Raw genomic sequence first — 1153433 nt, 5'->3', positions numbered from 1 at the left:
TAAATAGGAAAATGCTCCAACTGTACAGATACTTCACACATCATTGACACAGGAGAGCTCTGGAGAATTTCATGGAATATTTACCAGTAATGGCTTAGCTAAGTTTGGACTTGCATCAGAGTGACAGGACTAATGCAATACTAGTTATTTAACCTGTGTTCCATGATGACTGCTGATCTTCAAAGTAATCACTCACCACAGCCCTAATATACCACTTTTACAGAAATTTGACAAAATATGCCTTACAAACAGGAAAGAGACCTCAAAGACAAGAGCATCTGTATTCCAGAAACTGAGCAACATTCAGCTTCCAGTGGTGTTACGCTCATGTTCTGCAGTGGCTTTCCCACATAAGATTCAGCTGCAGAATATAAACTCTTCCCTAAATAACCAAACCAGCAAATACTATGCTGCCAAATGACTCTTAAGTTATACTGCATTCAGGAGTGAATGATGACACTCCATTTCCAGCCAACACTGCAAAGTTCTCGAAAAAGAGATTATAATTCCAGGTCAATAAAGTCTTGAGTCAACAAAACATGGTCTCATACCATGTTTTTTTCAACTAATTTGGTATTCAACAATACCATAATTTTTTCAACTAATTATGTCATTCTCGCAGGTTCTTTTTACCATTTTTTTCTATCTCCAAGCACTGTACAACTAAAACCTTAAAATCTGGGAAAACTACACTTGCATATTACTATGCAAAAGCCTGATTTGTGAAAAAATAAAAACCAAAAACCAAAACAAAAGAAACCCAAAACTCCCAAAACAAGCCCAAAGTGAAACGTTGTTAGAAAAGATGCACAAGGAAATTATTTCGAAACAACCATTAAAAATAAGCAATATTATCATCTGGTGAGGTTTCCAGCTGTTTGGTTATTTTAGCAAAACTATATAAATCAGTATTCATTACCAAGCTGCTATGAAAAGAAATTCTAAAAATGATCCATGCTGGAAATGCAGCTATTTGAAAGCATTTTAGCCTTGACTTTTTTTTTTTTAAAAAAAAAAGCAGCAGCTTTTAAACACAATATGGTTAAAATTCAGTATGTGCCCACATAAAAGATCTTCCTGAATATCGATAATTTACTGACAGTATATGTCTTTTATCTTAAAGAAAGACAGAGACAATATAAATATTTTTATTATTACTGAAGGTACATATTGAATATAAAGGACATTTGTCTATGATTGTAAATTTATTTATCAGTATTATTATAGTTAATATCTAAAAAATGAAGAATACACCAGGGAGAGATTTTCAGCTAAGTTAAACTTAATATCATGAAGTAATTTTAGATAAACTAATAATCTGCCATGCTAAATGTGTTTAGAGTTAAGTACTATGGTAGAAAAAGTCAGGCATCTCTGTCCCTTCTAAGAAATTATTTAACAGACATTAAAAGAAGAGAATTTTACTATACTCAGATAAAGTAAAGGTTGGTACCTTTTCTCAATTCCCAAAGAACTTATCTAGTAGAAGTTATGCCCAACAAATTAGGGAAAATGGAATTTTAAAAAGGTATAACATACAAATTTGCCTCAACACTCCTGTCACATTGTATAAACCTAACACCAGAGGGAAAGGCAAACCCATAGACAACTATTTTCAGCTTTACTGTGATTTCTCAGTTTCAAATCAAGACAAGAAAGTATTGTTGTATACACTTACCAATCTCTCCCAGAGATCTACAAGTGTATTTGAAAGTCTGGACTCCTTCTTTGAGATTATCTCAGATAACTTACCCTGAATTTGATGCTATTACAGGAAATTTCATAGCCTCCTGAGAGAACAAAGATTGCAGTATTTTTTAAAGAGAGATTATCTTGAGATGGTTCACATAAGTTGATGGAAAAGCTATTTAGCCATCAGAGAGGCAGATGCCCCTCGATAGCTTTGACAAGCTGAATGTGTCATCTCAGCAATAGGCCTGAAAGATGAATAGGGTTTATAAACACTTTGCTCAATGAAGTCGTCTTTGTTACCTGCTTGAAACAGGCCATTACAGCCTGCAAGACAGTCTTCAGGAAAGAACAAAGTAAGTAGTCCTGAGTAAATCCCTTTTGCTTCCAAAAAATAAAGTAACAGAAATCTGAGAAATGGCCTAAAATTCAGTGGTTTTTTTTTTTTTTTAGGAAACTAAGTCTTGTGACAGAGGTCCTAGTTTTGCTGAATGGATTAGTTAAATGAATCTATTAAGTGTAGATTTCTTTGTTTCAGTTAAGAGTCAAATTATTCAGACAAAACTTGATTTCACTTAAAATGTCTGAAACATAGTACAAATCAAGGTTAAATATTACATCTATATAAACAAAGACATCTGTTGGTTTTGAATTAAAAACAGTACCACAGCTCTTTGCACTTCTAATACTGTTTTTATACAACAGAGACTTGAGCTGCAGAGGTACTATCATCAGTAGACTCATCTGTCTCCATGAAGAAGTACAGAAATATTGTGATGATAACCTTAAACTGTAATGCAATGTCATCACATGGCTCCATTATTCTCTGTTTGGGAGCCATTCTGCTTAAATGCCAATGTACACATTTTCCAGTTACTTTCAGGTACAATTTTATTCTGCCTTAGCCATGTTTTACTTCACAATTCTGTCTGTCACTAAAGGCTATCACATCTCTACTTGTGCTGAAATACAAGTAGAAATGGATAGCTACAGCATACTCAATTTGATTAATAAAAAGTACCTGATGGGCTGAAGTTCTGTATCATTTTAAGGACTTTGTTAAGCTCACTTCAGAGACGTTTGAGACTCGGGCCAACAGGCCAAACTCATTCATGTACTGTGAGCAACTCATGCTCAAAAATCTTACCTTGCCACCCCCTAGATGTCGAGAAAAAAAGCAAATATCAAAATGCAGGATTCAAAGAGAAATTCAGACATTGTAGCATTGAACCACTGAAAGGGTTTATTCATCCTTCTTCACTATGATCTGGAAATATTATGCCTTAAATTTTCACAGTACAATAAACAATTGATTTCATTAGATCCTATTCCTTTCATTTGGAGTTAATTCTAAGTTGCAAAATGGTATCTGCTCTGAAGAATCTCTCAACTGGAAAGAGGACTCCATTCAAAACATGACAGAAGCCCTAAAATTTATTCTAGACCAAAGGTATTCCTGACATGGTGCAGGATTATACATGGCTTTTTCATAGTCATGTAAGGGGAAATAATAAAAAAAAAAAGACAATTTTTAAAAAAGATTTCCTAGCTTGCATAGCTATTGAGCAACAACACTTACAAACCTTGCAATACCAGGAATGGCAAGATGGCTTACCCCAGTCCGTCCTTGTCCTTGAGACTCACAGCAACAAGCTGCTGTGAGAAGCCCTCTGTCTCTCCCATGCTCCTCATCTGAGAAACAGAACAAGTTTGTTCCCCTCAGCACATGATAGCAAATATATATTCCTACAAGGCAACTTCAGCAGAGAACTGAAGCTTCTGAAGCACAATCTCCCCTAGTTTCTCCTGTAGGCCATACAGCTTCAAACCACCTCTGACCAACCACAGTGACCCTGTCTTTAGACATGGCCACAGCATATAAGGCATAGCTGAGGGGCCAGATGCAGTTTTCCGGAACCAGTGGAAAGAACATCATGAAGAAGGTGCAACTGGCTGCCATAGTGAAGAATCATAAAGAACCAGGAAAGGAAAAACAGTCTTCCAGAAGCTACTAAATTTAATTTCTGTTTATGGTTTTGCTATTTCAAACTTGTTTGCGTTCCCATTCAGAAGAAAGAAAAAACAATTAAAATAGCTGAGAAAAAAAAAATTGCAGTTTGTATGTAAACTGCTTTAACCTAGAGACATGATACCTGGAAGACATAGGATCCAATGTCATCAGTCTAAGTAGACAATCTAACAGGATAATGCACAAGTAAGGTTCAAAATCCTGCCTAGTAAACAAAGTCTGATCAGAACCCTTCATGGTTTCTGGAATAACATTTCTATTTTGGCAGACTGCAGGTTCCAGCAAATCTTATCTTCTTTTAATATGAGCATTTCTCACCAATTTTTCATCTATCATCTCTGTGCTAGTACAGAGAAAACATATACACGTACACTGGTACACAGTTACAGGAGCCAGTTGTGTATATAATTCTTGGGGCCAAGTGTTTGTTCTGGCAAAGAGCAGGAGGACACTGCAAGGGATTCTGACAGAGTCAACAGGAGTATTTATGCTTTGACTTGCTTATTTCTGTCAGTAAGGGTGACAGTTAGGGATTCTTTAGTGGGGAAGGTTTTTTTCCCGAAGATGTTTGCCTGCTCTTTTTCCACTCACTGATGAACTAGCATATTTCTCTAGAACACAGCCTTAATGATACATAGCAAATAAAGGGCTGGAAAAAAAAAACCATGAGCCCCCTGCTAATATAAGAAGATGAGTGACAAATAAGCTTTTCAATTCTTATAGCAGAAAGAAAAAAAAAACAATGAAAAACAGTATATTTGTTTTGTTTGTTTCATGGCTGGCAGCTTCCACTTATTAAACAGAGTGCTTTGAAGAAATTCTACCCACTGGGAGGGACTGTTTTCTTTAGAAGTAAAAGGTATTAAAATTTCTATCATTACAGATTTATAATTAATTGTAGAAGTACTGATTAATGATTTAGTGATCATTCTAGTAAAAAATTACTCACATTTAGTAACTACCCAACTCTCCAGGCATTGATTGTTAGATGCCAACTGTATCACTTATTCCTCCATATAGTTCCCGTTGTATTTATCAATGGAATGCCTTTTTTATTGTCTCCTTGTAAGGCAGTGTTTTCAGTCATTTGCATTGTTACCACAGTAATTACATGGGCTAATGTCTTCCTAGGTGAAAACAGGACTGGATTTTTTTTTCCCAGAAAAATTTGAGCAATTTGGTTTTCATTCTTGGGATTGAAGATTAAAGAAGGGGACCGTAGATTTCAAGACTAAAACAAAGAAATTAATAAACCCAGGCTACTTTTTGTTTCTGTGCTCTAAGTGTCCCCATTGTTCCAGAGCAAAAATCCATCACGTAAGCAGTACTTATCATACTGCAAGCCCTCTCTTCTCTTGCTGATCCTCTGACAACCTGCACAATATCCGCTCAGGTACTAGCATCCCAAACAAGTGTGGCTAGCATGTATGCACTTCAGAAACTTCAGATTATAGCTGTTCAGCATGCAAAAGAAAGAGTTCCCTGAGAGCATTAATCCTTATCCAAGCCTGAATTCACAATCAGAAGGAGGATAAAGAACAATGCATTGGGACAGGACTATTGCAATGGAGAAAGGAATTAAATAACTTCCTAACTCATTTTCTGTGTAATGTAAAAGGCAGCAATGAAAATTCAAGAGCATGTTTTGCTGCCAAAAAAATAGTACTGTGGTTGCCTCAGTTTTAAGCCTTTTCTAATTATAAAGGTCAAATACAAAGCACACTGAGCATTCTCAGTTGTCTCAAGGAAGACTGTGAGTTTTTTTATTTCTATTGGCATAGTATCAATTAATACAAATTAAATGTTAAGTATTTCATACTTATCTCAAACAGTAAATGGCACACTATGTTTCCATTCTTGTCAAAGCTGAGGGCTACGTCCTCAAAGGAACAAAACATCTATTCATTAAAGACCAAGTAGTGCAATAAGAAGAACTCTTCTGACCTTTTCCTGTATTCAAGAAAAAATAATCTATCACTGTAATGCTAATTCACTTAGCAGTATGTTTTACAAATATTCAAAAGATTGTGTTTGCATTTTACACTAGGAACATAAGGGCATACCACTGGCACTATTCATCTGCCATCCTCAAAACAGTTTGGGTTTTCTATACAAACAATAAGATTTAACTATCCTTTTGTTTGAAATCCTTGAGGTCTACAGAATTCAGCAAACATACATAGAGCTGTGAGAGATGTGGCCCCTACGTGTCATCATCTTTAAAATTAATAAACCAAACTAAGTGGAAAAAGTTTAGGCTGCTGCCGTGTGAAATAATAAGAAATGCCTCTTCTCATCCAAAGTATCATTTATCATTGTTAAATATTGCTGTGGTGTCTGAGACTTAAAGCCTCAGTTCTGTGCTTTTCTAAATCAAAGGCATGATGACTCCATAAAGGTTATTGGTTTTGGCAATAACTTTTTAATAGCAGAATTACTCTTTTTAGCTCCTTGTAGCTTTCCTGAAGTAAAATATTTCCATTCCCATTTAGCCCACATCAAATCACAACTTGTTTTATCCTCAGAGTATGCCTTGTGCCAAGATAATGAATTGTAACAGCTTTTCATATCAGAAGAATGAGTGAAATGCAAAAGAAAACTCGGAACTATACAGTTCTATTTATACCGTCTCATAGCTGCATGAATCTGAAGGTGTTATATTTCTTTTAATATGAACCCAACAACCCTCACATTATACAGTTAAGAAATCAATCTCATCTGAGAAACATAAATGATTTCTCTAATTGTAAGTTATTAAATAAATGTATAGCACCAGCTAAGTGCTGTGATTACCTAAAATAATCTACATCATTTCATTCTCGTATTTGAAACTCATTGGGTTGGGGAGGGAGGTTTTCTGGGAGTGGGGGAAAATACTGGGAAAGGGGAATAAGGGAAACCAAAACATTTTTGTTGCTGTTATTTTTAGCCTTTCTTGCCAAGGAGACATAGAGGGATATAAATATTTTCTTAAGTTTTCAGATGAAAAGAGATTCATCTCAGGCCTTGAAATAAAAGTAGATTTGCTCCTGCAGAGTAATGACACAATGAAGACAACCATAAAAACATCCAGCTGTTCCTGAGCGCAAGAACCTTCCCACTGTTGACTGCGATTAGAAATCAGAATTCAAAAGTTCTAAGACAATTTTTTTCTTTAAATAAATTCAATTGCATTGCATTTTATTAAAGATACTGAGATATGAAAATGCAAAAATAATTAAATGAGGACATTCTGTAATTTTGCATGGTAGCTTTTAGAACATAACTTGCATTTAATGCAACACTGCGTTAGCAAGCACCTTCATAGGTATCATACAGTTAGTATACCACGAAAGTTAGACACTAAGGCAGAAAAACCTAAAACACATTACGTTCTTTGACTTCATCTTCCCCTTCTCCCATAGTTATTCTCACACTCTACAACTCATAGCTACAAAGAGTGAGATATTTTGATTGACTAACACTAACTAGGATGTTCATGTATATAAGGTACGGGACAGGATCTGCATATACAAAGAGCCATCTTTTTTAGTTTTTAATGAATACCATGACAACAGCTACTGTACCAATTGGCAAATGGGTCTACTAGTATTTTTTCTGTCTTGCAGTTTCTCCTAAACTGAGCAAATTTGGAAAACACACCAAATTCCAGAAAGAGAAAGGAACGAATTCCAGACTATTTGTCTACATCTTCCTGTGCTTCCAAGACCACATGCCGTTATATGATTTAATAACTTTTTGTTTACTTTTTATCCCTTCACTCATGGTATCATCAATCATGTTACTACTGGACTACTCCAAGCCTTACACTTGTTACTAATCTGAATAGATTCACCTCATCGTTTGCTCACTCACGCTCTCAGAGCACCTCTATGTAGTTGGCAGGATGGGGGACAGGAAAAGAAGTAGGAAGCAGAATCAATGACTACCCCCTCTCTGGAGATATTTCTGGAATATTGCTGTGCTACCATCTTGCATTTGAAACCATCCAACTTAACAAATTGACCAGCTATCTGTCTGCTGATCATTTATTTTGGTTTTGTCTATTTGCTTTTTGTTTGTTTGTTTGGGGTTTTTTTTTGTTAGCAAATGTTACAAAATGAATAGTAATAGATATTCCTAATCTTCACCATTTTGTGTTTCCCAATTTCACCACCTTTTCTCTCACTAGCATTTCAAAGCATATTTTTTTATTGGGCACATGTTGAAAGAAAAAAGGCTGCCAATCTCAATACCTCTTTGCTCACCCATTGATGTTTTTGCAGCCACAACTTAATAATGCATTACTCACTCCACCTGCTGTGATTCAGTCTGTAGTCAAAGAAAATATGCAATCTTCCTGCCTCCCAGCTTGTCCTAGAGACATATTCCAAAAGAATGCACCCAACTGCGCAGTGCAGTTGACCTGCAATGCACTGCACTGCACTGACCTCTCAATGTCAAACACTATTTTTATCACTGTACGTTCTACCTTTGTGTAATACAATACCTCTTATCTCAAGAAAGAACCGCATAAACATGTAACGTTATTATAAAATCATTTAAATGTGTGCATGCATATTTTTTTGTTAACCACCAAAACCCAAGGGAATTTCATGACATAGGATCACAATATAAAATAAAAATTTAAGTTATCACCTATATGAAAGCGGGGTTTTTTTTCCCTTTAAATCCATTTCATAAAAATAGTGCTAGTGCCTTCAATCTTGATTTTTCGATATACAATTTAATATTAAGACACCTTAGCAAGAGGTTGGAGATTGAGGCATATTGTACGCAATACCAGCCATTTATCCAGCCTCCACCACTGTCTTTCATTAGTATCTGAATTGTGCTTAGAATCAGTGTGTGTGAAAACAACAGCACAGAAAACAGAAAGGCAAGCGAGTAAATGGCTTGAAAACTGAAAAGGCCAAGGGCACTGAAAAGAGCAGCTAACAACTAAACTCTCTCAGGAAGTATTGTGTCAGAGGGAAGAACAGTCCAGTGACCTGGAAACAGGAGAAAATCTACACTGAAGCTGTATGATTTGGCAAGAGACCCACCAAGTGCCATTTAACTTTACAGATTTTGCTTGCATTACAGATCTTAATTTAAAAAGCACAAAGTAACAGAGAGACACAGAATCAAGACCCCGATACAAGCAGAACATCTGACTAATACAAATATTGACCTACACTGTCGTTACACACATGAGGAGCTTATTAACCTCTTCAAGGCTTTGCAGGCTTCGAGAGTGGGGAGATAACTAGAAATTGGTTTGGTAACAGTCTCGGCCCATCAGATAAAGCAAAGAACAGACAGACAGATGTTCATTATTACTTTGACAACTTTCATTTTTCATACCTAATCAAATGGCCACCTCCAAGCTCAATGGACACACCACTACTTGGTCATAACTTTGCACAGGGAAAAGAACTTACACTTACATGGCCAATCTAAAATATGTACCCTGACTACTTATTATCAGTGGATATTTCCTCAGGCTTTCCAAAGAAGAGTTTATCCCAGCCTCCCTGAAGCATTCCGCGGGCACATCTCCACTAGGTTTTCAGCTTGTGTGGACAAGGCAATATAATATTTCAGCATTTTAATGTTCTGCAGGCTAATCCCTTAATTTGTTTCCATCTGTGGGGAGGAAAATGAAGAACTGAAACTATGTGGAAAAAAACAAACTAAACCAAATCAAACCAAACCAAACCAAAAGCCATTTAACTTTGTTGTGTTCTCAACAGCATATTGCTCTATTCTCTGGCTTAGCTGACCACACCTGGTGGTTTAACTGTTAAGTGCATTCAACAGAGCCAGCACTACTCACACAGAGCCCAGGAACAGATCATCTCTATATAGATAGGTGAGCAGTTTGGAGATGCAATATGATCATTTTATTCTCAGGTATGTGCTATGTTTTACAAGTTCTCAAAAGGACATGTAAGCATGCTTGTGGTTTTTAGATGACTAGGGGTGGAAGTTTTCCAACCAGTATCACTATCAATTCAGATGGAAGATGAACTATAAACAACCAAAGTTTCTTGTGAAGGAGCTAATCTTTATAACAACTGACTTTTATTTTTCTTTCAACTTAACTGAGATATCTTAATGCCCCGATAAAAGGATAGTGAATCTTTACAAATACATTCATTCAGGAGACTTAATTACACTGAGTAAATGGATAAAGCAGCAAATGAATTATACTGTTAGATAAATGAATTATAGTGAGTAAATGGCTTATAATGAATAAAATTTTTGAAGTGGTTAAACAAATTACAGAGAGTGATTAAATTAATTGTTTCAATTTCTAACAGTATCAGTATTTTGCTTTCCATCAAGTTTGATTTTAAAAAGTGTTTCTAATACCTCTTGTACTTAATTTATGTAACGTATTCCATGAACACAGTTACACAATCACATCGGTTCTGTGCATTCCCAAGGAAACAGAAAAACTGGGGCAGCTGAATAGACACCAGGCTCAGATATTATCAAGACAATATTTTGTAGCAAATTCTAAAATTAAAACCACTTTTTTCTTAGTTGTATATCATTATAATCCAAAACTCATTCAAAAATTTAACTGTGCCTGGGTACTTTGAGTTCTCAAAGATATTTTGGTATTTGCCACATTAGTCAGAAGACCTACAGCTAAACATTTAAATTAATTTGCAATATGAAATGTTTAACATAGGTCTCAAATTTTCTCACATCACTTAAACTGAATGCCAAGAAGCTTGTATTCATTTTGGCTGATATACTGTTTATTTTCTTCATAGTAGCTAGTATGGGGCTATGTTTTGGATTTGTGCTGGAAACAGTGTTGGTAATACTGGGACATTTTAATTATTGCTGAACAGCACTTACATACAGTCAAGGTCTTTTCTGGTCTCCACTCTACCCCATCAGCAAGTGTACTGGGGGGTGCACAAGAATTTTGGGGGAGACACAGCTGAGACAGCTGACTGCAACTGACCCAAGGGCTATTTCACACCGTATGGCATTGTGCTCAGCAATAAAAGCTGTGGAAGAAGGAGGAAGCGGGGGACATTTGAACTTAGGGCATTTGTCTTCCCAAGTGACTGTTATGAATGACAGAGCCCTTCTCTCCCGGGTGTGGCTGAACAACTGCCTGCTCACAGGGAGCAGTGAACAAATTCCTTATTTTGCTTTGCTTGCATGCATGGCTTATGCTTTACCTATCAAATGGTCTTTATCTCACTCCATGAATTTTCACGCTTTTACTCTTCCAATGGAGTAAGCGAGCAGCTGTGTGGTGCTTAGTTGTCGGCTGGGACTAAAACATGACACAAAAAGAAAAAAAAAAGTTACAAAAAGCTACTGTGACTAAGACCTCAAGTGATATATTCATCTGTTTTGGTACGTATTCTCAAAAATATCTAGAGAAAGCAGCTGTTACTGTGTTAAATTGTTCCAATGTACCGTACATAAGGAACACATTCATTAAAATTATTTAACCAGTGGCTAGAGAGGAATGACTTTGTTTTTACGTTTCTGCCCTTTATTAGCCATTACATTCTGAAATGTCTTCCGCAAACATATAAGGCAAATTCTGAGCAGAGTCTGTAATGTCAAACAAACAATGTATTAGTACAGTTTAAAATAGAAATCTTATTCTCACTGAAATACTGACTAGCTCTAACTCCTACGAGACATCCCTTTACTTAAGGAAATTAATGACTTCACTTTTAACACTAGCTAGGAACTTGCTTACTGTAACAAACTATAGGGCCAAACTGAAAGCACATGAGAACACTAATGAACACACAACTTACAGTAGTGTTGTTTGTTCCAGCTTCCGCATTCTTCTAGTTTTTCTGTCTTTAACAAGATATGAAATATACCAATCCAGATTTCATTTTGGCTGCATATTACTCAATCTAAGAAATAGCTAAAAATAAATGAAGGAGATAGACTATATTGAGCTACACAGGCAGAGGCAGACACTAGGCAGACAAGAAGTACTGATGTGAATGTCATTTAAGTGCAATAAGTGCTGAAAATGTAAAATGGTAGACAGTGTGTCTTTTTTCCATATGAATGCTGTTTCTAGACTACAATTATTTTCCAGTTTGCATTGATGTTCTGTTACGAGGTCATCTCAAAAAGCCTGGACAAGAAGCTAGTCCACAAGGATTGATGGATTTATTTTGGTTTCTAGTTTTCTGCATGTTTTATTTAAGCTGACTACTTTATCAGATTGGAATTAAGTAAAATGGAATTAAAAATTATATATCTGTACTCTGGGAGATCACAAGAGAACAAGATTTCAGGCTCCAAAAAGTCATTGGCAAAAGGTGTTCTAATTCACTAAACCTCTGAAACTCAGTGCCAACTTCTCTTGGAAAACAAGGATTAAAAACATTCAGAGATATAAAAGCACAAATCTGCCAGGTTACAAAGTAGCTAATTTCAAAGCAGTTCAGCTACTGCTGCTGTTAGCATATACATACCCACAATTACCATGTTTTTCTTCCTGGAACTGAGGAAGAGGGCATATTTTATGGCACTGAGAATACTTCCTACCCATCCATCTTTTGCTGGCCACTCTTCACATGGTAGTGCTACTACATCTCCTGTTGTGTGCATGCAGCTCAAGTAAAGGTGGTTCGAAAACATTCTATAAAAGAATGTTTAAATGGCATAGTCCAACTTCCCTGTAAAAGGTTATCTTTATTTACTTTCAAGAAGAGAGCAGTACACATTAGCTTAGTAAAAGCATACAAAATAGCAAACAATGTGGTTGGCAGAGAAGAGACAATTTATATTCAAGGTGGGGTTTTTTTTATAATAAAAGGACACAGAGATGCTTGACTAAACAAAAAATCAAGGGGATTTTCAATCATGCATGCATATTACTGGTATTTGGATACTATTGTATCTATGTTCATAAATCATGATCTCAAGGGTAATGTGCAGCAGCGCTGCTAGACTCCAGTTCTTTGAGTTCAACAGTTTACTGCTTTGTGCAGACTGGTTTTGATCCCCTGAGTAATTTCTCCCCAGAAGTAAATTAATTGTGTTTCTGGCAGTCTAAGGTGTGAGTAGTTTCTGGATGAACTTTATTGATCTTTCTAACATCTATACAGTTTTACAACCTCCATCAGAAAAGCCCAAGAAGTTGAGTCCCAGCACCCCAGCGCAGGCATAAGCACATTTATTGTACTAATGAGATAAATCACAGCAGAGACAGCTAGTTTGAGCTTGTTGATTACCTAGCACAAACGACATTCCTCTATCAAAACCCTGGAACTACACTGATTCTCAGAGGTCCAGCCTTAGGATCTCTGTCTCAAGACACAATATAATACTATTTTCATTCCTTTCAGAACAAATATACTGTCTATCCACATATAGACAGATATGTTGCATACCTGTAAAGCTTTTGGCTTCACAATAGAAGTCAATAGCTTTGGAGAATAAGGCAGTATATCCAGCCTGAAAATACCACAATAAAAAAGCACTAAGTGTGCACAACTTTGTTGCAAATTCCAAAGATTCTGGAAAGAAAATCTGAGTGTATTTTAAATATTATATTTCAAAGAAACTAAACTGTAGAACTAAAGGCTTCAGTAAGGAAAATACCGTTATCAACTCTGTGCAAAAGCAGATCTACAAAATGCAATTTCTGCCTAGGGAAAAGCGAGAGCAATGACTGACTGCTGTGACTCCCACATCTGCACTGTGCGCACTTTCAACCTGAACGTGTGCCATTCAAACATGAGGTGAAAATTTCCAATGTTACCCAGTACTATATGCACGCTTAAGTTTAGAACCTCACAGTTGCTGGTAGACATAAATAGCATCTTTAATTACCAAAAGTAGACAGGAGTTTTGGTTTGCATAATTTTCCTGGATGTGCTGTCACACCAACCACACAAAAAAGCACTGGCAGAGCAGCAGTCACACTGTAGAAAATCGAGAAGTCTCTAGAGGAACTTATCTTTTTTTCAGAATACCAACATTACTTTTTGAATAAATTTGTATATTGAGATTTCCATGAGGTTTTTTAGAACACAAAAAGAATACCAGATGAATTACTATAACTTCCACTGAGAGCAAGTAGGGATTCCCTAGCAACGCTGACACCCTTATTTGTAAATGCAGTCAAATCCCCCATCTTTTATGGTGAAGATTAAGCCAGTGACTGCTCTTCTCACACTGACTTTCTTGTTCAGTTGAATAAGTTATGAAACTCTCAGTCTCTCTCACAAAACAGAAAATACAAAAGAATTTTTCTTCTCTCTTTTTATCAGTTTCCCCCAAGTCTGTATCCCCTCAGACATTACATACATTAATATACTGTCTCACTTTGAAATTTCTGATCTCTGTTTGGAGTTGCTGGCTTTTACCCAGTTACTACCATTAAAACCAAGGTACAAACTCATTTCATTTTGGACAATTATGGGGTATTAGTCTACCACGTGCCAATCCTCATTTACAAAGCAGCTGGCAGTGAAAAGAATGACTAAAAGTGATTAATAGCTACCTGTCAGCAATGTGCTCTGCCTACTTTGGCTGTAATTCTGTGTTCCTAAATATACCATACAAACCCATATTTGAACCACTTAGCTATTATGCTACCACTGCAACAACCACACAGATGGCAAAAAGGATTTCTAAGCCAACTGCCAACAGACTGCTGATAATGCACCAGTAGTGGTAGAAAAATCCTGATAACTCTACATGTATGGGCATGAGAAATGCACAAGACTGACAACTTTGCAGAATTAGTCCACAAAACAGTGAGGGCAACATCCGTGCCATCTTCTCCATACTGCCCCATCACCATATTTCATTGCTGACCTGAAGAGACCACCACTAGAGGCAAAGAACCATTGCAGTTATTTTGATATCTCTGATGAGGCTGCTTAGCAAGGGTGCCAGTTAGTACCAGGTTTCATCACATTTGTAAAGTGAAAATGTGTTTACTCAGAACTGGGCTGAGGCTACGAAATTAATTTTACATAGAGTGCTTAGCCACCGGGTGGTAACAACTTGCAGCAACTAATGATTTGGCTGGATTTGAATCCTAGAGGTAAAAAGTGAAAGGCTGTCTGTGTCACTGTTAGTCCCTTGACATACTCTGACCTCTACTGAAACTTTATAATATGGAAGGAAAGCTGTACATCTTTTAGGCACACCAGGACATGAAGAAGATACCTGCTCTTATGTTACTTATTTTTTCAAACCAGATTAGGTCTACATGCAATACTACATTTAAGAGGGCTGCTGTAAACTCTACACCATCTAAGAGCTGAAGAAAAATTATTTGTTTGTGTAGACTACAAATATAGTCTCTGCCAGTCACTGATGATTTTTAATACTGTAAGACGCAGCATGCATAATACACTTTGCCCAGGTTCAGTATTAAGAAAATATGCTGGACTAATATTTCCTACCCAAGGCTAGGAGAGTTCCATTAGGTTTTATTATACAATACAAATATTTCCAAAAGTTTCATATAAAAAATGTGCAAACAGCACAGAGGCATACGTGAAAGAATATTTATTCATCTTATACTTGAGACTTCTGCCCAAATTTTGTTTAAGGGAACAAGTACCACTAAAACCATTCTTATGTCTGTAGTACAAGTACCAGTAATTTGAAAAATAAAGCATTATAAAATCTGTGGATTAAAACCAAGCCAAGTTCCTTACTAAACACTGTACTTAAGAGACTCTCTTTTACTGCAAGAAAACAATCTAACTTCTCATAAATAACTCCAGTAATGTTGTATCTTGTAACCCTCTGAAATATCAGGCCACCAGAAATATATATTAGGTACTACAAAACTGCATAATAATATATAACAAAACATCATTTCTGGTCAGGTGCTTCTTCACAGTCAGTCGTTTTGTGTGCTACTGAAGTATTTTTTTCCTGACACAGATGTTCAAATTGCTTTTAATATGACTGGGAACCAAGGTAAAGTACTTCAGCTCACATTAGAAGTGGGATTAGTACAGCAATTTTTTCAGCTGAAGTGTAATGAGGTACATTTTGGCATCTGAAACTTGTAGACCTACTCTTCCTTAAAATATGCATTGTGAAGCTCCACAGGCAGATACCATCCTCCAATGTTCATAACTACCTGAAAATATTGCAAATGTTCTTAAACCTTAGCTCAACTGGTTGGGCTAGATCCAGGCCAGATAAAAATAGCAGTCTTTCTATGTTTTTTCCTTTTGGTATAATATTTAACACTTAGAAAATAAAAATAAGATAGCCACAATGTCCTCTGTCTCCTGAAAATAATTGCATAATCAATTTGAGTCTGAAGAGAAGTTCAGGGTTTCTACTGTTTTCCCCTCAGCCCTCAAAGCGGGTCCCTGCAGAAGAGTTCTCTAGAATCTAATAATGCCCAGAAACTGAGTCAAACTCTTCTCTCTCTAGGTTCACAACAGCTTTAATTTCATGTTGATCAACAAGTCAAGCAAGTCTTGGGCTCACTTTGCAGCTCTTCCATCAACTGTCAGTGATCCTCTATCAGAGCATCTAGAGTCTAACTCGGAGACCTCTAGAACTCTACTAGTCTGGGTTAAAGTTGTTGGCACTGCTGAGCTGATGCAGGGAAGACGGAGAAAAAACATACTAGCAATGGGCAATTTCCTCAACAACCACTTCAAGAATCAAACTATCCTAACAGTGGCTTTCTAATTCTCATTTCTTAAAACACTGTCTGAATTTTAGTGTTTTTTATAAAAGCATGTAACTTATAATCATACTATACTGAAGGGGAGATTAATTTAGCTGCTCCATTGAGATTGGCTCATTTTCAGTCATCTAGTTAATTTAATGCTGCTTTCTTTAGAGCTTGAGAATGCTTGTTTTCCCCTTTGATTTATTTCCTCATCTTCCAGCACTCCAAAGTGTCTATGTACATGTTTCAGCCATGAAAGGAATCAAGAGAAAAAAAGAAGGATTTATGTATACATGTGCATGCAGGAGTGTCTCCCACTCTTATTGCCATAGTTTTCCTTACCGTGTCTGATAAAAGCTCAATGAAGGGCAAATCATGCCTACTGAATTCTTGATATTTGGTACACAAGTCAGTTCAAAACAGTAGTAGTCCTTAAAGCTGCTGCTTCTTAGGTTGTACGGAGGATAAAGTTTTCTGTCCTACCATTCTGGCCTTTTTTCTTTGACATCGGCATCAAGACTCTGACCTTCACTATGCTGCTATATTTGTAAGTGCTATAATCCTTTTTACCTTTTGATTTTTTTACAATAGTGTAACCAGATGTGAACACAAGTCTTCAAAATGGGCTACGGCTGGCACAGTCTGTAATATCAGCATGACTCCCTTCAATTTCTACTCATCAGCTTCAGCATTAATTTCACATCTGGATATTGTGCTTGCTTTCTATGCATTATATTTGTTTAGAAAACACTTTTAAAACATCAAACAGTAAATCCACATTCATCCAAAACAAAACAAAAATTGACAGAAGTATTGGAATTATGTTCTTTTATCTTCTGCAGTATTGCTTTTTAAAAGGAGCTTAAAAACTGTGTCCTTAAGTATAAAATTTCAGGTAGCATGTGAGAATCAAGTTGTCCAGACTTCAAAAACTACCTTAGTCTTTGCAAACCATGTAAAAAAAAGAAACAAACTGCCTGTTTAAATATTATTTGATTATCTCTTCTGTTTTGTACTAATATTAAGAAAGTTGTAAGGTAAAATAATCTTTACATCCCCTCCTAAAAAGACCAGTAATATCAAGATGTGCTATAGCAACACCACATCACAGCCAGTTTGGAACAGAGCCTCCATCTCCAGAGGAGTCCTGGCTGTTACTGTCAGGAGAGGTTGACATGATTTGTATATCACAGCAGCTCACATGGCTCCCAAGGGGTTGCAGAGAGGCTCTGCCTTAATCCAATGGACCATCACTCCCAATTTTTTTCCAGACTAGAAAGTCTAAATGACAATGCTGGTGAATCCAGTGGAGTGAGTAGCCATTACATGGCCGGTTTTCCTCCTGCAGAAACAAAAATGGAAGGTTTTAGACATGTTCTCATGCTACAACTACGGTATTTTTTCTAGTTTAATCAAAGATGCTTTTATTATTCTTTTTGTTCACAAGACATTTCAGATCGAGTAGCTTACTAATAAGTAGATTTGTCTTCTCATCTTTGCCACAATGTTACCTGTCTTCAATATCTAGCATGTTCCACAAAGATTCAGTCTCCTAATCTACTTTCAGCACTGAAGCACTGTTCCCATCACTGCTAAATTTCCTTCTTACTTAATTTATGCTTACGATACTTTCCTAGTAAGCCTCCTAAATACATCAAAGCCTACAGCTTTTCTTCTAATAAACCACTTCTTTGAGTAATCACTCTTGCTAGAAAGTCCACATACCTTTCTTTCAGTGGTCTGTATGTTCATATAAGTGACTGTAAACTGGTGCAAGACAAAACATCCCTGTGTATTATTTTGTTCTGTTTCTTATTAATAATTCCCAAAGCAAGTATTTCAGCTGTATATTAACATTCAAAAAGTTACTGCACTGACTAACCAAAACAAAGTCATTATGTTCCTTTGAGAAAATTGCAAATCATATTACGCTGATGATCTGAATTCTAGTTCTCCAAAGGCTTGAAATTCCCCTAAAATACGGCACTGTGGATACCAAAATACACAAGAATATTTTTCTTAACAACTTGATAGCAAAGCAAGCTTGCTAAACACACTCCTTCCTTAGAGCTTAAAATAAAACTTACTTCTCTAACTTCTTAATAGTCTTCACGAGGTTTTATCTAGAATCAAGAGAGGAAGAGATTTTTTTCCAAATTACAGTAGCAATTTTTACACCTTTGACTACAGAATCTGGAGCCCAACAAAAAATGATAATATCATAGAATCGTAGGATAGTTTGGGTTGGAAGCAAGTCTACTATTACCAGCTTGCTATTGGACTTTGCTAAAGCCCTGCACCTGAACGTCAGGATCATGCTTTTACCTTTGCAATACTGCCGTGTTAAATACAGAATGAGAAACTTGATCTATATACCACTATTTCATGACAAAATTCCCAAGGAATCCTATCAACTTTCAGTCAAAATCCACTATCTAAATCTTACTAGACAGAAGCAAGACTGGTTCCTCCAGTAACATAGTCCTTCTTAATGCTTTCCACACAAAATCTAAACCTCTAAAGCAATGCTAAGACTGTCCTACATCCCCAGGTATCTAATACACACAACAGGATGCTTCTACTACTAGGTAATTTCAAGATTTAGTACTATTCAAAAACTCTAATGTTTTAATTGTGTACAAATTGTGAAACAGGAAGAGTCAGAAAGTTTCACATAAATCAGTTGATCCAAAACAGTACATTTTTCCCCATTTCAAGAACCTCCGGACTGTTCAGGTTTGTGGGGTTATTTTTGTTGGGTTTTTTTTCCTGCACATATCCTCCCGGTTTTATGGAGAAGAATCCCTCACTTCCTGTTGGGAAGCATCTGTACTTACTGGATGGGAAACACTAAACATTTCAATAGTATTTCTTCCTCACAAACTGTCCTATTCTTTTCAATATCAGTGTTTAGAGAAAAGAAAAAATTATATATATATAACACCAGCAAGATAGCAATTCTTTGGTAAATTGGACAGAATGTACATTTTTTTCATCCTCAGAACAGAAATTGTGCATCTGGACTATTGAGAGCCTATGTCACTACTTAAAAAGAGTAATAGGCTCTCCCCTCAGAAGACAGGATGAAATACTGGCCAAGTGAACTAGAGAATAATGCTTAGATCTGAGAGTAGTACTGAGGATTAATACATCTTTGGTGTTAACAGGGGATGAAGTACACAGACAACTGAACACACTGGGCTGCCTCTTTAACTCTTGCTTAATCTTGACTCTCTACTGTATTCTGAAATAGAGCACGCCCTGTGCCATAGAGTTCCCAAATGTATGCATACATACTCCCAGCTGCTCCACAGCACTAACTCCTCCCTGGCTCAAGAAAAGATGGAAACTAAACAATGCATTAGATCAGAGTCTGCAAATGCCAACACTGTAAGGCAAGAGTAGGAGATTAGGGATAAAGGGGAATGTACTTTTTTACAAAAAAATTGTCAGCTGATAATTTACCACGATGTTAATTTTGTGATTCATAGAGTACACACAGAAGTCATGACGGGTAAGTTGAAGGGCTCTTTTGTCCCTACAACACAAAAGTTTGTGTCTCAGTAGGTACAGAGTACAAATCACAGATTGCTTTTGGATTTTAAATAAATTTCCAATAATAGGTTGATGTTAGACATTTCAGAACTGACTAGAGATACAGAGCATGTTCTGATATTTGCTTAGGACCCTCTAAATATAGCAATAACGGGTCCGAAATGAAAATTGAGCCACAACTACACATGGTATGTTACCTATAAAAGAACATAAAATACAGAAAACCCTCTTATACAAGATTTGCATTGCTCTAGCTGAATGCCAAGGCATGTATTTTCTCCCATATTCTTGCTGTCTGCCTACTGCTGTCTAGAACTTGCAGCCTTAGGATTTAAACCTACATTTGCTAAAATATCAGTAAAAAAATGATACTAATTGTCAAATGAAAAGGCTGCCAAGCTTCCCTTACCTAGAAAAATAACCACTGTCAACACTTCACAAAAGAGTAAAAATCATCGACCCTCTCCAGTAACAAAGTGCAGACTGTCATAGCATTTTTAAATCAAGCTATGTATAAGCTCTTCAAAAAGTTACCTAGAATAAGTATAACTAAAGCCAACTATGTGCAAGTATATAGCTCTAGAGTTTAAAGTTTAAGTTCATTAGCAGAAATTGCTCACTAATGAAAAATAGAAATGCAAACTACTAACTTGAGTGAGATTCCAAAATTCTGTGAAGTAGTGTGCCACCTCTCAAATGATTCTCAGACTTTTTTTAAAAAGACAGAACTGAAAGAAAGACCAAAATATTAAATACAACTTCTTCTTGAAGTATAGTTTTGCCAGCTTCCAAGTTTTTTACTGTCCTTCAAAATTCTGCAGATCTGTCTACTGACATACAGAATACTGGAGGAAGGTTACTGATGCAGAAACTCAGCTCCTTCTACAAAGAGCTTTTTTGCTGTTTGGCTGAGATTAGCCCATCAACGCATTGTGCGTAACGCACAGTAAATTTCAGTGATGAAATAAACAAACAGCTGGCTATAAATTCAACACCGTGTAAATACTAATGTTTTTTTAAAAACCTCCATTTCATCTTTTTAGAAATGCAGTCTTTTCTCGACATGAAATCAAGATGATATGTTAATACCAGTGTAATATCTGTTTATATAAAGTTACGGTTAAACTGCTGATGTGTTTAAACAGCTGTGGCATGGTGATAACACAAGAAAATGAAGGCTCCAAGGTACAATTTTGACCCAGTCAGAACCCTTAGACCTAGTCAGGGATAAATTAGGTATGTCTCTGTTTTGCTTGCATCTTTAATGTATTTCTTTAGTTTTACCCTAAATTCAATAGTTTCATTCTGCTTGTTGATATCTCAGGTGTTAGAAGACATTATTTTATTAAGCAGATTGACTAGTTTTACAGCCTTAGAGTGACTGGGCAAGTAAATTCCTGCACACAAAAAGACTTCATGAAGAAATTTGTGGTGATTTCACTGCTGGCTAATGAGGTGGGTGAATCCTGTTTTGAACTGAACACCTAACAGATTGTTTATAAAAATAAAGTTTTCAGTTATCATATTTTGGTTTCACAGATGTTAACCTTATAGCATTATGCATTCACATGACAATATTTTTTTTCATAAACATATGCATTTAGCTTTCATAAGCTTCTAATTAAGTGACACATTTTGTGGCCTGACCATTAAGAAGACCCTCTGTACATGACATAATGTATTCCCTCTATATTTCTAAGCTAGTAAGAGTAGGCCATACTGTGTTCTCCAACGTAAAAGTAAAAACCAGAGTTCACTGGCTAAACAAACCAGTCTTGGGGAGACTTAATCGTATTGCACAGTTTTATGACAGCAAAGGGAAAAAAGAGTGTCTGACACTAAGCTTCTGCTCTGAACTGCTACTTGGGAAAATCTCTTCATTAATTACACAGGAATGTCTGCCTCTCTTATAAGTCTTGGAATGTAAACAAAATCTCTTTTGCGCTCTTTCAGACTAAGAAGGAAAGTTTAATAACCCTCAGTCAGGGACTCCCACACCGCTAAGACATCATAGGTGAACCAGAGTCCATGATAACAAAGCATATGAATACAAAGACATAAAAATTTTATTATCAATAGAAAAACATTCAATGAAAAAAACACAAAAGCTCAAAAATTTTTCTTTGGATTTTCTTCCCCTTCCCCTTTAATAATCCCAGAAATAAGAAGAACTTCACTGCAAGGGGAAAATTAGCTATAAGACTTATGAAAGGATTTTTGGAATCTCAAAAACTGCAAAAAACAGTATTGATGGATTGTGCTACAAACGTTTACACTTCTCATCTTCCACCACTATGAACAGCTTTATTGAGATCTTTTCTCTCTTTTCCTGATGAAGACAAATTATTTCAGTTTATATGTCTTGCAGATTGGCACTGTCTTAAACATGGACATGACGTCAAGCAAAGATTACCCATCAAAACTCTAAGGACCCTAAATATCGAAGGTCATGTTTTAGGACCCATATCTGGGATTGATCTGGAGACTTTTGCAGTCAGTAGTCCTAAAATGATTATCATCTTTCTTTGGCACTAGGTCAAGCCTGTTGATTAGTAAGAAATATTATGGAAGGTCTTACCTATGCCATTGGAGGAAGCAGGGAGAGATTTAATAATCACTAATGTTTTAGGATTAAGGAAAGATTCAGAAGCCAAAGGCAGAGGAAAGTAATATCAGAGCCCTTTTCTGTACAACCCTCTGTTTTCTATTCAGAATGTGCTGACTCCAGTGTATCCAGATGGTGAAAACTCAGAGTATGGCTTATTTAAACCGTTTATAACTGTTATTAGCTGAAAACTCAGAACTAAGTAAAACGCCTTATGAAAATGCAGTTAAATACTTTCACTCATAATGACCAGCATAGACATCAATGTAATAACAAAAAGATATATGCAGAATGAATCAATCCAGAATGTTCCTATTCATTTTTTTTAGTATCATTGTAGCAAATCCCTTTTTTTCTAGTGTCTATTTCAAGGTATATTTTTTGGCAATACAGAAAATGTATAACTGAAACAGACTACTTAGTAAACTTAAAAAAAACCCAAACAGCTATCATAAACACAAAACATTTACCTTTTCCCTGTAAGAATATGTATGACAAATAGACCAAATTATTATAATTTTCATATGTATTTATTTTAGACAAAAGCACCTAGTGTGCCGAATCCCCTATCAGCTCTTCCATTACACCAAGGCATCAGCCTGGCCCTGTGCAGCTTGACCTTATCATTAATTGTTACTTTTCCAAGATGTGAAATGGAAACATGGCTCCAAGACACTTAATCTCCAAGGAACAGTATTCTGTTAAAGAATACACGGAAAACTACACAGTTTTCACGGCACTCAGAGGGTTTTGGGGGGGTGACTAATTTGTGGGTTTTGTTTTATTTTCACTTGGTTGGGGTTTTTTTTGTGGGCAAAAGCTAGAAATGAGCTGTAGACCCATAAATATATCTATATATGTCTTGGCACAGTAGACTATATCTTTTGGGAGTCTTAATATGAGATTTATTTGTTGATTTGACACACACGGCCCCCAGCAAATAAATAGCTATTCCTTAAGACCATCATGTAAATCACTTTTCACCAGCACAGGTCTGTGTTGAACAGGATCTTAACAAAAAATTATTATATGCAGTGCAAAAACTCTGCCCTTGCTTCTATGCTGAACTACTAGTGATTTGACTTGTAATGGTTATCTCTTCCAAGGGGATTCATTATGGTGAACCTGAATGTAAAAAAACATTTCTGGCAGCATCAAAGGGATTGCAGACCTATAAATGCAATAAAAGATTCAGCTTTGTTCCCGGTCCACCAGTTTAAGCCCCGTTGTGTATTTACTACTCTAAACAATGTTGAAAGACAGTATTTACTTCTGAGGAGGAGGGAAGGAATGAAATACTAGTCAAAGAGTGACTGAAAACTCCTTCTGTCTGCAGACACTGAAAGGATCTTAGGATCAGAGTAGGATTTTAAGGCAGTTCTACCCTTCATATGCCCTGATCATGGGGGAAAGGAATGAGAAGAGAGAAGCCACGTCCCCTTGTTAAAATAAACTTAAATGAACTTAAAATTTCTTGACTTTCCAGTGCCTTCATGCAAAAGGCAGCTAAACCCCATGAAAGTCACTATCTTAAAGTCACTATCTTTTTTTCTCTTTTGGTTTGTTTTTTCTTTTCCTGAAGGGAGATGGAGAATGAAGGAAGCACGTCAAAGAAACAAGTTCAGAAATTCAGATGCAATCCTATAATTGTAACAAATTACTGGATCTGCCTGAGGTAGAGATAATTTTCTTCATACTAGCACACATGGTACTGTGTTCTGGATTTGTGTCTATGGGCCGAAATCAGACTAGTCTTTTGGCTACTGCTGAGGACTACTCGCACAGCATCAAGGCTTTCTCTTTTCTCCACTCAATGCCTTCCAGCGAGCAGACCGGGGTGGGCAGGAAGCTGGGATGAGACACAGTTAAAACAGACGAACCAGATCAACTCAAAGGATATTCAATGTTAAGTAATGTCATACTCAACAATAAAAACTAACAGGTAGCTGCGGGGGAACAGCCATTGTTCAGAGATCGGCTGTGCATCAGTCTGCTTGTGGAAGGTGGTGATTGTCTTCACATCACTTTCAGGGTTTTTATGTTTGTTTGTTTCTCTTCCTCTTCCCTTCACTTATTAAACTACCTTTATCTTGACCCACAGATTTTCTCTATTTTGCCTGATTCTCTCCCTCACGCCGCTAGAGGGGAGTGAGTGAGCCACTGGCTAATAGTTTAGATACTGACTGGAGCCAGCCGAGCACAATCAACTATTAGAGAAAATATTCTTTAAAGCAGTATCCAAAATACTATGCCAGCTATTTTCTTTCGATGAGTAAGGTGAAGGGAGGTAAAGGAGGCTAATATGGCACCAACAGCAATGAATTTTGAGTCTGATTTTAATCAAATGCATTATTCAAATTAATGAGATTTAACACAGTCATTTAAATTCAAGAACAGAAATTTAATAACAGATGTTAACTGAGCTGTATTGTTGAAATTAAATTCTGTGAAAGAGATGACATGTACAAGAGTAAAAGTGGAAACAGTATTTTGTGGCATAGAAGTAACCTGCTCTATACAGCTGCAGTAAGAAACCAGAAATTTTGCATATGCACGCGTATGAGTGAAAAATACATATATATATATACACATATACCTGCAATTGCGGTGAAAAGCTACAAGAAAATGTCTTCTTATAAAAAGGTCACAAACATAACAAATTTCTCAAAAGGACTGGATATTTACAGGGATGGCAAAAATAGCAGGAATTACTGTACTTAGTAAATATACTTTTTGGGAGATCACATCTAAAGGTTATAGTAATTTGACACTGCCAGTGGTAGTCACGTAACCACTCTTCTTGCAGAATACCGTCTAGCAAGAGTGGAGGTAGGCAGCAAAAACTATACATGATGCACTGATGATACTACCATTAAAGGCTGAAAAAAAAAATTCAAAGTCTGTTGAAGGTTTATCTTTTTAACTGTAGTATGCTTATGCTACATCAATCTCTATTAGTCAGGTTTTATATTTATTATCAAGCCTTCTGGTCCCATATGACTAACAAAATCCTATTAATGAAGGTGGTCCCAAATGCCATTATATTTCACCCCAATCAGCAACATGAAGTCAGATACTACTAAAGTGAAAACTTCAGTAGCAACCAGGTCTTTCACTTGTGTGACTTCCTTGTTTTCAGTAGGATTTCCATTTTGATTATTAAGAGTACTTTAATCATAAGAAAGTAAATAATATATAGGGGTGGTGGGACAGATTATCCCATGACTACTGATTGGCGTAGCAACCTGATGGCAAGAAAGTGCATATGTTGGCGGGGGACAGGGGGTAAACATGGAAATCCCATTATTTCTTAACAATGATTTTGCTTCCTGTTATACTCACACATCATTTAGGAGGAAAGCAAAGCTGACTTTGTAAGGACAAAGGTAAGCTTTTCTGCCTTCCCTCTTACACCGCCAATCCACTCAACAGCTCAGCAGGTACAACACTCTTTTTTTCTACCTTGTTACAGTTCTTAGCTAGAAAAGAGGAGCTTCTTGTTTTACATCTTTCTTCACATATTTTAATAAAGCAAACAAGAAAGCCAACATGTAATCTCAGTGGAGGGAAGCATTACCTAACACCGGCAATGCAAAGCATAAGGACATTGGAGAGTCAGATATGGACTCTTACAATGAGAAAATGTTCCAAAAAGAAAACTGATTGGGAAACCTTCATTTTCATTAAGAAATTTAGTGAGAAGCTACTGGGTAAAAGGGAAGAACTAAGACAAGCAAAAAGATCACTGAAAGCATTTGGTAGGAGGAATAATTGTTTCGTAAACAAGCAGAAATTCACACAGTCCCAGCAAGGTCAACGTAACCACTCAGAAAGCTTCAAAGTGAAGCAGTATATAACACAGAAATACTAACCAAGTTTTCCAGAGAGAAGGAAAGACTACTCGTACATTTTTTGCTTTGTGGTATACAGAGAACTCAGAGAAGTGTCATTACAATGTCTGCCACCATCAAAATTTACACACAGAATTATTCAAGGCTTTTTCAGTATTCAGTCAACTCCTACCGCTGTAGTTACTCATATTTAAACAAGCAATAATTTATCTTGAAAGGCACAGAAAAACTCTTGATTTTGTTTCACGTTTGTCATTTCAAATGATAAAATGGAATAGCAACTACAGAATGTCAGTTATCTAAAGATAGAAACTGAAAAACTGAGTTGTAGTATAGGCTCTCTTCTGTTTTCTTCCCTAAACCACATTCTTCCTTCTGCCAAGTATATGGGTTTTGTTGATCGATAAACTAATTGAAACTTCTATAATAATATTACTATATTTGTTGCTAATTTTACAAGGCCAGAACTATATCCAGGGCTATGCATACAGTTATCATTGCTATCATTTGAGTTTATCCAGTCTGTAGCATTAATAATGCAGATAAACTTAACCAAGACCCATAATACCTTCATCCACTGCAATAATGCAAATTGTGCATTTCTAGTTTGACTGGAGCATGAACATTTTAAAAACGCTGAGATTTTTTTCCAATTAAACAAACAGAAGAAAGCCTTCTATTTTTAATCACTCTTTTATGTCTCTGATTGAAAACCAGAGCTGGAAATCAGTTCTGGAAACAGTATGAGTGTAATGAAAAAAACCAAAACCAACCAAAAAACTGCTCTTCACAACTATTGTCTTCGTTCAGCCTCATCATATCCAAACTGGACTCTCCACCGTTTTTCACTTTTACTTTGAAGACCACTGATGAAAGAGGTTTTATCCAATGATTATGAACAAAGTAGCTTTAACTCCTTTAGATATCCACTAACAAGATATAAAATGACACTTCCCGGACACATCACCAGCACAATAGCGCCTTTATTGATTTTCATATCATGTTCTTCAGTCTGAGATGACTCTCTAGAGGACTCTTCTTCCCAGCAGGAAGAAAAATGGCCTTTTCTATGTTTGAATTCCGATCTATTAATGCACCCCGTGCTGGAGACAGTGTCATTTTAGTACTTTCCCTCTGTAGTTGATGTGTCTACACCGTGCTGGCTCAGTGTCCTAATGGATGCCAGGGTTAGAGGTCAAAGCATGAAAACAAAAACTGAAATTGCTCAGCTTGAGACTCAATAAGAAAAAGAATCTTCACAATCTTTCTAAAGGTAAAATGTGCAACCAATGAAGTGTGATAAGTGTGTTCAACCCGGTGCCCAAACTATAAATAGATTTCAATTCCAAAAGAAGTTACACACCAAAAATAAAGATGAAAAAGAGTTAATATTATTGTTCAGCTTGCATTACTGCCATCAGGAAATTCACAGCTGAAGGAACAGATATTACTCCTTTCATTTGTCATTATGAAGGTTTCCAGGTGCAACATTGACATCATCTCTGAACTCTACAATTTCAAAGGCTAAAAGACAATCTGAATAGTCAAGTTGTTTCTGAGAGGCAAGTCATACATCTGCATTTACCTATAATTAAATATTCAATCTGGGAAAAAGAAACAGTAGCATGAACTCTTGGAACTGGCAGGAAGAAGACATGGGTTTCCCAAAGCCTCTGCTTGAATTTGAAAGTACAGCAGATTAGCTCTGCATGTGCAGTCTGTGGATTGAAGGAAAGTATTAATTTGAAGAAAAAAATCAGTTTGTAATACAGAAATAGCTATATGAAAAGACAACACCTGATGATCGGGGTAATCTGCCGTTTCAATGCAGGATGGGGGGATGACGTGACTGAAAGCAGTCCTGCAGTGAAGGACTTGGGGGTTCTGATTGATAAGAAGCTCGACATGACCTGTCAATGTGCCCTCATAGCCCAGAAGGTGAACCATATCCTGACCTGCATTAAAAGAAATGTGGCCAGCAGGCTGAAGGAGGTGACTCCTACCCTCTGCTCCACTCTTGTGATACCCCATCTGGAGTACTGTGTCCAGTTCTGGAATCTCCAATGTAAGAAGGATATTGGACTGTTGAAATGGGCCCAGAGGAGGGATATCGATACTATGTGTACTGAAAACAAAGCTCACAGACTTGATTCTTACTACATTCACCCTAACATAAATTTACTTCTAAAATATAAGTGTGTAGGAGAGTATCAACATCTGTCCCAATAGAATTAACCAGCCTTCATTCCTCATAAAGAATAGCTGTCCTGTGTTTTAAAGGCATGGTATGCACACCACCGGCATTAGACAGTCTTGTTTGATCTTGGTCTCCAGTTCTGGCCCATTACGCATTGAGGCCATGTGAGTGTTCCTCCTTGTCAGCCAGGAGAAGAAAAGATCTACTGCAGCATCCATAGTCATAGTCATATAGTCAATAAAGTCATAGTCAATAAAGAAAAAAGAATCAAGAGATGATATTTACCACCAAAATTAAGGGAGCTATCTGCTTTCCTCCTATACTGCCATGAGCTTGAGCAGGTTTGTGTTTTCTTTTTTACTTATCAGATTAACTACACTGAACATTTCTACGTGATTTACTTTGCACTTTCTGGGTGGAGTACAGGTATCTTGCAGATTTCATTGTGGAACTTCTAGTTTCTTAAAACAGAAGATCCTCATCTCAAAATTGCACTGCCTTCCTTATAAACACGTGGACGTAGTGCACTGCTTTCTTTAGATATAATTCAGAGCCCAAGATTTGTAGGGACTTCCGTCACAGCCATACAGCTATCGTTGGTAATCTTTTATAACCTGCAATAACTTTCTTCCGTCGCATAACATGGTACACCAGCAGTGTGTCTCTGGCCCTGGTCTGATTCTCCCTAAGCCAGGGAACACCACCAATCTTTGTAGCACAGGCTCAAAATTTTATTTCTAAGTAACTGAATTCCTTGGACAAAAAGAAAAGTTTTGAATGAATTCACGTGTACTGTACAGGGCACAAACCTCACACTGATCCACTGTCTGTGTAACTCACACAGAAGCATACAGTCAGCCTCATAAAACCATGTTTCTAGTAACTCAGTTGAAGAGCCATTGTATTATTAGCACAAAATTATTAATTAACCATGTCCGTACATTGTATGTCATTAACATTTTCTAGGACACGCTTGAAGTGATATTTGCCATTCATTTCCTATGGCAAAATGCCTGCTGAGCAAAGAAAATCCCATTTTTGGCTGGGTTGGTGTACAGAATGTGCACACAGCAGGAATTCAGCAAGAATGACTTGGTCAATTGATTAAATCTGAGTGATGACCAGCAGGTGTCTTTTTAGTGTGCTTTGAATGGCTTGTGCTTCATAGTAGCTGGATGCACATCAGTTTGGTCATGCATCAGCATGTCAGGATTTTTTTGCTGCAAGATGAAAGCATTGCTCATTTGCAGATCTCAGAACTGATAGCTCCCTATGCCTCAAATTTTAGATATTTCATCAGATCTCTCAAAAATTAACATGCAACAAAAATAAAAGACAACGGGAATCTACTTGTTCAATTTGATGATGGAAAAGAAAACTAGTTTGATTTGGGGCTTTTCCTCCCTTTTCCTTCTTGTTTTACACATGATGGACCAGAGGAGTGCTGGCATATCTGTCAGCCCTTCACTGAAAACTGTCATTGGGCATCTGAAAAATGGTTATATATTTCTCTGCTGTATCAATACCTGCCAGAAAACCAAACTACTGATGTATACTTCTCTTATCTAGATCCCCAGGATACAAATTTCCTATTCAAGTTAATGAAAGACCTTCCAGCAGTATCTAACCTGCAAAACCACAGTAAATGTAACTGTTAGTGACACTTCAGGATATTCAGCAGTCCTGGCATTCATTCTTTGTAATGGTGCATCAGTGAGAACTACCTTTTTATGTAATGTAATTTTAAACATACTGAGAATATGCCTTCCTCCCAAAGTAGATATTGGGATATCTCATTGTAACTACCATGGATGGAGAGGCAGTATTCAGAATTGGGATAAAAAAAAAATTATAAAGCTCTAACATCTGTATTTCTGTAGTGACTGCACTTCCAGTAAAGGGAGCTACAATATGCTGAGTCCCATAGCAATACCAAAAACTCAGAAGCAAAACGTATTTCCAGTCTCATTCCAGTTGTTTTCAATTATGCAGTTGTCTGTCCATACTTTAAAACACTTGTTTCCTCTATACAGAAAAGACCTTATAAGTGACAAACTGATATTTTATAAATTATATAAGGAAGCATGTAGTTTGAACACTCTGACACATAAACAAGAACTTCCCAGTATTTCATAGAAATATTCTATTTTCATAGAATGCTTTGGGCTGGAAGGAACCTTAAAGATAACTCAGTTCCAAATGCCTTGCCATGGGCAGGGACGCTTTCCACTAGATCAGCTCCACTATGCTCATAACCCCATCCAACCTGACCTTGAACAACTCCAGGGATGACGTATCCACAACTTCTCTGGATCAAGTGCTTCACCATCCCTACACTAAAAACTTTATTCCTAATATCTATCTAATCTACATCTCCCCTCTTTCAGCTTAAAACTGTCACCTCTCATCCTATCACTGCATTTCTTCATAAAGATCGCCTCCATCACTTTGCTGTAAGTTCTCGTTAGGAACTTGAAGGCTGCTATAAGGTCTCCCCAGAGCCTTGTGTTTTCTAGGCTGAACAACCCCAACTCTCTCAGCCTCTCCTTATATGGCAGGTACTCCAGCCCTCTGATCATCTTCATGGCCCTCCTCTGGACTTGCTCTAACAGATCCATGTCCTTCCAGTGCTGAAGAATCCAGAACTGAGTGCTGTGCTCCAAGTGAGTTCTCACAAGAGCCAAGTAGAGGGGTAGAATCACCTCCCTCAGTCTTTAAAAGGGAAAGGTATGCAGAAGAAATAACTATTCAGATTTGTAACTGATGACAAACATACTTTGTGCATGAGTCTGTAAACACCTCCCACATCATATGGCAAATCCATGTCCACTTTAGACATCCAAGTTAGACATAACCATAAAGGTAGTTTTATCCTGCTTTTTTTTTTTTTAATTCTTCATAAATGTAGTACTAGCCACTACCAAAACCAGAGCACTAAACTAAACTAACTTTGACTGTATGCAAATGACTATGACCTGAATTTCAGGGACATCCGCAAAATATTTGCAATATGCAAATAAGATCAAAAAGCAGCTCCCATAAGAAGTGAGAAAGTTGCTCAGGAAGAGGTTGGCAGCTCTGTCAGTTGCATTGACCAGCTTTGCAGAGTCATGTACTTTAACTTTTGTTTAAAGCCCCAAATGCTAGAGTCTCTTTGTAGAAGAATCATGGCATTAGGGAGAATTCCGAAAGAAGGAACTTACGGTGAAGTAAGAAGTTTAACTGATCAGGTTAAGTTCTCTGAATTGTTAGCATAAAAATACTTTACATTAGAGCAAGTACAAGTACACCAGTATATTATAAGCAAGGTAGTTTGTACCAGTGAAGTTGCAATAGTAATTGCACTACACACTTGTCTAAGGTAAGCACAGCCATCACTTGTGGATTGAATAAACAAGTCATTGTTCAGGATCAGCTCAAGGCTTCTCTATCCTACGGAGGCAATGGAGTCTTTCCTAGGAAGCTGTTCTTATCCTTGAGGAGGTTAGATTCGGCTTTGGCACAGGTAGCAGATAGAGAGGAAGAGTCAGAGGGGGCCAAAAATGTTCACTGACCACTGGCAAAGCAGAAGTACATGGGGTCAGAGTAAAGATTGTTAAGACTGGAAAGAGAAACTCAAACACGATCTGCAGAATGCAGTGTTGCTGCTCAAGATAGGTAAAAAAAGTAGGGGGATGGTGACCAGTACTCCACACACTGTGTTCCTCAATAGCAGCAGAAGTCCCCTAGGCATGAGCTGGTCAGTTTGAGCCTTGACACTGGCAAGGGAATACCACCAGGAGAATCTAGCTATAAGATTTAAATTCAGACTCTGCTCTTATTCAACCCCTTTTTATGCAGTAATGCAGTAGCAATTTCCCTCTCCTATCTTCTCAAATGGGAAATATACTCACTCGGATTTGAGATCTAAATTGAGATCACAGATCTTCAATACTACTGGAGAAAAAAAAAATCAAGATAAAAATCTTAACCTTGACAGGCAACTCAAGGGCCTGTAATCTTCCAAGTAATCCCTTCTGTTTGTCTAAGACACCAAGTACAAGCACCACTGAACTGCAGAGCCTGAAACACATAAGCCTAACGAAGCTGATGGTTTTTGACCTATTTCTTCCTCATGTAATTGTCACCTTTCACTCTACCTCTAAATCCAACTTCCGGTTTAAGAACTGGACAGTCTCACCACTCATTAAATATACATCTCTGGCTTTACATGAGCTACTGTCCGAAACACACTGGATACTACTATCTGGACTATCACTATAAATACAGCCAGAAGTATTTCCACCAACAAAAAAAAGCTGAAAATATCCTTGAGGTTACAGTTTCCGTAACTAACCGAATCACATCAGCAGTCTTATTTATAAGCTGGGAAAGGATTTAAAAATTCTTGACCTTCAGGAGTCAAAGAAAGATGCAGCTGTCCTCGTTACCATTTGAAACTTCACTGCCACTTGCTGAGGCAGATTTAATGCATCCTCCCAGCTTATCAGCAGAAATGGTAAATAGTCCACATTAATCAGAACATACCCATCTCATCTCAGTTTTTTTGGGATGAAGGTCCATTAGGGAATCAAAACCAGATAAAGCAGAACTTCAATTACTTGAAGCTTCTACTCTGATTCTGCCTGAATTATCCTTGTGTTCCTCATAGAAAAAGGGTAGAAGAAGTGATTTATTTTCTGAGATATTCCCATTAAAAAACAAGAGCAGCACAATAAATTCACATTTTCTTATCTATTTTTCAAAGCACGGAAGGGCAGGCAGACATCAACAGGTCTGACAACTCAGTATTTCCTGTATTTCCAGAAAGCAAACACTGCTTTTTACTCTGGACTTCTAAAATCAGAACAGGTAAAGGTGCTTTTAGTTAAGTTAAGCAAGAAGAAAAAAATAAAAGTGTTTCCAGCTTTTGTTCCATGAATGAATTTGAGGAACATTGTTATTCTCCATTCTCAAAATTAGAAAATAAGCAGTCTAGATATGGTATGTTCACAATCCACTATCAAAGATGTAGCAGGTTCCTAATATAACAACTGATTTGAGTCTCAGTGACCTCACACTGAGGATCAGGGCAAACACTCATAATGCAAACTGATCATGGTAGGTTATTTCCAGTTATAAGACATTAGACATAAATAAGATTTCATCAATATACATTTCCCAAGCAACTGTAACTAAATTATTTCAGAAAACTCAGTGCAGGCATACAATATTGTTTCAGGCAGGCAGAAAACAGCTAGAAAACCATGGACTAAAGTACCTTGCATCTCATAAATTTTACTTGCAAAAATGCAGTAAAATAAGGACTACAGAACACATTTTTTTCACTTTTAGAAAAACTTTAGTAAATAGATGGTTCTCTTCTTGGACCTGATAACATTCTGCAATTTTACTTATATCCTTGCAATCTTACTCAAACAAAAGTCCTGATAAGCTCAGCTGAAACCCTGCAGGCTAAGATACTACTATGACCCATAATGAAGCAGCAAAATGTGTAAGAAAAACCCTGGGAATAAAAAGACTAGCTGTGTGTGATATTGTCTGTGGAATCGTACCCTTATTTTAACCATTGCTCCCTGCTTTCTAGATACTAGGACTTCAAATTCTGAAGTGAGTTGTTTTAAGCGACTGCATGCAGCTACTCAGCATTCAGAGTAGCGACACATTCATTTTCTTACATGTCATGACATACTGTGAATGCTTGCAGTAAGTATCAGGATTTTGTTTTAAGAAATCCAAAACAGTAAATTTCATTTCCACAGAAACTTAATACAATACGTATCATAACTGTTGCAACATTTCTTGATAGGAGCAAAATTAATTTGCTCCACCCCACTACAGTCTAGGAGGGAGGAATAAGTCCTGAAAGAGGTCACAATGTATGTAATTCCCCCAAAAGCCTAACAGAACCTCAGATTGCTCACCCAGCAGTTCACATGCTTCTTCAAATGTGTTTTTTCCAAAGAATATAATATGCAGTTTTCAAAATGCTATTCAGAAATATCAATCAAAAGAAAACAAGGAGAACAAAGGCTTACCTCTGAAAATAAAAAAAACCCCAAACCAAAACAAAACCAGTTCTCTCAGATTCAATTTAGTTCATAGAGGCTGACATCATGTAAAGCCATCCAGGTGGAGTTATAGTAAAGCCACATCACGTAATGCTGTCATCTTCTGATAAAATAACATGCATGACTATAAACATAAAAAGTATTTGTTTGCAAATGCCTTTTTTCTTACAGTGGGAAACAATCATGCTTACATCTTATGAAGTGTTCTGTTTAGCATTTAAAACATTTATGTAAAACATACGTATTGGATTGTGAGTTCTGTCATTCAAAAACCAGTTATTCCTAGGGAAAAAAAAAATGCTGTCTGGATCTCCAGTTTGTAATGCACAATTTAGATTTCCAAAGCTAGTCTCTGTGAAATAATAAATCTCAAGACTCATCACATCTGAAGAAGGACATATCCAATATCAACAGAGTTTCATTGTACCTGTCCAGGAACTGAGAGGAAAAACTCAAGAATTTAAGCCTAGGGCAAGTAGCATTTATGGTACCGTATGCGCAGGCACATTGCACACTGAAAGGCAGCACTTGGGAGTGTGACAAATATAGCCATTTACATCCTGAAAGCAAATCTGTCATTCTTGGAAGAAAGCTTGATTGTTTTCAGAGCTTGTGTTGTGTATTTGCAGGACTACTCTTCAGTTTTGTATGCTTATACTTTGATGTTCTTTTTTAGGCTGTGACAGTTTTACTTCCAAAGGGTTAATCATGCATCCCCAGCCTATACTGAAACAGTTATGGCCACTGTTACCCGTTATAGATGTTCCCATTTCCTACTGATGGAGCCACTGAAGGTAAAACAAGACGCACAGAGAATACTGGTTTGATTTTAATCCTCTGTACTTAACACAGATATAGCCTCAACACCTAAAAGTCTGTGGATACTTAGATGGACTGCGATAGGAACAACTATAGCTTTCCTTCCTTCGTTAGAACAGAACTGTATGCCAGAACAAACAAGTGAGATGAAGCAGAAGCTGCACTCTGCCTGATGAGGAATTCTGCTAGTCTATGAAGACTGTCTCTGGACACATCCCCAGAAACAGTATGAACATCTTTGCTTTAAAGCCACTATCACCAAGTCTCCCAATGGATGACTAGAACCTAGGAAAAAATATTTTTTTGAAAGCAATTTATCTGACAAATATTGACATTTGCTTCAAATACCTTTCAGCAGCTCATTATTTGACCAGCTGCACAGACTGTCCAAATTCAGCAAGTAACTCTTTTAACACATTCTTTCCACAACTCCTGAACTCCCTTTTAAGAATGATTGTAATCATTTGACAAGCACACCTGTCAAACAAGTATTTTGCCCCTACCTTTGACGAAGTAGTAATACAAAAGCAGGGAGAAGAGGACAGATAACTGCAGCTCTGCAGGACATCTCATTTCATTTTGTATTCAGGAATGGCCTTAAATCTTGTGAGGCTGTAAGTAAGCACTAGAAATACTGATGCAGAAGTGTTCTAATTGAAAGGAAAACCAGAGGGTAAGTATAATGTAGGATTCACCAGCCAAATAACAACTGCCATCACTCACGCAGAACAAAAGAATACAGTCATTATTTTCCACTCGAAGAGGATGTGCCTCTGTTGCAAACTTACAGCCTGCTTCCAACCTGGAATTGGATTCCATCACACACATCAACCTATGGGACTATTAAGGTTGTAAGGACCTAAGGCCTGAAAATAAAATAAATTCAATTCTTATCTCTAGTGAGAGATACATAATGAATCTGATTCCACAGTCTTACCCCCCTGTGTCATCACTTATCATGGTACCAAGTATAAGCAATACGCAGGCAAGAAAATAGGACAGCTTTTTAAAATAGTCAGATAGGATCAAGCAATTGCAAAAGCAGTAAGTGAGTTGAATTTTTGCACTACTTTTTTGGAGAGTTTTTCCTGATGTCACAAGGAGATGCTATCATGGTAAATAAGAAGTACTCTTTTCACTACTGATACTCAAGATTGACTATTGTGTAGTGTAGATGAAAGATTAAAAGGCTAAATAAAAAACAAAGAAACTTACTATTCTACATTGTTCTGCTCTTTCACCATTCTACTACTACAACTCTAATGTAAAGAAGAACTGGAAATATAGACATATGTGTTTTTCTCGATTGTTTCTTCCTCACCCCTCCTTGTAACAAGTCAGCAAAACCAAACTGATGTACCAGCATACAAACCAAAGCACTCTTTCCTTGTACATTCGAGTTCAACCATTTTTGCCTGAGGAATTCTCTTGGCTCACGGGTTTGATGTCAGCCCTTGATTGTGTTTTGATGTTTCTGCAGCTCTATGATTGAGTTCAATTCTCAGCAGCCAAAACAGACATTTGTCATCCTGCATGCATCAAATTTCCTGTGGCACACTGCCCACTTAATCAGGCAGGCAAGGGGAACTTTGACAAAGCAAGGGGCTGTGTGCAAGCCTCTGTGACCTACCGTGTGTGGAGTCACATGTAATTACCATTATTTATAAGGATCACTTAAGGCTTCCTGGTGTTGCTGCACACCAGTTCAACCACACAAGAGTGTTTGAGTAAATATTTGCACGCAACAAGAAGCTGTTGAGAGGATTTTGTCTACAGCCACAGCCCCCAGGACATGAAATATTAAGCACATGAAATGTCTCTAGTGATGCAGAGTGGTGGATTTTCACTCTGATTTGATTAGCAGTGATGATTCTTTCATGAGGTGTGACTGTCCTTCTAGATTAGCATCAGCCCAGATTCCATGCAGCAGTCACGGAAAAAAAGAGACGGGAAAAGAACAGTCTGACACATTACGAGAGTTACTTTGCAGAACCTCTATCAATTCTGAGATTTCTTGTTTAACAGAAAATGCTGGAGCCTAAATCTTAATTTAAAAAAGCAGTACTATGTAGAACTCTGAATTCAAACACAGATGCAAAACTAAAATCTCAATGCTAGTAAGAGTTAACTAGGAAAAAACCACAACAACAGAGTTTTAACTCAGGGCATGTCTTAACATGCTGCAAAAGAGGCATCAGTTCTTTACCCATAAAAAGCTAGAAATATTACACAGGAAGATTTGCTTCCATATTAGATGTAATGATTATCTCTGAGTGAACACTTTATAACTTATTATTTATACTAAATCAATGTTTAGTAGCATGGCTTCTAAAACTTTTTCATCTAGGTGTATCATATCAGTATGCAAGCAACTGACAAGTTTCAATAATGATAATGTGACTTTGGTGGTGTGCTTTTAATATCAGTAATTTAAACTACTCCACCATGGTAACATCCCTCTATTATTTCTGTACTGTAGCAGTGAAGTTCTGAAAAATGAATCCAACGGAACCGATCAAATTTTGCAGGAAAAGACGGTTTCTTTAACCTAGTAATGTGGCTTGAACAGACAAAAAAGGCCAGCATTCCTAAAAGCTACTTTCCTTTGCCGCTCTAATCAATTCCTTTACAAAACCTGGTTCTAACACATCTCTTGGACATAGACAAATAGGCTTTTGGAAAAATCTGAAACTCTGTAGTAAGCATTCTGCTTTAATATGAAAAGATGTATAAGCACACACTTAAAAAAAAAACAACAAACCACTAAACTTCCAAGTTAAATCTTAGTATGTTTGCTATTCCTAGCTGTACTAGTCCAAATGTAAAGTCTCTACACTACTTCACAGGTAAAGAAAAGAGAAATTCTGAGGGCTATCAGCTGCTGAATTTTTACAGTGCATCAACAGCAGCTATTTAGCAGAAAAGGTTTCTGTAGCTGTCAATGAATGAGAAAACTCACAGTATTGAGTAACCTTCTGTTCTCTGCTTCCTCCATGTGGGCTTGTATTAACAAATAAAATGGAGAAGGATAGCATTTTCTGAAGACCAAGTATCTTCCACTTGAAATAGGTTTAGAGATTAGACTTCTCAGAATCTACCATTAAAGAGAGTTTTAAAAAAATCATAAGCTGGTTTTGAATTGGTAAGGTTTTCTTTTCTGTGGGCAAGTTCATCAACATGGTGCCACAAAAGCAGAAACCAGGAGAGGAAGGGGCAGAGCAGAGCGTACGCTGTGCTATTGGTATATGGAACTTCTTTTCACCACACTGCAGGCCCTAGACATGATGCCAGTTTTACACGTGTCTCTTTTAAACCAAAGCGACATGATGACGTAAGTTCCTGCGCCTAACTAGTACTCAAACTAGAAATTTTAATTATCCTTATTAGATCAGCAATGGAAATGTGGAAAATTGAATGACACAGGTCTAAAACTAAGAGATCTGTGGTGACAGACATCTGGTGTTATGCTTAAAAGCACTTTAAAACACTAGTGCATATTGTTGCATAATAAATTCCAATCAAAGAAATCTTAATATTTTTTGTACTTTCCTGAGTTACAGTGCTACAGTTCATATTAACTGCTATTCATACAGTAAAGTTACCTGCATGTAGGCAACTGATGAGATTCCTACTAGGCCTTGTGGCCGAAGACCACAGGCAGAAAGAAGGAATAAAACTACATACAGATTTTACTTAACTCCATATATGAAGTTGTCATTTACTCTTCTCTGTATTTCCAGCTGATCCTTTCAGGAGAGAGAAAGCTCCAGGAGCCATTGATCACCCTTCTCAGTCTTCAAAAGACAGGAATTTGGTGTAAGTGTATGCTTTTTTGATAACAACAGAAGACATTTGCTGGCCACGGTGGCAGAGTTCGTGGAAACATCATGAAATATTCTGCGTCAGAGTAGAACCTTAACCCTTAATTACCCAAAGCATGATTTGAATGACCACTACAGTAAAAGCTCTACTTTATTCATTTAGGTAAGAAGCGTTAAAATTAAAAACCTGAATAAAATGTTTCCACTGAGAAGAAATCTATGTGTACAAAACCCATTTTTCTTTAAACTAACATCTGAAACCTGTGGCAGTCTTCATAGTGCTTGGTTCAGCTGTTTTCGGTTCTCTCCTTCCTTGGTACCACTGGCATGGTATATATGTGAGTAGATAATATCCATAGCAACTCCATACAAACTAAAAGAAGAGCGAGCACTTAGATAAATCACCATGCACACAAGAAGCTTCTCAAACTGCAAAAGACCATACAGTTTGTTTTGTAGAAATAGTTACAGAAATGCCATCAGCAACATCAGAAATCACTAATGATAATGAATGCCAGGCCTGGAAATTATGAGATACCAGTTTTTCAAAAACTGCTGACACTCCACTCTGTGATAAGCATGACTTCTGGTCATGCAGAGATGAAGACAGTCAAAATTGCTAAAGAAAATTAGGGGACAGAATAAACAGGAGAAACTTTTGTCACTGGAGTAGAAACAGACAAATATTGTCTAACAGAATTAATCAGGAAACAAAAGTAAACTGAATCACCCAGGACAAACTTCCAAAGATTTCATGCTCTGAAAAATATAGATCTCTCAAGATTGTTGTGAACATTATTGACTGTTGAAAAAACTTTATAGCTATATTTCGTAAGTTTTTGTAAACAACAATTTCTACCAAACTTGTACAGTTCTTTAGCTTTGTTAAGAAGGACAGAGTACCTACAGAGACTTCTCTTATTCTTCTCATTGTTGTATCTGGGTTTACCTTATGTTGCTCTGAAAATTAATTTCTAATTGATAGGATGAATTCTCAACTTCTATTGGTGCAAACACCTTATCTCGCCTGAACAACAGTTCTTCAGTCAAAATGCAACACTCCAATGACAAAATCCTACTAAATAAATCCAACATTATCTGAACCTCAGCACAGATTTACAATTTAGATGGACTGAAAAGTTTGAGCATGCTGATTACAGAAAGGTAAGACTCAAACCAGCAAACTAATTCTAGCTTTCTGTCCTGCCCTTCTCCTGAGCAGAGGTACACATGAACTCACAGAATCACAGAATCACAGAATCACAGAATCACAAGGTTGGAAAGGACCCATTGGATCATGCTCCAATAGCATTAAATGCCACAAAAGTTAAAAAAGCATTCTCTGGAAAGCAATTTTCACATGTTGAAGTAGATTAAAAATATAAAGTAAAATAAAATAAAATAAAATAAAATAAAATAAAATAAAATAAAATAAAATATTTAAAAAAAAAAACAAAGTAAACAACAACTGGAAAAGACTGTCCTAATTTTGACAAAACTGCTTCTGCTGTTACTATTTTCTTTCTGTTGAGTTAAAAATCCAAACCAAATCAAGCAAGCAGGTTTATAATTATATTAGCAGACACAATGAATATATTCCTTGTCCCTGAAGTACAAGGAAATCATGATATAATCCTCTGCAGCTACAAAATGCTCTTGAGTTTAAAAAAAAAAAATGAATAAATACATCTATAACAAATAACCTAGATGTAAACAATCTTTATGCTCAGATACATTTTGATCTGAAGTTTGAGGCTTGGTCTATTACATATAGGAGCCACTCAAAATACACATTGGAAAATTTGTTTCAAAAGGTAAAGACAAACAAGTTCATCTCTACTTTCAGCCTCCTTGCAAGTTTAAAAACCCAGATAATCTCTTTGCCTCTTTGTGAGATTTCTAATATAAATATTATAAAATTAATTTTATCATATAAAAATTTTACAACAGTGCCATTAAGAGAGATTTTTAAAAATGTTTTTTAAGACACTCATTTTTAAAAATGCTTTAAAATATTTTAAACTAAAAAGCTCTATAATACAATTGTATAAACAAGTGTTTCCGCTGGCATATATCCAAGCTCTAATGTCCAAGACAGAAAGGGTTATTTTGCCTGTACTTTTTCAAAGCAAAGTTTTTTCCATATTATGTTTACAAATACTCTGTGTAGTTCCTCTCTAATAACAAACAATGCAGTTCGCTCTCCATCAGGAAGGTTATTCTGCAGATTATGCACACATTAAAATAACCTCTAGAAAAAAACCTGTACATATCTTTTAGCAAGTGATTATTTAAAAACATTAAAATTAGAAAGGGAAAGATACTTTTACTGTGATCATATTAGCATCTAGAAGCTTCTCGAAGTCTCCCTCTATGTCCTTCTATGCTATAACCCAAATCATACCTTAACTCAGGCACAAACCTATAAATTAAATTAGTGGGTGGCCAAGGATGGCAGCTATTGAGTCAGAAGAAGCACATGGGGACTTTTGACAACAGGAAGAGTGTGCACTGAACAACAGCAAATTACAGCATCCAAACTGATTCAGTCACTTAATCTGTCCTGTCAGGCTTCAAGACTTAATTCAAGACTCCCTTGAATTAATTTCTTAACAAGACGGGGTGGTTCATCAGCAGAAGTGAATCACAATTTTCCTTTTTATGTTTCCTTTCTGTTCTTCTGTTTCTCATTGTAAATTCAGAAGCTCATCTTTCAGTTTCACTCTATTTCAATTAAAAATATCAAAAAGAAATCGTAGAAAAGGTGGGTGTTACTAAGCTGACTAGAAATGCCACCACAAGGGCTGAAAGGCTTCAAACTGAAAAACGAAGATCAAAACCAACAGAAGAACAAACTGGAAATATATCATACCAACCAATTCCAACCCTAGTACTATAGCAGGAAACTCTCTACTGAGCCAGTCTGAATTCCAATGTTTTATAATCCTTAATAATTAAAAGAGCTAATATAATTTTACTTTATTTTGCATTGAGTTTTTGCTGTGAAACTTTGCAATGGAGAAGTATGAAATTTGGGTTAAAAAAAAAAGGCAAACATTTGGGTTAAACCCTGTGAAAAATAAAGGTTGAAAACTCAAATAATTCTTGGAACCCTTGGAACATGAATTGTTTGATATTTGCAAGACAGCAAACACCACGAGGCTAGCCTGTTTCTCCAGTAATTTACAGCAAATTTAACATTATCAATATTCAGAACCAGCGCTAATACAGAGAAGAACAATAACACAGAAGAATAAGAAGGGGAGATAAAAGGAAAGCAGTGAGGATGAAAAGCATATCATGTCTATATTGAACTGAGGAGAAGATAGCGAAGGATGATATATCCTGCAGCTATGGAAAAACCCTTCTGATGATCTAGCATGTATACTGAGTAAGGATTGATACTCCCCAGTACAAGTCATTTTTAGAAGAAGTCACTGAAGAACCAGGTTTAGCAGCATACAAAGTAGAGCAGCTGTTGGATGCTTGTTAAAGTTGAATAAATAATTTGCCGGAAATAATATGTTTGACAAATTTAGCCTCTTTCTTTTCATCATGTTCCTAGAATACTGTGAATGGAATTGCATTATTCAAATGCATCTGAATCACTTTGCAACATTTCTCTATGTAGGGCTCATCTGTCAATATTCACAGGGTTGCTGAGACATTTTCAAAAAAATGTAATCTGGTGTTTTTCCATTTCCTCACTGGATGAACAAATATAAACTACTCCTGAGAACAGATAGACACAGATACTTAAAAATTTATTTCCATGAGTAACTATGGATAGTAACTCTGGCTATGTTACACATTCAGTGAGGAAAAAAAAAAGATACGATAAAAACAAGTAGGACTGATTTGCACACCAACAGCTTACTGTCAAAAAGTTTACTTTACAAGTTTAAGTACATCAAAACCAACAGATATTACTATATGCTGAAGGCCAATCTTTCTAGTAAAATTTCCATTTCCTGGCTATTCATGAAATCTAAAAATTAATAAAAATGTAAGCAATCAAATTTGAATATTTGAGTCAAGTGTTTAAGTTTCTTACATTCATTTCAATGTATACTACTAGTCCTATTCCCACTAGCACTCCTGGGATTAAGTATTAAATTGTATTCTCTTTCTTGATGCAACATTTTAGTCATTTATACCTACCCAAAAAGAAAACAAACAAAAAAGCTTTCCTCTCAGTGTCCCCAAGATCTCTTTCTTTTATAGTACTGTAATCACTGAGAGCACTCAGTTATTGAAATAAAGATGTTGGCAGCCATCCAGATGTCAGTAAGAATACAATGGGTATTACTCACAAGTTTCTCATGTGCTGTTCTGGGCTGTAATCTGCGAGTTCTAAAAACATCGAGCTCCCAGCAGTGCTTGTTCGCTTCTTTTGATGCCAGACTCTTTGTAAAACACTGTCATCTTGGATTAGCAGGAACATTATTTATTTTTAATTCCCTGTTGGTTTTTATTTTTCCTGCTCTCTAACACATACCTTTGAGATGGCTGTCCTACCACAAAAGCCTAGAGTACAGCATATGCACAAAATGAGTAACTAGAATCACTGTCACCTTGAATTTAGCTGAGTGAAAACAAGGCCTAAGAGCCAATCTTTGGCATTTCTTGAACTGCCTGTAATGTGGCAGCCTTTTCACAGAAACACAGAGTGACCTGAGTTGGAAGGGACCCATAGTCCAACTCCTGTCCCTGCATAGGATAAGGCCAAAATTTATACCACGTGTCTGAGCACCTTGCCCAAAGGCTTCTTGAGCATTGTTAGGCTTGGTGCCATGCTACTTCCCTGGGAAGCCTATTCCAGTGCTCCACCACTCTCTGAGTGAAGAATCTTTTCCTAATATCCAACCTAAACCTCACTGACACAACGTCCTGCCTTTCCCTCAGGTCCTATCATTGGTAGGCAAAGAGAAGAGACCAACACCTGCTCCTTCTCATATTGTGAGGAAACTCTAGACAATGATGAGGTCTCCTCTCAGTCTCCTCCAGGCTGAACAGACCAAGTGACTTCAGCAGCTTCTCATAAAACTTGCTCTCTATACCCTTCACCAACTTCGTGGCCTTCCCCTGGACACTCTCCAGTACTTTGATATCCTGTTTGTACTGCGGTGCCCAAAACTGCACACAGTACTTGAGGTGAGGCCACATCATCGCAGAGTAGAGCTGGACAATCGCCTCCCTCAACCAGCCAGCAGTGCCGTGCTTGACACGCTCCAGAACATGGTTGGCTGTCTTAGCTGCCTGGGCACACTGTTGGCCCATGTTCAACTTACTACCAACCAGAATCCCCAGATTCCCAGAGTCTCTCCAGCCTCTCAGTCCCCAGTCTATATATATATCCAGGGTTGCCATGTTTCAGGTGTAACACCCAGCACTTGTACTTCTTAAACTTCATGCGATTAGCAATTGCTCAGTTCTCCAAATTCTTGAGATCCCTCTGTAGGGTTTCTTTGCCCTCAAAAGTGTCAACACCTCCCTCCAGTTTCATGTTGTCTGTGAACTTGGTTAGTAAATCTTCAAGTCCTGTGTTCCTTACAGAACCCCACTAGAAACTGGTTGCCAGCCCAAAGTAACCACATACACTATGACCCTTTGAGCTCCAGCCATCAGCCAATTGTTCATCCACTGCATTATGTGTTTATTTAGCTATATACTGGATATTTTGTTTAGGAGGATACTGGAAGACACAGTATCAAAGGCCTCACTGAAATCCAGAAAGACTACATTAACTGGTTTTCCTTGGTCAACTAGGTGGGTAACCTTGTCATAGAAGGAAATTAAATTTATCAGGCAGGACCAAACCCTTTATAAAGCCATGCTGCCTGGGACCAATGACTGTGTTGTCTTTCAGTGTTTTTCAGTAGCTCCCAGAATAGTCTTCTCCATAATCTCATCAGGCACTGAAGTGAGACTGACAGGCCTGTAGTTACTGGGGTCATATTTGCTGCCCTTCTTGAAGACTGGGACAACATTTTCCAGATTCCAGTCAACAGGTACCTCTTCAGGTTCCCAAGAGTATTGAAAAATCATTGAGAGATTTCTTGCTATGATACCAGCCAGGTCTTTAAGTACCCTTGGATTTATCTTATCAGGCTCCATTGACTTATAAGGATTCAGCTGGAGCAGCAAATCCTACAAAAGTTTGTGATGAATGGGAGCCTGTCATTGCCACAGTCTTGGTTCTCTAGCCCAGGGCTCTGGGAAGTGCCCCAAGCCCATCTTCAGTATTGAAGGCAGAAGCAAAAAAAAGCATTAAATGTCCCTGCTTTGTTTATATTCCTGTTTATGAGGTGTCTGTGCTCATCAAGTAATGGGTCAATGTTATTTCCAATCTGTCTTCTGTTATTAACATATCTTAGAAAGCCCTTTTTACTATCCTTCACAACACCAGCCAGTTTCAACCCTAACTTTAAAATGACATCTGAGCAATCCTAATTTCAGAAAAAAATCCAGGAATTAGCAAGAAAACCCTAAATTTTGATGATAATCTGTTTGTAGATGTCAGTTTTGCACTCCCAAGCCATGAACAGTGAGACAAAATGCAGAGTTTGGGGGTTTTTTTTAAACGCTGCCAGACATTAACCAAAGACAATTCAACCAGAGAAAGGAAAAACCAAGCACTCTGGTTTTAGTTGTATGTGCCTATTTACACAAAGGATGTTCAGTTCAGTTGCTGAACGTGTGCCCACCTCTAGTGAAAGCACTTTTATTGCCTTGTAGCCTCTCATATATTGACATGCCTTGTCACCTACACCTGTTCTGAATGCCAAAGTCAATTTTTAACTAGAAGCTTGCAGTGCAGGAACAACATTAACTGGTCAACATTAAGTAAAATCCTCATACAACAAATGCTTAGGACACAATGTTAGCTAAATAACTTCTATATGCATATGGGCCTTATTACCACCACTGATTATCAGCCACATATGTTTCTCTTTTTTCTGTCCTCTAATTGGTAAGATTATGGTTAAGTCACATTAACATATGCAGATTTTATCCATTTTTTACATGATCTGGGGAAAAGCTATGCTGGCAAAACTAGGCCATCTTCAGAGTGTTGAATATTCTCTTTCCTAGGGCACTGACAACATCTATTACTTTAAATGTTAAATCTGGAAAAAAGGGGGTCGTATGAGGAACAGGCTGTTCTGCGTGCATTGTGTTTCATCTCCCAGGACTCTGCTAGATCACTCTCTGCTTTACTGAATCCACAGGGCCGGCAATACAGCAGTTTTGGAGGCTGCAGTAACACCTCTGTACTTTCAGCAACAGTATTTTTCCACTTATTTCTATACAAGAAATGGATTCTTTTAAAATTCGTTGTTTTACGATAATGTGATATATAATTTCAATAGTAATTGCTACCTTTTCCTTGAATATCTATGGGATACAGCAAGGAAGTGACCACAATATTTACATTTGGCCTGTTCACAAAAGTAACAAGTGCTTCCTGGAAGGCAGAAGTGTGACACTGGAACCTGTCAATGTGTTTGAGACCCAGGAGCATTGCATGGAAACCTGCCTTCACCCCCTACTGCCTTCATCAAGTCCTAGACAGTGATTTCAGTAGTGAACAACATGTTACACAAAAAGAGTCATTCCTCTCTGACACCCATGGCTGCTGCTGCCATTGATTGTAATTTAAACTTTACACAGGATCAAGTCAGATGCACTAGATCCTCTCCCTTCCGTAGATATACGCCTATACATGTTATTCTTCAACTCAATGAATGCATAAATTGGAATATGATTGACTAAAATTAATTTCCATGTTCTGCAGTGTAAACCTAGATAATTTCTTAACTTTCCACATTATAGAGTGACTTTCGAGATATCACAAACCTGAAGGACAACAGTTTTTATAACACAGCATGCAAAAAATACAGGCACTAGATACTGCAAGGTTTATAATAAATAATTTTTAATAAACTAGCAGTAAAGTGTCTGAAGTTGTGGTGACTCCTTTTACTCCAGTATTTTTATGTTTATTTACTCCAGTGCTTTGCATGTTTTCACTAAATATGTCAGAGACAAATAAAATACAAATGACATTTTGCTACAGCCGTAAGGGCCTCACTTTAAAGACAGCTCAGTACAAACTCCAAGGGTTCTGGCAGGACATGCTCTGTAAGCAATATCACTTCATTTGCTCTGAACTGAAAATCTATTTCTTTATCCTTTGTAGTTTTGTCAATTGCACTTGTCAATGGCATTTTAGTATTGATCAGAAAAGGGAAAAAATTCCAGATCAAGCACTCAGGTGAAATCTTAGAAAAAATCTGTTTGCCCTGCTTCAGCCTTGATCCACCCAGGAGCCCAGAACAGCACTTCCGTGAAACTTCCTCCTCTTTGTCCTCCTTTCAAAGTCAGAAATTAATTACTGAAAATTAACTTCAGTGCGTAATGAGTGTAAACTATTGTTAGGACAAAAAAATGTTACTGCCACACATCCTAAAGCCTTCAGAAGCCATCAGAAGCTGCAGTCACACTGCAGCAGACACAACCATGACCCTGCCTTGTATTGACAGAACATTTCTGCACTTTAGTTTTTTTTCAGGGCAGAACAATGAAATAAAAGTACTTTCTGAGAAAAAATATTTTGTCAGTAGAATAAAGAAGTTTAGAGTCAAAGAGTTTTGAGTGAAAGATGCCTCAAGTTATTATTTTCTTTTAGAGAAGAGCATAAAAATTTGCTATCCTCATAAGATAAAGTGGAAAGTTTGGCCTAAGCCTCTAACTATCAAAGATACAGAAGATTTGGCTCCTGAGATCCAAACAAAAAAACTGACTAATAACTATTCAGAGCAAAAATTACTAATTTGCAGTGTGGCACACTTTACAATCCTTCAGACAAGATCAAGTTCCACTATCACATGTACAATGAACTTCTTGCAGCTGTGAACCAGTGATTGACCCTTTCGCCAAGGTTGCCCTACACAGAAATTATGAATGAAAGTAAAACTATTTATATCTGCAACTAAAAATTAAGACATCATAACTGTGTAATCCACCCTAAAGCTGAGGAAGAGGATAGCAGTGTAGCAGATAGTCAGAGAATAGAAATTGTGCATGAAATTGCAGGGGGTTTCAGCTCATTCATTAAGAGAATTATATATGGAAGGGACATGGTCATTTGTGACTTGTTATCAGTATATTAGTAAATTGAGTGTGTGAATGGATCCATTTCTGGTCTTTTAGACTGCAGTTTTTGACTGCAGTTTCTGACTTTTATTTCTAACAGTTGTAGACCAGTGCACTTTGAATTTCACTGTTCACACAGACCACTTTCTCAACAGTGGATACTTTTAAGATTCTGCTGACCAGAGTGCTGGACCATTTTGTCTAGACCGTGCTTTTGACAAGAAAGATTGGAGAAGATGATCCTTCACGACCCTTCCAAACCTGATATTCTGTGATTCTATGAAGACAATATGTTTTTTAGTCCATAAATTCCAGAAATAGTTGCACTCATTTTGTTCTTTATTGGTTTTCTCTTTTAACACTTAGGCAACGTTCTTGGAGTCCAAGAGGTGTACTGAACTAATGGAATGTTGTAATATTGTCTTCCGGAGATTAGACTAGCATGCAAAATAGACCTTGTAAGATTAAGAGACACTGCTTGAATGGATATTCTCTCTGTGTTAGTCCTGTAAGGGAAGACTGTGATGCATTTTTCTGAGTTACATACTGAGATAGCTTCTTTCATTTGACCTCAGTAGGCTTCAAAAAGACCAAAGTAGAGAAAAACATTGACCATTCACAGGGACCTGGAGTTAGATTTAAGTTTTCTTAAATGACAAGCTGTTGTTTTAGAAGGAGGGAGTGGTGACAATTAAAGATAAGATGTAACACAAATGGTTTGGTTTACGGTGTTTTTAGAAAACAGCCTTTGGAAAACAAGAAATCATGCTGTGCTGGCAATAAAGCCAGATATATTCAAACAGCTTTTAGTGTAGTCCAGTGGAAAATTCAGTATCATAAATAGTAGCCAGAGCTTACAAAGCCATTTTTTAAAGTTTTCCCAGTTCATCTGGGTGGCTATCTATATACATCCAGAGATCATAACAGTGTAACCGTAGGTTCAACTAGCCAGAATCATTTGCCAGATGCAAAATTTTCAACTTACAAGTCTATAGCTCATAAAAATGACACATTTCTCTGCCACCACTGTGTCATTCTTTGTTTATTATAGTTTGCTACCACTCTCAAGTAAGAATTGCAGAGTTTTTTTGTTTCACTCTACTGGCAGTTGAAGAGATTAGCCTTCAGACAGTTCCTGTGGCCGTATCTTCTGGCATATTGGAAGTGCTTTAGTATGAAAGAACACATGCATGTCTAAATTCACTAATGAGTTAATTCTAGATTGAGAAATAAAATCTGACAATAGAAATTGGAAGAGTACTGAGCAAATAATTTTTCATAAATGTAGGGGATAAATTTACATACATTATTTAACACATGAAGAATAATCAAGAGAATTATTGCAGGAAACCTGTATCAATTACAACTAGTTCTGTACTGAAAGCCATGACACGGAGTGATAAGGAAGAGCTCAAGTTTGTTATTTTGACAAGATTAGTCTTTTCTTGAAAAACACTTGTGTCCATATGGTCAAAAACAGATGAGATAAATCATTAGTACTTCCATAGGGTATTCAGCCTCAGGATCTCCTAGTGTTTTGAAAACTTTAATTAATTCTTGCATTACTTTGGCAAGATAGAAAATAAAATATTATCTCCAGATTGCTGCCTCATCTTTAATTACAGTATCTCCTCCAAGGCTGCATACCAGAGCTGTTGCTGAGTCAGGAGATGAACCCAAACTTTCTAAATGAGAGTTCCTGCTTTAAGAAGTAGCAGAGCTCTCGCAGCGATAACAAAGCAAAGTTAAAAGTCCTGCAGATATGTGGTTGCATTTATTGAAAAAGAACGAACAAAAAGTCGGACTTGAATAAACTACTGTCAAGGCCACAGGCTTCTCCATTTGTAAATTCTACTCCAGACTCCTTTTATCTAATATTTTCAAGTCATTTAAAACTCTGAACTCTGTTTTTTAATTCTGCTGTATAACACATAAACTTATCTATTTTGTGGGATGGGGATAAAGAAGATTGCATTGTTTTAATTGTTAGCTACCAAGATCAGGTTGTAAAGTTGAGGTTGTTTGCTTTTTTTTTTAAAATGCTTTCAGAGTTCAAATTAAAAAAAAATAGAGCAAAACTCTACCAGTGTAATATTATTGCTTCGGTTTCTTTCACGTAGTAGTCCATCTCAAATCATCATGAGCTCAGACTTAAGGGAGAATTTTACTTTCAGCTTTACTTTACTGATTAGCATTCAGATATGATATTCATTATATTTAGAGGCTGAATTCTGACAATAGGTGTACTTGCTAAAATTATGAGCTTTGTTCTAATGAAGAATTGACTCCAGCTGCAATGTCTATGAAATGCTCCCAATTCCTTACACAACTAATCATAAGATGCTTTGACAGAACTGCATTTTGCAGGACTGAGATGTGGTCTTAGCACATCACAACTTATAAAGCAAAGCAGTCATTTTGGGGGCCCATATATTTCAAATAAAGGTGGCAAAATTTATTTCTTTTCGTTTTCTTAGATATTCCTGTGCTGATGTCAACCAATGTATGAAACACTGAAACTGGCAACTTGACATTTTTAGTAGAGTTGCATGATTTCATAACCTTTTCCTCACCCTTCATCACGTTAAAGGTTTTTTTAATAGATCTCATTTTAGACATTTGTTTTCCCTTAACTATTTACTGACACAATAGCTTAAAATCTGTTGTAATTCTGAACTTGATTTAGACCCGATGGCACCTGGCAAGCAGCCCTGAAGTGCAACAGTTTTCTGAGTGATAATTAATTTTCATATGAATGCTGAACAGTATTACGAACATTTCAGAATCAACAAATCGACCTGCTATATTGGAAACTATGCTGCCCCTCACCACTCCATTTCATGCAAGCTCATTTTCTATAATAATGCCTACAAATGTAACCAATTGATAACTATCATATTGAATTTCTTCCCTTTTGCTTCTGTCTCACCTAACACAAGTGTAGGTGATGATATCAGAGCATGGAAAAAGTAGATGTGCTTCTGTGGTGGAGCAGGGAAAGGCTAAATATCCTCTCTGCATTAACTTTAAATATCTACTTCATGATCTAAAATATTTTGCGTTGTTTGAAAGAGAGTGAAAAAAAGTAGTTAGCTTCCATTTATATCATTCTCTGCTGCTATAACATAAAGATCTGTGCATTTTCAGAGAACTCATGGTCTTCATTAAGACTGTCACTTAAGTAATTTAGTGAAATTGATACAGTCACTCCTCTAACACGTTATTTAAAAGGAAAACTAGTTTTAAGAAGAGCCAGTGCAGTTGAGGTGCAAAAGCTTTAAGTACTCTGCTCTTTCCAAAGGAGCGAGGAGTGTCTGTATGCTACTCTACCGAGAGCTCATGCTGTTTTGCAATTACAATAGCCAACTTCATGATCAAGCAAGGTCCTTTTCTAAGAAGGAGTTAGTGTCAAAGTACAGATTATGTCAGTCTGCAGTTAAAGCAGACTGCAAAAGTTTAAACCTAAAAGTCACTAAAATTCAAACCTTTGTAAATGCTTAGGTAAGAGAACCTGGCAGCACCCCTTATCTTTAGCATACTCCAGAGTTTCTTGCTCTTTAGGTTGACACTGCAGTATTTTGAACATTGCGGCTATATGTAGGCAACTGATATTGATTGCTTATAAAAATACGTTAAACAAAGATATGTATTTTTAAATATGCTATGGTATTCTTGCTTAATCCTCTATTTTAAACTGTGAATTCACTCAAGGAAGTTGTAACAATTTTCCTGATTCTAGCAGACATCACGATGTACGTGAGACATTGCCTCCTTTCAGAGAAGACAATTCCACCTTTAGTTTGTCAGTGCTGGACTATTAGTTTTTAAATATCTTTTACGTGGAAGGTTCTCTGGAATATCAGCAAGGTTTTATCCTAACAGCATCTGCTCTCTGTCTTACTTCTACTTGTGTAATCTATGGTGTATTTCACCTATTTTTTCCCACTAATATAGTCTTTAGTTATGTTGCTTTAGGCAGAACACTTAAAAATGTGAAGGATGAGCCAGTGGGTTGACACAATCAGGTATCTGCACAGTGTTGTTTTTATGTTAATTTGAAGTTTGACAAATATTCTGTTTATATTCAGTAGGGCCTTTGAGTAATAAAATATATCTGTACATATGTGCATATTGTTTTGCCAAACAGAGTACAGAATAAAGGTATGATTTATGAATGGTGCCAGATTTTTTTAATGTAATGTGCAATATTCTATAGCTAACAGATATAAACAGTTGCATTATAGCACATTAACCACTGAATAATCTACCGGGGCAGAGGAGGGTATGTATATGTGTATTATGTTACAGATACTCCCTCTTGTCTTTTCTATTTCAAGCCCAAAACAAAAATCAATCCTCAAATTGCGAATGTGCCAGCACATAGTTAATGGTGTACCAAGTTAAAACAATCAAATGACTTATTGTAGGTGGGTTCAGATGCCAGAGAGGCAGGTATTAACTTTTCATAAAGGACAAATTGCCCAGTAAATAATGTTGAAGACTGGCAAAGAGCAGACTTTAATTAGTCTATAGTCTGAACTAACTTCCCGGTAAATTAATTAGCCAAAGTCCTTCTGTGCCTGTGATAATTTTTATTGTTCGTCCTCAGACCTTTATCTATTTCTAATACAGTTTCTTTAGGAAGGATAAATATAGTGAAGAAAACACTTGTGATAAGTCTACCATTAATATAATGAAAGTTTAGACTACCACTAATATAATGCAACTTTACAGTAGTTTTGTCATTATTCTTGAATCATTTCTTCAATGGTAACCAGACAGATGGAGATGCCTTGTGATATTGCACTCTGCAAGCCAGACCCCTGCAAGACCCCAGCAAGAATCCAAATTTAAAAGTAAAGCTTTAAATCTGCTGTTCAATCTTTTTTTCCTGTCATGTTTTCAGTTAGTTTGTTTTGATTTTTTTAAATACAATTATTTCTGCTGTTTGGCTCACCTTGCAGTCCCACAAGCTCATGGAAGGGAAAAGGAACAGGAGTGACCACCTGGAAGCTGTGAGGGAGTGAATAGTTAAGTGGAAGAAATGCAAAGGGAAAGTTCTTAAACTGAAAAAAAAATCTAAAAACCCCTGCAAAAAAAAATCTTAATTTCTGTTTAAAGTTTTCATGAAAATAAATTATTCATCTGCCTGATCATGTTGCTCTGATGATGTCAGAATGTTTCCTGGTTTTTTAATTAGAATCAGTTAGAGAAAGAGACACATTACTCTGGATGAGGTGAGGGAGGGAAAGGGAAGATGGCTTGGAGGAGATAGGTGTGGCCAGAGTTACTGCTCTTTGGGAAGTCTCCATTCCTTTAGGCTCTTGGGGACAAAAAGAAAACAGCCTCAGGGAAATTATGCTGTCTAATTAAGTATCGGTTATTTGCTGAATGCTGATAGCTTCTACTTGTTATTGAAGGCAATATCAACTTAATTCCAATTGTTACTGGATGTTGGTTTTTTTCTCTTTCATATTCATCTTCAGTAAGGTAATGCTCACCTCTCCACTGTTTGTTTACAAATTAATAAATGGAAGGGAATTGTCTAGCATGCATGCTTGTGAACAATTAGCAATAGTTGCTTGGTTTTCATGTGCATCCATATTTAAGTCTATAAAACAACAAGTTTGACCTCCTTAAATTAATATGTCAGCTCAGAATTTTTGGATAGTCAAAAGTTCAGTCTCAATTAATTCAAGCTTAAAAAGCATGGAAAATATTAAGTGTTGCTGACTGAAATACCCAAGAAATCTGAGAAACAAAACTAAACTATGGAGGGATCAATGAGTGATACTTCCCTGCTTGCAGCAGTGATTTTAAACAAACAGAGCTTTGCAGGACAAGAAAGAGGGAAGGCAGTATAGAAGGTAGAGAATAAAAGTAAAATACTGATTTGGAAGACTTGATAGGCAATGGGAATTTTCTTTCCGTGTGCCAGAATGCATTGGCTATAATCCCAAGTCAGTCTTCCTGCATTTGAGTGATGCTCAGGAATTAGTTAGCTGCCATTTTCTTCCAGCAAGTATCACCTAATCATAATCTCAGTCTTTGCTCAGAAACCCCCAGTTTTAGACATCTTCAATTTATCATTACCCAGGGATGTGCAATTCATTATCATGCAGTACCTGGATCACAGTTCATGCTTCCCCAAGGCTGGTACAGCCAATGACCCCAGCCTGAAGATCTTTTTCCCCAGTCATTGTTCAAACGCTACCAGCACTCCCACTTTTCATTGGATCATTTATTTCAGCAGCTGCCACAGCAGCATTTTGGGTCAAAGTCAGTGAATAATAGATTTCCTTTCCTGAATATTTTCCCTGAGATTTCACCCACAGAATATAGGCTTTTTCTCCCCTTTCTGGTCTCACAAGGCTCTGTGCCCTCTCACTGATGATCAGGGTGTTGCCTTGTGCATACACAATGGAAATAATTCTCTGATCAATGCATTTTTAAACATTAAAAAGACAAGTGTTAAAGACATCTCAGCGTTAAAAACACATTTTTGTAGTGGGGGTTGTTGGGTTTTTTTTTTTCCACCAAAACTCCCCAATTCTTGCATAACATAGGCAAAGGAGTCACATCTAGCTCTTCAAAAAGGTAATTAGACAGGAATGGCAAGAAAGATGAAAAGAGCTTTGAGTTCACAATGAAAAGGAAGTACAATCATTAATTTACAGTTCAACATAGGGAAAGAAGGTTGCAGTAAAGAGCCAGGTCATTGTCACAGGGGAGAGAAGTTCCAGTATAAGAAAGCCAAAAGTTCCCTTCTGTGGAAGGGAATGCACACTAACAATTGTTGCTACGGCCCATCTTCAATTCCTAGCCAGTTTTTCTTTACCATCTTTGGTAAAGACATTAGGAAACAACCATTGATCCCAGCAACCTGAAGTAGAGTTTCTTGCACAGATCTACCCAGATTTTGGTATTGCTCTTGTAGCTCCTAAACTGGCAGTCATGCATCTGGTTCCTTCCAGTTCTGATTCAGAGACAGCACACTACTTAAATTAGACTACCATTTATCTTAGTTATCTTGATTTATGCAGTGCTCTGTGGAACATTCATCATATAGCTAATCTTAAGTAACCTTGAATAATATTTTAATCTTGCTGCCCCTAATTTTACCCTTTCTTTTCTCAGCCTTAGCCTTGAAGACTTCTCTTTTCGCCCTTGAAAAAATACCTGCAAAAGATTAGCAGATATCTTGTACTTTCCTCCTAAATTTTTCTCCCAGACTTTTTCCTTCTAGTCAGCATGTCTACTTCTCCAACACGGTTAAAACACTGGTTTAATAGTGAGTGTCTATAAAGTTTTTGGGCCAATTTCATAGCACAAAGGGTTGAACTATTGGTTCTTGCCAGTTCTTAATACATACTTTATTGAAATTGTGGTTATGGAGGTATTTTATTATGAGTTTTATTTTGCTTTTCTAGAAACTTCAAAATGTTTAGAACATTGTTAAATTGTTTGACAAATACTTCTTGTGTGTCTCTAGACCAAAGTGCTGATTGAGGCATCAAACTGTATATCCCAGCCATTTTTTTCAGATTCTTTCCTTCAGGGACTAGCTCTTATTTATTTAAAGTTTAACATTTTAAACCTCTGTAATGTCCCTGTTATCATTCTTCCACACTCCCACAATCTGTGAGCTTCTGAGGATGTGTCTTTAGCCAGGCTTCCTCCCAGCCTCATCCCCTCTAGGCTGCGTTCTCCAGACTGTCCTTCCCTTCAGAGCCAAATGTAATAAACTAGGATTTTTCCACATTCAGGATCTTTGACAACAGCTCTGCAGTAACCTCTGACAACAGAAGTAGTAGCCTTTTCTCATGATGATCATCTCAAATCTCTCTTCTGGTCTGGAGCCACAGGAGGCAAAAGTCAAATCTACCTCCCTTAGAAATAAGTCATTCTACTCAATCTCGTGGATTTACACTGATTGAGCAGAAGAGTACTCTCAAATCTGTCAACAGTTTTGCACTTCTTCCTGTATTCCTTTCCTCCTTCCCTTACGTGCCTATTTTTATTCAGAAATAAGAGTGCAACAATAAAAGCAATTGCTCTGTAGTCAACAAGCTTATGCAAACTGAAGCATGAAGAATTCAAAGGCCACATTAAAATTTACTCTCTAGCTTAATATGACATGTGAGGACCCAAAAGGACTCTGAACAGCAAGCGATTTCACAAACTGTCCTCTACACACAATAGTGCAGAGCGCGCTAAGGACAGGATTACAGCCTCAAGGAGTTTTGCACCTTGATTTCATAGAGTCATAGAATCACCAGGTTGGAAAAGACCTCTTGGATCATCAAGTCCAATCTTTCCTGTCTGTCATTAAACTATGTCTCTGAACACCTCATCTACCCAACTCTTAAACACCTCCAGGTATGGTGATTCCACCCTCTCCCTGGGCAGCCACTGCCAGTGCCCAATGACCCTTTCTGTGATTTTATTTTTTTTTCTGATATCCAGCCTGAACCTCCCCTGGCACAGCTTTATGCCATTCCCCCTTGTCCTGTCCCCTGTCACTTGGGAGAAGAGGCCAGCTCCCTCCTCTCTACAACCTCCTTTCAGGTAGTTGTAGAGAGCAATAAGGTCTCCATTTCTATAGTTTAGTGCTTTGATCCGGAAAATAGCCACAGGCTGTCATATTTTGGTAGTTCTTATCATCTTTATGAAGTCATTTGATTAGAGTTTAGAAAGGGACTTGTTGCCTTTGCTTTCTCTTGAGCTCAATTCTGAGCACTGAATGAATCTAAGCTGAACACAACATAAGTGCAGCTTTGATGTCTCTGTGTTGATGAGCTACTGCTCTGGGTTTCTGTTGAGAATAAAAGAGGTAAGAAAGTTTTTATTGCAAGATTTCCCACAGGAATATTTTCTGTAGACTGGGATGTTTGCCAGCAGTGCAGTATACAATACTACTACTTGATTAAAGGTCTAAATATGTTACTGACAAATGAATGTTGCTAAGGTAATAAATCACAGAATAATAGAATGCCAAGCTGGAAGGGATCTCAAGGATCATCTGGTCCAACATTTCTTGGAAAAAAAACATAGTTTACACAAGATCACCCAGTACTCGTTCCAGTTGAATCTTCAAAGTGGCCGCCATTGGAGAATCCACCACTGCCCTAGGGTGATTATTCCAATGGCTGATTGTTCACATAAGGAAAAAATTTCCTCATGTATCCAGTCAGAATGTCCCCAGGAGTAACTTGTACACATTACCCCTCATCTTTCCCATGGAACCTCTTGTAAAAAGAGAGTCTTCATCATCTTTGCACCCACTCTTTAAATACTGGAACACAGGGATAAGTTCAATCCTAAGCGTTCTTTTCTCAAGGCTTAATAAACCAAGTCCTCTCAGCCTTTCCTCATATTGCAGGCTTTCCAGTCCTTCGATCATCTTTATGGCCCTTCTCTGGACCCTCTCCAGCCTGTCCACATCTTTATCATATAGCAGGGACCAAAATTGACCACAGTCTTCCAGGTGTTGCCTGACAAGTGGCAATCTGGATAATGACTTCTTCAACTCTGCTGGTGATGCTCTTGTTGATGCAACGTAACATTCTGTTGGCTTTCTTTGCCACAGCAGTGAACTGTTGACTCCTGTCAAGCTTGTTGTCCATCAGGACTCCCCAGGTCCCTTTCCACAGAGCTGTTTCCCAGCTAGGTAGATTCCAGCTCCTGCTGCACTCTGGGATTGAGTTTTCCCAAGGGAAATACTTTACATTTGTCCTTTGTGAATTTCATGAAGTCCACTCTTCCAGCCTATCCAGGTCTTCCTACAGGGGGCTTTCCCCTCCAAAGTGTTCACATCCCTACTTAGTCTGATACCATCAGCAAACTTCATCAAGGTGCATTTGATCCCATCATTCTGATCACTTGTGAAGATATTGAACAGCACTGAGCCCAATATAAATCCCTGGGGATTCTGACATCGTTGCAGTTTGAAAATGAGCTATTTACCGTCACCCTCTGGGTATGGCCTTTCAGGCAGTTCCTCACCCACTGCAGAGACCACTTGTCTAGACTGTAATGTGTCAGTTTCTGTAGGAGAAGGCTGTGGGAAAACATACCAAAACCTGGAGAAATCCAGGTAGACAAAGTCCACTGCTCGCCCCATATGAACTGAGCAGATTACTTTGTCATAGAGGGCAATCAGGTTTGTCAAGAACTGTTTGTCCTTGGTGAATTCATGCTGGTTTTTGCCAATCACATTTCATTTGACTTGTCATAACCACCAGGGTGCTTTGTTCAATATCTTTCCCAGGGACTGAAATCAGATTGTTGGGCCTATAATTTCCTGGATCCTCCTTTAAGATCTTGGTTTTGAGCAGACTCTGAATCCCACAGTTAAGCCAAGGCAGTCTCTTGCTGCACGTACTTTCCTTACCTTTAAGGTGGTTGAACCAATTTTGTGCTTCCAGAAGAGCGTTGTTGAAAAACTCTAGCTCCTTTATGTTCCATGGAAGATTCCCATAGAACTCCTAAATAAGCCCTGAGCAAGATGAAGTTTGTTCTTCTGAAATCTAAAAGCTTTGTAGTACTAAACTTCAGCATGCTCAGCAGGATCACAAACTCCACAATATTATGATCGCTGCAGTGAAGGCAATCACTTGCCGTGATATTACAAAGCAGGTTTTCTTGATTTGTGAGTAGCAAATCCAACAGTGCCTCATTCCTCATTGGCACATTTAACATTTGCACGGGAGAGCAGTCCTCCATGCATTTCAGGAACTTGATGGATAGTATGTGAGCTGCTCTGTTGTTCTTCCAGCAAATATCTGGGTGACTGAAGTCACCAATAAGAACCAGGTTCAGTTGACCCAAAGCTTGCTTAAGTCAATATTGCTTTGTTGGCTTTATTGTCTTTATTGTCTTTTACAGGTCAGTAACAGGTGCCTGCTGTAAGATCCCCTTTGGAGACAACTCATCTGTTCTTGACCCACAGGCATTCAACAGGGCTTCCAAAACTACCATAGCTGACCTCTGTACAAGGTTCTTCTCAGCATAAAGAAGAGGTCTTCCTCCTATTCTTTCCTGCCTGTCTTTATGGAACAGTCTATACCCATCCATTGCAATCCTCCCGTCATGTGAGCTGTCCCACTGTTTTTCAGTTATTTCTGTAATAGACTGCTGTTCATCTGTGAAGAAACTGAAATGAAAAGAAGTCTCTATGATTCCAGTGTATTTCCGTGAGAGGTAATGTTTTCTACCCTTTTGTCTCTAAGGTAGTATTTTAAAAGTATCAAAAGCCAAAATTAAACCCTGGCACTAATTTCTAAGATTAAAATAGCAACTGGAAACTATCTATGGATTGGGGAAAGACATATATATATATGTAAGATAAACTGTAATTTTGTTTTAATGTGCTTCTACACACCACTTCCATCAAGTCTATCTCATTTGTTTAGCACATGCATATGAGTTTCTGTATATATAACCCTCCCAGAATGATACAAGTATTTGCTAAATAAAGCCCTACTATATTTGTGCAGTCAAATATTAGTTTCTACTATTTTCATTCTGTAACAATTCAAGTACCTCAAAATTTGTTTTGTCTTGGTTTTTTTAATAAGTATCAGAATTTTGTATTCTTGAGCACTACTGCAAGTTATCTGCCACACTCACGATGAATCGTATCTGTCTTTGTGGTCATGCATCAGTGTTACTGTAACTCTATATTAAAATTAGTTTAGATCTCCAGATGGTTTTTTAATGTTCCATTACTTTGGGACTCTAATGTAGTTTCCTATAATTATTAAAAAAAAAAAAAAAAAAAAAAAAAAAAAAGAAAAGGAAAAGAAACTAGCTGAAACATTAATACTATTTCAGTCTTTTCTGTTACTGTACCGTTTGTGTGTGATAAAAAAGTTTGGAAGGCAACTCTGCAAGCAAGTGGCATCCTACCACCGCCCAGAGCAGGGATAGGCATGGGGTGAGGGGACAATACAGGGTCTGGTGACCCCAGCTGTACAACTCCGAGCCACCCCACAATGCTGTGCTTCCTTTCACCTTGTCAGAGCCCTTTATCAGCTACTTCGACAAAACAGAGCGTTGGATCAATTTTTCTCATCTGCATCCGTGATGCACCTGAGGCCACAGCTGGGTTAGCTGCCATTGTTAGTTGGGAGGAAAGAAAACAACAGATAAGACTTTTTCTTTTTTTTTAACTTCCAAGCTTGAAAAATAATGTCTTCAAGTGTTAAGCTAGTTTGGTTGAGAACTGTGTCTGTTATAGTATTTTTTTTGTTCTTTCCTGAACCTGGCTAGACCCCCCAGAGATGATAGCCGTACTGCCATTTGGTAGACCCTTGCTGGACCTAGAAATCTTTGTAAATTTCAGGAGCCTTAGGGACTTCTTAGCAGGAGCAGCCCGCAATACTAAGTAGCCCTTCTGATCCATTCATTCATCAGGTCATAAGTCACCTAAAATTTCATTGGAGCCATCATTTGCAGAATGTACAGAAAAGTGGGGAAAAACGAGTAGATGGAAATATGGAAAGTTCTCTGGTAACACATAGCCCTGGACTGTAACAACGTCCTGTGCCCACTTCTACCAAGTACATGAGCAGGTGACTAACTCAAGCACCCATTTTTGCTAACGGCCATGAACGATGCTCCATGCTATCTCGGAGAAAAATGTTTTAATAGAATGGATCTGGAAGAAACTGTTCCCTCTTCATGATCAAATCCAACAAGTCCCAAAACACTCAGGTTGAAGTCAAGTGGAACAGTTCATCTCATGCACCAAAAGAAATGCCAAAACTAGACCTTACTGAAGAATCAGCCTATGTCTTATTTGCTGCTTTCACATTACAGTCAAGTCTTTCACTGTAATGTATTTCATATATGGATTTTTCTGCCACTGTGAGTTTTTGGTAAGAACAAAAAAACAAAAAACACACAAACCCCTGACATTCTCAATTAGGTATTAAAGGAGGGCTATGTGAAACTAATAATTTTGATAAAATAAGAGGAAATTAAAATGACAGTTGAGCATTTCTTCCTCATAAAGTTTCAGCTGCAGTGGCTTTTCTACAAAATATTATGTTATCTATCCACTGCAATGTTTAGAAGACCCTTCTTAACCTCACTTATTTTCAAATAACCAGAAAACAGTGGTTGTCAGACAAGAAATAGAACACTACTGATTCATGCTAAGCAAAAATAAATTTTCTTTATCCAAATGAAATGAAAACAAGCTGAACAAAAGTGCACAGGGTAACATTTGACAAAAAGGAAGAAAAAAAACACAGTCCAAAATATCTGACAGGATATACTAACCATGAAGCAAAGGAAGTATTTGGAAGGACACTTCTGCAACTCTTCTATTGACATTATTTTGCTAAATGAAAAAGACTATTATTTGGAGCGAAGAGCTAATACTGAGTAAATAATACTTGGATAAAACTTCCCGCCCTGTTGTGGGTAGGACTGGTGGTTAGGACACTCATCAGGCTTCTGGCTATACTCCAGTAGACACTGAAGTACGGCAGTATTGACAGGAAGAGTCGGGAGATCCTTCTCAGAATCACCTCATCATGGGCACATTTTACAGGAGAGAGGAGATGCAGGTTTGAAGCCCCTCAGGGAGTGAAGTGGTAGAATTGAGGATTCCCTGTACTCCAGGGAATATCCTCACCCCTTAGCTATTGGACAAAAGACTGAGATCAATGATACCGTCTTCTAACCTCTGCATTCAATTAGTTCTTACTGCCTAATAAACTTGAGTTATCTTTCTGACCAGTTTAGGGGCAACTGAAACACGTAGTTTGGCTAACTATCATAGGCCAAAATACAGACACTTTTTGCAGATCTAACCAGCATAAATTACTTTTGCTGGGCATTGGGGGAGATTGGATGTGCACCAATTAATCTTGGAGGTTATTTACTGATATGATGTGTTAGAACCTTTTATCAGATCAATTATGTATGCTATTAGCTGGAGGAAAAAAATAATTGTAAGTAAAGGCTTACCAGCTCTTGAGCCAGTTTAAAAATAAACCCAACAAGCTTGGATCCAAACAAAAAAACTTCTCTCTTCAAATTCTTCTACATATTTATTAGTATACTCAGATAATTGTACAATTTTGTACAAATTGCTTCTTTAATTATATAAAAATATGTGTCACCAAGAATTTAAACATTCCCTACACCTTAATTCTGCTAATAAAAACAAAAGTAACAGCAAATCTGTGTGGAATCTTTTTCCCATCCTTAATAGTAAAGGTGTGTGTGTTAGTTAGCTTAAATGAAGAAATAAAAACCAAACCTTGCACACAAATGCAGCCAGTGTAAGCTTCTGTCTGTAGGCTGTATATTCATGAGAATGTACTGGTTTGAAAAAAGAAACTTACACGTGCTACATCCTAATTAATTGTTGATAAGATGAAAACAAAACTCAAAAATCTCTATTACATGTTATCAAAATTATAGCTTTTTAGCTCAAGGCATTTTATGATATAAATCATTGACAAAGAAAAGAATTTTCAAACCTGCTGACTAATTTTGAGGATTTTTTCTATGTTTTCCATTCCTTTCAAATTATTTTTGAGGTGTTCCTCATTTCTGCGAAGAAAGATACATTAATCTGAACTGCCTAAATGCAAACCCGTCTAGCCAGATACAGAAATGTAACTCAAAGGAGCACATCATTTTTTTAGTGGTTTGGCAGGCAAAATATACTGATTCAGATAAAAATTCATAGCACAAGTAACTTTTTGTTGGAGTGTTGAGAAAATAGGGAGAAAATGTCTTTCAAATTAAACATAAAAACCACATCACTCAAAGAAAAATGTCATTGGAAATACAGATACTGCATATCATTGCATATAAATGGAGATTTGAAAAGGAACTGTTAAAACAAGCCAAATGCTCAATTCTTTCTTCTTACCACTAAAATACTTTGGACCACAGTTTTATCCTCCTCCATTTTTCAGATTTTTGTGAAGTAAATCAAATATCAGAGAACATGCCACATGCAGTGTCATGGCCAGTCCTCTAATGACAGCTGTGTCTAGCAGCTTAATGGTACAGTAGCAAAAATCAAACCTGTATATTTAGTAAACTAATTTTAAAATTTCCTCTGTCCAACAGCTTTTATAAACAATCAGTAACAATTCCTGTATTACAGACTTCAACTTCAAAGCTACAAAAGCTTACAGTCCTGTATGGTTCCACTTAGATTTTTCCCCCTTTTACTTTGACATGGACCAAAGACAAACCTAAATCCCAACCTAAGAGAAAGAAAAAATATTTTCAAAAAATTCTCAATTTTTTTTATTTGGGACTGAGATCTGCCCTCTCTTTCTGTGTAAACTATTTTTCCATCAGATTTTTATTTAGCTTTTGTAAAGTTAAAATATCCAGAAGTTATTTGGACTTGTCAGTACATGATCCTGTGTGTAAGTTCTGTTCTGCTGCACTCTCAGTACCATTGAAATTATAACACTTTTGAGAGCTCAAATAGATAGGCTTTAAATTTGAAGACCATTATAAGATTTCAAAACCAGCCTTGCCTTTCCCAGTGGGAGTGGACATTTTTTTGGCAATGCTGTAGAACACCATAAAAATCAGGCCCTACTAGAAACAAAAAGAAAGGTAGTAAAATACTAAATACAAAATAAATGTTCCCAAGCTAGAAGCCACGGAACCTTGAACATGACGATAGACTGAAAAAACACAAGAGAGTTTCAAATCAAATTGCTGTGTTCAAAAGGCAAAATCTTTCTTTTCCTCATAGAATATATAGATAAATTTTCAGTTTAGATGATGAGACAACTTATTTTTTTCTTTGAATAAGTTTTTGAATTAATATGGTCTAAGTAGGTTTTGACTGCATCAGGGACTAGCTTGGATTTCCTTCCAAGATACTGAGTTACAGAATTGGGAACTATTCACCAGGCCATACTAGTTGGGCTGCTTGGGGTCCTCTGTATTTTTCCTGGACCATTGATCTGGCAGCAGCATTATACTGACAGGCAGCTTGCAGGGAGGTTCTCCGGCTGGAGCATCTCCAGAGGGATTTAAATGGCACAGTATAGTCCGGCAGTCACTGCTGTGATGTCCTTTATGATAGGCTATAGCTACGTTGGTGGCTCTTAAGAATAATCAGTTTTCCAAAACCTGCCCCTGGGTCAAGGCAAGGAAAGCTTTAATTTCTTCATTCAACAGAAAAACTTCCATAACCCTCACACGATGCAGCCAGGCTGCAGGAGGCACTGGATAGCAAAGATGGTCAGCCCTAAGGACACATTAAAAACCACTTGGAAAGAGCAATTTCTCTGAGTTTCGTAGTGCCACTCTCAGACTATCACAGTTTGGATTACCTGATGCTCAGTATTTTATGAAGAGATGCTAGATTTTCCTCTACCACATCCTTTGGGAACAGCTGTTGGAAAGAGGTTAGTCTTCCTGCAAGATGAAAGTTTATCAAGGCATTTCAATGTCCTTTGGGAGGCTGATTCAGTCACAAGCACACTGAGAAACCTTCTACTTGTGTCTGCAGATCTGCATTTGAACCATGAGAAAGAGAGTTGGACAGGGTGGCTCTCAAGTGATGTCTAGTCCACAGTGCCTGAAAATAACACACAGCTGAAGCCAGAAAACTGAATCTCCAAACACGTAGAGAGTGATGTCTACAACTTTTTGATTACTATGTTCTTCTTAATGTCCTCTTAACATATTGGTTTTGCCTAGACTTGTGCTTGCTTCTCTTCTGTCTGTGTCTATCAAGAAACCATATTCCCAGCTACTATTTGGAAATTTTTTGTATTTTAGGTACTCTCTATTGGTGATCCTGATCTAGACTGGCTCTTTATTCTCAGCAAATGGTCAGGCAGTTATAATTATTGTTTTGTGTGCCTGATGATACATTTCACCTGAGATAAATCTATCTGTATTTCAGCTGAAAGTTGATTTGACAAAGGGGACCCAGAAAACAAGATTTGTTTACACTGCTAGGCTGGCAGCCTTTGGCCTATGGTCACTCTATGAAGTGTTTTACAAAACTACTGATATCAAGTTTCAGTCTTTTTTTTACCATTAAATAAATCTGTCATTTACAGCTTGCTTGCTGAAATTTATCTTTTTCTTGTGTAAGATCAGCTCTTAGCACATTCTGTAAATGGAGAACTTGAAACATCCATTAAAAATAATTTAAGCTGGGAAAATTCTGTACAGATAAAATGATGAGGTTTTTATTTCTTAGAAAAAAAAAAAAAAGCCAACAAGGACATTACATGACAATAGCCAAATGAAATTTTTTTTAACATAAAACTACTTGAGAGTTTGGGATGAGTGTTTCGCAGTTCAGCCAGCTGACCAGATCATAGGCATAAATACCTTTAGTTTGGAGCAATGGTAGTTCTGTGCTCCTAGTCAGCTTTTCATAGGGTTTTTATTACTGATCTAATATTTAATATTAACTCAATCACTATGATGAGTCTCTAATTTCAGATTACTTTGAATTGTTTTATTGCTATGTCAGTAAATCTGAATACTAAAAATATCTATTTATAAATAAATTCTTTGTTTTGTGCATGTAGCATTGAATTCCAGTCACCCATGTACAATTTTTTTTTTTTATACACACAATCTCCCTCTGTCTTTTAATGACCAGTATTGTATTTCTGTAAATTTACTACCTATGGACATGATTGCAACATGTCGTGTATGACAAGTAGCGGGCTTAAACTGCAGCAGATTCAGGTGAGGAAAATCTTTGTTAAAATAAGGCCAGCAAAGCCCTGGAAGACACTCTCCAAAGCTGTGGAGACTCAGTTTGGGATGCTCAAGAACAGATTAACAAGCCTCTGTGAGGACAGTGGATCCCCTCACGGACTCCCTGGCATTTGTTCTGTTCTACTTGTTCAGCAAGTTCCTGTGGCAAAACTGCCTTGGGTTTGGGCTGAAAAAGTAGAGTGTGAAGATGAGAATCACCTTGGGATTGAGGTTTAAGATGGACACAGATACAATATCCTCGGGTTGCTTTTGTTCCTCCTGTTGCAGGGGACAAGAACTTCTTCCTACACAGCCCAACACCAGCTCCCAGATAACCCTTTGAGTCCCAAATACTTACTTCTTCCCATTCCTGCCTCTCTAGTCAAGAAGTTTCCATTCACACTTTCCCCCAGGCACACCAGTCTGTCTCTGACAGCCCTTTACCGATCTTTCTCCCTTCCAGCTGCATCTGCCTCCCTCCAGCTGCTTCCCCACGCCTCCCTACTGGGTGCTGCCAGACCCCATTTCGAGCCAGACCACCCTCCACAGAAGGGCTAAACCAGTTCTTTAAACCGGTGCTCACGGGGAGAGTCTGACCTAAGGCTTCCAGCAGACAGGGTATGCACAGGCATCTTAACATTGTTGGTTTTCAGGTGATGTCCTTTGTCCTCCATCTCTCTGCTTTACACAGCAGTGTGAACTTTCAAGGAACTGCGGAGGATGAAAAGAAGGCAGCAGATCTTTCAGTTGGAAGTGGTTGTTTCTCTTCAGTTTTCCTTTGAATAACACTTTCCTCCTGCAAGTCCAGGTTGTCTTTTTAGTTCCACTGGACACTCCTCTGAGAGCTCTGGCTTGAAAGTCATTAATTTTTAATTGTTCATGGGATTTTTTTTTCCCCTAATACTTTGCATTTTAATAGCCAGCTCTGTGAAAGGATCTTAAAGCAGTTTCCAAATGATAAATTAAGGCTCTCAAAAACTGCATGAGGTGGAAAACAAAATAATGAGGAAAGGGAAACCAATTCGCTTACCTCCAGCTGAAGAGTTAGTCCTCAGAATACCCACCAGGAAGACCCCAGCTTTCACTGCTTACTCTTGTACTTTATTGTTGCTTAAAATACAGTGATTGTGAAACTGCAATCAAATATTCTTCTCCAATAATTGTGTTGAATCATTGGGTGTTACTTATTACAATATCATTGGGAAGACTTCATGCAACGAGATATCTACAGACCAAATATCCTCTTTTAGTCTTTTCTCCATTACATCTTTTAAATCAAAAATCTGCAAAAACATCTCACTCATGAAAAGTGTGCGTGTACATATGTATGTATAACATATATAAAAAAACCCAAACCCTATGATTTCTACCGCTTCACAAAGAATACAACATAAAACCCAGACTTTTCTAAAAAGGTGTTTTGCATGAAAAATCAGTGGGCTTTTGTTTTACCTTACAGTAAAACTATGTTAGGGAAGATCAGATTTAAATCCCAACTTTGTGACTTGGGAGCCTCTTTTTAGGATGGGAGCAAATACATGATGGTCAGTTCTGCTCTAAGAGACAAAAATGCAGGACATTCACTGCTCTTCTCTCTAGGGCACCTGAACCACTGGTCTATCTCTTTCATAGCCAAGGCAGAGCTACCATTGCACACAAGTTAATTGCTGTTATGAAGTGGGTACTTGTAACTAACTGTTAATTAGTTCTGGGATAGGCAGCAACATGTTGTATATAAATTCAGTGGAAACTCCCATAATTAAGCAATATACAGAATTTGGGTGATGTCTACTGTAAACAACATAAACCTGAATGAAGTCAGTAGGAGATGTTTTAACAAAAACCTAATATGAAACATCAGTTCCGTTTGTTTGTCAGATGTTTTAGGCAGCAAATGTAGCCAAGATTCAGGTATGCTCTCAAGTATTTTTTTCTGCCTTCACTTTCTCAGTTCATCATTTTCACAAATTAGAATTTTCCTTTAATATATTTGAGTGGCTTAGGAAAGCTCAGAAGAAGAAGTTAGCCTGGGAAACTACTGGAGCTGCACTTTCACTTCTTTTGGTATTTAACAAAACCGTAAAGAAAACAGAGAATTAATTATTTAATTGAGCTTTAGGGAGGAAAACAACATAGTCACACCTTTTGCTGGAAAAACATAACAAATGTGAGATAGTGAAGCTAAAATTAGACAAGTACATCAGAGTGGATTCTGCTGCAAGTCAGAAAGGTCTTTCAGGTACCATGTAGCTGCTACTCAGTTGCTAGCCACAGCCCTGATGCCAACTTAGGCAGGCTTCATTAGTCCTTTAAAGGATACAAAATATGCCCCAGCCCCAAGGTGTCATAGAAGGAAGTTTACCAGAAAGCACAGTCAGGAAAAACCTTACTTCTTAGTTCTTGGCTGCCCACTCATTGATGATTATTTTCTGTAAACCGTGGCTCAAAGCAGTGCCACGATTTCCCTGCTATTATATTATCCAAGCAGTTTCTGCCCCGTACAGCTTGCTAGTCTGTACTGGTGTTTTCAGTCTTCTGACAGGTTGCACCAAAGTGGACAGCTTTCAAGCTGCATCCCAAGCAGGATTTTGTGGCGGTCATATCACAGGGTGAAAGGTTTATGAGCCACAGCACAGTGATGCCTAACGTAGGAGGCAGCTAAGTCCAGTATCATGTGTCATGAGGAGGGTTTGGCACTCCTGCCTGCTAGTGGAGTCATCTAAAGTGGTTTTTAGCTGTTTTGTTTGCACTGAGAAACTCCTTTTACCTAGATGCCATTTCAGGGTCTGTGTGTATAAGGTGAGCCTTTTTAAGCAGGAAACCCAATTCAATTATTTTCCTCAGTGTGTTAGTGCTGGCTCTTAAAACGCATATTGCATATGTGTATGTGAAAGAGGAATGTTGTCTATTTGGAGAAATAAAATGCCATGACACTGCCGGTATGCATACCTCCCTTGAGAGTTTTGTTCCTAGTAAAGTTCTTGATCAACAAGCAGCAGCAGCTTGTACACAAATCACTGCAGCTGAAGCACTAAGCACACCACTGACACTGGAAGGACCTGCTGCCAGTTTAGAAGCATAATCTGAAGCTGTCACAACCATAACCCCCATTGCAATTCCTTCTGCTGTTAACAAGGTTTATTCAAAACTCTGAAAATGCACTCCCCCATGGCAATAAAATGTACTGCTTCATTATCTCCCATAAATCAGAAATGGGGTCACCAGCAGGTCCAGGGAGGTTATTCTCCCTCTGTACTCAGCACTGGTGAGACCGCACCTTGAATACTGTGTTCAGTTCTGGACCCCTCACCACAAGAAGGATGTTGAGGCTCTGGAGCGTGTCCAGAGAAGAGCAACAAAGCTGGTGAGGGGGCTGGAGAACAAGTCTTATGAGGAGCGGCTGAGAGAGCTGGGGTTGTTTAGCCTGGAGAAGAGGAGGCTGAGGGGAGACCTTATTACTCTCTACAACTACCTGAAAGGAGGTTGTGGAGAGGAGGGAGCTGGCCTCTTCTCCCAAGTGACAGGGGACAGGACTAGAGGGAGTGGCCTGAAGCTCCGTCAGGGGAGGTTCAGGTTGGATATCAGAAAAAAATTCTTCACAGTAAGAGTCATTGGGTACTGGCGGAGGCTGCCCAGGGAGGTGGTCGAGTCGCCTTCCCTGGAGGTGTTTAAGGAACGGGTGGATGAAGTGCTTAGGGACATGGGTTAGGGAGTGTTAGGAATGGTTGGACTCGATGATCCAATGGGTCCTTTCCAACCTTGTGATTCTGTGATTCTGTGATAAAGTAGCATAAAATATATTAATTTTTTATCATGCTTATTATTAATATTGTGTTACAATCAAACCTGCATTTAGCTAAGGGAGTGCAGCATAAATACAAGGAAAACTGCAGGACACAAATAGATCTAACTGATTGAAGTCTACCAGCAATGGTAAATGACAGTTACTTCTTAGAAACCCAGTTCGTGAGCGGTTGAATGTCTGATCACAAGAACCTGGCATGGTTTTCATTTCGTAAGAATCAAAGTGTTTCTGCTGTGTCATGATTGGTAAAGGTCTGCCTTTCAGCGATACTCGTTAACCACAGAGCAGAACAGATTCTCCATGTATGTGAATCAGTGCAATCCACCAGAGCTGTTATCTGCTGCATATCACCTGTGAATAGCACTTAAGAGAAGATTAACAGGGCAATTTTATTTTCGTACTGTAACACCGTTTCTAGAGCATGTGCTAGAAAATTTACTGTTGTCCATTTTCTTTTATTTTTGTAACAGAATAACTGGGAGGTTTTTTTCAAAAGCAGGTGGATAGTTTGGTCCATGCGTGAGTTACAACTGGGCTAAGGGGTGCTTGCTGGTTACTGGCAGTATAAGTCATATTTAAAATCTGATGCCAATCTGCCCTTCCTGGTAAGGTGTGTTCTATAAGAAATAGAAGCAGAAGCAGCACAGAGTGAAATGAAATTGAATGCAATCAGGAAAAAAAAAAAAAAAAAAAAAAAGCAGATACTGCTTATGTTCCTGTCTTCTGCAGTAATGACATAAATGTACAGATATTATTTCTACAGGCCAGAAAGGATCAGCATAAGTTAAGAAATAATGCATAAGCAATATAGCCTGAAACAAATCAGTGTCTTCAAATACTGAGAGATCTATTTTGAAATATTTTACAATAATAATATTTTCTCTTCAAAAAGAACTGACAACAAATCTGAGCCTTAGCAAACAGTTTGGGTGTCTTAGCTGTTGGATGAGGAGGCAAGAGCCCCAAGCTTTGCCACTATGCTGTGACTTTGAGCAAGATTTTCCCTCCTTGTCTGACTTTTGTTCCTTTGGGTTTTTATGCTGCCAGTTCCTGGGGACAGGGGTGGTCTTTTACTATGTAATATAGTGATATGTTTATCAAAACAGTCCCCTTCTCTCCCTACACTCTCCCCCTCCAGTAATCCCACCAGTCTTTAGCTATTATTTGGATCTATATTTCCAAGTTTCTTTTTAAGCACCTCTTATTTTATTTATTCTTGTGTCTCTTCCTTAGCTCTTCTGAAGGGAATGAAAATTCAAATGTAAGTTACTGAAAAAAGCAGTCAAGTAAAGTTCTTTACTGACATGTATTTGTGTGGATTTGCACTGGCAGAAAGATGCACCTGGAAGTATAGAGTGCTAATGGGAATATGGCTCACAGGATCAAAACCCAAAGGAAGTTTGTTTTAGCAGTGAAGAGTTCACCCTGCTGGAAGTATGCAATCTGTATGAGGGTGTACACATATATATTTATCTCTCTTTTTTATGCATTCACATAAAGATAGCTTTCTAGCAGCTGTTTCAAATAAAAAGAGTCTCTAGAGCTGAGATGTTAGTAAAAAGCATTTGTAAAGAAAAGATATTACTACATTGGTGATCTGTGTCCTACAGAGAATGCTTACTTCAGTTACAGCGTTTCTGGATTGCATGGCAGAGAAAATAAGGTATTAAAAATATATTTTCTAAAAAATCCCTTTTTATGGAAGAGCTGAGCCAAATGGATTAGAACAAAACAAAAGAATGTTTAAAAATGGAGCCTTCAATCAGAAACTCTTGATCTTGAGAGCGGAACAGTTTGGGGGTTAGTTCCCAGATGAAAACTTGGATTTGCATGTTTTGTTGTCAGAATAGCATTTTTATCTCAGAGGCAGTCCAAAACTAGTGAAATAACTTAATAGAGATTTCATAAAAACTATTTCTAAGCTTCTTGAATAGCAAAATCAGTTAAATTCAATTTGCTTTAAGCCACAAATCATGCAGCTTCTTAATCGGTTTCTGTGGGCAGCAGCACTTTGTATTTGACAAAGGCTTTTGTTCTTCGTGCATTTTCTGAGCTTCTGCCATTCCCTGGGTTCTCTTTTTCTCTCTTCTGGATTATTTCAAATAAATGCAGACTCCTATTCCAGTGCTGAAGTTCTAAATGTACCCAGGTTCCTCCTTCTGTACACAGACCAAAAGTGGTGGAAGGAGACAGAAAACACCTCATTCTGCTGTGAAGCTGTCTTTAGCTTTTCTGAGCTCAAAAGTTCTGCAGCCTCTAGACTTTGAATTCATTAACCAGATGATGACTTGGTAAAATTACACTGGTTTCAAAGGCTGTGGCAGTAAATGTTGTACAAAACAAGCAAATTTTTTTGCTTATAGGCTACTTTAGAAAGGAAGTTGGGGGAGGCAATACCTATCCGAGCTATTGCATGTGGTGTGACTGCAATCACATTAAAAAGAGACATTTTCTCTAGTATCAGAAAATGTGAACTATAAGAAATGCACTGTTATGACACTGCAAATTACTTCAACGGAGTTACTGTAGAGTTATCCTGCTCTACCTTGAAGCAGAAATGGGAACAGAAGTTGACTTTAAATTATTGTCAGGAAAATTCATGATGACGACTGAATTATGCAGATAATTCCCACATAAGAATGATAAGACAAAATCTTGCCAACTTGTTTTGCATCTAAAAGTGTAAACATGTCATGGCAGAGAGACAAAACTACTTTGATTAGCAAGGTTATTGCTTATTTCTTCCAGAACATTTCATCCTGTTCTGCACACTCAACCCACTTTTGTTACTTTTGTGGGAACAGAGACAGATCCTACACCTCTGCAAGAAGGCTGGTTTGTTGGGTTTTTTTTTCAAAACTTCAGGTGTGGGTTTAGGTGACATTTTCAAGTTTGTCAGCATGTTGTTTTGAAAAGGATGAATGATAAAGCAGACTCTGACTCCAGTGACATGTTTTCATGCACGTGAAGAATGAGGGAGTGACCAAATATATTGGTGTGCACAAAAAAGAGAAGGTGGGAAAAACATTTAATTATTCAAGCCATTTCAAAAGATGTTTGTCATGATTTTGAGAGGCCTGTCATACATAATAGATTTGGATTTTTTGCATAGATATGCCCTTCATTGTGTGGTTCAGTGCTGGTCATGTGGCTGCATTGCTTTACAGATTCCAGGGATATGAGGGCTGCACTGGTTTCTGCACAAGAGCATGATTTACTCATCGTTTACTCAAAGATGTAAAAAAGATGTGTGAAGGAGAGGCAGCGAGAAAAATATCCTGGCTTTGGGGTTATGAGTTAAGAACTGTTTTCAATTTTCTCTGACATACAAGTGAGTTCAACTAAACCCTCAGTCATTTTTGTCAAGTATTACAAATGTTGCAGGCAGCAATCTTTGAGTCCACAAAACATAAATATTTCACTAAGGACTGGTAAAAGGTGAGAAAAGTGTAATCATTGTCTTGAAAAAAGCTCATAAGGGATCTTCCTTTTGACCCAGCAAAAGACGATGCTAGCTCACTATCTTATGAGCAATGAAAATCTAGTAAAATACAAACAATCTTCTCCCAAAGTCCACTTGACACAGAGGAAAGAACTTCTGTTGATTTCAGCAGGTCATAGTTCAGGTACTTTTGTTCTCAGATAAGAAGAGAAGTGAAAAAAATCACTGTCCAAAGTTTACCATTAAGGCCTGAACCTTAGAATAATGTCACTGAAAATGACAAAGAAAAAGATATTAAAAAAAAATGTTTCTGGCTTTGCTGAAGATGATAAAAATTACAAAAGTGGAGAAAATAAAGAATGGTGGAATAGATGTAGACTTCTTTTCTTAGAATTTATTCCACAATATCTTCCTTGTTACAATAAAATTCTGCATAAAAATAAGACACACACACACATATATATATTCCCTTGGGAGTTAAATTATTTTTAGAGGAAAGTTTCTTTCTGTTCTCTTACTGCCGCCTAATGATAAAACACGTTGTATGATTTGATATTAATATTGAATATTGAAGAGAATACAATGAAAAACAAAAAAAGGAGAAAAAAGAAAAAAAAAGAAAGAAACTTAATGGAAGTTTCTGCCTCAGCTACTGCTGTGAAGTGAAACACTGTCCTCTTGGTGCTTTATCTCCAGAAGCTGGCTAGCTCTCGGTCTGAATTTAGTTGACAGGATGACATTAGAGGTGATCCCCCTAAACCTTAGAACAGAGTGAATGAGAGCAAGTTGACAGACAGTTCACTAATGTGTATTTGTACCCTATAAATATTTTTAATATTTGCAGTGGTCACTGACTACAAAGCAAGGTTGCTCTATTAACAGATTAAGTTTAAAATAAGAATTTCTTATGAGCCACAGTAAAGGGCATATTATCATTCCTTTCAGAAATACATGCAAAGGCTGATTGTACGATCATTTTCATTAACATAAGACCTTTAATAAAACTCTCTTAAAAATAAGCAAACATACACAGCGTGTGGCAGACTATTCTCTAGATCTTTAATTTAAACATTTTCCCTCCCTTTGTCTCCTGTCTCCCCAAAGTGTTGGAGGCATTGTGAGAAGGATTGGTTACGTCTTCTTCAGAACAATGTGAAATCTTGACTAGAACAGCTGCCTGAAGGCAGATCTTGGCAATGTTGTTTTCTCTCTGAAACATGTCGCAAAACTAGTTAAAAGTTGGCAAGAGAGTTGATAAACTTGGGAAATTAAATCTAAAGTAACATCGTCTACTACCTTTCTAACAGTACAGTAAATAACAATGTTGTCTGCACCCTTGTGTTGGGTTCCTTGTAAGGGCAAGCCCCACCTGACAGGGTTTCCCTGGTCAGGTTCATAGTTAGTAGCTGTGTAAAATGATTACTTTCTGTGAAACAAACTAATAGCAGGATGTCATGTCAATTTTCTTTCCATTTAAAAACAATAAAGAAAACATGCTAATTCGAAAGCATTGAAATTATTATTTTCAGGAGCTCTTACACTAATTAGAAAACAACATTCATGTAGTGAAATCTGGTAATTGAAATAACTAAACAAAAACCTAATATGAAACAAAAATCTGTCTAGTCTAGCTTTGCTCATTGGAGCACTTAAGAAGCTTGTAACCCTCAGCTGATAATGCTCCAAGTTAGCAGAAATCTCTGGATTTAGTTTTAGCTTGGTTTCTACTAGCAACTTCCTATTTTACCTCAGGAAAATACCCTGCTTCTTACTATTTTTCACCACAGATCCTATAATATGTGACTTCAATTGCAGCGTGTACAGCTTTTACATCAAGCAATATCTAGTGAAAGGATGTGATAAACATGGCAAAATAACATAAAAATAGATGAAAGAGTCTAATGGAGTACTACTTAAAATGCAGGATGAAACATTCACTGCTCATAAACCTCAGTTTTAATGAAGTTTAATGAAAACTGTTGTTGACTGGATTCCAGTTCTTCCAATTCTGGAGGCTCTTGAGGGACAAGCATTTTAGAGGATGTGGAAGACCAAAATAAAATCAACCTTTTAGAAGAGGAACCATGACTATATCCTCAAAACAGATTTATTTTCCTCAGAACAGATGCTGAATACTGTTCCAGCCTTTCCCAGCAGTTTCCATAAAATATCAGTATTTCCCTATAGGATTTTGAATTTATTTCCAGCTATAGCATCTTAGATGTTCAGAGGTAAAAATGGAGATGATGAAAATTGCCTCCAGGCTGTTTCCCACCAAAGTACTTTGCCCAGCTATATTCATCACCTTTCAGGTGTTCAGCTGCAATATCCACACTCAGCACTACAATTTCTGCTTCACACTGTTAAAATCCTTCTCTGTCCACCTTATTTTCTAAACCTTTCCCAGTCTATTTTTGAATCTTCATTCTTATATCTTGGTGACTGCTTCCTCAATACCTCTCATATTTGCCAGATCCAGGGAAGATTCACCTCATGGCCCCATACTCCTTTTGAGTCTTCGTTTCAGCTCTTTCAGCTTCTGAAAGAGGGGGTGGGTTGTTCCTTGACTTGTATGTAAAGTCTGCTCAGATCTTTACTGTTAAATGCTGTAAAATACTACTAGCACCAAGACTTACATTAATTCCATAGGCTTTCCGATATACTTCTGCATTGGGTGGAGATTTTTTTCTTATCCAGAACCACTGCACAACTATGTCTCTTGTTTCATTCCTGTTGTGATGATACACAATAAAATAAGAACAATTGGTTTGTCACACTTTCTACACAGATTACTATTTATTTTTCCTCTTTCAGTATTCATCTCCAAGCAGTTAAGTCTTCAAGGCAAGTAACTCATCAGCTCCATGACTAGAAGATGAAGGAAAAGAATCTGGACTTTTTTCTCATTCCCAAGTTCAGCATTTTCAAGAAGGAATGAAAAAGATAATTTTGGAATCCTGGACTGGAACTTCGAGGATTTGTATTTCAACAAAATTTGAAAATTTCTGCAAGTTATTCAATTTTCTGCCTCAATTTCTCTATCCAGAAAAAAATCAAAACCAGATGTAATATTTTAGTCTATACTTTTTCACCCCGGCCTGCTTAGCAACAAAGCTTCATGTGGCAGGGTTTTATTTTTTGCTTTGCAGGAGAGAACAGTGGTTTTGCTCTTCATGTACCTATTACATAAACATTAGTGAAGTCATAATTTCAGTTGGGCTAAATTACAAATAACTCGTATGACTGATATGACTCAATATATTAGACAAGTCCATTTTATTATAAGAATCTTGAAATAGTTGTTTAATACAAATTAGACAGTGAAAAGGAAACAACCTTTAACATTGCATTGGGTTTACACAGCCAAGTTTTGGTAGTGGGTGGCTTCTGTGAGAAGCTGCTAGAAGCTTCCTCCATATCTGATGGGGTAGGTGACAGCCAGCTCCAAAAACAGACCCACTGCTGGCCAAGGCTGAGACCATCAGTGATGGTGACAGCCCCTCTGGGATAACGTATTACCCAAAACAACAAACGTGCAATTGAAGCTAGAGAGAGAATTACAAATATGTGAAGCACCTCTGCAGACACCTGGAACAGTGAAGGAGGAGGATGAAGCAGTGCTTCAGGCTCTAGAGGGGAGATTTCCCCAGCAGCTTGTGGTGAAGACAGGCCACCCACCTTCAGCCCTTGAAGGTTAACAGTGGAGCAGATATTTGACTGCAGCCTGTGAAGAATCTCATGCTGGAGCAGACAGATGAACCTGAAGGAGGCTGTGACTCCATGGAAAGCCTGTGCTGGAGCACGCTTCTGGCAGGACCTGTGGAACCATGGAGAGAGTAGGTCACACTCGAGCAGGTTTGATGGAAGGACTTGTGACCCTGTGAGGGATCCACACTGAAGCAGTCTGTTCCTGAAGGACTGCATCCCATGGAAAGGTCCCTGACTGGAGCAGCTCATGAAGAACTGTAGCCCGTGGAATGGACTCACGCTGGAGAAGTTGGAAGACTGTCTTCTGTGGGAGGGACCTTACACTGGAGCAGGGGAAGAGCATGAGGAGTCCTCCCTCTAAGAAAGAAGCAGCAGCAGTAACAGTGGATGATGTACTGACTGCAGCCCCCATTCCCAATCCCCCTGTGCCACTAGGGGGAAAGAAGTAGAGAAAATAGAGGGTAAAGTTAAGCCCAGAAAGAAGGGAGGGGAGGAGATGTTTTTGAGATTTGGATTTGGTTTTTGTGGTTTTTTTCTCATTATCCTACTCTGGTTTGATTGGTAATAAATTAAGCTAGTTTCCCCAGGTTGTGTCTGGTTTGCCCATGATAGTAAATGAAGAGTGATCTCTCCCTGTCCTTGTCTCAATACATGAGCCTTTTGTTAGGTTTTCTCTCTGCTGTCCAGCTAAGGAGGGCAAGTGATAGAGCAGATTTGGTAGGCACCCAGACAAGGCAAAGGTAGTGTAAACACACCACAAACATCTCCAGAAAAAGAAATCATAACAAATTGAGACCATACCAAGTTCTTCCACTGCCATTAATCCCACAGATGTTTCTAAAAATTAGAAAAACTGCCTGTGTAAAATGCTGAACATTAGCAGTCAAATCCAAACTGAAGTTTGCTGTGTTGGGTAAAATATTATTACTCACTGAACTAAAAATAATATTTGCCAAAGCTGAATGGCTTATCAAGGACAGTTTTTTGAAGCTGGTGAAGAATAATTAAGAAAATTGAGAGATGGAAATACAAGAACTACTTTAAAAATATGCTGTTAGATGCCAGACAGCACAGCCATCCAATTACATGGAGAGTGTCTTCAGTCAGTAAATAATCGCAAATAAGAGATATAAAACTGCTTACTGAAAAAAAAAAGCACAAAACCTTGTCTTAGAGTTGAGTCCAAAATACACAGGGACTAGTGATAAAAACTTCCCTCTGTTATGCCATAAAAATGAAATTCCCCCGGGGACCAAAAGAGTCAGTGGCTACAGGTACTTCATGTGCTGCCGTGGAAAAGAGATCTTCAGTGTTCAGTAGGAACCCTCTACCATCTTTATGAAACCTGGTGACCCTTTAGTGGACCACATCTCAAATCTTGGGTAATTTCAGTCTTAAACATGCAACAAAAATGTAACCCTCTTCAGGCCTTGGCTGCCAATTTTCTCTGCTCTGCTGGTCCTTGCCAGCTGATGTTTTATTGGCAGTTCTTTCCTGCTTTCCCCCACTATTGCTCTGCCCTTGCAGTGGTATTTTATGGAGTGCTAACTCCATTCTCATGATACATATGGTGCCAAGCAAGGATTAGTCACATTCTTTCAGCTTGACAGTAAACCTTTTCTTCTTTTTCAGATTCTGCACTGTCCAAAAATTCTTCACAACAGCTTTATGAGTTAAAGAATTAACTCATAAGAAGTAACTCTTGTCGGCTTGGCACACTGGATATAACTGTACCTAAACCATCCTTTCTACACCAATTTAATAACAAAAATCACTATTTCTTCCAAGTTGAAAGCACAGCTGTTTTTAATAGACATACCCTAAGATTTGCTGAGTAAAAAGACAATTTAACAGGTCCAGGCCTGCTCTGTGGGCTTCTCTGCTCAGCTTCTTATGAGGGGAGTCTAAAACACTCCCTTCAGCCTGACCTTTATCTTTCTGGTGCTGCATGCAACCAAAGCCTTGGGCTACCAGGCTACAAAGCCAAATATCTTCCAGATCAAGATGAAGAATGACAGTAATGTTTGTAGCTTAACAATCAGTAAAACAAAAGACAGGAGACACTTTGGCTGGCTAAGATAACTTAAATTCCCACTTAGACAAAAAGTATTGCAGCTAAATAAACTTAGATGCAATGCAGAAGAGACACTGTGTTTTTAGGGTTTCATTAAAGACTATTGTCCCACTCCAGACCCACGAGCCACACACTTGCGTCCAGGCCTGATTTGTGGTGAGGGGGTTTGTTTATCTGTGAAGCGATCCAGAGGCCAACAAGGTCACTCTCAGGGCAAAAATCAAAAGCAATATTTATTCTGGATCCAGTAAACATAAACAGACCAAAATACTCGGGTGCACAGTCGAGACATGGGTGTGCAGCTTCTCAAGGTTACAGGAACAAATCCCAACCCATTTAGATCACAATTTAATCCCTGAACGCAACCAATGGTCACTCAGATTCATTTTGACACGTACTCCATAAGGTAACAGGAGGGAGATGGAGAGAAAGAGAAAGAGAGAGAAAAAAGAAAAGAAATCACCACATCAATGGGCAGTGTCAGTTCCTTGGGAACATATGGTCACAGTAGCATCTTCTTCCAGGCCACGTGGTCCAAGCTGGTCCAATTGAAGTGATGGTTGAGAGAGCGTGGGAGTGACACCCCCTCTGCGTGGTTCCTTGTGAGTTCTTTTATAAGGCCCCTCCGACCACATCAGCACGTGTTGGGGCGGTCCTGCCATGTGTCTTTTGTGAAAGTCCGGCCTGGGCAGTCTGGCAGGTGGAGGAAGATGGGAGTGTGGGCGGCAGTGCCCGCCACTGCATCACCTCCCCCTGTAGCAGCTGCTCCAGACCTTGAGCTCAGCCAGGTGAGGGAGATCAGTGCTCAATCCTGCATCTCCCCTCCATTGAATCCAGCGCCAGAGTCCAGTCCCTAAGGTGACATCCCAAGCTCCGTCTTTGGGTAGCACTGCTACTGCACCATCTCCACTATTCATTGCTAGTGCCACAAAACAAACACACAAGTGGCCAGCCTTCAGACAAACTTTAAAGGCAAAGAAAGGAGCAAAGTAGGGCTTTACAACCATGAACGTTAATCTGTCCTTGGGGAAATGCTGAAGGTCTTAAATTGGTCATTCCTGGGTTTCAGCATGTAGACTCTGACACTAGAGACTTTAGTGAACAGCAATGGATTTAGGCTGTGATTTTCAGTATCTGTATTCCATGGAGTCTGGGTACTGCAGGTCTCATAGCTGGTTTATTAGCTCATCCCCAAGATAATTTTTCATCAGTGTTTTTATTAATTTAAGTCAGATATATGCTGTGGTGGAAGCTCTTTTAATCCCTCTGCTCTCATAAAACTGGTTATATTACAATCTGAAGAGAGTACTCAGTTTGCACCCTTATTAACCTGCTAACAGGCAAGATTTTATATTCTAAAAGCTTCTTATTAAACTGGTAAATTAATTAGCTTGCCCAGACAATAAAGGTTCAAGACCATCAGCTAATATGAACTTAATTTCATCTGTGCTTCAAACACAGCCATGTGTATTCTCATGATGAAGATTTCAAGGTCAACTTAATGGGTGCCAGAACTAGGCTTCTGCTTGGCCTCTCTTCAGAAAAGTAGAATTTGTCCTGCCTCCCTTTGTCTGTCTGCTTAGTAGGACTAGTTCAGCAGTGAACTATTTCTCCCACTACTGTTAACAGATCACTGGTCATATTTATTATTTTCTTATTACATATCCTTTTTCTATATAATTTTTCTGTTTGTGTTCATCACTGCAACTGGCACTGTCATCCCATTTGTCATTTAAAAGCAAATGACTATCAGAATCAGAAACCCCAGCCACCACTGGTGTCAGTCTTTCCTGCTAAAGCCACTAGTCAGCAACAATTTTCTTTTGTATGAGAGAAGGTGCCAGTATTTGACACTCAGTAGTCAGTGACTTTATTAATCTTTTATCTGCTTCCACTCTTTTTATGCCATTGAAGAGAAAGTTGCCCACTTGTTATGAGTGAAGCATGGGATTGATCTACATCTCCTATACCTTCTTGAATTTCAAAAGCGTATCCTTGCTTCTGCTCTGCACATATCTATTACTAGAAATTCTTCTGCATCCTCTGAAGCACAAGATTCTTTCTCCCACTGTCCTGGCCTTTCCCCTCCCAGCCCTTTTCCCACCTTTCTTCCCTTAATTTTTATTTCTTTGTCTCTTCATTTTTAAAAAAAAAATCTTTTGTTTAGAACATAAAACTCAGAGCTCAACCTGAACCTTGCACTCGCACCCCAAGTCTGTTCATTAGCCTTACAGAAACACAGTATTCATGCAATGCAGGGAAACCAATGCAGCCATGCAGCTCAAGTTTAGAATCAGATCTGGCTGGATTATTGGCAGCTGGCAAACAGAGGAAAAAAGGATTATAGAAATGCAATCTATTCAGTGTGAAATAGAGGCATGAAATATTATAACCTTTTAGCATTAGCATCTGAAACATCCATAAAGCTGAGAAAACCTATTGGAATTCCGCTCATTTAAAACTTAATAGTGTTTTCTTCTGTTGCAGATATTGTATAGATAGATCGGCATTAAACACATTATAGGGTTCTAAACCATAGACATTAGCGGTAACAAACACTAAAATCCAGAAGGGGGTATGATTTCCTAAATGAAGATAAGAGCTAATCAATCCACGTCTTTCTAAAATCTAATTATAAAGTCTAAATGCTTTATGGGTAAGAGATTCAGATAATGCCCAAGATGTTTAGCAACTGGAAACATACTTCAGGTGGTAACTTTACTAATGGGTTTTCAGATGCACACAGTCGAATTGCAGCTAGAAAGTTCTAGAACTTCATTTGTTTATTCTATGTTTGTTTATTCAAGGTATAAATCAATGGTTTTTATTTTCTTTTTTCTTTAACGTATTTCATAGAATAGTTTGGGTTGGAAGGGACCTTAAAGAGCGTCTAGTTTGAACCCCCATGCCATAGGCAGGAACATCCCACCAGATCAGACTGCCCGAGGCCCCATCCAACCTGGCGTTGAACATCTCCAGGGATGAGGCATCCACAGCTTCTCTGGGCAACCTGTTCCAGTGCCTCATCTCTCTTATGGTGAAGAAATTCTTCCTCATGTCAAGCCGAAATCTGCCCCTGTCCAGTTTAAAGCCATTGCCCTTAGCCCTATCACTACAAGCCTTTGTAAACAGTCCCTCCCCAGCTCTCCTGTAGGCCCCTTTCAGGTACTGGAAGGTCACTATAAGATCTCCTCTGAGCCTTCTCTTCTCCAGGCTGAACAACCCCAAATCTCTCAGTCTGTCCTCGTATGGGAGGGCCTCCAGCCCTCTGATCAACAGTTCCATATCCTTCTTATGTCTAGGATTCCAGAACTGGACACAGTACTCCAGATGAGGTCTCACAAGAGAGGAATAGAGGGGCAGAATCACCTCCCTCGCCCTGCTGGCCACGCTGTTTTCAATGCAGCCGAGGGTACGATTGGCCTTCTGGGCTGCGAGCGCATGTTGCCGGCACATGTCAAGGTTCTCATCAACCAGCACCCCCATGTCCTTCTCTGAAGGGCTGCTCTCAATCACATCATCCCTCATCATGTACTGAAATTGGGGATTGCCCTGACCCAGGTGCAGGACCTTGCACTTGGCCTTGTTGAACCTCATGAGGTTCTCGCAGGCCCACTTCTCCAGCCTGTGCAGGTCCCTCTGGATGACATCCCATCCTCCCAGTGTGGCAACTGCACCACTCAGCTTGGTGTCATCTGCAGACTTGCTGAGGGTGCACTCAGTCTCGCTGTCAGTATCATTGATGAAGGTACTAAACAGCACCAGTCTTAGTACAGACCTTTGAGGGTGACCACTTGTTATTTTCCTAGAGGTCTTAAGCCATTTATGGTGACACATGAAAATTTCCTTCCTCATCTAAACAGCAGGCACATAAATAAGACAACTTTTCCCCATAATCATGTATTGTTTACAAATATGTTAGGGCAGGAAAACATCTGCTCGCTGACAAATCTAGTTCTCTATGCAGCTGAACCAAGTTTGGTATGAAAAGCTTTTTCAAACCCTTTCTTTCAAAGTCTTGAAAAATTCTGCATGGCCAGCCCAGGAAATCATATATATGTACTTCAAAACATATGAGGAAGCGCCCCAGGAACACCAACAGGCTCTGCATCCTCTTCCCTGATCACTGGCCCATGGCTCATCCAGGTTGCTGTCACCTGATCTGCTCTGCCCTCCAAGGTCAGGTGCTGCAAGCCATAACCACCTGTTCCCATTTGCCTTCCCCTGCAGATCAGCCTGTCCTCACTGCTTTCTGAGAATGTAATTTGCAATCATTCCCTCAGGATTGCTACATTATAGTTCTGTGATATCAATTAATTCATAACTTCTCTACACATTCCTTGAATACTCATAACAGACACTTCAGAAGTTACATATTTCTTCAAATGCCTCTGAGTCTAAAACTTGGAGAAGTTGGGCAACACAAAGCAATGTTGATTTTTCAAGACTCTGATTCTCTGCAGGAGCAACAAACTTGCCTTTCAGGATGCCAGCCTCTCCTTAATGTAAAGAATGGAATTTTTGGCTGCCCAGCATTGAGATATAAAACATGCAAAATTTGAAGAAAATAGCACAAACTGACTGAAACATCTTTGCTAAGATTGCCATGTATGTCTTAACACGTCTTCGTAAAAGGATCTGCACTAAACATCATCTTTTTAGGTTATGAAGAAACACCACACATCTTCTGTCAGAAGCAGGGCAAAAGTCCTGTAATTTAAGAGGAACAGGAGTCACTGAAGGCTGACTTTTAAAATTCTTGCAACCCCTTATTTTTGAATAATTTCCAAAATCAAATTAAGTAACCAGTGAAGACATGAGATTTGGGATTAATAGCAAAATGCAATTAATATTTGAGATAACTGCCATGTTGCATCTGAATTAGAATTCATTTTGACTGTTCTGTTGGTCAGAGAAATAGATTTTCACTGTATTGAAACGAGAAAATTGTAAACTGAATAGGCAGTAGGTGGATGTGCTTGGAGGAGTTTGGCTTGTGTAAGGAAATAAATACACTTGAACCTTGAATAATGAGAATAAACGGTGTAAGAGCATTTGATTGAAAGGTAGTGCTTGTTTAACAAATACTTCTGAGGTAGGTTATGAAAGGTTAGAAGCGTATATCAACACAATTGCAACTGTAACAACAGGAAAATAAAGGCTTAATTTTAGAATTATTATTTTCTTCAATCAAGAGAAGAAAAAACTCTGCTTTTAAAAGAAGAATTACCCAGGAAACACTGTACCACTGAGAAATGAGAAACCAAGGTCATGTCAGATTCTTACAGTTAATGCATATTAACAAAGAAAGCCATTGTCACACATTTTTCAAATGTATCTCTTTTTTCCCCTTCAGTGTCAAATTAAGTACTTTTAGTGAGAATTGCAATAACTAAAATCTGGCCATATCAACAGACAGCATATCAACTTTGGTGCACTTGGCTCTCTGATCTGGTTCTTTGCTTTCAGTAGGAGCTTTATTTTCTTTATGATCCTCTGCACATATCCCGAAACCACTTTGGCAGTGCATACCCTGTAAGGTTAAGAAGGCCGTTTCAATTCTGCATGCAGTGTATATTTGACCTGCATTTTTCAGCAGAACTTGACTTCTATGTTTTATTAGCATGGACATCTGTCCACCAGGAACTGGTGTAGGCACTGGTCTGACACTGTAAGTCATATAACAGAGAGTTTAGTGGGCAGAAAGGGAAGGAAAGAACAGCTGCTATTGGAGAAGAATTTATAAATGATCTGAAGGGTTTTTTTTTTCTCATTGAATCTGACATGCTCTCTTTTTATCAAAGGTAAATAAGGTGGGCTTTTTTAGATTTTTGGCCTGTTGGTAGTCTTGGAAGACACCAATATTTTTTAAGCATAATCAGTCTAAATTAATCTAAATTGTTTCTTCAAAATTTTCAGTCTGCTCTAAGTTCCCGCACTTGGGATGTTTCTGTGAAACTCTATTGTGGTTGTCAGGGATGAAACACCCACTTCCCCCAAAGAAGTGCCAGACCCTCCATTGTCCTTGGCTATGGTACACTATGGCACAATACAGTACTGCCAGTGGCTTTCAGTGAGGATAGATACTTGGGCAAAAGCTCAGACCTTGGCCCTGAATTTGGGGGACATTTGTCAAACATGAGTCATTCCAAACCAATTTTTTTGGTGCTAGGGAGCTGAGGGTTTCCCATGGACAGAACTGCACTAGAATACTAAATGTGCATAAAACACAGGCCACGAGAAACCGCAAGTACTTCAAAAGACAAGGTTGAATGCTAGCGCTCTCTCAAAACATTAGAGGGGTGCTCTGAAAAATCAGATAATGATATTCCAGAAGATCAACATATTTTATTCAAGAAGAAATATCCGGAAATACAAATGCAACTGACTATGTAGCAATTCTACAGAAATGGTTCATGAGTCATACCATGATTAATAAGGTTATGCTGTCAGCAAAAAATAAAAGAAGTCCTGGGAAATACAACCAGCCTAAATAAGGCACAGATAGATCCCATATTCTGTTCAGCCTTAGTGATGCCTTGTCTGGAGTAATGCTTCTGTGTAATTTGGTATATTCGAATGAAAACATTGACCCCTTTATGTTCACCGAGAAATGAAAGTTCTAGAAAACACAGTCTGTGAGGCAAGATCAAACCAACTGTGTCTGTTCCATCAAAAGAAGAGACAGAAGCAGGCAGGGTCTTCTCTTAAAGGCTATAAAATGTTGCTGCATACAGGTAGAAGATAATTCGTTCTTCATAAAGATGAATGGTAAAGAGTTTACATTTTAGCTTGATTTAAGCTAGGCAGTACAAAAAGCAGCTCGGTAACAGGATAGACTGCAAGAGATGTTATGGACTTATATTGCAGGAGCTATTTGAAAAAAAAAAAAAGAAAAGGCTAGGTAAAAATCTGATAGGAATTGCAGTGATATTGCTCACTATGCATTGGAGCTGGGAGCTAGAGACAGTTCCTGTCATCTAGTGGCTTCTTGCTCCCAGCCTCTGATTTCCAACCAGCTCTATGTGTAAGATAAATAAATTAATCCGTGGCTTCTGCAGAAAATATTCTTGTCCTTAACTGAAAGAGCCAGATAAACTGTTATCAGTGCTGGAAAGAGCAGCCTGGGAGAAACAGAAAGGAAGAAGAGGCAAGTGAGCTCTATGCAGCCTGGCTGACAGGGGCGACAGGGAGGCAGGGTGTGAGTCTGCCTCTCCTTACTCAACCCAGTTATGATAGGTAACAGGTACATCCTCAGTGCCTTCCTTTCTTCCCCCATCCTCTGCCTAAAAAGCAGTTTAGACATTAAGCTGCTGGGTAACACTAAGATTTAGATTTTCTGGAAAATATTTATTCTTTTTTGTCATCATACATTAAGGTAAGAAGATTTGATGTACAAAAAAAGTAATTGATGTTTTATCTATGGATAATTATCTGTCTTTCATGTCATTCCTTTCTACATAGAAGCTCAGCTGAAAAAAATGTTTTACTTATGAATTATATTTGTTCTGGGAGACCTTTTGCTTGTTAAAGCTTTTGAAAATGTGGAACAGAATCTACATAGTAGGTCTGATAAAAAAAAATCTCTATTAATCACAATCAGAAGTTGCCATCAATTCCACTACAGGCATAATCTCTCTCTCAAAATATGATAAAAGAGAGGATCATTCATCTAATAAGCTATTCATTGCAGTATTCTTCCATTCTCTTAACTGGATATACTGAGTATCACAGAACCCCCTCTATATTTACTTGAGAAAATAAAAAACAGAAGAAGATATTTACTTGATGGAAATGACTGAAAAGAAATCTGACAGTTTGGTTTTCCTCCTTAACTTTTACCATATTTTAACCTCATGCTAGAGAAGTAACAAGCCCCAAATCTGCTCATTGAAGTTCCCAGCCTACAAGTGCTGAGATCTTAGAAGGGGATTCTTACCAAAATATCAGCGTTGTTCATTCTACAAATGTCATGAGGGACAAAATGTCATGAGGTTTCTGAAAGGCTTCTGTCTCTGTAACGCATGGAACCAAGATCCTAGATTTATACTTCCCTATATGTTGATCTGCTAAACTGTGGCTAAAACATAGTTACTTTGTAAAGTCATCATTGGAAATATATTTTAGAAAGATAGCAAATACATTAAGATACTAATTTTACATCCACAATGAAGAAGAGTTATAGAAATGTACCCAAATTTCTGCCTGGTTGAGCAGTTTAAAAGATACGTATGGTCATAACAGCAAACTTCTATGTTATATAAATTTGGTATTAAAAATATGTATCATAACTTCTCATTTGAAAAGAAAAACCAACAGGTTAATTAATCTAACCTACATCTTTACTGAACCCAATCATTAGGGTATTCTATGATAATGTCAACTTGCACATCAGCAGTTTTGATAGCCCCAAAAACATCACTCAAGGAATAAGTAAAAAATGCTATGATTTGGCAGGAAAATCTAATCTCATACAGAAGGTATCTGGATGTTCAATGGAGATTCTTAATTGCAAAATACTGATGTCAAGAAAAAAAGAAGGATGAGATGATGTCTCAACTCTTTGCAGCCCTCAGGTCACACCAGCATTAGTGTCCAATTTTGTTTCCCCCAAGTCCAACAGAGACATTGGAATAATTTGAGACTGTCCAGTGGAGGTTACAAAGATGATCAGAGGGCTGGAAAAGTAGTATGTGAAAACAAGGTGAAAGAATTGTTTTTGTTCAGCCTAAAGAAGAAAAGGCTCAGGGTGGATGTTATCACAATCTTTCACTACCTAGAGGGTGTGTATAGATGATGAAAGTTCTCTCTTTACAAAGATGCATGGTGACAGAACAACTGGCAATGGCTATAAGTTGCTTCAGTGGAAAATTTGCTGGGATATAAGCAAGTTTTTTTTAACCACAAAAACAATTAAACATTGGAAAAAGCTTCCCAGAAATGTGTTAGAATTTTTATCACTGCAAATATTCAGCCCTTGGCCAGCAGGACCCTGGATAACCTAATATAAGGCACTGTTTTCAACTGCTGGTTATACTGGATGATTTTCAGAGATCCTTTCCAATCTAGAATTTTCTATGATATCTTTAAGGACTCTGAAGAAATAAAACCGAATGCTTAGAAAATTAAGAACCAGATACTCTTCTTATCTAAAACCAGGCAAATTAGTCACCTAGCACCAAACAGCATCTTTCCCTTTCCATGTTTATTTGGAGACATAGTGTCTAGTGAGAAAAGAGGAAGTTCTAAGACAGAATAGTTGTCTAATGGAAATAACTAAGAAAAGTCAAGAGAGATGGCAAAAGCTGCATTTTTCAACTGCTTTGTAGAGGTCATGAATGTGAGGAAGGTGTGCATCTGCTGAAGGACGGAAAAAAGAAAGAGAAAAAGGAGAGAGAACAGAGAGGACAGAGAAAAGGCCAAGGGATAAGGAAGCAGACTCTGGATTGTCTTTCACCTACCTCACAAATGAAGAGACACAACTGTCAATTGTATTGCCAGATCATGAACAAATTTCTGGGAGTGAGAAAATTTGGAAAGTATTTTATTTGTGCCAACATCGTGACTTATTTGCAGGACACTTATTGTCAATGTCATGTTCTTGAGGAATTTCACAAGATTCTTGTAGGGAAAAAATCCTCATATATATTTATCCTATTTATAACTGACAATTGGTAACTTCTCCTGCCTAGATAAAAAAGCCAAGATGGTATAAATGACTCAAATTTAATCTCTGATTTCAAAGTCAAGCTTGTTTTTATTACTGTTTAGTACAAGGAACATGACCTCAGTTTTCAAAACGATCAGTGAAAGTGGGTGCCTGTATTCTGGCTGTTCTAGAGGAACATTAAACGGGGTAGCAAGAAATCTGTAAAGGGCTTTCTAAGAATTCAGGCCTCAAGATTTATGAACTTATGAAGATGAATTCATATGTTCAATGCAATGTATTATCACTTGCACTGATATTATTGTGTACATCTCAAATTTATGCACACTATTTATTTATACTGAAGATATATATTTTCTGCTGTTTATTTTTACCTACTGACATTTTGGGATCACATGTTGGAGTGAAAACAGAAGACATAGATGGATCCAGACATAGCATTGCCCACAGGCTCCACTTCTTTAGAGCGCAGTGTGTCTCTGCAGACACTTTTTCCTAGCTGAGAAGAAACACAGGACACCACACATACATTCCCAATGTTGGGGCAAGAAGTGATGTTGCATGGGAAGAAACTGAAAATTAATCCGAGCAATCTTATCTCTGCTAGAGTTGTGCTTAACTGCCAGTTCAGATCATCAGAGAATGTAACGGAAAACAAATAATTTTAGTTCACAACTATTTGAACATCAGGCAAAAAAACATCAAATATGTTGCAGTTTTCTGTTCTACATGCAGATTACTAGGACCAAAAACGTTATTGGAGGCATTATTTCCAATTTTGACAATAAGATTGTATCTTACATGTATTCTAAATGAACTACACAAACTACTTCTCTGTATAACGTCCTAAACACTAGCTCTGTAAGGAATCTGTTTTCTGCTCAGATTATTTTTTTCTGTATCAAGTATCATTTCTTTCCTCTTTAGTTAAAGTTTTTCCTGCGACATCCAAAGGAAAAATTACCTAATAAAATATGTTTATATATTACAGTATACTCTAAGTGTACATGTTAACAAACAAAAATCCTATATGGCAATATCCTGTTTCAATGATCAACTGATGTACATTGCCTCTGTCGAAAGACAAAAGCTCAATCTTAATAAGTCAAAAGTGAATTTAAAGTTGTATATTTGATAATATTACAAAATTGCTATTTATCAGGTTCAGAACTCAACTGTAGGATATTTCCATTAAATTCTCCTGGCACACACAGGATGCACAGCACTTACCACCAGCCAGTGCCATGTAGCAATGCAACAGACATGTTGCATTGCCTTTTGGCCCTAGAAGACGATTGATTTATGGAGAACAAACCATAAAATCTTTAGCCCAATTTCTTCTCACCAGACTTTAGACACCCAACTGAAGCACCCACAGTTTAGCTCACTGGTATATTTCTACATTCATGCCCAGGAGTATTTAAGAAGAGCTTCCTTTCTGAGCTAGTGTTTTAGATAACAAAGTCTTTCCTAACAAGTTTTCATAGTGTGACAGACTCCAGGTAGCACTGATATTCCTACAGGCTTTCCCTGGCTTAGAGTTTGCCTCCGTCTCCTTTTCACCTAATGCCTTTACAAGTTCTGGTGTTTCTTCACACCATCATTATGAAAGTGAAAATGCAACTGAGGGCAGTAGAAGTGGGAATAACATTCATGTAGAGTTAGAGAATCTATACTTGGTGAGCTAGAAAGAGGCACAAAGATACCTTGATAAAGACATAACTGCATCACTTAATTTCTATGGAAATTGCTAGTTTACAATATTATAACAGCCTGAAACAATACATTAAAAAAATCAAAGACAGATAGATGCCCTCACTGCTGTAGGATCAGAGTGATTCTCAGTCCTGAATCCATCCCTTTCCTCTTATCCTCCGTGGGACATGAAAATGCATTTATCTCCATTTTCACAAGTAGCAGTTTGAGTTCTAGAGAGACTGAAGTGATCTCCCTGTTACGGCACAGAGAATCTGGTGCCAGAACAGACCAAAGACCTTGAGACTTTACCACCAAAGTGCCCTTTCTCATTTTTTACTAAGAATCAGAGGGCAGGGACAGATTTTCAAAGTTAAATTAGCTCAGACTTCCCTTGAAAAATCATATGAAAGATTCAATTGATTTGATAATACTACAGAAAGTAGAAAAAAGAGACTAGATTACTTTAAGTTACATCTGTCATATAAATCGAAGTCTTTAGATCTATACTTGGAGTTCAAAATCACTGCACTCATTTAGCACATAAAGGTTATTTAGATACATGCATTGTATAATTGAGTGGTAAATTTGAATGCATACACATTTCCAACAATTCTTGAATCCAGTAAGTTAGTGTTGATCAGATTTTTTTGGCAAAATGCTTATAGCAAATGGCTTGACATTTTAAAATATGGGGAAAATTAAAATACAATTTAGGACTTCCATTGACTTGCTTAAAATTGACTTGCTTAAAATTGCACACCAAAAATTTATATATTTATAATATACAAATACAAGTGAATGTTTAAATGTACAATCTCCATACCCTGCAAAAACTGTAATTCCTCTCTTTGGAGATAGTCAGAATTCTTCACTAAGACTTAGTCACTTGCCAAACTCGTTCTCACTGGAGATGTAATTTCTGTCTTACAAAAATTTTTGGTTTAGTCTTAAGCTAAAACCCATGCTAAATGTATATGAGTTTTGTTCAGTAATGGTTTTAAACATACCTTAGTTATCTAAGTTGTCTCATAAAACCTTGGTTAACAGAATGACTTTCAAAGTGTTCTCTATGCAAATTAAATGCATTTAACAGAGCTGATAAATGGAAAGATTGAAAAAACTTATGTAGAATTATTTTCTTCATTTCATCAAAGAGAAGATTTAATGGCAGTTTCATAAGATTCAAATAAAAAAGATCTATTGTTGACCAGCTTCTTGGACAAAGAGGATATTACAGAACTAACTTTCTCAGTTCTTGTAAAGTATCCAAGCACAGTGAGAAGGCGTGGGCTGAAATTAAACTTACAAGTAAAACAATTAATAGACACTTATGACCTCTGTTCAGGATTGTTTTTTCTTTAGCTGTATGTACAAAATACTAAATTTGTAATAACTGTATAACAGATGAAATCTATGCCTTTCTTACATAGCCCTTCTGGAACTGCTCACTGACAGATGGCTTTACTGTCAGTATTAAGGCTGATTTTTCTTTTCCTTTTCAGGCATGATGATGAATATTAAGGCCTTGTAAAAAGAATGGGCATGTAGGTATATGCAGTACTGATTGTATTCATTGCCTGAAAGCCTTGATTAGAAATTTAGAATTTTTAAAGAATGATGGTTGTTCTAAACTGGAGGGAGAGAAAAAAACATTCTAGGCATTGATTCATAATACTTCATACAGTCATGTAATAAGATCTATATATGCTTTAAACTTTACAATGTTATTTTGCAACTGGCATGTCATTATCCAAATTTAAGTACAGCTTCTGTGTTTCAGCACAAATATTTACAAAGAAAAGGGTGGGGCAGCTGATGCAATTACTTTCCCAAACCCTTTCGCTTTAAATTCTGTGGTTTGTTTTGTAATTATTTTCTTTTTTTTTCTCTCTGTTATTTAAGCAAATAGTTAAGGAATATCCAAACAAATTATGAAACAGGCTCCACGTTCAAGTTTAGTGTCACTGCAAAAGAAATCTGACTGTATTTGTGAAGTTCAGAAAGCAAGTCAAGCTCAGACAGACTTCCAAAAGACCTCAGTGTAGGTCTTCCAAGATTAGCTGCCAAGATGAGAACTCACTCACTGACTGTATCAATGAAAGAAACAAGTATGAAGGAAAAACACCATTCTCCCCCAGGTAATATGATGGTTTTTACACTACAACTTCAGCCAAATGTATCAGATGACGTGTTGACACATGGAGCAATAGAATTTCTTTCTTAAGAGCCCTACAAAGGAAATGGGCAATATAGATTGTTATCTGTAGTTTACACATGGGTACCAATGTGGAGAGAAGTTAAAGGATTTGACCAAGCAGCCTGTGATAGAAACAAGATTTGAATGTGCAACAGAGTTCAGTCTCCTCTAATGGAATACCTCTCTGCTCCAATAAGCCCATCAATACGCTGTTTTTAAACCCACATATTTCCTAAACATCCACTGCTTCTGTTTACTCAAATATATCCACGAAACCTGTTCTTACCCCTTACCTAACACTCTCATCCTTATGGGGACCCAATACAGTTGACACTGTATAAAATGTTATAAAAATGAACTTATGAAATTGCATCCAAGAAACAATACTAGGAAAGGCCTTCAAAGTATCATCTTCTCTTCCAAGGGTAGACAGATGTCTAGACCTATCAGATGAGAGTGTCTCAGTGTGAACTCTCTAGCACAAGGCAGACACCTGAGAGACACACTTTTTCTTCATAGCAGTCAGAACTTGAAGTACTTAACATTGAAGCTTAGAAAACTAGTATCTTCAAAATCAGTACTACCTGTCAATTGATTTCTGTATGGAGTGCAGCTACACTATTCCTTCTGAAATCAATACTACATATAACATCACCCACTGTGTTTTGTGCAAACCACAAATTTACAAATTACTTAACCTGTAGCCCTACGCAGCAATTCATCTTCTGATTGACGAATGTATGGGTAACTTTGACATGTTTATTCTATTTTTACAGTTTTTACTGGTGTTCCAATGGTGCTTGCAAATGTAAGTACAGGGAATCTCTCCCAAATCAATAGATCCTGTCAGAATAAGAGTAAAAACCCCCTAATTCATCCATTGTCCTGGATACACAGAAATAGTCCAGGGACCTAACAAGATCGTAAGTTCAGGAATCTTAAATTGAGAAGGCAGAAAAAAATCTGTCAATCAAGAACAAAGATATATCTTCTTTTCCTCTTAGCCTGTATTTAAACCATTCCTGGTTATATCCAAGTGGATTCTCAGCCTGTGAGCTCCCATCTGTTGCTGTAAGGCAGTAAGTGTCTCTTCATAAGCAAATCCACTAGAATTTCACAAAATATAAAGAATTATCCTCAACAGAGAGTGGTGTATGCGTGGTTATAATTATACACATAAGAATTTATCATGGTAAGTGGAAATAAACAATAAGGATGAATGTTGACATCCCAAACACATTTTGCTTCATGTAGACATGATTTCTTATAACATCTCATTATGTCATTATTCAGACAGAAGTGCAATGAATTATTCTTTAAATCTGTTGGCCTGAGACTTCTTAGTAGACTTTTTCTTGCCTCCGGCCTCCTCTCTCTGTGCATGATACACTCAAAGACAAGTCTGCACGGTGAGATACTACAGAAATGTAAAAAATATTAAATATGTAACAAGTATTATGTGTTTACTCAACAACTGCCCTCAGTGCCACAAGGAGATTGCCTGTCTGCTCACTCTTTGTAGGTAATATACAGTCAAACTGATCTGAGTAACTGAATCTTCCCAAAGTTTTCCAAAATCTTGCTGACCAGATCCCCAGCTTTGTTAGCACTTTCTCTGAGAGCAGAGGGAAATACACTTTTGTCCTGGTTTGAGCTAAAACAGAACCAATATTCTTCTAACTTTTCAGTTAAAATTTTTCTAAGAGACTGCATTTTCTGAAGAACATTTTTTTTTCAGACAGTGTCTGCCTCTGAAAATGATAACACTTACTATGTATGCTTATTGTCACGTAATGGGATGAATTGTATGCAGTAAGACCTTTGCTCATACTTATTTCTATAGAAACAAAGACCTTTCTAGAGTTGGTGGAATGCCACAAGTTAAAAGTGTGAAAAAGGGCCACACATGCAGGGAGGAGAGGACAGGACAGATGACCCCAAGCTGACAAACAAAGTATTCTGTTCTATGTATATCATGGTCAGTATAAAGCTGAGGGATCACAATGGTCAAGCTGTCTTCTTCAGTCGCCGACATCCAGTAAGGACCTCATCTGTTCATATACTCCTTATCATGACCCGAGTGTTCCTGAATCCAGTTCCTGAACTCAGCTCCCATCTGTACTGAGTTCAGTCCAGGACTTCCCCATGCCTGCCCTGCAGCATCAATGGTGATGTAGAGTCATCAGAGGTGTTCTATTTGGGTTTGTGTATTTGTATGTATTTTATTATTTTATTGTTAATAATACTATCTTTTCTTTTTATTATTATTGTTTCATGAAAGCTGTTTTAGTTTTAATTTCCAACCTATAAGTCTCTCTCCCTCATTCTTCTTTTCACTTTCTCAGTGGGAGGGGGGTACTGGGACTACAACTGCCCAGTGCTTAGCAGCCAACAAGATTAGGTTGGCTAAACCAGGACAACTTGTATAAATACCCCACAGCTGTATGATCCAGTTAACCTTGGTGGCAGGTACTTTACAGGCTCTACTTGGCTATTTACATGTGTATATCATGTGTCAGCAACAGTTGAGAAGACCTTGAGTGCACCCACTCAAGCACGTGGTTCAGCAACTTTAGAGACTCCCAAACCTCGCGTTAGCAGGAGGCCCGTTACAAGGCTGGACAAAGCAGTCACTGACAGTGCAGACATAATCTTCCTTCCCCCTTTACAGGTCTTGTTACATTTATATTATCACAAGGACTTCATTGCTCAAGACTGTGGTAGAGTGAATAGGGGCTGACAGGCGATTAATTTCTCCCCAAATAAGCTCTTGCATACAGAAGCTTTGTTGAGGAATGAAGACCTTTGGTTGCAAAATAAAGATGCCAGTAGCTAGCCTGCTCCCTGTGCACAGGGGAACAGACATAGACACAATGAATTCCCAGAACTGTTTCTTCCTGCCATCTTCTGTCAAATTTATTTGAATAAAGTTTCACCAGTGAGAATGAAATAACACTACCGAAGTACAATCCTATCCATTCTTATGAGTAACTCTGGCTGTCCTGACAAAACTGCAGGGTTATTCTATGAAATCAGCACTTATTTTATTCTTATTCATAGCCACATCAGTTAGCAAACTCCTGCAAACGTGGTTTTCATTCAAAAGTAATGAACTGAGATCCAGAAAATCTGGGGCTTTCAGAAGCCACAACAGTTGCTCTACTGCTGTCTTCCTCAAAGTGCATAACATTTATAAGCTGCAGCTGCAGTTGTAATTCATGGGATCTGTCTGTATGGAAATTGAATGACTGTAGCTATCTGCAAATATTTTTTAGATACATGTTTCCTGTCTGGTTTTCTTTCAAGCATCCTAGTTATCAACTCTGTGACATTAGAGGAAGGTCTACAGAAGGTTGTCAGGATACTTTGGAGACTGTGAAATATGGACAACACAATGATGGAACTTACTAATGCCTTGGGAATATAAGCAACATAACATTTTCTCTTCAATGAAATATACCTTTGCAAAAAAAAATCTTAAAATACTTTTAAAGCATTTTTGTTCTGAAAATGCTAGGCTTGAAGTTTCATAAAAACTCAGAGGAAAGTTCAATGTTCTTAGAAGTTAATGGAAACAGTGTTATTCCTTAATTCTAATTGCTTACTTTTATTTAATAAAATATATTTTATTTGTGGTCAAACCCTGCTCTCAGGTATTTCAGGGAGATTTTCAACTTCATATCGATCCATAAATGTTATTATCATTCTGGTGTTTCATTTTTCTCTCATTCATGACACTGGAAGAGGAAGTTGCATCTACAGGAAAACTTACTGAAGTTTCTGGGCAGAGGCAAGATTTCAGGGATGGGAATAAATATCAGTACCCACTTGTTTGTAACAAGCTGCAGGGAAGAAACAGAGGCACAGCTTGATTGTACACAGACGCCTTCCGTGCCCAAAAATGAAATAAAAAGAGGAGCATATGCCTATCATAGGAAGTTAAGCCCACCTCTTCCTGTTGTCTTGCAAAGTCTGAATGCTACTCACCTCTTACATCTGCCTTTGAAAGTGTCCTAATATTGGTCTGCAGATCTCTACTGGGATACACCCCTAAAATTAAATAAAAGCCCATCAGAGCATAAGTGATGACTTTGTGTTTCATTCAGAAGGCACTGAAATAGTTGGACTAATGAAAATCTAATCGATCATGCATCCAGAAAGTCAGTACTCAAACTTAATACCTTGTTGAATATGCAGGCAAACAAGCTTCTTAGGCATCATTGAAGGCAGTGACAAAAACATTAGTGAGTTAAGTTACAAGTGAATAAGTTAGTTTGTAGTGTTTGGAGAGAGTTAAACATCAATATAACTTACTTGCAAATTACTGCCTGTCAGCTATTTGGTTTATGATTGTGATGTTTTAGTTGCTGTTGACAACTTCTTGTTGCTCTAAATTGCATAGAAGTGTTGACATAAAACGTTATAGCAATTTGTCCAAATACTTCCTTCTTTCTCTAGTAATAAATTTAACATAGCAATAGAGATCTCTGTATTTTTGTTAACAATATAAGAAGCTCATTTTAGCATTGACCTGTTTGCACTAGCTAAGTTATTCTGTTTAAGGAGGACTTTAAGATTAGCAGGATAACACATAATATTCAACAGTACACTGCTTACCCTTTTGCTTTCCCTGTCTCATATTTCCTATGGAAGCAATATATTCTGAACAAACTGGATGAATAATTAGATGACAGTGTAATGCAACATAGCAACACAGTACCTGGTCAGCAGGGTCTATTTTTAAATCTACTTTCATCTTTACTCATTTGTCCCATTAGCTGCACATCATGGGATCTGGGTAATGCTTTCTCCTCTCCCATTCAATCAGGCAGCGGCAGGTGCAGAGCCCTCACGTCCTGACAGAGGAGAAAATTTGACATAAGGTATAGCAAGCAGTGCCTCACAATCGAGCAGTGGTTATCAAGAAAAATGGGTGCTTTTCTTTTTTTTGAACAACTACCTCATCACCACTGTTCCTTTGCCCTGCTTCTGAGCTCTGCCTTCCCTGTGGTCACTGTAGGTGATCAAGCTGCAGACTAGCTAACAGTAGAACTGCTTTTATCATGTCTCAATACCTATTTGAGACATCTACAATCATCAATAAGTTCAACAGTACAGAAATGAAATGAAAATTGAAAGGGTTAGCCCATTTACTACATAATGTGGCAACCGGTGTAAATCTGATGCCACATGTCCGTGCCTGTCTCACTCCTAGGTAACTTATAATAGCCTCAAGTTCCAATATAAAAAGCACATAGCTGCAGGAGACACGTCAGCTTCCCTTACATGGGCTGTCATTCCCCTGGAAACATAATAATTAAGATGCCTGGTGTAACTGCCTCTGCCAGAAATATTTTTAGATTTGAGCCCATATCAAGAAACTCAGAATTCAAGAGGAAAATTATTAAATTAGGCATGAAAAACTAAAAAAAGTATTCCTGCTGTCAGGAGAATCACATGAATAGGTACTCACTCAAAATTCCTTGTCAATAATGTGAAAACTATCATGTCCAGAAAAAAATATAAATGATAACAAAGTGAAATAAAAACAGCAGCAATAGTAAATAGAAGTATTAACTTGACAAGGAATAAGGGCAATTGAAACAGAATTGAAATTGTTGTTATTGGTAGGAGAAATCTCCATCTCCTTCGGTGTTTTCACAGGACTGGAGGTGCTGCTGTTACCCACCCCCCTGACCAAATATATTGGCGAAGCATGTTGGTTGCTGGAGCTGGTGAATAGCTCAAGAGCATGTGCTCTAACAGCTGGGAAGTCAGAGGCTCTTACCTGTCTGAGAAAGGGCCACAAGGGATGAAACAAATGCAATGAGACAATTGCACAGTGTTTAGTGTCAGCAGCTGTCAGAAGTAGTTGATTCTCATTTAGCATTAATCAGTGAAATAAGACTCAATTAAATAAATTGTAACTAGGATTAACAAGTGATATTAATTTACCACTTAGGAAAGGAATATTTTTCTGCCCAGTTAGGGATTCATCATGTAGGTTTCCATCTGTAGAGCTATTTAAAGGGAAATAAGTCTGCTTGTGTTTTGTTTCCAGGCTTTTCTCTGTAAATATAACCACTGAAATGCTTGTAAATTGGAAAACTCTGTATTTTAACATACATTAAAAGCCAGACAAGAAATGTGACTGCTCAGTATGGGAGAAAGACCTATTAGCTGCAAGTGCACAAGCATCACCTTGTGAAGCTGGTCAGACAAAGAACTGAGCAAGCAAGGATACTGTAGGAATCACAAACTCTTTGAATAGATGAGATTGTGTTATATTAATTGCTGTTACTCACACGGTTCTGTGGGTGGATAGGGCTGGGGTCTGGAGGAGCCAAAGAAACAAATGTGACTGTTATTAAGTTGCAGACTGGTGGCGAAAGTAATAAAAATTAGACAACAGAAGGCTAAGACAGGAGAGGAAATCTGGTAATGTTTTCAGGTTGAACAACCCAAATTCTACATCTTTCCAGGAAGGTGGACACTGAACTCCAACTGAAGCAAAGTATTTGGTGCTAAGTGTAGAAAAGTTGCTACTTTGCATACCTTGCATAGACAGTCCCACTTACATACATCATTATATTTGTCTTTCTTGCAAAAGCTTGATATTGTTAACACATGTTCATCTGATAATTGTGGGTTTTTTACTGCAAAACTGATTCTCAGTCACTCTCCAGCCTGTATTGCTGCAGGCAATTTTCACAAAGTTTTCTACGTTGCTCTGTCCTATTGTACTATGTCCTGCTTTGTCCCTTTCTCTGCTTCAGTAAAGTCACTCTGAATCTGAATAGTGTTCTCCACTGTGGTTGAAGGATCCCTAGTTATGTCATCTACAAATTGGATAAAGTGTATTCCTTGTAGTATATTCCATTTTAGCCTTGAGAAGAGGAGGCTGAGGGGAGACTTTATCACTCTCTACAACTACCTGAAAGGAGGTTGTAGAGAGGAGGGATCTGGGCTCTTCTCCCAGGTGACAGGTGATAGGACGAGGGGGAGTGCCCTCAAGCTGCACCAAGGGAGGTTCAGACCGGATATCAGGAAAAACTTTTTCATGAAAAGGGTCATTGGGCACTGGCAAAGGCTGCGCAGGGAGATGGTGGAGTCACCACCCCTAGAGGTATTTAAAAGACGGGTAGACGAGGTGCTCAGAGACATGGTTTAGTTACAGATAGGAATGGTTGGACTCAATGATCCAAGATGTCTTTTCCAACCTGGTGATTCTCTGATTCTATAATATTCTGAAAGCCAAGTGACTAAGTTTGAGGCATATTGAGATCTGTTGAACCTCACTCTGTGCATCAGTCCATTTTGACAGCAAAATTCAATGATAACCTCATTCTGGAGTTCCAAATACTTTCACACAGAACTTTCACTTTTTCCCATTTGATTATGTTTCCTTCTTTTGTGTATAAGAATGTAATCTGAGACAATGCCAAAACCTTAGCAGGTTTCTGACATCTATTTCTTCTCTCCTTTCCAATGAGTTATGATTCTGTCTTAGAAGGAAATTAAGTATGTTTCAAATGACATTTTTCTTGATAAATGAATATGAGCTCTTATCTTCTTCTTGTCTTCTGGATGCTAACAAATATTGTGTTGAACCATGAATTTCAGTATATTTACAGGAAAGATAGGTCAATCAGTTTAATCTTTACACTTTAACTCATTCTTCTCTCCTATGAAAAACAGCTACTTTTTTTTTTTTTGGGGGGGTGTTTTCTACTTCCTTTAACAGCAGAATTGCCTATATAACCTGTTCCTATTTTTTATGCAGTGATTTCAAGTTTTAAGTAGTTATCTTAAAATTGGCAGTACTTTACTTGTGTTCGGTACCCTGAAGGATTTCTTACTAAGAAATATTTATTTTATAATGAACATTAGTAGGTGTGGGTGTTGATAGAAGAAGGAAGAAATTCTCTGGTTTTTAAAAAAGACAATGCATTTTTTTTATTCTTGTAAGCTTGGTGAATAACTGATTTGGTAATTTTTTTTTAATGAGTTGTTCTCTGTTAAAGATTCACAAGAGAAATAATAGGACTCAGGTATCAGGAATGTAAGTTCTTGTTTCCTTTGAATGAAGTTTGGTAACATGTAGAAATGAGCTTATGAACCCATCATAGTTTTTAACTTTAGTATAACCGTATATAACCTCATTAACACAGCTCATGCATTTTAGAGTTCTCAGGAAGACCAAAAGTTTTAAGAAGTGTAGCAGTTGTTCACTGCTCAAGGAGCTACTTTGAGGAAGGTTGAAACAAAATAAATGGAAGTAGACGCTACTGCTGCCCATGCTGTGCTGTGTTTCCATCTTTCTCGTAAATTTGACCTGGTGACTTTGCAAATACTGAAAATCTGTGAAAGAAAAGATTCCACCTTAAGGTGGACCACAACCACACTAAATTGTAGAACTGTGACAGGCTTTATAAGTTAGTCTTTACTAAAACCAGACAGCTGTGAGGATACACTTGAGGCCATTAACACCAGTTACAGCCTAGTATAAATAAATGGTTTGGAAAGACAATACTCCATATGTTTGATGTTTTCCACCTAATTGATCCTGAAAATATTCATCCTAGAACATTTAGAGAAATGAAAAAATCTAAAATGTATTAATAGTTATCATAAGTAGCTTGTGAAAAACAGAGTATTTTGTATATCAAATGTCTATGTCAAGAAACATATCGGTAGATAATGCAGAACAGAAAATTTCTGTGTGAAGTATCAAAGTATTTTATCCCACCATTGGAGGGAAATCTTGCAGAAGAGGATGATTCATATGCTCAGACTACTAAAGAAATTCTTAGCTTTTAAAGTGTTGACCCTGAAGTCTGGGTTAGTCCCTCCAGGGCTGTAGTGCTGTGGAATTACACCAGGACACAAAGACGCACCCAGACAAAATCTTATTATGAGCAACCTGAAATGTTCCTTATGACTGGAGATCTTTGGATGAGATAATGATAAAAACTGTCCTATAATCTGGGATTCAAAGAGCTCTCCATCTTGTATGACAGAAACAGAAAGAATTTCATTAAGTAGGCACCAAATTTCATTATATTAATATAATGCTATGTACCTTCTCCAGTCATGGATCTCCATAATTAAAACATCCCTTTCAAAGTGACTGATACATTCACTCTACTTTTGTCCTTATCAGTGGAATGTTTTTTTGATTTAAGCTTCTGTACTTCCATCTGCCCTTATATGATTATTCAAACTGAAAAATTCAGTTCTCCAATTTGTCCATATAAAAATATTTTATTGACTGTATTTTGCAGCTGCCACAAGCTACTGAGCAGCAAAGACTAATCTTGTAGCTGTAATACCTCCATCTTCAACTATCTTGAAGTTAATTTGTTCACTTTTAACTTGTGGTAGTATTTCCCCAAACTTTGCAATTCAAAGCTAAATATGCACAAAATTATATTTATCTAAAGTTTTATTTCAACCATAAATTCTGCCACACTGCTTACTTACAGTTCTTGGGTTTACTTAGTTTTTTGCTGATCTGACCTTGTCACTTCAAGTTCGTTTCCAAAAATGCAGTAATTCCCATACCATCCCCTCTCCTTTCCCCTATGAATCCTCCTAGCTACATCAGAGATTCCCAGTCCTGTGAATAATGAATGAATAATTTAAGACTCAATTTCTTAATCCATTGCATTCATTCATTTTACAATTACTTTGATGAGAAACGAAGGCCATCTTGCAGGAAAGAACATATCAGTTGTATTTTTTTTAAAGACTAGTTCTCAGAAAAAAATCCTAGATAGAATTTAAAGTAATAATTGAAAGTGAAAGCCATGGGCACACAGATATTAATTAAAACTCCTTTCTTCCTAACCCCAGCAGATTAAGCCTGTTGTTGCAGTTTAATTCAAAACCCAGTGAGTTCCACATAGTGATAAATTAAATTTTCACCACATCAACAGTAAAACAGTAAGGTATGTAAGGACAACATTGTAAACAATTGTAAACGATTTTACATTCATTTCCAGTCCTTGAGGAAATAAGTATGTTACAAAGTATATTTAAAAAATCTTATAATGTAGAATTCTTTAACTTTATTCAAAACACCTGTATAATATCTTCTTATAAAGAGGCAATTCTTTGTTCTACTGTAATCATTAAAGTAGTTTTTAATAGAAAGCACAGATTTTTTTATACATCATTAATAATTAATATTTCAATGATAAAATCTCTTAGAAGTTTTTATTTTCATTCTGTTATTTGGAGCTTCACAGAAAATCTAAAAAAGGCTAATTTACAGCAGTTAATATGCATAAATCCTGCAGGTGAAACTTATTAAGATCCAACATTTTAAGTTCTTTAATTAAAACTGTGCCTTTATATTAAAAACAGCAATGTCCATGGAAAGGAGAATAAAATAAATACATGGTGGATTTTTGCTTCTTTTTAAAGTCGGTCCTGTCTTGGACTGAGTATTCATTTTCTTTCTTTTTATCAGGGAAAAAACCCAAACAAAAACCTCGATGATCCACCATGGAGCCACGTGGACGAGGGACATGTCCTGACATGCCCTGCTATGACCTCCACTGGTGAAGATGTGCTGAGACCTTTTCCCACAACTGTTGATTTTGTCTTTGGGTTTAATACGATTACTGTGTCTACTTTCGCTATACCTGTACTGAGAATGTTTGCCACAACTATTAATTTTGTGTTTGGGTTTAATAAGGCTCATGTGGCTACTTTCACTATACTTGTATTACAGATTTTGGATTTCTCTAAGTTGAATATGTCCTTTCATAAGGAAGTCGCATATTTCTTTCAATATTCTCTGTTAACGCTATTGCTTCTCAAGAAGAGAGATCTATGCCAAACGATCTCGACTGCGAGCAAGAAAGTGGTGGTGAAGGATACTCTTGAGGATGTCATCATGACACAGTTTTGTGAGTTCTGTTCTTGGGATCCAAAATTCCATCCTTTGGAGAAACCAGATTACTAGGAGGCTTTATATTTGCCTAAAGTTTCCTAATACTCTGGTTTCAAGCCCCCTATATTTAACTGAGCCAGTGGGATTCTGGTTACAAAACTGAATCTTAACATTTTGCTGAAAATAAGTGGCAACCCTTTGAGTGCTCCAAAATTATTATTGCTTGTGGGTTATGCATTAAGATTGGAGCTGTTTATTTCCCATTGTTGTTCATCTAAGGCATAGAAAATCAGGGATAAGAACTGTAGTTTCAACCCTATTTGTTAAAATGTTATATTTTGATTCTTAGATTTATACTTGTACTAGTTCACTCAGCTATTGTTATATTAATCCTGACCCTTGGATAGTCACGCATGCCATCCTGGTTGTCTTTTCCTCCCTATCTTTCTTCCTCTACCTGGTATACTCTGATCCCAAACTCCTCTTGTCATTCATCTGTACAAGTCGCAAGAGGCCTAGGCTTGAGTTGACAGCTTGTGGATCTGGGACGCGACTACTCCTTCCTTCTCCCTTCCTCAGCCTTATTTTCCTCATCCTCTCCCCTTCTTATAAGGGTCACCACTATAGACAGCATGGACCTGACTTTTGGATTTGAGTTTTGTGACAAATGTTTAAGTCATGGGGTGGAATGCAAAGCCTGACTTTGCTTCTTTCTTTGCCTTAAAAGTTTGCCTGAAGGCTGCCCATTTGTGTGTTTGTTTTGTGGCACTAGCAACAAATAGTGGAGGTGGTGTAGTAGCAGAACCCCCCCAAGGACGGAGCTTGGGATGTCACCTGAGGGCCTCGACTCTGGTGCCAGGTTCAATGGAGGGGAGATGCAGGAGTGAGCACCACTCTCCCTCACCTGTCTGAGCTCAAGGTCTGGAGCAGCTGATACAGGGAGAGGTGATGCAGTGGTGCTGCCCCTCTCTCTCACTCCCACGCTCTCTCTCGCTCTCTTGCCCATCACTTCAATTGGACCAGCTTGGACCACACGGCCTGGAAGAAGATGCTGCTGTGACCACGTGTTCCCAAGGAATTGCCACAGCCCATAGATGTGGTGATTTCTTTCCTTTTCCCTTCTCTCCCTTTCTCTCTGTCTCTCTCCAGTTACCTTAAGGTGTGCGTGTTGGATCAGATCCAAGTGATCTTGGTTGCTTTCAGGGATCAGTCTGTGATCTAAACAGGTTGGGATTTGTTCCTGTAACTTTGGGAAGTTGCACCCCCATGTCTCGGCTATGCATATGAGTATTTTGGTCTGTTTCTATTTTCCGGATCCAGAATAAATATTACTTTTGATTTTCACCCTGAGAGTGACCTTGTTGGCCTCTGGATTGATGCACAGATAAATGAACTCCCCACCCTCCAGTCAGGCCTGGACACAAGCATGTGACTCATGGGTCCAGAACACGACACTGCACTCTTCTGTCCTCAGGAGGAAAGAATTGTCCGTACATAGCTGAAAAATCTCAGAGACTTCATTCCAGGCCTCTTCTTTGAGTTACAGTTAGACAAGAAATATGAGATTTATCCAAATCATACGTGAAGCAGATATTTATCTGCTAGAGCAGTCGTTTGCAGTCTCTTACTCAGAGACTTTTGGATAACGGTGAATCACTACATAATCTGCTGAAGGTAACTATGAAAACAACACACACTCGCAGTTTAAATTCCTTAGACAGGGTTCCTTACAGGCACTGCAAAAACATCTGGAACCTATACACTGAAAAAAAAAGGTTAAATGTTGCTTCTCTAAGTTGTCATACTCTTCCTCCAAACAGCAGATCTGGAACACTGTTGAACAAAGTTTTGAGTGGTTTTCTTGTCACAGTGGTTTACCTCACTGTTTAGAGAGGACAAACATTCATCGTTACACAAGTTTTATCTAATTAACTTAACACACATGTCATTTTCTAAACTAGCCTTCCAAAAAAATTAAAAGGTTACCAACTTAGTCTTGGCATTGTGTCCAAATAAGGTCCACACCCTTGATGACCTTTCCTTACAATAAAAAAAAGATATTCTTCTTACCTGTATCACAACACAAGTTCAGTAACTTAGTCTCTTCCCACATGCAAAAAAAAAATAAATGCTGCTTAGTTTGTATGTATATTTGTACCCATGATAACCCAGAGCTCTCCATAACTGTTTAGAAACATCACCTTAGGGAAAAAAATGTATTATAGCCACATTTCACCTATTTACTCATTGGACTTAACCAGTACCTTTGTCATTGCAATAGTCATACTAGATTCTTTTTGATTTACCATTGATAAAAATGCCTCAGATTTCAAGTGGTATAATTCATGTTTCTATTTCAGGGCATTGGGTGTCTGAGAATACAAAGAATTCAAGCATTCCATCTTGTTTCCAGAGCTCAGTGTGGCTTTTAGATACTCAGAAAAATCATTTCCTGTTAAAAGAAAATAAAATAACTGATTCATTTAGAATAAATTCCCCCCAAATTTTGCCCATTTTGCAAAGGGATATATCAGCAACACCCACAAAGAAGATAAACAACAAAAGCTCTGCAAAACTGAAACCAACATGACTGATAAATTCTGCTAGGATGTTAAACATCAAAAGAACCTTAAAATCAAAGAAGAGATTTCTTCCACATTCATCATCATGAAAATTCCCAGATCTACCTTTCCCATTCTGTTTTTACAACCAAAACCATAAGAATGATTAACATTTTGACGAAGATAATTGTAGAATCATAGAGTCACAGAATGGTTTGTGTTGGAAGGGATCATCTAGTTCAAACCTCCTGACATGTGCAGGGACAACTCCTTTTCTAGCATTGTTGCAAATCTATATTCAAAATACCATTTGTGTGAAATTATTTTACTTTTAACATTCCTCATGGCCTACTAAAACCTGTCACTTCTTGTCAATGGTGATGGTGTCAACACACCATTAACCCATCATCTCTCTGTGTTGCTATTTTTCCAATTCTTCAACAAGTTTTTCACTAACTTGACATCCTGAAAGAATCGATATCTCACTCTTTTTCGTGCAGCTATTATTATGCTACATTATTTTTAAATAGAAATTAGAAAATATTAAATTAGGAAAAAAAAAGAATGGTTACATGATGCAGTATTACTTTGTACTGCTTGGAGAAATAAACAGTATTTTCACTTTTGTGAGACTGTGCTTGATATGTTTACCTAAAATAACGTATTTTAAAGCAGTGGTAGTTTGCCATGTTTAATAAAGCCTGACATAGACTTTGAAACTATTTGAGAGAAGAAATTCTTCAGAGTTTTTTTTTTTTATTGCCATAATCCACTTCTTCCATGTTTTTCTCAATGGTATCTACTTTGACAGTGAAATAAGTGAGGTACTAGCAGTAATGGACACACAGTTATACCCAACAAAGAGAATTCAAAATCTGTACTTGTATCTAATCTTAAATTACTTAAGCACAAAGTAGAAAATAAAACAAATTTTGCAGTGACAGAATGGCTTCTGTCACTATACCTCTTTTAGTGTCCGTTTCTTCTGAACAATAGATAAAACATATAGATTTCAGACTACTTACTTTCCAGAAAAAAAAATTAAAATATTGAACTAGCCTTAACTCTTGCTTTAAATGTTTCTTTATATATAAAAGCAGGAAGAAAAGGAGTAGTTATAATAAGGATAACAATGAACTCACATATTTTTATTGAATTAGCTTCAAACTTTCCAGTTTCTAGAATGAAAAATAAAAGCACTTTCAAATGTTAGCTAAAATGATACATTCAGTTATACTTAAAGTGTGTATTCCATTCATTCCTGTCAAAATCTGCAAGGATGCATTGTTAAAAAAGCCTACCAGTATTTTGAGTAAGCTAATACATATCTCTTTGAGCGCAAAGCGCCATAATGTCAATACTTTTCCTAGTTCTAGATGTCACAAATAATAAGACTTTCTGCATTTCTCCTTGAGAGTTTAACAAGTCTTGCTGCTGCAATATCATGCTTTTCAATCAAACTATTCTCTAACTTTCTAAGTTATGCAAATTTGTATTTGCATAGCTAATGTGTGGTTACAGAAAGTACAGACACTTATTTGCATTTCATAGCTAATAAAAAATCATGAAGTTCTAATTTTAATTAATTTAACTTAGTCCCCATGGTAATCTAAAAGGAAATAGATGTGTTTTGTCCCTATTAAAAGTACATAACTACAGTTAGATAAATAGATAGATGGATGATGTGTCAATCACAAGAGAGAATCAGAAGCCACTCCTATAGTGGCTGTAACATTGAAGGCAATAGTTTCAAATGTGAGATAAACTGCTGTGAGAAAAGTGGATTCATTATCAATATATCTTCAAAGGCCTTCTTAGCAGTTTTTCCATCAGTGTTTCACACAGTCTACTTGGATCAATTTCCCCCACCCGCAGAACTCTCTTGCTGATAGAATTCATTAGTTAAATTCGACAAAAGGATAACAGTTTGTCTATTTTGAGCAGATGGATTTACCAGTGTGTATATTTTCATCATGACAGTAAACAGAAACACTGAAAAGGTGGGTATTAGGCATGCATTGGCTTTGCATAATGGATTTTTGCTTTATTTTTCTGGATAAGTTGGAAAATTAAAATAATTATTCTTAGGTCCAACATAAGATCTGTAATAAACCTACTTACTTAGAACTAATTGATATGAAACTTTATAATTACTAGCTTTGTCAAATAGATCTATTCTGATTATTTTGCTTTATTATTACTGTCACTCCTTTTAAATTTTAACACTGTTTAAATCAACCTGTCTTTAGCAATTTACGTGAGTTACACAACTACACAGGTAGCAATTAGAGTAGCTTGGGCATCAAATGCAACTCTTGATAGAATTGCGGATCTGTACATTCAGTTCATTACGTGCTTATAATTGTTAGTGTAATGACAAATGGACATATTATTTAAGCGATTTCTTTTCTATATAATGATTGCTACTTTAAAAACACAGATTACTGTCATGGTTAAAGCACAGCTGATGTGACACACAGTCGATCCTGCCTGGTTGTCAGTAAGCTCCGCATGTTTGACAGAAGAGCATAGCTATAAATCTTCTTTTGCTAAAAAAAAAAAAGCATTCTGCAAATCCAGATCTAATTAATGGGTGTGAAAAGTTTCCCACAACCATTTGCAGTAGGATCCATATGTTCCTGAGGCTACATTCAATCTCTGGAACAGCCTTCACCAGAGGCTATAGATAACCAGCAACATGCCCAGAGGTGCCATGACTGGTGTGTAGCTCTTATTTCCTTCTTGATTTTTGTTATCCTTAGGAGTAATTTTTTCCTTGGCCTTCACAAAAAGCAATCCCGTGCAGGATCAAATGTGTGTGTTAATGAGAAGGGCTTAAAAGGTCTGCCGGGTTGGCAGCAGCTGTGTTGTTGTTAGAGAGGTTTGCACAGGTCCATAGACATTCCTGAGCCAGCTGACCAGGAATGCACACACCATTGCCACAGGTGCCTGGGTACAGGAGGTAGAAATCCATCTGCCTCTCTGTAAAATTTATCTCTTAGGAATATTCAAGCATTCCCTGTTTTTCCTGGCCTATTTCCCACTGTACTTACATCCACATGCAAAGAAAATGACTGCACATAACTTGAATCTTTGGGCTCTCTAAAAAATATTTTTAAGAAATAAACAAGTCCCTAAGGCTTAGCACTACTTGCCTCTTAGGTTATAGACCTTGCAGGAGAATTCATAGTCTTGACTTGCACATACAGCACGAGTTTCAGCTCATCTGATTTTACATGTTGCTAGTTGAATATACTTGTATAAGCATTGGTTACCGTTAAGTCCTTTTATAATTGATATACAGTACCTTCCAAGGTGACTTCATATTACTTATTTGTGCTATTTTAGATGTCAAAGGTCTTTGCTGTGTGTTTCGATGAATCCCACAATGAATGTTCATGGTAGAAGAAGAGAAGATGCTGTAAAAGGAAGAGGCAAGCATCATTGTATTTTATGTCCTTAAGAGTGATAAAGAAATGTCTCCCTGTTACAGTAAGAAGAGTTTAGACCTGAAATAGATGCCAAACTGTTCAGCCTTATGGACGTTAAAGTCCTTTAATATAGACAGATGAGATGAAGATCCTTGCAGGATTAGACCAATGATGTTCTATATTCTAATTTTAGCCAGAACGCAAGCTACTTTTCATTTAGCAAGTGAAGTAAGCAACAGCAGAAGTGTGTTGCAGCAGCAAAGATCACACTAACAGTCAGTCACTTGAGGGATTTATCTGCAGCCCACGGTGAGTTTTGCAGTCCTCAGTGAGCTGTAGCTAACTCAGCGATGCTTTTGTTTGCAGCAAATTTGAGCCATACCCCAGTTACAGTGTGAATCTACATAGCTCTGACTAGCTTCCCTTTGTAGACATGGCCTTCACTTCATCACAGAGGTACATAATGTGGCCCTTCAGTTTAATACCCAATTTAAAATCCATCTACTTTGCAAAGAATAGGAAAAAAATAAATCGATGTATTACTGAGAATAGCTTATGCTCTGTCCTGAACCAAACATAAGTAGCCACATTCAGGCATTCTAATTTAAGAGACAGGAATATAAATTAATCTCCCAAATATATGAATACCTAATTATTCTGGTCTCATACACCTGTGAGGTTCCCCATCTGTTTACTTAATTTATCGTAACCAGCAGCTTTGGTCTGTTCTAAGCACTTTTAAAGAGCAGAGCTTCCCTTGCCTCAACTGAGGCTGCAGTCTGCACGTAGCCTGGTCCCAACAGAGCTGCAGAGCTGCAGATTTGTAACAGTTTTCCCTGTAACTTAGACAGATTGTAGTTGAACAGCACTTCTTTTTCGCTGAAATTGGTAATTCTTGTGAAGCTACCCACCTGAGTTTTTAAACACAAAGTTAAAGTAACTCTTACTTGTGCAAGTCCAGTAAAATCACACATCATACACAAAACCCCACCTCCAACCACAAAAAGTCACGTAACCATATGTTTAGCAAACCTATAAGCAAGTAAAATCTGGACATATTTTACATAGTGTTTTACAACATTGTCTTGATCTAAAATAACTGGCTACTCCTACATTAGAAAATGGCTGGCATTATAAAGAAAATCTATAGAATTTTCATGTTGATAGATCAATAATAGCTGACTAATAAGTGGTGTAAGAGACAAAATAGTATGACAGATTCATTTGTAGACATAGCATACTGTTTTGTATTAATAGTACACATTTTCACACTGAGGGTAGTAGTAATGAGAATCCTATTTATTTATTCAAACTTCGATAGTTTTTCTGTAATCCATATTGAACTGGACTTAAAACTCACTGCCTTTTTTGTAAATATTTTGCATAGGAATAACAATATGTTGATCTGCAAATTATACGGGCTTTTCTGTATAAAATGTTGATTTTCATTTTGCTCCAGTGTAGAATGTATGGGTGTACACATCTTTTAAATTGCTATGTCTGTTTTACTGCAGAAATTTGTAATTGCCTACTTTTTAGGTGTGGGCAATTTCACAGAGGGTATAGTTCTTCAAGTTGCCATTGATAACAATTAAACAAACAAAAAATCCATCACAACAAAGAGAAACTATACGTTAAGCATCATCCAGCAGAGAAGTACCTTTTCAGCTCAGCAATAAGAAAAACAGTGCCAGATTGACCATTGGTACCAATGTAGTGGAGACAGAAAAATCCTTTGTAAGCCAACAGAATTAGATAAGGAATCACTTAGAATCATAGAATCAGAGAATAGCTAGGGTTGGAAAGGACCTTAAAGATCAAGTAGTTCTACACCTCCTGTCATGGGCAGTGACACATACCACCAGATCAGGCTGCCCATTGACCCATCCAACCTGGCCTTGAACTTCTTGAGGAAAGGGGCATCCACAACTTCCCTAGACAACCTGTTCCAGTGCCTCACCTCTCTCATGATGAAGAAATTCCTCCTTATGTCTAGTCTAAATCTACCCCTCTCCAGTTTATACCCATTGCCCCTGGTCCTATCACTACAAGCCTTTGTAAACAGTCCCTCTCCAGCTTTCCTGTAGCCTCTTTCAGGTACTGGAAGGTCACTATAAGATCTCCTCTGAGCCTTCTCTTCTCCAGGTTGAACAATCCAAACTTTCTCAGCCTATTCTTGTATGGGAGGTTCTCCAGCCCTCTGATCACCTTTGTAGCCCTCCTCTGGACCCATCCTATGAACCTCTGGTTCCATATCATTCTTATGTTGAGGATTCCATAACTGGACACAGTACTCCAGATGAGGTCTCACAAGAGAGGAATAGAGGGGCAGAATCACTTCCCTCGCCCTGCTGGCCATGCTTCTTTTGATGCAGCCCAGGATACAGTTGGCCTTCTGGGCTGCAAGCACACATTGCCGGCTTACGTCAAGCTTCTCATCAATTAGCACCCCTAAGTACTTCTCTGCAGGGCGGCTCTCAATCACATCATCCCCCATCCTATATTGAAACCAGGGGTTGCCTCGACCCAGGTGCAGGACCTCAAACTTGGCCTTGTTGAACGTCATGAGGTTCTCACAGACCCAATTCTCTAGTCTGTTCAGGTCCCTCTGAATCACATCTGGTCCTTCCAATGTGACAACTGCACCACTCAGCTTGGTGTCATCTGCAAACTTGCTGAGGGTGCACTCAATCTCACTGTCAATATTATTGATGAATATATTAAACTGTACTGGTCCCAGCATGGACCTCTGAGGGACACCACTTGTCACAGATCTCCATCTGGACTTTGAGCCATTGACCACTACTCCCTGAATATGACCATCCAACCAGTTTCTTATCCACTGAACAGTCCACCCATCAAATCCATATCTCTCCAATTTAGAGAGAAAGATGTTGTGGAGGACCTTGTCAAAGGCTTTACAGAAGTCCAGATAGATCACAGCCGTTGTTTTTCCCATGTCCACTGATGTGGTTACCCCATCATAGAAAGCCACTAAGTTGGTCAGGCAGGACTTGCCCTGGTGAAGCTATGCTGGCTGCCATTAATCACCTCCATGTCCTCCATGTGCTTTAGCATAACTTCTAGAAGCATCTGTTCCATGATCTTGCCAGGTACAGAGGTGAGGCTGACAGGGTGGTAGTTCCCAGGGTCATCTTTTGTATCCTTTTTAAAAATGGGCACAACGTTACCCTTCTTCCAGTCACCAGGGACTTCTTTCTCTTGATTGCCATGACTTTTCAAATATCGTGGAGAGTGGCTTGGCAAGCACATCGGCCAGTTCCCTCAGGAATCTGGGATGCATCTCATCAGGTCCCTTAGACTTATATATATGTTCGGGTTCCTCAGGTGGTCACAAACCTGATCCTCACCTACTGTGGGAGGGATTTTACCCCCCTGATCACCATCTTTCTGTCCCATGACTCAGGAGGGGTGGGGAGAGTGGTTATTGGTGAAGACTGAGGCAAAAAAGTTGTTAAGTACCTCAGCCTTCTCCTTTGTTGATACGAGGTCACCATTCTCAACCATCAGTAGGAGTACGTTCTCTTTAACCTTCCTCTTCTGACTGATGCAGCCATAGAAGCCCTTCTTGTTAGTCTTCACTTACCTTGCCAAGTTCAGCTCCAGCTGTGCCTTGTCCTTCCTGACCTCATCCCTACACAATCGGACAACATCCTTGTACGCTTCTCAGGTGACCTGTCCCTGCTTGTGCTGCCTGTGCAGTTCCCTCTTGTTCTTGAGTTTGACCAGTAGGTCTCAACTCAGCCATGCTGGTCTCTTCCCTTCCCTGCCTGATTTCTTACATCTGGGCACTGAGCGCTTTTGTGCCTTATGGAAAGCATTCATCAATATTTTCCAGCTCTGTTCCACTCCCTTGTCCCCAGGGACTATGTCCCCAGGGACCATGTCCCAGGGGATCCTACTGAGTAACACCTTGAAAAGCTGGAAGTCTGCTTTCTTGAAATTTAGGGTCCCTACTACACTCCTCACTCACTTCATATCCCTCAGGACCCTGAATTCCACCAGTGTGTGATTACTGCAGCCCAGGCTGCCTCCGATCTTAATGTCACTGATGAGTTCACTCATGTTAGTGACCATCAAGTCCAGTATTGCACCCCCTCGGGTAGCTGTCTCTATCAGCTGGACTAAGAAATTATCTTCAATGCACTCCAGGAGTCTTCTAGATTGCCTACAGCTTGCTGTGCTACTTCTCCAGCACTTATATTAGGGCAATTAGGATAACAGTGTATCCACAACAGGTGAACAAAAGTGTTTTGTTTAGTTCCATTGTTGTCTTTTTTAAAAATTAAAAATACATCCGGAACACTAGCCAGAGTACTGTAATATTAATTCATAGGAGGTCAAAAATATCACCAATATGATTTATAGTATCAAAATGCACTACTTTAAATTGGAATATATGGAAAAATGTTCTCCTAAAAACTAAATCACTCAGTTCACACTAAAGTCGATGCCAGCATACAGCCCATGGGTTCCACCGTACCAAACCAATCTGTTTTTCTGGCAGTGTGTAAGGACAGAGCAGGAACGTGCTTTGCACATGAATCAGTATGTTCCATAGTTAGGCTAGTGGCTTCAGTTTATGATTTTCCTCTCCTTCCCCACCACCACTATCATCAAGAGAAATTGGAATACTGTGGGCACAGAGCCACTAAAGAGTTTCAGCTTGGGAATTTATTTCCACAAACAAAGAGTACAAGTGTGCATCTCTATTTTCCTTCAATTTGTGCTATGTAGTAGGTACTAAATCATTATTTGGTTACGTGCTCACTCACTGAATTCTGCATACTTGTGTAGAGGTAAAACTGAGTACTATTTGTGTTTTGCTCATTCTGGGATGTATTGTTTATTTGTTGTTTACCTGTAAACACACATTCTTGTGTTGCTTACTCTCCCAACCATATTTCCTTTCTTGCAGACTATTTCAAACACAATACACTGTGAAATACACACCCAATGTTCTTAAGCACACAAACAAAAGCACTGAAATCCATCTGGGACACAGATCTTCACTGCCCTTATTTACAGTAACGACTGTAAGGGTATAAAAATGCATGCTCATAAAAGGTTCAAAAATTTGCAAATTATTCTATCACTGGTACTAATAGCTACTCTATCTTGGCATTCAGGAGAAAGATTTAAAAAGACAGAAATAAAAAAATAAGAGGTTCACATTTCCACTATTTTCAGAATCTCTGGTTATTATCAAAATGCCTGCAATAGACAGTAGTGCAGCACAACAGCATCCAATCTGTAGAATGCAGTGCCCTACAGTAGTGCTGAGGAACCTATGTCCATACAGTGAGCATTCTGAGATGGAGACAACTACTTTGGACAGATCTTAACCTGATCTTGTGGACCAAATGTCTACCAGTCCGGAAGCAGTTTGTTACGAGTAGGGGTAAGTCTACGATGTTTAATGGAGCACATTCAGTGCATCCCAGATTGTTCTGGTCCAAATAAACCCTATTTGTGCACTCTGCTGTGTCAAATCCAATGAGTGGGTGCAATTGGAAGACTTTCTTCCAAAGTCCTCTTCCATTCTGAGCTAAAATGCTAACACGTGTTTGCAAATACAAGTGTGTGTACCCAACTAACAAACCAACTAAATATCAATTTATTTAACATTTGAACCCATGCACTCTATGATATCTCTTGGGTCACAGGTTTGGAAATTTCTGGAACTTCATGTTGGAGAAAAAACAGAATCCTCTAAGACCTCTTCAGAGAGGAAAAACAGTTTTGTCTAAGAGCAACGGGGTCTATTTTTCCTGTTCTTCAGCTCATCCAACAATTTAAATCTTATGGTGGCACCAGCAAGAGTCATCATGAATGCTTTGTACAATCACATTGGTAGCTGCTCAGCATGAGTCAGTAGGCGGCACATGGAATCTAGCCTCACTAGATCAGAAGGATTACACATATTACCCATATATTAATATAAATTAGTTACCTTGTTCATATTGTAAGCACTTGATCAAAATCTCTAGTCAAAAGGAGGCAGGAGAGTAAAGCAGCACATTTCCTCAGCATATGTTCTGGTGGAGATGGAGTAATGGTTCACAGACAGGAGCCAGAGTTCTCAATAAGCTCGGTGCAGTTATGGATATAATCACTATGGATGGGAGTATTTCAGGGGAAATAGAGTTCCGGATTAACAAATTGACTGTGAATCATTAATGGATAGGGCATGAAATTATATTAAGCCATGGCAACAAAGGGCTTCCAATTATTTATGAAAAATGTCAACCGAGACAAACTGCTGTAGCATTCATTAAACTAATGAGGGGAAGCACCTTGAATTGCAGTTTAAGGGTAATACCTTGAGGTCAGAATGCAATTTGATGCAGCTCTGGTTTGATCTCTCTGCTGAGAACTATGACACTGCTTATAAAATTAAATTTCATAAAAATCTGAAGTAGTAAATGTGACTGACTTTCCTTCAGAGAACAAAATGAAGTAAACACATATGAAAAGTGCCTCTAGATGGCAAGAATGTTGCCATCTGAAAGACTGCATTTCAAAAAATTATCAGCATCAAGTGAAACAATTTTGGTTTGATATTACTTTACTTAAGAAAGAGAAGATGGAAAAATGGTGAAAAGTGTTAAAAAAAAAAAAAAGAATGCCCGTAGCCTCCCAACAGCAAGAGCAAAAAATGGATAGCCTCAAATGGACTGGACACAGAGGTAAGAGTTACAGCCGGAAACTAGATCAATGCAGCTACATTTGCATGGCACTGCAGCATATGAGATAAACCCTGGCAGAACTGACTTGGGTTTGCATCTGTGCTACAGCAGAAGCACAGCAGCAACCCCAGCCTCTTCAGCCTAACAACAGCCTAGTGCTCTTAAGGCCCACCTTGAATTTCCTTGCAAGCTTGGTCTTCCTACCTTTGTCCTGTATGAGCAATTACAATCCTGGAAGCCCTGCCTCATATCCAAGATGATTAAGTAGAAAACTTCCTCACAGTCCACAGCTTTTTACTCGGGAAGAAGTTTTCTAGTACCAGAAACTAGTCATAAGTGGCACAACAAGATTCAATAACAAGGTCATAATTTGATCTAGGCAAAATTAGACAAAGAATTATGAACAATTTTACCCAACACTGAGGCTACAAGCACTGGAATGAAAATGGAAGGAGGTAAACAGGCTTAGAAAAGAAGAGGTAAATTTTCCATGGATTACTGTCGTTCTGAAAACAAACAAAAATAAAATTGAAGAGAAAATGCTCAATTCCAACTAAAATTTTATTCTTGTTATTAATATCAGCAACTTCTATTTTACAGTTTACGCCAACCAAGAGATCAGACCAGACAATCTTAGTAACCCATTTAGTATTTTAAGTTCTTCGCACCTACAAGACAAGAAAATTATTATAACGCCCGGGCAATCCTACAGCAGGAATTTGCTGAGACATTATTCATGTCAGCTCTGAAATCAACAAGCCTGCTGTCCAACAATCAGCTGCAACACTGGGATCCCAGACAAGAGGAATTTTCATTCAACCCCATGTCATAATCTCTTCTGATTTTCTAAAAGTAACAAAACTGTTATTAGTTCAGATGAGAGAAGAAGGCAAGATAATTATTTTTTACAGCTATTACAAAAGCAAAGCAATGCTCCTGGATTCAGCTGAATGTCTAAAAAAGGATTATTCTTGCACTAAGCCACTGCATATCTTAAATGTCTATCAAGCCACTAAAGTTGAGCCATTTTAACAAAAGTATGAAATAGGTATATGTGCTTTATTTGTTGTGTATAATATAAATAACTGCTTGAAATGTTAACGTTAAAAGAGTACATCTTTTGTAAATAACATTTACTACATACTGAAGTGCTACATAAGGAATATTTCCTGCAAAGAAAGTACCATCACAGATTCTTAAAGGCTTCTGAATTTGTAAGCAACTATAAATTGCTAGAAATACAGAATAAAGTAAGAGGGAGGCATTCCGCAACAGGTTATACCATTCATCAGTCAAGTCTGGTGTCCTGTCTTTGTTTTATATCATATACCTCACAAGATGAAAGTCCTTCAATATGCCTCCTTTGTTGTAGATTTTTTCATTGTAACTTTGGAAAGAAATATTCCCCTCAGTTAAAATAACAAAGCAGCCTTGACGAATGAGATTTGATTACTATTGCTTCGGCCTGAATAACAATAAAATGTTATCACAAGATTATCCACACACACTGTCAGTTCAGGGATGATATTTTGACCAATTTCTCTACTGATGTATATTTATTATCTCTACATGTTATGGTAGTTTTAGGTCAGAATTGAGTCTGTCCCATAAACCTTTAATTTTCTCCCTCATGAACTCACAATAATAATCTGGTCATGCTTTAAATTATTCAGGTATAATTTGCAAGTAAGTAGCATTTTCTGTGCATTTGCTGTTAATATCAATGCTAGATTAAAATGAAGTGTGTTGTGCTGCAGCTGGAACATGTTTCAATATGCTTAGACAGAGTTGCTTGAAAGAGCACAAAATAATATTAAAAATGAATGTAACTCCTAGCTATTGACTGACAGGATCAGTATTGCAGAAAAAAAATTGCTAAATTGGATTGTACTCCAAAAAGAAATTAAGGGAAGAAATCACTTTTTGAACAACAGGACAAGCCAAATCCAAAAGAAAATATGCTCGCATTCTCCAGAAAACATGTTTTTTCACAAACACAGAAAAGTAAAGCAAACCAAAACCCATAATAGAATTATTTGACCATATCCCTTTAAGTGCCTAAGGTAGTGCTACAACTTGGATTATGATCTCAAATATTCCTGCCAGAGCGGCTGTCCTTCACATTCTGTGTTCACAGCCCTTAATCATTTGTTGGAGGAGAGAGCTGCTACAAATGCAGGGAAAGGATTGAAAGTCTGGGGGTTGGATACATTTTTTATTTCTTTGCATTTTCAGTAGTCAAAAAAGAAAACCCCTCATCCATCACTTTGATAGAAGTCCGCAGGGCATCCATTTATTCTACTCAGAACAGGATCTGATGAGTTCAGACCCTTATTTATGTTCTTTCAATGCTTAGATATTACATTTTCTTGGCTGTTATCTGAGCATTACTATTTATTATTAGTCCGCAATAGAGATCCGATTGTGGTGAACTGTGATACACTGACACATTTCATGTTTGCTGGTCGTATTAAATTTATTGCAATTACTCTTGAAAGGGATGGTGTAATTTACTGAAATCTCGTTGTGGGAAACTCCTGTAGGAGGCTCTCACTAAATTTTCTGTGAGGCTGTGTAAAATCTTTTATTCCAAGAGCCTGAATGGTCGCCAGTCAACCTAAGACTCACACTTTACATAATAGAAAATTTTAATTAAAAATGAGCAAGAAGTTTATGATAGATTTGGTTTATATCAATAGAAAAAGCCCACAGTTCTATGGTTTTTTTTAAGATAAGCCATGTGTTAAAATTAAATTCCAAGAAAAAAAATGAGGGAAAGGCTTAAAAATAAACCTTTCTTATGAAATAAGTGTGTCTGTTGAGAAGCTTTTTTTCCAAAGAGGTGCTTTGCTTTGAGAAGTTTGGTTTGTGATTTCATATCTCAGTGGCAACTCCTGAGATGAGTTCCCATCCTATGTCTACATCAAGTCTGCTGAGCCCATCCTAAATCAGTGTATTAGGTCTGCAGAGCACAAAAGGGGACCTAAGCTTAACATCCAGTCTGAAAACGATGCAAAGGAACAGCAAGTGCAAGACTAGGAGGCAGAAGGGTTCCATATTTGTAGTTGGGTTCAGAACTATGAGTACATATCTCCCTGAATGACTGGTGAAGGCTGAAACACTGTCCAATAATCTTGCACCATTATACTTGTCATGGCATAGTTTGCAGGCAAGGCCTGGGAATAGTCAGTCTGTGGGTAAAGTACAGTTCCCAAAAGACAGTATGGAAAAGGCCTGACTGTTTTGGTGGCAAGTTTTCAGTGCCATCAACACAAGGCATGGATGGTACTTGCTCCTAGAGCCAGAGAGGGGGCTTTACCTTTCGTTGACCTATGGAGGCTGTAGTCTGCAAGAGCTACTGCAGCCCCTTTCCCAACTCATCCATGTCTCCCAGGGAACTGTGTGAAACTCTCATACTGGAGGAACTTGCATGTGGGAAATCTGTAGACGTGAGATCGTGGCCAGGACTTGCTCTTCAGCCCTTAACAATATACACCCTGACTCTGTTAGGGCAGCACCTTATAGAGATCAGCAGAGTTATATGTCGTATGCATATGCTGACACATATTCTCCATAGACCAGTCATTTTCCAGGCTGAGTTTTGAATAAATATTGTAAGATTTACTGTCATTTTAAAGGGTGCTTTGTAAATTAAAAGGTACTTTGTAAATGAAAAAATGCTTTGAATCAAAATTATCACACAGACACACTGTAGTGATCTAAGAAGTTTTCTTCAACAATATGCGTTACTGTTATATTATTGATTTGGTTGATGTTGCACCAGGGATGAATTTGGCTGCTTCTTCCTAAAAATACCATTTGAAGTCTTATTGATAGTATTCAAGTGAGCATCTCATTATATTATCCCCTAGTTTCTTAACAATAGGAGGGAATAACCACCAGGGAAGAAGGAAAAGGCTAATCTATAAATTTCTCATTAGCTGAAAGTGAGAGAAACATTCACTTGAATAATTTAATATGTTTAGCCTGCAGTTAATAATGCTTGTTTACCTTTACTTTTCCAGTATTCACAGAATGATACTGCATGGGTTTTAATACCATATTAACAGTTATTGGTATACAAACTGACTGTTCAAAATTATGTCTGAAGATGCACATTTTTAAAGTAATGAGAGAATACCTGTATTTAGAGTGATAATAAAAGCTATTAACTTTGCATATAGTACTATTATTCTAATTAAAGATCAATAATTAAAAAAAATTAGAAATTAAGCTAAAGTGAATGAGTCACAGCAAATAATTTACCTAATTAATTTGCTCTGATTTTCTACTTGGGAGTTTCTTTATTATTCCTTTTAATTCACCCAATGATTTGAATTTATTTTTTTACATGGTCTATTAGATTTACAAAGATGCAAAATGCGTCCTTCATTTCTACTCTTCTAAACTATTCAGAATACAAAAGAAAGGCTTTGGTAAGAAAAATCCAGCACATCATTGCAAATCATTTGTGACATAAGAACAGCTTGGAAACAGAAGAGCCAAGGATGATTCTGGTATCATAACTTTCTAGTAAAATTATTTTAATATCTCACCTTATTCCTCTTTGCTGCATGATAGACCATCTGCTCTTGTCCTTTTCATCATGCACAGCAAGAACAGATTGTTCTCTTGCTCTTCAAGGAAGAACTTACTTCAAGACTGAATTTCTTTTTTCAGTGGTGAAGTGGAGTCAATCTTTCCTTGCTCTCATTATTTTCTAAGATTTCTGGTTTTGTAAACTTTTCTCTTCTACTGACTAACATATATCTGTTTAGAAATCCATTTCCCACACTAGTTTCCATGTTCTGTGTTGGGAGGAGCATTCAATGCTCGTGCTTTCTAGATCCCATTCTGGCATCTGTGCCACATTTTCCTTGCCACATTAGTACAGTGCCAATGTGCATTAATTTCATGATATAGCACAGAGAACTGTTTCTGAGTCTGTTTCTCAGCCTGTATTTGTGCAATAGCACTTGTACATAACCAAAATCTACTTCTTTAAGTGCCTGTCTCCTATACATCAAGATCACCTGAAATTCTAATCCCATCTGCCAACTTTCTATGCCACCTGATGGCATAAGCAAATTTCAGTAATCAAATTCTCACCTAAAATTAAGGAAACATATTTAATATTCCTAGAGCCAAGAGAAACACACATGCTGCTGCATTCAATGCATTCTTTCAGTTTCACATATGCATGAATGAGAAGTCATTTGCATTCTTGGTTTTTTTTTTCCCTCAGTGCCTATTTCATCTCATACTGGACTGCTATTCTGCCATAAAGTATCCTTTACAAGAACTGGAGCTATGTTAACACAGTGGAATGGTTCATGTAAATTCTGTAATTATATTTGATATTCTTGTACTGGTTTGGGCATTTTCCTAGCAGAAAAAATAAGAGAAAATTAAACTATGAGCATAAAGAAATGTGACTTGAAATACCAGTTGTAAACTTAAAATTCCTTAGGGATTTTTATTTGGCAAACAGCTTCGTATTTCTTCCTAAATGCTCTGTTTCCCATTAGAAAAAAGAATCAATTTTCTAGGGCAAAACTCATATTACAAATTAGATAAATTGGCAAAAACATCCTTATCCAAGTTCTAAGACAACAAAGTATATGGCAGTCAATGGCATTTAACTCCTTTACCAAAGAGTGCCTCAGATACCAAGGTATCTCAAATTGTTTCACCCTTCTCTGTAAGTGTTGTATATGACTTCGCTAAAGCACTGGGTTTTATTGCCTTAGAAGTCTAACTCCATGCCTAGCAGCAAGAGGATCATAAGTAGCACGTACTACAGATGTACCGATAATGAGTATATTTGTAATTCTCTATACCACAGGCAGATGTGAGCATGCTTGCACTGTCTCTGGCCCCAGACATCAAGTACATGCTCATAACAGCACAGGGTTAAGACCAAACCAGTCAGAATAGTGCTGCCAATATGATCAATCTTACCAAAGCTGCAACAACTAGTTGGTGTTCAAGACCAAGACACAGGATGAAAATATACCCAAAAAGCCTAAATGCACCAAGCAACACATGGTCCTCTGCATCTTTGAAAACAGGTTTCACTTCATCGCTTTATGCACTGAAAAGGTTATTACTTAATTTAAATGTAATAAACTGGCAATGTGATGACAACTGGTGGCCCTTACAAGAAATTAGGCAGTTGGGCTAATGCATTATTTTTTTTAAAATAGGTTTGTACCAAAATGGTGTCATTGGCGTGATCTAAGTAGCTGCTGGTCTTGCATTACGGCTCCTCCATGAGTCATTCACAGAAACACGGCTATGAATCATCACATCCAGTGATATGCTGTTTTACAGAAAAACCAAGACATTCACGCACTTAGAAAAGCATGTTTGACACAGAGAAAGCACCTGCAGGTCTAGATCTTGGACATTTTCTCTTAATTAGGGATCATGCAGTATTGAGGTTCCTAAATAGCATGGTAGGTACACTAGAAAATGTGTGCATTTAGTTTGACCTATTTTTCATACATAACTAGTGAAAGCATTCATTTTCATTGCTGTAAAGACATCAGTTAGTTCTACCCATGCTTTAAATTCTAACAGAAGCCCTCATCACTCATTTAGTGTCTTCAGAGCTGCATTTCAAAATAGCAAAAAACTTCTGACGGTATAAATTAAAACCAAGCAAAGCCATGTTTCTAGTACTGGAAACTAATTGCTGTATGGTCAAAGCTGAGTTGAAGCATACCTTCTTTAAGATTTTTTTCTTAGTTTTTATCTTTCACTCTAGCCTTTGCTGTGGAAGAAACGAGTATATACCAAATTTCCGCTTCTTTTGATATATGTTGTTGAAACGGGTTTTGCAAAGCAAGGGGAAAAAACGCATAAATACCAATCAGAAACGTACTAGCTTACATATTTTTTTAAAATAGCCCTTCAACATTTTTCCTAAAGAGTTGAGTTATTTGCTGAAGACAATCTGTTCACAAGAACAGAGACCTGGAATGTGCCTCCTGCACCAGCAGGCTCCATGCTCTGCTATTTCAGTGGGTTTGTTTGCCCTTCTCATAAAATCCCACTTATCGAGTTATCAAGCACTATCTTAAGAAGTGCCAACTTTCTTACCTCCTCCAATATCCCCACAACCATACAGTTCTATTAGAAAGATGTTGCAATGATTATCCTTTCATTCTTGTCAGGACTGAACAGATCAGGGTCTTTAGATCTCTTTGAGTAAGAGACGCTCTCTGCTTCACTGATTAGCCCACTCCCTAAATGTAGGCCAGTTTGAAAGCTGGTCTTGAGGAAAGCTGACCGTAGCTGAAGACGATGCTCTTAAATGACATCTCACCAGTGTCTTGAAGATCAGTAGGAGTTCTTCTACTTCTAATACATCTAACATCCCTCCTGATTATGTACACTTCTTTCCCGACTTCCTTAGCTATTCTGAAAGAGAAAATGAAGGAAGAGTTTTTTTCAGATGTTTTTGCTATATGGTAAGATGGCCTAGAAAATGCTGGTATACATAAAAATCTTCATTTATCCTGCTGCATGAGGAAGAATTACTATTTTAGTTGGCCACAAATGAGGATGAAAACATTCAGAATAGCTGGGAAATTCATGCATGTGAGCTAAATCATTGTCCTACATTTCTACCATGCAGTACGTCACCAGACATTGATCACAAGTATAAATTGGACAGATACATGAAGTACTTTGCATGGGATGCATTTCTCCATCACACTGAATTAACTTCGTTATATCTATGTTCTGTTCTGTTTGTCAAAGCTATGTTAGAAATGTAAATGAGTTGGCAGGCACAAATAGCACAGCATTAACCTGGTATCACAGTATATTTAACACCATCAGTGTTGGCTAGTTTACCTTTCAGTGATTTTTAAGAAGTTCATTGTTTCCAACCTAAAGTTAGTAAAGTTCCATATTTATTATCCATAAATACAGAAACGAGTTGTCTTAGAAACTCTAATTTTCTTACAGTTTGGCTTTCCGCTGTAGTCTGAACTAGAACATAATATCCTTGCAAAGAAAGCAAGTCTTTAGAGATCACAACCAATTTCACAGTACAAGCAGTTGTAAATACAGTTAAATTCCCTTTAGTAATAAACTATTCATCTCTGTGCTTCATTGAGTTCAAAGGAAAGTATTTTTCAGCATTTAAGCAATTAAGTTTACATTTTATTTTCTTCTCTAGAAAGGAAGTTTTCACAAAAGCATGGGATTAAGAAGGTACTGTGCTATGGGAGGTATTCTCTGCGTATGAAATTTCAATTTAGCAAAGCATGAAAACCCTAAAGGCAGTTAAGACCTGATATGCTGAAACCATTTTGTTTTCACAATGTATTTATTTTGTATCCTCACTGACCCAGTTGATTAGCTGCTGAATTAGGATGGCTAAGCATTACATTCAGCCCACAAAGTCTACCCAACACCTCTTACCATACCAAACTATTAACTAAGCAAATTAGCCAAAGTACACTTTGAAACAATATATAAGCAGTATCCTGAAAGATGAAGAAGTTGTGTTCACACCAGAAATGCATTGCCTTTTTAAAGGAATGCTGAGGATGTGACCCGGCAGTGATTAATGGACCCCAGGGACAGATGGTCCCACACAAATGAGGAAAGTGTTCCTGGATGCTCATCGCTCTCTTCCTTCCCTCCCACCCATTTGACCTGCAGACCAAGCTGCCTGCAAGATCACCCCAATGTTGTTCCAGCCAGCACTGCCAGAGTATTTAAACAGCTCAAAACCTCTGCTTTTGCTCATGTTGACCAAAACAAATTAAGCAGCGTTCACACCAGCAGGTCCCAGAGAATTACAATGTCCTGCAGAGAAAGCAGTAGGTAACCTTAGCACTGGTACATCTCCTTATGTGCTTAGTGCAGACACAGACCTGCCAACAAGACTGAATTCTGCCTTGTTGTATAAGACTCAAGCTCACCCCTCTTTCTGATGAAAACAAGCCGTAGTAGCAAGGCTGTGATATCACCAGTAAAATTGTCCCTTTACTTTGCTTTTCATCAGCACAGCTATGTGGGTTGAGATTCACGCTCTGCCTGTACAGTCTAATTCCCAGGCAGCACAAATACCACTCCTGTGTCCTGTGATGAGGAGTTACACGCATGACACTAGGCAGTAGGTGTTCAATTGCTGTTGCGTCAGTGGGGATATAACGGTGTTTCCCTCTGAAAGAAATATGAGATGTAAATCCAAGATCCCAGCCACTTATGGCTATTTTTAAGGATCCCTTGTCTCTACTTAAAAGTGCAAAATCATTAATCTTAGTGTCTTGGCCAGATTCAACCTCAGGTAATTATAGTTTGTCAACCTAAGGTTCCCACGCAGATCAGACTGGGTTATTGTGCAGCTAAGTAGTCCATTTGCTTTACAGCTTTTCAGAACTGCATGAAGTGATCCCTGCACATGATTTGAATACCTTTAAAAGTTCACGTTCAATATAAAGGGAACTGCATGGAGTAATTATTACTGTCACACAATTCCAGGCTTGATTTAGTCCCTTTTCTTTTTTGTTGGTTCCAGAGTGTTAGAGCTGTATTGACTGTCTATCCCACAAAAGTGTTTGCTTGTGTTGAAAACAAGTTTTAAATCACATCTTGCAGAGGCCAGTTAAAATCCCTTCAGTGATCTTTAGTCATTTAATGGTATTTGGTTTCTTTAACACTGTAATGGATTAAATGCAGCTGAACTGGTTGCTTTGTATAGACTTATTTGTCTAATTTTGCCCTCTTTTCAGGGATGTGAAGCAACTGTGGCAACAAACATGGTTGTTTATTTGCTCATGCGGTTTGCATGTTGGTCTAGCAGTATATTTAACTAGCAGATTTGGGCAGATTTCTCTGTTGCAGCTGGATTTCTCCATTCAAGCTGTGTAGGTGGTCATCTCATATCCAAATTGGTAACTAACCAAACTAGATGAAACACCAGTTTCTAAGCAGGAGCAATGGTTGGAGAAATTACTGTGAGGAAGTGAGCAATCTCCCCAGGAAAAGATGAAGACAAGATACTGGTAATGTGATATAGACATAGTTCATTGACAAAAACCTTAATTTTCAAACAAGCCAGAATATTGGAAACACACTGGTGAAGCATGTGACCTGAGTGTTATAAAATCAGTCGTGGAAACCTAACAGCAACTGAAAGGCAGGTTCAGTTAGTCAAGGAGGGGCCTGTGGAGAAGCAAAGCTCCTAATGAGCTTTTTCCACAAGATAAAATGAAAACTAAAAATTCTGATTCTAGAAACCAGGCAAAAAAATTGGCAGAATCTGGACTGGATTAAAAATAAAGACCTAAATGTCAGCCATGGAAAGGACAGAGAGAGACAAGAGAAATGTAGAAATCCAAAAAAGGCTGGGACAAAAGCTCGTGAACAGGCAGAATGACAGGCTGAAGGCATTATTTCTTTACACAAACACATGAACTTACTGCTGGGACACAGATATGGGGACTTCACTGGGGTGGAGAGCTATGAAAATCTGGCATAATGAAAACTCCTCAGCCCATGACCCCTTGTTGTCCTTGGTACGTGGACTTCCCAGCTGCTCATTTCACCACGTAAAAATAAGTCTTACCTCCCTTCAATGACCTGTCCATACTGCTCCAGCAAATGTTTACATGATAGCTGAGGATGAGAGGTGGGTAGAGGGCACACCTATGGGCTGCTCTAGAACTGCTGTTGCCCAGTGCAGGGTGGTGGACAGATGTCCTGCTTCAGAGTTACTAACACAGTATCAAATATTTGTCTCTGAACAAAAGGCTTAGCTATGCATCCTCACTGGCACTTAATGATACCTCCTTACCAGTGCTGGCAGCAAGCACTCACTCATTTGTATTTTGTCAGCTTGTTTAGAAATCACCAGATGTCAGACTTCATGTGGCAAACGTTCACAAAAAAGGCACTTTCTAATCAACTTCTGCTTCTTCCAAATATGCTATTTTAAGACTACTTTAGCTTAAATGTCTAATTTAAAGCTATTTTCAACTTAAAGCTATTTTTAAAAGCATTCGACTACACCAGTGTAGGGTTCCATGGGAATATTCTTACAGTGCTTCAGTACTTCCCTTAATCCAAATAAGAAATGGGTACTAGGAATTATCTACACAATGAACAGAAAGGAAGCTGTGCTGGGTCATGGAGTTGCATGGGTCCGCCAAACATCAGGAGCAATCCCCATGTACTTCACTGTTAACTAAACTTTGCAGTTTAAACAAGTATTGAGAGCTGAATAAAGGGATCCTCAACCATCACTTGAAAAGAAAAAAAAACAGAAAATCATTTTAAAAAAATTCTTCACTCTAGAGGGTGATAACCTTTCTTTCCAAATCTTTTCTTGTGTTCTAGTAATAAGTAGGAATGGATGCAGTAACAGATCTTTGGTGGGTGCTAACTTATGAAATGATAACAGCCTTTCCTGCCTGTATCACCTTTTACAAAACAAATCTATTAGAAACAAAATAAATCCATTAGAAGCCTGCATATCTTTAATTTTCATATTTAAAACTGAACAGTATTACTCAGATTTTTTTTTTTTAAAGATTTTCAGTCTGCTTCAATGAAGAAAGTTTGCATTACTCTACAACATATAACAGATACATAAACATTCTCACAACTTCCCAGTTAAATAATTTGCTACATATCATTCGGTCTTCTACACCATCTTCTCCTTTCTACATATGATGATGGATGACAGACAGCCCAGAGAAGGACAATCAAAGGGAAAAAAAAATAAATTAAGTGTGTAGGTAAATATTTGCTGAAAAGTAAAAAATAAAGAAAAGTTCTGCAAAAAAATTGTAGGATTTCAGTAAATATACTCTTTACTCAAGCCAAACCTATTCTCAAGCCTAAAACACACAATAAAATGTACATTGCTTATATGGTATTTTTGGATTGAAAACTTTATGAAGCTTAACAAGCAAAACATTTTATGCAAGTATGGTACACTTCCTAAAGGATATAAATACCGACATCACAGTTAAGATGATTTACTGTAGTAAAGAAAATCACAGTACCTGTGAATGCCATTCAAAGCACTTCTTTACAAGGTGCCAGTAATATCCAGTCCATCTTTTCACCAGTGCTGTGCTAAGCAAATTTAAGACTGGTATAAATCCCAGATTAAGGGGCTAGGAACAGTCATTGTCCACTTATCCTGAAGGGAGTGTGGGGGGGTGGGAGGGAGCAGTGGAGAGTACAGCAATATTCATTCTCTCCTTTTCCATCTTTCATTCTTCTGCACGACTTATCTCCTCCAAAACCCAGACAGATTCTGATGCAGCAACAGCACTGATACTCTGCTGCCATCATAGTGACACTACAACTCCCTGCTACAGTAATTCCAAAAAAACTCATGTCATCCAGTGGCATTTATTCCCCTTTCTCTTCCTTGTGCCTCTAGAGCAGATTTCCCCCTGCCCCATGATGTAAAAAATTTCTTGGCACCACACTAGCACAACCTCCTTAAAAAAAGGGACTAGCTCATTCTGATGAAAAGAAGTCAGTTTGCTGAAGCATTTTGATAGAGTCACCATAAAATACAGAACTAAAATTGCATAAACTTCTAAAAATTCTGAATTTGTTATCTGAAGTCTAACCAGTTTAATCTTTTAAAGCCAGTTCCTTGCCAGAACCGGTAGTGAATACTAGAAATTTACGCAAGTTCAAAGGACTAATTGAGAAGTTCACAGAAGACAAAGCCACCATGAAAACATCTACATTCCTCTTGGCCCCTTCTACATCTACATTTCTCCTTCTATTTCTACATTCCTCCTGTGCCCTTGATCTACAGAACATTGGAGGCCACCCTGGGAAGCAGTATTCTAACTTGAAATTTCTGAAATGAATGTGTTTTTAAAATATATTTTGTATTAGACTAATCAACAAGGATATAGATCAGATTGAATAGCTGGAAAAGATATCTTTAGGGAGGTTTAGTCTGTATTTGAATTTGAGCTGTCAAGAGTCTCGTGGACCATGCACAGAAAAAGCAGGCTGATGCGCACATGCCAAACTTCAGGATTATGGTGTAAACTCTGTAGTCCTGTAAGGAACTGGTTCAATCTGAGATCTTTTACTCACCGTAGTCTTCTGCCCACCATCACATTTCTGGTTCTATTAAGCAACTTAGAGATTTTAATCTTTGCCATTTACTTAGTCAGGAGGGGTTTTTTTGGTTTTGGTTTGTTGTTTGTTTTTTTTTTTCCAAAATAACCAGCCTTCAATAACATCATTTCCTCCTTCAACACTTTGGGTACAAATCATTCTCAAAGTTAGACCTGCTTGAAGCCCAGAAGACATATAATCCAGTCTTAAGTCAGGTAACAGTTTTTTCCCCTCCAGAGAAGTATCACAGTTTAAAGTCTGTCTTCAAACAGTCCAGCAGAGGTAGAAACAGGATCCATCCTGGAAGGCATAATGCATGTTTCTGCTCCTAGAAGCCACTTGGATGCTCGGCTTAAAATAAGACAATGCTTTATATTTTATATTTAAACTATTTGAAATCATTTATAACACCCTAAGTGTCAGAAATGGTAAGTGTATTTAGCTCGCTATGTTTTTTCCCATCCAAATATTTCGAAGCACCGCTGTTAAATATCATTATTTCCATTTCTACAGAGGAAAAGCACAATTCAATTTATTCAGAGCTACAGAGTAGATCATGACTGTGACCCAAACAACTGGATTTATGCAAAATAAAAATCACACAGTTTAGGGCAGAATTACATGGAAGTCATTCTGAGTGGGCACTAAAATACAGTTCCTCTAATATTTACCCCTCTCTCTCCACACATGCTATGGTGTGGCTAAGCAGAAAGATAGAGGTAAGTTTTTTGGTCGTAATAAATTTTTTAAGTAATAAGTAGTCCAATTAAGTCAAGAACATGGCAGTAAAAGCTTTATGCTACAACTTCAAGCCTCACATAATTCTACAGCTAAAAGTCTTATAGTTGTACATACATATATATGCATACTAAACTCTGAATGTTACGTTCACAAGCATTGAAATACCTACATATCCCTAAATGATAAGTACTATCTACATCTAAATTTATCTACCATATTGAAACAGCCTCTTGTTTAGATACACTTATGCTACTGTCACAGTGCTCATACTGAGAAGAGACATTCCTGGAATAGACACTGCTTCCCCCACACCTCAGAGCAGTATGTTTCTAATGTAGTTATGTAGCAAGCTTTACTGGATTTTTCACTAGGCTAAGCCTGAAGGACCTGTGACATTACATTTTTTTTTGTTTGTTTGATACTTCCAGGTAGCTGGCAGGGGGAATCTTAGGGATTATAGTCATCCTAAATATACTTTCAATTTCACTTGTTAACCCTTTCATCTGCTAAGGAGGAAGGGGTAACTTGACAACACAAATTTGTCTTTACTCTAGAAAGCCATTACCAGAAAAATAGTGTTATTTCATGCTGTATAACAGAGGAGATAGACAAAAGCCTTTGGGCTTTCCATAGGCTAGAATCACCAAAAATCTGACTACCTTCCAAAACAAAATAAAATATTTTTTTTTGCTGTGGGCTAGATTGTGTCTTCAGATACATTTTTTTCAAATCCTGTGAGACTTACACATACTTATCTGAGTCTTAGTGACAAATGTTTCCCCATTCCAAGTCATTGTGTGATTATCTGTTATCTATATCTTCCTATTTCTCTTTCTATCATACCTGAATCTTAGAGGGCACTATAAAAATAAGTGTAGCATGTTTTATTTGTTGACAGTTTCATTTGTAGAAGAAGATTCAATAATGCTGTATCCGTGCTGGTCATCGGCAAGTGTAAATGGGGTCTCACTGTCAGTGATATACCTCAGCTGCATTTCTTTCCTCCTCTCATTGTGCCTAAACATATAAGTTGAAAATGCAGAAAATAAAAATAAGGAAAGGCATATGAGCTACCTTTACCAAATTCATGTATATACACCGATGTTCTAGAATACTAGATAAAGCAAAACATTCCCCAAAGCCAAGCTATTACACAACACTATTTCCTCTTACACACACACACACACAGATATAATATACCCCAGAGTCCAGCTCTCATCTTCCCACTCCATTTGTCTGACTTAATACATCTCCTCGAGAGTTATTAAAAACATAAAAAAAGGAAAACCCCAAGATTAAATCAGTGGGTATGTTTTTCTTTTCCACCTAGCCACTGTCTAAAAACTGTCTTAGGGACTTTCAAAGGAAAGGAAATACTACTTAGTTAAAGATCATGTGCTACACCACCAGTGCCCTTTATTGTTTTCTTCCTTATCCATTACATTATCTGTTACATGCTAACAGATTCCCATCAACCACAGAGACATCCTTTAAAGTTACAGAGATCAGGCAAGGCAAATCTGAGTTTTGTTGGCACTTAAGACAATTCAGATGGGAGGTAGTAGTTTAATGTCTCTTTCACAACATTTGGATTCAAATTGCTTCTAAGTGTTATTGATAATCATTTTAAAAAAAAAAACCTGAACATTTCATAATTTAAGTCTTTGGAATTTCAGCAGTTCTGGAAAATTCAGCAATAAAATTGTTGTCATTTGTAGCTAAATCCATGCTTTGTTGTCCGAGAGTGTAATTTCTGAGAAATGAACAATCATTTTGTTATTTGCAAGTACACAATATTCAATAAGCGAGTTGCCCCATAATAAACAAAATTTCAGGTTTATTAGCAATGGTTTTAAAGTGGTATACATAATGGCGGTTTTCAATTATTTATTTCTGCTCACTAACATTAATCCTGACTGGCTTCCTGCAGTGGGTTCAAGCTAGTTATACATGAGAATCAAGTATTTTTCTGAATTTATGGAGTCTTTCCCTGTATATTTAATAAAAATTTACCAAACCCTTGCTAGAGATGACCACTTCTAAGCATGCAACAGTGTCCTCTAAAGGTGTCTTGCCATGAAAAGAAATATTTCTTTAATATATTGAATAGACGACTCTTAAAAGCCTGACAGCATTGCTAATATTTTCTAAGTACCATCTAAACAAATAATCCTAAAGGAAAGACTATCCCTGCGTAACGTCAGTAGGAACTATAAAGTACAAATGAGAAGAACAAAAAAACGTAACAGTGTGGATAGACATTTTACCTGTAATATTTGCTCAGATTCAATAGAATTCAACTAATCTAAACTCTTGTCTCGTGGTGACCTATCTACAGTCCAAAATCAGAGAGACTAGACATATCTACAATAACAAAGGAGCCTGTTTCTGAGGAGGAATTTACCAGACTCCTTTATCTGAATGCTTAATACACTTGTTTGGTGACGGAGACCAGCTCATAGGGACGCCTAAATCGACAGACGGACTACCGCTCTGGTGGCAAGTAGCAACATTTTATTCTCCAAACGGAGTTTTTATACTCTTCTGGTTGAGATAACATCGTACTTGTATGCACTGTTTACATACTTTATTATTATTCTTGTCGTGAGAAAGCAGGCTCTACAAGTTCTACAAAACAAGTGGTCTACGTGTCTGTCCAGAGTTCACATAACATCCTTAACTAAGTCTGCAGGTGTTCCTGGAGTGTATACATTTAGCTTGGGCCCTGGAATGGGGAGAAACCCATTATATCGCCAAGAACCTCTGTGTCCACATCCTCCCTTTCAGGAGGAGCGGCTTTTAATCTCAGCACAGTTTTCTGTTATCGACCCTTTCAGGCCCCACAGAACACTGCTCTCAAGGTTTCTGGCTTCATCATTCTGCTTTTGACCCTTTCAGGCCCTCAGAATGTATAATGGTTCTCCTCATTTCACCCTTTCTTTTTAAATTGAAAGCGAAATCGGTTTATCTTTAATGTGTTCCAATTTCATTTTTTTCATGTCCACGACTATTTGCCGAAACTGTTTTATGATAAGCCTTAAGATGTATGGACAGACAAGTAGTCCCAAAAGAATTACAATAGCAATTGTTATTAAACCGTAAATCCCTTGTTTAAAAGATTCAAAAGATGGAAAGGCAGATCGCAAAGCATTAACAAAGGTTTCTGCCTGTTTGGCTACTGATAGATCTACCTTATGGGAGTTTAGCATATCTTGAATATGTTGCTTTAATTTATCCAAATCCAGAGAGGTGTTAGCATTATTCCAAATACCTTGTAAGTGACTTTGGATTTTATCCCATGAAAACATAGTACAATTATATTCTACTGGGGTTACACAAATAGTACGATATTCTGCATGACACATTAGTGTCCCAGTCATGTTGGATAATCACCTCCTCACATGATGATTCGGTACAATTGATTTGAAAACACATTGGATTGCCATCTAACCTTCCAGAAAAATTAAAACGTGCTGAAAAGATCACAATATGTTTATCAGAATATTGTCCCATAAACATAGTCTGATTATTATATACAGGAATATCTGTCGGCTCTTCCCATGTAACTGGATGGATAACAGGAGGGTTGGGAACAAAGGCCCAAAATATGTTTCTGCCTTACATCCGCGTTGTAACAGCCATAGGGTGCTCAGCAACATTGCTAATAATCGAATCCCCGTCTCCCAGTCTCTACTCAATGACAGCCTCTGCATTCGTCGCCGTAGTTTCCCCATTCTTGTTTTTGGCATGTCGGATGCACCTTTCCGGAATCCACTGTGGCGAAGCTTCGTCTGTAGGAAAAACACAAACATACCCTCTGCCCCAGATCAGTACCGGATCAGGACCATACATTTTTCCATTCATTGGGTCTTTCCAGTATACCTCAGGTTTAGTGCTAATTTTATGATTCCATTGTCTGTCAGCAGCAGATTGACCATCTTTGTCCAATGTTAAAAAATTGAGGACGCATAGGGCATGCGATAATAAAGAAAATGGGGTATCCTTTACCCCCCCATGTCCCCCTTTTTATTTTTTTAATTTGAGTTTTCAAAAGATGATTATACTTTTCAACAATTCCTTGCCCTTGTGGATTATATGGAATGCTCGTTTTGTGTTGGATGGAAAATTGCTGACAAAAGGTTCTGAATCCTTGACTGGTGTAGGCAGGGCCATTATCAGTTTTAATCGTTTTTGGGATTCCCAGGACACTAAAACAATAGAGTAAATGAGTGCATACATGTGATAATTTTTCTCCTGACAGGGCAGATGCCACGGAAAAATGTGAGAAAGTATCTATGGTGACATGAACATATGAAAGTTTTCCAAAGGCTGGAATATGAGTGACATCCATTTGCCATAAATCATTAGGTAATAAGCCCCTAGGGTTGATACCATATTGAGGGGCAGGTAATAATGGAACACAGGAGGGACAGTTCTTAACTATTGATCGCGCTTGTTCTTGAGTAATACTACACATTTTTCTTAAAGTTCGAGCTGATAAATGATGTAATTCATGTAGGTGTGTGGCTTTGGATATGTTATATACTTGTGGTTTCGTCAGATTATCAGCTGCTTGATTACCTTGTGCCATAGGACCAGGCAGGTTAGAATGACTATGAATGTGTCCCACAAAAACTGGACAATCCCTTTGTAACAACAGGGATTGTATAAGGCTCAAATGCTGTTGGATAAAAGTCACTTTAGAATTTATGAGTGGTACTGTTTCAAGCATGTACAAGGCTTGCACAATGTATAGACTATCCGTGATGATATTCAAAGGCTGAGCATATTTCAGTAAGGCTTGAGAGACAGCATATAATTCAGCCATTTGTGCAGATACGTCCTGTAATATCCAAACATAATGATTAGATGGTGCTAATAACACAGCACGACCATTTAAAGAACCATCAGTATACACAGTCAGAGCATCTTTTAGAGGTGCTTGTTTTACAATCGTTGGGAAAACGACAGAATGGTATGTGACGAAGCTAAGTAATTTGTTCAATGGATATTTACTGGGTATTTCCCCTGGAAAATTTGCAAGGGATAAAGCAAACTCATCCATCATATTGAGCAGCCATGTAATTTGATCTGGTTTATAAGGCAGGACTATTTTAGCTGGTTCTTTTCCAAGATAAGTTATACTTAATTTTCACCCTTGTTTTACACACTCTGCAATTTCATGGGGATATGATTTTAGGGCAACATTTTGACTATGACGGCCATGGATCCAACAGAGGATTCCATCTTGATACAATACCCCAGTGGGAGACAACTTAGTGGGAAGAATAAGTAATTCCCAAGGTTTAGTTAAATCAGCATAAGTCAATTTAGCATCTGCCATGGCCTTCTCAACTTTTGCCAAGGCTTGAGATGCTTCTTTCATCAGTTTACGAGGAGAATTAGGATCAGGTTTTCCTTCCAATATTTTAAACAAAGGGCTAAGCTCTGAAGTGGTGAGTTTCAGGAATGGCCTTATCCAATTGATATCACCCAAAAGTTTCTGAAAATCATTTAAGGTTGTCAGGTGTTGTACTGAAAGGGCAATTTTTTGTGGTGCAAAATACTTAGGGTATAGCTGAAACCCCAAGTATTTAAAAGGAAAAGTTCGCTGTATTTTATCTTGGGCTATCTTCAGCCCATTTCGTTCCAATTGTTGCTCCATATGGGAATAGGCTGCTACTAATAATTCGACAGATTCAGCAGCTAACAAGATGTCATCCATGTAGTGGATACAAATCAGTGATGGAAAACAGTGTCTCGTCTGTTTAAGACTTTTATCCACAAATTTCTGACATAATGTAGGACTATTAGCCATACCTTGGGGCAAAACTTCTCATTGATAGTGGTCCATAGGTTCGCTGTAATTAATAGAAGGAACACTAAAAGCAAATCTGTGACAGTCATCAGGATCTAGCAATATGGTATAAAAACAGTCCTTTAAGTCTATGATCAGGAAATGCCTGACACAGAATAACAAAAACATACATATTGGATGACCATCAAGTCGTCTATGGGCTTTTTTTTTTTTTTCTGAGCAATAGTTTTTTCAATTCCGCCCAAAGTTTGTTGTGCATCACTCCTAAAAGTACGAGGTGCTGTTAAAGCCACATCCTCCCTTAAGAAGATCAAATAATGGACTTAGTTCTGCATTAGTTATACCCAAATAAGGTTTAACTCAATTGATTGTTTGTAGGAGCTTTTGCAAATTGTTTTAACTACTATTTGCAATTTGGCTTGCTGGGGTTCAATTGTAGCATTCAAAATTTTCCACTCAAGATATTTCCAGGTTTGAATTTTTTCCAGGTGCGACTTGAAGGCCTATTTTCTCTAATACAATCTTTGAAATGGTATTAATTGAGTAACACAACTGCTTTGGGTGATATACACAGGTGGGAAAGGAATATAAACCATAGCTTGTATTTGTCCAGTAAAATCAGAATTAATAACACCAGGTTACACAAAAAGACTTTGCAAAGTGACACTCGAATGACCTACTAACCAAAACACTTAAACCTTTACCAACAGGACCAAAAGCTTAAAGCGAAACCTTCAATCCCTTATTATTGAGGAGGCTGTGGAGAAGATCCAAGCAGGAGCATTTACTGTTGTCACACGTCTCCGCCACATGCTGGGTTGCTGGTTTCCTTGGTTCTTTGATGTTAACGGTTTACCCCCAGCTTCTTTTATCTGTTTTTACCTGTATGGAAATTCTCAAGGGTGCAAATGCATTAACTTTTCTATTCCTTTGCAGTTTTTTACTCTCAGAGGATACTCCTTTTGGGATCTTAAATCATGTCTTCATTAGTATCTGGCTAAAATTCCCTTTATAACTGTCTGCACTAGGACCCAGCAGTTGCTGATCTGATAAGGGACACTGGAATGCAGAGTGTTCTTCATAAACTGTTACTCCCCTAGAGAGAGATAGAAACTCCCAAGCTGAAGCAAAACAAAAAACCTTCACTTTCAAACAAAATCAGGAGTAAGGGGGGGGGTGGGAGGGGGCGGTGGGGGGAACTCACACACAGCCACAGGGCTGGGGTTTTTTTTCATTTGTTTTGTTTTGTTTTGTTTTGTTTTCTACGTTCTTTTTTCTATTTTTCTATTTTTTCTTTTTCCGTTTTCTTTTCTGTTTTTCTTTGGTTTTTTAATATTTTCTTTCTTTTTTATATTTTTTTTTTTTTTTTTTTTTTTTTTTTGGCTATTTTAAAATCGTGTCCTCTGCAGCCTTTCACTTCAAAGGTCCCAGGTAAATCTACCTGTTTGCCGGCTTAATGGACGTTTGAGATTGAAAGGTTTCAGAGTTGCATTTTAAAGATTAATCAAAACAGAAGCTCAATATAACCAAAACCCAATTTGCAAGTCTTACAAATGTTTAAAGCGCTTTAAACACACACACACATACACACATAGAACCACTCTTTTGAGAGCTAGCTTAATATACTTATACAATATTGTTTACGACCGGTCAATAAGAACAGCATGATGGTATGAATATTTAAATTACACACGGCACCGAACACACACAACACTCAAGACATGCACATATATCACAAAATTTAAAAAACGATCAATCTGTTTTCTAGTAATCTTTACTCCTCTAGCACCAGGCAGAGACTTTAACATGCTAGCAAAAACACTACGTTCGTTACTTGAAGCAATTCTCTTTTTTTTTTTTTTTTTTTTTTTTGTCGTCTGTCTAAAATACCCTTGTCCTCGCCCTCGTTTCCAACTTACCAACCGCGGCTCGTGAAGGCGAGCGACGTCCTGTCCTTTAGCAACCGAGTATCCCGGGTTTCGGCACCAAATGACGGAGACCAGCTCATAGGGACGCCTAAATCGACAGACGGACTACCGCTCTGGTGGCAAGTAGCAACATTTTATTCTCCAAACGGAGTTTTTATACTCTTCTGGTTGAGATAACATCGTACTTGTATGCACTGTTTACATACTTTATTATTATTCTTGTCGTGAGAAAGCAGGCTCTACAAGTTCTACAAAACAAGTGGTCTACGTGTCTGTCCAGAGTTCACATAACATCCTTAACTAAGTCTGCAGGTGTTCCTGGAGTGTATACATTTAGCTTGGGCCCTGGAATGGGGAGAAACCCATTATATCGCCAAGAACCTCTGTGTCCACATCCTCCCTTTCAGGAGGAGCGGCTTTTAATCTCAGCACAGTTTTCTGTTATCGACCCTTTCAGGCCCCACAGAACACTGCTCTCAAGGTTTCTGGCTTCATCATTCTGCTTTTGACCCTTTCAGGCCCTCAGAATGTATAATGGTTCTCCTCAGTTTGGGGCCCTATTTTTTTAATTATTATTTTTTTTCTTTTCCTTGTTGCCTTTTTTTAAAAAGGAAGATACAATCCTTTTAGTAAGTCATTTAGCTGCACTGAAGCATCAATGACCTGATCACAACCACCACAGTCTCAGCCTTTAGTCAAAACAGATTACTATAAGTTTTTCTGTATCCTTCTTTCTTCAATCCCATCTTGAATCCTCCACCCAATCTTTTTATTTTCAGACCATTTGAAACCATAACGGCTTTGAATCACCATACTGCCATCACTAGTCTAGCTGCCAATCACATATTGTTGTACCATCTTGTTTGAAGGGCATAAGATTTCCAGTTAGCTGTATGAAAGCACAACCTTTTGTTCGAATTTAAGTTTCTCAGAAAATTGTGTGTAGTTGTGGTGTTACAATACATGCAAAAAATGCTGGAAATAAATTGCCAGTGACCATGGGCTTTTGAAAAGAATAAAAGGAGCCTGGATGTGGTAGTTACTTTAAGTATTATCCTTCCTATAGATGAGGAAATGAAAAGCAAACACACAGTTCGACCATTTAGTAGCAAAACCCACTAGTCCATGAAATCAGAAGCTGTAAGAAAGGAATGGTTATTAAAACAGCAGAGAACGGGAGCTTGGACTTAAAACCGTGAAGCATTAAAACATAAATCTGGGAGATAAGCAGGTCTAATTTTGCAGTATAATAAGAACACAAAACCTCTCTGAATTGGTTTGGATTAGCTTAATGATTCAAAATACTCAGAAACTTACACTTATGGTAGCTGAAAATACCTTGTTCAAAACAGAATTATGCCTGCCCCTGTTTTCTATGTTCTTAGCAGGAAAACCTCCATTAGGGAGGAAGTAAATAAAGGCAGCCTCTGAGATGCAGTATATAAAAAAAAAAAACTAAAATAGATAAAATTAAAAAGGAAAAGTGAACTTTTTTCTACATTTACACTCATGGTGTGAGAACAGGAAACTGACAGCACCTAGTGATAGGAAACTTAAACCTCTCCTTCCACCCAGTCCAAATAAAAACCCACTGCACTTTCTTTAAATCAAACAAATAATTAGCAAAACTTGTTCAGATCCAATCTCTGGAGATAACATTTTCAGGCAGAAATCCAAAGATCCTTGAGTACTTGTAGAAATAATGAGAATCTTCATAATCGCATTGAAGTAAGGGCTAAACCATGAGTTTTCATTCCTGAGGATTCAGCAAGCTTTCTCTGTGAACAGATTGGTCAGTTCTCTCCACAGCAAGGCTTTCTCCCCCTTTTCTTTGGCACTGCTCCCAAAGAAAACTGTACATGAATGAAACAGTATAGAAGCATCTTTATACAGAAGCAATTGTTAATAGATCAAACAGTTCAGAAAAAGGAAAATTGTATTTTAAACACACAGTGCAATATATGTAAGGCGCATCAGAAAGTTAATTACAAAATTGGATGCATAGTTTATTCAGTATTAAAAGAAAACGGAATTACTCTCTACCAGTAACAGGATGAATGAAAGAACGTGGAAGGAAAAAATACCAATATACAGAAGTTCCATATTCAAAAAAGCAGGGCTTATGCATTCCTAGTCACTCAAAAAAAGATTAAAATCTTTACAGTCCACAGCCTGGCTCTCCATAACTGGACCAGGAGAGCCACACTCTAGGTCCCATCAGAGTAGCCAACCGAAAGAAAGAAATAAAATGTATCACTAGTCAAGTACACTTGAGAAAGTGTTGAACAGTGACTGAGTAGGCTTCTGAATTGAAAGAAAAAGATCCAGCTGTCACAGAGAAGTCACTGCCTTGGAAGACTTAAGTCAAAAAAAGATCCAAATCACTGAAGAGATAAGCGAGGAAAAATCTCAATGGCCTCTGCCCTGGAGAGTTCACCTTATTTCTAAAGGTGGGCTCAGGGTGATTCAGAATGGAGGTTTCCTGCACTTCTACTGCAGTCTTGTTTTCAGGCAGTCTTGTTACTGGTGCTTAGAGAGCAGCAGTGTTACCCACCCCTGCCAGCTGTCTGATATTTCCTCCGCAGCACTGCCAACCTAACACGGAGCTGTTTTTCTTGCAAGAATGCTACCCTCAGCAGTTATACAAGCAACCTCCCAATCCCTGTGTCCAGTATTTCTGTATGCCATCACTGCTGCTCCCCACACAATGCTCCTGACTGGAATAGAGGCTGCATGGAAAACATTGCAGGAGTTGACTGAGGACACAGCACTGCAGGCACTAAATAGACCGTAGAAGAAACCACTGGGATAAATAACTCTACTGAGAATCTCGGGGAATAAGAAGGACAGAAGGTGAGATACCAAGTGTGACCAGCATCTGCAAGATGCACAAAACGCTTTATTCTTCAGTTCTGTGGGCATGTCAAGTCATGATGTCCGGTTAAAACACAGACGGCTGGTGAAGCCAGAATTTTCTGATTAGAATTTTCCCCTGCAGAGAGTCTTCATAGGCAAATGTTTACTAAATCACATCCCCAAGTACGGAGTGCTTTGTTTTAAGACCACTGGGTTTTGAGAAAACCAAAGGTAACAGGAACAGCAAGAGCAGCATTACTAAAGTTAGCTGCAAAAAAACTCTGGCGATAACTACTTTTTTATTCGTGAGGGGTAAAGTGATAAGGTGCCTTGAGACACCTTACTGATATACATACTGAGGATTTGCCTGTTGTACAGCATGAAGTAGGAAGCATGCAAGTCTGATTAGAGTTGCCAAAATGCTGCATGACTAAATAGAGGCCTTGTGCCTTTAAACATTTGTTCTGTATTTAATTTCATACAATTCAGTTCCTAAAGTGGGAAGACAAAAATAAGTTATTATGAAGTAAAAAGTACTAAGTATTTTCACAGGCTATAAAATAATAAATCTACTTACATTTAGGTGTGTAATTGTACCTCATCTCAGGAATATTTACCTAGTTACTGGGAAAAAATAACAGCAAATATTTAGAAAACAACATGTTTTAAACTTGAAGGCTTTGAGCTTTTTTATTCTTTCCCTCCCTATGGAAAGGAATTTTAACTAGACTTTAAAAAAAAAAAGAAAGGTAAAGTCCATATTAAAACGTAGCTTCATTGTATTCATTAATGGCATGTAGTACCCAAAACTTGTACAAAAAACCCTAATTTTACACTACTGTAAACTAATCACTGGGTCTGCAAGTTTTAGTCTTTCCAAAATTTCACAAGAGTGACCTTGGGATAGTAAAACAAGTGCTACTTGAAATATTTTTTTTTTCTGTACTCAAACTGAGTCAGTGAATAAAAAATACATAATAAGACATACACCAGCTGCTATCTATCAGCTCTATTTGCTGTAATCTGCCTTCTTAGATAAAAAAATCTGTCCCTATGTTAAAGAATCTAATCAGAAGCTAAACAAACTTTCAAGAAATACTTGCTTTTAGTAACCAGTGCATATCAAAAATAGACTTCAACCACAGATTACTCTCTTTTTATTAACATTATTAGTAAATGACTCAAAGTGTGAAAAGTATGTATTGTCACGTGTTTTTTATTTGAGAGTTATCAAAGGTTTTGTGCATTACAGCATAAAGAAATACTGCATTAGACACATACTTTCCTGATATAAGTCACCTGGCAGACGTGTTTGCTGGCACTTTAAAAGTTGCAACAAAAGCTTTAATAATTCATGTTTGTCTTTTGCTTTTATCACCTATTGCAATTTCTAGTGCAGAGTACTTGTCAATAGTGTTAGAACAAACAAGACTGGGGTATTTTGAACATACTACTTTAGAAAAAAAAAATGAAATAGATGATTTGTTAGCAGTAAATATGCATATTCTTTTTACAATAGTACTCAACTTACCTAGACTTCTTGGAAGTATGGGAGGACACTCGTAAGGACTGAGAAAATTTATTGAGTTTTGATGATAGATCAGGACCTAGAAGATTTTTTTTTGTGATCTATTTAGCCTAACATAGTTTACAGAACATTCTATAGGAATGATAGCTTGATGTATTGAAAATTTTGTGTAAAAATAAACATTTATAAGTAGTCCTTAAAATTAATAGCTATTTTTAGAAACAATTTGTAGTGTATGATCAAATGTCCGCTCTCAGATAGGCAAAACCTAGGGACCTGTCTTTAAGAAGAACATTTTATTTGCACAGTAGTCTGCAGAAACATGCATAGATGAAGTACCAAAACACTAACTGGACAACTACGTTTCCTTATCTCATGTAATAAATTAATGCATATTTATTTTGTAATCAAGGTTTCTAGACTTACCATTGCTTAAAAACTTGTAATTTTGCTTAGGACACTTTGTATTACTTTCACAAACAAGAAAATATTTATCTTATTGTGGAAAAACTATGGTGCATTGGGTCTTTTGTATGTTTCCTGTCCTAGAACTACAGTATCAAGTATTAGCTCATACACCTGTAACAGTAGCAGAAATTATATGTCAACACAGACAAACAACAATATTTTGAAGAATATCATTTAGAAGACCAGCAGCAGCAGCAGCTTGCCAGGGAGGTTCATATTATCACAGAAGAACAGCTACAAATCAAGTTGATATTTTCTTAGGAAAATTCAAGATTATAATTATTTTTTTTTCCCTGAAGGTGGAATTGAAGACTAGGATGAAACACACCCAATAACCCCACTTAGGGAAAATACCTTAGTTAAAACATTTACCCCTTCAGCATAAACATGCGTTGAGTGTTGGGACTGTCCACATGAACAGTAATTTTTTGTTAGATGTGTTAGCAAACACAACTCTGTTATTAGGTGGTTTAAAAAAATGAAACAGCTACTTGTTTCCATATTCTCATCTGGACATAGAAGAAAGCAATGGTTTTCAATCCCTAGCATTTGTTCTGAGGGACATTTTTACAGAAAAAAAAATATGTATCTTACAGCATGCAGGGTCCTGTTGGTATTCAGCTATGCATCTCAAAAGCCCTCTACTACAGCTTAAATTATTTAACTAAACTTTTCTCAATTAAAAAAAAAAACCTTAGATCAACTGGAAAAAACACTAATAGGAGATTACAACCCCACACACAAATGATTAAAGAAAAGCTAAGTTAAAGGAGACAGCAAGTAAGTTAGGTGTCTTCACAGAATCACACAGAATCACAGAATCACCAGGTTGGAAAGGACCCACTGGATCATCGAATCCAACCATTCCTAACACTCCCTAAAGCATGTCCCTGAACCATGTCTTGAACAGCTCCTTCCCTAGGCAGAGTTTGAACAAACCTCTATACCAAATAATAGATTTTGTTTCAGTTCTCCATCATATCCCAAGGCACAGTGTCTCCGCAGTTCCCCTGGAGGAACAGCTGTCTTTGAGGTTTGAAGAGTCTCACTTACACGCAGAAAGAGATTAGAATCTGACATTTACAGAAGTTACTGAACACACATCTTGGTGCATTCAGTCTTCTCCCCACAGGTGTTACCCTCACTAGAGCAGTTGCTGCTACTCTAAGGTGATGCCTGGTACTTTAGGAAGAAGCAACAGGAATCTCAGAAAGAAAAGAGAAGAAATAACAGAGAAGTGACTTTTAATGTGCTAACATTTGTAAACCAGAATTCCAGTTTATCTGAAGGCAAAATACAAACACGACCTTTAAAATAAACTTTGTATTTTTCAGCAAATGGAATTTAACGTGCAGAAAACTAAGTTTATTATGCTGACACAAAAGTAATTTAATAAGAAGTTTGATGATTTTGCTATTAGACTGAATTCTGTACAAATCAATGACCCTAAGGAATCAAGACACTTTATTCCTTCTCAGTTTAATGGGACATTGGCATATTCATCCCTTAGCATCTTCTAGGGTACTGCAGAAATACACTTCAGAATACAGCCTCCAAATTGTTTTGGAATACAGGTAAAATACTAAGTAAGTACAATAATACAAATCTCTCAGTATATTTCTAGACATCCTCTATAGAACTTACTGAGTCACAGGAAAAAAAAATATCTGAGGAACAGATATTGGCAGAATCCAGTCTGAAAGGTTTTCACAGCATCATAATGGTAGATTAGGCAGATAAAGGAAGGTAGTGTGAATATAAATAATTTGGATTTTAACAGGGCCTTTATCATAGTGTCACACAGAAACCTCAGCGAAACTGGCAAAGAAATAGCCTAGTACAATAAGAAGAGGCAAATGGTGATGGAAAACAACACTAGTTACTACCAGTGACATGACACTGGAAGATGAAAAGGAATCATATGAAACTGCATCCTCCTTGCTACCAAGGCAGTATTATTCAATATGGCGGTACAGAACCTGGGAGGAAATTTTATCTCAGTAGCATTTTCAAAGCAGCAGCAGAGATGACTATAAAGTTGTGAATTGATTTATTTCCTAAGCCTATGATTCCTATTTCCTAAGGAAAAAAAAAAAAAGAAGTAAGATAGCAGTTCAGAGCAGTGAGAGGCATTTAATGATTGCCGTATGAATACTAGCATACTTTTAAATAAAAGAAATACCACTTTTAGTGGAAAGCACTTCGCAGTATCAAACACAATTTTGCAAATACAAGGTGAATACACAGTACAAATACTAACTCAACAAAGAGCTTATTAAACACTTCACCATAGACTAATAACTTTTTGCTGACACACACAGACCATTTAGAGTCTGCAGCCTTTTGTTGCTAACAATCCTACCCCCTGAACTGCAAGAACAGTGTGATACGTGCATACACAGCCAAATTAACTTCACAGTAAACAACCTCATCACCTGAACTGAAGATTAGAAAAGGTAATAATAATAAATGAGGAGCTATATTGCTAGTAGAAGTAAAAAGTAGTCTTTAATGAATAACAGAAAGTAAAGCTATCAAAATATATGCTACAGCAAATGAGGTCTGAATATACACACATATTCTCCTTAATAATGGAAAGAATTTATATCAACTGTGGAAGAGGCAAAAAACCCCCAAACCCTGGATACTACATGCTGTCCCTAAAAGAGTAATGAAATTATACTTTTTTTTCCCTGTGTCCTTGTATTCTCATTATAATGTGATCTTCAGTTCCATAGAGGTAAGCTTGTAAATACTGTGTCCAATAAGTGTCCAGCCTCAAGGTTGTTAATGTACCGCTGTTTTAAAAGTGCTTCATTTTTGAAACATTTTTCAGTTGAGGAAAAAGCTTTGCAAACATTTGTCATCTATTGCTTGACAGGACAATAAAGTTAATGTGGATGATGGCAGAGGGTGAGTTTAAATCTCAGACAGCCACTGCTCATTAGTTTCCTGTATACAGTTTCCCTTTCTCCAAGAAGTGTTACTCATGGCAAATTAAGTTAATCCACTTTTATCAAACACATTTTAAATAAATCAGCACTAACAAATGAAAAACAGATCTTGCATGCTGCTTCTTCTGATTTTTTTCCTTTGCATATTGCTGCCTCATATTATATTATAGACATAGAAGAGCACATGTACCTTTTTTTATTTTTTCTTTTAATTGGCATATGCTGCCTTAGTAGCCATGATCTAGAATACAATATTATGTCCCAGAAGCGCTATATACTTGCCTGCTTTGGAAGAAGGTCCATTTTAAGGCCTTACTGATTTAACTTTGTCGTGGTTTGAGTTAAATTAGAGTCAGTTTTGTCACTAACACAGTTTCTCTACATAACCTCATTCTCTGAAACCTAACTGCTTGGTTTTTTTGAGTCAGTGTTGCTGAGGGCATTGGTATGCAAAAGGACCAATGCTTACACTTATTCCTATAGCAACCAAGGCCACCCTTGAACTGGCAGGAAAAGGCCCACACCTGCAAGGAGGGGTCAACAGGTGACCCAAAACTGACCAACAGACTGTTCCATCCCATACATGACATACTCCGTATAAAATGGGAGACCGCAAGGGTCTCAGCTCTCTTCTGCAGTGTCCAATGAGGACCTTGTCTGTATGTTTGCCCCTAATCCCAGATCTGTGTATTCCTGAATGTAGTTCTTGAGCTCAGATCCTTCCTAGGCATGGACTTTTTCCCTCATGTCTGCTCTTGTATTTGTGGTGATGTACAGTCATTGAGGTGTGGGGTGTGGGGCAATCTCTTACATTTGTATGTATTTTATTATTTTCTAATTATTTTCATTATTATCATCATCATCATCATTCCATTAAACCTGTAGTTTTAGTTTCCAACTTGCAAGTCTTTTTCCTCACTTTTTCCTTTCCCCTATCCCTGGGAATGTGGCAGGAAGAGATTTGGGACCTCGGCAGCACGGTTTTAGTTGCCAAATTTAGCTGGGTCATGGCTAAACCATGAAAAACCTGTCCAAATGCAAAAAAAAGCCAAGAAAAAGAAAAGTTAATTGCACACATCGGCAATTTTTATTACCACTGCTTTTCTGAGTTTGAAAACTGGAAATACATCCTACCAGGAAAATTACTTGCAGAATTATAGTCAAGATTTTACCTAAAGGTGGAAAACAAATGGAAATATAATGGTGGCTAATGAGAAACATATACATATCATAATGCATGTAAATATAGGAATTTACATATTTCCAGCAGTTTTATGTTCATGAGACTTTCCTAAGTCCTATGGATAGGTTAAAAAAGAAATTAAAAAAACAACAAATATATTTATTTTCAGAAAGATATTTAAGATGCTTTATTTTCCCCTTGTATCCTATTTTTAAATATTACATTACTTATGGGAAATTTAGAATAAATGATTGAGTTCAGTTATAATGTCTGTTTCATATTTAGGGAAGGCGGAGTCTGAAGTATGAGCTTACTTGGGCTTAAAACAGATTTATTGCACTAAAATGAAGACCTTTGGGATCTTGAAACATCGGATTCAACCAGCTGTCTGATAAGGCACCGACCACCGAAAGAATTCTTTCCTCAAATATCTCACAAAAAAATCTGTGTAAGACATTATGAAAAGAACATCTATGAATCAAAATTAATACAAAGGAATAAATAAAAAAGCATTAATAAGTATGACATTTTAAAGAGATATAGAAGATTTGATTTAAGGATATTCTTTAAATATAAAAATAGGCAAGCTCGTATTTGTTTACCTTGAAAAGTTCTGAAAGGCCTACTGGCCACAGAGATCTATCTCACAGCACCATGATTCAATGGTCATAAAGAAGCACTATGATCATCTAGTCTGATGATTGGGCTTTTTCACTATGAGCTGATTTAAAATATAAAAAAAACAGGTTATACTTATGGATGGCTTCTGGTTTTTTGATACTACAACAGCTCCAGTGGAAATCTTGTTCTTATAGCCCATGCACAAAATAAGTGCTTCTGACACTTAATTAACCTTGGATATAGGATGTTTCTTCTTAATTTCGAAGTTTAATAATGTAAACTCAACTCTTAGCCATCCAGGTTTTTTGTAATTGTCTGAAATCCCCAAATCTTGCATTTTTTTTCAAGATACAATGTTCTACAATAAATAGAACACAACAAATTTCTGAAGATTCATAATGGAAAGCTCATAATTTAACTCATTAAATATGTTAGATTACTTTAGTGACTTGCCTTTTTATACTGTCCAGTATTCTCTCTCTTCCCATTTATTTTCCCCCCTTCAAGAACTAGATTGGGTAATCTCAACTGAGATTTTATCAATTGATAAAATTCATACTTCATTCATACTTCTTTCTCATTTCTATTTTGGAAAGTCAGTGCTGATGCTTAAATCATTCTTATTCAGCCAGCCCATGACTCACATTCTATGTTCTGAAATGTATAAGTTTACATGGGGCAATATTAAAACATGTACCATTAAACCAAGAATTAGATCATGCTGTACTAGTAACCTGACCTGCCAGTTTTCATTGACAATAGTAACATTAAATCAATTTTTTCTACAGGAACCCCACATCTCTAGCTTTTGACACCACATAATTCACAACTATTTTTCACATTTGCTAGTGATGCAGCTTTCAATCCAGGTAGTCTGTAGCTTGTCTATTCCACTTAAGAATTTATTTCTAAAAAGACCAAAACAAGATGCATTTATAGAAATTCAGCTCTACTGTATCAGTAATACAATATCAATGCTACAATTATATAAACTGTATCTCTGGTTTTAATGAAATATAGGTGTGTGACAAGCCTACAATTCCTGATACCAAATGTAGGAATATTACCATCTCCTCCACAACAAAAGTTTCGTTTTTTCGTAGGTTATTGCTACTTTTAACCATAAATAGTGAAGCAGTTTTGGGGTCTTCACATTGCAGGAAGGAAGATAGAAGACTAACATGTCCAAGAGAAAGAAAAATAACTTACTGGTGTTCTGACAACCCAACTGTTTTCTTGCAAATCTTGATTTTTTTTTTTTAACTACTTGCTTCAGTGGGCTCTCTGAGAATAGTTTGCTTATAATGATGTCTCTAGTGATGATTTGTGTGTCCTTCAACAGGGAAAAACATAGGCAGTACAAAATAATCCATTTAAGGACTGGCTGGGGTGGTTTTTCCCACTTCCCATTGGCCTCATATGAAAATATGTGATTATTTCAGAGAAATTATACAAGAAATGAGTCCAACCCTTATTTTCATTGTGCTCCAGGCTAACCCTGTCAAAATTGCGAGTAATTATACAATATGCCCGGAACCGAAATGTTCTGCTTTCAGTCTACAAATTAGGCCTCTTTTCAGCATACACAGCAGTTTTTTAAGAACCAGGAATATTCCTATAACTGCTTTTGTGCTCTCCAGCATATGATTAGTGAAATGATGAAATGGGGACTCTCAACAAATATAGGTATATTTATATGAACGCTGCTTGTTGACATTCCCCAAAACGTCTCTGACATGAGAGAAATAAACACCCTTAGTTTTTGTTGTGTTTTCAAAAGTTCTTTCTCTGTAAGAATATATTTTTAAAGCTTCAAGAGGAATTATGCACACAGCTCACTGAGTCTCTTCGCATTTAATTTGCAATTCTACATGCAGCTCTGAAACTTACCCCTTAATACTGAAGTCATTTACTTCCTGCTAACAGTAATATAGAAAAAGTGGCTTATAATACATTACAAGTATTTAAAAGACATATTCAGTTATATTGCAACTCCTGTAACAGAAGTCTTAGAAAAGCCTAAAGACATAAATATTCAACAAAATTCATTTTCTATTCTTTATTTTTCTTTCTAGACTATTTATTGACCTATTTGAATAAGATATAACTTTAAAACTGATTTTAAAAATTTTCTTATTTTGGGTTTGTTTTTAAAAGCATTTTCCTTAAATCCAAGGTATTATGAACAGAAGAATTCTCTAGTTCTCCATTATTATGCAGAAAGGCAGACTGCAAACTGACCTAAAGTTAATGGAATTCTGCAAAGGCAAAGAAAAATATACCTATGTAGGTTTGGGGTGCAGGAGTACAGCTAATTAGTAGAAGATCTGAAAAGTCCTATACATCATCTATAAGCAGTAGAGATATATCTCAGTGAAGGCTTGTATTTCACTTCTGGTGATCAGATCACACCATAAAGAAACCATGGGATCTCCATTGCACAGATTAGGGGATGGAGATAAGAGAAAATAATTTGACCGAAACTATCAAATAGATAAATAGCAAGAACAGAGTGCAGTGCTCCTTCCATTAAGAAATCCATCCGACACAGAGAAGTGCATGAGTTCAGTAAGAGATAATTCCCCTTGTATTCCATACTCCTAGCCACCAAGGTATAGAAGTGTGAAACATATTGGGTATTAACATACCTACAAGGTGTGCCCCGAGTTCTCTGATGCATTACCACTGAGCTCCACAAATCCCCTCATAGCCCATAGGGCTTTCGAGAGCAAGGCAGCTTATCAGAACTCGACCACACAATCACATCGTACATCCTCTTCAGCCAGAGATAAATAAAAAACACAGCATATAACTAACATTAGCCTTTTGTTTAAATCTCACTTAAAATCTCAGACGGTTAGGGGAGTTTTCAATAGCCCTGACTGTTAAAAGGGAGCTCAAAAATTATAGACTATTGCAGGAAACATTCTAGGGCTATCAACTTCCAGAATTTTGCTTAAGCATTAGCCTTGATTCAGGCAATAGAGGAAAGATAAGATCATGGAGAAAGGAATGGAACCAGTTTTTCATTTGGGAGGACAAATATGTAGGAGGAAGAGTTTATGTAATATGTAACACAAGCCAAATAGTTGTTAGACTCCAAGTACACACTGCCCTGCTTCTTCTCTGTTAAGGGTGTCATAACTTGCAATTTCACTAAGCATCGTATGTTAGCATTCACTGTTAAAGCTTCACTATTCAGAGCCAAGTACTTTAAAAGTATTTTTTTTAAAAAATCAGAATAGTCCTGTTCTTTTTTTTCTTAAAAAAAAATTAAAGAGTTGAAATAATAGAAGACAATTATAATCCATACACACAGTTATAGGTAGAGAACACAATTTTTAGAATTTCATTATATTTAAACTCAACATTTAGAACTAGAAGCACTGGAACAGCTACAAAATTAATTTGAAATGGACTTGTGTGCAAAATGATTCATATTTGCTTTTGATTGAGGTGGCAGGAAGTTACATCCAACCTGAAGAGTGTTACAGCTATCCTCCAAACAGCCAGATGTTCCTGAAATTAACTAACAAGGATGGGTGGATTACTGGGTGATCCATGCAGCAATGTTAATGAGCCTCATTGCCAGCAGATACATGAGTCTAGGGAGGTGCCAGGGACATAAAATTGCACAGAAGGGAGTGCAGAGTGATCAGCATCTGTGCAGAAGTGAAGATATTTGCATTCTAAAAGCCAGCAGTATCTTGCCTGGCATTTAAACTGGCTGAAACAAGTCATATTTTAATCTGTATTGATGTGCCTTACTTTATGATGATTCAATTCCAGCTCAGAGCAGCGTTATAATTTACTTTAAGCTATAGACAGATGAAATCTGTTTATGGACCCAGTCCTCCTCACAGGCATAGGAGGGTTTTTCCCGACTATTTCAGTGGTCAATAACAGTCTTAGGGGCCAAGATTTGTCTAATACACACAGAGAAAGATTTAACTCACGTGTCTTGATTTAAAAATAAGTCACAGTAAAGGACAACTGAAATAACATATTCAGAAAGTTACATTTACAAAACTTCACCAGCTATTTTCCATTCTCTATCCTTCATAGATGCATACCAATTCAAATACTCATTTTCAGAGGAAAACTAAGTTATTTCCTCTGCTTTTCTGTAGAAAAGGTAAAGAGTGTCTTACTACCACTTTTACAATATTTTTCATCCAAATTCCTAAAGTATTGTCTAGAAAAGCAGACTATTAATGCGTCCTCCTTTTCTCTCCCGAATAAGAAGTTGAGCTTTCAATTGCCAGAGATCTGGGGTCTCCAAGTTCATAATAACACATGTATGATTTAGGACAGGTCAGACAGAAGCTTTATTATCTATGATCATAGTGAGGAACATCTGGACAGCATTTCCCCCTTTTCTCCCCCGTTCTCTGCCAGGCGATTGCAGAGACCCAGCCTATATATTCTTTCAGGGGAAAAAAAAATAAATAAAATAAGATAGGAAAACCCATTTCATTTGAATCTTAGCAAAGCCAGATATCCATCCCTAAGACTAATGAACTCCTTAACTATCTTACTAGTTCTAAGGAGTCAGAGAGTGACTATTGTGACAATATGGAAAGCTGGCCCTCAATGGAGCCTATAGGAGTGGCACAGCCAGTATTAGCACACAAGTGGGCAGCTGGAAACAACCACAGACTGTTAGCTTTTAGTCAAAAGGAATGTTCCTGTAGTTAGGATAAACTTCATAGTCTAACTTTTCAAACCTTTTTAAATATTAAGAATTCTACCTCCAATCAAAATAAAAAAGTGAGATGGTGAAAAATGACACCTCACCCTACTCTCCTAACCACCTTCTTGATTGTAACAATAGCTCTCCTGTGAAATGAATTGTAGTGAAGGTGAGAGAGAGGCAGCAAGTCTTCAACAAATAGAAATGGAAAAACTCGAAGTAAGAACATAAAAATGTGGGTGGGTAAGAAACGCTGTTCACTTATTTGAAGTACTAAAACTTGCTAAAGATTATTTGGAAAGCCTCAGGGACTAGAAAAACTTAACATAAGGTTTTGGCATCTCATGTTTCCTGTCAAGAAGCTAGCTAACATGTGTGAGAACATTCAGTTTATTCACACTGTGATTTTCAGAAGTACAGAGAAAAAACATTGGTACCCAAGTGGTATCAGTGTTTGGTACCAGTTCATATCTGACTCCAGTCATTTTTAATGGAAATCAGGCCTTCAACCAAAGGCATTTACAGCATTTGAGACAGACAGATGGGAAGAAGTCATGAAAATAACGGTATTGGAATGCAAGAGAGAAATCTGAGAAACCACATTCTGCAAATATTTACCACGCAGACACTATTTGCTAAGGGTTCCTCTCTGATCAAGGTTTCACTCTGAAGTATTATAGAGGAAAATCAAACTAATAACACTTTCTTAAGAAACAGATACTGATCAGGTTAATCTTCTCTTACCTGACATTCATCCGTGGATGTAGCCAGAATGCTTAGAAAATCTAAACCAACTGCACATCACTACAGTTTTGTTTCAGTTTCACTACAAAGTCACAACTGGACAGCCTGCTGGAATTCACATGAAGTGTTTGTGCAAAGAGATTCCTACAGCGGAGACAGACAAGGCAAAGATAGCAATGAACAGATCCGGGATTTTGAGTGTGCTTGTGTTGAGCGTCACTGCTGTGATAATGGAACCACACAGAACTCTCTCATGCCTGCCTATTTTAGGAAAGTGGGTTTAAGAGAGGGTGATGCAAGCATCAGCAGATCACAGCCTCTGCAGAGCAAAGATCTGTTGTTACATTAGTAGTCAAACAGTTCTCCTTTGTAAGTGATGGAGAAGTATCCCCCTCCTACTTGTTAGCTTCAACTGTATCTTCCCACTCCTAGCAACTTGTTACTTGGAGCAGCACACTGTACAGCTCTTACAACAAGATCATGTTTCAAAATTCTCAGAAAGAGCTAATGGAAATAAGTGCATCTTCAACATAACTCTTCCAGTTTCAGCTTAATTTTGTCATCTACGTGTCGCTTCCAGTAAGTAAATAACTTCAAAAGGGAAATCTCACATGGATAAGTACAAGCTTATTGATTGTCAAGGTAGTAATGGAGATGGAAATATGAGACCTCTTGACCAGAAAAGGAACAGAAAATATCTCTAACAGAAGCAGGCTTTTATGAAAAAAAATAATTTAGTGGCTTCAGGGCAATAAAGACAAGTTTGAGAGCAGTTACAATCCATCTTTAGATTATATTACCTCTTAGTCCTTTTTCCAGAAATAACATGCTTCTCCGCCTCCCTCTACTGCAAATTTCCTTCTTTCCTTGTCTTTCTTCACAGCAGCAAGAGAGTGAACATTATGAATTATTGATGTAAGCAATACAGAAATTTCTTCAGGACAATATTTGGTTTTCCCCAGCAAAAGCTCAGGAGAAAGGTTGGACAGGAGCAGAAAATCTACTCAGCACAGGAAGGCATGTGCATAACAATCTGTGGCAGATCTATACTTCCCACTGCCTTTCAGAAATCACTGAGACAAGCGGCACGAGCAGTAATCTGGAGCAGACAGATTACACCAGGAAAACCAAAAAACAAAAAACACAACCAAACCCCAAAACCCCCACCAGCCCCCAAATAAAACCCAACCCATATCCAGAATATTCCTCGTAGGCATTTGAGTGTTTTTTACACTGATGTGCACTCTTTGGGGCCCAGTCAGACCCAGTCAAGAATGTAAATGAAATGCATATATTCTCTCAAGTCACATATCAATATCAGAAATATTCTACTAGTCTTTCTTAGGAGTTTTACATTAACAGAGGGATCTGCTCCTTGTATTCTTATAAAGAGAAAGAGCTATTTTTCACCTTTTTTTCCTTCAGTGACCCAATCCACATCAAACATCCAAGGCTTACTGCTTCAAGGCTTTAGCATTTCATTTCTGTCTTACAAAGTGACAGTTACAAATGGCCATGTATATGAGTTGAGGCCATATCGGTATCCAAGAGGACTTTTAGAAGGCCAGGATACTCAAGGGCTTAGGAGAGACCAATATAAAGGAACTGATAACACTAATATATGTGCCTACCAAAGACCTATAAACTTCTACGTACATCATAGTGAGTGATTGGTTATTGGTCTGCACTGGAAGACTCTAGGTCCATATTTTCTCTCTGATATTTCTGGGCAAGATTTCATGCACTGAAGAATGCAGTAACATGTCTGTTATTATCTGCATTACAGAACTCTCATGTAGACGACAGTGCAGAAAAAGATACACAAGCTATTTGGAGGCATAGCATCAAATGTATTTTCTAGTCTCCAAGGACTATATTTACTGGCTTGGATATACATTACAAGGACCACTTTTTAGGGGTTCATCAGAATTACTTTAAACATAGGTACATCCCTTCACTCTCTGTTAACTTTCCCCTCGCTCCACTAAAGGACATTTTGTTCTAAGCTAATCATGCCAAATATTAACTTTCAAAGCAGCCATCAAGAATTTAAATCCAACTTCACATCTGCCTTTAACAGAAAAGAGGGAGATACCAAGAGGTATCAAATACACAAATCAAACTCTGCAGACTGACTGCTCAAACTGTACAATACCACTTTCAATATTGTTTTTCCTTCTCACTGCTGCAAGCACATCTGCCTTCACCAAGAGTCTCTTCTGCCTTCCCCTAAGACTAGTGAAAATGCATCCTCATTTCTTATCTTTCTCTCCCAATGTATTTATGTCATGTTTAGTCTTCTTATCTTCAAGTAGAAGAGTTGTTTCATCTTAAATTCCACTTTCATAAACTGTGGGTAGAAACCCATGGTTATAATCTGGATGTTCTGCTAATTATTTAATCTTTATTTTACATATTCTGCTTTTGATGATTACTCCTTCTCCTTAACTGTTCTCTCAACTCAAAAAGTAACATTTTTTCTTTCTTTCTTTTTCTCACTATTTTCTCTTCTCCTTTAATATACAGTTTTCAATTCCAAGACTCTGCCTGTGTTTTGTACTTAAGCTTCAGAGCTGTTTCAGGATAACACTTACTTTATACTTGTGAAGTGCCATGTAATTTTACAGCCATATCAGTTATTTTTAGTGCTAAAAACAATTATTAGGATGCTCCATTTTACAAGGCCATAAACTGGTTTCCACTTAAAATGAAAATGAGTAAAATCTTCAACATATATCAGTAGAACTTGTTTGTAAAGTTTCATGCTCCAGTAACTTTCATCTTTATTAAGGCAGAAGAAGTCAGTCCCATGTGTCACATTTAGAGAAACACTGGCAGAAATGGCCCTGAAGACATAATAACCCACTAGTCCAAATAATTTGCACTTTAAATGTAAATGTCTATCTTTCAAACCCCTGAAGCTTCACCTCCCAAAAGCACCTCCAGAGATTTATTATCTGTATTCAAACAGAGATAAATACTTTCCATGACTTAAAAAAAAAAAAAGTGAAGAGAAAAACAGATAAGTAAAGGAGAAGAAGGATAGCAAGCCTGAAAAACTGATGAATCTGCTACAGCAAATCTATTTGTGGACTAAAACAGCTGAAATAACTGTTGGTAAGCTTTAGAAAAGGGCAAATGAAGAGTCCATGAAGAGTTACATATTTGCATTGGTCAAATGAGAAAGTAACTTTCACTAACTGATCAGATTTTTAAACAGCATAGAGTTACAATAGGAACTCAAGTGACTTTTTTTTTCATAAATCCTATATATTCCATTTTTTAAATATCCTATATAGTCTGTAAAATTATGCATCTTAGAAATGCAAAAGAGAGAACTACACATGCAGCTTAGAGTCCGCAAGAGGAGTAGAAAAATCATCAGGAAACGTGTATTTAAGCAAATTCCTGAAAACTGCTGCACTTTGACAGTCAAGCATGTGTTCTTAAACAAAGCTGACAAAGCTTTCGTAATTTGGGAGCTGAGAAAGAATAGTTCGTTTTAAATAAACAAGGGGAGATGAAGATTAGTACATAAAAAACTACCATTTTTTTTAAAACAGTACAATGGTGAAAATGGGCTGGGCATTTCTTACAAATGTAGTCTTAATTGAAAGCTAACCCTTGCCTTAAACTCAGGCTAGATTTGCAGTGAAGAGAAAACACATGAAGACACCCCAAGAGAAGTGTTGGTCTACCACATTTCCATTTCACATTCAGTCAGAAGTGTGATTTAATCATGTTTTCCATCTGTTGTTCAAAAGGGACTGATTATTTTCATCAAAATCTGTTTTTAATTAATAAAAGATGTACAGTTGTAAGATTCTCTATACAATGCACAGAATCTACTTCCATAGCTGAAAATTTACCAATTACTACTAGGATGCAATAATCAAAAAGTGTCTTCCTTATGAAAGATAGTTAAAAGTGGTTCCTGCTGGATCAGATGAAGTCTGAAATTGTTTCTTAAAACATTGCTGCTACTGAATAACGATAAATCACTTAAAGGAGTAATTATTTCACCTATGCCTACAGTGCAGATATCAAACTATTCTAGCCTTCTTCATGAGGCTGCTACTCTAAGTCCTTGACTGAAAAATTAAAACTAAGTAGTATTGATATTGAAACCTGTGTGGCTATAACTGTAACACAAAAAAACCTCTTCCCACTATAAGTAGACCTATTCCAACAGGAAAAACACAAGTCAGATGCTAAGAAAGGAAGTTATGTAAGGCAGGAAATCACTGCATTATTGAATGTTCAAAACTTAGACTTAGTTGGGAGTTTTCAGTGTAAAATCATATGAGTTATTTTCTGCAGGACTACCTGAATTCACAGACTCCTCTAGACTTCAAGGCAGTACCAAGCAAACTGAAGAGTGACTCTACCTTAAATACTCACTAAAGCTTGCATTCAGAGAAAGCCAGATATTAATTATCTAACTGTTCTTGCCTAGTGCAGCTGCCTTACCAGCTATGCCATCAGTCCACATTCTTCTGTTTCTTTCGAGGCTGAAAATAAGCGAGAGTTGAAAAGCTACAGTCTTGTACTGCTTTGAATATTTAAAAAAATGAACTCAAACATGTATGATTATGTGTCTGTATACACATACACACACATATATATATGTATATATGAAACTATATATGTAGGTTTTAATAGAAAAACTTTTGGTCAATTACATTATGAAGTTCTCCTGCATACCTCTTATTAAGGTTAACTGGAAATTAATGAAATTTTCAATAAAAGATGAAGTGGCGCAGAGACATTACGAGTTTGATTTAGAATGTGAAAATTCCTATGCTCACATCTGCACAATTTTCCCACTTAATTTACATAACAAATGAATTCCATTCACAGGCTCTCTGTTCTTATTGTATTTGATGATGAAGAATTGCCTGGCACACTGACATTTTGGAGAAAATCAGATTTTGTACTTTTCGTAGACTATTTCCTTTCATAATAATTAAAACAAGATATTAACAAAATATCGAAATATATGCTTGCAATGAATCATGGTATGAAATTCAGGATCTAGGGTACAACTTAGAAAAAAAAAGGGTAGGCTAATTATGCTCTTCTGTTAGCATGAGATCTACTGTTTTATCAAACTTAACATATTAAGGCTGGTGCTGTTCCTTTGGAGTTCAGGGCTCAGTGTACAAAATGCACAAAGGTACCATAACTAAGCATGCAAGTAGCTCCACTGATACCCAGAGTAGCATTGGTCTGTTCCAGATTATGCTTGAGTATGCAAAGGAATTAAATTCAAAGTATAGTTAAAATGCTGCTTTAGACACACGGATTGCCTAAAGAGAGGTTAATTTAGCTATGCATGCAAGCAGAGTATATCACAAATAAAGGAAATTGTCTGCAAAACACCTATAAGCAAATAAGAGCAATCATGGCAGGCATAACCCAACATTTCTCATGACTGCAGCACCAGGAACTGCACACAGAGGGACATGGGGAGGGAGAAGGACAGACATTTTAACAAAAAATTTAGAAGAATGATTTCACTGTTACACGTATTCTGTCCACATTGTCAGCAAAGTAAGGCTCTCTTTAAATTAGAAAAAGATTTTGTGCATGCTTTCCCCTCTAAAAAACATCCGTAAATGATTTTAGCTTTAAAATGTTTCAGGACTGTGAAGAAAACAAAAAATGAAAAACAAAACAAAAAAAAATCCAAAAATAAAGACCAGGTTTCCTAAAAAATAAAATAAACCAAAGAAAATCCCTCTAAATCTACAGCAATATTTTAACTGGAAAAAGGTCCATTTTATCTGGTTCATCAGTATAAAAGGTTCCTTTATTTATATATTTGCCTTAATACTTATTGTTTGGAATATTGGGGGAAATTTTTTTATGTAGAGTCTTTTCATATTTATAACAAAAAGGGTGCATTATGAGGAGAGAATGACAAAGTAGTTGTCAGGCCCCTCTATACCGTTTTATTGCCAACCACAGCCTGATCCTGAGCCTTGAAGAGGTTTTGTGAGCCGTTATTAGTTCTCTACCATGAGAGCACAGCCCTCCCATCATTGCCTGGAGTTGTCAGATACATTAAATATTAAGCACCTTTATCAGGCTTGCTGTTTCAACAAGCAAAAGAGCGACACCATCTTCAGAAAAAGAATTTATTAAAACTCTTCCTCACAGCAGGGGATCAAACAAAAGCTCTAAAGCAAGCTCTTAATGAGTTATATTTGGATATACACTTCCATAGAAAGAAAAAAAATGAAAATAATCTACAGCCTTAAAAATTAAAAAGAGGAAATTAAGATTGCCAGTAGAAAAGATTCTACAGAAGGAAAACAATAAAAGAGCACTTAGGCACTAAAAGTAGGAAACAAATCATTAGCCAAACAACATAGCTACTTAAAAAGCATTAAGTCATAAATACACAAACATAATGTTTCTGTTGCATTTGTTTGCATCTGTCTTTTGAAGAGTCTGCTATTACAATGGGGGCTCTAAATGAACCGGCAAATTTACAGGGGGGAGAAAAAACAGTGTATTCCTTGCTATAGACACTGACATATCAAAAACAGTTTTAGAATTAGATTACAGCTATAAAGAAGATGAGAAAGCTGTGAACATGTCTAAGAACATCACTATAGTCTTTCTATAAGTAGGTTCCTATACAGTCCATGCACTATTACATTGCATAGCATGGCTGCACAATGTAGCATGGACAGTCTTTCCTCTCATTGCCTTCAAGCCTGCACCAGCTTCATGACATAACAGCACAGCACAACACTTCAATAACTTAGCCTTTTGCTAAATGTCTTATGAAACACAGTGTGTGCTGCAGGGTTATTTAGACCTGAGGAGGATCCTCAGGTTCCAAGAGGCTACAAAGACAATGGCTGCCTCTAAGACCCCTTTATTATTCCTGATAAGTATCTGCTGGCCAAAGTACCTGAAGATCAGTCAGAAACAGGCTAATAAAGTGGGTTCCATTCACAGGCATCTCAAACATCAGGAAATATATCGAAATAATTTCCAGCATTATATGCATTACCAAAACCAGGCTGGAAAATTCAGCCTAAGTAATTTGGATGTCTTCAGACAGTTTCTTGTACACCATGACACAAAAAATGCAGTCAGCAATTACATGTAGGTGCAAGAAGTTTTGAACTCTGTTTGTATTTCACCTGAAGTAGAAAGATTGCCCTAAGCCACAGTGCTGTTTCACAGAAAACACCCTGTCTGATGATGCTGAGAAAAAGTGAAAGCAAATTTAAAATTTAAAGTTATTGGGAAGCTCAATGCAGTATAGAATCCAGCTTGAGCCAATCTTGTTCTGTCAAAGCCAATTATGATCATCAAAAAACAGGAAAAGTTTTAAGTGGCTGGTCTTTTTCTTTCTCTTTAGAGTCACTGCATTGCATTTCCCCATAAAGACCCAGATTTCATGGTGTGATCCTTCATTTTGAAAGGCAAGCGCTCACGGTCTTATTGAGACCTCAGAATTATGCATATTCTATTCCTGCTGCAAGAAAGTGGACAAAAACTTCTGGCATACATATGTATATTAGCAACAAGAAAAAAAAAAGGGGAGGAGGGGAGAGTACATCAAGTTTAATGACTAGTACTTCCCATTCACATATTTCCAACAGAAGAAAGAATTTCCGAGTGTCTACCCAGTAGCTTTACATTCTAATACCACACCCAGATTTAAACCTGAGATTTAAGAAATGAAAAGGTAGGAAAAAACCAAACAAACAAACCAAAAAGTCAAATACTTTTACTGTACACTAAATCGACACAGAGAGTTCTCCAAAACATTTACAAGTTCACCAAGCCTGGCAGGTATCAAGTCAGATCTGCCTGTATTAAGGTTCTCATTTTCAATAGAAAAATTTTTATGCAGAGCAAGGCATATGCACATTACATTACTAGGGACTCTAACTAGAATGTCAGGGTTTGGGGGAAAGAAAAAACACATAATTTTCACTAAAAAATCAATAATATCCTAAGAGCATTTAGCAACTAAGTAAGCTGTTCGTGCATTCTGTTCTAAAATATCTATCTGAAAATTAAAGTCATGTTAAGTTGAAATGCATGTTTTCACACTGACAGTTCAGGGAAAAAGTCTTCACTGAATCATCACGGTGATATTCCAGAACTCACACAATGACTGATCATACATTTCATTAGTTTTGAAGTTCTGTTTCACAGGATTTATATTTGAGAGGAGAGTGAGTGATATCATGGAGCTATTCCATTTATAATAATTTGTGTCTTCAGTCAAGTAATTAAGCTGCATTATCTTCTTCTAAGTTCAGAATAATGACTGAGGAAAATGATTGAAACCCTTGAAGGCCATCCTGAAATCAACACTAGATTCAGTGCTTCTTCCCACAATCTATACCTTCCCATTCAGTGAAACACTCTGGTAATTTTAGCTGTTTGCCATATCCTTGCATGAAGTCAGAACAAGATAGCAAGTGTTTAAGATCATTTTACAGAAAAAAAAAAAAAAACAACCTTCCATCCTTTTAAATCAGAGCTGAAACTAAAAAGAAAAAGCATCATTTGGTCTAACAGATTTTGGATGGCAAGACTGCCTAGTTTAAGAAGTTCCCACATGTGATCCTTCTTGTTACTTTTAACAGTTTTAAGTCAAGAACATGACATTTAAAATAGAAGGTATACTGATATTCTCTAATATATGTCAAACCTTTAATGTGTTGTACATGAAAATGCTACTGCAAAATTACTTGGCTCAGTGCCCAAGGTAATTACACTCCTTATACTGCTGTCTTGACTTGCTGCCAAAACTGGCAAAGTAGGCATTTCCCTCAGACAATGCTGTTAATGAAAACTGTCACAGTCCTTTCAACACTCCTTATTTTGTTATACTTAAGTTGTCATCTCACTTGGGTGTCTTGCTAGACTTTTGTTCTCAACAATGTTTTTCTTAGCAATATGCTCATGCCTTAATAATAACTCACTGAATTATTTCCATTTCTTGAGAAAAAAAAAAGCACTCAATAAAAGAAGCTTTCCCTTTGGTTTTGAGGAAAAATAAAATCACAAAAACAAAGAAACAAAAAAAAACCCCAGTGATATCAACACCACCCCCACCGACCACCGAGACAAATAATGAAAACCAATTTCCAGCAGAACTTTAACCTCAGCCTTGGAAGCTGGAGGCAGAACTATAATCTCTCCCCAACCAAGCAAAGTTCAGGCCAGAAAGGCTGGAGCAATGAAGTTTTAATACTTCTGGTATCAGGGACCTGGTCTTAACACAGCATAGCCATTCTTTTTCTGTATCTTGCACTGACTGGAAATTTTACTTCCTTATGAGAAGCGTACGTGTCCACAAAGCCAACTAGAGGGAAAGTGAAAAACAAAACAAACAATAATTGATATAAAAATTGAACACAGTGATTAAGAAGCACACCTTCCTGCAGCCAATCAGAACCCGTGGCATGGGGGTTTCTTATTAATCTTGCTTGTGGAAGTCAAGCTTAATCAGACAGCACAAGTCTCCCATTCCAGGGAGTATATGGGTGTGCTAATAACTTCTGTGTGCTTCCTCTCACCTGCACGAGATATAATATGATGACCTAGCATGGAACTCCTGCAAATGAACCTGCAAGATGACAATGGGAGAGGGGTTCAGTGAACACAAGGGATGATTACTCAGAGGATCCAAGAACTTTTGCTTCATTGCCTGTAAGTTCTTCAGTTCTGCCTCATTTAAAAGCTTAAGCTTTTACATTCCACCCTGTACTGCTGCACAGCTGAATGGCTGAAAATGACTCTCCTCAGATGGGAATATTTCCTGAGAACTCCACAAAGTGAATGCTATGAAGTTCTTTGAATAAGGGCAGTTATCTACAGCTTTTCCATCACAAGGATGCATTTGGCCTTAGTCTGATTGCAAACACTTTTGAATCAACTAAAAGAAATATCAGATGGCATCTGTAGCCTCTAGTTCCCTGGAGGAATGAGATATGGTACAATGCAGGTGTACTGTGAGGAAGTCATTCCTACTCCTGACATCTGGATAAAAAGACAACTCTGTTTACTAGTGCAACCAAGTGCACCGTTCACACAAAGAACGTTTGTCAAACTGTCTTGAAGAGAAAAAGTGCTGCTGTGCTCATATTCAATCAAACTAGAGGCATGAAAGCCACAGGAGGATGGTGGCTAGAGGCTGAGCATCTGTCTCACACATAATCTGAGCCCCACAGAAAAAAGAAAAAGCAAGGGGGGGGGGAGAGAAAAAAAAACACAACCTGCTGACTTCAAAATTGTATCAGAAACAAACAGTACTATAAAAATGTCCTCCCCATCCATCATGTCACTAGCACACATGATCATTCTCCCTTTTCCCATGTCTATAGAAAGAACCAAACAAAGCTACATCATACCACTTTTTGGTACCCAAATTTTCCTACAAGTTCACGTCTGCTAATGCATTCTAACAAGAGAGGCAAAGGTGAATCTAAAAGCAATATACAGGGGCCTCCCTTCAACCTGTCAATGTTCCTTGTCTATTTTCCTCTTCCAGACAGGAACTCTGACTGAAGGAAATACCAGGCCTGTTGATTATATTGACAAATTATAAACTTTTTTTTTTAAAATAATCTAACTGATTTCAGACCTATCTGCTACATTAGAGACGCAATGGCTACTGGCAACATTTAAAAAAGAATATTTGGAAGACATCATTTGAAAAAAATAAGAGAACTGGTAGAAAACTTCAGTTCATTATTCAATTAGGTCTTGGTTTACATTTCATGTAAGACACCACAGGAGTTGATGCTTATGTCTCTGACATATTAATATAAAAATCAGGTGTACTGGTGAATAAACATTCATTCCTGTGGCCACAGAGAATCTCACTGACATGTGAGTAGTGAACATTTCATATGCTTAGACTGTAGAAAAAAAACCAGAGTAAACTGGGATAAGTTTGGAAACATGTAATTTGAATTCTCATAATTTTGTTATACAGAATAGGAATAGATAACTTTGAAAAGTCCAGCAAATTTTTGGGAGACACTGCACACAAAGCTAGATCACATCAAGTTTATTGGCAGAGACTTCCAAGGGAAACATGAATTGTCTTCCAATCCCTACAGTGTATGAGGGGTTAATTTTTCAGAGGAAAAATTTAACTCCTTTCTCTATCAAAATAAAATTAGCATTGGAAGAAACCTTGCTTTTCCACAAGTGACTGGAAAAAAGCAAAATGATGTAACCAAGGCAATAATTTGAATATTACAGTGCTGCAGGTGGTTTCACCACCTCAACCTACTCACCACATTTCATCATTTCACTTCCACATCCAGGATTTTGAAAGGCGAAAGGAATTAATATGACTATATCTGGGGATTTTTTTTCCCATTATATTCCTCAGAGGTGTCTATGTTCACTCAGTTTTCCTATACATTTTTACTTTTCTGCTTCTTTCTTCAGATGCACCTTAACATTTTTCTGGGTGCGATTTGCCAGTCTAAAAATGATATTTGCACAGCCTGATCCTTGTAAAAGTCTTAGATCCCACAGATTTGTTAGAAGAAAGTAAAAGCTTTCCAAGTAGCCCAGAGCTGAAAGAGAAAAGACATTTCGAAGTGAGCCATCTCCTTCTTTCATGATCCTTTCAAAACCAAAAGGAAAGTATAAGAAACAGAAACTGCAATTTCCTATCTCTTCTTTTAATTTTCTCTGTTCCCCTATTTTGTCACCCTCCCTCTCAGCAAACAAAATAATGGAACTGTAATTGAAAAATTAAACAAAAAGAAGCACTAAGATAGTACCCTTACAAGAGATGTTCAAGGAAACTTAATCAAACAATTCCCTCTTTCCTTTAAAAACTATTTTACACAAAAAAAAAAAAAAAAAAAAGCAAGTTTTTTAAAAATAGTACTTGACTAGGTCAAAATGTTAACTTAAGTAACCCAAGCAACTTGAAAGTTTACTGATTATCAACAGCTGCATAGGTGTTTTCTAAGAAAAAATTGCTAGCGTACTGTAAAATATTTAAGGCTCCTAAGCCTTAGACATTCAACTTTTAAAGCTGTTTTTTTAGCACTTTACATAATTTTTTTTTTAAGCAAAAAAAACCCCAAAGTAATATGTTCACACATTTAAGCATACTTCTACTCCTTATAAAGTTCTTAGCAAAACTGCCTTCTCTGCATTATACTGGCGAGAGATCTGAACACTAAGAGAATGTAGTTCTACTCTTGTTGCCAAGCTGGTTGTCAGTGTTCGTTCCCTGCCTAGCCCAATCCTACATAACCACTAGCAGTTAACCTAATTTTTTAAGTATGGCTTAAATTACTTGTGGTACACACAATTATACTTCCAAACTTTAACATTTTTAGTTTTCCGGAAGGCAGAGTTGGTCACAGGTACAAACAGGTATCTTGGAATCTCTTTCCATCATTGCTACCATTGTTCTTAATCAATGAGGTCAAATCACATCTTCCTTTGCCACTTATGCTCTCAACACCCTTAGAGAACCCTGTATTCACTTGATTCACCTTTAGAAGGCTATTTTCAATTCTGTAATGTAAACACTGAACTTGCATTTAAGAAAATCATTGAAAAACCCATAGTTACAGAATATTCACTGTACCACTCAAAAATCCATCTCTCTTTTTATGCTCTTGACTTCAGTCTTAAGTTCTTTTCTTAGGTATTTATATTTTCTGTAAACTCTTCATAGAAACAATTGCTTGTAGACACCTTTAAAACTAAACGTGGAGTTCTTTCTGCAGCTTGCTTGGAAGCAAGTTTTTTTTTTTCATCACAGAGATCAAATCCACCTCAGAAGTCAAAAACCTGGGACAGCAGTCACCTGAAGTTTTTTTTTTTTTTTTTGCAATATGATTCCATGTGCCAGCAATTTGAGTTAATTATCTTGTTTGAAAAGTCATCCTGATTGCCCTATATGTATCTCAGGCTAAAATGCCTTTAGGTAAAGAGGAGTGAATTGTTGATTTTCACGTACAATTGCAGAAAGTTTTCTGTGGAAAAAGGGAGTAAATTCCTATTACAAGCAAGTGTTTTTCTCTCTCTAGTTGTTATTGCTACTTAATGATGTTTAATTATGTTGCTTTTTTGGGGAAAGTTTTGGGGTTTTTTTGTTTTGGTTTTTTTTTAGTATCCATCTTGGTGAGGTGATTTATTGCTATGAAGTTTTGGGGTGTTTTATGCTGTAATAAAGACTGGTTTTAGTTAAGTCCTTTTTTAGTCATGATAGGTGCTACGGGACAAGCCATATTTCCTAAGGAAAATAACAGCATGAAAACTCAACACACCCCTTCTATAGCCCTATCTGATCTGTATTACACAGCAAAAGACTGTTACTTAAGGAACTTAAAAGAGGGAAAAGGAAAAAACAAACCATTTTATTAGTATGGGACTTCATCCAAATTCAGTGAGTTGTTCTCAGTTTCTTTAGTATTACTGGTTATTCTAACTCATGAACATGCCTCTTGATGGCAAAGTTAAATATACATAGGAGAAATGCTTTTAGGATCAGCACTGTCATAAGCATCAGGTAAGAGTAAGAGTATAAGAGCAGTTCCTATTTCTATGTTTTCTTCAGTCATTAATCAACAGTAGCATTTATAGGGAATTTCTGAGCTTCAGCTGTTTCAAGGCTCCTGTGTATCAAAATTCCTTCTGTAGAAATACGTGCACAGCTATTCCATAAGTTATGATTTCATTAATATTTCACTTGAATTTTAACTGAAAAGTTCTTGTCCACAGCTTGAGATATTGTAAATAGCATTTTCAATGTTTTGGAACAGTTCTAAACCTATACTTGCCATTTTCTTTCTGATGCAATAATTTCTTCTGGATGGGCAACATTTATCACTTACACTATCATTTATCATTTACACTTAATTCATGAGGAAATCATATACTCTCATTTCTTGAACAGCTTTCAGTGCCCAAGCCTACTTCTATTCTTTTCAGGAATACAGAAACTTTCCTATAATCCATAAAAAGATGCATTTTTTCTAGAAAACAGTTAAGTCATGTGTTACAAGTAACTTTTAATTTTATTTTTTAATTTGAGGAAATATAAGAAAGGTTTAAAATACGAAGCAAAATTTATCCAGCTTTCTGAAGTGTCTTAGATCTCTAAAGTTTTTGTGGTTTAGATACCCGAGTGCTGAAGTTATTTTTGAAAAAATGAATCTGCCTTAATGAAAAAAAAAATATTGAATATCTGTCACCTAATTATTTTTAAAATATTATTCTACTTGAATTACAGCCTCTGATATACTATTATCTCAAGAAAGTATACCAAACTTCAGAAACTGTTTTTATAAGCTTTTTAACTATTAACAGCCACTTGAGGTGTATGCATAAATTTATGCTCAAACATACCTATATAAGAATAGGATGTAATTTCCACTCGTTGGGACTGTTGTGGAAAATAGAGGACCCTGATTTGTTATGTGCAATAATTCATCAAATGGCAGCATGGTTACTTGGAAAAATGGAAGCTTTCATCCTACTCGTAATGTAAGAGATGACTGCTACAAGAATAAGCATGTGATTTGGGTTTCTTTTGATACTTTGGTAGAAGTTAATTATTGATAATTTAGAAATTTAAGACTAATTGTTTAGGACAGTACACTCCTGTGGTTTTTCAAGTGACGATTCCAGAAAACTTGCACTGTGACTTGTAAGATATTTTGTTGGTGGGTCTTCAGAAAAGAATAGGAAGTATTTCTAACAATGTATAGCAATGTGAAGGGCAAAGAATAACAATTCTGCGTTCAAGACTGCCACTGAAAAATTGTATTGAAGACTGAATGATATGTAAAAAGGGGTAATTTAATAAGTATTATGTATTAATATTACAGTGCCCTATTTGTTACTGTGCTACTCACTACCTGTTTTTTGTTGTAAAATAGTTGACGAATACAAACTTCTTAAATAACCTTTTACAAATCTACATTCAAAACTGCTCAGTGAGAAGGTGAGAACAAGACAGTTCTGGTCTCCAAAAGCCTTCCCCAACTTATGTTATATGCAACTTAAATTGATTTCTAAAAGCGTCATTAAGCTGGGCTATGGACTTAAGTTCTTTCACAGATGATTGTGTACTCCCTCTGTACTCCAAGTCAGCTGGAAGTTGTGTGGCTTCTGCTAGTTTTGGCTGAGGCCAAGTTAACAAGCACTGTTCAGTAGCAAAATATATTAGATAGGTTACAGCACCACAGTAATGCTCCTGCTCCTGCAGAGGCAGGCAATGTCTACTGGAGCATAGACAGGGAATGCTTGAGTCTGCCCACTCAATATCATGTGACGTGAAAGCTGAATGATAAACCAAAGGAGCATCCAAGAAGAAGAGTAAAGACTATCACTTTATGTCCAATTCTGGAGGAGAAAGTATGGGAGGAGTTTAATCTAATGTTTTAGCAGATCACATTGGATGGTGCTAGGGGTTTGCTGCTGGTTATTTGTCATTTGGTTATGTCTTGGTTGCCTAATGGAAGCAAATGTGGCCCTTTGGGAAGTGGTTTAGTAGTGGACTTAGCATGTTAATATAGTGGTTGGACTTGATGAGCTTAAATGTCTTTTCCAACCTAAATGTTTCTATGAATGTATTCATGTTTATGGAAGAAATTGAGGTGAAGTTATGGTAAGAGATATCAACTGTTCTGTGTGTTGGAAGCCCAAAGTGCTACCTCTGTGCTTTTCCAGCACAGGGAAGGGAAACTCAGTCTCCTGTACTAGAATGAAGGTGTTGTTCTTAATCAGCTGTATTCCTTACAGCATGAGGCATGCTTATTGTTTTGCATGGAGTTATTTATTTTATTTTCCTCCACACCATAGTCTGAAACTATGAGAAAGACAGCCTTAGAGAGTGTAAACAGGTTTGCAAGAAGCACTCCTCATGAGGAAGAGCACTCCAGCTCCTCAGTCAAGCGATATGACTGAACAATAGTCAAGACACTTCTAAGTCAAACTCAGTGCAATAAGGGCAAGTGCCTAGGGCAGTGGGAGCAAAGGTAGTGGAGAATGATAGGAGGATAGCCTTGTGCTTATCAGATTTCTGGAGGTGCAGATGTGGCAAAAGTAGTAATTCGGCATGAAGTGCAACTGAGTGAGGAGTGTAGCTGCCCATCCACACAGCTGCACACTGTGGTGGCTGTTCCCTAAATATCTCCATCTCGGGATGTTTGGTAGGCTGGAACCTAACGCTCAGGATGACGAAAGGTGGTGAGATGTTTTTTCCAAAAGGTCTAAGGATTGCTCTGAGCATCAAAAAGCATTGCTAGGATTCTCATTTTTCTACAATAATTTCATTATGTTTACTGGTACACTAATCCCAAATAGGTTTGGGGTTTTTTTGAAAAGTACATATAGAGTTGCTTGATCATGCATTTTATAATCTTTAGAAGCATATAGGACTGGATCATTTTGACATACCAGAGCTGAATCAGTGCAAGCAGTACTTGCTTTTCAAGCAGCTATAATAAAATAGAAACAGGGTTAGATTTTCCTTTAATCCCTGAAAAATATAAAATTAATCAACAAGATTGTAGTGACGATCAAGCCCCAGACCTTGCAGACTGGGGTGCAAAAAGAATGTATCCTAAGGCTCTATAATATCAGAAACTTCTTCTGGTTTATGTATGTCTAGTGCATTGCAATGATAAAATAAGAAGGGATATAAAACCATGAACTAAGTTGTTGGGATTTTGTGGTTTTTTCTTTTTTTTCAAACTTAGACTAAAAATTTTTAAATTTAAAAGCCCAGCAATTACTTTTTTTGTAACATATTTGCATACTGTATTAAATAAATTCAAGAACATCAAGGGGAAGTTGCTTGTGTTTGAAGGATTTCTTGATTTTAAATTCAGTATAATATTGCCCACCAGCTCCCAGCTAGCTGGTTAAATCTATTGGTTCTTTTACCCTTCAGGGTCTGATTTTTTTTCTAGTCTTTATATCCCTGGGTTTCTAGGACTGTAAATGTTGAAGGATTGGCTAGGATGGGGCCCTGAGGTCTTTTTGACCCTCTGTCCAGTGAAACACCACTGAAACATCAATGTATTTCAGTGATGAAATACATCACTCTATTTTTGCTTTGAGTGATGATGTTTTATGTGGGCTTGAGTTATAATTTACTAGTTGGAAATAATGTCTCAGGAGGCGATACATTGTTTCTTTCTTCCATCAAAAAATAAATTACTTAGGGAAGCAGTAACTGTCTTACATCTGCACAATTTATTCTTCCCAGGCAAGCCTCAGATTTGATAAAGTCTGAACTATAATCCATATTGGATTAGTTTTATTAGTTCTGGATTGACCCTATGGATTGAATTAGATTCCATGATCAATGATCACTGAAGAAACAGCCCTTGCTCTCAAGCAAGTCAAAAGAAGACCTACAGCTCTTGCATCGATAGTGATGGATCTAAACTAAGAATGTTCACAGTCGGTGAACAGCAGCAGAAAAAAACTTAGTGTTAACTTGGGAACGTAAACTCATCAGGTTTATTTGTGTGGCACAGTGACAATCCAGTGTTAGACAGGGTGGAGGGGGCATGCTAGGTGTGGGGGGTTAGGATACTTTTAACTGCAAGTTCGATGTTTGGCTCGCAGAATTGAAAATAACAACCTCTTAAAGGCAAACCAAGTGAATACAAGGATCTCTAGAGGCAGTTTAGAGCAGAAACAGGAAAGGAAGTTATGACTTGACCTCATTTGTTTAAGCCTAACAGTAGCAGTGTTCCTGGCTATTGTTGCACAGCAAAGCATATGAATCATACATCTAAACTTTTTCTGGTCTTGCAAACTTCATGTTAACTTTGGGAGCAGCTCGTATTATGTATATTCTTCAACATACATGTCTGAGAAATAAATTTTGGTATGTTCTCTAAGGCAGCACCCATGTTCCTGTCGTGCATAATTGTATCAGTCAGCATATATGATATCTATATTTTGAGATTAATGTCTTACAACTGAAGACTGCAATATGCATTATGAAGTAATTAAAGCAGTAACTTAAATTACAGCACTTTGATGCCTTATCTCATTCAGAGGCAATATATTCAAAAGACTGAATATCAACAGTTAACTGTTCCTTTCTATTACACTTCTCTAAATTAACAACCTGATTAAACACTTGTAGAAAAACCATCAAACTCAAGGTCTATCATAATGCTACAGTGGCAAATAACGTCTTTAGTTGTAAAAATTAAGCCAAAGGATACTTAAATATAGGTATTTATTTTAGTTTTAACCAACTGCAACATATTCTATTTACTTAAAATGCACCAAAATTGGAGTAAAATTAATAGCTAGGAAAAATTCCAGCCTCTCTAAAGACTCCACCAAAATTGGAGTAAAATTAATAGCTAGGAAAAATTCCAGCCTCTCTAAAGACCCACTAAATGAATCATCTATCATCTCCTGTATTTGATTTATTCACAAGCCCTGAAAAATTCAAAAGCCAAAAATGCTGAAGAATGCAAATTCCTTAAGATACATAGTAGTATTAGGAAACTCATAATAAATAATGAGGCAGTATAAGCCCTTTTTAATTTCCAATGAGGAACTGTTAGTTTAGGAATATCAGCCAGTGGGAAGGAGGGTGGTTGTTGGTTTTGAGAACACTTTTAAACTAGAACAATCAAGACTAGGAAATTTATACAACCCCTTCTTTTAGTTATATTCCTGTCTATTGTCTATAAAGCTGAAATCTAGTGTATCAAAACCTTAGACATGGAAAGCTCTTAGCCCATTAGCAGTCATCTTGATACTAAATCATTCAATACAGTAGTCATTTAGAACTCTGACATGGTTAAAAACCTTAAATTGTTTTTGGCACTTAAATACTGGTTCACCAGACCAGCCTTAGACTAATTTCAATCAAAAAGAGGTTCTTTTTACTGTAAAAACTTTTTATCCATCTGTAACACCATCCTTTAATTCAATGCACAAAATTAACTCTTGAAACAGCAGAGAGTTGTATTTGTATAGAGACAGGGTGTTGTATTTGAATAACTATAAATTCAGCAAAATATTTTTTTCTTTTTGTTTCATCCATTCAACACAAATTTAGACTGTTTCCATAGTAGATGGAATCTTTCTTGCTCTTTGCTGATTGATTGAGCTGCAGTCAGGGAAATACAATAAAGAAATATCATACAGTATATTCTGTAGGATACTTCACCAAAATAAACATGACAATCCACCCTCTTTATTAAAATTATTTACTTATACTCTCTTTATTAAAATGCAATTATGTAAGATGCTATACATTACGTAAGACACAAAATCATGTCCAAGACTTTGCAGTCGTGGTATCCAACTTAGTAAAAGTAGAATAGACTCATATTGACTAGAAAAGTACAGGCATGAGTTTTTTGCACAACATGTAATAATTAGCCCTATGCAATGCTTAGATCCTGAAAATTTAGAGTTTCAAAGGAATTTTTCTTTTCAAATAGAATCATAGCATCATAGAATAGTTTGGGTTGGAAGGCACCTTAAGGATCATCTAGTTTCAACCCCCCTGCCATGGGCAGGAATGCATCCTACAAGATCAGGCTTCCCAAGGCCCCATCCAACCTGGCCTTGAACACCTCCAGGAATGGGGCATCCACAACTTCCCTGGGCAACCTGTGCCAGTGCCTCACCACTCTCATAGCAAAGAAATCCTTCCTTATGTATAGTCTAAATCTGCCCCTCTCCAGTGCAAAGCCATCACACCTAGTCCTGTCACTACAAGCCTTTGTAAACAGTCCCTCCACAGCTTTCCTGTAGCCCCTTCAGGTACTGGATGGTCGCTATAAGGTCTTCCTGGAGCCTTCTCTTCTCCAGGCTGAACAAACCAAACATTTCTACAATATAACATTTCTACCTCTCCACCCACTCCAAAAAAACACGAAACAAAATGACTAAGCCCCTGAAAGATTGCGACCAAATATAGTTATTCTTTATCAAGTAGAGACATAAAACTCAAATTTCCTCAGGAAAACAAACAGGTTCCCTAAGGGATTTAGCACCACGTTTCCCAGTTAAATTATTGCATTCAAAAATACAGAGGAATTTAAGATGATTGGCAGTGTTTGCAAAGAGAACAAAAGATGTTTCAGACTCTGCATGTCAGCATTCTGTAACTTATACCTATCAAGGTCTGTCCAAACTCATTTTCCACAGAAGACAGAAGCAAGTAATCTGTTTTGACTTTCCTAGCTCCTAAGAACAAATCTACCTCAAAGTGCTGCTTTATAATGCGGCTCTCAAAATGATTAAAATTGCACTTATGACAATTACAAATATGACAAGTTAAAGGAGTCATAAGACACAGGATGACAAATTCTCTTTCCTTCTTTCCTAATTCAACTTGTTATTTTAACAGAGTAAATTCAGACCTCAGCATTTCAAACTGCACTCTGAACTTTTATGAACTGCATAAAAGTACCACTGACTGATTAAAGCAAATACATATAATAAAATAACCCTTGGCTTTAGAGTATGTCAGTCCATTAGAACTACAAGTGTTTTTAACTTATTGAACTTCAGCTCTTTGGAGGTCATATAAAGACAGTTTTTCAATCTCAGGAAGAGAGTTTAAGCTACTCAAAAAAAACCCCAAAACAATCCATTGTCAAGGTAATACTGTTTGTAGATTAGTTCTTTAGATTCAGGGAAGCATATTTGGGCAAAAATCCTCAATCTATATTTTAATGAGAAAGCTAAGACCATATTTCCAAAACACAGAAAGTTAGAATAGCATCAGTGCTCATAAGTAGCAGCAGGTAGAGCAATCGTCCTAGGCAAAAGTTATTTACCAGTATTTCTTTAGTTGGAAAAATCAGTTGTAACTGTAAGCAAGTATTTTGAAACAGAGTTCTGTTCTAGTTTTCAAATCAAGGCTGTAGAACCATAAAAAAAGTAACCCACAATTTGTTTTAGCTACTATGTAAAGAGGGGCAGAAATTTTCCATATTCTGTTTCTGAGTGCAATGATGCACATTAATGGTATGGCTATAGTACCAGGCTGCTCACATGAAAGCAGCATATGAGATCAGCCTTTAATGTATGCTTAGATACTGTTCCAGTTCAATGTATACAGTAAACAGTCTTTCTCGCTAGAAAGAACATTTTGTGTTTTGAGAACTCTGTTACATTGGAAGAGTACAAGCCAACTATTCTTTCACATTTGTCTTCCAATGCATCACCCAAAAAGAAAGATGGTGAATAGATGAAGTACTTGACACATGAAACTAGTAAATTTCTTGCAGACAAAAGGACTCAAGTCCAGGCTGTCAGCCCTATATCAATTTTTTTTTTTCTATCTTTGAGGACTCATCAAGATGTCATCAAAATAGAGCAGTCCCAGGAAGGTGCCATTTGGTACTCCAGAGCATTCTCCTTGTATTTGCAAAGAAATATCACAGGAACAGCCTGTTCTTGTAGTGGAATGGGAACTAAACCTCTTCATAACATTTTGAGTGCCAAGCAGCCCGTCCCCCCATCTGTCTGCCAGCAGGAGAAAGAGAAAACAAATGAAAAATGGAAAGGGGAAGCAACCAGAATTTGGGCATAGGAAAGAAACATCTGTTAAAGGGACAAAAAAGAGATGAAGAGAATCAGACAGAGAATCATAAAACAGGTAGTAGAACAAAACCACGGTGGAGAAGTTTCCAAAAAAGAGAGAGGGAACAAATAGGAAGGCAGCATAAAAAATAAAGGAACTTTTCAGGAAGAAAGGCAGGGAAACATAATGCCAGATATACTGTAGATATCTACCTGTACTTATAATGGCAGATTTGACAAAGAGAATGGCTTAATAACAGTGTGTTTTGATTGTTCTAATACATGGTATTTTTCTTTTGTTTTGATCTTAGTTTCTCAGCTCTTGAAATCCATGCATAATAAAGCAAATTAATGATCATTGCATGAAAGTTATTTTTTACATTTGAAGAGACGTTGTTGGGGGGAAAAAGAATCAGCCACTTAAACACAAACTTTTTGAGTTTTCAGATTATTCCAAGACAAATAGATGGGCATTCCTCTGTATCTGGATGAGAAGTGTGAGTAAAATAAGAAAGCAAGCAAAAGGGAAGAGAATAAAATGGAAATAAGTACAAGATCTTTAATCTTATTGTAGAAACTTAAAAGTAGTTGTCACAAATGAAATGACCCAGAAATATGGCTTAATGATAATATTGGTATGGGGGACTGTCAGTCCTGAATATTTCAGAATTAGAAATTGGAGTCTTTAAAATTAGGAAATTGTATTTAACATAATCAGGCATCAAAAATGTAAAGAACATTTGCTTTTCCTTTTTTTTTTTTGTGTGACTGCTTCACTTTGAGCTTCTAAATATCATTCTTCCAAGTACTTTTTCTAATTTGTAACTTACTTTTTTTTTTTTTAACCTAACAAATATAATGCTTTGCTTCCGTAGCCCAAGTCAGTGGATAGCACTTCCTTGAAAAATTCTATCTGTATTCCAACAGGCAGTACAGTCCTTGGGAATGTACTATACCAGCAGATGTTTTCCTCCTACAAACATGAAGTAACAAAATAAGACCAAGTAGAAGGTTGTGTAGGTGCAACCCATGATGGTTGCACTTAAAATTACTGTTAGTATTAGAAGTAGAACTTTGGATCATACTAAGCGACCAAAAGCCTTCTGCAGAATACCCATTAGACATACGTTTTAAAACTAGCTTGTTTGTTTTCAATAGCTGAATCAATAAGAATCCATTATTTACCAGTTTAAGTGCATTATTTGAAGATTTTCTGCTAGTTGTAACTCATTCTAAAGAAAGTTTTATCTACCAAACATGACCCAAACATGTATGGCGGTGGCAATATATTAATAATTATGTTAAAATTACTCATTATTTATGATCAAAACACTTCTGTCCATCATATTTCAATGTGATTTTCCCTTGAATTTGTCTCTATTACCCTGTATGGTCTTGTCAGCAAGGTAGACCAGACACACCACAGAGTTGTTAAGATATTGATGTTCTAAACATTTTGTTGTTTATTTCTTTATATCATAATACCAATTATATTGGCATATTCAATAAAAAGAAAAAAAGAAAATCCCTAGCACTTCTTAGCAAGATATAACAGCTGTCCATTTTAATATTAAAATTGCTCCCAAGTTGTGCCAGTCCTGAACAAGCATAAATAAATAAATAAACAAATTAGAGAAGAGGAAGGAAAAAAAATAGATACACATTTCTTTCTACATCTTGGTCTTATATATTTTGTTGTCTCATATACCTTCTTATACCTCTCAGTGATGCTGTCCTGGTGGTGTATCAGAGATAATACACAGAACAAAATATACCTGCCTCAAAAAATAGCAAGAGCATTTAACAGAAGATTTCTATATGTACAGAATTTGATGTTTATTAGCCTCATTGTATATTTAGAATTCCCATAAAGGTATTGGAAAATCCTGGAGAAAAATTAATAATATGTATTTTGTGTATGTTATATTTATTACATGCATTAAAGGTTTTTCGATTCCTGTTTATGCAAAAATCATAACATTCGTAAGATGATTATTTAGTCTATTTTTTGTACCATTACTTTCTTCAAAGATGACCTCTAAAATGGTGACATTATTGTCATTATTTATTTACCTTAACTTGTGCTATACATGTGGAATGGTTTTAAATGTACATCTGAATATTTGTCCAATTTTTGAAGTGATGTCTTTGTTCACATACTTCAAGACTTTCATAACTAGTAAATAAAATGCAGTTTTCAAGAACAATATCTGAAATATTAGTTTATTCCAAACTGATTTTTTTGCTTCTCATTGCTGAAATAAGTACACAAGTTCAGGAAAATAACATAGCAGTCTTTTAGCCATGTTCAATTGACTTGAATTTGAAAGCAAATTTAATATTTGCAAAATGCTTTTGACATTGTTATTTAATTCTGCTGAAGTGGTTTTAAGGTCGTTGTGTACAGCAAAACGTAAAGATATTCTAATACGCACCTAACTTTTCTGTATACACTTAACTTTTCCTTGAAACAGCGCCACAAGCTGGTATAAATCAGGCAAATTGCAAAGCACTACCAATTATTGTTATTTTAAAATTAGAAGCAAGAATGAATAGTAATTATGTTCCTGTCCTTCATACAAAAGTTTGAAACATACATACTCTCTCTCATTCCAGTTTTGGGGAAATGAAATTTAAAATTTTACTTCCTACATTTTAAAAATAGTTTTCCACTCAGGAATTATTTTGTTTCCAACATCATCAATATTCTGTTCATGATTATAGAAAAATATAAGCATTCAGTATTTTGGTTTTGGACAGTATAATAGAAGCACTGTACATTTATCCTAAAAGATTTAAGAAGAAAGTCTATAGTTGGTGAGCTATGTTCCCCTGTAAGATATCAACTTGATAACCAGGACTAAAGCAATGTCTTTCATCCTAAATTGTACTGCTGATGGAATCTGTGGTGATGATCTGACATCATGCAATGTAAGTGATAGTACTTCTTCAATTCTGCACCTGATTTACATCAATAGGGTTACTTCAGCCTGTCATGCCCTTTGTGTCATGACACAGATTGTCAATTTAGCTTAAATTTTAGTGGGTTACATAATTAGTATTTAAGATGCTTTTGAAAACTAAGAATCTCTAAATAGGAGATGTCCTCTTTCTCAAGCAGCAGAAGTGGACAGAAAATGTAGATTAGAGCTTTGATTTTAGGAACAGGTCTTTGCTGATCACAATTTTTTCTTACTGTACAACACACTGTACATCAATAGGTGGTGAATATTTACCATTAAGTTCTCGTCTAAGGAAACTGTTTAATGTACAGCCATATGCCTTCAAGAGCTTTGCTGTATTTTGATTCTCTTCCATTTACCCCATGCTTAATGACCGAAGTTCAGTGTTTTAGAACAACATAATGAGCTGCTGTCTCAGACAATTGCTATTGAATAATTATGCTCTGACATTATGACTGACTTAGCTACTGGGCATGACATTCAATCATGCATCATATCCATAGTCAGTTAAAGCATATGCAGATACTGAGCATTTTATGAGATCATACCTTGCCTTTAGCATGGAAAATGTTCACTAGTTTAATACTGAACAAAAATAATTGTTAACATGTTAAAGAATAATCTAGCCTTTCAGCCTCTGTCCCACCTCACACCTCCCCAGACTTTGTGATTCTCTTGTTCATTTTTCACTACCCTCTAACATTTTAATGTTTGTTTTCTAGCCAGGTGTTTATCTTTAGTGCTTGCAATATGTGAAGCAATAGTTTTTTATAGATTCGTCTATAAGTATTGTTCACCTGTCATTGTCACAATTTGGTGTGGTACTTTTCATTAATACATTTATACAGTTGATAACAAAAGTACTTAACAATAAACACACCGTCAGCATGACTGAATTGCATGATCAGCTGTACCTCTAGTAGGTTGCACTCTGTGTAAAAGGTGGCATAGGAAAATCAAACTGCAGATTACTTGAAAGGGGGTCAAAAAGTGGACTACAAAGTGACGTCAAATTTTAAACGAAGTTCTGAAAGCCTTCTCTGGAAAAAAAATCCAAGTGTAAGCCTGGAGATAAAGCAAAAACTTCAGTCTTCATTCACAGAACATCAGCAAAACCTTTTCTGTGGTTCAAAGCCAGGATAGCAGAGCCTGGCTTGTTTGCTTTAGTTTTCTGAGCTTATAATGATAAAACTTGACTGACTATGAAGTAAACTTTAATGAATCATAAGAATAAAAGACAATACAGCTATACCAATTTTATCAAAGCTAGTTGAATTAGCGTCGGGGTATCAACTAAAATCTTGCTGCCTTTTCATTAAAAAAATCAGGCAAAATTTGTAATCTTAATTTCTGAAATATATTTAGATTATATATATCAGATCAGCATCTTATGCCCATATTCTGTGGGGAGGAGGAAGACTGGGCTGGAATTTGGACTAACTCTGCCCTTGACTTTTGTGGTATTACAATGCATTTTCTTTTCTTACATGAATTAGAGATAGTTGTGCGTTAGAACTGTAGTCTAATGGAAGAACTTGTCTCTAGACTTACTTACTAGCTGCAAGACACTCTTATCAATTTCCATGCTAGCAACTATAGGATTTTAAAAGACTTCCATTTTATTATTTTCTGCAATTTAAAAGAAGAGTACTTTCAATGGAAATGGCTAAAAAGGCAATATCTGTATTAACAGAAATTAGTCTAAAAAACCCCATCTCATTTCAAATCTTAGCCAGCTTATTTATCACACACAAGCTGCCAAGAATTGCTGTGCAAAATCTGTCAGTTTTTAAATGCTAGCTACTGCATATTCAAAGCCTATTCAAAGCATATTTCTTTGGATTTCATCACATGCAACCACCCACACACATCCCAAATCCTGCCTGCACATTCAAATAATTCAGAAAGCAGGGTGACAGAGCAACATTAACCTATCACACCTGAAGAGTTATTTAGGCTTTTATTTTGATGGGATTTTAAAGACAAAATGCCTTTTTCAACCTTAAGTTTCCAAACATCTGTATTATCTCTTGGAGGCTATTTCTGCTAATAATGTATGCTGGCTGCCAGGAGACCTCTAGGTAATGAATTCTGCAGGAAATCTTGTTAGTCAAAACTTTCACTGAAATAACAATCTCACCCACCAAAATTCCATGTTGTGAATATTTGTAAAATGTAATTTCAGCAAGGATTCCATTCTGCCACTTCAACTCCATAGAGTAGTACTTGGCTCAAGATGAGAAGCTCTCTTTAGTCGATAGGTTCAGGGAAGGAAGGATTATTCACCCTGCATAAGAATGCCAGAATTTGGCGGGAGAAACCAGTACAACCTCTGCAATGTCAAGCCGAAACAGTATTTTAAAACAGCCAGGAAATGTGTATTTCCAAAAAAAAATAGGACCATAAAGAAAAAAAAATGGTGTCTTAATTTAAGCAGGGATGCTGTTTTTAATTCATCTAATTATGTTAAACTGCTAATAGGCTTATTTGAAGAGCACAACATATTCAAGAGCCTGGTATTTAACTAACAAAATCACACTTTGTACAGTGCCAGACAAGGAGTCAAGCCTTGAATGACGATACCCCTAGAGGAGAAAAAGCATGATTAATGTTACAGAAATTTCTTATTCATTCTTCTGCTGCTAAATATCATTGATTGGGAAGGACACTATTGTTTCTTACTTACTTCATTTGGCATAGCTTTCCTTTTTTTTCTATGCCAGCTGTCTCTTTATCTGATCTCTGCATCTCCCCTCTGTTAGATTTTGACCTGTATCTGGCTTTATGCATTTGCAATCATATTTATAAACTCAAATAGGGCTGGACCCTGGCATTGTTATTCATGTAGACTTCTGCCTCAGTGGCAGTAGTTTCTCTGATGCCAATTTTGTATCCATCTAGAAGTTCCAGCTCTGTGTCAGGAGAATGGCTGCATCTGACTTTGAAGTATTTTACATGCTACTAATAATACTGGGGAAATTTCAAAGGATTCATATAAATGCTTCAAAGTTCAGCTACTATGCCAGTAAACCCAAATGTCTTTGCTGTAGGATGAGACCTTGTTAAGAGCTGATTGCCTCAGTTCGATTTTATTAGAAGGATTGCTCAGAATTAATAAAAGTAGCAGAATCATCCCCAATTTGGACAGCATGCACACATAAAACTTAAGCAGTGAAAAGCTGTGGGGAATATTGAATAAGGAGAAGAAATTGTTACTGTGCTAGGACTGACCACCAGAATTCAAATTCATTATTACGAGAATAATTTCAAGTGTAAATCTTAGTAAATCACTTTAGAACAATCAGATATCCCTAGAATATATCCTTTATAATCCTGTGCATCTTTGATACATTTGAATAGAATAAATATTTCAATCCAAGGACAAACCCTTTTCTATAAGTAACAAGTTAAAAATAAAGAATATTTATTAGACATTTCAATTTAAATTAAGCCTTTCACATCCGTTCCACGCTCTAATTGCAAACACAAAAATAAACCCCTATGAACTTGAGTTACGCCTTCAAAAGTTAGATTCAAGGAATATCTTCTTGCTGGAGAGTAAGACACACTTTTGCATGTTAAACAACAGTTCATTATAATTCAAAGCTTCCTTTGATGTACTTACATAAATAATGAAAGCATGGCTTTACTATACTGTGCCATCTCTCTCAGGTGGAATTTCAGACTTAATTCTAAGAAAACAACTTTTTACCAAACTAGACTGAAGTGTACAAGTAGATAAATGCTGAAGTAAATTTTAACTCATAGTACAATGCTAGCCACTCACTGGCTAAGCTTCTACTCGTAATCTTCAAAATGCTACTAAACACCATTATAAAGAAAAAATACTAGAAAATAGATGGCATTCTCCCTACAGTGCAGATACATGGTGCTTAAAAAAGTCTGCAATCTTCTAAAGGGGAAAAAAAAATTAGAATAAATATATTAGCAAATAAAACACATTTGATTTTATTTCCTGGATGAATTTAGTTTTTCAAACTTGAGATTGAAGCTTATGAACCACTGCTTAGGCTTTTAAATTTAAAGGCCATCTTCACTTTTTTTTCTGAGATACTGATCAGTGGGCTCCACATTCTGAACACAAGCCTCCCATTTAAGCTACTCTGTTAGGGATTTTCTATTAGCCACCTGCAGGTAACCGGATGCTAAGGTACTTGATAGCATTTCCTATTAGCTTTCGACCTCTGAAGACTTAGAAAATGATAGGCACAGAGATTTAGCTTGCATTTAGTCTGTGTATGTGCTGTGCAGCTCCCATAATTTACACAGGAGTTCACCAGTGCTCAGCACTTTTGAAAGCCATAACTCCTTATTTCTGCCATAAACATTCACTTGAACTTTATAGTCAGTAGGTTTTACATAGAAATTTCTTGGGCTTTCAATATCTTTCTTGACCCAATTTGTCTTATTCATCTATCCTTTAATTTTTGTATGTGTACCTCCATGTGCTGAGGGCTTCCTAATAATGCTGAAGTCCTAAATCTGTTGATGTTCTTACACTTTTACAGTTTATTAATGGCCTGCGTTAAATAGTTCTTGCAAAAATTTCCTTAGAGTGTGTGCTTGTGGTGCCTAATAGCCACAGGAGGCAGCAATAGTGAACACATAATCACAGAGGGATAGAATTTTTTTTTTATTCATCAGATTTTAAGATTTTCATTTATGATAAGACCTGAATAGAAGACGATAATAAGTGAAAACTAAGGAACTGGGGAATATATTCAATATAAACTTCCATCTCCTTCACTTGGAAGCACTTCAGAAGAAAGCATAGTTAGAAAAGAGAGAGCATAAGGGCAATCTGAGGATTAGTTTATATTAGTTACAAAAGGCATACAGTATTACATCTTCAGACCTCAGAAACCACTCTGAAGTCAATGATCAGAATACTGACAGAAAACAATAATTTCACATGGTGTTTCAGAACAAAGCAGAAATATATTTTTTTTTTAATTTGAATGTCTGAGAAATCGCTATTCATCAAAGAGCGATAAAGACGTGCTTATGCTTATCCCTAGGAAAAACCCCTTTTAAACTTGGATTTGAAGATGTGTTTAAATGAAGCTTAGAGTAGGGATTTCTAGCAGATCAGGACATGCATCAACCTTTGTCTTGATTATATAAGACATATCAGAGCATGTGTGACCAGAAAACTCCAAACAATGGTGTGATCGAAGGGCCTGGGCTGGTTTAAATGCGTTCAAAATATTTTGCCAGGTCAACTTTGTTATAGGTAGAGATTTTTTAGCCATTGTGTGGAATGGAGTTATAATTCGTTTCCCATAGATAACTTATCACCTTTTTCAGGCAAATCACCCCTCATATTCTTTCCACTCCTTAATATTATTGTGCCTTCTTTAACGAACTCTCAAAACCAATTTCTCTGTTTCCATTTTGCACAGCCACAACAGCTTCCATCGTCTCATATGTAGAGGCTGTCCAAATTGCGAGATGGAAATCTTGACTAAAAGTATTTTAACTATTTAATACTTTGAACTTCCTTCAAATACTATAGTAATAAAACCAGAAGTTCTTATCATGGGACCTTGAGTTATCAAGAGATTTGAGATGTACCTGCCTCAGACTTTTCCTCATATTTTGTCTTGTAAAGACTGAAAAATCTTTTAAACTTAAAAAGACAAGTTTTACTAGTATACAAGTTGCTTTTTTCTTCTTTGAGAAAACTGAATCTATGTCAGAGGAAAGGGTCTACACTGTGTCCTTATAAGCTAGCGCTTGCTTTCAGAATTTATTTCAGTCACTCCGTGAATCAGTTACAGCTTCACAGACCATTCCAGTCCTTCAAACAAATTTTGTTTCTTCTGTGATTTGTCTGCATGCTCCCCACTTTTGCCACCGGTTTCCTCACAAGCCACTGAATTCCCAGCTCCCAGTTCCTCTTTGCTCCCTCCTCTGCCTTATGTCGAATCTATTATAGTAACAATAGCTATATAAGAATCTGAAAGTGACAGTTTATCATTGACCAAATCTGAAAAGAAAAGCACAAAGCTTGGACTCCTTTAGGTTTAAACTAGATAGTACATTTGTCAGAGTAGCTCCGCAGCTAATTCTTTTATCTATATAGGTTGCTGGAAGTGCAAGAGGACCAAGAGTCACATCATTCTAGAACTACAAAAGAAAGATTTTGCTATACATATTTGTGCTAAAGTTGTTAGACAAAATTAAATCTGAAACAGAAACACACAGGATGGTGGATGCATAATTGAGTTTCAGGCTTATAGGTAGTGGCTTCATATATTAAGGTACTCTTAAGAGTTAATTCAGTCACTTATTTGTAAGCAAGATTTGGCTTGCAGTGTATATTGGTCTGGCCAAACCTGTAATACTGACTTCTCCATGAACCAATAATTTCAGTTTTATATATAGTGTTATAGTTTTCAAAACCTCCAGTATTTTCCTCCTCTTGCTACTGGCACTGGTTAAGAGGATTGAATGTCTCTTAAGTCTCTTTATTAGCTTTCCAGACAAGTGCTTCTTACTCAACGTGTTACCTGATAATGAGGCAGAGAGAGAACTTCCAGCAATCCAGGTCAGTGCAGGAGAACTACACTTATTTTTTTTAATTCAGAATCCTTATCTGAGAGGCTCATTCCGAGCCTACTAATAACCAGCTTCATAGTTTCCATGCCGGATGGTAAGCATAACACAGCAGACACCAATATTTAAAACTTAACAGGCAGCTTATTACTTTTATTTTCAAGGAAGAGAGAAGGAATATTTGTGAGCACTAAGATTTGTATTGATAGCATTTTCTTGTGCAGATATACCAGGAAGGAAAGGAGATGGAGACCCACGGATTTTCTCACCACAAATATAGGTATAGGAGGATCTCTTTGTATACAGCATTGAAAGATATGTCCACAGCGGGTAGGCTGCTTGTTCAGATCTGCCATGGGCTGCTGTAGTAAGTGACCACAAGTGTATTCTTGCTTTTTTACCAAGAACGAAATGACACCTTCAGTACTTCCCTGAAGCTCATAGAATATTTATTATGACTATACGTCACTTTCCGTTCAGCATCCCTGGATACACTTCAAGTATATCTTTACACAGTTATTTATAAATACAGTAAAATATATAAGTTTTTTTGGTCTGGCTGTTCTGCCAAAAGCTACTTGTATTGTCTTTTCACAGTGAGATACTGTTGTGCTCAGATACACCCCTTAACTCTAGGCAGTTCACTTACAAAAACCTATTGCCAAAATCTTTTTAGCCCCCATGCAAATTGTTTGAAATGTGAATATGAGTCAGCCTCATCGCAGCAGTGTGTGACTAAACACGTCGCGCTGTAGGTACAGCAGCCCATACAGAACAGAGAAAAACCCTAGCAGTACGACCTATAAAATTAACTAATGCATTAAAATAGCCATTCCATTAAATGCCAAAAAATATGGTAGATAACAAAAAAAGAAATATTTGAAGTATAATCATCAGTTTGAAGTGAGGTTTCTATGTCTATATTTTTACAATTTTTAAGACTAAACACAAAAATATTAACCAACACCAATACCAATGTAATATTTCCTGTTGGGGAAAGACACAGTGAAAACCAGTTTATAATTTGAGTGATATAGGTAAGATGCTCACCACTGAGACTATATAGAGAGTTAGTATTAGTGAAGGAAAAATGTATTTCAAGAAAAAAAGGATAAGGGGGATATGATAGGTAGATCATGAGAAGTTTCTGCAATATTATTGCAAATGAAAGAAAATATTCCAAATTATGTCTCCTGGGGAAGCATAAAATGCAAAGCTTAGCCTTAGATTTTAGAAGTCCACAGAAACAAAATTGCTTTAGAATGATAATACCTCATGAGAATACTAGTGAAAATGGTCTCAGTTGATTTTGTATTGTTATTGTGTGGCATTTCTTTAAGTATGAGGAGTTTGGAATGGAATTGCAGTTTTTAATCATTGCAATAATTCTAAGTCTTCTACGAGATTTAAGAAGTTATAGTGGATTCAGTTGAATTACAGGTCTGTTTATTATTGCGTATTTTCACTTCTTCATTAAAAACTACAATTAAAATGGTTCCTTTATTGCAAATTGGCACTTTTGCATCATAAGAATATTTTCCCCATATTTAGGAATAATTCTTTTCATGTATTCATAGAAGACCTGGTATACCACCACTCTGAAGGCTGGATTTTTGCAGGAGCAAGTGTTTTTGTGATTCTTGGTGGTGTGTCAAATTTGGGATTGTAATAATAAACAAGATACCCTAATTCACCCTGAAAATAATGTGTTCAATATATCCATGCTACTTTGCTACAGTAGGTATTAATTGATGCCATCTCAAAGCCATAGTTTGTTCCAACTCTGTAAAATCTGTGCAAGAACCAAAAATTTATCTTAGTTTCATGATGCATACCACAGAACTGGGTTTTGACGTCTGAGTTTTGATATGCTTCAGGGCTTTTTCATTTGTTTAACAGCTCCAAGGACAAAAGAGAGACAGATTTTTGCTATAAATATGTATAATATGTATTCTATTTCCTAAAAGTCTTGGTGTACAACATTAAAACTTCAAATTTCACATGGTTTCCAGTGTGAAATGTAATGGCTTCCAATTTTTTGTTTCCTTAGATGTTAGAACACTCTAAGAAAAAAAGAGAATAAAAATAAATACTCATACAAAGATGTATGTATGTGCAAACACAGAGGAACACATTTTCATGTGTTGTGATTTAGATCAGAAGACCATTAGATGCTGAGAATTTTAATTGAATCTCAGTAGAGAAGTACACTTCAGATTATTATAGAAGTAATAAAATGATTCTGAACTCTGGGGCTGTTTTTCAGTAATATAATCTCTCATAAGTAAATTTCATAGAATCATAGAATAGCAGAATGCCAGGCTGGAAAAGGCCTCAAGGATGCTCTGGTCCAACCTTTCGTGGCAAAAGCACAGTCTAGATAAGATGGCCCAGCACACTCTTCCAGTGTGCACACTCTTCCAGTGTCCAGCTGACTCTTCAAAGTGGCCAACATTGAGGAATCCACCACTGCCCTAGGGAGATTATTCCAATGGCTGATTGTTCGCATCGGGAAAAGATTTCCTGTTGTGTACAATCAGAATGTCTACAGGAGTAACTTGTACCCATTACCCTTTGATTTTTCCATGAGACTCCTTGTAAAAATGGAGTCACCATCATCTTTGTGGCTACCCTTTAAATACTGGTCATAATCTCTTCCCTAAGCCTTCTTTTCTCAAGGCTTAACAAACCCACTTCTCTCAGCCCTTCCTCACGCAGAAGGCTTCCTAGCCCTTCAACCATCTTTGTGGCCCTTCCCTGGACCACCTCCAGCCTCTCCACATCTTTCTTAAACAGCAGGGACCAAAACTGAACACAGCCTTCCAGGTGAGGCCTGACAAGCACTGAGTAGAGTGGGATAACAACCGTTAGGACTGTTAAAGCTTCATAGTTTCAATTGTAATGCTGGAGGGTGGGAACCGAAGCAGAGTCTTGCTTTTGTGGGTCACCAGAGTCCAAGGCGTCTCATTCCCTGTGGTGTATGCCACAGGAGCACAACTCTGAAGCCACTTACCTGTCTCCATCATGGCCCATCTAATACTGCACAGCCTTTTAGCTGTTTCCTGCAAGTTGGTCACCTGACACAACAGATCATCACCCCATGCACACCTGTTGCAGGTACTTACTTTTCTCCAGCAGAAGGGTCTGGGCACTCCTCGCAACCTCCTGTCAGTACTGAAGTCTCCTTTCTTACCATTTCCATCTGGGTGGGAGTGTCAGACATCTCAGGGGCTTTCTCCATAGAAACACTGGGTTTAACACTGAGGTGAATGCCCATCATTACAGAAGAGACCTAGAGGACTTCCCTGGGCTGTGGGACTGCGAACACAGTACGCATCGCCTCTTACGCACTCTTCTGTGTGAATTTATTGTGTACCAAGAGACCTGAATCCCAGACTTCTGCCTTTGGTTTTCTAACACTATTTTCTCTTCCAGTTCCTATTTTTGATGCCAATATTTAAATATTCTTGTTTACATTGCAGCCTACCAGCGTTCTCTGAATATGTTCTATTATTTTCTTAAACTTTAATAGCTTGACTCTCATTAGAAATACACAAACAAAAAAAAAAACAAAACAAAAACCAAACAAACCAAAGTCAAAACCACAAAAAAAAATAAATAGCCTGGGAGCTATTTAAAAATTTCTAATTTCACAGAATCACAGAATCACAGAATCACAAGGTTGGAAAGGACCCATTGGATCATCGAGTCCAACCATTCCTAACACTCCCTAAACCATGTCCCTCAGCACTTCATCCACCCGTTCCTTAAACACCTCCAGGGAAGGCGACTCGACCACCTCCCTGGGCAGCCTCTGCCAGTGCCTGATGACTCTTACTGTGAAGAATTTTTTTCTGATATCCAACCTGAACCTCCCCTGACGGAGCTTCAGACCATTCCCTCTTGTCCTGTCCCCTGTCACTTGGGAGAAGAGGCCAGCTCCCTCCTCTCCACAACCTCCTTTCAGGTAGTTGTAGAGAGTAATAAGGTCTCCCCTCAGCCTCCTCTTCTCCAGGCTAAACAACCCCAGCTCTCTCAGCCGCTCCTCATAAGACTTGTTCTCCAGCCCCCTCACCAGCTTTGTTGCTCTTCTCTGGACACGCTCCAGAGCCTCAGCATTCTTCTTGTGGTGAGGGGTCCAGAACTGAACACAGTATTCAAGGTGCGGTCTCACCCGTGCCGAGTACAGAGGGAGAATAACCTCCCTGGACCTGCTGGTGACCCCATTTCTGATACAAGCCAAGATGCCGTTGGCCTTCTTGGCCACCTGGGCACACTGCTGGCTCATGTTCAGTCGGCTGTCAACCAACACCCCCAGGTCCTTCTCTTCCGTGCAGCTCTCCAGCCATTCTTCCCCCAGTCTGTAGCGCTGCATAGGGTTGTTGTGCCCCAAGTGCAGGACCTGGCATTTGGCCTTGTTAAACCTCATCCCATTGGTCTCGGCCCAGCAGTCCAGCCTGTTCAGATCCTAATTTCCTTGTCAATTAAACACAATTTGCATATTGGTATAAAATCACAGTATTTTCTCCATACAGGACCAATTTCTGGCTTCCTTGTGCATGTGCCACCATATTGTCTACACAGATCTTGAGTGTATTAAGATTTTAGCTATTTCCTTACAAAGAACAATCTTGTATTGTAAACATGCTCCTAATATAAACAGAAGAAAGTTGTATCGAGAACTTTTTCTGTCTTAGTAGATTACCTGGAGGAGAAGTGCTTTAACATACAAAATTGAAACCTTGGTTTCTTAGAAAAACATTTCCTTGAATGACCGTCTCTGATCCCATGAAGCGTTCCTTCTGTCTTACTCTTTGCCTTACCAGCCATGGAGATACAGAATTTAATTGTTGCACATAGAGCACTCTGAGGAACTCCTTCCGTGCTCCAAGATATGACAGTTTGAGATATTATTTTTCACAAATACTTCGAGATTTGTTCTCTCAATGTGCAGCTTACTTTAATGCCTCGTTAGACAAAAAGAAAGACTAAAACTACATCATCTGTAAACAAGTAATCATTACTCCATGAAAGAGATTGTATCTCGGTTACAGTAGGAAACATGTAGCTTAGGAGGAAACATTTCTGCTTTAGTAATTATTAGATGCAGCCTCAACAGGTACCTATATGACAATAATTGCAACACATATGACTGATGGCTGATGAGAGAATATTTGTCTGGCTTCATTATTCAAAAAAGTTTTCTTCTTTCCCTTCATTTCCTTCTCATGGAAACCTACAGATGTTCTAATTAGGAATGCTGGACACCATCAGATTATAATGCTTAGCATATCACACTTACACATTTCAATATCTATATTTCCCTGCTCATTAATAGAAGCAAATCATAACATTTATCAGTTTCCCTTTAACAAAGCCTCAGAATCAATATCCACTAATAGACATTTCAGTTTTACACATTATGTCTCCCAACAGCATCCTTACAGTCTCAGCAGTGCTTCCTGTGCGTTTAATCCCACTAGTACCATATTTCATTTGTTTAATGCTGCTTTTCATACTCTATTAGAATTATTTCACATTTCAATTGGCATCACTCCTTGTGAATTTAGGGGCTTTCAAATAAAGTATATTAATGACTATGTTTTTTAAGGAACAGATTTTTGTGCCCTCATCTGAAAGCAAGAGGCAACTAGAGATTTAAACACACTATATATGTTAGCACCTGGCTCCTAAAAATGCAGGCAATAAAGTGTATTGTCTGCCTTTAGAGAGGCAAACAATGTTATGGGAGAAAATACTACTCAACACGATGGACCTAACACTGCAGATGGATGAAGTTAAAAGCTCAGAATAAATTAATAGATAATTTACTTGACTGACACCTGTTTTGAGGTCCAGTCAGCATCATCTCCCAGAGCTTTACATCTTCAAGACCTTGTGAAGAACGATTCCCATGACAGGGGTTGACAGCTACGACAAAAGGATTTCTGTTTATAAGGATAAGACATTGTTCCCTTAGGAGATAGGTCCAAGGAATCATAACTTAGGAAAGAGGGCTGTCCTCAGCAAAAAAATGAATTGCATTCCTCAGTAAATTAAACTTGTCAATCCCTGTAGCAAAAGAAGTGTCATGAAGAAAACCTGTAGTCTTAGCAAGGTTAAAGGCGGTGGTCTAACACTTAAACTCTGTTTGCTTGAAGTCCCAACTCTTAAGAATAGTTCCAGTTCCCTATTCTAAGCCCATAATTATCAATATTTGTCTTAGGATACAGAGTGTTCTAAGTAAGATTGGCACAATAGGGGAAGGAAAGGATCTCCTTTGTAAACAAGCCTGTAACTGCTTTTATTCTGGCCCTTGGTTTTCCACCAAGTAATGACATCTGTATTTCCCTCCTGCTGTTCTTGAAACTTCCATGCATGAATTCAAATTAATTGTCTCTCACTTTGAGGTCAAGAGGTGAAAGGAGATTTTTCATACATATATTTATTTCCTGAGAAACACTGGGTATGGTGCCATGAATATGAGTATAGTGGCTCAACTGTCTAACTATCTTTATTCAAAAGAGAAGGTGGATTGAGAAAGCTGCATGCAGACAAGAAGGATTAGAAGCCTGATCCATGTGCTAGCAAAGCACTGCCAGATTCAAGCAAAAACTGTGCTTTCTTGTCAAGAGCAATCATCTGTGTGAATACGGGCTCAGGCAGAAGTATTCCACAGAAAACAGTGTCACCCCAAAAAAATTAAATACCTTAACACACCACCTAGTCAGTGATGGTCACCCTTTTCACTACTTTTGGAGAAATCTTTCATTTTGCTGTTTTCTCCCATACATTTATCATTATTCAAAGTTATTCAAGCAACAGAGGGAGAAGTCAGTGTTCTTGAATAACCAATTGCAAGTCACTGACTTTTGGTCTGTATGCATCAGGAACTGTATCCCATATCATTTTGTTAATCCTGCAAGTGAGGAGAAGAGTTTGGGATTAACGATTCAGTACTTTTAAGGCCTTTCGTGAGATGTGATTTACTGGACTGACCTTTCTGGAAACATTCATGATGTAGTGACGAGAAAAAAACTCGGCTTAGAAATTTTTCTACAAACAGGGGCTCCACAAGGCTTGTGCAATACTGACATAACTGAAATGGATTTAATTACTCTAAACCAATGTGTTTTCACCCTACAAAAGCTGAATTTTACCAGAAAAATCATATGTAAGCCATACAAGCCACGTATAAGAAAAATCCATAAAATATAGAAACAGATGTTGGCTCAGAGTTTTCAAGGTCTTTTAAAAATAAATATTGGGCAGTGTCAGTAGGACAATGAATTAAAACTCTTTTTCAAGACGGAAAACACCTTCACCACCTGTGTTCTGGAAAGAAAAATAAAACAAAAGCAAAAGAATTTTTCCTCATAATCTGATTTACAGACCAGGAGTATCTTGCAAGTCCCACACTAGGCAGTAGCAGTGAGAGAAAGGCCAGCTTTACTGCTGGCAGCAAATGCAGTTTTAAGGGCTGCACAGGTTTAGCGCCTACAAGATGGCTGTATGTGATTGTTTCTCATCAGTCCTGGAAGACTCACAAGTGCAGGGAAAATCTGTTCTCTAACAGCATTTTGCTGTTGTGTTTCTTCCTGGGAAGCTCTTCAGAGAATCCCCAAATCACCTCTTCTCTTTTCATAGATTTGTCTCTTGGAATCTCCCTTTACCTTTGATGAGTCCCAAGGAAAAAGCATCCCAAATTCCTCCCCAAAGTTTTGTTAGTTTCTCTTCTCTTCCATATCCTAGAGTGCTTTAGCCTTTCTGCAGGTTTATTTACCTAAACTGTCTTACTCTATAGACACCAAATATTTTCTTTGATTATCAAAAATTGCACTATAGGTAACATATAAGAAGTATACAATTACATCAATACACCCTGTGTATTTTGCAAGACGGAAGCCAAAAAGAATAAGCAAGAAGCTGACGATAGAGGGGCATAAATGGTTCTCCAAATAATCATTTCATTCCTAAACCACATTCCCCCTGTTTTAAAGTAATACATACTGAAGGAACCAATATTGTTCTAAAATCTTTGTGCTTGTTATTGCAGTGGGTTCTTGGAACTGTTATTTGAAAGTCAATTGCTGAAATCTGGTACTGAGAGCTGTCATCTGCTGCCTGCCTACAAGCTGTCAGTAGATTTTCATTTCTATTGCCATGGAAACACAGGTTGGCATAACTCTGAGAAAAAGAAAGAAAAGTGTTTTAAACAGCCAGTTTTCAAACTTTGACCCAAGATGGAATTTGCCTTTATTCAGGCAGGAACAGTTTGTGGCATTGCCCCTTGTTCCAATCTCCAAGCTGTCAAAACCATAAACCTGGCCAGATTCTGTTGTGGGTACCTTCTGGCCAAGGTAGCTGCCTACCCAAGGAAATCAGGTATGTGTGGAGGGGGTAACAATACCTGAGCTTTGTCTCACCTGGAAGCAGGACAGAGCTGGAGAACACACCTTTTGTGGAAACCTGGAAAAAGCTTGAAAAGCACCTTAGTTACTTCAGGCCTCACATAAAAATTCACGTATTATAGCCCAAAAATGTATTAAACTATTTGGGGCTGTATTTCCCTTTGCAAGCATAAAACATTTCTGAACTACTGAAAAAAGAAACTTTCAATGTCTGTTACATATCTTTACATGACACATCTGTTACAGTATTGTAATAGAATAATGTAAGATTAGGAGTCATAACTTATCCAGCTTTGAGGATGAATCTCCACACCACAGATTTAGTAGCCATATCCTAAGCCTGTCAGGTACTGAAACATTCATGTAGCTGCTTTTATTACACCTGAGAGTGATGGACTAGAAATGTAGTTTCTATAAACGTTTGCTAGCTTTCTTCCATCTAGTTTTTCTCTCTGACACTTTGAAAATTGCTTCATCCATTAAACTTCATACATGGCAAGATGTCATTAGCTGGGGAAGTTATCCCAACTTTTGTGGGTTTTTGCCCCAGATATCGTTGATGGGTTTGATTATTCAATTTCTAAAGTTAGCATAAGTAAAACTACGGTTTAATTACCTATTTGAATCTGCTACTGGTTGCAATTTAGTTAGCTGGTATATTTATGGGGTCTTTATTAACAGAATTTAATGGTGTCTTGCTCTGGACTACTTGGACCATCTACCTATTATAGCTCCATGTGCAGTTTTCTACAGACTTACCCAACACTTTCTTTCTTTACCATATACAGTCTTTTCTTTCCTCCTTCTTACTTGAAGAACACAGAGTCCTGGTGGTATTTCTCTCAATCACTGAAGTGTCCACTATCCTACCTACAGTTTCTAAGTCAGATTGTATAAGCCAGACACTTAAATACATTGAAGCTTCTGCAACATTACTTTTCTTCATTTAGAATCATCCCCAGAGATCACACAGAAATAAATAGATTCTGTGTGCAGGTATTGTGCCTGCATTCTCAAAACATGCCAAAATACTGCCTTAAACACAGTCTGTCAGATAAAGCAAGAAAATAAATATGCAAGTGCCCAAGTGCAGCACAACAGCCATATTCTGCTTCTGTATGTCATCTTTTTAACATTACCAGAAGATCTGCAGAAGCTCAGTTCTAACTCACAGCATCTTGCATGATGTTACTGCAGAGTGTTCTTCATTTGAATTAGGAAAAAGAAACATTGTCTGTTATATTTTATTTTGTTGTTAAACCAATGTTTAAAAGCTGAAAAGGCAAGGGGAAATACAGCATTGCAAGAACAAAAAAGTGCAACAGTCTTCTGTCTTCATGACACAGGTATCCCTATGCGCCTCTCTGATTCCTGTTTTAAAGAATTCAAGGCAGAAAGTCACAAATGTTACAGTATGACATGTTGCTTCCATTCCAATAGGGTGGAACTGCAATCAGGGTTAGCAAAGCGTTATGACAGCTATTATTTCAGGGTTTTTTAAGTAGCTTTTCATAAAAGTAAAGTGATCATTTGTTTTCCCTCCATGCTACCTACCAATTTTTTTTTTTTTTTAAATAAGTTTACCCTAATCTATATCTCAACTGGATCAAAACTCGTGATACTTAAAATTAAGTTTCATCTTTATTTGTTTTATGGTATTAGAGATTTTAGTATTGCATTTTCAGACTTCTAATTATATACATAAAGGATAGAAGTGGCTTTCTTGAAATAAATGACATCAAAGGATTACATAATCTTTACATAAACATTACATGACTCACAAGGAAGCACACAAGCTGAGAAGTGGCAGTGTCACTCCTCTGCTAGCTCACGGAACTTGGAAAAGCAATTAGTATCTGATGACCTGTAGACATTTACCCTATCTTTATAATTCATTTCACTAAGCCTAAGAAAAGTTCTTAGATGAAACAGCTTTATTGTGCTTTGACAGTCCTCCTGAGTACCTCCTGTGATCAGGAGAAGGACCTCAAGGAGATCACAGGCACTCTGAGAAGGGAAGAAAATTAAGTATTGGAGATGAGGAATGAAGAGGGTGAAGAGAGCAAACAGAGCCAAAGACAGAAGTGACATTCAGAGAATTATGAGATGGAAGAAATTGTCCATGATAAGTGGAGGCAAAGACAGACATGTCTTTTGTCCAGCCAAAGCAATGTTGTTTAAAAAAATGTCAAAATGATGCTAAAAAGAGGGAACAAGGACACAAAGAGAAAGTTTAAAGAAAAGAGTGGATTGATGAAACTGCAACACTAAAATCCATCATAAATTACAGACTAAAATTCTGTCTTCGATCAACTACTGAAGTGATTGAGATGCATAACTGTTGGAACCTGCACTTTCCCTAGGTTATTTCCTTGCAATGTGCTGTCAAGACATCCTAAAACATGTCTGCTTTCCCAAATCTAGCAAGTTGTTTTTAGAGCTGTTTATTTCAAACACTACAATCTCAGACTTCTAAGTATTAGTCACATGCAATTTTCAGTTTCTCAAGTCACTATTTTTATACCTGAATATTTACAACACCTCTAAGACCAAAGGAAGATTTTCGTTCTGACTGCTTTTAGTTTAGATTCTTTTTTTAATGATTAGGTCAAGTATCAAGACACAATTTTCTGTTACAGTTATATGGCAAAAAAGGCTTGCCTGTAAGTGAATATGTTTTGAGACAAACTGAACAGAGCGACAGAGAGGCATCCTTACAGGCATCATGACTGACATCGTATCACACAGGACGAGTGCAAAGCAGGCATGGAGCAAAGCATCATTTGGCGCTCCTGATTGATTAATTTGTTAAGATGAAGTGTTCCAAACTCAAAAACCTACTGAAAAAAAAAAACCAAACCAAGGTCTACTGAAATCTCTGCCAGGCATACCTAGAAAAGGCAAAGCCTCATTATTTTTTCTTAGCATTTCTGAAGGACTCGTTTGAAGCTCTGGATTCCAGTTCTGGGGAGTTCTAGCTTTACTCCAAAGCTAAAGAGTACAGAGAAACCACTATGTAAAACCAATGTTGGCCCAGTGCAAAGAGAGGGGATTTTCTTCTGGGCTTGTTTCCAAATAAAGTATCTGTTAACTAAACTTTGCAATTCAGTGGGATTATTTTCGGTTGTTTCAAATCTTGTCTCTTATTTCATGGCTACTGGCAAACTTCTGGGTTCCCAAAGGCCCAGTAAAATCAGTGACATAAATTAAATTCCTCTCTCTGAGTGAAGCACTCCAAAAAAAATGCTCCCTTGATTCTGTCAGTCTTTTCTTCTCTAAGTTTCAAGATCCAGTTATACGAAGTGCAAATTGGAGAGAGGAGTCATATTTGGCAAGGATTTCTAGAGTCACTTCAGCATGTCATATGCCAGTAGGGAGATTGTTCCATGCAGTGGTCCTCCCAGAATCTGGCAGTTATATTCAGTGCCTCTGCACAAAACACGTGTAATTCCATTATTACAGGCACTAGCTATCCCGTAGAATTTTATTCCCCAGTAACAACACACGAATAAAACTTCACCTAAACAACGATTTGCAAAAATGACTCTTTGGTGGAAACATGGTCACAGTACACTTTGTATTTAGAAGTTGCTGAAGTATGAATGACTTTTGCCCCTCAGAGAATTCCAAACACGGAGTTACTGCCTGACAGAGCCCAGTGCAACAGCGTCTGTTCTCTAGCAAGCATCTCTTAGAGTGCCAATGACAGCTCTCTCATCAGTGCTTTGTCTAAAAAGAAACACATAACTAAATTCTTGACACATTCTAAGATTTTTTTTCCATCCTGAAAGCTGGGACAGGATTCTCCTTTTATAAGAAAATGCCACTATTTTCTCAAGAGAACTTACTTTAAAGAAAGAGGCATATCATGGGAGATGTCCCTCTTCATAGTTGGGGGAGGTGCAAATAGATGATCTTTAAGGTCTCTTCCAACTCAAACCATTCTATGATTCTATGATTTTGCTATATCAGAGGGTGCAAACTAAATGGATCTGAAGAGAATAGTACTATGGAGTATTAAAGTACAACAAGGTTCCTTCCCTGTTGATGAGATTTGGAGTAGTGGTAACAAAACTGAAGGACAGTCTAATCCAAAACTTATTGTTGAAAGGTAACATTAAGGCTTCCCTTTTGTATATTTGTTGATTTATCTTTGGGGTCTGCAAAGCCACATTAATTCTAGTCATGCATTTCTTATAAGCTGCACTGTCAACCAAGTTAAAATCTGCTGAAAGTTTGTGATGAAAAATTAATAATTTTTAAAGCATTATATAATCATTTCTGTGGAACATTTATCAGGCTAGAGGGTATTTAATCTATCTGTTAGAGTATACAAATCAGCGTTTTGAACATACTGCAGAAACTTGGTGAGTGAATGCAAGACATTTCCATTCTCCAAAATAATCTGTTGGCAACCAGGCAAATAAATGTTACAAAGATAAATGCTTCAGCACTTAAAGTGCCCAGAACAAGAGAAGTTAAGACAAAATCTATGATACTAGACAAAAAATATCATCTTCCCAATGTTTTTACAGAGAATTTTAATTGGCTGCATAGAGAGTGCAAATTAGCATTTGTGATTTGTTACCACTACTACAATGTTTCATTACAGCAAAGTAGTTTTTGGAAAAACGTAACACATATGCTTCATTTTCTACATCCTAGTGCAGAAGCTCTATGACAAATGGTAACTGCTGTATCAAAAAGGTCTAGTTAATTCTCAGTGTTCCACATTCACGCTGCCATGCCACAACATGAAATTGATAAGGAAATTGTTTTACAATATTACATTGAAAAATACCAAATAAAGATCTCATTCTGATTTTTCACTGTCAGAGACTGAAGAAGTGAGAGAGAAAGGTTGTTTTAATTTTTCACTGCTGGTTGATGCTGGAAGTGACACTTCTCTTTTTCTTCTTTAATATGCAGCTTCAGGGGGAACATATGGGAAGAAACAGCCAGCAATTCCAGCCCAGAGACATTGTTGTAAAAATAGATGAAGTACAGCTCTCTGTGTGTTGAGAGAAGACTGTCTTGGTTATATTTTCTCAGTATTATGGAATCATAGAATAGTTTGAATTCAAAGGGACTATGAATATCATCTAGTCCAAGCCCCCTGTAGTGAGCAGGAACATCTTGAACTCGATCAAGTTGCTCAAAGCCCCATCCAACCTGACCTTGAATGTTTCCACAGATGGGACATCTATCACCTCTCTGGGTAACCTGTTCCAGCGTTTCATCACCATCAGTAAAAATAAAAAATTGTTTATAATATCCAGTCTAAACTTCTCCTCTTTTAGTTTAAAACTATTATTCCTTGACTTATTGCTACAGGCCCTGCTAAGAAAGCTTTTCCCTTTCTTTCTTAGCAGGCCTCTTTAAATATGGAAAGGCCACAACAAGGTGTCCTCAGAGTCTTCTCCTCTTCAAGCTGAACAACCTCAAATTTCTCAGTCTCTCTTCACAGAGGAGGTGTTCCAGGTCTTTGATCCTTTTGGTGGCCTTCTTCTGGACCTGCTCCAAATGTCCACGTCTTTCCTGTGCTGAGGCCTCCAGAGCTGGACATTGTGTTCCAGATGTAGTCTTACCAGAGCAGAGCAAAGCGGCAGAAACCCCTCCTTCGACCTGCTGGCAATGCTACTTTTGATGCAGCCCAGGATACAGTTGTCCTTCTGAGCTGTAAGTGCTCATTGACAGTTCATTTACAGCTTCTCATATACCACAACCACCACGTCCTTCACCACATGGCTGCTCTAAATCTCTTTATCCCCCAGCCTGTATCAATATTGAGGATTGCACCAGCCCAGATTAGAGACCATCACCATATGCTGGCCTTTCAATCCAAACTCCTCTCTTCCTGTTCGTCGATCACAATGGTTTTACTCCTCACTTGGACCCCTTCTTATCTTCTTCCTCAGTGTTGTCAAATTCTCCTTTTTTTCCCTACAATGCCTTCTTCCATTTTTACAACATTGTCCCCTAACTAGAAATGGCTAGGTTAAGCATATAAAACATGTTGACTCTTTGCAGAAAGTTTAATGTTTTGTCCTGCTTTAACTCCAACACTTCAACTTGGTTTTATAGACTGAATTTGTCCTTTATTTCAAAAAGCTAAGTTCTCCAGACTTGCCTAAAGCCCTGCAATCAGGAGGCTGGGTTGTTGGTTACTTTCTAGCAAGAACCAGTATGTTGACCACTATAGTGTTTCCTTGGTATCTACAGTAGCAATTTAGCAAGAGTTTTGAAACACATCAGTTAAAGATAGTAGTAGATAACAAACAAATTAAAAGGTTCAGAGAGCTACAAACTTTGTCCCTAAGGAAGCCTGGTCTGTCCATGCAGACAAAATTTCCACAGAACACAAACGATGGTAATAAACATGCCCCCAGAGATAGGTTCATAGGCTAAGAGAAAGACCTTTCAGTGTATCTAGAACACGTACGTGGCTTCAGATGCTTTGACATGGTACATCATTGTATTCATTTAAATAATCTATAGAACTGAGCAATAATGATGTTACCAAACATAAACATAGAGTGTTCTTTTCTTGTAGCATGATCAGCTTGCAACTTGAAAGGTATCAAAGAAGACTATCTGAAAACAAAACATCTATTCTTACAACAAATAATAATAAAAAAAAAAAAGGAGCGCTTCCATTTGACTGTTTTGCCAAAAGCATTTTAAAATATCTGTTTGCACACACTTCATTTACTTGGACCTTGCTATCACCTCCCATCCCTCTGTTCATCATCAGCCATCATTAAGCTCTCTTGAACTCTAAAGGTTAATTAGAACATAATTGTTCTTCTTTACAGTGACTGATACATACACTCCAGAAATCCAGAGGCATCTTCCAGTAAAAATATACACTTTTACTGTCGAAGTCATCAAATAAGGAACACATGAAATACACAACTTTTTATTCAGGTGGAGAACCAGAGAAGTAGTGGAATTAGCAAAAAATGCCTGATGGATATCATGACCTTAAAAGATTTAGTTACCATGGGAAAATATCCCCCCTGAAGCTTCATCTCTTTTGTCCTTTCCTTCTTTTCCCCCAAACAAAAAAACATTATGAAAGACATTCAGACATCAGTAAGATTACTAATTTCTCCCCTTTAAGTAATAAATAAATAATTAAATAGGTGAAACTCAACTGTTACCCTTTATCAACTGTTCTGTAAGAACTTATTTGGATATTGATAAGGTGTTACTATGCCAGGTTTAAATAAAGTCTAAGAAGTACCTATACAGCTTACATTAAGCAATGGGGTATCTTGTGAAAGGGGTTTAAAGGAATTATGGGGAGAGAAATAAAACTACCCTTGTGATTCATGCTTTTCATACCATGTGCAAAACATAATAGTAACTGTCAAACTGTAGTTGCAGCAGCTGAGTAGTTAATGAAATTTGTAACTAAGATTAAACGCCTTCGAAACCTTCTATGGGTTTCGACTTTATTACTCCAGCAAATACACTCAGCTTTAGTCTTAAAGCAGAGTTATCACTCTGCTTATCTGCACATCAGTCTGATATGAGAAAGTTCAAGTTAGGTTGTGACAAAAACAGACAAACATAGAATCGCAGAATCATAGAATTATTTGGGTTGGACAGGACCTTAAAGATGATTTAGTTCTAACCCCCATGCCATGGACAGGGACACCTTCCACAAGATCAGGTTGCTTAAAGCTTCATCCAACATGGCCTTGGAGATTTTCAGGAATTATTGCAGCCACAAAGTCTCTGGGTAACCTGTTCCCGTTCCTCGCCACCCTCACAGTAAAAAATTTCTTCTTAATATCTAATATAAATGTACCCTATTTCAACTTAGAGCTGTTACCCCTCATCCTATCACTCTTGTTCCTTGATGAAAAGCCCCTCCCCACCTTTCCTGTAGGCATTCTTTGAGTACTAGAATGCTGCTATACATTCTCCCCAGAGCCTTCTCTTCTCCAGGCTGAACAAGCCCAACTCTTTCAGTTTGTCCTCGTATTGGATGTGCTCTAGCCCTCTGAATATCTTTGTGGTCCTTCTCTGGACTTGCTGTAACAGATCCATGTCTTTCTTGTGCAGAGGAGGAGTATGTAAGATAGTGACAAAAAAAAAAAAGTATTGCTGTTAAAGTATAAAGACCTCCTGTATATTGAGTGCTTTAATCTGAGTAGCCAGCATAGAAGCAGTTTTATGTGCCACAAGTGAACAGTTCGAATAACAATCATCATTTCAGAGATGTAATATGTATTCCACATGCAGGAAGGGGAAGGAAAAGTCTGACTGTGAGAGAGGTACAAAAGATAGAGAAAGTGGTGAGATTCAAACAGGTAAGAGGAAAATGGAAGGTACAAACATGAGATAAGTTTGTGTAATAGGTTGGAAACGGAAATCAAAAAAAAGGTCACAGTAAAAAAAAGCTGAACAACTGGACAGAAAATAGACATCAAAATGCAGAATGAGAGTGTTGTGAAAAGCATGGGTGAGTACAATACAGATAGTGGTTATAAAACATGTTGCCCCAAAGTAAAGGAATAAAAAAGCCACCTCTTATACAAGTGGTTAAGGAAAAAGAGAGAAGATTTGGGAGGAAAGGTTTTGTTATTGTCATCAAGCATTTTTGACATCTGGTAAATCTGAATTTGTTTACATTCATCAACACCAATTTTAGGGAGTGAATTTTCCATTCGAGGTTCAAAATCTATGAAAATCTGAAATAAAATAACTCGTATTTCCAAATATTTATATCCTGAATTACATATTGCTGAATTACATATATCCAGTAACAGTAGCCCTGAATATTGTTAGTGTAACTAAATATTTCAGCGAATAACATCTTGAGCTCCAAAAGCCTGTATAATCCAAGAGAAAAGATAATCCAATAAAAATATCTAGAAAACTGTTACCTCTGGTGATCTTTTCTAATTAAAAGAAAATTTTGGTTCCCAAAGATAGGGTTAGGGTTTTTTTTCATTTCTTTCTAAATTACTAAAGGATGTTATCTCTCCTTGTAATTCCTGGGCTTAATTAAGGGATAGAGTTCAAATAGTCAAGAAATGCATGCAAGCCACAAGCATACAGATTCAAGTTTCCAGCAGAAACCAGGTCAATTCTGTGTGCCCACAGTACTTTCTGAAAGGTATTCAGAAGTCTCACTAATATTACAAAAGATGTGGAAAAATACAGATAAAAGCATTGCAATTGAAAGAAAAAAATCATTCAGTTACAGGAAAGAAAAGAAAAAGAATCAGAAGATATTGTTCTCACTGTCTTTTGAAGAGCCTTGATCAGTGGTACAATCATTTTCTCATTCACGGCTCCAGCAGAAACACCTTTTAAGCCACCATTTCACGCCATACATCTAAAAATCTGATGAAAGCAGTGTTACATTTGTTGAGAAAGCTTACCCTCCTCTCTAAAACTCTTTTCAAAACAAGCATAAAGTTTGCTTCTACAAAAGTTAGACGCAAGTGTTCTGTGTTGCATTGCCAAATCTAGCATATTGTTTAATTAAATTAATAACCAAGTAATCTTGTTGGCATAACACCCTCTCAAGAACTTTGATAAACACTTCAGTTGGGTATCTATTTAAGCTCCTGATAGCTTACAATTATTTTCTATTACGGAAACGTGTCAAGCATCAAAAAATTATTGCTTGTTTATTTCCCATGTCAGTCTGCCTAGATATGCAATTTTTATTTTCTGTTTACCACTCTTAAAAATGAAAATATAAAGTAAGGGTGGTAGAGAAATTTAACGTTAATTAGTAGGGAAAACAGCAGCATCATTTAAAATCACACCATGCCATAAGATTTTGTTATGATAAACTACTGGGTTCATTTACCTTGTAAATCACTTAGACCTTTCACATTAGATGAAGAAATGACAAAGGTAGAGTTCATGCAATCAGATAGTAATACATAAAAATTAACTAGTCACCAGCTGCTCCACCATAATTAATGAAAAGGTGGAATACAGACTTCTTTTTGAGCAAAATGAGATTATACACTTGGGAATATGTTTAATCTTACTAGGACAAGGTAGTGCAATTACAGCAATAAAGTGTAAAATGATTGGAAAACCCAAAAGATACTTAGAAACAAACATGGACCAATACAATTTAAATAGGACTGCATTTCTTCCATCACCATTACCATGTTTTACAAGCTATTCCTACATTAATTAAAAACTTCTCCAGGCTTATTGCTAGAGCTGAATAGGGACTTCTCTTCACAAAGGACAAAAATGGAAAACAAGTCCAAATCCCTCTTCAATTACTAACTATATTCACACTCCCTTCAAGTTATCACACTTTCCCAAGGAGAGCACATGACTGAATTTTTGATGGCTGGTGACATACCTTACAAAAAGTGCTCAGAAAGAAATGGGTTCAGAAATCTTGTTAAAACTGGGCATATACAATCACCTTAGAAAATTATTCAAAATTCACAATTAAATAAACTAATAACTTCTACCAACCTTTTGCTCTACCATTTAATTTGGAGCCACAAAACATGTGCAAAAGTTATGGTTTGTAGTATTTTGTAATGGTTCATTAGGGTATCTATGCAAATGAACAGGTTTATCAAAAACACTAAGCATGTACAGGTGCCTCACCATACATTTCTCATTACAACAAATGATTTTGCAACACTTTCTTTAGTACTATACAGACATCCCATTCACCGTGAGAGGGAATACGCGCTCTGTTGATGAAAGCCACCTGAAAGGAAGCCAGCCTAAGGAGACCAGAAGAATAATGTTGGTGGCCTACCTATAACTGGTATACTGTGAAGAGCCATGAGTCAAAATAAAGGGTTCTGTGATAATACTGTCACAGTGAACTCATTTCAGTGACCAGTTCCCTGCTTTAACATAAGCATATGGAAGTCTGGTATGGGATGTCAGAGCAGTAACTGGCATTATAACATCGGTAGAATCCTCATCAGGGGCTAAGATCTACTAATGATTTTACAAAAACAAGCTTCCAGTCTCAAAAAACAATATGCTACACAATTGTTTTGTTCCAATGAGAATTAGCAATTAAGGTGAACTTAATTGTACCAACTGGCCTTACTGGTCTGTTCAACCTTTCTCACCAGGCCTGATCCTAAGCCCAACGTGGCCTCAATGCACAATACTTACAAATGAGGCTGCACCCAGCTGTCGCCTAGCCTGCTCTGCTCCCTGTCTGGGGGGGAATGGGGTGGGTCCTGGCTGGTAGGCTCTGCCAGCAGGTCCAGGGAGGTTATTCTGCCCCTGTACTTGGCACTGGTGAGACCGCACCTTGAATACTGTGTTCAGTTCTGGGCCACTCACCACAAGAAGGATATTGAGGCTCTGGAGAGTGTCCAGAGAAGAGCAACAAAGCTGGTGAGGGGGCTGGAGAATGGGGTGGTGGGGGCTGAGGGAACTGGGGTAGTTTAGCCTGGAGAAGAGGAGGCTGAGGGGAGACCTTATTGCTCTCTACAACTACCTGAAAGGAGGATGTGGAGAAGAAGGAGCTGGCTTCTTCTCCCAAGTGACTGGGGACAGGACAAGGGGGAATGGCCTGAAGCTCCACCAGGAGAGGTTCAGGCTGGACATCAGGAAAAAAAAATTCACAGAAAGGGTCATCGGGCACTGGCAGAGGCTGCCCAGGAAAGGGGTTGAGTCACCTTCCCTGGAAGTGTTTAAAAGAGAGGAAGACGAGGTGCTCATGGACATGGTTTAGTGGCAGATAGGAATGGTTGGACTCGATGATCCAAGAAGTCTTTTCCAACCTGGTGATTCTATGATCCTATGATTCCCACCTCACTGAACACGCCCTCTGCTTCTCCTGGCACCCAGGCGTACAGTGAGCTGTTGGCCCTCACTGCCTACCAACAGGCAGATAATAGCAAGTTCTTTCTCTCCAACCTTCCTCTCTTTTATCCATGTACACTTGACATCTATGATACAGTGCATGCTTACTCTAGCTTGATTTGTTGCTAAACATACTGCTGTATCAGATGCTCTAATCAGTATAATCAAGAATACACTTTTTACTTTCCAAGCATGTACTGCAGATACAATGTTAGTATAGCAAATGAAAAAAAAGGGAAGAGTAAACCCCTCTGCTAGTTGTTTTCAGTATTCATTCTTTTCACTGTAATATTTTTAGCTTGCTGCTTACTATTATTCACTTTTTCCACAGCCAAGACTTGTCAAAGCTTTCAAGAACTGTGGGTGAAAAATTACCCTCAAGACCTTCGGCTGGAACAGTGACAACTCTAGCTTTGCCTGTCTTTTGCAAAACATGTCTCAGGACAAGCACAATGCATTTGTTACAATTCAAGTAAAATTGTTCTGTGCCATGCGGTAACTTGTTTTATTATTGTATGAAACGTCATTGTCTGTAGCCTTCAGAAATACGACAAAAATGCAGTTCACTACAATAATCACTACATTCACAAGGTATCCATTCTTCCTTTTCATTTACATTTGAAAGTATTGCTCCTAGACTTCACTGCAGAACACTGTTCACAAGATTGAATACTTCTGCCCATTGAATAGATACCTCTGAAAAAGTGAAAACTTTGGTTCTAATTGAAGAGAACTTAATTTCTTCAACATTCCCTGTTATCTGCCCTTATAAACTCTGTTCCAACAGCCCTGATTAGTTACCTTTTCTATCTACTTTTTCTTTACTGAGTGATTATAAGACAAGTCATTCAGTACTAGAGGATACATCATGCAGGAAAACAAAACAAAACAAAACAAAACAAAACAAAACAAAACAAAACGTTTGGGCTTGGGAATAACAACTGAGCCGTTAAAAAAGAATTACAAAACCATTATGTTTAAAGACAAAAGAATGATGCATGAAAAAAATCAATGACTAATTGTAAAGTATGCATCCCAATCTGGAGTTGATCTAATAATTGAAATCTGCTGCTGATCACCTGCGCCCTCTTTAGCAGGTTCAGCTCATAATTCAGGTGACTTTTGTTCTTCTCATTGATTTTGGGTAGTAGCGGATTTGTGGCTCAGAAAAGGCTATTCATTCCTCAGCACTGATTCAGACTCAATGAGAGCAATTACACTTGATTAAATACTTTTCTATTAAATCTTTCAAAACTTACAAATAGATTTTTTTTACCATATACTAATGGCTGTAGTTTTGCCTTTTACGGTGCTTGACTTGACTAGTGCTTACAGTTGCATATTAGCAGGAGAGGGCAGTGCCATGTCTGGGAATTAAGATACCAATGCTCATTTTTTACACATGGATTCATAGCCCAATCTCAGTCAGTTTTGCCATTTGAACTAACGTGGCAAAATAAAGTCAATTCTCAGATGGATTTTTTTTTCTGGTGTGGGTCTGTGAGGTGTCAGGTCTGATCCTTTCCCCATTTCCTCACTAAAGTTGCTGTTTCACAGCTCATTTGATGCAACATTTAGTACCTGTGATTCTCAAAGATCCATTTGTTACTCATTCATTAAGTCAGGATCCAGGAAAAAGCAGAAGTAAAATCTTTCAGATGCTCAAAGACAGTGTGATACTTCCAGCAGGTTCTTTATAGGTTTTGGGTTTTTTCTGCCTTCCTGGATGACTGCAGAAAGGAGCCAAGCTCAAAGGAGCTAACAGTGGAAACACTTGCAACAGCCACTGGGAAGTGTGAACCAAGATGCTAAGGCATAGACAGCAAAGATCAGAAGAGAACCAGAAAACTATTCCAACTCACAGGCTGCCAGCACTTTTTCTTGGGAGATCTAGTGTTTCACAACAAGAAAGAAGGAAAGTCTCTGACAAAGTTCTAGTCTGAGACAGAACCAAGACAATTATCAGTATGAGAAATAATAGAAATATAATAACATTTTTCTACATCTTTATGCCCTGTGGCTTGTGCAATTCAGGTGAATTAAAATATTTGAACAAATATGTATTTTTTCAGTGCTCTAAATATTCTGCAAGTACTTACTATAGGTATTTTTTTGTATTACTGTTGTCTTCATTGTTTCAGGATGAAGATTTCTGTGATATTCTGATATAATCTGCTATTTACTAGAAAGAATGTGCAACAGATAGAAATAGAGAGGAATATCTCTATTGAGTAACAGTGGAACAGCTCCCCAGGGAAGTAGTCATGGTGCCAAGTCTGACAGTATTCAAGAAGCATTTGGACAATATCCTCAAACACAGGGTGTGAATGCTGGGCCTGCCCCATGCAGCCACAGGAGCTGGACTTGATGATCCTGATGATTGAATCTTGTTTTATAAGACCGTTTTCAAGAAGTTTTCTTTGCAAATTCAGCAATTCTTATTTTTTTATTTATGCTGTGATGTTTAAAGTAATATTTACTGGTCCCAGTTCTCCCCTCTAAGTCAAGAATGACTCCATTAAAGCTTTTATAAATATCCCTTATTTCTGGGACAAGAAACAAGGGATTTAAAAGACTGCACCTCTATCAGTTTTTCTGATACTAGCCAACAGTAAGCTGTAAATTACAATTTCTTCACCACTACTTATTCTTTTTTTCTTCTCTTTTTTTTTTAAGTTCTCTTTTTTTTTTTAAGTTTGCTGCACTTGCCTCTGTCCTAAACTCTTTGTACCCTCCTGTCTTGTCTAGTTCTAACTCAGATCAGAGAAGATATTTTCCTTTTTTTTTAAATGGTAAGAATTTAGACAATCTATGCAGAAGTCTTCCTCTAACTCAGTTTTTAACCTAGCTGACCCCTTTTTTGAATCAATCTGGAATAAACAATGTCATCTGGTACACTACAATAATCAGAAATTAACTTGCTTATTCACCTGACTGGGTTCTTATAGAGAACCCATTGTAGAGAACTCCAAGAACTGCATCTCTTGGAGCTATCTCGTCTGAACCAAAAACTCTACAACAAAAGGAAAATCTATTCCTAGTCCTAAAGACAAACAGCTTCCTAATTAATACAGATAGTGGATTATGAAACTTAGCCCTATGTCCTGACTAGAAGCTGTTGAACAGGAAAAACTCCAGATATTTAATTCTCATAAAAGCAGAACATAAAAAATACTCCTACTGTTGGTGCACATATGTAAAAAGTTTTAAAACAATTTCTATTCATGAAAACTGGGAGGTGGCCTTTGACTCCTGCCTAATGCAGAGTACAGGACTTCCATTGGCAAAATTGCTCTCTGACAGGTAAATTGCAGAGAACAGTTGGAATTATGCTGATATAAAAAAAGATACAAGCAAAGGATCAGCAAGCCTTAGAGTATTGCAGACGGGCTGCCAAATCTCTGAGCTCTGCAAATACAAGGGGTCTGAGGTGCTAGTGTAAAAAGCATTCCTTACCCCACAAATAATTTGGAGGAAGCATTTTACCTATGAAATCAAAATTTGTGTTTAAATATACAATTTTCTATGATCACAAGACATTTATAAAAATACACAGTGAGTTAATTAAACTGACTAATTACCGTAGAACTGCTTCTTTGAGGATTTTTAGGTCAAATTCTCTTAACACTAAATAACATTAATAATAAGTGACGTTACAGCCGTATCAGTAAAAACAAGTTTACTTATTCCGAAATACTTCAGAATGGCTTGTGACCATGTCTGGTCTCTTAGTTCACAAAACATCATTCCAGTGCTTAGAAATTAAGACCCTCTGAGCTATCACACTATGCAGCTGTGAAAATATCCAGGTCTCAAATCTTGAGGTAGAGAGCAGTTAGACCATGATTTTCCACATGAAAAATCAATCATATAACTTATGCAGTGACCTCCCATTTCTTCAGAACAGTTATTATGAGTCCTTGCAATCATCACCTTCACCAGTCTCTACCTGAGGCATGGTGGTGCCACTTTCACAGGATATCATTTTACATCAAGAGAACAGTCGTTCAGAATTTTTTCTTTTCCCTACGGAGTATTATTTTAAATTAATTTGTACATATATGGTCTCTTCTACTTTTAAAACCTCTTGAAAAGACCAGTAGAAAGACTTATCAACAATTTACTTTGGAGGTAGAAAGGACAGAGGAAGGTGATTGTTAATATAGACATTTCCTGCCATCTGTGCTTGTTCGATGAAATAGAAGATGCAAGGTTTGTGTGCTGATCTGTAGTACTTTATTTCATGCTAAGGCAAAAGCTTGAACTCAGCTGCTTAAAGGTATATTTCTGCAAGTGTAATGCTGTATTTTTAAAATGAATTAACACTCCAGCATGAGATATTCTGTAACTGCAGAGGGGAAGTATGATGCAAATTTTTGTTTCAGTATTGTGTCTTTTAAGAAAGCTCATGCAATTGCCCAGTTTCCACTCCATACAGGTTCGTTTCTTTACTGTTCACACAGACCAAGTAACATTATCAAAGAAACCTCTTCCAGCTACCTATCACATTTTTACATATTACACACATGGCCTAAACTCCACTATGAGCTCCAAGATTAACCTTTAATTACCAGCTAATACCATGGTAATATTTGCTGCTTGTAAAAATAATGTACAGAATTAAACTTTATATATCTCTAAGGATATTAATATTTTAATGATATAATACTTGTATATAATAATATATACAGTTGTAATAATCTTTTATGTTATTCTCTGTTAAAATATTTTTTAAATGTCTGGCAGTCAGGCTTAGTCTGCACTCTGATTCTAATACATTCTATTGCTAAATTACACCTTTGGTTACATATAGGAGACTTCATGCTTGAAAATACTGTATAGGTAAAACACGTTGCTACATCCATACTGTATTTTTAATAGGCACATGCAGAAAAAGAATCAGCCATACTTTTTTTTGTTTAGCTTATTTTTTTAAGGATAAAAACCCTAAAAACAGGTCATGGAAGAAAACCATACATGCTTCTAACAACACATGTTTCTAACAACAGATTTCATGTGATCAGCTTGAGAAGTGAGAAACAAAATGCTATCTATAGAATTACTTTCAAGGATAGAACAAGATTTTGTTGGCATTACTTTGTCTTACTATGATTCAGACTCTTGAAAGTACTATGCAGCATTTTGACACCGTTTATTGTAATTCCTAAAGGTCTTACATGGAAGATTTAATCAATGCTTCAAGTAGTAAGCCTGCATATCGACAGGTTCCATTTTTATTTACCTGCAAGTTTCAGTCAAACCCCGTAAAATGTATCGAATTTCAGTTTATGGATTACCTATTGTTTTACGGAATCAAACCCTATAACCCAAAATGAGTTATAAAGCAGGTATGTTTATTTCCAGTTCTGGGGTGCAAGGGGGTTCACCTCCTAGCTTGCACACCGTATAGCTTAACAAGCAGCTACTTATAGTGTAAAGACATGCATAGTTATAAGTGCCTACTACTTATTTATAACTTTTCCCTGCTTCATATTATAATTAGTTCTGTAAGGTTCGCTCCAGTCTTGCGCCTGCTTAGTGCCTCCTGGTGGTCGTGGGCCGGGGTCTCAGGGATGAAGTAAGAAGTCTTCCTCAGGATGAATTTTTTTCTCCTTGAACTGTGCACAGGCACAGTCCCTTGTGGTTGTTTTCAAACTACTGAACCAAGCGCAGCCAGCTTTCTGCATTCCAATGCCCACTTATCAGTAAACCTCTCCTAGCTGGCTCTCTTTTGTTATCAACTTCCAAGGCCTTCAAGGTCGTTTCTGACGAGCAGCACAAGTTCCATTGCTGCAAAGTGAGGATTCCCAACCCCCCTGGTCTGCTTTCACTCATCACTGTTTTCTATAGACCAATGGGATTACTTTTAAAGTTAAGTTTCAGGCTGCATTCCATTTTCCTGGATAAATGATCATTCAGGCTGTTTTCTCTTACTTTTCTTTTCTAAAACTGCAAATGCTAGAACTCAAACCAGAGAAGAATATAAACAAGTCCCACAACATTTGATACAATCTAGATGATCGAATAAGGAAAACCATTGTAACTACTAATCTTGTGATTCACTAACTAATGAATGGAAATGACACCAGTTCACTGCTTGAACCCATTCTTCTACCAGCTTTCATATGTTTCCTTTACAGGCCTGTTTATTGCTGGAGGATTTGGCAAAATTTGATACAACTCAAAACAAACTGTTAGCTAAATTTTATTGCAAACATCTGCAATTTTCACCACATAATCTTCATTAGCACAGCGACAGTCTTGGAAATCCAGCTTAATCCAAAAGCTCTTCTAAATTTCCTGTGATGTTTGAATGTTTCCTGCCTTGCAGTCCAATAGATCAATCTCAGAACTGTTGCCGTAATATAGTCCTACAGTTGCCATCAGTTAGTGAGAAACACTTTGTGTTGCAGTAAGAAGGAAAAAAAAATCAAATATTAAAGGAAAAAAGGAGATTTTATACAAATTAAAAGCCATTTTATTCAGATGTTAGCTAAGAAAAGATTATGATGTGTTTAGATACTGCTGTGTTAATATGCATAGTTAAATGAAAATTTTCCATACCTTGAGAAGAGATAGAAATGAGACAGCATGTGAATTTAAATTCATGTTAAATGCTTCATTTAATAGTTTTAATCAACCACTACACAAGACTCATCTATAGAATAAAACATGGAGATTTTTAATCTGTTTATTAAAATTAAGATGGTAAAGCATTAATGCAAAGTAGAATAACAATCTTTAAAACACAAAAATAGTGTAGTTATAAAGCCTAACTTCATACATACAGTCAGATAATTAAAAGTTACATATATAATACAAATAAACCAAAATTACATATAGCCAGATAATCTTTGGATAGCAACATTTTATCTCATTAGTGAAATGATGAACAACTATTACTAAAACACTATAACACAGTGTCACTTTAGTTGGTACCTTAGGTTACAAGAAAGAATAATCTTGGCTCATCTTTTGAAAAATCACTATAGAATTTGCAACAACAATTGCCTGATCTAGTGGGAGGTGTCCCTGTCCATGGCAGGAGGTTGTGGAATTAAATGATCTTTAAGGTCTCTTCCAACTCAAACCATTCTAAGAACTGGAAGTCATGCTGCCAGGCTAATGAGATGTGTTATATGTTAGTCTGTGATCTTTCTTTAAAGATGGAGCACAAGGCCAAAGATGGTGATATGTAGAGTAATTTTTCTAATGTGATACCTGTGAAGTAGCAGATTTTGAGAATAATTAAGTACATTGTACATCACTACAGAGTTGTTTGCTTGCTCTAAACAAAATTAATTCCTCTGATTATTTATGTATGACAGTGTATTGCTGATTCACAGTTTCTTTAATTTCGACTGTGCTTGGCATTTTGCCTTGGATTTGCTTCAGATCTCTATCATTTGTCTTTACAGTGGAGTAATCCTTTCCTTGGCAAAAGATGTGACACAATGGTGAAATACTAAGTAGCCAAGTACTTCTTTCTTTAAAGACAGTGGGAAAATATGTTCTGAATAAAGGAGCTTTTAAAGAAAATAGATTAAGTGTCAGGGGCTTAAGATGTATAATCCAGTTCACAGAGGGGTATTACTGATCTTTCCCCATTTGTTTTCTACAAATATGAAGTAGTGCAAAAAGTTGTTTATTTTCCCACAGTACAATAATGAAAGCTTGTAGGGATTTAATCTAGTAGACAACAGCAAATCCAGAGGTTGACAAGGGCACTAAACAAAAATAAAAGGGAGGAAAGAGTCTTGAAATAAAATGAACCCTCTAGAATAAAGGCCAATGGGACAGTTTAACTAGGGCCATCATATATGATTGTAACTTACTTGCAGTTTGAATATAATGCTGACTGACATTTCTGAGAATATTATCTTCCTGAATCATGTCTTGCTATATAAAACCTATGGATCTTGCTCATTGGTAATTTGGTGAAATGCTACAGCTCTGGTGGTAAACAGCGTTTTCATCAAAGAAAAACTGATCAGATTTGTGCGTACTTTAACAACTATATTACAAGGGAATTCTATAAAAGTATCTAGACCATGTAAATTGACACATTAACACATAGTCTCCAATGTTGCCTAAAAGACACACTATTATTTCCAAGACCTACCAAAGGAGACTCTAGTGTGACACAGCAAGGAGACTGTTTACTAAAGGAAAGATCTTGGACTTCTCTGTGACCTTCACCTATGAGTGATGAGAGAAATAAAGGTGATTATTTCTTCAATATTCACCTAATTTCTTCACTAGTTCAAAGGAACTAGTAATAAATTAATAAACAATTTTTAAATTATTATGCCATTATTAACAACAAAACACTGTCACATATGTAAATATTCACCTTTCTTCCTCTTTCTTGATCCTTCCCTGTGGTAGCCAGAGGTATCCTAACGACTGCACCATGGAGCCCTACTAAGAAGCAGAGGGGTCCCAGCAGGTGGTTGGAGACAGGTTTCCCCAGGGCTCCGCTACCCTGCTGAAGACGCAGGATCCCACGTCAGCCACACAGGGCCACCAGTCCCACAGGTCCAACAGTCCTATTCCCAGTAACACAAAAGCAGGATAATCTCCAGCTCCCCACAGCCCTGCCAAGCCATGGGCCCAGCTGAGCCAGGGCCACCAGCAGTCCCACAGCCCAACCTGGCCTCAGTCTGTCCCTAAGGAGGTGTCCAATGCCCAGAGATAAGGCTGTCCCCAAGCCACGAGCTGCCCTGCTGCCTGTCAGACAATGGCTGCCAAGCTTTGCCCAGCCACCCCCTGGGAGACCCTGCACCCTGTGGCTCCGCAAATCAAAGAGTGACCCCCGTGTTGGCTTGCTGACTGTGCCCTGAATCACTGCTGGCACCAGAGAGGCTGCAGCCACTTGCCATCAGCTCCATGCAGGGGCACTGTGATGCAAGTCCCTCCTCTGAACAGGCCATTGCCAGTTGTGGCAGTCACCAGCTCCTTGCTTGAAATCCATGGAGGCAGTGCAGGAGGAGATTCAAGACAGGGCTTTAGGTCTGAGGCCATTTAGTCTTTGGGCTTTATTTTCAAACAAACCTCCCCCCCTCAATGCCTGAAATTTTAGTCAGAATTTAGGAGTTGCCTCAGGTGCGCAAAGCACCTCAAAACACACACTCCCAAGTGCTGAGTGTTTGCACCCTGAAAAATGGTGCTTTCCTCAGTGCAGAGCTAATGCTAATCAGGCCTGATGCCTTTGTGATTTCAGAATAATTGTTGCTTCTGTTCGTTTTCATAGAAACACAGAATGCCAGGCTGGAAGGGACCTCAAAGATCGCCCGGTCCAACCTTTCTTGGCAAAAGCACAGTCTAGATAAGATGCCCCAGCACACTGTCCAGCTGACTCTTCAAAGTGGCCAACATTGAGAAATCCACCACTGCCCTAGGGAGATTATTCTAATAGCTGATTGATCACATTACGAAAAATTTTACTCTAGTGTCCAATCAGAATGTCCCCCAGAATAACTTGTACCCATTACCCCTCATCTTTTCCATAGGACCCCTTGTAAAAAGGAAGCCTTATTCTTCTTTGTAGCCACCCTTTAAAGACTGGGACATGGTGATAAGGTCTCCACTAAGCCTTCTTTCTTCTAGGCTGAACAAACTCACTTCTCTCAGCCTTTCCTCATATAGAAGGCTCCCCAGCCCTTTGGTCATCTTTGCGGCCCTTCTCTGGACCATCTCCACAGTGTCAAAATCTTTTTCGTATAGGATGGACCAAAACTGAACACAACTTTCCAGGTGAGGCCTGACAAGCATTGAGTAGAGTGGGATAATGACTTCTTTATCTCCACTGGGGATGTCTTTGCAGATGCAACCCAGCATCTTGTCAACTTTCTTTGCTGCAGCAGCACACTCCTGGCTCATATTGAGTTTGTTGACAATCAAGACCCCCAGGTCCCATTCCACAGAGCTGTTCCCCAGCCAAGTACATCCCAGCCTGTGCTGCACTCTTGGATCAAGTTTTCCCAGGAGCAAGGCCTTATACTTGTCCTTGTTGAAATTCAAAGGGTCTTATGAGACCACTCTACCAGCTTATACAGGTCATCCTGCAGGGTGTCTCTCCCCGTTCAGCTTGGTATCATCAGCAAATTTCATTAGGGAACACTAGATCCCATCAACCAGATCACTTATGAAGATATTAAACAACGTTAGACCCAATACAAACCCCTGGGGGATCCCACTTGTGACATTTTGCCAGTTTGAAAAGGAGCTATTTACCACCACACTCTGGGTACAGCCTGTCAGCCTCTTTCCCACCCACTACAGACCACTTGCCTAGGCCATAATGCATCAGTTTCTCTGGGAAATCATATTGAAAGCCTTGGAGAAATCACAACAGGTGTGAAGAAGGTGTTCATGAACGTCTGCTTTTTCAGCGTTGTTGGTGACTAATTCACCTCTCCTGTTTATCTACCTAAAGAACACTTTCTTGTAATTTTTTACTCTTACCAGTTTCACTGTGGGCTAAGCTTTTGTTTTTCTAACTTCATCCCTGCACACCCTAGCAATGCCGTTTTAGTTCCCAATGGGTATTTCTCTGTTTTTCCATCTCTGGTGCACTTCTCTATTGTTTTTAAGCAGACTTAGGAACTCACAGTTAAGACAAGGGGGTCTCTTGCTCCACCTTCTTCCCTTACCTTTAAAGAGGTTCTGTGCTTCCAGGAGGGTGTTTTTGAAAAACTCCCAGCACTTACTTGTTCCTGTATCTTCCATGGACATTTTCCATGGTATCCCTCCCAGCTGAGCTCTGAACAAGCAGTTCACTCTTCTGAAATCTAAAATTCTTGTCTTAGTAGTAACCTTCAGCATGCTCAACAGGATCCCAAAATCCACAGTATTCTGATCACTGCAGTCAAGGCGACCACTAACAAAGATATTACAAAGCAGTTTTTCTTGGTTTGTAAGTAGCAATTCTAGCAGTGCCTCATTCCTGGTTGTTACATCTAACAATCATAAGAGGAAGCAGGCCTCGATGCATTCCAGGAACTCAATGGATGACATGTGAGCAGCTGCGTTGTTCTTCCAAAAAGTATCTGGATGATTGAGGTCACCCATAAAGAACCAAGTTCTGTTGACCCAAAGCTTAAGTGACCCAGAGTTTGCTTCATTAGTCTTATTGTCTTGGTTTGGTCCGTAGTAAGTGCCTGCTGTAGGATCCCCCTTGGAGATGTCCCCTCTGATCTCGATCTGGAATGTAGTATACCACAGAAAGAACTGGTCTGTCTCAACAGAGCTGAAGTTCTCAGTGCCCAGATAAATGCACGTGGACTGCAGTGCTGAACAGGATGGGTTTGCAGGGTCCAGACTGATAATGGATATAGCTACTAGAGAAAACAACTGCCAGGAGCTGAACATGCCCAAACAGGTGCATGTTTTTGTGGGAAAATAAGGGGCAGATTTAGTGAAATGAGCAAAACATGACCCTCAAGCACATAAAGGGACAAAGCAAGGGTGAGGTTTTGAGGAATCCCACCAGACTGAGCATTGGACTGACAGGATGCTGCAGTGCTGTTGAGGTAGCTACCTTTAACTCCCTCTTTCTTTTTTTCTTTCCTTCTCTTTCCTCTTTTGATGCATGCATCCTAATTCTGTGTCCAAGTATCCCGGCTAAATATACCTGTATCTTTAGAGCATGTATCATGGAGGCATTCAATAGGGCTTCCACAATTGCCATAGTTGACCTCTATACGAGGTTCCTCTTAACATAGAGCACAGCTCCTCCTCTTCTTTCCTGCCTGTATTTAAGAAACAGCCAATAGTCATTCATTGTGATCCTCCAGTCATGTGAATTGTTTCATCATATTTCAGTTTTTCCTGTGATCTCACAATTTCCTCACTAGGCACGGAGCTTCACTTCCTCCTGTTTGTTCCTCAGTGCAGGAGAGGTGGTTTGGTTTGCTTTCAAGTTCCCTCAGCAATCAGCAATCAGCACATACAGGGGCAATGCAGCCATTTTCCATGGCCTTGCTGGAGCCCTGGAGCCCTGTCTAGGCTCACGTCTTTCCCTTGCCTATGACTCCTGGCACATGCCATGAGTGAGGACAAAGGTGCAGAATAAGCCATGACGTGCGTGGCAATCTAGCATCGTGTGTTCTTGGATGAAGAAATGTAACTCTGGTTGCTCCCCTGAGTAATTTGCATTCGTAGACCGAGTGTCAAGATTGAAAAAAATAGCACTTTAAATCATGTCATGGCCACAGTAAGGAAGATGAACTACAGCTTAGTGTTTTCTTGAACACTGATTAGTCACTGTGAATACTTGTATATTCCAGCAATTGTGCTTCAGTGTAGAGTGTAAATCACTTTTTTTCTCATGAGAGACATATAGCTATGGAACAACTTTATAACACAGTATGAACTTCTGAGACACCAGTTATAGAAGTGGTTTTGACATTTAAGCACTTCCTTGGCTTCTGAGTGTCAAGTTAAATAAAAAAAAAAAAATAAAATCCCTGGTGAATAGGCCTGTAAGACAGAAATATGCTGTACATTGTATAAACAGGGAGAATAAAATTATTCATGTTCTACTGCCTTGTAAAAAGGGAGAAATGTGGCTGCCCACATTCCTGTGGTACAGATTGGGAGAAATGATCCAGGTGTTTCATCCCTTCTTCTCTAACTAGGTCATGCCTACTGGTGCCAATATTTCTCTTTCATTTTAGTACAGATCACTCTATCACTAGTAAGCACTTATGACACTGTCTAATAAGCATTACAAGAGTTTTCAAGAACTATTTTCTTCCTATCCAGCATTGTGTTGTGAAGGCATACAGCTGACAAATATGCATGTCGGGAGTGTATTGGGACACATTTCACCCTTCATTATACCGAGTTGTCATTAGGGCCTGATAACCAAATTACAAAATTTTTCAAGGTAGTGAAAGAATACTGGACACCACAAACTACTTTTCCTTGTGTTTTTTTCAGAGGAATAAATAGTCAATGTAAAGATAGCCTCCTTATTGACCTCTTTCATCAAGAGTCGCCTCAGTTCATTTTAATGCCCAGATCAGATCCTCCTTTAAGATACAGAATTACAGAAAACAGATTCTCTGCACAAAGTTCTTCAGGAAGATAGATGCAGGATAACAGGATAATAGGATAATAAAGGCCACAATTAAGTCTGTGAGGGTGGTGCTAACTAAAGAGATATGGAGCACAAGCTTCACACAAGTTTCTGGGACATTCATGCTCTGTTTCTAGCAAGCGCTATATTAAGATGTCTGGTTAGTTCTTTTGGACTTCAGAATAGTAGAAGTCTAGACAAAAGTCTTCAAAATGCTGTTTGCTTATAATCACATTATTTAACACTCAGCCTTCCACATTAGTTAATCATAAGCATGTACTGAATGCAAATATAGCAGTGTCACGAATAACAAGCCCAGTGAATGCAATGTGATGTGCTACCTGGGATCAAGATTCTTAAAACCATCATGAGAACTAATAGGAGTGAATAAAAAAGGTCTTGTTGTTGTTGTTAGTTTCTAATTACATTGAGGCTTTCTTAGCTGTATTTAGCAAAAGATACAGTACACTCTCAAGACACACAAGTTTCCTAGGTCTTAAGGACCAGGATCATCTACAGCACTGTAATAAAATTTTATAATTATTTCTATGTTGTTGGTAAATAGCACATTAAGTTATTGTAGAGTTTCTAAAACAGTTTCTGCCAATGTAACAACGCATTCAACATTGCAACATATATAGGATGATAGTGGTTTATTGCCCAACACCCTGCATCTAGCAACTTTCAGAAACAGTGCATTAGCTCCTAGACAAATTATAGTCATTGTATCTTCAACTTCATTCTGCAATATCACCCTAGTCATAAGATCTGGTTTTGGGATAACATCCTAGCTTGTTGACTAGTTTAACCCTCACCTTGCTATAAAGAGCTTTAAATCTAGCTTTGGGATATAGTAATATTGTTTGAAATGGTAGACTGTAGCGTAGCAAACACTGCATATCAGTTCCAATAGCAGTTAACTGGCAAAAATGAGCCCTTAATATCAATCTATGAACACTGTCAGCACTGCTGTAGTAGAAGTGATGGGAATCAAAAGTTTGGAAATGGTGTGTGGCTTTAATACCTGCAGGCATGTGTCAAACCTTCTTTAATTTCACAGCACTCAGACTGTGTTTCAGTTTGAGAGCATTTTGCAATACTTATTCAGTGTAGGCAAGTGTTATCAAAAGTTGGCTTTTCCTGCAGTTTCACTAGAACAGGCTATCTTGGCTGTGATGAAAAGCTGGAATACTTTACTTGGCAAAAAAAAGTAAACTGGCAGCACACAGCTGCAAAAAATTGTCAGTTTGTGAAAATAACTAAACAAGAAAAGTTTTAGATTTCAGCTCCCACTCAATTTAAGCAGAACAATATTTATTCAAATGAAGCTATTAAAACAGAGAATTGGTGCAACCAAATGCTGAAATAAACTAGTTTTGTGACCTTAATAAAAAAAAGTTATTAATTCTCCCAGCTGAAATATCAGTGCATAAATTGAGGTTAATACTTATTCTAGTAAAAACGTTAAACCCTAAATTACAGTCATTAACAACAGGCAGCATAGAAATGATGTGATCATTCTACTGCTGTCTTTTGGATAAATGTCTTGCAGAGAACATCTCATGTTCTCGCAGAGTATCTGGGCTTCAGATTTTCTATTCAGGGAACTGTATGCCCATATCCTCAGGGCAGACCTAAAAGCCTGGAGTCTTAAATCAGGGATTAATTTGGAATTGTTGTGGACTTAGTCAGACCTTCATTCTTTTTCCAGCTTCACCTTTTTAGTCACAATTGCTGGCAGGTTTTACTCCATGACTGTACAAGATGCATCCATGCTTATTATTGTGACAAGGCCTTTGAGGATGCTCAGCATTTTCAGAAGCACATTCAGTACCAGTGGTAGTTAACCACATTTTGTGTGGGTCCAAACTCTGTTCCTGGGTGGATGATCATGTTTTATTTCAGTCTTTCAGAATCAGGAGAACAATTGTTATCTTATTGGGATGCTAACTTAATATCCAGTCTGTAGCTTCTGCAGTCCTTGAAGCAAGTCCAGCAAATATCTTTCCTGACTTCCAAATTTTTCCGAATTTTCCCTTCAGTTGAGCATTTATACTTCATAATGGAGACAAAACCAAACATGTATCTAAATAGCTTTGATGCAGCCATATTCAGCATAATTTGTTTCTTTTAAAAAAGTCTGGAAGATAAGCTGTGGAACAGAGACATATATATTAAGTAGATTTTAAATGAAGAACAAAAATAATTACTTCGCACCAGTTAAAAGTCTTAAACAGTAACTATATCTCTGCTGGATTGCAAAAGAAATGAGCATTGATACTTTTATGATCCAAAAACCTTTGCTCACAGAGGGGAAACAGAAAACAATGTTCATTATGCAACATGTTTTACACTAAGACAGACCACTACTTTTGTCAGTAATTGCCCTTCCTTTATGCCACAGATGAAGAGTCATAGCTCTTTAGAAGTCATTTTCTGTAACAAGTGTTACTTCATTTGTTTTTCTTTATTCCACTTAATTAATGCTTATTCCACTTTTCTCCTCTTTCTTGTCAGTCTAATGCCTGTGAATGTCTTTCTGGAAAAAATCTACTTAAGCACCAGAAGTTCAAATATAAGCTATTTTCCACGACTATACATCTACATCTGTAGGAAGCAGATAGAAGGAAGCCACTTCTTTAAAATAAATTTGGCAGTGTAGAATCTGAAAACATCCATCCAGGTGGAACTGAGATTCTCTAAAGGCTTTGTGTTTATAAATAGAATAAAATTTTATGACTTTTCTAGTCAGTCTTTTCAGAGGGATATATTACTCTGTGGAGTGACAGAATGCAAAGCTGTGGAAGAAAAGATAAAGAAAGCAGTATACTACTGCCATAAACTCAAAAGATGATAAATGTTTCTAGAAGTTTTACATAAATAAAACTTATTCTAACAGATTGGTTGTGAAAGTCCCAGGCACATACGTTGTGCTGCATGTACTGTCTGAATGAAATTTAAACAATCTCTTAGGTTATGTTTCATTTCCCTGAGACTTTTAATCTGGGCACAAGTGTGACCATCTCCATCTTACTATAGCTGAACTTTAATTATTCATTGAGGTTCATTTACATTAGATTTAAGAAGATTAACAAGTTGTACAATTGACTGAAATGTACAACATAGCTATTGTAAATTAAAATATGTCTACTTCGGAACAAGAGTATGGCTTGATTCTGAAATCGTAGTGAATTCTGTTTCATCATCCACTGAAAGGGAGACATTTTCTTACTTCCTGGCACAGGGACAGACAGAGATTTGTCCTATGTAGTTCAGGGCATTAGGATTTATTAGGTTTTGTAGGAATACTTTGATGTTTCTTTAAGAAAAATAGCTCTCTTGCTTACGGCAGAGACAGGAAGCACAAGTAACTATATATGGCAGTATAAGCCTGCCATTACCACAAGCTTACCTTGAAAGCCAAACTATAGAAATGAAATTAACTGCTTTCTAGGAAAGCTTTCTCTTCTTTGTTATGTCAATAGATGAAGATGTTGCAAAACTTAATGCTCCATTTTGGTTTTATCCTCTTCTTTTTATATTTCCTTTCCATACTTGGCTGAAATTTTCCTTGAATTACAGAAACTTTATTAGCTTTAACTTTCTTGCACTCATTTCCATCCTTGATTTTTTTAAATGAAAGCCTAAAACGTATATCAGAATGAAAGTTTCAATGTCCTTGCAACATTAATGCTTACCTTTGAGACCAGGGGTGGTGCATCAGCCTAATCAGTGTTGTAACACAGAAAAAAAAAAAATTAGATGTAGTCAGTCCCACAGGCTACAGTGACAGAGTATTCTATAGTATCTCTATAGGCAGACACCGGGAATAGCTCAACCAGCATGCACAAAGCCACAGTCTTGGTAGGAATTTAGTTAATCTAAGTTTTGTATCCTCCTATCTTACCCTGAAGGGGAACAGATTTATCACAGTGAAGTAACATGATTCTGTAGCAACTTGGCACATTTAAAGGGAATGTGGACAGGATAGGTGATATCATTTATGGGGTGGATAGTCTAGATACAATATAATATCAAAACAGAAGGCTGAGGAGCTAGGGTTAGTTCCTCTAAGGCACTGAACATTCTCAGTTGCATAACAAAACTCAGTAATCAATAACTTTTGTTGTACCATTTATAATGTCCTATGTTAGCAGAGGCTGAAAATGTCACCAATTATCTATATAAACACTAAATCCTCCAGGGATGAAATCAGAAAACAAATAAGTTTACAACAGTGCATTGTCTTTATGAATTCTGATCATATTTTCCTATAACATCAGTGATACATGACCAAGCTTAAAAATTATGTAGCTTAAGGAGAAAAAAAAAAGAACATAGAAGAATAACTAAAATATATCCCTGCAGCTGAAGTTTGCAAGGTGAATAATAGTAGAATGGTCTTGATAAAGCATAAAAGCTTATGATTTTACTGTGCCTTTCAGTCTAATATAAAGGATCACAATATGGAATTGAAATCTCTTGTGTGAGTCATACATGGAACTCAGAAAAGAGCTACTCCCTAAACTACCCCATATCTACTGAGCATTAGATGGGGCAGGTGCCAGTCTTGAACAAACCCCAATATGTGCAGAGCTTATTGTAAGACAAGGCCTCAGTTCTTACAGTGCAAAGATGTAATGAATTGTAATCCATATTTTATAGAGGGGAAAATGTGTCATAGTTGAGAGAACTGTTGAGGGTCACATAGAATTTTTTGTATTGAAACCAGGTGCAAAAGCAAAAATCTGCTTTCAGCCCAGTTTTTAGCCATTTATTCTTTCCTGGTCTACTCTAAAGAACAGCTTGTCCAGCTAACAAGGCTGAAGAAATGGCTTTATACATTTTAATAGCATCATTTAGGGAAATGCTGCTTTAATAAAAAGCTTTTCTAGTAGACGTGGACTGTAGTGTAAGAGAAATGTGTAGACCAGGTAACGTGAAGTCTGTTCAGCTGTAATGCATAAATACAATATGCTGTTGTACTTAATAGAATAGTGATTAAATCTGTGCCCTGATATACTGCAAGAGATACATACATCTCAAAGATAACAGTCTTGTCTAGGTTTAGATTTAGATGGCATGCTAAAAGTAGCCACTTCTTTCAGGCTTTCATAATTTTTCTGGAAGGCTTCTTGCCAAAACTACCAGTATTGTTAAGTACAACATGGTCTCATGTTTGATGTATCAAATTATCTAATTTTCTAAAAGCAAGGGAAAAAAAATGAGACAATGTCTTCCTTTAGATTTGATATTTCAGTACGAAGATAAAGATTTCATAGAGCAAACCCTGCGAATAAGTAGCATCAGTAGCCTGGCCAAAGTGTTTCCCTTTTGTAGTGCAGTGCTTTGCAGTATAACATAAGTGCAGATGGACAGCGCAGGTGCCGTTCTCATCATAAATGTCAACAAAATCCTTCTATATAGGTGGGGTGATAGTACGTGAGAGAAAACACGCAGCACTTGTTTTTTATAATGATTGGGGAAGTTAAAAGGGCCTTGAGATGTGACAGAAAAGATTTGTCCTTTCCAGTAAAAACTGTAACTGAAACTCTCTTATCACGGAAAGGTTTCAGAGTAACTTAAGTTAAGGAAGTACTTGAAGGGTACATGGATATCTACAATAAGAAATAGTGTCACCTAATGGTATGCATATATCTATACCTATGTATTTTTTTTCATATTCAAAGTTTCACTGAAATTCCCTAGCTTGAGCAGGTTTGCCTTTGAAAACCCCCAATGAAGACATTGTAAACTCAAAAAGCTAAAATGTTACTAGGGTTTGGGATACTACTGGTTGTCTCTTTCACCCTCCAGATCTAAATTACAGAAGAAAAAGTGGTAGATAAGGACCATCACAGGAAGCATAGCACTCCAATCTTCCCTGTTAAGCAAAAACTCTTCGTTTGGTGTATCAGAACAGAGAGCTCATCTGATCAAATGATGAAGTTAAACTCTGTTCTTTTGCACTTTAATAAAAGCACGGCACAGACTATATTCCCCATAGGAGAGTTAGGCAGGACAAGTTTATCTTGTGAGTGCACTTTTTGGTGATCTGCCAGTATCTGGAGAATATATCACAGTGAGTTGACTCAGCTTGCATGAAACGATCTTTATTCAGATCTCTGCAATGCCATTTGCTCTTTGTTCTTGTTATTGTTCTCAGGAAGAGATGGTAAAGCCTGTTATAGAGAATTGGGAAATTACTGTTTTTCCATCTAAGAGAAACTTCGGAGATGTTTTAAATTCACTTTTTTTCCAGCTCACCAGATTATTTCACTGGATGTATGACAGGGTTATGATCTTAAGCAGGAAAAGTTGAGTTATAGTGGACTGGAGGAGATACAGTGTAGTGAATGCCAAAAGCTTGAAATCATGAAAGTAGAGTACATTGTATAGCAGACTACTCTTATGAAATGATGCATGCCTGTGAGTTGAAAAGCAGCCCAGATACTTCTAAATGGTGTCATTACCCTCCCGAATTTGTGGTTTTCCTCGTCACACCTTGGGAGACATTTTGCCTGGTTTACATCTGTTATGTTTCCTACTTTCATCAAATGCTATTGCAAAATTATTGTTGAATGGACTGTGCTTAATTTTGAAGTTAGTATACTAAGAATATTTTAATTCCTGTAAGAAATTATTATCTTTCACTTCCTTTTTCTTTTTGTGACATGAACTGGCTTTCAGATGTCTATGATGTAGCTACATTCCATCTTTAAAGGTGGAAAATCCTCTACTCCAGTTATTTTTTCAATGATTTTACAAACTCAAACTAGATTTTGTTCCAGTTTTTCTGTGTAACTCAAGTCCTGGTTGTGCACATTTTCATTTACATTAAAGGGTAGTAGTAAACACAGCCCACCATTTGAAAGCAAGCGTATATTTGGACTAGCATACTGCGACTAAAAATTACCAGAAGAAATGATAACACAGATTGTAACAAAGAACTTCTGGGAAGATTGAGAGCTGATTTTGGTTCCCAACTTTTCATCATCTACATTGAATAGAGCCATGTATAACACACAGATGCATACAGATGCCTTCAGACCGACCTCTTGTGTATTCTTTCTGCCTGTCACTAAAACTCCCAGATTAAAAATCTATGGCTCATTAAACAGGAAGGGAGGAGTATATTGCCTTAGAAATATTACAGTCTGTCAGGATTGCCTTGTCCCATAGCGGAGACTTATCTGTAAAACCTGCATACAATTACTTTTTAATGATTTTATCCTAGCTCATTAGGAGAGCAGCTACCACTGAGATTTAAGAGTAATCATGCAGCTGTACCCATGATACAGCTACTATGCAACTTGTAGAGGCACATCAGCATTTACTGAACTGGCTTTTTAACCTAGAAATTGTAAATGAGATAGAAAAGAGATAATATAAATCATGCAAAATATGTCCGTGATACTACATGTTCTAACAACACCAAAAGTTTCTCTGCTAGAACTTCATTGCCATTCTCTTTGTATAATTTATTGAATAAATTTGCTGGATGGTGTTTAGAACAATATACCTTTTTAAATTTTGGATTTGAAGTGTGTTGCAAAACTGTGCTTGGTTTAAAAAGGATTATGACTTATACCTGGTGTTTCTTCTTGCTTTTTTTCTAACCTGTCTGGAACATACAACAATTTATATTTTTCCAATCACCCGTGAGAATTTGGTTTCACGCAGTTGGCCTGATTAAAGAGCAGAATTTTGGAATTTCTGGTGAGGTACAGCAATTGCATAAAATTAACTCATAGCTAGTGATTTACATTAATTCTCATTCTGGTGCATAAGGACAGGAAATTGTTTTCCATTAACTGCTCTCTAGCTAGCAGGTAGCTTAATCTTGCTAGATTCTTGTAGGATCTTGCAAGACCCATAATATTGCTCACTATTTAAACACCTGTTGCATTTTGAGGTACCATGTATAATTTCCAATGGCAACTGAAGAAAAGTTGTTAATTCTTAATATGAACTGTGTTTTGCAGTTCACATGAGTACATGCTCATGTATGAACACGTATACAAACTCACATACACACAAAACCCTGACAGCAATTTCACAAACAGGGTGAAATTAATTACAGGATATTACTCTATATCTGAAAAAAATCAAACACCAAATCCTTGGAAAGAGAAGTTAGATGACATGGCTTCTATTTTCATGATACTGCATTTTAAGCCTTTAGTTTCAGAGTTTGTTTGACACTGGGAGAAGCAGAAGCATCTTCAATAAAGCCTTTTTTGGAAGAAAAAACAACACTGAGTTCTGATAAACACAAGAGGGAAAATGCAAGAATTAGAGGATATGAATTAGTTTAAACAAACTATCTTGTTACTTTCTTTTTATTTAAAAAGAAACATTGTCATAATTTTGTCCTTAAGAGCCTCAAACTGTAAATCAAAATGCTATGAGCAAGTGAATGCAATTATACTTGTAACTTTTACTAGACACTAATTTAATTTGGTTGTTCATGTAGAATATATTGACTACACACTGAAGGACCGTGAGGTTTTCTAACACTAACAGGTAGCATAATTGATAACTAGTACTACTGATTGTTGTTCCTCAATCTGCTAGTTCAAGTCCTTGATTTATTTCCCAGGTTGCATATAGCTGTTGATCACTGAATGGTAATAACTGTACTGCTCGTCAACCAGTGATATGCAGGTGCTGCCACTGGATTTTGTTTAGATGAAGTTTGTCTCCTTCCATCACTTCAAGGCACCAGTGACTCCAGTTGTCTCAGGGAACCAGCCTCAGCATTAACATTCAGCATTTAATTTTGTTGTTCTCTGTCACTCTCAATATTTAATGCAACATGTATATTTTGTATCTGAGGTAGAAGCACGTTTAGATCCTTGCTGGAAATAATTTTACAAAATTGGTTAGTTTTCCCTCTGCAAGTAAAACTTCAATAGCAGCATCTTCTTTTCTATGACTTGAATACCTATGAGTAAGTTTGATCAGCTAAAGAAAGTCACTCTTCTTAGATTCCCTAAATATGACTTAGATTTAAGGAGGTTGGCAGTGGTGAACAAAGATATTCACCTTTCTCACTTGTCTTGTCAACTAACAAACAATCAATTCTTATATTTGTCTTATTGGTAGTTTATATATTTATATTTAGCTATATATGGAATTTTAAAGACCATATTATACTGTAATTCATTATATTGGTTGTTAAGAATATTTTCTTCTTAAATTGTTATTAGTAATGCATTCAATGGAGAGTTTACTATTTCTCTCCTAAGACATTACATAACTCATAATGTTAAAGTGGAATATGAATTAAGACAATGCTAGATCTTTTCTGTAATTTGGTCCCTCACTATACATGTTTTTACATTTTACAACAAAATTTACTCAGGAAGTGTTAAATTTGATTTTAAAATCCTCGTCTCAGAAGTATTTATTTGAAAATTGTATTTAAATTTTCTTTTCAATTGCACTTTTGATAGTGCCAAGCATTCAGAATAGTTGTAGGCAATATATTTCTAAACTAAGTGGTAGCTGTAGAAGTTATAACTATCTTTTCACTTGGTTTCATCACTGACACTGTACAGCTCTGCTGACTTGACAGGGCTACTGATAGTCAGAATATTTGACTGCAGGTATATTATTACACTCATGGCTTGAACACCTCTCTGGGGTAGAATATCAGTCTTATAGAAGGGTTTCAGGTCTTTACTGTCTTAAACATTAAAGAAAATATGTCAGGGAAGATAACATGTTAAGATAAAAAGATAGAATCTGGCAGCTAAGACGTTCTTATGACCTTTATCTTCCAGTCCTTACAGACACCGCTTTTCCTACAGTGCAAGCCAACCTGCTTCTTGATTCTTTCCTACTTAAATTCATGCTGCCTTTTTCTTTCATATATCTGTTTGGTGGACTTCCTTGAGGGCCGCATTATAGCTTTGGGGATCTGTGCAAATTAAAATATTAACTTCAATTATTTGTCCACATTGACCAGATCAAAGAGTAGAGATCAGACAAAAAGCAGTCCACTGAGCTCCCAGGACAAGGATTGAGCTGAGGCAGAAAATGACACCACAGCCATGGGACTGATGCTATAAGTTTGCCCAGCATCCATACCAGTTCTTACAGAAAGATTCACAAAGGCAGCTCCCACAGGTTAAGCATTCCAGCAAATAGCCTAACAACGCATGGGTGTTGCAAGGAAGAACACAAGTCATTCCTGGTTTCAGAGGGAATTGAGATGTATGTCAAATGCAAAAGAAAATGACATTATGGGCAATTGCAAGGTGACATCAGTAACCACAAGCATGCACAGACAACGCTAAGTATCTCTTTCAAACTGAACTTGAGAAAATATTTCAAGTGTTACAAAACTTAGATTTACCCTTACAAATTTATCTCCCAGCTGCTGTGTTACTTTATTCAGTGTGCCATTCATAACACTGCCATGAAGGTACAATTTAGACAAAAAAATTCTAGTGTACACATACACAAATGTTAGGGAAAGACATGAAGGAAATACTTCTCAAAAAAACCAAACTAAAAGAAACTCACTAGCAGAAAAAAAAAAGAAAGAATTATGTAAAATAAAGGATTAAATAACATAAAGAAATAATTGAAGACATAGTATTATCGGAGAAATTGGAGCAGCTCTGACAGAGAGATAATAACTCAAGAGTTTTATTCAGGTCAATAATGCTTTACTTAGTAATGCTAAAGTTTATGCTAGTAATGGGTCCTGATAAAAGATAATCAAGAAAAGAGCAATGACAAATGAATTCCAAATATCAACATAGACAAACCTCAGAATATTATTGATTAAAAAATTAGTATTTCAGAATTAGGCCTTGTAATATCCAGCTTGTCTAGAAGTAACAAACAGAAAGATCAATTTAAAACTCTGGAAGCAATAAGTAGAGACATCTTTTTCTCCGAAGTAACACACACACACAAAAATCAGAATGTGTTAAAAATTCCATTTTAGAATATCATAGAAAAATGGAATTAAATTTCTGGTGGAAAAAGTGACAGGTTGTGTATCTTTGGAAGAAAATTAAATCTGTGCTCTAAAGAAAAATAAAGAGGAGCCACAAGCAAAGAAGTTAGATACTCCCCTTGAATAAAAATGATAGTTGACATTTTTTGATCTGAAAATAAACATTGCCTTTCAAATTTCAGTTGTTCGAAGCAAGTGCTTGACAACCATATTCCAATTTACCTTGGTGAATTTAAGAGATTAATAAAATAATTGATACAAAGGCACAGGTTTCACTCTTGCAGTAAGTAAAGAATGGAACTAATGTAAGTTGATGTCAAATAAGAGTTAATCTTCTCTCTCCTTTATTGCACTATGACCATCAACCTAAGAAAATCTTCATATTACGTAGGCATCTTGTAACTTTATTTGTTCCTTGAATGTTGTTAAAATTGGTGAAACGATTCGAGTTCAGATGCACCTGATAGAATGGCATGTTCAAGGCCAGATCATGCTTTAGTTGAAATGACAGCTGCGTGTTTGGAGTTAAATACTTTCACACTTGGAAAGAGACACAGAAAAATCTCGCCCTCTAGTGGCTGGAAAATTAGGAGGCAGGCATAAATTTTCTCACTAGGTGGTATTTAGTTCAGATTTGCTTGTAGCTTTAAGAATCTAACTGGTTTGAAGAAACGAAGTTTCATAACTTCAAGAAGAAAGAAAGCCACTAAGTCACTGAATATATGCATTAATTTTTCATTGGAAGAAAAAAAAGTGTTGATATAGTACTTGAAAGTAAATAGAAATTAATTTTTAGAACAAGCTGAAGCTGGTTACACGAGCAGCTATTTCAATAATAGGACTAGCTATATTTTGATATCTTGCTGTAATATGCAGCAGTTCTACTTTTCGATTTTTTTATTTCAAAGGCAGAATGCAGACATAATTTCATAAACAGCATAATCCACTTTGCAATTAGTACAGAAAATCTGACCTTTTCTGACGTAAATCTGCCCTCTTCCACTTAAAACTAAATTATTTAATAAATAAAATAATGTGGCATTAGTCAAAAGGCATTTAAAGAACACTAGCCCTGCATTTATAGAAGTAACTCATCTTCTTGGTATCCAATCTGTATATGAAAGCGGGAATTGTGAACATCGATGCTCATTTTTGCTCATTACCCTTTGCAATCCATTGACTTTTGAGATGGTAACTCTGCATCAGTCTGGTTTAAATGGAGAATTAAGGCATGTCAGGTGTCTCAAACAGAAGAATTAGGTATTGAAATAAATATAAGATAGCGAGGAGCATAGCTAATTACATTCTAAAAAGGATACAATGGATAATCTTGCCGTAAATTATCTACTTATTCAAATAAATAGTCCATTACTACCTTGACTCCATAGTTGTTAAATTGTGTGTTAAATAGGGTATTCTTCTCTTCTGAGAACAAGATATTCACTTTTCACTGTGGTATGGGCTGTTATGCCAGAACATTATCCCTAGCTGATACTGAACAGCCCAGATGGGTCAGCAGGAATCCCAGTTTGTTTTGTCCTTTCTGTTATGACAGATAATGTGTTAGATTGTTTTTCCAAATGATGCTTAATTGTTATTTCCTTGGCCAAATCTTATTAGCCTTACTCAAAATATTTTGCTCCATGAAGTTTATTGGATCTAACCTTAATAATGTAATATTTTCCCTGTTTAACTGGAAATCATCCAAGCTTTCTATTTGTTATGATTTCACAAAGACTGATACAGAAAAGAAAGATTATGGTTATTTTTTCAACATTTATTTTCGTTTACTTGAAAAAGGAATCAAACAGTCTCATTTTGGAATTTTTTTTTTTATTAGTTCATGTAAATTCTGCACTAATTTTCATAAGAAAGCTAACCACTAGAGTCAGTTACTACAACATAAAAAAAAATTAATTAAAAGACAATTGTTTTAAAGTATAATCAAAATCTGTGACACAATAAAACAAATTAAATGGCAAATACACAAAGATTCATGGTCTTGGAATGCCAGTGATTTCATTCTCTCAATAAAAAAAACACCTTATACCTGTTTACTTTCTGAATTTTTACTCATCCTTGTCTTTTCCTTTCTTACACTGTGAGAACTGAGCATCTTCAGTATTTTCCACCAGTCACTGGGGAAGCTCATGTAAGCAATGATATCAGCCCTCACTAAGTCTGATTATTTTCACTGGATTGCAAGAAATTTAACAGATTACAATTTACAATTTCATAGCAAATAAATTATTGAAGGCAGAATGTTCAATTGGCTTAAATAATTCACAGTCTGAAAATAGTTTAATAGGCAAATTCTAATGGAAAAAATAAAGTATTGTGGTGCATATATATCTTGAATACTTAATTATGGTATACTTAAGGAATCAAAGTCCATTATCAAACTATGCTTATTCTTGTTATCTTTTCAGCAATTGATTTTGTTTTTTTAAAAGATAGTAAAATCTAATAAGCCTAATGACTGCTGTATGTCTTGAGAGAGTTCTGCTTTTTAGAAATTTAAGTATATTACCTATTACAGAATGAAATTGTAACTAAGTTTAAGTCATATTTAAGTCATAAAAAATCTGTATGATAAATACAACACTGAGAATATATTGCTGTGTAGTTTCATTACCTTTGAATCTCACTGTAGCTTTTGTGAAACTCTGAAGATATTATATAAAATAATATAAAATAGTACTAGTAATAAGATAATGCATAAATGTAATTGTCCAACAATAGAATATACACTGAAGAATTTTAAACCAGAAGTGTTTCAAAACAAATGTGTTATAAAATCTTTTTTGTTTCGCCTTTATACATGGCAGATGATAGATAATACTGTAAAATTAATTGAATGGAATTTTAAGAAGGAATAATTTTGCTCAATATCATACATAGCACATGTGTCTGTGGAAAAGTACATTATGTTCCATTGTGAGAAGACATAATTAAGGTTGTAGATTCTTATTTCAGGAGTTAAGCAACCTGTGAGCAAGGAAATGAGGCTTAACATGGTCCATTTTCAGGATATGAAAATGTGGATTTTTTTTCCCCAAAGACTCTTTAAAGACTCTTTAGCTAAAAGCAGGACTTCAAGGAGTTTCATATTGCTAATAACTCTGTTCCCTTCGGCTTTATACCCTTTTACTATTGCCACACGTGAAATACTGTGGCTTATATTTACTAACTTAGGAAATTTTATAAAATCTCAGCATTTGATATAGATCTTGCACATGCTCTTTGCAGTTCAAAACATGTTCTCATGTGTGCTGTGTACCAGCTGAGATAAACATTTTTTTTTCTCTTTCAATTTTGTGCACAACCTCCACAGTTTCTGGAATTTTTAAAGGGATAAAATTTAATGTGGATAATGGGAACAGCTAAAAGATAAGACAAAATATTCTCCCAAATACCCTATCCCCACTTAGACCAGATCTGTGGGAATCAGTCCATAACGTAGATATCCAGGAACTAAAACTCTTTTCTCTTCATATTTAGATCATCTACAGAAATAGAAACATTCTGTTAAAAATAAAAAAAAAAAAAACACAAAAGCCCCTAACAAATAACATCAAAAACAGACCCAAGAAAAATCTGTATCTTACTAAAACTGTTCTCATTACAAAATAAAGCAGGAATGTGAATTATTTAAGAGGCAAACAACCCTAATTACAGAAGTAGGATGCAGTTGTCCTATCTGCAACACAAACCCCAAACTAATATGCCCTGCCTTCCACCCTGCCCCACAAATCTGTGGCCTGAAGAATCTTCAACTCTGAGTGAAAAGACTGACCTTCAGAGGTCCAGAATTTCTGATCATTTCTATTCCTAGTTCAGACATCTCCTGAAGTGTTAATTGTGAATTCCATTCTAAAGAGTCTCATTATTCCCATATGCATTGTAAAAAACATATGTGCCTTAATCAAGACTAAGACCATAGAAGTTTAGTCTATATAGAAGTTTTATGCTAAAATATTAAACTCAACAGTGCTCAAGCTTCTAGATGTACTTATGTATTGGATCCAGAATGAAAACTGACTGTGGGACCTGTTATTAACAAAAAAATCATCTTTCTGATCTCACAGAACAAGCATGAGGATATGCATAAGAGACTCTCTGAAGGTCAAAGTTCAAACCCTGTTATGCTCAGGAAGTGTGATTACTGTATGTTTCCTCAAAGCAACAATTTAGCAGCATGTCAAGTAAGTGGTCCCCTGTGTCTTGTAAAGCCGGGGTTTATGTCATGCATCTATGGAGGATTAGTAATTGTACTGTGCTTCTGTCAGCCTCTGACTTGACAGAGAATGTCTTGATAAGTGTTTCTTTAGATTCCTCAAGTCAGAGGGCATTAGTGAGTGTATGAGTTTCCAAAGAGAAAAAGAGTAATGAATGGAGTTCTCTGTCAGAAATTACAGCAGTGAACAAGTAGGATACCTCGAACAATGTGCTCATTGCTGAGCCTAAAAATGACATTTGTAATGTAGATCAACAAATTTCTCATTGTATATAAAATTGATGCTTGTGACTTGGGTCAAAAGATTAGCAGACTTTGGGATACATTGGACAACAGACTATTGGAGTAAGTCTTGTAATCACCTGGAAGACTTAAAAGAAATTTAAGATAGTACAAATACAATTCCATATAACATTTTCATATGCACTGTACTGTAAAATGAGACATCCTTTCAAACAAATATCTCTTTGAGATTTCGTGTTTTTTATAAGAAGTATACATCTCCAATACTGCTTAGAAATATCAATTTTAACTGAAAAAAAAAAAAATTCCCACAAAGAATGCATCACTGCTTTCATGTAGTAACAAAGGTTTTGTTTTAACAAGTTAAGGTCAGAAAAGTGCTCAAAGACCTCAAGGAAAACTAGAGCTAATAAAGAATATATTTGGAAAGAGAGGAACATTTTTCCTGTGGAAAAAAAAAGCAAAGTAAATAAAAGTCTACTAACCATGGAATAGCTATATCACAAGACTTAGGAAAACACAATTTTGTTTCTGACAGTAGATTATGGAAGAGTCCTCTTAAATTATTCAATCAAGAAATTCTTCGGTTTCCTCAGCTGGAATATTTCAACATCACCTTCAGAAGCCTGGCTCATCCATACACTGTCCTGGTCAAGATTAAAGTTAAAATCTAAGGTCAGATCCTTATGGAGGCAATAGCCGTTTCAAACACAAGTTCTTGTTTCAGAAATATCAACAGTAAAGTACTGAATAACATGATGAATACAGTGCAAAACAAATCTCCTTGCATTAGACCTGCTACCTTTATTCGAAGTCTTTTTTCTTTAGAAGACTAAATGCCTGGTACTGCCACTGGAACTTCAACTCCAAGAGATTTCTCCACAAAGGGAGAAGGAAACAGGGAGAGTGCCAGGGAGAGAGACAATGTGAGAGCATTTAAATTCTCAGGTGAAGGAAGTGGCTTGTCTTAATACATGCTCTTAAATTCCCAATGTTAAAAAGATTTTCTGACATTCCAGTTCCTGTTAAATATTACTTGTAAAAGTTAGGTTTGGTATTACTTTAAGGCTAGCCTACCTAGCTGAATCACTCTTTCTGTTTTATTTCTGTATGTTGTGATATATCTGAACTTTAACCCCTAGAGAGATTTTAGAAATTTGAATGAGAGATAAGTTGAACTATTTGTACTGCATTTTCTCACTTTTCCCACCTTATACACCCTTAGTAACAGTCATTTTTTAGATAGTGTCAGATGATGTCAAAAAAAAAAATGGCTATTCCATTTATTCCACTTAATGTATGAGTTATAGCTTTCCATCACAGCACCTAATTGTTCAAGTTCTCTACTCCTAGTTTCAGATATTTATAACATAACAAAACTAAGTTTGGGTGAATATGTCTGAAATAGAAGTTTCAGCAACTCCCTGAAAACTAAAGATGCCTAGTACTATCTTTTTATTTTCCTGGATGCCTAATGGGATACATTTTACTTCAGATGTCCAAAAAATTTTCTTAGTTCTTTTTCAGTCCTTCCAGGAACTACTTGTTGTATCAAATGCAGCTGTACTGAACAGCTAAAGAGTGCTTTAACTGGCTTTAAAAAGACGTATCTGATGATGTCCTGTAGCCATATACTTTTCATAGAGTGAGTTTTCCATGTAGGTAAAATAGGAAAGAGAGAAAAGGTATACATCATGACACACTGGTAGATAAAATCAGTCAGAAAAGGCAATACCAGTGGTCTTGTCAGCAGAGAAGAGAGATCTGTTTGCTGTTTGAATTGCTGTTTCCTGGAAGATGAGCATGGGTTTATGAAGTGTGTGTTTATTAAATAGTATAGAATTACATACTTCTGATGGTTGTAGAACTTAGCTATATGCTTTCTCAGTATGGATTTTGAATTTACAGTGCACGGGTGCTAATCATTACAGCCACTTAGTGTTATGTGAAATCCGAATGTTTTTTCCCCTACACAGACTACACATGCACAGTGACTGCTCCGATCTCAAGTGCTTAGCTCTGCAAAGAACAACATTTCTAATATTGCCTTTCACAAAGGTGTCCTTGATGCCTTAAAATAATCAGATAAGCATTTTGGTTATTCCAACGGATTCTTGGAAAATATTTGAGCTATGGCATAGTTAGGCTACGAGGTAGGAGAAATGCATTAGGAACAAGCTTAAATCCAAGGTTCAGAGTAAGCTCCTGTACAGCCCCTGAGAGTACTTCTTCTCCTGAGGGCAAGTGTGAGGATGATGCCGAGCTCAGAGCCAGTGCAGGCAAGGGTGGTCCTTGTCCTGCTGCTGGCTGTGGAGATAAGCTCCCCTACAGTGCTGCGCTGCTAGGAGGCAGCTGTTGGGGCTGAACCCTGCCCGTGGTGGTTGCTTTCAGATGAGAATATCTTGTGCTTGGTCCCTGCCTGAGCTGCAGCCCCACCAGAGTCCTGTCCTGCCCAGCCATGGGCCTGCTGAGCCTGGCACAGACACCAACACAACCCATAGCCCCTAGGGAGGAGCCCAGTGCTCACCACTGGGGCTGCCCTTACCTGCACCCTGACCTGCCCTACTCCCTGGCAGGCAAGGTCTTGTCTTGCCACCCCGAGGGAGCCCTTGCTGCTCCCAGCACCCCAGTCCCAAGGAGACACCAGAATGAGGACAGGAGTCCTGTTCAAGTGAGACTCAGACATCCATTGTGCTGAGGCAGATCTGAGGTCAAGCTGGGAACACCAGTCAGCAAGTCAGGGTCAGGATCAAGCCCAGTGTCAGTGATCATGTCAGGCACAGTCCAGTTGCAGGGGCAGGTCCATGGTGACGGCAGGTTTGGGTGAAGTGAGGAAGGAAACCTGCTAGTCAGGATCCCCCCGCCTCACACAGGTGGCTGCAGTACACAGGGAGATGTAGCTTGGATGGGGACTGAGCTGGAGGCTGAACTTAAATCTGCTCCCATGCATCAGAGGCTGGCTGTGGTTGAGGGCCCTCTGCAGTGCTATCATGGGGACTTTCCCTATGGCTTCCAGCAGAAAGAGGGGGGGGAAGACATCAATCAGCTGACCTCTCTCTAAGCTGGCCCTAAGCCCCAGCAGCGAAATCTCCAGGAAAAGGCATGCTCTTGAGGCTTTACATCAGCACCCTTATCTCAGCCCTCGATCTATTTTGGTAGCTGCTTATGTATGAAAGCCTTGCTGAAATGGAGGAATGGTTGCTTCTAGTTTTGTGTCCAAATTAGAGCGACTTCCCTGTTGGGGTGTAGATTGGATGTTTCAGACAGCCTATTGCAGAAATAGAAATAACATCCATAGATATTGTGGTGTTTGCTGGTACTGTGTTTGGACACAGGCTGAGAAGAGCCAAATGGAGCACCCGCCCTTCCTTTGTACCCTCAGGAGCTTTTCCAATCCTGTTGTTCCCTCATAGATTTTATGGTTTGCAGTGGACTATGGAGAAACTGATAAAATTACTCTTAGCAACATCAAGCTTGTAGGTAGTGTCAGCTGGCCTTATATCATATCAAGGCTCATTTAACCCATTCCTGTAGGATATTGAGACTATAATGGAATTTCCTTGGGTCACTATGATCTTCAGAACACGAAGAGCAGGCAATAATCAAAATACCAACAAGAGAGTTAGATACCTTCATGCTATGGGGAGAGGTTGGAACACGCTGAAGTTCTTAAAATAGAGATGGTATTCACATTACCACTTGTGACTGCTTAGTACTAGAAATTCAATGAAGGATCACGTTGATAATGAATCATTGTGTCCTTCTATGGGACCCTGGATAGGCAGGTGTGCCTCACTAATGTCATTACTGAAATCACACCTCGCTCTCTGAGGCAACATATACACACTTGTGCATGAGCTCAGAAACGTGGTACAAGCCTGTGCTGCCTTCTTGCAGCTGTATGGTAATTTCATAGCAAATGCTTACATTACTTGCCTAAAACCATCAAAACCTGCCATTCAGGCCTGACTTCTAGCAACTCAAATACTGGTGAGCTTTAAAAATGGTAGTACGTAGATCAGTAGGTGATTGAAGGTTAAAGAGGTAAATGGTAACAGATGCTAGCCAGTCATAAGGAGAACAAGGTGTTCTTTCAATGCCATGACACTAGCTGACTTCCACACTCTCCAGTAGTGTTCTCATAGTGTACACTGGTAAAGTAGTATCAATATGGATGTCAAAGAAATATGGACATTGAAGGACGTTGGGACACGATGCCCATGACTCAGGGAATGCGCTACTTTTGGCAGAGTAAACCAGGCTGAACAGGTACTGTGGCTTGTGGCACACAATAGTACTAGTGCATGAGACAGGCATAAGCTTGTTGCACACAGCCAAAACTCCAGGCTGAGTAGCCTTCACTGGTGTAGCCCTTAAAAGTGACTTGATAACATGATACAGAAACTGTCTGATATTGGTAAACAAAGCATTCTATGAATTTTGGAAAATAATACCTTCCTGGGACTTTTTTTTTTTCTTGTACGTGGTTATATAATCAGGCATAAAAAACCATAAGCTGAAGCATGTATGAATGTGAACTCAAAGTTCTAATCCACTGTGGAATTACTCAGATAAATTCTCCCTTCAAGATGTGCAATAAATACCCATTTTTTTAAAATGTTTCTCTTCAATAGGAACCAATTTTAACACCTGATTTTTTAAATACAGTCTTGATTTAGTAAAGATCTTAGTTTGTATTGGTAATATTCTTATGTCAAGTCTTCTTATCTAGTTCTTCTTTACCTCGACAAATTATTCATTTCATAAACTTTTTTTGATTCTAATAATTACCTCCAAAAATGAAACCATAATAGAAGTGGAATTATCACAAGATATGGCTGGTTTATCTAACCTTTCAAGAGATACATGAGGTAAAGGTGAGTGTTAACCTTTCATGGATTAAAGTTTAGAAGAAAACAGTTGAGTACTTAGTAACTAATAAATATATATTATTGAATTAAGATTCAGGTACAATGATATGGTCATATCCAATGATATTATATGCCTTAAGATTTTGGGGGTTTTGATTGTGCACTATAGCTGCATTACTGTGTGATTTAACCAGTTTTGATTTAAAAATGCCCATTTGCACATGCTCGAGATTTTCCTATACTTTGATTGGTAAGATAAATGACAAACTAGATGCAGTTGCTTCCCTAAAAGTAACAGCCCTGTTAGGGAAATGGCAGCAATTTTCACTCCTGATTGTAAATGTCTGTTTTCTTTAAAGTTTGTTTTTATCATCACTGGATTCATGTAATCATCTTTATATACACTACAGGTCACTATGCAACAGAACTTTCCATGTGACTAGAAACTGTGGGACAACTTCTTTTATGCTCTTGATTTAATCAGAATGTTCTAAATTATTTGACAGGATTTTTCTTTTAATTGCTCTTCTTTCCATGCTATATAGTAACGTAATAATCTACTTAGTTTAACGCTCTATTGTTAAATTTACAATTATAATTATAAAAGTTAACAGAATAACCACACACACAAAATATTGGGTCTGTCATTAGGTATTTCATGAGCAAAACCAATTGAAATGAAAGCATTGTAAAAAATACGAAGAGATAATTATATGAAACCAAATTTTTAATAAAACTACTGATATTTATTCTGAGTTCTTTTGGTCCATTTTAAGAATGACACGTTAAAGTTTCCTGCATTCTTCTTAAACTAATTATGTTTTGTAGACTAAATCTAATATTTTATCTCCTGTAATATTTTACTCTCCCACTAACAGAAAAAAATTCTCAAGTTTTTACCATTTGGTTCAGTCTGAAAATGAGAACGTATACTTTAGAGGCATTAGATAACACACATTTTTCTGCAATATAATGAATCATTGAGCACTACTTTCACATTTGAGTTGGAAAGTTTTAAAGGTGTATCTTTTCCTGCCAAAATATTTTTCTAGATATAATAAACACTACACCACCTTTACTGGAAAGGTAATAGAAAGAGATGATGATACTTTCTGCTTTGAATTAGATCCAGGCATTTCAATAATGCAAACTTTTCGTTGTCTTAAGTAACTCACTCATGTCTGGAATTTCAGAACACTGGTTTTAAAGTTTTTAAAATTGCAGTTTTATAAAATCTAAAATTATAGTCAAACTTTAATTGGCTATATTCCTTCAAAGATCAAAGTAAACAGTCATAGGAAACGTGTTTCTCGTGAATTCAAGTAGTTATAAGCTTAATTTTCTATCTGCTAATATAAATTGGGGCATTGTTTGAATTTTTCAGCAGGCAATTACACAAATATCTCTTTTAGTTTGGCTACATACTTAACTGTCAATTTATTTCTTACATACAGAAATAAAATATTTCTCTTCTTGGACTTACATATTTTACTACCCGAAACAGATATGTACAAAAAGTTGAAAGGACAGAAATATCTTTTTACTGCAATTTGAGTGTTCCTTTTATAAATCTAGGGAAAAAAATCCTTATCCCATTTCAGCAGCTTACTCATGTGATGCAGCTAGACCACTTTAAAGACTTCTTCTCAAAAATCATTTGGAAATTCTTCAATATTTTCACCTCATGGAATATTCACTGTCTCTATATATGAGGTTTCCCTGTGAACTGTGCATAGTTTTATAGTGCCTCGTTTGCCACAGAAACAAATGAACTGTTTGAATTGCACAAATTGAATTTTAATCAAGGGAGTAAGAAAAACTTTAAAGGTACTTAAACCATATTCAGAAGTCAAAACAAAGTCTATTTTAAACTATGTTATATAGATAAACTTAAAGGTATGCTCTGGATGTATTTTAGGATGTCAATATTACAAAAATAAACAGGATACTGTCAACAAAAGACAGAGATGGGAAAGCAGTGTTCTATTTAGGTGTGATTAAAAAAATACAGCTATAACTACTTCTTATTCGTATTTCAATTTTTGTTAATAATTTATCCACAATTCTTTCTATAGCTCATGCAAGTTACTCTTGGCTGTACAAGTCCCTCTAGTGGCATCTTGTATGTAACAGATAACCAGGAAAGCTTAGCTCTGTTTCTCATTCCTTATCCATATACTACTTAAAATCTGTCAATTGAACAAGTAGAACAACATTCAGTTTTAAACTCATTTGACAGTCCTTTTAAGAGATTAACTTGGGTTCATGTTATTCACAATATGCATCCTTATGACTAATTCCTTTTCCTGAAAAATTAGCATTGTTGGTATCACTGCCTCTTCAGTCTTAGAGAACAGTATTCGGAGTAAGATTTGTTAGATTGGTTGAAATACTAAGAAGTTAAGGATTCTTCATTCTCACTCTTTTCTGGCTTTTGACTATAAAATAATTTGCAGTGTGTTTGTATTCTGCATTTTGAAAAGACTCTTCCTTGTTCAAATTAGTTAGAAGTAATAGTGTTTAAATAGCAGTGTCAGTGGCACTATTTTATTTCATGTTTCTCATCACCATGAGAACACAATTTAGCTTAATATCTTTTAGGGCAAAACCCATTAACTTGTGCCTACTGTTTATTTTCAATATAACATCAAGTAAACATTTCAGAACCATCAGCAATCCACCTTGAAAAGGCATTTTGGAAATGTAGGCTCAGATTATTAATAGCATCTGTATCAAACAATTTCAAATGCTTGTGTGAGTTGCATGGACTGATTATCCCATGATCAGCAGTTCAAACAGATTTGCTCTTTTCCAAAAACTCCTTTTTCTTAGAAGCCGCTACATTTCTAAATAGAAATGTCTTATTGTATATTTATTTAGTTACCATTTATTGCATGTCCAGTGAATATGTATCTCTGTCAGATTCTGGAATTAAAGAAAGAATGAAAAGACGATATGATTCTTACTGTATAATGCTATATAATATTATAATATGTAAGCTACTAATTCAGTTGCTAGGTTCCAATTTATTTACCCTTTATTGTTACAGTTTTCCCCTATTACATCAGCAGTTCACGACTGCAATGAATATGTTTAGTTATGTGTATTTACAGAAATATCTTATTCTTCACAGAAATTATGGTGGTACCCAGGTAAACACTCCTGAAGGTTTTTTTTGGAGGGCATTATAATTTATGTTCATTCTTCTGTTGTCTAATAATTATTAACAAAGCTGACAAAGTATTTAAGGTGATCAAAATAAACAGATTTCAGAAATCAAAGTGGAACCTATTCTGTTTTACATGAGTTAATTATTTTATTTCAAATAATCATGTAAATATGAGAAGCATAGTCTTATTGCAGAACTGTCTTATTTTCCACTGATCTCAAAAAACAATATGGTCCAAATAGGAGTCTTGTGTGTTGTGTAACAGAGATAAAATGTATAGAATAAAATGTTGACCACACTTGTTTCTCAAAGACTTCAAAGAATATTGTTTGTTTACTCTCAGCCCCTCTAAGCCCGCATGGGATGTTTTTAAACAGCCGATGCACATAGATATTTTTTACATAACTTACACATCACCATAGTAAATTGTACTGTGAATTAAACCCTGGTGAATAGAAGCAACCATGCATCTAGAAAGTAGGTGTTACAATCCTGTTCCACATTATTAGAAAACACTGCAAGGATTAGTAAGACACAGTCTGATGAAGTTGTTGTAGCAAAAGATCTTAGCTAGAAAAGTCAGGCAGAAGTTTTTAAGAAATAACGGATCATACCAAAGGTAAAGTAACAGACACCTGTGTAGACACAATCACTGTAAGCAAAAAAGTTTCAAAGTTTAATATAAGCCCTTCCAGGCGTTACTGGCACAAAGTTAAGTCATACACACACCTTGGATTTTAATTTTCTACTATTATTATTACTCAACTTTTTGCTAAAAGAAATTTAAACCCTCTCCCATAGCATTTTGACAATATATGCATTTTCTTGATTGATTTCTTCTTAGACCAAATACTTTTAAAAAATGCCTGTTTTGTAATTCTGGGGGTTTCCCCCTCTGTAGTGACATATTTTGGGATAAATCTCACTTCATTTGTGGGATACTTAACTGTAGTGTAATGGCTTCTTTTTGTTATTTTCGTTCTACTTTAGCCCAACCTGTCACACCGACCTGAAGAAATCTAAAAAATAATACTTTACAAAGGAAAATGGCCTCACTCTTTTATTCAAGGTTTCAGGTTTTTTATATAAGGTTTTAAACTTCCCATTACAAAGTCTCCTTCTATTTCCGTCCTTTTAATCTGGTGGAAATGGAATGAAGTAAAACTGCAATCTGACATATCACATTGTACCACAGACTAGTTGCTAAGTGTGGGTCAAATTAGGAAATGTGTAGTAATTTCCTTCTCTTTACCAAAGTTTTAGTTAAAATCATAATGGCCTTGGCTTTTCAAAGCTTCAGAAGGTCTTTTGTTTCTTACTTCTCATCAGTAACGTGCCCCATATTTCCTTAATGTTGTATCTGACCAAGCCACCAAAAATACAGTCATAGAATACATCATCAAAAATAAGCTCATTGAAGAAAAGTGGGTGCAGTTAGAACAGAAAGTTATAGGAAGACAGACATGGAGGGGGGCATTCACACTGAGGACAAAGGGATGAGATTGTTTTTAAACTTCGTGACCTTTGCTCACTACCTGTTTTATCTGTTACTCACAACCCCCACCTCCACGATCAGTTTAGCTGCCTGTGATTACCATTGATTTCAGTGACTTCAGTGTCATAGCAAAAGGCTGTAGCAAGGATCAGGACAGAACTGAGTTTGTCTTTCTGAAGGCTGCATTCTAACTTGCAGAATAAATGAAGTTTATAATACCTAGCTGTCTCGACGAATTTTACAGTCCTGAACAGTACTAATCCTGCACATTGAATGGAGCAGGGATCAGGCAGTAGAACACATTTTATACTAACAAAGTAAAACATCTGCAACACTTATTCACAAGGCAAAAGTCTCAAACATATAAAAACTGAGTCCTTTTCCTTCCAATTGAAATTATTTTTAAATGCAAGTGGAATTTCCAAGGCTTTATAAATAGGCTTGCCAGCACAGATCAACATTCTTTAACAATTCTCTTAATTGTTCTTCACATCATGAACAGCATTTGGTCCCTTACCCTGCTACCCTAACTTCATTTCCTAAGAAATTTAGACCATGGTAGTCAAAGAGAGAACAGCCTGAAAGATAAATTCCATAGGTGTCATGGCTCCCACTGAAAGCATTAAGCCCAAGAACTTGCCTTGTTCTAGTCTAGCCCAGACCTACTTTATGATATTTATTTCTAGACAGACACAGGGAACTTTCAATCAGACTAAGGCTGACAGGGAGATGTCTCTAGGAATATAACTGTATCCACAGATATTGAAAAGGGTTTGCTGATTACAGTATCACAACCCAGCATCTAATAATGTAAATATATAATTCAGAAAAATTATTAGAATGTAGAAAGCTAGGAAATTCACATACGAAAATTATGGACGTAGTCAGACTTTGAGAATACTCCTATAGTAGTTAATATCAGTCTGCAATTTGTAATCAATTTGTTTATCATATCTTTAAGAATTAAGTAATCCCCAAATGGTAATTTGCCAAGTGGACAGTCAGAATATGCAGGGTATGTGATGTCCTCACAAAATGGATAATTTCTTATGATGACTAAAACCAAGAGCAACCTTTTGAACCGCACTATTAGGTTGCATATTTGGAAAAACTAAGTATATGTGCTAAAATATGTATGTACACACATACTTTTATACACATACATACACATATACAAATATTTAACCATTTGTCTGAAGGCATAATCCCATCTCTTATTACAGTTAAGTGAGAAATACCTTTGGACATCAAAATGCATTCCTTAAAAGTCTAATAAATGAGTAGTCATTGCTGGTGGAAAGCAACATGATGTTCAAGCAAAACTGCAATTTTAGAGCTCCTGAAACTAATAAATGTTAATTGTGTTTAAAAATGTTAGAGAATTTGTGGATATTTTAAGTAAAAAAACATGATGATATATTGCTACTTTGCAAAGTTCAATTAATAGGTTGCAACTGCATTCCAAGATATGTTTTTCCTGTTTTAAGGACAAAGAAAATGGTGTTGCCGGAGAGGTCCAAATTTACTGAAGTCATTGTGAACAGCTACTTCCTATATGTAAGTTTGAGTGTGTGCCAAGAACAGACATTTTCAGACTTGGAATTGCTAACACTTTTTCAAAATTAGTTATAGTTAAAATATTTTGTGTAGAATTTAAGACTAAGTGATTGTACCAGATTAATTTGGTGGTGGTATGAAGGTCCATCGCATATAACTGAAAATATTGTGATTCATTAGGTCTGGGACTAGGTCAGATTTTATCAGCTATATTGACATAATTGCCACCCATGGTCCACCTATGGTATAGTAACTACACCCTATTACTAGTTTTCCCTGGGAACAATTGCTTTTCTTAGAGGGGATTAACCCAACCTGATGTGCAGAAATGTATGCATCACACCACATCACATCAGTTACTAAGACAATGTAAGCAAGAATAGGAGTAACTGTTCAAACAGAACATTCATCTGTGGTAATGATAAACACGTCTGCTCCAGAGCCTGAAGCAATTTCTGCATTAAGCTGTAGTTAGATAAGGACAAAAAGATATGTCTTTATAATAAGTCTGTTTGTTTGCTTTTATTGTTATTTGTACTAAGCCAACCTCAGTGTTTTCTCATTTTCATCTACAAGGCAGCAGTACCAAAAGGAAAAAACAATCACGAAGATTCAAATCGTTAAGTAGATACAGTATTAGTTCAAGTAAAATAGTACATAACCACAGGGGTTGATTTCAGAAGCAGTATATAGTAAAGCATGTGAAAATTTTTCCATTTTTCTAAAGTATTATAAAATTCGAGTATTTACATTCAGACAACACCAATTTGTCCATAGCTAACACCATTCAAAACCAAAACTCCAGTTTTATCACAGTGTACAATATGAATTAATTTCTTTGACCTCATTTTCGTTTCACCATTTTTATGAGTACAGTGTGAAATTTAAGTTCTTGCCTCTTCATAAAAATGGCCAAATTCAAATTTAAGTCTTTTTTGAAGCTGTAAATATGTTTTTTTACGGTTTTATCAGTAATATTTCAATGGCAATTTGAAATGTAGATCGTTAAAACTGGGGATATAATTTTGTTAATGTAACCCAGAATGTTTATAGCATTGCCATTATACATTCAGCTATCATAATGTGGTAGTAGTATTTAATGTTACTTCTAATTACTAAAGAAATATCTCACTACAATCATTAACTGGTTCTACATATTCTTAGAAAAGAACCTAAGAAGCTTTATGTGCTGTTAAGTGTGCCATGTAAGTCTTCTAACTTCCAGGAGATAAACAGTTTAGACACAGACTTGAAGTATGGCCTCAATTCATCACTCGGTTTTATCAAGCCGACTATTTGGATAGCGTGAATAGAATTTGGGTCACTCTCTAACAACCAGAGTTTTTATTCCCTTATTTTTTTCCAAAGCACTGTGTTTGTGACTAAAATTCTTTTATCATTTTGATACCAAATTCAATGTACAATTAATTCATCTGGAATTACTTAATTGATTGATTTGGATAAAGCCCTTACATAAAAGCTTTCCTGTCTTGGGCTTCCAAGTTTGATTAGTATGTAATTCGATGCTCTCTTGCATTTTAATTCAGATGCTTTACTGAACTACTATTACACCTACATCTCTGACATACCTCTGCCAACATCATGAGGAATATTTTAGCTGCTCCATTGTCCACAATATTTATTTTTGTGGTTCAGATCGTCCATTCCTCTCCCTTGGGATCTGTGATTTAATTAATTCTGCTGCCTTTATCTGGAATCCCTCTGCCCTGCTGCAGTAAGATCCTACTTGCTAAATTTAGGTATTTAAAACATTCACTGCCAAGTAATTTGTTATCCTTGAAAGATTTCTAGGACAAGTCTATTACCATTGGACCTTCCTGCAATATGTAACCTTCTTAGAGTTTGTCTATTAATCCAAATAATTATATTTATTCGAAGAAACTGCAACTGAACAACATGGTATCATAGTAACTGATTTGGCTGATTCAATCCTTTAAAATTTGGATACTGTATTCTATAGAAGAACGGGGAAACGTGAAAGAAAATACTGGAGGTTATGGTATAGGTTCTTCTGTGACTGCAATGCGCAAACCTTGAAAAATTTGTAACATTTTAAGTACATCATATAATCTTATAATCATGATTCAGTCGTTTTAGCATAAAAATAATTTGGGGCAATTCAAAGCTTCTGCGTGTAACAAGATGGGGATGAAACTAATATACTTCACATTTTGTCAGTAATTTCCCCCAAACATTGTTCAGTCACTTAATCAAATTGCACTTTCTTACACAGTGCAGAGCACCAGAATTAGTGTGCTCAGAATAGGTCCATACTGTATACAAGTCTAACTGAAAAGAAAAATGTAATGTGGTAACATAACTTACATAATTAACAGGCAAGACTTGGCAAATTACTTTCCTGGATCCTGTATGCACACGAATCATTGCCTACAACAAAATATTCTGCAGCATAGTAAATTCATGACTAAGGTGTTGATGTTAGTTTTTTAATTCAAATAATGTTTTTAAAGGCATATATCACATATTTACTCCAGTTTCAGTATGCTTATCTTTCTAACAGTTTCTTTGAATATACAGCTTTCTTTTTGACTATCATCCTTTTTTTTTTTTTTTGCCATTATCTTTTTCTGTGCCAATAATAGAGAAGGTAAGTAACCTGAAACTTTACAAATAAATTTCTTCCCTTGATGCCAGGTGTGTAAGGTTTTGGGGGTTTCATTTTTTTTTCTGTTTGTGGTTTTATTGTTGTTGCTGTTTGGGTTTTGTTGTTTTGTTTTTCTTAAAAAAAAACCCAGAAAACTACTAAAATCTGCAAATATTTAAAAATGTTCATATGAATTGCTGCACACACCACAAGCATATTTGGGGACTATTGTGTGACAAAGGAAAAGTATCTGTAGTGATCTAGTGTCAACCTGTCATTAAATGTGTTAAAAATTGTAGTAAACAAAATAAATTTGTATAATTTTACAGAAACAAGTATACCATGTACATCAGAACAGAATTAACTTTCAATTTCATGGGAAAGTGTAATTTAGAACCCTGAATATGAGATACACTATTAAAAGGTTTATTTCTGGTTAGACTGCCAAATTGGCAGCATATTTTATTCACTAAATAAGCTACTGGCTCAGACTTTAAGGGATCAATATTATGTTATGTTTTTTCTTAATACACATCATAATTTTGGTCAGTATGCGCAAGTGTTACTCTTCTAAAAAGTCCTAATGCAGGTGTCTTCGTCCAAATATTACAGTGATTTTAAAATTAGTAAATCCTATCGAGTGCTGCATGGAAAATGTGTCCTAAGTTTATTGTAAATCTATTCTTTGTCAGTGTTTTAGTGAAAATACTTACTTTGGTCACACTAGATGACACACAGTTGTGAATGACGGCTCAAAGGACTAACACACAACACTACACTATATTATGGAGACTTTCAATTTAAAAAGGAATGGCTTTTCTTTTTTGACAGAAAGTCACAATTTTATTATAAGTAACAAAATCACGCTACATTAAAGATAAATTATGTACAGGTAACTACCCAAAGAAGAAAGAACAACCTATTGTGAGTAATTTTATGCCTATGCAATATTTGTCTGTTTGTTTGTCTGTTTCTAACATAAAGATGATCCCTTTATTTAAGAAAATAACAACGTAAAGTAGAATAGATATTCCTCTGTTCCCAAGAAAGACCAAATTCCAGTTTGTTTTAAGAACGGGAATATATGGATTACTTTGCTTCTGCAAAAACACACTCTCTAGAAATGTGAGTGTCAAGGTACCCAAATTGTGACTGTTTTTCTTTGTTTTTCCTGGTGCAATTATCCCTTACTAAATGTATTGCTGTACTGTTTACAATACTAAGTGGATTTAAATTTCAGGGGAAAAAAAAGGGTATACAAATAGGGCTCTACCTTTTTATATTTAATATATTTTTTCCTCTGTAAGGTTTATCATGTTTGCATACATCTGAAAGATTAAAGCACAGTGATTAAGATTTAATTTGGAATTCATGATAATACACAACGTTATAAAAATTTAATCTGTGTGTAAATGAATGAACGGTGTTTTTTCAAAGTTGCTCTCCCGGAAATTCTGTAGTCAGTCAGAAGTTGGTGAAGTGACACTTCAGAGATGACGCCATCCCTTTTAGCTGTTTTGTTACCTAACGGTTATCTGTGGCTTGTGGAGTTCAAGGCTACCAGGAGGCAAAGATGTGCTCTGCATGTGAGAGGAAACATAAAAAGAATTTGTCTACGCTCCTATCACATCTTTCACCACCTCCTTTTTGTATTCAGCTATAGTCTGACATGACATGTAAAAGCAAAAGAAAAGGTGAGCCAGACCTTCTAAGCTCCTTGAAGAAGTCTGATTTGGCTTCATTAATGCCAAGAAAGGATGCATAATGTGCAGCGTGCTGACTTGTTGTGTATGCAGGTGCACACGGGGATGCACAAACACACATAAGTACATGGAGAGTGCACACACACATATAGACAAATGCGTATGTTACTAGGGCTGTCAGGGAAGATCCTATTATAAAAAGCCCAAATCTGTCTCATGCAACAGCAGACACAGGGAAGGAATCTCAGTTTACTTTTGCTGTGCAAATTGCCCTTCTGCATTAACACATGAAAAGTCTTTTTCAGATGTTGCAGACAAGTAGCAGTATTGATTGTGCGTGGGGCCCAAATGACTCGTCTTAATTTGGGGGATTGTATATGTGATGTATTGCCTGAATTTCTTCTGGCAGTCTGGTTGGGAAGCATCTTACCACTGAACCAAGAACTGGAGCAGAAGAAAAGTCTAAATTCTCACCCATTACCCTAAAAGGCTAACCTTCTAATGCCAGTGCCATTTTCCTTTTGACCATTCCAGAACAGAACAGTTATTGTGACACATGGACTTTGATGTTTCATAGGGAATATCAGGGAAAATTCTAAAAATTGAACTTTTACCTCCGTCATGAAATTAGGGCAAACCAGTAATGACTATTTCACCATTTATAAATATTTACTGAAGCTTTTCCTGTTAACCTTTTTTTGAATAAAGGTTCATTTCCTTATACAGCATTGTTATTACAGCTAAATATGGGAAATAGTTTTATAAAATACTCTTTAGTCTCGCAATACAAAGTAACTGTTTCCATATATAGCTTTTTTAAAAAAACGTCTATTTAGGCATCTCATCAGGAACTCTGATATTCTTTGGTGCAGAATCTTGTAACTGCGTCACCCGTTGACTTCAATGGGATTTATGGACACTTAGAAACCTTGGGAATCAGACAGCCTTTTTTTTTTTTTACGTATGATTTTAGAAACCCGGTTTCGGGAGCTTATATTGAGAAATACAGGTACGAGTATCTTCCTGCGGGGGGTGCGGGTGTGTGCCTGTTTTATCCAAACCTAGAAACCGAATCTCTCGCTGGATTAAGAAGGATGCCGTGTGCCGGGGGTGCGCTCTGAGCGCGGCGCTCCAGCAGCGAGCCCATCCTCGGGAACCTCGCAGGCGGTGACAGAAGCCGCCACATCCCACCAGGACACATACCTTCACATCCCTGCCCGAGTCGCTTTCCCCACCCCCAGCCCTGCACAGCGTCCTGACAACTTAAACAAAAAAAATCACAAATACAACCCAAAAAACAGCAACCAAAAAAAGGGGAGTAAGTGTCCCGGGAATCCCGGGGATGCCCACACGCATTGGCTCATCCTCGCTTGTTCCCTGTAACCCCTTGGCGCATCTTTAGGGGTTCCCCCCTCGCTCCTCCGAGCCGCCCCCGCCGCCCCTTGCGGGGGAATTCCGGGCGCGGGGCCGCTCCGTGCGGGCAGAGCGCAGCCCCCGCCCCGCATCCCGCCCGCTTTTAAACGGCGGCGGCGACCAAACCCCGCCGCAGCTGCGCACCTTCCCGAGCGGAGCGCACCGGCCGGGCTGGCTTAGTTTTTTTTCCCCCCCCTCTTTATCCCTTGTCAACTAACCCCCTCTAGCGCTGAACCTGCCTCATCCGACCTGCCAGCAGCGGCGAGGCGAGGGGGGCGCTTCTCCTCGGCTGCCGCACGCACGCCCCGCACCGCCCCGCACCCCTTGGCAGGGCGGCTGAGGAGGAGACGCCGCCGCTCCAGCGCTTTCCACCCTCCCCATCCCTCTTTCCCACCCGCGAACGCCGGGCCGGGGGGCGTGTGCCCGAGCGCCCCCGGCGCGGGGCCGCGCTGGCTTCTCCCGGCGCACCGGGCACTCGCCGGGCTGGGCGGCCCCGCGGCCAGGGGGGCGATCGCTCTGAGGGCTGCAAAGGGAGCGGCGGCACTAAAAAAAACCAAGAAAAACAACAAACTGCGGCACGCAAATCCGGAGCGAACAGCGAGCATCGCACCGGAGCGGGCGACGAGCATCGCACCGGAGCCACCTGATTCCTGATTGCTCCGCGGTAGAGGGGAGAGAGAGACAGAGACTGAAAGGGGCGAGCGGCAAATGTTGGGGACGGCGGAGAAGGGGTTGGGAATGTCGTCCCGCAAGTTTCCTTGATGATTTCGGGAGCGTGAGGAGGCGCCCGGCCGTTCTCCCGCCGCGGGCGCTCGGCAGCGGGGGCATCGTGGGAACCTGACGCCCCTCGGCGCTGCCTCCGGCCGGGGATGCGAGGGACCGCGCGGCGCGGCCGAGGGAGGAGGCAGCTCCCGCCGAGGAGGCTCCTGAAGGTGCTGGGGGTCCTTCTGCGGGACTGAAGGTGCCACCGGCCGGAGGGCGGCAGAGGGAGCGGGGCGCGACCTCCCGCGTCCCCCGCGCTGCTGCCGCCGCCCCGAAGTTGCCGGAGCTCTCTCAGCGCCGCGGGGGCGGCAGCGGGGACTCCCGGCACCCTCCGAGCCGCCCCGGGACCCCGCCGGTGGATGCGCCCCGGCAGCCCTCAGCAGCGCAGCCCCGGAGCCCGCGGGGGCGGCGGCGCCGCGTCCGGCTGGAAGGAGGACGGGGAGCCACGGGCGGGCACCAGCCATGGGGTGCTGCGAGGTGAGAGGGTGGCTCTGGAGAGTCGGCCTCTTCCTCCCCCTGCTGACAGCGCGCCCCGCCGCCGCCGGTCACGTCGCCAGCAACCACGGTAAGGGCGGCCGCTGGAGCGGGGCGGGCTCCGGCCAACCCGGCGTACGGGGTGCGAGGAGCCGGCGGGGACGGGGTGCACCCCGGGGAGAGGGATGCTGGGTCGGGGCGCGCACCGGCTCCTCTCGGTGGCTCAGCCCGTGCTGAGGGGGGGCGGGGGGACCGGTCGCACCTCTCCTGCGCCCACGACCCCGCAAAAGTTGGGCGCTTGGCGAGAGGGGGCTCTGCTGCCTCCCCCGCATCTCGGGCGGTGTCCCGGGAGGGGCGAGGCGCCGGGCGGGAAGGGAAATAACGCCGGGCTTGCGGCCGAGCTGCTGAACAGCAGGTAACCTAGAGTCACCTCCCGGGGAGACGGAGCCGTAGCATCTTTTTACTTGAAATGTGCGGTTAAGGTTTACTTTACTCCTGCCGACCGCAAAGAGCCTGTAGAATGGGTTCGAGAGAGCTCCCTGCGCGTTAAGGGAGGTTGCTGCTCTTCAGCGAGTTGTGCAAGGGTGTCTAGCTGTCCTGGACACCTCATTTCTACGTGCTACGGTCTGATGGTCTGAAAAAAAAGTCCCATTTAAAGTCTTTGTCACGCAGCTGCGTGCTCATCAGGTCTTATGGGAGACAGTAGTTTAATTCTTCAGGTTGTAATGTGTGCGTTTAAGAGAAATGCCTCTAAATTAAGAAAGGAATCATCCTATTTAGAAAAACACAAATAAAAAACGTATACTACATCTAAAGGATATATTATCTTTTTTAGGAAAAACTGAAAAAAAAATCCTCCATAACTGATTGTGAAGCATCATGTTACACATAATCAAACATTGAGATAGAACAGAGCAATTCCCTAACTGTTTATTTATTGTATATCTCTCTGAGTTGTGGAGCATGTAAGATGCGTCTATGCCTAAAGTAGGAGAGTCTTCCCTTATTTTAATTTGGTTTTGTACAATTTAGCTTTTGTGTTATGGGATTTTAGTGTTACATGACCGAAAACATGGGAACTGAAGGGTGGCTGTAAATGTTGCTTCTGACAGAAATTATTTTACCCACTGTTAATAAAGGGAGAGCTTAAAATGGCTCTGGTGGAAAGTAATGATCAGAGAAAACAAACTGGTCTTAGTTGTGGAGTCATATCAAATAGATAGCTCATATATTTTAAACGCTTCTCTTTTACAATCAGTGTTCATTGCATCTATGTGGGTAGCAGTAAGAAGAGAGGATAAAATATCTAGAAAATACCATAGTACATCCACAAGGACCCTGAGTAGTCAGGGTCAGTTATGGCAGGCACATTCCGAGTTGCTATTATTCCTGTATCTCTTTTACACTAAATGTGATGAGTAATTTCAGTTGATGATTGTATAACATACATAAGTTCAGTTGGTAATTGTAAAACATACAATGTATTTAATTTTGACCTTACTCATGTCTTAGAAGACATCAGATTTTCACAGTAGCACAACACAGTTTTCTTTTTATGTCACTCTCATCAGTGCATGCTAATGTTTGCTACATTACTGCAAGGCCTAACAAGACACGTGAATGCCTATTAACAAAATCTATTCGCATGTGTTACAGAATAACCAAGATACACTATATGCATTGAAGGTAAAGAGTTCTTGATAAGTACTGTAAGTTAGATTAGGTTTATAAACTGGTATTTGATGTTCCTAGGATTAAATTTGTAATATTTAAATAGTGTTTTAAAAAGCAGGTGAAAAATGGGGAAAACCGAAACAGTTTAGGCCCCTAAAAATGTTGGTCAAAGATGAAGTGGGTTTTTTGGATGTTGACATAAGTTTTCTCAACCAGTTCAGGTATTGAGTTGTTGGCTGAATAACATACTGATGGATTGCTTAACTTCTGAATAACTTTTCTTTCTGCACCTTTTTTCCTAACTTCCAACAAAGAGAGTGGCCTCTCTTTGGTACTGTCATTGTACCATAGAATTCAAATAGTAAGTGTAACTCAACAGAACACGTGCACTGAAAATGTACTGTTTTAACATGGATGCTTCAAAACACCCCCCTCAGCTGGTTAATAAACAGCTGGCAGAAGGGAAGATGACTTTCTCTAAATCCAGGAATGGAATGAAGAAAAATTAGTACAATAAAGAAGTTGCCCAATCTGTAAACACTCAGTGTGTAAGTTTAAAATGTCACTTACTAGCTCTTGGGATCCTACCTACAAAAAATTTTGAAATCTCATACAGTTAACTGAAAAAAAAAATCTTAAATTTTTATAAGGTGGTATTTTCAGAATGTACATATTGGAAACATTTGTAATCACTTTTGGGGTTTTGCTAGTAATTATAACTTCGCTTGGCTTTACTCTCTGATTTATTTAGTCTTCTATTCTGTATTTACAAACATACGAGCATTAGCACTAAATTGTGAAAGAATGTTTTGTTTCTGTTTCTTGATTGTTTTGGGGGAAAAGGTGGAAGGGGAATAAGTTTTATTAATCCAACTCTGTAAACAGACAGCCCTTCCACTTTGTTCTCAATGTTTTTTTCCTGTTATTATGGTAATATCCTGTTATTAAAGAGGGATTTTCAGAGAATTAATATACTCCAGCCTTAAAAATTGTTTTTACTATGTAGGGATTAATCTTTTTGTTTGCTTTCCTCAAACAAAAAGAATGACTTTTTTTTGTATAAATATATAAAGGAACATGTATCTATCTATCTCCAAGACACTTAGGTTGTCATTCTTCACCCAGTAAATCAATGTGTGTTGTCTTAGAGTATCTGTAGCAAGGCAGATACAAACAGTGCTATTGACAGGGAAGTGAACTCACACATTCATCTTAATGGAGTAGTAAGTTCAAAAGCAAATTATGATGGTGCCAAAGGCTAGTTTTTACTGCTGTGAAAAACCCTTCAGGTAGGCAAAGCCATGGAGCTGCACAGGAACCACACGCTGCAGCAGTCTAAAACAGAATTGCTTGAAACATAACCCTTGATTAATGGTGTAGGGTGAGTGCTTGCACATTCATCTGAATTTTCATTAGTTGTCCATGACATCCAGTTATGAACATGTTGTATTATTTTGCAAGATTTGGGCCTGCATTGTAGACTTGTTGTTTGGTTGCCAGAACACAACAAATTGGGCAATTATTTTCAAACCTAAAAAATAAAAATAATAGCATCTGAGCTGTGAACTTCTTTGTGCAAAACATGTATGAGTTTTTAATAAGGTTATGTTAGGTAACAGTTTGACAGTATCCTGTGCTAAGCATGCATGGATGTATGTTTCTACATATATGTAAACCAGAAAGAATTTTTGTACCTTGGCTTCTTTCAAACTCTATCTGTCACTATCTGTCACTAGACAATTGATTTCTAAAGTAAACTATAGAATTTGCAGGCTTTATAATATTTCACATTTTTATCAGTGAAAAAAATAAACTGGAGAGAATAGTTGCCAGTTGCTGGGTTTCCCATTTCATGATTTATTCAGGGATCAGTGTTTTCAGTTTCAGTCAACATCTTGCCTGTATCAGGAAACAAGCCAGCATAGCTGCTAGAAACTAGATTGACACCAGCACAGAGGGGACAATTGCCTACTCTTCTGAGGTCCTTGTCAAAGCATCTTCTGCTGGCTTCTCTCAAACTGTGCTTTCATATTGTGATCAGATATAACTTGGTTTTGATCAAGAATGACCATTCTTATCCTCCCATGAATTTAACAGTTAATTTTTGGCCAGACAATGCTGTTTTGACAAGTCAAGTGGTTTACAAATGAGAGAAGGAAAAAACATTTAGGAAGTTAATTTTTTTCTTACGGAAATCTTCTCCATGTTTCTAGATATATAGTTTTAGATCTAACTACTTAGATCTAAACTCTATTTGAGGGTTTATTTAAGATATCTGGTGTTAAGACTTTTTACTTGAGAGTTTTAGGAAGTTCAATGAATGGTTTATCAGTAAGATACAGAGCAAGTTAATATGCAATTTGTTGGCCATGTTAAAAAAATTTAAAAAAAAGCCTAACATGTTTAAATTCTCCTTTAACTGATTAGTGATATTTAGAAACTGATAACTTGTGCAGTATGAAAATCATTTTATTGTTTTTAAACACATACGTAGCATATGTTAAGATATATTGGTCCAGCTGAGTGTGCAAGACAGAATGTTTCAGTTAGGATCTCTGGATTTCCCTGACTCGGTATTGGCACACGGAGAGGCTGGTATTTTGTTTGTTTTGCCTGGTAATGTGCTGAACTTTGTGACAAAGAGAATGGTAAATAGGGAAATAAATTATTTGTCCAAAATCTACCTTGATATCCAGGAATCATGTTATCATACAGGAGATCTCAACAGAAAATATCTATTGTGAACAGTACATCTTCAAAATTTTGTACTTGTAAATGGTATGCCAGTCTTCATGATAAGGTCTTGGAACTGAAAATTACTACTGAAAAGAAGATTCCTCCTATATGATAAAAGCATGAAATTGTTTGTGGGATTTCATTTGGTCTGTATAAATCAATTTACTCAACTTTATGATGAAATGATTCTCCAGACCTTTTCTCTTAGATTACTTTCTAATTGTTGGGTGCCACTGCCTTATCTTTTTTGCATTTAGGAACTTCTGTCTTGGCAACTTGTGTAGAAATCAGGATTTTTCTAGTAGCATTTGTTTTTTTCTTATGTGGAATAGGTTTGTAAGACCTGTTAAAACCCTAAAAATCTGTATTTATTTTTAGGGCTTTTAAAATGCTTCTTTCCATTTCTGTACCTTTTCCTTAAAGTAAGCATCACTCAGTCTTCTCTTGTAATGATGGAGGAATATTTCCATACCATATAAAAGCCTGTAAAATTTAACAGTGAAATTATTTTCAGATTTTTTTTTATCTTGTAATCCCCTGTTAGTCTTCCATTCTGCCACTTATTCTAGCAATCCTTATACTATTTCCAACGATACTTTCATTATTAGTCTTGCAACGCCTATTTTTTGTTATGTAGGTAGGCTGTTGATCGAGGTAGGCTAAGAACAAGTCTGCTCAAAATACATAGATATTAAAGGGAAGTCACTTGAATTAATTCAGCATCCGTTTCTATCATAAGTATTAATTTTAATGTGTTAAAGAATACTTCTATATTTTAATTCAACTGCATGTTTTATATGGATATCTGAAGCTTGCTAATCCATTTTATTAAAAAACCCAACCCCAAATCCACAAAAAAACCAACCCAAAACCATCCCAGTGAAACTGAAAACCAACCCTAAAGTTTTTCCTGGTCAGTAGGAAAATTTTGCTAATTTAATTGTTTTGCCCACAACATAATAATTTTGCATGCTAGCATTTTGATCACTTATTGTCTTGGATCTCTGCACTTGGACTAAATTCTGTCAGCTGTAAAAAAACCACAGAAGGATGTTGAGTACCTTGATAATGGTGATAATCTAATAATTAGAGATTTATTAATTTTAACCAGTGAAGTTATTTTAATGATGCTTTATATACTTTCCTAGATATTAAAAAAACACAAACAATGCATGGGTATTTCTTCCCCCAGTTGATGATACTGTACAAATAGTTTTCTGCTCTTTAAACAGTGCTTTTACAGTATGTATTGTATGCCTCAACCTTTAACTCAGCAGATACTATTACTTTGTTTTGTGAATGCATTCATATTCTGAACACATACAGCCCCAATGATTATTGTGTATATTTAAAGAAACTAGGAGTATTTTAATCTTTAAACTAAGACTAGATTAAAAAGATGCTGTAATATTCTTGACTGACATTTCTTTTGGTGGTCCAATAACATTTTTTTAAAAAAAAATTCAAAAACATTATCCTAGGAGGAGATTATACCTAGATTGAAAATAAAAATTCCATCCTATAGAATAATCTGAGGATTTAAAATGTATTTTGTCTCTAAATATAAAAATGTGAAATTCTTTTTTAACAACAAATCCTAAATCTTGATTAAAACCCCACAAATATTTAATTATTAAAAATAGATAATGATATAACACAATGTCAAATGAATTGTATGATTGTCAAACATGGACTCGAAGTAAGGTGAATCAAAATAAAGAACTTCGTATTTGAATCTTTTTCCTGATATCTGAAATTTTTTAATGGATAGGATATTATAAAATTTGTTTTAAAACTATCCAAATGTTTTCAAGCTTTTATCCCTGACTCCCCCCACATACACTTGCCTGCCAACCCCCACACCTTGTTTCATAGTTCTTTGTTACTGTGGTTTATCTCTATATAAAGGAGGCAAACTGAAATTTTGAAGAATGATTAAAACTTGATTGTGCTTGTATTAGTCACCAGAGAAGGCTGTGCTTCATTCACTTGATCACCAGATTACTCACCCTTAATATTTCCATAACTGTGGTGTTAATATTGCTTGAAATATTCTTTCAGAAAATATGGGGGTTGAAGGGAGCTGGTGTAACAGGAAAGCCACACGCAAACACTCTCCAGTGTGTGGATTTAGGGGAAGATGTATGGTCAGGCTGGCCCCTATCCACAGATTTCTCTTTTTTGTGCCATCTGGTACAAGACAGTCCCAGCATAAGAAATGCAGAAAAGGTCTTTCTTCTCTCCTTTCACCTGCTTTCCCTTTTTCCCTCTTCCACTCTCTCTTGTGTTGTATGTGTTCATACTTTCAGGTTCTATTTAAATTCTCTAGGAAGAACCAAGAATTGAAAGGTGTAATACTCTTTACCTTAATGGAAATTCTTGATTTGTATTTCGGTAGATTTATAAGAAGTTGGTAGAATTTTTTTCCTCTTAACAAAGGTGGTTTTATTTATTCTAAGTTGACTGAATTCCAGATAGTCTTCAAAGGTGTCTGCTGACGGGTTCTCCAGAAAGAGGACCAGATAAATAAGGGCTAGATGCACAGCAGCTTCTCATCTGTCCGTGTAGCTGGTTGGATTCCATAGACAATACTTATGTGAGATGCACTAATGTAAACATAGCAATCCAGAGTGAATATTTTAATGTATAGATACATTAAGTGCATTTGTTATACAGCATTCCTTCATGCCAACAGTTTTTATTGTAACTATAGAGTTTTTAGATTAGAATAAAATCAGTTTTATGTCACGTCTGCACAAAAAGAAGTGTGGGCAGTAGGCACCATCTGTAACAAACCACTGTGAAGGTACACACAGAGAATGAGAACATAGTAAAAGGTATATTTATTGGGAGCTCTACAGCCTCAATCTATTTAATGGCATCTGCACCTAGAACAAAAGGGGAAAAGTCACATATAGCAAACACTATCATTGATGCATGCAATGAGTGATTTGTCTTGGCTGGGGACCCTTGGTTAGAGTGCACTTGCTGCTGTAATTTGTATTTGGTGGTTGCTAGTTAGCTTAAAATAAAGGAATAAAAGAATGAATTAGAAAGCGTTCCATAAAATAATGCACTGGCATTTTAATCTTGGTAGAAGTGGTTATGTCTGAGATTTCCCAGGCCAGTTTTCCCAAAGGATTCCAGCTGCTGGTTTAAAATCAAATTCTATAGGGAAATTCCTGCTAAAATCTAAAATTAAATTGTTCAAATATATTTTGAACTCATTAAAAAAAAAAAGAAAGGAAACCTAGCCATTTTTTCTTTAGTGCTTCTGTTCTTTGCGGCTGGAAATTGATTGCATGAAAAGCATTTGGATGAGGGAGTTGCATTTCAAAATGTGGTTTGAATCTAGAACTTTCTGCTAAACAAAGTGGGACCATATAAAACTGCATAGTCTTTCATACCGTGTCTGGCTGCTGAAGATCTTTGAAGGGGAAAGTTCAGGAAATGTAAAACTTTTCTCTCTGTTAGATTGCTTTGGTTTGTATATAGGTAGAGTTGATAAACACTTACATGGCATAATGATACAGCAGGAACACCCACTCAGAGTTTTTTTTAGGATTTAATAATTCAGTTTAGTGGGCTTCATTTCTTAGAGGAAAATTTAATTTATGTATATATGAATAGTGTTAGTATTTAGGAGTGAGACATATGATGAGAGATGTGACGCATGAGCTTCTCAGCTGGACTTGCACTAAGACTGCCATCAGATACGATGGAAACCTAAACTCTGTTGCTGTTGAGGCAGCATTAAGAATGTTTACCCTGTGGTTGTAATATATGATAAAAAGCTTGAATAAGATATGGATTTCCAGACTGATAGTTTCAGAAAGAATTAACTTAATTTCTTTCAATAAGAAATATAAAGAAACATCTTATGCTAAGGATAAGAACTTGTCTCTGTAAAATGGTGTATAATAGAAGTGGTAAAGATATATTTTATTCAAAGAAATAGGAATGATTGTGCACACTGTGCAAATTAGGTCTGCTAGAGACAGGTGTTGCATAAAGACTGCTTCTGAAGAAATCTGGGACTGTAAAAGTGAACCAGGAAATCAGATCGTATCCCATGTCATGTTAACGGTTCCTCTGGATGGAGAGTAATGTAATGATATTATCATATACTCTATCTAAAAGGCTATCTAAAGAGCTTCTCATCCCATGTAGAGAAATGAATGCTAGTGGATGGAAAGAGTCCAATATTTCTTGTTGCCGTTGTTTAATACATGGCTCTGTGCAAACATTCAGCTGCATGGGGAGTTGTTTTTTTCAGTGTTGCATCTCTTCAAAACTATTGTTTTTCACAATATTAGTTTGAGCAAGCCTTCTGAATCTTTACAGCCACTGAATCAAAGAGAAGAGTTAAAGGCCAGAGCTTTTAGCTGAGATGACCAGTTTGTATCACCTGCTGCGTATGCCAAGGAATTAGTTTTGCATGTGCTCAGAGGTAGGTGGCAAGAAATGTAGTCTCTAGCTAAACTCATTGTGGTTTTCTTTAGTTCCTGTCCATAATTAAGTTGTTCTCTGCTAGGAACCTTTTGTTCCTATTTCAAAAAAATCATGATGTATCAAAACTCAATTTGTCAAAGTGTTGAATGCAGATGAAGTGAATTTGTACCACACAAATTGAAGATCTGAAACTTTCTGGCCATTTTGTGTACCTGATCTCTTAACAGCCTTCCTGAAGGCAAGGCCTCAGTCCCCCAAGAGAAGTCTTGGCCAGCTATCTCATGGAGCAGTTTGAGTCATACAGACTCAAGAGAACCAGCCGCCCTTGATGTAAAATGTGAGCCATAGTGAGTACTTTAGTTTTGGGTTTTCCTAACTTTTAAGTGTGGGACTTGCTAATTCCATTAGTGTAAAAATGTAGTTAATACAAAATTTCCTTCCCTACTGCAGTTTCTATGTTTTAAAAAGTTTATTTTTTCTCTCCCTCTTTATTTATCAATGATATAAGGTGGTTTATTTAGATTGACGATGTAATCCTATACTAAACAATCTGAATTACTTAAGGCAAGAGAGATGCCGTCTTACATGGCGTGTGTTAAACAAGAATAAAGGCATGAGCCTTGACAGCGGACTATGTTAAGCAGCAAAAGATTTTGAAACTTGCAAGTGAAATAGGCTCACTTTCAGGTTATACTCTAGGGCCATCCTTTCTAGGTTGCATAAAAACTTTAATCGTCATGACCTGCCATTCTGTGACTCTTTTTGTAACTTTAGTTGTCTTTTCCTTCTTTTCTGCTTTTTACCTTTATTAACCTTATTCTTCTGCTAGATGACTTCTGCCCGTCAATGCTCACATTTTCCATTTTTTTTTCTCATGGTTCGATTCCGAATTTTGCTGCATTTGATTTGGAGTATTTGTCTTCTTTGGCCTTCCATTCTCTCTGAGCTATGAATGAGGTAGGAGAACACACATGAATGCTTTTCGTACTTGTGGATTTGGAAGACGGAAGATACAGCCAAAGGACCATCTTGTGCACCTTCACAGTCTTAGTGTGGAGTTTGCTTAGTTGCTGTGTGATAACAGTATCAGCACAGTCAAATTGCTACATAGATGTGTTCAGGGTGGAATGCACTAAGCATAGCTAAGCTTTGGCAGTGCCAAAATTTCTTACTACTGTAGTTTGGGTAAACTTGAACTTGTAGGAAAAGACATCAGTGAATGTCTATCAAGGTGCTTTAAATCACAGAAATGCTAGTGGTCTCTAAGCAGAGATGCAAAACATTTTCCCTTGTTTTGCTTTTGGAAATGTTAGAACAGTTTTGTTTGAACTTTTTTTAGTCTTTGGCATAGAATACTTAGTTTTTAGAATCTTGAAAAGGCAAAAAATTCTATGTTATAAAATGAAAGAGTTAATTAACGTGAGCTTATAGTCATAGTTAGAATAGAGGTTACACTTTTAGCTAGTTTTCAATTTTGTTTCTCTCTCATGGCACAGCTATTGTTGTCACAGTACATCAGAAGTTCTAGTAATGCTTAACTATTCACTTTACTAATAACTTTCCATACTAATATTGTAGCAAGTACTAAGTACTTCAGATTTTACGTAATGTCCTGAAGCCTTAGCATTACTGGGTTTCCATCATATTAGAGCAAATCAGGAAATTATTTTTAATAGCTATAGACTGCTGGATGTACTTTATAGTTGAGAGATTTCCCTCAAGTAATGAAAGCTGATAGAAATCTGCACTACAGATGGATATTTTGAAAACAAAAAAGAAAATCAGTAATAGATTATGCTTGATTAGATGTTGACATTTAGAACTGCACACAGATAATGTCAGAATTTACTGACAACAGCCAGTCTTCTTCCTGATTTGCATTTGTACCTCCATTCTTGGTTCAGGTGGATCAAGATGCTGACATTGTAAAGGTTAATGAACAAATTACCATATAGTTCATCTGGTTGTTCAGGCTGTAGCCTGGAGGTCTGAATGTTTTATAATCTAGTTTGTCTTCTGCAGAACCTAATTTGTTTAATTTTTTTGTTGTTGTTGTTGCTAGATGGAATTCTGAATTGCTTGAATGTTTAGATTAATCCAAAATAATTATTTATTAACTGATTTTTGGACCTGCCTTCCTCTATAGACTTATTTTACTTCACTGCAATTTAAGCATAGTTGTACCTGACTTGCCTTCTTTTTAAGGGAGAAGAGAGTGAGTCTTTAGTTACTTCGTTTCCATGTAATAAATATATCAGTGATCCTGATGCAGAGCATTGTTTTATCTTGCCATGTAGTCTTTGTCAACAATATCTAGCTGTTTATTCTTATTTCATTTTGCCTCCTAGTCAGTTTTTAATGCAGAACAGTACTTTTACTTCCCCCAACAGGATCAAATCAATCTTTTCACCCAATTAGCCTTTGCAAAAATTTGCACCTTTTGCAGTTTGTAGCTAAAAGTGACTGAAAAGTCCTAAGAGGTTTGTTAACCCTGCCATTTTGCCTTTCACTTCCAATGAATACCTTTTTTCTTTTACAAATAATGGACTGAAAAATAACTGTGTTATTACTGCTCAAGAACTGATGATTCTTTTGTATCTGCACTTTTTTGTATTTCTGTTTTAAACCTCGCTTTTGCAGTTTGAGGGGATCACTTCTTTGTCAGTGGGGTGCACCCTCAGCAAGGTTGATGATGGCATAAAACTAAGAGGAGTGGCTGATACACCAGATGGTTGTGCTGCCATACAGAGGAACCTTGAGTAGCTGGAGAAATGGGCTGACAAGAACCTCATGAAGTTCAACAAAGGGAAGTGCCAAGTCCTCCACCTGAGGAGGAACAACACCATGCTAGCAGTCGCTTAGCTGGAAAGCAGCTTGGCAGAAAAGGACCTAAGTGAGGACAGCAAGGCCAATGGTGTCCTGGGATGTGTTAGGAAACATTGCCAGCAGGTTGTGGGATGTGACCTTTCCCCTCTGCTTGGCTCTGGTGAGGCCACACCTGGAGTACCGTGTCCAGTTTTAGGCTCTTCAGTTCAGGAGAGACAGGGACATACTGGATAGAGTTCACTGAAGAGCCATGAAGGTGATGAAGGCTTCTCTCATGTGAAGAAAGGCTAAGAAAGCTGGGACTGCTTAGCCTAGATAAGAGAAGGCTTAGGGGTCATCTTATCAGTGTATATAAATAGAGATATAAATAGCTTTCTATTGCATTTAATTAAAGGACCTGGACAGGGAAAGAACATCTATGGAGGAAGAAAATAAGATGATTAGAAATTAAGCGAGTTAAACCTTTTTCTTTAAAATATCGTTAAAGAGTTATAAGCCAAAAAAACCAAATAGTAGTATGTTTGTATTTTTTTCAGCGATTTTGTTCTCTTCAACCTTGTACGTGAACTGGCACAGGTGGATGTGTGCCATTTTGAATCGATAAAAAATTTCAGCATCAAAATCTGTATTGGTAAAAATGAAGCTATGAACAATTGGTGTTCTCCCAGATATTTCTGCTGTATGATATGTTCTGTAGGATCATTTCAAGAAGAATCAGATAGGATGTGGTTGTACTAAGCACTATTTAAAATGTGCATATTAAAGAGAAAAAAACTTCTGCATCAGTGAAAGGCACTATGACATTCTTAAAGGGACGTGTAGGAAAGGACAGCTGGACCATTTAGGTATCAGCAGAAAACCAAGACCAAAGCTAAAGAGATAATAATCACATAATGAATATAGATGCTATATATTCATTTTATTGCTGTAAGGCAGAGAAACACAATGGCTTCTAGATCAACTATGACCGAAGAAGGTATCACAAGGCATACCATAGAGAATGAGAATTTTATAGTTGCCAGTATGCTATAATGATACCAAGTCATGGTTGATGACAGAAATCAAATGTACATACCAGTTGGTTTTAATAAACCCAGACTTCAAAATATTGTGAGGTAGAGTCGGAAGTAGAGCCTGAAGTAGAGTTGTTTTTATTTAGATGGTTTCAAACTGTTCCATCTAGCCAGAGATTAAAAAAACCCCAAACAAACCAACCAGTCAACCAACCAAGGTTCTTGGGTAACAGCGCGTTACAACTGCTGGGTTTTGAGGCAGTCACTAAACCATCACTTGGGACTTGGTTGCATAAATATAGATCCTGGTGATTTTCTTTGTTTTCTCTCATCAGCTGTCAGTATTGCGTCCATGTTATTTGAATAAAAGTGAAATGCGGCCTTTTGAGAAAAAATCAGTTTAAGAACCCTATTGAGATGTCTGGCCTAAGCCTCTCCTTCCCTTGTACATATACCTTGGAACAGGAGTTGACAGTGTGCTCTGTTAGCATATAATTTACATTAGTGTTTTGTACAGTCTTCGTATTGGGTCCCAATGAGTTTAATAACTATGTATGTCACTGTTGCTGGAATCAGATTATTTCATTTATGTAAGGGACTTGCCCTATGGGGTTGGAAGTTTCACCTGAAATTCCAGAAGTAGGAATGAGTGAAAAATCCTCAAGTAGCAAAATTTATTTCACAGCAGAAGAAAAATGTGTTCTCTATATATACACTATATGTCCACTTGCAAGCAAGGACAGCCGAAGTGAATGATCTGGGGCTGCGCACACTTATGTTCATAAAGTTAAGGATAAACTGTAATTCAAAAGCACAGTGTTTGATTTATAGAAAAAGCATAAAGGGAATGGATAGAACTGGCATTGCAGCATCACAGAACTCGGGTATAAATACCAGACATTTACCGTGCCATGCCAATGGTACGAGGTGTGAATGAAACCAATATCAAAGTGTATCAAAGCAATATCAAAGGCTGGGAATGGCATAGAAAGACAGTGGAACAGAATTGTCTGTTTGGGATTATTGCTGTTGAACAGAAACTTGTTACCTTTTTTTCACCCCTTTCTATTGTAGGAACTTTATTTTGCCTTTGCCACGCTAAAAATTGATTAAAATGAATACTGGGGTTGGGTGAAGTGTTCTGATGTGTTGTATAAGGAGAAACCTCTTTTCAAGTGATGGGTTTGTGTGTCTTGCTCACAATGTCGGAGTAAGACCAATTGCCACCATCTCAGCAGATGAGAATTTTCTGCCTCTCCAGGTCAGATGAGACTGCCAGAGCAATTTGTGGTTGGAGATTTTTCCTTTACTGTAGCATGTAATATACTTTCTTACTAGGTTCACAAGGGCTGCTATTTTAAGAAAGAAAGAAAAAAGTTCCATTGTGGGCAGGTTCAGTTATACCCTTCAGTTAAGCATCTGCCTAGTTAAGGGTCATCTTTTTATACTGTGTTTGGGAAAGTGAACAGTTAGTGAGTTGATATTCAAGCTGTGCGAAGAGTGATTGAAGAACTGTTCATTCTTCTGCTGTAATAAAACTTCTAACTGTGATTATGGATGCTTGAGTGTCTGACCTGAAGGATTCATTCTTTTCTGATATCCAGTGTTCTTATGTCTGAATGAGATGTGATTACACCAAATTCAGTGAATATGTTGTGCAAATAACCTGATTATTTGAGCTGCCAGGGAGTAGCTCAGGTTGACTTCACAATTATTCAGCATGCATGAAAAATTACTTTGAATGTTTGGGTTTTGGGGCCTTTACTGCACGGGTTATATGTTAAAAGGTTTTTGATCCTGTTTAAATTAAGACAAAACTATAAAAGAATTTAAGAAGTAGTCTTGATATGAAATGCTTTGTGAATAAAATAAATTTCTTGTTGCTGAACGTCATGGAGGTAGTATTCTTTGAGCAGTGGTAAACTTATTTATGCAGCTGTAAGGAACATAAATATGGTTTTCATTGCAGTAAAATTATAACATTTTATGACTAAGATTCCTAAAATATCAATGGGCTGTCCTTCTATCGGGTAGTGAGATAGAACAGTACATTTTTGATAAGGGAGAGGAGAAGGAAATAGGAAGAAAGAAGAAAAGATAAAATCAAGTTATTCTAACTGTCTTACATGGATATTCTAATTTACAAAATTTTGGGTTTATTTTGGCAGGGAAAATAAACATCTGTTCAATAATATGTCATTTCTAGGTGTAAGCATACAGATTTCTGGACTCCAAGCAAGTTCTAGCACTTTTTTTTTTTAAAAAGTACATAATTTAAAAAATAAAATAAATTAATTAATTCCAGTGTAGAGTGTTGAAGAAATGTCATCAACTTGAGCCCATTGCTTCCATTTGGATTGCTCAAAACTGCTTCAGTTCATAAAATGCAGCTTTACAGGGTCTTAGTCTATAGTGTGAGTTATGTCTTTTGGAGATTTATATTAAAGATAAATGCAGAATTTCAGAGAAATCTATATCGCAGTTCCACGAAGAAGGTTCAAGACTTATTTAAGTGCTTGTTACTGTATTGCAAAAGTAAATGGGTTGGAGGGGCGACCTTGCCATTGGCTTCAAAGACAGGAAAGGAAATCAGCAGTGAATGAATCAATTTATTGTTCATCAAGTGGCTTAATTTCTTCAGAGGTGAGGAAAATATTTTACTGTGAGATTGTTGGCATTGAAAGTTGTTTTTTTTTAATTGTTCTTGACAGAAAAAATAATATTTTTGTTAGTATTACATGCTAAGACTGTTTACACTGAATCAAGTGGCTCTGTTCACTGTAACTGGAATACAGGACTGGCAAAGAGCTCTTTCCTCAAGCAAATCCCTCCTGTGATGCTGTATAAAAAAATGATTAGTTTTCATCTTAAATCTTGTTAAGTGATATACCCTCATTACTCTTATTGGAAGGTTGTTCTAAACTTCAGTGCTATGAAATTAAAATGCATTTATAAATTGCATTTATTAGTGGTTGGTCCTTAATCACTTATGTTTCTGCTGGCGTTGTCCCAAAGCTTAAGAACATCTTCCCATTCTCAATTTTTATCCAGCTACAGTGTTGTAGGAGGAGTCATATCCCTTCTTTTGGATTTTGGCGTGCTGTTTTCTTCTCTCATAGTGATCAGATATTTCTGATCACTATGACAGTTACAGTGGCCTTTGCTTGTCCTTCATCCGCTTTTAATTAATTCTTTTGTGAACAAAGGTGACCAGCCCCATGTGCAGTTTTGCTGGTGAGATTTTACTGGTCATTTCTGCAACAATATTATCTTTATAAGGAATACCTGACATGGCGGTGGCACATGGCTTCTTCATTCCAGCGTAACTTGATTCATCGTTGGATGACTTGTCATTAGCTAATCTGTGCAAATCTTATCTTCTCTGGATGCCACTGGGCTCCCACTTCGTAAAGAAATTCTCCTTGTCTTTCTTTGGATTGTCTAATGATTTATATTTAATGTCCTTTCTTCTTTATTATCCCAGATATGAAGAATCTTTCTTTCTCTCCCCATAGCCCCCAAATAGTGTTCCAGCCTTTAGTTGTGTTCACAATGCCTCCCAGCTTTCCTGTTAAAAAAATCTCATTAGAACAAGCCTGCTTTGGCCAAGGATGTTACTTAAATAAGATTAGTCTCATGACTAATCTATGAGGAATTGCACTACAAATTATACAGTTAAATCTGTCTGTCTCAAAAGCATGCCTTTTATGCACTTCCTCAACTCTTTTTCTCTCTATTTAAAGCAGTGGAAAAACTCTGTTCCAACTTGTTTCAGTTTCATAAAGAAGATTTATTTCTGACATTTATGCAGCAAAATGTACACGATAAGCTAGAATGTTCACTACCAATATGCTCTTGCCACACAAATGATTTTATGGTATCTCAATTATAAAAACCCGAATAATATTTAATATTTTTTGTAGATTAAAAATACTCTCCAGTTTTTATAATTCTGAAATAAAGCTGAAAGAAGTACTGCATTCTTAAATTAAAATTGAATGAAATTATCCTCAAATTCAGCTGTAATTTTACCTTAATGCATTATAATTCAGATGTCAGCTTTTTCTTCCATAATTTGATTCTACTTGGCTATTAGGATCACTCAGTGCTTACTCTGTTTTATTGCTCTTAGATGAAATAAATTAAGCTGTATAGCAATATAAGAGATAATGTTCATTGTTATAAATTTGGCATTTACACAAATGAAACATCTTATATTCCTCCTTAATCTGTTTTAAATTAAGTATGAGATTTAAATCACTTGTTCTGATTGAGACCAAGCATTAGAAATGAAGGGACTGTGGACAATCAAAAAAGCATACGGAGATTCTGATAGAGGCATTCATTATTGTTGGTGGGAAACAACATTAAACAGTAATTGATTGTATTCGTGTAGAGGGCAAAGAAACCTGCTATGAGGTAGTATTATAGTCTGAGAATGATTTTGAACAGGTGGGAAAATAAGAGTAACAAGTACAGTATTTCAGATTGCTGAGGTACGGTGGTAGCTAGCTCTTGTAAGAAAAGAGGCCTTCAGTCAGTGTGGATTTCTAAAATATGTGTACTAAATTTGTATTCAATTTTAAATATGATCTCTTTTTATAGCTGCTTTTTAAATTAGGGATAATTGTATATTTAATTTTCACCCTAAAATACTTCCTTTTGATTATCTCTTTCTTTCCTTATTTAATTCTCATTGCAATCTCGATAATACTTTTTGTAGGTTGAAAAAAGAATACATGCAAGCAGAAAAAAAAAAATGTTTTTCCTGAAACTGTTCCTAGATTCAACAGTCTTAATCTAATGTATGCTACCTCCATCAATGGCAGTGCTTAGTCCTGAATAACTCTATCATTACTGAAAATGAAATCCTTGTTTCTTGCAGACAGGCTTCTATCATGGGGTCTGAAATGAGAAGGGAAGACAGCTTCACTTGTCTGAGTTTTAGGATGTCCTGCAAATTGCTACATTTTGAATGACTGTAATGTAGAGTTTTAGACAAATCAGTTACTGATCATATGTTTTGGATTCTAGATACTATTGTGGTGGCAAGTTGTGTTAATGAAAACCAATGTGTTCAAAACCTGTTAGCTGCCTCCCATTTCCAACTTGTGCATAATTCCTGCAGTGCAAAGAATAATAAACTTATGTAACAGAGTCAGTGTTCATCATCTTCTTGTACAGCCCATCTATCCATTAACGCTTCTAGTGGCTTTCCTGAGCATGTAACAGTCACCAGTCCACCTTTTCCTAGAACTCCAGTTCTGTCTTCTGTCCTGAATTTTTTTGGTGTTCAATGTAGCCTTTTGCAGGTAATGCTGTACTCTATTTCTCCAGTTTTGTTTCCAAATCCCTTGTAGTCCCAACTAGACTCTCACAATACAGATAGAGATGACATCCGTTAAAATAAGGGAGGGACCGTTTTTAGACAAGACGAAGACCTTGATTTATCTGTTCTCTAAACCTTGCATGACACCTGCAGTGCAGTGAACCTGAGGTTGTGTGGACTAGCTGGTTCTTCTCCTGTCTCTTGTTTGTGACATCTAGGGCAGGTAGTGCTAGAGATGCACTGCAGCAAAACAGCCCACTGATTGGAACGGCTCCCACTTGACAAGGGGAGCTGGAGGAAGAAGAAGCTGGTTTAGGGGTCTACCCTTGCCCATAAGCAGGCATGTAGCCGTGCTACAATGCAGTTATTTTAAAGGAAACTGAAATAGCGAAACATGCAGTTTTGGAAGGCTTCATGAGCAGAATTTAAAAACTTGTGTTGATAGTATTTCTTGTAGGTCACTCTGCAACCTCCTTTTCTCTGTTCTTTAATTACATCTGTTAAAATCTTCAATGAAAGGTAAAACCGAAAGATTTCTATGGAACTGTGTATGCTGGGGCTTTAAAGGAGAGAATTTGTATGAGCTACAGAATTTCCTAAAGGAGGAGCTTAAAGTGTGTTCTTCATATGCTTTTTGAAGTACTTAAGTATAACAAACTTTATTGTGAAGAAGTACAGGGGCGGTAGTAATACTTCAAGCTTGGTCTTTGTTTTGGTAAAAACTATTTCACAATAGTTCATATATTGGATACATACGTATGTAGGTAGATGTGAACCTCATGAAGTTCAACAGAGCCAAGTGTAAGATCCTGCACCTTGGTTGGGAAAATTCCCAATATCAATACAGACTGTGAGATGAATGGATTGAGAGCAGCCCCATGGAAAAGGACTTGGGCATACTAGTGAATGAAAAATTGGACCTGAGCTGGCAATGTGTGCTCACAGCCCAGAAAGCCAGCTGTATACTGAGCTGCATCAAAAGCAGTGTGGCCAGCCCTCACCTGGAGTACTGCATGGGCTCTGGAGTCCACAGCACAAGAAATATGGGGATCTGTTTGAGCAGGTCCAGAGGAGGACCATGAAAATGGTCAGAAGGCTGGAACACCTCTCCTGTGAAGAAAGGCTGAGGAATTGGGGTTGTTCAGGCTGCAGACGAGATGACTGCAGGAAGACATTACTACAGCTTTTTAACATATAAAGGGAGCTTGGAAGAAAGCTGGAGAGAAACTTTTTACCAGGGCTTACAGTGATAGGACAAAGGGTGATGGCTTAAATTGAAAGGAAGTAGATTTAGATTGGATTTAAGAAAAAAAAACTCTTTACAATGATGGTGGTGAGACACTGGAAGAGGTTACCTAGAGAAGCTGTGGATGCCCCATCACTGGAAGTGTTTGAGGCCAGGTTGGACTGGGCTCCAAGCAAGTTGTTCTAATGAAAAATATCTCTGCCCATGCCGGGGGGATCAACTAGACAAACTGTAGAGGTCCATTGTAACGCAAACCATTCTGCAGTTCTCTAATTCTGTGATATACTGGAAAGCCTTCCAAGGCAAATTGAGCATTTCTACTGTATTGTGGTCTTCAGATAGCAGCAAAGAATAGTTTTAAAATTATTCCCTATTTTTCCCTCAATAGAGTAATTGATCTCCACAGTTGTGGTGCTACTTGTCCCTTTCTCACGTTTTCTGAGTTAAAACTTTTCAGACAGAATGGCAAAAGAGGAAAAATAAGTTATGAAGAAAAGTAGTATAAAGCAAATTTTAATTCAAACATGATCTTTGTGATAATCATTAAAATATAGAAGTTCCTGTATTCTTCAGTAACAGTGTGGATGCAGCAGTATATTTGGCATTGCTTTCAAAGTCTCTTGGCAGTGCTTCAGGGATCTTCTCAATGTCTCCATGGACATTCTGCTTGCATCACTGGCTTGCATACAAGGCACTTAAGTCTCAAGTAGCCCTTCAATGTGGTGCTTTAAACCAAGTAAGTTACAGCATGTTACTGCATTTCCAGCAGTACTGATGCAATGCTGTATCTGACAAATCATTGTACCCAAGATGTGTTCATTTCAGGTCAGTGGAATATTCACAAATGCTTTCCATCTTCATGTGTGTTAATGTCAACCTCGTCTTACCAAAAGAGACTATTTTTAGTCATATTCGAAGTGACTGTTTTTGCTTTACGCTGCTTTAGCAGGAAGTTCTTTTGGTTTAAGTATTGTTAGGAAAAATATTAGCACTATTCTGTCAGGTTCCAGCATTTTTTTTCTTCTGTTGGTGTTTAAAGGCCTGTGGACTTCGAGGATGTACATTGAACAATGTTCCCTGCAATCACCTCTTGTGTTATAGAAAATTTGAAAAAAATCCTAAAATTATATGGAAAAGCAGTCTTTTTACTTTCTCTTCTTGATGTGAAATCAGAAAAAGAAAGGGGGTTGCTTTCTCGAATTAGATTATCATATAGTCACAAAAGAAAAAAGCGGATAGCTATACACTGCTGAATATGAGACCAGTTACTTAACTGACCAGGCATAGCGGTTTACTACGCGAATGATGGCATTCTCAGATCTTTTTTATGCTCTTCAGTTATCTTTGAACTTTTAATCTCCATGTATATGCATTAAAAGTGTATCATTCAAAGTCTGTGTATATTAGAGGTGAGTACTCCATGCTGTCCAATCTTCTAAAGCAATTTGATCTTTTGTTAGATAGTCAAAACGTATTTCCTGTCAAGTAAATGATAGGATGTTGTATATTTATTTGTTGACAGCATTAAAAGTATTGGAAAGCTGATTATTTTGTAAAAACAATAGATTCTTCATGCTGATGTTCAGCTATAGGTAAAGAGACCAAGTCTTTTGAAGCTACCAGTTATTAGCATGTACTTTAGCTTGACAGCCTGACCTAGCACCTGTAATATGTTCATGCTGTGAAAGCTTGGTGCTTGACACCATAAATTATAAATGAGGAGCTAGTGGAAAAAGTGACAGACTGACTCAGTGAAAGAGAATTGCAAAACTGAAAAGCATTAAACTAACTGGTTCTGTGGATATTTAATCAAAGACAATAAGAAACATTTTATTATCATGAATATAAACCAAGGAATATAAACTCTGGGAGTATTTATCATGAGAGGAACAACTCTTCTTTCTAAGAACTTGCATTTACTTTGGTATATTTTGGAGGGTGTGCACTTAATAAAGAAAGTGTTTAATATAGTTGAATGTTAACCTCATGTTTTCTGAATTGCCTGGAAGGTATTTTCCATGTGACTTCTGCTAACTCTTTTCCTCTACATCATGGTCACTTTCAGACTATTAGCAGCAGGGCCACCTATATTAAATATTTCACTTCTAAAGTGGATAAATTATCAAGAAAATGAGATGCCACATCAGGAATCAATGGAAAAAACCTGATCGTTTTGCTTGAGAACATCGACACCTTTGAAAGTCATGACTGCTTCTGTTTTGATAGGCCCACAGCTTGTGGCTCTATTAATGACTTGCCTTAACTCCTGACCACTAAAATCATCACTAATCATATCACCTTTAACAAGCAGAAAATATATCAATGTAGGCTTGATAGCCCTCCCCTCTCCTTTGTATGTCACTTGCTTTGTTAGGTCATCAAGAAGATCAGGGAGCATGTCCTTTTATTTTGAGTATGAAATACTAAATTCATCCTGATTATATGACATTGGCATACATTGTAATGAGCAATAATAATAATAATAATAATGTTCTGTCACTTTTGGAGGCTTATTTATATGAATTGTAGATAAATTCTGTCTAGTAGTTCAGACTTAAACACGGCGATATATAAGGATTGAACAGCTATGCTTTTCTACCCTCTCTACCACTTCATACAAATAGTGTTAGTGTCATTGTTAGGTTGGGAAAGCAGAGTAATCAAGATCTGCCATTCATGGGCTATGCAAACTCTTTGCATTCTGTATTGCAGCTTTTCTGCCTGCAAACCAGAAATGACTCTGTTTCATTTTATGATGTGGAAGTTTGGACCAAATGGAGGCAAATTCTTATTTAGCTGCCTAGAGCTAAGAAGTTAAGCTGAACTACAGAAGAAGACAGGGAGAAGGTAGTAAAGAGTCTCTGGCTTCAGTGGATAGGTCTGTGCCACCACAGAAGCACTTGTCTGCGTTTCGTGCTTGGAACTTCCCAAAGTGTAGTTCCCATGTCTGATTTGCTTGTATGTTCATTTCAGACTCCTGATTCTTGCTCTTAGTCTGTCTGAAGCAGCATGCTCTGCAGGTCTGACTGCACCTGCGAGAACACACATCCTCATTTCTTGAGCTCGTGATTCTCGAACGCTCTTTGTGGGGCCATGCTGCCAGTCAAGCACAAACTCTCTTTAGTTGCATCAGCCTGTGTACCTCTCCTAACATCTGTCTGTTCTCTTCCTCAGAGTCACCAAACAGCTAATTTTTCATTATGGTTATTAAGTAACTACTTGAGTAAGCAATGGCCATCTGTCTTCCCACTTCCAATTTGTCACTTTATAAGCTGTCCGCCTCAAAACTTCTCTTTTTAAATGGACTGTTGTGGCAAAGGTCTGTATTGATTCTTATTGAACGTACCTCTTCAACCTTCCCAGTTATGCATGGAGCAAAGGCAACAAACCCTTGCAATACCATTTCATACATAACTAATAGAGAGGCTAGGTCTTTGGATTGGTGTAGTGCAAGCAAGAACAAGTGCCTAGGATGAGTTTGATTATCCCCATGAACTCCTGAGGGAAGTTTCTACCCGCCTTGAATAGGTTGTTCTGAGAAATACAGAGTACAGAAGCAGTAGCTATAGAATTATTAACTTCATAATTAGTCTGACTGACAGTTATGTGTAGGTGGTGTTATACTTTTCCAGAAGTTTTTGTATGCTTTTTCAGTTATGAATTGTTCTCAGGTAAACTCTTTGATCATTTTTAACACCACTCAAAAAAATAGCATAGTAAAAGACATAGCAGATGCTTGTAAGAATGCAGAATAGAAAAGGTTAATACGAAAGCAGAGAATATTAAATCTAGCATCATGACTTTGCAAACCAAGTCCCAATCTGATGGGACTGACTTAAAGCAAGTGATTTGTTCTTTGCTAGTGCAAGAAAGATAAATCCATTTGTCTGAATTTCACTTGCTTCTAATTTCCCTAATGAAGATATACTCAGGTTAATAAACAGAGGTGACAAAACTGTCAGGTGTTCATGTTCATTTAGAAAAATCTGCCCAATAATCTGCTGTTGACATGAACATGGTGGTGAATTGAATATCAATTAGCTTTTTCAAGTCAGAATGAAAATTATTATATAGGGCAGCTGGGCTCTTACAATTTTGTGACTCTTTTTCTTATCAAGGTTAGCTCTTGACTTCCAGTTATGTCACATGTGAAAAGCACAGCTTAGCAAAATAATACAGCTATGTGAATTAAACCAGCTCTGGTGTTATTTTTCTGGACCTGTGAACAGCATTGTACTCAGGTCGCCAAGAAGGCCGATAGCATCTTGGTTTGTATCAGAAACAGTGTGGCCAGCAGGACCAGGGAAGTGATTGGACCCCTGTACTCAGCACTGATGAGGCTGCACCTTGAATAGTGTGTTCAGTTTTGGGTCCCTCACTACAAGAAGGACATTGAGGCTCTGGAGCGTGTCCAGAGAAGTGCATCGAAGCTGGTGAGGGGGCTGGAGAACAAGTCTTAGGAGGACCGGCTGAGGAAACGGGGGTTGTTTGTCCTGGAGAAGAGAAGGCTGAGGATAGCTCTTACCGCTCTCTACAACTACCTGAAAGGAGGTTGTAGAGAGATGGGTGTTGGTCTCTTCGCCCAAGTGATAGGTGATAGGATGAAAGGGAATGTCCTCAGGCTGTGCCAGGGGAGGTTCAGATTGGACATTCGGAAAAATTTCTTCACATAAAGGATTATCAGGCACTGGAACAGCTGCCCAGGGAGATGGTTGAGTCACCATCCCTGGAGGTATTTAAAAGACGGATAGATGAAGTGCTTAGGGATATGATTTCGTAGTGGACAGGTACGGTTGGACTTGATGATCTCAAAGGTCTTTTCCAACCTAGGGATTCTATGATTCTATGGTTAATTTATATAATTTTATATTTTTTAAATTTATATAATTTTAACAGGAGTCCCTCTTGAAAGCTGAGTAATGGTTAAGAATATACCTGAACCCCCTTCTTTCCCCATCTCATTCTTTATGAGGAGTACATTAAAGTGGAACAGTCTGCTTCTACCTAGCAGAACTTATTCTTTAGTTCTGTGTTTGCAGCCTGTCCTGCAGGACTGACATTGCAGTGCTTAGCCCCTTCTGATGCATTACAAATGTAGCAATTCATCCCTTCTGGCTGGTCTGTGGATTTGAAAATCTCCTGTCTTACTCCACTGTTCAGTAGTGCAGTGTTCAACTAAATCCCTTTGAAATCACTTAGACACTGCTCTTGAGGAAAAATTTGCATTGTAGGCTAGAAAAGGTATTCATTTGCCATTCCACAGTTGCCTGATGAAAACTTGGGGTTGCAACTATTTCTCAGATAAACACATTTATTCTAGATCTGAATATTTCTTTTTGCCTCAGTTTGTTTTTTGTTTGCTTTTTTTTTTTCTTGTGAATAAGACTCGCGTTGGAGAAGGAAACGCTCAAAATGTTAGACCTCAAAATACATAGTGTTTACAGTCTTAGGGCAAACCAACTTGTAAAGTGGCGGAATGCACAGTTAAGATCTAGCTGTCTACAATTTGGGATTGTAACTATTATCCCAGAAAGATTTCAGTGCAGAAATGGTCATGTATTTCTGCACTGACGGATAGACTTTTTATGTGCTTGGTTCCACGTGGTTTGGTGCCACTGAATATATTGGCATGATTCCCAAGGTTCAGCTTGGTATTCATGAACTGTAACATGGAACCTGCCTGCCTGGGAATAGGCCATATTTTTTACTGACTGTTGTTAAGAGCCTGTGACTGATAAGTTGTTTTCTCCTCTTTCTTTGAAATATTTATCTTTACTATAAGCAGAGATTAGAGTTGTGTGGTAAGGCAGAACTTTGATATTGATAAAATAAAGTCAATGTATTATCCTAATAGAATAACCATTTAAAGACTTCTGTCCATCATAAATTGCTTTATAGAAAGACTCTTCATATATGCATGTGCAGAAAAAAAAACATTAAAGCATGGATGGTTGCATTGGTGTGGATTTATTTTGAATGTAGTTACACTCCACAACAAAGACCTCCTGTTGTAAATTGACATACAGGGAGTCTTTTCTCAGTTCTGTTGTAAAGCAACAGTAAAGGTAATTTTTTTTTTCCTTCATTCATCTGGATGTTTTTCTACACCAGAGAATTAAGTTTCACAACATGCTATGTACAGAAAGCTCCTACCAAGATTACGTATGGTGGCTTAAATAGTTGTGAAAGCAACAGTTGGCCAAATAGTCTCTATTTTAATTGTAATGAGGCTACTCTAGAAGTGAACTCTGCGAGTAACATGATGTCTAAACAGAAAAAACTTTCATTTAAACAAATGCATCTAGGCATAATTGACCAGTTTTCAGAAATAATCAGTTGTTTCTGGTTTGTTTGTTAAGGAGTGTTTTGCCACTATTCCAGGTCATTTTAATGCTATTAAAAACAGGGTGTGAAAATAGCAGAACCCCCCCCCCCCCCGAGACCATAAAGTTTTACTGCTGTTTCCTTTGGGTGCAAGGATTCTTGTTTCTTGAAAATAAGTCTGTCTGACTCAGTTTTTTTTATCTTACTATGTCTCAAGCTCCAACGTTATAAAATATTTAATTTTTTCTGGGGTATCAAGTATTTCCTATTCCTAAAATTTTAAAAATTATAAGTATCAGTCATGTCATTTAAAGTAGAGGTATGACAAGATACAGGTATGTTCAATAAGCTGTGTACAAGTTGTAAATTGTAAATGATAACAATTGCTAGTTAGGGCATTTTCATAGGTGTTTAAGGTATTGCAATTTTTTACAATTACAGGTTTTTTTACAAGAAAGTCGTATATTAGGAAGGAAGTAAAAATGCTGGTGTTAAGAATTATTTGTGGTTGGATACTTTAAACTTTGAAGTTAACTTAAAGTTTAAGAGATTTATCTCTTTTTTAAAATCTACTGTCCTGCTTTCAGAAACAGAGATGTTAACAATATGAAAAATAAACCACATTAAATGTAATAGGCAACTAGCTGATGTAATGTTCTAATTGTGGTCATTTTATTATTGAAATATCTCATAAGAACTAGTATATACTGTTCCCTGAATATGAAAGCCAACTTTCAGGTTTACTTGTAGAATTTTCAGTCTCGAGTATTGCTGAGTTTAACTTCTATTATAGAGACTTCGGAGGTGCTAAAACACAGATTAGGTTATTTGTTTAGAACCGGAGGGTTTTTTTCATCTTACCGTTGCTACGTGCCTTGTTAGTTGAAGTAATTGTAAGATTGGATTTTTGTTCATGCAAAGTTGGGTGGATGTTTGTATAACTTTGTTTTTCACAGCTATAATCATATACGATAGTCATGACACCTTCTTTTAAAGTAATGTGATAGAATTAGGAGTCAATTACATAGCATAAATAATGAATATAAAAATCTGAATGATTTGCGAAACAAGTGGCTTATTTCTTCCTTCTTTTGTAAACTTTGAATGCTAAAAGGTATATGGAGCTGAAAACAATATTTGGCAAATGAGTTGCAAACAAAAGGGAACACATAAGCTTGCAAAAGTGATATGTAATGAGTATAAGAATCAGCTTTGGTCTTCAACATGTCTTATCCACTTAATTGTTCAAATGAAATACCTTGTCATTTCCAGGTTTCATTAGCTGCTGCTTCCATTTCACTAGCTTTGAGGGGTTTGACAGCATATGAAATAATGGTACTCAAGATATAGAAGGAATCAATTGCCTCTGACTCCATCAGTTCTCTCAGTAGGTACAAGAACCACCCTTTCACTCCAAAAAAGTACATAAATAAAATCTCTCAGTGTGGTTATCTTATGATTTTAGGTATCAAAAACAAAGTACAGCATTTACTTTACTTATATTGCTCATTTACATGGTACAGTCAAATAAAAATATGTATTCCATAATCCAAACTCAATAAAGTATTCCACTAAAGAAGCACAAGAGAATAAATCAGAGTGTCATCCGCTTTTTCTATTTAACGCTTAATCTAGAAAGGTTACTCTGATGTAGCTGAGGGTCTGCAGTGGCCGGCAAGGGCATTCATGTTGATTTTTCAAGTGAGAATGGAAGAAGGGCAAATTACTCTGATGCAGCTGAGGGTCTGCAGAGGCTGGCAGAGGCATTCATGTTGATTTTTCAAGTGAGAATGGAAGAAAGGCAATGTGGAAAAGGATAATGTAAAACTGAAGCTTTTGGTATAAAACTGTTGGCTTACATTCTGGTGAGAGATGGAGCAGTAGGATTATAATGGACTTCCACTCTCAGGAGAACGTGCATGCTTGCACGGAAGATATGGAAAGGATAATTATATTGGCTTCTGAAGTAATAGGAGCACTGTGAAAGCGAAGGAAAGCATAAAATGATATAGCAAACAACATAAATCTTAATTTCATTTAAAAAAATAATCTTTCAAGAAATAGGTAACAAGTTTCTCTAGGAAAAAAAGATTGAATAAATAAGGCGGATAGTGGCTTTTTATGCAAAAGAACAACTGTTGTTTTAATCTTGTTAGCTCAGAGCCATAGGATTTGAAATTATATCTATCCAGGTAGTAGCTGAGAGCAGTAAGACTGAAACAGATAAATGTTTCAAATGGAAAAAAAAAAAATAGTTCTTTGGAGGAATTGTTTTTTGAAGAGGCTCACCAGAGACCTCATGTAACTGGGACTAAAACACCACCCAGTTAAAAGACAGACAGTTATCCAACATAAAGAATATTGCACCCAGTCTAATAATGTTGCAGATTTCTAAGGACTGAGAACGTGAATTTATCATGAACGAGATGTTGGGGTTTGTGCATGATAAATTATTTTGACTAGTTCTCATTCATTAGAGAAGAATTCTAATCATGTGTTTGCGTAAGTGTGCAAATATGAAAATGAGAAAGTTAGAAGTGGAAATTCCTTTTTCAAAAATCTTGATCTAGAAGCCATTGATCAATAAAAAAAAGGCCAGTTTGGGATAAAAGCCTAACCTACATTAAGAAATAACATGAAAGCAGAAACTAGAAATATAAACACTTATAATAATTAATGGAAAAGAGAGAACACATACAGAAATCAATACAAGAATATGAAGTGTAGAAAATTGGAAATAGAAACTAAGTATACTAGGTAGAAGCCCAAGTCTCACAATGCTCAGAATAATGGGAATTTCTCTTTTGTATTATTAATAAAAATGTTTGTGTGAATGGTATTGAACTATTTTTAGAAAGATGCAGAAAATACTGTGTTTGGAATTAGGAAAAAACAGAAATTAATAATTTAGTCACATAGCTGTAGAACATGAAGTACTCCCCATCTGGTGTAAATAGTTCTCTTCCAAGGGTCCTGAAAGAATTGGCTGTGGAGATCTCTGGGCTACTGATAGTAAGTTTAATGAGTTTAGGGACTCAGGGAATTCAAGAATATTGGAAGAGCGTAGGTGTTGGAGTACTGGTTTGAAAAGGAAAGCAACGTTGACCAGGTAACTAGATTTTTATAAAAATCACAGCGTTGGAGAGGATTCAAGAACTCATTTAGCTCCCCACCTCTGCCCTAAGGCAATATGAGATCAAAGACTGACAGACCTGGTTTCTACCTAACATGTCTTGAAAGCCTCCTATAGTGGAGATGCCCTTACTTCCCAAGTAGTCTCAGCTATCCCTTTTCTTTACAACTGTAGAACTAATAAGGATTTTTCTGAAGTCTATCATAAAACTCTTCTTGCTGTAATTGAAATCCCTTCTTCCTTTTTTTGGCCATTGACAGAGATGTAGAGAACAGACTATTCTCATTTGCCATAAACAGCCTTTTACATGCTAGAAGATTGTTAGTGGATAGTCTTTCTAATGTAACCTCCAAGGCAAGTTACTCCAGTACACTCAGACTTTCCAGAGCATAGATCCTGTTGTTCCTGCTGCGCTCCAGTTGTGTCTTTGTGACAGATCCAGGCATCTTTTGAAGTAAGGCTCTGAAAAGTAGACACAGCGCTGCTGTTAAAGGCTTACAAATGCTGAAGAGAGAGGAAAATTTACTCTATATATTTAGCTGGTTAAATCCTGTTTGTTTATCACAGTCAAACAGCATTGTCCCTTCTTTGTTTATTGTATGATTTGCAATGACTCCTATATACTTTCCCTGCAGAATTGCTATCTAGACAGGTGCTTCTCATCCTTTATTACTGCAGCTCATTAATCTTGCCTAAACCAGGTAGCTGTTGCATGCAAAATAATGGAAATGCTGGAAAAGGATTCAATTGATACATATATAATGAATGCCAGTTCATTTGTTTCATGGAAAACAGGCCTGGTCAAAAATTTCAACCATTTAAATAATTTTTCCCGGTTAATTATATGTTAATTGCCCAAGGTAAGTTTCTTATTGCATATCTCCATCTTCTTTCTGTCTTCCTGAAGCAGACAAGCCACAGTGGTAATATGTTTTGATTTTTTAAAGTATGACAAAATATTGCGAAGAGTTCTGACAGTAAAAGGCTTATCAAATATTTTAGTAAATATTTTTTAAAAATCTGAGATCTAAGAAACCTTAAAATAGTTTTCAGTGCCTGTTAAATCACAGAGTTTGAGATATTCCTTATACACTATTTGAAATTCTAACTGGTCAACATTTTTCATTAGTAAGATGGAAATAAATATAAAATCAATAGCTGCTGAAAGAGTATTAAGTAAATAAAGAAAGAGCATGTACAGACAGGGAGCAGCCTTCATCGCTTAGTAAAGGTTAGCTCTTAAAATAAAACTTGTTTTAATGTAAACAAATGGATCTTTGTACATTCAAGAACAAAAATGCAACTGAAACTGAAAAATGATGAAAGGAGTGATTCTGAAAAGTACAGTAATATCGATAGACTAATAACTGCCTATGAGTGCAATAGCGCAGTAAAATATGACTTCTGATATATATGATATAAAAATAGGCAAGCTTCTTTATGTTAATGTATATTGTCAGAAGGAATGATTTCAGAATGCTGCAGGTGATGCTATTTTAAAAATGAAAAAGACCATAAAACCTGAAAAAAACCCTGTAGACACTCAGAAGAGAGCAACAACTCTCTTGGGGGCTGGGAGTGAGAGACTTAAGAAGCTCGATATGTTTGTCATACAAATAAAAACTAATTGCAGTCAGTAAGTAAGTTCTCAGAGGAAAATAAGTGCCAGTTTTGCCTGTTTCTGGGCATCATCTGTAATGTCTGCCTACCCATCTGGAAGCTACTGAAACTTTTCATCTTTTATTTGTGTATCTTTTACCTAGTGCAGTGGAGAGATTCTGCACACAGCACATCCATACTTCCTGACGGCATGGTGTATGTTTGTGGGTGAAGCCACAGAACAAATAGGGCAAATGTGCTGCAAGGCTAGTCAGGAAATGTTCTCTGCTCCCAATGCAGGCACCTGGCAAGTCTCTGCTGACCCAGCCATTGTCACCTGGGTGGGATGTGCTGGATTGAGCCGGGCTGCATCTTGCCAAATTGTCTGCTTTTGAGTCTCAGCATTTTTTCTTGGGCTTTTTCTGCACTGGTATTTTTCTGCAGCTCCTGGAAATACTGCTATTGTCTTAAAAAAATAATGTCTGGTCATCGTTCCTTGCAAATCTTTTGCTTACCTACTGTAGAGGTTACAGTGAAATGTGTTATTCCATAATGACTGGGAGGATAGGCTGACCTATTCTGACATCGGACTATGATTCCATGAAGTAAGTTGGCTGAAATCCTTTTTTTCATTTAAAACCGTTAAGTTAGATTGTCTGGAGAGGTATAAAGAAAGAAGAGGAGGAAAGACCTAGTGAAATGAATGGTTAGAAGGCTTTTTCCTTGGTTGTACATGCAAGATTGTAGAGTTCATCTTCAGAACTGTATTTTGGAATTAAAATTATAATTCTACACTGTCAGTCCTTGGAGCTCTGCTCATCATAATTTTAAATAAAACAGTTCCCTCAGGACCAGGCAAAACCTATGAAAAGATTAATTTCAATTGTAAGGTCTAATAATAGCAATGTAAGATCTATTAAAAAAAAAAAGGGAACTGGAGCTCAGTATGGCATAATGAGTTATAATAATGCAATTTCTATAAAAGCATGTACTGGAAAACAAGCTAGACACAACTGCACAGTTCATACCTAGAATTTAACTAAAATAATAGATTTACAGCTGTATGTTTAAGTCTGTAAATTATTGTTGGGCAAGTAACAGTATCCCTACGCTCAGTTATTTAAAGAAGGACATGCAAATTGAGTGGTTTTGGTTTTTTTCTTATCCAAAGAGATTTTTTTAAAGGGTGTTTGAGCTCCTTTTGAATCGTGACAAAACTTTGTAATGGCAGATCTACACTTTCTACTCTTATTCACTCTGCAAGTTTTACTCTCTATATCACCACAAAAAAAATGGCTATTACAAGGGGATATTGAATGTCAGAAATGTGACAAACGTTTGTTAGTAGCAACCAATTTCTTTATAGCATTTTTCATATTTTTCGTAAATATTATCAACAGAAGTCTCAGACACTTTTTTCTTGGCTGCTAATGGCATGTCCATAATGACCGCGTCTCATGAAGTCTCATTTAGGAGGAAAGGGGCTTTTATGGCATTTATGTGCATAAATATGTAAATGTATGGACAAGGGTCACTAAATATAGCTTCCAGCTTCCATGAATTTTTATGGAATTTTCTCATTTTAAGCTTCATATCTATTGTGTCCACCCTCTCTTTTTAGTCTCTTTGCCTGCGAATTTTCAGTTCATTAGGAACTTTCAGTATTCTACAGTCAGAGGAGTAGTGCTCATTCCTGTATGTAATTCAGATGTATACATATGGGCATTCCTCTTAGTCTGGATTTTTTTTTTTGACAGGATGAATTTCCTGCCAAGGAGCTGCAATTTGGAAGTTTCTTGGCAGGGCAGATTTGTCTGCCATCAGGTCTGTGCTGCTGGGGATTCACTGCTTCTTAATTACCTCATTTAAAGATAGCTTGAGTATCTCTGTCCCACACTGAAGTCTACCATGTAGATATCGCCAAATCATTGAAGCGTGTGAGGATTTTATTACTTTATCCCTGTCCTCATTGTTATAGCTGGCCCTGTTGGTTTCACTGCTTTACTGGGCTTTATATTCCTTTGCCATAAACATAATGTTTCCTTGATCTGCCAGTATTTGTAAATTTTTCATTGATAATTGTTTTATGTCTTATTTCCAAGTATTGGTGGAAAGACAGTCTTTTAATTTATGATTTTCCTTTCTGACTCTGAAGGTAATAACATTCTAATTCTCATTAGTAGTTGTTTGATTGTTTGAATTCTGCAGTTTGAAGTTCATACAGATCTGGTGGATATAGGTGAGCATGTGTGAGAATGCAATATGCTTTATACAAAAAATGTATCAAAAATTGTGTTTTAACAAAACTCAGTTATTTAATGGGGATCATTTAGTAAATGTATACAAGAACTATTATTAGATAATGGTTCAACTAAATTTAACCTTAGTGTAATTTCAGTGATGAATTTACTCAAGTTTTAATTTTTTTAATGTATAGCTTTGAGTTTTCAAGTAGTACTTGATTAATTCAGGCAAGGAATTAATTAATTCAGGCCCCACTGAAGAAATGAATTAGTTTTACTTCTTATATTTTGTGTCTTGTTCCTTGGAAGTATTAGTTTTGGATACCTGAATGATGTTTATTAAATCATGATCCCACTAGCACAGAAAATGTAAAACTGAAACCGCACTTCAAGCCCCAATGCTGTTTGTAGAAACAATTTATGTTGCAGATTCATACACTTTGCAGTAACATAGTGTTTTTCATTTGATTATTTATTTAATTCTGCATTAAAGAATTAAAATATCACCAGAATAGCTCTTGATAAATAGCAGCATATAAGGTAAGCTGAAAACCAAGTATATTTACAAATAGCCCGTGTTTGCTGGGTGGAGAGAGGAGGGAAGAAAACAAATTCCTAAGATGAACTGAAATATTCTCAGAAGTCAGCTGAACATTTGGTCTTTGCTATGAAAAGGAAATGTCTATATGCAGTGGCTTAATTTTTTTTGGAGGTGGCAGATCCCCCAATACGTTATAACTTTACATAGGCTACTGTGTCAGAGGAGAAACACTTCTGACTCTTCAACAAGAGTATGGCAGCCTGCTGCAAATAGAGATGAGAGCTGTAAATCACAGCTTCATAAGTAAACAGAAGGCAGCAATAGTCTCAGTGGGGATAGCGATTCCATTTTTTGGAAGTAAAATAGGGCTTGTAAAAAGATGTTTCATTCATCTTCAAGGTATTCACAAAGCTTCATGAACTGGTGGTGAAGTGATGAAGAAGTGGAGAGCAGAATACTCCCCTTTGTTGAACATTCTTTTTAAAATGTCATTAGTTTTTTCAAATAAATCATTAAACTTTTATTTGGTTAATGCTGAGCTTGTTACAGGACTGTAAATTTGCTGATAAGACTATTTCAGTTTTAGGTCAAAAGGCAACATACATTCAAATAAAGGGGAACTCTAATTGCTGCTAATACAAAAGACAAATGAAGATGCTAGGTCAAGTTTACTCTAATAAGCTGGCAAGTTCACACACTTTCCATGCCAATGTACCTTTTCTATAAGGCAAAAAAATATGACCTGGCTTCTGATGATATGATATACCGCTTTATAGAAACACATTATAGATAGCTGTACATTGATTGTTTGGCTAGGTAAGAGGTGGAAGATGGTGTGCAATAGTTTAAAAACCCCAAATGTGTGAATAATGATGTCATATTCCAAACCAAAAGCTTCATTTTTCTCCATTATTTAATCACCCAGAGAAGAACTGGAATTTGTGGGCTGTAAAGTGGAACTGAGCATCCAAAATGCAATAACTTCATAATTAGAATAAACTGCCCTATACAATGCTTAGTTTTATGTTTAAATCCTAATTTACATTTTTTTAAATTGGAGGTTCAGCTTAAGCAATTCCATTAGAGGGCAGTAATATATGTAGGTACAATGTCTCATGTACTAAATATTTAGTTTACAATCAGCTGCATATCACTGAGCTGTGTTCTGTATAATTTTTGCATTATTAGTGAAATTATGAGAAAAGTGAAACTCATGTAATTTAACATTAAAATAATGCAGAAACATTTTGTAATGTACAAGTATGATAATGCACATACTGTCACGTATTAAAAAAAACATAATGAATATGGCAGGAATTATGCAAAACATATGTAGCAGCTTTCAGCATTGGGATATTCCAGCTAAAATAGTCAACTCTAAAGCTATTAGTCTTCCTGTGTTCTTTCTGAATTATATAGTTTATATATTGTATAACTTTATTTCTGGTAAGTTGGTGGGGTTTTAGAAAACATCTTACTTTTGAAACTGTTTTTCTTTATTAGCTTTAGCGCTTAAGTCCTCATGCAGACCCTCTAAGTTTCTGGGCAAGGGATTGCAGATATATGCATGCTTATTCAGACAGCTTTTAATGATTATGCATCGGTAGTGTATTGTGATTTGGCAATGATTTCTGCAAAAGATTTAGGTTTCGTATGAATTGTATCTTCTGAGACATATGACAATGCAATATAAGCCATGGAAGCCTAAAAGTTTAAATTCTGGTTTTATTCACACTCATACCTGGCTGATATGGCAGGTTCAATTAATATCAGTGTAATACTTTACTATGCTGTATATGTCTAATCCAAGCAATATTGCAAACGTGCCCTTTCTTTTTTTTTTTTGTTTTCAGTTGTGTTACTTGATACTACAGCTGCCCTTGGAGAGCTAGCATGGAAAACATTTCCTTTAAATGGGGTAAGTTGCTTGCCATTTTGTTGTTATTCTCTTGATTTTTGCATTCTGCCACTCTGGAATTTAATACCTATTACACTTGGGTGGATATTCTTGTAATGTAGACTTGTCAGAAAGATCTTAATTGTTCTAAGGGCTGGAGCAGCCTGTGTTGTAAGTAGGAATAACAAATGAGAGAATGACGTGAGTGCACATTATTATGCCCTGCTCTTGCTCTTCTGTGTATCAAGGATCTGTCTTACTTGAAATCTGGTTCTAACCGTTACACATCATAAAGTTCTATATTAAAAATTTCTGTGCTGCAGGACTGTGCTATGATTACATTTTTGTGAAATAAAAGTATTTTTTTTACAAAGCTTTAATGATTTAAGGGAGAATTAATACAGATTTTAGCATCTAGTAAACTGCTGTCAGGTCAGCTAAATGAGAAAAACTTTACAAATATGTTAATGTCATTAAGCCAGTTTACACATTTAGAGAAAACACCTAAATAGTTTTGTTTTTTTGCCTGCACTGACCATTCTAGATTAAAGTTTGCTATTCCAGTTTAATGTCTTACTCTGCTGTTAGTACAGATTGCCGGAAGGCGCTTGACATTTGTGCAGGGCCCAAAGTATTAGAGGTGTCTAGTATAGTTGGAGATGGTGTGGTCAGGTGAGCATGGGGAAGAGGAGTATTTTTACTCTTTGAAGTTCAACCATGAGTGCTTTTCCAGTGGCTACATTTACAAAATCCGTCTTCTCTTTCCACCCAGCTAATGCATGCACCAGAGAGGCATTTGTAGTTTTAATTTTAAAATTAAGTGTCAGTATACTGGAGCATTTAAGACCTATTGAATCAGCTCCTAGTTCTGATGTCACTGTACAAATGGTATATTGCTCATTTTTATATTAACTGGCACTGTCTTTTAATTCCTGTGTATAAGGCATATAATTACTTGATTCCCTGAAATAAGCTCAGAAAATACAGGTTTTCTGAGTGAAAAAAATCTGGTTTCATTTTTAGTTATTTTATGTCTTGTGTTCTGTTGGAGGAAGTAGAAATTGTCTGTCTTCAGCACCCTAATAAATCCTTTTTTGTGAAATGCCTTACGCATCTCTGCCCTCAGGGATTTCAAGCAAGGTGACATTTCTTAATCTCAGCTTATTTCCAACTTTATAGATTACTCTTTGGGGGGTTTTTCCAGTTCTTTGTATTCCTAGACATCATTTCAGTCTGTTACAAATATGTCTGTGCCTTGCATTTTATTATGCAGTCTCATGCAATCTGAGTTATAATTCTGAAGGTTTTATTTCCTTCAGAAGTCATAGTCAAAGCAAATACTGTCATACACTATGATGAGAAAATACAGTGAGGAATTATTGCTTTAACAAAAAGCAAATACTGCCATATACCATGATGAGAATTAGAAATTTTTGCTTTAGCTTTGTGATGAGCTGCGTTGACTTGAAAAAGGAGGCTATCGTTTGGAAAGCACATAAGATATAATTTTGGTTATTCTTTAAATTCTTAAAAGCTTTGGTTACTCTGGTAACAGTAAACGTAATATAGAAGCATAAAACCTCTTTCCTTCAAAGCTATTATGACATGTCTATTTCAGTTGGTCGTACATACCATTAATAGTATTTTTGCAGCATATGACATTTTTAAGGTGTCTTAGGACACAGCAAACAATTTTGCTGTGTTTTAAGAATTGGTGGTACTAACTAGAATACAAGGAGTTTATATTTGAGACAGTACTTGGATTCAATTATTAGAAAATTTCCCAAATAAGTAAAATTTGGTTGTAAAAAAGGTAGCTAAATATATGGGACAAGAGTGGTTTGTAGCAAGAGGAAAGCATACAGAATAAGGCTTTTGGAGGCACAAAACACGTAGAAGAGGCTAGAATAAAAACTGCGAGAGGAACTGGGTAAATGAAGTATGGAGAGGTAGTTAAGAGAAGTGTTCATGGACTGTTAACTCTGGAAGAAAATATGTGTCTAAACTGTTGATTAATTAATCTGAGCTGTAAAGGATACGGATTGATGTTCATTACAGCAAAGAAGTTCTTGAACAAACCTTTTAGGAAGTTGTACAGGTAAGAATACATGATTTGGAGAAGCATGATCCATTTAAGAAAGGCTAAAAGTCTTGGGTCACATACAGCAGGAGTTGACTGGATATGCTGACAAACACGGCCCTCCAATTCTCACAGTGGAATGAAGGAATATGCCATAGGAGAACGTTTCAGGAAGCATTGCTGTGAGCAGTAGGAACTAGTGGCAATGTGGCGTCTCTGAAACGGTGCAGAGAGAAGGGACGAGCTAAAGCCACAAAATAAACAACAGACAGTGGCTTGTATGAAGTGAGAGTTATTGCTCTCATTCACTGAGAGTGAACTACTATTTAAAATAGATGCTTGCTGATTATTCAGAGTTGGTTTCATTCTGACAAATGCCATTAAAATATATCAAATGTACATTTTGGGTTAGATATTTGATAATACTGAAAAATTGCATAAAGCTTTTAAAATATGAAGAATTACATTACTTTGGCTTATAAACTATTAAAGATAACTAAAGTTAAAAACTAAACAAATGCACTTTCAAACTGTTTCTGTTTAAGTTATTCTGGGATCTGTTTATGCAAAGGTAAGAAGAAAATTGAGCTTACAAGTGCTCAAGTGGTTAACAGAATATGACTTTTGTATGCTCCTCCATGTTACTTTTGTGTGCAGTCTTTGAAACAAAAGGTCAGTGTTCATGTTAATTATTACTTGATTCTGATAAAAATGTAAGGCAAAATAATGCTTTAGAGATTAGCGAATAAATACTATTAGAGTTACTGATCTAGTAAAGAATGGTAAAACTGTTGTCTCCTAAATCTTGTCTGAACATCAGAGATGCTGTTTCATGTCCACAATGCCACATAATCTGAGTTACTTATCTGTCCTAATATGAATCAGAATACGACAGAAATATTACTGTGATTGAGGATATCACTGCAGAAGTAAGAACGTATTTTGTCCTGTGATCGGTACATTGGCATTTTCCCTTTTCTTGGAGGAATGACAAGTTTTGGGTTGTTTGTGCTTTTGATGGAGATTTTTCTTCAGATACTGTGTAAATTTTACATTTACTACTACTACTACTTTAATCCAACATTTTTCTTTTATTTTTTTCCAAAAATAAGTATGTGTGTAGTGTTTACACGTGTAAGAAAAATGACATTGACATAGTTACTACACTGAGGAACATTTTTGAGGTTAGGAGAATGTGATGCTAGGTTTTCTTGAGACTATGACATTAACAGAAGTCATTAATTTACTGACATACTGAGTCACAAAGAGTATTTTCGTTAAATTAAATAACAACTGAAGTATTAATGCTTGGGATTTGGGTAATACTGAGTGTGCCTTAGGTAGAGTGAAGTAGGAGAAAAAAATAGGAGGTATTCTGTTGGAATTTGCAAACCCTTAACCTTTACCTCCCAGATTTTTTATTTATAGTAGATTGATAATGTAATTTTTGCAAGCATGCAGCAGTCTTAGTAACCTCTAGAGGTACATGTCCAAGCAAGTAAAGACACAATACAGTAGTTTTGCATGTGGCATTTGTATGCAATCCCATCCTTTAGCTGCAGAGGTGAGTCATGCACAACTGTGTTGTCCATTCCTTGGTAATATATGTGATTTTATTTTTTCATTTTCTTCCCAGTTATTTGTACAACCATCCTGAAGCACAAAATGCAGTAGTTTTTCTAAAAAAAAATGAAGTATTTATTTGCTTGTCAGATTTTTTGCTTGTACTTTGAACAGGTAATAAATTAAGTGCTTAGAGCTACAAAAACGGAGCGTAAAACATTAGTATCTTTGAGGTCAGTAGAACCAGCCTTTGTTGATTAAGTTCCAATTTAGCTTCTTAGTGATGAGCTGTATAAAATTTCTACTTTAATAACGGACACATCTGATACTTCCTCTGTTCTTTGGGCTATAGTTCTAAATGACCGATTGATTTATGAAAAAGCATGTGCTATGGAATGAAAGTAGATCTTTACTCAACAAACTGTCACTCCCTAACCTTGAAAAAGCAGAACAAGTTGTTTTTTCTTTTTTTTCAATTGTTACAAAAAATGGGAAAGAACCTCTTCCTAGGTTTCCAAAGAGGATGTGAATATGAGCCAGTGGGCAGGCCAGTTGAGTTTATGTGAACCATTATCCAGGGTTCCAGCTGAAGTTATTTTGCTGACCTTGGGGACAGGATTATTTATTTAGGTTTTGTCACTACAGCCTGTGATGCTACTATGACTGTTAGAAGGGCAGGGTTTTTTTCTGGGGGATTAAGCTTTAAGTGGTTAATAAAGTTTTAAAAATTAGGGAGGAATGGTAAAAAATCCGAAGGCCGAAGTGAAATTTGGTGGTCCACAACCTTTGCTTATCCATTAGCAGCAATGCTAATAAAATAATGTACCGTGGGCAACTACAGTTGTTGTTTTTCTCCTTCTGGCTTCAGTGCAAGATTTTGTCTTAATTATTATTTATTTCTCATTGCATTAGGCAGTGTAACACAATTTTGTGAGTAAAGTTTGATCATGAACTATGGTTTCGAGACTGCTGTCATAAGGGTCTGTCTTTTCCTCATTAACTTCTGCCATAAGTACTGCTACTTAACTCTAAGAATGCCTCCTTTTTCATGAGAAGAATCTACTTTGCAACTGTTAATTTGGAATCTGGTGGTTTTATTTGAAGAAGAAAATTAATCACTGGAAAATATTTGCTTCCAATATTAATCTAAATTTTAACTTGTATGTGGCCACTTCAAAACCTCCAAAGATATTTTAAAATTAGCGTAAAAGAAGGGCAAGGTGACTCATAACAGAAGGCTGTGGGAAATTATTTACACGTGGCAGGGGCTTGTACAAGCTACCTTGACTTGTCATAGTAGGCAGAATGTATAGCCTCAGCAGTTAAAAGCCTACTAGAAGTCCTCTAAATTATTTGACAGCTCTGTGAGTGATGGAACTATTTTAATCCCAGTTCCTGCAGTTATTTGGACAGCTTCCTTGTCAATTGGTAATTTTGCTAGTGATTATTCACAGAAGTAATTCTGTTTTAAATATCTTCTTTCTTTGGGGGAACTTTTTAAGACTTTTAATAACTGTCACTAATGTACAGTTTTTTTGGGGAAGGGGTTCCTTTATGAATTTGTTGAGACTGATCTTGTCAAAGTACTGATTTTTTTTTTTCCCTACCAGACCAATTGATTATTTTACCCTCACTGTTAAAATAATTGTTTTATGGTATATGCATCAGCCAACAATTCACTTTTTAGTTCCTTCTTAGCTAAGTAGAAGGCATTTCTATAGTTTACGGTAACACATTTTTGAATGGCTGAGTACTGTTTGTCACCAGTACTCACTACTCTTTTTTACGTTGTCATCGAAGATGATACTAGGGTTTTCCAGTCACAACCTGCAAAATTTCTTTCAATGTAGCTGCATTCATCTTCACTTTCAGTTTTTGACTGATAACTCTCCAGGTGATTGGGCGAATATGTCTTGGAACATTCTTACGCAATACTTCAGATTTTTAACTGCTAATTTCTTAAGTAGATTGATAATTTTTTCAAATTCTCCTAATTTCCTTTGAAATCACATAAAACTGAAACACTTCTAAAGAAAGAGAGGGCAACTTAGGCCCATTCCTTTACTAAAACTATCAATAAACAAAGCAATTTAACTTGAAAAAAGAACAAAGGAAGAAAGTATGGCTTTACTGTGTGAAATGATAATAGAAATTATCAAATTCAGATTTAGGCATAACACATGCAATACCGTAAGAAGGAATATAAGACGAGAGAATGATAAATAAAAGAGAACAGAGCAAGTCATGTCAAATTGGTAAAAGGTAGCAAGATAAGCAAGTAAAACATAAGCAAGTACCTGAGTTCTGAGACTAAGATGTGTTTAGTGAAATCACCAATGCACAGACAGTGAGGTTAGTGCGTTAAACATGCTCAGGTAGCAGTATGGTATCATAAGGAAAAGGCAGGAAGAGTATGCTAGATATGGTGATGCTCAGTATCTGTAATTTATTTCTGCATTTCATGGTTTCTTGTTATTTACAAGCAAAGAACTACATTTTGCAAATGATAACAATACATTGTAGAGATTATAGCATGAAAGAAATGCAAGTCTCCTAACTGTAGTTCTCAGTGAGACATTTGGATTTGTCTATGAAATAGAAAACAGATAAATTATGTGTATTTGTAAACACAAATTTGCATATCCTCATGGTCACTTGATTTTAAGGATGACTATGATTCGAACATTTCATATAGCAATGTGAATTACAATATCATCAGTACTTCTAATATTCACTTTTAATACTGTAACTATTAGAATTCAATAAGTATTTAAATTCTTTATGACCAGAAGGAACAATTCATCAGATCACACTTATATCAGAGGCTGTAAGATTTCATGCCTTGCCATTGCGTTTACTCAGTAACAAGTATTTCACTGGCATATATCTTTTTAAAAGTCATCAAGGAACCATAATTTCCCCTAGTAATTTGTTCTATCAATTAATTAGTTCCTACTACCCGATTCTTCCCTCTCAGTCTTGTACTGTTCCTAAATCAGTAAAGTCCTTTGTTGCTCCTTCTATTTCTCTGAAGTTCAAATTATTATAATCTGTACTTGAATATTGTAAATTACTTTTAATTATCCATCTTGTGACACCTAACAGAATGGCTTAAAAAAGTCACAGCATGTTATGTTCACTAAACCATCTTTATAAACATAGCTTAAGGTCAGGATCTAAGAGTTGAGTGAGATATTTTAGGGCATATGTAGTGGCTTGACCTCAGCTAGCAGCTTTGTCTGTGCCCACTCCCTTGCTCAATCCCTCCCAGCAGGATGGTGGAGAGAATTGGAAGGGCAAACACTTGTGGGTCAAGTGTTTGCCCTTCCAAGATAAAGGTAGTTTAGTAAGTAGAGAGTGGGAAATAAAGTGATGCAAAGGCACTCATTCACCACCTCCCACCAGCAGACTTATGCCCATCCAGCCTCCAAGCAATAGCTGCTTTGAAAAAACTACCACCACACCTCCTGCAGCTTGACTGCTGAGAATTACATTTTATGGGATCCCTTTTGTCACTCTGTGTCTCCTGCCCACTCCTACCTTACTCCTTGAGAGGGCAAAGTGTGAGAAACAGAGAAGGCTTTGATGGTGAACAAGCACTGTTCAGCAACAGCTAAAACACTGATGTGATACCAACACTGGTTTGGACACCAGTCTAAAACACAGCACTATATGGACAGCTATGAGAAAATTAGCTCCATCCCATACAGACCCAATAAACATAATTAAAATTAGAATTCTATAAAAGTCAACAGCAAAAATGTCAATACGAAAAAAAAAAAGACTTCTGTCTAAAGGTGTTTCTCTTTTACTTCAAGGAAATCATCCACTCATAGAATTGTTTGAGTTGGAAAAGACCTCTAAGGTCAAGTCCAGCCATAAACCATGTCCCTAAGTATCTCTCCTACACATCTTCTAAATACTTCCAGGGATAGTGACTCAGTCACTTCGCTGAGCAGCCTGTTCCAATTTTGATAACCCTTTCAGGGAAGAATTCTTTCCTAATCTCCAGTCTAAACCTCCCTGGTGCATCTTGAGGTAATTTCCTCTTGTCCTGTCACTGGTTACTTTGGAGGAGAGACTGACACCCACTTCGCTACAACCTCCTTTCAGGTAACTGTAGGGAGCATTAAAGTCTTCCCTCAACAACCTCTTTTCCAGACTAAAGAACCCCAGTTTAATCAGCCATTCCTCATAAAGCTTGTTCTCCAGCCGCTTCACCAGCTCTCTGGATACACTTCAGCACCTCAATGCTTTTCTTGTAGTGAGGGGCCCAAAACTGAACATGGTATTTGAGGCACAGCTTCACCAGTGCCAAGTACAGGGGCACAATCACTTCCCTACTCCTGCTGGCCACACCTTATCCAAGCCAGGATGCTGTTGGCCTTCTTGGCCAACTGGGCACACTCTGAATAGTCTGTGTAACACAGAGCTACAGCTGTGTGGACGGATGTTGCAGAATTGGCAAGAAGCAACATTTTAACTAACAACTGAGGACATTTTTGAGATGAAATGCATCCAAAAGTCTAAATTCTTCCCTCTATTACAGCATTCCACTGCAATAAAGATGTGTAGTTACATCTATGAAAGCTCACCAGCAGGATTTCAGAGGTGTCACAGAGGCTGTGGTTTTAATAACAAGTTTAATAGAAGGCAGAGATTTAGCTGTCGGAACATTCAACAGGGGTGAAGGAAAAAGAAGGGAGCTAATCAGATTTTCACACATATGGGGAATTTACAGAGATGATATTAAGAAAAATATTTGAAGTCACATATTTGAGCCGTAATTTGGACATGATCAGACACCATGCTCTGCAATGCCATATTAAAATCCTTTTTGAAGGTCAAGACATCTTGTATGGGGGAAAAGGTAGGTTGAAGGGTATTTCTTTTGAGATAAATGTCCATCTGCAGGGATTAAACAATTAAGTATATCCAAGATGTAGTTAAATGTCTAGGAAATCTTTTCTAAAGGATTTGCTGTTGCTAATATGAGATGACTTGCATGTAGGAGTCAAGTTTCCATGTTTCTTTTATGGGCCTCTCTCAGAATATAAGAGGTTTTATTGAAAACTGTCTATCCCTGGGACTGTCACTGATTACAGATTTGATGGAAGATAGTTATTGACAAAATAAACTTTCGTGTTCTTATTTGGGTATGACAGACACATTTGGGCTCATTTGATCTTGCCACTGTGCAGTCACAGTTCTAAAGCATCATAGGTTAAGCAATGAGATATAATTTGCTGTAAATTAGAAAAAACCCTCTCTTATAGGAAAGCAGATATAATGGAGGATTATAAACATATTTGAATGGTTCAGTACAGAACCACTGCATTCTTAAATAGTAATCTGTAATAGATTTACATACTGTGTAGTAAGCCTGAACTTTATGATAGTAACGTTGCATATGCTTTTGGCATTGTTTTTTCCATTCTGTTTAACTTAGATGGTGTTGTATACAAATATATTCCTCATAAAGCCAAAATTTCCTGTGTATAGCTGTAACCATGGGCCATCAGTGAAGCAGAAGCATTTTTATTACTTATTTATTATAAGAGGATGATCTCTTACCAGAATGTCAGTTTAGGAACTTGTCATCTTCTTTTCATCCTCCGTAACAATTCAAATATTTGAGACATGGCAACATCTGTGTTGAAGACACAAAGCTGAAATTCAAGCGTTTTAACCTGATAATGTAACAGTATGACCCTTAATGAGGTGGGCTCTCTATTGGCCAAGATCAAACTTCCACAACATCCTCCTCACACCAAAATATTCTTTGCTTTCTTGCTTGACTACATGCTTTCACGACCTCATGACCATTAAGGACTCTGTTGATTTTTGAGTTCTTTTAAATCACTTTTGAGTAGCTTTGGGAGTATAATAAAGAAAATCGGAACAAATGAGGCAGTATCATAATCCTTGATGCAGGGAAGTGCTATTTAAAATACCAGCATTTTTTTTTCCCCTTAAGAATCTTTATTTATGCTTTAGTTAGGATCAGTTCATGCACTTAGTGCCCAGAAACTGGCAAGCAGCAAATGTAGAACTACTTACTTCATTTTTTTTAGGATGTTTAAAGTACCTTGTGTAATGCATATCCTTTATTGCTAATGAACAAAGAAAATGTGTTATATTTCAGTGTGTATTGTATATTATATAGCAAAAGAGAGTGCAGAGTGGCAACACATTTGTGGTTTTTGTTGTGTTTCTCAACGTAGGTATGAGAAGAAGTACTGGAGCACATCAAACACTTGACTTTTTCAGTTGTGCAGCTCTGCAAAATGTGTGCTAAATCCCATATTGTTTTTTTCAAAAATACATTGGTTGGAAGTTAAAATAAATCAAAGTACCTTACATGGTTTGCACATCTATGTACTCTGTGCATGAAAAATATCTTTTAAGTCTTTATAGGTTTCTTACTAATATCTTGCATTCAGAAGTTTGCAATATCTTGGTTTGCCAGAAAGCACAGTAAGGAAAAAGTATAATTTAGTGAAAATTAACATATTCTTTTTTTCTTTCTGTAGAGAGAATAATATTTTGAGAAGGAAACTTACTAGACTGAATGAGGAAGAATGATGAATTTGAATTGCATGGGGTATATTTTCAGCAGAATCTTTCTGGTTTATGTCAATAGGTAGATACTCTAAAATTAAAAAAAAAAAATCACTCACATCCATTCCAAATTAAATGTAATATTGTTCTGATATAATTTGGCATTCACTTTACACACACATAGAGCTATAAGGATGCATACTGAACATCTCTTTTTCTGTAACACTGTATTCTTAGAGACTAAGGACTAGTATACTGAATTCATGGGGAATACCCCCTGGAATTCCTGTGTGCTTACAAAATGGTCTCATAAATGCTTAAGTAGTTCATAAATATCTAGGTGTTCCGAAAAGCAATCTTCCTGGATTTTTCAGACACCGCAAAAATATTTTTTTGCCAAGAGAAAAAGGTAACAGTGGCAGCAGCAAAAGATGCTTCACTGTCTCAGGACAGCCACTGCTTTTTACTTATGTGCTATTGAGAGAAATAGCACATTCTCTCAGTAATTGAGAGAAATTCTAGGCAAACTACTGCTTTCCTTTTGTCTTTTTTAGTGACAAGAATAATTTCTTTTGTAAAAGTGGATCTTCCATGTGTAAAAAAAAAAAAGGAAAGAATTAATATATTCTTAATGGTTTGCCTTAGCCTCACCTTATATTAATCAGAATCAACTGCAAGTTAAAAAAAAAATCAAGCCAAACCAAAAATAACTTTGAACCAGCTTTACTTTTGAACCTTTTATAGATGTTTAAATACATTGAATAATTATTTTAAGTTACAGAAAAGTAACCTGTTTGTCAAGAAATCTCCAAGCTTGAAGCATTCTGTAAGCCTCCTTTAAATACCTAGGCACACACATTTACTGCAAATTGTAGTAAATCATTTATGTTCTGATGGTGCTTAAAAATATGGGATGTAATGTGGGTACCAACAGTTGTAACAGTTTTAAGAATAGTAAGATTGTTTATGGATATTTTTTCTACTATGCTGGAATTTTCACCATGTGGACCTTAGTACACCAATTATGAACAGTTTGCGGCATAATTAAATACTACTCTGCTTCCAAGATTTTTTTCCCTTGTGATGCTGAGACAGACTTTCCTTTTTTTTTTTTTTTTTTTTTGAAAGTGTGGGAAGGACTCTATCACTACCATTTTTTGCAATCTTAATGTTAGCTGCAGTCCTCAAGGGCTTAATACGTTTGTCTTTCTTCCTTGTAGGTAGAGACAGTTTTCTCCCTGCTTTTCCTTGCTCCATTGCTTTTCTTTTGTCTGTATTTTACCTTCTGTCTAAAGATCCCTGTTTTACTAACCGCCTCCGTGCCATTTCCTCCCTTGTCTGTGAATTCCTGCTTAAAACTCGACTAGACATGTAGGCTGTGACTCTACTGGTAGCTAAAAGATGGCCAACAATTGGTATTTAGTGAAGGAGTGTTGAATAGTGCACAGTCCTTGCCTGTTGACCTCCTCCTTGCTGTTTTGAAGTGATCCGACTTGCTGTCTTAAAGGCAAGTCTTCCATGAACTCAGGGCTCCCGGCCTTCATATGAACATTGGAGTAGCAAAACTAGGGCTGAAAAAAATACTCCAGCTGGACCGAGAGCATGGTGTGGAAGTAATTATTCTCTGCTTTGCTCTCTCTGCCAGTAGGTGTCTGTCTCTAAACCTCTGGTATATTGTTTGAGCTTGAAAAATCTTCTCTGAGAAACAGTAACATTTAAATTGTATAGCAAATGCTAGTCCAAAGTATAAAGAACTGAAAACTTCAGCTTTAAGAAGAGACACTTCAAACAGTAATTTGTACACATGATTTAATGTGCATACCCTGCAAAGGGATCCAAGCAAATACAGAGGGCTTTACCACATGGATTATGTATTTATGTAAGCAGTCATAGCAGAATTGGGTACTCTTCACATAATCCTAATAAGATACTTCAAAAAGTGGAAAATAGACAGTTTGTAGATATGTTTATTGACTGATAATAAGGAAATGGAATTACTTTTAATAATCACAGTTCTGTGAAGAACAACATAGAAAGAAACTCAGTAGAAAATCCAGGCATGTATGAATAATAATTATAACTGTTTCAGATTTAAGAGGATAATCCTCCTCTATTGTATTTAATCAAAAGAATCTTTTCCTAAGAGTTTAAAACATAATACGTGACTTGCAGAAACAAAGTGAAAGATCACAAGTGCTGTTGAGATATAGAGCAACATTTGAAGAATGCAGATGTTCTAACTGACTTTTTGTTTTGTTAAGAGAAGCATATAACCTTGAAATGAACAGAAATGGGTGATCTCACTTAGGAAAATGATACGGATTTCCTTTCGTATTTCTGGAAGCTTGATGATCTTGTGGGCTTTGTATTAGAGACAATGGAAGTTTTCCAGGGGGAACACTGAGGTAGGATGGAAGGTGGAGGTGAACCTGCCTCTTTATTCTGGGGAAGGATCTTACCAACCAGATCTGTTTAAAACCCAAACCAGTAAGACTCCCGAACAAGGCTATCACTAAATGGAGCAAATATGTATTAATTTGACTAGCAACAGTTATTTTAGGAAGTCTATTAATGTTTGGAATTCTCTAGTAGTGTTAAAAAAATGGGCATATTGCAGAATACGTAAACATAGAAAAATAACAAAAGTTTAAGTTAGCAGACACAACAGCTAAATTATATGATAATATGCCTTGTTTAGTGATTTCTCTCCATGTCAATGCTTTTTGTCAGCTTTCCATACTAAGAAGAATATTCCCAGTTTCTTAACTTTTCCTAAGGGAAAGTTCACTTTCTTTTGCTTCTTATCTAACTATTACAGAGATATTCTTGTATTATGCTTAAAAATAGTAAATCATGAAGTGGAGTGTGTAATTTATGCCATAAAAGTTGGCTAGTAATTTTCAACTTGCTGTACCATAGATGTTATGGCATACTCGTGTTGGGTCTTGGTATGTTAGAAGAATGCCCCTATTAATTTTATATCAATATAGTTTGAAAGGCTGATAGAGTTCATTAGTAAACACTAGCATAATTAAGGAGATTGTTTTGGTTCCCTGTTTCATGTAGGAGAGCTAAGGGGATTGACTTCAGCTCCCTGATTCTTGCCATGATGATTAAGGGGATTTGTTTAAACACCCCATTTCATGTGGTATAGCTACTATAAAAGGATTAGTTTTGGATTCCATTTTCACGTGGGAAAGCTAAGGGGATTAGCTGTAGCTTTTCATTCCATGACATAATGACTAAGGGCAGTTGCTTTCACTGCCCATGCAGTTGCATCAAGATTTTTCTTGCCTTTTCTCTTCTTGGCTCAGTTCTTTTCCTTTGTTCTTACTGCCCAAAGTTAATTTAGTTCAAGATTTCTGCCCTGCAATTAGGTCTGTGGCCCATACTGAACTTTTTATGCATTAAATGAAATTAATGAGAAGTAATGAAATTCGATGTGGTTTTGCTGTCTTCCTCATTGAAATTGAAATGTTAGCATTTCTTTAGATAAAATCACATGTAGGAATTACTCTAACGGATCACACTGCTGTTCTAGCTAATGCAGTATTAGATTTCTGGCAATGAACATGACCGTGACCTTCATCTATAGATGGAAGGACTGCAGAGAGTCTTGAGTAAGTCCAATGAAGTTATCACATGAGCCACAGGTAGCATCGTCAAGTCAGTGGGGCACCAAGTCCAAGCCAACAGGTACTCTGACAGGGCAGGATTTGTTAGCTAGGGCACAAAATCCTTGACTTGCGTGCTCTCAGTAACTCTCCTTATGTGTCTGCACAGCATTGCTTCTGTGAACGTACCAGTTCCAGCAGAAAAAGCTCCGAGGCCTTTGTATTGTGCAGCTAGCACAAATTAATATTTGCAAACCACTTCAAAGCAAATGAGATGTCTATATGTGTAAACTCAAAGCAAGTGCTTCATGCAGAGCTCATTAATTTATATTTTGCTATTAAGTAAACCAAGGTCTGTGCCGTGGCTTTGAAGGCAGGTGTTTCCACAAAGCCCTTCTAAATACTTGCACTTTTCTGAATCTCTGTTTAGGGAATGAACAGTTTTTAGTCAGACAAGTCCAGAAACTAACAAGCTTCTTTCTTTGACAATCTACTTTTATATCTTTTTTATTGTTATTTATTTGCATAGTGGAAGTGAAAAGCTTGAAAATTTAGGGTTTTTACCTACCAAATCACTTTAACGTAAGTCCTGTCTCTAAAGGTATAGGTATTTCTTTTGAAGTGGTGTGCTTAAAGTTAAAAATGTGTTTAAACTCTGTGAAGAGCTGATCTTGTATATCCATATTGTGTCAGAATACGTATACATGTAAGCGATTAGAAGAAAACAGATGTTGGCTTTTAGTTTAATAAGCAACAATTCACTACAGGCCTCATCCATACCACTTCCTGGAAGCAATCCCTGCCTGATGTGCACTATCCAGATGCACCATGCCCTGAAAATCTCTAGGAGTCTGATAGTTGGCAAAGACCAGAGCCACACTGGAGGCTCTGCTAGCAAATAAACGCTATGGATAATGCATCTGCGTTTGTGCCTACTACTGTAAGTACATGGTAGCCCCAGCTACTGTACTGGTACAGACATAGCCTTGGGGAAGAGCATTCTTAAGAGAATACTTGCAAAAGTCTATGCTATTTTCCAGTTTTGGTCCTCCACAGTGGAATACAACAGAACTATCTCAGCACCTACCTGCTGCCATTATTAGCTGTCAGCTCATAGGCTGGCTATTTATATTATATGTGCAGCCACTTCAGTCATATATATATATATATATATATATATATATATAGTCACCATTGTACATGAACATGAGAGATGTGCAAACAGACATACACTCCTGTTGGATTGTGCATGCTTAGATCTGGTCCACTGTACCTGTTTTGAGATTACATTTTATTCTGGTATTTCTTTCATGCTTTGTGCAGCTCAGTAGAACTCGGTATGTGAATTTGCCTTTCAGTGCTCTTACTCAGCTTTAAACTTCCAAGGCTCTTTTTCTGTGATATTTTTCCTTTTGCGTCTAAAAATATAATGCAACAAAACAATTAGGGAGAAAAAAAAAAGCTGATTTAATATGAAACATTGCACATTTTTGAAGAGAAAACAGAAAAATACAATGGAGAAGTTCTTCCAGAAACACTAATCTGCCCAATACTGTATATCTTGAACCTTTTATAAAGTAGACAGTAGTATGTTAAGACAAACATCTAGGAAACCACCTCAGTAAGAAATGAAATTCTCTGTAATGTGTTTGAGGTAGCAGTGCTATGAGAAATCTGGCTTTAACTCATGCCCAGCTGATTTACTCACAGTACAGGATCAGCATCTGATGAAGATGAAAACAACATAGATTTATTTTTTTACCTCCGTTTGGGTCAGTGCAGGAAATTTCCTGAGGGAAAATGTTTTGTTCTTCATAGTTATTTTGATTTATAAACTGAAGACTGTTTTAAAGAGTGAAAGATTTCCTTCTTTGACTGCTACAGAAGAGCCAGGATAACAGGATAAGAGTTACTGCAGTGGCTTTAATTTGTATATTCCTTCGTCATGGGTATAATCATGAATCTACAATGTCGTTGCCTGAACTAGATCATTTATAATCTAGGATTGTTGAATGCTTTATTTCTTGACTCCCTTGAGTAATGGAAATTCCTTCATGTATTTTAAAGTTATGAATTTACAATAAAATACAGTACTATGGATAGCAAATTAACCACAAGCAATGATCTAAATTTTGTGTAAGAGTAAAGCTTGAATGTTTATGTTTTTTCACTGCTATCAAATTTATGCCTTTTTGTGTAGTACTGTTATATATATATACAACACCTATGTTTTTTGCCTGCAGAGTTAGGGTTAGTCAGAAAAAAGCCCAGCACTTCAGTGAAGGCAAATTCAGGCATGGGAACATTTACTACGAGTAATTAATTGTAATTTTTTTTTAACAAAATGTCAAAAACAGGGTAATAGGACTGGCTATAATACATAGTTATAGTCAACCATATTGCATTATACAGAGAAAAGCAGCCTAGAAAGCTTTTTGGCTGTCAGGCCCAGAAAAATATTCTCGGAAAGTGTTCCATTGAAAAGAAGTTTTTTCTTTTTGATATCCCTCTCATTCTTCTCTTTACAAAGTAAATCAATTAAATATTAGTGATATGGTGCCAGTATGCAAAAAAACCCAACCTTACTATCGTTGCCATAGTTCATTTGCCAGCAACTCTTGCAAAGTTTCACAACAGAAGTTTAAAATGAGACTTGACAGTTTTTGAGAGCCATAAAAGAATGGTTTAATATTTATATGCATTGTAGTCCAAAATTTCCTAGCGTTTTAATGTTCTGTGAACTTAAATGAAACTTTATAATTATATGCAATTTTAACCTACATCCCGCTGATTCACAGGATGCATAAAGGTTCAAAATACTTAATTCTATATGCTGCCTAAACATGAATTTTTAATTTGTCTTCTTGTACCATTATGAAAAAATATTTTGTAATATTAAGATTGCATTTGGAAGTGTTAAAAGTCAGGTAAAGCTTTTGTAAAGATTCTAATTTTTTAGGTAAAAGTATGACTCCTCAATTGCACTTAAGGTTTACAGTATGCATCTGTGGATCTAACTTTCCATTTGCCTTGGATGGGAGCTACACAGCCAAAGGACAAGTTATCAGAAATTTCTCGTAGTGTACAACAGTTGCGCAAATGTTCATCAGAGTGCAACTGAATGGACCAACATTTTAAGGACAAGGGAATTCAATAAAAAGTTTTACGAATTTCCATGTCTGTAAAATTTTTAAATAAGAACAAAATCCGTAGTATTTAATTTTAAGTGAATTGATAGATTAACTTATAAAAAGGAAGCTCGGTCTCGTTTTAGAGACCCTGTAGAGAAATTATGTAAAGAAAAATATTTTCTTTTCTTGGAATCTAATTCTGAGAATTCTGAAGAGCATCTTTTTGTACCCTGTACAAACATTGTGCATTCTTTTCCATACCAAATACAATGAAAACAGTCTTCAATGTATGTGACAATATTTTGGATATCTGGTATTGTACTTTGTTAAACAGTTGTTGAAAAGTTTAGGCTTCAGCTATTGAAGAGAAGAAATGGTGCTACACGAAAGTACTAAAGGAATTTTTCTGTGTGAATCCTGGAATTAGTCAAGAATAAGGAGTTATAAACACATGCCACATTTTTACTCTGATTTTCTTTGTAGACAGATAATGAAATACATTTTCCAGGAGAAAATTCGCTATGTTTTAGATAACTGTGACTTTTTTCAACTTTGCCCCTTTCAGTTTAAATTAATTAGAATACTGTGTTAAGTGCAGAGAATATTTATTTAAAGAGTTAGTTGCTGAATTGTTAATACCATCAGTGTTATTACAATATATAAATATCTGTTGATAGTTCCCTATGATCGCATTGTGATGTTCTGCATTTTAGAAATTACTATTATATCCCAATTGTTTTAAGTCTAGCTTTTTTGTACCCTGCTGTCTCACAAGTTTTTTGGCTGCATTTATCAGTTCATTTGGCTTATGTCTACTCCTTCCCAATCTGTCAGCAGGCTTGCAACATTTTCATTTCTGCTAGCTGCATTGGTTAGATTCCCCTCAGCGTTCAATCTGTTCTGCATTCATTTTTCCATGTTCTGAGCTGAATTTGTGATTGTGTCTAGAAATAGTAACTGAGAGTTGGTCAGTTGGAAAATGGGACACCTCAGAAATTATGATGACATTAGTTTAATGTACTTAAAAAAGGCAAATCATATATAGCAGTATTTACTAGGAAAGTACTTCATTTATGATAGTAGTCTTATGATTGCATTTTCTGAGTCAAGCATGAAATGTGTCTTTTTTAGAAAATATTAATACCTTGTAATTCCAGTATGTAGTCTCCATCTTTAAACATTCACCACCATCTGTAAAATATCCCCAACTACAGCCGTCAAGATGTCATGATCTCAGTTATCAAATACTGAGTGAGGATTTGCTCTGGTCTACCAAGTCCACATCATCTAAATTAGGTTAACTGGGAGGGGTTTTTTTTATTGCCTGTGTATGTTTCTATTGCTGTATCAGTTGATTATGATTTGGGACTTGTATGTCAGCCGAGCATATCCTGTCATCGATATGTCATCTTAGTGCAGTATTAGAGTATCGTGCAACTCTGAGCACTGAAGTTCTTTTTCTTTATTATATTTATACTCATAGACATAACCTCCAAATCTTCAACTTCTGAAATACATATCAGTTAAGATTTTCAAAGCATTGTAGATACTTTAAAAAAAAATAAGTGCTTTCAAAGCAATACAAAACTGGCCAGCCTGTCTGGACCTAACCCTTTGGTCTTCCTCTGTGTAAGTACCTATTGGAAACAAATGTACTTATTTCCAAGTAGCAACAATTTGGAAACATAGGTGCTTGTTTAGCATAGTGACACTATAATACCATGTACTTTTGCAATCATAAGTGCTTCTTTATTAGAACTCTGCATTTATGTTAAGAATATGTCAGCATGTGAATCCTCAAATGATCCCTAGGAAATTTTTTAATAAAAGATGTGCTCACATTGTTAGTTAGGAAGGACTTTTGCATGAAAGCTATGCTGGAAATGTTCCTCACAGTAACCAATTTCAGAATGGGAATTAGTAAGAGAGTGCATTCCTTTTTAGATCATGTTAACCAGGTAATACTGCATGTGTTGCATTCAGGAGTTACTAAGAACAACTGGTTTTGGACAGATATTCAAGGAATGAGATTAAAGAAGTAGAGATACTGACAACTAAGCTAACACTGCTCTCGTTTGAATGATGAAATCTGCACTGAAAAAAAAAATACAGGGATTTTGAAAATGCTATCATTAGGAATGTTGAAAAGTTTGGAATGCCATCATTGAGGAATACAGAGAAATTGTCCAAGCAGCCAGTGATCAGGTTAGGAAAGTTAAAGCCCTGAGAGAATTAAATGTGACCAAGGATGACAAGGACAAGAAAAGCTTCTATAAGTATGTCAGTGATAAAAGGAAGACTAGGGGGAATGTGGGTTCTCTCTGGAAAGAAAGAGGAGCCTTGGTTGCCCAGGGTATGGAGATGGCTGAGGTACTTAATGACTTGTTTGCCTCAGTCTTCACTGGCAAGGGCTCAGGTTACAGAAGGCACTGTAGGAGGGGATTGGGTTTGAGACCACCTAAGGAACCTGCATGTGCGCGAGTGTATGGGACCTGATGAGATGCGTCTGTAGGTCCTAAGGGAACTGGTAGACCAAGTTGCTAAGCCACTGTCCATCATAACTGAGAAGTCATGGCAGTCTGGTGAAGTTCCCACTGACCAGAAAAGGAAAAACGTTACTCACATTTATCAAAAAGGAAAAAGGAAGGCCCAAGGAACTGCAGGTTGGTCAGTCTCACAACTAACATGGCTTCACGAAAGGCAAATTGTGCCTGACAAATTCGGCGGCCTTCTACAACGGAGGTGCAACTTTGGTGGATAAGAGAAGAGTAACTTGTGCAAATCATTTGAGATAGTCCCACGTGATATTCTGGTCTCTAAATTGGAGAGATGCTGATTTGATAGATGGATCGCTCGGTGGACAAGGAATTGGCTAGATGATCACACTCAAAGAGTTGTGGCCAATGGATTAGTGTCCAAGTGGAGACCAGTAGTGAGTGGTGTTTCTCCGGGGTCAATATTGGGACCAATGTTGCTTGACATCTTTGTTGGAGACATGGACAGTGGAACTGAGTGTGGCCTCAGCAAGTTTGCAATAACATCAAGCTGTGATACAGTTGACACACTGGAGGAAAGGGATGCCATCCAGAGGGACCTTGACAAGTCACATCCCTGAAAGTGTTCAAGGCCAGGTTGGATGGAGTTTTGAGCAACCTGATCTAGTGGAAGATGTCCCGGCCCATGGCAGGGGTGTTGGAACTGGGTGATCTTTAGGTCCCTACCAACCCAAACCATTCTATGATTCTATGATTAAGTGAATGTTATGGTTGTATCTATGTATCTTTTGAGCAGCCCTATGAGGAAGGCCTTTCAGCTAGGATTTAGAGATATGCTGCGTCACTGTGGCTTCTGGCTTCAGGAAAACACTGCTGGAATAGCTTGTGTTTAGCTAAAAGACACCTACAGAAATAAACTCTTTGTTGTAAATGTTTGCATGTGGTTCATTTAGATCTGCTTTTTTTTTCTTGTAACAGATCACTAGAAATCTTTGAATTTATTTGTTTGTCTTCTTCTGTTGTAGTTTACAGAGTCTTTTGTTTACATGTGTAATGCTCTTCTGATTAAAAACTAAATGTAAGGATTGAAATGGTGTCTTGCAAGGAAGTACTGTTTGTGTTGAATCAGTGGATGGAATTAAGAATGATCAAATGATTCGTATTTAATCCATTGGTAGCACAGGAAGGAAGGAGAAGAGAATGATGATGATTTTCTGAAACAATCTAAATCTGTTAGATACAAAGCTATCTTAATATATAATTATTTTTTTTTAGATTTCCCGTTTCTATGCAGGTGTGGGATTACGGTCAGTTACACTACATAGTTAGGTCAGAAAATGTGGACAGAAATCATCTACTTTTATATAGTACATGTTGTTCAGAAGGATGGCTTAAATATACAAACGCAAGCAGTCACTTTGTTGGTATAAACCATGCCTCACCATTGGCTTTGCAAGTGTAGCTGTACCATCAAAAAAGACTTAAAATTATAGCTCTTCAAACCAGAGTTGTGATGCTTAGCAGTATGCATTCTCTCAACTGTATACATTTATTATTGAAATATAAATATTATATTACATAATTCATACATTTTTCCAAGGATTTGTTTAAGTTACAACCTCTCAGTGTTCCGTAGAAAATGAGTTGTTTACATTCGGCCTGCAAATAATTCTGATGCTGTTATGAACAGATACAAGGCAAAAGAGTAATTGTATATAATCATTGTATGTGTAGTCAACTCAAAAAATAGTAGAAATTCTCATTGTTCACATTAGCTTTGCTTTCACCTTTGGGAGAATTTACTTTCACTGCTTCACCACTGCCACATACAGTGCCTTCAACAGGTGAAACACACCAGAGTTCTAATAAGGTTTTATTGTAAGTATTTTATGGAGGTCAGGAAGAACTATCTGTCATAGTTTAGCCTCATCCTGGCACATTTTGTCAGCTAAAATGAAGCAGTTGGCTCCCAATTCCCTCCCACCATGTCCCCAGGGAAGGGGGAAAGGAAAATGAGAGGGGACCTCCCCTCTAAACTTCTGGGTTGGAAACTAAAATTACAGCCTTAATGAAATAACAACAGCAGCATCAATAATAATAATAATAATAATAATAATAATAATAATAATAATAATAATGTAATAAAATATATACAAATATATGATATTGCACCCCTACCCCACCCCTTGATGACTATCATGACATCACCATAAATATTTTGACATATCTTTCATTTCACATCTTTCTGTTCTTTATATGAGGGTCTTACGTGCTATTGCCTGCATGTGAATTCCAAGAGATGAAGGTTTAGTACATTCGACATCACTTAGTAACTGAACTAACTGAACAAACAGAAATAAAAGAATTACTTTAATCTATAAAATACTGTGTTCTGTATTATGACTCAGGTTTACTCATGTGATTTGCTTGTAGCTACCACTGTTCTCCTAAGACAGTCATTAGAAGCCATTAAACTATAATGATAGTAGCATTTATCAAACCTCTTTGCGAATTATTGTGTGATGGTCTGCAGAAAAGGAAATCAACAAATGAAAGAAATACCTCTGGTTCTCAATATAAAAAAAAAAAATAATCCCAATTATAGGAGACAGAGCTTAAGAAAGATGACAGCAACCATACTAAGGTATTTCCGGGTGCACTAGAAATACAGTCTTGAGAAAAAGCAGAAAGTTCTTTTTCATTCTTTTTCAGGGAACTAGATTTGACCTTTTTGTTTAAAAAAACAAAACCACAACAAACTGACATGTGTTCATAAAGATAATTATTAACATTTTTAAAGGTTATGGTCAAGGAATATAAATAAAAAATGGTCTTGGGATGCAGATACTGAAATTCCATTTTACCAAAAGTCAACCCCATTGATACACTTGGAGGTGCTGGATTTTTTCCAGGAAAGGAGTGTGTTACATGTGAAATATGACATATGTGTTGTCATTATTAACATGCAAATAAGATCTGAGAACTGGAATGCTCAGTTTCAGTTAATCTGAAGATTTTCCATGACCAGTGTCAGGATGTTGACAAGTGTCCTGTTCACTCCCCTTTTCCTGATGTTTTCAGATCTCTGGTATCTAGCGAGACACATCAACATGTGGATTTTGGAAAATAAATGAAAAGAACAGTGTATTTTAGTTAGTAATATGTACCTTTTCAAGAATGAACAATTTCACTGTTGAAGATGTAGTGACTAAGACAGCAGTAAAGACTTTTTAATTTATTATTGGAGGTAGGATGTAAGGGTATTGTACAAAATTCAGAAACTCTAGTTTATATAAACCAAAACTAAAATGTGAGTTCATTGTGGTCATTATTTGCTTTCTCCTATCTAATGTACTTTGGTTCCCAAATAAAAATTTCATTGAGCAATAATATTAAGTGAAGCTGTGAAATCTCTTAGGAAACTGATTTTTTGATAGTAAACACTGAGTTAGTACTTTATTTGAATTATAGTACCTGGAGGAAGTTTAAGTCTAGGTAGAACTTTGTGGCTTACTATAGTATATGAAGATGGAAGTGAGATTTAAACTGAGATGTCAGTTACTTCACAATACGTCCGGTCTGCAAAAGAGAGAAGAAGAGTTTGATTTTTTAGTTTCTCTTTGTTGGTGTGGTTTCCCCACAATGTCTTTGTATCCAGCTTGGGACGCTATAGTCTAGAGGACTGTACTGTCTGATGGATGACAAACTATCTGAATCATTGGCCTGGAAGGATACTAGATAACAGTTCAAAATATGCCTTGAAAGTGATTAGCAGTGTTGTATTTTGGGAGTCTACCCCGGTATCTATCCTGTTTAAAATATTTATCACTGGCATGGAAGAGCAGGAGCTGGAATGTACCCTTGTAAAGGTTGTGATTCACATCAAATTTGAGGGGGCGGTCAGTATTCTTGAGGGTAAGATTGTGCCATTCAGAGGCATCTAGGCAACTTAGAGAAATGGGTTGATGGGAACTTTGTGAAATTTAATAAGGACAAAAGCAAAGTTCTGTGGCTGTAACCCCTTGCAACCCCTTGCAACAATACAATCCAAGTACTATCTGACTAGCTAGCAGCTTTGCTGAAAAGGACTTACCAGTCCTGGTGGACGGCAGGCTAAGTGTGAGCCAGCAGCATGCCCTCACAGTGGTGAGTGATAACAGTGTGTACTATATTAACAGGAGCACAGCCAATAGTGATGATTATTCCTCTTTACTCAGCACTTGTTAGACCATGACTGGCGTACTTCATCCAGTTTTGGGCCTCCTGTACAAGAAAGCTGTTGATTAACTTGAGCTTGTGGCAGAAGGTCACCTGTATGGTTATTCCCTTTGAGAAGACACTGAAGGAAATGGGGTTTTTTAGCCTACAGACGAGAAGTATTTAGGAGGACCTAATTGCAGCCTGCCAGTACCTACGAGGAAAAAAGACAGAGCCAGACTTCCTGCTGACGTGCACAGCAGGATGATGAGAGACAGTGAGCATCATCTGATCAGGTGTAAGGAAGAACTTTTTCTACATGAGGACAATTAAACAATGGGACTGGGTGATTTAGAGGTTGAAGAAGATGATGTCCTTAAGTCCCTCGCAACATTGATGATTCTGTAATTAATACAGTAAAAGAAAAATATTTCTACCTGCATTAAGTCATTTTGATGTGTTCAAGGAAATTTCTTGGGAGTTCTTCTCCATTCTTTTGCCTCCAGAATAAAAAAGCTGGATGGAAGCTAAGTTTTTTTTATCCTTGGAGTTGCCAGTATAAACTTCATTAAATTTCTGTGATGCCATGATGTGTAGTGTCCAAAGTTTCACAGATACCTGGGTGAACACATAAATGACTGAAACACGTTTTGACTCCGTGGCCTAACAGCATTTGGGAACAAACAGTTTATCTTAACAAATATGCTATATAGCAACAAAGTACGTTGTTGCATATCCTTATGGCAAGTCACTTATTTTTTACATCTTTATAAAGCATTTTCTCACTAATATGATTGACATATTTGGGTTTTTTTCTTATCAAGATGACTTGATGCAAAGCTTGTGTTTATTATCTTTCTTAAAGAGGAATTTGAGAAAGATACAAAGCTTAAGCATCAAAAATATAAAAATTGAGAGTAAAGGTTATTCTTGCAGCCTAGCAAATCCACTGTACTGGCTCTGAGAATTAAATCCATAGTGTAAACTGCTGTCTGGATCAAGTTAAGATACTTTTACAATTTTTATTTTAGACAGGAGGCAAATCCGAGAACAGGTTTCCATTTGAGTGAATTTCTCTCTGGGCTTTATACCCCCAGAAGATCTATATATCATTTCTCTTCAACATAATTTCAAGTTTAAGGCTGGGATACGTATTTTATGGACTTTAGCTGTATATTAGAGCGTCAGTTAGGAAGATTAACTTATTAAGATTCTCAGAGTCAGTGCTCTGGAGCAGCTCTTCAGCAGGAACAGGGAAATCTCAGTGTGCCTGTACTTGCAGGGCTTAGTGTCCCAGGAAATGCATTCCCCTTCAGCATTCCATGAATTTCTACTCTGTCACTCCAAACAGTGCATCATACCTGTTATTTCTGTAAAGCAAACTTGTTTTAACCTTTTAGGCTTATGGAGATCAAAATAATGCCGATGAGATACTGGCAAATTATTCCCAAGAAGAAGATCAAATCATAGCTGGGAAATGCATTAAAAAAGAAGTGGCTTATCTCACTCATGCTATTTCAGGGTCAGTCAGTAGTGTACCCACATTTGGAATTAAGAAGCTTTTAAAGCTTAAGAAAGCTTTTTCTTTCTCTTCCATTCTCACATCATTACACTCTATATAATCTGCATCTCTACAAGAAGACTATTTTTGCAATTACTGATAGCATACTCAGGGTTCTAATTTGACATTTTTAAAATTATATTGTTGTGAGAACTTACATGGGGAGCATTTCTTTGAAGAGCAGCACTAGTTTAATGGGAAAATTGGTTTTACTGCAAGAGGTTAGAAAAAATAATCAAAACATCTGATCTATCATAGTGGAGACTTTCCTTAGTGTAACTTAATCCCTTTGATCAATGGCACATGAATGGTTCTCTATCTCACAGGATCACAAAAGTGATTTCCTTCCCTTCCCCCTCCACCTGAATAATGTTCAAGTACATTTCAAGTACAAAGCTCAACATACTGTTTCAGACAGCTATCAGCAATCATTTTGTCTCATCAGAGGCTCAGTGATGCCAAGGTAAACCAAAGGAAGATCTGCAAGTAGGTGGCAAGATTGACCATAGGTGTTCAAGCATAGGTTGCAAAGAGCACATCATATGTAGCTCAGAACTGTAGCATTCAGATGAAGACTAAGAAATACAGTGTCAAGAGTGAAACATGCATTTTACAGGGGCTTTAAATTACAACAGCTGCTTTCAGATTTTCTTCAGCCATAGTAAACAGCAGTCACATCTGTACTGACAAAGAAACAGACACAGGCAGCAAAAGGTGCTGAATTAATTTGAATTCATTTAAAGATTTCCCCTTTTCATCTGATTTGAGATGTACTTGCAAGTGTACACATATTTAATAAGAACATGAGTAAAATGTGATTGTATTCCAGTGGGTCTTTTCAAAACAAATGTTTCACATGAGCATTTCTGACAGAAAGAAAATGTGAAAGTAGTTAGGCCCATATAGAAAATAAAGAGTTCAACTTGATGCTCAAAATTTTAATAACAGTTAAAATTTGTGAGAAATAATAGCCCAGCATAGGTATGTAGCAGGTTTTTTGTTTTTTTTTTTTCAGCTATAACGCCTCCAGGTAGAATTGGTGGATTAGAAATGTAATATGCTTACTTAAGATCTATCACACTTAAAATGTGTACCAGAGCTTGTCTTCTGCATTTGATGTTGCTACGTCCTGTCCTCTTGGAGTGAGGGATAACACTGTATTGTTCACTTACAGAATGAATGTTTTCCATATTGAGAAAAACATTAACATAAATGTGCACTAATAGTTATATTAAAATCTGAATGCCCTATACTCAATTGCAGGTAAAATAACGAACATTATTTTCACTGTGATTTGATGTATCATGTCTGTGACAGTGTAATATATTTCCTTGAGCAGAGAAAAATCTTGATCCTGGAAGGTATAATTTGCACAAATGTTAACAAGGGGAGCATATAAACAAAATACAGAGTTCACTGTAAAACCTCCCAACTACAAGGCAATGGGACACAAGACTTCGTGGGGCTGTTTCTGCTTTCAGATGTCATTTCTAGTTGTGGAATTTTGCTGTCAGATTGTGAAGCTGAAGGTGTAGGCTGGCTGTTGAGAGAGTGATGTAGGGGAAGCAACTGGTAAGGGATGCATTATCTTTCCGTATACAGTAGTACTGTTATTGAGGTGATGGTGGTATGTGAACACAAATTAGACAAAGTTTGTAGGCGAAGGTAATTTAATTCATTAGACTACCTTGTCACGCTATCTTTCTTTCATAAAAGCGTTTCTTCTGGTCTGCTTTAGACAGAGTGGAAAATGTATTTGCTTTTTCCGTGATACAAATTAGTCTAGCAAAAACTATAACCTCCACCTACAAATCTTTTGTGGAATGAATAGTTTATTTTAATATGTAAAAGTGCAAGCAGCTAAAGAAGTACGTAGATTTCAAAACTTTTAAAATCTCAAAGCATAATTATTGCAAATCCTTAAAATACAATGATTACTAAAATATTATTTGTCTAAAGGAATTAAGTAAGCACTGGATAATTAAGAGTACATTATTAATATTGGTTCCAACAGTATTTTTATTCAGGAATTAATAGAATCTTTCAAATTTGCATACTTCGGTGGGACTGAATAAAAATGCAAGTTTCAACATGTGCAATGTGATCTAATTTGCATAAAATACACATTCATAATGAAAATCTAGAGCTCTGCGGGAGTAACTGGAGCTACATTGTAGATAATTAAATCTTTAGCCTAAGCTCATTCAAATATAGGGAGGATTTATAGACATAACTACACTGAAGAGATTAATGTAAACAAATTTTAGTAAATGCTTAACTGTTAGCAGTATAAAGTTTTAAAAAAGATTGTGCAGTTCTAGAAAACAGAATTTGACACAGAAGGAGAAAGACAAGCTCACTAGAGTGTGGTTGAATGTGTGGGCTATGAATAACTACTCATTCATATTAAACAACTCAAGCTACTCCATAGATCCACACATCTGTGAGATGTAATTGGTCACCAGAAGCAGACACACATTAAAAAGCATTGAGGAGGGAGCTGAAACTCTTTTTGAAAAGTATGTTGGCAGCCTTTAATAATGATGAAGTTTCAAATTTGTATGCTTCTTCTTATCTTATGTTTTAATAATACTGCTTATACTTCAGTGCAGGGGATGTGCCTTAGACATCTTAGTGATCAAAAGTGAATGTAATGTTATGTCATGTTATGTTATCTTATGTTACGTTACATTACGTTATGTTACGTTATATATCTCTGACGTCAGTTGAGTATAGTGCTTCAATCTATATAATAAAGTAAAATTAAAATATCTTAAACTGTTCTGTAGATTTGTAACGCAGTAATTTTATGAAAATCCAAGAACCTTAGGCATCTTGAGTAATATTTTTTTCTCTTCAGCTGTTTTTTATATAGTAATTTAGGAACTATTTATTTATAAATGCAGACTTCTGTGGGTCAGGTTTATAAATGTAAATGTCTCTGATCATCCTTGGAAAGACTGCAGCATTTGGATTGTGATTTCTGAGAAAAGTCAGTAGGAGGAGATAAAAAAAAAAATGTGCTCTTTCCTACAAATCTGTGCCCACCAATGGTGATCTCTAGAGTGACCTCAGTACTCAGGTTGGTAGTTACTATTAAGGAAATGTATTGTCAGAATAGCATAGATAAAAAGATACACATGCAAAGAATAGAATTTTTGTTTAGCCTCTGTATTCCTAAAATTCATGACAGTGTATGAAAAAAAAAATCTGCTACAATATGGTCAGCAAAGCATACCTGCCCATTAGTTTGAGAAAAGTAAGTCCATATGCAGACACAACATTTCCTGAAATGTTGCTCCCCAGAAGGAAAGGTGAAATTCCTGACAGCAACCTTCTGTCTAGTGCCTAAATCTAGCTGGAGCAGTACTCCAGATAAGTACTTGACAGTGGAAACCTGAAGCTGGGTTTGAGTTTTCTTCATGCCGGTTTTACAATTGTGTAATGGCATACACTAAGTCACGATTATGCAGCTTTAATAACATTGCTTTCTTTTCCAAATAAGAAAAAATATCTTCCTTATTTGTCTGTGGAATACTCCATGGCCCAAACAAATGACTTACGTAATACCATTCCAGTTTACTGATTAAATTGGTTGTGTAATCAGCTATACTTTGGAAAAACTGACACGGGCTGATGAAAACACATAAGGCATCTGAACAGACTGTCTTGTAACCGGTTTTACTTAGCTATGATGAAGAATATCTTTTCCTGCAACAGTGTATTGCTAGTCTCTCAAATCAATGCTTCCTACGAGTAGGGCTTCCATCAGAGATCTAATTCTGCTGCTATTTAAGTTAGTGAGTAAAACAGAATAGGTTGGAGGCCAATATATGCAAAGAGCTATGTAATCTCTGTAAATAAACAGACATTCTCGTTGTAATCAATCACAGGGCAAAGAGCAGCAAATATTAGGAAAATGTTACAGATAATTTGCTTCTGTTACTGTACATTAAGCCTGTAATTTTACTGGCTTGAGACTTCTAGTGCATAACAGTACACTGAAGTAAATGTTGCAAGGACAGAAAAGTGATTTTTGTATATCGCAATACTGCATATCTCTGAAGAACAGAATGTGGTAGGAAAAAACCCTAGAGTTTGTGTTTAATCCAATACCCAGTCAGTAGCTACACACACTATTTATTTCTTTGGCTGATAACTTTGGAACATCTATTCTGTTTTATCTCCTAAAAGGTAAAAAATATTTTGAAGAATTTTCTTTCTAGCCCACTAGCACAGCAAAGACGAGAGGAAGATAATGGTGAATACATAGTGCTTTGGCTCAAATCTTACTTTTTTCCCATTTGTGATCTTGTCCCAGTATTTAGAATACCAACCCTGGCTTTCAAAATGTTTGTGAATTGAAAATTATTAGAGATGTTGATAGAGTGTCAAAAGACTTCTGATAAATGCTATCTGAACTGACTTATGTTAGTGTTGTGTGCTACAGAAATGTGCATTTCCCATAGAAGATGGACACTGTCACTACAGACTCATCATGTTTCTTAGACAGGTGGCTTGTAACCGCTGTTGATGCTGTCTTTGTTCAGATTGAGTAAATGTCACAAGAAATACAATGTGTTGCTGTTTACCTCTGTCATAAGCAGAGATGACAGATTACATGTTGACTCTGAGATACCATGATCTCATCAACTGTTCCTAGGGAAATAGGCTAGAATAGATTGCCGTTCACCCAAGTTACTTAATTTTCCTACTTAAGTACCTGTATTGCAGAAGTTGATCCTTTTCTGTCTCAGAAAGGTAGTCTGCAGATGAATGTACTAGTGATCGTAAAGCCCAAGATGATGGGAAAAGACCAGCTAGGTATGATCCATTGTAGCAGCTCAGCCCAATGTATGTGTGCTGAAAATGTTCTTAGAGTGATAAAAGCATTTCTAACTCACTTAGGAACTAAAGACTGGAAAAGAAGTGGCAGTTTGCAGTGCTGGTAGCCACTGCCTGTCTAGTATTGACTGGGAGGGTTGGAAAGTTTTGGAAAAAGGTTATTATATATACATATTATATATATTATGTATACATAAGATTATCTCAGATAAGAGAACTAACAGAAGGAAATATTTCTTCTGAAATGCTCATGAGTTAAAAAGTTGAATAGAATTTTTCTTAGCAATTTACTGGCTTTCCCTTCTTGGATGTTTATGGTTTTTTTTTAATGTTAAGCAAGAAAAATAGTGTGGGGTTGGTTGTGTGTTGGTACCCAGTTCTTTGACAGTAGTCTGCACAGTTTCATTATTCACTGGCTCAGCTGGCACATTTATAAATCTCAAGAGAAGTACCTAACACAGGTATTATTTTACAGAACTAGAGTCTTGAGAATACTGAAGTGGGTAATGATGAATATGCATGTATTTCCTAAATGAGGAAAAGTGTTTTAATTCTGTGTACAACAATAAGCTCTTTGATTTTTTTTCTCTTAGGTGCTAAGATTTTGGGCTAAACGTTTCTAGGAATAGTCCCAAGCATAAGCTTGCCAGAGTGTGCATTCTTTCAAATATAGCCATGTGTAAAAGGGAAATCTACATCTTGCTTTCCAGCAAACGGGGGGGAAGAAAAGTATATAAGAAGATAAAAAGCAAAGTTTGCAGAATGTGTAACTCTAGCTTTGGCAGCTTCTCAAAGTGTCTTCAGCTTTTTGAGGTCCATGGTTCATTAGTGGACACTTCAAGTGTACACAGAACTTTCTATGTAGCGTAGTATCACTTATGCCTGTTACTTTCTTTTAAGATACCATCAGATATATTACATGCCAAAGGGAAGACAGAAACATAGTAGTAGAAAAAGAGTACCTTGTTTAATGTAAGTTGATCTATAAGACACATAAACAGCAAACCCAAGTCATCTGTAGATCTGTGTCATACAATTCCATTTCTTCCTGCTGCCTGTGCTCTGCAACACGAGAGTTTTGTGCTGGAGTTATCACCACAACAAAGGCAAGAAACAAAATGTGCTCCAGCTGTTTGCAGTTACATGCATGCTCTCTGCCAGCCAGAACACACAAGAGACCAAGCAGCAGAGGTGCAGTCTTGAGCTTTCTTTCATTTGGGTCACTATTTTCATGCTCTGATTCTCAAAATATTTGGAGTTGGTGTAGCATGAAGATTTTCTGCAAGCTAAGCTAAGAGGTTCAGCTTTATTAATGGAAGGAATCATTGACAGGCAGGCAGCAGTCACAGAAGCCTCGTTTCTTTAGATCAGCTATCTCCTTTCATATGTTAGTTGGCTTGAAATCTTTTTTCTTCTTACTTTACTCACATTCTTTTATTTCCAGTAGAAGGCGGATGAGACACTACCATTAAAATACTATTGCAGAAGCTAAACCAAAGTCATTTCAATGCCTGTGAAATGCTGATGTGAGGTGGCAGAGCTATCGATAAAATCAGTTGCACAGAGTTTAATGGAACAAAGGTGCTGGGTCCTGAAGGCAGTCTTGGACAGTAAGGAATAAAGGATTTATGAAAGTACTGGAAAAAAAAAAGAGTCCAAGTGCAGTGTAGCACAAGTGGGAGTGTGGGTAGACATTGAGACCTCCAGATGTTTACGTGAAATCAAATGGAATTTATTTGAATATCTTTTCTATGGTATGTAAAGAAGGCATGAAAGTAAATAAACTAAAATAGTAAACGCTATTTCAACAATTTAGTAGACAGTGGGCTTGCATCTCCGTCTTCCTAGGTAGCTGATTTTTTTTATTTTGTCTACCATAAGTGATATTTAATCCAGAAAGTCTGTTCACTTTACTCAAGTTATGATAATTCAATCTATTCTTTGGTACACTTCCATATTGATGATCCTTTGTATCCCAGGCAAAGGATACAGGCTTTAGGATCCTAAAGGATTTAGGCTGTTCAACATCTTGAAAGAGTTTGTCCTGTGAATGTTGCATTTCTTCTACCAATAATTTCACAGAATATGCCAGGTCATAGAAGCCAGTATTAGTTTCTTTTATTGCAGTGTTTTAAATAGCTAGTACTTCCATTACCTTTAAAGGACTCCAGCTTCTTTCACAAGTTAAATACATTTGTTGTGAGTTAGTAATTTATCTTCAAATATATACTTTAAAGAAGATTAGACAAATGGTAATCTGTTTGCAAATGCTTTAATTAGAAATAGCAATCACAACATTTTTTTTTTTAAACAGCAATTGCTTCAGCAGTTTTCCGTATGTAGATTACTGACAATTTCTCCTTTGGTATCTTGGACAAATCTGTGACAAGTCCAATGAAATTCAAAGAACAGCTCAACAGAAGAAAATGTTTAAGAGAATGTTTTCACTCTGTGATGACTCAGAGATGGATCATCATAGATCTTTCAAGAACTTTTGGTTGTAAGAAAGTATTAGAAAAAATCAATTAGATTGATTAGATTAGATCAATTAATTACATCTGGGGAATAGACTAGTTTAGAAATTGCATTTAATATATACAAAGACAGATTTTCTGTCAAATGGATCTTAATAGCACAACACTTAACTTAGCCTTACAAAAAGGTTTTCTAACATGTTATCCTTACAATGAAAAAAGCCCTCATACAAGATAAGCAGTGTAAGTGATACAGTGAATAGCATTCTAAGTAAAACACTAGGTCTCCACCAAGCATTCCGAGGTCTGCATGAGGATTGTGTTGGAAGGTAATCTGATAAATCCTGCTGGAAAACTTGAGCAGGGAAGTGTATTTTCAGGCATTTTCTCCTCATAGTAGATAAACACTTGTATCGCAGTGTGTATGGTGGTAGGAAATGGTGGGTCATATTAAGTCATGCCATACTTAAATAATTACAAAATAGCAGTTTCTGCTAGTTAAAATTTATACAGTTATGTATGCTGTTGTTATTGTTTTAATTTTTCTTCGTATGATATTAGCCACATGCTATTACCTAAGGGAAAGAAAAGAAAATTAAAATAAATGTAATAAGAAGATGCACTTTGTACTAATGGATCATTTTGTGATAATTCTGTTGTTGCTGTCTGGGTGAGAGCACAAGGGATGCTAGTGCTCCCACTTCTGCTTCAACTTCCCCAAAGCAATTAGGAAATAGAATTCATTGTGGCAAAACGTTGTGTTTCATTTGAATGCCAAGAAAAACTTGAAACTTGAGGAGAAATGGAAATTCAGACTTCGAAGCAGAGCTTCAGTCTTAATTCCAGAATTTCATTTTAGGGACAAATGATGTAGAATCAAATAAATCTTTTAAAATCATGCTGAGAGAACTAGTTTATTTAACAAGTCAATTTACACCAGAACTCCGTAGTAATTTCGCTTTCTTTAAAATCTCAAGCTAGATATATGAAAACTAGAAAAAACTCTATGCCATTGATTTAAGTTAACAGTGCAAATATAAAGCCTCGCACAAATATGGAATACTTTAGAAAAACGCTTACAAAGAGAGTATGAAGTTGGATACTGCATACTGGAAAAGTGGACATCTGTGCTTCATGTTTTCCAAGTCCCTTTTAAGTTTTGTAAAATTTTCCTCCTTTTCCCTGATTGCATCTACTGTTAGTGAAACAAACACTTTCATACTCCAATGTGAAAAGACAAAGCTCAATGTATTTCCATTCTAAGTGGAAGTTTGGGATCATTTAGTTCCAAGAAACCACCGAAAAGATATATGACATAATAATCCTCCATGTTTTCTTAGTCCTACCCATGAAGTATACCTATTCAGTTGTGGAAATGATGCTACAGAATTTTTTTTTCATATGTTGCAGTCTAAGAACACATTCCTGTTAGTTTTTAAACCTTTCTAGTTTAGCAATGAGAACTGTAGCTTATTATCAGTGGTAACAATGAGAACATAACAAAATATTTACAGTTCATTCTGTGCACTTATTAAATGTATTCATTGATGGGACAGTATTTTCAGTATGATTTGCTGAAGTCTCATCATAATTTTTCTTGTTCTTCCTTTTTTTTATTACATTCCTAGGAAGAAATATGTAAGTATGTTAAAAAAGGCAGAAGGGAAGATATTAGAGAAATGATTGAAGTACCTAAATTGCAAAACAATGACTTTTACAATATTTAATAGTAGAGATATGCCACAATATCCACAACTCACTGAGGGTATATGGGTTTCTACAAAATTTTTACTGTCCGTGTCTCAGTAACAGATGTGATTCTGAATGAAAACCAGTTTTAAAACAAAGGATTTTATAACAGTATCCTTAGACTCCTTGATAGCCAGACAAGCTCCTGCTACATTGCTGCTTAGCAGATCCAACCCTTTGTCACTGCATAGGGGCACTTATCTTCCTTCCCCTCACTGCTGATGTACCAGCCCTCAGTTCAGCCTCTGAGGCATGTTCTGGTGCCTTGCAGTGAGGACTTCAGGCAAGAAATACCTTGCTTTTAGCCAATTAGCTACTATGGATTCAAGTTTAAGTTTAGATAAAATACCTTGACAAGTATATCTCTTCAATATCCAAGCTGAACAGCACAGCTACAACCTTTTTTTTTTAACTTTCTCTAATTGTAAACACTTAAGCCTGAACAGTGTCCCAGATAAGCACTTTTCTAACTTGCTGTTGATTCTATCCTGAAATACATCTTTGTAGGGATTTTGTATGCCTGCATCAACTGTATTTCCCAAGGAGTGCTATATCTCAATGTAATATGCAAGCATTTGTAGCTTGTTTTCTTTCCAGTATCCTTTAGAAGATGAAGTGAGAAACAGCCCTTCCTCTTGAAACATTTAGTTTGAATTTCTTCAGGAGAGAGGACTGCTTTGTCTTAGCACTCCTCTACCAACATTACTCAGCATTTCATTCCTTTGAAGTTGCAGCCATCTCTTTGTAAGGCATCAGTGCTACTTGATGTTTTATCAAGGAATTAGTCACACAGGCTACCTCCTTCCCCATTCTGTACTCTTCCATCTTTTAGGATGAAGTGCTATCATGGCTGACCTTTTTATTTTTGTATCAATCTATGTGTTATGAAATGTACTCGATGAAAACATCTAATTAGGATCCCTCCTTTCACTGAGATTAGATACAGTGACAATCAACTACTTAAAACAACAATGTAGCCATAGTTAAGAATCCCTGAATTATATGTCTTTTCTGAGGGATACAATAAAGAGGTTTTAAATGATTGCTGTTTGAGGTAATTTGTTGCTTTCAGAAAGCATGCTGTTCCGGGTAACAATGCGAAACCTTTCTTTCTGTCCTTTCATGGTGAATATGAACAGAGTCCTACCTACAGGAATTACAGTGTTCCCTCAGACAAACAGAAACACAGTGATAAAATACACATTTTCTATACTCTAATCCCTGTTCTTATCCTACCAACATTCACATGAGGTACAAATAAAGGAAAAAGTTCATTACAATGTTGATTTATAGTGGCTAATAGTTCTCCTGTAAACTGTCCTATTACATGATGCAAAATACATGCAGTTTATTTTTCTTTTTTTTTTTTTTTTTTAATTCTTTATCTTCTGTGGAAGCAACTGTATATACTTTTAATACAGAAAGTGTCTTTTTGAAGTCTGGACTGTATTTTTCTTCTCTTTATTGATTATTTTGTCTAATTTTTCTATTTAAAATGTAAATCAAAATGACACAGCCTACATATTTCGTAGTTTTACATGCTTCCAGCCCATTCTCTACAGCTATCTTTTCTGCTATGTTGATGACGATTTTTTTCTTTACCTGTTCAGATAAACTCTTTTTGATCCTTGGATGTGTCTGATTTGTCAGTTTTTATCTTAAAAAATTATGTTCTTGCCCTAATGCTAACATGTGCAGTAGGACTCTTAAGTGTTTTTCCTTTGTTAGATATAATTCTTCTTTTGCTTATATTCTCTATTTTCCATTGTTTAACTAGTTCTATTCAGTATTTCTGTTCCAACTTAGTTGCCTGCTGCTTTTAGCATGAATAATCCATCACACGGGACTTTTAGTAAAACTTTTCCTACAAATGATGTAAATTATGTTCTGTATACAGGCATTACGTATTTTGATGGTGACCCCTTCAGTGGTAGAAGATAAGAAGTAGCGATGATTACATCTCCTAGAATCATAGAATGGTTTGTGTTGGAAGGAACCTTAAAGATCATCCATTTCCAACCCCCCCTGCCTTGGCCAGGGACACTTTCCACTGGATCACATTCTTCAAAGCCTCATCCAACCTGGTCTTGAGCAGCTCCGGGGAGGGGGCATCCATGACTTCTCTGGTCAACCTGTTCCAGTGCCTCACCACCTTCACAGTAAAAAAAAAAGTAAATTTCTTATATCTAATAAAAATCTCCCCTCTTTCAGCTTAAAACCATTAATCCTTGTCCAGCCTCTACAGTCCCTGGAAAAGAGCCCCTCCTCAGGTTTCCTGTAGGACTTTTTTTAAGTTCTGGAAGTCTACGCTAAGGTCTCCCCAGAGCTTCGTCTTCTCTAGGCTAGACAAGCCCAACTCTCTCAACCTGTCTTCATTCATATGAGAGGTGCTCCAGCCCTCTGACCATCTTTGTGGCCTTCCTCTGGACTTGCTCTAACAAATCCATGTCCTTTCTGAAGGAATGCAGGCTTCTGTGTGCATGATCTAGATTTCAAACTGGGACTGCTGTAGTTTCCATGATATCTTCCCTTTTTCCCACAAAGAAAATTCAGCTTTACTTTTTTTTCATACCATCTATACAAATCACTGTTTTTAGTTTAGTAGCTAGGCTAAAATGTATAATGTGGCTTAACTTTTTTATGGTTATTAAATATTTAAAATGTAAGTTCCTTAAATAAAAATAATTTTCATTGTACAATCTTTCTACTTAAATCGGTAGCTTTGCTTCAGTAACCTTGGACTTAGCTTGAGTAGTTATCACTGCCTATGGGCAATGTTGTACTGCCACCATTAAATGAAAAAGTCATTTATTTTATAGGAAATGGTTCAACTCAAATACCCAATGGTTTGAGCTCTGTAGTTAGAAAATGTGTTGAAAATGTGACAGGCCTCTGAGCACCAAAGTTTTGATCATCTTTTGCTGCTTCCTATAATGAGGAATTTTGCCACTTGAGTTCATGCAGCCCTTCCAGTGAAACTAAACATTAAAGGTAAATATAGATAAATGTATATAAGATTCTACTCATTTAATTCCCTAAAACCTTGAGTCACCAGTTGCTAACACCTCAGTTAATGTTTGATTTGGTTAGTGTAGAGCTGTGAAATTTAGACTGAAAATGCAAATTTGTTACTGAGAATATAACGTGAGTATAGTTTATTAAACAGTCAGAGTAAATTTGCTGTCAATAGGCACACTTAAAAGTGGAAGTTGTCTGAAAGCTATGTTCTAGCAGGAGATACTGTTCCACTAGCAAAGTACTTACATTAATAGGAGGAAAATGAACGGAAAACCCACTCTGCCAGTAGACTGAAGTGCAGTAGACTTATGTGGCCACAGCTTCATTGGTGTTAAGAAACTATCAGGAAAGAGTATTTGGTAAAAAAAAAAGCTGGCTAAGCAGAAACTACTCATTTGGTATCTGCCTGCAGGTGTTCTCAGTGGGAAAACCTGAGAGGTGAAGCCAATTTAATGACTACCTTTCTCCCTTATAAAAAAAAATGCTATTTTAAGTTTGGGTAACTTTGCACCTATTATGTGGCTAACCTTTCATGACATTTTCAAGAGATGAATTATCTTAGGATATGAGTAGTGGGAGGAATTAAGGAGTAAAGAATGTGTGCAGGCACATGGATTGCGTAAATTCAGATGTGAGAGCAGTCTGGACATGTTCACCTAAAAGGAGCTTTTAACAGATTTGAAGCAACCAGCACTGCCAAATTTGCTAAAATAGAAAGCAATTAGAACGGACTGTAAGGTCTCTGCAAAAAAAGAACAGGAAAAGAAATGGCTAGATGTAAAGTCCAAGGAAATAAATGTTTCTCTACTGGAAAATGTTTCATTTTCTGTTGGGGTTGAGGGGTGGGGGAGAAGTCTGCATTTAACTCTAAGAAGCTACAGTTGCTTTTAAGCATATTCTTTGTTAACTGTGACTTGTTCAGTTATGTTTCCTTTCCTTTGTGACTGATTAAGAAAGTAAGGAATTTTCCCAATGAAAAGTGAAAGTGAAGACATAAATTGGTTTACCATAAATGATTACAATAGTTGTAATCAGGATAAAACAACATAATCTGGCCAATGCCTTTTCTCAAAGCAAACCAGATAATTATTTAAATCCAGTTAAGAACTGGCTAAATGAGAAAAATGAATGACTTGAGTATTTATGTAAATGCAAAATTTGTTTTATTGTCCAGTTCTAAGCAATGCAGTTATCTATGAGTAAGCTTGTCTTCAATATCTTGTGTTGGATGTTTTTTCTTGTTTCTCTGGAGAAAAGAGCTCTGACACTATGGTGGATTTTTTAATGCTATGTGAAGTATTATGATTTATTCTCCTGCTTTTTTCTCTTTGGATTTTCCTTTAATTCAAGGTTGTTAAAATAAATGTCCGTGCTTTGCCACATCTTTGGCTGAATAAATAGGGAATTTTTTGTCCATCTTAATAAACAAGGGACACATTTGATTTGTAAAGAACAGGTAAATTGCCAGTGTCTGGAAGCTACTGATGTTAGTTTGCATGTTCCTCCTCAATTGTCCTCTTTTATTATGTTAGCCGATTAGGCTCTGTGAAAAAATTCGGTATGTGGAATTACTTATTTGTGAAAATGTGTCAAATGGATTGTTTGGGCAGATACATTAGTGATTTTAAAACAAAATGTGGCCATCAGCATAATCAGTTTGGAATAAAAGGTGTAACAAAGATGTCTCTGTCCTCCTCCTACATTTGCCTTGTTTGACTTGCTAATTTAATCACTAGTGCTGAAGCTAAAGCTCAAATTGTCAGTGGAACACATGAGTGTCTCCCACTGCTGTTGTTAGTTAAAACTTCTGTCTGCTTTGAAAGTAAATTATGGATAAAAAAAACCCGCAACCAAACAAAAAACCCCAGAAATGGTTGGGGGCACTTTGTAAAGTCATTTAACAGTGGGGCAGAGAGGGTGTTATACTCATCATTTGTGTTGATTTAATTAAGAGCTGCTGCAGTAAGAGCTCCTGTAACAAAGTTCATGTTTTCACTGACTGGAGAGGGGTATTTTACCACAGGTTCCTGTGTGGCTTTTTAACATGCACATTTATCTCAAGATAAAAACACATGCCAGTTTTATTACTGTGGCATCCTTTGCACTTGGCTTATGGTTGACTGTCTTTGATTTGAGTTGCAGTAAAATTGATTTGCCATGTTTTCCCTACATGTTTATTCTAGGGAAAAAAAAGATTTTGAGAAGTGAAAGCAAGACTTTGGAGGATTAGGCAACAGACAGTGCTGAACAGCACTGCATGAACTGAGATGTCCACATTAAATATTTTCTTACATATTCTGTTGCCAGTTCAGAGATGAAAAACATATCACTTGGCTGGAATTATTTGGTAACAAACCTAATAAAGCCATGAAGTAGTTCTGAATTCATAACATGGACCTGCATTAATTTTGTTATTCATCAGTGCAGGAAGGAATATTGAAATCACTGGCATTGACTTTTCTCATAAATACGATTTTTGTTAGTGAAGGGAGGTACATGTTTGTTGGGAAGTGAATTACTTTCACACAGAGCAATCATATTTTACCTTAAAATAAGAGAACTGATAATCTGCAACACTCCTTTACTGTTCAGAAGTGCAAAGCCTGTTGTAAGTCACTGAATTATTATATGTTTAGGAATTCTGTTTGATTTTAGTATTTTCTCAGAACTCAGATGCCGTTTGTTAAATTTATTGGTCAGTATTTCTGATAAAGGCAGACGTGCAAAGTATGTTAAGGCCTTAAGGAGGTGTTATCAAAAGAGAAGCCTGTGAACTTTCAACATTGTTCATTCCAAGTCTTCTCAAAATACTTTCTTTTGTGACTCTCTCTGGATTTTTCTTTTTCAGAATTGAAATATGGAAACTGTATCCATTTGAAACATTTGATAGCCTTTGTTGATATTGTAGCTAGAGTCTGCATACTATGCAAGCTCAGTCAATGTCCAAATGCTTGATAGAAACCTAATTTCTTAGTGGTTTTTTTTTCAATGATTAATAGATATGCAATCAAGCTTACTAACGTATTATTTAGACCAGGTAGCATACTGCATATATGAAATAATGAATGGACTTTTCTTATTTGTACTGTCAATGATATACATTTCCCTGGTGCTCATCCTGTCACTAATTCCAAAATTTCATGCTTGGAAATGAATTTTAATTATATAATAACTATTAAGATGGCAGTCATGTTCCTAGTATCTTAGGTTTTGCTTTCTCTCTTCTCTTCCCCCTCTCTTAAAAAAAGAAAAAAGGGGAAATAATATAAGGCAATACTGTTAATATAAAAATTTATACGGTGTGTATGTGCAACTTGCTAGTTAATTTCTCTGCTTATTACACCTATTAATCATATTATTCAAAATTTTAAATATAAGTCTTGCTGATCAGCTTTGCTGATGTGTTTGTCTTCATTATTTCACTATAATTCTTACTAATTTTTATTTCAAATCACTATCTAATGTGTTTAATAAGTGTGGACATTGTCCTATTCTACTAGCAATGGTATTGCTCAGGTAAGATATCATAGCTCCTGCAAGATTTAAAGGTAAAATCAAATAATGTTCTTTGCTTTCCAGAGGAAACATCTCAAATGAACCACAAAGCAGTGGGGTCTTTATTTCCCTCCAACACACATTCATCAGTTGTGTGGTACCATTCAGTTGTGCCTTGGCTGCATTGCAACCTGCATTATCTTTGAGATTTCACCGAATCAACAGGCTTCAGTTATCCATGTGAATGTATAATTAAGTGGTTGCCAGACTGATTTGCCTTCTGGGTCAGCATGCAGTTTCATAAAGGAACCAAGGGAGAAAGGCCTTGCCTCTGTATTGCAGACACCTGGATAGTGCATAGTCGTCATGGGAGAGGGCATCTAAGCGCTTTCATTTAACAAATGCTATAGCCTGGTTGATCATGGGTGGCCCTACAGACTTCCATTCTGGAAATCCTGCTTTAAAAGCAAATTGCTGCCACATTGTTATCAGTGTTTGTAAAACAAGCTCTATTAGCAATACCTTGAATTGTGAGACCCATTGATGCCTTGGTTGCTCCATCAATGCCCTTTGTTACATCAAAAGCTTTGCCTTTGTTGTCCTTGCTAATGAAGTGTATATTTTTTTGTTCTACTGCTCCTTCTCCCCTTGTGTTTCTTCTTGCTGTCTCAGTAAGGGAGCAGGAGTTGCCTACCAACTTCAGGAACACCCTCCACATGAAGCCTCAATGTGATTGCTTTAACCTGTGCCATGGATTCTTACAGTCTTATGAAACATTTTTCATTCCTGCCTGAAAATATAATGCAAAGTTGACCAAAGGGTGCCCAAAAATGTAATAGCCAAACAAACCAGAATGAAGTTCCATGTAACCCTGATTTTTTTTCAGTAAACCAGAATCAGTACAATTTATTCATATTACTGTATCCTCATAGAGTAATACCATCCTTGAAAGCTTCCCAGAAAGGTCTTCTAATTCTGAATGTATAGCTCTTGCAGCACAACAGTAGGATAAGCTGATGAGAGATTTGTTTGCAACACTTCTTGATTCTATATTTTGACATTTACTAGCTCTCTCCACTTTGCTTTCAGCTTTCTTCACTTTGTTGCTTCATGCAGCAGTATTCACTTGACTTAATTTAGACAGATATAATCTGGATACTATGGCCAGTGAGCCCTGAAAATCCATCATTTTCTGATACAATGCTGCAAATATGACATTTCTGACTACCTTACTCTCTAAGCACCTAGATGAATTTTGCTTTCCATCACAAGTCAAATGTGCTTTTTTCCTGTCCGACCGTCTTGTTCTTCTTTCACTTGCTCATGTATTTTTAAACCTCATGCCACTCCTTGTCTTGTGTTTGAGGCTCATTGTTTGAAGAGTAGCTTGTTACTACAAGACTTTATTTTGTATTTTCTGATTGCATTTGTTATAGTGATAGGTAGATGCTGGTTATATTTCAGACAAAGTATCTGCCCACTCTGTAAGTGTATTAAAAGCTTACTGCTTGAGACAAGCTTTTCCAGATCTTAATAGTTTATGAACTTGTAGAATAATAGTTGTTTTCCATTCCTAGACTGCATTATTTGGCCAATACTGTAGCTCATGAGAGACTTATTGTCCACCATGGTCTTGCTACAAGCCTGGTTCATGAAAAAAAACTGTACTGATTTTGTCAGGATTTCAACAAAATCAATATGTGTCATAATCTGCCATAAATATTGGTGACTGCCTAATCAGATTCTTGTCATATTTCCCTAAAGAAAACATTTTATATTCAGCTTTCTTTTTTGGAGAAAATTGGTCAGTTAGCTCAAGGCTCCTTCAAAAGGAACTTTGTCACCAATTCTGTTGGAAAATTAATCAGAAATGTCATTTACTCCCTCAAGCTGATGGGATTGTAAGAATGGAACTTTCCATTTTTTACTTTCAATATGTATTGCACACAGCAGATTTCTGAAAGTATTAGGTTGGTGCAAAAATAATTGCCATTTCTGTCAGTGTAAACTGTTATGCTTATTTTGGATTAAACTGTTGTTTAGCTGTTTTCGTGTAGTATACCATTTTAAAGTGTGAAATTCACTCTACTTATTTATGCTAATGGTTTTGTTTTCACTGTTTATTCTTTTTTACATTGCACTGTCAAATTAGAGATGGAAAAAAAAGCAAATTGAAGCAATTTTGTTGTATGGGTCCAAAAGGGGATGTAAAGCAGCAGAAACTGCTAGCAATATCAACCAAGCATTTGGCCAGGGACCATCAAAAAATGTACAGCTGATTGATTCAAAAGATTTTGTAATGGAAGTGAGAGCCTTGAAGATGAGAAGGGTCGCAGACATCTTTCTGCTATAGACAAGAATCAGTTGAGGGCCAGTATTGAAGTGGACTCATGCAAAATAACTTGAGAGGTTGCAGAAGGACTAAACATAGACCATTAAACAGTTGTTCGACATTTGCACCAGACTGGAAAATCAAAAAAGCTTGGCAAATGGGTGCCATATGAGGTGAACGAAAATTTTAAAAATCACCATTACGAAGTCTGCTCTGCACTTCTTTTGCATAACAAAACCAGATCCATTTCTTGATCACATTGTGACATGTGATGAAGAATGGGTTCTATATGACAACTGAAGGTGTTCTACGCAGTGTCTGGACCAAGATGAAGTACCAAAACATTCCCCAAACTAAAGGTGCATCGAAAGAAGGTCATGATCACTGTTTGGTGGCTGGCAAACAGAATCATCAGCTACAACTTCCTGAATCCAAGTGAAACCATCACAGCAGAAAAGTATTGCCAGGAAATTGACAAATGCAGCAAGAACTGCAACATTTATGTCCCTGCATTGGTCAGACAAAAAGGACCAGTCCTTCTCCGTGAAAACGCCTGACCACGTGTCTCACAAATGGCTCAGCAGAAGCTACATGAACTGGGCTAGAAAACTCTGCCCCACCCAGCTTACTCACCAGACCTCTGTCCCACCAATTACCACATTTTCAAGCATCTCAATAACTTCCTGCAAGAGGTTTTTCCCAACCAGGCAGCAGCTCAAAATAGCTTTGAAAAATTAATCAGTTCCAAGACTCCAGCATTTTATACTACCAAAATAAATAAAATTGTTTCTTGTTGTCAAAAGTGCATAGGTTCTAATGGTTAATGTTTTGATTAATAAATGTTATTCTAAGCTGAGGATACACTGCTTTAAAGTTGATGGTTTAAAACATAAATTATTTTTGCACCAACCTAATACTTATCCATTTTTGCTTTTAGAGAATGAATCAGAGAGGTAATGCAGATTCTATTTACTCTTTCCTTTCTAAACATTTTAGTTTTAAACTTTAATATTTTCAGAGACTGCTGCTTAATATTCTTTTATTTTTTTGCCAATTTGTTATTCCTTTTGTTGTGCGCACCATGAACCCTATTTTGTCTGAGTACAAGTAGGCTCCTTAGAGATGGTTACCATGTACATTTTGTCTTTCAGAAGGCAAAGGCAATGCCACCTCTGCTGCTGCACAAGACTAGCAAATAGCATTACTATAAGAAGTGAAGGAATTGGCTGACATTTTCAACTTTTGCATGTATTTTCTATGTATGTATTTTCTTCAGTGCAGCATCATACAGCTGATAATCGACAGCTTCTTAGTACTGAATTGGGAGGAAAGGTTTCCTCTTTTCATCACTTTCTGCTTGTTTTAGCTTTAGCACCATGACAGTTGCACTACTGTGAGGGGACAAAAAAAGCACATAGAAAGATAAGGAACTAATTTCCTATGTCAAAAGGGTAAAAGTCTCAAAGATCTGCAGTTCCTACATACCTCCTGAAAACTGAGGGTTACAGAGGGGTGAGAAAGGCAAGTTTCCTGTGGCAGGGATAAAGCTGCAGCATACCTCCCAATTAGCAGTCGGAATTGCTGCCCCAGCTACAGTTTGGGGCTGCCCAAGCAGGTGCATAGCTTGCAGCTGGCCACACTGAAAGGACAGAAATGAAGAAACAAAGGTGCCTAAAGATGCATGGTGAATTTAGGGAGAAGTTTTTTGATATAGTGAGGGGTAAATTGAAAAGATAATTTTATTAAAAACCCTTCCATTCTCAGAGAAGAATTTCTTCAGTCTAGGTAAGCTCAATGAGTGTTGTAAAGATTGTTGTGTTTGTAGGTTTTTTTTTTCATAAATGTGGCTCTGTGCTTTGACTTTTCTAAGTGGATAAGGGGCTTTTTCCCTCTTTTTTTTTTTTCAAAATGCTTATATGAATTTTAATCTCAGTTCTGCGACATGACCCATTTGTGAATCACTTTAACATTTTGCTGTTGAAGTCTAGCAGGAGGTCAGCTTCCTTTAGAATTTATGTGTTGGTGTTTTTATGTCCTGTGAAAATGTATTAATACCTGTTATAAATCCTTCCTGTTGTATTGTTGTTGTTCTTTTATGAAGATTGTACTGGTGTCTGTACACTGCAGTTCAGTAGATAACAGAGTCTGGATCCATCCTGAATAAAATCCTAGTAAGGTTCAGTCCTTGCTTCAAAGAGTTTATATTATAGTTCTGGTATAATGCTAATGTCCTGCCTTCAGAGGGGAATTTTTTTTTTACCTCAGTCTCTTAATAACAAGCAACTAACCTTTTGTGGAAGGCTGAATTCGTGAAGCAGTTTCTTTGGCTAGTATGTGAAGTTCGGGTGGGAGTAGTTGATCTACCTTGTGTGAATACAAGCAGCTAACATCTCTGCTTCTGAAGCTCCTGAAATGATGTTAATATCCCTCTCTTACTGGTGCTCTCTGACAATTCGGGATGTGTAACTTCCTTTTCTACCTAGGCTCTTTCCTTTAACTCTTGTCAAAAGGCTTGTAGCTGGGGTAAAGACCAGAAGAAAAACATTCTAGCTCTGGTTATGTGCCAGTTATATTGCCTCTGCTTTCTTCAGCAGAGATAGTTATGGTCACTTTCTGCAGCTCTGTCCTCCACTTTATCCTACCCTATGATTTTGTGAGTGAAGTAACTTGGGATTTTTTGTTGCTGTTAAGCCATACTGCACTATCAGTTCTTCCTGTGTATTGAAGTGTATAGGTGCATCTTATCAACTCCTCTTCTTTCCACCCAAAAACACTGGTACACTTTAATATCCAAAAAAAGTGTTGTGAAAGCACCTATGTACACCTCTCTCACCTCTTAAAAAATTTCCTTAAGATGCCCACTTCTGTATAGTGAATGAGTGAGTACATTATAACAATCCATTTTTAAAATATCCCCTTGAAAGAGTTAGCTGAGTTAAGGTGTTTGCTGTTTCAGAGGAAGGGGGAAGAAATACTAAATTTTTGTGTATGGAATGCTCGAGATGGAGGTGCATTTGTCAGACCACTTGCAGGTGTTGAGTCCCCTTGAAGGTTCATCCAAAGCAGCTGTTCAAACCAGAAGTTCATAGCACTGAGAATTTTTCTTGAGAATTTTTTTGCTATGATGTGTACACAAGAGAGCAACTGTACGGTGGTCTTTCTTTTAGTGTGCTTATAATAACTGCACTGCAAGTTTTCATGGATGCACAACTCTGTTCTGTTAATGTGAAAATGCAGCCTGTAAGAATTCATTTATGTATTTATGTAAACAGACCACAAAAGATGCCGTGTACCATGGCAGAGATGGAAAAAGACCATGTCTCTGTCTTCTCCAATCTTTGCTTTTACTCTAGAGGTCTCTGTGTCTCTATTTCTTCATCTAGAACTTAAAGGGTGGTGCTCATTGTTGTTAGATGTCATACGGCATTTGCCTGACAGGGGGAATGCCAAGATAAAGTTTTCATACCAGAATGAAAAATAAAATCTCATATTTTTATTATTTACTTAGAAAGAAAAGCATTAATGAGATTATTTAATTTAGGTTCTTTTGTTTTCTGAAATCTTTCTGAACTTCAGAATATTTGCAGAATTTTAGCATGCTAGAATAGTCAATGTTTTTATTTAAAAAAAACCAAACAAACAAAACCAAAAACATAACAGGTTGACAAGCCCAGGTTGGGAAATCAGGAGAATCAGTCTTTTTTAGTGAACAGTTAGTTTCAACAAGCTAATTCTTTGTGAAAAACTAGTGAATTGCTAAAGCAATGGTGACTGCCGAGTGTTTTACCTCTTTGCAAAGATCTGTGAGATCTACTGATTAAACAGTTCTGACAGAAGTGATGATGTATTTATTTGTCGTGGTGGCAACTGAGAAATAATGCTTAGGAATTCATGTGGAAATTATTCATGTATTGTTATAACACTTGGATAGCTCGACTGAATAATTAATAGGTGGATAATTGACAGAAAGTGATGCAAGTAATCTAAATCTCATTCTAGTCTTGAAGTCTGTCAGTAGAGATGTTAAAAAGGTAGGATTTATGGCCTGTGGGAAATTCAAATAGTTGAGCTACAAAGCATATTAAAATGCTGTAAAGGATGAAAAGGCAAAGCAATGAATATTTTCTCATCATGAAAAGTTTCCAGCAATACATAGCTAAAAACTAGGAGCAAAAACTCTTTGCATTTTAAGCATTTTAAATATTTGAGTGATTCTGCATATTAACATAATCTTCCATACTGGAAAGAGCTATACCAATAAAAATTATTCTTCACATTATTCTGACTCAGTTTTGTCAGAAACAACCTAAATAAACAAGCTTGAACTGAATAATATTTTCTGAAAGTAATTTTTTTGGTCAAGATTTCTTAATATCCTGTTTCTATCTTTATTTTAACAGATACGGTAGCAGTAGTTCCTTCTGGTAATGTCCTGATCTTTATATAATATGTTTCTTCATAAAACTTGAAGACATTAATAGAGCCCCCTCTCCTTATAAAATTGTAACGGAGTAAGGTGACATCAGAGTTATCTCTGCCTGTGCCTGCACTTTTCTTACAGTTCAAGTAGGTGTCTTGGGTCCTTTGAAGTCTTACTTGTTTTTTTATATTCCTATGTATGGCTTGGAAGATAGGTGCTGGTTTAATTTATAATTCAGTATATAGTGGTGTATATAGATGTATAGTGGTGTATACAGGATGTGTGAGTCTGTTTTTTCTCACAGGCTTACTTTGTGAACTGCTCAGACTATATTAGGATTGTTTTTCTAGGAGTGTGACTGTGATAAAAAGGATGGGGACTGTGCAAAAAAAAAATGGAAGAGAAGGCTTAGATTTACTTGAAAACTCATAGAAGTCAATAGATAGAAGATATCTGAACCCCAGTCTGTTAATTCATATTCATGGTCCTAAACAATGAGGTTGTATGTAAACCAGAGGAAGATGAGTCTCTCTTGAATGTAATTTTGATTACTAATGTCCTTAATTGAATAATAAAATACAAATATTTCCACGACATCAGGCATTTAATTCATGTTCAGACGGCTTGAAGTGGAATAGCATTTCTGTTTTAGCAATATTAAATTATGTACTGTGCTTGCAGTATATCCTATGCCAATATTTATTTCTAGGTTCACTTTTGTTAGTTTCTTGCATGTTTTCTAGGTTAGCAATTCCTCTGATATTTTAGAAGAGAAAGCTACATTTTCATAAAGGGCTGTTCCGTATCCAGTCATGTTGAAATACGTTTCAGTTTGTCCATCTCTTATTTCTTTCACGTGGAAGAAGAAGATCTAGAAATGAAGTATACTGAAGTGTGGGAACATTGTTCACCTGAAATGTAAATCTGTACCTTCTGTACATAGTACAATATTTCAAATGCTGTGTTTTGTGGGGATTTTAGACTTAAATATTTAACAAATCTCAGACTGAAGTTTTCTTACCGTATGTTACAGTGACATTTTGTATTTCAGTGAATTAATACTGATTAAGTACATTTTTTTTCCAATATCAGTATTTCTTTTATTTGAAATGTGAGTAACCATTTATTGTTTTTAAGGATGCAGACTAAATAGGATTTGGCAAACTTTCTTAAGGTTAAAAGAAAAGCATAAAGCAGTTGGGGAGGCAACTTTCAAAAATCTTGAAGTTTTGAAGACTTCTGATGTTCATGGGGTGTCTGTATTGAATGCTGTGAGTTAGTTATTCTTTAATACATTTGGATTCTCAATATTGCTATTAACAAATATTCCTTCCACAAAACTACTCTTTCTTTCTTTGTATCAAATGTCATATGAGCCCTATGGAACACTTGAAGTGTGAGTGGTTTACTTTCCAGCTGCTTCAAACCGAGAAGAAAACTTTGAATTAAAAACACAGTTAAAAACAAATGTTAGTGTAGAAAGCCAAAGTCAAAATCATTCCTTTATGTACTCGGGTTTTGTTGTTGAAAATAAATATGGCAAGTGGGATCCAGCTTTAAAAAGAAGATACCTTAAATAGGAACAGTCTTTCTAAATACAGAAAAGGCACCTTAGTGCTGTGGATTTATTTCTTCTTAAAGGTTTCTCTAAGCATAAAGTTTTAAACAGAGGGACTCAAACTTCAGACTTGTCTTGCCCAATTCAGCAAATACTCGTGGCCAGAAAAAGCATGGCATAAAGACTTAATTTTGGAAATACAGATATGTTTTACTTTCCTATGATCTAAACAATACCTTTTTACAGTAGATATAATTTAAAAGGGATCTAGATTCCAAAAAGTGAAAGGAAAAACAGGTTGGGTTGGTTTAATCTGCATTCATTTCAGACTAGATGGAAAATTATTGTGTTGTTTGACAAAAGTGTGTGCATGTATATTCTTTTTATTACTTTATTTTGCCAACCAGAGGAAAATTCATCATGGCATGTAAATGTTCCTGATGTGCATTTTGATGGTCTTTTACTACTTCTTGAAGAGCTACATGGTCTGTTTCTCATATCACTTATACCTGCAAAATCTTACCAGCTCGAGCTACCCTGTCTAATAAAAAAGATTTCATGTCTTCATTAGTTAATGGTTGTGATGAGAATTTCTGTAGCAGCTGGTGGGCATTAGGCACCAACTCTTGTTACGTTTCATTGAGGCTTGCGAGCTATGGTGGTTGTGACTCCCTGGAAGTCCAGCCTCTCTTGCCAGGATCACCAGAGGAGACAAAACTGAGAGCAGCAATGTCTGCTGTTCTTCATTAGGACAACACAATCTGTGAGAATGGATTTGGATGAAAGAGTTCATCTTTATTACTTGTTTTATTTTGCTCTGAGCTGTTACTTAAGTGAGTCTTCCTTGATAGGCAATAGTTGTATAAGCAGTCATTTGTAGGGGGTGGGAGGTATACTGTTTTGCAACACAGCTTATTCAGTGCTCTGGTTAGGTTGTTTTCCAGTGTCAAAATCTGCAGTCTGTATCATTTGGGTCCATCTAGGTAACAAAGTGGTAATCGGTGTTTGGTCCCTTCAACAACGGGAAACAATCTATAATTTTATCTTTATGTTGTATCTTAAAGATTTTAATTCTGCTGGGAGGACTTTATTCTGTCTGTGTCTGGCAGCTTCATCATTGGCCTCAAGAGTTCAATGGTAACATTCAGTCTCTATTGGATTGCACTGATGCTTCCCATGGCTTTACCACTCTAACTTGAGCTACAAGCAGTGGTTTAAGCTTCAGTTTCATTTACTGCAGTACATAGCGCTTCCACTAGACTACCATGTCAGTTCTACTAAAGCTTTTTATTGTATTAAAAAGTTGAAACACGGAGAACTTGAGCTGCCATTTATGGATGAGCCATTTAGAGCTTATTGAATTTAAGTAATAAAGGATTTATAGCTTAATAAATTTCTATTTGCCTTACATTTTATGATGTGACATAAAGACAAGCTCGAAAGGTGTACTGAACTACTCAAATCAATTGGGATTAAATGTAACAGAGTGATTCATTGATTCAGAATGTCGGTTTCTCGCTACTTGATAAACTTTAATTTGCTTTTCTGTTGTTTTGTCTGCGAATGATCAATATTTAGAATATCAGTGCAACCGTGCTGCTTAAAATATATATATTTTCTTAAGGGATTCGAACCTTTTTTGCACAGATTATTTTTGTCATATTGGTCATTAACCATTTGATATGGTATATCTATTTAAAGCCAAAAATTAGCAGTGAAATATGCATGGTGATTTCTAAAGATACACAAAGGACTGTTAAGCTCCTTTGGGAGACTGCTGTTGAAAAGAAGTAATAAACTGTGGAAGAAGGGGTCAAGACATCAATCGCTTGTTCCCAGCAAGCCAATATCAAAATATCCTTCATGTTTTAGGGGCATTTATGAAATATGGTGTTTGAGTTTGAGATATTGTTGCAAAAGGTTAATTTAGAATGGCTCATTTAGGACTTTCTGTCCATTAGTCGTCTTCCACTACAGTTGAAAGCACAAATATTTGTTCAGATGTCACAACTGAGGACTGTGTATTTTGGCAATGACTGTACCCTCAGTATGCTGCAGAATGGCTGTCTTGTACGTATAAAGACAACATTAGAATCTTGTTTGTAAGGTTAGCAATAGTGCTATTTGTAGAGTGATCAACAATAGCTTAAAAGAGAAATGTTAAAATAGAATATTATCAAGTCTAAGGAAATTGAAAGAATGTATATATATTGAAGACAGCTGCATTTGAGCATTGCTTTAAACCTCCCTAAATTACGTTCTTAAGAATTTCCTGGAGAGGAAAAGAAGCTCTGAACAAACAGTAGTGTTCTATTACCACAAATAAACCTCTTTCTTGTAAGAAATGTTTTTCAACTCCTTTGTATATCTAGTAAACCTTTCTCTTTATTTTGTCTTTTTTGATATTATGTGGGTGTTAGATAGCTTTCCATTTGTATTTAAAACATGAAACTGGCTTTCTGGCTTGTCAGGTTCTGTTATAATTTTTTTTTTCTTCCAAATAACCTAACACATACTTTTATATTTCTTAGCTTTTCTAAATTAAGGCAAACTATTTTAGCAATTATGTCAATTAATGTACAAAAGAGTTTTTAAAAAATAATAATAGGAAAATAGCAGACTGTATTTTAAAAGGAACTTAATGTGAAAATGAGATTAACTTTGAAGAACTTTGTTTTTAAATGCTAGCAGTAGCCTTCCATATGTCTTGTTTGACTTTAAACTTTGATTTAAAACATTTTACTAAAAAATAATTAAAATAGAAATAGTCTGTAAGACAGCACTTACTGTTAATTACTACTTAGATGTTTTGATTCAAAATGCACAACTGTCTTATTAAAATGAAAACAATCCTGTAGACAGAGTTGGAATTTATTAGAAAGAAACAAAATGCTGTATGACCTTGTTGCTTCAGCACTGATTTCACTTCAATTACTACTACTACTAATACATGTTTCAGGAAAACTCAAGTTTTAAAGTAGAGCTACAGCTTACCAGCAGTATAATACTGTAATACCCAGCAGTATAATAACTGTAAACGAATGAAAAATCCTCTTTGAATATTTTACTTGTTATTATTTTATTCCTCTTAAACTTGTTGACCATATGGAGAGCTTTTCAATGGTAGGTGCCTTAATGTGTGCATTTTAACTGTCATTCTGTGGTAAAATCATGTTGCAGGTTATTTTATATAGAATATTTCTGTGTAAAATTATAGTCTTGAATAAAGTCTCAGCTACAGAGTTTATTTTTCCCAAGGAACCAGAACATTTCTTTATTGCTAACAGAAGTCATAAGTAGGCGTTAAGGAGGAAAAAGTGCCATCTAAAAGTTCTCTTGGATATATTTTTAATTATGCCTCATTTGTGCAATTGTATTTGTGTTTTTAAGTTTCTGATGATAAAACTTCAAAAAAAGAAGCAATCTTCCAACACATAATTGGGGATTAGAGTTTTTAACTAGTATCTTATGTTGTTTCACTGGATGTGAACTGTATATTTACCACAGCTCTCTGTATAGTCTTACTTCCCCTGTACAGTTTGCAAAACAGTTAGAGAAAGGGAGATTGCAGTAAAAGATAGGATTTTATACTGCGTGACATATGGAGGATCAACAGTTGTCTGCTTAGTGGAAGTACATTCCCCAGTGTATATGTAGTGTATATGGAAAAGGGCAAAAGGGACACCAAGTGACTTTTAGTATGATTCTCCATTCTTTGGTGTAATTTAACTGGGTACTGATGCAAGTTGATATGGAAGTCACACAACTGATGACAGGAGTATTTTTATTCTTGGTTATCACGAAACATCAGCTATGAGTGCATATTTTCCTTTTAATATTAACCAAAGAGAGATAAGCACAGTCTTTGGTCAAGTCCATAAGATACAATCGTGGAAGCACAGGAGACGTCAGTATCAGTAAATTAAACATGCCTGGGGATCTTCACTGGAATAACTTGCAGCTTGGAGTCTGTTAGCCTCCAGAAGAGGGTCTTTGTGTGCAAACTGCATATTAAAAATGGCCTGTGTGTTTGATTTTTCACTCTGGAAATTATGCCTGTTGGTCATAATAATTCCAATTATTTGTTAGTACTATCTAAGAGTACAATATAGTATGTCTAATAGAAACTATTATTAGAAAATAATAGCTCAGTCATGTGCCATTGCCTGACTGTTTTCCTGGACACTTCGTTTACCAGTTTAGTAGCTTTCTTGGATATTGAAATGATGATATACCTTTTAAGCTTTTTTTTTTTTTTTTAAAAAGAACTTGATTTGATTGATATGGGAAATGCTTGCTGTACTGAAAAGTCCATGATACAAGAAGTTTATAGACAAACTAGTAGTCCAGCTGAAGGATGCCAAGAAAAGGGGCTGAAGCTATGATGTACAAGGAGCAACTCGGGACTTGGGCTGTTAATGGCTGGAGAGGAGAAGAACTAGGGGATACTGTTGCAACCTTTTCCCAGATAAGGGGAGGCTGTTAAGCAGGAAAGTGGCAATGATCACAGCCCATGACAACGAAGTTTTAATTGGACAACAATTTTTCACCATCGAACTCTTAGAGTAGATACTGAGGGAGGTGGTTGGATTCCCATCCCCAGGGATGAGCCAAGCAAGGCCCCAGGCACTCTTATCTAAATTTGCGACTTGCTCTGCTGGGTAGGCAGAGTGTGAGTAGTTGAGATGACTTCCAGATGTTCCTTCCATTTTTTTTTTTTCCCTTGGTCATGTGTACCATTGCTGCTTTTCTGCATCATAGTGAACTTCATAAGAAACAATGGAATAACTGTTACTCAGTATACTAGTGGTGGATTACAGAGAGGGTGGATAAATGTATTATCTTAAAAAGCATTTTTTGGTGTGATACGTAGCCTGCTTGAGACTCACTGAACTCATGCTTAGTAAGGCTTTTTAAGCAAGCAAACCAACACATAGTTTCAATAATCTGAAAAACTGTAGTGTTATATATGCTCTATGCTGGACTGAAGACCCATATACTTGTGCAGAGCTGCATCCTAGTGCTTTAAACTGTGAAAATTTAAGAGGCAACATATCATTCAAATTTTCTGGTTTGGGGTACTAATTCTGGATTTTGAATAACAAGGTTATACAACCAGAATCTTAGAATGAGGGAAAGGTGTTTCTATGGCTTTGACTGCAGTGCTTCATCAGCTGTTTGCCTGTGCTTACCATTATTTTAGGAAAAAAAATTCATAAGACAGTAATAATAGATCCTATTTAATTACATTTAGAAATTGCATCTTGAAATACTTTCTGTAATTAATACTGAAAATACAAATCTGAATTTAACTTTAATCATTTTATAAATTGTTATCCTATGTGAAGCATACCATGTGTGTTTCTTTAGGGAAGTATCTTTAGTCAAGTATTTGCCCTTTCAGTTCTTCAGTGTCAAACAAGCAGAACGGATTTATTTTTTTAAACTTGTTTTGAGCAAGTGTGCTTTTAAACCGTAAATGTCAGTGTCCTGTTTTATCACAATTATGTTTGCTTTTAAGATGTTGTCAGAATAAACCATTGTTTAGTTTTGAGCAGTAACTATATTCTATACTAAGGGATAAGAACATATATTTCAAAAAAGCAGTGTGTTTGTGTTTTTTTCTGTGGGATATCCAGGCACTTTCTGCAGGCACATGACGTAGTAGATTTTTGGATTGAAACCATATCTCATTAGTTCATTCCTATCCTGGATTACTTCCAATACTAATTCCTATTATGGTTTTCATAAAAGAGTCTTAACACTTGCAGTATATTTGTTTTATGATACTCTTTCTACACAGATAAGTAACTATTGACTTGTAACTGTAATTAAAAGTCTTGAAGTAAGATTTAAATAACAAAAAGGAAATTGTTCTAGATTGATTTCCTAAGGGCCTCCTTTGTACCGTGGATTTGCCTATACTGGGGAATAAGAAACGCTAATTATAGTTTTATTTTACCATATTACGATTTGACTATCTTTGCTAAAGATGTATTTTGTTTTTTATTACTCATACAGTTTCTGCAAATGGAGGAAGTTGTTCCAGAATCATTAACTCTCTGTCAGCAGAATTACCTTAAAATGATCACTGGGAAGTACAGACATAGGACACAGTGCAGGGAAATTCAAACACCATTGAGGAATCCTTGTTCATCATGTCCTCTAGATTCAGTTCAGGAACATTTATTTTAAATAAAGGAATGGTACAGACATTTTATCATTTTGCAGGGCTGTGGTGTATGCCTTGCATTGTAATATAAAACCTACTTTAAAGGTACCTTGGAAGTGCAATTTGTGGTGTCACTGGAAAGTACCATTTGAATTATCTAGAAATAAATAAGTAGCTGACATGTTAAAGTATATTTCTGTTTAAAATGAACAGTATGCACTTTACTGCAACAAATATACTTACTCCTAATATCAGTGACTATTTTACTTGTCACAGTGATGTGGAAAGGAAGAGACAGGCTCTGATTAGCAAGTAAAGTAAAATGCTTGGTTTTGAATAAATACACTCGAAAGGTAAGGTATGGATATGAACTGTATCTCTACAAATGATGACAAGTAAAACATGTTTTTTTTAAGAAAAACAAAGCAGGAGGACATTTTTCATTAAGGGTTGTCATCTTTGTGATGACTGTGTATGACTTTGTGATGCCCAAATCTGGAAACCTGGGCAGGAGATGACTAAATTTTTTTATTAAGAGAATAACAAAACTAATAGTTTGTATCAAAGGCAGCGATACATGTGCTGTTTGTGAGAAGACAGAATTGAAGGACAAACACCACTTGATGAACGTTTGATAACTACGATGCCACAAAGAATATTTTGGGGTTTATTTTGTTTTTCCACCCGAGTGGTGGAAAAATCAGTAGGCCCGTCTGTTTTATCTACTTAGTACGTTATAGCAATCCAAAAGCTAATTTTGATATGGGTTTTCTTTTCTTTTAATTCAGAGTGAAACCTGCAGAATAATGAAAAGCAGAATTTTGTCTCATATTTTCCAAGAAGCAAGGGTTTAGTTTGAAGTGAGACTTGAAATTTCTTCACTTGAACAAATTCCTCTCAAGTTGTGAGTTGAGCTTCATGGTCCTTTTGAAAACTTCATTCGGACTCCTCTGGGCACTTCTCTACAAGTATGAATATTAGCCCATGCTGATGAAAGAAGATAATACTTGTTATTGTATGCATTTTTATAATGTTATGCGTAAATGTATATTTTGGAAAACAGCATGCGCTCAGAAGTAGTAGTTTATTTAAACTGCATGCTGTAAATTTTCATGTTAACTGCTGTCACAACAGTTCCATCAGCATCCTATCAAATCTCTTCTCATTTTCTAACAAAATGCCCCAATTTCTCTGCAGGGGACAGAATGTACTAAACTGCATCTGCTTCTCTTGCCCAGTTCATTTAGCCTGTAGATGTCTAGAATTTAATTATAGCTAATCTAGAATATGAGACAAAACTTTGATAATATTATCAAACTTTAATAATAAAATTAAATTTACAATATCTTAACATAAATGTTTTGTCATCTGTGTTGCATAACTTGCTGAATTAAGAAAGTCATTGGTGTCAGGGTATGAATACAGATGAAACAGCCAATTCTGTAAAAATAATTATTAATCAGTAAGACACATTCCAAATTAATTGAATCAATAGATCATAGGATATTAGCCCGTTCAACAAAGCAGTCTTATCTCGTGGTTGTGAGAAATGCAGAATATTCTTCACCAAGGATAATAAAATAAGATCAACAGTTTTAATGTAGAATAAATTAACATAAGAAAAAGACTAATGAATCTTTCCTTTCTTCGAAAAATAAAGGGAGAACAGACTTTCAGAAATGAAAGGCAAACTGAGATGGTGTCAGCTTTGAGATTGTAGTGTCTCTGTTTTAGGGGGAGAAATGCATGCTGTAACAGGATATCTGTAGAATGAAAATCAGTAAGTGCAGAAGCACATGTATAAAGTGATTCAGTACGAGTACCACTGCAGAACAATTCTTATCCTCACATTCTCAGATCTGTTGTTTATATTTGTAATATCTATGTTTAAGAGAACTCTACTAGATATTTAGTAGTCTGAAATTCCTAATTCTGTTACTTCAAACTCTCACATTGGAAGGCATCATGGGTGAACTCCATCTTTCTCTCCCAGTTTTACAAAATTTGAGCAGATAGATTTTTTTTTTTTAAAGTAATGAAAAAGCTTACAGTATAAGAATAGTATAAGAACTAACATTTGCATGCCTCCTGGATTTCAAATGTTTTTTGAAGCTCCTAATTATAATATTTATATTATTGGAATGAGGAGTGTAACACGATTTCGAATGGGGGAAAACAGTGTACGTGAAAATCCAGATAAATTCTGTGAGTACCAAACATTAAGGAAAGTTTAATGCACTGGCACCTCCCACACACACCCTGTCCCAGGCAAATCTCTGACAAATAAGAGTGTTAAATAGTGATTCTTAATAATGAGATTTTTTTTTCCCCCTCGGTATGTTTAACAAATGAACAAACAAGAATTTTCATAAAGTGAAAAGGTTTTAAAGATGAAAATATAACTTTTATTTAAAAGTATCTTTACCTTTTTCCCAGTCTTCATCAGAATACTGATGCCTCAGTTGAGTTCCATTATGCAGAATATCAATTGCAGTTTCCTTATATTGTCATATTTTAAATTACCAGAGGTCTGCAAGATTAGTCCTGCCTGGTATGCTGAAGTTAAGCCTGCTCTATTTAGATGGTCTGCCTTGAATTTACATTTTTATAGGCATGAATCTATTACAGAGAGTAAGTAATGTTAATTTCTAAGGAAATAAAAAAAAATAAAAATAGGTGTATTCTTGTAATAGGATCTGTGATTCAGCTTGTGGAAGTATGGGTTGAATGATATGCCAGCACGATGTCTACAAAATAGAGCTGCAAACCTCTCTGAGCTAACCTTCATCTTAACCTTCACAGATGGAGCTCAGCAAGTTAAAACCCCAAAACTTTATTACCCGTGCCCAGTAGAGTAAAGGTTGTTTTTCTTTGTCTGGCAGTATTAATGATTTTCAGCTGACTGCATTTTAATTAAAAACACCAGGTAGCCTCTTGGCTCAACACACGGGAATGCTGGTGTTTAGCATCTGTAGGTACTACCTGTGCGTGCACACACAGCTTGTGCAGCCAAAGTGACAGTCATTCCTTTGTGTAAGGAAGCACTTAACTTTTTGCATTTTGGGGGGGGTTGATATCAGTTACCACAGGAAGGTTGTCAAGTAGATAAAATACTGAGCCATTCAGAACTAAAGGCAGAAAATGATCAAGTATTTATTGCTTGAAGAAGTGCTGTGTTATCACCCATGCAAGTTGAAAACTCTTGCTCAAATGTTTGTTCATACAAACTGTGTTTGTACACACATATGCATGCAAACTATTTTCACCCTCATCAAAAATGAAACATCACAGAAAATACTGTTGCTCTTTAAACGTAACTATTCTTTTGATGTTATGTGGACACAGAAGTTAAGAAACTTAAAACAATGTTCTCACTATGAAGAGTTCTCTGCAACACATACAGAGAATGTTAAGGCTAGTTCTACATGCTGTATGCACTTTTAAAGTTACCTGTACCAAGAAACTTGCATATGAGAATATTATAAGACAAAAATATGATGGTTTCCTTTGTTGAGAAGAATAAAGACAGAATAAATCAGACTTTCTTTTACTTCCAAGTATGCCAGGGAAACAACTCTCTGAATTAGAATGTCTGGGTTTGGTTGCATTTGCTATTTTATAAAGATTATTTCATTGAAACTATAGCACATGGATATAGTGACATTAATGTGAATTGAAAGAAACATACGAAAATGTTCTTGGGGTGGTCCTACAGTACTACTCATCTTTGCTTAGCCAGGTAGATAAGGTTGGACTTGGAAAATTATGAGGTTTGATTGTGTGTTTAACCAGTTCTTCCACCCAGCCAAATCAAGGTTCTTGTATTCTGTTGTCCCTCATTATTGTTAGGATGCTGAAGTATCTGGGGCTACACTCTGTAAGTACTAGCCATTCTTGCCTTCTCCTCACACTGCTACTCAGTTATTTTACTGATTTCTTCTTTCTCCACAGTATTTAGAACTACTGCGATCGATTCTGTGCTACTGTAATACTAATGATATTGGCTTTAATGTCAGGGAGTTTTTTGAGGTGTCGCCCCCCCACTGACCTTCCTTACAAAGCTTTTGGAATAGAAATCTTAATGGTACCAGCTACTAGATTCATAATTAGGTATGCTCTATTCAAAATCCCCATTATAGTAATTTAACAATTCTTCCAATTAAACTTCCTTGAAGTTGGTAAACATCTTTGGGTGACTTGATTTTTTTGGAATTTTTGTGGTTTTGTTTGTGGAGGTTTCTTAAGTCAGTAACACAAGTTCAATGGATGAAAGGAATGGACTGTAAATGAGAGGTAACCCACGTCAAAGGAATATTGACATGCTGGATTGCGCATGTGTCATGGAAAATGCCTAAGAAAGTTCAAGAAACTGGCTTACATATGATCATAGCAGTATATTATTAATTTGCACGCAGTTGGATGTCTTTGGCACCTACATATGTATCACTGCAGTTTCTTTGTGCCTTTGAAGAAGTAACAGTCAACTGGAGGGTTTGGGGTAGTTGATCTCTAGGAATGAGTATGAATAAGCACTTGTAACCCCTGTACTGACATGTGTGTTAGAACTTACATACGTGACACAAGGCATTCTTATGGGTTACTCAACAGGTGATGTCTTCCCTGAAAAAAAAGAATGTCTTCTCCCTCCCTTCCGTTGGAGATCCACATTAGAGTCAATGTGTAGTCTGCTCTCAGTTCAAGTGTTCAGGAGGATGTAGATCCAAATCAAGAAGCTCTGGGAAAGTCCAGTAGTTACATCAGGATTGTGATAAATGATAATACCTGAAAGAAGTCCTTCCTAAGGAGGGGAGAAAAAAAAACAAGAGTCTTATTTGGTATTATACAAACAGGAAAATAACTGTTTGAAATATATGTAGTTGCAAAGTGAATATTTGCAAGTAGCTCCTATTGTGTTGAAGTCATTTGCGGACCTTCATTTTATCTTTATAAAGAAATATGTGACTGACACTCTGGAACATATACTCAGAAAATCAGCCCTAGTCATTTTTCAACTGTTGAATAATTATATTCTAGCATGCATTTAATATTGTTTCTTATGTTCACTGGTTATTTTCTTTTACAAAATATTTTGGTTAACATAGAGTGCTTTAAAATCTGGTGCAATATTTCTCAAATAATTTCTGCTTACAAAAATTTTTGTAAGCTGTGATAGACCTTGTAGGGTTTGTGATCTATACTAGATTAAACTATTGTGTTCCTGCTGGGATGAGGAATATATTTGTAACAAGACTTTGTGTTATAACGCCTATTTGGGGAATAAGTAGTCTTCATTCACTTGTCGTTTTTCATCTTTGTTCCTGTGAACATCAATCCTCCTTTCACTAGAAATTGCTCATGAAGTGGTATTAAGATGGAAATGCTTAGACTAACATACCTCAAACAAAGATTAAAATACAGTTATGTAATACAAAACTCTTTAAATAACATAAGCACACTGAGGAAAAAGGGTTAAAAGTTGATGGAGTACCTAGAATTGTCTTTTTTTAGTGCCCTCGTGATGATCTTAAGAATTCACTTTGTAGGGGGAAGCCTGCGTTATCAGTACTGTCAAAGATTTCTGAGGCTGTTTGCTTCATTTAAGCAGAATGGCCATTTCAAAATATAACATTGAAAATAAAATAGCAGGCTCATGGGCTTTAGTTTGTATTAAATATTGCATGCAGTGCTATCGATTCATGACATTTTATAGCATAAATGTTGGTATTCCGGTAAAGTGTTCCAGCAAAACAGCAATTTTAAAGGCCAAATAGTCTGTGGGAAAATATAAGTTAACAATGCTGGAAAAAGCAAGAACTTAGTGTATTCGTCTCTCTTTCCAATAAAACTTTGACAGCACTATTTTAAATAGTGTAACTTTATGTAGATATATCATTTACATACTGGTTGAGTTTGACCAGCTGGGAAGCAGCCCCGCAGAGAAGGACCTGGGAGTCCTGGTAGCAAGTTGGCAATGAGCCAGCAATGTGGCCTTGTGGCCAAGAAGGCCAATGGCATCTCTGGGGTGCATCAAGAAGAGTGTGTTGAGCAGGCTGAGGGAGTTATCTTCCACCGCTACTCTGCCCTAGTGAGGCTGCATCTGGAGTACTGTGTCTAGTTCTGGGCTTCCCACCTCAAGAAAGACAAGAAACTGCTGGAAACAGTCCTGCAGAGGGTCACAAAGATGATTATAGCACTGGATCATCTCTCTTATGAGGAGAGGCTGAGTGAGCTCTATCTGTTCAGCCTGGAAAAGAGAAGACTGAGAAGGGGACCTTATCAATGCTTATAAATATCTAAGGGGCAGGTGTCAAGACGATGGGGCCAGACTTTTCTCAATGGTGCCTAGCATCGGGACAAAGGGCAGTGGGTACAAACTGGAACACAGGAAATTCCACCTCAACATGAGGAAAAACGTTTTTACTGTGAGGGTAATGGAACACTGGAGCAGGCTGCCCTGGAAGGTTGTGGAGTCTGCTTCCTGGAGGTATTCAAAACTTTCCTGGACACTTTGGTGTGCAACCTGCTTTAGGTAAACCTGCTTTAGCAGGGAAGTTGGACTGGATGATCTTCAGATGTCCCTTCCAACCTCAATCATTCTGTGATTTAGTTCTAAATATGTACTAATTTCAGCAAGGCAGGTCCTGTCAACAGAGCAAGCCCACAAAGAGTTTCTGCACACCAGAGATTTTAAGATTACTTTATAAGTGACCTGCTAAAACCTAAATCATATTTTGTGAACAGAGCAGTAGAAAAAATCATGGGCAAAATGCAATCGCTAGGGCTAAATAAAAAATTAAGTCCTTGATTTCAAAGATGCCAAATATCTAATTCCTAATGAAGTCTTTTTTTTTAACTTACTTTTCTAGCCCTGTGTTTATTTAAGCTTCCCAACAGAGCCTCTGAATCACTTGAGCTGACTCAAAAGCTGTTGTATTGCATACAAGAGACTATTGTTTTTGTTTTACTATTATGTCCACCATGTTGTCTGTCATCTTGTCACCCTGTCTGTCATTCTCCCACCCACCAAAATCTCCCCAGAAAACAACTGTTTAGCTATAAGTGCTCAGTACCAATAGGCTGAGGTGGTAGTAGTTCTAAAAAAACACCCATTGTATAATAATCCTCCTTTTAACACAGAAAGCAAGAGGTGCTAGACTGATAGGGTTGTCCTTTTGCCTGGGATCCTCAAGGCAGAGACGTACTCTGGGCATGAAGGTGGGAGCTTGTGTCCCAGCCACCCTGTTAGGTTGGATTTCTTTCAGATCTGCGGGTTGTGTTCAAGGAGCAGCTTATGGTGCTGGTGATACATACACCTGCACACAGAGTCCATTATGGGAGGTTTTAGTTAGAATCACAGAATCACAGAATAGTTTGGGTTGGAAGGGACCTTAAAGATCATCTTGTTCCAGTCCCCCTGCCGTGGGCAGGAACATCCCACTAAATCAGGCTGCCTAAGGCCCCATCCAGCCTGGCCTTGAACACCTCCAGGGATGGGGCAGCCACAGCTTCCCTGGGCAACCTGTGCCAGTGCCTCACCACTGTCATGGTAAAGAAATTCTTCTGAATGTCCAGTCTAAATCTGCCCCTCTCCAGTGTGTATCCCTTTACCCCACCCCACCCCACCCCCCCCATCCTATCCCCACAAGCCTTTGTGAATGGCCCCTCTCCAGCTTTCCTGTAGCCCCTTCAGGTACTGGAAGGTCGCTATAAGATCTCCTCTGAGCCTTCTCTTCTCCAGGCTGAACAACCCCAACTCTCTCAGCCTATCCTCATACAGAAGGTGCTCCAGCTCTCCGATCATCTTTGTAGCCCTCCTCTGGACCCGTTCCAGCAGCTCCATATCCTTCTTATGTTGAGGATTCCAGAACTGGACACAGTATTCCAGATGAGGTCTCAGAAGAAAGGAATAGACGGGCAGAATCACTTCCCTCGACCTGCTGACCACGCTTCTTTTGATGCAGCCCAGTATACTGTTGGCCTTTTGGGCTGCAAGTGCACATTGCTGGCTCTTCTCCACTTCTCCAGCCTGTCCAGGTCCCTCTGGATAACATCCCATCCTTCCAGTGTGGCAACTACACCACTCAGCTTGGTGTCATCCGCAAACTTGCTGAGGGTGCCCTCAATCTCACTGTCAATATCATTGATAAAGATATTAAACAGCACCGGTCCCAATATGGATCCCTGAGGGACACCACTCATCACGGATCTCCATCTGGACTTTGAGCCATTGACCACTACTCTTTGAATATGACGATCCAACCAGTTTCTTATCCACCTTACTGTCCATCCATTAAATCTGTATCTCTCCAATTTAGAGCGAAGGATGTTGTGGGGGACCTCGTCAGAGGCTTTACAGAAGTCTAGATAGATCACACCCATAAGTTTACCTGTATCCACTGCTGAGGTTACCTCATCATAGAAAGCCACAGGATTTTCCCCTGGTGAAGCCATGCTGACTGCCATTGATCACCTCCCTGTCCTCCATGTGCTTTAGCATAGCTTCTAGGAGGATCTGTTCCATGATCTTCCCAGGCACAGAGGTGACGCTGACAGGTCGGTAGTTCTCAGGGTTGTCTTTTCTACCCTTTTTAAAAATGGGCACAACCTGAGTACTAGTGGATGGAGCAAGGGATTTGCATCACTAGACAAAGCAGCTTGTTACTGGGCGCATCATGAGTGTTATCAATGTACCTGACAAAGTTTCTGTAGAATACTGGCAGAGAAGTAAGTGGATGGGGACACGCTCAGGGACATGGTTTATTGGCAAATAGTAATGGTTGGTCTCCATGATCCAAGATGGGGACATGCTCAGGGACATGGTTTATTGGCAAATAGTAATGGTTGGTCTCAATGATCCAAGAGGTCCGTTCCAACCTGATGATTCTATGATTCTGTGGATTTTCTGGTAGTGGTAGTTGTAGTTGATTATGTTTGTCTTAATTTCTTCGTGATCATAAGATCTCTATGTGTATTTATACTGCATATATATATCTATGATATATATAAATAGTCATCTTGTATAATAGTGAATTAGTAAAACATTGTCAATAAAGAAAACAGTATTTAGTTAGCACTCCACATGTCCAGTGCTAAGAACATGTTATGCATCTAGTTCATGCACCCTGATAAAAGTAGGTGAAAAAGAGAGTGAGCTCTCAGCAGCTTTTTCACCTACTTTTAGCTCTTAGCAGCTCACTCTGGGACTTCTTGATATTATACCTTGGCACTAAAGGTAGAATGCAAAGTTTATGCCCCAAGCTGCTTCTCCTACACCACTCTCCATTCTCTCCTTTCTCTCAGTTGTGCTGTTGCAGTTTACTGTAAATAATATTAACGAGTGGACAAAACATAACTTTTCTGCTCTAGGAATGCACTCAAAAAGGAGCAGCCAGTATCTTAAAAGTGGTTTAGCTTGTGGAGTGCTCCCTGGCACAGCAGTTCTTTCAGTCCAAAAGAACTGCAGTGCAGCAGGAGGAACAGGTGGTGTTACACACTGTGTTTGTGTGTATGACAAGGGTACAAACAGAATTTGAAAATGTTGGGTGTGAACAAGTTCACTGCACTAGCAATATAACATTGAATAGCACTCTGAAGCTGCAACTAGGGAGAACCTTCAAAACCTAACTCTAAAGAAATATGAGTAGTGGGAGATGGAGCTGGTAGTTGCTTATAATAGGAGATAACAGTTGTGAAGTATGTCAAAGCTATAAACTCCCTGGCCATAATGCTTTTGATCAGTCTTGGGACCTCATAGTAAGGTAACTGTTATTTTGATGTATTTTGACCAGGATTGTTTTATACCTTCTACTCATTATTGTTTGCTTTTTTAGCTCAAAACAAAAAGCCTGGCCATAAGTCTAAATAAAATGCTGTTTTATCACTGTGCAGATACTAGGAAGAAAGGAAGGGGCAAGTGGAAGCCAAGACAGAGACATGCATTTAGGGTCATTTGTCTCTCCAGGGCTGTCAGATATGATAGAGCTGTGTTTATAGGCCGTGCTGACAAGTAATCTGTTATATATTTGGGGAAAGTGGAGTCAATAGAAAGATTGCTATCAAGTGTCAAAGAGTCAATGTCACTGACACACTACATGAAGGAATTGGGATATGGAGAGGACCTACTGACTATTGAGCTGATACAGAAATGTTACAGCACTTCCTAGACCCAGTGTGAACTTTTTCTTGAGTACATTGTTTTCTTCTTGGGAAGAACCTTTGGGTAAGAATTATAATTCAGTCTTTAGAGTAAATAGTTTTTCCCTGTCAGGTAAAGACTGCTTAAAGTGACTTTCATCTGAATTTTTTGTAGCATTTCTTCTTTTCCTTTCTAATCCTGGGTCACAATGCCTCTTTTGAATATACAAAATTTATTTAGGAATGCATGTGCAGGGTAAAGAATTAGGAAATCCATTAAGTTATAGTGGGTATTAATATCAAATTTTAAATAAATGTCTTCTATATAAAGTCGGATATAGAAATCCCTTTTTATGAGAAAAGTATTAATTTTATTTTATCTATGAAGAGAACAAAAATATTAGAACCTACTTTTGAGTTTTTAATTCATTCACGTGTATTTATTGTGGTTTTGCTATCTTCAAGGCTTTAGTATAATTTTCTTTTTTCTATTTCTGTACTACAAGTGTTGCATCCAACCTTCCAGTTCAGTCTCTGCCTGTCTTCTGTTTTGGTTAATCATTTGCTGATTTTGTATTTATAATACTAAGATCAAGTTTTTGAGCAATACAGTTGTTCATCAGAGCATAAAAAGGTGAACACTGAAAACTGTGTCACTCTTTCATCTCACAACAAATCCACACGCTGTCCCAAATCTTATAGTTCTCATCTGCAGCAACTATAAAAGGTGAACTTTAGAGTAACTGTATTACTTGAAGTGTCTGACTAACCAGCTAATTAACCTTTCAGAAAAGTATTCTGTTTATTTTCAGAAACCAATATTTAATACTGGAACTTAAGTGAAAGTGTAGATTGTTATTAAGTGCCATTATTTACTTGATTATACATAAGCTATTACTTTCCTGTTACTGGTGGCAAAGAGTAATGAATTTTCTGTAAAGTTGGATAGAAACAAGGAGGGAAGTATATTAAACTGCCCTAGCTTACTGCACTAATTATTGTGTCAGTTCTTGTTAGAAACAGGTGTGCACACAAAAGTACACTTACTTATTTAGCGTAACTGCTTCAAGAAAGGACTCTACAAATTTGAGAAGGGATTGCAATTGAATATTCTACATAAATCAGTTTACAAAAACATTTTTCCTTTTGACTAATCTCTATCTCATGTTTCATCGGAAGAGGAGAATAGAAGAATTAGAGAAGACTTTTACTGTGTTTTGGGGGCAGTGGTGGGTGGGAAAGGACTTGAATTCTGCACACTGTGCTCTAAGGAAATACTTATTTTAGCAGGCATGTAATTTCAATAAAAAATATTGTGACATTATGATTAGCAGATGATATATCACTATTTTTCCTACCTACACTTCAAATGCAAGTCTCTTGCATGTGATAAAGACAGAAATCTTGAGATAGGTGTTCTCATGAGAACAGCTAAGAGTGTATTGAATATGGAGTACGGAATAAAATGTTGCACTTTAGGTGGTTAGATATAAGAAATGCAATGCAACAAAAATGATATGACTATTCTTATGTGAAGTTAATAGAAACGGTCTGTTTCTTCATTGTCTTCATTCTCGGGCAGTCTCAGCCCATTGCTCCTTTACATGAAGAGACTTGGATCCTCTGGCTTCTTCCTTCCTTAGAGGCTCCCATTCTTCCCTCCAGAATAATGAGTGTTTGAAGGGAGATGGTGTGTTCCCAGGTCTCATCCCAAATACAGAAAGGTCAAAGAGTCAGGAAGTGTTGATATTTGCGAAATCATGTCTATAACAACGGAGAGATGTTGCTCCTGATTTCTTTTGTATTCTGTCACTAGGATGGAATTGCAGAACTCAGCTTTTCAATTTGACCATAGGCTAATAAGTAAATTTTTAGTACATCTGTTAACCAGGTTATCTACAGTGGGGTCCAAATATGATTATAGATTTTATTTAGATGAATCTTATTATATTTAAGATAACTAAGTCAGTTTCTACCCTTGCAACTGCAATATCTGCAAAATATAAGGATAATTGTTATAAATTCTGAAAAGTGATGTCACCGTTTAGCCTGGCCAATCTTGGTAGCTAAAACCAAGCAGCTGGGCTCCCAATTCCCTTCTTCCCCACGACCACCCCTGAGGAAAGGGGACAGGGAAATGAGAGGGAAAAAAACCTCTTGCAGATTGGAATCTAAAACTACGGTTTCAATGAAATATAATAATAATGATAATAAGAAAATAATAAAATATATACAAGTATATAAAATCATTCCCCCTCCCCACTCCTCGATCACTGTATGTTACCACAAATGCTGCAGAGCAGACATGAAGGAAAGAGTCTGAGGTTAGGAGGGAGCTGAACACAGGAAATTGATTCAGAAATGCACAGATCTGGGATCGGGGGCAATCAGACAGACTAGGTCTTGACTCGGTGTTGGCCATTGAAGAAGATGGAGAGACCCTTGTGATCTTTCAGTTTTATAGCAAGTATGGCATGTATGGGATGGAATACTCTGTTGGTCAATCTGAGGCCACCTGTCCTGTCCACCCCTCCCTTACAGCACTCCACCAGCTCAAGGATGGCCTTGGTTACTATAGGAATATGTATAAGAAATGGCCTTTCTGCATACCAACGCCCCATGTTATCACTCTAGAGAGAACACTGCCTAAAAACCAGGCAGTTAACTTGCAGAAAATGAAGTTACTTAGATGAGATTTTAGCTAAAGTCAGAAAACTAATTCGGTTTTATCTCAAACAACAACAGTGAAAAAAGAAAGTGAAAAAAGACTATGCTAAAAGGATCAACGTAAGTTTAAGTATCTCCCAGATTTAAAAGCAAATGAAAATATATGAATTTTAAATCTTTTTGCCCTAAATTGTGTGCTTTTGAAATGAAAATTGTCTTAAGCTTATCTTATGTCAAATATGGAGTTGCTCATGAACTCAAGCAGTCAGAATTTCACTGAATTGCCTAAGTATTATAGTAGTTTGTAGGAGGTTTTTAAGAATTGGCTGTTTTTTCATATTTTTAATTCCTGTCTTCTCTTTGACTTGCAATTTTCAGCCTTATAAATTTGTTTGTGAACTCTCTGCCAGGTAGACGCATGACACAGTCATATGATCTGGACTGACAAAAAGGTCCTGAAACACCTCCTGGGATGAATTACAAAGTGGTCACATGTTGCTGACTTTATTTGTCAACACTAACACTGATCTGCTAGAAATAATTAAACTCAAGTTATAGTTTTATTTTGTGATGTAACATAACTGAAAGAAATACTATACTGAAGGCTGGGACATTTAATGTTATTTTAGCCAGAAAGGGATCACTTCTACAGGACCGTAAGTCTCTGAAGGAGCTACAAAATCTCTGCCACAAAGGAGTAAAAGTACAGAAAAAGATGTCTTCATCGGGCATTGCATTCAGTGGATGTAAACCATCTGGTATGGTGGGACATTCCTACCTTTTATTTTTAGTTCTGTGTTCAACCCATTCCTACAAAGGGGTAAAAGATGGAGACATAACCATTCTTTATCTATCACTGAGAAATGGTTTTCTGGAAACTGCAGCTGACTTGATCGAGACACACTCCTAACAGATTGTCTACATGGTGAATGATGCCTCATGTTACAAACAAGGTCGTTTTAGAAAGCCAAAGTTTGTTCAATGTATTTTAAGGGGAATTATATGTTCCTCCAAGAACACAATAGACTAAAAATAGAGCAAGTAAAAAGATTAATTTCTCTACAACTCACTCCATAGGACTTTTCTTTCAGAAATCTGAACAACAGCCCTATGGAAAAGTATGCTTACCTATGATGATATGAGCTAGTCTTAGGAAGTTATTCATAAAAATAATACCTTCCAGCCATTTTCTAATTTGGGTGAACCTAAAGAGATTACAAACGTGCATAAGAAGATAGCCTAGTCTACTCTGCTAAACATGCAATATGTACCTATGTGGTTCAAAGTTGTACATGCAGTATGAAAAATAGAGAGGATCCTCTTCCCATAGAGTTTATAAATAAAACGATATGACATATTATTATGTCCACCAAAATGAACTGAAATATAGTAAAATGAAATTTTCTCTTCCACTCTCATTATCTTTGCCAGAAATTTATTTAGAAAGTATCTTTATTTTCATCTAATTGAAAAATATGGGTTGGGGAAGGAGAGGAAGCTGAAAGAGCACATGACATTTATTATCATATTTCGTATCGTTTCTTGTTCAGATGCATCTGAAGAATACAAGACAATGTAGAAAACAGGTGTCTGAAAGGTTGCTCTGATGGTACTGTGAAAGAGTGGTTTGCATACCAGCTTATATATACTATAAGATAATTAAGAGCTTGATGCTTTCTCCATTTGTGTGCTCAGAAATCGGATCGCAGTAAGGAACACTGGGGAAGGGTAACAGATTGGGTTTGTCCAGTACATTTTAATGAGTATGATTGAGCCAGGACTCCCCCAGGAGACAGTACTACTTTACAGGCTCTCAGTAAAAAAGAAATTAAGGAAATATGAGCAAACCGATTTGCTGGAAAACATTGGTAATTGTTCTCTTTTCCTTTCTCTTCCCCCTTTGTTTTCCTTTGTTCCTGCTAAGGAGTTCGCAGACTGTGTGCATAAGATTGATATGGATACCTTTTTTTTTTTAATTACTTCTAAAAATACTGCAAACTTCTGATTTTTGTTTGTTTATTTCCATACATATTTTGGATACTTTGTTTAAGATATTTCCAACCTGCAGTGGAAGTTATTCTGCAGAATTTTTATGCACTGCTCTGATTCAAACTAGAAAGTGAGTAAAGTTCTAATGCATGTAGCTAAAATATACAAATAAACATAGAAACTTATAGGTAAATAAGCTGAGTTGATACTTATGTTATTCATCTTGCTCTACTGCTAGTAATTGGTTTGTCTGTTCACCCCTCAGATTTTATTTCCAGAACTTTTGGGGTCAACTAAATGGCAGGATGGGATGCCATTTCTTTTGGCTTTCACTTGAGTATATCAACATGATCCCTTGCAAACCAATAAATATCAGTTTTACCTTTAGTAATTCCTATAGCTCTAATCTTGGTTTCCTCATTTTGATCTGCTCAGAAGTGATAAATATCTTGGAAATAAAATGAGGTCATGATCATGTTATTGGTACATAGCAATAACGCTTGTAAGGATGATGGTGAAAGGCATAGAGTGATCACTGAAAGATAGAAGTGTTCGATTGTTATCAGTGGTTTGGTAGCAGGTATTTCAGCGAAGTGTGTACTGCAGGAGCAAGCTCCATTTCACTTGATAGCAGAACAGTTTGAGAGGAATGAAGGACAGTTTTGAAGGAGCCCATTAGTAATGTTTTTAAAGGAACATTGTTGTGCTGCTGTAAAGTTTTGAAGTGGCGTCGCTTCAGTTCATGTGAGTGTGTGTGGTGTCAGATAAAGGCATCCACGCTGATACAGCAAACTCCTCACTGCTACAACTTACAGTGCATGCTGGTAAAAATCAGTGATCTGTCACTTAACCTTCCTCTCATTATCTTTAGTTTTGCTTCTTTAGTTTTATGTCTTAGTTTGAAGTAATCCATTAATGTTTGGAAAACACTCCAGAGATTAAAAGCCTTATATAGCTGCTTGGGATAATTATTATTTTAATTGTTTATGTTTGGTATAGTTTCAATTAAAAACACTAGTACTAATTCAATAACAAGGAGAAATAGCAAGATATTTTTTTTCCTCCTTCCTTCTCCTTTGTAAACACTACAGTCTTTAGGAAAGAATCAGGGAGAGATAGAAGAAGGAATGGATAGGTATTCCTGTGGGTTTTACTTCATCCTTATTAACCTCATTGACTACTTGCTAACTGCAGTAATTTAAGTATGCCAGTACCCACATAAAGATAGACTCTGAGATCCACTGCTTTTCAGTGCGAAAACCTGGAGCTTGGGGAGATACTTATACATTTTCTGCCACCACTGGTACTGAAATGATTTTTCTCTGAGCAACTAGTCAGAAAATGAAAACGAGAAACTTGGAGTCATAGCCCTCTTTGTGGGTACACATAGCCAGCTCTGCTGTTTTGGTGGAATTCTGTGGTATTCGCTTAAAGCTCTGCTTCTTGGAGTAATAAAGGTAAAAGAGGATTTTCCCACTGCTGAAAAGGGAGTTTCAAATATCAAAATTGAAGATTCAAAGCCTGAAAAGCAAGTAGAAGGGAGCCAATATTTGGAACTTCATGCCCTTAAGTCAGATTTGTGACTTGATGCAATGCACAGTTTTTGAAAGGGTTAACTGGAAAAGCAGTCAGTCACTGGATTCATAGCACTGCATACATTAAATCACAAAGCACACTAGGGCAGCTCTCAGACTGAGGGCTGAGAATATCTTCTACCAAGTGTCTCTGCCTGCCCTGATGTTATTCTCAGCAAGCCAACCCAATTTGCAGAGTTGAGGTGTATGGGAAGTGGGGGGTACAGCAGGAGGGGAGTCTGCAGACCAACTCTGGTTACAACAGGCTTGTTGAATCAGAGTCCGTGCAGCACTGACATGGCTGCACAGAGCTGGTCACAAACAGCCAAGTAAGATTAATAGGTGATCTTGGAATTTGTAGAAATTTCTGAACTAGAAGTGTAGAGATTGCTGATGTGTTTTCTGTGAATGCCCCTCCAGTCTTTCTGTGTTTCTAAATATCTCTGGACACACAAAGGTTTACTGTAACATTATCTTTGATGTTTTCGAGATCCAGCAAGTTCCCCTAGGCTACATAACTGATGCAGCCAGCTACTGTGCAGCATTACCAAAGTACCCAACACAGTGGCTTCACTGAGAATATTATAACATCACTACTCCAGTTAATCTGATCATACTAGGTGCTGGGAGGGGCAGAGCCAGGGTTGCTCTGGATCCCCATATTCAGGAAATAAAGCAGTAAATAAGTCTTCTACTACTAAACAGATAATATTTCTTGAAGCCTGACTGAACTATGCCTACAGTCCAATTTCTTTATTTAATGCCAGCATCAGCATAATTCAGTATTTTGACTTAGCAGAGGGACTCTGCAGCTGCTGGCAGTTTTTCTGCTAATTGTAGCATACAACTCTTATGATTAGCTAGATCCAGCTCTGTTGTAGTAGCAGATACCTATAAACCACCGGTTTATATATTTCTTTTTTTTACTGTTAATTATTGTGCAAAGCAGAGGTCGGTAAGCGATCGTGCACAGGCAGATTTTGAAGGGCATGCAGCAGGGCTGAGTGCTAAGAGCTATAAAATCTTGAAAGGGTGTAGACTTTCTGCTCTAACCTTCCATTTAAATCTGAATACGCTGGAAGTGTTACATTACATAAGGATAAGATGCCCCTGGAAAAGCACTTTTTACCACTAAATTGTGGCATCTCTCACCACCTGCTGAGTTTTTACTAGCATGTCTCATTTAAAAAGAAAATTACAGTCTGGCATGCTATCCTTGCAGATCTTTGATGTAAGTCATTGAATCTTTTATAGTCCATAACGCATTCAGGAAGACAATGGTTTTGTTTCACAGTACTGAAGAGAGTGGCATTTTATGTTAGTTGTTGGTTCAGTTGCATGTCAGTTTATTATAAACAGCCTTCATGTGTATGCATATGCATGTGAATTCTTCTTTTAATTTTTCTTTTCTTTTCAGTGTATCCCTTTACTGTATATACTTTGCCATTTCATAATCTAGAATGGAAGGAAAGATATATTATTATTTCTGGCCTGTTTCATGCTTTCTCTGTCATATGCAGACAGCAGAAACATTATTCCATGAGTAACTTTTTCATTGATGCTTCATGATACTGCTGCCTAGATTCTGATCAGTCAAATGGATTCATTGCCTCGGTAGTTTAAGCCTACATCAGATTATATGTTTTGAAATGTAAACATGTTTCTTGTAATCTTGATCTTTTCTAGTATGTGCATAAGGATCCATGTTCAAGACCGGTGACTCCCTTTTCATCTGTAACAGCTACAGTGTGTTCAGCACACAGAGTAGGGCTGTCCTCTTTTGCCTTCTTATCCCAAAGGCCTACACTGAATAATACCCAAGTGAGAGTCACTTGTTTCATATATCTGAAGTTGGTCTTATTTGGATTTTAGGGCTCATCCCCCAAATCTTACCCTATTGCCTGAAGAAAATATTCATATGTACCAGAATGATTTCCAGAGCAAAGTTGGATCATCTGGAGCAACTCTTCCTCATGCTTGTCCAGTTTTCAGTGCTTCATGTAAATGACAGAAAAGGAACTTGCTGGTTTGGATTTTCAATTTTGAGTGCATTAACAGCTTTCTGAATTATCTTGGCCACTTAACCCAAAGAGCAGCTGCTCCACAGCCCAAGGTCTATTAATGCTTGCATTTGGAGAACATAAAACAATCTAGCACTTTTTCCCTGTATACTTTTGTTTGTATTTCCCTAGTTATTCTTTAATTATTATTTTTTATTCTGATTTTATTCTTCCCTTTTAACTGCATTTACTTTCAAGATTGTATTGAGGGGTTTGCCATCAACTGTCATAATCTTGTCATAATCATAAGCTTATATGCTGCTGCCTTTGTAGAAAACAGATGTCATGTTTTCTTCTTAAACATATGTTGCAATTGTAGCTGTAGTTCTACAGAGCTGAATCTAGTGTGTGCTATATATTTATATGCATTCCCTAAGCAACTTTAAATCAGCTTGATTTAAATGTAGGACTAAGTAGTTTAGTTGCTGTTTTATTTTGCTAGTTATGACTACTTGTACGTGCTAGAAAATACATTAATAACTATGGAGCTTTTTCTGCCCTCCCTCCCCTGTTTTCCTGTATTGCCTTTTAAATAAGCACATTTCATAAGTTTGGTATTGTCACTTGTCTTATTGGGCTTTTGAAGTCTGAGCATCTGTTCTCACATACAGAGTTGTAGATCGTGGAAAAAAGGTGAAGGTGAAGTAAAATGAGTTGGAGGGAATGGGGAAAATATTGACTGACTGCCTTTAATTTACAGTAATCTTTTTAATATTATTTAATCTTGCTGTTTTCAGTGTCATGTTTTAGATGTCAACTGTGTTTTAAAATATTCATTTTCAGAGCATATTAATTTAAAAGGGTAGTTTTTTTACTGCAATTCTATTATGTAGTGTAGCTGAGTTTGCTTGAATGTCACTACAGCAGCTAGATGTTTAAATCTCCATTTGCAGATAGCAGGCAGCAGCTATGCATGCCAAGTGCAGGTCCTTCTCTATTGTTTCCTAGTTCAGACCTTTCTGATCTCATTTCTATGGAGATCATCTCACTGAAGATAGTATAAGGGAATTCGAAAAAGACTTCTAAAACTCTCTTTACCATTCAGCTTGTTTCCATGGAAATGGGATCAAAAAGACTGTCAGTAGAGAACAGTTGAAAAAGAGAATTCACTTGCAGATTTCATTAGATGACTCCCAGCTGAGAACTGCAAATATTGATGACCAAAATGAGTAATAAAGCATTTATAAATATGACAAAATAGACAAATCAATTAAAACAGTAGAAAAAATACTATCTGCTTTCTTTTCATACTCATGGGATGTCATAAATATGGAAATGCTTACTTAACTGTTCTTGGTTACATGAGTTGCATGGATACACTTATAACTTTCTCCAGACTCTTTTTTGAGGATAGGGCAGTTCTATACAGTGAAAACAGTCCAACCCTTTTCTATTAGGAACCTGACCAGTTCCAAGTGGACATCTGTGGGCAATGAGGGATACACTTCAGAAAATTGCATCGCTACAGGTGCACTGAATTTTCAAATGGCAGCCTACTTTTTTGTGTAAGAAATAGTTGACAGCTACATTTCCAGAATTATCTAGCTCTCTGAAACTGATAGAGTGAGCCAGATCTCTGTAGCCTGAATGTTACATGTTCTGTTCCTTAATTTAGAAAGGCCACCTTTCTTCTCTTGCCAGATAGGTAATAAGACCTACTACTGGTGAGGACTTGCCTTAACAGATGTGTTTTCTTAGTGGGTAGTCAGATGCAGAATGGCTGAAATCAGCGGGTTCTGTTACCCAATCTCCTGTCCTGTGTTCTTTTTAGGCACATCCTTTTCCTTCTGCATGGAAAGCTGGTACTTATCCCTGTGTGTTTTTCTCATGGTATAAGATTTGGTTAGAATATTTTACCCAGGGGTCCTGTTCTATACTTACTGTCCAAATGTGCTGCATGTGAAGTCTGCCGCAACCTTTCCTTATTTATGAGTGAGCTAAGGTACACTAGTTAGGTAAGTGTAAGTGCAGAACCCTTCATGTTTAGAGAACCACCCTTAGAGTAAAAGGATAAGAAGAAAGGAGAAGAAACTTTCTCGTTTAGGATAGAAACTCAGCAAATTTTCTAAGGACAGATTTCCCAGCCCTTAAACAGCTGGGTGAGGGCACGGGCCTAAGTAACAAGTGTCCTTACCTGTTCTTTAAATAAAGTAAAATGTCAATAAAAAGAATCTTGAAGTGTGCAAGATGCTACAACTGCCATCCTAGATTACCAGATTTCTGCTGGGATTGGTGGCTTGATAGCTCTTATCTGAGATTGAGAACCCACTGTTAATTCATCAGTCAGTGTGACAACTTGTGGGAAAAGTGTCTTTCATTACATGTGAAGTTATCTCATGTGAGTTAACAACTCATTATGTAATAAACATTTTCAACTGTTTGATGTAACTACCCCTAGTAACTGGAAAAGCTTCTTGCAGTAAAGTTTGACATACAAATAAAATGTTAAATGCAAAGAGAGCTGATGCTAGAAGTTGAGAATCTGCTTGGCCTTGCTTCAATCCAAATGGTGCAGTGGAGATTGCTAGCATGGGAAATCAGAGGCTCAAATGACCTGATGGAGAAGAGCCTGCAGGGCAGGTTTTCGCATGGGAAAAGATGTGCTATTCCTGGCTCTGGTGCACTGCCAGGTCTGCTTTCTGCTGCCCATAGACAGCACCTATGGCTGGAAGTCAAAGAGAAGCTGTAGAAGGCTGGGAGGTGTCAACAGGGTGGGGTAATACTCTCTCAGTTCCTTCTGTTCTGCACACTCCCTCTAAATCCTATGTTGTGTAAGGCTGGTATTGAGCAAATTGTGCCGATCATAAATTTAATATCTTTTTTCTTTAGGCAGCACAATGTGGCCTTAATAAGGGTTCACTTAAGAGGCTGACTGTGGCTTAAGGATAAGATTCAGAATTTGTTGAATTAACTGGTGCCTTCGGGGGAGTTGTGACTGCTTCCATCAGGCTGAAACTGGTCCACTGTGTTTACTTTTCTGTACCATAGTACCGTGAAGACATTTTCTGATCAGACAGTAATGTGTTTAAAAATAACTAAATTTGAAATGCAGTCTCTCTTTTTACAATGTTCATACAGCCTTTGGTGATAAACTTACTGAATTGTATTAAATGGTCCTTGCTGATTTTGCAGATATGTAGTGTTTTGCTTAAAATAAGAATAACAAAACAGAGAACAATGAAAACAGATTCCAATATTATATAAAACTACTAAAAGATTTAAATTAGGTAATTTGGTCTTTATAGTGTTCTCTGTACAGCTGTTAAATATTAGTGAAGTTCTAAAATTAAACAGAAAGATTGTGAAGTAGCTTGTAGAGATATGAAAACAGCTGAGATTTTATCTGACTAAAATATCACTGTGGTTTTTAGCCTGCCTAGTCTCATATTTTGTACTCAAATGTGACAAGTAATCTTAAAGTCTTCTCTCTACCAATCTTTGAAGTCCATGTTCTTCTATTTTAGTGACATTTACTCCTTTATGCCACATATGAAAATGAAATGTAACTTCTTATCCATGCTACTGTTCATTACAATATTAAAATAGAATTTTGAAATCTTTCCAAACTGTGATTTTGACTTTTCTTCATAAATCCTGCAACTCCAATTGGAAGTATTAGCTTTACGCTGCTGCTGCTTCCATCAGCATTATCAGAAGTCTTCCTTATTTGAAAGGAATGTAATAAAAAAAAAATTAAAAGTAAGGCAGTGCATTGGGATGCCGAGAGGCTTAATTTGAAGGAAGTCTGAACTGTCAGCTTGTCTAAATCAGACAGCTTCTGCCAATTTTTGTGCATGTCAGGTTTAGGTATTTGAGGGAGCTACCACATTCTTGTGCAAATATCACCAATGAGATGTTTCTGTTTGTTTGTCTTTAATGTTTAATCATATAATGGTTTTCAGCAACCACAATGCTTATAAATACTTTTTATTTACTAAATTAGGAGCCATAATATGAAATACACACACAAGAAAAGTAGTGTGCATTTGATAAATGGTTTGGCTTTTTGTTGTCTGCACTGAATGTAAGTGTTCCTTAATATTTCCTGGCTGTTCTTATCAGAAGAAGGTTGCAACACTTATGTGAAATGAAAAGTAGATTGTATTTCATCCAGGAAGAATGTGTCCCTCTCAGAGACTATCACAGATTGAGTTCTGTTAGACTTTTCAGTAAATTACATTGACATTTTGAGGTGGTAGAATTCACCTCATTTGCACTCAAAATCTGGGGCTAGTAATTAAAACCACATGCCAAGGCTCTCACAGCTGTATTTATAAACATATCTTATACGGTGTGTCTCAGCACAATGGCTAGGTTATAACGTTAGATACTAACCCTTTTTTGAAAATACTTTATATGTATGCTGATTAGACTACTACTTCCGTTAAACATTTTTTCCAATGCCTTTTAAATATTTTTCTTGCCCAGTGTATGAATATTTACTAATTGGGAGATCTCAGCAGGCTCTCTGGGAGCAAAAAGGAAAGGCACAGGTATGAAGTGCGCAAGGTCCACTTTGAATGAGTGAAAGCACTGCCCATGTTTGATCAGTCCATCTTGTTTTATTCCTTTAAACCAGTTACTGAAGTGCTGAGTCTCTACTTTTCTACAGAAGTAATAGACTTATATTATTAACTACACAGGTAGCAGCTAACTTCAGGGCTTTAATTTCTAACTTCAAATTGATATATTGATTCGAAGTGAATATATAATTATTTTTTTCTGAAAATAATCACACAATAAGAGACTCTTCTACTGAGCTGCATTGTTTGTTTTTTTAATTTTTCAATAGATAGAAATTTATCATAGAGTTCCTTAAATAAATCCTGCTGTACCATTCTGTAATTGGTATCTGCTTGTAACTACTGAAGCCATAGGGGCATATACATGGGGCATGCATCTCTATGTATATGTAGACACTGTGTATATGCATAATACTTATTTTTCTTAGTTTTCAAACAATTCTTTTTTCTTTTCAGTGGGATTCTATAACTGAAATGGATGAACACAATCGTCCTATTCATACTTACCAGGTATGTAATGTGATGGAACCAAACCAAAACAACTGGCTTCGAACAAACTGGATTTCCCGTGATGCTGCACAGAAAATTTATGTGGAAATGAAGTTTACCCTGAGGGACTGCAACAGTATTCCATGGGTGCTGGGAACTTGCAAGGAAACTTTCAATCTCTACTACATGGAGTCAGATGAGTCTCATGGAGTAAAATTCAAGCCAAACCAGTACACTAAAATTGATACTATTGCAGCTGATGAGAGCTTTACCCAGATGGATTTGGGTGACCGCATTCTAAAACTCAACACAGAAGTTCGTGAGGTTGGGCCAATAAACAAGAAGGGATTTTATCTTGCTTTTCAGGACATTGGAGCATGCATTGCTTTGGTCTCTGTCCGTGTTTATTACAAAAAGTGCCCTTTCACAGTCCGTAATTTGGCTGTGTTTCCCGATACTATTCCAAGGGTTGATTCTTCCTCTTTGGTGGAAGTACGGGGCTCCTGTGTGAAAAGCGCTGAGGAACGTGACACTCCAAAATTATATTGTGGAGCAGATGGGGATTGGCTTGTTCCTCTTGGACGATGCATCTGCAGTGTAGGATATGAAGAAGTGGATGGCTCCTGCCATGGTAAGAAAACATTGTTTGATTTTATTTTTTTTATATTAAAAAAAAATCTTATGATGTTATATGCACAGCAAATTGCTTGTGGTATGTTGGAAGTATTGCATCGCATTTTCAGAGAATGCCTCTTGTCCAGAAATAAGCGAGATTATTTGCAGTCATATTACTGATTTCTGAGAAAACATTTAGTTACTAAAGATGGCCTTCATTTTATCTAACTGTAGGTGCCCACAATATACATGTATATAAATCAGCTTGTCACCTTGACCTTTTTCTGTGGTTACTGGAGATAAGTGCATGATTTGGAGTATGGTTCCTCTACCATGTTTTAGATATGTATCATGGAATGAGATGAGCAGGGACTGTGAAAACATGACTTTTCTTCCTCCGTATGCCTGAAATGGGAATCTAGGGAATTAACTTAGCCTCAGATTTTTCTCATAAGCAACGAAGACAGAGGAGACAAATTCACCTGAAAAGATAACATCATTATCCAGGCTTCTGTAAAACAAAGGGTTTCAAATGCCTCCATGAATAACATGCATGTTAATGTAGTAGAAAATCAGTAAGTTTTTATTTCAGTTAGAGATGTTTGAGGCCCTATTTAGAGTTAATGCAAAAGGTTAAAATCAAATGCGCTTAAATTGGTTTAATTGCATTGTATAAGTAATGCTATGTATCTAGTACTGTTTTTTCAGAGACTAATCTACAAATGTAGTAAGACAGTGTTTGTGCAGCAGTTGTCTGTACATCAGTTAGGTGTTGAATGTTGTTTGCCACCTTCTTATATATTAAAAATTGTTTGTGTGACGATAGCTGTGCTTGGTAATTTCTCTCCCAAGAATTTTGCAAGTATGTGTAGAACAACATAGCACTGTGTTTTGTCATTAGGACAGTGAATTAAGTATGTTTCAAATCAGTGTTTCAGCTTTGAGATGACTGCAAAGAGAAATGTATTTTCTTCCCTTATCAGCCCCTCACTTTCATAGGTAGGAAAAAGAAAAAGTGCAAGAGCAAAAAGCTTGTTTTCTGCACAGTCCAAGTGTTGTTGCAGTTCATTAAACCTCTCTCTGCTACTCTTGAGAGAGTGGTTATGTTTTTTCAAACTTTGTGATGACTGGATTTCATGCACAAATAGGAAAAAAGAGGTTACTTAAACTTTTGTGCTTTTTAGAACATGAATACATCGCTAAAGCTTTTTAAATGCTATGGCATACTTGAGTAAAGCCCAGAACACTTTTTCAACACCAAAGACTACTGTCCATGGGTAATGTGCACATTGAGATTACTTTTCCACCTTCCAGGACTGCAGGATAGGTGACACTTAAACGTAAGAGGTGTGCATCTTTTCCTACTAAATGGTTCTTAGTAGTTAGTTGTTCTGTTAACTTCAGAAAGAGTTACTACATGTAACATGTACTTTGTACTCTCTCTTCTACTGTATATAGTAGTTTCACAATAACTTGAGAATAAGATACTTTTCCTGTAGTACTGAGTGTAAAGAAAACTTCAGTAGCCACTGAGATACCAGTCTGCTTTGCTTTGTGGCAAAAAAGGAGAGAACAAGTCTATACCCATAAATATACAAGTGACATTGCTGTTGCCCGAATAGTTTGCTCAAGAGCTCCTCAGACTTGATAGTATTAGGCAAGCTGCACAGCAACCTTGGATAATACAGAGCATTAAAAGCACACTATGGATTGTAATTGTAAAATGAAATTCACTTCGTGGTCTGATCTTGCTGGCATTAACACAATATACTCATTGCAAAGATAAAGTTTTGACATCGTCATTACTGGAAACAAGTATAACTTTCTACATAAGGTCAAAAGTTTTCTGTCTTAATGGGATGAGAATTTTCTTAAAGACATTAATGCTCAATGAAATTCTGTCCATTATGTGAGTAAGTCATACTTTACAACTGCATATGAGCAATATGACTACCAACCAACACCTACGAAAACAGTGGGGAACCTCTGCTGCTACACATTGACTCCACTCATTTATTCAATTGGCACTCTAGTCTGCTGATGGACAGGTACCTCCTAAAAGAAATGGAATGCCCAAAGCCCTGAGTGTTTGCATATTCTTATCTATTTGCCCAAAGAGTTAAAAAAAAAAAAAATACTATTTTAGGAGATTGTAATCTAATAGAGCTTCCATATGTGCTTTAAAATAATTTTCATAGGTGCCTGATGTCATCCATTTAGTCATATTCAGTGTATTTTAATATTAGTACTTTTTCCAACAGTTTTTCAATGTCTGTTTGCCTTGCATTCCTTCATCACTGTCAGATCTAAGGCAAACCCAAACGCATAAGATACTTTCAGAACTAAAAAGCAGCAATTTCCTTTCACTGGTGCCCACTCTTCAGTTCTCATGCTTAAACTATGAGTTAGAAGAGTTACTGTTAGGGTGGTAACATTTCCCTTTGTGCCAAAGCTGCTGGTGGAGATGTATGCTCGGGCGGCTGGGAATGTAGTCTTCTAGTGTGACTTTTTTGAGCATTGTGAGCTGTACTGAGATCACTGTCTATGTTGATAGCAATCTTTCAGACAGCCATAATGTCCTATTTTGAGACTGCTTCTTGGCTAAGGCACAAATCAGACATTTAGAGCTTAAAAGATTTGCCACTTGTCAATACATCATGAACTAATTCTGTCATACCCATTAAACTCTAAAATACCTGCACATGACTAAATTTCAAAATAACTTTCAAAATAAGAAATCTGTATTTTGAAATCTGTTCTAGCAAGCAATTGGGTAATGGGCAACACTTGTGAGTTCCTGAATATATCTTTCTCCTTGATGGTGTCAAACTTTTAAATTATATAGCAGCGCATGGCTAAGTGGGGAATAAGCTTTTTGTGGTAAATATGGCTTGTCTGTTATAGAATTTAAAAGATCTATTTGTGTTTTGATATTTGTGGAGATACACACGTTCTACTGAGGAAGTGCTAAATAGCATAAGGAATGATATTCTACCTTTGTCATTTCTCATACTTGTCAGAAAGCAGCACAAATGGGAATAAAAAAGTCTTTGATCACTTTTACCACTGCAGTTAAAATCATAAGAAAGCAAGTAAAGTAGATTTGGGCAGTTGAAAATAAACTAACTGGCCACATTTCAGTTATTTCAATATGTGTTTGCTTGGTATGTATCTCTCTCTCTGAACCTTATCAGTATTCCCTATCCACTGTATTTGCTTCTAAAAGCATTATTTCAGAGTGAAAGTGTCTGAGAAGATATCACAACAAGATTTAAATATCCATACTTATTAAATGTATACCCCCATGCATCTAGAACAGTTCACAGACACATTAATAGAAAATTTTTCCTCAATTTGGGGACAGTCTTCTGAAATCAGAAGAGGAAGAAGGCAGATTGATTGCAGGAGTTTCATGGTTATCTGTTTCATATATGTTGTTTAATGTCATAACCTGAAAAAAAACCCTCTTCTCTGAATTAATTGTCTAAACAATCTGTTGGTCTTAGATTTGAATCTGCTGTCAAGATTTTTTTCTCGAAGTCCTGAAATAATAGGAATATTCACACATTCTTTTTCTTTAGTCATTAATAAATGAGTTAGTACCAATAATTTGACAATGCTAATTATAAATGGCATAAATGAAGAGCTTGTTTTGCTAAATCATTGGTATCTGCCCCATTCACAAGTCAGAGCATAAAAGGAGGAGATGTTGCACAGGATTCTAATAAACATCAATTAAAAGTAGCAAGTTCAATGTCCTGTCGTCTCTGAGTGCCACTCCACAACAAGAGCTCTGCTAAGTTTAAGAAATGTATATAGGTCATGTCAGGGCTTTGAGTGTGTTTTTGGGGTTTTTGGGTTTTTTATTTGTTTTGGGTTGCTTCTTTTACACAGAAACAATCATGACACTATATAAATTTAAAAAGAACTGAGCTGTTGTTAATTGGTATGATGTAGAAACAATTGGGTGACTGTTAGCTGAAGTCTGATTCATTAATGATTTTCCAAAAAATTATCTTAATTACTCAAGGTTAGCAATTAATTGCAGAGAAAAATTCAATTATATATAGCAAACACTAATTATTATAGTCATTTCAGAATTTATTTTAAAGTCTTAACTAATCAAACACAATGAAAAAGTGTATTTTAAGTGTTAAAAGTTGATTGTTCTTCAGGAATATTCTCAGGAACACCACGCTCCCCAAAAGGTGTTGGATGGTATGCTTGAAGAAATTTTTGAAGTGTAAAAAACCAGGCATTGACAGGATCGCCTGTTTTATTTTAATTAAAACAAATACAATTAGAAGTAGGAAAGTAAAATTCAGATTCCTTGTACTTAACTGAACAACACTTCCTAGGGATACCAATGACTGAATGCATTGAATATTTTTTTTTAATTGAACAAACACTTCTTTCTGTTTCATTACTTGAATATGTGGTAATGTTTTGGTGTTAGGATTTCTACCTTAGCAGCCTATATTCAGCCACTTAATCTGATTGCAGTTTGCAAATACTTTCATTTTGCAAATATGAACTAACCCCATCCTCGTATACATATCTGTAGCATGTCTTTGTTACTGGGAAACCAAGAAATTAATGATACAGTCATGCATTAGTTAAACGTGTGATAACATGAGAATGGGAAAAGGAAAAAAAGTGCGTACTTTGCAATGACAAATTTCCTGATAGCTGGAGACACCATATTGTGTAAGGTTCTTTTTGTTTTTTCTCCCAGGTATTATGTTACTCATGAGAGCTATTCTTTGTCAACCAACAGGCACTGAAGGAAGATCTGTAAAGAAAGCACAGAAAAATGTAGACTGCAAAAAGGGTGCAAAATAAGACTAAATTTTAGTTTGGATTACTGCAAATTATCATTTAAGAGACAATCTTTCCATCACCAAGAGTCCTTCCTGCAGCAGAGCTTGGACAGTTCTTTTACACTGGAGTGGATTCCTAATACAAAGGGTACAATCCCCTGCCAACTCTATTGGATAGCCAGAGGTGGGAATTTTTCAGACTCTGAATGAGTGGAGGACTGAGAAGATCCACTAACTATTTCTCTGTTGCGAAATGGGACAGGTGCAGAAGGTCCTGGGACTTTCTACAGCTATGTGGCTGCATTAGTTGATCTAATATGCCTCCTAGACTACTGCAGGTGTTTTTCTTGGAGACAGAACTTACTTCAACACCCTTAAGTAACTTTTTTATTTCAAAATATGGGGCATATAAGTAGGAAGGATGATAATACAAACTTACAATTTTAAATAAAAAAAAATCATTTTAATAGAAGTCTCACTTCCCTCTGAAATTGAAACCTTTGAATTTCCTCCTTTTGACAATTTCCACCTTTCAACTGAAAAGTGAGCCTACCTCAAAGATAGCTGTTGCAGTGTACATGTGGAGCAAGGCTGTGCAGAAAGCCACTGTCAGTTTGTGAAGGAGCAGGAGGGGTGGAAGGAGGGAGCATGCATAGAGGTTACACCAGAGGTGACATGAAGAAGGTTAGAAAGAGCGGTCAGGCGTGACGATAATAATTGTCAGTATCAGCTCCATGGTTATTCTTCGTTGATCCTTTGTTTCTTCTGCAACATTACACAGCGTGTTTTGTTTAGCAGGCACCCCTTGACAACATCCCAGGGAGCAGGGAGGATGGGAAGGCTACAAAATTCACTGAATTCTTCCCCATTCTTGAGTGTTGGACATAGCAGCTGTATATCACAACCTTTTCTGCACTGATATCCTCTGGAGAGAATGTAAATGTTTTTGTTGTTTTTTTAAACAGTATCTGTGACTTACTGTGAAATTCCAAAGATTATTAAATGGCTGCACAGCCATGTCATTTATTGGAATTCATATCAAATTCCTACATACGCATGTTCTCTGGAAGGGGCTCAGATTTTTTTTCTACTGCACTTAAAAAAAAATACTTATTTTACCTTATTTGTGTTAGAGAGTTTTAGATTTCTGTGTTTTCAATGACAGTACTTAAGACCTCTGGGATTATTAGTGATAAATGTTTTCCATTGAAAAATCTTCTCTTTAGCCTATGTAAGGCTACACAATGTTTGTGAGCACTCACTGCGTATTTTAATTTGAATTCTAAATATGCATAAACTAGCATTGAGATTTGACATTTCCAAATTCATTTTTTTGATTGAACCACTAGATCGAGGTGTTTAGTGCAATCCAAGAACATGCATGAAAAATCAGGAATTGTGGATAATCATAACTCTATAGGTAACAGTATAAAAAAGCAATTGACAATGATTTGTTCAAAGCTTCTGCATATAATTAATCGCAGATAACTACTACATACTGCAGAACTGGACTTGGTCTGAACTCAGCAACTGTGTACGTTAGAAAAAGAGTATATATATTTACAGTAGATTCAAACGTAAGTGGTTATCTATTGAGAGGGGGACATTACCAAAACTACTGGTAGCACTTTTATGTTCAAACACACTGTTTTCAATTCTTAAATGCCAAGTTGTGTGCCAAGCTATTTCATGCCATATCTCTTTCATTTGAACTGTACTTATTGCACTTTCATGTAAAGAACTCTTTTGCCCTTCAGGCTTGCAATTAGTGTGAATTAGAAAGAGTATTGTTGCTTAGCTGAAGTAGCAGGAAAAGGATGGTTGGTAGACTGTGTGAAATGAATGTGTTATTATTTATTATCAGGAAGATGAAGTTTTAGATCTCTTCAGATTAGTCCAACCCACTGACTACCATATCCAATCACTCTACCTTTCTCTCAGTGTTTTTAGGTTAGTTGTATGGCATTGATATTTATTTCAAATTATGTGTTTGTGCTGTTTCTTATACACTGGGTACCAGGCTAGCTCCTGCAAAGCTTTCAAAGATATGCATGAGTTTTGTTTGATTTTGATTCTTTTTAATCATAGCATTATGATGTCTTTTCAGTGTCTTAAAACTGAGATTTCTTAAGTTTGTAACTGAAAGAAATGGGGTTTTTTTACTGCAGCAAAATGTTAAGAATTAAATAAGTACCTAAGGACACCTGTTTTTTAATGATTGCCTGAGTTAGCAGCCAGAAAAGTCTCAATGCCATATAAATTAACGTGGTAGCTCAGATCCAACCATTTTTATTTAATCTACAGACATCTGCAGATTTATTAAGCTAGGTAAGTTGTAACACAATGAGTTGGAGAAAACAGCTGCCAAGGGGTGCCGTTTCACAAGTGTGGATTTATAAGACAAGCAGAAAAATCCTTTTAATTTGATTCTGTGTAGCAAGGAAGCTACATTTATACCAAATGAACACAAGTTGTTTTCACATTTTTCATTGATTTCTCTTGCATTATTTGTGCAAATAAGAAACCGTAAAATAGCCATGATAACCTCACTTCCAGTATATTTAATTTTAAAAATTCAAATTAAAGCTCTGATTTTTCTAACTGAATCCAAATAAAGTATGCATATATAGAAAACCTATTTTTGGCAAACTGAATTAATCCTAGGAAATTACTATTTTTCACTTTGATTCTGAAATGTGCATTGATATACAGTACTTGGTGTGAAACCTACTTTGACAGTGATATAAGGAAACCAGCTTAGGTTAAATAGCAAGTTTCAAACTGAAAAAAAACTATTGCTATTTTCTGTTGGTACACATAGATGTAAGATTTTAGAAGCAAAAGCATACTGATTGCTCAGACATGTCTTGCTTCAGGTTTTCTGTTAGTGTTTACTGTTGGATATTGATCCTACCAGCTATCCTTGATAAACTGTAGGCAAAAAATGTCAAAGAGACTGCAATGATTGATTTTATTGTTGTTGTGTGTGACTCAGTAAAATATCTGCACTATTTGACATAAGCAACAGCCCACAGTAAATTGCAATTTGTTCTTTCTCTGCTGAATGAATTACACACAAGTGATGATCACATGCAAAACTTTTAATACTAGTGGAAAAAATGTTTTAATTTTTATAAAATGCGTATAGAAACATACATGTATTTGTCAAGGTAAAGAAAATTGGGAGTGGAGCGTGGAAAGAAGAGAGGGATTGGGAGAAGGTGTTTTTTAAGATTTGGTTTTATTTCTCATTATTCTACTCTAATTTCATTGGCAATAAATTAAACAAATTTCCCTGAGATGAGTCTGCTTTGCCTGTAATGATAATTGGTGAGTGATTTCTCCTCATGCTTATCTCACCCCACAAGTCTTTCATTATATTTTTCTCTCCTCCATCCTGTTGAGGAGTGGGAATGATAGAGCAGGTTTGGGGGTCACCTGGTGTCCAGACAGGTTACACCCACCAGATTTGTCCCTGTGTGTTAGACTCATGTGTGACACATGCCTCAACTGCAGGGTCGTCTACAGGGCTCTGTCCTAGGATTATGACACAAGAGGTAGTGACAGTTTTGGTCCCAGATTCATGCTGTAGATGTGAAGGGGCTGATGCGTATAGATTGGGAACTTGCGAGGGGCTTTTGTACTGCTCCACATCTGTGCATCAGTGAGGTGCCAGAGTGGGAAACAAGTACAGAGCTTGTAGGTTTCACTCAAAAATCCTTTGTAAATCTGTGTGCAGATAGATTTCCCTATGATAAGATGCTGTCTTCGAACAATAACAATCTAATCGTGAATTCTTGGTGAAGCCTTATATTTGTCTTGCCTGTCTCCAAATAGACTTTTGAAAATCTGGTATTAATACATTAAAACAATGTTGGGTTTTTTCCAGAAATAAACAAATGTATGCTAACATTATATTATAATTGGTAAAAATAGGAATAATTATATATTATATAATTCTCCTCTTATATTGGTAAAAATAGGAATAATGGTGAGACTGACAGGTTGGCTACTATAATACAACAAGAGATGGAAATGGAAGGCATTAACTCTGCGTTACTGTCCTATTCCTCACTCTGATGGGATTTGTCTTTGAAAACCTGTGTCCCATCCTAGAGAGACTAACAGAAACAGTGCCTCTCACTTCTTAGGTAATACAGCTTTTTCTTGCTTGCCAAATATTTTTTTTTCTTGTTCTGAGAGTCAGTAGCTGAAGCTTGAGCTCAGTCATTCAGATTATTTAGGCTTGGAAAAAGTTTATTATACTTTACGCACGTATTGTTTATTGCATTTACACTTTTACCAAATTTAACAATCAAATATATTGAATGTAGACAAGTTTTGCTTGAGTGAAAACAAAGACCTGCTGTATTTAATGGATGTAAAACTTCAGCATTGCTTGATTGTATCTTTTTACAGCTGTAGGATACTTTCCTCCAGCTGAAAGGGACGCATGGTGGGGCTTTCTTGTGGTTGAGTAAATATGGTCTGATAAACAAAAATATGAGATTAACCCTATAGCTTGGGAACCAAGAGTGGGAAAGGGGAGTCAAGGAGATGGTTATAGAACATATTCTAAACTGTCGCAGTGAGACAAAGTTCAGCTTGATCACTCCACTCAGTACAAGTGGATGCGCGTTCAAATACAGACATTTGCATATCCTCGGTTGGAAAATGTCAGTGTGTGAGAATGAACAGTGAGTTCACATAAAGTTTCTTGTGAAACTGAAGAAATCTGTAATGGAAACTTTTCGGTTACTGACCTAGGCTTATGGTCAAGAGATCCCGAAGATCAAGTTGGTGCTCAAAGGAAACCAATTTTTATTGGTAAAAGATGTGAAAGCAAAAATGATGGGAGATAGTCAACAGCCTTTCAGAAATGGTCTGCAGAATTGCTTTGAATGTTGGAAGCATCCTATGCAGCTGTGCGTCAACTGAGAAGGGAACTGTTCTGTAGGTGATTATAGTTGATTTTCTTAATTTGTTAAATAAAGATAGTTACAAGCATAGTCTTGGTTGTTTGGGTTTTTTTAATGTCAGACTTTGTATTCTCCTCAGTATGTAGGTTTCCTCAATATGCTGAAAAATGTACATCTTTGACTTCTGAAGAGGTCTTTTGTGAAAAGCACATGGAGGACAATAAAACCATAACGGTTCACTTATAAAGACCTACAAATGTCTGTTCAGTACGAAATGCCTTGTGTTAAGCATTGAATTCATTGAAAGTTGTGAAAGAGAAAGACACTGTGAGGAAGCTGTGATTTACAAGCTTTACCACTAACAGGACACTTTGTGTGTACACCACAATTATGTAAAAATCAAGTTTCGGGGATATCCATAGGAATGCGTTGCAGTGAAGTAACATTTCTGGCTTGATATGGGTTTATTTGCCTTTTGAAACTCAAGTTACAGAATGTTTGCTTATCATTGAATTTTTATGGTGGAACCCTGAATAACAAAAATAAATATAAGCTAAAAAAAAACAATGCAGTAAGGGTGCTCCAAGTTTCCAGATTTTTACGCTGCAGCAGGTTGTGGATTTTTTAACAATTACAAGAAATAACACTTAAATCTTAATGCTCTGTGTACATATGTGTGCTTATATAATGTTCAGAGATAATTGTAGCTGAAATTTTTGGAATGTAGAAATTAATTTGCTTTTAAAAAAATATTTTCCCTGTGCTGCTGCTGAGCACAAGCACTTAAATTTATACTTTGAAAACACAGAAGCACTTTAGATGATGATGATGATGACGATTATTACTATTATTATATAGATGATGTTTCTATGAGAACTCATAAAGCTGAGCTTCAAAATCTGAGGATAATCACCTGTGCTTCTTCTGAGGCAGGCTATTAATGAGTAATACATTCATGAATAAAGTACAAAACACATTCTGTAATGGAACTGTTCCCATAGAGGTTACATATCGTTTTATTCAGTCAGTTATTAAAGCATTTATGCTGAGAAATGTAATTTCAAAAGTAATCAATAAATGGTTTCCTCTTGCATGATGTAGCCTGGGAATTGCAAACAGGAGTGAAATAACTGTGCAAAGACATTTCTGGCAGAAAGTTTGTCTTGAATGCAGAATAGGTATGAGTATTTGTAAACTTAGCTGTGTTTGCTTTTTGTAGCTCTTAGTAAGAAAGTAAGTGAGAAGAGGTTTGATTTAGCTGATTTAACCTTTTCTTCCTAAAACTTAAGCTTGAAAATAGTATCAAAACCAGTTATTTTATACAGCAAGACTGACATAAAGTCCTTCTATGTCATGGACTAACTTAGATTTGAAGTCCAATAGTATTTAAAAGATTCTCAGAAATTATACATCCCCAACCTCCCACAAATTTGTGTCACGTTAGGGACATCATCTAAGCAGAGCAGTTTGGAGGCTAATTACAAGCTTAGGGTCTTGTCAAATAAAAAAATAAAAATTAAAAAAAAAAAAAAGTTGTCTGGCAAATACAATACTATTAACTGCAGGATTTATGACCTGACACCTTTGTATAAAAGGAGAAAAAAGGGAGAGCAAGAACAACTCCCATGAAAGTTCAGGTGCCAATTAGAGAGATCTGTTCTCAGTAGTTTAGATCCACATTTGTGTCACGATACCTCTTGAGAAGCAGAAGTTTGACTGGGATCACAGTTCCTCTATAAGCAAAACAAGATCCCTGGCAGCATATTGGCTCACACCATCACTCATGTGCAAAATGTCCCAGATCTGCTGCAGAGGCTGAGAGTGAGGGCTGTGTGTTGTTCCCTGGGCTCGGTTATGAGGGGGAAGCTCAATGCCTTCAGCTTGATGGAATTGTGAGTGACCGTTAGATCTCTGATGTGACTTACAGCGGTGAGCCTGTGGCTTTCAAGAGAAATTATGAAGATGGTTGCCTTTTGGGCTGCAGTGCTTTTGAAGACTGTTGCAGGTTTCTTGGCAAGGAGAGAGAATCAGTAACTGAAATTTCAGAAGGTCAGCTAGAATGCTACGTTTGGATGACAAGTTCTTAAGGGGAAAGTTAATTCTTTTGAGTCTGTAGTTCCATAGTGCTTTAGCTTTGTTAGTGCTTCTACATCTTTTATGGGGAACTGGAAAAGCTGTGCTGGACAGGCAGCATCAAGTGCTCACTTGCAGAACCATTTAGTATGGCAACTGGTGGTTATATAAAAAAGGAAATACAGGTGAACATCTGACATAGTTCAGAGTTGCACTTTTTTAAACATGCCACTTTTCTGGCATATGTGATAATCTTACATGAGTACTGTTGCTGGTATTTGTTTTACTACTTTTTAACATTATCGTTGTTGTTATTACTGATCTACTTCATATAATATTTCTGCTTGCTGGGTATCACACTTTACATATCTGCATACTCTGAAAAGTTCTTATATGCTCTTTTAGTCTTAGTACTCTCTCAGCATCAATCTTGCTGGTTATCTCTTCAAAATCTTTGTGTCCATCTCAGCTCTTATATGATTTAGAATTCGTAAAAAAAGGTGTTCAAAGGACACACACAAGGCATTTTGTGTCATTACATGCAATGTTGCAAACACTTTAAAAAGAAAACCAGCAACCAAAACCATCAAAAAATCAACATGTCCTGAAGGCAGAAAATTGCTAAAACTAATGCTTCATAATTTTATTTTGATGTATGAAAAGTGAATTGTATCCAAAGAGCTAATTTGTTAGGAAATCTTTGGAAGGTTCTGGTGAGAGGTTTATTTGTCTATCGCAAATGTCTTAATTTCATCCCCTTTTAGGTAGGTCACTGGCAGAAAATATTCTGTTCAGATTTTCAGTGTTTTATTGATTAAAAGGTAAACACTTCCGGAGATAAATGAGACAAAAGAAATAGACCACATGCTGATCAGTGATTAAACTTGACTGAAGAACTGAATATAGTTTTTATCATTTGCATATGCAAACCACCTTTCTGGTATGCTGGTTGAATAAGATTCTCTGTTGGCTTAGACTAAAATTTTCAGAGAATTGGAATGTGTTTATGTTCTGTTTCAATGTACCAAAAGCAGTGGAGGTGCCTCTCTGAGGCACTTTCAGTCAAAAAGATAGCATTTGATTGAGTGCATTTCTCTGCGATTTTTCCCATTGTTGTTTTTTGTGTTTCCCTCTTTATGTGATTTTGTTACAACCTTCTTGGCCTGTTCATGCCTTATTTTCCATTTCCTTTTATATATGTATAAAGAATATTAAATTAGTCCTTTAATGTTCTGTACTATTGATAGTGAACCAAGAAGCTGAGTTGGTAAGAGATGAACAGTTAATTTCTTGTTGCTTGAGGAGTATGCATGTTTCTTTATCCTCTTACATAATTCTAAGATGAAAATGTTTTCTAAATGTAAAAATTGTTGGACTTGTCAGAATGACAGGACTAAGCTATTATACTGGTAGGTTTTCTTTTGAAAATTATTATTACCAAAGTTAATCCACAAGTTCTCATGTTTCAAAATCCAGATGGTATGTTCATATGCTGAATATCTATGTTCAACTGTACAGCATAGTTCTGGAGAATTGCATAGGGTCTTAGGTGTTTATTAGGTATTAAGTGCCTACAGGAAGAGTATGGAAGGAAATTTAGCCTATAGAAATTAAAGTTACTTCTTATTGGTTGCTACATTATTACTTTTTTCCAGCCAATATTTTGTTACATGGATTTTAAATAGTGCTTTTACAGCTGATGGTTCATAGTGGCTGCTTAACCACCATTTGAATTAATATATCCTGACATCATTTCAGCCACAGTGAAAAGTGGCAGCTCTTTCCTGTGGAGCTACCACAGACTTCGCCTGGAGCAACCCCTATGACCACTCTTGCAGGAACCTTTCAGCTGCTCGTTGTTTCCCATGTCTCATCCTTTCCTCAGCTCCTTCTCTGAAGAACTAGCTCCTGGTCAATCCTCTCTGAATTTCCTCACCAGCAGCTTAAAAAGAGTCTGCTTCAGACCTGCTCTCCAGACTGTTAACCTGTCACCCGGACCTCACCTGGCACGTATCTGTCATGGTTAATGGTTGTCATAATCTAAGTGGCAATGCATAAGTTTTTTGTGACTGAAGTATATCTAAAAGGCTTATTTACTATCTGGCACATCTCCACAGTCCCATAGAGATTTAATTGATGGGCTGAAAGTCTGCTTCCTGAAGGGGTTCGTGGTTTCTATTTCAGATTTTTTTCTTTAATTTGGCATCCACCACCCACCACCACCCACTCCTCCCCTGATTTTACTTTTAGGAAAGACCCATTAGACCATAGGAGAATATTCTGCAGGGAAGAACCTCGACTTCACAAGATGTGGCTGACCTGGTGATGGTGGTCTTTTAAACGCTAATTTCATAGAATCATAGAATCATGAATCATAGAATCAATAGTTAGGGTTGGAAGGAACCTTAAAGATCATCTAGCTCCAACCCACCTGCCATGGGCAGGGACATCCCACTAAATCAGGTTGCCCAAGGCCCCATCCAACCTGACCTTGAACACCTACAGGGATGGAGCATCCACAACTTCTCTGGGCAACCTGTGCCAGTGTCTCACCACTCTCATAGTGAAGAAATTCTAAATCTGCCCCTCTCCAGTTTATACCCATTCTCGCCTGTCCTGTCACCACAAGCCTTTACAAATAGCCCCTCTCCAGCTTTCCTGTAGGCTCCCTTCAGGTACTGGAAGGTTGCTATATATCTCCTCTGAGCCTTCTCTTCTCCAGGCTGAACAAGCCCAACTCTCTCAGCCTGTCCTCATAGAGAAGGTGCTCCAGCCCTCCGATCATCTTTGTAGCCATCCTCTGGACCCATTCCAACAGTTCCATATCCTTCTTACGTTGAGGATTCCAGAACTGGACACAGTATTCCAGATGAGGTTGCACAAGAGAGGAATAGAGGAGCCAGGTCCTCGACCTGCTGGCCACGCTTCTTTTGATGCAGCCCAGGATACGGTTGACCTTCTGGGCTGCAAGTGCACGTTGCCGGCTCATGCTGAGCTTCTCATTGATCAGCACCCCCAAGTCTTTCTCTGCAGGGCTGCTCTCTATCACATCATCCCTCATCCTGTATTGAAACTGCAGATTGACCTGCCCCAGGTGTAGAACCTTGCACCTGGCCTTGTTGAACCTTGTGAGATTCACACAGGCCCACTTCTCCAGTCTGTCCAGGTCCCTCTGGATGACATCCCATCCTTCCAGTGTGACAACTATACCTACTCAGCTTGGTGTCATTTGCAAACTTGCTGAGGGCCCACTCAATCTCACTGTCAATATCATTGATAAAAATATTAAACATCACCGGTCCCAGTACAGACCCCTGAGGGACACCACTGGTCACAGATCTCCATCCGGACTTTGAGCCATTGACCACTACTCTTTGAATACAACCATCCAACTGTTTTCTTGTCCATCACACCGTCAACCTATCAAATCCATATCTCTCCAATTTAGAGAGAAGGATGTTGTGGGGGACCTCGTCAGAGGCTTTACAGAAGTCTAGATAGATCACATCCGTCGGTTTACCTGTGTCCACTGCTGCGGTTACCCCATCATAGAAAGCCACTTGGCTGGTCATGCATTATATGCCCCTGGTGAAGCCGTGCTGGCTGCTGTTGATCACTTCCCTGTCCTCAATGTGCTTTAGCACAGCTTCTAGGAGGATCTGTTCCATGATCTTCCCAGGCACAGAGGTGACGCTGACAGGTCGGTAGTTCTCAGGGTCATCTTTTCTACCCTTTCTAAAAATGGGCATGATGTTACCCTTCTTCCAGTCAGCAGGGACTTAATTTCTATGAATCTGTCCTGCAAGTAAATATCTTGGCAAAGGAAGGCAATCCTTGGGAACCAAGCCTCTGCAGGAAGCTTGTGCTGATCTAGGCATATGCCTGCTAATGGTAGAATAAATTATGTAAAACGGGTCTGGTACCTACCAGTGAGACATCTAACAGAGTCAAGGACTGCACTTGAAATGTCTGTCTTTAAAGAAGTGTTTCTTCAAAGGGATAATGATCAAAGCATGAATAAATTCCCAAAGGATGTGGAAATGTATGCATAAAGAGATTATACTCCGAATGCTAACAATGAGTGTTTAGTTATTTGGTATCTGGCTATTATATAATAATAGTTATGTATGTGAAATGTCTTAATTTTGCTGTGACAGCTTGATGGTATTCCCAGATGTTAAATATTTCAAAGCTTGTCTTACATATATTCATAAACAAGATGAAAGTGTTAATTCTAATTAAAATGATGCATAGTTCAGTAGCAGCCCTAATAAAGTCCCTGTGGAACAGTGAATTTAATAGCAATATATCTTCTATGCAAAGTCAGAATTTAGATTTCAGTTTTACTGTAAACCAGTCTTCAAGGAAAAATGGAGTAGTCAAGATAGAAAAACAGTGAAAATTAATATTCAAAAGTAATTTGAGTGTGTACAGTATTTTACATACCAGTACCCTATGTCATTGGCAGTTTGAACAATAAACTGGGGTGACAAAAAACAAACCTCCTGAACTGAACGAGTATTCTAGTGTCCTGAAGTATTTATTTCACTCAATGAATATGATCTTAATGGTTATATTCACTGTCACTGTCATGTTTGCTTGTTGCAACTTTCTTTGCACTTATTTTAAGCAATATTTGAGAAACCACAGCTTTTTAATATTAATACTTAATATTAAACTGTTGCGTTGTGGAGAAGCCTTATACATGTCAAGCTGCCTTCATGGGCATAGCAAGAATTTTAGTGTTGAATTGTTGGGATATCAGAGACTGGAAAAGTAGTTAAAGATGTAAAATTATTTTTTATTTGTAACTTGAAATAAATTTTCCACCCCATGTAACAGAAAACATAAAAGAACTGCAAAGTCTCACCGAATAAGAAGGCAGTAAAGACTCTGAGGAGAGATCTAGGGAAATGCCTGAGGATATGGTTAGTTCGTAGTATTAATGATGACAGTAAAGGTAAATCCTGGAGTATGAGGATATGTACATTTTCTTTTCAAAATCAGAACAGAGATTCTTTGACTCCCCGTAAATGAATAATACACTTGAATACTTCTATATATACTTCTCTTTGTAAACTATGCATTGTAACAATGTTAAATGCACATTTATCTCAGTTGTTGAAAATTATACACACAATTACCATAATCAACAGGGCATAATAGACCATGTTAGTAAGTGAAATTCTGTGTTGTGAAGGAATTTGAGTTCCCAAAATATCTTTTTCAGTTCTCAGTAGAAGATGGGATTCTTTTCAAAGGAAAGTTTGAAGAGGGAGGGGAAATGCAGGTTTATCACAAGATTTTTGGGTTTTTTTCCTTCTGTATTGTGCATTTCAAAATGCTTTCCTAGAGAAACAAAAAGTTGGCATGAGTTAATATACATATACATATACATATACATATACGAAATCAGTCTGACTTTTTCTAGTGCAAAATGCAAATCAGCGTGTTGTGTATGTTATAGAAGACTGTTAAAAGTGGGAATAGAGCAGGAGTTCCAGATGACTGCCATTCTCATCATCCTCTTCTGTGCAACTAATGGATCAGAGGTTTATTAGGTAGTGTGTTGCAACCTGTTAACCACTACCAAATTCTGCATTCATGTCTATCAGCTGGTATTACCAATTATAGAACAAAAACTGCAAGAAGAGGGAAGAATTTATTAACTGTTGTTATAGCCAAATAACTGTTGTTTTGGATGAGCCTGAGCTTCAAAGAACTCTGTAAAACTTTCATCTTCAGTAAAGGGTTTTCACTGTAACGTGAATGAGATATAGCTGCCCTACCTAGGGAAAAAGTTCCACCCATAAATTAAGAAATTTGGTTTCAAAACTTGAAAGGAGGGGACTTGGAAGCAGTTTGCTGTCATTTATTCTGGATATTTGCAAGTGTTAAGATGGACAGCAGCACAGACACAATGAAAGAATGCAAACCTCTCTCCGACAGCTATATCACTATACTGTAACGTAACAGAGTGAGGTAAATAATAGCAGTAAATGGTGGAATGGAATAATGAGATAAGGTACAATTGATATTATTTGATCACAGCTGAAGATGATCCAATACTTTGTTGCAAGCTAGTCTTGGGCAGGGAAAATGCTTTCTTTCTTCCCTACTTTGTGTCATGATGATTGGTAAACTGTGAACTTTCCAAGCTTTCTGCAGTAAATAATTACAATGCAGAAATTTGTTATTGCTGGTTTAGTGTCTCTGAAAGCTAGGCTTTAATCTGATAGCAGGAGTAAAGTGGTGCATGTTCATAAAAAGCAAACTGTGTATTTCTTTCACAATAGATGTGACGCATATAGACTTGCAAATAAATTATTCAAGTATACTTAATCTGATATGTAGATTTTTAGGGGGTGGTTTAGAAATTTGGGTTATAAACTGAAAACAAGACCAACAGTTACATCTTGCAGAGTGTTTCTGAAACACTCCTTTTGAACAATCATTATAAGATGGAGCCTCTTGTTTCAAACCGAGAAAGGTGAAATATCCAGTGTGATTTTAATAGGTCCCATACATTTTTCACACTGAAAGATTAGTCATGTTTGCTATGACAGCGAGAACATGCTATCATACATATACTCAAGAACAAGCCTAGATACTGACACGCATGCCATTTTTAATAAAAATGTATTTTAGAGGGGGATTGCTGTTTGTGGAGAATGGTGTATTCTGGGTGAATTCTTCTAGCAGACTTCATTTTGTTGTCTGTCATTGCTGGAGCTTTTTTTTTCTAATACAGTAATCACGATGAAACTAAGGATAAGTCAACATCATTTAGCCAGCTCCTTTACTATTCAAATTTCTAAAACATCTCAAATGTCCTTTGCCATTAATGTTTGAGTTTAGGACATAGTTTTGGATCCTGCAGTGCTGATGTGTACATATGAAAATATTGCACACTAAATTCAGAATTTTCAGTATCAGACCATTTAATGGTCTGGATTAAGCAGCTCTGGGTTATGAATTTGATGGGATTTTTTTATTATTTTGTGGTGGGGAAGTGATGCAATTTAGAGATCGTAAGTGAAAGTCTTGTATTTTCAAATGGAAAGCAGACCTTCCATTAAGGTTATGCAAATCAGTGTTTGACTAAGTAATTGTTAATGCCTACAAATGCAATCAGAAAATATCTAGTCAAGTTTATAGCTGGTAAATACTTGTATAGGCTCAGATTGGAGGGAGGACAACACTTACAGGGATCAGCAGGCACAACCACCTTCATAAATTCTCATTTAGTATGATTTAATACTTATGCAGATATCCCTCGTACAGTTTATTTGGTGTGCTTTTTGGTTTTAAGTATAAATGAGCAATATATGAAGTGAAGTTATAGGAAAAAATGTAGTCTAAGTGTAAGCTAGCAATCTGACATTTATATGCAAACATGTTATTGTGACATTTTTAAACTTAGAACTACCTTTGTGATGCATTTAAATCTAAAAATGCTAGAACACAAACAACTTTGAATAGAGAAGCTTTGCATAAACTGAATTCTTCCTCTAAAGGAAGAGGTGGCCTGACTAAATGAGAATAAATTTTAAAACAACCCACTCATGTCCCAGGTAGCTGTAGCAAAAGGAGCAATCACAATATGAATCAAAAAATCTGCAATTGTGGGATTGCTCTCTGTGGACATACTTTGTTGTTTGAAAAATATAGGTCACGCTAATGACTGTAGCCTGCAGAGAGAAATAATATCTTTTTTTTTTTTACAGTAAATGTGAAAATGTTGCTTGCAAGCTGTCTAAGGATAAAATGATATGCCTTTATAAAATATATTGCCTAGTCTAATGATCCAAAACTAACCACATCATTTTAAAAGCTAGTATTGAGGTTGCTCTTACCCCATGAGTGTGGAATTAGAATAAATTTGTGTGACACTATTGTAAAGTAAAAAGATCCAAAGAAAGAATGCTCTTTCATAGCATACCACTCTTGTACCAGTGCCCGGATAGTACTAGTTTTGTACATATCTCCTGGTAGTACGTTTGAGAAGCCCATATCAAGGATTCAGCTGCCATGTCTCCCTCTCCTGCTTGTGTACCTATGATGGTTGAGGCAGGCACGGGGATTGGCTGCTGGGAGATGCACCCTAGCAGACAGTGTCTCTCGCTGTGGTCTTATCTGGGCGTCTGCGCTAGCTAGGTTGTTTGATGGGAATGAATGTATCTGTCTGAATTATTCCACCTGCTCATTGCTGTCGTGGAGGCATAAGGAGCTGAATTACAGTTCCCACAGAGGGGGGTTGGCATGGGCACAGCCACCCCTGCCTCCTCGGAGCAGCCTTGGCCAGAAACGTTCCTTCCCTAGAAGCACACCCAGGCTTCATCTCTGAAAGTCTGGGCGGGAACCAGCATGTGTGACAGGGATTAATTAACTAATTTACCAGTCCTTTCACCCATAAACTCTTCTTACTCGTGCTGCAGTGTTCAAGCGACGTCTGCATGAGGTGCTTCAGCCACTCAAAATCTTCACTAGGGTATTCTGTCAGACATGACTGGTTACCATCTCTGGTCCTTATTCTCTTGCATGAAGTTAATTTTATGTAGCTAGAAAATACTACATTGTAAATATATTATAAATGCTGTAACTTACTGATCAGGAAAAAGTATTTTATCCACAGTGTGGAATTTCCAATTTGGAATGGTTAAGATTTGTTTGTTTCTTTTCTGAAGTAGTATCTAATCTTGTAGCAATAAAAATATATAATTTGTTAGGAATAGCAAGCAATTATGGAATCTACAGTACAATGATATTTACAGTTGTGAGAACAAGTAAAGTATATAATAATAATTTTAAGAAAGGTTTTTCTTTCAAGAGAAACTTGTAAAACTGTTATCTTTGTTTCCGATTTATGGGCTTTCCTGCTCTTTAGGAATAAAATAGGTAGACTTGAAAGAAATGAAGGCACAGTAGCTATAAAGCAACCTATCGATTCTTGACTAAATCTCTGTCTTTGGTAATTTTTACAGTTGCCTGCGTCTAAAAAAAACCACAGTGTAGTTACTAAAGAAGCAATGTAAGAAATTGATATTTGATTGGCTCTTTATACCTGTGCCTTATCACACTTTACCTGAATGTTAATAGCATCAGTAGTGCAATTTAACCTGAAACTCAAGGACAAGAGCACAATGAAACTTTTCTGTTACTTCAGAAATGAGTAGTAGTAATATTACAGATATTCTTGTAGTGTTTATTTTTTGGCTTTAGCTTCCAGAACATCAGTACTTTTACTTTTCCACATACATTCTTCTAGATCTTTCTGCAGCTATTCTGTTTTCCATTTATGAAGAGTGGGGAGTTGTGTTTTTTTGTTTGGTTGTTTTAGTTCGGGGGTTTTTTTGTTTTGTTTTTTGGTTTTGCTTTGTTTTCAAGAGGACTAGAACAGGGATATAAAAGATGGGCATTCTGAGGAACAAACCAATGGTTACAACAGCTGTCATAACTGAGAAAATTCCATGATAAAACTATTAAAATAATAATAAGAGGTATCTCCTTTTCTCAAAAAGGACATGTAACTGAGAGAAATGCATGACCTCAGTTCCACTGTGAACAATTAGATGTGGCAGGTAACTTGAAAAAGGAATAACTTCAGAAAAATCTTTTAAGTGTTTTTCTTCTGTGTAGATTTCGATGCTAGTGAGGGTTAGAGAAGGTAATGAATTCTTTAAAAAAAACAAAAAAGTCAATGCACTGCAGGTTTTTGAATATTTTAAAGAAAAGGGGAGTTCGTGGTATCATTTTGGGTTTTACCATATTAGTCAAGTTATCTTGCTTAATAGCCTTCAAAATAATCACCTAGAGAACAGTACTGTTTAATCCTTACTGCAGATCTTAAAGTAATTTTTTACTGGTTCTGAAATATTACCTTACCACTGTATTTTGAGCTTCATGGAGCATTGATTCTGTATCCAAACTCCGTACAGTAGTGGGTTGGTAAATAGAGGTAATACTGGTTTCCACATGTGGCAAAGAGATTGAGTGCGTTTGAAAACCATTCCGGCTTTGCTGCAGAGTTACAGCAGGCACTCTCATATTACTGACTATGAATGAGATTTTACTGTTAGCTTTTTTTTTTATTTTGAGGTCACAAATTTTGAGACAGTTTGCATCAGGATTTAAGCTAATGTTAATGTCTATAGCGTCAAATGCACAGTGTTGGAAAGTGTGAGAGGCAAGTCTCCTCTGATTCCTTGTACAGTTAACAGAGGTGGTTTGGCTCTACCAGCTAGTGAATTCAGAGCAGGAGTCAAATGTAACGCGCTGACATCTTCTTTGAATCAGGTGATCTCCCTCCATTGCCTGAAAAAAAAGATTCTCAAGGCGAACCTTATGAGGCTGTGCACTGAAATGTAAAAAAAAAAAAAATTAAAAATCAGTGAATGTATTTTATTTGAAACATCCCTGAGATATTTCACTCTTTTATTCTTTGCATTTAAATGTTGTCAACATGTTACATTTCAAAACATAATACTTCTCTTGGGAAAGCGTTGTGGCAGAACTTGCTGTAGTCAGTATTCATAATGCATCTGCCAAGAAGTGTTTATCTCTCTTCTCCCTCAGGTTGTGATGCTCCTCTTCTGAGGGGATGTCTGCTGGTCAGTATATTTCTCATTCTTTTAGAACAAGCATTTGCATATCAAAGGCCTGATATAAGTAAACATACTTTATACTTCCGTCTGTCATTCTCTTCCCATTGAGACACAAAATAAGAACAGTGTAGCAAGAGGTTTATTTTTTTGTCCTTTAATTCTATACCATTTTTTTCTTGAATTGTGAAGGATGCCTAGATACCGTTTTCTATGGCTGTCTTTCTTTCTATTAAGGTCTCGTCATTGTAGCTATCGTAAAAATAAAATTAGTACTCTTTGAAGAAGTGGTACTTCTGAAAAAAAACCCAAACCAGAATACCTTCTTTCTTCATTTCTTAACCTTATATTTTGTATTATTTAAAAAGGAACCAAAAAAAATATTTTAGAATGTCTTCAGTCTTTCTCCATAAATAAAACTTCAATTCTACATGCCTTTAACTTCCTGCAAATTTAATATTCCTTAATATTCTTTTCTAAAGCAGACATATCCTTGGTATCTCCTGAAATGTAAACAGGGTTTATTTTCATTGCTCACTATATCGATATTAGTTTTCAGTAGAATTTTTTCTTTGTAATTTGAAGGAATGGTGTTGTCCAGAAACTGGTGTTGAGAATGTATTAGAGATTGTCAGCAGAAATCAAATTGCCATTACTCTTACTGTGTGCATTCATGTTTATTTTGAAAGCAGAACTCCTTAACGTAGCGAGCATTTAAGTGAGCATCCAGCTCATCTCTCTGTGCCCAGCGCAGTCTGGTGCTAGATGGGTCTCGCTAAGCTGAGCAGCAGCTACACAAGCGTCCTAAAGGAACAGTTCCTCTAATTGTTAGCAACTTCTGTGATGGTCACAGGGTCAGCAGGGAAAATACTACTAGTCCTCTGCTCCTCACATCTCAGCGGTTGTTTTCTTGGAAGCAACATTTCTACCCCTTCAGTTTGCACCATACAATTTTCAGGATGAAAATCCAGATTCAGTGCTGAGATTCTGCTCTCTTTTCCCTTTTTATTTCTGAAGGTCTGCTGTTTGTAAGTTGGCAGGGGTTCAGTGTGTGAAACCAAGCAGAAGATTAACTGAGTTTTCTTTTAATTTGAAACCAAGTCTGAATTTACTGCCAAAGAGTTAAAATATTTTTGATAAAGAGGAAGAGCTTGCAAAATACTTGGAGTAGGATTCTTGTAAACGTTTATTTATACTTGTATACTACTGAGCCCAGTAGGGTTACAACCTCAAATGGGGTCTTTGAGCAGTATTTTAAAGCAATAGACTTCTAAGAAATATGCTCAGCAGTTAAGAATGCTGGATGCAGTCAGAGGCCCCAGTCTTTGTTGTTCTTGGAAGCTGTCTCTTTGACAAAATTTAGTGTGGAAGAAAAATATTCAGCTAACTGTTGTCAAACAACTCTTGTGCCCAAACTCCAATAAAACCTCAACAAACACAAAAACCTGCATTTGAAAGATCTGTGAATGAAGCATAGAACTCTTGTTATCAACATGACCTCAAGCATGAAAAGAAGGAAGACAGATAAACTCCCCAATAACTGTAGCTTATACATTGTAATGTTGTGAATGAAGCTGATGTTTTTCCTTTCTTCCTTGGTAAAGTTTTCATAGGATAAATTAAGCTGAGAGGAACCACTGTGCAACTATGTGGCCTTAGTCAGTGGACAGGTGTGGCTGCTGAATTAAATTCTCTTCTACTATGTGGGCAGGGCTGCAAACCAGCAAGCTCTTCTTTAGGCTGGGTTTGAGGTGCTTTTTAGTGCTAGGACAAATATGTCGGAAGTAAGTCAGTAATATGACAGATCACACAGGGAGCACTTGAGTATCTTGGGACATTTTGCTTCTTTCCTTCCTAATTTTGCTTGACTTTTCTCATACCCCATCAACATCAGTAATGAAATAATTAGTGGAAAGTATGCATTTTCTGGCATTTCTGTTCTCAGTCAGGCTTGGGCTTGCAGAGTTTTCTTCTGATGGACCTGCTCATGGTAGGAGTTTGCAGTAGAGCAGTTTATGAGGGGATTGTCATTAAAAGAGTAGATTCCTATATTTCCTCAAGAAATAAACTTGTTCCATAACTGGACTTTTTGGTCTTGGATATCATAACTTAACCTTTATCCTCTGCATTGCCAAAAGGGGACACAGGTAACCCATTAATGAAGATATATTCATATAAATTTATCTATAAATTAGTACAGTTGTATTAAGTGGCATCCATTTCTTGCTAGAACTTGATAGAGGATATGAAGCATAGGGCTCATTATCAACATGACCTAAAGCATGAAAAGAAGGAAGTTAGATAAACTCCCTAGTAACCACAGCTTATACATTATAATGTTGTTTTAATATTCAGATTTAGTGAATTTCAGTCACCTACACTAAAGGTTGACTACATATTGGGTGATTTATGACCATCTCTTCCTTTAGCAAGAAAGTTTCTTAAGAAGCGGGACATAAAAGAAGGCCACTTGGAAAACTGACTGATTGTTCGAGTAGAAAAAAAAAATCAACAAGACCCTGTATTTTTATTGTGACATATGGGTCTAGTAGACTTTTAATAAAAGGTGGAGACAGAAACCTTTGCTAGCCCTTCAGGATTGTTGTCCCATTAAGAGATAATTTTTGTACATTGCTCTTATTTCACTTGAACTGGTTGTTTTTTACTTTAGAAGCTGCAGATGATGATTTTTGAGAAACAGGAAATATGTCAAATCTTACTTTTCAGCCGATGCTGAGAATGACTGAAGCCACCCTAATGCTCGACCATCTGCTTTTCCTTTGTAGTGTTAATAATTTTTGTTCCAATGGGACTTATGATATACAACCCTTTAGCATTATAAAGACTTTACCTGTGACAGTTAAGGAGACCTATGTGTATAAATGGTATTTTTCAAAAGTGTGCATTTGGCCATTGGGCTAGATGATTATTGTAGGTCCCATCCAACTGAACTACTCTGGTTTTTTTAGTATATTTGAATATATAATTCAAATAAACATTAATTTTGACTTCTCAACTGTATAATTAAAGATAATGGTAGCAAGTTTATATTTGTTACTGAAAACAAAACCCACAACCCCCCAACAAAAAAATACCACACAAAAAAACCCAGAAAAACAAAAAAAAAAGAAAAAAAAAAAACGCCAAACAGACTATCTTAAAAGAAACTTAAACACTTAAATAGAATGGAAAGGAGTTTTGTCATTTATTAGTAGGATTTAGAAATTTTAAAGGGGAAATGATGCTTTGAAGGGCCTAAGTAAATGTGTAGGTATATATGTTTCAATTCTACATGATTTCAAGTCCTATTTTGATCTAGTGAAATAAATGTACATATTAGTTTTCTGGTACATTTTTTTCACAAAACATTTTAACATTCGGAAAGGTCAAGATTAGTTTGGAAACCACCCTTTGCTCTCAGTTTCTCATAATCTTTGAAAATCAATACCTTCAGATAATGAAGAGGGACTGGAAAGCAATGATGCAAAGCAGGACAGAAATATCTAAACTGGGCTTTTATCCTGTGTCTTGCTGCAGGTGGCAGCAAAGCCAAGAAACATTATGCAAACAGGGAGACATTGAGTATCTATCCTTCATTTCTTCTGCTACTGCTGAACTGGTCTGAAATGCTAGGGCAGTAATAATTTCTTTTAGTCTCTTCTATAACATAACTTCAGAACTGTGAAAAATCTAACAGATTCTAATAAAATATAATGGCATATCAATATCAAATATGACTGGCAAATTTTAAAAGCTACACTGAGACAGAAGAATGAGTCTTTATATATCAACTGCCTTGTTGGTAATGGAAATGTCAAAATATATTTTTCTTTTTGTTTTCATGTGGATTAAATTAAAATATGGTGTTGATAGTTTTAACTCGCAAGATAAGATTTTGCAAAAATATTTCTGTACACACCTCTGCACGTCAGCAGGGTACCCCACAGAGAGTCTGGCAAGACTGGAATCTTAATTAAAGGAGTTGCATATGTTTTACATTAAAAAGTCTTTAGCAGTCTTACCCCCTCCAAAGATGTTGTAATGGTATTGTAGCAATAAATATAAAGGATCTGCCTGAATTATTCAAACTGATCGTATCCATCAAGGATGAATTGATCTTAAAGTAAATTGTTAGCCTGGAGGTTAATACGGGAAGATCATACAATAGCTCCAGGAATTTAGGGCTTTACAAGGTCAACAGTGTTGTGGTACTGTGCTTGAGAAGAAGGAAGCCAAGTTGTCTGCATTTGTTTGGCCAATTGCAGTGTCAGAAGTGAGAAGGCTTTTTTACTGACAGTCCATCTATTAAGGTATTGATTTAGCCAGAAGCTGAAGGGAAAGAGGATTGAGACTTTCAAATGTAAGGGCAGGTTTGTTTGAGAAGAGAGACAAATAGTACAAACTGATCACTGTTGGAGGGAATTATGGCTTGTGTAGCATGACGGAGTAATCAGAACAAAAGTTAGAAGCCAGATGGTTTGTGTTTGTCAGGAAAAAAAGTAGTGGTATTCTTTAGAGAGATATCAATAATAAGAAAATAGATGATAAAGTAATAAATAATACCCCTTACCATAATTTGTCATTGCGTTACTTATATTAACCAAATGCTCTAGTGATAGATCATAAATCTGTTTTTCTAGGTGCTGCATAAAGTTACCACAAGAAATATCCTAAAAATAGAGTTATAGTCTGTTTAGGCACAAACACAAATGAATGCAGGGGAAAAAACAAAACACTGCTGGGCAGTGCTGTGTCTACAGTCTTAGCTGAGAATTAGCTTTTGAAAGAAAACAATTCCAGACTTGATGGAAAATAAGGGAGTGTCTCAGTGGGAATAATGGAACGATTCTTAAGATATGTATGGAGCAGGGAAGCACAAAGGTGTCCAACTGGATAGGTGACAAGAGTGGTAATAAGGGTTAGTATCTGAAAACAGGTAGGGCCAGCAGAGTTGGTAGCAGGCTGAGGAAAGTAAGCTGGGGTAGACCACAAGTAGCTTTCTTGAAGACAAGGTACTTGTATTTGATATTATAAAGGAGGAAAAAGGAGGAAAAAGAAGGGATGCAAACCCAGGCAGAAGTGATCTCTGCAGTAGTAACATGTTGTCAAAGCAAGGGAGGAAGTTACAATAATTCAGTCTTAATAAATGGACAGGAATGTGCAGATGTCTTGGGGATGTAGCAGGAAAATATAGCCAACATCTGTCTCTGTGGAGGAGAAAGCAGGAATCTCATAATAGCCTGGTCACTTAATGTACCACAGAAGTGGGTAGGAAGAACATTTATAAAGCTGTACTTGAACTAAGTTAATCAAAGTCCATTTGGAAAGAAATATTTAGTGCCCTTAGACCTACTTATCAGTAAATGCTTCCTCAGATCATCCTGAAAATGGTGATCATTTACTGTTAATTAATAGGATTAAGTAGCAAACAGAAAACTTTGAATATATTGAATATTTCATGTAAGAGCAGGAGTTCCCATAAAGAAGAGGTACTTACAGCCTTAGAACCATATTTATTATACAATAATAAAGTGGTATATTTAAAGGTGTTTGAATATGACTCCACAGAAGGATGAATTTTTATGCTCTTTTTTGCTGGCTAGTACTCCTTTATCTCACTGTTTATTTTACTACATACTATAGAAACCTTTGACAATATATCGTTGTTTATTATTTTCTGTTATTTAGAAATCTATCTATGGGTGTATACATCCTCTGAGACTATATTAAAAATCATTCCCCATACACAGATAGATAAATGCACACAAACGTTCTCCCACATGCTAAGCCCATTATTGTTTTTCAAAAAAACTTTTGTACTTTTATGTGATGCAGTAATGAATTACTTCACAAATGAAACATTCTTGTTCTTCCATTGTCAGAGAATAATTATCATGGCAATCAGATAAAGAAGGTGGGTTCCATTTCATAAGGGATACTTAATCAATCTAAATCACATAGCAAGAACGGACATGATTTTGAGTCTGAGGCTTGGGTTTCAGAGGCTTTTTTTGCATAATTATATTTTCAAATATTTTTGTAACTTCTACCAAAATATTCTTATATTCTTATTATTTAATGCTCTTGAAGTGTGTGCTTGTTGTCCCCAATGCATTGCAAATAACTCCTTTTTTGTCATTTTGTCTTAAGCTCAGACTGTTCATTTTGACAAATGTCTACTAAATTTTAGACGTATTTTAAACAGTTTTGTAGTATCAGTTATTTTAACTTGTTCCCATTTAACTTCTCACTTTTTTGTCCATATAAATCTTTCAAAGCTCTGTGAAAGAAATTGCATTAAGGCTGAAAGGGAAATATTTTCAATTACTCTACTAGAAATTATGGTATTTTAAAATCCTACATTTAATGTATATCTCTTTTATTATTTTGATTACAATTCTACATATGTTTACCTAGAATGATTAATTCCCTTCAAAAAAATAATTTTTTAACTGTTCCACAGTGTGAGTTAGAGCTATCAAATGTGTTTTGGATTTGGAGAACAATGATTATGAACGTTACTTAAAAATAATGATCTAAGGGCAAGAAAATACCATTTCATGTTTCAGTTTTGCTGTATAATGATTGATCTTCTATTTGAGATTATACGTTTTTCCAGGAATAAGCTGTATGCTTTCAGGGATCTGAATTTGATTTGTAGCCTGCTTCCATCTGCATCTTCCAATAATGTCTTGTTATTCGTCGAATTTAAATCTCAGTATGACAGTTGTTCCTGGAATGCTCTATTATGTGGTAGAGTTTTCTTTTTTGACTTAAGGCATTAATTTTTCATCTTACCTATGTACAGCAGTGGTCTGTGCTGCAATGAAATTCATTTGGTGCATTCTTAGGCTAGATAGCCCCGCTGTGATGTTTCGTGGGTATGTAGTGTACAACCCGCTGAAATTAAATGAAGCATTTGCTCTCACATCACTAGTGGGACCTAAAAAGGCCAAACTGGGAACTAAAAAGGCACACATGGAGTCCTTTTTAACGGAGGATATCCATATGCTATTCTTTATTTTTCTCAGTACAGCCTGTAAAGGAAGAAATGTGATCTCTTCAGGGAACATTGGCTAACCACATAAGAGAGATTGTACATCATTTCTTACCCTGAGTCTAACAGGACTCAGGAGTGACATGGAGTGTAGGCTATCGTAGTTGTCAGCACTTTTTTTTATATAGCGAAATAAGTCTTTGAAAAAAAGTAAATTAAATTTAAAAGATCAGAGTGTGAAGATGGTGATGACTGATACAATACCTAACCCTAAGCTGCAAAGAAAAGAGCTGTCTGTCTTAGCATGTTGGACCATTACCAATCACCTGGAGTCTCATCACCTTCTGGTTTTAAATCATTACATAGAGACATTCCTCATGATTTCAATGTAAATTGAATAATTCAGGAAGCTTTGATTTTTACATATTATCTTCATCAAAATTACTTAGTGCCAGCACAAATGTGAAGGGGAGAGCAGATCACACAGAGTATTCCCTTGGTTTTAGGACAATATGTATTAAATCGCAACATTTTTGTCCTCCTGAGCTTACCTAAACTAGTGCTATTGGTAATACTAATGTAAAGGACTTGGAGCATAAATACTGGCACCAAAGTACTGTCACCTCCTCCGTTTTTTCCCTCTGGCTATCAAAGCTAATCCAGTGCATCACCCAAGAGAAGTATTTTTCAGTATCCCCAAAGGAAGGCACCACTGCTGCTCCGCTTTGTGTTTCTTCAGGAAAGCCTGGAAAAGGCTAATTGAGTCTGCCAGAATTTTGCTTTGGTTTGTGCAGCTGTAAACATATCTTCGATCCATCCATAGCGTCCAAAACATGGCTATAAATATGGAAGTTCCCAAGGCAGTTTCTTGAGTGTTTTTATTCTCTGTTCTTACCTCTCCACTTATTATTTTATTTTTTTTTTAATTGTGATTCCATTTCTGCCCACTCATCCACCTCCTCTGCTTAGCCTGGTCAAGGCTCCGAAGCTAACCATGGTGTGTCCGCTGTTGCACTCTCAGTGCAAAGGGAATAGTGCTGGCCATGGCTCAATGTCCTGACAGCAGATGGCCAAGCTCTATGCAGGGCTGTCTCAGCTTGCACTTGCTTCCTTCTGCTGCTTGGCAGCACAGGTGATGGCAGTGTTTCTATTGGCAGTTTGCAGAGCAGTCACAGAGCTTTTAATTTGCTCACTGAATAATCACAAGCTAGTGGGAGCATCCTGATAGGAGATACCATAAAGTAACTCCAGCAGCTCTGTGCTCTGTAGTCAGGTTATATTAGCTGCAGGTCATGGGTGGATCCAAATTTGGCTTTAATTGCACCTCATCAGAGGATGCTCACGTGTCTCAAAGAAGACACTGTGGTTCTTTCAAATAATCAATCATTCTCCAACTCTTCTGTAACTTGGATATTTGTGTTTTACCTTCTGAGCAATGAAGGAAGTCAGTCTACTCCATCTTGCCTGACCTCATGAGTAAAATCACAAGGCATCTAGCTATGCGTTTAGGCACCTTGCTTCTATTTTGGTTATTAATCAAAGTATGTGGTTAGCAAATACTGAGCTCTGATGATGAAGAATCCTCACTTCTATGCATATAAAATAAAAGTAGGATTCACCTTTGATTTATTATTGAACTACCTCAAATGGTTTGATTGCTAAGTTTTCCTAACCATGAATCCACACAATACAGAAAGACGTTTGGAATTTGTATAAGCTTCTTTGTTTTATCTTGTTAAGTTTTTTCATATTGTCTTCTTGTAAACAAGCACTTGAGATACAAAACAAAACAGAAAATCAAAGCAGTAGAAGTCCTTAATTTAGTGTTGTGAACTAAATTATTTAATTATATGTCAAGTTCCCTTTAGCATTTGCAAGCTTTAACTGACATGTTCTGGAGAAATCCACACCACCTGCCTAGTACACTGAGATTTCCTTTATCAAAGGTTTTCTTTATGTACCTACTCTGAAGTGAGGATGGGACGCGGTATACCACCAACCTCAAGTCTAGAATATTTTGTTGTCCTTTTGAAATATCTTACAAGAGAAATCACCTGAATGTGATTAAGGGATGACAAGGAACAGTGAAGAGGGAGGAAAGGAAGTCGACTCTGGCTTGATAGACCACATTGTCAGAAGACTGATGTGATTGATGTTCTCACAGGACTTCTGGGAATGGATTGCACTTTTGGAGGCAGTATTTCTGTTTCCCATGTGATAATCTGAATCAGAACTGCCCCTGGTAAAGAATAAGATTTTAAGGGTTCCTTTGGGGTTTCTTTCAAAATGATCAAATATCTGATGAATGGAGCTTACTGCTGTAAGTACCAACTGAAACAGTATAAATATTTCAAGCTAAGCACAAAATCTATAACTAATTCGAACCTTAATTGGAGTAACACTTTTGAAAAATAGTTATGTATATATGCATTAATTGAAGCATCATGTGGAACATCCTGACTGGTAGATAAATTGACAGATTAAAAGTATAGTGAAATCAAAGAGTAAACTAATGAGATACCTAGTGACTTGAATTCCCAGCATCAGATGGGCTAGGCAGAATATTCTTTGTTTTGGAACTTTGTATGTACTGCAGTACTGCAGTTTTGTCTTTGATAATTTTGAAAATTACATTAACACTGATCAATTCTAATAGATTTTGACCTGTTTGTAGTGATCCAAATATACACAGTTTTGTCTGTTGACCTGTCATTGGAGTGGGAATAATTTAATCCTAATTGTATTTCTTGGGTCCTGGAGTGACAATATCATACTTTTTCACCTAGTACTAGAAGAATGATGTAATTGTTTACCATGAAGAACAAGAAAGTATAATTGAATTAACTGCTGTTGAACATCTTGCAAACGTTTTGTTTTTTTTCACTAGTATTACACTTCACAGTGTTGTTATCTGTATTCTATTAGACTAAATGAGAGATGTTTAGGGTTAAAATGGGGTAAACAACAAATAAAATTTCTGCTAATCAGACAGATACACTCAGATTTAAAATGTGCCAGGCTCTTTTGATTGTTTTACCTCTACTTTATACACAATTGGGAAGATGTATTTATATCATTTTGCTGTGACGGCCTCACCTTAGCCACCTGCCTCCTAAACCCTTTAACTGGTGAGATAGTCACCTACATTGTACTAAGTTTCTCGTTTGTTAAACAATTTTACTTGTTAAAATTGTGTCCGCTGTTATGGGTTTGGTTTCTAAATTGCCAGTATGATAGGAAGAAACATAAAATGCAAGATGTAGCTGTAAATGTACTTGGCAGCTCTGTGTAAGGTTGTCTTCCTTTGACTTGCCTTTTATCAGCAAAAAAGGATATTGAGGTTCAAGAATGAAGCTCTATTGGCTTGATTTCCATTCCTACTTCTACTCCAAAACAGCTAAAAAATATAGACTGATTAGATGATTAAGTGCTGTATTTATCAATGTACGTAAGTTGCTTAGCATCCCTTTGATGTCAAAAAGCAGCTGTGAACACAATTTACTGAGTTATTGCACTGTGGTTACTCTTTATGGACACTGATGACACCTCTAATTCTTTCCGAGTTTTTATATTTCTGGTTTTACAAGTTTTTATACTATTCCTACGTAAATTAATTAATTATTTAATTATTTATTTAATTAATTAATTTAATTAGTTAATTAATTTTACTACGTAAAAGTATAAACTAGTACTTTCATGCAGAAATGCAAAAATACTATTATTAAAACTAACAAAACTGCTTATAGAATAATGCCTACATAAAAGTAAAGGACAGTGAAACAAGTTCAAACCTACTACTGCATGAACCAAATCTATAGTTTATTAAATGGTTGCAATCCAACCATGTAAAAACATTATGGAGTTAAAATCCTGGTTTAATTTTACTGTTTCACAGTGCTTTTAGCTCAAACTGCAAAATTCTTATCAACTGATCTTGATATCACTTGATTTCCCGCTGTATTATGGAAAAGAACTATAGGACAGTCTTTTCATAGGTAAAGCTTGAAATTGTGAGACAATGCCAAGGGAAATACTTCTTATTTCATATATTTAAGAAATCCAAATGCCAGCAGTTCTTCTTTAGCCAGTGTGGGCTTCTTCATCATTCATCTCAATGTGAGATCCAGTCAGTCAGCCAACCTCAAGTAAGGACTGTGTCCAGCAGGGCTAGATCCCAGTTGAGCAGAGATGAACAGTGGTGTTTTCTGTATCTTTTCACCCTCCTGCAGAGTTTAGCTGGAGGATTTAGTGCTTACCACCTCAGCAAATCCCACTTCAGAGGCCATAAGGAGGAACTGCATACACCACTGTATCCAGAACGTAGAAATGCATAAGTAAACATTTTGAGAGTGATGGTCGGGGCTGGAAGGACTCCAGCTAAGCTTTCCTTGTGTGATAGATCAAGACCCTCCAGCCTGCTTTCCTCCCCTGGGTGGAGGCAGCTTTTCGGTTTGGCTGTAGAGAAAAGCAGCTGAGTGTGGGCAGCCTGCTCTATCCCACGCTACAAAATTGTCCACCAGCCTGCAGCATTCCCAGCCACTTTGTCAGCTGAATGTAATGTGGCTTTGAAATTCTATCTCCCCGTAGATGTGCAAAATCCAAAACACAATCTGATTGTCGTATTCCTGTTCTCTGCTATATGTAGGCATTTTCAGCAGTGTCTTATGGCTATTGAAACCAAAATATTTTCTAATAGGGTATATGCTTTTGTCACTGTTCTCTGTAGCTGAAAGTTTATCAGGTTGTGCATACAATCTCCCATGGAATTTATTAAGTATTTGTTCAACATCAAAATTACTTCAATTCCCAATGTTTTTGTGTTACAAAAAAAGTACTGCAGGAGCAGGAAGTTAGCTTACATACTGGATTGCCAATAGAAGTTAAATATTAGCTCGTTCTGTGATTTAGCTCTGGATCTCACCAAGCTCTCTCCAAATATAAATCCCGTGCAGCGTAATCAGCATGATAAAGCCAGGAGGAGCCATTAGGCATCAGAGACTGCTTCTATTTAGTACATAGCCAAGGAGACCAGGCTGCTTTCAGTTTAGTTGCTGGTTTTATTGAAGTGTCGAGTTCCATATTTTATTCCCTGTAGAATTGAAGCAAAAAGTGAATTCAAGAAAAATAACACATCTCATTTAAAACAGAAAATAACCTACCATGACTGGACATATGGAAGCAAAAATTATAGCATCTTCATTGACAAAACATATTTGTCTCACAAAATACAGAAGAGACATCAGTAACTTTGTTAGAGTGTCTTCCTAATGAAGAAAATAAGAAAGGATATATGAAATAAAGCAGATTCCAAATTTTCTGTACTTTCCCAGCTTCTGAATTTCCAGATTACAAAAAATAATGGGAAAAAATGCTTAAAAGCTTTAAACCATCTGCCTCAAATTCAAGCGGGTGCTTGCTTTCAAAAAATCTGAAAAGTCTGTCTGAAACATCGGTGCTCTGAAAACTTCAATAACTTTCAAATGTATTCTTTGAGATAGGGTACAAAAATGAGAGTAGATTTTTTCTTATCAAAATCTTGCTAGAAGGGTGCTTCACGGAACATTTTAGCACAAACCTGCTGCCTTAGATATTGAAAAAAAAAATACCATTAAAGTTGCATTGCTTATTCACCTCCTTACTTCACTTCCAAAGTTCTATTTCGAAGTTAGTCTACAGCAGGAGAGAGCACAGTTTTTATCATCTCTTTTGTTTGATTTTTATATTGCCTGAGACTAATGGTATTATAATCCTTCTGGGAAACAAATTTTACAGACTTATTACCTTAAAACTTTGAGAAAGGTGTACTAGAGTCGTGACATTGAGAGTTCTGTGTACTTTTTTATCAGTTAGATGCTTTTATAACTAATTATTTCATAGGGGCTATTTATGCAAAATTCCTTTCTTGTCCCCATGTGATAATTAAACATGCAAGCAAGTAAAATGCATATAATGCTGACTGTCAGTTCCTATCATAAAGATGGTCTTTCCATAACTTTGCCAAATTTAAACTGTTTTGTATAATGTACACTTGTGCAAATTCAGTGATGCCTTGCAATGAAGAAGGCAGAGGTGTGTTTACTAAATCTCCCCTTTTTCTTTCTGCACCAAATTTAAATATCTATTTTCTGACATATCTCAATAACTTAAACTCGGCATTACTAGTTCTGCACCAGTGCCTAGCCACTATTTTCTTGTTTCATCCTTACCTATATTTCTCGTTATTCTTCTCTTCCAGTCAACATCTTTATCTTAGACTTTTTTCATCCTTGTGCTGTAGCTGTGTCTTGGATATTATATTGACATGAAATGTCTGTGAAGTAGTTACTTATGTCCTTAGAGATAAGTAATGCCCTTTTCAAACTGTCTCTTCGTGTGTCTCCAACTCATTTACTGTACAACTCTTTGGACAACGAAGGCTATCTTCTCTGATCAGAGGCACCAAGGTGCTGCAAGTCCAGTTCCCGGAGTGCAGTATTTGGCCATGTTGTCATTTCAGCCTTGTTGTGTCTTGTGTAACTTTAAAACAAGACAAAACAGAACAAAAAACCTGCTTTCACCTATGAGGTTCTTTAAAGCCTGTCTGTGCTACACCTATGCTCACTTGTACTAATGTAGGAAAGGTAGCTTTTTGTGTCCCGTAATGCCAGCCCTCCTTGTCCAAGTACATTTACAGCCCAGCGCTTGCAGAGTTTTTCTTTTGTTGCATTGCACATCTGGGAGCAGCTCTTCAGGATTATCTAATGTCTTCCTCATTATTCTCCTTCCCATCCCTCTTTCAAATTCTGCATGCAGCCCAGTTTGTCAGTGCAAATATTTTGTGTCCTATTTTGAAGGGAAGAGCTCTGGGGCAAGTGTGTCCTGGCCTGAGGCTTGGACCCCTAGGTATACCTAGTAATAATAATAATAACAACAACAACAGAGACCATATGCTCCAAATAAACAGTGCAGCCTCAATAAAGTAAACACCTATAGGAGAAGAACTGAAAAGAAAGAAAATAATTTTCTTCAAGACAAAATCTGTTGTGAGGTCAATGAATTTAGGGCCAGAAAAGTATTATCTCTCCGATGAGATTATGCAGCCTTATCTAAAAGTTGAAGATTATATTTTAGTTGGTATTCTGTGAGCACTTTTTAAATTATAAAGACCAAAATCAGTAAGCAGGATTTATGGTTCACAAAACCACTATTTCGTCTCTACAACTACTCAAAGAAGTTCTCCCACAATCTGAAGCTGATACAGACAGCAGACTTCTTGACTGTTCTCTTACATTCTTGTAAAATTAATATCTCACAGTAGTTTCACAGAAGGAACAGTGAAAGAAGAAGAATAGATACTGTTATTTATACAATGGAATCTACTGACTTAATTTGAATGTAAACCTTTTAACTTTTTTTTTCATGTTAATAAAATATAGTTAGGTTGAGAACCTTTTTCATTCTACTTTTTTTTCTGGAAATTCTGTGCCATAGTTGATGCAGTAGACCTTACAGACACATCAACAATCACTGATTTTGCAGTAGATCATGCATTTGAATTTGATATCCTACACCAATTAATATCCACACAGGCTCCAGTATCTTGCTTATAGAAAGTATTTTTGACTGGCTCATTAGGTTTTAGAAAGATTTGTAATCTTCCAGGAATTTGATTCCACTGTTAAGTCACCTGGGGACTCCTCACTTCTGCTCAAATACACTTGAATTATGAAGGCAGGAAGTGAAGATAAGGTGATTGTATTGTTGGTCCAAGTACCGTTCTGGGGCACATATTACCTTGGGATTTCTGCTCTCAACAACTGAAGTCTCCATATAGAAACAGTGGTGGTCACTGATCCTGATCTCATGCCTGTTCTCATCTGTTTGTTCTCTGTTACATTTTGTCAGAATCACAGATAGAAACCTTTAACCTCAACCCCCCTTCTCCCAAGGTTTTCAGAATAAATTAATGATTTTGAAGCTATTTTTTCCCTTGAAAAGATTACCTTCACATTCCCATAGCCACATAAGTAACTCGTAGTTCTGTTTCACTTAACCCTACAGTTGATGCCCTTAACCTAGAATTAGAAGCAGAATACCTAATATAAGAAGTTAATGTTCAAGTAAGAGCTTTCCTAACATTTGAATACACACAGTAATAGAAAATTATTCAAATTATCATTGTTTTAGGCAGAATAAACAGTGCTTATAGGAAGAAGACAAGGGAAAAATGTAAAAATTAAACCACATAAAGGGATTGGTTATAAATTTCTTTGGTAAGCCTCCACGTATTTTGTAACAGGCTGTGTAGGCATGGGAAGATACGCTAAGATTTCGTTGTTTTCCTTTTCTGTAATAGAGAGCCCCCCCCAAGAAAAATAATCCTTTGGAGGCTTTCTTTAATTAAAAAGTTCATTTAATCTTAACAATTCAATATTTTATGCAACTCAATTTAAAATTCAGATAATATCCATTGAATTAAATAAAACGACACCCATTTCCTTTTCCTTCTGTGATTTTAAGAATTAAATAATATTATTCTAAGGTGATGAGAATTTTTTCTTATTAAAAGTAGTTTTGGCCTAAAATGTGATATCCATTTAATCTTCTGTATTTTGGATTTTTTTTACCTTAAATTGCATTGTTGAGTTCTTGCTAGTGCGCAATCAATTTCAAAATAAAATTTCAATATTAATTAATCACTTTAAAACAGTTTATTTTTGGAATAAGAGATTTGTTTAATTTTGATTGAAAAGGAGTGAGATAATTGCTTTTAAATGTCATAATAATTTTTTTCAGAGCATTCAGGTGTGCAAAAATATTTAAAATTTTAAAATTAATCTGCTTTGGAATTAACCAAAGCAAGAAATTCAGATGCACTTTGCCTTTGGGGTGCTTTTGGATCTTACTAGCCTAGATTATGAGACTGTGGTGGGCTCTGTGAAAAACATTTCAAAGGTAACCTTCTTCGTGAGCAAGACCAGCTCCTCTGGTGATTGATTTGTCAAGCACACAGAGGCAGTTAAAAAGCATTATTTATAAACAGATGAAAGCTGTACAATGGGAAGCTAAATGCATGCAAAAAATGTGGTTGAATTTCCTGCATTAAGTAACTAGGTGGAGGTTTTTTGTTGTTTGGTTGGTTCGTTGCTTTGATTTCTTTTTAATCATGTTGCAGAAATGTTAAGGAAAATACCTCGATAAGCTGGTAAAACTCACATGTAACAGTCTTCCAATGGCAATGAGAGAGCATATTTACTTAGCTCATTTGATACTGTACTGAATAAAATGATAAAAAAACGACTAGTAGAGACAACTGTAAAGGAACTGGAGTCGGGTAATTTCTTTTGCCCTTTCAATGGTCCTTGCAGAGAGCCCGTGGCTCTGGTATAAGAGACATGTCAAGATCCATCTAGGGTCAAATGGAAAATTATCCAAGTCTGAAAAATGACATGATTTACGTTAGTAAATATTACTGATCTTGAGTTTGTCACAGACTGATTGTAATCAGAGTATAAATTTTCTAAAATTGGTACATAAAATATCACCATGCTGTCTGAAACAGAGCGTGACAAAAGCAGGGAAGTGATTATTTTATGGTAATAGAATGCACGAACAAATATACAAGAAAGAAAATATATTAAAAAGTTTAATATACAGTAGGTATAATTGGTTTTACTACTTATGTTCCTCTGATGCTAACACCAATGAATGACAAAAGGTCACAAAAGAAAATTGTATTACAGTGCAGTAAATGTGTATAGCATCTCAGGAATTGACCCTGTGACAGAAATTTGCTCTGCCAATTGTGAACAAACCTTCCAATCAACAACAACAACAACAACAAATCCCCATTTTAAAGATAACGTCTGCCCCAATTAAACGGGAACGGGAGAACTTTTACAAAGTCCAGAATCAGTTCCCTAAGTTTTTTTTTTTTACTAATAAATAGAGAAATTAGAGAAACCGGTTCTGCACTCTGGTTAGTATGCATATTTCGGTAACTACAGTAGCTTTCATAATTGCTGTATAATTAAAGCTAATCAAAATGCACTTTTAATAAACAAATAATTAGTGGTCACTTGAACATGTCACTCTGATAACAGTCAACTCTTCTTCAATAACATACCTCAGCGCAATGGTGCATAAGGCACAGATGAAGTTCAAAATATTGCTGTAATCTTGTGAATTCAGATGGCTTGGTTTTTTGAATGAAAACATGATAGCTTCTTGAACACTTTTTATAGTACTTAATTCTGAGGAAAGGTTTGCATTATTACAGAGTCATAGTACATAATGTGCCATTTTTAAGTTTTACATGCATCTAACCAAGAACACCACTGCTACTCTTTCTTAGTTTTGTCAAAAAGAATGATCACAGAGGAAGTAATGGTTGTGAAAAAAACAGAAATGTAAGAAGGCAAGTGGCTACCTTCCTTTTTTGTACTAACTCCATCTTTAGACACACCATCTTTAGAAACAAGATCACTAGAAAACACTACAAAAAACAGTTGAGGGAAATAAAGCAGACAAACAGGAGGATGGCATTTCAGTAGAGTCAATATTTTCTAGGAAAAAAAGATACTGGTTAGCCTTTATATGGACTTCAGTGAAGAAAAATGCAAATGCAAAAAAATTAAAGAATTTCACCAAAACTTAAGTGAAGAACTAAAACAGACGTGACATCCTACTACTGGAAAGGAAACAAATTAAAAACACAGATAGAAGAAAGATGTATCTGTATGTTCATGCTAATGGCAGGCTGCCGCTGACGTTGCGGTGAGAGTGGTATCAGGACGTAGATGAATGGAAGCAAAACAAGAGTATAAAAATATTTTGAAATGGTGGTAAAACTGGGGCAAAGCAACTTGGTTGGGAGGGCAGTGGTGTGTGACAGGAAACTTCTCAAGTTACTGAAAATAGTTGAGGCAGTAGAAAATGAATCACAGAATCACAGAATCACAAGGTTGGAAAGGACCCATTGGATCATCGAGTCCAACCGTTCCTAACACTCCCTATACCATGTCCCTAAGTACTTCATCCACCCGTTCCTTAAACACCTCCAGGGAAGGCGACTCGACCACCTCCCTGGGCAGCCTGTTCCAGTACCCAATGACTCTTACTGTGAAGAATTTTTTTCTGATATCCAACCTGAACCTCCCCTGACGGAGCTTCAGGCCATTCCCTCTAGTCCTGTCCCCTGTCACTTGGGAGAAGAGGCCAGCTCCCTCCTCTCCACAACCTCCTTTCAGGTAGTTGTAGAGAGTAATAAGGTCTCCCCTCAGCCTCCTCTTCTCAAGGCTAAACAACCCCAGCTCTCTCAGCCGCTCCTCATAAGACTTGTTCTCCAGCCCCCTCACCAGCTTTGTTGCTCTTCTCTGGACACGCTCCAGAGCCTCAACATCCTTCTTGTGGTGAGGGGCAAATTATAGATGTGTATAAATGATACCTGTTTAACACAGAATGAGTGCTGTGACAGAGCTGAGCAAAAACATGATGTGCAAGCAGCTGATTGGAGTTAGATTTCTTACAATGTAGAAGGAGGCAGATCCGTATTCCATATTCACTCAGACTTACTATAAAACCTGGGACTTTAATCTAAGCCTACAGTACAGTCTGCCTGGGATTTTGGTTCAGTGGCTTCTATTTAAATTACCTTTAGCACTTCATCTCACAGTTTCAAGGCAAGCACTTATACATTATTAAAATGTTCCTTAGCTTTTTCATAGTATGACACTGTGCAATCAGGAAAAACAAAAGAATAAATAAATACTGGTGTAACTAGGAGCCCTGAATGAGTCCGCAAAGCAGCCTAAAATTAGACCAGCTTCAGAGGAACACATTTAAGCTACTGAAGCTTCAGTCAAAAAGTTGTATATCACTTGGAGACTTCCTTGCGCAGCCATCAAGAGATGGAACATAACAATAAAAATGATGATATGTTACAGTTTTACCATGCCTTATCTCCATTATACTATTTACTTGTAAGGTTCCCACTTAACTAAAAGCTAGAATGGGATAAGTAGTTTGTTAACATAAATTCCAGCTACTGATAGGCTTGGTGAATTAATCCCATCAGGAACCTAAATTGTGCCGCACTTCATTATCTTGCGTAATCCCTGTTTGCCAAATCAATGCCAGATTTTCCAAAAAGCTTGAACTGAAGATTCCATCAGATATATGGTGGCTGTACCTATCTTTGTTCTTAATATGGCAGTTTTCTCTTTCGTCAGTGGTAATGGATATAAATTGAATATTCCTGTGGTTTAGTGGTGATAGATTTGATCTGGAGTATTGGATGACGTTCTTTTAAGAAAGTAATTATTTAAAAGGAATTCTCAAAAAATACAATTCTAACATTTTTTTCATCACTAAGTTTGCTAATAAGTTAAAAAAAATAATGTAACAATCCCAAAGAAATGCGGTAAATAAGTAGGTATGATTAATGCTGAATGTATGAGAAAAAATCTGATGAAAATGTTCTGGTTTGGATTGCATCTGACTATCTTATACCTGAAATTTGCTGACAGCTGCCTACATTTTCAGTTTTCTCTGACATTCTTTTCTCACATTTCTTTCATTCCTAAATACTATAAACCAACAGAAAAGCTTAAAAGCTGCAACAATGAGCATATTCAATGCCAAAACCATCAAGTCAGCCCAAAGTTAGGACAGTCAATAGTGGACCACCAGAAACTGGTGAAAGATGCATGTGCATACCTAAATGACCCTGCTTTCAGTCCCTAAAAATGGTGACTGAAGTTCTTGCGTTAGTTTACACAAAATTTAATTTTATAGCAGAGCATGTATTGAAGCAGACTTGCAGAGCTGTGACTGAGCTCTGAAATGATCTAGAGAGTGGAGGCGTTGTAAAGTTTAGCAGATGTTTAGATGGTGTTCAGAAGATGTTAGCAGATGTTTAGCAGTTTGGCAAATTCTTGCAGAATAGGCTGTTTGATTATAACGAAATAGTAGCTAAATCTTGTTCAGGAGTCAATCAAAGCCCTTAGGAGGCAATTCTGTCATCCAGAAAGGAAGCATTAATTTTGCATGGACAATTATGTTATTTTTGTTTCTTCATTTTCAGAAGTCTTTCACTAAACGATTCAGTAAGGGGCTGAACTACTTTTGTAGAACCTTGTCTTGGTATTAATTATAACTTTAGTTACTAAATTTCAAGCCTTTTTCAGTAGAAAAAGAAGTGGATTTGTTTGGGTGCATGTGTGTGTATTTATTCCCAAGTGTTATTTACACAGCAGTAGCTGTAAGTAGAATATGACAGTGTCTGAGCAAATCACGCTACACCTGCATAATCCCTGCCTCATCCTTTCTTCTTAAACATAACAGCAAGGGAAATGTAAAGTGGTATTTGGTAAGCATAGTCTTTGTCCTGAATTCTTGACAGATTTCTCAAGAAAAGTTTGATCGCTGGAAGCCTTTACAGAATAGCATTATTTTTCTCATTTCTCCATTCCTGCAAGTGCCTCATCCTCCCATTCCTTGCCGCTATTTTCAGGGAAGTATCTTTATCTTATGGTATTAAGTCATTAGCATTTCAGAAGGTGTTCCTGTCTATGTTGATGTTACATGTGGTAAAAGACAGATTTTGTCCAGAGGTATTTGATTGGACATGTCTACTAGAGGCCTGTGCTATCTATAGTGGGATGTTTTGCCAATGTTTCTTTTTCTTGGAGCACATATCTTCTACATCTGCTTCACAGTGTAATTCTTCTATTGATTTTCTTTTTTCAGTTACCTCTTGGTACTAACCTTTCCATATCCTAGTCTGCATGGCAACAGCAAGAAAGACCTGGTGGATTCTGACATGCACATTGAGCTTACACACATCTCTTGAAATTATAATTTTTCCTCTCTTTTTGTTTATTAATAAATCCACAAGGAATAATTGGAGCCAAGCACATTTCCAGTGTCTCTTCAAATGCTCAAATGATCCCATATTTGTATCGCCACTCCTGCTCTGAAGCAACTGAAGATGCACCACACTTCATAGCACTTCAGTTAAACAAAACCGGCTTTTAAAAAGGAAGGGGCTTTCAGCCTCTAGTATAGTAGAGATACTACTTTGCTATCTTACGGGCATTATATGTGTAGTGCTTAAAGTACAAGAAGTTTTTCATACTAAAAAGGCACTCCGGTTACAACAAAATGTTATGAAAATGTAGAACATGCAATGATCTCACCTGTGATATTTCTCACATATCCATTGTCATTGATAGAGAAATGAGAAGCTAAGGCTGAGCTCATGTGTATTTGTCAGGTTTTGGGATTATTTTTTAATTATTTTTTTTTTTCCTCAAGTGCTGCTATGGCATCAGAAACTAGCAGCGACTGTATTAACTGTGCACTGTCCAGGAAATGTTGGTCCTTTCAGGTATATCAGGCTGGATGCTTAAAAAACTAAAAAGAACTGCTGAGCACCAGCTACAGGTGTTTTGTGTGTTCCCTGATGCTGTAGTCTTTGGATTCCATTTTACATCCCAGCTCTTACTTCATATGTTCCGATAATAGAAGGCATTGAAAGAGCAGCAAAGTTATAGTATTAATAGCATTTTGCTGTGAAGTACCACACCAGCCCTGCATAATGCTAAATGTACAAAACAGAACACTGGGAAAATAAGCTTGTATTAGAAGTCTGTAATAAATGTTAAGTCTTGCTAATCATCTATAACTGTGCTCAGAATGGAAAGGGGCAGTGGTTAATACTGATACTGCAAATGGCAGAATCCTGATTAAATATGAATATGCATAGAAATGAATCTTCTGAGCGGTATCAGGCAAAAGATATTTTCAGTCTGCTGCTACTTTTCTTGTTCATGAGGTAGAAAGAAAATAGCTGAAGACAGACACATATTAGAAGAAGAAGGGAGAGCAGTGAACAGGATAGATGAACTGAATTTTGCAAAATGGCTTATGTATAACTGTATTTTCATATGAAAGTTCATGTCAGACACGTTAATAAATACAGTTTAGTAAATGTGATTCTATGATACTAATGTTTCTAACGAGAAATTAACTTGAACCACCTGAAATCTGTGGTCACTCAGTCAAGGATAAAAGAGGTGAAAGCTTTTGGGGGATTTTTTTGTTGTTTAAAAATAACTATATTTAAATATCTGTGGATTTGTGTTTCCAGAATTTTAATTGATACACAAGAATCAAATATCTTTTCATTATCTACTAATGTGAAGCTTATAGCATCTCTAGCATTCTTGGTCACCATTTCTCCTGCAATGAAGCATACAGTCTTATATTATTGAAAAAGTGTTTGTGTGCATGTAGGTTACCTGTGTGAAACAACTTATGTCTTCTTTTGCTCAGTTTTGCTTTATTTGATTTCAAAACTGTTTATAATGGCTAATCAGTTGCACAGAATAAGTAAAACCTGCTTCACAAAAAGAATCTCTCTTGTTTTATGGAATTTATTGTTGCATCAGTAGTGCATTTATAGCTTCTACTTTGCTTCTGTCTTTTCTAGTTATTAATTTTATTTAAAGTCATTTAGATTTAAGGACGAGTGGTCATGCATTCGTTATCTGTAAAATAAAATCCTTTACCCAGAAATAGTCTTTTATCTCTGTTCTGTGATGTTTAGTACATCATCAGTACCATTTGAGGTTTTTCATGCCATGTCAAAAGCTCTACCACATACTATTAATTTTATTTAATGTCCGCTATCAAGCTCTTCAGGGAAATTGGTCACACATTCCTGAAAATATATCAAAAGTCCACCCAGAAAGAAAGGCTTTGTGCTTGTTCTGTGCTTGTATGCTTAAAGTGATTCCAATCCTTCTTCATTTTACAGGTGTCTGGAGTGTTCCATGGTACAACAGACAGTTTCTACCAAAATGATAAAATCTTTATTTTTCACTGCTGTGTTATACACTAGTAGCTCACTTCTCTGCATGCTGCTGTTTATGTTAGTGTGCACAGGACTGGTGATAAAAGAAATGTGATTCTCTGTGTTAGACCTAAATACCCTCTTGCTGTCTTGACTCGGAAACCTATGAATTCAGGTGTGGTGAGAAATGAATGTCAAATGAAAAAAAAGACAGAGACATAAAATGAGGCAAAAAAATACATGAAAATGTTTTCATAACATCTATTATTCTTTTTGATCAGTTGCTTGCTATAGGCCCTAGCATAAAGTTTCTAATTCTGTGTTGAATTTATCTTGACATCTGCCAATTTACTAATTTTGGCAACAGTACACAGGGGAGAAACTGCCTCAGTGTGTAGGTATGTATGTATTTATTTTCTCCCTTCCTTTGGCAGAGAACTGGAAAGGCAGCACTTCTGGCGTTATCCCAGTGCAACAGAAATGATTCATGTTTCTCCAACAGCTGACTTGTGAAATGATGTGGCAGAAAGGATGAAGCTTGTCATTTAACATTATTTTAGACTGTAGATACTATGATGCACTGCTTTTCAAATGTGGTTTAACCTTGAGAGGTCACTTGTAGAAGAAGGTCACCCAGTGCTCCATACAGGCTGCTTCAGTGACTCCTTAACTGAACCAGCTGAAGAGCTCCATCCTTTGGGGGCAAGCCACACCAAAACAACAGCAAAGACCCTTTGATCTTCCTACTGCGCACAGAATTTGCTTTCTTCTGTCAAAAAGTAGCTTGAACTGATACAGCTGAAGATATTTGTCAGGATGCCTAAGTGATGTAACCTTCTGGGTCATAAAATTTACATCAAACTTGGACTAATGCTGTGATAAACGTAAAGTGACACACCACATAGCTAACATGTTCATGCAGAAGGATTCTCTAATATAATGACTGCATATGACCTTGCTTTAGGCAAGCTGCTTCGTGAGCGAGCGCTGAAAAATGCTGTGGTTCTTATGATATATGGCTTGCATTAGAGGAGCATGACATTAACTTGTCAGCAGCTTAACTTGCAAAAATCTAGAGGTTCAAGTTTTGCTTTGCAAAATAACAACAATTAGAAATGGAGAATAGAATTTTAGATGCTTCCAAAAAGAAAATAGCAAGACTAATATATTGTTTTATAATTATAATTAAAAAATATATAATGTATAACACATCAACAGAGTTATGTTGTTTATATAATACTTTGTAATACAAATATGTTATAATGTCACTAACTCAATAGGATAATATGAACTCAATGGTGCATGTGCGTGTGGTATGTTATGCTTATTTTGTCTGGTGTATGCCTGCTTTTCTATTAGTTCACATATTTTTGTGTGAGACTAGAAAGTATGAATAGATCCCTAAAGATCGTTTGGTTATCTGCTGTATCGCAATCTATGCGTGTTGCTGTATACACACAACGTTTATATGCAGAAGATGTAAATTCTGCTTATCTTCTCATCCACTCACAAAGGCACAATTTTAAGAGGGCAAAGTGTTAGACATCTGAGTCAAAAATGCAGCTGTGGTCAAGATAGTGTTAATTTCTTTTTACGTAAAGTAGGTGGTGATACGCTTGTCTGTGTTTTGGTTAGTTACATATTGCCTGCTAATCTATCTATATAAATAACTCTTATCTATTTAAAAGGATTCATTTGGCAGGCAAAATACAGATTAAACTTTTCATCATTTAGATCACTCCCTACTTGTCCCTGCAAAACAGGCACAGTTTTTGCCACGAATGGAAATTTCGTATGCCAAGAGGTTCTAGTTTGTAGTCATAATACATAGTTAATTTTAATGACTCAGGGAACCATTACCAAGACAACTTTAGGTTCTGAAACCTCACACATAGCCAAGTTTAAGAAAAATAATTTTCTTCTTTTTTAACAAATGAAGATTAACTGCTACCTCATTTATTTATTGTCTAGCTCACTTAAGAAATTTTAGATTTTGCTGCTTTGCCATGAGTAAATTAATAACCATAATACAAATATGGCATTGTGCCTAAGTTAGAGATTTAAAGTTAGTATGTTTAAGACAGCCTTATGTTACCCTAAAATCAAGAAGTAGTTATTTATTTGCTTAATATAGTAGATGATTAAAATTTTAACTAGAAAAAGGCTAAGACATGTTAGTCTCCAATATTTAATAACTTCCTTTTTTCCTTATTCCGTTAAATGAGTTCCAACTTGTATGACTAGTACATACACATACATGAATTGTATCTTACGAATCTTAATTTGTTCGGTTAAAGTAACTTTGACAATAAAATAACAGAAGCATGTGAAATGAACACAAAACATTTTAAAACATTTTTTCGGTTCAGTTTAGTTCATTTAAAGAATAATAAAACTTTATCATGAGAGAAAAGTTAAGGTTAATTCCAATTTTATCAAATCTATACATACCGGTGTAATTGTTTCAAGCTTTAAAGACAACTTGAAAACCTTCAGTGAATTTTCGTTTCCCATAACAACTTTTCTCCATACTTAATGTTTTTCTAGAATAATGTTTTCCTAATAACCAGCCTACATTTCCAGTGATGCAGCTTCAGCCCACTTCTGATTCTGTCCTGAAATACCTAGTGCAAATAAAACCTACTCCACTCTACAGAATGCCGGTTACATATTTGTAGCAATATAATTTGTTGTTCTTTTTTTTCTTTTTCTCAGGTGACCGTATCTCATTTACTTAATATTTCTTCACATCCAAGACCCACTCATGTAATATATTCAAATTGTCATTTTTATAATCATGTCTGTTCAGTTTGCTTCATTTATGTAATGAAGCATCACATTTTCCTTATTTTTTGACCATCATGACTGCTTTTTCAGTCTCAAGCTGTATATTCTGAGCTAGGCAAAGCTGCTCTTCGTTTTGGTAATTTTATCAGGGAAAGGATTTCAGGATTTGAATGTAAAGCATGAAGGTCTTTGCTTACAGTTTTATTTTTTGTAAAAACTATGGGAAAAATAAAAACTTTGAACTTTTCAAAATTCAGGGTTTTTTTTTAAATTTATTCTATAGGATTTTTTCTCTTCACAGAGCTCTGTTAAAATAATTGCTCTGTCTAAGAGACACACAGTGAAGTGTAAGGAACAAAACTAGTTCTGTCTACATACCTCTTTTAAGACACTGATACATTTGTTCGGCCTTATGTAGAAAACTAACATAGATTTGTAGGACTGCAGATGAACTCTGGAAGTCATTCAGACCATGTCCTTGATACAAGTAGATTAATAAATAGCTGTAGTGTTCCCGATAGCTATTTATATAGATGATACAGTGGTGGACACAAAATAAGCCCTCATGCTTCACTTTCCTTACTGTTAAATGTCCTTCCAACTAAAATGTCTTCTTTGCTCTACTTGCTACAGATATGAAGTACAGGCCACCCCATAGTCCTTGTAATGGACTTCTGACACAGCTGAAAACTGTTATCATGACCTCAATCTTCATTTCATTCATGCAGCTAAACAAATCCAGGATATTTAAGCTTTCCTTAAAGTAATGTTTTCTAGATGCTGAAAGTTCATTGCTCTCTTCTTGATTTTCATGAGCTGGTTCATGTATCCTTCCTGAGATGTGACACCTTTGCGTGGCCAAAATAAAGTTCACAAAATTTGATGCCTTTCCAAAGCCGAATGGAAGGACAGCTTTTGTTAATTTGTTCACCTTCTGCACCGGCATGATATTTTTGTGGTGACCCACTATCAGTCCCAGATCACAGAACCATAGAATGGTTTGGGCTGGAAGGAACCTTAAAGATTGTCCAGTTCCAAGCCCCTCCCATGGGCAGGGACACCTTCCACTAGACCAGGTTGCTCATAGCCCTATCCAACCTGGCCTGGAACACCTCCAGGGATGGGGCACCCAGTACATCCTTCAGCCACCTTTTCCAGTGCCTCACCTCCTCTTTTTCAGCTTAAAGCTGTTAACCCTTGTCCTGTCACTGTGCTCCCTGATAAAGACACCCTTCCCACGACCCCTTTAAGTACAGGGGTCTGCTCTAAGGTCTCCCCACAGCCTTCTCTTCTCAAGGCTAAACAAAATCAGATCACCTGATTGTTTTCTGCACACTGATTGCCTGTGGTTTACCAATTCTGTGCTTAGGCAATTATTGTTCCTGCATGAATCATAGAATATCTTGAGTTGGAAGGGACCCAAAAGGATCATCAAGTCCAGTTCCCTGCTTGCATGACTACTTAAAACTAAGCCATATGACTAAGAGTATCATCCAGAATGTTGAGCCTTACTCTTTTTCATAATGAAAGGCTTTAAAAAAAAACCAAAATTGCCTTTTTTAATTTTTAAATAATCTTTTGAAATTTAATCTTTTGCTCGCATATTCATGAAGTGTTTCCCCTTTTGCTGTCCTTTGAAAATAAGCACACCTTATCATCATGGATTTTTTGCTTGTAAAGGCTTCTTAAGTTGTTGTTAGTACTGACCTACCTGCTGGTAGTTCTCAGTATCAGAAATGCTTGCAGTTTTTTCTCATAGATATGTAGTCACCTTAATTCAAATGTCATATCTAAGGATAGATACGCACTTTCAGGTTCCAGGAATGGCAATAATGTGCAGTTCTTTAGCATGAAATAGCTATCTGAATACTGTCTTCTATTAACAAGACACATTTGAAAAGCACACCTTGATTAAAATTCTTTCTAGTTTATTTCTTAGATTATTAACAAATACAGTGCCAGAGAGGCTTACTACTATGTAGGTTTTAATAAAAAGAGAAGCACAGAGTCCTAGCCCTTGAAACTGGTGAGTTTTTTTCATTTCAGTGTTAGTGGTATGATTTCAGTTTTTATTTTAGTGAGCACATGTTAAGTTGAGAGTTTTGTAAATGCTCTTATTTATGCTGTATTTTCAAAAAAAATACTTTGGAAGTAAAGAAGTTTCTGTTCAGTTATATTCACATGCATGGACACTTGTACTATACAAGGTGAAGCTTTGCATGTGTTCTCTTCTCTTTGCAAAGCTGTTTTGTAAAGGCTCTTTCTGGCCCCAGCTATTACCATAAGCATTTCAATCTCCTTTATCTGCAGTAAATGGACCTTTTGCATCGATTATTTTTTCCTGGTTGAAAAATGGGCATTATAATCACTCCGTGTAATAAATGTACGATGTAAGTATTGATTCCTGAACCAGAAGCTATTACTGATTGTACATAAAGAAGACTTGGTAAATATATGTGTAAAAATCCCATGCCCACTCAGCAGCACAATCTGATAAGTTCCTGATTGACTGTGTATATCCTGTACCCATCTCAGGCTAGAGGGTTTTGAGTGAAACTTATTTATATTTCTCCACATTTGAAGGACATCCCCACAAGAATGAATGTATGTTATTCTGCAGATACAGTGTCACTACCACTGATGATATCATACCATCATTTAAGTTTGTGTTACATTGGTACGAGTGTGGGTCACAGCGTTAACATTTCTGTCGCTGTCTCTTTTCACCTTTCAACACCCTACAAGAATATTACAGGCGTTGGCTGTGACTTAGATCCGGGATTTACCTTTTCCCTGCCTCGCACAGGATGTTATAACTGGAGCATGAATTGGGATTAATAGCATATGCTAATAAGTTACCTGCAGATATCACAGTGCTCATGAAAATACGAGGCTACAAGGGATCCCCAGAGACCTTAATTCAGCTTTTGGCATTGATGCAGGATGTACTGTCCTTAAATCAACTGTCAAAGTGGTTTTGTCTAGGGTGTTTGAAACTTTCAGTGAAGAAGGCTACAAGCTTCCTATTGCTGCCTTTCATCATCCTGTGATTGGAAGAGCTTTCCTGTTATTGACCTTGATTCTCTCTGTTGCAGTTTAAGCTGACTTTCTTTTTGTACATTGTCATATCTTGGATAGCATCCTCTTTATCACAACAGAGAAGGATGAGTTTTTTCTATCCCTCTTCTGTCCCTCTTATTTTGTATCAAACAACCCCATTCCTTCAGTTCTACCTTATATTTTTTTCAAATCTTTTCTCTTTCTTCTTACCTCCTTTCAGATTTTTTTGCATAGTTTTGGAAGCGTAGTTTTATATATTCTGAATTCTTTGTCATTTACTTCAATCACTTAATGTTTTATTCAAGATATGGAACAGGCAAATGAAGAAGTTAAATTTAAAATGTGTAATGAATGTTGTCTACAAAAAGTATTAACCAACAATAACATTCCAGAGATATGTTTCCTTTCTTTTTTTTTAATGAACTTAAATTTGAGAGATGCCTATATGCCTAAGATATTAAAGTTAGATTTCTTAATGTTTTTATATATTTTTGAGAGAGATGTAAAGGGTTTGTGTAATGGCACAGCCTAGAAGTACATGATTCATTAATAACCTAGGACATGGACCATGTCAGAAAATGTCTTCACAAGCTAATGATACATAATCAACTTTATTTTTTATTTTAAACATTTCTGTGTTTTGATACCATATGTGTATATGTCTATATAAAATTAAAATTTTATCAGCCTACTGCAGTATTGAATGAGTTATGCATGAGATGTTGATTGACTTAATTTAGGGGACAAAACTTGGTAAAAAAATATTATTTTTGTTGTTGTTGTTTTGTCATTTGAAAGTCTGGCCTATTTTGAAAGTTTTAAACAAAAAAAATTCAAAAGTAGTAGTAATAGAGGTTTTACCTGAGTTAATGTTTTTTGTCATTATATTGCAAAATCAGGATCAGTTGAAATCAGCTCAAAATCAAATAATTTTACTTTGCCAGTTAGACAAAGAAGTATTTTCTCTCCCGTTCTCTTCTTTCTCTCTTCCAACTCTGTAATCATTTAGGGTCCAACTTCCCCACAAGTTCTGTTCTCTTGACCCATTACCTCTCAGATTTTTCTGAAGAAGGGCAGTGACATTATCCCATATGTGTGCTCTGATTATGCCAATCAATCAGAATCCCCTTAGAGCCCTGTAAAGACTGTAGTGGTAGAGGACAGAAGTTAAATGTGATGCATAGAAGAAATGACAGCTAAAAGTTTAATATTCTTTAAGATGTCTTTAAGTGCTGCAACCCCTAGAAGCACAGGTCTATAAGCACTCCATTAGAAATGGAATACATCTTGTAAATCAGCTTGAAACAGCAGTGTACTTAATGCTGCTGTGGTCTTTAAAGGAGATGCAGAGTGTGAGTGGCTAATGGTTTGGCCTCAGAAGGTCTTTGTGAAGGGAAGAATAATGGTAGTGCCAAGTGTGGGAACAATTATTTTTATGATACAAGCCGATGAATAAGGCAGGCGTTTAGATAGTATTTAAATAATGAGTTTTCTTAACACAGATAAACATTGGATTCCTAGTTGCCTCAGTAAACCGGCAAATACTTACTCTGTTAATGATTAATAAGTACATTTTTAATTACTTGCAGAATGCATGATGCTGATAGTAAATATTTCATGATCTGGCCAGAAATGTCTTTCAGGGTAGGTATTAATCATGTTTATAATTGTGGCACCTATTGTCAAACCAAGACAGAAGTCATATTGTATTGAGTGCTGCATAAATGCATTCAAGTAAACACTGTGCCCTACAGTACGTGTCGTCCAAATGCCTCCACAAGATTGAAGAAGGGCTATCTTGTAACTAGCTTAGAAGTGGTGTCCAGGCAATGGGCTATCTAGAAGTACCTCGGCAACAGCAAATATTGGTCAGCTCTGTTCAGAGCTTTGAGTATGATTTTATTTAATTTTATGCCTTCATATGGGTTTACATTGATAGGCAAATTATGCAATCTCTCCTGTTCTGTTACCCATTTATACAGATGATGTACAGTGGGTGATAGCAGAATGACTTCTCTTCTTGTTTCTGCAGTTCTATTGGTGTAATCATTTTAAGAGTGATGGCTGAAACATCTTTTTTCCAGATTTTTTTTTTATCTATTCTTTCCAATCTAGTTGTGAGTGTCCAAATCAGAAATGATACATGAATATATTCTGTCTTGTTATGTTGTTACTGTGTTCACCTAATCGAATCCGTCCAATGTCATTGTGTAGATCTAGCAGGATTTCTGTAATTTCATATGACATCATTAGAGAAAAGACTCAATATGCATTTTGAATATATTATTAGTTGAATTTGAAGAACTGCTAATTGGCAAATAAGTAATTTGTTTTACCTATCGTCTGCATTTTGGTTTGTTCAGTTGACAGGCAAGGAAAACCAAAGGTTAGTCTCTTTTCAGAGTGAAATCACTTTTAATAGCCTGAGATTGTATGAAGGAAAAGAGGAATCTGCTCAAGAAATGGGAAGAGAGAGATATCTTTCCATGAGCAAGTCTGGAGAAACTGTCCGTTACTGAGGCATCTTTGAAGTGAACTTCTACTCAGTGTGTAAAAGGTCTATCATCAGTCCCAGCTCTGAGTATTGCAAGGCACACTCAGTTACTCGAAAGATTATCTCTTAAGAACACTTTGTTTTGTATCATCTGGCAGTAAAATTTCATGGATTTAGAAAGATAATGTTGTTTTGGTTTGGGTTTATACCAAGCATCTAGATTCTATAAATGCTTAAGTGCATTTTGCTGAATTCTTGCAAGATATAGGCATGCTGAAGTATTTTTAATGCTCTAGTCAAACAGTAATAAGGTCTATTCAAAAGTTTATTTACTCAAGTTCATCCTATCATCCATTTTAATTGTGTTTAATATCTTTAATAAGGAGAGATCTGTTAAACCAAAAGATGGCAGGCATCTTTTGTTCACAGTCTCATAAGTATACATATTAAAATAAGTTACTTCAGTCTTACGGGAAAAAGTCCAAATCATAATGTTTTGACAATTATGTCACCTCCGGTAGTACTTATTCTACTCAGATGATGATAGAGACCATTAAAATGAGAGCACAGCACACATGAAAAGAAAATATTCTCTACCATTTACTGTTTTGAATGAAGAACAGAGTAATAAAAATTATACTGAAATTTGGTCTATTTTTAATTGCTGTGCAACTGATAGCTAAATTGCTAATTATTTTTAATGTAATTACATTTAATTATCATAATTGCTACTCCTATCTCCTGTCCTCACTGAGAAGTGTTAAAGGGCCTTATTCACAGAACTGTTATGTTCCTATCACACAGCAAAAAAAAGGAATAGGGAATGTAGGGCTGTTTTTGAGACAAACTGTTATAGTGACTGCATCTTTTGGGGACTACAATTTGCAATAGGTGTCTGTCGCTGTGTGAAACCGAGTCTGCTTTTCAGAACTCTGCCCATGGCTTTTCCTCTTGGCCTGTGTAAAAGGAAATCTAGAAACTGCAAGCAGGAACTAGATATTCCTGTTTCTTATCTTAAATTTTATCCAAAAAAGTACTCCCCCTCCAGCACTTAAAGAAAGAATTAACAATTAGCCTTGTGACTGCATTTACAGCAGTGATTAAATACAAACTGTACTGATTGATTTGTAACGTTAACAAAGATTTTCATTAAATCGGCATCACACAGCATGTAGTTAAGATGTTCTGTTTGGTATTTCTTCCATTAGGGCAGATATTTCATGGTTTATCATAGAACCTATACAAGTGGGATGTATATCAATGATACTCATATTCCATATTGAGAATAATGTATAACGAAATTAAATTTATTTGTAAAAAGCATTAGCAACTAAATATTGAGAAGTAGTCACTAGATTTTTGCTTGTCTTACTTGAGATAACTGAATTATTTCCTCCCATCCACTTTAAACTAATAGAAGGTCATGGTGCTTAATGCACCTGAAATTTAACCCTGGATCATCATTCACAGTCTTTAGTACTTTGATCTTCAGGATAGCTAAATCATAGATATGATATTCTTTAGGGACGATCAAGATCTTTCATGGAAAAAATGAAAACTATAAAATCAAGTGGATATTGACATGAGTAGCCTTATTTGAAAGTATAGTATTAAAACTTAAAAAAAAAAACTTTAAAATAAATCCAATGGGAAAAAACTGCATAGCTGAATGACAGAAGGAAATACGCTATGCTAAAGCTGGACAGCAGATGCACAGCTGTCGCTTTGGTCTGGACAGAAGTGATGCACGTGCTTCGCTGTGCTTCTCATGTATCTGATACATAAGAAAATATTGCATGGCTAGTTGGCTTTTATTCAGTCAAGAGCAACATGACTGATAATGTCTGCAAAAGATTTTCTAAATATTGTTGTAGTAAATACTGAAACTTCTAGCCTGCAGAAATGTGTCTGCTAACCTGTTCCCAACTTCTTTTTTAGGTCTCCTTCCTAGCCTGCTTTTCACCACCAATACTGTGAATATCCTATTGACATGGTTTGAATACTACCCTCAGAATAACTTAAATATGTTTGGGAATCTAAAGGAGTTTGGGCTGGTTTTTTTTTCTTCAACAGCTAGTTCTGAAGTAGGAAAACTGGGTTCTTATGTTTCTTTTTTTTTGGTGCTGTAATGTACATTGACCATTAGGAGAGAGCACAAGATGGAAAGAGGTGGCAACCCAATGCATTCCACCTGCCTATTCAGTGTATGCATTAGTCTATATCTGTCAGGATGCTTTCCAAGTTACTCGATGTTATGAAACAAAGCTTAAAAAAACTACATAGTACTGGCAAAAAAAATGCTGATATTTGCATTTTTGTTGATCTGTGCTTATTGATTTTTCAGATATACAGTAGAGTTGTCCTTTATGTTAAAGTTAAAAGCAAAACATTTATTAAGTGTATCCATTCTAATTGACTTTGAATCAGGGGAGAAGATGCTAGTTCTCCACATAGTCTCGGGCCAATGTCTATTTGAAGAAGAATGATTAGGCGATTTTTTCATATAGAAATTTTGTTCATCACACATCTATGAGTCAACTTTTTTCTTTCACCCCTTAGATATTCCTAGGAAAAAATTGACGATTTAATTTAATTCTGATGTGAAGAGTTCTGTAGTGAACTCACTTGCTTATTGGTTAAAAATCTTTGCTTTTTCCTCTGATGCTTTTTTTTTACTAATTCACTCACAAGCGTATTTTCTCCCTTGAAAAGGCTGAAGATGTTTACATAATGCTTGCAAGTTCATCTTTAGTTTTGAAATTCCGTTTAGTGGGAGAGATGACTGGAACAAAACAATTGAGTCTAGAAGCAGACTTGTTTTAGTACAAAGCCAATGTGTGATTCAAATAAACATGTGAAATTAAGAGTTTATATAAGGAGCAAAACTTTCCAGTGAGTGCCGTAAAGCAAAAGCTAAGAACTTCTATCCTGAAACTCCTGGTGTTTCCTCAAAATCATTTCCAGAATCCCATAACTTCCAGGTTTCTGTTCCTAGAAAGAGTGCTTTTTCTAAAGATGAGTAACAGCAAATTCAGCCTAGCTGCAAGTGACGTGGGTTTTACCCCATCGGCATTTATTATTCGCATTTACAACTCAACTAAAATAGGTATTTCTGAAAATGCTTACATTATATTTCGTCAGTTTATACTTACAATAGTTAATGTATTATCTATTTAATGAGGTTTTTTGAAAAATTTTGGTATCTATTTGCTGAAGGAATTCCAACAAACTTCAGCAAAGCTGCAGTAAGATTTGTTACTTGTCATTGCAATTCTCGGTATCTAATTGTTAATTCAGCATATGAAGTCCTGCTGTTATGTTTAATGTGTTGTCATATTTGCTTAACTTCCCTTGTTCATTTTTTTCCTTTAGCCTTTGCTTTCATGAGAACCTTGTACACTACCTATCAGTCATTATTGTTCGATAGAGGCTTTTTTTTATATTTTGTCACAATACAATGTCTTTTGTCTCGTATTCACTAACTGTTCTTTCAGATTGTCTTTTTTAAAAGGAAATGAATCTTTTCCCAAGCACTGTTAGCCGTACCAGTTGCACAATGGAAAGTATAATACAGTTTAGCATTTTATTTCCCAAATAATTATTGCTTCCATATAGTCGAAACGTCAGCTCCTCAGTTCATAAAATCCTAAGTTTTGGTTCCCTAGGCACTCACTATACAAATATATTATTTTTCTTTTCAATTTCAATTTCTTCCATTAAGTGAACCAGTTAATTCCCTATGAAACAAAACTTTATTGCAATTCTGGTTATGGTTTACTGTTAGGACCTCATCAGTAACTAGGATGGGTGAAATTTGTTTCACTTGCTCAGCCCCCATATTAACTAAGCTATTATGAACTAAGAAACATTGAAAAAGAACTGTGTTTTAATACTAGAGCACCAAATGATATATAATGGGAGCATAACCAGTTTGCAATGAGGGAACCATCTACGACCAATATGGAAACTGTAATTTTGTATTTGTTGACTTGGATATGATTGATAGGCTTAGCAGTGTGAGGCTGGATGTAATTTCTGGGTTCTTCATTGTTTTCAATATTTTAGTGAACTTCAAAACTGTCCAAACTGAATTTGTGTACAGTATCAAAATCTAATTTGTGTTTGCATGCATAAAACTGCATATAACACTCAGTAATAACTTACATTCTTCAATACAGGCACTGTGAGATTGTGCTGCTTTGTGAAGGAATAATTGCTACATATTGGATACCTGTAGCTCTAATTGTTCTTCGTTGTTTTGTATTTATCTGTCATTGTTATATGGATGTAATTCCTGAAGTTTTCAAACCAGGGTATTTTTAGGAAGCAGATTTTGTTTTAATAGGATACATTTTTCATGATAAAATGCTTATAGGTTGACAATATATTTCTTATATAATCTTGAGATCATTCAAGTGGAAAGAGCTGAGGAAAAGGAAAAAAAAAAACATGATGAATGAGAATGGGAGCAGGATATTTTGGACAAATGAATGTGGATAAAAGAAAGTAATTTTGAAATTCAGAACTCCCCAAAAGCAGTAGACTAGGCACAAATATGCTGAGGAGAGTTTCACTGTCTATTTCTTTAGGTATTATACAGTATTAAAAAAGTCGATACTTCATTTCTTCCCAGTGTCCTCATAATTAAAAAATGAGAGTTACACAAGTTGTCAGTTTCTGATTATAGCATTACAGTGAATTCATTCTTCAGTAAGCTGCATAAACACAGATATCAAGTTATATTTTGCAAGATATTTTCATTGGCAAAATATAAAACTGTTTTCACCATTCTTGTGTTATTTTGCTTTCATTTTCCAGTATGGACCCTTTGGCCAGGCAAAGAAAAAATTCAGTTTTGGACTATGTTCGAGTTTTCTGTCACCAAAAGAGACTCTTGAGAGTCCCACTCGTGGTAACTTCCAGCAAGTGCATCCCCTGTAGTCCTTGTAAGATTTTTGAAGTACATTTGCTGTTCAGCTATATCTCTTCCAGCTCAATTCAGTTAACATTTTTTTTTTTGCCTGATTCTACAAAAAACATGGGAGTTATTTTTTACCCTTTTGAAACAAGTATGGATTTTTTACATTCTTCTACCTATTCTTACCTGTTTTCTAATTTTTGAACAAAAGTGTTTGCACATTTGCATCCAAGAATCACCAACACTATTTTAAAATTCTCCTCTACACAGTGTGTTCTCATGTCTGGCTGATTTTCCAGTATGCATCCAGTGCATCTTCCAGACCTTCCTACCTCTGTCACTGGGCCCTTAGATAGGGCAAAATCTGCACTGATATCTAGGATTTGCATTCCTCACAGCAAGAGAAGTTTCTGGGGCTTGTATTTCAGCAATTACGGATGTTTCATCTCACAAAAATGGAGTAATAAGGTTATTTGTAGGTGATAGTTCAGCTGCATCCTCTCTACCTGCAGGGCTGCACTGCAAAATACAGGTGCATTAGAAATGTCTTGATACAGGACAAGATTCCATACCAGCAGCTCCAACAAAGTCTGGTCTATGCTCTTCTGACATACTGTCAGGAAAGGTCAGGCAGGTCCCATCATGACTTGGGAATGTTTGTGGAGTGGAGGAATGGCACAGCCGAACCACTATGGAGGAAGAAAATTATATGGAAGGTAATTGATTCATCTGTATGCACTACAGGGACAGACTCATCATGTACTTATATGTATGCAGGCTCATGGAGTGTATTAATGTATCTGTGCAGTAAAATAGTATGTCCTCTTTTAGTTTTTTGCCTCAAACCTTACTGCAGTGTGAAGAAACGGTTTTGCAACTGAACTAAGACAATGTAGTACATGTTTTTAGTGTTCCTTGTTCAGTTTATTGCACTATGCTGTTTATATTTCACTTTGTTTTACTTAAATTCACTTCTCACTGAAATGAGTTTTCCAAATTCTAGTGAGCACTCCCTAATTCACAGGGTTTTTTTCACGTGACAGATTTGACATTTGGTCAAAAAAAACCCCTAGAAGATAAAAAGATAAAAGGCTAAGGTTTTAATAGAAGATTAGGCTTCTCTAAGTCTCTGGGAATAATTAGAGATCTAGTTGACCTATGAATATTTATAAATGTGTTAATTAAGGGCTGTGTGAGTGAATCCACCATGCTATGTGACATACTCATTAACCCTAGCAACTCCCAGATGTTCATTGAATCTGTGTAAAGTAAAACCCACAGTTCAACTGTATTTTTACCAGTTTGAGGAGGTCTTCCCAAGGTGGTGTTTAATTCTGTGTCTTATTAAAGTAGCACAGACTCAAGAAACACTCCATGCCAGAGGGCCATGTCTGTGTCTTCAGTGTTTTCACCAGTGTTGCTGTAGAGGTGATGCTATGATGCTTACCATTCCTTGAAGAGACAGAAGACTTTTCAAAATTGGATTTCTCAGTTATGTTATTTACTGTATTTGATTCAGTAACTTTATGTCTAGTTTTTAAAAATATCTAACTAATAAGAAATGAGCATTAATAAGGGAGGGTCTTGTTGTGTGCGCTTTTTAATACTAATTAAAAAATGCTGAGATGTTGTGCAGTATTTTTCTGAAAATGCCCTATTAATAATTATTTGAGCATCTTAATGAACTAAGACACTTCTTAGTGAAGTAGCTCTTAATGTGGGTAGGCTGAGGAATTGTCAGCGTATTTGCAAGAGCAGTGCCCTGCCAAAGATCTGTGAGGAAGAACAGTTTCTGACTGCATTGTCAGTGTTTCTAAGTCCACCTCAACTGGACTGGAGATATCACAGTCTTTTAGTTTGAACACGACCCCACAGGACTGTATCACTCTTTAGTGGTATGTCTACGGAAGGTGACTTCAGCCAAGAATGGTGAGTGAAGTCAATTCAGAAAATTTAAAGATTGTTTCTTACTCTGAATGGTATTTTGAAAGCATTTGTACCTCTTTTGGTTAAAGATTATTAGCTGCTGTTCCTTCTTAAGAAGGCTTGACCTAAAAGTATCCTTTGGGAACATCAACCATTTACACTCTAGCGTGTTTGAGAGCATTATATGGCACATATAGTTAGCACTATATAGAGGCGATTAAAGGATCTTTAATTAGAGTATATGTTGTGTTTTGCTAACACGGCTCTCCTTGGATTGCATCCAGTCTGCGTTTCGAGATACTGGAGGATAAGATACCCTTTTTGGTTTGTCTCAGTGGTTAATTAAATGTTGAAATGCACTGCCTTAACAGGAAATGAGACTATCCAGTTTCATTTCCTGACTGTTGGAAATTTTGGGTTGGTTTCTTTTCAGTCCTATCCTTACTTCTTCCAGTATATCAAAGAGCTCTTTAGTAACCATTGTTTCTTCCCTTTGAAAGTCCCATTTACTGTAATTAAGTCACCACTAAATCTTGTTTGTGATAAATAAATAGATAGAGCTCATCATACGGTCAGATTCTGACCATATGATGTTTTCTCCAGACTTCACATAGGCTTTCTGCCTTTTCCAAAACGCAATCCTCAGGGCAGGGATAGATAGTAGTATGAATATGCACTCACCGAGGTCTGCAGGGGCTGCATGAGATTTTTCTTATGCCAGCTTTTCCATGGGAGTGCTTGTTAATTGTGACCTTTGTACGTGCTTTTAGAGTCAGTGTTTTCCGTGATGCAGTTTGCTCCTCTAGACATATGTCCCCCTTTTCTGCTGAAGGACAATGTGTGGAATAGTTGCAGAGGAGGAAAGGGCAGGAGAAAGGAGGAGCATGGGGAAAGAGTTGTCAGGAACTGCTACTGAAATTACTTTTCTGTTTCAAGGCCTAACATTGGCTGTGCTATTTTCAACGTTAATGGTAGTTGTAGTATGCTTTGGGAAGAGGCCAGTGATGTGCTGTCTGAATGGTAACAACTCCTCTATATTCCTGAATAAAAAGCTAGTAAAGTATATGCGCATCCTCCCCATAGCACCACTGTTTCTGAACGACAAGAAAAAAATATTAGGGGTAGTATTTTTTTTTCTATTTTTTTTTTTAATGTTCACATTACATTCATTTTAGGAAAAGTTTTTAACTGTAAGAGTATGCAGGACCTCTTAGGACAGCAGTAATCTAGCCTCAGGCTATATGGAAATGAAAGTCAGAGAGGAAAAAAAGCCGTATTTACATTATCTTGCATATCAGCAGTAGAAACATTTTTTGTTTTCTGTGTATGCAAAATCTGGATTTACAGTGTTTTAAACAGCACATGGCTGTCTTCTGAGTTGCCAGCATAAAAACATTACAATGAATGTTGCCTCTCAAGAACTGGGAGTTTGACACCAATGTCACAACGACAGCTGTGCTGACTCCAAATGAGTCAGCTGCCCAGCTGCTGCAGGTCAGGTTAAAGCCCTGCCAGACGCTCAACAGGTCCTAGAGGGTTGCCATGGGCTGCTTTCAGAAATACCTGCAAGTACTTGTGCCTTTCTAGACCAGCTGGACAGGGCTGAAAAAGAAATTGCATTTATTAAGCAACCTCCTTTCTGTTTTGCCAGCTCTATGGGGTGCTTATGTGGCTAATGAGAGGTGGAGAGTGGTAGGAATCCAAAAGAGAAGAGGCACATGGAAGGTCTTTGCTGTTAGCTGTTAGTTCTTACAAGGAAGATGTGTTCTTCATGGGCTGCAGCATTTCCCCTCTCTTTTCCTGGTGTCTCCAAGGAGGAGCGCCATGGCCTGTTGTACACATTCCCCTCACAGGAAGAGGAGATAGAGCAGGAGGGCTGGGTGGTGGGGTAGCTTCTCCTCCTGCTGCTCAGTCCTTGGTGGAGCAGGGCCTGGAAGGAATGCTGCTTGCTGCAGTGAGGACAGGCAGGAGCTCTGAATGAGGACACGTGGCTGTTTGCCTAGAATGGAGCTTAAATGAGCAGTTGGTGTTTTGTTTGTCTTTGAGTGAAAGGACAACACAACCCTTCCAGTAAAATATCAAAAATACTTCCTCCCCCACAATACTTCCCTTAAACAATATATTTCTCACTTTCTGTCATTTTTAATTTATACTCGGCATTCCATGAGTTGTGCCAAAAACCTGTATTTCACGCAACTTAAATTGAAGAGAGTTATTTATATGGAAGTTGCTTTATTAAGCCACCCTTCATTCAGTGTTCACTAGCATTGTATTCCCTACCTACCATTACAAGATTTATTTGAAGATAGATTTGGAGCATAAAGACTTTCTTTGTCAAAGAAAAAAAGATATATTAGTACTTAAATTTTATTAGGTTTTATTAAAATTAAGCATAGTTGGATCTGTTTGGGTGAATTATCTACATATTGGCAACCTAGGGCTCTCCCTAGACTGATAAAAAATACCAAAGTTCATAATCAGCTGTTTTGCTTAAAGGGCATAAACAATTTCAAAAGATATAAATGTTAAAGTGTCAGACTAATTATCCCACTGTGGTCATGCTCTCAAAGAATAATTATTCTATGCAATGAAAGACCAAGCTTTTATTTCAATGCTAACATTTCTTTCCATAAAACTTATCTTGCAATTAGCAGACTTAACAGAAATTATAATATCAGTATTCCAAAAACAGAAGTTTCAAGCACATCTTCCATGTATCCATCTGGTTATTTCCTTCTCTCATTTATATTTTAAGCTTTTAAGTATATTAGAGTTTGCTCTTTTTTAAGTTACACTTGGGTAACAGGGTGGGTATGGTGTAAAAGTTAATTTCAAAATAGTACATTATTCTTGTTACATAAAAACCCTCTGTTTAAAAAAGGAGAATTAATGGAAATATTCTTAACTGGGGTAAATGCCATACAGAATAATGGTAAAGGTCTGAAATTGCTACTTTTAATATATTTCCTTATGTATATTTTCTAGCTCATAGTGTACACTGTGCTTTTTACAATTCAGAAAATACACTTCAGAGCTAAAAACCATGGATGCTAAGCTTACTTTCAATAGAAGCAATTGAAACTGGTTTCAGGAAAAGCACCTAACATACTCTGTATCTTTTCTATGATGATCTGGTAGAGAATGAACATCTCAAACTGAGAGAAAGAGATTAACAGAAGGTAAATTAGAAGCTAGTAATGCTTAGTGCTGGCCATATACCTTATTTGTTTTTTAAATGGCTTTTTTTTTTTTTTTTTTGGTTTTGTCATTTTCATCAGCACTAAACACATTTAAATGAAACAAGCTTCTGGGGGAAAAAGAAATATTTACATTTGTTTATTTTAAAGATATTGTTGGAAGAAAAGTTGACTGCATGGCATACTAGACCAGAATTTTTGTGTAGTAGTATCACTAAAAAACAGTATAATAAGTTCGAAATATAATGATCTGTGCTACTTGTTAAGATGTAACTCATTTTTCAGTTGCTTTGGTAGATGGGTTTTTCAGAGACGTTCAACAGCCCATTAGGCTCAGAGGTGCCGAGCTGTTTTCTTGGTCCCAGTGCTGCAGGAGTGTGTGCGATCAGTCTTAAATTAAGATAATGAAAGGTCTGTTCTACTCAGTTGTGAAGCCCATTCAAGTAGAGCAAGAGGTTCTCTGTCGGTTTGTAAAGAAATCTTGGGAGTAAAATTTTATTTCAGTATATCTGTATATCAATACTTCACAGGTGCTTTACTTTCTGTGCCCATTTTGAGATAGGCAATCTCCCCTATTTGTAAGGAGGATTTACAGGAAATAGAAATCTACATATTGAAGCAATCTGTTTTGCATGGGAAATGAAATGCGATTAAACTCACGTAATGTTTGCTCTTAGTAGCCTGGAATAGAGGAGACCTGGTGGACTGTCAGTGAATGGCTGCTTAGTGCCACTTTCAGAACTATCATCTTGTCTTCACCCTTTTCCCGTCTTTACCAAAAAGTTCAAAGTAGAAGAATGAAACAAAAATTTAAACAATAACAAAAAATCAGCAGAACGAAAATAGAGGTGCTATGCAAAGCAAAATAATTTTCAAAATAGTGCAGCCCTGTGCCTCATCACCTGCTCTCTCTGGTTATGCTGATTAATGTCTGCCATTTTCACCAAGTTCATGGTGATGCTGTTTTGAGCTTTGTTCTTAGCACATATTTTTATTTGTGCTGTCCATACACTTAAAACTTGATATATGAAAAGTTTTATTTCTTGGTTACTGGAATATTTTATAGTTAACAACCTATTAAGAAGATTAGGAGTTTTGCATGAAGATTATGTATGGTAGGAAGGGATATAGAAACACTTTTCAGGAGGTAGTCAGTCACCTGAAACTTGGATTGTTGATTGCTGACTTCCTGATATGTTAATGTGCAATAATTATCCCAGGGAACAGAAGCTGAAAGGCAACATGTATATTCATTAATTCAGAATAAGCTTCCTCATTGTCAATGTTGGTTGGGATATCTATTTCCAGAACACCACCCTACAGCCTTTCTGTATCACTTCGCCAAAATAACAGGTACAATATTTTTGAGAATGTTTCTTAGAATTAACTTAATTTTACTAGTGCTAATACTAACTTTCGGACTCCCAGCTGAAAGCACTTTTTTGAAGTAATATATTTTTAAAGTATTTTACACTGTCAGTAAGGATAGTGGCATTATTTTTTTTTCCTGTAAAAAATTGTGCTCATATTGCAGACAAAATAGTGGACAACAAGAATAGCTTACAATATTTTCAGATTACTGTAAACTTACAATGTGTTTATTCTTTTATGAACTACTTTCTGTGCACAGCAAGAGTTGTGCAACTAATGAAATAACATTTTTTTTGTCACATCAATTTCCTTTACATTTATTTAGGACAAATTTTCTTTAAGCTTTGTTGAAAGTGAGATGTCATTGAGGAATCCAAAGTCAGGGCTGCGACTTTAGCATGTAATTCAAACATGCATGTGAGAAACCGGAACAAATATGTTTTCTCATTAGAATTAAGCTTTCTGTGTTAAAGATATACAGGCTGAATTGTTTTTTATGCTTACTAATAAAATTATTTATTACCATTTAATGACTCCAGGCAGTTTAGAAGCTGAAATATTAAGATAATCTCTGAAATTCAGTGTCTGTCTAAAAGTTCATTTTGATTCTCTTAAATTGGATGGATGATATTTCTCTAAATTAAACCAAGTCCAGCGGCCAGGGTCGTTCTATAATTTCTTTAGAATGTACAGTATTTCTATACACGGCATGATGAATTTCCTCTAAAATTTAAATTTTAAATTTACTCTTCCTCAGTCTGTAATAGCTATTAGATATATATATATTTTTTTTAATCTGCTCTCTGGATAAGCAGTATCAGATGGGTAGAAAAAGGAAGTGCACCTGCTTTCAGCAATTCCCATCACTTTGGTAATAGCATGGATTTCTCCTCTGGCTGCAAGCTGAGCTGCACTTTGATTTAATAAACAGAGAAATGCAACCACTGCAATTACTAACATGAACAAAGTCACTTTGTGACTCACAGTTAGCACGTTGCCAGCCTAACGAATGCAGCAGTTCATTTCCTGCTTGGTTTTGTACCATCTGCTCCCAACCCTTCACTCCGATTGCTCTGGTATGTTGATGGAGGCAGAGGCTGAGGGAGCTGCAGGTTCCTCAGGCTTCTGTTGGAGAGTGTAGGGGACACTGGAAGTAACAGCTTTGCCTGTATTTGCACTATTTTTCCTAATGAAAACTTTTGAAAAGTAGAGCTAAAGCCTGAATTGGATCAGCTGCTCATTTTGTGTTGCTTTAGTAGCTTCTATGCATGGTCACAGCAGCTGTAATTCATAAACCTTAAGCTCATACAAACTTAAATCAAACACCTGATCTATTTCTTATCTTCTGTCAAGAGTGACAAATCTTACTGAGATTGCTTCTTCTTTAGTGAAAAGTAAAATTACAATCCATCTAGATAACAAGTGTTATCTTAATTATAAATATTGTCAGCTGGAAACTGAGCACCATTCAGCCCTTTCTCACTCTCCTCGTGTTGGGAGGGGGGCAAGTTTCAGAAGAGTAAAAGTGAAAAAAACTCGTGGGTTGAGATTTGACAATTGAATTGCCAAAGCAAAAGCCATACCCACAAGCAAAGCAAGGAATTCATTTACTTCTTCCCATTGGCAGGCAGATGTTCAGGCATCTCCAGTAAAGCATGACTCTGTCATGCATAACAGTTACTTGGGAAGACAAATACCAGAACTCTGAACACGCCCTGCCACTGCCTTTGTCCCCCAGCTTTATATGCTGAGCATAATGCCATATAGTGTGGAATATCCCTTCAGTCAGTTGGGGTCAGCTGTCCTGGCTGTGTCTCCTTCCTACTTATTGTGCACCCACCCCTGCTCCCTGGTGGGGTAGGTGGAAGACCAGAAAAGGCCTTGACTCAGCAGTAACTAGAACATCCCTGTATTACTGTTTCCAGCACAAGTCCAGAACACAGCCCCGTATATACCTACTATGAAGAAAATTAACTCTATCCCAGCCAAAACCACTACAAGCGGATGGAACTAAGTTGTACAACACTTGTTTTTCATAGCTTAGCATTTTATTTTTCATTTAACAAAAAAGGCATTTTCAGGAAACATACCCTTTTCTGTTAGCGAGATTTGCAAGTTTCATGTCTCAGCAGACACTGTATCAGGCAAATATTTTATTAGGTATTTATTAGATGAAATTCTTAGAATACTCATAGAGTATACCTGCTTCCTGTTCTAGCTATGTGAATGAGAAAGTTAGTAGTTTAGGAATAATTTAAAATTTCAGGCCAATTTGTTTTATTGACCTATGTAACCATTTTTAACTTATAAGAAGAAAGAGCTGCAGAGGCAGAAATAGGCAGCCATTCCTTCACATGGAGGTACAAAGTGGATCTTTGCCTCCTCTTTGCTGCTCTGAGGCAAGCCAATTTCTTTCAGCAATTTCTCAACGTATAGAACATAGGACATTAACGATTATCTGCAAAACTGTTGGGAAGAAGAAAAAAAAGAATGTTGCAATTAAAATAAGATTTGAGCTATTGTTTCCACCACAAACAAGGAAACAAAACCAGTTATAAACAGTCAAAGATTAGCTCGGTATTTGCTTTAGGTTTTTCCTGAGGTAGTGGTCTATGGGTTTTCTTAGGTATTGGTTTTAATGTTTAGGTGATCTAGACAGAGGTAGGTTGCAAGACACTATTCAGCCTCACCAGTTGCATTACATTACTGACTGCTCATAGAATATTACCATTAAGGTCCTACATAGTTTGGAAGTTTTTTGTGTAGGCTATATGCATTTTATTAAATGTGACCTGGTTTATTCCTGGAAATACAATGTGAACAAGGAGAGTCTTGGGAAGCAGAGGGAAGACTTCTGCATCCTGAGCTTTCTGGAGAAGACAGTTTCATCCACTTCATGCATCTGACAGTCTACTGGGCCTAAAAGACAGATGGAGAGGAGAGTATCCTACACAGTATTTGTGCACAAAAGTCAAAACACTGGTGTACCTTCTTCCTGATTCGTCTGCCTTTTAAATGGAAACTAGATGTCTCAGGATGGATTAGGAAATCAGAAATTAGAAAATCTTAAGGTTTCTTTATTCAAGGAGTTGCAGCTCCCTGAACCCCGGCTTCCTCTCTCTTCCTGGATGACTGCCTTTGGGATGGCTACCACAGAGGATCAAGTTGCCTGTTGCATATTAATGCACACAGACGACTTCACAGCTCAACCTGTGCTTAGTACAACAGCTGTATCACTAGCAGGTATTTTAAGATACCTTAGTTTTTAGAAGAACTATATAGAATAATATGCTATGTCATTAAATGCCTCTGCAGATTCTCTTAGAGTTCGTATGATGTTCAGTAGGAATGCATGTGTTAGGATGGCAGTAACTTTATAAATTTTCTCGTGCTGCTTCTGTTCTATAAATGCTGAGGTGAAGGTTTGTTTCTTAACAGAAAATAGTGAGTTGATTGCTGAGCCAAGTTTAAATTCAAAAACAGGAAGGCAAGGAACAGATTGCATATCAAACAATATTTTCTCTGTCAGTGGAAAATAGTAACAGAAGGATTTTCAACTGGAGAAAATCGTATGAGTAATGTAAGTAGGATCTAAAATTGTCTGCTATTTAAAAGGAAAAGAGAATTGCTAATGTGGTTGGCAGAGCCCTCTCTGCAGCATTATTTCACTTAGAAGGCCCATACAGGCAGATGGATAATGTTATATATCAGCTACCAGACAGACTGTCTTCTTTTTTCTCTGCATATCTGCTTCTAAATTCAGAAAACCTTTATCTTATAAAAACTAGTTCAATAATATTGAGCAAATGAGTTGGCATCTGCCATCTAAATAGTTAGTGCATTAACAAAGGGTTTAGCTTTGAAAATCTTGAAAGGACAAATACTGACATAATGTGATTAATAACTCCTTCTAACTAGTCCTTTTTGAAGGACAGCTTTCCCCTTTTTGTGGTTAATTTAGGAACTGTTTTGTTGTACTTCACCAATTTAAAACAGTAGCAACTTTACTATATACCATGTGTTTTACTAGGAAAATGTCTTGAGCTGCTCTATAATTCTACTGTGCTCCAGAAACTTCTCAATATGCAACCTATGATCTAAAAATTCTGTTTTCTTTGGCTAACATTCTGAATTAAAGCTGAAAATTTGATAACACTAGTATTTAACACATACAAACTGGTATAAACAAAACAAGTCAATACTCATACTGGAATAAAGATCTTTCTGTGACTGTTCACAGAAGTTTGACCCATTTTTACAAACACTCAGAGTCTCAGGGTCTAGTTGCAAATATAAGATCCAGGAGAACCTGCAGTTGCCCTCCATGGCAGCATAGTGTCTCTAGTGTTAAAGGATCTTTACAGTAAGAAATCCATACTGTCAGCATATGATTTCTGTTCCTGAAGACCATCTCCCTCAAGAGAATTCACTCCTGCTAGCCACCTCTCACAGATTCTCTTGCTTTTGTGTTTTAGTTGCGAATCTACCTTGCAGACAACAAAACTGCTAAAAGCTGGAAGAGATGCAGAGTCAACAGTGATCCATATTAGCATGCCCAGTAAAATAGAAATAGAAGAGTGAAATATGCCAGCTCAAGTCAATAATTAAAGCAGGAGGAGGCTATCTCTAACCAATTCCATCAGTTCAGGAACAGCCTGGGCAGTGACCCAGCCAGTGCTGACACAGCAGCAGGCTGCCACTTTTGCTGCAACAGAAAACTGCCAGTAATCCTCATCACTGTGGGTATCCACATTGCACAGCACTGTAAAGATGCCAGTTATGACACGGCTGTTCAAGATTATTGTGTCCTTGAGTGATGCCATACACCACATGAAGGAAGGATCTCATGTATGAACGTACTGATTGGGCACCAGGGGATGTAATTGATTTAGAGACCATAAGGACCTTCAGTTTTCAGGGTGTCCAGTTTGTGATTCACAGAGGCTTGGAAAATTAGTAATAAAATACTCTCAGATCAGCTCCATAGATTTAATAGGACTGAGGTTCTGACTAAGAATGCCATCCCTCCAATTTCTGAAGCTAAAAGGTTTTTTAGTCTCTGTGGGATATGCCATACACGTGCAACTGAACCACAAATTATAACAATAGCTACCAAAAATCAAAGGTATTTAATATGACTTCAGTTTTTATCCTAATAAACAGTATGTGCTGTTGGAAGTATCAATTTTTATGCCAAGTAGATGGGGACATCAAGGAAGAAACACGTCAGGCACTTCATTATCTACTGATAAAATTGCAAGGTGGAAAGATGGGCAGGCAAATTTTGGTCACCTGGGTCACTGTAATTTAAATTTGGCAGTTAAAATATTTTCCTGTGACAGAAAAATAAAATGTTTTCCCTTACATGACTTTAAATATAAAAGTTATTTCTGTGTGATATTGTAACATTTGTATCATAGGGCTTTATTTAGTAAATCAGTCATCTTGTTGAAGCATAGAAGTGAAGCATCATATTGGCAGAAAGTTACTATGCATGTTAAAAAGATTAAAGTAAGAGTAAACTCTTGGAGATCTGCAGGCTCTTCTGTCCAAATCCACTATACCTTAAAATATCTCTGACTCATTTTAGTTTATTAGCTTAGGAGATGTTAACAGAGGATGTTCTCGTGCAAGAACAGAAATTCAGCTAATATTCCCTTCCTGTCACTATTTTGCTGTACATTTTAGTTGTTCATATTTGGCATTATAAGAGGTCTCTTACTATACTAACCATTTGGTGCCTGAGCTTATGTAGAGTAAATAAAAGTAAATACTTTAATTGGAACATATATATGTATATTCAGTGAGATGTGATAAAAAGTGAAATTCCATTCTCATCTAGGAATGGATAGCACTTTAAATTCTGTCCTATTTCGTAAATATTACAGAAAATGACTGATAGTGTTACCAATAATATTTTGAAATATTTACTAAAGGACCCTGAGATGTGGAGATCTGTAAATGTGAGTGCCTCCCAGAGCCACAAGTTGATCTGACATCTCATGCATTCAGATCTTGTCACAGATACCACTGCTGACAATTGCAACCAGCTTTCCAGCTCACCAAGAAGAGGTCTGTCATTTTACAAACTTGCCAGCTGAAAAGAATTCTTCTACTCTTTCCATGACAGATGTCTTGTCCTGCTCTGCAGTTTCAGATCACTGAGATCCTCCTCCACTCATTTGGTTCAGCTGGGCTCTGGCAGCAGTCACACATTTATCCTTTGTTAAACACACAGGTCTAAGCAGCAGCCAAGTGACACTCATCAGGCTGTTGGGAGTAGTCAGCATAGTGTGCCACAGCTTGGGGCTGGAGAGATTTTTTTACCCCTACTAGGAAAATTCCACCCATTAGAAATCAAACTTTGATTTATGGCGAAAGCAAGTATTTAAAAAAAAGCAAACACATACAATTAATTTGGTTTTATTTCTGTTTATGAAGCACTTGTTTTATGACTCATTGAGACTGATTTTTTAGGCAATGTTCACATTCTGTATTGTCATTAAGGGCAGCTTAAGACTGGCTGTCATCAACTAAACCAATTTTTTCATTGCAAGTAGAAGAAAAATCATTATTTATACTTAAAAACCTCAAGATACCTGGCAGGTGGACATTTTTAAATAAGCTTCAGTCCCTGGTAAGTAACCAGGAATGGGAAGTGATGGAGAGCTGCTTTTCCAGGGTTTTGTGAATCGGAAGTGGGGGTCTCAGGAAGGGCTCACTATTAGCCGTGTCCTTTTGGTTGCTTTTCAGCATGATCATGCATACATGTAATTTCCTGGTCTTCACTGTTTATTGTCTTGATTCAATATAGTGAACATTACTAGAACAGAGGTTCCCTCCTCCTTGAGGAAAGCCTGGGTCTGCTCCTCCTTGACAACTCCAAGTAGAATGAAGCTGGATCAAGAGCAAGCAAATGTCTCTGAGGGTGCAGAGAGCTGTAGATCACTTAGTCTGCCTTTGGCTGAGGAAATAGGTCTTGGCTCTTCCCTATCCCAAAAAGGGCTTCCCTACTCTCTGCAGAGAAAAGTCAAGGTTGCAGAGGAGATCAGACCACAGTATCTCCATGAATCACTGTTCAAAGCAGAAAGGCCTGTCCTCAGATGTTTTGCCACCTTGTCCTCCTGTGATCCTCCCTCTGCACCACCACCAGTCATTCCCACTGGTGCAGTAGGTTCTGTCCCTCACTCATCTTTCTTCATTTCTTGTTTCTTCAACGCCTCCAGAGGCTCAAGCTGGGGAGCAGGAGAGGATGCCTGCCAGGTAGGCAGGAGGAAAGAAAGTAGTTACCCCTCTCCCTGACAGCTTCTAGAGCACTTACAACCCTGTGAACCCCCACCTCTCAGTGAAAAGGGCCAATTCATTTACAGCAGCTGTGTAGGTAAGACAGCATGGGAGGCTAGTTGTTCACAATTGTGTGACTGGATGGAAAAGTGGAAAATGGGAGAAGGGAGCTGTAGAGAGGAATCATAACTGAACATTGAGGTCGAAATAACATTATGAAGTAATTGTCTATAAAATTTTATCTTTTAAACATTATGTCAGTGTTTTGTTTAAACATGTATATGAAATTTTAAATATGCCTACATAGCCAGAAGCAATAGCCTTCAAAACAGTAAATGAAAATATGAATTATGTCTTTTTTCTCACATGCTGAATTTCAGCCCTGAGAGGATTTTACTATTGAAATTATAAATCAGTGGTATATTACTGTTATAAAATGAATGTGAGACTCATCATTTGAAATATAAGTCCTGAAGGAATTGGAAGATCTTGGATTATTAAAATATTTTTATGTTCACAGACAGAACAAGCAGAACAGTCTGTGATGGTATTGGCCAACTCCTTTTTCAAGATTTATTTTTTCCTGTTTATTTTAGCAGTGGCTCTGATGTACACAATTTGGCTTCCATCTCCTAAAGACAGTGTTGTTTTATGAACATAAGTTATTCTCAAATGGGTTTTGAATACCTCTGTTTTCAGGAATGGATTTTCAAGACAGCAATTGTTTCCTATTATATACCTTCAGCAGAGGATCTGTCTGCACATGAAGCTTTCATTTAGATTCAATACCCTATGCTTTCTTTAAAATAAAAAAAAAAAAAATTGCCCTTTATTCACAGTGAGAAAAATAAGATCAGCAAGTTGATAAATTGGCAAACTCTGTTACTGAAAGCATCCTTAAGTGTATGTGGACAAGATAGTCAAAGCCTGTTGGACTCAGTACCCTGACAGCTTTCCAGCAATGAGTACATAAGGCTATTAGTGGAGGTCTAAGCCTGTGGCCTGATTTTTTATTTTACATAACTCACAGCAGTTGCCTTTGAAAAGCTGCTGGTTATCATGCACCCTTGAAAACCAGGCTCTCACTTTTAACAAATCTAGAAGCTAAATTGTGTCTGTAGGGGATATCCACAGTAGCAAAACATTTTATCAGTGTTGATAGGTGTAACCCCAAAAGAAGTGATCCTCAAGCACTAAAAGTGGGTAGCATCCTTTTTTTTCTGAATACAGAGATGAGAAAGCTTTGCAGCTGGGTAGAAAATAGAGAGGGAGCAGATCTGCCTCCTGTCACCAGCCAACATCCCACTCCTGGCATCCAGTGCAAGCCTCTGTCAGGAGGTCTACATGTCCACAGCAAACTGCTTTTTGAATGGAAGGAGGTGATCAGCAGTTCATGCTCTACTTAATGGAATTATCCAATGCGTTACTCAGAGCAGGTACATTTTCTTTATCATTCAAAAATGTAATAGTCTAACTGGCAGCACAGATTCTCTCAATCTAGGATGTATTGGTTGTCGCTATTACTCCGTGTCAAATCCTCTTCTCCTCAGCAAGTTTCTAACAAAACTGGCAAAAGGAGAGCTAGTATATCGATGGACTGAAGTCCATTGAAGTTTTAAATGTTAGCTGATATAATGGGGCTTCAGGGCACTGCACTTCAGTGACACTCGACAGCAGATTGTAGAATTTCATACAAATGATCATTGAGGTCTGCTGTCCCCCCAAAATAAAGAGAAAGATCTGTTCACTTCTCACTTGAAGACAGTTTACAGAATCTTATTTTCTATAATGTTTGAGAACTGGGCTCCTCTAATCACTATTACAGGGAGCTGCTCTATGTTAAATGCTCTTGAAAGTCAATCTGACGGTGCAGAAGCCTGACTTCAAAGAACTATTTTTTCAAGAGTGTCAAATTTTATTTTATATCTGAATTTATCTATTTAATATACATCATCATAGATAAATAAAATATTTTGTAAATATAAATATGTATGCACACATATTCATAGCAAATCTGAATTAATTTATCTTTTCTTGGTGTGCACTAAGCACCCACCTTGACTGAGTAGAGGTTATTAACTTGATTTTATACTAAATACATATACTTTTGTACAGTATATGCCCACCAATTGTTCTAACACATTTTAGATTTCCAGTTGGATTGCAAAAAACAAATTCTTGCAAAGACTAAACATAAAGAGAATATACATTTTTTTCTAGAGGACAAGAAAATCCATGCCATATTAAAAATAGTTATCTTTTGCTGTTAAAGGCAGTTCCCATTTTCACTTAGGATATTGTTCGCAAAAGGAACAGGCTAGGATATCCAGGTTCTTATCTGGTGTAGTCAGATGACTTACTTTATGAAAAGATTTGTAGTGCATTGTGCCTGATGTATGAACGTTTATTTAGTGTTATTCCAGAGTACTCAATCATGGTTCAGTTGTCAGGAAAAATTCCTCTTAGACAATTTTTGATCCCGCAATATGATGGTATGTGTATATACAGGTAATATAAAATTGAAATGAGGCTCTTCAGAAAGCAAGACACCTCTTGTCTTACTGATTGTTCTGATTCAGTCAGGTCAGGCCAGTGAGTGAGTATGCTGATATAGCAAAGTTAGCGGATTGTTCTGATATACAGGAATACTTCTCAAAAGTGTAAAACTCAATGTAACACATTAGCAATATAATCACAAAAATCTGCTCAGGAAGTAAGATATGAGGCTGAATGTATCAGTGTAAAATACCTGATAATGAAAACCACCTTTGGTCAATAACTACTGCACTGTAACTTTCTCTTCTTTCCATTCCCTCTCCCTTCAGACTGTGGGTTTTTATGCAAAGTAGGTGCCATTGATGGGCTTTAGAGCACTCCTCAATAATGGATTTTACGAGATTATTATATCAAATGCTGAAAATGCTTATGGAAAATTTCTTTAATACTAGCAATAAGTGAAGCATGTGAGTGAGCGTAGTGTCAGGTTGGTTTTTTTCAGTAGTTCCAAGAAGAAGCTAAGCAGCAGCATCAGATAAAAAAATGTAAATGTCTCTCTGCAGTAATGGTATATGATATTTGCAGGTTGTCCTTTGCTGCCTGATGAAGATAAAAGCAGATCCTCTTTCATGCTCAACATTTAAAAGGTGAATGCTGAAAGGACAGTGAAATAATTACCAAGGAAAGAATACAAACCTTTTAGAAATAATAAGCTTTTTTTAATTAATTAGTTTAATTGCCACTTTTAAATACTTATGGTTAGTGAACCAGCAAAAGTACCTTTACACTTCTAGTGGCTTTATAGCAGTTGTTGTCAGTGGTGTTAGGAATTAGCCACGGTATTGGCCTCTGCTGTGCAGAAGGCTTCCAACATTATTTTGGTTTTGGGCCAACTGCTGCAGTAGTTTGAAAGATCCATTGAACTGTTTTGTTTATATTTAGAAAAGATATACTGTATTTATATATTTAGATATAGTATATTTATCTGTTTATATAAAGACAGAAATAAGAAATATCTGAGCTTATGTATAGGGGGATTATGAATATGCAATGGCAATTTGTGTCTTATGCCAGTAGAGCTGCCATGAGGATTTTCCAGATCTTTTTTTTTATTTTTATTCCCCTCCTGTGTCCTATCCAGGATGGTTATTTTAAAACCTTTTAGAGCCATGTCAGAAGCAAATACAAATGCATTTCTTTGGTGAGGAGGACCAACTGCATTACAGGTTTGGCCAGACACAGCAGCCAAGGAGAGGGCAGCAATGAGTACTCTTGGCCAGTAGGAACGGATTGGGCTGGGGCATAGCAGGATAAATTTAAAAAATTGACATAAAGGGTATTGGGGCAGGCACAGTTAATAGGGGTAGATTTGAAAGGCAAAAATAAGCAAGTCTGAAACAGAAGTTTTGATTTGAGAGTGTGAAGCCTCTAAGCAGCCAGGTCCAGAAGAAGGCAGTTCTAGGATAAGGGAGGATGAAGGCCCTTGGGGTGGAAAACTTTTCTGAAATGCAGACTTAGGGCTAGTGAAGAAATACCGGGGAACTCAATGGCAGAAATTGCTATAGAATTTCAGCTGTGAGGTGAGAGACTTGAGGAGAGACTGAGGAGTGTGGGGACAGCCCAGCCCTGGTATGTCTGACTTGGTTTGTCTGACAACAAAAAAGAAGTAACAGCAATGTTGTAGCCTTACCTAATGGTCCTGATTTTACAAACAAGGTTACCATTTTTTCTGCTTTATATACCAATCATGCTTTCTGGGCATTTTCAGCTATATGGAGGTCAGAAGGGAAGTCTTGTCTCAGCAGAGTTATGTTCCAGTGTACAGAGACAGGAAGGGTCTGAGACCAATATATAACATAGAGAGGGGATTGTGAAAGTAGAGATGATGTGGGGACATTGTTCTACCTTTCCCCAGCTTGCAATATGCTATTTTGCTGCAGTGCAGTGTGTAAGAACAGGAGGTGGTACTTCTGTGGTGTGAATATGCAGATGAAGTAAAACTTTCTGCTAAATGTTTTCCATTTTGCAAAAGTTGTCTTTGTAGCAGCATACATGGAGGAGAGTTATGTTATGGCAAGTAATTTGGATTCTTTTGTCGGTGCTTGTCAAGTTCTAACCACAAAATCAGTCATTGCTTCAGTTCTGTGTTCCTTTTAGGTTCTTATTTAAATCTTTAGTCTGTTTAGTTCCTTTTATGCCAAAGATGATTCATCTTTTCCCTGCATGGCGCTCCCTTCGTCTCTTACGTAGACTGTTCAGGGTTTCACTAATTGAGCACCTTCACTCACACTGTTGCTAAGATTGTTTATACAGGTCTTGCCATTTAGTCTTCATTATCTTTATTCTTGGTATCTTTGCTAAACTTTCCTTCATAACAGGTTCATCGCTTCCTTTCTGCAGATAGGCACCTTTTTTCTACTCTTTTTAAGATAAAGTTAGCTCTCCTGCTTCATACAGTTGCAGACTTCATGATGTCTTTCAACATGATTTGCTGTCTTATTCAGTTATCCTTTTTTCAGTCATCATATAGGACTAGACAATCTGTTTTCCTATGTTTCTACATCTTGTATTAAAGTCCTTCTGTATCTACTCATATTTTATTACATATTTTGTAACAAAGTAGTAAAGTAAAAGTAAAGTAAATTGTAAAAGTAGTAAATAACTAAATTTCTGACCATAAAAGAATGGTTTGTTTATACTTCTTAGATTAGGACACAGTAGCTACATTGGATTATGAAGCTGGGCCCACTGAGGTAGTGCAAACTTCACCTACTTAATGTATTGTATTTAATTGCCTTTATTTTCTCGGCTTTGTTGCATTTTCTTCTGTGTTAATATTTAGCTGAAAAATAAGAGTGTTTAAAAGAGATTTTAGGGCCTTGGGACGGCTAGTGAGGGAATCTGGGGCCCAGGTGATTTTTTCCTCCCTTCTTCCAGTTATAGGTGGTGATTTTGTAAGAATCAGATGGGTCCAGTCTATTAATACATGGCTCCATGGCTGGTGTCAACCATAATAACCATAATAACCATAATAACCATAATAACTTTGGGGGTTTTGACTTTGGGATGGCCTACGTAGTACCAAGTTTATGGGTATTAGATGGGAAACACCTTTCTTAAAGAGGGAGGTGGGTCTTTGCTCAGGAGCTTGCAGGGCTCGTTGATAGGGCTTTCTATGATTTTATGATTCTATGAATGTTCATGGTCCTCAGGATTCTTTCATTAAATGGTGTTGACTAATAAGTGCCAATTCCAGATAATTATTTAGTTCCATTCAGGACAGTGTAATCTATTGAATAATCATCACCTTCTGGAATATCTGTTCATCCTTCAGTTGCTTTTGCATTTATTATTCATTATATTTAAAAATAGTAATGAAAAGGAACTAATTTGGGTTTGAGTCTGTCAGTCAGAATACATTCTCACTTACTCTGAAGTTCCAACTAAATGATCAAATGACTCTCAGTTAGTTGTCCCTCTTATTTTCTTTTAGGATGTCAGATAGGCATAAAGGCAGTGCACTTGAAACTCAATTAGAAGTTGACTCTAATAATCATTTAGATCCAGGTCTTCACTTAACATAAATCAGACTCCCTCCTAAGTATATGGGACTATTCCCATTCTTTACTTATGCATATTTATCCCTGATAATTTAACTTTGTTACATACATATTCACTCCTCTGGTAAGAAATTCACAATATATTGCAATGTTTCAACTGACCATTTAGTAGAATAAAGTTTGAATATTTCTTCCCAATAATTATAGTAGGTTTTGAATCCAAGATTAAATTCATGAATAAAAATGTGTGAATAGGAAGCCATCTGTGTCTGTTAACTGCTGAGTGCTTTGATTGCTACCTCAGTAAAACAGGCATGTATTTTTTTTCTCAAAGTATTATGAGACATGAGACAAAGTTTAGGAAATGACATTGTCTGCATCTTCTTTTTTCCCCCCTTTTATCATTTTGCACAACTGAAGCCCATTACGGAGTATCTGTGGATGCCTGCCATGAGAATGTGAGCTTATCTTTTATAGTGGTTCTTTCCCCAGTTATTGTGGCCTAAAAAGTGTAGCAATTCCTGAATAGCATCCACTTCTTTGTGGTTTTCATCTGCACTTTCAGTCATTTCTGTCTTCTCTGCCTTGAAGTTCAACTCCGCTACATTCAGCTGTACATCCAACTTCCACTGTCTTTGTAAGACTTCAAATTCTGCCCTGTAAGAATTGTATAGACTTCTGCTAAGTAGTACAAAACGTCTTGCATATGCACCTATTACTCAAGGGGACTGCGGTTATGATATTAAATATGAAACCAACTATCCCCTCTATTAGCTGAGATACACTATAATGCCACTGAAAAATATAACGTTAACTTTAAAAAATGAAAAAGAAAACAAGTTCTAAACTATAGACAACGGGGCAGGGAATGATATGCAGTATTTTTCTTTAGAGAATTTAGCAAACCTTTTGTAACATCCTACTAGTTTTGAAGGAAAAGACAGAAATCCATTAACCTGTTGGATAGGAAAAACAATTCAAGTTTCTTTCTTGATAGATCTTCAGTATAAATAGTTGCATTGTTATATTATAGTTCTTCAGTATTTTACAAGTTACTAATGAATATTAAGCATTAAATGCAAAAGTTCAAATTGTGAAGCACGAGGCCTTTGATTGAAGTACAGCTTTTACAACATGTTTGATGGAAATATTGTAGTTTTTGAGGTTAGCGATACTTCAGGCTCTCCTGTCTTGCAGGTTTTATCAACTCACTGAACTTTTGTCAGGCTTTATCTGCCGTTCTGTCCTTTCAGATGTAGGTGGAAACTGGATGTCAGAGCAAAGGTTCAGTGCTAAATGAAAAAGGTACTACTCACTTGTGTGTACAAATGCCAAACACAAGCAGCGTCTCTGTAAAGAAATATAATGTACTCATCAAACAAACAAAAATATAGTAGGCAGTATCTGACATATTGCCACATTCTTTAGCAACAAATCTGCCAGCGCTTCTTCCAATATCAACGCTCAACATTGGGGGGGGGGGGGGGGAAAGGTTACTTTTCATAATCAAGAAATTAAAGTTTAGTTTGTAACATCTGCAGTATAATATTGTTAGAATAATTGTTACAATTCTATACTCTCTTGCATGCATTCTTTTCCCCAAGATTTCTTTTTCAATTGTATCAGTTTGCATCAGCTTAAAATATGCAGTGTCATTTGAATTTCATCACATCTTAAAATAAAAAGCCTTTAGGTCAAAAATGAAATAAGTGAAAATCCCAAACCTCATTTATAAACTACAGCCTAAGAATAACTTTTTGATTAAAGGCAGATGATCTTGTAGTCGGATTTTAAAACATTTTACTACTTTTTATAATTTATGTGACTGAAGCATTCCATATTAGTAGCAGCATATTTGGTTTGTGCTGAAGATTTCTGAGTTTTTTTTTTAGTGCACTGTCGCTGTTCACGCAAAGCATATTATATCCATTCTATTCATCACCCCTGCATAGCAAGGATTAAACTTCACTTTTTACCTGCAGGTAATAAATTATCTGCCTTCTGAGTGTTCAGAGTTCCTCATTGCTTCTACTGAAGTAAATGTGTGATGCTTACTTACCATTTGTTTTCTCTTCTGATGGGCTAGTAAACTGGAATTCAGTTAAAATGGTTCAACACTCAGACAAAATGCAATAAAATATCCATCTACATTTTGAAGGATGTTACTAAATTAAATTATTATTACAGAAAAATCACATGCAATACCGATTCCTAGCATGCTCTCTGCAGCTGTTTTCCATAGCATATGGATTATAAAGAAAAGAGTATATATTATGATGAGGAGGCAAGGCAAGAGACTTCATCTTGAGAAGCAAAAATGTATTTTTGTTATTTATGGTCTTGTTTAACTTGACTTAACAGACTCCTTTTCCTGTGATACCAAGAAGTAATTACAGCTGATCATCCATGAATGATTCTATGATCACCGTGTTTTGCAAAGAGATTAGTGCTCATGTGCGCAGAGGTCAGTGGTGCATTTCACCACATATGAAGCATCCATTAAGACCCTACAGATTTTCAAATGGGGTGTAAATATCCTGCCTTTCCCAAGGCCTCTAAAAGGCAGTTTGCCTCCTGATATTCAACTGACAGCTTTAGGGACATTTCACTTATACCTAAATCGCAACATTTTCAAAATCTCCTAAAAATCATATTTTAATAGTTTTCTGAAAATCTAAAGACTTAAGAGTCTGCTCGCAGTAAGTTTAGTGCCTGCCTACCCTGCAGGTAAAAAGATTTATAGAAAACTGCCCATCTTTAAAACATAGTCAGATGGAACAAAGAATAAATTTAATTGTTGAGGGCCTCATCAAACTAAATGCTAAAGCTGTGAAATGTAGGGAACGCATTATGCTTTCAGCACTGCACTCTCCTTAATAGACTTCAGTAAATTAACCTCATTCAGTCTCTGCAAGCCGTGGTGGCATTCACCTTCACTGCTCCAGGCACCTCGTGATGGTATGCCAGAACCACAATGCTGACAGGATTCCAGCCTGTCTTTCTGCCTGCCTATCACCTAAATTTCTGGATAGCATCATCCAGTTTTGTAGGGGGGACATATTTATTCCTTCTAATCTGTTAGCAAGCAGCATATTTCCTGTTATTTTACACTGGAAGAGAGTATATAAAATGCATGGATCAGTCAAACATGAATTTTTTTTAGAAATGAAAAGAATTAGTAAGAGGAGTTCTTTTTCACTTCAAACCATTCTGCAAGGAACTGGGATTAGGAAACTAAAAAAAAAAAAAAAGAAAGAATCTAAAATAATAAACTTCTTGAGTCAATTGCATTGTGAAAATCAATATTGCGAAATTTAAGGTGGGGAAGAGAATTTGATTGCATACTAAATGCTACAAATAGTTTTTCTTCAGGCTACAAGTGACTACTGAAAACATTTCATGAACTGGAAAATAAGAAATATGTGCTAAGGTCTTTTAAGGAAAAAAACAATTAATTTGTTTTCTGTGGTGAAAAAAATGGGATCAGAGCAAAATTGTCAAAAGCAAATCTGTCTAATTTTTAAAAGTCAATTTGGTGTGCATATATATCTTTCTGAAATTCTTCAGGAAGTAATTATTGAGCAGACAGACTTTTCGAGGTGCGAATTGATCCTTAGAGTTTTCAGAAGTACCAGGAGGACCCTAACTTTGTCTGGAACTCCTAGGTTTATATTTTCAGTACATGTGGCTGGGGTATTTTCCATGTTCAGAATTTTCAAGGCTAATTATTACAGCAGCCTGTTCTTTCTTCCCACCTGTGTGTTTACTTCTGAGCAGCTGAAAAGATCAGGACCATGCAGGCACACCCCTGGGTGGATTATTTACGAAAACCATGTATCTGTTACAGCTAGCAAATCCCATTATTGAGATAATTACAAGATGTTTATGAAACACTTTGGAGATGTTGTAGTTGAGCTAACAAGGTCATTTGGCTAACGCCACCTGCAGAAAGGAAACTCTGAAGCCAGTGGTCCCTGAGCTCAGAGGCAGACATGATGGCCAGAGAAGGTTTTCCAGGATTTTATAGCAAGAGGCGTGTTACAGGAAAGTATTTTTCCTCATAACATTCTTTAAGAATGCATGCACACAAATTAAGATGTGACTGTTTAATAAATGAGTATGAATAAACATAGCATGAACCTGAATATTTTTAATCAAGACTTGAATTCAGAGGCAGAAAATCTCTTCTTAACAAATCTATAGTATGCCCAGGCTTCTCTGTACTTTTTGTAAATCATGTATCATGGTGGTAAAATTCCCAGCTGTACAAAAGCATCAACACAGACCCTACACTAACTTGAACTTTAAAATAAATCTTTTCATTTTAGACCCCTCTCAGATTTGTGGATTTTGGAATAAGTGTTTCTAAAAAAAAAAAAAAAAAAAAAAAGCCCATTTTAAATGTATTTTTCCTACTGCTTGGTTTTCTACAGCATTTGCTACATTAACTCTTGAAAACAACTGAATACATCCAGGGCTTATTATCGCTACAGTATCATTACAATTACGCTTTTAAATGAGTAAAAGTGAGAAAATTGTTTTCATAAACAATAAGACCTCTGTCTTAAACACTCTGTTGAATCCAAAAGCTATACTAAAAGCAAAATCCTCTACTTAAAGTCTACATGGAACATCTTTTCATGTTCCCAATGTCTTTTGTCTGGCTAACCTAGCCTATGAGTTAACTTAGGGAACTGAGACAAAGCTAATGTAGCATCAGTTGAAGGTCTCCCTTTGACTTCAGTAAGCTTTCGGTCAGTCTGAGATGCACTGCATTATAAGCCTGGTGCTTATAGCCCCAGTGGACTAGTTTTGCAGAAGTTTTATAGCTGAAGAGAGGTCATACATCCACTGCACACATCTGAACACAGGTATTCCTGCTGCTTGGTGGGCTGCGCCAGAGGTGGCTCAAGGGCATGTGCAGAGCTTCCTTGTAGAGCAAATATACCTGTGGTTTACTGGGTTCTTTGGGTGTCTGAAGAAGGTGCTTGATTTATATGGGTCAAACATCTGGCAAAGGCCTTGTTATCTTTTCCATTCTTTTCTGAATATGCTTGGGTATGTATATGAACGTGTGTATATGCATATATGAATGAGTCTGGGTTTGCACATTGCATTACTTGGTAAATGCAACTCTCTTTTACAGTTTTGTACACAGCGGGTCTATAGGGTGCAGCGCATTTACCCCCTTAATAAGTACTGTGGAGACTAATAAGCCCATTTAGTGTGCTGTTAGGTTTGTGTAACTAGAAATACTATGTGTACAAAGTGCTCTGGATACTTAGGTTTATTATTCTGGTAGACATAGTTTGTTTGATGTTTCAGAAAGTAGGTAAAATAAATGAGAAGTCTTCCACTTATGTTGGCTTCTTATTGATGAATGTGACTTGTTAAAAAGTATTTTTTTTCTGGCAGGTTGTGCAATTTTATTCCATCTGAGAATGAGAGAGATTTTAGCTACAATTTATACAAGAAATTTTGAATTTTTTTTCTGCTTGCTGATTTTGTAATCTTGAGTTATATGCCTTTTTGCTATAATTCAGACTCCAATTAACAGGCAATACATTAGGTATCTCTATTATTCAATTTAAATTTATATCTATATATGGAAAAAGCCTTTCTATTAAAAAAAAAACCTGTCTAGTTAATTGAAGTTTAATTTATATCAATTAAAAAACACCATGAAGTTCATTATCTTCCCTTAAGGGTATATAGAAAGTACACTTAGAAATTAATTCTTAGCAGTCTCTGACTGATTGTCTCATCATTAATAGTCAATTGGTTTTGAGATAATTATGAATATAAGCAGAATTTATTTATTTATTTATTTATTGTACTAATTCACAGTGAGTTTCACAAGATTATAGTGCTGTTGCTATTTTAGGTATATTTCTTTTTGATGTCCATATATACCCTAGCGGAGGCTAAGTGTAGATAAAAGTAAAATTCAGAAGAGCAAAATTCCTGTTTTGCAGCTGGAGTTGCTGGTGTCACCAATACCTGGTGTTATAATACCTCCTGTCTCAGCTTTTCTCCATTCTTCTCTCTCCCTCCTCATTGTCTAATGGAGAGCAATAGGGGTTGCCTTTCTCTGGTGGACATTCTGCAGAAATGAAAATGTGAACAACACAGTGGTTTCCGACATTGCTGAAACTAAAATAGGAGGCTTAGGATTTCTGGGTCAGTTTGTAACATTTGTGAACAAGTAGGTGTATATTCCTTATTCTCCCTCCTCCTCCTCTGCTGACTTGATTTTTTCAGCATTCTCTAATCTCCAACCATCCTGCTCTTTCAACTGATACCTTTCTGCAGTCCTTGTCTCCCTTCATTTCCAAGCCCAGTCTCCATTTATCAGGTTCCAATATCTATCTTGCATCTCAGGTTGCACTGTTTTGGTCCAGATTGATCTTGACACATCTGTAGCAGCTCTCTTCTATCCCCCTTCAGAGTCTCATTCATCACACATAAACCCTAAGTGCTTTAGTTCTGGATTTCTTTCTCATTGGCTTCCAGCAATATGCACTTTCCCCCAAAATCACCAGTCACATTCTCCTCTAGTTCCTTGACATTTTAGCTTTGCTTTTTGAGTCCTAACTGCTCCCTTCCCCAGCTGCTCGCTCGATCTGGGTCCTCCCACCCCCACAAATATCCATGGTAGGATTTGTTCATATTTCCAGTTTTTGTCACAAACGTAGCCAGGTGCAGCCAGTACAAGGAGGATTTAGCTTCATTATTTTACCCCTGGCCTTAATAATGTTGATATGTTCTCTGGGGATGATACCTGTGATGACTCATGCACAGGAACCGTGTAGTTCAAAAACATGCAAGTTGTGTTTGACAGTGCCCTTATACCAGTCCAGCTGTGTGTCTGTCGAAAGCCGTGGCCTATCTCATCAGCCACATGCTCCAGTCCCAGCTTCCCAGTCTTCTGTATTAGTAATTTAGCAATCACACAGTGAGTAAGATAACTCTGTCATTTGTGGACACAAAATGAATGTGTCAAAAAAACAGTTTTCTCTTAACTCTTCCGACTGATCCAACTCATTGCATACTCATAAGATCAATGAAATCTTATGCAAGGAGGGAGTCTGCTGAAAGAAGCCAAGTTGAGAGAGGAAAGAAAAGAAACACAGTATTTCTCTTTTTGGCAGCAGTCTACCTTGCATATCTGATCTACAAGCGTTTGCAATGACAACCCTGCACTTCGATTGTGCTAACTCCATGTGCAAGATTTTTTTCTTCCAGAAAATCCAGAATTTTCTAGCACTTTTCTTATTCCATTAGGATCACTCAGCAAAAAGCCCAGCTTCCTTTCTCAAACCACTTTTCTTCCTTGTTTGCTTTCCAGTGTTTTTGAAAGGAATTTTTTGGTTTCTTCTGAACTGAGCAATCCTTTTTCTATTTCCTGTCCTCTGGGGAGAAACAAGCTACTTTGTTCAAGACTTCTTAGAGCACATGCTTAGCTTAACTCTTTCTGTCTCTTCTCCACTTTCCCAGTTGTTTTTGTTTGTTTTTCTTTATAATCAAGTATGTCAGCAACAGGAGTTCCTGCAGATTTTAATTTTATATGCTTTTGGCTTCATTTATTAGTTCGGTACCTTGGGTATTGAGATTGTACTCAAAAGAAAACAAATTCTCTTTTCCATATTTGCTGCACACACACACACAAACACACACACACGCAAAATGCTGTCATATCTTAAGGGAAGAATTTTTATCTAGGTAATCATAACCTGAAATTGAAGCCATGACATGGAAAAGAGACAGATAAGTAGGAATGAGATTAGCACTTATTCAGAGTAGCTCATCCTTATCATCATTCTGCACACTTCATTATAAACTATAGATCTGAAAAATGCTTTTCAAACTACAGTTTCTAATATTCCAAAATGTATTTTATCATCAGTGCCTTGTATGCTAGGATAAATGAAACAAGTAGTTCTGCCACCTTTTTTCCATGGAAATGAGAAAAATTATGAACTTCACAATCCAAACTTACTGATAAATTTAGTAAAGTACTCTCAGCTATACAATTTGACGGCTATATAATGGATAGCACTGAGCATCAAAGAACATGTATTTACTTAACTAGGTTTGCAAGGGTGAGCAAAGAAGTAAATTTGGCTGCTGAAAGAGTTTATTCTAGTACCTGTAATACAGGAACAGACAAAAGAAAAAGTGAAATTTTAAAATTAATTATATTGGCTGCTGTAACGTGTCTGTGACATCTGCACTGGTACAAGTACTCAGATGAACTCATATAGCCAGCATAGGTGACTACACTTGGATGAGTGCTCAATGGTCTCCTGATGCTGTCCCATTGCCAGCAGCTGGAGGGGTGCAGGGTGGCAGCCCAGGGCAGAGCCTTCTTTGCAGAGCATGGGAAACAGGGGACATCTGTACTATAACTATTAGAAAATACAATGCTAATATCGGGGAAAACAGGTATCTTGTTTATTCACTGTAAAAATCAGGGGCTCATGCTGAGACTCCACAGTAAGTTATTCTGTCTCTTAAACTGTAGACATGAGCTGATAGTCACCTATTATTTGGATCAGGAGTGCTATGTGTCTCTGATTCTGTAATAGTCATTTATCACTGGGGTGAACTGATTAACTTGTTGGTCTTCGTGATCTAACAGGGTGAGATTCATCATACTCGAGTTTAAATGTCTATTTCTGAACTAGCAGCTGAGGCTTTATTTCTTCTAGTGGATAAAAAATAGAGGGGTTTGGTGCAAGATCAATATGTCGTATTTTAGATATTTACTTTAGGATTATATATATATATATTAAGATGAGTCATGGCTTAATTCCCTCAATGCCTAGAAAAGGTCTCTAAAAGTCTACAAGTTCAAGTCAGATGCATATATATTAACAGTTCCTTTTATTCAGACAAATGCTACTTAGAGCACCCACTGCTCCCTATAAAACTTCTACTTGATATCTTGGGGGCAGTGGTAAGAAAAATGAACGCATCTTGTGAGTGTTGTTTAACTCTCTAAAGCAACTACCCTTGAAAAAATTGCCTGAAGGTCAGAAGCCAGCATTTCTTGAAGGAGTGGACTACCTAGCTCTTTATCAATTGTAAATAAAAAAAAAGAGGTTGAAAAAACTACTGAACATCAGAAGTTTATAAAAGCAAGAAAGGCTCACAGGGAACAAGAACACTATCAGAGAAAAAATGTTTTCCTAAGTATATTTTCTTAAGATAGCAACGTGAATGTGGGTAAAGCTTTTATTACTTGTTATGCACATGCTTGATACACAAAACTCTGTTAACAACAATGATCGTATCATAAGGGGAAGTTCTGTTGGTCTGAACGGGAAAGACATCACACATGCATTCTGTACTGCCTCCCCTGGAGTGTGGCTGTAATTGTAAGTGTAAAACGAAGGATAACACAACATAAAAGTTTCTATTTTGCTGTTCAGTGTTGTTGTCTTTGACTTTTCCCTACGGGATCATACCACCCTATCCCTACAGTTTGCTGGAGCTAACAAGGCAAGCTTCCCCTTGTTGCCAAAGCACTGTTCCCTGGTGCTTCGTGCTGAGTGCTCACAGCAGCCAGCGATGGCAGCCTGTGCCCATCTGGGCCTGCCACATACCTGTTACTGAAGGTCTATTAAAATTAGCCTCTCCTCTCACAGGCGAAAGTGTTGTGGTTTTTCCAGTATTATCAAGATTCCTGATCACCTGACATCACATGTAGCTAGTTAGCAAGGTCTGAATTCTGCTAGACCACACTTTGACAGTGCTATTCAGATGACTCAAAGGAAGAGCATACATTTCACATACACCAGAACAGGTCTGAGAGGAACAGGCAGGTTGAAGCCACCCAGGCATTTTGTACAGTATGTTGTTGCTGCTTTTAAGCTGTGCAGACTACAAATAGCAGTGGCCTTTCTTATGAAGCAGTAAAAGCAGGCTTGTTCTGTGAGCTACACCTTAGAATTACCTGCTGAAGTAGTATGGAGAGAGAGGAAAAGAAGTAATCTCCTGGCTTTCTATATGAAAGTAATATTTAAAATATGGAATCAAGCTAGCAAAGATTTTGAAATCCTGTCCGAGATTTAACCTTGAAGAAAATTTGTGGTCTTTTTTGTGTATCAGATAGGTTCTATGAAGGCTCTAAAGAGAGGAAATCACCATGATAGTATCCAGTAAATGATTTCATTATTCATCAAAGTGCTAATCGCCTTTTAAAAAAACACGTAACAATTATTGGGCTCTAGATATCTATTATGTCCTCAAGCGTGGTAGAGTTGGACATCACTGATTTTCAAAAATCTCTTAGATTTCCTGTTTTTCATGTTATTTGGCCAGCTTAGCATAAAGACCATCATCAAAAAGCAGTGATTTTGTAAACATTGGAGGTATATGTGTTGCTTCACATAAGCATTTTCAATTTGAAGTAAGTCTTGCCGTGAACTGAAATAGCTACTTCAGTTTGACAGGTCATCCTTCTACACTATTCTCTCCAAAAGAAGACATAATGAAATAAAATAAAATCTCTGTGAATGTAAAGATCATACTGAATTTGGCTGGTTTGCTATACAGTTATTTTGCACCAGTTTTCTGGTCTTTGCATGATCTCCCTCTAGTGACCCTCTGAGTTGTCTCCTGATAGGACTTCTGTAAATGGGCCACTGCAAGCTTCAGCCAGGCCAGCTCTCAAACACAACTATGTTCTCTCAGTCTTTGAGAACAGAATTTAACTTTTCTTTAGTATCTACAGATGTCAAGTCAGGAGTCAAGAATTTGTCTTGGTAAACTAAGATTCAATTTAGTGAAAGTTCTTCTGAGTTTCTTTGAAAAAACAAAAAAAGCAAACAGATTAAAAAGCAAATACAAAGAAAAGAAAGTTACTCTAAATTGTGGGTTTGTTGTTTTTTTTTTTTTTTTTTTCCCCCAATAAGTTTCATCCTGGCCAAGGAATTTAGACAGAGGCTTTTGACTTAGTTTTGGAGGTGGGGCTGTTTTAGAGGTACTTCTGTTTGTGTGCTAACTTCCTAATACGGTGAAATATTTCCTTTAGAAGTTTGGACTGGGGAGGCATTTGAAAGGAGGAGGAGATTTTTAGAGCTGGAATTTGCTACCTTTTCTTTCTCAAGGCAGTTACCACTAACTAGTTTCTCAGTTGTACGTGCCTCTCAAAGCAGTCTTAGGACTGAGTTCAGAATACTTTCTCCCTTGTGCTCTAGTTTTAATTGGTCCGTTAAGATGCAATTTCAGAATGGGATTTTTTATGCATTCAGTAGTGATACTTAATAAGGTTAGAGGTAGGTAAAATTCATTTTGTTTTCTTTTTTTTTTTGGCAGACCTCTTGTCTTCTTCACCTCTCAGTATTATGTACAATAGAATCATGGAATCATAAAATAGTTTGGGTTGGAAGGGATCTTAAAGATCATCCAGTTCCAACCCCCCTGCCGTGGCCGGGGACATCCCACTAGATCAGATGCCCAAGGCCCCATCCAACCTGGCCTCAAAAAATTGATGAAAGTCTTTGAACTTAAGCAGGGATTCGGTAAGATGACTTTTAACTAATTGCAAGGGAAGGTACATGATTTCTTCATAGGGAAAATGAGCCTACATAGACTGCCATTATGCATGATTGTTTTCAGTGCCTAAGGTAACTTATTAAAGATTACCTCTGGGTTTCTCTGCAGTACTGCATCTCACATTTTTTACTTTGGTTTATAGATGGCTGCCAATGTCTGTATTATAATGACTTCAGATTTGATTTTGCTATTATTCTGCACTGTTCTTTTGATTGAGAGATTTGGGCTCTTCAGGCTCTGTTTCCATACATACCACCTACAACTGATTGTTCCCCCTCTGCAATTTCCCTTTCGTTTACACATGGTAGGAAGCTTAGACTCACATCTTTTTCTAAAGGATTGTCTCTGTCACCCATGTGAACACTATAGCTTATCCACTGTGTATACATTCTTTCTTAGAAAATCTGATGGCTAGTATGCCTTTCGGCTTTTGTAAAATCCTACCAGAACTGAGGCTGCATCATACCCAACAAAAATTATAATACATAACATTTCGGTTGTAAAGAGTAGTTTGACCTTGCTTTTCTTTCTGAAGCAGAACTAAAGCAACCATTGCCCAGCTATCCTGTCTCATAACTTTATTCTGCAATACCTCAATTTATTAGAATAATAAAAATGCAACCTAAAAGAAAAAAAAATATTTTAGGTTTCCGTGCTCCTCTCCAGACCAGCAGGTAATGCTGCTACATTCTTCTCCCCAAATAAAACCCAAAAAAGCTAAAAAAAAACCTGCTTCTGTGAAAGACTCTAACAAAATTAAAAAAGTAGAAGAGGAAATGAATGGCAGTCTGTAATAAACTTTTGTACTTTGTCAGCTTTAACATATTGTGCTAGACATGAGTTAGTGGTTTTTCAGGAACTTCTCCCTCAGAAGTAAATATTCATTTAATATTATTAAATTAATTAATATTATCGATAGGGAATTACATACACATACTTTTAGACCAGACGTATAAAGTAAGTATAAGGAGAGAAGTTGGTACAACCCAAAGCCACGCAGTGGAAATGAAAAATCCTATTAACTGCATTTATCCTAGTGCAAAATTGCTAAGAGTTCCACTTATATCTGTAATTTTAGGAGTGCCTATTGAGTGTCAGAAAGTGGTAGCAAAGAAACAGAATATATTTCCTATCAACAGATTTACTGGAGACAACAATGATTATGCTTTGTAACAAAAAAGCAAAGCAAAATGTGTACTGCCACTCATTCTAAATCTCTACTGGATAGGAAATCCTTTCTGTCATATGCAACTAATTTTCTTATGTTGTAGGATTTCAAGACTGATATTTGGCAAAGATTTACTGTTGTGAAATAGGGGAGATGATTTTTTTTTGATCTAGGAGGAGATCAGGAACATGCTTTTGGTGTTGCATGTTACCTGTTTTTATCAACAAAGAACACAGTACTTAATCATGCTCCCTTCAAAATTCATAATTGCAAGCTCAGCATTGTTTATGGAAAATTTAATAGCAACTGGAAAGAAAGCTATAGTGAGAGAAACTGAGTAAGACTGCCTAAAATCTGTTTGCTTTCTCAGTTCAACTGAAAAATCCAGTTTCTCACTTAGAGTTGTAGACTTTAATGAACTACATTTTTACTCCTACTTTCCATTGAAATATGTAAGTGGGTTAATATTGCAGACAACAGTAGTATTTATTTTCTAAGTTCTTATCTAAATGTGAAAATCCTGAAATTTCAAGGCAAAGAAAACCCCCCAGTACTTGCTGTAGTAATAAAGCTCTGCTAGAGTAAAACCCCTCTTTTGATGAAAAATCTGTTTGATGCCACCTTAGAAGGCATAAGCACCAAATTTCTTGGACAAAAATATAGTCCTTATATTATCATGGTGCTATTTTAACAACCGCATGTAGTAATATATGTTTATAGGCTAGTGAGCAACCTTTAGGGGCATAAAGAAACTCCATTTCCCAAGATCAAAGGTCCTTTTTTTTTTTACTCCTTGGGAGAGGAAAGCATAAGGCTGTTTCCTCCGTTATTAACATTTTGCTTCAGGGCAAGTGGCAACATAATCCCTATCATTTTTACCTCCTGCTGCTCCACTGGGAAAACACAAGCCAGCCGTGTGTGTTTGTGGCTCTTCTTTTCATTTCTGTTTCCTGCTGTGCCTGTGCTATGACAGGACAGCAGCAGGTGGCATAAACAGAGAAACTTGGCAGAAAACTATAGACAGTTTCTGAGATTTTGAACTTGACAGCGTATTGGAGCACCATCATCTCTAGGAGAAAACAATTTTTTTTGTCTAAGCTTTCTGTTTTCAATGCAGTGAGGATAAACCCCTCCCCCCTCCCAGCTTTAGTAGGAAGTAAAAATGAAAATAATGTTTTTGCTGTTCCTGAGAACACATTTTCATGATTAGATGATGTTTGTGAGTGTGTTTTCCACTGCTATCGGGCTTTGAAAATGCTTTAAAATTAAATTCTAGCTCTCACTGTAAGTGAATGGGAAGGGAAAGGCTTCTCCTTTATCCCTGTATATGAAATACTATTCTTCTGCTTGTTACCTATGGAAAGGCGTTAATGGCTCCTGAAAAAAAAAAAAAAGATCTTAGCTTCAAGTCTTTTGGAAGTTGATTAAAACAGATTCCCATTAAGGAAGTTTCTCACTCTTTCCTAAGGCAAAATGACTCAGGCTGCCTCTTTTACTATGACCCCCTGGAGGCAGTTAGCAATTTTGGAAATGCATAGGATGAAAGGGAAGACTTTACCCTGATCAGGATTGTGACTATTTGCTTGCATTCCAAGCTCCCCAAGTGAGCTTCCTGTTGACGTCAGAGAGCTGAGGATGCATCATGCCCAAAAATCTGTTAAAATGTACATTTTCTGTTGCAGAGAATAGTTCGACATTCCTTTTCTTTCTGAATCAGAGCAAAAGCTTTTAATGTCCAGCTATCCTCTGATAGTGTTTTTTTTCTTTTATGTATATGTACTAAATCTGTGAAATTTTATGACAGGACACTAACAGAAGAAGTGTATTATAATTATATGACTTGTAATTTTATGGAATGCTTTAAATAATAATAAATTAGTATATTTTACTTTAACTTAGTTCATATTTGGTTTTTATACTTAGTTGATTTGCTGAATCAAAGCTTTTACTGTGTTGTTGGAGACTGATGCTTCATTTAGAACATCTCATATATTGTAACAGAAACAGAAATAAAGTATTTCAATACTTAGATTATTGAATTTAGACACAAGATTTTAATTTCTTATGAAAAATGTGGGTTAAAGTATTTGTATTTTTCCTAGAGTTTTCATTGCCAACAACAAGTAATAGCAAAAGATACTGATATAATGTTAAGTGTGTCTCTGAATTTTCTTTGCAGTGTAAATAAGAGTAGGTAGGGTATCAGTGTATAATCTGTACATAATTTCTTGATGGAATACAGAACTCATGTTCATGACAGTGAGTATGCCTTTGGGTGGCAACTAGTTACCTGTGCTTTACCAGTAGTAATAGTTTGACTGGAAATTTACAGGAATAAGTGCCAAATTTGCTACAAAAAGTGAAGCCAACAAAATTAAATATGTGACACAAAATAAAAAAAATATATTCAAATCACATATACACCTACACTAGTCTGAAGTGTACTGAGTACTTCATTTACTTCAGTAAGTTGATGACAGAAGACTGTATGTATCACTTAGAGGAGTGGAATTGAAGTGACAACTGTTGCTTTCACAAAATATGGGAAGTGAAGAATGAAGCTGTTGCAGTCTCTTGAATTAGCATAAAACTGCATGGGCATTAAGAAAATGGAGTAATAAAATAGTTTCTGCTTTGCATCCTTTTAGAATATTGCTCAGATGCAACGAGCAGAGAAGTAGCTACTTCAATATAGAGCATGAACAGACTGAGTCTGATGATTTTCAGTGTGATGAGAGTAAGAAACTCAAGCATAGAAAATCATGCATTCCCTAACTGAATATACAGAGTGGAAAATTAACAGATTGAATAAGGAGAGCTCTCTGGTCTCTCTTTAGTGTAGAGTGAAACAGATTATTAAGTGGCCTACATCTGATATTCATGAACTTGGCATACTTCAAAGTGCTTATTTAAGCCATGTATCAAGTTTCATTTTGAGCATACAAATAGATGAGGAGAGTCTTTGTTTTGCAATGTGTGGTTAGATAATGAATCTATGCATATGACCATATGTCATTATAGGGCACTTTTCTCAAGTGTAGCCTGTACTACTTGTTATTGGCATAAACAGTTATTAGGAAACTCATTTGAACTCAGAATGTGAATAGTTTTGTATGATAGAAAGGACTGACTTATTTTTTCCATTCAGAGTGAATGTGAAATGCGTGAAAAACATGCAGCAGTGATAAACCATTTAAGGTAACTGGGGACTGTTACTAGAAGTCAGAGGGACATTTGGAAGTCAAATGTGACAGGAAGTTTAAAATATCTTTATTACATAAATATAAAACCAAATAATGCTAGATTTCTATTTCACTGGTCTTAACTGGCAAGATCTGCTCTTGAGCCTCCCAGGTCCTGAGCATCAGTGGGAATGAAGCATCATCCATAGTATTGAAAAATGGAGCTAGGGACCACTTAAACTGACTAGATATAGATTAGCCCGTTGGACCAGAGAGGATGCACTCAAGGATGCTCAGGGAGCTGAGCAGTGGCCTTGCAAGGCTGCTATCTTTCACCTTTGAAAGGTCACTGTGATCAATGGAGGTTCTTGATGACTGGAAGAAAGGAAATGTCGCAGTTGTCTTCAAGAGAGGCAAAGTCAAGAGGATCCAGGCCAATCAGTGATGCTTCAATTACTGTGAAGACTGTGGAGCAAATTCTTCTGAAAATGATATCCAGGCAAATGAGGATAACAAATTGATTGGTACAACCATCATGGCTTTATCAAGGGCAAATTGTATCTGACCAGCTTGACTGATGGTTGTCTACAATGATGTGTGATGCTTAGAAGACAAAGAGAGAGCAGTTGATGATCTTTACTTTGACTTAGCAAGGCCTTTGATGTGGTCTGTTGTATGGTAGTATCCTTACAGAGTGGGTGAGTAGACCACCACATAGGTGGAAAACTGTCTTGACTTCCTGGAATAAAGTAGATTCGAGCAGTTTAAGGCCCAGCTGATAGATAGTTATGCACCTCAGTTGTTGATACTGTGGCAAAGACCATTTAGCATTTGTAGAATCCACATGGACAATGGGGTGAAGTGCATGTTCAGCAAGCTTGGAATTTGATGCTGAATTTGGAAGCATATTGGGGGGAAGGGCAGGCATTCAGATGGACCTCCGTGGGCTGGAGGAGTGGAGTTACAGAAACCTCACAAAGTTCATCACAGGCAAGTGCAAAATCCTGCATCTGAACTGCAATAATCCCAAACACCAGCACAGGCCGATGTTTGCACCAACTGGCAAGAAATCAGCTTGCAGAAAAGGACTGGTAGATGTAAGATTAAACTAGAGCTTGCAGTGGGCCCTTGCAGCAAAGAAAGCCAACCACATCCTTGGTGATGCTACCAAGACTTGAGCCACTAGGCTGAAAGCAGTGATCCTTCTCTATTTGACACTTGCGGAACTGGACCTGGAGCACTGTGCCCAATTTGGGGCTCCCCAGTAGTAGAGAGGCCCAACGATTTGGCCACCAAAATGGTCAGGGGCCAGAATGTATGAGAAGAGGCTATGAGAGCTGGGCTTGTTCACCATGGAGAAGGAAAGCCTAACAGGCATCTAGTCAGCCAACTAATGGTGGTCATTATAGAGAAGATAAAGCTAGACTCTAAAGACTGCATGCTGAAAAGAGAAGATGCAATGGGCTCAAGTTGCAACATGGGAAATCTGTTCAGAAATAAGAGAAATTGTTTCCCAGTTGTTCTGAGGGTGATCAAGCACTACAGCAGGTGCCTGAAAGGGTTGAGGAATCTCCATGCCTGCAGATATTTAAAACTTCACTGGATAAGTCCCCGGGCAATAGACCTACCTGAGACTTGCTCAGTTAGTGGTGGGACAGATGTTTCCATAGACTCCTTTGAACTTGAATTATTTTGTGATTCTATGAATTAAAGAATATTTTCTGGTGGTTTTTTTTCAGTTATTACCGGGTAATACTGACTTAAACCATCTTCCTCGAACAAATGAGCAAACAAAATTTAAAAGGTATTATTGAAGCTGAATACACTTACACTCTTCATGAAAATGTAAAAGGACAGAGAATAAGAGAGGGTCTTACATTCCCTTTTACTCTTTTGAATATATCAAATGTTATTTCACATAATGAGTTTCTGGAGAATGCAGAACTAATGAAGTTGTAGCAGTATACAGTCCAGGGGTTGTGTTGTCTTAGCTGAAATTCTTCCTCTTCTCTGTCCATGTAACTAAACAGTGTTGAGAGCTAGAGAGCATATGCTCCTTTTCAAAGAACAGCAAAGCAGCCACTCTTCATCTGGCCTTATGTTCATACTGATGTTTATATGATACTTATATTGAAAAACTATAACCTCCAGCAGCTGACTGTGAAAAACAAGGTGGATATAATGAACAGCAGTGCTTCCTGCTACTCAGAAACAGAATTAGAAATGATCCCTGCTTTGGTTTATGGCATGTAATAAGAAGTCATATGGACTTAGCATTTGGGTTTTTTAATTATCATTTGGAAGTTTGCAGGTCATGGCAAAAAAAGTTATGGTTCATAGACCTTTCTCAATACCTAATACAGATATATTTTATTATAGGAAACACGTTGTCTGTTTCAGATCTGTTATTAATAATTGTGATAATTGTGATAATTGTGATAATTGTGATAATTGCATATGCAGATTATTTAAAAATCAACAAGGTTATGTTGATGTTCCTTCATGATCTGATTCTCTAATAGCATTTAATCCTGTTGTAATAGTAGTGATGAGATTCAGTTGCCTAAACAGAGAGTCTAGTGCTGTTTTGAACATCCTAAGCTATTCGCTCTCATGTCCATCTACTTCTCCAAAATGGCATAGGGATCTCACAAGTTCTGTGTTGTATTTTCCAGCCCTGTGCACACCTTCGCATAGGAAAACAAGTCCACGCAGGAGGAAATCTAAGCAGATTTGTAACATCACATGTATCAGTTAATGTGGCTGTACTTCTTGACATTATTTAAGGCCATGCAGTCAATTGTCCTGTACAGGTGCTATAAGACAGTGGGCTTTTGTTTCTTCATTGTGGCCTTTCCCAGTTGGTGATACTGTCCCTCCAGCAAGCCAAGATATGTGGAGAAAGCCCTAAGGAAAACCACTGTGTATATATCCAAAGGCCTTGGTTGCCTTACTCAAAAGTTAATGTTTTTTTTCCTTGCTGTTACTTGCTAGTTGTCATTGCTAAGAGTCTGTCGGACCCCCAGGTCACCTGAATTACAGTCATCCAACTGGGTTTGAACTCAAAAAGGACACTCAAAAAGGACACACTTGAGAAGCGGCACCTTCCTCAATGCCACCTTCCTTAGTGCCATTCTGTAGGAGTAGCAGCACTTCTTTTCTGTGGGTGTTGCTGTATGTATCCACGATTCTTATTCTTCAGTCCTGGAGAAAATAAATGAGTAATATGTGAGTCAGGGCACATAAAGCTCTACCTGATTTGTCTCTCAGAACTCTGATTTTTTATTTATCAGACTTCTGTATTAGCCTTTCCTTTGCAACTGTGCATTTCCTTGGTTTTTTTCACAGTAGAAACTCATTAAATCTTTGGTGTATAATGATGTCCAAGAAGAAGTTTCTTTTTTTCTTCTGTATCTGTTATTCACAACAAGTATTTTCTCCCCCTACTAGACACCAAAAATATGTTAGGAACTAAAACTATCTTCAGCCTTAAAACTCTCTTTGCTGTACTTCCATAAAAGGTGTCATTAATGTGATAAGCGTTATCAAATGTTGCCTTATTTTCATTCTGAACCCCTACTATTCAATATCCATTAATTATATAACTTTACATTATGAAGCAGTCATAAATTTTATTCTGCAAATTTTTTTGTGTACAGTTTTAACATTGTGCTGACTTCTCTGGGAAGTGAAGTTTTCAGTCCACCAGCTGAGCAGAATTTCATGAATCAGTCAGAGTTTCCGTGAGAGCTATAAGAGAAGTTTCTGCATGAGCTATAAGAGAAGTTTCTGCCTATTACAGAAAGACAGATTGTACAAGGTCATTTTTCTCTTTGAAGTACTCCATTACATATCTCTGCATAGGCAAGATTATGAGGGTTTTCCTAGGTTCTCCCAATGGAACTGATCTGTGCATACTGTTTGAGGAGCAAACTACATTATCCAGTCTATCTTGTTTTGCTTTATATATCCTCTTCTAGTCTTCCTTTACATATTACCTTGAACTTCATCACAACATTTTTTCAACAATTAAATATTTCTGAATAGGAAGCCTTAAAAATGCATTGTGTCATTTTGTCTGCGTCAAATTCAGGGCTAAAGGTCAGACGATGATGTGTAGTCTGCCTTAGGTGTGTGGCCATTTGCATATTCGTACAGAGGGGTTGGATTTAGTTCAGTTATTTTTACATTCTGTATCAGATTTGCTACTTGTGACAGCACTAGAGACTGTGAAGTATCTGCCTACTTTATTTTAAAAATTTAGTAATGCTGAAGTGGATAGAAATCAATTTAAAAGTGTGGGTTGAAAATGAGGAATGTTCATCCAACATTTTCATGATAAGTAGCGAATAACTCAATTCAGCACAGTCATACTTGAAATATAACCCATTTAAAATTTATTATTCTAATTGCATTGACTAACACAACAGAGTTAGCTGCATTGATTCCTATATATATATATGTATATATATACAAATGTATATATATATGTGTATATATATACAAATCAGTAACTTCAACATATATATATATATATGTTGAAGTTACTGATTTGTATTGGAAGATGATTTTGGCTACTTCTACTCCAAACTATATAGTAAATTTAAACCTCTGAAGTTTTAATTCTTCTTTATACTCCAGGATTACTTTCTAGATTTTTTTCCCTGATACTGAAGAATATAACAAGTACAGGAATCATCGTGTCCCCATCATCTAGGATGATACCAGGACTCAGTTTTCACATTGCGATGAAAAGTCAAGAGATACAGTATTATTTGAGTCACCATTCTTTACAAAGTAAGATAATATATGTCTTTCTAATATGAAGGGCAGCAGAGCAATCAATGGCCTTTTAGAAAGATTGTGGGAAGTATCAGTAAATTCTCATGTCAATAACCTGTCCTAAGTAAGGTTTAATGTTCCAAGTGTATAGCACCTACTATTTCATTTCACAGTCACAGTGGTACTTTCTTGTTGATGGCTCTGGGATGCATCAAGTTTGAAGGCAAATAAATAAAACACAACTTTTATCTCATAAAATCACATCAGTGGAATTTACTGAATGTTTCATGGTTGTTCATTGTTTGAGTGCTAATGTAATTCTGAGTTGCTATGCAGATGTGCAAATGGCCCAATCTCACATCAGGTGTATATCATTCAAGATCCCATATAATACCCAGAAAGAACAGCCCCTGCCCTCCAGAGGTTGAAATGTAAACCTTTATGTCATGGAAATATTTAGAATTTAGTATGACTATCGGTTTTAACCTTCGTCAGGTTAAGGTAGATTTCCATACAAAAGGACAGGGAAGGGAAATTGTCTTTAAGCTCAGTTGAAAACTGGTTTGATTATGTCACATTTCCAACCTGTAGCTGCTCCATAACAAAATAACAAAAATAACAAAGAAGCGGAGGTTGAAAAATAGCAGTTAGCTTTTAAATATTTTTTAATTAGCTCAAAATAATTTCAGGTATTTTGCCAACCCTATAATCACTACTGATGCCTATGAATAAGCTATCTACTTTTACTTTTATTTCTCCTTATTTAACTTGATCTGTGTACATTTATTTGTATATGTCATGTGTGCACATATAGAAGAAATACCATAACAGCAGGAATTGTACTTTCTGTTGTTCTGTTTATCAATATTTGAACTGTCTGTCTATGAAGAATAGACCGATCACTCTCTTTCTTGCTGGTGACCAGTTCCATAGTGTAACTAAATACATTTATAGTTTCAAAGAATGAACAGTATTCACATATTTGAATATGTGTGATTTTCTATTATTTCACATGTTAGGTACCTCTAAAAGTATATTAAGTTTTCCTTGAATTTGACTTGTGTAACATGCTCTTTACCCGTGTTCGTATTTTTAATAATAGAGTAAATCTGTATAGAATGGAAAATGTGAAAAGTTCAAAATCTGCACTTTCCTTCAGATTTATCAAGGTGCTTATCTCACTAGTGATGTATTAGTTCTTTGTTGCTGTATCTTTTCATTAAATAGTGTTCTCAGCTGCCGACATGGTGTGCAAATGTTTTGTTTCAGACTGTTTACTTGGCCTCTCAAGAGACACCTCTTTGAATTCTGGCGCTATTAGCATGTTGTAGAAAGAGGAGATATTAATGTTGTATATATTTCTTATGCATCTTATATATGAATACTGCATAGATAGTATATATTATATGGAGAGTTTAAATATTACATATAATAACTATGAACCAAATCCCAAAGTAATAGCTAGACCATGAGTAAAACAAACAACTTTTTGTAGGTGAAAGTTGTCTAGGATTTTTTTCTCCTGTGTTTCTATTTTCATGCTTTCTAGCTTATTTTTGGAGAAGAAAATGTCTGTCTTTGCCAGTATTCCCTACAACTCTCTGCATCTCTGCATCCTCAGTAAACTTCAGTAAAGACTGCCATGCATTCATGAAACCCATTTGAATAGAAAGTTGCATTTCCAATCTAGTGCATTGGAACACTTTATCAGTAATTAAAAAATGTGGAAACTAGGTCTTTATTATGTACATTCGTATGTATAAAATTCTCTGCTTATATGTCTAGAATGGTGTGTGGTTACAATGTGCTTTTCAGCTATTATAACTACAGGTTTTTGGAGAATAGTTTGAGCAGCCAAAGCCTGGTGATGCCAAGGCTTCTGTTCTTCTTTTCCTCAGAAAGCATGTGGTAAAGATGGAGTCAGCCACATGTCGCCAGATTTTCCTCCATTTCTCATTCGGTTTTGTCAAGTTTTACTAATGCCACTGTACTTGTTCTCAAGCGTTCATGCAGCTTACAGTTCTATTGTACGACTGATACAGCAGGCTGAAATGAGTGATCACTAATCTTGTAGCTAATTCTTGTTCAGGATTTTTTCCCAAATGGGAGACTGCTTTCCTCAACAGTAATATTTACTTTTTCCCATATACTTGGCTTATTTCGTTTTTATGCTGGGAATACAGAACCTCAGCCCTTTTAATGGGGACAGAAACACTGAAAATCTTTTCATTCCTTTCTGTGATGCAGTCCACATGGCATATTCACCTCTGAGCTGCTTTAAGAAATTATTGAACTTGTTATAAGGTACCTCTGTCCTCAGTCAGCTTGTTAGAGCTCAAGTTATTCACAGTCTGGGATCCCCAGCAGTTCTTCAGGACAGCTGGTAGGAAAACACGCAGATTCTTACAAATTTGTTGCAACTTCTTATTTTTTTCCAAAACATCAGTTTTCTGCGACTAGCATTTTCCAGGGAAAAACTGTTTTTGTAGTAAATTGCTGATCTGCTCTAAACATCACCAGCAGGAGAGGTCACTCTATCAGCTTGGCAGTCTTATTACACAGCAATAGCTATGGCTCTCAGAGTCACAAGCATTCATTTATGTGGATTGATTTCATGAGAAAATGAGTACATCCTAATGGGTATAATGCCTCAAATGGGGAACAAGACAGCAGAATCTGAGTGCCAGTGATACAGATTGGGTATCTGCTAAAAGCATGGCATGTTTAGACAGTGAAGTCTCTACCAGCTTGGAAAATATACTCTTTTGATTGAGAACAAAAGGTAGGAGCCGCTCCATGAGGACTGTTGTCACATGGAGCTATCTCAGGGGGAACCTGATCCTTAGTTAGAACGTGTGCTAATTTTCTTTGTAATCAGAATAGTCTATTATTTTTTCCTAAAGATAATTCGGCTCTTCAGAGCAAATAGGAGCATAAAATACAGCAAAATTGCTTTAATCAATAATATTAGTAGATAAAACACAAGAGGAGCAGATCTGATTTTTAAGGTTATCCTTTTTAATTATGAGAGTATTTTTTCTAACAGATCACATTTCTATTTGGAATTGTATTTTAAGCAACCTGCCACGTTAAAAGTCTTTAATATTGTAAATTACATGTGACTTTCTCATTTGACAGTGTTACCAACTTAGTCTGGCAGCAGAGCTTATCAAAATCTTGTCTCCTCAGCATTGTGAATCTGTTCTCATTCTAAAACTTCATTTTTTATTAAATTAAAAAATCAATAGCTAAAAAGATCAATGGATTTGGTAGCAGCTGGTTTAATCTCAGCAGAAATGGATTGCTGCCAAATTCCATGTTGCTGTTTAAATTGATTCAGTCAGACCTTTCCCCAAAAAAGTGAATTGTGGTGAAAGGAAAGCATTTTGTTTAAAAATTGTATATATAATTGGTGGTCCTTTGTGCATGTGTGTGCATGGACACACATGCACACACACACACAATACCACCTTTTTTTTAAGAGACCCTAGAAAACAGAAATTACTTTTCTAAAGAGAACATCTCAGCACCTTCATATGGGTCTTTTATTCCCAACCTGGCACTGCAGTTCATGAAAATGAAAAAGTGTTTAACTTTTCTTCTATTTATGTGTTGTTGGTTTTCTACTCTGCATATGTAAGCATTTGATATTGTTTTCTGTTTTCTCAGCGGTTCAGTGTATAGATACAATACAAATAATTTTCATTTTGTCACTGAATGGCAAATGAAAGGTAGCTAAATACATAGAAAGCATTTTACAATCCTTATTATGCACCATTAGACACTAATGTACTATGATAATGATCTTGATCATTGCCTTCTCACCTCACAGCACACCTATGACTTGGATAATACATTTTCGTATTTTTTTCTTTAATGTAAATTAAATATCCTTATTAGTATTACATAATGAAAATTCTCCTATTAATGTGGAATGATGAACATGTAAAGTACCATATGTAGGTCTGTGATTTAGATGGGCAAGAAACATTAGGAATTCCACTATTTGATGAAGTTAGTCTTTGGAGAAATGGATAATATAAATGTTCAATGAATTCTGAACGTTTAAGATACAGGAGTGGACTAGGTCACTTTGTCCAGAGTCAAAAGTTTCCTACATTATTTATTTATGTTAGCAAATTGTTTACAGTGGATTTAAAATGTCAGAGGTTATAGAACTTCTTTGTTCTCTGGGAGAATATTTCACAGCTGAATAGATATTGCTGTCTAAAAAGATTTTCTTATCCTCTGAACTACAGTGTTTCCTTTGATTTCCTTTTTTATTCTTTTTTTTAAACTTTGTGTTGTTGCTTCACTAAGCTATCACCCACCTTATCCTCACCGATTGCCTCAGTGTGTTTATACGCTGTACACTGTTTTCATCTTCTTCTGGAGTTTGCTGCTTAACCATTCTCCTCATATTAAGCTGCTTCAATCTTTGTCAGTTTCTATAGGACAATACATTCTCTTTATTGCTTTTCTTTTAAATAATTCCAACAGCTTAATCTCTTTCTGGGAAAGGGGTTCTTAGAAATGCAGATATTATTGTATATAAAGTATCATCTGAATTGTCCATCAAAGTTCCTTGCTCAAGGCTGCTACTGTGCACTTACCTGATGATCTCATGAAAACCTTCAGTTATAAACTCATGCTTATTTTTCTGTCATTTCTCAAACTTTGGTTCAGTGCCGTTGCTTTTTTGCCACTTACAGCAATTGTTTCTGCAGAATATTTCCTAATTATTTTTCTTAGTTGTATTAGGCTGGATTGACCTACTCATATTGGGCAGCATGAGATGATCACTTGAACTGCTTGACTTTTAATAAAACCTGGAATGAAGTTATTTGTGGTATCATTCAGCCAGGGAATTCTGTAAAAACATCAGTATTTCTAAGTGAAAGAAGAGAAGCAGACAACTTAAAAATGCTTGGAAATGTATAATGTAGGTTTTTTTTCCTGCATATGTAGTTTAACTGTAGTGGATTTATGGGCAGTACATTTTGTGCATTATTTTAAAACATGATGCAATTTTTTAGAAGAGCTATTTTTGTCCAGTTGAAAACATGCCTGACATTAAACTTAAGTTCCAAAAGACATGTAGTAGAATCATGTAACTGATACCTAGAAGCCCAAAACCATTTTTTGTTTCTCCAGGTATTTGTGTAGTCCACTCATTCTCAAGAATAGGTTTTAAAATTAAATAATATTTATTTCAATGACAAAAATAATGTAATATGGTAACTGGTCAGTCAAGGAGCTGATTAAAAAGAAGTACTTGTGGGAAGTGAATGTTTAATAAACATTCTTAATTAAAGAATAGGATGTCCATTAGAGGACCAAAAAAAAAAAAAAAAACCAACAAACCAACACTAGTCTTAAAACTGATAGGTTGAGTTGTGGTTGGCTCTACCAGATATGATCAGGCAAATAAAGCCTTTCTTCTTTATGTCATTTCATGACACATAGAGAAGGCCTTCTTGCAGTCCAACATTGGTCCTTAAGTGGCATCTTTCACCGTCTGCAGCCCAAGTATTATGAGAGGGACAAGGCTGTCTCCCGTCCTTTCATCTCCTCTCAGTAGCCTGATTGAGTTGGAGTCCTGTTTACTTACTGAGCACATCTGGCATTTATTCAGTGAGATTAAAGTTTGTTAACCTTTATTCTGTATTTACCTAATTTTTCTTCAAGTGTTTCAACTTTTGGCACACCAGTTGGACATGTTGCGTATTTTTTTTTCCCTCACAAAAGGGGAAGGTAATACAAAATTTATCTCATACCCTCTCTACTCTAAGATTTAAGAAGAATCTTTTTCTCCAGGATGTCTTTCCCAACAAAATCAAGCCCTTCACATGGTGGCCGGTTTCCATTCCAGCCTCTCCTCATTTCTCCCAAAACAAAATCTATTGAAACTGAAATGCCAGAGATGAGAGAAAAAAACATGTAGTGACCTTGCTCTTTATCTGTCATATCTGCACAATCTGAGTCTTTACAAGACTCAAAGTATTTCTGCCTTAGATGTGAGTTTTTCCTGTCAGGAGTTTTCTTTTCTTATTTCTGGGTACTTTCTAAAATCAACTTTTCCTTTGGTCTCTTATCTCTACTTCTACTATGCCCTGGGGCTCAGCCTGTCTCTGAGATCATAGAAATCTGCATGAGGAAAGCATCATTTCTGCCATGGTATGACCCAGATATTTCTTTTTCAGAGGGAGTGCCAACCTACCTAGTTCAGGTCATCAAAAACCCCAGGGCAGAGAATAAAGTCATTCTCCATCCATATGGCTGTTCCGAAGGTCTCATCCCTCAACTAGTTTTCTCTTGATTCTTCTGAGAATTTATTTCTCATTGTTCAAAAACCCTTCAACAAAGAAAAAGATGACAAAAAGATTAGGAAGGAAGTAGTTATGTCAGTGCTGGCTATCTGGTCCCTGAAAGAGGGACCTCAGGGAACAGTCCTTCTGTTATTTATTTTCCTATACATGTAACCACAGACGTCTTTCTAGAATGATAGCAGGCCTCAGAGGGAAGATATCTCAGGATTTATCAGCTCTGTGGTTATATTGTTTTCCTCAAATATTTCCAATTGTTTGGTAGCAAAGCAGGAGTGTTGTAGTACAATTATTGTGCTATGCCTGTTTTGCCTAGCACAAAGCTAGTTCCTTGAAGAGCTGAAATCCCAAAGGTTGTTGGATTTCTTCCTTTCCAGGCATGAGTTTCTTTGCATGTTCTTCCCCATCCTCTCTACTTTCGATAGTAGTAAGTTAAGCAATCTCAGTGCTTGAATTGTACCAAAGACAATATGCCCTTTATTTTTCCTACTGCAGTGTATCAGCAGTTACCAGAGCTTGACCTGACAGGCACATATTTCTTATGAGATCTTCTTTTGATGAGTCAACAGACATTAAGAGGACTTCATTTTGACTTTGAGGCTGACATTTTGAACGTCACTTCAGACCACCTTTGCTTGAAGATACATTACATAGCTTATATTGAGCAGCATGGACGTGGAAAACCTCTCTTCCACAAAGTGACAAGTCAACAGGTGTCAGAGACTTACTGTTGAGCAAGTCAGGTTGATGGAGTGCATGCACACTTCTAAAGAGTGTAAAAGGATCCTGACATCCCTGGAAATCTTCCAGGCAAAAAAAAAAAAAAAAACAAACTATCTTTCCATGACAGTTCTGATGCCTTTTGAGAATGATCTCAGAGGTATCACAAACGTCGCTATAAGCTCCATTCTTGGGGAACTTAAACCCACTTCTAAACATCTCCCTTCTTGACAATGTGCTGAAAAACAAAGATCATGTTCTGCTTTCTAGTTTGTTTGGTTTTGGTTTTGGGTTTTTTTTTTTGTTTGTTTGGTTTTTTAAGTCAAATGTAAGGGGTCTTACCCTTATTATTTTTTATTGGAATGCAGAATTGACACTCATCTTCAGATAGCCAAAACCTACACATGCAGATTCATGATGATGACAGTAATTGCAACATCATCATTTCTGGAGCGACCAGGTTTGTGGATAGTCACATTGTGATTGCATTGTGATTACAGTTTTTTCATAGAAAGCTAAAGTATGTTTCAGTCTTTTAAAATTCCTGTTCCTTTCACCAAATTTTTGTAGATGAAGTTGGCTAGATCTCTTCCCATGATTTAACAAGTGACTGTTGTCTGGCTTGCAGCTCTGTAGAAAGCATTTAAAGCTCAATTTAATTTACTTTCAGTCTTCAATTCCCTCTTAGTAGTTTGACTTTAGCATATGGACCTTAAAATTGACCAGAATTTGGGGTTAGGGATGTCCATAGTGTGAATATGCATGTGAACAATATTTACTGAAGTGCCTCCAGTGACTGGTGTGTCATATGCCCTTCTTTGATTCCATCCACAATAAGCTAATGATGTTCTGGGGATGGCAGAGCATGGCGTGTTTCCTCCACCTCGTTGTTCAAATTGTCATTACTAGCACCTAGCAATTCTTTTCACTCACCCCAATCCATCACAATATTTCAGTGGGATGGAGAGTGGCAGGCAATAAAATGTCTCCTGGAATATAAATCGGCTCCTAATTTGTTTTTCTCTAAGCCATTATTTCTTGTTCCATGGTCTTCTCCCTGATGTTTCATGCCTGTCAATCAGTTGTTGGAGGCACTTGTTTTTCGTTTTCCAGGTTGTGATATCTCTGGACCTGGCAGTAACAAAGTGAAACACCTGTCAGCTGTGATGCCATGTTAAATCCAAGCAAAATGCAAAGCTTGTCACAAACAAAATCTAAAACACAAACTACATTACCAGAAGGGCAAAGTGTTCCGCACCAGGATCTAGTTCAATTCCCTGGATGTTGATGAAAGAGTGCTCTGAGCTTCCTGATCACTGGTGGAAAATTAGTTGCTGTGAGACACTGACTGGTAACAGAGGGATGTCTGTACTTTTCCTGCCACAACAGGGTATTTTGGGACAGTAACAAGAACTTCTGTGCTTCAGTGCTGCCTATGTCTGCATTACAGGTATTTGCCTCATAGATGTGCTTTCTGCACTGCTTTTGCTGGAAGTTAGTATTTGCTTACATCATGGGGGGGGCAACAGAACAAACTCACTGGCTTGTTACTTTCCATGTGATCAGCTTGTCCAAGGAGTATTGGTTAGTTCTGCTTCATTTGTGAGCAGATCTCGAAAGAAACTTTCTTGCAACACAAGAGCACTCAGAAATCCGCCAATGCTCACACACTGAATTCAGTCACAGGGAATTTTGTGATACTACTGGCTATCTAATTGAGAATTGAAATTGAGATGGACAAAACTGCACTGTAGTGCTTAAAAAAAATAAAACTGCTAGGTTATATAATAATAAAAATAAAATGAAAACAACATCATTTGGCATACAGTGAATAAAAATAAAATAAATTAAGCTATTTATTAATTTACCATAGGAAGTTTAGGTTGGCTGTTTTCTTAGCAAAATAGAGTTAATATTATGTGCTAGTATTGAAATGAAGTGTTCAGGTCTCTGCCTGTACTGACAACCTCAAATTATTTCTCTCTCTTTCTACTGTTTCCACTGTCCTTTAGTACAGAAGATTCCACTGGCTGGACCTTCCTCTCTGAACATGAATACCTTAACATTAGGATGCATCTTCTGCAAGTTCAGGATACATTCAAAATAATTTACTAGATTAATGAAAACAGTTTATAGTTTATATTAGTTAGTTTCAAAATGTTTACAAAGCTAAGGGTTAGGGTTAGATAAGGATTAGGTTTTATATATTATGTATTTGTTATTAATTATATTTGGTGTTTGGTATAAACTGCATCACCATCTGACAAGGCCTCCTCTGCAATTGGACAGCTGATACCTATAAGTTTTCCCAGGAATTGTCTCATACATAAGAAATGCTCACAGTTGCCAAGTGTTTGTCTCCAGTTGTAAGTACTAATAAAGTCTGTTTCTCTCTATTCAGTCCTCTCTATTCTGGTTAGAGTTAACAGTGAGTAAAAGGCTGTGGCTTTTCCTGTAACAGCTTTTTGCCTGTAAAGCCCAAGAGAAACCATCAGTCATTTGTTTGGGTCAGTTCTATTTCTGTGTGCTTTGCAGCAAAGAAGTAGACAAAAAAGTAACTCTATGTCCCTTGAATTATTTCAGAGAACTGAGATGAATGAAAGTAAGATAGAAGCCATGGCACGTTGCATCTGAAATAATGTTCAGTTTGTTATAACGTTTTAAATCCTGCACTAACTCTGAACCTGATGGTACAGTTGCCAGATTTGCCTTGCCACTAGGAGGATGCTATTATATGGTAGCAATTTCAGTTTAGTCCATGTTTCCAGTAAGTGCATGAAAGGCCTGCCCAGAAAAATAGCAATTCTGCAGTTTATCTAAAATTACTCAGTGTGTTGTTTGGTATTAAGTAATAAAGGATGTATTTCATAAAATATAATACCTAATAAAACAAAACCCAACACTAACTTATGAAAAAGCGAGTCCAAATAATAATCAGAAAGCAACAGCCTACTCCTGTGAAACTGATCATTAGCTCTCCATCATTGCTTTGAATGTGTGGGAATCATATTTTTTGTTTAAACGATGTGCCAACTGTAGGCTGTGCTAAAATGCATAACCAGCCGTTGCAACAGCTTGGCTGGCTGGCTGTGCATAAATTGCAGTAATTCCAGCTGCTTTCTCACTCCACTGTGTATCAAACACCTCACCTTTGCTTCTGTATGTTTTATACGAAAGATGAGAGACTGATGATACTTTAAATGATCAGTGAATTATTTTTGTAGGCAAATAGACATCTCTGCCTTGGAAATTGCCTTGAGGGTTTCAGAGTCATCCCTTGTCTATGCAGAGGATAATACAAAAAAGTATCTCTTCACCTTTTTAAGGTTTAGGAATGGCTTTAGAAATCTGGGAAAACTTGCATATGTAGACTCAAGGAGCCATAAAGTGATTGCAGTTGTTTATCGTGTGAAGACAGGTACTCCTTTTTAGCTGTTTTTGAAAAGTCAAGTTACTTTTTCAATTCCAGTGCTTTGCTACTGGCTCTGGGAATGGATAATCCAAGAATATTGATGGTTCCTCAAATTGGCCTCAGCAGTGGCACAGTATCTCCCCTGCCTGTCTACCAGGTTCCTTGACAGTTATTGAAGAAGATAGAAAAGGTACTGTTTATGTCTTGTAGCTCTCTCAGGCATATTAGCTGTCTAAGTCACATTGTCCTGAACAGTGTTCTCATCTTCATGATTACAAGTACTATACTCATGTCAAAGCAAACCCTTAGAAATTCAGACAATGTCTCCTCTTGCTTGCTAGAGGTGAGTTATAGCTGCTGCTCATCAGGACTCAGGGATAATATCTGTCTCTACCCGATGTCCTGATGTGTTGATGTACCTGAGAGGCATCAGCATCAAGGATAGGATGGTGGTTGCAGCTGTAAACCAGTATCAGCACAGGCTGAAACTCCAGATTTTTACAAACACCACAGGAGTCCTTTCCTCTGCCTTGCTGCAACAATGACAGCTAATAGGGACTCTCTTATAAAAGCTCTTACAGAAATCTTTTATTTCTGAATTGAGAATTGGAGTTTAAAGTTCCTCCTCAAAGGAGTTTGAAGTCGTTCTAATTTCTGAGCTCTTGTGGGATCCTCATGAAAACATGCAATTTGAGTTTTCAGCCAGCCCCTTGGGAAACCTTTCAAAATACAGCTCCTGCTTCAGCCCCTTGGGAAAGGATGCTGAAAGCAGTGACAGCAACACAAGAGACAGAGTACAAGAGGGAGCACAGATTTTGCTGAAGTGGCTTGCCTAGCATGACCAGTACAAATTGTTGGTATTTACATTAATGTTTGCGATTAATTTTCCCTCACCTCCTGCTCAACCCTTCAGTGGAAAGGCTGACATTGCAATCTAGAAGCTCACGGTGCTGGGTTTGATTAGATTATAGAGGAGATTTTTCATCTCCCCACACCTCATGCCAATTAATATTAAGATTCTCATAGTTGATTCAAATCTCATTATTCCACAAGTATTGTTAAGATTGTGTCTACTTCAGTTTTACGTTAGAAAGAGGTCTATAAAGAAGCAGCTCCAATATTATGGATGATCTAATTTGGATCATTAAGGTGATACTAGAAGCATTATGAAGCCTAACACTTTATGCACCACTGAAGAGAGGTTGCTTCCAATTTTATAATTCAGCAATACTGAAACTTAGACACAGACGTCCCTTTTCATTTGGCTTTTTTGTGTTCTTATACTTCTTGATTACCGCGTTAAGTCCTTTTTCTGTCTGTACTCAAAGAGAGTCTGAGTTCAATATTTTCTTCCAAATAGTATCACAAGTGACTGGAAGCCTAATTGACAGGGCTTTGTGTAATGTTTGTATACCTTAAAAGCTTAGCTCTGCTATATGAAAGAGATTGATGAGGATCCATTCTTCCAGTGCAGTACTTATAATATATGATGGAATAAAGGGTGAGGAAGCTGAAGAAAGCTTGTAATTAGTTGCTATTTATTATAAGTATCATAGATTATAGATTTATACCATGAGCTGATACCAAATATAATATCAGAGATGCTGTGTATGTTTTCCCAGACCAATACAACCTGTAAATGAAATTATCTGGTACTCCAGTCTTGTGCCTTTCTTAATCAGACTTCCAGTCAAGTTCCTCTCTGTCAGCTGTGATAGATTTGAAATGCGTACATGCAAATTTATAAGTGAGATGAGACTGCTGATATTCATTTCCACTTTTGACCTAAGCTGCTGCTTCCTCTGACCTCTAAAACATTTTTCATTTTAAGAATTACAAATGTAATAGAAGAGGTAAATTGTGATACTATCTGTAGCTAACATAAGAGAATCTGTTCATTCTAATCAAGGTTTACATTTTAGAACAAAAAAAGTTCTTGCATCACATAAATGGCTTTATGCATCATCATCTCCATTTTGTTTTTTTGATTTCTCTGAGTTTTCAAGTGATCTTTATTTCTGTAAACTTATACAAATCCTGAGAAACAGAAACAATTCATATTTATAGCATGTGTAGCATGATGATGACTGGTCTCACCCAAGTCTCCGGACACTGTAAGATGCAGATACAGCCTGTGATGCAGTGGGATCAAAGTCTGGTCTACTTTGTACTTCCCAGGGAACAAAGCACTTATCTTCTTCTGACTCCTGTAGCACCTGATCAAGATGCACACTTACTTTCACTGAGTTATCATACAAATATATATTTTTTGTATAATAATGCAGAGAACAGCTGCTTTCTTATGGAACCTTTTCAAACTGGGAACTCAGAGTCCAGTTTTGCACTGTCCTAGCCATAAATAATACTGGTAATAATTAATAGTAACATAAAATACAGCTAGAAGAAATCGAAGAGAAAGACAGAAAAGGCACGAGATAATATTTTGAAACAAAGCAACAGGGAATATTTTTTTTAATTCCCAAATACAATTAATCTTTTTTTCACGCATTCTTAAATTTCAGTAAAGACCATATATGGCGTATTGTGTACTGATACTCATAAAACCAGAATAAGTAGAGGAGGAAAGCAGATACTGGAATAATTGCAGAAAGAAAGGCTGGGAATAGCAGCTTGGGAGGCAAGTAAGATCATCATTGGAGACAAGAAAAATTTCAGATTATTGGAATGAAACCAGTAAGGAAGCAAATAAAACAAGTAATCCGTGGTGTCACGCTACAATGCATATTTGAAATCAATCTGGAAATTGCTAAGCAAAGCTGAAATGTATCTATCACGCAGGAATACAGAGTAGGTGATCACAGTGACAGTTACCAATGACCATACAGTGTAATTAAAATAACTAAGTAAAATATTCCCTAAATGCTGTACCAAAAGGGTGATAAGTACTTATATATTTTTCTAAAACTAAACATTATGATGTGTTTATTTGTGATTTTATGTATTAACTGAAAACGTAGATGCAAAGTGTAAGTTAGAGCATCGTGGCTGCATTTGGTAACAGAGTTTGTCCCTCTCCATTTTTTTATAAAAAAAATGAGTCTGCTAAAGAATAACAGTATAATATAAAAGAAATATGCCAAATGGTACAGTCCATTGTTATACTATTGATAAACAAAGATCACTGAACTTTACTGTTAAAAATACTGAACCGTGATAGCAGTACTATCTCATTTACTATCAGAATTGCAGTCTCTGACCTTTGTCTCTCAGTATTTTGTTCACGGTATGATAAACGTGAATATAGGTGGGGGAAAAAAGGTGAAAATTGACCGTGTACAAGCAGTCTGCCATCCCCAATTGTGAAATAAATATAACGCTGACTTCTATAAGGCTAAGACACAACCAGGGTCCCAAGTTCAATGGGTGAGTGGTAACTCTCTTGATTCCTGTTGTGTATCTACAGCCCAGTTTAAGCTGCAGATATATATAAACTCCAAAACAGACTGTCCTGTGGGCTTCTTCATGGCCATGTAAAAGCTGAAATGGAGTTAAACTTTACTAGAATTAAATTCACAATCTTATGAGAAACGGGGATACAGCATCAGTGGTTGTCAGTGTTGTAAACTATGTAATCCTAATTTTGCATTTATTTTCCATCTGGTTTTCAGATTATTCTGTATGTGTCTGGTTGCCTGCTAGATATTTAAAATTATATATATAAAATTTGTTGCCAGTTTTTTAATGTATTGATTGCCCTGAAATGTTACCAATAACACATATGCATGTTACAATATTTAAACATTTTGTTTTCAGAATTAAAACTATCATGTGAATTTACATATTTAAAAATAGCAGGCTACCAGATATCATAGCTACAAAATCCTACTTGATTGATGCCAGTACCTTAAAAAAGAACCTTTAAGCTAAACAACCTGTAGTTAAAAGATCGATTTTATGCCAAATAGCTCTCTGATTGTATGTTTACAGCTATGGAGAAGTGTCAAACTAGAAAAAAAGTAAAAAGTAAATTAATTTGTAGGCTGACTTGTTGGTGCTGGCTACCATTCTGTGTAGTTTGGCTCTGCATTTAACTAGCTACAGCTCTACCTGGCCAGAGACTGATGAAGGCCTTGAACTTGTGGTCAGGATAATTAGCTGGGTGACCTTGTCTCTGCTACAGGGTTGCTAGAAGACCTTCAACAAAATCATACTGACTTATCTAAGTTTAAAAGTTTTGGTTAGGGTGTTTTGAGGATCAGGCTGATGTTTTTTATTTCCTATGGAAAGCACTTAACACTACAGTGTTCATCCAAAATAGTTGAAAACGAGAGATAAGCTGGTTTGTACTTCTTCAGCAAACCTAGATTCAGATTTTATGCAGAATTGATCTGGGGTTTTTTATTCACAAATTTCTCTATCCATACCTGAAATCTGATTGGAGAGAGCATTTTTCACATCAGCTTGGTTATTTTAATATTCATTAAAATTCACATTCATGTCTGTAAGAATTCCATCAAATGTCTTAGTATGTACAGTGAAATACTTTGATATGATCATCTATCTTGTGAAATATTCTAAACACAATGACTGAAGATATTTCCCACATAACTTCTTTGGTGAAACACAGATTAGAAATCTTGTTCTGCTAAAGGGCACCTTCATGATTTCTGTTTTATTAAAATCGGGCTGGATTTGCATCACCAAAGGTTTTAGTTATTCCTGTCTTACAAGGCCAGTAGAGGAATATTTAAGACAGTATTCAGGGCTTTTCCTTGGGTTACCAAGTTATTTGCTATATAATAGAATTCATATAAATCCAAATGCAACAGTGGTGATGGGTTTGAAAAAGTTGGCAGTGTTTGGTTATGAAATAAAAAAAAATTACCAGAATGTTGATGTCAAGACTACTGGGCAATTTGTCTGCTGACTGGTCTCTGTTTCATTTGACATATATATACATAAACAGAATAACAAAACACAAATGCATGCACTGCATTTGCAGATCATTCCAATATGCAACTGAGCTGACAAAGACTTACTGAACAAAAGTTTGTATTTTGTTATTTCTTCTATTGCTACTGTTACTATTCATCTGTCTACGCTATCTACACTGCTCTCTGCCATTGCGTATAATATACTAATAATTTTTAAGTTTTAGTCTGTGCCGTATGCAAATATAAAACTTTAAAGCATGATTTTTATTTTCTTTTATTTAAATTGAATATTTCTACCAAAACAGTTTGATATTGCGTATTTACCGGTCGTTCATTGGTAGGTCAAGACTGCATATGATTCTGTGTATATGCTGGGGGGAGGGAGAGGAAAAGGAAAGCCTGAATCAACTAGTTAGAGAATTTTGTAATTTTTGCTTCCATGGTAAAATTGTCTGTAGGTAGGAAACAAGAAAACTAATTTTTATTGAGGTGACCAACAGATGAATGTAGCTCCCCTTACCTGATCATTAGCTGTAATTAAGGAACAGTTTTCTGAAAGATTGGCAGTAATATTTGATAACACAAAAATAAAGACCTTTTATGTTAAAATCAATGGCAGTATGGCCAGTGAAGTTTCTGAGAAGTAGAATCTGTCATTAAAAGTGCCTATATTTAATAGACAGACACCACTGGCTTAGTAAATAAAAGAATTTTTTTTTTAAAAAAAAGACACAAACAGAAATTAAACACAACGTACAGTACTTCTAGTCAAAAATATCATCCACTTGTACTAGATATGAACACAAGTTGGACATTTAAACGGATGGAGAAATTCCATAGTATAATGCATGGACTGTGAGTTGGTAAGCTATTAAAAACATTTTATTTCATAAATTAACAGTGAGACTGGTGAATGATATTTGAATACTGTGTGTGGTGCTGACATGAAATGTGATTTTTATTCAGAAATATCACAGTGTAACTGCCTGTCTTAAAATAATATTTAGAATAAAAATATTTATTGCAGAAATGTAGAAGATACAAATCCATGTTTGAAATAATTTTTAATAACCAGGAAGATTTTCCTGTGAACTTGGAAACATTGAGATATACTACAAAAAAAATAGAGTTTGGCTCCCTCAAAAGCATGACAGCTTTTGTTACTGAATATGGTACATCAGAGATGAAATTGTTTGGGAGTCATTGTTCATGTCTGGTGTGTTGGAAAATAAAGCTTGTGAGTTTTTCTACAAACATATCAAAAAGGGTTTTGTTTTAAAGACCAAATGCCCAATTTTATAAGAACATTTCAGCAGTTTTTTGCATCAGAAATTGCATACACATTCAATTACCTATCTGTTTCTGGGTATTTATTTCCCATGATTACAGTGATTTTGCTTGTATGCACAAAACCCATAATTGTATGTACAGATAAAGCAGGGGCTTAAATAAATTACACATACAACTCCATACTTGACTGTACAATCTTGGTAGCCATAATTAAAAATGAAAGCATATTTTTATGCTTCTCCTTTTAAAAAATGGATATTATAAAGCATTCCTTAAAGTGGATTAGTATTGTATTCTCTTTGCTATTTGATAATTATAAGAGTGTAAGAGATAGTTGCACAGAGTAAGAAAACAAAGAATCAAATAGCTTTAGCTGATCTTAAAAAAAAAAAAAAGCAGTTAGTATTTTAGAAGTTGTGAACCCCCCAAAAATTAGTATTGAGATCTTTAAATCCTTAAAAACTACAGTCCTATAATAAGGCCATAACAAGAAATGGTATCCTTGCAAATAGTTACTGCACTATTCTTCAGATTTTTATTGTTAATAACTGCCTGTAAGAAAATTACGTTCCTTAAAGGTGTGCCTTCTACAGAAAGCTGTTCTACAGTTTTGTAATAAAGTAATAAGTCATGTCAGGGAGAGCTTTAGTACACTTTCAGCATACACCTTGAGTGTGTTCTGAGGCATGAAGCCAAGTGCCATTAATTCTTTGAGAAGTGTGCTGGTAACTTACTATTCTTACACAGAAAATCAGTCTGACATAATGCTAGGCAATAAACAACACTGCAACAACTAGCAGGCTGGAAGTTTTTTTGCTTGTGAAAAGTTGAAACCTTATAGCTTCAGAAAACATTGCTTTCAAACAGATCCAAAAATGATGAAGTAATTGCTCTCATAGGAATTAATTAACCCAGGCTTGCAGATACGTTATGGACAGTAAAAAATGCATCTGCAGATTCAAATAATCTGTTCTTATACATAGAACTGAGAAATCCCTGATGAACTATGTAACATACATGCAGAGTTGAAAAGGGTTCTCATATTAGGGAAAGGAAGACAGAAGCAAAGATGAGCAGAAGGATAATACAGAAATATCAGTTTATAAAAACAATAGAAGAGACAGAGAGGAAGAATCACATATATATGCATTTGATAAAGGATATCGTAAGACTGACAAACTGCTCTCTAAATCCCAAAAAATTTTGTACATGTAGTAAGAAAGCACTTTAAATTTTAAACATGTATCTGAAGCACTGTGATCTTTCTAATATGAGGACAGGCTGAGAGAGTTAGTATTGTTCAGCCTGGAAAAGAGAAGGCTCTGAGGAGACCTTGTAGTGAACTTCCAGTACCTGAAAGGGGCTACAAGAAAGCTGGGGAGGGACTGTTTACAAAGCCTTGTGATGATAGGATGAGGAGGAATGCGTATACACTGGAGAGGGACAGATTCAGACTAGACATAAAGAAGGATTTCTTCATCTGAGAGTGGTGAGGCACTGGCACAGGTTGCCCAGGGAAGCTGTGGCTGCCCCATCCCTGGAGGTGTTCAAGGCCAGGTTGGATGGGGCCTTGGGCAGCCTGGTCTGGTGGGAGGTGTCCCTGCCCATGGCAGGGGGGTTAGAACTAGATAATCTTTAAGGTCCCTTCCAACCCAAACTATTCTGTGATTCTAATAGTAGGAGGTGTTTTTCTAGTGTTTAGTTATTATGCTCAGATCAAGAGATTATGCTCCTATAACTGTTGTTTTCATCCTAAGAGAGCTCTTTTTTAACATTCCAATAGTGAAAAATCTTTTTGGAAATCAACACCACATTGGCCACTACCTGAATGTATTTATGATACTGGGGAAAACCTTACAAACAATACAAGTACATGCTTGAACCAGAGAGCAAAGCTAGCCACGCAACACTGAATTGGGAGATCCATGTTTTAACAATTATTGTGAACATAGAAGGGAAAAAGAAGAAAAAGAGGAGGCCATAGTCTAAATGGGCTGGAACATTTATTCAGCCCCTACGCTTGCAACAGCAGTGCAAAGCAATCTCTTGCTGTGAGTTTGCATTCATTATGGTAGTGAAAGATACTCAAATGAGCACCTCCTTCTAGAAATGATGCTTTCACTCTTATAATATATATAAAGTGCAAAGAGAATTAGCCACAAAATTGGATTGGATATCTGCAGACCATTTTTTCCTTTTGCGGAACAAAATGCGTGTTATGTACAGTGTAATGTCCATTTGCAGTGTCTTCCGATAATGTAGGAGCCCTCAACTGTACGTAAGAGTGTAAATGTTTCTGTGAAAACAAAAGCTTATGGACTTCAAGTTGGACACTAATTTCTCTTGAAATGACATGGAGAAAATCCAGCAAATAGAGGTTTCTTCCACAGTTACAATAAATAGCATTTCTTTCTGCTGTTTTCCAGGTTTCTCTTTTGTAGCCTTCCCTGCAACGTTGAGAAATTTATCACACTCCTGCCTTATCCCTCCCCTCAAAAAGCTCTTCCAGCTGTGACTTTAGTCTAACCACTATTTCAGCTTTCCTTTATGAAAGGCAATTTGATAGACTGAACAGCTCCCAGCAGTGTTAAATAAACTACTGCGTATGTATGTTACAGGATGGTACCCTTGATCTAATGGATTTTCTTGATTTCTGCATTGCTTTAGACTGAGGATTACGGCAACAAGTTTCCTTCATTTATTTTTGGAAGTGGTAAAGTAAACTATCGAAGAATCTGTCCTCTTCAAAATGCAAGGAGGGATGTGCCATTGCAACATGCACAGCAAAGTAGCAGACATGTTCCACTCACTTTACAGTGCACAAATTCTTCTGTTTGACCTTGGCTTGTGCATCTACAGTGAACTAAACATGTTAAATAGAAGTTATAAACTTTATATGAAGATTCAAGCATTCTCTCCACTATTCTGATATGGGCCAGTAAGCTTTCTTGACTGGTGCTGGCTACTGAAGTCCACTCCTCCTTTTCAGTCCTTTAATGAATTCCCAAATAAGCCAGGGCAACTGAGTAGAGGATACTTATTTCTATCCTAAAGATGCCCTGCAGTGAAGATCCTGGGGTGTTAACTATTACTGGCTGGATAGTATTTTGGTTTTCAGGATTTGCATAGGTGCATTATGCTACTGGTGTTGAGATTGTTCCAGGTCACTCATATAACAGCTTTTTCTGGACAGGACTGAAGGAACAAAAAAACCATTTTCTTAAAATTAAAGCTGGACAATAATTGAACAATGATTAAAACATAATAAAATGCATTATTAAGATTATATAGTTGAAGAGGGTTTGCAGTCACTGTGGACAGATCTGGGGTCTCAATGAGTAACTTTGGCTATTCACAGCAGTGCTGCATTGCTCTGAAGTGTTCTTGGGGTTACATTTCTCTTGCTTTTCTAGTTAAAGGTGGTTACTAGAGGTGCTGGAGATGGCTATTTGTAGATGCAATGATCTTTTCCTTCTATTCTTTTCCCACAAACCTTCCCAGCATTATGCACTAGTATATTGCAGGAAATTACTTCCCTTATTTTTCACTGCTGTCGTGTTACTTGATTACCATTTCTATTGTATGCCATGATTAGCCCAACTGATTTCTTTTGTTCACTATCTCCCTAAAACACAGTGATGTTCCTTTAAAAATTATGCAGTCTAGAAAATAGTATTTATACAATCTCCTCTAAAGATTTATGAAGTCAGCCTAATTGTGTATTTTCTATGGGGTCTATCCATAAAATATCAACAGAATTAAAGACTAATTTGGAAATGAAGCAGTGCATTTCAGTATGTGAAGTTCCAACCTCAGACCATTTATTAGATTTCAGGGATCTCCATGGTAGATTCAAAGCACAAAGCAGCAAAAAAAATAGTGGCTTGCGTCTCCAGGGAGGTGCATACTGTTGCTTTTGTGTCTCTTCTATCACTAATAAAGTACCTTGGTCTTCCAGCCATTTTTGTCAGTTGCGATTTCGTTGAAACATCTTGACTTTTTGTTCTCCACAATTCCACAAATATAACTGCAGCATATTTTTATTCTGTGGCTAATAACAGCCTGCCTATGTATTACTGGTGTTTTGCACATCATTGAGACGTCAATGAGTTTTTGGACCTGGCTGCATCAGTGCCGCTGACAGAAACTGCTGACAGATGTCTGCAACAGCTATGAAAACTAGGGATTGAATTCTGCCTTCGCCACCTCTACCAATTAACAAGAGGTCTTCATGGCCACGTACAGTACATTTAGGCACATAGGTTTTCATTGCATGGAGGAATCAGAGGTCATTGTCACTATAATTAGTGAAATAGCTTTGGTAGTTCTGCTTGAAAATTTTGAGCCAAGGTTTCCAAAGGTCATGTGTGGTTTATTTAATTATTCTTGAGATAATGCCACTAATGTAGCACTGCAGTAATGTGGTAGTGCAGTCTCTGTGTAGTTAAAAACTGGAGTCATCCCATTCTGATAACTTCTGGTTTTTTTAACTAAGCAGCCTTTTTCTTGACTCAGATGGCAGAAACAAATATATTTCTCTCAAATCACTTTCACTAGTCAGAGGATAATCATTAATTTCTTCCAGACATATCCAAGCGGTATGCAAGTTTTGAAAAAAATAATTCAGCTAGTTCTAAGAATTGAATGAAAAATAAAAGTTTATTGGCATTGGAAACAGTTTACATCCCTTTCCTTGAGTAGCACCTATGCATTTAGAATCATATTCTTAAATTCTAGCCTATATGAAATTGTTTTAGGTAGTCTTTTTAATTTTTTGAAAATACAAAAATAAGTCCTCTGTCAAGTTTTTTTAAAGCAGAGGTTAAGAATATAGAATATACAACTACAGGGAAAAAATCTATATACAGCGACAAGTAAAATGGGTAGGCAACCTGTGAAAGTATTGTTCTGGTGATTAACCAAGAAAAGACCACCAGCTACATGCATTATTCCTACACTGTCACTTGTCTCAGTCTTCCCTGTAACTTAAGGGAAAGCTAGAATACAGACGGTCTTTCTCCCAGATCTTTGAAACTCCTTCTACTACTCGGCAATGATAGTCTCTAGCAGCAGTAAGAAAAGCAGCTCAAGTCATTGAGTAATTATTCTCTGTATGCGAAAAGTGAAGTTTAATAACATAGTTTGTTTTCACACTGTAAAAGCAAACAAGGTGTTTCTGTTGTTATCAGGAATCTTTAGTTGCCAACTTAAAAGTCTTTGAGAAGTAGCTGTCAGCGCCATAAGAAGTGCAGGATAGTATTCACCTGCTGTGTAGTATGATCCCAGCTCTCTGATGAGCTATTGAATTGTATCTATTATGACAGGCAGTGATAAAGTTAATGTCATTGACTGTTCTCCTTCTCTATGTGATTTTTTGGATAAACCACAGATTCCTTAAAAAGATGGTATATGACCTAAATCATTGTTCAGGTTATTCTATTGCAACTAATGTTTTATGCAGAGAAAAACTGTGTTGAAGTAAACTGAAAATACTGTTTGATATATTCCAGTTATCTCTTCTGCAATTTCTGCTAATCATTTTAATAAACAACCTCAATAGAATATTTAAATATTGAAATATCAGAAAATAAGTCACTAGAGAAAAAAAAAAAAAGAATTATCACAAAGAGAAAGAACAATTCATTTCTTTTACCTATCTTCATTATGTTGTTATATTTGAGGAAGCAGCCTTGTACTTGCCTTTTTCTTCCCGCTCCCTTGTTCCTCTCCAAAGTCAAGGGTGTGAATAATGCTTTTATCTGTTCTCCAGCTCAAAGAATAGAAAATAATATTAAGAGAGCAGAAGATATTGGCAAGAGATTGACTGAGCATACAAACACAGACACATTTAAGTGCACAGCAAAGCACACAGAAATATAATCCATCAAATTTACCACAAACAAAAAGGAAAATCAGTCGATTGTCCCTGAAAAGTTGGGTTATTCTGTCACTAAGTTTCCTAGGGGTGTCTGTTGCCACCTCCTTACCATCTGTAGAAACTTAACCAAATTAGAGCCTTCCTTTTTTGCTGTGTGATGTCTTTTATTCTTGTGATTTCAACCAGACAGCATGTTCGAAAATGTATAATCTATCTTCCTCCAATGGGTTCTTCACGGTGCCTCAAGTTTCTCGCAATTTCTGCATATATAGTCTCACTATCAGTTTGAACATGACCCAAAGTGAATCTCATCTTTTCTCAGAGTCCATTCATGACGTGAATTAAATAAGGATCCTGTGAGGAAAGAAACGACAAGATTACTTAATCAGATAGTGCTTACAGTCGAAGGCTGTCATCATAGCTTCATTGTCCTTATTCTGCAATATCCTCTTCTTGACTTTGTGATCATAGTCTGCTTTTTGTAATATACAATGTGCACCTTTCATTACAATATTTTATCTTGTTCTTTTCCATATGCTTTTAGTAAAATATAAATTCTCTAAAATAATATTATATTTCTTTCTTTCTGCACAATTATAGATTAGAACAGGCTTTATTGGATTTCCCTTTTTATAAAGTGATCAGATACTAGAGAGATAAGAGGACATTAAAATTGGAATAACTGTATGTCGACAGAATATAACAAATATGAAAGATGTCAGTCTTATAGTGTATTAGTGAGTTTCAGTAAGCAATTTAAAAAAATGTATGAGGTGGAAAAGCATAGCAAATTATGCATTTCAGAAAGATTAAAACACCTCTTCCACAGCTACTGATGGTTGCCATTCATTGTAAATGACGGCAATGTCTTCTCTATTTTAATTTGATTGACGAGTTCTCAGCAAGCTATAAAAATCCCATTTTCATGAGAAATGTCTTCCCACACAGAGACCAACAAGTGTCAGAAGTTACTTCTAAGTTTGCTTTGGCCTCCTCTTAGCTTAACTAACTTAATACAGTTATTTTAGATGTTGTAAAACTCAGCAAACTGAGAAATGAAGTCAACTGCTTTCTGTCACAATGACATGCTCCCACAGAGCAGTGAAAATGCCTCCTTTTTTTTAAAGCAACAAGGTTTATGACGACAAAGATGAGCATCACAGTTTCCAGATTTCGTGTCAATTTATATCATACTTTCCCGAGGCTAGGGAAGGAGTAAATGGCCGTGACTATCTCAAGCAGTGAAGAATCGTCTGCAAGAAAGCCCATAACTGCATTTTGTAGTAACTGACCCATGATGTTCTATATTGGACTGGGCAATTAAAAAAATCCTTAAAAATGTTGCCCCATCCAGGATGAGGTGAAGTGCTCATAGCCTTAATAATGCCACAAGACCAAGCCCTGAGGCTCACCACACAAAGGTCAGCCTTTGGCTCCCTTTCCCTAGATTTGGAAGTATGTTGCATTGCCCAGATGGATCTCTGTGAAGTATGGCTTTCTCTGCAACTTCCTATATATCCAGCTATTGGTTTAGGTTGTCAGGGCATCACAATGGCTGGCAACTGCCTGGGGGCTAGGAGTGGCAGCAGGTCCCCAGGACAGCCAGAAAAGGCATGGTAGTGCCTCTGGTGGTGGACCAGGTCCTGGCTGCGAGGACCTGCCCAACCATCCTCAGCCAGGGAGCACAGCAGGTAGGGAGGCACCCAGGGGCTGCCCCAGCACTGTGTACACCTTCCTGGGGATGAGGACAGGTGGAGGATGGACCAGGATGTCAGTCCGCAGGTGGACCAAGCTCAGCAGGGCCCATGGCAACTCAGGGCTGGGCTGTAGCCCAGGCAGGACCAAGCCCTCATCCCAAAGCAGCTCCCACAGGCAGGAGTCAGCTTCCCAACCACTACATCAGGGAGCCTTTCCCCGTAGCCCCATCTGCCCAGGCTGAAAGGCTAGCAAGCCCTGAATCACTTTCTTTAAGACTTCACCACACCTTTGTTTAGCCTTAATTTCTCTTTGTATACATCTATGTATAATACAAACAAAATTACACGTCGTATATTAAACATTAAATAAGGAAAATTATTCATTTTAAAGTTTCTGTAGTTTAAAAACTTTATAGTCAAATCCTGATAAAGCTGTAGTAAAGCATACTTACAGAAGTGTTATCTTTTATGAAGTAAATTAAATTATCAGTGTTTCTTTGCATGATCTCTGGTATTTCAGTGGAGAAAACTTAAGCGTCTTTGAGTTGTTCATGCAGATACCCTGCTAATTACATAACTTTTAAGACAATATGTTATCTTCCCTCAGCCTGTAAAAGTGTCAAATCTCTTATAGTTTGTAGAATTAGTAACTCACAAAGTCAGTTCTGTTAGATAATGTTAGGGAAGATCAGATGCAAAATTTGTTCTGGCTTCGACCAAAATAAACAGACCAAAATACTTGGGTGTATAGCCGAGGCAGGGGGAGGGGCAGCTTCCCAAAATTGCAGAAAACAGATGTCAGTCTGATTACAATCTGATCCCTGAACACAGCCAAGGTCACTCAGATTTGATCTGACACACATCGATGCCAGTCAAGAAAACACAGTAAGATAAAGAGAGAGAGATAGAGAGGTAGGGGGGAGGGAAAGGAGAGAGAGAAGGGAAAAGGAAGGGGTTGCAGTCCCTCAGGAACATGCGGTCGCTCCAGCAGCAGGTTTTTTCCAGGCCACATGGTCCCGGCTGGTCCGATTGGAGTGATGGGCACACACACTGCGTGGCTCTATGCGAGTTCTTTTTTAAGGCCAGTCTGTGCCCCATCAGCACATGGGAGGTGGTCTTGCCACACATGTGCAAGAGGTCCTTCGGGAGCGTCTGGCCAGGGCAGTGAGGTAGGTGTGAGGAGAGGCAGGGGGGCGATGCCTCCCCTCCCGTTGAACCTGGCACCACAGACAAGGCCCTCAAACAATACAAATGTTTAAGACAGACAAAAGAGTAAAGTCAGTCTTTACATACATGTAACCAAAACTTATTTCTATTGACGGAACTTACTTTCTTGTTTTGCAGCTTGCAGACCTGGGTTCTATAAAGCATTTGCTGGAAACGTAAAGTGCTCCAAGTGCCCTCCACACAGTTCGACTCACATAGAAGCAACTTCTGTCTGTCAGTGTGAGAAAGGTTACTTCAGAGCTGAGAAGGACCCACCAACTATGGCATGTACCCGTAAGTCTGATCAGTACCAGGGTCTCCAATTCTCTTCTGTGCCTCATTTATTTTCTTTTGTCACTTTTGCACATTTTTTGAAGAATCCCATTCAAGATAACCAAAAGAGATTTTTAAAATAAAAATGCAAACATCATATTTCTATTTCATCTAGATATCCCTAAAAATACTGGCATGTTTCTTACTGTGGTGACTTTTTAACTTGTAATTCTGAGTGATAATACAAAATATGTAATTGTTGTCATATATATAACTATGTTGAGCTTTAACTAGTGGTATATATTCTAAATGTGCGAAAATATGGTTGTACAAAAACTGTCAAAAAACTGAGGAAAGAAATGAAAAAATATTTATCCAGTCAGAAAGTCATATAATTAAACTCTCCTGTATACCATCATCATCTTTCAACAGAGAGTTATTCAATCTTATACAGCTGTGTTAATGAAAATTCTTTAGATTTTTTTAAAATAACTTTTAAAATAGAATGTTCTGTGATTTTTTACCTAAATTTATCTTTAAGACAAAACTGATGCCCAGCAATCTAGGGGGAAAAAATCTTACTGGAAAGAGATTTTTATTATATGCTCATGTCTAGAAACATAAAGCATAAACTTTCTTTTTGCTTTATAAAATATTTCTCATAGATTTTCATACATAGCTCCTTACTCACTGGAATTCACTTATAAAGCAACTCTATCTGTTTATTCTCAAAACTGGGAACAAACGGCAGCATTTAAAAAACTGTGGACAAAGTACTATATTTACATATAAAAATCTTGTTACTAAATAAAGACAATTAAAATCTGTTTGCAAGTTAACTAGAGACACATAGTGTTCTGTGTTGCATTTTGGTAGCTCTTTTGGTAGAGGATCTTGATTCAAGTAAGTTTTTTGCCACAGTTCTTTTGTTAAGAGAATTCTAAAAAAATCAACATGCTAAATGAATGAAGTATTTTAACAGACTAAGTATACAAAAAGCTTAAGAGCTAAAACCACGACAACAAAGTACTGCTGCAGTAACCATCCATGTATAGTCATAATTTTGGTAGCAGCACTGTGTAAAAATAACTGAACTGACACTAGCAGAATTGAACTACTTCCTGTGCTTGTGCTGATTTCTCCAAGTGGCACTGTACTGGGCAAACTGGAAATGTACCACGTAATTTGGAGCTGATTGCCACTCTAATCCTGAGGTCACTATTACCCAGACCAAGATGTTGTCCATCCACTGAGTAGGTGTGTTGGTCCCATAAATAGCATTCTTTAGATCCAAGGTACTTAGCAGAAACTTAGTCATAACCATAAGATTTTCAGATGGGAAGGGTAAATCCCAGCCTCCAAGTGCTTAAGGGACATGGGGTTCAGAGAGGTATGCCAGTCCAACACACACAATCTGCTGTGTGCTCGCACTGGAACAAGGCACATAGGTCTATCTTTTTGCACAAAATATGTGAGGGAATTAATAATGTTGCTGCAGACTTCCCACAGGAAAAAGGTGATTGCAAATAATTCCATTCAAATGAGTGCCCTGACCACAAGCTATTAAAAATTTGCCCACAGACATCCCAGGAGCTCTTGACAGTCTCATGCTTAGAAAGACAATTTCACTCATGCATATGCAGATGTGGTTCCATATTTATAAGTCATTGATTTTTCATCTCCAAAAGACAGATCTTCTCTAAAAAAAAAAAAAAAAAAAAATGGCATTATATTTTCATAATTGTCTTTCAGGATACAATTTTAAGCCCTGCCTCCCCATTAGTATTGATAAGTTAGGGAGAAGAGAGACCCCTGTGGCGTCAGAGAGCAGGTACCTATAACATCCTGGAACTTTCCCAGCAAAAGCTGGCTGCTGAGGAACTTTTCCAAAGCAACTGAATCAGTAGAGGCAGGGAAGAAGTCAGCCTCAGCATAGGTACTGGTGCCCCATCTTACTCCGACCTGTAACAAATAAGAAATAAAAGAAACAGTGAACCATATCCTAGTTTCTGTTTTGCTCATGGTTCAATGCCACCATGTATTGCCTTCCATTCAGCCTAGACTGCAAAGTATCAGTACTTCATTGACTGTAATAGGAGGTGTATTCATCTTATACCTATGATGATGATGATTTCATTAATTGTCAGTTCTGCAAATGACACTGGGACTCTTGACAGGCAGACTGTGTTCTTATCTTCTAGCACATCATCAGTAATGAAGAGTCTGCAGGCCAAATTATTCCCTAAGTGATATCTCTAGCACCACTTCTTTCAAATTATGCTTTCAGTTATTAGAATTATGTTTCTGTCAAAAATACAACCTCACTGCCTTTGGTGGGTCTATGCAGATCTGGCTAATGTAAATTTAATAAACAGAGATAGAGATATGAGTAGAATTTAAAGTGTTCCTTCCAAACTGTCATCCTTTACTGTAATGAAGGGAGATCAAAAGTTAGGAAAAAATGAGCAATAGGACTACAGAAAAAAGGCTGTGCAATAAGAAAATGCCTTTTCTATATAACCAGTTTGGGGCAGATCTGTATTTTTAATGTTCATTTGCAAATTTGTATCCCAACATGTGACATACAATGTAAGAGATTCTAATTTTTTTACATGACTTTTTAAATTAGAATTGTTCTTTAATTAAACACAGAATGAATCATGGATTCCTCTTACAAATTTCTTCGTATTCAATCCTTTTGAATAAACTGCATTCATACCTATTTTTCTGCTTCCCCAAGTCCTGCAAAGTAACATGCCTAAGAAAGTTATATTTTATTCTCTCTTTTCTGGTTCCTATGTAGGGTTAGACAGTATTTCTCACTCCAGAATTTTTCCTCAGTACTGAAAACTTGCATATGCAGCATTATGGATAACAAGGACCTTGATTTAAGAGACTATGAAATTAAGAGTTTAGCTTCAGGCATCCACTTTTTTCAAGACAAGCTTCAAATCTAATTTCATTAATTCTGTGAAAGTGCATACTGTATGCTTTTCAAAATTGTGCAGTTCCCATTTTTACTTCACATAACTGTATTTTGTAAAAGAAGAGTGTGCACTTTGCATAAAAGCATAATAGAAATCTAATTTTAATAAAAGGAATGAAAATTACATTAGGATATATTGTTAATCTTTTTCTCCTAGCTTTTTTTCATTTGATTGGCATTTCTTATCAATCTTTTACTGCTTCTCTTTCTCCATATTTTGTTTCATTGCCGTATGTGAGTACTCTATCAGTGATCTGTCTGCATACACAGTGAGCAACAAAGAGCATCATATCTAATCCCTTGTCTGATTACTCTGTACGTAAACTCTAACATTTCCCACTGTAATGTAATTGGATAAATTGATCCATCCTTTCAAGGTCAAAGGCAGGCAGGCTTATACTTGGAGTCTGATTCTGAATGCATCTCTTTTCATGTTATGCTTAAACACTTTTGAACCCAACAAACTTACGCCACCAACGGTATCCTCTGTTTTTAAAAGTCAGCACTGCATTCCAGCAGTAAAAACAAACAACATGCCTAAAGCCTTAAAGCCTTCTACTCTAGCACCTCTGTTGTTGTTTTTACGTATGTAGTTGTTTGCAGTTTATCATTACGCTTAGATTTGGAGTATTGGTTTGCAGTCACTGGCAGTTCTTCCTCCCTGCCTCATAGAAAAAGAATAAGTGAAAAGGAAAAAATGTAATACAGCATTCTACATCAAGCGACATTATTTATCCATGCTACGTGTATGGATTAGTAGTGTGTATGGATAAGTATTGCTTTTTTATATATAAAACCAATTATAAACTCAATGGGCACAGGCAAGTGCTTATTCTGAGTATTCTCAGAAGACAATGGCTAATTTTTGCCCTTGAAGTAAAAATTCAATAGTCAAATAACACACACGTCTAAGAATCATATAGTTGGTAACGGACAGTTCTTATTTAAAAAACAACAAAGCTTTTCCAGACAGTCATTGCTCCGTAGTGTTTAAAATGCCACATTGCCCTTACTAGACTTCTGCAGCTTTGGGTTTCCTCCCCTCTCCTTCTATAAAGGGCAAAATGCACTTCACCTGCACAGAGGGAGAGGATACACAAAGCAAAGTGATGTCCAAAGCGCTGCATGAAGCATAAATTCAGCTCTGTTTCTTTTGGAGTGGGCCTGCTTCTCCATAAGACAACAATGCCATTCTGCTCCACAAAGAGTGTAGAAATACTTACATTATAGTTAGTAAATGAAACAAAAGACATTGTTCACACTTAGACTATATTGCATCTAAGAAGCAGAAGACCTGCGTTTTTTTAATGCTCCTGCATCTGAACTGTGTTTTAATCTTTTGCATGAAATCCAAAGTCATGAACTTTGCTGTGAGGAAAAGACCTATGATTTTCACCGATATACTTGTTTTCCTTAAAAATCAATATAAGAAAATCCCTGAGAGGGTTGCACACAGATGTCTGCAAAAGGCTCATTGCTGCCAAGTTTTTCTAATATGTCAAATAATCTTTGTATAATTTATAAATGATAACAAAGCAATCAGGCCACATTCATAAAAGCCCAGTGACACGTAATTTAGCTGAATCTGAGGATTAGAATTAATTGTCTCTCTTTGTTCCAAATTCTGAATCTTAGTAAATGATTCACTGCATGTCATTACAGCTTAATATTTGCATGAAATCACAGTTTAACTGGCATAATTTAACAGCAATTAAAAAGCTATTTAATCGTCACGCAAATTGGCACGAGGGGCCTTGAGTATGAAGGGTGTCTGAAGTTTTTGCAGTATTTGCAGTCAGACAGTCATATATTTTCACACCCCCCTAAAATAATAGACAATGTTGTCCCTATTCATTGAATTGTGAATATACGATAATTCATATTTTCTCTCACAATTGAGACCCAAGTCAACCTTCACTGTCTAGTACAAATAAAACGTATTTTTTAAAAGTGTATTTTATCTGTTGTATTGTTGTATTAGTTCTTCTACTCATGCCATCTACATAGAATAGTACAAAAATCTGACAGTATCTTAAAATTGACAAAGTCAGACAAAAATTGCCTGGATTTTTGTTAATTCCTGTTTTGGCTACCTAAGTGGATGAAGTAACATAAAAAACAACTGCTGAGCTATGATGACATATCATGATAGTATCTATAGTTTATGTAAGATTAAATTTAAGCTCGTTTTAAATCATTGACTCCAATCCTTCAAGCAATTACACACATGCTTAGTTTTACGTGCATGAATTTTACAAATTATTTCAAGGGGATTACTGATCTGCTTAAAGTTATGCACATATGTAAGTGTGATTAAGGCACATTCTCCGTATTCCTAAAACTGCTTATTAGTTTTGACAGTAGGAATTTGTTAAGACTAGTCATTATTTAATTCTCACAACATGTTTTTAGAGAAAACGTAATTATTCCTGTCTTCTGCACATAAATAATAAGAACTGAAGCTGAAGTAATCTGTTCTGGCTTCTTCAGATCTCAGGACTATTTTCCAGCATAGTTAGAACCATCAACCTCAGACTACTTTTATGAGAAGTTTGGAGATTTGTAAATCTGAGACACTCCAAGGTTGCAGGGGCTTGTGTATCACATCAGCATCTTCATGCCTGTACCTTGTTCCTGTTTTCCACACCACTGGGAAATGATGTATCAATATAATTTCCTTTGTTAACAAGTTTCATTTATAAATACTTAACATTTAACAGTATTTCAAATGCTTCTGTGTTGGACTTAACAAAAGGTCACAGTCACAGACCAGCAACAAAATACTCAAAATAGTCTCTGTGACCATAAAAATGGCAAATTATGAAAAAAATAAATAAGTTAATCTGATGGGTTCCAGAAATATTGATTTTTGGTACCAATAAGCCACGTATGATTCAGCTAAATGGTTCTTTGATACACTGAAAAATAACTGGTCTCTACTGTCAAGGACTTTTTGGCTGCTAACTATGAACTGGGCACAGATAGATATACAAATAAATACTCATACAGTCAAAGTATTTAAAACTTTCTTTGAACTAAAGAAAATGCAAATATTTTAATGATCAACTGCTTGAAATCCAGCAGCTAACTCATCATTTACTTTAGGGCAAAAATAATTGTAATGAAAACATAGTCTCAGTTATTTAAAATTACAAAGAAATGCCAGAAAGAAAAAAGCAATTCAGATGTTCAACTACTGTTCACAGAATACCTTCACATTTATTAGTTGACATTATCCCTCCCACACTATTCAAACTTTTTTCCTTTACAAGCATTCCAGCTTTTATATCAACATTTATCCCACATAAGTAAACAAGTAACATTATTTAAAAATTAGAAATGTTGGTGAATAGTAATCATTTTTTTCTGCAACTATAATTGCCTCTTTCATTAAAGTTTGTATTCACTCTTGCTGCTATGTGTAGCTATAACTGTATAGATCTTTACTACTGTATATTTTATTAGTAAAATATATAGTAATGCTTTCTATTAAAGTATATTCCATTTTAGTACTCAAGGTCATCTTCAAAAATGAAGAACTTGCATAAATTTATTTATTTTGGTTGTAGGTGTATATTTCAGAACTCATTCATGGCTTTGATTTTCTAAATCATTACAATTTGTTAAGACAAATAAATACCTAAAAGTTTGAAAATTGGATCTGTGTATCAGCGCTGCAGTAATTTCGTATCTTAAGAAAGGAAATAACAGAACTGATTGACTAGGAAAAAAATAGAATTTTGAGGAGGGGGGGGGAGTTGTGGATGTTGGGTTTGGGGTTTTTTTCTTACTGAGATTTGAGATCATGAATTTTATATGAAATGTTAGGGGGAGCTTTGATATTTTGTTTTCCTTCCTAGTGTAAAGTTCTGGCCATTTACTGGACCATCCTTTGGGCACAAGTTCTTGCCTCCATCCTAGAATCTGTTGAACTGGAATTTACAAGAGTTTTGATCAATATTTTTGTTTGCTTGTTTAGCTCTTCTCTCATGGTCTAAAAGATTTTATGAAGGACATTATGATATTCTAATCATCTGACTCTCTCAAATTTACTCTGCCATTCAGTTTTCTGGGTGGAATACACTCTGTGTTAAGAATTAGCTGATGTCACGTACAAATGTTTCATATAGTCTTCCAGTCTGCTTGAGAGGCCCTGAAATAATGAAAAGCTCACTCTTAAGTTTGAACAGTATCTCAGTCAAGGCTTTATACTTAGGTTTTTCTGTTAGGTTGTACAAATCATGAAAAGCTGCATGCTTTCAAAACCATGTGTCTGTAAGTGCTTGGTTTAAATATGTTGTGGAAGAAGTAGAATGTGATAAGAAATAGAGATAAGATTATTCAGGCTTCCTTTAATTTCTCTTTCCTTCACTCTTCTACTAATACCTATCTGAAAAGTCATTAGGTGGTAACGTTCTTCCATCAGAACGTAGGAGTGGGTATATAGAACCTCAGATGATTTACATGTGGTCCTGCACAGTAAGTCAGCGTAACAGCTTAAAACTTGTTGGACGTAACTTGACTGTTGTGAGATCCATGGGAAATGGTCACTTGTGGTTCATCGGACAGTACACAGAGAGCTTTATCACCTGCTTGCTAGCTGATAACTTTCTTATACTCTGCCTGCTGCTGCTGTCTTTGCATCCCTCCCCACAGTCCTCAAGGATTATTTTTTCTCCTGCTTTGCAGCCATTCTTTTAGATCTTTAGTTTGCAAGGTTGATGTCTTCACTGTTATACTGATGCTGGTGAGGTGCCAGGTGGGAAAGAAAAAAACTTGTAAACTGTCTCTTGTGCCTAATAGCCTTGGCCTGTTGCCACCTAACTCTGTTAATGAACAGCAGCAAATAAATCCCTGGGGTTAAGCAGTGAAGGATAGGAAAAATATCTGGCACTGCAAAACTAATACAGTTTTACCTCTTGTAGTTCTTCCAAAGCTGTTATTTATTTATTGTTCAATTTAACTCTTATAAAACATCAAAGATTCTAAGCCTACATTATTAGTAATAAAATGAGGAAATAAATGTTGTGGTTAAAGCTCTACCCCAGTGTCCCACAAGATCAAGATATATTTAATGCAAATCTGTGTAATCATGTCTAGGTTTGACATTCCAAGTAATTTTTATGTTGCCTTAAGTTATTTCTGAATTCATTCTAATTTGTTTAGATTATTCAGGTTTTTATGATCTCATTTGTTTATTATTCTTGCTTAATTTTCAAGGATTGTAAGTGTTCATATTTTTTTTTTTAATTTTTCCATTAAATTTGTTACTGAAATGTAACTGTTTTAGCTTCTATTTGCAAATAACTGCCTTAAGAATAATATATTTTTTCATGCTATTTTTTTCTCCAAAATAAACAACTGTTGCTTAACAGGCTTTCCCCTCCTTCTCTGCAGGGCCACCTTCTGCTCCAAGAAATGTGATTTTCAACATTAATGAAACAGCTCTCATGCTGGAATGGAGCCCCCCGAGTGATACTGGAGGAAGAAAAGATCTCACTTACAGTGTCATCTGTAAGAAATGTGGGTCAGATGCCAGCCAGTGTGAGATTTGTGGGGGAGGTATCCGTTTCATTCCCCGGCACACGGGTCTCATCAACTCCTCTGTGACAGTGCTTGACTTTGTCTCACACGTGAACTACACCTTTGAAATAGAAGCCACAAATGGGGTCTCGGAATTGAGTTTCTCTCCCAAGCAGTTCACAGCTATCACAGTTACTACAGACCAAGATGGTAAGTCCGAGCACTGCATGTCTGTTACTGGGTCAGCAAGTTAGGACATTTTGTAGATTGTTAAGTGTTTTTAAGTGCTTTTGGTGAGGACTTCCAGTTTCTACTGATGAGGGCATTAAATGCTTTTGGCAGTTGGCTCTTGACCCTGCTAGACAGGGAACAAAACCATATCTCCCTGTTTAAAATTAAGTGCAGGTTTTAACTACGTGAGACTGTCAGTATGAGGGATTCACCAGAACTAGTTTACATCTGATGCTTTTACAAGTCTTTCCTTACAACTTCCATTTTGAAAGACACCGCCACCATGGTTTATCTATTGCAATTTCACGATTCCAAGGTGAAATGCAGGTGAAGTCACTTCCTTTAGTATCCATGTTTCATAGTTCTAATGCAGCATGCTTCCCTGTAAGGTATTTCAACTTTTCTATGAGCCATTTCTTTAGGTGAGGTATCTTAATAGATTTTTTTGCTCCTTTAATTGTCCACTTTGCATTACTGCTTTTGAGCTTTTTCTTTTCCCCCATTTCAGTTCAAATTCATGTCCAAGGCTAACCTTTATGAGAAACATTGGAAACTAAGACAGCTTTATTATTTTTTATTATTATTTTTGCTTCTTTTTGCTCTTACATCTTTAGAAATACTTACTATGCCACAGAACAGCATCACAGGTTACCAACGAAGCAACCTATATAGCAATGTTATCTTCTGGCTTGTGTTACAGTAGGTGAGAAGGTTATTTCAAAATTATCCCTTGCTGACATTTGTTCCAGAAATATTTTTCACCTACTGTGCCATGACATTGCAACTGTAGTTGAAGTGTTTAATATAGAGCAGGAACTAAACTGGCAAAACTATGGGTTTGGGTAGAAGACCTTTGATAATATGAAAGTATTTAGTAAAAATGCTAATGTTCAGGAGAATCCTGTTATGTTCCACTTGCAGGAAAGCCCCAAGTTCTTTCACCGATCAGCCTACCAAAAATCTGCTTACCTGTGTATTTGGGTCAAGTAGTTTTGTTAATGAGTAAATAATTACTTGTTTGCCTTTGGGCATACAAAAATTAAGAGCTTGGTGTGATAATGATGATAATGACAATGATGGTAAAACTAATAATATTCATGAAAATGGATTAGAAAAAGAAAAAAAAACTACTTACCCTTCATGTGATGATGGTAACAGAAGAGCTAATTATATAAGATGACTATATATATATGCCTTGCACTGAGAATTGCCTTAAGCTCTTAGGCTATGTATCACATTGTGAACCTGTATCTCTCTTTTCCTTTCTCATTAAAGTTAAAAATCATGGTTCCAGAAACTATCCCTATGTATACTTATTTTTAGAGGGTTTGTTACACAGTACTAAATGCAAGTCACCAAGCAAGCACAGGTGGAGGTCACCAGATATATAGTTTGTTTTTAAACTGGCTAACAGCTGTGTGAACACAGCTTGTGATGTGTATTTAAGTGGTGAGCTTTTAAAAAAATAACGTGTCTTTTGCTGTTCTCTGTTCTTGACTTAAGGATATGGATTTTCACTGCAGTTTACTCAAAACAGGGAAAAGACCAATGTTCTGATAACTTGTGATACACTGACAGTAAACTCTAGAGTATAGGCTGCTTGCATTCCCTATGAAAATTCTCATATTACTAAACATGCTGTTGGAAGAACTTCAGACAAATTAAGACCATGTTTCCAGAATATGTGTCTGTTTCTTTGGATATACAAAGGCAGCTTTGCAGAAGAAAGCATTGAAATAAATTAAATGGAGCCATCTATAAAATGTAGTTATACAGATAAAAACATTTTTGTAGGCCTACAAACTGTGTGGTTCAATAAAATCATGGGCACAGTAAGTATGTATTTAGAAGTAGAAAAGAGTAGAGAAGTAGAAGAGAAAGAAGTAGAAAAGTAGAAGAGAAAAAGATAATGCCGTATGAAACATGGAAGAAAATCAATAGAATTTTGGTTGATGGAAATTATTGAGAGGACAAGAAACATGTTTTGTGCATTACTTTTAGTCATAAATAGGAAGTGATATTGAGAAAGCTGGAGTATCTAACCTCAGCAAAGGGGGCTGTAGAACTAAAGCTGCAGAACATTGCAGAGACTTTATTAATGTTTATAAATCACATTGAAGTTCTCGGATAAAAGGATTAGTCACCTTTTATTTTTATTGTTAGCCAGCTATTAGTAAACAACATACAGTTTTGCATTTGCAATATTTACCAAAGCCGGTAAATAATCACCTTTGTATTGCATTTTTTTTCAACTATACCACCAAACAGCGAACCCTCTGTTGCAATCTTTCATTTTAATCTTTATTATACTGAAATGGGCAGTACTTACTGCATTGTGATGCAGGTTTGTGAACATGTTCATATAAAACAAAGATCCAAGATTACTTGACTGGTGTGGAAACAAATAAAATATATCTGAAAGTTTACAAGGACCGCATTACCAGAAATCCAAACATATTGGTTTAAAACAAGTTTTCTCTTTTGTTATGTGTCTAATATGAGAGATCTAGATCTATAGTTAATTGTACTTAGACAACATACTTATCCCATGTTCATACTACCTTTTTATATGCAATTTTTTTGTACATAATGTTTTAATGATTTTGGTATACACATTGCATGAAGTGATCAACCTCTTCATAAATTGTTGTCGTCAGTTGCCACATCCTTGTTTAGAAAATAGAACAGTAATCTCAGCTGTTGTGAATTCAGACTATTCTTTTAGCTGCAATAACTTCCAGTAGGTAAGGAGCTAGTGTTTTATTTTCTTTGAGCATATTGGATTTACTTTTTTTCTAGTGGCTTTTTCTTTTTGATGGTTTATGTTAAAGTAACAGATTCTTCTTTAAATATGCAAAATCATTATTTTTTTCTTCAATATTTTTTCCTCTCTTTTTTTGGAGAAGATATTCCTGTTGGCATTTTGCTGAATAATGTAATGCAATGAGGAGTACCATGGGCATCCATAGAACCTGAAGAATTGAATTCTATGATAGTAAGTAGAGTAGTCTGAGAGCATCAAAGAGGGAGAATATTTGCTGACAGGAGGAGTGAACTAATTCCAAAGTGATTAAGGCTCATCTTTATGCATAGAGCTCTACCACAACTAATATTAAAATCTTAACTGCCTGTCATGCAATCACCAGCATCAACAAAATTAAGTACACTGTTCAGCTCTAACAATGACAAGAAGCAGACTGAAGGAAAGTAACACTTTGAAAAGACTTTGAAAACAGTATCTCACAAATCTCTGCAATTTGATAACTAAAGCATTACCAGAGTTGGTAAAATACTGAAGAGGAAAAAAATCAAACCAATAATATTAATATAGGTCATATAAAATTAATGTAGTAGCATTCATGAGTTTTTTAGTTATTAATTTTGTACAGATATTCATAAAATCACTACCCATGTTTTGGGAGTTTCTCCTGGGGCTTCATAAGGAAGCAAAAGTTTCTGTGGTCACATTGTCTGTCAAGCACCATAAAGAACTGTTAACGCATTAGCCAGCATGAGCTCAATAATGGGGAAAAAAGATTTCACAGATTTTGTTCTCTCAACAGACGTGTGAAAAATGACCACTTACAGTCACTGAGCTGTTGGTGGGTGTGCAAGACAAAAAACAAGGTTCGACTACATTGAGGTTTGCTTATTGGACTAGAGACACCAGCTGAAAGACCACTTAACCTGTCTACTGGCTAGCCAGTAAAGGAAGAATATATATAGTTCCTGTACAACAACAGCATGTGCTATGTCTTGTCCAGCAACTGTGGCAAACAAGGATGGGGTAGGGATATGTCAGGAAGGGTAGATATCGCAGATGGAGAGATGAGGGGAATGAGCTCTACGCTACTTTTGCATGGCTTTGTTTCAGACTGTTTTGAGATATCAAAATAATCTCTACTTTAAATTCAGATAAATTGACAGATAAACAGAATGAGAGCGTGCTCAGAAAAGCACTTAAGCAAAGTTCCTGTTCAAGGAACGACATTAGCACATATTAAGTGCTTTCCTAAATCACTGCCAAAGTAATTTGTAAACAACTAAAAGGTAGAGCATGTCTTCAAAAAAAGCCTCATCAAAAATGTTTAACAATACCATTGTTCGGAATAGTGTCTGGATGCCTTTTCTTTATATGAGCAAGAAAGTTTTATATGGCAGTAAATATGCTGAGTATGAAGTAATTGTGCTCAATCGACTTTAAATCATTCTGTGAAGAAGCAGAGAATTATATGCTGAATTGTAAATTATGCTTCTCTTGTGACTAATGGAAGGAAGAGACATCTTACTATATAACTTTCTTAGCATGCCTTAGAGTCTACATTGCCTTAAGAAAAATCAGAAGTTCTCGAGGGTTTTCATACATATTAAAGTAGTAAATAATGATTAATTGAACAAAACAGAACTTAAAACAATAGTTCCTATTTCCAAAATAATAGTCCACATACACATTCACATAGTGAACATTCATATGTTCTATTATTTCAGAACAGGGTTTTTTTTTTTTAACATATGTTAAATAATGCAGGTGGTGTAAGTTGTTAAGAGCTTCATCAGACTGCCCAAAAAGTGTCTCAGTGGCATTACCAGGACAGTTTATCAGGATTAATCCTTCTGGCTAATGACACTATGAGTTCGGGATGCTCATTGGAGTGGAGGGGAGTTAGAATCATTCATAGAACCATAGACTGTTTTGGGTTGGAAGCAACCTAGAATATCATCCAGTTCCAAACTCCCTGCCATCAGCCAGGGCACTTTGCGCTAGGTCAGGTTGCTCAAAGCAATGAGGCTTCCACAACTTCCTTGGAAAACCTGTGCCAGTGCCTCACCAACCTCACAGTAGAGAATTTCTTCCTAGTATCTAATCTAAATCTCACCTCTTTCAGTTTAAAATCGTTGCCCCTCTATCACTGCACTCCTTGATAAAGAGCCCCTGCAACTCTTTGAGTGCAACCATCCAGCCAATTCCTTATCCACTGAGTGGTCCATCTGTCAAATCCATGTCTCTAGAATTTAGAGACAAGAATGTCATGTGGGACAATGTCAAATGCTTTCCTGAAGTCCAGGCAGATGTTGTCAGTTACTCATCCCTTATCCACCAATACTGTAGCCCCACAGTAGTATTTGTCAGCCACAATTTGCTTTTGGTGAAGTCACATTGGCTGTCACCAATCACCTGCTTATTTTCCTTGTGCCTCAGCAGAGTTTCCAGGAGGATCTTGCCGGGCACAGAGGTGAGACTGACTGGACTGTAGTTTCCCAGGTCTTCCTTTTTAACATCTTTTAAAAATGGAACAGTTCCCTGTTTTCACTCATCCTAGGTTGCTTCCCATAGTAGCACCTGACTTTCTCCCTAATTGAAACTCAGCTTTGCTTTTTTTTTCTCCCACATATCGCATCTCTACAGATGTGATTGTCCTATGTAACTTTCAAGTCAAGAAAGCTTCTCTGTTCCTAATGATATTACTAACCCCTTTGAATTGTCTTCAAGGTGTTTATGTTAATAAGATTTATAACTCTAAAGAAACAGCTATTTCTAACTACTGACTGTTGAAATGGAATAGCAGGTCACAAAAAAAAGCTTGTTATGAAACAGTCACAAAATTATTTCCATTAGACATCACCAGAGCTCAAGCTACATGAAAGATCATGAAATTTTCATAGGTGACAATAAATGAAGCCTTTGTTTTCCTGATACCTACAATTGTATTGATAGTTCTACTGAACCCTGTGCTGTCATGGGAGCAGTGCAGAATAGGGCTGCTAGTGCTATTTATGTGAAAAATCTGAAGAGAAATATGAACTCAGAAGTCAGTGGATAAGGACATGAAGACTGTAAGAGGGATTAGTAACAAAAAAACTATTTTGCGATGTGTACTGCCTATTTTAAGTTAACTTCTGAACAATACATTTAAACAATAAATTTTAAAACAGTATTCAGCATTATAAATGAATATTCAGGTCAGCTTGTTAAACAATATGCATGTATAAGGATATTTATGCCAGTGTTTATATAAACTAAGCATTAACAGTTAAAAGAAAATTATGAGGAAAAAAGGCTAAATCTCAATTCTCAGACTTATGCAACTAACATTCCTTTGAACAATCTTCAGGCCTGCCAGAATTCAGATTTTTGAGGCAAGTTCTTTGTGCAGCATGCTTGTTACCCACGGATTTCCATCTGCTGGTCACTTCTGCACATGTAGACTACTTTTGCTGACATATCTCTACATATATGCCTGATTCCTACACAGTAATCATAGGTGGAAAATAGCTTTTAAAACAATCTTAGTTTATATCCTGAAGATTTTTTAAATACTTAAACATTTTATTTAATAATATGTTCTTTTTCTGATGGCAGATATTGACGTTCAGCCAAGGAAGCTGTGGCTGCCCCATCCCTGGAAGTGTTCAAGGCCAGGTTGGATGGGGCCATGGCAGTCTAGTGGGAGTTGTCCCTGCCCATGGCAGGGGGGATGGAACTGCGTGATCCTTAAGGTCCCTTCCAATCCAAACTGTTCTATGATTCTGTGATTCTTTAATGCAGCAAAAGTCTACATGTTTCCATTTGCTTTCATGTCTCATTCACCAGTATTATCCATAAAGCTAACAAGACTATGCACAGCTTTAAGATACATTTCTCTAAATTCTGCAATATTAGGAGAACAAAATGAAATTCTAGTTTGAAGGAGGAGAAGAAATAGGCTAATCAATACTGTAAAGTATTTTTCCCACTTACCAGGGTGGTCTTTCAGCTTTTATTATAGTTTCTTTCATTGCATGGCTCACTATTATAACCATTGGTGATTTGACTAGCATGTGTTTTTCAGCAAGTTTTTAGTTTTAACTTGCAATCATTATGTGACTAAGTCCTCTGAGAATGAGATGTTTATTTATCAACTTTGGTGATTTAAAACAAGAATGTCAAATGAGCTTATTGGTGCTGTCTACACATTACTCAAATAGTGTTAGGATTATCAAGTACATTTCAGTTAGCTGGAACTTCTCACAATGAATGATACATAGTTAGAACAATCATTATTTAATATTCTAGTCAGGGTAGGGTGCAGGATATTTAAGATATAAACTAGCCTCTAGAGTAATTAGAAACCTCTGCCACAAATGTTAATTGACCAACTGAGGAAATTCTTTAGAGTTTGATTAGGAACATTCTGTTTTCAAAATTTATCTAAACATTTCTGAAGGCTATTTAGTATTAGTTAAAAAAAAAAAAAATAAAGCAGCCATAAATCTGATGTTCCCAGAGTACGACAAGTGAAATGAAGACTTCTGTTGTAATCCTGGCAAGAGAAGTGATTTTGGTCAAGGGTAGTAAAGGAAGACATCCATCACAGCTAGTCAATCTGGAACAAATTGTGTTTGTAGATGTCATGACTTTCACGCAAACTGTTAGGGAACATGTTCAAAATGAAGGACATGGTAAATTACAAACCAATTCTGCTGATGTTTGCTATGGGGTCTTTAAAGCAATTATGTTGGTAGCAGGTTGCTCCGATTCATTTGCTTCTTAAAATGTAGTTTCTTCATTACACTCAACCCTTCTCCTTCCACTTCTATGACTATTCCTTATGCATTTGCCTTAGGCTCACAGTTTGCAAATGATTTTTATTTATATACAATAATTCTATTAAGTTGTGCATATTGGAATAGGATTGAGAGCAGATTCAAAATTACGTAGATTCCTAAGCTTTAGAAGTTTGTTTATTTTACGGTTCTGTTAGCTTCAAGATAATATTTCTAATAACATGCTTTTACCTTTTGCTGCTCAGACTAACAATGAGAGACATCTGTTTTCTATCTTCATATCTGTATCAGATATTTAAATGTATTCCTGCTGTGGAAAAAATTTATACTGGGTCTCTAATGATCAAATAATAATGATTGCTCCTCTGAAAAGATTATACCAGCCATGACATGAATACTTAATACTTAGTTTAGAAATGCATATTGCCTTTAACAACCCCTGTCATAAGTGAGTCTTCATATTCTAGTCTGAATCCTAGTCTGACAGCGATGAGGCAAGGTCTAACAATCACTGTCAAGATTGGCTGGTGTGTCAGTTGGCCAGGAGCAAATGAAGGAAAAGAAAAAAGACCCTCTTAATCTGCTGCATCTTATTTCCCTCTAGCATGCAATCTCTGTGTACACTGAGAAGTTATTTTTGAATATTAAATATGCATATTTTTCTTTATTTATCATCTCTTAAGAATTTCCTTAGAGCATTCCCTTAAGCAGGAATGTTATCAGATATTCAAGACATAGCTACATTTTCTAAAGTGGACCTTTTCAAGAAAAACATTTTAAATCAGTTTCATACTTTGTTGACCCTGTAGTGTGAGTGCAATTAATTCTGTGAAGGGTTAACTATTCAAAGTATTTTAATCTATGTTGTCTTCACTTAGTAAAGTGACATGGAAGTTGGCAAATAGTGCATTAGATAAAAGTGCTTGATTTTGCTGTCTGCATGTAAAGTTACAATAGCCAGAAGGAGAAAGCAGGTGATACACAGAACCTTCCCAATGAGAAAATGAATGAAAGGAAAAACATGTGAATAGAAGAGTGTATACCATAAAAAATAAAAGAATATTAAATTTAATAGTTTTTCATAACGCACGTATTCAGCAAATTAGGCCAATTTGACAGCCATATTTTTTTAATGACATCATCTTTTACTAAGCCACTCATTATTTGCAAATTGAAATCTTAAATATTTACAGGAAGTCTCTGATTGCAAAATTAGATCTAATGTCCCAAAGCTGTTTCAATGGAAGTCAGTTCCAGATGTCCCACTGGATAAGAAGCAAGCGATGCCTGGCTCAGCCAATGCTTCCTGCACACTCCTGTTGTCTTCTCTACTCTTTCTTAGTTCTTTTGCCTTTATAGTACTTCGACAACTAGTCACAACTTCCCTGCTAAAGTTAATGGCAAACCCTATGAATTGTTCCAGTGTTAATTCTCATTCTTCATTGAAATAATCTATATTCGCAAGAATTTACTTTGTGCTTATTATGTCTGAATATAAAGTAGTATTTTTACACTTGTCTTTTCCATATCATTTTAAATAATACATGCAGCAGCTTCTAAATCATGTGCTTGATCTATAATTGTATTGAAGTGTTTAGAGATTAATGTGCATTATCTGACTCATAAATTCTAAGTCGTTATGCATTGCAAATAGCTGATGTATGGTCCCGTAAGTTACTGACAAGTTGTTCAGCCAGTTTCCAATACTGTATTTTACAGTTCAGAAATAAATGATCATTTTATTATATTAAGTCAAACCTGTCTGGAAAACAAATTGTCTGACTCCAGTGAATGGTTCATATATACATAAAACTAAACTCTAAGCTCCGTTTTTCAAAATTAAATTGTTCTCCTACAGTTATCTAACAATTCTTTTTATCTTGTAATTGAAGATCAAAGAGGACTAAAAAAAAATTTTTTTTACAGGATAGGATAATGGAGTAATGGGATTCAGGGGATTCAGTCTATAGTTCAAGGATGATGGGCTACGGTCCATCAACAATCGACAAGATATGAGTCAGCCTTCTTCCATCAACTCATACATTTTTCTGTCAAGCTAGAAATGTCATTTACTAATTCAACATGAGGTGAATTTTTGATACCTCATTGCCATATGTTCATAGCGCTGATTTGTTCTAATAAAGGGAAAATATTTTAACTGATATTTAGCATCCCTCTATGCCAATTTACAGAAAGCATTGGTTTCAGTTGATAAATAATGTGATTTTGACTAGAATATGAAGTTGTTGGAGAGACAAAATAGACAAAAATGTTTTTCTAAAGTGGTATTAAATACGATTTATCTTTATAAATGCTTGCTTGTGTTTTGAAGTTAATTTTATAAGGACAACAAAAGAATTAACGGCCTGGAAGGTTAAAGTCTGTACCTTTTCAGAGAACGTGTGACTGCAAAACTGTATTAACTTAGTTCTCTATTGTATATTATTTTGGTGGTTGGTGTATTATTTTATTATTTATATTATTTTGAGAGATTTTAGGAGAAGAGTGTAGTTCTAGCTGCACTTTTCTGCCTGACTTTTTTCTGTAAGAATCAGGTTCAGTAGAGCCAGTTACAATGGTAACTTTTGTTGCATGCAATATACTGTAATACTGAAAAAGTGATTAACCTCAGATGAACATAGGGATGTTTGTGAGGTCTTTGAAGCTAAGTTTCGTTGTGAATAATTTCTCATGTTACAGCCCACAGGAGTAAAGAAGTAAGTTAATGTCTCAAAACTTCCACCCTTGTCCCATACAGCTTCTGTGTCCTGTAGAGCCACCTGCACCAGACACACTACATAAGCACCAACATCGCATTGAAATGTTTCTGTATCACATTCCAAAGTACCTATCGGTGCACTTCTGTACACATTCAGGGACATATTGCAGAATATCTTTATCTGTTTTCCAAGTTATCTAACATCACATTTGCTTCATTATCTTCCCTTTTAAAATTTTTGCTTTTCTGTTACAACCATCAATCTGTGACATGACTGGTTCATAAAGATGGCCTGACATTTCTAGGCAAGCACCCAAGATGTTAGCCATAATACTAGCTGGTGAAAAACTCCAAAAGGCAGACTACTGCATGAAAATTCAGTTCAGATCTTGTTTTCCATATTTGTATATACTGTAGCATTCTGAATGTGCTTTCTAGATAACATTCACACTCATAGACACAATCTATCTATGCTCTTTTAAGCAGCAGTGTGAAAAAATAATCTCAATTTTTTCATTTTAAGATGATGATTATATTGCCAGACATTAAAAAATGTGGCTTCCTCATGTCGTTTTTGGAAGAATAAGACTAACATCTTAAAAAAATCATTTGAGTGGGTGAAATATATGTCGGTTTTTATGAGCAAGTCACTGTTATTATGTGCCTCAGTTGATGGAGCATGAAAAGTAATTAAAAACTCAGTCTGGAATTTCTTCTATAATTATATATAATTTCAAGTATAAAAATACAAAATATGTACTACATATAGCTTTATTTCTTTGCACATCTATGTATTATAAAAATCTGTATTTCTTTATATGTGAAAATAATGATTTGCCACTGGTTTCGTACGTCTAACTAATCCTAAGTACATATTAGTATGCTAATGTCTTTCTATTTGCTATAAGAAAATATCATTTTACTTTGCTGGAATATTTTAATAATTTTGTTGTACTTTCATATTTACTAGATTAATACAAGCTACATTTCTATGTAACACTAAATTACATATTCATTGAAACTATCGAACACTTTCGGAAAAGTTCATAGATAAATGCATTCCATTCCTTAATCTAAATTATTTCATATTCAAACTATCTTCCAACCTTTCTGTTTAAGTTTTTGCAGAGGCAGATAAACGTTCTAAGTACTTGATCTACGTACAATCCGTTTGCTCAGTGGAATATTGTGATTTAAGTAATGATACTGCTGTCCAAAACGTCAAATTCATTACCTGGCATGCAAATACTCAATCTCACATACCAAGTCGAGACATTGATTTTATTACAGAGTTGGACAAGTCTGACTGCTCAGCGGCTTTCCACAAATCAAGCATATCTGACTGGGGCCTTTGCACTGAATTTATTACAGAAGTTACAAAGTGATTGGTTAACGTTTTACATAAACTTACAGCTGATTTTGTCATACAAGTTCTCTGCTGCGCATATTCAATGAGTTGGAGTCTGCTCTGAGGATACCTTTCCTCTGTGTTTCTCTGCCAAATTGGCAATCTCAGTGACAAGACCTTATTTAATGTGTCCTTTTTCGGTCCAGATGTCCAAATGTTCCTTAAATCAGGAGCCCTTTGATCTTTTATTTAGTAACATTCTACAATTCTGTTTAATATAAAGAAATCTTAGTCCTTTACTGATTACTATCAAGGTGTTCAGAGCAACAATAGAGTGGATGTTTAAAAGCTGTAAAAAATAAAGACCTTCACCACCAGAAGTTGAGTACCTCTCACGCTGTTACGAATACACAAAGAGCAAGGAAGGTGTGTGTATGTTTTCTGCAGGACTGACAGGTTTTCCAGGTAACTTGGGTCTCATTAAGCATCTCTGTGAAAAGGAAGCACTGAGAGCTACAGTTCACTGAGTACTTTGAAAAGAGTGCCCTGTCACTGAGATGCTTAATGGAAACTGGCATGCTTTACAAACCAGTCTGGTAGTCCTTTCTTAATCAATACACTGGAAGAGTAACATTTATTTCAGAAGGACATGGGGGTCACACATTATCACATATACTCATAGAAGTTTGGAGTCACTGTGAGAGCAGGTGATTTAAGCACAGTGTGCTATATGAGTACTTTTGATATAAGGTGAAACACCTGAAACATCAAGTTTTACACTCCAGCCTTATTTACTAGGTGGCCAGTGTTTTGACCAGAATTTTCCGTTTCCTAAAGCTTTAAAAAAGTCAGCTTATAGATTTGGGGGGTTTGGGTTTTGCTCTTTTTATACTTAGAAATGCCTGCTCATCTGTTGAGTTGGTTTAGATACCTTAATAATAATTGAAGATAAAAAGATTTAAAAGGGTAAATGTTATTGCTGTATACTGTTAGGACTTTAAAACATGAAAGGATTCCATCTTTTTGAGTTAAAGCAATATGAGATATTCCTTCTAAGAAATGCAATATTTGCAATAGGAAACAAGAATATGCAGATTTGTTGGCAGTAATAAAATACTCCAGATTTTAATAAAAGAGATTGTTTTACTTTTGGTGACTTTAACAGCCATTTTTATGCAAAACAATTTATTCATTTCTTTTGAAATCATTTTTATGTAGCTATAATACATGTAATATTGAAATCCTACTGAAGTTGATACTAATTTTTTTGTAAAAAAAATGTTCCAAATTAAATAGCTGGAAAATTTTTGAAGAAACCTTAATTCAGAATAATGTCTCATGTTTTAACATGCAGTCTTTAATTGTATCAATGGTCTACATGGTTTTGGTCAAGTCTCCATGACAATAGGCTGACATCATTCTGGTTCATCCTCGTGTGTCAGAGCGTATGTTGTGCCGTTATCCCCTGTTCATCCTTGTTTCTCAAAGCTTAGTCTTCATGTGCTAAATACTCTTCCATACATTTTCTGCTGTGTTCGTATGCTGTGGTTGCTTTTACACATACTGTAAATGTTAAGTCAGTGATCCTTGAAGACAAGTAGGTAGAATTGCACTTTAGAAGGTAAGGATTCTCATCTATCCATAAGGAGAGCGTGGCTTCCTTGGAATGCAGATATCCTACTTTCATAGCATTCACATCTTTCTGTAGATTTCACTGGGAGTTAAGCATACTCATCATTTGTATGCAAAAAAAAAAAAAAAAAAAAAAGGAGAAAAATGTTGACAATTAGCCCAGTGATTTAGTTGATTTATTTTGAAAATTCATCATTTCTTTTTACCAGGCAAAACATCTATGATCGGTCCTGTAATGAGTACTGCTTTGCTTCATTTTTTCTTGAAGCATATTTTCTCTATGGGATATTTGAGAATCATAAAGTCATTAAGGCTGGAAAAGACCTCTAAGATCATGAAGTACAACTGTCAGCTGAGCACCACCATGACTACTAAAAACCATCTACTAAAAATGTACCACATCTATGCTTTTTTTGAACACATCCAGGGATGGTGACTCCACCACTGTCCTGGACAGCCTGTTCGAATGCTTCACCACTCTTTCAGTAAATAAATTTTTCCTAATCTCCAATATAAACTTCCCCTGGCACAGCTTGAATCTGTTTCTTCTCGTCCTATCACTAGTTACTTGGGAGAAGAGACCAGTACCAGCTCACTACAACCTCCCTTCAGGTAGTTTTAGACGGCAATAAGGTCTCCCCTCAGCCTTCTCTTCTCCAGACTAAACAACATTTGGTTACAAAGTGCAGCATGCTACTTTTGGCTACTTTACAGAATGATGAAGTTGGAAGGTAATCAACTCAGAGTAGCAGTGTAGGGGTTGATAATCCTGTAAATTCAGGGAGCGGCATTGGGTCTAATGAAAGAGGGAATTAGTCTCAAATCATCTTTGGCTATCTCACAGCTAAAATGTGGGAAAATCTTCAATGTTTGGATGACACTAATGATCTCAAACCAAGAAGTATTGATTCACCAAAAGATTATTAAAGATTTTAAAAACAGTAACGGTCTCTTTCTGGATGGAAAACAATGGTTCAATAGAGTCTGATTAGGAAAAAGACCAAAACAAAACAAACAGAAATGTTGCCTCAAAATATCCAAATGAATTCTTTTAACATTTTAAAATTACCTCCTAGTTTCCATAGGACAAGAATGGCAGGTTGTTTCCTATTCTGTGATACAGAGTAGTATTGAATAATATGTGGACTTCTTTCACTCCTTCACTCTGTTTTTATGACGTGAGTGGGTGAGTGGCTTTATGCCAGCATCATACACAGACACATGTGGATGGCTCTGTGCAGTTTTTATTTCTTTAAAAAAATATTTATTTTAGTAAGCATGTTGGCAAATACTAGTACTAAAAAAGTTTATATTTATCAATTTAATTTTTTAAAGGCATGTAAAAAATTTAATTCAAATTGACTGCTCATTCTGAGAGACTGGACCAAATAATCCAGATTATTAATCTTCAAAGCAGTCTAGAAATATAACTGACATCTATTTTCACAGTAGTAAATTTAATGAAGTACTTTCTTCCATTTACTAATTTCTCTTAAACTTTTACTCTTGACTTCTAACAGTGAAATAATACATGTTATCATTTTTCTTAAAAGAGAAAATATGCACTAGCAACAATCACTCAGTCCAGGGACTGCCATTTGGATAGCAGTGCATGCTTCTTTAGCTTGATGCACTCATATTTACTTGCTTTGCAATATTTCCTGAGAACGTAACATCAATAGTCCACTTCTGTCCACCCAGTAGTGGCTTACTGCTGCAATAAAAAGTTGCTTAGAGTATTTAAGTGGGAAAAGAACTGTTTGAAACATTAAATTCTTTCTGTCAGGCAGCTGGGATTTAACTGGAGCAGTCTCAGTTATGAAACAGGTTTTCATTGATCTGAGTGGCTGAATTCTTAACTGTAGATTATTTTCTCCTTGATTTTAAAATCCATAAGTGCCAGTCATAGCTTTAAGAATGAAAATCATTGGCATGAGAGTTTAAATTAAAAGTGATAAATATAGACTGCTAGTGACCGCTGCCTCAGCCAAACACAAATGCCATGACTGCAGCTCTAAACATCACAGCATATTTAATTTTAAATTAATTGTGATGAATTAGATGGGAAGTTAATTGCTAGCTTAGAATAAAAACAATGATAATGATTAAAAAAGGCATCATAAAACAATTCTTTTCACTTTGCAGCAATCTCATCTAATATCAAAAAATAAAGGAACACTAATAAAATTTAGTCTAATAGAAAAAGTAGGCTTTCGCTATGAGTGTATATTTGTGAGGCAATGCCTGCATGTATGTAAGGGTGACTTTCCTTTAAGAACACATTAGCCAACTTAAAAATGTGAGAACAAGTGCAAAGATGCATGAGACATTCTTGTATCTTGTTTGCAGTTTGTTGGGGGTTAGGTACATATATCTCTATCACTTCTGACTAGATATTAGAGTCACCATTAACTTTTTAGTGGCAGCAAGTGCGAGGATGAACAATTACTCTTTAAGAGAGTGTGACCTTAAAGACCGAGCGGAACTGTAAATCCTGTATCTCCTTAACTAGTCTCTCATTTATTTTACTTTATGTCCTCTATGCACAGATATAAAAGCAGACAAAATAATATTAAGAAATTCACCGGATAACAGTTTTCATTTTCTAGTTTCAGATTTACTGCTAGTTTCAGCATCAGTGAGACTGTTTCACGACTAATAGTTTATTTGTTCTTTCTAGCAACACTTTACTTGCTCATTAGTAGTATGAAAAGGCCCAAAGATAAGTTGGTGAAATATATATACATTTCTCACACGTGAAAGAAATGACAAAAGCTGAAGACCATGCAAATGAGACTTTACCTCCTAAACCAAAGACATAAGTATTTAAGTTGGACGTTTAAGATTCTCAAACTTCTGCCTTACAGCCCATCTAATACAATTTAATGAGTTACTATTGAGCTCTCAGTGCAAGGGTGAAAGTATAAATAAGAACACTAAACCGAGCTCTTTGTTTTCCTTGTTGTTACCAACCTTGATTTGTCCGTCACCATTACATTCATTATCTTCTTTTGCCTCTAATTTGGGATCAAATGCCTCCACTGTACCATCCATGTCAGTAGATGAGGCTGCACACATTTTACTTGCTGAGGTTTCCTTGCCTCAGTCTCCAATGTTGTTTCAACAGCTCAGTTTTCTTCACTGCTTGCCACCTCTTCTGTTTCCTAAACCAATGATTCACCTCTTACCCCATCTTTTTCTGTCATCCTTCTTGTCTTCCTTCTGTAAGTCCCTGCTTCCTTTTTCCACTGTTCCTCAAAAATCCTCGGTCAAATAATTTCTTTCACATTGTCTGCTCAGGCAAGTCTGCTTCTTCCACAGCACTTAGCGGTTTTGCCTATTCCTAACCTACTCTTTCCATGAAACTTGGTGCATACACATCCTATTTCATGTCTCCTGAGCCCACAACTCTGCCTTTTGCCTTTTAGCCTTGTATCCAAAGAACACTTTTACTAGCTTTCTTGCCTTTCTAGCCTTGCACTACCCTTCTGGTTCACACTTTTCCCACTGCAAGGTTGATGGCATGATTTGTGTGTGATGTTTTGCCTAGGAGTGGCTGGTAATGCACACAATCATATGTAAATACATACATTCATCATCAGCCATTCATCAGCTGTCATGGAACAACTGCCACGTTGCTTCTTAGTGTGGATAGCCTTAAAGTTTAAAATTGATTTTGCCCATCAGTAACATGCATTTGCAGGATAATTTCAGTATCTTCTGCAGTTGTAAGTCTTGTACCAGTTTGCTAATCATGGAGTGACATAACTGCTGTATACTCTCAATCTGTCACTGTAGAAGCCCTATTTGTTATGAAGAGATCTGTACAGTTTTAATCATGATTTGTTACTATGCTACGTTGTTCTGCTTATATATTAGTCTTTTAATACTGCCATCATGCACATTTTCGAAACGTCAAGATTTGACCATAAACACTTGTTACAATTTTTTTTACAGAGCCTCAGACCAAGAGTTAAATTTTAGTAAACTGTTAAAATAATTGTATTTGTCTGGTATCATGACCAGAGAGAAGGTCTTATCAATTCGGAGACCTTTTCTTGCACAACTGAAACTGACCTTGCAGCAGAACAAATGTTCTAAGACATGAGATAGTAAAGACAGAACAACTGGTGCACAAGTACTGAATGCTTTAAATAAATTGAATACTGAAACAAAAGGCACCAAAGCCGTGTGTATGGGTTGCATAAGAACCTATTACTTCTGACTGGATTGTGGAAGGACAGCTTTTTACTCTCTGTATTCTGATGTCTTCTAATACCTGCCTATATATTTAAGGTAGTACCTGAACCCTAATGCTAGGGCTAGAACAAGGGACCTTCAGACCTCGAAAAGCAGAGTTTGCAATCTTCATGCAGTTCACTTAAGCTCAGGTAGCTGTACGTGAGCTCACTAAAAAAACATGCAAATATAAGTGCATGTTTACAGTCACGTTCAAGTGAGAGGTATTTGATTTTCAGTGTTGGAATGGAAGATAGACTAGTTGTTTTGTCACTAATAACATTAAAGATCTGATCTTTCAAAAACCTTTCTATTAAAAGAAAACTAGATGGATTGTTAGGATGATCTGAAATTTGATAGTCCACTATTTGCGGCATTTAAAATCAAAGTAGAAATTTTTATAGAACTATTAAAATACACTTACTTGGATAAGATCTGTTAAATCTTTTTTCTTTCAGGCAATTATTCGATAGTTATAGTCAAAATATGCTTAACAACCAATTATGTCTTTTGGGAACAGTGGAGACTGTATCCGCTTGTTGGTCTATTGACGATGAGCAGGTTCTTGTCTGAAGTCTCACAGTGACTGCGGAAGTGATAACATCAGTGTCTGAAAGATCACATTTCTTACATTTTTCTAAGATCTGTATAACATAGATGTGGTAATTTTTTCAATATATCAAATGAAATGTAGTTCAACTTTCACAGAGATTACCTGAAAAAGAGTCTAGTCCAGTTAGTGCTCATTGGGTGAATAGAAGACACTGCATTCAACATTAGAAAAGGTTCTGCGAGCTCACTTATGTGTGGATTGCAGGCCTCTGGTTTGATCTGCAGAAGAGTTACTGATGTAGTACATTAGCATATGCAGGAGTTTGGCAAAGTAAAACCTCTTATCATGCACTTATCTCAGTTGGTAATTAATTTATTTTAATTCTGCTGATGTTGGAGAGTATGAAAAGGGCAGATTGTAGTCAGTTCATCTTGCAGTTCAAAGGTAAATATATAATTGTGTCTAAATGAATTGGTTTCAGGCATTTGATTGCTGGTCATATTACTCCTCTTGATATGCCAGAGTAGCTCCACATAAAACATTTTTTCTTTTTGGAGGAAGCACATTTAGGAGTAGATTCTCCTTACACACTTGGAAGCTATCATAGATTCTGCTGTGGCCCTTTCAGTGAATGTCTATGTGTAACCTTTAACAAGCATGCTTTTTAGCAAAGTGACTTAACTACTCTGCATTCATTTAGTAGTGAGGCATAAGCTAGGTGTCGTGTCTTTTTAAAGTCTGATGTAAAAATCACAATATTTTCATTTTTTTGGATGGTGACTGAGCTCTCTTCTCAGTTATAAAAAAAATGATGCAGCTTAATAAAATTGACTCCACTTAATTTATTTCCGGAAATTTTAATTATCCTTGTACTGTACCCTCAAAAGTACAGGTCTTTAATTTCATCTTAGTTAATTTAATGAGTTCTGGTGGTTTTTTTGTAATAATTTTTAAAAATTATTTTTTCCCATGTACAGTGATATCATTAACTGGATATCATTAACTGGATAGGAAAGAAATAAATGCCTTCATTTAATATGTCTTTCTGGCAAGTCAGACCTACTTAATTTCAGCCATTCATTTCTAAATAGACACTATTCTTATGTTTTTGTAAAAATATCTTTAATTCTTTTCTATAATACAAAATGAAATGTAGTATGAGTAGGAGGACTGGTATAACTTAATTTTGTTCAAATTTGTGCTTAGGGCTGTTCCTGTATTTCCAGTTGGTGTGGCTGGAACATCAGCAATAACTGCTGTGACTAGTTCACAGTTACACGTTTATTGTTGGGTCTCTCTTTATACAGATACTCTCATGAAAGTTGAAGAAATATATCTTTTGGACTTCTCTCAATTTGTTTGGAATTCACTGCATGGCTCTAAAGATATTTGTGAAGAACTAGCAAAAAGAGGACAGATGATGGGCAGACAGTGTGCTCCACAAACTGCTATTAAGGAATATAAATTTTGTTTCATTAAAAGGCAGTGTTTCATCTTACCTAGAATGACTCTTTGCTTTGCTGAAGATAGAGCCAGAATATATTCATTGCAGGTTTTCACTCATCAGGCTTACATTTTCTATGCATAAACATGCATATGTATATCTATATAAGTTTGTATGCATATTTAAACAGAGAGAGAGATAAAGAAAGAAGTTTAAAATGAAAGTTTGACACATTTCCGCTCATTCGGCCTGTGATTACAGGCAACACTGGGCCAGTACCAGCTTTGTTCTCCAAGCTGTGACATGGTGCAATTTCACATCTCCTCTCTGCACTTCGTGTATTTTGAAAGACCAACTTAGGTAATAGGGACATTTCTGCCATTTGGAGAATGAACTCTATTCTTTATTATGTTGCATCTCATCATGGCAAGCTCAGAACAGCAGTATTGGAAAATAAGCAATAACACCTATTTGCCCTAGAGCATCCCACAGAGCTATAGCAAAACAGGAAAAGCAGGAGTCTGAGGCTAAAACTGAAGCCCACTGCCAGCCAATGGCAGTGCCCTTTCTTGCGTCCTCAAAAGCAAGGCTAATGCCAGCTCTCGCTTCATCCTAGGACAGAACAGCTCGCAGCACAGATTTTTTGTGTAATATTTGATAGGTACAGAGTAATCATGAAAGCTTTTACAAATCGAGTTTTGCTTTTCAATCACTGTTAAATCAGCATCACGGGAAACCTACTGAATGTCATGCCTCACAGTCATGTAGGTGACAGATCTGTCATGTCATGTCAGACCTCAGGGAAAATGGGAAGGATGAGACCCTCCGTTGCACAGCTGTCGTACTGAAGAGCATTGATCTGGAAGCGAAGACTTCTGTGTGCCCTCTGACTTTATCAGTCAAAGCCTCACACTTCAATACTCTGGGCAGCAACTATTACTTTGCTCTGAAGTCACCTGAAAAATTGGAGAAGGTAATTTCTGGCATCTTCAGTATAAACTTCATTCTGCCAAAATTAAGTTTTGTCCAATACTCACCTGTGACTTAATATGTAAATGAAAGGAAAACGTATCTTTTTGTTATACTGCAGATAAACAGACAGCTTCATGAAGCAGAGCTGGTAAGGCAGTCCCTTTCCCCACCACCTAATGCATGCCTTTGTTAAGTTCTGAAGCTTTCTGCATACGCAAGTTATGTGTGAGTATGCAAATTAAATTATTGGAGCCAAAAGCCGTCAGCTCAGAAGTTGTCAGAAGCCATTTTCTGTACTTTTCTGTTATACAAGAGTCACTTCTTGGGTGCCTTGGAAACAATGCTGTGGGAATGGTGCACATAGGGAAAACAGAAAGACATCTTTATATTTCTGAACACAGAGCAGAAATAGAAATACCCCAAACAGCAAAGAGCTCAAGACAGTTTGTTTCTCATGTATGCCACAGAGGGGAGATTGTGACAGCTCTGATAATCTTTGGCATTTTCATGTTGATTTGTAGACCTGTGGGGTCCAGATAAGTTGTGAGTAAGCTCTCCAGTTTGTGACTCAATAGCAAAACCCTCTGTAATCACAAGGCATCGTATCAGTTGCTTTTTAAATATTTTTATTGCTACTACTGCTGCTATTAACATCTCTCCTATGATCCTTATGAGCAGTCAAGTGTTTGACTGTTAAAGGAAAAGATAGGAATTCTTAGTTGGGCTATATCTTTTCCCACCAGGGTGCGAGATGCTAATCTTATTGTTGATGGAATTTGGGTCAGAAATCCCATTTCCATTTCAAATTAATGTTTTAAAAGAACATTTTTATTACAGTTGCTAAATCCTTGTTTGGGAATGTATTGTACATGGATTAATTTAGTTCCTTGTCTGAGCTAATTACTTGTATCTGCCTATATTCTTTAAAAGGATTACATGATAAATCACTTCAGAAAGAAGCCTTTACTTTCCCGATTGTTACACATTTCCATCTTCATATGATCTGCAATAATGCTCACATTCATTCATGTTTATTAAAAAATGTAATTGTTTCAACAATGAAAGGACAAAAAAGGCAGTTTGGAATAAGAATAATAATTATATAACTTTTTTAATTCATAAAAAATATTATGTTTCCACAATATGTCTAGTGTTTCTTAAATGTAAAAGACATATTTCTTGCTGCAAGAATCTTATAAGAAGCAGCATTTTCTATTGTTTTTACTGTCCCAGTTGTGTATACTGTATATAAACTCGCACAGCAGTTTTAGTTTCTGCTGTGCAAACTGAAAATGTATTATTTTCTGAAAATCTACTATATTATTTTGCAAGTCAGTTTACTTGCAGTAGTTCTCTTCTGAAGCCCTAGTTATGACTTTCACATGTAATACAAACTTAATTCATTAACTGGCAGTTATTTATTGGGAACTGTTAGTGTGTGGCTTCTTAGTATACCTTCAGTGCTCTGAAATGAAACGAGGTACTGAAAGAGCACTGTAATCTCCTGGGTCTGCTGATGACAGTGCCCATGGAAAGAGATTAAGGTTGAGTTTCTCTTCTCATCCCTCAAAATGACTGAGATCCTCCTCAGTAGGTAGGCTCTCACCAGTGTCTTGATACTTTCTTGTTTGCTAAGGTGGTATCCTTCTGGATACAGGGCAGCAGCTCACAAGAACACCTGTAAACAGTGTCCAGGTAAACAGTATACCTTTACCAGTGTGCTTGAAAATGGGGCGACCAATATCTGGATGGGGTTTTTTAAGTAAACAGTTCTTAGACCACCAAATAAACTGTTTGTGTTACCTAAAAGCAACAGTATTGTGTTAAGAGCTTCTGCCGGTGACCAGAATGTGCACACAAATACTGCATGCTAGTGCAGCATAAAATTCCCAGGTGTGGGCTGCCAAACAACCGCTCTCCACTAGGACCTCAGCACAGTGTTTGAGTGTTAAGAATGGTCACGCTGTAATTTAGATACAATCCTTTAGACTGCATTCATGTCTGCAATAAGACATGTCAAGGATTTATTTGCTTCTGAATTTAAATAATTATAGAGATATTTGAAACTATTTCAAATATTTGAAATAGTTCTTGTCCTTAAGAAATGGATTTTCTGTTTTCAGTAAAATATAATATTATATACAGTATAAATAGAATCTAATATAAAATATAGTTGACCTGGAGTCCAATTATACAGTCTTCTGATGAGTGTTTCTTGTAATTGAAGCTTATAGAAAATAATATGTATATAACATACCTTTATTGTAGATGTAAATTGATCAGCTGTCTGGCTAATAAAGCACTATGATAGGCTTCATCACTTTCAATGGAATGTATTTAATTAAGGTCCTGTGTGCCTAAAGGTGAAAGCATTGAAATTTGAAGGATGGACTGGCGTGACTTGAGACGTGTACTTCTATTGGCATTTGCAATGTAACTAGTCAGAAATGTTCTCTGAAATATGATTGATTCAGATAAATGTGCTGTTGAGGGAGTTTGAGGTACAAGCATTCTTGCTTCTGTGTACTAGTTCTGTTTTTCCATAAAGAAATTAAGGGTACAATTGATTTTCTTTAGGCTTTGTGTGCTTACATATTCTTTTCTAAAGTTTAAAAACTGGGCTATAACAAATCCACGTGCAGCCTTTGGGAAAAGCAGAGATGGAGCTGTGGGCTCAGAAAGGCAGCAAACTGTTAAACAGTTGAAACCGGAGATTTTAGAAGTAATTATATGAAATAGGATATAGTTATAGGAAACTATTCAGGCTTTAACTAAAAGAAAAAAAAATCATTTTGAGAAGACATACTAGTTCAGATTTTATCTCACAGCCCAGGTAAATATGGAAAGCCTTCAAAGTTCCTGCTTGTATAAACTGCAGCATTTTCATGGTTTTTCATGATTTCCCAGATCATCACCACTTAAGTCTCCTGAGCAAAGCTGTGTGACTAATTGATTTTTCATCTCACTGGCCATAATGAATATTGAAAAAGTGATACTAATGGAGTATTACAGAAAAAAAATAAAATCTAAACTATACCATGCAGGTTGCAATCAAAGCTTTATTCTTTCTTCAAATACAATAAGTTTTTGAAGTTTCTAAATTTACCCTTCATGCTAATTGTTTATCTTCCTTGCCTGGCAAAACTGCTTAGACAAGATAATTGGGTGTTAGACATGGCAGATAGTCCATTTAAAATTGCAGTCTTTGTAGATGACAGGTTTGAGAAGCTCTGTATACTATAGCCCACGATTTCTGTCAAATGCCAATGACAGTAACTCAGATTTCTGTCTGATAAATAAATTGCTAAACATATTTGCTGTTAAAAAACCTAATGTGACATTGGCCATAGCTATACCCTGTCATGGTTCTGTTCTTTGTTTATAGAGATTTTACGTCTTTCCTTAATAAACGGTTCCTATTTTTAGCAATTATGAAACCTTTTAGTGTCAGTCATTAACTAAGCAAAAGATACTAGTTGACTGATTTATACTAGGTTGTTAAGTTTTTTTTCTTTTTAATGTTGTGGATTGATTCTCAAAGAGTCAGTTTGAAAATTTTTTCAGAAATGCAGGAAAAAAAGATAACTGACAGCATACAATGAAACTGTATGGTTCCAGTGACTACCAAAGTCAGGGAGGTTTTGCCTTTTGCTTCTGTTGAAAATGTGTCCCTGAGTTTCCTTTTTAGAATTCCTTGTGGCAGTAGAATTACCTGTGGCATAGCTATATGCTGAGAAATGAAGAAGCCTATCTTATACTATTTATATATGACTACCAAAAGTATATTTCTTGTGACAGTAAATATGCTGGACAGAGATAATTTTATTTATAAACAAAATGTGTCTGACTGTCTGCAGTGACTTCAGAGGGGTTTAGATCCCTTTGGAAGCTAATTGAGATAATATGGACATGTAACTGTCGTTAGGAAACTGTGAAATCCTCACTGCCACATAAATAAAACTTCAGGAAAGATAAATAGTCCTCTACTCTACAAAAATATTCCATTGCCTTCCATTATTTGTATTAGACTTTAAGAAAAAAGTCATAACATTTATGATTCTCACAAGCTTAGCCAGGAATCTGCTCACTGTCATAAAAGTTCGTAGTAAAGCTTAGGCCTTTGGTGACTGAAGGTGTATGCGGATTTCAGAGCTGGAGACAGTTCACTGAGAAGGTCTTGCTCACCATCTCGAACAGTTCAAACCCAGGAGGTTTTACAGGAGTGCTGGCACATGTAATCAAAACCACTGTGGGATACAGTAAAATACAGAATTCTCTGTAGCATTGTAAGAACATTCTGTCCAGCCTTTTGCCTAGGCAGCAGGTCTACACATTTTAATCAGTTTCTTGTTTATTTAAGTATTTTTTCTTTTACTTTTCTAACTCCACCACCGCCTCTCTGCTTATCAAATCCTATTCCTTTTCTTTTTAAAAAAATTTTTCATTCTTTAATTGTGTGCTATTGGATCATATCTCCATGATCTGCTGAAAAGCCTTTTTTTTAAATGGCTCTTCTATTTGCTTGACTGTTGATATTACACAAGAAAAGGAATACAGCTGCCCAAGGTTCCAAATTATCACAGTTGGGTAGAAATAGCCCATACTGCCAGAGTACTTTGCAGTGACAAGAAACATAGTGCAAAATCTCAAAATTACTTTATTTTAAAAGTGATTTATAAAGTTATGAGACAAGCAGTCTGTTCTCTATTTGTTTTTTGTGTAAATGTTTTTCAGAATAAGGAATTCTTCATTTTCATTAAATGGTGCAAACATTTTTACTTCATCTTATTATTTGAACTATTTCATAAATATATTCTGTACCATTTTCTGCATTTTCACCAGAACCATTTGCAGTTAGAAATTTTCTGATGACACTACTGAAAATTGCTAAGACAATTTAAATGTCAACCTGATAAATGTAGCAGTAATAGAGTCTGATAGATTTACAAAGTGTTTTATACAACATTTGTGAATATCTGTTCTTACTGTGTTGGCACCCAGTGGCCCAGAGTAAGGGTAAAAGCCTGTATACAAAAGACACAGCACCAGCAACTGAAGGGAGTCCTTGGTAAAGAGAGAGTTCAATTAGAAAGCCACAATTTATGGTCTGAAAAGTGAGCAAGTGAATACAGAAATATAAAAAGGAGATGGGAAAAGTAAAGTCGAGAGGTATGATTGCATGAGTTAATAAGATTGTTACAAATCTACCATTTGTCTTGACTTAATTTTTGGGGTGTTTCATTGTAGCGAGATGGTAGGTAGGGTCTGTAGGGTCTGTATTTCTTATCTCAAAGGAAAGAACAGTGGAACAGAACAGCAGAATAATCAAATCGATAACAACTGACCACCTAACTATTTTCTATTATATTTTATCTTTTATCTCTTCTGAGTGTAAGAAGAATAATTAAACAGAGACATGATCTTTGGAATAAAGAACTTTCAAGTTAATTACATATAAGTTAGTAAATCATACTGTTTGTATAACTGTTCAATTATTAGATAATTACATCAACATATTTACTGGACAATATTTCATATTGTACTTCCCTGCCAAAAAGACTTGTCATAGTAGACTTCATAAATATGGAAAGAACTAGTCACAAAGCAAGGTGCAGTTTCTAAGCTGAAATTAAAACTACAGAGGTTCAAATAGAATGCCTTTGTGAAATTTAAGATTGATTTCATCTGCGTCAAACAAGAAGCACTCATAAGGTAACATTTTCAGGAATTCTGCAGGCTCAGCCTAAATTCACGCACCAAAAGCATGCCTAAAAATCATCAATCTAACAACTCTGTAGTCAGCTGACTATTTTTGCATTGTGTTTGAATGTCAAGACAGCCCTTTTTCTTGCCTTTTATTTTTGTTTATAAATCCGAAATAATCAAGAACCGTGTTGATTATGTCACTTGTATGCACACTGAACAGAAGTACAATAGCAATGGCAGTAGGGAGGCAGATAAAAAGAACTCAAAACAGAAAAGCTGATCTTTGGAAAATAGCGTTTCCTATTCCCACAGAACTCAAAGACTCAAGAACTATAAAATATTTGTAAGAATAAATATGCTGTCCTATGAAACAGTGTGCTACAGTATTCCTTTTTTTTTTTTATTTAATGGCGTTATGCTGGTGAATTTCATTACTAACTTTGGATTATTATTTATCTTTTTATTTTTTTTTTATGTGGGGAAGCCAGGGGAAGCTGTGGAGATATTTGCTTAGTAAAACTCCAAAACAATTACTTGCCAGGTTTAGGTTTCCATGTGGTGTTGTCTTCAGGATGATACTTCAGTGAAAATTTCCCCAGATGGTTTCCTTTGTGCATGTGACCAAACTGTTCTGGCAGTCATCACCTTGCCTTACTTCCTCAAGTGAGCCTCCTGAGGGAGTTGCACAGAAAGAGGACAAATGACAACAGGCCAGGTTTTGTCATCATCTCTGTGTGTATATGCAGTAAATACAAGAACAAACCAAAATTATGGAAAAATTCATCAGCTGCCAGCAGACCATAATAGTTGTTAGTCAGCTTTTCCTATGGATACCAGTATTAGCTGTCTTGTGCTATCTGATAGCTTTTGAGAGAAGAAATTTTGATTGAATATCAAACTGATGAACCCTGATGTTGGCAACTCTTAGGAAAAATAGCTGTAACACTTGCATAAGCTACAAAAGACTTTCTCAGATGTGTCACGGCAATGTCTGATATTCGTTTACAGAATGCACATAAAAAACCCAAATGCAGTACTTTATTTTTATTTTGTATTTCATTCTCAAATATTAATATAAAACTCAAGAACAAGGTTTTAAGTATCATAAATATCAATCTTTTTCATCTCCATGTATGCTTCTCGATGATTACAAGGAAGAAAAGACTGCTGTGTTTTCTCTATACTCAACTGCCTGTATTGTAAATGACTAAGTATTTGCTTCAACTGCTGTATTTACAGTGAAAAATACAAAAGATCTTAAAATACTTAGGGGATTAGTGTAAAAATCAGTGAGTAAAGACAGAGAAATATGGAATCAATAACTGCAGTTCATGACAGAACTTGGGGCTTTTTTTAAAATCCAGAATTAGATAATAGAACAGTAAATAATAATATAAAGGGTAAAGGATAAGGTGGGTCTGTCTATAAAAATATTTGAATTGGTTTTCATGCACTGTAAATTACATTTACTGGGGCAGAGTTTCTAAGTAGAAAGGATTAATGAAGGAAATCATCAGTTCAGAAGAATGTATTTATTCAGCTGTATTATAGGAAGAAAGTATAGATCCCCTTGTCTCCTTTGTCATCAGAGTTAGAATATTGTCATATGTTAAAAAACATAGTAGAAGGAATATGATACATGCTTGAAATACTAACTTGTAATTAATTTTCTGTTCAGACAAAATTAAATCACTTTTACTATCATTTTCAAGGTAAGACTCAATTTCCTATTACTCGTGAAAATACACAGCTTTTCTAACTGCCTGTTTTACTAAGTCCTACATTTCCTTTGCAATTTTATGTATCGGACTCAAACTCTGTGGCTTCAGTCCCTGTGCATGATATAGACAAGCATAGCTAATATAGCCTATTTCATGCCCTTTTTACAGTCCTGCAAGAATTTCTTCAACAAAATGTCCCAAGAGCTGATGTGGGAATTGGAGGACTTTGGCTGTCCTTCATAAATAAGAATCTCTTTTTCTAGGCTAGATTCTCAAATAGTATTTTGCTCATGATTTCATACCCACAAGGAAATAAGGAGACAGCTAGTAAGAAGGATAGCATAGACTACCAAGAGATGTCTTTGCCTTACTTGTTTAGGAATAGGTATCAGTGGCTGGCAAAAAAAGATCAAAGATCTGTAAGAAAGAGGCCATTTGGCTCACTATAAGAGGGGATTTAAAATGTGCTCAGTAATCTATATGGTATTACATGGCAAAATGAAGATAATTTTGTGGTATTGAGAGCTCTCTTATAGTAGAACCTCATACTCTGCTTCAAATAGAGTTGTTTTACTTAGTAGTGTGAATAAAACACTGAACCGGGGAACTATTAGCTTTTTGTATTAATTTTTTATCTGTTGGGGTACCAAAATACTATGTTCTCAGCATATTTGCTTGCTAGTTAACATCCTGCAGATAAGAGGCCTAAAGAAAAATATTTCCTTGCCTTTTATTTAAGCATTATTCTATGTAGAGTAGAAAATATTATTTGCATTTTCCTTCCATTTATAAGGAAGTTTCTTGGTAACAAATGGAACTTTCAGTATGATAAAATTTACATGAAACAAGCTGTCATTTGAGAGCTATGTAGCTGGAATGATGCCAGTCAATAATAGATTGCATACCTCTGGTTAATTTATTAGCCACCTGTTCCAGAATCCATTACAAGAGCACATTAAGATGCTATCAGGTTGGGGTAGTATTCTGAGCTTCAGGCCTTTGAGGGTGTTTTTCATGTAAAATGATGCTAATAGAAAATTGAAATGAACAGTAGTACTTCTCTTCACAGAGGAAAAGAGAGAATATTCCATAGGTAGCAATTTCTGCTTCCATCCTCATAGAGAAATAATAGTGTTTTTATGTAAACATTTTCTCACTTAATATGGCAGTTAATAAAGAAAGCTTAATAATGCACATAAACATTGCAAATGTTAATGCAAATGATGGCCTTTACAGACAAGTGGGAATGTTACAAAATTATGAGGTATTGTAGGCTAATTTGTTTACTGCCTTTCATGAGAGGAGGCATCATTTTCCATATGCATATTTCCGCAATTCAAAGCTTAATTTTTCATAACCTAGCTATTCAGAGGGTATCGATGTCACATACACTGTTACAAAGTAGAATTACAAAATCAGAAGCTAAAATGGAGAAATGCGCTGGGCAGATTGCCAAAGGAAAGGAGATTTAAAAAGTATGCTAGGATAGAAAAGGAGATGATCCATCCTCTACGCATTCGGCCTGCACCATGGTATATTGTCCGTACAGAAAGGAGGCAATCAGAAAATATAGGTTTGCTCTCAGTATTGAGAAGTAATACTGTCACACTTAACACAGAGATTTCATGAAAGGGATCCCAAAAGGAAGTCAATGCACAGCAGAGTCCACAAAGGAAATATCATACCATTGTTTTTAGAAAATTAAGGAGAGAGGAAACACCAGAAGTGGGAGGATCATGCATTCTCAAATTAAATGTGTTGTGAATAGTACTAATGGAAAATACTAATGTAAACTGGGTGGCCCTCAGTGATCAGAAGCTTGGTACAAATCTCAGTTGAAAGAAATGGCATATGGTGACTTTAGCATTGACTCAGTACTGATTAGAAAGCAATGAGCTGAGCAAGCAGAAACATTTCTTCAGTGTTTTAATTTCTTATAGAGATATCTTATTCAGATTCTTACTGGCCTGATATGACAAGTAGGTAGCAGGAAGGGTATTACATGAAAGATGAGAAAAACTGAGGGTAAGAATCCTAATTCAGCATCTCATCATAAAATTGTCACAAGGAAAACCGTATCTACTGTTAATGCAATTACCAGAATTGATTGTTTAATCTTAGAGGAGACAACAAGAGAGTTTTCATGACACATCAGCTCTGTAAGTGGTAGACACAACTAAGACATTTTTAACTTAATGCCAAAGGAATAAGACAGTTTTAAGAAAGGAATGTGTATTCTTGAAACCACTTTACTGCTACCACTTATTTCTGGAAATAAGATGGAGTCATACTGCTGAAAAAGTCATTTTGGGTAGTTTAATCTATCTCTGATGTTTACTGCAGGATATTCTCAATTGATAGGGGATAATTCAGGTTATGTACTTATGGCTACACTTGGTTTCAGACAGAAGGAAAAGTAGCAATAAAGCGTATGGAAATTACGAGGGGCAGATCCTTTACTGCTTTTCATCTTGTTTAGACGTGTACAGTTTTGCAAAAAGAAAGGAGAATACTATCTGAGGCAAAATCTTTTAGCTCTCATGCTACATGAACCTAAGTACTTTACAGAAGATACATTGCAGTAATGAATAAGACTCAGTATTTCCTCAAGGAACAGCCTCAGTAATATGCCATTCTTTAAAAAGAAAAAATGTTACAGATACCTGATACAGGCTCTGTGAAGTCTTACACGTTTCTCCAAGCAATCCACAGGTACAGCTTTCCTTCAAACAAACTAATGCTGAGGAGTGCGAAGTAAATAGATATTTTTAAGAGTGATGGTGTTGGGCACAATTAATGCTCAGTGGAAAATAGTGGTGTAGTTCATATGATTCTCTGCTTGTATAACCAAAGCAGAATCTATGTCAGTAAAAAACACGTATCAATGCCCTCAAAAGCACTATCTTTGATGACTTAGTTGTAAGCTTTAAATTGTAAATGACCAACACAGGTAGCATTTGTCTGTCAAATACAGATACAGTAGGGGCGATTGCTCTCATTCCTTTTCTCCTTTGTGTTGCAGCGTGGTGTAAACAGAACAACTCCTTTGGGCATCGCTTTTTTTTTGAGGTGCTTCCTCCTGGAAGCCCTGTTCCTTGGGCCAGCCAGAAATACTGAGCAGGCCCAGCGTGCTTGAGGGTGTGCCAAGCCCAAACAGCTCCAAGCTGCACTGGGCGCCAGACATCCTAACCCAGACTGCCCCAATGACATGAAGCCTGTCTTTTCCTTCCACTGTTCATGCTGGCTGATGCTTGACTAAGGGAGGAGAATGAATTCAGTAAGATCAAGTGATTTTAAAAACTGCTAAGGAGCCAATGCATGTATTTGCATGTCCTTCGCAATGTTTAGATTATTTTATTCCAAAATTTTAGTCCAGTATGAAATTGGAACATGTCTTTCCAATGAGCATTCATTTTAATATAGCCATGAGTACTGAAAGAAGAACAAAAGTTTAAAAGATCACTACTGAGTTGGTTTTTGTGAAAATGTCTCATAATTCCTACTGTATTCAAAATTAAACTAAGTGAATTTTAAAGCAGTAATGCTATACTGTTTCCTCTGTTGAACTGTTTCCAAGTTTAGTGGTGGAAAGCCTGGTTTTGCAAAATCATGTTCCTGTCAGATCAGAAACTTTTTATTTCAGATTCTGAAAAGAATTAAATTCTATTTCACGATTCATTGTAAAATGACACACTAGTCATTTAAAGTCTTGATAAATTCCGGGCTTTTAGAAGAAGTAATATCTGAGCCTTTGCATAGTGGACACTGGCTAGAAACTGAATGATTTGATGCTGTTTTATAAGGAAAGTGTATTTCTTGACTTTAAAAATGCATTTATAAGTAGAAGGTCTTATAAGCAAGTCCTGTTCTCTAAACTGGATTGAATCTAAGCTGTCAAATTTCTACCATAACTGTTAGGAAGAGTAACTTTCTCCATGTGAACAGAGCAAAATGTACTATATCTCTCTTTGCAACAGAGAGGTCTGTTGTGAACGATTATTCAAAACCTAGAGTGAGGCTGGAAAGTTGCTATTGAAAATATGGTCACTGAGAAGCAATCTTTCTAGTGGTGAGAACGTAGGGAAGCCTGGCATAGAAAAGACATCTAGAAAAGACATAAAATGAAAAAAGGGTTGCAAAGAAACCCCCAAATTATTGCCAGGGGACTATTAAGAAGGAGGGTAAAGAACTACATCACAAGGGCATTTTGCTGAAGGCTTGCAGTGCACTGGACCAGTTAGACTTTAAGAAGAAAGATAAAGAAAGCCTTTGCAGGACTGTAGAGGTGTTTATAACTGCCTGGTGCTTTATTCAGATTTAAAATGAATAATCTCACATGTTCCACTTAATTTGCATGAAAGTTGACTCTATCTATGAAAAAATATTCTGAAGGCTTTAGTGAAGCAAGAACAGGCTTCCCTCACCCACTGTCCTACCATTCTTGGTCAATAGGACATTTCCTCCGAGGACAGCAGATGTTGGTCCGGCCTCATGAATATGTTAGCATTTCAGCTGTATGCTCAGAGGTGAGAGGAGGTATGAAGCAAAGTGAAGTACTCTGAATTCACTCAGTGGATAAAAACCCTGCTGACACAACAGAAAGTGCTAAGGTTCACCACCAAGAGTGAAGCCTGAATTCTAGAGACATTAGTTTGTTAAATGTCTTTATGGATATCACATAAATTGGGTCTTGCATTAAAGCACTGAAATAGAGGATATTACTATAAGCCTGTGTGACTCTGAGAACACACGTTTTTTTCAGCACTTCTGTGCCTCAGCAGCTGAAGGGCAATGTGGAATCAGTACCAGGTTGACATTTCATTGTAGAGCAAAATCAGGAAGACTGTACTGTTAGAGTGCTTGAACAAATCATATTTTAAGAAACCTTGATATCCGCAAAAATATTAGCTATCAGCACACGATGTAGAATTAGACCTCTGAAGACCTTGTCTGGCTGTTTAGTACATCACAGGACATGTTCCATTGGCAAGGGAAGTATGTGAGTGCACAGAATGCTGCAATGCTTCCTGGACCATGTGCTGGCAGATCTGCTGGCAGCAGCCTAGAAGAACCCGAATGTATATTGTATGCTGACATTGTCCCTCTCAGAGCAATGTTTAGCTAGTAGGTTTTCTTCTCTACCTCTTAAATTATTATAGTATTATAAGTATGCAGGAATTAATGCATGTGTGTCATGAATGGAGCATGACAGATTGAGGATTGTTGGGAAAAAATGAAAATTATGTGAAGGTAATAAATGCTGGAGAACAGAGGATAAGATTAGGGGAGATGCTAAGGGACTTACAGTAGGATGAGAATGATGGGAAAGAAAAGGGAGGCATTTTGTTTTGAGAGATTTCATGTGCAGTTTGCACAAGCTAGTAGGCTTCTCTGTGTCATTGCAGTCACTTCTGGGAAAACTGCTCAAGTTTAATTTTCCTGTATGATGTTGTGTTTGAAACTTGTAAATTTTACAGATCTGCTAAGGAAAGATTTATAAACTTACCCACATTTATAATTTTCATTTAGTTGCTTCATTTTGCATAGTTGCAATAAATGAATGCATTTCTACTATAAGTTGTTTGAAGAGTAATCTTCCATATGTGAATTATGTGTCTCACACAACAGACTGCTAAAAAATATGGCCTAATCATTAGTCCAGAAATCATAACTCTCTAAATATTAAAAATTATATTTATTTTAAATTTCATACACACATTTATTTACACTCAGTTAAGGAAGTCTGTGATTCAAACCAAATGTTACTCATTTCAGTGCATACTGTGGCCTTGTATCTTGGTGTTACAAATTTCCATGGTTCACTTTACCGAGTAAGTGAAGAGGCTCTGCTTATATAATGGGAAAATAACAGTAATAACCCATACCTTTATAAGTTTTGAAAGCAGCATGTTCTCTCCTGCCGTTTAGGCTCAAATTATCCTACATTTCAGGTCTGAGCACTTATAATCTTTGGAGAGGAGCTAAGGCTGGGAAAATCTACCTTTGTTTGCCAAGACCCCAGCTGGTGTCTCTCCTATGCTGAAATCCTTTTGATTTATCGCCTGGCCAACTAAATAATGAGTGCTGGGCAATAACGCGTTATTCTCAAATCTGGTGGAGTGTCAGGACATGATCAGAGTTAGAAGAAAAATGCCAGTTAAAGTGCAATAAGCAAGCTCTTTCCCTGTGAAGCATTGCCACAGATAATGACATACTTCGGAGAGTTGAGAGTTGGCATTACAAAAAAAATTCTTTGGGTTGACAAATTCTTCTCAGGTAAAGCAACAAATGAGCAGTTCACAGGAAGGAAAGAAAGTGACAGGACAAAAGCAACCCCCCACAGGGTTTAGGAGGCAGGTCCCTTCCTCTCCTCCCTCACCAGATGCAAGTTACATAAATATTCAACATAAACATCTGCCTTGGAGGTTGGACCCAACCCTCATTATAAATTAAAAATAAATTAAAAAAGAACAGAACTGGTGGGGAACAAAAGGTCACTATAACACTGCTGGCACCTTTTTCCTTAAAGCTGAATAAACATTTGCCTTCTCAAAGAATCCTTCTCCCTTATCTCTGCTTACAATCACTGTGAAAGTAGCAGATTATAAAATCCCTGAAACCAAAGGGTCCAGGGAGATCCATAGCAATAATTTCATCTCTTGCTATGAGAGTTCCCCAGTTACGAGATCCTTCAGCTTTCCTCTTGAGAGTGACTTACAGAAATTTTGGAGAGAAGTGAGATGTGTCCTCATCTCCTTAAAAGGAAGAATGTGTAAGAGCTTGTCTACATTTGGAAATTATCTGAATATTTATGGCACAATAAATTATTCCATGATAGCTGTCTTTATACACAAATTATTGTGAAATATTAATTGTATTTTCTGACTAATTATTCAAATATTTTTTTTGTAAGATAGAACAACTACATAGGAAGGTAAATAGCTAATTCTTTAGTAATCATTCTTGTGAGGGGACATTTATAGACAACTCCTTATCACTGTTCCAAGTGAACAAAAATGTTTCACTCTTCCCACCAGCTGTGCAAAGGATATGCTATGTTACACTCACCCAGCAAAGTTCAATATTCATATGCATTTAGTGATCCAACACTGCTTGAGAATTCATTTCCGTAACAATTCAAGGAAATAAATAGAATGAAAAATAGATGCAGTTTTAAAATACCTGAAGAGAGGGTGCCAAGAAGATGGAACCAGGCTTTTTTCAGTGGTGTCCACTGACAGGACAAGAGGTAACTGTCGAAAACTGAAACACAGGAAGTGCTTTCTGAACGTCTGGAAGCACTTTTTTGCTGTAAGGGTGACCAAGCACCGGCACAGGTTGCCTAAAACGATGGTCTCCATTCTTGGAGATACAGGCAGACAATCAAGTCATTTAAGGATGCAGAGATTTTCCCTGGACACCCAAGTTCTCTACTGACAAAATCTTTATCTTGCATAATTCTAATATGTGGCAGGTGTGAGGCTTATTTATTAGTTTTCATAAGACAGCAGATTGCTACGTAGACAGAATTTACTTTTCTCACTATTGCTCGTTGATTTTCACCCTCTGTAGCAGGAACTGCTTTGCACTTTCCCTTTGAGCATTCAAAGTTGTTCCCATCATCAGACCCAAGCAAAGTCAGGAAATTGTTCAACAGAGGGTCTGTCCCATGAGCCAAGTGAAAAACTACTAGGTCCACAGTTAGTAAGTGCTTACAAATGCATCTTCTGTTTTCATAAGCTCAGGTTTTTTTAACAGGCAAAACTGCACCATGTAGATACAAAAATGTATTTAGAATAGTTAAAAAAATAGATTTTTGTTGTGATATCTTTCTGTTTCAAGGGCGTAAAAGAGCATATTTTGTAATAGGTTTTAGTGTGGTTTGAGATTCTACCTTTCCTATCTGATTATTACTTCATATGTAGTGAGTTTTGTGTCCTGCAGTCCTTTACAAGGAAGTTTCGAAGTTGAATTAAGATTAAATTTCAAGCAAAAAAAAAAAGCCTTGCCCTTTCGTGGTAAGAGACAGTTACTTTGACAGAAAATCTTCTTTTAGGCAATGAAACAGTGATATAACTCTCATTAAAAAAAAATAAGAATATGCCTTAATGCTTCATGTTTCTTCAGCATAGTAACTGAATAACTGCTGATATCTCTATTCAGATGAAAACTGGGTTAGCTATTAATACTTAGGTCAGCAAAAAAAAAGAAGTAACTTAATTCACACATGACTGTTTGACCTGAGTCCGTGTGCAAATATCTGTCATAAAAGATATCTGCCATAAAAGAAAGCTAGTGTTCTTAGGAAATTAGGACCCTTTCACCAAGTACACTAAGAAGTGCATCTGCTGTTAACTTCAGTAGGAATACAGAGTAGCACAACGAGCAAAGGCCAGGTCAGGCCACAAAGAAACATTTGTACGGCACCAGTAGCAGGTCATGTCTGATACTATTTAAAGTTTTTACTTTGCGTGAAGTTATTCATGCTATTTTAAGATGCTGTGGATTATGGATCAGTCTGTGCAAAGATAGAAACTGTCCGCTTTGAAAAAGATGAAGACTACTGGGCTGCATCTTAAGTCTGTGACAAGCAGCACCTGAGCAATTTTTTTACTTGACCTCAAATAATATTTTTCTATAAGTAGGAGACAGCTAACGTGAGCTCCTGGGGCTAACATGAGCTCCTATTTTTACAAACTTCACAAAAATCTGCTCATATTTAACCTGCATAAGTATCCAGGTACCTATGAATGCCCAGCACTTAATAAAAGGTATTTATGTAGAGAAGAACATGAGCTCTTAAGAAAAAAAAACCAAAAACTGTACACCATCTTTCAAGACACAGACTTCAGTTATTTAGTTTCAAAACAGGCAGGTACAATTTCCAAAACTGTGAATCCAATTTCCAAGAAAGGGGGGATTTTGTACCTGTTTTTTTTCTGCCCAGTCCTTGAAAGAATGCACACAAAGCAAATGTAACATGGTTGATGGTTGGTACGTTACCATGTTTTCCACTGATTAGTCTTCGTTTACTTCTGAATTTTAATATTACAAACTGTCCTTTGTTTACAGATAAATGGAAAAGCTAAGGTGCAGAGGCATGAGGCAAGTGAGGTGTCAGGCTTACAGCAGCACTGTGAACTTCGAGAAACCTGTTTAAAATCTGACCCTCCCTTTCTCCTGCCTAGCAACTAAGGCTGTATTTTACAGCTTAACTGTAACTTTCTAGTGTAGCAGTTAACGTATTAAAAGTCCTGTTTCTTTCTAAGAGTCCAGTAAATTACATGTGAAGAAGAATACTGAAGCATTTAAACAGTTAACAACTGATGCATTATATAAATGTATTTTGGGGTTTAAGTAATAAAAATACCTTACTATGCATTAACCTAGAAACACAGAATTGGAAATGGCTGCATATACATATGCAACATTGAACTGATTCATTGGTACTTCTTTAAAGAAATAAAATGTGGTAAATGATACTACAATATCCTCCATATTTCCCTTTAGTTCAATAATAAAACGAATTAAAAGACCAGATTAACTAGAAGAAGGAATTACAGGCATTCATCATCTGCTAAAGATGAGTCCAAATGTTACTGTGGCAGACACGGGCCAAACCTACTATTCCTGCTCAAGATTTTTATTTTGCTGGACAAATTAATTTATTAATTCAATACTAATGTCAGTGAAAAGCCTGACAAGGCAGCAACATTGGTGTACTTTCAAGCGCTCGTGTAAGAAGACACATGACAGACATTATAATGTAGCTTGTTGATTTTTTTTCCTATGTCACATACAATACAAATAAGGTAAATCAGTTGAACTTTGCTGACGGTGAATGGTCTTTACTTATATAGACATATCAGTGCCGTTTTAGTAATCAGTAGCTTTGTATATTGCTTCACTGTTAATACTGTTCTGAAGACAATTTCTCTAGCAACTCTGATTAGGTAGAAGTCAAAATACTCTGCTACCATGCCAATAGAGTGATACTTACTGGAGAGACAGAGCAAAAATAACAGGAGAAACAGCAAGAGCTAAATTGCCTAAGACAGAGGTCTAAAGTGGTAGAATTTTTATATTATCCCTTAACTACTTAAACAGAATTTCTAGTTTATGTCTTAAAATGCTTCAGGAGGTAGATATGGTTTGGGTTTTGTTTGATCTTTAAGTGTAGAGCTAGCGTTTCAGGAAGATTCTCTTAAGCAACTCTAAGCATTACCTCAACTTTCAGTTGTTTATTTTGATATGCTGTTAGTCAATATTGCAATCATGACATTTTATGCTGGAAGTTGGCATGTCAATAAGCCCTTTATTCTCTACAGGCAGTGCAGTGGCATTTGCTAACATTTTGTGTAAATTTTTCATTGAGCTGTTAGTGTGTGAATGTCACTAACTGAAGCAAATTTTAAATGAAAAAAAGAAAGGCAAATTGTCAATTTTTACCACTATAGTGTATGACTTGGGATTTCTGATTTCAGTAGATTATTTTCTGGAAGCAGTCTTCTCGTTTAAAATGTGCTCCTGATTAAATGCACACCAAATACTATGCAAAGGTGAGATTCGTGTAGGGCCATATCCTCCTTGGCTTGCAAACCATTTTCTTTTATTATTGTATACACCATAGAGAAAAGGTTTGAGGCAACTCCATGACATCCAGGATGACGTGATCAAAGAACGGCAATGTTGTTGGCATGAAGAGCACTGTGCAGAGAGCCTAAAATAGCCAGCAGATCCGGAGATGAAATGCGTGCAAAAAAATTACCTTTATCAGTGACGGTAGATTTAATCAAATCCTAGCAGTGCTGCCTAAAAGGTTTGGGGTTTTGTTTTCACAGAGCTGCATGATCCTTAATCAGTCTATTTTTTTTTTTTTCCCAGAGAGTTGATTTATGATTTGTTGAATGATAAGTTTAGCAGTGATTAGTTCACTTACTCAATTGGACTGTCAAGCACTTGGCAAACTTTGAGACTGAACTAAAAATGGTTGGATGGCAAATTTGAAGAGAAAAGGACCTTGTAGATCTGTTAATTTTCTTGCTGATACCAAGATCTCTGGTAATCCGAATTGCTTAAATACTTTTCTTTCCACTGAGAAACAGAATAAAAGAATCATGGGCAGAGAGCCCGGATCCAGGTCATGTAGAAACCTCATAATTTGAGCTACTTAGCTATTTTGAAACTTGTTTTCCCTAGATACAGTGATGGAAAACTTACGTTCATTACATGTAGTTTACAGATTAGATCTGTAGTTTCATTTAATCCACAATTATTTAAACATTTACCTATGTATTTATTAGATTATTGTAATTTAGTATACACAATTAAAGTGATGCTTTAGTGCTAATGTGTAGTTGTCATTTGCTATGGTGTAGATTTAGAGAGTTTTGTCAGTATTGTGTGAGGGTTTGTCCTGCAGGAAGAACATCTAGTTCTGAAAGCAATAAGCCTAGTGAAGCCTCATGTGCTGTGGTTTCAAGTCTCAGACACTCCCGTGTAGATCGTCTGGATTTCTGCACTCCCGTGTAGATTTCATAAGGATTGAGAGGAGCCTTTTATTCAGTGAAGAATGTTAATAAAAGCTTTCTACTCTGCTGATCTACTTAATACTTGATATTAAAAGACTTCTCCCTTGTTTTTGGAACTATTCAAAATCTGACTGAACAAAGCCCTGAAAAACCGATCTAACTGTTTTGAGTAAAGGGTCAGACAAGGTACCCTCCAAAATGCCTTCCATCACAAATTATTCTGTCTTTCACTGTCTGCCTTGACTGGGCAGTTCAGAAGCCTCTGAGGAGATGCTGACAAGCATATCTATGGCAAGACATTGTGGTCATTGTTTCTACAGTCCTAAAGTAACAATAAACAGGGCTATCCAGGTACTCTAAATTTGTGTGGAAATATCAAGCATCTGCAAGATATATTTTTATAATAAAACAAAAAGATTTTTTTGAGCTATTTCTCCTTGCATTTGAGTTTTGGGTCATGTAATTAGCATTTGCAGTTTGATTTTGCAGAACTGTGATGAAAGGCAAAAATATGCAATAACATATATTAGTTTAATTAAACAGATTAACAGGATATTTTTTCTGAAACATCTGCTACATGCTTATATTACAGGAATAGGAGGATCCCAAAAGATCCTGATCTATAAACAAGAAAGGAATGAATAGTTTGCTGCTACAGAAATTCTAAATATATTTTTGCTTTGAGACTTCTGTGTAAATGAGCTTAAATTGGTTTTGAATAGGTGAAATGTAAACATGAGATAAATCTTGCAAGTTACAGTGAACTACATAGCTCAAAAATACTCACCACAGTAATCACAAGATGTCTGTGTATTTCTGTGTCTTTTATGTAGACAGAAAGAGACAGTGTAGGAGAGTAATTTATAGCTGAGGTTGTTGAAAACGTCACTTGTCTAGTATTACTGCTGAATTTATCCATAGGATCATGCAGTTGTTTTGACATTTTGCTTTTTCACGCACTTCTCTCTCATAGTTTGTCCCAAGGCAAATGCATAATTAGCTAACTAGTTCTTCTCTGGTAAGAAAGTAAATGCTTTCTAATCAAGGGATGCTCATCTCAGATTTTAGTAGTTTAGGATTTTTTCACTATGAACATCACAAAAACAAACACTGGTAGAAATTTACTCAAATAATTTTATACATTTCTATTGTGCAATACATTACTTGGTGTTTGCAGAGGAAGCTCTGTTACATAGACCAGGAACACTACGGACAATGCTGATTCCATTTCTTGATTTCCTTTAACACTAGCTTGGAAAACATACACTGTATGATCCATAACATTCTTGCCAGAAGTAGAGGAAGAAAATTTCCTCTCTTTGAGTAATTAAAAAAAAAATAAATAAAATCATGCAAATATAAAATTATTTTTAAGGGATTCTTAGTCATCCTTAGAAAGCAACATTCCCTTTTGTTAGTCATTTTGTGATTTCTAAGCATCAATGTTTGCATGAGCACAGAGATAATTTATGTATTATCTTCTGCATTGCACTGTCTTCATGGATTTTTATCATATAGATATCATGTATCATGGTCACATTCCTAAATTTACACTGAATAAAGCAGTTAATATTTGCTTTTCTCTACAGTTACTAATGACAGAAGGAGAAACGAGGTTTTTTCCACCCTTCTCCAAAGGCATGTTTCTAATTGTAATGCCTGGGCAAAAGCCAAGATTTTTGAAGAAGATATTTAACCATCTTCTCATCAAAGACAATAAATATTATCCTAATTTACCTTTATTGACTACATTCATTTGAATAAGATTCATACCAGATTTGGGGAAATAAAAGACCATCAGTCATGCTCTGAAATGCCCTTGTCTGCTCAGTAATTAAAGAGAGAACTGACACAGGCTGGTGTAGTTCCACACCACAATTATGTTAGCTCTACAGTGGGTGTTTGAGTGAAAAATCTCATTTCAAAAGCTAGCTGATTTTTTTTTCCCTAGCTGTTAAAGAGTCTTAAAATGAAAAAAAAAAATGGAATAATGTACTCATATCCTTTGAAGTGAGGTTTTCCCCTCACTTTCTCTTTAAACAGCAATAGAAGATATCGATAATAACTATCATAGGAAAACTTAGAAGAAAAGCTTCACAGACAGCTTCATTTTACTAGCAGTAACTGCATTTTATAAAACATTTCAGTCTCACTTTTTGTCTCTATCTTAAGGCTGTAAAGCAGCTCAGGCTGCAAAAATATACCATTTTATAGGGTCCTAGAAGGACTAGAGGGGTTTAGGGATGATACTGTTAATTAATGCCATTTGTCTTTAGAGTGAGAAGTCAGGTTTAGGAGTTTATATGTAGTTTACATTATATATAATATCAGTTGAAACATCTTCTTTGCTCTGAAATGTCTTTTTATTCTTTCTCTTCAAATGAACTTTCTGTCCCACTGATCAGATTAAAAAAAAAGTAGTGAAAGCTTCTATCTTGTCAGTCCCCTCTTAAAGAATTACCCAGGAGTAATCCAGTTCCACTACACTTTTGGTTTTTCCCTGAAATGAAAGCAGTGCTGTGTTGAGAACAGTTCTGCTAATATTCCATGTCTAGGCTGTATTTTAATTGAGAGGCCTTTTAAACCTATATAAAAACATGTGATTACATGTAAGGGAAAATCATTGTGGTATACTTCTCTTGAACAATAAATAAATCTCACTTGGTGATTATTCTTTATTACTTATGGGTACCTATCAGTATCTGGCAAGTTTGTCTGGCGCATCCAAGGGCAATACAGCTTCTCAGCCATCTTTCACAGTGTGTTGGCAATCACATCATCAGATTAGTTGTGTTTGGCCCTATAAAACTACACTCCAATTGAATGAAAGCTGCCTTTGTACATAGTGAATACCAGATGTCAGAGACATGAACGTGAGCTCATGTCATCTCGTTGTACGTATGGCTGAGACCCAGACTAGTCAAAAATAATCAATATGCTCAACTAAAAAAAAAAAAAAATTATAAAAATTTTACTTTTCTGTACATGAAAGAAAATTAAACGCCCTAGGTCAGCTTCTTAACCATAAACACCGAAATACAGTATGGCGAATATTGTCTGCATGTGGGCATCTCCATATGGGCTCAAGGTAGCCAGCTTGAGTGTCTGCCTTCATCTACTCACATAGCCTGGGAGTGAGAGGCATGTGCTCCTTCAGAACATGCCCAAGTTGGGAGGTGGGAGAGTTCCTGTCGTATGCTACAGTATATTTATGCCACACCTGTGACCTTCACAGGAAAACAATGGGTTTTTTGATCATAGAAGAATTAGCAGAAAGCTCAGGATGTGTTTCAAAAGCAGTGATGATTTCTAAGCCTTTTCTTTTCCTTCTTTGATTAAAGCTTTCAGTTACCTGGCAGGAAAAATATATCAAATTCAAGGGAAAGTTCATGTAACATGAAATGCTGAAGATAATGCTGGTGAACTAATCTCAAGGATGCAGTAAAAACTGTTTTGAAAATGTGCCACATTATTATGTCTCCAAAACCAAACTGTTTAATAACTTCATTGTTACAAGGGGATTCAGTCTTTAAAGTTAATTTCTAGTGTTTTCAGGTATTGTGCGTTTTAAAAATACTGCTATGAAAGGTGGCCTGGCAGTACAGTACAATTGACCTCACATTGCTTCATCTGCACAGCTATTGATTTTCCTTTTTCTCTTCATTTTGACATTTCACATGATTTAATCCAAGATTCATCATTTTAGAAATGTCAAGTTTAAGGTAGTTTTTTTTATTGTTTGGGAAGAGTAATCTTTGAAATGGTTTGCTACTTATCTTTTTTTCAGACAGTCAGCTAAACACATTGGCACCAAATCAACTCAGAATTGACTGAGTGTATTTTTTATTTCTTTCATAGCATACACCAGTGTGCCTTTTTACTAAGTAGCTAATTGTATCAAAGTCAAGATAGCAGCAGTGTTTTGAATAGATTTCCAGCCTATCGGTACATTTCATGAAAAAAAGCTCTCCAGGGATAAAAGCCTTTATGCAACATCACACTATGTGATGGTAAAGCAATAGAAAGCAAGCACAGAATATACTAATTCAGTATATATTACAGAAATAGCAGATAGCATTTCTTGACATTTATTCAGCACCTAATAATTTGAATTATAGTCAACAGATCCATGGGGCACAAGAGGAGTAGGAACCCAAATGAAAACTAGTCGTCTGTGTTCAACAGAAAAATGTAAGCAGCACCATAACCTTGAACTTCATGATATGGAGGTCATGCAACTGCCTGGTTCAACTTCATTCCTGTTTGCTCTCCAGGTATAATATCTGACTGAAAGCTGAAGAGCTTCCAAAGCACGGTGCAGCCTTGCATGTCCTTCCAATGGGTGCTCCAACACATATTTAAAGTGATAGAATAGCTGCTGAAAACAAAATCTGATGAAGTTTGTTCACTGCATCAGTGTCACAGCAAACCCTCAAAGCCACACAACGAATTGTGCAATCTATCAGGAGATGTGTGCCACACCTCAGGAAGCAGAGGGAAGCTGGGCACCAGGAAATTAGAGTCTCATTCCATATTTAGGGTTTCATTTTGACACAGGACTATAATCAGAAGACATCTGTCTCCCAGGACAATACAGGGAGATTGGCCGTTGATCTCTCACTTTTTCACATTGCTATGGGTCTGCATCATCCCGCAGCCCTTATGGTAGCCCTGCTCCACTGCCAAGCAGGAGATGCAGCTGCCCTTGAACCTTGTGGGAGCTGCGTACTTGGTTACTGAAATACTCCAAGAGCCCAGGGCTGGTCAGTCCTGTGGAAAACACCTGTGCCTTGGTACTCCTCTGGTTGCACAAGCTGTGGATGGTCTCTGGCCCATGAAAGTTTTCTCTCTATATAGATCTGATCCAAACAGCGCTTTTTAATTTCCAGACCATACCGCTCACTTCCTCATCTCTTTTTACTGACTTTTCTGTATCTGACAGAATTCATTCGTTTACTCTTCTCCCTCTTTACATCACAGTTCCCTGTAGTATGCACCATGTCGTTGTCCTACCCCACAGCACAGTGTCTTGCCTCAAGCTAAGACTCACTACTGGTTGTTATCTTCAGCACTTGTTGAAGTGCTTGTCACTCACTATCCTCCCCAGCTCGTTGCTCCTTGATGGGCAGCATTATCTTGACATTACTCTGAAACTTTCCCTTTACGGGTTAATGAGGGAGGAGACATACACGCACAGCAATCCCATATTTTAAATGGCTTGATGGAAGGTAAATGGGTGATAGATAAACAAGGTGCGGGAAATGTCTTTTGAAACAGTAAAATATATACGGTTCACTTATGGTGCGGGGGAACTGAAATCAACGTGGTGATTTATGCAAGCAGAAGCTATCAAAAGAGCCGTGATAAAACACATTTCAAAGAAGGTATTATCTTGGTGGGATGAAAGTTAATTAATTTTTGAAAGGTTTTTCCATTCTTTGTCTATTATGTACCTAGCATTGCCCAGGCATGGCGGTAGCTGCATAAAGCTTTGTCCAGTTCCTATGTCCTCATCATCTTATTATTCAATACACTTGCTGGAATCCAATTTTCTTCAGTGCTGGTGATTCAAAATTTCTTCTATTAACTCCTACTAACATTCTCCTGACATTAAAGAGATGCCCCTAAGCAAATAGGAATTTAGTATTCTGTAAAAGAAGTTAATCTAAATTTGAAATACAACATTTTATGAACTCCTGTCTCCAGTACACGTAACTTTCAGCCTTTTGATGAGATTATTCAGTTTCTTCCCTGGTAGGTATAGAGTGATGTTTTCCTATACTCTTTGTAAAAAAAAAAAATCTTTCATTTCACTCAGAGTTGCATAGTTGCATCATTATTTGTCAAGCATGTAAATGTTTATTTAGTGATTATCCATATACAAATTGAGCTAAGTATGCCATGGTTTAATGTGGAAACAAAGTTATAGCTAGCTGAATAAGCTGCATATAATAACAAACCAAAAATATATTTCTTTAAGAACAATTTAATAATAGTATAAAAGATTTCTTTGTAAAAACCCCAAATACCTTACCCGCTCCTGTATATTTGATGGGAGGCTAAATAGTAGATCCATTCAAAAAGAGTCTTTGAACATGATTTGTTTTTTTTCCTAAACCATTAATGCCTTCATAGGTTGCAATTGGCACCACTTCATAGGTTGGAATTTGGAATGGAAGTTCAAGAATATAATGAAAGTTGATCAATAACCAATAAATATCTCATTTATTCACTTGCTAATGTAGTGATGTTTTCTCGTTACAAAATGTTGTTTAGTGACTGTAGGGCTTTGTAAGATTACAGATAGCAGAACTTGAGGCTTAACTCGTAGTAGTGTGGAAACACAAGGCTAGTGTAAGGGCCAGTACTTTGAGTTCTATCTGTGACCAATCAGCATAATTTGACTCCAATGCAGAGGACCCTTTCAGAAAGTGGTTTTAATTCATCCATAGTATTCCACGTCATCTAATGGAAGGTGTCCCTGCCTACGGCAGCGGGGTTGGAACTAGATGACCTTTAAGGTCCCTTCCAACCCAAACTGTTCTGTGGTTCTGTGATTTATGTCCGAACTGCTACATTGCTGGTAGCACCTAATCAAGGTGTCTTGTGTGTTTATCAGGAAATTAGTGACGCTACTGACCTCTATGATGTTTATTGTTAGTTTTATATTTCCAGTATTTTGATAGTTTCTTTTAATCTGAGAAATGCCTTTTTATGAAGTGCATGGGGAGCATCCTCTGAAAAAACAAAGCAAAACAAAGCATAAATTTTTGTGTCTTATTAAATTATTTTAAAGCTTGCTTTTAAAAGAACCCTGTCAATGCTGATAGATTGCAAATATTTCTCATTTAAATAGCTTCTTCTTGCACTATTATACTACTGCCACTACTGTTCCTAGCCATTTCTTGAGCAGAGTGCATCTTACCAAGCAAAGTAATGCTCCATGGTGCTGGTTTAGGAGATGAGTGCCTTTGGAATGGTATGTGAGCTGGATATACAGGGAAAAAAAGGAAATACTTTGGCACTTTGAAACTAACATTTTGCTGAAAAAAACTATTAATGTTAGAAACTGTGTTTGTCCACTAGAAAAAGTAAGTGTTGCAGGATAGTGATAAACAATGATAAAGAATGAAGAAAGAAAAACAAAATAAGGGTGAATATGTCCAGCACTGACTCAAGCTCTTATCAGTTGTGACAGCCATGCAGTCCATGCATTATGTGCCATTTTAAAAAAAAACAAGAAAGCCTCCAGCGAGTGTATCTGCTGACTGATTGATACACCTAAAGTCCCCATGGTACATGAATCTAGTAAACATGGGTCAGCGCATGGATATACACAACACAGCGATAAAAATAGTTTGTTAAATAAACGTTATCTCAGCACTTTAGATTGTAAGAAACAGCTCTTATCATAAGATTTATAGGTGACTACTCATAAATAAATATATTTATTGCCAGATCTTGAAGAAATAGGATGACAGGAAAATGGACAAGAAAAATTTACTCTGCTGTTCGTAATTACTGGGTGTTTTGCAACCATGCAGGACAAGTGCTATCAGTTAGATTATTAAATGTACCCAGTAAATCATTTTCTTACACTTTTCTCTTTTACATTTTCAAGACAAAAACATGTATTTTTTCATATTTTTCAGGACAATTAATGAGCATGTTTTGGAAGCTATTAGACACTATTTCGAAGTAGAGCTACTTGAATCAGTATCTTGACTTATTCCTGACAAAAAGGTTGACATTTTTCTGTAGACCAAATATTTGCAAATGACTGCATTGCTACTGATCTCCAGTTCAACTTTATCTTTTTCATTCTGTGTCTTTTATTAGAATAGCAGTTTTGAAACTGTAAATTGAAGGTAATATGAACAAGAGCTGTCATTTTCCTATGTGTAAATTTGGTGTTTATTCTATTTCTTTATCAGTACGTCTACAACAAATTCCAGCACAAAACCACAAGGTGAAGGACCCTAACTTACCTACTTATGATATTTTTCTTTATATTTTTCATCTAGTTAAAAATAAATCTTATCCTAAGTTAAGTCCTGGGCTTTCACGTTTGTCCTTTTTTTTTTTAACCCTTCCACATTTGCTGTTCAACGTGGTGTTTAGTCTGTGAAAGACTTTTTTATGTTCTTGCTTGAAAACATCCCTGCTCTGACTTCGAAAATGAACAGTAAAAAGTTTCTTGAGGTTCTGACATGCACCATCACAGCGTTCATTTGCTAAGTGAAAAGTCTTGCTGTGCAGAAGACAATTGTGTGAAATGCCAACAAAAGCAGTTTGAATAGAGGCTTTCCTTTAAAAGTCCTCCCAAGAAAGAGACCTGGGATTTGGAAGAGGGGCATGAAGGGATCAGAAGAGCATCCTCTGAAGGCATGAATGGACCATGTAACCCCTTTGTCCCTGTAAGACATTAGTGAGGCAATGTGCCATAGCCTGAGCTAATTGCTGGCACTTTATTCTGCTTAGAGCAGATATTCCTTTGACAGGAAGTCTTGACTTTCTGCTAAATGAAAATGGAAGAAGCCTTGGGACAACCATTCCTTAATGAATGCCTTCTTGACTCCATCTCACCTAAATGTACATCTCCTGTATAGGGAGGAAAATCCTTCCCCTCTAGCTCACTTGGGAATTACTTGAAAAGTATGAAGGCTGTGATGGTGCATCTTTGTCAGGTAGAAGTTGATTGAAAAAGGCCATGAACTATCTTGAATGAAATATTGCTGATTCCCAATGTGTTCTAGAAATGTGTTCTACTATCACATCTATCTAAAACTTGTCTTTGTTCATGAATGTCAGGACAGCCAAATAACAAGAAGCAAACACTTCAGTGCTGCCAAACCCTATAAATTGTTAAGCAGTTAAGTTCTTTTTCAACATATTTTGTCAAACTCTAATTCAATGAAGAGTTGTGAAGGTAAAAGATAAATGAAAATACAATGCTAATGTGATTTAAAACTAAATAAACTAGCTGTCTTTCATCACTGTTAAATGGGGCAGAAACATGGATCTGTGAATGTACAAACACATAGTATGCAATTTCTGGCAATCACCTTTCTTAAAATGAGTGGAGGCAGCAGTACCATACTTCTCGTATGTGATTCACGTTAGACATGGCAATCAAGTCTTTGTAACTTAAGGTAGCAGGTTCTAATTGGGAAGTGTTAGCTGTGAGAAAACAAAGATGGCCTTTGGGATGAAACTGAAAGATGAGATGTCAGAGAGAAAGCTCCATTCTGGCATATACTATAGCTACTCCTCGAGGGTGGTAATTTGAAGTAATGAGTAGGCCTTGTTGAATGACCTTGTACATCTGCTGCACTGCCTATTCAATCTGTAACTCACTTTCCATCAATTGCACTTTTAGTACAATTAAATGTGCCATGGTAAAGCCCTAAAAATGAACAACGCAATCTCTGCATATGTTCATAGCTATTTAGCCTGGGACTGGGAGGGTGGCGGAAGTCCATCTTAAACCTTCTGTTCATGCCAAAGTGCAATTTGTTGATTGAAAGATGCTAGCTGATAGAGCTGCAAGAGGGTGGCAGGATTTGCTTAGCATGCACAGAAGCACACACAAAACGATTTGAGGCTGGAATGCTTGCTTGAGTCAAGCTGCTGCTAAGAGGCCACCTGCACAGCTAACACAGCCCTGTCCTAGGCAATGTAAAATCCTTTACAGCATAGCATGAACAAAAATATGCTGCTATGTTGATAACAAAGATACATGCCTATTTTGTCCAGATAATTATATCAAAATAAGAATGCTTTGTACAGCTTTGGTTTTCACATGGGTTCTGGTATCTTTATCATTTGGTAAATATTACAATGAACTTAAATTCTCTCTAAGCAAAAGTGAGCAACACTATCCTGCAAGAGGATCTATGAGGAAGGAATGTCAAGCCACAGAACTGTTTGGAGGGATTTCCCTGAGGCTGCTAGGTGGAAATGCAGAGAGACACTTTCCTGGCTGAGGTGGCATTCTTCCTGGAGGCGCTTCCTAGCTCTCTGTTACCACTCTACCATCAGTGGTTTTCCCACAGCAAAGGAGCAAGTACCCATCTCTTCCTGGTCTTCTCTCACATGCCCTGTGCTTGCTTACAGCCAGGCCTTGGAAACAAGAAGATTAACCTCCCCAGAGTCTTTCAAGACCCAGGGAAGAAGTTGTGATAGCAATGTGAAATAAGTAATACATTTGAAGAATAAATCACTAAACGGCATTTAAAAGGTTGTATTTCTATTAAAAAACAGGGAAAAAAAATAAGGAGGTAAACAACTTTAACGCCGATCCAGGAATTACTAAGAGATTTAGGACTTTGAAACCTTCGGGTACAGGAGGGAAAACCTCATTCCTATTTTACACACAGCCCCACAGTATTTAGACAATAGACTGCTTTTTTTTGGACCTACCACTAAACACAGATGTAAGGTATGGATTTTGGAGATCCGTAAGTTATTCTTAATATTTTAAAAGTATTAGATTTAGAAATAGTTTCAGAATTTTGTAGAGACAAATAAAGAAGAATTGTCAAATTTCTACAATGAAGTCTATATAAAAATTCCTCTATGCCCCTGCATTTTAGCTGCAGTTTATTGCTCAGAATCTGTTTTTAAAATTATTTAAGTGTGAAGTAGATGACTGTGGGTGCATTAAAGCCAAGTTCAACTGTGTAACAATGGAGCCACCTTATTTCATATTGAAAAAAACTATTCTGAATCAGTGACTAAAAAATGTAACTGGGTAAAATATTTCTGCTAATTGCAATATACACTGAAGAAATGTATTAAAATTTCCTTTAAATTATCTTGCCTGTTTCTATATACTAAAATAGTTTGATAATTTTGAAACTGTCAGTTTACAGGATGTTGTTGAAATTTGGTCAAAGCGTAAAATCAAAATCTCTATAATTTTCTTCGTTATGATATGAGACTAGTAAGATTCCATATACTGAAGAAGAATCTATTTTAAACCATTTTCTGGAAGAATGGCTCTATAGATAAATTGTCCATTTTCATAAGAAGTCTTAGAAAAGTCCCTTTCAACCCAGACCTTTCTATGATTCTATTATCTCATTCTAATTGGGTGAGCTACTGTGGAAAGATTAATTTAAACACCATATGCATTTCTTCCCGTAGGTAGCTTTAAGGCAAGCTGACTCTATGTAGTCACCCTAAACGTGCAGCATCTGCTATCATTGTTCCAAATTCTAATTAGTTGCCTGTGACCTGATTTACAAAGAAGCTGGGTAGCTGTAACTCCATCTGGAGATTATTACATTTGGAAATCTAGGATATATTCCCACATACCTATATTTCAAAATTGGAAGTCATTTACATTTAATCTTCGATTGTAACAGGTTATACCTTTGGTTATAAGGCTCTACAGCTGCTATGTAAACAGCTTTGACAGGAAGGGATCCTGGACCCAAGCCATTCTATTCGAAAGGCAGTTTCACTGTAATGTGCTGAGAGGCCAATATCCAGCTGACACTGGTTAGAGCGATGTTTCTGACACTGAGTTAGTTCAAAATAATCCCAACAGGAACCAACACTGCTTATGCATTATTTAGATTACAAATGGATTCAGATCATTTCATGTAATTTTATTAATGTTGTTGCATATCCCAAATGTTGGGATAGCCTGCTAAGAGTAAGAGGAAAACACAGTTTATGTCTTCAGTGAGGAAATCATCTAGTCCTTTCCCTTCTGTTCTTTCATATCTCATTTCTGAAATTCAAGACTGAGAAAAGCACCTTTTCCTGCTCCTGCACTTTTCTTGCTAGACCATAGATCACTTTGAAGAACATTTATTGTGTCATCTCCAGTATTTATCTTGCCTACTTTTTACTTCCCTGTTTACAAATGCAGTAAATCTGAGACTCAAGCCTGGTAACAGTCAGATCTTTATGATCTCATTGACTAAGAATTCAGATGTACAATCCCAGTTTTTTCCTTCTATTGTATCATTTTAAAAGCTTCCTTTTACTGTGCTGTAAACTGTGTAAGACTAGATTTGTCCTGCCTCGGGAGTAATATTCTTACTTTAGTCTGATTTTGGAAATTCCTCTCACTCATTAAATGTCTCATTCCCAATGATTGTGGTGAAGCCAACATGTGGCGTTCTGGGATTGATTTGAATTCAGGAGGCTTGCTGTAAAAAGCCATCCCTGATCATTGTGGTGTATAAATTCTGTAGAATTTTAGTACATCATTTTGATCAGAAGGTTTTTTAATTCTTCAGCAAATGTACTCTTCTTGTATCTGGTATGTATATTCCAAAAAAGGCCTGTGTGCTCCAGGATGAAATGTGTTCATAAGCATGTAAATAAATCTTTTGTCATTCTGACATTTAAATATGTAGCTATATAATATGGAAAGAAAGCAGAAAACTTATAGATGTAAATATAGCCAGGCTGGTTAAAGATTTTCTATTAAAATTATAATTATTGTTAATTTTTATCTATACAAAGTCTGGTTTTGATTGAAAAGCATTTGCTTTCCATTTAAGAAACAGAAGTTTGAAAAATGAAGTTTGACTGTCAAAAGTTGTGATTTTTTTCATGTCTTTCTCTTCTATCTCCATCAGGAACTGTCTCGCATCAGTCACAATTGTTTAAATAGCCCAAGAACTGATCATCTCCTTTACAACTAGAGGAGGAAACTAGGGTGCACATAGAAAATCTGATGAAGAAACAAAGTCATGACATGATGCACCTGAATAGCAACTCATATGAAACACTATAAGCATTCCCAAATTAAAATGTTTAGGGATATGGATGTTTTGTTCTTTTTAACCAAAGATTTAAATGGAAAATTACAAGAACAAACTTTATTTTCTGCTGAGTTTTTCTCAGAGTGTAAGAACACCTTTATCTTCAGCGATGTTATAAGAGAAAAGGACTAGGATGGCCTCTAGATAGGAAACCTAAGGACAGAAGTATTTTCTGTGCACTGTTACTGGCCACTTTGACAACATGCTGTCTTTCCCACAGCACCCTTAGAAGCGTCAAAATAAGCCACACAGAAAGAAAAATAACTAGAGTTTTGTGACCAAATCTGTTACACTTCCTGTGGCTGCTCACTTGCCTCATCCTACCAGTAGCATGTTTGTTCATAAGATTGAGTCATAAAATTTTGTATTGTAGCTGGACACACTGAGATGCGTAAGCACCTATTCCCAGATACACTTATTTTTTAAACAATACCTAATGTAGTTGTTAGATAACAGTAGTAGTCTCTGATCTGTACCAGTTTAAAAAAAATATCATTATACACTCAAAGCAAACAAAATCTTTCAAGGAGTAGCTAATATAAGTTTCCACAACTGTTAGGGATAGATATGCATGCAATTAAAACATGCTTTTATAAATGGAAGCAAAAGCTGAAAAAAAGAAAGATTACTAGGGTGCTGCAGACAAGTGAAAATATGTTCTTAAACTGAACTACAAAAATACTTTCTCTAAAAACCTGTATATTTTTTAATTTTTTTTCTGTGAGAAGTCTGGTTTTCATCTTGTGTTTTTTTCTTATATCATCAAGGTTGCTTCACATCCTTTAAATAATGTATGCAGTCCTTGACAAGTATGCACTGGACTTCCAAGTTCACACCTTGTACATTCTCTCACAAATTTTCAGTAAATTGGCAAAACTTGACTGAAGCCATCTGGCATATCTCTTTATGCATACTGTTCTTTATTACTGCTGGATAAAAAAAAGTCAACTTAAAGTTCCAAAGAAGTTTTGTGTTTTTCTTCATTTTCCTTTCAATGATAGTAGCGTAATCATGAATAGAAAATGTGGGAGCAGGAGAGTTGTTTTGTTTTGGTTATTTTACATGCTGACTCATCTGTCCATTCTAAAAACAGTTTGCAGTAGATGTACATGTTGACATGGTGACAAAAAGTGTAATGCATCGTAAAGCCACCCAGGAGATGCCTATTTTTATGCATTTTTAAGTTCGCATGCCAGGCAGACAAAAACAATCTCTGTAAAGCCTTGTTTTCTGGATAGTTCAGACAAAAAATCAGTTCTACGTAGGTGACCCATTGGACTATGTGGGTACCACGTAGAACTGGCTGTAGGCAATGACATGTCAGTCAGTGCTGCAGCTGACAGCCTGCCATGCCACTCTAATCTCTCAGCCTGCCAATGCACACCCACCTGCAGCTAAAGTGATTGTAGGCAGCTTCCAGTGCGCAGGCAGGGCAGAACTCAAACTCATGACTGATTCAGTTGCAGCATGCCTCAGCCACTTTGCTGTGAGAACATAGATGAAGAAGCTTCATTCTCTACATATTTTCAGTTTGATCAGTAGCCAAAATGTGCTTACTATTTTTTGACCTGTTGAAGGGAACTAGCTACTCCTTATTTTATGTACTGCAGGATGCAGGCAGTGAACATTCAAAGTTTTCTGATTTACATTCAGGTTAAACGTCCTATCCAAATTTTATTAAGTAATAAATCATTTCACATTCATTTTTCAACCCTTTCCCATCTTTATTGAATTAAATGGTTGTGGTTTTGGTAGTGATGATACTTAAGACTGTTGAGCTCTTTAACCAAGAGAGTTAAAGACTATAGCTCGTACTATAAAGAATATAATGTTTCAGCCACTCTAAGACTTATGAAAAAACATCAATCCTATGGTGTATGATTTCAGCACCTACTTTGTGTGCTTATAAAAAAATGCAGGCAGCACAGATGTCTGTTGGACTACTCACTCACACAGATAAGACTAATGTTTCAACTTACCCCTTTTTCGGTCAAACTAACTCCCTGCAGACATTCCATAAGTTTCATTGCAGTGGTTCCCTGCATAGGATCTTTTCTTTCTTTGCTGCTGCAATATTCCTGATGTCTCTTCATTCTTGCATTTGCCCTCACTCATTGCACTTCCTGAAACCTTCACTCATCCTTGGACCCAGAACATGGGTAGCAAATGATGCAGAGAGGACTCCTTCTGTTCTTGACCATCCCAGAGCAGTTTAGCCACCCATGAGTCTGCCCCAGGCTGGAGAAGCAAAACAAAGCTCCCACAGGGAGCCAGCCAAATGCATGTACCCTTTGTCAAGAATTTCCAACATTTTACTGGCCTGTCTGCCAAACAGATACCTTCTGGTCAACTAGCTGGCTGTCCAAAGAGCAAATGTGCAGTGTTCTGCTAACTGCAAGACTATGAGGGCAGCATACACTGCCTCAGTATCCAAAGCAGCTGAAGAATTACCTTGCATATTGTGCATAGAATCATGTGAAACTGTGCTGCATTTTAGGTTTACTTGTGTATCTTACTCCTGTGACTTCATGTGTGGTTAGCACTTTGCCAGTTTATGATAAACTGCCTCCCTCCTTGCAAAACAGTTGCTGAATACTTGTAGATGGACTCCATGCTGAATGAACCTAGTGCATGAGTTATACCAGTGGTGCCACAGATTGTGTTCATCCACTACAATATGCAAGATGCAAGCAATTTCTCCATGCACATGCAGTAGATTCAGTAAGAAGACACCTTACTGAACATCACACATTCACACTGAAAGATCAAAACCCCAAGAAACCTGGAATAAGACTCTATTATCGATCAACTAAGTACAAAAACCAAACCAGGCAGGCAGCAGCCTTTCTATCCTCATACGTTTGTCTTCTCTCCCTGTTGATTATACAGAAGAGCAGTTGTACAGGATCGTACCTTTGCTCCATCTGACATTATAGCCTTTCTCTAGCAGCAGCAAAAAACTGAAGATTAGAGGTGAGTATGAGAAAAGAAAAAGTTTACAAGATGCGTTCCCTGAGTACTCACCTAGCTTCTGACAAGTTGTACTTTGAGGACTTCCTTGCCCAGTAGCAGTTAAATAATTTATTATTAAATGCATGTTAAAAAAGAATCTGTAACATCCCTTGGCAAGGAATTCTGCTGCTTAATTTTACATTCTACTAAGAATCACTTTCTTTCAACCTCATTTGATGCTGTCTAGGTTTTGTGCTGAAAGAAGCAATGATCACTCCTTACCTTCACCAAATCATTCATGATTTAGTCTTCCATTGCGTCCTCCTTTTCAGACTGGAAAACCAAAATCTTTTCTGGAGATATTTGTATGTAAGTCATTTCACAGCTTTGATGTATGAACTATTGTAGATGTTTTCTGAACCCTGTTCTGTTCCAATATGTCATTTTTGAGATGAGGGGACCAAAATTGCACCCAATATTCAAATATGTTTGAAATGTGGATCTATGCGGTTACAGTATGAAGTTCTCTCTTGTTCTCTTTTCCTTTCTTTGTAATCCCTAACATTTCATTTGATTTTTTTTTTTTTTTTTACGGCCGAGCATAGCAATGGCATTTCCATAGATCTATTTATTACAACCCCAAGATCTTGCTCCTGGGTAGAAATAGTTGTCTCAGAGCTCATTTTACTTATGCAATTAGAGTTTCTTTTCCCACGTGCATCACTCTGTTCTGAATTTCATCTGCCATTTTGTTATCCAGTCAGTCAATCTCATGAAGTCATTCCATAGTTCTTTGGTTATTCCTCCTTTATCTACTGCCATGATACATTTAGCAGATTTTCTCATCTCACCAGATCATTCACGAGCATCTTAAATAGCGCATTATGAGTGAAATGTACAACAGGAGGCTCCTGGTAATCTTGTTCCACTGTAAACAAAACGACCATTTATTCCTGTCCACTGTTTTCTAACTGTGTTCATTTATCTATCCATGCAATGCAAAGATTTTCTTTTAAGAAACTTTGATGAAGGACTTTGTCAAAGGCCTTTAAAAAGTGCATTAAGGCGGTGGCACAGGAGGATGCAGGACCCACATCCCTGGGACTGCACCCCTCTCTCCAGCAGGTCTGGAAGTCAGCCAGGGGATCAGGGACCCAAGGGGCAGATCCACCCTGCTCAGCTTGGAATGTCCTGCTCATGCAAGAGGTGCTGCTTCTCTCAGCAACCTGCATTGCAGATCTCAGGAGGGCTGTCCAATTTACCAAACAACTGTGTGCATACTTGTGTGGAAGACATAGCTTCACGATGAAATGTATGCACAAATACTGACGTAGACTATATGTTTTAAATATAAAATTGCACACATCATAGCTACTCCTGTTCTGTTGTGCACAAGCAGTGCATTTGAGATCGCGTCTCCAAAGAGAATTAATTATATTTCTGTCAGCTTCTTACGTTGAAGAACATATGTTTTCAAACTCAAGGAATGGCTTTCCACTTTTATTGTCTCATGTAAATAAAAGCTTCAAATCCACTTTCTGAGATCTTTTTCTCTTACTTTACAAAAAAAAGCTCTTCATAAGACAAATTCCAAACAAGAACTGTGTTTATGCAGGGTTATATTTTCAGAATCAAGTCATAAAAAATAATATTAAAAATGCAGGAAAACATAATTTCATTTTTTATTTTAAGAATACCTCAGATTTCGTGTCCTTATATTCTGAAATTAGAAAGGTTTTGGGTTGTTTTTTTTTAAGCAGAAAATTGAAAACATAGCAATCTGACTTCTAAGTGAAGGGTTTTTTCACAGTGCTGCTTTATATGTAGGTATATTATTCACAGAGAAAAAAATATTGAATTTACTTATTACCTTAATGTACTTGATAACAATGTACATATGAGAACTCTTTAAACTTGTGAATTGATTGTGTAGAAATATGAATATGTTTCAGACACTAAGAGCAGGGTATATCTGACACTTGAAATAGAATTATGCTAGCTGAATATTTCAATTATGTATTTATCATAACAGCAATTGTGTTTACAAGTGATTATTCTGATTCATAAACTGTCTACAAATCATTCTTGAAGAAATAAAATTTAATAATTGTTTCATCAAGCTGTTTAAATGTTGAAATATATCAACTGTCATTTTCCTTGTTAGTTCTAATTTCTTGAGAATGCTGAAAAGTGTCGCCTATCACCTATTTTGTATCACTTTTGCATTCAGAATTTTGTGCTTATGAAAACTTCATGTAGCAGTGATTATTATTATCCCGGAATCTGCAGCAGCATGCATGTGTTTCTAACTTTTTAAAAGGAAGCAAGCAACATCTTTGAAATTGGTATGTAGATATTATAGCAGTTTTATATCTGAATACCTGATGGGAAGATCTGATGCAAAAGATCACTCTGTGAAATGTTTAATGCATTGTTTTAAAGATATTACATGATGATGCCAAAATTTATAGAATACAGTAGGGTTAGTGTGATTGTTATGTTAAAAACAACAGTAAGGTGTTTTTGTGAATGTGAATTAAAGGTGAGAAGTTCTTACCGGTGGAGGAAAGATAATTCAGTATTTTATAAACTTTAACATATTTTTATATTTTTATGAGCAAAATCCATTAGCTCTTATTCAGTGCAATTATTTTTTGTGCAGTTATACTTGTTGGAAGACATAGCTTCACGATGAAATGTATGCACAAATACAGACGTAGACTATATGTTTTAAATATAAAATTGCACACATCATACCTACTCCTGTTCTGTTGTGCAGCTGCACTGACCTCAATGGTTGAGAGACAAATTAGGAGCATGCAGTAAATGAGTGTTTTCAGCTGAAAGGGTGCATTAGGAGAGATGCAGAGTACTCTTGAGAAAGCACACAGCACTTAACAGGTCCTAGGTGGGAAAGAGTAACATTTGTCTTACTCATCTAAACTCTGCAGAATGAACTAGGAGGCACCTTGTGTCTCAGGTCTGTCTTTCCAGTCTAGACACTGTAAAGAGCATGGACCACGGAGGCTGAGGTCATAACGCGTTTAAGATGCACTATTTTATGATCTTCAGGAGAAATTTAATTGCTAAATTCCTCCTGTAGAATAGGCTTTTGGTGTGTTCTCTAAGGCCTTCTTTCACTGCATAAAAAGTTAACGGTGCAGGATTTTTTCTGGGGGTGGGGGGCACAAAGGGGAAGTAATCTGACTCTTGGCAACCAGCACTAAAAGACAAAATCCCATACAGCTCCTGCGTAAATGTTTCTGAGTTGCTTAGTGAAACATCAAAGAAGCTGTGGGGTGTTCAGTAACCTTAGATATCTAAACTGGGTGCTCTGCATCTCTATCTGGAGGTACTATCTGCACTGTTTGTATATGGTCCTGATGCACTTAACTTTAGATTTTCCCATTGAATTAGATGCTTAAAGTAACTCATAGTAGACAATCTGAATATGCTAGTGTAAATATCATGGGAACTGACCAGCAAGTGAGGATTGATAATAAATACTGACAAACTCAAAGCTGTTACAGTTAGAGGTGTTAATTTTCAGAGCAGTGAAATCCTGTCTTGTCACCTGGAGTCAATGAATTAATTATCAAAAGAGCCTTTCTTCCTTAAGATTTTATGCAGTCAAAGATGAAATTTTTGGAAGGACATTTCAGGACATCAACTTGCAAAACATGAGCAGTTACAAACCCAGCCACAATATATCTGACCACCAATGGCATGAGTAGTTAAGTCAACACCACAAATGTAATACTTTGTGATTGTGATCATTAATGAAGCATAGAAAATTCTCATTTATAGCAGAGTTAGCATGGTGGCTCAGCAAATTAATGCCATTTATGTGGGTTCCTCAAAATGATAACAAGTATATTTTAGGATTAGAAACTGCAATATGTAAATAGCCCATTTATTATCATTAATTCTTTTCCATAAGGTCATTGGCACAGGATTATTCTGTGCAAGCAGAATAATATTTTTAGAAAACTATTATAAAGTTATTCTGCATGATTTATTTCATTGGTTTGTTTGCCAAACAACTTTAAATATCCTACGTGAACACCCTAATTTCTCAAACTTCCCAATCAAATTCCAGACATAATTGAATCACAAAATAAAGTGTGACATTGGGCAAGAGAATTATTTAAATTACCTAAGAAAAAATGGAAAAATGAAAATTTACTTAATGAGGAGAGTAAAAGAGTCTGAACAATACTTGGCTCATGTAACAACATTGCTTGTAATTGCAAGTATTGTGCAACGTCTATGTCTAAACCTGATGGTGCTTAATACCCACGTATACCTAAATCAGCTGTAAAAGTGAAAATTGTCTACATTCTCAAGTTTTGCTTTCCTGCATGTTTTCCTGTTTTGACAGAATTATGGAGCTTAGGTACATAACATAATTAAGTCTAAATCTCATTCTGGGAATCAGGCACTTAAAAGTTAGACTCTGAAGCACTCAGCACCACATCACTAGTGTACTGTGTTCATATAAGGCATTAGTACTTAAAAGCACCTACTTAGGCTGCATAGCTGACTGTTTTCGCTCTGTAGATTTTCTGCAGAGCACAAGACTATTTAGGGATAGATAAAACCTTATTATTACATGATAACTCTGTGTAACGAAATTGCCTTTCCTCTCCAGACTGCCATAAACAGGTATCTAATCAGATACTACTTCTGAATTTCACAAAGGCTAATCTAGTCCATTATTTTCTCTCTGGCAATATTCAACAAGGAACATTGACGGAAGAAAATCAGGAAAGTATGAAATTATACTTCTCCTTACATAATCTTCCAGTTTCCAACAGTATTCAGTGGCATATTAGTTAATAAGACACATTTACTGTGATTCTTGCTTTCATGTCTGTCAATTTCCTAACGTTTTGGAGACCACAGAATTTTTGTGGTCCTCTTTGGAAAATGCAAATTCCGCATGTGTCAGTAGGTCACCTAGGCCTTGTTCTTTGGACAAGAAGAGTTTGTGAAGGAAAGGACAGCAGTGCTCTGCTTCCCTCTTCAAATCTTTCTGCTTTTTCTTTCTGTAGGAAAGACCTTTATTGTGCTGTGTAGAAATAGGAGATGAAGACTAGACCTGAAAAAAACTACAGGGGCAGAGTTCAGTATGCAGACTGCTGAAGAACCCAAAAGCTGGTTAAGATAATGCTAAGACAAAGAACAGAAATACCACAGGGGCATAACAGAAGAAATATGAGAATTCAGAGGCTCTTCTGTGGGGGCAGTCATCAGATAATTAATTTCTTAGAAATAAAGGACAGGTTCCTTAAACTAAGTGATGCACTGCTCTGGAAGTGTGAATGCTCATTTTTTCACATCTGGATCTCTCAAGAGATTGTCTGTCAGTGAATAAGAATGGGTATGTGTAATAAATATAAAACCACAAGCTTTGAGGCATGAGCTAACAAGTGCCTAACAGATGAAGAAGCTTTCCTTTTGAAAGGTTATTCCATAATTGCCCAGGATTCCACAAACCTTCCTTTGAAACATCTTTTACTGTCCGCTGTCTGATCTAATTTCTAGGCTGCTCTGTTTTCTTGGTGTTTTAATTTTTATACAAGCAAGAAAGATGAGAACTCTTTAACTCCCAGAGGTTCTTTAACTCTGGGAAGTTTTGTCTTTGTGAATAAAAAATTCAGTCTTCTTGAAAAACACCATAAAAAAAGCATTTATTTTTCAAATTAATATTAGTGAGACAAGTTTTCAGAATATATGAGTACAGTAGTCCAGAAAGAGTCACTGTATTCACATAACTGAAGTTAGAGGTGAAAAAGAGTATCTGTCTGTTCCACCTGGCTGCTGTTTGCTTGTAGGGTTGATTTGCACTGATGACTATCCCTCACCTTGGGAGCCTATCCTTAGACTCTGAGGTGTACAAACATCCCTATGATCTAACTAAGAGAAGATGTAAGTGCTGTCACACTACAGAGTGTAATCCCTGAGTGTGTCTTCGGCTTCTTTGTAACTTTTCTGTGCTACTTCAGTCCATTAATTCTCTTCATCTGCCCTTCACAGAAAGCAGAAGAGAATTAGTGCAACTTACTTTTGTAGACTGCTATTATTTGCACATGAGCATTGTGCGTCATCTTTCCTTAACCTCACCCCATAAGTGAGTTTCCTATTAACTGTTCTTTTTCCAGTTCTTTATACCTTCCCATTATATTTCCAGCACAGCTCAATACCATCTCAAGTATCTTCTTCAAAGAGTTAATCAGGCTCTACTAATGCAGATGTATTAGTTTCAGTATCCAAGCTAACTGGATAACTGAGATACGTCTATGTGACACTCTGTTGGTTCCTATAGATATACTCAAATAAGAAAAAAACAAAACACTTTATTTAGGATGCTGACATATCTAAAATTACTCTTGTGTTTCTTCAAGGGGTCACCTCTGAAGCAGATCCATGGCTCGTTTTGTACTAAGCTTCTGTGCTAATACTAGTGATGCGTGTATCGAATGCTGTGGCTGAAGCTAGGGTTTACATTTGATCTACTGGCAGCCACCTCAACGTTCAGTATCTAAACAGGCAGCTGCAGTGTGCTGTCTGTACCACTCCAAGATGGTGTCTTCTGACAAGTATGATAAATTGCCCTTTGGAGCTGCCTATCTCCTTCTAACCAAAGAATTGATCAAGATGACTTGGCAGAACTAAAACCCAGTTTTTAAACTATTTGAGTCAGTAAAATGGATTCCACCCTACTTGACGAAATTGTGAGCACCTAACATGTATTTGATAGCAATAGTGCTTCTCAGCAATTCCTCTACATCAAGTACAAACTAGTGATTTACTGGCCTTCTAGAAGTGTTAGTCTTTTGAGTCTGTATGCCAGAATTTTAAAGGCTGTGTATAAGTCTACATATTAAAGATTTGACTCTGTGTAAATCAGAGATAGACTAAACCATGGCATTTATTGTTAGTTGATGATTCTTTCTATCAGATGAGAGCATACCTTTGGAATACTTTTAGCTTATAGTATATATAATATGTATTACATATAGTCAATATAGCATATATTTAATTTATTGTATACAATGTGTAATATATTGCATATTACATCTCATATATATTACATATATAATATGCTATATAATGCATGCAGTCTATATTGTATATTAAATATCACACAACATGTCATGTATTAAATATGGTATATGTTATAATGATTATCTGTGATATGTAATATATCATGCAATATATAATATGTGATCATATTGTATATAAAATGTATAATATGAAATATTTTGCATTATATCTAATTTATAGTTGTGTGTGATATATAATCCAATATATGAAATATGAGATGTATGTGATATAAAACATGTGAATGTATAATATATATATTTTGTTTTACTGTAATATCACGGGGACAATTAATTTCTGAAGGCATATTTATTTAGCATCACTATCATTTGCAAAATACTTTGTGAGAATTAACATTTGTGGGGAAATTGTTTGAGGATGTACTGCATTTGACGTACTGCAAACTTTACTGTGTTATAAATTAGTATCAGATGTGTCTCCATGCACACATAATTACTCAAATTGTTGAAGAACAGTAGCTCTGACATTCTCTGCACATGCCAAACACAGCTTTTACAGAAGATATTAAATAAAATATTCATGATTTTCTTGCTCAGAAAAAAGCCTCTTTCAGACCTGTAAAGTACTGCATGGCAGAAAATTACCTGCAATGTGATATAGTTTTGTATTTTGATATAAACAAGAGCAGAAAACATTTTCTAGAATGAGGGTACATTTTAAGTTCCTCTTTGTTACATCACAGGATAAGTAGCAATTAATGGAGTGAGAAAACTGCAGATTTCCTAGTGCTTTTTTAATGCTTATTTCATTTTATAACTTCTGAGATCAATTTAGCAGCAGGAAGTTCTGCAGAGCAATTTGGTTCCAGTTGACCCCGGAGGAGTTGTTGCTGAATGAGACTTACTTACAGCTCTACTTCCATAATGACACCTTGCTGCAATACCTGACACCCTCTTAACCTCAGGCTGTATTTCCAATAAATGTATACCAATTCCCAGATTATATTAGGAGGTTGAAAACAAAGTTATCCTGAGAAATATGTCACTATAGGTTGTCTCTGCATCACAGATCTGTCACAATATTTATAACATGCATTGACTGGAACACAGCTTTTTTCACATTGATTAACATCATTATAATGGCAATCTGAATCTGCTGATAAACTAGTTTGTCCCACCACCTTCTCTTTTAGCATCTATTTCCTAAAAAGGGACCCCTATAAGCCACTCTACTTTCATTTTTAAGAGGACTCCTGCACGTCAGGAATAGTTCCCCAGGAGAACATGCACACCAATGTCAGATGCTGTGTGCCACCAGCTGATAATTAATGGGTAGCCACAGAAAGTCAGGAGGAGCAGCAAACAACACATAATATTTGAGCTTGTGAAAGCAGCAGATCTACTGGTTAAGAACATGGTATTGTGTTACTTCTGCTGTAGGTAGCATAACAGGATTTGTAATCCTCATAAGACGAAGGGAAGTGATTTGCCTTGGAAGCCTCTTGCATTTTTGTGCCATCAAGGAGTCTCTTTCTTGATCCAGAATGAAATGTCTTGAAGAAGCAAATGAAGTGAATGGCCTTTTTTCCCCCAGTTACCCTATTCTTGCTGTGCCCTTCAGCTACGTATGATGTGAACTGATACACCAGCACCACATGACTGTAGAGTTGGCTTCTGCCAAACAAAGACAGAGAATGTCTGGTTTTGGGAGAGATAGTTGCTTAGGAATCACAATGACCCCTTGCATCTTTAAGGCCCTTACTGTCTGCTGCTGCTCCAGCAATAAGTGGGTATGGAAGGGAGCCAAGAATCTGCTGATTTTGATGGAAAAACCTTTGGTTGTCAGAAATCATTGATTTGACATTTTTTCCATTTACATAATAGGCAATCCTTTCAGTTTTACAGATATTCTTTTTGTTTGAAAGTAATTTCTGGAATCACACACTTCAACTAAGTGTGTTTGAACTGAATTTATTCCGCTTGCTTCATAAATGCAGAGCATATAAAGTAACTCCTTAACACATACGTATATGTAAAACATTTGTGTGATTTTTTTTAGTTACTGTTATTTAAAGAAACTTGCTATTAAAACAGTTTAAATTCTTCAATGCATTATGAATTATGCCAAATATCTCTCCGTACTTTTGAATGAGAGTTTTGCACATACACCTCATCAGAGAGAACAGAACATCCACAAAGGCTTACTGAGAGCTGATAAAGCCTTATTTTACGTGATTGCTTTTATCTTGTACTATAATCCATTTTGAAGTATCAGGGGCGGAGCAGGTCTTGTTAGAAGTAAAGATCTAGGAGTGGTTTTGTCTCAAGCTTGCCAAGTAATAAATGGCAGCGCACTACATGAGTGAAAGAAAATCTGTATTGTTGCAAAATCATATGGGTAAATAATTACTGTCTTCATACATTAAATCAACTATAGACGAGAGAGAAGTTAAGCAGCAAGGAAGAAGTGTTTTATGGAACACAGCAGGAAAAATTATGTTGAATCTATGTTCAGGCTGGAGGAAGTTTGGGGGTTGCATCTATCATGACCTTTACCCCCTGATATTGTAGCAAAATCTTTCTTTTCATAATGGTTTTAGGTTCCCTTGTCTTCCATTCACCATTTCTAAGTAAGCAAAGAAAAGCAAGGGGAAAGACTTTAAAATGGAGGGAGAGGTGATAATTATAGGTGGCTGGAGGCCTATTTTTCAGTAAATGAAGTCCTTCAAAAGAAGCATAATGTTATGCTGTCTTTTGAATAATGAACCTTTAGGGAACTAGTATAAGAAAATAAAGTAAAACATTATTTTTCACTCTGAGCTTGTTAATTTGCTAGTTCTAATGTCTTGTCAGGAAAACTCCATGGTCAACTTTGAACTCCAAGGTTAGTGCCAGTAATAGTATCCCTTCCAGGCATTAAAAGTGTGAATTACTACTGAAGCGATTAGGAAGATAAGAGACTCTATTTTATGAGAATCAACTATCTTACCTCGTCCCTGTACTAATTGGAAGCAGCCTTGTATGATAAGAAAAATAATTCTTATAGAGTTCAGCGTAAACCCAAAAATGATGCAGCCATCTGGACATCTTTAAAATACAGAGAGATGAGAGAGACGGGTTATGAACTGCATTTTTATAAAACTTTAATTTATGTTCCTGTTTCCATTATTTTTTCCATATAAACTTGTGCATAGTTTTAGTCTTTCATATAGACACAGACACACTTTTCTAATATGAAGGTGCTCACATATTGGAAATAATGGAAGGTATTAACATTCCATTGTACATTAGGATAGCTCAGTCAAAAAAAGATTAAAGAAAATCTCTAGGACACAAGCAGAAAGGAATATAAACATAGGTCTACTGAATCCATATCACATTCCTCTCTCGTAAAATAGTCTCTGTTCCCTTATGCGACAAAGACAGCAACAGAAAGATTAGCAAGCAAACACAAAAGAAAAAAGAGGCTTAATTGCATCTCAACTGAAGGACTAATAATCGTATTGCAGGAATGAAGACTGCTGCAGATGACAGGCAGCATAACTACATCCTTGTCAGTTGACTGATAATACGTGTCATGCATGGCATTAGTAAAGAAAGCTCAAGGCTTTTGGCCTCTTGGCTTCTCTGGTAAATCCTTCCTTGGTAAATAGCTCAAATGCTAATAATACTGGGATCCTTATCATTTATCAGGAAATGTTGTTTCATGACTTCCAGTTCTGTTACTGGAGTAAAATGTTTCCCCTAAGAAAACATCTTTTTATTGCTTATTACTTTTCTTACGGACTTTCTAGAATCAGAAGTAAAATCAATGTTTTTCTTACTGTGCCCTGAAATAACAAGTTGTCCAAGTGCAGGATCACGAATAAAATCTCATACTTCATTTATTGCTACGTAAAATATAAAATCACACTGAGTGTTCAGCAGTACAGAAATTCTAGTATAGTTACAGAACCTAGACTGGAGAAACACTGTATAAATATAGTGATATTTTCTGGTATAGGAAAAGGTGCAAAGGTTGTTTTTATCGTCTGGAAAACACTTGAAAATTGGACCTTGGTACACCTTTATTAATAAAAATTATGAATACCACATATTTATAGTTTGACAAAAATTTCATGGGAGGGGTGTTAAAGTATAGCTGTCTTTATAAAGAGAATCACAACTATAGATAGACCATTTCTTGCTTTTCAACGTAATATTTTCAGTAGTTTACAAAAGAACTTTCTAGTACTACAATTAAGTGAAAGGATAAAACATTTGAAAGTAAATATACTTGTATAATATTCTGTTTCATTAATTTCACTGAATTTTTTTAATGGATTTTTCATGATACCCATAGCTTTCATAGCATTAAGACTGGTTTACTGTGTGATTTAATTCATGCTCTTAACTTGTGATATAAGCTTGAAAAAGTCCTTTGCTTTTAATGAACAGGAAAACAGTCATCTTTTGTTTTCTGACCAATACAGATGTAAAACCCAAGGCAACCTAAATTAGTCATCATAGCATTGATATTTCTTCCACCCTCAACGGTCTTTCCCTTAATGAAATAAATTGTTCCCCAATAAGAGGAAAACAGGCTTCCTGGAGGATGTTAAAACATGCTTCATCCTCTAACTACATCATATGAAACTAGGAGGCATCAATTAATGAGTTTTCAAAGAAAAGCAAGGTTGCTGAGTTGTGTCAGTCAGTATTTTCCCCTAGCGGCAGTTTGGAAGTGGCTGAAGTAGGAGAGAAAGGCAGGGAGGAGGCAGGATTCCCTCCTTTGCAGGGAAATTCATACTCAGAAAACATGTGATAAAGCCTGTATTTTGGTGAATATGGTCTTTCCTGTGCCTTGAAGCAGGCAGAGGTCTTGAGAAAAGAATGCATGTAATTACACAATTCAGATTATTATTGGTGATGGTAGAGGTATAGATATGTCTAAATAAATTGGGCCACATTATCCAAAATGTCAATATTTTACACATGAAGACGCACAGCCTTCTCCTGATCGTGGTGTCCAAAGACGTGAAGTTGCAGTCCTCAACACAAACATGTATGCAGCTCAGATCATCCTTCCACTCCTTTCCCTCTAAATTTATATGGGTTGGCAATTCATTGGCCTTGACCAAAACAGACACATTGCAGACAGGCGGAGTGAGGAGAAAAATGATGATGCTTCTGCTCTTGTTTGTTGGATGGTAAAATTTTAACAGGAAAGTGATTGTGTGTACCTGTTGGGGCCTGTTCTGCCAACAAGTAGAAGTCCATTGAGTTCTTATGGTTTCTCATCATCAAAGAAATAAGATTTGGAATGAAATACTAGAGGAGTAGAGTGCTCTGTGTACAGACACACAGCAGGTGAGCATTTGTCATCAGCTGCCATTGGGTCTGAAGCCTCTTCATAGTGAATAAGCACCATATCAAAGTTGTTCAACCCTGGAGACCACAGGAGAAATAATGGAAATCCTTTGCCTATTTCAAACAGTATGAAACAAGAAATTGGAAAATTAGAAAATGGAATAAAGGGAAAAAACTTCAGAAATCCTACAGATCCCCGATTTTGAAATCAAACAGTTGCAGATAATGAAAGTCTCTGAAATCCAATCATCATTTAAAATACACATTTCTGCCCTTTGTGTAGCATATTAGAAAGGAATTCAGAAAAAGAGAAGCTGAAGAGATAGAGTAAAATAAACTCACTCTGAATTAAGGAATTAACTTTATGCAATACAAATCTGAAAAGACAAAGAAACTTAGACTAAATTAAATGAGAAGCTCATAACATTGAAGAGGACTCATTACAATTCAAGAAATTTTTAACAGTATACAGGAAAACATAGAGAGCAGATGGTGCAAAGAATCCTCAGTATGAAATAGAGATAAGCACTGAGCTCAAGAGCCAGAAACCATCCTTCAGCCTAGTACCAATGGCAAGGAAACACTGCCATTAAGATGATTAAAAGCCATGCTGTGCTTCTGAGCATTTTTTTTTCAAATGGTTTCATTGAGTAACAAAATTAGAGCTCTCCTGCAGCTACTGGATTTGAAACAACTGATTAAAAGAACTTCCCATTGATTCATCATAGGAACATTAGAGCAGTCATTATAAATGGGCAAGCAGGATTTACCTTTTTTACAATTTTCCAGTTAAAAAGATCTTTACCAATAAATAGATAGCATCTTTAAGGTCTAAATAACTTCTGCTCCAGTTATAAGAAACTGAAGTTTCTCCGTAGAAAGTATTGCTTTTAGCAGCAGTTCATAACAACTAAAGAAATAGAAATTAAGCTAACTGCAGGTTTTAATTACTTGGGTTTAGTTATCTCTTTCTTTGAACAATTTATTTATGACTGAAATATTTTTCCTCCAAGTTATGATTTCCTCTGAGATGTGAATAGATAACCACTGTATGACAGATAGTAGGATCATCTTCCTGAATATATAAGAGATGTTTAATGGTGACTGTTCTGTGAGTTTTTGTTAGAACATACACTTATTTTTTTGCCTGGTACCCTAATAAAAAAACACAAATATGCCTCTCATATTCACAGTCTTATGTACACACCTTTGCAGTTTGATTTAGAAGATGGGGTGCTGGCACAGTGCTACAGTTGTTATGTGAGCCTTTTTTTGTACAGAGCATCCATTTTCTAGTGCAGATCAAGCACGGCTGTCTTAGGTGAGGGCTGAAGTCATTTTCTTCCATTATTTTGCTACTGAGTTGTTTCCCAGGGAGAAGACATGGGTTGCCTCTCATACTGAACCTTTGCGATGATCTTCTGTTGCTCAAGGAGTGTGTTTTCATATGGGCTTGCTCAAAAGGGAGTTACTATAGTGAACTCGGGCTGAAAACATGCATAAATTATTGTATAAATTTGGAAATCAGAACCCAAATAAAAATGCATTACATGTGTGTATATATGAAAATCTTATATAGATTAGGTTAAATTTGAAGAATCTGTAGTAGTTGTAATCTATATTTAAAAAGCCTAGAAGGGCCAAGAATGTAATTATATCCACAGTTTTACCTGGTGCTTTCTGTAATCAAGCACGATCATGTCGCAAAGATTTGGTTACCTGACCAGTGAACCCTCATCTGCAGTGAGATAAAGCCGTGATGTGCTGGGGAAGGCGGACCAGTTGATGTCCCTCACTCATGAGCAGGCGCACAGATAAGGTTGTTATAGCTCCCTCAGACTTGCCTATAAATCACAGCTCGATACCAGTGAATGACTTAAAACCAGCAAATGGTAGACATGTATATGAGTGATTGCCCTCATAGGCCCACAATCAGTGTTTAGCAAATAGAAATCCATGTCTGCTGGCTCCTTTTTTACTTTAAACAGACCCAGCTATGTTCCCTGAGCTGATTTTACCATAGAGAAATAGTATGAGAGCTCAGCTTCACCCTCAATTTCAAGAGTAAAAATTTCAATTTGTATGTAATTCTATACATACTCAAGGATGACATTTTAGCCCAGATCCTACAAAGGTGCTTTTTTAAAAATTTGTATATTGTTCTATTCGGTTACTTACATATTCCTGAAAAACAGGTTAAGCTTTTATGCAGAGTGGCAAGAAATAATTTTTCTCTCATGACCTTTCATCAGACCTGTGGTTAAAATGGTGTAAGAATGGGTGTAGAAGAGTTTCCTGTGTAAGCTCTCTTTTGTCTGCATAATACTTCTGATAGTGTTTTTTTTCATTCAGTGTTGCATGTTGGGCTGAGCTTTTTTTCACATCAAAGAGGACTGGGCTATTATACCACAGAATAGTTATCCACAGAGAGGATTCACAGTAGGTGGAAGTTTATTTTCTCTCCCAGATGAGAAATGCACTCAAAATGCACTCACTGTTGCAGAGAAAGAGATTGTCACAGGCATGTCTGTGTGTAGAGCTCCCCTTCTTTTAAAGGAAATGAACAAGGTTTGTTTTCTTTAGTATTTGTTTACCTTCCAGAAGTTATCAGTTTAATTTCTTAAACTTCCTGAAATTTTTACAGGAAAGAAAACTAAGGTGTGAAATTTTGTGACTAGAAGCAGGTTCTTATTTTATTTTCCTAGGGAGACCCTTTAATTCAAAAGATAAAAACAAGAGTCATAAAAATGTGTTATTTTTAGGAGACAGCTCCTTGGGTGCTTAGAAGAGGTTAAGTAAGATTCATAATAGAGAGGAATGGGGGACACTGGTAAATAAACTCGTACTTGTTAGCATATACTAAGACAAATAGCAAAAACTGAAAAAAGTAAATGGAAGTAATGGAAGAATTTCTTCAGCTTACTCAGCTGTCTTCAAGACTGTTGAACAACATAACTCGTTTTACTCTAACAGTTGGGGAAGCTGTGCATCCATACTATTAAAACAGCATTAGTGTCTGGAAAATATTAGGCCTCTTTTGACATGCTTCACCAAATAAATAAAATAAGCAAAGAATATTTTCTAGAATGTGTTTTTTGCAGCATTTGAAATTATTGTATAGATAATAGTGCACCTTCGTTTCCAAAACCACAGAAAAGCTGTTTCTTAAAATTAGTTAGCCCCATAGTGAGATAATTTGGCTCTCAGGTGCATCCACCCATGTTGGGCCCCTTCCAAAAGCTGTTGGAAGTGGTTCCTACTCACTGCGCTGCTGCAGACCAATATCAATTACAGCAGATAGGATGCAGGGCACCTTTTGTCCATAACCTAATCTTTGCCACTGACCTCCTCTAACCAGCTGGCTCTTCCATGCGCACAGCTACCTCACTGGCGGGCTAAAATGCCCTTGCTGCTGCCAGCCCAGCTAGCAGAAGTAGGATTCATTGCATTCATTTTAAGCTGTGGCATTTTATTTTGCCCCAAAGAGTGAACTGAAAGTACATTTTACACAGTTGAATTATAACATTTAATGAAGATTATCCTGAATATAGGATTTACTGTCTCTGAAATGTGGTTCTGCTCTGGACAAGATGTCCTCAGAGCCAGCAGTGCAACATGGTTATGTGCAGCCAGTGGTGGGGACTGGCACAGGTGATTCTTTCTATATTTTTGTATATAGCCATTTTTCAGAAGCTGGTGTGCACTTCAGCAGAGGAGTTACTGGTATGTACTTGAGACATTAATTCCAGGTTATATTGTTTCCCTGAGAATTGCCATCTGTCATGCTTTTCTGTTTGGAGGTCACTCAAAGTTACCTCGGGTTGTTGTCCTTAGACAGTAGGTTGAAAGGATAAACCATGTGCTTTATATTTAACCCTTAGTTATCCTTTTCCCTTTCAGCACCCTCCTTGATAGGTATGGTAAGGAAGGACTGGGCTTCTCAAAACAGCATTGCCCTCTCCTGGCAAGAGCCGGACTTTCCCCATGGAGCAATTCTGGACTACGAGATCAAGTACTATGAGAAAGTAGGTCTCACTTACAGCATGACCCAAACTCAGATCCTAAAGAGCAACATGTTTTTCATTTTTAATATTTTAAAAAAAATACTTTAAACTTTTCATTTGATCCCACATACAGCACTATGTAAGTAGACTTTTTTTCCTACTGGGTTTTTTGTTGTTTTACTTCTAACTTGTTAATGACTGTTTTGTTTCATGTAAGAATCAAGTAAAGCAGCAAACAGGCAGTAGATATACCTGTCTCATAGTAGCTGCATTTACAAACATGGATAAATGTGCTTGAAAATATTTTGATTTATGGACTGTAAAAATTTTACATTAGTGTCACACTGAAACAACACCATTAAGGTGAATGTGATTTAAATTTTTGTCATTATTTAGCAATAATCTGTGCTTAAATGACAGACTACACCAGCCTTGTTTAGAGGGTTACAAAAGGTTATTTGAGAGAGAAACTGTGTGGCATTCATGTCAAATTTCTGTCATTCTGTCAAAAATATCTGATTTCACACAAAAGAAGGCAACAACATGCATTACAAGTAAAGGGACAAGGTGCACACGCAGCATGTCTTGTGAAAGCGTAATTTGAAGCCTGCTTTTCCCAAAGCATAAAACACATTTTATTATCTCTAGTTGGCACCAGGGCCTTGAACGAGAGTAAAATTGAGTCCTAATCAATACCCTCATTCCTAAAGATATAAGGGAATTTTCATTTCCATACCTTAAACAGTTGCTAAGTCAGTTCTTGCTGTTTCTTTGCCTGTATCTGAAAGTCACAATGGAACTAATGGATGGGTAAGAAAACCACAAAGAACAGAAATATAAGCCACATAATGAAAGAAAGGGATGTTAGGCTCTGCAGAGACCTGGGAGTTTTCTTCTTTGGCTGCACTTCTCTGTTGAGATTATGCAGCTTTAATGATGCAGAAAAAAAATTTAAACTGGGAAAAATGGAAACAATATAAAATAGCACAGCCAGAGGGAGAAGACAGATTTCTCAGAATATTTGGTGGCCAAAGCAAGCAAACCCTACTTTCCTACACTAATAGAAGTCCTTCAGGTTTTGATCCAATTCCATAGACTTCATTATGACTTGCACCACTCTTGTTTTGTTTGTTGATATTAAAATAATAACCAGGTGAATTAAACATGAGAAATAGCAAGATTTTATTCAGTTGAATAGGAAGAGTTTCAAAGATCCAAACCTATTCACATGGATGTGAAATTATAAGGTTTATATTTATAAAAGTTCTTTATCAATGCATTATTTGCCAATATCTGTCACTACTGAGTGACATGGCAAACAACTCTCCTTAGAGGTCTACATATTAATTAGTCTTGTCCATTACACAGCAAGACTACATACAAAGGCTTCTCATCCTTTGGTATATACCCCATAAATCACTCATATCTGTTTCTAGCAAAAAAGAAAAAAGTTCTTTTATAATGCATACAGAGTATCTTCTAACTATAAACTTCTCTTCCCTCTTAAGGGTCGGGAGATAAATGCTCTATTGGCATCTTCCAGTACTGTTGCACAGGCATTATTTTCTTCCTAAGTCACAAACTGAACTAAATGCTTTGCTCTTGAATACACCTTTTGTCAGTAAGTTAGAACAGGCATGTTCTCTGGCAGTGCAATGTAATAGGCAGGATGAAAGGCAAACAGCCCGGTAATAGCAGATCATTTATTTGAGCAGAGGAATAGGTATGTGGCAGATTTTGAAGAGTGCTCTTAGAGACCACATTTTAGAGCAGAGAGACAAATAATCTAATACTTCAAGTCACTCTGCTGATTTGCAGTATTAAATTAGAAAATTATACTTATATAGTGCTGAAGAAATGTAAATTACAACTCCAATACTGTGTAAAGTACATCTGCCAAATGCAAATGGGGTTTTGTATCTTGAAAAAAAGGAGGGTATAAGCATAGATTCAGCCAGTGAAACTGTTTTCTTTCATTCTTCCTGATAACCCTCAAAGAGGAAAAATAGGGGTATTTATATTCTCAGCAGCAGTAACAAAATAGGGATGTTGTTGCATACTCACAAGAAATTGATAAAAGTGATATAATTGCCTACTGGATTTAGTATGAATTCACCACGAAGACACCTCTCTACTGGAGAGTAAAACGTTGAGCTAAAGTTCAAGAACAAGTCGAGTGTGTAAACCTCAGAAATTTGTTAATAAATAAAAATACAGAGAAGAGTATCCTTGCATACTAATAACCATACTAATCAGTAAAATAGAACAGCTTTTGCAGTCTTTATCCCTTATCCCTTTTTAGCTGTCATTTGTGTTTAAAAAAGACAAGAGGTTTCGTTCTTATGCGCAATACAAAATATTTATTGTCTCCATCAAATACAAACACTAAATGCTCCAGTTTCAGGAGACTGTATCAGTTTCTTAACTTTGTGAAACTCCGAATAACTCTGCAGGATTTTAAAATTTCATAAGTCTGAAATGTTATTTCTTATAAGATACCTGTTGACATTTGCAAAATAATCAAGATGACATTGGCGAAGCATGCTAGGGAAGCATGCTTGCTTTTAATTATAAACAGTAGGAATTCTGCACTTCATAAATGGAAGTCGTATCTTGTCATGTGCTCCCAAGGTTTCGTGAAAGATATGTAAGCTTACAGAAATCAAGCAGCTATATAATGAACTACTGAATACTGCAGTATTAAATTAGAAAATTATATATAGCTCCACAAAACGGGGCATTTTCCAACAATTTTAAAAGTATGACGAATCAATGACAGTGGACTCAAAACATTGAGATACATCTTTCCATGCAAATCCAGATCAAGCAGGACAAGAGAAGAAGTCTAGATTGTGCTCAATATGCAAGAAACTTAAATTTGCAGTCTTGAGGAGTACAAATTGCACACAGAGAACTATCAAAAGATCAAGGCCTCTCTGTGTCTTCTGAGAAAGACTCACATACTAAAGAAATAATAAAGAAACAAAGTAGAGAAGGAAAGTTACACAAGGCAACCAATAAGCTACAAGTATGGAACACATTCATTAATTAAAAAATGTAATAAAGCAGCTCACTAATCTGCCTGCTTTATAGCGCCTTCTTCCATATGACCTTCATTTCTTCTGTGAATTGCTGTAAAATTCTCAGAAACATAACAAAATATTAATTGGCTTTCTATCCATCTCTAAAAGTTAAAATCTTGAGAAAATAATAGAATTTCATTGTGAGTAAATTCTATATGGATTTTATAGACTTTTAGTTTCTTATTTAGGGTACACTGGTGCATATTTATGGGGTTGACTGACAAGAGGTCACTTTGTTCTGCAGCTTTTCACCCAAAAATACAGTGAATGTAGGCTGATGTAGGACAGAATTAGAGAGCTTTCTTGGCCTGTGAGGAGAACAAAAATTCGTAGTCCAACACGCTGTGAGTATCTGTCACAGTAGTGAGAAAAAGGTTTTCATTGCTTGAATGGTTATGTGATGTAACCGGAGAGAAAATATCACAATCTTGAAATAATAATGTATGTTGAGGCCTACTACATAAAATATATGATTTCTGGTAGTTTATGAATCATTCTAAAAATTATACAGTTAGCAATATTTGTCACTTTAAATGATAGGTGAGTCTTTACAGCAACATACAAGGAATCCTTTAGATGTTTGACCTTAGATGAAAAAGCATTTCTTCATCGACCTTCTTTAGAGTCTTCATAGATACTAAACATCTGCAAATTATCTTTGTTGATACAGGACATATGCCTTATTTTGCATTCTTTTGTCTATCCTTTCTATTTTATAATCCTTTAATACCTTCCACAAACAGTCTTGTACTTTTAAAAGAAAACATCTTTCATAGGCAGTGTTGTCTTTTCCTTTAGAAATCAAGCACCAGGGAATAATATAATCTCAGTATCCTTGCTAATAGTAATCAGCATTTCTTTTATACTGTAAAGCTATTACACAGACACTGAGCAAAGCTTATACTTTCTTAAAGTGTCCAGGGCATCATGATCTATTTACCTTTCACCGAAAAGGTCGCATGTTCAAGTCAGATGGAAGAGTGGGATAAGATATGGCCTTTTTACAGCCTTGTAATGTAGCTGAGTCCTTCTGTAGGAATTCTCTCACGGGAAAGGAAACACGGTAAACAGTTGTGCAGCTGAACTGGAAAGTGCTTATTCACCCCTTTTCCACTCAGACTCTTATAGTTAATTGTCAAAAATTAATGCTCCCTGAAAGCTGTATTAAGCATACCAATCTGTAAACATACCAGCAACTGTGTTAAATTTGTTCTCGAATGTGGCCTAAATACACCAGCTGGATTATATTTTCTGTTACACACAAGATAATATACAATTAGCTGAGGAAGCTTGTCTTTGGAGGGAGTATGCACCCAAGTGATATCCCAAGGCATTGGCCATCTCCAAATAGAGAATGTTGTGTGAAGTAGGATGTATGATGGAGAGGCTGGTTGATATTTCTTCGCTTTCTTGTCTTTTGATGAAATCTGCACTAAAGCCAAAAGATAAAATATTTCATTTTGTTGGCAGACTCAATTTGCAACTCACAGGCGGGTTTCATATAAAAATTTTAACCCGCCTCCATCTGACGGTGAGTGGACAGGATAGGTAGGATGCCACATATCATTTTTCCTCCATTTCGGTATTATTTAGAGTTGAATTAGTAAATAAAATACAGAAAATAACTGAGCAGTGAAGGCAAGTGGGAAATCAGTTTTCCAATGAGATTTTAAAAAGAGATGAAGAGCCCATAAGGCAGGGAGATACAGGAAAGTACCATATTAAAGAATTACAAAGCAGTATGACCTTGTTAATTTTTATATCAATCTGCAGCTGTATTTACTTAGGTGATATGAGAAATTGTGCTCCTTCTTAAAACCTAGTACTGTAACTAACTCCACTATTTCTTTGAGTATTCATTAATATGAATTAAAATAAGTCAGCCATCTTGATTTTGAGTGAAATATGTAAGAGACTGTGGGGTAAATTGCTTGATAGGAAGTTTTAAGACTATTAAGTTGTAAGGTTTGGAATGACAGAATCATTTTTATAAAAATTAATATGAAAAAATACAAACAACGTAATTTTGTCTTTCAGAATTGTTTGCCTACAGTAGTATTCTGTAGCTTAAATCAAATTTATCCATCTATAAATATTTTCAACATATTATTTCAAAGCCATAGAAATGTATATATGTGATAGATTACATATTCTGCACTTCGATGGCAAAAAGATATGGCATTCGGTGCATGTACAGAAGTGTAAACTTATAACTTTGCCATTTTTTCCAGACTTTTTGACGAACAGTTAATCTCGTGCTATGCTCAATACCACACTGTAGACTAACACAGCCATGGCACAGCCCTGGGAACACACCAAGCTCACTTTCATGTACATGCCCAAGTCGTTTAATTCCAGCTTTTCTTCCTATGTGAATTGCCAGCATAAGGTGTGTGACTCATCCCAGTTTAGGACAACAGATTTTCCTCTATGTCTTCTCCAGCTAAGGAGATATTTCTTTATGATCTTCTCAGATTGAATAAGTTCTGCTCAGGCAGAACCTGACCCTACTTGAGTATCAGCTGGAATCTAAATCCAATGAACAGGAGCCATGCATGTTCTCATTAGACAAAATATGGATTTCTTATAAGAAGCCACATCATGTGTATCAGACAATTCTCTGAATTTCTAGGTGACATTTTGGAAAGGTGAAGTAAAATTAGTTATTTCTCCTCTGTAGCCATATATCTTTCTGTGAGGTTAGGTGACACGTGTGAGGTTCATTGACTCCCAGGCTACCTACTACTTAAATAGCCAAACTGGGCCAGTCTTTCCATCTCTTTAATAACAATTTTGCATAATATTTAACTGATTTAGAAGGATGACGTCTTTTCAAAATTTTCACATAAAATCCCCTTGAGACTGTGACTGTAACTCTTTTTTGAACAAATTAAGAAAATCAACTACAGTCACCTTCAAAATAGTTCCGCTCTGATCTGGCATACAGCTGCATATGATGCTGCCAACATTCAGAGCAATTCCACAGATCATTTTCTGAAAGGCTGCTGAGGATCTCCATCATTTTGCTTTCATGTCTTCTACTGACAAAAAAAATAGTCCTTTGAGCACTGACTTGATCTTTGGGATCTCTTCACTGTAATCTTCAATCCATAACTGAAAAATTTCCATTGTGAACTTCATCAGTTTCACAGGAAACTCGATGTGAGCTCAGTGTTCAGTCTTGCACACTGACATTTTCCAACCGAGGGTAAGAAAATATCTTTATTTGAACACGCATCAACTCATAGTGAGTGAAACAATCAACTTGAGCCTTGTCTCACTGTGACAGAGTAGAACATGTTCTGTAACCATCCCTTTGTCTCTCCCCTCCCACTCTTGGTTCCTGAGCTGTAGGGCTAGTCTTGAGGGTTTTGTGTTAGACCTCATACTTTACAGCTTCTGTATTTCCCTTAAGTGCTCGTCGTTAGTTTCTTGGTTCAGATTCTGCTTTCATGTTAGATTTTTAAATCATGAAGAATAATATATACACCATCTCCAGTCTACATGAGGCTGAAGGGAGCCTGCAGACTCTGTCACGTTATTCATGAGCAGGTGTCGTTCCTTTGGTGCTGTTGTGACTGTATTGTTGACATATACTGATTCTTTCTACAGGCATATTCTTTTATTGTTGCTATACCTACCATAGCGTGTTTGATGCTCTTGCAAGTTTCCTGACTTAATTTTAAAGTAAACCTCAGTGAAAAGGTTGAGGAATAAGAAAAGACTTATAACAATAGAGATGAGCATATGAAAACTTCAGGTGCGTGGCCAGTCAGTCAGTAAACACAGTGGAAAATAGCGAGGATTATTCTGTTAGCACTGAATGATCAGCTGGGCAATTTTTAGCCATATGCTAACCATTCCCTTTTAAAATGAACACTTTTCTTCTGTCATATTTTTTAATTATTCAAATTATTTAAGACATAAGTAGCAATCTGCTGCCTACAGGTAAAATATTTCTGATGTGACTAGAAGCAGGAAATGTAGGGCTCATGCAATAATACATTCTCATTGCATTTCCAGCACGTTCTCATAAAAGCAAGAGCATTGAGTAATTTGTATGTATAAGTGCTTTTGGATAGTAGTATTACGCAGACCTTAGTATTTGACCATAGCTGCAGGAACAGATCAGCATATCGCAGCAAGGTACCAGGGCTTCAAGGAGTGCCTCTGGCATTCTCAGCCATTCAGAGCACCTGGGAAATGAACTGTGTCTGGTGAATGTTTTTAAAAAATAATCACTACAAATGTGCTTTGGGAGATAATCATTAAAATGAAATCTCCTAGCTTATTTTAGCATAGTAAGTGATGTTAAACAAGCTTCTCAGTTTTCCTATTCTGCTGTTATTAACCTGGTTTCCCAAGGGAAGAACTCTAAAAGCCTTAGATTCTAAAAAGAGAAAAAATAGGTCTCAGCACTATTGAAAATGAGAGTGAATAATTATGATACGCTCTGACCAGATACAATTTTTGCCTGCAGGAAAGAACCTAAGGACTTTGCAGCAGCCATTATTAATGACACTGATATAATTACTATTAGGAGAAAAAGAAATCTGGCCTCTAAATATCAATTACATGCAACAGAGGGTTTATCAAAGAAGTTCTGAGCTTGGCATTCTCCATTAGGTGCCCGGTTTGGCTAGTCTCCTAATCGTTGTCATCAATTATTTAGAGATAGCTTCTAAACCTTTGTATTTAATAATAAAGTAGCCTACAGAGCTATTACTATTGTCATTCCTGCTGAACCAAAAAATCTCGATGAGAAATATAATGCTGTTTAAGCAAGTCTAGTGGATTTGATTTAAAAAAAAAACCAGTTCAGTCTCTGCTGATCTTATATTCTTGTCTCTAGCCGATACCATTTTCTCCATGAAAAATTGCATGTACAGTACTTATTCCAATAATTGCTAGAAGAGCTGCACTAATGTAGTAAAAGTGCATTAATAGTTTCGAATAAATGTTTTTCTAATTCTTTCAAAGACATAGTCATAGGAGGTATGCAGATTATTACAAGACAACAAACACCACCACAGAGCTAGTTCTATACCGCAAAGAAAACTAATAAAGCTAAACCCACTAATAGCAGAGGTTGTTTCCTAATAAAAGGAATTATTAAACATTTTTTCTAACCATTCATCATTTGAACTTCAGAAAACATCCTTTTAACAATAGTTTACTGACACAGTGAGAATAATAATGTTAACTGCAGGAATCAGCTGTTAGTCTTGAGCATGGGATTAGGTAGAATCAAAAATCAATGTACTCTCAACTTAAAATATTTTATTATTGTTGTTGTTGCTACTGTTATTACTAACTAGCTTCAATGTGTTCAATTTTGAGTTTAGGTGCAGTAATTTTTAGTATTATCTAAAGAAGTTAGGGTTGTAGTTCCCTCAGGAGAAGTGCACATTCAGGAGACAAACTTTAGGTTTTGAAAGCTTGACATTTTTACAGAAAGAATGGTGGGTTTCGTTAGCAACATTCTAAATAGGACTAGCATAGCTGCCAAATGATGAACATCTAAGCAAAATTAATTACTTGTAAGTTAAATACAATGTCCAGGTCTCCCTTTCTCTAAAACTTGTCCAAATGTTTCCTTTAGACCTTAACATAGCTTAAAAGTTCTCAAAGAGTTTGGGAATAAAAGTTCTCATCTAAGAGCCCAAAATATTTTTAAAACTGAAGCTAGGACACTGTTTTCATAGTACACAAACTACTTACTGTTCCTAAATTATTCTTTCACAACCATAAATGTGGATTCACAAATTAAATCAAGAAGATATGTACTTTGAGACATAAGTGAAGTTATATCTTTGTCTAAAGGAAGGAATATTCCAATAGGAGGTGTCATTTCACTTTCAGCTTTTTCCTGCAGTCCTCGGTGCATTCAAGAAATACTTGTGAAGGTACAAATAAAAAGACATGTATTCATTTATTGGGGAAAACCCGAGAAAGTTACCTTTTTTCCTCTCTTCTTCTGACACTACATTGCAACTGCACACTAACTATGCTGAAGGAGAGATTATTATTAGTTTTCCACTTTTAACCTTTTTTTTAAACTGAAATGGAGACAAAGTCACTGACTGCATAATATAGACAACCGTTTTTTTTATTAAGTAGGGATGTCCCAAAAGCAGTCATTCTGAGAGAAGGGAGAAAAATCCAGAAGGAAAGAGGAAGCTCTTTTAAGGAGAGCCTTTCAATTTTCATGGAACAAAAGATGCCATTTCCATGTTTTATATTAATATAAGTATTTTACCATGTATTAAATAAAAGCTGTGCATTTGGTGGAGGTGAGGGGTGCTTGTTGGAATGGAAAACGCACATAATTGGATCTTTTCATTTAGATGTATGATTTTGTTAGACAGCTTGAATTCATGGAAAGGGTATGTTATTCTGTAACTCCTGCATAGTTTTGTTAGATTTGTACCCTAATAAAATCATCAATATTTATTTTATTGATTTCAAGAAACGTAATGTAAAAATCCTTTCTTTTCCCTTTTTTTTTAAAATGTATTAGTATTACTAGTTTCAAAGTGCCCTTTCTTGTTTTTCTTGTCAGGGAGGTGGAGTTAACAAGCTATTATTATGTACTCCTTACAGAGCTGTTAATAGCTTTAGAGTCTTTTGCAGGAGTTCACCTGCTGCTCATAAAAACATTTATGCTGCTGCAGGTAATTCACCAGGCTGATGCTTCTTGTATTTACAATGACCTTGCAGAAACTGTCTGGTTTTCTTGCATATAGTGACAAAAGTACAAACTTACTATGTTAACACGGTGACAATTCTTTAGTGACTGAGACAGCTCTTCCCTTTTAAAAAGGTATGGCCATCTGTCTGTAAATTTCTCTAGAAGTTTTTTTTCAGATTGATTGTTTGGGTTTTTTTAGCAACTCCTGAGATAAATTAGAAATGGGCAGTTCCTCAATACAAAAATAGGAACAAAAATTGCTTTGTCAGTTTTGCAAGTGTAAAATCGGCATTTTAATTTGCTTGTTAGGTTGTTTACTTTGTCCCTTCATGTTAAACTACCTGGGGAAAGATTTCCATTTTTGCTCTATATTCCTCATATAATTCACTGAGGTGTTTGAAGAACACATAGTAGTATGCTATATTTATTGTCGATGTAATGCCAGGATATGCAATATACTCATGAGCCAGAGATGAATTCAGCTCTTTTGACTTAACAATACAAGATAACGTGTTTGTTGTCTGCCTGCACCAAGACACAAAAATATGCACACGTGAACTCACAAATACACAAAGAATGTGATATTTCAGTAACTTTTCAATAGCTAGGAGATCTGCATGATGAAAAATCTCAAAGCATTGTCCCTATATATATAGATCAGCAGGTTCCCACTTGCCTCTCATCTGTTATTTGTATTGGAGTGAATAAAGTCAAACTTTACTTAGTGTAAGAGTTTGTATTTTAGAGCCAGAAATCATCCTCTGAAATTGATTTTTGTTGGGTAATGTTGGAATCTCTGTTAATCTTGTCAACATTATTCTGTAAGTCCTGATCTTCTCTGAAAAGTGAAGTAGTTCTCCCAAAGAACTGTATACACGTTTAGCGTATGAAAGACTTGGTTTTATATAGCATTCATGTAGGTTTAAATTAATCCTAATGACTTCAGTCACTTACCAGATGCACAATAGCATTCTGAATCAATACAGTCTATAAAAGTAGGTATTTTGCTTACTTAAATAAAAGGGATAGTTTTATTAATATCACTGAACCACAGTTAATAGCTTTCTTATGTGTATCTATGAACAAAGTAGACAGCTATGAATAGTTTTGCTTTAAGTGTGGTTTGTTTCCAAGCTGTTGTAGATCAGTAAGGATCTTTTCTGTATTTGCCAGTTATGAAACATTTGATAGCACATGAAAACAAAAAAGTATACATTAGTCTGCTCTTCTAAGAATAAAACTTATTTATGTAGAAGATTCAACCTTGGCTCAAACCAATCTTAAAATCAGCCCAGTCACTCTACCTGTCCTAACACCCTAAAAGACTGAAACACATCTTAAAAAGGAGATGGAAAGGTGTGTTACCTCAGGAGATTTTTAATACAGCTCTACATTTCACAAGGGTGTTTTTTAAAAATGCGTACATCACATGCAGAGCAGTTAAAATTTTCCAACAAGGTGTTACAAACCTGAGAAAAGGTCCAACACCGAACATGAGCCCTAACCAAAATCCTGGATCTAACTTCTTATGGATATTATAAGGATTCTGAAATTAGGTAAATTAAGTAGGTTTTGTCATCAGTATCACCAGAGCTGAGTTTTGTGTAGCTGACTTAGTGCTATACTATATTTTGAGTAGTGGTAGATTCATTTGAATTTCACATCTTTGAAAAGGTTGTGCTTTTTTTGTAAAATTAGGGCATTGGCTACATTGTATTGTAGCAAGTCATCATCATAGTAAAAGTCCGCTGAAAAACTGGATCATTGCTCTTGTAGTGAAATTGCACTTCAATTGTAAAATGCTTCCTTATGCTAAAAATGTAAAAATGTGAATTTCCACAAATTCACACCAAATGGGTGAAATAGAGGAACTGCAGTTTGGGGTCCTGCCATTAAGGAATGCAGCAGTTCTGTGTATAGCATTACTGTGGTTTTACTAATGCTGATAAGGTTAAGCATGAGAAGATTGCTGCCATCTGTCTCAGCAATTTAGAGACTTTCAGGTATTTGGATGGCAGCTTTTTACATTACAGATTTTTTACATCACATCCATTGTCTCTTTTTGTTACCTTTCTTCCAGGGTCTTTCATTCTTAGTTTAAAATTTTCATTATCCAGTGACCTACTTCAAATCTGTAAGTAGTACTGTTCCTATGGTATACAGAGCTATGTTGAGTTTGACTGAAGGCATCACTGATATTCATGGTCGTTCACTATTTCTTATAGACAAAGAACTAGGATATATTCAATGAGATCATCAGGAAGCAGATTAAAACAAAAACAAACAAACAAAAAAAAACCCCAAACCAAAAGAGTGTTTTTAAAAACCAGTTTGTAATAAATTTATTACCTAAGGATATTTTGGAAGCCAGAAGTAAAGTAGGTTCAAAAAATAAGTAAGCAAATCAATCGAGGAAAAGTCCATGAGCTGTAAAATGAAATGAAGAAAAATTAGCTATTTCAGAAACCAACTAGTCTGCAGATTGCTGGGCTCTGTGGGAGTGCTAAAGGTGAGCACGCAGAGAAAGAACTTGTACTGTTTATGTGGAGTATCAAGTCTGTAATGGCATATGTAGAATCTGAATCAGAAATTTGAGCCGAAAATCTTATATAACAAATTAATGACTTGGGAGTTAGCCTACTGGCTATATGTACCTAGTTCTCTGAGCTTTTTTCACCACAACGAAAGTCACGGAAGGCTTCCAGTCTTCAAATTTTGCAGGATTGCGTCTACTTCTTGTTGAGCTGTATTTACCAGTGTTTTATTATCTCATTATAAAGTACACCTTAGTGTTAGATATCTTAGAAGAAACTGTGTTTTACTGTCCAAACATGACATCAAAACTTCTAAGTGCTACTTGAGTTGTTTTTTACCATTAATAAGCAAGTTCATCTTTGCAGTAGCTCCTTTCTTTTTCCCAAGTGAAAAAGAGAGTGCAGGGGACAACAAAATTAAAAAGAGTGAAAAAAAAAATAAGAAAAATGTTCAGGGACAACTGGAGAGGCTGACATTTTTTATATGCTGTGATTAGAAAGACTCTTGGAGATACTGGTGCAGAGGTTTTCACCAGTATTTTTAATTAGCAAATAAGTGTTATCAGAGTAGCTCATAACTGCTAGAAAGATGGAATTGAATACCTATGCTTTTCTGACAATTCAAGTCTCGTTCCCCAGCTCCCTTTATTGTATTCTGAATTTCACCTTGTTCCACCACCAATTTAAGGCACAATCTGGTTTTATTCCTTTCCGTTAAATCTCCTTGTCAGTGCAACCAGCAGTCTCCTATCTACTGCCTTCGTACTTGGTGTTCACATTCAGCCCACCATGTTAACCACACAGCTTTTGCGCTGCCCACCTCTTGCCTCGCTATGCTGGTAAGAGTGTTAACACTGTTTTAGAGTCACCCTGTCCTCGTCTCTTCTCATTTAATTTTCTCTTTTTCATCACTCACCTCATATCATTTCATTTCTGCTTTTCCAAGTAGATAATCCAATTAAAATGAGGTTTCACTGGATTTTGACCTTTCCATATTTTCTTTGTGATTGGTTATCTGTTCTTCCCCTTTTCTTGCTGACAGCTTTACTTGATATATGGAGAAAGTGATGAGCTGACTGACAGGCAATCAAAATATGAAATATTGAAAGGCCAAAGAGGTAAAGCACACTTTAGTATTTCAGCTCCTCAAACTGTTACATCTCAGATTAATCACAAGGGAGGTCAAGAAGGAGAGGGAGAGGATTACAACCTGAGGTGGCTGATGCCTTAAAATACTGCAGGTTTCTTCTCTGAAGCAAATACTAGAGCCATTGGCATTTTTTTCTATGGCTCTAATTTTTCCCATTACAGTTTTCATATTAGTTGTGATTAATCCTCAGATCTTTGTAATCACTTTTGTAAATGCACTCTAAGTTTGTTGGTCAGCTGGAAGCCAAGGGTAGAAGATTTTTAGGAAGTGGCTTTTTTAAGAATGTAAATAGTACCTTTTACTATTATTTCTGTTATTATATTTTTTATCACTCTATATTACAATCAGAATTTACCTAATCTTGTTGATCGTATTGTAATGAGATAGTAATTAATGTTAGAAGCACACTTTTGAACCTGTGAGTCTTTTCTCTAATGACTTCCAAATATTACTGCTGACCTATGCTGTAGGTCAAAACAGTCTTCTACAAGAAAATCATGCACAAACCTAGTAAAAATAAATAAGCTTTCCAAGACGGACTGAGTTTCCTGGTTGTAGTTAATTTTACTGATTTCGATGTAATTAGTCCTCATCTACAACAATCTGTGTAGGATGAGAAGCAAGATATAGCTAGGAGCGTTAGACATTTAGAAATCATATTACAGAAATATTTTATTGCAAAGAAATACAATAATTTTTGAGAACTATTTGGGACAAATCAGTTGTGAGAGGAATATAGGCAGTATAAATCAAAAGTAATTTACATAAATTAGAGCTGTGGGAGCTATGTTTTTTTTGGAAGTCACAGACAGTAAGTGCAAACTCCCCAGTTAGCTATTATTTGTCTTTAATAGATTCTGTTTCAACTGATTAATGACATATTGACTACACCTAGTAATTATCTACTGTTTTATTCTGATGTGTATTGCAACAATAAATTTCAGCTGACATTGGAGGTAATCATGGCTGATTCCATGAGAAAAGTAAGGAAGAGATTGGAGATTTCATTTCATGATGGACCAGAGATATGATTAATAAAAATTGCTATCTTCCAGAATTCTGGCCATTCCTTTAAAAGAGTGATGCTTCCTCTGCAGGTAACTTTGTTTATATCCTTCAAACTGATGTATCTGGGAAAGAGGAAAAATGTGGCCAAATAATCTCATAGAAGATTCTTTTTCATTATTGGTGCTTTTATTTAAACATTGATAATGTCTGAGTCATGGAACTCCGAATCTTATTTACTTTAATGTGGTACTTATTCAGCTTTGACATTGTGCTTTAGTGCACAGGAGAAGGCCCTGTTAAGAGATAACCTTTCTCTTAAGTGATAGCACTCTGAAAAAGCTAAGCAGGGTTATATGGTTTAAGTACAGAATTTTCATGTTGGAGGACAATGCATATAAATTAGAAAACATATTTGCAAGCAGTTGATAGTTAATTCAGTTACCGTCTTCATGCATTATTTCTGCACAGATATCTCTGGAAGTTGTAGGTACGCAATAAGTACGTTTTCAGCTGGCAGAAGCATTTGAAAACCCTTTCCCCACTGTCAGTTTAAGAAGGCTTTTCAGTTACTCATGGGACTCAGTGGACTGAATACCTTGATTTTAATTTATACAATAAGCTAGAGACAGAGTAAACCATAAGTGGTAATTTCTGGAGGTCACATTATGTTCTAAATGATAGAAAATTATATTTGGTTATCTTTTTCAATTGCTGAAATAATGTCTGAAGTTATTTTGATTAGAGCCATGCATCTTTTTCCCACTCAAGTGTTAACAGTGATAAATCTTGTACTCCTGAAAGTGCCTGGATTTTTATCAGTACTTTACTGGTAAAGTTAATCTTTTAAAGGTTATTTAAGCACTATAAGCAAAATTAATCATTTCAACTTTTATCTCCATAAACTGTTTTTACAGTAATCATTTTTAGACATCTACTTTTTCTCACCTGTAGCATGAGAATGTAAACTCTTTGATTGCAGTTTGAGTGTAAACTGATAAAAGGACATGACATTTTCGTTAGTCTTTATCAAGATTTTATTGCATGTATGTGCACAAAGTTATTTCTTTGTTTTTTTTCTTATGAAATAAGGCAAGGATAAAATTAGCAGCACGTTCACATAGGTGTGGCATGTGGAGGTATATCTGTTTGCAAGTGTTAATGTCATCAGAAGGGATCCTGAAATCCCTTTTCTTTTGAGCATAAGAGAAAAATGGTAATATTCATCATGATAAAGTAGCATGTGAATATTGAATGAATATGCCATTAATTAATAAACTAGCTACTTTCAGTAAGGCATAATTAAGAACTATCATTTAATCTGATGATGTCATACAGTGGAAATGTTTCATTACGGCATATGTTGATGGGACAGATCCAACTATTGCAAAGAGCAGAAAACTCTTCATTAGTTTTTATATTCTCATCCTGCTACTCCTTTAAATCAGTTTGTCTAGTCTTAGACTGTTAGCACTTAGAACTGAATCCACAGACAAGAAGAATCACGCAAACAGTAAGAAAAATATGGATTCCTTAGAAATAGAGGTAACATTTTCAAAGTTCATAGTATAATTCTGTTTAACCTGAATAGCTAGTTATAGGTTCTGTATTATGTCTTGTAATAATAGTGACATCACTTGTCATTTGGATTTTATTTATGTTTTAATTATAGGTTTTCACCAAGATAAATTTGTAGTAGGCTGTGGAAGAAGTCTGTTGAATTTCTTTAAATAAGATTCTGACTAGTAGTTATATTGGAACATTATATTAGATTCCCTTAACTTATGTTTAAACTCTCAGCCCCCATGTTCTCAAAACTACTGCTTCTGAGGTCTATGCTATCTTAAAATCACATATGCTGCTTGTATTAATGTGTAGGATCAGAGCATTTCTTTTATTTCTCCTTTTATATGAACTCTGAGCTGCAAATAATGGTCAACAGTTTGCTCACTGCTTACATGCAATGGGAAATGCAACCACATCAGTAAAACTTCTATTTTTCTGATTTTGATGTAGTCCTCCATAGTTATTAAGAAATACAAAACAGATGTAGCCCTTCACATTTCCCATTGATCCTGATTCTATCACTGTACAGGTCAGATATCTATCACAGAGCATACTGTGGCTCCTTCTAGCTCACAAAACCATGCTTCCTTTCAATGGAAAGAAGGGTACATGGCAGGAGGGTGATATGTGTCTAAATTTTTTCACAACATAAGCTCAGGGTCTGGTGAAAGCATGCACTGACATCCAGGAAGCACATCCAAGTCCTGCAGTTGAAAATTTACTTTCTGAACCCAGAATCTATGCAAAAGTAAGTGCATTTGATCTGTGGCAAGAATAAGATAAAGCATCCCTTACTTCTCTGCAGACTAGAACTTTATTGTTTTATTCTGAGACCTCCTTTAGCCTCCACGGTAAAGATCATGGCAGAAGAGTGGCCAGCCTTGAAAGCCACTCCCATCAACCTCAAATTGTGTCTCCCTGTGGAAAGCTCTGCCTTTCCAGGTAGGTTGCATATCCTGTAATTGTCATGAGAAGGGAGTAATGGCGAAGCATTTACCCTCTGGAGAATTGTCGTATGTAAGAATCAAGTCAAAAAAATGCTAATTTCTTTGTTTGCAATATTCACAAAAATAATGTGAAGTTTCCAGCTGTTGATAATTTTGTCTTGAGTTTAAGCAACAGTCTTCTCAGCCACAGGTTTCTGAAGCTTTTTTCTTCTCAAACACAGCAAGATGACAGGTTCCCTTTCCACTGTTTCACTTGTGATTACAAATCCTACCCTCTTTCCCATACAACAGCAGTGTAACTTTCATGATTGTGATTCCTAGATAGCATTTTTGGACTGATTGATGGATGAGGCTGCAGAAAGGAAAGAAGAAAGGAGATGGGAGAGTGCAGAGGTGGGACATCTCAGGCAGCTTCAGGCAGATGGTGAGGGAGCAGCAAGCCAGACAACCCTTGGAGGTCACCAAAATACTTTCCAATGCCCAGAAGAAACAGGGAGAGGTAGCTGCCCCTCAGGAAGTTGCTGTTAGGCAAAGCCTGCACACATGGACAGAAGGACCTATTTTGTTTATTAATGTTACATCACAGTCCTTGTCACGCTCATTATCTTTGACCAACTAAAACCAAAAAATTATGCTTGATAACCATACACATCCCTGGCTAGGAAGTTGCTGTACCCCAATTAACAATTAATTGTTACTTTGTAATAACGGAAATAACGTAGCACATATCTCTCACATTTTATTTTATTTTTCAGAAGTCATTCTTAGTTCGTTACTCCCTCTAGCCCGGTTTTGCAGGCTTCAGGGAGTAAATGTATTCATTGGATCTTGAGGAGTCCACTCCAATTTTTGACAAAATTTCCATTTCCATTCTCCTCAGAAAGAACCTATTTCTTTTTACAATTCCATCAAATTATTCTGGAACCTTGTTTCTGCACTTTCTCCAGTGGGTCAGAAAAAAAACAGTCAGTTGTTAAATGCTTATAATTTGATTTCATGCAGCAAGATAGTCTGGGGAAAGGAAATGACTTGCAATTATTACATCATACAGTGAAATACCTCAGTGCTGGTCTCCTCCTTATCTTACAGGTTGCTGAACCTAAATCAAAATTTCCAGAGCATTCCAGAGTGTAAAGTCTCTGCCCACCTGTATCTAGGCCATAAAAGAAGGTAGTCACATAGTAAAACTTTGAACTGAAGCATAATATCTCTATTAAACAAGTGTTTACTATTTATAAAACCTTTAATGAAATCACCCAGAATCTTTCCTTCACTGAGCGTCATATCTTTACCTGGATTGAAGTGCAGAAACAGTCTTGTGTTGATATTGTGTTTAACAGACAAGATCAAAAACATGGGGCCATACCTGTGATAGAGTGTGGTCTTAGGATAGTGCAAAATCAGGTGGGTTTTTTGGTTTTGGTTTTGTTTCCTAATTCTTAGACAGATTTTGAGGTGGTCATTAGCTTGCATGGAAAGGCTTAGCCTCTGTGAGCAGAAATGTATACACTTCAGTCAGCAGGTTCATTACTGAATAAATGTGTTCTCCAGGTTTGCATAACCTGGCCAAGTTACATGTTAAGTTATGACCCATCTACACATGGAAATCACTGTAAGCTGCACAAATAAGAAGGCTATAGAATATAAATTAATTATTCGTGACACTGAATTTTTGTGAAATGTCCATAAAGTAATATAAAAACTCCTTTGTATATGTAGTTCTCTATCTCCTTACAAATCTGAGTATTAACCTATTATACATTAGTGCTCACACACATACTGTTTTTCAAGGTGAAGCAAGCTTCAACAAAAAAACATGCCAACACTATAATGAGTTGGCCTTCTATTAGGAGAAAATATATATTTTAAGAAATTTCTAAAACAACCCTAGTTGTCTAAAATCCAATCACCTGTTCAAAGGGAAATTATTTAAAGTAATTTGGAAAAATCTTCTGATAGTTCTGGAAGTTGTTAAATTGTGTATTAATCATAGCCTCCATCTGTAAGATTATATGTATACTATGTCTTGCTATTTCAGTTTAAATATAGGTTTCCTGCTGTTTCAAAAATTGGTAATGAACTGAAACAAATCAACACTTCCTCTTATTACAGTTTTTTAAATCATTTCCACTCTTTGAAGTGAGCATTAAATGCAATTATTTTAGATATTTGTCATTCTTGCCTTCTTATGCTCTTCCACTTAGCAAATCATAGGATTATTTTTGCCTGTTTCTTTTTAATTTGGTTTTCTTAGCCATCTCCTTGTATACCTACTAGGGGAATACTGATATACCTGCTGCCCTATGCTAGCGTGACTTTGTTACACCATGAGAGAAGTTGACTCAGCATGCGTTATATAAAACAGTTTGTTTTATATAAAAAAGATATGCATGTTACTCAGGAGAGGTTGAGTCCAACAGAATCTAACTGAAACCAGCTACTCTCCCAGTTATATCTTTTCTGTGAAACAGATTGTTTCCTTCTTAACAGGCTGGAAGCACCCTTTGAATAACTTATACATACTCTAATGATTTAATAAACGTATATGGTGCCCTATGGATATCGCAGTTGGATTGTTAAGTATATACCAAAGTCATTACTGCTCATATGTCACTTTGGAGACAAATCCTGCTGCAAAGAACTAAAACTAGCCTTAAGGCACCATATAAAATATTACAGATTACTGACTTATCAAATGACAGTAACTAATGACGGGGAATAAACACTCTCTTCTTTTAAGTCATCCCCTCCTGTAAAAGTCACATCAACAACCTCTCTAGCAAAGCAGCACTTTGTTTTGCACAGCAGTTGATGTCGCTGATCTCATACTCCAGCAGCTGGTTTGCAGGGGAAATTCCCAGTAATCTCTGCACACTGTAATTCTCAGTGATCTCTGTGAGAGTCAGAAATTCTCATCAGATGTCCAGGATCAACTGTCAGGAGATAAATAGGGGACTTTTGCAGAGAGTGTTTCTGCTTATAGAGTGTGAAAGGGAATCTCATGTATGACTACATTGCAGCTACCTGGAACAGAAATTAAGTTCAACAGCGTGAAGCAGTTGCACCATGCGAGAAGTTTACAGACTTTAAAGAAAAAGTTAATTTTTATTTTCTTTTACCTACAGGTCTACCCACGGATAGCGCCGGCATTTTGGCACTACCTGCGGGTAGAAGTGAGTAGCGGGTATTTGAATACTCCCACATCTTTACTTTACAGCTTAATAGTATTTACTGACCTCTTAGTTTGTCCATTGTGCAAAAATAATTAGCTACCATTCTAGCTGCCATTTTCTGTGAATGTAGTCTTGTACTAATTCCATATTGTTTTGGCTACAGTGTAATTACTAATCCAAGACACAAAGATGTGTAATGTTTATACACAAGATTAAAGACAAAAAAATCGAAATCTAAGTCAAGGCCTTATAACTATAGCACAAAATCAAAGTACTGAAATCCATACCTGCACTTCCTTTTATTTACACATTTTACATTCTTGAGAAGAATCTGGAGCTTCGGTTCTGCTATATCACTTTTGCAAAGTTTGTAAAACTCAATTTGATATCATTTCTCCCCTCTTTTGTCCCTCAGGAGCATGAGCAGCTCAGCTATTCCTCCACAAGGTCCAAGGCTCCAAGTGTTATCATCACAGGTCTCAAGCCAGCCACCAAGTATATATTTCATATCAGAGTCAGGACGGCAGCAGGATACAGCGGCTATAGCCAGAAGTTTGAATTTGAAACTGGAGATGAAAGTAAGTTTCACTGAAAGGAAAAAAAAAAAAAAAACCAAATACAATAGAACCAGCATCTAATTCTAAAACAGTGAGATATTGGGAGTTTGAATGGCTGAATCTATACCATTTGCTTATCACAAAATGACCACTGCTGTACAACAAAAAATAAATAAGCCTTAGCCTCGCACTTCTGGATTTATAACAGCAAATAGAAATTTTAGCCCAACACTGCAACTGAAGGAATATTTTCTTCTGCAAAATTACCTTGTGAGTCCCTTCCAACTTGAGATAGTCTGTGATTCTATGATCCTTTCTTTGCTTAAAGAAGGCCTACCTTTTGACATCTAGAAATATCCTCAGTCAGACTTTACAAAAGTCTAGCAGATTCATGCAAGCTCACAGAACACAATGATGGAGTGATTCTCTGCAGATTTTAGTGCTCCTAGACTCTACAAACAAAAAAAATGAAAACTTTTATATGCTTTTCCATTGACCGATAAGCCTACTAAATTTGCCAGTAAGAAGCAAAAAGCCTACATATTCCTACAGAATATTCAAAAAGTCTTGATGATGTGTATGATATTCATGCATTGAACAATTTTATATTTAAGTCATGTATTGCACTCTGTGTTCAAAGAAACTGCAAACAAGGTATTTAAAAGCATTTGAGATAAAATTAGTGTAGTATATACAACACTAAAACACACATTAATTAAATTACTTTAATTAACCAATTATGTATACCATGTTTTAAATTAGTGGTTTAGAATTCAAGTTGCTTAATCTAGCGTACAGACTCAAAACTATATGTATTTTCAAGAGTACCTGTGGGTTCGTATTCTATTTTCATTGCTTCTTAACTTCTATTTCAAAAATGTTTTAGGGACAGGTTTCCAAGTGCTTAACACCTAATTGGACTCTTTAAAGTTTGCTAGGTAGTTAAGCCAATTGGTTCGAAAAAGAGTTGAGTGCTTGGGTGCTTTCAAGAAAATTCTGGTAGATCCTGTCTGTGTCTTCTGATGCAATAAATACTAGGCTTTAGGCACCCAGGGATGTAACTGTTATCAAAAGTAATTGGTATTGAAACCTCTATGAGCCTGCATCATGTTTATGAAAAATTGACTTATCCATCTGAATTAGGAGGACTGTGGTTCCCTTGACATTTTTCTTTCATTGGCATTGCTGGTAGAAATGCCTCCCAAGAGTAAGATTCCACCCACTCTTTCCCAGCCCTCATCTCCTTCTCAGTTGCACTAATGCAACTGGCCCTTGGGTTGTATGGTAAGCTAGAGTTTACAACAATCTTACATTTATTACCTCTATTACTTCTAAGCACTCAGTGTAAATCTTGAGAGTGAAACATAAGTACACATTATATATTTGCTGTTGTTTAACATTTATTGCTTAAGCTTGTGCCTGACTAAAAGTATTTGATTTGTTGCTAGCATGAATCCCTGTGTGATTGAAAGGAGATGTAGACAGAAGAGTTTTTGTTTATGATCAAGTGAGGTGGAAGTCAAGAAAAATTCTGCCACTGTTTGAAACAATACCTGGAGCTAGATAAAGAATTCAGTTTAATTAAAAGGGTAGTTCAAAGGACCGCAGTCATATTCAAATATTTATACAGTACCCCTTTTCAAAGGGAGAAAAAAGCAAGAGGAGTACCTGCTGGTAAATATTATTTATTTCAAATTCAAGCAGAACTCAGTGACCAGTCAAATTATGCCTTACTACTCTCCGGATAGCTCACTTCCTCACAGCAGTATTTTGAAAATTGTCGTCTTCTAAAGTTCAAGGCAATATCAGATTATTATGATCATTCATTTGTACCCTTCATAACATGGGCCAAACATCTATAACTCTCTAACTTATTTTCCAAATAGCTAATACAATAGATTGAAATATAATATCTACCATATAGAAATAGTCATGATTTAAAATACTCCAGTAATAAGCAGCTCAACAAATTTATAGGATGATAGTGCCAGCGCTTAAGCTTCATAATTAACAATTTTCATCTTATTGCTACTCTGAATATTCTTATTTAGCTTGTACCTTGTGACCCTTTAATGTCAAATTAAAAAGCCAGATACTATCAGAAGTCTCTTCCTAATCAAACTGCAATAACCTGCACATGAGCCAGGGCAGTCCCAAGAACAAATACAGGCTAGGTGGAGAATGGATTGAAAGCAGCCGTGAAGAGAAGGACTTGGGGCTGTTGGTTGTTGCCAGCTCAATATGAGCTGGCAGTGTAGGCTCAGAGCTTATATCTTGGGTTTGCATCAAAAGAAGTGTGGCCAGCAGGTCAAAGGAGGTAATTCTCCTCTTCTGCTCCACTCTCATCAGACCCAACCTGGAGTACTGTGTTCAGCTCTGGAGTGGTCAGCACAGGAGGACATCAAAGATAATCAGAGGGCTGGAGCACCTCTCCTGTGAAGGCAGGCTGAGAAGGTGGGGCTTGTTTAGCCTAGAGAAGAAAAGTCTCCAGAGAGATCTTACAGCAGCCTTCCAGTACTTAAAGGGGGCTACGGGAAAGCTGGGGAGGAGCTCTTTGTCAGGGATTGCAATGACAGGACAAGGGTAATGGTTTTAAGCCAAAAGAGGGGAGATTTAGATTAGATATTAGGAAGAAATTTTTTTACTGTGAGGGTGTTGTGGCACTGGAACTGGTTGCCCAGAGAAGTCATGGAGGCCCCATCCCCGGAGGTGTTCAAGGCCAGACTGGATGAGGCTTTGAGCAATCTGACCTATTGAACGGTGTCTCTGCCAATGGCAGGAAGGTTGGATCTTTAAGTTCCCTTCCAACCCAAACCATTCTGATTCTATGATCTAAATGTCTGTATGCCACAAGAACATAACAGCATGTTTTCAGTAGTATTGTGTTCCAAGATACTGACCTGCATTTTAGAGGAAGCATTGGGGAGGATTTTGTTGTGACTTGGGCTGCATAATTATATCACTCACTCTATGTAAATGTTAGTTCACCCTTGCTGGTATGCATCTGTCTTACAAACCAGTCCAAGTCAAGCTGTGCGGGAATTGATCTTCATCATTTACTGCTATGCAGCTCAGCTGAAAATTTTCTGGTTTTTTAAATATATATTCTTCTGAATTATTCTGAAGGATACCAAATAATAGTAGATCGTGGCAGACTATTAGAGCTTGCTCCATCATTACCTATTAGAATCAAGCTACTTTGTGAAAAGTCCACATTAACAATTACTTTTTGTGGTCTTTCAGTAGCCAGATTCTAATTAACATGAGCTATGCAGATTTTATATAACATTAATGTTTTCATCAGTAGGCTGGGAAGAATAGACTCTTTTAAAAGTCTGTATCATCAACAGAAAACTTATCAACCAACAATCTCATTAAAATGACAAAAAAATACTTCATGTGTTTGGTAAAAAGTCTTCTCAACTGACATTAGCTAGTAACATCCTTAACCTCCACCAGTTGTACAGGTCATAGTCTTAACAACTAAAGAGAATTCCAAGACCTGTTTTAAGTAATCATCCATTTTTCCTGCTTGGATATTGACATAATTTGTTAATGAACAGTAGGAAAGTGAGCAATCCAAAACTAGGATTTTTCTTTAAAGTGATAGACAAGTTGTAAAAGAGTAATGGTTTGCTAATTGTGAGACGTGTATATCAGTGTCCTAAAACATACTGTCCTTGGCGGGACAGTGCTGTTCATGCCTTCTGCAGTTTACTGGCTGAAACGCTACCTGTGCTGCTTCAGTTATGTAGGATAAAATTAAATGCTTCCTTACTGGGAGCACCAAGACATTTAGGTATAGTTGTTAATGGTGGTGTGTGACACAGAAAGAAGGCCGGCTCTGCAGGAGTAATGATAAAACAGTTAATCATGCAATGCTGGTTTTTGGGAAGCACCCTCGCTTACAGAGCAGCGGACTGAGGCAGCCATTGCGTGGGGAGCATGTTGTAGTTGAATTCGTCTCCCTGCTGCAGAGACCAATAAACGTAACACCTAAAAGACTAAAATTTGTACTGGTTTTGTGAAAGGAAATGGAGTTACCTAGGAAAGTCAGAAAAAAATCTCTTCAAGGAAGCGGGAATGGATTAATGGATTTTATCAGGCATTTCTTCAGCTGTTAAAACTAAAAGGCTGCTGCTTGGAATTTTAATACCTTTGCAAACCATAGTAACTACTGCTTTTTACCAAGTTACTTATTGCTATTTTATTCAGTCTCCCTGTTTCAGCACCTTGCAGGCAAAATACTTCTAGCAAAGCTGACAGGGTTTCATACGCTCCAGCACACGCACACGTGTACCACTCCTGTGGCTATAATTGAAGAGTAGACTCACTTCTAGTCACCACAAAAAAATCTGGTCATTCCCAGGGCAGAATAAAATATATTCTGAGAATTAAAAAGTCATTTGTCCAAAGGCAAACATGCTTTAATCTCTAACTGTTTTCTCTCTCCCTCTCTATTTTTCTCTCTCTTTCTTCTAACTAGCTGTTTACGGAAGACATTTTTTGTTTAATTGTATTTTTTTTCTAATTAATGATTCAAAACATTCTTTTTTTTCTAGAGGAATGTTTTTCACTATATCACTTCAGAGGCCCCTGCGCCTAAAGGAATTTGTAAAATATTGAACAATTTGCAGCTGTTAGGCAGTGCAGTGTTTTCATGCTGTAGCTCTCTTGTGCAGGACTCATTCTAAAACCAAGGGCATTTTCCATGTCAGCCTTTCTGTCATTAGGAAAAAAAAATCTGGAAGGGAACTATTTGGCTTGTTCCAGAAGGGACCTAAGGGGGCAAGCTTGCATGTGTGCACTGTGGACTACTGCTTGGGCTGAGCAGAGTGATAAATGTAAGCACATGATGATGTTTAATCCAAAAGCCATGTAGACTTTTGTATGCGTCAATTAAATTGTATAAATAATGAAAAAAATAGAAGTTCAGAAATGCTGGTATAATTCCTGATTAAGAATTTTATAAATTTGAGGACTATGAAAAATTACTTGACCTGAAATCCTGATCTTGATGAAACAATAATTTATTTCACATAGGCACAGACAGTGACTTTCTTCTATTGCCAGATCTGCTGAATTCTCACATTCTTCCTCGTCTTCCCACATCCACAAAATCTGTCTTTAACTTTTCAGCCTCAAATCATGCTATTTTCGTTTTGCCACCATATGCAATTTAGACCTTGAGCTCCCTTCTTTCCAGAACTCTAAAGCTCAAGGGAGGGATCCTGAATCACTGATTCTAACCTAAGAGGTCCAGTATTGTTTCAAGCACATGCTCTGATTCATGCTATGACAGAGAAGCTGTCCCTAGGATTTTTAGAAACACATTGAATTAACAAGGCAAAGCAGAGATTTTTTTTTTTTTTTGGATGTTTGAGGTTTTCACAATAGTAAGTTAAAGTTTTCCTTGACACAAACAAAGTAGGTAGCATCTCATATTTAGAAACTGTCTTGCTGGATCTCTCTCCCTGTGTGCTTAGTCCTGCTCTTCATTCAATAGTAGTCAGCACTGAATACTTCAGAATGTCTTGTTTTAATGTTTCATGCTTTCAGCCATTTGTTCTTCAAATTTCACTTTGGCCTATGTGTTTTCTCTATTGTATGTGCCTAGAAACCCCAGAGACTTTACTTTTCCTCTGTGTTTCCTAAACAAGAGCACTATGCTTGCTCAGATCTCAAACTGCTTGTGCAGTGTTTCCTTTCATTCGCTGATCAGGAATCTGATATTAAGAGCAACACTTGGAAGAAAGCTTTTGAAGTGAACATTCCCCCTTAGGACTGGAGTCAATCAGCTCGCTGGAGCACAGGAACTACCGCATTTCTGAAAATGTAAAGGTTACCCTAATTAGACTTTATATTTTTCTTCCCCATTGTTTTTAAGAACTATCGTTTATAATGCCTTGTAAATTCATCTGACAGCCAGTTGCTGTCTATTAGAGCTCCAGTTCTCACCGTCCACATTTATCTATCTTACAGCTACTCAGTATTATCTGTCTAGCTGTCTTTCTGTCACTTTTTTATCTTTCAGCCTGCTGGAAGGTCCACTGCCTGATAGATGTCTAATTCATGTAACTAAAAGGATGTAGCTAAGAGACAGAAGGGAGCTGTCATTAGGGCTCCCAGCTCTTTTATCCCAAATACACAATCTTTTAAAATACTTTGGAGAAATTTGCTCAAAGAAAGGAGAACAGAGCTGGAAGATTCTTTCTGTCTTTTGTCCTCTTACACCATTTCTTCCAGTCTGCCCAGCAAGAACGTAATGAAAGTTCAGGATATTTCCTTTCAGCCCAGAGAGGAGGAGAAGTGCAACTCCTCCTCCACACATTTGGATGAAGAACCCAGAGAAGAGCTGAGACAGGACTTGAATATAAAGAGTAGATGTGGTGGGGACAGAACTGACATCAGGCTGGATGGAGAAGGGATTTCTGGGCACGGTGTTAAGCAAGGAAGCTGGAGCAATGCAATTGGACAATTTACATGTTGCTTCAGGTACATAACCTGAGTTAAGCATGAAGAGTAATGGGAGGGAATAGTTTATCTGTATAAGATATTGCTTGGTAAGTGAGTGATTCATTCTGCAGTTTTAAAGTCAAATCACCACTTCGACTAATCACATTAATTGCAGCTACAATATGTTTGAAGAGTTTTGACATCCAAACATTATAGTATACTATCTAATCATCTGCTTGGATGAGTAATAAATCCCCTCTTTTCCTTGCCTTATGCTACTCATTTTTTAAATTATGATTTTGTCAAAATGAACCTTATTGAGCAGACGAGCATAAACAATGAAACACATTACCATATGAAACAGCCAGCCTGGTAACATGGGTACTGAGCTTCCTTTTGAGTCTTACCACTGCTGGTGTTTTAGATATTCCTCTTGCACCAGCACTTCCTCACCTCCCCCTTGCCTATCAGCTTTATCTATCAAATGGGATATGGCCCAATACATGATACAGCTGTATTCATCCCTGTGATGACAGAGCTACTAATCATCACTGCACTGGACAGATTTGGGTTGTGTGTAGTTGGTAGATATGAGACCACGCACTGAACAATGAAGAGACAACAAAACACTGATTTTAGGTATGTGAATGCTGGCCATGTCTAACAAATGGGGTTCTGGAAAAAATGCTATGTACCTCTAGACTTAGATGCAGCACTCTAATGTGTGCAGATAAAGAGATGAAATAAGGTTGCAGGAACTTGCTTGGCTTTGCAACCTGTCATAATTGGTTTTTTGACTGAGTTTTTCTGTCTTACATAATCAAGAATAGTCCTGAGGCAGAGCCATATACCAATATGCACAGCTGACGGAAAGCAAAAATGAAGGAAGAAAATGCAGAAAATTACAAAAAAGGTTCAAGAGCATGCATGACAGAAACAATACATGTTAAAGCTCTTATGATTTACAATTTTAACTTTACCCCAAGAGAAGGCTGGAGAAATTAGAAAAGGGCAGAGAGATTGAGGGACATGCTGAATTTCATTCAGAATGGAAAAATGCTCTACAAAATTTAATTATTTAGTATCTCTGATTACTATCTTCTCAATGCCTAGACAGTGTTTTATGGAACCTTTTATCTGCATGTAAGGAGTCTGTGTATGCGCATACTCATGCTCTTATATATGTGTTGTTCACTGCACTGTGCTTTTATTGATTTCTAGAAGGATCGCTTCAAGCAAAAATAAGTATTTCCATCATTTTGCCTTACCTGCCTCTCTGTCAGCTTTTAACAAATCCACATTTTCCAATTATACTTGTCTGTCATTTGACATTTTTATCTGACAAGTAAATTAAGGTCATCGGGAAGTTTCAGGCTTGAAAGCCCCTTATAGTGATTTGGCTACTTGAAAAAAATACTAATATATTGAATTCTGGCACCTCTGCCAGCACAGTAAATACAAACAAGAGAAATAGAATGAACATTTTTTAAGTATATACAGTCTCAGGTAAAAATCATATTGCTTAGAGGTGGAAAGAACTAAGTCAGTCTGAAATTCCTCCCCTTCATGAATTTGACACTGGTTCCTAATAGAAAATATATGTTATTAAACTGATAGATGCCTGGTAGGCCCTGAGATGTTTCCTTGGCAATGAATGTCTCTTTAAGAAAACCACAGCTAATTTATCTGAACCCATGACTTGTTTTTCTCCTGCTGAATTTGCTATTTGTCACGCCTCTTTTTCTTATTAAAAAAAAAATATATATATAAAAGAGAGCTGTTCTCTCAGTTCCATTGCTGAGTTGGGTAAAATAGACTCATGTAAAACCTCCTCCTCCACTTAAAACTTCAAACTGTGCCTGGCTGTAATAATTTTTGCAACATTTAACACAACCCCCACTAGTCTGAACATAGTATTCAGCATTTGATTTGGAGAGTCTGTTATTATTCGCAGTGTTGCTTGTGTGGCATGGTATTTGTCATGTTGTATTTTTCCAACTAAATCTGACCCTGTAGAACCTAACACAATGCAAATCTAGAATACGCTCCCATAACATCACTAGATAACCATTTTGGAGATTAGATATTCAGTGAGTATTAGCTACATCATTTATTGGAAGATGTATATATTTAACTTGTCTGTAGAGTATCTATGACCGTAGATACTGAATGCCTTGTAATTTACTGCCTGTGCATATCTCCATTAAATTGTATGGACAGAAACTTAATGGCAGAAATTTAACAAGTTGTTTTTGCTGAAAATTTGACATAAATTACTATTGTTTTTACTTGCTTTAGCACCATTACAAAGCCAGTTTACACTGCTAATGTCTAAACCACTCACAAATGTTTCGAAGCCAAATGATTTTCTTGGAATCATCATTTTATGAGGCTTTGGGCAGCAATGTGTGCATTGCATTAGACTTCATCAACTGCAAAGTGAGAGAATATAGCCTGCTGAGCTTTTTCTTTGCAGCAGCCTAGGTGATTTCTCCTAAGCTTTGATCATCCAGTGCCTAAAGAAAGCTGAAGATTTTGCTTATAGAACAATTTGCAAGTTTAAAAAAATCAAAGTTTCTTATTTGAGATTTCTAAAATGTATTTCTTTTCTACTTTTACTACTGCTTACTACTGTTGTCAGAGGTCACTGAATAGAATTATTCTCCTTTCAGAACAATGTTATGTTTCTCATGGAAGCAGAAAGTAAGAATTAGAAAAACATGTGATGAAGATGTTCCAGTGTAATTGAGTTTAAGAAATAGAACTTCAGAGTCACAAGATAGGAGATCAAGAAAAAAAAATGAGCCGAATTCTTTTTCAGCTCGTGTAGTACTTGGACATTGAGGACCAACTGGTCTGTAAGTAGGTGCTTTGTCAATGTAAGGATTTAATAATATACAGAATAAATTAATAAAAGGAGCAAGTGTCTAGAGACTGGATAATTTCAGATGATCTTTTTTGACTCCTAGATGTCCTACAAAAAAAAAAAAAAAAGCTGAGAGAAAAACATGAGACATAAGAAAATCAGGGTTTGGTTTTTTTCAGCTACAGTGTTGCCAATTACCAGAGCATGTTAGGGGTAAAACTGTATACATTTTGTGACAATAAAAAGAAGCACCAGACATACAGAAGAGTGTGTGAGGGTACACATTAAGTGTGCTTTTCCTGCTTTGCTTTCTCGTGAACCAGGTTTAATCTCTCCTATACACGTAGCACTGCTGCTGACTTCACTGGGGGCGTTGGATGGGGAGTAGTTCTGAATTAGATGCAGGATTAAGGTCAATAAAGATAAATAAAAAATATGTTCTACTTTTGTGTCCCAAATCCTGCCACATTCAAACTTTAGAAAATAGCAATGTCTGATAAGTCAGCTTCTCATTTTAAAAGCCTGTAAACATCTTCTCCGCTTCATCATAATGGTTGGACCTGATGGTCTTAAAGGTGCTTTCCAACCTAAACAGTTCTATGATCATTGTTGGGACGTGGATTACAGTTTTTCACTTCACAAGCTTATATGCATCTGATGTCCTTGCTAAGCACTGAAGAAACTATTACAGAGTAATTGCAACATCTGACCACTGAAATGTTATATCAGCCATTCTGCAAGAACCACCTATGACTGAGCTTTAACTTCTTTTCTTTGTGCTTCTCTTTCAGCTTCTGATATGGCTGCAGAGCAGGGACAGATTCTTGTAATTGCCACTGCTGCCGTTGGTGGATTCACTCTCCTGGTCATCCTCACTTTGTTCTTCCTAATCACTGGAAGGTAATTAGCAACATAGTTTTCTCATTTACTCGGGGTCAGGGTCATCCAAAACTAAGAATTTAAGAATAATAGTCAAGTCATTCCCCACATTTTCAGTGCTAAAATAAGGGTTAGGCGTAGCGGAGTGAATGTGCTCTTTATTCAGCACTGCTCATACTCACAGTTCTATTGTGAGTATTGTTTTTCTTGTAAGAACACAGCTTGGGGAGGTAAGCAATTATGTGAAATTACAAAATAGCCTGGCTGTTTTTAAAATAAGTTTCTGAACCTTTTGCCTGCAGAGAGAGAATTTAAAAATATAATGTACCTGCACCCTTAAGGCTCTGACATTAGAAGACAAAAAATAGCACAACCTCCCCCCCAGAAAACCACAGTATTTCTTTACAAAATCTCATAACTGCCAGTTCCAAAATTTTGGACAGTGTAGTTTTATGATTTTTCATGTCTTGGAGCTGGCAATGGAGCTTGCTAAAGTCACTTGAGTGAACGTTTTATTACTTTTACTATATGAAATCTGTAGGAAAAATTATAGATAATTATCTATATATTTTATATACACATTTCTGCATTTTTAGGAGAAAATATAGGAATTATGTAATAAATTAAACTAAGGAAAACTTTACTCTGAAGTACTTGAATGATTCTACTGCCTATGATACCACTGGTGAACAGAAAATGGCCTCTCGATGGTCCTTTTTAATTGATTTTGGCTTTTTTTTAAATTATACTGAAGATATCCAAATTAAATCTATATTACAGCAGTACTGTTTCACTGCAGGGGAATTCACAAGCCTGACAATGATAATTCTTATAACTACCCTGACTCTTATACTTACTAAGGACAGTGCTGATTGTCCACCTTACTTCCATTGATGTGTTGATCAGGATCAGATAATGGCATTATGCAAATTGGATGAGAAAGCATTTTGATTTGACTGGCCAGATGCCATGCTCAATTACAAAGGTTTTAAAGGAACTCACAAGTTCTAATTGGACTTGCTATAAAACTTACATAGAGGTCAGAACATCAGTCCTTGCTGAATTTCAGATTCCCGCAGAATCTGTAGTGCTTCCCTGGTGCCTTGTTCCCTTTTTCACAGAGCCTCGTGTTTTCCACGTGATTTCAGGACTTTACCTGCTGCCATCAGGAAGCGAAGCATAATTTAAAAGGACAAAGACATTTTGTCCCTGTCTCCTCTGTTAGACATCAGTGGCACTACAGTGCTTCCATGAATCAAGAGAACCTACAACCAGACTGATATTCTGTAGAGGTACAGGCCTTCAAGCAAAGGAGTCAGGCTCATAAATCCTGCAGTACGCTCTGTAGAGAATGTTGTGTGGGCTCTGGCCCCTCTCTCCCTCCTTCAGGTGCATAAAACAGTCAGTGGATGACCTTCCATCTAAGGAGGATTCTCTGTAGAGTTTCCTTCTCACCTGCTTTGGGGACAGAAAAAATCCAAAGTTGGGATAGGATTCTGCAGCATTCCTGTCCTGGTTCAGAGCTTGTGTTTAGACTTAGAGAAAGATATTACGCTAATTCCTCTGAACGTGATAATGATCATCACAGATGGGGCTGATACCAATAAATGGGGCTGCACTTTCAGATTTGTAATTAAGTTTCTGGTTTGTCGGTATAGCATTACCTCTAATTTGAAAAGAAAGCGATGTCACATCAGTGTAGGCTGGAGGTTTTCCTTGTGTTACCCAAGCAACTAAATATGGCATTCCAGTAGCTACCACTGTGTCAATTATCACACTCTGCTAAATAATAAAACCAGTTAAGTCTAATATTCTGTTAAAGTTAATGGGAGCAGTTAACACTGGAACTTATTGTGAACTTAGGTAATCTTAGAAACTCAGTATTCCTATGAGTGCTACAAACACTGAGAAATAGTGGGGTCTTTCAGAAAAATATAAGAATTATTCAAATACAAACTTTTGGAGAAAATGATTGTATGGAATCCTTACATGGAATCTTGAAACACAAATACTTCCTTTAGAAAAAACTCACTAAACTCAGGAATGAGAAAAAAACATGGAAATAGGCTTCTTTCTGTGTTTATTCCTCCTGTTTGCTAATGTTAAGGGTATCGGAGGTTCTCTTAGCTAACATCTTATTCAGTGGGACCATTTCAGTTATGTAAGATATGAATTCATTTTGAAGTGCTGCTTAAATGCAGTGATAAGAGTGTATTCCTCAGAAGACAGAGCAAGAAAATTTTGAATAAATACTCAATTTGCTCTAGGTCTGGAGGCAAATTTCTGCATGAAAAATGGGATTGGTATCCTACAGATGTACTCTGCTTCACTGTTTAGAATTAGCAATTTGATGAGCTGTCGAAGCACAGGGCTGCTGATGAGTCTATTCATAGTGGAGAGGCTGGGTTAAATGAGCACCTGCCTCTGCACTTCGCTGAGTGATTATCCAGCAACAGCAAGCAGGAAACACGGCTGTCAATTGCAGATAGAAGAATGAATTGCGACAGAGACTTGAAGGCACAGGATATGCAGTGAGACGGGGGTCTTGGCTGAATTCCAGGAAAGGCAATGTTAAAGCTCGGTGTGATTTATTCTTATCATTACGGAAATTTATCTTCTCTGATTGTTCTGTAGCCCACACTGACTGGGAATGGGGAGCTGGAGACAGAAGACTACTCTGCTGGTGATTATTCACTGGCTTCTGTAGTCAAACTTTGGGGCCTCGTGCATACTTAGGAGGATCAGACAGGGTTAAAGCCTTGTTTCTTTGACTGTTCACTTGGGAAGACACTTTAAGCATAAGAGTTTGTGTTCAGTATTCTTGCTAGTTGGCACCCTACAGACCAGATGTTGAGGTCCTAAAATGGCACTGGCATCCTCAGTGTTCCCAGTAACTGGTGTACAATCTAAAGTATTCCATAGAAGAGGAGAATCCACAGATTGCTGATTTCCTCCATAAGGGCACATAACCATGGCAGCTTCAGAAGTTTCTGCCCTTCAGGACGTCGTTTTACTGGATCTAGTATCTATTATTATAGTTTATTTTATAAGGCTGGTAAAGAACATGCAGACATCAGTCATTTCTTTCAAGCTGATCTTGGAACTGAGCATGTGTACACCAAAGCACATGTCATGTCCACATCACTGCTGTTCTCCACTGAGGTCACTGCCCCAACAACACATAGCCCTTAACCTAATCCTTAGACCAAAATAGTCATACTTCTGAGATCGTTCTGTGAGTGAGAAAAAACTTTAAGACCAAGAGCAAATATTTTGATTTTTCGTGACTGAAACAATTGCTCCTATTATATAACCCTCTATATCAGCATTAACAGTTCTGCAGGTAGGCAGCATTCAGGCTGGGGGAGATGTCGTTACAGGGAAGCTGAAAGCTCCAAGATGCTGTGCATTGTGGTGTAAAGTTGCTAACAATTCATGAACATCCACAGTTTTGTGTTGTTTGCCAAGGCTTTGAAATTTTATAGCTATCATACATATATATGCTAAGTCATGTTATTCAGATAGCAGGCTACATATTGTTTATCATATATGATAATAAGTCAGTGCCTGGCTCAGACTATACAGAGCTACTCAAAAAAAAAACCAAAAAAAAAAAACAGTTGTCCTGATGTGAAAAAATATTTTCTTTTTTTCATGAAACCTGATGAAGTCATAGAAACTATTGTCTTATGAAGCAAATGTGAGCTTTTGGACCTACTGTATATGAAATTGAATAGGGTAAGGTTTAATTAGCACAAACCGGTGTGTGCAAACAACAATGCAGGGAAATAATAATTTATTAAAGTATCAGATTTTTTTTGAGGAGTCAAATTTGGACATTTATTTTATGCATGACCAGTATTTTAATTAAAACCTCACTGTTTTTTCTTCAAAGATGCCAGTGGTATATAAAGGCCAAAATGAAATCTGAAGAGAAAAGAAGGGCTCATCTGCAAAATGGACATTGTAAGTACTTCAATACTGTTACATAATATCTATATCGTATTTTTAGTTAAGAACATTCATTGTTTTCTGTACAACTTTTGCCCTTGATGCTTAGACTTTGAATAGTTCCCTATTGTCTGCTGTATCAAGGGCGTTTATTTTTATTTGTGTGTTCTCTTGAGCAATTTCTCTGAATTCAGTCTAGTTAATAAGGTTTTTTGATATTCTGTTAATAATATTTATCAGTTTTTCAGGCATATTTCTTTGACTTCTCGACTGGTATAGACCATATTGAATTTCTGCCTCAAAATTCCTCTGTTGGTGACTATGTGCCTTATTTGTATCCAGTTCTCTTGGCTTTGGGGATCTATACTTCCAGCCACCTCACGTTCCTGCTCTGTGATCAGTACAGCGTGAGAAAATCCTGGCAATCTCTCATTAGCAGGATATGAGTGTATTTAGTTTAGTTTAGGTTAGCTACTTAGTTTAAATTACTATCTTCACTGTTTTATGTTGAGTAACTATTTAAAATTTTTCATTTATTCAAAGGGTATCATATAAAGGGTAATTTTTTTTGTCATTTTTTATAATATCTCTGAAATACTATGATCAAGACAGAATCTAAGTCACCAGAAGTACATTTTTTTTCTCAGGTGACAGCACTACATCCAGGCAATTGGCACTTTCTGTCAAGGCAAAGGGCACATTTCCCCATAAAGGATACTTCCTAGGAAGTTTTGTTTGTCATTTGTTTCCAAACGTAGTCAGTAAGGAAATAAGACAAAAAATTTTCTGCTGGAGAGTTTGATATATGCCTCTGAGACCATGACTGAATTTGAGGAAAGCCTCGCTCAGTGTCTTTCAGGCCAGGGTAAATGATGACTGTATTTCATGTTGATACGAAGCTTCATTTCAGAGATTTCTCATTCATAGCAGTTTATCTTAGCCTCAAACTTGAGGAGGAAGTCTCTACTCATGTATGTCCTTCATAAAATCAAGGATAAAGAGGAAGTACTGTGATTCACTCCAGCACCTAAGATTGCGCTGCCAACAGTACTCCTTCACACTAAGCACTCTGTGCCTCTACAAGAAGTATCACCTTTGTGCTAGCAGCAATCTTTATCTGACTGCTGACTACCTATAGATTTGGTACCCAGCATCTCAACTCAATATGTGTGGCTGCTGGGATCAGTATAAGGACCTGTTTATAAAAACGCTCTGCTGCAAAACCTGCACTGGTGTGCACTGCCTGTTCCTGTTCCCAGATTTACCATGTCCACACTTTGCATCCTATCCTTCTGCTGTGTGCAGAAGAAATCTCGTATTCTCCCTTCCTCTCTCCCTTAGGAGCTTGGTGTGAGTCAGAGGAAGATTTCAGAAAATAAATTCTTTGAAGGGAGTTAGAAAGGGGTCCATGATAGAATCATAGAATCATAGAACAGTTTTGGTTGGAAGGGACCTTAAATATCATCCAGTTCCAACCCCCCTGCCATGGGCAGGGATGCTTCCCTCCAGACCAGGCTGCCCACAGACCCATCCAACCTGGCCTTGAACACCTCCAGGGATGGGGCAGCCACATCTTCCCTGGGCAACCTGTGCCAGTGCCTCACCATGTTCCTTGTGATCTTCCTGGTAATACAACATCTCATGATGTCTGGTGTCCCCCCCATTTCTGTATGTATGTATGTACTCTATCAGCAATGGTCCAAACAGCTGTTGCAAACTACTAAATGAAGCCCAGCCACATTCATGTGTCCTGAACATGTGTTTTTCATTCAGGCTCATCAGATAATGAGCTGCTTTGGACTCAGCCACTAAATGATAAGAGGAAGAAGGATAAGAGGTACTTCATTCTTTTAAAAGAGGTTTTCTAGACCCAGCTGCCGATAGAGTACACACGTACTCCTCTTATCCTGATAAGTTGATGCACTATCTACATCAACTTCTGTTAATGGATTGAAAGTTTGCCAGTACTTAATCACCACATGGCAGCAGCCTAAAAAATTCCATTCAAATAGTCCAAGAGAAACAACATAAGTTTTTTGACTTGCTATAGTCAAGCACACAAGGGATTTCAGCCATGCCAAAAAATTATGGCTTGCTGGAGCCTGCGGAAGCAATCGGCACTAGCTCACTATTGCCATGACCACCTCCAAGGAAGCAGACAGAAATTATTGAAGGCTTGTAAATGGATTTGGATATTTTTGTTCTCATCTTCCACCTGGCTTTCTGTTTGTTCTGTCTGATCAGTAGAGAACAAAGCAGCACAGTCCTCCAGAACCCACGGTCAGAGTAAAGAATCTCAAAGATTGGATGTTTTTGCCAAAAGGAATGTTCAGCCATCCACCCATAAATAAAAGGAATTAATTAGAAAGCACTGTTTTCAAAGTAAAGGACAGATTGCCTAAATTGCCCCAGAAGCAGCAAAGGGGAGTATAAACTGCTTTGGTCGTAATCACTGTTAGTCTTGAGGATCTGCTTTTTCCCATATCTTTGAGCCCTCCCTTGGTGTCTCTGTAGGCAGTCTTCTAAGTGACCAGCTCAGAGCTCTTATTTTCTCTTATGGCTTGCTGCATTTTCTAGGTTTGTCAGCTGTTCTTGAAGCATTCCTTAAGGATGTGAGCTAAGTGCGGAGACTCCAAGGAGCCTCTTCAGACTAAAATACTAAAGAGCATTTGGAAAGCAAATACTTCAAATAAAAAAAAAATAAAAAAAAAAAAGAAAGAAAAAATGTTATTTATCTTACACAAAATAGCATTTTCCTTGAAACTTGCCTAAGGCTGTAATTTTTCCCTTAGTAGGTGTTTCCAAAAATTTCATTGTCCTCTTAATTTTCCTGCCTGAAACACTATATCTATGGGGATGCTTTTGTTCAACTGCGACACAGACAAAGTAGCATAAGAGTTTGACACTATGTTATAAGTTGAATTCTAAAGACTGAGTTTTTAAAAGCCTCTGGTGTAATTTTGTTCCCGTGGGACAGGATAAGCTCTGGGACATGTAGTTATCAAAATTGACAGCAATTAAAGGTACAAATAATGTTGAGAGAACCTAATAACTGTATTGCCACTGTTCTTCACACTGACGCTGGTTATTAGTTATCAATACAAGATGAAAGGATGCTTGATGTAACAATGCAGTGCAGCAGTCCTGAAGTATCCACGCTTTCAGTCACCAAGAACATCTCAGGATTTTTCAGCAGGGTCCAGCCTGACCTTGCTTGCAGTTTTAGCCAGTACTTTTGAATGATTTTTATACTGTTGGGTTGTCTTATCCACCAACTATGGAGTTGTAACACACACTTTTAGACATCTCAGAAGACTCACCAGAAAAAGCTACTTGAAGAATAAGAGGAAATGTTTAAGTCTGTGCTCAGTCAATCTTTGAAGGCCCTGGTCTTTAGACAACAACTCGTGCATTCTGCAGTTGGTTTCTGTGAAATCAGTAGCAAGCAGTAGTAATTTTTGGTCATTGTTCTGTTGGGATCTGGAACTTTAAATGTGGAAGATTTAGTATACTATTTCCAATTCTTTTAATTGTGTAGTCAACAACAAAAAAATACAGCAAATTATATTGTTACACTGCATGAATATCAAAGAACTCTGGATTCTTGTTTTTCTCTCTTTTTTGCAGTACGTTTTCCAGGAGCCAAAACATATATTGATCCAGACACATATGAAGACCCATCTCTTGCTGTCCATGAGTTTGCAAAGGAGATAGATCCTTCAAGAATACGTATTGAGAGAGTTATTGGGGCAGGTAAAAGTATAACCACTCTAAAAAATGTCTAGGCATGGAAAAGCTGTTTTTCTCAAGTTTGCCAGGACAGTGCAAGAGGTCAAGTATAATACAGAATTTGGTTGTATTTCTCTGATAGCATTGGTTCACTTTCAAGTGTGGTGTATATGAGATATTGTATTTGGCTAATGTCCCAAGTGTGAGTACATTCAAAAAGGAGATTTGGAGAGGAAGATTCTCTAACACAGTAGGTTTGTCCCATAACTTTTTAAGACTTTATCAATTTTTTTGCTAGGGTTGATTTTATGGTTAGGTTGGTTTGTTTGGGTTTTTTTTTTTCTTTTTTTTCCAAATGTACTGAAAACAGTGCAGCACTCAACATTTGCCATAGTTAGTATCACTTATTCTCTGTCACTGAGGAGGAGATTAGATCAGAATCTCTTTCTGGGGGGGGAAATAAGATCAGAATATAAAAGATTGAGAAAAAAAACATTCTCAGATAGAAAATAGGAGTACAAGGAGGAAAAGGAGAGACTGGCTTGGGATAGACTTTCCTGTAGCTGTGCGAAGGATCATGGGTAGAGAGGGAAAAGAGGAGGATCCAATGACAAAGTCTAGACAGTCTGAAAGGTGACATGGAGCTGGGAAGCAGGATTAATGTGAAAAATAGCAGCAGGATCTCCTCTTATATCCTTGTTTGTTGAAGTGTGTGGTGCTGACAGAAAGGAATTGCATCTGAACAGTTGGTTTAGATCCTATTCTTGTCTATGGGGTGTTTACTTTTGGTTGAGAACACCTCATTGGGGATGTAGGCCATTTCACAGCTGTTTGAAAATAAGTTTCAGAAACTTATCAATCTGCATATATATTGGCCCTTTTATCAAAGGGGGATAACATGCCCTTTGTGTTTTCAAGGATCTTACCCCTTGTTAATGTGGTATGTTTATAGGCATGTCTGTTCTGTTATCCTCTTGTCTTAGCTTTGGTTTAGTTGTCAGGTTTTGTTACTCAGGGAGGTGCTGTGCAAGTGTTCCCACACACTCATTTCTGGAAAGCCTTTGTAGGGGTAAAGGCTCATGGCTGCTGTCCAGAGTTCACTAGAGGTCCTGGTGGCAGCTCTGTGGTGACAGAAAACCCACTTTTGTGGTTAACACAGCAAAAGTGAAATACTTGTAAAGATCAGAGTCTTGTAAAACCATTTCTTGTAACAAGTGTTCTGACTGTCTAGGGCAGATAGGATTTCATTATTGACCAGGACCTGAAATTGTTTGCTCTCTGTTTTATCCAGTTGTAGTTTACTGAGGACTTAGAGACACTAGGCTATAAGAAAGCCTTACAATCTTACCTTACTAGTGGATCTCAATGCATGGCTTGTGACCAACATGTCATTCAGAAGGCCCATCAACATTTCTCACAGTTATAACAAATTAAAACAAAAACCAGACTGACAAGGAAAGTCTGAAGTTCCTGTGGTGTATTACATTCTCTGTGTGGTACCCTCACAATGTCAGTGGCTGGGGAACATTAATTATTAATTTCTCAGCCTTAACAGAAAGGGAAAGTGGGAGAGCAGTGTCAGAAATTTTGATGAATGTAGCAGCAGAATCCTGAGCTCTAATTCCAGCTCTGAAATTTTATTTCTTCCTGTGAAAGACATTAACACTGTACCTATCTTCAGTTTACACAGTATGAATATTTCTGTGTCCTTAAAATATTGAGTGACTGAGCTTTGTAAATTGCTGTCTTAAAGATAATTATGATACTGACTGCACAGATGCTTCTTCTTCAGCTCACTGTAATTTCCTTACAGAAGCAATAATTAGTACATTCCATACTCCTATGCCCATCTTTGAGCTATCTATTCTGGGCTTTCTGTAACAATGCTGCTTTATTACTTACTAAGTAAATGCCAACATACAAATGCTTTTTTTTTAACCATATTTGCCTTCTCTAGCTTAAATTCCATCAAGAAAAAAATAGAAGTATTCACAGCACAACAGACTGCAAAAATCAGAGTTACATCTTGTAGAAGGAAGTCAGTGCAAAAAGTTATTTTAATTTGCTCATAGTGAGCCCACCAAAGAAATCATGCTAGCAAACATTGTCAGGCAAATTACTGTTGGAAGACATAATGCACTGTGTTCCATCTTTGTTTAATGTATCTTAGTCATTTGATAAAGGAGAGGTACTTTTCAGTTGAGATCCCTCGTTTAATGATACATTGCTACACCGACAGCAATGGAAATGTCTCCAGTGTTGCTAAAATATGTTTAATGCATTAGAAAACGTCACACAAATAATATAACAGAAGTAAAATCAGGTCCATTAACAAAGAGGGGAGAGAAAGTATTGACCCGAAAGGAAGAGAGAAAATTCTGTTTCATGCTGCAGTCCATATTGCTAAAGTACTTTGGGGTTTACCTGATTGCTTAAGCTAGATAATACATAGCTGGCACTGTGTGCCATTGGAATAATGAGCTTGAGAGAGCCCACAGAGGGCTGACTTCTGCAGAAAACTTTCCAACCGATTTCTTTTATTTCTTCATTTTCTTCAGACATACTATACATATTGATGTCTTAGATTATAAAATATATTGAACTACATTCAGTGCTGGTATAACTGCTGATTTAAAAGCAGTTGAATAAGACAGACAAGGATTGAGCGTATTGATTTTAGTTCGGATGACAATTGTGTCCTTATTCTCAACCTCATTCATTTATGAAAATCCTTTGCTCAGCTCCTCTCTCCCTTTTCTTGTATGTGTAGGGGTGATTTTTTTGTCTGCTTTGACATTTATTTTTTTATATTTTTTACCTTCTAAAATTACTTTGTTTATCTGCTGTCTTCAAAGATATGTGCCTAGCAGGACTTGCAAACTGGTTGCAATGAAGTTCAAATCCATTTCCATGCAGAAAGATACAGGTTAAATACCATGCCTGAGGCAGGGAGAGTACAAATTCTCGTAGAGTTCTTTGATAGCTGCTAGGGGACAAAACATATTATTATAATTCACAGCAGTCCTAAAACTTTCTTTTTGCCTTCTCTCTAATTCTGTATTAAACATTGCAAGCAGGTATAAAATGAATCTCTTGTCGTAGGAGAATTACTTTTGAAAGATGTTTACAATTTTTTCTTGAGTGAAACAAATTTAAAATCTTTTACAAAATGAAACATTATTTTTTTTTAAGAAGTTAATTCATAGATGCATTTCTTAAATATGTTTTGGTTTAACATTTAATTTTGATCAACAACTTTCATTTTGAATTTCTGTAACTTTTTTTCAAAACAAAAATTATCTCCATTCAAGAACTAAAAGCTTTTATTTTGAAAATGTCAAAGTTGAACACTGCAAATATTTGAAACAATTTTTCTAGCATTTCTAGTCAATATATTTTTGAAACTGAACTTTTCATGAAAGCAGTTTCCAATATGTTTTTTCAATGGAAGTCATGGCCGAAAGGTCTTAACAATTCACTAGTTGCAGTGCAGATGGCTTTAACATGCAAAACAAGCATTTTTTCTAGTTCCTTCTGTCAGCTCACCTAACTCTGTACCCAAGTTAGCTTTTAAAGTATTTGGTAATTATAATCTTGTATGATGTGAAATGGAAATGTACATTATATTATTTGCTGCTGAGTAATCTCCTTGAGGATGATACCATCAAATCAGAAGTAGTGTTTTCAGCTCAAGCAACTAATCATCTCATTTCTGGTTACAACTCTGTTAAAATCTCCTAACTACTCCAGTTACCTCAGATACACGTACACTATAGACTTAAAAAATAAAGACTCCCTATTTTGGGGGTTTTGTCCTATAGTTCAATCTCTTCATAGAGGTGCAAAAATCTAAGAGCCCTTCAGTGTACCTACTTACAGTCTGTTTTATAAGTACATCTGAATGCTGCATGAGACAAGAGGATTTCTCTGCCATCAATTATTAGCCCTGTTATACCAACAGTTTGGTGTGCTCCTTTGGTGCCAAGTAATAATAAGATCAGAGTAGTACTAGGTAATGTTAAAAAAACAGAACAAATATCTAAAATTGTTACTTACACACTGACTGCTCCCCATAAGAATGTTTTTCCATCAGATACTAAGAACAAGTTCAGAGAATTTGGCAACAAATGGTCAAACTGAAAAAGTAGCCAGATCTTCAAGCATGACAGCAGATTGGAAAATAGCCTTTAGCAGTTAAAAAGTTCAAGATAACATTTGGCTTCCAACAATCAAAGACATCATAGCCAAATTAAAAAGAGAATGTCTACATTTAGTTGTAGATTTAATTCCTATTTCAAGTTCATACCTTTAGGCTGGTAACAATAAGAAAGCAACAGCTGAAGAAAGGATACTGAGCTCGTGGAATTACTTTGAGAAAAAATTAATTAGTGCAATCTCTTGTTAAAATCCTTTTCAAGTCCTTCTAGTGGACGTTTACTGAGCTGATGTTTTTGAATGCAGCCAGTGTGTTCTATGGAGCCAGTTGATTGAAACTTTGATCTACCAGTCTTCCCCTCTGGGAAGTTTTTGGTGTTCCATCCTGGAACTCTCTGAATTACTATCCTTCCTTATGGTGCTTTGGTGAAAATAACACAAGTAAAATGCAGACTTTGAGAAGTCCTTTTTAAATTATTTTTGATTTAATTACACCACATCTAGATGCAAGAGATCTGCATGAAAGTAACGATATCTGCGCATAAATCCAGATTCGAGGTGGATATGTAGCTAAGTTACTTCCCTTGACTGGCTTTCTGTCATCTCCTACCTTACATCTTGTTAATTTGAGAAAAATATGCTGTTCTGTAGATCTTTTGCTTGAATGAAAGATTTTCGAGGTTAATAGATGTTAATAGGCTCTTTTGTTAGTCTTCAAATAATTTCTGCTGATATCTTAGTTCAAATTGGAGCGTAAAGGCAGTAGAGGAAAGTTTACAACCAAAATGGAAATCACAGTTTGATTAAATATTCATAATAGCAAGTAGATTACAATTGCAAATGCAAACCAGAATTTATTTGTGCTTAATTTACGTTTCTCACAGTAGTATCAGCCAAGTAAATTTATTAATAAAGTTTGCATTCTAGCAATAGTTGCTGTTTAAATGGTAAAATTGATTAGATTAGTCCATTTCCTTTTATTTTATCCACTACTTATGTCAAAATTTTGCTATTGTTTAATTTGCTATTGTATATTCTTGCACTCAAAATTCTTGGCCAAATTTGGGGCTTGTTTATCACTAGTGTTAAATATTCCACGAGATTCCCACATTGGTTCATTACAAAGATCACTGGATGCCTTTTTACTGCTTCCCACAATCTGCCATCTACTCATTCCTGTTGATTTTCTTCAGATGGTTCCTTTCAGTCACTCTTACTATTCAGCTTGCTGCACTTACTGACATGTTATCATATTGTTTGGTTTTGTCCTCTCTATGATGTGTTTTTCTGCCCCATTACTTCTTGCTCTTTGGTTTAAGGCTTTATCCCCTCTTTATGGAAGGAATGCCAAGAGGTACTCTGTCAAGTCTGACTTAAGAGCTGCAATTATCCTCTTACTATTTTCTTTGCTAACATGTTGAAACTCAAGGAAGAGACCAAATCTTCAATTTTTCGCAGAGAGTAAATGATATTGTTCTCATAATCTAAATCTTCTGCCAGTTCTCCCAGAGATCTAATAACTAAAACTGGGGAAAATGAGTTGACCTGTGTTTGGTGCTGACCTTTCAATTCTATCAACAGCAACTCTCTGTGTTGTAAGACATTTGTTTTGATCCTATGTAGTAATACCAGACTGTATATATCGGACTTGTCAGTGACCATGCCTATTTCACTTTAAATAACACATATGTTATCGCTGAATGAGAAAGGGGATGCGTGGTTTGTACAGAGTAAGATTCTAGACTGCTGAAATAGCTTTTTTTTTTTTTTAATAACATACAATAAGATGTAGGTTTATATCATTAAACAAGGGGTTCTTTACACTTTATTAAAACTGGAACAGACAATGAACTCTGTCTTTTTTTCTAGTTATCATTTTTTCCCCTGGAGTGAGGAAAGTTGTCAACTTTGTTGACATGTGGCTCTTAGATTCTACTTATTACACATGCAGTCATGAACCTTTACTGCTGAAGGGTCAATATTTGTCTTGTTTATTTTCAGATTTGATCAATGACACTTAGATTCTTAGATTTCAAAATTCCCTTTTGTTGAACACATTCCCCTTTGACTTTAAGAACATTGAAGATGCTTTATCCGAACAAAAGTGTAGAAAAAATACTGTGGGATTAAATCTTGTCAAACTCTTTCTCAGTGTGGATAGTTCAATGCTTTAGATTATGGCATTGATCTCCATCTCCATCTAGTCTAAACCAGAACTAGAAGTTATTACACATACTTTGGGTTTCTAAATGTAGTAGCTCTCTGTTCTGTGGGTTGATGATCTCTTGCAGTCTGTTTGAGATCACATCACAAAAAATCACTGTTCATCTTTATGTTCACCGTTATGTCAGTCCCAATATCCAAAGAAAGTAACACTTCTTTCTAACTGCACAAATCATGGATCCAAAAAGGGGGAAAAAACAGCTGAGGAAGGAGACATGATGTTCCTTCTCCTGCTTTGGATGTTGTATGGATAATAAATCTTGACATTGTATATCCTTCACCTGCCTCCTTCCATTTAATTCATTTCAAAACACTTGGTTAACAGCCCTTTACAATCCCTGAGGTATTAATGCCACTACTTTTTAACTTCTGAAGTTGTATAAAGTTATATTAGTAAGACGATTTATTATATAGCATATGTTTTCCAAATTATTCTTGAAAATGAGATTTTGCAGTTCTGCAGATTTATTGATCATGAAGTGTCTTTAAAAATCTGGATATTAACACTACTATTTTTGCCTTTTTCATCAACTGCTTAATCAAGAGAAAGAAACAGGATATTCTTCTCATTTTAGGCATTTAAGTTTGAAAAGCTAGTGACATGCAATAAGATCATGGCTTTAGAGATGCATTCTAGCACCGCTGGATGTATCATAGAACAAAAGACTGATATGCCATTTCTTCCTCAAAACGTTCAGGTTTTATGACTTTGTTTTATGGTAAGATCATGGTAAGATTTTAGAAGTTCATATTGGCTACTACTTTTTCAGGGACAGTAGTCAGGCAAGCAGACTTACAAGGAGAGCATTCTATGAGCTGAAAGGGCAAAATCTTATAGGAGAATGATCTTTTGTTGAACGATTCCCAGAGCATTAGTCTGGTGACATATATTTTCACACATATGCACAGATCTTCAGGGAAGCATATGCTTTGATTTAATTTAAAAATTAAATATAAATAAAGCAAATGGGGTTTTTTTGTAGAAAGAAGACCTAGGATGCTTCATTTTTGTTAACTTTTTAAGAAGCTGCTAATTTAATCAGAGGTTATGTTCAGCATCTGTTAATTGTAGTCTTGCACTTGGTGATGTCTCTGTTTTGAAGTAAAAGACGAGCTATGAAATTGTCTTTTTAATCCTTCTGCTCATCCTGGATCTTATGGGCTAATAAAACTTTGTTCTTTTTTAGTGGAAGCAACAGAACGTAATCAAACCAAACCGATATGACAATATCCATTCTAACCCTATAACATCAGGGAATTATTGTTTTCTGAAGTGAAGCTTCTTCCTTTAAGGTTTCTCTCTTCTACGTTTGGTTAATATCTGAAGACACACTATCACATTATTACAGGATCGAACTCTAATTTTGTTTTCTTTATTCTGTCCTTAAAGTTTAAGGAAAATTAATTCAGACAGCACTTAATGGAGGGGGTAACAAATCATTTCCTCCAGTTAAATATGTATCTGTTTATGCCTTGTTGGTTTTTATTTTTTGACTGTTCTGATTCTAAAATGGCTAGAGTAGAGAATTTAGTTTTGTTATGGACGTACCCTGCACTGAGAAGTGCTTTGAAATATTTTTGTGAACATTGTTTTTTCTTTTCCTGAATTATGACCTATTGAAAACTATCTACAGGCATCCAGAATAGGATAGGGGCTTTAAATAACTTCAGTGGCTTCAAGATCAAAGGAGAGTTGTGATTTCCTTATAAACTTAATCACTAAGTGTGTAAAGGGAATGTGAGGAGGCATTCTTCAAAGGCCCTTACATACACAGGAAAATATTAGGTAAAGCAAGCTTTGAGATTCCTTTCGTTACATGACTTAGTCCTGATTTGCTGAAACTATTGGCCTTTGGCTGTCTGAACAGTGAAATACATAATTAATTTCAAGTAGATGTCTGAGTCCATTTAAATAAATCAAGTGCAAGTGCTTTCCTGGGGCATTATAACATTAACTGCATCTTAACAGGAGGATAGTCAGGTATTCTGATATTCTCATAGCATTTCTTTTCATATAGCTCCTAGTGCATGACACCTCTATGATTGCTATAAATAGATATTTTAGATAGGTATTTTATCATTAGAATCAAAATCCAAGCATCATTACATTCCTTCCTCGCAACATGTTCAGTTATATCACAAACATCTTGCTATCGAGGTTCAGTCTCAAAACTGAAGTCAAGCAAGATGAACCACACTGTGGAGGGAAGATGGTTTGGCTGTTGCAGTAAAAGTACAAGTCCCCATGATCTCGTGATGTGGGACAAAAGAATGGTGATTATTTGTTGAGAAGAGATGCTGAGTATTCTACTTTCCTGGGATGTGATGAAACTCGGGAACTGGAATATCCCATACATTATTCCTTTGTCCATTTCAATGGGATGTGTGAGTGTTTTGAATATTTTTGCATTCATGTTTCATTGACAACTACAAATAACTCTGAACTATTATAAAAAATAGATTTTAAGACAGCTACTGAAGGTTGTTTTGAAAAATAAAGTGTTTATGTCAGTAATGCAAACTACACTGTAGTTCTTCAGACACTGTGAATAATTAGCGTATATTTTATCTATTTAAGGTGAGTTTGGAGAAGTATGCAGTGGACGTCTGAAAACACCAGGAAAAAGAGAGATACCTGTCGCAATTAAAACTCTAAAAGGTGGCTATCTGGACAGGCAGAGAAGAGATTTCCTGAGAGAGGCTAGTATCATGGGACAATTTGATCACCCAAATATAATTCGCCTTGAAGGAGTTGTTACAAAAAGTAAGTTACCATTAACAGGTTTTTTTGTTGCTTTTCCCATTCTATGCAATTTAGTATAAAAATTGACCATTACTTCCACATTCAATATGGATTGCAGTTCTAAGTAATTAGCCAAACCATAAAGTGACTGTAGATACTGTAGAGTTTGGAACCATAATAAGAAATTCTTAGCCTGTCTTTTTTCAACTAGAATTGTTTTACTGTTATTTTTAATAAAAATCCTCCTCATTCAAATAAAGTCTTTACAGGTTCTTATGAAATAGACTGCAGAGTTTGCTTATAGGCAAGTTGAATACATTAGAGAAAACCGTAAGTGAAACTGAATTGACAGTGAAGTCAAATTGTGTTGTAAGATAACGCTTGTATTCTTCTTTTCCCACAAGCACTCATTTTTTTATTCGGTTGTGTTTAACTGGATTTTGTACTGGAAGAGATTAATTTCCTATTTTAACAATTAAAACATAAACTCTTTTAAAGTTATTGTGCACTTGCAAATGATTCACTACAATTCCAGAATAATCTATGAAATGTCTTACTCTTCATACCTGTTGCAGCTGCCAAGAGATATCCCTTACCTCTGAAATCTAGCATTTTTAGTGTTGCTATGGACTTTTCTGAATTGCTGAAATATCCAGATATTATTTAAGTATTAAGTAAGAAGTCTCATTAGCATGCATGTAATTTCTTCAATGCCAGTTTTTTTCAGTAATGAATTAAAAAGCTCATAAATTATACTCTTCTCAAACTTAATTGTTGTCTTAACTAAGCCACGTTGTTTGCTGATTTATGGTACTTCTATTTTTCTTTTAAAGATTAAGCGTTGTGTGTATAAAACAATGAAGTCCTCTTACTGTAACATTAAATATAATAAACATATTGTGACTATTTCCTGTTTTCACCTTTTTACAATATCAAAAGCTACGTTTGGTAAACAGAACACAAAGATAAAAAACCTAGGTCCTGAATTTGTGTCATTGGAATAGAATTTCAATAGGTTTATAGGATGACCTTGTTCAAATCTGTCTCTCTGTGATTCTAAATTAAGATGAAGAGGATGTTTTTCTTTTTTTCTTCGCACAGTATTCCAAGGATAAATTTAGCATTATTTAGGAATGTTTGGTTACTAGCCTAAAAATATTCATTATGTTGCAAACTTCTGGAAAGATATGGCTTAATTTCCTCCATTGCTCATCTGTGAGCAACTGCTCTGCTGCCAATAAACACGAACACGAGGTAATACTGGAGACCTTTGTCAAGAGATGCAAAAATGCAGGAACTTAGTTGAATTTAGCTTCTTGCTTCATAATAAGCAGTATAGCAGCAATTGAATTCCAAGTCTTCACCAACGTGGGCAGTTCATGAACCAGTATCACAAGTATGACTAGGATCCATGTTGTAGACCTAGGAGTTTATGTCTCATTTCTGAAAATGGCTAATGGCTATGATTTATGAATGTTGTTTAAATCCAATTAGATGGTGCACAAAGAGTACAGTATAATGTACTTGGCAATGGAATGATTGTTTAATCTTTGCCACATTTATAAATTTTCTTTCTGTAATGTCTCATCATCGGATTTCTAGAGACAAATGAAGATTGCTTTCAGAAAACAGAAACAAGCAGATAAATCAGTGCTCCAACAGTAGAGTATTTGTTCCTTTTCTGCAGGAAAAGTGATTATAGACAACTAAGTCAAGTAGTTATTAGCAGTTCTGCTTTTCTCTAAGGAGTCAACAAACTTTTTTTTTTTGGATGCTTGCCTAGAGCTAATATAAAAATGGTAGGTGTTACTGTTATAATCACGCTGTCCTATAAAAATATACATCTCTCTCAGCTATAAGTAGAGAAAGTTTGAGATTTAATATTTTAGGGTCAGGAAGGTTTAAAATAATAAAAAAGTTATACAGCTGTAATTACAAAATGATACGTAAGTTATCAGTTATTTCATCCTAAGGCATGTAAAGTGCAAGTTACTTAAAGTGTAAAGGAGAAAGTTGTGCAGCACTGCTGTATTGCAGGGAAGAAGCTAGGAGGCAGGTTGAGGAACACAGACACGCGCTCTGCTATGCTTCTTTTGACAGTTTATCTTTAGGATGTTCCCTTGCATTTATACTGCCCCATCTGCTGTATTTAGGTTATAACATGGCTTCAAATGGGAGCAGAGCAGTTACCTTGCATTTCGCTAAATTCTAAACCTAGGATTGCACAAAGCAACATGGCACAGAAATATCCTGAAACTAAAAGGTATGCTGTAAAAGTCAGACAGAACCTTGTCCTAGCCAAATTATTATGTAATGATAGCATGATTAAAAGGTATTTTATGTTAAAACTTAGATTAATAACAGCAGAAACTGTTTATCTGAGGTGCATTACAGTTCCACTGACCTATAAAGGCACATTGGATGCAGTAAATTTGATTAAGAGATGTGTAATGCTGTTCTTAGAACATGCTTTCCTCTTTGTAACCATTAGTCATTAACTTCTAACAGCTGCTGGTATATATTGCATCAGTTTATAAGCAGTATCTTCCATTACAGTGTCACTGACTATTGAACAAAAAAAGAAAAAGGATTTGATTGTAATAACCAGAAGTGCTCTACCAAGTCAATAGCTATTGACTGGGGCGATAATAAATTTGCCTGTACAGTACAAATGAGAGCTTTTATCTGGTGCTACCATCTAAGCAGGTGTTAATTTTTAAATGATACTGTTTTCAGAAATTCTATGAAATATGTACTGTACAGGATGAAAAAATGAAAGCTGATTCAGAAGTAGGTCTGAAACAGTCTTCACCCCCACTTCCGATTGCTTCATTTCTCATTTGTCCTAACTGCAGTCCCTAATCACAGAGAGCAGTAGGCAGAACAGTTGCTGTAACACAAGCTTTCTGTTAGCAGAGTTCATTTCAAGGGCAATTGGCCAGACCCAGGCAAGTATGCCGCTACACAGAATCTGGACCCAATAGTTTGCTTATATTGCTAATCAGAAGTCACAAGGGAAACTTTATTCCTGTTTGCGTTTTTTTTAGCAACACCATTTTTTGCATGGTTTGCCACAAAAAGCTGCTTATTGCCTTGCAAATTGATGAGAGATGCTTAGGCACGATATAAAAACACCTAAGTTTCCCTTTCAAGTCATTTTACCACAGTGACAATTTTGGGACCTCTTCTTGGGTGTGTCAGGCCATGCTTAGCTATGTTGTGTGTTATTGTCCACACTACTGCTATTTCATATACAGGTGTAAGAAAAATAAAACTTCTTTCTCCAGCATGAACATACATAACCAACATTGAGATCAGGGCTATATAGAAATAAAATGTGTCTTTCATGGACTTCTTCATGTTGAAGTCTATGTTACAAACTTCCCATTTAAGTCTGTAAAGTAAATTAAAGCTAATCTTACAGCAGACATCTGCCAACATAACTATATCTACAAATGATATGAAAAAGTGGTCTCTGACTATTGTAACTGTACTAGAAGAATCATTGATGTTACACTAGCCAAACTGGAATCTATAGTTAGTTTAGGTGATGGTATCTTACACAATATTTTAAAGTGTGACCTTTTCAGTATTATGTAGTATTGTGCATGTAAGGGCTTTATTGTAGTCATAAACTTAGTTTGTTCCTCTACCCCTCAGACTTTACCCAAATAATTTTCAGATGTTAATTGTTAAAATTAATTTCTAAGGATTTCCTTCAGTTTCGGAACTTTGAATACAGGAGGATTTGCACCTGCCACACGTACAAGAGGAATCTTTTTAAGGCATTCATTTTCTTTGACAACATTCTGTACATTGTTATTCTCCAGAAGAATTTTCAAATTAATACTTTCACAAAAGGAAGGTGAATGAAGATGGCACCTAGGGTTTTGATTCTGTGTAAACTCACATGTTCATAACATTGAGTCTGAGTTTCAAATGACACCTTCAACTCCTTTATTGTCTCCTCGCTGTCTTGCTTTAGTGACTTGTAAATTGTGAATGCTATCACAGTTCTGAAATCTTTAGGTATTCAGATGGCAGATTAAATTCAAAGCTTTAACCTTTAAATTTCTTTTAAAATTATTGTGTATAACCTATTCAGTGCAAGAGTCCTAAGGTCAGTGTATCTTGCCTGGTTCGTGAAGAAGGCAAAGCAGCAGCGTGATGTTCTTTCACTACAGTTTGTAGTGTATAGTCCTTCATAACTGATGCATTTTTCATTTATCAAAAATGCAGGAGATAACAATGGATTTTTTAAAATATTATTTTCAGCCAAGAAAATTCTAGACCTTTAAGCCCTTAGTGTAATCAATCTAATGTCACCGTTTTCTCCAGCATGTAAACAGGCTGAGACTGTTACATGGAGTTCAGAATTCATTGTGGAAAGTGACATATTTTGCAGTACAAACAGCATTGTGTACTTGGCTGTTATGCAAAAGGATTGAGGAAACTTCGTGGCATTGTTGGTAACATTCTTGCCTTGGTCTGGGATGGTGAAATTGTACTACCAGGAAACGTGACTGTGCGAAGTTTAGATGATGACCTTTTAAGAGTTAAGTTGTGACAATTTGAAATAGGCTACACCACAATAGCTTACAAATTATTATTATTATTATTATGTGATCTGCATTACAGTATTTATCATTGATTTCTGAAAAGTAGGACCTCTAAGGCCAATGGAAAACATCTGATGTTAATAAATTCCATACTAGCATTAAATTATTGTTTATAACTTAGAATGTAACCAATTTCAAATCTTGACATTTACTTCTGTCAGTAACCACAGGACATCATTGACTGGCATCTCCAGGCACAGATGTACTTGTTGGAGGCCAAAATGGCTTTGGACCCACCCCTTACACTGGCAGGCACTTACACCTGATACACAGATACACAGAAGGGTATGAAGACATTATTCATCCCTGACTATCTTCCATTCTGCTTATGGACAACCCACTGTGACACAGAGTGGTGGTGAGACCATATGTGTGTCATATTAGCCAGTGGGCTTTACATAGCATTAGGCATAAAGCTGAATTTTTCTCATGAAGCATATTTTAGCTGTGCAGATAACGATACACAAAACAACAGAATTTCAGTTGTGTTATAAACTGGTCAGTAAGTGGGGCTGTAAATTTAATTTGGCTGGCTACATTATTTTCCTCTGTATCACATTTCATAGATAAATATCACAACATGTTACTGAATTCAGTGTCCAGCAAATTAATGCAAAAACCACAACCACCACCTGCACTATTTACTAGATCAATTTATTAAAAAATCATCCAAAATAAAGAGTTGAAAGTTAGAGATGTGGACATGACTGCTGTAACACAGGCAAACTTAAGTATTTATAGCCTTCTTGGAAAATAGGCTACTCTTCATGAACTGGTATTTGAAGAGTGTAATTAATGTTGATACTACTGAGTTATTTTTACATATGCACACGTGTAGATATTTCAGATAACGCATATAACTACCATGCATTCCATTTGTTGAAGATTGCTGCCAAAAATTAAGAATACACAGTAATTGAGTCTCCTGAATGACACATATTTAAAACAAATTAGCTTTTAAAGCTCTGGAAAAAATATTTTTTTCTTTCTTTCATAACAAGCAGAGATTATTTTTTTTTCTGCAAAAATTAATGGGTCATTATGGGATCCTGAAGTTCAAATCAGTCACATTTCTGTTTCTTTATTTTGCAGCTAGCAAGCTATGCATTATAACTTTCAACTTTGCTGTACCATCTTTTACTGGACAAAAAATTATGAAGAGAAAGCATATTGTCAAATGGTCAAACAGCTAACATCTTGTTAGTAGCATGATGCAGTATCTAATGTAATTAAACCTTTATAATTCTATTTTTATAAGTTACTCCTGAGAAACAGGATTTCACTTTCTTCAGGATCATTTGCTTTCAGATGTCTGTATACAGGCATGTAGGACTCAACTTTCAAAGCTATTTAGATGCTTTGATGTGAGATGTACAAGAAAAATAGGTGAAAATAATAATTTTTACCAACAGCCATAAAAAGATGAAGTCTTGTAGATAAGAAATGGTCAGATTTTTTTTTCTTTTTAAGGAAAAATGTGGTCATCGATTTGCATAATTAGTATAATTATTAGTAGCAAGTAATTGCATTTCCATGCATCTGAATAAAGTGTGCAATTTCTTCCTCCTCCATCAAAGTAGAGAAGAACATGGTACAATAAGTTAAAATGCTTTTTGTGTAGGTAATAGATGAAGAGTCAGGGCTTTTCTAATAACTGTAACCAGAAGATTTAATGAATAGCAAAGGGCAATATGATTGCACTAAGCTAAAATTTTTGCTGCAGCGATATGGCTGGTATGTTGCTGGTGTAGGAAAACTGTATGAGCAATGAGAGAACAATTATAAATGACAATTGCAACTGCAAGCGACAGGTAAAGGAGTGAGTGGGTTTAAAGAGTATATATAAAGCAATCAATAATTCTGATTCACAAGTTGTGTTGATATATTTTGATAACTCTACATTCATTTCTTATTCTTTGTACATGTGTTAGTAAAGTCCTGTTGCAACTTTGTTGTTGCTGAATCTTTGCTGAGAATTGAGATGCTCACACTGAAATGAATATCACAACATACTGAGTTTAAGAATAATTGATAGTGATAGCTAAGAGACGTTTTGCTGTATTTTAGAGCCTATCAAAGTCAGATTATACTGGAAGTATTACTTGGTAAGCTTCAACCTAATTGATAAATTATGTATGCTCAAAACTGAAAATTTACCTTTTCAAAGGTAAATTAAATAAATGCTTAACTTTGTACTGTTTTTCAACAACGAATCATTCTCTTGTCATTCACAGAATACACAGCATTGGGCTGTGAAAGACACTGAGAGGTCATCTTGTCAATCTACCTGCCCTAGGGCAGAATCAATTATATTTAAACTAGTATGGATGGATGGTTACCTATCGAATTCTCAGAAACCTCTCCTGGTGAAGATTCCACAGCCTCCCTGGGCAATCTGTTGAGTGTTTAACTATCCTCATACTTAATCTTCCTAGAGTTAAATAGAAGGGGTTTTTACTGCACCTTGAGGCCATTAACTCTTCCTTTCTCTTGTGCAACAGTATGTGCCTTTCCTCTTTGCAGCAATGTTTTACATTTGTAGATCATTACAATGTCTTTAATGTCTTTGCTAAATCACCCAGATTCTGTCAAGTCTTTCTTCGTAGTATATCTTTGCTAGACCTTTGGTCATTCTTAATGCTTTCCATTGGACTCGTTCCAGACAATTCATTTCTTTTTTAAAGTACAGTTTTCCATAGTGGATGCTGAGCCTTACCTTCCTCTAGTATGCAGGAACTAATTATTTTAAATGTAAACTGTGTTACTTATTTTTAAATATATGTGGTTTGCAATAGCAACAGTTGTTGTATTTTATTTTGATTTATTATTACTCATAGATTCTCTTCTGTGAAACAGCTGGCTGTCTAGTCTTTGCCCCAGAATGTTATTTGTGTGATTGTTTACTGCCTTCTCCATTGATCTGCTTCGTCTTCACAGAATTTTGTTCTATGTTTTCTCACACCTTTCCATAACATGCCAAGTTGTTTTGCCTTCTGAATCCAGTTTCCGAGAGCACTTCCCACTTTGGTGTCTTTCTCAGTTTTAGAAACACACTCTCATTTCCAGCACCCTAGGCACTATAAAGGAGAAAAAAAACAGAAGCAAAAGCCCTGGACCATACTGTTTGTATCTTTCCAGGTTGACAGTGAACCTCTGAGGATGGTTTTCCAGCTGTTATTACCCTGGCTGTGCACTAGTTGCATCAGGACAGGAAAGCATAGTGCACTTTCTTGATTGTGACCGATCTCGGATATGTGTATGTAATATTACTGTAGCTTTTGTATCTGTGAGACCTATTTGTCACATGCAGAAATTAGACTGGAGTGGAATCTGCTCTTGAGAAATGTGTGCAGGTTGTTACTTGCAACATTGTCATCTTCTAAGTATTTGCAAATATTTTAATTATTTTTTCTAGTTCTAAGAAATGAAGTTAGTCTGACTGAGTCCTCCTTCCTTTTTAATGCATTGGATTGTGGTAAACTTCATGAGGCATAACTTGATTAAGTAAAGTTGAAGCTGGTGTAAATCTTAATACTTACAACTCTTTTGACAGTCTTTTTGTTATTATAGGAACATATGCAAATCAGCAGTAAAGGAATGAACTAGAAATCACATTTTCAATATGCAGAAGTGATTTGTGAGATCTGTTTCGCCTTTTCAGTTACTTCCATACACATACTATAGACAGGATTCTGTTATATGCTTCAGGGACTGTCATGACTGTCATAGACAGACATATCTATCCACCTGTACTCCCCAGTATTTTGCTTGTGAAATACCTCCACGGTACCAAGAGCAGCATATTGCAATTTTAGAAATATGTAGCTTAGTTAAATGCTAGTGGACAGTACTTAATTGAAGTGTTACCATTTATGATTGATCAGAGAACCAGAAAAGTCAGAATGCTTCAAAAAAATCATAGACTTCAATTTATTGCAATAGCTTATAAAAAATAACCTGGAAAAACCCCTCTTTCTTAGTAACTTTGGTTTTGAAAATTCAGCCAAGACCTTTGAATGAAAATATAAAATTCTCACAAATATAGCTTTCTCTGAAATTTCCATAATGGAGCTGTCAAGTATGAGGTGGTAAACCATGTAAAATCAGGTATGAGTGGTAAGAATCTCAGAAAATGAAATATATAACGTATTTGGATGTCCAAGAGAGAACAAATAGGATAAGCAGTAAGATCAGAGAAAATGTTAATGCACTTTGAAAACAGCAAAGCCATGAATCATTGTATAGACACAAGGAATTTAATAGTTGCTGATTTGGGGCATGTTAGCTATGAAGTGTGGAAGGTAAGGCAACTGAATGAGTACAGGCAACAATAATAAAACAAAAATTAGAATTGAAAGAATTTCTGGTAAAAGAAATTAATTTTATTGAATTTGGCCATGATATGGAAACATAGATGTACAGTTTCCTGACACAGAGCAGCCTAAGAATTAAAACTTTAGCCACATTCTTGTAGAGAACTGTTATGCAGATATCTACCAAACTTCAAATCCCAAGAGTGATTATATCATCTGAAAGTAGGAAAAGAAAGTCCTTAAGTACACCAAATCAGTGCAACTGTGATGCTCTAGGCTGGAGAAACTTAAGGAAAGTACCAAGCAAAATGAGTGAGATCACAGAATACAATTTAGGATACAAGTTTATATGAATCCTGATATAATGTAGTCGAGATTGACATGTCATTGCCTCAGAATATTTTTGCTTACTACATTTCTTTCTTCTGTCCTGCCATTAGTCTCTTAGTTTCCAGTTGTAGTTGTTGTACTACCAGTCACCTAAAGAATGAAAGACTTGTTGTGAATAGAATCATAGAATCATAGAATGAGTTGGGTTGGGAGAGACCTTAAAGATCACCTAGTTCCAACCCTCCTGCCATGGGCAGGGAGACCTTCTACTAGATCAGGTTGTTCAAACCTGGCCTTGAACACCTCCACATATAGGGCATCCATGACTTCCCTGAGCAATTTGTTCCAGTGCCTCAACACCCTCACAGTAAAAAAATTTCTTCCTAATACATAAACTAAATCTCTCCTCTTTCAGCTTAAAACTGTTACCCCTCCTCCTATCATTGTGCTCCTGATAAAGAGCACCTCCCCAGCTTTCCTATAGGCTGCCTTTAAGTACTGGAAAGCTGCTTTTTTTCTCCCTCAAGCCTTATCTTCTCTAGGCTAAACAAGCCCAGCTCTCTCAGCCTGTCTTCATAGGGAAGGTACTTCAGCTCTCTGATCATCTTTGTGGCCTTCCTCTGGTCTCGTTCTAACAGATCCATGTCCTTCCTGTGCTGAGGTCTCCAGAACTGAATGCAGCACATCATGTGAGGTCTCCCAAGATCAGAGTAGAGGGACAGAATCAGCTCCTTGACCTGCTGGTCACACTTCTTCTGATGCAGCCCAGGATACAGTTTGCTTTCTAGGCTGCTAGCAGACATTGCCAGCTCAATCCCACTGCCCATGTCTCTGACAAAGATATCAAACAACACCAGTCCCAACACCAACCCCTGTGGAATAGCACTTATCACCAGTCTCCCCTTGGACACTGAGCCATTGACCACAACTCTCTGAGTGCAACCACCCAGCCAATTCCTTATCCACTGAGTGGTCCATCAGTTAAATCCATGTCTCTCTAATTTAGAGACAAGAACGTTGAGTGAGACAGTGTTGAATGCTTTGCACAAGTCCAGGTAGTTAGTTACTGTAGGCTGCAGTAACATATGATGAGACCTTGTACCAGAAAGACTATCACAGGTAGAAGTATATGTATCTCCATATTTCCATCAGATACAGTTGGTTCTTATGTGTCTTGCTTAAGGTAGAAGCCTTATCACACCAAGTTTTACTGTCATTTTGTTTCATGATCTGTTGAGTTAAGATATTATGCTAAGGCTACACTTTTAGGGGAGAAATCTAGATTAGATGCCAAAATAACAGAAATAATTCAGTGTTTCTGTCCCATTGTGGGTGTTTGGTCTAGATCCATGTATGATACCAAGGAACACAGCTGCTCCTAGAGGTGACAAGATAAAAAATGGGAGGCATAATGACAGTGATTGTTGAATGTCTGTTGTTACTTTTTCTAAAGAGAAACAGCTGCCACTGTCACTGACTTAAATAAACTCAAACTTAAACGAGTTTATCAATTAGTATATCTGTGATGCTTTCACTTTGATACAAAGTTATTTTCAGTGTATTATATTAAAGTTGTCTAAAGTTTGCTTGTGGCTGAAGAGTTCTTGTTCACCCTCACTGTTTTGTTTGCATTTCTCTGATTCTTTGGATAAGCTTACTGCCTTACATGTGTGAAAGCATTACTATGGGGACTTACAAGTGTGAAATGTTTGGAAACTCAGAGGGCAAAATGTTATTGAAGCCATAACCATTACAACTAAATAATTTAATAGTACTAGAACCATATTAGAGAAGAGTTGTCAAATATAGTGAATGATTAATCTTCACTAATCCAATGGATTTCAGGTTTCTTAAGGATGGAAGTATGTATCTTAGTAATTCTGCAAACCTCAGAAAATGCATAAGTCTCATTAAAGTAAACAAGTACAAGAGAGTAAATAGATATCTTTGTAAGGTGAGATCATAGAGTATTTGAATCATAGAATAGTTTGGGTTGGAATGAACCTTTAAAGGTCATCTAGTCTAATCCCCTGACAGTAAGCAGGGACATTTTCAGCTAAGAATGGCTGCTCAGAGCCCTACCCAGCCTAACCTTGAATGTTTCTAGGGATGGGCCTTCTACCATCTCTCTGGGCAACCCGTTCTAGTGTGTCACCACCCACACCATAAAACATTTTTTCCTTACATCAGTCTAAATCTACCTGCTTTTAATGTGAAACTGTTACCCCTTGTGTTGTCACAACAGGCCCTACTAAAAAGCCCGTCCCCATCTTTCTTACTACCCCTTTTCTAGGCATTGAAAGGCTGCAAAAAGGTCTCCCCAGAGCCTTCTCTTCTCCGGATTTACCAACCCCAATTCCCTCAGCCTGTCTCCATAGGAGAGGTGTTCCATGCCTCTGATGATTTTTGTGTCCCTCTCCTGGACCTTCTGCAATAACTTAGTGTCTGTGCCATGCTGAGGAATTCAGAGGTTGAGACAGTACTCCAGGTGGGAGTACAACATAGAACAACGCAGAACAATGTAGAGGGACAGAATCACCTCCCTCGACCTGCTGGCCACACTTCTTTTGAGATCCTTAAATAACTTAATTTTAAACTAATGTAAATGTCTGTGTCACTACCAAAATCAGAGCACAATTATCTGTGTTTTCCTATATGGGACATACTGACAAACTTTATGGACCAATAGTGTTGGTGTTAGCACTTTCAGCCATGTTATGCTGCCAGGTTCTAGTTGTCAGCAGTCTGAGTCACAGCTTTCACAGAAGAAATGAAAATGTTTTGTGTAAACGTATAATAATTTACCTAATGTGCAAGTTAAATAGATCAGCTTGTATGCTTAAATTTGATTGACTGCTGAATATTGAAGTCATTAAAACTGTTCCAGGAAAGCTGTACCACTTCTCTAGTTGACATCTATTTAAATTTTACATTCATTTCCACGTATGTGAGTAAGGAAAGATATAATAAGATTTTCTTATGTTATGTTGCTTAGGCCTACCAGTTCACTTTGCCAAATTCATGATGAAACATCAAATGCAAGACCAACATTGGTAATTAGTTGAAGGGGAATGCCAGCAATGCAGTACAGGTTAATACATAAAGACAAGTTATGGTCATTAGATTTACCGCAAGTAGAGTAAGTAAAAGCCTTGTTGTCAACCTCCTATCATCCCAAACCAGAGAGACTATCAGATCTAGGGAACTGCTAGTTCAGCTGATAGTTATGGCAGTGGTTGTCCAGATGTCACACACACTTTGTGGTATAAATCTCTGCCTCGAGAGGTTGTATTGTGGTCTTTACTGCCACTTAAAGGCTCATACCTACATTTCTAATGGAAATTTCTAATCTCAACAAGATTGAGATCTATTTAACAGCAGATTCATGGGAAGAAGAATATATGGATTGGTAGTTTTCTCATATAAATTATCTGATATTTTCTGAAAATTTGCAAGTTCAATGTGAAGAGAAGAAACATTTGGTTATTTACAACATCTTTGTAGTGCAAGGACTGCTATAAACAACTATAACTGTAATGCTTTGGAAGGGACAGAAAGAGAGTGGAAGAGAAAAGAAAGAAAATTCTTGAGAATGAGATAATACCAGTTTGTTTTAGCAAACTGCAGATAAGTTTCTCTAAGTAAGGAAGAGCTTCTCTTTATCTCAAACCAGAAACATCCTCCTCACGCAGGAATCAAAGCACATGTGTAGAATGTTGACAACTGGGACATGCTTCCCTTGTACAGATTAATCTTCCAATGTACAGAACTAAAAGCTGCTGAAAGTAGCCATTTTCAGTGATTTATGAGAAATCTTTGAAATTTGGAAGCAGAACAGTCATATTATGCAACGAAAACCTATGCAGACTTGTGTGAGTTATAGTGTGTTAAAAAGTGCCCTCTGTTTTCTGTATTCCGCATTGGAGAGCAAGTGTGAGCTTTGACGACAGAGGCTTGCAGTGAACACACAGGCATGCATTTTGCTTCCTGATCTCACTCAGCACTGCAGCTCCAGCCAAGGCAGATAAATTATTTCTGCTTCTACCATTCTTGTAGCATTATCATCAACATCCACACTAAATAGTCATCATTTTAATATAGTTTTTGTCTGTAAACTTTATGCAGAATCTACTAACTCAGTCCATCACTAAGTTCTTCATACATTTCTGACCTCCAAATTATTTTCTTTACTTCCTATCTGCTATGAGTCTTTCTGTATCCATTTCAGACTATAATTATCTTCCTGATTCTTAATACATATATAGTTGAGGTTCCAGATGAATAAATAATTTAGATACAAACTGTCTGGGATCCATTCCAGGCTCTTGAAGTTTTAGTTGGTAATACAGTTTGCAAAAAATACTGCTTCTTAAATCTTACATTTTTTCACAGATTGATATAGCCTTGGCACTGATTGCTAATCAGGAGTAGGTGATAAAACTGTTAAGGGGAACACAATTGAAAGACAATGTGGAAAAAAATATATCTTTCAAAACCCCATAATTAGATGGTGCAAGTTTACAGAGTATTCAGTTTAAGCGTGTTCTTAATATAAGCACAAAACACTGATGGCAGTCCTGCAAACACATTTTAAGAGGCAAATGTATTTAATCTGAATTTCCAGAATAGGTTCATTACTACATCAATCAGTAAATATTGTCATTTTTCTACTGAACTTTTAACAAGATAATTTCCACTGAATAAAATTTGAAAGTAAATACGTTTAGGTGATAATGATTTCATTTCAATATTTCATCTAGAGAAACATAATACAGACTTTTCATAATACCAGAAATCTGAAACAAACTACTGCACTATAGTTTGTAGAATTCAGATAATTTATTTCCTTTCTTCCAAAACAACAGAAAATTGTTAACTTCCCCCCAGACTGATAATAGAAATGAGTCTCCACTCTTTCCTTTTTCTTCTTTTTTCATCTCAGCTGTACATTCTTTACCATAAAAACAATGTTTTGCTGCTTTAGATAAGATTGGTAATTTACTTCCAATTCTCAATGAATGGCTTTATAAGCACTCAAAAATGTGACTTCAGGGTAAATTTAACTGCTGACTGCCCAATATTCGTTTTGCCAGGATCACTGATGCCAAAACTAACATAAGGAAGATCAGATGAGAGAGGTTTTACCTCATGGCACTCACGCTTAACACCAAGTGGTGTTTGAGCTTGGGAGAAAATCCTCTGAATACACTGATTTTCACAAAGACGTAATTAACAAGCACAGCTAATTCTCTTTGGTCAGTAGCATTTTCAAAAAAAAAGGCAGCAGAATGCCTATGTCTATGCCAAATCCCATCAAATAGCTACAGGAGCTGCCTGCAACCTGGCTTCTGACATGGATGTGGGTAAGGACACTTTTACTGAGCCTAGCAATAGAGGGGGGTTGTACCTAGAATACATATTTGTAAGTGTCAACCACTATATAATACATTTCTAATCAAAGAGTTCATCTGAAGTTATGATAATTATAGTGGTCTTCCTACTTCCTATCTTGACATCACTTGTTTGAAGGAGTCAGTTGGTGTTTGTAACCAAGAAGAAAACCTAACCTTTCTACTTGATTTCCTTAATATCAGTGAAATGTGAATGGTGTGAATGGTAAGGATGTAAATAGCAAAAGGAATACTCACCCTCAAGTCATACCCTACATTCATTTAACATAACAAAAAAAATATTTTTTGTCAATTGGCTCTTTGGAACTTCAGCTCGAGTGTTTTTCTTAACTGAAAACAGTGAGTCTTTTTCAATGATACTTACTGCTGTCTAAAAGTGGAGAGTGTTTATCTCCTACTCCTTATTCATACTCTTACAGGCCAACAAGCCTAAAAGAACACATAATCAGAGCCTTAATTATAGAACTGCAGAATTTATAGGAGGCTGTATCAATATATTCATCTTCCGTTGTCACCCATGAAAAGCTATTTCACTCATTAGATTAAAACTCACTGCAATTTTTAAACACGAAGCACAAAATTAAAACCTATTATCTCTCTTTTTTATGGAAATACCATGAAAAAGAACATCTGAAAATTTAAATGCCCCTTGAACTTCTTAAAGATCCCATTTAGAAGACTCCATCATCATTTAACATGGGAGATTCCTGTCGTAAAGGATGAAGAATTCTATATCATATGAATGCTCAGATTTTACTCATGATCTTTCCTTCTAATATTATAAAAACTGGAAGATCAAAAGACAACAGAAATTAAATTAATTTTGCTAATTATTAATGGTTTAATCATTCCCAAAAATCATGAAGTGTAAAAAATTAATCACAAAGGTTTTGGCCAATAGTACAGGCTTTGTTTTTCTATTGTGAATGAAAACTATAATTTTAAAATATTCTGTTTCCAGCTAACTTGATAATATATGTGTGATCATGAAATCCAAATGTGCAGCATAGAGTGCTTGGAACAGCACTGGGTATCATACATGGTTATAAATACATAAAGATTTCTGAGTTCTTGTTTAACATTGTGCTAAAGCTATTTTCAGTTTAAGCTCTGACTGAAAAATACTTATTTAATAGACAGCTTAAACATACGCAGATTGTTTCATCCCATAACAAAAGCACAGTATTTCTAATTACTATACCATTAAGACTACAAAGATGATTCAACACAACAGTTGCTCTTGCTGTTAAAAGCCTTAATCATATTAATGTTGTCACACCAGTCTTCTCAGCAACCAGAACTTCAGTGTGCATTGACATTTAGCACATCACAAAATAAACGGCTGTAGTGTTTGTAGAACTCTTTTCAAGTGATTCCCTCATTTTATTCCCCCTAAATTGCCTGTTTGGCTAGAAGCAGCAAGGGAAATAAAATTAGATGTTAATATTCTACCCATATATCCTGTAACTTCCATCAGTTCCTCCATAGGAATTGTAAGCTTCTTTCATCATTTGCTTTTCCTCCCAGAGAAGTCATAAGTAAAGCCAAAATTTGCTATGATTGGGATTTTCTAAAATAGTCTCATTCTATATAAATATTCTTAAGTCTAGATTTATTCTCATCCACCAATCAAGAAATAAAAAGACTCCAGCACTTCAGGTTCATAGGAAAAAATTGTCTTTCATAAGGATCTCAAGGTTAAACTTTTCAGGGTTGGAGACATGAACAGCAACTTTACCCTACCAAGTGTTTGTCTTCTTCGTATTTTCAGATAGACCTCATAAACTTAAGTCTGGAGCAGGGGACTTGATATAGAAAAGCAAGCCTTTTAAAATATATTCACCAAGAACTAGGGCATAGTGGTCTGCTTCTCAGAAACGAGGCCAAAACACGTGGATGCTTTATTACTCCCAAACCAATAACATTAAGGAAATTCAGAGTTAAAATCAAACTGAAAAGTAAACTAAACAAAGTACAGAAACCTGAACTGCTCATTTTGCAATCATGCAAAAAAACTCACAGAGAAAATAAGCAAAGTATCATTTGTAGAAAACAAGTCCTTTTTTATTATTACTTATTGTTGCAGGAGAAGAAAACAAATGTGTTCAGGCACACAAATCCTTCTTCAGATTATTTTGTTGACCCTGAGTGCCGGAAAGCTTCCTTGCTCTTCCCAAAAACATTACTTCAATACTGATAGACACAAACCTCTGGATTTGCATATTTCCACAAGGCCATCAAAACTCATGGCAGTGCCTCTGTCCCCACACTAGTCAAACAGGCAACACTAAGCCTCCCTTAGGTTACTGGCAGAGGCAGAAAAGGACCTCGGGTTAACATTAAAGTTGCCTCATATGTTTCATAATACATGTTCCAGGTATAGGCTCAAGTCCACTGAAGTGCACTGTAGATGGCTGGTTAAACCTTAAGTCTATTTTCTGATGGAAATTCCCATTCTTATTTAAATACTATATATACTATATATTATATTACTGATAAACAAGGGTTAAAAATCTTTGGAGTAATTCATTATACTTTAAATGCATGTTGCTTCTGAATACTAAAAATCTCAGATTGGTCCCTTCAAAATCATGGCACAGTCCTAGAATAACAAAAAAAAAGCTGTTCAAGGGTTTCTAATTTTTATCTTTCTAAACATCATAAGTCATGCTCATTTTGCATTTCCCTGCATTTTTATGGAAATTATCAAAGTTGGGTTTTTTTAAGAGAAATGCAAGGAACAAGCCAGCCAGAATGTACAGATCAATTAAGTTGAGTATACAAGTGTTTGCCACAGCTAGGCTGATATAAGGCAGGTGAGTTTATACTCAAATCTCTTCCAAAGCCCTGTGTTAAGTTCTTTAATCAGTCCTTCTGTCCTCCTTTTTGCTTGCTCTTTTACTTTCTACAAATCACACAGATCTCCATATCCATTTCATCTTCTTCCAGAGACCTGTATTTCTAGTGTTCATCTCTCTTCTACTTTTACAAATAAGTATATCTGATCCAAAGCTTTTAGAAAACTTTTTAGGAATTTCTTTTGAGTTTTGTCATTGCTTGTAACTTGAAAACTGATTTGTCAACAACGGTGCAATCTCCCTGAATTTCTCCACATGTGTATTAGTTCCTGTTGCTTTTATGGCAAATCTGCACCATAGGCATTTGGTTACAGCACTTTTCCTAAGAGGCTACTACATCCTATTGTTTTCAGTGATCTAATGGCTCTCTTCTAGAGCCATTTGCGAACCTAGAGTCATTGAATACTTTGGATGACTGCTGCACTTCTCAGAATAATCACCTAACTGTAGGCAAGATACAATTTCAGTCCTATTGAGTAGGCAGCTGACTTTTGAAAAAGGGCAGTCCTACTGGGGATGTGCAGTACGATGTTACTCCTCAGCAATTTCTGAGAAAGAAACTTTTGTAGAAGAACACAGAAAAAAATTACCTTTTGTTCTAAAATAAAATTTTTAAGTGAACACAGTCTTTTTAAGACAGAGCAAAAAGAGAAATTTTAAGCATCTGCTCTCCCATTTTTAAGACTGCTTGAGACAAATCAGAATCATAGACTCACAGAATGGTTTGGGGCTGAAGGGACTATGAAGGTCATCTAGTCCAACCTCCCTGCAGTGAACGGGGACATCTTCAGTTAGAAATATAAGATGCAGTTTGTTTGATATTTTAGAGGGCTTTTACTAAAGCCCTTTTACTAAAGCCCTTTTTTTACTTCTAATAAAGGTAACCAACTTGTTCACAAATACTCAGAAACCCCTTTTAGTTTTCACGAGTACTGCTTGCAATTTTATGTGAGCTGAATTCTTGTTTTAAATGCACAGCAGAACGTAACCATGTAACAATGCCCAAAAAAATTAAGTAACCGGTCACTCTGACGCGTGATGTTGCAGTCAAGTTCTTCTTGATCCTACTTCTTCAACTCACTATCCTGACAGACCTGCAGTTAAATCTGGGTCACCTTTAGAACTGAGAAGCTGAAAGCAAGTGAAATGAGATAGTTACTCAGAGTCAGACAAAAGGAGCTCTAGATTTTTCCAGGTATGTGAGTGGCTGCATCACAGGCTGAAACTGGCTGAAGGTTATCACAGTCCCCTTCTAAATAGGACATAAAATTTTACTTTCCATGGGCACCTGTCAATGTGCCCATGTCAACACAGCGTATACCCATGCCACATCCTAGGACAAAAGTGATGCCTCACTATGGTTAATCTCTAATCTTAAGAACCAGCAAGAGCACCCAGATTTTGTAATAGACACCTTGCTTGGGTGACTATTTCTCAACATAGATTCCTCTCAACTTCAATGTTTAGACCCTGCTTTGCATTTGAAATTGTGAAAATTTATTATCTGGAGAGATTCTGCCAAATAATTCCTTGTATTGACTAAGTTCCAGACCTTAAGTAGGGCAGGATAGATGCAAAGGTCTTTTGCTGGTTTAGATGTTGACACAAGTTCCTTCAGAAGTAACTCCAGCCTCACTGGGTAGAACTACCACAATGAGCAGTCCTCAGCTGCATCCCTGCAACAGTAGTTTATATTTTGTTTTCCTGTTTCTTCTGTTCAGATTTAGGCATACCAGTCTATATCTCCTTTGCTTACATGTATCAAAAAGTTCTAAAATAAATTATTAAAGCATATCCTAAATCTCCAGATTAGTCCACTCAAAACTGTTAAAATTAGTTCTATACATCTGTGCTTTCTAAATGTACTGAAAATATGATCTGAAAATTAATCAGAGATAAATTTTAGCCCTGCTTCTGATCTTCTTTTTTTCCATTCCAAGTCAAGCCTTTTCAATGCTTTACAAATCTGACATCATAATTTCAAAGTTTTATAAAGCCATTCCTCATGAAAACCTTCCGTATGTTCCCCTATAAAGGATTCTGAAGTATTGTGCAATTCCAGGTAGGCGAGAAAAGATAAATCAATAAAATCATGTGAGAGAGAGTCAACCAGTTTTCAGTACTTTCTGTAATGAATATATTGCAATAATTTTGGAAAAAATGCTCTAACCTTTCTTCTAACTTCCCTGAGGAAACACTAGCAACAATAAAAAGCAGGTTTTGTTTTAGAATGAAAGGTGCTCATAACAGACACTAGCCTTCTCCCAGACACTAAGTGATAACATTGGGTAATTCCCCTATTCAGGAGCAGGAAAACTATTTCTGCAATCTGTTTTCCAGTATTTCATTACTAAATGTTATGGTCCCACCTTCATCAAACTGCAGTTATGAGTGAAAATATCCTGAAGTCATTCAGTTGCTTCCTGCCAAACTGAACAAAAATGCTCATTATAGCCTTTTGAGTCACTTTCCCAAAGCCTTCATCTGCAGAGTTCCTCAGAAATTTCTCTAAGCTGTATTTTACAGTCCCTGTATCAAAAGCGTCAAGACAACTGACTATATAGAAGAAATACCAGACTGGGTTTTGCATTGGGTACGCTAACTGTGGGGTTTTTTTTCTTTTTTTCTAATTCTAAACAAAATCCAGGGGAAAAGAGTAACTAATTAAAGTCTTCTTTTGATGGTACTAATAAAGAAATGGTACTACTAAAAATAAATAACTGACTTCTCTAGAACATCTGCCAATTAAATTAAGCTGCCAAAGAGCTCCTTTTGAATTCAAAGCTGTTAGATGTCCAAAAGTTCATAGCACCTGAAATGGTCAGTTCCACCTGCAGAAAGCATTGGATTAATTTAGAATGTAATAAATAGGAAACAAAAAATTCCCAAACAAATAACAGGGCTGAAGAGCAGTCAGCATCTTCAGTAGGCTTTCTAATAACCTACTTCAGCCAGGTTGTTAGACACAATTCAGAGACCCTAGAAATGTTCTCCTTTTTTCAAAGCTAATTTCCACAAGCTGCACTAAGGTGTCATAAGTACAGTTGCTGTAATGAAAAAAAAAAAGAAAATAAACAAAAAACCAAACAACCTCAAAACTGCTTAGTTTGCTCCCAGCAAGGCTCAGGGACCTTGGCACAAACAGAACAAGCTAATAGCCATGCCTGTACCTGCACAGTTTAACAGCTTCAGACTCCATCCCTGTGGGCACAGAGGCTGCCGTGGCATCAGCTCAGGTGCTGTAGGGTACAGAAGCCAGCAGCTGGTGAAGAGGAGAGGGTGGGATGTGGGTCCCTGAGGATGTCCAGCAGTGTGCTGGTGCTCCACTGCACATGGGAGCAAAACTGGTGGAAATCTTTGCACTCAATTCAGCAGATGTGAGTGGGCGCGTACTGTCACTAACGGAATAAAACTGCGTTCAGCTTCTGTGAAAAATTCCAAGGGTCTTATGGTGGAAGTTTTTTGTGAAGTAACTCTGTATTCTACCTAATCAGAAACATTTTTGAGGTGACAGTACACTATTTGGGTGGGATTCAGTTGCCTAAAACAACAGTAAGTGTCTGTTCTTACATACCCTACTGCTGCTTTGCCTCTTGCTGCCACTTTCAGAGTGCAAATCTCCTGCAGGTCTTATCATGTCTGCCATTCAAACGTGAATGTCTCAGGTTTTCTAGAGCATCTCAAATGCCACAAAGCATTTACACTTAAGCAACTGAATCCTATGTTTTAAGAGTAAAAAAGAAAAATTATTTATAGATATTCTTTTAGTTATTTGCTGCTTATAAAGCCTGAGTAATTTTAGCCCTCTAGCTCTTCTCTTAGTATTCACAAATAGTATTGCTCCAAAATTTGCTGCTCCTTGGTTTTATTTCTGAATATGTACAATAAGTGACATAAATTCATTTTTGTCTTCATTACTTTATATAACAAAGCAACGTATTGTAAGACAGCTAGGAAACTTGAGTTATTTGCCATTTAACAGTATTTAAATGTAGGAAAATGGTAATGGTGAAGCTCAAGCTTTTGGCTTTTCTCAAAGTCTGTACATATGGAATATGACTCACAGTGGGTGTACATTACAGTTGATATAATCCATACTTTGAACAGAGAAGGAAAGTTTTCGTTGGAAAGTCTTCACAAGCTCGTTATTTAGCCTTCATGTTTTAAGATGCTGCTTAGTACCAAACATCTTGGAGTTAATGAAACAGTTTTCCATTCTAAAATTGAATTTCTGTGTATTGCATTCTGGACTCAATCCATGATCACTTGTGAAAATATTTTGAAATTAAAGCCAGGGAATTCGGAAACACTTTTACAAGAATGCTTAAGGCTTTTATGGAGTGGCTAGAGGGAAAGCATTTATGCCTTATCTGTAGCCATGAGATATAAAAATACTGCATCATGAACACTAATGCAATGTATTCATTTTCCACAGACTGCAGCAGGTCCAGTAGCAAATTTAAAGGGCAAGTGTATGGAAGAGAAACAACAGAACTCTTGATTGAAAATAGAAGAGAAAAATTTAAAGCTATCTTAGGCTACTTTAAGTTCAGCAAATGGATAAGGCTAAATTTTGCTCACTGCATGTTTATTAGTTAGAAAAAAACCAACTGTTTCATAAATGTTAAAAGAGCCATTTATTTTTCTCATTGCATATAAATATTAAAATGTCTTCTATCTCTTAAAAGAACAACTATGAAATAACTGCAAGATGAATAAACAAACTTGCCATTGCCTAAATTTCTGGATGGATGTTTACTTGATATACTTGCAAAAATACACCACAAATTATTCTTATTGTCATTTTAAAGTTATTGCAAAGTGGGAGGGTCTTGATTCTGTGCTCTTAAGTGATATGTGTAGAGCTCTCATTTCAGATCCATCTTTGATGTTGACGTTCACTGAGCACCAACATAAGGTAGCTGAAATGCTGCCTGTAGATCTCTGTACCTATGCTGAAAGCTGATACAGTGGATTAAATTATAGAGTCCATATTATCATCACTGTAATAGATACGTCAGAAGTATTTATTTTAAAAGGAGTGGATAAGGTAATCTCTGTTTCCAGAAAAGAAACTGTACATTTAGCAATAGAAGAACATACAGTTTATTCTGTTGAAAGCATAAAATGTGTAAAGCTGCTAGTGAACGAAAGCAGAAAGGGAACGTGTCTTTACTCCTGACTTTTGCCTGCATCAATATATTGACAGGTGTTGGGACATGAGATAGAAGCTCTGACTGATGTATTTGCCTTGACACAGAAGCCAGTAATGTAGCTTCAAATTATGGTTTCCCTTCTCTCCTTGGTTGACATGACTTTTGTCAGGTGGTTTGCCAAGTGGCTTTAAGATACTTTAATAGTATAAAACACAGCTTTGCTGGTATAGTTTCACCTCTACCAGTCCCTCTGCTTTGTGTACCAAACTGTAAAATGCCTTTGTGTTAGAGTCATTTGGAATGCATTATTTAAATCCATTACATCTATTTTGCCTTTAAAATCTCATATTTTTCCATTCCTCCTGGAAGTGCTGGAATTCTCCATTTGCAAAGTATGCGGAAAACAAACTCTTTCTGGCTAAAACTGTGTGTTGCATGACTTGGTTAAAAAACAAAGAAAAACTTTTAACTGTTTTTTATAAGATCTGTTCCAGTGAAACCACTGTTAACTTTTCAGGGGTTTGATTATTCTTTCCTTAAGCAGTCAACTTCTTTTATCAGCCGAGGAACAAGTCATTTGATTAATGATCATTTTTATCTCTTTGAAAGGATCCTTTCCGACCATTGGGGTGAAGTCTCTTTCGAGATTCCTGAGGGCGGGATTTTTAAATAGCATCCTGACCTCACATCCAGTGTCAGGGGGCGGATCTTTACCCCCCAGCATTTCCTCTGGTAGGTATTCCAGCCTATTCCTCCCATCAATTTTTCCCTTCACCTGTGCTCCATATCTCCACACATCTTAGGAAGACAAAATTTGGTATTAGTCAGACAGAAATTAGATATCCCTTCCAACAACAAACCAATCTGAAAGGAAATGGAAAAGATAAATTGTTTTTCAGGAATAGCTATTTTCCAGAATCAATGTATAGAAGAAACTGTGAAGGAAACTGATCTGTAGTTAAGTGGTCAACCTAAATATAGAAAGAAGGCTTGGTAACCTCTAATCGTGTGCATCATGAAGCATGCCTGTGTGCAGGTAGACATGCCTTTCAAAATGTCTCTACATAATCCCAGATTTTATGTGACTCTGTGACTCTTCCCTAAAAATTAACATTGCTAAAAATGGAAGCAAAACCAATTTGGAAAGGCAAAATTTAATAATGTACTGCTATAGTGTTTAAATCCTTTGTAATGCTCTGTAGTTGCAACTTGTATCTCATGAAAACTGACTTAACTTTTCAAAATAACTTTTAACACAATCTGGACTACTATAATTCTCATAAAATGAGTGAGAAAACCCCATCACTTGTGTTTCCAGCACGATATTCTGCACTACCTCTGGCGACGTCCCCAGCAGTATGATGGCACAAGGGACCCTAGAGGGATGGCATAAGGTTGAGGGTAGGCTAAGAATAACACCATACCAGGTGAATGGGCTGCTGTCAGATACTGGACCGAAACAGGAAAAACGGACAGGTTAGAGGCATTCTTTGCAAGACAGGCTATGTATTTTCCATTCTGTTCTGAAGCCATTAAACACCATCTTCCACCAAAGATAATAAATGAAGAATAAATACAGGTACATTAATTATACTTAAAACTGAATCAATGTTCAACTCTGTTCCTTTCCAAATGACATATTGATATGTAAAAATTAATCTGTACATGGGCTAATGTCACAATTGTATCCTTCCAAGACATCTTACCTATAATGTTGTTTACAGCTTTTCTGAAAAAGGAAAAATCTCTTATGGTAAAAGCATGGAGGAAATTGAAAAATTGCATAATTATAGATTTGCTGGACAAAAGAAACTGTTCTACTTCTCTGTGTCTCATTTTATCTATTGCAGTAGTTGTAGGCCTCCTTAATGCAAAATGATTCTTTTGTTTCAAAGTGCTATTATTTCTTTGTTTACTTTCTTTTTCGAATAGAAGCTTCTCAGCAACTCTGATGCCTTTTGTTATGACTGTGGAGATGTCTTTTGTCAATAGTTTGTAAAATACTTTCCGTATATTTTTATCTTTGGGGTATTTCAGAGTGTTTAGTAGCCCTTCGGCTATTTTTGCAGTCAGCATCACAACGAGACTGGCATCTGTAACTGAAGAACTGTGGAAGAGGAACTCCAGACCCCATAAAATTCTCCATTTTGAACATAGTGTTATGTGTAGTGTATCTGATTCTATTAGATTACAAATGGCTTAACTGCACTTGTGAACTGGTTTCTCGCTTACTTACAAATTTATTTTAAAAGGTCCTCAGGACTGGTTTTTTTTTTCAGTGCTTGTAAAGCTTTTTATCATATTTTTTTTGACTTAAATCATAACTCTTAAATGTGGGACGTACCCTTTGTTGCTTTGTATCAAAAAAACACTGCATTAAGAACCTGACCTTTTTTATGAGTATTGCTTTACCAAGGAACGAAGACACAGAAGGCAATAGTGCTCCAAGAAGGTATTTAAGCAGAAATATCTGTGTTCTCATGGCAGCCTCTGGCTGTTAGAACAGCGATAGGCAGGCAAAATCAACTGTCCATTGCAGTTTCAATGCTGTCTCCAAGGCTTAGTCTCTCTCATTAAAAGTGAGAAGATTGCTGTATGTGGATTGGTACTGGAGGGAAGCGTGCTCTAATGCCGCCTTTGATAGCACAGTGACCCCCATCTCCATTATCTGAGATGTTGGCCTCATATTGCACTATAGCTTTCATAAGCCTAGCAGAAGTATTTTATGTTTAATAACTTTGGTGAATTATAACTTAATTGCTTCACATATAGCTTATGTGTAAGATTTCAGTGAATTTAACTGCGCGGAAAGCTTAAAAAGCCTGCATTATTCTGCTATTAGGGTCATTGGCAACAAAGATAAAGACATGGTTTTTATTTACTAAAACCTTTAACTCAAACTAAGTGGCAGATTTACTTCAAAATAGCCAGAAAATTTATTCCTCACTAAGGACACAATGCTTTTACATCTTTTTTTCTACAAAATCCCCCATAGATGTTTTAAGTGAAACACAGAACTAAACTGAAAAGCCTGCTATAAATAAGTATCTGGAAAACAGCTTGACAGGGTAATGTAGCTGTTAGTTTCCTTTTTCTCCTTTCTACTTTTCACTGAATAGTTGGGAGGAGTGTATTTCTTTAACCATTGCACTGACAGGTGATGTTCAGTTTTGTGTAATTTAGTGTTTGCTTTTGCACTGTGCAGAGATTCCCTTATGTCAAAGGTAACTCCATTTAGCCCACTCAAAGATTAATTTATGCTGCTAGCATGGGGCATAACAACTTTCTGTGTAAATGGATTCCTCAAATGTAGGTGTTTTTTAAGCCTAGACACAATTATGCTAATGCATTAGTGCTTATATTTGATAGTTGCATCAAAAGACTGTCACAGCTGTACCACCATTTCACTAGAAGCAAAGCTTTTAGCAGACCTCCAAATACCTACCCTAGATTTTTGCAGAAACAAGCCCACATTTAGTTGATGTAGGTCTATAGCGACAGATGGATTCACCTAAGCAATGAGTACTCTTTCTCGAGTGATATCATTGCATGTATTAAATAGAATTCTTAAACCTCTCAGCAATTTACACTCCTTCTTATACTGAGTGGCACGAGCTGTGGAAGCTCACCCCATGCTCCATATTTACGCATATACACACACAAACATACACATCTACACGCATGTTGTGAAAAAGCAAATAACTAAATTGCCAGTGCTGCATCTATTTCTTCAACTTCCAGCTCTTCCAAACTAAGTACAGTGTTTTTTGCTCTGTTTGGGGGAAATTCTTAGCTTACTACTCTTGCTGTGTATGGGCAGCTCTTGGTTTCAGTCATGTGTAAAGTGCTGTTGTGTAAATGCATGCTCATGTTGTCTGGCACAAGTGGCAGGTAGAAAAAATTATGATACACTGCTGAAGAGTGTCACACAGATTGCTAAGCTTGCTGAGTTGGAAAGAAAGGGAAGGAAAGCAAATACCTCTCCTACTGTTCCTTTCAAGCTAAACTCCTTTACTGAGTTTTAATTTGACAAGAAGAAATAGAGATGAGTGTCAGGCTATGAGAAACTATGGAAAAGTTCCTTTCAAGCAAACCTTGCAGACCTCCTTCATACTGCTCAGCATTCAAACTACATTAGCAAAAGAGGGGGAGGGGAAAACATAAAAATTATTCTTTCCATACACACCTTTCTATGAACACTAGCCCTGCAGTTTGCTTGTGAATCCTCTGATGTCCCCACATAGTCAGCAGCTGAACCATTGCTCCCTGTTTTAATCACAAAACACCTCTCTGATGCTTCTCTAAAAGTATCTTGATGTGACTTTTTAATTAAGTATGAGTGTCTGTTATTTCCTACCACTTATTTTGCAAGGTTTAGTTACCCAGGTCTTTTAGGAAAATGGAAGCAAAGAAATTAGGCTTGATAAAGCTATTCACCCTTGTGAACCTCAAAAAAATATATTTTTTTTTGCAAGAAATGAGGATGTAGTTAGTTTCCAGAAACTTAGAAGTGATATAGGACAGCTTACTCGTTGCTGTCTTGAACTGGGTAATGACAAGGTTCCTCCTTCACACTATACAGAGGATGTCCCTTTTTGAGTGTTTTACTGCCAGGTTGTCTATAACCATCTAACTTACATCGTAATGTTCACATATATTACAAAGAGATTCTAAAAAACTCAGACATACCTGTAGAATATTAAACCAGATGATCACTAATTTTCTTTTCCCAAAACCTAATATTTTATAACAATTTCTAAGTGAATCTGAGTAAGCCCATTATTTTTGATATTATATAAACTGGCAATTGAAAGGCAAATGTATTGACAGATCCTTATTGAACAAAATTAGTCAACAAGAACCATCAAGGAGCAATTGTTCATAGTGAAACTCAACTATAATTAACTATACTCCAATAATGAGAAAAATAACTTCTTTTTGTTTTCCAGTTAATGGATTTTTCCCTACTCTGGATTCCAGCACCTAAACTGCTGTGTTTCTTTTTTACATGAAGATTTCTAATCCTTTCTGGGTGACTAACAAATTGATTCCTTTATCGTACATGCATTTTCTAGGATATCTGAGCCAAATGGCACTTCTGCTTTATTCTTTCCAGAGTCGGTGCTATTCCACTGGCATGTCTAGCCTATAAACTCTACAACTAATAGATAATGATGTGCGCTTTCTGAAGACAGAAGTTCAAATGTATATGGACTTTTCCATTAGGCAGGCAGGAAGTACTGCAGAAGCAAAATGTGGATGAGCAGTAAGTAACATGAATAGTGAAAGGAACTGGTCCGTTAGGGTGTAGCTTGAATATAGAACTAGGATTAAGCTATGAGTATAGGACATGATAAAAGTAAGTCTTCACTTTCTACCCTTGCTAAGTAGCTCATTTCATGCTTAGATGTTCTTTGTAAACAATTCCAAAATTTTTAGCCCTAGAAGTTCATAAATGTTTATTTGCACATGGTCATTTATACACATAATATACACAACTGTTGCATATTTTTTAAAATCTAACTACATAAGATGTGGTAATTTATTGTAGCAAGTGTATGAATTGAAGCAAGTTGCTGTTCATTACAGGAGCAGAAAGACAGGCAAAAGAAAGCTGTAGGAGCCTGATGGATACACAGAGAAAAGTATTTGTAAATAAGATACGTAGTTATTCTTTGTTTCAAGATGAAAGGAAAAAACAATCTCAAGTCCCCTTTTAGCCTAACAGTAAAGCATTGGATGTGAAACTAGATTCAGCATTGTTTGACTTTTCATGAGGTGGGAGACAGAGGGAATATTTAACTTGAATAATGTTTAGTGTTATTTTTGGTCTGTTTTAGGTAGGAAGCCAGTGTATCCTTACCAAATTTAACTCACTGAAGTACCATTCCTAGGCCCAAATAGTGTGTATGTGAAGTAATCTGCCTAACTCTGAATTTTACATATTGGTATTTAACAACCCTGTTTAGGTGCCTTATGTAGTTGGTGAAGACTAGAGAATTCTGGACTGACCTGTTTGTGATGCATAGCTATGAAAATTTTACTCCTTCCCTTGAAATACCTTTTCTTTCTTAGAGAAAAAATCCAGATATTGCTAGTTATAGAGATGTCTCCACAGTTATAGGAATTAAGTTATGGGAGATGAGTACTTTTGGTTTTCTTCATGTGTCAATGCAGTCAATGAGTTTCTGTATTTTTCTTATTTTCTCAAGGTGTATATGCTTGTCTAAAAACTTCTGCATGTAAAATCTGCTGCTTGACCCATCTTCGTTGTAGCTCTTGGCTTTTGTTCATGATGAAAATCAGAGTTCAAGGGAGAAAATTGAGTATGTGTGCTTTCATGTCCTGATGGTAGAAAACCTGAAAGAGAAATAAGAGAAAAAAACCATGAGATCACAAAAATGTCACAGTGTATACTTTATTTGTTGGACCCCTGACTTATGATCTTTTGTGTTCTTAATTTTGGGTTTAGCAACTCACACATGTTGCAACCAAAGCTTCCTGTGTGGATTTCAGGAGTATTGATGTGTGGTCTCCAGTGCTTCTTGAAACGAGAAGTGATGCCTTTCTCATTTGTAGAAAGCAGCAAGATAGTCAGAAACAATGGAGGAGGAGAAGGTGGCTCATCAGTTTTGTATAGCTCAGAAGTTTTAAGTTTATGTAGACCAAAGGGAGCAAAACATATGTGCTTAAACAGTAAATGGAAAAATACAAAAAGGATATTCTAAAGTACAAGGCATGTCAGAAGCTTGTAAAGATCACAGTAGGCATAGTAATGAATAATCAAAAGATGCCCTGACATTTCCTAATAGGATTAAAATAATACCTTAACCACGTTATTATACTTATAAAAGCCCAGAAACGTGTTTAACTGTAACCTTGTGTACACAGTTTTTTAATTTTGCTCATTTACAAATGTCTTTTTTAGCTAACAGCTTCTAAACCTTAATAAACCACACCTATAATAATGGGTAAATTCACGTCAGAGATTAAATAAGCTTTGCTTCTTATGTTCCATAAGTACCTATTATGTATCATGGCTTACTGAATATTGATGAAGTGCAGAAGCCCCTGATGCACAGACTTAATTTTGTTTAAATTTCTTTACATATTCGGGGTCAATAGGGCAAATGATCCTTGATGCAGTCAGACTTTGTAGACTAATTTTGAACCAAAGAATATCCCTTGCTCCTTTCACAAAAGGATGTAGAGAGGTATGAACACTGAGAATGTTAAAAGTAACTTCAGGGCGAGATGTGATTAGATTCAGTGAAATATGCTGAAATTCAGTTATTTAAAAAGTTAGGTGAACTGGTTTAGTTAATCTAACTGGGCAAAAATATCTATCTAGAGATATCTGAACAGAATCTGAACAGATTCTGTTATTTATTGCAGGGGGGTTTATTGTTCATTGCTTCAGTGCTAAAGTGAAGGTGCTGGAATATTTAAAGTTCTAAGTCAATCTAAGTAAAAAATCTTATGCTAGAATCAATCCTATTAAAAACTTACTATATTTTCCCCTGAAGAACATAATTAAATTAAAACTGAGATGCCACATTTTTTGTGGCTGGTCATTAACAAATTACCCGTGCTTGCAAAGAAACTAGTCTACATTCTCCCTCCTGCTTATACATTGATAAGGACTGCCTTTATTACCGAGATTTCTTGGATTAAAATGGGATGATATGACCTAGCATTTGAGATGGGATGGTCAATAATGCAAGACTTGAGCTCTGTTCTTTGTTCTAACTTGTGATTTTGTCATCTTTTAAAACCTCTTTCAACTCAGTAGAATGTGGTCCTTATAAGGTGTGGAGATAACAGAATGGTTCCAGGGTACACGACCAAGGTTTTGATGTGAACATCATCTGTTGTGATGATCTGTGGAAGTTCTTGGGCAGCTGATATAATTCAGATTATTTTTAAAGGTACATCAGTTTATTCCAAGGGTGCAGGCTGGCATATTGCCCTCTCAGATTCAGGGAACATGAAGGCAATGCAAAGCCCCTTTGTTCACACTTTCTGGAGGTACAGTGGTTCACACAGCACTTTCTTGCAGGCCAAGGACTAGGGTTTTGTAACACCACAGCCAAGTCAGTTTTCCTCATCTTTTATTTTCATCATAAATAGCATGGATTTATTTCTTTAGAGATTATGTATTTGAAAAATAGTCTAAGACTCTCAAATGAGCTGCATTAGATGTACTTAAAATAGTTCATGCAGCAGCCTCCAGAGCTGGTCTACAAACGAACCAGCTCTTAGATCCCCTCCATGTACACATCTGAATTCTAATAAGACATCTCACCCTTATGATGAAGGTGTTTCCTTTTTATTTATGCTTATAATATTCAGGTAATGTAAGCAAGAATAATAAAACAGACTTTTTTCATTCGTATTGTATTTGTGACACTAATAAATGTAGAAAGAGATAATACAAGTAATGAATTCAACACATGGAAACTTGAAGAAATGCAAATTATTTTTTAAGATATATAAATGGGAAGTTTAAATGCAAAAAATATCAAAATTTGAGCCAGTTATTGTATTTCTGTGGTATGATTTTAGCCACTGTTTCTTGCTTACCTACCAGCCTCCAACTAGTGACAAACAACTTGTTCTGCTTTTACCCTCGACTTTATTCCACTTGCTTCTAGTATGGGAAGAGAGAAATAAGAAAACAAATAATGGAAAAAGTGTAACTACTTTCTAGTTTAAGTTACCCTCTTCTTTCCTCAAAGTGTTCCAGACTGTCTTCTGTAGACACAGTGAAGGATTGATGTGGATTAGGGATTGCAGAAGCAGCATGCCAGAGACTGCTAAAATTTCTGTTGTTGAAAGCCTGCTCTACCTTTGTCATATAAAGGAACAGAAAACTGTTTGCAGTGCTTGTTGTTGCAGGAGGGGTAGGACAGCGGATTTGAGAAGATGGTTTTGAGGTACACATATAGACTTGTCTTGGCTTCCAAATTATACCAAGAGGCATAAATTCTTGCCCATGTTATGGGACAAATGTTATGAGTGTGAAAGTGTTCAATGTAAAATTACAGATAAACAGCTCAGAGAACAATATTTTCATACTGTATTGATATAGTAAATCTTCCTCAGTTAGTGGTGACAGCTATATGGCCCTATTTTGCCAAACAACATTAATTTATGCTCATTCATATTTTTTTTATTTTTATCAATCGATTTTGCAAAGGTATCTTTCTTTGACTGTACTAACGTAACTAATAAGTGTTATATAGATACAGGAAAACAGAAAGAGCATTAGCAGCAAGTAGGCTATATCTATGTGATTGCCTGCATCTGGAGGATGTACATACAGTAGTGCTATCCTGTTCGTAAACTCTGGCTTCTGAAGTCTCGCAAAGGGGATTGGAACTGCAACTTGTATTTTTTAAGGCTTCTTGGAACGCAAGTCTTAGTATGAGACCTTCTATAATTGAAGTTAGTAATGCAAGTGGGATGCCTTGCAGCAAAATTCCCATTGGCTACATGTGTATTTATTTGAGCTAACAATGCAAAACCTAGCAGATTTTTTTTCAGTTGCTGTTTGCATAATCATTAGTTTTCTTTCTTTCGTTCTTTCTCCCTCCACTGGTTTGGTGCTATGGAAAATTATAATTTTTTTTCATTACTTGCTGAAATTAGTTTTCCTCTCATGCATACAACTGCACTAGTATTAGAAGCAGGAGAGAAGAAGGTGCCACAGCAAGTGGTTCTCCTATTTGAAGCAACATGTAAGGAATGGACCTAGTATGAGATCCAGGATTGCCTTCAAACCTTGGGCATTTCGGAGAGGGACACAAAGTTTTACTGTGTGTGCTTTGCATTCTATTGGAGCGCTGAAAGGCTCAGCACTACCTAAGGGAGTGCCTGTACGTTTTGCTCTCTTAGTCTTATCTCTTTAGCCTTAGCAGCAGGTAAGTCAGTGGGAAACCAAAAGCAGAACATGGCTTTGGAGAAAAAAGAAGCCTGATACAGAGATGACTTCTGATGGGCTACCTGTACACATGAATTCTGACCTAAGGAAGTGATGGATCAATATTTTCTTATATTAACTAGGGAGCAGATTCAAAGCACTTGTTTTAAGTGGAAGAATAAATATCTTCTCTTTATGTTAATAGATCCATTTCCATGATAGGTATTAAAGATTTCATTATAAGTAAAGACTGTAGAAATGAGCATTTACTAACTGTATTCTTTTTGGAGGATTACTCTTACATAAAGAATTCATTAAAGTGGGCTTTGCTGCATTATTTAAAAATGACAACAGGAGACAACAAGCTGAATATTTTGTCATTGATATGACAGTTTAAATTCTCCTCCTTATTCATCACTCTACCACTCAATTAAATTCCACTATCAAAATGTTGTGGAAAAAAAATTAGAAAGAGAACTGAAAATATATGTAATGTGAGTTTTATGTATAATTCATGTTTTACATTATTCCACAATATACACCTTTTTTGGTTTTTTGTATTTCTGCTTATTAAAGAAAATGTCAAGCAGATTGATCAATAGAAAATACAAAATCATAACATATTCTGAGGTGGCATTGCATGAAAATAGAATGTTCGTTATTTTTGCTGGTTTTATTTGAATGGCATTGCAGTACAGCTGGGTGGGAAAAAAAATCTCAGGGAAAACCAAACCCACCTTGTCAAAACCAGTCAGTCATTTGTCACAAGGTGGTGTTTGCCTCAAAACAATTATCCTAGCACTTCCTACAGGTTCCTCTAAGTTCTGAGTAATGAAACTCATGTCCTTTCCCTGGATTATGCAAAGCACTGATAGTGCTCTTGCATGTTTGGTCTGGCTTTCTGAGATGCTGGGAATCTGAAATGGATCTGCCAGGACCAAAGCTACTCTGTGTGCACTGTGCAGGGAGGGGAAGCTGCTTTAGCCAACATTTCAGACTCATGTCTTGTGTTGGGGAAGAGTGGGTGGGAGTCCCTATAGTTTCACAGAAATTATGGAAAGACTGAATGTAGCTATGGTATCAATACATGTAATCTATAAATACAACTTCATATCGTTATCTTAATTATGTAGTAAACTGATAAATTTGTTACACATTTGCAAATACTAAATGTATGTAAAATCCATTAGTGGGTTTAAAACCTATTGCCTCAGAACACTACATAAATCATATTCTTGGAAAGTCTACTTTCTTGCCATATGCCCTACTCAAGCACCGCTTGGTATCTAAAGGTTCTGCAAAAATTATTTGTTTGGCTGATCCGGTCATACAATCCATTTTCAAGCCTTTTTATATTTTCCCCACCCCCGACTCAAACATGAAGTTGTGTGCTCTCCTCCAGCAGTGTCTGCATTTTTTAGCTCCTACGTGCTCTTGACCTCTGTCTTTTGTTCCAAGTCCTTAGCCGAAGTTCAGAGCTTTTTCAGTGTCGTTTTCCCATTCCTTCTGTTATGCGGATCTTGACTGTAAAATTAACCCAGTTCTTCTTCAGATACTTATTTAGTACCTTTGCCTGTGTCTGCCTGAAAACACTCACCTGAACTGCTCAAGTCTTTAAACTAGAGTTTGAGTGTCCAGCTATCTAGAGAGGTACACCCATGGCTGCGGAGGGAACTCACCATCAGTCACGGGAGTGCCTTTTGGTGGATGCTCTCTTCCCTTTCCAGAGTTCCCTGGGGCTACATGTGAGCTCTCACAGGTGTTCAGGTAGCAGGCTCACTCAGTGCTGGCATGGCTGGCTGTCTCTGTGCCACAGCCTGTGCTATCCTTCTGAGGCCTGGGTGCTCTCCCGACTCCCATCTAAATCAACTCCCACTGCTGTTTATCTTTAAATCTGTTTCTTCAAGTTTCATTATGTCTAAGCAATCGTAAATATAGAAAAATAATTCAATGCCTTCCAGAACTGCATTAGCCTATCCAGTGATAAAAATATCAAAGATGCTTCTCTCTCCAAGACTTCTCTGCCTTCCCTCCTCTTTTCATCCCTGTCCTTGTTTTGAGGATGAAGAATTAATCTTTCTTAGTACCATGAGAGCAACATGGATTTTCATAATCTAAGTAATAAATTTTTCTTTTTTTTTTTGTTCTAGAAACTAACATCAAGTAATGTCATCCAGAGCCTTGTCTCTTACTAAGAACTTTTTTCTGTACAAGGCCTGAGTTGGCTGCCACCCTTTGGAAGGTGGCATTCCATGTGCCAGAGTCAGTTGTTCATTCTCGTGTCTCCACCAGCTTCTGCAGAGCCAACTGCTAGTCTCTCCTTCACAACTATTTGTGAACCAGAGTCTGTTCATGCAGGGTGAAGACACCGTAGACTCACTTAAGTGCTTCTACAGGGTACTGAGCTAGGGCTGGACCACTGGGCTGAGACCAATGGCATGAGGTTTAACAAGGCCAAATGCCGTGCTACAACAACCCTATGCAGTGCTACAGACTGGGGGAAGAGTGTCTAGAAAGCTGCATGGAGAAGGACCTGGGGGTGTTGGTTGACAGCCAACTGAACATGAGCCAGCAGTGTGCCCAGGTGGCCAAGAAGGCCAATGGCATCTTGGCTTGTATCAGAAACAGTGTGACCAGCAGGTCCAGGGAGGTTATTCTCCCTCTGTACTCGGCACTGGTGAGACGGCACCTTGAATACTGTGTTCAGTTCTGGGTCCCTCACCACAAGAAGGATGTTGAGGCTCTGGAGTGTGTCCAGAGAAGAGCAATGAAGCTGGTGAGGGGGCTGGAGAATAAGTCTTACGAGGAGCGGCTGGAAGAGCTGGGGTTGTTTAGCCTGGAGAAGAGGAGGCTGAGGGGAGACCTTATTACTCTCTACAACTACCTGAAAGGAGGTTGTGGAGAGGAGGGAGCTGGGCTCTTCTCCCAGGTGACTGGGGACAGGACAAGGGGGAATGGCCTCAAGCTCCACCAGGGGAGGTTCAGGCTGGACATCAGGGAAAAAAATTCACAGAAAGGGTCATTGGGCACTGGCAGAGGCTGCCCAGAAAAGGGGTTGAGTCACCTTCCCTGGAGGTGTTTAAAGGACGGGTGGATGAGGTGCTGAGGGGCATGGGTTAGGGAGTGTTACAAATGGTTGGACTTGATTATCCAGTGGGTCTTTTCCAACCTAGTGATTGTATGATTCTATGTGGAAATAGCAGGCTCTTTGTTCCAGGGAGAATACACTGGAGCAAACAATGCACAGTCAGGTAATCCAGTACCAAAAAAAAAAAAGATAGAAAATAATTCTTAGAGAACAACACAGGGAATTGTGTTTGTCATATAGATGAGGATTTTGAAAATATGTAACATATTTAAGTATTGTGACTAATGCATGCATAACAACTGGAATTATAAAAGCCCCATATGTCTATAATCCTAATGTGTTTCTTTGCTGTTTTGCAGGCAGACCAGTAATGATTGTAGTTGAATACATGGAGAATGGATCCCTTGACTCCTTTCTGCGGGTGAGGTGCCATTTTCTGATGACATTTGAATAAGACACCACTCTAGGTTAAGATTTTAAATCATTTATCCGAAATTAATTTCTACATAATATTATTCATGGAATTTTAGTGAAGAAGAGAAGCAGTTTCCCCAGGGTACATTTCTGAGGCACAGTGATACATTAGAGCATGTCTGGAAAAAATGAAGATTTAAACTTAAGAATATAATTGATTTCCAAAAGCTGTTCCCATATTTAGCAAAATGTATTTCAAATAGTGTTTTTCTGAAGGAAAAGATAAATTGAAGCACAAACACCTAGCCTTATGGAAGTGGTTCATTTTTCTCAATCACCTTCGAAACTACTTTTGTTATGTTTTTTTGGTTGGTGAAGGGTAAAATAGCCTCAGTAATTGATTTATAATTATTAATGGTTACTTGCATTTAATAAATTTAATTAGAAATTCATGGATGAAATGTCCTGACATTAATTAACCCCCAAAGGTCACTAATAAACGTTAAAGAAGGGCTACAGAAAACATGAATAATACTTTGGCATGATTGTATTTGATTTTTCTTAGAAAAGTAGAAGGAAAGGATGGTGCCCCTAAGCTAAACTTATCCTAAAATAGTCTATTAACAGAACCCCTGGCAATGCTCTGGAGGCCCACTGACTTAAGACCCTATGCGAATAATTTGATTGGCAAGCATTTCAAATTCATCTTAAAAAGTAAATGCCAGCTCTTACTAGTCTGCTGCCTTGTCATTGCCATCTTGCAGAATGGTAAAGCTGGGGTTATAGGCAAAGTCAGGGCAGGGTGACTATGGGTTTGTGACCTTATTTGAAAGGGTATCCCACGTGCAAAGAAGAGGTGTTCAACAAGGAGCTGTGACATTATTTTGATATTATCTACATGATTTTGATACAAAGATGTTTTTGGCAGCAGAAAGAAGGAACTGCTAAGAAAAAAGAGTGAATAAGCAGGAGGGGGGGAAAACTGCTAGAACTTTAGAAAGAAGACTTTAATCAGAATGTGGGAAAGAAAGTCATATAGAGAGTACTTGTCTGACAGCAGGTTGAGAAAGGAGGTAGCCACAAGGGAAGAGCTTCTGGAACAGAGGATACTATCCTGAAAGTTCATCAGAGCCATTAACTTACATATTTCTTGACATTGTTACTCCTCTCCTTTTGCTTTTGATTATTCCACAGTATTTTTTCTCTAACATTTTTTGTTGTCCTCTTCACCAGCTCTCCGAAATAATTTTTTATTTTTTATTTTTCTTTGTTAAGACACCTGACAGCCATCTGCTATGTTGTCAGAAACTCACCAGCAACACAGTTTCTGGTGAGAATTTGCTGATCTCCCAAAATCACATTTTTTTTCTGGAGAGTTTGATACCATCAAGTTCTTCTTAGAAACTGGGTTAAGTTTTAAAAATAATCCCTCTTGCCTTTCTGGCTCATCTCTCTATCTATCTGCAGCAGACAGATTGCCACCAGTTTGAGCACTCGGGGCTTCCCTGGTATCTAATTTTTCAACATTGCCCCAGGTAGACTTGCTTGGGCTTGAAACTCTGCTCAGTGCACGTGTGTGTGTGTGTGCAGAATTTCATAGAACAGAATAAAACCAAATACTGCAGTAATTCATGAGAGAGAATTACCTTTCTCTTAATTGCTCTAGTATGTTATCTGTATTCCAGTTATTCTTCACATATATTTATTTATCAGACTAGGTATTACTTACTAGAATACTTTAATAGAAACTGACATCAGCAAAATTATGATGTTATTGTGAAGCAATACGTCTCACATGGCATCAGATATATTTGTAGGCAAGTCTGCTGGGGGGGAAATGTAAGCAAATCATTTCTGCAGCTGGTTTCAGTGTACATTTTGTAGTTTCAATGCACACTTCAGATATGTTTTTTCTTCTAAAAATGCATTTTTAATAAGACTTTAGATAATATTCATCTTCAGATGTATCATCAGCGTTCTGTTAGTAAAAGCAGAGAAAATGGCTGCAAAGTAACCTATTTTAAAAGAAATCCAGCTGCTTCATTAATACTAGTCATTTCCTGCGGATATAAGTCCACACTTTTAAAATCTTTTGTGAAGATACAAAGAAGCAGAGGGGGTTTATCTTTAGCATAACTAATGAAAGGTGTTATGTGGTAAGATTTGACAGGACTTAGAAGATAGTCTATCGTTCTTATTATTAAAAAGAATCACTTGTTACAGTGCAGTGTGTGTACAGAGATAAAATCAAATCCATTTCTCACCATAAGTAATATTTCACCCCCACACCACAACCCACAAAAATTAACCATCACATGCCTCCTACTTGTCCTTCTCCAGAAGCCCACTAAAATGGGTCAGTCTTACAATTTCAAAGTCATACTCTGATGAAACATGTGAGGATATTCTAGAAGAAAGACTTCTCATGGAAGACATTTGCCATAAGCTCCAAATAAAACTCCCCTTGACCCTTAAAATCTTAATAGCTTTTACTTCCTTGCTTTGCAGGTTAAAAAGTAAAGCACCAAGATGCTAAGTGTTCTGCACAGTGTTGTGCACAAAGTGCATGACAGAAAGTAGAAATTAAATCAGGTATCCATGTCAATGGCTTACATCCATCCTTCATCTTATTTAGTGCTCTATTTTGGTTGCACTTAGGTGGCCAAGTCCCTAAACCAGTGCTTTACTTTCTGCTACTTGTATGAATTAAACAGCAAGTTGAGCTAGATTAGATCTTCCCAACCCCACAAAATATCCTGCATACTAGCTGCCACCTTTGAGCTTTTGAGTAAAAAATTTGGCATGCATTTGCAATATGAAGATGCTTCAGATAGATTCTTAGTGGAAAGGCATCAGCTCATACGAACGAGCTCTGTAAGATGACAGTAGCTAATTACAGCAATTGTACCATCAGACATCCTAAATTGCTGGAGACACTTGACACTGTATTTTCCTCAGAAATGCTACATTATTTTTGTAATATCTTTTTCTCATATAAGATTGATGGATGTAAGTTAATTACCCCACAAATTATACTTGAAATTTGCTGTCAATGAAACGACCATTGACAAGAAATAAGGTACATGTGACTTAATTTCTGGTAACACTTCGAGAGATTTCTCTGAAAAAGGACATGAGCTTCCAGCTTAGGATTTCCTACGGGGCTACAGGCTCCTTTTCAAGTATTATCTTAGCAACTGCCAGATAAGAGTAATCTGTGCTTGGAAAGAAAGTGGCTAATACTTCAACTTGGGAATTGAGGAGCTCCAGGTACAATTTCCTATTGCCAATGTCACTATAATGGGTTGCAATGTCTTTATGTTCCAATCACCTGCCTGTGTAATGGAGATCCTAGCAATCACATATTCTGCAAACGTATGAGGAAAACAATTAAAACACAAAGAGTTGAAAGGGCAGCTATCTGTACTGGTAGGAAGATGTACTCCATAATTAGACAGGATATTTGTGGTCAGATACATTTGCTTAGGCTTGTTGATACAGACTATAGTAGATATGATGAGAAACACAACCAAGAGAGAAGCATAATAAATAATTTTTTAAAAAAGCCTAAAAACCACAAACCCATTTTAGCAAGCAGTTTGCCGCTACTGTGGGTTTGAGATGGCTGTTCCCTGAGCATGGCCATGCCTAAGTAAACCACATGAGTATTGAACCACTGCTGGATGATCTTGCAGTCTTCATGTACGACATAAATGCAATCTTATTTTGCTAAGGGAAAATGGAGATGACTGCCACATTGCACCCAAGCCCAAGCAGCAGTTCAGAGTGTGATATACTGATATAACCCATGTTTTGATTCCTCACTGTTTGCGCTGTGACACTGAAACTTTTCTCTCGGTCTTGCCTTTCAGATGATTGCAATAATCCCTCTTGGGCAGCCCGGTCTAGTGGGATGTCCATGCCCATGGTGGGGGGATTGGAAGTAGATGATCTTTAAGGTCCTTTCCAACCCAGACTATTCTGATTCTATGATTCTAAAAATACTTTGGCCTGAGATTGTTCCTTTCACCCTAATGTACCTTCCTGAGCTCAGCCCACACTTATTGATTCCTTACAGACTTACGGAGCTACTAAATCTTATTTAATGTTTTCACAGAGCAAATTAAAGGGTCATTCTTGGCTAAAATAACTGCATTTAGCATCAAATAGACAGGAATAGGGTGATTAAGAGGCTAGGTGGCTTGTGTTGTTAGGGGTCTATTGCTTCTTGGGTTCAGTTGCACACAATGCTGCCTGGAGAGCATCTGCTGGCTTTGGTCTGCACTCACCCTCCTTTGGCACTGTTCAGTATGATCGTGGATTTAAGCTACAGAACTGAATTTTGGCGATGTTTGTTTGTGGTTGGCTACCTAGAATCATATAAAATGACTAAAATCTATCACCAGAGTATTTTGACTTCTTTCAGTGTTTTTCTGTAGCTGCAGACTACCAGACTACCGTCAGTGTTTTATTCCTGCTTGATGTCCAAGGGGTGCCAACCAATAGTCAGCACAGTGAGGCAAGAATAAGGGACATAGCAATATTAATCAGATGAGAACTCGTGGTATTACAACATGTTCTGTAGCAGGCCTGATACTGAAAAAAAAAATCTAACTGTATCTGCTGGACTGTATTTGCTCACCTTTCTTTATTAGGAAGGGAATGTGGGATCTACAGGCTGCCCAGGGAGGTGGTCGAGTCACCTTCCCTGGAGGTGTTTAAGGAACGGGTGGATGAAGTGCTTAGGGACATGGTTTAGGGAGTGTTAGGAATGGTTGGACTCGATGATCCAATGGGTCCTTTCCAACCTTGTGATTCTGTGATTCTGTGATTCTGTGTGATCTCTCCAGGGATCAATGTGGGAAAGATAGCTCCGCAGGGTTTGCAGTATTTTACCTAAACCATGATGCCCTGAAGAGTCAGATGTTTAGGTTTGAAAGATACTCCCATCTTGCCCAGTTTTGTGAATCTCTGAGCTGTAGGAGGAAGGGATTATTTTACCTAGGGTAGTCACTGGGTTGTTTTGCTTTTCACAATGGTAATGTTCCTCTTCCTCCTTGAAAACTTTTGACAGAAATATTTCCTTTCACTTCAGAAAATTAAAATACTTGTAAAAAAAAGTTATTTACATAGCATACATAGCAGGTAAAAATGCTGTATAATATATTTTGTTCATCCAAAGAAAGTATATTCTAAAAGATTCTGTAAAAAATATGCTTAACTGCCTTAGAGCACTAACTGTAGCAGACTGTACAGCAAATGAAACCCTGGAATTCATCACCAGATTTTAATCCCCTGAGGCATGTCTAGCACAGGCTAAGATAAGTGTAAAAATGTGTAGAAAAATGTTGCTAGAAGGAGAAAATATTATGATATATTGCTCTTCGATGCAGTAATCATTACAAAGTTATTCTCAGAGCAGCATTGCTAACAGGCTCACCCTTTTTTCAACTACAGTTTAGACATTGCAGCAGACACCTACATTTAGTGAGTTTGGGGAAAAGGGAGAAAATAGAAAAATGAAGACCTGTAGAAAGTTCTACAAAATTATATTGTAAAGTATATGTTGTATATCCATCTTACGTGGCCTCACTAGACAGAGTCAGCTGTGGGGAAAAGGGGCCAGACGGCCTTTGCTAAGTTTGGTGGTTCCCGTTATTATTTAACTGCATCTAGAGAGGCAAAAACATTAGAACTCATAACTGATACTTGTCCTTTTGCTTTCACATGCAGTATTCCTGTGCACTTTCATTTATTGGAGGCACAGTCCTTTCCTGGTAGGATAAAGGTGGCATTTTAGTATCTTCTACTTTCAAAAATGACTCTGTACAAAAGAAAACCTGCACTGGAGGCTTCTGATACCAATATTTTTTCAGAACCAAAAAACAATTGAGCTAGTAGAAACTCAGTCTGAATACCATAATAGTGAAATTGTAAGCAGCTTGTATTTACGTGATCTAAGATTACACTTAAAGCTAGTGTCACTCACGCTACAGAGCCAACATTTGTTCTTAAGCAATGCTTTACCATATTAAAAGGAGGTAGAAAACAATATTTCTGATATTACTGTGATAATTTCATTAAGAAATGCTGGATATTTTAAGTACTGTAAATACTCTTTCTACAAGAGCAACAAGAAATTTATTTCAAACTGTCTTGTATTTGAAGGCAAAAAGAATTTTATATGTAATGTGGGTACTTTCGGTGTGCTCTTGGCCTTTGCGAATTTGTGGAGAATACATAAGAAACAGGAGATCAGAACAGAGCCAATGTCATCCACATCTTTAAAAAGAAGGGAAAAGAGAAATCAAGAAATTAGAGGGCAGTTAGCTTAATGTCAGCTGTTGTAACATTTCTGGAACAAATTATCAAAGAAGTATTTATAAGCACCTTAAAGATAACAACGAGATAAGAATGAGCCAACGTGGATTTGTCAAGAACAAATTATGTCAAACAGCCTGTTTTTCTTTCGTTATAGGGTGCAGGCTTTGTCTTGATGAAACTTTTATAGGTGGATACAGTATTGGCTACATACTGTATAGAGAGAACGAACATTGGACGGAAAGATATATGAAGTGGAGTTGCTTTGCAGTCTTAATACATTTTCATTAATTTTCTGGATACTGAGACTGTGACTAAACTTATGAAATCTTCAGGCAATGCAAAGGAACACAAATAGGAACACAGGCAGACAGCAGGACAGAGCTTGAATTTAACAACATCACATCAATGAATTTAGTAACTAATTAGTTTTAAGAACTAATTAGAAATAAGGACAAGGGCACATTACCCCACTGAGGCTGTAATAGTCAGCTATAGAGTAGATGACAGAGAATAACTGTTCACAAAAAAAAGAATGCTGGAAGCAATTACTCTAGAGGTTGCAGTAGATGTGGGGTGTAACAGTGCAGTGAAATTGCAAATACCACAAGGGAATAATAGAAACAGGACTGACTATTTCCTGCAAGGTCTGGGAAGTAACTTTTCCTCTCAAATTCACTCTGGTGAGGCCTCAGAGTGCTGTGTGTCATTTGGGCCTTAATGCTTCAGGAACCGTGTGAAGTAGAAGAGCAGAGTTTACAACAAAACCAAAAAGAATTGTTTGCAAGCAAATGAGGTCTGTGGATTGAACTTGCATTTAGCCCAAAGAACAGGCCAAGAGAGAGATTTAGTCTTCATGTACACAAAAAGCAATTGCAAAGAGGAATTGAAATCTATGCCAGTCAAAGCATCATGCTCGAGGGAGTCAGGGATCTTATCTAAGTGGGCATCTTATTTAAGATGTGATATTGGCCCTAATGGTCTTAAAGTGCAGGTTAGAAAAGCATGTCAGGAATGACACAGGGCAAGGATATTATCTGGATCCTCCCTCAGAGTCTCTTCCAGCTCTGTGATTCTCTGACAGCTGTATTCCAGTGCACTGAAGTGGGCAGGGACGCTTGGTTATGCCAGGGCATCCCTTTCTTGTTGCTGTAGCCGAGTAAGGAAAGTAGGGTCACAGGCTGCAAAGCTACTGCAGCTATTTGATCCACATTTGAGTATGGCTATTGCATCCTAAAAGAAGCTTTGGAAGGCCTTCATCTTGCAACATTTTTCTTAATAATAAAAAGATTTCCCATATTTTTAACGGTTCGAGAGGCACATAGATTCTTGTGTAGGATTACTCAGTAGCATTTAAAATGAAGTAATTTCATTTTTTATTTATTACATTTAATGAAACTACATATTGGTAATTGTATGGAATCCTGATGACAGTTGATTAAAGAAGAAATTGACAGTTGACCTTATTCAGCATCAGTAATATAAAGCTGAGTGCAATGCATGTGGCAGTATGAAGCATGAATTGTACTTCCAGGAAATACCAGTTTGCAACTTGAATTTTGGAACATTTATTCCCATAAAGTTCTACTATTTACTTTGCTTGGTAGAATAGTAACAATGCATAGCGAAACCTACATCTTTCATATAGTGACCACTAGGAATTGTCAGTGGTGAACAAGATCTGAGTTAGACATAGACACACCAATCTCCATCTAAAATAAGATCTAGATAATCTGCAGTAAAATATTAAGATCTGTAGCAAATCCTGTATGCTTCTCAGAATATAAGGGCATTAAAGTAGTCTTACTTATAGGGCAAGTAAAGAAGTGAATTTTAGAATAAACAGAAGCCCAGATGCAATACAGAAAAATTCAACTACCAAGCCTCCAAAAGGTTACTCAGTAGTAACACGCAAAAAATCTTCTGAAGAAGAAAAATTCCATGTGTGAAAAACTCAATGTGCTTCCATTGCCAGAAAAGCACTGAAACAGTGCAGGCTGGAGCTGGAAACTAGAGAGTGAAAAGTAATGAGGGAAACAGGATATCATCCTTCCTCCCGTGCAGTAATTGACCATCTTCACCAGCCCATTGTAGGTCAGCGCTGTTGGAAGTCTGGAGGAGGAGGAGGAGAATATTTCAAGTACGTAAGGTTTTCAAAAGCAAACTGTAGCTGGGTGAAAAAACATTTTTTCTCAGGGCATTTGCAGGGCTGCATAAATGCAATAGCAACTACTCAGATATTGCATCTATAATCAGCTGATGAGAAAAGTTTATTTAGCAAAGCCATTAAGGCCTGATTAACATTTGGTGAGATGATAGGATAAATGCGGTAAGTCCACTGAGGTTGGAATTGCTGCCAGTATTGATTAACACCCTTAACACCCTAGTGGGAATCCTATCAAAAGTATATTTCAAACCTAAGACATGGGAATTGGAATAAAGCCCTGGATAACAATGGCCATATGATGAATGGGGTTTTGTCCCTATATGACAAGCAAATGAAAGGAGATAATGAGAAGTTGCAAAGGATTGATTTGACTCACAGATGTACATGGGGATATACAAATGCTGTAAAGATGAGGTCAGATTTATACCTGATATAATTTAATCAACTTAGTTGAATTTTCCACAGGTTAAATATGGCCTACAGTGTCTGTCCTTATCAGTTTAAATCAGACAAATATTGTGATATATTTGAAGACACCTTTTCTTTAGAGTGTCAGGGAATACAACTGGCATGGAAACTGATGCAAAAGTGATTACAGAGGGACTTGAAAAAGACTGTTTTGCTGACAGGAAAAATGTAATTGTTACAGCTGCAAGGTTGGCAATGAGATGATATAAAATGAAGCATGAGAAAGGACAGAGGAGAACAGATGAAGAAGAGAATTCAGAGGAATATACAGGGGGAGAAAAAGGACAGACTAAAATTGCAATTGATACGTTAGCAAGTCTGTCATTTCTTTAAAGGTGGAGATAAGAAGCTTGAACTTTTTATGTCAAGGCAGAAGTCCAAAGAAATTGGAAAGGAGTGAGAGAACGGCAAAAGCATGAGATTGTTTTTAACTCAGACATTTCTGCTGTGGTAAGGCAAATACTGAGATTTGGAAAGAGCAGAAAAAGGTTATGTTTTATGAAAAATCAGTCAGGCATGGTCTAGATTTGAAAGAGCACAAATTAAAAAAGGAAGGAATGAATGCTTGTGATCCAAGGGGAGATGTTGCAGATGACTCTGAGGTTTCTTGAAAGAATGGAGCTGTTAGTGATGATAAAGAGGTAAAATCTAGAGGGGAGGTATTTTTATTGTGAGGACAGGGTGGTTTTGCAAAAGTAAGCCATAGGTGCTTTGTTCCAAACCCTAATTCTACAGTTAGCTAAAAAATTGTCCATACAGAGTAAGTATGAAGAGTTTAAACTGTTTGCAACCAGCTTAAAAAATTTTGAGTTAATTGAACATTTAGAATTATTAAATAAAAAACTAATCCCAAATCCCATGTGACTTCATTACATAAAATATTGGATGGAGACCATATCCTTCCTTTACTGGAAGAGGCTTAAAGTATTTAAGAATATTCGTTGTTGTTTCTCTTTGCTTAATTACCAGATGGAAAGTTTTTATTTAAAATATCTGTCACTGACATGTTTCAAACTCTTAGAGGTTGCCCTTATTCTGTGGTATTGGCCCGTGATAGGAAATGTCATAGGCCCATAACAAGGGGTGGCCTTTTATAAAATGCCTGGCTAGCACACTTGTGTCTTGACCCTCAGCTGAATGTGGTCTGCAGAAACAACTTACAGGTGGCTTTAATGGAGACAAAAAAGGAAGAGGGCTGCTTATAGGTGTGACATGATTCCTTAAGAGATATCTCCACTTTTGCATGAGGAATTTAAAGGCAAAAAGGGTCCAAAGCACTGGCACAAGAGGAACAGTAAGTGTGAACAATCAAGGGGAAAAGTTGCTATGAATCAGGCAAAAATAGCCAGTTTCAAAGTGCCATTAAATGTGCTTTGTTTCGAGAAATCTGTGAGATGGCTGCGGCGTTTGGCCACAGATGGAAGCATGACTCCTTAAATACAGATGTTGCTGGGAAGTATGGTGAGGCTGTGAGGTGTTCTAGTGGACAAGGTATGTTAGTATCTGAATTTTCACATTCTGGTATGTTGGCTTTAAATAGTAGCTTGGAAACCTAGCCATGAAACAATCATGCATAGCTTCCTTTTACCATTTTCTGCCTGTTTTTTGTCTTTATGTGTTATAAACTGACTTAGCAGTACTGGTCAGTAAGTGGTGGATGTTGCCTGTAATGCAGGTTTTCATATACTGCTTTGTGCTTGACTTTTTCTTCCAACTGATTTCATGAAAAGAATTGGAAGAGCTTCAAGACACTCTGCAAGTTTTAGAAACTCTGCCTTTTCTGTCTGCTGAGTTGGTCTGTTTTTCTGTCTGTACCCAATAGGTTTTAATTGAATAGTAGTGACTTCAAGAACTAGTTCCCCCAATTTCTTTGCAGGCAAGCAACTTTATCAATTTAAAAGCATGTTATGCATGCTAAACAACTTATTCAAGAATGTATCATTTCTTGATTTAAGCAGAAGTATAATGTGTACTAGTGGCAGGTCTTGGTCTAGTATTGCTTCATCTCAGAAGATGATAGATTAAAAACATGAGAAGAAAATAACATCAGACTTCTCCATGTCTGGAGGTTTGTGGTTTGGTTTTTGTGGTTTTTTTGGTAAAGTTAATTACATCTGAGCACCATTTCTCTATTTCTTTAAACGTTAATGTCCTGACTATCTGGATGATAGAATCACAGAATGTTTTGGGTCAGAAGGGACGTTAATGGTCAGTTAGTTCCATAAGCAGGTACATTTTCCACTAGATCTGGTTGCTCAAAACTCCATCGATCTGGCCTTGAACACCTCCAGGGATGGGACTGCCACCACATCTCTGCGGAACCTGTTCTAGTGCCTCACTGCCCTCACAGTAAAACATTTCTTTCTAATATCTAATCTAAGTCTCTGCTCTTTCAGCCATTACCCCTCATCACAGCACTCCCTGAAAAAGATCCCCTTCCCATCCTTCCTGTAGTCTACTTTAAGTACTGTAAGGCTGCTATAAGGTCTCCACAGAGCCTCCTCTTCTCTAGGCCAAACAAGCCCAAGTCTCTAAGCCTGTCCTCCAGGTTGGAGGTGCTCCTGCTCACTGATCACCCGCTGTAACAGACCCATGTCCTTCCTGTGCTGAGGGCTCTAGAACGCAACACAGTACTCCAGGTGAGGTCTCACAAGAGCAGAGCAGAGGGACAGAATCACCTCCCTCAACCTGCTGGTTACACTACTTTTCATGTTGCCCAGGAAACAGTTTGCTTTCTAGGCTGCGAGCGCGCATTGCCAGCTCACGTTGAGCTTCTCATCCACCAAAACCCCCAAGTCCTTCTCTTCAGGGCTACTCTCAATCCATTCTCTGTGCGGTCTGTCTTTGTGCTTGGGATTGCCTTGACCTAGGTAGAGGACCTTGCACTTGGCTTTGTGGAACTTCATGAGGTTTGCACAGACCCACCTCTCAAGCCTGTCAAGATCTGTCTGGATGATGTCGCTTCCCTCCAGTATGTCGACCACGACACACAGCTTTGTATCATTGGCAAACTTGCTGAGCGTGCCCTCAATCCCACCATCCGCGTCTCCAACAAAGGTGTTGAACAGTAACATTACCACCACTCTGAGGAGTGCCACTTGTCACCTGTCTCCACTTGGACATCAAGCCATTGACCACAACTCTTGAAGTGTGACCATCCAGCCAATTCTAAGTGGTCCATCTGTTAAATCCGTGATAGATTTAGGCCACAAATCATTGAATCACAATGCAAATGCTGAAATACTTTGCTGAACAGAGATAAAATTAAGCACAGGCATACAGTTCAACCTGTTGCTGTGCTGAATCTAATGAATTTCCTTAACTTACTGTAAAGTTCTCCCCTACAAAAATCGTCTTGCTTAGATGTATGAGCTAAGCAATAGAAATGCTCTGAATGCCAATCAAAACACTGTCACTTGTCTGTAGCCCAGTGCTGAAGGTGTTGAAAGAGAAAATGGAAAGTTAACTTGCTTGCAGGGAAGAGTTGTTTGTTTTTGTTTGGCTGTTCCTGCTAACATAAATGCCTGGCTCACTGAATAATACATGACAAGCTAAATGTCTGCTGGCTGAGGTCACAAAAATATTGCTTGAAGCAGTTTGCTGTAAATGGTAGATAGGGCAGACAGAAACCAGGCAAAGAGCCTATAATATACAGGTTTCTGTACAGGTACTCACTTGGTCCCCACTGCCATGTATTTCAGGCAACTTTTGTTGTGGGAGGTGCAGAAGTGTTAACTTTAATGTTGCAGGTGGGAAACTGAGGTCCACCAAGACTGACCATGTGGACAAACTGGGTTAACAACACAACTCTTATTTACGTGTTCAACTCCAATAGGTTTCAGCAGGAGTTAAGTAGTTTAATGCTTTCATGAGTCTGAGCTTAATGGGCTTAGTCAGTCAGGAAGACTTTGGAAAGCTATATGACCATGGAATTTCAGCCCAAATCTCCTTTTTAATCTACTGTTCAGAGATTTATTGTGGACGGTGCAGAACAGACATGAGGTAACGTCCCAAACTTTTTCTAGGTTTGTCTTTTTTTTTTTTTTTTTAAACAAACAAACCCTTCAAACAAAGCAAAATGTGAGGTAACAGCAGTATCTCATACAGACAATCAAGGCTGAGGCAATAAAAAGAGGGGCTTTTGTTTCCTCAGGCCATCGAGTGATAGATGAAAAGAGAAATTTTCTGTGTGTTGTCATTCTTGTATTAAAAAATAGTGTTTGGGGAAAGTGTTCTTAGTAACTGAGGATAAAAGACATTAAATGCTGTCAATAGAAAGATTGTAGAATGTGTGAAAGGGTGGAAGAAAAGGGGGATAAACTGCACAATGAGAGATGAGATAGCTTGCAATGTTGACCAAGTTAAATACTTGAAAAAACAAGCTTGCAGCATGCAGGTTGGCTTGATGGGTTACAAATGTATTTTAAATATGAGCTGGAAAGTTAGATGGTTAATATCACTGGTACAAAATTAAGGAAAGTTACCTCTATTCTTTGACCTTGCATCTTTACTTGCAGAAGCATGATGGCCACTTCACAGTCATCCAGCTGGTTGGCATGCTGCGGGGGATTGCATCTGGCATGAAGTACCTCTCAGACATGGGCTACGTACACCGTGATCTGGCAGCCCGTAATATCTTGGTCAACAGTAACCTCATGTGTAAAGTCTCCGATTTTGGTTTGTCACGAGTGTTGGAGGACGATCCTGAAGCTGCTTACACAACAAGTGTAAGTTTGTCTTATCTAATTTGAACAGTTGATTGCCTTGGGCCTCTTTTATTCCAGTTTCAGATTTGTTTGTGCCATAGGAATAGTAATTTGAATTAGCTTTGTACCAGTCTCAGTTCATGCGGTTTAACAACACTGCCGATGTGTTTAAAGGAAGGTGTTTTGATTTTTGGTTGTGTAAGCGATGTATAATAAATTTCAGCAAAACTTTTTTTTAAAGCAAATGTGCAGGTATAAGTGTGACACTATTTCTGTTCTTGTTTGAGTTTTGTGTTTAGTGGGGTTTCTTTCATCTCCCACATTTTTTCCTCTTTTGCTAATTTGTGTCCATTTACAAAGCTATGTTTTTTAAACGGGGGCATGGCGGAGGAGAGACACCTGAGAACTCCACTGTTGGAAGCATGGTGTCAAGACTTGTATTCATAAATACAAATTTTCAGTTTATTTTACTTCAGCTTACCTTCTAACAGGATATATATAACCTTTCTCTCAAGGTTTAAGTAGCGTTCCATTAATACTTAAATTCCTCACGTGATACAAGTAAGTTGTTATAGTGGAAAATGCAGTTTGGGTGCAATTTGCTTGATTTGGTTTGTGGTATTGGGGGGGTCCACCAAAGTGAAAAGTTCTTTGGTATGGAGAAGTTTGTTCAAATTTGAAAAAAAGTAAATTGTACCTGCAGTACGAGGAAAGCAAGGAAAGGAGTGTGTTAGGAAAGTTCAGATACAGCATGTTTCACCATACCAAAATGCTCAATTACATTTCTATTATGACCATAAACATAACATTCAGAATTTACCTAGTTATAAACTGATTTCAAGTAACTTTCATGTCGCTGAAACTAAAATGCCGGAGTGCATTCTCGTTGGTACCCTTACAAAATCCACACAATTTGTATGTTCTCATGATAGGGTACAGTGACAGAATTTTAATAGAGATATTGAATTAGCACTGAATAATTTATTTTTACTTATTTCTACCTTTTTTTCTATTGCACTCTAAGAAGTGATGTACGGCCAAAAATGAGGAACTTATCATAGTCTAATTGTATTGTAATAAGTACTCTGGTATAGCTGTTGAATATAGCTACTGCAATGGGATTACAAATCTTATATATATTTCTTTTTCTTGCTTAAGCCTAAAATAGAAATGTTCTGATAAATTTGTTGTAAATTCTGCTTCTTAGAATAAGGTCTGCACAGAACTGCAAGCTGACTAGAGCGAAATAAGTCACTTTGCAATGTTTTCTATCAGTATTAACGTGCAAGCTGGGGGGGGGAAATGGGGTTTTTTCCTTTTTAGGGGAGATTTCCCTCATTTAGTTCTCAAAACCTCTTTTGCTTCACACTGCTTCTTAGTATGAGGCTTGAAAGGAAAAATAAACATTACTACAGCTTAACAAGTTATCACATATCGGCTCAGTCTTGCTAATTGTTGGAGTGAGTGTGCTCAGCTGGCAGCAAATTCCCCCAGTGACAGGCGAGTTAAGTTCCATTGCTCAACACTGATCATGAGCTAATCAGCTCAGCTGGTGGAAGGCATTGGAAATTGCCAAGCAGTCTATCCCAGTTAGGTTCAGGAAAAAGTATCAAATATTAATATGAGGCTGTCAGTTATTATTTATCCTGTAAGCTTTTTTCCAATACTGAACAATTAGTTTTTTCAGAATAGTTAATGCGTAGGTTTTTATCATAACTAGAGCTGCTTTTGATCAGGAAATGCTATGTTGTTCAAAAAAAAAAAAAGGAATATTTCATGGCAATATATAGATTGAAGGACTTCCTTGAAAGATTGGACAGGCTTTGATGAAATTCTCACTATTTTCCTATCAGTTCACCTACCTGGTTAACAAGAGAGTCTGTGAGGCAGCTGTTGTAGGTAGAACACCTCAGATTCATCGCTCCAGTCCAAACAAGGCTGCAACCACATGCTGCACCAGAAGGAGGTGTCTATAGCATGTCCATCAGGATACTGCCAATACGGAGGGAACATTACAGAGGCTGATGACCAGTGACAGGACCCTGTGTAGCCAGACATTTAACATGAATCTGCATCGACCATAAATTCCACAAAGAAAATCAGAATGCTTTGAATCTTAGGTGGAAAATGCTATGTTTCATCATAATATGAACTAGAATCTTGTAAAAAGGAAGAACTCAAAGCAGCAGACTCAGGCATAATAGAAATTAACAGTCCTTTAAAGCATTCATTCCTTCAACTCCAGCCCCTCCTGTTCTTGCAAAGGACACATCCAGACTTTCAGTCACTGTGGCTGAGTCTGCCCAATTCAAGTCTGTCACCTCTGGTCCTTGGAAATTATATTTCCCTCATCCCTGAGGGTAGACTGACTACTGCAGTCACTGTTCCATGCTGCAATCATTCTGTTCAATCTGGTGAGAGCCAATTTTTTCTCTGTGAGATGCTCTTGCATGCCATATTTTCCATCCTCTGGGTCTTGCTTCCTTTGAGCAGGTTCAGTAGATATCCCCGTAGGGAATCCAATAGTCCTGTTACTTTTTTAAAGGAACACAGCACAATTATGACCAAAAGAGGGGAGGGGAGAAAGAAATGTTTGTCACAGTGGTTGTGAAGGACTCCGTGAAGACAGGAAAGAATAAAACCACACACTGGATCTCATGTCTTCTCACAGCTTTCACTGTCCATTGTTATGTCATTGACCTGTCTCCTCATCATGAACATCTTCCCAACAGCAGGCCACATGTGTTGCTAGAGGGTATTATAGCATCTATTTAGTTCCATGCTGTGCTTTTGCCATATGAAGGTTAAAGCCTCAGTGCTTTCACAGAAGTTCTGGTGCTTTTAGAATTTGTATTTGCTTTCCACAGTTTTTTTCTTTATAACAGCCCAGTACCTGTAGCAAGAAGAAACGCATGGAGTGGGTCTGCATGTTGAATAGTACTAGTTTTAAGATCACATCTCCTAGTACACTACTGTCTGTAAGTGTTCAGAGGAACCTGTGATTATTTTTTATTCCTCTTTTTGTGTTAGTCCTGGTGTTAGACATAGAGTGGTACAATTGGATGTTTTCTGTGCAAAGAAGAGCTACAAGACAACCTAAGCCAATTAGAAGGCAGAAGTTAGAATTTTATACTCGCACATTCGTGATGCTGTGGTCAATACCATATGAATGTATTCCCAGACATAAAAATTGTGACTTGATGCAAAAGAAAAATCAATTTTATGAAGCTGTTATGCTCTGTGGCAATACAGGTTGCATCCTCACACAAATAAACCAAAAGGCTCTCTGAGCACCACATCTAAGCAAGTACAGCCTTGAGTCAGATTATCAGCACCTTTCGCTTTGTCTTGCTGTTGTCATCCAATATACTTACCTTCCTCTTGCTAGTTTAGAACAGATCTTATATCCTTTATATTGGCACAGCCTCTCAAATGCAGGGCAAAAATCAGGAATTGACATCTAGGAAAAGTAATAACACTGATAGGAGAAATCTGGAAAGGAAAACACCTAGAAAATGGCTACATTCTGTGCTCACACTGAAACACTGCTTACGAAGAGGTATTCGACTAAGAAGTGATGGGAAAACACAACAGTCCAAAATAACACAGTTCAGGGTCATGATGTTTCCCAAGAATTTTGGATCGACGTTACTGGACAGAGAGCTGTTGAATGCTTTAAACAGTGCATGAAAAGATGGAAATCCCAGAAAACAGCATTGTGATTTCTCTGAAGACTTTGGGTTTGTTTTTTTTCCTTCAGCCTATTGTGACAAAGAATGTAAACATGCTTTTGAAAAGAGGCTTGGTAAGAAATAAGAAATTGGCCTCTGATTGCTGTCAGGAACCACAAAACTTACAGCAAAATATAATTTTAGAATAGGAAGAAGGAATTAAGAGATAGGAACATCTGACTGCTAATCTTTTGAGTTTCAGATTGATCAGGAAATTATAAGGTAAATTTGGGGATAACTGAATAGCATGGGTTTTTTTTCCATTAAGACAAAATTTTCATTTGTAGTAGTGGTTTCCAAGGCAACAGCAACCCATAAAAAGACATATCTGGTATATAAACAAGCATTCCTGTCAATACAGAGGACATCTAGGCTCTTGCATTTCTGCTCTATGTTATACGATATAAATTCATTTAGTTTAAGTCATAGTCAAAGTTCACCTGTACTTCAAAAAGAGCCATGAGCCTCCAGGAAAATTTCTTACATGTAGCAAAATGTGTACACATGTACACACACACATATATATATATAAATGTCTATATATAAAAATTAGAAAAAGATCAGTAGCACTTCTGCAAAAGGAACTAAACTAGTATTCCTGCTAATGATGGCACCTTAATATTCTGCATTGTCTCATTTTTAGTGAGACAAAAAGCTGCTACTAACATAAATAAATACATTCTAGATTACTTTCTCTTACCGGCTCTATTTCTAAATTGAGCCTTAATATACAAAATATTTTCTTATTCCAGTATGGTAGTTTATTGCATTGCATCTAGTGCATTATTTGATGAACTTTACGAGTCTGACTATTCTCAAGCCAATTGGACAAAACACCCCATCCATGGAGATTTCAAGTTTATTACATTCATTAGAAGAGCAAAGCAGATTGGTGCTAGTAATCTATATAAATGCTGGCGAGCAGCAAAATTTTGGAATAATCAGGATGAGAACTTAATGCTATTTACTTTGTCATATAATTTCCATATAGCAATACATTTTCTATTTTCATTTACTTGAACGTACGTAACAGGTAAGAGGATGAGAAGGTTTAATTTGCTCAAAAGTGAAACGAGACACAAATGATTTTCTAGTTTTACGTTTAAGAATCTACTTAATCAGAAACAATGGAGTAAACTGATTATTGGCAGCCATTCAGAAAAAGAAAGAGGGGAAAGAGGTTGTTTACTGTAAAGGCCTATACTAACTTATTTTCTTGAAAACTATTTGGTGACATAAGGCTGAGCACCATCATTGTTAACTAGTTAATTCTATGTATAATGTGACAACACCACATTCTGACATTACCAAACAAAGCAAAACATGCTGATAGGCAGGATGCATCATGACCATGTTTGGTTCTCAGCCCGAAAGCAGGCATATGTTGTGGAATCCCATCAAGCTTTTCTCCTATCTTGAGAGTTTCTTTAAATTTGACCTCACTAGAGACTGGCTAAAAAATGAGGGGCCTAATGTGATTTGTAACAGGCTAATGCCCTGTAAGAAGAATAATATTTGTTCTCCTCAAGTTTTGCAGCTTCACCTTGCTGGGCTGAGTCATGATATAGGTACCTTGCCTGGATGTCGAAAAAAAAAACAGTTATTTTCTCAGAGAAGTTAAGCAGCAAGTTAATAAGAGCTGTGCCAACATGATTAGCCTGCACCAATGTATGGGAGATGCGGTAACTAATTTTAAAGCGTGTGATGGGTTTTCTGTTAAGTGGTGGTGAGATGAGTCGCCTCCACATGAGTCACCAGCTGGGCCCGTTCCTTACTCTCAGAGGATGCATGGGGTTGCAGGCCCTGCATATGCCCCCTTCAAACCTCTGTCTTCTGTTGTGTTGGCCTGGACAGAGAGGAAATGTGCTCAGGTTGTGCTCAAGGACAAATAGGCAATGGATAAAGGAGTGGCCTGAGGAAGGAATGTCTTGAAAAAAGGGACTTGTTGCCTTTTGGTCTCTAATCGTGTGAAGCGTGATGACTTTCAATGAGTAGTTAAATGTTTAAAAAGAACACAAAGTCAATCAATTAATGTAAGTCACGGTGTTTGCTATTGACGGGGCTTATTTATAGTAGCCCCTGAAGATAAGGATACGTGTCTTTATCTAAGTATTTTAATACAACCACTCTCTTAGATACACTGTTCAGCTTTTATCTAGCTGCAATGCCAAGTTCATTTAAGATGCTTTCTGGTTTATTTAATCCTCCTGAAAGTTAGTAACAATAGAAATGTTAACAGAATATAACACAGACAACAACAAAGTAAAACCCCTGGGAGGAAGGTCCAAGGACAAGAATGAGACAAAAATGTAAAACTGCATTTTCTTTTAGTGTTTTGTTTAACTTTCCATTTCTGTTAGTGTTCTCTTCCCAACTGTAACAGTTTCCATTTGAGCTCTGAGAATCTGGGGGGAGAAAAGCATGAAAATTTGAATTTAGATTTACAGAAGATCAAAAGCACCTTAATTCAGAGAGATTTCTAAATTAAATTATTTAATTTAATTGTAAATATTAATAAAATAGCTCTCTCATCCCCGCTTTTCCTCTCACACCACACCACTTGGCAGAGAAACAGAGTTGGAAATTTTGCATTGCAGTTTTTCATGCTCAAAATCATCATCCTGATGAACGCAACATGAGTATACCCTAACAACTTGGCTATATAAAGAGTAGTGTTTCTCACTTCACTCCTAATATGACTTTCATCATGCCATTTTTTTTCATCATCCTATCCTTCATCAGAACATAATTTAATTTCCAATGAAAATAAGAAATTGCACTGTAATCAATCTAAAAATTGTTGCCTTTTTTGAGATTTGTTAGCTCTGCCTTTCTGTTAGATTGGATTTCCACTTCTCATCTCTCCAATTCCTCCCAATTTCATATTAACAAATTGGAGAATTAAACTTTAAATGTATGTGCCTTACTGTTCTCAGATTGGTTCTCTGGTCATCTGTAAGTGTGTTTATGAAAAATGGAGATGTGCACTTACAAATGACTTGCAGAATAGGATTGAGAATGAATTTACAGGCCTAAAGCACAAGTGCTGTTGAAGGAGCTTCTAGGAGATAAATGATGAATCTGCTTGTGACTTTTAATACTAATTGTGACTACATTGATTATCTTTTGGTATAATATTGCCTGGGAACAGTAAATCATGTTTTGGTGCAGCAGTTGTCTCAGTGCATGGATTCCTGAGATTTAACCAGTGGAGATGCAAACTTTATTAGAAACTTCTCATTTGGGTTTTTTTGTGTAGCACATGGAACTCTGGAATCTTTCACAGATGTCTTTAAAGTATCCCAGAGACTCTTAGGGGTCAAAATACCCGAGGCTGAAAATCGCTCCACTACTGGAGTATTTTCTGTTGATTCACTGCAAGTGTATTTTTACTGAACTCAAGGTAGTGGCTGTAGCAAGGATAGAAACGGGGACTAGGATTACAATAGGTATCCCAACACTCAGAAAAGTTCTGTTTAGCTCTGACTGTGAATGCCATTTAAAACAGCCACTATTACAGAGGATTAACAGAAAAACGTACTTGTGTACTGCAGAGATTACAAGACAATGCAGGATATTCACAGGATATTCACATTTTATATCTAGGCTAAAAATCTGGCTTAAGTGATCACTGGAAACACTATGTTGAATAATGAATGGTCTGTGTCAGAAACATACACTCCTGTTCCATAAAATAAAAAATTAAAGGTACATCCTTTGAATGATGGGAAATTTAAAACTATTTTAAAGATAGAAAGCTATTTTATTCCACAGTGTGTAATTAAATAATGGAGCTGATTGCAACAGAAAACCATGTGGACCAAGATTTCAACAAGGTTTGTTTTAAAAAGAAAAAGAGGGGACTATTGAATATTCTTAGGAAGAAACGATATCCAGTTACTGTAGTCAATTACAATTTTAAAGAGATATGAAACCTCATATTTCAGCCTAGGGAAGGAAGGAGGGCAGGAGGAAAACAAATATGAAAAAGAAAAGTGGCAGCATGGATAATTGTCAAGCTTTCACACCCTCCTCTGAAACATCTGATATGACTACTGCTGCAGGTTATAGATTTAGAGCACATTGGGTTTGATTCATTATGGCAATTCTTGCTTCAAACAGTGAGTAACTCTACCCAATAAAATAAACTGTCTGTGGATATGCAGGATGTCTGAAAATGTCCGTGAATCAGGACTGCACCTAACAGTCATGCCCTAACTATTACAGAAGGGGCTGTGCTGGATTCACACAGTGAAACTCTGTGCTACATGCTGCTTGGATGAAAAATAAATCATCCTATACTCAAGATTTTTCAATAAGACATTGCTCTAAAGTAGTTTAATTCTGCCAAATGTGGGGTTTTTTCAGTGGAAGCTATAACAGAATTTGAATGCAGGAATCATAGTCCAAATGGGAACAGTTATGTAGCGGAGTACAACAGAAAAACTCTAGGAATAATTTCAAGAAATGGTGTACAGCAGTAAAAATGGGCAGATCAGGGCACAGATGTAAATCGGTGGAAGTTTAAAATATTTTATGTGGCACTACTGAAATTTAATATAGAATATCAAATGTAGCCAAAATCACTGCTATAGTAAAACATTGCAGAGATCAGAAAGGATAAGAGAACATAAGAAAGCAGAAGCTATCATTTAGTATTTTAGCAGTGCAACTAGTGACAAAAATTAGCCAAGGTAACTTTTGTAGATAAAATGACTGGTGCAAAAACTTCTTTGTTTCAAAAAGAAATCAGAAGAAAATTACACTGGAGTGGATCTTAATGATCAGCTTAAATAACAGCTAACACAACAGAAGAACGGGGAACAGAACTGAGGAGAAAACTAGCTGATGAAAATGCACCTGCAATTTCACTATAGTCTGACTATGATCAAAAGCAAGCAATAACAGAGCAAATGAGAAATACCAGGCAACGAGCTTTTCTAATCCAACATATGAAAACTTAAATTAGATAGGTTCTTCAGCTACATCTTGATTGTTAGGATGCTGATCTGGATATATATTTTCATTGAATTAATTCATGTTTTGTCACCTGACATCAGCGTGCACTGATATAACTAGCCTTTTCAAATAAATTTTATCCATAGTTTACTTTCAAAAGTGAAAAGTGGGTATCTTTTATTGTTACATTTTTCTAAAGAGCTGAGTTTTCAATTCTGCTTTGTAGTTGTCACATGCAGTTAGGGGAACACTACCTGGCTTTATTTTTTTTAATTCAGATATGAAGAAACACTAAATAAAATAATGCATCATCAAAGGCTAGGTAAGGGTTTACAGGACCATTGTTTTTTCATTTCATTCTTTATTGTGAGGTTCAAGATAAAATTTAGAAAACAATTGATGTAACTTTCTATATGTTCTGTATCCTGTTTTAAAATCTACTTTCCGATTTGTAGTTTAACCCCATAATATACAATTGTCTCTTCTTTAGGAAGTTCAAGTTTCATTACCAGGACATACTGATTTGTTTAATGGGTTTGAAGAGTACTTGTTTGTTGGAGTGTGTGGTCAGCCAAAGACATGAAGCAGCTGTAAAACATGCTACCTGTGCAAAGGGAAGAGACTTTTAGCAGACCCATTTTGCTGTTAAATTTCCTCTGCATGGCTAGCTGCAGCATCACTCAACTCCCTGCTGGTAGGGAACAAGGAAGAACAACACCACAACTATAAAGAGAGATTGCCATTCAGAAAAGAAATGAGGATAAGTTGGGGAGCCTCTAAAGTTGGCATTCTTCAAAAGGTGGCTGTTAGTGATCATACCTCTGGTGCATTTAATAGCCTGCTAATTCTCTATCTCTAAAAAAAAAAAACAGTTGTTAATGTCTTCATAAAGCTGAAAAGTGGATTTTGGTTTTGTTTGTTTGTTTTTCTCCAGACAACTTATGTCTTTAAATGTTTAAATGTAACAAATATTCCCTTATTTTCAGAACTATAATTGCCATTGCTTCCAGTAACCTAATGATCAGATTAATACTTTGGGGAAGACAGAGACAGGGTCAGTTTCCCTGCAGGGCTTAAATAATACCTTCTATTGCCTAAGAAGAAAATTATAAATATATTTTACTTGTGCAATAGCCTAGAATGAAGGACTATTCATCAAGTGTGTCACAGCGCTGAGTGGTTTTAATGTTACTAAGGCTGGTGTTATATAATTAATAGAGTAGGTAGAGTAGCTAGAAAGTTATTTGGGGAAAATGATCATTCCTTATTCGTTGCTATATAGCTAATGGGGCAGAAAAAGGACTCCCCCTTCCAACAGACAGTGTTATCTCACAATCATGAGTGTTAAGTCTGGCTTCAGTATAAGATTCAAAACTTACTGATACTGAACACATATAAGTAAACAGCTATGCAAAGATAGAGGAAGGAGGGAAAAAGCCAGTGCACTTGAAAATAATTTCTGAAATAATAGTTAGATGAAAGCTATGAATCTTAAAGCTACAGATGATCATTTTGGAAAGATTACAAATTGACCAAGACACCAAAGTTGTTGACTTCTCAGCTGGACCTGAGATCCTTGGAAAATTCTATTGAACTTAGTTTCCAGAAAAATTAAGCAGTTTACTAATACATATGTATGTGCTATATACTTTATACTATAAGCAGTCATAACATTTTATTGTTAATTCCCCATACTACTGATAGATTATTTTTTAAAACTAACAATTATGAAAATATTAGTCTAATTTCAAACACAGTTGTTTAGCTGTATATGGATTTTATTGCATGCATTTATAGTTGTTTAATTTTAATTTTTAATCAGAATTGTAATTTTCAAACTATAATTGAAGAAGCTATTGTAAACATGCAGAAGGTACTTAAACATTTTTAGCAATACCTTCATTCACTTGGAACGATACTGTCCGTACTTAAGATTAGGAATGCAGGAGGATTGACATAAAATCAGAGTTATTACTTTGTTGCTAATTATGTGAATGACTATAATCCTGAACACCTGTTTAGTTAGACTGTTGGTAATAATGGACCACAGTTTACTTGGTATTTTAATATTCAAGGTATTGACTAAGGTGTAGTAGTGTATCATAAAATATCTTTACTGTGTTACGTAAACTGGAACATACTTGCAATATTCATGGTTACTGATATACTGTTTAATGAGTTTAAAGTCAGCCTGTTAAGGTCAGAGCTGCTGCTTTCAGTAGCGTTTCAGCTGACACTAATTACTATAGGATATAGTATTCCAATATCTACAACATAGCTTAGTCATCTGCTGAGGCGGGCAGTTCTCACTCAAGATTATTGGTACCTTTTAAAAACAGGTTAAGAAACTAAATTTGTTTATTGTGTAGTATCGAAGTCGGAATAGGTAAGTCATTCATTGGGAAAAGAAAACCATTCAGCTCCAGTGATCCAAACGGCACAGCTTCAACTTTGTTATTTAGCTGTTGTTATGTGGAAAGAAATATGATCCGGATTATTTTCTTTTTTTTTATTTGTTGCACCACTCTCTGTGGGAGTTTATGATCCATATTAAATACTGCTGTAAAAAGCAATTTCTTGGCATTTGCCATGTAAAATTTCTGGGTTCAAAATTTGAGGCAGGTTGAAAATTTGAAGCAGTTAGCTTCACCAGGCTTTTGTAAAGCTTCATAATTAAATCTTGACGTATTCCACAGTCAGATGTAATTCCTCTGTGTTATGTCCTTGGGTATAGTCAAATGAATTCCTCACTCTAGTCCTATATAAGTGTAATTTAGAACAAAAACCCTCCTGTTAAACTTGGTTATTTAAAAGCAGCCAGTTTTCAGGTACAGTCAGATGCACATTTTAAAGCTCGCAGGGAAGAAACCCTGAGAGGAGTAGTCTTATACTGTGTCTTTCGGTGCAATAAGAGATCATTTCTGTTTCCGTCTCAGTTTTCCCCTGCTTGCATGGTGTTCTGCGCTGAGCACTGCAGCTGCAGAGTAAACAGTTATGACTCTGGGAGAGACCAAAAATTCTCGCTAACACAGCTAGACCGTGATGCATTCTTATTTATTTTTTTAGAACTGGGAATTCCTGTGTGCTAATGACCCAAAACATGGATGTGCCTGTTTTTTTCTGGGGTTTATTTTGTTTGGTTCCTAAGGAATTATCCTACGCTGTATTTGCATGTGACTGGGTAGTTCTATGTTTCCTAATTAATTTTCTAATTTAATAAAGTAGAAAGAGACACTTAAATTTTAGAGACATTATTTATGTCCTTATTTAATGTAAAAAAAAAAAAATATTATGTAGAAAATAGAAATTCTGTTAATGTACTAAGGACTTGACCCTAACAGTTTTTTAGCCTGGAATTCTGACATCCAATGTTCAAGAGACGGGTCTGGGGAAAAACAGAAATCCTTTTCTTCCTTTACTTATAGAGGACTTTGAGGGTGTTTTGTTTGGTTGGTTTGGGTTTCTTTTTGGATGAGGATCACTGTTAATATATGATGTCACCAAAAGGAGACAATCAAGATATGGGGGGGGGGGGAGAGGCTTGCAAGAATACAAAGAAGGAAAGGAAGCCTGACACTTCTGCAAGTAAGGTGAGTTTGTATGTTTGCTTTGATTTTGTTAAAATCTAATGTTTGCTTAAGATAGTCATTCACAAAGAGACCAAGCAGGGTTTTTTGTGGGAAACACATCAGCATCATGGAGATGCTGAAGTCTAGTCTGTATAACTTTGTGAAAATGGATCAGGAGAATCGGTTTGGATGCAAAACACTGAAGAAAATCTTAGATGCAGTAGTTTTCTGAGCTGTGGCCTTCCGGAGTATGATCACCTTTCCTATAGTTGTGTTCATCAAAGAGAATCAGTTATGTGTTCTTGTTCCGATCGCACCTCACTGACTTATCTGAAAACATAAGAGAGCCAAAGCAAGTGATACTATTCTTTCATATCGGGTGGTAAAACCTGGAGCTGACTGAACTTTGACTGTGGGTTTTAGCATTTACTTTGAAGGATTACAAGGTCCTAGACTGACACTACCCTTTAAAAATCTTCAGATTAATTTCACAGTCAAAATGGTATCAAGCTATTATCTGGCTGAATAGTAGAGCTATTTGCTTCTGTGGTACTAATGCACAGTTCAGAAGGTTTAGGATACATTAATGATGGAAAAGCTCTCAGATAAAAAAGCCATATCTTTTCATGTTTTTTAACTACTGCTCTTTATATACAGAACCTTGCCAAGGATAGACCCAGCTAAATATGAAAGGGTGGCTTCATAAGATTTTGGCATTTGTATTGTGTCGCAGTACTCATGTTCCACCACCTCCCTCTCACCCTTCAAGGAGATCCTCTCCTCTGACTGCTACTGGTATCAGGGTTTTGATACTCACTTCAGCTAAAAGAAGGAAGAAAAAACATGCACATCCCATATGCTTATGAATTTTTCTGCTCAGTTTGATGCTAATTCTAATATATTTCCTATACATGATATCAAAGTTGTTATAAGTAGGATTCTTTAATTATAGAAGGAAGTTTCTGAAGCAAGATATGTGTGTATGTTAAACTTAACTTCCATATTTGTTGATAGAAGTGCTAACTTAGGAACAAGATTGTGACCTAGTTATTCCCCTAAATTACTCCCCAGTGAAATCAACCAGAGGAATTTCCATCAGCCATGTAAGAATTGTGGTTTGCCCTAAATCAGAATGGTAACTACAGAAAGAAATTATTCATTGTTGCCTTTCTTATTACAAGAATGAAAGCCAGATCATTTTCACACAAGCCCTTGGGAATCTCACTTGTGCACTTTTCTATATTTATCAGATTTCCAAAACTTTGCAATGGTAAACTTATTCCTTTTAGTCTTGCTCTTTGGCAGTCTTTCAAGATAGCAGCTCCTTATCCAACAGTGAGGTCTTCCCTTCATTATACACATGAGGGGTGCAGGGGATGATTCACAGTTTACTGTTACTATGTTTTCCTTTAAACAGAATGCCGCAGGAATATTGTGGCACAGTGGTTAATGTGTCTAAAAAACGTGTTAGACCTAAATTTGTATGGCTGATAAATCTAGGTCAGACATCATAGTCTTTGCTCACTACTTATTGAAGCAAAACTCCCATTGGCTTCAACGGGAGTTTTGCCTGACTAAGCAGTGTGGGATTTTGCCCTTAGTATCTAAAATATATATAATCTGTTCCCTGTGCTTTGAAAGTGTTCTAGAAGTAAATTGTATATCTTGTCCTTGACTGCCCCACTGTGGCTGTATCATCATCAGCTTAAAATGTGGCAGAATCTTCTGTCTCCTAGCATTAAGCGATTGTCATTGTCAGAATATTTAGCAAGATAACAACTTTCTACATATTTATTATATTTATAGTAATTCCGTTATAGTAATTCCCAAATCTATGTGTATTACATGTTTGTATTACTGCATGATAAGGAAGTAACATATTTGATATCCTAGATTCCTTTTTCCCCTTCTTTCTTCTCTAGAGCTTCAGATTTTTGTCTTCAATTATGAGGGGCTTGGGGTAAGGGGAAAGAACCTTTTTTCTTAAGAAATCTCATGGCTTTTTGTTGTCACCTATAAAATGTTACACAGTTTCACATCACTGCCTATTCCATGGAGGGCTTTGGGTTAATGTTAAAATGTTAGAAATCAAATGTTAGAAATCAAATGTTAGAAATCCATTAAATGATGTCTAGGGCCCATCTTGTGAAGTAATACATGAGGTAAATAGAGTATTAATAACCTCAGAAATTTCAGTGCTTTCTTTAAATAGTCTTTCTTTGCAAGGAAGCCATTAGATGAACATGCTTAATTGACCTCACCAAGAAATGTTCAGTATTTGGAAATAAAGAATGTCATATAAAGACATGAAACCACATGGAAGAACTAGTTTTCTTCTTAGTAATGTGGCCATGCTTACTATTGCCTTGATTTTTTTTTTCCCTTGTCTTTTCTAAAATGAGCTTAAGTGCATTTTGAGATGAGGCATATCATCTTGCGTAATACCACATCACTAACTCTCCTTTCATTTCTACTCTGATTTCTAACTGTATCTTCACTCTGTGCATTAGCTATTATTGCTTCCCCTATTTTCTCTTTTCACTATATTTTTTTCATATTGGACCCTCTGACTGGAACTATCACAGTTTTTCCATCAGGCATTCTGCTTTTCATTAAAATTCTGTCTTGAAGATCCGCAAGATTGAGATTTTAATGCAAACCCTTTTGAATAAAAATGCAGTCACCCTACTCGTTATTTTAAAAAACCTCTAGGGTGACTCTCATAATAAATGTGTTGCACATCTCCTTAGAAGCTTTCTTATCCTTACTCAAGCTCGCAGATCTTCAGTACTTCTGCTTAGATAAATACTTCTAGTCACGTATAAGCTGTTATTCAACATGAACAATTAGCTTGAGCATGTAAGCTCTTTCTTGCACTGTACCACTCATTGCCAATGCAGAATTATGTTGGGTAAAATAAGTTGGACCCTGAGGAAAACATATTAGACCCATTTCTCCAAAATGAGGAAGGAGCAACAACATTGTCACAGTTATGATATATTTACCTCTCTAATCAGACCCATTTTAAATTCATCATAATAACACGTACAGTGAATTCTTAAAAAAAAAGTTTACGCCCAAATCTTGCAACTTACCCACCACACCTAACCATTGCTATTTAACAATGTCATGGTTATGCTTTATTTATTTTATTTTAAAACAGAGAGAGGCATTTCAGTGCAGATATACTCTTAGGCAGACATAGAATCGTACTTAAAGTGATTTTTTTCTTGTCCCATCACTTGTTGCTTGGGAGAAGAGACTGACACCAACCTTACTACAACCTCCTTTCAGGTAGTTGAAGAGAGTGATAAAGTCTCCCCAGTCTTCTTTCCTCCAGACTAAACCCCAGTTCCCTCAGCTGTCCCTCATAAGACTTGTTCTCTAGGTGCTTCACCAGCTTCATTCCTCTTTTTAGGACATGCTCCAGCACCTCAATGTCTTTCTTGCTGTGAGGGGCCCAAAACTGAACACAGAATTCAACACGTGGCCTCACCAGCACTGAGTACAGGGAGATGATCACTTCCCTGGTCCTGCTGGCCATGCTATTTCTGATACAAGCTAGGATGCCATTGGCCTTCTTGGCCACCTGGGCACTCTGCTGGCTCATGTTCAGCCAGCTGTCGACCAACACCCCCAGGTCCTTTTCCACCTGGCAGATTTCCAGCCTCTCTCCCACCAGCCTGTAGTGTTGCATGGAGTTGTAGTGATTCAAGTGCAGGGCCCAACACTTTAGCTTTGCTGAAACCCATACAGTTTGCCTTGCCCCATCGATCCAGTCTGTCCAAATCCCTCTGTAGAGTCTTCCTTTCCTCAAGCAGTTCAACACTCCCACACAACTTGGTGTCATCTGAAAACTTACTGAGGATGCACTCAGCCCCCTCATCCAGATGATTGATAAAGATATTGGCATTCTCCATTCATACTCACTTTCTCCTGGAGAAATGAGCAGTCTGGTGCAGATTTGGTTGTGTTTAATGAATCAACATTGCACAATCATTGTTACTGCATTTTTGCATTATGCCTAATATACTTATTTTAAAATACATTTCTCTGAATTAGAAATTTAAATTTTCAGCAAATTATTAATGACATCATTAGCTTCATAAAATTGTCTAACTTGAAAAGACCCTCTTCAGTTTTTTCTCTAACAAGCTAGAATAATAAATTCAAGTTGCCAAATAATGTATTCAAGTACAACTTTAAGTAAATGTTTTTGCTATAAAGTTTGATTTGGTCTTTTTCCCCTTGGTGCAGTTTTTGGTACAATTTTCTTAGGCATAGCTTTCCTGCTAATCTTTTCTTTGTAAGTTTAGTACTTCATTACAGGAACTGAAGTAATTCAAATGTGATTTAAAACTAAATACAGCCTGTGCTGGGGCTATGGTTGACTCAGGATACTTTACTTTTCAAATGTGCAGATGTTGATTATGAATGGAAGCATATTCCCAGAAGCTGAGAGCATTTGGGCATCTCTGTCTTGAGTAACAACTGCTTCAGTCTTGTTATTCTAAATGAAAATAATACATCAAATATTGATTTAAGTTTTACTAAGTTATTCCTAAACATCTGCAGCTGTAAAATGGAGTCGAAGTCAACAGGCCATCCTTCAAAGCACCTAGGTGTGCCAAGGAAGCCTATTACAGCATTTCTTATTAAAATTCTGTAACTATGCATTTAATTCTATCTTTTTACTAATTTTTGCTTGACTCTATAGCCTTAAAATTTTGTTTTACAGAGTTTTCAGTTTATTATGTAATGTAAAAAAAAAAAATTCCTTTAGCAAGCTACTCAGGGTAAGAATGGAAGCATGAGTACTACAGTTCCCCTTGACTTTAGGATCACATAGATAGGTGCTGAACTGCCTGTTAAATTGGAATTTTATTTCATGAACTAATCTGGAGCTCTTGGCTCTCTTGTGTAGCTCACATTACAGTAAGTCAGCAGCATTTCTGCTCATTTTTTTGCAGTACTGTCCCATCTGTGAGGCATGCTACCTGGACTAGCCTACCTCCTTCTCAAGAGCTCATCTCTGTACGATGTTGCTTTGTTTTGCAGACATGCTGATGCTGGGTATTTCCAGCTACACAGGATGACACACTTTATACTATATAAAAGGCTTATTTGTCACAAGTAATACATTTCCTGGACTAGGGTTTTTATCGGAAAGATTGAAAAAATTTCTGGGATCCCTTTAGTCTCTTGATCAAATTGCCTCCATTCATGGTACAGCAGTGTTGCAATAAGAGGAGATATAGGGAGAAGAAAGGAACTAGAAGTACACACCTAACAACTGTGACTAACAAAATTAATGTATTTCATTGTTTAGTATTACTTCTGAAATTTGCTCAGTTGATAGAATAAAGGAGGGAAATAACCTACACCACAGCACACTCTAAATTATTTAATGGAATTAATGCACACTGTGTGTGCAGACTTTCATTTCAAAGTCTTTTGTAAATGGGAGCTGCCAAAGGTTCATGAAACTGTCATGCTCATCTATTATTTAGATCTGCTGCAGTCTCTTTGAAAGAAATATACTGGGATCCATAGCTTTAGTACAGTTTTTAATATCTGTTTGCTTTTTTCCAGTTGCATAGAAAATTTGGCCTCCATCACAAATAAACCATAAGTAATGTCTGCTTCCTCATTGAGAAGGGTTATTTGGGGGGTGAGAGGATGGGGCAGGGCAGATATTAATTGTCCCTCACAGAATAGTATTATAATGTTGCATTGCTATGTGTAGGTGACAGAATTATCTACAGTGTAATTTGACATTCAGGGGATACCATGTTTCCATGGTTACATATTTTAATATCAGCACGAGTTCTTTTGGATTTCTCCCCTCTCACAACTTTACCTTTAAGTCGATATCAGTAACTGGGGAGAAAAAGTTTGTTACAGGACCCTGAGTCAGTCAGAACTTTAGGTAAACATGTAGATTTTGCATGCAGATTAGGCTTAGTTAGTGACTTCAAGAATTGTGCCAACTCCTTTCATCTCTAGGAAGTTCTTCCTTGGCTCCTCAGTGCATATCTTTCCAGTTCAGCATGAACTTCTCAAGGCTGTCTCTTGCCTGCCACATCTTACTTTCTCCCAACATGTCTCTCCTTGAGCAGTCAGTAGCACCCCAAGGGAAGGGGCCTCCATCAGAAGTAAAAACCGTAGGTAACATAGTCCTTCTCCCAGGGCTTTCACCTCCTTTTTCCACAAGAAATAATTGTAAACAAAAGTAATGAAAAAAAACCAAAATACCTGTCATATGGTTTTGCTGTCTTCTGAAAAGTCCTACTGTTACTTCTTCTGACTGAATGGCAAAGAAAAATGCTCAGAGAGCACAACAGTGAAGCTTTATATCTTTCTTCAAGCATACTTTTTCCAGGCTATACTTTAAGGCAGACCCAGGTAGCCAAGTCCTAATTAAAAGTATATTACAAGTTCAGTTATAGGAACCTATGCATTTTAATACATTTTTTATTATAGTTACTGTAGATAGCAAAACTATATAAGAAATTGATTCTTAGGCTTCCTTGGCAAGCTACTTTTTTCTGTGTTGGAAGGTTTGTCTCAGAGAAGACAGCAGAAGCCTGTTTAACTCTCCATGGTGTGATACCTTTTAGAGTCAGCTACTCTATCCATCTGCCATTAACTGACCCATATTTTTTTCCATGCCCTGCGTATCCAATCACAACAGAAATCCTGTTTCACTGCTGCACATGGTGTGGTGAAAGTTACTTTCATCCATAGATAAGGTACTCAAATGATAATATTTGGTGTGTGGACACTTTCTTTCCAAATGTGTATTATCTCCCAAGGATATTCCTCAATCCCTGCGAGTTTCTCAACTGTAAGAGGGCTGAGACTGTTGCTTGATATAGCTTTTGCTCTTTTGCATGTGATTTTTTCCTTATTTAGTAACCCTACCACTGCTAGCATGGAACCTGAGGGCACAGGTAGCAAGCTCTGTGGGATTCTTGACAGCACAGTTAGACAAGGTTCCTTTCATTGGCTCCTCTACAAGCCTTTCTACACTACGTAACAGTTGACCAAGTACTGTTTGCTGATTATTTTTTTTAAGTCCATGGAAATGTCAGTTCAGCCTTGCTTTTTCACCAGGTGTTGTGAAATCAATCTATTATATGCTTGATTCCCATGATATCCCAAAAGCTGCAGATTGCAGTGCAACAAGTTGTATTTTCTCTGCGTTGAGGTACCTATTTCTAGTCCCGTGTAGAGAGCTCTGTAGTTGAAATTGTTGTGTATAATGAGGTGTTTAGATAAAAGCAAGGAAAAGCCTCTGCCGCGTTTTTTCCACTTAGCTTTTCACACAAAAAATACCATAACACACTCAAGTTTTAAACATGGAAACAGAAAAGTTTTCAAATTGTTACAGGGATGACATAACAACATCCTACATGCCACAAATACACCATAATACTAGGGTTTTTTCAACAGTCTCTTGAGTTTTTGCTTTTAGGTTTCTGCCTGTGGTATATTGCATTGTCTTGGGCTTTTTGCACAGAATTGTTTATAACCACTAGTAAAATGTATTTCTATTGGCTGCCTATACACTAACTGATTCTCTTTGGTAATATATGCAGTAAAAAATGTATAAAACATATGAAGTCATAAGTAAAGATTGATGTGACATACTGAAGAATCATTAAAATAAGAGACAACTTTAACTTATTCTTTAAAAGTTCTGCTCAGAAGGTCTATCCCATTAAGAGGAATAGCAACACGGCATGCTCCAATTTGTTTGTACAGCTGTAATTACAGCAGACACACAGGCTGGGGTCCACAAACTCCTAGCATCTCACTTGTCAGCACTTGTGATTTTACTTTGAGTTCTTATTTTTATGTGAAGAATCAACTCCTGGAATAATCATGGGACTAAAATACTGATGCTTTGGGGTTTTTTCTAGTTCTTTTAACAGTCAGAAATCTTGAAATACTTGTCCCTTAAACAATGCTTTCCAAAAGTAGTTGTTAAAAAAATAGTGAACTTTTGCAACTTGAGTCATGATTTTTTCATTGAGAACGAGGCTGAGATAAGCATTTACGAGGAACCTACCTCTCTCCACACAGGATTTTATTCTGTTATTAGAGGTGTTTGTTTTGGTACATTTTCCATGGGAAAAGGCTATTTTTCTTAATTAACATGCACACAACTCTTCCTGGTAGCTGTGCAACCCCAGCTTTGTAGTCTGTGTGAACAGCACCTCAAAGCAGTTAAGCATTCCTGTAGGTTTCATAAGTATCACACATTTTTATTTGCAGTTGCTGTGTGGTTAACGTGTCCATGGAGCTGTTTATTGCTCACGAACAATTTCTTCATGTATGCATATTTATTCTTTTCTTTATGTCAGACTGCTTAAAACCCCCAAATCCTAGTTTTCTGTTCTATTAAATTTTTATAGGACAATATCGTTTGGTAACATAACAGAAATAAGACCTCATGAGGATTCTGGAATGGTTATTCACACACTTATGAGCCATCACAATCATCTCATTTCTGCCCAGCTACTAAACATAATTTCACATTTTTCCCATTTCTAAGTATAATTACTTCTACCTAATTCATTGTTTATAAGAAAATGTACGTCTTGTCAAAATAGGCAAAATTGCAAAGGGATCCTCAAAGAAAACATTTTGTGATGAGGCATGGAGATCACAAGGATTTTTCCCCCTTCCCTAATTTTGCCTTTTTCACTTTAGTTCCTGCTTTGCATCAGCTTATAAAAAATACAGAACTATAGACAGAATAGGTGAGGGGAGTTAATTGATCTTTACTGATGACTTATACAGGAATGTGACACTGTAGGTAAAAGTAAACCATGATGTTTATCCTAGAAACAGAGCAAATGCTGCATGTTCGTTGGAACATCTGTGAATTTGGCTTGGTGACAATTCTCAGAGCAAGACATTAAAGCCAACATTTTGTTCCTGCAGCTCAGTGGTGATAATGTGAGTTTAATCAAATTAATGATAAGAGAAACCAAATTTAATAAAAGATTAAAAAAATAAATGCAAGCCTAAAATATGAAACTGAATTTCCATTATGAATGCTAGCATGCAGGTTGAACAATAAAAAAGAGAATTTATTATTAGCTTGCTTTCTCATCTTTTGAGTTAAACCAAAAAAAGAAACTGGAACAGATTGTATGTTCTTAGAGGTTAAATATCTTTCTGCTGTTTTTGTAGTGTTTACAAAGAACAGAGATAGGAGATCAGCACCATTGTACTTTGGGGGGTGCACCACAGTGTCGCACTCAGGAAAAGGCTTGATTTATTATAGTCAATACAGTTCATTCTTTACCAGTTTACAGATTTATATGTTACTGTTGCTTAATAACTTTAGCAACATTGCTCAATTGCACATGGAATATAACACTAGGATTGGTAAGTATTATAAAGATTACTTCAAGGTGGAATAGTTAGAGGTAATACCTTCCCGTACATGCCATACTTTGTCCTTTCCTGGTGAGGTGTGCACTGTGAGAATAATTCTAATTTTTCTGTACCAAAACAGAAATGGTCCCTCTTTGTCTGTAATTATTTCATTCATACAAATATATATATGTTGATTTTTACTTAAGGGAACATACTGTGAAGAAGAAAGGTGTCTATATAAACATTCATAACAGCTGATCATTAATTTGTTTTTCTATTTTTATAAGTACAAAATCCATTGTAAAGTGCTCTTCACTGTGAGATGAAAGGCATAGCCCAGGAAACCAAAAACTGCATAAGCTGGAACTTTATCTTAGAGGCTCTTGCTCTTTTACCCTGCAGTTCTACCCATCATAAATCATTTACAGCCTGTTTTCAGTAACAGTGAGCATCTAGAAATGCAGTTATTAGTGGGAATTGTAGATATACAGCATATTTGACAGTCCTAAACCTCTGCTTCTGTTTTTCCTACTCTTAAATGCAGACAGTAGCTTCTTCACAGGGTTGCCATGAGAGCAATTAGTTATGAGCTGTAAAGTACTCTAAAGAACAAAATGTCTAAGCAGTGTTATTGCAGCATTTTAATGTTTAACGCATTTCAACAAAATCACCTCTTGTTTTTTTAAACACTTAAAAACATAAAGTGTGAAAAACAACTCTTCCTAATTTGGTTACACTGCTTGGAAAAATCATTATTGGTCCACATACCTCAAATAAATGCTTTATAGGTTTTTTTGTAATTGTGAAGACAACTGGGGAACAATACAAAACCAAGATTGGTTAACTGTCTCAAAATTTTTGTATGGTACATTTACTGTGATTACCATGAATCTAAAGAAGGCAGTTTCAACCCTGAGGTTTTTAACCCTCAAATGCTAAAATAAACAAAATAATTTCAATATCCTCATACATGGTTCTGGCAGACATTTTTAATGCAGCAGCAATTGCTCATATCCCATTGCTGAAGATCTTAAGCATCTGATAGATTTTGGAGCACTTTAAAAAGACCAAATATGCAATAAAATACCACAAGGAAACAGAGGAACGGATGCGAAGAGGTGAATATTTAGTCCAGGCACTAAAATGTGAGGGCCCATTGAACAACTCAAGTATACAGTGTGCTTGATGACGTGACAACCAAAAGAATGGCCACATTGCTGGGTGAGCATCCTGTGCACATCCTGTGGGGTGCAGCACACAAAGACAAGATAGAAAGAGCAGTGAAGGGCTTCCTTTTTGAATGCTAAATCTTATCCTAGAAAGAAAATGGTGATTTTTGTGTCCAATTTTTCCTTTTAATTGGTTTTCATGTTGACGGTGATCATGTGATTGGGAATGGAGGGCATTGTATTTTATTTATTTATTTTTTTTATGTTAGGCTGAATTATACCAAAAGTGCAGCCTAATCTACCTTTCATTAGTCATAAGAATACATGCTGTGGAGATATTGATTTCCTAGCCATGGGAAAAGTTTCAGAGTATGTCAAAAGATGTGGAAATTTGTTAAGGAGGATAGATGACTCATCTATATCAATTTCCCAGAGTACATTCTTGAGGTTGTAATTAGTGAGGTTTCTCATACCTAGAATAAATCAAGCAGTAGTCTGGAAATTGCTGATAAGGGATGGTGGCTTCTTTTCAGTATTGTATTTGGTGATGTTAAATCACTGGACACTGCATTACCTGAAAAGTTTTTCATCTTGTTACTACTGATTTTACCAGGTGTAAGCATCATATCCATCCTTTGCAAGATTTGAGTTATTTTTTCAGAACTGAAGGGACCTTGTGGGTTGTTGGAAATTATTGAGAATGATCCCAAGTCCACCCCAGAAATTCTCCATTCTACACTGAAGCAAGCAATGGAGGGATGGATGTGCTATAAAATATACCCACCACATTGTGAGTGTGACAATAGGTGGTATTTTGATTAGATTCTGGGTCTTGAAGTGATATGGATTTTTGTTTTTTAAGATAGGCTTGAACATTAGCACCTTACACAGATCTTAAAAACAAGTAATAAAACCCATGTATTAGTGTTCCATAACTTTATGCATCATTGATATCAAAACCAGTTGTCCTTAAGTATACAGGGTCATAATCCAGAAATCAAGGGGAGCAAATCTATAAACCAGAGTATATTGCCAACTATCTGTAGACAAAGGAGAAAAATCCTTTTTCCTAAAATGCCATTAAATTCTGCTGAATGCTTTTGATTTACCCTCTCTTCTCTAATGCTATTATTTGAAAGCTTGCCATCAGATGCTGCAGGCACAGCTGTGCTGGTAGCTGTCTGTTGAAATGCATATTGCTTCACTGTCCACCAGAAGGGCTTTGGAAATCCATTGCCTATATATATATGTATGAGTAGGTGCATATATTCAGTTTTCAATACATACATGTAACTGAGATGATTGGAAAAAAAAAAAGTCAGTGCATACGCTTTTTTATAGCACAAAAAGGGACTCCTTGTAGAAGTTGCACCAGCATATTAAGCAAGTTGGCCATGAAATACATGGCTGTCATGCTTCTGTGCCTTAAGACAGGAGTTTAAACAGCTTTGCCATAAGTTAGCGAGATACATAAGATACATATGCTTAATTTACTTGAAGTCTGTATGCTAAAATTATTTAAATTGATGTCTCTCAATGAATTTGTGTTTGAAAAAAAGAGGTCATTTCCCAATCTACCTCTGCTAAATTAACATTTCTAAATTAAAAAAAAAAAATCCTCATTTTTCATTATTTGCAACTAGGTAGATTTTTTTTTTGTGAAATAAATACGCTGGCTTTTTTTAATTTATAGATGCATTCTAAAAGGTCAATATAAGTTCCAACTACTTTGATGAAGCTTTTTGGTGAATTCATGAAGGTAATGCAAAAGTCACCACTGCTTAGAGGGTATACAGCAATTTATATAAATTACTATTCCAAGATAAAGCACAGCTGTTCTACCACCAGTGGCAAGTTTGATGTCAGAGAATAATCACGTCTCATTATGCCATGTATCTTCCTACCTTTGTATTACACTGTTCTGTTAAACAAAGTACCCTTAAGGGCTGTTTATTCCTAGATAATAGTCTCTACTGTTAAGTACTACTTCATCAAAATGTTTCTTTCTGATGATGTCTTACTGTAATATATCATGGAAGTGACAATTAATATATTACCTGATAAAGTAAAATATCCCCTGAGCAAGGTACAGAGATGATAAATTATGTTAATATGTTATTCCCATTATATTATCATCAGTCAGAATATGATTTAATATGATGCATCATCAGAAAAAGATAATCTAATAGTGTATTACTCTAAACTTTCTGCCATCTAGGGAATACGAAGAGTAAATTCAACTAACTTATAGGACAAAAGGTATCTCAGTGCCACAATTCATGAACAGCCTAAATTAAAATATATCAAGATATAGAAAAGAAGTGCAATACTAAGAAATGTCACTGTTATAAAGGTCAGAGGCAGATTCTTGGTGCCTGTAAATGAACGTTACACTACTATAAACACTATATATTAAATTGGCATTGTCATTAGTATGACTGGAGCTACCATCAGAACTATCACTCAGTGCTTTCTCCTGGTATGTTAGTGGTGGCTCTGAAGTAGAAACGAACTTGACGTTCAGTGACCTTTACTCATACAGTTGACAGAGATTTAGTTGAACATGAATATCTGCAGGAAGGCTCAACCACATTTCTGTGCCAAACTATTCATCATCAAACAGATGGTTATCCTATTATTCAACAATTTGCATGCTGCCACATGGCAGTGATCTATGGACAATACCAGTATGTCACAAAACCAAATAGAAATATCAGAGAAACTTTGTTGTGAAGCAGCCCCTAACTTGGACTGAAAACGACTCTTGATTGTTCATTTCTTTGTGATCTTCTCATTATATCCTTCATCCATGTTTGTGAAGCATATCATATCATAGCACTGTGTTGTAACTTCTGGTGTAATGGTACACCTTCCTTGGTTAGAGGACAGGGAAAAAAATCATTTCATGGGAAGCACTGTATGTCCTAGGTCTCTGTTAAATACATCAACTGCATTTTCATGCTCCAGTTATCCTAGTTGTCAGGCTATCTCAGCAGTATAACTTCCGATCTTCTCAGAGTCTACCCACAGCACCTTCACAGTACTTCCAGCTTCTTGCTACACTACACCAGTTTCAGTTCCCTTGCAAAGCTTAGATCCCTCCTGTGTCCCTGTGGCCTCATATGATATCAAATTACTAATAAGCCCCTTCCACATCTCTATACCTATCTCCTCAGTAGCTCAAATGTTTGCCTAGTTTGCCAGCTGGGCAGCACGTTGCACCTGACATTGTGCAGCCTGATTGGCCACTGTGCTACTGCCTTATAGTTGCTGGCTGATGCAGAAGAACAGCTTCATACAGTGCTCTTTTGCATTTTCTTCAAAAGAAATGCTGTGATCTCTCTCCTTTGCTTAGATACTGCTTTTAATTACATATGTGGGAAGTCACGAAGGGATCAGCTGACTAAATGCAGAGGTCCAGTGCCCTCTGAGATATCATGGGGAATCTGAGATCTTTGCAGAGAACTGGCAGACAGGACGCAGTGGGAGACCTCCATTTTCCTAAAAAGACAGCTAGTGAGCAAGTGGCAGTGCCTAAAGGAACAGGAGGCACCATGTCTAGCCTTTGAGATCTTTCCTGTCTCTACCTTTCTGTCATCCACCCCTCTTAAAACTGCCAGCAGTTCAAATCTCTTAGCCAGAGAGTTGGCTGATGCCCAGACATGCTGGCAGTGCAGCTGCAGCTCGTACACTTCATGTCTTTGGAAAATCAGCAGGGCAGCACTGTGAGCTTTTTGATTTAGCACAGCAGAAGTGGCTGTTGCCGTCACCTTCTCTGCTGAGCCTCACTGCCCACCCTGGCCTTGGCAAGCCATTCCTCGCGTTCATCCCTCCCAGTGTCTAAATGGGAAGGCAGGATATGGTGCATATTATTTGACAGATCCCTGGCCTCTCTCACAGCTCCTAACCCACAGCCCTGGACTCAGCTGCTTTGCCTTCATCAGCATCTGTTCTTCCATCGCCCCTACACAATATAAACAATTTTTTTATGCAGTTTATGGAATCACTTACAGACATGAAATTTGCATGTGTTCTAACAGTCTGGGAATACTTTTATTTCCTTTTTGTCCTAAGTCAAATAATTTATTCTGTTGAAAGATATAAGACCAAAACCTTTACATGATAGTGCCATCCCTCCACGGTGCAAACATAAGACCTCCACACACTCACCCAGTAGCCAGTCCCCACTCTCCCAGGGCAATACTTTTACGGATAATAGTCCATGAGTTTCTCCACTTAGTATTTGGTCCTTTTTCTGTTGCTAAAACTTACTGACACTTCCTTTTGTCAAAGGGTTTAGTCTTAAAGGATATCCACAAGCATTGGGGTCCTGTACAAAGACTATTTCCTGACAGAAATAGTCACTGAATAAACAAAAAAACCCAAATGTTTTGTGATCCCTTAGATAGCCATCTACAATTATACTGTGTCAGATCATAGAACAACTCACTTCAGGTGCCTTTCTTTGATTTTGGCTTTTTAATTGTCTTTAACTTTCCTCAGAATGTCAATAACTTGTTTATCATCCATTTTTTTCCAGTTACACTATTATACCATGAGTTCATATTTTACCTGCAAGTGAACTGAGATCACAGGACAAGACCAATCATTAAATTCAGACAGCTGCAATGCTTTTGAGCTCAGTAGCTTGTCTCCAAAATGCAACCAAGTAGTAAATTTGAAGGAGGCATATGATGAGAGAGTGCACATGCAGTGATGCATTCTCAGTATTGATCATTGAGCTTTTAGCAGTCTGTGGCTCAAAGACTTCTTTAAAACAGGGGTGGGATTTTAGATATATCTTTCATTAATGTTTCTTCTATAAGTTTATCTAGTTACATTTTGGAGTTGTTTGTATTTTTAGAGTCTACAACATCCCATAACAATATTTTTTCTTGATATATTTAGTCTGCTACTTGCCACTTATATTTGATGCACCCTGGTTATATATTCTGTACCTGTTATCCACTCCATTATGTTCAGGTTTGTATAGATCATTTTTAGTTTCTTTTATTCCATGCCTTTGAACACCTAGCCTGTCTTTTTCTACAGGTCTGTTTAGTTTCAGTGCATCCTTTTGGGTTAGCAATCAGTAAGCAATATGCAGGAATATCCTACATTTCAACAATGCCATGCTTCTTTCTTTTCCTGATGGTGTCATAGTATCATGGTATAGTTAGGGTTGGAAGGGACTTTAAAGATCATCTTGTTCCAAACCCCCCTGCCAGGGACAGGGACATCCCACTAGACCAGGCTGCCCAAGGCCCCATCCAGCCTGGCCTTGAACACCTCCAGGGATGGGGCAGCCACAGCTTCCCTGGGCAACCTGTGCCAGTGCCTCACCACTCATAGTGAAGAAATTCTTCCTAATGTCTAGCCTAAATCTGCCCCTTTCCAGTTTATACCCCATTCCCCCTGGTCCTATCCCCACAAGCCTTTATGAATAGCTCCTCTCCAGCTTTTCTGTAGCCCCTTCAGGTACTGGAAGGTTGCTATAACATCTCCTCTGAGTCTTCTCCGGGCTGAACAACCCCAACTGTCTCAGCCTGTTCTCATATGGAAGGTGCTCCAGCCCTCTGATTGTGTTTGTAGCCCTCCTCTGGACCCGTTCCAGCAGCTCCATATCTTTCTTATGTTGAGGATTCCAGAACTGGACACAGTATTCCAGATGAGGTCTCAAGAGAAAGGAATAGAGGGGCAGAATCACTTCCCTTGTCCTGCTGGCCACGCTTCTTTTGATGCAGCCCAGGATACGGTTGGCCTTGATACAATGTGGGCTGCAAGCGCACATTGCTGGCTCATGTTGAGCTTCTCATCAACCAGCACACCCCAAGTCCTTCTCTGCTGGACTGCTCAATCACATCATCCCCAATCCTGTACTGAAATCAGGGATTGCCCCAACTCAGGTGCAGGACCTTATACTTGCCCTTGTTGAACCCCATGAGGTTCTCAGAGGCCCACTTATCTCAATCTATACAGGTCCCTCTGGATGACATCCTGTCCTTCTGGTGTGGCAACTACATCACTCAGCTTGGTGTCATCCGCAAATGTGCTGAGGATGCAGCCAATCTCGCTGTCAGTATCATTGATAAAGATATTGAACAGCATTGGTCCCAGTATGGACCCCTGAGGGACACCACTCATCACGGATCTCCATCTGGACTCTGAGCCATTAACCACTACTCTCTGAATACGACCATCCGAACAGTTTCTTATCCACCTTACCATCCAACCATCAAGTCCATATCTCTCCAATTTAGAGAGAAGGATGTTGTGGGGGACCATGTCAAAGGCTTTACAGAAGTCTAGATAGATCACATCCATCGGTTTACCTGTGTCCACTGCTGTGGTTACCCCATCATAGAAAACCACCAAGTTGGTCATACAGGATCTGCCTCTGGTGAAGCCATGCTGGCTGCCATTGATCACCTCCATGTCTTCCATGTGCTTTAGCATAGCTTCTAGGAAGATCTGTTCCATGATCTTCCTAGGCACAGAGGTGAGGTTGACAGGTTGGTAGTTCTCAGGGTCGTCTTTTCTATCCTTTTTAAAAATTGGTACAACGTTACCCTTCTTCCAGTCACCAGGGACTTCTCCTGACTGCCATGACTTTTCAAATATCACGGAGAGTGGCTTGGCAACATCTGCCAATTCCCTCAGGACTCTGGGATGCATCTTATCAGGCCCCATGGACTTCTATATGTTCAGGTTCCTCAGATGTTTGCAAACCTGATCCTCCTCTACTGTGGGAGGGGGTCTACCACCCTGGTTACCATCTTGCTGTCCCATGACCCAGGAGGGGCAATTAGAGCAGTTATCAGTGAAGACTGAGGCAGAAAAGTTGTTGAGTACCTCAGCCTTTTCCTCATCTGTTGATACATGATGTCCACTTCCAATCATCACAGGTACATTCTCTTTGGTCTTCCTCTTTCGATTGATGTACCTGTGAAAGCCCTTCTTGTTAGTCTTTACTTCCCTTGCCGAGTTCAGCTCCAGCTGCACCTTGGCCTTCCTGACTTCATCACTACACAACCAGGCAGCATCTCTATGCACATCCCAGGTTCCCTGTCCTTGCTTGTGCTGCCTGTGCAGTTCCTTCTTTTTTAGTTTAACCAGCGGGTCTTGACTCAGCTATGCTGGTCTCTTCCCTTTCCTGCCTGATTTTCTACATACGGGGACTGAGTGCTCTTGCACCCTGTGGAAAGCTTCCTTAAGTATTTTCCTGCTCTGCTCCACTCCCTTGTCTTGGAGGACCATGTCCCAGGGGGTCCTACAGAGTAATTCCTCGAAGAGCTGGAAGTCTTCTTTCCTGAAATTTAGTGTCCTGACTATACTCCTCACCTGTCCCATATCCCTCTGGACCTTGAACTCCACCAGTGCATGATCACAGCAGCTCAGGCTGCCTCCGATCCTAATGGCACTGATGAGTTCGCTTGTATTGGTGACCATAAGGTCTGGTATTGCATCTCCTCAGGTGAGGGTCTCCATCAGCTGGACTAAGAAATTATCCTCAATGCACTCCAGGAGTCTCCTGGATTGCCTACAGCTTGCCATGCTACTTTTCCAGCATATGTCTAGGTGGTTGAAGTCCCCAAGTAGGATGAGAGCTTGCGAGCGTGAAGCCTCCTGTAGCTGGAGGAAGAAGGCAAGGCTTCATCAGTTGTCTTACCTTGATTGGGTGGCCTGTAGTATACACCAACACAAGGTTCCCATTGATTCTTCCATCTTTAATTTTGACCCATAAGCTTTCAACCTCTTTGTGGCTATTCTTCAATGACAGCTTTTCACATTCTATCCATTTCCTGAGATGGAGGGCAACGCCTTCACCCCTCCTTCCCAATCTGTCTCTCCTGAACAGCCTGTAGCCATTGATAGCCACATTCCAGTCATGGGATGCATCCCACCTCGTTTCTGTGATGGCAACTAGATCATAGATTTCAAGAAGCATGGTAGCTTCCAGCTCATCCTGCTTGTTGCCCAAGCTTCATGTGTTAGCGTAAAGGCACTTCACCTGGGCTGCTGGTTGCATCACCTTCCAAGTGGACCTTCTTTTGCCTATAAGGTGTTTTGGAGAAGTCTCCTCCCTAACACCTGACCCCTGTCCTTCCACCTCTTGTTAAGGGCTAGCTTGATGCTATCCCCCTCCCCCTTCGTATCTAGTTTAAAGCCCTATCTACAAGCCCCACAAGCTCCTGGGCAAAGATCCTACTCTGAGAAAGGTGGCTCCCATCTGAAGCCTGTAATCCTGGTGCCATGTAGGCCATCCTGTTATCAAAAAATCCAAAATTATTGTGACACCAGCCACGGAGCCATGTATTAATGGAGTGGATCCGTCCAACCTGTGCTATGTCACCACCTGTTACTGAGAGGAGGGAAGAAAAAAATCACCTGGGCCCCAGATTCCCTCAGTAGCCATCCCAAGGCCTTAAAATCACTTTTAACCTCCCTTGGGCTTCTTACTGCTGCTTCATCCCTTCCCACATGGAGCAGCAGTAACGGGTAATAGTCAGTTGTTTTCACCAGGTTGGGAAGTTTCTTGGTTACATCCCTTACCCGGGGTCCTGGGAGGAGGCAGACTTCCCTGGGAGTGGGGTCTGCTCAACATATCGGACCCTCTGTCCACTTCAACAGAGAGTCTCCTACAACTATGACTCTCCTATCAGTCCTTGTGCCAGTCATAGTGATGGTGCGTTTACATCATTTTGGTCTCTGACCCTGCTCTGATGTGAGTGCATCTTCCTTCATGTTTTCCTGTGGTCTGTCCTCCACATTGAGAGCCTGATCCTTTCTATCATTTAATTTAATTTTTTCCCCTTTAGTCTGCTTTTGAGCATGGAGTTGATAATGTTATAGAGCCATCTATCTGCTATAACCACAGGATCTATCTCGAGCTGTGACAGCTTAGTACAGAGTCCTAGTATGTTTTATGTAAATTTAGGAGCGTTCTATTGTGCATGGATCACTCTCACACTGAATTCTGTGCCATTTAATTACTTGGAGACTCACTATCATAAGATTTTTTTGGCAAATTTTTGTGATCAATCATCATCATCTTTACTACAATGAATACCTTTGAATTGGTAGCGCTTTTTACCTGTTCACTGTCAAGCCTGTATTGTAGATTCTTTCTACATATGCTGCCAGCAGGACAGGAGCAACAGTCCCTGGGGGATACCACTCTAAAAACTGACCTTTTCTTTCTGACTGTTTGTTTCCTGTCTTTTGACCAGCTACTTATCCATGAATTGACTGAAACTTAAAGAACCGACAAACTCCTTGAGGAAAAAAGGAGAATTGACCTCACGAGAATGTGAGCAGAACATTTAATTCATTAGTTACTAAGATATTAATTCTCCTCTGCACTTCCTGATGCTGCTGGGATGAAAAATAAAGGAATGATACTTGCATAGTAGCTCAGCCTTTTAATAATTCCGATCATCATCTGTATGACACTGTAACTCTCAAAAGAAAAGCCTGATTTTTGTGAAGTTTCATATTAATTTCTAGAATGAAGTTTTGAAGTCTTAGGTAAATAAAATCTGATGTACCCCAGAGCAAGTGGTATAATTCAGTATCTAGGTTTCTACATTCTCCCTCATGCAGAATCCTGAAGAATGGAGTATGATAGTATATACTGGAGACAGTATCATAGCCTTTATTGTTCCAATTTTGCATTTAAATACATTTCACTTTGTCCTCAGTTCTCAAGTTTCTATATGCTTCTGAGTTTTTCATTGGCAACTTCAAATTGCATGGTGTGGAAGGAATTACAGGAGGGGTTCAGGGGCAAGGCAGTTGGAGTATGAATGACGTGGGCTTTATGGCAGCACAGAGAGAGGCCACTTGATTACCTGTTTGTTGTGCATGTCAACTCAGTAAGCATCTGGAAATCACTAGCTGTGAAATCGTTAATGATAGTTAATGACATGAAGTGTTCAAGCTGCACATGGCAACAGTTTACTTCTGATCCGATAATAAACAGTTCATGGAGCCCTAGGCAAGTCAAGGGCATCATTTCAGAGAGAAGTCTTTGTTGATGTTTTTAAGAAAGCATGTGCCTAGTAATATCTTCTTTTTTTTCAATTTAAATTGCTTGGTTTTAGAGCATTATTCATATTTGGTAATTCAGTTCTGCTGTAAGAATGGATCTTGTAGCAAATTCCTTTGTTATGGAGTTGTGCAACGTAAGGCATCTTTCAAATAAGCATCTCAGAACAAATGTTTTTCACCTTTTCCATTGACTTTAGTAGGACTCCTTATGTAAGCAAAGCGGATGGGCTCTGGATGTGCAGACTGAAGGATTCTTCAAGAAATCGGTTATGGCTGTAATGGGAGCTGTGCTGACACAGCTGGCAGATAGTTTGAAATTGATGCTCTTGAAAAGGATAGATCTTTGCCAGAACTATTAGTTTCAAGAAAAATGACATTTTTTGCTACAATTACTGTCGAGTAGTGTTATAGTTCCTAAACTGGATGTGGTAGAGATGCATGGTTCTGATATTTAGTTTTAGAAAAGGAAAGAATTTCTGTTTAGGGCTAAGTACCCAATACCGTAAGATTCACTGGTGCATTCTTAATCCTTGTGAAATGCAAAGTCCTGCTCCCTAAAATGTTACGAGATTCCTTAGCCCTAGCAGTCTCACCACTACCTTTTGAAAGACCAGTCTCAAAGAGATTTTTCAAAATCCTTGAGGTTATCTGTCTTGTCTAGTGCTTACCAAGGCTCTGAGGCCACCACCAGTCCTTACGTGCCTGCCTGGCCTCCCCTGAGACTTCTCCTTACCATTGCTCACGGGCCCAGGATCTCATTTCAGCTCAGCTTGGGGCCATTGATCCCTGCTCCAGTGACATTGCAGCTAGCAACACGCAGCACTGTTGGACTGAAGGTGCTTAGATTTGCTCGGTTCTTCTTAGCCTTGGATTGCTATCTTGCCTTTGCCTGATGCTCATGACATTGTCAACAGTGCCCATTGGTGTCACCAGCCTGCCCTCTCATCCCCCCACGCACCGTGGGGTGCACCCTGTCGGTGAGGGCTTTGCCCAGCCTGAGTGGCAGCTGCTCCCAGCTCCCCTACCTTTAGAGGGCAGCCCTGCTGTTGCTCCACCTCTGGAATGAACTACTTTGTTCATTTAAAACTAAAGAAATATATGTTCTTAAAATAAATGGTTAAAGCCTTAGGTCTTTAAATGAGTACCTTGTAGATGAAGGCATCATGGCTATGGAGAAAAGATGTCTGCAGTCCACTGAGTTACACGTGAGGTAATGACATCAACCATTTGTATCAGGTAGTTTGCTGTATCTTTGTCATTGTATAAAGTTCTTTAAATTGCACTGTCAAGAAAATGTGAATGCAGGATGGGTGTAAATGGTCAGAAATATTCACTACCATTTCACACATGTGGATTTTGCTATGCATTTTTATCACACTTTTCATTGCTATGCATTTTTATCACACTTTTCATTCTCTTTCAACCCAAGTGACGATCAATGCCTCAGAAAAGGCAAGAGACTGCATGCAGAAGCGTTTTGTTTCAAAGGAAATGCTGCTACTACTACTGAGAATTCTAGCTGTTTCAGAGAGCATTCCTGATTTGATAATTCTTCTATTTTTTCTATTTTTTTTTTTTACTAAAAGACAGTAGAGTAGGATATATCTGTTTTCCTGGAGGTTTCATGTATATGTATGCTACTAATTGAATCATCTTACTGTTGACCTTTAGGAAGACAAAATAATGGCAAGTCAGGTGGAGTATTTTGGAGAAGCAGACCACTAATGTTCATGCCAGTTAACATGAAGTGTTTCTGATGACAGACGTTTCATTTTGGCTGTGTTCTGCCAGCATCTTAAACACTGATTCTTTCCATCCATCAACAGCTTTTCCCCTTTTTGAAGCACAAATATATGTGTACTGTAGGGGTTAATATTCACTAAAATGACACATTGTCAAAACCATAAATTACTTGTTCTGAAAAACTGGATAGCTAACTTGGACATGAGGGAGGGGGGATGGGAGGGAGGAATCAAGTTCCACGTATTTAACTTTAGCATTGTCACTCAGGATATTTTAAAGAAAATTAATATTTTCCCAGAGATTAAAAGAAAATCCAGTCTTTTCTAAATTCAGGAGGGGTTGTTCATTTCAGTTCTAAGGGAAATGAAAGGCTGGTAGAACTGACTGGAATTGGGCATAATGAGAGCAAATTCTGAAATGCCTTTTCAGAGCAGTTTTGTTATCTTGCCATGTAGTTACTCTGATATTCCTGTATACACTAAAGAGTGTTGATAATACTGAATAGTTCTAAATTATGATTTAAGGATACTAAATTCTGACTATTTTTAACTTTGTACATGAAAAAATTTATTCAGATGCTTAAATAAAAGCATCACTCCAGTGAACTGGCTTAAGACGGAATGATGAATTATGTCCAATATTTAAAACTAATTTCTCTCATTACTTTTGTCTCTCTTCATTCTGAATTTCTTGATCCCCTCCCCCCCTCCCCCCCCATTTCTGACATTTGGGATGGAGAAAAAGACAGATACAACACTTATGTCATGGAAAATTATTGCACAATTCAATAACATCGTACATAAAGGAATAGTAGCTGACAAATGCATAGGAATTACTGTGTCAGATTATACTAATGGTGCACATAGTTCAGTACCTTTCCTCCTAGAAAGAGACAGTCCTACATGCTTTTGCACCTGGCCTTGATGGGTTTGCACCTCAGCATTCAGTGTAACTGCAGCCAGCATTGTAGCAAGACCTCTGCAGTGTCTGTCATTCAAGGAAAATACAGAACAAGCTTTTCAACAGAAACATCACTGCTAATTCTGGGAAAACATAAGTCTAATGCACAGTGTTTGCTTACGGCTGCGTATGCGTATCACTGTCTTTGCACGTCCAGTAGGAGCGCATACATCTTACCTCTGATCTTATATCTAAGGTTTGAGGCGTAACACCCCTCACTTTAATTAGCTAGAAGGGCGTGGCGAAAGTTCTGGGCATCTAACAGGCTTCCTTCTTTGTTTCTGTGCACTCTGTCATTTTTCACATCATGCATTTTGAGCTTGCTGATACACCTTGACCTTCATCTTCATGGAATAGCTGCCAGTTACATTGTTCTGCTGGAGTTTTAAAATATGTTTAAATATTTAATTAAAGAAACTGTTAATGCCTCTTGTTTTATAAAAGATGTCTAACATGTAAAATAAAACAAAAACTATATCAAACGGGAGATGGCAAAAAGTGCAATTCTGGCCTGTTGGACCATATGTAATGTCAGTGTCAGTTGCTTCACATAACAGTGTCAGTTATCTTTTCACATAACAGATCATAAACATGTTTTTGTTGTAAGCTCAAAGAAGAGACAGCGTTTTGGGAAGACTGACTCTCTCATGCATAGCTTGAGGAAAAGAATGAGACGTTCTGCAATATGTAGTTCCAATTCTCTCTTTAAATGTGTGGTGAACTGTGCTGTTGCCAAGTCTGCAGGGAGAGCGAGCGTGTGTGTAGGTGTGGGTGGGTGAAGGGGTAAATTTCATTTCAAGGACTGATCTCTGTACAGTTCTACAACGTAAGCAGTGCGAGCCTAGTATTCTAATTCCACAGGGACTCTTGACACCGCCTAGTAAAATTGCTTATTAAATTACAATCAAGACAAAAATCAGGAGGTAGATACTATTCAGCTAGCAGCACACAGGAAAAAAAAATATTTGAATAGCTTTGTTAGTGTAATTTTACTATGCAAAAATAAAATTAGCTAATCACTGATATCATTATTAATGCATGAGAAGGGGCAGAAATACAATTTAGTTCCTAACATCCCCTCTGCCCCTTTTCCCTGCCCCCTAAAAGAGAAAGAATAACCTAAAAGCAAAATGGGCTTGCATAAGGGCGTTCTGATACAAGGGGCTGTGACAGATCTCATTGCTACAATACTAAAATGTAGAAGATGTATAAATCATCTTAATCTGAAGGTGGGGCATCATGTAAACAGCAATTACTGCATTGATAATATTCCCAGTTAGATCAAAATGTTAAAAGATGTGTCCAAATCTTTTACACTGCTTATTACTCTAATCAGAAACAGGAAATATATTTTCAGCTAGTGTAAACTTTATATGTTCTTTTTATTATGCATGAGCAGTTATTACTACTGTTCACTCATATATGTCTCTTAAGGTTGTCATATTGCAATCGTCTTTTGAATGGCTTTCAAATAAATAAAACAACTTTTTTGCATAAAAAGATATTCTGCAAACATAATTAAGTTGAAATTTACATTTATAACATCTTCATACATAAGATGAATCCATTATAAAAATTTTAGAGGTTTTTGCTTCACTTTATGATTAAAGCCATCAGAAAAGAATTTTATTTTACAACACTGAACACATTTTATGCCCTTGAACGTGAACTGCCTTGAATTTTGTTAAGACTGTTTTCCATTCTCATTTTCACACTCAATGAGCCACTACTGTTTCGGTGCAAATGGGATCAGTCAGTAAAGCTGTATTGTAAAAGCAGTTGTAGAGTCTAATCAGATTCTTTAAAGCTCATTTATATTTAGCCAACAGTCACAAATCGAGCTGCAAATGATGCTTGATACATGATCTGTTCTTTTGAGTGTAATTAGGGAATACATAATCAGATTTATGAAAAGGACACACTTTAAAAAATATTTTCCTATTATATTATGCATATTATGTTATAGACATTAAAAGTTATATCTATAAATATCCAAATGCCTTTTATTTGCATGTATAGATTTGGGTTTTCCCTACAAGTAGATATTCAATTATTAACATGCAACTTTTCATTAAAATTCAAAAAATAAGAAATTAATAATAAAACTCTCCAAATGAGAAATCTGGCTTGTAGTAAATTTGTTGATTAATCAGTTTTCCTTGATAAACAAAATCTTACAGTACCACAACCATCTAAACTGGTAGACTTTTTTCCCTGTCATCACCTGAGATCTGTGAAAAGGAAAGAAAATACAGAATTTTATGTTTTGCAACCTCCCTTAAATGCTGGTGTGGCACTCCAGAAAGTATCTTGACTGGGCATAAAGCAAAAGGCATCAGGGGGAGATTGCTTAGTAAGACAAGGTTCAGACAATGAACCCTTATGTTGGAACAAGTGTCTCACCTTCTACATAAATTGTCAGCCAGGACTGATGCACTGCTGATGAGGAAGGGCTTTTAGGGTTGTCAGGGCAATGTCTCTTGTGATACGAATCAGAAGGAATGTTGTTTACCCTTTTAAAATTGCATGTGTCCAGGTCCAAAGGAGGAGCTAAATGCCTGCCATGACCCTGTGACTTAGGCCAGGAGAATACTGATTGTTCCCCAAAATCTGCAGAAGCCAGGGATCTAAGGATGAAAATATATGTTTGGCAATAAAATGTTTAAAAATCAAGGACTAAACCTGATCCAGTAAAAAGGATAAGACCCATAACCATGTGGTATGAGGAGATATTTTGAACTGTACTTCAGTATAGTTAGCTCTCCAAACTGTTTGTTTCTGAAAGGACACATCCTTTTGCCCAGGCAGCTCAATGTGTAGTGTACATTTGGGGCAACAAATAACTAAATCTTTCACTGCCTCAGGAAGAATGAACTCCAATATCCCATCAAAACACCATTGCAACTGGACCATGAGATCAAACACCAAATGCTCTTTTCCTGTTTGTTTAGGAGGTTTATTCCCTGGGGAAGAGACAAGAAAATGAGCTGCTCTTTCCTTGGAGTATGTCCTGTCTCAAATCTCCATTGTCACCCTGTTTCTCTATCCTCATACCCAGAAGCATATGTAATTGCTTCCCAAGTAGAAGACCAGTACCAGGAAGGACTCAGAGCATCACACCCTGCAGTGCTGGCTATGCAGGCTCAGAGAGAGCATCAAGCAAGGAGTAAACTCCCTTGTGTCTCTTACATACCAGAGGAGTGATCTGACCACCAGGTTATTGGATTAAGGAAAGGAGTTAGGGGAGGTGCTTGGGAAAAAATACAAAATAAAGTATTAACTTTACCTTACTACTGCTAAAGTAAGTAGGTGGTTTGCCACTGACTTAAACCACAACTCAGCAAGCAAAGACTTTTAAAAAGCATGTGCAAAAAATGTAACGTCATATAAAGGACATCTTGGCTATCATACAACATAAACATTAACCATACATTTTTCAGCAGCAGCTGAGACTCAGTGATGAGAAGCTTACTGGCGCATCACCACAGACACGGATTTTTTCTTTTCAGCACTTTTTGATAGAATAAGCATCTTCTCAGTCAGTTGAAATCAGACCTCAACAACTCACAGACAATTTTTTTTATATATATTCAAAGCAAATTGACAGAGATTTACATATTTGTTTTTAACTTTGTCTTCCCTTCAATTGCCAAATGGATGTTCTAGTTTATTTCTTTTGTTTCTGTCAGAAAGATAATTATAATGCCGAGCAGAATCTGATACTGCTTGTTGAAAGCATTGCTGCTAAGTGAGCTCAGCTCTATGGACTGCCTCTTTCTACCATCTAGTGGCACCTTTAGCACACTGCTCTCTCATTTAGTTATATGGAGAATGCTAGCAAATGGATACTTTAAAAAGAGAAATGTATCTGGGGAAGAAACACTTTGTTGTGAAAAGGGAAAATAGTTTTCATATATAAACTATTCATAGGATAATGGACCAGGCTCAATGATATAAATTACTGATGTCAGAGAAAACTTCTTTCTACTGTGGTCTTGTGAAGAGTAAGTCGGTTTGTTGATTGAATTCTTACATACTCTTTTTTGTGATAGCACTTGCATTTTAAGTTGAAAGCTGCAGAACAAAACTATTCAATATCTTAGGAAAAGCCTATTAGAAACACAGTTGGTTTGCTATTTACCTTGATATTTAAAGGGCAGAACAAAAATGTAAAGATATTATCAAGAGTAAAGAATAACAGAAAGGCTGTATTTTCCTTTCTGCTTACATAATTTTATAAACTGCTTTCAGTGCTCCATTTTGCAATAGATATTTCTGTTTCATTTAAGGAAAAAGAGATTAAATGTCAAGGTACTAAGAATTTCAGTCTTGGGATGTTTTCAATCAAAAGGCATGTTCTGACTAATTACATGACTCTGAACAAACATGAATCATCTAAAATTTTTTCTGTTCTTTGTACCGGAATGTTTTTTCACAGAGTGCTACTTTTGGTGAATTAGACTACAAACAAAACCAAATTTTTATCAAATAAGGTATATTTCTTCCTTTTTCTCTTGCAAAAAATTGACAAGGCAAATTGACAGAAGGCAGGATGTAGAATCTCAGCATCCAGGATAGCTTTTGTTTTCTTTTCTTTTAAGCATTTTCTGCTCTGTATTCTGGTCATATTGATGGTTTGTCAACATATTTTGCAGGGTGGAAAAATCCCCATAAGATGGACCGCTCCTGAAGCTATAGCTTACCGTAAGTTCTCTTCAGCAAGTGACGCATGGAGCTATGGGATTGTAATGTGGGAGGTGATGTCCTATGGTGAAAGACCATACTGGGAGATGTCAAACCAGGATGTAAGTACTGCCAAGGACTAATCTGTGATTTGTTGAAGTGTTCCTTGAAAATGATTGTCACTCCCTACCTTGCTTTGCTTTGCTTTGCTTTCTCATTCACTTCTAGCTGGAACCTTAGCTTACTTAAATCAGCATGATTCTATCAACTTCAATGAGATAATTAATTTATGAAACCTGAAGACCTGGCCCTCTGTAACTTAAACCTTGACTAGCTTCCCTCTGTGGATTAGACTTATTACAGAGAGTAACAGCCAGGCTGCCATTTCCTAATGCTGACTATATGTGGCTTTCACCCAAAGCCCTGGGAATCTGCATCAGATACGCAAGTTGATGTAGTTCTCAGTCGAGCTATAAAGCAACACTTGAGGGAATACTGGAACTGTTCTGGTTATAAAGTTAACCCATTATCTCCACTATAGTCTGACAGTACCCTTCAATGGGCATACATGGTTAAACTAAGAGTTAAGCTGCCATGAGAATTGTATTTCCTGATTCTCTTTTCTAAGAAGGAAATGCATTCTGTTATCCTTAAAAACTATGTATAAGCTTAACCACAGTGCAGGACAAGTCCTCCCTCACAACAAAGTTATGCTTTATTGGAAAAATTGTGATGAAGTAAGCCTTCTCAATTAAAAAAACAAACAAACAAACAAACAAACACGAAGTTTGCTTCTAGTAAAATTGAAGGCTTGTCCTAGAAAATGAAGCTGGTAAGGGAGGGATGCATTTTCCTCCACCACAATTTAAATTTTCACTAATTCTTTTGTTTGATGGATCCCCATGACAGCTCAAACTGATATACTCAGTCTTCATACCAGCCATCAATCTCTATGTCAAAATGCAAATATCAGCCAACATATCTTAACCTCTCTCACATACATGACTAGAATACTTCTGCATTAGTTCTGAAGAATTGGTAGGACTTTTCCCAGATGGCTGGTTTTATATTGTTGCTAAGTTATTCAGCTGTTCAAGCCTGGTTGCTTGTTAAGGCTGATCAGCATTGTGGGTTGACCATGGTTGGATGTTGGATGCCCACCAAAGCCGCTTTATCACTCCCACTTGTCAGCTGGATGGGGGAGAAAAAGTATAATGAAAGGCTCGTGGGTCAAGATAAGGACAGGGACAGATCACTCACCGATTATCATCACAGGAATAACAGACTTGACTTGGGAAAATTATTTTAATTTATTACCAATCAAATAAGAGTAGGATGATGAGAAATAAAACCAAATCTGAAAAACGCACTCCCCCTCCAACCCCCTTCTTCCCAAGCTTAACTTTACTCCTGATTTTCTCGAATTCCTCCCCCCCAACAGTGCAGGAGAATAGGGATGGAAGTTGCAGTCAGTTCATCACATGTTGTTTCTGTAGCTTCTTCCTCCTCAGGAGGAGGACTTTTCACACTCTTCCCTTGCTCCACTGTGGGATCCCTCCCACAGGAGATAGTCCTCCATGAACTTCTCCAATGTGAGTCCTTCCCACAGGCTGCAGTTCCTCATGAACTGATCCGGTGTAGGTCCCTTCCATGGGGTGCAGTCATTCAGGACAGACTGCTCCAGAGTGGGTCCCCAACAGTGTCACAGGTCCTGCCAGCAAACCTGCTTCAGCATGGGCTTCTGTCTCTCTCCATGGGTCCACAGGTCCTGCTGACCTACTCCAGTGTGGGCTTCCCATGGGGTCAGAGCCTCCTTTAGGCACACACCTCCTCTGGCATGAGAATTCTCCACAAGCTGCAGGTGGATGTCATCTCCACTGTGGACCTCAATGGTCTGCAGCAGAACAGCCTGCCTCACCATAGTCTTCACCACAAGCTACAGCGGAATCTCTGGTCTGTCACTTGGAGCACATCCTCCCCTTCTTCTTCACTGACTTTGGTATCTGCAGAGTTTTTTCTCTCACATATTCTCACTCCTCTCTCCAGCTGCAATTACTATTTTTTCCACCTTCTTAAGTATGCTGTCACAGAGGAGCTACCATCATTGCTGGTGGGTTTGGCCTTGGTCAGCATCAGGTCTATCTTGGAGCTGGCTGGCATTGGCTCTATCCAACATGGGGGGAAGCTTCTAGCAGCTTTTCACAGAAACCATCCCTGTAGCCCCCCATGCTACCAAACTTTGTCACAAAACCCAATGCGATTAGACATTTGGGGATAAAGATCTGAGAGAGATTTTCATTTTAAAAAACATCATTTCAGAGTGTTTCAGGAAGGAAAGAAAAAAAAAAAAAACCACCAGCCTTACCAGTACTGTCATCCTACTTCTCTCCAGTATTTCTCTTGTGAGTTCAGTCTTTGGAATTAGACCAGCTCTACTGTACGTCATTCTCCCCTGACAATGCCTGCAGCCTCCATCCCTCCTTCCATGCATCTACCTGCCAGCAGCCTAGCTCCCTGCTGTGCTCCTTAATTAACACCAAGTATGGGGATGATCCATGCTGTGCCTGGTTTTGAGCTATGCTTCTGTTGATGACCAGGCAGTGATGGCTGGTTGCCCATCTGAAGAGAGCAAGCAACCACTGAGCTGAAGCAGACCTTTTTCTCCAGTGTCGACATTATTTTGTACTATCTGAACTATAAACATATCATGTATCTACTATGAGATAAGCAGATAAGTCCAGTAGGCTCAATTCTGTTTCCCACAGCTTGCCATCTGCTGGCATTTAAGATGACCTAGAATAAATAAGATGTCCACACATGGCTGATACAGGACCAGAGTTGTTGTGGAACAACAACTGAAGCCTGGGCAGGATACCTTAGAGAGTCTAAAATTAGATACCTATGCTTAGGCAACTGAATTAAGGCTACTTTTTCCTTGGGGCACAGTGTGAATTCATTTGTGTACCAATGAATCATATATTTACGTTTCTGTGTCCTACACCAACTTCATACCTCTGCCAGCTGCTGATTCTTACACAACTTATTTAATTTGATTCAAGTGATTCAATGGATTCTAAGTTAATAAAAGAAGATGAGCAAGAAGACCCCAAATATTCCCTTGCCTGAGAGCCACTTATCAGCTTCTGAGCTACCATAGCCTGCAAACTGTAATTTAAGGCTAACTGCCATTTTTTTTCATTTAAAAAAAGCCCCATTGTAAGCTGTGGTGGCTTTAGGAGCTGATTGCTAAGGAGCTAGGATATCACTTCAACCTTGCAATAGCAAGGGTGCTATCCTTAAGCAAATTTTCCATTCAGAAGCAAAGCCGAACACAGCCATGGCAATATCAGCCTGTTCATCATTAGTATGCTGGTTACTCTGCGTTGCATGGAATGCAATTTGTATCAAAATGCACATATAGCCTCAAATTTTCTGCCTTTCCAAACTAATAGATGCAATGGTTAGTTTCACTATGAGCCTTCTTTTGAGGGGAAATTGAACAGAACAAGAAAATGGGAAAAAGTTACTAGCAAATCAGAGAATCGCAGAACAGCTGAGGCTGAGGGACCTTTCAAGTCTGTCTACTCTAGCCCCCCTGCTCAAGCAGGGCCAGTTAAAGCAGTTTTGTCAGCGCTGTCTCCAGCTGGGTTTTGATTGTCTCTGAGGATGGAGACTCTACAACTGTTGCTCTACAGGGCAACCTGTGCAAATCACCTACACAATAGAAAAGTATTTTCTTACATTTTGAATGAATTGCGTGGTTTTCAGTTTGTGCCCATTGCCTCTCGTCCACCCAACACTCCCTGAGTAGTAAGTACAATGTCCACATGTGCCTTTACAAGCAAGACTCACTGGGCAGTTACTGTTTCCCTTCCACCCCCATCAGCACTGCCTGGTTGAGGGACTGTGCAAATCATAAATGCAGCCAATGGCTCATGGTCCGTTCTGCTGTTGCCCCTGTCAGTTGCCACTGGCACATCTTCTGAGTGGGCGATAGTCTTTTGCCTGGCTTTTCTCAACATGTAATTGGTATTTCATTTCTCCTCTCTCTCTGCAGCAGCCCATTCATGGCTAGTTTTCCTAGAGATTAAATAAGCTGATGAAGCTAGCAATACTTCTGAACAAAGTCAGCCCTTCCGTGGTGCCTGGTTTCTGTGTAGTACCAGGGCTTCCAACTGCCACGTCACCTCTCCATAAGTCTGCTTCTGCCTCTCCTCTTGCCTCTCTGCCTATCTAGCTGCAGGTGATAGGCAGCTGGTAGTGACTGCAGCTCGAGGCGGGCAAAAAAGATGGGGGTTTTGCTGTATCATTGAGTTCCACTATCGTGTGATCTTGTGTTACAATATGGGGTATTTCAGTCTCTACTTCAACTGTGATTTCATCGGGTGTTGGGTCAGCTCTCTATAAGGAATTCAGCTGCCAGTGTCTCTTTTCTTCTCCTGCAATCATAACCCTTCTCCTCACACCAGCTCCACTACCAGCCCACTTCTTGATTCTTCCACTGCCGTTACCACTAACTGGGAATGAGGGGGGGGGAGGGGGAGAGAGGGACACTTCCTATCAGTTCCGTTCAGCCCCACTATTCACTACCAGCAAAGAGCGTTTGAATGACCGCTAGGACCATCACATAGAGCCCAAGACACCAGGTAAAAGTAGTGAGGAACACAGACCTTCATTCCAGCTGCCACGTCCTTTCTTTGAGGTTGGCTTCAGCCTGTCTTCTTCCCCTCTATCACCCCCTACCACGGATCTATTCAAGGCCATGTCAGCACTGAGAGTTCAGAAAGCAATCCCTCTATTTAGAGTATATTAAATATTCTGCTACAGCATGAAGATAGGAAAATTAAATTACTCCTACATCAAAAACAGAGGTATCTGTTAAAACAGAATAAAGATGTGAGCCCTATGGATGCCACTTATGCTAATGATCCTGACTCCTGGGGAGGTTCCCTGCAATTCAGCAACCCAGAGCAGAAAGCACTCCTTTTCTCCAGAGCCCTAGCCATAGGCTTTCAATGTCAAAATGTTAACAGTGAGCACCTGTGACCTTCTAAATACATTTAGTGACTCTAAATGTCATTGGGAAATTTCAAGTTATTAGACATATTGTAAAGCTTAATTTGCTAGATATCGGGACATATTTTAGTACAATAAATTCCTCTGAATTCGTATGAGCTTATTTTACAGAAATAATAGGACTTTCCCAAAGGTCAGTGGTACTGTCTCTACAGCAGGGAAAGTAACAGAGAGGGGCATATGCTAAACAGATTCATAAAAGACACATTATGCAAACAAGTGTTGAGAAGGTCTTGCATAAGTATAGTCAGAGGTTCCGCTACAGCCAAATACATGGCATCATTAACATTACCACTCTGGTGTTTTGATCATAATAAATTTTTTCTTTAGTTAGCAATAAAATATTTCTTGAACTGAGAGGAGTTTTGAAAAGTAGCAAAAGTTTTCCAAGTATGAACTCCACAGAGCCAGGTCTATTTTTTCACATTCCATCTTACAAATTGCTTTTCTAATTAAACAACTCAAAGAAATTAATTTACTTTTTTAGACCATGGCTAAGTAAGTGTTATTTTGAGCAGCTGCCAGTTAAATTTTCATTTCTGACATGCATAACATAGAAGCAAACGGTATGCCAACCCCTACCCAAACAGAGGCAATGTAAGGGGAAGCGAGTTCAGCACTGTCTGATAAAGTGTTTATTTGCAATGTGAATACATCTTCAGTCAGATGAACAGTGGAGATAAATTAAGCCCACCAAGGGTCTCTTGTCTGACCCCTCAGTCACAGCAATCAAATCACGAGGAGCCAGCTCAGCTAGCAAAGAGACCAAGCCGATAACAAGAGAAGTGTTAAACTGATACCTGCCGCATAAATTAACCCAGTCTGATTTTCAGAGACTACAGCTGTTTGCAAGTACCCATCAGGTCAGTGCAAGCCAGAGAGATTCAACACCTCTGCAAAGCCAGTGTACTCTGTTTATATTCCTAAGCAAGGATTTGGAAGCTGAACTTTAGGTGACCAAATTTGAAAATGCCTCTCATAAATTTTTTAATGCTGTAATCGTATAGTTATAGATGCTCAAAAAATGTTATTAACTTCAGTAAATGTTCTTGTTTAAGTAAATAAGCATTTTATTATTGTGGTAAGTTACTTCAGACTTGTGTTGGTGCTGATTAATGCAGTTCTTAGATGTGTGGCAGGCACCAGAGGTGTCCATTAATTAGGGCTGCTGCACAGTCTGTCATGTCTTATTGCTTAATTAATAAACATTAGCTAAGATATTGAACTTTACAAGGAAACTAGTGTACTGATGAACAGATTGTGCTAAGAGCCTGCCTTGCTAATGCTCATGTGAGGAAAGGAAGATTTATATTCCAAGCATTTGGTTTGTAGAACAGCTGTGGATGAAGTCTACTGGGACACCTGCTGGAGGCCACTGTATAAATTAGTGCACGTTGCAGCACTACAGTATTCAAAAAAAGAAAAATATTTAATGGATTGTAATCAATATGCAAGAAAACTAATATAGTAAACATAATAGAAGTCCTCACACTTAGGAAATTTTCTTGTAATAGTAAAAATAACTTACCCTAATATAGTACTTTCAACCCATAGATATCAAAACACTTGGCAGGCACCTGGGATTGGCTCTGTACCATGAGGCATGAGCAGCTGCCTCTCCTCCCTGGCAGATTTTTCAGATGTCAGCAGGACACAGGGACAATGTCCCTCTGGACTTTCTTCTGTCTCAGTCTCATTAAAAAATCTGTCAGTTAACTTTTAAAAGCAAAAATCTATGTTACTGTTAATAATGAAACTATCAAAAAGATTACAGCTTAATTTTCAGATGTCATTTTTGCCAATTTAAAATAATTTTGAAACTAAACATGCATAATTTTTTTTTTAGCAATCCACAAAATATTTCTCAGATAATTTTGGTATATTATCTCTGTCTTCAACCTTTACAGCTATGTCTAACATCAAACAAAAATGATAAAATGTATTTAACAGTTTCCAGTATTCAATATCATCTGTGTACAAAAACATATAAAAAGAATGGTCCCTTTTCTAAATATAAAAGCCTAAGCATTAAGTAGCATAGAAATAATTAACTATGTTAACTGTAAAAAATATTCCCTTTCTCTTATAGTTTATATTGGCGCCTGCTGAAAAATGTTACTTGTAAAAACATTACTCATTTTACTCACCTTAATGTTACCCCACAAGGCCCTCTAATGAGTTTTAAACATACTCATTGCTGAAAAGAAACCTACAGCCTCTTTCTCAGTCATTGATGACAATAGAGAATATTCACATTTTCTTCCTTTTGATACCCATAAAGCCTTCTTCACAAAACCAGAGCTAGAGAGCAGTAATCAGCCTTTTTGTTAGCAGACTCAGGGCTACGTATGTGTAGAAACTAAGTTAATGTTCCTATTCTTTCTGGTTGAAATAGATGGGACGCTGATTTGCCAGCGTGGAAAATTTTACGCTGATTGCTAGAGCTATTGCTATATCCTTCTTGTAGATACAGACATTTAGACCCTTTCACAGTTAATGTGATGCTTCTTCAACCTATTAAGTGGGCAAGGAAAAAGGCATTTAAAATATGGCCGTTTCACAATTAATGTGGTGCTTCCTCAACCTATTAAAGCTGCAAGGAAAGAGACATTTAAAATATGTTATCATCTTTACATATTACATCATATTTAACTTTATATTACCAAGAAAAATGTAATACTTCTTCCCTTTTAGGTATATGGATAACTAATTCCTCTGTTCAGAAAGAGATGCTGTGCAAGTAGCAAAGCAGGAGCTAAAATAAATAAGTAAATAAATAAATAAGGAACTAAAAAGCTCTTAATTCTTCCTTTGAGGCTTGATTCCTATTGCGGTATTAGACACATCTTTACTCTTGCATATTAGACTCTAAAAATACTACTTGCTTCACAAGGGATACTAATGAGGCACTATTTGCAGTTTATTTTTAAAATGTACTGGTATTAATGAGAAATTATAATTATCCCAGTACCAGCTGGCATTTCTCTTCATGAAATGGTTCTTTTGAACAAGGGAAGAAACAAAATGTACTGTAACTTCTTTTCCAAAGATCTGGTAAAATAGAGCGTGTCAGAGAAAATGTATCTGGAAAATTGTTGTTGCTTTTGATTTTTTCCTGAATAATTTACTTCAGAAGAACCTCATCAGCTCTCTATTGTTGTGTCAAGCAAGTGCTATGTGTCTCATAAAAGTAGAGAAGCTTTCTCTTGGCCTTAAAAACAAAATGTAGTTCAGAAATTAATCATTTGCAACAGGTACAGTTAAACATAAAGACTATGATATATGCATTTCTAGGCTGCTACAGATTAACTCTTGACTAATAAGAACCATCTAAGCTGTACCCCACAGTTAACAAGTACCTATGTTTTATGAAGCCATTTTGGGCAGACTGCTTGAGGTACATAATTTTTAACAGTTTTGTGAATAAAATTTCATGCACGTGGGGTTGAATTTCATTCAACCCGAGTCTGTAATATGAGCAATCCCGGGGGTTTATTCACCACTAGGAGGCAAGGCTTTGGAGGAAAGATTTCTCTGGCAATCTGATGTTTTTTATTCCTATAGCAGCCATTTCAGCAGCCGAGATTTTGGACCATGGAAGTAAATCCCAGGTTGATAAACAAGTAGCCAGAAGGCAGGTGGAGGGATTATCATATTGACATATCATTTATGGGTAGATATCACCTCTGTATGTGCACGGCCAGTCCTGTCTGCATGTATGTGATCTGCCAGTACTCCCAGGTGCATAAAATTCAGAGATCCCTATGGCAAGGAGCACTGCCTTTGGAGTAGCCTGTACTTCCCAGTGTGATTGCCAATGGGTCTGAAACTTCCCTTGTGCAAATCCAAGCCCCTGCCACATTGCAAACATTTTTTTTTCCATGTATAGATGTTTCTGCCAGGATACAAGAGGGTCGTGCACTCTAGGACCAAGCCACCTCGCTTTATAAAACTCAGACACCCAGCTGTGTACAGCTACAAGAGTCTTGTTCCAATTTCTACTATCCCATAAAGGGGAGCTAAGGTCCTAATGTTGCTTCATTACTCTTATTTATTTGCATAATTCTTGCAGCATAAGCATTAGACATTGCTGGAGAGAACCAACAACATTAATTCAGAATTCAAAAAGAGAACGAGGATATATTCCAGGTTAATGAGACTGAATATATTGAAGCTACAGCTAGTGCTATAAAACATTGATTTGCTGTGAACAGTTCAGTGTACACCCTTCCAGCTGCATCAATATGTCTGCAGCATGTACATACATCTGTGTGAAAATTACGTCTCCTTAAAGCAAAGTGCGTATAAATGCAGTAGGCACATTTCTCATAAGTACACTGTATTATTATAAATGCTGTGTACAATCATTTATACTTAGGAGAACATTTTGCACTGGTTGGATTTTTATGTGGAAGGCTTATATGCATGTGTGGTAGGGTTGCTCTTTTTTTCCTAGCTTTGTTTTTGATCAACAGCTTATTCTTTCCATTCTTTTATATAAAAGAAATCCTGACAATGTCAATTCTACTGAAGAATATAGTAACATTTCCTTCTGCTTTTAAAATCTTAAATAGAATGAATCTAGCCAGCTTTTCATAGACCATACCTACTTTTGCTATCTCCTATCACACAGTTTTTAATGTCCTTTTCAGGCAATTTTTTTTTTTAACAATGTGATTTATCTGTGACATCGGATAGGTTTCTTTCCAATCCTGACCAAACACATGTTTCCTCATCTGCTGAATCTGAAAGTTTCACTCACTTTAGGGTATATGGTAACACCATCATTTTATTAACTTTTGTTTAGTCATAAACAGCTTGGACATCCAGGTTTCTGAGAGAGGTTGTGCAAAATAAAGTTGTGCTTAATTCTTAACTCGGAGTGTGGGATATGGCTTAAATTAATCCTGCTCTAATGATCATCAGAAATAAATTATTACCAAGTAAATTTTCTGGGTGCATTTGTAGTGCTTGATTGTACCATGACATTGCTGCAAACTAATAATTTGTCGCAATGTAAATATTAGAGCATCCTGGCATGCAGTGGCCATATGAGGTTAGCTTGTGGCCCTGTGACTCCATTCAGTACAATATTAGCCTGCAGGCAGATGAAAAATACAGTGATACTTGTTAGTTCTTTCCCCTCCTCCTTTCTTGGCTATTTGAAGAGGATGGCCAAAGAGCCTAAAAAAGTGCTTACAAAATACTTTGCATCTCCTCTGGTCACACTCTTGCCAGTCCCAATTCCGAGTGAAGCCCCAGCAATGCATGAAGTGAGGGTGGCTGTGCCATTAATTGTTATCACAGGTTTATAATTGTCAATTTGACACTGTTCTTTCAGCATTTAAGCCTAATGCTCAGTAATGCTATGCATTGTATCTCTTTAGGTTATACTGTCTATTGAAGAAGGCTACAGGCTCCCAGCTCCCATGGGCTGCCCAACTTCTCTTCACCAATTAATGCTTCACTGCTGGCAAAAGGAGAGGAACCACCGTCCAAAATTTAGTGACATTGTCAACTTCCTAGACAAACTGATCCGCAATCCAAGTAGCCTTCATACCCTAGTGGAGGATGAACTTGTGTAAGACTCTTCTCAGTACTTTATTTTTTTTTAGATAACACATGAAGGCTATCATTAGCTGGTTTAGGGCATTAAGTAGACGTGGGAGAGAGCCGCAAAGTTCTGAATTCATAAAGTTATGGGAGTTCAAATAACTTTAAGCCCCTTTTAAGGTTCACTTTATCATTAATAAACTATTAGATAAGGAGTTTTTTGCTCAAGTCATATAGATTACATTAGGCATTTTCCTTTATTGTGTGAGTGCTGCTGTGCACTGTTTATTATTAATCTTTGTGAATCTCTCTTGCTCATTTTTTTCGATGCTTCTCCTATGTGCATGTTTTCTCATACTAATTTTTTTCCCTATTCAACAGCCTGTGTCTCCATCTGACAGTGCTCAAGCAATTTCTAAACTGCCTTGGAATAATTTCCTGCAGAAAGTAGTTGTGCTTTAGCTTGCTAAATCTTTACTTATAATCTACAGAAGAATAGCAACAGTGACCAAATAGGAGATTATGTTATTACCATTCCACAGCATATTCTTGATGGTGTTGCCCAAAGTTTTTTCCATTAATAATATTACAGAAATTAATGCAGCCACAGGAGACGCAAGGTTTTGATGGAGGAATTAGTCAATTTTTGTAGGCTTATTGATCCAAGCTGACCTTGGATATGAGCTGAAATCAGCGTAGGTCCAGATGGTCTCACTGTCTTCATTAGCTCAAATTCACCTTATGATAAAGGTTCTTTCATGGAGACCGACCTAGTTTTATAAGGGGTACTCAAGGCCTGGGTAGGTCTCACTAAGAACCTCAGTGAGTTGAGGGATTTTTCATATGGTTTGGAGAAGGGCCAAGCTGAACACTGAAACTGGTAATTTGCTGAATGGAGAAGTCTAGGAAAACCTAGAGTTAGGGTGGCTTTTGCTGTCTAAATTTTCATTTTAAGTATATCTTTCTCCTAAAGGTTATCATAAAGCTTTTATGAACAGTAGTGTGCTTTTTCTGCATTCTGTTCCTACAGTTTCTCTACATATGTAAGAAAATGTACAAAGTCAATGGAAATTACTTCACCAGTGTGGTACATAACAGAAGACTGGAAATATATGCCTTAAAATTGGAATCTTTTGGGGTTTTTTAATCTTTCTGTTCCAGTTGTGATACTATTAGGGAAAAGAACTAAACAGAAATATGACTAAACTAGCTCCTTCATTTTTATTTGCTACTCTATATAATTCTGTGTAAAAGCAAATTAGAATAAAATTTGCTTCTTTTAGGGTTGGTTTTAGGTTCTGAATACTAATCAAAGTGTTGCCATTGCATAATGGTACAGCAATAAAGAGCCATTTGGGTTTTTTTTGTAGGGAAATGTAAAAATCATCTCATAATATTTTCATATCTTTAAATTACATCTCATGTTAAATTTTGTTTGTCTTCTAATATGGCTACTATCATCCTGATATTATTATTATCATCCTGAACACTTAAGATCTGTAAAGAAACACTCTGTGGGAACACAGTTGAGAGCAGTGGGAGAGATCTGTTCCTTGGTTTGTTACTGAGCTGCAGTGCTTTAAGAAAATGTATTGTTTAAATAGTGCAACTTGGCAAACTGACATGATTTATAAGTTTTAGGTAATGGGTTAAAGAGATCCTCAGTTAAGATCTGACCTTTACAGCTCAGGCTCCTCTCTCATTCCTTCTGCCTTTTAAAAGAGTCCTATTTTGTACTGCTTTGGTAACCTTTGCATTTTGTTTGTACAGAATGACAGATTCACCTGGTGAAGTTCCAGAATATCCTTTGTTTGTTTCAGTCAGTGACTGGCTGGACTCCATAAAAATGGGTCAGTATAAAAATAACTTCATGGCTGCAGGTTTCACAACTTTGGATATGGTTTCAAGAATGAGTATTGAGTAAGTATGTAATCTATTATCCCTACATTGACTAATCAATCTGAATTTCTTTGGATGCTGCAGGGATGTAGTTATCATGATGTATGGAACAGAGCCTTCATTTCCTTTCATACCTAAGCTAATAAAAGACAAATGCAGGGCGTTTTTTACTAAAACGATGCAGAAGATGCGACTAAGACACCCAGAACTGTCAGTTTGGTTCTGTGACCATACAAAACACTGCCAAAGCTCAGGCGGAGAACATCCTTAAATATTTCTTGGGGAATTGATCTAGATCACTGAAATCAGTAGCAAAAAAATTTCTTACTTTGCTCTGAAAATCATGAACCCAATTCTCATGTGGAAGTTGTTCCACACCTTGCTGCCCTTCTTCAACCATCTCTGACTCCCTTCTATCATTTGTTAAATGAAAACGCTGCACCCAGTATATAAAGGTTTGGGGAATCTGTGGATTAATATTGTAGCATAATGATATGATCTGTTCTCTGTTCCCTTTCCATTAATTCCTAATCTTTTATTTTATACTGGGACTATCTATATCAATAATGGTAATAGTTAAGACTCAGTAATTTTATTTGTGTAGTTAGGATCAGTTTTGTCCCGTGTGTATCACTTTACAGTCACCTGCATTGAATTTCATCTGCTGCTTTATGGCATAGTCACTTAGTCTTATAAAATCCTTCTGAAACTCTTCACAGCTGGCCCTTTCCCTTACTGCCCTGAACAATTCCGTCTCACCAAATGACTCTTTTGCTTCTGCGGTCACCTGTTTTTCCAGACCATTTACTGATTTGTTGAACAGTAATATTTGATGTCATTATGCTAGAGTAGGTCCCCGCAGTTTTCCATTGATATCTACTTTGTAAAACCTGACAACTTAGTCCTAGCCTCCTATTAGCCTCCTATCCTTAAGCCAGTTATTTAGTCACACAAAGACCTTCATGTGCCACAGCTTCTTGCTTTCGTTATAAAGCTTTGATGAGGAATCTTCTCTAAAGCTTCTGGAAATCCAAGTAGGGTGTATCAAATGGATTGCCTTCATCCATATGTATGCTGACTCCTCCACTGGAAACAAATAATTTTATAACATAGGACTCCTCTTTTCAAAAGCCATAGGGATTCAAGTAGATAATTTATCCAAGTATCCAATAATTCTGTCCTTTACTGTAGCTTCTATTATGCCCTGTAATGATTTCAGACTTACAAGTTTGCATTTAATTTTTATTTTGTCTGGCACCACTCTCCATGACTCAGGCACCAAGAAATTTTTAAGCAAGTAGAACAAAGCTGAAACCTCTCTCTCTCACATCCCTCTTAGTAATTCCACTAGTTCAACCTTAACTGTTTTAAAACTCTTTGCTAAGTATAGTCTTTGACTTCAGACAGATCCTCTGACAAGTACTCCACAAACACTCTGGCATGAGAGTCACTTCAATTTCTTCTACAGTGAATATAAACTCAAATAATTCGTTTAGTTTTTTATCAGTGGACAGTCTTTCAGTGCTCTTTTAAATCCAAATCATCATTAGACTCTACAGACACTCTGGCATGCTTCTTATACCCCAGTGAGCTTGCAAAAAGATTTATTATGAGTTTTATTGTTAGGTGTCTTTTTTCTGCTTGTTCCTCAGGTTCTTTTTGAGCCTAACTTTACTGTGCTTTTACTGATAATCTGCCTGAGGTTATCAACCTTCCTTCCTTCCTTCCTTCCTTCCTTCCTTCCTTCCTTCCTTCCTTCCTTCCTTCCTTCCTTCCTTCCTTCCTTCCTTCCTTCCTTCCTTCCTTCCTTCCTTCCTTCCTTCCTTCCTTCCTTCCTTCCTTCCTTCCTTCCTTCCTTCCTTCCTTCCCCACTTCAGCTTTTTGAAAGACTCCTCCTCTCTTGAAGTAACCTCTGTTAGGCTAGGCCTGCTGGCTTCTTTCTCATTTTTATCAAGCCTTCCTTGATGAGTTCTATCCATTGTTCCTGCACTTCTCATACCACTTCCCCCTGTAAAGTCTTATCCTTTTAGCTGACTCTTACCTTCTAAGATGCTCAATAATTTTGCCTTGTCCCTGCTGACCTGAAGTGTTATGTATATCTAGCCCATGTGAACGTTAAGCACCAGTACATAATAGTTGCTGCTATCTGATGGCTCTTCATGAGGATACAGAAACCCATAAAGGTCATGCCTCATCCCATGGACTCCTTTACTATCATCAAATAATTTTTGAGGGTATCTAAGCAGGTAATGTCTACGATATGTCCCAGTGTGGGATTTGCACAATTGACAAGGCATATCTGAATTTTCCTGCTCTCACCACCTCTGTGATCTTTCTTAGCATATTGCAGTTGGTGATGTTTAGAGAACAACAAAAATAGTGGATTGTGCTGGATGTTGCGAGCTACTGACCTCATTCCTGTCAAAGAGTCAGGCTCTGTAGATGAGCTGCCCCCTCTGGAGGGTAGGTCTAAATGAAATGAAGGGAAACCAGGAGGGACATCTGGATCGAGCTGGAAGATTCACTGCTTCTCTGATAGACCATCTCTTACCACCGTTTCCCAAATCATCAGAAGCATGGCCTTTGTTATTTCAGCCTCAGGGCTGCAAAAGTGATTCTATCAGACCTGTTCCTTTGCAATTCTAAGTGGAAAACTTTTTCTACTAACAGGTTGCTAAAAATGGGCTGTCAGAACAAGCCTCCTAGGCTCTTCCTCAATATTTTGAAAAATTACTTGACTATTATTATCACAACAGATACCAGTGCTCTTACTGCAAGTTTATTTTTTTTTTCTTAATTGGCTGTCTTTAGACAAATTTGGAATTGACAGGTGCAGAAAGCTTGAACATTTGCATCATCTTTATACGTCTCAGTCAGGAAAGTAAACTGTCCTGAAATAGAGTAATTCATCATATAATTACAGACTTTTGTGTGCAAGAGGCTGTACCATACTTACATCCAAGATTAAACTTTTTATCTTGCAGTGACATTAGAAGAATTGGAGTTGTACTCATTGGACACCAGAGACGAATAGTCAGCAGTTTACAGACTTTGCGGTTACACATGATGCATATACAGGAGAAAGGATTTCATGTATGAAAGTACTAGAATCAACTGTGTTTTGTGCCTCAGCATTTCTAAAATGGAAAAATATTCTCATTCTTCCCTTCTGCTCTTCCCAGCTTCAAGAACTGCAGTCTCCTGTTCAGATTGCAAAAGTACTTCTACGTTAATGCTTCTAAACTGGAATTTTTAATCACACTGCATAGCTCCTCTGCCAGTTATCTGCCAATAAAATCCTGGCCTACTGAAAGACTTGCTACACATTGATGAATAACTCAGCATGGATGTGTGACTTTGTATAACAGTATTTGGGAAACTTTCATGAACTTACTTGAAAGTAGTAATCTATTTGGCCTGGTGTGGCTTCTTTATCGATGTATTTAGAGTTTGCTGGTAGATCAAAAAGTATTTGACTTCTTTCATGTTCTGTGACCATGTAACTTCCAATACCAAATGTGCAATCAAGACGTTTGACATAAATATTTATGTTATCTCTTAATTAAATCCAAATGTATAGGTCCTATCGTTACATTACTTTATAAAATTCTGGTAAGCCGGTGCCTCAAAACATTAGTACTATTTGCAGAAATGACTGATGATTTTATGTAGCGAGCTTTTGTTGTGTGAATAAGTGGGAGGACAGTGAGATAAATCTGTTTGAAATCCTAAGGTCCTTGATTTTTAATTACTTTAGCATTTGACACTTAGTATGCTTTAAAATTTAGATTACGTTGCAAAACTTGTTCATTCTTGGGATTCTTCACCGCCCTAGACCTTCTTTTTTTTTAATACTCAGCATTTACTTCTACTATGTGGCAAATATTCACTAGAAACCTGATTGTAACACGTCCATACCCATGTGTAAAGCATGGTTGTCAGATATATCGTGGCCACATAGACTTCAAAAAGGTTTCCGTTCCAAAAATGTAGCCCCCTGCTGCTTGAACTAAGCATAATTTCCACCAGTGGCAGTAGACTTTAGAGGGCCAGCCATCAGTGGGGTGATGTGCTTATTCCCGTGGGAGCAGGCCAGCCATATCATCCTCCAGTTGAGGGCAGTGGTACAACCACTAACTGATGCTGGAAGTTACATGCTGTGGTATTCAGTTATCTTGTACATAGGCAGAAAAGGAGATGAAGAACAGCAGTGTAATAATATGTTGCCTTGAGTCTACTTCTAACTGCTTTTAGAAGTAAAAAGCAGACTGCTGAAATGGAGCTCTGGTTACTATGAGCTAGATCTTTTAGTACAGATACCTAAATGACATCGATGACAATTACCTTTAGAACTCTTCAATAGCCATATTTACATGCAAGGAAACGGCTGTAAAGGCCTAACATAATATTTGTACCTCTCTAAGAATTACAGCTTTCATATTTTATTCAGACAACTTACACAGATGTGCTGGGCTACATTTCCAAACTTTTGCATGGCATATGCGTTACTGGAAATGGAGGAATAAGCGCGTGTCTGCGTGCTGTAGAAGTCACACGCAGGTCTACATGCATGTCACATGTAAACTGGGTGCAGATACTTTTGTTGATTTATACACAGTCTTGAGAACATTTTTGAGTTATGTGATATTCCAATATACTCAAGCATTACAACTGCCATTAAAACATGCATTTGGGTGATTAGTATAATATATGTGTATAACAAAATGAGCTAATTACTTCATGTAATCATAATGATATTTACTGCTTAATTTACAGCTTGTAAATCGAAATGTTTTTCCTAACTCTTGGGAAAGGTTACCGTTTTATACTGGTGGCAAAGAAGAAAAATCAGAAAGCAACTCAGAAAAGATTATGCTTCCAACCAGTTCACAGAGTGAGACACACTAGGCCTGATTCAATGTTGTCACTTTATGTTGGAATAGTTCTATTCATTTAAGTTAGATAAAAGTAGTGCACTAAGTAAATTTGCCTTTCTGGCATTAAAAAACAAAAGCAGATTTAACTGAGGAACAAGTTTTCTAAAGATCAAGATTCACTCGTGTTCTACAATGCCAGTTTGATAAGCTTGTTTAAAGAAGGGCAGTACCAGTCCTATTCGAGCTACAAACGTAATCTGGCCAGCAGTAGCCCCGCTAAACTCAGTGAATACAAGCATGTACGTTTTGCAGGACCACAGACTTTTAGTGAGGAAAAAAAGCATTTATTCTTTTCTGTGACTGTCACTTGAAAAATTCTACCCCAATTCCACATTGAAATAATTTTTTGGGTAAAGGTTCTATTATGGAAAGAAGCCTTTTAAAAAATACTGTCAACACAGAGTAATTTAAAACTTGATTTTCCTTTATCATTTTGTTATCCACTTTGCCTGTCATTGCTGCCATGGCCAACAACATGACATCTGTGGAAGGAACCTCTCTCACAATTAAATACATAACTGAGGAGGTATGAGTCTGTTCTTTGTTAATGGAGTTTCAAGATTACTCATAACTAATCCAAACCACATATGTGCACTTTTAAATTCTCCTTTGCACATTTTTTCATTCCTGGTAGTGTGGATGCAGAGTGGCATGTTGCACACACACAACCTGGATATATTTAATGGAAATTAATTTCCGTATTTATCATACTACTGAAAATATATTTTCAATAGAAAAAAAAAATACAACAATATTAAAACATTTATTAATCAGATATATTTTTTTATATAAACAAGAGTCTGGGTAATCAGAAAGGAAAGAATAAGGGATTCTTTGGGCGAGGAGATTTATTAAAAATGTTGTAAATCCAGGATTTGGGGGGTTTATATGGCTTGGGTTTTTTGTTGTGGTGGTGGTGAAGTATGATACTTCTATAATAGTTACTTTGATCAAATTTATATTTTCCTCATTTTGGAAACATTTTATTTGTTCTTACTCTGGTTCCAAGCCTACTCTTACGGTATTTTTCTTCTTAGGGGGGGAAATAGTGTCCTAATCTTTTCATTTAAAAAACAAACAAACAAACCCAGTGAGTGTTATTTTTCAAATATAAGCTTAATTTTGTGCAGGTCACACACTTTCTTCTCTGGATTCAAAGAGATGAAAATGACCAGCTCATATCTGGGCATCTGTGTGTGGTCAGATGAATCTCATGCATTGATTGTATCTAGTCTTATGCTGAACCTGTGAAAAAAAGAGGATCTTTTCCATAATGCTAATGTTAAAATTGAACAAGTAGTATCAGAAGGTTTAGTTGATTTTGCTCATGAGATGTTTGCATATTGGAATTACTGAGAAGCAATGTGATTCCGTGATGTGAAAGGAAGAGAATTAAGCTATGTAATTTAAATATTTCTTCAACAAAAGTTACCCTTTTTGATTTCCATAAATGTAAATCAATGTCTGTCCAATACAAGCTTAGACACATGCTATACTTCAAGACATCAGCCAAGACTTTTTAGCATAAGGTAATTCTTTACTTGCAAATAGTGCACTCAACTATAAATTCAAATAAATTAGTTGCTCTAGACAAAGCAGTCTGTGTCTAAAATTGTATTACGTATTAGCTGGATTATTCTGACATGGAACTCATAGACTGTAGTACTTTGATTTTTCTGTAATTTAAGACTGACTATCCATTTTCCATTTTTTTCGTATGCTGAGCCTAATACTGGGCTCCATTAATGTCTTTTTCAATATATATTCACACAGGATCCAATGGTGAGTCGTAAGTAACATACAGAGACTATTTATTCTGAGGCAGTAGAGATTTACTATGGGGAATAGCTGCAGCAGTGGAAGTGTCTAGCAAGACTGTTTCAACCACAGCAAGTTCCATGTTGGAATGACCCCATCGGACCATATCAGCCACCAAGACAAAGCAGCACAGAACATACTTTAGCTTGTATTGAAGAACAGTTGCTAAATTTCAGCAAGCTCCACTGCAAACTGAAGCATGTACTTAACTGCTTTAACTCAGCTGATAGAATGGTTCTATGGGACACATTCTGACAGCTGAGAATTTCTCTTACAAATGCAGGGTACCTGTAACTACCCCATCGTGGGCTCAGTCTGTCTTGGGATATGTCCCACACAGAATGGATAGGAAGACTCACTTCTAATCCAGCCCAACACATCTTTTAGAGTAACAAAAGTTAGATTCATAATAAAAAGTCTGTCTTCCACTGCATCTTCTGGGAAAAGTATTAAAAATAGAGATACTTCACTTATGGCATTTGAATATGGTTGAAGAGCACTGTATTCTGTTAAAGAGTTTTCTTCCAGAATGCCCTTGTTCACCAACTGTAATTGGTCTTTCCTGAATAAATGATAAAGGTAATATTCTTTTTACTTTTTATAATGGTACCATTATTATTATTTTGAGAGTGAGGGAAAGATATGTTGGCCTGAGCTAGCACTTAATAGGACAGTGATCCTGAAATCTCCTGGAAAGACAAATAAATAAGCACTAAAAGGGGAGGGGGTGGGGGGGGAAGTCACTAAAGCCTACAATAAAATGAAAAAGGAGGAACTGTCCATATGGTGCTAAGGAGCTCTAACAAAAAACAGAGTTGCATTAGACAGTGCCATGTACTTACCTCACAAATATCTTCTACTATAATATCCTGTGTTTAGTAGTGCACACTGCCCATCCATGAGTGCTATGATTGTACATAGTTCCTCAGATTATGGACCAGGATATGTTGAGCATGTTATGGATCTAAAATATTTGTCTATGTCTACATAAAGAATTGTAAATATAATGTGTTGATATATCACAATGCCTGAGATTTTTCAAACCTACAGAATTAATTACCTAACTCCCAATAATGCTAAGGAGGTTGATCTGCTCCATTGACTTTTAATATTTTTAACGGCATGCACTGTGTGTGTGTAGTACATCCGAAACTTCCTTGACTTGTTATGTGGAAATGGACAGCTGCTCCTTTCCTCCACAGGCAGAAAAAAACATTTTTAAACAGGCTTACAAAAAGTTGCCCGGTCACCCGATGCTGACCCTTCTACTGCCACCATACCAAACCCTTTCTACTGATTCTTTTCCTTACATCTAATTACTGTCGAAATCATCTGAGATAAAGGGGAAGCAGGGTGCCCAGGAACTAGCATCTCTAGTAAGATTAGTCCATGCTATAAAAAGTTTGAATCCCTCTGCTGAAGTCACCGAAGATGTTTAAAAGTTATACCACTATTTTATGTTAAATAGCCATTTATGGACACTTATGAGGTTAAAATGAGGAAAATTAATATTAGTAAGGATAGGCCAGCATATTGTATAAAAAAATATACAATATCTTTTGATATTTTAGAATTTTAGAAAGGGACTGAATTTTAGAAAGGGACACCCACAAAAATGGTTGATGCAAAACCATGAAGTTAAAAATGGATTAGAGTTAAAATATATTTCCATATTTTATGTGTGAAATAATATTAGGCCAGTTCAGCAAAATCTATTTGTTTCTGTTTCTTTAAATGTTCTACATGAGTATCTCTTAACCTTTCTTCCTGGCAAGAGATTTCCCAAGTACATCTCTCTTCTAGAAAGATTTAGCACATTATCTGATTTTACATACCTGTGTAATAAAACTGGAATAAAATATGTCCTGTCATGACTCTGGAAAAAATATATTTAAAAGATCAATCTCATTTAAAGTTTTCACACCTATTCTACCTTGTTGCTTTCCAAAATTTCGACCTATTTCTAGGCATCTGAGCACTTTGACTAGTAGGTAACTACGGGTATGTCTCAGTAATAATGTATGTACTTTGTTATGCTCAGAAACTCCTGAACCTTTAAATAGTTGAATCTTTCTGTGGCGTAATTCATATAAGGTAAGGAGGCTGACTAGAAATGGGACTATTTACCTAAGTAGAGTTAGGCATAAAGGACTTGCAAATCCAAGTTCCTATAAAATATTAAATATCATTTAAGGCAGCATGAGATAAAATTATTTGTCACTTTTTTAACTTCAGTTCCACATATGGTTTCCTTGAGGAGGCCAGTATATTAATTTACATTATCACAAAACATCCTGTGCACATTATTCATGATATGGGAGGAGATACTGCTGAATTTTTTCTTCATTAGGGAAATACTACACATTTTGGGGGACATTCATCTCTAATGAATCAAGCTGATTACAAATTTGTGAATAAACAATATTATACTAATACTTCTTGTTATTGACAAAACAGTGAAGAACTGTTAAACAGCAGCGTGTATGATGAGTAGTAGATTAGTCCTGGGAATGAAAAGTCACAAATCAAAGAGAAATATCTAGCGCTCTGTATTATGAACTGTGGGATGCCTGGGGCCTTCGTTGTATAGAAAGCAATCTAGAATCTGGAAACCTGAATTTGGGGGACATCTGCACTGGAATCCAAATATTCATTTTTGGTTGTGAATGATGAAACAGTGCCCACTGAAACACTCAAAGGAGTCTTTTTTGTAGTATCATCACAGCGTGATGCTCTGAGACTTCTCTATAGCAGGGATGGGCAAAAATCTAGTTGTTAGTTTTCCAGAGTCCAGGCTATGAGAAAAAACCTGGTAAAATTGTCATCATTTAGATTAGAACCTCCAGTAGACGCAATTATATAAGTGAAAAACTACTTGTTCTTCTTATTCTGTGTTGGCTTTTTTGAGAGGAACCTGAATAAAATGAAAGTACAACGATCTGGTTAAGAGTACCTTATAAACTGAATTTTCAGTTTTGCCCCATTCAGACTGAGCTCTACTTGAGAATGATTAATAGGCAAAACAGAAAAGCAAAATAAGTTGTGGAGTTTTTTTTTTTTTTTAGAAACTGAATGCTCTTGCTCTGAGCTGTTTAAATTACCATCACAGTCCCTTTATGTACAACAGGATTAGCTGAGAAAGACAAAGTGCAGCCAGTGTTTCAAATCTGCAGAATACATTAGTTACTAAATGCCAACTTTCGAAGTTCCATTTCTGTCCTGGGAAGATTCTGCTCTAAAACACTCAGTACTTTCAAATTCTGCTGAAAGATTTCAAGAAACTTCCTGATGAAGTATAGTAATTCCTGGAACAATGATGTCACTGTGAGGAATTAAATGTTTCAGTGTCAATAGGTACCATGTAGCCGTGACCAGAATTCAGAAGAGCTTGTTAGTGACTTCACTGACAGTGAGATTAAGCCCTACATACATTATGTAGGATTCAGCTCTCCAAACAAAATCTCCTTTTCTGCATCCCACCACTGTCACGTTTCATTTGTTAGAGAAGCAGCACTTAGTAGGATACATGCTGTCTTACCATTCATCTGCATCACTAAAACTTTTTGCTAGTTTTAATTTCACTAAAACTTTTTGCTAGTTTTAATTTCTCTGTTGAGGGTTTCAGGTTGAGATGTGGGTCGATCATTCAGGGCATGATTCAAAATCAGTCAAATGCAAATAATGTCAACAGACTGGAACAGGTTTGCGGTCAGGGGTTTCTCTAGATTTGCATGGAATGGATGGCAACATTTAATAGGGGGAAAGGGAGTGCACTGAGCATAAAAGAAAATGCTACTACCTCAGGGACGTGATTATAGTTACCTTCAACATTGTACAGCTGAATTGCAAGGTACAAAAGGTGGTTGCTGCACTTTTTTATCTGGAATGGGCTACCATCTCTGAGTTTGAAATAAATATTTAAAATGGCCTACACATCTACTAGAGTACATAAAAGAAATATTTTGGTTTTGGTTTTATTCCCTAGTAAATTACCCAAACTTCTGGATTTAAAATCAGGATCAGACCACCATCCCCATCGAACAAACAGAACCTACAAAACAATAGAATTTGTCGGTCTTTGTTTTTTCCTAAACATATGCCTTTATGCAATCTAGCTGATCATTCGCCTCTTTGAACAACTTGTTTCACACTCCTGGTGCACTGCAGTGTAACTTTTGAGATTTGCCAGTTAATGAAAGGCACAGTAGCAACTAAAATAACTAACGCCCTCCTAGTGGTTCTGTTTACTGGACTCGTTCGTTAATTCCCTGTCTAAAAGAAAAATATCCTACTCTAAAATTCCTAACACGTAAACATGTAAGCATTTTAAAGCTCATGGCCATGACTCCCTATCTGCCTCTCCCCAAGAAACAGTTAGCTTTGAATTGGTAGTGTAGCATACTTTAATACCATTTTTCTGGCAGCAATTTCTTCTTCCAACTTTTCTACATAAAGCAGAGAGAGCTATTTCAGATTAAAAGTGTGAAAAGTTGTTTCTTTGTTAACTCTGGTGGAGAAATTCAATTCAGTCAGTACTTCGGTATATGCTGTTCTTACATAAGGCCTTGTGTCTGCTTCTATTGAGACCAATGTCAAAATTCTCTGATGGTGTCAGTTGCGTCACTTGCGGTGATGCCATGACCAAAAACCCAGAGACTAACATAAAGGGCTTGTTTTCACTTGGTGTGGTACAACTCCCGTTGACTTCAGTAAAAACAACAGGTACTTTGCACTTCTCAGGATTGCATCTGCAGTTTTACAAGGAAAAATAATCTTTAAAAGATCACGTGAAACCCTGTTTACTGAAAGACAGTAGTTTATTTTCTAGCAAAGCAACCTTCACTGTTTTAATTTTATCATAATTAAATAAAAAAATCACAAAAAACTCAAACCACTTTCACTTACAGAAAAATGCAAGAAAAATATTTTACTACCTTCCAAAAATTAGCTTTGATTTTCTCTTGGAAGATATTGTGGTTGGTATGTTTTCTCAGGATAGCCTCTATTTCTGTGTGTGTTGGTTTTAAATGTATCTGAATTGAAAGGGGTTTTAATCTGTCTCTTCTGTGAAATTAGATTGTACACAACTAAATATGAATGCTCTTCATAGTTTGCTGTTCTAGCATAGCCATAAAATGTAACAATGTATGTGTATATATGAATAACTATTTAATGACAGACACTTTAGATTATATGTTTAAGCAGCCATGTCAAAATTTTAAAGGTAGATGGCTTCAAAAGTAACAGTATACTCATAATATTCACAAACCATTTTACAAATGAACTGTGGCCTCAGCACAGATCTCATATCCTTACCAGTAGTCTGAAACCCATCTTTTCTTTGAAGACCCCAGATAACGTTTGTTTTGCTCTTGCTTCTTTTCCTCTTACCAGGCTATATTTTAATAGTGACAACTACCTGTGACTCAGTCTCCACCATTCATCTGACAGAAAAGCAGCCTCTATACTGTACCTGTAAGTCATATCTTCATCAGTCTGAACTTGTGTAGCATTGCACACAGCAAGCACGATCTACTCATTTGAGAGACTGAACATTTCACAGCTGCTATCATTGGTCTCCCCTGGGACTGCCTGCCTGTTCAGAATGACTATTCACATAATATATCTCCCATATATGTTCCGACTGCATTTTTATTTCTGCTTTTTTGCCAGTTTGTAACAGTATTGTAGGAATAGCCATGAAATAAATAATCTAGTATACTGATTTGCAGTCCCAAGGGGAACTTAAATTAGAAGTGAAGTGGTTATTATTTACGGAAAAGTGGTGTTATCTTCTTTTTTTTATTATTATTCTATTCCTATGATAATATGATGTTCCATGTAAATTTTCATGTGCTGGCATGCCTAAAAGTTAATAGTGTAATAGAATGCTCAGCTCTCAACATTAGGATGTTTTAAAGGTGAATTGCATTACATATGCCATTTCTTTGCAGAAAGAATATGGGGTTTGGCAAAGCTACCTGCTGAGCAACATATTAAGATTTTTGTACAAAGTACAAGTTACTGATTATTACTGTATTTTATTTTTCTATGATTTCCTAAGAGGCATTATCAGGTCTTACAGATGGGGTAAGCCTGTTTATTAAGATATTTATTAGCAAATAAAAGTTACAGTACCGGTGGTTATTTTTGAGTTAATGGTGTTTGTTCTGCCTTAAGTTACTAATATAATGATACACAGTTAAGTCTGTCATACATGATCATGCAAAACCCCAGCTGCTTAACAGAGGGTGGTGTACTAATAAAGATGGACCGGTGATATGTTCCAACACTGAGATGCTTCAGGGTGGTGGCCTTCTTTTTCAGCAAAAGAATGCTTAATTAGAGTGACCTCTTCCATGCTTGCCACTGAGCATTTAAGTCCTGATAAATGCCTTGTCAAAATGCATACACAGTTAACAACATCAAGAAAAAAATAAACACATTAAAAAGTTCCAAACAACAGCCCACAGCCCACTCTCCTTCTTGAGAAAGACTGGGAATCTGAATTTTAAACAGATTTTAATGTGCCATTAAGATTCTGCAGTACTGTGCAACCTCCTTACAATGGTTCACTGAGCCCTGCAATTCCTTTCATGCAAGTAGTTCTCCAGTGTTTTTCAAAACTCTCACTGACAAAAGCAGTTTTATAAGTGATTGTATTATATAAATGCCAGGGCAATACACAATTATTCACAAAGAAGTGAACACCATATACAATAATAAGACCCTACCTCAAAACAATTAAAATTATAATTAGCCTTTCATTTCTTAACATCATACGCATGCAATAAAAAAAAACGAACAGAAGCTTGTATACGTTAACAGGAAATGAATGTCAGGTGTCCACAGTCCATTACATTCTGCATATACTACATGGGAAGAGCTTTCTCACCAAGGACTGTCAGGTTTAACAGGATGTCTATACAGAAGCATGAATATTTCATTACAGATCTAGTTACAGAAATGCCCTTGCCATTCTTCATTCCTTGCTGAGCTTAGAACCAGTTCTTAGATATTGACCAATCTGAGTATAAAAAGTAGGAGATTACACCCTCTAACACATATTTACCCCACAAACTAGGTAGATTTTAGAAAGTGCTTCCACCTAGAATTTCACTGTGAGATTGATGCTACCTTGTTTTCTTTTAACAGCTCAATGTCACTGTGAGGGAATCTCGTCTTCTAGTCAGAACCTTTCTGGGAACAGGGAAATCATGAAATCAGGATTGCAATTTACCTCAAACATTTAATAATAATGAAAGCAACAATGAGAATTAGGAAATCCAAACAACAGTCAAAATGTTTGTCACATTTTTAATGTTTAAAGTTTTGTGTGAAGCACATTATAGCTGGGAGCTTCTGACTCTGGGTTTCTAGGAAAAACAACTATCCACATCGCTATCAAAGTGTTATTTCTACTGCTCTCACTCCTCTCCTCAGGGCAGAAGTTGAGACAGTAGACTGAAAGTAGTGTTCAGTATAGGTGAAACTAGATCAAGGTTTTTCATAGTGAGGGGTGTAGGTCTGTGAAGGAAAATTTCTTCTTCAAGCCAAGGAGAAGTACAGACCTCCTTTAGGAAGCGGAGGCAGAACTGCACACTCCAGCCCTCAGCCATTGCTTACCTCCTGTTTAAAACTGAAGAGCAAAACCCCAAATTATGCTTAACATCTGGAATTACAAAAGTATCATATTGTAGTGAGTCGCTCCAGCTAGGTGGCTTGCACTGCCAGTTTTTGAAGGATAAGCATGGGACAACATGCTGATCCCTTCCCTGTCCCAACTGCTGCTTGTTCTTATTGGGTCTCATCTGGGTCTGCAGCACAGGGTACTGAGATGAACATAGGGAGTGCTCTATCAACCACCTTCCACATCCTATCAATACCTCAACAGAGGTGAGAGAGTGAGGAAAACCACAAGCTCGTGTTTGGAGCTCATTTTAAGTCATGTAGGCAGTTTTAAGTTTGTGCAGCAGACCTAGAACAGCAGAAAAGTTACTGAAGACACCATGTCTAGCCTAAACAAGCTGCCTTCTTCCCAAGCCACAGCTGCTGTAATTATCCAAGCACCTGATGGATTTAAGATTTTCCCTAAACATTGTACTCCACCAGACTGTCTGCTTAGGAACAGGAGTTGCTGTAGATACCCCTGGTGGTGTTTCTTAGAATCACCAACTTAGAATGTTGTGAGTTGGAAGGGACCCACAGGGATCACTGAGTCCAACTCCTGTCCCTGCACAGGAAAACCCCAACATTCACACCCTGTGTCTGAGGGCAGTGTCCAAATGCTTCTGGAATGTTGTCAGACTTAGTGCTGTGACTGCTTCCCCGGGGAGCTGTTCCAGGGCTCCACCACGCTCTGGGTGAAGAACTTTTTACTAATACCCAACCTGTCATAAACGGACAATGCAAACTCTTTTATCAATTCAAACAAAAGTTTATTATGAAAAATTTATTATAAGGTATTAAATTTGCAAAGTAAGGAAGCAGAGCTGGGCATGTGGCTGAGGCTCGGTCACATCAGCCAGAGGCACGCCTCATCCAGGCTCCCCTCCTCTTTTATATATTTCGTGAAAACTGTTACATTTTGGCATGAAAACAGTGAACAATAGGGTCCATCCGTCCCACTCCCATTTGAACAATAAGGCCCATCTGTCCCCCCATCAGTGCGTGTGTTTCGAGATGGGTCGGTCCAGGTGGTCCGATGGGCAGAGGAAGAGGGTAGAAGGGTAGGCGAGCAGCACCCATGGTGAGCACTGACCCTCCGCTGAACGCTGCACCACGGACAAGCGGGCGTCACCAAAGAAACACATTTTGGATCTCCACACCTCCTCAAGCCAAAAATGCCAATAGCCTGTTTATTCCCTTAATGTTCGATCTAATTTTTGGCTTGAGGTTGGGACTTTTAATCCACTTTTCTTTTCACCATTTTTCTATACCTAAACTAAACACATCCCATGTCTGAACTAAAACATGAACAATCCACTCAATTTTAAACAATCATTAGTGTTTTATCTTCCCTCTTCCAACAGTCCATCATGAAGGTCTTTAGGGGTAGCATTACATGTCTTTATTTGGCATTGTTTACTGGTGCTAATCTAACCATTCTTCCCCAGCTTTTCCACAAACCTAAACCTCCCCTGGCACATTGTCCTGCCATTCATATTTTCTTTCTACAGAGGATTCCTCTAACGCAGTGCTCCTGCTGGAAGCTGTGCTAGAAGGGCAGAAGAACCAAGCGTGGAAAAAAAATAACACGGGCATTGGGGACTGAGGGTGAAACTGATACTGAAAATGCCAGCAAATAAATCTGCCTAAGGCTCGTTTTGGAGCTGTAGGAAGCGAGCAGCCTTTATCAGGGCTGGGCAAGGCGAGGGAGCGATCTCCGTCCATCCCTCGCAGAGGCAGGAGCTGGGACAGGAGGCACTGCCCGTGGGTAGATAAATTCTCCCAGAAAGCTTACGCATCTTCTGTAACTTCCTAAGGTCTCATTTTAATGTTATTGTGAACTTCAGAGCAATCCAATCTTTTGCTGACCTGGAGCTTTGGAGCAGCTGTGCCTGCCCTTGCACTGGAGATGGGGAAAGGCTGCGAAGAGAGGAGATGGCAGGGGCGGAGACATCTGTTCAGCGCAGACCACACTGAACACAGGCGGGACTTCAGAGGACGAGGGGCGGGGCCTCATAGGGGCGAGGGGCGGGGCCTATGGGCAAGGGGCGGGGCTACGGGGCCCGGGCCTCAGCGAGGCGAGGGGGCGGGGCTGCAGGGGGAGTGGGCGGGGCCACAGGGTAGGAGTGGCGAGGCTTCAGGGGGCAGGGCCTCAGCAGGCCAGGGCTCGGGGCTTCAGAAGGCGAGGGGCGGGCCTCAGCAGGGCAAAGGGGCCGGGCTGTAAGGGGCGAGGAGGTGGAGCTTCATTGACGAGGGGGTGGGGCCACAAGGTGCGAGGGGGCGGGGTGAGTCTCGGTGGGGCTGGGCTGGGCTGGGCCGCACGGCCGAGGGGGCGGGGTCTCATCATGCGAATGGGCGGGGCTTCGTGTGCGAGGGGCGTGGCCGCGGGAGAGGGGCGGGAACGGGAGTTTCCTCGGCAACGGCGCAGGCGGTGGCGGGAGGGCTGAGGTTGGTGCTGCGGCCGGGGCGGCGGGGGGGGGCTGTTCCAGGGGTCTTCGGCGGCGGGGAGCGCCGCTCTAGGGGATTTCGGCAGCGTGAGGGTAAAGCCCTGTCCTACGGGCGGTGTCGAGCATCTCGGCTGTGATCCCGGGCGCCGCGGGGTGCGGGCTGGGCCCCGCTGAAGCTGGGCGTGGGGGGAGTCCGAGGGTCCCACAGAAAACAAAGGACAAACGAATTATAGCAAAGAATTTCAAATGGTGGAACGGCTCCCCGGGGAAGCAGTCGCGGCGCTGATATAAGGAAGAATTTCTTCCCCATGAGAGTGGTGAGGTACAGGCACAGGTTGCCCAGGGAAGCTGTGGCTGCCCCATCCCTGGAGGTGTTCAAGGCCAGGTTGGATGGGGCCTTGGGCAGCCTGGTCTGGTGGGAGGTGTCCCTGCCCATGGCAGGGGGGCTTGGAACTGGATGATTTTCAAAGTCCCTTCCAACCCAAACTGTTCTATGATTCTATGATTCCAGAAGCATTTGGACAACACCCTCAGACACAGGGTATGAGTGTTGGGGTTGTCCTGTGCAGGGACAGGAGTTGGACTCAGTGGTCCTTGTGGTCCTCTTCCAACTCGGTACATCCCATGATTCTGTGATTCTGTATCAAGCTGATAGGGCATGCTGTGTTTGAGTGGCTTGGGCAGCCTTGGTATCTCAGCGTTTCCATTGGAGTAATTGGACTTCTAGCATTGTTTACTTGGGAGGGGAGCTCTGCAGGCTGTCTGCCCAATTCACCAGCTCAAGAACTCCAAGCCACAGAACATATCACACAACCTGTGGATTGTTGCTTTCAGCTGAACGCGCTGGTAACTGAACACACTGAACCTGCACAGCATGTGTAGCTTCATGAGGGTTGCAGCCTTCATAGTTAGAACAAATGTTCACTGATGCCTCAGCTGCACTTGCAGTTCTAGATAAATTTTTTTAAGACGTGCCTAACTTGACCAGCAGGTCAAGGGAGGTGATTCTGCCCTTCTGCTCGGCTCTCATGAGACCTCACCTGGAGTGCTGCGTTCAGTTCTGGACTCCTCAGTACAGGAAAGGCTTAGATCTGTTGGACGGAGTCCAGAGGAGGGCCACGAAGATGATCAGAGGGCTGGAGTACTCTCCCTTATGAGGACAGACTGGGAAAGTTTGGCTTGTTTAGCTTAGAGATTGAAGGCTCCAGAGAGACCTTATAACAGCCATCCAGTACTTAAAGAGGGGTTACAGGAAAAATGAGAGTCCTCTTTATCAGAGAATTTAGTGATAGGATGAGGGGTATTGGTTTAAAGCTGAAAGACGAGAAGATTGAGATTAGTTAATAGGAAATAAAGAATTTATATTGGTGGTGAGGCAATGGAAGGGTTTCCTGAGACGTCATTGATGCCCCATCCGTGAAGGTGTTCAGGGCCAGGCTGGATGAGGCTTTGAGTAAGCTGATCTGATGGAAGGTGTCCCTGCCCTTGGCAGGAGGGTTGGAACTGGAAGATCTTCAAGGTCCCTTCTAACCCAAACCATTCGATGATTCTGTGATTCTAAGAGTGCCTGCAGTATTGGGGGGAAGGGGTTGATCTCATTATCTAGGGTATATAGATAAGGATTTTGACTGGACTAGAAAGTAATGTGTTTTGGAGCAAGGTTTTGTCAGGTTAATTTGATAATAAACAATAAGCCTTGATCTGCTTTCAGAGTTGTAGGTATATTAAAAAAGGAGTGGGTCATAAAATAAAGGGAGTTAAAAGAAAATTCATAATTTTTTTTCTTTGAGGGACTTGCTATAATTAATATTGATCTTATTTAATCTGGTGATAACTGTGTGTAGCTGTTACACATAGCCCCTCTGTAGTTTGTAGGTGATGACTTATGTGGGTTTAAATTCAAAGATTTTAAAATTATTTCTTTTAAAAAGCAGTTAGTCATCTTTTTGTAATCAGCTAGTGAGGAAGGGAGACAAAATACTTGTAATTGATGTTGATGATGTTTTTTTCTTCTTCCTCCTCCTGCCATGATTTTTTTTTGGGGGGGTGATTAATTTCCTGATAAGAACTGTTCAGTGCTGTGTGTTTTTTCTTTATTGAGAGAAAAAACAGCCTTCACCACTCCACAAAGTTCCTCTGGCATTAATTGAATGCTTTCCTATTGCATACATTACAGGTATTTCAGCTGTCTGGTTGCTGAAATGATTCTCAGTGGAATTCATTCAGGATAGACAAAGGCTATCCTCTTTGCAAGGTATGTTCAGACAGGTACTGCAGGAATGTGGAATGTGAGCTCCTTTGAATATGCCACTGACAGATAACTTCAATAAGTGGGCAAGAATAAGGAGTTTGGCACCTTCCTGAGGTGTAGGTGAATGTTACAGTGTCTGGCTTCATGTCTTTTGGATCTACTATAATCAGTTTCTATTTGTGGTGAATGAGTTCCTGATTTATATGTGCTAATATCAGCAAAGCCTGTTACAATTAGAGTTCGAATTGAATTGACAGAGGGTACTTTATTTCAGGGTTCAGTAAGGTGCATAGCAGGTGCTGAAGAAGGGAAATGCTGTTTTGCTTTGTTGTTTAAATTATGACACCTCACTGGGCTACTGACAATTTGAAGTAAAACATAATGGTCTTTTTTCTTTCCAGTTTGGTGGAAGGTAAGGAGGCATTGCAGTTTTGCTCCCATTTGGACTACTCGAAAGGATGACAGTGTTGCTTGCCAGTGAAACAAGGACGTTGCGTTATACAGACAGAGCTATAAACGGCCAATCTACTTTTGTATCAAGGCCTCTGACCTGTAATCAGCTTACACTCCATTTGCTTAGTATACCAAGCAAACCTGCTGCGACACTGTTTGTATTGTGTCTCATTCACACTGTCCTTCTAAAAGTTTAGGGACTGCTTAGCCACATGCCCACCTACTGCGCTAGCGCTGCTGTACATGTAAGCGTTTTCCAACAGCTATTTCCTTCTCTGATTTTCTGAACAACAGGTGATCCCTGTGTATTTGAGCCTGAATTATGGGATTGTTTGACAAGCTAGCCGGATGGCTTGGGCTGAAGAAAAAAGAGGTTCACGTTTTGTGCCTTGGCTTGGACAATAGCGGCAAGACAACCATCATAAATAAACTTAAACCTTCAAATGTAAGTACCTTGCTTAGTTCACCATTGATGTTTTTACTGTAGAGTTGGTGTTTGTTTAAACTGGTTTTGCATGCTGTTACACTGAATGTGACCATGAAGAGTGAAGAGCTTTTTGATTTAGTACAGTGAAAGAAATATATTGATTTCCAGTTAAATAAAACTAAATGTAAGCATCCACATGCGCATTATAAAAACATCTCCCAAAGAAATCCCTGTTAATGTGGCACTTTTTTTTTCTAAGATCATCCAGTAAGAAGGGGTTTATCGTGGCTGAAGTCAATCTGAAACAGTTTTCTTAAGTCACTTAAATAATTGCTGTAGGATTGCAATTACAGGTGATGTGTGGGATGTTTGGAATTAATACAATTATATAAAATAATTAATACAATTATATAAAATTGTATAACAACATATACTTCTCTACCTTTATCTACCTTTATCGTATCTATCTATTTTAGTCTCTTTCTGAGAAATAGTAAGTATATAATACATATAATAACATGGGAAGTAATGTGGTCACCTTAATGGTGACTTCAGCATTTTAAAAGTACAATAGCTCCCAAAGTAAGTAACATTTATACTTGCAGTTCATTCACCTGATGAAAAGCGTTTCAGGCCACTAAGAGTGCATAGTATTCTGAGCAAAATTTAAAGTAGGATTACCTTGTTTCTAGGTGTCTATGTGGAATGGAAATAGATTAATTTTGGCAGGCTTGTTCAAATCCAGAGGCTTGTGCGTATTGGTTATTTGCGTCTTGGTTGCATGCATCTGAGAAACCACAATTTCTACTGTTTACATCAGTACACAGCTTTTGTATTTTAATTTCCATTGAACTTACCTGAAGAGTACCACTGGACATTGTTTACCAAGTGTAATGTGGGAAAACACCTGCTACTCTTCCATTCCTGACAATCATTCTTTCACTGAAAATTAAACAGATTTATAAACAGACTGTAAACTGCTTACTATTTGCTGCCATTTGTTTGGGGAAAATGCTACAATTTGTACCAGGCAAACTATATATTTATATAAGACCTTCATTGTACCAGAAATTTTATGTCGTGCCTTAAGTAGTAAAGGATTCTAGACAAGAGTTGAACAACTCCTTCAGGATTTATCACAATAATAGGTATTAGAGAAGGTCCCAAGGGAATGAGAATAAATAGAATTTGTCTGCTTTACTGTAATGAGAATTTACTTCTGAATGTTCTCCTTTAATACAATGCTTTAGGAGGGCAGCTTTATAAGTCCTATTCTTGCAAGACAAGATAGGTTCTCTAATGTGTAACAAATGTCATTAAATCAGACTTGATTTATTTTTAGTAAGTTCAGTGGACAGGTGATTGTGAGCTCTGGATCAACCCAGTCTTAAGTAGAACTCCTGCTTTGCTCTGCTAGGAGCAATATATTAGTTGTCTGGCAAATACAAGTGTTTTTCCATCTGCTCCCAGTTGTTTATTCTGGGCCTGATAAATACATTTGAAATAAATGTTAAAGAAATAACATCTCCTTGCCCTGTACAAATTTTCCCTTGTTGACAGCAACAAACTGTTTATGGTGATGGAATGCCATTTTCATAATGAAGCTGCAAGGGAACAACTTAAGCTTGCTTCAGTATGTGAGGAGTGAACTGATTATAGATAGGGGTTTTTTTTTAATAAAGAGTTCTAGAAAGTCTGTAAAAGGACTGCATGTCACTTTCTCAGACAGCTCAGTAATCTAAGGAATGTGACCTTTCTTTCTGCTCGATATCAATGCTTTTTAAAGAAGCTATTCTGTTGTACCAGCTTAGCTGATGGGTTCCTTGGCTAGCTTAGCAGTAAACCTGGTTATGAGACAGATCTATTAATAATGCTTAAGTTTTGGCCATTCCTTTGTGGCAAATGGTTATTTCTTCTAGTGGTCTGGTAGGTTGAATAGATCTGTGGTAAAGCCATTGGGTCATGTCTGCTGTATAAGCCTTAATGCCAAATAGACTCCTCCAGCTTGTGGATAGAAGCTGGAGTATGGCCAATCTAATACCTTGATGGAAGTGTGCCCTCTTTTATCTAAGAGACTTGGAGTATTGTGCAGACTTGTTTGGGTTGACACGGTGATTTCCAAAGTGCAGAAGCATTGTGAGCTTTGACCTCAATCTTCAAGCTGTTATCTTCCATGTTCATCTATCTCCTGTTTATTGCATAGGGTAACATGCACACATACATGTACATGCAAACTAATGTAAAGGGTGCAATCTTACTCTTAAGGCTAAAATGTCATCCTCTTCAATGCTGTTGTCCAACTGCGTTCACTGTATTTCCTAGAAAATACAAAACCTTGGTTTTGAATTACTGTACTTTTCTGTGAAGTTTTTTAATATAAAGTATGAAGGCATGTAGTGATAGGACTACAGAGATGGCTATGAACTGGACAGAAGCAGATTTAGACTAAACATAAAGAGGAATTTCTTCCCCATGAGGGTGGTGAGGCACTGGCACAGGTTGCCCAGGGAAGTTGTGGCTGCCCCATCCCTGGAGGTGTTCAAGGCCGGGTTGGATGGGGCCTTGGGCAGCCTGATCTGGTGGGAGGTGTCCCTGCCCATGGCAAGGGGGTTGGAATTAGATGGTCTTTAAGATCCCTTCTGACCCAAACCATTCTATAATTCTATCTGGATTTGTAGATTTTATTTTTTTTTATCACACAGTTTGTGTTAAAAATAGATCTGTAATGTATTCTGTTTCAAATATATTTCAATATTTACATTCTCTAACTTGTTTTTTAAATTTGTACTTTCTTTCCTTTAAAGGCTCAAACTCAGGACATCGTTCCAACAATAGGATTCAGTATAGAGAAATTCAAGACATCGAGGTAGTAGTTTCTTTCATTTTCTCCATTTAACATTTGTAATTAATATACAATAGTTGGACTTCATTACCTCTTTTAGTGGGATGTGAGTATAATGTGTGGTGGTATAATGACATGACAAGTCATTTGCTGAAATGCCATGGCACCCCAGAGTCCTAATCATGATCCAGAACTGGCAATGTCAGAATATGTTGTGTGCTTTGTGCTGCTATAAAACTAACTGTGGAGAAAAAAAATATTTGCAGTAGTGTGTATGATCATCTGATTTCTGTTTGTTAAGTCTGTTAAGAGTTTCAGACTAGGGCACTGTTAACAGATTAGAGGAGAGACAGTTGCTTAGATGGTAACCTATATTCCATCAAGCACTCTCGCTGGAGGGACTCTGAAGAGACTGCAGTCTAATCTCATTAAATAAAAAATGGTGGCTGCAACCTTAGCAGTGTAAAATGGCAGGGACAAAAGTCAGGAAAGGAGGAGGAAATCTTTGGTTGAATGAAGGCTAAGTTAGAAACGGAATGTCGTGAGACAAAGATCCTTTAAAGAAGTAACATTAGATATTATTTTATTATTCTGTAGCCTTCAGAGTGTATTTCTAATGGGTACAGTCAGTATTCAAACCAAGCAGCGTTCCTCACGGGATTAGATCTGCAAGAAAATTTTCTTCCTTGTATTGATAGGTTTCATGTTTTTATAGGTTTTCATGTTATAGAACGCTATATGCTATTTCAGTAAAGCACAGAAGATAGGTTTGGGGTTTGGCTGTGTGAGAATGTAAATTGATTTATATTACTTTCCTTTATTCTGATGCTGTAGTAGGAGAGATGACCTGCAAATACACCATGTAGAGTGATTAAAGAAGACAATAAAACTAAACAAACCCACCCCCACCTCAAAAATCTAATATTATGATCAAAACATTGTTTAGGGTTGCTAGTACCTTTATAGATGACAGAGCAGCTAGTCTAGAATCAGATGGTGTCTGGACATAGAGTGGAAGGTATGTTTGGAGAGCTTCCTTTTATAAACCTTCTGGTTTTGGTGTGGCCTCCACTTGGGGAGCTATTTGAGACTACTGAAAACAAGAAGACCTAATACTGAAGTAGATGTTGCTTCTGTAGACGCTTCAGGAGTGGATCAGGGTTTCTTTGTAAGGTTCTTTAAGTTAACTTGCTCTATTTAGCATTTGGGAGAAATCTCAGGTTTGCCAAGACTACTCTTTGAAGCTCGGTAGCCAGAGCTAACCTGTTGTTAACAGAATGTGGGTTTTTTTTTTTTCTGAAGGTGGAACTTTTTTTTTTAAAGCTCTTTATTTTGCACACAAAAGCATTTAGATGCTATTGGTGCCTGTCTAGGGACACAATTTAAGACAGGCTGTAGATTTTAAGTCATGGCTCATTTTACTCAATGTTATAAACAATGTTCAGTGCTAATATGATACAAAGAGAAGCTGATTGGGAGCTTATTTTGTATTTGATGTAACTTTTTATAATTGGTCTAGCTCTTTTGTTCAGAGAATAAACATGTTTTCCACTGTGAACTATTTCTATAGTAAGACCACAAAATTGGGTGGGATAGTTTGAAGGCAGATAGTGTAACTAGAGTTCCTTTGGGAATCTTTCTCAGTTGATTAGGATACAAGTCAATCTGGCTTTTTTCTGTCAGGGTAGCAAAGAAAATAGTTTGGATTTTGTTCTTTGTTTCTGTGCCTTATACACTTCTTTTCTTTGCAGTTTGTCTTTCACAGTCTTTGATATGTCAGGTCAAGGGAGATACAGAAACCTCTGGGAACATTACTACAAGTAAGCCTGTCATTTATTTTAAAGCATTGCTGCTCATACTATATGTTGTGTATGTGATTTTAACAGAAGTACGATAGTATCTGGTGGTTAGAAGTGGTTCAGAGAAGACTTACACTTGGTGTTTGACACAAGGTCATGCTGTATAAATACAACTTTTCTTTCTGTTCTGAAAAATGAAAATTTTTGTATGCTGTTAATCAGCATGCTTTTGGGAACATCTTGTTGGTCCAAAGACTAGGGTAGTATTTTGGAGATGGGATATAGAAGTTTAAACCTGAAAAACAATCCTATAAGAAAGCGTGAAGACGTATTAGGTTTCCTATTTTTCTGTTCTTCTGTATGTAAGTGACTTAAGACCCAAAAGATAATGGCTGATAGTTGAGATTTTTAGAGGTGAGGGAAGTGAAACTTGGAGAATGAAGAACATGTAACTAAGAACTTGATCGAGTATTCTTAGATGTTCTTCATTAAGGAGGCAATCCACTGTACTCCATAACACTATGATATTGCCTTACTGATAATAGACACCATTTTCTGTTTTTCTAGCTGCTTACGAAACTTGAATCTTAAGTTATGTAGTCTCATTATTTTTCTGTAATACCTGATGCTGATTTAAATCAAGTGAACCGTAGTAAACCACACTGAAATAGCTTGGAGAAATAGAATGGAGGAACTCTGAATATTATAATACTGGTTAAATACTAATATTTATTATGATTGAGCTTAATAAAGTATTCTTTAATTGAGGATCAACATTTCATCTCCTTTCTGTGCAAAATATGTGTTAGCAATTTGAAAACTTGTTGTGAGGGTATGAGAGGATCATAGTTCAAGAGTGCTAGATGTACATCTCCCAAATCATTTGGACTTCGATAACGGGTGCCCTTAGGCTGCTCTCAGAATGCTAGCAGAATGCTTCAAAAGCAAATAATTTTTCTGACTGCTGTATTTCATGCAGTAACTTAACCCTTGGGTGGCATAAATTGCTTTTTTTCAGCGTAATAGTAAGGGAGTTTCATAGTTAGTGCTGACAGTGAAATGTGCACTTGCATCCACCTCTGTTCCTGATCCAGTGCAGTAGTCACATATTTAAGATTAACTTCTGAGAATAATATAAAAATAATAACATGCTGTTCAGTTTATAAAGTTAAGCAAGGTTTAATTTTGCGAGAATTGCAAGACGGCAATCAAATCTTATCAAGGAGCTGTGTCTAAGTAGTTGCTTTGGAGTACCTGAAGCTTGACCTTTTCTTCTGTTTGGCTTGAAAGCATCTTTTAGAATGTCCTCAAAGTACAGTTGTCTTGAATATATATGAACTCATGTTGTGTCCTTATTGCCATTACATGTTTGCAAAGTGATTTTTTTGGTAGCAATTATGTGCTAGGACTCTGATTCCTAGCAGAGATCCTGTATGTTCATAAAAATTACTTAGGCATCCTCAGCTAATACGCAGAAACTTTAATTGCTAATATAGTTCTTCTGTACTCCAGAAAAGAATGGGTCTTCTCAGACAATCTTAGGCTTGTCAAGTTATTTCTGTTTTTCAGTAGGTCTAGGACTATATATATAAATATGCAGGTAGATGGTGCTGGAGGGTGAAGACTGTAACCATATTGGTCTCTCAGAGAAAGGCAAAACAAAGGAGAAGCAAATATTACATTAAAATGTAAATTAAAAATACTTTTCATGAGTGTCTAACTGTTCATCTGAATTGATTGGACTTTATTTTGCTTTCAAACAAGTTTCAATAAATGGAATATCTAGTCAAAATATCAGTAACATCCTAAAACAATGAGTTTAACAGTCATGTGTATGTTGTAACTGTTGTCATGTTGCCGGCAATACATCATAATGATTTGAAATAGTTGAAAGATTTTGCCTGTTATTCAGAGCAAAAGAAAGATCCTGTTTATGCAGACTTCTGTAAAAGTTAAAATAATCTTCATATGCCTGATTGTGAAACAGCTGTGAGGACACAGTTTTTTTTTAAATGGTAATTGACCTGCCTTAATTTTCGCTATTGACTGACCACACTCTCAGAATAGCAGTTGGTTACATTTTCAGAGTTCATTTTTCAGCCTCAGTAGTGAAATCAAGCTTTTCTGAAGGGTCTGTGTAGACTGAACTTTGTATGAGCCACACAGCAAACAGCCTCATGTCTCAAAAAAAATTATGAAAAAATTGAATTTCAGAAATAAGGCTGGATTCAAATGTTAGTGGTAAATAACGACTAAACTTACAGGGGAAAAAGTTACATTTGTTTGCTTTTTCTGGTGTTTTTTTCTGAAGCCTTTTCTTAATCACAGTTCAAGAGAACCTGTAATTTGCCTCTTTGCTCTTTTTATGTTATGCAGAGAAGGCCAAGCCATTATTTTTGTCATTGATAGCAGTGACAAATTAAGAATGGTTGTGGCCAAAGAAGAACTTGACACCCTTCTGAATCATCCAGGTGAGGAGGCTTTTTTCCCCCTTCTGTCTCCATATTTGTTTTGTTGTCTTAAGAAAAGCCCTTATCTGACACATTCTGCATTCTGGGTATTTGGCAAATATCTTAGCCATTTGTGAATACTATAACAATAATAGCCCTCCATAAGTTTGAGGGGGGGAAGCTATATCTGTTCACATGTACAAACTGATCATACTTCAGTTGGCTACAGTGAGTTGATGTGTGCTTTTATTGATCAATATATATAAATTGCATTGTTTTGAGGAAGAATAGACATTGGGAGATGGAGAACTTGTATGTGATGATCAACACATAGAGTATCTCTTTGTCTTGGTTTCTCCATGAAGACAGGTAATTCTTCTAATGTAGCTTTTAATTATTTTTTCATCTTTCTTATCCTTTTTTTTTAATTATGCTTTAGCCAGAAATAAGAATGGATAATTATACCAGTCAGTTCCAGCTGCCTATAAAAGGATACATGAGATGGAAGGGGATAAGAGAAGGTTGGGTTTAGAGGTTTGGTTTGGTTTTTTCGATGAAGCTACAGTTTTCTTAATTAAGTTTTGAGAGCAGTCAGTTCTTCGCTGCTTTGCCCTTCCGTGTACAACCATTACTGGAATATTTTTGTAAGCTATATGCAGTTTTGGCTCTGACTTTCAGCACTTCAGGTAGTTGCTCTGACTTAACAGAGTGTAACACTACATGTAGGAAATTTAAAAGTGAAATAATCCTGTAATTTCTCATTTATTTACTGAGCTCATGGAGCCTTAACTTATGATGTTACCATGCTTAAAATAAGAAAGCGGAAATGGACTTGTGTTTCTAACCAAGAAAAGTAGTATGTGAAAGGGACAATTGTGTTGCTATGATTTTATTTTCCGTACAGACTGCATATAATGCATTAGTTTATCAACAAAGGTACTGTAGCTGAGTGTCAGTGAGCTGACTGGGCCCTCTTCATTTCATGTTTGAGGGTGTAGGCCACTTCAAATGCAGGCACTGAAAAGACAGTCTTGCAGAGTCAAAGGGAGGAGGTGATTAACCAAAAGCTACAGATGGATTACATAGAGGCCAGGAACTTTGTACTGAAGCAGGTGTTAACCACAGAGGTAGAAGCCAATTCTGTTGGTAAAGTGGAAACCATGTAGGGCCAACAGTGGGAGGTGAAGACTGCTGTAATAATTTACTGGTTTATTAGAAGACAAGATTGAAAATGTTAAGACTAAGGAGATGCAAGCTTAGGTGGGGCTTTTAATTTAGGTATTAATAGGTTATTAATGCTGATGTAGAAGGTCCGTGCTGTTCAGTTGTTGGTGCATTTGTGCCTTCTAGTTCTGAAAGACCATGGCTATGGCCATCTAGTTACATTCCCTACAACCAGGAAAGGACAGATTTGTGTTTCTGCCTTGAGCAGCTCAGCTCAAATGCAGCAACAATGTTTATTTAATCATTTCAGATTTTGATAGGTCACATCTAAGTGAATCAAAGAAAAGACAGAGTTCTTCCAGTGGTAGTGTTTGATAAAAGTAGCTATTAACTGAGTCAGTATATCATTGGTTTACCATATCGATATCTTTATTTGTGTTACTGCATACCCTACTTTCTCCCCATGAATACTTCTGCCTCTGTGAACCTACTAGAGTGGTTAAATGGATGCAGGGCAACAACCTTGAATCAATTCATGTCTCTGAAAATCTTAGCAGTCCTTCAGTAGAGCAGTTCCCTCTGGTTTTGCCACGCTTTGCCTGAGGCTGTCAAGTGAAAGGGAATGTGTATTGTGAAGCATTAAGAGGGTTACAACCTGCTGTAGCTGAGACTGTTTTCTGAATCATAACTATAAATTATTCTTACTTACATAAGTAGACAATGCACTCTACAAATAACAGCTTGTTTAATGATCACTGTTATCATATTTTTTAAAAACTTCATCCTTCAGCATTTTGCAAGATGGTAGTCTGCAGATTACTTGTTTTAGATATTGACTCTTAGGTCATTTGACCTCCACATGCTTCCAAAATAAATTAAAGTTCCTGTAGATTTGAAATTCTTTGTATAAAATTGTACATCACAATTCTTAGTGTCTGGGAATTTCTTTAATGTGTTAACTCATAACTGCTTGCACCTAGAAAATGTTAGCTTTCTATACGTAACTATGTAAGAAGTGTGCATGGGAAACACTGCTTAGTAGGAAACAATGTCATAAGGTAGGAAATAATGTAAATTTCTGTGACCACCACTTTATTTAGCAAACATCTTTAAATGTATATTTATGAGTCAATGTGGGTAGGTTGTGCTTCATTTTAATTGCTTTAAAAAAAACACTAATTCCTTGATTAACTTGGCTATTTGCATGTGTAATGCCAGCTAATTCCGTGGTTTTAGTTTATCCATAACTTGCAACCTGTCGGTACCGGTGTTCATTTAATTATTCTATAGATTAACATTTATGTTTTAATTGTGAGACACGGAAGCTGTTCAATTACGGAATCAAAATGGAGATTTAATGAGACTCTGTGCTTGTAATTTGAGGCCTTTGATTTGTGTTAGAGGATATCAGAGGAAAAAATTAACTCCAGGCAGGATAAATAATTGCGAAGATTGTCTATGTTTTGGTCTGTCTTCATGACCTCTGAGTATGGGTAGATAGTGTTGTGTCCATTCATCTTGTGGAAAGGTTCAGTAGCAGGTTTGAAAAGAACATAATTAGGAAGGTTCAAACCATTTCAGCTCTGACAGTTTGGATTGGTTTGGTTTTCTTGTTGTCCCCTCCTGCCTGCTCCATCCCTCCCTAGCGGGGCCAGCTGGCTTATATCTGAAGTATTAAAATAAATAGTTAGCTGCTTCTCTATGTAAAATAACCGTTTCTTTTTACTATTTGAAAACAAAACAAAAGCTACATAGCAATTTTAATCACGGTTCCTTTTTAAATTCTTTTCCCATCAAGAATTGATTGATGGACTCAAATCTACATTTTCTATAATCTTGTTATTCAACCTTTGTTTAAAAAAGTGTAAAAAAATTCTTACAGTAAGCTTTTTTACTGGTAATTTGTTGGCAGTTCTACATCTGTCATGTCGAAGACAATATGTTTTCTTTCCTTCTAGTGACCCTCTAGTCTTTTGTGGTAATCAGTGAGGTTTATGGTTTTGAATGTGTAAGTGTGCCAGAAATTGCCAGTGTACTTGGTTTGGTCTGTAGTTCTCATTGCAAGTTGAGAAGAGCTTCTGGAAAAGAGTCCTTGTTCCAGTGAAGGCAGGATAAAGGATGTCCAGACACGTGCATTTTTTCCTATTTTATGTATTTTATGAAGTCGCAGATGCTTTCCGGGATGCTAAAGGATTATTCGGACTACCCTTACACAACTATTGCTGTGAGGTTATGTGAGTTGAAAACTCAGATCGTTTTTCTATCCATTGTACATATCCAGTCTTCACTAAGCAGAGATGTGCAGTATTTGTAGACAGTTGTTTGAACTCCTGTTCCTCAGCTTCACCTGCAATTTATACCTACAGTTTTAAATGTATATATAAGATGGGGGGAAAGGGGTGGAAGATCCCAAAGCCTGCCAGAAAGTTTCTGAGCATTCTTGAAGTGTGCATCAAGGGCCATGTGACCCAACAGTGTGCATCTTGGTAGGATGCAGCCTTCGGAGGACTGCAGTTACAGGTGAGCAAAATATCTTCCTGTATTGTTTGTAGCTTATTACTGATAGAGATTAATAAGTGTTGCATAATGTCATGATAGTTCTATTTCTACTTGTGCCTAGATATTAAGCACCGTCGACTGCCTATTCTCTTCTTTGCTAACAAGATGGACCTCAGGGATGCAATATCATCTGTGAAAGTATCTCAGTTACTATCATTAGAAAATATCAAAGACAAGCCCTGGCACATCTGGTAAATTTCCCTTTTTCTACCTTTTTATTGGTATTATTTTGTGCATTCATATTTTAAGTCTATCATGTCACTCAGTGTTATATAACATAAATTAAATCAAGCACATACATTCTGTGCTGCCGCATGGGGGAACAGTACTAATAATACGATAATTGCTATGAAACTGGTTTTAAAGGCACAATGCATTCATGTAGACTGTGTCTGGAAAAATTTCACAGTAGAACTGTTACCCAAATAATGAAATGGTGGACTTCCAGTGAATTCAGAAAGAAGTGTTCACTTTCATATAAATGGAAGTATTTTTCTGCCAATTTTCAGAAAGAAAATTTACTCTCCTATCAGGAGTGTTTTATAGAAGTTAGATTTTTGTCTGAAAGTCCTGTACTATAAATAAAAGTGAAATGAGCAGCTAAATGCTTCTGAAAACTACAGTTTTAATTTTAGGCCCTTTAATATTAAACTTCATTATCTAGGCATTGTTTTGGGGTCGCTGCTTTTTGTCTCAGAAATTGTACTGATGAATTCTCAAGCTCCTTGGAATCTAATTTTATAGCTAACCACAGGAACAGTCCAGATTCACTGCTGTGCTAGTTTTCCTTAGCTGCAGAATGAGGGGCCTTTAAACAGTTATAACCCATGTGATTCAAAAGGTAGATTTACACTGTTCTCAGTGTAGCTCATTATTAGTTTATATCGACAGTCCTTGGGTCTCTGTTACAATGAAGTGTGTGCACACTATACTTTCTTCCTCCAGTACTCAAAAATCCTTGTCGTGTATAGGAACTGTGTTGGAGGAGGAAAAGTGCTGCCTTCATCACTGTTGTAGGTAGTAAAGATCTTTTTATAGCACTAAGAAGGAAGTGTTCTAAGTTGAGGTGCCGCAGAGCAATGCGTCTGCCTCTTGTAGGAGCTCTTCCAGACCCCTTATGTTCTAGAAATGATTCTCATGCCTTGAAAATGGAATTAGAATAGATCACATCTTGACATGGTGTTTCCATATTGGGAAGGAGGTCTAGAATATATAATATGAGAAGCAGCCTTCTCCATGTGAAGAAAATGTAAGTAAATGGTACTTGATGCTACTTTGCAGTTCTGTAAATTACAAGTATTGTCATGACTGCATTAAAACTTGTATTTTTACAACTTTGTAATTTGATTTGTTTCTTTCAGTGCCAGTGATGCTCTTAAAGGAGAAGGATTACAAGAAGGTGTGGATTGGCTCCAAGGTACATCACATGTAATTCTGTTGCTCTATTTTCACTCTATTAAAACTTTTTCATTTTGTAAAGGTTTTTTCTTTATTATTTCCTTTGTTTTCTTTATGTCCACTTCTGCTGTCAGATCAAATTACACAGTGAGTACTGATGCTCTCTATCTCATATTTGCCTTTAGATTACCTCCTTAACATGCACAAAAGATCATGTCCGTTTCTCTGACAAAATGTGTACTATGAGATATTAATATATAGTCTTGCAAACAGTGTAATACTTTCTTCTAAGGAATTTTAATACTAGTTGCTCCTGTGCTTCAGTTTATTATTGTGGTAGTTCAGTTTGTTCTTTAGTTTATTCTTACTATCCTGTCCCAGTTTTACATAACTTAACATTATGTATTGGGACATGGTCAATAAGCAGGCTGGAAAAATAAGCAAAGTACACAGACAAATACACTAGTTTTGATCGTTCAGCTTCAGTTCTTTAATCTTTATTATTTACATAATAATGATCGTAGCATAATTAGATACCCACAGCTGTATAGAAAATATCAGATCCAGCTTTAGATGATGTATTACATCCATGTTTTTAACTACAAACTTGATATGGATGCTGTGTGTGCTTCTGTAGGGAAGGATCTGGTCTCTTTTGTCTGACCTCCTATATGCTGTATATACTAAATGTATAGAATAGTGAAGTGTGGTATTGCTTTGGTAGACTCGTTATAATTTTAGCTCCCTAACGTACGTTGCTTAAAATAATTGTGAGTGTGTTAGGTAGCATGGTATAATCCAGATCTGCAAGGCGGTGTCTCAGCATTGGCATGTGCTGTGCTCTGGTAGCCACTAGATGTCAGCGACTGTCCACAGTCAGTGCCACCCAATGCCTGTCCTTCAGAATGTAGCTAAATAATGTCACCCAACATTGTACCCGATTCAACATGTCTCCATTTATGTATAAATACCAGACTGTCCTTTCTGCTTAGAACCCTAACTGCTAATTAGACAGAGGTGGTTTTACTGGAGGGAAAAATGTGGAGCAACTCTTAAGTTACAGTGGTCGCTAAATTACAGCCTGTGGGTGCCATATAATTTGGTGGAGGAAATGACACCTGGTTAATGAATGCACAGTTGTCCTTGTCAACAGCCATGCTTTCCTAAGTTACTTTTTGCAGACCCATTACATTTTTCCCTCATGAAGGCTGAGTTTGCATATTCCCCCTTTTTGTAATAGGTTACTATTGTAATCAGCACATCTTCAGTGGCCTAAAACTAACTTGTCTTGCAACAGTCTGAACCCACCTCATATTCCTTATTAGAGAGGGGAAAGTGTGTCAATTTCCCCATTTTGTAATGGTAATGCAGTAAATTTATGCTAAATAAGGCAGTGTTTGAACAGAACTTATAAGTGACATTCCAGGCAGCAGTATGGAAAAGTGTGGCTATTGAGAGCAAAGTAGTTTTCATGTGAGTTATTAAAAACCAAACTTTAAATCCCTTGGTGTTAGGGAGTTCACATTTAGTTATGTGGAAGCTAAAATGTGTACAAGAAATTGAAATGTATACTTCATAACTTCCATGCCTTGTTCTCATCAAAGTTGCCTTATAAGCCTGATAAAGATAAAAATTGTACAATGTGGAAGAGTTTTCCCATTTAATTAGCAATATTTGGGGGGAAACAGCTTGTATGTGGAGGAATTTCAGAGGTGGATGGGACAGCAAATTGAAACCAACTCTTCACTGCATTGTCCTCCATTATAACTACACCAAAACACCTACTGATGTAGTTCTGTAACCTGGACATACTGGATTATGTTTTCAAAAAGCAAAATAACAGCAAGAATTCATTGTATGTTAAAACTAGTTGTTTCTTTTTATTAACAGATCAGATCCAAGCAACGAAGACATGAGAGATAAATAAAAGATTTGCAGACTTTGTCATAGTTGTACAAGTTCCTTGGAAAGGAAGAATGGTTGAAAGAAAATGGACAGTTCAGCTAAAATATACTGTGTTGATTTGTTCCCTTTTAGTATCTGTTCAAGGAAAACCGAATGTAGACAACGTAGCACCTCAGGAATGCACATCAATAAATTAAATTGAATGTTGTGACTGGAGAGCATATTGAAAAAAAAGATCTGTGTTAACAATAAACATCTGCCTTCATTTGAGTTTTAGGTGGTAAGTAGCCATCAGGAAATACCCCTCTGTCCTTTTTTTTTGGGGGGGGGGGAGGACATCTTTTGACCAAATGGGAATATTTCTTTTCCTGTGAAAGAATAATTAGCACTTCCTGAAATACGGCTGCATGAGGTACCTACTGATTTTCTGTGCCCGTTTTTAGGTATTTCAGCAATTTTTTGTTGTAAAGCTTGATGCTGGGTGTTTAGTAACAATCTACAGCAGGCTTCTAGAAGAATATTTTGATTTAAGATACTAGGATTCAAATACTCAATGTATTTGTTAAATATGATTGCAGATGTTTTTAAGGAACTGCTTTTAATTGAATGTTATGAATTCATTTTGTGATATGCCATGGTTATATTTACATTCCATTCAATAAAACTTTAAGTAAACAACCTGCCATGGTTTGGGTTTTTAACTTAAATATGTTCATTGATGGTCTTTACATCTTAGAGATTTTTGATTTCCTGTTAGTTTCATTTGGAATCTGTCCATTTTGCAGTGGAAATAGCGCTGTACACTGTAATAAAGTGGTATCTCTTTTGCCTTCTTCTTTTTGATTTGCATATATTTGTTACACTTTCTAATAAGCGAGACTGCTCTTCCAGATATTTAAGGAGCATATGGCTGAAAGTCGAATTTTGGAAACACACTTAGGGGACCGTTCACTACTTCAAATAGATCATTAATGTGAAACATGTCATACTTTGGTTGTGTATAACAATTGTTTTACTTTCAAGAATATTTTTTAATAAACTTTCTGACTTCAAAGATGTACTGTAGTTAACAAATGAAGCCAATGCCAAGAACTTTGTGTCATGCCACCTCTTTCCTCTTTAATCCCTCCTTCCTTGTCCAAGAAGCAAGCAGACTGGCACCTGGAAGGCTGAAGACTGTATTTAATTTAGTGATCATCTGTTTCCTGTGGGAAATGTAACGTGTAAGTAGGTCTTGCAAAAGATTTCCCTCCTCTTATTAGCATTCAAAACACACAAATGTTCTGTAAGCATGCCTTCTAGAGCTCACTGTAAAGAGGAATATTTGGAGCAAAAGGACCTGCCTGAAATGATAGAACAGTTCCGTATACTTTCAGTTATTATTATTATGTGGTTAAAATTAACTCCCCTTTGCTAGAGGGAACTGTTACTGTAAAAAGTTTTTCTTACTGGGTGCTATAATTCTGACAGATCAGTTTGCCATGGAAGTATTTTTAATGTCAGTGTCTGTAGGACCTTTGGCCTTCTGCCAACTCTGAATCTAAATATGCAAACTCAAATAAAAAGTATAGAAAATCATATAATTCTGAGATGGTTTTCTAATTCTGAATTGTGGGGCAGATATTTTTCTGATATACTTTGCATTGGATAATACAGTAACAAAAATAATACTTATTAGAAACATCTTTTGCTGGGTAGAAATATATCGTAATAATTTTGGTTCACTTAAATGTCTAAATGAAATATTTAATTTTAAGTTGTCTTTTTTTCTACTAAAGAAAATGTAAGATCTTATATGTAGATGGATTTTATCCATCTGTATTTCTGACTTTTCTGAATAATCTGGACCTTGATCACTTTCTAATTATTCCTGTTTGTTTATATTTGATTACACAAAGTACTGTTTATCTTGGAGATTGCTTTTACTGTCATGGAAAGCTGTTTGAACCTACTGCGTTGTTCTTCCACTCATAAATCTGAGGAAAGTACCATACTGTCATTTACTTTTTTGTTTTCTGTTAAGTGAGAAATTGAAAGGCAATAGAGTGACTGAAAGAGACAGAGGGAGTTTGGTCTTGACACCCCACACAACATTGTGCGCTGTTGCTTCTGTGCACAGGGCACACTGCCTTCCTATGTATTTAGCTGAAATACAAGACAATTATTCTCACAAACAAGGTACTGCCTCCATCTCTTCTTTACAAATGGGGACTGTTGGGTAAATGTGGGAATCTTAATTGTTTCTGGCCTTGCCTATCTGGTACTTGGGACATGAGTCCATGGGAACTTTGTGTTTAATCTATAGCCACTTGCAGGTATACTTGAGAGTCTGCATGGCCTGAAGACTCCTGGGCAATTTTCTGTTAAGCAAGTGCAGTTCTAAGTGTTAGGATGTCACTGTAATAGATGCTTCTTTTAATCTCAGCCCTCTAACTATAATATGCTTGTTCCTTTTTATTTAGTAGTAAGGAAAATAAGGCTCTATGAAAGGCTAGACTTGACAGCTCAGCTGCATTGCTTAGTTGGGTACAGGAAGACATTCTGATGAAGTAATATGTGGGATGGTAATGTTGCACTTCAGTGCTTCCTTAAAACAGTGGTGCAACCCTCTGTCTTAGAAAGCAGCTCTTCCCTTAGAAGCTCTTAACTAGGAGATACAATTTTCTTAGTAGTGAGAAATAAAATTAATGTTGATTCAAAATACTTGTCCTTAAAAGCTAACATTTCTTATATAAAAAGGTTTAATGTTAAAAGTTCTGGTTTGTTTGGGTTTTTTTAAGTTTTACTTGTTTGGCAAATTACTTTCCTTGTGGTTAGTTTCTGTCATCCTTTTCTTTAAGTCTTCTGGCTTGCGTTATATCTCTTCCACAAAAGTCCTTACAAATCTTGCTCCTAAACTTTCTGATATACTCCTTTTAACTTTTGCAGAGTACTATGCTATTCAAACTTGGAGCTTCCTTCCCTGTTGTCTTTTGAGGAACAAAATAGATAATGAGAGAAAATGACAGAAGAGTAAAAACACAGATGAGAACTACTGAGAAAAGGCTTCAGCTCTTGTCTTTCAGGAAGGTCAGGAAAGTTTGCTTTGAAAGGTTAATTTGATATGTTCTGACCTTTTTTATTATTATTGCACAGCGCATACCTGACTGCTTAAATTGTAAAATGCAGTGTTACTATGAAAAAGTAACACTACAGATTAGCTGGTCAGAATTCAGAACTGATAATGCTGAATTTTAACAAATGCAAAGTGTTTTTAGTAATATTCTGTAGCCATACTTCAGTTCTGAGGCTCTGTGGCTCCTGTCACAGTAAGTTACATCATGAAAGCATCTGTGTTGGTGTGAACCAGCATTTTATAATTAATTTACTGACATTCAATCAGTTGGATTGCTACTTAATTGCCTGAATATATGTAGCCACATGAAGTTCTGCTTGTTCTCTGAAACATAGTGCTTATCTTTCAGTGGATGTCAGGATCTCCCCGTGTGAATCAGCTGTATTTACTTTTTCTGATTTTCCTAATGATGGCATGAAACCCACTACCCTTTCTCAAAATCAGTCCTTGAAATGAATGCTGTGCTGTAAACATCTCTTGTCTACCATCAAATTATCTTATGTTTTATAAATTATTTAGCAGAAGATTAACTTAATTGTATTGCAATTATATTACCTGGGCACCAACTCACAAGGGAGTGTAAGTCATTTCTCTGTGAATCAGGCAGCACCTTTGAAGGTTGGGCTGACGTGGGCAGTCTTTTTAAAAACATCTTTGTGTTTGGAGACCAATAAGTACATTGTAGGTCTAACAAGATAGTTACTGGGTGAAATTTAGTTTACTGAAGAGTTGCTTAACAGTTCTTGGTGAAGGTAAATAGTAAGGAAAGGATGGAAGAAATCAAGGAAATTGAAATGTGTGAAAGAATTTTCTTGGGCTGAAGTAGAATCATGTTAGTGCTAACAAATGGTAAAGAAACCCAAGTCTCTTGAGGCTCAATGAAGTAGCCATGATTAATGATTGAAGTGGATGCTTGGGAATACAGGCTTCCTAGCAAGGAGAGACGCCCTATCATACTGCTTTTGTAAAGCAAGATAGTTGGTGCTAAGGACCTGATGTCCCCAGTCGATGTGTTTCTCAGTTCCCTTCAGCCTGGCTCTTGCCTTCCAGACTGAGTGCCTCTTTGTCCTTGGAGTACATTGGGTGCACTCTGAGCTCTCCAGTGTAGTTTCACCAGAAAAGAATTCAGTTTGTGTACTCCCAGCCTACTTTGTGATGTAAACAAAAGCACTGTTAGTGAGAATGATCTTTAAAGTACTCTGTTGACCTGAACCAATGCACTTGTGTAGCTATGCCTACAGTCCCAAAGTTTAAAACACATGGAACTGAAATAATGTAAAAGAACAGCAGATTTCAGCAAGAGCTCTTCAAAAGCAAAGGTTCCCCCAGAATAATTCCAGTAAAATATCTAGTAAAAATACAAGTTTGTAGTATAGTCCAGTTGGAATTTGGAAGTTTGTTTCACTAGTAACTGATATAATCATTAGGGATAAAGTGGTAACACTTCCAATTTGGAGAAAATGGCATAATGTGAGTTGTGAAAAACAGGCAGTTGAGAGTAAAAAGAGTTATTGGCTGTCAGACATCATTGCTGTTCCTAGCATTACCTTTAGTTATGATCACACATGTTTAAAGGTGTTACTAGGGAAAAACTTTGCAATGCTTTTTTTTACTTAATCTCACTCTGCAAGTAAATCTCTATGTTTATTAGCATAAACTGAATAGGGAAAGAAATGTCTGAAGATTGATGTAGAAAGTAACAAATGGATTCAGTGAGCCAGAAAGTGTATGTTCTTTTCAATGATAACAATATTCCAAGATTTTTTTATCATGTATTATAATATCAATGGATTACATGGAAGCAGCTTGGTCCCAATTTAACATCTTTGTCTGTGACACCTGATTTTGTTGGCTGGTAGTGACATTCTTGGCTTAAAGAAGAAAGGGTAGGTGAAGGGTTTACTCTCAAGGGTGGCATGTTTCAGCTGGAAGAGGTGATGTTTTTGTCTTGTAATGCTCCCCTGCTTTTATTAGGGAATATTTGACTTTCTTAAGGTAGTTTTCAAAAGGAAGTGTTGTTTTGAGGTGCCTAGAACCCATCCATAATTGTCTGTTAAGTCCTCTGCTGGTGTCTAAATTGAGAGTAAGTTAATGTTCTAAAAATTTTGTGGCAGCAGTTTCAAAGCAAGCTGAATTGATCTATAATGCAGTCTAGTGATTAGAAAGTATTGCTGCATATTGCAGTTAAAGTTTGAGCCTCAGTGTTTCTTTAATTCGTACCATAATAAAATAAGAACAGTACATTTTCTCTTGGAAACTGTTGAAGAACAGCTACTTCAGTGCCAATTTATCAATATTAGCATATGTACAGACCTCCTTTTGCATTGTAGCATTACAAGTTCCTGAAATTAAAAGACAAATATCCAAATTCAGTTATTTTGGGTTGTAGGAATATTTTTGAGAACAAATTTCCTTCTCACTCATTTCATAAGGGTTCAAGTACTACTTGGTTCTGTCTACCCTGGTCTGTCACGCAGTGGTTCAAAAATGGATGAAAACCCCTATTGTGGGTAATAAGTGCCATGCTTTCCTTGAGTTATCTGTTCTGTCATGTCAGGTAATGCATTTTAATAAATCAGTCCTTGATATCTATGTGCTTTCTTCAAGGCTGTAGCAATGCCTAAGTTAAATGAATGACAACTGATCTGATGTTGATCTGATGTCATTCTAAATAGGAGCACTTCAATCTGTTACTAATAGAATGAAAAGTTTACTGCTTTATTCAGGGAATTGATTTAGTGAGGAGATAATATGAACCTTTCTTTTCAGCAGCGGTTCAGTACACCCTGAATAAAATTTGCAGAAATTGCTGTACATCTAATACTTAATGTGCTACACTAAGCACATCCTATAAAATGCTGTCTTCCACTGTAGGGAAACGCCTTTAGTCTTATTACTCATATTTTATTGGACTAAAGCTGTACATTACATACAGAAAATATTTCTAAAGAACAGCAGATGAAAGGACTGAGTTTCAGGCTTATGTCCCCATTAACTACACATTTCCTTATAATGGTGTTTACTTCACTGAAAAAGCTTTTCTTCTCTGACTTCAATAACAGTGAATGCTTGGGTGAGGAAACATATGGCTTATTCAGAATTTTTGTTCTTGCGTATTAAGATAAATCTTCTTTCCCCTACTAAAGGTTCTATTGAGTCGGGCTTACAAAAAAAAAAAAAAAAAAAGAATAGGAGGTGAGGTCAGTTATGCTGTTACTTAACCAGTGAACTAGGCATAGTCTGATTAACAGCCACTTGCAGTCTTAAAAACTTGGGCTTTAATAGTTCTTTCTTTATCCTTTTTTCTGTATGCTATACATACTTTTCTGTTCTGTGACACTTTTGTGCTAAGAATTAGACTTTGTTTTTCTGTTTGTTCTCTAATAAGATTTGAGTATTTTCTGCCTGTTTGAAATAACTTATGGATATAAGATATATTTGTATACCTAAGAAAAGGTGTCTCTTTTTTCTTTGTTTTTAAAATTTATTTCTGCAACCCTACATGAAGTGGAGAGGAAAATAAGTTTTTCCATGAAGCCAGATGGGATTCTGCAACAATTACAGCCAAAAGCTTTTATGATCTTGCTTGGCTTGAATCCTTAATTCTGCTTGTTAGAGACTGGTGTACTTAGTGATTTTTACATGCAGAATATTTTGCAGTGTATTTATATCTGGACACTAAAGATGATTCTTCCTTTTGGAATGTACTGATATGTGTGCTTGCTACGATGGTGGTAAAGCTTACATTTTTAATCTTTATATTCTAATCTTCAAATGGTTTTGAATAATGTTTTGTAAAGGGCTCAGATCGTTGGGTTGAAAAGTATTCTGTGCTGTAAAATCCAGCAGGACAGACAAAGGAGTGGGGTTGGTGCATCTCTGACAGTGTCTTGTAGTTAGTGGTTGTAAAGCCTTGAGGTCCAGGGACTAATTTCAAATGGTCTTTGAAAGATAACTAAAAAAGGCAAGTCTGCTGTCCACAAACTTAAGTTTTACGTACATAGGCTTGCATCTCAATTCAAAACTGCTTAGTAATCTGCAAACTGGAAAATGTACCTTTGTGTTTATGTGTGCAAATAGAGTAAGCCTTTAGAAAATCAGTAACTTGATCTGATATTTGAAAATGTGTGGATGTATAGAGAAGGGTATGTAGTCTGTTTTTTTACCACATTCTGTTACTCAAAAGACATTCTAGGAAGAAAAATGTTACATTAACTATAATGTACAAGTTGCTGGTTACCTGTTTCATGGATATCCTTTATTTGTATGTAAGACATCTATTTTTGAGAGCTCTTGCATTCTTCTGGACATTAAATTATTTGTGCTGTTTTTCTCCATATATACAATGTGAAATTAGCTTACTGAAGCACTTTGTTTAACTATTATTTTTGTAGTAAGGGTGGTGGTAAATAGACAGATTGGCTTAGCAAGGAAGCATAACCCAGAATAGGATGATTTTACAGAATGCAGGTTTTCTTGAGCTCCAGTTAGGATAGGGTGTTTTGCACTGATTAGCATTGACATAAGCACAAGTGAGTTTCATCTTTGTATTCACATAAGTGTAATTAGGCTGAGGTGTTACCAAAAATGTCTTGAAACCCTTCCAGACAAGCTGTGCTCATTGCCAATTACCTGACTGTTACCAATTCTGTTGGAATCAGCAGAAAAGGGCTTTGGCCCTTATCTATGGCAGTTTGGTGCATACATACCACTGCAGCATGAAGCTTCTGAATGCTTTTTGCTCTGTGCCCAGGTGCAGCAAGAGTCTGTTTTAAAAGCGGTGCTATATGTGTGTTGGTAATTTTTTATTTTGGTAATTTTTTATTCTGTTCTTTACAATCAGCATTCCCTCTTAGCGATTTTGCTACTGGCTAAATGTAAATGTCACAAATTATAGTGTGGAAAACAAACGGAAGAAGCTTTCCAAAAAGTTGATGTAAAGATTTTAATGACTACACTGGACTTTGGCTATAGATTGCACAGGGTATAAATCTTACTAAAACGAAAAAAAAAAAAAAAAGCCACCAATAACACAGTTATGGCTCTCAGTAACTGCAGTTAACACCATGAGTCATTTCCAGCTGTCTTCTCCAGACACCAAGGCATTTGAACAATAGCAGCTGTCCATGTGGTGCTCTCTTAAACCATTTTCAGTAAATCAAATGGAGGAACTGTGTGTTCACAGTTAAAGAATGAGGATTGCTGGAAGCTGTACAGTGCATGCTTTACAGCAGAAGGTCATAACTAGATAGAAAATATATCCTAGAAATCCTTGCTAGCATGATGCTTCATCTGTATAATAACATAGCCAAGACCCAAATCTTCAATTTTGTTGTTGTCTCTCATTTTAGAATAAGCACAGATTAGAGATTTTAAAGTCATCAGTACTTGTTTAAACATCTGGACAACTAACATTGTCAAAAATGGCTAGGAAATATTACATGCGATAACCCCATTATGTGTATTTATTAATTCATGGTCCCATGCCACCTATCAGAAACCTTACCATAATATATTATAGACTGGAAAGGGAAAAGGACAGGTAAGGGACCAGCAGTTATTGGAATACTATTGCTATTTGTGCCACTTCTACCTGCAGACATGTTCTATAAGAGCCTGGAAATTGGTCTTGCCTATTAAGAAGAAAAAGTAGCCAAGACAGACAGAATATTTTTATAGATAAATATGTCAGACATGTATGAAATAGAAAATGGAACTATGCTTTAGTTTAGAAGGGTTGTGCCTCAAAATATGAGGCCATTCCTTATTGTAGTAGTCCAACAAAGAGAATGGTTTGAAAATGTTTGGGTTTTTTTTCATTTAATAGTTGTGCTAAAATGTGCTTGCAGGGAAAAATGTTTAGTTTGGTGGTTTTAGGACTACATTTCCCACCTACTTATGACTTTAATATATCAGACTTCTAAAACTGGGTGAGAGTGAAGGACTCTTCAGAAACCAGTATGATGGAAACATGCTTTTCAGTTTGGTATTCAGACAAAACAACAGATTTGACTCAAGATTTTAAAAACCCATATAAGGGAGGAACTTCGGAAAGCACAATTAAAATTTCACCATCTGCTCACTCTAAAACACCCTAAAGGGGAAGGGGGAGGTTTCCCTTCTGCACAACCATTATAATCTGAATTGCAGCAAAAAAATTAGTGGATATGAAATAGGCAGAGCACCCTCCTCTCTCGCATTCAACATACTGGTTCAAGTGAAACTGAGGAGGATGAACTACAAGAAAAATGTATTGAAAGCCTCAGCTTGACATTTTCCTTTTCTGTGCCATTGTTTCCCTCTGCAACTGTGTTTTAATGGTTTCTCAGTGCCTTTGGCAATGCAATATTACCTTGTATGGGCCACGTGTGAGTACTCTAATCTGAGGCGGAAAGGAACATGTTTCCCCCATCTGTTTTGGCTTGCATGTGTTGGTGCTGCTGTTAATGCTGACAGCTGTGTTAATATGCGAGACCACCTGCCACATGGTAGATACTGCATCTTTGGGTAAAAGCCTAACTTTTCTGCCTTTTTGGAAGGTATTAGATAGCTAAACTGGGTTTCTCGTTGGCAACACTGCTGGCAGTTCCCATTTTATTATTTTAAATGTGTCAAAAGTACTTACTTTTAAGTCACGTGGTACACAATTACTCCAGGGTACACAAAAGGAATAGGAATATCTAACCTGGGCCATGTCAATCATTTATATTGATATTTATATCTTTTATATTTACTACTTTGATTAGAATTTACTTATGTGCCTGTGGTAGAAATGCCATTTGGTACATTTCTGTGATTTCTTCTTTTAGATGCAGTGTAAAAAGTTGAAACAGATCTAAACACAAAATGTTACTGTTTGGGATTAGCATTTCTGATTAGGTTGGCTCTTTGTCCTTGGGCAAGCACAGCCCTGGTAATGCTTCATCCTACACTGTGGTGCCCCTCCAGGTGCCTTGCTCGTAAGAGTGTGGACAGATTTTGGATGCAGCTAGATGTTTGGCTGCCTCTGTCTCTGTGCGCAAACCACTCACCATATTATACTTAACTACATCCTGAGGTAGTTATGAGGATTAATTAATGCTTAAATGCTTTGAAGATACTGGATGCTTTATAAATGCTAATTATTATATTCAGATTTGCTACAGCTTAGGGATTAGATCTTACTTAAGCAATAGGTAGGGAAGCTGTGAGATGTACATGGCAAAGAAGAATTGAAAGTAATGAACCGTTGCTGAGAGCCTAAGCCTCCCTTGCAGCCTGTTTGTGCAGTCCCATTTAATTGCTTTTAATAAATTTTTATTAAAAATTTTATTTTTTTTTTATTTCCGGACTGTTCTATTGCTGCTGCTTTGCAGGTGGGCCTGGAATACCAACTTTATATCTACCTCCAGTTGCAGCCACAGCGGGCTGATGCTATTGCAGAGTGGTAAAGAGATATGAGCAAGGCTTTATGTATAGAGGGCCTGAATCAAGGTGAAAGAATGGAGAAGGGCCTTACAGGAAAAAAAAAAAAATAATAAAGTGAGCACTGGCACAAGTTGCCCAGACAGACTGTGAAGTCTCCATCCTTGGAGGTGTTCAAAAGATGTGGCCCTGGGCAACATGTTCCGGGAGGTCTTGCTTGAGCAAAAGCATTGGGCCAGGTGACCCTCTAAGGTCCCTCACAAACTCAGCCATTCTGTCATTCTGTGAGACGGCATGATGCAAAAAAAGCAGCTGATAAAGTGTGAGGTGCAGGCAGTCGCAAAGAACAGTAGAGATACTCATCGAGATGAGAAAGAAGAAAGTGTTATTCTGTATTTAAAATCCTAACATCAAGACTACTCTATTTTACCTGTAATTCACACTCAATAAATCATTTAAGGTTATGTGCATCACCTTTATAAAACAAGTATATTTGTCACAGAGTTGTTGCAAAGGTGAGGTTGTCTCTGTTGGTAGTTATAGTTAGATGTTAACTCAAGGGAGGCCATCCGTGGTCCTCAGAGGGAGCGTAATGAAGATTTCCTTATTAAAGAACAAAATAAAACCATACAAATAATAACAACAACAACAAAAAAAAACCCAAACACAAAGCAAACAAAAGACGAACACCTTTCTAGGAAGAAACCTTCTCAGAAGGTAGGAGAACCCTTCACTTGGGCTCAGGCCATGCTTGCTGATGACATCTCAGAGCGAGGGAGGGAGGTGAGGGGTGGAACAGCTGCACTGCTGCTGCCGTGTACCTTACTTTGATGCAGATCATAGAATCATGGAATCACTAGGTTGGAAAGGACCCACTGGATCATCGAGTCCAACCATTTGTAACACTCCCTAACCCATGCCCCTCAGCATCTCATCCACCTGTCCCTTAAACACCTCCCTGGGCAGCCTCTGCCAGTGCCCAATGACCCTTTCTGTGAAAATTTTTTCCTGATGTCCAGCCTGAACCTCCCCTGGCAGAGCTACAGGCCATTCCCCCTTGTCCTGTCCCCTGTCATTTGGGAGAAGAGGCCAGCTCCCTCCTCTCCACAACTTCCTTTCAGGTAGTTGTAGAGAGCAATAAGGTCTCCCCTCAGCCTCCTCTTCTCCAGGCTAAACAACCCCAGCTGCCTCAGCCACTCCTCATAAGACTTGTTCTCCAGCCCCCTCACCAGCTTTGTTGCTCTTCTCTGGACACGCTCCAGAGCCTCAACATCCTTCTTCTGGTGAGAGACCCAGAACTGAACACAGGATTTGAGGTGCAGTCTCACCGGTGCCGAGTACAGAGGGAGAATAACCTCCCTGGACCTGCTGGTCACACCGTTTCTGATACAAGTCAAGATGCCATTGGCCTTCTTGGCCACCTGGGCACACTGCTGGCTCATGTTCAGTCGGCTGTCAACCAACACCCCCAGGTCCTTCTCCTCCGTGCAGCTTTCTAGACACTCTTCCCCCAGTCTGTAGCGCTGCATAGGGTTGTTGTGCCCCAAGTGCAGGACCCGGCATTTGGCCTTGTTGAACCTCATGCCATTGGCCTCAGCCCAGCGGTCCAGCCTGTTCAGGTCCCTTTGCAGAGCCTCCCTACCCTCCAGCAGATCCACACTTCCACCCAGCTCAGTGTCATCCGCGATGTTTTACTGTGCTGTCCCACCAGGCACAGACGCTGTGTGGCAGCCAGGGGGTGCCTGTCCCAGGACAGAGGGAGGCTGCCTTTGCCTTCACAAACACGTGTGGTGTCTCAGAGCTCGCGCAAAGTGAAAAAACCGTAGCGTTGGTGTTTGGTGTCGGTCAGGAGGCGTGCGAATTCCCAACGCTGTCTGTCCTTCTCCTTACAGAGTTCATTTTCCCTTCTGATCTTTTTCTCTTTGCTCACGCTAATTATGCCGCGTTAGCTTAAAAAAAAAACACCCCAAAACAACTCTTCCTCCCCCTCCCCGGGAGGAGGTGGCAGGCTGTGGTTCTTCCCACTCTGCTCCCGCCGCTCCATGCTCTCTCCAGGGCAGGAGCCGCCACTCCAGCCGCTCCTGGATCGGCCCGCCGAGGAGAAGGACCCTGCTGGAGCACGGGGTGGGACACCTTCTCCTGCCCTGCCTGCTCCCCCCCCCCACCCCGCGAAGCCTCCTTCCCGCTGATACAAGTGGCTACTGTTACAAATAAGTGTACAATTCAGCTAAATTAGAGACAAGCTCATCCAAGTAATTGTAATTTTTTTGAAAGTTAGACAGTACGTCCCTCTGCCCGTGTGTTTTCTTTCAGTGTATTTTCAGATGCTTTTGATTATTTGATGATAACGCCCTGTGTTCAGTGCGGTCTGCGCTGAACAGATGTCTCTGCCCCTGCCATCCCCTCTCTTTGCAGCCTTTCCCCATCTCCAGTGCAAGGGCAGGCACAGATGCTCCAAAGCTCCAGGTCAGCAAGAGACTGGACTGCTGTGAAGTTCACGATAACATTAAAATGAGACCTTAGGAAGTAACAGAAGATGCGTAAGCTTTCTGGGAGAATTTATCCACCCATGGGCAGTGCCCCCTGTCCCAGCTCCTGCCTCTGCACACGATGGATGGAGATCGCTCCCTCGCCTTGCCCAGCCCTGATAAAGGCTGCTCGCTTCCTACGGCTCTAAAACGAGTCCCAAAACGAGTCCCAGAGCGTTGATTCCCGGCACTTTCGGTGTCGCCCCCATCCGCCGGCGGGAAGGGGCGGGCGGAGGCGGACCGGCGGCTCCGCCCCGGGGGCGAGCGGTTGCCGCCCCGCTGGAGGAGGAGGACAAGGGGAAGAAGAAGTAGGAGGAGGAGAAGTAGGAGGAGGGAGGTGTTTGCCGCCGCCGCCTCCCGCCGCCGCGGGGACCCGGTGCCGAGCGGCTGCCGTTCCCTCATCCCATCACTAGCTCATCCTAGCATCCCGTCTCCGGCGGAGATGTCTGGCGGGGGCAGCAGGCGCCGGAGCGGCTCTCCCTGGCATAGCACCTTCTCCCGGTTCTTCTCCAGGAGCTCCCCCGGCGAGGGGGCGGCAGCACCGGTCAGGTCGGTGCGGGGCCCACGCTGTGCCGGGACCGCGGCGGGACCCCAAGGAGTGCTCGGTGCTCGGGGAGCGGGAGGCTGCTGCTCGGGGGGAGCTGGGCACCGGGGGTGGCTGCTGGGCGACCAGAGGGAGCTGGGCGCCGGGGGTGGCCGGGAGGAGCCGGGGAGCGCGGTGTCAGCCCGGGGGCTGCCTGCGCTCCCGGCGTTGGTGCGGGCGTCTTTAACACCGCGGTGCCGAGCGAGGGATGCTCGGTGGGACCCGTCCCGCTTTCCCGGCGCTGCCGAAGTTCAGCTGGACTCGGTGGAGGGATGGAGCCCCGTGTGGAAAGCGGCTTTGCCCTAAACATGCGGCTTTGGGGCAGAGGAGCTGCTCCTGCCCCGGCGGAGGCTGCCGCAGCCGCTTGTTCGCAGCCCCTTCCTTGGAAACTGAAAGCAGAGACGGGTTTGGGGCTCTCGCTGGGTTTTTCTGTTCGGTTTTCACGCCTACGGTTTTATCTTTTTGGCTGTTGTAAACCAGATGCTAATGCAGCATAAATGTTAGCGATGGGCTTAATGCGATATAAATATTACTGGTGTGTTTAAGTCTCGATGCAAAATTCGTGGTTTGCAGAAACCTGATTATTAATAATTATACTTTTTTTTTAGTGCAGGGAGACTTTAAAAGATGAAAAGCTTTGGAAACTTCTTGTGTGTTTGTTCCTCTTCCTATTTTTCTTTTTTTTTTTTTTAAATTTCTGGTGGGTGATTTCGATGTGTACATAGGCACAGATAAAGTTTCCTTCTGTTTCTCACGCAGCCTTATTATTGGCCTTACTAATTAAGATATTTTTGTAAGTGGAAAGGTGCCAGATGGCCAGGCCTTATTTCCTTAGGTGTAGTATTTATTTTTTGCTTTCAACATGTTGGTTTTAATCTTTGAGTCATTCTTGATACTGCATAGGTTTGTGTTTAAACTGGCAGACAAGTTAAGTACAGCTTAATCGGATAGATAATGGGTATCACAGTTGTTCTTCCAGTGGCAATCTTCAGGATCTTGCTCTGCATGCTCTCAGCAATCATAGCAGAGCGTATTGCTGTCTTACACGGACCATCTTAAATGGGCTCATAAATACACCACGAAGATTTTTAACTTCAGGGGTTTTATTTTACTATAATCATTTGACACACCAGTACATCTGCAAGGATGAACACGAAACATCACTTTTTATTTCCAGAGGAAAAAAAATAAGGGGCAAGGGTGCTGAATCAGGGGCATCTTTACAGCTGTGAGAGTAGCCTGGCTGTTACGCTTGGCAGGGGTGGTTAAGGTGTGGGAGAAGGAAAAGGCTTGGATCTGCCTGAGGACCTGAAGAGGCAATAGGAGAGGTTTCATCGGACTCCTCCTTACCAGCTCCCTCCAACTGTGGTTCGGAGTAAACAAAAAATCATAGCGGTTGCCGTGGTAAGGAAGGAGGGTCATGCTAGTTCAGTGGTTTGTGCACTATACAGCCTATATGTAAGTAGCTCTCATGGTAGACCTGCTCCGCTTAACTTGGTGCTGGAATTTATTATCTTTATCTAAATCACGGTTTCATTTCCTGCAGCTAAGAGCTTTTCCTTTATTAGGAAGCCAGGGTAGTCCACATAGATATGAAAAGGCTCAAGCCTCTTGGCCTTGTTCTTGAACTCCTCAAACGGTTAGCTGGAGGGTGGCAGCTGTGATTCCTCGCTGGAGTGGAAACAAGCAAAAACCCTCCTGCTCCAAGGAGTCCAATTTGGTATGTTAAGGAGCTTTTTTTGTTGTGCTGGGTTGTGGTGTGGCGCGTTAGTCAGGAATGCTGACGTTCTCGTATCTGGTTTCCACTGGCAGCCTTTTTCACAGATTAGTATAATTGCATACATTAAACAGCACTGGATTGGGATGAGTGCCACAGGTTCACTCATCATGTTTATTTAGTGAGCTTGGCCGTGTAGAAAAATAGATCGTGGAAGAAAGCGGGGGGCACCAAGGCTGCTTTGTATGCTTATTGTTAAGGTGAGGAGTACATGAGGTGAGTCAGGGAATGAATCTTACATGAAGTGCCATGAGAATTGTGTGCACTGGGATAGTTAATTTCCTGTTCAAATTATAAATACGACAATATATCGGGACCAGATCAAATTTGAAATATATAGAAAGAAACTTTAGTATGGAGATGCTTTACCTAGCTTTGGGTTTCAATAAAGCAGAACGTCTAGGTAAAGTGGGCAGGAGAGGGAGCAGTGCACTGTATAGGGCAAAATACACCCTTGGTGTACCTGCACTGGCCTCTGGAGACACACATCATGTTTAATGCTGGGGCAGAACACGATAGATAGTTTCCTGCATTTTAAAAATGTGCAGAAATACGTCTGTGTCCAAAAATCCTTCACCATCTGCTCCAGCAAGTTAGACAGTAGCGGATGGATGGAAGCTTCCAACTTTCCTTCCCCAGCCCCACAGCTGCCCCCTCAGTGCTGCAGGTTACAGTGTTCTTGCATATTCTTGCTCCAAGCACTGTGTTCAGACTTGGCTTTAAAATACCAAAACCTAAAGCCACTGTGTTTCTGCTTTAAAATAGGAGGAAAGGGAGGAAGGAATTGCCCTGTTTGTTAATCAGTGTCTTAGACTCCTCTGAGAACCTCATTTGATGAAGAGCTTGTGTTAATAACGTGCCCTTACAGCAGTTTGTAGTTCTGATGAGCATGAGAATTGCTGGAGGCTTGCTTGCTTGTGGAAAAAATAACCCAGCACATTAGTTGCAAGTTTCATGGCAGTGAAAAGTACAGCGAGTGTGTTAAGGGCTTACTTGGCTTTTACATAAAATGCAGACAAATCTGAGATTTCTCCCACCAAGTGCTTGCCTGCATAAGTGTGTTCTTCAGAGTTGGGGCTGCTTTCAACGAGGGCTTCGGTGCTTTTCATGAGTCGCGGTCTTTATCTTTAACTTCCATCAAAGGCAGTCATTATGCTCTACTCAGCTATTTGCTATTTTCAATAATAAAACATTGATTATTTGTTATAGCAGTGTTTGTCCTGGAGCAGTCATTAAATCCCCAGGGTGAAAAAGATTCCACTGAATTTTCACTGTGCTAATGGAAGTCTGATTTTTTTTTTTTTTTTTGAAACATATTTCTTTAGTCGATATGGATGAAGAGATAGCTTTTACACTGTAAGCCAATCCACTGTGGTTTCTTGCAGAAATATGCTGCTTCCATGGCTGAGCAATTGTTGTGTTGCAAATAAATGTGACCTTTCAGGTCATGTTAGATGCTGCCAAGGCAGTGTGGCACTTTTCACAGATCGCTTTAACCCAGCGCTACCACCAAGATCTCCTTTAAACTGTGGATGTGTAGTAAAACACAGTTGTTCTGCATATTCTTTAGTAGATTCACTTCAGGTTTATCTTTTTACCTCCCAAGTGTGATTAGTTGGTCAGTCAAATAACTACCAATGCAATGGGCTTTTACTGGGTTAGTCGAGATATTTCTTCTGCATCGCTGAGGTGCACCAGTGACATCAAATGGGGAAGAGAAAACTTTTATTTGGTTTTAGAGGGCTTTTTCTCAGGCTGAGATGATTGTTCCGTTCATCCATTAGTTTCTAACTAAGAGCTTTCATGATGGAAGAACTTTGTTTATTCTGCCTAAAGAGAGATTAGAGAGTCTCATTCTTCCTCTGGCACTGCCAGTCATTGTTCCTGTTTACAAAGCACATGTATTTTTGTAGTTGTGAAAACTGTGCATTTGAGGACTGCTGGGATTTGATTGAAAAAGCGGTAATGGATTTCAGACTTATTTCTTCTGAAGTTACTACCTCCTGGCTGGTTTTGATTCAGACACCATTAGCATCTTTGAAGAAATCCACTGTTTGCTGGAAAAAATCAGCCTCTGCTTTCTAATAAAAGATCTTTTCCTTTCAAAAGGCAGAGCAGAACTGTTGCCATTGTTGTTAAATTTTAACTCGTTTGTGAGTGTGCATCAGGGAGGGTGGTTTGTGAAACCAGCAAGAGGAATACTCCAGTTGTTAGAAGTCAAATTAGACTTAACCTAAGCTGGATGCATTATGAAAAAAATCTGTTCATTTGTTAATTTGGGTGGATTTTTTTTGTTTCTTTCTGCTTCCTGGATTTTTCTATTATACCTTCTATTGCAGGATAGTTCAAAATAGTAGTAAAGGCCCTGATTCAGCAGAGTTCCAAAGCGTTTGCCTATAATTAAACAGGTAAATAGTTCTGTGTGCCATAGTGGGACTACTAGAATTAGGCACATACCTAGATGTCTCATGGGGCTGAGACCACAAGGAGCAAGCCCAGCACCTGGCCGTGTACGTGTGAGACATTTCCTAAAGGAAATGTTACTAGAATATTAATTATAATCGTAGCACTCCTTGGAAGAAACAAAGCAACATTCTTTTTTCCCTGCTAGTTTAAATCTTAACAGCATTGTCTCCTTTCCAATTATTGGCATAAGCGCTAGAGTTAGTACAAAAATATTTCCAAAACAGCTTTAACTTTTAACTGTTCCAAAACAGTTTTAAGGAACAGTTTTGCAAAGATGAAAACTGCTCAGTCTTCTCCTTGGATGAAGACTTTCCCCCCCCCCCCCCCCCCCCCCCCCCCCCCCCCCCCCCCCCCCCACAGGTGGGGAAAAAAAGCAAAATTCAGAGACATGTTACTGTGGGAATTGTATTTCTGATTCTTAAAAGGGTGGTAACCCAACTGCTGTTCTTATTTTCTGAAGGTTTTTCAGATTTCATACGTCTCAATTAGTTTGCACTACCAGATAGCTGCACGGCACTAAGTTGCTTAAGCTTTCCAGGGGGTATTAATACACCTATTTTTCTGATATTTTAATTTCTAAAATAATTTTTATAGATTCTAAAGACCTTTACAGTATTGCTTATGAAGACTCTTAAGATCAGAAGCATGGGTTTCCTTAGTAGCTTCGCTTTCTCATTTCAATTTTGCAACACAAAATATAGTCGCTGTGTTATTAAAGTGATTTCACGACATGCCTTATTTTGAAGTGATGTCTTGGTTTTCTGAATATTCCAGGGTTTCTTAGTTTGCTAAAATATTTTACTAAAGGCAGTATATCTGCTGAAGCAGTTTGAAGGTCCTGGGGCCTGAGTGTATGAACACTGCGTGGACCTGAGCTTCACCTATGGACAGAGTCGTGTAGGGAAAAATTCAGGAAGAAGTATTTCTTGTGAGCACATGAAGAGCAAATGCAGAAAGAATTCCAGTGACGACAGGCTTTTTTTTTTTTTTTTTCTTTTTAATCATCAATTAAATGGTACAAATTTAGACATCAAATTTGTTTTGGTTGAATGGAAAATGTATGTTTTCAACACACCAGGGAACCTTAATAATGACTGGAAAACATCTGTAGGATACTTCGCAATGCATATTTTGTGAGCAAAAAATGGGAGAACTGGAGAATTATTTTCTCGTGTTTAACTTGTAGCCTTATGTGCCTCTACCAATAGTTGTCTTGCTCCAGCCTGACTGGAAGAGCTCACTGCCTTTTGCTGGTGACACCAGCCTCCTGCTGTTAATTTCCAGAGTGATTTTTCTGAATGACATCTTTAAAAAATTCTGTTATGCTCTGTTTATCAAGAGGACAGCAGTTGCTGCTGCTTTAAAGCTTTCAAGGATTATTATTTTTTTTTAATATCTCCTATTTTCATGTCATTGTTAAGTGCCATCGTTGATCCCCAACGCTGCAAGCATGCCATTTGAGAACAATTGTGTAATGGACTGTCTGTTCTATCTCTAATAACTCAATGATTTTAACCTTAAGAAACTTAAATGGTTTATAAATCTGTTTCTGATATTATGCTAAGGTTGTGTGCTAGTGACCAGTAACATATTTATTTCGTAAGAATATTGGAAACTTTTATCTAACTGATCAAACTGGCAAATATGGAGCAGATTCTACATTAATGTTGGTTACTATGCTTGACAGATGCCAGAAGAAAAGCTTTTTGTAATCTGGTATAATCCTACTGCCCAATGTTGAAGTAGGCTCTACTCAGAGACATTTATATTTCTTTTCTATAGCCTCTATACGGCTGTTTAATTTCCTCACAGGCAAAACAGATTAAGTTATTCAGCAGGGGTGATCATGGGCATTGTACTTACTTCACTTAGTTCTAGCCCTTAAACTTAAAGGTTAAGTTTAAAGACATGGTTTGGTTCTTGCATTTTTCATGTAAATTTTCATGGCATACCTGTGATTTGTCATTTTTATTTTCCATGATATTTTTAGTTGCTTATTGAAAGAGGATTAAAAAAAAAAATCTCTTCCTCTTATACCAACACACTCCGTGTAGCTCACATGGTCTCTGTGACACAGCACTGCTAATGCAGAATGTGAAGCTGACCTAGCTTTGCTACACAAGCAAAGAACAACATATAAATAAGCAGCATAAACAGGTCTGAGAGGAAAAACAGTTTCAATTAAAACAATCTAAATTGCTTAATGTCTGTAATCAAACCAGTTTCAAAGTGGGATAGTTTAATTGAATGTAATACATTATGTTCTATCCCAACACTTAAATTATATCAGCTGATTGTAACACTTCACTTGCTTACGTTCTTGCTGCCGACTCTTCCTCCTGGCTTCGTTTTTCTCGTTTCTTACCTTTCTCTGCTGCTCTCTGTCCTTTCCCTCCACTTCCCTTGGTATGTGTTTTAAATGAAATAGCAGGTTTGGTTTCCTCTGACTCTCTAATCTTGAACTCGCTAACTTTTTTTTTATAATTTCCTTTTATCTTAATGTCTTTTCTGCTCCTGCCCTATGTGTGTGGCCTAAGCTTAAGCACGGAAGTAGGAGCCAGAAACTTCACATTCAAATTTCTGTGACAGCACTCCCTCTCTCTTTACGACAAGCCCTAAGAGCCTTGCCAGAGACTAGGGGAAGACTTTGTTGCTGCTCCTACTATTTGGCTTCCCTTGGAACAGCGTTAGCCTCAGGAGTCTTGTTGAGAAGTTGGGCAAAATTTTTCATTCTGAAGCTTTTCAGAAAGTGTAGTATTCTGCTTGGTGAGAGGCAGAAAACAGAGGAAAGAGCTATTTATTCACTACTATTTTCTGTTAAAATGCTATCTTCTTTATTTTCTGTTAAAATAATGCATTTTAACTCTCATTTGATACAGAAAGCTGGTTTTAGGAGGCTTCATTGATTTCCTCACAAATTTGAGACTCATCTTGTTGCTGCTGGCATTTACAGTAATGTTTTCCTTTCGATTCATTTAACAAATGTTTAATGTACCCTTGTTCAATACGTAAAGCATGCCAACAAAAGTTTGACTCTTAGGAAATTACCTGACTTCTCTTTGTTGTTCAGGTTCTGATATTTCCCCTGGTCACACAGTACACAAATGGCTTCACAGGTGTGATGTTAATCTCTAGAGTAAGGTGTTGCTATTTCACTTTTAAGTCTATTATATTTGGTTGGATTAAAGGGGAAGGATTGAAAAGTTGATTTACCAAGGCTTCCAGATGAGCTGAGATGTTAATAAATACAAAGTTGATACTAACATCACTGGAGGATGGGAACTGTCAAACTTTGTTTATGAGATTACAGGTTCAGCTGACAAACTGCTGAAATAGTATCCTCGGGCTCTTTAAAGCACCTGACTTGGTTCTGATGGTCCAATTAAAATATTTGCAAGTGTAATGGCAATGGGCTAAAAATTGACATAGGGAGGAATATAGAAAGACCAGATGTGGAAAATAACTTTCACCTGTATGTATTTAAAGGAAATTAAAAGGACATATTTTTTAATCAATTTATTCACTGTCTTCACAAATAATTTGAAAGAAGACAAAACTGTAGCATGTGAAGTTTGTAGATCACTAGAGTGAAATGTATGGGAATCACCTTGTAGGTAACAACATTACAAGCAGATTGAGTTGTCATGATTGACAATCAGCTGAACATGAGCTGCCAAAGTGAAATTGTGGCTCAGAGAGAATATGTGACTCTTGGATATGTAACGAAGTACATGTATCCTGTGGATGAACTTTATGTACTGGAATACTGAGTCTAGTTGCAATGTCTAGAACGTATTATGACAAACTAGAAAGGACTCCGAGAAGAGCTCTGGAAAATTTGGTATCTGGAAGACCTTCCTCACAGAATAAAATTAAGTAGCTGAATGGTGTTTAGCTCATCTAGGAGAAGGTTTTGAAGTGACAGGGTTACAGTTTGAGAAATGGCTCTGCCTCAAGGTATGTGACTTCAAGGGAAATGAGAGTAAAGTGCTTTGTGTTGTAGCAGACCCATGACTTGAAGAGGATATTTGAACCCAAGGCATTTGTAATTTGTCCCACGTAGGTGTTGGTTGATCCCATGGCTGAGAGATGAGGCTTGACAAAGCAAACCTGTAAGCCTAATTTTAAGTAGTGACTTTAGTAGTCTTACATGGAAAAGTCTTGTTTACAAATGTCATAGATTTTTACATTGCTTGATGTTTTTTTAATTGGAACTTTTATCTTTGGGTCAGTTGTCTCCCTTGTTGAAATTTCATAGTCTAAATTATTCAAAAGGCCAGCTTGAGTAATCATAGGGGTCTGTATGGCAAGTAGGGGAACAGGTAAATATAGAAAAACTGTCACTCAAAAAGCCTGAATTTCTAGCAGGCTTTTAAAATTACTGCTTGGAAGCTGAAGCAGACAAGAAGCAAACACTAGCTAACTTATGGCTCTTTGCAGGTGTATAATAAAAGTTCCATAACTACTACTGGTCTCTCAATGTGGTTTGAGTATCCCTGAAATGACTTCATGAAGGTTTTGGTCTTGCACATCTCTGTTTGATAGTGTTATTAGACTTGTGGTTTTCTGCTCATTGACATTCTTCAGGAACACTCTTGCACAGGTGGATTTTAAAATACTAGGTGATCAGATCCATGTTAGCAATCTCTCTGTTCCTCTGCTGAAATACCCTGCTGGAAGTTCACCACGGAATGTGTCGCTGTGTTGGCACTGAGTAAGTTTGGAAAGAAGTCATGGTATTGAAACCGAATGAAGTGTTACTTCCCAGAGAGGAGCATTAGTTTTGCTCAGAGAGAGAGAGAAAAGGCAGGGGTAGGGAACTGGCATTTCATCCCAGAATGCTGAAGTAAAGAAATTAGGAAGAAAGGAATCCTAAAAATGACTATAGTGTAAGCAAGGACTCCAGTGGAGAGTGAATTGTATCAACAATCCCAAAACCACAATGTCTTGAGAAAAACTGTGATGTCACAAGTGATATAATAAAAACTGGATAGACAGCTGCATGCATAGGTCAAGCTTATCTTATTAAGCATTAGGTCACTAAAGGCAAATGTAGAATCTTTTTGCCTCTTGGCACCCTGGAGTATCTTTCAGGTTAAGCATTGCTTGTTCTCTTGCCATTAAAAGTCAACACATGAAATGGCTAAATGGTTTTTGAGTTAATTTGAAGAGAAGACCACTTGAAAACAAATAATGCTAGCCTAATGCAGTGTCAAAGAGGGTTTGACACTTCAGGGAGCCATCTGTCCCTGAAGAGAAAGATAGATAGGCAAGTGCTGTATCATTTTTCTGTCTTGCTAACGTCTGGACTGCATGAGCAGTAAATGCCGGAGCTGCTGCATTGGAAGAGGCCTTGCTTCTAAGCGGTGGGAGAAAGAGGGAGGGTTCACATCCGTAAGTGCTGTCCAAGTTGAGCTTTAGCCAGCTGTCCATGTTTACTTACAAGGCCGCCCATTAATTTCCCCCTTCCCAAACAGCAACCGGCAGTCTGTACCTTCTCTGTGTACAAGGAACCGAAAATGTCACAGTGGTTGGTTCTACTTTAGTGAGCTCTGTGTCTGTCAGTCTTATCAAACCTTGCATGTCTGTACTTTATTGCACTCGCATGCTGCCAGTAGCTTCTTTTATTTTTTTATCTGACACACCACATTCAGTCTGCTGTGTGCATAGCATGGGTGGGGTAGATTAATAAAGGAAGAAGGGGGATGGGCTTTTAATTTGCAAGTTCCTAGGGATTGTTATGAAGGATGAGAAAGGAGGAAGCAGACTTCTCACACCACACAGAGATGCTATGAGGGCCTTTTGAAGAGGTGATTGTTTGTAATTGTCTTGTTCTGGATTTAGAGGCACTTCGAAAAGATCTAGCAAACCATGTACTTAAACTCAATCCATTGAATTGATTATTTTTTACTTGACTGTAATCCCTTATGTATATTAACTAACCTGAGTTTGACTACTTCTGCTTATAAGTGTCTACTTTTTGTGTGAGCAACAACACAATATATAAGCATTTATCTCCCACATAAGAATCTCTTAACCTCTCCTGCGTAAGTGTCGTGATTAAAAACTTGGACCACAAATCTGCTTCTGACTCAGACATCACCTGTCTAAGTATTACTGAAAGGTCTAAACAGTTTTTTCAGCAACAAAGGAACAGAAAGCATTAGAAAATCACACAAAGAAAGCTTCAAGCAGAAGGTATAGAGTGGGGTCTTTTGTAACTTGTTCAGTCTTGATTATTTAAAGAATAGTAGTGATGCTAATCAGGTTAGGCATGCTGGCAAGGCAGTAGTGAAGAGCAGCAAGACAGTCAAGGAGAAGAGATCCCTCTACCTTCACTGAGGATTAACCTATCCACGTTGGTTGTAAGAGAAAGGAGAATATCTGGCAGAAATAGCAGCAGGAAAGCGGTAGATTACATTTTTGAGAAGCAGTTGAGAGGCTTGACTTCTAGTCTTAATTTTGTCAGTGTCTTTATTACTCAGGGCATTATTTAATAGTTCTACGATTTTTTCTTAATCTATAAAATGAAAGCAATATCTGCTTAAATGTGTAAACAAATGGTCGTGACAATTTGTAAATGACTGCTTGCATAGTTAAGAAGCCTGTGGAAGCAAGTTGGCAGGGCAGTGATGTTTTCTGTCTTCCTTACGGTTGTACGTTGCTCTTTCAGATCCCAAAAGCAAGTATAAAGTAGATTGAAAACTTGGGTTAGTAGAGTCGTGTTGTGGGGTATATAATGTAACAACAGCAGTTTGTGAAACATAGAATTCAAGACTCATGAGATTCATCTTCCTAATTTAACAAGTGTTGAAATGTGCTCCAAGAGCTTTCTAGCTGATCCGACAAAGCCATGTGGGTGGTTAAGAACAAGCCTAGCTTTAGCTGTGCTGAACTAGAGATAGCATGCTCAGTACTTGCCATGGCAAAGCACTCCAAAAGTGCTGCACTCTGGATAAGCTTAAGGCAAGGATGCAACTCCATGGAGCAGAACTTTAATAATATAGATGTAGTCCAAATGGGGTGGATGGAATCCTTAGGTCACAGTGAGCCTGTGTATTCTACGGGTCTGTTGTTTTCAGTATAAGCAAAGGCAAAAGAATTCAGTGGCATAATGTCATGTAGCTATCAAGTCAACATTTGTAACAGTTTTTAGTTGCAAAGATTGTCCTGTAGGAAAGAAATATGTATATATAAACCCCCTTAGAATACAGTTTTCTTGGAAGTATAACATATAGTCACTAATAATAGGCTAGCATGGACATATAAAAAAATTAAAGAATGGGTAATTTTTAGCATATATATGAAATGTATTGCATATCTCCCAAGAACTAATTTTGATAGTGAATGCCATAGCTCTATAACTGCGTTCACTGCATCTCTGAATATAGATTCGTATGAACACCATGGGCTAACATTGCAACATAAGAATATGTGTGGCATTTAGCTTCAGCATGTTTGTTTGTTTGTTTGTTTGTTTGTTTTAACAGGGAGCATAGGGTTGTGTCTGGGCCTAAAACTTTACTGTTTTATTTACCTCTTCAGAGAATTTGTGGGGAAAATACTGTGCAGTGTTCCAAAATTTGTGGGTAGTGACTGTTATGTAATTGATGCAATGATGAGAGGTGAGAAAAGCCCTAAGAACTGTAGGGGGTTGGTAATGGGACGTGGTAAGCTGCATCATTGGAGCCCAATGAGCAGTATGCAGCCTGTTCTCCAGTCCCAAGTACCAACTGTAGCACCAGCTAGAGTGTCTGTGGTGATTAGGCTGTAAAAGGTAATCTTGACCCTTTGGGGAAAACAAACAAATTTTATTCTAAACAATCCAAGAGGCCTTGTTCCAGCAAAGTGAGCTTCTGTGCTGTAAACTCCATTCATTCAGCGTGAGTCATTTGGTTTCAGTCAAAGATCCCTTCAAAACTGAGTCCTGGCTAAGGTCAGAAGAGGTTTGCAAAAAGAAACTTTAGTGGTGAAGCAAGCTGCAGCGTTGTGTGGTTGCTTGTTCCTGCCTGTTCAGTGGCATTCTTTGCCCCCTTCATTTGTGCTGGTACAAATCACTGCACTGTAAACTGGATCACGGGCTGAGTTTTTCCTGATGGAAATTTCTGATCCTCCCCTCTCACCCATGGCCGTGCTGAGAGTCCTGCTTGGCTAAGTCAAGGGTGAGAGGAGATAGCTGAGGTTGAGGCAGAAGGCGTGGAAATCTCTTAAGCTGGTTCTGCTGACAAAGTCAGCATGCTGAGGAACTACACCCTAAAGCAAAAGGTTCAGGAATGCAGAAATGCTAGAATATAAACCATGAAAGGGTGTGGGGAATTGCTTCCAGGTTTAGGTTTATTTTTATGCTGCAAAGTAAAGTCATGATTTTTTTTTTTTTTTTTGACTTGTTGATTTTAAGATGCTTATCTGCTGAACTGCATTCTTTCAGTTTTGGTATGTACACTATGGAATTTCTTAGTGATCTGTCCAAGCCTGGCTAGCTATTAGAATGTAATATAGGCGCATATTTTAAATGCAAACAAGTGGGAGGAAAGTGAAAAAAAAATCAGGGAAAACATGATGTAAAGGGAAGAATATGAACGCAACAAAGTGATAAAAGAATAAGACACTGGTGATCTGCGCTGGCAATACTTAACAAAAGCAAGGATCTCATTTGCAATCTGCAGACCAGTTTTATAAAGAGTGATATCCTGAAGCCAGGAAGAATGTCTGGTGAAGATCAACCTCCTTATTCTGTTCTTAAGTACAGGGAATTCCTGTTCATGTCAAGTGTATTGGCATCAGGGAAAGCTATTTAGATCTGAGAAGAGTGTTTTTTTTGTTAAAGAAACTAGAAGGGAGAAAATAGGTTATATACTGAGAAGCACTTTTCTTGGTGTGCCAGATTGCCCCGAAGTGGTTGTGACATCTCCCTCATGAAACACATTAGCAGAAGAAGAAATTAATAGGATAGAATATTAATTCATCTACTCTGTCTTACAGGAAGGCAAAGAACAGCTAAGACTTTGTCTTATGCTCTCCCTGAAAAAGCATCTTTGTGTTTATGAATGCATTATGAAAGATTACCTGAGGTGATCTGAAAGTACATGGTTTTCAACTTGAAAAGATCTGTAAAAGAGGAAGGAGCTGTTCTTTTGATATATCTGAAAAGTCCTGAAAGATCTTGAAGAACTGAGTTGTTGGAGAGTTCTGTTCTCATTTTTCCTCAGGGAGTGTTGTCTCTGAGCAGCTGAGATGGAAACTAACATTTAGTCAGACTGGCTTTTGTATTTTGTATGTATATCAACATATATTTAACTTGGATGCCTAATCTACAGTAGGAAGGCAACCTTTCTTTTCAGAAGCCTTACTGAAATAGGCTTGCCTGTGGTTAAATCAGTAATAGTAGGAGTACCAGTACATCTAAATCCTTTCTCCAAATCCTGGCAGAATTGCAGCAAAATGCAAATAATTATCTTTTATTTTTTATTTACACAGCTTTTAATTAATCTCTTCTTTCAAATTCAGAAATAAGGGCTTCTGCATTTGCATTTAGCACAGCTAAATTTCTAAAATTGATTAAGTTTTTCTGAAGTGATTACAACTTCATTGCAATACTGAGGATTTCTTATGCAATATTTGGTATGAAGTTATTTTTCTTCAGCTCATGATAAGCAATGCAAGAAGTGATGTACATTATTAACATCCTCTAATGTTTTCCGTGATACATCTTTGCTTTTAAGTTGTATGTAGCGTAAAGATCTTGACTAAAATGTTCTCTGCTGGATTGCATTTAAGGATTGTTTTAAGAATTGGGGAAGAAAGGGAGCAGGGAAATGGCTCCCTTCATTCCAAAGATGGGCTATGGAGAAAATTTTGATCAAATTAAATTGGCAATAAGGACATACTTCCTACTTTAACTGGAACAGCGGGTGTTGTCTTCGCAATAACAACATGCCTGTCAATCCCTTTCTAAAATTTCTTCTGAATTTGCCTGCAGATAGGTGTATTCAGTGAAGATCTGTTAAATGTGGTAGCGGCGATTTGAGATGATTCAGTCTGCTCTGGGTATGTTCCACTCAGTCACAGTCCTCAGTATAAGGAATTGGGGTACCTTCTAGCTGCCAAGTGTGCTACATAGTGCTATGGCAATGAATGCTGCCATAGTAGATGAGTAATCAACTATAGTATTTGTTTTCCAGCAGAAAATAATATATATGCATGGAAAGCTTGGCTGAAAAGTTGTGTGCCGTTTCCCAGTGCTTGAGTTGAAAAACCTCTGTATGAGTTGAAACAGGTGTTTTGCTTCCATCTTCAGCTTTTTGGGGCACGGCTTTTTCAGTTGCAGTATCTGCACAATAGGGGCTATGATTTGGGAAATATGTTCTTTTCTCCTTTTAAGTTAATATTCTTTTGTGTCTAAATTGAATGATACTACCTTGGCTCTCAGGTAGATTTGAATAATGCAGATCCTCAGTGTTACAAAATATCTTTGTTTTTCAGTTCGGAAAACAAAGGGAGTGAAGCCATAAATTTAAAGAGCAGCCAAAAAGAAAGCACAACTCTGCCGGCACATCTGAAGGTATGATTTTTTATTTACTAATATTTCGTTGAGCTAAAGCTTGCTACCTCTGCTTGTGACTACTTGCTGCTGTTCTGATGTTAGATGTATTACTGCACTGCGATGTAGCACTTGGTTGCCATATTCTGGGTTAGGGTCCATTACGCAAGGGCACTAATACACTGCAGAAGGCAGAAGACCTGTCTGTGGTTCACATTCTTGAAACAAAATTAATATTTTCGCTTACACTGAAGAACTGGGAATCTAACACTAATTCTGCATGCAGTTAGGCAGTGAAGAAGTAAGCTAGTTTTTTATTATAAGACAATAGTTTCAGCCATTCCTCTAAAGCACCATTTCTATGTTATTTATGAATATCTAACCAGCAAGTGTTTACCTGCCTGAAGGTCTGCTAGTTTCCAATCAAAACAGTGAAAGATCTTTCTACTGAAATTCGTATGCATGTCGGTTGTCCTTTACCAGTGTTACCCATGTTAATCATGCTTGTCTTGTCCTGTAAGCATTTTACTGCAAAAAAAAAAAAAAGACATGCTTCTTTGTGATTAGGGCTTTCTCCTATGTCACTTGACACAAAGTGTTGGTTGCATATAAAGTTGTGTTTATATTTAGTCAAGTATCATAAATAATTATGTATAGGACAGGGCATGGTAATAGCAGCTGTCTTTGCTGCTGTCATATTATTCCCCACACAGAGCATTTTAGCGAGCCGTTCACTAACCACTTTTTGCTTGGTTTTTGTTCCTTTTCCTAGTTGTTTTAGTTTAATGCAGGTAATATTTTTGGCTTCTTCCCAAAAGGGCCTTGACTGGTCTGCCAGATTTACTTGGGGAGGCAGTAGGCTTCTTAACATGCTGAATCGGAGCTTTCTATCCTGTATTGCATTTATTGAGCACTAGTGGTATATGAAGAAGGACGTGGTCTTCCTGTATGGCCTACAGTCCCTGTGTAGTTGCATTTTTAGTATCTAGGAGACAGTTTGTTTGAGCTTTGCCGAAGGTGGAGAAAGATTGTAGTTGCCTCTGCGAAGACCTGGCTCAGTCCAGCAGTTATATTGGCTCAACAACTCTATGTTGCATGTAGTTTGTCTCCATCAAGGTGGGAGACAATGCAGTGACCTTTGCTCAGAAGTCCTGTGGATTTAAGCCAACTCTGTCAGCTCTGAGCTCTGTGAAAATGCTGCTGAATGCCTTCCTGTTACCATAAATCATGGACTATTGATTATGCCTTGAAATGCAAGCAGAAAGGATTCTGATAAAACAGAGATTATCCTATAAAAGAAGCAAAGTTTCTGCGTTTTGAAAAGAAAGGCTATTTTTCTATGTTAGATCAGTGAAAATTCTGAAACGGATCTTCCTTTTGAAGAAGGTTTTGACCGAGGAAAGGGAATCGTTTAACACAGGCGCACAGGAATTGTTTAAAAGGAAGTATAAAGGAGGGCTTGGTCTCAAGGAACAAGCAGAATGTGTAGGTGCGGAGCACAGGAGGCGTAGCAGGTTTAAGTTTCCCAAGAGTGTGTGTTTCTTGTGAAAAACTAAATCTCCTTTACTTTTCTGTTTTAAAAAGTGCAAATTCAGAATCTTTCCTGTTGAATCTAAATTCACTGTGGTAAAGTCTTCTACTCAGAGCTTGTGTTTTTGTAATACTGTACTAAAGGTTTCGTTCCAAATATCTGATCTGTGTCTTTGTCTTGTCATAACTTTTTACTTAATCATATTGTCTTTGACCTATGGTTAGAAGTGTAGAGTGCTACAGTGTACATTATATTATCTTTGAAATAAATCCTAGTGTTTGTATTGCTTAATAAGAAAGGTGGAGTTTTCATATTACTAGAATGTGCTGGCTGTTCAACTACACCAAGAGCTTCCTCTCTAATGTGCTTCCCTCTTTCTTCAGCTGATCAAAAATCTTCTGATACACTTGGAACAGTTTCATGTGCATAGCAATGAGTACTTTTAGCACTATAATTTTATATCTTGTGTGAGCTAAAACAGTGAACTAGTATTTTCTTTAGGAAAAAAAAGGGTTGGTCTCTCCTTGCATTCTGATAACACCACACTGTCTGGTGCCTGATGTTGGCCAAAATAAGCTGTCTTGTGCAAAGAGCTCTAGAATGCAGCCAAACAGTTGGACAGAACTGAGACTGTCTCATTTGAAAAGGATAATTGATGTATGGTATTGAAAGATGTTCCAGTTTTGTTCATTGAATCATAAAGGTTACTGTGGGCCAGAAAAATTTTGTTGTTATGGAAAGTGTACATTGTGAGAAATGTCTAAATCTGTATACCTGCATGGATCTGATTTGGGCAGATTTCCATGCATGTCTGTGTCTCTGAAACATGCTTTTACCGAGTCATTTCAGGTGGATGGTGGCTAAAAGTTGAAGCCGTATTGTGTCTGTCTGTCACCAAGTTAACGAGCTATCATGTGTCTGATAGACTTTACATGTAGACATACATGCTGTGATTTTGTGTATTCTTTGGCTGTCTCGGCATGAGGCCAGAGGCAAAATAGCTGGGGAACTGTAAGTCTCGGATTTAGCAGCAAAGGTCGGACATCTAAATTAGAGTTGACTGGGTGAGTGGAGCTGGGAAACGTGCTGAGCTACAGTAGCTCTTTCGCTCTTCTGATCACTTTAGTTACCAGTTCTGTACTTTACCCCTGCTATTTTTTTCCCTATGATGAAATAGAGGGAGGAAAAGGTATTTTAATGCTCATGAAAATATGAAGCCCAATCTTTCTGTGCCAAGGTGAGTTTATCGGTCATCAGTTGATCACTTTTGAGAAAATATTACCGAAATATATTTGCACTGTCTATTAATTCCTTGCCAGAAAGAATGCCACCGCCCACCGCTCTTTATGTACAGATTTTGTTTTGCTTCTGGTTCTTTGAATTGCTCTTGCTGAGTAAACACTCCGTTTCAGTGATGTGGTTGTTGAACAGATGGTTGTATGGATGTAGACAGTTCTTGAACTTCATGTTTAGTGTACTAAGTATCTGCATTACATAGTGTCCAGTCCATGTTAGTGTATTATTAACCTCACTTTTACCATTACAGGGACTTTGTTTTTATAAGGAATATTGCAACAGTGCTTCCTGCAAAAGTATGTTTCACATACTTTCGCTTTTGGTAATGCCCTTAAAGCAGGGATTTTAAAGCTGGGACATGGGTATTAATTAGTTGGATTGTGCGGAACAGCTACCAAGTAAGCTAACGCTACTACTGTAGCGAGGCACGTGCTGGAGAATGTTGTATTAGTACAGTTTTGAAGAATCACATAATGCTCTTGTTGGACATGCTTGTGGCACGAGTCTAACCTGGCTTCTGCCTGTCTTATCGTGCTATGCTTGTGGCAGCAGAGATAGGTGTTTGGTTTAGTTTCAGTAGTAGTTAATGGCTTAGGTCCCAGGTCGTCCTGTGTAAGGTTTTCATCTAACGGAAGACTTTGCCATGGTAAAGTCACGTGCCTGGCTATCATCCCCAGATTCCTTTGCTGTAGCTGTGGATGGAGGAAAGAGCACATTCTCCCATAACTTGATTTAGGAGGAATTCTTAAGCATCTCAGCAGAGGAGCAACTATGTGACCTCTGTTGGGCAAGTGCAGAAGTTTGAAAAGATAGGTACAAATCCAAGTATTTCAGTAGTAGTAACTATTTTATAATTTGGCCCATGGGCTCAAGCCTGGGTGCCTGTCGCTTAGATTTACCAGAGGCAGTCTCAACCTTCGTAGAAAACACAGGGACAGAAAGTACTACAAAGATTACCTAGTCCACTCCTCTGCCCCAAGGTGAGATCTCTGTATCTACGTCATACCTGTTAGAATTTTGTCTGACTTGCTCTCAGAGACCTCCAGGGATGGAGATCTTGAAGTACTCTGCAACCAGACAACTGTTCTGCCAATTTCATAAAGCTTATAATTAGAAAGTCTTTTTCTTAATATCCTATCTAAAACTTTCTTGCTACAAATGAAACCTGTTGCTAATCGTCCTCTGACAAGTACTCCTGCATACTGTTAACATGGAGAACAGATTATTCTGTAGCCCTGCTTTCTCAAAGGAATTTCATTTCAAGGTTAACATAAAGATGGCTGTATTTAAACAGTAGACACGGTATTAAAATTCGACAAGGATTGCAATTACTTAATAAGATGGAGCCAGATCCTTTTAGGAGTTGCAACAAATAGGCTGAGAGGCAACAGAAGCCAGAACATGGTAAACTCTGATCAAGTAGGTGACTCCTACTGTACTGTAAGAGTGGTCAGATACTGGAAGAGGTTGCCCAAGGAAGCTGCAGAATCTTTACCCCTTGGAAATACTCAAAACGGGGCTGGAAGAAGCCCAGCTCTAACTGGAACTGCTTTGAACAGGAGCTTAGACTGCAGGAGCTTAGACTGCGTGAGCTCCCGAGCCACATTCCTTTCAGCCTAATTTGTTCTGTAATTCTGTCACATCATTTTTCATCTGGTGTGTGAATTCACGTTAAGTTTTAAAGTCCTATGAACTTGCTGCGTACATGCAACTGTTCTTACTGAATAGCACCAATTCTGAATTTAAAAATAGTTTTAAGTTCTACAAAAAGTTAGAAGCCAAAATTAAGCCCAGTATCTTACTTAACCACAAACTTTTCAATAGAGCATGGGTTTTTTTTCATATTCTTATTATTTTGTTTTATATTGTTTTAATTTCATAGGTATGTAATATCTACTAAGCCTGTGTGTGAATGCCTGTTGAATGCCTGTGTCTTAGACCTAGTAATTAGAAATCAAAGAGTGGTATTATTTGTCTTTTGGAAGTCAAGGGAGGTGGGCTATTACTGCCAACTGTGAATTTTTGAAACACCTGAGTTATTTGTAAAAACTGTTGCTGTTGCTGCCACCACAACAATTGAAAGACAAAACCAAAATGTTTTTGTACTTTGCATAGTTGAGATTTCTGTTGTGGAAGCTGAAAGCAGATAATTTTTTCTTCAGCAACAATGTAGACTTTTGTTGAAATGGAATTTTATAGGTGAGTATCTAGCACCTTCTGGTTTCACAGGACACATCATTAAATTAAAGGTTTTAGACTGTGTATGTTCAGGAAGAAATTTCAAGATCATCCTATCTAAAGTCCTGGTAAATTCCTGTGTCATGCTGAAGATTTTGAGAAAGATTCATCCTGAAATGTGCTTCCCTTCTTCAAAGAAGAAAGCTTGAGCAGGGAACATTGTTTCAGGATGGATGAAAAGAAAAATAGGCTTAAACTTTGCTCAGTTCAGCACTGAAAACCACTGAGGAAGCAGAAGAGAAGCAGAATTGTGGTGCCAGATGCTATAGCGTGGCAGCTGAATATGAGTAAGGGTGCAAATCACACTATTTCTTCACATTCCCAGTGTATTGCCTGCTTGTGCACACCTTCTGCATAGAAAAGGTGAATTTCACCTGTATTTTTTTAATTTATCTTCATATTTCAGGGAATTGTCAAATAAAAGAAAATAAAAATTATTTTTGTTTGTGAAATCATTTTCACTAAAAGGCAGTGGAAGTGTACTACTGGGAGAATATAAAGGAAAGAAGAGATATAATGCAGTTTAATTCTGTTCTCTCATACTAGACCTTGTAGTAATACTGCAGTGCTTATACACTGAGGAGTGAGTACCAATTCTTAATCTTTAATCTGAGCTTTACAATAATTTCAGGAAAAAAAATCAGAAGATAGAAATTTTGAAGTAACTCTGCAAATGGTTTAAGAGGTATTTTTTAAATTATAAAGTTCACTTTGTCATTCTAGGGACTTTCGGTGAGTTTATAATTCCCCACAAAGGTGACCTTGCATAAACTTTATTTCAAATTGTACCTCCTTTTTCTCTGCTTTTTTCATTTGAAGTGTTCACCCTTTCGTTTTTGTACTCTCATCAGGGAAGGATGGTTTGAATACTTCTTCAGACTTTAGGAAACACCAGAGTTTCAGAGAATTTTTTTTAGCTTTTCTTTTCTCATCTGACAAAGTAAATCTACATTAAGGACTCCTTGGTGTTTCAAGAATTCAAATAGATAAACAAATTTTTAAAGTCCCAGTGATGAACTTTCAACAGAGATAATTGCCTTTCTGAATGTTAAAGTCATTGAATTAGGATAGGTTTATTTTTACCAATGCAAACCCAACACAGTTTAACTAGAAATCCCATCCTGTTTAACTTTTAACTCCTGATTATGAAGATGCCATGACTTCATTAGTTTTTTAGTTACTTTTGTCTTCAGGGGTTGTCATGACCTGATTTTTTTCATGTCAAAACAAGCAGAGAAAGGAGGATGTGGAAGGAAAACTTCATGGTATGAAAAAAACCAAAATATTCAGGGGTTCAAAGCATTGGTTATTTGTAGAGATACAGAACTCACTTTTAAGTTAAATCTCCTCAAAGCATCACAGCTCTATTTTTTAATCTTTGTGGTTTTTCTTTTCCTGAATATTTAAAAGGTATAATTTAGTTAAGACTGAACAGTTTTTTACAGTGTTGGAACTCCCTTGCATCATCTCTATCACCACTCTAATTACTGGCATAAATAAGAAAAACCCACTTTGACTGTGTATTTTTTAAATCCATTTTTCTCATGAACACTAATAACAGTGGGCTTCTGGAAGTTCTCTGCTTATCATGTATTTCACTGTTTAACAGTCCTTTTCTCTTGAGCTTTTCTTAATACTGTGCCAATGTCCTTAAACAAGTCTTGTTCTTAATCTATGTCTCACTTTATATATTCGTGTGTGTATATATATCTCTGCTGCTTCTTCATTAGGTTTCCACATGTATTGCCTCCTGCTGGTTGAGAATGCCTAACTTTTTTCTACACAGTAGTTGAAAAAACCAAAAGCTTATTCCATGTGTGGATTTAATGTACCTCAACGAGTCCCTGTCATTACAAACAAGTAGAAGAATTATACTGAAGGTGCTTTAGCCTTTCAAATCTGCTAAATAACATGCAGTAGTGACTCATTGTGGGGATGTACTAGTCTGTCAGCAACTGGATTCTGTTTAGCATACAAAATCTGCATACTTCATCACTGTTCAGATTGAATGAGATGCTCATAATTGTTAAATGAAATGCAGCTGTCTTAGCTGTGTTGAAATGTCAAAGCTAAGGCTAGAAACGTGGTTAACTTTTCGGTATTGGAGGTCGCAATGCGTAAATGTGCTACTTTGTGCACCCAGCACTTCAACATGAAACTCTCAAACCACATGCTAGTGCACAGAAATTATGGAACAGTGCTGTAACTGTTTCTCAGATGAATAAATCGAGATGTTTGGGTTAAAGGGCCTGTTTGGAAGTCCCTGAGGTGAGTCAGTGATGACCCTAAAACAGTGGTGGCTGGCCGTCTTCTCTCACGACCACAGGTGAGATGGGGTAGTTAAAGTGCACAAGCACATCCACACGATGCACAGAATGTCCTTCACCAGCAGCTCCTGGCACAGCAGGACAGACAGCCTGTGAGGTCTCCACGCGGCTGTCTGGAGTTTCTGCTTTGTAATGAGCATTCGTTCATGGGGACTGAAATCCAAAATGTCTGGCTCTCGTGGCTGGAAGCTAATTCTTTGTTCACGGAGATCTGTGTTTTAATGCTGTTAATGTTTTCATTTCATTCACTCGTTAGGGCAATAAAAGAGATTGTAGTCTTGGCAGACGGACGTAACCCCTGCTGAATGGGAACCTCTGGCAATTTGAACTTTTGCCACTCAACTGCTGAGAGACGACGGCTACCAGGATGGCTGTTCCCAGCTGGTACTGGAGGCGAGGCAAACCTGGCAAAGCAGTCCCTCTTCAGGGTGCTGTGGCACCACCAGAGCTCCTCTCTGTGCTTTGGAGGGGCTGTTTACACTGGTAGCAAGCCTTGCACCTGACTGTGTAGGTGCAATTAGGCTTTGGGTGTTTGTCTGTGTTGCAGTCAGAAGTGGATTACAGCTTGGAAAACATGCCTAGTCTACTGTCGAATAAATTAGCTCAGATAAGAATCTCTCTTGAGACATGACATCGTGGGCTTGTCTTCCAAGTCCCGTCTGCCAGGCTTCTCTGCAGCACTTGCATGAGCAAGGTGAGGCGGCACTACTTGGCTGCACAGTAGGTAGAGCTTCAATTATCGCTGCAGTCTCTTCAGTTACCTGATTTAAGTCATAATCTTGTTTCACGGTCTGCTGAGCTTCTCCTCTGCACCAGCCCTGTTTCATGTGAGGTCACAGGACCATAGGATAATTCAGGTTGAAGGGACCCCCAGGATCTAGCCTGACCTCCTCCTTAGAGCAAGCCGAGTGTAAGGTCAGGCCAGGTTACCCAGGGCTTGCCCAGTGAAACTTTTGAGTAGGGAGTTGCTAAAGGAATAAAAGCTAATTAAAGCTTTATGAAGCATGTCAGAAGTGGGAAAGGGGAGGGAAGGGGAAGGCTGATGGCCGTCCATGTACAAAACAAGCAGAAAGATGATATACTAAGGCAGGAAAACTTTTTTCCTTGCGTCAACAAGGATCTCAAAGGGGATCTGGCAGGTAGGCTTTCATCCAAAAAACTATTGTTTGCATAATAAGCCTTAGAAACTGTTCAGAGTGCTGTGACACTGGAAGAGGATATGGGTTTTGTTATTTGGGGGGGGGGGGGTGTGTGTTAAAAAAAGGCAATGGCATAATGTGTAACTAGTACAAGAGTCATTGGTATCCTTCCAGTGTTGCGAATATCAAACTGCTCAGTCCTAATTGTGGCACAGATCAACCTGCTCTGTTGAGGTCACCTAAAGGCCTTGACTATTGAAAACTGGTGGGATGTACCAGGGAAGGGATTGCTTTGAATATACAATATGCCCTACGCCCTTGCTTTTTTGTCCTGAGCATTTGCTCTGGGAGTTTCTGTCAGAGATAAGTGTGGAGAAAAGTCATGGGAAGTAATAAGTGAAAGTTATCTCGATGCTGCCTCATGGAATTGACGTTGTACTGCTGTGTTCATCAGGCGCTTGTGCCTAAAGGCTCCTGCTGTGTTAAGGGCTTATTGGCCTTACAGATCATGTGCTTTTGTCTCAGTAATTCAAATATGGCATTATCTTAGAATACAAACTTTAAAATCTGTAGCAGGAACAGTTTTGTTTGTAGAATGCCTAAACAGTCCTTCAAACTTTGGATTGAGATTTTATGGGAAAATGAAAAAACACCAGTAACTCATACTGTCTTTTATAGCAAAGGCAAAGTGGAGCAGGAGGGAGAATATGTAGAGAGCAGGATAGATTGTACCAAAGGGAAGAAAGAAGGATTTGCATAGCTTCTGTGTTGGGACTTAATATCCACATATATTTTCAAGTAAACACAGTGTAAATGTTCTCCAGGGCTTTTTATATGCAGCACGCTATTTATGGTTAAAGGTATGGAAGGACCCTTTCATATTAAAACTTCCTGTTCTTTTGATTCACTAGAAGTTAAGTAGAGAAAGGAAGATTAAAGAGGAAGGGAAGTCTAAATAGATTTCTGTTTCTGGAAACGGAGACTACAAAACAGCTTTTCATGCAGGGCATGAATTATGCTTACAAATAAGCAGCACAGACTTTACAAGTGTTATGTCTCAGAGCTGCTGGGGGAAGAATTTCACATGTAGAGATTTAGCCATATTTGAAGTCTCAGTTCCTAATACGAAAAAAATCACTAGTTCCTGAATACAAATGACTTGAAAGAAAGAAAAACCCAACAGAAAACCCACGAAACCTCTGCCCAAATGAACAACAAAACCCAAGCAACAACAAAAAAAAAAAAAACAACAAAATCCCATGATACTAAACTGGTGACAAGTATAGAATGTACTATTTTCTTTTACAGTTAATGCATTTAACATCGTACATATTGTAGTAATTAATGTAAATATGGAGCCTATAATGCTTATATCTGTAGACAGTAAGATTTGTTTGCGCTTCCTGCGTTGAGATGCTCTTTTAAATCTGATGAATTTGTGTGAATAATACTTATCACAGAACAAAGGAGAAATGTCCTCCCACCATTAAAAATCAAAACCTGGTGTTAAAGAATGCTGAGGAATTAATCAAATTGAAGGAAGAAACTATGACAGCAGAACTTGGAGATCGATTATGATAAATCATTCATGTATTACCATATTTTGGAAATAATTTCTTTTCTTGTTTCTGTTTTGTATTTCCTTATGCAAAGCACTTCATTCCTATGAGATAAAGTTATTTGTTAGAGATATTCATCCCAGGTTTGCATGTTACTTCCATAGTTTGCCTAGTAGTGAAGATACCAGCCAGCACCGTGGTACAGCTCTAAGCAGCACCGTTGTCTTCATTTTCAGGAGTGGTTTTAGGTAGAGTTGACTTGTAAAGTAGTAAATCTCTGAATACTATAAAGGTGTTTGCACCCCTTTCTGGGACATCAGCAATTGTTTAGTGCAGTACGTAGGGAAGCAGGTAGGATTTGTCACAGGTGGGATGAAAAAAGGCTAGAGTTTGACTTAACCTGCTTTTGAAAGTTTACTTGAAAGTTTACTTAAGATTTTAATGTGCTTGTTTAAGTGTCTTGCCTGTTTGAAAACAATAGCTGTTGTATGGCATTCTCAGGAAATATTAGCATAATTCAGTTTCTATCCTCACATAAACAATTCAATTTTTAACACACACATCTGATTATTTTAACGAATTGCATCTACTCTTTGTATGAAAAAGGTGAAAAAATATTGCCTGAACAGTAAAGACCACCGATGTGGTATCACCAAGTTTAACTTAGAATTTTTTAAGGAATTGGTGTTCTCCAAGGATTAAACTGTGTTCCTTAAAACACTTTTTTCGTCATTAACATGATTCTAGGTGGACTAGTAGCAAAGAATCATGCTTACTTGAAACATATATCTTCGAGTTGAAATAGGATTAGTGCCCTAATGAAAATAGTAGCTTTCTGCTCACATTGGATGGGTAGGTGTTATCTAATTAGAAACAATTATCCAAAGGTATTGTTGATACAAGGAGAATTTGCATAGAACTTATAGTTCGTGTTGTCCTTTCCCACTCCTCTTGAGCAGAATGGATTTCATCTAAGAAAAGCTGGGATAACTTTATTCTGTTGCAATAAACTGGATTGAAGCAGGGTTTGGAATTAAAAAGATTGTGCTGTAAAGACAAAATAAGCATCAGTAGCATATGGCACCCAGCAGAAAAGGTGAAAACGGGAGGAAGCCCCCCAGAAAAATTTAGTTCAGGGGAAAAGACATTGATGGGTTGTGAAGCCGGAAAATTGGTTACATGTGGTGAAGCCTACCAGTGAAGTTGCATCATGTTTTTGGGGCAGGTGGTCTTGGCAAAAGTACCATGGGCTTGGGTAGCGGTTCTTGGATCTGTAAGAGAAGCTGACACCAGTTGGTGAGGAACAGAACTTATCTTTCCCCTGAGGGCAAGTGCTCAGCTGAGTTGGGTGAAGAAATGAAGAGGTGGTTTAAATGAGGTGAAGCCCTGCCTAATTATTTTCAGTTAGCTGAAAGGCAGTTCAGAAGGTCATAGGTGCAGGGGTAATGGTGTAGAGGGCTTTGGTTGCATGGGAAACTCTGCAGTTTGAGCATGGTAGACTACAGAGCTGTGTGAGACTACAAACCCGTTTGGAAGCAGAGCTGTACAGTTAATTGCTTTTGGAGTTCAAGGAAAGCTGGCCAAAGGGTGCAGCATGGGATTGCTAAGGAGAGCAGGTAGGATTAATTTCTGGCGCATGAGTTGAGTTAGGAACAGAATTTGTATGAAACTCATTCTACTGTTTTTTCACAAGTGCAGGTTGACCTACATTTAACACGATGATATTTGTGTTATGCTGTGGTTTCTTCTGTATATTTGCAAGCTGAAAACTGCTCATCTGGCAAGTGCCTATTTGTTTGTGAAGCTGTGCTTTTTGAGCAAATTAGTCTGAAGTGTGAAATACTGTGCCTTGCACCTTCCTTGGGTTTGGGTTTTGTTTTTTTTCCTGCCAGTTGAAGCAGTAGTTCTGCTTCTTCTTCATCTGTCATTCTGTACTTTACTTTCACAGGAGCAGCTTTGTGAGTCTTCTAGCCTGTCTATCCTTTTTGGCTTTTTGTAGAACAGGGACCTTTTTACTACAAAAAAAGAGAGCGTAGGGCTTTGATCTTAAAATAAATTTTTAAACAAAAGATTTCCTGAAAGAAATACAATGCATGGGAGCAAATTAAAAGTAAGGAATTTGAGAACATTGGAAAATCACAGGAAACCTCATCTTTATATGCTTCTTGTATTTATCTTAGGTTTGTCAAAATGAAGAGAAGAACCATTCCACTGAAGAACTCAGCAAATCTGAAATCCAGGAGGAGCTGAAAAAGGCAAATAGCCTTCCTAGTTTGATTCGTGGAATCAAAACAGCAGATAAAGACAAGCAACCCCGAGAAGGTTTTTTTCATTTTCTTGGAAGCTTGTTTAATATTGCAACAAAGTCTTCTCTGGTAGAATCTAAACCGCCTACCTTCCAAAATGAACCCAATGGACATGAAAAGGATTTACAGAACACAAATACCCTTCCAGAGGACATGCAGCCAAAGCGTCCAAAAATTGAAGACGCTATCTATTCTACAGCTAGTACTAAAGAGGATTCTGTAAATAAAGGTGAAGCCATCTTAAATAATATTGGGAAAGATATCTCACAGGATCCGCAAGGAGACTGGAAACTACCTGCAGGTGCACAAAAGTAAGTTCTATAATTCAGTATTAAATATGTTAATGTTTGTTCATATGTGTGTATGTGTCCACAGAACAACCTTGACTAAGCTCTGCTGACTGTATGACAAATGACTGTCATTTCCAAAGCTGTTTGGAGTGTCTCTGACTTGACTTTGTGCTAAACTCTAGAAGCAACTACCTTAAATAAATGAGAAGAAGTCAACTGCAACAAAATATAACTTTAAAGAAGGCTTTATAGAAGTCTCCCGACTATGGGTAAATCCACTGTAGGTCAGTGTAAGTGTTAAGAGAGTTTAAGGATGTGTCATTTAGAAATACTTCCAGTATTGTAGAGCTTATTTCCATCCATATTGTGGGCTAAATAAAGATTTGAGCTTTTTATAGCTCACTAGTTCAGTGGTTTTACTTTTGCAAGTAAGGTTTCCTCATTTTTAAATTATCTTTCCTGGTTAGTTTGACTTGGTGATTTTTGCTTCTGTCTTTTCTTTCCCCTTGTTCTTCGGGGTTTTCCTGTAATGTGAACAAGGTTATATAAAATACCCAATTATCCTAAATATGGAACACCCTTAACAGTCCTGTAGTATTTCCAAAAAAGATTTCCAAAAAAATGGTGCCAAGGGCAACAATGTTTGTTTGAGAGTATAGAAGCGGAAACATTGGCTGTGGTCCACACCGTATATTACAAAGTCTTTCTGGCTGTGGCATAAACATAGGTGCTAGCATTAAGAAAACGTTTGTAGCTGTTATGCTGAATATTTGACTGTATGCAGGTCGGTACAGCAGAGGTTTTGAGTTGGCTGTGTATGTATGCCTGTGGTATTTGTGCAGGTTTTGATAGGTGTGTAGAATATGGACTTGTCCACAGGCAATGAATCCGGAAGTAATACATATGCAGATTTTCAATAATGCCCAGGATATTTATTTAAAATTTAAGCCAAAAGTAATGATTTGAGGTGACCAGTAATTCTGTCATGGTACTCCTTCTTGTATTGTAGAATGGGAGTAGGAGGATATACTGAGAAGTAACACCTTTTTTTTAATTTTAATTTTAAAACTCATTTGAATTGCACTTGGTATATTTATCTGTGGCATTTTAAATGTTTTACCTCCGTATAGGAGGTCACAGGTTGTCAAAATAGCTGCTTAGTGAATTTCACTTCCATACTGGAGATATCTTCAGCATTCTGTCCTTATTTGTTGTTCAGTAGACTAATGATTAGAGGTGTCTATCAATAATCTTCATATTATAAATGTAATGGATGATCAGGATATGAAGAGGGGAATGTAATACATGTTCAGGCTGGCTTAAGATTGTATTTCCACCACCAAAATACAGTACTGCTAGTAATGAAGAATAATAGTAGTTGTGCTCTCTTGAGTAATCTGGTTTCATCTGTGACGTGGCTGCCTCGTTTTTATTCCACGTTCTTATCATAGTAGCATCCATCTGACTGATGCTTTTTTTCAAACTGCGTGTTGCAACCCTGCACCACGAACCGCTTCATAGATTGATACCGAAGAAATTTTCTCCTCCCCTTAGTTGTTACCTGGAGAGATCTAGGAGCATTATGTTGTTCAGTCTAGTTCTGTACAAACTGTGTCTTTCTTAAAACCTGTTACACAGGCTGGCTTGCTGCATCAGGCTCTTGCTGCTATTTGCTGTTCGGGTTGTATACTCTGGAAACGGGCAGGTGAGTTGCATGCCGTGTTGCCAGGGGCTATGCAGACGCATAAGAAAGGCCATTCCTTGCCTGAAAGAGAGCTTAGTCAAAGGACAATAGACTTCAATAGATCTTTTTAAACTTCTTGTTAATTCATCTCCAGAACAATGCGTATTCATAAGTTTGGCATTAATAAAAGCTTACAGAGTTAGGAATGTGTGGCTATTAACTCACTGAAGTGACCTTCTTGCTCAACTCAAGTATTTTTGAGTTATTTTAGTTTTCTTGGAATGAAAGTTGCAGTAGGCATTTTCAATTGACCGTATTTTCACATTGCCCTGTATTGTTAGATAACCTATGAAAGTCAGCGTAGATTTTTTCTCTCTAGGGTTTTCTCAGTATAGTTTATCTGTCTTCTGGTCAAGCAAGCTTATAAAAGTGTGTGTTGCGAGATTGGAGGTCAGGGTAAGTTGGTCTGTATACAGAATGAAGTTTTTTTCCATGGAAAGTTACTGTTTTTTAAATAGAAGAAAAAAAGTGGGGTTTTTTTTTTTGCTGTAGCTGTTGTAAAATTGGGCAAATGTTAAATCAGTCATTTTTCTTTTAAACTCATTCTCAAAGCATAGTGTACATTCTGCCCTTTTTGGCTCAGAATGCAAGCAAGTTAGACAGGCTCTGTATAACTTCTGTGTATGTTTTTCTTTGCTTGACTACACAATGTAAACTGTTTCTGAGGCAATTAGTAAAGAGAAATTGAAATGACAATGCAGAAGCAAAGGTTTGCACTGTTTACCTTTAAAAAGTTTGAATTGAGTTTACCTCTCTTTTTCTATTATAGAAGTGATTAGGCTGCGTTTGTTCTGTTTTGGTTTATAAAGGCTTATAGGGGAACTTTAAGCAGTTTTTTTATCTTCAGTACTAGCTAGCTGCTTTACTAAATATTGACTAACTGGTATTCACTTAGCATAGTTACACTGTAAAAATGCTCCTGATTGCTGATGGTTGGCTAGGTAGATTTATAGAACTACTAAGAAGTAGTTGGAAGTGAGTGCTGAAAGCACATGAATAAAGTAGCACAAAGGAGCAGGAAGATCTTTGGATATCATGAACAGAAGGGATGGTGTGAATGTGGTCTTTTGCTCATCTCTTGAAGACTGGGTCCCAAGACATGCTACTGATCCGTATAAATTCAAAAGTACTATTGATTGTTGTGTTAAACTGCAATTTTGGCATTTAATGTAGAGGCAAATTGGAGCTGAAGGCTTTGCGAATCCTGAAGACCACTGGGTTATGAATCTCATAACTATTTCTTTTGTCATGAGGAACACTTTAATTTTCTTTAACTCTAAACTACTGTTAAATATTAAATGAGAGGTTATCTGTGGTTAGGGAAGAGGTTGCAATGATAAGTGGAAGAATGATAGTTGTTACGTTCCATAATCCCCAATAGAGTTATTTAAAAGAACCCAAACCATCTTTCAGAATTAAAATACCTGCCAAATGGTTTCAGATGCCTCTACCTAGACAGCTTCGTTAACCTTATGTCCTTAAAGCAGTATTTTGCAAAATACAAGGAAATCGGACTGCTCTGACCTGTAGACTGAGGTTAATTTTGCCCTCAGTGGGAGGCCTGGCACTTGGTAAAGACTCAAGTTTCTGGGCCTTGAGCCAAGGGAAGTGGAATTCATGAGCTCAGTCTGTGGACTACATGTTCGTGAGGGACAAAATGCGTAGGTCTCATTATTCCTCCATTACCCTGGCTGGTTGTTTCAGAGGTAATTGTACCTGAAGCACTTCGGCTCCTTTAATCCAGACAGTAGCAAATGGTAAAGGAGGAGCACAGAGGACAAAACCACAGTAAATTTGGCAAAGTCTCTAGACACCAATTACTGGGGACAGTAATATAATAATTGCAGCTCTAAGTTGGCCAAGTCTCCAGTTACTGCATCCCTTAGTCTTCCGTTTGTCTGGGGTGGTTAAAGGTTTTCTTGCCATTGAGAAGTGAAGCAAGCAGTTGGGCTTGCAGTGTTCTATAAAAGGTTAATGGTGAAGGGATGAGATCAGTAAAATATAAAATACAGTTTTAAAGTAATGCTTATTCAGCTGTAAGTGGAAAAGAAAAATGCAAAGTGAGGTATTTGTTACTAAGTGTAGAAAAACTTCTTTCTTAAGTTAAGATCGCAACTTTTGTGTAGGACAGCCCCCAGTGGCAAAGGGGTAAGTATAACAGTGACAAGTCTGTTTAGTTTTAGCCTTTGCACTCCTCCTTAGTGATGTTAAAACCCAACCTTTAACTGATGAAATAAGCCCTAATATAAAAATATGGAACAGTGGGCATGCACTTCACCTAATTTCTCATCACTGAAAGTCTACAAGAGAAAGACCAAGATTTCATAAAGTAGGTGACAAATATAAAACAAGGCTTGGCCCCCATTATCTTTTTTCCTAGAATGTAAAATTATGTCACTTACACATATATTGCCTTTCACTAACAAGCAATGATTTGGCTTCAAAATTGAGGCTGTTTCTCTAAGACTCCTGAGAATAAATTTTCTGCAGTACATAGGTGCCATCTTCTCAGGAATACACATTCTGGCAGTACTCTCTACAGGTGATTGAGGACACTATTGTGACAATTTCTTTTCCTTTTTTTTTTTTTGCCCCCCCCGGAAAAAAAAATTGAGTAATGACCAAGATCTGTTCTATTAACTGCTTGCTGTTTGCCTATCTTCTAGTAGACTTTTTTTTTTGTTTTGTAATATCCTTTAAGAATAAGTGGATGTTATGTATAGTGACATGCGAAACAATAGTACTTGTGAAACTGCATGGCTTGTTCTGGAGTTCAGCAAGAAGCCTCGCTGCATTGCTCAATAAATTTGGTGACATGAAAATCAAAATTGTACTTTGATTTTGGTTCCTCCTCCTTTACCACTTGCCACTGTCTGGCTTAAAGGAGCAGAAGCCCTTTAGGTACAATTAGTTTAGTGAGAGCGCTGCAAGCTATTTCTTTCAGAAGGGAGGTAGCCTTGAAGAGGGACAAGTTTCAGACCATTTATGGTACTACTATGTTATACATTGTTGGATTTTCAGAGGGTTTTAGGATCTTTTATTATTTTAAAGTCTAGTAAACCTGTTGATATACATCTGATTGCATAGTATTTCCCTTCTTAGTAGTCTGAAAAATCATGTCCTTTCATTTTGCTCTGCTAGTAACGTATCTGGTAAAATCCTTGTGATCTATATGGTTAGAATCGTAGAATCATAGAATAGTTTGGGTTGGAAGGGACCTTAAAGATCATGTAGTTCCAACTTCCCTGCCATGGGCTGGGGACATCCCACTAAATCAAACTGCTCAAGGCCCTATCCAACCTGGCCTTGAACACCTCCAGGGATGGGACAGCCACAACCTCCCTGGGCAACCTGTGCCAGCATCTCACCACTCTCATAGTGAAGAATTTCTTCCTAATATCTAGTCTAAATCTGCCTCTCTCCAGTTTGTACCCATTACCCCTAGTCCTATCCCCACAAGCCTTTATGAATAGCCCCTCTCCAGCTTTCCTATAGGCCCCCTTCAGGTACTGGAAGGTCACTATAAGGTCTCTGAGCCTTCTCCAGGCTGAACAACCCCAACTCTCTCAGCCTGTCCTTGTAGGGAAGGTGCTCCAGCCCTCTGATCATCTTTGTAGCCCTCCTCTGGACCCATTCCAACAACTCCGTATCCTTCTTACGTTGAGGATTACAGAACTGGACGCAGTATTCCAGATGAGGTCTCAGGAGAAAGGAATAGAGGGACAGAATCACTTCCCTTGACCTGCTGGCCACACTTCTTTTGATGCAGCCGAGGATACGGTTGGCCTTCTGGGCTGCAAGCGCACGTTGCCAGCTCATGTCAAGCTTCTCATCGACCCACACCCCAAAGTCCTTCTCTGCAGGGCTGCTCTCTATCACATCATCCCCAATCCTGTACTGAAAACAAGGATTGCCCTGAAGCAGGTGCAGGACCTTACACTTGCCCTTGTTGAACCTCATGAGGCTCTCAGAGGCCCACTTCTCCAGTCTGTCCAGGTCCCTCTGGATGATATCCTGTCCTTCTGGTGTGGCAACTACACCACTCAGCTTGGTGTCATCCGCAAACTTGCTGAGGGTGCAGTCAATCTCACTGTCAATATCATTGATAAAGATATTGAACAGCATGGGTCCCAGTGCGGACCCCTGAGGGACACCACTCGTCACGGATCTCCATCTGGACTTTGAACCATTGACCACTACTCTTTGAATACAACCATCCAACCAGTTTCTTAACCACCATACTGTCCAGCTATGAAATCCATATCCTTCCAATTTAGAGAGAAGGATGTTGTGGGAGACCTTGTCAAAGGCTTTACAGAAGTCTAAATAGATCATACCTGTTGGCTTACCCGTGTCCACTGCTGCGGTTACCCCATCATAGAAAGCCACTAAGTTGGTCATACAGGATTTGCCCCTGGTGAAGCCATGCTGGCTGCCGTTAATCACCTCTCTGTCCTCCATGTGCTTTAGCATAGCATATAGTTCTGGTTAACATGTCTGTTTCAGAGCTTGTAATTCACCTTTGTGTTACTGGTCAGAGCGGGGAGGCTTGTGGTCATATAGAAACGTAGCACTTCTTTGCCATGAGTTGTGTGTTGTGGTTTTGATTCAGTTAGTAGCAGCAGCATTCATCTTTCCCAGTAGATGCCTTTAGCAGACAATTAAGAGTTAATGAATGTGAATTAATCCCTTAATTTTAAGCGATAGTCTCACCAGATCATTCCTGAGGAATAATACATAAGAGGGGGAAGGCTGCATTTGGTGAAAACAAATGCCCCTTGTGATCAGAGCAATGTCATCCTCTGTAATTGCCTACTCAGGACCTCTTTTGCATACAGGACCTGAATGTTTAAAACTGTAAGTGTACACACAGCCTGACAGTGTCCATCCATCTTTGAAAGCATCTGTTGGGTGGTGACAGTAAGAGGAAAACAAAAGCACTGTGTTGATTGCTTCTATCATAATAATACCTGCATAAAGATTCCCATTGTACAGATAAATATATATATTTACATAGTAATGTACAGCCTGTCAGAGACAGGAAAGACAGCTGCTTTGCTTTGAAGTAAGGGGCTGCCTTGATGGTGGCTCTAGGGAACACCAGAACAGCTGTGGAGCCTGGGCAGCCTTGCTAGCACGTGCTCTGCATCCCTGTTTGGACTTAGATACCAGATTACTTTTGGTCTTACTTCCCTGATGCAGTTTGTTTACACAGACACACAAAGCAGCATACAGAAGAGCAGCAGGCAGAGGTGTGCGTCTTGGGGAGGGGGGGTCGTGGAAAGAGGGCAGAGTAGGTAGTCTTCCGATGGCTTTCTGGCTTCTACCTTCAGAAACCGAATGTGGAAGTACAGCGTTGTCCAACTGCTGATGCTCAGACAGACAGCAAGTCGTTGCCGAGAGTGACCTGCTTCCTCTTGAGAGCGAAATAAGCTATGTGGATAGTTCCACCCTTCTGGGACAGCCAAAGATGGCCCAACATTTATTTAGAAGATTGTCCCAGGGAAGGATTAGCATCATCCTGCCCGTAATTGTCTTGGTGTGTTCTGTGGAGGAAGGCTTCCAGCAGTGATTGCAGGGGGATGCCCAAATTCACATGGAAGGATTTAGCGGTAGGTCAGATAACCATCAGGGGCTTCGTTATTCTTAAATCTTTTCCTCCAGACATGTCTCTGTATGCATACCTTGATTCGAAGAAGCTACCTTTTAACAGCACTCACAGACTTCCAAATTTTGACGAGAGCCGAAGCCTTTGTGTGTCAGCTGAGACCTTGTTAAGACATATGTTATGCTGGGATTTAGCAACCCGTTGCAAGTGTGGGGTGGATGAATTTTGGGGCTCTGCTGTAGGAGAAATGCAGGCCCTGGTTTGCCTGCCAAGGAGGACATCTACCCGGGACTAGGATGTGGGCCAAAGGAAAGGTTCTTGCTGGCACCAAAGCAAAGGTGTTTGCGTTTCCAAAGAACGAAAGCTTCTTAGTTTAAGAGTAATTCATAACACATCCACAATGCAAAATTGAGCTAAATTAATTAAGCTGAAAATTAATTCACTGGCTTTTTTTTTCCACTGAGTTTTTTTTTTTATTGTGTTGTTCAACTGTGACATATTTGGTTAATAGAGACTTTCCTAGAAACTGTATTTTACAGTCTGATTTTGAAGTTAAGGAGTTATTTCTACCTGCAGTGTAATTGTTCAGGTTTCCCAGACCTTGGTTTGTCAACAAGGGCTTAATCTTCACACCAGAGTGGCAAGGTAGCTTGTCGCTTTTCATTGGCATCTGCAGAATCTCCTTGCATGTTGGCATGAGGCAGCATGTGGCAAACTGCTGCAGATGCTTGTCCATGCTTCCCGGAAGTGTCAAAGGCATTTGGACACCTGAATATCTGTGTGTAACAGAGGGAAAGGGAGGGGTAGGTGGCTGAACTATGTGAGGGGGACAGGTAAGTCTGGATGGATAATTCCCATAAGAATAGGGCAGAAGGATTGGCTGCTGCCAGACAATAAGGCAGCAAAGAGCAGGGAGTGATCCCAGGCCTTTTATGCTGTCCTTGGTCTTGTATCTGCTGGTGTTTTGGGTCAGCATTCCTTCAAAGTTGGAGTTGTGTTACTTTCCCAGATGTGGAAGGTAATCAAGAAGTAGTACCACAAAGGGCAAGGGGAAGGAGAGGCGTTCCTTTCAAGGTCACAGACTACAATTTGCTTTTGTTAGAATTGTCATTGACTCTTAATTTTCCTTGTGGAACATTAGCTTTGAAATTTCCTGCAAAATCAACCGTGTGCGCATCATGCTGTTCAATCAAACTTTTGACTTTTTGAAATATACATTGTGAAGTCCCAGGACATCAGATATTTCAAACTTCATGTTGAAATTGTGAAGCTATCCTCTCTGGCTAAAACATAATTTTCTTACATCTAAGTTGTATATGGCAACTTTTCAGTTAGCCCACAGCATCTTTTTTTTTTTTTCAATAAGGGTTTTATTTTTCCTTTTATGAACATCTGACATGAGTCAAAACCAACTGGCTCAGTAAGTTGGATTCCACTGGAAGATTGACTTTAAGACAATTGTTTCCAGACAAAGGACCTTAACATAATTTTAAAAAAGTTGTTGGTTAAGTATGCAGTAGGAAAAAAAGCTAAGTGGAAAAAATAAAACAAACAACAGCATGATTTTAAAATAGTCAGGGAGGTGTAGACAGGAGCCACAAGAGACATACTGATTTAATTCAGCAGTTTGCAGCCTGTAGCTTGCAGATCTCTTTACTCTGGGAGCTCATTCTGAGGGGTCTGTGAGAGGAGATTAGGGGAAACATGCACATGCATGCTTGAAAAAGCAGGATACTGCTAGGCTCAGGAGAAAATATCTGGAAGAGTGAAGTGTGGGGCAAAAGTGTCCATTGTATGTCATGGGCGAGCCAGTGTTGCATGCTGCAGGAACAGACCAGCCAGCATTGTGCTTATGCTTCATCACTGCTGAGCTGGAGCTTGTGAGCTTGGGTCCAAGAAGCAGTGATGCTGGTTTAAGGGCTTTCTAGCGTGGATGCTATGCTATGCAAATGAAGCTGTTCCGCCTGGGCATCTGAAATGCGGTACCCATGTAGTGCTCTGTCATAGACTCAGAGACTCATAGAATCACTAGATTGGAAAAGACCTCTTAGATCATCGAGTCCAGCCATTCCTATCTTGTTCTTGGGATCATGCTGTATGATCTTCCTCCATCTTTTTGAAAATAGTCTAGAGTTGTCTGCTTTCTACATTATTGTTTGGTACAAATATGAAGATTGGAGGGGTCATCGTCTTGATGATATACACTTGGAAAAAAAGTGCAAACAATGTAGTCTTTATGGATGCACTGAGATGAGGCATTCAAGCTAATAGGTTTCTTCCTGCTTCAGGCCTTCAAACCAAGGAGACTGTTTTATAAAGAATGCCACTTTTGGGGCAAGTTACACAAGATATCTGTCATATGAGATATCAGAAGATGTTCCGCTCTCCTTGAGTTAGCCCCCTTTGAACTTTTTATTTCTCTATCAGAATAGAAGAAATCTCTACAAGCATCTATTTTTGACGAATTTAATGTAACTCATGTTGACATGCTCTCTTGTTGCTGTCAAACTGTCTTTTGTGAAACTGAATTAAGGCTTTATAGGGAATTGAATAGCTTCCTAGGAAGAAGGGGAAGAAGGAATCTCCCAGTATTTCAAATATGTGATAGAATACACACTGGGTTCTGTCTGTAGTCAGGTTTTCATCTGTATCCTCACAGGAGTTGAAATAAAAATTTCAAAGAGTTTTTAACATAAGTTCTGAACTGACATATTGTTTTGGTGCTAAGAAATGAATTGTTACTTTAAATGTCTCTGAAGCAAGTCTCTAGTGACACTTCCAAAAGATTTTCCGTGACACAGCCTGCTTCTTAATGTGTTTCGTAAGACTTAGAGCTGAATTGCTGCTGCTGCATAGGAACGTGAGTTTTCATTTTCTAAATGTCTTGTTGCACATGAGTGTTCAGATTGAACATACGTCTATGTGTTCTAAAAGTGAATACATTCGGACTAAAAAGATGGTTGGCTTTTTACAATATACCAAGCGGCAGATTCTTTATTAAAAGCCAGAGATCCTGAAGTTGCTATGTCTGTGAAGGAGAGTTTGGTTCCTTTTTAAAATAGCATCCTCTGCATAAACTCTTGGTAGAGGCAAGTTTGCAGGAAAGCAGATCTGTGTGTTAGGAGGCACTGGCAGAGACAAGCTGCAGGATAACGCTGTGCAAGTGAAGCAGTGCTGTAACTAGTGCTAGTGAGGATTGGGTTTGTGCACAGAGTTCTGTAAGGCAGGTTGCTCCAAGTCTTGCTCAGACTTCAAAATGACCAATTGAAGCATAAAATTCCTTAGAAGACAAATGGAGAGCAAAAAGCATTGGGGGGAAATTGTAAAAGGTACCACACAGGCAAAGAGAAACTTCTGAGCATGTTTGTTTTGCTTGGGTATTTGTAATAAGTGGTATAATTCTTCATTGGGATTTGTGGCTCAAACGAATGTAAATATAATATCCCATCATGCTGGGATCACGTTATCCCTCTGCAGATAATATTCTATAAAATTAACTGTTTGTCCCATTTCTGGATGCTTTGACCTTAAGAATTAGTGAGTTCATGGGAGAAATTTGAAGGTAAAAGTTGAGTATGAGAGACAAACAGAAGGGCATTTTCCAGGTTTATGTCGGAGCCCTAGTTTTTACCAGATGTTTATAGATAAATTCTTCCCACTGCATATCAAAATATTGACCACAGAATGAAGGAATCTCAGTGAAAGGCAACTGTCATCAAGCGTTTATTCAAAATAACTCCTTGGTTGTGGTGGAAATGGGTGTTTGGTGCCTTGCAATACCATTATGGTGCCCACTTCAAACACTTATCGTTGCAGTTTTCCTTTTCAAGAATCTATAAAACTTGTTTGGAGGATTGGTGCCAACCTGTGTTCTGTTTGTTTTCTTGAAATAAATTTTGTTTGAATTCAGCATGGTTGTAGACTGCTTTAATTTTTGAGGTTGTCAAAAGTACAGGAGAGCTGATGGATTTTGTAAAATCGTAATAGTGACTATTTAAAACATTTTGATACCATTCTGACTTGACTGAAATAGGAGAGGTTACTCAGTAGGGTTAATTCTGAATGACAGCATGGTTAGTTCTTAATTTCTTAAGACTTATTTTCATTATGGCTGTGGCTGATGATGAGTGAATATAGTGAAGTATAGAACTCAACAAATCCTTCCTCTAAGATTTTTAGGATCTCTGGAGTTGTGAAACGTGTTTTCTAATGTAAAAGAAAGCCTTCTGTGAGACAGTGGAAAATAATGTAATTTTTTTTTTTTTTTTAAGTAAAACAACAAGAAAAATCCCTTATTTTGTTCTACTACTCTTTCTCTATGTTTTGTTTTCTTCCCTAAGAAATCCTTATTTTTCTTGGAAGAGGTGTGAATGCTGAGACAGCAACTTAAACAAATGGGATATGTGATATTTAGCAGCTGCCACTGTTGGTATCTTAGGAAACCAGGCTAGCGGTATGGAAGACTAGGGAGGCATGGTGTTTAATACACATTCTGTTGCTTCTATAATATAATATACCTGGCTGATAAACCCTATATTGAGATTCTGCTGTAGGTTTCACCAGGAATTACAATGAGTTTAATCTAAATACAAGCTTAACTTTCAAGTTCTCACAGTAAGTTCTCATATTCAGGTATTTTGACATTAGCCTAAATATAGCTGGCAATGTAAAACATGCACATGAATGATTGTTTATATCTATGTTTTAGTGTTTATAGATACTAATAATTTCACTTTTAGTTTGCTTATACTGTTTGCATGTTCAAATTCTGCGCAAGGAGGGAGTTTACTTGTGATTTTAAATAATATTAAGTTCCCTCTTCAAAATAAAATCAACATTGAAGTAAGAATCTGGGCCTCTAAAGCCTTGACAGAATAGAGATGCTATTTTTGATTGGTAAATCCACTCCATTTTTATATTCATCTGTACTTATTGAGAGTATACATACTCAAAATCCATGCAGACAATATTAGAAGTTTTAGTTACTGAATGATATCCAAATAAACAAAATTCTTTATTCTGCTATTCAATTTTCCTTGGTAAATCTGTGTTCTATTTCTCACTTCAATTATTTGTCCTCAAGTCTAGAGCTCTAATAACTTCTCAATAAATGTGAACTAATAGTAAGCTGCAAAGAGCATTTCAAACTGTTTTTAAGATATCTTTCACCTATGCCGATGCTTTTATATTAAAGATAAAAATCTTAGCTAACTCTTTTTCAAGAGGCTCTTCTGAAAGGACTATGACAGTTTCCCAGACAGGTGAGTGGCCGCTTCCAGCCAATAGTTTAGCAGACATAGGGTCAGACTGGATGAGTTCTTGAAAGGATTTGTTCTTAGTTTAGGTGGTTGCAAAGGCAAAATGGAGTTTAAGCACAGTCTGAACATCTGCTTTGTTCTAAGGTGAAGAATGCAAAACACAATGGTCACACTCATATTGTCTCTGTCTGAATTTTGTGAGAATTCTTTAATCAACAAAAAAAAGAGGGAGAAAGCAGAGGAGGATTATGAAGGAAGGTATTTGTGATGTCTGTTAGTTTTAAGAAAGAAGAAAAACTGCTTCTTCAGAAAACAGGCAGTGACAGGCTCTTAATTTATGCTTAGTATATCAGAAAGAGCAGTGAAGAATCAGGATCACAGTTTTTCCATGGCAATTCTTTCATCTGTTAGTTTTTGTGTTCACTTTTTTGGCTACAAATTTAAGAATGAAGAATGATGAGATCTACTAATTCCTTATCTCATATCTACGCCTCTCATTTTCATATTTTTTTTTCATATTCAAGCAGTCTTTGTTCTTACCTGATCTTCAGTGAATCTCTTTGCTTACTACCCTGTGGTTCAGAAAACGTCTCCTGTTGCATATTTTCTTTTCTCCACATTTTGCTTCTCCTAGTCCCATTCCTTAACGATGCGTTAAGAGTTTGGGTAAAAATTTAAATTGCAATTTGATATTTTAATGAACATCAGTGCAGTAATTTTTCTTCAGTTTTAAAATATAGAACTACTTTAGTAGTGTGTAAGATCTTCACGAAACTATGCTTATTTCTGACACAGCAAATGTTGACTTGCAGTGGCATTTGTAAGCAGTAATTCCTACTAGTAGTCTAGTAGAAAGCAAATGATGAAAGTTGTTTATAGAAACTTCTACTTTTTGCTTATACTGTAAGTTCACTTCTTCAGTAAAAGGTAGTGTATGTATCCTTAGTCACACAAAGCCGTAATTAGGAGGGACAGAAGGGGGAAAGTTGTGTGGCACGCAGTCTACGGTTTGTGCTAACTGGTGGAGGGAAACAGTATTATATGCCATCTACGGTTTGTGTAAACCTTTTATTATCATACCAGCTATTTAGATAGTCTGTCTTGTGCTGATAATGATGATCTGATTACAGGCAGATGCTACGGAAGCCAGAAGCACCTGCAGTCACTTATGCAACGTATCGAGGTTCTGCAAGGATTAGGCAGCTACTGAAGAGTCAGTCAGAAGTGGCTGAAAAAGGAGAAGAAAGGACTGAGAACAGAAATGCTTTAATGGTCAAAGAAAATGGGGAAATCCAAACAACCATCTCTCCAAAATCAGGATGCTTAAAAGAGAATGCAGAAAATGAGGGTAAAGATCACGGAGTTGGTGTTATAGTGGACTCTTCTGCATTTAACATGGAAACAACGAAGTCTGGTAAAGCTCAGCATTGCTTGGTTAGCAGTAAAGGCAAAATAACTGCCAAGGCTACAACTTCATCTACTGAATCATCTCGTGATATAGATTTAAAACATACACCTGCTTTAGCCGCAACAAAATTTAAAAGGACGTGTTCACTAGATTCGTTTTTGTCATCTAGTAGTAGAAATGGTGAGATCCTAACCAATTCCACTTCTCAGATTACCAACTCCCTTAAAATGAGTTCTGCAAATGGTTTGGTTGGAAAAGAAGTTGAACTGCTGGGAGAAGCAGAAGCTCTGTTTCAGGGAGACAAAATTGCCACTTGTAATTTTGATGAAGATAATTGCTGTAGTATAGCAGCTAGTAAGGAGTCTACCAAAATAATGCAAGATGATTGTTTACATTCACACAAATCAAAAAATAAGTCAGCTAATGAAGAACTACAGGTGAGTAAGGGAGAGTATTGCTGTAATCATCAAATGCATAGTCACTTGGAACCAGCATCGGATGTCCAGATGCTTCATTCCATTACCACTATATTTCAGGAGCAAGCAGATCAACGTACAGGTAGTGCAAATAAAGGTAGTGACCCAAGGAAAAGTGATACACAGAAGATTGTGGCAGCTGTAGAAACCGAGCAAAATCCACAAAAATTTCTTGCTACTGCTCTTTCACCTTTTGATGAACAAACACCCACTTTGCTTAGTATGGAGTCCACAGGAGAAAAATGCATAACTGCAGGTAATCTCACTGCTACAACATCATCTATTAAAAATTATGAAGATACAGTCATGGGCAGCAGGACTTGTAATGAAGAACTGAGTAAGTTTGGGAAACGAATACACATACAAAATGATGACCAGTTAGTCCTTGTGGAGAATTGTAAGGATACTGTTGCACCACAGGCTGGTGTACCTTGTCTAGAAACGGAGGGTGTGGAAACAATGAAGGTTTTCTCTCAGGTTTCAGTGGAAAACCTTGCCGATGTGTCATCATGCATACATGCATGTGAGAGCATGAAAGCTAACTTCAACGAGCTGACAGCACCTCTCCCTGTTACTTACGAGTCTTCTTTTGAAACTGGAGGCTGTTGTTTGGTTTCTCTTCATCCAAGTTGCAAAACTGAAAGAACTATAGGGGAAAGAGAAGTTGATTTAAAAGATGCAAGAGAGACTGTTTCTTGTCCTGATCTTAGATGTGAAAAGAGCAAATCTTTTGAGCTGGTAGAGTTGAGCCTTTCAGAAAGCTCAGTGCCTGTTCACAACTGTGGTTCTGTTTCCCTTGAAACTGTTCAAGATGTTTCTGCCAAGGCATTAGTTATTCTTACAGAAGATAACACAGCAAAGCCTGCTGTTCACCCTTTAATCAGCATCAGCAGGACAGATGATCATACTCTTCCTGCTTCTAAAATTGACAAGGCTGGTATGGCTGATGTTGCACTTCTACCTTCTGAGTATAAGGATTGCATCTCTGAACTTTCCTCTCTTAAGTCACAAGGAAACGTTCTGGTGGTTTCTCATTCTGACTTGAGATGTGGAGAAAGACCTTTGCCCAACCATTCTGTTTTCATCTGTGAAAAAGACATTGATGTAGACATAACTTCTAAATCTTCAACTCTTTCTGAAGATGGATCTATTAATTTATCTTCCAAGAAGGAAAACAGTAATAAGCCGAAGATATCGCCCCCAGTACTTGATTTTTCATCTGACAACCAAGTCAAAATGCCTTATCCTGCCACTAACTCTGAAAATGGCCAGATTACTAGATGGTCTACTGCTTCTGAACAGGACAACTTTATTTTTCCAGCTGCTGAATTTAGCAGGATAATCCCCGAGGACAGAATGTCTGAGGTGTCAGTTTGCTTGGGAGACCTGAGAGCTTCATGCCCAAATGATTCTCTGGAACCTGAGCTTACTCCAGCTATGCTTGATAGCTCTGCTGCTGGAGTGGATGTGGTGGGTATTTGCATCCGCAGGCCCTCATCACCTAATCTGGGATCCAGAGAAGCCTTTGACCTTTCCCTTTCTGCCTTGGAAACAGTGGGCGTTGCTCAGGGGAACAATTATTCCTCCAGTTACAGAGCTGGTGATGGGGCAGAGGAGGCTGCCTCCGTGCAGCAGGCTGACAGCAGTGTCTTGGCAGAGGCAATGATGTCACCCATCCACCCTTGGAAATCTTTGGGAACATCATCTGAGTCAGCCTGTACTGAGAGCATGTGCAAAAATGCTGTGGGACAGGTGAATCTTGCTAACTATGTTTCTGCTCTCTCACAAGCCCCTTCTATGACAAATAATCAAACATCTGCTGCACCTGCAGAGTCAAATGAGCTCTGTTCTGAGGAATTAAGGGATAGCAATACGAAGGGACAAGAATGCCCTAAATTCCAAAATGCTGCTGTTTTGCTTAAAAAAGCTGAGGAAATAGTGGACTCAGTTTTACAGTTAGCTATAGAAGAAATAATGGCAAAACCAGCCATTGGTGTCTGCCAGCTTTGTGGGAGCAAGGATGGTTTAATAAGTACGGGTATTATAAATTATCAGAAAGCTGGGACTGTACAGCTGGAAGCAGAAGAAATCCAGTCAGCTGTGCAGTCATTAAAACATTTTAATGAGAACAGTGGAGGAGGCTCATCTTCATTTACAGGAAATGAAACAGTGGATACCAGTAATCAAGGTGAAAAGATACTATCTTACATCCCTGATAAAATTGACCTACATAGTGCACTAGCGCTAAAAGCAAAAGAAATAATTGATGAAGTCATTAACTCAGCCAAACAAAAGCTGGCATCCAATCAGTGGCAAGGCAGTGAGAGTAAAAGGCTCTCTGAAAAGTTTGAGCCTAAACCTAAGACTGAAACCCTAAAGGTTTTAAACCTGGATATCAAGTTACCTGCTAGAACAGATGAACCAAGGGAGAAGGTTGACGCTCAGATTGTAGGTGTAAATTTTGAAAAGGCAGATGGCTTAGATCCTCCCTTGCTTCCAAATAGTATGGAAAATGGCATAGATTGGCCCCAAAGAGCTGAAAAGATACCAAATAATGCATTTACATGTCAAACAAATGGATTTCTGACCACTGGTAGTTCAGTAAGGCCAGAATCTGATTTTATGACACCAGACAAAGAGGGAGACGATAGAAAGGTGTGTGACCATCTGGCTGCAGCAGAGAAATGTAGAAAAGCTGGAGTATCAGCAACTAGTAGAAAATCTGATGGGTCTTTACGTTTAATACACAGAGATGCTACTGTGACTGAAGAAATGCTTCAGTCATTGCAGTTAAAAGATTTGTGCAATAATACAAATATGCCAGAGCACGCATTGCTGGGAAGTGTAAATGTTAATTTGCCATCTTTTATGCCCAATGAAGAACATATCAGCATACAGACTGAATCCAAAGTCAAAAGCAGCTCTTGGGGTTCTCTGGAAACCAGTGCAGAGGACAGTCCTTATAAACACTGCAGAAGAGAGGCTGCAGAAATACCTGCACAAGTAATAGTAACCTTAGAAGATTCAAAGGTAATGGAGAATAAAGAAGAACGAGCAGAAGGGACGAGTGAGATGGCAGAGACTAATACTGGATTAAACGCACTGTTTGCTGTGCCTCAATTGTCTATTATTGGTGATGACAGCGAAGGGAAAAGCTGCTTCAACACAGTGTTTGCCCAAGATAATGAGAATCCAAAGCAGGTAGAAAGGAAGGACCAAGACACTCAGAGAAATTATCAGCTTGAAGAAAGTGGTCTGGACTGTAGTGATGACACGAAGGAATCGACTGATCTTTTGGGCTTTTCTCCACTAATTGAACAGTGGGAAAACAGTTCTTTTACTATAATCTATGAAGATGCCCTTCAGACTGAGAACAAATCTGTCTCAACTGATGATATGCAAACTGGTTTGCTTTCTTCTTCTGTTCTACCTTCAGATAATGTGGATGATCTAACATGTGAAAGAGCAAATAATAAACATGACCCAGCTTGTCTTTATGGAAAGGATAACAAGTTGACTGAAGCTACAGATAGCCGTAGCTCAGAGTCATTTCTAAGCGTGGAGGCCAGGCGCTGTAGAGTATATCCTTTGTCTTTGTCTCCGATATATGAAGATGACAGCTCTCAAGAAGATTTGCTTTCTACAGATGTGTCACCAGAAGGCCATCCTAGTGGAATATCTAAAGATAACACTGACCACGCTTCTGTGCTATCCCTTCTCCAGTCAGTTTCTGAGCGCTTACAGTTTACTTCTCAGTTCAGTAAAGAGGATGAGGAGGAGGGAGTGGAAGACCAGGAGGAGGAAGAATCATCATATGAAGAACAAATGCTTGATGCTGAGCAAGAAGAAGATTGTCTTTCCACTCAGTGGAGAGGGGATTTAAAAACAACCCTGCAGTCAAACAAGCAAAGTTTGTTTCCTGAACAACCACTTCCTCTTTCAAAAGAGCAACTTGACTCTAAGCATCAACCAGAACTATTTCCAGATGTAGCTTCTCCCAGTCGAACACCTTGTAAGCCAATTTCACAGAAAGCTGATGCTGCTGTAAAACTTCCTCCTCCAAGTATCTACTACCAGTATTTGAAATCTGCCAGCACTTCCTCCTTTGAGAAGGGGACCAGGTTTGGAAGCATTCTCCAGGATGTGTTGCAGCCAAAGATGCATTGGTCTCAAGACAACACTATGCTGAAACTGGGAGAATTGTCAGCGGTAAGATGTCATGTCACATAATATTAATAATCAAAATGATTAGCTCATTTTCAAAATTGCTGTCTCCCTATTCTCCTTCCTCCTATTTTAATGTTATTTCTTTTAGCAAAAATTAAATTCATTAGGCTGTTTAAGATCATATTTTAAAAAAGAAAGTCTTCTGATAAATAATTTAAAAATACAGTATGCTTGGTTCAGCACACAGATGAAAGTGAGTTAATTGTAAAACAGAAGATGCGAACAGAAAATTTTCCTATTTTCTGTTCACATCTTCTGTTTTACAATTAACTCACTTTCGTAATAGCAGGTCTGTATAATAGCAAAACACAGACTTGTTCATGTTAGGGACATTTCTTCTTGAAGATGCCTTTTGTATGAAAATTGTTCTTTCATTTCTTCCACTTCTGAGATTTGTAGAGCTTTATTGTCCAAAAATTATAAGTATCTGCTTACCATACTATGATTGTTTTGTGACAGTCATCTACAAACTGTAGCTTAGTTAGCAAGTAAGTAATAATAGCTGCTTCCATAGATTAGCATTTCTTTTTTAGTTTATTTAAAGTAATGGCAGATGCGGGTATGAAAACAATTCTTCCAATATTTAGAAACAGAAAATATCACTTATATCAAATGCATAACTGAAGAATAAAGTCTTTCCGTAATGTTGGGAGTATTCCAGTCTGTGTTAGGAGTCTGTTTTGGTTTTGCCACTGTTAGGACACGCAGTTCATTGTGTGCTGGGAAAGAGTAGAAGTTATAATTTCTATAATAGTTCTTCCTTTCTAGCCCTTTCTGCATTCTGCTGATTGATTCTGTTAAACTATTTACAGGAACTCTGAACAACGGTGAATCAAATATTGTTTTTTCCTGCTAGTGACAGTTGGATACATTTACAGAAACAGTGGACCCTGAATAATCTGCCTGTACTTTGTGCTACTGTTGTAGTTGTTAATAGTTCTTTTCCATGTCCTTTCAATTTCAGAACCTTATTGACAGGGCAAGTCTCAAATACAATCCAAGGCCAGGAAAGGTAAGCAAAATTCATATCCCATAGATCAGTATGATAGTTGGAATAATTTGCTATACCAAAATTTTTAAATGGAAAGCATCTGAAGTTGGTAGTCTAGTTTTCTGTGTTTTAATGGTGTGCATGCTTGCACATGTGAATAATGAGATGATATTATTAAAAATCCTGGCAGTAGTAATTTTACTACGTTTCTATCAGCAACTGCTGATTAAGTTCAGTACAGTGCTTAGCATATCAGTTGAGCGTACACAAAGTGAAATAGGTTTTATTCCAAGCAAAAAATAGCCATCTACACTGTATGTGGAAATAGGCCCTCATTCGTATGCATTGTATGTTGTTTCAGATTATTATTTATGATATTTATGGCGACAAAAGTAAACAAGAAATTCATTCGGATGTGCTAAATACCATGTCATGGATCTTTCCCAGTGGAGCATTACTTAGGATAATTAGAGGATGGTAAGAAATCCAGGTCATATTTGAATAGAGTCTTTACAGAAGATTGTATATGTGTTTCCCCTGTATTTTCATTTCTTTTATTTATGACACACGTCTGATCTGCAAGAGTGTCTTTTCTTTATATTAGACTGATACCAATGAAAAGCTTGAAACAAGGCTTCAAATACTACAGTACAAAAAAAAATAAAAATGTTTCTTCTGGGAACTAGCTTCAAACAGAAGCCTTCTGATAGAACCACAAGTAAGTTCAGACTTCTTGCCTGAAGTGCTGAGACAGTACAGCCGTAATCATCAGTAGAAATGTGCATATGCCAAAGAAATTTTTTTTATCAGTTCAGTTGCATTATACAGTGGCTCTTGCAAAAGACCCTTAAAAAGAACAATCTCAGCTGCTGTTGTAATTTAACATTTAGAGGAATATGGATGCAGAAGGATCTATAAGTATCTTTAAGGTAGATTTTGCAAGTGTTTCTCAGTTTGCTTTGGGAAACTGGGGCTGGGACCGTGTTAGTTGTTGCATTCAAATTTAATTGGTGGCATTAACAGTGAATGTTTCTGACTGTCAGCCATAGTAACAACTCATGTCACACTTATGCAGTTTTGAGGCAGCCTTGCTTAGTTTTGTGTACATTTCATAAGAAATATGAAGTGCTGTTCTTAGTATGTATATGTTTTATGCCTTGCATAAAGGACATGTTTCGGTGTGTCAATTAATATACTTCTGGTAAAAAAAAAAAAAATTTTATCTACATTGTGGTTTAGCTGTATTTTTTAAATAGACTTAATATTTTCAGTTATGTTAGGCTACGTCCTACTTTAAAGCATTGAAGTACAAGTCTGTATTTCTCTGTAGTGAATGTGACTATTGTGGAACAGGATAAGGAATGTGTGATAGTTTACTTGATAAGCAGAGCTCATTACTGAGCTTTCCGGCAAATGTGCTGTATAAGGACAGTCTTGCCTAACAGCAACAACAACTCAGTTCATAATATTGTGATTACAGTTGGATTTTGTATGAGAAACCAAAGTTCCAGGGTCGGAAATATGTACTAGAAGAAGGAGAGACTGTGCTGGATCACCTTTGGGATCTTCCGGGTGTGAAGTATCGTCGGAGAAACCTCACAGTGGGTTCAATCAAACATATAACGAAGGTATAGACTTCATTAATCATATACTTACAAAAATAATTAATTTCTGTTGACAATAGTGATGTATTACTAGCAATGGAGAATGTGTTTCTGATTTGATTCAAGTTTCCTATGAGTAATATTTTTTGCCTTCAAGATAAATTCTAAGGCTTTTGCTGTGATATATTTCCCTTTCTTCCTTTAAATCATGAGCAGATAGATTATCTTTATTTGCTACCACCTTTATCTGAAAGTGTTACTCCCCTCCTTTTAGATGTTTACCTCTCCAATTGTTTGAAATTAAATAAAATGAGTTCATATTTTTCAAAGAAATATTTATCATAAGCTTAAACTGTCTACTATGTCTGCATGGCTTCTGATTCAGTACTAGCTGGGATTCCAATCCCATTTGTACAGTCTAGCTTCCAGAAGTCACTGTTGCTCCCTCTACGACATTGTGCCATCTGTAGGAGTTCCGTGTGGACAAGTGGTACACCTACAGCATCTGGCACTGCATGCAGACAGGAGTTTAAAAGGCATTTTGTTGAAAAGATAGGAATCAAATGCCTAAAACTAAATATAATGCATCCATTGTTACTCAGTGAATGAGGAATATATTTACCAGATCTTGTGATTTAAGACGACTTAGTGGTCTTGTTGTTTAGCACAACGTTCCAGTTATTCCCAGGGCAATGGCCCTTTATTGTGAGTGAATTGTCATTTGTATCATAATGTGAAAGTTTTTAAGAAAAAGTGATGTTTGTTCTCCATTGATGTAGAGGTCATTTTAAAATTTATAACCGTTTTATCATTAATACAGGGGCATAATGTCATAACAATTAGAAATACTCTTTCATTCTCTTAAAGACTTATTAAATAAATTCAAAAGAGGCTGGCTGAGGGCATGAGTAATGAAGTTAAACATTCATTTGAGCTAAACAAATTCAAGTACTTTACCAATATGGAATATGAATATTGATCAACAATGTGAAAGGCAGCTAGATAGTTAAAGAAATACCACAATAACATAGAACTGCGATCTGAAGCAGATGGAAGCTGGGTTTGTCTTGGTTATCAAAGAAAAATGTTAGAAAGGAAAGACCATGGTTAGCTTCATCATGCTTGATAAAAATCTTTGTAATAACAGTTAAGTATGTTTGAGCATTGTTCTTCTTCCAGTATGTGGCTCATTTGTATGGAACACGGATGGAAAGCTTTGTTACTGTACACTAGTTCAATAATCAACACTTTCTCATATAACTTGAACCTCTAGGAGATAGAGTAGGTTGGGAGGACTTTTGCTGTTAGTCCACAGGCCTGTATAAAGCTGGTGTGGAACTCACCATATCGATTTTTGGCCTCTAAACTTTGAATCATGAAAGCATCCCTCTTTTTTAGGTTGGACTCCAGCTGCCGTGGAACTACTTCTAGAAGGTAGTTTGCCAAAGCACTACCTTTTTTTGTTTGTTTGTCTGTTTGTTTTATGAAACATGGGCATTGCTTTTAATTGAGAAATAGCTGTTTTTCAGGCAGCTCGTGTGCTTGAGATCTGCAGGATAACATGTTTTACTGTCATTCTCTTTTTCATTGGCTGGGTGGCTTAGTGGCTTATCTCCTGCCTGGTTTGTTCATACTGGTTGTGTGTCCAGGCTGTCTGGCTTGTCTTGTAAATTCAAGTGGCTTTTTTATGGTACTTGTTTCATGGCTGCTTCGATGCCTTGAGTTAGCAGATTTGAAAACTGGCTAAATATTTGAGAAGAATATGGCTTGTGAAGAAGACAAAAACAGATGTTTACCAAAGAAACTGTAGGAGGTACATTTAATATTATTTTTATTTTTTACTGGAAGATGTTATTTTGCTGAGAAACAGTCTGCCAGTAGCATTGTGCTCTGATTTGGCTTCGAGCCTCCACTAAAAGCAAAGGTTCCGTTAACTTTGTGATTAGCCTGTGGCTTGACTTACCATGAGAATTATCATTAAGATGTATCCATGTGTGTTTAATCTGAAGGAACTTAGAAGGGGGGGGATAAAAGATCTCAAAGGAATGCAACAGATCATGCAACTAGTAAAATGAAGACGTGTTTGAAGTAGTGGGGAGCCTGGATTCAGCTAAGGCAAGTCAAGATGAACTTAGGGTAGCAAAATCTGCCTGCACATGCAGTTTCAATGCAGCTCCTACAGCACAGTACGTTTAGCCAAATCAGTTTTATAGTCTACTGCAAATACATGTATTGATCATATGGAATTGGAGGGCTTTTTCTGTCTGTTTCTGGAAGCTGAAAGATGGTGCTAAATGTCACTTTCCCAAAAACAAGAGCTAAGAAGAGTTGCTGATGTTTCAATTCTGGAGTAATCCTGTAAACCACTGTTTTGTAATGTGACAAGAGATCTGAAACAGCAGTTTATAATCTCTGTCTGCAAGATGGTTAGGCAGCGAATAGCTGCATTCCTTGTGGACTCCACTTAAGCAAAGCTCTTAATACTGGGAACATCCCCATTACAGCACCCAGCATGTGTTTCTTTTGTGTGGTTTGCTAGGTGAAAAGAAGTTATTAATTCAAACAGGTACTACTTTGTCAGATGCCATAGGAGGACACCCAGGAGCTTCGAATTCTCATCTGCTAGTTAGTATTTACAGGACAGTAATCCTTCATTTCTTTGATATTATTTTATTTTACTACCAGCCCTGTTGAGTCCTGTAGTTTGGTTTAGTGCTGATGAGTAGTAGCAAGAGTGGTATAGAGGTGAAGAACTGGAAGGAAGAATTATGAATAGGTAAAAAAAGGCTGAAGGACCAACAGAGAGTAAGATTTAAAATTAAAAATGCTGCAGAAGTTGGCGTGTCCCAAGGACAGACCACATCTCAAAAGTAAGATATGTGCCTAGACTATATTAAAAAGCAATTGTCTGAATTCCAGAACTAATTAAGCCTGGTTTTCAATAGATTATTCTCATCATTGTTTCGGCATTTAGCTTAACAACCTTAAGAATGGCTTTAGCCATTCTTTGTCCTGTTGTTGACATAAAAGGGTACCTCATTTATGTAGACTATTTTGATTACTATGGTCATCACAGCTTACAGCTCCAAGAAGAAAACTTAACAGTGCTGAAACTATTTAGCCCTGCTGGTGCTGTTAGTGCTGTAACGATAGATCTGGAGGAAGGGTCAATAGCCAGAAGCCCGTTGAAAGCTCTAGATCTCTTACTCACAGTGGAGCTCTTGGTCGAAGTAGAAAAATGTCAGAGGTGCCACTGAAGAGTAATATTCAATGCTAAGATCTTGAGGGTCATCTTAACTCTCTTCAGGAGAAGCCTTAGCGTTTCTGCTGAGGGACATGTCGCTGTTTTGAAGGCATCTGTTCTCTGCAAACTAGCGAGAGTATTCTTTGTGCTTTTGTAAACACCTCTGCTTGCAAAAGATGGGGAGAGAAGTACAGGCACTCAGGATGACTGATTGGAGGTAGGAGGAGAGTACTGCAGAATAAAAGAAGACAGAGTGGGCTGCCTGGCGGCGATGACCTATCTAAGCATTTGCTGGTTGCGTATCATCATTGGAAGTGAACGCAACTACCTAATATGTTTGCTGTGCTTTTCATTCTGTTTTTGCCTGAGATGTCAGTAGGATAATGAATATGCATGAGTTTTGACTGCTTGTGATGGAGGTGGCAGGGCCCAGGGGGTAAAGGGAGGAAACTTTCCAGTTTCAGATCTGGCCTGAAACACTGTGGTAGTAGCTTTGCATGGTAATAGTTTTGCATGCGGGTACTTTATTTGAAAATCTTGACGCCTTGCAAATGAAAGGCCTTCAACTGAAGGATCTAATTCTCAACCTGAATGCTATCGTGTTTGTGTGGTTTTCATTTGGTTTCTCAAGATGGTGGCTTTATTAGGAAGGTTAAAGAAGACTCTGAAAGTAATGATGCCTATTAAATATGCTCAGGCAAATACGAATGTGCTAGGGCAAATATATCCCCATCTGAAGTTTACATGCTTAAATTATATAAATTAATGGCATAGTACTTGAGTGTACATCTGCAAATACATAGTGTTCACCTCATACAGTACTACTAAATTTTACCATTTTCTGCAGTCTGTGAATTAATACATGTAGATTCTATTCAGTATTTAAGTGAAAATGTATATTTGTGATTTTTTTTTTTTTAAATGTGATGGAAAACGTAACGCACTTCTTGCTCAAACCTGTTATGACCTTTAAAAATAGATATTTGAGTTGCTTTTGATGGAGACCTCAGTTTACTGTATGACATTTCATCAAAGGACTTTGTGGACTTAATCTAGTACATTTAAAAAAAAAACACACTGCAATGAGTAGGGTTTTTTTATGTCAGTCAAAATCTGGCTGAAGGGAGATAGTGATAAATAGGGAGAGATTTTATTACGAGTGCTTGGGCTTTACCTAGCCTAGTTGAGGTGGAGCCTGCCTCATGATCTTCAGAGTCAGGAAAGCAAACTTGAAAAGAGAATGTAGACTGGCTTTTTCCGATCTTCAAATGAAAAAAAGACACCTCATAGTGATTTAAAATTAAATATACTCTGTCTCGTATTCTGTCTGAACCCGCAGGCAAAGATACTTTATTTTGCCACTTGTCTAGTCTTGTAGGTACTTTGTTTCAGAATTTATCTGAAACCATTAAGAGTCTAGCATCATCATTTGTAGAATTCTTATAGGTGCAACTTCTGATTCTCAATTTCAAGCTTCACTGTTGGATTCACAGATTTCAGCCTTCTCATGGATCAGATATTAATAGAACAAAAACTTCAAATATTTCTTAACTGTGATTTAATCAGATGCATACACATGTGAAAACTATGAGGAGGCTTTTTTTTTTTAAACTTGTCTGAGGAATGGTGTTCCTTAGCATTTTGCTGTAAAGTAGCATCGTACTACAAGTATTTTCTCCTTGTTTTTCTAGTTTTGCTTATCTGAAAATAAAAATTATAGTATTGCAGTTTTTATTCTGAAAACAAATAACGTGCATTGTTTGCAAGTTACAATACAGAGGAAACAAGATTGTGTATGAGGGAGAGTTGCCAAAACAGTATACAGTGTTACTTTGGGTCTCATGAGGAAAGTGAAAAGTGATCCTGAAGTCCATCTATTATAATTGCCACATTTGTTGCTGACAGTTAAATAACTACTGAAAGACCTTTGCTAGCCAAGAAGAGATGCATTTCTAGGTTGGTTGTTACTCCATCATTTGAAAGTTCAAAGCCTATGTGAAAAGGGAGAACGAGCTGGTGTTGTCATGAGGAGTGAGGTACTGTAACTTTAAAAGCTGTTGTTTGCTGTTTCTGGGTTTCTCTGTAAGCTCTTATGTTTTGCCTTTTGGTTCTGGTAGGTGCCACAGGCTGTGTGGGATCTCTGGTGTGATATGGCCCTGCCTGGTCCTTAACAAATCCAGTAACCAGGTGCTTCTCTGAGTGCACCCTCAGAGTCACCTCATGCTTCTCTAGTGCACATGCAAGGGGCATCTTCCTTCAGAGACGTTTGGGGATTTCAGAGTCTCTTTATTCTGTCAAAGTCCTTTGGCCTAATGCAAATGGTCCTGCGTGTCAGGAGGATAAGGTGCTGTGAAGTTATCACTGATAGTTTCCAGCTGCAGCTGAGCAAACTGTGTAAGCACGTTAGCTGCCTTTCACTGCAACAGAAAGACTGTTCTGCGGTGCACCGCTGAAGCAAAGCCTCATGGAAGATCCTCATTGATTCATTATGTGTTTGAGTGCTACAAATGTGTTGGCAATGCATTTTGTATAAATATTATTAAATTAATATGGCTCAATAAAATCCCTGCAAAATCTAGAGACAGTCATGCTCAACAAGTTGTTCTTCAGCATGATAGATATCAGTAGAAAACTGTCAGTAAGGTAGCAGAGGTTGTTGCTCCATGGTTACAGAAAACCTGCTAAAATGTCTACTTAAATATTTTCCAGTACTGTTCTTTTTTTTTTATTTGTCTAAAATGCTGTAGATTTATGTAACATGATAGAAAATTTAACTCGTATTGCTTGAAACCATAGTCGGATGCATTACATAGCTCAATTATCACTGAATGAGGGGTGCGGAATTAAGTACTTAACATTCCTAGAACGTTATAGTTATGCCTGTGTCATACATGTATTGATGTGTGTGTTATGGAAGCACTGTCTTTTTTGTAAAAAAAAAAAAAAAGTCAGCAGTATTATATATACAGTTTTATCTACCAGTAAATACTGTGAGGTGCTATGCATGGAGAGTATTGTAAACAGCTTTTTGAAGGTAGTCCAACAGGCATAAATCTATAACTTTTCTTTGAAACTTAGTAGGAGCTGGAAATTTACTTCCCCTAGGTCTTCTAAAAATTCCAGTTTTCATTTAAAAACCTCCCACAGTATGAAGCCCAGAGATAGAGATTAGAAGGGTGAGAAGATGGGAAAGAAGGAGGAAATGTTTCTGGTCCTTCCTCCACAGCAGTGGGACACTGTGAGGGTGGGTTAAGCCTTATACTTTGATTTGTTTCCACAGGACTGTGACGTTCCAGAGGTAGAGTTCTGCCCGGCAGATGGTGGTACAGAGGGACTTCCTGTCTGCATACAGACTGCAGTTGCCAATTTAGAAGAACTGGATGTTGAGAAAAACCCTTATATAAGTGTCAAATCAGGAGTGTGAGTACTGAACCTCTTTAATAGCATTTTGCCAGCAGATAGAGTGGTAACATCGTAAGATGAAGGTCAGTCAGCAATAGGGACAATATTTGGGGGGTTTTGCTACAAATCAATTAACACGTACTATATAGCCCCAGCTTTACACTTCATTATTGTGCTGTGTGGGCTCCTGGCAGAAGTCTTCTATAATTCCATCTCTGAGTAGCTTTATAAATAGAAGCAGCAGCTCAGCTATAATTAGCTTTTAGTTCACTGGAGAACAAAGACTGTCTCCCTCATCACCCATCCTGTTATAACACTATGGCTGAATACCAGAAAATGAATATTACATCATCAAGGCATTCCTCAAGTTATATCCTGGCTTTCTAGTGAGTGATGATGCAATATGATGCAGGCCTCTTGGTAGCCCAGGATTTTCCTGTATTGAGCAGAATAGCCTGTTTCCTGGGTAAGTGGCCAACACTTTACAATTCTTGAAGTCTGATAATTCTATTCCTCTTCTCGTAAATCATTGCAGAATGACATTGGCTGTTCTGTTAGAGAATCTCGAGTTTGCCTTTCCATGTAAGCCAAACCTTCCTTTCACAGTCTCACAACATGCATGCGAAGCTTTGGGTAGTGAAGGCATTAAAAACAAAGTTTTGTCCTAGTTTTGATAGAACTTAATCTAACTTTTAACTGCTTATAGTCTGTGTGTGCCATTTTAAGAAAGTAATTTTCCATATGGCTTAATGCCTCTTCCTCCATTCCTTACTTGGTCTCCTAACACTGCGTCCAACTTCTACATTCAGCTTTCTTTCTGATTTTACAATCTGAAGGAGTCTCAGTGTTTTTAATCTTCATGTTAAAATCATGGTAGCCTGCCTTCGAAAGGAGTGTTGTAAATTATATTTTCATAATTTCCCCTGAAAAAAATAAGAGGTTGACATTTGACATTTCACTTTTAATTCCTAAGGTGGCAATCCTTGGTAAAATTTGATCCAAGTCTCTCATTCTCAATATGTTGTTAAATTATGAGTGTACAAAAACCAAACTGGCTGCTTAAAGTAAGTAAACAATTTGGTAGTTTTATGCTCTTTCATTCACGTTTAGCTTGGATTGAGAAAAAATATCACAGGTCTTCTTTGCATTGATGTTGCCAGTGTATTTAGAGTATGGGTTTGCTGTGCTGGCAGTATCTAAAACATATTGTCTAGCTCTGAGTTCAAAAAGAAAAATAATTTTAATGAGATCATTGTATTTGTAATGTATCTGATGAAATTAATAAGCCCTTTATCCTTACTATTATAGATGGCTTGCTTATTCAGACATTAATTACAAGGGAGAGATGAAGGTTTTGGAAGTATGCGATTCACCATCTGAAATTCCTTCAGCAGATGTGAAATCTCTGCGTCCCTTAAAAATGGTGAGGAGTTCACAGTTCCCTAATAGGATATGCCTTCTTTTTCTTACAATTGATCCTCCACCAGTTTTGATCTAAAAATAAGTTAGATTCTGAAATCCTTTCGGAGTTATTCCTTATATGTGTAACAGTCTTCTCACACCACATTGCCCTTGCAGTATTGTTATGGCATGGCATTCGCTCGTGCCACGACTTCCTGGGCTCCCACATCTGTCCAAGTAAAAGCACAAAGTCAGAGAAGGCATCTAATTTACTAAGATGTCTTCCTGGGAAACTGCTGTTGTCAGAGGACAGATCAAATAAGGCAAAACTGAAAGACTAGTAATTATATTACAAACAGCGCTAATTGATTAGCTATAAAAGCTCTTCAGAAGTTGTTGATTTTCTTTTTTAACGGTACAGTGAGAATCTGTTGGAGGTGGAAGACTAGTTGAGGAGTTTATTGTTGAAAAATACCCAGTAGTATTCCTGTGACCACACATTGCACAAAAGTCTTGGGAGGTGCAGCTAACTTTTGTTTTTATAGAGAGCCTGTAGATCTAAATATGAAAGAGACATGGAGTGGTATAACACATAATTCTACTATATACATAGCAAGTCTACAGGAAGATGGTTTAAAAGCCACAAAGGAATAAGACCTAACAGCTGTCTTTTTAGTTGCTCATGGGAGATAGGTGTCTTATTCCCCCACAGAATATCATTTGCTAATATTTCCAGAGATAATGCATTTGTTGTGTTTGCTGTTTGACCATAGACGTGAATATGTCAGTCTACATTTTCTGTCTGTATTATGGTTGCTTAGTGTTTCATCATTTGTGCTTGAGAAGCTTGACATATACACAACACAGCGTAAAAAGTTACATTTTAAAAATTTGTCAATGTGAATTAGTTTAAAAAAAAAAAAAACAAAGACAATATTTGCTTGAGAATGCTAATAGACCACAAAAAAAGTATTTTAAAACTGCTTGCACCTTTGCAGACTTGTCAATGCACTGATGATGTTTGTAGATCGGGTTTATTGTATCCCTGGCTTTTATGAATTGCCACAATATTTAAACTATTTTTTATTTGGCCAACACTGAAAATAGTGAATATGACTACAAGGACTTCATGCTTTGATAGTACTGTACAATATATGTCGAAGTATAACTTTAAGTTTTGTATAAATACATTTTTTTTCCCCTATCTTTTTAGGGTGGACTAAAGGTACAGATGCCAATGAATGTAAAGGTAAGCAGTGAGGACACTGAGAATAAAATGTGAGCACACTGGAAAGATAAAATCTTTATTAAGGCCATTTTCATTTTGTTAGGTATGTGATGTTTTAATAAGTGTTCAGTGTTTGCTGCTGAATGAAAATTCACTAGTGCTGTTAAGTCCACTTTCTTACAACAGTTTCATGAGATGAAATAGCAGTAGTAGTTTGGTTTTCACATATGAGGAGAATGTGAATTTCCTACAGAAGAACTGGAAAGCTTTTACAACATAAAGTGTGTTTGACTGACTGACACATCAACCACTGTAATGGAAAGGGGTCAGGAGAGATGTTTCTATTTAACATACCAAGTTTATGTAAAAAAAAAAAAAAAGTGGGTGGGCAAGGAGAGATGGGACAGGAATAAGACCCTTCCTTCCCATACATGATCCCAATACAAAAGTCATAACTGTGACCCTTCTGTGATTTGAGGAGCAGAAAGCTAATCCAGAGCTCCTTCTCTCTCTTTTTTCTAGTTCTCCATAGGAATGCAAATGCTTTGGTTAAATTCTAATTATACAAATATATACAAGACTCAGGAGATTTTCTAATAAATATTGCAATAAATATTAGTACTGTTAATAGCTGGTGTATGCAGTTTGGCAGATGAGGGACCCAGAGGGTATGTTAACTGCAGTAACCAAAATAACTTCAGCAAAGTACAGAGAAACACCTCTTGTCTATTTTTGAGGGGTCAAGCTCAGTGTGTCTAGCTTTTACCAGGTAGGAATCGCTGCAGGGTAATATGCACTGCCCAAGCATAGGATTACAGGATAAATCCTAATCATGTAGCTGCAGAGTGCATTTATGTATATAGAATTGTGTGAATAAGTATCCTTCTGTGGAAATCTCTGCAAATAGCATGACAAGTCCATCTAAATCCAGATAGAGTCTCTTCAGCTTCAACAGCACTTAAGAATCTGAAGGGCTGGAGAATGCAACCCTGAATTTTCTTTATATGTTGGCTTGTTGGAGTTGTGGGGGAAGGATTCTTCCACATACTGTACTAGTGCACACACCCAAACTTCAAATTACTTCTCAGGGCATACTCAAAGCACTCTTCAACATCATGTTTTCTAGATTATAATATATGAGAAAACTCACTTTGGAGGATGGTCCAAAGAGTTTTCAGAAAACGTCAGTTCTGTCCCAGCTGTGTTTCATAGCGAAGAGGAGTTTCAGGAAATTGGATCAATACGTGTAATTGGAGGAGTGTAAGTATGGTTCACTTTTGTATTTATTTACTTTAATATAGGAAATCATAACTAAATGCTAAGAAGTGAAAACGGAGGGGAATTTAGAATCTCTCACGTGTCAAATATTTTGGAAAGAAAGGAGTATATATTTCTCTTGTCAGTCATCAGCCTTGGATAAAACCACCTCTCCATATGGCTTATCTACCTAAGGTAATATAGGAAGGTAAAACTAAGTGTGTGTGAGAAGCGTGAAGTCAGTGGTTACCATTTGGATGCCAATAAACTAGGCCACTTTGTTTCTTAATGGCAGCATTCTCACAGAGCTCTAATTTATATTGCTTTATACTTCTGATCATCTCTGCTTTATTTACCAAAATGACCTTAGGTAGGTGTAGTCAGTCTTCAATTTGACATTTTAACGCCTCTGAAGTCTATAAACAGTTTTATTGTCCTAATGGTTTTCCTTTGCCACCTGTGATCTGTAATTAAGAATCCACCCTTATTTTCTGTTGCTGAGGCGTCAGATAGATTGTGTTGCCCTGCCCCTCTCTCTGTCACACACACGCACAGAAAGGACTGTCCTTAGGTGGACTGCTTCACAAGGTAGACTCAACTCCAGCTATTCTAGAGAGCTACCAACCCCACACGTTGTTCTGTCAGCCTCTCCTAAGGCCCCGCAGGATGAGACTGTTTAAAAGCATGCAAGATGGTTGCTTCTGCAAAGAGCTTCACAATAAAATAGTTTACAGAGACTTTAATTTTTTTCTTAGAGGATTTCAGTGTTAATACTTCAATACAAAGATTTGGTAACATACATCCTTTCGGGCTGTTGTCAGAATCTTGCAAGTACCAAATTAAAACTAAATGTAATTGTGCAAGGCCGGGTTGGATTGTGCCTTGAGCAGCCTGCTCTAGTGGGAGGTGTCCCTGCCCATGGCAGGGAGATTAGAACTGGATGATATTTGAGGTCACTCCCAAGCCAAACCATTCTATGATTCTATGAATCTGTTCATAAATATATTATATATTACCTATCTGCTTTGAAGCTTCGAATTATTAAAAGTCACTATTCTCTCTGTTGCGGTGGCTTTTATTTTTAATACTGTAGTAAATTAAACGGCTGAATTAATGTAAACCAAATTATACTCAAAGTAAAGCTATCCCTGCCTGCCAGATTTCAATGCCAACAGAATTTTTATAGCAGTTCTAATACTTGCAAAGGAGCTTTAATGAAGGAAGTGCTCCCAAGAAAGAAAGAAGCATGGAGAAGCACTTTTTCAAATTAAGATCCATTAGAGCTTTCAAAGTTGATGTGGAAGTGCTTTCTTTCAATTAAGCCTTTTGCTCAAAATTCTTTGAAAAGTTTTCTTCCCTCAGTGCTAAAATATATTCCATATACAGTATATTGTATGTATTCAATTTGCTATTCATATCTATGCTCTTAGATAAGAGCAGGAAAAAACGTGAGCAGGTAAAATTTTTTTCTGCTTAAATCTATTAATTTTGTCACCAGCTCCAGGAAGGGTGGAACCTTGTCATTTATTCATACACTGAGGAGATCAGCTGCTTGTTTTTTCTCATTAACAATTGGTGGTTTACAGTGTTTGGCCACTAGATGCATACCAGCCTCTGTAGTATCAAATATTGGTATTGGCAGACTGAGAGGAGGCACACAAATAAAGCGTTGTTGGAGGAAGAATCACATGGTGAGATTTTGATCCACACAGAACACTTCATGGATTCCTGTTGTGATTTCAAACAAGCATTGCTTTGTTTGTTTTGTGATGCTCATTTTAGCGAACTTAGGATGTTCTCTTCTCCTTTTTATTTGTTATGCAAAATCACATGTGCAGTTGTTCTGCTTTTAGTTACTTGTCTTTCTTTTGTTGTGTGGTTGCTGTAGGTGGGTTGCCTATGATAAGGAACGCTACAAAGGCCGTCAGTACTTGCTGGAGGAGGGAAATTATGAAGACAGACACCTATGGGGGGGAACTGACAGTATCCTATCTTTCCGATTCCTTCAGGCTGTAAGTACTTTTATGACTTTTACACCGATTATGCACAGTTCTTTACATAAAAAGGAAGGCTATTTTCCACGTATGGTATAGCTCTCTTGGTTTCAGTGATTCTCTCTTTTGCCCAAGTTCACTCTTGTTCTTTTCCTACTTGCTGAAATTTAGACTAGATTGTATACATTGTAAAGTAGAAGCAAAGTAGCCTTTAGAAAGTTTATACAAAGAATGTATCGTGCAGAATTCCCTGTCCACCTGCCAGATTTTCCACATTTTTCTGCAATTCAAGCTGTTTGAACCTCTAGAACAGAATTTTCTAAAAGTTTAACATACATCAGTGTACAGTGTAGTTCTTTATTAAAATAAAAATAGCTTTTTAGCACAGCAGCTGTTGCAAGCCTTAAAGCAGCATTACCCTCTGTCTCTGCAATTTTTGTGCCAGAAAATTTTGGCATCAAAAATAATCGTGGTAAAAAAAAAAAAAAATCCCTGCAATTAAAACATCCTTAGTGGGAGCAAAGATGAAATAATAATAAAAACTGTATCAGAGTCTGGTATTAGAAGTAAAGTTACTTTTTAGTGATGGGGAAACATGGGATTAGAATTTCTTTATGATTTCCTTTGGTTTGGGGTTTTTTTTCATTTGTTTGGGTCTTGAGGTTTTTTTTAGTATAACAGGAATTTATAGGCTTCACAGCTGCAGAGTGGCTGCTTTTGAAATTAGTTTATTCACTCTGAGATTACTTAGTCTTGTATACTCAGATTACTCACCTCCACATCTGATATTTCTGAGCCAGAAACTTTGTGAAGTTTGAAGATAGGCATTTTGCACAAACTCATTATCTCAACAGTCATTGAAAAAACAAAAATAATTTTTTTAAAAAAAAATTAATGTGAAGCCAAAAAGGCCATGCTTAAATTTCTTATTTGCAGGTTTGACTTTTATGACGGGCACATAGGAAAAGCTATGTTTATAACCAGAATCTATCATGTAACTTAAGATAAAGATAAGAGGATAAATGGAATTGAAGAAAAATTTCTCAAAATAATTTATTTTCAAGTTTTAAGAAAAACAGGCAGGAATTTTCTGAACTCCTCATTTTGAATGTGCATAATCCTATTCAGTTGCTGACTACTCTTAGTTTTTCTTTCTTTTCAGCATATACGTAGGATACTTGAGTAACTTGAATTGATCTTTTTTAAATCTTCCTCTTGGCAAAGGACATAATTACAAGCTTAAAATTGTGCACGTGCATAGCAGGGATGACCTTCCACATATATGCACGTATTTAATTTGACTCATGCCTAGAACAGTCAGGATGCCCAAATGATTAATGTTTTAAAAACATGTATCATTCGCACTCATAAATCATACAAATTGGCATATAAATATATATGATACGTATGTATAAAACCTATTAATATTGATAATAAAAATGTAAGTAATACCTTTCCACAAACTGCAGCATAACTAAAGGCAATGAGGTAGTTGCCAATAAAATGACTAATGGCGCTGGCATTTTGTTGTTCAGCTTGACCAACAGATTGACCGCCTCCCTCTGATGTGCAAGACATATGTCAGTGTTCAGGCTTGCCATATGCTCTCTTTGTGACTTTGTATGTGATACCTAAGGTCAGTTTTTTTAAAACCATTTAGAAGCAAACTTTGTTTTCAAAAGGACAAGGGAAAAAATCCAAAACTAGTTCTGTGTGCCTAAGGCAGCTTGTCACACAGCGAACGTACAAGCTCTTCTCCATAATTTCAGAAATTCTATCAGGAGAAGGGTGGTAAAGCTTTCAACGGTCTCAGACTCTTTGGGGATGTTCCTGGGTACCAGATTGTTATTGCTCTTCCCCAGCAATTCTGTTTTAGTCAAATTAATTCAAGAGTCTGTGTAGAAGATTAAGGACTTTGTGAAGTGTAGCTGAATTGCATTATTCAATTTAGGTAGGTAGTGGGGCTGGGCATTGACTCTGCTCTTTATACAGTCTCATGTAGGGGCCAGTCCAGCCAGATGTTTGGGTTTTTTTAATTCAAGCATGGCACTTGTTGACCTTGACTCTGTTAGCTTTAAGGCCAGCCCACGACCTGAAAACAATTCAGCCTGGCTCACACGGCATGAAGCTGAAGCTAATGAGCCCTGTGTACCTGAGTCAGCTCCAGGCAGTCAGATCAAATGTCTTCGTGCCGTGCTCCCAAAGCAGGGAGCATGGTGCAGAAGCACGTAAAGGGCTCTGCAGAGAGCCAGGCTGGGTATGGCGTACCTCATTAGCCTGTGTCAGTACTGGCTCTGTCGATGTGGCTTAGTGCTATGCAAAGCTATGCAGATGTTTCTGTGCTACGACGCTCAACATGACAGGTTCCACCAGAGCTTATTAGCGCTAGGAAAATCCATCTCGTGTTTCTGTATGCATACCAGTGACTGCAGTTGAGCTGAGGCATGAATTTAATTTCCTGACAAATCAGAAAAGTTAGACATCGTGCACAAAAGGGTGATTGCTGCCAGTCACCCCTCCCCACCCGCTGGTGAAGATGTACACACGTGTAGGCATGTTGCGAGACCTTTCAGTTTTTGTCTGTCTTAAATATTTCTGCTGTAAAGAGTCACGAGCTCTAGTGTGGGGATTCAGGGAGTGGTTTGAAAACAGGGATAAAAAGGACTCATAGAATTATATTATCCAGCGTAGTCCCAGCTCTGTTATCAGTGTCTGTAGTGGACACAGAGGAATCAAATGCAGGACTCATTCCTGAGGGCAGACAGCAGTTTGTACTGTGTGCTGGTTTAGGGGACAGATGCATTTCATTCTTCTTTGCAGTATGAAGTGAGAGAACCTGTGAAGCTGTCATGTTCAGGGAAAGAGCAAAGTTTCTGAGTCTCTTTCAGTGGAGCAGAGTGCATTGCCTTTGGAGCTCCCCACTAATGTCTTCACGTCTAAAATAATTTGCCTTGGTCTGAAAGTCTGTTTTAAGTATTTTCTCTTGTTGCTTATTGTAAGAGAAGCTGTAGTGGAAATTTAAGGAGAAAAAATGATGGCTGAATTTGAAACATGTTTTAAATTTAATTATAATTGAGGGTATATTTCAGTAGTATACATTTAGTCAAAGAAATTATGTGCAGACTTGATATGAATGAGTTTTCAGAAACTCTCAGTAAGTCCTTGCTTTAGGACTGTTAAGGGTAGCTGCTTTTCATTTGCACTGAAACTGCACTGTTATTTTTTTCTAAAAAGTAGTCTGAAGCTGCCGTTGTTCATGATGATTTTACCTGACCTGGCGCTTTAATTTCTAGTGTATACCTGAAATAGTTGCAACTTTCCAAATAAATGAAAAGAGATGGTTAACATAGATGGGAAACCAGTTTTACTACAGAATTTATTCCATCACTTTTCAGTGTTCTGTAAACAAAGCAGAGAGGCCGAGCCACAGTGTTAATTCTAAAATTTGGTTTTGTTACACGTTATGATTGAATCCTGTGCAAAGGCATGGTGTCTAAAAGAAGCAATTTGGTCAGATTCACCTGACCAAATGATTTTGGCTGCATGCTTGGCCTGGCCTTAAGTGGCTTTGGCTTGGTTTAAGTCTTTGTTTTCTCAGTGTAGCCTTCAGCATACTGTTCCCTGGTTGGTAGCTTGTAAGTGCTACAACAGCAAGTATTTAGTACAATAGTTCCTGCGACAGTGTCCTCATACAGCTTTGAATTTGCGTCTCCTGTATTTGCTTGATAGCCTTTTCTATTGTTTGCAAAACTTATTTTCAACTTCTAACAACATTGATGGATGTTTAAATAACACTGAAATTCAATTGAGCTCACGCTTTTTGTTAAAAGTTAAAGGAAGAAGGAACAAATGGATTGTTGTTTTGCCCTTTCCCAAGCAGTGACACAACTGTGTGCTTACATTGCCAAGTGGTTAATACTTTGGAGTTCTGAAACCCAAATAATCTGAAGAATAATTTGAAACTTCAGATAATCAGAAGCTGTGCAAATAATCTGGTCAAGCAACTATGCTAGCTGAAAGCATAAATAAATGTCACGCAGGTATATAAGAGAGAACATGACAGCGTCATGTGAGATTTATTTTATAATTATTAGTCATACAATGGATGTATCCAAAAACCACAAGCGCCTTGTGCTAGAAAGGTGATCTTGCCCAATCTTTTTCTCTCAGTGACTGTTGCCTTGTTGCTGGGAAGGGGTGAGGAAGGACAGCTTAAAGTAAAAGACTATCATGGTAATGCTTGGAGAAGTCATTTGTGAAGCTGTCAGAAGATCAGTGCTAAATCCTCAACCCTTGTCTTTCCCACACAGGCATCTTTGCAATCTCAGTCATCCTTCTAGATGAAAGGATCGTGCTCAGGGGCAGCAGGTTCTTCCTGTCTTCAGTGGGAACCACTGAAGGCCATATCAAATTGCCAGGCTTCTAGCTGGGCACTTCAGTGCCAAAATATTCTGTAAAGATCCACGCAAGGGACCTAAGCCCCTTCAATTCTTTATAATACACTGTCTTTCAGGCTACCACTATTTTTTATGTTGTAAAGTGTCACTGAGCTGTGACACCTGTCTTCTAACTCCTGTGCTGCCCTCTAGGATTTCATAGAGTCATCAGTGGCACTTTTTCAGTCTGATGATGAAGATGGGAAAGCATTAGACATCATCAATGAAGAAATCCCTGATTTGGAGCTGGCTGGATTTGGCCCAGAGACGAAATCAATTCTTGTGAGAAGTGGAGTGTAAGTCTACTGAAATATATGGATAGAAGTATTAAGTATTTTTGTGCACAGATCTGTGGGGTATATCTTTTGACAGAACATATTTCACATGGAACAGGTGGTAAAATGTGGGAGAGAAGGATGTCTATTTTAGTTTCCTTATTAAATGGAAGAAAAAAAAATAAATTGTATTTTGCTCTTAATCTCATGCTTACACCTTGACTTGCAGCTGGGCATTCTTGTTACTACAGAAAACTTGTGATGTCCCTCCAGGCATCGCATAGACTGTTGTTTAGGAGCTTTGGCAGTAATACAGAAGGGACATTTTAGGTATGCTAAGAACTGGGATACCTTTTGGGACAGGTGAAACCTGTTCTGAAAGGATGGGCTATGCCTTATGCATGATAAAGTTAGCCTGCTGGCACTGAAAATTAAAAGAAGTTTTAGAGAATTATCTAAATTAAAAGTAGGGACTTAAAGCAATGAGTATGGAAGAGTACTTGGGTGAAGCTGATGCAGCCTACAGAGTGGACTTGGCTAACTTTCGGTGTGCATGTGTGATATCCAGGAGGAAAATCAACAGCACAATTGCAATTAATAAAGAAGGTGTAATGAATTAGACAATTTGTAATGTCTGTTGCTTGAGATATTGAAATATTGACTGATGGTAACAGGACTAAACTTACATTAGAAGCCTAAATAGTAGTATGGAGGAACTGAAATGCTTGGCATGAAATGACAACTCTGATGCAGCAGATACCACAAAGATTCGCAGGAAGGACAAACGGGAGCTATCAACTCCATAGGAATGATAGAGTAGGCTGTTACATACGTGGGAGTGGTACTATACGTGAAGGATGATCTGAAGTACTAAAATATAAAATATTATGGGAAAAGGGCACTATCGAATCATGTGGGCTGAAGTTCCAGACTTGAACAGTAGTAGTATTAACATTGTCATGCCTACCCTGATGGTGATATGTATCAGCAACTGTTAAGATTAAAAAAGCTTCAAACTTTGGTAGCAATAGTGGGGAATTTTAACTGCTCAGGAGAAACTGGCTATCAGTGTCTCACGAGGATGAGATGCAAGGATGAAAGGTTTGAGCTCTATTTAGAGAAGAGGTGGCTGAGGAGAGATATAAATGAGATATGCAAAATTCTGGAGGTGAATTTCTGGAACTTGCTGCAAAAGTGGGCTGTGGTAGCAGGTAGTATCAGGAGGTTTGGAAAAGCATTAGGCAAATGAATGACAAACGGATTCATTAACAGATGCTAAAAGGACTAAGAAAGGAGATGCCCTGTAATATCCATAATATAACAGTCCCATGTGTTGGTGTCATGAGAGAGGAATGCACCACCAAAAGTGGCCATCTCTGACCTCTATCTACTTCTGCCACAGCCACAGAGCATTTGTGGAGAGCTAGGAGCACCTTCGGTCTCACAAAGTTGGGGATTTCTGTCTTCTTTGTCTTTCTTTATCTCATCCTATCAAGGCTTCCCTCATTTACATCTTTTTCTTCTCACACCGTTTTCCTTAGAAAGAGCTGGACAGGTTGGCAGAAAGCCATGTCTTGGACAGGGAATGCTGAACAGTTAAGGATTCAGCTGTGAGAGATTCAAAAACTTGTCAATTAAGTGTCTTTTGTGTGGGCTTCTAAGCAAGGCATCATTTCGTGCTGCATGTATATTTGATAGAAAAGCAGAGGCCCAAAGATGTGTCTGTCAGAGTAGCATTTGCAATGTAGAAGCAGAAAATCAAGTCTGTGTCAGCTTTGCACCTCTCATTGGGTTTTATGTTACCCTGTTTGTCAGATGGGCTTATCAAGAAAACTCCAAAGAGAATTGTTCTATTTAACTCGTTTGTGTGTTCATCAAACTACACAGAAAAATGTGATGTTTTCTGTTTAATTTTTCTGTCATTCTCCAGGTGGGTCGCATATCAGCAGAAGTATTTCTGTGGAGAACAATATGTATTGGAGAAAGGAAAATATAAATGTTTCTTTGACTGGGGAGGGTCCAGTAAAACCATCATGTCAATTCGACCTATTAAGTTGGTGAGTAACCAGAACTTGTTAAGGGGAAAACTTAAAAGGAATGGGACCTTTGAAGATCTGAATGTACAATAATGATTTCATGTGGGCTATGCTGTTTAATCAGTTGGTTTACTTAGAAACAATTAAAAAACCCTTGTGGATGACACATATCAAGTCTGGTCAGGATGAGAACTCTGGATCTTTCTATATGCTGAGAAAGTTGTCAGGAAAATTAAAACTTCCTTTTGGCGGAGTGCTTTCATGGAAAGAATAACCTGGCCTGGAAAGTTTAATTTGCCTTGAAACATAGTACTTTATAATGCCTAATTGATAATGGATATGAAAATACTTGAGAATTTATCTGACCCATATTGGTGTTAAATAGTAGAGGTCTGGTTTTTTCTCACCTCCCTATTTTTATGCTGAAATAATTGTACTACATATAGTGAATAGAGACAGGAAATAGTTCTAATTCGTTATTAAATTCAAGGTAATGCAACTTGCCAGAATAGATTAGTGGCAGAACTGTCAAAACCCTAACGCAAAACAAAGAATGTCCTCAGTAATGAGTATATAACGAATTATATACTCCACTGAAGATAGGGAAGGAACAAACATTTAGCTTTATTTTGAATTACTCGGTAGGACCCCCTGGGACATGATCCTCCAAGACAAGGGATGGGAACAGAGCTGGAAACTATTAAAGGAAGCTTTCTACAAGGCGCAAGAGTGCTCAGTCCCCGTATGCAGAAAATCAGGCAGGAAAGGGAAGAGACCAGCATGGCTGAGTCGAGGCCTTCTGGTTAAACTGAAAAAGAAGAAGGAACTGCACAGGCAGCACAAGTAGGGACAGGGAGCCTGGGATGTGTATAGAGATGCTGCCCAGTTGTGTAGGGATGAAGTCAGGAAGGCCAATGTGCGGCTGGAGCTGAACTTGGCAAGGGAAGTAAAGACTAACAAGAAGGGCTTTTACAGGTACACCAATCAAAAGAGGAAGGTCAAATAGAACGTACCCCCACTGATGATTGGAAATGGGGATCACGTATCAACAGATGAGGAGAAGGCTGAGGTACTTAACAACTATTTTGCCTCAGTCTTCACCAATAACTGCTCTTCTCACCCCTCCTCAGTCATGGGACAGCAAGATGGTGACTAGGGGGATAAACCCCCTCCCACAGTAGAGGAGGATCAGGTTCCTGACCACCTGAGGAACCTGAACATATATAAGTCTACGGGACCTGATGAGATGCATCCTAGAGTTCTGAGGGAATTGGCAGATGTGGTTGCCAAGCCACTCTCCATGATATTTGAAAGGTCATGGCTGTCAGGAGAAGTCCCTGGTGACTGGAAGATGGGTAACGTTGTATCAATTTTTAAAAACGGTAGAAAAGACGACCCTGAGAACTACCGACCTGTCAGCATCACCTCTGTGCCTGGGAAGATCATGGAACAGATCCTTCTAGAAGTTATGCTAAAGTACATGGAGGGCAGGGAGGTGATTAATGGCAGCCAGCATGGCTTCACCAGGGGCAAGTCCTGTCTGACCAACTTAGTGGCTTTCTATGATGGGGTAACCGCAGCAGTGGACATGGGTAAACCAACAGATGTGATCTGTCTAGACTTCTGTAAAGCCTTTTACATGGTCCCCCGCAACATCCTTCTCTCTAAATTGGAGAGATATGGATTTGATGGGTGGATGGTAAAGTGGATGAGAAACTGGTTGGATGGTTGTATTCAAAGAGTAGTGGTCAATGGCTCAAAGTCCGGATGGAGATCCATGACGAGTGGTGTCCCTCAGGGGTCCACATTGGGACCCATGCTATTCAATATCTTTATCAATGATACTGACAGCGAGATTGAGTGCACCCTCGGCATGTTTGAGTGATGTGGTTGCCACACCAGAAGGACGGGATGTCTTCCAGAGGGACCTGTATAGACTGAGATAAGTGGGCCTCTGAGAGCCTCATGGGGTTCAACAAGGCCAAGTGCAAGGTCCTGCACCTTGGTTGGGGCAATCCCTGTTTTCAGTACAGGATTGGGGATGATGTGATTGAGAACAGCCCTGCAGAGAAGGACTTTGGGGTGCTGGCCGATGAGAAGCTCGACATGAGCCAGCAACGTGAGCTCGCGGCTCAGAAGGCCAACCGTATCCTGGGCTGTATCAAAAGAAGTATGGCCAGCAGGTTGAGGGAAGTGATTCTGCCCCTCTATTCCTCTCTTGTGAGACCTCATCTGGAATACTGCGTCCAGTTCTGGAATCCTCAACGTAAGAAGGATATGGAGCTGTTGGAATGGGTCCAGAGGAGGGCTACAAAGATGATCAGAGGGCTGGAGCACCTTCCCTACAAGGACAGGCTGAGAGATTTGGGCTTGTTCAGCCTGGAGAAGAGAAGGCTCAGAGGAGATCTTATAGCGACCTTCCAGTACCTGAAGAGGGCCTACAGGAAAGCTGGAGAGGGGCTATTCATAAAGGCTTGTGGGGATAGGACCAGGAGGAATGGGTATAAAATGGAGAGAGGCAGATTTAGACTAGACATTAGGAAGAATTTCTTCACTATGAGAGCGGTGAGGCACTGGCACAGGTTGCCCAGGGAACTTGTGGCTGCCCCATCCCTGGAGGTGTTCAAGGCCAGGTCGGATGGGGCCTTGGGCAGCCTGATTCAGTGGGATGTCCCTACCCATGGCAGGGAGGTTGGAACTAGATGATCTTTAGGGTCCCTTCCAACCCAATCTATTCTATGAATAGAACATGTTGAAAGAAGTGTCCCAGTATTTTCTGGTTTTTAATTCTCTTTTTCTTTCAAGAAATAGACTAAAAAATAAATAAGGAGACATTTACATGGGCTCTAATCCACATTATGTGAACTAATTAATGCTGATGCAAGTTCTCTGTGTGGAAAGGGTCTGAATAGTCAGGCAGGTAGTTGTGAGCATACAGGCAGTGATGGCAGAGGCTGAGGAAAAGAATTGTGCCAAGAGCATGGGAACTGTGTTCTTCTCTGCTCTTTTCTCTTCTCTTCATAATTAACAAATTTCAGGAACTTGACATGACTTCTAGGAAATGAATTGTAGTTAGTTTTACTTATTTATGTGCATGTGTATGTATTTATCATTGCAGGAACCACTTGGAACGGATGAGCCTCCACATTGGGTATGTTGACATTATTTAACTGTCTCTAGTACCAAACTACCTTTACTAATTAAATACAGGTAATGTTGAATGTCTTGCTTTGTTACTTCAGATGATATCTCAGTATTATCATCTCCATACAGCAGAACATTGACAGAAAAAAATAGTAAATGGGTAAAGGTTAAGCTTGCTAATGTTATGTTCTTTGCTGTACTCCAGATCATACGTTTTAGTATTCTGTTTGCAGAAATGCAAGCAGTTCAGTAGGTTTTGAGTTATCTTTGGTCTCTAGCTATATATTTTCATCTTCTTTCCTTCCTGTTTCTGGTAGCTAACTTTCACGTGTGTTTATCTTTCTCTTTGTGGCATATATTCTTTCCATTATTTTGCATTACATCTGGTTTGTCACTATCTTGTTGGTGTATGAGGTGAAGAATAAGGTATAAACTGCAGAAAATTGAACTGCACTCTTCAAACCTGCAGGTGCATCTACAAGGGAGGTTGAATTTTTAAGTCTTGGATGCTGGTAGCTCTGCTTTTCGTAGCCTCCCAATCGTGTATAGCTGCTTTTCTAACAGCAGGTACCAGCTTGCTTCTTGCTTCTCTTTTCGTCACAGTAACATAGGATCTTAACCAAACATATCCTGATTACAGCAAGGCTGTGATAAATTTCTTCTGTGATACATTCTAACTATTTCCCTGGAAGTCCTGTCTGACTTGGTGTCAAATTAGGGAAAGCAGCCCCTATAATTCAATTTTAGTCTCAAGAACGTGGGAGCTTAGGGTTTTGCACTTTTGGTCAATATCTTACAAGATTATGTTCCGTGATTACCTTTGTGATATCTTGCAGAACCAAAACTCCCCCTAACTGCTTGTGCTTATCAGCAAGGATGGTCTGTATCTCCTGCGGTGTTCAACAGGGCTCTCTTCCCTTCCAGTATTAGCTGCTCAATTACTTTTTTTTCCTGTCCTGGAATGTGCTACTAGCAGGGGTGATGACCTGAGTGTTTATACTTCTTTTTCTACAACATGCTCTTAATTGAGAAAATTTGGAAAGAATTATTTTAAGAAACATTACAGTTTTCTTCAGACAAAAGAGACTTAGAGTTCAAAGGTTCTGTTTCAGAAAGCTGAAGTATTTTGTCATCTGGACACAATTTTGCTCTCTTTTGCTTGGATGGGTATAATAGTCATAAGCGCATGGGAAATACTTACATTGTGTTACTTAGCAGGTTGACCACACCCTTCTTTTTCTCCAAGTATTCTAGTTCTACGGTTTTATTATTAAGCCAGGCGTACAGGAAATGCTTCCTTTTTGAAGGCATAATTGGTGTATTATTTTAAGTCTTAAACACCGATTTCCTGCCAGACCTATTCATAAGGCAGTTTGCAGCCAAATCCAAACTTTTGCAAGTACATTCATAGCAAGGCCTTGCTAAATGATACCAGATAAAATAACCAACTCAGAGGAAACCAGTGGGATCCAAACAGTTGAAGAAACTTTCTTCTCCATCTTCAACTCTTCTACTTTTTCAGAATCTTCCAAAAACTGTTCTTTGAGTGATTTAATCCAGTTTTTCAGACCTTTAAGACCAATTCAAACCTTTGAAGTTTCAATAAATTGTGCTTTACAGCCTTTTTATTTTTGATGAAAAAAGAAAAATAATCTCTGTGTGTGTATATGCACAATCACCTTTAAATACTGACATGCACTACATAGCAGTTTGCCTTTTTTGTTCTCTGATAGCAGTCTTAACGCCACTTTTAAAAAATGCTACTCTGACTTACCGCAATCCTGATGTTCAGAGGATTCTGCCCTAAAGCTACGGGAGGAAGAACGTAATTCATATTAGAGTCATAGAATTGTTAAGGTTGGAAAAGACTTCTAAGATCATCAAGTCCGACTGTCAACAGAACACCAACATGCCTACTATAAAATTATTACAAAATATTGCTACAGTTCTTTTAGGAGGGGACATATTTTGAGTAAGTTTTTATGGGAAAACATTAAATTAGTTAGGAAAATTAAAGGGCAGTCTTCTGGATAGGTATGAAAAAGTCACCCTTCAAAGTGAAATAAAAGCTTCTGTGTGTGTAACAGTCTTTTAGTTTGGAACATAAAAGCATAGTGCATATGACCTGCAAATTGTTAAGCATTCTAATGTTTAATCCTTGGATAAGCCCTATACCAGTTATTTTGAATGATTATGCATTCTCCCACGTTTAGTAAACATATGTCCAAGCTAAGGGAATTGTATTCACTGTCTGCAAGAGTGTGTCATTTTTTTCACTTCTGTTTTCAGTTGCTTGCCAGAAATTGAAAAGCAACTACATTTTCTAACATCTCTCAGTAACTATCCTGACCTCTTCCTCCTGGCAGGCTCCCGAATAAAGAAAATACATATAAGAATGCCTGAAATCACTGACTATAAACAGCCGTTCATTTTATTTATTAGAACTTGGTTTTGCCCAGCAGGAACAAAGCCTTTTTCAATAGCAGCTGACTTGTACAGATGATTAGGAAATGGAAATAATTGCTCTGTTAATTTGTGTTTGTATTTTAACGTGCTGTCCGTTGCCTTTTTAGGAAGCGGAACCTCTTATAATAATGTCAAACCTGACAAAGTGAAGAGAGATGCAGATTGATACTTAATTCCAGATATGCAGTGTTTTCACTGAGGAATCAATACTTCATTCCAGCTTTTGTCAAATTAAGACCATCATTCATTATTACATATATTCTGTATAAAAATAAGTTACAGGTCTTTTTTAAAAGCCTTGCATAGCTTCTAGCCTATGAAAAAAAGACAGTGCGTGTGTGTGTTTGTATATATATACTCATTTATAAAGAACTTTGTGATAAGTGGGTAGAAAATATTAAATAATTACAGCTTAAATAGATGGCTTGTGATGTAGTAGTGTAATTATATTTGCAGAAAAATCAGTTACACTTTATTCATAGTATTGTAGCTGATTTGCAGTTACAGTGTACGTGGCCAGGTTAAGCCTGCCTTGTTCTTTCTAACAGGAAATATATTCATTTCTTCTAAAAACAGAGGCTGACTTTTTCCATAAAATCTTTTGCTGATACTCATGTTTGGTCTTCTCTTCTGGCAAAACGTTTGATATCTTTTCTTTGGCAGGAAGCTAGGCCAGTTTGGGGCATAAAGAGAGAAGTAGCTCTTGCAAGAGCTATCGTGTTTTTCTTCCATTACTGAGTATGATCTGTTCTCTTGACACACTTGAATTTTTCATTCTTTTCCAGCCTCTCTTTCGAGCTTTAAAATGAAATTCGCTTCAGTTACACAGTGGCTGCCCAAGGGTACAGAATTCTAGGCAACTTTGCTATAGATCATAGGCTATATCACACTACTTTTTCTCCTTTTTATCTTTTACTGCAACACTGTGAACCTTATTGCTTTTTCAAGGTGAATTGACCACATCTTTCTGTTGTGGTATGATTTGGTGTGGCTTGACGTTCTTCACTGTGGCATCTAAAACCAGCTTAGCTGAACGTCAAAAGTTCATGGTGCATCTACTAGGCAGTACCCAGTTACCCCAGAAATTCTGCTAGTTCTTCAACGAGTAACTGTCTGTAATCACTATGGTCATAGGAGATTTCAAGACACTTTGTCAAGAGTAGCCCTGTATCTTTTGGCCAACGCTTTCCCATCCTGTTTTGAACACTGGATTACTGAGCTGTAGCAAGAGTTAGCTGCAGTTCAGGGGTATTTTGGATGGAAGATAACATCCTTAGTCCTAGCCTTCTCTTGTTCTCAGGGCCCTCTCCTGCTGTAGCTGAACTTATGCTTGATGCCTCTGCCACTGCATCACTGGGAAGCATCCTGTACTGGGCCCAGAGACGATAAAACACTTCATCTTCCTAAAATAAAGCAGATGTAGAAGTGTAAAAATTCCTCAAATGGGAATTAATTGTATTTGTTGTATCTTTGTGAATTGAATGGATACTTCTCTAAGAGCACAGCTATCTGTGTTTACATTAATGATAACGTGTTCATTTTCCTTCTGGTCATTGGTTTTGTTTTGTTTTGTTTTATTCTTGTAGCTCAAAGCTTTCAGTAATACACATTTCCAAGGAACATGTATAGATTTCACAGCAGAAGTTTCTGATTTTACATCATTCATACCATGTTCTTTTAAGGTTCTTCGGGGATGGTAAGTTTGTTGTTTTACATGCAACCATTTTAAGTAATATGATTTTTTTTTAAATGCTGCCAAATTTCAGACAGCTGAAAAAGCATAACACATGCCCATCATATTGCATCATGTCTTAGACCCTTTGTCTTGCAGTGCATCTCAGTAACTGTCGTACTGTCATTGGTTCGGGTAATAAGCATTTTGCTTTCCCCGTGGGAAGTTTGCACAGTTACTGTGATACTTTTTTCTAACTCCAGTTAGAATTTATTCCAGACTTTGAGAACTTGGTACAGTAGAAGTGTCTGCATTCCACTATCACCATTTGACTCTGGAGCGGAGATTTCTGTACCACATGATTTGATTTTGCTGCTTTGGTTGCTTTGTCGCATAGCCTTTCAAGTTACCTTACTATTAAGCTTAACAAGAACAAACATTTTTTATTCCTTGTTTCCGTAGCAAATATTAAATCTGGAAAAAAACTTAGTGTTAATAAGCAGCTAGAGCAGCTAATCTTTTTTGTTACATTATTCTTGCAGTTGGCTCCTGTGTTACCAAGGGGAAACCACTGACAATCACTGTGTGCTGGAAGAAGGCCTCTTTGTTGACCTCAGTTCCTGTGGCTGCCCGACTGCTACAATCAAATCCCTGAAGCCTATTCAATATGTAAGGACTTATAGAAAAAAAATAATAACAATGTTTTGGATCTCTTTTCCTAGTCAGATGTCTGAAGCAAGTGCTTGCACTAAACAAACTCCCACATGGAGAAAAGAGAGAAGTTTGTTTTCTTGGCTTATGGGATTTTTTGGTTTAGAAACAAGCCAGGCTGTGTGCATACATGCACATGGTCACTTGTAGGTGCACACTCTTGGGTGTTCTGGGATGAAAGTTGCTTGTTGTATGAGTTGCATTAGTTGGCATTTTTCTGACTTGTCTTTAAAATACAGCCAGCTACTTTAGTGTGCAGTGAGACGCTGATTTTGTCACGCTGTCTAAGCATACAGGACTTCTTTTATTACATCTACAGCCAAGGTCTTAAAGCAAAGTGCACACAGAAGACAAGAAAATTGAAATTACAAGATAGCATTTACTTGCCATGATCTGTTTAATTTACTATTTAGCAGAAACATAAAAAAGGTTTTCATCTCTTAACAGCATCTCAAATCATGGGTCAATAAAGTGGTATAACATACCACGCGTGTGGCCTGTGAGCTGTGTATGGCACACCAGATAGTCTAGTCCTAAGCTCATGTGGCCAACCTTTCTCTTGGTGACTCCTGAGATGCAGGAGAAGTACTTATTACACATGCAAATGGTCTTCATGTGACCTTCAGGTCACGTTGGTTGTACTACCCAAGCAGACAACTTGCACTCAGGTGACCTATTGTAGCAGTAAGGTGAGATGCGAGGTCTTCTGTGGTCAGGAGGTCAGACAGGTATGCGTTGTACTATCGGTACAAGATAGATACAGCTTTTTTGATCCTGTCATAATCCTGCACTCAACATATATGTCCCTGGAGTCTTACTGTCATGCCTGTGCCTTCGTTCCATATCTTGGTATACTCCTGTGCAAAGCCGTAAGAGATGAGCTGGCTGTAACACTGTTGGTTAAAGAGAAACAAGTGGCTGCTCTGCTCACTCCTCCCTAGCACTGACCAACTTCTGTAAAACTCTTCCTCCTTCCCTCATCACAGAACACGAACTTGGTATATGTGATATGTGCCTCTAAAAGTAACTCTTACAAAACTAGACTTTAAATATTTCTCAATTCATTTCTCTTCAAGTATTAAAGATTTTTCTATTTGTGAACAGATTTTTTTAAAAAAAAAAAAAAACAAAAAAAAAAAAAACACAAAAAAAAACCCTAAAACACTGAAATCCATGGGTGTGGTGGGAAAGATGTGCAACCTGAGATTGAGAGCTGGTAATCTTTTCACTAGGTTATGTACATACAGTGACTTCAGTGGAGTTAGACTTTCCCACCTGCTGAGAGCCTGGTTTTCAGATTAAAAATCTCCTTTTCACATTAGGCTTCTGCACTCAGCTCTGCTAGATCAGAGTGAAGTTTTGACGTGAATTGGTAGGTTTCATCCAAATCCCCCAGCCTGTAATCTCACAGGGAAGTAACTATGCAGTTTGGCATAGTAGGAAGCTACTGGCAGCCCTTGATTCCTGAGGGCCAGGCCCTGAGAGAAGTGTTTGGCAGGCTGTGTGTGGGAAGCTTACACACATCTTCCTGTAAGTGACTTGCACCTCTTAGTTCAGTTCCTCTCTTGCCACTATGAGCCCGTGTATTTCACAAAATGGAGGCACTAAACAGCAGAAAATGCTATTGAACCACACCTGCTTTACAAATAGAAATGCCCTCATCAACCCTAACACATTGTGTATGCTAATCGCACAGGACAGTGGTCAGAGGCATTGTGTGGTACAGACGTGATGTTGAGCACACAGCAGTAAGCTTGGTCAGTGGTCAGAAACAGCCGTAGTTAATTCTTTGCATTGTCCTCAATGCACTGTTCTTGGAACAGAGCCCTTTTTATTACGAGATATTTCTATTAGCTCATTCAAGAGAACAGCAAGCGTTTTCCCAAGTGGAATTGTTGTATAGCTTTGCTGAATTCAGTTGTGACATTGGGAACCCCTTCCATTGTTCAGCTTTAAATACCAGCCCAATTTCAGACCTGAGGTGTCTCAATAGCTCACGTATGAGGGAGAAAGTTTAACCCCAACATCAAGCCCTTAATGTGCATTGTTTCCTGCTCCCCTTTAAGTGAGATGTATTTGCTGCAGGTGTAACTATTGGAAGGACTCTCGTGTTGGGGGGCAGAGCAGTATATTGCTTCACTGTGTGAGGTTTCTGCATCCCAGATGTTGACTAGAAGCTGCAGCCCATGTGTGGCACTGACAGAGGATAAAAAAATATGCTTTTAGTAGTACAAAGGACTCATGAAGCTAGCTCTGTATCAGCCTTGGAACAGTCCAAGTCCAATGACTGGCATAGATGTGGTTCAGCTGTTTATTTTAAAAGCAGATTGTTTCAGCCAATCCTTTGTGATGGGAGAACAAATCTCCTGGGGACAGGGGATCTGGATATTTCCTTTCTAATTTGCAAGATTGTAATGATTATTAACTATATGTTACCTTGATACAGGTGAGAGAAGCCCCAATTCTGGGCCGTTATCTGCAGGACGTATATAAGAATACAGATGCTTTGTGCAGGATTGGCTCCAAAGTAGCTGTGAAACAATAACAGTCAGCACAGGACACCAACACCTGCAGGGTGTGGAGATTTCTGGGCATCCCCACCAGTTTCTGAGTTTGACCCTGAATCAAGATGCCCTTTCTGTTCCTATGTCTTATGGCAACTAAAAGGAACTTCTATCTATGTTTCTCCTTTTGCATGTAGCAATACCTTCAGTGTAACATTTTGAGTTTTCACTTAAGATCTGCAACAGTTTTGAGGGGCTTTTTGGGTGTTGTCAACTGCCATGAGATTTCTGGGCTCTCTGTTTTGGAAGGAGAATTTGAGGACTGAAGTTACGTATTTGTAGTATCCTTCATGGCGTTTTTGTGCTTTTGTGACCTGGTGGAACGAGGAGTGGGGTGACGGTGGGATTTTTGTGGCTAAGTAAGGTAACACTAGCACCTTAATCTATGTGAAGCTAAGAACGACTGCAAACCCTTGACTGTGTTTTTTGAAAATAGATCAGTCAGTTGAAGATAAGGAAAGGATTTGAAGGAATAGCTTGTTCTCCTGAAAATACAGCTTTGATGCAAACAAAAATATTTGCAAACAAATGTAGCAAAAGTCCTAAATTAAAAAATGAGGAGGCCTTGGGTTTTAGGAAAGTAAAGTTTTGAGGTTTTAGTTTTAAATATTGCCAGAAATATAGTTTGCTTGTTTAAGAGCTTAATTATATAGCAAAATGAAAAATCTCTTTCCAAGTCACTCAGTTGGCCCGATTAAAATGGAAAAAAAATCCAAAGCTTTCAGAGCAACGCCAAATGAATTTGGATAAATAAACAGGCTCAGACGAGCAATGGTCTGATTTCTTTACTGTGATGGCAGTATTTTAGGTGGTCTAGCTTTTGTTCTAACCTTTAGCTTGTGGAGGGATGTTTTGGTTTTCTTTCTGAAAGGTGAAGGTGTTGTAATTCCAGGATGGCATGCTACCCCTCGCCCTCCACACACAGACTCCCCCTGTTCCTCGAGAAATTCAAATCAATAGAGTTCAACTTTGGTTATTTCCCCATTTATTATATGTTGGTGTCGTAGAGGAATTCAGCGCGTCTTTGTAACCAGTTTCCTCCACCATTTGTTGGGAAGTGGCAAAGCAAAATTTAGGTAGGTTTGTAAGAAGAGTGAGGAAAATGTTCCCTTCTTCCTGGGAATATCTTTTCCACCTTGGCTTACTCTCTGAGGGGTATAATACTCAAACTAAGTCTTTAGGAGACCCTGCCTGTATTTTTCCCATGCTGTTCCATTTTGCTCAAATACATACTAGACTTTTTTGTGCTTCTGAGAGCTTTTAGGAAAACCTGGAGGTTAATGAGAGGATACAGAGCAGGAACAAAGCATGTCTGTACCTTGATAGTGAGGAAGTAATGCCCTTTGTTTTCAGTATTCTGGGAAGAAAAGTAGCGTTGCGTTATCTGTGTATTAATCTAGATTGTGTACTGAACAGCAATGTGTTACATGGCTTCTTCCTTTCTGAAAGGGGAATGCTTCCAAAAGACCAATGAATCTTTTACATATACTATTGATAAGTGAGGAAAATGTCCTGGAAAGTGTATCTTGCAGGAACGTATTTCTTGAAGTGAACAGGCACTTACACACTCAACTTTAGAAGAGTACACATCTATTTAGTAGTGGTGGGAACACTGGAACTAATGTAACTTGCTTCTCATCATCTCCTTACATCTGAAAATCCCAAAGCACTCTTTAAGAAATGCTGGTTCATGAAATTTGCTGGGTTTGTCCTTAATATAGCCACTCTGCAGGCAGGCAAAAGCTTAGCACAGGTTAAGGGTTACTGTATTTGCTGCACCACTGCAAGAATTTGTGCCTGTGTCAGCAAGGACTTGCCTTTTGCCTTGCCATGAATTCATAAAAAGGAGACTGTGGACCTCTCACTTGGTGGCAGGAAAGTGGGTGAAGTCAGCTAGGCCACTTATAGGGCCATGGTTGCTTCTTAGGGCTTTCACCCAGCGTTTGTTGCTTGAAGAGGTTAATCTTTTGGGATAGAAGCCTTTATAGGATGCTGTCACAAAGAAGAATTCATCTCTAGTGCTTTCTTTTCTCGGGCCTTTTGTTTTGTTAAACTCCCTGTGATATTTGGTGTGATTAACACCGACAAGTTTATCCAGGACTGTTGCAGTGAGCAATTAGTTTTCCTTCTAAAACGTTAACTTGAGCCCTAAAGTTAAACCAGTTTCATAATTCCTGAAAACAAAAATGAGATCTGGATGTAGGTTGCGCAATACCATTTCTGTTTTTCCTTTTCTTTAGAAGCGTTCCTTATTCTTGCTCTGTTTGACCATGATAGTTCCTGTATTGCTAGATTGATTACCTTTTCTAAGTTATCTACCGGTGTTAACTAATCTCCCCAGCATTCTTGTGAAGCAAATAATGAAATCAGATACAGAAACTAATCAGTGCTTTCAAAGGCCAGGCGATGAGTCATTTTGTGTAGCTGGGACTGGACCGTGGGTGTTACTGTCTTCCAGCACCGTATTCCTCTCCCTTGGCCAGGCTTCCTTCCCACACTGAAGGGAGTAGCCAGGCAAGCACAGCTTCAGTAAAGGCAGTTGTAAATTATGAGTTAGCCAAGACTGAAGAGTAAAGATTTTTTCCAAGGATGTTGTAATACAGCTGTGGAGTTTCATCCAGTTAAGGCTCTGGTGAATGCCGTTTGTACAGCAACAGGTCAGCGGGGACACAAAGTGGGGAAATGTACCAAGCCTTGCCCAGACTGGAGTGCAGTCATGCTTTAGTCTGGCCCCATGGGGTTTGTTCTTTGGCTTTATTAGGCTTTCCCATCAAAATCTGCAAAATCTTAAGTTTGCAATAAAAAAGCTGCAAGGAGAAAAATGTTTTGGGGTGAGCCCTTCTCAAAAGGGACTTTTAGTGAGAATTTTCACAACATTCATAATGAAAGCTTATCCGTATGTTGTCCATAGCTACAAACTATACTTATTTTGATTGTAAGCATGTGTGCAAATTGGTTTTTAGTTGCAGCACCTTTTGGTTAGCTGCTTTGTGTCTGTGCATTATTGCTTTCTGGTAAGTCAAGCCCCTGAGCCTTGCACTGCAAACAAAAGGCATTTGAAAAGAAGCGCATCTTGCATTGATCTTTGTTTGATATCGAACACTTCAGGATAGCATTGCATGTTCTTATGAACTGGTAAAGTATAAAATCCTGTCTGAATTCTGAAAAATTTGTGGTACGTAGATGATCAGAGGGCTGGAATACCTCCCCTATGAGGACAGGCTGAGAGGGTTGGGGTTGTTTAGCCTGGAGAAGAGAAGGCTCTGGGGAGACCTTGTAACAGCCTTCCAGTGCTTAAAGAGGGCTACAGGAAAGCTGGGGGAGCTCTTTATCAGGCAGCACAGGGATAGGGTGAGGGAGAATGGTTTTAAGCTGAAAGCGGGGAGATTTAGATTAGGTATTAGGAAGAAATTTTTTACTGTGAGAGTGGTGAGGCACAGGTTGCCCAGAGGAGTCACAGAGGCCCCATCCCTGGAGGTGCTTAAGGCCAGGTTGGAACCTGATCCAGTGAGAGGTGTCCCTGCCCATGGCAGGGGGGGCTGGAACTGGATGATCTTTAAGGATCCCTTTCAACCCAAACCATTCTATTATTACCTCCATTAATAAAAAGTTGAATCATTGAGGGGAAAGTCTTAAGCTGAGTGGAACTGTGCATGAGATTTTTATGCTGTTGATTTCCGTGGCTTACCTTCCAGCCTCTGAAATCACACCGTGGGGAGGGAAAAAAAGCTGTGTGATTTTCATGGCATCACATGCTATATTAGCCATAGGCTACCACACCTGTTAAATAAAGACTATCGCTGTTCACAAGGCTGCAATGCTATGTAAATATGGCCTTCCTTAATGACCAGCCTCTTCAATACATCTCTTCAAGTTCCTCCCTGGACACTGGCATTAAAAAAACAGAAGAAGCAAAACCTCTTGAAAAGATATTGGTGCTCATTTAAGCAAGGCAATTAGTTACTTAACGCACAAAGATCAGGTTAAGTAGTTCTTTGTTACTTTGGGGAAAGCTTGCCAACTGCAAGGATGACAAAGGATGGCATCTCAGATATTTACCTTGAAATAACTATGAAAGGAAGCTAAGGCAATCCTTACCCAGACACAGCAATGAATTGCCAGCCATGGGTAAATGCTCACCTTTCAAAATCAGGGTCTGGGGTCCACCTAAAGCAACACCACAATCTGAGGTTGTCCTCTGTCTGTATTCTTTGCCCAGTTGCCCTTCCTCTGGCTGTCGTAGAGCCCTGGTGCTCCCTGGCCTGTTGGGATTGGGCCTTGGTGAAGAAAGCTGATCTTGTCAGTCTCACACATCTATCAGTGATGACTCCTTGTCCTAAAAATGAGTGAAAAGGCACCTCAGCGTTCTGCAAAGAAAGGTGGGAACAAGATGCCTCTGTAGTAAATGTAACTGCACGGCCTCAAAATCTTGTTTTTTACTGTTGGTAGTTTCCATGGAGCTATGAAAACAAAATGGGGAAAAAAAGCCAGAGCAAGTCACTGCTGCCAGCTGTTGCTGTAGAACGGTATATATAAAGTGGGTAATCAGATCATTGTTCTATATATGGTTATGGAAATATGAGAGCTTCAGTGCTTGAGACAGCGGCATGTTATTTCTGTGCTTTACGTCTGTGTGAAGATCAGTGAAGTCCTTCTGAGGTCTCATTGGAAAGGTAGTATCAGTTCTCGTGATCGGTTGTATACATGTGTGACATAGGTGCAGTGTGTGCTACATGCCAACAGGCTGGGACGCTGAGCCACCTGGGGCTTTCTGAGGCCCTTAATGGGCCTCAACCATACTAGAACATCACTAATTTGCTTTTCTGATTCCTGGTATATAAATGGATATACTAGATCAGATGACTTGTCCATCTAGTGCAGCATCCTCACCTCTTTATGTGTTGGATATTACAACAAGCTTTAGGCTTTGATAACAATGTCTAACACCAAGGATGCCAAATAGCGTTTCCTAGGCTTACTAATGCACTTGTGAAAATTTTCCCTGTTGGACCTGTTCTGGATGTGGCTTCTGGTCTCCAATCAGGTGAAAGCCAGTGCCAAGGCAGTAGGCTCTTGCAAATTGGAGTGTGATGATACTGCCTTGCTGAACAAAGCAACCTGAGAAGTAGCTGCCTGTAGTAGGTCTACTAGTCTAGATTTCAGAGTAAGCCTTTAGATACACACTGTAAATTTGATCCACTCCATCCAGCAGAAAGCAGGTGGGAAGAAGTAACATTCCAAAATAAAAACATTATGGGTTTTAATCTCTTTATGGTTTGTAACTTTTTTTTTGATAGGAGCACAGTGGGCTTTAAAACTCTCGGCAGGTAGATGATCCTAGGTTCTTCTTTAAAACACCTCAGCAAACTTCCTGTCCGTGAAGTGCTGCATGACTTACGTTGTCCCTTAACTGGCTGACAGAGAAAAGCAGTTTCTCTGGGGCAGGATTTGAACAATTGGCAACATATCAAGGGTACTGAGTCAGTGCCAGTAAATTCGTAAGTCCTGAATCACCACTGAGCTCTTCAGAAACTCTTTAGTACAATACATATGCCTCCTCAAACATGAGAGTTAAGTTCTTTTCATTACTCAGTGACTGTGTCAACTTTAATTCAAGATTTTGTTTCATTCATTCCACCTGAGGCCATGTCTTTGCTGCAGAAGAAATTCTACCTTTGCCTGGGCCAGCTATCTCAGGGTAACATCTCCTAAGAAGACCATGACTTCCCAGGAGAGGCTTCTAATTGAAGCAGTTACTCAGAGCTATTCCCTCTTCCTTTAACAGCTGCATCAAGATATAAATTACAAGTGCTTATGATTTTGGTTATGATACTTCCCTTATGGTTTTACATTAAAAATGCTGAAAAAGTGTACAAGTATTCCTTCTAGTGTGGCACAGACTTCGTGTATGTAAATCTGTTCTCTGTGTGGTTCTGCTGATCTTACAGCTGTACCACATTTTTGTGCAAACTGATCTTTTTTTTTTTTGCTTTCATAGGCAATCTCTCAAATGTAGGAAAGGACATTCAGTGAAAAATGTTTCCATTCTACTTGAGATTGAAAGGGTTACTAATTAAGCTATTTTTTCAGGATTGTCAGAAGAAATATAGGAATGCCTATTGGGAACTTAGTTCTGACATTTCTAACCTTTTCCAGTTGGTAGATCTCTAAGATACGCTAATTGAAGTCTATGGACAATAAACTTGTGATTTGCCTCACTGCTTTAGATCTAATCTGCAGAACCACTGCTGTGACCTGTTCCAATAAATAAACTGGATTTATGAAAAGGAGTCCAAGCTCTGATGACACGGATCGGATTAAAAAGAGATATTTCAAATGCAAACAGAGGCACCTCTGCATCTCAAAGCAACTCACTGTGTCTGGCCTGTGTCAGTGGGGCACTGTACACTGATGACAAAGCCACTAATAAATCCAGGATGTTTCAGCTCTCTGTGCTTTGTTGGTGGATGCACATTTTTTTCCTTGCTCTTAGATTTGCAGAAGGAGCATGATCTCACCCAACAGCATGTGGAAATGAAACTGCAGTGGGCATGCGTAACAACTGAAGTTAGACTATTTCTAGTAAAACTTTGGGTTTTGTTTTTTTTCCTCCCCCCTGCCAGGTTTTTGCTGAGCCCTCCATCAGCCTGTTCGCTCTGGAATGCTGCAAGGGCAGAGAGCTGCACTTCAGTGAACCCATCAATTCTGTTTTGAATGAGGACCTTCATTTTTACACTCAGTCTGTATGGGTGAGAAGTGGATTGTAAGTATGGAAGAAATACTCTTGTCAGATTTGCATCATAGGAGCTAACTTTGAGCATGTGTTTTCTCCCAATTACTGCCTTTTTTTGTGTATGTGTTTTACATCCTAACTCTTACATTGAGACGATATAAAAGCCTAAAATATCGTTGAGTACTAGACTTGCTTTTTGTATCAGGACCCAAAATGAAAAAAACTCTGGGCAGAGAGCGTATTTCCTCCTGTAAGAATCATCCCTTTATCCCTATACAGTAACGAACAATAGAGCCGGTTTAAGCCAGGAACTAAAGGTTAATAAGTTTTGCTTGCTCACTTACAAAGATAGGTAGAGTAAACTCATACTTCCTTTATTAACTGGCTGTAAAACACTAGCTATAAAGTGCAGTGATTTAACTTAAACCACTGCAGTGGTTCAGTGAAGCTTGACGTGCTCATCGGCTTCTGCAGAAGCTTTGGGCGTATCCGACAGCTGGAACAGTAATTTACTCCTGTTATTGGTTTAACTCCCCTCTATGAGCCTGAATACACACCCAGTGTCTTCCATGAAAACCATTTTACATCTGCAGAAGTGACCTTCTAACCTCTTCCGTATCTCCTGCTTTCACCTTTTGGAGGAACTCTGAAGTTTTCTGTCTCAACTGGGTTTTCAGCCTCTACACCCACAGCAGCAACAAATGACTTGCAGAATCTCATCCTGCAGCTGAAACTGACTGGAACCCGCTGCCGCTCTAATGCGCCTTGTGTTTGTTTTTAACTTCCTCACATAGATAATGCTGTCATTTTCGTGAAAGACTTTATGGGATAAAAAACATAAAATCATGACATAAAACCATGCAAAATTTGAACTTACTAGGAAGGAATTATTGTAGGCTGTCCACAGCTTTAGGTATAGCTCTGTTGTGATTCTTACAGTGAATTTTTCAAACACATCTAGTCTGCTACCACCTAGAAGTCAAAACCGTTCTTAGGGATACGTGTGATAACACTCCTGAGCACTCCTCTGATTCTTCGAGTCTGGTATGAAGGCTAAGCGTAACCTAGCTAATGCTCCAGAGCACCATGGACTGTTTTCATTCAGGAATTTCAGACAAACCTTTTCTTAAAAGGTTGGTTAAGGATGAAACCTTTCTTTAAGAGCAGTCGGTGGGATTGACTTTAGCTCTGGGCCCATAGTGAACATAACTTTCCCCACAGAGCTTTGCCAGTTCACTTATAAATTCTAGTCCCTAACATTTGTGCAACTTCCAGCCTGAGCCCTTGATGAAAACAGAGAAAGGATTATCTGCTGTTGATTTGAGGTGCCCTAGGTGAGATTGGAAAGCAGCTGCCATTTGAAGTTGAAAACAGCATACACGCACATTCCGTGTGATCTGTGCTGGTTTGGAGAAGAAAAGACCTTGGGAGCAGCACCTGACATTTCTGGTGGGAATGTGGAAATCTTCATGCTTCTGTGGAAGTGTTGTAGCCTGAAGTGTTTCCCTCTGAAGGCACATCTCTTTGAGCTTTCTCTGCCCTCTCCTCAGGGGTGTGGAACTGGGAATGAATCACTTTGCACACACAGTTGCCTATAAAGATGAGGGCTTCAGGACCACGTAGCAGAAAAGCATGGGAGAGTGAGCAGAACAGTCCAGCTTCTTCCCCCACCTTCCTGTTTGACTATGAGTATCCCAGCCAGGTTAGCCGGCTCCCTCTCTCTGAGGAGGGTCAGGCTTTCTCTGAAGTCCTTGTGATGCTCCCCAGGAATCAGATCTCCACAGCCTGTCCTCATCCCATGCTGTGGATAGGTAACCTGAAGGTTGAGGGTGGCACGTGGTCATAGGAAGCCTAGGGGATGTACTAGAGGGTTTATTTGCCTTATCTGCAATCAAGAGTTCAGGAAGGCAGATTTGGAGGGTTTTTTTGCTCTCTGCCCCAAAGCCTACTGCCAACTTTAGACAAGTGACAAAGATTTGTATGTGTATATGGATGGCATTTTGCTGCCAGGCTTAGGTACAAGGATCCTTCCTGAGCCACCTAACCACCTTGGTGAAAAATGCCACAAGCCTGGACTGTGGCTTGGTGAAAGGGGCTGGGGCTGAGGTGCTCCAAGGTGTGAGAAAGCTGGCACAGCAGAGGCTGTTGCTTTCCTAGAGGGCCAAGATGAGTTTTGTCTGTGCTGCTGAATGCCAGAAGCTTAGCCTGGGTTCAGACAGTTATTGCTGTAACAGTCCTTCTCCTCTGTTTCCTATAAACGTCTGCTTGGGCAACAGAAGCTGTATTTCCAATGAGACCTTTCGATGCTCCAAAACATTAAGAATCTTGGTGCCTTCACAGAGGGCATTGTAAGAAAAAAAGTCAGGAATGTGTTAGAGGTCCAAGGAACAGACAGTGGTGGTCAGGCTGCTCTTAATACCTGTTAGGCAGAGGGTATGGGACTTGATGTGAAGAAAGTGATAGACCCTCATGATGAGGCACTTCACAGTTAGCGCATTTCAGCCTCCATGGAGTCCTGTGCAAGGCTGGCTCTCAGTTTCTCCAAATTATGCAGAATGGGAAAAAGTAAATTACAGGTGCTGTGAGCACTGTTCGTGGATGTTTTCTCACTTTAAAGAGTGCAGCCGTCTGTTGTGTTCTTGGCAGCTGACCTGTAAAACAGGTAAGGTGGGGAAACCAGTCTTTGCTTTGTGTTCAGATGAGTTAATGAATCAAGGGTTGGGGATTCTGTCTGTACAACAATGTCCTATTGATATAAACAAAACCGATCTGTGATCTTGAGGCTGCCTTTGTCAGCAGCAACACAGTATTTACTGAGCAGATGTCAGGATAACAAGGGATCTGTATGTGCCAGTGCTTCAACTCTGTTATTCAGCCATGTGCATGACTTGGATAGGTTCACTATAGGAAAGTCTGTTACAGCACTGTATAGGTTTTGGAATAAATATTTAGTACGTGTTTTCAGACAAGTGGAATAGCTACAGCGAGCTTTAACTAACAAAAGAAAACGTTGGACAAGATCCTGTCATCGTTAGTATGTACAGCCAGGCAAAGCTGCAAGTGGTGCAGTCTGGTGTGGGGCTTCCTAGTTTCCTAATGTGTGCCTGCTGAAACCTGCATTGTTCCCATCTGGATTCACGCAGAGCTTCTTGTATTAGTGGGAAGAATTTCAGAGAGGGGGGGCAGAATTTACAAGGTTCAGAGAGACGAACAGAAAAGGGGATCTTAATTTAGACAGGATACAGTTAAACCGCTGAAATGGACTGTGTTTTGCAGCACAGCAGTATGGGTTTGGTATTAGCACTACTGTGTAGATGTTTGGGGGCTTTGAATGGCTTCTTCTGGTTAACACGTAGTCTTCCATGTTCTGTTTTCTGTATCCAGGTGGATTGCTTATGAAGGGTGCAATTTTTTGGGAAGGCAGATTCTGCTGGAGCCCAGTGAGATTTCAAACTGGAGTGAACACAGTGGCTGGAAAGCAATTGGCTCCCTTCGTCCTGTGAAGCAGGTATAGTGTAAAATCTTGAGGACTATTTTTTTGGACAGGGGTTGGTACATGAGTATCAGCTCTACTGCTGAGTATAATGGGGTGCATTGTATTCTTTAAATCAGGCCAAATGATGACAGGCAGAAGGCCCTACTAGAAGGCCACTGAAGCAGAAAATTCCTCCAGTGGCAGTTATTGAGTTCTATATTAGGCTCCTAAAGGGAAATAATTCCTAGTTTCTCTGAGCCAAGTTTTGTTTTTCTGAATGGTTCATTAGCGTGTTCTGTAGATGCTCTATTTTTACATTTTTCCCTTAATAACGATGATAATGAGAGAAAAAACATTCTGCATTGGAAGGGTTCATAATTAACATAAATGGAAGGCAGAACAAATTGTGTTCTGCAGTAGGCTGGATTTCAAGCAAAGTTTATGCGGTCCCACCAGGTTTTCCCTCTCTGCCTCATGCCAAGTAAGCCAATTTCAGTCTCATTCAAAGATTCAGGCCTTAAACCCACAAAGTTCTTAGCTTTGTGAAAAGTAGATAGACAAGCTGCTCTTTTATAACTCACTGCTCTTTATTTGTGCCAAAATCAGTGAATAAGAGAGCAAAAGCTCGACCTCGGTCAATAGCCCTACAAAATCTCCTTGTTTTTTAAATAAACAGACATGCCAAGTCAGTGCCCTGTTTTCCATGTATCTTCAAAAGCAATGGTGTAACTCTGCCATATATCCATAGAGTCACAGAATCATAGAATGGTTTGGGTTGGAAGGGACCTTAAAGATCATTTAGTTCCAACCTTCCACCAGACCAGGCTGCTCAAAGCCCCATCCAACCTGGCCTTGAACACCTCCAGGGATGGGGCAGCCACACCCTCCCTGGGCAACCTGTGCCAGTGTCTCACCATCCTCATTGTGAAGAATGTCTTCCTAATATCTCTGTGTATTTCAGTTAATGAGGGTTGAAGTCGCTGAATACATGACTCAGTAAGTTTTGTGTCCTGAGAATAAAAGCCTTGTGGATTGCAGCCCATTTACTGGCCTTGGAATGAGTGACATGGGCTGAACTAGAGATATTTGCATGTCACAGGAATTGGTTCTATAGGCATAAGTAACTTCTTTTTTAAAAAAAAAGCTATCTGCCATTGCTGCTTACAGTTCACTGTCTGCCTGTGAAAAGCACTACTGCTGTACATGCACACTTGTTTCCAACAAAAAAATTATTGAACGTCCTTGTCTGAAGCTGGAAATGGAACATTTACTTTAGAAAACTGATCCAAGATGGAGGGGAGGCATTCTCACATCAACTTTCTTAATGTCTGTGTTATAACTCTCTTCCTTCCCACTGTTTCAGCCAGCAGTGTACCTCAGAGTGAAGAACCGAGCCCAAGGTAAATACTTGACAGTTGCTGGGAGCCTAGCAGATATAAGAGCAACATCAGTGTGCGCGTCCCCGTACAATGGCAAGAATACCCAGATCTGGCACTACTCTCGTGGACTGTTCAAATCCAAGGTGAGTTTCTGGATGCTGGAAGTGGGTTATATCCTTTCACCTTCACTTCTCACTTTTACTGTAGGCTGACAACACTAGGAGAGCTTTGTGGCCTCTGCCATGCTTCTTAAGCCAAAACTCTGATAATGTACATCCTCCAAATCCGTAGAGACAGATTTGATCTGTCTGCTTGGCAACCTGGACTACTTTTCACACCTGTCTAACGGGACTGATGTTCCTGGAAGTAGAAACATTGTTTTGCCTAAAGTCAGGAGTTTATTACTTCTAATGAGTTAAGAATTTTCTCTGAACACATGAAGAAAGTAAGGGATTTTGTATTAGTGCTGCCCTTGATAGTCTATTATTGATGTTTAAAGCTGAGGATTAACATAACAAACACCTGAAGCACCAGCTTTGATCAAGCAGCTCGTCACTTGCTGAATAATCTGTTCCTTGCTTGCTTGCCAGGCTTGTTACCAGCTGTAGCATGATTACTGCTATCTGTGTGGTGCCTGAAACAGAAACAAGTCAGACGCGAAACTGAGGCTTTGTGGTCTGGATTTCACTTCTCTTCTTGTTCCTTAGGCTAACAATGCCTGTCTGGATGTCATTGGTGGCAGAGATGTACCTGGGGCCAAAGTTGCACTCTGGGCAGAACACGGGAAGGACAGGCAAAAGTGGAGACTCAATGAGGATGGAACCATCAGTTCATACCTCAGCAACCAACTGGTGCTTGATATTAAAGGTATTTAAAAAAAAAAAAAGAAAACCAATTAACCTCACATGTTCTAAGTGCACTTTTTGATTGACGTTAATGGCTGTATTCCAGCTCTTTTTGTACTTAGAATTCCATATTTAACCTTATCTTTCCTATTATGTTTATGTCCAGTTACTTGACAGTGGGACAAGAAACAATGGGATGGGGGAATCTTACTCTTATGCCAGAGGTTTGTTTTGATCAGATCAACTATTCTTCTTGAGGGAGTTCAGTAGCGCTTGTGGCAAGAATTGCATGTTACAGAAGACAAAATGGTGAGGGAAAAGCAACCACAAAATAGCTGTGGCTCAAAAAGAGAAAAGTGCTCACTCCTGATGGCTTTGGTCTGGTTAAAATTCTCGTTGCTCAAGTCTTAATCCTTCTAATTAACCCTCATGGTTAGAACTGCCTCACTGGGGGAATGCCTGTTCCTCAAACACAATTTGTTCAAGCCCTGCTGCTGTGTCTAGGGTTTTATCCCTAGGGAAAGGTAGTGGAGCAGTGACGGCAGTGGCTGGTCATGAGGTTGGGGGCTCTCTGGTCCTGTCTTCTCAGATGAAAGGTCTAAGTAAATTAATTGACAACCACACAGCCCTGCAGGGCTGACAGACCAGGGTATTGGCACACCCCACGGGTGGAGTCCTCATCACCTTTTCAGTGAACGCCCTCCGGCCATTTACACATCTGACCTCTGCTGCTCAAACTTAACCGATGATGAATTCTCAGCCACTCGAACTAATAGAGCATTCCTGGGTTCTGGAACTAAGGAGTTTAACCACAATTACTAATTCATAAGTAGTTACTACAAAGCCATTAAATGCAACTGGTGATACTGATGGCAGCTCTTAAGAGTATGGGAGAGCTGTGCTGCCTAGGTTACTGCAAAAGTGTTGAAAGCAGAGGGAGGGAGATACCACTTGATAGCTCTTCAGAACACTTATTTCTTTTAGTGGGTTTTTGTTTATGATATAATGACAAAAAAGGCACTGTCATTTCTATGCTACATGTATTCGAAGGAGAGAAGCGTTATTTTAAGCACTTTGTAAGTTTGTGGTTGAATGGATACCCACAAATGATGGCAGATGTGTCTGCGAGTCTTAGTTCTACTGTAGCAGTATGTGCCCTAAAAATCCAGACACACAGTGGGAGCTCAACAAACGCTCTTCAGAAGTGCTGTTTCTTTCACAAATGTACATTTGAGGACTCCTGTTTGTGGTATATTCTGTTTCCTACCTAATGAAGCTCCTCAGGGCCTAAGCTGAGAAGTGACGGTTTGAAGGAGACAAACATTCAGAGGTGGAGGGGCAGGCGCCAGCCCCCCTCCCTGGTGGAATATCTATTTTTCAGCTAATTTTCCTATTTAGTCACAGTTCAGTAAAGATTATGTGTAGACTTTTCTGAGCATTTGTTCCTTTTTTAAATTTGTCCTTCCTGTTTTTAAGGAGGAAATTATTATGACAAGAATCACATCATCATGAATCAGCCAATAGACAACAAACTTTCACAGCAGTGGGATATTGAAATATTGTGAGCAAAGCCCACCAGAGAGATGGACCTTGTGTGGGTTAATAACACCAAGGAGGGGGGAAAAAAACAACCTACTGAAGTCAAGCACCACTGGAACCTTAAGAAGCAACTCCTCTACTTTCCTTCATACCAGGCACCAACTCCAAAAACAAACAAGTTTTGCACAAATGTGGAAGATGGAAGGTTGATCTGATGTCTTTCTGCAGGGAAGCTGATTCTTCAGAGGCTGCTCCTACAAAAGTCACTATTACTTTTCATCTGAACTATTAAATGCAAAAGAGTAGACGTATGTTTTGCAGGAGAGATAATATGGGAAAGGTGTCAGAAATATTTGTTACCTTCCTCTCACAGTGATGGAAGCTCACTGAAGAATGGACACATTAGTGAGCTTGAAAGAGGTTGAGTTGGTCATTTATATTCCAAGTGAAAGTATTTAGGCTCAAAGCAACCCTGAAGCTCAAATCATCTCTCTTGCTAAAACACAGTTTATTTTGTTCATGAAGACAACTTTGATCTGGAATTACCAACTCAGCGTGTGAAATGGGGCAATGGAGAAAGCCAGGCTTTTACCCCCCTACTGTTACCAGTAGGCCTTTGTCTTCATTTCTTTTAACAGTACCAAATTTCCAGGTTCAGGAACTGGTTTTGCTGACCCATGGCCTGTTTTAGACCCGTGAAATTGTTACCTTTAACACGAAGCCATATGTGCGTGTATCAAAAGAGAACAAACAGGCTTGGGTCAGGCTAGATTCCTGCAAGGGCTAGCTGCATTTAGAGCAGTAATGATTTTAACTCTAGCTGTATTTTGGATTTATGTATATAGATTAATTTAATAAAATGTAATATCGTCTTGAAAGCCATGTCTTCCTTCAGAAAATAATTCACCCTTGTATGTATTCTCAAAGGTGATAGCAGCCTGCATTTCAACTCTTGCTTAATGTTAAAAGAACAGCATTAACTGCATATTGACCTTACTGTGGCTCATCAACAACGCGTACACCTTATCCCGAAGGACAAGGACTTAGACTAATGAAGACAAGCCCTTGGCATGCCGGTGCTTTCCCCAATCTCAGCACTATGCAACCAGCCTACCAGCTCTCGTTCCAGGCAGACGGAGCCAAATACCTTAATTGGACTGAAGCTGTTGCAGGCTTGAAAAGCACATTCCTCACTCACCCCTGACAGACAGATGGAACTGCATACATGTGCACTAAGACTGTGAACCCTCAAAGTGGAAGTGAAGTCCTTTAGGTCACTGGTAACTTTGATTTCAGTGCCACCGAATTAATCCCTACTTCATTGAAAATGTCATTTTTTTTTTTCTTTATTTGTATATTCAGGATATGTATTTCTATAACTATTTCTATAAAACTATTTAAAGAGTTTAGATTACCTAAAGACAAGATATTTTAGTTTCCAAAAGCTGTAACTTTTCCAGTTGTACATTCAAGCAGGATTCATCCCCAAACAAATGAAAACATACAAACCCTAAGTCTGCCACAAAAATAAAATATATGGATGTCTATTTTTGTAAGAAATGGAGTTCTATATGTCTATTTAAAAAACAACCTTATCTACTTGCACTTGCTATTTTACATTCTAAAGTTATCATGAGTCTGCTGTTTAAGTAACAGATCTTCAAATATATGTATATATTTTTCCAACTAAAGCACTTGTTTAGCTTTTTTTTTTAATGTAAGTCAGTACGTGAAGTGTTCTACACGTGACTCGCTTTCCCCATGAAATTTTAAAAGCCTCTGTAAAATGTTCTAATCTTTTAGTCCGAGAATGGCTGCATCGTATTTGGTGTCAGTGTTACATAACAAAGTAAAGCAGGCTTTTGTACTCGAGAGATCTTGAATGTAAAATGCTAAGCATGTATATTTTAATTGTATAAAACTTTTTTAGGAGGAACATCTTCCTGGCTGGCTTCTTTTTAAACTAACTAAATACAATAATATCTTTTAGCAGGTGTCGAGCACATTCCTGTAACAAAATGTCCTTACAAATGGACAAAAAAGGGATAAGTACATTGAATACGTGACTGTACTGTTGCAGTAGTTTGCATATTAAAACCTAGATGTTCAAGTATGAAAATAACTGTGGTGCTCCCATCAAACCCCACTCGAGGGAGCATTGAAGATACAGTTTTCAGTTACAGGTTTGGATTACTTTCATGTTAAATCACTGCTGAGGGAGGCAGAGGTTAAATACCATTGTGTGTTTATTCCAGAGGCAGCAACATCTGAGAATAAATGGGTTTTCTTGGCAAAGTCTTATCCCTTTGGGAAACAGCATACACAGCTTTTACTGAGAAGTTTTTGTTCTCTGGGGCAAACAAATAGAACAAAACAGATTTTTCTTGCTGGTGAATGTACAACTGGTTCCAGGTCCTGGATCCTGCTCCATGAATACCTTTTGATATCCTCCCATAAAGGAGGATACCACAGCACTGGTGTTACTATGAGAGTCTTATTCCATCCCCAGGCTTGGAGCAGTGGCTCACTGGACAAGGAGCAGCTTACCAGTTTTTCCTGATGCCCATTTTCCCAAAGCTAAGGAAAGAATAACATTTGGCAGAGTATATGTATTGCAATGCTCTGTTAGACAGCAACACAAACCAAAGAATGGATGGATAAAAAAAAGTAATTTAATAAGCCTTTCTCTCCAGAGACTCTTAAAGACCAGAAATGCTACTTGCAGAAGCAGCTAATACACAAAAGCATCAAACAACTTCAATTAGACATTCAGTCCATAGTGATAAGGCAAGGTTCACTTTCTCTGCATCCGAAGTAAGATTAAGCTCTTTAACATAAACAGTGCTGCTACTCCAAATCTGCTTCAGTGCATCCAGGTACGACAAAGGAAACCGCAATCCATGAGTCTGCTGAGGGAAAAAACCAAAATTAACCCCAAAGAAACCTTCAGGTAAGTGCAGCATCCCTTATCACAAAACAGTGTCAGCCTGTAGGTACCGATCAGAACGTGCTCCTTTCCCACATCGCACTTGTCCAGAAGATGCAGTATTATCCTGGTACCTTTCTTAATAGAAAAGATACCCGAAATCTCTTGCACCTTACACCTCCCTACCTCTTAAGGTGTGCCAGGAAGTGTATGTCATCCTGTTCCAGTTCCCATTTTGAAGAAGGAAATGCTTTTTTAAATTTGCACTCTTGCTTAACCCTGCCACTGGTATTGGCAGCTCAGCTAAGCTGCTCCTACTTGGCACAGGCAGTCCTTAACAAATAACTTGACAGAATCCCTGAGTACCTCCAGCACTGTGGATGGACACTTTACAGGAACGTACATTCTGGGATTTGCACACGCTGTACAGGTGCCAGTGTATGACTTCAGCTGACCATATTCTTTACTGCAGCAGACCACTGAGATTTACCTTGAAAGGTATTAAGTTTTAATTAAATTACTGAGACAAAACCAGGCTGTTTTGCCCTTACAGTGTACTTGTGCAGACCTGTATTCAAGTGTTGCATCTTATTCAAGTGCTAGGGCATCTTGCTGTCATGAAATGGAACAAGAAGTTCCAAAGTTCACAGCCACTCCAGGAGTGTTCATGATTCCAGTGAGAGCACATGTGTATGTGCTTTCTTTAGACAGTGGATGTCCCCCAAGTATGAACTGAGACGAAGAATCTGCAGCCTTATTAACAATACAAAAAGTTCCCTCCTTACATTACAGTAATAGAGTTAACTCTTTACTCCCAATGTTGACCCACCCCACCCTAGAAGGAACACTCTTATCTTGTGGCATGTTCCAGAGGATACAGAATCTAACACAGGTTCAATGTGGCGTAAACATGGCACATGAGTGATCCCTGCCCCTACTCCCATGTGCTCACATATCCAGTAACCTTAATAAAGGCTGTGCTGAAGGACACACAAGTAAGAGACACTTGCAGCCACCCCTGTAGCTTTGCTACCTTGGACATAAGGCATCCAGGAGAAATCCTGTTAACATCTCAAACATTTAACCAAGCGGGAGATTACAGGACTTAATTCAACTATTAACTGCTTCTGTGTTGCATCCTCAGCTCATCTGGGTATTCAGGAGCCGGGCAGAAATGCTTTGGGTACTAAGGACTAGAGCAGAACCCAGGCCACTGCTACCACTGCAGCAAAACCCAAGAGAGCAATGTAGCTTTTGTTGTGCTTTTGTGCATGTGTAAACGGGAACAAACCTGTGTTGTGCGTTCCTCACTAGTACTATCATCTTCAGTCCCCATCATGTGCGTTTCCCTCCTGTTCCTCAAAGAATGATACACATAAACCATTTCTCTGCGAATTTCATCCTAAAAGACAGTAGGAAGGAGACAGTTAGGTATGATCCACACCCTGAAATCCATCTCACTTAAGTGAAACCGTTGGCTCCTTAATGCTGGTGTCCACTGTAATGCCAATGAAAGCAATTCGCCTTCCTAACAGAATGATCCAACAACCATCTGCTGCAGAAATGAGGGAGTCTGCAAGAGAGCTTTGAAAATTTACTTACAACCTATAATTTTCCGCCTTAATTCCACCTCCTCTAGGCTCACAGGACTGCAGCTGTGTAGAAAACATGCCATTTAAGGTACGCCTCCTGGAAGGCCTTAATGAAGGAGTGTACATCAATAGATTTCTATCATGATACTGATCTGCCTTCTTAAATCACATGCCTGTTATCATTCCTCGGTCAAAGCTGTGCAAAGCGATTCACAGCTCTGTGGGCAGGTCTCACACAGAACTTGGCAGCACTAGCCTTGCATGTGTACTGTCATTATCCATATGAAATCAGAAGGCAGGGCAGCAAAACAATTGCAAAAATAAGGTTTCCAAACCCCAAACATTCTCACAGCAGTAAGGACACAAACAAAATTGGGGAGAAGAATCAGAAAGTAATGGTATGTTATTCCTACAGAGCAGCATTTACTCATTCAAAAAAATCATGCAAGATAAGTCATTCTTTTTTGGGGGGGTTGCCTTTTTTTAATTAAGACAACAAAAATCACTTTGACAACTTCATACTAATAAACCTTCACAGATAAGCAGCAGTCTGAACACAACATAATCCGAGATGCCAGCATCTGCTTTTGTGGAACTATTCAGTAGCGCCACTGGCACCGGCTTAGGTACAAAGATAACTAGGAGGTGAAGACTAAATGCAAATGCAGCCAGCAGAAGCTGCAACCAGGAGAATTCCCTCTCTTCAGGAAACGTATTTCTATAACTTATTTATGCTCTTAAATACAAAGAATAAATAAAAGAAAATCCATTATGAAGAGCTAGAGAGGCCATTTAGCAGCTGCAATGATCTGTCCCATCGAACCTCGGCTAAAAGCCATGCACCTACCATGCAGAATCACAGACTAAATTTAGTTCTGTAGCCCTCCTCCAGATTGTGTGACATTCGTGCTTGACAACCACCCCATGATCTCCTAACAAACCCTAATGGAATGCAGGACCTAAGTAAGGATAACTGCACAACCCTTTTAGACCAGTACAAGAGAGTAACAACTCACAGACCTCGCACTCCCACACCAAGTATACGAGGGTAGTTTTGTTATACTTACAGAATTCTCTTGATCTGGTTCCACTGTAATGACAGCATGATCTCTAAACTGCAGCCTGATCTTGCTATCTATTTTTGGCAATTTCCCACCTAAGAAAAAGAAATTCCCCATCAGAAAGGCAGGAAATACCACACAAACAGTGCAAATGGAGTTCGCTGTGCAGTATCCTCTCTCTCGTGGCTAGATTTGTTACCTACGTTTCAGCATCCACATGTTCTCAAACTCAGGGGGAGGCAGTTTTTTATTGTTTCGCCTTTACAGTCTACAAGTAGCTGTAATAGCAGGGAAGTGGTGGATTCCTCTACACTGGACACTTTTAAAGCTCAGCTTGACAGGGTGCTGTGCCATCTCATCTAAACTGTATATAACCTGAAAGGTTGGACCAGATGATCCCGGAGGTCCCTTCCAACCTGGCACTCTGATTCTGCGTGACTCTGTGATAAGGCCAAATTCTACCAGTTAAACATTCTCAGTACCTACTAGTTCATTAAAGCTGCCAATTTCAATATTCGCTAACCTTTATTTCACTCTAAGAGAGACATGTTAATCCCTTCCACTACCAACAGGGAATTAACCGAATGAGGTGTGCAAATGCTCACGTAGAGCCTGGCACAACATGAAGCTGATACTAGCCTAGAATCTTTGCCTACTATAGAACACCAAAGCCATAAGAGGCAGAGGTAGCAACAGCTCTACCATCACATTGGCCGGTTCTGGTAACTTCAAAACTTACCTGGAGTCAAAACATCAGAGTCACATCCCAAGCAAGGCGGCAACCGGTTCATAATGAAATCCTTCTTCATGTCAGATGATCTCAGTTCTGAGGTGTTTTCCAGGCGGTCTGCAAGCCTTCTCAAGAGGCTACTCATTTTTTTTGTTGAGTCAGCTATATCCACCTGCTAAGTATTCACACAGAGTTGTTCTTTCATGAATTCAAGCTAAACAGACTAAAGAGAAAGAGCTGCGGTAATGCAGAAAAAAACTGGACACTCCTCTTTTTATCTTTACAAAGGGTAACTTTTACTCCCAAAACAACAAACTTTGTTTCTTTGACAGGTTCCTGACAAGCTGTTCACTCACCACAGCTGATGCTCACTCTCTCCCAGCCTGGGGCTATCTGCAATGCCAAAAGACTTGTCAGGTATTTGAAAGACAGCCTTGGCCTGCTGCATGCTGAGGAGCTGATCAGCAGCACACCTGGGCTAGCATAAAAAGGCCACAGAAGCAATACACAGCTTTGCTAATTTTCAAAGGTTCTAAAGCCTGGCCTGACAGGGACTATGCCTGTCTGACAGCTCCAAAGCAAATACCATTAATTTTAGCAGGCAATAAACTATACAAGGATACTGATACAAAAGAAAGGCAGTGCAATGAACTAAGCAATGCCTCAGATGGAGCAAACCAGTCATCCTGAAGTCTTCAAAAGAAGTGGTTCTGCAGCTAGACAAGATAGCATTGCTCTGAGCTTTTAGAGTAGATCAACAAAACACACCTCAGTGCTCAAGTTTCAGCTGGATGCACTGTTGTTCCTTTAGTCCCCCCTACTTACCATAAGCAGTTGCCTTGGTATGCTTCTCCGCAATGCCACATCTTCTTTTGCGGTATCAAACACAAGGCCAGGAATTGCATCCAGTAAGAAATCTCCCCAGGAGCTGAAGGACAGGAAGAAAAAAATACCTGTGTTACTAAAATGCTTGCACTGAAATAAAGCAGACACCTTAACTGATGTCAAGGGCTGGAAATGTAGTGCTCCAATTCCAAATCTGCTTTTTTTCCATTACCGCTCTATAGTCTCATGCAATAGCTCATGCTCATCTTAACTGAACATGTGTCCTCCCTAGCTTCAGGTCAGTGGCACTCCAACAGTGGCAAGGAATCGGCTTGAGGTGGGCCCAGTTTGTTCTGATTCACGTGCTTGCCATTTATCAGTGGGTTCAGCTTAAAGCTGACCTCAGTGATTGAAGACATTCCTGCCAGGGCCATTATTATCCAACTATATGCACATATTGCCTTCCTGCACGCAATGAAGAGTGTGGGGTTGTGTCACTTAACGTGCTTTTCAGACACTTACATTGAAAAAGGACCCAGGGTTATCAAATCCAACACAGCCTTAAGCTTTGCTACAAACTTAATGACCCCCAGGAACAAGATCTCTGCATATCTCTACAGGGGTTTTAACAAAACCCAACAAGCACCTTGTAGGTGTCTTGTTTGTGTTAAATCCCCACTTTTAGCCTACATACCTAAAAAAAAAATCTGCCCTTTGTTGTCTGTGCTTCAGTTCCCCAATTGTAAGAATAACCTTAAGGAGAGAGGGAAAACAACTGCCTGCACCACCCTTGCCTAGGTTGAGTCAACCTCATCAGGAACAGGCGTGCCTCTCATGCAAAAATGCTGTCCTGTCTGCATGTGGCCTCTCTACCTACCACATCATCAGAGGCTGGTTTAATGGGCAAGCAACCAGGGCAAGTGCCCAGCACCCACGGCTGCCAGCAGAGTCCCTCCTAGCCAGGGCAGGCAGCAGAGCAGAGCCTGTCCTCCAACATATTTGTACACTCCCCCTCTGCTCTTGCTCTCCCTCAGCACTCCCTGCTTTCAGCACTCATCTCTAGACACTATTTTAGCTTCTTTAAAGAAGTGTGACTTGTTATAGTCTCATTTACATTTTTTTAATGTCTCCACTCCAAGTGTTCTGCTGTCTGATACACACTGGGAGAGAAGGACTTTGGCCAATAAATAGATTAAGCATGTTATACTTCTTATTGCTTCCCTTCTCTTGCCCTAAATCTCCAACTGTCAGCAACTATCTTCAGCTATGTGTTGCTTTTCCAAACTTCCCTGCAATAATGAACTCATGCACACACTTCTCTGCTTGCTGGGATCTGGCTCAGAGGAACTGCCCTCCAGCGACAATTGCCTCGGTGCCTAAAAATCCCTGAAAGCTCCACTTCCACTAGCACATGCCACTTCCAAGTGGTCACAAGGAGTCTAAATATCCTCCATAAGGCCTAGATGTTTTCAAGGAGCTTTTTTCAGCTTTCCAAGGAAATGTTTCCAGACCACATTTTCATCTACAGGCCAAATCAAAGTACCAGACTGTATTGAGACTGCTGTTTATTTTACCTATGCTTTCTGAAAGCAGCTGCAGAGGTAAGCCCTTACACGTCATTACTAGTAACCTTAATGGAGAATGATTCCACTTTTTATCCTCAGAATCACAGCTCTTCCTTTTTCCTCTCCTCATTCTGAGACAAGCACCCAGGGAAGAAGCTCCCTCACACTGCTGCTTTTCAAATAACTCAATGGACTGGCATTTGGATTACGCTGTCACGGAGAAACTGCACTGGCTCCACACAAGCCCGTCAGATCTCCAGTGACTCTGTCATAAAGAATGCAATTCCCACCTAACTAGTAACTCTGTATGGATCAAGCTGGACAAACCCTGTTCTGCACTTTCAGGAGGACGCCTACACTCTGGTCTGTAAAACTTCACTCTAACCCAGCCTCCATCAACAACCCAAACACCTACTTCTTCCTTCTTCTATTATCAATCTTCTGTCTGTTCTGTTCATTAAACCAGGTGTGAGAGAAGTGCCAGATCAACACAAGGAGAAACAGGACATCTTTTTGGAGGCCACTGACTGCTAATCACTCTGAACATGCCATCAAACTTGCCAAAGCAGCTCAATACTAACATTGCTTCCTACATAACAAATGAATTCACACTCTTCGCAACCACAGTAAATGCGTACAGAAAATAGCCTTTTTTTAATGCCCTCTGAATAAAAAAACAAGAACACGAGTGTAAATTAAAACCAGCTGAACCCAACTTTTATGAATCGCACCTTAGAGCAGCTTCACCTTAACCCTCTCTTCAAATTGCAAGACTGGTCACATTAAGTGTTACCAGCAATGCTGACATCCTGGGCTTCCAGAATGGTACAGCTGGTGGTTAGAGAGTCCACTCACAATCATCTAGAACACACCTAAACTTGTTCTGTTCCATTTTGTAGCTAACAGACATCCTTTCCAATTCCTAACTCAGACCAATAACTCCAAATCCAGCACATGAGAGGCTGACTAGGCAGCAGCAGCACATCCCTGTGCGATGACAATGTTTCAGTGGGCACAGGGAGGGATCAGATGTATGTCAAAGGCAATCTTGCATGCACAGGGTGGGAGATGAAACACACAGATAAGCAGAAAATACTTGTGAAAGAAGAGAGAACATGATGAAAGGGACAACTCATGGCCTTTATCTGGGTTACGAGAGGAACAGTAATTCCAGCCACCAGTGAGAGATTTTTAGATACAACAGCAAGTTTATAGTTGTAACGTTATCTTCCACATTGAAGTCCACAGCTGGTAAATAATAAAATAATCAATTAAAAAGCAATCAAGCTTGCTGCACTGAAAACCTGGTAAATAGGCTGCTTCAAAAAACAAGGGTCTTAGTCCCATCCTTCCCTCAAAACTTCAATTACTGCTCCCTGAACACTAATTTAGACTCTGTGGCTAACAGGGCAGATATATAATAGTAGGGTACCTACATGCATTCCACGTCACCACATCTCTGGCATGAAGGTAACATGCCCTGTCCCTGTATTACTCACGGGAAAACAAAACACACAAGGGTTAAATAGAATGCACATAGAAAAGGGCTAAGCAGAGCTCATTACAGGGTGGGATTTTAAGAAACAGGATATCACATTTTTAACACATCAGTTTTAGGTCTGTACTATTTACACACATCATCTGGCAGAGGAAAGTGATTTTCAGAAAAACCATACTTAAAAAAAAAAGCAAAGAACAATTACTTGTTTTGGTATGTACTGATGGTCACGTGTGTTGAGTAGGCAATCCCAAGAGGAGTGTCAGCTTGGTGAATAGTTCCTCTTGGGAAGTACAGTAAGTCACCTGGCTGCAAGCAAATAAAAACATATATATTTAAGGCACCTGGTCAAACCTTATTGTAGTCAAAATAGAGAAAATACTCTCTGAGCAGATAGACTGACAACTTACATTTTATAAAATCACAAAACAGAGCTCCTCCATTGCGTGCTTTAATAACATAAAGCACTCTAATCCAGAAGTCCAATACCATAAACTTTCCAAATTACTGTCAGTACTTACTATACATCTGTCTGAAAACACAAAGCGGGCTTTTAACATTTAAGGACATGCACACTCCAGTTGGAGTTGCATAAAGATGAAAAAGCAGCTGAGATGAACCTGCTGACAATACAGTGGGCTAGCAGACTGCAACGTGAATTTGGTCTGATTACATCAAAAGAAAAGGCCAGTATCCCACAAGAAAAGCCATACGTTCAATACAGATGGTAAGCTGTTACAATACTCCTGTCTAAAACTTCCAGTTAAAACACTTAAAAAGCAAGTACAACCTTCCTCCTCCCTGCCTTTCTTCTCACCTATAGAAATTAAATCTCCACACTGATAAAAATTTACATTAGCAAAGTCAAGATAAGAGAGAAGTGCGAAGCCCAGAAAATGGCCTCCAAGAAGGAAAAATCAGTTTATTGATGGCTTCTTCTGTAAACATCTACATAGTTGGACAGCACAACCAAAAAGAAAATTCATAAGGCAACAGTGATGAAACTTGATTCCATTTCAACTTTACCATGCCTTAAATTTAGTCACATCACCTACTTCTAAAAGCCTACCAAACTGTCTACCACAGATATATTGTAAGTGACTGCTACTTGATTTTTCACTGAATTGAAAGGTCTCTTTAGATTATGCTGCTTCACAGGACTTGGCAAGACCAAGTCTCTTCAACAAGCTGCAAATAAGCATAGATCAGCTATATAAAATTCCCTTGTTCTGAAGCAACCCTCTCTCTGCCACTACTAAACTGCCTTCCTCAGCAGCATGGGGACCACAATATCCAACTAAGAGTATTTTGAATTCTCTTAATTAGCAATGTTTCACATCCCCAGCAAGAAAACAAACTGGAGGGAGGGTTGCATAGAGGGAGGGTAAGAGCCCTGAATGTCTACCAGAGTGATGACAAACTAGCCCACAAAAGAAATTATTTCATGCTGTAGCATTGCACGTCTACCACTAAGAAGCCAGGATCATGAGTTTTCAAAGCAGTCTTTGCTGCAAAGTCCAAGTCTTATTCGTCTTATCTGCTAGGTAGCCTCGTCAACCTCATTCACATGAGCCAGCAAGCACAGCACTCTTCAATTAAAATAATCAAAATCTTCACAGATAGGTGGCAACACCGAGATCGGGGCAGGACATACCATTTGACAAGAGACAACACAGATCTGATCACTTTGCTGCCTTCTTACTTCTGAATTGGAGGAGGGAGGTGCAAAGATGGGAGAAGTACCAGCAAATTAAATAGGAAATCATATATGAAGGCAGATGGATAGTCAGCTACCAAATAAGCTGTGCTTGACATCAATAACGAATCAGCCACAGCCTGATGCAGCATCACCAAAACACACTGCAGCTTGGGGCCCTACACACAAACCAATGTGCCTTGCTCTCAGACAGCTACCAGGCTTTGGTGGAAAGGGAGAGCACCAGCAACACAGAATCACAGCATGGTTTGGGTTGGAAGAGACCTTAAAGATCATCGAGTTTCAACACCACTGCCATAATCTCTAGCTGGTCCATTTGTTCTAAACTGCCCAAGGATGGCAGACAGCAAACAGAATTGCAAAAAAAAAGGTAGGAAGTAAAGATTCTAGAAAGATATTTAGGGAGGAAATAAGAGTCATCTGACAGGATCCCTGTCAGAGGCTCCTCCAGACGGACAACTAAAAACTGACAGCAGCCACCAGAAAGAAACTGGTCACAGGAAGCGAGGAACATCAAACAGAAGAAAAATTAATTGAAAACTTCATTCATTTTTAAGCCCTTTTCAGAGGCCAGTATTTTCACTGCATCAGTGGCAGTAAAATGGCTTGCAGAATACATCATTTTTCCATCAAAATCAAAGGCATTGAAGTCCAGCCCAAAATGTTCCAGAAATTAAAAAGGAAACTGTAATTCACTGGACTTCGCCCCACCCAATAGATCACGACTACTGAATAATCCCATCTGTCAAACCACACAGCTAGTGATGTCAGTATCATATCCAATGTGTCATACCATTCCTAAACTACCTGCACCCAAAGACAGGTCTGAACACCGGGAAAAGCAGAGACCTTGAGGCCCTGTGACAAGCCACAAGGCAGAGAAACTAATGAGGCTTACAACACAGAGCGGGACTGTCTGCTGGATAAAAAACATACTTTGAAAGCACAAACATGTAAAAGAGAGCAGGACAAGTACCAGCTGCCCTGCTGTCAAAGGAGCTGCATTCGTTAATCTTCATGAAATGCTGTTTTTAATCCAAATAACAAAACAAAAAAAAAAAAAAAACCAAAACAAACCCACACTTGATTTACAGATTTGGAAAAAAGAAAAAACAATTAATACAGCAAGTTAATATGGAGTTTAGGTCATGCTTTTGTTTATCAGCCAAGGATAATATTTAAATCTAATTCACCAGAACAGTGACAACCTTCAGTAAAGCAGTAAGCCTTAGTGCATAGAAGGATTAGCCTGACTGATCACAGACAGCATAGAAAAGCATAGGAATGCTTCATAATGTCTTTCTGCACACAAACCCACAAACCTGACTCAGGATTCAGGGTGCCCATACTGGAGAATATTAGAGAATTTCCAGAAATAACTAGTTTCTTGGTCTGTTACAAACTACAGCAAAGAATACTTTTGAAAAAGGATAAGCTAGAGAACTATCACCCCAATTTTCTTGTGCTCAGTGCATTGTTCATCAACCCTCCCCTCAACTTCACAACCATGAGCATTCAGAATACTGTCTTCAAGAAAGAGACCTCCTTAAACATGACTATTTTCCTGGCAACCACGACCCAGACCAGGTAAAGCAATTAAATACCTTTAATATGAATTCATGTGTGGGATTCCCAATTATATCTTTTGATTCAACATTATATTCCCGAGCTAAATGCACTGTTGGTTTATAAAGTCGCCAATGTTTCTCACCTTCCAGCTGAAGGATAAACACCTGCAAAAGACCATAAATCCAAATGTATAAAAGGAAGCCTTGCTGCCCCTCACACATCCAGATAATTGAAAATTTTAAGTTGTCTACTTACTTGGAAAGTCTGTGGAACCATGACAGAAATCAGGGATAGAAAACAAAAAGAAACAATATAGACTGTTTTTCTGACAACAGAAGGAACAGATTTCACCTCCCCTGCTCTCAGCTACTCCACAGCATAGCAAACAGGATTCATCTAACATTAATTTTTAGATGCCTAGAACACAGAAATTTAGATTTGAACTATTTCTGTAGGCTTTACTTAGAGATAACAAAGGGAAGAGTTCTGAAGTGTGATCTGTTTCATCCTAAGGTAGGCATTTGGAAATCTCTCTTTCTCTCCAGTCACTTAAACAGGTGCTAGACAACTAACTCAAAAGTAGTATCTGCCACACAGATATTCAAAATACTGGGAGAGCTAGCTCTTATCACCATTCACTGATGAACAGAGCATCAGAAACATCCAGGGGATGCCGTGAGCTGGGGCTTGAAGACACAGCAGAACATGCAGGTTGTGGGGCTGCTAAACAACAAGCATAACAAAAATTAAAATCAGATGTATTTAATGGAAATGGAAAAGAAAAAAGGTAGAAAAGACACGCAGGAAGTGTTTCTGTTTTGGTTTAAGTAGCATAGTCCAACTTTTTTTAATGCACTTGAATGTTTCTTCTAGAAGCTAATTTAAAACCCATTTGGAACACAGGACTTCATCATACCAGTAACTTCTTAAAAACAGTCGGACCAGAAAATGGGAACCAGAACAACCAGTCTGCTTCCACTGCCCAGCTGAAGGAAGAGAAAGTACATAGAGCAAAACAAAAAGGACTTCTAGGTTCTTTGGAGTCTGAATGAAGTGAAAATGAAGTGAAAGCTTCTGCAACTGGAAAAACAAATTCTCTTTTCATTTACTGAAAGTACTAGGTCTGGAAAGCATAGTTTACATAATATTACCACTAGATATTACTATTAGCATCTTTTCAGTAAAATTATACTCTAAAAGTAAGTACAAAGAAACACTTGTAACAAAATACTTTTTCACTGGAAAAAACATTTTTCTATAAGTTATTTATAAGAAAGGGGGGAAAAGGTGCACACGCAGGTATTCCTTGTCAGTAGTAAAAGCCCATGCACAAATTCACAGACAAGGCCCTGCTGTCCTACCTCAACATCGTCGTAGTGAGGGGGAAGGCCCTGCGAGCCCTGGGGAGTAATGTAAACATTCGACCCAACCAGAGACCCGAAATAGCACTCCAGCTTCTCCTGAATCGCCCACAGCTCCTCCTTTAAAAAGAAATGATGCCATTAGTACTGAAGAGCTCAGCCAAGCCAGGGCTGCCCCGCGCACAGCCTCCCCATTGCCTGGGAGGTTTTTGTAGTGAACAATCACATCCCCGCACAGAGACAGAGGCTGGGAAGGCAGATGCTCTGTATGAGTGTTCCTGCTGGAAGCAAGCACTATAGACACACAGGAGATCTACTGTGAAAGTTATCAGTAAGTCTGGTGCTCCAACATAGTGTTGATGTTCGCTCTCTTCCTTGTGACATTTTTAGGTTGCAAAGACAGAAAAACAGGGCAAGGCAGAGATGGAAATAAACCATCTACCAACCCACAAAGAGCAAAATATTTTAAGACAATAAACACATGCAGGACTTGCATTACATGAGCCAGCATCAAAGAGAGAACACAAAGGTCAGAGACCTTTTTCCAGTGACTCCAGTTGTTGCAGCATATTCAAGAACAAACTTTATGCATCCACATCTAACATACAACAAAGGGATGACTCTTGTATCAGAAGATGCCAACTACCAGACCTGCCTTCAACAAATTTCTGTACACTCAGCTCAAGCTCTAGATTTCAGCACAAGCCATGCAACATTTTGACTTCATCTGCGGATGCCCCTGTCGCTGGATATTACAGCTACAGTGAAACTGAGATCAGCCACCAATGCTATACCTGGGACTCAGCGACCGATTTGAGTCCTTACAGACAACTTCACAATTAAACTGGCACTTGATGTGGCACTTTGGGACACGGCTTATTAGGCAGGGTGGTGTTGGGCTGACAGTTGGACTTCAGGATCTTAGAGGTCTTTTCCAACCTTAATGATTCTGTGATAAATTGTGTTGACACCATGGGACAAAAAAAGGACTACCTAAATCCAAATACATACAAGTATTTGAGTCCTTTTTAGAACTGTGCAGGTCTCACTGCCTCATTCTCATCCATGAAGGTTGCAAAGGCATCAAAAAGAACAATGGAGAGAGGACCCTCAGCTCAAACGGGGAGGTACACTTTCATGGTGCAATTCAAAGCCAATCCATTGGCAAGAAATGGCAGAGTGTCCTGGAAATATAATCACAGAACAGAACCACAAAATGGTTTGGATTGGAAGGGATCATGAAAATCATCTAGCCCAGCCCCCAGCAGTGAGCAGGAACATCTCCAACCAGATCGGGTTGCTCAGAGCCCCATCCAACCTGACCTTGAACATTTTACATGGTTTCACACCTTGCTCTCCCATTCAATGAAAGTGGTAAAAAAGCCCCTATTTGCACAAGGAAACAAAGAGGCAGAAGGGATAATTTAAGAAGACACAGATAATCACCAATGTTGGGGACCTAGCTTTTTCTAAACTTTTATGTGACAAAGCAAATTTTGAAAAAGGAAAGCTTAATTTTATAGCACAAACCAGATTTCAATCTTACTGCAGAGCACTGAAACACGGTAGGTAATGCAGAAGCATAAACCATCATTTAAATAACACAGTTCATAGGCTTGGAAAAAGAAAAAAAACAATACAGCAAGTTAAAATGGGGTTTAGTTCATGCTTTTGTTTATCAGACAAGGATAATATTTAAATCTAATTCACCAGAAAACTTACAAGTTCATGTATAGATTTTAGAAGGTCATCAATGTCAGCTACTTCCCCTGGATTTACTGGGGATGAAGATAAAGCTATGTCTAGCATGACTTGAATAAAATACACTACATTAAGCAACATGCATTAATTATATTCAGCAAAACAATCCAACCTTGAATCTCTGAGGCTGATGAAACTGTATTGTTGCCTTTTTCTGATCAAAGTCCTTCTTCAGCTGCATGTAGTTTGCTTTGCCTTCTTTATTTAAAACTTTCTTTCTACCATTCACGCATCTGCAAATATTTATGTCTCGCCCATAGTATAGACCCTGGCTGCACAGCTCCTTCAAATCTGATAACTGGAACAGGGACTGGTAGTAAGCAGCCAGCGTGGGATCATTTCTCTGAACAAGCAGTGGCTTTTGTTCCCAATATTCCCTGAAAAACACCTCTTGTTTGATGGGAGAAATCAAGCTTCCAAAGAGACTATCTGGGCTCTCAAAACTCATGATGGATGCAGATGACTCTGCTTCCACCTTTGCCCGTTTACACTGCGTCTGAATTTCTTTTCCCATTTCAGCATGCTTCCCTCCTTTCTTGGGCATGTTCCTGTTCAAAAAGAGAGAGAACCAAAACAGTTAATCAGTAGTAACACAACCTCAAGAGCTCACAGGCCCAGAGCAGCTCCTTTTGTCTTCTCCAGTGAGTTATCAGAGTACACTGTGAACGGCTCTGCTTCCAGATGCTCACTATTTGCTCAAGCGGCAGAAAAAAGAAAAGCCCACAGCAGGCCTCAAATCCTCTCTCAAACCTCAGCAAACTCCAAAGGGCTCTACTGGGAGCTGTTGCTCACAGAAGCTCAAATCCCACAGCTGGGTCTATAGCAAAAAACATGCAATAAAACCCAACAGCCACGCAACATATCTTTACAAACGCAGGAATCCACTCTCACAAAGAACTTGTGGTAGATTGGTCTTCTGTAGCAAAACCTGCAAATTATTAAAAATATTAACTCAGCTTTAGGAGATGTAATGGAAACTTGCACCCTATTAGGCTTCCTTGAAATGCATTAACATTAGAGGACAAAAAGCCCAAAAGAGAGTTCACTGTGACTTTCTAGCCAGAGCACGATGCGGCAGGATGCATTTCAAGTGCAGAACCAAACCATTTAAACAGGGCATGGGCTCGCTAAGGAAAGCTTTCCTCTTAAGCTGGCTTATACATCACAAACCTAGTGTTTGCACCGCTGGACTAAAGCTTTAGCAGGACCTACAGAGAAGGCAGCTACTGCAATGAGGGCACACTGACACTGGTAGAACAGCACGCAGTAAGGACTACACAAGAATGCAGTGAACAGAAAACACATGGAATGGAAAGAAGGAGGCCAAATGAAAAAGCATATTGCTGTGAGGGAAGGTTCAGGTTCAGCAGGCAAGAATGATTCAACTGGCAGCAGGCTTACAGCAGCTTCCAAAGAAAGAAAAAAAAAACCAGAGCAGACTTCCCTGCAGGTGGAGCAGGTTTTAGGAACATGAAGTAAGGGCACCTGCTTGAGTTCTCCATCCCTGGGAACAATTTTATGCTAAATTATGGGGCAGTGCCAGGCATCTAGTGGTGCTTACTATGCAGTGGCAGTGGCCCACGTCTCAGCCCCTCTCAGGGCCTCCATGCTGTACCTTGAATGGCCAGGTTTAGCAAAGCTAAGTTTACAGAACAGAGGAAACATTGTTAGGCCTTTCTGTTGACTTATGCAATTATATAAGAAACTAAAACTATACGTTTCTGCTTTCATTTCTGTAAAGCTGTCAGACATTGTGGTTTATGTAGAGTAAAAAAAACTCTTTCATCCAAGTACAGACATTTAATTTTAAAGTTGGAAATCATTTACTTTGTTCTTCCAGGTAGATAATGTGCTTGTGTATCATTATGTAAAAATAAAAGTTAATTCACGAAGGTTTAGCTGCCAAGTTCTCAGTAAAGTTAAGGCAAAAAAACAAGTAACAGTAGGTGTAACACTATAGTATGGGCAAACGTACTTGCCTTTAAGACTGCACCAGCATTTCATCCCCCTAGAGTAGCCCAAAGCGTCAGCAGTAGCAAAAGCCTGCCTGAGAAGAAGAGTTACTGAGAAGAAGAGTTACATACCCTGAAAACAAGCCAGCGCTCAGCCCTTTAGCACCACAGCTTGCCTGCTGGGTTTTGGCTGCCCAAGTCAAACCTACTCCGGGCATGTCTGAGCAAGTTTGTGAAGCCAAGACATGGGGAGTTGGAGCATGCTGACGCCTTCATTTGTAAGTAAAACTGAAACCATTACTCCCAAAAAATAAATGCTCTCATTTATTAAGATGCTTTTACTTACACAGATCACTTATTATGAAACAAACTGTGGTTCTGGTATTTGCAAGCAGTACTAAGTTCTCCTGTGCAGCAGCGTGCACGACACCTCACTGCTCCTCTAACTCCTGCGCAGACTGTTCCACCAGAAGTTCCTCTATCAGCCTATACTTCAACAGTAACCTCCAGTCACCTTCCCTCCCATAGGAGGGAATCCACATGACCGCCTTCTTGAGATGGCTGATATTCTTGGCTGCAGCAAGCTACAGTTCTCCACAACGCAAGGGAAGGCTTTAAAAAGGACTGAAAATTAGTCCTAAATTGCTAGAAACCTCTGAAGGTGCTACCTGCACTGAGATCTACGACTTACATCCTCAAACGCCAGCAACATAAATGCAAATAAGCCTGAATCACCAGTTTTGAATCCCAGATCTAAATCCACCATATCAACCTCTCAGCTCACTCACGTTGTATTTAACAAAGTTAAATTCAGATACGTACTATTCATAGAACGTGGCTTCACTTACACAATGTGCTGTTTCATAGTGGGTTTTTGGTCATTACAACTGCAGAACCACAGAATAGTTTGGGTCGGAAGGGACCTTAAAAGACCATCTAGTTTCAGCCCCACTGCCATGGGCAGGGACATCTTCCACTAGACCAGGTTGCCCAAAGCCTCAGCCAATCCGGTCTTGAACACTTCCAGGGATACGCATCCACGACTTCTCCGGTCAACCTCTTCCAAGTGTCTCATTGCCCTCATCAGAAAAAAATTCTTCCTTATGTCCAATCTAAACCTACACCCTTTTAGTCTAAAACCTCTGCCCCTTGTCCTGTCACTACAGGGCCTGGTAAAATGTTTGTCTCTATCTTTCTTATAAACCCCCTTTTAGCACTGGAAGGCTGCTATAAGGTCACCCTGGGCCTTCTGTTCTCCAGGCTAAACAAGCCCAACTCTCTCAGCCTGTCCTCACGAGAGCACCTCATGAGAGGTGCTCCTACCCTCTGATCATCTTTGTAGCCCTCGTCTGGACTCGCCCTAACAGATCCAAGTCCCTCCTGTGCTGAGGATTCCAGAGCAGAACACAGCACTCCAGATGAGGTCTCAAAAGAGCAGAGTAGAGGGGCAGAATCACCTGCTGGACCTACTTCTTTTGATGCAGCCCAGGATACAATTGGCTTTCTGGATTGCAAGCACACATGGCCAGTTCATAGCTGGCTTTTCATCCACTAGTAACCCTAGATCCTTCTCTGTAGGACTAGAGAAAAAACACAGCAACAGAATGGACCTGTTACTGCTTCAGACAGGATCAGTCATTTGAGATCAGTTTTTATCACCTCACACACCAGACGCACCTGTTGATGAGTTCAGGCCTCTAAACTAGACCTGTAACCGCAGGGGGACTCAACACCCTGCAAAGCCAAGGGGAAGGACGATAGCCATGGTGATCCAAGGCCACATGGCCTCCACTGCTCCCCCGCACTGCTCTGCCACACTGGCCTACCAACAAACTTTTCCCAGAAGGGAAAACTGCAGAAAGCCTTACTCCTGTGCCCACAGAGGGTCGCAGTCAGCGTCCCTTCGAATCATACAATCACTTGGTTGGAATAGACCTTTGTGATCATAGAATCCAACCACGCTTGTCCACTACTAAACCATACCCCTGAGCACCCCACCTACCCATCTTTTAAACACCTCTAGGGATGGGGACTCCACCATCTCCCTGGGCAGCTGTTCCAGTGCCTGAGAACCTTTCAGTGAAGAAATTTTTCCTGATGTCTAATCTCAACCTCCCCTGGTGCAACTTGAGGCCAGGGGGCCAGGAGGGGTCCTGGTCAGTGACACTGATACAAAAAGTAGTTACCATTACAAGAAGTGGAATACTTTCATTTAAGCTGAAGTAGAGTCAAGTTTACATCCAAGTAACTGTTTTTTGAAAGTTAGACACAATGTCCCTCTGACAGCACGGTTTTTATAGTATGTCTTTCTTTCAGATAGTGTTTTTCCAGACACTGTTATGCTCCTAGTTCTTTTGGGGATGAGAAAGTCTTGTGTTCAGTATGATCTTTGCTGTACAGGTGTGGGTTTTTTCTATAATCACCTCTTTTGCAATCTTTATCTCAAATGCAAGATCAGGCAGAGCTGGCTCCAAAGCTACAAACCAGCAAGAGATTTGAGTAATGTGAAGTTCACAATAACATTCAAATTAGACCTTGGAAAATAACAAAATATGTGATACAAGAAGTAGTTACTATTACAAAAAGTGGAACAATTCTTGTAATACAACAAGCAGTTACTAAAAGTACTTTGATTACAAAAAGTACTTTGATTTAGGCTGTATTAGTTTAAGTTTTACCTTGTTGCCGTGGAAAAGGCCAAACTCCATAATGAATGCCAATTTGATTATTAAGCATGTATTGCTTTAATGCATAATATGCCAGACACACAGGGAATCATCTCACCTCATGCGTGTGTCCATTGAGGCTGGCAAGCTGGCCAAGATTTGATTCTTATTATTCTTATTACTCTTAATGATTTATTCCTTCTTTCAATCTAAGTAACTGTATTTTTTGAAAGTTAGACACTACGTCCCTCTGCCAGGATGTTTTCTTTCAGTGTGTCTCCAGATGCTTTTTATTCTTTGATGAGAACGCCCTGTGTTCAGTGCGGTCTGCGCTGAACAGATGTCTCCGCCCCTGCCATCCCCTCTCTTCGCAGCCTTTCCCCATCTCCAGTGCAAGGGCAGGCACAGCTGCTCCGAAGCTCCAGGTCAGCAAGAGACTGGACTGCTGTGAAGTTCACGATAACCTTAAAATGAGACCTTAGGAAGTTACAGAAGACGCATGAGATTTCTGGGAGAATTTATCCATATGCATGTGAGTGGGAAATACATCCTGTCCCAACTCCTGCCTCTGCACACGATGGACGGAGATCTCTCCCTCGCCTTGCCCAACCCTGATAAAGGCTGCTCGCTTCCTACAGCTCCAAACAGAGCGTTTATCCCCTGCCCTTTCAGTGCCCCACCTCCCCCCGCTCGCTGCCCCCACGCAGGACTCGGCTCCCCCCGCGGCTGCCTTTGCTCTCCTCCCCCCTCCCCGCACTCACCTGCTCCGCGTGGGCGGGGCCAGCGCTGGGGCGGCCGGGAGGAAATGGCGCCGGGCGGGGCGGGCCGCCAGGCTGGGCTAAAGGCGGTGGGCGTCCCCGCAGGACGGCGGCTGCTCGTCTCTAGGGGTCGCAGCGATGAGCTGCTGAGAGCGAGCGAAGGGGTGGAGCGTCGGAGGATGTCGAGCGTGAATTACGTCCCCTCTTAGGAGGCGGTTTCGCGCCGTTCGGCCGCGCCTGGTGCGGGGAACGTGGTGTTAGAGCCTCGGTTTTATTCCCAGGCGACCGTTTTAAAGCAGCCGCCCCGTGAAAAGGTGATCTGTGCAAGAGATAGTGCTGCTTCGTCTACCCAACCTTATCAACGTGTGCGTGCGAGAGGAAAAATGCTCCGTATTTTGAAACCAGTAGGAAATTAAGGAATAAATCATTGTGTTAAGGGAATGAATTAGCTTAAGCAGTAATAAGAAGAATAAGAACAGAAGAATAATAAGAACAGAAGAATAATAAGAACAAAAGAATAAGAATAAAATAATAAGAATAATAAGAATCGAATCTTGGCCAGCTTGCAGTTGGAAAGAATGTGATTGTAACAGCAGTTTAGCTTGCTTAGTAGTTGAAACAAGGAATAAATCAAGTATTGAAAGGACAGTCCTGCAGCAGAAACAAAAGAGAGACCTGAGCTCACCTACGCGACGCAGTGAGGAAGGGGATAAGATAAAGAGCATCAGAAGCTTCTGGAGACACAAAGAAACTGTGATGTGCATGTAAGAGTGGGCAACAAACTATGATCATGGAATGGTTTGTGTTGGAAGGGACCTTAAAGATCACCCAGTTCCAAGCCAGGGACACCTTCCCACCAGACCAGGCTGCTCAAAGCCCCATCCAACCTGGCCTTGAACACCTCCAGGGATGGGGCTGCCACAGCTTCCCTGGGCAACCTGTGCCAGTGCCTCACCACTCTCATCGTGAAGAAAGTCTTGCTTATGTCTAGTGATAATAAGTGCCCAGAAAAACTATAGACATGTAACATGTTTCCGGGAATCTGTATTGATATGTATGTTTAACCAGTATTTTGTGGAATCTATATGAATATGTGTGTTTAACCAGTATAAAAGTCATGTAACCAGTCTCAGTAGTGGGACACATTAGGTGGATTACCCCATGCATGCCCCAGCACTGTTTATTAAAGTAATACCTGCTTAATAATCAAATTGGCATATTGAGTTTGGCTTTTCATGGCATCAGAAACAGCACAACAGTATCTCCACTGAAATCAGTACATGGATGAAATTAGGGGGTTCAACACAAAACGCTGTGGTTATTTGCATAATATTGTACTTCATACACACAAAAGTGCTCGAGCTTAAGCTGCATTGTTTTTTTTCCTTTTTCTTCCTCTCTGAGGCTCCCTTGAAGAAATCTTCAGAATCCTCAAGGAGCACATGAAAATCTCTTGAAATATTTTCAGTTGTCTTTATTAAAGATGCTTGTTTATTTGTGGTATAATTTACATTGGTTGAAAGACAACAGAAAAATAGTTAGGTAGGTTTTGCTAAAGTTCTGTTCTTGTGTACTCATAGCTCAACGAATACAAAGCAGAATTGCCAGAGAAAGGTGACTTTTGGAAGCCTCAGCAGCCTTATAGTGCCTGGCTAATTTAAGTAGAAGGTTATATTAGGCATAAGTTAGTTACTAGAAGGACTTTTCAATGACAGATAAGAGAGAGGGCTGTGTTTCATCAGCAGCTTGTGGAGCAAAGTAATAGAGCCTTTCACATCTAAAATACTAGGTCAAATCCTTCCCTTTAGAGAAGATTGATTTGCAGTACGCTTCCTCCTTGCCATGTGGTTGCTGTTCACACAGTCATAACTCCTGCTTCCTTTGCACTAGCTGGATCTTTAGGAACAAACATTGTGATTCGCATAGGTTCATGAATGCATCCAGCAAACTCCTACATGCTGAACAGAGAGAATGGCAAAATATAATGCATGGAAAAGGGGGCTGGAGGACAGAAGAAGGCAAACACTACTCATCCTTATTAAATCCTTATTCCTTTACCACCTGGACCACTTTGGTTACCATCTGACCGAGACGTTGTCACTTGATCATGAAATACAGATTATCTCATGTATGAGTGGGTTACCAGAAGAGAGATTTTGCCAGTGGTGAATCCTAAGGTTATCCTAATTGTACAAACATGTATGAATTAGCAAATTTTAAGTTCTTCCATGAAGCACTTTTCTCTCATGGGGGTGTGACTTTTGAAGAGAAAGAAGACATTCTCTACTTTTTCTTAATTACATCACAGTGTCATTCAGCATTTAGGACACTTGGCAAAATTTACTGAATTGTGAATATTTTAGTGTAAATGCCTGCCAATAGTTGCGATATTCAAAGGTATGCATTTTCGTAGCTCTCTGAGAAGCAAGTCACTGATATGAAATTCTGCTCACTTGTTTCATGATAATTATAAAACTTTGAAGAATGAAGTAGTTCTCCAGGCTTAAAAGTTTGCATCACCTCGATTAAGACAGGATGTTTTCTCAATAGAGATGGGTGTAGCAGCAGATGCTAAAAATAGGGAGGCCACATCCTGCACCTCAGCGGGTCACAGGAGCCTTTAAAAGCTGTTATTTCTGTTCAAAAATGCACAAAGTACTCTCAGCGTAACTGCTTGAATGCCACTAGGATGAACACTCAAACAAATACATAATGGTTGTGATGTTTTAACTTTTAGTAAATGCTGTGGGAAGTAAAGCCCGTACGTTTGACTGCCTGTAAAACCAGCCACAAATACCCGCCGTGGGAAATAATTGTCAATACTTCTTTTTAAAGACTTTCATGCTGGTCTGTCTAGACAGATTGACTCAAAATGTTTCTTACCGTCCCTTTCTGGAAGATAACACAAGCTACAGATGAGGGTCATGTGAGTTCTAGTCAGCCCTCTAACCTCACTAAACAAAAAAACAATGTATTTAAGTACTGTTTGTTATTTTTCTCGCTGTTCCAATAAGCAATAGGTTTTTTTTAAGTATAATTGAATCTGATATCATCCTTGTCACTGCATTAAGACGACAGAAATTACCAGCTTGGCTGTAAAAGTATGCAGTGAAGTTTCATCATCATAGGATAATGTGCAATCTTCTTCACTATTATTATGATAAAACTTGCTATAGAGTATTCTCCATTGGGGGGGAACTCTTTGCCAACGGTTACATTCACAGTTGCAAAGTACCTAACAGTTTCCTCCATCCCAGCAAGCTGCAAAGCTTTTAGGCACATGTATAGGATGTGCTCAGAAGATAAATGCGGGCAGGAATCTCTTTTCCTCCACACTTCCATGTGTGGGTCTGTTTGCTGGACAGCCTACACGAGGCTTGGGCACGGTGCACTGCAGAACTTTTGCTGCAGCAGATCGTGTAAGAAATTTATGCGAGGGAGCTGATTTGGGTCAAGAAGCACATGGGTGTTTTTTCTGTTGGAGGCTGAGGATTCACTGTTGGCTACAGAACAAATATCTCTTCCCATAAGGCAGATAAAAAAAAATATGTGAAAACAATGGTGATATGTTAGTTTATGTGAAAAGTTTAGGACACACACATCTGGAGCGATTAGATGGGATCTTCTCAGGCAATCTGGAACATCTGTGCGGGATGCCTCCATAACGGCAGTGCAGTAACAAGGATGTCATGGTAATTTCTTTATGTATCTGTATTACATGTTGGCTCAGCTTGAGTTCTAGTGCGCTGTTGCTGTTGCCAGAGCCTGCATGTCCTTTGACTTTATGTTCCCAGCATTGTCATTCCTGGTATGGTTCTGCTTTCCATGACAGGATTTCCTGGAAGAGTATCAAAGCCATCTTAGCTCTGATCATTTGTTTGGCAGTGAACTGCCTGCCAAAGTACCCATTCAGTCCATCAGATTTCAATCACCTGGCATGCAGCGTGTCACCAGCTTCCCCAGCTCTGTAACTGGGAGCTTGACAAAAGTAGCTTTTTGATACAGTGAAGGACATCACCACACTATGAGCAAACAATATTAGAATAGGAAAATCAAGTAAACCAGAGAGTGGCTCAGGTTTTCAAATTTATTTCCATTTCCTAATTGTGAACAGGCGTTTACTTTGAGACATTTTTTGCCACCACAAATTATTGTTTTGAACCAAGTTTGTAAAATTTAAACTGGCTTCACTAAATGGCAGATAAACCCAAGAAATTAAAGTGGAAAATGTTTCTCGTTTGGGAAAGTTGCTAAAGTGATCTTGATTCTTTTCTGCAGTTATGAACACTATTTGTGTGTCCCCAAACATCCTTAATTCAACCTCCTTAGCCTGGAAGGATATTTCCATTCCGGATTCATCCAAGACTGACAGGATTCCTGTATATAGCTCTGTTTTGACACAGCTGCTTCCTTTTATTTCCTGGATGTCTCCATGTGGTGTGTTGAACTGTGCAAGGGATCAGTGCTGCAAGCAGGCGTGTGTAGCTTCTCCTCACTGTAACATTCAATCTCAAAAGCCATAAGGGGGCAGGGGCAAAACCTCAAGCTCATTTATGCAACATAAAGCCAAAGAACCAGATGCTGCTGAAGATACGTTTGTTTTTTTTCTTGATAAAGTTTTCTAAAACCTCTGCCTCAAAGCCTATGTTTCTGAAACAGACAGTTACGGAGAAAGCAGGTGATTACAGCAGGTCTACAGGAGTCACCAGTGTGGGGGTGTCACATGAGGGGCATAACTTTGTGCAGATGATGCTAGTCACCTACGTGGGAGGTGGCAGTAAGACACCGAGTGCATCAGGTCTGGGCTATTATTCCTGTGCTGTCTCAGGGACTAGGAATCAAGATTTCTCCAAAACAGAGGCCCTTCTCAGTGGTCCTGTGGAAAGTCAGGAACAGCTGACAGAGGGAGAGTTTTTCCTGAAGTGTTGATGATGCCCAGTGTACAAAGCCTCATTAGCTTTCCTTCCTGCTCCACTGCTAAGCTACGATTGTAAATAGTTACCATCTGAGGGCAAAGGCTGCTGAGGTGCATCTAGGTGGCCTAGCAAAATCAAAATGCAGCAACTGAAATAAAGTCAGGAGCTATTTGAAGACAGTTGGTGCTGACTGCCTACTAAAATGGGCCACAAGTGGAGAACAAACAGAAAGGCTGGCTAAAGAAGAATAGTTAGGTGGGAGCTGCTCTCTGTTTAGGTATGAATGTAACGAAGGACTCCATGTGCATTAGGTTGCCCCAGTGAAACATTGCATAGTCCAATTGAAAAAGAAAACAGATGATGAGACTTCTTCATTAACAGTTTTGCTGTGAACCACACCAGCCTTGGTATGACGCAGAAGTCTGGTTTGGAAACTTTTAACCATTTCCTCTAGTGCTGTTGCATTATTTTTGAAACACAATGCTACCCTCGTATGCAAAATAATGTCTACCTTATAATGATTTTTGTTCATAAGTACAAACCCCAGTAAAAAAAGTTGAACACAATATACACACTGGGAAATATAATCCTGGAATATGTGTCAATAACATGATTGTTCTGTAAAATAATCCTGCCCACATTTCCCTTCAGAGATCTCTTCCGCTTTATGCGAGTTGTATCCAAATCGGAGACGCTGGCTGCACGTGCCCGAGTCTCATCCTCTTCACAGTGGTCTGAGAAAGCAGTCAGGTCCATGTCCACATCCGTGTCATGAAAGCAGCCGTCGAAAGCCATTGCTTGCACTGCATCAATACTATACATTCCTGAAGCCTAGCAACAAAGAATAGTTATTCTGCTTCTAGCGGGAGCCATTTTAGTAAATTATAAATAAATAAAGCAGAAAACAAAGGAAGCTTTCTCTTTGGTGTTCTTCCCTCTATGGAGAGCATATGGAGAACAGCGCTATCTGACAGTATTGGGATCTGTGGGGCCTGCCCCCTCGCACAGGACTTAAGCGAGGAAGGGGATACATGTAATACAAAACACTCTTGCCTAATTATTGCCAGCTTCTGGCTGGCATTGTATGCCCTAGCTTCTGAAATCGAAAAATCAAACTGCCGTAGGTCTGCGTTGCTGATGTTGTGGGAAATTACTTCAAACATTTCCATAAGTATTTTTTTGATGGGGGTATCACACCATGTGAGCAACATATGCCCCCTTTTTTGTGGTTCCTCCCTTATGATATTCCAACAAATGAGTTTATATGGGGGGAATATGCTTGAAGCAAAGGTTTCAAGTGAGTGCTTCATAGAAAACAAATGTTTCACAAATGTTTGTGAAAATTTCTGCTTCAGGCACTTTCTGAAAATGACCTTGTCATTCATCATGGACAAAATGGCATCATTAAACACATCTTCCTAATTGAAAAATGGTGAAGCAGGAGAAGTAGACCCGCTCCACAGGGAACGGAAGGGAATATTACATGAGTGCATTCTGGGGTATATTTCAGAGACAGGAAAAATACCTTGATCAATAGGTATTTGAGAACAGAATGAAGGTTACCTTCTGCTAGGAGGGAGTGAAGGGTAAGTTAGGAGATGGAGTCCCTAACCTCTGCCCACAAGAAAAGGAAGGGAGAGAAAGCAGAGACCTTCACAAGATCTCAGACATGATACATTTCCTCCCTTCAGCCAAGTAAAGAAAAACGGGATATGCAGTGGAGTCACAAAAATGATTATGGTACTGTTACCACAGTGGCGTATCAGGATTATTCTTTGGCTTCTGTGATGCTTTCTGAAGGCAACAAAACACAGAGGATTGTACCTTGCCCTTTTTTTTGAGTTGCTTTCTCTCTTCAATTGTGGTGAGATAGTTTACTGCTGCATATTCGATGACAGACAGGAAGACAAAAAGGAAGCTGATCCATAAGTACACATCCACAGCCTTTATGTAAGACACTTGAGGCATTGAGGCACTTACTCCTGTCATGATGGTCGACATTGTCAGCACTGTAGTTATACCTGCCAAAGAAAAGGGGGAGGTTATCATAATACTGGCCAGCTGGTTCTGTTTAACTCATCACCATTGTTTGGACAGCACAGCTTTGTGAGGGCCTTTAACTTCATTGCACAGGCTCTGAAAAGAGGAGTGAACCATGAAGGGCCTATCACATACAATACCAAAACTAGTAAATCATCTCTAACTGCACGCACTGAGCAGAGAGGCAGCACACCAGGTTCAAACAGCAGGGACACAACACTGGTGATTCATCAGCATAAGGAACACATTTCTATGACAGCTTTAGGCACTATTATAGAGAAGTGAAAGTAGGTTTGTGGTCTTCCCTCACTTATCAGAGCCAGTCTGTCAGCTACCCAGTTTCTGGTAGCGGAGAGTCACTAAAAAATCATCAAGTTCCCTCCCAGACCCTGCTCAAATTGTACTTCTTGAGAAGATATATCAGCTTGTATGTCTCTGTCATAAATTCATGGCTTTCTAACAACCCTCTAGCATAAAAATGCTGTATCAATTGAAACTAAGAAATATTTTTTGTTTACCTGAGTGTGTCCAGAATTTCACACTCATCTTTTCATTCTCTCCTCTTATGTGCAGCTATTCATCTCATTTTGTTTTGCTCTATCTTGGAAAAAAAAACCCGCACCAATAGCCAGTGCTCAATCCAGGCCCAGCTTTTGAAGAAATGGATATAACGCTGGAAGTGAAGACATCTTAATAACACCTGTGAGATAGCACTGGCTGGTAGCAAGGCCTTTCAGGTGGGTCTCAGTAGAGCCTTTCTCCAGTTTTATGCTACTTCAAGTCCACCAGAATGAGTCCTCTCCCTCTCTGCAACTTCCTTATATTGAAGGATGCAGTTTGAAATATACTATATAAGACAAATCAATGTGTTTAAAATATGTATACTCTAGGGTAGGGAGCTAAGCTTTTTAAACTGTTATTAACATTGACAACAAATTTCGTATGCTTATGCTAATGAAATGTGCGTTATTCATAGCACTCCTGATGCATAACCTTCTGCAAAAATCCATATAGAAATTAAAAACATGATCAGCAAAACCTTGACAACATCACAAATGACCTACGGAGAATTAAAACTGTATTTTTAAAGATTAAATTAAATTTATTATAAATAAAAGGAATTTTTAGATGCATTAATAAAAGTAGGTAGGAGGTACCATAATTTGGTTTCAGAATAGCAAATAGATTTATATCTCATGTACTCATAGCTTTAGACTGTGCCAACAGAAGGGGATTTGAGATAGCTACAGTCCTATTTTTTCTAGATTGATACAGCTATAGATAAAAACTGAGGGCTCCCTCAGTACGTGCAGGTTTGTTTCTTAAACAAACATCCTCAAATTTTCACTTGTCTAATAAGTATGGGAACATACAGTTGGCTTCTGGGACTAGCATCAGAGAGAAAAGCAGCAACTTCTTTACTAATTCTTAAACTGACAGTTTAAGGATTCAAGTGCATTATGGTTACATTAGATATCTTAAGAAATTTCCATCAGGTCTTCACAGAGATGCTAATCTTTGATAAAAATGTATTCATTCCAAGTCCATCAGCATTAAATTCCCAACAAAGGCAGTCTTGAAGTGGTATCAACTGATTCATCACTGAGAAAGACAATGTTATAAAGAAAACCCACTGTAATTAGCCTTTTTCTCCTGAGCTGTGGTGTTCAGAACTAGAACTGTGGGAGCAGGAAGATGCCCAACTTACTCTTCAGCTTCCACCGGAGCCTGTGTGCCTTGCACACTGAAGGCACCAAAGCAAACGTTTTCAAGATCCCTAGCAAAGAAAGGCTTTTCTACATAGGACAAGTCAAGTTCCAAGTTGGTAGGAAGATATCAAATGTTTCCAGAGAAAAAGCAGAGATGCAAAGCTTTTAGATAGATTGTGCCATGCCTGTTAAGTATCTCTCAGGAACCATGGATCTGGTGAAGATATACCTGTAACTAGTTGTCACTGCTTGGAAGAGGGGAGGAGAAAACCCAACATGGTCTTTGGGAAAAGAAAAAAAAAAAAAAAAGTAAAATTCTACACCGGGAAATCTGCAGAATCATCCCTTTTTCCTTCTGTGGTATGTGAGCTATTTTCTAACATAGCAAAGCCAGTCTGAACAAACATCCCATTTCCAAATGTAGAGGTTAACTAAAAGAGTTTGCAATAGTGACAACAGTGGCAATAATAGTGTTGTTCAGGCAACTGCCTGGTACACTTGCACTTGTCTTGTGTGAACAGGGAGCTAAGGTAACTGAAAACCTCTCCCCTATCCATTCTGTGCTTCCCAAAAGAATTTACATTAAAGGTTTACCTAGTGATACCCTGGCAGGAACGGCTCTTCTGTCAATCCAAAATGAAACCCAAGACAGCATCACCATCAGCATGGCTGGGAAATAGGATTGTAGTACAAAAAAGAAAATATGTCTCCGGAGTGCAAAGTTTATAAAAAGTCGATTGTACCAGCCTATTGAAAAAAAAGAGAGAGGAACAGGTTGTGGGAGAAGAGAAGAGAGCTGTATTATTTGTGAGCTCTTTTTGCCTGCCCCTTCCTTCCAGTAGGAATGGTGTATCCACATCAGTAATAGTAAGTGTCTAACAAATATTGCCACCAATTTGGTTTTATATAGTGCTTTGCGAACTGTCCGCCATACATCATTAGCTGCCGCTGCCTTGGGAGTGAAGCATCACGACTGCATAAATAAAATACTAGATTATATTGAGTTAGCAAATTGGAAAAAAAAAAAAGTAAATAGACTTCAAGTGGAGCTGCCGGGAGAATACAGACAGAATATAATTGTCCAATCCAGCTAGGAGAGCAAAAGCAACACTCTGCTTGCCCCAAAAGGTACCCAGTAATAAGCAGCATCTCTTTCCTACGGTCAGACCTGTCTGCCTGCCCAGTGTTGACTTTAGAGGAAAGGGTGCCATCCAGTGGATTTTGGGGATATGCGCTCTGTGCAGGAAAGCAGGTGTGCTCTACCTCTTACCATGGGAGGGAAATGAGCTTCTACGAAAAGCAGACAAAAGCGGCTGACTGCACAGCATCGGCTTGTCCAGTACAAGCAGAGACATCAGTGAGCCTGTGTTGGGGCACTCATGCCATCACAAAAAGCAACTTTATTCAAAAAAATATCTCAACAATAACCTCATCTAATCTCAAACGCACACTGTGAGTTTTCAGTTGTGGAGATTTTTGGTTTTAGAAGTTATTGTCTCCAAAATGAATTGAAATTGGTGCTCCTTTGAAAGCCAGGGAACTTAAAAAGCCTTGAATGGTATGCATGTGTAGTTCACTGAGATTTATAGGAAAGGATATGTAGAACTGAAACTGCATAAGGCTGCTTTGTGAGCATCACTTTTGTCCATTTTTCACCTAAGACTCTCCAGGGGAGACAGGTGCCATTACAGTTGTGCTGACTGATCCCCACTATTACTTACTTCAGGGCGTGGAGTCTGTGCATTATCATTTTCTTCTAATAAGAAGTAAAATACAAGAACAAGAGAAAGTGGAACCTCTTGACCGAAACAAAACCTCAAAGCCAAAGAAAAACGTATGTCTACAAACAGTGGTGTTCCAATGAACAGACATGGTACCAGCATTATTCAGCTACTCATTCAGGTATCCAGTGGTTCCTGCAACTTAAAAACAAGTCTTTCACCTTTGCCCTGCTGAATAAGCTCATCATCAAAACATCCTAGTGTAAGCATTAAGCAGTTACACTTCAAAAAGTAAAAGTTGCTGCTGTGGAGGTGCTGCAAAGGCCCAAGTACAGGGGTGGTACGAGGTTATGCTGTTGTGCGCAAGGCCATATTTGCTTGCCTAAGTGTTTTTTATGAGAACAGCAAGGCAGAGAGAAGCCAGTTGAGTTCCTGGAACCCAGTTTCAACACACAGTGATAGCAGTTTGGTGGAAAATATCCCAGTCTCCTTCTTGCAACAAGGACAAATGTGACGTAGCTCTCAGCAAGGCACAGTTATGACAGTAAGGTATCACTTGCCCTCTTCTCACATGACAGTGGCTATTGAAAGCTGGAGCTCTGTTCTTAGCTCATACACGAGCAAGAGATAAGGATGGAGAACCTGATTAAGCTGTGAATTCCTCACTGCTTAGGCTGCATCATAATTTAAACTGGAATTTCTGCATTCAATATCAGCCATCACAAACTTGAAAGACTCTTTTTTAATGCAAAGGGAAGCTATCCTGTAAAGAAAATGCAGTAAATAAGTCTGTTTGCAGCTTTCCTGTATGTATTAAAGACTTTTTTTCCCAAAGGGTTATGCATTTCATCACATTATATGGAATTATGCTGGAAAGTAAAGTGGCAAGCGTGCTGTTTTATCTGGTTAAAACCATATGGTTAGACTACTTACATAGAAAGGTATTTCAAAATCTATAATTGCATGTACAAATATAAAGAAAATAAAAACCACTTGCATGAAATCAAGACTACAATAAACTCCTAAAGCCTTATGCAGCTTGCCAGGAAGTATAGTTCAAGATCTATAGGGAAAAATAAAAACCTGTCTGGGGCAGATAGCTGTATTTAAACAATGTAAAACTGACATAAAGGGAATTATTTTTTTTTCTACAACTTTTTTGTAGAAACGTGGAACATTAAGCAAACCATGAATTAAACCTCAATACGTTATAAATGTTCTCATGCAGAAATCATATAGTTAGTAGGCTTTTAATGACATTTTACAGATCCAAAAGTGAGGAGATTTTAGACAATAAAACATAGTGGCGTCCTTATTTGCTTTCTAGTACTTGACCCTTTAGAGTTTGCGTTTTCAAGCTTTTCTATATAACCCGGACTCAAAGATCCCTGTAAACCCAATATTCCAACAGCTTTCAGAGAAGCACTGTGATTTCTCAAAAGCCCACAACAGCATATATTTCGTTATTGTGCATTTTTAAAGGTTCTTTTTGTCAGATGTTAAGTTACAAGTATTATTATAGACTCTTCTATTATAGAACTGAGGACATAGGCCAACAGACCAGGATGACTGATAGACCTCATTTAAACTGATATCTCAGCAGTAACAGTCATTTATTAGCAACAAATTTAAATGTGAAAGACATTCTGCATGTTTGTGTCCTGCCCTTCTCTCTTCTCGTGACAAGGGCTTACTATACCAGTACTGCTGTAAAATGCTAGTCCACTGGAAGCACTGAATTCTTCGATGAAAAACTGGGAGAGGGAGATGTGCTCATCTGTACTTAAGGACTTGTTTCCATGTTTCCAGTATAACATCAGATCATCTTCATTGTATGCATCTATGAGAAAGTAAAAACTGAATCACCTCTTCTGCTGGAATAATGTTTTGGTTTTCTTGACTTAGCAACAGGAGAGCATGTAAACAATTTGGCAAAACCTCAAAGAAACAGTGTTTTTCACATCTTTGTTAATTGACATGTCAAAAAATTGCAAAGACCATTTTCCATCTCATTCCAAGTAGAGCCCAGTCCTGTACCCTGTCAGCAGCTTACCTGACAGATGGGGACATGGGCATGTTCAAGGTCACAGGGCACATAGGATCAGAGCTCTGGAGCTGCCACACCAAGCAGACTGCCTGAACGCTGGGATCTGTTCTCTTTTCCAAGATTAAACACAGACCGTCATCCCAGTTTTAGTCACAATCCAAGCAAGAATAAATTTTGAGGTCTCAAAAGGCTCTGCAAAACAGAATTACCTTTCGTTGTCCAGCTCTACAGCTTACTACAACCAACTGGGTCAGGGGTCAGAAAGCAGATATTTCACAGTAGCACAAGGCACTCATTTTCATTTTTCCATGAGGTCAAATATTGACGTGTTATTTTACTTTCAACTTGCACTTTTTTTTTTTCTCAGAAGAAAACACCATTTCTGATAGAGGAAACATTTTTCAATTTAGGCCTTGGACAATAGACCCAGTCTAAACAAAGCAGGGTGCATCACGGGTTTACTATCTTCCCAAAGCTCACTGAGTTCTGGAAAGATCTCAAGCTGGCCACAGTTTAATATGGACAAGTTGAATGGTTCAGGTCACACATCACAGTAAGTGAAAAAGGTATTATGAACAAGATGAGGTGCTGGTAAGAATGCACGTGTGAAGAACAGGTATGAATTAAACTTACAGCTTTCCAGTTCTAACGAACAGTTCTGAGTGTCCAGAGGAAACCTACTGAAATCCATGAAACACATAGCAGAAACTGTTATTCTGCAGAAAGGAAGAGAAAAATAGAAATTTAATTAAAAATGTCATACTTCCTTAGGGTCGTGCAGACATCTTTGTGAGATCCCCAACCAATTGGCTGTTTAGAATCCTAATGATTGCATTTTTCTACTTTTTTAGATGCTTCTAAAATTACTTCGAGATAGTGAGATAAAACTACATCAGTGAGAGGCGTGTTTTTAAAATATAAATAGTCTTGCTTATTAAGTACATTACCTTCAATTTTTAAACCCATTACTGGCCTGATCCTTCGTTAGCCTTTCACACATTTCACTTTGAAGGGTTACACTTATGAAAATTAACAAGGAGAGCTCACATTTCTTGACTGGATTTCTCATGGACTGAAGTAGATAATATTACAGATTAGAGCAAATATTATTCCAACCATGGTTTTCCCAGCTAAAGTGTTTATAATATTTAATTGCATAAAAAGATAACCTGCAATTTCTGGGAGTCTACTCTCCTCTTCAACACCATGGAAATGCCTTATACTCTAAAAAGCTTAAGGGAACCTAGGCAAAGACATTATTTTGCATTCCACCTGCTTTTCACAAATGTTTAGAAGGTAAATATGCCTTGGCATTTTAACCAATAAACAAAAAAAGGCTAGAGGCAGAAATTTCAATATAGTAAATATTGCCAGATCTCCTTTTCTTGTCCCAGCTTGCATGTCATTTGATGGTTTAGTTTGACTTTTCAGTTTTTCCAAAGCTGAATCCTACAAGGACTTAAATGATAAGGAATATACTGGGTATACAAGTGATCTTTGAAAATCTGTGAACGGTAATCACACCGCAGCTGAATTTTTACAAGTGAATGATTTTACTGGCTTGAAATGAGATAGTAAGTGGTAAGTCTTTAAAATCATGCATAAGATTTCCAACTATGGTTGTCATTTCTGTCTTTTAGTTATTGACTAAAGGATCAGGGGAAGAACAAGAAAATACTGATTGAAACAAAAACATTATTTTAGCAACAAATCTGAATTTTTGTTCTGCTTTGCTTCAATAAAATCATGGAAGCCAGGCACTGAAGAAAAGCTGTGGAATATGCAGATTTCTTGCACATAAGTATTTGGAATGTAATTTACCCACTGTGTGTAAAACTGGCAATACAAAAATGGTGTTTCAATGATCATCTGATCCATTAGGAACATATGCATTAACACCACTCAGGCTAGAAACACATTGTTTCATCTTAATAATTTTAATAATTTAATAATTAAGCTATTATTAAAAAAAATAGCTTTGCTATTGACTGGTACAGGAAGGTGAGGTTGTCTGCAAACTCTCCTGTCAGAGCAAGGAGGAGCCACCCAATACACACCATCTGGTAGTGCAGGGTTAGGGGAAAATAACAGGGAGCAGAGAGGAAAAGGGCAAGGAAGAAAGGTAGAGCACCAGCTTGCAAATGTGCTGTAAGACACAGGGCAAGGGCTCCCATCACAGAGAGGATTCTGAGCAATGAGCAAACGTAGCAAACTGATTCACAGTGTGTCTGTCCTTCAGCTCTACCTCCTCCTTCTTCTTCCCTCTCATCTCACTTTTTCCTCTCCATTTCTGTCCTTACCATCACGTGCACCCTTCTGTTTCTAACTATTCGTGCACAATTTCTCACTGTTAATCTTGATGATGCTTTACCTCTCCAGCAAGCTGACAGAATGGGTTTGCCCATCTTCTGTCTCTTCACCACTCTCTTCCTTCCCCCAGCTGAATGTATGCCATACCCCTCACATGGACAGCCACGGCTGTAAGCCTTAATGTAGTTCCTCTGATCCTCCTCTCTCTCATGAAGCTTGAAAATGAATATAGCAATAAAACACATACTTCACCTCATTGTTTCTTACTGGTCAGTGTGATTCCTGAACATACACTATCTAAAGTAGTGTACAGCTGTTGTGAAGGTTTCTGCATGTCTTCATGAGAGGGTAGATAAATCCATTACTTGTTGGAACAATTATAGAATCATAGAATCATTTGGTTGGAAAAGACCTTTGAGGTCATTGAGTCCAACTGTATCTGTCCATTACCAAACCATATCACTGAACACCTTGTCTACCCATCTTTTAAGTACCTACAGAGATGGTGACTTAACCACTTCCCTGGTTAGCCCAATTCAGTGCCTGAGAACCCTCTCTGTGAAGAAATTATTCCTAAAATATCTAATCTTATCCTCCCCTGATGCAACTTTAGGCCATTCCCTCTATCACTTTTTACTTGTGAGAAGAAACCAACGCCCACGTCACTACAACCTCCTTCCAGGCAACTGTAAACAGTGAGAAGATCTCCCCTTAGCCTCCCTTTCTCTGGGCTAAACAATCCCAGTTCTCTCAGCCGCTCCTTATAAGACTTGTTCTCCAGCCCTTTCAACAGCTTCGTTGCTCTTCTCTAGGTATGCCAGCACCTCAATGTCCTTCTTATAGTGAGGAACCCAAAACTGAACACAGGGTTTGAGGTGCGGCCTCACCAGTGCTGAGTACAGCGGAAGGGTAACTTCCCTGGACCTGCTGGCCATGCTGTTTCTGGTATGAGCCAGGATGCTGTTGGCTTTCTTGGCCACGTGGGCACCCTGCTGGCTCATGTTCACTTGGCTGTCATTGAGCACCTCCAGGTTCTTCTCTGCCAGGCAGCTTTCCACCCACTCTTCCGCAATCCTGTAGCACTGCATGGTATTGTTGTGTTCCAAGAGCAGGACCCAGCACTTGTTGAACCTTATATTGTTGGCCTCAGCCCATTGATCCATCCTGTCCAGATACCTCTGTAGATCCTCCCTACCCTCAAACAGATCAGCACTTCCTTCCAGCTTAGTGTCATCTGCAAACTTTATCACATATCCAAAATCTCAAGTACTTGCATAAATCTTCACACTACCCACATTACATGAAATATCACATCTGTGCACAGGCCTAGTTAGTGACAAACCGAAGAATCGTGAGTACATGCAAGAGAACTGGGTGATCAGGCCCAGTCAACATGCGTTTATGAAAGGCAGATCTTGCCAAACTAACCTGATCACCTTCTATGACAAAATCACTCGACTACTGGATGGGGGAAAGGCTGTGGATGTAGTCTTCTTGGACTTCAGTAAAGCCTTTGACACAGTTTCTCACAGCATTCTGCTTCAGAAACTGTCAGCCTCTGGCCTGGATGGGCGCACACTCTCCTGGGTTGAAAACTGGTTGGATGGCCGGGCCCAGAGAGTGGTGGTCAATGGAGTTAACTCCAGCTGGAGGCCAGTCACAAGTGGGGTTCCTCAGGGCTCGGTACTGGGTCCAGCCCTGTTCAATGTCTTTATCAATGACCTGGATGAAGGCATTGAGTGCACCCTTAGCAAGTTTCCAGATGACACTAAGCTGGGTGGAAGTGTGGATCTGCTGGAGGGTAGGGAGGCTCTGCAAAGGGATCTGAACAGGCTGGACTGCTGGGCTGAGACCAATAGCATGAGGTTCAACAAGGCCAAATGCCGGGTCCTGCGCTTGGGGCACAACAACCCTATGCAGTGCTACAGACTCGGGGAAGAGTGGCTGGAGAGCTGCACGGAGGAGAAGGACATGGGGGTAATGGTTGACAGCTGAATGAACATGAGCCAGCAGTGTGCCCAGGTGGCCAAGAAGGCCAATGGCATCTTGACTTGTATCAGAAACGGTGTGACCAGCAGGTCCAGGGAGGTTATTCTCCCTCTGTACTCGGCACCGGTGAGACCGCACCTTGAGTACTGTGTTCAGTTCTGGGTCCCTCACCACAAGAAGGATGCTGAAGCCTGGAGCGTGTCCAGAGAAGAGCAACGAAGCTGGTGAGGGGGCTGGAGAACAAGTCTTGTGAGGAGTGGCTGGGGCAGCTGGGGTTGTTTAGCCTGGAGAAGAGGAGGCTGAGGGGAGACCTTATTACTCTCTACAACTACCTGAAAGGAGGTTGTGGAGAGGGAGCTGGCCTCTTCTCCCAAGTGACTGAGGACAGGACAAGGGGGGATGGCCTAAAGCTCCGCCAGGGGAGGTTCAGGCTGGATATCAGAAAAAAATTCTTCACAGAAAGAGTCATCAGGCAGTGGAACAGGCTGCCCAGGAGGTGGTCGAGTCACCTTCCCTGGAGGTGTTTAAGGAACGGGTTGATGAAGTGCTTAGGGACATGGTTTGAGGGAGTGTGGGAATGGTTGGACTCGATGATCCAGTGGGTCCTTTCCAACCTGGTGGTTCTGTGATTCTGTGATTCTGCAATGCACAAATCTCAGAGCATTTACCCTAGGGGGAAAGTTCCTCTGATAAAACTTTTTCTGTTACATCATCCAAATCTGCTTCATAAAGAAAAGTAATAACATGTAGGTAGAAGAGAGACGCATTTAATGACCTTGCTGTTCCAGTCCTGGAATTGCTGTTTCACTTTCCAGTTCCTTGTATTCACACAACAAGCATGTCTACATTGGTGGTATCAGCACCAATAATCTGCTCTCTTTGCCTATCTGGAGCCCCAGTTAATATGAATGGCATGTTTACAGGTGTCCGTGGTGAAAACAGCTGAGACAGACAGATTTAAAAGACTCAAGGGAAAAAAAAATCTCATATTTGTTCTTTGCTAATAGTTTTGGGCTTTACTGCACTCAACAGCAAAACTACTGCAATATTGCTAAACTACTGCCAATGAATTAACACTTGATAAACTTCAGTGCTATTTACAACAGATTAACAAAGCCTGCCATTGTCCTGTGACAAGAAACAATATAGAAAAATATGACAGAAAAACATGTTCTCTATACATTATCAATCCTAACTTTATTTTCCCACTGGTACACTTGTCATCAGTGCCCATAATCTGGTGCCAAGGGATTAATGCCAGTCCGGTACTGGAATCTTAACTGCAAGTAATCCCACTAATTTCTCATTGTACAGACTATTGGTCCACACTTGCAGTCATATATTTTCTTATAGAAGGGTATTGTTCTTACCGTAGACTGAAGAGCACATTGCCATCAGGGTATACTCGGATCATGATGTTTTCCACAGTTGTATCATGAATGAAAGATCTTTTGGAGTGTACAAAAAATACATCAGGTACCCAGATCTTTTTTATCAGTCTTCCATCAAAAGTCATACTTTTGTTTTTGTTACTATGAAATGAAAGTCTCTCATCCTTCCAGTAATGTCTGAGATATAAAGTCATTGTGAAGTCCTTTGTTTAATTAAAAATAAAAGAAGACAACACTTGTTTTATTCACATACAATAGGAAACAGTGCAAAGTAATCAACTCATGCAAAGGATCAGTTCCTTCTCTGGACATCATCTGAAGGAACCTCAATGAGATGAACCAAATGCCACTCAATGAGATTAAATATAGATTAGAACTACCTCTGAGATACTGGCTGCTTGCCTTGTTGCTTTCATACTTCATTTATACTCAAATAATACTTCTAAAGATGTCAGTGGCCAGCTGGACTAAAGATTTCAGTGGCCAGCTGGACTAGACCATCAAAGAAGTGATAAAGAAACTTTAAAACCCAGAAGGGTTTTTAAAGGGTTATTTCCTTGGAAATATTCACAAGCTTTTCCCAGGACCGTGGTTCGTTTACAAAGGGATTAATTTGAGTTCTTCATGAGCATTAGGTCAATTTGTAAAATCCATTAATTTGTACATTTTGTACAAATATTGCACAGCAGTTTTAAATTTGTACATTTATGAATGAAATGCACCATAAAGGAAAATATAGTTAAGTCCATAAGGGTAAACAATTAACTATTACAAGAATTATATATTTTAAAGGTGAAAGATTGTTACAAATGTTGTATCATCCTATTTAGAGAAATAACATGACTGCAGATATGCATCTGGAAAGAGAGAGATAGAGGATGCTGCAAACCCAGTCTGAGCTTCTGCACAGCCTGACTGCTCTGTGATCACCTATATAACTTTTCATTAATAGGCAAACATAATTTATCTCAGTAGAACAATTATTTCTGATAAGTATACTAGGAGGATACTTAGGTCTTTCCCTGTAATCTGATTTTATGATTTGGGTAGGTTTGCAAAGGAATGCAGGGGTTCACACTGACAGTTTCCAGTGCAAGCTCAACACCTACAACTAGAGCTATGCTTACGGTGAAAAGATAATGTAAATGAGATCTCTTCACAAAATCGACATGCCCTGCTATTCCAGGATGCAGGAACTTGGCACTAATGTCTGAGTGGCATTATTAGTGACCATTTCAGCTGAGGAACTGAGCCTGCATTCCAATGGTACCGGTCCTTGATTGCAGAGAGGGCCTCTCCTTTCTAGGACCATTCCGGGAACTGAACTTGATATTTCCATTTGTTATGACCACAGCTCTACCCGTGCCAGAAATAATGGCAATATTCAGATCTGCATAAGCAAAGGAAGCAAAGGACCTGAAGGCTCATCATCTAATGTGCAGAGCACTAAGAGTTCATGTAGAAGCCCATGGGGCTTACTGAATGACTGGCATTTTCAAATCAGAGCACTATCCAATCTAATCTGTTCCTCTTCCCCAGGGAGAAGTTCAACGTGCTCTTACGTAACACTTACAAGTTTAAATGAGAATGGCTTGCATGCTTCAAGGTAAAGTTCTGCTCTTTAAGATTTGCTTTCTTTAACTCTATTATTCTATATCATCCCTCTGGATGTTTCTGAGATGCTGAATTTTGCCTGAAATTATTTATTCCAGTTCTTCTAACCAACTTACCATGTCAACTTCAGATATGCTGTCAATGCTTTCTACCTGCACATCAATGCCCACAGGTATTGGCGACCCTTCAATGTAACAGAATGAAAGAGTGATGAAGACCATAAATCCATATTTTTAAAAGGAAAACTCTTCATTATCAACATACAGGGAGTACCCCATCCTGGCATTTACTGTGGACTGTCCACCTCCACCTTAGTACACTGAATGAGAAAGTCCATGGCAACAAAGTAAAACCCAATGCTAAACAATTGTAATAATAAGTACAAAATCTTCAGTGATCTTTTTGCAGCCAGACTAGTTGTTATTTGACATTGCAGTTTGGACAGCAGTGACAGGTTCCTTGTGATGCCAAACCTAATGTAACACTTGGAGTCCTATTTAGAACTGTCACAGGGAAAAGCTGGGTAAATATATCAAATATAAAAAGATTGCAAAGCTTATTTAGCAGTTCCACTGCTTATTGCCACACTTATAAAATAAATATCTATTACACCTCCTAATTACCTTTAGTTACTTAACTACTTACAGTTTGGCATCGATATTAGTGAGAAAGGATTGCTTGCTCAGTGCCTCATAAGGGAAAAGCTGTACACATACTAAGCATGTTCTGTGATGGAGTGTTGTGTGTTACTGAATACATAATTTATCAAGTACATAACATACCAAACTGCACTAGGTGACTTTATTTTATATCCTATCCCACCGTTTTATGCCACTGAAAAGGCTGTGAGTTTATAACACAATGGGATCTGAACAAACAAATTATAAAACCATATTTGCATTTTTACAATGAAGTGACTATAAATGAATTAAAAATTACAGCAAAATACAAATTTATTTCCTGTCTTTTCAGTGTACAGTATCTAGAATGAAGGACATAGTTCTATACTGGTTATCTACCTGTGTAATTTTCAGCAAGCAAGTCATTCCACTAAAAGAATTTGCTAATCGCTTCCTTACAGAGGAAGGAGAGGAGAGAAATGTGCTCATATGTGTGTTTACATCTCCCTCCTAACGAATATTCTGCATTTAGCATGAAAATCTATAGTAGTTATTGTACATGGGATTCCAATCACATTTGTTAAAAACAGTCAGTTAAAATATTCTTAAAGCACACATTTAAAATAACCCGCTACACACCATGTATACAAGGAGGTGTGAACAGCAGAAGATAGAAAGCTTTTTAAACTTGTCTATTTCTTTTCCTTTTATCAGTGGCACGCCAGAATAGTCCAGAAATATCACTCTCCTGATAACCAGACACAATACTGTGTCTCTCTTTGGAATTATCCTTTAAATAGCAGCCCTTGAGGATTACACAGCTGCCCCCAGTCCTTACCAGTAGAGAACTTGAACTATATTTGAGGTATTTTAAAATCTGGCTCTGTAATCTCTTGATTTGACTTGTATTTTTTAATGGAGGGTTTGACCCTGCACAGAACAGACGAAGGTGCACAGGAAAGCAAGGTAAAACGTATCCAGAGTTAAAAGGGAACACAGGAGCTTGTTTCAGCACTGAAAGAGCTGTGTTATCTGGCTTGGAAATCATGCCTCCCTCTGAGAGGAATGAAGCGCCCAGTCTGTTGGCCAAAGCTCAGAACAAAATTCAGAACTCTAGGCAGCAAAGGTCAGTCAATTAATTTATGAGTAAAACACTGGACAGTGCTTGGGAAAATGCTACTTCTTTTGGAGAATGGAGACAGCAGGACACATCTGCACTAGGTGCTGATGCACGAGAGTATCAATGTATATATCCAGCCAGGCTTCTTCACATAAACCAATGAAAATTTTTAAGCATCTCCTAAACCAGTTTTGACCATATCTTGTCTTTGTTTTGACCACACCATGCAAAAAGTATACTTTTGCTAAATACCAACTTATATTGAGGACTGAATCTGAATGGAATCGTCTTCTCAGCATTCCGCTGAAATCTAAACTATTTTGCAAACTAAAGGCAGGTTTAGCCTAAGTGGAAGTCATCGTGGGATTTATACACAATGTGGACAGCATTCAGAAATGGCATTCACGCATGATTTATATGCAAAGATTTGTATGCAAACCCAGCACAAAGATGAGGTGTCATCTATCAAGCTCCTTATTTGCATGCTGAAACAAGACAAGCCTACACTGCAGAGCTGACACCTGAGCTAGCTGAAGGTAAGGAAGGGTGGCTCGGGGAGCAGGCTAGCTGTAGCACAGCACTCCAGCCTAGGAGCATGATCAGTACAAAAAGCTGACTAATATGGAAACGGCACATAAGACAGAAATCTGGCCTTACGCCTTGGCTCCATTTAAAGTCCGTGCAGTGTAGCAGGCACATTTGAGCTTGGGATGAGGTGGCTTGTACTTGGAAATGCCTGCTGGATACCAGGGTTGCGTAGAGAGACTGCAAATAGGCAGATCAACTGTTTATTATCTAATCTTACTCACCAGGAAGCTTCAACTCCTTGATACCATAGGTGTATTCAGACTCTTAGCCTGGGACTACAGCAGAGACACGTGGTAGGATATACTGGAGGTGATCATGTCTGAGGGTACGTTTTATCTTAACTGCTATTACTCAAACTTTAGGGGATGATTTGCTCAACCACCATGTTAAAAATAGTGGGTTTAGTCCTCTTTATGTAGAATTATGTGGGTGGAAGGGAATGAGAGAGGAACAGCTCTCTAGATGAAATAACGGCTTTGCCAGTTTCTGAGTCAAGGACAAATCTAAATCAAATAAAATTAAATGTCTACTGCCTACATTCTTCAGACAGGCAAGGAGCTACCCACAAATCATATCACAGAATAGGATGACTGACTGTCTAAGCCATACATCATGTGTAGTGAGGAACAGGTTTTCCTTAGTGACAGATGATCAAAGTGTGATGATGGCAGTCCTAATACTTCTTCGGGATTTCCAAAAATGATAGACAATATACTACCCCAACAAGCACCTTTCCAATGTGGCTACAATTTCATTCAGCAGTTCACCTCGTCTGGGCAGATATAAAAGAACTGTTCACAGAACTAGAAATTAGTGGCAGCTTATGGTTACGTTGGTTACACGCACACAAACTGAAGTGCTAGTCATACATAAATATATACAAAGGCAGTTGATTCTTGCGAAGGGCAGCTTGCACTAAGTTGGAAACTGTTACAAAAACAAGTCGGGGGACACACTGAATGGCATAAAAGAGATCAAAAGCTATGGCCAAGAGAAATACAGTGGATGGTTGTAAAGTAAATTAAATAAAAATAGAACTGTTACAGTGAAATTTCCTCCTGATTAGGTAGAAATGCTATAATTGTGAAACAGACTCCTTGAAAAGATTCTTGTTCTCTAACTGAGGAAAACCCGAAGACTGTACTTATGCTGCTTGATGAGAAAATATTGTTCAGTCTAGTGTTCACCACAAACAATTATTAAACCACATCCCCTAACCTATTATTGACAGATCACAGTAACTGTGGATATTTTCTTTCTGTTCTTACTCTACTTTGACAACAAATGTAAGTAAATTATAGAGATACTAAATACCGCACATAAATGCAACCCCAGTCACTTTTCTAATCTGAAGCATTTTTATATTGCTGTCACTAACAACCTCTCCCCTCCATGACATACATATTGGCTTACTCCTGTCTTGGTCTTCTGAGCTTTGTAGCTCGCTGGGAACATTTCTTTCCATGATTAAAACCAACTCCATTAGAAACACTAATAATTAACTATTTAGAATAGGTTGCTGAGAACTGTAATTTTTTCATCACTTGGAGTTGTTTTACCACAATTGGATATTTTTTAAAAAGCACTTCAATAAGCATTGGAAAGGATCCTAAACTAGCCAGAACAGTGGTCTGATTTGTCTGCCTCTGTGTCTGCACCACAGCTTTCTCCCTAGTACATTGAGAATTTCAATCTCTGGGTGACCATCAGGCAACAACATCAAATTAAGTTTGAAAAAAAGTAACGAAAGCAAAGCTGTGTTTTTTATTTCCCAGCTTGACAAAACTGGGGATGGAAGAGAGGATTTTGTTATTAAATTGAGCAGCTTCAGTTGCTTCTGGAGCGTTGCTACAAATCATTATTTTAGAGGGATTAGTGATTTTCACAATGGAAACTCCACAGATTTTCAAGATAATTACTCCTCAGCAGAAAAAATAGGATTGTTTTCAGATGGATTTATCTTCACACAAGCCATTTCCAGTCTTTTATTTTAAATTTTTAAGCATAGCAAAAGAATTCCTTGATAAGCATGGAATTTTTTTAATAGACAGTATAGCAGACAAATTCTGTAATACCCTTTTTAGAAGGGATATGACGTAAAAAGGATAGCTTTTCAGCATTTTAGGATCAACTTCTGTAGTAATAATGACTGGTTTAGCCAACTCTATAGCATTTTTGTAATAGTCAGGCCTTTCAACACACAGCAGATTGCACCTGAAATTCCGTAAGTTAAATGTGGAATTTAGAAAAAACAGCCACTGTATCCCAGTAGGCTTTGTAATAGTGTACGCTGGAAAAGAAAGCTAGATCTACAGAAAGCCCCCAGTAGGAGACAGAGACCAGGGGAGGATTAAGGTTTATAGAGTACTTTCTTCTAAACAAAAGGCTTATGGGCCTGCTGGGGGGAAGAAAATCAGATAGAAACGTAAACAAGCCCCAGAAAAGCAAAGCTCTGTGGATGTATTTGTTTTCTTCTGGCAATGACTGAAAGAGGGAAATTATTGGCAATGGTATTTTCTTCTTGTTACTGTTTTGTTTCTTTATGTATATGTGAAATGATGGCAGACTGGTATTAACAACAACCAGGTCTTAGAATAGAAAAATTAGCAATGTAAGAGGAAAAAAATCCAGGAGAAAGGGCCTATTAGAGGTCTTGCAAATTAGCAAAATATTTCCCTCCTGTTCTGGGCCCTGGATATTCCTTCCAGAAACGTATGAGAAAAAAAATATCCCACTTCCGAGTAAGTATTCTCCACCACAGCAAGAAGATATTTCTGACCTTCAGGGAGGGCTGTGGTGCAGAAAAGAAAACAGCTTGGTGACAAAGAGCTATTACAAGTCAGCATTTTTTTGAGCCCTATTTTCTTCCCTTTTTACCTTCAGATTAATTTACCTTCCCTTTTTACCTTCAGCTTGAGGAGGAAGGAAGCATAAGGGGGAGTGAGTTAATAGGATTTCTGATCCTCTGAACATTTGGAATTAAGATTAGGCTTAATTGCAGATTGAGATGCAAATTGTCTATAATAGAAAGACTCTTTCCTCTTGACAAGCTAAACACTACTGAATTATTATAATTATTATGGTTGAGAAAGCAGAGATAACCAATTTTAAAACTTCTTTAACTAACACACTGTTAGCATAGGAAATTACAGGTCCTTAAGACACAATGTAAAAGAAAAGCAAAGTTGTCATACTTAGGGACATAAACAGTGACAAATTGCGTGTACACAGAGACAGTGATCATGTAGTTCCTTGATTTTTTGATTGAAAAATAGCTCAGAGGGTGCATGGAATGATTTTGCCATCAGGAAAATCAAGACACAGAGGAATAATAGAACGCCCTCCACTGTATGCTAATGTATGATTTTTTTTAATGACAATGTTTATTTTTACCAAGTGGAGACAGAACTGAGGAAACTAAAAGCTCATACCAATGACCTCTACTAGTATTTTGAAATAAGACAGTTATAAAAATAATAGGATATAGATAAATAGAGGTCCAGTAGAAAAAGTAACTTTAAAGCTTTTCCAAGGATTCATTTTAACACCTCTCCCCACATACACAGTTTTGGCTGCTAAGGCAGCCTGCATTGTGGCCCTCAGATCTGAGCTGCTAGAAGTCGCTGTTCCTTATCTGATATTGGCCTGTGCTCACCTGTGCTCACTGAGTTTAAAATATGTGGATGACCATTCCAAGAAGTCCTGGCAACATAATTTAATTTATTCATTTTTCTCCAGTCCAAACCTAAGCTATCTTCTCACAGATTATCAGGTTATCAGGCTGCTGAAAAATCAGTTGAAATACTTTAGGCCATAGCGGTACAAAGAGATTAAGTCACAAAAAGGTCTGACTAAGCCTACTGACAGTCTTTTGTTTCCTTTGACAGGACGTACGGAGAGAGAGAGACTCAATACACTCTGCTGGCCACATCTCTTTGCATCAGTGGGGTTCCATCTGTTGGACACTTTCAAGCAAAAGAGTACCATGACATTACACAGAAGGCAAGAACAAAACAAAACAAAAATCCAGAAAAGGGGGAAAAAAACCCAACAGCTCCTACCCATCCCTAGCAACCCAAGAGCCTGACTTAGGGAATAAGTGCAATGTGACAATGTAAGTTTAGTGTTTTAAAGGAGATTTGGCTGTACTGAATTGTTGGTCTGCTTCACTCGACCTCACTGTACAATGGACTGCAGGCAAAGTAACATTTCTAGAGCAAAAATGTAGAAACAGCTAGCAACTTCCTGGTTTTGCTTCATCTTGACACAGTGTGCTTCTCAGACTCTGATATCTCATCTGTTATTAAATGGACAATGTCAGGACTAAATTTTAAAATCAACAGTCAGAGGCAGATTCTGATTGTGCAGCTGATACCGCATTGCAATCAACAGAATAATGCCAAAATACATTCACATAAATGACAGCAGAGTTGTGTCCATTTGGTCAAAAAATGGATCTCCGGCCTCCGCAGAGCAATGATACAGTTTCATGAGAAAGCAACCAGTCATGTGGGCAAAGTCAAAATTATTTCCAGTAACATTGCAGCCGGTAGCATCAGCATGCAACAGTTCTACAGTCATCGCCCCCAGCATTTCTTCTGTGCATGTTTGCTCAGTTTAAAAATCAAATTTAGCATGTGCTGTCTCTGTTTTTCATTTGTAACTTTATTATAAAGAGTAAAAAGTCTGGATCCTGTAGTCTCCCTCACTTACTTTCTGTGTATGGGCCTAAATGAAATCAAACAAGCCAGATTTAGATTTAGTAGTTTCCTGAACTGAGGAATCCCCAGTGGATTCGAAACAGCATGAATTCTTTAGCTGCTTTTTCTCCCAAACTGTTGCAAAGGATGGATGATCTTGTCAGGGAAAGGGGCATAGTGGAGCTTTATTAACAAAATATGTCATTCTAACTCCATTACATATCCAAAAGATCGCAATGAGGTATAGGAGAGGACCAAAAAATTGCCCCTCTTCTAAAGGTAAAGATAAATTTTAAAATACTTGTTTATCACCCAGTTGATTTGACCTGGTTCTTTTTTCTCCCATCAGTGTTGCGAATGGATGCATTGTGCTAAGCTGAATAAATCATGCACTCTGGCGTGTGACAGATACAAGCCCTTCATGAATCACAGTACTGAAATGCTTCATTAGATTTGATAAAAACAAACCCAAAATTTCACCTGCTTTAAATACATAAAGCCATAGTGTTGTCTTCATGCAATTCAGGGCTATGTTATGACTGGTGTGGCAATGGTATCTCAAATGTCATCTTTTCTTCTAGTTAAGTTTACTTCTGCTGCACACTTGATCACCATTGTCCTTCAGAGAAAACCATACTCGGTCTCTGCTGCCATGCAATATTTCTGGGTTCAGAATTCATTTCAGCTGGTGAGTTTTATCCTCTGTTGAGGTCGTACTTGGGTACTAGGTCTCTGCTGCTGCCTTATTAACCTGCTTTTTGTGAAAAACAAACCATTCTTTACCACTCTAACATCACTGAAACCAATGGTAATATAGGAATAATGGAGTATAAATGTAGGATTGACATTAACTTCACTGAGAATGTTTTCACCGTGCACTGTAAAAATGCTAATGGATCTATGTTGTAGTCTTAGAGAGGTTCACACATAAGTATTCCACATATTAAGAGAGTTCTGAAAATTTGGAAGTGTGCACACTGTTGGATATGACTAAAAAAACTAACTCCCGTGTCACTATGGCATGTGGATGATAGAAGAGAAGCAAAGCTGGTGCACTCTTCTGCTGAAAGCTATTTCTGAAAGACAAGGAGTACAGCTGAAATTATACCCATGGCAATGTGATTATTGAGAAGCCTGTGCAGTGAAGTCAGTGGAAAAACTACAGCTGGCTTCAGTAGGAATTGAATGGGCTCTAGCAATAGTCATCTGAAAATAAAAGGACAAGGGGAAAAAGCCTGGTGCAGATTTGCTGAAGTGTAAAAAAATCCTTACTGCCTGTGGAAGATTACAACTGCCAGATCACAGGGTATATTCTAAAAGCTGCTTTAATGTACATCCTAAGTATTGCTTTCTGTGATGATCCGGTGGTAAAGTATAATACATCCCAAACTGTTGCTTGCTTTCGTTGAAACACTACTTCCTTTCTGAGACATTCTTTTTCTCTCAAAAATTTAAATTCCTCATGTGGCAAAGCAGGTGGTAACATATCCAGACTAAGAGATATTAGGTTAGCTAAGTACTAGGCAAGAGATATCCTAACTTTCATTGTCAAGAAACGGATAAATGTCAACCGTTTCTCAAAATCAGGCAAGATTTTGCTCTCTGACAGGATAGAATCTCTAGGGTAACAAGAAAACCTTTCACATTCTTGCAATGCATCCAGAGAGGCTTTTCTTACTCTAGGTCTCCCTCCTGGCATGCTGGTGTCAGCAAGAATAGCTCCACAAACTTCAGCTAGGCTCTGAGATTTATATGTTTACACAGCTGATTATTGGTCCTCATATATTTTATTTTGACTTCATAATCCAGAGCAGTCCAGTCTATTTTCATGAATCATGAGCACAGAACTGGTGACGCAAAGGCTCAGACAAAGCTTATTAGTGGGGTAGCTTTCTCATTTTACCTTTCATGAAGGAGAGTCATAATTGAATCCAAACTGTGAATATCCCATTGAATACTCCCTTTATCCACAAGCAATTTAGTTAAATGAAGAAATAATCATCATCATAGTGCTCAACAACACAAAAATGACATGGTAATAAACTGAAGGCCAGTGGGTAGTTCTTTTTAATTTTGTACAGAGCAGATGGTTTTAAGAATCGAAGGTTCATTTCAATCTCTCAAACAAATTCATTGAATTACTAAGTAATTTGCTAATTGCTACTAGGCTATGCAGTTTACAGGAATACCTGAAAATAATAATAATTTTTTTTAAATTAGTTCTGAAAAGGAGACAAGTTGAGCAGTTTCTCCTGTCGATATGCTAAGAAGTCCCTTGCCTTCAAGTATTTCTGGATTTCATCTTTATTTCCTAGAGCACCACAAAAGACATAAGCTGCAATTAAGTCTGTCATTCAATTTTAAATAACACTGGTGGACAGAGTTGAAGTAAACTTAAAGAGAGAGGATAAACTATTAATCAGCATAACACAGGCATGTGCTGCTTACCTCCAAATCCAGGTCTCAGTGCGAAGTCATGGTCCTCTATGTGAAGGAGTTGCTCAGATTTAAGAGGCCGTACTTTGGTGCTGTCAAGTTTCCTCATTTTAATTTCTCTTTTGCTATGTTTAAAGAAGAAATATGTGAGAAAAAAAATCTCTGCCTCATGTTCAGGGTGCTAGTTAAATGAAGAAGGGGCCCAAGAATCCTGGACAGTTGAATCTGGTATAAGGGAAACAATTGCACTAATGATGTTAGAGAAAGATACATTGGAAAAGGCAGGGAAATTAGGTATGAGGGTGTCCAGGTCCATGAGGAGCACCAATTATATATAAAAAAGTCCCAGGAAGTACATGTAGGTATTCTTCCTTTCCCTTCAGAGATTGTATCTACTGTTATATAAGTGATAATAGCTATTTGAAAAAATGTTATTATTCACATTAACCACTTTCCACACAGACTTGGAACCATGTATCCATGGTTTTGAACCACTTTGTACACTATCCATGTTACAGAGACAATTCTACTGTTTATTATAATTTTTTTTTTCCTAGGAGCTAAATTGAGTTAACAATAAGGACTAAGAAAGTGATGGTCCTGAACCCAGTGACTTGTTTTTTGAGATCCTCTTAAATATCACTCAGATTAGGCCAAGTTACTCATTAGCTCATCCCCTTATTTGCTGTTCAGACACATAGCATTTCTTCGCATCAAGAGTGCTGACTCTGCATTTTTTCCCGTGACATACATGCCTATATGTAGCACTAAGGCGACACAGATGAACCTGCACTCTAAGCAGGACGCCATGAATCCTGTACTTCTTTCCGGTGAGTATTGCTAACTTTCTTCCCTTCACAGAACGAACTGCACATCATCCCAAATTCCACTGGGAAATCAACATGCCTAAGAATGGACTTGAGCTCTTCAGAGAGAAACCTTACGTGCTGGCCTTGCATTTAGAATAAACAGCAGAGCAGATGCCTGCAGAATCCTTTTCTGTTTTTCTTAAAAAACAGAAGCCATGACACAGACAGTGGAGGGGTCTGGTACATGCCCATATCGCAAAGGTATTGGGTTAAAACACAAACAAGATCCACAGTCAGATCTGGCAAGTGATGGACACAGGTTTAGAAAGAATCCATTACATTATTTGGTTCTGCTATAAGCAACATGCTGTGGTGTCTCCTCAAATTTCCACTCCTTGTTGCATGTCCTGCTTTAAGTGTCTGGAACCAAGTAATGACAGAACTGCCCATACCTTAACTGCAGAATTATGCCTAGCTTTGGGCCCCTATTTCAGGAAAGGCACGGAAAGATTGTAAGAACCTGTGTAGTTTAATTTAGAGGAAGAAGGCTGAGGGAACATGTCGCAGTCTTCAGAATACATCATGCACACTTCCCAGTAGGATAAGTATTGGCAACAAGGGAGATCTATGGTACATATTAGGAAAGTTTTTCTCATGGTGAGAACAGTGAAACATGGGCACGTATTGCTTGGGCAGGTTTTGAGACTCCTTTCACTCTGGATCTGGAGATTCTCCCTAGACATAATTTCTTTCATGCCTTCTGTCATTCCCTGGGACCTTGCTGCCAGCAATTCTAATCATTACTTTAGACTGAATTATAGAAATCTGCTCTGAAGATTTACCCAGTAGTCAAATACTGCTTTAGATGAGTTATGGAATACCTTGGGATAAGGTATGCATCTGTATTTACTTTTTTTTTTTTAATCCTTCCCCCTTTTTTCTTCATAATTAATCCCAAGAAATTACTTCATAAAATGCTATGTTGCATGTATTCTTAGGTGGCTGCTGGGCTATTAAGAGCCGTTTGGCTTGAACAAATTAACTTACCTTAGTATTCTTGAATGGCTCTGACAGTGTTTTGTGAACCAAATTATCAGGGCAATGAGAACACCCATCAGGCATTTCAAATACAGACTTCAGTTTTCTAAGTATGAAAATTATGTGAATGTTAAAATGAAAACCCACGCTTCAGAGAATTAAAATCACCGCAGAGCAAGTCTGTATCACAGTAGAATGGGCAGTAAAAGTGAACAACTGCGATGATCTGCAATAGGTATGCAAGGAAATTCTGCTGCTTGGGAACCAGCAGCAGAAAATGATGAATTACATTCAGAATGCTGTGGCACAGCTAATACAGTTTGGAAGCATTAGGTTATTTGTCATCAGACGTGCCAAGGAAAATACCTATTTGATGCTCTGATGATTTTACTAGAAGAAGAAAACTAAAACTATGATACATCTATTACAACTTCTAACTAGAAACAAGCATGAGACTGAGGAAGACTTTCCCAAGTCACAAAAGGCAAAACATAAGCTACCAGGGCATGATTTTTTTTTCTTAATGAGCCACTGAGAAAAGATGTTATGGGATTTTAGTATTTCTTCTGTTTTCCTGAATGAAGACAAAATAAAAAGAAATGCTGCATACACAAAAAGCATCTTTTGTGCCCACTTACTTGAACAGCTTCTCCAAGCTGATGTTCTATATACAAATGGTGGAGTAACTATTGTTATTTCTAGCTGCCATCAAAAGTGGTTGTTTGAGCTAGGCAAGATCTTGTAAAGGTCAGGACAGCACTTTCATTACAAACATGCTGCATTTTCTCTTCAGTACCTTCCTTCAGCAGAATATGTGTTTTTATTGTAAAAGAAAATAGGCTTACTTGGAGAGATATATACTCATTGTACTTGGAATTAATTTCATGGACACTGGTAACATTGCATGTGTTAAAGTACCAAACTTAGAAAAATCCTATAAAATTTTCTAAAATACTAAAAAAAAAATATGCACTTCTGCTTCACATTTTTTCTATTCCTTTACTGCTTACTCCACCCAAGACTAAGAAGTGTCCTCCAGTAGATATTCCTTTAACATCAGCATCAAGACTCCAGATGTTGCTACTTGGCTAAGAGTTACAGTATTAAATTGTCCTCACTGCAGCACTGAAGTTATTTGACTGATGACTCAAAGGATTTGCATGTATGTATTTGTTTACTCCCAAGAAATCTTAGACCTGTATCTAACTACTGATCAGCACCACAGCACTATGAAATCATCAGTAGATGTTTCCTTGAGTGCTCCTTTCCATGGCACACATTCCATTGAAAAGCAGAAGATCTAACAGATCTAACTAACCTAGGTCTCAGAAAAGCTTCCCACAGTCAGTCGAGATACAGTTTACATTCTCACGGAACCACAGCAAAGACACAGATTATATTTTGGTGGCCCGGCACACTGGTCTCTTTATCACACAGCTTTGGCCAGTGCACCATAATCCAGGAGTCTAAATGCAGTCATTGATTCTGCACATTCATGGTATGGCATATGTCAGGCTGTGGTGTTTGAGACAAAGAGCCTACAGCACCTAAGGAAAGGAATCTCTCTTTTCTTACCTGAGGCAGTAGTAATAAAGGGAACTTTGGCAGATGGCTCGGTATTGCTATAGATCTGGGCAATGATAAATAACAAGTTTGTCAGTCTCAGTGAAGCACATGCTCAAGAAACTACCAGTTTCAATGATAATAGCTCTGCTTTACACAGCTGTATTCCAGGCAATGTTTTACATTATGCAAATGAAATGGTAATCTATAATTCTAACAGAGAGCAGAAAAAGCACTTGAAATGTTTCATATCACATAGGGAAGACATCCCTGCTGGTACTTATATAGGAAATTAATGGAAGCACTAGGTCTTTGATTGAAAAAAGTGAGATATACTCTTTGGACGCTTCAGTACCCAATACTGTTATATGGACTCATGGTTCGACGCCTCAGTGTCTGATGGAGGTCTCAAAGAGCAGTCAGTCACTGCCTACAAAATCAAACCAACTCATTCAGAATTCTTTAACAACAGGCAAATATGTGGCAGGCTTTTAGAGACAAATTTAGCTGTTCCCACCTAACAGGGAAACAGCAAAGGGTTGTTCGAGCATTTAACCACCTAATACCATCAGTGTAGTTTCACAACCAGTGGCACTCATGCAAGTAGTGTGGTTAGTATCTGATCTGGTTCTCTTTAGCTTGCCAGATTATCAAAACTTTACGCTGGTTCAAGGGAGAATCAGACAAGTTCATTGAAAAAAACCAAACAGTGAATATCACTAAATCTGTATAAATTAGGTTTAGTTATCTTATAAGTTTGCCCTGTCCTTATTCTTCCAAACTTCTGCTCACAGCCTTTGTTGGAAAGAGGTCACATGGACCTCTGTTGTTACAAGATCCTCTGTGGCTGTTTTTCTGTTTTAAAGCCGTGCGTAACTAATGATAAGTCTTTGGTAGGAGACTGGAGGAAGGATGGAGCACCTCTGGGTATTCAGGAAGGTATAAACACGTTTCCAGCACCATTGTCATCAAGATAGGTTTTGAAAAATCTGTAACTCACGTCTCAGGAAGGATAGTTAGGAGAAGTTTTGTTTCCAGCCACACTAATTTAGTATCCAAGATACCACACTTCCTCTGTTGCTGCAGTATGAGGGTAGTGGGGAAAAAGTTCCAATCAAATTAAAAATGAAACTAGGTAGGTTTCTGAAAAGAACACTGAAGCACCTTTTTATGAAAAGAATACCATGAAGGACCCTAGATATAATGGCCATAAACTTCTTTCCAGTGCTATCTCCCTGAGATACTGCAGCTACTACCAAAGGAAAGAAAATTAGAAGTTACAGAAAACTTATTCTCTGGAGAGCGTGTGGAGTTATCCAGCAGTGTGATCTCTGAAACTTGTATCATATTTGTCAAGTTTTGAAACCCAGATAAATGCATTAAAATTGCACAGTTCTCTCTCTCTCACAAAACTGCATTTCCAAGGGTTCAGTAACATCAGTAACATGTACAGTCAAAAAGCCTAATATTTTGACAGTTGAATGTTTGGTTCTTTGCTGTAGGAAAGACCATGAAAATAATCTCTTTCTCATGTACTTTTGGTTAATGCTTTAAAATCTTCTTTACAAGAGAATGCAGACAAATAGCTTTGGAGGGAGAATTGGGTTACTCTATTAAAACAGTGGAACTTGTAGGTTAAGTAACATTTTCACATGGGATTCTTTTTAAAAGGCCACCCATTTAACCAAGGCCATCTGTCAGCTGTGTCCCTAATAACCCTAGTGCTGGCTGAAAGGTTTTTCCCCAGAAACAAAACGAGGCTGGTGGATAGTCAGACCTTGTTGCAATGTACTGGAAGATAATGCTGCCTTTAGAAATAAAACAAGAGAATCAAACAAAGAGAAATTAAATGTATTTGGATCCTTTCCACAGAAAAGCTGATTTGCAGCTGTTAAGCTTTGGGATCCTCTGTGGCTCAGGTTCTGCAGTCTTCTTCACAGTTCCAAATCACTAGGGCACAGGAAGACATGAAAGACCAAAGCATTGCCTTGTATAAAGAAAACTACTACACAGCTGGGAACTTAGTCTTGCCTGCCTGTTGTATGCTTCCATTTCTAGGTAGTAGTAAAGATCTGTGAAGATGGAGAAGACACTGTGCTACTATTATTACTGCTCTCCTGTAGCAAGAAATCATCAAAGGATGTCCAGCAGGATGCCACAAAACAAGCTGTCTCCTACCATAAGGCTTTTCGAACACTTTTTGAGTTTTTAAGCTGGTGGTAGAGCAACTCATCTCAGCTATGCAAAATAGAATAAATGCAAACAATATTAGCATATTTCTTTTACCACTGACGTGGTGTATCAGCTGAGCTTAAAATAGACTTTCCTTACCACTACAGCAACAAAGAAATATTTTATTCTGTTTCCATTTGAGCCTTAACTGCTTCCTGAGACCAGTAAAGTAGCAGACTAGACTTTATTTTGATATTAGGGCTAGTTCCATTTGGTTTATTAGCACAAATAATTGTGCACTAGCACTCACTCCAAAACTGTCAGCGAGCTTGAAGCAGTCTGCTGAATAGCCATTCTTTTCACAAGATTTTTTCTTAGACCAAGCTTGAACCTAAGACCTTGAGTTGAAATCCAGATATACCAAGCAATATAGCATCTCCAGGCACCTCCATTGTGTGAATAGGTGATGTTCTATCGCCTTGCATTGCTTAAATGTGATTTTATCTAGGCATGTAGGGATTCAGAGATATGTCACTGCTGGATTATCCCCTAAGAAGTGATACAGAAGATAAACAGCTGCATACCTGCTACAAAGCATGTCACTTTAACACCAGCTTAAACACATCATGGGAGTTGAACTATGTAGCTCTTGCCCTATACATGATATCATGTGAATAAAATATGAGGTCTACTGCCTATTTTAATAGGGGGTCAAGTACACAGAAAAATGTAACAGTTGTCCCCTCTCCTTCCTTAAAGAGAGCTATTTACAATTTCCCCTACCTTTCAACAAAGAGAGATATTGCTTGGGTTATCACGTGGCAGCTGTGAAATTGCATTTGTGGGAAAAAGCACTAACACTTTGCACAGAAACTTACAAGTCAAAACCTTTGTATCATTACTCATTTTAAGCCAACTACTTGATTGGAAAGACTAGGAACAGACACAATCTTCAATGCCTGAAAGTGTAAGTATATTCCAGAAATGGAACACACCATGCCATCACTACAAATAACGTACAATTCACCTCACTTAGTGCCATCAAGATATCTTCTGTATATTGCTATTATACCCACTTGTATATTGATATTATATCCACTCTGCTGTTTAGCTAATGGAAGACACTTTATAACATTGCCACAGAACTTTGGAAGGCCTTTATCCTTCTTATAATGGAAGTGAGAGGGCAAGAATTCTTGCTACATCACAATAGTAGTCTGGTATCACACAAGTTAAAAGAGCTGTGTGTGGGTAAGAGTGTGTACATACCTGCATATGCATGAAGCGTTCACATAATCACAATATGAAGTGTGTGGTTATGAAAAATCAATTAACTGTTCACCATTTCTCTTTCGGGTACACCCTATCACAACTATATCTACTATAAATTCAGAAACTGGCAAAACAGGACAGTGAACAAAAAGAAATGTTGCTGACAGCATGAAGTTTATCAGATGAACATGGGCAGAGAGAGTACATTGCTTACCTGTTATGCTGTCTTAAGAATGAGAATTGTTGCCGATGATGAAGAGGGTGATGCTGACTTTGGGAGCTGTGTAGCACTGCTGTTGGCCACAGGCAGATAAGGAACAGAAGTTTCGTGACCAGGACCATCTCTTCCAAAACAGAAATGCACTTGATCAGCCAATCCACTTCGCTGACTTTTTATTTTTAGTGTTTAGAAACAGCATAGCATACAAAAGATGCATGTGAAGCAAGGCATCGCTGAAGACAGAAGACAGGGGCATCCCAGTCCTGATATCCTCACTGAGTTCCCCTCATATTTTGGCAAATCATAAAAATTCCTTCAGCTCTACATCCCTGCGGCATCTGCTATCAAACCAGAAGCATCTTGCTTTTAGAAATGTAGTAGACACAGCAATTTGTTTGGCAAGGCTGCGGTCTGATCCATTGCTTCCACTCTTTCAGCATAGGCGCATGTTTGAATTCTCCATCACCCGCTCAGTAACCTCTTCAACATAGCCTGCGCAGGCAAAGTGATGTCAAACATTTAATCCCCCTTAAATCCCACACAAAACCATACAAAAATCTGCTTTAATGACAAAGGTCTCTAAATTAATCTTGCTCTCTATATATGTGTGTCTGCTCCAAATAATTTTCTGTACAGATCAAGCTGTCTCATTAACTGGCTATACTGTATTGTCTTCCCAACCATTAAGATAGTTTTTGTTTCTGTTATCTGCAGTAGCGAGCATTTGGTCTGTAGATACAGAACTACTTTTGGAGAGCACGGAATAAGTCTAAACTAGAAATAAAGTCTTATTTCATTATTCCCCAATAAAATTTGGAAACGCCAACAGTCTTTTTAATTTCTCTCTTCCCTTTCTAAACGCTGCAGCTATCTATTTAACTTACCCTAAATTTACAAGGTATGTGTATGTCTAAGATACAGTCTCCTTCCACCACCCCTAATTTTAGCTTTATTTCATTTAGCCTGTCTTGCCTGTTCAATAGCAGATTGAATTGCAAAACATTTTATTAACAATATGCTGCTTAAGCAATAACTCACGCATGCCTGCTACTCCTATGAAAGGTGATAAGATTTCTTGTGGGCTTAAAACTGGGCAATACTGGACACATTTTCTTAGCTCACACAGTCAAATTTATCCTTTTCAAGCGTCAGTAAGATCAGTAATTAACAAAATCAACACCACGGATTTAATTTTTTTGTCTGGAAAGTTAGAGATACAAGATTGAAAGTTAGGGAAATAGAAATGCCCAACCCCTGTGTAACAGATATAGAAGTAATTCAGGTCTCCCAGCAGCAGGCTGCTTCTTAAGTAAGACAAACAAACAGAGGAATGAAAACAAACTCAACACTGTCGACTGAGACTGTTAACACCCAAGCACTTTGGGATAATAGTTCTGAGAGGTGAGCATCTGCCTCCTCAGAGGTTTCCTGAGATCTTCACCTAACTTTCTCGGGCCTAAAAAATAATTCTCAGGTGCAAATAATTTCCAGGGGGAGGTTAGCAAAGGACAGCTGGTTCCCACTCTTTTTTTCTATTTGGAGTTGAACAGCCTGTGACTTAAAAAAAAAAAAAAAACAACCAACCATGCATAAAACTTTAACAGTGTTAGACTGAATTTGGTGGCCTAGATCAAAGGCTTTCAACCCTACTGCCCATCTCATTCTACATCGTTCAGGGCTTAATCATTTCCTGTTCAGCTAACCTATGGAAGATCATTTGTAGCCTGAACCAGGGATACTCAGCTGGTCCTTCCAAGCAGGTCTGATGTATTCCCAGGGCGGAGTATCTGGAGAAAGTAAACACAAGCTGTAGTTACTAAGGCCCTCAACAGGTTCCATTAATCTGCTTTATCATTTGAGTGGAAAAGGGAAAGTAAGCAATAACTGTAACGAGACTTTACTCCAGGCAGAGATAATACTTGTTCCTGAGCCAGTCTGCTTAAGGTGTCTGGTCTCATCTAGCCTATATATATTAAAGTATGAGCACACCTAATTAAATGATGTACAAGAAAAGATCCAAGAGCCTTAGGATTCTCCTGTTCCCCCACCCAAGCACGGGCCCAACAGCAGCAGCAAATCAGAGAACAAGCTAACTACACTGCAAGTAGCATTTCTGGATGTTCAGCTATCTGCACACTGATCAAGTGCTAATTCTTTCCAACCATTTTCCTCAGCTACAAAGGAATAACACCTTACATACTGTCGTCTCCACTAATAGTAATCATCCATATCATTTCCAGATACTTTTGGAACATCTGTGTTTCAGACATTATCACATTAACCTCATCCTTAGCTGAAACTGCTAGCTGTTACTTTCACTAAGCAAGAGACACAGAATGGGGAAAGAAAGGATATTTCAGGTGCTGAGGTTATCCACTAAGAGCTCTGAAGGGGGCATGAGGTTAGATCATGTCATGCTAATGCATTAATATGTTGAATTTGTGTGCTAACCTCAAGGAACTCAAAAGAGTTGCTTACAAATTAATAAGTAAAAATTGCTTTGTGTATTTGTTTCCCAGTTGGAAAAGGGCTTAGAATCCCTGCTCCAGGGATATGGCAAAGACAAGCAAGTTGGCTTTGCAGAATAACTGGTGTGCCCCTGGCCAAGCTGCAGATGGATGCCCTTCCCTCCAGAAAGCACATCAGCCAAGAGGGGAGCCTTTAACACAGAAAGAGGCAATTAGATGATGTTTTCATTCAGCTATCAGCACCCTGCTGTTTTATTATTCCTGGCTGTAGTAAGAACTTTACCACTAAGCTGTGGTGCTGAAAAGACTGCTCCATGGAGGATTTCAAGAATATGCTTAATGTTCCTTTGACTTCCCCAGCTAAAATCAGCTTTAGTAAAAAAAAAAAAAAAAAAAAAAAAAGATGCATGTACTGACATATTCCATCACCTTCGTGCTGTTGATGTGATAACACTGAATATTACCTTAAGGGGCCTTGCCTGAGCACTCTGAAAATCTAAGCACTACCACTCTGTCCTCGGCCATGACATATATCCAGAAACTAATTATCTAGCCCCCCCCAAAGCCTTTAGGAGGGCCTCCTGCAGAGTGAAATGCTGAACACTTCCATTAGTGGGTGTGCAATATCAGTGAGTGCAACTAGATGTCACCCACAGCAATAGGGTTTCTTCCTACTAGAGTTGTTTTCATTTCCTCTGGGTAAAACAGCATCACATAGAACAGATTATAGTATCATTATAAATTACCATTAAGGTTAATCTCCTATGCATTTGTCAGTAATTCTGAAAGGGTCCATCTTTGCAGAAGAATAAAATTAATACAGTTTGCTTGTATTGGGCGAGTCATTGATATGTCCTCTTATTTAAACACAGTTAGAGCATTGTCTTTTTTTCTACCGTTAAAATATTTCTTTAAAATTATCTCTTTGCTATACCTCATGAAAAGTTTGTAACACTTACCTTTCAAGGACAAAGCCTACTGCACAGTAACTCATTGGAACAGTTTACAAACAACTAAGTAAGCAAAAGAAACAAAGATAAATACACCACGTAGTATTAAAAAAATGAGATGCCTTCTTTTAGTGAGCAAAATAAAACACAGTTTCAAGTAATTACGCTCTGGAGCTACAGACACCTCTCCACCACAGATCACAATGCAAAGCAAATTGACAACAGCTGTTACAAAAATAAGACCAGAGAAACACCAGGGATGAAGAGGTGTTTCAGAGGCTGGAATTTTGCAGAAAATCTGAGCACATCTAAAGGCCCTTTTAAAGATATGGACCTGAACCACCGTAGCACAGTAGCACTTAACAACCTGTAAATTAGGTGCAGCGAGAAGAGATGCAATGTGGAATGGGGAGCATAGGTTTCCCTGGCATGTATTTTTTATTCTCCGATTCAGAAAATGAAACACAACGAAAATAACATTCCTAAGAGTCTCCTAGGAGGCACTTATTTCTGAAAAAAAACCCCATCAAATCATAGAAAGCAGATTAACCAGAGCAGTGACTGTAAGAACACGAATGCAATACTGCAGCATAAGAATAGGCAGCAGTTTGCTTTACTATGGTAACAGACTCAGTGCATAGCACTTACCGTTTATATTGTGGTGACTTGCTGAAGTACTAGTAAGGACACTTTGTCCTGCTATATTAACACAAATGACAAACGAAGTCTCCAGAATAAGGTATCCATTCACATTTCCTAACAAGGTGAAGTGAGAGGAAAGTGGAGACTGAGTGTTATGATTCTAGTTTGCAAATCTCAGAACAGATGAAGTGCTTTACTTAACACTTGCAGTAGGATGCAGCTCCTACTGTCCTGCTTTTTATTAAGTCTCTTAGTAGAGATGGGAAGTGAATATTTATGGTTGTCCCAAGTAGTCTGAGGTAACAAACCAGGCACATAAGGACTGCAAAGCGCTGAAAGGGTTTGAAATCCAGCAAAAAACACAGCTCAGCTCAAAATCTGGGCAAGATTTTTGCATGGTGCTTACTGAGATGGACTCCCATCCTGGGTTTTTACTTAAAATAGAATAAATAGAACTATCAGGCTGCTGCTGAAACGCTGTCATCTCCCCTTCGTACTTGCAGTGCCCGAGTACTTGCTACCCTTCCTTCACCATCAGCAACTGTTCAGCAGGTGATTAAAGGAACAGGCAGTGGCGTGGGAGGGAGGACCTACCTGCCCCATCTCTGCGGTGCCACACGGCTAGACTGGCCTAAGCCAGCCTTGAAACTGCACCGGAAATTTCTGCTAGGCAACATGAAAAATAGCAATAATAGTGAAGCAAGACCATAATATTTTCCGATGAGTGGTTAGTTCTACTGTAAAAATAAAATCCTGATAGTTTTCTTTTTCTCTTTTATGAGACATAAAATTTTTGCAGCCTGAGTACAAATTTCCTGTGAAATTATGGTTCCGGACATATTGTTTCTTATATTCTCTTAACATCTCACTGCCTGTGGAACTCTAACATCATCAAAGGGAGCATTTCTGACATCAGACAAAGCCTGCTGTGAAGGAAAACAAACATCTATAGATGCACATTCACCAGCTACAGTCTGCATATACATATCACCTAGATCCAGACTAAGCCCAGGAGTTTGGTCTTGGTTCTTATGCCCTGTGAAGCCTGGCTCACCTTGCAAATGCTTTAGCATGTTGAACACACAATCTTGAGCATGTTTTCCTAAGAAACTCTCTGTTCTCATAGCTCCTCCAGCCACAGATCTGAACCTATTCCACTATTGCAACCCCTCAAACTTTCCCACTAGTAGTAAAGCTAAATCTCAAATTTGAAATCTAAACACTAAAGCACAACTGGTAAATAACACGAATTCAGAAGTCACTAGAAGAAATACAAAATATTTGGCTTCCAGTTGGCTTCATTGGCAACTGGGTGGTCTGAAAAAAAGTGCTCTGAAAACCATACACAGCCAAGTCAGCAACGCATGCAGGTGAGAGATCAAAATTTTGGAAATCAAATGGGACTTCAGTGGTCTGCCTTTTCTTCTCATTAGAGAACAATAACTCATTATGTTTCATTAAGATAAAGTGCAGTTCATTAAAAAGTAAAGGACAGCTAATTGCCTGAACATAGTTGTTGTACTCTATAAGGTCTGTTCAGGTGTTTGAGACATCTGTTCACAAACAGGACATAGGACCTGTAGAAGGTATGCAGCTTTTAAGATCAGCAGCTGGTGGCCTGGAGAGTTTGCCCTAAAATGGCATAAGATTGGAGACTAAATCCCGCTCTTTAAGCTTGTCCAACTTCTTACTATCTCCATCCATTGCTTATTCATACGAAGGAATATTTTAAAACTGCAGTGGAGGATCCTGGCAAGACCATAGTCCACCTAAGGAAGGCATATTTTCTCATATAAAACAACCTCTTCATATCAGACTTGAACAGATGGCCCTGTTTGGCACAGGAGTTTTTTTCTGCTTTTCCTTCAGTTTGCAAAATTCAGGTTTCTATTCACTCTAGAAGTGTGGTGGCTGCACTCTTCCGTACAATCAGATATTTGGTTTGAAAATAGTGACATGAACAACAAAGAAAAAAACATATAATTCTCTGATTCTTTGCATTTCATATTTCCATAGCCTCTAAATGAGGGATTCTTTCCCTTTTGTCATTCTGCCCCATACAAAACAACCACTGAGTTAATTTCTTCCCTCAATCCCTTTATTTAGCTTCTACACTTGCAGTTCTGGAAGTAAAACAACTAGTTTTAGTACCACTAGTTAAGGAACAACCTGCATCTTAACAGTGATCTCTGGAAAAAAAAGCGGCCGCGTTCTTCCTAGATTTACAGCTCTCATAAAGTTGGTGGCAGAAAACTGTCTTTCTGCCATCTCGTGTTGATCACAGGCATGGGATACAGATACCCATGCTGCATTTATGTCCATCTCCTCCCAGGAGTTTCTAGAGTTTGCTTCTTTATGTCTGCAGGATCTATTTCTTTAAAAATCTTTTAGCATCTTTCACAAGCGAGGGAAGATCAAGGGAATGACCCATAAGCCTGAGCAATTCACAGAAAACAAGGATTTGCAACAGCATGGTATATCCCCAAGAAGTAAGCTAGTTTGCCATCTGTATGGCCTCAACACTGTGCTTCAATTCGGAAAGCAATATACACTGCATCAGATTTTTTTTTTTCTTTCTTTCTTGTCAGTCTGGCAAATACCACTGTCTCTCAGCAGTGCTTACCAGTCGTACCCTAACTACTGTCTGAAGTTCTTTTGGCTCATTTTCCTCCACAGGCTGAAACAAAACAGTTCAGCAACTGTGTTTACTCTTTTCTTGCTGCCACTCTGATGTTTATTAAGCATTTTCTACAAAGGGGATATCAGAACATGCCCAATTTGTTCTCCAGGAATCAACAATATCTCCAGTGGGAACTAATTTATGAAATGTATTGCATCTTTACAAAACTCCTGTCACCAGTAGGAGTGAGGAGAAAAACATGAGGAGAAAAAACTGTTGTACAGTAGAAAAAAAATTGTGCCTTTCAGCTTTGGCACTGCAAACTCTTTTCATCTTACAGTCAAAACAGAGACAGATTTATTGATTAAAGTCTGGTCATAAAACAGCTTCGGAAGCCATCAGGCACAATTCAATGTGGCTGTTTTCCAGGCTTTTCTTTCCTGTTGATAACTTCCAGCGAAACATATGTTAACATCACAGAGCAGGTGCTCATTTCAAACTGGGAACCTAATTTTAACTACCTGAACTGTATTCTTAAGTAAATATATATATATATATAAGTTTTATTTATTTAAGGCTTAGTAGTTGGTATCCATATTTGGGTCTTCTGGGGTTTTACAATCTCTGTTTTCCTAGTGGCTGCCAGAAGAATGTATTCCTAAATCAATGAGCATTTGAACAACTCACATTTGCTGTCAATGAATGAAAAAATGCTATTTTTTTCTACATATTTGGATACCTTGCAAAGTAGAATGGGGAAAAAACTGAGGCAGACAGAGAAATAGAGGGAATAAGCAGCATTTGAAATGAAGCAACTGTTAAAAATAAATAAATTCATGTTGTTGTGTTACAGAAACAATAGTTCCAAGAAGATGCATCTCAGTGTACAGCAAGACTATTTCCTTGGAGAATTTACAGATAATGCTATTGTTGAATTTCTTCCATTTCTCTTTCACTCTCCTGATACTTGGGTATTAACAAAATCTTGAAGGGGAGAGAATTTAAGTGATGGGCAGTAGCAGTGAAGGTTGGTTTACAATCTGCTTGATTTGTGAAAATATTTGTTCCCAATAGGAACTCTTCCTTTCCGTAATTTTAATAAACATTCCTTAAATCAAAGCATACATAACCTGGATGGAAGCAGGAGAAAGAGAAAGGTTTATTCTGCCTCCTGAAAACTTCCATGTGCCAGCAAGTCATTCCCCTTGTCACCAGAACCACAAGCCAGGCTGTCCCACAAGATGACAGGAATGGTGATACTGCTGATCGCACTTGTCAATGGGGAAAATCCACCCTGCCTGTCCAAGTGCCTCACAGTGTCTATTGAAAGACGCAGTGGTGCAAGCGTTCAGCAGGTCTGTTACCTTTCTGTGACTGACAGGTGGGGCCAATGGGGATGTGCGTTCAATTAAATCTGGTTCCTGAGACCTAGCCCAAGGTCTAGCTCTCCTGTTCATTGTTTCCCTGTTAGCGTAACGATAATGCCATACAAATGTTTGGGCTGTGAGATACAATGCAGGTATCCTGGCTATGACATATTCCTTCTGTAAAGTATAGCTGAGGTCACAAACAAAATGGAGCACCTTTGCTGCAAGATCACTCCTGCCATGATGCCTTCAATGCAGAAATGTTGACCCGGTAATTGTCTTTAAGTGCTGGAAAAGGTATGGGGGATACTGGAATGTGTGTATATGGTTTCCCGAAGAGCATTCAGTGTCTGCCTTGTCACAACAGGAGAGACAAAAAGAAAGAGCAGGGAATCAGCTTTTCAAAGCCAGGACAGACAAAAAGATGCATCTCTTCATAGCTGTATAAAGTTATCCCGAGATCAATGGAAGTTTCCACAGGCTAACAGTGCATAGGTGATTATTTGCATGGAATATAAGGACAGATACACATAGTGATGGACATAAGCATAAACAATAGTACAGTCGCTCACAAATACATACATTTAAAATGCAGAAAAAATATCCAGATAGGCACAGAAACAGAGGAAATGACAGAGGCAGACAGAAAGCATGCAGAGGAATCTGTGGCGACAGGCAGCTCCCTCTTCCAGCTCTGCCTCCTCACTGCTGGATGCTGATGGGGTACCCAAGACAGGTGAACTATCCCTTTCTCCCCCTTTTATTTCTGAGAGGAAAAAAACAGGGTTGTCACTATTTCACTCAGGAAGGTTTAAGCTGAAAAGGTTGAGAGATTTAAGCTGAAAGCTGAGTTTTAAGCTGAAAGAGGAGAGATTTTGATTAGGTATTAGGAAGATTTTTTCTTTCCTGTGAGAGTGGTGAGACACTGGCACAGGTTGCCCAGGGAAGCTGTGGCTGCCCCAACCCTGGAGGTGTTCAAGGCCAGGTTGGATGGGGCTTTGAGCCGCCTGGTCTGTGTCCCTGCCCGTGGCAGAGGGGGTTGGAACTAAATGATCTTTAAGGTCTCTTCCAGCCCAACCCGTTCTGTCATTCTGGGCACACGCTGGCAGAAGCCCGGGTGCCTTGTCCCCACCACCGCCGCCCGAGAAGAGCCTTCAGGCAGGGCTTTCTCCTTGGAGGAGCAAGAGTGGCCGCAAGGGGGCAGGTGTGAGCTGATGGAAGGAGAAGGGGACAGCAGCGAGGGAAACACACAAAGTGGTGGTGAGGCTGGCCAGATGTCCTCGTCTGTCCAAGAACAGCCCGGTTTACAAGCCCCGTATACTGCAGCCAGGTTTTCTTCAGCAGGCTTTTGCCACAAGGTGTCCAGAACAACTTACAGGATCACAGAATGGTTTGGATCAGTAGGGCTGTGTCCTGGGCTGCATTGAAAGCAGTGTGGCCAGCGGGGGTGGGGGGTGGATTCTGCCTCTCTGGTGAGACCTCATCTGGAGTATTGTGTCCAGTTCTGGAATCCTCAGCATAAGAAGGATATGGAGCTGTTGGAACGGGTCCAGAGGAGGACTACAAAGATGATCAGAGGGCTGGAGCACCTTCCCTACAAGGACAGGCTGAGAGAGTTGGGGTTGTTCAGCCTGGAGAAGGCTCCAAGGAGACTTTAATAGCAACCTTCCAGTACCTGAAGGGGCTACAGGAAAGCTGGGGAGGGACAGTTTACAAAGGCTTGTAGTGACAGGACTAGGGGCAGTGGGTATAAATTGGAGAGGGGCAGATTTAGACTAGACATAAGGAGGAATTTCTTCACTCTGAGGGTGGTGAGGCCCTGGCACAGGTTGCCCAGGGAAGCTGTGGCTGCCCCATCCCTGGAGGTGTTGAAGGCCAGGTTGGATGGGGCCTTGGGCAGCCTGGTCTGGTGGGAGGTGTCCCTGCCCATGGCAGGGGGGTTGGAACTGGATGGGCTTTAAGGTCCCTTCCAACCCATATGATTCTATGACCTTAAAAATCATTCAGTTCTAACCCCCTGCCATGGGCAGGGATATCTCACTGGATCAGGTTGATCAAAGCCGCATCCAACCTTGCCTTGAACACTTCCAGGGATGGGGCAGCCACAATTTCTGTGAGCAACCTGTGCCAGTACCTCACCACCCTCACAGGAAAACATTTCTTCCTAATATCTAATCTAAATCTACTGTATTTCCCAACACCTCAGCACAAGAATAAGATAGCTTCTGGTGACAGTAATTTAATCTTGATTCCTTCAGCACTCCTTGATATAATATACGGTACAAGAGACCATTAAAAGTCATTTAAAATTGAAATAAAGGTAGCAGCTTCATAAAGTATGACAAAAAAAAGCTGAAGGTGAACAGATGGGCTTTAGTCAGAGGGATTGGAGAGAAGAGCACTAGAAAAGGGAGAAGTCATTCATTAGTAAGAAATGAGCACACCTCTCCACAAGTAGTTTAGTACTGGTAATAGCCTAAATACCTTATGTAGATCAAGAATATTTTAGTTAGTGATAGTACAAAGGAGGAGCCTGCTCAGAAATTCTGCTCTTGGCTATAGAGATCCAGTCTAAAGCATCAGCATCCATAATAGCCTGCAGCAGGGAGCTCCACAGCTTCATTACACAGCCTGGGGATAAATACAATACCTCCTTGTACTTGTCTTGAATATGGCACTGCCACCATATTTTACTGTAATTCTGTGTGCATTGTTTTGTTATTTCTTTACTTGTGGTTGCTTGTGTTGGAGATTTTATGTAAAACATTTTAATCTATTAACTGCAAAAGGTCCTGATTTCTTTGAATCCTTGCAATTCACATTTCATGTAGGGGAACACAGGCCTCAGTCCAGACACTACTTCGTGCCATGAGACTCAGACACATCCTCTGTTGTATGAGCTGACCCCAACAGAGTGTTCTACTATTGTATAGCCCTTGCCAGATTATGTAAGGTGACACATCATCTGATGTGACCTGATGCAGGTGACATCACACTGTAACACATGTTAAGAAGGGGAAGAAGCTCCTTACTGCCCACATCCTTTTTACACTTCTAATCTGATCACCTTAGCACAAGGCATTCCTAGCAACCCTGCAGTGGCCTTCATCTGTCACCAATATTATCAGGAGCATCAAGATACTTTGTATATGGTGGAAATAAACACCATGGATTTGCTGCTGTAGAAACAGTTTGGGAGCTCAACATAGTAGGCAGGCATTTTGCCCCCAAACTTCAGAAGTTGTCAAGTGCCAAAATTCAGGATGACTTCAAGATTTGAGGATAAGTGATTTTAAATAGCAGATGAGATACCGTTTTGCTTGCCTTCTGCTTAGTTAGTCTCTACTGATCACATTTCCAGTAACAAGAGTAAACAAAATTTTGTTTTACAGGGGGCGTGGGTCTGCCAAGTATTACATTACAGCCTGCTTTAGATCTATGGTTTTCAGGAAAATGCCATAGAAAAGAAGGTGATAGATTTGCTAGGTATAGTTGTGAGGGTCAGTCCGTGGGGTGTGGGCTTGGAGAATAAGAAAAATAAGAAAAAAAATCTCATGTTTGGGAAATGCAGAGATACTCCAGTACCTGGAGATGGCAGGAGTATGATTAATACCGTCTGGATGGGGGAATGTATGTGCAAGCTCTGGCTGAGACATTTCCAGAAGTATCAACTAACTGAGACTTGACCTTGAGTCCTAGTCAAAAATTAGGTTAATTTTTAGGGGCACTGGATATATTCGTCTTTCTTAATAAACACCAAGCTGAATAAAAGCTATAGCAAAACATTGGGTTTCACAGGCTCAGGGACTCAGCATCAAAAATTCGCTACAGGATCCTCTCCAGTATTTTTCAAGTAGATTTTTTTTCTTTCTGTAGCAAAGGAGCTTCACTCAGTACATCGAGGGCAATGTGCAGCTGTTATCAATGCAAAACATTGTGCAACTCACTCGGGCTTGATCACTCCTGAAGAGTGTGACCCTCCCGCAGGAGGAGGTATCACTTAGTCCCCGCACAGGCAGACTCTCAAAAATGCCCAGGCTTCCAGAGTTACAGTCGGCAGCTTCAAACAACACACAGCCCTGTCAACTTTCTCACAAACATACCATGTGTTCATGCACTGATGGATTATCGGGTATGTGGGTGCCTCCCACCAATGGTGATAGTGAGGGATTTTATTCATAATTGTTTTTTAAAAAAACACTCTGAAAATACATGTGATAGTGTCCCCATTTGCATCATGTGAGTTTCATCCCACTGCATCAAGAGAAAGCCAAACAAAAGGCAAGAAGCTCAGGGCTCTAAATCACAACTTATGAAATTTCAGGGGAAAATAAACTGATTTTGATTATTTCACTGAAAAACTATTTCTCTCTTTTTCTGCTTTTCACAAGGCATTTTTTACCTCTTTGCTTTTCAGGCTGCAGATCAAGAGAAGAGGCTAGTGTAAAGGGTACAGAGCCCAGCATATCACAATTCAATGCAACAGAGAGATAGGGTCAATTATTAAACGATATGCTTTCTGCAGCTCACAGGGCATTCAGTGTTTTGTAAGGAAAGCTGTTTGAAAGAGTGAGGTCAGCAGTTGTATCATGACTGCTAAATAATTTTCCTTATTGAGCTCTAGATCAGCGATGCTTTGCTATGGAGGAAAATGTAGGATTTTGAAAGATTGTACCTAGTCACCTTGAGTCAGCCTGAAAGTGCAGCTACGCAAATTGAAGTAAAAAAGCAGTCATGAAGCTCAGCCCCCACTGGCAATGATTCACACTTTTGTTTACACTTTGAAAATCCTCTTTGCCTTAAATTTTCTCTTGGGGACATGTGTTTTAACAAGACATGTGTTTCTCACTTTCATCTTCTCCCGCCCAGAACACATCTAGTCAAGGAAAGGCTGTAACTCTCAGTGAACCCTCCCAAGTATATAAAAGGATTAAGTAAGGGTGTTATTATTGGCTTCATTGTCACTGAAAAAAAGTGCATTTTCATTACACTGGAATATCCTTCTTTTTTTCTGAGATCTTACACAAGACAAGGATTATTTCTACCATGAAGCAGATAGAAGAATTCAAATTCAAATGGGAAGTGTAGGTCAAGATGCAACAATAGGCATACTGAGGTAAAAGTTCGTGAATCATCTCCAGATCTCCAGTGTGGCTTACTCAGTGTCAAAACTTCTTCTTCTTTTTTTTTTTTTTTTTTTTTTTTCTTATGTGAAGATGAGTAGTTCTTGTTACTTTAAAAATTCCAGAGAAAAACAAAAGATCATCAAAAATCCATTTTACCTTTCCTAATTGTGGTGGAGACTTTTAAAACGCTCTAAAAATGACAGTCAGTGTTTTGACCACTGGTTTTCATTTCACAATAGATGTAAGATTCCACTTTCTTCATTTTACATAGCCTAATGGATTGATTAGAAGACAGTAAGGGGTAAGAGAACAAATGCAAACACAGTTTGCCCAGTACAATCAAATATGACAAGCCAAACACAATTCCTATTTCTTTTCTTTAGTAGTGAATTTTAGAGATAAAACACAATGGGTCCTGACATTTATTGGATTAGAAGGCAGCAAGTGATTTTCTTCAGGTCCTCAAAGACCCTTGATTATAAAAATAGTCTTAATAAAAGTTAGTATTTTTAATCTAGAGAAGTTTCTAAAGACTAGTCAAGGAGCAGCAGCGGATCGAGATCCTAAGGACGGATTTAAAATTAATTACAATCTCCATTCCAAAGAAATACATAGTATAAGGCAGAGTCTTTAAATGATAGGACAGTCTTTCAACATCATTTGCAGCCACAGGAAATTAAAGAGCTAAAATTGAAGCTGACAGGCAGAGCTAAGCATAGTGCTGCCTGCAGCACGTTATTTCCTCAGTGTCATTGCCTATGGACCCAAAAAGCCTGCCAGCCATTCGTCCATAGATCTGCTGCCCATGTACAGACTGACAGCCTAAAGCTACTTTGATGCTGCAGACCCCAAAATACAGATATTCACAAGCAGGCTCTCAGTGAGATTGGTTGCCAGTAGCAGCCTAGCAGCTCAGGCAGAGCTCAGCACCGGCGGAGTAGTGGAAATTAGCTGCCACTGAGCTCCTCGCTGCTGCAGCTGGGCTGTCATTGTGTCTTTGCTGCTGTGGTTTCTGGGCCAGCTTTAGTGTCTCATGCTCACAAAAGTGAGATGGTGCAGAAATTTTTGGCCATTCATTAGAATAAACCGAAAAGGAGGAATTGATTTCCTTCTTCCTGCGACATTGCCTCTCTGTCATTGTCAAAGAAAATACTTTGCTGGAGCCCAGCTTGTGCAGTTGCTTCATCATCCATATCCAAAAGCAGTCTGGCTTCAGGGGATGGCAGGGAAGGGGTTGCAGCTATCTTGTCTTGACACCCTGCATGGCAGTAAGCCACGCTGCTATCACTGCCAGGCAGGGCTTACGGGCATCTTCTGTGTAGAGGACAGCGGTGAACCCAACGGCAGTCAGAGGAAGGAGAAAGATGAGGCCAATCACCAAATGAACACGCTTCATGTGTTAGCTCATAGCTGAGGTCAACACGCTCACAACATGACTGCCTAAATTTAGCACTTGGAGTAAAACTAATTAAATTTCTGCTTATATATAATTTTATACCTCCAGCAAGATTGAAAAGAGCTACAGAAATGCACTTTCTATATATTCAAAAATAGAAAATACGGTTTTCATGAAAGAGGAGAAGCCTTCGCTGGAGACTGAACTGGGCTGAGAGAAGAAACTATTTTTAGAAGTATCTGATACGGAGGGTTTTCCACCATTAAATGAGTTGATAAATAAATATCCATCAAAATAACAACAATTTTTCTTCAGTTACTTAACTCTAGGGTTTAAAAAAAAAATAAATTAAGATAAAGTGGTGGTGTTCTACCAGGGATATCTGTTCAGCTGTGAAGGATGATCAGGAACAATGTATCCCAAAAGCTAAACTTCCTCTAATGGTTGTCATAAAAAAAATGAAGGAGTCTGTTTCATTCAAAAATTTTGCTAAATTTAGTCTGGCCTGAAACCAAGACACAATTTCTCCACCAACTCCATGAGTTTTCCTGCTAGTTAAAAGCACAGCATACATAATGAACATTGAGAAGTCTAGGACACAGTTCCCTGGAACCCTTCAGACACCGAGGTAATGCAACTGCCCAAAACGGCCCTTAAACTTCCTCTGCAAGTCCTCAGGGTCTGGTGGAAGAGCGTGTGAAAACTTAGAGATGCTTATACCTTCTATGTAAGAATTGCACTGATTACAAGTTATTTAAAAGACTCATTCTATTTTTTTAATTGATGCCGTAACTATTTAGGTTTGGCGAAGTGGAATCTTTGTGTTATTGCAGTTTTTAATTAGTCATACACATGCATGTCACATTTCTTTGAAAGCCCAGCTCATCTTACCTGATCTTGCAGGTATGAGTTAATCCTCTTTTGTCAGTGCTGAAACTCATTATTTCACACACTGTGAGAAAGTACAGTTTCTCTACATTTCCAGGGAGGACCACTGCCTAGAATGGGAGCTCCACCCTTCTGTGCTCACTTTCCAGAAATCAAAATGAAGTAGTTGTATTATGCATCTATTGTGAGATGAGAAAGGCATCCAAAACCTGTATTTGAGAGGAAGAATTGTTGCTACCTCAGCAGATTAAAGGTACAGAGAGTATGTTCTTGGCTTCTGCTGGGGAACCAGAAAGAAATTTGTCATGCTGAGGTTGAAAGCATGAGATGCAATAGGCAGGAAGAGATCTGCTTTACAAAGAGTCTGCATTTTCAGGAAAACTAGCCTAAAAATAAACTAGCCTGTTAGCACCTGAGATAAAACGGGGGGGAAAGACAGGAACCACGTGGAATGGAATTCTGGTGCTGGCTATTGCCAGTTATTTTGTCTTTCTCTATGGGCTGGGGCTGCCCAAGGCCACTTGCTCCAGCAACATCTTCTTGTCCTGAGAACCTTGGAGAGATCTCTGGGACAATCCTGTGATAAGACTTGCTGAGAAAAAGCAGCCATTCACCTCTTGCTTGAATGTCACCTGTTATTTTATCCTAGTCCCACAGAAGACTGAAAGACCATAATTCACCCAGGGAGGCTCAGAAAATTTTGAATGTCTGGGCAAAACTCACAGGAGGAGGATGACAGGCATACACTGCATATGGACAGCAGACAGTCAGAAGTGATGACCCAACACAACAGAATGATGGGGCAAGGATTACCAGCTCAAATGCAAGGTACAACATGCTGGAGAAACTGAGTACATGGATGCTTGCTTCCTGCAATAATTAGACTGTAGGGGGCTAGGAGAGACAGAATTTGAGAGGGAGAGAAACACCGTATGAAAGCAGTTGGAATTGGCAGTTATTTTGCACAGATCACTTTTGAGAACATTTTAATTCTCTAGTTTTAAAAAAATATATTTCCCCTTCCTTCTGTCTTCCGTACATTACATCAAGCAGCCCTGCCAGCTCCCATGTGATCAAGCGTAGGGGGCTATTGCTCATTCCTAGCCATATGTTTCTGTCAGAGGTTTATTTGCACGAGTGACAAATCATTCCGAGCTTTTGAAAAGCTACGTGAGGCATTGCCGTTCTCCACTCCTACCTTATTTCTGCAGTCACAGCCTGTGCTGCAGTCAAGGAGCAGGCAACTCCCAGGCAGGTGGGGGAAGGAACAAGCCCTGCAGACCAGACAGATGTCGATTGTGGATCAGCACCCTTAAACCACAAAGGGAAATGCTCTGGAAGTGAAGTGACCCATCAGTGGTTACAGAAGCACCAGGCTCTCTAGAGGAGAAGATGTCCCTTTCTGAAAAGGAAAGGCTAGTGAGGAAAAAGAGAACAATGAAACTGAAGGCCTGGCATCTCTGCTACTTGCCCTCTCTGTTGGATTGTAGAAGGATTTTTAAACCTCTGCAATTAAGACCATTTATCCTCTTAGTGCCATTATCCTTAGCTACAGGGAGGCAAATGAAGCTTAAAGGCAATGCTTCAGTTTTCTCTGTCTTTCTTTTTTAAAGAGTAAGGCCCTACGTGAATGTATTTTTAGAGTCCATGTTCCTTACTGGCAAGTTTGTATGCCCACAAGACCTTGGAACCAAAAAATCCTGTGTTACAAGCAGAAAGGGAAAGGAAGGACTCCTCAAAGAGGCACCAATGAAAGGGACAGCTGTAACATAAAGATTTGGAGGATATCACAAATTAGATGTTCGCTTTGGGGTATACCCTTGGTACAAGCTCCAATGGTCATAGTGGTTCCTTTTTAAGGCATGCTTAACTCCTGCGACTAACGCTGGTAGCTCTTACTTAGGCAGAGGCTGGTCCTACCCACCAGCATCATCATAAAAAAGAGGCAGAGAAAATCTGCTTTTCAGTGCAGACTTCCTACTCTTCCCAAGGAAAAACACAGGTTTTTGCTTTACTTTGTTATGAAGAACAGATGAATACTGCAGTATCTTAAGTGAGTTGAGTGGTGGTGGCGGTGACTCTGACAGTCCAGCCATACTAGCATACATACGTTAGAGTATTGCTAGTTATTCTTGAAACCCAGTAAAGCAATTATTTTCTAGCAGTTTGTGACCTGCTCAATGTTACCTTCCAGCTTTCAGGAGATTCAGTTTTCTACAAAGATGCCAGTTGTGCTAAGATCTTGGTCTTTGCAACACCTCAGGGGAGGGCAATCCATTTTGAACTCTTCTTGAAGTGTTCCTTCATTTCCTTTGCTTTTCATGTCCTAGTGTTCTCTCCATTATTTTCAGCTGCTTTATCTTCTTTGCTTACAAGTGCTGTACTTCTCTAATCTTGGAAAAATTGCCCTTCCTCCCACTCTACCTTTCTGACTTTCAGTAAATTAGCTGGTGCCTCCATGACAACAAAATTGATCCTATTTTCTCAAGCTGTCTCTGTAAGTTTCAGGCAAGCTGTCTCTTCATGGGACCTTGTCTTCTCTGACAGCTGGCTTCCTGGTTTTCCTCCAGTACATTTCAACAGTGATTGCTAGGTTAAAGGAGACATTTCTGGTGCTGTTCTACCTGATCGTTCTGTCACTTCCATGAACATTTCCTTCCATGGCTGTCAGGGATTGCTCTCTTTTTATCCTTTCTGCTTCACAAGCTGCTCCTACTTGACAGATCTTAATTTTTCCAGTTTTCTCTTTGTTTGTTTTTTAGCTAGCATCAGTGTTTCCCTTATCTTTTACTTATTACATTTTCTCTCCAGAGCCCTCTCACTCCCTAATTTTACCTATCACCTCTGTGCTGCTAACTGGCAAATTCATCTCTCTTTAGCCCATCCCCATAACCCCAGACAGCTTTGTACCTCCAGACATTGCTTAGCATCGTCTCATCACTTTCTACCACAAAACTGGATTAAAATATTCTTACTTTTTACATCCAGGTGGAATAGCTAAAATGCAAGTTGTAATTCAGCTTTTACACTTCTTTCCCTCAGCTAAAGCAGCTCAGTTAAGTCAGGCAACAGATTTCATAACCTAATGTTGTAGACATTTTGCTTATTTTTCTAATTAACCTAGTTGGGAAAGATTGCTTCTCATATTTTCCAGCATAATGTAAACCCATTAACTGTTCCATAAAGGAGGTGGGCATCTGGCTGCTGCCTACAGTAAGGGGAGAAGAGCAGCCATTCCTAACGTTCAGCTCTTCAGCCAAACCAACATTTTGAGAAGGCTTTTAAAAGTGTTATTGTCATTATCATTGTCATCTGGATACTCTTACCTAGTAGGTTGCAGAAAAAAATGAATGTGAGCAGACCTCAGCTTCCTCCGGTATCAAACTGTGGAAGGAGTATAGTCTGAAATCATTTGGCCTGCGAAGTCTGTAAAACATCGTTGACTGTTTTGTAAACTGCCTTGTTCTAGCGGAGCACTTTTTGAACCACAGGGATATGTTTGTCCTTTCAGAAAGAGGTGCTCTGTAGCTGCATTTCTGCAGACAGCAGGAATCCAGCACTAGTGTCAATTTGGTAGCTCAGACTAAAATAAGGGCCACGTGGGTGGAGCACCAGAACAAAGTTTGCAATGTCCAAAGGCTGACCAAAGATCGATCTGATTTTCTCAACCCAGAGGAAAGAGGCTCAAATCCTGCAAATTAAGTTTGAAAAAATCTTTTGATTTAGGTTTAGAAAAGCAGCCATGGACAGCAAGGCTTGTCTCCTGACTCCCTATGGAGCAATACATCCTCTAATCCCACAGAAGTAAAAAAAAAAACCAAACTCCAAAACCCCTACCAAACCCCAAACCACACCAACAATGCCACTGCCACCATTTTAGTAGTAATTTTTATAAGTAGCAGATTGGGCTTTTATCTTTGCTTGGGGAACTCTGTGGTTCACGACAGCTGCATTAGGACTATCCAGCTGTCAATTCCCTTCTCAGAGAGAGAGAGAGAGAGTTGTAATCTCATTTACTCTCAACTTCTGAAGAGAATATTTCTGTCCTAAACATCTTTTGATAACACTGAGACGCTCCTGTGCAGACAGGCTATCTCTGGGAAACCAGAGACACCTGGTAACGAAGTGGGGAGGCAACCATCAGAAGGTCCATGCTGGCACCCTAGCCTGGTTCAGTACGTCTTGCTTTAGGTGCTAGTGTGACCTTTCTTCTGAATGTATTGCAACTCACTCAAAATTTCTTTGTAATCATCTTAGCAATGTTCTGCCTGCTCCACACACATGGCAATTTTCATCCACAGCCACACTGTAAATTCCTTGCAACTGGCTGTGCAGCTATCAACTTCTTGCTGCTCTAAATAGCTCCCATGAATCATATCTGAGTGGCTCCCCTCCTCCCAGCTGACATTCCCAGTCCACAGAATTCTGAATAGTCCTGCACAGCTCCTCAGTTTGGGAAATTTAGAAATAACATACTGTTTTACTATTTATTTCTCTGCAAGTTTCGACTTATAGATTTTCTGGAGGTAGTAAAAGCAGGAGAAAACTCCTGCATGTACAATGCTCAAATTCAACAATACATGACTGTGCTTTTTAGCTGGCTCACAAGCACAGTTGTCACTGTGAAGCTAAGTCCCCAGGATAGTTGTCGCCTTACATAAGAGGAGCCTAGATAATTTGGCCATAGTCTGAGAAAGGTGGCTCTAATTTCAACTAAAAATACATTTGCATTCCTTCTGCCTTATTCTTAACTACATAGCTTCCCCCTCCCAGAGGCACAACGCATGTGTGCTCCGTTCCCACTTGTCCAGACTTTCTTTACTCACCACTTCTCCTAAACAGGACACAACCCTCTGTGCCTCTCTCCCAGCTCCCACTTTCAAGCCCCAGCTTTCTCCCAGGTGAAACTGATACCAATCTTACACCCAAAATACTCTCCAAAAATTACTTGAGTTCCTCCTGTTTAGGCAAAACCAGGAAAGATTTCTGAACTTGAAGGTTTAATTATATAAAGTGCATCAGTAGGTAAGAGATTATGCTAAAATAAGGTCACAGAAAGACAGTTTTAGTCCAATTATACTAAACCTGACAATTGTTTTGCAATTCTTCTTAACCATGACATGCTCTGGATTTAATTACATTAAATATTGAAGTACATTATATCAAATCACTTTAAATACAATGACGTAATGACTGGATTCATCACCCTAAATTCCCAGCCCCTGGGCATGGCTACCTGAAACTGCAGATGACCTGGAAGCATGGTTCAATTGTATGCTAACCTCTCCCCAGTATGGATGTCCCATCCTCCTAAGGCTGTACAGCAAGAAAACTGCACCACAAGTTCTTTGTAAACCTTGCTTATTCCCAAGTTAATAACATAGTATAACTTTTACCCAAATTTAATCTAGACAGAATATCTGCAGTTTCACTGTTTTAAAAGCTCCATATTATACAGAATTTGCTATTTACTTAACAGTTGTTATAGCTTAAGGCTGGATTTTTCTCTAGTCATCTCACTTAACTCTAGAATTTATTGAGGCTCAAGATTGCAGCAATAGATACAACACCAGGGATTACTTTGGTAAGGTGTGGCCACACTAGGCACGAGCCAATGGGCTGAAGTAGGTGTTGTAGGTTCGGAGCCTCTGGGTCACTTTGGAAAACCCACCATGATTTTGGGTCCTGTAGCCCTTACATTGCATTGTATGGATGACTTCAACATTGCCCTATGTGATGCACCTCATAGTCCCCTACAGAAGTGTCCAGTTTTCATCAAATCACACGTAACAAGGGTTCTTCTGTCCATAATGCACCTCAGAGATTACTCATCACAACTTAAATAATTTATTCTACTAAAATACTCTGAGGTCAACGAATGCCCATGTGAAAACAGCCTTTCTTGGAGTATCCACTTGCCTACAAACAAAAGACCTACAATCGCCGCAACAGCCATAACACTCCAATGACTGGTACAAAGTTAAAAATCAAACGTGCAGTGCAAAACTATTGATGTGAGTTGAAACAGAATTGGAATTGAAAGTTGTTAACATTGCATTGAATAATCATCTCTTACAGGGGGACAATTTGGTGCTGAAGCTGAGGGAACTCAGCAGTACCAGTACTGCTGTTTTCTTTTGTTTACTTACCCATTTCAGTGCTGAAAGACACAGATTTAGGACTGGATTTACCACCCTAAAATCCCAGCCCCTGGGCATTGCTACCTGAAACTGCAGACAACCTGGAAGTGTAGTTCAAATGTATGCCAACATCTCTCCAGTACGTATGTCCCATCCTCCTAAGGTTGTACAGCAACAGAATTGCATCATAAGTGCTTTGTAGGGGAAACTGAGAAGTGTTATCTTCTCTAATTACCATGCGCTGCAAATGGGAATGTAAACAGGCTTTCTGGCAATGAATAGCAGAATTAAAGTTAATATCAGTTCATTTTTTTTCCAATCCTAGCATAATCTTGCATCTTTTTCAGTGTCCCAGAAACCATCTAAGTGATAGTTCTGTGAACTGCCATTGCTGTTAAACAAAAAAAGGTGTATAAAAGGCAAGATAGTCATACCTTCCTTGAATTTCTTCATAATTCACATCTCTAGGCAAAGGTGCTGAGAATCAATCCTTTCCTTTAAATCAAAAAAAACCAAAACAAAACGACCACCTCACTTTTCCCAGTGTTTGGTTTGGAAGAACTAACATAATTCGGAAAAGCTAGATTTTTGTTAAAAAAAAAATATGACATACTCTCACAGTGCTTTTGCCCTCTCACTAATTAATAGAGCCAAGTAATTTTAACTGGATATGTTGTTTTGTCTTGGGTTTGCAGAGCCAGCTCATAGTTAGCTGTTGATTCATTTAAAGCCCTTCATTATCTTTGTGAACTTCTAACAAGAAAATGTGTTCTCTCTACTAATAGTTCTCAAAGAAGTAATTTGGATTATTAAATGTTCTCCAAGCCCACTTTCCTATGACTTATGAGCTCTTGCTAGCTTCAGTCATCTGGAGAAAAACCAACTCAGGCACATAAGACTCCAGTAAACAGTATTTATTAGTAGCTACAACAAGCCACACAAGCAGTACTATTGAGAGTTCAGGCAGTTACACAAATTTTATGCAAAACTATTTCTATAAATTATAAATAAAGTCCATTGGGATTTTTTAAGAATGAGAATGTTTTTCCTGGAGAAAACATTAGTGGCACCACAATTGCTGAGTGCTGACGCTGGGGACCCATTTTGCTGAAAGCAAAGATGGGGAGGTGAGCAACTGGTTCAGAGACATTAAAAAGGCTCAGAAAATTCTGTTCTTCTGTTGCTGATTTTGGCATTAGCCTGTGGGCTTGAGAAGTCACGGCATGATCTGGAATCTTTTTTCCCTGGCTGGTCATGACTGCAGGTGGATTCCATTTTGCAGCTTGTTGGCAGCATTTGTAAAACTGTTAATGTCTGAGACTACAGTTGCTGCTATCTTGAATCAAGTGCTGCAGACACTGAAGAGTCTCATGAGAGGATCATGTGTAATATGCAGAGGCATTATGTGTAAATATCTACATACCCAAAGTGCACTTCATCTTGTTTTTCTTCTGCTGTAAAGTCGATGTCAATCTGCATAATTCAATACATAATCATTAGTTTTAACGTGTGCATTTCTTTAGCTATCATTGTGTAGCAGCTTGTTGCTCATGCATATTCATTTCATGTTTGTTATCCTCTGGTCTTGATACATCATTTTAGGAATACAATTATTTTCTGCTGGCATCGCCACCAGTTCAAGTTGTATAATGAAATTTAGCCTTGAAACCATTACAACAGGAGATAATTTATGAAACACTAAACAAGAAGCCCTCCCTCCCCCCAAGAATTGACTAAGACAAGAACAAAAGGTGTAATCATGGGTGATAATTGCATTGTCTCATTCAATTTTCCTCTGAAATCTTATTACAGCTGTCCCAGGAAAACATGCATTATACAATCCAAGTAATGAAAAAGTAATTCTAAAAGCTAATTGTCTATAAAAATCTGGAGCTGATCTCTTATTCCCTGGAAATAAGGAGGTAATTGCACTGGTGTGCCGATTCATGAAGATCATCACTGGAATATTAAATCCAGGTTCAGAGTACAAACTTCTCTATCTCATAAGGTGCGGGAAGAATTAAAACACAATAAAATATTGCAGTGAGAGCATTCCAACACAGAGATAACTTCTCGTTCTTTACAGGTCTATATCTGAGAGAAAAGTACACGCAAGATCCAATGGCTAAAAACTGATCATCCTGGCACCTTCAAGCCTGAAAATCTGTTGAACTGATACACCAGTTAGAAAAACAGTAAGATATATTCAAGAATTCCTTCCAAGACATGGGAAACTAGAATGTGAAAAGGAAATTTACCACAAATGGTTATGTGCAAGTAATTTTTTTGTTGCTACATTGATCTTTTTTCATGCCATAGTAATTACCTCAAACTGCAGTAGTGAGATTGTTCCAGAGGGTCTGATTGAAGACCAGACCTGGAAACAGGCTGTTTGCCCAGTGAGTCTTGTCTTCCAGCTACTGCAAAGACAGCAAAATAAAATGAGAACAGACATTGCTGTTCACCAAGGGAAATGAGGATGCCAAAGATACGATCTGAAATGCTTTCTGACTGAAAGTTAACCATGTGAAAGAAAACGCATCAACTCAGCTTTGCAGTGGCTGCAGAAGGTGTTAAGAGAGGAACACGAATCAATATCTTAAATTGTCGATTGTTTTTTCCTCAGCATCTTTTTTTGCTGGAGGAAATCAGTAGGAGACTAAATCTGGACTCCAGCCTGCCACTTGTCACTGCTTCTGCTAACCCCATGGCCCCGAGTTTCTGGTATGACAGGGAGTCTAACAACCAAAATTCATTGGGAATTCAGCTGGCTGGCAATGACATATCTCTGCTGAGATGTAGCACACTAATGTCTCGATGCACACTAATCATCTCGATGCAGCATCGACATTTAACAGTGATGGTTTTATGTAGGCAATGTGTAATAGACCAGAAAAAATACACAAGCATGATGTACCACCTACATGCATTCTATAGCAGAAAGAGCCAGCCATGCTTATCTCATGAAAAAGAAGAAACAACCCTGAATTCAGTTACTACATACATCCTGCTAGACAAGTGCCATAACTATTCATCTTTACAAGCAAAACTGTGGACTGGTAAGTATAATCCCTTTAGACTAAAATTCAACTCTTCGTTGTCCTAAGGTAGAAGAAGAGGTTCTGTAAGTGTAGAAGTATGTGAGAAAATGTTATCTACGAATTCATCTTTCTTGAAAACAGACCACTCTGTATATGCAAATCATTGTATGTAAAATAGAAGTTAACAGATTATTTTTTCCCCGGGGGAAAAAATAATTAAATCAGGTGCAGTAATTAATTTTTCGATGATTTAGTGAAATGCTATTGCCTGGGTCAGATCACACAATCATAACCGTCTCTAAAGTGTGGTGTCACAGTGTGAACAGTACAGAAGTTAGAGAGAGAAATGAAGATAACTGAAGGGTTGTTGAACTGAGAAAGTGTTGTGGATGGTTTGAAAATATAAAAAGCAAACCACCTGATTGTAATTTACTTTCACTGGACTATCCTGAGGATAAGGGGAAGTAACCTTTTTATGCAAGAGAATATGATGTCTCCTAGTAGCTTGAAGAGTTGAACAACAGTCTTACTCACAAACATGACAAAAAAACCCCACAATCTCAGGTTTTGATCCAAATTTGTTTTGAGTAGGCATAGGATTTTGATTCTGTGCTTTTAAAAACTGGCAGTTTAGCAAAAATGACAAGCTGCATAATTTTCCACTGGCTAGAAAACTCTGCTGCTGATCTCTCAAATAAAACTGAGCAAAAATCCTTATCTCATGCAAACAGTAAGTATTTTTTACTCTGTGTTATATAATAAGAAATCAAAAGTATTCTTCCCTTTTCATTGTATGCCAAACTACAATACGACATTGGGAAATACTGATTCCTTATTTTGGCTGCTGATTTTTCAGCCCTGTCAGTATATATTTTGGTTATAGGATTGAATATATATTTAAAAACCCTGTTTTTAAAATCCATTAAAAAGGTCTAGAATTCAGTTACTACACACTCTACACAGATTAATCAATCAATCAATCACATTCATCCTGAACTTTTCAGGTTGTACCGCACAAATAGATGAAACGGAGCCCAGAGTCAATGAATATGTCCTACAATCACTGTTACAGCTCAAAGCCACCATCTTCAAAAACAGTGCATCATCCATCGGTTGGCAACTGCTTCAAACAAGAAGCAGAAAGGGGCACAGGTTAGGTTTGAACAGTACAGGTTTTCTAATTCAGATGTTTATAGTGGGGCAGAAAGCCTGAGGGCAGTAGAGTATGCTCAACGGTCACCTTTTTTTTTTTGTCCCCCACTCCCTCAGAGTGAAAATTAAGGAAATAGGATGCAAATGGAGAAAAGGAGGATCTTCATTCTTTAACTGCATATGGGGTATAAGGAAGAAGAATCAACCGAAGGGCGGTTTCTAAAAAGCATACCCAGAATCACATCCTATTCTTGTTTTCATTTGCGGAGTAAGGACTTGCTTTTTCCCCCTGAAAAACTCATCCGGATCTTCCAACTGATGTTTAACGATGTCAATAATTAATTTTAATAAAAAATAATTTTGGGGTTTCTGCAGCACCCACCACCATTTTAACATCAATGTATCATTTTTGTATAAATTCTCTGATGATACTGAATTTGATGCATTACCCTGATGCTTAGCAGCCTTAATGATACCTTGGTCTGGTTCATTGAGCTACTCATATTTACCAGACCCAGAAGATATAGCTCACCTGAAATCAGGAAGGGGAGAAACAACAGATTTTATTTGTATGGTCTGTCTCTGGGAAACCATTAAAATCACTAGACAAGAAACATATTTTCAGTTGCCTCAGGGCTTGTGTTGGACCCCAGAGCTAAGGCTGACATCCAGAAGTGCAGTAGACACAAGTGAATTCAACCAAAGGAATGAAATGTGTACATGGTTTCGGGTGGGTTCACTGAGCTGTACGTACCATTAGAAAATTGGGAAAGAGAAGTTCATTTTGCTGTTCTTTTCTGGATAAACAAAAAAATTACTTTTTTTTTCCCCTGAGGACTCAATTCACTTTTTCATAGTCTGCATTTTTCAACGAGTCAAACTGATTTTTTCTTAAAATGTTCTTGTAAAGCCAGGCAAGTGTATTAGAAATTGCCAACATTCATCGTGATCCTTGGCAGGATAGTTAGATAGTTTAGTTAAAAAAACCCAAACATCCTAATGGTCGATCAAATTAAATGAATTAATGCATTAAACAAATGCCTTTAAATAAGTAACTGGGGCTATTGAACAAATGAAAATAGAACAAAAGATAAACCAAATAATATTATTTCTGCAAGAATACAAGAATATGGTGTCCAATTTTAGCCCGTGAATTTTTGTTGGAACACAGAGGCTAAAATTATCTCCAGCTAAACCAAAGCTCCTGTATCCTTGCCATTTAGGAAGTCTTGCAGTGACACGCAGGCAAAGACTAGAGCTGACAACTATTTGCAACAAAAAAAAAAGAACAATAGAACAGAGCTTGTAGGAGGAGTTATTTATCGTGCTTATCTGACAGTCCAAATGCAATGAGATTAGGCAGAAGTGCCTGGGCACCATTTACAGGAAGAATCGTCGCTCAAAATAGGCTTTCATTTCCCTTTGCTCTGTCATAATTAAGAATGCCAAATTTCTTTGAAAAAACAAAGGCATGGGAGAAGGTTTCACTTCCTTTTCTTCTTCAGAAAAATAAAAATACAAGCAAGAATTGAAATACGTGTCTGCCATAAATGTTTGTTTGCTCAACCTAGAAATTCTTTACATTTTTGAGTGTGTAGAATGCATGGTTAACACTCTAGTTAGCTTATAGGGAGTATATTTGGGTCCGTTAAATAGATAGGAATTCTTTGCCTTTGAATGATGATAATTTTTTTATCAGAAGTGCTGCTGTGATGCACTCCAAAGAATCTAACCCAGGATGTCAGTAAAACAGGAAGAATTCAAGAAAATCTGCAAGTGGAAAGCATCAGCACAGCTGAGCAACACAGGGAAAAGGTGGCACAGAAATTATCTGTAGATTGCAGATACTGAGGCACATTGTATTTCTAAAAAACATCCTGGAAAATGAATTTAATATAACAACATGTTTGTTACAATGCACTTAATGCTATGCACAGGATAAAGGAACAACAATAAATGTGGTTCACAACACCCTTTCCCCCATATTAATTGTCTAAAATTAACTTTATATGCACCTATGGTGCTAGTTATTTCTCCTGTGGTTTTGGTTTTCTAATGCTGACTTCTACCCTTAGATACAGGAGTGTCCCATGAGCTCAGGTTTTGTGTGCTCCGTGCAGCTGGCTGACAAAGCACACCATCTCCCTTATGAGAAATGTTCTTGTTAAAATGTGGTCTTGGTCCATGTTGGAATGAGATGTTTCTTCTTTCCTTTTTTTCCATTTCAAATTGTTTTGCAAACTGAAAGTTCTAAGGACATTTCATTTTGGAAACATTTCTGTAATGAAATACATTGCCTGTGCTCCGAGAGGGCTTCAGTAACTCTGACAACATCGCTTCTAGCTTGCAGCTGCCTGGGATCCCAAGTCCTTGGCTCACTGTGTATTTAAGGCTGCCAAGGAGTTTAACTTCCCAGCAAAATAGGAAGCCCTCCCTGCCTCAGCTGGCTGCTCCCGGGAAGGGACTGTGAGAGCACACAGCCCAGGGCTTGGGGCAATCCACAAGGCTTTTGTAGAATCATAGAATGATAAAATCATAGAATAGTTAGGGTGGGAAGGGTAGCCTTGGATTACATGGGAGAATATCAAACCCTCTGTGTTTCAGGTGAAACATACCAAGTTCAGTGAGCAAATCTGGGAACAAATGAATGCTTTAAATTAGATTTTGCTTCTGGCTGGATCTCCAACCTTTTTCCCTGGTGCAGAACCTGCCACGTGCCAATTCAACCACCCAGGGAGATTTCTGGATCTGTGTGTCTGGCTCTAGCGTGCCACTCCCTGAGGCAGCTGAATCCCATCTGTCTGCCACCCTACAGCACAGAATTTAGCCCAGAAGTTGCATTTTTCTTAAGTACTTCCCCATCTTAGGTGATTACCATGGCAACCTAGGGACAGACTATCAGCTGCTGGTCCTGCTACAGCTCCACTTCTGCCAGGATACGGCTGAATCACTACAGGGCTAATTAGTAGAACCGCAAGATGCATTTTATGGTCTTTATTTTGAGATTTAAGGTGAATAAAGGATTCAGGTTGTATCTGTGCAAACCAGTCACATTCAGAACTGTTATTCCTATATCAGGCTTTTTATCAGCCTATTTACATTTAGTGTGTTGAGACAGAGCCCTATGAGCACTCAGTTTTATCACACATGCCACCAAGCAGCGTATCTGTACAGCAAAAATACCACTGGTGGTTTATCAAGAAATACACTCACTCCCTTGCCTCAAGACAGAATTTTGAATTGCCAGGATGGAGGAACTTTGGTGAAGATTCTGAGTTGCATCCTATTTTTAAAGGACATCATGTGGGCTAGTGGAAGCAGAGTGACTTCAGTGGTCTTAAAGGATCCAAATCTTCATTTTATTACTACGCAGTTAGGGGATGATAGGCAATTTTTTTCCTCCTGCATGCCCAATTTTTCTGTCTGTTAAAGGGGAATTCTGACATTAGTTTCCCTCTTTGTAAACTAGGTTTAACAACATTTTAAAGCAAGGTTATAAAACCTAGCTATTATTACCAGTTACATCACCACGTCAGGTGATTCCAAAGCACTGTCATTAGAAGAAGAGCATAAAACCCCACTCAAAGTGCCACATCTTGCCTGAGCATCCTATTTGCTCTCTGCTTACCAGTAAACTTGGCAATAATGCTTCAAAATCCGGGTGGGCACAAATCTGGGCTCCAGGGCTAGACCAAAGAGATTCCCAGCCTCAGTCTCCCACCTACTCTTTCTTCAGTGATATATCCTAGTAGACATCCCATGTTTTTCAACCTGCATTTTCACGGAGATGCCAGTTACCTTCCCATGGAAAGGAGAAAAGCCTTTTCTTCTTCTGGATATGTAGCACAGTACGGTTTATTTTCCTGCATATCTCTGCAACTTGACAATACTGTCTTATAGCAGTGTCATGTGGCCACTACACAGCAACACAGGAAGCCGTATTGATCTGACAATCAGCTTTCAGTGCAGGATACCCCCTGCCATAGTGAGTTCAGGTGGCATCGGAGTGTTTTCCTGCAGCTCAGCTACACGTAACAGTCTTTTTTATAGCATTCCTTTGGTTTTAGACTTTCAGTGAATCAAAAATCACTGCTGCTTTGAATATTTTCTCCTTCCTTGGGTCTAATTTGGCTTTTCATTTATCCTCACCTTGCTCTCTTTTAGCTGCTCTCTCTTTGCTTTCCAGGGATTGAAGGTGCTGAGGGGAAGTGGAGACCTTTCTTCTACTGCACTTCCCATCTGCTCTCTGCCTGTTCGCTGACAGTCCAAAGGACCAGAGACCCAGTCCAGCTTGTCTCGGGCTCACCCCATTGTACCTTCTTAGTTCCTGCACGGAACTGCTTATTAGATAGCCAGGGAACCAAGGAGAAAGGGATTGCGAGAAAAGGAACAAGAGAAGTAATTTTTCAAATTAAATGATGAAGCTCATTCATTTTCTTATTTCTGTATCTTTTGCCCGGCTCTCCTCTCTAAGAGCATGTAACACACCAAATCTAGAGCCTCCAAACTGCAATCAAATCCATTCATTGCAGTGATGTGAAATTCATGAGATGTGAATGAAGCTGAATTTCTGAGCAATAACACAGATTTTCAGCATGGTGGGGGAAAGTGCGCAACTGACACCATCTGTGGCAGCCACATAATCTGCGAGCTGCCAGGATGGGAATACGGGACAGAGCAGTGAGAGGGTAGGACTTTGTTCTGCCATGGTAGGAGGGTGTTGATGGAAGTGACAACTATAACCCTGAGTGTGTTTGAGAATCTCCCTGCACTGGGACTGAGTAACAGGGTCCTGCTCCAAGGAGAGTCCTGCTCTTCAATGCACTCATTGCATGAGCCTTGTGTTCAGTAGTAGGTGCACAATACAATTTATTTTTTAAAGAAAAAAAACTCCTTTTAGAAAACTCGGAGAGAACTTTTAAGTCAGTGTTGTATTTCACATCATCGAGCCCATAAAGCTCCTGTAGTACAACCAACATCCAAGCAAAATGGTTTTGTCACAGCACTTAACTTGATTTTAAAGGGCATATTCATTAGGTGTTTACAGAAACCTTCTTTGCTCTTTATAATCCTGGGTAGAATAAGCACAAGTTAATTTAGAGCACAGTGTTTTCTCTTTGAAATGCTCATGCAATGAGAGAGATAACAGTCCCAGACGCTTTTTCCCCTGAACAAAAGTGCTGAACCTCCATCCCATGACCTCAGAGCTAGCTACTGACAACCTTGACAGCATTAAGCTGGCAAGAAGTGAAGTGCGAGCACCAACTCGTCTTGCACCTCCTACTGAACGGTCATCACACTCTGAGGAGTAGAAATCCAGTCTAGCAACTTGGAAGGTGTGACATTCATCTCACCATAAAAGTACCTTGTATTAACTATTATTCATTTAGATGATTTAGGAGATACAGGATCATTTCTAACGTACGTTGGCTTTAACCAAATTTATTTAGATATGCATGGAGATCCAATGCAAAAATGAAGAGTAGATATGCAAGGAATGTTATATATAACATAGAAAAGGAACATCAGAGTCTCACTACTGGTGAATCTTGCAGATGTATCCATCTCTGGAAACAAATGAGAACTGGAGAACAAAAAAGGCCAGTTGACAATTAATACACTAATTATAGAACACGAAGCAGCTATATTCAGTTAGAAAAAAAAATCCAAGTAATTTTTAGAAGACTTGGATCATTTATGACAGCTGGTTTCAAAGGTGCAGAGTGAGGCCATAACTCTGTCATGGGGCCATGGCATTCCCAGAGCTGCACCTGATCAGTGACAAGCAATGGTCAGTACACACAGAGGTAAAGGTGCATTTGTGCTGGACTCGGGAGGGACATCAGGGTATCACATAAGAGACAAAACCAATAGAGCGTGGAGATGAGCGCACCTGAGTTGTATACACATTAATTTCTCCAGCAGTTACAGGATTGGAGGTACTACTTATATTTGCCATCAGAGCAGCAGGTCCTATGAAGAGCTGGGGTGTAGCACTGTCCACCACCGCTAAAAACTCAGAACGGCTGCTCCTAATCTTTTTAGTACAATCTTCAGCACTTATGTTTGAGAAGCTGCTGAGGTAGGAGAAGAGTCCTCGGGTTCACTAGGAGAAGGAGTTAGGGAACTGAGGTGAGGGCTCTGAGGCTACTGGGAATAAAGAAGCTAGAAAGATTTTGGAGATTCGCATTCAGCTTTCCTCGCTGGGTGGGCAGACAACCTTTTATTTCTCCCTCCTGGTTCTCTTCCTTTCACCATGAGTAAAAATAGTAGCTACGGGCAGCTAGAGTGCATGAGGCTAAGGACAGGTCAGGAAGGAGAAAATACTGGAAATAGGGTCTGAGCCTTGAGTCATCCCACAGAGAGGAAGGAGATCCGTGGTGCTATTTGAGAATAGCTGCAGATCCCCTGGGATTTGTTTTCCAATTAGTAACAAAGCCCATTAAGAAACTATTTAGAAGGTTCTTCACTAAAGTGAGACTTTCCCAGATTAGTAACCATCAGTCTGACTTGGATAGTGAATCTGTAAAATTCCATGGATTATACAAGCATACAGCCCTCCTCCTGCAAAAAAGGGGAACCATAGCAATATAGTGAGTCATGATCACAAAGAGGAGCTTGCTTTAAGAGCAGCATATGCCTTTTCTTTTTTTGAATCAAAACACTTCATGCTTTCTTAGTAGTAATAGGGGTTTTTTTTTACTTCCATTTGTTTCACCAGCAAAGGGAAATGAATAAAAAGGGGATCACTGATGATTGTTAAAAGGCACTGAGAAGTTAGATGGAACTTTTCCATCAAAAGAATAAAGCAATTGAAAATAATAAAAGACAAGGAATTTTTAAAATAAATCTCTGTTACCCTCAAAAAAACCCTCAGACTCGGCAACAGAATCACTGAGAAGACAAACTGGGTGCTTACATGGGTAAAGGCATTTGGGCATGTTATAATGAATGGAAATAGCTTGACACATTTAATCCTGTGTTTCAAAGACTAAAACAGTCTCTACTTAGTCAGAGCAGATGACCTCACACCTGCCTTCTGTGTCATTTAATATACTTCAGTTGAGGCTTACAGATTGACCTCTTGTAAGGGCATGACTGTGGACCAGGAGAAATACAGAAGTTGTTGTCACTGGTGCTAATTGGCATTTCGTTTTTCAACAGTGCTGCCGGCTCTGTCTGATTAAACAGTGAAGTGCGGAGGATCCCCAGGGATTGTTAGTGAATGGCCTCTGCAACAGGCCTGAACTTCAGCGACTGAACCTGGCTCAGCGCTATCTTTCCATTAAAAAATGACTCTGTAGACATGACCACTCAGCTTGCCAAGGTCTGTGGTCGTATTTGCCCCACTCCTTACACACAAGTGCACACACACTTCAATTAGAGCTATTTTTTCTTCTGCAAGGACAGTGAAATCTGTATTATACATTTGCTTCTGCAATTTCTTCCCCCAAAGCTTCTGCTGGGGTGTTCCGAAAGAGCTTGGACATACACAATAATCTACCATAACATTTTATTCAAGCTATGTTTATCTACTGCTTAGGTAAGACTATTCCACAATAAAGGTGATGCAGGGTGTCATTAATGGACTTTGTCCTACCTCCACTGGGGTAAGGCATAAAGAACCAGAACTTATGCGTGTAGTGGTTTGAACAGCCTCAGCATCTTTAAATGAGAGGGAATCCTACAGCAACCATCTGCGCAAGCTTCGAGACACCAAATCATTTACCAGGAATCATAGCAACACAAAAAAAGTTGCTTTTGATCTTTACAGTGGTCTTAAGCAATAACCTTCATAGATTTGAGTTCAATGACATCTGAACTCTTACTTTAGAGAAGGCCTCTTCCTAAGATGTAAACATTGACGGCAGGATGTTGCGGGACTGAAGAACCGGCTGGAGCGTACATACAATCTTCAGTCCACAAAGCAGGAAAATAAGGTGTACCCCATATTCTCACTACCCTATCCATCTAATTGCAGTAATAACAGACCAAATCTGAAACTTGAGGTTTTGGCTAGGTCCTTTAATAACAGCTAAATCAAATGGTCATTTGATGCTTGGCAGGAGTATTATGGTCTGTTGTGTGTTGGTCCTTTCCTGTCATTGACTTACTTGAGAGGATGAACAATAGTGTCAAGTAATCGATCACTCTGGCAGTAATTGAACTACCGTGAAGTACACATCCCCAGATGTTGTCTCTGCCCACAGGACACGTGCTTCTAGAAATGCAGAGCGAATGGTGGCACTAGAGGGAGCTCCTGCAGCACCACCCACCTCAAACCCCCAGTCTCAAACCAGACCCACAGCAGATTCGCTTCTAAAAGTGTGAGGTTTTGGACTGTGGGTAGGTTTATTGCTTATTTATTAGCATCTATGCACATTTGAATAAGTTTCAAATTTTCTTTGACTGCTACAAACTCTATAGAGATACGCCAGCATCCCTCCCACTCCTGCCAACAACTCCTGCTACTTCACGGTTCTAGGAATTGAGATATAGACCACAAACTACATGTTTATGACTTCAAAAAACAAACTCAAACAATATGGATATCTCAGTTTTAGAAAAACTGCTTGAAAAGCTTCACTGAAGTTTGAAAAATCTTCCAGATATTAAACTTTTGCCCTTACTGAGAGTCAACCCTCCTTTTAATCAGTAAACCCAAAATAAAGCATCTGAAATTGAAGTTAATATTTAGCCTTTGAATAAATAATGGACCTTTTGGGAATGATGTGCTTATTGGGGAACATCTGGAATTAAAGTTAATATTTATTCGTTGAATAACTAAGAGACCTTTTAGGAATGAAGTTCTTACTGGGGAACTCTGAAAAAAAGACATTTACAAGGTTGTTCCTTTTGCTTCCTATTGTATGCTCTTCGCTGGCATTTTCTACGACAAAAGCAAAAGCAGTAGAAGCAGCTTTTTTATTTTTAGCAACAAAGACATGCCCAGTGATGATTTATAAAACCTCTGTAGTGAAGACAAAAGGTAGCCTCTCCATACGCTTACCTGAGACAAGAATTCATTTTCAACAGGCAAAAGTTACTAACTTCTAAATAAAGAGAGTCAGGCTTCCATAGAAACACTACGGTCATTCTTTCTGGAAGCAAATACACCTCAAATATTATCTACAGATGACCTAACAGCTACATCAAACATTACAACATTGCAACAGATGTCACACAACAGAAACATGGCTTTATTCCTCTTCCTGCTGACAGCTGAGGTACATGAAAGAACCCTACTTATATGTACATTACATGTATTTACTGTATACTTCTTTAAAATCTAATGAGAGCAGCACACTGTTATAAAAATTCAAGGCTAATTTATATGTGATAGTAAAAATATTGCTTGGCACAGTGCTACAAGCTGTAAGATTTGAATAATTCTAGACCATTGTGTTGTTGCCCCCTTCTCCTAAGTGTCACCAGGAAAGACAAGTATCAGATGTTCCTTTCACTCCATACCTCAAACAAACAACTTACCTTGACTTCTTTCACTGTCTCTTGTTCACAGTCGACACATTCGCAAATGATTACCAGATTTCCAGTTTTTGTCACACCGATCTCCTCCGAGTGTCAAGTTTCTCATTTTCTACGATGATCCGCTGTTACAAGACCTCAATTTTTCTCAGCATCCAAAACTTTCTCTCCTCCCGTTACTTTCTCTTTTCCTAAATTCATTTCACTGGATCACTTTCAAAACTGCTTCATTTTGCTGTTCCTCAGTAATTTCCTACCTTATTTTTTTAAAAAATATCAACGACCCTAACTCCTCACACTCTTCCTCTCTCTTCATGTTATTCTTCCCTTGACCAAGCATCTTTACTGTTACTGCTAGTTGAATTCCATGGAATTCCCACTGCCAGCCAACTTCCACATAGCTCCCATTTCTCTCCCCTCACAAATCTCTCCATCTCCTCAAACAGCCTCAGTTCTCCCATCCTCCTCTATTTCTGTGATTTATATCCCTTTCCTGAGTCCTTTCAGCCTGCTGCATTATTAATCAGGATCAGAATGTTGTGATAATGTTTTCCATTTGGTGTGGAGAATTCTTTTTGTTGATGTGAGCATAGTTTGTGAAGACCACGTGATGAATATATATTTTAACGATAATAGGTAATTAAGCCTCCAAAATAGCCTCCATAAGCCTATGTCCACCTGCTTCAGAATTCTTCCCAGCATTCTGCAATTCCCAATGAAGCCTCTCAGTATCTGCCATCATCGGCAAGAACTGCTATTGAGTAAAACCGCTCTTTTCCCTGCCCTGCTTTCCTTCCTTCACTTCCTCTTCACCACTGCCATCCAAAAATGTGTGGAGGAAGGACAGAGCCTGTTACTCAGCTGCCCTCCTTCCCACAAAATTACTCCTAGGAACTAATGCACAGGAATTTTCAAACACATGTTCCTTTCCACTACATTTTCTCTGTTCTAAATCCAATGGAAATTAAAATACATCTGCTACTCCTGTGGCAAGTAGCACATACTCATGAATCTAGCAGTGAAACACAACACTACAGATTCAGGCATAGAAAATGCGAAGTGGCACTATAGTAAGACAGATCGAGAGACAACTTTCCATGTGTGTATGCGTTACATCCATGGAAATGCAACAACCGAGGGGCACAGGGTCTCAAATTCACATAGCATCCCAGGGCTTGCTGTAAGAAATAATCGTATTTGCCACTTCACAAACATTGCAAAAAAGAAAGCAAATAAAGACAGTAATGCTGTTACAGTTACAGGGTGATAAACCAATGGTTGCACAAAGAAAAAACCACAGAACTACTTAAAACAACCAAATCTTTTAATTAGAAAGCAACAAACATGCAAACAGCAAGTATAGAAATTTATTTGAACCAACGTTTTTACCATAATGAAAGTTACTTTAAAACATTGATCCAAGCTCCCACATTTGCAGGTTAAGGAAAACATTGCACTTTTCATCTTCTAGCACACTCTCCCAAAGTCATGCACACAGTCATTCAAAAACAAAAGGTTAGGTTATCCAAAAGCAATACCTTAGAATTGCACTAAAGCTCTGTAAGGAAAAATATAATTAATGTCTTATACAAATTCCATTAATGTCTAGGTGCTCGTACACAACTGCCGGTTACTCTTCATCTTCGTTTTCATTCTCCTGACCAGATCCCTCTGATCTGTCACCTTCCAATCGGTCTGAAAGATACAGAGAAGATTTAGTAAAGAGAACTCCTGAAGTTTACTTTTTTTTGGTAAATATTTATACCATACTGTCTCCCTGTGCTGTTACACAACGCACAGTGGTTGCGCGTTATATGGTACAAGATTTCTGTATGGAGTGACAGCAGAGATTGGGTAGAAATGCTCACATTTCTATGTAACAAGAAAGGAGAACAGGAGAAAAGCCCTGAGGGATTTCCAGGCATAAAAGTGAAATTTGTGTACAAAAGGAAAAACATTGTAGCTGACTGGCCCTCAGCACAGGAAAGATGAAGGCAAGCACAATATTAAAAAGAGATCGTGAATACAAGGGATTGAAACACTGTTCTGGGGAGGAAAAGCTAAGTGCAGTTAGAATCCTGCATACCGATCTGTCACTGTACACACCAGAAAAAGTACCTTTTGGTATAAATTCAGTTTAGAGAAAGGCAAATTCAGAAATGAGTGTGGGAACACGATTGCCTCAAGCCCCACACACTGTCAGGTTAAGAAATACTCCACCCAGCCATAACATAGATTTTTGCTGAAACTGTTGTAACTCAAGTGCTGGGCAGTTCTTGAAACTATTTTACTCCAAAGAAATCATAACAAATGAAGGAAAAAGCAAGCTTAATATAATAATTTACAGCATTGGCAAAGCACACCAATGAGCTGGATACAGAGGCTTCCTTCTGGCTCTCCTCACAGATCAGTGAGAGGAGAACATTGAGCAGCAGCTGCTGCCAGTCAGAGCTTCACTCCTTCCTCATCACTAGACCCCACTGCTCTGCTCAGCCACTGCCAGAGTCACCATATTCAATCTCTATTGCCACTTTCACCCTCATCTACCGTTCTGTTAGGTTTCCACCCCATACCTTACACCAGCCTCCAAAAACTTCATCTTCTTGTTTCTTACCCCAATGTCATGTCTCATCATTGCCCTACGTCTTGATACAACCCAGTGCAGTTGACTTCTTCAGCACTAATACTCAGGAACATCAGCTCCCAACAATGATTCTCCACAGAAAACCTCAAATCACCAACTCCAGCCCCTGGGGAACTGCCCATTTGCTGAAGGAACACCCTAGTACCTGCTGCTCCAGGAACAGCTGCCAGCAGCCTCATTAATATCTCACACAGGCCAGTATCTTCCCACTCTCCTTCGCTCCCAGACAATTCCAAGCCCACAGGGACAGTTTATCTTACAACTCATTCCAATCATCCTCAATAGCCTTCCCACCACACAGCACTGATTGTTCCTTAGAAAAGAGAGTATTTTTCAACATCTAAGTAGTGTTACATTACGAGTAAGCTACTTCAGGATGGATAGTATGGTAACATCTAAAACTGTATTTTGCTCTTTTCTTGCTCTTTGTTTTGAGGTAAAAATATAACAGCTGCAAAAATGTTGCTAGTTTCCCAATACAGAAGCAATTCCTAAGTGCTTCTAAGAGACACTTCAACAATACCCTTGAATCTTCTCAGCAACCCCAAATGCAGCCACAGACAGCTGAAGATCTTGATGGTTCCTCAATCCATCTACTATTGCTTAGACCAACGTGGTGAACAAGATTTTCAGAAGTCTCTCACCTGCTCTTATATGATTCAACGAAGCCAGCATTCGTAACATGAAAGATGCTGGAACAGTAATAGTGTTTCTGGTCTCTTCCAGCATTAACTCATTACGTGTTATAACCTGGAGGTGGGGAAGAGGAAAAAACAGCATCAAAAATAAAACACAAAATTGTACTGCATCAATATGGGTTTGTAGATAACAAAGTTCCTATGCAAAAGGCATTTAAAGAGACAAAAATTACAATAAGGGAGCAATTTTAATAATTGCTATTGAATACAGTTACACCAATTTTACGTGGTAAGAAAAGCCAGACAGTGGACTCTGCCTAGACACATCTAATTGTCTATCTAAAGAAAATTCTAGTAAGATCGTCATTCCATCGACCACATGCATAGTAGATATTAAGATAAGCAACTGAGAAAAATATTTGGAAATGAAATCTTGTACGAAATAAGAAGGATTGATGAGAGAAAATGCTGTTACAGATGGCAACTGTTCTGGAGAACAAAGTTCTAGCACCAGCACTGGCCAAGAACGTGGGAAGGAAAAGGATATGAGGTTACCCTAAACTCCTACCTTCATGCTGCTTAAAACCTTTGGAGAAAATCCAAGGAACACAAGCAATTACTCTATCCCAGTTCAGGAACGTTCTTCAGCTCCATAATTCATTTTAAACGGATCTACAGCTTTCCTCAAAATGACTTAAAAAGGCCAGCTCCTACTGTCTTAGTTTCAAGGGAAAAAAAAATTCACTAACAAATATTTTCTACTTTTTTGCCTCCCTCCTTCTTGGTGGTACTTCCTTGCCTTCCTTCTTGCTTTGTCATTAAGTTCTAAACCCACACCTCAGCTTACCTCTCAGCTTTTAGACTACATTCTTTCCTTATCACTACACAAATGCAGAAATGGGAACACGATTGCCTCAAGCCCCACATGCTGTCAGGTTAAGAAACACTTCTTTAGGTGGAGACAAGTTCTGACGATTATTCAGTTCTTCCTCCTAGATCAGCTGCTGTAAGTCTGGAAGATAATGCATTTCTTTTTCTCTCTGAGACTCCGCCTCAAGCTTGTTCCTCTTGTGAGGAACATGTTCTGCAAACACTTGCAGTGGCCTTTCTCCTGGCCAAATCAAAGCACCTCTTTTCTGTCATTCTCAGCTGTTTACCAGGCACTTTGAAGAGCTGATCACTCCCTAAAAGAAGCAAATCGAGAAGACACTGGGCCACCATTTTTTTCACTGTCCACTCCTATTTCTCCAGCACATCATCAGTAACACCATTTTAACAGCCTGCTTCCAATGCTTTTTCCTTCCTCAGAGATTTGTTTCCATCCCCACTGTCTTTTCCTGTTCCCTAAGGTCATGGCATCTCTTAATTTTCAATGTGGTTCTATACCTACACTAAACTTTACCCAAAGACAATTCTTTCTCCCTAGATCTTTCCTTCTATGGAAAAATTTGGTTTAGGTAAGTTAGACATTTACTCTAGCCAAGCTTGACATGACAATAACTATTTTATTTCTGTACAGGGATTAAATTAAAAAGCAAAACCCATGTAAAATTACAAATCACAATGCGGTCAAATTTTATACTTCATTAAAAATAGTTGAATCTTCAATTTTTTATCAGAAATTAAGTGACAAAGTATCAGTACAATTACTTCTGGCACACATTTATGTTTAGCAATATTTCTAAACCCCAAATTCCCCCAAATATGTCATAGATTAAAACTATCATACAGTATCCAAAGAATCATCACTTCACTCAGTATTACTACCCCTAAAATAATGGGAAAGGTTCAAAACTCACAAGTGGCCGGTTTGTCTTTTTTTCAGGGAGATGAGTGGGTAGTGGCTAAGGGTTGTGGGTTACTGTTTGTTTTACATATATATAGCATGAATACAGATAAATAATAATTAAAAAAACCCCAGTCTACTATATCCTTGTTGTCCAAGAGATGGCACAAGGAAACCCCAAACCACCCCTGAGCCAAATTTGCTCCAATATATTACTTAGAGAAATCATCTAACATTTTAATGAATTATGCAATGTAAATCACTTGAATATTCAGCAATCACCTATGTGATCATCACAAGCTAAGTACATTGTTATCTCTTTGGGGGTATGAAAACAATATATTATGTAACTTTACATACCAATGTTTGTAACTGATTTGGCTTGCAATGTTTGTTTTTCCCATAAAGTTCCATGAAGTTTGTAATCTCAACCTTAATTCCCTTTTATGTCATAGAATATTTAACAGGACTGATTTTTGCACTCCCTGTTCTGTTACAGATCATTGCGTATCCTTCAGTTAATTGATTTGTTTTTAAAGAGGCACTACCTTTGTTTCTTAACGGCTGCCAGTTTTCCTTCCATATCTGATGGTTTATACTTTTTTCCAACTTCTTTAAGGTACTTAATACTAAATCTTACCCTATATTTCTAGGAGAGTTAATCAAATACAAAGTTCTTCTATGTGCTGCCAATGATATGAAAGTTAGCTATTATAAAGGGCAGCTTTTGATACGTTGCTCATTTGTTAAACGTTAAATAGCTCTGTTAATTCAATATCAATAATTTGCTCCAAAGGCAAGGAATTGGAAGATGCAACATCACTGTGAAAAGGAAGAAGAAGTTCTCACCTCATCTGCAAGTTTTCTGTTAAAAATCTTGGATTCTTCCAACGGCGACCAGATTTTTATATCATAATCAATCCCCGAAGAGGCCAGAACTAGAAGTAAGTAATAATAATTCTAAATTACAAGTGTTATGTTTTTATCAGTAATTTATGCACTTAACTGGAATAGGAGAAAAGACTTGACTCTAAGCTTTTAATTGCAAATGTCAGTTTCCAGGCTGAACATAGAGCTATGCAATTACTAAGTCTCCATACAAGATCTGAACTATAGATTGTATAATTTACATTTATATGTGTGAAGAAAGCACATGCAAACATCAAGAGCTTCCTTTTTTCTTTAAAAAAAAAAAAACACACAAAGAAAAATCACCAGAATATGCATGGCAGGAGCAGAAAGTGTGAACAAAGCCAGCCACTGAGAATCAGGCCATCAGCAGAAATATATTAAAATATACGTTAATAACAAATCCTTAGGATTTGTAGACCCACATACAAACATAGAAGCAAGATAATTTGAAATGGTTTTGACATTTGATTATTTCAGTGTATTTCATGTAAATTCATTTGATATTCAAAGATAAAGAAGCAATAGGTGCTCTTCTAAACACTCGTTAGAGTATGGAAAAGAGAAAGTAGCAGAATGTTCTCTAGATGATTGCACAAACACACTATAGGCATAGAAATTCCATAGAAATATCTCAGTAAATGGAAAACTGTACTAGATTAACTATCCTACAAGGTAGATGATCTCTTCATTACATTTTCAGTGTATGGCAGGAAGACAGTTGTACTCGTCAAGAAATCAGTAAAGCTACAGGGCATTTTGAAAGGTACTTCCAGACAGAGTGTCCAACCTAGCCACACACTCCAAACACATACAGAAACAAGTTCAATTAAGCATTTAAAAGTTCAAGGCTTATCCAATGTAGGACAGTATTCCATATTTCCACAAACTTTCTGAAAAAACCTACAGCCTCTAATGGTATTTTTATAAATTTATTTGCTTATTTATTTACAGTTGACTGTTACTCTACAGCAACGTAAGCCATGAAAAAAGAAATAACACGAATACTTTCTTTGACTGTGTCAGAAGCTGCAGAATGGTTCAGATATTCCACCTATATGTCAGACAACATATGATTCCTTCTACTACTTTGGTCCGTGTCTTCTATAAATATATTGCCCTAAATAAAAATTAATAGAATTTCTATGAATTTTATTCATTCTTTTAATCTTTCAGTCAATTCTTTAAGACTGTCAGTCTTACTGGCTTTGTGAGAGTAAAAGAATGAATAAAATTCATATTCTATTTCATAGCCACTTTACTTAATTTTTTCAACACAGACAAGTAGAGATCAGATTCTAAAATCAATTCCCAAAGTGTTGCTGGCATTTCAGTGACCCCATATTTCCCTCCTTCATGTCATGGAAAACGTACTGCACTGAGGGGGCAAGAAACAGAGATTCTTCTTGCTACACCTTAACTTCCTATAAATACTACATCAGTGACATTTTCCTTCCAAGACATTGAGTAATGAGTAGCTTAAGACCCAAAGGTCATTATTAAAAGGCAAAATTAAAAGCAGTATTATCTAACTTATATGGAGGGGGGGGAATAAACAGTTGTTCGTTAATCATTAAAATGCTCTGTTGGGCGAATTTAAGACTGAGCTTTAAAATGCTTTACTACAGATAACCTGAATATGCAGACTGTGAAAAACTGTCATCTTACTTGGGTCAAACGGATGAGGCTGCAGACAGTTCACCACGTGATTATCAGCTTCCAGCAGCATGAGATGTTCAGCAGTATGTCGATCCCATATAAAAATATGGCCACAGTCTGAACCACTCATGACAAAGTTAGATCCCCAAAAATTGGCTTCCTTTATCTGCAGTAAAAACAAAACCAACAGTTGCTTTATAAGACTAGCTTGGAAGGCACATCAAAGAGTATACTCCTGTTTCCGCAATAGCTCTGCCTCTGAAGGAAGAGCTCGGCAAATGCAGAAACAATATTTAAACACAAATGATCAAACCAAGAAAATTCAGAAGCTTAAAGATCTCCGGAGTAAAGTGGCTGCTAACAGAAAAAATGAGAGGAGTTGGGGCAGACTGAATAGTTCGGAAATAAATGACAGCAGATTTGTCACTTGCCAAAGTGATGGAAATGACACTGGAGACAGGGGTATTTTTACTTTTGGGAAGTTCAGTAAGTGACTGACGTCATGTTTTTGTTGAAATATCTGACCACCTTTGCAAAATGTTTGAAGTGATATAGATAACATTTGCCACCTACCAGTAGTGTTCCCGTGCTATCAAGAAAGAGTATGTGTAATACATTGCCGATATGGATGATTTCTGGGGTTTCTTTACATTTTTTTAAGTACACATTTTGCTGTGTATAAGGTAAGACCTATCTTGCAAAGGCAGTGAGTTATTTGAAGGCCTATTACTTTGCACCGACTCAACTAGCACCACACAAATTATATTATTTTTTAAATCACGTACTCATCAGAAAATACAATTGGATGATCTTTGGTTCTGGCCTACAGCTAACTCCTCTTTAATGATATTGATCATGGATTATAACTAATTCAAACATTGAAGGAAGACTTCTTTGACTGAAGAACTGTACATTTGAAGGATGAAATTCCACACCTCTGAGAAGAACGTGTTAATAATTTTTACTTGAAAGATGCACAAATTACTCAAGAATTTTTTATAAAGCAGAAAAAAATGAGAAGGAATTGACAAACATGGCATTGTGAGTTCAAATGTGCTCATCTGTTTGAGTAAACACAACAGGGCTGGACATGCCCTTGCCTGATGGATATTGCAGAAAGATTCTAGGTCTTCGTGAAGGCTTCCAGAAAACCAACTCTCTCTCATAGCAATGGTATGGTTTGTTGCAGTGCCTCACAGTCAGTGAAGTGAGGCAGATAGTGTACACTTGGTCTGTTCCCTTCTGGCAGCTTCTCCAGGAAGCTCTGACAGAGCTAAGGGAGGCTGGCGTAAGGCTTCCTTTGGAGCAGGAGGACTGTATCAGGAGAGACAGCACAGGCTTCCTGTCTGGTTCTGCCTTTCTTCCCTCGACATCAATGCAAGTCTCTGCTCCTTGTCTTCATGAGATGAAAAGAGGAACAATATCCTCTGGATAAATGGAAACAGAGGGTGGGGTGGTAAGGAACAGGAGGCTCATGCTCTAGGCTAGTATACTATATAATGCTTTATATCCTCTTTCCTTGTGTGAAGCGCTATAATTCATTATAATATAATTATAATTACTGTCTTAAGCTCCATAAATACTTACTGGTCTCTCATCAGCATCGTTGTTCTGGATACACATTTCCTAACAATGCTGTGAACACTTTTCTAATTAAGTGACCATCTCATCTCTCAAAATGTCTTGTGCCGATTCAGAGAATTAAAGCAAACAGCAGATACAGTCAATTACAAGATTGCTAACTTGATCTATACTTGACTCGAAAAACTCTTTGGCAGACAAGCAAATAAATCAACCTTTTTTTTCCTTCTCTTTCTTTCCATCTCTCTCCCCAAAACACAGTATTATCATAGGATTATAAGAATAATGTATTATATGATAATCATTTACACATTTATATTTTTGTATGTATTAATGTTTTATTATTTATATTAAACTCTACTATTTTTACTTCTTAAATGATATTTATTCATAAATAATTATTTGTGTAGTAAATGCTGTATTATTTATTAATAGCGTATTTACTAATTCAGTGGGAAAACTGAAACTCCTTGAGTGTTTCCTAGATCTGCAATCTCATCAGTTTTGGAACTGAAAGCAGCTGAAGCAGTCTGTCCTATTAAACCAAGTAGCATTATGACGAAAATGATCATATAAATGACAGAAACTGCAGGGCAGGGAAAACTAGCAGTAGTGTCAGGTATCCAGTTCCTTGAAATATAAACTTGATATTATGCCACACTTGTTACATTCAAGACACCCTTACAATTACAGCCTGAAAGAATGTGGCTTATTCAATTTCTGAGCTAAATAAATCCACTCTGAAATATTTTTTTCAAGAAGCAACTATCAGGTTTGTTAAATGTAGAATAATCTTTCCATGCTGAGGCATCTCTTGCCCTCCCTTCCTAAAAAAGTTGCAACCCGAACAAAGTCAAACCATTAGTCTGAACTAAAAAGAATGGGTCACTTCTTTCGCTAATGATTAGAAACTCCTTCAGAAATCACTTCTGATTTTATACTCTGAGTAGGACATCGAACCAACCATTGTTAAGCTATTTAAAACAGGAACAGGTCTGGCAGCAGTACCTTCCTCCATTGCTGTCCCACATCATCTACAGGGTGAGAGGTTTGATGGGGTGGCAGAGGCAGGAGAGACACTGCTCCAAGAACAGTCAAAACTCAGTCACAAGGTGTGAGCTGGAAGCTCCACAATAGTCTGATGTTTATGCTGGAGAAAAGAGTCTGGAAGTTAAAAAACTAATCCTACACACAAGATCACACTTTGAACAGTTATCAGTGCCATTTATGAACTCTTTAAATTGATATACAATGGGCAGAAGAGGTACTTATGTAAACAGAAGTTTCCTGTGCAGCGGCTTTCATAGTCCACATAGATGATGTCCAATGTTTGAAATTTAGCTTAAAATAATTTCCTTATTTTCTGTAATTAAGAATACCCTTATATACATTATACTTCCGGTATAAGGGACAGAATTTTGAGTTTGACACTACTTACACAGAATCCTACCACGGATTTCTAATCCATCATAATATAAAGCTCTAATGAGGATGGTGCCTCCACCCCTATCTTTCTTTTTTGCACATTTTTCTCAGAAACTGCACTCGAAAAAAAAGGACGGAGACATTGTCTTGCTCTGTGCTTTGCCTCAGCTACCTTGACTGGAAAATCATCATGATAAAGAACCATATTAGGAAGTTGAACCCTTACTGCTGTTAATAATATGTACTTTATTTCCAGTGTGAGTCTGTCCAGGTTTAAATTTCAGGCTTCTTAGATATTTGTCCACAGAATATATACCAATGACACAGTCAGTGCAATAAAGTCATCCTCATGTCTAAAAAATAAGCCAGAGACGCTGCATTCCTGGATTCTGTAGTGAAAGACCTTGTTTCCAATGTATTTGTCTTTTGGCAGCTTTTGTGTTATAGTTCCTTTTAATATACATTTTTCATAATTCTGTTCAAAGTACATCTAAATTATCTCCAATAATAAATATTTTCATATTTTAATTCTCAGTTATGACTTCTTCCCATTTTCTTTATATTATCTTAACTGCTGATTTTACATTTCTAACATTCATATAATCTGATTTAATCATCATATAAAGTAAAAGAATTGAAATTCACATTTAAAAATTTTGTTTTCAAGCTCATACACACTGACTTCTACTGTATGTATATACAACTTATCCCATTTATTATGTACACACAGATCTCTACTGTTTCGTTAAAGTAAAAAAATTAAAAGGGAGACTGGAGACTTGGGAGTGAGTGGAATAGAGGAAGAATGGTGTATATATATGTAAAAGGATCTAAGACTAGGACTGGAGGGAGAAATAGTAAGGAAAAGACAGGAAAAACACAGAACTGAAGGCACAAGGCAAAAGACAAATTCTGAAGAAAAAGAAAGGGATTTGAAGCTCACAAGAGCATTTTTTCTACCAGCTACAAAGGAACAAGAAATCCCACCCTCTATTATTCCACTACCATCACACCTCCGCTGCCATACCTTCAGATCTGTTTAATGAAAGACCAGTAATACCCAGTATTCCAATGACATTCAAGAGGTTACACGGCAGGGATCTGTGTTCTGGACAGAAAACATTCTAACTCTGCCAATGGTGTAAGCAAACATCAGTATAATGAAACTTATCTTTTGTGTTCTGACAATATAAGAATCACACTTAAAATATGCTTATAGGTAAGAAAGCACCAGAACTATTCAATTTGCCTGCATAAGCTTAATTCATTCTCTGTGTGTATTAAAACACTTTACGTTCATCTATCTGACAAGACAATTTTGCCCCTGGGCTGCTCAGGCGTATAGGAAACGACCTCTCTAAGCTGTGTCATTCACATATTTAAAAGGAAAATACCATCAACCCTCGCCTTGCATGAAATGGGGTATTGATAAAAATGTAATTCATCTGAAGTTTGCCACTACAGAAACCAAGAGCGAAAATTACATCATCTTCTATTGTACACATTCCTCCTCATAGGCGCTCAAGGAAACAAAAGCAAAACCACCAACCCACATCCCAAAGAAACTAAGCAACAAAATATATTAAATAATCTGTATAATAATCATACACAGATGGAGTCTGAATTAAGACCACTTATGCAAGCTTAGCTAGTATCATCTAACTACAAATCGCTGGATGCTTTGACTTTTAAACTAATGGGGTTTTGAGCAATTAAAATTAATTTCTGAAACAGAGTAAAAAATTCCTTGCAATTGATCAAAGTTTATTCTAAGCCTTGTTCCTTATGTAGTCTGAAATGTGCATTTACTGAAGCATTTTCCCCTACTATAAATAAAACTATTCATACAACTCTTCAAAACTGGTTTTGGAGGCAGAGGGACTACTCTTCAGATCATCTGCAAAATAATACGTCCGCTACTCCTAAAAAATACTACCTAGTACTCAGAACTTCATATCTTCAAAATACAGTAAAAAGCAAAAAAGGAAATAGCAGGGAAAACAATATTTGTTTCTCTCACATCACCACTTTACAAACACAGTAACTGCATTTTTCTTGGAGTAAAGTATTTTGTATGAAAAAGACAGAGTATTTAGTATAGTACAACTTAATGGCTAGCAATATTTCCTTTTTTTAATTCAGAGAGGTCAAAACTCTTTAAAATAATGACTTAATACTCACTTTTTCTTCCAAGCTGTTCAAAGTAATTATTTAATCTTTACCTTTAAAGAGTTTGGAAGGGAACGTGAGGATTAAATCATAAGGTAGGAACATTTTATAGTACTTAACCTGACAGACAAAATGAAAAAAGAAGCTAAGCAAAATACCCAAGATTTCAAAGGATTTCAAGGGGAGACAGTCTTAAACTCAAGAAAACTTAAATGCCTAACAGAGTGACACGAGTCATGCTAACTTGAATTTTCACTTAGAGCAAATTATATGGCTTCCAACTGAACAGTCTTAAACTCAAGAAAACTTAAATGCCTAACAGAGTGACACGAGTCATGCTAACTTGAATTTTCACTTAGAGCAAATTATATGGCTTCCAACTGAACATACAAGCAAAAGTGCTTACTATACATTACAATATCTTTTCTGGCAAGCATAGCAGCATGGCAGCTACACTGATTTTGTCCATAAAATCTCTACAGTTCCCAAAACAGACAAAGTGTTTTACCATTGTCCGGGAGTTCCGATGACCTTTATAAACCATTTTTATTAAAGGACGTCTAATATTCAGCGTCTCCAGTTCTTCCATTTCTTTTCTTTCTTTCCTCCTTCTGAAGAGCTCCTGAATGCGGGCAACAGCAGATCGTCTATAAAGTGCAGACAAAGAGAACACAACTGAAAGATCATTTCCAAACACCGAAATGAGCTATCAAAAAGAACTATGAAATACTAATTAGGCACTCAAACACACTCTCCTTAAGTTTGGAACAGACATCAGCGTTATCCCAAATGTAAAATTACAGACTTTCATTTCTTCCACCCTGACTTAGAACAAGAACAGCATGCAAGACAGTGGAATGTCAAGTGATGCAACATTTTATTTCCTCTCTGAAGAACAAACTTCAGCTCTTGGCAAAATTCACATGCTATTCTGTTCTTTGGCGCTAGAGACATTCTCCACCTACAATGAGGTAACAAAGTTCTGAAGTGAAAAAAATCTATGGCAAACCAGAAGTTTTTAAAACTGAAAAAGTTATTAAGGAACTAGTGCGCCTTCCAGTGTGATTTGGTTTCCCCCCCAAGTTTAGTTTTGTTACATGTATTTCTCTTCACTATTTCTGTATGACAAGAATCACGATTTAGACAGCTTTAAAGAAGTTATTACTAAGGAACGGGATGATTTGAGAGCAAGTACTGTAGCAACTACCCCATACATTAGCAGTAAAGAAAACATCTGAAGACTCCCTACAATAACAGTGCAAAATTATTACACATTTTGCTTTGTGACCATTTAGTTCTGGGAATCTACTTTCTGATTAATCTGAGAAAACATCCTGGTGCCATATTTTTCCTGTTTATCTCTAAATTTGCAAATCCTTGCAATTCCAGATATAAACAAGCTGTCACATCCCTGCACCTAACTCTTTTTCTACTTTTATTCTGTATCAGGATTATCGTTAGCTTTGAGGTCCTGAACAGTCCTAGGGGGATGTCCTTCTCAGAAGGAAAATATAAAGATTTTAGCAGAATGCAAGGAGTCAGACCATAACAGGACTTTATATGACTCTGGAAAGTAAACTCAGGCAGAACTGAATATATTTGGTCTTCAGGATGCTGCTACCAGAAAGCTAGTAACCACAATTTGCCCACAAGTTATGCCGTATGGTGTTTCAGTCACTGATCTTGGGGACTCTTGCAACAAGTCCTCTTTTCCACTAATTAAACCATCAGATCTATTTCATAACTAATTCTCTCTGCCTGCATTATGCTTAGATTTTTGTTTTGCATTTGTCATAAGAGAAAGTTGGACAAAAAAAATTAAGGTTAAGTGCGTGCTATCTTACAGGTAGACGAAGAAGGAAAATGAATGCAAGTAATGAGTCATTAATATAAATTAAAAAAAAAAAACCCAAACAAGTAAACGCAGACACAACAAACCACAAATTGTCATACTAAGATCATCTAATACAGCTAAGCTTTTGAAAGATATTTTAATATTTTTTTAATAGAAACTAGAAGAGATTTGTAAGCACTAGCCAACAGATCCACCAGACTATTTATTACAATACATTTCTTAGAAGTGTGTCTAGCAAACAATCCTACAAAAATAGACTACTTCTTCCTTTGTGAGAGTTTTCTATCCTCTCAAAATCTCACATCTAGGCAAGTTTCTACCTCTTCCTTCTTATACTACACTAAATAAATATACTGTATTTATTACTTAGTCCTTATAATATGTGGAGCCTCAACTTTAGTCTTCAACAGATTTAAGAAAAGAGTTCTTCTAAAAGTCTTCATACAATGGAGGAAAGAAAAAGAAGTCCATGTTCTTTATCTACTATGCTTAAAGACTACAGAAATATTCTCCTCACCAGTTTACTTCCATATGAAGAAAAAAGAAGGGTGGCACATCTACATAAAACATTTAAAGGAACTTTAAACAAGTACTTGCATACATTTGGGGTTGCACTTGTTATTAAAACAGATGAGTTTTGGGTGAGAAAGTAAAAGCAAGCATCACGTAATAACAAGTACTCTGCTACCAACCCCATCAGTGATTTCACAGCTTTAGCAACAGCACACAGAGCTCTTCAGCAATACGGGACCCTTTCGGTTTCAGAAGCTCAGCTGCTAGCATTACAGTTATCACTTACTGTGCTTGCTATTTGTATTTTCAGTGTATCTATCTACTAATTAATTAATTAGCAAAAGATATGCCGTAAAAGAATGCGAGAAGTTAAACATCATTAGGATTGGCAAAGCAGTAGACTTGTCCAGCTCTTTCAGTAGGGTTACTTGCTAGACAGCAGTAACAAGTCTTGGGAACAGAAGATGGTATTGAAGTAACTAATTGGTAATCCAAAGTAGGTTTTTGCAGAATTTTTCATCTTAGAAAAATTAATGTTCTTCTCTAAATCCCCTCTAGGCTTGAATGCAGACATTACAAAAAACCCTCAAGATTATTGAGCAGTCAAAATCATGCATTTTTAAACAAAACGTGGAAGGACAGAAACAGCTTTTGGTAAAAACGCTGTCTTTTAACTAAATGAATTTTTGAATTTAAAATCCTGATTTTTTTAAAAGGCATGAATGGACCGATATTTAGTGATCTTGTAAAGTCAATGATTACCTTCAACAGGGAGAATGCAGCCAAGCACACATGGCTGTAACTGTGGTACTGTTAGGGGGCACTCTAGTAACAACCTGCTTAAAGCAGGAACCTGGCAGACGTAAGTCTCCTCCAGGAAAGGTAAATATGAGCCCAACCTAATGACATTTCAGAGCAAACAACATTACAGGAAAAAAGATTCTCTCAGAGAATTATTACTTTTCCATAACTACAGATTTTCTATACATTCTTCAAGTCACACACAAAAAAAGACCGATTAAAAAGCCAACATATTTGTTTTTGTGTTTTTTTAATTTGCATTTTTTATGAGCAATTTCTGCCTGTGACAACATCAATTTAGACAGAAGTCTAATCACTTGGAGCATCAGCAGATACAGAAGAGCACTGGGCAATTCCTGCTGTTCTCAAGTTAAGCCCAAGCTAAGTCTGACTAAGAGTTGCCGCTTCCCTTCCAAATTGTGTAGTGTTCCAAGCACACAATGCCAAATAATGAAATTTATGCATTTTGTGTTGGCACTCCTCAGGCAACTCCATCAATTGATACAGTTGGATTAGGTATTCACATTCAGGCATCCGATAACGAAGATGCCTGAGAAATGCTGGATACAGATTAATGTTATTAGTTTTATGGTATGGAAAATGTTAGGTCTGGTAAAGCAAACAAAATGGAACTTTTAGTTATGCTTTTAATAATGCAAGTAGTGCTCCAACTTCAGACCTTCTAGTCTGCAGGTGTAAAGACTTAAGTGTATTTTGTCAAATTTTGTGGTACTTCAGTACAATATCTTACAATGAAGCTGGAGTGTGTCTTCCAGAAGATAATTTTTAAAAACTACTTCCAAATACAAGAATATAGACATGACTCAGAGCACAACTTTTCGTCTTATGATCAGCCAGATTTGAAGTCTTCAAAGCAGATTGTTGTTAACATTAATTATCAAAAGGACATTTAAATTAAGTCCCAGATGAGTGGAATAGGGATTTAGAAGTGCAGCTATTATATTCTTTCAGTTAAACATAGGTTCAAAAGAAAAAAAAAAAACAAAACCCAAACCCACAAGAATGCTGTGACACAGACTGATCCACAGCTATGTATTATACATAGAGAGAAATGGAGAAGATGTAAACGTGTAAGTTAAGCCTAGAAAAAAAAAATTCCACATAGGGCATTTTCTGTATGCTTAGAAACTCTGAAGTGTAATAAGGAGTTTTTAAATTAAAATCTATGCAATCTGCACAATTAAATAACTAGTTTGTTTCTTAAAGTACAATGTCACATATTGCTCTTCAAAAAATAATTTTTTTGAGGAGGAGCATACCTCAGTTCCCAATCTATGTTACTAAACAATTTCTGTCTAGCTAGCCCTGCATGGTTTAAAATCACTATTGCTCATCTACTAGTGAGAAGAGAGTCGAAATTAATGACGTGCTTTTCAAAAGAGGGAAAAACTGAACAATTATCCATCAACTGAATCTATAACAATCTACTGGAATTCTGCTACAAACTTTGTTCCTCTAGAGAAGAACATAAAATTAATCTGGTGCCCTTGATATCCCTGCTTCTTCCAAGCACCTCTACCACAGACTGATCATCTCCTAAGCCAGGCTGACAGTAGCTGGCTGTAGAGTTCATGTGCTGGCTTCCTTTTCCCATCTGTCTTGTCTCAGTTCTGATTGATTAATACATTATGGATTCTTTCAGTATTAAGGATTTTTGTCACTTCTTAAGTTTCCAAATTTACTTATGCACAGACAGCCAAACATTGTCTCTTTTACTTAAATACTCTGGTTCCTTCCCTTCTGTTCTTTTGAGTTATTACTTTTTTTTAACTCTTGTTGTCATCTTCTCATTTGAACTATTTTTCCTATCCAAAACAGCTGCAGGGAACCTAAAGCTTAGAACTATTAACTTAGAAGTTATTTCTCTGATGCCTTATGATCATTTCTTCATTGATTGTGTAGAGGAATCTGCATGCTAGCTACCATGTTCCTGCCCCCAGCACTTCCATCCGCGTGTTTGAACAAGCGGGCAATCATCACCAAATTGAAATTCAGCTCAGAAGTGACTAATTACTAAACCATTGTACCGATCTTTATCTCAACTCATGAGTTCTTTTGCTTTTACCCTCCTGCTTCTCTTCCCTATCCCACTGCGAGGAGAGTGAGTGAGCAGATGTGTAGAGCTGAGCTGCCTATCAGTGTTAATCTACAAACATCACATCAAAATAGATGCCCTTTCTAAATAGCAAGATTTGATTATATTACTCATTTTAATTACCAAGCAACCATGTTTCTTTAGAAGCCTATAAAGCTGTGGAAAAGATTTACTACTGCTGTCATACTTCATGCAATAAGATAGCTCAAAAAGAAGGGCAAGACGATTACACGAACAGCATACTGACTCTAGCCTAAAACCCAAGTTATTTCACTGCTGATCATACAAACAGAAATGTTTACCATAATGCACTCCCATAAGTCAATTCCTGGCCTTCCAACACAACCAGTATTTCAGCTATTCTTGGCTACAAAGCATTTTTAAATTTTCACCCAATATGCCACACAGTGACAATGAAAATCTGAGAAAAAAATATACTGATAAAAGATTCTATGATGAATGCATAATTATTTTTATATTAAATTTACAGCAATATGAAACAAATATTCCCAAGGGCTATGCTGAAGAGCTAAAGAACTCCATGGTAAGCATGTTTAATATAGAAAAAATGTTTATCATGAAATTTAAAGAACAAAAGGTACACAGGTTCCTGAACCTTTAAGAAAGTTGCAGAGTTAAATCCATTACTCATATTCCAATATGAGCTGGAATTGTAGACAAGAAATGCATATCTTCGCTCTTTTCCTACAGGCATTCAAAATATAAGACTCAAGCTAAGTCTTTTATGAAACCACAACCTCAGTCTTGTCCTTTCCAGTCACACAATGCCAAGATGTTAATTTCATCATTAGAACTATTTTTGCCCATTTCCCCTGTAATACAGCCTTTGGCATTAAATCACAGTAGATAGTTTCTCCCTCTGGCGCTTGGCCAAACAAACTGCACAAATTGGTTTGTGTTCCTGCAACTGATTCTCCCAAGTATTTCAATGAGGAAAATGAAAATGTCACTTCATCTCATATAACTTCATTACAACAAATATTGTATAAGATTTAGCATGCCTCCTGCTAAATATGTATTCTCAAACATAGCTTTAATAATTATACTCAGTTCCATAACCTTGTTCAGGCAAAAAACAAACTGTCTTTGAAACACTTATTCTGATATTTTTGTCCAGAACTGGGTGTTCTCTTCTACCAGACAAAGCCAGTCAGCAGTGGCACATGCAAATACAACACAGTCCTTAGCAGCTCAATAAAAAAAAAGAATTTGCTTTTCACAAATTACACACTTTTCAAAATCCATTAATTTCTATGGCACACAATAAAGAGGTTAATAGGTTGTTACGTGTATACACTGCCATTTCTTTTCAATTTCCATGCAATACATGCAGCTAAATATGTCAAGCATATGCTCTGTAATTCATAGCACTTTGAGTACAGCAATTCTTAAAATGCCAGTTAGACAAGAACCTGATAAATCTGTTATATGGCAATAAAAAAGGAGGAGGGGAGGAAGAAAATAATTAATTACCTCATTATTCTATCACCTATCGCTGTTCCTCTGATATTATATCTAGTAAAGGGAACAACAACCGAAGTCATTCAAAAATTCTGGGTATCGTTTTTAAAAGGTTAGCATCTATTACAAAATGTGCTCTAAGTATTCCAACGGAGAAGCCTCCTTCTCCTCAATATGTTAGTATATGAGACTACTTTGATTTCAGCAAAAATCATATTCAGATTACATCATAACAGTACACAAGGTTGATCTTATAAAATGCAGTAATTCTTCAAAGGTCACACCAGAAGTGGAAGCAGCTGCATAATCGTTTCCATTTTATGTCCATATTTGTTTGAAATTTTAGTTTAACATTTAGTTTAACATTTTCCAGGCTTAGCCTCTGCTCATAAATCAGTTCCTGTCGAAGTCCAAACAAAATTAATTCAGTCATTTAAGTAGGAAAGCAGCCCTCAGAGAGTTGCTTTGACTAATTTGTGAAAATTAAGATCAATCCATTAAAAACTGCACTCTCCGTGCATGAGGAACATGTGTTTTGCGTAGATCTTTTTTCCTCCCATGGATTACAAAGTAGAGTGCTAAGGCAAGCCATATTATCTATCTCTGTTTCATCTAAATTTGTTGGACTTCCTAAGTTTTAAAGAAGATACACTATATGCATACTTCAAGATTTAAAACTCACATATCTCCTATATTTAAGGGAAAGGATCTTTTCCTGTAGATTCTCTAAAATGCCCAGAAATTTATGTTCTCTATTGAGTATTCAGCTAAACTTCTCTGCCCTACGAAACAGTATATTTAGAAATATTCTCTGCAGTTCCTTATATATTTTGTTAAAAAGGGCACGTATTGGCTAGTCCAATGACAATAAAAAATTAAATAAGTAGCTTCTTTTGGTCACCGATCTTCACCATTACTATACTGATGTTCAGTGGCTACAGAAATACTGCAGAAAAAGTCAGATGTCACATTCTCAATTACTTCTTTCAAAGAAATGTCCTCTGTGTCTGTCCTGGTTTCAGTTGGGATAGAGTCAATGTTCTGCCTAGTAGCTGGTGCAGTGCTGTTTTTTTGGATTTAGTATGAGAATAATGTTGATAGTAACAACTAAAAACATTGCTGTGTTAAGTAGTGCTTGCACTAAGTCAAACTCTTTTCAGCTTCTCATGCTCTGCTAGTGAGCAGGTGCTGGGAGAGAACATAGCCAGGACAGCTGACCCAAACTGGCCAAAGGGATATTCCATATCACATGACATCATTCTCGGTATATAATTGTGGGGGGGGGAGTTGGCCATGGGGCAATCACTGCTTGCGGACAGGCTGGACATCAGTCACTGGGTGGTGTGCAATTGTATTACGTATCACTTGTTTGGTATTATTTTATTATTTATTTATGTTACTATTGTTGTTATTATTATCTTTCCTTTTTGCTGTCCTGCTAATCTGACTTTATCTCAACCCACAAGTTTTAACTCCACTGGGGTTGCAGGGTGATCAAACAGCTGCATGGTGCTTAGTTGCCAGTTAGCATTAAACCCTGCCAGTGCCAAAACTATTCCTAGCTGATTCCTAGTCCACATTCAGTTGACTCAGCCAATTTATCAACCATACGATTGTGATATTTTTACACATTTTGCTGCTAATATTCTAAGTCCTTTTCAAATTATTAAAGCAATTGCAAACTTTATGTTTCTGTATCTGTTGCACAGTCTTTCCCAACAGCCCAGTTTCAGGTTAGTTGGTAAGAAACTCTATCCTTACTGTGCTTTGAGATTTATAAGCACCCACAAAAAGACATGATGTCCCTTGTATCTATCCTTAGGCTATGTAAGAGAGGAAAGACCCAATCCTAGTTTGAAAACATTAACAGTTGGATGTGTACCCAAACAAAATTTAAATAATTGAAGCTCTATAATCATTAGATTTGCAAAATGGACAACATTCTATTAATAATTCTGAAATCTACATCCATCTTACTAAACTAAAGTGAGATGAGTTTATGTAGCAGGAAGTTCTCCACTTATTTAACTGCAAGTGCTATCGATAGAGCTATCAAAAGGGTAGCTCTGCCACTTCTTTTCCTGAAGAAGTGTAAAGATCATAATTTCACAGTACAGAATCAGAAGACTACCCTTCCTTTCTCACCAGAGAAATTTGTACTTCGCAGTCAGAAAATGACTCCGAGATAGTTTCCTTTATCTTAATTTCCCCAGCCATGGAATTTTTCTTCAATATAAAAAAATAGCTAGTTATTAGGTATATAGAAAACCTAAAATTGGTTGCAGATAAAACCAATATTGTTATACACTGGAAAAGCTTTATTAGCTAAACAGATTTTAGCATTCTGTTTCAGAAGGCTACAGCCTCTTTTTACTTCTTTGTCTTAAAGAAAAATTAAAAATAAACTTTTTTTTTTTTTTGCCACTGCATAAAACAGTTTCACAAAAGGTAGGTTATTGCAGGCTAGTCTTATAGCCTTCTCTGGAAAGGAAAAAAAAAAACAAACCAACCCTCCAAACCTCACATCAACTCCCCTCTAGATATTCTAGAAAGAAAAAAATCTACTTTATTACTTCTGTATTAATGCCATTAATTTTGTCATAGGATGACACATTGGAAACTAAATTATTAGATAAACTTGAGAATATGACATTTAGTAAAGGAGTTGTTAGGTAACACAATATACTAAGCGAGAAAAGAGAAAATGTAAGCCTACAGGAAACATACTGGTGGAGTTAAGCACCAGTCTTGACGGTAGTTTTGTTTAATATATTGCTAATAGTCTTTGAGCAAAATGTAGGAATGTACTCATGCAGCGCATTGAGGACAAAAGTTTGGGTTACTTTATGACTATAGAGGGGACTGTAGGACCTTGAGGAAAAGAGGTGGGTAGAAATTCAGTAGTATAAATTCGACAGTCATACACTTCTGAGCTTCCGTCTGGTGAAAGATAAGAACACATTAATTTGAAATTATGAAGTAGGAAAGACTTCAGTATCCTAACTGATCTTGTGTCTGACACAAGGCACCACTATGACAGTGCCATAAGCAAGAGAGAAGGATATAACTACAGCTCACTCATGTCTCCGAGAACTTTCTTTAGACCAAGAGCAATACTCATACCATCAATCCAGACAGTGCAGTGTGCATAATTCTGGTCTACCATATTCAGGAAAGAAGCGGAAGATCGAGGACCACAGACAGGAACCAGCACGATGGCAGGAAAACCACAAATTTTTACTGCTAAGAGTGAGAAAAACTTGGCACTCTTAATGTAGCGAGACAAAAACTAAAAATGGACATGATGAACATCATTCAAATAATAAGCAGTGGGCATGAAAAATTATTTCAATCAAAACAGTATGTTATCACAAAAGGAGATGACTAATTTTGGTCAATTTATACCTATTATTGTAGCAATGTTTTGAGGTAGCTTCCCAGTAGTTAAAGAGGCCAGGGGAATTTTACATAAATTTGATTAGTTTATAAAAGGAATTATACGCTATAACAGGACTTCTAGTTCCTTTCACTTTATTTCATATGTGGTATAAATACTAAGAGGACTCATAGCTAGCCTTTAAAACTATCACTTCCTGCTTTCTCTCTGGAAATCCAAATTCCTTTGACCACACACAGGATGTCTTACTTTTCCTTCAGTATATAAAAGGGCACTGAGAAAATCCCGAAACCAAAAAAATAGAAGGGAATGTAATAATGTAAACATATATCTGTCTGCTCAGCAGTCAAATGAGAAAACTTCACTGCTTGCATATGCAAAAAAGAAGAACAAAATGAATTGGTCAGGCTTTGAACCTGAGTAATGAAAGCCTGGAGGCAATCCTAAACCACTGATGAATACGCAGCAATTTTTGTCACATCTTATTTGAGGGAAGAATAAGGAAGCAGGGGGCTGCTAAATAATTTTAATTGTATCATTAATTTAGTTGAATGATCTTTCCTCTATGATAAATTTAAACTGCTACTGGAAGAAATCTCTCTGCACACAAAGAAGGAAAAAAAGCATATCAGATGAAGTGTAACTTCATTCAAGATGTCCTCTCTAGTGGGAAATTGTAATAGCTATATGATACCTGGAAGCGTCATTACATTACTACAAAAACTATTACATCATAAAGGCAACATAAGGTGCATGAAGAGAAACTAAGAATCCGGCTCGAAAACAGAAATGGGATTAAAATTGTAGGGCTTTTCACAGCTCACTCTTCAATCAATAGATCATTATGAACATTAGCTTTCCAGAGGAAATTACTTCTGCCATTAGATGTTTATCTACAATTACTTACTATTGCATGGAAAGTTAATGGATTCAGACAGAATCTGTATATATTAGCTTTTTCATAAAAAGTCATTTAGTAAGCAAAATTACTCGTGCTATGTAATAAGAAACCACTGACTGTTTTTTCTGCCATTACGGACAATATGGTGGCTTATGACTTTTCTTTTTTTTTTACCTGCAAATTATTCAAAACCTTCTCTACGTGCAACTATAAATTCTTTCCAATCTCCTAGTGAATGTATGTTGTAATGCTTCCTGTAAAGAATTTGCATTGCCAGTGTAAGAAATCAATAGCAAGATAATGCTGCATTTGAACAGGACAGGAGTAAAGCTAAGGCATCTGACACTGGGTTACATAACATCTAAAACAAGTAAAACTGCTATTTTAAGTCTAACAATAGAGGTGTTGCTAAAATAATTATCACAGTTTTTAAATTGAAAGTCCAAGAATTGAAACTAGTGAACAAAGGTATTTAAACAGCAATAGCAAATTGGGTTCTAAGTTTACCACATAATCAGGCAAGTATGTATAGCTGTTTATATTTTACAAGAAAAAAGAAATACACAAAGCTTACAAAATGTGCCTTTTATGAATGACAACTAGCAATCTACCTAGTTTTTTGATAGGTATACGTACTGATATTGAATAACCAACCAAAAAAAAGGATCATAGACTTTCTCCTTCAGAAAAAGAATGAAAAATTGAACATACCAGTCTTCATGAATGTACTACACACAAACAGAATTGCTGAACAACAGCAGTTAAAAGCTCTTGCTTTGCTGAAGTAAGAACACCTAAAGTACAGCTGAAAGACAAGGCGTGCCTACGCAAATTTATAAACTTTCTACACTTACGACTACAGGGAGAATGATAAATCATTAATGGCAAAGATTTAGCAGTGGAGTACTCAGCAGGCAAGAAATAAGAATGAGCAGGTATTAGATATGTAGCAACTTGCCTGGCTAGGAGGGATAATACAGCTATACACATCTTACATACAGGCAAATGTCCTCAGCCATCAAGCTCTTGGCTAGCTGTCAAAGAACAAGTTATTACAATTAAGGATATGAGGTGTAGGTTTCTAGAACTTCCATTCAAAAAAAAAGCATTTTGGTAAGCAATAGCTGAGATAAATAGTCACCTAACCTGTGTCCTGGTCCTCCTCGATACCGTGCCCCTGGGATCAGAACTGGATCATCATCACTATCATCAGTTTCTTGGAGAGCTGAGGTTCTGGTAGAGGACTCATCTGGAGTTGCAAGCCCTGAGGATTCTGGTTGTGGCTGAGGTTCATCATTTGCAGCAAGTGAGTTGGCAGTGGATTCAGGACTCTGACTTGAAATGTCTTGATTCGCACTTTTTTCACAGGAGGTTTCTTCCTCTACATTGCCAGAGACAGTGTCAGCATTCGAGCCATTTTCTTCTGGGTGGATTCCAGAATGCTCAGGACCAGATTGATCTGATACAGCTAACAGAAAATATCGGGAAAAGTAAGTCACAGCATTTATGACTATAGCCTATTTTATAAGACATTATAAATAGCATACTGAGTTTATATTGGAAACTTAATTTTCCATTCTCTACTTCTTTCTACAACTACATTTGAAAGAGCAAAGATACATACTGGATTCTGTTTTCTCTACAGTTTCATCTACAGTTTTCAGTTCTTCAGCACTTGTATCTTCCTTGGGAGATTCATCAGGAACTCCTGAGTTAAACAACTTGATATTACATCATATGATTTCATTTAGATGCACATCTATAATGTAAGCAAACTTAAGTGATTCTAGCACTCCTAGATCAAACTAAACAAAGCAATCCCCTCCAAAGCCCATATGTCACTTTACTGAAATCTCAAATATTAATCACATAAAAGTCAGTATATATAAACCTACCTATTTACCTAGGTCAAAACGCTAACAAAGGAAAAAGCATTTATTTCTTGTTCCTTGATATACTTAATATCCTATGCCTTAAGAACTTCAGTTGCAAAAGTAGCATTAATACTCTTGAAACAGATGGTCACTTACTGAAATCTATGATTTCTGAAGACAGAAATTAATTAAGTTATCTCTCTATTAAAAGTGATTTTTCTATAAAAAAGCAAAACTTCTCTGGAACCAGTCATTTAACTTGACTGCCCTTCTGGCAATGAACTGAGCAAGACAACCACTTGTAACAAAATAGCTTGAAAGAAAGCTTGAAAGAAATGGAACAAAAACCTAGCACTCATTAATGACTCCAAAGTGCAATTGCTTTATTTTCCAATACAAATTGGGACAGAAAATATGTCCTTAAGAAAAAAGAATACGGGTTTTAGAACTAAAGTCTGCACAGGTTAGTTTTGTTTATATTTATTTGCAACTATCCAGGTTGGTGTCTTTTTCTTTCCCCTCAAAAGTTCACGTTCTATTATGGCTGTACTCTGCCCTCATATGCATGTGTAAGAAACTCCCATTGTGTTCAATGGTAGTCATGAACACACTAGAGCAGAATTTTTCCCTTAACATCACAGAAATAACAATATATATCTTACTCGTTTCCTCATCTTCAGGTCCTGACTCTTCTGAGGCTTTTGTTTTTAGAGAGTCTTCTTGGCCTTCAGTTTTGCAATGACTTCCACTCCCCCTAGAGCTTGAATTTCTGCTGCTCCTGGCAATATAACACATAAAAAAAATATTCAGAAATAATATAAATAGATAAGATTGTTTGCAGTAGCACAGCCTGACCATCATCTTTTTTCTCACTGTGATCTAACAGCGCCCAACAGGAGCTACAACTAACAACTTCACAGCAATTTCAAAATTCTCTTTTATTACATCCATCACCACTTGTCCCACACTGTTCCTCTGCATCACTGTACCCTGCTCCCTCCTTTTTACCTTTTTTTAACCTTTAAAGGATTTATTAATTTCTTTCCAAAATATTGTGAGAACTCAAAAAAGATTTTCTCTCTTTGACTATTCACACATTTTTTTTTGCCTGCATAAATGATAAGAAAAGAGATCTTATTAAAAGGTATTACAAGCTGTCACCTGAGCACTAAAACATAATCTTATCCCATCCAATTAAAAAGTGATCCAGCTAAAATTTCTCAAGGTTCTTCACCCCTAACTATCATTCCTGTACCTCTGGTGACATGGACTTCTGATGGTGGCTTTCAGTCAAAGAGTTATTTCTCAAGATTTACTATAAGCTGGTACTTGAAATTTATCCCTCTTTCGTGTTTAGATAATTATTGTAGAAAACCAATTTATATTTACAATAAGAAAAATTATTCCTCAGGAAATACTTAAGACTGCTGTTCTGAATGTCATCAAAACTAGTATTTTTAGACTCTCTAGAAAAAACTTTATGTTAGGAAATGCAAAGTTTTGTTCCTGAGCACTCTCATTCTCTCCTCTCCCATATCTGTGTTGTGGTCTCAAGCTTAGGCAAACCTCTAGACAAAAGATGAGTTACGAGAATTATAAGCATGAATCTCAAGAATTTATACAGTATTGTTACAAGTACCTTCTTACCTGTGCATGTTATTACTAAACTATTTTATATACAACATTGCTAGAAAAAGTACAAATCATGCTTAGTCTGGATTCTTTAGAATCTAGCCTAGACTTCAGTACTTTTATTTTTTACATTACATATTAAACATTAAACATGAGATATCTTACTCATCTTGATGAGCAACAGTCTGTTTCATTTCTGTACTGGATTTGGAATATGTAGAAAATTTGTTAAGCCCTCAGAATATTTCTAAGTCACGAATTTTCAGCAGCTGCTGAATGGGCAGACAAGAAGGGCATTGTGAGACACAAAGTTAAGGATTTTTACAATTTCATTCCTCAGATGATATAATCACTTCTATAAACTTAATCACAGTCTAAGCACTAAGATTTTTACTCTTTTTTTTTTTTTTACTTTATAGCTCCATGTTCAATGCTCATTTACATTCATTTATTACTGTACTTTAATTTTTTCTTCAGTGTTATTTTTCACACTAGCAGTGTGAAAGAGCAGTTTGAGAGAGCAAAATAACACCCTGTGTTTTCGTTACGTTAAGCCCTACTATGTGCTTCCCTAGCAGGTTTTCTGTTTCCCGGGTTCTCCACGTAACCGTCCTTTGAACCTCTGCCAATTTGAAATGGTTTTCTTGAAAGTTTGATGAGGATTGCAAACAGCATTCTTAAGTCACAAAGCAAAGCAGAGTTGATCAGCTGCACCAGTTATTTTCATCCTTGGCTGAAGTTTCCCAGGTGGTGCCATCTAGAATCGTACTTGCCTTTCTAGTATTATATTGAGAATGAAATGACTGTTAAGTCCCTGCCTTCCTCCATTTAATTTTCACAACACTCCCAGCTTTCAGATTAGGTTTTTGTTATTTGTCCTCAACTGCAACACTCTGTTATATGGAACTGCATCCTACTTCTTTTATTCCGCTCTTCAGCGCAATGTTTTAGTTAGCCTGTGAACTGACAGTGCCTTGTGACTTCGTCCCACTATGAAATGCTACTTCTTCTCACTACCTACACTACATCCCTCACTACAAAAGCTCCATTAAGTTAGCTTACCACCATGTCCAGTTTCTTTATTGATCTCTCTGCCCCACCTTGAACAGAAATTCAACATGTGGCAAAGTATCAAATACTTTCTGGAAATCCAGCCAGTTTCTTTCCATTATACCATGTATGTTTCTAGAACCCACTATTCTGATTAAAAAACAAAATAAGATAGTACTGAATCATGCACACTGTAGTTCCCAAAATTCTGGTTTAATTCTCATGTACTGCTTGTTTAATATGCCTTTCTATCAGAACTGTCTTAAAGCCTTGGATATTGCTAGCACTAGTCTTAAAATATCATGTCGTTTAGTCCTTCATTCTCCTTTAGTATTATATTTGATGTTTGCCATTCACACGGTGCTACACTTGGCCCAAGAGATTTGTTAAAATCCTTGTTATTAGACAGAAAATACATGCTTCCCCCTGGCTCTCCTTCCCAGTTCAAAAAATCCTTCCTTCCGCCAATTTTGCTGAATTAATTTCCAAGTCTAACTTTCACTTAAGTTGCACTAAGGTCCTGTGACCTTTTCACCAACACCTTCACCTTCACTGGAAACTATTACAAAGTATTTATTTAGATTTGCTTCCTCTCAGTATACCTTAACTCCCAGTCCACTCTCAGTGCAATACGATTAAATCACCAAGGAACTTTACCCCATTTGTCTTAATATCCTTTGAAAAGTTTAAATGAAGTTAAGTTTTAGTAATATTTGCTTAGTCTTTACTTCCTCAAATACAGATTTTTTAACAAGCAATTTTCCTGTCCCTCATCTCCATTCCCTGTACAGTCTACTTCTTCTTAATAATGTTTTCCATGATGTTCATTCAAATATTCCATCTTCAGAATCACTTATATCATTAACTGTTTGAAGTGTAAACAGCATTTTTCAAATTTTGTATTAAAATAACTATAGAAACAAAATGTTTTCTGTGATACAGTGGTGATAATTTATTATTACATTAAAAGACACTAGAATAAGTAGACAAAAGACTTGCTACTGCACTGTTCCTCTTGTGAAATCTGTCTACCTTAAAATATTAAACAAAGATGACGACAAAACTAAATGCAGATTTAGTTAAAAGTATTACAGCAAAACCAATTCTTTCAGACCTTGCTGGATGTGAACTCTAAACAGAAATACAGTCTGATAAGATTGACTGAACATAACCGTCACAATACTTCAGATTAACATGGGAAAAATCTTTGTTCTTGTGAAAACAAAGATTACTGCTCAAATTTCCAAACAAAATGAAGGAACAAAATTTGTGTTTTATGTCTAAAACCACAACACGTAAGAGTAGATAAATGTGGTTTTTTTTCCTCAGTAACAAATGCCAGGAAGCATTTTTACTTATTGCCTTCTACAATTATTTTGAAAACATAAGCAAAGAAACAGAAATAGTAAGAGGAGATAAAATAAGGATTGTGGTTGTTTTGGGAGATCCCGAGATGCTCTCATGATAGACTTCAATAGAAAAACAAGTGAGTGAGGAGAGTTAGACAGTATGTGTTAACTATCTAGAAAGTACACTATCGCTAGAATAAAGAAACAGTCCAAAAAGTTAGTATCTTAATCACATGCATTCATCAACACTCCTCAAATACAGAAATAATAATTTCACTGCTTTGTGACACAGAAAGGCTAATTTGCTGAACGCCATATGACAGGTCTGGTAGAGTAGAGCATTAAAACTTAAGCACTACCCTCTAGACCACCTTCTATCACTGCACTACCTTGCTTTAGTAAGATTAATGAACGCTAATTTAATGCTAGGGCTTGATGAATATAGCATGTTTCAAACTATGTTCCCATCAAAAAGATTTGCAGTAAATATCACAAAAAACCGTCTTGTATAAATTTTATGTTAAAGCACGACGGTCTGTTAGATTCTGAATGTGGTAAAGACTACAGCCATTTCAAATTTTTGTTACATAGCAAAAATATATATACACACCATACGGAAAAATAATTTATCTGTATCTATGCTAGACCAGTGTTAGTGATACGTATTGATCAATAACCAGTCAAAATAAAATTTAGCTTCTTACCACTCATCAGTGAAAAGCAGTTTTATTGTGCTTGTAGTCGTTCCTTCTGTACTGTAGTGCAAACTTAAAACTGGTTCACCTGCTCCTGTTCGTGGCTTATCACTCTCTGTAAATATAGGGTTGGTAAAGTTCAGACGAGCATCATTAGTATACATAAAGTTGTTATATTTCCGAAGATTCAATTAATTATCCTAGCAAAGGCCAAATGTGGTAGTAACATGTACAATGGCTATTTAAGATCTTTTACAGCCCAAGCAGAAAGTTAAAAAGTTTCAGAGTAAACACACAAAATTGGCAATGCTTTAAAAATAGACTAAAATTATTTGTATTTATAAGAGCAAACAAAGACAATGCTGTTCTTCAACATGCAGGTAAATAAAATTGCAGACAGGTATGTATAAACACAATATTACCTTTTATAAGCAGATCCCTTTTCTATCAAGTATATTAATAATAAGACTGTTAAATGTTTTTGCAAGCATTCAATCTTTTTTACCTCAATAAATACATATGAAAAAATATAATGAGATCTAGACACAATCACTGGTCTAGAAAAATCATCATCCTCTTCACTTTTTTTCCTCTTTAGAACACAGTCAACTATAAATATCTTTAGACCTGCTGTAAATTGTCAGCTAGTTGTCATAAAAACACTGTAAATTCATGTTCTGAGAGCTTCATGATTAAAAAACCCTTCATAGTACTGTAACTGCAAGCAGAAGGGGAGTACTTCCAAAATGAAGTATTCACGATATCCAAAAGCAACAGACATGAATGAAATTGAAAACCACTGCAATCTATAAATTCCCCGACTAAAAAGGCTATTATTAAAATAGTAATGGCTACAACATGGCCACAGGATATTCACTTTAAAAAACACAATTAAGTTATAGGAACTATGAAACAGGATGTAAGAATTTAACCTAAAGATGAATGCTTATATTTTCAAACTGCTGACAAGTCGAAGCACACTCACAAGATCAGAGCAGTGATCAGCTGCTCCAAAGATCTTTAAATATCTGTTCCTACATATTATGAAGAGAAACTAAAAAACACCACAAAAGAAAACACAACCCCCCTGTAATTAAACTATTTTTATGTGAAAGAGAATTAGCCAATTACAACCACGATCCTAATCGTACATAGGGCACGGGCCTCATGCTATGTAAAGAAAAGCTTATAGCTTTTCTAAAAAGAAGGTTCCAGTTACTCTTGTTAGAGCGGAGCAAGGATTAAACCGATCAAAAGGAAGGTTCCCAGTAGTTGAAATAAACTGAGTAAGAAAATAAACAAACCTAAGAAAATATTTCATAGTGGGGTATTATAGATTTTGAAGAAAAATGACATGTTCTTTCTTAACTGAACAGGTGCTTTCTCTATTTTTGGCAACCTCTCAGCAAGCACCTCTTATTTTAAAGATCTTCAAACTTTGAGCATCCCTTCCTAAGCAAGTACAAATACCGATTGTTCCAACACACTGCACAGGTCATCAGGAGCTAGACAATGAAAGAATAAAGCATTACACAGTTGGAGAATTCTCTGCCTGCCCTGTAATACGTACAGACAAGACGTATCTTTCAACTGGGAAAACTAATAGGCAAAGAGAGACCACTTAGTGCCTTGAATACTCCAAGACAGCCACCAAACAATGACTATACTGTAACGTTGATAGCAATGTTTGCTTCAGCACAAAACAGTTAATATTACTGACCAAAGCAACCAAGCATGGCTATCTTATAATGAACCTAATTGAATATTATGCCTGCATTAAAAATCTCAGATCAAATTATCATAACAGTGCTTTCCTGTCTTAAAATCTCAATCAAGAAAAGTAAGATGCATAAAGATTGTCTTCTGACTACACTTACCGCAGAAGCGATGATCATTTATTCACAATCAAAAAGTTGGAAGAACTGTTGTAGACTTATTCAAACAGGGTACTAACTAACTAAGAAATTCTTTTCACAGATTTCTGGAGACAGATAGCTGTTAAACCATATTGTGTAATAGCTTTTTCTTGAATCTACAATAACATGAGCTACAATTTGGATTGGGTCAGTTTCTTCTTTAAACTAGCTCTAGGGCATGAAATCAATGCTAATAAGAACAAGAAACTTTTAAAATGACAGATGAGACAAGAACCTGATAATAAACTGCACAGAATTAGCTGTGTAGTTCACTATTTTATATTAAATTTACACTGCTCATGAAAGCTGAATGGGAGCCTCTGTGAAGAAAGCTAATAAGCTTTGCCTAGTACATAATTGAACATTCTTTTAGAGAAACCACATAAAATCCAGAAGTCGTGAACTCTTTGTTTTGAAGAACAGTGTGACTGCCAAAGACTGAGTAGATCAGAATGAAGCACTGTTCTCTTTCACTAGATTCATTCCATGAAGTCGGATCTGCTTCAAATTGATTAAAAAAAAAAATGAAGGGAAGAAGAGGAAAAGTTGCACAACTCCTGTGATTTAGGGGAAACCACAGAACTATTAATCTGTTGCATGCTTTAGCAGGGTAGTAACTGCTCCAAAAGAAAGTCGTAGCTTATCAACATCTTACTAAAGTCTATTCCAAACTCCTATAAAATACCTTGAAACCTTACCTAGATTTTACAGCCAAATACATTACACTTTAAAGACACTAAAAACTTATAATCTTCTTTCATAAGCAGCCCTGTCCTAGAACAACATTCCCATGAAATGGTCCATTCTCCAGGTACCTAAAGAGGAAGGTACTTTTAAGCTATGACCTTTAAAACAAAATTTCAGTCATAGTCTTATTTATTTTTTTAAAAAAAAAGCCAATCCTACAACTGAAAGCAATATCCTTCATACACACTTTTGCCCTTTTAAAATGAACCCGTGCAAGTGTAACTTCACGAAGATTGGGGCTTTTAAGTATGAAGCGGTAAGCATATAACGACAGGTTTACAGATAGTGTTACCTATTTAAACTAATATAAGGAACTTCAAGTTAGTTTCCCAAATCTCAGATGTTGCCCTATTCACTAGTCTATTGGCAACTCCACAAGGATAGATGACTTTTCATTAAAAACTTCTGAAATTATTCCTATCCAGTCCTAATTATGATCTCCTCATAAGAAAATCAGCTCTCTACACTATGAAGATGGGGTTATATTCTGTGTGAAAACCAAAGAGAGTTACTTCTGAAGGGAGAAAAATTGATTTAAAGAGGAGAAAATAAGTGGTGTATTTCAGAAAACAGGAATTCCATGTGAAGGCTTAACACATGACAATTCAGAGGCAGCTGAAATTAGAGAGAAGTGTGAAGAGTCCTCTACCCAGTGAGGAATGCTGACTGACTGAACAATATTATACTGATATCGGTCAGTATAAGGCATAATGACATCTACGGAAAGACTGAAAATAAAATAATTCTTTGGGTCAGTCTAATTTGTAACCCAAGGCATTCTAATCCTTTGTCTAGACAATTCTTATACTAATTAGATGTAGTACTGCACTTTACAGGAGGAGACAGTACAGATCACACTGTGCCTTATAATCAAGCACAGGCTTGAAATTCTTGGGCTTACACCTGCAGAGCTCTCTAGATGTGGAAAGCTCAATACATATACCAAGGCTCAATCCGTTCATCTGACTGGGAGGCAGAGCTAATTGGAAGACAACACATACCAAAACAGTTTCCAGGACTTACAGCACTACTTATGAGGAACTAACTGTGCCATAGCTAACATACCAGCTCATCCTGAGCCAGCTCAAGCACCTATAATGTGCACTGAACAATCTGCTATGGAGATCTCCAGAAGGGATTACTAAATCCTCACGCTAACTTGCTAATATCTAGAAATATCAGTAATCAGTACGGCTTCTGTATACGTAGGAAGCAGCATTAAGATAGTATGGGATGCATACACATGTTTACACTTCCAAGTTACTGAGCTAGTACTCTAGTCTTAGGTTGTCTCTTTAATCATACCAATTCAGGCAGTACCTTACAGCCACCTTTACACTGCAACACATTGAACAGCCACCCTCCAGCACTACTATCACAGCTTAAAAATAAATAAATAGATAAATATTTCCACTGTAGATCACTGTAATCCATTTGAAATTGTTTTCTATAGGTGGGAATGATTTAGATCTTCTACTGGACAGTCAGAATAATTATAAATGTATATGTTTGTAATAAGTATCAAGATATCTTCAAACTCAGAAACACTCTTAAAACAAATGCTAACAAGAGAGACTGGTCCAACAGAAAGACTGCTGATTTAGTACCATGTTAAGATAAGATAGGAGTAAGAAAGAAAAAGCATTTCTATATAAAAAGAACTTATATGACTTCCTTCGTTTGCTACTTATACTTTTTTTTATATTTCTGTTCAAATATGAAGTGAAGTTAATGCAGTTCAACTTCAAAAATCCAACTCAATCTCAGCAAATTGTTCTTTCTGGTTATCATTTGGACAACAGTTTTCATAATAAAATTACCTCTCCTTTTCCAAACTAGAAGTAACATTCTGTGTCACTTCAGGCGATCCTTACCAACACAACAGAAAAACATTTCCTTACCAACACAACAGAAAAAACATCCATACCAACACAACAACAGAGCAGAGAACTGGTCTGCCAATACAGTATGGATAAACAAATATATTTTGGAGGGGTTTTTTGCATATTAAAACACTTGAAGTGCTTTTATGAGACCTCTTCACATGAGTTCAAGTAATTTCTTAACACGGGAAAACATTATTAGAAAAACTCCCGAGAGCCTATTACAACTATGGGTCTATTACAACTAATTAATACACAACCTAGTACTTAAGGCAACTGATCCTGCTTGAGGAAGAATCCAATGTAGATTTGGAAGCTGATTTCTGGGACCAAAACTTCTGGTTTGAATCTTTGTTGCCAGACAGGCTTAATTCACAACTTCATGAAAAAATTTATCAGTTTTCCAAATTTTTTGCAGCTGTAAGAACTTCAGTAAACTTGCAGACTTTCTATGTTACTTCTAGTTTATTCTACTCTCATCAAATAATGCTTTGAGTTCATAACAGAGAGCATAAATTGGCCACTAATTATAAGCAAGTCTTCCAACTAAACCCAATTACTGGAGAGATGTAGGCTACTAACTGTGAATAATTAGCAAATTTAGACGTTGAAGTTTAAGGCTATTTCATCACAAAATGTAATTCCACAAAATGAATATGTTTTGTCAATATAAAATGCAGACTGATTTTTTTCGATGTTCTGATATCCCAAAATAAACTATAATCTCAACAGTTGCCACATAGACTATTTTCAGAAATGCGATTTCAAAACAACATTCTAGTTTAGAATGTGAAACAAGATGAAAAAGCCAGCTCTTTTGTGGGATTAGAGCTATTACATCTCTACTGAGGCTTTGATATGGAAGTAAGAATAATGCAGAGTATATGGAAATCTATTTTTAAATTACCATCTATCACTCATTAATTATTCAGGCATAAATATTCACTACAGATGACATTGGTTCAGCTGCAATAAGGTCACCTATGGCCCACTTCACTGCTCACAATCTGAAAATTGATGAATGATGGACATACAGAAAGCTCACAAGCGTTCTCTCTACCACCAGCCCATAGGGCATCTACAGAGAATCACTAGTAGTTGTTTAACAGAAAGGGTGTAGGATAAGGGGTTGAAGAGGTAGGATACATCTAAATGCAATAAGTGCTCTCGAGTTACTCAGTTGTTCAAGTATAACGAAGCTGCACGTCTGTCTTGCAGAATATACATTAACTTGGCACTATATGATTAAAAGTTACTTTAATCTTGTCATTTGCACTTTGATCCAAGAAGTTCTATTCAGAAAAAGACTGCTTACATAATTAATTTTACTTTGCATTTAAAAAAAAAATTCTAGATGTCTGTAGAGTACATAAGACATTTACTGTACCTACACTGAGCGCATTAAGAACTGGGCATAGGATGTCTTTTGAAAACAATTAACCTTACTGTTACTCATCTTGAGAATTAAATAATTAATGAGTTTCCCGCAGACCTGCTTACAGAATTCTACTTTATATAGATGAACAGCATTTTTAGACTGTTTATCATCATGAAAGGCAATTTTGAAAGGAAGCATTGCAATCAGCTATGGCTGGGTATAGTGCATTTCCTGTCACACGCACCCTGTTGCTCATCAAGTGACATGGATCCAAGCTGTTTGTTAACCACAGAAGAAGGAGAATCTGAAACAAAAACGAGATTTCAACTTAAAACATAAGCAGCAGAGAACTGCACAGCAATGTCATGATCATATGTTAGTTTAAAATCAAAAATAAAAAGCAGCAACATAAAGAAGCTTTGGGTTTGTTTCATGAGCAGCCAGCCGTATTGCATTTTCCAGGCACGACAGAAGAAAAGCCACTTGTTTCAAATAATTATGTGTTTCTTTAGGTAGTCAATGAACAGCCTGAAGCTTGCTGACACGTCATTACTAAAAATACCTATCCATAAGCAAGGATTTAATGTTCTACCAGTTTCTAACACGTCAGGAAAAACACCGAAGAGTTATGACTCCTAAAGCCTTTGCTCCAACTACCAAATTATACTAGTATTTCAAACCATGTACTAAATGCGAATTTCAGAATATTGCTGCTTCAGCATAAAATACCTAATGGGATACCAGTATCTTCAATATTTAGAACTCTGAGCATAAAATGAGACTGTTTACAGATATAACAGCACATCAACTGTTTTTATAACATTAAAGCACTAAAATATATCCCATTCATAACAGTTCAATAGTCCTGCATTCCTAGATGCTACACTTCTGTGGCATCTGATGACTAAGAACATGTCTTCATGAGTTTATCACAGTACCACACTGTATAAAAATCCTCATGTAAGCACAGGAAAAAAAATACCACCACCCCCCCAGCAGTTAAGTGTTTGTTTTTTTTTCCACTGGACACTAGTAGTTAATAGCTATCACCAGTACTGCATTAATTGAGCAGACAAACGACAGATGCAAAGTTCAGTGTCTTCTGTGAGTCTATTTGCCTTGTCACCTCTGCAGATCAGATCTTACTTTGTATTATCTTAAGATGAGCTGATGTACATAACTTGGTGCAGTATTTCAAAGGCGTTGGCTAGGCTACCATATCTTGGTTCCACTTGTTTATCCTGCTATAAAGAAATTCACACAAAGCTAAAACGATCTAATATTCTGTATTATAAAAACTGTATCACTGCCTGCCAACATCACTGTGCGCTAAAAGAATTTTAACATAAATTTAAAACCTACACAATGAAAGCCATGAAATAATACACTCGCTCCTACAGGAAGCTCACTTCCAAATTTGGGCCAGAATTACCAGCGTGACCTATGTTGTAGTACAGCCACAAAACCTGCTAAATTGACATAGCTTATTTAAATATATACTCGTATCCTCAAATGATTCTTCATTCCCAGCTGCTGGCGCAAGAATCAGTCTGTTCCTTCATTACACTGATACCTAGCGTAAGAAAGAGGAGAAGGAGTGAAAAACAGAGATCAGGAGAGTCTGAGGCAAGCTCATTGTGTTTTGGAGGCTGACTTGTTTTGATAAGCACCCTTAAGAGTTTATTTCCATAACCGGAAAACATAAAATTTGCCCTGTTTTGCCTTCACCTTTGCTCAGCCATGCTCATGTCATGCACCAAACACACCTGAGCCACACCACAGAATTCTAGTTCTAGTCATCTAGATTTAGATGGAACATAGCTCTTACATATGAGACTTGTAACAAGAATATATACTTTCCAGAAGCAAAATGTACTTCACATATCCTTTCTAATTTAGAAGAGAAGTAATACAGCAAAGTTTTTTCAATGTAGTAGTAATCCAGTTTTTAGAATGTAAATCAGAGGGAAAAAGCTGGTGTAAAGATGCACCATGTGATATGATGATCTGCTTGTATTCCAGCTGACTCAGCACAAGGGCAGGCTGGCTTTGATCACTGCCTCACAGTTATGAAGCCCATGATTGGGATTAACTTGTATCAAAGCGCTAAAAGAGAGGGGACGTCTTGGACAGCAAGCTGAGCAGCCTAACAACAGAACACAGAGATTCTCAGTCACGCTCTGTTCTTGCACTCCAATTCTTTCTATACACTTACAAGGCCTTTTTCAAAAGGCGTATCATGCTGTCAAACATTTTACTTAGCTGCTAATCTCAACAGCTTTTTAATTCATACCAAAGATAAACAGAAGAGTATGACTGAACTAAGATATTTATTTATAAACTTAAGAAATTACATTTACTACCCTTATAAGCACTTCTAAATTTTACTGACCTCTGGTTATGCAACAGTAAGTAAAAAGTAGGTGTGATTTACCATGTGCATCGCTCATTCACAGTAAGTAAAACTGAAAAATGTTCTAGGAAGTAGTCCATGCCAATGTAGGCTAAAACCACCCACATTTCGCTATTATTTTGATGTCCTCCTACAGCTTTGTGAATGCATTTCACTTGTGATACAGAAAACATATAGGAAGCACTTTAAATATTCTGATACAGAAAACATATAGGAAGCACTTTAAATATTCCAATTAGCATGCTTAAGAAAAAGAGCTAAGTTGGTAGCGATTTTAAATTATTGTGGGTTTTTTTATTCTTATTCAAGTCCCCTGAAGCCACGGATCACCAGCACCCCTTAAAGTGGCACTGCAGTCTGGAATCCCACAAACTCAGGCAGGGAAATAAACATAACCATGAAACCAGCCTAGAGAAGTTCAGGTAAATGCCTCTTTTTTAAATATATGGCTTTGTTTTGTATAAAAAAAAAAAAAAAAATCTGAAAAAGTACTTTCATCAATTCTGATAAAGCCTTTGAAGAAAGTATTACCAAAACTGTGCCATATAGTTAAAAAAAACAAACAAAAATTCAAACTCTTACCTGAGCCTTCAACAGGCTGGGTCTACATCCCAATGCAGTTCACCACTGGTTGTAATGTCACCAGTACATTCTAAACTGGAACACCACTTAAAGAGGGAACTGGAGAATCATAAATTTGGGGAACCTCAAACAGAAAATAGAAGATAATTTTAAAGTCAGTTATATGCTGAAGGATCTTCCTATAGTTTGGGCAATCAGCACCTGACTTCAGCAAAATATTAGCATACCACCTGTCTTATTTTGGAGAAAAAAAAAAAAAAAGATTCCTCCTTATATCACTATAACACCAGCTCCAGTGTGAGAGTCAGGCCTGAAGCAGAGGTCTGTTTTTGAAGTCCTAAACATGGTACGTATAGCATATCTTAATCTAAGAAATAAAATATTGCTTTAATAACAAGGAGTAACTGCTTTGCACAGTGAATAAGCTCTTAGTTACATATTTTGGACTTCAACTAGACATTTCTGCATCTGGTAATTTTATAAAGAATGCAAAGAATATAGTACTAAAAGCAGCAGTCATCCCCTTGTCCTCCACAGAAAGCTTTAACACAGAAATGAAGGTCCAAATTGTTCCACTTTCAAGACACTGACTATAGACTTCTGAAACAACCAAAGTTGAGGTTTTTATAAAAATAATCAGGTCAATGTGCAGCACAAATTCTGCAATATGTCAGCATGCACATGTATATATCTTTATTCCACAACAAATGTAGTCTAAACCAAATATATTTTTCCTCAAAAAATAAACATCCCCATTACTTCCTATTACGTATACTGACTGCTACAAGAACCCTTGATGAAAACTGATCTATAACGTGAATTTTTTTTCTTCTTCACTTCAAGATCATCTGGTTCATGTTTCTGCAACTGCTCAAATTGCATGCAATTCTCAAAAAGAGGAGTGGAAAAGGTAATGTCAGTGCATACAAGGCGCATCAGCACTAGGCAGATCCAATAACAATGGATTAAAAAGGTTTATTTTCTTTGTGGTTTGCATATAGCATATATATGCTGTTGTTTAAATACTGCACCGGATCTAAATGTTACGAAACACCACAAAAAGTAAAAAATAGGCTTTGTTGGAGAAACTAAATAATAATAATAACAACAACAACAGTAAACAACCACCCACTTACCATAGTTCCCTAATTAAATGGAGCAGCTATCAAAAAACCCAGAATCTGTTCAATACCTAGGCAAAGACTTGAAGAGAAAATAGACCTGATACACACAGCATATACTGCTTCTAAAACTCTGTCAAATGTACACAATACTTACGAGAAGTATTCACTAAAACAAAGTCTCTCTGTGATTTGAGGATGAAGTATCTTTTTCCTCAATGTCAAATCAGCCCACTGCAAATCATTACTCAGTTAACTCACTTGCACATTCAACAACTACTTAAACTTTTGACCGTATTTTTCTAAATAATGAAAATTAACTATTACAGATAACAGCTTACAAACCCTCATGTAACTACTGCAAGTCCTTAGACTAGGAGACAGAATAACTACCATACAGTCTAATTTTCTACTAAACCTGTAAAGCTTTCATCTCTTGACATTTTCTACTGGTAATTTCTAACATGACTGGAGCATTTTTTCCTCCATCCCGCGACTACAGCCACAACTGAGCTTCTGTGATTACAAAGATAAGGATTAAGAATGTAATACGGGTCAGAAGAATGGCCTTAGTCTCACTCTGATTTCTCCCCAAAACTGGAAGTGTAAATGATACAAGTTTTGCCAGAGAAGGGATGGAGGACATGTAGCCCTGGAACAGAGACTATGATACCATTTCACATAGTGACAGACACATTCTGGGGTGTAATTTTTTGTTTGAAAATTTATGGCCTGAAAACTGAACCTTTGCTTCATGACAGAGCACCAAAGACAATCTTGCAGAAAAAAAAAAAAAATAGATTGCCTCTGTACAGTTAGAAAAGAAGTTGTTATTATTATTAAAAACACCTAAACTAAATTAAGAACTTTTTTTCTGCCACTTTTCTGAACCCCAGCTTATTGCAGGGTTGGAAAACAACTGTCTCTATAGAGAAGCAAGAGACCAAAAAGCTGCAGCTCTAGTTTTCCAAGGGATTAGATTGCGGATACACAAAAAGCCTTGGGAGGTCAAATACAAGAAACAAAAGAAAGTTAACTTGTATTAAAAAAAGAAAGCAAATACAGAGAATATTTCCATGTCCAGAGTGCAGAAACCTTAAAAAGTAAACAGACAATGCAAAGGTGATGTGGATTCCTCAATCAAAAAAACCAGTTTCATTTGTTCCCTTCCAAAACAGGGGAAGGAGGAATACAATGAAAGAAGCTGGTGAAGCACAAGAATTTCTTGTATTTACACATACAAGTAGAAAGGGGTAGTGTAATCTTCTATCAAATTTCTTGAGGAATAATTCACTGAACACATTACATATTTAAATTTGAATTCTTCATTTTAAATCTTCCCCATCTGTAATGCTGAAGGTAAAAAATTCCACCAATCAGATCAAAAGAGCAAAAAGATAACATCCTGATGAGTTGGAGGTCAGAGAGCAAAACTTCCACTTTCCTCTCCCCAGAAATACATATTTCCATAGTGTCAGGTGAATCTATCTTTCAAAGCAATTACTTAATAATTAAAATGGTAAAATTTGCAAATTCATTGTCATCACATGAAGAATGAGGTAAATATTCAAACACTGGTTTCCCTCCAAGACTACGTATGTGTTCTGGGGTTCCCTGGTGATCCAGAACAAAATGGTCAGACCTTGCCTTTAGTTCCCTTAAATACAAAACATATGGGAACTCAAAACTCCAAGAAGCAGTAATGGGATGCAAATTAACTACAACACACCCCTTGACTCCCAGTCAAAGCAATTACTCAGCTTAAAGCTTTGTATTTCTGTCAGTATGGGTCATACAGTATCTTGACCCACAAGCAAGGGGGGAGTAAAGAATTACATTGCATCCTTGAAGAAGCACTAACAAAAAAGATGGGAGAGACAGTAACAAGTGAAACCCAGACCAACACATGCTTCAGAGGTAGCAAAACATCCAAATATACCTTCAGCTGAAAGTTCTACAGATACAGTTCTAACCAAAATTTTTCCAACTTCAAGTCAATGGGAAACAATGTAGTAAAAAAAAAAATAAGAAAAAAATTAAAGTTGAAAAAAATCTCTGAGATCATCGAGTCCAACCATAACTACCTGCCACTAAACCATATCCTTAAGCACTTCATCTACCTGTCTTTTAAATACCTCCAGGGATGGTGACTTGGACACCTCCCTGGGCAGCTGCTCCAGTGCTTGAGAACCCTTTCGGTCACAAGTTTTTTCCTAATGTCCAATCTGAACCTCCCCTGGCACAGTTTGAGGCCATTCCCCCTTGTTCTATCACCTATCACTTGGGAGATGAGACCAACACCCACCTCTCTACAACCTCCTTTTAGGCAGTTGTAGACAGCGATAAGGTCTCCGATCAGCCTTCTTTTCTCCAGGCTAAACAACCCCAGTTCCCTCAGCTGCTCCTCGTAAGACTTGTTCTCCAGCCCCTTCACCAGCTTCATTGCTCTTCTCTGGACACACTCCAGGACCTCAATGTCCTTCTTGTGGTGAGGGGCCTAAAACTGAACACAGTATTCAAGGTGGGCCTCACCAATGCTGAGTACAGGGGCAGAATCACTTCCCTGGACCTGCTGGTCACGCTGTTTCTAATACAAGCCAAGATGCCACTGGCATTCTTGGTCACCTGGGCACACTGCTCGCTCATGTCCAGATGAAGACTTATTGACTACATTAGCTATGGTTTTGTCGCTGTCAATACATATAGGTCTGAGCTGCGAGTTCTGAGTTCAGTTTGCTGAAAAACTGGTAGCTTTTTGGTAGGTTTTTTTCCCCCTGGCAGTCTACAGCTAAATTAGATAGCAGGTGACAGGTACCTATGCTTGCCATCGTTAGGATAGGCAGACAGACCTCAAGGATTTATGGGTTTCCAAACATTCCAAAAACTCACTATAAAAATATTTAGTGTTGAAAGTTATTCAAAATTCAGTAAACTGTATATTGCAACTAGAGCACTAGCCACTCTTTGAGCAAACTGTTCCATGAGGCTCCAGAGAAATTAATAGATTGCCATAGGAAGTCCAACTGAGAATGTATGACACAATCCCAAGTCATTTAACCACATCTCAACTCTCACAGATTCTCCCCATAGAAGAAACATTACTAGACATTACATCTCAACACAAAATATGCTGGTTTTTCACACAGCATGCAGCTCACTCATTTTTACACAGTGCCATGAAAAGTTTATGCTTTAGGGTTTACTTCTTTATTCATATACATGCTTCTACTCTAACCTTCTCAAACACATCTCTTTTTATTATAAACATCTCCAGGGCTTTCTTGTAATAATTTTAATCTCAATAAGACATGAGAAAGAGGAAGGTGAAATGAAAAGTCATTCTTTGAAAAAAAAAAAAAAGAACATATATGGGGACTTGGGCTTGTTAGAAATATTTTCACTATGCCTGCTATAAAACCATAGCATTTAAGAGTGCCAAATCTGTCTCACTGATCTGTCACCCTGATTTAGAACATATGCTAAACCAGAGCCAACTTTTAAAATGCTACTATCAGATACAATCAACAGTAAATGCTATTTTATAGAATCACAGAGTGGTTTGCGTGGAAGGAGCCTTAAAAATCATCCAGTTCCAACCCTTCTGCCATGGGCAGAGACACTGTCCACCAAATCAGGTTGCTCAAAGCCCCAGTCAGCCTGGCCTTGAACAAGACACAGCAATTTTTAGCTGAACTGCTCTAAGAAACATTGCACATACCTGATAGCATGCACATAAGAAACCTTCTCCATAAAGTGTCATTTAGCTATATAATCCAAATATGTTAGATAAATGAAAACTGTAAATATTACTCTTTCCCTAACCATGTGATGATAAACACCACCACGTGCAAGGTAAGACAAGCAGCAAACGCATTAACTGTCTTGATTCAGAAGAGAAGCATCTCAGCAAACAACAGCAGCACAAACTACAACTACGTTAGCTGCTTAAGAAACCTTGACAAATGACAACCTGATGTCTGAGGGTCCTGTGAGGAACCCTTAGAGGAAGACTGATCAGAGGAGGATGACTGTGGCTCTGAACCCCCAGCTAGCTCTCGCTGTCTCTGTTGTTCTGCCTTCTTAAGCCTCAGTCGCTGTAGACCCCTACGGATTATAGCTAACTCAGGTCCAATAAACTCTGACAAACAAGGAGAGGGTGGGAAAAAAAAAAAAAGTATGTAAAAGAAAGAAGCATTGAATATACAATATATAGAACACAAAGGAGGAGTGAGTGGACTGACCAAAGAGAGAAGCAACAGATACCAAGTGCAATTTTTTCTACTATAATTATGTAAAACATTTAGCAATATTCAGAAATCATAAAAGAAAATACTGAAATTACTTTTCTCTTCCTATATGCACAAATCACAGCACTTAAAATTTCAGGATTCATGCCATGCAATACACCACCCACCCCATCCCCAATCCCAACATTTAAACCATAACAAAGAATCATTCAACAAAAATAGGTAGATCCTGACTGATTCAAAACAAACCAAACAGAAGTATTCATTTTCGTGTTCCTAAGATACACAACAAATGAGAGTATCTGTGCTGAGAAATTACACAACTGCAGTCTACAGCTAAGTTTTCAAAATGAATGTGATAGCTTCAGGATGTGAAAAAAAATTAGTACAATTTTGTTCAAAACAAACCTGTGAAAAAAGTTAACTGGGATTACAAAAACAGGCAACAGAACAGCACCTAACTGAGAAATAGAGTTTACCATGAACTCATTTTTTATCTCAGACATTCCCAGTGGGTGAGGATTTAAAGTCTGAAAACACTGTTAAGTGGTTCTACACAGAAAGTAATTTATTGTAGCATAAATAATTTTTAGTATTGTTTAGGCTATTCTTCAGCTTCTTCTTTGGCGACTTCATTGTTTTAATTGTTTTATAATTATTCATTTGTCAGTTATACTGTTTTGGCATGAACCAATCCACTGTCTGGTTAGCAGTATTTTTCGCAAACTGTGATAAAACTATGTGTCTGAGTAATTTTTGGTGCTTTCCATGCTCTTTGCAGATTTCCTCCATTTACACAAGTGCCATAGAGCAAGCACTTCTCTTTATGTCTTTATTAGCAATTGCTGAAGAACAATATTGACCTGAACTACTCATGAACTACTCTCATCTATGATATAGAACAATTGAGAAGCTAATTCAGACTCAAATATTCTCACCAAATGCTCTAGCTAGTTCTGCAATAAACTGCTAGCCTGGACCAATCCTAAAAGTATTTATATCAAGGGCACCCTGGAGTATTTTGTAGATATGAGGAAATCTGCAAAGAAAAAAAAAATCAGTACTATGAAATGTTAAAATACTGGAGAGCATTACACTGGCATATAATCTCTCATCCAAGAAAAAGGTTTGCAAATATTTTATAACCTTCAGTGAAGCAAGCAAATTTTATTTTTTTTCATAAGAAGAAACAAACTCAAAGAGATAATCCAATCATTCAAAAATTAGTGGCAGACACCACTTTAGAGCTCATGACTATTTGATATTATGTCCTCAGTCTAATACCACTTCTGGGAAATATATCCTGCCAGTTTATGGAGGATGAAGTATAATGAGAAGGAGACAGATATACTTCCCAAGAGGAATATGGCATCAAAGAGATTTGCTATGAATAGTTTTCATGTGCCACAAACATTTATGGAAATTAAAACTCCAAACAGTCTAGAAAATGCTTTCAAGGAAATTTCTATGATGGCTAAAATTGCAGTTTTCAGTACTTAGCGCTGATTCAGTTCTACTCTGTTCAGAGACAGCTACAATTTAAGATGTAACAAGAGCTAGAATTCAAACTGTAAAGAGATAACTACTATCCTGAACACGTTCAATGACAACACCTTTTCACGCATTTCAGAATCTCTAAGCAAATGTTTATTTTGCCAGCAAATGGAGTAAGGAAAGAGAAAAGGAAAAAAACCAGCTATTGCCACCCTATCATTTGAGATTTAAAAGCAAAGTTACCTTATATTTTGGACTTCAGTAAAGCCTTTGACACAGTTTCTCACAGCATTCTGCTTCAGAAACTGTCAGCCTCTGGCCTGGACAGGCGCACACTCTCCTGGGTTGAAAACTGGTTGGATGGCCGGGCCCAGAGAGTGGTGGTCAATGGAGTTAACTCCAGCTGGAGGCCAGTCACAAGTGGAGTTCCTCAGGGCTCAGTACTGGGTCCAGCTCTGTTCAATGTCTTTATCAATGACCTGGATGAAGGCATTGAGTGCACCCTCAGCAAGTTTGCAGATGACACTAAGCTGGGAGGAAGTGTCGACCTGCTGGAGGGTAGGGAGGCTCTGCAAAGGGATCTGAACAGGCTGGACTGCTGGGCCGAGACCAATGGGATGAGGTTTAACAAGACCAAATGCCGGGTCCTGCACTTGGGGCACAACAACCCTATGCAGCGCTACAGACTGGGGGAAGAATGGCTGGAGAGCTGCACAGAAGAGAAGGACCTGGGGGTGCTGGTTGACAGCCGACTGAACATGAGCCAGCAGTGTGCCCAGGTGGCCAAGAAGGCCAATGGCATCTTGGCTTGTATCAGAAATGGGGTCACCAGCAGGTCCAGGGAGGTTATTCTCCCTCTGTACTCGGCACTGGTGAGACCGCACCTCGAATACTGTGTTCAGTTCTGGGCCCCTCACCACAAGAAGGATGTTGAGGCTCTGGAGCGTGTCCAGAGAAGAGCAACAAAGCTGGTGAGGGGGCTGGAGAACAAGTCTTATGAGGAGCGGCTGAGAGAGCTGGGGTTGTTTAGCCTGGAGAAGAGGAGGCTGAGGGGAGACCTTATTACTCTCTACAACTACCTGAAAGGAGGTTGTGGAGAGGAGGGAGCTGGCCTCTTCTCCCAAGTGACAGGGGACAGGACTAGAGGGAATGGCCTGAAGCTCCGTCAGGGGAGGTTCAGGTTGGATATCAGAAAAAAATTCTTCACAGTAAGAGTCATTGGGTACTGGAACAGGCTGCCCAGGGAGGTGGTCGAGTCGCCTTCCCTGGAGGTGTTTAAGGAACGGGTGGATGAAGTACTTAGGGACATGGTTTAGGGAGTGTTAGGAACGGTTGGACTCGATGATCCAATGGGTCCTTTCCAACCTTGTGTGATTCTGTGATTCTGTGATATCAGAACACATTAAGTATAAGCTTGGTCCTAATTGTTCAACTGCCCCCCTCCCAGCCCAACTGTACCAATGTGTATCTGGAATATTATTCATGGGAAAAAAAAATTAGGTTTTACAGCTTGTTGTATCTGATATTTATTTGTGGTTTAAAACCACAGTATCTTGAAACTAATAAAAAAAATTAATTAATGGCTTCCACTGAGTGGGGGTCAAGCAGGGCAAGAAAAGAAATTTGTCGGGATTTTTTGTAGTGACAAGCACAAAAAACTCCAGGAACTCTTCTGTCTCATTACAAAAAAAGAAATTATTCAAACGTACTGACGAGAACAGGCGACCAAGATTTTGCCCTAATTTTGTTGATTACTGGCATTTCTCAAATGCTGCAGCTGTTCTACAATATACATCCTGATAAAGACATGCCAACAAGCTCCAGCACTGAACAATTCTTGTACTGTCTCTATTTTGAACATGTACTTTTTTAAAACATTAAAATATGAAGTAATTCAGATGCAAAAGCTCAAATGCTCACCACATGGTATATTTTCTGGAACACCATACCAACAATATATTTGAATTATAAGACATAGGCAAAAATATTGCTATTTCAAAGACAGGATTACCATCAGTGCCTGTGGTACAGAAATCTGCAGAAGTCATTTATGGAAAGCTGTTTCTAAGCCTCTTCCATTCCGTAATATGAATTCACGACTAAGTCATTCATGAATTCATAACTAAGTCATTACCCAAAAACATATTCTTCATTTGCTAATTCTTTGCTACAATATTCAAACTTGTACCTACCACTACTTTAAGTAAAATTATGGCTGAAAGCCTCTTACTTCCCTTCTGTTTTCCAAAATGCTTCCCCAGTCAACCTTCTTTTACAACACACATTTATCTGGTCTTCCTACTCAACCTCACTGTATTTAAACTACTATTCCTATTATCACTTTCCTTATACCATCACCTCAAAAAGCAAGTTTTATCCACCTCTAAATGCAGCCCAACAAACTCAGGAACTGAGTTCCTGTTCTTGATGCACAGTGCCGTGTTTTCACATTTGTAGACTAGGGTGCGAGTAAATAAAACCTCATACCTGAGTGCTGTCATGGGCTACATATGAACATTGCAAAATGGAAATTCAAGTTCCAGCCTTCCCATTCATAAACCCACTGCTGCTGCTCTGCCATGATCTGCTCCCTCCGCCCAAGAGCTTCCCCTCTACCTGAACTCGCCCATGTTACCAAGACTTGTTTTGGCAGTTACTTACGTGTTTCAAAAGCAGTGCAAACTAGACGAGATGCTTGCTAGGTCTGCAGATGTACAATACTATTAGGTTCACTCCTGCAGACAATTTAAAGACAACACCTAGTCCTAATACTAAAATCTGCATACATCAATAAAGAATACCAAATAAAGGTAGGTTGGTTGGTTGGTTTGTTTCTGTGGGTTTGGAATTTGGGGGTGAGTAATGTTGACTTTTTTAAAGGTTTTTTTTTTTTTTTTGAAGAATTTTGAAGAATCTGCAGCCAATCTGACACTGGGTGCAGTCAGAGAACCCATCAAACATTACACAGTAAATTACACAGTGTCCACTGTCTGTCAACAAAACAACTGCCACTACCCCTTTCAAAGCTGAATATATGGAGCCTTAAGCCCAAAGTAACACTGGGAAAGGGGAAATGTTCTTAGAGAAGATGTATATTAAGAAATAACAACTTCAGCTTCATGCTAGCAGAATAAACTTTTACTTAGAAATTCAGACAGATTCAGAGAAAAGAATTAAAAAAACGTTCTAGTCAGCATGCATTCTTTAAAATGCAGGACAGAAAACGCATAAAAATTCCAAAAATGCTCTCTAGTGCATTATCACTATGCAATCCACAAAGTTTCAATGACATAGCCTGAAGCAATTATTTTTAATATGGGACATACTCTCCTGGCCACTGTAGGCCCCAGAATATACCACATACTTTAAAAAATAAACATAACAAAATGAACCCTTGGAAATGGTATGTGTGTTCTTTGGTGGCTATCCCTCTCACCAAACATAGCGGCAGCTAAATCGGGTTATGCTGAATTAAGAGTAGATCCCTTAATGAATTTTGTGTGTGTGCATTATGGAAAAACTTGAGACTGCAGCGGGATGACAACAATATTAAGAAAAACCATAGGTGACTAAAAGCTTCTGCTACTAAATAAGTTACCTAGCATTCAATTATTCCAGATATAGTATCTAGGCTCTGTGTATTGTCATGCTTCTGCTCACGGTTTATTTCCTCTAAATAAGTATCACACTAGCTGTAAGGTTTGAAAGGTCAGGATTAATACATTTACTGAATTTACACTTATGTCTTTAACTTCCCTTTCTTTCAGACACCAGATACCTAATAATTTCTTACCTGTCCCAAAGATTTTGGCTGCAGCAGCCACTGCACACTGTATGGTACAATTTTCCGTGGCAAATCCACATCTCTCCTTTACTCTAGGACATCCAATTTAGGGCCTCAACATGCTGTCAGTCATCTTTTACAACTACAAAGACCCTGATTTTTTACAACCAAATCGGTACAAGACAAGAAAGTGTATTTGTAAAAAGACTACAAGGTTTTAAAATAATCAGGTCTGAACCTGTAGGTGTTTTGGATCATGTCAACCTTTCAACCACAAACCGAGGCCTAGAAACACACTTTAAAAAAGTAAAAGTAATCTCTTGTGCAAATAGTTAACTCTAAAAGCTGTGGCATCTTATCCTGCACAGGAATGGAAAAAGGCAAGACAAAGCATAAGATAGTCTTCTACTACCCAAATAAGTTTCCAACATTGACAGTGAAATATACTTTCTTCCTTTCCTCCACAATAAGAATCCAAGTCTGTATTAAATATATATATACTAGTTTCTTCAAGATATACAAACTTAAAAATCAGTATATAGTGCAATTTATTAACCAATAATAGAATATCATGCAGGTGAGCCCTGCCTATTCAGATACTTTTGAGAAGCAAAAAACCCTCCGTTGCTGACTCTGAAATGTTGAAAATGATGATTCCTACTGACAGAGATATTCTCTACTTCCACTGACTGTAACAGGCATAGGTTCATCTATTCATTGCATTGATGCTGCTACAGCGAAATCACAGTTGAAGAAGACATGATGCTACTTACATTCCATGAAGAGAACAATAAGTTAGAAAAGAAAGCAATATTTTTTAATTTCTACTTTAAAAGATAATACTGGTTATCCCTTTTGAGACTCCTTCAAACAAAGGTAGGCAGTTGATGGCTTTACTCTTTCTTTAAAACACAGCTGCAGTCACCTGGTAACCACAAAATACCTTGTCTCATTAGGAATGTGCAAGAAAAAATAAACAGATTGAGATCAATTATCCAAAATATCCTAAAATGCAATTCTTTCATATCGACAGCATTTTTCATAAACAATGACAAGATGGATTTCTTCTCACCAGACTGATGGAGCACAGGTTGAGCTGAGGCCCCTAAAGAAGGCCTTTGTTCATTATCAGGAGATGATAATAATGAAGTTGAAGGGGGACTTTCTGCTGAAGATGATGTTGAAGGAGCTTGGGCTGACATTGTAGAAGAGGAAGATGATGGAATTTGTTCAGAACCATCTACTTCCATTGCAGTTTCTGATTCTGTACCAGGCGGCATGTTATTATTAGCAGGAGCATCTGTCCGATTAGTCCCACCTTTGATTAAAAATGAGAAAAAAAAAAAAAGCAAGAACAAGCGCCCAAAGGTAAACATAATTCCGTTTCTAAAGATCCCTTTGCATTACCATTCATAGGACAAAAAAGTGTGTTCAGTTCTTTAGAGTGCACTAAAAATTTTTTAGTTTATACCTCAAAGATTGATATTCATGGCCTGTACATCCAGTATAAGCATACTTTCTGTTGTAAATATTATTCTTGAAAATAAGGAAATCACCTCTGGACCGTAATCTTACTCGTCCTCGATTGCTCTGTGCAACTTCACTGGCTTCTTCAAACCATCTTGACAGCATGTCTGACATCCTTTGCATTAGAGAGACATTAGGACTTTGCTCCCCTGTAAAACAAGTAATGCTGAAGTTTTATCTACATTTTTAGAAAACTGTTCATTTTTTTTCCCCCATTTCTCCTTCCATACAAGCCCCTGCACTGTAGGATAGGTAACCACCTCCTTTTTCAGCACGAAAGTCCAGCAAGAATTGCCATCTGAACATGGTGCCACATAAAAACCAACAGTCCTTCTTCCTTTTCTGTTTTACAATTACCTTGAGATTTTGTAAACATGACACGGTGAAATCCATGTCATTCAGTTTTAAGTGCTAGTTAAATAAGTTAAGAAAGCTTAGGGTTTTATGTTTGTCTAGCTATTTACAAAATAACCAATTTTATCACTAAATAATGAAAGAGCTTTCTCATGACTTAGATTTTCCTCATAAGAACACTTTAAGACAACAGCAGAGTTCCTTTAGGGATTTTCATTTCACATTTTGTATCAAGTGTCAGGATTCTCAAAGAGCAAAATCTGTGGCATACTTACTTTCAACACAACTCAAAACTTTTCTTCTCATTTTTTTTCTCTTTTTATTACACATGAAACAAAATTTGTTTAAACAGAGAAGATAGGAAAAATTCCATTTGTAAAGGGATGAAATAGAATAAGTGAATCTTTGTTTTGTTTCATACTGTGTTTTGCACTTTGAGGGGTTTTTTTGGTTGATTTTTTTTTGGTGGCTGTTTTGTTTTGTTTCAATACATTAGCATCTTCCAAAAGAAGACCATTCCACTGAACTAGACCATTCTACTCATACTGAAGCAAGAGCTTCTACTGGCCCCTACGCCACTTTGGAAGTTTAAGCAACTTTTGGAAAGCTTTTATAATTGAAGGCCTTAAGAAGCAGAATCCCTGTGAAATAGAATTACTTATCAAAACACATATGTGCAAAATATATTAATACCCTGTATACAAAAAGAGTCTATATATACTGAAAGATTCTGGAGCATGCTTGGCAAGAACACATACACTGAGAATACGCCTCTCAAACATCAGTGCTGCTACCCACATAGCTTTTATAAAAGCTGTAAGACTCATCACATATCTGGAGCAACTGATAATCTTTCAGGACTGCACATCACCTTCACTGTTTCGATATAGCCTGAATATATCACCACTAGGCCTTGCTTTTAGATCGTTTTCTTGAGTTTAAAAGAAATTGTTGGGAAAGGAGAATGGAAGGGGAACACACCAACTCAGCCCCCAAAAACAATGCCCCTCAATCTGAGTGCAATACCCTTGTCTATCCTGATTTGCACACTGCAGGTCTTTGGCCTTCCTTGTGGGATCCTTCCAGTACCCCAACCAAAGGAACTTTGACCTCAGAGCTTAAATCACAAAAAAATGGAATGCAACAGCTAAAGAAAACAGACAGAAAGGTGTTTTCTGAAAGGAAGACGGGACAATGAACTATTTATTTGATATCATGGGGAAATGACAGCTAAAAGGACGCTGGAGATATTTAGCTGAAAAAGAATTTAGATAAAAAGTAATTCCATGCAAAGGCAAAGCCACAACTAATTTTGATGGGAAAGCCAACAAAATGATAGCAAAGTTACCCCTAATATGAGGAGGTATACAAATAATGCCTGTGGAATGAAAGCACCAAGTAAGCAGAATGTAAAAATGTTAGTCAAATATTGAAATATTAGAATAAGAAGGCACATGAGGGAACTAAGAGATTAGTTAAAAAGAAAAGAAAGAAAATGTTCTTTTACACACTGGGTACTGAACGTCTGTATTTTTTTGGCATAGGAAATATTATCAACAGGTTCAAAAAAGAATTACAGAAACTCACAGGCAATAGAACCATACCCAGAATCTAAAGGAACAGATGGGAACGCATCCTCTAAAATTTGTAATCCAGTAATTCTGAATACTGAGGGAGCAACAAAGGCAACAGACTAAGGTAAGAGGACACACTCATGCTTCTCCCTAAACAGCATCTCCTATTGTGTATGTCACATACAGAATCCTACCCTACATGGGCCATCAGTCCAATACAGCTACACACTACTCTAGTTTGGGGAATCGGGAAGATTAGAAAAACAACACAGGAAATCTGGAAAGGGAAACAGTAGTCAGAAAAGAGAGACAGATTTAAGGGAAGGAAAACAAATACTTAGACCCCTACAACCTGTCAGATTTAAACAGAAACACATCATTAGATGAAGAGTAAGATGAATGACAAAGCATTCTCTGCCCTGCTTTTATGTCCCATTTTCTGATACTAAAGCATAGGTTTGGAAATGCTCTATATATTGAAACCTCAAGTAATTGAGTAAAAGATTACAAACACGGATATATAAGAATAAAATTTAGTCACTACATGCGTTTTATAAAAAAAAAAGTGAAAGATACAGTATTAAAATTCTATTGCTTTGAATTCCAGCCCTCTAACACAACCACTACGGAGCATTTAATGTGTAACTTGGATTGCATGCGAGGCTTAACTACAAAAAGGGAAATATGCATTTGTGTTACTCCATGACCAATGACAATGAAGTAAGCTCCCCTTGATTTACACCAGCCTAACTGAAGCAACATAATTCTTCTGTAAGAATATCTTCAATCTAGACATTTTATAAAATCACTGCAGAACAGCAGTTCTGTGTTAAATTCTACAAAAACCATCTTAAATTCTGACTGATTCTTAAAACATGGACAGTTTAATCTGAAGCACTTACATATTTCAGGAATACCTAAGAAAAAATGGAAAATATAACTCAAACCAAAAGAAAAAAATCTCAACAAAAAATCCAAGGAAAACAAAACACAAGCAAACACAACAATCCCCACCAACTGCAAACACTTTACCATCTCTTTCTCTTTCACTCTCAGGCCTTGCTCTTGGTCCAGTATCTGACCAATCCCCTCTTAGCCGCAAACGTTTAACAGGAGGTTGCCGTAACTAGAAATTTAAAGAAAAAAAAACCAAAACAGAGAGAGAAAGGCATTTCAAAGCTATTTATGTCAGTACAGAATTCTAAGTTTAAATATAAATGCAATATCTCCATTTTCTCATGTCACATAATTTTATATATATCAAAAAAAGGAATATCAGCCATATGTTCAGCTCAACTATGAATAAGCACAACACTGTATCAATAGAATGTAAGAGTTTTAACTACACAGAAGTTCAACAGTCTAAATCAAGGACTCTCAAAACTAATGCAGCTTTTATTTTATGCAACACTGGCTTTCCTATGTTAATGGAAGCTTTCCATACTGATCAATAATAATTAAGGTCTTCAGAATTCAGCCAGAATTCTGCAAAAATATTTATCTTAGTTAAAAACTACATGGCAGCTTCAGTTTAATGAAATGCGGATTTGCAATTAAGCAAATGGAAAAAAACAATTAGACTTTAACAAAACAAAGAAATCTTGTGAAAACAAATTTAGTTTATTTTTTAACCCATGAGCTTTTTTAAATTTTTGTAGCAGGAAGTATAGAACAGGCACTGTAAAGGTAGTGTTACCTTCAGTGACTTGAAAAGAAACAGCTACTGCTTTGAACATTTAGAAAGGCAGTTCAGTGTTTGAAATTAAGTATATTGGTTAGGCATTTCTGGCCTTAAAAAAAAAAAAAAAAAAAAGAATAGCTGTGCTGACAACTTTAAATTAAATGCAAAACCCCTGTGGTGAAAGTATATTAAACTGTTATCTTCCAGAAGCCCACAAATTCAGGAGGAAAGCTTTATTCCATACAACTTAAAGTCTGACTGAAACAGAGAACAGCATTTAAGTAAAATCATCCAGCAAGAATAAATTATAGGACACATTCTGTGCCTACAAAAGAAAGAATACAGAGGATCTGTTATTAATAGGTGGTCACAATCTTCTCTTTTTATAGTAACTGGGCAGTCAATTCTCCACCAAATTACTTCAGATACAATTAACGTTACATAGAGGAAAAGTGCAGAATCATTTGTTCTCTGCATAACTTTTCTAGGTTCCTCTTAGCTTGCTCCTGCCTCAGTAATGTAACAGCATAAGTCAGCTGGTTATTCTTCCTCAATCCTGTGAATCTACATCCCCTTCTAATCAGTAATATTTGTACTAGTAATAGCAGCCTGTGGCCCAGCAATTGGGTCCTTATACCTCCTCATTTCTGTCTTAGAATCATAGAATCACTAGGTTGGAAGGGACCCACTGGGTCATGGAGTCCAACCATTCCTAACACTCCCTAACCCATGCCCCTCAGCATCTCGTCCACCCGTCCCTTAAACACCTCCAGGGAAGGTGACTCAACCCCCTCCCTGGGCAGCCTCTGCCAGTGCCCAATGACGGTTTCCGTGAAAATTTTTTTCCTGATGTCCAGCCTGAACCTCCCCCGGTGGAGCTTGAGGCCATTCCCCCTTGTCCTGTCCCCTGTCACTTGGGAGAAGAGGCCAGTTCCCTCCTCTCCACAACCTCCTTTCAGGTAGTTGTAGAGAGCACCAAGGTCTCCCCTCAGCTTCCTCTTCTCCAGGCTAAACAACCCCAGTTCCCTCAGCCGCTCCTCATAAGACTTGTTCTCCAGCCCCTCACCAGCTTCGTTGCTCTTCTCTGGACACACTCCAGAGCCTCAATATCCTTCTTGTGGTGAGAAACCCAGAACTGAACACAGTATTCAAGGTGCGGTCTCACTGGTGCCGAGTACAGAGGGAGAATAACCTCCCTGGACCTGCTGGTCACACCGTTTCTGATACAAGCCAAGATGCCATTGGCCTTCTTGGCCACCTGGGCACACTGCTGGCTCATGTTCAGTTGACTGTCAACCAACACCCCCAGGTCCTTCTCCTCCAGGCAGCTTTCCAGCCACTCTTCCCCCAGTCCGTAGCACTGCACAGGGTTGTTGTGCCCCAAGTGCAGGACACGGCATTTGGCTTTGTTAAACCTCATGCCTGTTCAGATCCCTTTGCAGAGCCTCCCTACCCTCCAGCAGATCCACGCTTCCACCCAGCTTAGTGTCATCTGCAAACTTGCTAAGGGTGCACTCAATGCCTTCATCCAGGTCATTGATAAAGACACTGAACAGAGCTGGACCCAGTACCAGTGTCACTGCACGATAAATTATAACAAAGAATATTTATACTTGATTTCAAGGGATATGCTTTTGGTGGCATTGAAAATAACAGAATACACCTCAACTACAAGATTAACCTGCCACAATTGCCAGTCTTATAACCTGAGGTTCACGTAGATGCCTCCTCATCTTCAAGAAAGGGAAAACAGACAAGAAAGAAAACCAGAGTAAAAGAATATTGTAAATATATATATAAATATACTGTAAATATGCACATTTTGAAACACAATCTTCTCAGCATATCTCAATCTGTGACCAGCAACATTGATTTAATTTAAAGGGTAATACAACTGATACAAGTGTGCCACAAGGGAAAAAGTATGAAACATGAAAACAGGTCATCTTAACTACTTGCCTCTTCCCGTCTCTCTTCAGCAGAAGGAACTTTAAGTTCTCGTGCTGTGTCATCCTTGGGATCAAACAAATATATGTAATCCGAAGAGTAGCTAACAAGGATTTCTTGACCATCTTCACTATAACATAGAGAAGTTACTCTGCAGGATCTGTTATTGAGATGAGGAGGAACAAAGCGTGCCACCATTCCAACAGTGCCCCTACCAGCATAATTCCCTATATTTAAAAAAAAAAAGGAGGGGAAAAGACACATTTACTACTGCAAATTTTGAACAATTTCAATATACTCCTTATTTACCATCCAACAAAAGATGATCAGAGAAATGCTAAGTATCACGTAGATTCTGCATTAAACTGCATCTGAATAATGACTTATCAGATCTTACTAGTATTTTGTATTTTTGTTTACAAACACCATTATGTTATAAAAAAAAAAAAAAAGATGAACACACGCATATTCCTATACCACATACCCATCACAAGACAGCGTGTGGATGTTATCTGTTAAATGTAGTACAAATAGAAACTTTGGAACGCAAGAACATTTACACAATAATAATGTAAAATGCATATTGAAATACAAATAACAAGAGAATTCATTACACAAAACTTTACAATTTTCAGACATACATCACCTCTTTTCTACCCACCATGTTTTTAAAAAAATACTAGTTTTTCTTCAAGACATAACAACGCTTACTTTGAACAGCAGAACTCTACGATACATTGGATTTATCATGCTTCCTTGACAACTAACCCCCACTCCACACACTAGAACAATTTTAAATTGTAGAATTACAAGTTTGTGAGCAGAGAAAAGTTACCTATAAGAAGATCTAACACTGATAAAAATAGACCATTCCAAAACCTCATAATTTGCCATGTTATTGTTTCCCGCTATCTGTTGTGGTTTAGTATGTGCAACAGTCTATCCTTGACCACAGACAAGTTCAGAATTTATCATCTCACAATACACAAGGGCTGAAATAGAGTTTTAAATGAGAATCAATAGTGTGTTCGCTAGTCATAGAATATCTCGCCTCTCAAGAAAAAAAATAAACAACCAAACACATAACCTCCCAAACCAAACCAAAGAACACTATACAAACAAATCCAGCAAAAATAATCTTAAAACTTTTGTCTTCTCTCTCCATTACTCTGCAGGCTGGCGTATCTGGATTAATTCTCTTCCTGTATTGTTACAGTACAAGAGCAGGTACACTGTACTTTTTAATCAACCCCCCAAAAATCTGTTCCTCATGCGGTTCTCACAGAATTTTGCTGACTACTGTGATGAAAGAGAGAGATCTTATAAGAACACTATCCTGACAAGCGGGGTATTCTTATGTTTATTGAGCGATCTTTACTGTTCTCTTTCTCCTCCATCACAATCAACAACAGGAAAACACTTCAAGAAATGACAAATTCTGTGATACTAATTACTTGCATGAGTTTGTATATTAATTCATGTGTGTTCAAACAAGGACTGATCATACATTGTAAGAAAGATACATTAGAACAACAGTTTTGTTTGTCACCTGAAATTTTTTTATAAAATCCTTAGCTAAGTATCTGAAGCATGCTAGCTTTCACCTGAAGAATTCATACCTTCTCAGTGAAATTATACTAGATATTGCAAAAACTACTGCAAAGGTAAGCACAGCACTTTATGTTATAGAGTTTAACAGATCTCCTTCCCTAAGAAATAACACATTACAGCAAGGCAGAGTACGAGAAGATAAGAACATAATTAATACTCAGGCTGCAACCACTAGCTTTTTGGAATCTTGAAATCATGTGTTTCGAGACAAAAGACAAGACATTACAAAATGTCTTTTTCTGCATTCAGTATACAGTGTATTCTAAGATGTACAAAATTTACTTACTTGAAGATTTCTGTATTAGCAAATATTAGAGTGAAATGTTATTATTAAAAACCATAGTGCTTGGAGAAGAAATCTACACTTCATTCAGTATTCAGTCATTCACCATCTATTTTGAAAAAAAGAACTTGAAATTGGAACCGCAAACTGCTAGAAAAACTTACTGTAAGGTATGGTTCCTACCTGTTGCTCTTGTACCAAGCATTCGCCGATCATATATTCTTACTGAGCTATCAGAACAACCCACAGCAAGATAGTACGGAATTGGTGGACAGATAGCAACAGAAGTGGCAGCACGCCGGCAGTTTATTAAAATATCCTGGAACAAACAGAAATATAGCATTCACACAGTAGCTCTGAACGTCTAAAGAATAATTCTGTTTTTCACTTCAGGACACAGGCCCTTTAGTCAAGAAGGTTTTGTGAAAACTAGGACTGGCCCTGTGAAGACAGATTTTAAATATGTCAAACAGAAAAGCCATTGCAGAGAAGGAAACCCATCAGAGAAAGAAATACAGCATGAGATCAACTAAAAAGGAAAATAAACCAACCAAAACAAACCACAAGAACAAACATTTAAGAATAGGTAGGAGTAACAACTACAGATTCATAAACTAACTTGCACCTTAGATTTTCCTATGGAAACGTAGGTAACTGTTGAGTCAGAAGAGCACCAAACACGCAGAAATAGTCTAAATTAAATTAAAGGGTTAGAATAGATTTCATCTATGGGGGCAGAAAAAGAGAAAGAAACCCTTGGAACTGGTAAATATGCACAAAGCAGAATAAAATTAACCAAGAGCAGAAATACATACTTTGGTGTCAGTTTTTTTCCAACAGCTGCTCCTGAAATCCAAACACAAGGGATACCACCAGTACCTTACCTTCCAGGGAGTAATACCAGTGACTATTTAGATTTACTATAATTCATTAGCAAATATTTTCTTAGGGAAGAACAAAAGATGCTAAAGAACACAAGTCTGTAAGGGACCTTCAAGGCTCATTTTTTGCCTCTAACTCTGCACTCTATGTAGTAACTAATGTAAACCAGACCAAGAGATTCAATTTCAATACAGAACATTTTCTACCATATCTGAAGCCTCACAAAGTTCATAAACTAAGAAGTGCCAAAGGAGATATTAAAAGAAAACTACCAAAAAAAGAAAAAAGAAAAAAAAAAAGAAAAAAAAGGACTTCCCAAACGTTTTTTGTTTCTTGAGAATTATGTTGTCATCTCCACCAAGGACCCTGAAATCTATTATTTCTAAAAGCCTTACCAGAATTCATATCCTATGTTTGTATGATGTACAGCTCTACATTTAGGTCATCTTTATTAAAAGATTTCACTCTTACATCTTTACAATCTTCCTTTGTGCAACTTGTTTTGATTCGAGTATCAAACCATCTTACAGTGCCATCTTCACCACAAGAGAGGAAAGTATAGGGATCATTTGGTACTGTCATGATCTGATCAGGAAAGCAAAAAAAAAAAAAAAAAAAGTATTAATACTCCCAGAAATACAATTAATTTGATAATAAAAGCATCAACATCCTAAGCAGCGGGAAAGACTGATGCAATTATGACTCAAGTCAAGCTTTCTATTGAAATAAAGAGGAAAACCAAAAAACTACTAGTATTTCTTCATTTTCAAGAAAAGGTTTGAACTACCGTAGTTAAAACAAACTGTGGAACGTCACATAAGAATAATTATTTATAGGTCAAATCTTAGTTATTTCCATTATCTTTTAATAAGCAATATAATTTACTGCAACCAGTTTTCAGACAAGTAATCACTTTGCTGCAATAATTCAAGAGAAACACAGTTTATTTGCTATCAAGTAATAGAAGACAATAACAAACAAAACGCTTAGATGTTTGAAAGACATGAAAATACTAGATTGCTTTTATTCACATAGAGTTGTTCCTTTACAATCAAAATAGTCCCCTGAAGCAACTGTGCGTTACAAGGCTGCTACTAACCTACCCCTCCACTACATTTTTTTACTTTTTAAGAGAGCACTGTATTGCACCATTTTCCTGACCTCAGTCCTAGTCAAACTAGAGAAGACTCAGATGCAGTCTCACATTTACGGCTTCACTCAAGAAAATCTCCTCAGGACAAAATAAAAAGGTAAGCAACCACAATGCCAAAGCTGAATTCCACAGGTCAATAAACACACATGAAACATCATGTTTATACACACTACCCCTTAAAATCAAAACAGAGAATGCAGTAGAAAATAGCGGTATTTTTCTTTTCATACACTACTGCTACAACCAGTAACTTCATAGAAATATATAAAGCTACAAAAATCAATACTAGTGTAATATGCTAATTCAACACAGAGCAAATGTGTGATTCTTTAATGCTTTAATGTATTGATTTCTTCTCCACGCACACACCTAAATAAAAATATCTGTTAATCTCTCTACGCAAAGTGGTATTACAAGGTAATCTCTGCAGGATTCAGCATTTCTTCTTGTCACGCTCAGTTATTAATTGAGACAATGCATGCTGTGACAAATCTTACTGCTGGCAAACCAGAAGTTTAACAGACAAAACAAAGCCAAGGTTTTAATAACAACAGAACAATAAACTTCTGAGCTATGACCATTCTTCTTCAATACATTTGCATAATAGATTGAAATAAAAAGTGTTTTAAACTACGTTCACTTAAATCAATTTTATTAGTGTAGTCGCAAAAGCGAGAAATTGTTCTCCAATCCACTAAATCCTTCCAGCATTTTTGCTGTATTTCAATGTAGAGCTTGGATTGAAAACATTTACATTTAGTAGCTATGTTTTATTTTTGTTCACACTGATACTATTTTACAAGATGGATGTAATAGTGCAGTACATACTTCCACTTGCACATGCCAATTTTTATGCATGGTGTTTAAAAACAGTGTAAGTAACTTTATAAGCACTAAAATAGAGAAATTGAGAAGTGCAGGCTCCAATAATTAAGACTGATTGTTACTATACGCAAGTCCAACAAGTACAGACTACGTATTTAAAATAATTTTTTATTAACCAAAAAAAGCCTTTTCTATTTAAACTTAAAAATATATAGCTACATGATCACTTTAGCATATTGAAAATATGAAGGTAAGAATTGTCCAAAGAAGTACAGTTCTCTTTCTGAAATGTAATTAACGTGAAGGGCAATAAAGAAAAGCATTTGGCTGAGTAAAAATAAACTTCAAACAGCCTCGTATAAGCAACAAATTCACCAGAAACATGTTTCAAGCATTTCTTTCTCCCTCCCTACTTATTCTGGTTTTTCCCTGAATTAAAAACAATTGTCCAACTATCTCGTAGTTCAAAACAATCTTCACAAATCTCCACATTCCTCCGTTTCAATGTCTTGAACTGTCACAAACTCCAAGTTTAAGCGCATCATAAATTCAAACCACATTCCAATTTAGAATTAGTACCTCACAGGCAGATGAAGTGAGCTTTTGTTATTTAGAGAATCCAGTGAGTCAAAGTTCTATATTTAACATGATGATGTGGTTACATACAGCTGGGCAGCAGCGTCACGACATTTTGAAATGAGTTTCCCACTCCAGAAACCTATCGGTGACAATACTGGGCAATGCCAGAAGCTGAAGCTGTATCTCAGTCCTTTGTTTAAAACTCCTTGCCATTTACTCTATTATACTTCCAAATGCCAAGGCTCAAAAAAGGGTCTGCCACGCCATACAATAATACGTGCATTCAATGTTCGAATATCAGGTTTAAGTCACAGTAGCAGAAATAAGAGTAAAAGTACCTCTTGAGGTGTTTTATAAAGCTATCTTTTCAAAGACTTTTTTTTAAAAAGAGAGCTGAAATTTAGCTACGTTAAACCTGAGTGAAAACAAGCGAAGAAAAATAACTTCTAACCGACAGTTGTTAAAATAGTCAATGTCATACAGGGGGCTTGAAATCCCTTCTCTTAGCTGTGTTTAAAAACAGTATAAACAAACAAAACAGCATCACACTACTGTCATTCATAGCAACAATGATGCCATTGATAACATTCTTTGCTAAATCAAAATCATCCGCAATGTTGCCATTTTGACTGTGCAATGCAGCAGTCAAACATCCACACTCTCTTCAACCACTGATTTTGAAGAAATTTATTCTGTATTACTGTATTACTGTTCAGTTATAGTCATTCTATTAGGGACACAAAACTTCCATCTTAATTTGCCAGACTGTTGGGCTCTCCCTATATATTCTGAAATATTTTTCAAACTCCGATTACCTGTTTTGACAAGTTTAACTCGTTATACCTATCAAGTTTATATTTATCATCTGGTTTAGTAGTTTGCAATGTGCACACCACCATTACTGATGACAAACAACTCCTTGCGAAGACACAATCGGCATCTCATATTACAGGTGTTATGTTCTAGCCTCCAGCCCTACTCCTGACTCACAAAAAAAATTGGCAACTGCTTTCATTAAATTTTCCCAGTTTGATCATCGGGTTGCCATACCTGCTGCTGTCAGTCCCTTCCTGTGTCCCACCAAACTGCTGGCCAATCCAAGCCTAGGCAGATCAAAACTTAAGTCTGCCACAGTGATGACTCCTCCTAATAAATTCTTTGCTGCCACAGCTCTTTCATTCGCAATACTCTGAGTCGCCTCGGCCATGACACCAAACTTCACACACTGAAGAACACCCAAGGCTCTAATGATAGTTCTACCACTACCTTCAGATCTCCTCAACACAGTATCCATAACCATTTTCCTATTCTCAAGCTCAAATATCTTTTATATATAATAGTCACAGCTAGATACTCAGGACACAGAGCTGTCAGTAGCGCCTGCAGCCAGCCAGCAAGGAGGCTCCTCTTTCTGCAGCAAGGCACAATGTGAGGACCTGACAGACCACCTCCTCAGCAAGGACATTTCAGCTTTAAAAAATAACATCTCAGCCTCCAGATGTTCTTACGAAAAGGCAGGTTTTATTTGAAATACAGAGAGCATCCAAACAACTTGCAGACTCCACCGGCAGATCACTATATATAGTAAACTTCAGAGATAACTGAGGCAGCTTAAGCTTCTGATTGGGGCCATAAGGACTGATATAGTTGAAAGGAAACAGGAGTTTCTCAGTCATCAAAGCAAACTTCAAAAATAAAAATAGGCAACGCAAGCCTGAAATCCAGAAACACATTTGGCAAAACTGGACATCACTCTTGTATTAAACCCAGGCAAAACCAAACATCCCAGAAACAGGGTGAACACCACAAAGTTCGCTTGACTGACCTACAAAGTTACCCCGCTGACAGAAACTGTTTTTGAAAAAACCTATAATGGAACAAAAGCAACTGTGAGGTCATTTTTACTACATGATAAAAAATTAATTCTGGCAGTACTTCAGCCACTTTCTTTTCTTGCACAATCTTTTCACACTCTCCATTTTTAACAGAGATTTTAAAATATTTTGTTCACTTAGCAAGCTTTTAAATACCTTTCTTTGTATGTTATGAAATCTGAGCTAAATACAGTTTAAAAAGTAGTAGATTTAGGATTTTTTTTCCCTGGGTGTACTGTAGTAGTCTTAAAAAAAAAAAAATTACTAATAAAAAAAGAACAAGAACATTTATAACCCAAGAAGGAAATAGCAGTATTTTTTCTATTCAAAGCACACTAAGTTCTGCAAGCAGTAGATTTTTGCTGTCATTAAAATAACTACATCAATAAATCTGATTACCTTCCTAACTGAAGCAACACTTCGCTTCTTCACTTGCCTATTTACCTGAACAAAACTTCCAAGGGAGGATTGAAAACACTGGCTCTAAATTTACACATAGTTAACCGGAATAAAAAACAGAGAAATTACCTCAAATGGTAAATGCGTTTTTCAGGTTGTTATTCACACATGCTGAAACAGGCATTTCTTAGAAGGATTTAAATTGTGGAAAAGGCATTCAACTGTTAATAAGTGTGTGGGGTGGGTGGAGAATAAAAATTATAGCTCAATAGCCACTGCCTCCTTCCCTCAACCTATGTCAGGAACAAATTCCTAGCACAATTCAAATCATTTTTGCTCTGCAGAGGATTCTTTTAATGAAGGTGTATTTAGCTATGATATTTGCAAAGAAACTGGTCTTAATGACACTACTTTTAGGAAAGTCCTCCATATTACTCTCTCAAAGCCTACTCAGTAAGAAAAAAAAAAAATAAAGCTAGAAGGAAGGTTCTTTAATTCTCACAGAAATAAAATAAATCAGTCTGGTTAAAATCTTGGGCAACAATACAAGAAAATATGTATTCTACTTATCTCAAAATTATCATCTACTTTTGTTAAGTACCTCATAAGTAGTTCCATAGTGGCACGTATACTGGCATTGTCTGTTGGTCTCCGCATCTTGTTCAACATTAGTATAAAAAATGACTCCATCTCCAGAACAAGATACAATCTGTTTGTCATTGGTGCACGGTAAGAATTTTGCACTAAAAATATTGGCCCTGTGTCCTGAGCGAATGGTTGTTAAAACCTAAGGAAGAAAGAAAACAGGAAGGCTGTATCAGGTTAATACTTTCAAAGGAAATAAGGAACTGGAGAATAACAGACTCTAGTACTATAAAACATCAGTTATGTACGGGCTGCCAGTCATCTACAGTTTAATACAACAGAGCAGAGCAAAGTGGTTCCACAAGAGACATTCACTTACACACTTGCACAAAGTAGTCTGCAAAATAAAGGGACTGAAATGCAACTGCCACCTTTTGTTTTTAACATGCTAGTTATATATCACATCGGGTTTCACAAAGTAAAACATCAGTCCAAGGCGATAGCTCAGCAAGCCAGCATATCAGTGAAGAGAGATTTAGAACATCTGGAATACCAAGAGTCAAGCAGAATAAGGCACTGTAATCCGAGCCAACCTTATAGCCTTTAAAAATTGATGCTACTCTTAAAATAAACTCTCTTTAAAAATAACTGATATTTATAATAAAGGCTGTTTTGAAGCCAGTAAAAATAAACATTTAAGAACAAGATTATAGGACAATAAACTAAGAGATGACTTGGTCATTCATTGACAGCACACTAGAGAAGCAAAGCATATAATTTACTTCACCATCATAGTTGGGTTTGAACACTTTGTGATGACTCTTTATATTTCCTTACATATGACTTATTAGCCTATCAATACTGAAAAACCTCCATGTGCTTTCCTGTACACTAGTGAACATTCTATTCTTACTTTATTTCTCCTGTCTGCAGCACTGAAATCAAATGTATTTTCATCACTACTAATAGGACAAAGACATGTACCAAGTTGTTTACAATGTGAAAATTACTTCCAAATTCCCACTCAATTAACTGAATCAAAAAAAATGTAATGTAAGTGAAGTTGCTCTGTCAGCAATAGCGCATGCCTAATATTTGAGAAGGTGTGAAATAGCTCTTGTAAACAATTCACACCAAAAAATATTAAGAATGTGCCTGCGTATTCCAGGGTAAATAAAAGGCTCAGAATTTAAAAACAAAATTGAAAAAAAAAATTAGGAGATATAATCTATTCATTTTATTTCAATAAATCTGCCTCTTCATTTAGATTTGTTCAGATTTCTCCATTTTACTGAAAACCTTTAAAACCAAAGCTCTGAAAATAAATGAGGAGCTTGGTATCAAAGGACCAACTCAGAACAAGGTGTCAATAAGATACCCTAGTTCAGATGATGGTTCAAGATGTCATCTATTAACCTCATCTCTGATTTTATGCTATTGCTACTGCATTTCAGGCCTCTCAGAACAAGAAAGACATTGAGGTCCTGGAGCATGCCCAGAGAAAGGCAACGAGGCTAGTGAAGGAAGGATCTGAAGCATTGGTGTTACAAGGAGCAGCTGAGGGAACTGGGATTGTTTAGACTGGAGGAGACTGAGGGGAGACGTTATCGCTGCCTACAACTGCATGAAAGGAGGTTGTAGTGAGGCGGGTGCTGGTCTCTTCTCCCAAGTAACAAGTGATAGGACAAGAGGAAATGGCCTCAGGTTGCACCAGGGGAGGTTTCGACTGGATATTAGGAAAAATTTCTTCACAGAAGGAGTGGTGAAGCATTGCAACAGGCTGACCAGAGAAGTGGTGGCGACACCATCTCTGGAGGTGTTCAAAAGATGCACAGATGTGGCATTTAGGGACATGGTTTAATGGTGGACTTGGCAATGTTAGGTTTAAGATCATCAAGGCCAACCGTAAAGGTCTTTTCCAACGATTCTGTGATTCTACGACTGCCCTCAAACTTGGAAAAACTCAGCTTTTTCTTTCCCTCCCTTCTCCTCTACTCCACTGTAAACTAAAACAGTGTTCAGAAACACACACAGCTACACATTTTCAGCAAAGGAAATAATTCTCACAGACAGATCTAACCTCATCTTGCCTGCCCCTCAATTTCCTCAGTATGTTGCATGGTGTTAAAATAAAAAATACTGAAGTATTACAGCATTTATCATATGCAGAAGATTTTCAATACCCTTCTTGGCTTGCACTGTAAATCGTCTTCCGCTCTGGTTATTAGACTGCCTTAGAGAGAGGAGAAAGAGGCATATAATGCCCTTGAAGGCCTCCAGGGATGGGGCATCCACAATCCTGGGCAACCTGTGCCAGTGCCTCACCGCTCTCACAGCAAAAAAAATTCTTCCTAATATCTAGCCTAAATCTCCCCTCTTTCAGCTTAAAATCATTACCCCTTGTCCTATCCCTGCAGTCCCTGATAAAGAGACACTCTTCCCTTCTTTCCTGTAGCCCCTTCAGGTACTGGAATGTCGCTATAAGGTCTCTGCAGAGCCTTCTCTTCTCCAGGCTGAACAACCCCAACTCTCTCAGCCTGTCCTCGTATGGCAGGTACTCCAGCCCTCTGATCATTTTTGTGGCCCTCCTCTGAACTCGCTCTAACAGATCCACCTCCTTCCTGTGCTGAGGACTCCAAGTGGAGTCTCACAAGAGCAGAGTAGAGAGGCAGAATCGCTTCCCTCACTCTGCATCTCTTAACAGTCTTTGAAAAAGCTTTGAAAACTGAGTGCTCAACCTGATGTAAATAAATTAATTCTCATCCTTTTGTACCATAATTGTAGCAGGTAGAGCTGAAGCTCCAGCCTATCTCTCCCTCCTTCCCACTCCCAGTACTGTGATGCCTAAAACAAATGAAATAAGGAAGAAATGATCACAAGAAGAATTCTTCTCAGCCATCCCTAAGTATAATAAAGTGCTCATCCTTTTGATTTAGGCTTGCAATTATTATTAGAAATTGAGAAACAGAAAAAATTCTCCTTCTGAGACGCACTACAGAGTAGCAATTAAAATTTGCATCTGGCCATACAAAACACAAACTGGAGCAACTCGCATACAACTCATGCAAATAAGACTAAAACAGATTAAATGTTTCCTTATTAGGTATTTCACTAACACAGAAGACTATATTGATTGATTGCTGAAGTCCTCTTTTGCTACTCTAGCTAGTTCATAACAGAAAATATAGTGATAACGATATCCGCCAAGATGACGAAACTACAGCAGAATTCTGGTACCAATACCAATTTGATCCCTTTTCCTGTATTGATTCAGTTACTCGAACCAGAGAAAATAAGCTAACACAATTGTAACAGTCATTAAAAATTGCATCTCTAGTACAATTCAGGAACAACACTGATTACTAAATCTTCTTCCTAGTACCTGCTGTTTTATAATTGCATTTGCATATATTGGGGAAATATAATCATCCTCTATCTGCTCTGCTGTTATGTTAAAAAATAAACTGGCTGACATCTATATTTTTCTTTTGGCTTAAGCGCAGCAGTAGTGTACAGCACGGAAAAACACCAAACTCATCCCATGAAAGCATAAAGTTTAAATTTCTGCATCTATCAAAATATTATGATGTTTTAATATAATAATTATATAATAAGATAATAATTTAGCAACCACCCCATAGCTACATATTAACATAAACTGCACAATAAATTCTAAACACCCTTTGCTTGCATGAAAAACTTTTACTTTGCAAGTCTCTCCAACAACACTCACTTTGGAATATACCCTTCTTCCACTTCAGAGCTGTCTCTGATACTTCTTCAGCTGAACTCTCAGTCCAACAGAAACTCTGGCCTAACAACATTCATCTGAACTTTGTGATACTAACACCAATAGCTGAAAGGAAGAGATGAAGCTTGGAAGCTACAACTCCTTTGGGGAAGTGAGAGAAAGTGCCTTACCTATATGTATAGCCAACAATCCAGATCACTTTTTTTTTTTCCCATGACAGTTCTTCAGCAAGGTAAAATATTGCTGCCTCCATAATCTCCTACTCAAACTCTCTTCCACCATACCAACCACACATTTTCATTCCCCAATCACGCTTAATTTTTCAGTATCTCTTTAGGGTTTAGTTCTCAGCCTTTGAGAAAACATGGGAGACAGGACTTCACCTGAACATTGCTGTACATCCAGGATCCCCAGCACTGGACACAGAGAATCTGTTCTATCAAACTACCAGCAGCTCCTTACAGAGCAAAGTTTGTAACGTTACTATTAAGTGACAGATGCCAGCTGATATCACTGGAAGCCACTGTAACCCTTGTGAGCGCAGAAGTGGAAAATCAGAGACCTTCACAGCACTTCCCCCTCACAAACCCGCTTCCCCTGTTTCAATACACATTACTCTTCATCCATGTACACACACACAAGGCAATGTGCTTTCAAATGGTAATGAAGTCTTTTAATCAGGAATGACACTTCAACAACATTACTCAGAAAGACAATATTACATACAGCAGAAGCTAATATAGTATTTTAAAACCAAACTGAAACAAAACAATTTATCTGACTATAAGGTTTCATAAGAATTACTGAATCCTATTGCTAATTCTGACACTAATCCGCTGTGAGACCATGTTCCTTTTGTGCCCAACTACCTACCGTAAAATGGGATAATATCTGTGTCGCAAGGGATTACAATACTAGGGTTTTAAAGCACTGTGAAGTTTTATCCCCATTTATAAACTCGGTAAAGTGCCTGATAGTATCTCTGTCAGATACTTAGTATCTGAAAAATAATACCTTGAGAAATATCTTAATACCTTGAAAAACAACAACTTATTATTTGGAAACTACTGAGTATCCAGAAACGAACCTACCTTTCTGCTGTATGGATTAGTAATTACGAGGTTGGTGTCATCCGAACCAGATAAAATATATTCTCCTGTATCATTCCAGCAAATTGTATTCACCTGCATGAATTAACAACAATTAAACTTACATTAATTCAATTCTCAGAATATTAAAACATCAATATTCATGCAATGCTACAGAAATAGGAGTTACAAATTCAACTGAAATTATGCAATTTCTAAGCAGCTAGCAGTGAAAAAAAGTGTTTTTAAAAAATTATAAGAGAATCAACTGCTTCAACTATGGCATCTCAGTTACTCCCTTTGCTCCTAAACAGTTCATCAGCTGAATTAAGCCTTCCCACAAAACCCTTAATAGTCATGTTTTTACACATTCAGGTGCTTCAACGTACTCAATCCACTCCACAGAGTTATCTGAATTTGAACAGGAGGGCATCACAACGCCCTTGTTATTGTATGTTCGCATTATCCAAATTTTGACCATCCATTGCTTTGCATGCTTTTCAGTGACCACACCATCTCAGGGATCCTGTGAAAAACACAGCAGAATACATCCCAGATACCTTTTGAGAAGTGTGAGTATGCTGCAAAAGAATCATCCTACAGAGAGGTACAGAATCTTATCAGGAAAACTTTCCAATATACTTCCTTATCAAGTCTCCTTTTCAAAAGATTGTGTTTGACAATGTGTCAATGAAATAAAGCTGTAAAAGCACTCTAAATCCAGAAAGCTCAGAAAGTATCCTCAGAATAACCTGTCTTCAAGCAGCAACTCATGCACAAGCACCAAAGACAGCATGTATGACCACTATTATTTCAAGCAGCCTCTAAAATAGCTTATAGAATAACTGCCTTAGTGTAATGTATCAGGGTAGACTATATCATTAGTAAAAACCTCACTTTGTTCTAAATCCTTTTCTTATTCTTTTTTTTTTTTTAAAAAAAAAATTATTCTAGTGTCTCGTTCTGAGTCCAAAAGACAAAGTTGTTTTGATTAAAATAAATATACCAATTTTCATTATTATTTTAATCACAAGTTTATGTTGGGTTCTTTTATCAGGCAAAGCTGCAAAATCAGAATTAGCTGTTTCAGTTGGATCATACAGGCAATAACTCAACATATTCATTGAAGGGCTTTAAATTAACTTTTGCCACGCAAAAAAGCCCCGACAACAACAACAACAGACCTATCTTTGTATTACAGTGACCATGCCTATGGCAGAGTTAGCTGAATGCTCAGCACCAGTTAAATGATGTTAGGAATCATTTGGAAATGCACAGAAGAGTAAACATCATTCTGTTAGGTTATATATGCATGGTAAATCTGCATCTTCTATAGTACCTAGTTTTGGTTCACATTCCACTTCTGTGCTCTCCATTTCCAGTACCGCCCACTTCAGACGAGAAATTATGAAAGAGAATGACTGGGGTGATATTATGTACTGAACACTTTTTATTGCAAGAAGCAATTAATTTTTACCACTCCGGTGAGGGGATATGACAGAAGCTTCTGAAATCATGAATTTAATGGAAAAATAAATATGAATTTAATGGAAAAACAAATAATTTTCCATGGTCCTTACAGTGCAGGAGATAGGAGGACCTTCAATGAAACCATTACATGACACATATGGCATTGGAATTAATTGTCACGGAATGTCCTAAACACCGGAAGTGGAAGAATATATGTGTTCAAAGAAAAACGAAAAATTATCAGAAACAAAGATGGAACTTTCACCTCCATCTGTCCATTGAAGTATGATGAGTTCTCTAGCACAGCCTTGAAGTACTGTCTGCTTTCCCCGCCTCAACTTTCCTCAAAAATCAGTACTGGTCACTTTCAAGGCCAAGTTATCAGGCTCAGCTGAGCATCGGTATGACCTTGCATGGCTACTTTTATGATTTTATAACTCTGGCTGTCAATCACCAAGAACCATGTATTCAACTAGCCCCCCAATCCATCTATCATTGAAGGAATTTGTCCTGACAACAACTGTACTTTAAACATGTTTGTCAAACATAGCGCCATACTACAGCAAGGGCAAACACAAAACCCAAGAACATTCATTTTCACCTATATTTCCTTACAGGCAAAAAAATACTATCAGTGCTCTACAGAAATCAAAACACTTATACAAGGCTACAAGAATAGAAACAAGAACAAAAAACTGAAAAAACAGGGACGCTGCCAAAAAATTAGAACGCATGATGTGAGAAGGAAGAGCTAGCACAAAAAAATTAAACAAATTGAGGGACGTGGGCATCTGTGTGTATCAAAAACCCCCAAAATCTGAAGGACAGGAGAGCAGAGAAAGCATCAAAGATGCAAAGGGGAGACATGATTACCTAACCTGCAGCATCACAAACCCACACAAGACATCAATCATTCTCCCTCTTAATCTAAATTTCATTGCACTGATTGCCTCAGGGCTCAGCAATTTCAACACACCTTCCCCAAGACAAAGTTGGTTCAGGAAAAACCCTGAAGCGAGATGAAACAACCAAATATGTGCTAGAGGTCTATAACTAAAAAAGCTTTTTATTGTGTACCAGATCACTTTCTCAACATCACCATAAAAAAATAACAGTCTTTCTGTGGAATAACCTTGATTATTTTTTTTTCAAGAGAACACATTCCAGTAAGAGATCAGTCAATACACTACATTTCTCAGTGCCCAGTACAATCTATTGACCAACAGTGAATAGCCCCAATGAACATGCATATGGATCACTGAAAACATACGCTTGGCAAGAGGAGATTTTAAAAAGTGCTTATGCTTCATTCCATGATAGAAAATACACTATTAAAATACAGGTAGATATTTGGTATGTATTTCAAAACCACATAGAAAAGCTATCTATGTACTACCTCCACAGCCACTCAACATCCAATTAAAAGAATAACGCAACAGTTACTACACTAAGGGTTCCAAATTGTTGGGAAAAGGTGTTAAGAGACAAGAGGAAAAAATAAATGCAACACAAACAACGGACAATTAATAACAAGATGAGAAAAGTCAAGAAGTGTGTAATTAACTTTTTTCTATTAAGTACTCAACATTATCAACTGTATGTAATTTTATTTGCCACTCAACCAGCCCTGACAGGAAGCAGCAGGCACTTTTGATTAATTAGTCAAATAGTCAAAAATAAATCTACTGTCTCGGTGTTTCCCTCAAAAGCAATGCACAAGGAGAGTACAGCCAATCCTTAAAAAAAATGAACAACAGAACTTCTCACTTCTATGCAATGTAACAGGGTAGCTTAACAGAATAAAACAACAAACCAAAACAAACAAACAAAACCAAAACAAAACAAAAAACACAGGAGAAAGGAAATAAAAATGACCATGGACATTCAGAATACCAGAAAGATGTCCTAAGCAAGGAAGCGGGTGAAAAAGGCACTACTTTTCATCTATGGAGAAAAAGATAAAAACTGCACATTCTAACAATATGCAGACACACTTCGTATAGCAATTTAAGCATAGCTTTGAGGACTACATCTAAAAATGACTTGCTCAGAAGTGTCATCCTGAGGGAGATGTATGCTACACAGGTTGCTTCTTTGTTCCTGAACTGAATGCCTAGACATGGAAATGAGAAAATATTCTTCCAAGTAATCCTCTTTCCTCTAAGTTAAAAGGTAGAGTTTGCCCATGAAAAAGACTCCATCTACCTATGTGTTCTGCAGTTCTACCTTCCTCAGCTTTCACGGGATCAGAGCTGGAAAAAAAACACAATATTTTTATTCCAATTCAGTATGGTATAGAGTTGTTTTCTCCTTTACTTTCTTCACACTTCATTGCTGCTGGTCCAAATCAATTCTGTTTCTTCCTTTGGACTTAGCTACTTCATATATAAAGCATCTCACCTAACTCTATACATTTCCTCATCATCTTAAGCTCCATTTAGAGTTAACATGGAAAATGCCAATTTCTGGCATACACATGACCTCACACCGAACTGGACAAGGTGAATCTTGTTGAAAGAGATAAATCATGCCCTGGAAGGATGATAATGTTACAAACAGACATCGATAAGTCAGTAGTCTAATTCAGTTATTTCATACACTACTACTAGAACCTGTGTCTTCAAACAAAATGGAAAAGCACACTATTTCAAAGACAATGGTACCTAAACCCTGAGATGAAAAAAAAAAAAAACCTCAAACAAAAAGGTACTATAGTAATACTGCTATTACAAGAGCATGTATGAGGTCTGACAAAAAAAAAACCCAAAACTCCAGCTGTAGTTCTTCTTATATAAGAAATTAAGAAAATCAGTCATAATCACCTTCAAAATAGTTCCCTTCTGAGTTGACAAACAGCTGCATACAATGCTGCCAACATTCAAACCAATTCCACAAATCATTTTCTGAAAGGCTGTTGAGGATCTCGCTTGCTTTTTGCTTTCACATCTTCTACCGACAAAGAATGGGTTCATTTTACGCACTGACTTGATCTTTGGGAACTCTCAGTCAATAATTGAAAAGTTCCCATTGTGGATTTATTCTGTTTCACAAGAAACTGAAGAAACTTGATATTAACTCTCTGCTCACTCTTGCACATGGACATTTTCCGACCAAGGGTAAGAAAATGCCTCCATTTCAACATGCATCCACTCATACTGAGTGAAGCAATTGAGTTGAGCCTTGTCTCACTGTGACAGGTTAGAACATGTTCTATAACCACCTCTCCGTCTCTCTCCTCCAGCTCTTGGTTCATGAGTTATAGGGTTAGTCTCAGTTTTTTTGTGTCAGAACTCATATACTTTAAGTAATTCAGAGAATTATTCCCTTCTTCAAAGGCATTGTACCCAACTACGATTATATATACAGTCGTATAGATCTCTATCTCATATACAGATCTCTTCTGTGTAACATAGATCAAACGGTAGGTAGGAAGCTGGGCTTCACTTTTATCCTCAATTAGAAAAAAAATTCCTGCCTTAGTAGTACGTTGTCCACCGTGTCCAATTACACAGCATGCTTTATATAGAAAACACAAGTCACAACTTACTCCACAGAAGAATGCAAATGTTCTTAACAGAAAAACAACCAAAAAACCAAAACCAACTCCTGCTCACCAACCCTCAAAGAAACATCAACCACCTCATAAAACCCAAGAAATCCATAAACACCCTTAATAAGACAACTACAACATTCATTCTTCACATTTGAAATGTATGCTTCTGGTGGGGGTGAAAGACTAGTATGATCATTTACCATTGATAGTACAAGCATTTTACTCAGTAAGGGCGCTGTCGTTTCATTTACTTTTATTTCACAGATTTTTTTTTTTTTAAAAGCATAGTAAGAAATTATACCGAAAGATCGGTATAAAGATTATTCCCTGAGGTAAATGAGGTAAGAACTCCTAATACCCCATTCTCTAAAGGTGGATAGTTCTGAGCGAATTTAATTTCTAAAGACATTTTTCAATTCGCACCAGTATTTTAAACACCTGCATATAACGCTGTTAAGTTCACAATTAAAACATGTTCCACTTAGTAAAACAATTCAGTTAGGTCACATGTTAAAGCATACTTTAAAGCTAACACAATCAATTCAAAATTAATTTGCAAATACATATTCACCAGGTAGATCCAAGCAACACCAAACAGCCAACACCAAATTTGCTGTTTCTGTCCCAAGAAACAACGGTAGTGTTAACTAAATAAGAGATCAGTCACTCCATTTTTATCAAGTAGCGAAGAAATACAATTTCCCTGGGCCCTGTTTTATAGGCAAAAGTTACTTTTTACAAGAAAACAAAACAAAACAAATATTTTAAAAACACCAACCACATCCAGGAAAATAAACTTAAAAAAAATTCATCTTAAGTATCTTTGAGCAGATGAAAACTCCCAGAAAAGAAATTTCAAAGTAAAAATCATTGCTCCAATCCTGAATACAAAACATGATAAATAACTTTCTACATATAGAATCATAAAATGGTTTGGGGTTTGAAGAGACCTTACATTGTCATTCCTATAACATTTCCTTAGAAGAACATGGAAATCAACGAATTTGTTTAGTTAACAATTATAACACTCCCAATTAATTTAAAGCTACAAGTGTAAACAACTCCAGTTAAAAAAAAAAGACAAAAACTTTATATCTGAAAAGCTTTTGAAGTAAACATGTTAGAGCATAAAATTTACACTTACATTTTCACTTTTTATAGCATGTCTAGTATTCCTTCACTTTCCAGATCTTGTCAACAAAGACAACAAATGCTTTAACAATCACAAATTTCTGCTGTATTTGTTTAAATATGGCAATCTCTTTGCCATGTACCTCGTTTAAATAAAATCTTTTATTTAAAAACATATGACTTAAAATGTACCACTTTTAAAAATTAAGTACTTAAATAAGCAATATTTCAAGTTGTGTTATTGCCTTTCAGGGGAGGCTTATTTTTGTTTTATTGTCTCTTTAAGAAAGTATGTAGCGTTTGATCACTTGCTTTTTAGACTTGGAAAACAAATCTCTCAGAACACTACTACAGCTTTAAGTCAACAAAATACATCAATATCACACAACACCACTAAAGATACCATTTAAAGTTTTCAGATGAGTTCTAACTGAGAAGATAAGCATGTGTTTTCCTGGCATAAAAGATTAATTCTTCCAGCAGTGGGATGCACTGTTAAGATATAAGAACGTGATTTTGTTTTGCTTCAAAGTTAAAGTGTCAGATGTTTAAGAAGAAACAAATATCTGGAGAATTCAGATGTGCGTCTCAACAAGCAGAGGTTTCTGGCTCAGTTTTAATACAAGGTATTTGCATTTTTAAGTTAAGAAACTATTACCATGGCAACAAAATCATAATTTAAAATTTTATAAGAAACAAAAAAGCAACAAGTGACTTACACATCCATCATGCACATTCAAGGTTGCTTCAAGTTTTAATCTTTGGATAAACTCTCTTCTCCCTGTGAAGAAAAATACCCATTACATACTCTTTTAAAACAATAACACTGAAGAAGTAATTAAGACCTTGCTAATGAGCACTAACAGGTCAAAACCTAAACAATGAAGAACTCGGATATAAATGTAAGTTTTAAACCAATTATCATTTTACATATTATAGGAATATAAAGAAGAATGTGTTCTGGTCTCAAGTAGAAATTAAAACACAGTCTCATCATTTCAACAAAGAACTGGAAGTTGATCTTCCAAGCATTATCTACAACTCAAACTAGAGAAGACCCAACTTCAATTTCATTATTAATGCTGCATTTGAAAAGCAACATTGAAGGCCAGCACTATTCCATTTGATATATATTAATAGAAAAAACACAAAGGAAACTTTCAGAAGGGTGAAGTGAAAGAAGGAGATAAAGGAAAAAGAAGAAATTTATAAATGCATATTGATCAAGGCAAGGTCCTAGAAAGGTCCTTATTAACTCTATATAAACTAACTTACATATTACTTCTATTTTAGCTGATCTAGTGGGCAGCCTGATCTAGTGGGATGTCCCTGCCCATCGCAGGGGAGCTGGAACTGGTTGATCTTTAAGGTCCCTTACAACCCAAACTGCTCTATGATTCGGACTTATCACTGGCACTTAAAACCACTACTGTATTTTACAAATTAAGAGGGGAAAATAAAGTGTATTGGAAACAGAGTGGTCTCTTTCTGAGCTGGATATTTAAACAAATAGCTCCAACTTCCACTTAATTCAGTGCCCCCTTTTTATGAAAACAAGTTATAATGAACGTAACTCAGAAAGCACTTTCAGAAAAGACGAATATTGATAAACCTTAACTTTTTACTTAAATCCTAAAAGCACTTAAACTCAAGGACTATTATCCTTTTTGTCCTGTGTTTGTACAACTCTGAGAACAAAACTCCATGTAAAAGCATTACACTGATGGCCATTGCTAGTCTGCTCTGTTTTCAAATATGAAACCCATCAAACTCACTCAAAATTAACTTTTCTGCCTTCCCTTGAGGAAACTATGGAGTCAGAGAAAGAACTGCAACAACCCTCTCAACATCTGAAAACCCTACATTTCTGAACTTGTTTTTGACCAGCTCAAGACTGAACCATTTCAGAGCCCAGTGTTGCCTCTGTCACTGCAGCACAAATTGGGAAAAGTAATTTCTCCTCTCCCCACTCGCTTCCTCTTAATGCCTTTTATTAGTCCCATATACTCTCCAACAATGAAAAGAACACCCGATATCGACATCTGGCCCCTCACAATCACAGACTGCCACAGCGCAACCATCAGACTGAGAAGCAGGCACTGAACATCTGTTTCAGACTCAAAGACTGGGAAACCCTTCAAGCAGTACCAACTCCAGCAGGCATACCTGCTCCTCATTCAATGCTCATGCACCTTTCCTTCCACGAAAAGGCATCTTCTGCTGCCTAGTTTTTGCTGGGACCAAAAGTCATCTCCAAAACAAAACGTTCATAGCACAGCTCAAGTGCCACATCAAATTAAGATCATACTTTGGCAAAATATGTTTTCTTCTTTAGAAGGAGGTGCTGACTAGCTGAAATGGTTATAAACAGCTTGCTTTTAAAGAACACCTAGGCTAGCTCTAAAAAGATAAAAAACATACTCTCTTATGCCCCATTTTACAGACACCAAAACTGTGACATCTTGGAAGTGCTACAATTTCCATTAACTGGGAATAGCCATCATTTGAGAGAGATTAAACTAACAAACTTAAATCTTATGCACCATGCACTACTAGCAAGAATTAATGCACTCTTTGATTGGGAATACATCTACCTAGTTCACTATTCTTTCTGTATCACTATTCCTTATTGCCTTTCCCTGCCCAGAGGAACAGACTTTGAACTTAGGTCCTTAATAGTTGGGGTTTTGTACCTTTCTGTTAAATTCTATTATTTTTTCAAATCACAAAACAATACATGTATTTTCAATCTAGATGCCTATTTGCAGGTTGATCTGATTTCTACGACACTTGATTGAAAGTAAATGTAAATACTAAGGAAGGAAATATCACCTCCTATATGCTTATATGTCACTTTGCATAACAGAAACCTAATAACTTGCTTCTAGGATGCTATTGTAATGCAAAATACTACGTGACACCCTGAATAGGATAACTTCAATAAGAAAGATATATACAAAACCCCAATGTTTGCCAGTTCCATCACATTTTCACTTGTAGAATCAAAGTCTGATAAAAGTGGACGATTCTTGGGCATTGCACTGCATGCATATAGCACACCTGGAAGCAAGGTGATGTCTGCAGACCAACAAGCAAGCACTTGCTGAGACTCTTCTACACAGAAACACTATAAGAAATTAACTCATTTTTTAAAAAAAGTAAAGCAACAGATTTTCCCCCTTCCCGTATGGTCTCATTTTAATCCAAACCACTTAAATCAGCCAGCAAGAAACAGTAAGTGTGTTTTAATCACACCTTCACTGCAATTTTTATTTCCTTACAGAAGTCTGTTGACAAATTAGATATGAACTGACTTGCTGCTGTTGGATAAGGATTTTTTGGTCTTAAGAACACACTAGCTATACAAGTTTCAGTAAATGTTTAACTTGAGATGCAGACGTGTGGCATCTCATTGTTACAATCCTCTATTAAAAAACATTCAAAAAAAAGTTAGGACTGCACATGCTAACATATGTGATTAGTTATTTATCATTTGATTGCTATTTAACTAAATATTGATTTGAGGGAGGGATTAGATAAGCAAAACTGCAACAGTTAAACAGTTTCCTTATTCCCTCAAGCCAAAAGGGGGTAAGGGAGACAACAGTTAAAATGCTTCACCTCGAAAAACCTTCCTATTTGATAAAGTACTGAACACAATAAGACAACTGAATGGATTGATTCTAGTTTATCTTATCTTTCAAAACTAGAATCACCAGATCCTGAATGAGTGTTTTTAAATAGAACCCAGAACTACTCAAACTGATTTGAAGAAAACACTGTTTCTGCATTTGCTGCTTTTAAAAGCTGAGTAAATTCAGTGAATCTGTGTTCCTTGTACTTCAGCACTGACTTCCACACATTCATTGGTTTGATAAAAAAGCTCAGTAGTAACTAAGTATGATGTTTAAGTCACTTGAATATTTTGTCACTTTCCCATTTTTATCACACTGAAAAATTTAACACAATGATGTTTATCTGGTTTATTAGTAGGCTGCACTCTTTTTTTCACTCTTCAGGTGCATTACCAACTCCTACTGCTATATTTTCTAACAGTCAAATTCTCCACATCAAGGACTCTGCTCTCCCACATGACAAGCATATTCACAATCCTCAGTTCTCACTCACTTCCAATAGCTATCTGTTCCATCCACTTTCCAATGAAGGCAGCCCTCCTGGCTCTCCCTTCAGCTAAGATGATGGAGGAAACCCAGGCTTTAGACAAAACTCCATAGAGTACTTTTTGCTTATAAAATCAGCATCAAGACCTTTGTCAAGTTTTGGGTTTCCACCTCCTAGTACTGTGTACAAGCTCTGTAAGAGCCAGAATCTTCTTTTTTCCCCCTTGACTATGTGCTACCAGATATGGAATAATTTAATTCTGTGAAGATGCTTCAATGTATTATCTATTATATTCAAATAAGGCCTTTTTAAGACAGAGATCAAGCCGTCATCACCAAGATCATCATCATCAGCTTTGAAACCACTAAGGTGAAACTATCAACAAGAATAAAACAAAACAAACAAAAAAACCCCACTACTAAATTTCAAATGGCAATGACGACCACCCTGTAAAGCATTTACATAGCTGAGATTTGGAAAGCTATCAAGCTAACACTCCACCCACCCATTTTAACTCGACATCATACACTAAGTGAAGCCTCAAGTTATTGATAACTGAGCTGAGGGTGGCATATCTTTTTTCGTTTATATTAGGGTAGATACCAGCAGACCATTTACAAGACGACATTTTACGTATCAAAGAAGCACCACTTCTCAGTCATTGAAAATATGACTTTAAATATGGAAAAGCAGGCAAAAGAGAAACTGCAGCTGCTTCCTTCTAACTTGTTTTTTCAAAATGTTCCATCGTGCACTACGTCAAAAAAGTGGCAATGCCTTGCCACTCCTCTCTGGATAATTACCTAACTTTGGTGTTTGGGCACGTATACACAGCTCTAATCTCACTTCAGGGAATAACACCAAAATACCACCAATGTTCCTCACATTCCCCAAGAGTTGTAACACCATTTGGGTAACAATCCTCAGCTTAGGAACTGCAGGTCAGGTGCTTTCTATGCGGCTATTCTGGCAGAGGCACACAACTTTCTTTTGTAAGCGACTTTGTCAGTGCCACTTCAGAACAGATGATAGCAGTCAAGTTTAATGCTTCAAGCACGTAAAACTTTCATATATTTAAAGCTGTACTCCAGAATTTCCCGCTGAAAAAGTACAGATCATATGATGATGAATGTCTAGCTTTACAGTACATTTGTGCTCTACAGAAATATAACTAAACTTTGATCCAAAGTGCCGCCACCCTGGTATGAGATATTAAAAGACAACCCTTATTCAGGAAACCAGTAATAGATCTTGTTTGTCAAATGAACACTCATTTATGTCAAGCTGGCTTCTTCCAAGGCCAAGTCCCTCAGTGCTAGCTTGCTGTGACATTTGGAATGCCCTAGTTTAAAACTGAAACAGAGCCAGCATCTGTTCCCAATGCAGAGCACATGGTATCTTGCACTCCAAGTGCATTTAAAAACTACTTCTGATTTTTCAGGGTAGAATTTACGTATCTCTGAAGCCACACCATGAAGGATGGCAAGTGTAGTTCATCTCTATACAGGTTATTTTGCTGCATTGTCTACATCAAACTCTGCATAGTGATCCAGTGGAACTTTGATCCACAACTCAACACGCTGCTTTTCCAGCAACCATAACTCTCTGTATACCATACAGTAAGCAGGACTATACACAATATGCACTAAATTGTCTTCCATCGAGGTACATTAAAATTCTCGAAGGTGAATTAAAATCTTGAAGAAAATCTCAAAGAAACAGTTACCAACACAAACTGAACAGTCATCAGATCAAGAAAGATTAATTTGAACTCTACCTTCCTCTCGAAGGAATGAAATGAGGCTTCCATTAACTGAAGGCAAAAAGCAATATTATGCAGTGTTGCAAGCTGGAGTAAATAGCATTACTGTAGGTCTGAACATGTTTCTAGAAATGCATTTCTCTGACTTTGAAAAGCTTTAATCTGAAATAGTATGTGGAACAGTAATGCATGGTGATTATTTTCTTATAAAAATAATATTAACACAGTAATAGGCACTTTGGGAAATACACATCAGATCAGGTACTCTGCTTTATTTTCTCAAATACTACTTATCTGCCTAACACCCAACGTTAATTAGGAGCTTTACTTTTCTGCAAGAACAGATGTCTAAGAAGATGAAGCAGGGGTATAATGCTAAACAAGCACAAAAAGCTAAGACTGCTCGCAGCAGAACCATGATCTTCTGTCATCTCCAAGCACTCAGACAAAACGAATACTAGAGCATAGACAATGACTAGCAGAAAGAAAGAAAAAGTTATTGGAATCTGCTCTTAAGAGAAGTACATTCCTAGCAGGCACATCCTCTTATGGCTGAAGATGCATGTGCCCAACATTGCTGCCAGTCCTTGCCATATCTTTAACTGTCCGTCAGAGGTTATTGCTTCTTCAAATCAGCCAGCAGGACTAATCACAGGAACATCCCCCAGCCCACTTTGGCCAAAGGCTCTGGGGCAAACAGCCTACTATTTAAAGTTGTATAAGTGAACTCAATACACAGCTTTAAACAGATTAGGAAGTGATTACATAGAAGCTTACCAGCATATCTAGAGAGACGTCTTCTAGCAAAAAACAGAGGTTTGATTACACCAAAAGTTGGGCTAAAGTAGTAATATGAGTCTTGGTAGTAGATGACTTTTAAGTTAACACTGTGAAATAAGTTGATTTATCATTGGGGAATTAACAGACAAACGACAAAAGCTCACTTTTAAAAGTTATGCTGCCTGCTGCCTTAAACTGTATGTGTTCATCATAGATGACTAAAAAACCCTGTCGTTTAACTCAAGAGAGTCCTTTTTTACTGAAGAGAGTTTTCAAGATGTAACAGAAAAAAAATAAAAAAGGACCCACATTTTTCCCCATTTCCTAGGAAAGAAAAATAATGGGAACACACTATAATAATAACAACAAAGCCATGTAACATAAATGAAGAGGTGGGTTTGTGTAATTGTTTTCTATATTGGCAAAGTTTCAGTAGTTCAACAGAGGTTGAACAAACATCATTAATGGTTCAGAATGCATTCAGTTCACAGGGAAGGGAAGGATGGATCCTCATGATATCTGCTAAGTAGAGAGCAACAGCATTAATGATGCATTCCAATCTCCTGAGGAGAGCCTGCAAATCCTTGAAGAACAAAATGAGGAAAATAAGGGGATATTAAAATTCACTGATGTGACTCAGATTCTGTCTCACAATATTCATGTTCAATATTTAATGATTCAACACATACTAAAGCATTTGGGACATATTTGAATCAGCAACACGCTAAGCCCCAAAGACATGAAAATGCTGAGACTTGCACTTAATCAGTGAAAAATTCCGCTTTGTTTAAAGGCTGGCATACTTAACATCTGATCTTCTTCTTTACTGCTGGGACAGGACTAGCCTCAAGTGTCAACAAGTTCTTGATACGTGATCAGTTATATCCCACTAGACTATTTTGGGGACATTCAAGGATAGGAGATCAGGAATCACAAGCAAAGTCACAACAACTCATAGTACTGCAGTGCAACAACTTAGAAGTGACTAAACACAGATATGCTTAATAGTCTACTCTAATGCAGCTAATGGAAGCAATCCAATTTCAACAAGGCTACAGGGAAAAAAAAAACCTAGCAAATGAAGAGATGTAAAGTGATCTCCTACATCACTGCCTTGTCCTGAAACACAAATCCAGTACACACAGTACACAGCTTGTTTTTGCTGCAAAAGACAGCTTTCATGTATCCAAACTCATTATTACAAGATCAAGGTGCAACTTAACTATAAAGCTGTCTGAAACACTCAGTATCGAGACACAGGCAGTTATTTACAAATCAAATACATTTTTTGTACAAAGAATTTCTTTAAAAGCATGCAATGTAAATTCAATTAAATACTGCAATCAAAAACTGAAAGCTATTTAAAGTACACACAAATCTTTACAGTTTCTAGTTGTTTGCATGAGATTTGAGATGCCAAAGGAAATAAAGCAAATACATTTACATCCCAAGATTGAGTATAATTCAAATAATATAATAATACATGCAAAGCCTTGGGACTACAACACACTTACATACACTCATACTTCTTGGCAAGCATTAACACACATTAGTGTTCAATGCACAGGCATTATACATAAGGTTAATCTCTTAAAAAGTACAAATACATGACATCTGCATAAATCAGCCCATGTTAAGCAAAGCTGACAAAACTGCAGACAACTTTAAAGGCCTCTTGAATTTCTGAAGGACAGAAAATCGACACTCCGAAACAGTTGTACCAATTTTTTATCATATCCTTCTAGCTCCACTTAGGCTAGATGTATCTATATGCAATGCAAGAAATTCCCCTTACATCAATGTTTTTATGTTGTAAGTCAATATACAATAGCAGCTAAAAATTTGGTAATTCAGAAAATCAAAACATCAAAACTCCTTAAGTAAATTCATTGATAACAACATCTGGTCTGCACAGTACTATCAAAAAAAATGGGAAAAACAAACCCCAAAAAACAAGCTTCAGCAAAGCAATCTCATCAAAGAACACAATGACATGATCTGTAAGGGTCTACTGTTTTTCACAAATTGATGTTAGTACATAAAAAACAGAAGTTGTACTCCTACCAGTTCCCAACATCCTAAAAACTAACACTAGAAACCATTCTCTTATTCAGGACAGAGCGACAGAAGGCACCGAGTAATCCTAGGATCCTCCATATCATCTTTTTTAAAAAAAGAAAATATACTAAAGTGATTGTCAACACTTTGTCGCTGAGTAATAGCAAGATGAGACAATGCTGAGGAGACAGAAGCAGTAACACAAACCATAACAATTAAACCACAAAACACATAAGGAAGATGTAACTGAGAAAAGGTCAATGATATTGTTAACTACAAGCAAAGATTCCTGAGACAGGAGCAAAACAAGCTGTCTCATTTATATAGTGCAGTGCTACACAGCTGTACCACTTGCAGGTCCAACTGGCTCCTGCGCCTCTACTTCCATAGCTCAGTTAGTCTACGAGTGAAATAATCCCAAAGATAACAGAAGGCTGATTAGACTGAAATTAAAACTAAGTATTCAGCACTCAAGCACCAGAAATACTCCTCCAACCTTAATCCTGCCTCCCAGCTCACATCTCTTTCTGGTTTTCTAGTATGCACTAAATTATAAACAGCCAGCTTTTCTTTATTTGTAGCCTTGTCCATCTGATTCTGCTATACTACGTTTTCATTTTCCTTTATTGATAGTGTGCTGCTTTCTACAAATTATTCTATTAAAACATTTTAAATGTGTGTCTTCATTATCTCAGCTGGTTTATGTGGAACTAGAAAAGAAAAAAAAACATTCATCTTTACATGCTAGGATCACTGCTAAGATTTTTTTTAAAAAAAAAAAAAAAGTTGTGATAGGAATTGTGCCTTTCTATCCTTTGGGATCAATTTAAATGAGATGGTATCAAGGAATTGGTTTTTGACATAGTCTCTTCATTAAGCTCCTCCAAATTCAACTGGTTATCAACAGGTCTTGATAACACATTGCTCTTTCAATTGCCCATCTGTAATTTTTTTAAGGACTTTATTTGCTAAAACTTGCTATTATTATAAAACACCCAAGACATATCCAGTTAAAGGTAATACCTGACCACTGTAGTCTGTTGCATCTTTTACAATTAAAAAGCAACATTCTTTTTCTGTAATGCTCTTACACATCTTAAACTTTTCTACACAACCACTGAAATTCCAACAACTATACCAGATTTCCTGTCTGATGTACATTAGATTGAGCACATTAAAGATTTTTGGGTTTGTTTCAAAGATGCGTTTTCCTCTAGTTCATTAATTGCACTGTGAACTTCAGTTCTGACTCTATTTCTATCATTTGGAAAACATCACTAATGAGAAATATTTGGAGAGTTCAACTGTATTCTTTCTAAAATCTTCAGTTAGTCTAGTTAGCATTTGGTGTGTGCCAGAACTTATCACTACACAACCGGTTTTTTGGGGCACACGCCCAAGTGCAATGGAAGATGCTGGGCATCTGGAAGCTACGCTGTTTACATTAAAACAGCAATCATTTGTGGCCTTGTAATTAGACAATCAGGTGAATTTATAATGGTTCTTTTTCAAGCAGCAGTTAATTTGCTAGACTTCTAGAAGGAAAACAAAATAAAACACCTCTACTAATTCTGGGCTTCAGCTGCGAGAGATGAGTGCTTTTAATTGATGCTGGAAAAGAAAATTAATGCCAGAGGTTTAGGATATGAAATGCAACAGAGTACCTGAAAATAACTAAACATCAAAAGTATTATGCAAAGAATTAAAGAAAGGCTGATTAAATACCCTGGGACAATCTCCAAGCCTGTAAGAGCAGCAACTACAAAGCTGATAATTTTAAAGCTGTCTGACCCTTCCTTATACTGTATTATTTTCAAAGACCAAGATACCATGTGTTGAAATACAGCTGAGGCAAAAATTAGGGAAAATAATCTCTTTCTAGTTGTTCTCCTTAACATCCAGGTTTCTGTCTCTGCTAGGTTTTGTTTGTTTGTTTGTCCAAGGAAAAACAACAGAGAGAATGGAAGTTTTCAGTATGTTAAGGAATTATTTCCACTCTCACACCCTGTGTATTCTAGGAATAACTAAATGTTCAACAGCAATACCCAATTCTGTCTACAATCAGTGGGCCACTACTAGCTTTATAAACTAATAATTACATTTTCCAGTTTCAAAGCAGAATTTAAACTGGATACTACAGTTTACTACCAATGTTTTGCCATGCAAAAGCACTGTGATGTTTTTAACAACTGAAAACAGTGGGAAACTCAGTTTCCATCCATGATCAAGCAGCAGGACTCGTCCCACTAGCATTCGGATAAGATGATGCCCACACTGAATCAGAGAAAAAAGTCTTACTGACAGCCTCCCCAAGGCTAGGCTGTCTCTGGAGACTTCAGATACAAGCACTGTCTGAAACTGAGACCCATGAATCCACAATGCTGAAGAAAATGTAGCTAACAGATACATTGATAAGACCCACACTTTCCTTCTACCATCACAGCAGGAATTCTTACCAAATTGTAACATCTGGAAGACACATCCCAGGTACATATGTATTGCCCTATCTCCACAATACGTTCCTCTGGAACCCTGTCCAGAGCTGACTAGGTTTCAGAGCAGTTATTTAGAGACGTTGCAAAACCAGAGTTTTGCAAGAACATAAATTCCAAGAGTGAACTCTCTGCATGGGAAGGTATGGTATGATGCACAGATCCTTTCTGAGGCAGCTGTTTTTGAAAGCTGAAGGAGGCTATAAATAGAGTGCCACTTGATTGCCAGTTCGCATGAGACTAAAATACAGAGTAAATAGGAAACACTAGTAAGTTCTCCTTCAATACATAGTCGCCTCCAATATTCCCCATATTTTACATTGCACAATAGCATAACAACACTATTCAAATGAACGGTTCACTATGCAGGTATCGTTCATGCATACATATCTTCCATCCAACACATTGTGTACTGCATTGTTAGTTATGGACTTGCTATGAGGTATCTCATTTGATTTGCTGGCTGAAAAATAGCACTGAGAGACACAAAATCTACTTTTATTTTCTACTGGTATCCATAATAATTTTGACAAATCGATCAAAAAAGACAGTCAAACAAAAACCCCAAGCAAGCAAAAAACAAAACAAGCACATGGGCAATGCCTTGAGTCTCCGAATACTGACTGAAAATGAAATGCTTGACTTGCATTTGGTCTGTCAGACTGTTGCAACAGTATAAAACCAGTATAAATAGGAAAAAAAACCCCTTACTTCACATTCAGACTAGACCAGCAATAACCAACAGTGTCATCCATCTGACTTCACTGTGATCTCAATCTGCGTCTAAATAACCAAGCTCCTACTGAAGTCTGAAAAAGTGCCATATATACACTAAACTGCACATAAAAAGGCACAACAGGCCTGCCGCCTGGTAAATCTGCACACAAGCAGTCACACCTGACTAACAGCAAAACTAGTGGGTCTATTAAGGCCATAAATGCCATTTTGAATACAAGCACCACAGCTCTACAAAACAAGCACACCATGTACTAACTCCCTTCGTTAAAAGCAGAAGTCAGTGAGGACTGAGCAACTCTTGCCACTACCAGTGCAGATCTTAAAATCAATCCCATGGAAGCCTCTCCCAGATCCTATTTCCTTAGGGCTATAAAGCCACTAGACATGTTTAGCTTAAATGAAAAACTGTAACTAGGAGACCTTAACCTAGTGACCAGAGGGACTTTGTTTTTAACTCAAGTTCTGCACATTTTTTTGGAGCAGCATCCAGACAAGAGATCAAATCTTAATACTTCAACTCTCAGAGACACAATCACGTAAAAGCAAAATCAAAAGATCTTACGGTTCCTCTTCAAAATCCACACAACAGAGTCTTAATTTTAACACTGCACTTTTCTGCTCCACCTAAAGCCAGCAAAAAAATAAATAAAGAAAAAATCCTTAACTATGTAATGAGAAGGATACCCATGCTTGATCAGCAAAAGTTAGGACAGTCATAGAATAGTTTGAGTTGGAAGGGACCTTAAAGACCATTCCAATCCCCCTGCCATGGGCAGGGACATGTCCCTCTAGACCAGGCTGCCCAAGGCCCCATCCAATCTGGCCTTGAACACCTCCAGGGACGGGGCAGGCACAGCTTCCCTGGGCAACCTGTGCCAGTGCCTCACCACTTTCATCGTGAAGAAAATCCTCCTTATGCCTAGTCTGAATCTGCCCCTCTCCAGTCTATAACCCATCGCCCCTAGTCCTGTCACTACAAGCTTTTGTAAAAAGTCCCTGTCTAGGCTTCTTGTACTTTCAGGTACTGAAAGTTCGCTTTAAAGGCCTCCTGGAACTTTCTCTTTTCCAGGCTGAACAATCCCAACTCTCTCAGCCTGTCCTCGTATGGGAGGTGCTCCAGCCCTCTAACCAACCTTGTAGCCCTCCTCTGGACGTGTTCCAACAGCTCCATATCCTTCTTATGTTGAGGATTCCAGAACTGGACACAATACTCCAGATGAGTAATCTTTAGCTAAGACTTGGCCAAGCACAGGTGTCAAGATGTAACAAGAGTCAAAAGCAGTTAGAACATTAGTTTTCAACCCTCTTTAATTTTACAATCTCAAATATTTTTCTCCAAATATTTGGGCTTGTATGCATATAGGTGTCATACACACGTACACCCTCTCTATATAATAGGTGGAAACGTGCCAGCATTGGCTTTGCTTTCCTCAGTTACCTTTTGTGGGCTCCTGAGCACTCAGGGACCACAGGCAGAAAATGCCTGAGTTAGACCTGGTAATGTGATACACCACTCAAATTCCAGCAAGAAACCAAATGAAAATCGATACCAGCCACAATCAGAAATGCAAAGGAGGTTAAAAAAAATATGTTTATATATATATATATATAATATAAAATATATATATTGTGAACGAGTTTCACCTCAAGTACTCCACGTTCCAACAGAAAACGCCTAAATTAGACATAGTAACATGATACACCACTTAAATTTCAGCAAGAAACCAAATGAAAACCAATGCCAACAACACCCAGAAATGCATAGGAGGTAAAAAAAAATATGCTTTTACATATATATTATATAAAATACTTATATTGCAAATAAGTTCCACCTCAAGTACTCCACGTTTCGACTCCACGGCAGGAATTACACTGACACACAAACACAAAGGAAGATCAATAAAGCCATCTTCCCTGGAAAGCCACCCTCCTCAGACCAGAGTGTGACTACTCTACATGCAACAGACCCCTGAGACTACACTGCATGCAACAGACCCTTGAGAAAAAAAACGTGCATAAATAGTTATTTTTTCCATATTTCGGGGGGGTGGGGGGGGTGGGGGAGACATGCAGAAGGCTCGCAGCCTGCGCCATTACAAAGAATATCGATAGCTTTTCTACACCTAGGGAATCTCCCTGCAGCCCCGTAAACTGAAACTAACACTATTTTTAACTCCTGGCACTTGGAAAGCGACAATAAGGAGCCCGGCGATCGCGAGGGAGGGCAGCACGGAGTCGAAGGAGCAGCTGATGTGCAGAACCCCCCCTCCCCATCCCCCGGCGGCTCTGCCAACACAAAGACACGCCAAATACCCCGGCACCTAACGCGTCCCGGCGGCTGCCAAAGCCCAGGGACAGCACTCCGGCATCTGGGAGCTCTGCTAGCAATCTCTGTTATGGTTTCTTAGCAATCTTTGCTATCAATCCTTCTAGGGGCTCAGTGCCGGTGCACCCCGAGCCTGCTCAGCGCCCAGCTTCCAAAGCCCGGGAATAGCTCAGAGAACACGCTGGCATTTGGGTGTTTCGTTGGCAGTCTCTGGGCTCTGTTAACATTGTTATTTGTTAGCGATCTTTGCTATTTGTTAGCAATCCTCATAGCGCCTCAGTGCCGGTGAATCCCGAGCCTGCCCAGCTTCCGAAACGCAGGAAGAGCACGGGGAGGAACACCCTGGCATTTAGGTACATTGTTACCAATCTTTATTATCATTTGTTAGACATCGCGTATAATTTGCTAGCAATCTTTGTAGGGACTCAGTACCGGTGAATCCCGAACCTGCTCAGCATCCAGCTCCCAAAGCCCAGAAAGAGCAGGGAGAACAGCCTGGCATTTAGGTACATCGTTAGCAATCTGGTATTATCATTTGCTAGCAATCTTTATTATCATTCACTATCAATCTTTACTATCTTTACTAGCAATCTTTATTATCATTTACTAGCAATCCTCACAGAAGCTCAGTGCCGGTGAATCCCGAGCCTGTTCAGCATCCGGCTTCCAAAGCCCAGGAAGAGCACGGAGAACACGCTGGCACTGGGTGTTTGGCTGGGATTTGTTAAGGCTGTTAGGCGTTAGCAATCCTTGTAAGGGCTCAGTGCCGGCGAATCCCGAGCTCGCTCAGCCCAAGGCACTAAACCCGCGGCTCCCGTTCTATTTCGAGCCGCCGACGCCCAACTTCCCCGCCGGATCCCTCCCTCGTGCAACAGTTCCCTCCGGGAGAGGGGAGAGAAGAGGAAGAGGGGCGGGTAGCGCACCGAGGAAGCCGAGGGCTCTGCCGTGCCCCGCAGCCCCGGGGGATCGGGGGATAAAAGGGGGAGGCCCACGCGAAACTTGGGAGCCGGGACAGCCCGGGCGAGATGGGAAGCGGGAGTGGGCGGGGGAAGCCGAGCTCAACCGGGGGGAAGCGGGAGCAGCGGGCACCCCCACGTGTGCACGGGGGATACTCCTCACAGAGGATGGGGTGGGTGAGAAGTGCTCCGCGCCGCCCCCGCCCTTACCCAGGTAGTGCCTTCGCAGCAGGCCGGGTTCCTCCAGCCCCAGGCTCCGCTTCCGCACGTCCCACAGCAGGTGGGGGCAGTGCCCGCGTGACATGGCCCCCACGCGCCGAGCGGGGCAGGAGAGGGACGGAGAGAGAGGAGGAGGCGGCGGCCGCTCCGCGCGACCACCATGGGAAACCGCCGGCTCCCACCGAGAGGCACCGACAGGCAGAGACGGAGGAAGGAAACGAGCCGAGCGGCGGCGGCGCCTTTGCGCCACGCCCCCACGTGGCGCCCCGCCCACCGTGCGTAGCGACACGCCCCCACTCGGAGCCACGCCCACCAGGCACCACGCCCACGTGCATAGCGCCACGCCCCGCAATAGACCACGCCCACCAGACATCACGGCCCGGCCCCTTCCACCGCGCGTAGAGACACGCCCCAGTGGAGGTCATGCCTACCGCGAGGCCACGCCCATCGTGAGGCCACGCCCCCCGGGCGCCGCGCCCCTCTCAAAATGCGTTGCGATAAGCCCCACGTGGAGCCCCGCCACCAAGAGGCCACGCCTACCAGGTGCCGCCGTCCACCCACCGTGCGTGCCAACATGCACCTCGTTTGAGCACCGCCCACCATGAGCCCACGCCCACCGTGACGCTCCCGCCCACCATGCGCCCCGTCCCCAGGAATTACGCCCGGCCCGCCACGCCCCGTGACGTTACGCCCACTAACACCACGCCACAGGCGCACTCGGCCCATGGCGCCAGGCCACTATTAAGGCGAGAGGGGCTAACGGTGCCCCCGCAGCCCCTTCCTTCCCCTCCCCGAATGCGGTGGAAACGAGAGATGACGATGACACGCCCGGCGTTCCAGCCAAGAGATGAAGCCACGAGGCGGCCATCTTGGGTTTGGGCACATGGTGGCAGCCCAGAGTTTTCCCCGCGCCGCCCATCTCGGGCGGGAGAGCGAAGCTTCGCGGGCGGCCGCCTTTGAGCCAGGCGCTCGCGCGTTTCCCGAACACGCGCCACACGCCCCACTCCGAGCCGCGCTAGCGCCAGCTCTCCCCATCAGGCCGGGCCAAGGCGCCCTGACCAATAGCGCTCCGCGAGCTGCCCCGCCCCTACCGGCAACGCCAATCAGCGCAGGAGCAGCACCACTCACCCCGCCTCCGGGCGGGTTCGCCAATCAGCGCTCAGGAATGGCATGGCCTCGCCCCGCCCCTGTTCGGATCCGCCAGTCAGCGCGCAGAACCAGTGCCACTCGCTCTGCCCCTTCCCGTGTTAGCCAATCAGCGCTGAGGCGTGACCCCGCCCCGTCCTGCTCCGCCAATCAACGTACAGGATCGGCGTGGGGGGCGCTGGAAGGGCGGCGGTCGTGCAGAGGCTGCCGGCGTCCGTGTCACCGCTGTCCCCGCCACCATGGCGGCCACCGCCGCGGGGCTCCGCGCCTCCTATCACCGCCTGCTCGACCGCATTGAGCTCTTGCTGCCGCCGCGGTTCCGGCCCTTCTACAACCACCCGGCAGGTAGCGCGGCGGGTGCGGGGCTGGCGGGGTCACCTTGGCCCTCGCTGGCTGGGGGCGCTGGGCAGCCCCTCTAACTAGGGGAGCCCGGCAGCGCCCGCTCTTGGGAATCCCAGGCGGCGGGCATCCGTCTCTCTGCTCTTGGGATCCCTCTGTTACAAAATACGGAATGTTTTTTATTTGAAGCAGAGTTAACTTCATCCAAGTAGTTGTATATTTTGGGGAGTTAGACAGGCTGTCCCTCTGCCAGCATGCTTTCTTTCAAGCAGTGTTTTTCCAGACGCTGTTCAATCTTTGGAGATGATAACACTCTGCGTTCAGTGTGGTTTGTGCTGAATAGATACCTCTGCCCCTGCCATCCCCTCTGTCTGCAGCCTTTCCCCACTTCCAATGCGAGGGCAGGCACAGCTGCTCCAGAGCTCCAGGTCAGCAAGAGACTGGACTGCTGTGAAGTTTCATAATACCATTAAAACGAGACCTTGGAAAGTAACAGAAGATGCATAAGAATTCTGTGAGAATTGATCCTTCTGCTTGTGAGCAGGCAGTGTGCCCCGTCCCAGCTCCCATCGCTGCAGATTATGGATGGAGATTGCTCCCTCGCCTTGCCCAGCCCTGATAAAGGCTGCTTGCATTCTAAAACTCCAAACTGAGTCTTAGAGAGTTTATTTGCTGGCATTTTGGGTATTACTGGCAACTCGTGCCCTTTGGGAATCCTGGTTGCTGGGCAGCAGCGGGATTCAAGGAATCGCCCCTATGTTCCTGGAATCCTGGCAACTCATGCCCTTTGTGAATGCCCTGTGGGACCTGAAAGGGCCCTTGTGGGAACGGAAGGACTTTGGTTTCCCTGAGATGAGCTACCCTTACCTGACCTAGAGCCTGCCTTTCCTTGAGCAAACGTGTGTGTTACTAGGGAGAAACCTCTTGTAAAACTATTTGCTTCAGTGCCACTGAGGTGATGTTTGTTGTGTAAACAATTTGCCTAGGGTAGTTAAGAAGAGTGCTCGATAAAATCCTAAAATTCCATAGGCTGCTTTTCTCACTGTTTTGTTTCAGCGTTGTAGGCATGCTTGACTCTTCACCTACCTGGCATATGTACTGTGAAAATGGACTTTAGTTTTCAGTCAGTTGTTCCATCCTCCTGTGATGGTCCTCTCTTGAAATGAAAGTTGTGGCTTTAAAGAAATCAGAATTAACGAGTGAAAAATGGAGACACCAAAGTGATAGGTACTGAATTTGCTAGACTAGTGTAAATATTTTAAAAGTAATATTTTTTTTTTTTGTGTAAAGTCTCAGCATGTCCAGCACTTTCATTGTAAACCTGCCCAGCCTTTGAGCCTCATATTCATCCTGTGTAAAATGTGATGGCTTCTAATTGCTTCTATCGAATACAAGGCACGGCATGCACTGGGAACATCTATGTTCATTCTTCATAAGAACCATAGTACTAATTGAAAAAGGCTTTGGATGTTCTCTTGCAGTGCTTTTTGCTTCACAGAACTTTAGTTCACCATCAAAATGCTGAAATCAATAAAAAATAAACCAGTTTTTAAGGACTGTATATATGCATCCATTTCTGCCTTAACCCATACTTATGATGTGAGAAAAGCCACAGAGCAAGCAGGTATTGAAACTGAACCTTTGCCACTTCTATTTCAGCTTTGAATGTCTTGAGGGTGAGTTTGTGACAAAATTATGCAATAGATGTCACTCTGCCAAAAAAAAAAAAAAAGTAGGTTAAAAATGAAAGGCTCGTGTTTTATCCCCGGTGATATCTAAGTTTCTAGTCTACTTTAGGAATATTAGTGTCATCATCATGAAATTATAAATCACTTGTCAGAAATGAGGAACAATGCTTACTTCTTTCCTGGCATAAAGAAAGCTTTGAGTAAAGTAATTGGTGCCGATCTGAAAAGCTGGGTTTTTTGCTGGCATTGCACAGAGCGAGGCTGCTGGAGGACAGCAAAGGGCCTGCAGTACAGCACACCAATGACCCAGGCTGCCACAGAGCAGGGAGCATCACGTTTGGCAGCCAAGGGGAAGCGTGGGCTGAGCTTGTACTCCCTCTCTTTTGGCCTCTTTGGTTCTTCTTGCCTATTTGAACTAGAGGCAAAATTAAACAGGACAAAGACTTCTTACACTTAATAGAAGCCTTAAATTCTATAAACTGGCCACACATATTATTAGTCCAAATTAGTCTCTGGTATACCCATGTGCTCTGTTTTGCTGCTGTCAAATACATCCTTGAAAAGTTTCAGGTGTCTGGATCTGGGAAGGGTTCACCTGGCTGGGTACTTACTTGAGTGTCTCCAGGACAGGTGTTCCGCTTAAGGAGTTTGATGGGCTTCCCTTATAAGAATCTTGGCTTGGTACGATACTTGTTTTCAATTGTTGCTTACTTTTGTAGTCAGCAATTTCAGATCATCGAGTTATCTGTTATTAATAAAAATTAATGTCAGTCATCTTGAAAACTTTACTAGCTGCTTAGGGAACATCAATTTAATTATTTAGACTGACTTTACATCCTCTGGTGTTACAAATCTGAATTTATGTTTTAGAAGAAAATAGATGGTAGTAATTAAAACTCCTTCTGTGGGACATCTGTAAGAAGAGCTGTATTCGCAGCCTGATACTGACATACTAAGTAGCTGCTTAAGAGAACAGCAGCTGAAGTTTATATATTTAAAGGATGAACATGGAACTGTATTCAACACCGTTATGCAGTTTTAGTGGCTGCACAATCCCAAGCATCCTAAAGAAACACCTGTGTAGTTAGAAACATTCAGTTATCCAAGCAAAAAGTAGTGTGGTAGAAGCTATTGACTATGGTTGGAAACTTGATCACTGTCATGAGCAACGTAAGGTCTAAAAGGCTTTATGCAAAGCTGCCAAGCCAGTTTTTGGTGCTTTCTGTGCTGCAATTGCCCTGCCCTTTGATAGGACTTAGTTGGCTTTAGGGTGACGGAGCAACTGATATTTGTAACAGTTATAGTCTTATCCCCAGAATTCTGAGTTGCTTCACAGGTGCTTGCTGTAGAAACCTGATGGTTATTTTTTCTCAAGTCATAGTTTTAAACTTGAGGGTGCTTAAAACAGAGAGTATGAATAGTTACTGCAAGGCTTTTTTAAAGCTGAATTGTTACTGAAAAGTTAGCTCACATAAAAAACAAGCGGGCAAAGTCCTAGTGTTTATCATTTGTATTTGAAAACTTTACTCGTAATATGTAACATATTATGGTGAAAACTTGGCTTCATCTTGCATGTTATCAAAATGCTGAGCAGCGGCCTAGTGAGTCCTAAACCTTAATATGTTTTTATGCATTGGGAACCAATGTCCTGACTGTCTCCCAGTGTGGCAGGTTGATACTTTGGATTGTGGTCTCTCTTTAAAGACTTGGAACAGCAGTCCTAGATTAATGATTTCTGGCACGGTTGGCAGCCTGCGTGATGTAGCACTGTACTTTGTTTTAACCAACCAGTTGCTGTTTTAGCACTGCTGTAAGATACGTGTATTTGTGAGAGAGGTGTTTTCCCTGTTGACTTTCCTCCCTTCTGTAGATTTCATCCTCTTCCCCTATAATCCTCCTTTGTCTACTGGTAGATATTGGGGTGTAGGGTTGTTTGTGTGGGAAGCATCATTTCTGCTAGAAAGATGTGGTTATTCAGGTATGCAGATTAAAGGTGAATGAGGACACTCTCCTTGTGACATTTCCTGCTACTTATGTCTGCGATTTATACTCTTTACGTAACCATGTAATGCTGATGTGCAGCATGTTTTCTGTGGCATCAAGTGATGGGCTGTGATTTGGGAAGGGGTGACTGACTTGTTACAGTACCTGTAATAAAAAATTTTGAGGGTTTTGCTTACAAGATTCAGTTCACACAAATTTCAAATACTAATTCTGTTAGTCCAGCTGTAGAGTAGCTTTTAATCATTATGTAAAAAACATCTTCATTCTTCCTAGGACTTATCCTAACTTTTCATTATAAATGCATTTTGCCTGCTCTAGTGTCCTTGTTCGTTTAAAAATGGAAATACAAAAATCCTACTCATCTGTTGCAGAAAAGGGTGGACTGGTTACACAAGTGAAGTTTGTTGCACTGAGCTGATGAACTATGAGTGTTAAGTGATAGATCTTATACAGTGGTAGGAACTCTGCTAACATACAGAATTCATTATTTAAAAAAAAACAACCAACCCAAAACTTCCTGTGGCTGTTAAGCCAGCTACATCTCGTTGAATAATTTCTTTTCTTTTCCCCTTCTCTTCCCTCAGGTCCCAAAACAGTGTTTTTCTGGGCACCTATTATGAAATGGGTGAGTATGATATGCCAGTTGGTGTCTGGATGTCAAAGGGCAATCTGCAGCAACCTGTTGTGCAAGCAGTACTTTTCCAGCAGATATCTGAGCCTACAGAGAGATATAATACCAAGGCTCTAATTTTTAATACATGAGGAAGAACAAAAATTAGCCTTAATAACACACAGCACAACATACAGGCAGTACTGCAAGGGAGGAATGCTTTGTGGAAAAATTGTACTTTTCACTGAAAGTTTCACAAAAGCTTTTTCTTGTGAAACAGTGACTGTTGCTCAAGGTAGGCATGAGCTGGCACGTAATTAAAAACTCTTAAAGCATGTATTTCTTATGGACTGAATTTGAAGAGTATCTTAGGGAAGCCCATTCCTAAGCCTCCTGGTTTGAAGGCAGCTTAAAGCGCGTCAGAGTGCAAGGTAATCTTGAGAAAAGAAAAAGAAAAAAGGCAACTGCTGTTTCAGGTGTCAGCAGCTCTCTGCTTCTTGCGTAGTTCTGCTTCCCACTCGATTACACGCCTTGGCTGTGTTTGTGCACAGGTGAAATATGTGCCGCCTCCTGATTCATGCTGCTCCTCCTAATTGCTGTATTGGTACAGATAAAATAAATTCCCCTCATAAAGCTGCTTGATCTCTTTGTTTGATAACAGGCAGGGATATATCCTGCTCTTCCTATTGCCAGCTGGTTCGTAAATTTGCCACCGTGAATCCCAGCTTTTTATAGGCCACAGGCTATGCGTTATGCCCTGAGCTGTGGCTGGCTTTCTTTGTCAGTCTAAACTGAAGCTGCAGTAACTTGTGGCTAACCTTCCCCTTTTTCAGAGGCTTTCCCAGGAAAAATGCTCTTGAACCTGAGCATACAGGCAACTCTTTTGGGCAGGCTGGTGTCAACTGCTGCTGCGTCTGAATGTATGCAGGTGGTTTTGCTTTTGTGAACACACAAGAAGATCTCTCTAAGCTCACAGTGCTCTTCTTCACAGAGAAGTTAAAATCACTTTCCCCCTACGTGGCAAAGGCACGTTTGCTGCAGTTACCACATGTGCTGAAAGTCTGCACCTCCACAGCACCACTACAGAAACATCAGTCCCATAAGTGAGGCAGCACACAGAAGTCTCAGCCTTGGAAAACTGATTTCTTGATTGGAGCCAAAGGAGGTGTTAGTGGCAGTCAGTGAATTAAAAGTGTTAGGACTCTTATTTATGGGATTTGGGGTTTGGGGTGGGGTTTTTTTTGGAGGGGGAGGTTGTAGGGTGCAAACTGTAAAATGAACATGAAATTGTATTTCCAGTAGAGGGCAATAACACAACAAAACAAATCAAGCAGTGTGTTTGCTAGTAATGTTGTGAAGTAGATCAGCCAAGCTATTCCTCACTTCACCTGGAAGTTTTCTACTTTTACTGAAATTGTATGAAAAAAAAGCAGCACTTTTGCCTTCTCAGATGAAGCTGAGTTAGGCCTTTATGGTGTCACACCTACATCTTTACCAACAAAATCTTAGCCTGAGTTTTAGGAAGAAGGGCCTTATTTAGATAGGCTTCTACTTATTCAATGAAAACCAGTTCTTTTTCTCAGCTTTTTCTCAATCAGCTGTGCTTAAATTAACCTTGTTGTTAAACTAATATAAAACTGCCACTGCCTAGGTCCTTATTGCTAGCCAGTTGTATCCCCTCTAACTGTTCTTATTCCTACCGTAAGGGACTAGAAGTAGATGGTGTCTCTGAGAGTCTAATTACTCCACTCATGTAAGGCATCCCATCTCCTGCATGTTGCATATGGATAAGCATTTAGCTGTGAAGGAGCTTCCCCTTGTAAAGCATTTGATCTGTTACAGGAGGTACCAGTACGGGTGTGGTGCTCACTGAATTTCTCTTTGCAGGGTTTGGTATGTGCTGGAATGGCTGACATGGCCAGACCAGCAGAAAAGCTGAGCACAGCGCAGTCTGCAGTACTAATGGCTACAGGTAAAGCCAAAGTTACTCCATGCTTTTACACAGCACCTGCGCTAAAACTGTATATGCTTCTTTCCGAATCCTCTATCAGTACTAATCTACTTCTATAGAAAAGGCTTAACTGTAATATGCTAGCTCTCACTACTGCTGCTGCATGGTAATTTTAGGAGAGACCTGTACCTGTTATTAAATTTGTAAGAGTTCTGTGATTATATAACTGTTTTCAATGTGTCTTAATTTTGAGCTGTCCAGAGCAATTTGTTATGAGTTAGGATATGAGCTTCATCCCTTAAGTTACAATGAGACCATTTATTCCACTGAGTGACCTGTTTTGCTTCAGGACAAGTAATTTTGAAATCAGTCCAGGATATAGTGACTTTTTTAGAACAGACTTTAAAGGATTAAACAATGGTAGCGTAATTATACTAACATGACTGGAAAGAATTTCCACATGCTAAAAGAACTTGGAAGCAGTGGTACGTACACTGCTGCCTGCTGTGAATTCTCACACTGGCAGAAACAGTATTCCATGTTCAGGTTGTTCTACCAAATCTAGTCAGGGCTGGGACTTGTGGCAGCTAAAGCTGAAAGCCAAAATTACAGCTGGCTTCTCCAGACTTCATTTTGATATCTGACGCAGTGCTGTGCATGTCGTGTTATATATAAACCATTCTTGACTGGTAAGATTCTCTTATCTCTAAACTGGTGCACGAAGCTGGATATACTGCAGGGATATACTACAGCAAAATGCCACTACCCTGCAACTGTGCTGGAGAACTGAGAATTTAGGCTGCTGTAGAGTACAGAGGTTCTTTGATATTAAGACTATGATTGGCCGTATTGTCTTTGGGAAAACATAATATATAACCATAGTTGTCCCACTGGCACTTGATGCAGTTCTAACTGAGAAATGGCTAGTTATGAGTGGTTGTCTAACATGAAGTAGTTGTAAAACTTGTTTACTTAAACTGGCCCATGATTCTGTCTCCAAACTTAGGGGAATGTCTGAATATTTCTCTTTAAAGATTGAATTTCTTTAAACTTTCCCTTTCATTCAACAGGCCTTATTTGGTCAAGGTACTCTCTAGTCATTATTCCTAAAAACTGGAGTCTGTTTGCTGTGAACTTCTTTGTTGGCTGTGCTGGTGGCTCTCAACTCTTCCGAATATGGAGGTATGTATTAAGAAGGGCTATTCCACCTACTATAACTAAGTGTTTACTCCACCTAATCTTAACCAGGAATTTATAAATTCTGCCAGCCTCAATCTCGGTGTAACAGGCAAGAGGAACTGAATAATTAAACATTGCAGAATTTTTTTGCTACACGGTTAGCTTTCCAGTTGAGTGGGAGTGCAGCTTTAATTATTTTCAGTATAGTTAGAGCACCTTTTAAGGAATGCTCTATGTAAGCTGTATTTTCTTGCTCTATGGCATTCTTTAAAAGCTGTAGGTCTGACTGACAAAGGGTCTAGACTTTCTCCTCCTCATAAGCTTTGAACTGTCAACTTTCAAGGTTAAGTCATGTCTCAAAAGGTTCTTAAACAGAGCAGTTTGGGGGTTTTGGGGGGTTTTATTTATTTATTTATTTATTAATTCTTGATGGAAAATTGAGTCCTCTGGCTCCCATGCTGGCCAGGAATGAGGCGAAATTAGCAACTCATTTGGAACTTCTCACATGAACTGAACTATGCTATGCTGAGTTTCCACCCTCAAGTCTGTTTTAATTTTAAACCTGCTGAAAAGGTTGTTAGGAAGATACTATTATTGTAACTGACTTTCTGTTCTTAGTCTGTGCTCTTTTTTGTTTTCCCTATAGGTATAATCAGGAGCTAAAAGCAAAACAACAAGAGCAGCTGCAGCAATGAGATGCTTAACCCAACAGGTCAAATCCAACAACGCACAAACCCTCCCCCATGGGACCTAGCTTCACTTAATTTTAACCTTTTTTCCTCTGAGAAAATGAAAGAGGAAATTTAAATGTCTAGAGAGCAAGTGTTTTTCTAAGTGCAAATAACGAAGTATCACCATGCATTTAGATAAAGTGCAGCCTTTTAAACTGAAGTAAAATTGTATGTCTTTTATTGTCTCTTTAAAAGAATCTGATTGTGGATTGTGCCTTGAATGAGTTGCGGGGCCCCACCTTACCTGACCCTGCTGAACCGTCGGGGAGTGACATGGTACTGGGGACAGTCAGCCAGAGTCTCGGACTGAAGTGATCTTCTTTCATGTCACAGAACTGTGTGGGGTTTTACCATATTTTCCATAACCAACAACAGTAACATCTGCATTTCATTCCCTGATGCTCTTCCCTGGTAGTGTAAAGGCAGTCTTTTCAGCTTCAGCTGATTATGTCTTCATGTGTTTCCCAGCCACTACTGTCTTTATGAAGAAGTGGGCAAACTAGTATGTGCCACTGATGTTTTAGCTCCTGTTATCCTTTACAACTAGAGGCAGAAGATGGTGCATTTAAGTACCTGGATCTTGGGAATGTGAAAAATAAACAGCCAAGACTTCTCGTAGTCACCTTCTACCCCCTCCTTAAGTACATACAGATGTTCTGTGACGGTGTGCACTTGGGAAATGTACCTGTCAGTTCTCCAAAGCTTTGGGGGGCAGTGGTATGTCTGTGAATAAGTGCTGAAGCCCTCCCTGAAGGTCCATATCTCTTCCTACTTACTCTCTTGTGGAGGAAAAACGTGCCACTGTGAAATAGCTGCTGAGCAAAGGCTTTACGTTACACTGCAAGAGCTCATCTGTTAAGGAGAATTAAAAGGTAATTGTGCACAAAGCATGGCATCATCCACCAAAGCTAGAAGTCAGCACCAGAGCTCAGGAATTTATATTCAGGTGAAAAAGATAACCGTGAAACAGACTAGCTGCTTCAGGATTCACCTTTCAGGTAAATGAAAGCCTTGAAATATGGGAGTTTTGCAAAGTCCCATTAGTAAGTTTCTTTCCACCCTTACTTTCCCCCAGTCCCATTTGAGCTATCACTTCAGCATAGCAAGGGTGGAAAGGAAACCATGCCCTAGTTAAAAGAGCTACAGCACCTTGTTGTGGCACTGATGTCATCTTTCACCCTATGTATAATGTTATATTATCCAGTGCAGAGTATTTGTGTAGGATAGTTTAAGGAAAGCATTTCCCGTTCTTGCAAGACATGCACCTGATGGCCTGTCAGCTCCCCCTTCTCAGAGTCTGCCCTGCCATGAAGCTGCATCCTCTCCTATGTGTATTCTGCTACCGTTCTACTTGGCGTTTCTTCATTCTCCTACCTGAAGCGGTAATACAGGGGATCAGCTCAAACGGTGAACTCTCCAGCTGTGGTGTTTGCTGAGCTGGCAGACTGCAGTGACTGAAGAATACTGCCAGAAAGGGTTGGTGCATTTCAGTCCCCCTCCCTTCCCAGCCCCTAAGCAGATAAGACTCATCCACCAAACCAGTAATGGGAAGAAAAAAAAAAAAAAAGTGTATTAAAATATTCACAAGATTACAATAGAAAACATGAAAGTCCATTCAAGAAAAAATATCCAAGATAAGTGTTTCCAGATAGGTTTGTAAAAGCAAAAGCACTGGCAGTTGGTACACTGGCTCTTCCTGTAACTGGGCCGTGCGATGCATCTCTAGCTCCCTTGCACAGATTATACACCTGTCTTACAGGTGTTTGTTCTTCTGCATACCTCCAAGACAGAGGCTTACAGAAGAAAAGTACCCAGTCCAACTACATTTACCGCATAAAACCAGCTGGCGTTGCTGGGAGACAGAAAAGATCGCACAGCACACTGATCTCCAAAGGCATTGAACATAAAAAATTGAGTGCAAAAATACCTGTAAATGAAAAGGCTTATTAGCTTTAGAGCAGTGAAGAGAAGGGAAAGAGAAGCCTCGAGAAAATTTCTGAGCAAAGTTAATATGATTTTGTAGTCTCCCATACAAAAATGTTACTGAAACACAAGCACTGTGGGGGTGTGGCCACAACCCAGAAGCACCCACCTTCTCAGCTTTGATGATTTTAAAGAGAAAATCATTTCATCACCTAATCCACAATAAGGGCATTTGGTATTTGAGGTCCTAGGTGATACATCAATAATGTAAACTTCCAAGACAAGATTTTGATGCAGACTGAAGGCGTTTTGGTTATAAATCAAACAGCCCACACTTGATCTCAGTGAATCCACTCTGAGGCAATGCAGCTCCTAAGTTGTATATGGACATTTACTGCAGTTACAAGACAGATGGTTACCTAAACAGTTCTCACAGGTTTAGAAAAGTTAAAAAACCTAATTGCAGCTCTTCTAGTCACAAATTAAAATATCACTAAGGCTTTGAGAAAAAACCAAAACCCTACATGTCTCCAGTTATAAATGACACATGATTCAGTTATTTGCAGGGACATATTTACCATCCTGTAATGGTTCTTAATGCCATTTAACGAACACACCGACCATCCTCCTCATGCAACAACTGCTGAAGTCAAAACGGGCAATGGAGATTTAAGGTACTGAGTAAGGTACTAATTTACTTAGCTGGATACTTTATAATTATTTGTAATCTTCTTCTCAAAATTTATTTCTGGCACTCAAAAACAGGGAAAACAAAGTTGAATGATGCTATTCATGTCCCTGGCTCTAAGGGGTGCCAGCTGGCTTAGCAGCCAGAGCTCAGGCTGGCAATCCAAAACTGCCCTCCTACAGTGAGTAGAAGTAGGCATGTTGGTATTGTGTCAATGGTTGGACTTGATTATCTTTGAGGTCTCTTCCAACCTTAATAATTCTATGATTCTATACTTATAAGGTCACTTTTACCCATAAAAGGTCTTGGTTTTCCCCTCAGCTGAAAAATGGATTTCAGATTGAACCCAGTTCTGTGTGTGCATGATGAACAGAAGAGAATTCATTGCAGGTCTTTCAAATCACAGAGACCTTCTCCAGCTCCACTATCCAAGAGTGATGGCCTGAGTAATAGTTTTACTTGGTATTGCCTCAATAGAGGCTGCCTACCCCTCAACCGTGCTGCAGCAAGCCTATCATGCAGCACTTCTTTTTAAAATAGATGGTCCTAGAAAGAGCTAGCAGCAGTACAACAACGGGACAAGGACACCAGACTTGGTATTCCTCAAAGTTCAAGCTGTTCTTTTCCACCTGCAAAGAACAGCACCAGAGGATTAAGAGAATAGCAGCAGAACGGAGTTTAACTTCTGGTCACCATAACATCAGGATAGGATCACGTTGTCTGACCTAAATCTCTGCCTGCTACCCATCAAGGCAGTAGAAGTCCTCTGTCTCCTTAGACTTTACTAAGTAAACCAACTTAGCATCAGTCCCTTTCATCAGCACCAGCTATCATATGATTAAACAAGCCAAGATAACCTGAAGGACAGAAAGTTCACAAGTGTTGTCTCACATTGCCTTAGGTTCTTTTGACTTCAGCCTGAATAAGTTATTTAATAGCTACATTGTTCGTGTTCCCATCACCAAAGAAAAAAAATATCAATACCCTTCACATTGGAAAGGGATTCAGACTGATTTCTGTTATTCCCGGGGGAAGGGACTTTTGTTTCTCTCTAAAAAGATGCTCAGCATTTTTGAAAAGTACTTTCAAGTTCATTCTGCCTTCACAGAGGGATCCAAGCAGCCTTGAAATGAGCCTCCTCACAACAGGCAATATGAAAATATCTCTAGCTAACCAAAAGCAATGCAAGGAGATGCTTCCTCAAGTTAGTTTGCACCAGCCATACCAGCGTGTCTCCTAAAGTTAGCACCAAGCAGATCAGTGTGTTTCTTAACATCAGCACCAAACAGATCAGTGTGTTTCTTAAAGTCAGCACCAGATAAGGATTGTGCTCAGATTCTCCAGTACATTCCAGCAGAAAAAGAAACAAACATCAGTGGCAGATTTCAGAGCCAAGGACAGCCCTGTCTTCTCAGAGCAGCAAGTTTTTGATCACTACATCCACTACATTTCTCCCTCTTACTCTAAAAGGTCTGAAAAAGATGGTGATGCACAGGGATGAATACAGGCAGATCAAACTGAAGTTCTTTTATCAAGCATTTCAAAAGCCTTCATTTCTCACCAAGAGTAAATCAATTGTTGGGAAGTAACAACCTGGTAGATATGGACAGCAACAGCAGCAGGATTCATCCTGATCTTAATGAGCCTTCTAACAAAGGTGTCAGGAAACCAGTGAAGTCTGATCTTGATGAAAGAATAGAGTCGGCATACCCAGATTTTTGGGGAAAAAAAGCACTGAACACAAAATAGTTATTAATGTTGCACTGTCATAATTAAAGGATTATCTAATGTGGTTCTGAAAGAGTATGCCATGGGCCTGAAACTGGTTTTCATTTACTTGACGTTACAGCAGAATGTAGGCTTAAGTTTGCAAATATCAAGCTAAGAGTGTTGCAAGCTCACTGGAGGACAGGATGAGAACTTAAAATGAAGTTTTCAACTGACAAATTGAAGATGGGGTCTGAAAAAGCCATAATTTGAGACAAATTTGTAGACAACAGAAAACCTCATATGCTGGCACGCCAGATGGTTGTGCTGCCATTCAGAGGCATTTAGACAGGGTGGAGAATTGGGCTAAGAGGAATTTTATGAAGTTCAAGAAGGAGAAGTGCAAAGTCCTGCACCTAGGGAAGAGCAACCCCATCATGCACTAGCACATGCTGGAGGCTGCCTGGCTGGAAAAGAGCTTTGCAGAAAAGGCCCTGTGAGGATCCTCGTGGATACCAGGCTGAACATGAGCCGGCAGCGTGCCCCTGCTGCAAAGAAGGCAAATGGTGTCCTAGACTGCATTATGCAAAGTATTGCCAACAGGTCGAGGGAGATGATCCTTCCCCTTTATTCAGTAATGCTGAGGCTATACCTGGAGTACCATGTCCAGTTCTGGGCTCTCCGCTACAAGAGATGTGGATTTACTGGAGCCAGTCCAGTACAGGGCCAAAAAAATGAAGAAGGACCTGGGGCATTCTTCATATAAGAAAAGCGAGAGAGCTGGGACTGTTCAGCCTGAAGAAGGGAAAGCTCGGGCAGGATCTTATCAACGTGTATAAATACTCGATGGGGGGGAACAAAGAGCACTACTCTGCTCAGTGATGCTCTCTGGCAGGACATAAGGCAGCAGACAGAAATTTAAAAGAAGGAAATTCCACCTGAACACAAGGAAGCACTTTTAACTGTTTGATCACTTAAAGTGGTCAAAGAGTGGACCTGGTTGCCCAGAGATGTAGTGTTTCAATCTGAGGAGATACTCAAAACCCAGCTGGACACAGTGCTGGGCAACCTGCTCTAGCTGACCTTGCTTTAGGAGGTGGGGTTTGGACTAGATGATCTCTCCAGAGGTCCCTTCCAACCTCGGCCATTCTGTGACTGATTCTGTGAAAGAGACTGAACTAGGAAGTGAGTAAGAGTCAGAGAAAAGGGGGTTATGATGGATAGAACTGAAAATTATTAGTTGCTACAAAAAAAAACCCCACCACATTAGGGATGTGCAAAGCAGAAATGCTTCTATATGCTGCTCTGAGAAGACCTCAGCTGGAATGCCTCTTCCAGTTTTGAGCACCAGGTTTCAGAATACAAATGGGTCAGCTAAAGAAAGATCCTCTTCAGCAGAAGAGGACAATCAGAGAACCTTAACAATCTATGAGGAATTTAATCTAGAAACAAGAAGCTGGGAAATCGTAATCAAGTAGTAGATTTGCAGAGATGAAGGAAATGAACTGCCCTCTGCATCCTCTGTGCAAATACAGTTTACACAAAAAAACACACATCCAAAAAAAAACTCACAAAGAGTGAAGCTCTAGATTTCCTGTAGAAGTAATTCAGCCTCCACTACAGACTTCTAATAGATCAAGCGCCTCTAAGGAAGTGACAGTGGTATAATAAGAGGTGAGGGAGTACTACAGCTTCCAGATCCCTTGGAGCATTTTTTAGTGTTTATATGAAATGATGGAGCTTTGAGGAAGAAACATTTCATTGAAAGGTTCAGTGGAGTCTGAGGCAACCACCTACGTCTACAGCCTCCTACCCCTTTAACTCACTAGCTCCTAAGTTTTCACAGGTAAACTACCATGTCACAAAAATCATTAGGTCAGCACCATCCCTGTACCTTAAAGGACTAAGCTTGAATAGGTAAGTGTTCAATAAAGAAGTAAACAGTTCTGTGACTTACGTTACACAGGTCAGGTAAACATTTCCTTCACTTACGTTGCTAAGACACACCTTTCTGATAACTAGCAGTCACAATTTGGCCTACAAGACCAAGTGAGAGTGTCCAGTTTATATGAGAAGGCAGCTTGTACTGAGAATCTAACCAAGGAAAGGTGAATACCCTGTATACATGAAGAACTCCGTGAAAAGAAAGAAGTTACCTTCTTTCTATTCACCTCAACAAAAGAAATTAGGCCCTATAAGCGAAAAAGAAATAATCTCCAGGTCAATCTAGAATCTTCAGGCATCTTCCAGTTTCTCCATTAACAATCAAGAAAAAAAAATATTTTAAAATTGTGATGCGAGTTTTCACTTTCTCTCTCGTCACACAAGATAAAAAAAGAATATTGGCAATTCATAAGCAAAATTCTTAACGCATTTTAACATGCAACATTGGTCTCACTTCTGTACGATTAAATAGACTATTTACACACAATACATATATATCTTTCCCTCTGTATGCACATGCATTGGTCCTAGCCTAGGCATCAAAGGCCACATGTGAGTTCTCTGGGTCAAATCTTGTTCAAGCAATTCCAGTCTGAATGTGTGTTTTCCTTGGGATAGCTTGGGATCTCATCTCAGTTCTTCCGAATATCAGCATAGACCACAGACTCTGACTTGTTAATCTTGTCGCTGTGCTGTCCTCCGGAGTGATCTAACTGCGCGTAAATGACTGGGCCCTGGGAACACAATAACAAAGCACAATCAGTATTTTTCAAAATAGGCTGTATTGCCCCCTACCTGCGCAGGGGCTGCAGCAAGACCAAAGCTAAAGCAACACCACAGAACTTTTATGATTGCTGACAGCACTTTGAAGCAGGTGGAATGAAGCCTCCCCTACATATGAGCTCTAGTCTGCCACCTTTCTCCTACCAGGAGCATGCCAAACAGCACCATTTCCTCCCTTTAATACAGCTGCTTGCTTCTTACATAAGGCAAAGTCTAGAATGCTTTGTTCTGAAAAGCAGCATTTCTTACATGCAAGATACATGGCTTAGTCAGATGCAAGCAGATTTAATATTTTTCAAGAGGAACTGTACTACAGATTTGCCAGTTGACAGCAGAGTATACTTCCCGTACTGCCACTCAAATCCTGTAAATCCCAGAACAGCTTTACCACACGAGTAAAGAGAGAGAGAACAAATCTGCAGGCACCTTATGACACTGGTCACTGCCCAAGCAAGTTATGGGATCAAGACTTACACAGCGGCGAGCCAGAAAATACTGCAACGGTGCAGTAATGCAGAATTCTTACCTTTTGAGCCAATCCAGGTAGTGAGCAACTTGGCAGACATAGTGGGCAAGCATGGCCACACTCCGTTATGTTTGCTGGGGTGCACTGGAGGATGTTACAGCAGTTTTTCAGCAAAGCATTGCAAACATACCAGTACCTTCCTAAAATACCACGTCCTCCAAAGCACAGCGCACAGGAGAGCGAACTGCCAGCTATTTGAGATAAGCCGAGGACATGACTACATCCTATAAAGAGCAGCTACCCAAAAAGACAGGTGGGACCCTTATGGAAAAGTCTGACCTGTGGCTCCCACTCTGCATGCTCCAACTAATATAAGCACAGAGCAGAAGGCTCTGACCACCTGTGACCTCAGCAGAGAGACTAGAGACTCCCACCACACCTCCCACCACAGGGCAGGAGGGAAATGAACTGTCCTGTTTGGGGATGGGTGGGAGAAATCATATGGAGAGAGATCTTTTCATTTGGTTGCAGCTTTTGTAGCAGTTCTTGCTTCAAAACCATTTCATCCATTTAACTCTGTTTCCCATACATACTGAGAATCATCGAATCATAGAATAGTTTGGGTTGGAAGGGACCTTAAGGATCATCTAATTCCAACCCCCCTTGCCATGAGCAGAAAGAAGTACCCTTCACATGCATTTCTCCCCAGCACCCAGAAATCCTTCCATCTATCTTCCAAAGCAAATAAAGACCAGAGATGAAAAGAGACATTCCGTAAAGAAAGTAAGTCTAATCCCAAACAAGCTCACCCTGGCTTTTCATAACCAGAAGACAGACCAGCACTGCCATACATAACCCAGCCTTTCCTTAAGCCTCATGATTTTTCCATTCAGAACTGAAGGGAGCAAATTAACAGATGTACTGGTACCTTGCTAGGGGTTTGTCAGCAGAGTCATGAATTGCAAGTTACAGCGAAGAAAAAGGAATATGGTCTACAATATTTTCCAATATTTTAGATTCTAAAGATATTGCGACTACCCTAGACTGTAGCTCCAGGAAATTTATCTGAAATTTAAATCAAGATTCCTGGCACCATGAACTGCTTCTTCCCAGGGTTCTCGCGTCCAGTTCAAAGCCTGGAACAGAGTTTGAACCTGTTCAGGTATGTCTCAAACCAGATAGAGCAAAGCCAGAGATCTGCACTTAAATGAAAGTAGCTTCAACACTGACAGTCCTACCTGCTTAGGATCTCTACACCATACTGCTCTGTACTCCTCTGAAATGCACTGCTGTGGAAGTTACACTTTAAGATCAGTGGTCCTTCAGCCTGTCCAGAAATGAATACTCAGCTACTTGCAAAGCACAAATGACAGCCACCTTGGAGTTGGCGTATCTTGGGACAACACACACCTACTTTCCAGTCTGCCTGCTGCAACCTAGATTACTAGCTAAACAGAAAGATCCATGTGGGAAACACATGTAGTTCTTACCTTCACTGAAAATGCTTTTCTCACTCATCTAAATTACTGTCATGGGAGAATATGTATCACTACAGAATGATGGCATGGATGAGAAAGACCACATAAAAATTTGACAGGACTGAACACACCTGCTGAGAAGGATGACACAGTAAAAATAAATGGAGGTGATTCAATCAGCTGAACATTCACAGAATCATATATACAGACTTTCAGCACTCTGGGGCACTCCGGAAAGCAAGGTCTACACTTGATAAACTTGCACCCAAAACACAAAGGAAATGCAGGTGCAAGCGCATGAACAAATACTTCACTGCTGATTCTTAAACTGATAGATAAATGACAAAATGAATAAAATTCACTTAATAAATTCAATGTAAATGCCACTCTTTGGGAGTGAGCAACTCTATTACTGTTTAAATTTGCAGAGGCAGGGTTGTGTATTTGTATTCACAGTTCCTTTGCATCAGCGAAGCACAAAGCTTTCAGTCACTTCCTACACATCCTACCAAGTAGACAGCTACGAGGACTTCCACAGGCCTTTACTGTTTGAACAACTGTGTTCAACAGTACTGTGTCAACCACTGGTCTAAAACTGCCAGGCAATCCAAGACACAAAAGTGTGCCTGAATCGGCAAGCAGCCTGCAACAGCTTCTGGGAAGTGCTAGGAATCCGAGTATTATCATTTCACCTACACAACAGCTCAAAAGCTTGAATACTACAACTGATCTCTTGACTATCAAAAAATACCAGGTTTTACTTATATGTGATGGTAGTTTTCAAGTGCATTAATTTTCATGTTGATATCACCCCTTTTTTTTTAGAAAAAGCAATGGCTTGAAGTTCAAAATATAGATGTAATCAAGTTTCCTCACTGATTTAAACCATCTGTTCAAAATCTGCTCTACCCTGGTTTTATTGTGCATCTTCTTAAAGAAAAGTAAATATGTTTACTTGCTGTTCTCTTAAGATGGGGCAAACGTTTCACAGAAGGCAGACAAACCACTTGCTGCTACAAATGTTTGCCAAGAAAAGAAAATCCAGACAAAGCTCTCTTTGCCTGACAAGATAAAACCAAACAAAACAAAAATCTACTGCCGTAATTTTCCTTTGAGATCAGGAGTGTTCACACACTGGGTTTTCCTTTAGGAACTTACCTGTGGGAAGACCCTGGAGGACTCTGTGAAGGAATAAGCAGACTGGAGCGACTACAGAAGGGCAAAAGCACATTGATTCTAAGTTATCTTTACAAAGCTTAGATTTAGTCTGACATGTTCCTTCCAGTGCATTGAGATCCAGAACACTAAGGACACGGAAGGCTGAGGACACAGCAAGTTTTCACACCAAAACACTACAGAGGAGATAGAAGTATTTTTGCTTTCAAGATGTAAGCATAGAACAGCAAAACTCTTCCTCCATGTATCTCTCAGGGCACTTGGCACGTACTGGTTCAAGCCATGATGGTTATTAGATAAAACATCCTTTTTTTTGACCTAGGGAAGCTGACTCCAACAGCTACTACAACATACGCATAAGCTTTTTTCCTTTTTTTATTTTTTGCCTTTTTCAGTGAATGGGGAGGCAGGAATTATGCAACTCATTCACCCATTCTAGAAGCCTCTTCCATGAACTAGAAAAGAGGAGCTTTATCTAGGCCTCCCAGGCAGCCTGCTGCTACTAGACCAACTCCCAGTAAAAATCTGAACTATTTTTAAATATTATAACTTGAGCATATTCCCCTTATGTTCAGAGAATAACTTTTCTCTGAAGTCAGCGGGTAACTTTGTGGGCCTGTGTGCTAAAACTCTGGAAATACTGCACCTGCCAAGAGAAAGATGCATTTCAAAACCACAATGGGAGGCCAACAGAGTAGGGACTTTGACTTTATCCAGCTCACTGTCAGCACTGTATTTTTTTCCTGTAGCGTTAACTCATGAACACACATCTCCATTATTCTGTCAGGAGAAACTAAGAAACCGGGTATTAACTCTGATCTAGAAATGCGTCTGTTCACACGCTACTTTGCAGCCACTTGTTAAAAGATGGCTAATGAAGAAAAAGTCCACTTGGAACTTAAACTCACTTAGGATCTGTACCATCACGGGAAATTTGCCAGGAATAAACAAATCAAGAGGTAAGAAACATCTTAAAAATAAGGAAATCCTGTACGCTGTTTACAGGTAATGACGTATTGCATAGAAACCCTGTCTGACTCATGCTCTCTCCCCTCTGACTTATTTTCCATGGGATGTTAAGTCTGGATAAGAGCCACTTTTCCCCTTCAAAGTCAGCAGAGCTTTGCCAACTGCAGCAAGCACAAGTCAAAGCGTGGCACTTTCAAGCCCACAAAAGTCAGGTGGCTCAGCAGAGGAGTGCTCTCAGCAGCAAAAGACAACTTCAGACCGATCATCACTGGTCACTGTTTGCACTGTGCTGGCTCATTTCCTTGCAAAAGAAGTACACGCCATGGAGCATGCACCTTCTCAGTGATGAGAGAGTAAGTAAAATTCCTCCCCATTACAATCTGAGAACAGATTAGGCAGTTTTACGGGATGATTGCACCTCTAGTACATGATGTTGTCTACATTAGACAGCTACCCACTGGTCACCCTTGCCAGGCTCTCGTTCTTGCACTTCGCTACCACTTGCGTATGTTGACATACAAGATCAGAACTATCTTTATTTATACATTATGACACAAAGGCATAAAACTCCACCTCAGCTGATAGATATCAAGATGTTACTCTTTCAATTGCACTAAGTCTTCTACGGAAGAGTACATCAGTCCCACCTTACTGACCAACCCTTGTTTGGAGCAGACAGTTTTACCTCCCAGCCCTCATCACCGCAACAGACCTAATTCATGCGTCCCACCCTGCCTTTATCTTTTTCTGTGGCAACTCCCCCACACTCTGGGAGGGTCCTGCTTCGGGAAACAGCAGGAAGCAGTTTACCTGATGTAATCTGGCGGGCACGATGTTTACCAGACCCTCTGTGTCGGAGGGCGACTTCTGCGGAGCCTGTTTAACCGGTGACATCAAGCTCTCAGATGTACTGCAGCTGACGAGGTGGCAGAGCAGAGTTTGCACGACAATGTTCAAGAGGCACAAAAAAAAACAAACAAAAAAAAAAGAACAAAAACAAAAAAACGAATGATGGCAAGATGAATGTGGCAGATTATGCCAACGTAAAAACGAACATAATGGATTCTGAAATAAACACATATAATTCTCCATCTCTCCCCAGACATTTTTGTATGCTTCCTCACCAAGTCCCACTGGTAAGCAATGTGAACAACTACAAACCTAGAACAGTAGCCCTTTCAAAACCCTTTTTCCCTAGATATTCCCATTCAAAATGACCTGTCTAAAACCATGCGAATTTTCTTCACTGAGGCTTCAGACTCAGTTAACAGTGGTAAACAGCAATTATCTTCTAACTATAAGCCAAATAGTCCCAGTCACTGAGGTAGGTGTTATACCAGGGCTATAGTTAGAGTGAACACTTGGCAAGAGCCAACAGGTCTCCATACCAGAAAGGTACTTCCTACCAAACTTCACATTAGTTCCCTTGCCCTTGGGTAGGCTACAATCCCAAAATAATTCTGCCCACTCACAACAGACACACAGTCTCTGGAGCAATTACTTTACCAGTCACATGTGACATGGAAGCCATATGCCCTCATATATCTACCTGAATATCTAATTAGGCAAATCTTGTTTTTTAAAACAATAATACTATCTTGTGGAAAGAATCAACATTGCTACAAGAAGGCTGCCAGTTTTTACTCTCTGTTTGCTTCTTGCACCTGCTTAAAGCAGGACTGCAAAGAAAACAAGCCCGTGACAGACCGAGAAATGAATACCGCTGAGCTAAGTATATGAGCAAATGCCCTTAATCTTAACTTTAGCAGCTTCTCGGCAATGCAGTAATACGTCTTTACATGTTAGGTCTATCTCCTTGTACCCAAGTACCCAGGAAAGAAAACTAGACACCTCCTTCAGAGGAGACACAGGAGTTCCCTTTGCTACCACACCCTTCTGACCACTGAGCATCCTTTTCCCCCAATCTTTGTAGACACACAGTGTACAAAGCAAGTACAGAAACAAACAAATGAGGACAGCGACATTGAGCAGACCATCTCCTCACAGGGCAATCAGTTTGACCCTTTGGTAAGTCTAACCATAGAAGACAGCCCCTCATGCAGCAGTAATAAAGTAAAATAAAAATACTGCCCCCAGCCATCATGGCAAGGGTCTTCTACTGTCTCAAACAGAGAGAAAGCAATCCTTTCATAACCAATATTACATAATCATCAACTGCTTCATTTATTTACTAAATTCCTCAGATCTACACTACCTAAAAGTCATAATTCGGGTTTAAGAAACTAATGCACTTGGATCACTGTGTGTTTTTCAAACTCACGATCTGTGTCAGAGGAACACTTACAGGGAACTTACATTTATATTGACACAGAAAGGGCTCTGAATTTCTTGTGCTTTAGTCAATGCACTAGAAAGTTCACTGTTGGAAGAGATGGAGGGACACCACCTGGGATAAGCAGCAATCCCACCCCAGTTAGACATGAGACAATGAAACCCAAGCACCCAGTGAAATGCATCATCCCTTTGCCAACAGATTCCAGCACAAATTACAGTGAAGTTATGCTAGTAGAGAGCTAGCTGGTTAGTCAGCAAAGGAAGAGGAAACGTGTACACATACACACAGGTATTAACACCAACCACCAACTTGATTAGTTACCATGGTGTCTAGTGGGACTGGAAGAGAAGACCCAGCCCTGTTACATTCCCAATCTGGCGTCTATATCAGGATCTCTGTAAGGAGAGGAAGGTAAGCAGGATCCGATCCCAGCACACCAAGGCAGAAAGAAAAAAATAAAAACAAAAAAACACCAAAGTCAGAGCATGAATGGAGACTGTGGCCATGCAGGGGTTCCAGATGCCGCGCGGTGCCCCAGCCCACCTCAGTTCAAGGCAGAATGGTTATCTAAGAGTAAGAGCATCTCACCACCACCACTACTACGCACTGGGTTAGCATCATGTAGAAGACAGTCTGTAAGTTTAGAGGGGATCACAGCACACTTGGTTTCTCTTCACATGTCATGCAGAGCTGGCACAGTCAGTGAAAGCAGTATTTAAACTTCAGAGGTTACTTTCCCAAAAAAGTAGTTAAAGGAACTAGAAGAGATTACAGTGAACAAACTACAGCTGTGGGCTGAGCACCAGCACATGTCCTTCATCAGGAAGACACTCGAGATCAGGTCACTGGGAAGCAAGGCAAGCGGATCACCTCACGCACACTGCTGGTGCATGACACTGCAGGCTTCTTCTCAGTTCTTAGGGGAGGATGCATGCAGAAAGGAAAAACCAAGCTTTCCACACAATTCTGAGCACACACAGCCACCTTTGCTATATTTACCCTTACCACTGGGCAATAGCCAACTCACTTTCTCTAAGCTCTCCAACTGGGAAAAGGACAGGGCAAAGTTCAATTTAGAAATCCCCACAAGTTTAATTTTCAAGTTATTCTCTTTTATCCCACAGGCAACCCAAAAAACCTGCAGGAAGCAGGAATATTTGTTGGGGAAAGGACAGAACTAAGTTATAAGTTTGGGATTTGTTTCTAAGACTACATACATAATTATCATTCTTTTATAGAAGCAAACTACCAGCTAATTAGAGAGGAGAGAAAAAAGAAAGCGCTGCCCCCACCAGCACCAAGCTCCATCACCACAGGACTCAAGTCTGCCTTTGTTAGTTCTTGTTGCTTTTTCACATGCCTACTCAAAGATCTGTGCTTCACTTCGGAGTTATCCTCCCAACACTAAAAACCTTGCAGGGTTGGTAACAGTTAACAAAAAACATAGTGAATGAGAATGGATGTAGGGTGGCTACTCCTTCCTTACTTTGAAGTGTGGTGATGAATGAGGTTTTGGCAAGTATACTCCAGGCTCAGGAGCCAGACACTGGTAACTGAAAAAAACAGTCTTAATCTCAACGGGGAGCATTCCTTAAGTGTGCACGTGTGGCACTTTTCCTCTGGGGGCTGGGAGTGGTAGGGAGAAGCACAGCTGGAAGGGGAACAGAGCAGAGCTAGGGGATCTTGGATTAGGGCATTTATGGGGCTTATATGCTTGTGGCTGGGGAACAACACCAAGATTTAGTGATTTTCAGATGTAATTCATGGTCAGTAGTCTTTTCAAGTACAAAGATAACCATTAAAGGCATATGAGCAGTGTTCCACATGGCCAAATCCTAATTCTAGCCAAGGTCGCCCAGACTTGGCCATAACAACTCCTACTGCCCCTCTAAGCCCTCCCTCTGATCCTGCTGCTGTTCCTCACATTATCCACAGGTGAGGAGGGAGATCTCTTACCCAGAGTATCGTTTTTTAGAGTTGTTCTTTCTGATGACAAGACACACGATAATAGAGATGAGCGGTGAGAGACCTGTAACCGTACCGATGACTATCCCTGCCACCATGGCAATGGGGAACGCAGGCAGGCTGTCTGGGGAGAGAAGGGAGAAAACATTCAACTCTTCTGCATTCCCTGATTAACAGATGTGCAAACCACAAATGCTCTTGACCTCACACTCGTTTAGAGCAGAACGCACCGATGTAATATCCAAGAAATAAAACACGCAGCGTAAGTGGTAGTGATAGCAGGCAGGCAGCAGGATAATGTATGAACAGGGCACAAAACAAGAGCGTTCTTAATGTCACCACCCTTCAGAAGGGAGTTTATATTGAACCAATAATTTTTACAAGTGACAATGAGGACAACCCTGTCTCATTTTGTACATGATGGGAAGGAAAAAAAAAAAAAAACAGTTATAATCATCTAGCAGTTCCCAGCAAGGTCAACAGGAAAAAGCAGGCACACTTGAAAGCACATTTGAACATGGCGCATTGCTAACCAGCTAAGAGCACTGCAGTCTGGTTGTTCTCTGGGAGGCACACAGCAGACAGCCTAGCTACTACACACGATCACTCTAAAGAGTGTTTATACATGATTCTGGTGTCTCAAAATACATCTCTACACGTTTTATAGAGTTACTCTTTCCCTTCTTAAGTGAAAATCATTTTACAACATTAGAAATACACTTACAAAAACACTTATTGTTTTACTCACATTTTCCCTAGTACAATTCTGGGGAAGGGAAGGCAAAGAAAGAGCAGCCAGAAATAAAAGCCAGTCAGAGAATGAGTACAAAAGACTTACAAGATAAAGAATACAGAGACTACCATTATAGCTTTTCTCAGAAAGTAATCATGTCCCTCCCCCCACACCATGTTTCATGCAAGGAACATCTTAGACCAGAGTTTCTTACAAGACTCCATGCTACACTAGCTACTTGCACCAAATAAAAGTTGATCTGCATTAAGATCCAACACATAAAAATCTTTCTCAGACACCTGCATCTGATCATCACAAAATTGTTGAGGTTGGAAGAGACATCTTGAGACTGTTTAGCCCAACTCCCCTGCTCAAGCAGGGTCACAAAAGCATAGAATCATTAGGTTGGAAAAGACCTTTGAGATCATCAACTCCAACTGTACCTGTCCACTACTAAATCACAGAATCATAGAATAGTTAGGGTCGGAAGAGACCTTAAAGATCATCCCGTTCCTGCAAGGATTAATTCACGGACTCTAGTGTGAGGTTTGACCAAAGACCTTTATTGTCCCAAGTACCACCATTACATACCTTCTCTGCTGTTCATGCGCTGGTCCACGCACCCCCAGCTACTCACTGAGAGGTTAAAGCCTTAGTTTCACCCGCCTCGAGCTCGCCGCTAATTGGTGCTTTCTCCTTCCTTTTTTGGTCTGCCACACCCTGCCTCCTCACTCCTCTCTGCTCAAGGACATGTCGAACTATTCAAGGCCATCACCCACAAGCTCCAACCCCCCTGCCATGGGCACGGACCCCTTCCACCAGATCAAGCTGCCCAAGGCCCCACTCAGTCTGGCCTTGAAGACCTCCAGGGATGGGGCAGCCACAGCTTCCCTGGGCAACCTGTGCCAGTGCCTCACCACTGTCATGGTGAAGAAATTCTTCTTCTTCTATCACATCATCTCCCACTGTGTACCGAAAACGGGGATTGCCCCGAAGCAGGTGCAGGACCTTATACTTGGCCTTGTTGAACGCCATGAGGTTCTCACAGGCCCACTTCTCTCAGTCTGTCCAGGTCCCTCTGGATGACATCCCGTCCTTCTGCTGTGGCAACTGCAACACTCAGCTTGGTGTCATCCGCAAACTTGCTGAGAGTGCAGTCAATCTCACTGTCAATATCATTGATAAAGATATTAAACAGCACCGGTCCCCGTACAGACCCCAGAGTGACAACACTTGTCACAGATCTACATCTGGACTTTGAGCCATTGACCACTACTCTTTGAATACAATCATCCAACCATTTTCTTATCCACCATACTGTCCATCCATCAAATCCATCTCTCTTGAATTTAGAGAGAAGGATGTTGTCAGGGACCATCATAGAAAGCCACTAAGTTGGTCACATAGGATTTGCCCCTGGCTGCCATTAATCACCTCTCAGCCCTCCATGTGCTTTAACATAACTTCTAGGAAGATCGGCTCTGTGACCTTCCCAGGCACAGAGGTGAGGCTGACAGGTCCGTAGTTCTCAGGGTCGTCTTTTCTACCCTTTTTAAAAATGGGCACAACATTACCCTTCTTCCAGTCACCAGGGACTTCTCCTGATTGCCATGACTTTTCAAATATCATGGAGAGTGTCTTGGCAACCACATCTGCCAATTCCTTCAGGAGTCTGGGATGCATCTCATCAGGTCCCATAGACTTATATATGTTCAGGTTCTCCAGGTGGTCATGAACCTGATCCTCCTCCACTGTGGGAGGAGGTTTATCCCCCTGGTCACCAACTTGCTGTCCCATGACCTAGGAAGGGCGAGGACAGCAGCTGTCGGTGAATACTGAGGCACAAAAGTTATGTACCTCAACTCTTCTCCTCATCTGTTGATAAGTGATCACCATTTCCAACCACCAGTGGGGGTACATTCTCTTTGACCTTCCTCTTTTGATTGATGTACCTGTAAAAGCCCTTCTTGTTAGTCTTTACTTCCCTTGCCAAGTTCAGCTCCAGCTGCGCCTTGGCCTTCATCCCTACACAACCGGCAATGTCTCTATACACGTCCTAGGTTCCCTGTCCCTGCTTGCACTGCCTGTGCAGTTCCCTCTTCTTTTTTAGTTTAACCAGCAGGTCTCGACTCAGCCACGGCTGTCTCTTCCCTTTCCTGCCTGATTTTTTACATATGGGGAATGAGAGGTCTTGCACTTTATGGAAAGCTTGCTTAAATATTTTCCAGCTCTGCTCCACTCCCTTGTCTTGGGGGACCACATCCCAGGGGATCCTACCGAGTAATGCCTTGAAGAGCTGAAAGTCTGCTTTCCTGAAATTTAGTGTCCTGGCTATACTCCTCACCTGTCCCACGTCCCTCTGGACCTTGAACTCCACCAGTGCACAATCACTGCAGCCCAGGCTGCCTCCGATCCTAATGGCACTGATGAGTTCGCTTGTATTGGTGACCATAAGGTCTGGTATTGCATCTCCTTGGGTGGGGATCTCTATCAGCTGGACTAAGAAATTATCCTCAATGCACTCCAGGAGTCTCCTGGATTGCCTACAGCTTGCCGTGCTACTTTTCCAGCATATGTCTGCGTGGTTGAAGTCCCCAAGTAGGATGAGAGCTTGCAAGCGTGAGGCCTCCTGTAGCTGGAGGAAGAAGACTTCATCGGTTGTCTGTCCTTGATCAGGTGGCCTGTAGTATACACCAACCACAAGGCTCCCATTGGTTCTTCCGTTTTTTATTTTGACCCACAAGCTTTCAACCTGTTTGTGGCTATTCTTCAACAACAGCTCTTCACATTCTATTCCTTTTCTCAGATAGAGGGCTAACCCTCCACTTCTCCTTCCCAGTCTGTCCCTTCTGAACAGCCCGTAGCCATCGATAGCCGCATTCCACTCCTGGGATTAGTCCCACCACATTTCTGTGATGGCAACTAGATTATCGATTTTTCCTTCTGTTTACAAATCCAAGAGTTAGAGGGGCAGATTGAGGCTCCCGTGATCCAAGAGGAGGCGGTTAGAGACTTGCTTGCCCAGCTAGACGCCCACAAGTCTATGGGGCCGGATGGGATCCACCCAAGAGTATTGAAGGAGCTGGCGGATGTCCTTTCCAAACCCCTATCCATCATCTTCCAGAGGTCCTGGCTGACTGGGGAAGTTCCACTAGACTGGAGGCTGGCTGATGTTGTGCCCATATACAAGAAGGGTTGCAGAGAGGATCCGGGGAACTACAGGCCTGTCAGTCTCACCTCAGTGCCAGGGAAAGTCATGGAACAGGTAATCTTGAGTGCTATCATGAAGCACATGCAAGAGAACCGGGTGATCAGGCCCAGTCAACATGGGTTCACAAAAGGCAGATCTTGCCAAACTAACCTGATCACCTTCTATGACAAAATCACTCGACTACTGGATGGGGGAAAGGCTGTGGATGTAGTCTTCTTGGACTTCAGTAAAGCCTTTGACACAGTTTCTCACAGCATTCTGCTGCAGAAACTGTCAGCCTCTGGCCTGGACAGGCGCACACTCTCCTGGGTTGAAAACTGGTTGGATGGCCGGGCCCAGAGAGTGGTGGTCAATGGAGTTAACTCCAGCTGGAGGCCAATCACAAGTGGAGTTCCTCGGGGCTCAGTACTGGGTCCAGCTCTGTTCAATGTCTTTATCAATGACCTGGATGAAGGCATCGAGTGCACCCTTAGCAAGTTTGCAGATGACACTAAGCTGGGAGGAAGTGTCGATCTGCTGGAGGGTAGGGAGGCTCTGCAAAGGGATCTGAACAGGCTGGACTGCTGGGCCGAGGCCAATGGGATGAGGTTTAACAAGGCCAAATGCCGGGTCCTGCACTTGGGGCACAACAACCCTATGCAGCGCTACAGACTGGGGGAAGAACGGCTGGAGAGCTGCACGGAAGAGAAGGACCTGGGGGTGCTGGTTGACAGCCGACTGAACATGAGCCAGCAGTGTGCCCAGGTGGCCAAGAAGGCCAACGGCATCTTGGCTTGTATCAGAAATGGGGTCACCAGCAGGTCCAGGGAGGTGATTCTCCCTCTGTACTCAGCACTGGTGAGACCGCACCTTGAGTACTGTGTTCAGTTCTGGACCCCTCACCACAAGAAGGATGTTGAGGCTCTGGAGCGTGTCCAGAGAAGAGCAACGAAGCTGGTGAGGGGGCTGGAGAACAAGTCGTACGAGGAGCGGCTGAGAGAGCTGGGGTTGTTTAGCCTGGAGAAGAGGAGGCTGAGGGGAGACCTTATTACTCTCTACAACTACCTGAAAGGAGGTTGTGGAGAGGAGGGAGCTGGCCTCTTCTCCCAGATGACAGGGGACAGGACAAGAGGGAATGGCCTCAAGCTCCGTCAGGGGAGGTTCAGGTTGGATATCAGAAAAAAATTCTTCACAGTAAGAGTCATTGGGTACTGGAACAGGCTGCCCAGGGAGGTGGTCGAGTCGCCTTCCCTGGAGGTGTTTAAGGAACGGGTGGATGAAGTGCTTAGGGACATGGTTTAGGGATTGTTAGGAATGGTTGGACTCGATGATCCAATGGGTCCTTTCCAACCTTGTGATTCTGTGATTCTGTGATTCTGTGATTTCAAGTAAAATGGTAGCTTCCAGCTCATCCTGCTTGTTGCCCAAGCTTCACGTGTTAGTGTAAAGGCACTTCAGCTGGGCTGCTGGTTGCATCACCTTCCAAGTGAACCTTCTTTTGCCTATAAGGTGTTTTGGAGAAGCCTCCTCCCTAACACCTGACCCCTGACACCCGTCCTTCCACCTCTTGTTAAGAACTAGCTTGATGTTATCCCTCTCCCCTTCATATCTAGTTTAAAGCCCTATCTACAAGCCCCGCAGGCTCCTGGGCAAAGACCCTCCTCCTCCTCTGAGAAAGGTGGCTCCCATCTGAAGCCTGTAACCCTAGTGCCATGTAGGCCATCCCGTTATCAAAAAACCCGAAGTTATTGCAGTGACACCAGCCACAGAGTCATGTATTAATAGACTGGATCTGTCTGACTTGTGCTATGTTACCACCTGTTACTGAAAGGAGGGAAGAAAAAATCACCTGGGCCCCAGATTCCCTCAGTAGCCATCCCAAGGCCCTAAAATCTCTTTTAATCCTCCTTGGGCTTCTTACTGCTGCTTCATCCCCTCCCACACAGAGCAGCAGTAACGGGTAATAATCAGTTGTTTTCACCAGGTTGGGAAGTTTCTTGGTTACATCCCTTACCCGGGGTCCTGGGAGGCAGCAGATTTCTCTGTGAGTGGAGTCTGCTCAACAAATCGGACCCTCTGCCCCCTTCAATAGAGAGTCTCTTACAACTATGACTCTCCTATCAGTCCTTTGGCAGTCGTGGCAATGGAGCATTTACGCCGTTTCGGTCTCTGACGCTGCTCTGATGTGGGTGCATCTTCTTCCATGTTTCCCTCTGGTCTGTCCTCCACATTGAGAGCCTCAAATCTTTTGTAGAACGTGTTTTGTCAAGTCCCCAAGCACTTCATCTACCTCCCTTTTAAACACCTCCAGGGATGGAGACTCAACCACCTCCCTGGGCAGCTGTTCTGGTGCTTGATAACCCTTATCTGTGAAGAAATTTTTCCTGATGTCCAATCTAAACTTCCCTTGGTGCAGCTTAAGGCGATTCCCTCTTGTCTTATCACCAGCTTCGTATCACCCCCTTCACCAGCTTTGTTGCCCTTCTCTGGACATACTCCAAAACCTCAATGTCTTTCTTATAGTGAGGGGCCCAAAACTGAACACAGGATTCAAGGTGCAGCCTCACCAGTGCAGAGTACAGGGAAATAATCACTTCCCTGGTCCTGCTGGCCACACCATTTCTGATACAAGCCAAGATGTTGTTGGCCTTCTTGGCCACCTGGGCACACTGCTGGCTCATGTTCAGTCAGCTATTAATCAACACTCCCAGATCCTTCTCTGCCAGGCAGCTTTCCAGCCACTCTTCTCCAAGCCTGTAGAGCTGCACGGGGTTTTTGTGTCCCAAGTGCAGAACTCAACACTTGGCCTTGTAGAACTTCATCCCATTGGCCTCAGCCCATCAACCCAGCCTGTTCAGATCCATCTGCAGAGCCTCCAGCAGATCAACACTTCCTCCCAGCTTAGTGTCATCTGCAAACTTACTAAGAGAACATTCAATCCCCTCATCCAGGTCACTGATAAAGACATTGAACAGGACTGGACACAGCAATGAGCCCTGGGGACATCACTTGTGACCAGCCTCCAGCTGGAATTAACTCCATTTACCGCAACTTTTTGGGTCTGGCCATCCAGCCAGTTTTTTACCCAGCAGAGGGTATGACTGCCCGGCCCAGTGGCAGACAGTTTCTCAAGTAGGATACTGTGAGAAACGGTGTCAAAGGCTTAACTGAAGTCCAAGTACACTACATTCACAGCCTTTCCCTCATCCATCAAACGTGTTACCTTGTCATAGAAGACGATCAGGTTAGCTTGGCAGGACCTGCCTTTCATAAACCCATGTTGACTGGGCCTGAACACCCGGTTGTCCCGTATGTGCTGTGTGATAGCACTCAAGATGACCTGCTCCATGACCTTCCCCAGCACCGAGGTCAGACTGACACGCCTATGGTTCCCTGGACCCTTCCTCGACTCTTCTTATAAAGGGTGTAACATCTACCAGCCTCCAGTTCAATGGAACTTCCCCAGTCCACCAGGACTGCTGGTGGATGATGGAAAGAGGTTTGGCAAGCACTTCTGCCAGATCCTTAATACCCTTGGGTGGATCTCATCCAGTCCCATAGACTTACAACTAATTTGCCTAGCAGGTCTCTAACCATTTCCTCTTGGATCAAGGGAGCTTTGTTCTGCTCTTCCTCCTTGTCTGCTGGCTCATGAAGTTGAGTATCCAGTGAAGATCTCACCTTACTATTAAAGACTAAGGCAAAGAAGGCATTAACTACCTCAGCCTCATCCTCATTCCTTGTCACTAACCTCCCCCCTGCGTCCAGTAAAGGATGGAGATGTTTCACGGTCCTTTGTTGTTGATATATTTGTAGAAGGATTTCTTATTATCTTTCAAAGAATAGGCCCATCTAAGTTCTAATTGTTCTTTACCCCTTCTGACTTTATCTCTAGAAGATCTCACTTCATTTCTGTAGTCCTTCCGAGATGCCTGCCCCTTCTTCTGAAGTTCATGTATTTTCCTCTTCCTCCTGACTTCCACCCAGTACTCCTCTCCTCAGCCAGGCCAGTTTTCTTCCCTGTTGGTTCATTCTCCAGCACACGGGGATGGCTTGCTCTTGCGCCATCAGAAATTCCTCCTTAAAGAGCATCCAGCCCTCTTGGGTTCCTTTGCTCTTAAGGACTGTCTCTCATAGAACTTCATCGACCAGCCTTCTGAACGGTCCGAAGGCTGCCCTCCATAAGTCCAAGGTGGCTGTTCTACTAACCCCTCCTTACTTCTCCTAGAACTGAGAATTCTATCACCTCGTGATCGCTATGCCCCAGGTGTCCTCCAACTGTCACATCTCCCACAAGTCCTTCTCTGCTAACAGCAGGTCCAGTGGGGCACCTTCTCTAGTCGGCTCGCTCAGGAATTGTGCTAGGGAGTTGTCTTCCACACACTCCAGAAACCTCCTAGACTATTTCCTCTCTGCTACGTTATACTTCCAGCAGACATCCGGTAAGCTGAAGTCTCCAACAAGGACTAGGGCGAGTGATCATGAGACTTCTCCCAGTTGCTTATAGAATAACTCGTCAGCCTCCTCATCCTGGGTGGTCTATAACAGACTCCCACTACAATATCTGCCTTATTGGGTCAGCAAGCACAGCTTGATCAATACTCTGTCCAGCTGGGGTTTGACTATCTCCAAGGATGGGGAAACTCCATAACCTCTTAGCATAATCTATTCCAGCGTCCAACCACAGTAAAAATGCATTTTCTTATGTTCAGATAGAATTTCCTGTGTTTCAATTTACGCCCAGTTTCTTGTCATGTCACTAGGCACCACTGATGAGCCTGGCTTAGTCTTTAGATCCTAGCATAAATACCTAGCACTCTGAGCCTTTCTTCTCTTTTGTGGGCTAGACAATCCTCTTTCTTCCTTTTGCAGGCTAGACAACCCCAGAGCTCTCAGCTTCCACTCATATGAAAGATGGTCCAGTCCCTTTATCACCTTAGTCACCCTTTGCTGGACTCATTCCAGGAAGGACCACAGATCATGGTTATAGAAAGCATTCCGGCAAGTTCACAGCCTGTAGAATGAGCCCATTTTGACGTACTTATTATTTCTAGAAGGAGCAGCACAACACAGCACCCTGGAGCAAGGGCATCATACTAAGAAAACAGGGATCACATTTAGTAATGTTCATTTTGAGTTCAGTGACTTTCAGGAAAAAGGCTACCTGACTTCTAGATGTTTCACTGATCGTATCATCGTTTGACTGAATATCACAGAATCACAGAATGGCAGGCTTGGAAGGGAGCTATAGAGACAGATCACCTTGCCCAACCCCCCCTGTTAAACCCCTCCTGTTCTCCTTGTCCAACCCCTACAGCAGCTGCACAGGAACTTGTCAGGAGGGTTTTGAATATCTCCAGAGAAGGAGACTCCACAACTGGGCAGCCCATTACAGTGCTCCATCCCTCTCACAGTAAAGAAGTTTTTCTGAATGTTCAGGTAGAACTTCCTGTGCTCCAGTTTGTGCCTGTTGCCCCTTGTCCTGTCGCTGGGCACCACTGAAAAGAATCTGGCCGATCCTTCTGACACCCACCCTTTAGATATCCATAAGCATCAGTAAGGTCCCCTCTGAGTTTTCTCAAGGCTAAATAGACCCAGGTCTCTCAGCCTTTCCTTTTGAGATGCTGCAGTCTTCTAATCAGCATTCTGGCCCTCCGCTGGACTACCTCCAGTAGTTCTTTGACTTTCTTCAGCTGGGAAGCCCACAACTGGACACAGTACTCTAGACTCAGCCTCACTAGGGCAGAGTAGAGAGGAAGGACAACCTCTCTCAATCTGCTGGTCACACTCTTCTTGATGCACTCCAGGATACCACTGGCCTTCTTGGCTACAAGGGCACATGGCTAGCTCACTATCAACTTATGTCCACCAGGACTCCCGGGTCCTTCTCCACAGAGCTTCTTTCCAGCAGGTCACCCTTCACCTGTACTGGTGCATGAGGTTATTCCTCTCTAGGTACAGAACCCTACACTTACCTTTGCTGAATATCATTAGTGTCCTCTCTGCCCAACTTTGCAGCCAGTTCAGGTCTCACTGAACGGCAGCACAGCTTTCTGGGCTATCAGCCACTCCTCACAGTTTGGTAGCAGCAGCAAACTTGCAGAGCACACACTCTATCCCCTCATCCAGCTCACTGATGAATACACTGAAAAAGACAAGCCAGTACTGACCCCTAAGGAACACCACTGGCCATAGGCTTCCAACTAGACTCTGTGCCACTGATTACCACCCTCTGGGCTCTGCCATACTTCCAGTTCTCCATCCATCTCACTGTCCCCTCATTTAATCCATATTTCCTGAGCTTACCTATGAGGATTTATGGGAGACAGTGTCAAATGCCTTGCTGAAGTTGAAGGAGACAACACCCATTGCTCTCCATCTACCCAGCCATTAGAGAAGGCTATTGCACTGGTTAAGCATGATTTCCCCTTAGTGAATCCATACTGACCATTCCTGACAACCTTCTTTTCCTCCACATGCCTACAGATGACATCCAGCATGATCTGTTTCTTCACCTTTCCAGGGACGGAGGTGAGGCTGACTGGCCTGTGGTTTCCTGGGTTCTCCTTCTTGCGTTTTTTGAACACTGAAGTGACACTGGCCCTTCTCCAGTCCTCAGGCACCACTCCTGTTCTCCATAACCTTTCAAAGATAACGGAGAGTGGCTCAGCAATAACATCTGCCAGCTCCCTCACCACTCATGGGTCCATCTCATCCAAGCTCATGAATTTGAGGGGGTGCAGTTTGCCTAAATGATCTTTAACCTAACCTTCCTTGAGCAAGGGAGAAACTTCCTTTCTCCAGACCTTCTTCTCTTTTCTCTAGGGTCTGGGATTCCTGAGAGCCAGCCTCAACAGCAAAGACTGAAGCAAAGAAGGCATTTAGTAACTCCACCCTCTCTTTGTCCTCTGTCCCCAGGGCACCCACCTCATTCAGCAGTGAGCCCACGTTTTCCTTAGTCTTCCTTTTTCTACCTTAATATCACATCAGCAGCTTTCCTAGCTCTCCAGTACTACACGCCAATTCATAACAACCTAGTAGTTCAGAGTCTTAGTAAGAAATTAAAGACAAAGACATGACCGCCACAATTTAGAGGAGGATGTCCCTTCTTTCCAGCACCTTTCAGCAGCCCAGAGATCCATCTGCTACTATGGAAGGGAGTCCTAGATACAGTAATACTTTTCATGTATAGAAGACTGAAATCATGCTTGAGCTTCAAACAAACAAACTTATTTTGAGGCATACAAGCAGGAGTTCCCTGGTTTCTGTGCTTATTCACCTTTCCAAGTGCAAGAATAATTGTCCTCAAAAGCAACAAAACAAACATGCTTTGCTGTTAGCAGACCAACCACCTGTTGCCTCGTACACAAGAAAAAACCCAATACACTTTTTCAGAGCAAGAAATTAATCACCGACCCAAAACTATAGAGTCTGCTGGAAGAGTTGTATTAAAAATCTGGCACCACCTAATCAGATAGTTTTGTCATTTCTTTGACTCAGGTGGGGTTTTTTGTTGGTTGCATTTGAGTAAAGGATAGCAGTTACATTCTCTTGACAGAGGCTTTTAAGACTGTGTAAAAAAATGGAACTGTTTGCACATGAAACTGGAGTCTGGCTTAATTGTGTCTCAGGACACGGTCCTACTGACTACAGAAAAGTTCACACAATTTTATGACCACACAGTTCAGCTGAATGTCTCCCCGAGTTTTTCTTATAATTTTCAGCATTTCACAGTTAGATGAATTCCTCATAAGTACTTGCAAAGCACCAAATGACTTCATTGTAAACAGATAGTTCCAGCTACATCACCAAACACCAGCTCTGAAATCTAACATTCAAGTTAATAGCTTAAAACAAGCCCAAAATCCAGCCTTTCAAAGAACACCTTTCACTAAATACCACTGTAATTCAAAGCAACTTTATTTTTGCTGTAAGTGTGTTAGTATGAGCTTTACAAAATTAGCAGGAAACTGAACTTTTCAATTGCTACTAAATATAAAGATTTTTATATGACAATTCTAATTCTCTCCCCCATGAGTTCAGATAAAAGATGGACTACCTCCAGACAACACAAGCTGTCTTGAACACGGTGTTAAGTAGCTTCCTATTACAAGTAGGGGTAGCCTAATGTAGGGACTTGGACTTCCCTACAAATTTCTGTCGTTTAGGCTTTGAACATTAGTCCTTTCCAGATTCAGATGCACTAGCGAAACAGTCTCACTTCCCTGCCTGCAGGACTCTTCCAACACAGTTGATTGACCTGTTTGTGCAAACACTATGTAGATACTGCACTGCAAATCAACTGAGTTAGTTTGGCTTGGCAATTTCAAACAATTAAGAAAACCTTATTTTCTTAATAACAATTAAGAAAAACTTATTAATCCAAAATCTAAGGCTAACTTAGCATCTATGAGCTCATTTAAATGTGTAAAGTATGCATTCGGAATAGTTTAAAGCACAAGACATATGATTCAGAATAATTAAATGTATGCACAGTAAGAAAAATGTGCACAAGAATCAGTATGTACTTATTCCTATTGAAAAAAATTCTCCTGCTCAGTTCAGGATGAATTACAACCTATTACAAGAGCAGTACTTTAAAGGCGGGTCAGAATGCAAGACAGCATTACAGCTACAGACTGAAAAGCTGTTTTCAATGTCTCCCTAATAATTTGAAGAAAATCGTCGCAGCATTTCTGATGATGCCAAATACAGGGCTCTCTTCAGAAACGGTGAGATTCTCTCGTCCAGATGCTCCACCCATGGGGAAACCAGCATGCAAATCTGTTGAAAAATATTCATACTGAAGTCAGTCTTCGTTTGCTTAGCCTGGGTTAAAATCTGAAGAGGCTTTGCCCAGACAGCCTGGCTTTGCCAAACCAGCAGTTGCTTTACTGCTTCTTCATAGAGACTATCATTATTACATTGCAAGAAAATAAACTGACCCTACTGTAGACAGATTTTATACTTCCAGGAAACAGAAAGTTCTAAGTGATGGCAGGACCTCTGAAGGTCCAATGCAAACTGCTCTGCAAAGAGAAGAGTTACATATGGAACATGCCTACATGAGTACATGGAATGTCCTCATAAGCAGGGATACACACCTTTTACAGCAGCAGTATCATTCTAATTAAAGCATACACACAGGTATCTTCCTTAACATATTAAAATCCAATGGGATAACTGTATCAACACTGTCATTTATAAAGGCAACATTTATTCTTGCCCTTATTAAATAAAAATTTGGAAATGTGATCACTCTAAGAGCCATTTCATTGTAGGAGCAGTCACACTTTGGCTGATCTCCAGCTTAGCTAGAACAACCAAATGTGTTGGATGCTCTAGGGAAATAAAAAAACAAATTGATATACAGAATATAAACACTCTTGAACCATGATCATTGTTATCAAATGCTGACCAGAAGCCTTAAATGACTGCAAGTAGCCAGCCCTTGCAGTTTATAAGGGTCACCAGGGATATGCGAAGAACGTCTGAATAAGAGACTGAATGCACACCCAACACAAACACCTTGGCGTGGAAGACAGTAGCATTTCATTGTCTGTCTGCATGTGCTCAGGCTAGATTATTAGTTTTCCGGTATATATACTGGATGGGTTCCAAAAAGAAGAGTCTGCCAGTTTCTTTCCTTTGTTCCCAAATTTCAAGTCATCCTAACCTTTGATGCAGGATAAGATAGAAAAGAAAAAGAAAAATTGCGGGACTTTGAAATGAGAAGATGGGTTTTCATCAAGACTTCATCAGCTTTTGCAAATACACATTAAAAGCACAGGAGTTAGTAGGTATAGAGGAAAAAGGTACGACATTCGGTTTTTTAAACAGCTGACAGAATATTGGTTTGATTATTAGGACCTAGAAGAAGAGAATTAAAAATACAGTTGTTCCTTCCAGGTTATTCCACTACCCCCAAGAAAAATGACATCAGCACAAGGGAAGGCGACTGAGAAGGAAAAAAAAAAAAATAATCATATAAGGTGATTACCTTTCTCCACAACTCTAACTCGGATTTCTCCTGGTTTGACAACAATGTCAGGTGGGTTCTTGACATCGCAGATATAAGTGCCGTTGTCCCGGAACTGCACGTTTGATATACTGATAGAAGCATCTTTCTTGTTAAGATCTCCAGTCCACGTGACCCTGTCTTTAAATGGTATGTCCTTCCCAAGGTATGGCTTTCCATTAAAGTAATAGAAAAACTGCAGGCAAGGAAAAAAGGATATAAGAACAATCCAATCAGAGATTATGGAGTTACCAATTCTTCTCTCACTGTTACAGCATTCTCCCAGAATCCACTGTATCATACCCAGCTAGTATTTGAGACTTTTTTCCATCTGCCTCACTACTTTAGTCTGACTCGTCACCTCTTGATCAAATAACCATGATGTGATTTATACACTACCACAGCAGAGTACAAGTTTTGGTTTCTGTTGGGTTTGGTTTGTGGTTAGACTGTGGGGGCTTTTTTTTCCTGGTTTTGGGGACACAGGGTTTCACAGACAAGGAGTTAGAGGGGAAAGAAAAAAGCTCGTAACTTGGGAATACTTAAAGGACAGAACAGTTCTTGACCACAGCTGCCTTGCCTTTCAGGCACAGGAAGCCTTCTGCATCCTAGTAGGAAAAGGACGTTTCCTGTCTTGTATTTTGCTGCTGCAACTACAGCACAGCTAAATTAACATGCAATATCCCCCTTCCCTCCAACAATCCCCCGCAAATTCCCATGAGCCATTCAGAGCATACTGAGCTGCTTTCCAGAAACCTCTGCGGTGATTAAATATAACTGTTTCACAGTTTTCAGGAGACTAAATTGCGCATTGGCCCTGCACTCCCAAGACCAGACCATTCCTTGAAGAATCAACCTGTTTAGGACATACTTCCTTGCTGTACTTGACCAAAATAGGAACTTACAGCAGAAGTGCATAGACCTCTACAGGACAACTCTGCTTTCAAACATATGGGAAGTCTGAACACTGGCCATAACCCTAAGAGAGGGATCCAGGCATTGCAGGAGCCTATTCATCCTTAATTTCACATTCTGAAATCAGAGAGCAAGGCAAACTAAACTCAACCAAGAATCAACTCCAACTCTCTTCAGTTCAGCCTCCAGAGCACAGTTAAAGAAATTTAAGACAGTATCCCACTTTTCTCTTTCCCCAGCCTTCTTTATAAAGCAGCCTCTCCACCATAGAATAGACAGCCTACAAGCCAGTACTCTTCCCATTCGAGTCATCTTCCACCTCTTTTCCTGTTCCTACCCTTGATCTGAGGCTTGCCATTCCAACACCCTCTCTACCAGACCCACATTCTGAATACCAGGCCTTAGCACAAATCTTATCCAGATCAGGTATGTGCACGTGACCATCTGTTGTGCTGCTCAACATTTTGGAGGAAATCTCCATCAGTCTGCAGTATTTCTAGCTGGATTATAACCTTTAGCACAGAGACACTGTATTACCACGCCCTTGTGCATGGGAGGAGCCATCCAACTGGAAGTCTAGAAGGTAAGAGGCAGATTCCTCAGCTTTCTAGGTATCCTCACCTGGGGGAGGAGAAATCGCACAGTAAGATATGTCCTGAAACACAGGCTACATGACTTGAGCCACTCTGTGCCTATGATTAAGTGATTTAACATGAGACTTCTTTTGAAACTTAAAGCTGACGGGTTTAGACTGGTTTAAGCTGATTGTGAAACTCTGCTGTCATCAGATGTTTCGTTCATGCAGAGACATCTCCATAACCAGGCACGTGGAGGGGTAAGGGGACAAGCAGAGAAAGCCTTCAGTGAAGTCAGTCCCACCACATGGCCACAAGATTGCCAGGGTTGATTCTAAAGAAGCACCAGACCATCCTTTTCATGAAAAGCATGGACTTAGCTCAGACATTAGCCGATCATGAGATTGACCTTTCAAATTAATGCTCACCAAGCCATGCAGTTGGCATGACTTAGGTTCATAAAAAATCCTTCCCTCTGTATCTTCCCCAGTCCTTCAAAAGAAACAGAGATCATGCTGGGTCAATTCTGCTCAAAAACAATTTGTGTTCCTCTCAATCATGCCGGTAACTACATCCAGGAGCATCTCTACATTGGTTTCACTTCCAAATAAATGTTATTTCTACAATAAGGGGTACAGATACCGACACAGAAAGAGAAGGATAAAACAGGACATACAGTGGATATTTCTAAGGGGAGCAGAAAACATACAAACAGATGGCTTCTTTTAATCCATCCTGTTCAACATTCGCAGGAAATACGCCCTACTTCCTTAAGCTTTTGCCAAGCTACTGCTTTGGTTTCCCCAAAAGAAGAACTCCCTTTCCAAAACTAAACATTTGTTCAACTGAAAGTCCATAAACTGATTCTTCAGAGCTCTAAATATTGAGTAAGATGCTCATAAACTGTTTTGGAACATCTCTGTTCTGAGTACTGAAGGGCTCCTAGAGTTTAAACAATCTCATGCCTGCAGTAGAGGGAAGGAGGAGACAAACAGGTTGAGCAACCTACTGTCCCCACACCTTCCTTGCTGCCCCACAGCCTCTTTTTCTGCTTCCTCTAAATTCTAACTCATGGCAATGAATAAGAGGGAAACAAAAAGTGTCAGAGAGCTCAGAGTTAGATGTGCACAGCTTGTGCGACAGAGGAAGAAGACAGCTAACAACCTACCAAAGCCGCTTCTTTGAAATTTCACACCCAAAGGATCTGAGCACACTTGGGGTCAGCACACAGGAAGCAAATGATGGTGATTATTATTGGCCTAACTTGCTTGTTAGTCTGATTTTTCACTTGTCAAATAACTAAAATAGGAGGATATAACTGCTTGCTGATTTGAGCAATTCATTTCTGTTATGAAAACAGGGAGACTTTTCTCTTATTTCAAACAGAGGCTCTACAGTACTTAAGTAGAAAATAAGCTACATGCACAACACACAATCTAACACTGTAACAGTGGTAATTCAAATTATGTGACTGCTACCATTTAGTGCAGAGCTCTGCAGCTCATTTCAAGTGCAAGAAGACACAGTAATCAGGAGAAGATCCCTAGATGCTCATCTACTTTACTGCTACCGCACCAACACCCTTCTCCTCCGGCTACCAAAGTACTAGTGTATTTTACAGCCGCTACACACTCTGATCTTTGCAGAGGTCTACGACATGGCAATACTTTTTACTCTAAAGAAAGCCTCCTTAAAATTACACTGATGGAGACAAGACACATGGAAGGAGGCTCCAATCCATATTCACTTGCTCCTCAGAACCAGCTGGATGACCTCTGCGCACTTATCACAGACTCCCCTCCCAGGTTCGTTCCCCTACAGCCATTCCTTACTGAGATACGAGTTGCGGCTCCCTCTGGTTGAAAACTCCAAGAAACAGATGCTGCGCTGCTGATCACTTCCACAGATGTAAATGTGCATGGAAGCTTTGCGTCTGTCCCATTTTCCACAAATATCTCCTCTGGCGTGCTGACTTCTACCGCCGATACTCTGACTGTATGGGAAAGGTAAAGAGAAGAAAGAAGGAGAACAAGCGGAATCAGTGTTGTTTCAAGAACCAGGTAGTTGAAGTGGTGACTGTTCATATCACATTGCTTTTAAGGGAAAAAGAGAAGAGCCATCAACAACTCCTACATCAAGTGTATGCATAGACATTGCATTTTACCTGCAATATAAACAAGTAGAGAGCAGGCCAGGTCACTTCTCTTTCCTTGTATTATCTGTTACAGGATGTTTTCCATCCACAGATGTTTCCTCTACAACAGTTTGCGGAAGTCAATTCCATGTTGCAAAGGATGAGTTTAAAACTCTTTCCTACTAGCTGCCAGATGGCGTAATAAATAAACTCCATCGGAGGAACTAACATCTTGGACCCAGCTATTACTCAGCTTCCTCTCTGGCTCACATCTTGTTTCCCATCTCCAGTTTTTCTCAGCTGTAGGTAGAACAAAAGCTCACCTCCAGAAAGATGAGGACTAAAACTTTCTGGGTCCCAGCTATACCATATACTGCTTGCTGGCATGCTTCAAGGTCTTCATGTGAAAGACCTCATATATAATCACGCAGCTATAGTTCAGAAGTGTGAGAGTTTACTTTTTTTTCTACCATGAGGGTTACACGTGGTCAAAACAGTAAGCAGACCACAACCACCCCCTGGATTTAATGTAATTAAGGTAAATACTGTGCTTGTATTCCTAGTTTTCCTACAGAGTAAATAAAATTCAGAATGATGTGGGAAAATCTGTTGAACACATTCTTTATGTGGCACCTTTTAAACTGCAAAGACACTACCTCTACCCAGATTCAACCAAAGCTACATCTGTAAACACATTCAAGTTTATATTAAGAAACAAAGTGTGATCTTGTGACATCACAAAAGAATGTTTTTTAGCGTTTGCATCACATTCATGTGAAAGCAAAAAGCTTGTAAAATCACTGTGGGTTGGTGCGCATGGGACATGTGCCCCCGGTAACTCAAATGTAAGTTTTCATTTTTATTAAACCATGGTTTTCAGCATAGAGATAGTACTAGTAATCTGCTTCCAATCACACAATCCTATGATTCTGGGCTACAGCATCTTAAATCCAGGGCATTTCCTCCCTTACTAGAAGAGGAAAGCAAGCCTTCCTGCTTCTTCAGTATCTTAGCTTATTTATCTCCCAACTTTGAATAAAAGAGTTCTCAAAGTAAGCAAACTGAAGAGAAAGATTTCAGTCAAAGACAGTTTAAAAAAAAAAACCCAAAAAACTACAAAACAAATAAGAAAAAAAATTACCTATACTAGTCCCTAAATGATGGGGTTTATGCTTTTAGTCACTGACAGCTAACAGCTCAGCAGCCTTCAGAAGTTAGACAGCAAGTTTTTTCCAAGTGACACGACCCAAGGTATAGATTTGCCAAACCAGGTTATTTATCACAGCTTAAAACAAAGCAAAGCCCGAGCTCCATAGAGAATTTTAGAAACCATCTCTTACACACGCAACTTTAAGCCTTGCTCCCCAAGAAAACAAAGCACATATAAGACGTGTCACTTCCCGTCTTCCTCCTTCACACCGATACTACAGAGTCTATTGGGCAACTCCAGCTGACCAGCTGCAGCTCAGGGCCACAAGCAGAGGGTAGGAGCAGCTGGCCCTGCAATACAGGCCTCCTGCGAGCTTTGGAGCTGCAGTTCAGTCAATTAAAAGGCCAAACAATTAAAGAGATTAAAACACCCTGGCCATCTGGGCACACAGAAACAACAACCATGTGCACGGCTTGGTGGGAAGCACAGTTTCTCACCCAGCCAGCATGGCAAGCCAAGGGAAAAAAGGCAAAGCCCATGCCCAGGGGACATAAAATGAGCATGTAAGTACTGCAGCGGTGAAACAATTAAGTGTTCCAGTTTAATTACAATGACCAAAACCAGAAGAAACCACCATTCATTCACTTTGCCATTCAGAGTTCACGCTGTTCACTTCTCAAACTCACTAACTCCTCCGTTCCATCAGGTTATCCCTGATCCCTCAGACTTCCCTGTCATTATTGCTCTCATTTTAAATGAATGAAAGAGAAACAGAACCCTGAGGGAGGGTTTTTTCATCAAGAGGTTGTATCAGAACTTCCTTTCTCTTGCAGGTACTCTGGCTATGGGCCAAAAAATATTTTTTATAAACAGTTACCAAATATTTATTTGGAACATACGATGGCTTCTAGCAATTCAATGCAATGAACTCAGAGCTGCTCCGCTTTATGAATTTTTTTCCAGCTAATGGAGTAGAAAAGAAAAATAATAAAATCCATTGTTTCCAGTCCAAGCCACAGAACAAGCCACTCTTTCAAGCATAAATAAGCAAGATGCCCTGAGCATTTGTGTAGGAGGAAAAGAGTCTGCACAGACATTGTCTGCTTGTACATGGTACAGAGAACCCCTTGCCACAAACAGGCAGTGGGTAGCACAGATTTGCTTAATCCAAAGAAGTCACTGCACTCACTGACTAGCAACTCCTGAGATTATTGTAACAAAGTAAAAGAAAAAAATCCTACTTCTCCCTACAGTCTGGGAAGGCAGGAACTACGTAATCTTGTACGGATATTTCCAGCAAGTTTAGTTTTCACATAGCCTACTGTTGGCTCAACTTCATGTTTTTCTTTGCTCATTCTCTTCCCCCAATCTATAAAAAGCCACAATAAAATCCATGTTGATCATATCCAGCTCTAGCTCTCTTCCCTCTCTTTCTCACCTACTGTCAAAATTGCTGGGAAAAATACCCACCTGTGCTACTCTCAGCTATTTCTTTTTCATCTCCAGTGTTGTCAGAGCAGTTTTACTCCAATTACACCATCTCTCACCAGCCAAATTTTCAGCCCGCACACTGCAATGGAAAGACTTCATCATCATCTTTGTTCTTACACAATCTTCTTATTCTTGAAATAGGACAGAACACTCTTACTAACTTACTAATTTTACTATTTTTCTTTCTTTCCTTACTTACTTACTTTCCTTACTTACTGTTCTTATTGTTCCTATCATGGTCCTTCATCCTTCATCAATGCTCTCTCTGTTCTCAGGTCCCTCTTAATATTGTCTCAGGGATTTCGTCTGCAAAACAAGTTCAGCTCCTATCACTGCACTGACTACTCGGATCTGTCTCTGCTCAGGATATGTCTCCTCATGTTCAAAGAACAGCCTCAGTCTGATGTGTTTGTCAATGCTAAGTCGTCAGCTCACACTAAATGGGACTAAAATAGAGCTCATTTCTTCCCCCAGAGGCCTCCACAACTGCATTTATCACCATGGACCTGCCACATGTCTCTTCACTTCAAAACCTGTACAACATTTTTTACTTTGAACTCTTCTGAGGTGAAGATGGGGTCTTTCAGAGTTCCCAGCCACCCGCTCACCTGACAACAGTCTAAAAACTCCACTTGCTATCCTGGCCTTCATTAGTCTTTTTGCTCTGGACAGATGGTCAGTAACAGACCAGTAAGTAACGTAGTTCTTGGTAACCAAACTGTTCCAAGGGTAGTATTACGAAAAGGAAGACATCACATACACAAGATCACTGCTTTCTTCCACGAACTGACTACAGAATATACAGTATTCAACAAACGCTATGCCCAGAACATACATTATTCATTATACAGCACTGCCACTTGATCAACTGCATTGACTTAATACTGTTTTAACTTTTTTGCTGTGAATGAACAAGATCTCCTTAACTCTGAAGGTATCGCCTACTAAAGCCTAAGTGTTTTTTCTTACTTTTACTTGTATCCCCTGGTTGCTTGCACTTGATTCACACTGATTAAAAAAAAATAAATCTTTTGGACAACAACTGTTTTTATTCTACGCTTCTATGTACATAAATAGGGCCCCAACTCTACTAGGCAAAGGTGGAAAAATTTGGTTTGGGAGCACATCACAAGGAAACCTTTCCTTGCACTGAAGGTTTACACTACTAATCAAAATTCATTTGTAGACCACAGTCACCCCTGAGATCTTGGATCCAACGTAGAAGTTCTGTTAATCAAGGTTATGAACACACTCCAAAGAAAACCTCAATTCCCCTGGATCCAACTCAGCTTGATCGCTAGGGCTCCTAACAAAACAAGAATGCAAACAATCAACTCTGTAATCACAGGCATCTTCTTTCCACAAGCACAAACACAGCCTAAGCGAAAACTTTTATCAGATCACTAAATACTGGATGCTTACAACTGCTACAGCTCCCATCCTATGCTAGGAAAAGTGTTGCACTCCCTTCCTCTTGAAATGCCTAGTCATCAGTTTATCAATTACTACAAGCTTTGTTTATCTTAAAGATGCCTGGCAATACAGTCATCTATATATACAAGTATATACACAGGTAATGAGTTACACAATTTACATATAAAGTCTCTTACGGATGAAAGATCAGGAAAAAATCAAGAAGTCTGATGAAAGAAAGATAAAAAGATCCAGATAGGCTGTTAAAGGTAGCAAGTTGATGATAAGAGTTGCAGATCAGGAAAATGGAAATAAATGCACTAATAGAACAAAGCCTGAGCAGTTCACATTTAAAGGTCTCAACAAAACAACAGAAAACTCAGTGTATCAATAGGTTCACTACAGTTTTCACAGCACCCCCAAAGTTTGGTTAAAAAGGAGGGTGTGAGCCTTTCTAATGACATGGGGTCGTAAGTCACAAAAACAATATACACTTGCAAAATAGTGCTTTCATCAGGAAATGCTGTTAATGTCAAGTGTGTTATGAAACACTGAAGTCCACTGTTGACATCCCTTTCAACTACAATTGCATAACATTTAGTTCTTTCTCCCGCAAAGCCCAGTTTTCTCATATAATCAGCATGGAACAACAGCAGCAAGGCCCCTACAAAACATTTCAGGAAATCAGCACAAAGTTATACTCTACTCCACTTCAAATTTAGGCACTTATGTCCCCACAGGCCATCATTTCTTCACTGTAGATAAAACACCTGGTGGAGAAATCCAAGCTTTCATGATCCTAATAGACAGGAGTAGACATGTCCAAATCATTCCTCTGAAACTCCACAAGATCTGTTAAAGCATCCAGATGTTGGATCAAATTTCCACACAAAGAATTCACTGACATCATTTAGCCTTAACATAGAAGCAAAATCCACTCCAGCCATTCCACCTAGGAACAAACCATGCTCTATCTCATAAGAAAAACACACAAGTATTTAAGAGCCACATATGGCAGAGGCACAAAAACCCAGTCTGTCTGACCATCTCTACACCCGAAATCTGTCATGATGTTATCTGGTATGAAGTCTTATTAGCTGTATAGATATAGAAAAAATTATATACACATATTTCTACAGACATGGTCTTGCATGTTGTTGTGGAGGGTTGACCTTGGTTGGCTGCCAGATCCCCACCCAGATGCTCTTTCACTAATCCTTCCCAAACTCAACAAAGGGAGAAAATAAGATGAAAATGCTTATGGGCAGAGAGAAGGACAGGGACACAACTTACCAGTTACTCTTATGAGGCAAAACACACTTGACTTAGGGAAAACTAATTTAATTTATTGCCAATTAAAATCGAGCTAAATGATGTGAAACAACGACAAAAACTGAAATACCTGTCCCCCACTCCTTTTTTCCCCCGCCAAGGTCAACTTCCCACAGGGTGGATATCTTCTCCAGCATGGTCCTTTCCACATGCTGCAGGGGAATACCTGCACTGTGGTCTTCTCCAAAACCTCCAAGGGCTGCAAAGGAATCTGCCCCAGCGTCTGGAGCACCTTCTCCCCTCCTCCTTCTCTCATCCTGGGGTTTGCGACGTCGCTCCTCACACTTTTTCTCCCCTCATTCCTCACTGCCTGTGTGCTGCTTTGTCCTTTCTTAAGCATTATTGCAGAGGTCCCACAGCTTGGCTGAGGAGCTCAGCTGTGCTCTGCAGTGGAAGGAAAGAGAGTTTCTTGTCTTCAATAACATAGCCGCTCCTGCAGCACCCTACCAGCTCCATGAAACAGAAAGCAAAGCTGCTGACACACAGTCCATGAACACCTACCACCTCCTGCTGCCTTGCCAGTGGGAACATTCATTCTCCAAGAAGAGACAAGCTCAGAAGAGCATCTGCTAACACAACATTCACTTTGTCTCGGCCTCTTTGCACATTCAGCTAAGCTCTGCCTGACTCAATGATGAGGGGAAAACCAGCATCTTTTCCCACCGACTCTGTGGCAAAGCTGTCAAATCAATAACATCCATGTATTCTAGCCCTGCATATTCCGTGCAGCAACTTTGACAGTGCCTAAAGACAAGTCTTCAGGATCTCTAAGCTTTGGTACTAACTTCTGCTCCCACGCTATAGAGCCAGTTTTTCAAGTGGTCTCCTCCACACGATGCGAGCAGCTCACTGTTCTACCAGAGGACAGCAGATGAACCTACACTGAGACTTACTTCCAACGTCCATGCTTTTGACCAGAAATGAGGAACAAGCATGAGAATCAGCAAAAAATGTGTGAGCTCTCTCGCCAGCCAGGCCACAGATTTCTTATTCAGTTCCAAGAAAATCACTTTACTGATGATTTCTCTCAACTTGGAAAGCATAAAATTGAGATGCTTGTAAAGGTGCTGAGACCCATGAACAAGCAAGCGTTATAGTTGTACTGCTCCATGTGCCAGAGTCAGTCATATTTCAGGTGTGGGCAGATGCTTATCTAGTTTCGAGGCCAGTAATATCTAGCTCTGTTGTAGTAAATTATCCGTGGGGATCACAGAACAATACTTCCCTTCCTATGCTGGAGATTGGGACACCAACCAGCAGCCCAGGTTACTTTCCAAACCAGACATGATATTTTTCTATTCAACAGCCCTTAAGTGGATGTCCTTCCATGACTGAGTAAGTTTACAAGTGTTCAAATTTAAGTAAACAGTTCTTGTTGACAAAGTCAAACCAAAACAGTGAAATACCCCAGGGGGCACGTTAAGTAAACCCATTCAAAGTGCAAAGGATAACTGCAATAGCTGATGGCAGCTGTTCTACCTCCAATCGTGCACTACCAACATAGCCACTACACACATAGCAGATTACTCCTTGGGCACAAGGAAAGATTCCAGAAAATGGGAATAGTTGCACAGAACAGGAAGATAAAGAGTACATCTTAGGAGATGTACTTGAGTCTCCTTGAAACGTACAAAGTTTTTTCCACAAAGAAAGGATACCATTGAGCTTGCTTAACTAAAGAACCAAGAGAAGCCAGGTACACATGCTCAACACATGGCAGAGAGAGCAAAGAAAGCATCCCACCGTCACAAACATTTTGCGAAATAACTATAGCAATTAAACTGTCACAAAATCTACTAAAGAAAGGAGAGTATTAAGGATCAGAAGTAGTAGACAAGAAAAAAAAAACAAACAACCAGCAAGAAAATCCCGAGGTGTGGACTGTAGAGATGGACATGTCACTGGCTGGAACAAAAGCTCCCCTCTAGGTCAGCACTGGTTATTAGTACTATTTCAAGTGAAACTGTTAAAAATACCAGTCGTGTTACCAGCTGATGATGGCATGCAGCATTTTTTTGATAAAATCTGTCATTTGCAGTGCGGAAACTACAATTTCCAAAGCAAACTAGGCAGTAGAATTTAAGATGGGGATACGCAAATTTCATGAGAAGATACAGTGCAAAAAGCTACATATGAAACAGACCTAAGAAGCTGCCCTTTTTTCCACCTTTTACAATAGTAAATCCAAGAAGTTGTACCCAACGCAGTGACTCCAAATCTAGATATACCAAGAAACGTTTACAGAAGATGCACTCTGAACCACTCAAGGTATATCAGTAGCAAATCAGTCACTACCACCAGTCATTCCTGACCCAGGACTATGTCTACTCTTGCCAAGGACTGGTATTTCCACCAGCCTGAAAGGTGAACACAGTTTTTTTTTCCTGCATACAGAGGGACTTAATTAAAAACCTGCTAAACACAATCCTATCACTTAACAGAGCAAGGAGATAGAGACAGCTGAAATTAAGTCACGCCAGTGATTATTACCCTCTTCAACTAATAGGATACTCAGTCACATGGCCAGTGCGTTGTGGTGTGACTGGAGATGTACTTCCAGCAGTTCAAACAAATCCAAAGCTCTTCAAGGACCAAATTCCTTACTGCTCCACCGTCTGCTGAACGCCTGCAGCCAGCTCTGGAATCTCACTCACAGCAATCTTACATCTACTTGCTAACCAAACTTGCCAAGTTGCTTGCTGAGCAAAACTCATAACTAGCTATAACCTGCAGTAGCGCAACCACAAAACCAAAGGAAAAAACCCAAGCTAGGCATTTCAAAGCATCGTTCCACAAGAACTTGTCAGTGGTGGTGCCAATTTAAATAGCTCCCATGCCTGCTTATAACATAGCGTGATGCATCTGACCAGGAACGGAACCGTGTTCTAAACAGCGCTTTTTCCATTGTTTTCTTTTAAACCAGACCAACACCCTACCCCAGTCTAGTGTACGGCATATTTGAATAACAACTGAGCAAGGTTAGGAAGTGCTGAGTAGGAGGAGGTGCTTCAGATGGCTCTTCCCAGGAATGCTTCTCTTTTGCAAAGTGTTTATGGCCTCCCTCAAAGCATACTCTACACCACTTCCCGGTTTACACACGTAAGGTCACTTCTAGAGCCATTCCTTTGATTAGAGCAGCACCTTTGTCCATGCCTGTGCTGACTTCATTAAACAGCAGGCTATGCAGCATCTCCACTCAGCCATCATCTCAACACCTTCCACACTGAAAGAGTCAAGTAATCGTCTAAGACCTCTATCAGAAAGCTTCAAGACACAGTAATCAGTCAGATTCAAAAATCCTGCTGCACATGTGGCTTTACAGGTTTTATTACCAAGAGGGAACCTTGTTCACCACCTCTCACTTAGACGCATCACAAAAACAAGTTACTGAAAAGCGCAACAGATGGCTAGCAGCCAACTAAAGATAAGCACCCCCAGCGCTGGCCATTTCACCTACCCAGAGTTCACCCGCCCTGATTTACCTCCACCTTGTGAATTGAAAGTACTTAGGAAAGTGTAACCAGCCACCACTCAGACAAGTGCTGCACTGCCTATAGTTTAATCCTCCCTCCAGGATCAGAACCTCGGCCTGATTTTAAACGCTGAAGATGGGTGTAAGCAACGTTTCAGGGTGAGCTCCCTTAGTGCCTGCAACATCATGTGTGTAAAGTATCAGCATAAGTAACACAAAACATCTTTTACTGCAGGGCTGGAGGTAAGGGAGTTCATGAGAAGAACCAGCCGCCTCGTTTTCCTTACGCACTTCAAGCCAAAACCCTGCAGCAGCACCAACTGTAAAGCGCCAGCTCAATAACTAAAGATGGAGAAACTGAAAGGCACGGTAGCAAAAAGGAACAGTACACAAGGGTGGTGGGCTAACCCCAGCAAGGGGCTTAGCTGCAACCCAGCCACTCACTCCCTTCCCCCAGCAGCACGAGGGAAATAACTGAAAGGGCAAAAGTGAGAAGACTCATGGGTTGAAAGAATGAGACAGTTTAATAGGTAAAACAAAAGCTTTCATTCAGTGTCTCCCACCAGCAGGCAGGTGTTCAACCACCTCCAGGAACGCATGGCTCCATCAGGTGTAACAGCGACTCGGGAAGACAAGCACCATCACTCTGAACAGCCCCTTTTCCTCCTTCTTCTACCCCCAGCTTTAATTGCTGAGCACAACATCTTGTGGTCTTGGATGTCACTCTGCTCAGCTGGGGTTGGTCGCGCCAGCAGTGTCCCCTCCGGGCTCCTCATGCTCCCCCAGCCTCCCCGCTGGTCGGGCAGGGTGAGAAGCAGAAAAGGCCTTCACTCTGTATAAGCCAATGTAAAACAAGTAACCAATGTTAAACACTGCTGTGTCATCAAGGCTGTTTTCATCACAAATCCAGAACGCAGCACCATACAACCTACTACGAAGAAAATTAACTCTATCCCAGCCAAAAAGAGTACCAATACAGTTCCTTGATGTAAACATCTTCAACTAAGGAAAATAGCTTATTCAGGGCAAGTAAAAGAACGGTGCTGCCACTTTAAAGAGATGGGGGGGAGGGGAAACCAATAATCAATGGAACTAGGGGAAATCACCTGGCTGAAGGATCATCCTTCAACCAGCCAGAAGAGCAAACAATACAAATGTTGTCCCTGTCTCAAGATGCACACCCACAGCCTTTGTGCCACGGGTACAGCTTACTGCTAAACCCTAGTCTGAGTAAACAAACACTTGCTCTTCTAAGTAGCTGCTGGTTTGAGATAAGAGTAAATCACTGAAGTCAAAGTCCTCAGAGCCTCCTCACCAGCAGCAAAGCCAGTTCAGGACTTATTGCCCTCTCCCACCACAGCTTCCTTCTAGAAGCTGTTAGTTTCCTCTCCACTGTGCCAATCAGGGCATGCGGGCTCACACTAACCCAGATAGGCAAAGTAATGAAGATAAACCACACAAAAAAAGACAGACACAAACCATACGGATGTGAATGTTTTCATACCCAGAGCTTCCACCTTCTGATGTATTCCTAGGATATCCTGAGATAGCATTCAACAGTTTAATTCTTTTTCATACAAGACTGTTTACTTTGTTTATTTATCTGTTAATTACACGTAGATGGCAGAAAGAGCCATGTATGCCATACATGACCAAACCACACCATATCACACTTCGAGAACTTCCACTACGGGTGCTAATAAGCTCTACATAGATGACTTCATGATGGCCTACATAGCATCTCTCCAGCAAAATAATAATTCTTTGGAAACTGTTCAGATTAAAATCTTTTAAGTCAAACAGTACAAGACATCTGCCTTTTAAAATTAGGTTTCATTTATTTGGTCTTCCATCTAGACTGAAGGCACCCTTGTACACGGGACATTCACCATCTACTATGATCAGTCAGGGTAGGATAAGTCCACAGACAGACAGTGGAATTGCTGCTTAACGCAATCAACTGTAATTCAGATAACAAGCAAAAGAGCCATGAACATTTACACAGAGGCAGAGGACTAGTGGGTGGCTGGGGTCATGAAGAACCCAGACATTTTACAAGGTAGCACTAAACCACATTTCATCACCTAAATACTAAGCTACAGTCTTTTCAACATATTCAAGAACTTCTTGGTCCTGCAAGCGAAGTGACCTGAGCAGCAGTCCCACCTTTAACCAAACCACCAAAGAGAAGAGCTTACCTACCTCACCACCTTTTCCTTTTGCAGAACCTGCATGGTGCTGCAGGCAAGGAAGTCTTCCTACCTGCAGCATCAGTGGGCTCAGCTTAAAAGAAATAACAGCTTCTGACGGGGTGAATACAGCAATTCTGACTAAACCTGGCACGAACATGAAGTGAGCACTGCAACTCTGACTTACACTGTTATTTTCATGAAACATTTCAAGCAGCAACTGAAGTGTGCAGATCAGCTCAAAGCAGTAACAGGCACTTGAGCTATTTAACATCCCAGTACTCCTCTACTTGTTACTCACTTGTGTGTATGTGCATGTGTGCACATGGAGGTAACTGAGTATAAAAGAGATAGAAGAATGGGGGAGGGGGGAAGATCAGGCTTTGTTGGCACCTAAAAGATTACTAGAAGTACCAGTAATACTCTTTCTGGTAATATCTAGACATTCTTTAAGACTTTCAGAAGCAATCAGGCACCACCCTCATGTTAAACACAGACATGATATCACTTTAAGTGATACTTAGCATGGCTTACAAATTCAGGATTGCAAAATAATCCATTTTCTTTACATTCTTGACTAGTTACTCAAGGCTCACCCACCTACAAGAGATTACACCACCAATGTTCACAAGATCACAAGAATTTGACCATGATCCTTCACTCTCACAAGTAAATCAAGCTACCAGGTTTTCAGTTGACTTGAGCACAAGCAAGCAAGCTGAACTTCTAATGTACACACGCAGTCGCACACAAGAAAATAAGCTTAAACCCTATTATTTGTACTTAGCCTTGAAGCAACAGTTACCTGCTTGGCTTGGCAATCAGATTGCAATGTTAAACCAGGCCTGTACAACACAGCTCCCCAAGTAATATTTCTGTCTTGCTACAGGTTATTGGGCACAGGAAACAGTTCTGCCACTGAGCATATGAAGACGCAGAAGAGGAGCCGCAAGCTATGCAGCACATTACCCAGGCTCACATCACATTCAAGCAACTGAGTAGCAACAGGTCTCTCAAAATGCTGCATCTGCCCCTGCCCTTCTGCTTTGTAGTTTTTGATTTCTGAATCTCTCACTAGATTGAAATAATCTTACTAGATGAAATTCCAGGAAAGGAAAGAAGGCCCTTGAAAAACAGCAGGAACTGGAACACAAGAGAAGTTGAATGGCAGAGTATTTATTACAATGGACCCCTTACAACCCAAAACTCTAGAAAAGGTAACCTTTTCCCTGCCAACCACAGAATAACAGAATGCCTTGGGTTGGAAGGGGCCTTAAAGATCATCCAGTTCCAACCCCCCCTGCCATGGGCAGGGACACCTTCCACTAGATCAGGCTGCTCAAAGCCCCTGCAACCTGGCCTTGAACACCTCCAAGGATGGGGCAGCCACGAGGTGGATCACCAAGCTACTCAGTGTATGCAAAAAGAGGCGAAGAGCCTGCACACTGGTCACTTACTCCCATGCAAAGATGTAAACCTTGTGCCAATTCCATGCATGGAGAAAAAAACACAAATGCCTTTTCAAAGCAGAGAGAGATATTAAGGATGTGCAATATAAGCACACAGAGAATCCAACACGGGAATAAATTCTGATTTGGGGTTAGAGAAAAAACAACAGTTGGAGTGATGGGAACAGAAATGGAGTCCAACACAAGTAAGATAGTGATTTTGACATCCATTTATTCCCTTACATCGCAATCTCACTTCTTAGGTAGTCTCCAGTCCAGGGAAGATCTCTTCCAGAAGAGCAGCATGTAGCTTTGCTTGGCTTTAAGAAACTGGATTTGGTTACATATTCCAGACTTGGTACAGTGATCTAGCAATCCTAGCTACCCACAGCATTGTTGTAGTTGTACCTTTTCTTGTGGTCAGGGGAAATATGCATCCTTTCTTCTTCTGTCTCCATATTTATTTTCAAAGAAACAACTTAGTTTTACTGTAAGCTATGTAATATATACATATAGCATATATATACTGCATATATAATGTGTGTATATATATCTACCTACTGTTGTCTATGCAGATATACAGCAAGTCTCAACAAACTCTCCTTAGGTTTACTGCAAAATGCAGTGCTCTTAAACAAACCCAAACAACAATGCAATTTGGAAACAAGAAGTCCTAAGATTCTTACCACTCAGCACAGTTCCCTCTTAAACCTCTTTCCAGATGGATTTATAGTTTTACACAACTTTGCAGATAGATGACCTGAGAAGGCATCAGGCTTCTTTAACGATTCCTACTAACTCACTTAGCGAAGTTCTACCCACAGAGCAACTACTACTAACCAACTACACCATCACCATTGCCCACTCCTTGCATCTACACACACTGAGCTACCTTGGGAAACGTGCGTGATCTGTTCATTTCAGAATGGTGTGTTGAACACAGAACTCTTTGCCCTGTAAGAAGCTAAGCCACAACAAAGTTAAGCATTGTCCTGGCAATTCCTACCACTCCACAGCCTTGAACTCACGCTCCATCTGTCATAAGCACTTCATTTTGGCTGATGTAATTACTCCTCCACCCAAATACTTCACCACTGACCAAATCAAAGGTGTTAGTTCTCAGTCATTCACCACAACCCCAGCGTCTCCAGTTGCCAGTCACCCCAATGCCGCGCTCAGCCTTCCCTCTACTGAGCTGATTCACATTCCCGGACTGAGGGAATGCTGGCAAGCTCTACCATGGGGCTACCACACATCCAGCCCATGGCATCTGTGGCATCACCAGCCCCTGGCAACACCACTACCCTGGGATGTGCAGGCTGCACAGAGGGATTTTGCCCCAGGGAGACCCCAGGGGAAGCACAGACCCCATTTCCTCACTTTTTCCCCCTCACCACCTCCAGCAGCCCGGCATGCCGAGTGTCCTGCGTGGGCCAGTCCTACCACCGCCACTTGGGATGGGAACAAGCTCGCACTCATGGCCAAGCGGGAAACACATTTGATAAAAAAAGCAGTTAGTATTACAAAAAGTGAAATATTTTTATTTAAGCTAAAGCAGAGTCAAGCTCATCCAGGTAACTGTATTTTTTGAAGGTTAGACCGGATGTCCCTCTGACAGCATGTTTTTGATAGCATGTTTTTTCAAATAGTGTTATTCTTTGATGAGAACGCCCTGTGTTCAGTGCGGTCTGCGCTGAACAGATGTCTCTGCCCCTGCCATCCCCTCCCTTTGCAGCCTTTCCCCATCTCCAGTGCAAGGGCAGGCACAGATGCTCCAAAGCTCCAGGTCAGCAAGAGACTGGACTGCTGTGAAGTTCACGATAACATTAAATGGAGACCTTGGGAAGTAACAGAAGACGCATAAGATTTCTGGGAGAAGTTATCCACCCATGGGCAGTGCCTCCTGTCCTCGCTCCTGCCTCTGCAAAGGATGGATGGAGATCGCTCCCTTGCCTTGCCCAGCCCTGATAAAGGCTGCTCGCTTCCTACAGCTCCAAAACGAGCCCCAGAGCGTTTACCCCCGGCCCTTTCGCTGCCACCCCCGCCCGAGCCCCGCAGTGCGCTGGCGGAGGGGCGGTTCGTTGGGGAGCAGGGACCCCTCTGCTGCCGAGCCGCCCCGGGCGTTCCAAGGGCTGCCGAGCCGGGGCGCCCCCACATCCAGCACTCCCGAAGGGCGAGGGACGGGAGGAGCCCCTCTGCCTCCCGAGCCTCGCCCCGCGGGAATCCACGTGTGCTGGGAACAGCCCTGCCCCACGGCTCGGCTCGGCTCGGCTCGGCTCGGCTCGGCTCGGCACGGCTCGGCTCGGCACGGCTCCGCTCGGCACGGCTCGGCTCCGCACGGCTCAGCACGTCTCCTCCCCATTCCCGCCGCACCCCGCCCCGCCCGCGCGGTGCCGCGGAGCGATGGGCGCCTCCTTCCCTCTCCCCCCCACTCACCGGCGGCCAGCGCGGCGGCCAGCAGCCACGCCGAGCCCGGGAGCCGCGCAGCGCCCGCTGCCATGGTCCTGCCGGCGCCTCCCCGCGCCCCCATTGTCCGCCCCTGCCCTCGCAGGGAGAGGGCCCCGCCCCCCGGCCCCGCTGCCCCCTCGCCATTGGCCAGCGCGGCGCCCGCCGCAGCTCCTGCGTCGCGACTGGCCGGAGGAGCCGTCCGTCAAGGGCAGATGCCCAATGGGAGCGGGGAGCGCGGCCCCCGCCCGCACGGCCATAGGACTCCGCCGCTGCCACTCGCGCACACCCCTGCGCCCTCTCACCCCGCCCCCAGCCCCGCTCCCGCCTCGCCATTGGCCAGCGCAGCAGCTCGGCCTCGCGATTGGCTGGGAGAGCTGTCCGTCTCGGGCAGTCGCCCAATGGGAGCGGAGAGCGCGCCCGCCCCGAGCCGCGCACGTAGCTCCCTCTCTTTCAGGAACGCCTTCGCCAGCCTTTTTTTTTTTTTTTTCTTTTTCCCTTGTGTGTTTTAATGAAGTTGCATGAGCTTCGTCATCTCGTATGGCCGTGTGGCTCGCGGCATCCATCAGGCTTCGGGTGGTGTTTCCTGCCCGGCGCCCCAAGGATGCTGCTCCTCCTTGCGCCCTCCATCCCATCCCATTCCATCCCCACTTGTGCACCGCGCTCTGGCCGCAGGTGGCCGAGGCCGCAGGAGAGCCCACCGTGAGGGGGAGGGCCGTGGTGAAACGAGCTTCTGCAAAAACACAAGCTGATGGGTTTATTCCAGATGAGTTTATTCCAGTGGTGATGCAAGGCATCAGGTTGCAGTTCCCGTGGGATTGGAAATGTGATGGCGTATGCAACCACTATTCACGCCCCAGCGGAAGGCTCTGGAGCGTGTTGCTCAGCTCAGTGTTGTACGTGTTTTCTAGAAACCCAGGCTTACCGGAAAGCCAGGGCAGCAATTGGGAATAAGATCAACACAGGCAAAATGAAGAGGGGCAGATTTAGATGAGACATAAGGAGGCAATTCTTCGCTCTGGGTTGGTGAGGCACTGGCACGGGTTGCCCAAAGCTGTGGCTGCCCCATCCCTGGAGGTGTTCAAGGCCAGGTTGGATGGGGCCTTGGGCAGCCTGGTCTGGTGGGAGGTGTCCCTGCTCATGTCAGGGGGGGGTTGGAACTGGATGATCTTTAAGGTCCCCTCCAACCTAAACTATTCTATGATTCTATAAACTCTGTGTACCGCAGAGAATTCACACCTTATTTGGTTGTCAGCTTATATAGCCCTCAATATCCCCACTAATCAATATCCCCACTTTCCAAATGAAGCAGAAACAAGTATAGGCTTTTCATCCCAAGCCCTTTTTTTTTTTCCTCGATACTCCCTCAGAGGTCTTCCTTTCCATTGAAATTCCACCCGCCTTTCCAGGTCTCTTCAGTGACTGGAAGGCAGTTGGACTTGATCTCAGAGGTCTTTTCTGACCTTTATGATTCTATGGAAGTGCTCTGCCAATGTGGAAGCGCACAGTTAGTGCTTCAGTTCATTCAGTACTGCACAGTTTAAAAATGTTCAGCCCCTGAACAGGCCAAGCTTTATCTTTCTATGCATTTTTTCAAGATAGCCAACCTAAGGTTTGGGGTTTTTTTTAAATATATACATCCTATTCTCAAAATTACTGTCCTTCACAGAGCTCAAGCATTCTCTTTTCATGTACTAACAAGCCTAATTCAGCCAACACATCCCTTGCCAGAGGATTCCTACAATACCTCCCTTCCTTGATGGAGCTGAGAGAACTTTGTCAGGTATAGCCCTACAACTGCCCCATTTGCTCCGTGTAGACAGAGAACATTTGGGAGAATGTCTCATCTACCTACTGTAGAACAGTTTTTGTCCACATAGTAATGATGAAATTATTGTCTTCTGCTATTTCCAGAGAGGAAGTGGGGTGCTAGACCAACTTAATTTGTCCCAAGGAACATATACTGTGTTTGTATCATAGAATCATAGAATGGTTTGAGTTGGAAAGAACCTTAAGGATCACCTAATTCCAACCTGCCATGAGCAGGGACACCTCCCACCAGACCAGGCTGCCCAAGGCCCCATCCAGTCTGGCCTTGAACACCTCCAGGGATGGGGCAGCCACAGCTTCCCTGGGCAACCTGTGCCAGTGCCTCACATCATGCTGTAATGCGTTACTGTTAAGGTTGTGACAAAAAGAACTGAGAATACTTCTTGGAGTAAGCTGCTAAATGCAGAGCCTACAAGCTGTACTACTCAATTCCTCAACTGATCTCCACACACAACCCCATGATAAGCTGACTCAGATACAGGTGTAGTTGCTACCAGCCTTTTTCCCTCTAGCTATGCAATTCTGCCCTCCATCTAGTGATAATGCTGGTATTTTATCGGATTTCTTAGTAATTCAGCTCACTTAGCTGCCAACAAATTCATTTTTTCTGTCTGCATACAGAGAGGTGGGACGTTACTTTTTTTTCACTGCAAATCCATACCTGCTAAGGTCAGACAGGCAGCAGTGACAGAGCAGGACCGCCCAGACAATGGAGCAAGAGAGATGGCAGCAGCCTCCCAGCAGGCTGCTGTCAAGTTGCCTAACTGGTTATGAGGTGTCTCACATGTAGTGAAATCAGCATTCAGTCCCACAAGAGAAGGAAAAATGCTTTTGTGCCTTTTCATTTCCACTTACCACAAAAAGAAGATCTAAAAAAAAAATTATGTGTCACTGAGAGGGAGGTTAAATAATTTTTTTACGGTTGCTGTTTATGTTAGAAATTCAGACCTTTGTTATACTACTATTTTGGAGAGCTCCCTAGCAGCTTGGCAGAGAGAGTAAGAAGAATTATGATGTCAAACAAATAAGAGTAACATCTCCTAGGAGGAGAAGCAATTATATTCAGTCTGATTTTACATCTTTAATGGTTGTGATTGCTTTCTGTGTAGCCTGCATCTCTGTACCTCCTAGAGGAATTGTAGACACTGTCTAGTGTGTAGAGTCATGCATTCCTGCAAAAAATACCCCACCTTACATGCTCATTTTGAAACTGAGAAAAACATGAGAGGGAAAGAAAGAAACAGGCTGTTTGTAAGAGGTGTCTATTACAGTACTAGTTTTTCCTCTGCAGAAATTTGTTTACTCTGGTTAAATAGAAATGCAGTGGTTCTTTCAAAACTTAGAGCTGACAGCAGTGCAGTAATTGCAAGTGGCACTTGAAGAGTTTGATGATTATTTTACTTCAATTAAGAAGAATATATTGGATAACCCACTACGCAAGGATGTGTGTTCTGAGGAAACCGTATAATGGAAAAGGATGCTAATGATGAGCTATTCCAGCACTGAACTGATGCTACAGAACAACTCGAGCCACAAGTATTCTTGATAACTTTAATAAATAAAAAAGGCCATAAAATGAAAGCAATTATTTTCCTGTCTCTTCCCTCCTCAGTTTCTTGGAATATAGGCAAAATTAGTTTAGTGACTGTTACTGTACGGAACTCAGAGCCGAGGTTGCACTGACCTCTAACCTGACCAGCGCTGCTGTTTGTTTTGAGAAGACCCTGATATTCAAACAGGTCCACATAAAATCATAGAATCATAGAATCGTTAAGGTTAGAAAAGACCTCTATGTTCATCGAGTCCAGCCATCAACACAACACCTCCATGCCTCCTAAACCATCTCCTGAAGTGTCCCATCTACACATTTTTTAACACCTCCAGGGAAGGAAACTCAGCAGCTTCCCTGAGTAGCCTGTTCCTGACCACTCTTTCAGTAAAAAAATTTTTCCTAATAGCCTCTCTAAACTGCTCTGGGTGCAACTTGAGGCCATTTACTCTCATCCCTGTCACTTGTTACTTGGGAGAAGAGATCAGCACCCACCCCACTACAACCTCCTTCCAGGCAGTTGTAGACAGTGATAAGGTCTCACCTCAGCCTCCTCTTCTCCAGGCTAAACAACCCAGTTCCCTCAGCTGCTCCTCATAAGGCTTGTGCTCCAGATGCTTCACCAGCTTTGTTGCCCTCATCTGGACACACTCTAGCACCTCAATGTCTTTCTTGTAGTGAGGGGCCCAAAACTGAAAACAGGATTCAAGGTGTGGCCTCACCAATGCTACAGGGGGACGATCCTTTCCCTATTCCTTCTGGCCACACCATTTGTGGTCATTTCTGATACAGGCCAGGATGCTGCTGGCCGCCTTGGCCACCCAGGCACACTGCTGGCTCATGTTCAGCCAGCTGTTGACCAGCACTCCCAGGTCCTTTTCTGCCAGGCTGCTTTCCAGACACTCCTCCCCAAAGACATCCCCAAAGTCATCATCTGTAAGGCAGGAAACCAACATGACCACTTGGCTTGGTTACAGTACAGTTCTAAATTATGGAAACGAAACATGAGCACCCCTTCTTTTGGTTGCGGTTTGTGATTTGATCACTGTGGTTAATGGTTGGACATAGATTTGACATGCAAGGGTAGGTAGGTTTACCACCAGGACTGGAAGAAGCCTGGAGAACAATAGCCGGCACAGTAGAAGGGCACAGGACTCATCGGTAACACAGAGCACTGCAAAACAGCAGGGTGGGCTGCACACCAGAGATGTGTCTGAGCTGTCCCAGCAAGGCCACCGCAGCAGGACTGTCCCCTAGGCCTGTTTTAACAGAGTTCTAAGCACAGTGTAGGATCAACATAAAAAGCCCAAACTCTCAAATACAACATGAGATCAAATTTTACTTATTAAAAACAGAAAGGTAACAAATGATTAGTAGTAATTAACAAGTTAACAATAACATCTTTAAACGCAATGTTTAAAGTAGTCTATTCATTACTACAAGAGCATAAGTATAGTAATTAAAAAAAGATACATCACCAATCGCCCTATTATCATCCAGCTCCACAGTTGCCGGGGAATCCCTGTTGCCGGGAGGATTTGGGGAGTCTACCCAGACAATTGGGAGGCACTGTGTAGCACTTGGGAGAAGAGACCAAGACGCACCTCTCTACAGCCTCCTCTCAGGTAGCTGTAGACAGTGATAAGACATCCTCTGTCAAGAAAAAGAGGAGAGTGATCATCTTAGGGGATTCCCTTCTTAAAGGAGTGGAGGGACCCATCTGCAGACCGGACCCGCTCCACAGGGAGGTCTGCTGCTTGCCGGGGGCATCAGTGAGGGATATCAATAGAAAACTCCCTTCCTTGGTGAAGGAAATGGATTACTATCCCCTATTAGTATTTCAAATAGGTAATGATGACTTACAGCGCAGAAAGCTGAAAGCCATCAAAAGAGACTTCAGGGCTTTAGGGAGGATGATGGAGGGCTCTGGAGCACAAGTGGTGTTTAGTTCTATCCCAATACTAAGGAATATGGAACAGGAGGTCAGGGACATACAGATGATTAATGCCTGGCTCCGAGCCTGGTGTGAGGAGAGAGGCTTTGGCTTCTTTGATCATGGGGTGACCCACCCACCCCCAGGTTTTCTTACTAGGGATGGGTCATACTTGTCTCCAAGGGGGACTAAAGTTATCTCTAAAAATCTAGTTAGGCTCTTAAATAGAGCTTTAAACTGGATGTGAAGGGGGAAGGGGAGGAGACCAGGCTAGTTGGGAATGAGCCTGGAAGTGGGAAACCGGCGGCTGAGAAATGGTGTGCTGGAGAGGACCACCAGTACACCACAACAGGGCAAGTGAGGGCGAGTACAAGTGGGGACAGTAAGGATGAAACTGGGTCTGTGGAATTAGTTATTCCAAGGACCAGTCAATCGAGAATAAACTCTCTTCCCTTTATGAGGGCTGAAGGTTCATCAGCCCAGCTGAAGTGCATTTACACCAATGCACGCAGCATGGGCAATAAGAAGGATGAGCTGGAAGCTGTTGTAGGGCAAGGTGACTATGATGTCATTGCCATCACAGAAACGTGGTGGTATGACTCACATAACTGGAGTACAGCTATGTTGGGATATAAACTCTTCAGGTGGGACAGGAAGGGTAGGAAAGGAGGTGGGGTAGCCCTCTATGTTAAAGAGTGCTTTGATACTCTTGAACTGGATTACGGTGAGGATGGGATCGAGTGCCTATGGGTTAAAATCAGAGGAGCCCACAAGAAGGGGGACTTTGTGATAGGAGTCTGTTACAGACCACCCAGCCAAGAAGAAGCAGCTGATGAGCTCTTCTATAAACAGCTGGGGACAGTCTCTAAATCTCTGCCTCTTGTCCTTGTGGGTGACTTTAACTTTCCGGATGTCTGCTGGGAGTACCATACAGCAGAAAGAAAACAGTCTAGGAGGTTCCTGGAGTGCATCGAAGACAACTTCCTTGCACAACTGGTTAGTGAACCAACAAGGGAGGGTGCCTTCCTAGACCTGCTGTTTGTGAATAGAGAAGGTCTTGTTGGGGATTTGACGGTTGGAGGACGCCTGGGATTAAGCGATCATGAGATGATAGGGTTTTCAGTTCTAGGTGGGATAAAGAAGGGGGTTAGCAAAACAGTCACATTAAACTTCCAGAGGGCAGACTTTGGCCTGTTCAGAAGGTTGATTAGCAAAGTCCTGTGGGAAACAGTCCTTCAGGGCAAGGGAGCCCACGAGGGTTGGGCGCTCTTGAAAAATGAAATCCTAGCAGCTCAAGAGCAAGCCATCCCTGTGTTCCGGAAAAGGAGCTGGCGGGGGGAAAAGCCAGCTTGGTGGACCAGGGAGATCTCAAGAGGTGTCAATAATAATAAGAAGCTCTATGTGCTTTGGAGGAAAGGACAGGCATCTTGGGTGGACTACAGGGACAAAGTGAGATCGTGCAGGGAAAAAATCAGGAGGGCCAAGGCCCAACTAGAAATAAAACTCGCTAAGTCTGTGAAAGACAACAAAAAGTCTTTCTACAAATACATTAACAGGAAAAGGAGGACGAGGGAGAATATCCAGTCTCTATTGGATGCAGAAGGAATAACAGTGACAGGGGATAAGGACAAGGCTGAGGTACTTAATGCCTTCTTCGCCTCAGTCTTTAATAGCAAAGAAAGTTGTTCCTTCTGTTTACAAATCCAAGAGTTAGAGGGGCAGAATGAGGCTCCCGTGATCCAAGAGGAGGCGGTTAGAGACTTGCTTGCCCAGCTAGACGCCCACAAGTCTATGGGGCCGGATGGGATCCACCCAAGAGTATTGAAGGAGCTGGCGGATGTCCTTTCCAAACCCCTATCCTTCATCTTCCAGAGGTCCTGGCTGACTGGGGAAGTTCCACTGGACTGAAGGCTGGCTAATGTTGTGCCCATATACAAGAAGGGTTGCAGAGAGGATCCGGGGAACTACAGGCCTGTCAGTCTCACCTCAGTGCCAGGGAAAGTCATGGAACGGGTAATCTTGAGTGCTATCATGAAGCACATGCAAGAGAACCGGGTGATCAGGCCCAGTCAACATGGGTTTACAAAAGGCAGATCTTGCCAAACTAACCTGATCACCTTCTATGACAAAATCACTCGACTACTGGATGGGGGAAAGGCTGTGGATGTAGTCTTCTTGGACTTCAGTAAAGCCTTTGACACAGTTTCTCACAGCATTCTGCTTCAGAAACTGTCTGGCCTGGACAGGCGCACACTCTCCTGGGTTGAAAACTGGTTGGATGGCCGGGCCCAGAGAGTGGTGGTCAATGGAGTTAACTCCAGCTGGAGGCCAATCACAAGTGGGGTTCCTCGGGGCTCAGTACTGGGTCCAGCCCTGTTCAATGTCTTTATCAATGACCTGGATGAAGGCATTGAGTGCACCCTCAGCAAGTTTGCAGATGACACTAAGCTGGGAGGAAGTGTCGATCTGCTGGAGGGTAGGGAGGCTCTGCAAAGGGATCTGAACAGGCTGGACTGCTGGGCCGAGGCCAATGGCATGAGGTTTAACAAGGCCAAATGCCGGGTCCTGCACTTGGGGCACAACAACCCTATGCAGCGCTACAGACTGGGGGAAGAATGGCTGGAGAGCTGCACAGAAGAGAAGGACCTGGGGGTGTTGGTTGACAGCCGACTGAACATGAGCCAGCAGTGTGCCCAGGTGGCCAAGAAGGCCAACGGCATCTTGGCTTGTATCAGAAATGGGGTCACCAGCAGGTCCAGGGAGGTTATTCTCCCTCTGTACTCGGCACTGGTGAGACCGCACCTTGAATACTGTGTTCAGTTCTGGACCCTCACCACAAGAAGGATGTTGAGGCTCTGGAGCGTGTCCAGAGAAGAGCAACGAAGCTGGTGAGGGGGCTGGAGAACAAGTCTTACGAGGAGCAGCTGAGAGAACTGGGGTTGTTTAGCCTGGAGAAGAGGAGGCTGAGGGGAGACCTTATTACTCTCTACAACTACCTGAAAGGAGGTTGTGGAGAGGAGGGAGCTGGCCTCTTCTCCCAAGTGACAGGGGACAGGACAAGAGGGAATGGCCTCAAGCTCCACTGGGGGAGGTTCAGGTTGGATATCAGAAAAAAATTCTTCACAGTAAGAGTCATTGGGCACTGGCAGAGGCTGCCCAGGGAGGTGGTCGAGTCGCCTTCCCTGGAGGTGTTTAAGGAACGGGTGGATGAAGTGCTGAGGGACATGGTTTAGGGAGTGTTAGGAATGGTTGGACTTGATGATCCAGTGGGTCCTTTCCAACCTGGTGATTCTGTGATTCTGTGATAAGGTCTCTCCTCTTCTCCCCAGTGATAGTGGTAGGAGAGGGAATGGCCTCAAGCTGCACCAGGGGAGGTTCAGATTAGACATCAGGAAAAATTTCTTCACCAGAATGGTTCTCAGGCACTGGAACAGCTGCCCAGGGAGGTGGTGGAGTCCCCATCCCTGGAGGTGTTTAAAAGATGGGTAGATTAAATGCGTGAGGATATGATTTAGCTGCAGACAGGTGCGGTTGGGACTGATGATCTCAAAGGTCTTTTCCAACCCGGGGATTCTATGCTCAGTCCCTGTCACTTCCAAGCCCTGACTGCTCTCTTGTGTGGCTGTCCCCGAGCCCGCCGGCCACCTCTCCTCGACGCCACGCTGTCCCCTGGGGGCTGTGCGGCGGGCTCGCAGGGGGCGGTGCTGAGGGCTGGCGAGCGCTTCCGCTGCGCTCGTGCGACTCCGCAGCCCGCCGCCGCTCTAGCCTTCCTCCTAAAGGGTGGGAAAATCATTGTCAGCGCGGCTCGTTGGTCTAGGGGTATGATTCTCGCTTAGGGTGCGAGAGGTCCCGGGTTCAAATCCCGGACGAGCCCACTTTTTCTTCCTCTCAGCGCCGAGGATCAGAGGGTGGTTTGGGTTCGGCGGGATCTTAGAGGTCATCTAGTGCCAGAGCCTCTCAGGGCTGAGGCGGTACCGCAAGGAGGGCGCTCCCCACGCGAGACTCCTTTCGTTTTCCCGCGAGGAGCGAGCGTTTGCAGCTCACACGAAGGGAGCACCGTCAGGATCCTGCCTTCCTCCTCGGTGCCGAAAGCGCCAGGAAGTAAGCACTGTAGGACTCCTTTTGGAGCTGTAGGAAGCGAGCAGCCTTTATCAGGGCTGGGCAAGGCAAGGGAGCGATCTCTGTCCATTGTGAGCAGAGGCAGGAGCTGGGACAAGAGGCACTGCCCGTGGGTAGATAAATTCTCCCAGAAATCTTATACAGCTTCTGTTACTTTCCAAGGTCTCTTTTTAATGTTATCGTGAACTTCACAGCAGTCCAATCTCTTGCTGACCTGGAGCTTTGGAGCATCTGTGCCTGCCCTTGCACTGGAGATGGGGAAAGGCTGCAAAGGGAGGGGATGGCAGGGGCAGAGACATCTGTTCAAGTGCAGACTGCACTGAACACAGGGCGTTCTCGTCTCCAGAGAATGAGCAGTGTCTGGAAAAGACACTGCTTGAAAGAAAACACGCTGTCAGAGGGACTTCCTGTCTAACCTCCGACAAATCACAATTTCCTAAATGAAGTTTTTGCAACTGCTTCTTGCATCCTCTCCGTCGGCAAAAGGAGAGGGCGGTGTAGCGCCCCCCGTCGTAGCGGGCTCGTCCGGGATTTGAACCCGGGACCTCTCGCACCCGAAGCGAGAATCATACCCCTAGACCAACGAGCCGCTGTCTGTGTAGGCTCCTCCATCTCAGCCCTTCACTCATTGCCCACCTCCTCCTGCCCAGCACCACCCACCCCATTCAGCGCCTCTGCCTCCTCCCCCCGCCACGTTCCAAATGGTTCCGCCCACCGCTTCGGCAGACACCATTCCTCTCTAACTGCCGCCATCTTCGCCCCCCCTCCGCCGGGGTAACTGTAGCATCGCTCTTCCACCGACCCTACAGCTCCGCTCCGTAGAGACGATTCCAAGTGCCCGGGGAACGAGGGGGTGGGGGCGGGGAAGGGAGCGGCCCCGCGGCGCGCCCCTGCACTCTGCCGAGGGACGGAGGAGCGGGCGCAGGCAGGGCGCGGGAGGGGGGGGGTCTCGAGGCGGGGCGAGCGCATTGTCAGCGGAGGCGGGGGGAGTGCGAGGCAGAGACAGAGGGACACAGGGGCAGAGAAACAGGTATAGACACACAGGGACAGAGGCACACAGACACAGGACACACAGAGACAGACACAGAGGGACAGGGACATGCATATAAGGACACACAGACACAGAGACGGACGTGGGCACAAACACGATACATGGACACACACAGGGGCACATGGACACACAGAGGGAGATGCAGACATGCACCAAGGGACGCGGAGACGGACACACACAGGGAGACACACATACGCAGGGACGCACACACACTCCCACCCCAATGGGAAACACAGACAGAAAGACAGGCAGATAGACAGGGACTTCCACCCCCCTGCACCCTCCTGCATCTAACTTAATTTCTTTCTATGACAGGGTCACCCACCCAGGTGACCAAGAAAAGCCAGTTGATGTGATCTGTCTTGGCTCTCGCAGTCTCCTTGTGTTTATCCAGGCAGATAAACATGGAGTACAATGGGCGAGCAATTGGCTGATGGGTTGGGCTGAAAGGGTCACAGTGAGTGGAGTGACATCAGGCTGGCGACCAGTCACTAGCGGGGTTCCACAGGGATCCATCTTAGGACGAGCACTCTTTAATTTCTTCATAAATGACCTGGATGCAGGACTCGATGGTTTACTAACGATGCGTGCTGATGACACTGTTATATGCCAACACAAAGACTTCCCCTGCAGAGGGATCTGGTCAAATTGGAGAGCTGAGCAATTGCCAGTCACATGAAGTTTAACAAGGGGAAGTGAGCGGTTTTGCACCTGGGCCACAACCCTGGCTATCCATCCAGGCTGGGGAGTGAGAGGCCGGAGGGCAGCCCCATGGAAAGGGATCTGAGGGTTCTGGTTGATGGCAAGTTGAACATGAGACAGCAGCGAGACCTGGCAGCCAAGAGGGCAAACGTGTCCTGGGGTACATCAAGAACGAAGACAGTGGAGAGATCTGACTGTCCCACTCTGCTCTGCACTGGTGTGGCCTCACCTTGAGTATTTTATGCAGTTTTGGGTGCCATAGTATAGAAAGGATATCAGGAGAGTGACCAGAGGAGGCCACAAAGGTGGTGAAGGGTTTAGAGGGAAAGCCCTATGAGGAGCAACTAAAGTCCAGCCCAGAGGAGAGGAGTCTGAGGGGAGACCTCATCACATTTTACTCCTCACAAGGGGAGGAGGAGGAGCAGGTCCTGATCTCTTCTCTCTGGTGACTAGTGATAGGAACTGGTGGAATGGCAGGAGGAAGCGCCAGGGGAGGTTTGGCTTGGATATTGGGAAGAGGTACTTCACGCAGAGGGTGGTGGAGCCCTGCAACAGCTCCCCAGGGAAGCAGTCACGGCCCCAAAACTGACAACATTCAAGAAGCATTTGGACACTGCCCTCAGACACAGGGTGTGAAAGTTGGGGTTGTCCTGTGCAGGATCAGAAGTTGGACTCGATGATCCTTGCGGGTCCCTTCCAACTCTGCACATTCTCTGATAACAATGTGAGCAAGTATGTCTGAATCCTCTCTTGGCCACCCCTCGGACAAGTGAGGTGAGGGCCGATGGCTGGGCTTGTGGGAGGCAGCTAGTGGTTCTAACAAGTGGTTCCAGGAGTGGCCATTGGGGCCCACTGGAGGCTGCAAGTGAAGTGACTTTAAAAAGGGTCTTGTGCTTCACGTGCTTCAGCATTGGGAGTGTGTCTCTCATGTGCTGGGGCTGAGCGGAGCCTGTGGTCTTCTTTTTGATTTCTGAAGCCACTCCACGCTGCCAACTGGGCGCCCACTTCGTCCCTGATGTGCTATATCCTGCTAATGCCTCCTGTCACCCTCAAGCTTCCCGCTCGTGATTCCACACCTCTGTACCAGCTCCCTTGCGTCCCAGATCTTTCAAAAAACCCTGTTTCTCCCATCAGTAATTACTCTTGGTCCTTACTCATCCAACATTTGAGTAGGGTGTTGGATGTAGTTCAAATGCAGTTCAAATACAGTCCAAATGAAAAATAAGCATAGAAAAAACAATATCCCAGCCAAACAACTGCAATAGACTCTGTGCTCTTGGGCCGCATTCCTCTCTCCACTTTATCTTTACTCTGTTCTGTTTTCCATCCTTCCCACCTAATCTACAGGTCTTCTGGCCTGTAGCTTTGTGTAAGCTTTGTGTTTCTGCTTTTTATTTAAATCTTGCAGGAACCACCCACACCAGAGGAATTGCATAAATTGTATCAGATTTTTCTTGCTGAAGGTATTTTTCCTGTTCAACCATCAGTGTTCTTACACCTAACATTATACACTCCAGCCTCAGCAATTTGGCAGACATGTATGGTTCTGAATAGGGTGCCCTCACCCTATACAGAAAGCCAAGCTGTGGTCTACATCTCAGTCAAAACTTTTTGACCCTATACACCATGCGGATACAAGACCGTGCTACCCAAGCCAATGTTTGCCAGTTGTATGGATGGGCCAGCAATACGTGCCCATGTGTATCCTCTGCTTTTATGGTGTCACGATGCTAATATTGGCCAAAGAGTCTTTTCTAAAATTGCTTTCATTTGGCCTGCAGACGAGGCAAGGTTTGTGTGCTACCTGAGCAAACATCACTCCTAGAGGTATGTGTGGATGCCTTCAGCTGAGAAACAGGCATATATTTTTTTTTTTTCCTTCAACTTGTAAAGCCATCAAGGACAAAAATGACAAGGACAACTTCTGGCACAGAAAGTCTCCAAACTGTTGATTGCCAGAAGCTGGGAAATCTCCAAGGAATCTCTTGGTTACTCCCCCAGAATGCTGTTGGAGAAGTGGCACTAGGCTAGATGGCTTTGCTTTCTTCTGTTCCTAGATACTTGGAGAGCTGGGGCAGGTAGTGTAGCAGTCTCTAGTGACATGGCTAGCCCCAAAGAACAGCTTCCTTTGTGGGTTCAACACATTGTTTATTGCTCTTCCCCAAAAGTAATGAATACCACAAATTAAATCAAAGCTGAATGTTAAACTCTTCCAATGACAGTGGAAATCCTACCCCTCTTTTTTCGAGCTGCTACCAGCTCTCCCCATCCTTCCTCAGATTCATTCCTATCCCCAGCAAGAAACACACAGATTTTGTTTTGGTTTGGTTTCATTCCACCATTCATTTATTTCTTCTGTTTCTCCTTCGGATTTCCATTCTCTTGCTCGGGACACAGATACTCATTCTCTGAACAGGCACACATACATCTATATATACAGTAAGGCACAATCACTCACATCCAGATGGGACACTGCTGAGAGAAGAAATGGTATAGCGGATGATTGCAGCCTGCCCTGGAATACAAGCTTTAACAAACAGATTAAAATGGATTCAAAGGCAACAATGCTCCACAACATGGCTCAAAATGATTGGGGGTTGCTTTTTCCAACAAGCCTGTGCTACGCAGGAGGGGCAACACTGCTGGCTCTCAGCAAATGACACCTCAGTGTCCTCACCTGGCAAAAAGAAAGGCAGGGCACAGAGTGACTTCTTTCCTCTTAATTTCAGACCTGGTAAACAGGGGATATCCCTCAAATAACCCTCAAAACCATTGGGTTTCTAACACTGCTGTTACAGAGCCTACTCAAGGATGGATGTGAGCTGAGCTGTGTAAGATGCTTGTGCTTGTCCACAGGGACAGGAATAACCCAAGCCTCTGACTCTGCTCAGCTTAATGTTTGCTAGGAGGAGCTGTGTGATGGATGAAGAGGAGCTGGCTGGTTCTGCCCTAGGACTCTATAGCGTCTGTGTTGCTGGGTACTAGATGGCTGGTGATAGGTTCAAGCACTGGACCCTGACCATTCACAGCACCTTACAGCTATCTGACTCCTTGGATCAGCTTCTGACAAGTCCCACTCGCTGTCATCAGTGAGACCAGGCTGGTCCACATGTCCATGTCAGGTTGTGGATGCAAGCCCCATGGCCTAGAGACAAGAGCTCTAGATTCAGAATAGCAAATACAGCTTCAAGCACTACTGTCAGGAAACTGTTCAGGTGAGGGTCTGTTATCTGCCTTTCCCCAAACAACTTATTTCTTATGGGCAACAAATACTCTCCAGATGTAAAAGCTTTTTTGGCTTAGCCACTCTAGAACCATGGCTTAACTAGTAACCCAAGAGTGTATGCAAATCTAATATAATGCCTAGAGGGACTGAATGTCTGACCTTCACCAATTCATATTCAGTCAGGACAGATGACTGGAAACTCAGCCATCTGAAATCTCTTCTTCGACCTACATAAAATTAATTAGCTGTTTTCAGAATGCTTTCTATCACAAGTGCCACTTGGTGGCCACCCACGGGAAGTTTCAAAAGAAAATCAAAAGATTGGATAGGGTCTGGAAATGAGAAAGACTGATGGAAAAGTGTCCTTAATAAATCTTGACTGGAGCCCAGAGCTGTATAAGAAAACTTGCCCTGTTGACCTACGCAGCACATCTTTTCTGTGCATCATATCTGTTGGTTGCTACTTTCCCTCAGCACTAAAAAAACCCCGACGTTGAAGCACACAGAAAAAATGCCTACCACAGCTGGCTGTTTCACAGATCAGCCAGCTCGACCTCCACTCCAAAGGGATTTTATGCTTTATGAACAACGATCTAAGAGTTTTCCCCTTATTTAGGATTCACATTGTCTGCCATACAGCATATATGGAGAAAACAAATTTTTTTCCTACTTTTAAAGTATTACTTACTGATATTCGAAAACCCAAAATATTTCAAAAGAAGCTACCAAAAAGGCACCATACATGTATGTGTGTATGTAACTGATGAACTTCATCTAAGACCAATGCAGGGGAGAAGAAAAAGACATATTGCAGCAGGATGAAGGAGCAGAGGGCTCAGGAGTGGTGGTGTCTGTTAGCTCCAGAACAGCACATATCAGGTCACTCAGTTTCCAGGTGTCACCAAGGAACACCAGCCAACACCTCAGTTTCGAACTCCGAAGCACTGCAAGCCAGTCTCTTGTTTTGAATGTCCCAAGATATGATGGTGCAAAACAGAGAGCCAGTAAACAGCTACTCAGCTCCAGGATGAATGTGGACCGTGGAGGCTATCCATATTCTGTTCCTTTCCTGCCATGGAAGGTTTTCCAGTAGCTTCCACCTTGATTGGGTTAGATGGCTCCTATGCACACGTTAAGTCTCCTGCGCCCTGATTGGGTGTGTCCTTTAGAGAGGGGAAAAGTATGGTAGCTATGAAAAATAATCATGAGTCTAAGTAAACATAGTGCTGGGGAATCTGTGACCTGGGGGTGTTTTGGTAGTTTCTACACTAGGAGGCAAAGGCAAGCCACAGCCTAAGCACCAGCCTACTTCCTTCAGTTGTTTCTTGCCAAACCAAGGTGGCATTTGAAGAGTGGACAAGGTGGCTGAGGTAGAATGAGGTATTTCCTCAGGCATCTGTGGCTATGTTATCTGTGGTTAGAGAATACGTAAGAAGCTACAGTTTAGCCAGTGGAAATCCTCTTTTATTTTAAGTGGCAGAGGCCTGTGCGAGCTTCCAGGGCTGATCATGAAACTGGTATGTCTGCAAACACTATTTTTGCTGACACAGCTACCAAGATAAATATATATAGGAAGACAGAATATATATGTATGCATGTATATATACTATGTGCGCACACAAACATATAAGTATGTGTATCTAAGGAGGCATATTGAGATAACATATACATGAATAGTTCTAGGGAAAAGTGCTTTTTACTGCAAGTGCTTTCAAATTATTTTCAAAAGAGCAATTCAGCAGGGTGCCTGGTGAGCAGACCTTCTCCACTGCACTAAAGCCAGAACTGGCTTTGCTTCTTTTCCACCCCCTCTCTCTGTAACACCACCCAGAAGGGCTGGTTGTTTTAAATACCCTGCCTTGCAGCATCTGCAGGGCTGAGATTTAATACTCTTCAAGTACAAGGAGCAGCAGAAATGTTGGTGTGTTCTGTCACAGTTGCCATTTTCACTAGTACATAAAACCCTCTGGTATTTTAGAAGCCATTATCATGCTAACTAGTCTTACCTGTGTGTCACAGTTATGCTGTGGCCTAGTCCTGCGTGGCTGATGTTGAAGACTCACTAGCAGTCTCTAAGCCCACAGCATCCTGCAGTGGTTCAGGTGCCAGTGGTGTTTCTTCAGTGTCTGATATTCCCCGTGCATCTGTGCTCTCGCTAGTCTCCTTCACTTCAGCTTCAGTTTCAGCTTCTTCTTTCTCCTTATCCCCCTTTTCCTGTTCATAGGCAGTGCTTTGCTGCTGTTCTCCCGGGGTACCCTGGCACGCCTTCTCCTTGTCTCCAGAGGGAGGCTGGGGAGGGTTATCCTCCTTTGGGGCATCATGACACACCTCCTCCTCCTTTGTATACCCTGCATTATTCTTGCAAGGACTTGTTTCCTCAGCCTGTTTCCCCCCTTTCTCTTCATCTTCTGATCTGTGGGATCCTCTCCTTGACGGGGGTTTTTCATCAGATCCCATCTGTTTCTTTTTCTCTTTGCTCCCTGTTTTTTCTGCCTCTTCTGTCTTGCCTGTGGGCCCAAACACCTCATCTCCATCTTCCTTGGCACCATTTTCTGGAGAGATGATGTTGACCCCTAAATCTTCCGCATCTCCATACTCAGAAAGAGATCTTCGGAACTTCCTGGAGGGAGGCCTGCGCTTTATTGATCCCCGTGTTCGCACCTTGGAGGCAGGAAAAGCAGACATTGTCAGAGAGCAGTACTGGAAAGCAGCAAAGCACAACAGAGGAATATACCATGTGGAAACTTGATTTCTGCACTGGTGGCCTTGCTTTTACTGCTCTGCTACTGAAAAGTAGGGAAATTAGGGCTCCTACCCATGAAAGTCTACTTTAGAGGACAAACAGATCCCTGATACGTGCCTTCTCTCCTTCTGTAAAGATGGCACTGAAGGTCATTATCTCAATTTAAAATGCAGCTTCTTGTACAAGTTACACTCTAACCCAAGGATGCTGCATTCATTATGCAGATACTGCTACCCTTGGATGTCTTGGCCTTTTCCGCTGTTGGCAGCTTAGTAGTTGAGGAAGGAGTCTGCGCTCCAACCGAGGATAGTGAATGCAGGTTATTGCTCCCCATTTAAACACTGTGCACTGTATAGGCATGTGCCAAACTGTTGTGCTCTGCATGGCTCCCTAAGCTGCACCTCAGCTGGCTTTGACATTTACTGGTACACGGCACCACCTCCTCATGCTGCTCCTCGACCAGCTACCCACCGCCCTGTTACTGATGAGCTGAATCACAGAATCACAGAATCATAGAATCACAGAATAATAGAATCATAGAATGGTTTGCATTGGAAGGGAGCTTAAAGATCATCTACTTCCAACCCCCCTGCCATGGGCAGGGACACCTCCTACCAGACCAGGCTGCCCAAGGCCCCATCCAGCCTGGCCTTGAACACCTCCAGGGATGGGGCAGCCACACCTTCCCTGTACCAGTGCCTCACCACTCATGGTGAAGAAATTCTTCCTAATGTCTAGTCTAAATCTGCCCCTCTCCATTGCCTCTGGTCCTATCACTACAAGCATTTGTGAACAGTCCTCCACAGCTTTCTTGTAGCCCCTTTCAGGTACTGGAAGGTCGCTATAAGATCTCCTTGGAGCCTTCTCTTCTCCAGGCTGAACAAGTCCAGCTCTCTCAACCTGTCCTCATAAGGGAGGTGCTCCAGCCCTCTGATCATCTTCGTAGTCCTCCTCTGGACCCATTCCAACAGGTGACTGAGTCCTGCCACTTCATCTGTTTTCTTTACCATTTGGCCAAGAATGCCTCCGGAGCTGCTGGATCATGAAGATCCGTTTGCAGGTGTGCAGAGAGGGGGCTCCAGAGAGCTACACTGAAGGCTTGTTTCAAACCCAGTGAGTCAATCTATTTCCATGGCTACAAATCTACACTGTTAGGGTAGGACTGAGGGCCTGCTTTTCCTCTTCATCCCCAAGCAATGTGATGAGCAAGCTTTATCCTGCTGTGATGGAGTAATCCTTGCACATACCCTACCTTGTTATAGAATTGCAGCTGAGTGCCTTCTGGTGGTTGATCAAAGCTGACTGGTGTCTCATTCACTTCACCGGGTTGAGACTGAATCCCTGGGCTGCTGGGCGTTGAGGGGGGGGTGCTGAATGGAGAAACCAGGGCTTTCAAACCAGGGCTTTTGGGAGATGCTCCCGGCAGCAAAGCAGCTGGAGCAAAAGCCAGATTGGCCTGCAAAGAAAAATCTGCATCATGGATGTGCAAGACACCAGCATGTACTACATGTGAAAACCACATGGAGGAACCCTTGCTCCTGCCACGGGGGCTGCCACATCTCTCAGCTGTCACAGCCCACATACCTTCTGGTTACAGGTCTCTACTGGTGACACTGTCAACAAACAAGTCCAGGCAGAGAAGTTATGACTGGACATTTGCCCTTCCCCAACAGCTGGATCTCAGGATGTGTCTTTTTGTCATCCTGAGGCCTTTGGGGATTTTCCAGTGACCCAGCCAAGCCAACATAGTCAGCAGTGGCTGAGCTGGGAGAAAGTCTACAACCAGCAACCACTTTGAGACTTAAACCCAAGCTGACCTTGCATTTTCAAGCTTGGTCTGCAGGCCTTCTGAATGGTCCGCACAGTTGTGATGAGCGAGAGGACCATGGAAAGAAGCGAGTTTGCGATGAACTGTGGCAAAACACTTCCTGCTGTCCTGTCACTAAGAAGCACTTGTAGGCAAATGTCCTTGGGTGCATTGAGAGGTACAGTGCTATAAATAGGCTTACGTTGTGTCAGGGCGGCCAGGAGGCACTGTGCTCTGGAGCTGCACGTGCTGCCAGGAGAGCCAGCTGGCAGCAGCAGGGCACTATGTCTACAGGCTATCGAGTGCTGAGCTGCCCTCAGCGGCATGAATCAGGCACCACAGAGAGATACAATAAGGGCAAGAAGCACTGGGCTTGTGCGCATGTGGAGAAATCGAGGCAAGGAAAGCACAGCTTCTAGGCAGGTGCAGGGAAGTGCCAGAGCCCAGACTGCATTTCCCACTGCCAGGATTTTAGCTGCCTGTGCTCAAGGCCAGCTCCACAGTAGGGTGCAGGTGGCAGTGTGATTTAGACTGCTGTGAAGAAAGAGGTGGAGGAAGCCTCAGCCAGGGTTTCCCTCTCTTTCATATGCTGCATTTTAACTGAAGCACCTGTTCCTGCTCCCAGCCTGAGCTGTGCTGCTGTCATGCCTGTGCACAGCCATGTACCCCACAGTTCCAAATGATCCTGACCCATGCACTGACCTGCCTATGGACGTGCCTGAGAATTGCTGGACTGCTTATCATATTGGCTACCACCACCAGACCAGCTCCACCTTCCTTGTTTGCGTGTTGTGGGACTGGGTCGTCATCGGTGAGGCCACAGTCCTGCTTACCTAGCTGTCACCCTTGGGTCCTGGATCCTCTTCCCCTGTGGCTACTCTGCAAGGGAAGTAGTCATGACAAATGCCAATCAGTTTTAATTTGCTGGGGCAGCCATGAGGGCTTTTCCAGGACCTACCTGCAGCTTTTCAATCATGGGGGAGCTTTTCACCTTGACCTTGGGAATGGGGCAAGCATTTGGAGACCGCTTCTGCAAAACAAAATGAAGTCACACAAAAAAGTCACAACAGAATAGGTGAAAAAGAGGAGATGCGATGAAGGCAGAAAACTTGGAAGGGATAAGCAAAAAATACTGGTAGGGGAGCAAATGAAGCCTCATATAGGATCTTGACACGAATGTTTGCTTTCTTCTTTTCCAACCCTGCACCCATTTTGTTATCTGGCCATCCTAGGGCTCTACATACATGTATCCTTCCTTTGGGAGAAAAGGTGATTGTCTGCTTTCTGGCTGAAGTATCTGAGTTAGGTGATGCATGGCTTTCACAAAGGCGTCTAACCTATGACAGTTTCCCTGCACCTTATTTCAGGATCAGATAGATTAAAATTCTGACTCTTAAAGTGTAAAGCCTTAATGCTGGTAAACGTGAACTTTTTGTGACAGGAAGACTTTCTGCCATGACTTGAATAACAGAGTTAAATGATATCCAAAGAGTATGGGCAGGAAAGGCATTAGTGGCCAGAGACACAGAGGTATGAAAGGCTGAAAACAGTTTGAGAAAGGGAGAGCATTGCTTTAAGAAGGGGCGTGTTGCTTTTTTTAGGTCCAAAGGAAAGGCAAAGAATCTAAGATTTTTAAGCTTGTGCTCCTTTAGCATGGAGGCAGCAGTAGCATGCAGCTGTCAGAAAAGAAGGGCAAAGAACTGTCTCCTTGTTAAGGGCAGGTGACTGTGAAATTTGGTGAGTAAACCTCATATCATGAAATACAGAAAGACAGAATTGACTGACAAGGGCCTGAGCATAAACTTTAGCAAGAAGCAGCCAGTGTATGGGGACCTGCTCATTCAAGGGTGCTGTAGGGAGGACATCTCAACACAATATCATGTGGGTGTGCTGACAAAATTCCCTTTTTTCTCTGGATTAGTTATTTCATTTTTCAGGAGAATGAAAAGTCTCAAGAGCAAAACTATTACACCATTATACCCAAACCTCTAGCGTTTGTCTGAAGGCAACAAAAAGTTTGGATGCCCCCTTGCTAAGTGCTGTTCAAATTTAATAAATGCCAGGATCTCCTACTTTAAAATCCTCAAAAGGTGGTAATTGGGTGGATCTGTCAGTGCCCTAAAAGTAAAAATGAAAGCAGTAGAAATGGGGTATGTATCCATGCTACAGGAGTGGGAAACAGCATGGAGCTGACTTCGGTCAGTACGTGTGTTTAAGCAGGGGAAGGTTCAGTGCTGCGTGATTGATGTCTTTGGCTGCACAGCCTGACCTCTCTGCTACCCCCAACTTCGTGTCTCAGGAGAGAAGAAGCTGCAGTGAGCAGAGACCTTGTTGCCCTATTAAATTGATACTTACTTGGTCGTCATTGTCACTTGTTTCAGTTTTGTGGGAATACAAGGGAAGGGAGCATGGTGGTTTCCTCCGAGTTGGCTTATGTGGTGGTACCTAGGAGAAGAAAACAACCAACTCAGCAGGAAGGGAAATAAATTTTTTAACAAAAGATATAAAATTGAAACACCAAGGGCACGCTCTGAAAGTGACCTGCTTGGATGGCAGGACTCAGCTTGCCCAAGGGAAGCATCCAGAGGCAGCGAAAGATATCAGAGTGTGGGCATGTGTCCAGCATGCTAGGTGTGCTTGCAGCATCTCCAGCCCAGTCCTGGTGTTGGAAAAATAGTCTGTATCTCTTCCATGAACCATGAGACTTCAGGCTTTGCGCAAAGGACACTCTTCCAAGCTTTTGCGGGGTGAAGATTAAGCCTTCCCAGAAGCTTAATCTTCGAAGAATCTTGATGGGAACCCCCCTCACATTGGAAGAGATTTTTATAGTTCTCTTTCCTGTCTTATTACCAGGATTTCCTTTAACGAGTCTCAGACGCCTACCTGGTTTGTCATTTTTCTCTTTTGCACCTGATATATTTTAGGGGCAAAAAGGGGAATTCTAACTTTTTCAACATCCCCATTCTTTATTTTCTAATGAAGAAGAGCATCTCACAGAGACAAGGCCTCAGCTGCAACTTTTAATTTGGCCAAGAAACAGATTCTCCAGAGAAGAAGGAAACAAGGCAACCTAATGGCAGGGACACCAGTTCCTTCTAAAAGTCCACAGGCTCTCAGAAGTACAGAGTACTCACTGGGAAGGAAGGGACACATAGCATAATACCTATGGAGTCATTCCTTCAGAACTATTGCTCTAGTCTTTACGAGAAGTTGTCTCTATTTGTATGCCAGGTTTGCAGTCTCCTGCCAAGCTGTTAACACACTGTTTTGTGTGTTAACAGACAAAATACTTGGATAATATTGTGGGTCTTGGATAACATCCACAATATAATATTTGGATAATTTTTTACCATCTAACAGGCAGGCATGTGAAAAGTTGGAATATGGCATCTTTGCCCCCAGTAGAGTTAGCTGTCTGGGAGGACCTTTAGACTTGATGTCACTTAACTTCTGGTGATGATGCATCCAGCTATGGCAATGCTGTGTCTCTAAGCAGCCAAAGGCAGCCCTGCCCTTCGCTTTACATCATGCTAAGAATCAATAATATCATGTCGTATTGAAACCTTACCGATTTGCAGCCATGCAATGCTGTGCCACAGTGAATGTATCAGAGGTTCCCTGGTTGATAGGTCCTCCTTTGCTGGCATGGGTCAAGCAAGGGTTAAAAACCATCCACTCAGCCATTAATCTGAAGCCAGCCTGAGAAAGCTGGTGGGGAAATGACAGATGGCTCTGAGAGAACAGAGAGGAAACTTTGTCCTCCTCTGTCTCTGGAGAAAATGAGTTTCCCCCCACTGTGAGGCCCCTCCACAAGGCCTTGGCTTGGGAGTAGCAGAGGTCTGTAGATAACACAAGAGAGGTCTGGGAACTTACTGCCTTCTTAAGGATGAGGGACTTCTAGTGCAATTAAATCCCATACCTTAGAAAGAGGAAATTACTGTAATGGAATGGATGGAGTGGCTGGTAGCTGGTGACTAAAGGGGAAAAAAAGAGCTTGGGAAAAGACTCACTATTCCCATCCTGGGATTTAGCTGTGACAGTGTTAACTGCTGATAGATGGTGGCATGCCAGCCCTGCAGGACAGAGGTCACCACAGCATCCAGGCAAAGACAAGAGGAGTGACAGGGAGGATCCCCTTAGGCCCAGCCTGGGACATGCTGAAATTAGCCAAGCAGAGGAAGGAAGCAGTTCAGTTTTAAAGGGGCACCCACTGACTGAAAACAGCCACCAGTAAACATTTGTATTTCTAAAAAAGCACACAATGATATGGGGGCTCTCCTAAAATGTCAATATCCACCCATAAACACTCTTACTTTCTTCCTAACAGAAGTACTCCAGTGTTTTCCTTATCTAGTGAAAGAGAGCTTGTGAGGCAATGCTCGAGATAGTGGGCTTTCAAAATAATAAAGTTTCAGCATGATAGACATAGGCACAGAAAATGTAATGTCATTGGGAAGAGGTAATGAGGGCAAGTGAAGAGACAGCTTGTTTTCTCAGACCTGTACGTAAGGCCATACCTGAAGGAAACTTTCTCCTTTTGTGAACAAGGTGCTGATGACCTGCCACTGGCTTCTGTGCTGCATAATGAGTTGTTTGCTTTCTTTTTCCATGGCTCAATATTAGCTATTTCATTATTCATTGTTGCTGTCTGTCTGCTGCTGTTAGGGACACAGGCTTTGCGGTGTCCCAGTTACAGTGTCTAGTTGTCCTGAGGTATGGCTCTACCAAAATACTTGTCCACAAGTAGGTAATGCGTGGAAGATACTGTCATAGCTTTCATTGAACTAGGACATAAAGCCTTTGCAAAGATTCAAAATCAAGGTGGATTCATGCTCAGATCATGCTCTAATTTCTAGAGGCAGCTGCAAGCACCTCACCCAGTTACTGGCTGCAGAGCTCCTTACCTCTTTTCCAGTGGTATTGGCTGCTTGCTCTTTGAATTTTCCTGCTAGCTGAGCCACAGAAGGTGACGCCGACTTGTCCACCTCTGAGTTGGTCTCTGCTGGCCTGTTCTGACAAATTGGGAACAACCATTTATGAGCAAAGGCTAGGAAAAGCAAGCAGACTAGAGAGAAGCCTGTGTATGTGTTATAAAGTTCAAAAGTAAGCAAGGACTTAAAGCAGAATTTCTCACATCTGGCATCAATCATCCAGTCTGAGAGCAAGAGGTTTGGGAAGATAGGACCTTGCAGCATTTTCAAATATCCCAGAAAAACAGTAATTCACACAGATCCTTTCAGCTCTAGCTGAAGGGCCTAGACTCAGCATTTTTCACTGGAAGTGAACTAAGTATTTCAAGCCAAGTGTCAGTTCCCCATCTTTTCCTCACAGTGAGCAGATGGAGCAGGGCAGTAAAGGATGCTCCCATACACCTTCTCAGCCCTCCCATCCCTTTTTTACTACCCTGGTCACTGGCACCCTTCCTTTTCCAGTTGTTCTGCTGCAAGAAGCCATTCCCTTGTCCTCACAGCAAGCCAGCATCTGCCTGGGGATGTCCCTGTGCTGTTCTGTGTTTTTAGCAGTGAAATGCTCAGGCGGGTTGAGGGGAGGGAGGAAATACCAGGGCTAAGAGAAGCTTCACTTCCCCTGGGCCCACAACAGACTGAGAAGCAATAGGCTTGCTGGAGACTGGATGGTGCAGCTTTTCCCATAGCACACAGCCCTGGTGTCATCCCACATTTACCGTGTTTTCTTTTCTATGTGTGTAGCATGAAATATGAGTAAAAAACCTTGAAATCAAAGCTGATAAAAAGAATCCTTTGTTCTTCGTCTCTAGTATCTGATGCCAGGGAAAACCAAACCAGAGGAACTGAGAACAACTAAGCAACAATACTTGTTTTGTTAGAGGCAGGAGCTCAAAACAACAAACCAGGCTCCAAAACATCATCAAGGAACATCATACCTCTGCTCCCTGTACCACCACCATGAGCGCATGACCAGCACCACACTTCTTACCCCTCTGCCTCAATACTCTTCGGCTTCTCAGTCAGAAAGTTTCCCCAAAGGCTGTTGCTAGAGTAATATATTTCTATTTCTCCAAAGGCTCCAGCAGAGCCTTTCCTTCTCCCTTTACACTGTTTTGTCCGTGAAGGACCTGCTTTCTCATTAACACAACCACTCCTTCAGCATTTCTGAAAGTGAAAAGCCCTCAAAACACCCATCTGGGCCATGTATGGACCATTTCCTTTGGGTCACCATGGTACAGGGACTGGAGAAACAGCTGTGAGAACATGAAATCATATCAAAGAAGGAATTTATTTAAACTCCTAGTTTCTTAATTAAAAGCAAATTGAGGGATTTACATTAAGGATAATCTCATCATCTGCAGCTTGGAGCACTCTGTAGTCTGAAATACCTGATGGAGAGCAGGACACCTAAGGCCTGTTTGCATAGTGGAAAAGGGCCTTTCCCTTTCTCAGAGACCTGTAAATAAATGCTTCCAATAAATGCTCTCTTCCTCTTCCCAGGCCCACAAGCCCCAGTTGATATCTGCCATTCCCTGTTTCCAGGATCCTGACTACATCTACCCTATTAAACTTTCCGTGCACATTGGACCAACTTTCTGGCATCAAGACACAAAAGCCGTATCAAGCTGTCTTCTCTCAATGGACTTCTAGCACCTTCCCTCCATCTTTTCAGCCTTCATTAGACTAATTGCAAGCAGGGGAAGTGGCAGAAAAGGGAAACAGAGGAAACAGTGAAGTAAGCAAATCAGCAGGGCAACCTGCTACACATGAAAAATGATGACTGGACTAAGAGGGGAGGGAGAACATTTCCCAGTGGCAGGCTGGATCCCTGTTGTGAAGGGAGGGCAAGCTGGAAAGAGGAGGGCGCAAAGAACCAACCTGGGGAAGGCAGGATGGTTTGTTAGGCTTGGCTCAGCATAGCAGATTCCAGGATAAATGGTCATGGCAGAATGGACACCTGAACTAGGGACTCATTTGAAGCTGAGGAGGTGCATGCATCCAGTGTCTGCGATGGAAGAGTTGCCTTCCTCATAGTCCCTTCTTCTCCCAAAGCTTCTTTCACAGCCCTTCGCCTTTACCCAGAAAAGACATTGCACTTCCTCTTCGCCTCTTTGACCTCTTGTTTTGGGGTTGTTGTGTTTTTTTACTTTCCCCCCTTTTTTTTTTTTTTCCTGAGTTACAGTCTGAAAACACAGCGCTCTCTCTCTGGATCTCGTCAAAGCTGTGAGGTTGGAATGATTCCACCCATTTCTTGTTTTGCTGGTAGCAGGCATTGATTGCAATGTGGCTCTCGCCGGCACGAAGCTCAGCAACCAGGGTGCAGGAAGCAGTGAACATGCCATTCTAAGATTAGCACAAGTAGCCCATGGGCTGTGAACTCCTGAAATTGCCAGCTGCAGGGTCTCTGATTACGCCACACATTTTGCAACAGGAAAAGTCCTTTCTCAGATCCTTTCTGGCAATTACACTGTCATCCTGTATACAGCTTTCTCTACAGCTTCTTTTTTTTTTCTTTCCCAGCTTGTGTGCCAGGCTCTGTGTCTTCTAGTCAAGGGAGTGTGTCATACCAGAGCACTCGGGTGCAAAAAGTTCCCTTCCTTGCACTGCAAGGAGAATGCCGCCCCCCTGACTTCCAGGGGCTGCACTGGAAGTTTCCCTCCCACTGGAAGGAAGGTGTGAAGCCTCACTTTCTCACTCTCACCCCAGAGCACATACCAACCTTCAGCCTCTTCCACGACTAAGATGATGTCTGTTCCTCTCACCACAGAGCTCGGTGCTAGATGTCTCCTGCCCCATGGTACTAATGCAACCTCTCCCATTCCTGGTAATTTTTCCTGTCTTGGTGACGTAGCCTACTACTTTTCTAAATGAGGAGGAGGAGCAGCTCTTCTCTTTTTATGGCCAAAAAAATAAAGTGAAATTAGTCAGACTCAGTGAATTCTCCACTCTTTTCATCCAACTGCTGATTCTTTTCCAAAGAGAAGCATGGTCAGTCTGCATGGGCTAAAACCAGTGAGCTAAGGTAAAAGACTTACTCCACCAGCAATTTGGTGACTGCTACTCTGAGGTCTTTTACTGTTCCACAATAATAAGTGTATAAGTATTGTGCAAAATGTCAGAGCAGTAAAACAGGAATTGAATATACCATCAATGGCACTGTCTGCAAAAGATGAAGTGCAACTAGCAAGTTCTCTGTGAGGCGTTTCACTTTCCTCTTCCAAATAAGTACATAAAATTGAGTAAATTTGAAAATTGTTTTCAACTCCCTGTTTCTTCATCTGCTTTTAAAACTGAACCTGACTCCTTTGGCAGAAGAAAATTCTGTCTTTATTTGTGGATTAGGTTCAATCATAGCAACTCAAGCTTCCCACCAAAACCACTCCTTCCTTATGTTCTAGAGTCCTTGCCTCTGTTGTATAAGTGAAACTGCCCATCAGTCCCTGATTCTGCAGATTGCTTGAAGGGGGGGGCACTGTTTTTAGCACAGATCCTTACTTCTCTCACAAGCTGCCTGACATAAACACCATTAGGCTCCCAGGAAAATGTCATGTACCATCCCTACTGTACTTCAAGGCAGCTGGGAAGCTCTCTGAGCAGAAATGCCTGGATGCTGTGGCATTAGCTCTGGCTAATACAGTCACACCTCACTGGTGAGTCAATGGGCCAGAAGATGCAGCACTACTAAGGCTGCCTAATGTAGGAGTAATAACATCTCATAGAGGGGGCCCCTCAGTACAGCCATATCAACGGCTCAATGACATTTGCATTGTCCTGCTGGAGCCCATGGACCCACTGTGGGCAGCAGATGAAAGAAAGCGCATGTTAGAGGCCCACAGAAAAGAGGTCCAGAGATTGAAGAGTTTCTCTGTGTATACCATATGGGTACCCACTAAGAGCTTTTCTTAAAGATCATGGATTTGAGCTACAGGTGGGGAGTGTGACTACAAACAATGAGTTTCTTATGAAATCAAAATTGCAGAGACTCCTGCGGAAAACTGGAAAGCCAGTGTTGGCTTTAGGGGTGAATTTGAATGCCCTGCTTGGACTGGTGCAAAACTGGCTCCAACAGCCCTCAGCTAGCAGTTTTGGTCATGACCCACCCCCTTGTAACTGAAAGCTAACATGACTCCATCTCCTGGGACTGGCATCCCACCAGTTTTGTCACTGTCCATAATATGCTACCAGTAATGCTAGTCTGAAAGGATATCAGTGGGAGTCAGAAGCAGGTACTGAAAGATTTGTGTACCCGATTTGAGTGACAAAAAGAGCAAAGGTCTATTAGCTGCTGTACTGCAGAGTGTTCTAAATACCAGCTGAGTAACCACAGAGATTCGTACTGTCTTGCTCTCCTTCCATCTCCCCTATGAATCCTCTGACTTGTCTGCTTTTGCAGGTAGGATATTTTGGCCAAATAGAGCATCTTTTATCTGAGATGCAAAACCTCCACAGCACCTGGCAAGGCTGGAGTATTCACTGGCTATGAAGTCAGTGACAGTTATATAATTTTTTGTACCGGTCCTGTGCAGTTTCCACTCCTGTTCTCATGCAGCTGCATCTAGACATGGTTTTGAGGCCAGTCCCTGACCTCCACATCCCTCCTTTGCTTCTAAAGAGCTTCACAGGAATGATTCCCTGCAGCCTGTTCTCACACCAATCCACTATGCCAGCCGCCTTCCCATACCCTGCACTCACACAAGCTCTGCAAAGCTCTCCAGTGACTCTCACGGAGTTTTTTTGTTGTTGCACATAAAAGCTACCTCAGCAAGAGCAAGTATGGCAAAAATAATGACACATACAGTGCGTCAAAGGCAGACACAATGAGGCATCCAAGGTTCATGGATAGTGTCTTGATTACAGAAACAGGACCCAGAAATAGTGATCCTCAGTACCCAGCTCTCAACACTGTGCCACAAGAAGGCAGTTGTCTGTATGCTAGATGAAAACAAGAGCGGGCCAGTGCTTTTTGGGTGCAGTTTCGTAAGGTCCTGTTTTGGGCAGAAACAGTACTAATGTTTCAACTGCTCGTACTCCCTTGACCTTTCCTTTCCCCCTCCCCTCCTCCCTTGCACCTTTGTGAGTTTGTGGGGCTGTGGTGTAAACTGGATCACTGAAATGATCTGGGCTAAAAATACACCCCTTAACTCTTTACAAGGTTATTTTTAACCCAGATCATTTCAGCAATCCAGTTCACAGCACAGCCCAACAAGTGCCTGCACTGCCGTAGCAGGAGAGGAAGAAGGGGCAGCCTGCAGAGCAGTGGGGAGGACTTCGAATCATAGAATAGTTTGGGTTGGAAGGGACCTTAAAGATCATCTAGTTCCAACACCCCTGCCATGGGCAGGGACATCCCGCTAAGTCAGGCTGCCCAAGGCCCCATCCAACCTGGCCTTGAACACCTCCAGGGATGGAGCATTAACAACCTCCCTGAGCAACCTGTGCCAGTGCCTCACCACTCTCATAATGAAGAAATTCTTCCTAATATCTAGTTTAAATCTGCCCCTCTCCAGCTTATACCCATTCCCCCTGGTCTTATCCCCACAAGCCTTTATAAACAGCCCCTCTCCAGCTTTCCTGTAGGCCCCCTTCAGGTACTGCAAGGTTCCTATAAGGTCTTCTCTTTAACCACTCTGGCCAGAGCCTGAGGAAATTGCATACCTATGTGTCCTCCTGTTCAGAGGGCTAATATGACAGAAAAAGTCCTATTTTTGCATGCCTGCTGGTAAAGGCTGTTCTGGCCCATGGCACTGATATTTCACCCTGCAGTCTGTTGCCTCCTTCCTGAGACACAGCTGAGTGCAGGCTGTGAACCCAGGGAGCACCTGTGTGCCATCACGGGGACCACGTTACCATCAGCCAAATGATCTGGAGAAGTTTCCATCAAGCATCCACAAAACGCCCACAAATACCATGTCAGGTTTCTCCAGAAACTCTGCTTCAAACAGCAGCCACACATGTGGCTGGCAAGCGTGTTTTCCTCACTGCATGGCAGAGTCCAAGTCCTACAACGGTAGGACCTGCTCAGCTAAGGAATGGGTGGGAGATGCATCTGTGGGGAGGAAACTGTTTAAGTCAAAATAAAACACCATCATGCTGTCTGGAGGACAGCAGTAAATGCCAGGAAGCAGTGCTGTGGTTTCGTTTGAAATGAAAGCATCAACCCTCCCCAAGGCAGTGGATTTCAGAAGGGAATGGAGCCTCTTGCAGACCCCTTCTTCCCTGCTTGGCTGAGCCCTCTGAAAGCAAAGGACATGCTTCCAGCACAAAGCCTTTGCAGACTTGACACCTACCCTTCTCATTTTTCAGTAAGGTAGCTGCATGATTAGAAGAGCCAGCTGGTCATACACCACGTCTGCACGGGAAAGCTTATACCACATGCACTGGGCTAACTCTCTCAGCTTGTGCAGCCTTAGTCTGATAGAGGTGCCTGTTTTTCATTGTAATTGGACTCATTCGCAATCAGCTTCGTTGAAAAGAGCCATTCTCAAAATTCTCAAGTACCCATTTCTGATACAGAAAGTCACGTTTTGTGGCTGACACGTTAAGCTGTAGCAGGGAACATACCTCTTTTCAGGGCTCTCCAGGGGCAGATGCAGGGGCAATTATCTCCTACCTCTGCAGTGAGGTGCTGCAGCCTCGCTCCTGTAAAGACTCCCCTGCAGAAATGGCATTTGATGAACTGGAGATGTCCTGCTCACTTGCAAACCAATAAAGGGAGAGGTGACAACAGCGCTATCTCTTACAATACTGCCCCACCTATTTGGCGTGACCATTTCCACAGGCAAGAGTTAATCTCTGCTCCCTACCCCATCTTTTATTCAACTGCTGAGGCCAGCTGGAGGCAGAAGGCCACTGAATATTCACACAGTACATGACTGAAGGTACAGTTCCTGTCTGTCTGCAGAGAACATGAACTTAAGCTCCAGAGAATGCATCAAGAATGCGTCTCATTACCAGCCAAACACACCTACGTGTCAGACAAGACCTGCCTTTTTAAAGGCCACAATACTATCCAATAACAATGCAAAACATAATAGCAATCTGTCTGCAAGAAGAGAAGTGAGAAAATCTTTCCTCCAGTTAGGAGTATCCATGGATTACCTGTTCTAAAGGTTAGTGCCCTGAGAGGACACTCTTCTTTTCAAGCTCTAGGTTTACTTATTGTTCGAGGAAGATAATCTAAAGAAACCTGGAATGGATTCCTGGTTGCGAGTCTTAGCCTCAAAGCAGAGAATAATGTAGAATGGACAATTTCAGGTCTGCCTGCGCAAATCTGCCCCTCTTCTTGTCTTGTTCAATGGCAGGAAATATGTAACTGAGTTTTTGTTTTCAACCTCTTCTTACAGGCACCAGTCTTTTTGGGTGTCACATTCCATAAGTGCAGATAAGACTAGAAGGGCAGCTCACAAGGAACTACTCTTAAAATGAAGTAAAAAAAAAAAAATAATTGAGAATAATCTTTGGACCCAAGCTACCAATGAAAAAGTCTCTCTAGTATGCAGTTTGTAGTTTTTTTCAAAGTCATCTCTCTGTGTCTTCCGTTAAGATGAATCCTGGTTTGCACCCTCCTGCCAACATAACCTGAACTGCTTCGTTTATCTGTGTCCATGTGAGTGCACCTGGGATATCACGATTATATTGAAAAGGAAACATTGTTCAGGCTGGGAAGGGAGAGATAAATTAGCAGGGTAGGTTTAAAGCACAAACTCCCCTAAAGGAGCAAACTGAAAGGCAAGAGGGTGAGAAAATAACAGAATCACAGCACGAAGAACTGGGCAGCCAAAATGAGGACTGGCTGCAACCCACAATCTGAGCCTGCTCCTTCTCCTTGTGATTCACAAAAGCTTCAATGTGGGCTAAGCACAGCTTGCCCAGGAAGTGGGTGTGATCACACTTGCTTTGGCCCATTTTTCATATCCCTAGAAGGAAATCTCACGATGCTTGTTCCGACTGGAGCTCAGCAGTGTGCTGGGCCTCTGGCTCAAGAAGCAATATATCCCAAGATGTAAGCCCTGAATAAACAAACCTCTTCTTGCTACATTGACCTTCTCTGTCCTAGTGAAGCATCTTTCTTCTCATCTGTCTCTCTACCTTTCTTCACAAATCATTCTCACTGGAGACCTTCCAACTCTCTGTTTCAGGAGGGATTTATGTAGTTTATTTATTCACTTGGGCTTTATCTGGCAATGAAGTTCCTCCTTGCCTGATTGTGGTAAATTTTAACTACTGGCAGAAGCCCCAGCTAGAAGTGGCTGCAGCTGTGGCTCTGTGATACCTTACAGCCAGTCCTGCCCATCATTGTGTCAGCATAACCTGTAGCTCTGTGGGAGCACTCCTACCTGCATTTCCTACTATTTATTATAGAGCAGGAGTGATGATTACTGTGCTGTGCTCCAGCAGATCAAAAGCTACTGTGTGAGCCACTGTTGCACCTATCTCTGGTGGGGCGAGGTTATCTCTGTGAACCTTGCATGTCAGAGCTTTATCACAGTTATTCTACAGGACAGAACAAATCTTTCAGATGTATCTTAAATGGTAGAAAAGAAATAATATTTTTCTCCTTCACTCTTTCTTTTGTGTTTTCTTTGATCAACCTTTACTAGAAGCTAAACAGCTCCATTTCACATCCCATATAAGAATTCTGTGAGCTTTAAGAATGGCAGAGTGCAGAGACTCCTCATTGTTTTCCACCAAGCTGCCCTCAGATGGCTGGGCAAAGAGGAATAACTGGCCTCAAACTGCTGTGGGTCCCCCACTGCCAGGATGCAGGAGTGAAGTGCAACAGAGGCTGAGCAAAGAAAGTAAGATTTCCCTTTGAAATATTCAAAGAGAATTCCAGGGCTGATATTAGGACATACAACCCAGCTGTGAAAGAGTAATAAGAATATATTGAGGTGTATAATAATAATCCCGACACATTCTGCAAATTTCTTGGTTGTTTTTGGCCAGGACTGGCATTTTAAAAGCTGTGCAAATGGGTTTCCAGTTTGACTTGCAACAAAAGAAATTAGTGGCAAGTCTGTGTCTGTCTCACATGAGAGCATGAACAAATGTGCAGAACCATTGCACTTCCAAGATAAAGCTTTTCCTACATTAAGGCCAAGCCTCAGCCAGTGCAGAGCGGGCTCAGCGTCTGGTTGATGTCACGCAACAGATCCAGTCTTCAACCTTCCAGCTCCAGGGTAAGCAATTTGCAGCCTATGGCAATATATGTGAATATATATATGGTGAATATATTGAGGTCCAGATTTCTGAATGCTTTGTGAATACAATGGGGCCTCAGATTAGGTTTGGGAAAAATCTGAGCTCCTGGGCTTTGGAGATGGGCCTAAGACTCCTCTGACTCAGGCACACATCTCTTCTGTTTGTATCTCTACAAAGCTGGAGATTATTGTTTTCTTCAGACAATAAAAGGGCTCACTAATTGAGAAATGTGAAAAAAGGTCTAAAAATGCTAGACATGGAAGTTTTGGAGACAGGCAGAAGAAGTAAGGACTCCTGACTACACATGCAGTGTAATCAAGGCAGTTGGTGTCATTAGAGCCCAGTGATCTCCAGCTTTCTTCAGTTCTAGTTTTAATGAAAACAGGAGCTCTCACAGCATCCCCAACAAATATTTGACTAGAACTACTGAAATGCATGTCACAGGAATGCAGATATCAGCTCTCCTCTTAAATTTTTTTTTTTTGTAACAATTTCAGTGGAGAGCAAGCTTCTTGCCTGCATGTAAATCACTGCCAACCTGTCTTTTGAAGTCTGTGAATAAGTTAGGCACAAGAACAACTCTGAGAACTACAACATCCCTCCCGAGAAGTGGTAGCCAGGTCAACGCTTAACCCCACCACGGATGAGTGAACACAGGATGAGTGCGAGTCTGAACAAAACTGCAAGACTATCACATAGTCATAATGAGGGTGATGAAGAGGAAGGAGCTCTGACTGTAACACAGGGCAGAGCAGTATGGAGAATGTGGACTTCACAGGAGGGTTCCATGTTTGTTTATAGGAGAAAGGGCAGGAAGATCCTACTTTACATTAAACATGTAAAGATATGCAAAATTTCCCCACGTTTGTGTTTTCTTCAGGGCAATGTTTTTCTGAAGATTTGCAGTAGCCTAGTCTTGATTTTTTTCCTTCTGAGAGTTCCCTTCTGAACTGCTGCCATCATGGCCCTCAGGGTCAAGTGCTGCCCAAAAAGTAGTCTAAGGTTATTTTGGCTCAGCAATGATAAGCAACTTTCATCTGGAAGACAACAAGCAGCTCCCAAACGCAGTGCAGTAGTTTCAAAACTACAGAGTCAGACATCCCAAATTATAAGTCTCACCAAAGCAAGATTTGGAAATTGGGTGGCAGCGTGAGATATCTTGTAGCCAGAAACTTGTAAAGTGACAGATGCTTTTCAAAGGAAGGAGCACTGTGTTGCACGTGTCCACAATACTGTAAAGAAATGGTTCATGGACTCTTTTCCTTGCCTACTAAATATAGCGGGGAAAGTCTTGCTGTTTTTCCTTCTTTCAGTGGTTTGAGTTACCCATGCCTATGTATAAAAGGGCCTGGTAGTTAGTACAGTGTTTGCAGTGAGGCTTTTCTCAAGAAAGCTTTGCTGCTTGTTTGGATCAGAAGCTTGCTCAGGGTCCTCTTCTGGTACATCTCTCCAAGTAAATTGGAACTGCCTAGAGCTTCTGAACATCAAGGCAAATGGCCATTATGAATATAAAACCACACTACTCCTACCAGGCAACAGGGATCACTGGGCAATGGCTGGAGTTGGGCACTGTGGTTCAAGAGCATCACAAGTGCAGGTGCATCTCCATATCCCCCAGCAATGCTGTGGCTACCTCTGTCAGTTCCTCCATTTGCTCTTGATGCGTTTCTGCTAGCAAAGTGGATGTGATGCTCATCTTACACAGCTTTGTTTTTCATGACAGTCAGTCAGTACCAACGCCAGCTTTTTCCACATCTTCCAAAAGGCGTCTCATCAGAGTAACCACATGAATTCTCAGTTTAACTTCATTACCTGGGACTGCTGCTGCCCTCACAGCCTCCCAGGCCCAAAGTGGAGAAAGCAGCCTCCTGTTTGCTGCTGTGGAGTTCATTAGTAACATATTCTAACATCAACAGTCCAGTCTGGGAAGGCCCTTATATAGTAAGGGTATGCCAGCCACCTCATACTAGTCTTGAAGCTGGATTTATGGCAAGTTGTTCTTTCCCTTGTGCCATGGTATGTAGCTCTCAGGAGTGCCCAGCTTGTGCTTGCTAAGCACAGCCTGGTGAGATTAGCAAAACCAGTAAATATCAGTGTGAAAGCTATACAAGTGAGATTTTCAGTCTCCCTTTTAACAATGACAGTATTTGGCAACTGCCTAGTGCCAACACATACCCAACGCTGCACAGACCAATTCATTGCAGTAGCATTATTTCAAACCTTCGCTGTTAGGAGCCTCTGCTGACAGGTCAATGTATGGCCTCATGTGTTTTAATGTATATGTGGCCACTGCTGCATACCCCACAGAATCAGTCCTGAGGGAAGCTAGGGTTTTATTTGTTGTGAGGACACTCAGATCGCCAGACAGGTGTGTATGCTCCCCTCTTCCCAGAGTATCTCAAATTCTTTGCTACACACTGGCAGAGCTTTAACAGGCAGGCTGGCAAGTGCTCACCCTAGCCCTGCCCTAAGCACCGGATTAAAAATCAACTCTTGGTGGACAGACCAAAGGGTTTGAAGCCCACACCCCATGAGAACAGAATGGGGCCCGGTCTGTTTGCTTCCTAAGCAAGTGTCTTATCCTGTCTATCAAAGGCTGCCAAGAGTGGTTTGATCAAGCGCCATCATTACCAAAAGAGGCAACGAAATGCAGCACCTGGTGTCTGCAGGGCAGCGTGCCTGTGCAGGGGCAGCATGTGTGTAACCTCAGCCTGTCCCCTAGGGAGACAGAAGCAGCTCTTGGCTCTGCTGTTGCCTGTGCAGGATAAGGCATCTGGCTGTTTGGCCATGACTTGTTGCTCAGGGAAGGAGGTGGTAGACGATTTAAAATGTAAATAAATTATTTTGTGTGTGTGTATAATGTTTTGGGAGTCTTTGACCAGGTGATTGAAGAAACCTCCTGTAAAATATGAATGTCACCATTTGCATTTCCCTGTGAGAAGTGCTTTTTGTGAGAAGCCTGATACTGTTTACTGATGTTCACAGGGATCAGAGTATTCTACTCGGGAAAGGAGTGGAGAGGAGAAATGAGGATGTGAAGCAGGGGGAATGTAACAAGGGAAATGCCTGATTGCTAATGCCAGATTGATCTGGGCAGCAGACAACTCATGGATACGTCAGGTGGGGTGATCCCAGGCTTGTACAGAAAAAGCATCCCAGGCACTGGTTGAATTTTGACGTCAAGCAGATAGATGCCTTGTGAAGTGAAGGAACCAGCCAAGGCAGGCAATGGTTGCAAGGCTGGAGATATGATTAGAGTATTTCGGTCGTACTTTAGTCCTGTAGTCGATTTAGGACAATAACTTGACATCAACTACTAAAAATTCAGGACAGAATTTTAGTCTGGGGTTTCCCAAGTTCCACCTTGACCACTGGTCCTCTGAGGCCCACTCCATGACACACGTCTGAGGATGGCTACACTGCAATGCAGAACAGTGAAAGGAAACCTGTAGTAAGGGACCTGAGACCCGCAGACACAGTGTCTCAAAACTTCTCATGATGTCATCAAACTGGATGCTTTACTTTGGTGCTGTGCTCACACCAAAGGGATCACTAGCCCAGTCACATATCTGCACGAACACGGACCCCGACCAGGCCATCTGGATTTTGTGTGGGATAGGGTACTTTGGGCATCTATTAACTGAAATGCCCTGTTGCCACAGAACTCTTCCTAAGAAAGTCCTAAGGAAGTCCAGCACCCATTAAGGACTGACTCCCTCTCAATGAGTTCTTTTTAATGGGACATCAGTCTGACTTTTAAAGATCTTTTAAAAATTTTTGTAATACCCAGCATGATTATAAGTGTGTCTTCAAGGCGCTTTGCTAGTGACACAACGTATTTCACATCTCAGTCATGTGCATCCCGTTTGCTCAGTTTACCCTTCCTGCCTGCAGCTGCAGAGCTGTCCTCTTACAATTTTCTATAACCAGTGAGGGCTCAGCAAGCAGAGTCAGACAACAGCTTCCCTAGACCACTAAGTCAACAATGTAAGAGGAAGGAGAAGCTCAAAGACGTTGAAAGTGGTAAAAACAGATAAACTGGAATGAGATTTAGTGCCAGAAGACAGAATATTCAGGAAAAGCCCAAAAGGTACTTGAAAGGCAAGGCGACTCCTATTGCAGCGAGAAGATGAGAGACTGGTATGAGAGGTAGGAAGGTAAAATAAAAGGCTGTAAAGTGTCGGTGGGACCTAAAGCTACAGGGAGACAAGTCTGTCATGTACAAGAAGAACAGATCGTGATCATCAAGAGTTTTTGAGATACATGACAACATTTGCTTGCAAACAGCGCAGAAGAAAGGGTAGGAGGGCTTGGTGGAGAGGTAAAAGTCTACATTGCCAGCCAAGCCAGTTGCCTATGGAAACGGCAGCTGGCTTCGCTGAGAGAGCAGGAAAAACAGATAAGTCTCCAATCAATTCAAGGAGAAATGGCCTCAGCCTTTCTTGTAAAAGGGCCATGAGCATGTAATTACCTCATTATAAGTCCGACACAGCTGCTTGCAGACAGGCCAAGCAGCCAACATGGAAATAATTTCAGGCAGCAGGAAAAGGCTTGTGGATAAAGTTGATATGTGGCTAGATGCAGTCATAGCCAGCCACACAAGTGGAGAAACAATGAAAGGCACAGAGGCTGTGCCCACATAAGCAGTAAGGCAGCTTTTCTCTGGAGCAGCTCCTTCCAAGAGAGGTTTTCCTGCCACCTGAAACAGTGCAACTTCAAAAACTAATCTGTGATGGATTTTAAGCACAGACACATCACACAGGCTTCCTTCTTTTGAGTCTGGGGTGTGCTAGGGTCTCCACTCAAGGCTTACTCAGCCATGATGAAGGTAAGACATTTTTCAAGGAGATTGAGATATTTCAGATTCTACAGCTTCAAGTTTAAAAAAAAAAAACCCAAAAAATGAATACAACACAATTCAGAAGTTGGTGATTTACTATCTGGCTACTGTATTTCAAACCATCTAACTACTACCCAGTGGTACCCTGACCACTGCAAACTGAAGCTGAGCCATTAGTAACATTAACTTAGATACAAACTAGTTTAACAAAGATCTCTGCAAACATTACTAAGTTTGACTACACTAGAAGACAAGACTAATGTGTCTCCTCCTTTTATGAAGTCCTGGGAACTCAGTGTCCTGCTATTTCCTTTGAGTTAATATGCCTGTTTTAGAAATACTGGCTGTATTTATCTGGAACAAACAGTTTAAAAAAACTATTTTTCAACTTTTTGCTCATTATAATGAGCATTTGGCCTTAAAAGAACAATGTTGATGTTACAGACCTCTTCCCTTGCTCCAAGTGACACGTTTGCAGCCTCTTTCCATCAAGTTTACAATAACTCTAAGTGGTTTTGTGGAGATACTTTGTGCCTCTAAAACACGAGTGTTGCCAGTGAGCCAGAATCCTGCAGCAGATACACCGAGTGTTCCTAACACTTAAGATTTAGAAAATTTGGATTGGGATGCTGCAAACAAGGTCCCTTACTCTGAAATGTCATGTCAAACACAGCCCTCAGCCCCTCTTGCGGAAGTCATGATGAAGGAGGCTGATGGGCAGCAGGATTTCAGTATCACCACTTTCTGAAATAATGGAAGATTCCCACTTTCTTCCAAACAGCACCACTTTTTATTTCTCCAAACTTAATCTTCATCAGATGAGCACCTAAAATCTTCCAGCTTAGTTCAGGAAGACCTCTCTGCCTTTTTGTTGTGTCAAGTAGGATATATAGTCCTCTTGTTAACTCCTTCTCTCTATCTGATGGGAGCCCTTTAGCAACAAATGCTGCCTGAAAACTTGGTTGATACTACCAGACATGAGTTACTGCAGATGTCCAAAATGTAGATAATTATGTGAAAGGTGTTTGGGGGAAAGAAAGCAGTTATTTCTCATAAATTATCTTTTGAATAGGTAAGTCACTGAGGTTATGTTGTTTTAGGAACCCACAGACACTCCAGATGTGGAATAGTTCCTTCAGAGCCAAGGGCTGATCTCTACCCCAGTAGAGTGATGCTGATGTCCTAATCTACAGCTGACAACAGCTGTTACCAAGACAGCTGTCTGGCTGGACTGGAGTGTATTGCTTCCCATGTGTCTTTAGCAGCTTGTACAACCAGTATCTAAGATTTGTCCTTGAGATACTCACACTACAAGCAAATGCCTCCATGAGTGGAGCAGTGAGATGGTAGTACTGAAGAAAAGCAGTGATGGCCACTGTGAGATGTAGCTGCTCACCTAATGCGCTCTTTGCAGCTTGTCCAAAGCTCTGTTCTTGGCCAGGTTTTTCCTCAGGATCCTCTCAGCTTCCCAATGTTTCCCTCTCAGATGTCTGTTTTTCTTAATGGCCTGGGAACTGTACACAGGCTGTCAACATTCTTCAAATTAATTGGTGCCTCTCTGTGTGTACTTCCAGACCTTGTTCTGGGGAGCTCTCACTGCTCTAGAAGGATGAGGGGTGAGCTGATGGAGAAACAACCAGCAAAACTTCTCGCACTGCCCGCAGGAGAAGACAAGTAGATCTGTGAGGCAAGCACACTCAATCTCATGTGAGCCATCTCCTCAACAAAGGCACAGAGGAGAGAGATATAATAAGGAAATAATTATTTCAAACATCCAAAACATAGTGTTGCTTTAAGCAACTTGCAGAGCCCTGTAGCTGTAGACACATGTGGGGCTGCACCCTGCTCTCACCTACACACAGAGATGCTTGGGCAGCTGCTGCGAAGGAAACGGCTGAGCGAATGGAATAGCCCCAGGACTATGAAACTGCTCAGCCACCTGAACCGCCTTTTGACTGCTCTCCAGCCTAGCTTCTCCCTTGCTTGCCTCATGTGGAGTGAACAATGCAGAGGTCTAAAATAAGATAGACTTCAACATGAGGAGGCTCAGACACAAGATGCTCTCAGTGGGACAACAAAGGGACTGCTCTTGGACTGACAGTGGTTAAAGGATGAACGTTAAGCAGGTGCATGTGTAGTCTGCGTTAATTATGTAATCTGAAGCGATTCAGAAGGTCAAATTAGAAACTGAAGTCACTGAACTGTCAAAGAAGGGACACAGAGAATGTGAGAAGCAGAGATAATTGAAAATACTTCGGTTAAATGCTTTAAGTAGCCTGTGATACCTCCCCATTTAACCAAACACTAGAGACAGTCTAGTTGTAGCAGCCCAGGGATTCAATTCCTCTTAATTTATCATGAGGAGAACAGAAAATCAGAAGGGTAAATGAGCCAAAACAGAGCTCCCAACTGCTGCAGCTTCCAAGACTCATCAGTTAAGACTGTGCTATCTTTGTAACACATTGCTATTAAATTAGGTCTACACTGGATACAGGCAGGTTCGAGGTAGAGGTTCATATTTATCCGAGCCAGGAATTTAGGTCTGTTATATGGAGTGGAGGAAAGTGATAGTAAGCACTCAGCTAGCAGCCAGCTTGAGGTGTGAGTGCTAAGCTATGTCCACAGAGATGTCTTTTCAGCTGGATCCTGAAGGGCTCCGTGACCCTAGCACCACTGAGGATCCGAGTCTGCGAAGCTGCTTTCTCAGCAGCTGCCCTCCCTTTGACTCCGTCCAGAGTCTGGTTTGCAAGACTCCTTAAAGCTAGCTCCAACACTGGGCAAATGGATCCAGCCAGCTGTGATTTGCTGTTATGTTTGAAAACGATTTTCTGAATTCTCAGCCCAGTCTGGATCAGCTGAAGTGTTGCATTAGAAACTTAGTGATTTCCATAGGTAAAAATCCCTACTGTGTACCCTAAGGAAAATGGGCAGAAGCATGGCCTTTAACATGGATTTTTTTCTGTGATCTGAGAAAGATAATTGTCTCTATTTCTAAGCTAATCTGCTTATAAAAATCTCGCAACAACCCTGTAAAGGAGAATCTCAGCATTTGCAAGAGCTTTCAAATGCCCTACCTACTTCAGTGCTCTATTTCTTCTTCCTGATGACTGACTAAAACTCATTTACATGTTCTTTCTGTGGCAAGAAGGGGGACCAAGTTCCTTCAACCTCAGGCACAGTTTCTCCAGGTTAAAGCTGGGCCTCCGGAACCAGGTGTTCAGGAAGTGCGGGCTCAGTGCCTGCACACCACTTGCTCAGCAAGTAAATCAGCACTAGGAAGCTCTGGCCAGCATGTCACTGAATTCATAGACCTTAAAATGAAAGATATTGAGAAGAAGAATCCTATTCAATTTACAACAGAATGATCTAACAATTTTTGAGTTGCAGAGCAGAGGCAGAAGAAATAAAGTATGACCGTTCATTACTTGACAAACTTTCTTTCCCACAAGCTACAAAAAGAAAAGGCTTCCAGCTTTTGCCTTTGAGAATCTACAGACTAATCTGGTGCTTGCTACAAAGGTTCAAAAAGCTGATCTAGATTGTGCAGGCTTCAGTATGCTGGATCAGAGCATGAAACTGCTGCAGGGGATGGAGTCTGTGAGACTGGACATTGAGCACCACACTCCGGAGTAAAGTCCTGCAGGGCCTGGCAGGGAGCACGGTGCTGGTGGGTCACCCACCCTTCAGGTGCCTGAGGTCAGAACTGGAGTAGTATGAGATACCAGCACCAAAGGCAGGAGAGCAGGGTGGGAGGGCAGAGTCGAGGAAGGTGAGTCCCGTGCTCATTGCATACAAAGAGTTAGGAGGAGAGGGTCCAAGAAGAAATCCCTGGATGGCTATGGGCAAAAGCTTCTTGAGCTGTGAAGAGCAGGACTTGATATTACATGAGATCAGAAGTCCTGATATGAGTGGAAAAGACAACTTTGCGTTGAGCTGAGAGATGAAAGAGAAGGTGCTAAGACTGTTTCTGTATGAGTGGCCTGCCTGAGTTGTTACCTTTATGTCTCCTGTCACCTCACATTCCGGTGTATTCAGCAATCCATCCCTTTTCTTCCACTCTGTCCTCTTTACAGACACCTGCTTGCCTAGAGGACCAGTGTTCATGCCTGTGCTTGTTTGCATGGACAGCCACTCTGTCACTGGCTGGGAATGAAAGCCTTGAAACTGGGAATGAAATCATTGTATTTTCATGAAGGGACAGTGTTGACAAGTCTGTGCATTTTGTAAAGACTAAGCAGGAAACAAAATTTTATTGCACACATTTCACAAGTTAAACACATGCTAGGGGTTGAAATTCCTAGAAGACCTGGCACATAAGCTCAAGTGTGTGTATATGAAGAGGGAAGGGAGGAATAAAGAGGACTTGTTTAATCTGACCTTACATGGCACTCAGCAGAAAGGTATTTCAAGACAATTGACCTGAATAACCCGTGCTTGCTGTCGCAGCACACAGTTTCAAAGGATAAAGAAACTAATTCTTAAAACAGGAAGAAAGAATAAAAGGAAAATTGGTTTTGTGTTTTATACAAGCAGTAAAAGAACAGTTCTAGAAGACTAGAAGATATGATGCCAGTTTATTTGCACCTAAGTTTCTCTGAGGCAGAAGTTTACAGGGCTTGAACAATCTGTTGTAAGTTTACAGGGCTTGAACAATCTGTTGTAGCAGGAACGAATCATAAATGCTTTTGGGGGCTGATCCTGAATAGCCATTGGCTTCTGTGAGTGGCTCCAAATGTGGAAGGACTGCAGTAACAGGATGTTCCTGCCCTTCTGGTGGCCCCATCAGTGCGATTGAATGCTATAGGTGATCACTCCTGCTGTTATCTTTCTGATGCTCTGTTCAGTCTATTTTTTAATCTCTCACAGGAAAGAGATTTCCACTACATTTGGTTTCCACTACCTTATTCCAAATCCTGCTAGACCTCACTGCTAGAACTCCTTCCTGCTATTCAGTGAGACATACATATTCCCTTTAATTCGATCCTATTATTGCGAGGTGTAGTGCTTTTCCAATGCACTAATTCTGTTTCCTTTGTGTTAAAAGTTTTACACTGCTGTCCTCTGTCTTACTCCATAGCCACACTGACTTGTTTAACTCCATTCTTCTGAGTCAGCTTTTCCCTCTCCTTTGCATTTTTGCACCTTTTCCCAAACAAGAGGTTGTTGGTCTGCATCCTTTAGATACTGACGCTTTCCAAACTGCATGTGTTAACTCTCTGTGCTTGAAAAGCTGTGATCTATATAAGCACTATATTTCTGGCCTTACAAAGCAGTATATTGCTCGGTTCAGAGGTAGAGCATGGGAGAAAGGTATTATATTTTGGAAGTACTTCAATATGCTCAGAAAAACAGCACTGCATGCCATAGCTACCAACCTGTAAAAAGCACAATTTGATCTGCAGTCCGATCATGCTGAGAGCATGCATTTGAGAAGCCTGCGATGAACAGTGGCTTTGTTGAAGCTGGCAGCAGTAAATCAATATCCTTTGTGGATTTGCCACTAGTCATCCACGCTGACAAAAATACTGTGTGCATCTCATTATAACAGGTAAACAGGTTTATTTGCATAAGCACACTTGTATGCAAAAACCAGCTTACTGCTTTGCTGCCTGATGTGTGGGTTTTGAGCTCTTTTTGAACTTGATCCTGAAGATCAAAAGGAAGAAGGCATGCATCTATCTATACTAGCTGCCAGTCTGGGAAGTGAGATTTGAGTCTTTCCTTAGAGAAGACTTCCACCAACACCTTTTCCCAAGTGATGTTCTTACATTTGACAAGAATTTAGTCCAATGTCTTTTATTCTTTCTAACAAGCGAAGACTTCATTTGGCAGTTTTGGGGTAGACAATCCTCATCCTTGTCAGTACATTACCAGGACCAATACACTGGTGATAAGATATTGTAAAGATATGCCTCAAACTTGATGTTAATGTAAAATCATTTCTGGCATAAGAGTGACAGCTGGATACACTGTGGCTTGGATGAAGTGAGACTTAAATCCATGCCCATGCAAGACTCCATAAGAATAAAGTGCCCCATGCCTCTGACAGGAACCAGGCATGAAGAAACTGCAATCAGTGTGTAATAGCTTCTTACACAACAGATCTCCTGACTCTAGACCAAATTCATCCCTATGCAGGCTGTGTTGCAAAGTGCCAGAGGCATATAGTTGTATCTCTAAGTCACCAAGACAACATGCATCTCTACAGTGTGTAGCACCTAAAGGTAGCAAGAAGGCTTCACCAGTAAAACAGATAAGTCCTCCAAACACGATTCCTTGCTGCTGGTTGCAGCTGCCATATCAGATCCCACACTCAGGATGCAGACTTGGTGCTTTTGCAAAAAGAGCATCCACCTCTTTACAGCTGTTAACTAACCATGTGGAAACAGAAAGGAAAACCACACCTAGTTTGTATGGTCGTAGTCATTTCCATGATGAAAACCAGCAGAGTTTTCTAGCAGCACCTATCAATAAAGCAGTGCTGATTTCTGTTCTTCAGATAAGCAGAGCCTGGGAATGTATGAGAGAAGGTATGCATAATATGCTGGGCAACAGCAACACATCCTGCCAGTTAAAACTGTGGAGTACAGGAAAGGTTTTTCCAAAACACTATCACCATGACCTGGGATACTCAGATGCCAAACAGTTGAAATGGGGAGAGAGGGAGAGGAGGGGTTCAGAAAACTCATCCCTTCTTCTCCAGTGACAGAGAAGAAGCTTTAATTCTCCAAACCATTTACTCTGCTAGGTACAAGAATGGGCCACAGCCCAGCCCGTGGGGTTTGGGTTTGTTCCTTTCTGCTCTTCAAGAGGTAGACCTCATCCAGTCATCAGGATGTGTCTGGCAAACCTGATCCTTTCCAGAATCCCCTGCTGCAGTCATGCTATTTACTGTCAGGTAAATAGGTTAGGGCAGGTCCTAAATCTGCCCAGACCTGGTCATACAGAACCTCTCCTAGTATAATTGAATGCTATTCACTTTACCTACACAGGCGCTCCGCATAAATGTGTCATTTTGATGAGTTTGGGAGGAAACACTCAAAACAAGTGTATTTGAGGTTAAAATGTTCTGCTAAGGGAAAAAAATAAGAGTGGGAAAGGAATGGTTTAACTTTTGGAATGAAAGCCAAGCGGCAGAGCTTCCTGGGAAAGGGAAATTGTTTCCTGACAGAGCTAACCATGGTGTACTGGCTGTACTTAATTTTGGCTCCACAGCTGTAAGGGTGGGCAGAGACCTTGCTCAACCCAGCTCACCTCTGCGTGGCTTACTGTCCTGCTGCTCTCAGGACCATAATGGGTACAAATTTCAGGCCCCTTATCTGCACAGTACCAAGTACCCTTTCCTCCATAACCCCCCATTTCATTCCTCTTGGATGACAGGCGACATAACCTTAGTGCAGTTTTCCTAGGGACAGAGTAGAATAAAAAAGCTTTGTGGATAAAAAAAGCTGTGCTGTAGTTTGGATGAAGGTGTCATTCCTCATGACTCCTGGAAGGATGCCGCCACTCATAACATTGGACCTGGAAATGTGTTTAGGTGTAACGTCTGGCAGACAACAGCACAACGCAAGAAATGGCTTCTGACCTTGCCTGTTGAGGGAGGGGATGTATTTGAACCCTAGGAGGTTTCTGCAGCTTCCTGCTCAGACGGGGAACAGAGGACTCAGAGGAACTTTCTCCTCTGCTGCTTGCTAGAGGAGTGGGGCAGGACCATGGGCCTCTTTGTGGTATCCTCAGCTGACATTGGAGGGAGCTTCACTGAAAAAAGCAGTAGACCCATCACTCCCCAAATGTCCCAGATGAGGACACTGAGCTGTAGGGAGAGCACAGGGCCTGGGGCTGGATCTGTGTCCAGAAAGGAAGTGGAGAAGTGAGCAGAGAACTCCTCTCAGCCCTTGAAAAGCTCTCCCTCTCCCAAACTAGTGTAGCAACAGGCCAAATGAAGATCTAGCAGAAACTAGTTGCAGAAAAGAGACATAGGAATGGAGATTAAAGAAATTAAATCTGTTGGTAGACACAAAAGACAAAGGAGCCTTCCCAAAATAAACTTGGTTGCTGCACCTTTGCAGCTTAGGGCACCCATCCCACCACAGGGAGCCACCAAAGTGAAACTCAGCCTTGGATTTCTTCCCCATGCAGTTCAAATGTCTCCACGCTCCCAAGGTCCTACAGAGAGGCTGGGAAGAGGAATGCTGTGAGTAAAGTTGAACATGGGATGCAGAAAACCACAGGCACTTTCAGTGGATGTTTTAACTCACAACATCTGCAGCAAGGTTGGGTACAGCTATGGGAGTTAGACACCTTGGACCACCTCTGAAGGTGTAAACTAACAAACTAGCACAATAATTTCCGGTCCTTTTTGTGCCATCAGTGCAAAGAAGGATAAGTGGCTGCTTTTTCTACAAGTGACTTAACTTTCATTAGTGCCAGTTTTACACATTTTTTATATGAACTCCTCATGTTAACAATCTATTATATAAGCATCAAGATTTCAAGTTCTTTTCATCAGTTGTAGCACTGGAAATAAAAGTGATTCCCAAATCTATCTTGCATTAAGAAGCTGGTCTTCACAAAAAAATCCCTCTAACACAACAAACAACACAAACCAGAAGATCAGCAGACTCACAAAATTACATGAACTGGTTTTCCTGCCCTTTTCTTCCTCTAGGGGCTCTTAAGTGGTTACAGTTATTGCTTTCAATGTTGCATGTTCCTTGACAGCAGAACAGCTAAGAGTGTAGGTACTAGCCCCTAAGGAGCAGCAAACCCCCACTAACCACTCTGACAAAGTGATCCCAACTATCTTGCTTCTGTGGGTTTTTCAAAAACACAGGGTCTTCCTGCCAGAGGCATGATGGAAATCAGCTGGCTAGGTCAGTCCTTTGCACTTTTTTCCCTAATCCTCATGTGTCCCACTAGAGCAAAGAGCTTGCCAGTTATGCCAGCAGAAAAGCACAGAGCAGCTCAGTTTACCACTGATGAAGCAAATGGGGAAATGACAGAACTTTTTGTTCCTGTTGCACAGGACCATTAAATTTGTTTCTAAAGCAAAAGACCGTAGGGAGTCTCTGAGTCCTGCTCACGCTGCCTGTGAAAAGCTCTCAGGAAGAAACAGAGCAGAGAGTTGGCTGGTGGAAACTCAAGTCTTTGCTCTTGGCTCTGTTTTGGTCTAATATCTTCTTACCTTTGGGACATTAACCATGTTTTTGGAGGGCTGAGGCAGGAAGGGAAGACCAAGTACACTACTTAAAAAATGTCTTGGGAGCTGAGACGTTTTAAAAATAATAATGGATGCAGCAATCTACAGATGATCAGAAAACACCGTAACGTGGGGAAAGAGCAGAAAATAGAGCTAAATGGACAGAATTAAGAGCAGGAAACTCTTAGGTTAAATACTTCAGAGGAGCTTCCTGACCATCAGAACTGCCGTATGTGTCACACGTGTCTCCTGGAAGGAATTGACAGATCAGTCCCTTTCTACTCTGAAACACTGCTGTGGCAGACAACAGAAGATACTCGAAAGGTACAGTCCTCTGCATGTGGAGAGGAGAGGGCGTGGACAAGTGTGTCTTTAACATGACAAAATATCTGCTTCAGCCCTACGTTAATCTTTGCTTCATAATGTGGTTTTCTGTGTACAATAGTTATAACAAACTGAGAGCTCAGCTCCCCCTCTGAGACATCACTGGATACCATATCATGAAAAGGAAGATAATAAGTGCTAAGGATTCCTGATCCAGGATCTACCAAACCTGAAAACTCTGATAAAGTTATATATTTGTCACGCCACGTGTAGTCTGTGCTGAGTTGGTTTGATCACCACTTGGTCCTTCTCCACAACAAAATCTGTTCAGATAGTCTGTTGAGGGCGTTTCTGGTAATGAACATGCCTGATCTTTAACTCTTGCCTGTGGGGCAGGCGAGCACAGATAACCAGGACTGCGATGTCAGCACCTGGGCTTTATCAGAACTGCCCGGTTGAGCTATGCACTGGAAATCTTCAAAGAAATACACCGTAGTGCCTCAAGCACACAGTTCCCTGGCTTTGTTGTGTGTCTCCTGCTGTTGGAGCTGCACCAACGCAGAAAAAGGCTTCTCTGGAACGATAACATAAAGTGTTTAGCAAGATCTCTGTTTTGCTGAAATACCAAAAGTCCTCTTTCGTCATTTGACAGTTTACCAATGTTGTAATTGCCTTTCTATCTCCTGTGCCACTCCTAAAAATAAATATTTTTTTTTCCTCTGGTACTTAAAAAGCAGTTTGAAAAGCTGGAAATCCCGTCTGTCATGAGCAAAGCCAGCACCATGGCTACCATTTCATATGAATGGGAAAAGAGGCAAGGACAGGTGAACTGCCTAGCCCAACAGGGTGCTGCATAGGAGAAGACTTGGACTTAAGATGCCATGGAAGCAGGACTTCTGTTTCTATAGTCCTGTCCGCCAGCTGTGAGTCCACTCAAAGACAAGAGCTATGATGCTCCTGAAGCATGGGACACGCAGGATGCAGAAAAGGGCACAGGAAACCCTGCGGGTGTGCTACTCCTTTGCCTCACTGAAGCAACGGTTCTCGGTCCTTTTTCCTGAATCAAAATGCTCTATTGATAATGAAAGTGAGACTGGTTCATCCATGTGGACCAGGGGAGACACATACCTCTTAGGGTCCAAATCACAGCTGCTGCTGCATGGGTTGGGTATGAATCAGCTCCCAGGAGCCTCCTAATCCTGTATGGTTTGTTCACTTCTCCTTATGCTCCCATTATTTACTGAATTTTTGAAACCTCCTTTCAAAAGGATACCTTTTAAAATGTAACTCGCTTTCCCACCTTAGAGACTCCAAAAGTAAATGGCAGTCCTTCCTCGTTCCCTTCTCACTGATGTAACTTCTCCCCGTTCCACCCCCCTGCCTTCCAACTCTGGACCAAACCCTTCAAAATATTCTAAGGTGAATGGCAGGGACTGAGGTGGAAGGGGAGACACATTAATCTGAACCTCAGCAAAAAGATATTTTGAGCTGCCTTTAGTGAGAAATTGCTTTGCAAGGTGGAGCTAACGCAGATTGAGGAGCCAGTCACAAGCTAGTAGAAATAAAAGTTTTCTTTACCTCCATGTCCTGCAAGAGAGAGGTGTCCTCAGGGCAATCTCGCTTCCCTACCTCCTCCTCTCTTATCTGTGGGAAAACTCCAGCCGAGCCAAAACAAAATCACACAACGCTGTGGAGGGTGTGTAATATCCAAGCTCCTGCTCAGCTTGAAAACGGACAGAGCCCAGCGAGTGGCCCTGCGCTACGGAAGAAGGGCGGGTGGGTGAGAGGAAGGGAGGGAGGGGAGAGGAGGGGGAGGCAAGGCAATCAGGGTTTAAATTTAGACACAACTCTAAACAGATACTGTCCTTCCCGGAGTGCTGGGCTCGTGAGACAACAAGCTGCTGTGCCCAAACTTGGGGACACCATATGTGCATTTTGTCCCTTCCTTTCTTTCTCCCTTTTGTATTTTCTATCACCTTATCTTATTTTTTTTTTCCCTCCCCTGCCCCATTTTGCCTCTGTTTCTTTCCGTTGCTTGCAGTTCTTCCCCCAGTGTCTCTGCCTGGATCTCTCCCTCCTGTCTACTCTTCTCTCTCCAAGTCTGCAGAGTCTCTTTCTTGCTGTTTATTTGTGAGGAGGATCTTTTCTCCTCTAACAGCAGCT

The 1153433-nt window shown here is 38.3% G+C and overlaps 10 protein-coding genes, 2 long non-coding RNA genes and 2 other non-coding genes across 41 annotated transcripts; 6 read left to right on the top strand and 8 right to left on the bottom strand.

The window, feature by feature from the left end:
- Nucleotides 1-76856: 76856 nt before the first annotated feature.
- On the bottom strand, nt 76857-121144 carry LOC128850992 (uncharacterized). The gene is made up of 5 exons (XR_008448269.1): nt 120922-121144; nt 109532-109643; nt 107367-107402; nt 105970-106115; nt 76857-77236 (listed from the first exon to the last, which is right to left on the bottom strand). It is a non-coding gene; the product is annotated as an uncharacterized LOC128850992 (long non-coding RNA).
- Nucleotides 81321-96798, bottom strand: LOC128850991 (uncharacterized). Its single transcript, XM_054056908.1, has 2 exons — nt 96751-96798; nt 81321-83911 (listed from the first exon to the last, which is right to left on the bottom strand). The coding sequence occupies exon 2, from the start codon at nt 83054-83056 to the stop codon at nt 82052-82054; it is 1005 nt and encodes a 334-aa protein (XP_053912883.1). The 5' UTR covers nt 83057-83911; nt 96751-96798; the 3' UTR covers nt 81321-82051.
- A 129692-nt stretch (nt 121145-250836) lies between the features above and the next one.
- EPHA6 (EPH receptor A6) lies at nt 250837-733506 on the top strand. 7 transcript variants are annotated; one of them, XM_054081721.1, is made up of 19 exons: nt 250837-251064; nt 285943-286007; nt 364655-365318; nt 489897-490052; nt 498415-498750; nt 570235-570359; nt 590440-590487; nt 590903-591065; nt 601158-601266; nt 605141-605211; nt 608824-608949; nt 617882-618067; nt 641343-641465; nt 654103-654164; nt 667631-667840; nt 708049-708198; nt 718540-718733; nt 720476-720625; nt 723589-733506. In XM_054081721.1, the coding sequence occupies exons 1-19, from the start codon at nt 250962-250964 to the stop codon at nt 723701-723703; spliced, it is 3156 nt and encodes a 1051-aa protein (XP_053937696.1). In that variant the 5' UTR covers nt 250837-250961; the 3' UTR covers nt 723704-733506. The 7 variants fall into 7 exon arrangements, with proteins under 7 accessions (XP_053937696.1, XP_053937705.1, XP_053937712.1 ...); XM_054081730.1 differs by lacking the exon at nt 590440-590487; XM_054081737.1 differs by lacking the exon at nt 641343-641465.
- Nucleotides 733507-737413: 3907 nt separating this feature from the next.
- On the top strand, nt 737414-756821 carry ARL6 (ADP ribosylation factor like GTPase 6). Of its 6 annotated transcripts, none has more exons than XM_054056119.1 (10): nt 737414-737475; nt 739651-739728; nt 740473-740623; nt 743410-743474; nt 745199-745267; nt 747623-747717; nt 751351-751380; nt 751481-751610; nt 752781-752836; nt 754708-756821. In XM_054056119.1, the coding sequence occupies exons 3-10, from the start codon at nt 740501-740503 to the stop codon at nt 754731-754733; spliced, it is 594 nt and encodes a 197-aa protein (XP_053912094.1). In that variant the 5' UTR covers nt 737414-737475; nt 739651-739728; nt 740473-740500; the 3' UTR covers nt 754734-756821. The 6 variants fall into 6 exon arrangements, with proteins under 6 accessions (XP_053912094.1, XP_053912097.1, XP_053912098.1 ...); XM_054056122.1 differs by having other exon boundaries at nt 743410-743471; nt 754708-756819; XM_054056123.1 differs by lacking the exon at nt 751351-751380 and having other exon boundaries at nt 754708-756818.
- Nucleotides 756822-768077: 11256 nt separating this feature from the next.
- On the top strand, nt 768078-862850 carry CRYBG3 (crystallin beta-gamma domain containing 3). Its single transcript, XM_054080455.1, has 22 exons — nt 768078-768318; nt 783078-783156; nt 795406-795842; nt 809562-814524; nt 815507-815554; nt 815895-816010; nt 817014-817161; nt 823662-823801; nt 825092-825206; nt 826398-826433; nt 827539-827672; nt 829558-829681; nt 834253-834395; nt 836305-836431; nt 839529-839561; nt 843607-843716; nt 844235-844361; nt 853591-853730; nt 857085-857208; nt 858539-858697; nt 859262-859421; nt 860876-862850. Exons 1-22 carry the CDS (start codon nt 768212-768214, stop codon nt 860962-860964), a joined length of 7659 nt encoding a protein of 2552 aa, XP_053936430.1. The 5' UTR covers nt 768078-768211; the 3' UTR covers nt 860965-862850.
- A 299-nt stretch (nt 862851-863149) lies between these two features.
- Nucleotides 863150-883064, bottom strand: RIOX2 (ribosomal oxygenase 2). Of its 3 annotated transcripts, none has more exons than XM_054080723.1 (10): nt 882923-883064; nt 877656-878091; nt 875783-875902; nt 874457-874585; nt 871341-871444; nt 868073-868175; nt 867257-867422; nt 866524-866612; nt 865156-865266; nt 863150-863847 (listed from the first exon to the last, which is right to left on the bottom strand). In XM_054080723.1, exons 2-10 carry the CDS (start codon nt 878085-878087, stop codon nt 863686-863688), a joined length of 1416 nt encoding a protein of 471 aa, XP_053936698.1. In that variant the 5' UTR covers nt 878088-878091; nt 882923-883064; the 3' UTR covers nt 863150-863685. The 3 variants fall into 3 exon arrangements, with proteins under 3 accessions (XP_053936698.1, XP_053936552.1, XP_053936628.1); XM_054080577.1 differs by lacking the exon at nt 882923-883064 and adding an exon at nt 882280-882780; XM_054080653.1 differs by lacking the exon at nt 882923-883064 and adding an exon at nt 882280-882778 and having other exon boundaries at nt 863150-863844.
- A 2488-nt stretch (nt 883065-885552) lies between these two features.
- GABRR3 (gamma-aminobutyric acid type A receptor subunit rho3) lies at nt 885553-920421 on the bottom strand. 2 transcript variants are annotated; one of them, XM_054054598.1, is made up of 9 exons: nt 919189-920421; nt 912133-912245; nt 902773-902840; nt 901022-901245; nt 895986-896068; nt 895005-895145; nt 892179-892331; nt 889816-889856; nt 885553-888666 (listed from the first exon to the last, which is right to left on the bottom strand). In XM_054054598.1, exons 1-9 carry the CDS (start codon nt 919314-919316, stop codon nt 888364-888366), a joined length of 1254 nt encoding a protein of 417 aa, XP_053910573.1. In that variant the 5' UTR covers nt 919317-920421; the 3' UTR covers nt 885553-888363. The 2 variants fall into 2 exon arrangements, with proteins under 2 accessions (XP_053910573.1, XP_009555468.2); XM_009557173.2 differs by having other exon boundaries at nt 889660-889856; nt 919189-920417.
- Nucleotides 904945-919170, top strand: LOC128850412 (uncharacterized). 5 transcript variants are annotated; one of them, XR_008447840.1, is made up of 6 exons: nt 904945-905309; nt 908872-909098; nt 910266-910372; nt 912886-912950; nt 914988-915129; nt 917589-919170. It is a non-coding gene; the product is annotated as an uncharacterized LOC128850412 (long non-coding RNA). The 5 variants fall into 5 exon arrangements; XR_008447837.1 differs by having other exon boundaries at nt 912814-912950; XR_008447838.1 differs by lacking the exon at nt 912886-912950 and having other exon boundaries at nt 904947-905309.
- A 35352-nt stretch (nt 920422-955773) lies between the features above and the next one.
- On the bottom strand, nt 955774-1046503 carry DCAF6 (DDB1 and CUL4 associated factor 6). Of its 6 annotated transcripts, XM_054060388.1 has the most exons (22): nt 1046223-1046503; nt 1031498-1031559; nt 1024628-1024720; nt 1019802-1019987; nt 1014842-1014955; nt 1013672-1013807; nt 1011607-1011821; nt 1008999-1009092; nt 1006068-1006187; nt 1005584-1005829; nt 998957-999124; nt 991115-991174; nt 984956-985061; nt 980883-980998; nt 979971-980054; nt 979493-979814; nt 974061-974102; nt 967790-967928; nt 962116-962272; nt 960388-960476; nt 957759-957864; nt 955774-956165 (listed from the first exon to the last, which is right to left on the bottom strand). In XM_054060388.1, exons 1-22 carry the CDS (start codon nt 1046314-1046316, stop codon nt 956101-956103), a joined length of 2814 nt encoding a protein of 937 aa, XP_053916363.1. In that variant the 5' UTR covers nt 1046317-1046503; the 3' UTR covers nt 955774-956100. The 6 variants fall into 6 exon arrangements, with proteins under 6 accessions (XP_053916363.1, XP_053916377.1, XP_053916386.1 ...); XM_054060402.1 differs by lacking the exon at nt 991115-991174; XM_054060411.1 differs by lacking the exon at nt 998957-999124.
- Nucleotides 1046504-1047532: 1029 nt separating this feature from the next.
- Nucleotides 1047533-1056057, top strand: MPC2 (mitochondrial pyruvate carrier 2). Its single transcript, XM_054060775.1, has 5 exons — nt 1047533-1047722; nt 1051993-1052033; nt 1053906-1053990; nt 1055040-1055151; nt 1055795-1056057. The coding sequence occupies exons 1-5, from the start codon at nt 1047617-1047619 to the stop codon at nt 1055841-1055843; spliced, it is 393 nt and encodes a 130-aa protein (XP_053916750.1). The 5' UTR covers nt 1047533-1047616; the 3' UTR covers nt 1055844-1056057.
- Nucleotides 1056058-1057450: 1393 nt separating this feature from the next.
- MPZL1 (myelin protein zero like 1) lies at nt 1057451-1103892 on the bottom strand. 4 transcript variants are annotated; one of them, XM_054060747.1, is made up of 6 exons: nt 1103771-1103892; nt 1088538-1088698; nt 1085198-1085411; nt 1071266-1071398; nt 1069631-1069704; nt 1057451-1062875 (listed from the first exon to the last, which is right to left on the bottom strand). In XM_054060747.1, exons 1-5 carry the CDS (start codon nt 1103862-1103864, stop codon nt 1069671-1069673), a joined length of 636 nt encoding a protein of 211 aa, XP_053916722.1. In that variant the 5' UTR covers nt 1103865-1103892; the 3' UTR covers nt 1057451-1062875; nt 1069631-1069670. The 4 variants fall into 4 exon arrangements, with proteins under 4 accessions (XP_053916722.1, XP_053916712.1, XP_053916740.1 ...); XM_054060737.1 differs by lacking the exon at nt 1069631-1069704 and adding an exon at nt 1067824-1067929; XM_054060755.1 differs by lacking the exon at nt 1057451-1062875 and adding an exon at nt 1067827-1067929.
- Nucleotides 1103893-1112893: 9001 nt separating this feature from the next.
- On the top strand, nt 1112894-1112965 carry TRNAP-AGG (transfer RNA proline (anticodon AGG)). The gene has a single exon. It is a non-coding gene; the product is annotated as a tRNA-Pro (tRNA).
- Nucleotides 1112966-1113727: 762 nt separating this feature from the next.
- Nucleotides 1113728-1113799, bottom strand: TRNAP-CGG (transfer RNA proline (anticodon CGG)). Its single transcript has one exon. It is a non-coding gene; the product is annotated as a tRNA-Pro (tRNA).
- Nucleotides 1113800-1117281: 3482 nt separating this feature from the next.
- On the bottom strand, nt 1117282-1153047 carry RCSD1 (RCSD domain containing 1). Of its 2 annotated transcripts, XM_054056025.1 has the most exons (7): nt 1152849-1153047; nt 1127644-1127751; nt 1125095-1125184; nt 1123698-1123769; nt 1122185-1122388; nt 1120196-1120850; nt 1117282-1119352 (listed from the first exon to the last, which is right to left on the bottom strand). In XM_054056025.1, the coding sequence occupies exons 1-6, from the start codon at nt 1152852-1152854 to the stop codon at nt 1120221-1120223; spliced, it is 1110 nt and encodes a 369-aa protein (XP_053912000.1). In that variant the 5' UTR covers nt 1152855-1153047; the 3' UTR covers nt 1117282-1119352; nt 1120196-1120220. The 2 variants fall into 2 exon arrangements, with proteins under 2 accessions (XP_053912000.1, XP_053912001.1); XM_054056026.1 differs by lacking the exons at nt 1125095-1125184; nt 1127644-1127751; nt 1152849-1153047 and having other exon boundaries at nt 1122185-1123618; nt 1123698-1123716.
- Between the last annotated feature and the right edge of the window lie 386 nt (nt 1153048-1153433).

The sequence above is a fragment of the Cuculus canorus genome, chromosome 1 (assembly GCF_017976375.1).
Source record: "Cuculus canorus isolate bCucCan1 chromosome 1, bCucCan1.pri, whole genome shotgun sequence".
Taxonomy (NCBI): domain Eukaryota; kingdom Metazoa; phylum Chordata; class Aves; order Cuculiformes; family Cuculidae; genus Cuculus; species Cuculus canorus.
This window is presented reverse-complemented; position numbering and strand designations above follow the sequence as displayed.

Coding starts and splice junctions, on each gene's coding strand:
- LOC128850991 (XM_054056908.1), bottom strand. CDS start 83,056: ATGAGGAAGGAAATTTTCATGTGTCACCATAAATGGCTTAAGACCTCT.
- EPHA6 (XM_054081721.1), top strand. CDS start 250,962: ATGGGGTGCTGCGAGGTGAGAGGGTGGCTCTGGAGAGTCGGCCTCTTC. Junction 601,267..605,140: donor TTCTTCCTAATCACTGGAAG/GTAATTAGCAAC, acceptor TTTTCTTCAAAG/ATGCCAGTGGTATATAAAGG. Junction 605,212..608,823: donor TCATCTGCAAAATGGACATT/GTAAGTACTTCA, acceptor TCTTTTTTGCAG/TACGTTTTCCAGGAGCCAAA.
- ARL6 (XM_054056119.1), top strand. CDS start 740,501: ATGGGATTGTTTGACAAGCTAGCCGGATGGCTTGGGCTGAAGAAAAAA. Junction 743,475..745,198: donor AAATTCAAGACATCGAGGTA/GTAGTTTCTTTC, acceptor TTTTCTTTGCAG/TTTGTCTTTCACAGTCTTTG. Junction 751,381..751,480: donor TCGGAGGACTGCAGTTACAG/GTGAGCAAAATA, acceptor ACTTGTGCCTAG/ATATTAAGCACCGTCGACTG.
- CRYBG3 (XM_054080455.1), top strand. CDS start 768,212: ATGTCTGGCGGGGGCAGCAGGCGCCGGAGCGGCTCTCCCTGGCATAGC. Junction 825,207..826,397: donor CTCTGCGTCCCTTAAAAATG/GTGAGGAGTTCA, acceptor CTATCTTTTTAG/GGTGGACTAAAGGTACAGAT. Junction 843,717..844,234: donor TTTAAGGTTCTTCGGGGATG/GTAAGTTTGTTG, acceptor TTATTCTTGCAG/TTGGCTCCTGTGTTACCAAG.
- RIOX2 (XM_054080577.1), bottom strand. Junction 875,903..877,655: donor ATCAGCCTCAGAGATTCAAG/GTTGGATTGTTT, acceptor TTCTTTTTAAAG/GAGGAGCTGTGGGCGATTCA. Junction 863,848..865,155: donor GTGAGGAACGCACAACACAG/GTTTGTTCCCGT, acceptor TTTTTCCCTCAG/CAGACTCATGGATTGCGGTT.
- GABRR3 (XM_009557173.2), bottom strand. CDS start 919,316: ATGGTCCTGGTCACGAAACTTCTGTTCCTTATCTGCCTGTGGCCAACA. Junction 901,246..902,772: donor GCATATCTGAAGTTGACATG/GTAAGTTGGTTA, acceptor AATTAAACAAAG/GACTTCACAATGACTTTATA. Junction 889,857..892,178: donor TCCTGCCAGGGTATCACTAG/GTAAACCTTTAA, acceptor TTTCTTTGGCAG/GTATAACTACAGTGCTGACA.
- DCAF6 (XM_054060388.1), bottom strand. CDS start 1,046,316: ATGTCACGCGGGCACTGCCCCCACCTGCTGTGGGACGTGCGGAAGCGG. Junction 1,013,808..1,014,841: donor CAAAGGAAGATTGTAAAGAT/GTAAGAGTGAAA, acceptor TGTTTGTTCCAG/GATATTTTAATAAACTGCCG. Junction 956,166..957,758: donor GTTGAATCATATAAGAGCAG/GTGAGAGACTTC, acceptor TGTATCTTTCAG/ACCGATTGGAAGGTGACAGA.
- MPC2 (XM_054060775.1), top strand. CDS start 1,047,617: ATGGCGGCCACCGCCGCGGGGCTCCGCGCCTCCTATCACCGCCTGCTC. Junction 1,047,723..1,051,992: donor CTTCTACAACCACCCGGCAG/GTAGCGCGGCGG, acceptor CTCTTCCCTCAG/GTCCCAAAACAGTGTTTTTC. Junction 1,052,034..1,053,905: donor GGGCACCTATTATGAAATGG/GTGAGTATGATA, acceptor TTCTCTTTGCAG/GGTTTGGTATGTGCTGGAAT.
- MPZL1 (XM_054060737.1), bottom strand. CDS start 1,103,864: ATGGGGGCGCGGGGAGGCGCCGGCAGGACCATGGCAGCGGGCGCTGCG. Junction 1,085,412..1,088,537: donor GAGCCGCAACTCGTATCTCA/GTAAGGAATGGC, acceptor CCTTGCCTGCAG/TTTTTCTATTACTTTAATGG. Junction 1,067,930..1,071,265: donor TCTAAAAAACGATACTCTGG/GTAAGAGATCTC, acceptor CCACCTCGTCAG/CTGCAGTACATCTGAGAGCT.
- RCSD1 (XM_054056025.1), bottom strand. Junction 1,123,770..1,125,094: donor CAAGTGACAATGACGACCAA/GTAAGTATCAAT, acceptor TTTGTTTTGCAG/AAGCGGTCTCCAAATGCTTG. Junction 1,120,851..1,122,184: donor AGCTGCAATTCTATAACAAG/GTAGGGTATGTG, acceptor CCTGCCTCCAAG/GTGCGAACACGGGGATCAAT.